General features: G+C 39.1%; 13 protein-coding genes, 1 long non-coding RNA gene and 1 pseudogene across 32 annotated transcripts in view; 7 read left to right on the top strand and 8 right to left on the bottom strand.

The window, feature by feature from the left end:
* Window positions 1-3,390: 3,390 nt before the first annotated feature.
* LOC130908556 (probable G-protein coupled receptor 141) lies at window positions 3,391-10,025 on the bottom strand. Its single transcript, XM_057824109.1, has 2 exons — window positions 9,899-10,025; window positions 3,391-7,716 (listed from the first exon to the last, which is right to left on the bottom strand). Exon 2 carries the CDS (start codon window positions 7,714-7,716, stop codon window positions 6,760-6,762), a length of 957 nt encoding a protein of 318 aa, XP_057680092.1. The 5' UTR covers window positions 9,899-10,025; the 3' UTR covers window positions 3,391-6,759.
* Window positions 10,026-13,403: 3,378 nt separating this feature from the next.
* Window positions 13,404-32,068, bottom strand: pign (phosphatidylinositol glycan anchor biosynthesis, class N). 5 transcript variants are annotated; one of them, XM_057824104.1, is made up of 30 exons: window positions 31,794-32,068; window positions 31,600-31,714; window positions 30,737-30,990; window positions 30,539-30,660; window positions 30,353-30,451; window positions 29,321-29,427; window positions 29,100-29,224; window positions 28,884-29,014; window positions 28,679-28,798; window positions 28,539-28,579; window positions 26,694-26,753; window positions 26,479-26,571; window positions 24,975-25,030; window positions 24,770-24,848; window positions 24,476-24,658; window positions 24,260-24,399; window positions 23,198-23,297; window positions 23,025-23,117; window positions 22,656-22,747; window positions 22,445-22,550; window positions 20,886-20,994; window positions 20,711-20,813; window positions 18,619-18,721; window positions 17,788-17,874; window positions 17,654-17,709; window positions 17,428-17,503; window positions 17,262-17,335; window positions 17,114-17,156; window positions 16,072-16,124; window positions 13,404-13,977 (listed from the first exon to the last, which is right to left on the bottom strand). In XM_057824104.1, exons 3-30 carry the CDS (start codon window positions 30,961-30,963, stop codon window positions 13,854-13,856), a joined length of 2,802 nt encoding a protein of 933 aa, XP_057680087.1. In that variant the 5' UTR covers window positions 30,964-30,990; window positions 31,600-31,714; window positions 31,794-32,068; the 3' UTR covers window positions 13,404-13,853. The 5 variants fall into 5 exon arrangements, with proteins under 5 accessions (XP_057680087.1, XP_057680085.1, XP_057680088.1 ...); XM_057824102.1 differs by having other exon boundaries at window positions 31,600-32,068; XM_057824105.1 differs by having other exon boundaries at window positions 13,405-13,977; window positions 30,737-30,852; window positions 31,600-32,068.
* Window positions 32,069-34,421: 2,353 nt separating this feature from the next.
* relch (RAB11 binding and LisH domain, coiled-coil and HEAT repeat containing) lies at window positions 34,422-97,482 on the top strand. 6 transcript variants are annotated; one of them, XM_057824096.1, is made up of 31 exons: window positions 34,422-34,993; window positions 37,485-37,574; window positions 42,572-42,643; window positions 42,788-42,843; window positions 42,963-43,076; window positions 45,780-45,974; window positions 46,090-46,184; window positions 47,641-47,770; window positions 47,864-48,003; window positions 50,970-51,045; window positions 51,134-51,229; window positions 51,650-51,673; window positions 57,796-57,908; window positions 57,982-58,072; window positions 60,838-60,909; window positions 61,007-61,147; window positions 64,674-64,838; window positions 64,906-65,050; window positions 65,132-65,288; window positions 65,373-65,496; window positions 66,882-66,930; window positions 67,077-67,156; window positions 67,248-67,354; window positions 67,431-67,530; window positions 72,118-72,200; window positions 79,546-79,609; window positions 79,692-79,830; window positions 79,914-80,030; window positions 86,791-86,879; window positions 87,159-87,229; window positions 96,203-97,482. In XM_057824096.1, exons 1-31 carry the CDS (start codon window positions 34,540-34,542, stop codon window positions 96,321-96,323), a joined length of 3,570 nt encoding a protein of 1,189 aa, XP_057680079.1. In that variant the 5' UTR covers window positions 34,422-34,539; the 3' UTR covers window positions 96,324-97,482. The 6 variants fall into 6 exon arrangements, with proteins under 6 accessions (XP_057680079.1, XP_057680078.1, XP_057680081.1 ...); XM_057824095.1 differs by having other exon boundaries at window positions 64,903-65,050; window positions 96,203-97,480; XM_057824098.1 differs by lacking the exon at window positions 42,572-42,643 and having other exon boundaries at window positions 64,903-65,050.
* Window positions 97,483-106,771: 9,289 nt separating this feature from the next.
* On the top strand, window positions 106,772-141,926 carry tnfrsf11a (tumor necrosis factor receptor superfamily, member 11a, NFKB activator). Its single transcript, XM_057823823.1, has 10 exons — window positions 106,772-106,976; window positions 119,605-119,683; window positions 119,775-119,900; window positions 121,873-122,019; window positions 122,095-122,185; window positions 126,377-126,453; window positions 126,539-126,646; window positions 126,735-126,784; window positions 126,887-127,793; window positions 138,282-141,926. Exons 1-10 carry the CDS (start codon window positions 106,902-106,904, stop codon window positions 138,536-138,538), a joined length of 1,917 nt encoding a protein of 638 aa, XP_057679806.1. The 5' UTR covers window positions 106,772-106,901; the 3' UTR covers window positions 138,539-141,926.
* Window positions 141,927-147,080: 5,154 nt separating this feature from the next.
* On the top strand, window positions 147,081-182,949 carry si:dkey-73n8.3 (uncharacterized protein LOC100150965 homolog). The gene is made up of 15 exons (XM_057825067.1): window positions 147,081-147,134; window positions 148,156-148,200; window positions 148,297-148,412; window positions 151,256-151,411; window positions 151,480-151,584; window positions 154,388-154,597; window positions 157,485-157,677; window positions 159,062-159,153; window positions 162,253-162,511; window positions 162,900-163,015; window positions 173,819-173,974; window positions 176,395-176,499; window positions 179,315-179,524; window positions 182,510-182,702; window positions 182,802-182,949. The coding sequence occupies exons 1-15, from the start codon at window positions 147,124-147,126 to the stop codon at window positions 182,902-182,904; spliced, it is 2,070 nt and encodes a 689-aa protein (XP_057681050.1). The 5' UTR covers window positions 147,081-147,123; the 3' UTR covers window positions 182,905-182,949.
* Window positions 182,950-185,317: 2,368 nt separating this feature from the next.
* sec61g (SEC61 translocon subunit gamma) lies at window positions 185,318-187,468 on the top strand. Its single transcript, XM_057824527.1, has 4 exons — window positions 185,318-185,483; window positions 185,790-185,888; window positions 185,963-186,065; window positions 187,338-187,468. The coding sequence occupies exons 2-4, from the start codon at window positions 185,795-185,797 to the stop codon at window positions 187,345-187,347; spliced, it is 207 nt and encodes a 68-aa protein (XP_057680510.1). The 5' UTR covers window positions 185,318-185,483; window positions 185,790-185,794; the 3' UTR covers window positions 187,348-187,468.
* Window positions 187,469-188,992: 1,524 nt separating this feature from the next.
* On the bottom strand, window positions 188,993-272,905 carry tpk1 (thiamin pyrophosphokinase 1). 7 transcript variants are annotated; one of them, XM_057824898.1, is made up of 9 exons: window positions 272,778-272,905; window positions 262,198-262,281; window positions 255,806-255,880; window positions 242,742-242,811; window positions 227,365-227,437; window positions 224,837-224,932; window positions 221,057-221,203; window positions 215,453-215,561; window positions 188,995-191,999 (listed from the first exon to the last, which is right to left on the bottom strand). In XM_057824898.1, the coding sequence occupies exons 2-9, from the start codon at window positions 262,238-262,240 to the stop codon at window positions 191,854-191,856; spliced, it is 759 nt and encodes a 252-aa protein (XP_057680881.1). In that variant the 5' UTR covers window positions 262,241-262,281; window positions 272,778-272,905; the 3' UTR covers window positions 188,995-191,853. The 7 variants fall into 7 exon arrangements, with proteins under 7 accessions (XP_057680884.1, XP_057680878.1, XP_057680882.1 ...); XM_057824896.1 differs by lacking the exon at window positions 272,778-272,905 and adding an exon at window positions 269,178-269,256; XM_057824897.1 differs by lacking the exon at window positions 272,778-272,905 and adding an exon at window positions 268,685-269,107.
* Window positions 272,906-297,417: 24,512 nt separating this feature from the next.
* Window positions 297,418-971,491, top strand: cntnap2a (contactin associated protein 2a). Of its 2 annotated transcripts, XM_057824376.1 has the most exons (28): window positions 297,418-297,712; window positions 354,622-354,824; window positions 555,232-555,342; window positions 578,075-578,268; window positions 620,195-620,342; window positions 634,293-634,345; window positions 634,557-634,707; window positions 635,094-635,278; window positions 644,117-644,260; window positions 648,550-648,811; window positions 684,610-684,759; window positions 713,604-713,766; window positions 719,062-719,168; window positions 723,648-723,767; window positions 729,695-729,810; window positions 737,352-737,436; window positions 830,803-830,959; window positions 839,460-839,587; window positions 869,327-869,497; window positions 892,939-893,157; window positions 903,612-903,641; window positions 907,763-907,999; window positions 918,091-918,324; window positions 922,002-922,135; window positions 942,312-942,405; window positions 967,222-967,491; window positions 969,479-969,550; window positions 969,621-971,491. In XM_057824376.1, exons 2-28 carry the CDS (start codon window positions 354,728-354,730, stop codon window positions 969,818-969,820), a joined length of 4,032 nt encoding a protein of 1,343 aa, XP_057680359.1. In that variant the 5' UTR covers window positions 297,418-297,712; window positions 354,622-354,727; the 3' UTR covers window positions 969,821-971,491. The 2 variants fall into 2 exon arrangements, with proteins under 2 accessions (XP_057680359.1, XP_057680360.1); XM_057824377.1 differs by lacking the exons at window positions 297,418-297,712; window positions 903,612-903,641 and having other exon boundaries at window positions 354,431-354,824.
* LOC130908683 (uncharacterized) lies at window positions 542,896-545,565 on the top strand. The gene is made up of 3 exons (XR_009061637.1): window positions 542,896-543,200; window positions 544,556-544,607; window positions 544,923-545,565. It is a non-coding gene; the product is annotated as an uncharacterized LOC130908683 (long non-coding RNA).
* A 7,750-nt stretch (window positions 971,492-979,241) lies between the features above and the next one.
* On the bottom strand, window positions 979,242-983,404 carry LOC130908924 (lipocalin-like). Its single transcript, XM_057824869.1, has 6 exons — window positions 983,237-983,404; window positions 982,994-983,133; window positions 981,723-981,802; window positions 979,735-979,848; window positions 979,551-979,652; window positions 979,242-979,474 (listed from the first exon to the last, which is right to left on the bottom strand). Exons 1-6 carry the CDS (start codon window positions 983,330-983,332, stop codon window positions 979,455-979,457), a joined length of 552 nt encoding a protein of 183 aa, XP_057680852.1. The 5' UTR covers window positions 983,333-983,404; the 3' UTR covers window positions 979,242-979,454.
* Window positions 983,405-986,196: 2,792 nt separating this feature from the next.
* Window positions 986,197-997,744, bottom strand: c8g (complement component 8, gamma polypeptide). The gene is made up of 7 exons (XM_057824866.1): window positions 997,465-997,744; window positions 993,806-993,951; window positions 989,745-989,815; window positions 989,557-989,664; window positions 989,359-989,463; window positions 989,155-989,190; window positions 986,197-987,981 (listed from the first exon to the last, which is right to left on the bottom strand). Exons 1-7 carry the CDS (start codon window positions 997,645-997,647, stop codon window positions 987,962-987,964), a joined length of 669 nt encoding a protein of 222 aa, XP_057680849.1. The 5' UTR covers window positions 997,648-997,744; the 3' UTR covers window positions 986,197-987,961.
* Window positions 997,745-997,909: 165 nt separating this feature from the next.
* On the bottom strand, window positions 997,910-1,002,832 carry msrb2 (methionine sulfoxide reductase B2). Its single transcript, XM_057824867.1, has 5 exons — window positions 1,002,654-1,002,832; window positions 1,002,331-1,002,428; window positions 999,972-1,000,048; window positions 998,240-998,387; window positions 997,910-998,152 (listed from the first exon to the last, which is right to left on the bottom strand). Exons 1-5 carry the CDS (start codon window positions 1,002,760-1,002,762, stop codon window positions 998,021-998,023), a joined length of 564 nt encoding a protein of 187 aa, XP_057680850.1. The 5' UTR covers window positions 1,002,763-1,002,832; the 3' UTR covers window positions 997,910-998,020.
* Window positions 1,002,833-1,006,672: 3,840 nt separating this feature from the next.
* Window positions 1,006,673-1,028,213, bottom strand: LOC130909019 (armadillo repeat-containing protein 3-like; annotated as a pseudogene).
* A 3,952-nt stretch (window positions 1,028,214-1,032,165) lies between these two features.
* Window positions 1,032,166-1,050,049, bottom strand: LOC130908925 (armadillo repeat-containing protein 3-like). The gene is made up of 16 exons (XM_057824870.1): window positions 1,049,781-1,050,049; window positions 1,047,605-1,047,722; window positions 1,047,409-1,047,534; window positions 1,047,238-1,047,306; window positions 1,045,406-1,045,578; window positions 1,045,129-1,045,323; window positions 1,042,154-1,042,373; window positions 1,041,922-1,042,074; window positions 1,039,946-1,040,057; window positions 1,039,594-1,039,843; window positions 1,037,716-1,037,852; window positions 1,036,198-1,036,366; window positions 1,036,036-1,036,127; window positions 1,035,777-1,035,941; window positions 1,033,202-1,033,364; window positions 1,032,166-1,033,095 (listed from the first exon to the last, which is right to left on the bottom strand). Exons 1-16 carry the CDS (start codon window positions 1,049,835-1,049,837, stop codon window positions 1,032,889-1,032,891), a joined length of 2,406 nt encoding a protein of 801 aa, XP_057680853.1. The 5' UTR covers window positions 1,049,838-1,050,049; the 3' UTR covers window positions 1,032,166-1,032,888.
* A 1,319-nt stretch (window positions 1,050,050-1,051,368) lies between these two features.
* pip4k2aa (phosphatidylinositol-5-phosphate 4-kinase, type II, alpha a) overlaps window positions 1,051,369-1,114,474 on the top strand; it is a 67,248-nt gene continuing 4,142 nt past the window's right edge. Inside the window, exons 1-11 of one of the 3 annotated variants that reach the window (XM_057824020.1) lie at window positions 1,051,369-1,052,407; window positions 1,075,577-1,075,674; window positions 1,075,790-1,075,886; window positions 1,081,457-1,081,609; window positions 1,083,676-1,083,822; window positions 1,083,901-1,083,939; window positions 1,093,722-1,093,829; window positions 1,100,695-1,100,808; window positions 1,103,129-1,103,372; window positions 1,103,433-1,103,536; window positions 1,107,370-1,114,474. The exon at window positions 1,107,370-1,114,474 is cut by the window's right edge and continues 4,142 nt beyond it. In XM_057824020.1, coding sequence (XP_057680003.1) covers window positions 1,052,267-1,052,407; window positions 1,075,577-1,075,674; window positions 1,075,790-1,075,886; window positions 1,081,457-1,081,609; window positions 1,083,676-1,083,822; window positions 1,083,901-1,083,939; window positions 1,093,722-1,093,829; window positions 1,100,695-1,100,808; window positions 1,103,129-1,103,372; window positions 1,103,433-1,103,536; window positions 1,107,370-1,107,450 — 1,326 coding nt within the window. In that variant the 5' untranslated portion in view covers window positions 1,051,369-1,052,266 and the 3' untranslated portion in view covers window positions 1,107,451-1,114,474. Of the gene's footprint in view, window positions 1,052,408-1,075,576; window positions 1,075,675-1,075,789; window positions 1,075,887-1,081,456; window positions 1,081,610-1,083,675; window positions 1,083,823-1,083,900; window positions 1,083,940-1,093,721; window positions 1,093,839-1,100,694; window positions 1,100,809-1,103,128; window positions 1,103,373-1,103,432; window positions 1,103,537-1,107,369 lie in introns of all 3 variants that reach the window. The other 2 variants (XM_057824019.1, XM_057824021.1) reach the window with 2 other exon arrangements.

The raw sequence follows: 1,114,474 nt of genomic DNA, 5'->3' as shown, positions 1-1,114,474 counted from the left end.
ATACTGTACTCAATGTGTTATTGTAAATTGGCGCAATAATATCGCATATCGCAATAATTTATGAGAATAATTATCGCACACTAAAATTTGTTATCACGACAGGCCTACGTGACGTTTTCATACCACGGTACACCTTGAAATCTGCACATGTAAGACTTAGACGACAATTAATGGGGCCGCAAAAAAACACTGCAGCGGACGAAACACGCCTCGTAAAAAAACACTTTGGCTAGGCTTATGCAATTTATATTACCCTAATTTTCAGACTATAAGCCGCTACTTTTTTTTCTCATTTTGAATCCTGCGGCTTATAGTCCAGCGTGGCTTGTTTGTTGATTTATTTGGGTTAATAGGTAACACTTTATTTGACAGCGGCATTATAAGACTGTCATAAGAACATCATAATTATGACATGACACTATCATGGGCATAACTGAATGCTTATGACAGATGTCAATATGTGTCATGTGGCATATTATGTCACTAACTCCATTTATGTCCAGCTCATATCTTTTACGTCCATTCAAAAGTGAGATAATTTGCTGGATGACACTAACCGACATCTATTATAAGCATTCATTAATGCTTATGACGGTGTCATGTATTAATTATGACTGTCTTATGACAGTATTATGGCACCACTATCCAAGAAAATGTTACCAAATGCCATAACTAGCAATTAAACAACTGGAACAGTAACTGAAGAAATAATTAGCACAGAACATGATTGTTATTTGCGCTGCAATGCATACTAGGAGGAATGTCGGATGACAACAGTGTTGAGAACAGGTGGCAGCAAAGGTTGACTGTCTCCCCCAAGGGGGCAGTGATGGCCAAATTAAGCTTTTAGTGACAATAAGGCTTTGCAGCCAATTGGTTCAAAGCTTAATGGTGGTTCATTTGGTCTCATTTTATGATGCCATTGTCAAATGAAGTGTTACCAGTTAATATCTTTTGGTGTAAATATCCCACAATACAATGAGGACAACTGCGGCTTATAGCCCAGTGCGGCATATCTATGAACAAATGCCGTTTTCATGTCAAATTTGGTGGCTGGCGGCTTATAGTCAGGTGCGACTTATAGTCCAGAAATTACGGTACATAAAATGCATTATTTGTCATGTTACTGAAGCAGAATTCAAGTAGATTACCAAAAACTTTTGCTCTAAATTTACGGTCAACAAAACACAAACCCACATGAATAGCATACAGATACAACAAAATAAGTTCCATCTTGACAGTTCGCATGAAAGCCAACTTTGTGGCGCCGTGGTTTTACATGGAAACCACACATACACATACTGTAGAAAAATAGAATGAACGTCTTTAGTCAGCCTTTGTGGCAAAAGTCAAAATATTCTCGAGTGAGTATGAACGTAAGCTATCGTATGATCTTTACAGCACACGTCTGTCTGCCTTTGCAAATAAAAATACTGTGAGCTAACAGCATCGCCCCACTAACCACGCGAAAAGGTCAAGTTATAGCTTTTTAGTGACCGTCACTGTGTTTTAGTCACAAAAACATAAGGTACAATTCACCATAATAAGCACCTCTTTTGATTTCTGTCATTTTCCTGACTAAAGTCTCACTTACCTGTATTTCTATTCCTGTCTGGGATGTGCATTTATCCAGGCATGCACTCTGTCGGTGAGCAAGTCCAACTCAGAGAGGCTGCCAATGTTGAATGTAAATGCATTCAGAAACTTTAGAAAGTGAAGTTTGAAGAGGTGACGAGCCTATAATTCATGAAGCGACACATTGAATGGCGCCACCATAGCCCGGCCATTAGATCGATTTACTAAACAAACTCAAAGATGGGTGGGGATGTTAAACAGTAACCCAAGCGCCATAAAACCTAAAAGGAGAGTGATCACCTGGTGTAAGTGTTTGTGTGCATGCATGGCAGTCGAGCAAAGCCTCCGAGAGCTAAGATGAGTTGAGGTAATGTTTCACATCGTAATGGTGACAAAGTAATAATTTATCTCTCATTCTCGGCAAGAGTGTCAAGCAGTGCATACAAAATCAAGTGTGAGACAACAGATTAAATGTACAGTATATTCAGAGCTTTGAGTACAAGTGCTTTGACTTATAACATTTTTCAAGAGGCAGCCGTTTGACTGTTTTATGTTTTTCTTTTGACTGACGAGTATAGACTTCAGATACTCGTCGTTTGCAATCCCTCGGTCTTCGAGTATGATGTCTGCTTGCGTTTTAAGCTAGTTGTGTGTCCTCAAATGGCTGGCAAGTCTGAATAGCTTACCGCACAAATGCTATTTTTAGACCGTGACATCGCCATCGTAACGTGGGACATTATAGACACGCCCTCGAATACAAACCATGTTATTTCTGCTTGTTTTCTCCGGTAATGTTTCAAAAAAGAACATGTCGATCAAACACTGCTGCTATGGAACTTGTAGAAACGTCTCTAGACATTACTGACTGACAAGTATAGACTTCAGATACTCGTCGTTTGCAATCCCTCGGTCTTCGAGTATGATGTCTGCTTGCGTTTTAAGCTAGTTGTGTGTCCTCAAATGGCTGGCAAGTCTGAATAGCTTACCGCACGAATGCTATTTTTAGACCGTGACATCGCCATCGTAACATGGGACATTATAGACACGCCCTCGAATACAAACCATGTTATTTCTGCTTGTTTTCTCCGGTAATGTTTCAAAAAAGAACATGTCGATCAAACACTGCTGCTATGGAACTTGTAGAAACGTCTCTAGAAATTACTAACTGACGACTATAGACTTCAGATAGTCGTCGTTTGCAATCCCTCGGTCTTCGAGTATGATGTCTGCTTGCGTTTTAGCTTAGTTGTCTGTCCTCAGATGGCTGGCAAGTCCGAATAGCGTACCGCACGAATGCTATTTTTAGACCGTGACGTCACCATAGTAACGCGGAAGTAAAGCATTATAGACACGCCCTCGCATACAAACCATGTTATTTCTGCTTGTTTTCCCCAGTAACCTTTCAAAAAAAGAACATGCCGATCAAACACTGTTGCTATGGAACGTGGAGAAACGACTCTAGACATTACGACACATGAAGGATGTTTTCTTCATACCTTTCCCGAAACCAAAACCTCAGAGGAAAAAATGTGAAGAATGGATCAACTTGCACAGACGTCCAAAAGACCATTTTAACGCCAGCAACTAGGGGTAAAAAAAGTAACCTGTAACGTGAAAGCTGTGCTAATGCTACAAGTTACATTTAGTGAGTGATGAAGAGTTGCTATACTTAAAAATACTACGAACAAGTAAAAGTATTCATTCAAAAATGTATTCAACTACAAGTATTCGGTGAAAAGAATACTCAGGTGAAAAGCAACTGCTTAAAATGTCTCATTTTATTTTCAAGCACAATATTATCCATACAAACTTATTATTGTACTGTACTATAACCTATAACATGACCATATTTGGCCAAAACTATATAAATATGTAAAACAGCAGATAATATAGAAGAAGGGAGAGGGAAGCTGGTCGCTGATCGAATTCATATTCCCAACTGTTATTATTCGGATGAAAAGATTGGAGTACTTGCACATTTTTTTGAATACTTAAAACTTTTTTGTAGATTACTTGATGCTGCCTACACTCACCCAGGCTCTATTTCCAAAAATTCAGTCTGTATAGCAACAGGGTCTTAAATTTTTTGTTTTTGTTTTATTTTTTAAAACTCAAAAGAAAATTGTATACTGAGATACCAAAGTCCTCATAAGCGTGCCGCAACATCTCCGACAGTGCTTCACAATACATGAGGCAAGAGAATACAGCCGGACATTTCTTCACTAACTTCTCTTCGCACGTTACTCAGCATTTACAAAACCTTTTCATAAGTTACTGTGCGAATGCTCAGAAACAAGATTTCAACACATTTCAGAAGAAACAAGTGTAATAATCTAACAACTCTATAATAAACACCTTGCACACACTGTATATTTGAGCCTTGTGTTTACTTTATTGCAATAAACTGTTGAAGCAACAACGTAATTTTGTTGGAACCCTCAGACTAATACTTGGTAGCACAACGTTTAGACTAAATCACTGCCAACAACACCTTCTGGAATCCATCAATGAGATTCTCACAATGCTCTGCTGGAATGTAAGACCATTCTTCTTTGGCCAACTGCTCTAGGTCTCTGAGATTTGAAGTGTGCCTTCTCTGAACTGCCATTTTCAGATCTCTCCACAGGTGTTCTACGGGAACTGTGAAGAACCCAGAGAAGGTTATTTAGTTATAATCTATTTAATTAATAGTGTTATTATTTATCATTATATTACCGTATTGGTCCGAATATAAGACAGTGTTTTTTTGCATTGAAATAAGACTGAAAAAGTGGGGGTCGTCTTATATTTGCGGTCTAGACATTATACCCATTCACGACGCTAGATGGCGCCAGATGTCATTGAAGCGATGTTCTGTCATGACAAATCTCAGCTACTCTTTTTAGTTTAACCAGTTTGCATTATTTTATTGCAATGTTTTTCCTTATTCAGATTTGTTTCAAGACTACAGTTAGACTTCACTTTGATGGCTAATGCAGTTATTGTAATTTTGTTGTTTTTATTTCAAAAACCAGAAGCCATTCATTTACGAATGTGATTGCACTTTAGTTTACATATTTAAATGTTCAGCTATTAAGATTTGAATGAGGCAAAATAACATGCTTTTTCTCTGATATATTGTTATAATCATATGTTTCGGATGTACTGTAATTATTTTCTGTATAAAAATTAATTTGGTGTTCAAAAAGTCTTTTTTTCATACTCGAGTCTTATAATCAGGGCCGTCTTCTATTCGGGCCAATACGGTATATTATATTTAGGGCTGTCAAAATTATCGCGTTAACGGGCGGTAATTATTTTTTAAAATTATTCACGTTAAAATATTTTACGCAATTAACGCACATGCCCCGCTCAAACAGACTAAAATGACAGTACAGTGTAATGTCCGCTTGTTACTCTGCTGGCGCTTGGGTCCAACTGATTTTATGGGTTAGTACCATGAGTGAGCATGGTGTAATTATTGACATCAACAATGGCGAGCTACGAGTTTATTTTTTGATTGAAAATTTTACAAATTGTAACAAAACGAAAACATTAAGAGGAGTTTTAATATAAAAATTCTATAACTTGTACTAACATTTATCTTTTAAGGACTACAATTCTTTCTATCCATGGATTGCTTTAAGAGAATGTTTATAATGTTAATGCCATCTTGTTGATTTATTGTTATAATAAACAAATACAGTACTTATGTACCGTATGTTGAATGTATATACCCATCTTGTGTCTTATCTTTCCATTCCAACAATAATTTACAGAAAAATACGGCATATTTTATAGATGGTTTGAATTGCGATTAATTACGATTAATTATTTTTTAAGCTGTAATTAACTCGGTTAAAAATTGTAATCGTTTGAAAGCCCTAATTATTAGAGATGTCCAATCAAGTCATTTACAAAGTATCGGAATCGGCAAAAAAATATCGGACATGCCTTTTTTTAATATATATATATTTTTTAATTAAATCGTTTTCTAAATGTATTTAACGTTACAGACATAATGTGTTACACTCTTCCAGAGTCTTTAGTTTAAGCTTAAGGTAGGGTTATCAAATGTATCGCGTTAACAGCGAGAATTAATATTTATTACATTTATCACAATATTTAACGCAATTAACGTATGCGCTGCACGACCCACTCACGCATTGTCGCGTTCAATCTATAATGGTGCCATTTTACCCATACAGTATATGGAGCTAAAAGGCAGCGTAAAATGAGTAAAGAGAATTTTGGCAGCCTTCTTTTAAATGGCTAAAGCCTTACAATCACTCTCCCAATGATTAGAATAATCGTGGGAAACAATGTGGAGAAGAAAGGGTTTTCTTAACACCCTATGTTATTTCCCAACGCAGAGAAGATATATCAATTGGTACCACGACGCACAGTCATGGTTGCACTTCCCATCATGCATTTGGGCAGAAGTTAAATGGCTACAGTATCATTTACTGAAAGCTCAACAAACACACAAGATGGCAATATTTAGTCACAATATACAAAGTCACATTTATCCTTTAAGAATTACAAGTCTTTCTATCCGTGGATCCCTCTCACAGAAAGAATGTTAATAATGTAAATGGATTGGAATTGAATCGGGAGCAAAAAAAAAGCAATCGGATCGGGAAATATCGGGATCGGCAGATACTCAAACTAAAATGATCGGATCGGGAGCAAAAAAACATGATCGGAACAACCCTACTAATTATATTATATTATATCATTATTATTATTACTTTATTTTGTTCCGGGAAAAAATCCAGAAGGGGTTATTTGATTTGGCTTTCTGAAAAACAATAAATCTTTACATTTAGGCACTCCTGCAATCGTCACACTTTTTCTGTTACAAACTGACCCCGGCCCCTCATCAGAGAAGGAAAAAGTTATGTGGCCCTCACAGGAAAAAGTTTGGGGACCCCTGGATTAAGGCATTTACATGGAAAACGCGTCTCTACTTACAGAATGTTCAGGTAACAAAACTACTTCCAGAAGCAATTAATATTGTAAGTAGAGATACCACTGTATTTTTTTACACAGATCCATAGATTCTGATTAGAAACAGAATAATTAAGCAGGTAAACTTAAGCTTGGACACAAGTAAAAGAGCAACTGATTGTCTTATTTAACTAAATTTGTCGTTGTGTAAGATTTCTCATGATGCAAAATTACAAGAATCTGCAGACATGTTGATTAAATAGACTTTCCCGGGAGGCACACTAAGCACGCCCTTCTTCTGAAGAGAACGAGCATGTCCAAGCAGTTAAAGGTGGTTAAGCTCAGAAAAACCTCATTGAGATTCTCCAGCTCACGGTGTTCCAAGTAATACAGTCGGAATATGTGGTACGGGATGAAACACACAACCATGACGAGGGCGAAGGTAAGACTTTTCTGTTGAGCCCCGAAGTCCTGTTGTGACGTGCAACACTGATGATGCTTCCTGTATAGAAGGCACAGGACGTAGGCTTGGAGACCGGTCAGCGAAACGGCCACTATTATGAACAAAGTACTGATGATGTAGTTTATCACCCTGGGGGCAGGAGATTCTATTTCTCTTCCAAATCTGAAACACTGCAAACTGGTGTCATTGCTGGACTTGCCGTAGTGAAAGTAGATGATGTAGGTGACGATCATGAGCACGATCATCCATAACATCACGCTGGCAACGCGCGCGTAAATCCTGCGCGAAGACGGCAGCTGCTCAGAATCGCGGTAAAACACCATGAGGCGTGTGACGAGGATGACTATGTAGATGCCAAAAGATATGTACATGTGGATGTGGACCATGCTGCTGACCACTTTGCACCAGCTCAAGTTAAGGCTCCACTCCTGAGCCACGTGATAATAGATCCTAAAGGGCACGGTGAGAAGGAACAGAAAGTGCGCGAATATGAGGTTGACAACAGCAACGGAGGTGGTGGAAAATGTCCTCGACTTCATGAAGTGGATGGTGATACTCAGGCTAGTGGTGCCGATGAGCAGAACCGTCGTGTAGATGACAGCTAGGAGAGTATGGTACTCGTCATCTTCCCGGTTTCCCGTGCTTTTATTTTGGGCGGATGTGGTCAGTGCGACGGCTGATGAAGTGGTGTTCATTGGTGTGGTCAGTGTGACAGCTGATGAAGTGGTGTTCATTGGTGTTGAGGTCATCTGAGAAATGATGGAAGAAAGATGTTAAGTACTGAACATGGGGAACTAGCATAACAGTATATTTCGGCATAGGCCTTTGTCACCTGCGTGAAGTTTACTGATTTAAGGCAGCTGATTTACGATGATTTATTTTTCATGCTCTTTTGTATTTTTTCATTGCAAGCAAAACAAATGAAGATATTATTAGCAACACATTTGTTGCACGACCCTCTCACGCATTGTCGCGTTCAATCTATAATGGCACCGTTCTACCTATATATAGAGCTAAATGGCAGTGTAAAATGAGTGGAGTGAATTTTAGCTGTCTTTGGAACCCTGTTTTAATTGGCTAAAGCCTTACAATCCCTCTCTCAACAATTAGAAATATGGTGGGAAGCAACGTGGAGAAGAAAGGTAGTAGTTGAGCTTTTTTTTAAGACCCAATGTTATTTCCCAACGCAGAGAAGATATATCAATTGGTGCCACTACGCACAGTCATGGTAGCACTTTCCATCATGCATTTGGGCAGAAGTTAAATGGCTACAGTATCATTTACTGAAAGCTCAACAAATACACTAGATGGCAATATTTAGTCACAATATACAAAGTCACATTTATCCTTTAAGAATTACAAGTCGTTATATCAGTGGATCCCCCTCACAGAAAGAATGTTAATAATGTAAATGCCATCTTGAGGATTTATTGTCATAATAAACAAATACAGTACTTATGTACTGTATGTTGAATGTATATATTCGTCCGAGTTTTATTCATTTTTTTCTTAATGCATTGCCAAAATGTATATGATCGGGAAAAATTATCGGGAATGATTGGAATTGAATCGGGAGCAAAAAAATAAATAAAATATCGGGATCGGCAGATACTCAAACTAAAACGATCGGGATCGGATCGGGAGCAAGAAAACATGATCGGAACAACCCTACCCAATAGATGGCAATATTTAGTCACAATATAAAAAGTCACATTTGTCCTTTAAGAATCACAAGTCTTTCTATTTGTGGATCCCTCTCACAGTAAGAATGTTAATAATGTAAATGCCATCTTGAGGATTTATTATCATAATAAACAAATACAGTACTTATGTACTGTATGTTGAATGTATATATTCGTCCGAGTTTTATTTTTTTTCTTAATGCATTGCCAAAATGTAGTATATGATCGGGAAAAATTATTGGGAATGATTGGAATTGAATCGGGGGCAAAAAAAATAATATCGGGAGCAAGAAAATATGATCAGAACAACCTTACCCAACAGATGGCAATATTTAGTCACAATATACAAAGTCATTTGTCCCTTAAGAATTACAAGTCTTTCTATTCGGGGATCCCTCTCACAGAAATAATGTTAATAATGTAAATGCCATCTTGAGGATTTATTGTCATAATAAACAAATACAGTACTTACGTACTGTTTGTTGAACGTATATATTCGTCCGAGTTTTATTCATTTTTTTCTTATGCATTGCCAAAATGTAAATGATCGGGAAAAATTATCGGGAATGATTGGAATTGAATCGGGAGCAAAAATAAATAAATATCGGGAGCAAAAAAATCATGATCAGAACAACCTTACCCAATAGATGGCAATATTTAGTCACAATATACAAAGTCATTTGTCATTTAAGAATTACAAGTCTTTCTATCAGTGGATCCCTCTCACAGAAAGAATGTTAATAATGTAAATGCCATCTTGAGGATTTATTGTCATAATAAACAAATACAGTACTTACTTGTATGTTGAATGTATATATTCGTCCAAGTTTTATTCATTTTTTTCTTAATGCATTGCCAAAATGTATATGATCGGGAAAAATTATCGGGAATGATTGGAATTGAATCGGGAAAAAAAAAAGCAATCGGATCGGGAAATATCGGGATCGGCAGATACTCAAACTAAAACGATCGGGAGCAAAAAAAACATGATCGGAACAACCCTAATAATTACCGTACTTACTGAACTAGCTATTGCAAATGATTAATCTATACGGTAATGTCTTTTACTGTGTACTTTATACAATCCAGCAGTTCATGATTTGAATCTGAAATTAGAGAGAAAAAAAAACAAAAAACTCAAGAGTACCAATTAAATTTGTTTAGTTTCACTGAATTAGCATCCCGTCTATTTAGTTTGTGTTCCCAAATGCATTTTTTCTTACGTGTGAGTAGAGTTAAAAAATGATACCTTTTGGTTCGTCAAGAATGAAAGCACATGAGGTGTCCGTGTTTGTTTCCTCCGCTGCTCAGATACGAGTGATCGCCTGCTTCAACCGAGAAATGATTCTGTAATTGATCAACTCCTTGTTCGGTAGAGCACGATTTTTTTCTCTTTGGTGGTGAGGGTGAGTCGCATGTCTGTCCCGTCTGTATGTCTAAGTACTATCGATGCAATCCAACCACAAAAACCGCCAGCTTCCTCCTCCTCGCAGCAGGGCAGAAAGTCACATGTACTCCAACAGTAAATGCAAGGCAAAGTAGAACCATCTAAGTAGAGTTCTGTATTCTCTAAATCAGTGAATTTTATTTTGTTGTATCAACAGTAGCTGAGAGAATGAAAATACATGTAAAATAGTAGACTACTCACATTTCTGCTCAGAATATAAATGGATGAATCAGTATAGTATGTCATCATCTCTTCATTTTGGCATCCTGGCATGATTAATATATGCGTGTGTTTGTCATTCTTTATTTGTACATTCACGACAGTCAATTCAAAATATATTTAACAAATAAAGGAAGTCAACAGAGGTGCAATTCGGAAGTAAGTCAAAAGAGAAGTGAAAGATGTGGCAAGATGACTGACAGTCCAATAATCGCTAAGCATATCAATCATTGTAACGCCAGCATTGAAGAATTTGATTCAAATCATTGAATTACAGTGGACCCTCATGATACAAGCACAATCCATTGCACAACCAACCACCTTTTAAGTAACCATATTTGCATTGTTTAATGAGTTCAGTTTTATAGGTTATATACAGTGGGGCAAATAAGTTTTAGTCAACCACTAATTGTGCAAGTTCTCCCACTTGAAAATATTAGAGGCATGTAATTGTCAACATGGTTAAACCTTAACAGAGACAGAATGTGGGGGGAAAAAAACAGAAAATCACATTGTTTGATTTTTAAAGAATTTATTTGCAAATCATGGTGGAAAATAAGTATTTGGTCAATACTAAAAGTTCATCTCAATACTTTGTTATGTACCCTTTGTTGGCAATAACGGAGGCCAAACGTTTTCTGTAACTCTTCACAAGCTTTTCACACACTGTTGCTGGTATTTTGGCCCATTCCTCCATGCAGATCTCCTCTAGAGCAGTGATGTTTTGGGGCTGTCGTTGGGCAACACGCACTTTCAACTCCCTCCGCAGATTTTCTATGGGGTTGAGACCAGGAGACTGGCTAGGCCACTCCAGGACCTTGAAATGCTTCTTACGAAGCCACTCCTTTGTTGCTCTGGCTGTGTGTTTGGGATCATTGTCATGCTGAAAGACCCAGCCACGTCTCATCTTCAATGCCCTTGCTGATTTTCACTCAAAATCTCTCGATACATAGCCCCATTCATTCTTTCCTCTACACAGATCAGTCATCCTGGTCTGTTTGCATAAATACAGCCCCAAAGCATGATGTTTCCATGCTCATGCTTCACAGTGGGTATGGTGCAATTGTTTTCTTTTTCCTCCAAACAAGAGAACCTGTGTTTCTACCAAAAAGTTCTATTTTGGTTTCATCTGACCATAACACATTCTCCCAGTTCTTCCTGGATCATCCAAATGCTCTCTAGCGAACCGCAGACAGGCCTGGACGTGTACTTTCTTCAGCAGGGAGACACGTCTGGCAGTGCAGGATTTGAGTCCCTGGCGGCGCATTGTGTTACTGATAGTAGCCATTAGCTGCATTCACACTGTAGGAACTATTTGACTAATTTCTAGTCATCTACGCTTTGCCAAATTGTTGTATATCGTCGAATCGTCTCAAAATATAATTCTAATTCACATAATAATGCTGTTTAAGATTTTTTTGTGTGTCATCACAGGCACTTTAAAGCTGCCCTAAGGAACTTTCATTTTTTTGTTGAGTTTGGCAAACCCTTGTGGACAAAAGCAGTAGTGTTTTACCTGAAGGAAGGCTCCATGTTTATTTTAGTTATTCCCTCAGGCATTTTTTCAGTTCATTTCTTTATTTAGACCAGTGCTTCTCATTTATTTTCCGTTAGCCCCTAAGAAGACATGATAAAATAATATGAATTTCACAATACTTTTTTTTGACTTTGTGATACTGAAAATTAAAATTTAATAAAATCAATAAATAATAAATTAAAATTGGTTTGCAATATTAACTCACGATGCCAAGAAATTAGACCGAAAAAAATAATAATTAATTAATAGAACAAAAACGAGTGTCATTGGACAGAGCGGCAGTTTTTATTTTTGCTGCAGGCAGTATCAGCTCCTTTGCTATGGTGTGGGATTATTTTACACTGAGCAACCTGTTATGCCACTTTATATGGTGCTAACAGTGCTCGCTGATTTACCGATGTAACACTGACAAAGCGGGACGATTGTTGGCAATATACGGCACATTTTCGCTGAAAAAAAATTCCTGCTGTCCGTTGCGGACATTTTAGACAAAGTAAACAGACTGTTCTTTTCTCATGTCCCGCTGTACTAAATGTCAAAGCCATAAGCCAAATGCTACATACGCTTCGTCATATTTCCTCTTAGCTTTTTATATCTCAAGTGCTCTTTGCTGTGTGCTTGTTTGGTTAAAAAATACTGCGCACACGCTGAAAATGATAGCACCACTGCCCCCCACTGAGTGTATATGCAATTACACTTTATTATAGTACAGCAAAAAAGTATGTTCCTCAAGGTCACATGCGCCACCCCGACATCGCTCTGCGCCCCACTATTTGAGAAGTACTGATTTAGACAATGTTGAGTGGTTTTAAGACATTTTTTTCCATACCTGGGTAGTTAAGACCTTAATAACAAGTTTGCAGTTGTTGTATATGTTGATATAATTTGAGGTCAAATATTGCCATTAAATTTTGCTGAGCAAACCCAGACATTCATTCTGGAAGATTTCTAAACGTTTTAGTAGTTTTTGAAAACAAAGGTTTTAATCGAACGGTGTACTACCTGACCCAGTCCATCTGAAACTTAGTATAAGTCAATACAGATTTACTTTTGCGTTGATCATTTAGCCTATCAATTATTTTGGCTCATATTCGTGAGAAATAGAGCCCTGGCCCCCGTTCATCCAATATGTTTTGTCTTATTAATGTCCCTTCCTCAGCAAAAAGTGTACAGGTACATGCAGGTTATGCTGTTATATTGTCTCTACCGATGTTCTTCAGACCAAACCTACAGTTGGACGTTAAATCGTGACTGGATGCAATGGCTCAAAATTGCCGCAAGAGGGCAACACTTGAACATGTCTGTTAATGATAGAATAGCATGACTTTACACTTTACTGGACATGTCTACTGAGTCACGGCTCAACACAAGGAACAAATCATAAATATGTAGTTGCTCAAATGAAAGAATGTAGAACGTCAGAGTGATACTAGAACAGAATGCATTGATATGAAAATTGAACCACAGACATAAGTATTTTGAATCTTAGAATGGAATTAACAGTGCGACACTGAATTGCTAAAACTCAATTACTTTTCAAGACCTTAACTGTTTTTGTTTGTTTCCCTTTATTATTAAATAGTAAATACCAGAAAAGAATTAGGACAGTTTTTAAATTGAATAGAAAATGCTTTATTCTTTTCCCCCCCAGAAAAACCTTGAGTTGAATGAAAACACTATAATACAAACACAAAATTTTCACAACCATAAAAAAAGAACAACTGGTGAAAATATAAATATGTAAACAACTTATACAACCCCAAAACCTTTAGTTAGTGTGTGCAGAACAAAAGTTTTTTTCAAGTAAAGTATCAAATTAGTCTCAGTCAGGTGACGGCTCAGCATCTAAACATCCTCTTTGCTGAAACCGCAGCAGAGCAGTTAAAAAAGACACTTAAAAGACTCAGTTTCACCAGGCTAGTATTGATCCGATAAAATCCGACACGACCTGGAATAGATCATCTCGATACATTATTTGGAAGGCCCATCGCTACTTTTCATTCATGTAAAGTGCATCTTGCGTCTTCGCCACAGAACGAGTCTTTGTGAGGTGAGGATGTGCGTGACAACACTGAGCAACATCAGGAAGATGGTCATTGACATCACGATCACATAGTGGCTGATGCTGTGCAATAAAAAAAGACCACGAGTTTAGCCTGTGTCAGTACAGAATACGCAGCACAGTTTATCCTATTAGCTCATTTAGATAATGCTGTTCCAAACCTTAAAACATAGACTTCACTATCAGTTGACAAGAAAGCTCCCACAAACATTGCGCCACGCCTTCCCGTTGGGGGCCGACCAAGGCAGAGCATTTGGCTTTCACTCTCATAAACTCAAACACACGCTGCTTCCAAACGCCGGATTTAAATGGAAAAGGGATGAAAGTTTTACTGCATACAAGCAGGCATGAGTGTCTGAAGAGCGAGGATTCAAGGTAAATATTTTATAAATAGCACCATGCATGCACTTTGAAACATTGTGAAAAAATTGGAATGAATGGAAAAAATTAGCGGGAAACACTTTATAATAACTATCCGTTTGACTAGTTAATAGATCATTAGTAAACTGTTGATAAATGATTTATTGTTAATTTGTGAAGTATTTGTTAACAGTTTGTTAAGCATTTACAGGGTGTTCTTAACCTGAAACACAGTTTGTGTAAAGTTTTTGTGTGTAACGTTTGGCATTTCTATCTTTTCAGGTTAAGAAATGCCGTTCAGTTCAAAAGAAAAGGCATTTTGCAGGCAGCGCTCATGTTGCACATTTATGAAAATCTGCCATAGAACCAACAAATATTTGTACTTTTCTTTCTATATTTAACCAATAAAACTTATGACCTTCAACATAAAGTGTATACAGTTTTATTAAGATCCATCAACTGGCATGGGCATTTGGAATGGGGTCAACCATATTGGAACACCCTATAAATGCTTAACAAACTTAACAAATACTTCACAAATCATTTATCAACAGTTTACTAATGATTTATTAACTAGTAAAACGGATAGTTATTATAAAGTGTTACCAATTAGCGTAACTTTAGCTCGAAATATTTACATAAAATGAAGGATAACTGCCTGTTTTTTTTTTGTTTTTTTGTGTGTACCTTTAACCAAGAATCTAGACTGTTCTATGTTTATACCTACAGAAATTCAGGGATGCACGCATTTGTTTACAAGAAATTTCAACTTAAAAAGCTTTGTTTTGTGATGGCCGCCAGGTTGGAGTTACACAATAGTGTAATTTTAGCTCGAAATATTTACGTAAAATGAATGATAACTGCCCGTTTTTTGCTTTTAACCAAGAATCTAGACTGTTTTATGTTCATATCTATCGAAATTGCGGGACGTACGCATCTATTTACAAGAATTTTCAACTTAAAAAGCTCTTTATTGTATGTTGTATCCATACAAAGTAGCGCAAGTTTACATTCCAATGATCAAATAATTTTCAGCCAAGTGCCCGTTTTTTGGCAAAAAAGTAGTAATTTAGACATTGCATCCATACAAAAGAAAATTCGCCTTTTAGGTGTTATATTTTATTTAACATTTTAATCTTGACAACAACAAGGGCCAGTTAGCCAGCAAGAGGTGCTGAGGCAATAGTTACATAAGAATTAAATAAGTTGTGATTGTATATAGAAACAGGCAAAATTAGCTTTTGTTGAGTAAAATTAAGATGATTCTGCATGCTTTCCTCAAGTATTAAGTTTCTGATGTGAAAATTGATTGATTAGCTGTTGAAAACTTGCACTAAATAAAAAAAAATAAGTTGCTATTTTGGGCAAAAACTTATATGATTTGTTATATATTGGTATTGATCCTGAAAATATAGGTAATTATCTCTGGGAATTTGGGAATTTTTGTGCATTTAGCATAAAATTTGAAAAATTTGAAGACATTTTATGTTTTTTTTTTTTTTTTTATACTTGCATAAAAAAAATAATCGGGATTTTATTTGGGAGCAACTTTGAATTTTTTGATGTCACTGCTCGTGAAGACTCATATATGCCTAAGGGAGGTACCTGTTTTGGTTTTAAGTCACGAGCGACTTTGGTTTAGAAAATATTTTTTAAACATTTTAAGTTTTTGAAAATAGGCCCCGTGTCCCATCAACTGATAGTGAAGTTGATGCTTAAAAGCGTATTCGTGGCAAGAGCTCCTTAGGAAATACTTTGTATATTGTAGCTAAATGCTACTAAATTGAGCCACTTTACCTCGTGCCAATGTCCAACCACGTGCCATAGTCCTGCACTAGGAAGAAAAAGTGCTGTGGGAAAGAAACAGTTAAGGTTTAACTTCCAACAAAATAGAAATGTACAGCTTAAACTAGGGCTGCAAGATGTCAATTAATCTATCAATTCAAATAATCGACTCATCAGATTACGAACATTTAATGTGTTGCAGAGTATATTTTAGGATATGTCAAACAAACATGTGTTTTCTGTTTGCAAGAGTATTTATTTTGGCTTGCTAAGATTACTTTCAAAAGAACATTAAATGGGAATACAAAATTAAAATTCCTGAGGGCTTCTTCAAATGATGCAGAATTGCACTTTCATTTTGCAAGAACAATACATGCATTTAAAAATAAAATACCTGAGATTAGCCTCAAATAATATAAAAAATAAATGAGGATCTAGATTCTAAATACATGGAACAAAAGAACAATTGGCTAACTTTCTTAGCAAAAGTCCGCTAGCTTAAATGCTTTAAATGCCAACCTTTTTATTTTATTTTTTTAACTTTTTTTATTTTATTTTTTTTTTTACAGTGCTCTTAACAAATCATTCAAACACATATTACCACAAAAAACCGCTAAATATACTTCTAAACTAAATAAAAAATCCATAAACAAACATACTAGCTCAAACAAAAACTTATGTTGGTCTTAATAGGGAGTAGCTGGGTTCAGACGAGTTAGGGTATATTCACTGCTGCCACTAGAGGGCAGTGTATCCCCCCCAAATCAATAAAACTAAATGCAACACTCTCAAAACAAACCATTGCAACTCTAATCAAACCAATCCTCGAAGCAGCACAATTTGATTGGAAGCTTTAGCCAGCAAGTTTAGCAACTTCAGCAAGTTAGCCAATTGTTCTCTTGTAGTTAGATCCTCATTTATTTATTCATTTTTTAAAATACCGTCTGAGGCTAAGATAAGAGGCCTTATAGTGCAGAAAATACAGTATATATCCGTGACTTTCAGAGGTCTTGACTAAATAATTTTTGCACCACATATATATCAAAGGTTTTACCAGAGCCATCACGTCAGAGATGACCAAGACGATCAGAAACAAGCTGCAGATAGAGAATAATACCACATTAAAGTGTGATTTTAAAAAGAAACATCAAAAGTGGCTGTTGTTGTTACTTAAAACAGCCATAATATAACTTAATACTTACCTTCTTGATGAGAGCTGCGTTGTCACTTGGATGGTCTCAAAAGTGCACATGACAACAATGAATGGAATAATGATCTAAAAGACAAAAAAGGCACATATGTTACTACTTCTCCAGTGGTGACATTAATAGGACATAAGGTTCAAAAGTTCCCGTATTAGTACTCCACCTTCCACATCATTAACCCTCCCATGATGAACGGGTTGAAGACTGTGAGGAAACAATACACGGATGCCGGATCAAAACTGACAAAATAACCAAAAAGAAAAGACAATTACAAATGTAGTGTTAAAGCACATCTACTATAAACACTTTAAAGGAATGAATAATATGTTTTTTATGTTTTAATATCTGACTTGCACATGAAACAAAAGAAGAATGTTTAAGATAAATACCTGTTAATGGAGGCGATATTTCCTGTGCCAAAAAAAGCTGTTATAATGAAAAAAAACTGAGAAACACATGAAGTCAAGGACTGTTTTTGTTATATTTGTTGCCTTTGCCGATTTGCAAATGTCACAAAGGATACAAAGAAATACGATCGTCGGATGTCGTCCAACTTGAGCTGACGAATCTTAGAGATGTCAATGTTGGCGGAGAAATCAATAGCGGAGAGCTGCAACACAATTTAGATACATTTTTAGCTTTACGTACATAGTTTGGGGGTTATTTTCGTCACTATTCAGTTTGAATGTTTCAAATAAGGCTGCAACAACTAATGGATTAAATCAATTATTAAATTAGTTGCCAACGAATTTGATAATCGCTTTTTGCCGGCAGGTATGAGCAGTCCCGTTTAGGTCTTTGTGTGTACTGTGAGGCTGCGCACTCGCCATTGATTAGGGCAAGTTCACTGCTACACTCAGGTAGAGTTGCTAAATTACGACGTGTCGAGAGTTAGATTGTCTTTTGTGTTGTTAGATCCATTGTGCCTCCGTCATAGGTGAGTAAATGAAGCCAATTGTATTGTTTGTTCTTTGTTGATGAGACGTTATTACTTAGCCAGAGCGCTAAGCTAGTTAGCAATTAAGCTAATCAGTGTCCGCTTGTATTGTGTTTCGGAGAAGCACTATAGCACTCGAGGTCATGTTAGATAGTAAATGTGTCTCATTTCTTTTAATAAAGAAACCACACACATAAACGCATTCATATAACAGCTTAAGAGTTTCCTTTCAACACAAGCTCCCATTCAAACTGTAGATTGTCATACAAGAGCAAGTGCTTTGAAAGGATTGCTCGTTTCAGCTCAAGTGGCATAAAATAGAATATTTACAAAAACTGAAATGTAACCATACTCGTTTAGAAACTATTTGTAGCTGTAATCTTAAACCATCTATACACAGTTAAATAATAGATATACCTGTTGCCTTCCAGAGATGCCCTGCGCGATCATAGCTTCTTGCTCAATGTTGATCCAAACAAACATCAACCAAGATAACACGGGAGGGAACAAAGCCTCAGTCCTGTATTAGAAATGATGCAAGTACAGTGGTATGAAAAAGTATTTGAACCTTTTGGAATTTCTCACATTTCTGCATAAAATCACCATCAAATGTGATCTGATCTTTGCCAAAATCACACGGATGAAAAAAACTCTGCTTTAACTAAAACCACACAAACATTTATGGGTATTAATATTTCAATGAGGATAGTATGCAAACAATGACAGAAGGGGGAAAATTAGGTGCATTTCATATTTCGTGCCCCCCCTTTGGCAGCAATGACTTCAAACAGACGCTTCCTGTAGCTGCAGATCAGTCTGGCACATCGATGAGGACTAATCTTGGCCCATTCTTCTCTACAAAGCTGCTCTAGTTCAGTCAGATTCCTGGGATGTCTTGCATGAATCACTGTCTTTAGGTCATGCCACAGCATCTCAATAGGGTTCAAGTCTGGACCTAGACTTGGCCACTCCAGAACGTGTATTTTGTTCTTCAGAAACCATTCTCAAGTTGATTTACTTCTGTTTTGGATCACTGTCTTGTTGCAGCATCCATCCTCTTTTTAGCTTCAACTGTCTGACAGACGGCCTCAGGTTTTCCAGCAAAACATCCTGATAAACATTTGAATTCATTCATTCATTCATTCATTTTCCATGCCGCTTCTTCCTCACGAGGGTCGCGGAGGTGCTGGAGCCTATCCCAGCGAACTATGGGCAGTAGGCAGGGGACACCCTGAACTGGTTGCCAGCCAATCACAGGGCACAAGGAGACATACAACCATTCACGCACACACTCATACCTACGGACAATTTAGAGTGTTCAATCAGCTTACCATGCATGTTTTTGGGATGTGGGAGGAAACCGGAGTCCCCGGAGGAAACCCACGCAGGCACGGGGAGAACATGCAAACTCCACACAGGAAGGCCGAAGCCCGGGATTGAACCCTTGACATTTGAATTCATTCTTCCATTAATGTTTGCATGTTGTCCAGGCCCTGAGGTAGCAAAACAGCTCCAAATCATGATGCTCCGTCCACCATGCTTTACGTTGAGGATGAGGTGTTGATGTTGGTGAGCTGTTCCATTTATCCTCCACACATGACGTTGTGTGTTACTCCCAAACAATTCAACTTTTTCATCATTCCACAAAATATTTGGCCAAAACTTCTGTGGAGTGTCCAAGTGCCTTTTTGCAAACACTAAACGAGCAATAATGTTTTTTTTAGACAGCAGTGGCTTCCTCTATGAACACAATTCTTGGCCATACTTTTACATATAGTTGATGTGTGCACAGAGATATTGGACTGTGCCAGTGATTTCTGTAAGTCTTTAGCAGACACTCTAGGGTTCTTTTTTTACCTCTCTGAGTATTCTGCACTGAAGTCTTGGCATTTGGAGGACTGCCACTTTTTGGGAGAGAAGCAACAATACCAAACTCTCTCCATTTGTAGACAACTTCTCTGACTGTCGATTGTTGAAAATCCAGAGTTTTTGGAGATGGTTTTGTCTCCTTTTCCAGCTTTATACAAATCAACAATCCTTGATCGCAGGTCTTCAGACAGCTCTTTTGACTGAGCCATGATGCACATCAGAAAATGCTTCTCATCAAGACAATTCTTACCAGGTGTGTGTTTTATAGTGGGCAGGGCAGCTTTAAACCACTCACCAGTGATTGGGTACACACCTGACTTAAGTTGTTTGGTATGAAATTGGCAGAGGGGTCACTTATTTATTTTTTCCCCCTTCTGTCATTGTTTGCATGCCATCCTCATTAAAATATGAAAACCTATAAATGTTTGGGTGGTTTTAGTTAAAGCAGAAACTGTTTTTACATCCATGTGATTTTGACAAAGATCAGATCACATTTGATGGAGATTTAATGCAGAAATGTGAGACATTCCAAAAGGTTCAGATACTTTTTCATATCACTGTATGTCATGTGATGATTGGAAGTTTATGATTTCAACTAGATTTTTCAAGTTACTAAAAGAGTCAGGTAGTATGCTCTTACCCTGTACTAAGCAGAAAGTACGTGGCCGTCAGTGAGAGGAATATGCTGAGCAGGCGATGAAACAGGCGTGTCGAGCTCATCAACGGAACAAATATGGAAGATGCTAAAGTAAACAGTATGGTAAGCATCTTGTATCCTTTCTGTATGTGTACTTGCTTACTTATATGCCACCTACCTAATGTGACCCAACTAATGATCTGATTGTGAAGAGGCAGACCCCGTTTCTGCTGCAGGCTGGAGTGGGTGAGGAAAGGCACGCATGCACAAATGGCCACATGCAGCAGCTGTAAAATGACAGCAGGGCAACTACATTTACATGCAGTCAATAACCCTTTCATAGTCTTTTTTTTTGTCAGTAACTCAGCTATGCAAGGCAATTTTAACACATTTAAAAACCTATTCAGGTTATCGCTATTGGGCTGGCTGCTTTGATAAGAGCATTTTGTGCATGCTTTTTTCGTAAGGTAAAGTAACTGTTGCTGCATAATACAGTATATGGCAGATATGAACGCTAAACACTTTTGAAGTTAGAAGAAAACTTATCTGGTGCAGTGAAAGACTTGATTATTGGCAGTAGTGCTGCAACGATTAATCGAATAACTAATAACTATTTCGATTAGGTAAAAAAAAAGCTTTGAATCAAATTTTGCTGCTTCAAGTATTCGTTTAATTTGTGACGTTGTACTGGTTTGTTTTGAGAGTGTTTGCATTTAGTTTTATTGATTTGGGTGGATACGCTGCCCTCTAGAGGGAACAGTGACTAGTTAACATGGCTGAATCATAATGCTCCCTGTTAAGACCTACATAAGCTAAGTTTTTGTTTGAGCTAATGGTTTTTAAATGCATTTGTAATTTAGTTTATAGGTATATTTAGCCGTATTTTTTTTGGGGGGGGGGGGGGGATAGGTGTTTGAACTATTAAGAGCATTGTTTAAAAAATATATATTTTATAGCATTTAAGCTAGTGGACTTTTGCTATGGTTATGCTATTAAGTTAGCCAATTGTTCTTTTGTTGTACCTAGTTTTTGTTTGAGCTAATATGTTTTTTTTATGCATTCGTAATTTATTTTATAGGTATATTTAGCCGTTTTGGGGGGCATTATGTGTTTAAATTTTTGTTAAGAGCTTTGTCAGAAACTTTTTTTTAATAGTATTTTATAGCATTTAAGCTAGCAGACTTTTGTTATGCAAGTTAGCCATTGTTCTTTTGTTGCACTTAGATCCTCATTTATTTTTAGCGATATTGCAATTCTGCATCGTTTGAAGAAACACTTGGGAATTTTATTTTGTACTCGCAATTATTGCTCTTTTGAAAGTACAATCTTAGCAAGCCTAGGTTTTAAATCTCCTAAAATTGATTCTGCAACGCATTAAATGTTCCTAATCCGATTACTCAAACTAACTAGTTGAGAGATGAATTGACTAGTAAATAATAAGATTCCTGCAGACCTAATTGGCAGTAGAAATTACGATGACGTTGCCATACGTTATTGTGTATCGTGCAAGTACTAGTTCAATCAATTAGAATAGACTTTTTATTGTCAGTGTTAACATTTACAAAAAAATTACTTCTAGCCAAAGGGAATATCTAAAAGATAACAATGTTGATTCGGGATTTTTTTCCCCCCCAGATCTTTACTTAACCAATTGATGTATTGATCCACACTGATTCGTTACACCGCTAAAACGTAGCCAAAAATAGTCACGCACAGAGCAGAATGAGCTGTAGTTACCTGCATGACGAACTGCTTTTTATCACTATGGTGCAGTGATGTCCTGTTCCATGAATACCAGAGGAAACAGGCTGATATAAAGAGGGTGAGCACACCTGCACACATGCTGAGGAGGAAGAAATGTTAATCAATTTTACTAAAGAATTGGTGCATTAGTCATATTCTTAACAGGGAAGTATTGATTCAAAAATAAATAGTTTAATACACTCACACCAGATTTAAGTTGGGCTCTCTACCCACAACAGGCATCAGGGGGAAAACAGCCAAAAAGAGGCAGCCTAAAAACCAGCTCACCGAATGGCACTAGTAAACAATAAAAGTAAATCAATACAACTCATATAAATAGTGTACATTCACCAGTCATAACATTCAGGAGATGTATTTTTGGAAATAACTTAATCTTCTCTTTATTATTGCAGTTTGCAGTGGTGTACAACTGAACATTGTCGAAGTCGGTGAAATATCATTTTCTTGGTAATTAAAAACAGCTCATTGAAAATTCTTCACCTACATAGAAAATTTCTAAAATTGCCGTGTGATTATGGAATGGAAATGCCCATAGTAATTCTATCTATCCTACCTTAGCTTTTTCAAAAAGACCTGACAACATCGGCCAGATCGAAAGGACAGCCAGAACCACCGTCAGCATGGCTCGATAAAAAAAACTCACCACCTGGGGGAATTAGGAACATACAGTATATAAACATTTATCCTCATTGCAGTTAAAATAAATGTAGTTGTAAAAACAGCTACCAGTAGTTCAACTCCAAATGCTACCAGCACAAAGTAACCAAAGCATTTCCATAACGGCAGGCAAGGAGCTGAGTGAATCAAGTCTGTTACAATGTTGGACCTGAAATATAAAACGAATGTGATCCTACATTTCTAAAACATACAGTGGAAACTTTTTATTCTATCAATCTCCAAATGTTAGTGCCTATAATAAACATATCCATATAGAAACCCTTTCACTATCAGTATATTTGCTCCTTAAGAATTAACCATAAAAACATTCTCTACGATAGCTGTGTCATAGACTTCATAATGATATTGACGGGACACGAGGCCGATTGATATGGGGCCTATCTCCTTCAAAGCTGACAGAGTGGAAACACAAAGAGCTTTTTACGTTGAACTTTTTTGGGAATAAATACAAGACTCCCTCAATTCTTTATAGATATGGATGTAAAACAGTCTCGATTCTTTGTTAAAAGCAAAAAAAATGTAAAGTTAGCGTTTATTTTATGTAAACATGTCGAATGTGCTGCTAGTCTTTAAGCCACTGTAGCACCGCCTCATCTTTACAAAGCTTTTTCGGTTGAAAATTCTTGTGAATAAATACTTAAATCCCTGAAGTCTTTATAGATATGGACGTAAAACAGCCTTGATTCTTGGTTAAAAGCATTGAAAAAAAAATTGCAGTTAGCATTTATTTTGCATAAATATTGCGAACTACGACGCCAATTCCGTAGCGGCTAATTTCTCCCATTGATTTTTTTCACGTTTCAAAATGCCAGCGTGGTACAAAAAATATAATAATTACCTTGAATCCTCGAACAAACAACTCCTGAGACAACCCTTCCTGTTTGTATGCGCTACAGCTTTTGTACTTTTTCAACCTAAATCTGGCGTTAGATCGCTGCGTGCGTGTTTGAGAATAACTCCTCTTAATGCTTGGTGTGGACAGGCCCCCTACTTGAAGGCGTGGCGCAGTGTCTGACTGATGTGACCCGTCCATATCATTATGAAGTCGATGGCTGTGTGTATTTTATTTTAACAACGGTATACCAAAATTCCCATATGAAGACCACTCACTCTTTAAGAACCGAGTACCATATGGGAACAGGCAGCAGGCAGTAAACATAATATGTGAGCGGACTCCTCTGGATGAACAGGAACATACATATTACCACTGCAACACACCAACACAGCCTCACTAGTGTGTGATCAAATTTCTGTAAATACAGAACCCATAAATGTAAAACTGGTGACCGAAACCAAGTGAATGGGTGTAATTGAACTGAATCATACCCGTTGAAGGATGTCTGTTTGCGTGTTAAGGCTCGTATGAGTCTTCAAAATAACGAGGACAACATATGAGGTCCAGCCTAGGAATCCAAGCACCACGCTGCAACCCAAGAAAAACCTGTCATAGGTGTGGTAGTAAACTAAGCCTTCAAGGGCAGAGGATATCAGAGCCTGGCAGAGCGAGATCTACAACGACAACAACAACAACAAAACAATTGTGAGGCATAAAAAGATCAACTACACATTGTCCCCTTTCCAGTATTTTTTTTTTTACTGACTATAAACAATAATACTCACCGCATCTTCATACTTCTCCATTTGAATTAGCGTTCTTGCTTTCTTAACGAACTCTGCTTGCTTAGGCTCTGTCAGCTGTCTATAAGTAGAATTAAAAATACAATGTGTATGAGGAATAATAATATGGTCTGCTAAGTTGCGCTACACATTGACAATAGTGATAGTGTTTGCCCATAACTATAACTAAAAGGACACTTGTACTTACTTGTATGGGGTAAAGAGACACGATAGTGTTGTTTCTTTTTTCTGCCTCATTTTCATCTAAGAAAATGAGAAATTAAATAATGATCATATTTGGCGTGTTTGTAAAAATAATTTAACAAAAAAAAAAAAAAAAACTTTAACAACTACAGGTAGTCCCCGGGTTAAGACGTACTCGACTTGCGTGATTTCGACTTTACGACACCAAAGTCTCGTCCGCCATTTTGTCTTCAGTAACTTTTTTTAAAGTCGTGTAAACAGTAAACTGTTGTACTTCACAGTATCTTATTTTTACTTTACTTTATTAATTACGTATTTTCTTGTTGTTCAGCTTTACAGCCAGCAAACAAAGCAAAAGTGGTTTTGAAGCTTTTAACTTCCTATAGTTTTGACAATTTGTCAAGCTGCAACACACATATGTAAACTTATGTTGAAAACGACACGATTTTAACAATAAAACACTTGACGCCAAATAACTGGTGTTAAAACATCCATGTTGTCTGATCAATGTATAAATATACTAGATTAAATTAACCTAATTTGCCTGACAAAAATCCGCTATCTTAAATGCTACGAATGCTAACGTAGTTACAATTCTCATAGCAAATCACTCACACATAACTCCACAAACTGTAGCTCCAAACACAAATGCATTACAAATGCATACACAAACTTACATTAGCTGAAACAACTTACAGCCTGATGTGGGCCAAACCAGAGCAAAGCTGTCCTTTATCCATGTCAGACGTCTTGATTCTGCTCCTCAGTCAGTCTTGCCAGACCCAACGCTGCCACCAGAGGGCAGTGTATCCTCCATCATTGAACAAAATAAAATACTTTCGGACTTTTGGATAGTTATTTTGAGATTTAGGGGTACTTAAAGATAGCCTGGTACAACGGACTCACCGCTGTTCCAGCTCTGGCGACCTTTGAGGGGCTCAAATTTCCAGGGCGAGCAAGCCACATCAAACAGGCAGCGGAGTGGACCAATCAGCGAGGGACGGACGTGACGTTGGTAAAGCGACAAAAAACTAGCGCAAGCGGAGAATGGAGACGTTTATTCACCATGGCTAGCGCGAGACAGACTGTTGTCAATGACTTGTGCCGATGTGTTTTTGGTAATTTAAAACTGATTTTACCACGGATTGGAACATATTCTCGGCTCTCCCGTTCGCAATCTGTGTTGTTGTAGTGGAGACGACTTCCGACGCGCAAGTGCGACGTTGCTTATTAAGAAGACGTCACGCAAATAATCTAATTTGATTGGACGATTGATTTTGTTCGGCTCGAGAAGCCATTAATGAGCTGGGTCCCAGACTATTGAGAACAGTCTTGCCGTGCCAGGAAAACTTAAAGGGTTAATTCCAATTTACACGGAAATTCGGGTTACATCACCAGCGTAGGAACGGAACTCGTTCGTAACCCGGGGACTTTCAGGTATGTGCGTGTTTTTGATGCAAACAAATGTAAACATTTCAACATGAGAGATGAACACAGAGGCCCCTCACCTTAAACTGATCCAATATTTGAATAGCATTAGTGTACATAGCCTCTGCCTTGAACTGATCACTGTTGTTCAGGTAAAGAAGAGGTAATATTCCCTAAGGTCACACAAACATAAGAATAAAATTAAGGGAGGGACTTCAAAGCTATCTTTGCTACGATGACAATTATTATCTTAGTCACAACGTGACTGTGCTTTAAGTCGAAAAGCAATACTCACAACAGAGTTGACAGGAATAGGAACGCCAATTAGAGAGGACATCAGAGGTGCAATGTCAGCCTGCAGAGTTTGAACAGAGCAAACGTTTAGACATTGCAGCCAATGAACTATTTTTTCATGACGATGCGTGATGAGCTAAAAACATGTCTTGGGAAACTATACCATAACGAGATGAAAATTTGCCATAGTTTTTGCCATAAGGTCACAATGTGTGACCAGTGTTGGTTTTCGCAGCCATTTTGACTTTCATCTTGGTCTTCATCGTTTTGGACAATGACACTTATTAGTCTAATAGTCATATTCTAGTCATTTCAAAACGTGTTTGTCTTCGTCTGTTTTTTGTTGACAAAAACTCGGAATAATTTTGTCTACTTTTAGTTGACGTTTACTCCATATTATCATCTGTAAAATTCGAAAGTTTTATTCCAAAAATAAATAAATTAAAAAAGGTTTCCAAGTTCCAACTATTTCGAATGAATATTGTCAGACGAGCACATATTGTAGCATCTACAAGCATTTAAAAATCACGTGATATTACACACTTAGCAGAAAAACATTGTACATTATTATCAATCAGTTATAGCCGCATGGATGCAACGAACTGTGTTTTAAAAAAAAAAAATGTCAGAGTTTAAGAGGACGCTTGACCTTAGCAATAGCCTAATGGTAACGTGAATGCTATGCTAAGGCTAAGGTTACATTTAGTGCGTGATAATCACACAACACAGACATTTAAAGGCTAAAGCAACATTGCTTTTTCTTGCTTGCCAAGATAAGACAAGCAATGGGGAGACTAGAAAGGACCCGAGTGGGTGAGTCGGGGGTGGCGCAGCACGTCACATGAGTGACACAACCAGACATTGCTACGATGCAAGCGAACTACACATAAAATGTCACACATTGTGAACATGTGACAGAAACTATGGCGCATTTTTGTCTCATCTCGTCAGATTAAACTGGCATTCGTGTCGTTATAATTGAGTCGCCTAAGATAGGTTTTTCAGCTCGTCTTCGTCTAGTCATCGTCTTGAAAAAAATTGTTCCTCAGCGAAGTATTTTCATTTTAGTCATCGTTGACAAAAACAACACTGTGTGTGACATTTTCTTATTGTATGTGTAGTTAGCACGAATCGTAGCAGTGTTTGGTTTTATCACTCATGGGATGTGCTGCAAAGCCCCCACCCACCCAACCCACACACAAACATGCTTATTCACCGACTGGTGAGTAAGCACGTGTGTCCACTTCAGGCTGCTTTTGTGAAACACATGTCAGGTGCTGATTAATACGTTTTGTTTGCTCATCTTGGCTAGATACGTATTTCCTTTTGCTTTAAGCTTTCAAGGTCTGTGCTGAGTGATCCTCACACACTAAATGTAACTTGTAGTGTTAGCAGTGTTCTGGTTAGCATAGCGTTCACGTTAGCATTAGCATTTAGCGTCGTGAGTGTTGTCGTAACCTCTTGGAAAACCTTTTACATACAGTTCAAGTTGTCAAGGTGAGTTTAATTAATTGAAAATAATGTACTGTTTTCTTGCTGAGTGTGCATTATCATCACGGAGATGGTGATGTCTGTATACTATGTGCTCGCCTGTCAATCTTAAATTGAAATTGTTGGAAAGCTTTTATTTATTCATGGACTAAAACTTTTGAAGTTTAGAGACAAAAACATTTTGAGTAATTGTCGACTAAAATTAGGCGAAATTTGAGTTTTCGCTAAAACTAGACGAAAGCAAACACATTATAAGCATTTACAAGACAAAAATTAAAAGAGCTGCCAAAAACAATACTGATTGCAGCACTTTTTCAATTTGATATTATTCCTATTTTAAATAAAGGAGCCGCACCTGGCTGAGATCAACTCTTCTGAGGTGCTCCAGTTTCCAGTCTAGGGTCAATATCAAAATCAGGAAACAACATATGCATTAAATGATTCAAAGTTTAACACCTTCAGAAGAACAAATCATAAATTCGTTCACGAATGCACCTTGCAAGTAGTTGTCTGGGAAAAACTGATCTTCTGTCACTTTTTGGGGTCTTTGTATTCCAGCTCCCCACGCAACAAAAGGTGTGAGTGTCTCTGAGGGGTGGCCAGCACCATGAGAACCTACAGACACAAATTTGGATTTAAAGATGACATTTGAGTAGTACTTGTAGATTCAAAAAATATGTACGTATATTAAATGCGCTACCCCAATTGGTCATGCCGTGATCGGAAGTGAAAACAAAGGCTGTTCTGCAGTCATTATTGAAGAAGTCTCCAATTATAGACACCAGTTCAGATACACCAGTGTCCACTAGGCCAATATTGTTGATGTACTCCCTGCGTGGCCGACAAATAAAAAGTCGATGAGGCAGTGCATTATATTAATAGTTAAACGATCAATAAAAAAAAATTCAGAACTTACTGTGACATTGGTCTGTGAGCGTGTCCATTTGTGTCCAGACCCAATAGATGCAGAAAGAAAACATTCTTATCCTTAAGGAGGTCAGCCATCAAAGTGGAGTTTGACTTTGCTGATTGTAAAAACGACTGGTAAATAAGGATGAAATGATGAAGTTAATTTTTCTAATCCTTAATACTGCCAGAAAAGAAAATACCACTTGAGCTGAGTACCGACTACCATACTTTTACTTGCGTAAAGACCCAGGTGTCTAGCATTGAAGCGTCTGTGGAGGCAAAGTCCTCTTCTGTTGCTGGATAAGTATGTGTGTAGACGTGGTCTCCACTTGCACCTGCAAGTAAGTGATTAAAAAAAAAAGTTAAAAAAAAAAGGTTGATTGCATCATGTTACCGAGTCAGACAAATAAGGTTTTTAATAATGTAACACTCTTCTTTAGCTCAATAAAGTACTGTAATTTTCAGACTATAAGGCACCACTTTTTTCCCTCATTTTGAATCCTGCGGCTTACAGTCCAGTGCGGTTTATTTGTTAATTTTATTTGGGTTAATAGTTAACACTTTATTTGACATAAGACTCTCAGCTTCATTGCTTCAAGAAGCTTTATTTGGCCATCACTGCTCCCTTGGGGGAGACAGTCAATCACTGCTGCCACCTGCTGTCAACACTGTTGTTGTTCAGCATGCCTCCTAGCATCCATTGCAGCTCTACAGGTGTAAATAACAATCAAACTCCATCAAGTATTGCTTCAGTTACTGTTGCAGTTGTTTCATTAATTGCTAGTTATGGTATTTGGTAACACTTTATTTGACAGTGGTGCCGTAAGACAATCATAATTATGACATGACACGATCACGGGCATTACTGAATGCTTATGACAGACGTCATTAAGTGTCACCCGGCAAATTATGTAACTAGCTCCATATGTCCATGTCCAACTTGGATCTTTTACATCCATTCAAAAGTTAGATAATTTGCCGTTATAAGCATTTATTAATGCTCATGACAGTGTCATGTCATGAGCAGCCAACTGGGTCAAAGCTTCATGCTAGTTCATTTGGTCTTATGTAAATCTTATGTTGCCGCTGTCAAATAAAGTGTTACCAGTTCATATATTTTGGTGTAAATATCCCATAATATAGTGATGCCGTTTTCATGTCAAATTTGGTTGGTGGCGGTTTATAGTCAGGTGCTCCTTTATAGTCCGAAAATTACGGTAACTTTATATACTACTTATGGCCTGACGGTCTGTACACTACCTTTAGCAAACATAGGCAGAATATCAGGGCTTCCCCAGCACCAAGTATTTCTGCTCTCATTAAACACAGAGTCAAACTCCACAGGATTCTCCTTCCAACCTGATCCGAGACACACAAATAGATGAACTATGAATACTCATGTGCACCACTGTAACGGATGAATGCCTTCAGTTTTGTGGTACACACCTTTAGCAACAGCACTAACATCCTCGTAGAAGCCAGCAATAACAGCAACATGACCTGGGCGAGACTCAGTGGGAACACGTGTGTGGGAGACACCCCAGGTACCCATCTCCTCAATGACACTCCTGTTAGCAGAAACGGCAGATAACATTAGACTTAGAAGACATTAGATATATTTTGACGTTTTTCTCATTTCACCACCTCAAGTAGGGCGCCATGGATGAGCCATTAGGAAGCAAGGTGAAGAGGCTGTCTGCTCTCAGGCCATCAGCAACGATTAGCACCAGTCTGGAGGCAGGTGGAGTTAGGGGTGTGGCCTTGGGTGTCATGCCATGGACCAAAGGGGAGGTGAAGTAGATATCAAAGATGGAAAGGAAGAACACTACATGGACTGTCAGTCCCACCACTAAAAAGGTTATCATCCTCATTTTGAGTTGTGAGTTTCAGCAATACGTCTGCAATGCAAGGGGGGGAAGGGGGGGTCAATATTATTTACGTATTACATTATACTTGAGACAGACCGATTATCGGTGCCTATATTTGGAAATTTGACGTATATCGGTACCGCCCTTTTTTTTAGTATCTTGCTCAATGATACTTCGATGAGGTCATCAGTGCGTTATTTTCTGTGGAAAAATTTCAGTGAGCGATTTATTTAACCTGTTGTTCAACTTTATATGAGATGTTTCTGGGTCTAGGAAATTTAGGCACTTCTGAAGCTATTTTTTTTCGTGATTCAATAAACATGCATCAGGGTTTTAAATGAAGTTCAGTTTTTGCAATATTACATTTTTTACGCCACTTTTACTGGAAATAAATATCGGCTCGGAAAATCTGTTATCGGCCCCTCTACCTAATACTAATCGGTATCTGGCCCGGAAAACCCATATCGGTCGATCTCTACGTGAGACATACAGTACATTTGTTAAAATAGTGTGTACCACCGAAAAGAATTACTCAGCTACCTAATTCATCTTTTATTTTAGAGATGGCTCTCGGAAGTAATCGCTTTGACAACACAAACTAGGTGACCGCAGTAGGACGGGTATTAGTAGTTCACATACCTGTTTTAAGATCCACCAATAAATCCGCGATATTCACATATATTACATGATGTCCGTGAATTTATCATCACTCGATTTTGACACGAAAGCCAGCTACTCCACCATAAAAACGTCTCTTCAAACAGTATATCACGTAAAAGGCTAAATATTTTCAAAAAAAGATCCAAAAAGTCGAGTTTTCATTTAGGACTTACCCCCGATATATTGCACTATGAATGAAATAGGAAAGCGCCCCGGAAGCGCAGCACAGGTGTACAGGAGAGGTAATGACAGAATATCGAATAAGATAACAAATAAAATATCAAATGGAACTCAAAATATAAGTTAGGATGAAAAGAGACACGGTCCTATTGACCACAACGAGACTATCTAAATAAAGCGTAGGTTACACAAAAAGTCAAAAAGCCGTAAAAAGAACGTCTCTCGGTGGATAATATTTTGCTACTGTACAAGTAGGAAGCCGGAAGTCCGACCACATTCAACCAGATATTTCAAATATAGTATGCTAGATGGCTAAAGGCAGAGTAGGCGACGTAAGTCATGAACTGCCATCTTGCGTCAGAAAACTCCGGCGAGCTCAAATGCAGAGGATGTTGTAACAGATACATGAACACGAACACTTCCAAAAGAAAGACACGACTACCATCTTTCATTAGAAAAAAAAAGTTTGTTTACATTTTTTGTTTGTTTGTTCATTACTTATGAGCAATGGAACATGAATGTGTTTTGGAAAAACTTGATTTCAGGACAGAATTCCGAAAAAAAAAAAAAAGACACATTTGTAGCTTAACTTGTCTTTGAGCAATGTAAGGGTTAGTTATGAGTAAAATATTGCACATTATATGCAGTACAGTGATCCTTCACGAGTTTGCGCTTCAAACTTCACGTCCTTAGTCCATCGCGGATGTTTTTCAGTTGAAATAAATAAATAGTTTTTGATTAAAAAATGTTAAGATATATGAATGAATGAATGAATTTATTGTTATTGTCATCATCATCATAATCATTGACAGCTTTAGAGTGTGGAATTTGCCCGAAAGAAAGACGATGACAGACAAAGGAAAGACGGGAAAAAGCAAATGCTTATCGATACCTGTCCCCCAACAGCCCGGGATGCACAGTCAAGCATGTTTGTGTTACAGTCCAGTTATTATCAGTCTTTTTTTTTTTTCACATATCGTTCAAAAGTCATATATGCATGTATACATATACAAATCATTGTATTTTTTTTTTTTTATGTACAGTATGTCATAAGTATTACATTTGCAGCGCTTAAAAATCAAGTATTAAAATGCAGATGTACAGTGTATCACAAAAGTGAGTACACCCCTCGCATTTCTGCAAGCATATCTTTTCATGGGACAACACTGACAAAATGACACTTTTACACAATGAAAAGTAGTTTGTGTGCAGCTTATATAATAGAGTTAATTTATTTTCCCCTCAAAATAACTCAAAAATACAGCCATTAATATCTAAACCCCAGGAAACAAAAGTGAGTACACTCCTAAATGTCCAAATTGAGTACTGCTTGTCATTTTCCCTCCAAAATGTCATGTGACTCATTACAGAGGTACTGTCAGCATTGCTGCAGAGATTAAAGAGGTTGGGGGTCAGCCTGTTAGTGCTCAGACCATACACCACACTCTACATCAAATTGGTGTGCATGGCTGTCACCCCAGGAGGAAGCCTCTTCTGAAGACTGGACACAAGAAAGTCCAGCCGTCTCATCAGACCATAGGACATGTTTCCAGTAATCCATGTGCTTTGTTGACATGTCTTCAGCAAACTGTTTGCAGGCTTTCTTGTGTACCACACGGTTGCTAACCGTTATTTGCAATTGTTTAGCCACAACTGAATTCATTACCTTATTAGTATTCATCCTTCACACAGCCGCTGGAACCAGAAATGTGGTTTAATCCATCTGCACGCGACCAAGAGATTGATTTTTGATTGATTGATGATTTTACGACACTGTGCGGGTGTGCGTTGGTCCACACGGGAAACACAGTAAAGGCAAAACACTACCGCTTTTGTCCACCGGTATCGCTAAAATCAACCAAAACTGAAAAGCTACATAGTGTTCCTTTAAATTTGAATAAATACATTAAACACACCCCAAAAAAAGTTGATGTTGTGGTGACCCTTTGTTTGGCACAATTCACCCAACTTACTTGAGTGTCCATTTGGCCGTGCGCGTTACCGGCTGCATCACAGTCATGTGACAGACACTATAAAGAGCCGCGCGCGTTCCGGCTCGAGAGAGAGAGAGAGAGAGTGTGTACGAGAGTTCACGGAGAGCAGCAATAAAGACTCAAAACTAAGCATTCCGCTTCAATGTTTTTTTTTTTTTCTAATTATTTTTTTTATGTAAATCAGCGCCGGCTCTAAGTCGCGGATTTTTTATGTTCGCAACAGTCACCATTTCTCGTGGAAAACGAGGGCTCACTTTAGGACGTTTCTTTACTGATCCTTGAAGAAAGTATGTAAACAGATGTTTTTGTTTTATTTATTTATTTATTTTTGGGAACTGGTCTTTCAAACAATATGAACAGATTTTATTTATTTATTTATTTATTTATTTTTACAAAATATTACAAAATACAAAAGACAATGTAACACATTCTAAATATAAACAGCGTGTCTTGGAAGAAAAAATGACCATTGGATAAAGAACAGTACAGGAAGGTAGACCCGCCCAAATGATGGTTGTGTCTTTATTCTATATTTCAAGAATTAGTGTCCATGAAAAGGCACTATTTTTGGTCTTTTCTCTATTTTGAGGTGAGAATGAGAATCTGTCAACAAATGTCACGTGACACGCTGCGCCTTGCCGATCACGCGAGACTCCTCTCCCAGCTTGCTCGACACCCATTCAGGAAGCAGGACTGATTAGCTTAGCTTTCAAAGCTAAAATAAAAAAATCTATTTAGTGCAAACATGGCGTCGGTGAACCCGTTCAATCAGAGTGATTCGGAAGAGGAGAGTGAACGACGACCTAACGAGACCATTGACACGGAGCGTAGCCCGAGTGACGGGGCGCCGGGGCCGCCGCCGGGCAATCTCTTTTCCCCGCCCGCCGACGCCGAGCCCCCGACTCTGTTGCTCTCCAGCAACCGGACCAGCCCAAACGGCGACGGCATCTCGTTCTCTTCCGCGGCCACGGCCGCTATGACCGGCAACGCGGAGACGCGAGTGTCGGTGGATGTCATCGCAGCTCAGCTATTGCGTGATCAGTATATTCTCACGGCCCTGGAGTTTCACACAGAACTACTGGAAGCTGGTAGGGAGCTCCCGAGGTTGAGGGATTATTTCTCCAACCCGGGGAATTTCGAACGACAGAGCGGCACTCCACCTGCCAAAGATCAAGCAATTGGACCCGGTGGACCTTTGAGTAAGTAACCAGGCGATCCGAGCTGCTCTCGACGAAAACACACCACTAGCTGGCATTTAGCTTGAATAACGTCGGATTTGGAACCAGTCAAGCGCGATATACTACTCTGTGCACCTGGCAACGGAAACCTAGGGAGACATACTGAATTACAATGTAATGATGTTACACCAAATGATGAACTTCCACACGACAGTGTTAATCTCCATGGTAACAATAGCACTATTTATTACAGTTGAACACGCTGAGAAGTCAAATGTCAGCATCAGGAGTTGGTCTTGGACTATAAATGAGTGGCATTGTGTTGTACTTAATTGGGCTGCAACTATCGATTTTTATACTCGATTAATTGGACGATTAAACGGATAAATGTCCTTTTTTTCCCCTAATTATCTTCACAATTTACCCTGAAGTTGTTATGGGCATGTTTTAATTAACAATGAAGACGAAATTGAATGACTATTTCCTTCCAAAATATTATTATTATTGCAGCTTCCTGACTAAACTGTAGTGAAGTCTAATGGAAACATTCTCACACTGCCCCCACAAATAACACACCGTACTTGGGGGGGGACAGAGCCTTACCCCCCCCCCCCCCCCCGCCTTTGAGCACCGCTAAAAGCGCTCTATAAATAAAATGTATCATTATTATTATTAAGTCTACAACTGCACTGTTTTAAATACATAAAAAATGTTAATGAGCACGAAACAGTGTCAGAAATAAAATTAACTTGCAAGATGTATGCTCGGATAGTAGCTTAGCCCATGCTCGTTCAAACAGGCATCCTAGCTGTGTGTGTAATGCACGTTGGTCTGTCTTACCTAGTGGAGAAGTAGACGCCGCATCGGTTTTGACTGAATATTCCAGTCAGGAATATTTATAATAATACATAGATAATGAGTCTTCTTTTGGTTTCCCATCATTTTTGAGGGTTAACATCTTTAATGGAGCAAACTGAAATTCCGCTCACCATTTTGGCTGTGCTCATCGGCATTTCATGGTCCACATCTTCAATCCTTGGTCCACGCTCAGTAGTTGTTGTGGCTTTTGAAAGCTTAGGTTTTAAAAAATTACGTATATCCATCTTGCACATTCTGTCCTCAGGTGTTTTTTTTGGGGGTGGGGGGGGGGGGCTGAGCAAAGCAAATGACTATCCCATAGGTGCTAGTCACATGATCAGTTTGAAAAATAATTTTGACCAATTATACAATTTTGTTGTTGTTGTTCATTTATTTTTTGTTTGATTTATTGGTTGACAACTGTTATAGACAAGATTTTACCAGCAAAGTCTTAATTTTAGATTTATATACTGTAGTCAATTTTATGCAATTACATTTTAGGCAACCGGGGGCACTATGAACCACCCCTTAATCTCCACGTATGGCGCGCACCCTCAGATTACACACAAACAAGGACCCAAACAGGACTGCTCATATTTGCCAGCAAAATCGATTATCAAATTCATTGGCAACTTATTTATGAATCGATTTAAGCTTTCAGACTTTTGCGATGCATGTTAGCCAATTGCTGTCTTGTTGTCGTTAGGTCCTCAGTTATTTATTTTTTTAAATACTGTATGAGGCTAAACTCCGATATTTAAAAAAAAAAAAAAAAAAAAAAAAAAAAGAGCAATCCTGCATAGTTTGAAGAAACACTTGAGAATTGTATTTTGTATTTGGATTTAATGCTCTTTTGAAAGTGCAGTTTTAGCAAGATTTTGTTTTACATCTCCTAAAATTTATTCTGCTACACATTAAATGCTCCTAATCCAATTACTCGATTATCCGAACTAACTAGTTGATAGATTAATCGACGACTAAAATAATCGATAGCAGCAGCCATAGTGGGAGCGTTCGTTTGCGTTCCTAACGATTGCCACATTTTGCCCCCACAAGAATCCAATTTCAAATTCAAATTGATACATGTTCGCCTTTTGAACATAGAGGGAAAAAAAACAGATGAAAAAGGCGTTATCTCTATTTATGCTATGTTTGTTTCCCCATAATCTGGTATGTAGGAGATAATGGGATCAGTTGAATGATCTCCACCCTCGTGCTTGTAAGTCAGGATCTCCTGTTACAATTGTGGTGACTGGTAGTTCACGTGCTTTGAAATACAGTAGAAAATAAATATGTCTCTGTGAATTTTTTTTATATATTTTAGTGACCTGCAGTGCTTAGCAAATGAATCAGATGACATCTTTGTCTCAAAGACGAGCTATTATCATCAAATTATGTCAATGATGGTGATGTTTTTTAATATATTTTTAAACTTTAATGACATTTTTTGTCCATGGTCCCAAATCTTTAGAAATATTTATATACAGTACAGAGAGATAGAAAGGAGGGAAGTGCAATTTTATTGTCAGTGATATAGGAATAGTTGTATTATAATGCACGCAAACGGGTAGCCGATGAAGTTGTAGTCATGTTGTCGCCTAGTCAGAGTTTTGGATTTTCATTGCTCTTTTTTTGTATTTTTCTTTGGATAAAGATCGAGCAGGCAGCATCAGCACCTTGGACTCATTGGACTTTGCCCGGTACTCAGATGACGGCAATCGAGAATCAGACGAGCGGGTGGCAGGTAAGATGCACCTGTGCTGAACCTGTTTTGCTTTTTTTTTAACTTAGAACAAAGCGCCATAATTTAAGTCAGAGAAACATATGACAGGTGAAATAGAAATAGCTGTATCAATGGATACAAAAGCTAATGCTAAACTAGCTATAGATATCTTAAACTATGAGACCCAATTTAGACATACAATAGGTGGTAATAGGGAACGACAATCGGAGAAAGAAGAAATTATCAATTTATTTTTATATTATTGTTATTTTGATTATATTTTTATTTAGTTTTTACATTACCTTGATAACCGCTAATGGTAATGGGAATTCATTGGGGCTTATAAAAAAAATAAAGGAGAAGAAGCGCAGCCCAGTGGCGTGCCATTAAGCATCAGTTAAATGTAGGGCTGTCAAACGACTAAAATTTTTAAACAAGTTAATCACAGCTTAAAAAATAATTAATCGTAATTAATCACAATTCAAACCATCCATAAAATATGCCATATTTTTCTGTAAATTATTGTTAGAATGGAAAGATAAGACACAAGACTGATATAGACATTCAACATACTGTACATAAGTACTGTATTTGATTATTATAACAATAAATCAACAAGATAGCATTAACATTCTGTTAAAGCAATCTATGGATAGAAAGACTTGTAGTTCTTAAAAGATAAATGTTAGTACAAGTTATAGAAATTTTATGTAAAAAACCCTCTTAATGTTTTCGTTTTAATAAAATTTGTAAAATTTTCAATCAAAAAATAAACTAGTAACTCGCCATTGTTGATGTCAATAATTACACGATGCCCATAAAATCAGTCGCACCAAAGCGCCAGCAGAGGGAGACAAAAAATGACACTCTGCTGTCATTTTAATCTGTTTGAGCGGGGCATGTGCATTAATTGTGTCAAATATTTTAACATGATTAATTTAAAAAATTAGTTACCGCCCATTAACACGATAATTTTGACAGCCCTAATTAAATGTAATAGATAGTCCAGCCTAATTAAGAGTCTAGTGCTGAAAAGATTAATTTATTAACTCGAGTAATTCAATGAGATAAAAGCTTCAAATTAATCAAATTTTTATGCTTCGAGGATTTGTTTAATTCGAGTGATGTTGTAATGTGTTTGTTTTGAAAGTGTTGCATTTAGTTTTATTGATTTTGATGGGTACACTGCCCTCTGGTGGCAACAGTAAATATGCCATAACTCGTCAAACATGGTAGAATCCAGCTGCTCCTTGTTAAGACCAACATAATATGCATTTTTGCTTGAGTTAATAGGTTTTTTAGGCATTCGTTATTTAGTTTAGAAGTATATTTAGCCATCTTTTATGGAAATATGTGTTAAAACGATTTGTATAGGGGTTTGGAAAAAAAAGTTCACATTTTATAGCATTTTAGCAAGCGGACTTTTGCTGTGCAAATTAGCCAATTGTTCTTTTCAATCTATAAAATAAGCAGCTGAACACTGTATGCGCAATCTCTCAACTTCCCACCATCTTTACTGGTTATTCTCTGATTTTATTTCCAGTGGTTCCCACTGTTAGATTGCAAGCAGCTTATTGTATGATCAATTAATCTGTGCTTGGTTAACAAATATAAGCCTGCAACCACCGAAATACATCGACGGCCATGCAATCGATTTTTTTTTTTCCCAATCCATCACCGGTGAAGAAACCAAAGAAGGTTGACCTGTGTGATGCAGTTTAAGAATTATCATAGCTTTGTAGAACATACTGTGCAATGATTTGGTAATAAGCATGCAGCAGAGATGTTTTTGAAGTTAACTGGTTGGATCCGCTCCCTTACCCCTCCCTGGCAAATATGCCCGCCCACAGCTGTCTGACTCTGGGTTCTCTGGCTTTCACCTGACGTTGATCAAACCCCAGTTGACAATACTGGACAAGTCACTCCATCCTAACGAGTTATTTGTGTCATTTTTATCCTCCTTTCCTCTGGATTGAATTTTATTTTTATTTTTGATTGCATCCTGTGCACCCATCTGCAAGACTGGTAGGTGTTACATTCGTTTATAAAAACACTTTCAGTAGCCTTTATAAATCACCAAGTTATACTCTACCTACATTATTAGGTACAATATGCAATCCCTATATCGGATCCAGCACAAAAGTCATAAAAAAATGTATATAAAATATTATTGCAGATGATCAGTGCACAATAATGCAATGTTATTTTACCGCTCCATCGCTTAAACTTTGCTATTTTCATCCTTTTATCAAAACAACCTTGTGTGTTTTTGCCTACCTTCAATGTTAGTTTAGCTACCAGTCAAATTCTTGTGTATTGTAGAGGTGGAATCTTTGGGCACCTAACAATTCGATTATGATTACGATTCAGAGGCTCTGATTCGATTATTGATGCACGAAAAACACCCCCACCCCATTAATTTTTTATACAGCAGTTCCAAAAAATGTTCTAAAATCCTTTCTGGCTAAACAAACTACTATTTCAGTATCAAGTTCACCGTTAAAAACGGTACATAAAATAATCAAGTCCACATTCTGTATCGGCAGCTTTGAACTACATTCAATTAATTTAATGTTGTGAAACAACCGTTAAAGTTGTTAAAATTGCTCCCGTTATTCCATAATTTCCCTTCTGTCTACTTTCGACATGTGAAAGTTTTAAAACGGTTTCATCATTTAAAGAATAGATTCCAGTCAAGATTTTGCCGATTTTTTTTTTTTTAGATAAAAAGTAATTATGTTCGCTACAACAGAGCCTTCTAGCGAAGTCTACTGCTTTAAGATGGCGCTGTTTGTAGCGGCTGACGGCCGCAGTCAGGTATTATTGTTTTTTGTTTTGTTTTTTTTAATCTAGTGGCATGAGTTGAACATGATATTTACTCTCGGTCCGTTCCTCATTGCGTCCTGAAGACTGCGCTGACTGTGTTTTATTTCCGCATTACCTGGTATAATTCAATAATCGGAATTTGGATGTTTGTGTTCTCGAATCTTCCACGGCCGAATCGCAAATAATCTAAGAATCAGAAATTTCGTACGCTTCTAGTATATTGTATGTAAATAAATATTGTACATTGGGTGATGTGATGTTACATATGGCTGTTCAGGGTGGAGATGACTTTAGCAAAGAAACTGTTCCTCAGTCTGTTTGTTCTTGCTTTTAAACACCTATAGCGTCTCCCAGAGGAAAGCAGTTCAAACAGCTGGAAACCAGGATGTGTGCTGTCCTTGAGGATGTTGAGATGTTCTGCTGTGGCACCGGGAGGAGTCGATGTCCATCAGGGAGGGGAGAGGACAGCCAATGATCCTCTGCGCTCCCTTGACTGTCCTCTGAAGCCTCTCCCTGTCTGCAGCAGTGCAGCTCCCGTACCAAGTTGAAATGCAGTATGTTAGCAGGCTCTCATTGGATGCGTGGTAGGTAGCGCTTGTTCCTCCTGAGGTCTCGCAGGAAGTGCAGACGCTGCTGGCCTTTCTTTATGATAGCTGTTATGTTTGCTGTTCATGAGAGGTCATTTGAGATCTAGACTCTCGGGAACCTGAAGGTGTGGACCCTTTCCACACACTCGCCGTTGATGTCTAGGGGCGGCGAGTCGGTACTGTTCCTCCTGAAGGCCATGATGACCTCTTTGATTTTGGTGGTGTTCAGGGCTAGGTTGTTGTCTGAGCACCAGGCTGAAAGTTTGTGGACTTCCTCCTTGTAGGGTGCGTCATCTTCCTTTGAGATTAGTCCAACCAATGTGGTGTCATCAGCGAACTTGACGATGGTGTTGCTCCTGTGGATTGGACTGCAGTCGTAGGTGTAGAGGCAGTACAGGACGGGGCTCAGTATGCAGCCCTGTTGTAAGCCGGTGCTCAGTGTGCGGGTGGAAGAATGGTGGGGGCCAGGTCTCACAGTCTGTTTACCAATGACCATTTGGATGATCCAGAGCAGTCATGGGAGAAAGTCATGTGGTCTTATGAGATAAAAATGGAACTTTTTTTGTCTTAAATCCACTCATAATGTTTGGAAGAAGAAGAATGATGAGTACCAAGAACACCATCCCAACTGTGAAGCAGAGGGGTGGTAGCATCATACTTTGGCGGTGTTATTCTGCACATGGGACTGGACAACTGGACTGTATTAAGGAGAGGATGACCAGGGCCATGTATTGTGAGATTTTGAGGAATAACATCCTTCCCTCAGTTAGAGCATTGAAAATGGGTTGTGACTGCGCTTCCAACATGACAATGGCCCGAAGCAGACAGCCAGAATAACCAAGGAGTGGTTTCGTAACAAGCATATCAAGGTTCTGGAGGGGCCTAGCCAGTCTCCACACCTAAACCGATTAGAGAATCTTTGGAGAAAGCTGAAACTCTGTGTTTCGCAGTGAAAGTCCAGAAACCTGATTGATCTACGGAAGATACGTGTGGAACAGTGGTGCAAAATCCCTGCTCCAATCTGTGCAAACCTGGTGAAAAGTTACAGAAAACATTTGACCTCTGTAATTGTTAAAAAAATGGCTACTGTATATATTTACATTGATTTTCTCATGTGTTGAAATACTTATTTGCAGCAGTATAATACAAATAAATTGAAACAATTTAGACGATTGTCTTAATTCCACATTAGGGAGATTTTAAAGTGACCTACTATGATGATGTGCACTGTTGCCTTGGAAATCCTTGTCAGACAGCTCCAAAAAATGTTGTTGTTTTTTTAAACTCAGAGACCTAAAGTACTTTTTTCATCGCTTAGAGGTCTAATTTAAAATACTTTTTGAATTTGATTAGGAAAAAAAAATATGAAGACTGGGAAGCGTATCGGATAATCGACATAAATTTTCCTTTATTATTCCATGATCCTCTGCTGCATGTGTTGCATGATTTGCATGCACCCTCTTGTGTTGTTTTATTTTTAGACTCTCGATATCTTTGCTATGTTTTTTCACTCCCATCTTTGTTTTATTTGTTTGTTCCCTGTCTTTTTTTGGATGCATTTCCTGTGAACGTGTGCGTGCGGGCGCGCTGTCACTCTCTGTCCAGTGCTGGAGTTTGAGCTACGGAAAGCAAAGGAGACCATTCAGGCTCTGCGCGCCAACTTGACTCAGGCAGCAGGTGTGGCGCTCTTTAAACTTCTCCACCCGTGTCCTTCTTTGTCATTTCTCTCCTGAAAAAAAATTCCCAAGCAACGCACAGCATCCATTTTAACTCATCCAATGTTTTTGTGTGCCCCCGTCCCTTTACCTCTTTTATTCCCAGAGAATGAAGTGCCTTCTCAGGAGAGAAAGAACTTCAAGTCAAGCCCTGAAATTCAGGTGGGCTTTGACTGTTGGAAAAGTTAACAGTGACAAAGAGACTGCACATTTATCATTCGCACCCTCTGAGTGTATCAAACCCACACAATGTTTTATCGTTTCTTTCGTTTCTGCCTCAGGAGCCGATACGTCCGCTGGAGAAACGAGCCTTAAACTTCCTTGTGAATGAATACCTTTTGAAAAATGAATATAAACTCTCATCCATCACCTTCTCGGATGAAAATGATGATCAGGTAAAGCTATTTGAGCAACAAAAACATTTATTTACCCTAATTTTTGCACTATAAGGCACACCTGACTATAAGCCGCCACCCACCAAATTTGGCATGTAAACAGCATTTGTTCATAGACAAGCCGCACTGGACTACAGTATAAGCCGCAGCTGTCCTCACTGTATTATTGGATATTTACACCAAAAGATATTCACCGGTAACACGTTATTTGACAGCGGCATCATACGACTGTCATAAGACCAAATGAACCACCATGAAGCTTTGAACCAATTGGCTGCAAAGTTTCATTGCTTCAAGAAGCTTCATTTGGCCATCACTGCTCCCTTTGGGGAGACAGGCAACCTCTGCTGCCACCTGCTGTCAACACCGTTGTCGTCCATCATGCCTCCTAGTATTCATTGCAGCGCTACTGCTGTAAATAATAATAAAAAATCATGTTCTGTGCTAAATATTTTTTCATTTACTGTTCCAGTTGTTTCATTAATTGCTAGTTATGGTATTTGGTAACACTTTATTTGACAGTGGCGCCATAAGACTGTCATTAGACAATCATAATTATGGCATGAACGCTTATAACAGATTAGAGGTGGGAATCTTTGGGCACCTAACGATTCGATTACGATTACGATTCAGAGGCTCCGATTCGATTATAAATCGATTATTGACACACACACACACACACACCCCCGGATTTTAATGTGTTGTACATTAGTTCCAAAATTGTTCAAAAATACTCTCAGGCTAAACCAAACTAATATTTCATTATCAAGTTAACTGTTAAAATCAGTAAAAATCAGTTAACTGTTAAAATCAGTCATTTGAATACTGTCCCCATAAAGTCCCCATTCTGAATCAGCAGCTTTAAATTACATTCAATTAATTTAATGATGTGAATGAACCGTTAAAATTGTTATGATTGCTATCGTTATTCCAATTTCTCTTCTGTCTACTTTTGACATGTCGAAGTTTTAAAACTGTTTCTTCATTTAAAGATAGATTCAAGTCAAGATTTTGCCGATTTAGGTTTATTTTAGATAAAACGTTATTTAGGTTCGCTACAACAGAGCCTTCCATAGAAGTCTACTGCTTTAAGATGGCGGCTGTTCACAACGCGGCAACTACTAAGCTGCATGTCTGTCATTTCGCATCTACTTCTCTTTATATGTTTTTACGCCGGCGTCGTCTGTCATTTTCCATCTAGTTCTACATATATGTGATATCTATTCTAGCCGTATGTGTCCGTATGTTTGTAGCAACTAGCAACTGCGCATTGTTTGAAGCAGCTGTCAGCAGCAGTCAGGTATTATTGTTTTTTTATCTAGCGGCATGAGTTGCACATGATATTTACTCTCGATCCGTTCCTCATTGCGTCCCGAAGACCGCGCTGACAGTGTTTTAGTTCTGCTTTACCTGGTATAATTCCTTAATCGGAATTCGGATGTTTGTGAATCGTTCTTGAATCTTCCACGGCCGAATCGCGAATAATCTAAGAATCGGAAATTTCGCACGCCTCTAGTATATTGTATGTAAATGAATATTGGACATCGGGTGATGTGGTGTTACATATGGCTGTTCAGGGTGGAGATGGCTTTAGCAAAGAAACTAATCTAAGAATCGGAAATTTCACACGCCTCTATAACAGATGTTATTTAGTGTTATCCGGCAAAAGATCTCACTTTTGAATTGATGTAAAAGATCCAAGCTGGACATAAATGGAGCTAGTCATAATTTGCTTGATGATGTAAAAGATCCAAGCTGGACATAAATGGAGCTAGTCATAATTTGCTTGATGACACTTAATAGCATATGTCATAAGCCTTCATTAATGCTTATGACGGTGTCATGTCATAATTATGACGGTCTTATGACAGTGTTACGACGCTGCTGTCAAATAAAGTCTTACATATTAACCCAAATAAATCAACAAATAAGCCGCACTGGACTATAAGCCACAGGTATCAAAATGAAGGAAAAAAGTAGCGGCTTATAGTCCAAAAATTACAGTAAATGGAAAATACAACTGTACGTACACGAATAAGATTAAGTTTATGTCGTTAGCGTAGGAACGGAACTCGTTCGTAACACGGGAACACCTATGAATCGATTAGGAAAAAAGCTGAAATTCGTTTAATTAGAGTGGCGTATTAATTTGTTGTTTGTTTTGAAAGTGTTGCTTGTTTATTGAGTTGGAAAGATACACTGTCCTCTGGTGGCAACAGTGAATATGACATAACTCGTCTAGGCTGAATCCAGCTGCTTCCTGTTCAGGCCAACATAAGTTTTTGTTTGAGCAAATATGTTTCTTTGTGCAATTTTATTTCAATTTATAGGCATATTGAGACTTTTTTTGTAGGAATATGTGTTTGAACGATTTGTTAACAGAATTGATAAAAAAAAAATAAAATATAAAAAAAGCATTTTATTGCATTTAAGATGCAGACATTTGCTATGCAAATTTATTATGATCTACTAAAATTCTATATTGATTTGACTCATTAGACATTAAAACTTGTTTTCTTAGAACCTCATTTTTTTCATACCATTTGATGCTAAGCTCAGGTATTTTAATTTATTTTTAAATGCATTTATTGCGTTTGTGAAATGAAAGTGCAATTCTATGTAGTTTGAAGAAACACTTAGGAATATTTAACTTTGTAAAAATAAAAACAGCAAGTAAGTTATTCTGTTTTTCATTATTTCCAGGATTTTGAACTATGGGATGATGTTGGCCTCAACATTCCGAAGCCTCCTGACCTGTTGCAGCTCTATAGAAATTGCGGCTCTTCTCCTTCTTCGATGAGAGACACGGTCGATGTAGGAGTCGGAACAGATTTTGGTGATCTTACTGGACACTGTGCCACGCAAGATCCTCCCAGGAAGCCTGACCTCTCACAACAGGTTTGTTTTGGTATAGTGAGTTGAGGTCATAAGAAAAAAAATTACACGTTCTTATAAAAGCATTGCTTTCAAAATTGCATTTGAAGATATGTTGTCTTTAATTCCTCCCTTACAGCAACAGGCAGAGGTCGTCGAAGAGTTGGAGTACCAAATCAGCCTACTCAGTAATGAGAAGGAGAGTCTTGCTGAACAGATAAAGAAACTTCAGAGGTTTGTCAGTCTGTATATATGACTTAATACTGGTTCTATGACCTCCTTTATATTGTAAAACACAAATGTTTGTTTTAATGGACAATCAAACCATTCATATTTGCGTTTATACATATGGACAATATTGACTCTTCAATTATTGAATGTCTGTAATTCCAGACTTGAATCGGACTATAAACCTATATTTTTCCCTTCTTTTTCAACCCCCTGCATATAGTCAAGAATGGTTTTCTTGTAATAGTTGTGTCTGCGGCTTATAGTCAGGCGTGCCTAATAAATCAAAAGTTGCAGTAATATGAGTTGTATTCATATGACCCTAGCGAAATTTCTTGTAGTATTCAGCTATCAGTACATTTATTTCGATCAGACTTAGGGCCATAACTAACGATTGTTTTCATAATCGATTAATCGTATGATTAATTAATTGATTAATCGGATAGATGTCACTTCTTTCAATTACCTTCACAATTTACCTTGAAGTTGTTTTCGGCATGTTGTAAGTAGCAATGAAGACAAAATGCATGACTATTTCCTTCAACTGTATCAATTATTAAATTCCTTCGGCAATTTATTAATCGATTTAATCGATTAGTTGTTGCAGCCTTATTAAGAATCTAGTTTAGATAGTAAGATGTCCGAAAATTGGCAAAAAATGTGAATTGTTTTCCAAAATAAAAGCAGATTTTTGTTCATGTTCTACTTTGACTTATCAAAAGTACAAATAATGAAGAAATCTGATATTTACGACTGAGGAGTTATATATTTGTTATAATTTCAAGAAATTAGACACGTTTAAGGTGAAGAAGGTCCTAAAGGGTCAATCCGTTATCAAAATAGTTGCTTATCAAATAGTTGCCGATTAATCAATTAATTGTTGCGCCGCTGATCAGATTATTTGGAAAATCAATGTCGGCTAATGGAGGAGAATGTAAGCCACCAGTGTGCCATTAACCTTTAGGAACAGTGTGATAAACATCGGATGGAGAATCAGGCATTTTTTTCCCAAGATTTATCCACTCAGTCCCCAAATCTCTGTTGTCTACTTCATGTTTGTATGGTTGTCTTATTAGCTTGTTGCGATATGCAATAAGTCAATTAATCGGGTGGTGAATAAAAATGAAGTCAGCACGTGCGTGTTGATTAAAGATAAGACTCTAGTTCCTTTTACATATGTTTATTGAGCCCCTTTCACACATACCTGAACACTGTTTAAATACCGGGATTTAAAAGGGTGTGAAAGTATTTTTTCTGGGTCGACTGACACGAAGATTACGCGGACATTTACCGGGTCGCGTCCTAGTATAATGTCCGGGACCTACCTGGGACGTGGCATTTGTGAAAAGCTAGCAGGTTTTTATTTCCCGGGTCACAGTGCGAAGGCTGATGACTGAAATACCATGGCGCATTTTAAAATGGTGTTATGCGTCAGTAATCTAGAATCTTCTTTTCCCCACAGTGAGATTCAGACAATGAAGCAGACGGTCTCTAACCTGCCTCCTGTCACGCTTGACTGTAGCTCCCAGAATACTTCTAACACCGCATCATTTTGCACTGCCATAACTTCCTCTGCTGACCCGCACTCTGTGGTAACGTCATTGACATCATGGAAGGCTTGTGGGATGTTAGTATGTTTTACATTATAGTGGCCGCAACCAACCGGATGTATGTGCTGTCCTCAGTCCCGTCCAGATAACGGACAGTACCTAGACGTCCGAGGTGTTTCAGAGCTTCAAAGTGAGCCTCCCGCAACACAGAACACGCCGCAGTCTCACAATAAACTTAAAAGTCAGCCTCCTGTACATTTCGACCAGCCAAACAGGTGAGTGATCATCTATACTGTATGTACAGGAAATTTCAAAAATATAATGTGTACAAAATGCTCATAACATCTAGAAGTGCAACACTATAGAAAAAGTGGGAAGCTTAGCGTTTGTATAGTATCATTTGTATGGAGGGGTTATGGGGAAACAGGAAAAAAAGACACAAGAGAAGAAAAAGAAACACAACAACAAGAAATACATTGAACGCCTACACTAACTATTATTATGTTGCTGCTATTGTAAGCTAGATGTATTTCCGGTTGACACCATGTTGGGGGCCTGTTGACCAGGGAAAGAAGGGGAGGGGGTGGGGGAGTCCATAAGCTAAGTGACTGGGAGGGGTGGAGTGTACACAAATCAGCTCTGTGATCTAGAACCCAGTAATCGTGTGAATCTCTTGTGAGTGTAAGCCCGTTGGCAACCGACCCTACGCCGCCCCACCGCCAACACCGGGACCCCTGACCCGAGCGCGCCCAATCATATCAATCACGTATGGAGGTACACTCTCTAGATAGGGTGGGCTTGTGTCGGGTGACTCGCCGGCTGCCCACAAGCCGGCCTCTGCACAAAATTTCACTGTATCACGGTGTTTCAATTACAGCTCTAAAATGTATTACTTTTAGATATCTGGGTTTAAAAAACAAACAAAAAATCCATTGAACAGGATTTTTATTTTTCAAAACATTAGCAAATTGGAACATAAATTAAAATAAATCTGAAAAAATGAATAACAAAATATTCAAAATAAAATCAAAATAAATGCAGTCCTTTAGGTGAGTGTAAACCCACAGCCACAGCTCAACCTTTTTACTATCAGACTCAAAATAATTGAATTATTTTCCATAAAAAGCACGTGTGTATGACTCGTATCATGTTTACATTATACACACACTCTCTTTCTCAACATAGACAGTTACCAGAGAGAAAAAAACATGTTTTACCACCGCTAGATACACTAAACATGCTGGAGTTAACTTTCGTAGCCGGTGGGAAATGTTCATGACAGTGTTTACTAACTTTTAATTTTGTATAAACGCGAAATCATATTGGAGGTATTGCTTCCTCGGCAGCCCCTCCGCAACCATGTTTTACATGTCTGTTGGCCCTCCTTCTCTAAGCCGCGCCAGTCTGTAACTTTTCTGTAGTATTATTAGTATTACATACTAGCCATTTAGTTTTCTTCGATGGAGGAAAAAAGTTCAGGAGCTTCACCTCCTCCAGCCATTGTGTAGCACAGCTGACTCACTGACACTGAGCAACGGCTGGTGGGGGAGGGTTAGGTCTTATAGTTTCAAGTGAGGGATTTTGCCATGCATTTTTGGGACATAAAAAATAGCTAATACCTTAGGGAGGGTATGACAGAAATTTTTTTGCGGTTTAGAAACCTTGATGTTTACATACCACGGTATACCTTGAAACCGGTAATCGGCACATGTCTAAAACGGCCCCATCGCTTCCGTGTCGTGTCGCGGCAGTCCGGTGGGACCCCGATAGCTAACTACTAGACCGGTGAGCGCACGGTATGCTTGAGGTGGGGGAGCCACCAGCAGCCGTGCGGCGGGGGTTTCCCGTATTGAGTCAAATTAAGCAGCAGGTTCTCGGATGGAGGCGCACGTCTCGCATTGAGCCCGTCTAAGGCGCGCTATTTTGGGCTGGGTGGCCATGATTCTTGCTTCTTCAAGCTTTTCAGAAAAACACCATTGGTGTAGCCATTTGTCACTCAAACATGTCTGACCAATAGCGAAGGGCAACATTTGTGTCAAAATGATTTAATTAAAAAAAAAAAAAAAAAAAATGTTCAAAATTGTTGCATTTAAAAAAATTGAATTCAAAACTTTTTTCTCTTCAATCAAAAAAAAAAAAAAAAAAAAAAAAAATTACACATAAATATTTTTCTGGAAAAAAATTAAATATTATTTTTAGAGGAGGGCAACTTTTTGAATGATTTTTTTCTGTGATTAATTGTTATTATTATTTATGTATTTATTTTCAGAAATACGCTATTGGTGTGTAGCCACTTGTCACTCAAACATGTCTGACCAATAGCGAAGAGCAACATTTGTGTCAAAATGATTCAATCAAAAAAAAGAATGGTGTTCAAAATGTTTTCACTTAATAAAAAAAGGAATTCAAGACTTTTTTTCTCTTCAATCAAAAAAATTATAATTCCAAGTATAAATGATATGATCCCCCAAAAAATTAAATATCATTTTTAGAGGAGGACAACTTTTTGAATATTATTTTTTTTCTTTGATTAAAAATATATTTTTTTGATTAAAACAACTTTTTGAGGATTGAATAATTTAGACACAAATATCCTACCCATGATGTGGCCCAAAGACAACATTTTTAATGAGATATTAGGTGTTCAAATGCAAATTTTTGTGTCAAATACTTTTTGCATTCAAAACTTATTTTTATGATTGGGGAAAAAAAATGGTTGGGTTTTTTTTCGATTGAAGTGATTTTTCTTTTGAAAATACTTTTTGTCTGTTTGTTTTTTTTTTGTTTTTTTTTTATAAGCAACTTATTTTTTGATTGAATTAAAAAGTCACAAATTTCCTACCCAAAATGTGGCCCAAACTCAAAACATTACTTCAATCCAAAAAGTTGTTTAAATAAAAAAAAAAAAAAAAAAAAGGAAAAATAGTTTTCAAATGTTTTTTTTTTTTTTTTTTTTTTTTTTTTTTTTTTTTTTTTTTGACTGAAGAAACTTTTTTTTTTTTTTTTTTTTTTAATCGAATAATAAAAGACTCAAATTTACTACCTCCATACCATGTGGCGGCAATACAAATTGCTAAATAATGCTGTCTTTAGCCACTAGATGGCGACAGATCACTTTGTATTCGAAAGTCTGAACCCAAATATAGCACCGTCAACCGTTTAAAAGCAGTCATTCATTTTTATATGGAAAACAGACTCAAGTAAGCTGTTTTTTGACTTTTCCTATTTTTTGCCAACCCAGGAAATTATCCCCAGCCTTCCAGCAAGCCCTGTTATCCTTCTGCAGAATGTGCTCAGACAGCCGCCTGGGAGCAGAGGTTCATATTCACACCCACTGATACTGTATTTATAAGCATTTTGATTCAGAATCTCAAACAAAGTGCAACATTCCTCTCTCATCTTCAGGTTTCTCGTATAGCAGATAGCGAGGAGAGTGTGATGTTAATGCTGGGCCGCTGCCTCCCTCATATCGTCCCGAATGTCCTCTTAGCTAAAAGAGAGGTAAAATGCCTTGTCATTTTTTGCTCACCTCTCTTTTCAATCATCATAATACCACACTTCTTTTACTGTACAATAGATAGGGACACAGCAGCAGATATTAACGAATGTTAATGAATCAACTGAACAGATGACCCTACACATGTTTAGCCGGATTTTGACTTATCAACCAACCTGTTATTATACAGCTTCGTCTCAAATTCATTCTGGAATCACGCTAATTTACCGATGGTTTAAGTTTTTAATGATAATTTTGCTGATGTGTGTCCATCTATTAATTGTTTATCGTCCCTATTCACCAGCGATCATTGGGCCTCAACTGTGTTGTCTGCCACTCATGTTTGCGCTCTGTTGGCTTTATTTTTCTTCTTCTCTTTTCGTCTCACTCAATCATTTTCTCACTCACGCATGCCTCTCCTCTAGAGAATGGTTGCACATCTTTGCCAGGTGAGTCCTTCACACGCTCATCTGCATGGTTCCTCACACAAGCCCAAACACGCTGTAAACGCATGCCTGTCTGCTACACTTGCTGTCTGGGGGTGTGAATTGTGTTTTTTTTCCCCCTGAATCTGAATTCCCATTGATACCATGACTCACGAGTGTATAGTTCATTTCCCAACCAAGCTTGCGACACAATTCACTCCTAAATGAAATCAGCTTTCCTCATTTAAATTAATCAGTTCCATCCCATGAATAAAAGAACCATCATTTTTCATCATGTTTCTAATAAAGATTATAATAGCAATGTAAAATATAATCATAAACAAGTAAAATGTCAGAATCGAAATGGTCATACAGCTGTATGAAAAAGCCTTTTGGAATTTCTCACCTTTTGGAATTTCTCACATTTCTGCATAAAATCACCATCAAATGTGATCTGATCTTTGTCAAAATAACACAGATGAAAAAACAGTGCTTAACTAAAACCACCCAAACATTTTTAGGTTTTCATATTTTAATGAGGATAGTCTGCAAACAATGACAGAAAGGGGGAAAATAAGTGACATTTACAGTGGGGCAAATAAGTATTTAGTCAACCACAAATTGTGCAAGTTCTCTCACTTGAAAATATTAGAGAGGCCTGTAATTGTCGACATGGTTAAACCTCAACCATGAGAGACAGACTGTGGAAGAAAACAGAAAATCACATTGTTTGATTTTTAAATCATTTATTTGCAAATCATAGTGAAAAATAAGTATTTGGTCAATACCAAAAGTTCCTCTCAATACTTTGTTATGTACCCTTTGTTGGCAATAACGGAGGCCAAACGTTTTTTGTAACTCTTCACAAGCTTTTCATACACTGTTGCTGGTATTTTGGCCCATTCCTCCATGCAGATCTCCTCTAGAGCAGTGATTTTTTTGGGGCTGTCGTTGGGCAACACGGACTTTCAACTCCCTCCTCACCCCGTGGCGTCAAAATGATAACAAGAATGGGGAGCAAAAATCCCATAACCACACAGGGGGACCTAGTGAATGACCTACAGAGAGCTGGGACCACAGTAACAAAGGCTACTATCAGTAACACAATGCGCCGCCAGGGACTCAAATCCTGCACTGCCAGACGTGTCCCCCTGCTGAAGAAAGTACACGTCCAGGCCCGTCTGTGGCTCGCTAGATAGCATTTGGATGATCCAGAAGAGGACTGGGAGAATGTGTTATGGTCAGATGAAACCAAAATAGAACTTTTTGGTAGAAACACATGTTCTCTTGTTTGGAGGAAAAACAATACTGAATTGCACCATACCCACTGTGAAGCATGGTGGTGTAAACATCATGCTTTGGGGCTGTTTTTCTGCAAAGGGACCAGGACGACTGATCTGTGTAAAGGAAAGAATGAATGGGGCACATATCGAGAGATTTTGAGTGAAAATCAGCAAGGGCATTGAAGATGAGACGTAGCTGGGTCTTTCAGGATGACAATGATCCCAAACACACAGCCAGGGCAACAAAGGAGTGGCTTAATAAGAAGCATTTCAAGGTCCTGGAGTGGCCTAGCCACTCTCCAGGTCTCAACCCCATAGAAAATCTGCGGAGGGAGTTGAAAGTCTGTGTTGCCCAACAACAGCCCCAAAACATCACTGCTCTAGAGGAGATCTGCATGGAGGAACGGGCCAAAATACCGGCAATAGTGTGTGAAAAGCTTGTGAAGAGTTACAGAAAACGTTTGGCCTCCGTTATTGCCAACAAAGGGTACATAACAAAGTATTGAGATGAACTTTTGGTATTGACCAAATACGTATTTTCCACCATGATTTGCAAATAAGTTATTTAAAAATCAAACAATGTGATTTTCTGTTTTTTTTTTTTTCCACATTCTGTCTCTCATGGTTGAGGTTTAACCATGTTGACAATTACAGGCCTCTCTAATATTTTCAAGTGGGAGAACTTGCACAATTAGTGGTTGACTAAATACTTATTTGCCCCACTGTATGCCTGACATCTTTTGGTGCAAAGTAGTAAATGTGAAGTTTGTAAAGATAGATTCCCTTCACCTTTGTTTTCATCCCAGTCATTTCATTATTTGTGCTGTATTTTTCTCTAATACATTGAACGTGAAAATAATGCCACAAGATTTTTTCTTGCACTTTGCACGGGGGGAAAAAATTTTTCAAACGCATTTTACAGAAAAGCATTTTATTGCGTCAATAATGACATGTTGGAAAAAATTCAAATGGGGAAAAACATTTTGTTTAATAATTTACTATGACTGATAGTGTAGCCAGGTGGTATGCAGCGTTTCAAAACATCATTCCGTTTGAAACGCCTTTTGTTCTAAGGTATCACTAACAAATGAAGGTGTGTCTACTCGTTCATACTGGTAGGAGATTCAATTTGCAGCTCACAAGTGCGTGAGCGCTTCGTGGTTAATGGCTCTAACGGACTTAGTACAAAGTCCGCGTTTCTCAAAACAGCGCTTAGTGTTTCTTTGTCAGTTCTTGCACTTCAGCTTGTTTTTCTTGATTTTGCCAAGAGATCAAATTTCCTTTAACTGAAGGTGGTTAACTAAGACAACATCACCATGGCGATATATGCAAAGCAGGCCAAGTGTAGACAACTACGGCTAGATTTGACTCCTATCAGGTTTCAGTACCGTGTGCCATAGACAATTAACTTTGTGAAAGCATGCAGTAAAGATGTGTTTGAATGTTAACAAATTATGAACATTTATTTTAATCGACATCCACGTAAAATTGATGCACACAACGTGTTTTTCATCTACTATGTCCAAATTCAGCATGTGAGTAGTCTTCACATACTTCATTAGGGTGGAGGTGAATAAGATCCAGTGGGGCAAATAACTATTTAGTCAACCACCAATTGTATTTTTTTTTTTCACTGTCGCATTTTCTCCGATATGTTAGATGATAAATAATCGATCAAAAAAAAAAAAAAAAAAAAAGAACAAAAAAACGTTTGAAAGGGTAAATATTAGGGCTGTCAAAATTATCGCGTTAACAGGCGGTAATTAATTTTTTTAATTAATCACGTTAAAATATTTGACGCAATTAACGCAGATGCCCCACTCAGACAGATTTAAATCACGGTACAGTGAAACGCTCACTTGTTAATTGTGTTTTAAGGAGTTTTGCCGCCCTCTGCTGGCGCTTGGGTGCGACTGATTTTTATAGGCTTCAGCACCCATGAGCATTGTGTAAGTAATTATTGACATCAACAATGGTGGGCTACTAGTTTATTTTTTGATCGAAAATTTTACCCATTTCATTAAAACGAAAACATTAAGAGGGATTTTAATATAAAATTTCTATAAATTGTACTAACATTTTTCTTTTAAGAACTACAAGTCTTACTATCCATGGATCGCTTTAACAGAATGTTAATAGTGTTAATGCCATCTTGCCTTATGTACCATATGTTGAATGTATATATCCATCTTGTGTCTTATCTTTCCATTCCAACAATAATTTACACAAAAATATGACGTATTTTATGATGGTTTGAATTGCGATTAATTGCGATTAATTACGATTAATTAATTTTTAAGCTGTAATTAACTCGATTAAAAATTTTATTGGTTTGACAGCCCTAGTAAATATATGAAAATGAAAATCTCGACCACTCCTTGTTGTCTCCGATTTCTGCAACGCGACCCTTGTTATATTACCATGTTTCACCCATAAAATCCTCAAAAAATCCAGCTGTGGCCATTCACAGCTGTGTCTTGGCACTCAGTGATACATGCTACATGGAGTTTTTGGATCGAAACAAGGTAAGTACGCGATAATATCTCGTTAAAGTCATGGCGTCTGTAATTCTGCTCTCGTGTGCTCTCACCTCCAGATAGGGTTTTGCTGCTTAGAGTTCTTTTTTTTTTTTTAATGTCCTCCTGTTCAAAAATTTACTTCCCCCAGAAAATTGAGATTTTAAGCTTTCCAATGATGTATCACAAAGGCATATCGGACAATTTTGAAATTTGGCCAAATTGGGGGTCTCAGAGCGGAACTTCGTCACCTGAATGTTTTCCGCCGTATATATATATATATTTTTTAAAAAAGAAGATATCTCAAATAACACATTTTAGAGTTGTAATTGCAAAACCGTGATTTTGGCTTAAGGTTATCATACTGTCAGAATATCATACCGGCACATGCCTACGTTGCTGATTGGTTGTAGTGCCAAGTGACAGAAATAGAACAATTTCCTATTTTCTTAAATTGCAACACTGGTCCGCGTGAGCGCAAAATTTCAGCTCCACAAACGTCACGTGTCGCTTCACCGCAAGATGTTTGGCAATTTTCGCCTCGTTGCGCCCGTTCTATAAGAAATGTATTGAGCGCTAGGGTTGTTCCGATCATGTTTTTTTGCTCCCGATCCGATCCCGATCGTTTTAGTTTGAGTATCTGCCGATCCCGATATTTCCCGATCCGATTGCTTTTTTTTTTTTTTGCTCCCGATTCAATTCCAATCATTCCCGATAATTTTTCCCGATCATATACATTTTGGCAATGCATTAAGAAAAAAATGAATAAAACTCGGACGAATATATACATTCAACATACAGTACATAAGTACTGTATTTGTTTATTATGACAATAAATCCTCAAGATGGCATTTACATTATTAACATTCTTTCTGTGAGAGGGATCCACAGATAGAAAGACTTGTAATTCTTAAAGGATACATGTGACTTTGTATATTGTGACTAAATATTGCCATCTGTGTATTTGTTGAGCTTTCAGTAAATGATACTGCAGCCATTTAACTTCTGCCCCAATGCATAATGGGAAGAGCAGCCATGACTGTGCGTAGGGGCACCAATTGATATATCTTCTCTGCGTTGGGAAAGAACATAGGGTGTTAAGATAATGATCAACTACTACCTTTCTTCCCCACATTGCCTCCCACGTTATTTTAGATTGCTGAGAGAGGTATTGTAAGGTTTTAGCCACATAAAAAATGGCACTAAAGGCTGTCAAAATTCCCTCTACTCATTAAACGCTGCCTTTTAGCGCTATCTATTGGTAAAACGGCGTTTTATAGATTGAACGCGACAATGCGTGAGTGGGTCGTGCAGAGCATGCGTTAATTATTTAACGTGATTAAATAAAAAATATTAATTACCGCCGTTACCGCAATAAATTTGATAGCCCTACTTTAAGCCAAAACTACTCTGGATGAGTGTAAGACATTTTGTCTGTAACGTGAAATACAGTTAGAAAACGATTTAGCTAAAAAAAAAAATATATATATATATATATATATATATATATATATATATATATATATTAAAAAAGGCATGTCTGATATTTTTTTGCCGATTCCGATACTTTGAAAATGACGTGATCGGACGATGCCGATCGATCGGGACATCTTTATTGAGCGAGAGTGACGTCGCCTCCTATGTGTTTTGCCCTCACGATGAAAATTAAAAGGGCTGCCAAAAACAACACTGTTTGCTGTTTTTACAGTTTAATTGACCAGGACAAATTTGGAAGGAAACATTTTCACATAGGGTCTTGATGTTGTTTAGGTTTAGGTTCCTGTCCTTCAGATAGTTCCTTGGGCCTTGTGCTGCATAAAAGGCTTTTGCCAAATAGTACATCAAATTTGAGAAAAACAGGGTTTTAAGATGACGAATTTGAGGTTCATTTGCAATTTTTGTCACGTATGTCATTTGTACTATGCACTTAAAATAAAACAAATATTTGTTCTTTTTATAAGTGCGCTCTTACAGGGCTGAGCCATTGTGACTCATCGCAGTCTATCTTTACCCAGATTCTCTCCATTAATCCAAAAGGGTGTTGGGGTTTCATACGCTGTTCCAGCGCTGGGGCAGGGAAAAAAAACAACAAGAAAAAAACATTTGTAACTCACTCTCTAATTTGAGCCTGTATGAAACTGAGTCTGTGTGTGTGGCGGGAATGTCGGGCTAACCACAGTTTGGCCAATCCATCTTTGCTCTGTTTTGAAGGTTCATGAACTCTCTCTGAACCCTCAAAAAAAAGGGGATTTTTTTTTTTTTAACCAAGGAAATGAATGTGTTAGTTGTTGTCCTGTAGACAACATTAGTGACAAATTTCCTTTCCTACTCTGTTTTTATGCTACAGGAGCTGATCCCTCTTATCTTATGTACTGCCTGCCTTCACCCCAAGTCCAAAGAAAGAGACGACCTCCTCCACATCCTTTTTAACTTAATCAAGAGACCGGATGATGAACAAAGGTGAGTAGATAGTTCACAAATGGGTCAAAGTCTATGAATTTAATGCTGCATTGTTTGTTTTTGTTTGTTAAAGGCAAATGATCTTGACTGGATGTGTTGCGTTTGCGAGGCATGTGGGTCCAAGAAGAGTTGAGGAGGAGCTTCTTCCTCAGTGCTGGGAACAGGTACACCATACATGGCCATCTAAAGCGTCTTTTCTCCTACTCTGTTAAGTTTGGGAGTCCTGTGCATAAGATAATGATGTTTAATGTGGGGTTGAATTCTACCCAAGATTTTGCCGTGTTCTGCTGAGGAGCAGTAATGTATTATTCGAGTAAAAATATTTTTAAAAAATTGGAACGTGCTACTGCCGCTTGAAGAAACGCATTGATGCTAATGTTTCATTATAACGCGCACCTTCAATGAATGGCTTATTTTAAAACTGTTTTTATATACAGTGGTACCTCTAAATACAAATTTATTTCGTTCCAGGACCTGGTTTGTGCCAACCGACATGTAAAACATGTTTGCGGAGGCAATACCTCCAATATGAATTTGCATTTATCCAAAATTAAAGGTTAATAAACACTGTCATGAACGTTTCCCACCAGCTACGAGAGTTAACTCCTGCATGTTTAGTGTGTCTAGCGGTGGTAAAGCATGTGTTTTTTTTCTCTCTGGCAACTGTCTGTATAATGTCATACACGAGTCATACACACCTGCTTTTTATGGAAAATAATTCAATTATTTTTGTTCTGATGGTAATAATGTTGAGCTGTGGGTTTAAGCTCACCTAAAAGACTGCATTTATTTTAGTTTTATCTAGGATATATATATTTTTTAAATATTTTGCAAAATATGTTTTGAAAAATAAAAATCCTGTTCAATGGATTTTTTTTTTTTTTTTTCAAACCCAGATATCTTAAAGTAACATATTTTAGAGCTCTAATCGCAATACCTTGAGACCGTGAAATTTTGTCTTAAGGTTATCATACCGTCAGAATATCATACCGGCACATGCTTAATTAATTAATCGTATGTTGATGCAATCATATGTCGAGGTACTACTGTATAGTACGAAGTAGTAGTAGTAGTAGTGGTTAGGGTTTCGTTATGATTCCACTAGTTGAGCTGCGCAAAAGAGAATGTCATTCTAATGTTGATCCATATAAAATACAAATCCGATTATAAGACACACTGTCGGCTTTTGAGAAAATTGAAGGCTTTCATGTGCGACTTATAGTGCGGAAAATATGATCATTAAGCAGCCTTGAGACACCAACAAAAAGTACGCTAATCGGATCAATGCGTATACTGTACATCCTTAGAATACAGTATACACTCACCGGCCACTTCATTAGGTACACCTGTCCAACTGCTCGTTAACATTTAATATCTAATCAGCCAATCACATGGCGGCAAATCAGTGCATTTAGGCATGTAGACATGGTTTAAGACAATCTCCTGTAGTTCAAACCGAGCATCAATATGGGAAAGAAAGGTGATTTGAGTGACTTTGAGCATGGCATGGTTGTTGGTGCCAGAAGGGCTGGTCTGAGTATTTCAGAAACTGCTGATCTACTGGGATATTCACGCACAACCATCTCTAGGGTTTCCAGAGAAAAAATATCCAGTGAGCGGCAGTTCTGTGGGCGGAAATGCCTTGTTGATGCCAGAGGTCAAAGGAGAATGGCCAAACTGGTTTGAGCTGATAGAAAGGTAACAGTGACTCAAATAAACACCCTTTACAACCAAGGTAGGCAGAAGAGCATCTCTGAATGCACAGTACGTCGAACTTTGAGGCAGATGGGCTACAGCAGCAGAAGACCACTCCTTTCAGCTAAGAACAGGAAACTGAGGCTACAATTTTCACAAGCTCATCAAAATTGGACAATAGAAGATTGGAAAAACGTTGCCTGGTCTGATGAGTCTCGATTTCTGCTGCGACATTCGGATGGTAGGGTCAGAATTTGGCGTCAACAACATGAAAGCATGGATCCATCCTGCCTTGTATCAACAGTTCAGGCTAGTGGTGGTGGTGTAAGGGTGTGGGGAATATTTTCTTGGCACTCTTTGGGCCCCTTGGTACCAATTGAGCATCGTTGGAACGCCACAGCCTACCTGAGTATTGTTGCTGACCATGTCCATCCCTTTATGACCACAATGTACCCAACTTCTTATGGCTACTTTCAGCAGGATAATGCGCCATGTCATAAAGCTGGAATCATCTCAGACTGGTTTCTTGAACATGACAATGAGTTCACTGTACTCAAATGGCCTCTACAGTCACAAGATCTCAATCCATTAAAGCATCTTTGGGATGTGGTGGAATGGGAGATTCGCATCATGGATGTGCAGCCGACAAATCTGCACCAACTGTGTGATGCCATCATGTCAATATAGACCAAACTCTCTGAGGAATGCTTCCAGCACCTTGTTGAATCTATGCCACGAAGAATTGAGGCAGTTCTGAAGGCAAAAGGTGGTCCAACCCGTTAGTAGCATGGTGTACCTAATAGGTGGCCGGTGAGTGTATAGTACCTACCAAATTTTATTCTGATTAGTCGAGGGTGTTGCAATTTTTTGTTTCCTCAATAACAAAATGACCTTTCACGCCCAGGCGATCTAAAAAAAAAAAAAAGGATCTCATTTGCTTTCAAGAGTAAACAAATATAGAAGTGACATTACCATGTTTTGCCTTTTTCTGGTGTTTTTTTTCCAATACACTTATGATCAACAAAGTCATATTCCATGACAACACCTGCCTACCATTTTGGAGGTTTGAGAATCTCCCCCAGAAAGACAACTAGCTGTTTCCACAGGGTCATCATGTAGACGATAGCTGCCTACTTTCCATTCTGTGGCAGCTGCCCTTCCGTCTCTTTGGCTGTTTTGGCCTTCTCCTCATCTCTGTCATAATTTTACGCTTTTACGCCCTCCCTTTTTCCAGATTAACCACAAATATCCAGAGAGGAGACTCCTTGTGGCGGAGTCTTGTGGAGCTTTAGCGCCATACTTTCCTGTAAGTTCATTCAAAATAAAAATTTTAAAAATGTTGGACAGTTGGGGAAAAAATAGACATATAAACAAAATGTTTTTTTTTTATTGTGTTTTTCCAGAAGGAAATTCGAAGTTCGCTAGTTTTGTCCATGCTGCAGCAGATGCTCGCTGAGGACAAGGCTGACATGGTCCGAGAGGCTGTGGTCAAGAGTCTTGGAATTATCATGGCATACATAGATGATGCTGATAAATACTCCCAGGTATTTATTCGGAGGGGAAATTTCAAAGCTTTCTTATTCACAAAATCCACATTTCCTCAAAGCTTCAGGCAGATATATATTACGTCGCTCTCAAAAGTACTAGTACTACCTGATATCACTACTTTCAATATTACTTTGTATGAAGACAAGTTTCTCTAACTGCTAATGGAGGACCCATAAATGTTTCCATTCGTCTAAAGTGATTTTCTCGAAAGTTTTGTGTAGGGATGCAGCTACTGATTATTTAAGTAATCGGTTAATCTATCAATTAGTTCGAATAATCAAGTACCGTAATTTTTGGACTGTAAGCCGCTACTTTTTTCCTTCATTTTGAATCCTGCGGCTTATAGTCCAGTGCGGCTTATTCGTTGATTTATTTGGGTTAATAGGTACCACTATTTTGACAGCGTCATAAAACCTTCATAATTATGACATGACACTAACATGGGCATTACTGAATGCTTATGACATATGTCATTAAGTGTCATCCGGCAAATTATGTCACTAACTCCATTTAGGTCCAGCTTCGATCTTTTACATCCATTCAAAGGTGAGATAATTTGCCAGATAACACTAAATGACATCTGTTATAAGCATTTGAAAATGCTCATGACAATGTCATGTCATAATTATAACTGTCTTATAACGGTATCATGGCACCACTGTCAAAGAAATTTTTACGACATACCATAACTAGCAATTAATGAAACAACTGGATCAGTAACTGAAGAAATAATTAGCACAGAACATGAATTTTGATTGTTATTTACATCTGTAGCACTGCAATGCATGCTAGGAGGCATGTTGGACAACAACAGTGTTGACAGACTGTGACTGTAGAGGTTCACTGTCTCCCCCAAGGCAGCAGTAATGGTCAAAAGAAGCTTCTTAAAGCAATGAAGCTTCGCAGCTAATTGGTTCAAAGCTTCATGGTGGTTCATTTGGTCTTAAGACAGTTATATGATGCCACTTTCAAATAAAGTGTTACCGGTTAATATCTTTTGGTGTAAATATCCCATAATACAGTTAGAACAGCTGCAGTTTATAGTCCAGTGCGGCTTATCTATGAACAAATGTTGTATTCGTGTCAAATTTGGTGGGTGGCAGCTTATGGTCAGGTGCACCTTATCGTGCGAAAATTACAGTAATTGGTTTAGCAACATTTAATGCGTTTGCAGAATACATTTTACGAGATGTAAAACAAAGGATTGCTAAGATTGCACTTTCAAAAGAGCATTTAATGTCAATACTAGAGATCAACCAATATGAGTTTTTCAGGACTGATACCGATTATTAGTAGTCAGAGGGGCCAATAACTGATTTTTGGAGCCGATTTTCATTTGCAGCAAAAGGGTAAAAATCGGCGTAAAAAAATGGAATAATGCAAACTCTGAATTTCATTGAAATGCCTAAAGCATGTTTATTGAATCACACCAATAAAAATTAATAACTCCAGAATTGCCTGATTTTCCTAGACTCAGAAACATCTCTTATAAAGTTGAATAAAAGGTTAAATAAATAGCTCTCCCGAAAAAAAAGTGTTGTTCAAAAAAAAAAAAGTTTTAAACATGTTACCGTGCAGCCTTCATAATGCGAATTATTTTTAAACAATAATAGCGTAGAAAAAAATCTTGTCTTCACTAAATGCTTCATTGAGTGAGTCCAGTCAGATCGACTCAAGCTGCTCACAATGAGTTGCCACAGCACACTAGTGTTTAACTAGCTAAATGATGATTGACACATTCGGCATCTTTGAAGCTTGCGCTGCCAAGCTTCTCTGGGGAGATCAAAGCTTCAACACCTGTCAATCATCGTTAACTTTAACAAGCATAACTCGCAGTGCACTGCTGACCAAGAAAAGCAGCAGGAGGGAGAGTGAGGCTGTAGGAGCATAAAGCAGAAAAAAAAAAAATTAAAAAACCCCATCCATTTCACCCAATTCCGATCCTCTGAAAATGGCGCAGTTCCTAGTCCCTATCCCTGTTTTAAATTGACTTTTTTAATATCGGCCAGTCTTATTAAAAAACAGGCCGATACGATATACATCAAATTTCCAAATATCTGCCCGATATATCGGTCTATCTCTAGTGAATACAAAATAAGATTCCCAAGTGTTCCTTCAAACTATGCAGGATAACACTTTCATTTCACAAGAGCAATAAATGCATTCAAAAGTGAATAAAAATACCTGAACATAAACCCAAACTGTGTAGAAAAAAAATAATAAATGAGGATCGAGATTCGAAGTACAACAAAAGAACAATTGGCTATTTTCCATAGCAAAAGTTTGCTAGCTTAAATGCCATAAAATTGTAACTTTTTTTTTAGGCTGTCAAAATTATCGCGTTAAGAGGCGGTAATTAATTTTTTAAATTAATCACGTTAAAATATTTGACGCAATTAACGCACATGCCCCGCTCAAACAGATTAAAATGACAGCAGTGTAATGTCCGCTTGTTACTTGTTTTTTGGTGCCCTCTGCTGGCGCTTGGGTACCACTGATTTTATGTGCTTCAGCATGACGGGCTACTAGTTTATTTTTTGATTGAAAATTTTACAAATTTTAATAAAACGAAAACATTAAGAGGGGTTTTAATATAAAATTTCTATAACTTGTTCTAACATTTATCTTTTAAGAACTACAAGTCTTTCTATCCATGGATCGCTTTAAGAGAATGTTAATAATGTTAATGCCATCTTGTTGATTTATTGTTATAATAAACAAATACAGTACTTATTTACTGTATGTTGAATGTATATATCCGTCTTGTCTTATTTTTCCATTCCAACAATAATTTACAGAAAAATATGGCATATTTTATAGATGGTTTGAATTGCGATTAATTACGATTAATTAATTTTTAAGCTGTAACTAACTCGATTAAAAATTTTTAATCGTTTGACAGACCTATGTTTTTTACAATGCTCTTAACAAATCGTTCGAACACACATTTTCACAAAAAGCTGCAAATTATACCTCTAAAATAAATTACGAATGCATAAACAATCATATTACCTCCCAAAAAAACTTTTTTTTGGTCTTAACAGGGAGCATGTAAGATGAGATGTGTCATATTCACTGTTGCCACTAGAGGGCAGTGTATCCACCCAAATGCAAACACTTTAGAAACAAACAAATCCTCGGAGCAGCAAAATTTAATTTGAAGCTCTTTTCTAATCGAATTACACGACTTAATCGTTGTGCCACTAGTTTTGAGTGAGGGAACCTTCGGAGTTTCCAAAAGTGCATTCAAATCGAAGGTCGCTAATGTTGAACCAGAAGCCTTCCCTGTTTAAGAGAGGCTGACTGTGAGCCAGTGAAACTTTAGGCCTTTCTGCTGTGGGCTACAGTCCTGCTGGCACGCTAAAGGTTCTTCCTAGAATTGTTCCCACAAGTTGGAAGCAAAGAAATTCTTCCGTAAGATGGAAAATTAAGTGAGAACTACAGAGTCAGTGTAGCACCGCGCTTGACTGATGATTGTGTTAAACTGTGTTCAAAATTCATTAATTGTGTGTTTTCCGTCAGGGCTTTGAGCTGATGCTTCTGGCACTTGGCGACCCCTCAGAAAGGGTAGTCAGTGCTGTCCATCAGGTCTTTATCCCTGCATTTGCTGCTTGGACGACAGAATTGGGAACTCTTTACACATCGCTCATCCCTTCTCTCTTGGCACGCATAGAAAAGCTCCTGATGGTGAGTTTTACTAACATGGACTAAATTGCTCCTGCTCTCATACTTCATTCATCTTGATTTCTAGCAGGGGGAGCATGGGTTGGATGAGCACAAGCTGCACGTGTTCCTGTCAGCCCTGCAGAGTTTGATCCCCCCGCTGTTTGCCGTAGTGCTGCAAAATGCGCCTTTCACAAGCCGAGCCAAACTGCATGGAGACATACCTGCAATAGAGGGTACAGAAGAAACGTCCGAGTGTTCGTTTCTTGTTTTAACTGTGAATTTATTAGCTATTTCTTTGTGTTTTGTCCTTGCAGTGACCCGCTTCCCCAGGCCGGCGTCTCCCCTCCAGGATGTGGCCACCATCATTGGCAGCAGGGAGATGCTGAGTGCCCTGCTGCTTCTTTACGACCACCAACTAGAGCACGAAGGGACCACCGGCTGGGAAAGCCTGCTTTGGGTGGTCAACCAGCTGTGAGACACACACACACACACACACTGTAAATGTATACAGACATTAAACCTGATCTCTGCTATTTTTCTCATACCACTGTGAAGGCTTCCTCAGCTCATTGAGATTGTGGGCCGCATCAACGTGACCTCCTCCACCTGCGTTCATGAGTTCTCTCGCTTCTTTTGGAGGTTCTGTCGAACCTTTGGGAAGATTTTCACTAACACAAAGGTGAATTTAATCTTCATCTACCAAGGGTTGTCGCAGGCCAGATCTTAATTAGGGTTTTCATTCATTGTCTGCTCAATTAGTTCAGGGGTCCCCAACCTTTTTTGCACCACGGACCTGTGTTATTTGGGTCTTTTCTTCACGGACCGGTGTTCGGACAAAATTTTGCAACCCGTCAAAAATTGCAACGATAACAGAATGCTTATGAGAAAACCTTGAAGTTGTTCCATTTATCATTATAAAATTATCCAGTGGGGCCTTATAATACAATTAGCCATAATATGCTAAGGCCACAACCACATATATCAGAATCGGTTTGATATCGGTATTGGATTTCTGGTGTTGGACAATATCTGGATATTAGTTATCGGTTAAAAAGTCAATATCGGACAACTCTACTTACAATTTGTGTGTGTGAAACGATCTGCATTTGGGCGTGGGCATTAAATTTTTTTAAAGTGGCATAAAAAAGCTTTAAATTAGATTTGCTGATACCTGTACACTGTAAAAACACACCTCCTTAAAATGAGTTAAATTCACTTGTTTTCAGCGTAAATCTACTAGAAATAAGTGAAATTATCTGCTAGTGCACTTAGATTTCTAGAAATAAGAAAAATAGCTAGCTGGGAATAAGATTAACAGACTTATTTTAAGCAAAAAGTTAGTATATTTAATTTTTACAAAAAACTTGTTTGTCAGAAACGTTCTTAATTCAGGAATAGATATTGTTTAAAACATTGTTTGAAAGCATTTTTTTCTGATTTAGGTGAAAAACTTCTAGATGTATGGGCTTAATAAGAAGAAATAGTAATATTTACTTAAACTAAGTGGAATAATCTGCCGCATTAATCTGTTAACTAGTCTTTAACACTCAAAACAAAATGGAGAATTTGACTTGATTTAAGAAATATCATCTTATTAAGACGTTATAAATTTGCAGTGTAGAAACCCTGTATTTTTTTGTTTTTATTTTTTAGAATTGCTCTTTATACAGTTGTACAATGAAATTCAATATTGCACGTAAATTAGTATTGCTCATAGAATATGTGAATAGAAGTACTAGCAGTTGACAGTGAGGCATTGAATATTGCACATAGTAAGTATTGCACATAGTATATTTCATGTAAATGAATATTGGACATTGTGTGATGTGGTGTTACATATGACTGTTCAGGGTGGAGATGGTTTTAGCAAAGCAGTCTGTTTTATCATAAGAACTAACAAGAAAAACTGTAAAAATTGTCTTTTTAAGTCAATGCACGTAATTTACCAGAAAATGATTGCCGAGCCTTTTTAACACCTGTCAATTCAAGTCAATACATGCCACCTTTTTACTAATCTGTTCTATAAAATGATGACGTTTTGTTTATCTCAATGATGTTTTGCAGGTTAAACCTCAATTTCAAGAGATTCTTCGTCTCTCCGAAGAGAATTTTGGTGAGTTCGGAACACTTGAACAATAAATGTGATAGCAGCGTCATTCAAGGCGAGGCAATCTTGTTATTTCCACTTAAAGGGAGAAAGATGTGACAACTAAAAACTTATTTCTAAACACTTATTGACCTAAATTTTGTCTTTAATAGATGCTTCTTCGGGGAATGTCATTCTTACCAAAGCCACCGTCCCTATTTATGCCACCGGGGTACTGACGTGTTATAACCAGGTAACAACAATATTTTTCACTTGTATATTGGGGTCTTTTTTTAGCTTTTCATTTTTAGTCAATGATTAGTGTTTGTCCTGTTTCTCTGAAGGAGGATGATCGCAAGCTGTTAGTGGGTTTTTTAGAGGATGTTATGACAACACTCTCTTTGTCCCATGCGCCTCTCGACAGCCTAAAGGCTTCTTTTATCGAGCTGGGGTGAGACGAGTACATTCGCACACACAGAGGCACTCAAAGGTTGCACGATTATTCAAGTTTCTGTCATATTTTTCAGTGCCAATCCTGTGTACCATGAATTGCTGCTTACTGTTCTGTGGTATGGGGTGGTACACACCTCGGCGCTGGTCCGATGTACATCAGCACGGATGTTTGAGGTAAAGAAAGAGCCAGTTGACCATTTTTGATTGGGAAATTACGTTTGGTTTTATATTAAAAACATTGTATCTACAGTTGGGAGAACAAGTATTTGATACACAGTCAATGGGAAAACCCATTGGCAGTGTATCAAATACTTGTTCACTTGTACACTGTAAGTATAGAAATAATGTTGATTCCTCATTTGGATAGAAATGTTAAAATTGTTACCCAAATGTACCCCATTTTACTGCATATGTGCTAGCTTTGCTTGCTAAATCTGCTGTGTGAACCCGCACGTCATGTTAAGCTCCGAATGTAAACCCTCTAAGTGTAAATCTGACAACTAATAACGAATCTTATACAGTTGTGTTCAAAATTATTCAACCCCCACTGTGGATAGGAATTTTTGCAACTTTGACATTCATTTTTCATCTTGTTTATAATCACATCAAATAATGACATGTCAAATAGACAAATACTGAAATAACAAAAATATTTTTGTGAATATTCTAGGGCTGTCAAAATTTTCGTGTTAACGGGCGGTAATTCATTTTTTAATTAATCACGTAAAAAGATTTGACGCAATTAACGCACATGCCCCGCTCAAACAGATTAAAATGACAGTACAGTGTCATGTGCACTTGTTACTTGTGTTTTTGGAGTTTTGTCGCCCTCTGCTGGGGCTTGGGTGCGACTGATTTTGTGGTTTTCAGCACCATGAGAATTAGTTTATTTTTTGATTGAAAATTTTACAAATTTTATTAAAGCGAAAACATTGAGGGGTTTTAATATAAAATTTCTATAACTTGTACTAACATTTATCTTTTAAGAACTACAAGTCTTTCTATCCATGGATCGCTTTAACAGAATGTTAATAATGTTAATGCCATCTTGTTGATTTATTGTTATAATAAACAAATGCAGTACTTATGTACAGTATGCTGAATGTATATATCCGTCTTGTGTCTTATCTTTCCATTCCAACAACAATTTACAGAAAAATATGGCATATTTTATAGATGGTCTGAATTGCGATTAATTACGATTAATCAATTTTTAAGCTGTGATTAAATCGATTACAAATTTTAACCGTTTGACAGCCCTAGAATATTCCAATTCATGGCCTTTCTGCGATTACCTCATTGACAATTTTTTTTTTTTTTTTTTTTTTAAACCTGTCCTGTTCAGCTGTTTGACATAGAGAATGGAAGTTGAGGTGTCCGGTTGAGCTAAACAGTTTTAATTCGAGTATGACATACTCACATTTTGATCATTCAACATACCTTGTTTATGATGACAAAGCTACAAACAGGAAGGGGTTATGGGGAACAGAAGAAAAGAAGGAGAGAAAGACAGAAGGAACACAACAACAAGAAATACATTGAATTCCAACACGAACTATGAATATGTTGGTGCTATCGTCAGCTAGATGTACTAGTATTTCTGGTTGACACCCTGTGGGGGGGCCTGTTGACCAGGGAAAGAAGGGGGGGGGGGTCTATAAGATAAGTGATTGGGATGGGGTGGAGTGTACACAAATCAGCTCTCTGATCTAGAAACCAGTGATCGTGTAAATCCCTTATGAGTGTAAGCCCGTCGGCAACCGACCCTACGCTGCCCCATCACCAATCCTGGCACCGGGGCCACCCACCGGAGTGCGTCGAATCACATCCAGTCGTGGTCAAGCCTCACCAAACATGCGACAGGCTGCGTGCCTGAGCAGAGACGTCACCCCAGGGCCACGGCACAACTCATCCCTCCTCCTACAGCCCAGCAAAGGTGCCATCGTCACCCCCTGGGCCACTCGCGCCCTCATCAACCAGCCCTCAGGGATGAGAAGAGGGGACGCAACCACCAACTCCACGTGAAAGTTGTCTTTTTCTGGCCATTTTGAGAGTTAATTCAAACCCACAAAGGTGATGCTCCAGATACCCAATTAGCTCAAAGGAAGATCAGTTTTATAGCTTCTCTGACCACCTAAACTGTTTTGTGCTGTGCCAACATAATTGCACAAGGTTTTCTAATCATATATTATCCTTCTAAGGCAACTAGCAAGCACAATGTACCATTAGAACACTGGAGTGATGTTAGCTGTAAATGGGCTTCTTTACAAAACTACATAGATATTGCATAAAAACCAGACATTTCCAGCATGTATAGAGTGTTTTTCTGATTAATTTAATGTTATTTCCATTTTCTTTCAAAAAGGAGGAAATTTCTAAGTGACCCCAAACTTTTGAACAGTAGTGTATCTACTGTGGGGGTTGAATAATTTTGAACACAACTGTATCAACGCCTCCCAATTCCAATACGGCTTTTTAATAGTCCCAAACCTCGCCATATAAATATCTGTGGATGTTTCACTATAACGCTCAAGTCAGCAAAAGCTTTGGGAAGTCTAATTTAATTGGACACATGTTCTTCATATTTTCAAGACTTGAGGAAATATAATACTAAAGTTGTTTTTACCCCCTTCGTCGCCCCTAGTGCTACTTTTGCAAGGAAATAGAGTGCTGACCAATGCAGTGTAACGAAACCGTAACAAATGAGATCAACAAGCTATTTTTGTGAGGATATACAGTGTTGCAAATAAGTATTTAGTCAACCACTATTGTGCAAGTTCTCCCACTTGAAAATATTAGAGAGGCCTGTAATGGTCAACGTGGGTAAACCTCAACCATGAGAGACAGCATGTGGAAAAAAAAAAAAAGAAAATCACATTGTTTGATTTTTAAAGAATTTATTTGCAAATCATGGTGGAAAATAAGTATTTAGTCAATACCAAAAGTTCATCTCAGTACTTTGTTATGTACCCTTTGTTGGCAATAACGGAGGCCAAACGTTTTCTGTAACTCTTCGCAAGCTTTTCACACACTGTTGCTGGTATTTTGGCCCATTCCTCCATGCAGATCTTCTCTAGAGCAGTGATGTTTTGGGGCCGTCGTTGGGCAACACGGACTTTCAACTCCCTCCACAGATTTTCTATGGGGTTGAGATCTGGAGACTGGCTAGGCCACTCCAGGTTTCTTACGAAGCCACTCCTTTGTTGCCCTATGCCCTTGCTGACGGAAGGAGATCTTCTCTCAAAATCTCTCTATACATTCATTCTTTCCTTTACACAGATCAGTCGTCCTGGTCCCTTTGCAGGAAAAACAGCCCCAAAGCATGATGTTTCCACCCCCATGCTTCACAGTGGGTATGGTGTTCTTCAGATGCAATTCAGTATTCTTTCTCCTCCAAACACGAGAACCTGTGTTTCTACCAAAAAGTTCTATTTTGGTTTCATCTGACCAAAACACATTCTCCCAGTCCTCTTCTGGATCATGCAAATGCTCTCTAGCAAACCGCAGACAGGCCTGGAAGTGTACTTTCTTCAGCAGGGGGACTCGTCTGGCAGTGCAGGATTGTAGTCACTGGCGGCGCATTGTGTTACTGATAGTAGCCTTTGTTACTTTGGTCCCAGCTCTCTGTAGGACATTCACTAGGTCCCCCCTTGTGGCTCTGAGATTTTTGCTCACTGTTCTTGTTATCATTTTGACGCCACGGGGTGAGATCTTGCATGGAGCCCCAGATCGAGGGAGATTATCAGTGGTCTTGTATGTCTTCCATTTTCTAATAATTGCTCGCATGGTTGATTTCTTTACACCAAGCGTTTTACCTATTGCAGATTCAGTCTTCCCAGCCTGGTGCAGGTCTACAATTTTGTCTCTGGTGTCCTTCGACAGCTCTTTGGTCTTGGCCATAGTGGAGTTTGGAGTGTGAATGACTGAGATTGAGGACAGGTGTCTTTTATACCGATAATGAGTTCAAACAGGTGCCATTATTACAGGTAACGAGTGTAGCCTCGTTAGACCTCGTTAGAAGAAGTTGGACCTCTTTGACAGCCAGAAATCTTGCTTGTTTGTAGTTGACCAAACACTTATTTCCTCTCTAATTTGGAAATAAACTCTTTAAAAATCAAATAATGTGATTTTCTGTTTTTTTCTCCACATTATGTCTTTCATGGTTGAGGTTTACCCATGTTGACAACTACAGGCCTCTCTAATCTTTTCAAGTAGGAGAACTTGCACAATTGGTGGTTGAAGAAATACTTATTTGCCCCACTGTACCAGTGGAAGCAAGCCTTTCTTGATGTAAATTGTGGAAGGAGGAGTGCTCAGCTGAACTCATGTCCCCCTCTTTAATTAATTTATTTTTTATTTTTTATGTGAAGTACTTCCCGTTCTCCACGCACACGCCTCTATGTCACCATCCCATTATGTGTAGCTGTCCACCATTTTCCACATAACTACTGGTTGAAATGTTGTGGTTTACCACTGATCCTGGATCAGATTCCTTTATTGTTCCTTTATTGAGTCTGGATAACAGATGTTTGTGCTCTACCGTGCCATGTTGTGTGTTGGTTGTTAATTGTATAGCCGGAAAGCATAGCTGGCTTTCTATTTGTTGCTCCTTATTTTTATGTTCTCCCTCCCTTCCTTCTTTGCATTATTTCACTATTTTATTTATTATTTTCTTTCTATCTATCGGCGGTGTCGCTCACTCTTGTCCAATGCACCGCCCTCCTCTGTGACATCACGTCTGGCTCTGTCCAACCCGATCAGCTGCTGGTGAAGGGGGTGAATGAGACGCTGGTCGCTCAGAGAGTGGTGCCGGCTCTCATCACACTGTCCTCCGACCCTGAAATGTAAGTGGATCGACAATATGAACAGTAATAGTCAACTGCGCGGCGTCTCTCCCCCCCCTTCCCTTTGCCGCCTGACAGCCATCGCGCAACAGCAGTCGGCCTATCTGGAGCAACAACATGACTTCGTTTGCAGTGGTTGCACCTGATCAGGCTGAACATCACATGTCTATCATGGTCTTGTCAGTTTATGTCTGGCGTGAATGTTCGCACACTGCCTTCATTGCACATCCCGAGCATGCAAACCCCTTTCGTTTTTTCCTCCCAATCCAATCCACTGAGGCTGAGGCCCTCCTCCTGAACAAACCCTCAGCTAGCGGCTGGTTTTCACCTCCGATTTTCTCCATTTTTTTTTCTTTGTATCCCCCGCTACCTCCTGTTATCACCCCTTCTCCTCTCCTCTGTCATCCCGCTCTGTGGTGGGTTTGCAGTTGATTCTCCGAGGCATGAGCGAAGCATTAGTAGATCGCCGGGCGGCCCCGGCCCTTATTACGCTATGCAATGGCCCCGAATTGTGAGTCAATCGACGACGGAACAACATCTCGCCGGCTGCATTCTGACGGTGTCAAAAAGCATTAGCGAGCAGCTGTCAACGTTCAGTTAACGTGTCATTTTCCTGTCAAATTGGAGTAAGTAAGTGGCTTAAATACTGAGTGAGCTTCGCTGGATTGAAATATTTAATTGGCTGTGGGATTAGTTCAACAATTTACTGTGCTCCCCACATCCACATTCTTCATGAATTGGGTGAGGAAGTGAGCGGTAACACGCTTGGAATGCAGCCGGTTTTCATCACATCATTCTTTCTAACTTAGGAATCACACAACATGATATATACAGTGCCCTCCATAATTATTGGCACCCCTGAAAAAGATGTGTTTTTTAGCTTCTAATAATTTTTTTTATTCAAATAATATGGGACCTTAATGGAAATAAACAGAAAAATCCAACCTTCCATACAAGTGCATTCATTCAGTGGGGAAAAAAATCCCACTTAAAGAAAAAATTATTTGACATCAAATAATGTGTGTCACAATTATTAGCACCCCTGGTGTTAATACTTTGTACAACCCCCTTTTGCCAACAAAACAAGGTCTGGGGACTGAGATGGCCATGGGAGGAGCTTTATTTGGTGTCTGGTGAACCATTTCTGTTTAGATTTGGCCATATGTTTAGAGTCATTGTCTTGCTGAAAGACCCAGTGACGACCCATCTTCAGCTTTCGGGCAGAGGGCAACAGATTTTGATTTAAAATGTCCTGGTATTTCAAAGCATTCATGATGCCATGCACCCTAACAAGGTTACCAGGGCCTTTGGAAGCAAAACAGCCCCACAGCATCACTGACCCACCCCCATACTTCACAGTGGGTATGAGGTGCTTTTCAGCATGCGCATCTTTCGTGGCACGCCAGACCCACTTATACCCCTTTGCCACTGGCCAAAAAACCCGTGTCAACCCGCTAACAATCGGCTTTTGGTGGCAGTGTGAAAGGTGCAGCGACCCACCTCGACCCGTGTCAATCAACCCGCCAAGCGACCCGCGTTAAAATTACCTCGGCTCTGATCGCCATGCAGTGTGAAAGCAAAACCCCCGGTCAACAGTCAACACCCTAATCTACGTGGTGACGTAGGCTAGTACGTGATGCGTCATAACAAAAACCAAAAACCATGTGCTCTAGCCCGGATCCACATACAGCGAACAGTCGGTGTAGCAGCGTTAGCAATAACCATAATAGATGAAACAAAGGCTCTTCTCCTCCTTCTGTGACGTACACGACTCCTTTCAATTTCAAACCAAAATTTACGTCGCCTACGTTGCCTCAGCGCAAGCAGTGTTGATCCTTTGCTGCATTTCGACCATTTTGCGGGCAGTAAAAAGCATGAAAACAGAGAACACAAACGGAAAGGAGGCTTCCATGTTGCTTTGCATTGTTAACTTCCTTGAACTTAATGAAGTCGGTCGCACTTGTCGAAGCGCATCTTAGCGTGGTGACGTCACGCACCTTACGCACGGCTAAGGAGGGGTGGGGGTTAGACGGGTGGAAAAAAAAAAAAAAAAGACACGGCTTTTTCCGTCAATGGGAAAGGTGCCAAATGCCAATTGCTAGTGGGATGCATCGGCTTGGAAAAACGCGCGTTGACCCACTAGTTTCAGTGGGAAAGGGGTATTAGAGTGTTTGTTGCCAAAAAGCTCAATCTCATCTGACCAAAGCACACAGTCCCAGTTGAAGCCTGGGACCGTGTGTATTTTTGTGTTGGACCAAAATTGAGCTTGTTAGGGTGTATGACATCATGAATGCTTTGAAATACCAGGACATTTTCAATCAAAATCTGTTGCCCTCTGCCCGAAAGCTGAAGATGGGTCGTCACTGGGTCTTTCAGCAGGACAGTGACCCTAAACATATGGCGAAATCTACACAGAAATGGTTCACCAGACACAAAATCAAGCTCCTCCCATGGCCATCTCAGTCCCCAGACCTTGCTTTGTTGGCAAAAGGTGGTTGTACAAAGTATTAACACCAGGGGTGCTAATAATTGTGACACACATTATTTGATGTCAAATAATTTTTTCTTCATGTGGGATTTTTTCCCCTCTGAATGAATGCACTTGTATTGAAGGTTGGATTTTTCTCTTTTTTTTTCCATTAATGTCCCATATTATTTGAATTAAAAAATATATATATTAGAAGCTAAAACACATCTTTTTCAGAGGTGCCAATAATTATGGAAGACACTGTATTAGTTACTGTTATGGTAAGTTCATCATTTGCTACCGTACATATATACAGTACAGTATCACAAAAGTGAGTACACCCCTCGCATTTCTGCAGATATTTGAGTACATCTTTTCACTGGACAACACTGACAAAAGGACACTTTGACACAATGAAAAGTATTCTGTGTGCAGCTTATATAATAGAGTTAATTTATTTTCCCCTCAAAACAACTCAAAATAAAGCCATTAATATCTAAACCCCTGGCAACAAAAGTGAGTACACTCCTTAGAAACTACATCCCTAACATAATCGGATTTTAAAGGGGGGCCAGGCCCCCCCGGTGGCCGAAAAGTGTCATTGCATGTAATTGACTTTCCTATATACGTATACAAAATATTTTTTGTGATTGAAGCAACTTTTTTGGGGGGGGGGATTGAATGATTTAGACCAGGGATCCCCAAACTACGGCCCGGGCCCGCCTCCACATTTGGTCCGGCCCCCTGAACAATACCAGAGAGCGTTTTGATTTTTTTTTTTTTTCTCAATAGTGTTATTTATTTCCTGGCCTTTTTCTGTGAAGAACTCAGAGAGGGTTATTTGGTTATTATCTATTTAATTAATAGTGTTATTATTATTTATTATTATTATATTATATTATTACAGTGGTACCTCTACATACGAAGTTAATCCGTTCCAGGAGCTTGTTTGTAAGTCGAAATGGTCGTATGTCGAGCAGGATTTTCCCATAGGAATACATTATAATTCCATTAATTCGTTCCACAGCCCAAAAACCTGCACTAAATCCTTAAAAAATACTGCCTGTACTATTACAAATGGCAATTACATATAGCAAAACAAATAAATAATAAATAAAAATCGGATTCATAATATAATAATAATAATAATTCCTGTAATAGTGTAACGAAACGGGTTCTAATAAGGCGGACGTTTTTTTCTGTACCTGAAGGCACCGCGGGGCTGACGTGACAAAGAGGGAGGGGAGCAGGTGAGAGTTTACTTTCACTTTCAATGCTTTCTTGAGAACATCGTCAATTGCGGCAGACAGCAGGCGTTTTGTGTTAAATAAGTTGTGAAAGAAATGATGAAAACGTGGCGAAGCTGGCGATTTCTCTGGAGATGTTACCACAATAAGAATTGTCAGCTTAACTTATAAAGACTGGCGAACGATGGTCGGAGGAGGACCGTGGAGATGTATTGTTGAGCCATTTCATGGATGCCCACCCTACGCTCATATTTTTCTGTCATTTGCATCTTCATTTAGAAGGTAAGTGTCAACTTTTTCCTTGTTTCACCACCTGTACCAACCTTTTCTGAAATCTGTGTTGATTTGTCACACAAGAAAATCCGCCGTGCATTCGTCTGCGGTGCTGCCATTGTCGTCGTATTTCGAGCATGTCGTCGGATGTAGAAACAAATGGCGAGTCAAATTTTACGTCGGATGTCGAAAAGTTCGTGTGTCGAAGCGATCGTATGTAGAGGTAGCACTGTACTTTTATTTTATTTACTTTTGTTCCGTGAAGAATCCAGAAAGGGTTATTTGATTGGGGCTTTCTGAAAAACAATTTATTTTTTTTACATTTAGGCACTCCTGCAATCGTCACACTTTTTCTGTTACAAACTGACCGCGGCCCCTCATCAGAGAAGGGAAAAGTTCTGTGGCCCTTACAGGAAAAAGTTTGGGGACCCCTGATTTAGACACAAATGTCCTAATCATAATATGGCCCAAACACAAAAAGGATTGCTTTTGTGATACACTTTTGTGATACACTGTACATGATAAACTACATGTAGCCTCCATCAACAAATTTAACACTGGAACTATCATTTTTTTTGGGCTATAAAGAAATAGCAGAAAGGCGTCAAATGACCCCAATGCCAACCTGACTACTTGGCTTTGTCAAACAATAGACCACTCAAACAAGCAATCAAGCACCCTAGGTGTGAAGGAGGGGTTTCACTCTGGATAGCTGCAATTAGCATTTTGAATGTTTGCAAATCTTGTTAACTCCTGGGTTATTGCAAAAATGATGAGAGGGCCATGTGGCATGAAACTGCGACTAGCATCCAGAACTGTAGAAAATTGAGTGTTAGAACATCAGGGACAAATCCCATCAAGCACCTTTACTTTGTCTTGACAAGTCCAACATTCAGTTGTCAAAGTTCACAGTTTATTATGTTGAAGCACACAATGACAAAAGAACTTTCCACAGCAGCTCAAACAGCTGTTTTGTCACAGCAAACACAAGCTTCAGTATTCAGTACATGTAGGCAAACTGCAGCTTTTGGAATATATAAATAGGTTGTCCGCCCGACTACCTGCCTGAGCGGTCCACTGTCCAACAAAGCAAATGCAGCCCTGCCCAGCAAAGACTCAAGATGCTAATTGGAGCAATCCAACTCTGTGGTTTTGCGAGTGTGAATGAGAATGACTAATGAGGACCATAGTGCTCACAAAAGATATGCTGATTATGGTCAGATGATCCTTCTCTGATTACAAAAGTAATTTGTATCAACTGATCCACCCTTGGTAGTTCTAGTGTTAAAACATAGAGAAGTATTAGTTGTACATTAAAAGTAAATTTGGAAATGAAATTACATGCAATCAAATAATGCTTTCCGTATAGTGTTCTACAGTACTGCACATACAATGAGGAAAATAAGTATCTGAACATTCTTCCTAATGAAAAAAAAATCCAGAAATCACAGTGTATGATTTTTTTAAAACAATGTATTTGTATTGTACTGCTAATACACTGCTGGCCAAACGTATTGGCACCCCTGCAATTCCCCCCAAATGACCAGATATGACCAGGCCACGCCTCGCAAATGTCTCCAAATGACCTGATATGATCAGGTCACGCCCCCAAATGTCCCCAAATGACCTGATATGACCCGGCATCGCCCCCCCCAATGTCCCCAAATCACCTGATATGACCAGGCCACGCCCCCCAAATGAGCTGATATGACCAGGCATCGCCCCCCAATTGTCCCAAAATGAGCTGATATGACCAGGCATCGCCCCCCAAATGTCTCCAAATGACCTAATAAGACCAGGCCATGCCCCCTAAATGTCCCCAAATGACGTGAAATGACCAGGCCACGCCCCTCAAATGTCCCCAAATCAGCAGGAAGTGACCTGATATTGTCCCCGCACCAACCTGGGTGGGGCTAAGATCTGTATCTCCACACAGCAAAGACCCACAGTAATTTCTCCAGATTTTTTCACAGATTTTTCAAAAAAATAAAACCAAAAATATTCTAAATGTATCAATCACATTATTTGAACATCAAAAATTCCGGTACGGTGAGGGGCAGAAAAGTTATATATGTATACAGAATTTGGAAAAAATTTACGGTTCTCCGGAAATTTGCCAAAAACTTTCCCATTCATTTTTAATGGGATGCAACATTGGTACATATTTCCCATTCACTTCCAATGGAATTTACAGTGCATTGATGCCATTGACGGCCATGTATGTCGAATCTATTGATGCCAATGTACTTGGATTACATTGACACATTTGTAAGTCGATGCCATTGACGGCCATGGACGTCCAAATTTCCCCATTCATTTTCAATGGGAAAAATGATTAATGTCCCCAAATCAGCATGAAACGACCAGATATCAATAGGATGTGTCCCCCAAATGTCCCAGATTCCATTGATGCATTGTGAAGTCGATGCCATTGATGGCCATGGACGTCCAAATTTCCCATTCATTTTCAATGGGGAAAAAAATGAATGTCCCCAAATCAACAGGAAATGACCAGATATCAATAGGACGTGTCCCCCAAATGTCCAAGATTCCATTGACGCATATGGAAGTCGATACCATTGACGGCCATAGACGTCCAAATTTCCCATTCATTTCCAAAGGCATTAACATTGAATTGAGGCCAGTCTAAACAGATGCCATTGACTGCCATGTTTGTCGATTCTATTGATGCCAATGTACCTGGATTCCATTGACACATTTGTAAGTCGATGCCATTGACGGCCATGGACGTCCAAATTTCTCATTCATTTTCAATGAGAAAAAAATAAATGTCCCCAAATCAACAAGAAATGTCCAGATATCAATAGGACGTGTCCCAGAAATGTCCCAGATTCCATTGGCGCATATGGAATTCCATGCCATTGACGGCCATGGACGTCCAAATTTCCCATTCATTTCCAATGGCATTAACATTGCATTGAGGCCTATTCAAAAATATGCCATTGACGACCATGTTTGTCGATTCTATTGATGCCAATGTACTTGAATTCCATTGACGCATATGGATGTCGATGTTATTGATGGCCATGGACGTCCAAATTTCCTTTTGATTTTCAATGGCGTTTACCTTGTTTAATGCCAATGATGATCATGTTTGTTGAATCTATTGGTCCCCGAAATGTCCCCAAACCAATCTGGGCAGGGCTTAGATCTGTATCTCCACACAGCAAAGACCCAGAGTAATTTCTCCAGAAATTGCAGTTTTAGTACCAATACTTACTTTCCTCACTGTACATTTCAATTATTTTAATTATCTCTTCTTGTGGCAATTTTTGTGAAAAGGTCATGAATAGTCACCATACTTTTATTTTTGACATTGATTTCCTGTTGTGTTTAGCTCTGTGAGGATATCCACAATTCCTGCCTTTGGTACGATAATGGAGACAGTGACACAAAAAGAGGTAAGGAGTCCAAAACATCTCCAGAATTGTGCAAAAGCGCAATGTAATCTAACAAATGCAAATGTTTTCCATGTGTTTTTAGCTACAAGAGCGTGTCAAGATGCAGCTGGCTGCCTTCCTAGAGGACCCTCAGTATCAAGATCAGCACTCTTTGCACATGGAGATAATCAGGACGTTCGGACGGGTCGGGCCCAATGCGGAGCCTCGCTTCAGAGACGAGTGTATGCAAAAACAGAACGAAAGAAAATCACCTGTTCACAGCGGCGTACCCTTAATCACCTGTCATTTCTGCTCCTCGATCCAGTCGTACTGCCGCACCTGCACAAGCTGGCGCATGCTAACAACAGCCAAGCGGTGGACAACAAGCGGATCGACATCGCCACCCAGCTGTTCGAGGCCTACAGCGCCCTCTCCTGCTGTTGTATCCTTTGATTTGTCAGCGTGCTTTCGGGGTCACTTCACGTTGATGCTACCCTTGATCCTCGTGATGTGCATCGTGAGTGGCCCGTAGCTTGCGGTCCGGTTATGTGTGTGTCTTGGCAGAGTTCTTCTATCGTTTGGCTGGAAGCAAAAGAGGCAAAAATAAGTTTGCCCACCCCCCTTTTTTTAGGACTAGACGTAATTACAAGGTTGGGTAAGAAAGGAGAGCGTGAGAGAAAAAAACAAGTGAACATCAACTTCAGTGGTTGGTTCCGTCAACCCAGAATAGCTCTTTCACTAGCCCTTCTTTTCTCTGGTACGTCTCTTAGCTTCACACGCTCTTCTGTCTGCTGCGTGTCCCCTGGGAGCCCCACCTACTTCCAGCATGCACATCAGCGGTAGAGTCACCGGTCGGCGGTCCATTCCTGCGGGTCATCGTCAGGCTGTCATTTCATAGTGTGGCAATGGCGCTAACCTCCAATGCTTAACCTCCCACGGAACTACTTTCTCTTCTAATCAGCGCCAAGGCATAGACTTCATAACCTATTGACACGACACGGGAAACGGGGCCGATTCGTGGGGGGCCTATTTTCAAAAACTTCAAATTCAAATATTTTCAAAACTAAAGCTGCTACCGACCTAAAACCAAAAGAGGCACCTACCTTAGCCATATATGAGTCTCCATGAGCAGCGGCATCAAAAAGTCGTTCACTTATAAAGTCCCGAATAATTATTGTTTATATAAGTATAACACAACTTAAAAGATTTTTAAAAAGATTTTACACTAGATGCACAAAAATCACCAAATGCAGAGACAATCACCTATATTTTCAGGATCAATAGCAATATTTAACATATCATATATAGGTTTTTGACCAAAATAGCAAAAACGTTTTCCTTATTTACTGCAAGTTTTCAACAGCTAATAAATCACTCAATTTAACATCAGAAACTTACTTATACTTGAGGAAAACATGCAGAGTCAATTATAAATAATATGTAAATGGTAAATGGTGTTATACTTATATAGCGCTTTTCCACCTTTCAAGGCGCTCAAAGCGCTTTACACTATCTCGCCATCCACCTACTGGTGATGCAGCACCAGTAAATAGGCAATTAATAAATTCTTTATACAATCACAGCTTATTATAGAATAGAATAGCCCTTTATTATCATTATACACTATATACTGTTAGCGAATGAGGCTAGCAGCAGCCTGACGCAAACAGAGCTTTTCTGGCAAAAATTCTTGTGAATAAATGCTTAAATCCCCAAATTTTTCATAGATATGGATGTAAAACAGTCTTGAATCTTGGTTAAAAGCAAAGAAACCGTGCAGTTAGCATTTATTTTATGTATATATGTCTGACGTAACCAGAGCTTTTCTGGCAAAAATTCTTGTGAATAAATGCTTATATCCCTGAATTCTTCATAGATATGGACGTAAAACAGTCTCCATTCTTGGTTAAAAGCAAAGAAACCGTGCAGTTAGCATTTATTTTACGTATATATGTCGAAGTACAATGCTACTCTGTTAGCGAATGAAGCTAGCGGCTGCCTGACGTAAACAGAGCTTTTCTGGCGAAAATTCTTGTGAATAAATGCTTAAATCCCCGAATTCTTCATAGATATGGACGTAAAACAGTCTCTGTTCTTGGTTAAAAACAAAGAAACCGTGCAGTTAGTGTTTATTTTACGTATATATGTCGAAGTACAATGCTACTCTGTTAGCGAATGAGGCTAGCGGACGCCTGAAGTGAACAGAGCTTTTCTGATGAAAATTCTTGTGAAGAAATGCGTAACTCCCTGAATTCTTTATAGATATGGACAGACAGTCTCAATTTTTGTTTAAAAGCAAAAGAAATGTGCAGGTGGCATTTATTTGGCGTAAATATTGCCAACTATGAGGCTAGTCAGTTACAAAAATTAGCCGCCTTAATGTGTGAACAAAGAAGAAAATTCCTGCTAATAAATGCTTCGATCACTGAATTCTTTGTAGATATGGACGTACAACTGTCTCGATTCCTTGTTAAAAGAGCAAAAAAACAGGCAGTTACGCATCTATTTTACGTATATATATCGAAAAATGACGCCAATGCCGTAGCAGTTCCCATTCTCCCATTGATTTTTTTCCACAACGTTTCAAAATACATGCATGGTACGAAAAATATAATATTTACCTTGAATCCTCGAACAAATCACTCCTGAGACAATCCTTCCTGTTTGTAATTCTTCAACAATCCAAGCTTGAATCCAGTTTAGACATGAGCGTGCCGTCTTCGCCTAACTATACTAAATGAAGCTCGCCCCCCTCTGATAAGGCGTGATGCAAAGAATAACAAAGTGTCACGTCAATAGGTAATGAAGTCTATGGTTAAGGGCGCTGATGTTGAACATTCACATCGCTGCAAATGTAGATGAGCGCTGTCTGCCCCCTATGTGGTGTCACTGGCTCAGACAGGTGCTCATGACAATGGAATGTTTGGCGTTATAGTTGGAATCAGCCATACATAGCAGCAGTGCGGGTTTTGGAAATAACTTGACAATTCGATGAAGTGTTAATCTGTGATTGGCCGTCGACCAGTCCGTGGTGCAGGTTGCTTTTCGCTTAGTCTGAATGATTGGCGCCAAGTGAAGAGGATAAGCGGTGTACAAAATGGATGGACGGATGATCTGTTCATGTTTGGAAATTATTTGATATCTACCGTAATTTTTGCACTATCAGGCGCACCTGACTATAAGCCGCCACCCACGAAATTTGGCACGAAAATGGCATTTGTTGATAGATAAGCCACATTGGACTATAAGCCGCAGCTGTCCTCACTGTATTATGGGATATTTACACCAAAATATATTAACCGGTAACACTTTAAGACCAAATATACCACCAAAGCTTCATTGCTTCAAGAAGCTTCATTAGGCCATAACCGCTCCCTGAAGGGAGACAGTCAATCTCTGCTGCTGCAGCTGTCCTCACTGCATTATGGGATATTTACACCAAAAGATATTAACCGCTAACACTTTAAGACCAAATGAACCACCATGAAGCTTTGCAGCCAATTGGTTCAAAGCTTCATTGCTTCAAGAAGCTTCATTTGGCCATAACTGCTCCCTTAAGGGAGACAGTCAATCTCTGCTGCTGCAGCTGTCCTCCTTGTATTATGGGATATTTACACCAAAAGATATTAACCGGTAACACTTTAAGACCAAATGAACCACCATGAAGCTTTGCAGCCAATTGGTTCAAAGCTTCATTGCTTCAAAAGCTTCATTTGGCCATAACTGCTCCCTTAAGGGAGACGGTCAATCTCTGCTGCTGCAGGTGTCCTCGCTGTATTATGGGATATTTAAACCAAAAGATATTAACCGGTAACACTTTAAGACCAAATGAACCACCATGAAGCTTGGCAGCCAATTGGTTCAGAGCTTCAAGAAGCTTCATTTGGCCATTACTGCTTCCTTGAGGGAGACAGTCAACCTCTGCTGTCAACACTGTTGATGTCCGACATGCCTCCTAGCATGCATTGCAGCGCTACAGAAAATCAAATTTTATGTTCTGTGCTAATATTTTCTTCAGTTACTGTTCCATTTGTTTCATTAATAACTAGTTTTGGTATTTGGTAACACTTTATTTGACAGTGGCGCCTTAAGACTTGCCATCTTAATTATGACATGACACTGCCATGAGCATTAACGAATGCGTATAACAGATGTGATTTAGTGTTTCCGGTAAATTATCTCACTTTTGAACGGATGTAAAAGATCCAAGCTGGACATAAATGGAGTTATTGACATAATTTGACGGATGAAACTTAATAACATCTGTCCATAAGCATTCAGTAATACCCATGATCGTGACATCTCATAATTATGACGATCTTATGATGCCGTTGTCAAATAAGGTCTTACCTATTAACCCAAATAAATCAACAAATAGCTGCAGGAACCCAAATGAAGGAAAAAAAGTAGCGGCTTATAGTCCGAAAATTGCGGTAATTTTCTGGCAAAGAAATGAGAATTAACATCTGGTAAAGCTTGAGAAGAAAACACAAGCTAGCAATGCTAACCTTACTTACTCCATCTTGGTTTGGAAAAAAACAATGCTTTTTATCAGCTCCCCATATTGTGAAATATCCAAGATTGGCTATTTTGCGCCAAATATGTTTTTTTCCTCATAAGATGCAAAAATGAAAAACAGTTTTAACCACTTCCGCAAGCATATTTGGTCAGTTATTCCAAGTAAATTGACTGATGGAAAACTGATTTTGACCAACAGATCTTGTGACTAGCAAAGATCATGTGAATATTACATTTTACATCTGCAGCTATTTCTACCATATCTGTCCTGTAAAGTCGTTTTCATGATTAGTTTCTTAATACATGAAATATACAGTGGTACGTACCTCTACTTAAGTAAAAAATTGGTTCTGGAAGTAGTTTCGTCACCTGAAAATTCGGTGAGTTGAGACTAGTTCTCCATGTAACTGCCCTAATCTGTTCCAAGCCCCCCCAAATTCAAACATAAATCTTTGATAAAGCATAAATATGTATCAACACATGTAACAACAAATACATGTTACAAATAGATTATTGCACAGTAAATAAATTGAGAGTTGTGCGTAATGTAAAAAATAGGACTGTCAAACGATTAAAATTTTTAAGCGAGTTAATTACAGCTTAAAAATTAATTAATCGCAATTCAAACCATCTATAAAATATGCCATATTTTTCTGTAAATTATTGTTGGAATGGAAAGATAAGACACAAGATGGATATATACATTCAACATACGGTACATAAGGACTGTATTTGTTTATTATAACAATAAATCAACAAGATGGCAGTAACATTATTAACATTCTGTTACAGCGATCCATGGATAGAAAGAGTTCTTAAAAGAAAAATGTTATTACAATTTATAGAAATTTTATATTAAAACGCCCTCTTAATGTTTTCGTTTTAATGAAATTTGTAAAATTTTCAATCAAAAAATAAACTAGTAGCCCGCCATTGTTGATGTCAATAATTACTTATACAATGCTCATGGGTGCTGAAGCCTATAAAATCAGTCGCACCAAAGCGCCAGCAGAGGGCGGCAAAATTCCATAAAACACAATTAACAAGTGAGCGTTTCCCTGTACCGTCATTTAAATCTGTCTGAGCGTCATCTGCGTTAATTGCGTCAAATATTTTAACGTGATTAATTTAAAAAATTAATTATTGCCCGTTAACGCGATAATTTTGACAGCCCTAGTAAAAAACAAAAAATAAAAGTTAATACACTCACGTAAAGCTGTCGGAACACGAGGGGCAAATGAAGAGTACGCTGGGATGCACACATACACATACAGTAGAGGTCCCTCTTAGCCGATTGGATGCCAGGAATGCTAGGCAATAGCCATTGGTGGAGCAGCAGTAAGTATTTTACGTTCAGTAATCTCTGGGAGCTGCGAGTAGCAGCCCAGACTGTATTTTTGCCTTTCGTATCTTGAAATTTGTTTTCCAGTTGAGGCGTGTTGTAACCTGACAATTTCGTATGTAAAGACGTTTGTAAGTAGCGTTACCACTGTATTTGAAGCTCTGTAGACATCTGCCATCTTTCGGTGCAAAGTAGTAACTAAATGAGTTCAGGGCTACAGACTGCGACCAAATAGTCATCGTCATATTTTAAAATATGTTGGGTGTTTTGGCTCTCTTGGCCCTGACTTAAACCAATGACTATCTTTAGATTCTGCTTTTTTAAACTTCTTTTTCATATATTTATTTTTTGTCATGAATGGTGTTGAGGTAATTATCGAGGTTTGATTGATTAAATATTTGCTTGATTGATTGATTGAATGTTTGCTTGTGCTCATATATACCATAAATAAAACATATTGCCATATTTTTCTTATTAATATAACCAGTAAATGATTATTGCTTGCTATACTAGGTTGTAGTATAATGCTTAAGTGTTACAAAGAGTAAAAGAGGGTCGGGATGACAACTGCCTTGCTTCATGGCCGCATCATTGCGTCACTAGACCTTCCGAGACATCTTCAGCACCTGGCGTCTGGACTTTCATCTAGACCTTCGAGGACAATTTTCCATCCGAGGACATCTTCCATGGCCGCAGCGTTGCATAACTGAAGCGTCTGGGTCATTTTGACTGTTTACATGATTGTTTACATGAGCCTTTGCTTACACACGTGTACTCACTTAGTTCCACCTACATGCACACACATATCCAATCAAAATCACATGGGTGTCTCCAGCTTGCTTCCCCCTCCCTCAGGGCAGCATCCATTTTGTATTAGGACAAACCCCTAAATAAAATACCAAGGAGGATTTTTTCTTTAGATGAATTTTGGTGACTGTCACTAGTCACTCTTTTGCTCTCCTTGGCCAAGAAAATTGAGTGTCTTCTCTCCTTATTTTTTGCGTAATTTTACAATGTCTACCTAAGGATCTATTTTTGAACTTGACAAATGGGACACTCCACATCCATGGTTGGTGTCAAAACTGATAGAGAAAAGGTTTTAAAAGTGAAAATTTAAGGAAAACTTTGCATGTCGATTTATTGAATCTTCTGCTAGGCCACTGTGCTTCTAGTAAAAAAATGTTATTCTGGAGCCCTGGAGGTAGCATATTTGCAGCTTCGGCTTGTTAAAAGTCAGCTAGTCAGTTAGCATTTGAAGAGTTAATACAGTGTGAGGCTTTATGTAATCCGTATAAATTTATGGAATTTAGCTGTCTTGCCTGCCTTAACCCGACATGCACAGTCATTTCTGAGGAGGTGATGGTCAACCACTTCCTGCCAGGCCTCAGGTGTCTCCGGGCAGACATGGAGCAGCTTTCCCCAGAGCACGAGGTCAGCTAACCACTCACTGCTCACGCACATCCAACTTCCCGCACAGTAATGTCATGACCGTGACACTCCACCCAAAGTGCTTAAAAACTCCTACCGCTTTTATCTGTCTCCAAATCTCACGCGAGCTCATTTCATGTGAGCATTTTTCCCAAGGTGACTAACAATCAGCTGACTCCGGAATCTGTTTCCAGACGGTCGGCCTATTAAGGAACCTGCTAACATACAAATATCTTCTTAACGTCATCATTGTGTTTAGCTGTCATATTTTTTCCCCTGCAGGTGATTCTGAGCTCAATGGTCAAAGAGTGTGAGATCAAGGTGGAAAACAGAGGAATTGGAGATCCCCAAGGGTAAGAAGAATGACTTTCTTGCATTATTTGAATTTTTTCAAGTACTGTATTTTACCGCACTATAAGGCGCATCGGCGTATAAGGTGCACCTTTAATGAATGGCCTATTTTTAAACTGTTTTCATATATAGGATGCGCCGCATTATAAGGTGCAGTAGTAGTAGTAGTAGTGGTTTGAGTTGCGTTTTACATCGTTAGATCAGTGATCCCCAACCTTTTTTGCACCACAGGCCGGTGTGATGTGGGCCTTTTTTTCATGGACCGGCAATGTGTGGCAGAAAATTACAGTAAATATAAAATAACGCGACGGGGCTAAAAACAAACACCATACGCTGAATCAACCTTTTTTAACAGCCTTTCCTAAAACTTACTGACGGTAAATATCCATGGTCGCAGGTATAATGGGCTCTTCTCTAATTGTGATAAGGTTTCTAGGCTTTAGCAATAGGGTTTGCCTCGAGGTATGATGCTCTCAGTGCATTCGCTTTTGTTGCATCATTTCCTAGCTTTTAGCCACATTTTATGTAGAATGGACGTAGTCTTCTGGCTAAGGTGGTGGCCTTTTCCCCGTAAAAATCTGTCCAAAGAAGTCTATTTTCAGGCATATTCACTAACGTGTGGGCTCATTATTTCCACGAACAAATCTGATGTACCTACGTCAATATCGAGGACAAGCACACATACATAACTAATCCGTGCAAAATGACCGGAAGTGCCCAGTCCGCTATTGCAGAGTTGGCCGCCCGCAGAACACAAAGGAACAGCAGGTAACGTTACTGTTTACATTGACTGACGCTGGGCTGCTATAGACCCTACTCACCTACGTCATAAAATGACGTGTCGCTGTATCCGGCCGCCATATTGTCCGTCATTTTTAAGCCCTATTCTCAATGGTTTCAATTAGTCGTGCAATTTATAGAGCAATTCATGGAAGCCCCGGTGTTATCTGACGCTGTAAACTCATTGGATGCGTTGCATAAAAGGCGTTATGTGGAAAAGCTTCAGTTTATCCATTCGCCAGATCCATATTTGATGCCTAAATCGATGTTTTTCAACCCGCTGTCTTCGCCGTCTCTGCCTGACATCTGCTACCCTGATATTTACAACTATGTTGTCCACACAAAATCAGCCTATTCTCACGAAAGTTTGAAAAACTTTAAGAGCTTGGAGGCTTATAAATACTTCGTTGCTGGTTGGGTGAAACAGGTCCTGGTCCACGAAAATTCGGCAGGAATCTGTCTTGTGCTCGGGAAGGTGAGTTACGAAATTTTCAATTCAAAATCTTTTGTTATTGCTAACATCCACTGTCAAGTCTAATTTATTTCATGTCATTTGTCAATGGAGCTAGGGCTTTTAATGTTTATATGGTTTAGCGATAGCACTCTCACTACATACATATATAATATGTAATAAATATGAAGTGCGATAGCACTACTCCAGATTGTCCCTAGTTGAATTTTTTTTTGGGCTGTTGACCTCAATAGTGAAATTGTAAATTGATTGTATGACAACTGTCTTATTATCCCCTATAATTATATATTTTCAGGTAGTTCATTCACAACGTCTGCGTGTATGTTGTTGGCGATTAGCCTAGCAATGATCTTAATTGTGGTTGTCAGCCCAAAACCCTCTAAATATATATTAAATGCATCTTACCAGATATAAAATGACTACTACATAATCTGTGGTAATCGTTTGGAGCCCAGTTTTCTCGTCGAATTGCAGCAGTCCATCTCGCTCTCCTCTCCGGGTCTCTCGGAATACGGTAGAACTTCAAGCCTCTCCGTCTATCTTCTCTGTTATTGCAACCGAGCGCCACACACGCCTTCACCATTTTGATTATTAATGTTAACGAGCAGAAAAACACGCCATAATAGGAGGAATTTACGTAGCGGTAATGCGTCAACACGACAAGTTGACGGACAATATGGCGCGGGGGCGTGGTTGTGACGTCATGTGAGTAGGGTCAATAGGTGTGCAAACACCCCAGTGATGGCGGCCAACGACCAGGGGGCGATGTACAAAAATCTCTGACTAATCAATGGAGTAGACAGGCATATTAATGTGTCAAGATTACAAATTATTTATTATGTCTCATTGCCGGATTGGTCTCATCTGACCAAAGCACACGGTCCCAGAAGCTAAAAAACACATCTTAACCAGGGGTGCCAATAATTATGGAGGGCACTGTATTCTCTCGTGCCAAAATACGGGTTTTATATGTCATTACGACAAAACAAACTAGGAAATACCACTTAGAACCTGGGAACAACATGTGTTACATGGTGATATTTTCGTTATAGTCATTGTAGATGAAAACAACACCGTCATCAAATGAAAAAAGTAAAGCTTCTGTTTCTTACATATTCACTTTTGTGTTACTTATGCCTAAGTGTAATTGTAATTTGAGTATTGTCTTGCCCGCATGACTTGCTAATGGCCGAGGACGTTCTTTGGCTAGTACATCCCCAACCAGATGTTTTACAGTTAAACGGCTCCATGACTTCCCCTTTGGAGTGAGCAGTTAGTTACAAGCTTCTGCTATTGCTTAACTAATTACTGAAAACTGCACGCAGGACAATAAATCTAAATGAATGGTTGTAATTTTCCTCTGATATTACTTGACCAAACTCTTAAACATCTGTTTTAAAATAGAAGTTGACAACACAAAGACAAAAAGTAAACTCGTGCTTTAAAACAGACAAGCTATGTCGTTGGAAAAGCGCTATTTGCATGTAATGCAACCTCACACGTAGTGTCTGCGGAAATGTAACTGATCATAAAATCTATATAACTTTATGTTGTTGGAATAAGTGTTGTATAAGGGGTATTTTGTTGACAGAATTCCGTTTTTAGTGTGGTGAAGTAACCCGAATATATACGACCGAAAGGGCAGCAGACTATAACGAACTTATAATTAGGTAGCAGTAAAGTAATCAGAAAAATACATTCTAGACATGTAAGTAGGGATGTCCAAGATCCGATCGCCTGATAAGAAATCGGGCACGTTCACGTCTTTTTAGGAAGATTGGAATCAGGTGAAAAAGATCGGGTTTTAAAATGTATTTTTATCAAGGCAGCAACAACTAATCGATTAAATTAATTAATAAATTAGTTGCCGACTCATTTGATAGTTGATTTTTAAAGGCTGCTATGAGCAGTCCTGTTTGGGTCCTTGTTTGTGTGCAACGTGAGGCTCCGTGTGTGCCCCAGTGATTAGAGCAAGAGAGAGAGAGTTCACTGCTGCAACTGCTGCTGCTGGGATGCTGAATCAATTATATTGCCAAGTGTCAAGTGTTAGATTGTCTTTTGTGTTGTTAGATCCAGTGTGCCTCCGTCAGAGGTGAGTTTCGGGTTGCAGCTATCGATTATTTTAGAAGCCGATTAATCGATGAACTAGTTAGTTCGAATAATCAAGTAATCGAATAAGGAACATAAAAAATTAAAATACCTGAGCTGAGCCTCAAACTGTATAAAAAAGTAAATAAATGAAGATCAAAGTACAACAAAGGACCAATTGGCTAACTTACATAGCAAAGTTCCGTAGCTTAAATGCTATAAAATGCAAACTTTTTTTTTTTTTTTTTTTTTTACAATGCTCTTGAAGAATAGTTCGAACACATACCCCACAAAAAAACAGCAAAATATACCTATAAACTAAATTACGAGTGCATAAAAAAAAAAAATGTTGGTCTTAACAGGGAGCAGCTGGATTTAACCAAGTGAAATGAGTTATATCATATTTACTGTTGCCACTCGAGGGCAGTATATCCACCCAAATCAATAAAACTACATGCAAACACTTTCAAAACAAACCACTAAAACGGCACCTGAATTAAATGAATACTCGAAGCAGCACATTTTAATTTAAATCTTTTTTCTAATCGAATTACTCGAGTTAATCAATTAATCGTTGCAGCACTAGGTGAGTTAATGAAGCCAATTGTATTGTTTATATTCTTTGCTGATGAGATGTTACTACTCAGCACGCAGCGCTAAGCTAGTTAGTGATTATGCTAATCAGTGTCTTAAATGTCCGTTTGACTTGTTTTGGAGAAGCATATTAGCACTTGAGTTAATGATAGATAGTAACGTTGTTTCATTTCTTTTTATAATAAAACCACACATAAACCCATTCATATAAAAGCTTAGAGTGTCAACACAAACTCCCATTCAAATTGTAAATTGTCATATAAGAGAGAATGCTTTGAAATTGGATTTTGAACAAAACTTTAACAAGTTTCATGTACTTAAAACAATACAGTTATAGACTACAGTTAAGTCGGGAAGCTGTAATAAAATATTATTTTTGATGTAAATAGTCATCCATTTTGTCTTCATTGTTACTTAAAACATGCTTAAAACAACTTCAAGGTGAATTGTGATGATTGCTCGTCCGACTAATCAATTATAAAAATAATTGTTAGTTGCAGCCCTAATTTTTATTTTGAAGTGTTAACTCATCAGCGGCAACAGACGTCCAATCCATTATGACTTGGAGGGCATTTTTTGGAATAGTGACTCAGTTCTCAACACCGCATATACCGTATTATCTGCTCTATAAGGCTCACCTAAAAGCCTCAATTTTCGCAAAAGCAGAAAGTGCGGCTTATAATGCGATGCATGTTATATATGGATCAATATTGGTTAATCATGGCATGACATTCCCTTTAGCGCAGCACCATCTAACGTAGGGATCCCCAACCACCGGGCCGGGGACCGGTACCGGTCCGTGGCGCATAATCGATGGAGTAGACAGGCATATTAATGTGTCAAGAGGCACAGGCTGGATAACATTAACAAATTATTTATTATGTCTCATTATGTAACAAAACAAGGTCTGGGGACTGAGATGGCCATGGGAGGAGCTTGATTTTGTGTCTGGTGAACCATTTCTGTGTAGATTTGGCCATATGTTTAGGGTCATTGTCTTGCTGAAAGACCCAGTGACGACCCATCTTCAGCTTTCGGGCAGAGGGCAACAGATTTTGATTTAAAATGGCCTGGTATTTCAAAGCATTCATGATGCCATGCACCCTAACAAGGTTCCCAGGGCTTTTGGAAGAGAAACAGCCCCACAGCATCACTGACCCATACCCATACTTCACAGTGGGTATGAGGTGCTTTTCAGCATGCGCATCTTTCGTGGCACGCCAGACCCTCTTAGAGTGTTTGTTGCCAAAAAGCTCAATCTTGGTCTCACACAAAAATACACACCGTCCCAGTTTTCAACTGGGACCGTGTGCTTTGGTCAGATGAGACCAAGATATAGCTGAATCCTGCTGCTCCCTGTTAAGACCAACATAAACTAAGTTTATGTTTGAGCTAATGTTTTTTTAATGCATTCATAATTTAGTTTATACTAGGTATATTAAGCTGTTTTTGTGGGAATATGTGTTTGAAACATTTGTTAAGAGTTGTTAAAAAAATAAATGTTAGCATTTTTTCAAGCTAGCGGACTTTTGCTATGTAAGTTAGCCATTGTTCTTTTTATTTTTTTTATACCGTTTGAGGCTCTGCTCAGGTATTTTAAGTTTTTATGTTACTTATCCGATTACTCGATTATTCGAACTACCATAATTTCCGGACTACAAGCCGCTACTTTTTTCTCTCATTTTGGGTCCTGCGGCGTGTGCAATGATGCAGCCAATTTTTGTATTTTTCTGACGGCCGCCAGGGACGCTCGAGCATGGAATGTGGGAGTGAGACACGTGGAATATATGTGACGAGGAAGACGCTAGTTTGCACTACTACCGGTAGTTTAACTTTGTGCGTTGTGCATGAATAGAGGTGGCGAACCCTCGTCTTTGCATGAGTAGAATTGGCAGACCTGCATCATGGAAAATGCTAGAAGAAATTAAATTGGCCATCCGAGTTGTATGGGACGCTTTGATGACGAGCGGCGAGATCGTTTGCCAAGACTCACCGCATGCGAAGAGCAGCTTTGGGGGAGCCTGGCATCGTGAAGCGCTGTGAAAGAGTCCGCCATCACCAACGGGCTTTGAGGGGCCAGTCTGCTGCGAGGAGGACGGCACAGGCTGGGAGTGAATATGCCTCATTATGGGAGACATTGAAGGCGACGCGAAGGGCAGACTGAGTAGGTGCGTGCGTGGCGAAGTGCATCTGAGCGTCTTCATATCCGACACTGAGGGTGAAGACTTTCATGGTTTGAATGCACAGGAGGAAGATGAAGATTGCTAACAAAGACTTTTATGTTTTTATTAACCAGCACAATTAGTGCTGCACCGCCATGTTGATGCTATGCAACTTCCGTGCCGCTGCTATATAACTGCCGTGTTTGCCGGCACTGTTTGGAACGAAAAGTTAAGGTGTGTTATCAGTGTTTCCCACAGGATTTTAGGAGACTGTGGTAGGAGGGTCTCTGACCCTCGGGGTAGGGTGTGTGTGTACATTTTCAAGCCTGGTGTATCTCTTTAGGGCATTTTGAGACCACTGAATGTAATATAAATTGCTGTATGCGGTGTCGCCGGATCGCGCCAAATGCAGCAGACAGTAGTCCCGTAGCCTGGTACACCAGACTCAGCGGCAATATGTTCCAATCCGTGGTAAATTCGGTTTTACATGACCAAAAACACATCGAGTCGCTAAAACCAACATTCTGTCTCGCGCTCGCCATGTTGAATATGTTGAAATGTCTCTCGCTAGTTTCTTGTCGCTTTACCGACATCGCGTCAGCCCGTCGCTGATTGGTCCGCTCCGCTGTCTATTTGCTGTGGCTGGCTCCGCCTTGGAAATTTTTTTCTGCTGAATGGTGGCCAGACTCATACTCTCATAGCCAGGCATGAAAATGGGTCAGGGGTTAAAAAGGTGAGAAGGGGGGTGGAGGAAATATGTTCCAGTACATTGTACACCCCAACAAAATATTGAGCTCTGTCAACCCACACTGTGTTTCAGCAGGGCCGTGCAGAGACCGGTGGAGGGGCGGGTGCTCGTAGATCAAAAGGGGCACATGAAAAAGTATTTAATACACCTTAAAACAACATAACTTCAATTTTAACCAGCTCTAGATAATAATTGGCTGCGACTGTGACATACTTTAATTGGGAGAGGCAACAGTGAATAGAAATCAAAACTGTTATCATCACTTTCTGGCTGTGACTCAGTCAGTCTGCCTCTTTTCTTCCTTCAACCTCTGCATCAAAACTTCCTTCTTCAACTTGTTCATCTGAGAACAAACCACATCAGATGGTCACTGAGCCACCAACAGCACAGTGTTCTCAAAACTATTATTTCATTATTATCCATACTTAACAACTCTAGCACCTAATGATTAATAAAGCAATGACATAAAATCTTATAGAAAAATAACATTGTAATTGTGTTTATAATTGTATTTAATACCCGACTATCCTTGCAAACTTGTTCTTACCAGGTCTGCTATTCACCCAGCTGATGAGGTATCCACTGCCTTTAGCAGCCTCATCTAACTCCTTTTTTTATCCCTCAATCTCCCTTCCCTACGAGGCATGTCTATGTAATGAAATATAAATATTTTAAAAAACAGACTCCCCGGTGGCTTTTAGTTTTAAAGCTTTCTTAATTTCTTTCTCTCTCAATAACGATGGAGGTAGATTTGTGTTTTTATTATTCAATCAAAAAACAAAGTTACTTCTATCAAAAACAAAGTTGCTTCAATCAAAATACAGTATATACTTTTAATCCCAAAAAAGTCACTTCAATAAGAAAAATTGTTTTTGATTGCAAAAATAAATTTGAGACAAAAAAAAAAAAAAAGCATTTGAAAACTATTTTTCTTGATTGAAACAAATTTTTCCATTGAAGTAATGTTGTTTTGCATTTGGGCCACAGTTTGGCTAGGACATTTGTGTCTTTATTATTCAATCAAATAAGTTGCTTCAAACAAAAAAATATATATAAAAAGAAAAACTTTGCACATGTGTCAATCACCGTTTAACAAAGCCTGAGAGGGTTTGAGTAGACTCACTATGAAGCATTTAATAAAGCCAAGCATTTTCTTACTACTTTATTCTTGTTTAAAAATAATTCGGTGGGGCAGTAACATGTTTAAAACTTATCATAATTCTTACATTTTGAAGTGCTTGAAAACCATTTATAAATGATACTTTGGTGAAAAAAGTGAAAAAAACATGTCTTATAAATATGTATCTTTTTTCCAATGTAAAATCTGAATAAATACATTGAACACGCACAAAAAAATGTGTGGGGGGGGGCTACTTCGCGGTTTTCACTTATTGCGGCGGGTTCTGGTCCCCATTAACCACGAAAAACGAGGGATCCCTGTATTTCTGAAAAGCTTTAAGAAGCAAGAGTCATTCCCACCACTCGTCGGGCCGGTGTTGTGCCGACACCGGCCGTCAGCTCAAGTCCCAGTCGAAAATAACGCGTCTCGGGTGGACGACGGGAGCGATACAAGGCGCCTCCCTCCATCCGAGAGCAAGCCCGCTTAATTTGACTCAACAGTGTGTTTCTTCATTTATATTACCGCTAAATACACAAGCTTGACGCCAATTTAACGGGAGCTATTTTTTTTCATGGGAGATTTGGCTAGCTCTGGCAGTGTTCAACGCAAGCTGCAACGAGACTGTGGCGGGCCCAAACGAGACCGTGGCGGGCCACCACAGTGTCGTTCATTGGTGGGAAACACTGGTTATTAAACGTTTGAAAACTGTATTTCTTTGTCAATGTCTCATTTTACTAAGTGGGCACACGCAGCTTATAGGCAGGAGAGGCTTATGTATGTACAAAATGGTTTTTCCTTTAAAAATGTACTGGGTGAGCCTTGTAATCAGGGGCGCCCAATAGTCCAGAAATTACGGTAAGTAGTTCACCGATTTATCAACTACTAAAATAATCGATAGCTGCAACCCTAACTAAGACTAATAAGTGTTTTCGTTAAAATGACAAAATTTAAAAAGGCTGCCAAACATGACACTATTTAATTATAATTATTATTTTTTTATTTTGTTCATAGCTCCATTTCTATCGCATCCAGTTTGGTGGGTGAGGACGCCAAGACCAAGTTCCTGAGCAAGATGGGTCAGCTGACCACGTCGGGCGCCATGCTGGCCAACGTTTTCCAGAGGAAGAAATGAACAGTGACCATTCCCACCTGCTGTGCTTCAAGTAGATGACCAATCAAATGTGATTTACATTTTAAACAGATGAGAGGCTAGCGTTGACTTGTTTTTTTCTCAGTCAGTGTTTCTTTGGCATCTTAATGTTTGAAAAGGAGTTGGAAGTCCAGTATTCCATCGTAAATTGGACATTTCAGAACTTGAAGTGATTCCTGGAACACTATGAACTATTTTTTCCATCAGAGGAAGAAACCGTTGTGCTACCTACTGCTGGTCACCTTTGATTTTCTAACGGTGGTCATTTGGGAGCAAACACTTAATGGACAGCCTATGATATTAAGCATGTCCTACAAAATCTTGGCACTGGAGGCTTCAACCCTCAAAGTGATCAGACTACGAATGCTTGTGTGTGTGCGCGTGTGCGTATGTGGTTCTGAAACATTGCCTACTTGAAGTTGAAAATAATCGTCTTGCCTTCGTTTCCATAAAAGTCCGTCTCTGCTCTTTGTTTTGATAGCTTCTATTTTATAACTTATTTATATCTTACTGAAAACATCATTTCCAACTTCCAAAGAAATTTGCACTTCATTATTTTGTTCTTATGTTAATGTCTGTATGTTCTTATGCACATTCAAAATGATCACTACTGTTGTTTTGTTCTTTTTGGCCACAATTTAAGTCCAATATGTCTTGTCTTGATTGGTTAGTTTAAATTTTAAGTTTTTGGGAGGGGATCCAAGGAAAAAAAAACAGTAATTAACGATCAATACTTTGACCTGAGTGGTTGGCACTTGTGTATATTTGGAATCTGTGTTATGGTGTAATAAAAGACTATTATGTATTTACACGTGCACATGTCAGTTATGCATTCAAGTGCAAAGAAAAGGGTTTTATGGCTCGAAATGCCGACAGGTGCCGAAAGCACTAAAACTAAAATCACTTGACGGACAAATACACCGCTGCGGTCGTAGCCCCGCCTCTCGTAGCGGACACTTTCATGTGCGCCGGTGTCTTATTTGCGACTAACCAAAGTCCATTGAATGGTGAATTCCCAACTGTTTACTAAAGGACTAAACCGCAATAGTATTGTGTTCCCTAACCTCAAAAGTAACACCTTTGTTTTATGATTCAGTGGTTTGAACTAAATTCAGTCTATGATGGTATATTACATTGTCTGTGCACCAGGGGCGGAATTTAGGAGGACATGAGTGGGCGAGGGTAGGTCCTCATAACGTATGATGAAGCATGGCACTAGTGCTGCAACGACTAATCAATTAACTCAAGATATTCGATTAGAAAAAAGCTTTAAAACACATTTTGCTGCTGCGAGTACCGTCATTTTTACACTGTAAGGCGCACCTGACTATGAGCCACCACCTACGAAATTTGACAAGAAAACAGCATTTTGTTCATACACTCACCGGCCACTTTATTAGGTGCACCTGTCCAACTGCTCGTTAACACTTAATTTCTAATCAGCCAATCACATGCCAGCAACTCAGTGCATTTAGGCATGGAGACATGGTTTAAGACAATCTCCTGCGGTTCAAACCAAGCATCAGTATGGGGAAGAAAGGTGATTTGAGTGACTTTGATCGTGGCATGGTTGTTGGTGCCAGACTGGCTGGTCTGAGTATTTCAGAAACTGCTGATCTACTGGGATTTTCACGCACAACCATCTGTAGGGTTTACAGAGAATGGTCCGAAAAAGAAAAAATATCCAGTGAGCGGCAGTTCTGTGGGCGGAAATGCCTTGTTGATGCTAGAGGTCAGAGGAGAATGGCCAGACTGGTTTGAGCTGATAGAAAGGCAACAGTGACTCAGAAAACCACCCGTTACAACCAAGGTAGGCAGAAGAGCATCTCTGAACTTTGAGGCAGATGGGCTACAGCAGCAGAAGACGACGCCGGGTGCCACTCTTTTCAGCAAAGAACAGGAAACTGAGGCTACAATTTGCACAAGCTCATCGAAATTGGACAATAGAAGATTGGAAAACGTTGCCTGGTCTGATGAGTCTCGATTTCTGCTGCGACATTCAGATGGTAGGGTCAGAATTTGGCGTCGACAACATGAAAGCATGGATCCATCCTGCCTTGTATCAACGGTTCAGGCCGGTGGTGGTGGTGTAATGGTGTGAAGAATATTTTCTTGGCACTCTTTGGGCCCCTTGGTACCAATTGAGCATCGTTGGAACGCCACAGCATACCTGAGTATTGTTGCTGACCTTTATGACCACAATGTACCCAACTTCTGATGGCTACTTTCAGCAGGTTAATACGCCATGTCATAAAGCTGGAATCATCTCAGACTGGTTTCTTGAACATGATAATGAGTTCACTGTACTCAAATGGCCTCCACAGTCACCAGATCTCAATCCAATAGAGCATCTTTGGGATGTGGTGGAACGGGAGATTCGCATCATGGGTGTGCAGCCGACAAATCTGCACCAACTGTGTGATGCCATCATGTCAATATGGACCAAACTCTCTGAGGAATGCGTCCAGCACCTTGTTGAATCTGTGCCACGAAGAATTGAGGCAGTTCTGAAGGCAAAAGGGGGTCCAATTCGTTACTAGCATGGTGTACCTAATAGAGTGTTGATAAGCCGCGCTGGACTACAAGCCGCAGCTTTCCTCACTGTATTATGGGATATTTACACAAAAGATATTAGCCGGTCACACTTTATTTGACAGAGACATCATAAGACTGACATAAGACCAAATGAACCACTATGAAGCTTTGAACCAATTGGCTGCAATGCTTCAAGAAGCTTCATTTGGCCATCAGTGCTCCCTTGCGGGAGACAGTCAACCTCTACTGCCACCTGCTGTCAATACTGTTGGCGTCCAACATGCCTACTAGTATGCATCGCAGCACAACAGATGTAAATAACAATCAAAATTCATGTTCAGTGCTAATTAGTTATTCAGTTTCTGTTCCTGTTATTTTATTAAATGCTAGTTATGGTATTTACTAATACTTTATTTGACAGCTACATCAACCAATTAGCTGCAAAGCTTCATTGCTTCAAGAAGCTTCATTTGGCCATCACCGCTCACTTGGGGGGAGACAGTCAACCTCTACTACCACCTGCTCTCAACACTGTTGGCATCCAACATGCATTGCAGCTCTACAGATGTAAATAACAATCAGAATTCATGATCTGTGCTAATTAGTTCTTCAGTTTCTGTTCATTATTTGATTAATTGCTAGTAATTAAGTAACACTTTATATTTGACAGTGGCATCAGTAGACTGACCAATTAGACCAAATGAACCAGGATGAAGCTGTGAACCAATTGGCTACAAAGCATTTATTGTGTGCATGCTATCGTCATTAAATAATGAAAACCTATAAATATTTGGGTGGTTTTAAAGTACACTGTTTTTTCATCCGTGTGATTTTGAAAAAAATCTGATCACATTTGATGGTGATTTTATGCAGAAATGTTAGAAATTCTAAAAGGTTCAGGTACTTTTTCATACCTCTGTATATTTAGCAGTTTCTTTTTTTTGGGGGGGGGGGGGGGGGGTTCGGTACTGTTGGGCAAATAAGTATTTAGTCAACCAATAATTGTGCAACTTCTCCCTCTTGAAAATATTAGAGAGGCCTGTAATTGTCAACATGGGTAGACCTCAACCATGAGAGACAAAATGTGGAAGAAAAAAAACAGAAATTCACATTGTTTGATTTTTAAAGAATTTATTTGCAAATCATGGTGGAAAATTTTTATATGGTCAATTCCAAAAGTTCATCTCAATACTTTGTTATGTACCTTTTGTTGGCAATAACGGAGGCTAAACCTTTTTTTTTTATAACTCTTCACAAGCTTTTCACACACTGTTGCTGGTATTTTGGCCCATTCCTCCATGCAGATCTCCTCTAGAGCAGTGATATTTTGGGGCTGTCGTTGGGCAGCATGGACTTTCAACTCCCTCCACAGATTTTCTATGGGGTTGAGGTCTGGAGACTGGCTAGGCCACTCCTTTGTTGCCCTGGCTGTATGTTTGGCATCATTGTCATGCTGAAAGACGCAGCCATGTCTCATCTTCAATGCCCTTGCTGATGGAAGGAGATTTTCACTCAAAATGTCTCGATTTCATGGCCCCATTCATTCTTTCCTTTACAAAGATCAGTCATCCCGGTCCCTTTGCAGAAAAACAGCCCCATGGCATGATCTTTCCACCCCCATGCTTCACAGTGCGTATGGTGTTCTTCGGATGCAATTCAATATTCTTTCTCCTCCAAACACGAGAACCTGTGTTTCTACCAAAAAGGTCTATTTTGGTTTCATCTGACCATAACGCAGTCTCCCAGTCCTCTTCTGGATCATCCAAATGCTCTCTAGCGAACCGCAGACGGGCCTGGACGTGTACTTTCTTCAGCAGGGGGACACGTCTGGCAGAGCAGGATTTGAGTCCCTGGCAGCGCGTTGTGTTACTGATAGTAGCCTTTGTTACTGTGGTCCCAGCTCTCTGTAGGTCATTCACTAGGTCCCCCCGTGTGGTTTCTGGGATTTTTGCTCACCGTTCATGTTATCATTTTGACGCCACGGGATGAGATCTTGCATGGAGCCCCAGATCGAGGGAGATTATCAGTGGTGTTGTATGTCTTCCATTTTCTAATAATTGCTCCCACAATTGATTTCTTTATTCCAAGAGTTGTACCTATTGCAAATTCAGTCTTCAGAGCCTGATGCAGGTCTACAATTTTCTCTCTGGTGTCCTTCGACAGCAGGAGTGTGAATGATTGAGGTTGTGGACAGGTGTCTTTTATACCGATAATTAGTTAAAACAGGTGCCATCTTTGCTGTACATATGTCCAAAACTGTGTCAATGTTTACACTTGGTACTGATGGGTATTTATTTTAGGGGTTTGCACTTTGCACTTTACCAACTTAGCTGTATGAGCTGGATGGATGCTCCAAACAAAGTTTCGTTGTGCTTTCTTTGTAACAATGACAATAAATATTCTGAATCTGAATCATTAATACAGGTAACGAGTGGAGCCTCGTTATACCTCGTTGGAAGAAGTTAGACCTCTGACAGCCAGAAATCTTGCTTGTTTGTAGGTGACCAAATACTTATTTTCCACTCTAATTCGGAAATAAATTCTTTAAAAATCAAACAATGTGATTTTCTGTTTTTTATTCCACATTCTGTCTCTTATGGTTGAGGTTTACCCATGTTGACAATTACAGGCCTCTGTAGGAGAACTTGCACAATTGGTGGTTGACTAAATACTTATTTGCCCCACTGTATATGTTAGAATGATTTGTTAAGAGCTTGTAAATGCCCCCAAATCAACAGGAAATGATGTGAAATGACCCAAAATTATTTCGTTGCCTGATATTGGTTGTCACTAATGATCTTAGTACATGAGGAAAACATTCTTGCGCCCTTAGCGGTTGATCATTATGCAAGTACCAATTACCCGCCATTGATAAAACATTTGCATATTCAAGCTAATATTCAACTACTCTTCCCGATAACAGCACAGGTGGACAAATAATTGATATGGATCAGTAGTGAGGGTGTGTTTGAAGCCGTTTTAAGTGTTCCGGTACTTGTGCCAATTTCTGTACTGTCTGATTTTTCTTGGTGTCAAGTTTGCCTTTTCTCTGCCAGAAGAGGCGTGGCTATGCAAATATTCTGCGTTGATTTTTAAGTTCATGTCGAAGCGGACCTCAGTCGGCAGCTCTTACTCACAGCGCTGACTTCGGTGAGTCACAGGTCATGTCTGTTTCCATAACAAGCGGAAGCAATACTGCTGGAAGGTCACTCGGTTTTCTACAGCGGCAGCATTCTTGCATTAATATGCAGTGCTTGCATTTTTAGGAACTTTCATTTATTTCAAAGCCGGCCAAAACCAATGTGACCAAATATGCTTACAGAGCTAAATACAGTAGTGTGTGGGTTTTCTACAGGTCATTTTAAAGTGAGAAGCTCATTAAATTGCATGTAGTTTTCTGGCAGTTAGTTAGTTGACATTTTCTACAGCAAAACAAGCTACTCTCTGATTTCTGTGCAGCGTGAGTTTTATTGGAACAGGCAGGAGAAAAGAAAAAAAAAGCAATATTTGGATATTAATTGCAAATGTGCAAGTTGCAGAGGCCCCACTACAAAAACAGCATCTATCAGCATTTTTTAATGGGGAAAATAATGTGTTTTGGAACCCAGTTATGGTTAAAATCCTTATTATTATTGCGTTTTTCAACAAAAGCGCATTATTCCTCAGCATAATGACTTGTAAAAGGAATACAATGTTTATAGCAGCTCTACTTATAGGGTCCCGCTTTTATCCTTTAGCATGTTTTTACAATTTGCGTAACTGTCATCTCAAATTATCTGACAATCTCGGTACACAGAGAGCAAGCTGCAACCAGTTTGACATGCAAATTATGTGGTGAATACAATTTTGTAATCCATCCTGGATTATCCAGAGGGAGCAAGTGACTACAGTGGTATGAAAAAGTATCTGAACCTTTTGGAATTTCTCAAATTTCTGCATAAAATCACCATCAAATTTGATCTGATCTTTGTCAAAATCACACAGATGAAAAAACTGCTTTAACTAAAACCACCCAAACATTTATAGGTTTTTTTATATTTCAAGTAACAATGACAGAAGGGGGAACAATAAGTAAGTGAACCATCACATTTAATACTTTGTGCCACCCCCCCTTTTTGGCAGCAATAACTTGCATCAGACACTTACTGTAGCTGCAGATCAGTCTGGCATATTGATCAGGTCTAATCTTTCTTTACAAAACTGTTGTAGTTCAGTCAGATTCCAGGGATGTCTGGCATGAATCACTGTCTGTAGGTCATGCCACAGCATCTCAATGGGGTTCAAGTCTGGACTTTGACTTGGCCACTCCACAACATGTATTTTGTTCTACTGAAACCATTCTGAAGTTGATTTACTTCTGTGTACTGGATCATTGTCTTGTTGCAGCAGCCATCCTCTTTTTAGCTTCAACTGTCTGACAGACAGCCTCAGATTTTCCAGCAAAACATCCTGATAAACTTTTGAATTCATTCTTCCATTGTTGATTGCAAGTTGTCCAGGCCCTGAGGTAGCAAAACAGCCCCAAATCACAATGCTCCCTCCCACCATGGTTCACGGTTTGGATGAGGTGTTGGTGTTGGTGAGCTATTCCATTTTTCCTCCACACATGACGTGGTCTGTTACCCCCAAAGAACTTCAACTTTGGTTTCATCAGTACACAAAATATTTTGCCAAAACTTTTGTGCAGTGTCCGAGTGCCTTTTTACGAATATTAAACAAGCAACAATGGTTTTTTTTAGACAGCCTTGGCTTCCTCCGTGGAGTCCTCCCATGAACACCATTTTTGGCCACAGTTTTACATATAGTTGACATGTGCACGCAGATACTGGACTTTGACAATGATTTCTGCAAGTTTTTAGCAGATGCTCTAGGGTTCTTTTTTACCTCTCAGAGTATTCTGCGCTGGACTCTTGGCTTCATCTTTGGCGGACGGCCACTCCTTGGGAGAGAAGCAACAGAGCCAAACTCTCTCCATTCTCTCCACTTTTCTGTGATTGATGAACATTCAGACTTTTAGAGATGGTTTTGTGTCCTTTCCCAGTTTGATACAAATCAGCAATCCTTGATCGCTGGTCTTCAGACAGCTCTTTTGATCGAGCCATAATGCACATCAGACAATGCTTTTCATCAAGACATTTCTTACCAGGTGTGTGTTTTATCACACACTGACAAATATTGATCCATGTATAAGAAGGCACATCGGATTATAAGGCGCTCTGTTGGCTTTTGAGAAAATTGAAGGCTTTTTTGGTGCGCATTACAGTGTGGAAAATATGGGAATCATGAAGGCTCATTTTGTCTTTGTTGCCAACTTAGTCATTTTGATAGTAGGCTAATCTTGCCAATATTGATTCAGTGGGGCAAATAAGTATTTAGTCAACCAACAATTGTGCAAGTTCTCCCACTTGAAAAGATTAAAGAGGCCTGTAATTGTAAACATGGGTAAACCTCAACCATGAGAGACAGAATGTGGAAAAAAACCCAGAAAATCACATTGTTTGATTTTTAAAGAATTTATTTCCAAATTAGAGTGGAAAATAAAAATTTGGTGACCTTTGGTCAACTTCTTCAAATGGGGTCTAACGAGGCTCCACTCGATACCTGTATTAATGGCACCTGTTTTAACTCATTATAAGTATAAAAGACACCTGTCCACAATCTCAGTCAGTCACACTCCAAACTCCACTATGGCCAAGACCAAAGAGCTGTCGAAGGACACCAGAGACAAAATTGTAGACCTGCATCAGGCTCTGAAGACTGAATTTGCAATAGGTACAACTCTTGGAATAAAGAAATCAATTGTGGGAGCAATTATTAGAAAACGGAAGACATACAACACCACTGATAATCTCCCTCGATCTGGGGCTCCATGCAAGATCTCATCCCGTGGCGTCAAAATGATAACATGAACGGTGAGCAAAAATCCCAGAACCACACGGGGGGACCTAGTGAATGACCTACAGAGAGCTGGGACCACAGTAACAAAGGCTACTATCAGTAACACAATGCGCTGCCAGGGACTCAAATCCTGCTCTGCCAGACGTGTCCCCCTGCTGAAGAAAGTACACGTCCAGGCCCGTCTGCGGTTCGCTAGAGAGCATTTGGATGATCCAGAAGAGGACTGGGAGAATGTGTTATGATCAGATGAAACTAAAATAGAACTTTTTGGTAGAAACACTATATTATAACAATATTGTAATATAATATTATAAAAAATATATATTTAAAAAATATTATAATAAATATTATAATATTTAACATATCTTAAAAGTGTTTGCCCAAAATAGCAACTTCATTTTTTTTTCAACAGCTAATACAGTGGGGCAAATAAGTATTTAGTCAACCACTAATTGTGCAAGTTCTCCCACTTGAAAATATTAGAGAGGCTTGTAATTGTCAACATAGGTAAACCTCAACCATGAGAGACAGAATGTGGGGAAAAAAACAAGAAAATGACATTGTTTGATTTTTAAAGAATTTATTTGCATCATGCAATTATGGTGGGAAAAAAGTATTTGGTCAATACCAAAAGTTCATCTCAATACTTTGTTATGGACCCTTTGTTGGCAATAACGGAGGCCAAACGTTTTCTGTAACTCTTCACAAGCTTTTCACACACCGTTGCTGGTATTTTGGCCCATTCCTCCATGCAGATCTTCTCTAGAGCAATGATGTTTTGGGGCTGTTGTTGGGCAACACGGACTTTCAACTCCCTCCTCACCCCGTGGCGTCAAAATGATAACAAGAACGGTGAATAAAAATCCCAGAACCACACAGGGGGACCTAGTGAATGACCTACAGAGAGCTGGGACTACAGTAACAAAGGCTACTATCAGTAACACAATGCGCCGCCAGGGACTCAAATCCCACACTGCCAGACATGTCTCCCTGCTGAAGAAAGTACATGTCAAGGCATGTTTGCGGTTCGCTAGAGAGCATTTGGATGATCCAGAAGAGGACTGGGAGAATGTATTATGGTCAGATGAAACTAAAATAGAACTTTTTGGTAGAAACGCAGGTTCTCGTGTTTGGAGGAAAAAGAATACTGAATTGCACCATACCCACTGTGAAGCATGGGGGTGGAAACATCATGCTTTTGGGCTGTTTTTCTGCAAAGGGACCAGGACGACTGATCTGTGTAAAGAAAAGAATGAATGGGGCCATGTATCGAGAGATTTTGAGTGAAAATCTCCTTCCATCAGCAAGGGCATTGAAGATGAGATGTGGCTGGGTCTTTCAGCATGACAATGATCCCAAACACACAGCCAGGGCAACAAAGGATTGGCTTCGTAAGAAGCATTTCAAGGTCCTGGAGTGGCCTAGCCAGCCTTCAGATCTCAACCCCATAGAAATTCTGTGGAGGGAGTTGAAAGTCCGTGTTGCCCAAAACATCACTGCTCTCGAGGAGATCCGCGTGGAGGAATGGGCCAAAATACCAGCAACAGTGTGTGAAAACCTTGTGAAGAGTTACAGAAAATGTTTGGTATCCGTTATTGCCAACAAAGGGTACATAATGAAGTATTGAGAAGAACTTTTGGTTTTGACCAAATACTTATTTTCCACCATGATTTGCAAATAAATTCTTTAAAAATCAGACAATGTGATTTTCCGTTTTTTTTCCCATTCTCTCTCATAGTTGAGGCTTACCCATGTTGACAATTACAGGCCTCTCTAATATTTTCAAGTGGGAGAACTTGCACAATTAGTGGTCGACTATAAATACTTATTTGCCCCACTGTAAAGGGAGGGGGATTCACTTCTCTTAACATTAAGACACAACATGGGAGGAGTTTCTTCTCTCTCTCTCTCTCTTTCTCTCTCTCTCTCTTTCTCTTCCCATTTACAAGTTTTTGCTTGCACGCCTCTCGCAGAAGGCGTGGGTGACTGCAGAAAGAAGGAGAGGGAGTAGCGGAAAGGCCCGAGAATGACCTGTGGAACGGAGTGCACGCTTGGACGCACTCTCGCACGTGAGGAGTGATTTACTGGAAAGTTTGTCCCTCCGAGGGTCCTGATCAGACAGCAGATATGGGGCGAAATTTTCCCCCGCGGTGGATATTCCCTTGCTGGATGGTGTGCATCCTGGTTGCTGTATATGCCCAGGTAAGTTTCAAAGTTACTTTTTTTGTAATCAGCTGTACTGGTGCACTGTTTTGATTGTCATCCGACCTCTTTCCCACATGGCTCATTGGAATGCTGTGCAGGTATTTGGGTAAAGAATGATTTAGGGATTGCCTTATTCAACTCTTCCTAGTTACTCCAAAGATGTGGTTGTTAGGTAACAGTTATCATCTATCGCGGCTTGTGTTCCAGTAACTATCATCATCACAACTGGAATGTGACCGCACATCTTTCCGCTTTTGCTCCTCCAGAACATCTTTGGAGGACAGTTCTTGATCAAGTTAGTAACTTGTACCCAAAGCAGAGGGCATCCTTGGGAGGGAAAAAAAATAGTCCTGATGTGGTAAACGGGTTTAGGAGAGGTGTTTTTGCCTGTGTTTTGCAGTGACTCTGCAAATCTTTGGCTTTGGTTTTCTTCTCACCATCGTCACTGACTCACAGGATCCCCGAAGAATTCCCCTCCGTTTTCTCGGTTTTCACCCACTACGTACATATTGTTCCGTATTCGTCTGAAGCCGCCCTGCAGCGCCGGGCCACTGCCAGATGACCTCAAACTGTGGAGGGTAATTATAGTGAATGACAGGAGCTGTAATTAGACTTATTTATGCGTGTGCCTTTTACGAGGCATCTGTTCATCATCTGCCGTACAGTCTTTTGGTCTTTTCAAACTCATTCTTCGCATGGAGATATCATTTTGCAGCAAATGTTTTCTATTCCAAATTTGCCATTCATAGAATAAATGAAGACAGGGATTATACCACTATTGGCTATCCTCTTTTAAAAGTGCCATGTATAGCAGGGTGTCCAAACTAGTGTTCTAGGTCAGTTCCAACCAATCCAGCACAGGCAGTTTGGTGAAAAGGTCCGGTTGGAAATTGGAATCAATGATGGACCTGCACCCAATGTGACCGTCCTTCCACAGCATCTATTTCACCCTTCTGTTGTCTATCGCAGCTTGGGGCGCCGGAAGTCAACAACAGCAAGGCGTGCTGAGGATTTTTTTTTAGTTTTTCCCCTCCTAAAAAACGCTATTTTGGTCATGCTCGCACGTTTTCTCCAAACAAGGCATGCACAACGGAAGTACACACGCATGCAGGAAAGTTTAAGTGGTAACACTTTACAATAAGGATCCCTTAATTAACCTTAGTTAATGCATTTTAAGACAATAACTAATGTTAATTAACCTTACAATAATTAATATTATTGCTTATCTAACATTTATTAATATATTAATTAACATGAGTTAATGCATTAGCTAATGCATTAGTTAATGCATAACCAGACAATAACTAATGGTTTGGTAAAATAAAAATATATATAGGCCTATATAGGGTTAGGGTTTTGGGTTTAGGGTTAGGGCTTGTTAACTTAGCATTTATAATTTCTTAGTTAAGGGACACATGTGCTACACTTTACAATAAGGGTCCAAAAAGCATTCAGTAATGGTTAATAAAGGTTAAGGGGGGGGACTTCAGCATTTATAATTTCTTACTTAAGGGACACATGTGCTACACTATACAATAAGGGTCCAAAAAACATTCAGTAATGGTTAATTAAGGTTCGGTAATACTTATGAGGTACGTTCACGTGAAATAATATCATACTTAAGGTTAGGTTAGCATCACCCAAGGACTCACAGAGCAATGTTTTTCATTTTAAAATAACAATCACTTACTAGTACCAGTATACATTAACAACTTTATTAATGCACTAGTGTATATGTGAACTAATAGTAAGTAATATATATATTATAACTAGGGCTGTCAAAATTATCGTGTTAACGGGCGGTAATTAATTTTTTAAATGAATCACGTTAAAATATTTGACGCAATTAACGCACATGCCCCGCTCAGACAGATTTAAATGACAGTACAGAGAAATGCCCACATGTTAATTGTGTTTAATTGAGTTTTGCTGCCCTCTGCTGGCGCTTAGGTGCGTCTGATTTTATAAGCTTCAGCACCCATGAGCATTGTGTAAGTAATTATTGACATCAACAATGGCGGGCTACTAGTTTATTTTTTGATTGAAATTTTTACAAATTTTATTAAAATGAAAACATTAAGAGGGGTTTTAATATAAAATTTCTATAACTTGTACTAACATTTATCTTTTAAGAGCTACAAATGTTTCTATCCATGGATCGCTTTAAGAGAATGTTAATAATGTTAATGCCATCTTGTTGATTTATTGTTATAATAAACAAATACAGTCCCTATGTACCATATGTTGAATGTATATATCCATCTTGTGTCTTATCTTTCCATTCCAACTATAATTTACCAAAAAATATGGCATATTTTATAGATGGTTTGAATTGCGATTAATTGCGATTAATTACGATCAATTAATTTTTAAGCTGTAATTAACTCGATTAAAAATTTTAATCATTTGACAGCCCTAATCATAACCTAACCTTAAGTATGGTATTATTTCACGTGAACGTACCTCATAAGTATTACTTAACCTTAATTAATCATTACTGAATGTTTTTGGACCCTTATTGTAAATTGTAGCACACGAATCCCTTAACTAAGAAATTATAAATGCTTAAGTTCCCCCCTCTTAACCTTTATTAACCATTACTGAACGCTTTTTGGACCCTTATTGTATAGTGAAGCACATGTGTCCCTTAAGTAAGAAATTATAAATGCTGAAGTTCCCCCCCTTAACTTTTATTTACAATTACTGAATGCTTTTTGGACCCTTATTGTAAAGTGTAGCACATGTGTCCCCTAACTAAGAAATTATAAATGCTAAATTAACAAACCCTAACCCTATATAGGCCTATATATATTTTTAATTTTACCAAAGTATTAGTTGCTGTCTGGTTATGCATTTACTAATGCATTAACTCATGCATTAACTCATGATAATTAATATACAGTAATAATAAATGTTAGATAACCAATTATATTAATTATTGTATTGTTACTTAAACATGAGTTATTGTCTAAAAATGCATTAACTAATGTTAATTAAGGGACCCTTATTGTAAAGTGTTACCGTTTAAGTATTACTACTAGGCGACTTCAAAGACAGTGTTCTATTTCTTTTACAGTGTGTGTTGGAGTTTTTGTATTGGAAATAAAAGCACCCGTGTATTATAATGCAAATCCTTACAGCTAGACGGTGCAACGACACACAAACACATTTGAAAACTAAAAGGGCCAATAAGCCTCTGTTTAACACCCACTTTTCCCAACACTAAAAAAAATTGTACATGAATATCCAACAGTACTCTGCACGGCAGCAGCTCAACAGCAACAGCAGTAATATAGCTACAATGCAAGCATGTCTTACCTATTTGAAGACACCAAAAGTGCAGGGCTGCGTTGTTGGGCTCAGGTGTCGGCGGTACGTTGCTCCCACTTGGGCTCGTACATAGACTTCATAACCTGTTGACATGGCATGGGAAACTGGGCCGATCCATAGGGGGCCTATTTTCAAAAACTTCACATTCAAATATTTTCAAAGCCAAAGCTTCTACCGACCTAAAACCAAAACAGGCTTAGCCATATATGAGTCTCCATGAGCAGCGGCATAAAAAAATTCAAAGTCATTCCCTTATAAAATCCCGATGAATTATTTTTTACTGTAAGCATAACAAAGTTTAAAAGCTATGAAATTCTCAGATTTTATACTAGATAAACAAAAATCACCAAATTCAGAGATAATCATCTATATTTTTAGGATCAATAGCAATATTTAACACATCTTATAAGTTTTTGCCCAAAATAGCAACTTGATTTTTTTTTCAACAGCTAATACAGTGGGGCAAATAAGTATTTAGTCAACCACTAATTGTGCACATGTTCTCCCACTTGAAAATATTAGAAAGGCTTGTAATTGTCAACATAGGTAGACCTCAACCATGAGAGACAGAATGTGGGGGGAAAAAAACAAGAAAATCACATTGTTTGATTTTTAAAGAATTTGTTTGCAAATCATGTTGGAAAATAAGTATTTGGTCAATACCAAAAGTTTATCTCAATACTTTGTTACGGACCCTTTGTTGGCAATAACGGAGGACAAACATTTTCTGTAACTCTTCACAAGCTTTTCACACACTGTTGCTGGTATTTTGGCCCATTCCTCCATGCAGATATCCTCTAAAGCAGTGATGTTTTGGGGCTGTCGTTGGGCAACACGGACTTTCAACTCCCTCCTTACCCCCTGGCGTCAAAATGATAACAAGAACGGTGAGCAAAAATCCCAGAACCTCACGGGGGGACCTAGTGAATGACCTACAGAGAGCTGGGACCACAGTAGCAAAGGCTACTATCAGCAACACAATGCGCCGCCAGGGACTCAAATCCTGCACTGCCAGACATGTCTCCCTGCTGAAGAAAGTACATGTCCAGGCCCGTCTGCGGTTCTCTAGAGAGCATTTGGATGTTCCAGAAGAGGACTGGGAGAGTGTGTTATGGTCAGATGAAACCAAAATAGAACTTTTCGTAGAAAAACAGGTTCTCGTGTTTGGAGGGAAAAAAAACATAAATTGCACCATACCCACTGTGAAGCATGGTGGTGGAAACATCATGCTTTGGGGCTGTTTTTCTGCAAAGGGACCAGGACGACTGATCTGTGTAAAGGAAAGAATGAATGGGGCCATGTATCGAGAGATTTTGAATGAAAATCTCCTTCCATCAGCAAGGGCATTGAAGATGAGACATGGCTGGGTCTTTCAGCGTGACAATGATCCCAAACACACATCCAGGGAAACAAAGGAGTGGCTTCGTAAGAAGCATTTCAAGGTCCTGGAGTGGCCTAGCCAGTCTCCAGATCTCAACCCCATAGAAAATCTGTGGCGGGAGTTGAAAGTCCGTGTTGCCCAACGACAGCCCCAAAACATCGCTGCTCTAGAGGAAATCTGCATGGAGGAATGGGCCAAAATACAATTACAGGCCTCTCTAATCTTTTCAAGTAGGAGAACTTGCACAATTGGTGGTTGACTAAATACTTATTTGCCCCACTGTATATTTATCACTAAATTTTCACATCAGAAACTTAATAGTTGAGGAAAACATGCAGAATCAATTATGAATAATTTATAAATAGATTATTAATTATTTCTATATGCAATCAGAACTTACTATAGAATAGAATAGTCCTCAATTGTCATTATACAGTTTTATAGTTCGTTATATAGTAGTAGCGAATGAGGCTAGCGGCCGCCTGACGTCAACAGAGCTTTTCTGGTGAAAATTCTTGTGAATAAATGCTTAAATCCCCAAATTCTTCATAGATATGGACTCAAAACAGTCTTGATTCTTGATTAAAAGCAAAAAAAATATATACATATACATACATAAATATGTTTAAGTACCATGCTACTCTGTTAGCGAATGAGGCTAGCGGCCGTCTGACATAAACAGAGCTTTTCTGGCGAAAATTCATGTGAATAATGATGATGTTGTCGGAAATTAGCAAACACTGAAAAAAAAACACTTTGACAACATGCACGGCCTTCACAGAGCTATTAGTGCAGAGATATGAACCATAATCTTACTAGTACAAGTACTAAAAGGTGTCCTGGTTTTCTAAATCCACACAAACGCCAACTATTTCAAAGTGTTGATTTTCATGCGCCCTCATGAATCTTGCAAAATCTCAAAAGACCAAAAAGTCAAACGGTGCTTTTATTGGCTCCGTGCCTCTGGCTGCTGAGGTCGTTATGCAAATCTTCTCGGAATGCTCCGTAGCTGACGGCTTCTAAAGGAAACTGGCGGAAAGGTGTTCAATGTGTCATTTTCACAGTGCATAAGGAATCTTTTTATCCACTTCTTTACCCGGCTGAACTTTTTTCCCCCCTTCTTTTTACTCTTTTAACAGCCTCAGAGTGTGACCGCACCGAGGATAAAGTTAGCTTTGAGGTCAGGCCTATAAATGTTACCTATAATCATATGGGCTGGACAAACGACTCTATGTATTTTATATTTAGTGTGTCCAAACATACGGTGCCTTCAATAAGAGAACTCCATCACTGTCTATCCAGCTACCGTATACTGTCAATATGTATTTCTATCTGTCTGTAAATGCGTCACTACTTCCTTCCTAAATTTAATTTTCTTTTATGTATTCATCTTTCCATTCCGTTCTTCTGTCATTGCCTTAGTTCCTTCCTTTGTTCTCACTCTCATGCCCTCCTTTATGTTCTTCATTCATTCCTCCCAGTTGTATTTCTCCAAGTTTAGGAAGCGGTATACGGTAAACACATGGTTTTCACAGGGTATAATGAATAGGAAAGGGTTTAATGATAGGGTATTATCACAAATCTGTTATATGCTAGGTCCTTTTCTGTTTTTGTGTTTTTTAATCATATAAAGTGGTATGAAAAAGTATCTGAACCTTTTGGAATTTCTCACATTTCTGCATTAAATCACCATCAAATGTAATCTGATCTTTGTCAAAATCACACAGATGAAAAAACAGTGTCTGCTATAACTAAAATCATCCAAACAGTTATAGGTTTTCATATTTTAATGAGGATAGTATGCAAACAATGACAGAAGGGGGAAAGATAGATAAGTGAACCATCACATTTAATATTTTGTTGCCCCCCTTTGGCAGCAATAACTTCAACCAGTCGCTTCCTGTAGCTTCAGATCAGTCTGGCACATCGATCAGAACTAATCTTAGCCCATTCTTCTCTGCAAAACTATCACTGTACTTAGGCCATGCCACAGTATCTCAATGGGGTTCAAGTCTGGACTTTGACCTGGCCACTCCAGAACGTGTATTTTGTTCCCCTGAAACCATTCTGAAGTTGATTTACGTCTATGTTTTGGATCATTGTCTTGTTGCAGCATCTATCCTCATTTTAGCTTCAACTCTCTAAAAGACGGCCTCAGGTTTTTCTGTAAAACATGCTGATAAACTTTTGAAATCATTCTTCCATGAATGATTGCAAGTTGTCCAGGTCCTGAGGCAGCAAAACAGCCCCAAATCGAGATGCTCCCTCCACCATGCATCACGGTGGGGATGAGGTGTTGATGTTGGTGAGCTGTTCCATTTTTCCTCCACGCATGACGTTGTGTCTTACTCCCAAACAATTCAAATTTGGTTTCATCAGTCTAAGAAATATTTTGCCAAAACCTCTGTGGAGTGTCCGAGTGTCTTTTCGCCAACATTAAACAAGTAACAACAATTTTTTTAGACAGTAGCGGCTTCCTCGGAGGAGTCCTCCCATGGACACCATTCTTGGCCATGGTTTTACATATAGTTGATGTGTGCATAGAGATATTGGACTGTGCCAGTTATTTCTGTAAGTCTTATGCAGGCACTCTAAGGTTTCCTTTTTACCTCTCTGAGTATTCTGCGCTAACTCTTGGCGTCATCTTCGGTGGACAACCACTCCTTGGGAGAAAAGCAACAGTGCCAAACTTTCTCCATTTGTAGAAAACTTCTCTGGCTGTCGATTGATGAACATCCAGACTTTTAGAGATGGTTTTGTGTCCTTTCCCAGCTTTATACAAATCAACAATCCTTGATCGCAGGTCTTCAGACAGCTCTTTTGACCAAGCCATGATTCACATCAGCTAATGCTTCTCATCAAGACATTTCTTACCAGGTGTGTTTTTTATAGTGGGCAGGGCAGCTTTAAACCACTCATCAGTGATTGGGCACACACCAGACTTAAAATGTTTGGTAAAAAATTTTTTCAATTGCTCTTTAAGTCTCCTTAGGCAGAGGGTTCACTTACTTATTTTTCCCCCTTCTGTCGTTGTTTGCATGCTATCCTCATTAAAATATGAAAACCTATAAATTTTTGGGTGGTTTTAGTTAAAGCAGACACTGTTTTTTTATTGTGATTTTGACAAAGAGCAGATCACATTGATGGTGATTTTATGCAGAAATGTGACTCATTCCAAAAGGCGTGTGTTTTGTCGTGGGCAGGGCAGCTTTAACCCACTCATCAGTGATTGGGCACAGACTTTACTTATAATGTATGGTAAAAAATGGTTTCAATTGCTCTTAAAGTCTCCTTAGGCAGAGGGTTCACTTACTCCCCCCCCCCCAAATCATTGTTTGCATGCTATCCTCATTAAAATAGGAAAACCAAAAGCTGTTTGGTTAGTTTTAGTTAAAGCAGACACTGTTATTTCATCTGTGTTATTTTGACAAAGATCAGATGACATTTAATGGTGATTTTATGCAGAAATGTGACAAATTCCAAAAGTTTCAGATACTTATTCACATATATATACAGTATATATATATATATATCTTCATAGAGGAGGTTTATATAATTAGATAACGGCTATTTTCATAGGGTTATCCCTCACTGGCGTGTAAAAATGTATTCCTTATTGTTGTTGTTGTTGTTTATTCTTCCCCTCTTCTGTGTGCTTCCTTCCTTTCTGTCCCCACATAAACCTTTCCCATTCTCTGCTTTCTACTAATGAATAAAACATAATGAACAACCACAATGGGATTACAGGTAGTCCCCGGGTTACGAACGAGTTCCATTCCTACTATGGTGACATAACCCAAATTTCCGCGCAAGTCGGAGATAACCCTTTAAGTACCTCTAAATACCCCCTAAATCTCAAAATAACTATCAAAAAACAAACATTTTATTATTTTTTTTAAAAAATAAATATAATAATAATAAAAAATAATAAAAAAAACAAAAAAACAAACAAACAAAAAAAACATTTTAGTTCATATTAATAAAACATAGTAATAAATAAGATACTGTACCTACCAGCAATGCTAATGGATGGTGAAAAAGGTACATTGATTATGCTGGCTTGTTCACAATTGGGGTTCTTGTTTCACTGATGTTTACTGTAGTTTAACTTTTAAACCACAGACACACCTTATAACACTTTGGCCTGCTAGTGAACAAACAGGTAAATCGATGTGACTTCTGAAGCTTATTTAGAGCTTGATTTCAGCAACTTAGATGAGATCAAGCTGCTTATGCCACACCGTTGCTTGCAACATTGCACTCTACTTCCTTAGTAGAAAACAGAAAGCGACCTGATTGGGTGTGCTCTCACTGTAATTAAACAACAGAAGGAAAAATCAATGCTTGCATTCATAAATGTCGGAGTTTACTGTATACGTTTATTTTTAAACGTGAGGGAATTCATGGGAAATGTTTTTTGATTGTGTAGAACCGGGCTATAGGTTATATTTTTCTACATTTAGATGAGACTCTGTGGTTTTGGCATTGGCTCTGTCATAACAGCCAGACTCACTGCTTCAGCAGTGTGGCAACGAATTCACCATCAGTGTGCGTTTTCTTCTGTGTGTGTGTGTCGGCCCTGCCGTTCTGTTCCCATTTATCGCCTTTGCGTACCCCTCGATGAACTAATCCTCTACGCAGCTATAAAATGACAAAATGACAGAGAACAAAGATGTGTCGGGATTGAACGCATAGTGCGGAGAGACGCCAATAAGTTCATGCCAAGTTGAAAAAGAATCTGCGCGCCGACTGGAACACGGCTCACATGTTCGATTGCGGTATGTGTTTGCGCGGATTCCAGCAGCTCTTCGTTCCCACAAATTGTTAACAGTTCACCTCAAATATGGCTGTGAACTCATTAAGGGTGCCAAAAGTAAAGTCAAACTCCAGTACTCCACTGTAATGCAGTTTACTTCTTACATCAATTAATTACAAGGTGCGTCGTTTGTAAAAAGACTCAGAATTTAAACAAGTCATGCTACATAATAAGTTCTCATGCACTCTTATTCAAAGAACATTCATGCATGTCATGAATTCACCAACTACAGGTTTGTAAAGTCAAGATTACCACTCGAAATGTGTACCCACAAGTAGAGTTAACCGATTTTACCGCTGGTGCTTAGGTGTAACTAGTTCCAGCGCATTCTGCTGACGTAATCTTATGTCGACCCGATCTCATTGTGAATAGAAAGAGCTAAATGGACAAGCTAACATCTGCAGCCAGTTCTTGCCCTCTCACCACGTTGTTTGTGGTGGTGGTGGTGGTGTTATACCTTATACATGGATCACTCGTAAGTTATATCCTTCCTTTGTCTTATATTCATGAGCGTTGTGTACTACAGCAGGGTCATTTGGCATTTTTTTTTGCCATGTGGCATTTTTATTCCATGTAGCAAAATGGATTTTTACATGACTTTTTTTTTTTTGGTATGTGGCAAAATGGATTTTGGTTTGTCATATATATTTTTTTCTTTTTTTGGGGGCAGGGGGTATGTGGCATTTTTTGGGGGGTATATGGCAGTTTTGAAGGCCATGCACATCCACGCCATTGACGATTATCCAAATTTTCCATTCATTTTAAATGGCAGAAAAGCATGTGTGGCTGTGATTTTTGACCATACACTTTGCATTACAGCGAACTGACATTCAACTGGCAACCACGTCCAAATTTTCCAAAATCCAAAACCATTTTGCCACATGGCAAAAAAAAATTCCACATAGAAAAATCAATTTTGCCACATGGAAAAAAAAAATGCCACTTGACAAAATCCATTTTGCCACATGGCAAAAACAGAAAAATGCCACATGGCAAAATCCTTTTTGCTACATGGCCCAAAAAAAAAAAAAAAATGTCACATGGCAAAATCCTTTTTGCCACATGGCAAAAAAAAAAAGCCACATGGCAAAAAAAAAAAAAAAAAAAAGCCACATGGCAAAAAAATGCTACATGGCAAAATCCATTTTGCCACATTGCAAATACCACTTTTGGTTCTCACTGTCTCTCGCGTAGTATAAAAGTAGTTCCCAATTTACGGATGAGTTACTCTCCAATGCTGGCGACATAACTGGAATTTCCGTGTAAGTCTGAATTACACTTTAAGTACCCCTAAATCTCAAAATAACTATTCAAAAAGTCCAAAACAATTGCATTTCATTTAATGATGGAGGATAGAGTGGCTAGACTGTCGCCTTTTATGACTGAGGAGCTGTAAGTTGTTTCAGCTAATATACAGTATGTTTGCGTATGCATTTGTAATTAAATTTAAAGCTACAATTTGTGAAGTTATGTGTGAGCGATTTGCTATGAAATTGTAAATACTTTAGTATTCAAAGCATTTAAGCTTGCTGACTTTTTTTTAGGCAAATTAGGCTAATTTAATCTACTAAATTTACATATTGACAAGCCTAGATGGACGTTTGAACACAAATTGTTTTGTGTCAAGTGTCTTATTGTTAAAATGTGTGTTGTTTTGAACATAAGTGTATATATGTGTGTTACAGCTGTACAAATTGTCAAAAGTGTAGAAGTTTCAAAAACCACAATTGTCTGATGTCTGTAAAGCTGAACAACTTTGTTTAGTGAGGACAGAACATGTCGTATTAATAAAGTAAAACATAAGATATTGTGAGATACAATAAGGAACTGTTCATGCAAATGACAAAAAAACAAAAAACGACTGGAGACAAAATGGCGGACGAGACTTCGGCGTTGTAAAGTTGAAATCACGTAAGTCGAGTACGTCGTAACCTGGGGGACTACCTGTATTGGAGATGTGTATATTTTGTTTTATTTGCATATGTGGTAAAATGTGGTTACATTATTTCATTGCTTGCAGCTGTACAGCAACAAAAAACAACAACAAAAAAATGATGTTTGCATTATTTTGATTTCAACAATAAATATAGTGGTGAAATATAGGCACTTTTTGAGTTTTTTAATTATATTTTTCACAGAATGTTTATTTGAACAACCTTGAAATTGTTACAGTTAACATTACTATAGCATCCAGTGGGGCATCACAATACAATTATCCGTTAAATTTTTTAAGTCCATGATCTCACATATCAATATTGGTTTGATATTGATATCGGATTTTTGGAGTTGGACAATACCGGGATATCGGTTAAAAAGTTGTCATCGATAAATTCTTCCCACACGTCTTTGCACCATTCAAAGGCTCAACGTCTTGTGGGTACACCTTACCGAGTGGTAACCATGACTTTACATAGTTGGTACATTCATGACCTGTGTGAGTGTTCTGTTATCAAACAGAGTAACAAACTAACAAAAACTGTGCCAATCTACTTGTAAAGGTAAAATTAAACTGCTAAGTTAAATTTCACAAGTGCCATGATACAATTTTAATCAAATTGGCATTAATTTAACATAAAACCGAGCTGCTTCAGAGGGTTCAAAAAGACGCTGGTTGCCAACCCCTGACCTGGACATTATATTCCTCGCTGTGGAAATTGACAGTTGAAATATTGTCTAAAGTAAGATGTTTTTATGCAGTTTGAGAGATATTTGAAACTCCCAGGTTGCCACTCTTAAAGTAGAAACACACCCTAGAAACGTATACTAAATATCCTTTTACCCATTTAAACTAAGTGGAGGTTTCTGTCCAGATGTCTCCTCTAAACTTATGCCACTAGAGTTGGGTTTGATGGTCTGGATTCTGGTCAGGTACTTCTGAGCTAGCGGAAATCATTCCAAAGCACGTCTCGGGAAAAAAAAGTTTTGTCCTCTTCCTCTCATTACTCACCAACATATCAAATGATCACACGGATATGGAGAAAGAGGCCGTTAAAAGATGGAGGCTCGCTTCGGTATTATTCTTTGTTTTATTGCTTAAAATGTCTAGACAGAATTATGGAAAACTGATTTTTTTTTTGTGTGTGTGTATAATCTTTTAGAGCACAGTCTCAAAGGCTGTTCAATGTGGCGGACAGCAGTACATGAAAGGCTCAAGATGCTGTGATAAGTGCAAACCAGGTAACACTCTTTAAACCTTTTTTTTCCTGCTGAATTGACACTCACACTCTACTCCAGATTTGACCGATTTGCCTTTCCCCTTCCAATACAGGTTCCCGAGTGTTTGCAGACTGCACTGAATCCCATCAGACTAAATGCGTTAAATGCGCTCGTGGGGAGTACCAGCCATTCTGGACGCAAGAAATGCGCTGCCTGCAACAGAGAATTTGTGATGAAGGTCAGGAACTGTATGTACAAGACTTACAAAGATTATCTCACAATAAAATTCTTCAAGATTTTACTATATACACAGCTGGCCATAAGTATTGGCACCCCTGCAATTTTGTCAGATAATGCTCAAATTTCTCCCAGAAAATGCTTTTTTTTTCTTTTTTACAAATGCTTTTGTAGTAATATATTCATTTATTTTGCTTGCAATGAAAAACACAAAAGAGAGTTAAAAAAAAAAAAAAACATTTTACACAAAACACCAAAAATGGTCCAATGCCATAAGCAGCAAAGCAACCCCAAAACATCAGGGAACCTCTTTCATGTTTGACCGTGGGGACTGTGTTCTTTTCTTTGAAGGCCTCGTTTGGCCTCGTTTTTTTCCTGTAATCTCTATGTTGATGCCTATTCCCAAAAAATTCTACTTTCGTCTCATCTGACCAAAAAATATTCTTCCAAAACGTTTTTTGCATTCTCTAGTAAGTTTTGGCAAACTCCAACCTGGCTTTTTTATGTCTCTGGGTAAGAAGTGGGGTCTTCCTTGGTATCCTACCATAGAGTCCCTTTTCATTCAGACGCCGACAAATAGTACGGGTTGACACTGTTGTACCCTCGGACTGCAGGACAGCTTGAACATGTTTGGATGTTAATCGAGGATCTTTATCCACCACCCGCAGAATCTTTCCTTGAAATCTCTCATCAATTTTTCTTTTCTGTCCACATCTATTGAGGTTAGCCACAGTGCCATGGACTTTACTTATTGATGACACTGCGCACGGTAGACACAGGAACATTCAGGTCTTTGGAGATGGACTTGTAGTCTTGAGATTGCCCATGCTTCCTCACAATTTTGCTTCTCAAGTCCTCAGACAGTTCTTTGGTTTTCTTTCTTTTCTCCGTGCTTAATGTGGTGCACTAAATAACACAGGACAAAGGTTGAGTCAACTTTAATCCATTTTAACTGGCTGCAAGTGTGATTTAGTTATTGCCACCACCTGTTATGTCCCACAGGTAACAGGTGCTGGTAGAGAAGCATCACATGATTTTTTAAAGGGTGCCAGTACTTTTGTCTGGCCCATTTTTGGAGTTTTGTGTAAAATGATAATGATTTATTTTTTTTCTACATTCTCTTTTGTGTTTGTATATATATATATATATTTTTTTTATTTGCAGCCCATGCATACATTTTTTTTCCAGATAATATTGCATTATTCATAATGGAGGTAAAAAGTTTTTAATTTTTGTTGAGTTTAGCTATGCTTGTGGACAAAAGCAGTCGCATTCAACATGAAGGAAGGCTCCATTTAATTTATTTTTTTGTTATACCCTAAGAATTTTTTTCAGTTATAGTTAATTTCTTTATTTAGACAGACAGTGTTGAGTGGTCTTAAGACAAATGTTTATTTTTTGTATTTTGGATAGTTAACAAGTTTGTATGTAAGTTATGATCAAATATTGCAATTTAAATCGGCTAATAAAATCCAGAAATTTATTCTGGAAGTTTTCAAAATGTTTCTATAATAGTTTTTAAAAACAAAGGTTTGAATCAAACGGTGTATCACCTGAATTCATACACCTGAAAGTTAGTTTAAGTTAATAAATTCATTTTGTATTGATCATTTAGCCTATCAATTCATTTGGTTCATATTTGTGAGAAATGTGGCCCATGACCCCCGTTCACCCAATCTATTCGATCTTAGTAATGTCCCGTCCCCAGCGAAAAGTGTACATTCAGGTTATGCCGTTATATTGTCCCTATCAATGTTGAGACCAAACCTACGCCCTTGCTTTAATGTACATTTTCTTCACGATTGCTCATCAGAAAGATTGAATTCATTGTTTTTTTTTGTTGTTTTTTTTAATTCATCCAACAAGATTCTTTCTGCTGGGTTGCATATGATTAAGAAATATGAAAGTATAACCCTCAGACATGTCAAAACAGAACAAATTTTGACACTAGCATCCTTTACGCTCATTTACAGGAAAAGGTTTCATGTCCCGGATTGAAAACCTGGAGGCAGAAGAACCATGTCGCTGCCCTACTGACTCCCAGTGTTCTCCTATTAATTGTGAGTTCTGTGAAAAGATTCCTCCCTGTCGACCCGGATATGGACTCGAGGTGGAACCAGGTGCGACCGACTTCTCCCGTAAAGCAGACTAACATAAAACAACAGTGACAAAATATACGTCAAATTGTATTCCAGAGTCCATATATGGAAGGAAGGTTTGCGTTCCATGTAAGAAAGGATTCTTCTCTGCAGACAATGACACCAAACAGTGCAAACAGTGGACGAAGTAAGTATGCCAGCTCCATTTTGGTTTGAAGTTATGAAGGGGAAAAAATTTGCTTGGTTGATGCGATGACTAACATATTCACGCAGACCCACACACACACACACACACACACTGCTTCCTTTGGAACCCTGGATCACGCACATCACTTTCCACTTGTGCTCCCGTCCAAATGTAGAAGAGGGAGAGACATGTTTTTCCCTTCATTAATCTTTGCACAGCTGGCTTGCTATACGTGATGACGCATTGACTACTCGCAGGATAAAATTACCTGCCCACACTGTTTAATACACATTTTAAGAAAAAAATTTGTGAATTTTAGTAGTAAAGCATAACATTGCAGTGATAATATATATGCGTAGACTTCTTAACCTATTGACATGACACGGTAAACGTAGCCGATTTGTAGGGGGCCCATTTTCAAAAACTTCAAATTCAAATATTTACAAAACCAAAGCTGCTACACACCTAAAATCAAAACAGGCACCTACCTTAGCCATATATGAGTCTTTATGAGCAGCGGCATCAAAAAATTCAAAGTCGTTCCCTTATAAAATCCCGAATAATTATTTTTTTTATATAAGTATAACACAACTTAAAATGGCTATAAAAGTCTCAGATTTTACACTAGAAGCACAAAAATCACCAAATGCAGAGATAATCACCTATATTTTCAGGATCAATTGCGATATTTAACATCATATAGGTTTTTGACCAAAATAGCAACTTAATTTTCTTTAATTTACTGCAAGTTTTCAACAGCTAATAAATCACTCACTTTAACATCAGAAACTTAATACTTGAGGAAAACATGCAGAATCAATTGTAAATAAAATGTAAATAGATTATTAATAAATTCTATATACAATCACATCTTATTATAGAATACAATAGCCCTTTATAATAATTATACACTATATACTGTTAGCGAATGAGGCTAGCGGCCGCCTGGTGTAAGCAGAGCTTTTCTGGCAAAAATTCTTGTGAATAAATGCTTAAATCCCTGACTTCTTCATATATACACTGGGGTAAATAATTATTTATTCAACCACTAATTGTGCACGTTCTCCCACTTGAAAATATTAGAGAGGCCTGTAATTGTCAACATGGGTAAACCTCAACCATGAGAGACAGAATGTGGAAAAAAACAGAAAATCACATTGTTTGATTTTTAAATAATTTTTTTGCAAATCATTTGCAAGTTCATCTCAACACTTTGTTATGTACCCTTGGTTGGCAATAACGTAGGCCAAACGTTTTCTGTAACTCTTCACAAGCTTTTCACACACTGTTGCTGGTATTTTGGCCCATTCCTCCAAGCAGATCTCCTCTAGAGCAGTGATGTTTTGGGGCTGTCCTTGGGCAACACGGACTTTAAAATGAAAACATTAAGAGGGGTTTTAATATCATATAATTATTAGGGCTGTCAAACGATTAAAATTTTTAATCGAGTTAATTACAGCTTAAAAATTAATTAATCTCAATTAATCGCAATTCAAACCATCTCTAAAATATGTCAAATTTTTCTGTAAATTATTGTTGGAATGGAAAGATAAGACAAGATGCATATATACATTCAACATACTTTACATAAGTACTGTATTTGTTTATTATAACAATAAATCCACAAGACGGCATTAACATTCCTTCTGTGAAAGGGATCCACGGATAGAAAGACTTGTAATTCTCAAAAGATAAATGTGAGTACAAGTTATAGTAATTAAAAGATAAATGTGAGTACAATGCCAGTTGTCTTTGCATTGAGCGCTATTCTTTTTGTGAACATTTTTTTTTTTGAGAGATAGGAATATTATTTTTGTTGTGCTTTCACTAAATGATACTGTAGCGACCTAAATGTTCTTAACTGCCCCAATGCATGATGGGAATTTGGGCAACCATGAGTCACAATGGTGGCTACAAATGGTATATCTTCTCTGCGTTGTGTGCAATACACGGTGTTAAGATATGGATCTCCAGTCATTCTCCTCCATGTCACGCACCACAATAATTAAAATTATTGTGATAGATATGCGACAGCTTGTACCAATAGATGGCGTGGCTCCAATGAATGTCTGTCTATTCGCTCCTTTTGGAAATTGGTGGTGCTTACCACTCTTCGACGCAGTGAGGAGTGGACCGACGATCCAGGTTGGCTCTTTGTCATCGGTTGGCTCGGTTTGTCCGACTTCCTCCTTAGGAAGGCGGCGACATGCATATAAGTACCGAGAGGTGTTGAACGGCTTTTTGTGGGTACTGTAATTATCAAAACAAAAGCATGTGGGGGACGCAGCATTTTAAGCCTGCGCTAACTGCGCACTATCTCTACTAGGAGTGGGGACCTCATGGCACCTCACGATACAATACGATTCGCGATACAAGGCTCACGATAACGATTATCTCACGATATCACGATACAGCAAATATCGATGTATTGGTCAGAAATTTGATAAATGATATTCTACGATACAACTGTTGAAACGAAAAAACATATTTCAAAATAGAAAAAATACTGTTTAAGTCATGTATTAAACAGTGACACCTTTTCAGTGCAACATTGCTGGAAAATATAAATCTACTGATAATTGTGTACCTGCACATATAGAGGAAACAAACCACAACCACTGATATTTCTTGGCGAAATCATGATGAATGGCACCCTTAATTTCTTAAGTTTTAAATCTTTTGAAAATTGGCATGGAGTGGGGCATTGATAAAATTGGTGGGTCTTTTCTTTGTAAATGACCTTTGTTGTCAAAAGCATTGGTTTGAGCACTTCCACCATCTGCTTCAGCATTTGTGATGTCAGACTCAGTCAGTTACATTCTTCCTCACCTTAAAAACAACAAAATAAATAAAAAATATTAGCTACGCAATAGCTTTTGAGTTGAAATTCTGATTTTTTGTGTGTGTTGGAAGTATTGAGTGAATTTAAAAAAATTATGAATTGAATGAATAGAAATTAAAAATGCAATAATTACCTGTTTTTAATATGTAGGACACATTAATTATCATGCACGTCACCTTATATATCTTGGAAGCTATTAAAACCGTTTTTATAGCTTATTGTATCAAAATGGCAGTCCTAACAGTTTGTGTAGTAAACTAGATGGAAAGTGGTTCTCAAATATGTCATCAAAATAATACATTTAAATGAAAAAATCAATTACTAGTACATTGCAAAACTTTCTTACCTCAAGTGATGCTCCATAGAAATCCGGTGTCCAATTAGTCACCAGCTGCCAGTGAACCTTATTTTATTAGACAATTCTTGCATACAGCAAAGTCCTTGTTCACCTTACTTCCTTTATTTTTGGTGTAAAATCCAAAGTGTGTCCACATGTGTGATTTTCAGCAATATTTTTCTCACTTTTTCCTCCACCGTTCTCACGAAGCTTTTTTATTTTTTTCAACCCACTTGGGACCGCTCTTCTTCTCCAGGCGACTTGTGCGCACTTTACCTTCACCGCCACTGTTGAGTGCCCCTAGTGGACCGCCAAGGAATTGCTCAACAAACATTGAGCAGTTTACAGCATCCATACTCCATTGTATGGCCAATATGTCAAATAAAAGTATCGATACTTGGCGGGAGCATATCGATAACCGATCGGGTTGCAAAATATCGCGATATATCGCTGTATCGATGTATTGTCACACTCTTAATCTCTACTGTCTACTCTCTCGCTCCCTCTCTCTGACTCGCTCGACCACTTTCTTCCTCACTGCTCAATCTGACAATGCCGGTCACATTGAAAATAACAGCGGCCCATTGGGGGTGCCGGTAACACTTGCATCCAGTCCACTTGCTTAGCTCTCAATATACTTCAAACGGCGCCATTGTAGTCTGTTTGCGGCAATGCTTGAGTGGTTCGTTCCGCGCATGCGTTAATTGCGTTAAATATTTTAACGTCATTAATTTTAAAAATTAATTACCGCCCGTTAACGCGTTAATTTTGACAGCCCTAATTATTATAACTCATACTAACATTTATCTTTTAAGAATTACATATCTTTCTATCGTGGTAGCCCTTAATAATGTTTAATATGGGATTATATGAATTATTACAATGTTCCTACTGGTTATTGTCTAAAAATGCATGAACTAATGTTGCTTAAGAGACCCTAATTGTAAAGTGTTAACGATGATTATTTTCTAATCTAACTGTGGTTGCTGATTTTCACGGTTCCTTCTCTCAGTTGCAAGGCAGAGGGCAGGAGTGAGACCCGACCAGGCAGTGCTCAGGCAGATGCTGTGTGTGGGCCACCTGTCTCTGGTAAGGAAAATCAAATCAGTTAAAAATGAAACAAAAACAAGGCTAAATTAATATTTTAAAGCATTCTGACGTCTCGTGTCTGTAGGTGCTGCCCCCTCCTGGGTGATAGTGTCATTGCTGCTAGCCATCACAGTCCTCTGTCTCCTCATTCTGCTCCTATTCTGTTACAAAGACAAACTCAAGTTACTTTCTGGTAAATTGCAACTGGACACGTTTTGACTTGACGGCATCCGCCATTTTGTACCAAATGTAACTGGGTAAAAACATGTCTTCCTTTTTAGTTAATTTGCGATCGTGTGTACAGAATCTAAAAAGGACAAGAATACAGCAGGTAAGATTGTAAAATTAAGCGTTTTACTCATAGCCATTATGATGCAAATATAGTGGTTTGTTGAGCGAAATATGGATTTAATTGTTGTACTGTTGTTCTTAGGAGACTTTGGCCCCTCTTTATCAAAGCGGAGCAGCAGGAGGTCTCAAATATGTCCCTTGTGAGACAACAAAGCTCTTCAGTCAACCTCCCCGCTTGAGCGATGGTGACGATCCCCCATGCACCTTAACCCCCTGCACTCCCGCTGCTGAAGTTTCCCTCCCCCAGACCCAAGGAACAACCACAAACGAAGGCCTACAGAAAGAGGCGGCGACAAAGGAACAGAGCGAAGGTTCAAGTGGTCCCGAGGAGGTGTCCGAAGAGGAGGAACTCACCAGCGTCCCCTCACCATTGCCAGCTTCCTGCATTTGCAGCGTTCAGGTTCGGGAGCCCCTGGAAGTCGGGGAGAACGAGGACTGTAGCCAGGCTGTCAGCCCTGGGACTCTCTTGACTTGCTCTTGCGGCGGTCTGCGTGCTGAAGAAAAGCCAGAGGAGAAGAAAATTGCACGAAACAAAGCTGGACATATGACCAAGAGTGAAACAAGCATAGCGTCTCTGGTCTCCTTTTCACCTCCTCTACTTCGCTCTTCCTCTGTCAGTCCTCCTTCCAGCTCAGTTCCTGAGCTTTGCATGCCTTTGAGCAAGGCTAGGTCAAGGCCGGAGTTCAAAGGTCACCTGAAAGACATGTCGCCAGTTAAGCAGAAGGGATATTGTAGACTGGAAAGCACGGACTCGTCCTCCACAGACAACTGCGGGCCCTCAGCCATGACTTCAGTTGGCCCTTTGAAGACGTCCTCATCGATTGGAGATCTCTACTCAGAAAAAACTCCAGAGATCTTCAGTCAGGAACAAAGCCATGCATCTCCCTGGGAAGACAGCAAGGGAAAAACGCTCCTCTCTGCCAACACAGAGCTTGAGTGCCCACCTGGATGCTTACAGAGTCAGCTTGCAGAACCAACTCTTACCTCAGGTGACAAATTTTTTAGTTGAGTCCTTAACACATTATTTTCTATTGATATATGAACAACATTCTGTAAAAACCTGATGATTCACTTTATTTAGATGGAAGTTTGTCATTCAAGTCGCGACGTATCATCAGATGATTTCATTCCATTGTTGGTATGGCACTTGGGGTGAGGTCAGCTAGGTCCTCTTCGGTGCAAGATGTTGGGAGGAGTGGGCAGACAAGGAGATGTTGCATGGTCTGATCCTCTCCACACAGACAAGAAATGTCGCCATTCTCATTGAACCCCCACTTTGTCAGGTTTGTTTTGCATCGGCCAATGCGGTTCTCAATCGGTTACGGCAAGACCAGAGTGGCCATGCTTCACTGACACCAGGTGGAAGAGATTCGCATGGTCATGTAGAAGACACTGTGTTTGGGGCTTGAGTAAGATGTTCTGTCCACAGAGACACGCTGCTTGTCAGGATTTCTGTCCAGAGTCTTTACAAAGTGCAGGAAGCTGTGTCTTGTCTTTAGCCTTTTTAGTGTTGGCTTATGATTGTAGAGTTGGTGGCAGGTGTCAGTTTCTTGTCTCAGCTTTTCTTTCTCGGATGCAACTGTTGTCTGGATGCTTGGTGGAGCAATCACACTAAGTAGGTATTGGCTGGCTATCAACCTTTGTAGTTTTCAAGCAGCCGATGACAGTGGCATGGGCTGATCTACACCGGACAGGTGATGCGTACTCTGCTTCAGAGAAGCATAAAGCCAACGCTGTTGTATGTACTGTCTTGGCATCAGCACCCTACTTTGTGTTGGTAAGCTTCCTGAGAATGCTGTTCATTGACGCCAATTTAGCTTCGGTCTTTGTGATGTGTTCATTGTAGGTGAGAAACCTGTCAAGTGTCACCCTTTGGTAGTCTGGCTTTGAGATGTACTCCAGCCTCTTCTTGTACAAGCTGAACTGCAGCTTGTGATCAGCTTCCCTGTTTTTCAGATGAACTGCACAAATTTGTGTTTTGTCTGTGATGGCTCTGAGGTGGTTGATAGAATAGTAAGGGATGAGCAGGTCCAGTGCATTCGAAAGGGAGACTTCCAACTGCATCAAAGGTACTTTTCTGGGATAATGTAGTGTAGTTGAAGGATTCGCAAGTGCAAAAACACCTGATAGGGACCACGACGTGAACGAGTGTGTAACTGATAGGGTTGGCAACTGTCCATTGAAAAACGGAATTGTCAGGAGCGCGGGCAGGCAGGCAGGTTGTGTGGACCCAATTGCAGGGAAACAAAAGCGGCAAGGCAGATGAACTCAAAAAAACGTTTTAATTATAACTAACCAAAGGCACAAAGTACAAACAAAAGGACTGTGGATCAAAAAGGCAAGGTTCAAACAAAACTTACTTTACCGGAGGGACTAATACACGAGGGCTTGGACGGGTCTTGACTTTGGTAAAGACAGACATAGACAATGACGCAACAAGGAGTGACAAGAAACTGGGTCATTATATACGCAGACAAGGGGTAACGAGACGAGGAACAGCTGGGTAACACAGGTGGATGCAGATTGCAGGATACACTGGGAAAACACACACAGGTGAGAGCAATGGGTAATCACAGGGACAAGTCACACAAGGAGAAACCAAACACAAAACCTAACAGGAATTGTCCGGTATTCAGATTTCCGACTCGAGTGAGGCATTAACTTGAGGGTCTGAACTAGTGATGCACGATAATACATTTTTCAACCGATAATTTCCTGCCCCTTCCACCCGATAACCGATAATGTCACGCCGCAAATTCTATTCAAAAATGTTAAAGTATACTAAGATCAAATGTTACTGTGCAAAAATGTAATTTAGTGCTATTTTTTTCAAATTTAAATTCCAACATCTAAACAATGGCAATGACTTTGTGTAATGATAAGCTTTTGGCAACAATTACTTAGAGAGTAAACACCCAAATTGCACAAAAATGCCTTTAAAAGTAAGCCATTCCTAATATATATCACATTACTACACTGCAAAAACACCTCCTTAAAACTAGCAGAATTGGACAAAACTGTTGATTGCGCACATTTGGAGGCTAAATCAAGTATATAATTATCGGATTGCATTATCGGTTGAATTTCGTTTTATCTGGATTATCTGTGTGACGTCATAATTGCCATTATCGGCCGATAATTATCGGTGACCGATATTATCGTGCATCTCTAGTCTGAACGTGACAAGTCGCATAGAACTGGACCATTTCAAATCCGATCTGGGTCACTTTGGTATGTGGTTCAAATCCGATCTGGGTCACTTTGGTATGTGGTTCAAATGTCGTGGCGGTCCGTACTGTCAAGTCTTCCAAATCGGAATTCATGCAGCAATTACGTTATCAAAGAGCGAGAGAGACGCTACGGTAGCGGTGCAGCTGTGCGTTATTAGCGCCTAGCTTGCATTGAGCACGGCTTTTGGGGAAGGGCCCGGCTTGACAACAGTCATAAACAAAATAAAAATGGGTTGAGGATAAGCCTGAGAATGATCGGTTTGCTCTCTGCTCTATATGAGGAAAATTTCAACATTGCTTACATGGCCGAAAGTTTGGGCAAACTGCCCGTATGTGTGTGTGACATGCACGGACAGTGCGTGCATGCTATCGATCCATATAAACTGGGGTCTGGCCAATCAACTCTGCCACCAGAGGGCAGTGTATCTTCTATCATTAAACAAAATACAATTCTTTTGGACTTTAAGGATAGTTATTTTGGGGTGCTTAAAGGGTTAATTCCGACTTATGCAGAAATTCGGTTTACGTCGCCAGCGTAGTAACTCATTCGTAACCCGGGGACTACCTGTATTTTCAAGTTTGATCAAAATAAGTGACAAAGCGCGTCCTTTGAAAGCTCAATGAGGTACGCGTACTTTTGTTTCTGAATACAGGACAATTCCATTTTTCAAGGGACAGTTGGAATCCCTAGTTGCTAGTCCTGCCAAGAGAATCAGTTTATGTAAGAAATATGGCAATTTTACATCGACACCCTCACAACTGACTTGAAAACAAAACAAACAAAAAAACTGAATCCATGTGGTCGTGAGCGTGCGTGCATGCTAGCCAGGTGGATCCACTGCACTGTTTGTGTAGGCTCCCTGACTTTCTGCCACACAGCAATGCTCATACACAGTTTTACACTCAGATGTTTATGTTTCCACAGAAAATCTGGAAGAAGTCTACCAAGAATAACAAACATGAAATGTATGTCAGGATTTACTGGAAAGTGGCAGGGTCACATGGCTCATTTGTGGAATATTTCTCACACAAGCCAAAAAAATAAGACCTCCATGAATTACATTTATCCACAGCAACCTTTAGCTCTACACCTAAATTAGAGATTTCTTTGTCACTGTATTCACTAGAGCTGGGAATCTTTGGGCACCTAACGATTCCATTATGATTCAGAGGCTCTGATTCGATTATCAAACGATTATTGATGCACCCCCCTCCTTTTTTTTTTCTCTCTTTTTTTAAAAAATGTTTTGTACATTAGTTCCAAAATTGTTCAAAAATACTCTCAGGCTAAACCACACTACTATTTCAGTATCAAGTTAACATATAGCAGTAAACAAATATACAAAAATAACATTAAATAAAAAACTCCAGTCCCCATTCTGTATCAGCAGCTTTAAACTACATTCAATTAATTTAATGTTGTGAATCAACCGTTAAATTTGTTAAAATTGCTCCCGTTATGCCATAATTTCCCTTTTGTCTACTTTCGACATGTGAAAGTTTTAAAACTATTTTAAAGATAGATTCAAGTCAATATTTTCCCGATTTAGGAGTATTTTAGATAAAAAGTTAATTAGGTTTGCTTGGAAGGTTCGCTACAACAGCCTTGCAGTGAAGTGTACTGCTTTAAGATGGCGGCCGTTTATAACGCCTGCATCTAGCTTTTTGTAGATGTGCTGCTAACACTACCAAATCTATATTGCATCTATTCCTATATAAATGATATCCACCGTAACATTATATGGATGAACTTTGTAGCAGCTTTTCGGCAGCAGTCAGGTATGTTGTTGTGTTTTTTTATCTCGTGGCATGAGTTGAGCTAGAGCCGTGAGTTGAGCATTGGCATTACCCGAGGGGCCGGGTAATGGGAAGCATGATGTTTAGCTACTCTCGCTCCGTTCCGTCCCGAAGACCGCGCGGCGCGCTGAGTGTTGTGCACTTCCGCTTTACTTGGCATATTTCAATAATCGGAATTTGGATGTTTGTGAATCGTTCTCGAATCTTCCACGGCCGAATCGCGAATAATCTAAGAATCGGAAATTTTGCACACCTCTAGTATTCACTACTAAGATATAGACCAGGGGTCATGAATTAAAAATCCTCTGGGTCCGAAATTAAAAAATTACAACAATCTCCGGTCCGGAAATATTTTTAATGCTTCTTTTTTTCCCCAAAATACAAACGTATCTTTACGTGGCCCCACTGATAATTATAACATTCAAACATGTAAATAAAATATAAAAAATAAATTTATAGTAAGTAATAAATAATATTTAATAATAAATAATTGGTAATAAATAATAAAGCGATCATATTGAGCCCTTAATTCCGCTATTTCTTGAGAACGGATGGCAGAGTTCAGAGGGAAAATTTGCGAAAAAGCTGCGTGCTTCGTCTCATAGTGCCGTTTCAAATTGCTGCTTTTTACAAGCGTGTTCGGCCATTCCTTGCTACGCAGCGAAACATCTACACAACGCTCAGCGCGCTTGCGCAAGCATCCGCAAGCATGCGCGCATTGGTCAGAAGCGGCAAGTACTCAATATTTTTGTTTTTTAGAACCTTTTCATTGCCTCAAAAATACTTTTTGCATGTATTACCCTCTCATACTTTTAACCATTGTGGTTTTTTGTGTTAGCTTTGAAGCAGTTGACCACATTAGTCACGTAGTGTATTTAAACCGTCCTTATTTGGTATAACTGCATTCAAGTATTTTCTTAAGGCATTTTTAGTACGTTCTGCCTGTATGCATCCAAACAAAACAAGTTTAGCGCGCACGGTAGTACTTTGGGTGTCAAATTCGACTAATGTAGTTTCGCCAATGTAGCAGATTATGGCAGAACACCGTCTCTGAACAGATGAGGCATAGCAGTTTTGTGCTGCCGCCAGGTAAAATGAACAAAAATGTTGTAAACTTGTAAAGTATTGAGATGAACTTTTGGTATAGACTAGGGCTGTCAAAAGTAACGCGTTAACGAGCGGTAATTAATTTTTAAAATTAATCCCGTTAAAATATTTGACGCAATTAACGCACAAATGCCCCGCTCAAACATATTAAAAGGACAGCAAAGTGAAAGGTGTACTTGTTGTGTTTTTCAGAGTTTTGCTGCCCTCTGCTGGCGCTTTGGTGCAACTGCTTTTATGGGTTTAAGCACATGAGCATTGTGTAATTATTGACATCAACAATGGCGAGCTACTAGTTTATTTTTTGATAGAAAATTTTACAAATTTTATTAAAACGAAAACATGAAGAGGGGTTTTAATATAAAATTTCTATAACTTGTACTAGTTATGATCTTTTATTTATTTTCTATATATTTTTATAAATATTTATAGATTTTATTTATTTATATATTTATATATTTTATTTATTATTTTTATTTATCTTTTAAGAACTACAAGTCTTTCTATCCATGGATCGCTTTAACAGAATGTTAATAATGGTGATGCCATCTTGTTGATTTATTGTTATAATAAAGAAATACAGTACTTATGTACCGTATCTTGAATGTATATATCCATCTCGGTCTTATCTTTCCGTTCCAACAATAATTTACAGAAAAATATGGCATATTTTATAGATGGTTTGAATTGCGATTAATTACGATTAATTTTTTAGCTGTAATTAACTCGATTAAAAATTGTAATCGTTTGACACCCCTAGTATAGACCAAATACTTATTTTCCACTGTAATTTGGAAATAAATTCTTTAAAAATCAAACAATGTGTTTTTTTTTTCTTTTTTTTCTTCTCCACATTCTGCCTCTCACGGTTGAGGTTTACCCATGTTGACAATTACATACCTCTCTAATATTTTCAAGTGGGAGAACTTCCACAATTAGTGGTTGACTAAATACTTTTTTTGCCCCACTGTATGGAAAGACAATATAATTGAATATAACTGCTTAAAAGTTGGTGGGGACAATTTGAGCATCCTGAAAAGTTGGTAGTGTTACGTCCTTACGTCCCTGTACAAACCTTGGCTACAACTAACACTATTTCTCAGTGTCGTAAACCTTTCTTAAACCAACATTATTAGAAAACATTAAACTCAGCTTGAGAGTAATGTTACAAAATTGCTTTTCAATACATATTTTATACCAGTTTAATAAGTATTGGACCACACAGCCTAAAAAAAAAAAAAGCAATCGGATACTCGTCTTTTTCTTTTTAACGATATTGGACCACCAGAACCACACTCAAACACACAACGGTTATACATGTGTGAGTGCGCGTGTCAGTTGCACCGTGCCATTGAAAAGAGTTCCTGTTTACCCAGAAATTCATAGACTTGCGCAAAGTGACCACATCTTTAATTGGAGCAAGATGTCCACAGCTTGAGTAATACTTTTATAACCCCATCCACCCTACACACACGCACAAATCTGTGAGACTCTCACTGATGACGGGGCTCCGTAATTACACACTTGAAACGAATAGCGTTTCCCATCACGCGTGAATTAAAAGGACTTCCCGCAAATACTATTTAAAGTTCAAGGTCACCTGTCTGCTCCGTATAGACTTCTATACAGTGCCCTACATAATTATTGGCACAGGTTCAGGTGAAACAGAGTTTGATTCAAACCTTTGTTTTTAAAAACTACTATAGAAACATTTTGAAAACTTCCAGAATAAATATCTGGATTTTATTAGCCAATTTAAATTGCAATATTTGATCATGACTTACATACAAATTTGTTAACAATCTCTTAACTATCCAGAATGCAAAAAATAAACATTTGTCTTAAGACCACTCAACACTGTCAGTCTAAATAAAGAAATTAACTATAACTGAAAAAAATTCTTAGGATATAACAAAAAAAAAAAAAAAATTAAATGGAGCCTTCCTTCATGTTGAACGCGACTGCTTTTGTCCACAAGCATAGCTAAACTCGACAAAAATGAAAACTTTTACCTCCATTATGAATAATGTAATATTATCAGGAAAAAAATGTATGCATAGGCTGAAAAAAAAAAACATATATACATGTACAGTGCCCTCCATAATTATTGGCACACCTGAAAAAGATGTGTTTTTTAGCTTCTAATATTTTTTTTTATTCAAATAATATGGGACCTTAATGGAAAAAAGAGAAAAATCCAACCTTCAATACAAGTGCATTCATTCAGTGGGGAAAAAATCCCACATAAAGAAAAAATTATTTGACATCAAATAATGTGTGTCACAATTATTAGCACCCCTGGTGTTAATACTTTGTACAACCCCCTTTTGCCAACAAAACAAGGTCTGGGGACTGAGATGCCCATGGGAGGAGCTTGATTTGGTGTCTGGTGAACCATTTCTGTGTAGATTTGGCCATATGTTTAGGGTCATTGTCTTGCTGAAAGACCCAGTGATGACCATCTTCAGCTTTCGGGCAGAGGGCAACAGATTTTGATTTAAAATGTCCTGGTATTTCAAAGCATTCATGATGCCATGCACCCTAACAAGGTTCCCAGAGCCTTTAGAAGCGAAACAGCCCCACAGCATCACTGAGCCACCCCCATACTTCACAGTGGGTATGAGGTGCTTTTCAGCATGCACATCTTTCGTGGCACGCCAGACCCACTTAGAGTGTTTGTTGCCAAAAAGCTCAATCTTGGTCTCATCTGACCAAAGCACACGGTCCCTGGGACCGTGTATTTTTGTGTGGGGTATGGGGGTGGGTCAGTGATGCTGTGGGGCTGTTTCGCTTCCAAAGGCCCTGGGAACCTTGTTAGGGTGCATGGCATCATGAATGCTTTGAAATACCAGGACATTTTAAATCAAAATCTGTTGCCCTCTGCCCGAAAGCTGAAGATGGTCGTCACTGGGTCTCTCAGCAAGACAATGACCCTAAACATATGGCCAAATCTGCACAGAAATGGTTCACCAGACACAAAATCAAGCTCCTCCCATGGCCATCTCAGTCCCCAGACCTTGTTTTTGTTGGCAAAAGCGGGCTGTACAAAGTATTAACACCAGGGGTGCTAATAATTGTGACACACATTATTTCATGTCCAATAATTTATGTGGGATTTTTTTCCCCACTGAATGAATGCACTTGTATTGAAGGTTGGATTTTTCTCTTTTTTTTCCATTAAAGTCCCATATTATTTGAATAAAAAATATATATATTAAAAGCTAAAAAACACATCTTTTTCAGGGGTGCCAATAATTATGGAGGGCACTGTAGATGCTGTCTTATCCTAGAAAATAAAAAATTCCACATCGCAAAGAATTTCTGTCAGCGTTCAGTTTAAAATTACACCGCTTATGTTGCTGTTGTTGGGCATCCAGAGAAATCAGTCAGATATTGGAAAGGATGAAGTGAAGCAAATTCCAGAGAGTTTTGTTTTGAGACTTGTGGTGAAAGGACATATTTTCAAGTTGGACCTCTCACGCTGTTTTCCCAGGAAAAAGACATTGTTTGCCTCCCTCCCTCTGCTACAGCTTCTTTTCTGTGTTTTCTGTCAACGTGTCCGCCTGTTTGCTTGCTTACATCTTATGCTGCACGCGTGAATGAAAGTCAGGTCTGTGTGGGCGAGTCAGACAGAGTTAAAGGTTGCGGAGAGCAGAGAAAAAAAGACTCACACTTGTTTTGTTTGTTGGGTCTGCTTGGATGCAGCCATTGTTATGAAAAAACATGGTTTGTACTGTAGCTGAACCAAATGAAAGAGTTTAACAGACAGACACTTTCTGCATCTCTGGAGACTCATTTATGAAGTACAAAACATTTGCAAATGTTTTCCTGATGGTGGTGTTAGGTTTCCATAGCTAGAACATGGAGAACAGTAAAAGTCCAGGAGGCGCTATGTGTGGTTTTCCAACAATTTGATTAATCACAGAAAGACGTCTGTGCGTTTCAATAAATTTCAAGTCATGCAGATTTGACCGAGTACTTCAGTTATTTCTAGTTTTTATCGGTCGAAAGGTTATAGTAATTGCTTCTGACAAAAATAGTGTTATAAAGTGATATTGTTCACAATATTAACATTACGTGTAGCCATAGGCGGAGTTTGACTTTTGGGGCGGTGGGGCACAGCATGTTGATGACCCCAAAACGCAGTGTCAGCAATAAAATTAACTTACAAGCATATTTATAACTAGAAACTGCAATTTCTGGAGAAATTACACCTGGGTCTTTCCTGTGTGGAGATACAGATCTTAGCCCTGCCCAGGGCTATCAATAGAATGGTCAAACATTAAACATTAAACAAATTAAATGCCATTGGAAATGAATGGGAAGTTTGGACGCCCATAGACGTCAGTTGACCCTCTTTAAGCGTCAATTGAAGCGGGGAAGTTTGGGGGACACGTCCTATTGATATCTGGTCATTTCCTGTTGACCAGGTGAACTTGTGTGGGGCATGTTGTGTTTCTGGGGGGAACTGGTTTGGCCGTGCGTGTTTCCGGCTGAGTCGCGGGACACCAGAGGGTAGTCGCACGCGGCCGAGCACGGTGGCGCGGGCTCTGCTCGGCGAGCAGCATGGACTCATCGTTCGCTGCACTGGTGGGCCCGGTCGTCCTGCTTGGACTTCCCGCGCCTGGCGTCCTGGCCGTCTTCCGCCGGCGCCCTGGCCGTGCGGCCCAGCCGTTCGTGCCATTGAATTGGGTTGCGGGTCATACCAAATGCGCTACTGCCCTCCGGTGGCCAGTTTTATTGCTTTAAAATGGATTTTCAGCATTGTGCTTTGGAGCCAAGTTGCATCAGAACCTAGAGATGTCTCTTGTGGAAAAAAAAAAAAAAAACGTAAAAGACATATAAATACGTCTTTGGGACACTGAAACAATTAGAAATAGAATGTTTTCATACATTTTTGGGAGCAAATGAGTTAAACATAGGTACATTGAGTTCCTTTTTTATGAAGCTGTACTTCTCATACTCAAGCTGTATTTACAGTTAATGCCACTAAAAAGGAGCCTCATTATGTTGCCACAACATACCAGAGCGGTCTTTGATCTTTCAGGATGTGGCAGACATGCAAATTGTGCAAGTCATATGTTTACTATGTATTTATAGTGAAGAAGCGTTACTTCACGAGCCACAACCATTCACCATCAACAAGGCTGTGTCAAAATTTAAGTTGTTATCATTGTTTAGGTTTTTTTCTCATACGTCATATTTTTCAGATAATTTTTATTTAAACTGCAACGGAACAGAACGAATATATGTATTTTTCAATTGAGTCTAATTACAGGCTAAAATTTAGAATGTGTTTTATCACACTTTTCTTCTCCTGTTCATTGTATCTTTTGTCTCTATTAGGTCACGTTTCGGGGAACCACAACACCACCTTCATCTCCAGTGGTCAGGTGGTGAACTTCAGCGGCGATGTCATCGTCGTATACGTCGGTCCGACGTCTCTCGGAAGCGACGGTGCACCGTCGGACGACGACTTTTCCAGTCCTGTACAAGAGCAAGCTAATGTGACCGCTCCGTTTTTTCAGAGTAGCGAGAGGTCTGAGGGGAACTGTGTTACCCAAAAAGCATTAAGGGGCAAAACCCAAGAAATGACTGCATAGGTGTCCCAATTGGAATTAAAGCTGTAGAGCATAAAAAATGCTCTCTAACCATAAACCAATACACTATTTAGCCCAATGTCAATCTATGCATTTTCTATGAGCTGGAACCAATCCCAGGCTGGATTGGTCACCTGCCAATCATCAGGGTACTTGCTAAAAGCTAATTCGAGTTCTGACTGGCGGACTTGAGTACCATAATTTTCGGACTATAAGCCACTACTTTTTCCCCTCTTTTTGAATCCTGCGTCTTTTAGTCCAGTGTGGCTTATTTGTTGATTTATTTGGGTTAATACTGTAGGTAACACTTTATTTAAAATTACGACATGACACTATCATGGGCATTAATGAATGCTTATGACAGATGTCATTCAGTGTCATCCGGCAAATTATGTCATTGACCCCATTGATCTCCAGCTCGGATCTTTTACATCCAAAGATATTACTGAGGTAATTTGCCGGATGACACTAAAAGATATTATTACATTATAAGCATTCAGTAATGTTCATAACAGTGTCATGTCATAATTATGATGGTCTTATGAGAGTCCTATGGTGCCACTGTCAAGTGCTACCAAATACCATGACTAGCAATTAATGAGACAACTAGAACAGTAAATGAAGAAATAGTTTGCACAGAACATGAATTTTGATTGTTATTTACATCTGTAGTGCTGCAATGCATGCTAGGAGGCATGTTGGATGGTAAAAGTGTTGACAGCAGGTGGCAGCAGAGGTTGACTGTCTCCACCAAGGGAGCAGTGATGGCCAAATGCAGCTTCTTGAAGTATGGTGGTGCATTTGGTTCATGGTGCATGGTGGTTGGTTCATGGTGCATGGTGGTTCATTTGGTCTTATGACAGTCTTATGATGCCGCTGTCAAATTAAAGTTTACCAAATACCATAACTAGCAATTAATGAAAAAACTGGAACAATAACTGAAGAAATAATTACCACTGAACATGAATTTTTAATTGTTATTTACATGTCTAGCACTGCAATGCATGCTAGGAGGCATGTTGGATGCTAATGAACGCTTATGACAGATGACATTCAGTTTCATCCGGCAAATTACAACAGGATGACACTAAAAGACATCCATTATAAGCATTCATTAATGCTCATGACAGTGTCATGTCATAATTATGATGGTCATATGACAGTCTTATGGCGCCACTGTCAGATAAAATGCTATCAAATACCATAACTAGCAATTAATGACACAACTGGAACAGTAAGTGAAGAAATAATTCGCACAGAACATTAATTTTGATTGACATCTATAGCGCTGCAATGCATGCCAGGAGGCATGTTGGACGATAAAAGTGTTGACAGCAGGTGGCAGCAGAGGTTGACTGTCTCCACCAAGGGAGCAGTGATGGCCAAATGAAGCATTTTGAAGTAATGAAGCTTTGCAGCTAATTGGTTCAAAGCTTCATGGTGGTTCATTTGGTCTTATGACAGTCTTTTAATGGCGCTGTCAAATTAAAGTTATACCAAATAGCATAACTATCAATTAATGAAAAAAACTGGAACAATAACTGAAGAAATAATTACCACTTAACATGAATTTTTATTTGTTATTTACATGTCTAGCACTGCAATGCATGCTAGGAGGCATGTTGGATGCTAATGAACGCTTATGACAGATGTCATTGTTTCATCCGGCAAATTATATCAAGATGACAGTAAAAGACATCCATTATAAGCATTTATTAATGCTCATGACAGCGTCATGTCATAATTATGATGGTCTTATGACTGTCTTATGGTGCCACTGTCAGATAGAATGCTACCATATACCATAACTAGCAATTAATGAAACAACTGGAACAATAACTGAAGAAATAATTCGCACAGAACATTAATTTTGAGTGTTATTGACATCTATAGCGCTGCAATGCATGCTAGGAGGCATGTTGGACGATAAAAGTGTTGACAGCAGGTGGCAGCAGAGGTTGACTGTCTCCGCCAAGGGAGCAGTGATGGCCAATGAAGCTTTGCAGCCACTTGGTTCAAATCTTCATGGTGGTTCATTTGGTCTTATGACAGTATTATGATGCCGCTTTCAAATAGTGTTACCGATTACCATAACTAGCAATTAATGAAAAAACTCGAACAGTAACTGAAGAAATAATTACCACTGAACATGAATTTTAATTGCTATTTACATCTCTAAGGCTGCAATGCATGCTAGGAAGCATGTTGGATGCTAATGAACGCTTATGACAGATTATGACAAATTATGTCACTGACTCCATTTATCTCCAGATCAGATCTTTTACACCCATTCAAAAGAGAGATAATTTGCCGGATGACACAAAATGACATGTTATAAGCATTCATTAATCCTCATGGCAGTGTCCTGTCATAATTATAATGGTCTTATGACAGTCTTATGGCTGTCAAATAAAGTGTTACCAAATACCATAACTAGCAATTAATGAAACAACTACAACAGTAACTGAAGAAATAACATGAACATGAATTTTGATTGTTATTTACATCTGTAGCGCATCCTAGGAGGCATGTTGGACGCCAACATTGTTGACAGCAGAGGTTGACTGTCTCCCCCAACGGAGCTGTGATGGCCAAATGAAGCTTCTTGAAGCAATGAAGCTTTGCAGCCAATTGTTTCAAAGCTTCATGGTGGTTCATTTGGTCTAATGACAATCTTATGATGCTACTGTCAAATAAAGTGTTACCGGTTAATATCATTTGGTGTAAATATCCCATAATACAGTGAGGACAACTGCGGCTTATAGTCTAGTGAAGCTTACCTATGAACAAATGTTGTTTTCGTGTCAAATTTGGTGGGTGGTGGCTAAAAATCAGGTGCACCTTATAGTCCAAATATTACGGTACTATTCATTTTGTACTATTAAAAGTGATCAATTCACACTGTGGTGGGAAAAAATCCAAATGTTTGCAATGTGAAAGCCTGACAAAATCATACCATGAAAGTAAATATTGTATTGCAGGCTTTTTCAGAGCAACTTTATAACATCAAAACCTTGTTTTTTGTTGTCGTTTATTTTCTACTATAAGTATACATAATAAGGAGACACATCCAGTTTTGGTACGAATCTTGTTCTTTTCTGTATGAATTTTCTTTTTTTCCATACTGCACTATTGTGCAGTTGTTTTTGGTAAAAAAAAATGCTATGCATTTGATAAGCCATTTTAATTTTGAGTATGATTTAACATGCAGGCTTTGTTGAAGAAAAAGGAATATGTGTTGATATTAATTTGCTCAAAAAAATTGGAAAAGGTTGTTGCGTTATGTTTTCATGTTTTTTTTTTTTTAATGTTGCCAAAAAGCATCCTGTATATATGTGAAAAATGAATATGCCAGCCATTTATGTTTGCAACAGGGACAATCATAATAATTAAATGCATAGGAAATGAATATTTTTGACTGAAATTAAAATGTTTTGCATCTCATCCTCTGAAAAGATGGCTGACGCCCATCCTGTGTCTTGTAGCTTTTTGTGAGCTTCTCTATTCTGGGATGGGCAAATTACAGCCAAAGCTCCATTTATGACGGCGATTCTTTTTAAGGCGCAGTTAATTACACATGTGGTCGGGGCTTCTATGTTCTCGCCAAGAGGATTTTGAGCAGCTGCAAGGCGCAGGCGAGCCACCATCATCGCGGAGGGCACCATATGACAGCAGAACTGAGCCAGAAAACTTTTATTTTTTTAAAAAAATTTTTTATGATTATCATTAGCCACCAGTGGTGACCGAAGTACTCACTTTTTTTACTTCAGTAAAGTTACATATACAGGTGCAAAATAAATTTGAGTAAAAGTACAAGTATCAAAGAAAAAAATACTCAAGCAAAAGTACATTAAAATTTACAAGCAAAGAGAAAAAGTATTTTCACAGGTAACAGGTAGTCCCCAAGTTACGATGTACTCAATTTACACGATTTCTACTTTATGACGCCGTCTCGTCCACCATTTTGTCTGCAGTCGCTTTTTTTTTTTTTTTAATCGATTAACATAACTAACTCACAGTATATTTTTTTACTTGACTTAATTAATATGACGTGTTCTGTCCTCATGAAAGGTGAAGTTGTTCAGCTTTACAGTCATCAAACAATTGTACTTCTTTGAAGCTTTTCACCTTTGACAGTTTGTAAAGATGCAACACACTTATGTACATTGTTGTTCCAAACAATTGGTGTTCAAATGTCCATCTCGTCTGATTAATATGTAAATTTAGTAGATTAAATTAGCCTAATTTGCTAACAAAAGTCCACCTAATTTGCCAAACAAGAGTCCGCTAGCTTAGGGTGACCAAATGTCCTGTTTTGCCCGGACAAGTCCTATTATCACGTGCTCTCCGGAGCGTCCGGCCAGGTTTCATAAATTCATGAAAATGTTCGGTTTTTATGATTTTTCACGGGACCAATTTGAAGAGAATCCCTCCGGCCGCTAGGGCGCAGCGCCTGCCTGCGTTGGCGTGGCTCCTACTAGTAGGGGCAGGAGAAGGAGTAGATCTTCTTCTTGTTTTTTGTTGGCAGTTTACCCTATGTTTCATGGGGAATTACCACCATCTACTGACGGTTTGGCGAGAGATTAGACTACAGTAAGGAGTTCAATAAAGAGTTCTAAGTAGAGCTGAAACGAGTACTCGAGCAACTCGAGTAACTCGAGTTTAAAAACTGATCCGAGTAATTTTATTCACCTCGAGTAACCGTTTATTTTGACAGCTCTAAGGATCACGTTTTGCTCGGACTACTTTTAATGCGGGACAACGCGCTGTCACGTGTGGAGAGGAAGAAGGAAAAAAAAAACTTACTGCAGCCGACAGCCGCTACAAACGACGCCGACGTTGCTCAGTACTAGCCCACACGATGCTACGTTGGTAACAGGTAGTGTCTGAGGCGTCTCATAGAGATCACATGTATGTTGAACTAGATGCGAAATGACAGACTCGGCCGCGTCTGGGCAGCGTTAGTAAACAGCCGCCATATTAAAGCAGTAGAGCGCTAAGCGCTAATAAAGAGCGCTAAGCGCTAATAAATAAGATTAACGTTACTGTCGCTACTAACTCACGTAACGTTAGCCCTGCGGAGGGCTAGGTTTCAATTAATTATGACCACTGTCGATGCGTGGCTAACATGTCTTACATACAGGCTTTAACATAACATAGCATTGTGGAGTGATGAGAGTGTAAAATAAAAACTTAATCATGCTAACTATCAATTTTAGCTCAGTAGTCATTGCTGGATAAAACATCAAATAGCACTGGTCCCTAATGTGCTCCAATACAGCCTGTATCATACATTTATTTTGAACAGTGCAAAAACTCAAAATCCTATCAGGACTTACTACAGTTTAGACTAACTTCAAACTTAACTACAACTTAAAAATGGCTTGACACAAAGAGAAATTCAATTGAAACACGTGGGAAAAAATCCTAACTTTTAAGTGATGTGTGTTATCAAGCGTAACGGCATTTTTAGGTAAGATATATATATATATACAGTGCCTTGCAAAAGTATTCGGCCCCCTTGAACCTTGCAACCTTTCGCCACATTTCAGGCTTCAAACATAAAGATATAAAATTTTAATTTTTTGTCAAGAATCAACAACAAGTGGGACACAATCGTGAAGTGGAACAAAATTTATTGGATAATTTAAACTTTTTTAACAAATAAAAAACTGAAAAGTGGGGCGTGCAATATTATTCGGCCCCCTTGCGTTAATACTTTGTAGCGCCACCTTTTGCTCCAATTACAGCTGCAAATCGCTTGGGGTATGTTTCTATCAGTTTTGCACATCGAGAGACTGACATTCTTGCCCATTCTTCCTTGCAAAACAGCTCGAGCTCAGTGAGGTTGGATGGAGAGTGTTTGTGAACAGCAGTCTTCAGCTCTTTCCACAGATTCTCCATTGAATTCAGGTCTGGACTTTGACTTGGCCATTCTAACACCTGGATACGTTTATTTTTGAACCATTCCATTGTAGATTTGGCTTTATGTTTTGGATCATTGTCCTGTTGGAAGATAAATCTCCGTCCCAGTCTCAGGTCTTGTGCAGATACCAACAGGTTTTCTTCCAGAATGTTCCTGTATTTGGCTGCACCCATCTTCCCGTCAATTTTAACCATCTTCCCTGTCCCTGCTGAAGAAAAGCAGGCCCAAACCATGATGCTGCCACCACCATGTTTGACAGTGGGGATGGTGTGTTCAGGGTGATGAGCTGTGTTGCTTTTACGCCAAACATATCGTTTTGCATTGTGGCCAAAAACTTCAATTTTGGTTTCATCTGACCAGAGCACCTTCTTCCACATGTTTGGTGTGTCTCCCAGGTTGCTTGTGGCAAACTTTAAGAGAGACTTTTTATGGATATCTTTGAGAAATGGCTTTCTTCTTGCCACTCTTCCATAAAGGCCAGATTTGTGCAGTGTACGACTCATTGTTGTCCTATGGACAGACTCTCCCACCTCAGCTGTAGATCTCTGCAGTTCATCCAGAGTGATCATGGGCCTCTTGGCTGCATCTCTGATCAGTTTTCTCCTTGTTTGAGAAGAAAGTTTGGAAGGACGGCCGGGTCTTGGTAGATTTGCAGTGGTCTGATGCTCCTTCCATTTCAATATGATGGCTTGCACAGTGCTCCTTGAGATGTTTAAAGCTTGGGAAATCTTTTTGTATCCAAATCCGGCTATAAACTTCTCCACAACAGTATCTCGGACCTGCCTGGTGTGTTCCTTGGTTTTCATAATGCTCTCTGCACGTCAAACAGAACCCTGAGACTATCACAGAGCAGGTGCATTTATACGGAGACTTGATTACACACAGGTGGATTCTATTTATCATCATCGGGATCATTCAGAGATCCTCACTGAACTTCTGGAGTGAGTTTGCTGCACTGAAAGTAAAGGGGCTGAATAATATTGCACGCCCCAGTTTTCAGTTTTTTATTTGTTAAAAAAGTTTAAATTATCCAATAAATGTTGTTCCACTTCACGATTGTGTCCCACTTGTTGTTGATTCTTGACAAAAAAATTAAATTTCATATCTTTATGTTTGAAGCCTGAAATGTGGCGAAAGGTTGCAAGATTCAAGGGGGCCAAATACTTTTGCAAGGCACTGTAAACACTTTGTCTCATTTTAGTTGATGACTGGAGAATTGGACACTTTGCAGAGCAGACTTCCTTCTGCATCTCACCTGAATGTAGTGTATATAGTACCCACATTGCATGTATTGACAATGACTAATGAGAGCATTTACAGTACGGTTTCCTTCTAATGGCGTATAACGCTTGAGTGGTGCCTCACTTATAGAATGACATAAACTGTTAAATTGACCTTCCTGCAGTGGAAAGCACCTAAAAAACCAAATTGGTGCAGCACTTAAATTACACTTAAACTCTCACCTGTGGATGTAAGATATTACATTTCCCTGTTCCAGTGATGGATGAAGTACTCACTATTTTTTTTTTACTTAGGTAAAAGTACAGATACAGGGTCAAAAAAAATTACTTAGGTAAAAGTACAAATGTACAGAGCCCTGAAAGGGACAACGACAGAAATAAAATAAATGTAATAAGACCACACAGATTGGGTAAACGGGGGTCAGGGCTACATTTCTCACGAATATAAACCTAATTAAATGATAGGCTAACTGATCTTTGCAAAATAAATCTGTATTGAGTTATAACAGTGCGTCTCAATTATTCTCTGTAACGCCCCTAATATCCGCTCATGCGCTGGTCCTCATGGTCAACACAGTTCTCAAAAAACTACCGCTTTTGTCCACCAGCGTCACTAAAATTGACCAAAACTGGAAAGTTACCAATTGTTGCTTAAGCCCACATAAACAACACAAAAATAAAAATTGGGTCGAAGGGGGTAAACCTAAGTTCACTTCATTTCTCACAGTTTAATTAAGTGGAGGACACTTCCCTCTAAGCAGCTTCCGACTTGAGTTTTGCAGGTTAGTAAATTCACACACTTTAATGCTATGCAAACTCTGATCCAGGTTGTAGCAAAATTTCCATAGCAAAATTAGTGGTGTCCCCCCCACCTCCATAACATTGACTTCTTTTTACATTACTTACAGTGGCTGCTGCTGGCTGAAAAAAACCTTCTAATATCCCTCCTCTTTGAAGGGAGCGGATGAGGCAGCATGTTGGCAACATGTTGTACAGTGGGGCAAATAAGTATTTCGTCAACCACCAATTGTGCATGTTCTCCTACTTGAAAAGATTAGAGAGACCTGTAATTGTCAACATGGGTAAACCTCAACCATGAGAGACAATGTGGAAAAAAAAAAATAGAAAAGCACATTGTTTGATTTTTAATTCCAAATTAGAGTGGAAAATAAGTATTTGGTCACCTACAAACAAGCAAGAGTTCTGGCTGTCAAAGAGCTGTAACTTCTTGTAACGAGTCTAACGAGGCTCCACTCCTTACTTGTATTAATGGCACCTGTTTGAACGCATTATCGGTATAAAAGACACCTGTCCACAACCTCTGTCAGTCACACTCCAAACTCTACTATAGCCAAGACCAAAGAGCTGTCGAAGGACACCAAAGACAAAACTGTAGACCTGCACCAGGCTGGGAAGACTGGATGTGCAATAGGTAAAACGCTTGGTGTAAAGAAATCAACTGTGGGAGCAATTATTTGAAAATGGAAGACATACAAGGTCACTGATAATCTCCCTCGATCTGGGGCTCCATGCAACATCTCACCCCGTGGCGTCAAAATGATAACAAGAACGGTGAGCAAAAATCCCAGAACAACACGGGGGGACCTAGTGAATGACCTACAGAGAGGTGGGACCACAGTAACAAAGGCTACTATCAGTAACACAATGCGCCGCCAGGGACTCAAATCCTGCACTGCCAGACGTGTCCCCCTGCTGACTTAGGCAAAAACTTAGTTTACGTCGCCGGAACGGAATTCATTCGTAATCCGGGGACTATACACAAGTATAGATACACAAAAATATACCTAAGTACAGTAACAAAGTACTTTTACCTCAAAGTACTCTTACTTCATTACATTCCACCACTGCCCTGTTCAGCTTTGACCTCATTGTGTAAATTCAAGACTCGCATTTACTCAAAAATACACAATTTCAGGGTGTAAAAGGAGCCCAGGTGGGCGAGGGGAGGGGCTAAAATTGATGTATGAAGACGTGTGGAGCTACCAATCCCCTCCCGCTAATACAGTGTTGCAGTGAAGACATGCCTTGCCCCCCTCCTCCTCAGAGGGCCCCAGTCTTATTGAACACAGCCAGTCCCAGAGCAGATTTGTTCCGCCACTGCTGTGGAAGCATTCAAATTCAAATTCCGTTCAGACATTTTTGGGGTCTTGAGCCGAACCCAGTCCAACCCCACAAAATCTTTTGTGTTCCACAACGTGTTCCATGAACCCACCACATTTGTTCCTGCAAATGTTCTTCATAAAAGTCCTTCATTAGTTAGAATGTATGTGTGAATAGTTCTGTTTGTTGCTCTTTTCATGAAAAAGGGCAGCCCATGTGATCCCTCTCAATATCCTGTTTTAATCGATTAGTTCCAATCACTACAGGGTATCTTTTTGAAACAACTGTAGACACTCATTTCAACATCTTCCCTCCTCCTTAACATTCTGAAGAACATCGTTGCTGACTATCAAGAGCACCAAGATGCAAGCTATAAGGTATTTCACCATCTCCCTTCTCATATAGTACCATAAAAATATCATGTGTTGCATTTATACAGTTGAGGATTTCGAGGTTCTCTACCTCTACTCTAGGTCTCTGTTTTTCCCCAAATGGTCATCTGATGTGCGTTTGGATGGGAAGACGGCTGTCATAACCGGTGCCAACACAGGAATAGGCAAAGAGACGGCAAAGGATCTGGCTGCTAGAGGCAAGCTACTGGATATACCGTGGTATGAAAAAGCATCTGTAACTTTTGGAATTTCTCACATTTCTGCTTAAAGTCACCATCAAATGCGATCTGATCTTTGTCAGAATCACACAGATGAAAAAACAGTGTCTGATTTAACTAAAACCAACCAAAAAATTATAGGTTTTCATTAGGGTTGTTCCGATCATGTTTTTTTGCTCCAGATCCGATCGTTTTAGTTTGAGTATCTACCGATCCCGATATTTCCCGATCCGATTGCTTTTCTTTGCTCCCGATTCAATTCCAATCATTCGCGATAATTTTTCCCGATCATATACATTTTGGCAATGCATTGAGAAAAAAATGAATAAAACTCGGACGGATATATACATTCTACATACAGTACATAAGTACTGTATTTGTTTATTATGACAATAAATCCTCAAGATGGCATTTACATTATTAACATTCTTTCTGTGAGAGGGATCCACGGATAGAAAGACTTGTGACTTTGTATATTGTGACTAAATATTGTCATTTAGTGTATTTGTTGAGCTTTCAGTAAACGATACTGCAGCCATTCAACCCAAATGCATGATGGGAAGTGGAACCATGACTGTGCGTAGTGCTACCAATTGACATATCTTCTCTGCGTTGGGAAATAACATAAGGTGTTAAGAAAAGGCTCAATTGCTACCTTGCTTCGCCACATTGCTTCCCATGATATTTCTAACCGTAGGGAGAGGGATTGTAAGGCTTTAGCCTACTAAAAAAAAGGCTCCAAAGGCTGCCAAAATTCACTCTACTCATTTTACCCTGCCTTTTATCTCTCTAAATGGGTAAAATGGCGCCATTAAAGATTGAGCGCGACAATGCGTGAGTGGGTCGTGCAACGCATGCATTAATTGCGTTAAATATTTAACGTGATACATTTTTTAAAAATTAGTTACCGCCGTTATCGGGATTAATTTGATAACCCTATTTTAAGCCTAAACTAGCTCTGGATGAGTGTAACATATTATGTCTGTAACGTTAAATACACTTAGAAAACGATTTAATTAAAAAGTATATATATATTAAAAAAAGGCATGGCTGATATTTTTTTGCCGATTCCGATACTTTGAAAATGATGTGATCAGACCCAATTGATCGGACATCTCTAGTTTTCATATTTTAATGACAAAAGTATGCAAAAAATGACAGAATTGGGGGAAATAGTAAGTAAGTGAACACTCTGGCTAAGGAGAATTAAAGAGCAATTGAAACCAATTTTTACCAAACATTTTAGGTCAGGTGTGTGCCCAGTCACTGATGAGTGGTTTAAAGCTGCCCTGCCCACTATAAAACACACACCTGGTACGAATTGTCTTGATGAGAAGCATTGTCTAGTGTGCATCATGGCTTGGTAAAAATAGCTGTCTGAAAACTTGCAATCAAGGATTGTTGATTTGTATAAAGCTGGGAAAGGGTACAAAACCATCTCTAAAGGTCTGGATGTTCATCAATCGACAGTCAGAGAAGTTGTCACAAATGGAGAGTATTTGGCACTGTTCTCTCCCAAGGAGTGGCCGTCCACCAAAGATGACGCCAAGAGTTCAGCGCAGAATACCCTGAGAGGTAAAAAAAAGAACCTTAGAGTGTCTGCTAAAGACTTACAGAAATCACCGAAACAGTCCAATATCACACATCAACACTATGGCCAAGAATGGTGTTCATGCGACAAAGCCACTGCTGTCTAAAAAAAAACCCATTGTTGCTTGTTTAATGTTCGCAAAAAATCAGATGGACACTCCACAGAATTTGTGGCAAAATATTTTGTGAACTGATGAAACCAAAGTTGAATTGTTTGGGAGTAACACACAAAGTCATGTGTGGAGGAAAAATGGTACAGCTCGCCAAGCTCAGGACCTCATCCCCACCGTGAAGCATGATGGAGGATCATGATTTGGGGCTGTTTTGCTTTCTCAGGGCCTGGACAACTTGCAATCATTAATGGAAGAATCAATTCAAATGTTTATCAGTATTTTTTGCAGGAAAACCTGTGGCCATCAATCAGACAGTTGAAGCTAAAAAGAGAATGGATTCTGCAACGAGACAATGATTCAAAACACAGATGTAAATTAACTTCCGAATGGTTTCAGAAGAACAAAATACACATTCTGGAGTGGCCAAGTCAAAGTCCAGACTTGAACCCCATTGAGATGCTGTGGCATGACCTAAAGACAGCAATTAATGCCAGACATCCTAGGAATCTGACTGAACCCCAGCACTTTTGAAGAGAAGAACAGGCCAAGATTAGTCCTGATCTGTCAAGTTCAAAAATAGACCCTTAGGTAGACATTTGTAAAATTACCCAAAAATAAGGAGAGAAGACACTCAGTTGTCTTGGCCAAGGAGAGCAAAGAGGGACTAGACAGAGAAATGCTGGATTACGCTGTATGGTCACCAAAATTGATCTAAGGAAAAAACGCTCCTTGCTCTTTTTATTAGGGGTTTGATTTGCCAGACTGATCTGCAGCTATAGCAAGCGTCTGGCTGAAGTTATTGCTGCTAAAGGGGGTGCACAAAATATTAAATGTTACGGTTCACTTACTTTTTCTTCACGCTTCTATCATTGTTTGTCTACTAACCTCATTAAAATATGAAACCCTGTAAATGTTTGGGTGGTTTTAGTTAAAGCAGACACTGCATTTTCATCTGTGTGATTTTGACAAAGATTAGATCACATTTGATGTTGATTTTATGCAAAAATGTGAGAAATTCCAAAAGGTTCAGATACTTTTTCATACCACTGTACATCAATTGAGTCTTTTCTGATTTCACTAACTGCCTCGTCTAACCTTCCCCGCTTCTAACCTGTCCAGGTGCAAGAGTGATTCTGGCTTGCAGGGACATGGCAAAGGGAGAGCAAGCGGCCCGAGACATCATGAGGGAGGTGTCATGTGCCAAAGTTGTCGCCAGGCATTTGGACCTGGCCGACACCAAATCCATTTGCCAGTTTGCCGAGAATATCTACAACAGTGGGTGGTCTTGCATGCTAAAAGTGTGTAAAAATGGCAATGTTGATGAAATTTCTTCTTAATTGCAGCGGAGAAAGGTCTGCACTACTTGATTAACAACGCCGGTGTGGCTATTTGTCCTTACTCTACCACTGTGGACGGATTTGAGACGCAGTTTGGAGTCAATCACTTGGGTATGAACATTTAATAATAATCTCTTTGATTATCATCTGAGTTCCATGCTAGACACTTACTAACACTGTTTGTGCACTCACCCTGGAAGGAAGAAAAACATCCCTACACCATTTCAATGACACTTAGAATGTGTAAAATATTTGGACCAATTCAAGCATTTTTAGACCAGGCATCTGCCTCTTACTCAATTATATGTTGTGGGGACCGCAGGCTACACCCTGAACTGGTCACAAGTCAATCATAAGCCACATATTTGAGTCACCGTAGCCTGGAATAAATATAAGCATCCACCCCAAAGTCACATAGTCCTTTATTTTCCTTCAGGATTCAGGAACAAACTCAAAGACAAATAAAGTGCTCCTACAAAGTATATTGTTTTGTCACTTTTCACATAGTGGAATCTTATCATTATGATATTTCTACTTGGCCATCGCTTAAACATCGCCATCGTGATGTGCACATGCACAGCAGGACCATCACAGGACTGCTGATTGTTTGTTTGTTTGTCTTTGAACACGTAAACTTTTGATTTGCTTCATAAAGCAGCAAGTGTGCAGAGACATGGCCTCCTGGATAAATCAGTATTACAGGTAGTCCCCGGGTAACTAGCATGTTCCGTTCCTACACTGCCAACGTAACCCGAATTTCTGCGTAAGTAAATGCGTAAACTTCTAATTAACCCTTTAAGTACTCCTAAATACTAAGCTTGAGAACCATAAACCGATACGACCAGATACAGTGCCCTCCATAATTATTGGCACCTCTGAAAAAGATGTGTTTTTTAGCTTCTAATATATATATTTTTTTATTCAAATAACATGGGACCTTAATGGAAAAAAAGAGAAAAATCCAACCTTTAATACAAGTGCATTCATTCAGTGGGGAAAAAATCCCACATAAAGAAAAAAATATTTGCCATTCAATAATGTGTGTCACAATTATTAGCACCCCTGGTGTTAATACTTTGCACAACCAACTTTTGCCAACAAAACAAGGTCTGGGGACTGAGATGACCATGGGAGGAGCTTGATTTTGTGTCTGGTGAACCATTTCTGAATAGATTTGGCCATATGTTTAGGGTCATTGCCTTGCTGAAAGACCCAGTGATGACCCATCTTCAGCTTTCGGGCAGAGGGCAACAGATTTTGATTTAAAATGTCTTGGTATTTGAAAGCATGCATGATGCCATGCACCCTATCAAGGTGCCCAGGGCCTTTGGAAGCGAAACTGCCCCACAGCATCACTGGCCCACCCCCATACTTCACAGTGGGTATGAGGTGCTTTTCAGCATGCGCATCTTTCGTGGCACGCCAGAACCACTTAGAGTGTTTGTTGCCAAAAAGCTCAATCTTGGTCTCATCTGACCAAAGCACACGGTCCCAGGCTTCAAATGGGACCGTGTGTATTTTTGTGTGAGCATGTGCTGGTGATGATGGTGCGGATGCTGAAAACCACCTCATACCCACTGTAAAGTATGGGGGAAGCAGCACATGTATTGAAAACTAGATGCGAAATGACAGACTTGCCAGCGTTGGTAAACAGCCGCCATCTTAAAGCAGGAGACTTCTCTAGAGCGCTCCTTTGCAGCGAATTTAATTAACTTTTTATCTAAAATACTCCTAAATTGGCAAAATCTTAACTTTAAACTATCTTTAAAACAGTTTTAAAACTTTCACGTCTAAAGTAGACAGAAGGGAAATTATGGACACCTTTAACGGACGCACGCACGCACAACGTTATGATAGATGCAGCTGGTTACTGATTTACTTCTTTTCAAAAGACTGGAAAATACATTTGTGTATGAGACAGGCAGGTTATTTTTTAGAGTTATTTTTTTAGAGCGAGAGGGGAAGAGAGATAGTTCGTTGCTCCTTGCCTTTCAGTTGTTCAGGAGTAGGTTCAAGTCGTGTTAATTCGAAAATATCCCGAGTGTGTTGCTAAGAATTAAGTACACGAATACTCTTGTACTGTTTAGCCTTTATTGTTGTTGTTTTTGAGATGTTACTAGTTAGCGGCGAGCGCTATGCTAATTAGCGACTTAGCTCAAATGTATTTCCATGTCAAGTTGTTTGTTGCTTGGTGGTGTACAAAAGTTATTCCAGATGCAGAACAATTAAAACCAGGATTAGGTACAGCGTCAACACTACAAACATGCGAAATAGTAGAGAAATCTGTGAAAACAAAGTATATTGGTTATGGTCTTATTTCTAAAGACACTTTGTTTGTTTCCAAAAAATGTGGAATTTATTCCACCAGTGTAAATTTCATTGTATTGTTGAGAGAAAGAAGTACTGCCTTTGAAACAACTAATAGTGTTGTACCTTCTTGTGAAAAAGAGCATTTCAAGGTCAACTGTGTGTTGTATAGGCATGTTGAGAAATGAGTGCTGCCTTTAAAATGGTTAATGTTTTTGCACTTGTAAAAAAAAAAAAAAAAAAAAAAAAAAAAAAAAAAAGCCATTCTAAGGGCAGCTTTTTGTTGTATGGGAATGTTTCCATCGTTCCTGTTGAATCATTAGGATATTTTAAATAAATAATGGACATAAATTTGTTTGGCTACATCATTCATTAGTAATGTAAAATACATGGATAAATCAGTGCTGTATGGTAGTATGGTATGACAAGATATAATCACCAAAACGATAGAAAATTTTCTATCCATTTTGTCATCGCCATTATTGCCAAATGCACGTTTTGGCCAGCAGATGGCGGCTGATTCGCAATACATCGTAAACCCCCAAAATAAACCCCAAAAATGTTAGGTTTATCCAATATCGTTCAACTATAATTTCTATCTTTCTAGGTCATTTTTTCCTCACTTTCCTACTACTGGACTTGCTCAAGCACTCAGCCCCTTCCCGAGTCATCACCCTTTCCTCGACCGCTCACACCATGGGCAGGATCAATTTTGAAGACCTGGGTGGTGAGAAAAACTACCACCCTGTGCGGGCTTATGCTCAGAGCAAGTTGGCGAACGTTCTATTTACCAGAGAGCTGGCCAAGAGGACCGAGGGTATGATGTGTCTTTTTAAGTGTCTCTATGCCTCTTGGCGTTATTTGCCACAGAGCAAAAAAAAAAATTCCAACGTGAGAGTCTCATGCATGAACCACAAGCGCTTTTGGTGCAGGAATGAGAAGGAATCAGGCCTGCTTGAACGTACAATGTTTGTCTTTGAGAAGCAACAGTGTGAATACTTTCTAGCCTTTAGCCAAACATGTGATTCAAAAGGTTACACTTGTTTTATATATTATAAGGGAGAGGAGAGAAGAGTGTGATAGGATATTGATATCCTTCAAAGATAAGACATAGACTTCATAATGTTTTGACGGGAAATGGGGGGCGGGGCCGATTAATAGGTGGCCTGGATTGTTGGCGAGGCCGTCAAAGCTGACCGAGTGGAATCACAGACAGACTTTTTTCATTGTAAATCCTTGTGAATAAATGTTTAAATCCCCGAATTCTTTATAGATATGGATGGAAAACAGTCTTTATTCTTAGTTAAAAGCAAAAAGAAAACCTGCAGTTAGCATTTATTTTACGTAAATATGTCGAAGTACCTGTTAATGAATGTAGCTAGCAGCCGCCTGACGTAAACACAGCTTTTCTGGTGAAAATTCTTCTAGATAAATGCTTAAATCCCAGAATTCTTTATAGATATTGATGTAAAGCAGTCTCCATTCTCGGTTAAAAGCAAAAAAAAAAAAAAAAAAAAACGTGCAGTTAGCATTAAGTTTACATAAATATGTCGAAGTACAATGCTAGTCTGTTAGTGAATGTAGCTAGCAGCCGCCTGACGTAAACAGAGCTTTTCCGGTGAAAATTATTTTGAATAAATGCTTACTTCCCCGAATTCTTTTAGATATGGACATAAATCAGTCTCCATTCTTGGAGAAAAAAAACCTGCAGTTAGCATTTATTTTACGTAAATATTGCGAACTATGATGCCAATGCAGTAGCGGCTACTTTCTCCCATTGATTTTTTTCACAACGTTTCAAAATGCATGCATGGTACGAAAAACATAATAATTACCTTGAATCCTCGAACAAATCACTCCAGAGACAGTCCTTCCTGTTTGAATGCGGTACAGCTTTAGTACTTTTTCAACAGAAATCCAGCGTTAGATCGCTGCGTGCGTGTGTTTGTGAATAGCTCCTTTTGATGTGGGAGGCACCCTACTTAAATGCGAGGTGCAGTGCATGACCGATCTGAGCCATCAATACATTATGAAGTCTATGGATAAGATAAATGAATGTTTATATATATGGAGAATTCACATAATAAATAGACAATTTCAATTTAAATGTGAAAACCACCGAAACCAAATATATACCGTAATTTGCGGTCTATAAGACGCTACTTTTTTCCTTCATTTTGAATCCTGCGGCTTATAGTCCAGTGTGGTTTATTTATTGAGTTATATGGGTTAATAGATAACATTTTATTTGACAGCAGCGTCATAAAACTGTCATAAGACACTATCGTGGGCATTACTGAATGCTTATGACTCGGGCTGTCAAAATTATGGCATTAACGGGCGGTAATTAATTTTTAAAATTAATCACGTTAAAATATTTGACGAAATTAATGCACATGCCCGGCTCAGATTAAAATGACAGCAGTGTAATAATGTCTGCTTGTTACTTGTTTTTGGGTGTTTTGGCGCCCTCTGCTGGCGCTCGGGTCCAAATGATTTTATCTGACAATGAGTTAGCATGGTGTAAATATTGACATCAACAATGGCGAGCTACTAGTTTATTTTTGGATTGAAATTTTTACAAATTTTAATAAAACAAAAACATGAAGAGGGGTTTTAATATAAAATTTCTATAACTTGTACTAACATTTATCTTTTAAGAACTACAAGTCTTTCTGTCCATGGATCGCTTTAAGAGAATGTTAATAATGTTAATGCCATCTTGTTGATTTATTGTTATAGTAAACAAATACAGTACTTATGTACTTAATGTTGAATGTATATATGTGTTGTGCCTTATTTTTCCATTCCAACAATAATTTACAGAAAAATATGGCATATTTTATAGATGGTTTGAATTGCGATTAATTACGATTAATTAATTTTTAAGCTGTAATTAACTCAATTTAAAAATTGAATCGTTTGACAGCCCTACTTATGACAGATGTCATTAAGTGCCATCAGGCAAATTATGTCACTAACTCCAATTATGTCCATCTTGGATCTTTTACATCCATTCAAAATGTGAGATAATTTGCCCGATAACTCTAAATGACATCTGTTATAAGCATTCATAAATGCTCATGATAGTGTCATGTCATAATTATGAATGTCTAATAACAGTCTTATGGCACCATTGTCATATAAAGTGTTACCAAATGGCATAGCTAGCAATTAATGAAACAACTGGAACAGTAACTGAAGAAATAAATGATCAGTGAACTTGAATTTTGATTGTTATTTACATCTGTAGCGCTGCAATGCATGCTAGGAGGCATGTTGGACAACAACAGTGTTGACAGCAGGTAGCTGCAGAGGTTGACTGTCTCCGCCAAGAGAGCAGTGATGGCCAAAAGAAGCTTATTGAAGCAATGAAACTTTGCAGCCAATTGATTCAAAGCTTCATGGTGGTTCATTTGGATTTATGACAGTCATATGATGCTACTGTCTAATAAAGTGTTACCGGTTAATATCTTTTAGTGTAAATATTCTATAATACAGTGACAGACAAGACATCTATGATTTATAGTCCAGTACGGTTTAAAATTACGGTACATTAAAGATTTGAGAAACAAAAAGGATGTCAAATCTACTGATTATTATTATGTTGTTTGGACGATATTCATGAACGATTGAAAAACTGACAACCAACCCCGCTAACCCCTACCTAATCTGAACGAAACAATTTATTTACTTTTCTCCAGATTTGGGAGTAATGGCTTTCTCTGTGGACCCTGGTGCCGTCAACACTGAGATAACCAGACATATGAGGTGGCCCATGGCAGACGTCATCAAAACGTTTTCCACTCTGATTAAGACTTCAGCAGAGGGCGCCTACACCACCATCTACTGCGTGGTCACTCCTGAGAACGAGATGCATAATGGGGGGCACTACAAGTGAGTCTGTGGTGGCGATACGCAAGGGTGTAGGTTTGGTCTCAACATTGGAAGGGACGATATAACGCCTACACTTTTTTTCTGGGGATGGGACAATAATAAGACCAAACAGATTGAGTGAACGGGTGTCGGGGCTACATTTCCCACAAATATGAACCTAATTCAGTGATAGGCTACATGATCAATGCAAAATACATTTGTATTAACTTATACTAACTTGAATGTGTATTGGTACACCATTTGATTCATACCTTTGTTTACAAGAACTACTAAAGAAGCATTTTGACAGCCTCCAGAATAAATGTCTGGAGTTTATTAGCAAACGTACTGTAAACTGCATTATTTGACCATAACTTAAATATATTAACATACACAATAAATACAAACTTGTTAATATTCTCTTAACTATCCAGGAATGCAAAAAATAAACACTTCTCTCTAAGCAGCTTCCTTCTCGAGTTTTGCAGGTCAGCAAGTTCACACAGTTTAATGTTATGCTAACTCTGATGCAGGTTGGACTTTAAGTAGCAAAATTAGTGGTGTTTCCCCACCTCTATAACTTATTTTTTTTACTTTACTTGATTAGTATGACGTGTTCTGTCCTCACTGAACGTGAAGTTGTTCAGCTTTACAGACAGGAAACAAGCAAACAATTGTGCTTTTTGGCACTTATGGCTTCCTTCACTTTTGACATTTTGCAAAACTAACACATATATGTACACTTATTTTCAAAGCAACACACATTTCAACAATAATATACTTGACACAAAACAATTGTTGTTCAAACGTCCATCTATTCTGATCAGTATATAAATTTAGTAGAGTAAATTAATCTAATTTGCCAAACAAAAGCCCACTAGCTTAAATGCTACAAATGCTAATGTATTTATCAATTCTCATAACAAATCGCTCACACATAACTTCACAAACTGTCGCTCTAGACTTAATTAGAAATGCATACACAAACATTTATTAGCTGAAACAACTTACAGCCTGATGCGGGCCAAACCAGAGCATGGCTATCCTTTATACAGTATTTGTCAGACATCTGAGTCTGCTTCTCATTCATACAAGGTGAAAGTCAGCCAGACCCAGTGCTGCCACCAGAGGGCATTGTATCCTCGATCATTAAACAAAATACAATACTTTTTGAATAGTTATTTTGAGATTTGAGGGTACTGAAAGGGTTCATTCCGATTTACGCGAACAGAACTCATTCGTAACGCGTAACTACTACTACTACCTGTACATATTTGATGGCTTAAGGTGTTTTTCTAAAACATAGTAAATAGCATTGTATTAAGTTGTACAAATGGTTAAATATATCTTGCCTGGCCATGAACTGAGAATCCAAAACCTTTGTTCTGCACTCAACTCCTTGCAGGGACTGTGCTTATTCCAAGAGCTGCTGGGCGGGCCGAGATGATGGCACTGCTTTAAAGCTGTGGGCTGCCAGCTGCCACCTGCTGGGAATCCGTTGGAGATGAATAATAGCATTAGTCATAAGTTGAATATCATGCCGGATGCTTCAGTGCTAAGAACATGAAGTGGATGATCATGTACGCCTAATAAAAGAGCATAACGTTGACACTGTAAAGACTGAAATGATTAAAAGATACTACTCATAATGGTTTTTTGTCATTTTTCAATTACACCCTATTTCACAATTACACAAAAATGAAATACTCACGCACTTCAGCCTCCCGCTTCAGTGGGGTTAATACTGTATGTGCTGTTAAAGGCCAACATGCAGGGGGCGCTAGAAGTCACTCACAGCAGGGGGGGCTGAGGAACTTTTTTAGTGATTCCCATCCAAAAGTAGTGTTTCAGTCATAAGCGGAGTTTAAGGGGGGTTGTAAAGCAAGAAAACAAACACCAAGGATGAATAAAATGAACAAAAAAAGATATTTTTATTAGGGCTGTCAAACGATTAAAATTTTTAATCGAGTTAATTACAGCTAAAAATTAATTGTAATTAATCGTAATTCAAACCATCTATAAAATATGCCATATTTTTCTGTAAATTATTGTTGGAATGGAGATATACATTCAATACACGGTACATAAGTACCGTATTTGTTTATTATAACAATAAATCAACAAGATGGCATTAACATTATTAACATTCTGTTATAGTTCTTAAAAGATAAATGTTTGTACAAGTTAAAGAAATTTTATATTAAAACCCCTCTTAATGTTTTTGTTTTATTAAAATTTTAAAAATATTCTCATGGGTGCTGAAGCCCATAAAATCAGTCGCACCCAAGCGCCAGCAGAGGGCGACAAAACTCCAAAAAAACACAAGTAACAAGTGGACATTGCACTGTGCTGTCATTTTAATCTGTTTGAGCGGGGATTGTACGTTAATTACGTCAAATATTTTAACGTGATTAATTAAAAAAAAAAATTACCGCCCGTTAACGCGATAATTTTGACAGCCCTTATTTTCATAATGGGTCAAAATTATTTTTCGAACAGATCATGTGAATAGCACTTTAGACGGTCATTTGCTTTGCATATTATTTTCAACAACAAAAAAATAGGGGAGGGCAATTTTATTTTTCAAATGATTTTTTTCTTTGATTGAAAATATTTTTTTATGATTGAAGCAACTTTTTGGGGGATTGAATGATTTAGACACAAATGTCCTACCCATAATATGGCCCAAACACAAAAAAGATTGCTAAAATCAAAGAAAACATTTTTTAAATGAAAAATTATGTGTTCTAATGCAAAATTTTGAGTCTCAAATATTTTTTCTAGGGCTGTCAAAATTATCACGGTAACGGGCAGTAATTAATTTTTTAAATTAATCTCGTTAAAATATTTGACGCAATTAACGCACAAGCCCCGCTCAAACAGATTAAAATGACAGCACAGTGTCATGTCCACTTGTTACTTGTGTTTTTTGTCTCCCTCTGCTGGCGCTTTGGTGCGACTGATTTTATGGGTTTAAGCACCATGTGTAATTATTGATATCAACAATGGCAAGCTACTAGTTTATTTTTTGATTGAAAATTTTACAAATTTTATTAAAACGAAAACATAAGAGGGGTTTTAATACAAAAGTTCTATAACTTGTACTAACATTTATCTTTTAAGAACTAAAAGTCTTTCTATCCATGGATCGCTTTAACAGAATGTTAATGTTAATGCCATCTTGTTGATTTATTGTTATAATAAACAAATACAGTACTTACGTACAGTATGTTGAATGTATATATCCGTCTTGTGTCTTATCTTTCCATTCCAACAATAATTTACAGAAAAATATAGCACATTTTATAGATGGTTTGATTTGCGATTAATTTAGGGCTGTCAAAATTATCGCGTTAACGGGCGTTAATTATTTTTTTAAAAAAATTAATCACGTTAAAATATATTAACGCAGATTACCTGCTCAGACAGATTAAAATGACGGTACAGTGAAACACCACTTGTTAATTGTGTTTTATGGAGTTTTGCCGCCTTCTGCTGGTGCTTGGGTGCGACTGATTTTATAGGCTTCAGCAATCCATGAGCATTGTGTATGTAATTATTGACATCAACAATGGCGGGCTACTAGTTTATTTTTTGATTGAAAATTTTACAAATTTCATTAAAACGAAAACATTAAGAGGGGTTTTAATATAAAATTTCTATAAATTGGACTAAAATTTTTCTTTTAAGAACTACAAGTCTTTCTATACATGGATCGCTTTAACAGAATGTTAATAATGTTAATGCCATCTTGTTGATTTATTGTTATAATAAACAAATACAGTCCTTATGTACCGTATGTTGAATGTATATATCCATCTTGTCTTGTCTTTCCATTCCAAAAATAATTTACAGAAAAAGATGGCATATTTTATAGATGGTTTGAATTGCGATTAATCGCGATTAATTACGATTAATTAATTTTTAAGCTGTAATTAACTCGATTAAAAATTTAAATCGTTTGACAGCCCTAGATTAATTACAATTAATTAATTTTTAAGCTGTGATTAACTCGATTAAAAATTTTAATCGTTTGACAGCCCTAATTTTTTCGCTTTCAAAAACTTTTTTTCTATGATTGACTTTTTTTTTTTTTTTTTTTGATTGAAGTGATTTTTCTTTCGAAAATATATATTTTTTGTATGAAGCAACTATTTTTTTGGATTGAATAATAAAGACACAAATGTCCTTGGCAAAATGTGGCCCAAACACAAAACAACATTACGTCAATCAACAAGGTTGCTTCAATATAAAAATAAATAAATAAAATACAATAAAAAGGGGCTCTTTTTAACATTAATGCAAGAGATTTGCATCATACTGCTTTCTCAAGTACTGTTTCTATCCTAACTTCACAATGGATTTTCTGTCCTTGTTGACAACTATAATCAACATTGATAGTCTGGTCTAGGAGGACCTCTAGCGACCAGAAAGCAGTACTGTACCAAACTGTTCCATAGTAGTTACCTGTTTCAAAACACTCATTCAAACAAAACGATAATACATTACATTCAATCCCGTATTAGTGGCATTTAAATACCCGACATAACTGTACCTCCTCAAGTTTTTTCACACCACCAACTTGCCTGGCTGTAGAATATACAATGATTCGCGTGGGTGGAGCGTCTGCTTCCCAATCTGGAATTTGCAAATCAATTACGTGCCAACTCACACCTCATTGGCCCAGCTCTGATGATGCACGGACAAAGTGGGCGGGGTTATTTGGAGCGACGACGATGGTGATGATGATGTTGCAAACTGTAAAGAGACCGATTATTCCTATCATCCTCAAGTGGTGTCAACCGGTGTTTCGTGAGGTGGGAATTTGGAGCTGTGGAGGAAAGATGAACTGCAGGTACGACGACGTGCTGATTGCAGATACAAAAATTAGAACAGAGAAAAGAATGTTGAAATTTTTGTAAGGTGATTAAAGGCTGGCTGATCCTGGGCTGTTTAAATGTTTGCTACACTTGTTTTCTTGCCAAGACTTGAAAGTGTGTCATACATGGAAGAGGAGGTAATGCATTGCTTTGAGATGGAGGCAAATAAAGTTTACTAAGTAGAAATATAAGCAATTTATCTGGGCACTTATTTAACTGGCCATTTTTTAATATGAAACATGCACCTCCTCTAGTTGTGTATTAGTTTATTGTTATTCCCTTTTTAGATGCATATTATTGAGATATTTACTGTATACATTTTCTTTGCAATATCATTAGCTGTTTTGCATTTTTGTGGTTCAGAGGTGTGTGCTGCAACCGTTGGTCATCTGAGGAGAGGCTGGACAACAAAACAGTCATCATTACTGGAGCGAACACTGGCATAGGCAAGGAAACAGCCAAAGACTTGGCAGCAAGAGGTACTACGACCTCTATTATTATTATTACTTTAAATTTGTCACTTTTTTTAAATGTAGTACTTTGCTACTTGATTCCCCCCCCCCCCCCTGTTATGTAATTAATGGCACTACTATTTGACGTAGTTGTAGTAATATATTTATAATAGAGCTGTCAATATTATCGCGTTAACGGGCGGTAATTAATTTTTAAAATCAATCACGTTAAAATATTTGACGCAATTAACACACATGTCTCGCTCAAACAGATTTAAATGACAGAACAGTGTCATGTTCACTTGTTACTTATGTTTTTTGTCCCCCTTTTCTGGTGCTTGGGTGCGACTGATTTTATGGGTTTAAGCACCATAATGTAATGCAATTATTGACATCAACAATGGCGAGCTACTAGTTTATTTTTTGATTGAAAATTTTACAAATTTTATCAAAACGAAAACATTAAGAGGTTTTGAAATAAAATTTCTATAACTTGTACTAACATTTATCTTTTAAGAACTACAAGTCTTTCTATCCATGGATCGCTTTAACAGAATGTTAATGTTAATGCCATCTTGTTGATTGATTGTTATAATAAACAAATACAGTACTTATGTACAGTATGTTGAATGTATATACCCGTCTTGTGTCTTATCTTTCCATTCCAACAATAATTTACATAAAATATGGCATATTTTATAGATGGTTTGAATTGTGATTAATTACGATTAGGGCTGCAGCTATTGAATATTGTAGTAGTCGATTAATCGATGGACTAGTTAGTTCGAATAATCAAGTAATCGGATAAGGAACATGAAAAATTAAAATACCTCAGCTGGGCCTCAAACGGTATATATATATATATATATATATATATATATATATATATATATATATATATATATATATATATATATATATATATATATATATATATATATATTTTTTTTTTTAATGAGGATCTATGTACAACAAAAGAACAATCGGCCAACTTACAAAGAAAATGTCCGCTAGATTAAATGCTATAAAATGCTGAAGTTTTTTCACAATGCTCTTAACAAATGCTTCAAACATATATTCCCACAAAAAACGGCTAAATATACCAATAAACTAAATAATGAATGCATTAAAAAACATTAGCTCAAACTAAAACTTGGTCTTAACAGGGAGCAGTTGGATTCAGCCTTGTGAAAAGAGGCAGACAAGGGGGCAGTGTATCCACCCCAAATCAATTAAACTAAATGCAAACACTTTCAAAATAAACCATTACAACGCCACTTTAATCAATCGAATACTCGAAGCAACAAAATTTAATTTGAATACTTTTTTTTCTAATCGAACACTCGAGTTATTCGATTAATCATTGCAGCACTAATTACGATTAATTAATTTTTAAGCTGTGATTAACTGGATTAAAATTTTTAATTGTTTGACAGCCCTAATTTATAGTTTTCCAACTGCTCACACTACAACGTCTGTAGTTGAAACCAGAAGTGGGTGGTAATCAGTGCGTAATTTGTAAATCATAAGGTGCCGGAACGCTAAGTACATATGACGGCGCAGGGATGACGAGACAGGCACAGGTCCTGGAACATACGCAGAAAATGGTGCTGAAAAAAACGCGCAAATGCCTACTTGCCATGCTGTGGGACTCACAAGCCTCAACTCAGTATTAACATGGGTTGTATGCGAGCTCGCTTCTAAGTTGCCCCCTTTCTGGTTCATGATGTCACGCAGCCTTGCGGTCTAAAAATATGATTCGTGCCGTACGCTATTCTTGGGATTTGTTCGATAAAGGAATTTATGCATGTTATCATTTTATTTTATTCATACAAAAAAATTTTTAAAAAAGTTTTTATATTATTATTATTTTCTATACACGAGAGGTGCCGGATCTGCTCAAATAATTCCCGGAACATGGTCCCCACAGTCAAATTTGGTCCTGATGTTTTGGGGTTGCTTTGCTGCCTCTGGCACTGGACTGCTTGAACGTGTGCATGGCACTATAAAGTCTGAAGACTACCAACAAATTTTGCAGCATAATGTAGGGCCCAGTGTGAGAAAGCTGGGGCTCCCTCATACGTCATGGGTCTTCCAGCAGGACAATGACCCAAAACACACTTCAAAAAGCACTAGAAAATGGTTAGGGAGAAAGCACTGGAGACTTCTAAAGTAGCCGGCAATGAGTACAGACCTAAATCCCATACAACACCTGTGAAGAGATCTGAAAATGGCAGTTTAGATAGGGCATCCTTCAAATATCGGAGACCTGGAGCAGTTGGCAAAAGAAGAATGGTCTAAAATTCCAGGAGAGCATTGTAAGAAACTCATTGATGGACACCGGAAGCAGTTGTTTGCAGTTATTTCGTCGAAAAGTTGTGCTCCCAAGTATTAGGCTGAGTATGCTAATACTTTTGTCCGGCCCATTTTTGGAGTTTTGTGTAAAATGTAGGGCTATCAAAATTATCTCGTTAACGGGCGTTAATTAATTTTTTAAATTAATCACGTTAAAATATTTGATGCAATTAACGCACATGCCCCGCTCAAACAGATTAAATTGACAGCAGTGTAATGTCCGCTTGTTACTTGCTTTTTGGTGTTTGGCGCCCTCTGCTGGCGCTTGGGTCCAAATGATTTTATGGGTTTGAGGAGTGAGCATGGTGAAATGACATCAACAATGGCGAGCTACTAGTTTATTTTTTGATTGAAAATTTTACAAATTTTAATAAAATGAAAACATTAAGAGGGGTTTTAATATAACATTTCTATAACTTGTACTAACATTTATCTTTTAAGAACTACAAGTTTTTCTATCCATGGATCGCTTTAAGAGAATGTTAATAATGTTAATGCAATCTTGCTGATTTATTGTTATGATAAGCAAATACAGTACTTATGTACTGTATGTTGAATGTATATATCCATCTTGTCTTATCTTTTCATTCCAACAATAATTTACAGAAAAATATGGCATATTTTATAGATGGTTCGAATTACGATTAATTACAATTAATTAATTTTTAAGCTGTAATTAACTCGATTAAAAATTTTAATCGTTTGACAACCCTAGTAAAATGAAAATGATTTAATTTTTCATTCTCTTTTGTGTGTTTTTTTTTAATTGCAAACAAAATAAATGAAAATATTACTACCAAATCATTTGTAATTGCAATCATTTGCAATGCTTGCCAATACTTTTGGCCAGCAGTATATCTTCCCACTTTCTATGTGTGACTTCTGCATTCCAGTCATGAATCGAGTTGCAAGACATAAGCAGATTTAAAGCTAAAAAGCATGACCCCTCATGCTCAGACAACCACCAAATAATGAAGTTTAATCCGCTCTTTCAATTGCTTCCTGAAAATACCTACATTATTCATTCTCATTGTCTTTTTTTCATACCGTAAGAGAACATGAGGTGATGTACAAAGAGACTAAGCATTCACTTCACCAGTCAAGTGACGGAAGACAGATGATGCGTCAAAAGGGGGGACAGGGGGACATTATGTGGGGCTGCTTTCTTCCGGAGCCAGCCAGGAAACAAAGAAGGGAGAATGCACCCAAAACACACGCACACACACACAAACGTCAACCTCTATAAGCCACTCTGCCCCCTTATTTTCTAAACACCCACTGTTCATTTATACAAAGTTAGTTTCCACACGTAAACAGATTAAATTACATTTACCAGATACACGATGAAACTACTGCTGCAACATTTAATCGATTGACTTAAGTAATTCGATTAGAAGAATGATTCAAATTAAATTTTGCTGCTTCGAGTATTGTTTGCATTTAGTTTTATTGATTTAGGTAAGATACACTGCCCTCTAATGGCAACAGTGAATATGACATAACTCATTTCATATAGCTGAATCCAGCTGCTCCCTGTTAAGACCAACATAAGCTAAGTTTTTGTTTGAGTTAATGTTTTTTTAATGCATTTGTAGTAGTGCTGTCAAACGATTAAAAATTTTAATCAAGTTAATTACAGCTTAAAAATTAATCAATCGTAATTAATCGCAATTAATCGCAATTCAAACCATCTATAAAATATGCCATATTTTTCTGTGAATTATTGATGGAATGGAAAGATAAGACACAAGATGGATATATACATTCAACATACGGTACATAAGAACTGTATTTGTTTATTATAACAATAAATCAACAAGATGGCATTAACATTATTAACATTTTGTTAAAGCGATCCATGGATAGAAAGACTTGTAGTTCTTAAAAGATAAATGTTAGTACAAGTTATAGAAATTTTATATTAAAACCCCTCTTAATGTTTTCGTTTTGATGAAATTTGTAAAATTTTCAATCAAAAAATAATTTTGTAGCCCGCCATTGTTGATGTCAATAATTACTTACACATTGCTCATGGGTGCTGAAGCCTATAAAATCAGTCGCACTCAAGCGCCAGCAGAGGGCTGCAAAACTCCATAAAACACAATTAACAAGTGGGCATTTCACTGTACTGTCATTTAAATCTGTCTGAGCGGGGCATGTGCGTTAATTGAGTCAAATGTTTTAGCGTGATTGATTTAAAAAATTAATTACCGCCCGTTAACGCGATAATTTTGACAGCCCTAATTTGTAGTTTAGTTTATAGGTATATTTAGCCGTTTTCTGTGGTAATATGTGTTTGTACCATTTATTAAAAGCAAAAAAAAAAAAAAAGTTTGCACTTTATAGCACTTAAGCTAGCGGACTTTTGTTATGTAAGTTAGCCAATTGTTTTTTTGTTGTACTTCTATCCTCGTTTAGTTTGAGGCTCAGCTCGGGTATATTAATGTTTTTTTAAACTGCCGGCCAAAAGTATTGGCACCCCTGCAATTCTGTCAGATAATGCTCAATTTCTCCCAGAAAATGTTTGCATTAACAAATGCTTTGGTAGTAATATCTTATTTTATTTTGCTTGCAATGAAAAAACACAAAAGAGAATGATTTTTTTTTTTTTTTTTTTTTAAATAAATCATTATCATTTTATACAAAACTCCAAAAATGGGCCAGACAAAACTATTAACACCCCCAGCCTAATACTTGGTAGCACATCCTTTAGTAAGAATAACTGCGAACAACCGCTTCTGGAATACATCAATGAGTTCCTACAATGCTCTGCTGGAATTTTAGACCATTCTTCTTTGGCCAACTGCTCCAGATGTCTGTGATTTTAAGGGTGCCTTCTCCAAACTGCCATTTTCAGAACTCTCCACAGGTATTCTATGGGATTCAGGTCTGGACTAATTGCTGGCCACTTTAGAAGTCTCCAGTGTTTTCTCTCAAACCATTTTCTAGTGCTTTTTGAAGTGTGTTTTGGGTCATTGTCCTGCTGGAAGACTTATGACATCTGAGGGAGACCCAGCTTTCTCACACTGGGGCCGACATTGTGCTGCAAAATTTGCTGGTCGTCTACAGACTTCATGATGCCATGCACACGGTCAAGCAGTCCAGTGCCAGAGGCAGCAAAACAACCCCAAAACATCAGGGAACCTCTGCCATGTTTGACTGTGGGGACCGTGTTCTTTTTTGTGAAGACCTCATTTTTTTCCCCGTTCCCCTATGCTGATGCCTTTTCCCAAAAAGCTCTACTTTTGTCTCATCTGATCAGAGAACATTCCTCCAAAATGTTTTTGGCTTTCTCAGATAAGTTTTGGCAAACTCCAGCCTAGCTTTTTTTTTTTTATGTAGCTGGGTCAGAGGTGGGGTCTTCCTGGGTATCCTACCATAGAGTCCCTTTTCATTCAGACAAGCATAAAGTAGAAAAATGCTTGTCTAAACGATGATTGACGCATGCTGTGTTTTGATGTTTCTGCTTCCAAGCAACTCTGGCAAGATCAAACCTTATCGTCTGTCAATCGTCGTTGGGTCAGATGTCATTGTCCCTGGGTTAGAAGTGGGGTCTTCCTGGGTATCCTACCATAGAGTCCCTTTTCATTCAGATGCCGACGGATAGTACGGGTTGACACTGTTGCAGGACAGCTTGAACTTGTTTGAATGTTAGTCGAGGTTCTTTATCCACCATCCGCACAGTCTTTCGTTGAAATCTCGTCATTTTTCTTTTCCGTCCACATCTAGGGGGGTTAGCCACAGTGCCGTGGGCTTTACACTTATTGATGACACTGCGCACTGTAGACACAGGAACATTCAGGTCTTTGGAGATTGATTTGTAGCCTTGACATTGCCCATGCTTCCTCATAATTTTGCTTCTGAAGTCCTCAGACAGTTCTTTAGTCTTCTTTCTTTTCTCAATGCTCAATGTGGTACACACAAGGGCACAAGACAGAGGTTGAGTCAACCTTAATCCATTTTAACTGGCTGCAAGTGTGATTTAATTATTGTCACCACCTGTTATGTGGCACAGGTAAGTAACTGGTGCTGTTAATTACTCAAATTTGAGAAGCATGACATGATTTTTCAAAGGGTGCCAATACTTTTGTCCAGCCCATTTTTGGAGTTTTGTGTAAAATAATAATAATGATTTAATATTTTTTCCATTCTCTTTTGTTTTTCATTTCAAGCAAAATCAATGAATATATTTCGACTAGGGCTGTCAAAATTATCGCTTTAACGGGCGGTAATTAATTTTTTAAATTAATCACATTAAAATATTTGACGCAATTAACACACAAATGCCCCGCCAAAACAGATTTTAAACGACAGCACAGTGAAATGTGTACTTGTTGTGTTTTTCGGAGTTTTGGCGCCCTCTGCTGGCGCTTGGGTGCGACTGATTTTATAGGCTCCAGCACCCATTAGCATTGTGTAAGTAATTACTACATCAACAATTGCGGGATACTAGTTTATTTTTTGATTGAATTTTTATTATTGAACTTTTATTGAATTATTTTAATTATTGAACAATAATTCACAGACAAATATGGCATAGTTTACAGATGGTTTGAATTGCGATTAATTGCGATCAATTACGATTAATTAATTTTTAAGCTGTAATTAACTCGATTAAAAATTTTAATCGTTTGACACCCCTAGTTTCGACCAAAGCATTTGTAATTGCAATCATTTTTTGGGAGAAATTGAGCATTATTTGACAGAATTGCAGGGTTTCCAATACTTTTGGCCAGCAGTGTATGTTCCTTATCCGATTACTCGATGGTTCGAAATAAGTAGTTCATCGATTAATCGACTACTAAAATAATCGATAGTTGCAGTCCTAGACGAAACAACAAAGTTTCAAACAACAGGATGACGCAACTCAGTGATGACAAAAAAATTTAGATTTGCAGCCAAAGACTCTCTCCTACGAGTGTTCTTATTTAAATATTTGTAAATAAATCCATTGCCTTTATTTCCCTTTATTAATTGTTTTGAAGTGTGCCGTAAATAAACAGGAAGAAATAAAAACAACCAAAGTCCGCGCCTGACATCGATATCAGCATCCTTTTTTGTTGAGTCCCCTGTTAAAATGCAAGAGGAAAATCACACCGACTCATTAGTCTTTGAATATTGAGCCTTTGGTGCCATTTAGCACATTGACAACAGCTTGTTGTCTACTTTATTTTAATGAAGTGAACTTGGCCTTTGAGCCAATGTGGGAGTAACTGAGTTTTCCCACATGGGACCGGCAAAAGAAAAACAAAGACAGCCACAGAGTAATCACTCTCCTCTCCAATAATTGCTGGCCGCTGAAGCTATTGTTTCTTTTTGTATGTGTGTGTGTGCACTGTACTACATATATGTGTGTCCTCAAAACAACTCATTAATTGGAAAGCACTATCAATAGTGTCCCACATGAATGACGATGAAGTGGGTTTTGTTTCCAACGGTTTCAAAACCTTGAGTTTTTGCACTCTGAGTTGTAATCTCATCAAAATTTTTGTAACTATCAATGTTGTTTTCGTCAGTGATGATAATAACGAAAATATTTCGTCAACGAACGCAGTTTTTTTCATGACGACGACGAGACGAAAACCAGCTAAAACGTGTTTTTTGGAGGCTAAGGCATAGACTTCATAATTATGTTGACGGGTCATTTCAACAGGCACTTCGCCAACCTCCGCTTAAGTTATTCGCCGTCAGTCGCAGCGATACATGCAGCGATCCAATGCCGGATTTAGGTTGAAAAAGTACGAAAGCTGTACCGCATACAAACAGGAAAGATTGTCTCAGGAGTGATCTGTTCGAGAATTCAAGGTAATCATTATATTTTTCGTACTGTGCATGCATTTTGAAACGTTGTGAGAAAAATCAATGGGAGAAATTAGCCGCTACGGCAATGGCGTCAGAGTTCGCAATATTTACGTAAAATAAATGCTGACTGCACTTTTTTTTTTTTTTTAACCAAGAATCAAGACTGTTTTACATCCATATCTATAAAAATTTCAGGGATTTAAGCATTTATTGACAAGAATTTTCAATGGAAAAAGCTCTTCGATTACATCAGGCCGCTGCTACATTTGCTTACTGTCTAGTATCATAGTTTGAAATATTTACGTAAAATACATGTTAACTGCAGTTTTTTTGCTGTTAACCAAGAATCAAGACTGTTTTACGTCCTTATCTATTAAGAATTCAGGGATTTAAGCATTTATTCACAAGAATTTTCAACAGAATAAGCTTTTTGTGTACATAAGGCAGCCGCTACATTTGCTTACTGACTAGCATTATAGTTAGCAATATTTATGTAAAATAAATGTCAACTGCACAGGTTTTTTTGCTGTTAACCAAGAATCAAGACTGTTTTACTTCCATATCTATTAAGAATAAAGATTTTAGCATTTATTAACAAGTTCTTTTCAACAGAAAAAGCTCTTTGTGTACATAAGGCCACCGCTACATTTGCTTACTGACTAGCATCTTAGTTCGCAATATTTACGGAAAATAAATGCTGTGTTTTTTTTTGTTTTTTTTTTGCTTTTAACCAAGAATTGAGACTTTTACGTCCATATCTACAAAGAATTCAGGGATTTAAGCATTTATTCACAACAATTTTCAATGCGAAAAGCTCTTTGTTGTACGAAGGAGGCTGCCACATTGGCTAATAGAGTAGCATCATTTTTGACATATTTACGTAAAATAAATGCTAACTGCCCGTTTTTTTTTGTTTTTTGTTTTGCTTTTAACCAAGAATCGAGACTGTTTTACATCCATATGTAAAAAAAAAAATCAGGGATTTAAGCATTTATTCACAAGAATTTTCAACGGAAAACACTCTTTGTTTACATAATGCCACCGCTACATTTGCTTACTGACTAGTGTCATAGTTCTCAATATTTATGTAAAATAAATGCTAACTGCACGTTTGTTTTTTTTTTGCTTTTAACCAAGAATCGAGATTTTTACGTTTATAGCTATAAAGAATTCAGGGATTTAATCATTTATTCACAAGAATTTTCAATGCGAAAAGCTCTTTGTTGTACTAAGGGGGCTGCCACATTGGCTAATTGAGTAGCATCAGTTTCGACATATTAACGTAAAATAAATGCTAACTGCCCGTTTTTTTTTGCTTTTAACAATGAATGAAGACTGTTTTACATCCAAATCTATTAAAAAATATATGGGATTTAAGCATTTATTCACAAGAATTTTCAACAGAAAACGCTCTTTGTTTACATAACGCCACCGCTACATTTGCTTACTGACTAGCATCATAGTTTGCAATATTTATGTAAAATAAATACTAACTGCACAGTGTTTTTTGCTTTTAACCAATAATCAAGACTTTTTTACATCCATATCTATAAAGAATTCAGGGATTTAAGCTTTTATACACAAGAATTTTCACAGGATAAGCTCTGTTTACATTTGGCGGCCGCTACATTGACTGACAGACTAGCATTGTACGTAAAATAAATGCTAACGGCACGTTTTTGTTTTGCTTTTAACCAAGAATTGAGACTGTTTTACGTCCTTATCTATAAAGAATTCAGGGATTTAAGCATTTATTCACAAGAATTTTTAACCGAAAAAGCTCTTTGTCTGTGAGTCCACTCGTTCAGCTTTGACGGCCACGCCAACAATTCAGGCCCCCTATTAATCGCCCCCCCCTTCCCTTGTCCGGTCAATACGTTATGAAGACTGTGACTAAGGGTAGGTTCATACCGGAGGTCTAAATGCACAAATCCGATTTTTTCGTGTATTTCCGACTCGAGTGAGGCATTAACACGGTCTGAACGGGAAAAGTTGGATAAACCATTTCAAATCCGATTAAGGTCACTTTCATATGTGATTAAAATCCGATCTGGGCCACATTTTTCCAGAATGTGGCTGTGGTCTGAACTGTCAAGTCCCCCAAATTTCATGCAGCAATTACGTCTGCAAAGAGCGACAGGGCGCTATAGTAACGATGTAGCTGTGCATTAGCGCCTAGCTTGAACGTGGCTTTTATGGAAGAGGCAGGCTTGACAATCATAAAAAATAAAATGGGGGTGGTGCTAAGCCTGAGAATGCTTGGTTTTCTTTCTGTGCTCCAAATGAGCAAAATTTCAAGATTGCTTACATGACCGAGAGTCGGGGCAAACTGTCTGTATGTGTGTGTGTCGTGCATGCTATCAAGCCATGTTATCTAATATCTGTTATTTGTCTCCTCTTTTTGGAAATCAAAATATGATCACCCTAGAATGACGTTGAGACAACAATATTTGGAGATTACTAAAATCTGACTAAGACTAATGAGTATTATCATCCAAAAGACTAGTACTAAAATTAAAAGGGCTGCCAAAAACAAAACTGGATCACACCCTAGGTTGTAACCTCAATCCACTACAGCATTTATAATCTTTATAATGTTAAAAGTATTGCGGGAAGACGGATTATGAGTTTTGACATTACCTTTTCCAATTGTTTTTTAAATGTTATTTTTAGGTGCCCGCATCATTATGGCATGCAGGGACCTAGAAAGAGCAGAGGAGGCGAGATCGGAGATTTTGGAAGAAACCGGTAATGAGAACTTGGTTGTCAGGAAACTAGATCTTTCTGACAGCAGGTCCATTCGAGCTTTCGCTGAGCTCATCATTAAAGGTAGGTTGAGTGGGCTCCCTGTCACATTATTCACTGAAGAAACATCAATTCAACATTTTTTGGTTAGATTCAGATTTCCTGTAATTGTCATTGACATACAAGAAAAAGTATTTTTCTCCCGATACAAAAACGTAAAATACGTATATACAGTGGGGCAAATAAGTATTTAGTCAACCACCAATTGTGCAAGTTCTCCTACATGAAAAGATTAGAAAGGCCTGTAATTGTCAACATGGGTAAACCTCAACCATGGGAGACAGAATGTGGGAAAAAAACAGAAAATCACATTGTTTGATTTTTGAATAATTTATTTCCAAATTAAAGTGGAAAATAAGTATTTGGTCACCTACAAACAAGTAAGATTTCGGGCTGTCAAAGAGGTCTAACCTCTTCTAACGAGACTCCACTCATTACCTGTAATAATGGCACCTGTTTTAACTCATTATCGGTATGAAAGACACCTGTCCAAAACCTCAGTCAGTCACACTCCAAACTCCACTATGGCCAAGACCAAAGAGCTGTCGAGGGACACCAGAGACAAAATTGTAGACCTGCACCAGGCTGGGAAGACTGAATCTGCAATAGGTTAAACGCTTGGTGTAAAGAAATCAACTGTGGGAGCAATTACTAGAAAATGGAAGACATACAAGAACACTGATTATCTCCCTCAGTCTGGGGCTCCATGCAAGGTCTCACCCCGTGGTGTCAAAATGATAACAAGAACGGTGAGCAAAAATCCCAGAACTACCTCGTGAATGACCTACAGAGAGCTGGGACCACAGTAACAAAGGTTCCTATCAGTAACACAATGCGCTGCCAGGGACTCAAATCCTGCACTGCCAGACGTGTCTCCCCGCTGAAGAAAGGACACTTCCAGGCACATCTGCCGTTCGCTACAGAGCATTTGGATGATCCAGAAGAGGACTGGGAGAATGTGTTATGGTCAGATGAAACCAAAATAGAACTTTTAGCTAGAAACACAGGTTCTCGTGTTTGGAGGAGAAAGAATACTGAATTGCATCGGAAGAACACCATACCCACTGTGAAGCAAGGGGGTGGAAACATCATGCTTTGGGGCTGTTTTTCTGCAAAGGGACCAGGACGACTGACTGTGTAAAGGAAAGAATGAATGGGGCCATGTATCGAGAGATTTTGAGTGAAAATCTTCTTCCATCAGCAAGGGCATTGAAGATGAAACGTGACTGGGTCTTTCAGCATGACAATAATCCCAAACACACAGCCTGGGCAACAAAGGAGTGGCTTCGTAAGAAGCATTTCAAGGTCCTGGAGTGGCCTAGCCAGTCTCCAGATCTCAACCTCATTGAAAATCTGTGGAGGGAGTTGAAAGTCCGTGTTGCCCAACGACAGCCCCAAAACATCACTGCTCTAGAGGAGATCTGCATGGAGGAATGGGCCAAAATACCAGAAACAATGTGTGAAAAGCTTGTGAAGAGTTACAGAAAACGTTTGGCCTCTATTATTGCCAACAAAGGGTACATAACAAAGTATTGAGATGAACTTTTGGTATTGACCAAATACTTATTTTCCACCATGATTTGCAAATAAATTCTTTAAAAATCAAACAATGTGATTTTCTGGTTTTTTTCCACATTATGTCTCTCATGGTTGAGGTTTACCCATGTCGACAATTACAGGCCTCTCTAATATTTTCAAGTGGGAGAACTTGCACAATTAGTGGTTGACTAAATACTTATTTGCCCCACTGTATATGCTTCATTTTATTTAAAACTGTGCAGAATGGAAAAGAACAATCAAAAAAAAAAAAAAAAAAAAAAAAAGACTGCACTGTACACTAGCTTAACGAGCTCAAAAACTCCTAAACCTAGCTTAATGGTGGATTGGAACAAACTATCAGGTGCATACCGCCACCTACTGTACAAGAGTGTGGTGGTTTTCATAGGTCATTATCAATGTCGAAGCGATCGTATGTCGAGGTACCACTGTATCTTGTTTACCTGCTTAATCTTACTTGGACTCGTGTTGCTGCCTCTAGTGGTCAGTTACAGTATAGTTTTAACGGGGCTTATCGATTGCACTGGAGGTATGAAAACTAAACTATCAATTCACAATTAGAAAAAAAGAAAACAAAAGTAACGTGTAACGCAGGCGACAAATTGAAAAGTAGTGGAGTAAAAAGTACAGATATCTGCTGTAAAATGTAGTGAGGTCAAAAGTACAACTTCATATTTGTACTCAAGTAAAGTACAGACACACAAAAAATGTACTTAAGTACAGTAACGAAGTACTTTTACTACGTTACATTCCACCACTGTACAAGTTAACTATAACACTGGTGTCTTGTGGAAGGGCAGGCAATCTGGGATACTCACATATTTTGGGGTGTTAACTCAAGTATTTGAAACACTTTCATCATCCACTGCTTGTGCATTCATTTCTAGAGGAGAAACACGTCAACATTTTGATCAACAACGCTGGCATCATGATGTGTCCATACTCCAAGACCGCTGATGGCTTTGAAATGCAATTTGGAGTCAACCATTTGGGTGAGTCTTTTGTGAAGAAAACTATCAAAAACATTCAGAAAATTTACAGTAAAATATTGTATTGTATTCTAGTAATGAAGTGTTATTCAATAGTACATCATGGACCAGCGAGATGATTATTGTTGTCTATGCTATAGTGCACCTACAATGGCTCCCCTCCAACATAATAACGCGGTTGGTATTTTTATCCCAAGCTGACAGAAGCTAGAACATGCTGTGCTCCACAAGGCAGCCCACACACATATGCATATGCAAAGAATTACACACATAGAGAAATATAGAGACTCTGACCTGTGGCTACTTTTGCATGCAAATATCAGTTTTGGCACACACTAATGCTTCTAGTGTGACATGGCAATGGAAAGGTGCAGCGGGCATACGAGCATTTCGTATTAAAAGAATCCCCGATCTGCCCACGTCTTGCTCATCTCGGTTGTCGCCGGTGAAAATTTTGGTATCCAAATGCATCCGAATAATTTGTGCATACAAGTGAACATTAACCATGTCCCTAGGAAAATGGCTACCAAAAACAGTGGTGAGATAAAGAAAAGAATGCTTGGAATTGAAACAAAAAAAATTCTAATAAGAAAAAATGAAGGAATTGTGCATGTTAGCGATTTTTGTAAAGAGTATAAGCGTTCAAGTGCATCCAAATCATTTGTGCATACATGTGAACATTAACCATGTTCCTAGGGAAATGGCGACCAAAAACAGTGGTGAGAAAACGAGAAAAATGCATGGAATTGGAACACATACAAAATGTAAGGAGTGTGTGTGTTAGCAATCTTTGTAAAGAGTGTAAGCGTTCAAGTGCATCCAAATCATTTGTGCATACAAGTGAACATTAACCATGTCCCTAGGAAAATAAAGACCAAAAACAATGATGAGAAAAAGAAAAGAATGCTTGGAACTGAAAAGAGAAAAAAGAAAACATGAAAGGGGTGTGCGTTTTAGCAATCTTTGTAATGAGTATAAGCGTTCAAGTGCATCCAAATCATTTGTGCATACAAGTGAACATTAACCATGTCTCTGGGAAAATGGCAACCAAATACAGGGGTGAGAAAAAGAAAAGAATGCTTGGAATTGAAACAAAAAAAAACTGATTGGAAAACATGAAAGGAGTGTGCGTGTTAGCGATCTTTGTAAAAAGTAGAAGCGTTCAAGTGCATCCAAATCATTTGTGCATACATGTGAACATTAACCATGTTCCTAGGGAAATGGCGACCAAAAACAGTGGTGAGAAAACGAGAAAAATGCTTGGAATTGGAACACATACAAAATGTAAGGAGTGTGTGTGTTAGCAATCTTTGTAAAGAGTGTAAGCGTTCAAGTGCATCCAAATCATTTGTGCATACAACTGAACATTAACCATGTCCCTAGGAAAATAAAGACCAAAAACAATGGTGAGAAAAAGAAAAGAATGCTTGGAACTGAAAAGAGAAAAAAGAAAACATGAAAGGGGTGTGCGTTTTAGCAATCTTTGTAATGAGTATAAGCGTTCAAGTGCATCCAAATCATTTGTGCATACAAGTGAACATTAACCATGTCTCTGGGAAAATGGCAACCAAAAACAGGGGTGAGAAAAAGAAAAGAATGCTTGGAATTGAAACAAAAAAAAAACTGATAGGAAAACATGAAAGGAGTGTGCGTGTTAGCGATCTTTGTAAAAAGTAAAACCTTTCAAGTGCATCCGAATCAGTTGTGCATACAAGTGACCATTAACCATGTCCCTAGGAAAATGGCGACCAAAAACAGTGGTGAGAAAAAGAAAAGAATGCTTGGAATTGAAAGAAAAAAAGAAAACATGAAAGGAGTGTGCGTGTTAGCAATCTTTGTAAAAAGTATAAGCGTTCAAGTTCATCCGAATCATTTGTGCATACAAGTGAACATTAACCATGTCCAGGGGGAAATGGCGACCAAAAACAGTGGTGAGAAAATGAGAAGAATGCTTGGAATTGGAACAAAGAAAACATGTAAGGCGTGTGTGTGTTAGCAATCTTTGTGAAGAGTATAAGCGTTCAAGTGCATCCGAATCATTTGTGCATACACGTGACCATTAACCATGTCCCTAGGAAAATGAAGATAAAAAACAATGGTGAGAAAAAGAAAACAATGCTTGGAATTGAAACGGAGAAAAAAAGAAAACATGAAAGGAGTGGGCGTGTTAGCGATCTTTGAAAAAGTGCATCCGAATCATTTGTGCATACAGGTGAACATTAACCATGTCCCTAGGAAATGGTGAGAAAAAGAAAAGAATGCTTGGAATTGAAACAAAGCAAAAAAATTAATAAGTAAACATGAAAGGAGTGTGCGGATTAGCGATCTTTGTAAAGTGTATAAGCGTTCAGGTGCATCCGAATCACTTCCGCATACCAATGAACATTAACCATATCCTTAGAAAAATGGTGACCAAAAACAGTGGTGGGTAAAAGAAAAGAAAGCTTGGAATTGAAAGAAAAAAATTAAAGGAGTGTCCGTGTTAGCGATCTTTGTAAACAGTATAAGCTTCCAAGTGCATCCGAATCAGTTGTTTATACAAGTGAACATTAACTATGTTCCTAGGAAAATGGTGACCAAAAACTGGTGAGAAAAAGAAAAGAATGTGTGGAATTGAAACAAAGAAAAAACTAATAAGAAAACTTGAAAGGAGTGTGCGTTTTAAGGATCTTTGTAAAGAGTACAGGCGTTCAAGTACATCCGAATCATTTGTGCATACAAGTGAATATTAACAATATCCCTAGTATAATGGTGACCAAAAACAAAAGTGAGAAAACACATTTTTCCTTGAGCAGTTATGATGTATTTGTAATGATAGGTCACTTCCTGTTGACGTACCTGCTGCTGGACCTGATCAAGTTTTCAGCTCCCGCTAGGATCGTCGTTGTAGCATCGGTGGCACATACCTGGACCGGCCTTCGACTGGATGATCTGAACAGTGAGAGCAGCTATGACACCATGAAGGCCTATGGGCAGAGCAAACTAGCCAATGTGCTCTTTGCGCGAGCTCTTGCCTCAAAGTTAACAGGTAACGGTGTGGGGATTGAATACTCTTAGTACAACCCCTGGTAAAAATTGGAGCCAATTGGATAAATAGCATTGTTTGTCACTCATTTGGTCGTGCCTTGGCGACTGCAAGCTGTTATAAAAGCCAGAGGTGGTGCAATTAAGTATTAGTTCCATGTTTGCTTCATCATTCCAAATGTTGCTGTTTACCACAAAACACCCAAAAGTTGACTTTTTTCAGTGAGGCTAGTCTTTAACAAGCACGTACCTGTCCGCCATCCTTAACAAAAACGTTAGCCACCGTGCTACTCGACTGACCTTCCTGAGGAGAAAAAAAAAAGCCAACAACTTCCGGATCACCACACTTCGAATGTTATACAAACCAAAAATGAATACAACAGAAAAACTATTATAATTCCATTCTCATATTCTATCTTTAATTTCAAAACATAATCAAAGCAGCGAATGTTGAGTTTCTAGGTGAGCGGGGGACCCAAGCACAGAGATGTTAAGCAAAACTGGCAGTGACAAAAATTTATTGACAGGTTTGGTAGAAGTTGTCGAAACAGTCGGGTGAGCTGATGGGCAAGCAGGCGTTCAGGCAGGCAGGTTTTCCAGGATCTAGGGAACAAAAGAAAAATGAACCAAATAGCAGATTTTCAGGCTTTCTGACCGAGGCTGGAGTCACGAACTCGTTGTGCTCAGTTGTTGATCTGGTGAGGCCAAGGACTGGTTTAAGTAAGCCGTAAACGATGATGAACTAACATGATTCTAAAACAGATGAGGAATGAACGAATGATACACGGATACAGACGCCTAAGAAGCTCAAAAACTTCTCTTAATGGCGGATTGCAAGTAACTACCAGATGCATACCGCCACCTACTGTACAAGAGTGTGCAGCACCCATCTCAAGGCGCGCTGCGCTCACTGTTGGTTTTATTAGTCACTATCTTGTTCACCTGCCTAATCTTGCTTGTACTTGTGTTGCTGCCTCTACTGCTTAATTACGGTGCTCAATTATAATTTTCTTTTCTTATTACAATAAAACAACTGAGTGAATATCCACCGGGACTGGTTAATCAGTTATTTTTTTGTCGGGGTTGAACTTGCACGACTGATGAAAGACCTACCGTAATTTTTGGACTATAAGGCACACTTGACTGTAAGCCCCCACTTACAAAATTTGACATGAAAATGGCATTTATTCATAAAGTGGTATGGAAAAGAATCTGAACCTTTTGGAATTTTTGTACAAAATCACCATCAAATGTGATCTGATCTTTGTCAAAATCACACAGATGAAAAAACAGCGTCTGATTGAACTAAAACCACCCAAACATTTATAGGTTTTCATATTTTAATGAGGATAGCATGCAAACAATGACAGAAGGGGGGAAAATAAGTAAGTAAACCCTCTGCCTAAAGAGAATTAAAGAGCAATTGAAACCAATTTTTACCAAACAATTTAAGTCAGGTATGTGCGCAATCACTGATGAGTGGTCTGAAGCTGCCCGGCCCACTATGAAACACACACCTGGTAAGAATTGTCTTGATGAGAATTATTGTCTGATGTGCATCATGGCTTGGTCAAAAGAGCTGTCTGAAGACCTGCAATCGAGGATTGTTGATTTCTATAAAGCTGGGAAAGGATACAAAACCATCTCCAAAAGTCTGGATGTTCATCAATCGACAATAAGTGGACAAAGTTTGTCACTGTTGCTTCTCTCGCAAGGTGTGGTCCTCCACCAAAGATGATGCCAAAACTTCAGCGCAGAATACTCAGAGGGGTAAAAAAGAACCCTAGAGTGTCTGCTTAAGACTTACAGAAATCTGGCACAGTCCAATATCTCTGTGCACACATTAACTATATGTAAAAATATGGCCAAGAATGGTGTTCATGGGAGGAAGCCACTGCTGTCTTAAAAAAAAAAAAAACATTGTTGCTTGTTTAATGTTCGCAAAAAAAGGCATTTAGATATTCCACAGTTTTGGCGAAATATTTTTTGGACTGATGAAACCAAAGTTGAATTGTTTGGGAATAACACACAACGTCATGTTTGGAGGAAAAATGTAGCAGCTCACCAACATTAACACCTCATCCACACCGTGAAGCATGGTGGAGGGAGCATCATGATTTGGGGCTGTTTTGCTTCCTCAGGACCTGGACGACTTGCAATCATTAATGAAAGAATGAATTCAAAAGTTTGTCAGGAAAAGTTTGCAGGAAAACCTGAGGCCGTCTGTCAGACAGTTGAAGCTAAAAAGAGGATGAATGCCGCAACAAGACAATGATCCAAAACACAGAAGTAAATCAACTTCAGAATAGTTTCAGAAGAACAAAATACACGTTCTGGAGTGGCCAAGTCAAAGTCCAGACTTGAACCCCATTGAGATGCTGTGATATGACCTAAAGACAGCGATTCATGTTGGTCATCCCAGGAATCTGACTGAACTCCAGCAGTTTTGTAGAGAAGAATGGGCCAAGATTAGTCCTGATCGATGTGCCAGACTGAGCTGCAGCTACAAGAAGCGTCTGGTTGAAGTTTGTGCTGCCATAAGGGGGGTGGAGGGGAGGGGGGGGGCACAAAATATTATAGAAAGTGATGGTTCACTTACTTATTTTCCCCCTCCTGCCATTGTTTGCATACTATCCTCATTAAAATATGAAAACCTATAAATGTTTGGGTGGTTTTAGTTAGAGCAGACACTGATTTTTCATCTGTGTGATTTTGACAAAATCAGATCACATTTGATGGTGCTTTTATGCAGAAATGTAAGAATTTACGAAATGTTCAAATACTTTTTCATACCACTGTAAATCAACAAATAAGTCGCAGGATTCAGAATGACGGGGAAAAAAGTAGCCGCTTTTAGTCGTGAAAATACGGTATTGCTTTTATTGCTTCAATCCAAAAGGAATACCAGAAATGCAGCTTTGCATCTAGATTTTAGCACTTGAATTGGAAACACACTTGATAAAGTGTCTTCTTGACAATCATTCTGCAGGATCAGGCGTAAGTGTTTTCTCGCTCCACCCCGGTGTGGTACAGTCGGACCTGTGGAGGCACCAACACCAGTGTATCCAGGTGGCCGTGAAGATCTTCAGGATCTTCACGAAGACAACAGTGGAGGGGGCTCAGACCACCATCTACTGTGCTGTGCAGCCTGGCCTAGAGAGCCAGAGTGGATCCTACTTCAGGTACATTACATTCCTGTAGTAGAATGTCTTCATGGCCTGACAGACAAGACGTTCACAATGTATTGGATATTACTGACCTCCCTTTCCTTTTGGTTTTAGTGACTGCGCCCCTGCGAGGTGCTCCAGAAGTGCCTCAGATGATGATTTGGCTAAGAAGCTGTGGGAAAGAAGCTGCAACATGCTTGGCATCACCTGGCAATGAAAATTTTTGCAAATAAAAGATGTTAGGAAGGACTTTGCGTTACGTTAAATGTGAAAGATATTGTTCATAAATCACTATTAAATAAGCACTTTTGTTCGGAGCATTAACATTGGGGTGTCTGCACGAACTGTATGTATTGCTACTAATTTCATTCATTCATTCATTCATTTTCCATGCCGCTTTTCCTCACGAGGGTCGCGGAGGTGCTGGAGCCTATCCCAGCTAACTACGGGCAGTAGGCAGGGGACATCCTGAATTTATTTAGGAAATAATCACAAGTATGCTATATTTGGTGTTGATTTTCTCCCAAACATGATGTAGACCACAACACTTCAATCACTGCTGAGTATTTACTGAGGAATGAATGGTGAAGGGGAAAAAAAAAGTTCTAATCTATATCACATGAGAGGTTTTTAACACCAACGGAATGTGGTGCTGGCAAATTTTGTTGTCGCAGTTACAGGACAGAGATTATTTAAATGAACCAAAATTGGATTAGATGATTAATAAATGTAATAAAATTACATATGATAGAATTTACGTAGTTAAAATCTTATCGTAATAATGGTTAAGCATGAACTGTAGCTTTTCTCACCTGACTTGGCCAGAGACAGGGTTTGACCTGGACTGGTCGTCAGTCATTCGCAGGTTACATATTGACAACCATTCACACCTATTTAGAGGTGCAACAATTAATCAATAAATTGACAACTAATCGATTAGCAAATAAATCGACAAATATTTTGATTAGCAATTAATTGTTAAGAACCTTGTCTAAATTCTTAAAATTATCACAAATGTATAACTTCCCAGTCGTAAACATGATCAAATTTCTTCATTATATTTTTGTTAAGTCAAAGTAGAACATGAACATAAATCTGCTTTTACTTTGGAAAACAAGTGACATTTTTACCAATTTTTCAACATCTTACTGTGTAAACTAGCTTCGTAATAAAGCTGCAACAACTAATCAATTAATAAATTAGTTGCCAACGAATTTGATGATCGATACAGTTGAGGGAAATTGTCATCAATTTTGTCTTCATTACTACTTACAACATGCTGAAAACAACTTTAAGGTAAATTGTGACTGTAACTGAAAAAAGTGACATTTATTTGTCTGACGATTAATTTAACGATAAATCGATTATGAACATAATTGTGAGTTGCAGCCCTACACCGATTAATAATTTAGAATGTACAGTGATACCTCGTTTTTCATGGTTAAAGGGAACTGCCCCACCCACCCGCACAAATTGAAAATCTGTGAAATGGAGGCAGAGCTTATTTACATAAATAAATAAACCCCCGTACAGGTGCGCTATATTCGGCTTGGACTCCAGCAGAGTCCGATGGCTGGATGGAGCCCTGGTGGCCATTATCTTTGCTTCATACTTTTATGCCATTGGCGTAGTCACCTGCCACTCAAACATGCCGGCAAGAGCGCTGAAGTTGAATCTTTGTGTCAAAATGATTCAATCGAAAAAAAAAAGTGCCTTCAAAACTTTTTCCACTTAAAAAAAAAAGTGCGTTTAAAACTTTTTCCACTTTAAAAAAATTAAAAAAGAGTTTAAAACTTTTTGCTTTTCAAAAAAAGTGACACTTAAATTAAAAAAAAAAAAAAAATTCAAATAAAAAAATATTTTCAAAACAAATACATTTTTGCAAATGATTTTTTTCTTTGATTAAAAATATTTTTTTATTAAAGTAACTTTTTTTTTTGCGATTGAATGATTTAGACACAAATGTTCTATCCATAATATGGCTCAAACACAAAAAAGATTGCTTCAATCAAAGAAAACAGTTTGAATGAAAAATAAAGTGTTCAAATGCGAATTTCTGCGTCTCAAATATTTTTTAACATTCGAACCTTTTTTTCAACGATTGCATTTCTAAAAAATTTTGATTTAAGTGATTTTTCTTTTGAAAATATAAATTATTTTGTTTGAAGCAACTAATTTTTTGATTGAATAATAAAGACACAAATGTCCTAGCCAAGATGTGGTCCAAACACAAAATTACATGACTTAAATCAAAAATGTTGTTTCAATTAAAAAAAAAAAAAAAAAATTCAAAGAAAAATAGTTTTCAAATATATTTTTTTGAGATTCAAATTTATTTTTGCATTCAAACACATTTTTTTTGATTGAAGTGACTTTTTCTTCGATTGAAAATATATATTTTGATTGAAGCAACTTTTTATTTGATTGAATAATAAAGACACAAATCTACCTCCATAAAAGTCCATGACAAAATATACTTTTATATTTTCATGTATTTATTTATTTATACATTTGTTTATCTTTATATTTATTAATTTATTCATTCATTTATTTTCTAATCATGCAACTCCTGTAATTCCATAACATGGAATCGTATTATATTTCTTTCTCCAAACTAGGGACACCGCCCCCAGCCGCTAGATGTCAGTGTAAAAAACAATTCACATTAAAGATGCAATCAAGCAAGAAGTGACGCGCATGCGCGTGTTAAGGATACGTCAGCCCTTCCATCAAATACACAGAGCTACGTGGCTTAACTCCTTTCCTCTCGCTACTTGCAAAACAACCTCGGACAAGGTAGGAAACACGAAACAAATCTTTCTTTAATAATAAAAAAGCTGAAAGCTACGCAGTGTTTTATGTCAGAAATATGTGATTTTTTTTTCACCTTACGTCAACATTATAGCTTTTCACCGTGCTGTATGTACAAGCTCATAGCGCTTTATTTTCCTAACTAGTTTTCTTTAACAAAGCGTACAAAACAACTGACTGAACGACAATATATTGTTGGCAATGTTGATTTTTATAGTCTCAGGTTAAAATCATATCATCAAATGGCAGTTTAATAATGTGTTGCTTACGTGTACTTTTCCTTGTCCTCAGCTAAAATGGATCAAGTCATGCAGTTCGTCGAGCCTAGTCGGCAGTTCGTCAAGGACTCCATAAGGCTGGTAAAGAGATGCACGAAACCCGATAGAAAAGGTATGTACATTCGCGTCCGTGTATTCTGGCCAAGCGTGAAATTTATATATAAATATTTCTGTTCGTCTTCCTAGAATTCCAGAAAATTGCGATGGCCACAGCGATTGGGTTCGCCATCATGGGTTTCATTGGATTCTTCGTCAAACTGATCCACATCCCCATCAACAATATCATTGTGTAAGTTATAAAAATGTATCCAACATTACAGTGCTAAATCAATTCCACTGCAGTCTGGTTACCGGTTCTGTTACATATGATAATGACGGCTTCTAAATACTTGTGCTGCAACGATTAATTGATTAACTTGAATAATTCGATTAGAAAAAAGCTTCGAATCAAATTTTGCTGCGTTTAGGATTTGTTTAATTAGAGTAGTGTTGTAATGGGTTTGTTTTGAAAGTGTTTCTATTTTAATTTTATTGATTTGGGTGGATACACTGCCCTCTAGTGGCAACAGTGAATATGCCATAACTCATCTAACAGGTGAATCCCCTGTTAAGGCCAACATAAGGTTGTAGGTTTTTGCTTTAGCTAATGTTTGTTTATGCATTTGTAAGTCATTTTAGAAGTATATTGAGATTACTTTTTGGTGGGCATTTGTTTTTCAATAGTGAAGAGTTTTGTTTAAAAATTATTATTTTTTTTTTAAAACTAACATTTAATCTAGCGGACTTTCACGATGCAAGGTAGCCAATTGTTGTTTTGTTGTACTTAGATCCTCATTTATTTATTTATTTTTGAATAACATTTGAAAGAAAAGAAAAAACTAGCATTTTATAGCATTTAAGCTAGCGGACTTCTATGACGCAAGTTAGCCAGTTGTTATTTTGTTGTACTTACATCCTGTATTTTTTTTAAATAACATTTGGGGGGAAAAAATAGCATTTTATAGCATTTAAGCTAGCGGACTTTGACGATGCAAGTTAGCCAATGGTTATTTTGTTGTACTTAGACCCTCATTTATTTATTTATTTTTTTTAAAATAACATTTGAGGAAAAAAAACTAGCATTTTATAGCATTTAAGCTAGCGGACTTTGACGATGCAAGTTAGCCAATGGTTATTTTGTTGTACTTAGACCCTCATTTAGTTATGTATTTATTTATTTTTAATAACATTTGAGGCTGAGCCCAGTTATTTTAATGTAGTTTTAAATGCATTTATTGGTCTTGTGAAATGAAAGTGCAATTTTGCATAGTTTGAAGAAAGTTTTTATTTTGTATTAGCATTTAATGCTCGTTTGAAAGTGTAATCTTAGCAAGACAAAATTAAATGTTATTGCAAGCATAAACACTTGTTGCTTTTGTTTTACAGCTACTAAAACTTTTTCTGCGAGGGATTAAATATTTTTAATCCGATTATTCAAACTAATTAAGATTAATCGATTACCTCAATAATCCATAGCTGCAGCCCTACTAAACTTATACATTTTTCTCCTTTTGTCTTGCAGTGGTGGTTGAATGCCGTGAACATCAAAGACCAGAAGATGAAATTGCAAAAATCCAATGGGGAAGACTGAAAGGATGAACTTTTTTATGTTTCGTTTTCTTTCTCTGTGTAAATAAAACAATGGGAACTGTTTGTTTTTATGTGTGAGTTCTTATTAACAGTTGACAGCAGAGGCATTCACAACATGTGTTGGTTAATGGTTTAAACAGTTTAACCCATTGACAGCGATAGACTTCCAATCCATTTGAACAGCCATGTTCAAATGGATTGGATGTCTACAAATGGTGCTCATTTAAATTCACAGCAGAAGGATGAAAAAAGTATCATTGTCAATGGCACTGAAAGAATTCAATATCTGGGTATGACGGCAGTGTTTTTCACCAATCTCACTTTGAAATATATGATGCAGAGCACAAAAGGGCTTATAAAAATTCTGTAGTAATCACATCTTTTCATGAAGTTAGTGCAGTTATGTTTGAAGACCTGCTTCGGCCTCAAGCATTTACTTCAGTTCAATTTCCAGGCACATTCCATATATCAATTTTCTATCATATTTATCCTGTTGGTTTACTGGTAATTTAGAGCGAGAAGAAACCGGAACTGGTCAATAACAGCCAGGTGCATGGTATTGTATCTAGTCTTGGAAAGGAGAGATTGACCGATACGGGTTTTTCAGGACTAATACCGATTATTACTGGTTAGAGGGGGCCGATGACCGTTTTTTGAAGCTGATATTCATTTGCAGTAAAAGTAAAAAAAATGTAATTAAAAACATTGAATAATGCAAACAATGAACTTCATTGGAATGCCTAGAGAATGTTCATTGAAAGACTCTGCCCAACTAAGAGGTGGGTAAGCTTCTCCGCCCTGATGACCTCGTCGAAGTATCCTTGAGCATGATACTAAACCCTACACTGTGGGGAAAAAAAAGCTGTAGACTGGAATAAAATTCAGTTTGATAGCATAAAACTGACCCAATTTTTTTAGTAAATTGGGTCAAATTTACGCTATCAAACTGAGTGTAAATGGTTAGCTCAATTTTATTGAGTAAATTCTATAGGTTGTTTCTTAGTGTATGTTGCTCCTGGTGCTGCGTCACCAGTAGGTACAGTGCATCACAAAAGTGAGTACACCCCTCGCATTTCTGCAGATTATATCTTTTAATGGGACAACACTGACAAAATGAAAAGTAATCTGTGTGCAGCTTATATAATAATTAATTTATTTTCCCCTCAAAATATAGCCATTAATAACTAAAACCCTGGCAACAAAAGGGAGTACACCCCTTTGAAAAATCGGTGTATCTCTATTGGAAAAGTCTCTTAAGATCACAAATAAGTATTTGAATAACCCTAATTGAGTCTTAACATACAGTGGGGCAAATAAGTATTTAGTCAACCACTAATTGTGCAAGTTCTCCCACTTGAAAATATTACAGAGGCCTGTAACTGTCAACATGGGTAAACCTCAACCATGAGAGACAGACTGTGGGAAAAAAAAAACCCAGAAAAACACATGGTTTGATTTTTAAAGAATTTATTTGTAAATCATGGTGGAAAATAAGTATTTGGTCAATACCAAAAGTTCTCATCAATACTTTGTTATGTACCCTTTGTTGGCAATAACGAAGGCCAAACGTTTTCTGTAACTCTTCACAAGCTTTTCACACACTGTTGCTGGTATTTTGGTCCGCTCCTCCATGCAGCTCTCCTCTAGAGCAGTGATGTTTTGGGGCTGTCGTTGGGCAACACGGACTTTCAACTCCCTCCACAGATTTTCTATGGGGTTGGGATCTGGAGACTGGCTAGGCCACTCCAGAACCTTGAAACGCTTCTTACGAAGCAACTCCTTTGTTGCCCTGGTTGTGTGTTTGGGATCATTGTCATGCTGAAAGACCCAGCCACGTCTCATCGTCAATGCCCTTGCTGATGGAAGGAGATTTTCACTCAAAATCTCTCGATACATGGCCCCATTCATTCTTTCCTTTACACAGATCAGTCGTCCTGGTCCCTTTGCAGAAAAACAGCCCCAAAGCATGATGTTTCCACCCTCATGCTTCACAGCGGGTATGGTGTTCTTTGGATGCAATTCAGTATTCTTTCTCCTCCAAACGCGAGAACTTGTGTTTCTACCAAAATGTTCTATTTTGGTTTCATCTGACCATAAAAGATTCTCCCAGTCCTCTTCTGGATCATCCAAATGCTCTCTAGCAAACCGCAGACAGGCCTGGAAGTGTACTGGCTTCAGCAGGGGGACACGTCTGGCAGTGCAGGATTTGAGTCCCTGGCGGTGCATTGTGTTACTGATAGTAGCCTTTGTTACTGTAGTCCCAGCTCTCTGTAGGTCATACACTAGGTCCCCCCGTGTGGTTCTGGGATTTTTGCTCACCGTTCTTGTTATCATTTTGACGCCACGGGGTGAGATCTTGCATGGAGCCCCAGATCGAGGGAGATTATCAGTGGTCTTGTATGTCTTCCATTTCCTAATAATTGCTCCCACAGTTGATTTCTTTACACCAAGCGTATTGCCTATTGCAGATTCAGTCTTCCCAGCCTGGTGCGGGTCTACAATTTTGTCTATGGTGTCCTTCAACAGCTCTTTGGTCTTGGCTATAGTGGAGTTTGGAGCACATTTTTTCCCCTTGCATATTGATATTGTAACGTTGGCTAAGCGGAAGTTTGGCCGCGAAAACAACACACGAGCTTCAACGCCTTTTTCCTCTTTTTCTTTATTAACTTCCCGCCACCTCACCAATGCAAAAACAACAACTTTATACAATGACGCTATCTAGTCCACCAATCGGAGCGTTGCGCTGGTGCACCAGCACACCAATGACAGCCCCGCGTTGGTGCATAAATTTACCCACCGATGACAGCCCCGGCGACGCTACAATATTTTAGTTGTGTCTGTCTCTTAATTCCAGATTGACTGCATCATGTTGAGATCAGGGTTCCGTGTGTAGGGGAAGGGGGGCTATTATGCCCTTGGTTGTGTCGGTCAGTTTATATCTTTGTGCACATTTAAAATTTATGGCACATAATATCTCATAGAGCTGTTATAAACAACTGTTAAATAATCTGTAATATTTATAAAATGGATAGCGAATTATATACTACACGAACTAAAAAACAACGTACTTGGAATTGGTGTCGCAACACTGCAGATTCCTGTGCCCAGCGCAAACTGTTGTTTTTTTCTATGAAGAGTCAAGTGAAATGTAGGAAAGAAAGAGAAACGTCTTGAGGTCGAAACTTGTGGGTATTCTCTTTCGTACTTTTCCCCCTCGACTCTGGATACAAACCGACATTGTGTGTGCGCCGGGCACGAGAATTTCTGCAGTGGAACCACTTCCAGATACGGTACTTTTTTTTTTCAAAGTTGTCAGCACGTCGTGTGTTTGATATCATTGCCAGAAAAACACATTGCAGCTTCGCTTTTAACGCTGTCCTTATAATAACGATCTGCTGCATCGTATATTACTTTGTGACTTTCCACCTCCATGATGAAACGTTCTTTGTCCATGTTCGCTGGTGTTTAAACCGTGAATAAGACTAGTTGCGAGATTGTTGAAATTATTAATAAAAAAAAAAAATAAAGCAAATGTGACACACATAATGGCTCGCTAAAATTTGCTTAAATATATTGTTAAACATAAAGGACGTCAGTCAAGGTCGGCCCCCCCACGTGTTTACCACACCAAATCTGCACCCCCGTGCAAAAAGTTTGGACACCCCTGGCCTATACCATCCGGCGGGCATGCGGCACGCCGGAGATGGTTCGCAGTCAATCCGGAGACCTGACGCGGCCGGTATACGTTGAACAATAGGATATAATGGGAACGGATTGGCTCCGGCGCTATATTTTACCGGAGTCGGACCGGAACCGGAACGATCATGCATCTGGTGTACTTGGGCCCTTACTTGAGTAACATTTTTGGCTACTCTACCCACCTCTGGTTGTGATAAATGACCAATAAAAAAAGTGGATTATCTACACAAATGCAAAGTTAAGGTAGGAAAAGTTTCTTTAAAAATCCAGTGTTTTACTATCTGTACCAAAATATAGCAAAATTGACTTTAACAAACAAAAAATGACAGGATATTAACCTTGATGATCATTGCAGTGCTGTGATTGGCTGTCCAGGTATTATGCTGGGGGAAAAAAGGCGGGTCTTGTTGCCCAACATCAGTTGAGAGAAGTTTCAGTTCATTCACAAAAGTTAAAATGCCCTATGTAGGCACTTTAAAACGACGAGGCAGAGCCGCTAATTTTCTCAGGCGTACTTGTTCACGCTTGCTGCGGTTACTGAAATTCTAAAGATATTGCATTCACAGTGTTCGTGAAAATCAGATCACAAAATGTTTCCCTTTATCCGACGGTACAGAATATGCACCACTCAAATTTGAATAACTCTAAAGCGGTTTGATCAGTTTTTTTTTTTTTCCAAGAGCTAACTAATGGAATCCCTTGAATTTTACAATTGGAAATACATTTCCAATTGAAAAAAAAAAAAAAAATCATTGCAGTGTTTTAAGGATGCCCATGCTCCAGAGCAGAGGCTGGTCTGTGCTGACTGTTACACACTTCCTGGGCTGTCCGGGTGCAACTGACTCATAAGTGTTGGAGGTGCTCACCAGCTTCCCGAACTGCAGGAACTGATTATCTGGACAAAAAACATAAGAACAAATGAATGCAGCTTCCAACCAGACGAACTCATACATTAGAATCAAACTGTGATCACTTTTGCATATTAAACAATGGACAACAAGGGGCGTCAAACCAAAAGTTTGTTTCACGGGCCACATTCATGGCCATTAGATCTCATGTGGGCTGGATCAGTTTATTTTTGAGTAAATAATATGTTTACTAACCCCATATGTAACCCCAGACCATGATTTTGCCACCACCAAACTTCACTGTTTTGTGGCAAAAGGTGGATTTTTCAAATGAATCTTCCATTGAATTACACCACAGTCGCCGCTAATATTGCAGGAGACCTACTGGAGCCCGCATGGATCCGAGATTTACTCAGAAAACAGTGAAGTTTGGTGGTGGCAAAATCATGGTCTGGGGTTACATCCAGTATGGGGGTGTGCGAGAGATCTGCAGGGTGGAAGGCAACATAAATAGTTTGAAATATCAACAAATCTTAGCTGCCTTTTACATTCCTAACCATAAAAAGGGACAAATTCTGCAGCAGGATGTTGCTCCATCGCATACTTCAATCTCTACCTCAAAGTTCCTCAAGGTAAAGAAAATAAAGATCCTCCAGGACTGGCCAGCCCAGTCACCAGACATGGATAGGATGAAAGAGGAAGCATGGAAGACGAAACCCAAGAATGTTGATGAACTCTGGGAGGCATGCAAGACTGCTTTCTTTGATGTTCCTGATGACTTCATCAAAAAATTGTATGAATCCTTGCCGTGCAGTCCTTCAAGCCCGTGGAAGTCATACAAAATATAAACTTTGGATCTCACAGCACCACTACTTAATTTGCTTATCTTACGTAACATATTTTTGTATTTGAAGTACTGGTGGTCCGATAATTATCGGTCCGATAATAGGAATTATGACGTCATCCCGATAAATCCAATAACATTTATAATAGGACCGATAATATGTACTGTTCTGGCTTTACAGTTTACACACTAGTATGGGAAATCAGTTGACCATTTGCGGGGCATTACTCCCACCTGCTGGTCAGAATAATTCACTGCATCTATTTTTTGATAGAGTAGTTTGGTTCAATCACTTACACATTGTGGTGTCTAGTGGTAGCATTGACAGTCGTGAATGCTTTCTGTTACGTTTCCGCCTCGGAAATATATATAAGTATTTTATGTTTACTATAACATATGGATGTGCAATATATGTTTACTTCTGTGGTGAAGGGTAATATGTACAGAACTTCATAAATTGTGTTATAGAAGCCAGCCAATGCTTTAGTAGCTCAAGCTAGTGTGCTATGCTATACATATAATAGTTGTGTATGTAAGTGTATTGTGCAGTTTGTTGTATATTGAGTATTGAATATGTGTATTTTTCTGTTGTACTTTCACAATATTAAGACGAGTGTCTTCCCATAAAAGCAAGAAAAGACCAAGCCTTGTGGTTTATGGAAGTGCATTCATTTTTAGCTGGCTGTTGGGCAGTGCAGAAGTGAAACTGTGCACTGTTTTGTTCATGTCATTGTGAAAAATCTGGTGAGATCAAAGGCAAATCTATGTTGAATCCACCACACATTTTTTTTTTTTTTTTTTTAAACCCTTCAGGTGTTCAAAAGCTCAGATTATACATTTAAAAAATTATATATTTATTATCGGTTATCGATATCGGTATCGGCTTTGAGGAGCAGGACTTAATCGATATCGGTATCGCTTTCAAAAAATGGATATCGTGCACCCCTAATTTGAAGTACATTTTTTGTTCACTTTTCACACTACTTTCTGTAGGCGACCAAACTTTTGTCTTGCCAAAATTTGACCTTTATGTCTTCATTAAATGATAAATCTTTTTTCAGTGAAACAAATATATTTTTATACATTTAACATAATTTGGGAGGGTCTTAGGTTTCATATGAGCCATTTCTGAAACCAATTGAATAATTAAAAGATTCTTAGCAATTGTTTCTATAAAATGGATAAACGACAAGACTTTTGTTGGGGACTTCAGAACTGTAAAAAAGGCAAGATACAACTAGAGGCGTGCGAAATTTCCAATTCTTAGATTATTCGCGATTCGGCCGTGGAAGATTCGAGAACGATTCACAAACATCCAAATTCCGATTATTGAATTATACCAGGTAAAACGGAAATAAAACACAGACAGCACGGTCTTTGGGACGCAATGAGGAATGGACCGAGAGTAAATATCATGTTCAACTCATGCCGCTAGATAAAAAAAACAATCATACCTGACTGCGGCCGACAGCCGCTACAAACAACGGCCAGTTGCTAGTTGCTACAAACATACGGCTACAGTAGATATCATATATATGTAGAACTAGATGCAAAATGACAGACAAAGGCGGTGTTAGAACAAATATTATTGAACCGAGATGCGAAATGACAAACTTTTCGGCGTTAGTAAACAGCCGCCATCTTAAAGCAGTACTAAAGCAGTGACTTCTCTAGAAGGCTCTGTTGTAGCCAACCTAATTAACTTTTTATCTAAAATACTCCTAAATCGGCAGAATCTTGTCTTGAATCTATCTTTAAATGATGAAATAGTTTTAAAACTTTGACAAAAGTAGACAGAAGGGAAATTAGGGAATAACGGGAGCAAGTTTAACAACTGTAACAGTTGATCCACAACATTAAATTAATTGAATGTAGTTTAAAGCTGCTGATACAGAATGGGGACTGGAGTATTTTCTGTTATTTTTGTATACTGTATTTGTTTACTGTTATATGCAAACTTGATACTGAAATAGTAGTTTGGTTTAGCCTAAGAGGATTTTTGAACAATTTTGGAACTTTACAAAACATTTATTCAAAAAAAAAACAAAAAAACAAAAAAAAACAAAACAAAAAAAAAAAGGACGGGGGTGCATCAATAATCGTTTTATAATCGAATCGGAGCCTCTAAATCGTAATCGAATCGTTAGGTGCCCAAAGATTCCCAGCTCTATATACAACCTGTAAGGCCAACTTTGACCTCAAGTGGTCAGTATAGAAATTTCAGAAGCAGTTACAGTACACGACAAAGCAGTTTTCCAATGTTAATCGTTTTAAATTTCTTATTAGAAATCAGACAGACTGTAATTCCATGTGTTAATAAATGATATGAATTTGCATGTTACCACTTCATTTGTTCACACATCATTTGCCTGGAGCAAGTTGAGCAGAAAAGCACCCTGAAAGTGGATGTGTTGGACTGTGTCTAATAGAACAAGGGCAAAACTCGGGAGGCCGACGTAAGACAATCTCTTTCATTTACTTTTCATCACGGGGGACTGCTCTTGCATGTTCCGGCGGTGTGCGGCAAATTAGATGTCAAATAAATAACAAAGAAGCAATTTTTGACCCGACGGTTCTACTACTGAGTCAATTTAAATGTTGGGATCAGCAGGTGTTTAGGCTTAGTGGTCCAAATGATTCAGTGTGGCACAGTTGCACCAATGCTGGGCCGTGAATTCGGTACCCGAGCCTTCAGAAGGGATTTAGCCAACTTAATCCGCCTCTTAATACTGTTACGCTCACACAGCAATTATAAAATAATCACAAATACACAAAAATGCAATGTCTTGCTTTTCTGGAAAATTCTTCGGATAGCTTTTTAAAGAAATACACAGTATTCATCCATGAAAACCTCTGGATACCTCACGATACAATACAAAGCAACTAATAAACAAAAAAACTGGCTATTTTCATCCTTCAGATCTGAGTTTATCACTAGTAGACGTCCAAACCATTTGAAGTGGGAGGGTGGCAGCGAATGAACATTAATTCGCTGCCATCCCTCCCACTTCAAACAGATTGGACGTCTATGGCCGTCAGTGGCAGTCAATGCCAAGCAATGAGTCATTTTGGTGGCATTTCACATAATTTCCTGTTGATTTTGGGGCATTTACAGGTCACTTCCAGTTGATTCCGGGTTACTGAATATAAAGTGTCTCGAGAATGTCCCCCAAAAATTGGAAGTGACTATAAATCAACATGGAAGTAACCTGTAAATACCCTAAAATGAACAGGAAGTGAATCGTAAATGCCCACAAGAGACTGGCTGTGAATGCTCTGGTTTTAGCTCCATTGGCGGAGCAAGACGTTCAGTCATGTCAAAATAAATCAGATGTCTAGTGCCGTCAATGGCAACCAGTGAGCTAACATAGACACTATTCTAATAGAACATTTGTCAGTGCTTAATTTGTAAATCATAAGGTGCCGGAAAGCAAAGTACATATGACAGCGCAGGGATGACGAGACGGGCACAGGTCCCAGAACATACGCAGAAAATGGTGCTGAAAACAACACGCAAATGCCAACTTGCCATGCTGTGGGACTTACAAGCCTCAATTTCAGATAATATCCATGGTATAAACGTTATGACAACAATTTACAATTATTTAGGCTATACTGTGCACAGAACGGGCAATTGCCCACATAACCACAAGTGGGACTTACGGTAAACAGTCAGCAATTAGTTTCTAAACAGGTCTAACTTGTAAAACATAAAAAAAATAAAATAAAATCTGCGATTACAATAAATACCACAACCCGATTCTTTTGTAATTTATCCCCCCCCCCCCCGTCTCCTCTGGCCCCAAAGTTCCCACCACCTTACAAACCCGAATTTCCCATAAGGGTACTGGACTGTTGCTCCGGCTGTTGGTGGTCAACATGGTGAACTTTCATGGCACGCCAGACCCACTTAGAGTGTTTGTTGACAAAAAGCTCAATCTTGGTCTCATCTGACCAAAGCACACGGTCCCAGGCTTCAACTGGGACTGTGTATGGGGTATGGGGATGGGTCAGTGATGCTGTGGGGCTGTTTCGCTTCCAAAGGCCCTGGGAACCTTGTTAGGGTGCAGGGCATCATGAATGCTTTGAAATACCAGGACATTTTAAATCAAAATCTGTTGCCCTCTGCCCGAAAGCTGAAGATGGGTCGTCACTGGGTCTTTCAGCAAGACAATGACCATGGCCAAATCTACACAGAAATGGTTCACCAGACACAAAATCAAGCTCCTCCCATGGCCATCTCAGTCCCCAGACCTTGTTTTGTTGGCAAAAGGGGGTTGTACAAAGTATTAGCACCAGGGGTGCTAATAATTTTGACACACATTACTTGATGTCAAATAATTATTTCTTTATGTGTGATTTTTTCCCCCACTGAATAAATGCACTTGTATTGAAGATTGGATTTTTCTCTTTTTTCCATTAAGGTCCCATATTATTTAAACAAAAAAATATATATATTAGAAGCTAAAAAACACATCTTTTTCAGGGGTGCCAATAATTATGGAGGGCACTGTAGATAGATTAATCGATTACATAAACAATTGATAGCTGCAGCCCTAAAGTAGATTGCATAGGTGGAAAAGTCAAATACAAAATTAAAATACACAAGTTGTTGATCATGAAAAAAAAATCACACTGATGTAACTCCTTCAATGCAATGAAAAAACAAACCCCACAAGAGAACAAAAGTCAGCAAACAATGAAGACAATCGCTTGTCCACAGGCGTCTGCACACATCAAAAGCGCAAAAGGAGCTGCTTCTGCTTCAAAGGCTGCAAAACAAGCAACGTATTAGAGAAGATTGACACAAAACACAAAGAAAAAAAGCAGCCCGGGAAGTTGCTGAATAATAGAGTTGTGCAGAGAGCCTGAACTGCAAGTGTAGAAGGAGAAATATTCAGCGGGAGGTATACTTGCAATATTCAGAAGGAACACCAGGTGCAGTATAGCACAATAAAAGAATGACAGCATGGTCCCTCCACATCTTTACAAGTCCAACACGCACATAAAATACATGTACTGACTAGGCATATATGAGCATTCACACTCTGCAGAAACTTTTGTGTCAAGTCTTTACTAAGGGCATGTAGCCTACAAATGGCTTCATTAGTAATCCTCCCCATCAAAGATGATACCAATCAATAGCGGCCCCCGCTCTTCAGAAGGGGGCTGAGGACCAGCGTCACACCCTCCAGTGATAACAATGGGGATGTTTGCCGCCTGTAATTGCATTTCCAGCACGCCACAGCTGAAAAGGCCCGTCAGCTGTGGAAGGAGGGTGCGTATTTACACAACAAATTACCCCGAGGAGAGGATGACCAACTCACAGAGACTTTTGTGAAAAGGCAAGAGACAAGAGAATTTGGCTATTTTCTGAGAGGAGGGAAGGATTATATGAATACTTCTCCCATGAGAATACAGAGTGAACTACTGCTATGTAATAAAACGTAAAAACTTCTCTAACTACTGCTATGTAATAAAACGTAAAAACTTCTCTAATAAAGATGAAAAAATATCGGACATGCCTTTTTTTTTTAATATATACTGTATATATTTTTTAATTAAATTGTTTTCTAATTGTATTTAACATTCCAGACAAAATGTCTTACACTCATCCAAAGTATTTAGTTTTGGCTTAAAATAGGGCTATCAAGTTTAACGCATTAACGGCGGTAATTAATTTTTTTTTAATTAATCACGTTGAAATATTAAACGCAATTAACGCATGCGCTGCACAACCCACTCACGCATTGTCGCGTTCAGTCTATAATGGCGCCGATTTACCTATATATAAAGCTTAAAGGCACCGTAAAATGAGTAGAGTGAATTTTGGCAGTCTTTGAAGCCTTTTTTTAAATTGGCTTCAGCCTTAAAATCCCTCTCTCAACAATTAGAAATATCGTGGGAAAACAATATGGGGAAGAAAGGTAGTAGTTGATCTTTTTCTTTACACCCTGTTATTTTCCAACGCAGAGAAGATATATCAATTGGTGCCAATACGCACAGTCATGGTTGCACTTCCCATCATGCATTTGGGCAGAATAGTTAAATGGCTACAATATCATTTACTGAAAGCTCAACAAATACACTAGATGGCAATATTTAGTCACAATATACAAAGTCACATTTATCCTTTCAGAATTACAAGTCTTTCTATCCGTGGATCCCTCTCACAGAAAGAATGTTAATAATGTAAATGCCATATTGAGGATTTATTGTCATAATAAACAAATACAGTACTAATGTACTGTATGTTGAATGTATATATTCTTCCGGGTTTTATTCATTTTTTTCTTAAATCATTGCCAAAATGTATATGATCGGGAAAAATTATCGGGAATGATTGGAATTGAACCGGGAGCAAAAAAAAAAAAAGCAATTGGATCGGGAAATGTCGGGATTGGCAGATACTCAAACTAAAACGATCGGGATCGGGGGCAAAAAAACATGATCGGAACAACCCTACTATTTAAAGTATGTTAATAACTATGTACAGTGCTGGCCAAAAGTATTGGCACCCTTGCAATTCTGTCAGATAGTGTTCATTTTCTCCCAGAAAATGATTAAAATTACAAATGCTTTGGTAGTAATATCTTCATTTATTTTGCTTGCAATGAAAACACACAAATTGGAATGGAAAAAACACATTTGTTAGGTTTTGTGTTGTTTTTTTCCTAGTGTGACTTGTCCCTGTGATTACCCATTGATTTCACCTGGTGTGCCTGCTCCTAGTTCATCCTCCTGTATTACCCAGCTGTTCCTCGTTGTCTCGTTACCCCTTGTCTGTATGTGTGTATATAAGCGCCTGGTTTCTTTTCACTCCTTGTTACGTCATTGTCTATGTCAACGTCACTTTCAAGTCCTGTCCAGGCCCTCGTGTACCAGTCCTTCCGTTTAAATAAGTTTTGGTTTGACCATTGCCTCTTTGATCCTCAGTCCTTTTTGTTGTACTTTGTGCTTTTGGTTAGTTGTTATTAAAACGTGTTTTGAGTTCACCGCCACCTGCCTTGCTGCTTTTTGTTTCCCTGCAATTGGGTCCACACCACCTGCCTGCCTGCGTTTTCCCTGACAGAATTAAATTATTATCATTTTGCACAAAACTCCAAATATGGGCCGGACAAAGATATTGGCACCCTTTGAAAATCATGTGATGCTTCTCTAATTCTTGTAATTAACAGTACCTGTTACTTATCTGTGGCACATAACAGGTGGTGGCAATAAATAAAAGGCAGTTTACATGGTGACTCTCTGAGAATGCGGGAAATTTCAAATTTGCATCTATATGGACCCGTCTCCATTCGAACAATGTCGAAATTCCGCATGAAAACGATGTAGTATTCATGCCAGGCCCTAGGGGGCAGTGCAGATTTGCAAGGCGACAGCGAATGATGCACTTTGACCTCAACACGATCCTCAGCCCGCATGCCCACCCACTCGAAGCAATTACTTTTTTCTTTTGTTCAAAAAGGCACAAAAATGGAAACATTCAACATATTTAATTTAAAAATATTATTAAAACAGAACATTAAAGCCGACATTCCGCCATATTTGCTGTTTTTAATGTTTAGTAGCACCAACGCGCACGCCCAATGTGACGTGTACGAGTGCTGACGTTATCGGCGCGGTCTCGTGCCGCGGGAGCTTTTGATATTCATGTGGAGCAAGCCCCCCTCAATCCCCCGCAATCGAATTTTTTCCACTTTGGAGGCAGGATTCAGGATTTTTCGGCTTCGCCGACACCTAATGCACGCGAGGCGATTCCGCTACTCAGTCATTGCGTCTTTGTGTCGCGGAGTCGCCATGTAAACTGCCCCTTAATCACACGTGCAGCCAGTTAAAATTGATTAAAGTTGACTCAACCTCTGTCCTGTCCTTGTGTGTGCCACATTGAGCATGCAGAAAAGACCAAAGAAATTTCTGAGGACTTGAGAAGCAAAATGGTGAGGAACCATAGGCAATCTCAAGGCTACAGGTCAATTTCCAAAGACCTGAAGGTTCGTGTGTCTACTGTACGAAATGTCACCAATAAGTGTAAAGCCCATGGCACTGTGGCTAACTTCCCTAGATGTGGACGGAAAAGGTGGATAAAGAACCTCGACTAACATCCAAACAAGTTTAAGCTGTCCTGCAGTCAAAGTGTACAACAATGTCAACCCGTATTATCCGTCGGTGTCTGAATGAAAAGGAACTCTATGGTAGCATACCCAGGAAAAACCCACTTCTGACCCTGAGACATAAAAAAAAAAAAAAAACAGGCTGGAGTTTGCCAAAACTTACCTGAAAAAGCCAAAAATCGTTTTGGAAGAACTTTCTCTGGTCAGATGACACAAAAGTAGAGCTTTCTGGGAAAAGGCATCAACATAGAGTTTACAGGGGAAAAAAACAAGGCCTTCAAAGAAAAGAACATGGTCCCGACAGTCAAACATGGTGAAGGTTCCCTGATGTTTGGGGTTGCTTTGCTACCTCTGGCATCGGACTGCTTGACCGTGTGCATGGCACTATGAAGTCTGAGGACTACCAAAAAAATTTGCAGCATAATGTAGGGCCCAGTGTGAGAAAGCTGGGTCTCCCTCAGAGTTCATGGGTCTTCTAGCAGGACAATGACCCACACACCTGTGGAGAGATCTGAAAATGGCAGTTTGGAGAAGGCACCCTTCAAATCTCAGAGACCTGGAGCAGTTGGCCAAAGAAGAGTGGTCTAAAATTCCAGTAGAGCATTGTAAGAAACTCATTGATGGATACCGGAAGCGGTTGTTTGCAGCTATTTTGTCTAAAGTTTGTGCTACCAAGTATTAGGCTGAGGGTGCCAATACTTTTGTCCAGCCCAGTTTTGGAATTTTGTGTAAAATAATAATGATACCCCCCCACACACATTCTGTTTTGTGTTTTTCCATTGCGAGCAAAATTAATGATAATCCAAAGCATTTGTAATTGCTATCATTTTCTGGGAGAAATTGAGCATTATCTGACAGAATTACAGTGGTGCCAATACATTTGGCCAGCACTGTAGACGCATAGTGATGACATCATTGCCCATAGTTGTGGCATTGCTACATTGTGGCACTCAACATAAAAAGTGCTCCAACAGTATGTGTATTGTTTATCGATTTATTCGTTGCAATCAGTAACTGAAGTCCTAAGATGAAAACCAACAGATGAGCACACAACAGAGGGAAAAAGGGACACACAAAAAGGGTCCGTGACAGTAGGTCGGGATTAATTAAAAAACAAACAAACAAACAAAAAAAAAAAAAACGAAGGAAAAACACGTTGAGAGGCACATGAACAAAGAATAATACGGCAAGCAACGAAGGGATCAAGAATACAAACTGTCAAATGGCAGCAAGTCAATATCTCGGCAAGCCGCCTAGGATCAGTTTAAAGACACTGCTTATGAGCTGGAATTGGATGCAGGTATGACATCTGGAACTCAACCTACATCTCTGTAACAAAACAATCTGACCATAGCAGAATGTGACAAAATCATGCCAGTCGTCATACTAGCTTTGCGAGTATGGACCACAGCTATTCTCACAGTACAACCCAACCGCGTCAACCCCCCAAGTGTGCATTGCCCTCTGTAGGTCAAAACATGTACTAAATATTGTACATTTTTAAATCCATTGCAATACTTGATATGTTTCTAATAAAATATTCTAGTAAAAGAGAACAATTGTGGCTCTTTAGAGCCTACAAGTCTTGAAATGCGGGGTTCCCTTTAACTCATTTGCTCCCAAAAACGTATAAATACGTTCTATTTTTAATTGTTTCAGTGTCCCAAAAACGTATTTATACGTCTTTTACGTTTTTTCAAAAAAAATATCTCTAGGTTCTGATGCAAGTTCGCTCCAAAGCACAATGCTGAAAATCCGTTTTAAAGCAAAACTGGCCACTGGAGGGCAGTAGCGCATTTGGTAAGAACTCAAATCGGACCGTGAAAGGAAATGAATGAAAAGAAATAGTCAGGAAATGGAAGTTGGAAGAAGTAAGAAGCGTAAGAAAAATGTGGAGAACAATGGAAAACACAAGGCACATGCACACACAAGTTCGCTAGGTGAATTCTGTTATGAGGTAGTGGTCACTACATAAGAAAGATTCAAAAAAATCTATCTTGGTGCGACAGACAGGCGGTGATGAGGGGAAAATTTACCCCGTCTGCCGATACAGCCGCGGCCACAACAGCGTCATCTCTCAGTTCAATAGTTTAGTTATGAGTAAATAAATTGTTACTTTGCTATCAAAAGCTCTATTTGTCTTGTTGTTTATGTCATTTTATAGAAGGAAAACATTATTCAGATGTTTGGGATGTCACAAAAGCAAAAAATAGCTGTGTTAAAGTCAAAGTTATGTTTGAAATGTACTGTATCCTTTTACAAAAAGCTCAATTTCTGTTTTTTCATCAGAAATTGGAAAATGTAATTTAATTAGCTCAAATTAAGCTATTTTCTAGTGCTGCAACGATTAATCGATGAACTGGAGTATTCGATTAGAAAAAAAGATTCGAATTAAATTTTACTGCTTAGAGTAGTCGTTTAATTAGAGTGGCGTTGTAATGGTTTGTTTTGAAAGTGTTTGCATTCAGTTTTATTGATTTGGGTGGATACACTGCCCTCTATTCTGCCTCCTTTCACATGGCTGAATCCAGTTGCTCCCTGTTAAGACCAACATAAGCAAAGTTTTTGTTTGAACTAATGATTTTTTAATGCATTGCGGACCGTGAAAGGAAATGAATGAAAAGAAATAGTCAGGAAACGGAAGTTGGAAGAAGTAATAAGCGTGAGAAAAATGTGGAGAACAATGTTAACACAAGGCACACGCCCCACACAAGTTCCATAGGTGAATTCTGTTATGAGGTAGTGGTCACTACAAAAGAAAGATAAAAAAAAATCTATCTTGATGAGACAGACATTCGGTGATGAGGGAAAAATTTACCCCGTCTGCCGATACAGACGCGCCCACAACAGCGTCATCTCTCAGTTCAATAGTTTAGTTATGTGTAAATAAATTTTTACTTTGCTATCAAAAGCTCTATTTGTCTTGTTGTTTATGTTATTTTGTAGAAGGAAAACATTATTCAGATGTTTGAGATGTCACAAAAGTAAAAAATAGCTGTGTTGAATTCAAAGTTATGTTTGAAATGTATGCTTTTACAAAAAGCTCAATTTCTGTTTTTCATCAGGAATTGGAAAATGTCATTTAATTAGCTCAAATTAAGCTATTTTCTAGGGCTGCAACGATTAATCGATCAACTCGAGTATTCGGTTATAAAAAAAGATTCGAATTAAATTTTACTGCTTCGAGTATTCGTTTAATTAGCGTGGTGTTGTAATGATTTGTTTTGAAAGTGTTTGCATTTAGTTTTATTGATTTGGGTGGATACAGTGCCCTCTAACCTGCTTCATTTCACATGGCTGAATCCAGTTGCTCCCTGTTAAGACCAACATAAGTGAAGTTTTTGTTTGAACTAATGTTTTTTTTAATGCATTCACAAAGTAGTTTATAAGTATATTTAGCCGTTTATTGTGGGAATATGTGTCTGGACCATTTGTTTAGGGCATTAAAAAAAAGTTAGCGTTTTATACCATTTAAGCTAGCAGATTTTTGCTATGTAAGTTAGCCAATTGTTGTTTTGTTGTACAGAGATCCTAATTTTTTTTTTTAGGCTTAGCTTAGGTATTTTAAGGTATTTTAGGTATTTTAATTTTTTATGTTCCTTATCAGATTACTCGATTATTCAAACAAACTAGTTCATCGATTAATCGACTACTAAAACATTCGATAGCTGCAGCTCTACTATTTTCTAATGCTGATTTCTAAACAATGGAAAAAGACATGAACTTCCTTATTTTTCCCTGCTGAAAGAATCTTTCTTTTGGTGGGTTCCATGTTTATATAGCAATAGAACAGAATTTTCTGTGGGCCTTGCAAAATCAGTCAAAATCCAGTAAAACGGCCAGGAGCGAAGGGGGGTTGCTCCGGTGAAAATGGCTGGGAGTGGATTAGATAAGAAGGCTGGTGAATATCACATCCTCAATGAGACACTAGTCCTTTTTCTGTTTATGTACTATTATTTATTGGCCATGGCCTAACCTGATGACCGGGCTTGCACTGTCAGCACCATCTGCTTCACCAGCATATCCACTTCAATTAAATGTTTATGATGCCGCCACTGGATTTGTTTAAGAGCACGTGGAAAAGAGTTCATGGCTTAAGTTGACCTTCAAGTTACTAAGTTGTCCCTGGTATTAGTCAATCAGTCAGGGACAGTTACAAATGATGAGTTGTGTTGATAGGGGCTTGAAGGTGGTGGTGATTGTGGGTAATAAGACGGTGTCCTTGTGTTAGATTTAATGGAGGGCTTTTGAAGTGTGCAAGCAGGAGGACAAGGTCGCAGCTAATAGGCGTTCTGGTTCAAAAAGTGTGCATGTGTACGTACATACGTGCACTACTGTAACTGAAAGCTTGAAAACTATCCACTCCCGCAGTCAAACATGATGATTACAAGGAAATGAAAGCCAGGGGTAGCCGTGGAGTGGAGCGTCATGCTGAGCAAAGAGGTGGACAAAAATAAAATGAATAACAAAAATGCAAAAGAACAGAGAAGGTCGGGATCTGGATTTGCATTTGCATTACAAAAATATATATTTAGAAATGTCCACCTTTGGCTACCCCAACTGTGGCATATGCATCTTATCTGTTAGGCATAATAGATAAAACACATACATAAAAAAATACTAGTGAAAACTGAACAGGCCTTCGCTTTAGTGTTTCATCTTAGCTGTAGTGCAACACTTAAAAGTTGTAGTGCAAAGGCGAAGAAAGTCTGTTTTATGGCTCCAGATTTATACACACAAAAAGGGCTCAAGGGTGTGTGCTCATGTGTGTGTTGACTGCACATCCCTGCAAAAATCCCCTCATGATAATTTCCCTGCTGCCTTAATAGTTCAGAGTATTTGATCTGCTTCTTTTCCCCCATCACACACAATTTTAGGAAATGGTTACTAAGTGTTTAAATCTATTAGGCACGCTCCAAAATGTTTGCTCTTTGACTCGATAGGTTGCCAAACTGCTGCAATTCAGTTGAATGAATCTTAGTTCCTCATTTAGACAGACAGGTAATCCCTGGGTTACGAACAAATTCCGTTCCTATGCTGACGATGTAACCCATTCGAATTTCCGCATAAGTCGGAATGAACTCTTTAACGTGCGTACCACAGGAGAAAAAGTCTTAAATAGCATTATTATGTGAATTAGAATCATATTTTGAGAGGATTCGACTATATACAACAATTTAGCAAAGCGCAGATGACAAGAAATTAGTCTTTTAATCTGCCGGTTTGCCACGCCTACCATTATAAGGCTCGAGCGACCCCAACGGATGGATGACGTCAGCGGGAGAATGGGCTCATCGGTTTTACTATTCAATATTTTAACGTGATTAATTAAAAAAAATAATTACCGCCCGTTAACGAGTTCATTTTGACAGCCCTATAAAAATAAGATACAAGAAGGTACTGTTTATTCGACTAAAAAAATGACTGGAGACAAAATGGCAGACGAGACTCTGGTGTCGTAAAGTCGAGTACGTCATGACCCGGGGACTACCTGTACTGTGACCTACAGTATCTATGCTATATCCTAGTCTCGTTTTGATAACTATGTCATGATGTTGAGAGTAAATGCATTTTGAACATTTTGACAGGATGTTATTGTAAAGTACAGGAAAGGTTTTTTTCAGGGTCATTCAGAGACTCAATGGCATCCAATGTCATATTCATGTGAATGTGATAGAGGATGATTGCACTGCCACTTGCTTGTGGGGTACAGAAAGGGCAATGGAATTTAAAATGAGAGGGAAAATGAGGCAGAGAAAGGCTTATTTTGCAAATAAATTGGCAGGGGTCTAAAAGCGTTACTGTAGGCAGGGCCAATTAAACAAGCTGAGAGGCCTGCGAGCATTTCTGCGTGGGTTCATGGCCGTGGTTTTCGCTAATCAAGAGTGCAGACAACTCAGCTAGAGTTTGCATAATCATTGGCATTAGCAGCCAAATGTGAGCTACGGCGTAATTGAATTAGGGAGTCGGCTATGAAGACCTGAAATATTACTTTTCATTGTGGGCTATAATACGATAAAGCTGTGTTTTAGGCATTTTTAAACCTGATGACTGAATGAAATTTATAATACAGTGGTACCTCTACATACGAAGTTAATCCGTTCCAGGACCTTGTTTGTAAGTCGAAATGGTCGTATGTCGAGCAGGATTTTCCCATAGGAATACATTATAATTCCATTAATTCGTTCCACAGCCCAAAAACCTTCACTAAATCCTTAAAAAATACTGCTGGTATTATTACAAATGGCAATTACACATAGCAAAACAAATACATTATAAATCAAAATCGGAATAATAATAATAATAATAATTCCTGTTCCTACGTTTTTTGCTGACCCTGAACGCACCGCGGGGCTGACGTGCCAGAGACAGACCGGTGAGCTTGAGTTTCACTTTCACTTTGAATGTTTTCTTGAGAACACCGTCAATTGCCGCAGACAGAAGGTGTTTTTGTTTTGAATAAGTTGTGAAATAAATGATAAAAACGTGGCGAAGTTGGCGATTTCTCTGGAGATGTTACCACAATAAGAATTGTCAGCTTAACTTATAAAGACTGGCGAACGATGGTCGGAGGAGGACCGTGGAGATGTATTGTTGAGCCATTTCACGGATGCCCACCCTACGCTCATATTTTTCTGTCATTTGCATCTTCGTTTAGAAGGTAAGCGTCAACTTTTTCCTTGTTTCACCACCTGTACCAACCTTATCTGAAACCAGTGTTGATTTGTCACACAAGAAAATCCGCTGTGCATTCGTCTGCGGTGCTGCCATTGTCGTCGTATTTCGAGCATGTCGTCGGCTGTAGAAACAAATGGCGAGTCAAATTTTACGTCGGATGTCGAAAAGTTCGTGTGTCGAAGCGATCGTATGTAGAGGTACCACTGTACAAATTAAAAGAAGACTCCCAGTTACGTCAATACAGGTAATCCCAGGGTTACGACGTACTCGACTTGAGCGATTTCGACTTTACGAACGAGTCTCGTCTGCCATTTTGTCTCCAGTCGTTTTTTGTTTTTTTTTAGTCGAATAAACAGTACCTTATTGCACCTCACAGTATCTTACTTTACTTTAATAAAATGGCATGTTCTCTTTTCGAAATGTGAAGTTGTTCGGCTTGACAGAGAGCAAACAAGGCAACTGTGCTTTTTGAAGCTTTTGACTTCCTTCACTTTTTTGACAATTTGTAAAGGTGTAACACACATACAGTGCCCTCCATAATTATTGGCACCCCTGAAAAAGATGTGTTTTTTAGCTTTGAATATTTTTTTATTTTATTCAAATAATATGGGACCTTAATGGAAAAAAAGAGAAAAATCCAACCTTCAATACAAGTGCATTCATTCAGTGGGGAAAAAAATCCCACATAAAGATAAAGTTATTTGACATCAAATAACGTGTGTCACAATTATTAGCACCCCTGGTGTTAATACTTTGTACAACCCCCTTTTGCCAACAAAACAAGGTCTGGGGACAGAGATGGTCATTGGAGGTGCTTGATTTTGTGTCTGGTGAACCATTTCTGTGTAGATTTGGCCATATGTTTAGGGTCATTGTATTGCTGAAAGACCCAGTGACGACCCATCTTCAGCTTTCGTGCAGAGTGCAACAGATTTTGATTTAAAATGTCCTGGTATTTTAAAGCATTCAAGATGCCATGCACCCTAACAAGGTTCCCAGGGCCTTTGGAAGCGAAACAGCCCCACAGCATCACTGACCCACCCCCATACTTCACAGTGGGTATGAGGTGCTTTTCAGCATGCACATCTTTCGTGGCACGCCAGACCCACTTAGAGTGTTTGTTGCCAAAAAGCTGAATCTTGGTCTCATCTGACCAAAGCACACAGTCCCAGTTGAAGCCCCAATACCGCTTGGCAAACTCCAGACGTTTGCGTTTATGATTGTAAGTGTCTGCCTCCGTGCATGCCTCCCAAACAACTTGTTGGCGTGTAGACAGCACCTCATACCCACTGTAAGTTATGGGGTTGGGTCAGTGATGCTGTGGGGCTGTTTCGCTTCCAAAGGCCCTGGGAACCTTGTTAGGGTGCATGGCATCATGAATGCTTTGACATACCAGGACATTTTAAATCAAAGTCTGTTGCCCTCTGCCCGAAAGCTGAAGATGGGTCGTCACTGGGTCTTTCAGGAAGACAATGACCCTAAACATATGGCCAAATCTACACAGTGATGGTTCACCAGACACAAAATCAAGCTCCTCCAATGGCCATCTCAGTCCCCAGACCTTGTTTTGTTGGCAAAAGGGGGTTGTACAAAGTATTAACACCAGGGGTGCTAATAATTGTGACACACATTATTTGGTGTCAAATATTTTTTTCTTTATGTGGGATTTTTTCCCCCACTGAATGAATGCACTTGTATTGAAGGTTGGATTTTTGTCTTTTTTTTCCATTAAGGTCCCATATTATTTGAATTAAAAAAAAATATTAGAAGCTAAAAAACACATCTTTTTCAGGGGTGCCAATAATTATGGAGGGCACTGTATGAACACTCATGTTCAAAACGCCACACATTTTAATAATGAAACACTTGACGCAAAACAATTGGTTTTCAAACGTCCATCTAGTCTAATCGATATGTAAATTTAGTAGATCAAATTTGACTGACAAAAGTTAGCTAGCTTAAATGCTATGAATGCTAACATATTTACAATTCTCATAGCAAACCGCTCACACCTAATTCCACAAACTGTAGCTGTAAATTTGATTACAAATGCATTCACAGACATATATTAGCTGAAACAACTTACAGTCTTATGTCAGTCAAACCAGAGTGCAGCTGTCCTTTGACCATGGCAGATGAGAGTCTGCTCTAAATCATAAGGCCACAGTCCAGCCAGACCCAACGCTGCCACCAGAGGTCAGTGTATATGTAGTTTTTATATGTACATAGTATAAATGATGTGAGAGGACAGACAAAAGATCCCCCAGATGTGAATGACTGAGAGTTACAGGGTCACCACAACCTTATCGTATCCGGAGAAGACAAACATCAAGAAGGTCACGCTGACGTAGGGGCTCTACGTGCGCGTCATGCAGCTGACTGAGCGACATGGACACTGAGTAAGCGAGAAAAGCAGGGGATGGCCAAGACATCTGGACCACCAAATCCTACCATCAGCTCTTCTGGTAACCGAAAATGGACAGTCCAGAACAATGAAATGACATCCTCCCTTAAACAAGCAACACAAGGAACATCTGATAACGGAAGAACCCGCGACAGAGAAGTTGACACTCAGCACTTACGTGGCGCTGAGGCTGGCAAAATCCTCAACTCTCGTTGCCCTGACAACAGTCCTGCCCAATCCACAAGGGACAATAACCCTAAACAACGCCCAAACATGCCCTTCTTCCGGACCACAGCCCACCTCACCCGAGCCTTTAAAAGACTCAATGTTTAACTAATCGTAGTCACTTTTCTCGGGAATCTTTTGTTGGCCTCTGATATGGTGACCCTGGATCCAGCCTTCCTTTTCGTCTGGGTCTGTTTGCTGTTTTGGCGTTGCTGTCTGATTGCTGTCGACTTGGAATAAATTGTCAGCTTGTGTTTCTAAGCCTTTTTCCAGCTTTTAAAATGGAGTCAGTACAAGGGGGTTAAAACTAAGGTGAACAGACAAAGTTTGGCCTTTTGGCCAGGTTGTTGGTGTTACGCCGCCCTGGGTCGTTGGAATTGCGCTAGCGGGGTTCCGGCGGTTCGACTGCTGTGATACTGGCAATTTGGCTAAAAGGTCAAATTCCAACACAGAACACAACTAAACAATCCAAAAATTGACAGAATTGTAAACTGATCAATCAGTTATAATGCATATCCCCAGCTACTTGGTTGGGAAGCTCCATGGTAGGCTTGCGTGACACAAAGGCATACAATCTCCATCGCAGATATCCCTCAAACAGTAGTTCAAAGCCCAACTGATTAAAAATACATGATGACTTTTGGGTTGCTCATCACAGCCTTGCTGGCCCCTTGGAGACGTTATGCCCGCTCACATCAAGAACTCATTAGAATGCTTGCTTTAAGAATGTAAAGTTCAGCATTAGATCATGTTGTTTTGAGTTAAAGTTTTAATTTAAGATGAGTCTAACAGAGATCGCATTTTTTAAGTTGTTGCCACCCCCAGGGTAAAGTGCACGAGGAGCCCGAGTACTCTCAACCCAGGATCATTTTATCATGTTCACATTTTTGACGTATGTCTTTAATAATTCACACCGTTGCAGAGTTAGATTAGACGTAGAACGCTGACTGAACCGAGGGGCTACAGTCGGAGGATGCAAAATGTCAGTTTGGATTTTCATCAAAGTTGCTCCCGAGTATCTCTTCTGTGAATTTGCAATTTTTATTTTTAAATTACAACCTTTTTTCCTTGATTTTATATTTACTTCCGGGTGCTGACTACAGAAGAACAGTACTTTCTGCCCATTTTCATTTGATTTTTGTCTTTTTCTCCTCTATTGTATTTTTTATTTAAACAGTTGTCGGTATTTCTTTTTAAAGTCTCTTAGGGATAGTCAAGACGGGTAACGATAAAAAATATAGGGGGTGTAGGAAGAGGAACCGATGAATGTTTGCTTCATGAATAGTTGATTGCTGTCTTGACAAGATTGCTCTTCTTACTTCAAATAAAAACTTCATTAGTGCACGGAAAGGCATATACATTTGCCTACATGCATGCTAAATTAGATGGGGGTGATGTAGTCTGGCTTTTAGCATGAAGGCGAGACATGAGGGAACTCTGACGTGCCGTCATTGTGTCAGAATAGATATGTGAATGAATGTTTGAGGTGATGTTGTGAAAAAAATTGACCGTTGGCCATTCACCGCCATAGACCTCCAGTCTTTTAGTGATAAACTTACAGCATAAGGATGAATATAGCTTCCCCGATAGCAGGTGACTGTCTGCCGGATCCGGCGTCAGCTTGCCCGATCCGCATAGCAATCACACCTGCTGAATGTCAGTGCGCCAGATGCGGCGGTGATCATCAATTTGACAGTCCAAACCCAATAGCAGGTGACTGTGGGCCAGATCCGGCGTCAGCTCGCCAGGTTCACACAGCAATCACATCTGCTGAACGCCTCAGTGCCCCAGATGCGGCCCGGATCATCAATCTGACAGTTCAAATGATAGGTTACGCGGACCGTGCAGACCGGACACTTACATACACATTCATTTCTCCGGGGAGAGTTGCGCCGGCCCGGCTCCCCCGTTTTTAATGCGTCACACACCACGGGGTGGCGGCGTAGGGTCGGTCGCCAGCGGGCTTACACTCAGGAGGGATTCACACGATTACTGGGTTCTAGATAACACAGCTGATTTGTGTACACTCTACCCCTTTCAATCACTTAGCTTATAGACTCCCCAACCCTTGTCCCCTTCTTTCCCTGGTCAACAGGCCCCCCACATGGTGTCAACCGAAAATACATCCAGCTGACGATAGCACCAACATGTTAGTAGTTAGTGTAGATGTTCAATGTATTTCTTGTTGTTGTGTTTCTTTTCTTCTGTTCCCCCATAACCCCTTCCTGTTCGCTGTTTTGTCATAATAAATGAGGTATGTGAATGATCACAATGGGAGTATGTCATACTCTCAATGTGAAACATTAAAACTGTTCAGACCAACCGGGCACTCAGACGTCCATTCTCCGTGTCAAACAGCTGAACAGGACAGGTTAAAAAAAACATTAAAAAATGATAGGTTACGCGGACCGTGCAGACCGGACGCGCAAAAAATCTGAAATTGAACGGTCGATGTCACAACAACGCACACCTTGAAGGCGGGCATCGGCTGCGACACTAAACAGGAGAACATGCAGGATTCAGGTGTTTGGTAGAATATCCTAGAATGATTTCCTGACCAATATATCGATAATCGTTGTATCGCCATAACGTGAGATCGTTAACGTGAGCTTTGTATCGCAAATCGTATCGTATCATGAGGTACCAAGAGGTTCCCACCCCTACTGTAACAGTCAAATTACATTTCTAAATTCCTATTTTTACATTCTTGAAGTATCTCTTCATACCACGGCGCGATGTTCTGAACACAGTGTGCAAGTATTGTTTCGTGCGTCTGGTTATCATCAACACATTTAAATTGGACTCACAATTAAACATACCCTGGATACAAAATCAAAGAGTCAATACACAATATAGGGTTAATCAAACCACAAAAAACATAATGAGCTAGAATAGAATCATTACCCCGCCCACACACACACTTCAAATTCAAACATGTTTACAAACATTTTCAAGGACACTCACAGTCTGCTTACTCAAGTGTATAGACTCTCGGAAACATGCACCTAATCTGAATGGATGCCCACCAAGAAGTAGACACACAATCCCTCTTGACAGACGGTCCAGCTTCCCCTCGGGAAGGAGTCAGTTTCGTTGGTGCCAACTCATTAAGAAGCCAGCTGGTTATGAGGCTAGGTTTGGGGATAAGACCACGGGGCTCCTCACATGAACTGATTGGTTTTTAGCGCGCAAGACTATGTTAGATTGTGCAACCTTTTGCATCCAGCATTCTTTTGGTTGGCGCATACAAAGCATGTTCTTGTTTATTAACCATGCATGCACTCAGATAGTGCAAAACCGTTTTTTGTTTGTAGATTTGACATGCCAAAATGTTGTAGTATTTACAGGATGAATTATTTTAGCAGTGCAAGGGGTCGTATTGAGCAATGCAACCCACTAGGTGTCACTAAAATCAACAACTTAAACTTGCACAGAATTCCATAGTGCCTCATATAATAAGATTAATAATCTTGCTTTATTATGAACGGTGGTGGCACCAAATGATTGGATTTCTCTCTTTTTTTTAACCTCATAAGAACTTCAATCCCTGCAATATGTTTATCATGCACTACTAGTTTTATTTAGATATGTATGAGGAAAAAATATTGTAAGTATTATTATTAGCGGACTTTTGCTATGCAAGTGATCCAGTTGTTGTCGACTTTTAAGTTCTTAGTAATCTATTGTACAGTGCTGTTTTATTGTAATCTTTTGTTCTTTTTTGTCTTTTTGTGTCTTTGTCTTACCTGCCTAGGGACTGCGGATGTAAATAGCGTACCGCTCTAATGCTATTTTTAGACCGTGACGTCGCACCATAAAGCAGAAGTGGGACATTATAGACACACCCTGGCACACAAACCATTATATTTCTGCTAGTTCTCTCCGGTAATCTTCCAAAAACGAACATGCCGATCAAACACTGCTGCTATGGAACTTATAGAAACGACTCTAGACATTACGACCGTCCACATATGAAAGATGTTTTCTTCATACCTTTCCCGAAACCAAAGACTCAAAGGAAAAAATGTGAACAACCAGCTTGTGCGGACGTTCGAAAGACCAGTTTAACGACAGCGAGGTGAAGTCATTCACCTTCATATGCAGTAAACATTTTGTTGGGGGTCATGGTTCTACAAATGACAATCCCGAGCCATTGCCTGCTACAGCGTCCCCTGAAGAGGTAAGCCATTTTGATATTTTTACTTGTTTTTTAGCGTGGCGTTTTGCCGTGCTGCTTCTGTCTGACAATGAATGACCTGAAAAAAATTAAACTGGTATCTGACCGCCACCGTTTTTAACTTTTCTGTTGTAAAGAAACAACTAAGTAAGGGGGAAGGGTAAATAAATTAACAGAATTAAGCTTTGTTATTAATGAAAAAATAAAAAGTGTTCGTTGGCTGTCACTGAGTAGCATTTGCGATCGCTATACAAAACTAACAATATAAATTAACACCAAGAACGGTCAGAGACGTAAGACAACCGGAGGATATAATATATAAGAAAGACAGGGCATATTGGGGTAAAGGATAGCTTATTGAAACAGGAGAACGTCATTGTCAGTGGCATAAGGAAAAAGGTGTTAATCAGCTCGGCTCTTTTTCACCCCTTGACACAAAAGCGATCTCTTTAATTGAACATTTTTGGATGTTCTTCCACATCTAGACCAGTTTGGCACCAGACACATCATTTTCAGACAGAATTGGCAGGTTTAGCTCTGTAAACATCTCCTTTGTACATTATTTCCATTCATTTACTATTGGGGACAAAGAGGAGCGTGTCCCCCTTTAGCAACAGTTGCTAACGTCATGAATATTAATGAGTGGAAGTGACGTGTAGCGTGCGGTACGCCATTGGCGTTTTCGCTACAATCTGGCATATTTACATCTTTTAGATGTGTCAAAGATGCTCCTCAATGTGCTCTGTCCCTAATAAATAAATAAATAAGTAAGTAAATAAATAAGTAAACATTAGCATTATACTGTATAGCATTTAGGCTTGCGGACTTTTGCTATGCAAGTTAGCCATTTTTTGCAATCCGCTATCTTAAATGCTAAATAATGCTAATGTTTAGCAGATTGTTTCTCGTGCGAGCCAGAAACTATCTGGCACGCACTAGATTGCTCCTGGTGCGCACCAGTTTGTTTATGGCTAGCTTAAATTTATTTTATTTCTGTCGAAATCCGTTTAGGGGCTCCGTAGAAAAGCAATACAATCTAACTCTGACTTTTAACTTACTCAGGTTCCATTTGAGTCCTGTTGTGGTTGTCAAGCATGGTCCCCCAACTGGAATGAGGCTGCACCAATCCCCCTCCAGGCCTGTGTTTACCCTGAGTGTGTGTTTGCCCTGTAGAAATGCAAAATACAAATTCTGTACTTATATGTTATATGCGTGTCCTTTCTTCGTAGTGTGTTCAGTTCATAGGTGAACCCGACACCACCATACGTATGCTAGTACGTTTCTCCCAGTTTTTACTCGGTACCGTTAGACCATGGGAAACCGGAGATATGATCGTTTTAACTCAACACTCTAGGGTTCTTTTTTACCTCTCTGAGTATTCTGCGCCTAACTCTTGGCATCGTCTTATGCGGATGGCCACCCCTTAGGAGAGAAGCAACAGTGCCAAACTCTCTCCATTTGTAGACAACTTCTCTGACTGTCGATTGATGGACTTCCATACTTTTAGAGATGGTTTTGTATCCTTTCCCGGCTTTATACAAATCAACAATGATGGCAGGACTTCAGACAGCTCTTTCGACCAAGCCATGATGCACATCAGACAATGCTTCTCATCAACACATTTCTTACCAGGTGTGTGTTTTATAGTGGGCAGGGCAGCTTTAAACCACTCATCAGTGATTGGGCACACACCTGACTTAAAATGTTTGGTAAAAATTCGTTTCAATTGCTCTTTAAGTCTCCTGATGGGGGAAAGTATTACATTATGCTTTTGTGATGTATGATTGCTTCTGTGACATAGATTGTACCAACTTCTATTGTTTTTCACCTTGTTCCCATATTTAGGAGACGCGCTGAAGAATCTCACGAGATAACTTGTTTTGCACCATAGTACACGCCTGGGTCCCATAGAGATACAGTGCCTTGCAAAAGTATTCGACCCCCTTGAACCTTGCAACCTTTCGCCACATTTCAGGCTTCAAACATAAAGATATAAAATTTAAATTTTTTGTCAAGAATCAACAACAAGTGGGACACAATCGTGAAGTGGAACAAAATTTATTGGATAATTTAAACTTTTTTAACAAATAAAAAACTCAAAAGTGGGGCGTGCAATATTATTCGGCCCCCTTGCGTTAATACTTTGTAGCGCCACCTTTTGCTCCAATTACAGCTGCAAGTCGCTTGGGGTATGTTTCTATCAGTTTTGCACACCGAGAGACTGACATTCTTGCCCATTCTTCCTTGCAAAACAGCTCGAGCTCAGTGAGGTTGAATGGAGAGTGTTTGTGAACAGCAGTCTTCAGCTCTTTCCACAGATTCTCGATTGGATTCAGGTCTGGACTTTGACTTGGCCATTCTAACACCTGGATACGTTTATTTTTGAACCATTCCATTGTAGATTTGGCTTTATGTTTTGGATCATTGTCCTGTTGGAAGATAAATCTCCGTCCCAGTCTCAGGTCTTGTGCAGATACCAACAGGTTTTCTTCCAGAATGTTCCTGTATTTGGCTGCATCCATCTTCCCGTCAATTTTAACCATCTTCCCTGTCCCTGCTGAAGAAAAGCAGGCCCAAACCATGATGCTGCCACCACCATGTTTGACAGTGGGGATGGTGTGTTCAGGGTGATGAGCTGTGTTGCTTTTACGCCAAACATATCGTTTCGCATTGTGGCCAAAAAGTTCAATTTTGGTTTCATCTGACCAGAGAACCTTCTTCCACATGTTTGGTGTGCTCCCAGGTGGCTTGTGGCAAACTTTAAACGAAACTTTTTATAGATATCTTTGAGAAATGGCTTTCTTCTTGCCACTCTTCCATAAAGGCCAGATTTGGGCAGTGTACGACTGATTGACAGCTGTAGATCTCTGCAGTTCATCCAGAGTGATCATGGGCCTCTTGGCTGCATCTCTGATCAGTTTTCTCCTTGTTTGAGAAGAAAGTTTGGAAGGACGGCCGGGTCTTGGTAGATTTGCAGTGGTCTGTTGCTCCTTCCATTTCAATATGATGGCTTGCACAGTGCTCTTTGAGATGTTTAAAGCTTGGGAAATCTTTTTGTATCCAAATCCGGCTTTAAACTTCTCCACAACAGTATCTCGGACCTGCCTGGTGTGTTCCTTGGTTTTCATAATGCTCTCTGCACTTTAAACAGAACCCTGAGACTATCACAGAGCAGGTGCATTTATACGGAGACTTGATTACACACAGGTGGATTCTATTTATCATCATCACCGGTCATTTAGGACAACATTGGATCATTCAGAGATCCTCACTGAACTTCTGGAGTGAGTTTGCTGCACTGAAAGTAAAGGGGCCGAATAATATTGCACGCCCCACTTTTCAGTTTTTTATTTGTTAAAAAAGCTTAAATTATCCAATTAATGTTGTTCCACTTCACGATTGTGTCCCACTTGTTGTTGATTCTTGACAAAAAAATTAAATTTCATATCTTTATGTTTGAAGCCTGAAATGTGGCGAAAGGTTGCAAGATTCAAGGGGGCCGAATACTTTTGCAAGGCACTGTAACTTGTTTTGCACCCATAATATTTACCATTTGTTGCATCTGTTGCAGCACAGCTCATTTGTCCCATGTGAAAAGCCCTTTTTCAAGGGGGCTGAACCAAAAGTAGCTTATGTGTTTGTGATTGGACGGGGCCGCGCCGCTCGGGGGCGGAAGTTGGCCTCTCCGCTTCCGGGGGGCGCGTCCCTACAAAAACCGAACATTTCCGGGCGACCGGTGAAGTCCGCCAGCGGGTACGTACGGATCGCCTGTCCTTTTGCCGCTTTACTGGAGTGCTGCCGGCTTCCCACTCACTTGTCACGGTAAGCGATTTTCATTGCTAAAGGGACATTTTGTTTTGATGTAACGGTAATGCGGGGATTCTGGGGTTGACAAACTCTAGTCTAGCGTCATCGTTGACATTTGTTGATACTTATTTGCTTGCTCTTGTGGGATTGTAATCAATAAATCTAATTTATTCTGCATTTTCTAATCAATAAACATTGTCTATTGAGCTATTGATGTTACTGATTCACCGCGAACCTGGAAATTTCGGAAACATCTCCTTAGGCAGAGGGTTCACTTACTTATTTTTCCTCCTTCTGTCATTGTTTGCATGTTATCCTCATTAAAATATGAAAACTTATAAATGTCTGGGGTGGTTTTAGTTAAAGCAGACACTGTATTTTCATCTGTGGGATTTTTGACAAAGATCATATCACATTTGACGGTGATTTTATGCAGAAATTCCAAAAGGTTCAGATAATTTTTCATACCACCGTAGCAATTAGGTGGTAGGGTATCTAACTTTTTCCTCAGTTAGAATATGCGTTTTTGTTGATTTATTTGGTTAAATGAGTATAACACTTAAAATTTTGTTTTTTTACCTGCAATTAAATCACTCTTTCGCAGAGATTGCTCAAACCTGTACTGTTACTCTATGTTAGGTGGACCATTTAACACAAAGTGGCAATGCTATTGAACACTAAATCCAAACCTATTTGGAAAACAAAGCACGTAATAAGAGTAGATTGAAGAACGGTGAGCATATTAAGTTACGAGTTGTAACCACTTCAATTACAAATGTAACCTCAATAAATGGCGCCACGCTTTTCAAAGGTCACGCTCACCTTCATGTACAGGCATATGCGTTCATCAGTTGCCGGCAAATTGGCGCAGTGTTGACAAATGAGCTTAATTTACCCTTAGTGAAGTAAGATTAATTGGAGGTGTCGAGGTATAAAGCAGCAAATGACAACACGCCTTTGGAATAATGACAAGAAACGGCGAGGGAGCGAATGAGAGGATTGCTTCAACGATTACACGCTTTCAGGATAGTAGCCTCCAATGAAGATCTCAAAAATAAACAAAACAGGAGAAAATGGAGAACGGATAGAGGCAAACAAAAGGGAAGTGTCCCTCAAATGTCGACTGCATGGCCCACTTGTAAAGTCAATCAACGGATAGATGGGAGGACGTGCCTGGCATTGAGGAAATTCAATTCGGGGAGCATCAAACAAGGCTCACTTTATCTCATACAGAACAGCAAATTGGGGCACCATAAGTGCACACAAGTGTGAATGTGCTTGATTATTTAAGAGTGAGAGGAAGGCGGAAGCTTGCAGTGAGGCAGAAAGGATTCGGGAAATGCAGTCAACTTGCACATGTGCATGCATCTACTGTTTGGTTTTATGGAGAAATAAACATGTAGTGGTTTTAAACATGTCCATAGACATCAATATTATTGACATGTCACTTCTTCATTCTTTGCGCAACGTCTTATCAGAGGGGGCCGAGCTTCATTTAGTAATAGCCGTAGACGGCACACGCTCATGTCGGATTTAAGCTTGGATTTACTTACAAATGGATTTAACTAGTGCTGCAACGATTAATCGACTAACTCGAGTATTCGATTAGAAAAAAAAGATTCGAATTCAATTTTGTTGATTCGAGTATTCGTTTGATTATTGTGGCGTTGTAATGGTTTATTTTAAAAGTGTTTGCATTCAGTTTTATTGATCTGATACACTGCCCTCTAGTCTGCCTCATTTTACATTGGTGAATCCAGCTGTTCCATGTTAAGACCAACATAAGCTAAGTTTTTGTTTGAGCAAATGTTTTTTTTAATGCATTCATAATTTAGTTCATGAGTATGTTTAGCAGCCAGTTTTTTGTGGGAATATGAGTCTGAACCATTTGTTAAGAGCATTGTAAAAAAAAAAAAAAAAAAAAAAGTTTGTTTTATAGCATTTAAGCTAGCGGACTTTTGCTATGTAAGCTTGCCAATTGTTCTTTTGTTAAACATAGATCCTTATTTAATTTTTTTTTTTTTATACCGTTTGAGGCTCAGCTCAGGTATTTTCATTTTTCATGTTTCTTATCCGATTACTCGATTATTCGACAAACTAGTTCATCGATTAATCGACTACTAAAATAATCGATAGCTGCAGCCCTAGATTTAACTATGAAAGTTGTACCGCATACAAACAGGAAGGATTGGATTTCTTTGCTTTTAACCAAGAATTGAGACAATTTTACATCCATATCTATGAAGAATTTGGGGATTTAAGCATTTATTCACAAGAATTTTAGTGTATAGTGATAATAAAGGGATATTCTATTCTATAATAAGTTGTGATTGTATATAGAATTTATTAATTATCTATTTACATATTATTTATGGTTGATTATGCATGTTTTCCTCAAGTATTAAGCTTCTGATGTTAATTTGAGTGATTTATTAGCTGTTAAAAACTTGCAGTATATATATGAAAAAAAAATCAAGTTCCTATTTTGGTCAAAAACTTATATGTTAAATATACGATTGATCCTGAAAATATAGGTGATTATTTTTGCGCATCGAGTGTAGAATCGGAGACTTTTATGGCTATTTTAAGTTGTGTTACACTTATATAAAAAAATAATTAATCAGGATTTTACAAGGGAACGACTTTGAATTTTTTGATGCCGCTGCTCATGGAGACTCATATATGGCTAAGGTAGGTGCCTGTTTTGGTTTTAGGTCGGTAGCAGCTTTGGTTTTGTAAATATTTGAATTTGAAGTTTTTGAAAATAGGCCCCCTACGAATCGGCCCCGTTTCCAGTGTGATGTCAATAGGTGATGAAGTCTATGACTTGTCTTAAAAGAAAGTAAATGACTTACTGGTCTGAGCAGAAAGGCCAGGTTTGTCTCCTGGATGACTAACAGCGGAAGCTGTGTCATAGACATGGCATGATGGAGCGTCTCAACAGTCGCCATCGTCTGGTCAAATCGGCCCCCTATCCCGCCTAGTGTCACGATGGCATCCACCTGCACATAGAATGTTTAATTTTACACAGAATAATAATAGAGTTTCTATCAAGCGTCAGTAAAACTTCAATTGTTTGGAAATTAATTTTTCAACTTACAGCATTTTCTGAATCCTCTTTTTTTATACTTTAAGCCGTATGTACTTTTTACACCTCTCAGCAATTATATGCCTATACAAAGTCCCTGTGTAGTTTAGTCACAGCAGTGCTGACAGCCTTTAACACCCAACAGAGTTAAGAGGGCAGAGGGGCTGTCAGAGGCTGACAGCTAAACCAGCACACAAACTACACACATACCACCAGGAATTACTATTCACTTCATTTCTTAAGTTTCCCCTCCAAACACTAGGCACAAAGTATATAAAAAGATGCACATATAGCAAACAGTATTTCTGTGGGTTCGGTTAAACGTTATCCATGCAGCACTGAGCCCAAACTTAAACATAACTCTTGGATGATTGTAAAGTGAATGGACAATCTATTTTTTGCAGAAATGTACAATCCCTGACAAAAGTCTTGTCACTTAACCATTTTGTAGAAACAATTGCTAATAACCTGACTTTTAATTATTCCATTGGTTTCAGAAATGGCTCATATGAAAGCTAAGACCCTCCCAAATGATGATGAATGTTACAAGAATATATTTGTTTTTCCCGAAAAAAAAAAAAGATTTATCATTTAATGAAGACAAAGGTCAAATTTTGGCAAGACAAAAGTTTTGTCGCCTACAGAAAGTAGTGTGAAAATTGAACAAAAAGTGTACTTGAAATACAAAAATATGTTACATAACATAAGCGAATTACGTAGTGGTGCTGTGAGATCCAAATTTAATATTTTGTATGACTTCAATGGGCTTGAAGGACTGCATCCATGCGGTTCGGCAAGGATTCACACGATTTATTGATGAAGTCAAGAAAAGCAGTATTGCATGCCTCCTAGAGTTCATCAACATTCTTGGGTTTCGTTTTCCATGCTTCCTCTTTCATCCTGTTCATGTCTGGTGACTGGGCTGGACAGTCCTGAAGGATCTTGATCTTCTTTGCCTTGAAGAACATTGAGGTAGAGATTGAAGTATGTGATGGAGCACCATCCTGCTGCAGAATTTGTCCCATTTTATGGTTAGGAATGTAAGAAGCAGCTAAGATTTGTTGATATTTCAGACTATTTATGTTGTCATCCACCCTGCAGATCTTTCGCACACCCCCATACTGGATGTAACCCCAGACCATGATTTTGCCACCACTAAACTGTCAAAAGGATGGACGCTGGGAAAGTGGCAAAAGCTGGATTTTTCGGATGAATCTTCCATTGAATTACACCACAGTCGCCGCAAATATTGCAGAAGACCTACTGGAGGGCGCATGGATCCGAGATTCACTCCGAAAACAGTGAAGTTTGGTGGTGGCAAAATCACTTCTGGACTTCTAGCCTCGGGTAGAAACCAGCAAGCTGTGGCGGCTAGCTTCAAACTGGCATCCAGAGTTTTGTCCGAGGTCTGCAAAGCCCTCCGGCCAGATTTGTTTGCCGTGTCCAACAACCAGCCAGTGGGAAGCCATAGCAGATTTTTGGCGGCTATGGAACTTCCCAAACTGCGTTGGAAGCCTTGATGTTAACGTATTCATAAAAGCACCGAGGCACTCTCAATCAGTGATGATGTATTGACTGTGAACTGTCGTTGAAAATTAAACATCAAAACAATTCTTTTGACACCTGTGCTTTATTCTTCATATACTTGAAGTGTGACACATATATAAGTCACAGACTCACAGCAAAAATATGTACACAATAAATGATGAAGTGCACCAACCAAAAATAGGACATAAAGTGATAAAAAGCTGGCAGTTTTTGGCCGACTGGTTCACCGCTTTGTGTGGCCATTCGATTCCAAACACACACATACTGGTCTCGGTGGTTCTTCCATTTTTTTATTCAATCGCTGGCTGACCTCCAGCCCGTGTTTTCAGCAATCTCCTCCCACGAATTGCTTGCCATTTGGCAATCTTCATAATGTCTTGAAGAGATTGTAGAAGTTGTCGTACTTGCTCTTCGTTGTCGGCTTTTTTGTCGGATTTTTGTGTGTTGCAAAATCCATGTTTGACAATGGCGGTGATTTCGCGCTATACCAGAAACAACAGTCTGAGCGGACCAATCACAGTCCATTTCTGCCATGTCATATACGTCGGCGTGACGCTAGGTAAGAAAATTCAATAGGAGCATGTCAGGCTACGGCGCAGGGTCATAAATCGGGTCTTCCTTGACGGCGCAGGTCTGACACGGAAGCATAACCCGGCCTTAAGGTGAACGCTCAGAGTTTGGCCTTTTGCCTGAGTTGTCGGAATTTCGCCAGCCCGGATCGTTGGAGCTGCGCAAACGCGGGTCCGACGGTTCGGCTGGCGCGATTCGGGCAATCGTGCTAAAAGGTCAGATTCCTTCATTTCGTTGTTTGGCTTAAAATCTGACAGAACTGCACACACGTCTAGCCAAACACTGATTACCTAACTTTCTGATTAGCATGAGAGGCACAAAAAGGTCTACCATTTAAAAATGTCAATGAGGAGAAAGGTAGCATGAACAAACATGGCTGCGCAAACAGTATTTTTAAAGGTATGCTTAAACAGCTTCATGTAACTCTTAACACCATTATATCTGGATACTCAAGAGAAAACACAAATTAATTCAACCACTATAATCTTCTGCTTGCCTCCCTTAGTAGTGAATGTAACACAATATAAAACGAATTGTAAAATCCCGGGCAAAGCAGTGAAAGGGAAACCATTCCAGAGCTAGTCTGATGAATCTTTTAACAGCCCAAGAAGGAGCCTAATACTCTGCAACCTGCAAATCACACCGTTACGATTACATCTTTGCATTTAATCAATTTTAACTAGCTGCAGGGATGAAAACTTAAGGGCGAAGGGAACCAAAGCTTGTTTCTTTATGTAGCCTTGTCTTAGTCACAGATAGTTGAAGGGGACACAAGTTCATTGTGGATAAAGACAAGCATTAAAATCCTGACAAACAACAAAAGGGGTCGCCATCAGTGACTCAAGAACTTAAAATATGCATTGTTAGGGTGCTATCTCTCCAAAACAGAAGGACGGGCAAACACTCAACACAGATTCAAAAGCAGGTTTAAATATTAAGTCTGTAAGTGTATTTTGGATTAAAGCCTGACAGCTGAAAACAAACAAAAAAGAAAATGTATCAGTCTGCATGCAGACAGGATTTTGCATAATTTTTTTCTTGCATATTTGGTGCCGCTGACGGCTGATAATTTTATAAAAGGTAGATATTAGTGTTGCAACGATTAATCGATTAACTTGAGTTATTCGATGAGTAAAAAGCTTCAAATCAAATTCTGCTGCTTTGATTCGTTTAATTAGAGTGGCGTTGTAATGGTTTGTTTTGAAAGTGTTTGTGTTTAGTTTTATTGATTTGGATGGATACACTCCCCTCTAGTGGCAACAGTGAAAATGACATAACTCATCTGTGTCTACGTCTAGTTACGGTATGGATCAAGAAATACTAATTTTCTTCACATACTAGTAGATATAACAAATTGTTCATATTTACAAAAAACAAAAACAAAAATATATCTTTTGGTTACTTTAACTTAAAAGACTGAAATTCTCACCTGCAATTTTCTTTGTTTAATCTCGTCCAACATGATGACCAGACATTTAGTGTAATCCGTAAGATCCTGGTCACTTGTTTCAATCAGACGACATCCCTGGATAAAAAAAACAAACAAAAAAAACAAATGTGCAGGCTTGAGTCGAAACAAAAATTCAAAAAGAGGTACACTGCTAGCCAAAAGTATTGGCACCCCTGCAATTCTGTCCGGTAATGCTCAATTTCTCCCAGAAAATGATTGCAACTACAAATGCAATACAAATTTGGTAGTAATATCTTCATTTATTTCGCTTGCTGAAAAAACATAAAATGGGGAAAAAAATCATTATCATTTTACACAAAACTCACAAAAATGGGTCAGACAAAAGGACTGGCACCCTTTGAAAAATCATGTGATGCTTCTCTAATTTATATAATTAACAGCACATGTTACTTACCTGTAGCACATAACAGGTGGTGGCAAGAACTAAATCACACTTGCAGCCAGTTAAAATGGCTTCAAGTTGACTCAACCTCTGTTCTGTGTCCTTTTGTGTACCAGATTGAGCATGGAGAAAAGAAAGAAGACCAAAGAAATGTCTGAGGACTTGAAAAGCAAAATTGTGAGGAAGCATAGGCAATATCAAGGCTACAAGTCCATCTCCAAAGACCTGAATGTTGCTGTGTCTACCGTGCGCAGTGTCATCAATAAGTGTAAAGCCCATGGCACTGTGGGTAACCTCCCTAGATGCGGACGGAAAAGAAAAATTGATGAGAGATTTCAACGAAAGATTGTGCGGATGGCGGATAAAGAATCTCGACTATTATCCAAAAAAGTTCAGCAAAGTAACAATTTATTTACAAATAACTGAGAGGTGACGCTGTTGTGGCTGTGACGACCAGGGTAAACTTTTCCCTCATCGCCGCCTGTCTCATAAAAATGGATTTTTTTTTTTTTTAAAGTCTTTCCAGCACAGACTCAACGGCATCGTCCGCTGCACTGGTGATCCCGGTCGTTCTGCTTGGTTGTCCATTACTTGGCATCCCGTGCATCCTCCCAGTTGTTCTGCTTGGTCGTCTGCGACATGGCATCCTGGACGTCCATTTGGTCGTCCTGGCCGGGCCGCCGGCAGTTTGTTCCGTTGAATTGGGTTCCGTTGAATTGGGTTGGGGGTCTTGCGCTGCTGCCCTACAGTGGCCAGTTTTATTGCTTTAAAATGGATTTACAGCTTTGTGCTTTGGAGCTAAGTTGAATCAGAACCTAGAGATGTCAAAACAACAACTAAAAGACGTATAAATACGTCTTTGGGACACTGAAACAATTAAAAATAGAACATATTTATACGTTTTTGGGAGCAAATGAGTTAAGCATTGGTTTCCGGCAAACCATGAATTACCACATCTTTATTCCAGAAAACTTCACTCTGCAGAAGCTCACTGGCTGTTGGCCGTATGCTGGGCTCCTTGTTAGTCAACTTCAAGATGCAGTTGGCAAGAAGGGGCCATCTGTTGCTAAATGTGTCCGGTATTTTTCCCTCTCTCAGGTCACTGAGCGTTGCTTCAAAGTTAGCTTTTTTTTTTTTTCTCGAAGATTTTGTCTTTTTGCTTGGATGTCAAAAACATATTTTTTTGCTTCGATGTGGAAAAAAAAATTGTGTGCTTTTGTTTTATTTCCGTGCTTTAAAAAAAAAAAAAAAAAAAATTTCTTTGACAGAAAAAAAAAATTCCTATGTGTCCCTTTAAGAGCACCCCCCGCCTTTTTTCTTCTTCTTAGGGGCTCTGTCGTTGTACTCGTCATTAAAACAACATTTTTTTGATAGACGAGTAGTAGTTCTTTCATTCAACACCAGATAACAGCACTGTCGGATTGTAACTAAATCACTTTTGCCGACTGGAAAAATCCATTCGAAGTTCACATCAGTGGCCGCCATGTTGCAAGTTTTAAATCCTCTCTCTGCTGGAATAATCAAGTTTGATCACAATTATATTGGAAATATGTCATCACAACGACAAGGCAGGGGTAGAAGAATGTGTGGAACACCAGGAGAAGACCAGCCAATCTGTAGGAGGCTAGTACAAACAGTAAATAATGTCGAGTCTGATGAAGAGTCTCCTGAAAGATGGGACATGGATTCGGAGGAAGAGGAGTTGATAAACAACGGCATTCATCCCCTCCAAGAAGAGCAGACCCCTCCCAGATGTAAAGGATGAAGTTTCATTTAATTTAAATAAATAGAAAATGTTTTTTACAAACGATTGTCAAAAAGTGCCATTTTTGGAATGTAAATTATTCCATTCCATTGGCTCAACCTCGATGTGCAATATGTCAAATTAAAGCCTGTTAAATTTTTATGAACAGTTCATGACATGATCCTTTGATGATTTAGGAATAAAATAAGAAGGCAACAAGGCATGTTTGAACTGTGTTTTTTTTTTTTTAGTTTATAAATACTCTTTAAAAAGTCAACCCCTAATTTAAGAGGCATACTGTATGCCAAGACGTAGGTCCATATAGTGTTGATCTGTGTGTTTGTGGTCATTTCCACTCACCTTATCGGCATAGAAAGCTCGCACGTCGGCAGTAATGGAGTCAAAATCACCACTGATATAGTCGGGGCGGAAACTGGATTGAAGGACGGCGAGGAAACATGAGTGAAAGAGAAAGAAATGTTGCAAGATTTGCAAAAAAAAAAAAGAAAAAAGAAAAAACAGACAGCAAGGGCGCAGCAGAGATAGAAACACAGAGGAGAGGAGAAAGGACATCAGGACATGTGTCAGTACTTTGATATGAGCTGTGAGGCAGAGGGGAGATTCACCATGGGAAGACAGACACGGATTGCGCCTGGCTTTCTCACACACATTTGCATTCGACTTCATGTAATATATTCATTTATATATTCATAGGCATCTTTTTGAGCACTCAAGGTCTGTTCAGGTACACAACGCTTTAGAGCTACAGCAATCAAAATCAACATAATTAATCTATTGATGAATTAGTTCGAAAAATCGAATGAGAAACATTTAATGCCTCGCAGAATAAATTTTAGGAGATGTAAAACGAAAGAAACAAGTGTTTAGGCTTGCAATAATACTGATTTTGGCTTGCTAAGATCGCACTTTCAAACGTACATAAAATGCAAATACAAAAAAAAATTCCCGGGTGTTTCTTTAAACTATCAGAATTGCACTTTCATTTCACAAGAGCAATAAATGCATTTGAAACGAAATTCAAATACCTAAGCTTAGATTCAAACGGTATTAAAAAAAAAAATTAAAAAAAATGAATAAATGAGGATCTAAGGTTAAGAACAATTGGCTAAATTGCATAGCAAAAGTCCGCTAGCTTAAATGCTATAAAATGCTAACTTTTTTTTTTTTTTGTTATACAAAGCTCTTAACAAATCATCCAAACACATATTCCCACAAAAAAACTCTAAATACAGGTAGTCCTCGTACTCGACTTACGCGAACAGAATGTATATATATATATATATATATACATCCTGGACGTCCATTCGGTCGTCTTTCGACGGCGCCCTGGCCGGGCCGCCAGCAGTTTGTTCCGTTGAATTGGGTTGGGGGTCTTGCGCTACTGCCCTACAGTGGCCAGTTTTATTGCTTTAAAATGGATTTACAGCTTTGTGCTTTGGAGCTAAGTTGAATCAGAACCTAGAGATGTCAAAACAACAACTAAAAGACGTATAAATACGTCTTTGGGACACTGAAACAATTAAAAATAGAACGTATTTATACGTTTTTGGGAGCAAATGAGTTAAGCATGGTTTCCGGCAAACCATGAATTACCACATCTTTATTCCCAAAAAGTTGACTCTGCAGAAGCTCACTGGCTGTTGGCCGTATGCTGTATATATATATATATATATATATATATATATATATATATATATATATATATAGATAGATAGATAGATATATATACATATATCTATATATATATATATATAGATATATATGCATATTAGGGGTGTCAAACGATTAAAATTTTAAAAATTTTTAAAATTTTTAATCGAGTTAATTACAGCTTAAAAATTAATTAATCATAATTAATCGCAAATCAAACCATCTATAAAATATGCCATTTTTCTGTAAATTATTGTTGGAATGGAAAGATAAGACACAAGATGGATATATACAATCAACATACGGTACATAAGTACTGTATTTTTTTATTATAACAATAAATCAACAAGATGGCATTACCATTGTTAACATTCTGTTAAAGCGATCCATGGATAGAAAGACTTGTAGTTCGTAAAAGATAAATGTTAGTACAAGTTATGGAAATTTAATATTAAAACCCCTCTTATTGTTTTCGTTTTAATAAAATTTGTAAAATTTTCAATCAAAAAATAAACTAGTAGCTCACCATTGTTGATGTCAATAATTACACATTGCTCATTGTGCTTAAACCTATAAAATCAGTCGCACCAAAGCGCCAGCAGAGGGAGACAAAAAACACAAGTAACAAGTGGCCATCACACTGTGCTGTCATTTTAATATCTTTGAGCGGGGCATGTGCGTTAATTGCGTCAAATATTTTAACGTGATTAATTTAAAAAATTAATTACCGCCCGTTAACGCGATAATTTTGACAGCCCTAATATATGTATAAAACAACTTTAGTAAGGGGTAAGTGTAAATAAATTATAGAATTAAGATTTGTTATCATTGAAAAAATTAAAAGTGTTCGTTGGCTGTCACTGAGTAGCATTTGCGATCGCTACACAAAGCTAACTAAATTACTCCCAAGAACGGTCAGAGACGTAGGACAACCAGAGGATGTATAAGAAAGACAGGGCTGATGGTAAAGGATAGCTTGTTGAAACAGGAGAATGTCATTGTCAGTCGCGTCGAGAAAAAAAAGCTAAGGCTATGCTTGGGCTGGCTTGTTTTTTTCGTCTTTTTCAGCCTTCGACACTCAAGCCATCTCTTAAACTGAACATTTTTATGTTCTACCACATCTTTGCCAGTGAATTTGGCACCAGGCACATCATTTTTGGAGAGAATTGTTAGGTTTAGCTCTGTAAACATCTCCTTCGTACACGATTTCCATTCATTTCCTATTAGGGACAAACGGTGGCTTGCATTAGCAACAGTAGCTAATGTCATGAATATTAATGAGCGGAAGTGACGTGTTGCTTGCGGTACGCCATTACTAAGGTCTGTTGTGAACAACATTCAAAACACACATGCGTTGTGTAAACCAGTTTAGAGTTGAACATCTGTCACACGTACGAAGATAACCTGTCTGTGTTGATTACATTTACAATATGTACGTGTTTATCTGGAAAGACGGCAGCTCATCCGGAGATATGATGGCTGCTATCTTGAGGTGTACCCAAACAACATGATTTCACGGTTGGTCGAATACTGTGTGCATGGATATTTGTGCAGCCGTTCATCTGGGGATCAGTTTGGCTTCTTTAAACTTAGATATGAAGAGAGAGGGTATCCTTTTCCAAGTCTTTTTTCTGACACTGTGTTAAAACATTCCATCCAAATTAACAGTCGCTTTAATTTTGTATGGGAAATGGAGCATTTTGCTTAAGAGTGCACAGCTGCAACCATAGCTTTTTGTAGCTTTTGGGTTGGAGCAGAAAGCTATCAGCCTGCTTGATTAGCTCTCTTTCTGTCTCTTACTATATCTCTACTCACCCCTTTTTTGTTTTCTCTTTGTGAATATAACCCTTCTTCATCTGCAAAAGTAAGGCAACCATTAGGCTACCTTTGCCTTAGATGTGGCTGATTAGTCCTGTTCAGATCAAAGAGGAGAGGCGATGTCAAGCTCCACTCCCAGGTGCATACAAGCACTCACTTAACTGCCTTTAGGTTTAAATCAAATGCCAATGTAGTTTGTTGTCACTGATTTTTTTCTAGGTTTATCATTAAGCTAACACAAGTCAATTACCGTATTTTTCGGACTATAAGTCGCACCTGAGTATAAGTCTCAACAGCCATAAAATGCCCAACGAAGAGGAAAAAAACATATATAAGTCACACCGGAGTATAAGTCGCATTTTTGGGGGTAATTTACTTGATAAAATCCAACACTTAGAACAGATATGTCATCTTGAAAGGCAATTTAATATAAAAATACAATAGAGAACAACATGCTGAATAAGTGTACAGTATGATGTTACATGATGCATGGATAACAAAATGCGAATATACTGTCCTCACCAGGACGCTAGGGCTCGGTCCTGGCTATACAGTGAGCTAAACTCCCAAATGACGATGCTGGATGTCCGTATAAGTTGCTGAATCAATTTTGTCCTCGATACCAAACAGGTTCGCATCATCGTTAATAAACGATAATTAGCTGCTATTACAGCAATGACAAAAACGGTTAGCATGCATTCGCTAGCATTAGCACATCGTTCAAACAACCACACAACTGCCTCTAAGTGTCTGATCGCGAGTGGAAAACACACAACAACAACAGAAAAGATGATACACACAGGCGTTGCCTCTTTAGAGATATTTTACAAGCATAAACAATGAACGTAGGTTCGCAGCCGTGTTTCTCTCTCTCTCTCTTGCCCACTCGTTCAGTGACGCCGCGTAGCTGTCCGTCTTCTTCTATCGTGTGAGCGCTCTTCTTCGCGTAAACAAGTGCGAGTGCACCCCCACTTGGGCGTGGAAGCGCCACAAACTAAAAGCATGCATTTCAATACAAAAAAGTCAATAATATATTTGAACACACATTGCCAAAGGCAGAACGCCAACGTGGCCATAGCAATTAGGAATTATTCAGATAATTATAGCATAAAGAACCTGCTAACAAGTTTACCAAACCATCAGTGTCACTCCAAAACACCAAAATTACATGTGAAATGATATCATAATGTGTTAATAATTTCACACATAAGTCGCTCCTGAGTATAAGTCGCACCTCCAGCCAAACTATGAAAAAAAAACTGCGACTTATAGTCCGAAAAATACATTACTCAATGAAATGTTGAATTCCCATGGCAGGCAACTCTACATGACACTTTGTTTTTACAAATAGGGATTACACAGTGCTTTAAAGCAACACTCGGTAACTTTTAAGGTAAGGTAAGGATCCCAAATCTGGTGAAAATGATCAGGTTTTTAATTTAAAAAAAATAGTATTTGCTTTTCTGCTTCATGCTCATACAAGTGCCATAGCCTCTCACTCTCCCTTCTGATAAGCAGTGCGGCCAAACTGCCCAGCTCGCGTTTGATACTTAAAGTTAATGATGATTTTTTAATTATTTTTTTATTTTTTAAACCTGTCCTGTTCAGCTGTTTAACATAGAGAATGGAAGTCTAAGTGTCCGGTTGGTCTGAACAGTTTTAATGTTTCACATTTGAGTATGACATACTCCCATTGTGATCATTCAACATACCTCGTTTATTAAAACAAAGCAGCGAACAGGAAGGGGTTACGGGGGAACGGAAGAAAAAAAAAAGGAAACACAAGAAAAGAAAGAAAAGAAACACAAACAACAACAAGAAATATATTGAACGCCTACACCAACTATGAATATGTTGGTGCTATCGTCAGCTAGTTGCATTTCTGTTTGACACCATGTGGGGGGCTTGTTGACCAGGGAAAGAAGAGGGTAGGGGAGTCTACAAGATAAGTGATTGAGAGGGGTGGAGTGTACACAAATCAGCTCTGTGATCTAGAAACCACTAATCTTGTGAATCCCTTGTGAGTGTAAGCCCGTTGGCAACCGACCCTACGCTGCCCCATCGCCAATTCCGGCACCGAGGCCCCCCACCCGAGTGCGCCCAATCGCATCCAGCCGTGCGTGAGCCCCATCAAACATGCGACAGTCACGCAGACGAGCGGAGACGCCGTGTGGGCGCCACCCCAGGGCCACGGCCCCCACCCAGCCAGCCCGGGGAAGGAGGGAAGCCAGCGCAGCCCATCCCTCCTCCCGCGGCCCAGCAAAGGGGCCATCGTCACCCCCAGGCATCCAGGGTGTTCCCCCGGGCCACCCGCACCCCCATCAACCGGCCATCAGGGATGGGAAGAGGGGACGCACCCCCAACCCAGGGATCCAGGGTGGTCCCCCGGGCCCCCCGCGCCCCCATCAACCGGCCATCAGGGATGGGAAGAGGGGACGCACCTCAAACACCCAGCCAACCCCCACCCCTGTCCACCCATCCGGCACACGGGCTACAGCCGCAGCCCCCCAATCGGCACGGCACGCCACTGGACCCCCAACAGCCCACCAAGCCCAGGGCAGGGCATGGTCCTCCGCCGGACCAGGCGACAACCAGCCGACGCACCGGCGTTAGCCAGCCACTCGCGACAGAGCCCAGAGCAGATAACCAGGCAGAGAAGACAGGGGAGGGCGGAAGCAGGGGAACGCCGAGGAGCCGCCGCGGGGCAACGCGAGATTTATTTTTGGACTAAAACTTTAAATTTTGACAGTTTCAGTACCAGTCGACTAAAACTAGACGAAATTTGTATGAGATTTCGTCGACTAAAACTAGCCGAAGACGAAAACATCTTGAAATTACGAAAATATGACTAATAAGTAGTTTTGTCTATTGCTGCAACGATTAATCGATTAACACGAGTAATTCGATTAGAAAAAAAGATTTGAATTAAATTTAGCGGTTTCGAGTATTTGATTAATTAAAGTGGCGTTGTGATGGTTCGTTTTGAAAGTGTTTGCATTTAGTTTTATTGATTTGGGTGGATACACTGCCCTCTAGTGGCAACAGTGAATAGAAAATCACTCATTTCACAGGGCTGAATCCAGCTGCTCCCTGTTAAGACCAATATATGCTAAGTATTTGTTTGAGCTAATGTTTTCTAAATTCATTTGTAATTTAGTTTATATGTATATTCAGCCGTTTTTTGTGGGAATATGTGTTTGAACAATTTCTGAAGAACATTGTAAAAAAACATAATTAGCATTTTATAGCATTTAAGCTAGCAGACTTTTACTATGAAAGTTAGCCAAATTGTTTTTTTGTGGAACTCAGAAGCTCATTAATTTTTTAATTTTTTTTTATACTGTTTATTATTTATTATATTTATTAGATTGTGTTGCAACGTCTGAGCCTGCCACCTGACGAATTGAAGTTCTCAGCATAGTTCTCGGGATTAGTTGCCTAGCAATTTAGAGCTACATATATTAACCTAATTGTTTTTAAGCGCCCATCTTAATTTGCCATTAAAGTCTTTCTTGATTAGCAGGCTATTTAAGATCACAAGCTGTTGTACAAAAAAAAAAATAGCACATTAGAATGCACGAACAATAGTGTATAAGCTATCCATGTTTCTAAAACTGTGAGGCAGAAAATCCATGTTCAAATACCTACATGCGCACAGCTGTCCAATTACATTCAGCCACAATCTTCTACCTCTTCACTCATCTCTTGCCTTTTTATTCTCACGCTGAGGATTTGATTAGATGCTCTAATTAGACAATGTCATTTTCCAATTAGAAATAGGAGTGGATACAAAAACCCGAGTCGGAGTAGCACCAGGGGCAACCAGGGGGCTGTTCCACAAACACCTGAGGCCCTATAAAAACTCTTATTGCAGTGATATCATAACAATTAACCAGTTGACGATGCTGAGGAAATTGGTTTAGTGTATATTGCGATCATTTATTACACTTCTTGTTGTCAAGCGTAAACTATCGAAGGGCATACGACGACTGATTGGTGCACTTTGAATAAGATGCAACTAGCTTCAGTTTTGAGCAGCTTTATAATAATAGAGCATGTCCTTGAGCAACTGCGATGATAACGAAAACAATCTTTTTACTTCTAAAAAGTCACATTTCACTCGCAATGGCAGATTTAGTACACGTTGAGCTAATGGCATATTTACGTACCCAGCAGCGATGTGGAAAATGAGTGGCAGATTGTAAATAATACAAAGGTAGAAGGCTGGAGCGGATGAGGCAAAAATCGAGTACCTCGGCTAGGTCGACTACAAAAATAGGTCGACGCAATCTCTGTCCTGAGGCTCTGCTAGAGGCAGATTTCTGTACTTAATTCTTGGTGTTTTGAAAATTAACTCATTAGCTGCTATTAACAGCAATAGATGTCCAATCCATTCGAGGGGGTGCGACGGAAGCAAATGAAGAAATGCTCATTCTCTGGTCTACGACAGTCCCTGACAAAAGTCTTGTCGCTTATCCATTTTGTAGAAACAATTGCTAATAACCTGACTTTTGATTATTCAATTGGTTTCAGAAATGGCTCATATGAATGCCAAGACCCTCCCAAATGATGTTGAATGTACAAAATATTTGTTTCACTGAAAAAAGATTTATCATTTAATGAAGACATAAAGGTCAAATTTTGGCAAGACAAACGTCTTGTCGCCTACAGAAAGTAGTGTGAAAATTGAACATAAAATGTACTTCAAATACAAAAATATCTTACATAACATAAGCGAATTAAGTAGTGGTGCTGTGAGATCCAAATTTAATCTTCAATATGACTTCTTTTGGCTTCGAAAAGGATTCATACAATGTATTGATGAAGTCATCAGGAACATCAAAGAAAACAGTCTTGCATGCCTTCCAGAGTTCATCAACATTCTTGGGTTTCGTCTTCCATGCTTCCTCTTTCATTCTTCCCGAGAAATGCTCAATGATGTTCATGTCTGGTGACTGGGCTGGCCAGTCCTGGAGGGTCTTGATCTTCTTTGCCGTGAGGAACTTTGAAGTAGAGATTGAAGTATGCGATGGAGCACCATCCTGCTGCAGAATTTGTTCCTTTTTATGGTTAGGAATGTAAGAGGCAGCAAAGATTTGTTGATATTTCAGACTATTTATGTTGCTTTTCCACCCTGCAGATCTCTCAGGGTGCAGACTATTCAAAACCCGTGTGGCATTTGCCTAGGCCCACAGCCTGTCAAAAGGATGGATGCTGGAAAAGTGGCAAAGGTAGATTTTTCAGATGAATCTTCCATTAAATTACACCACAGTCGCCGCAAATATTGCAGGAGACCTACTGGAGCCTGCGTGGATCCGAGATTCACTCAGAAAACAGTGAAGTTTGGTGGTGGCAAAATCATGGTCTGGAGTTACATCCAGTATGGGGTGTGCAAGAGATCTGCAGGGTGGAAGGCAACATAAATAGTCTGAAATATCAACAAATTTTGCCTGCCTCTTACATTCCTAACCATAAAAAGGGACAAATCCTGCAGCAGGATGGTGCTCCATCGCATACTTCAATCTCTACCTCAATGTTCCTCAAGGCAAAGAAGATCAATATCCTCCAGGACTGCCCAGTCTAGTCACCAGACATGAACAGGATGAAAGAGGAAGCATGGAAGACGAAACCCAAGAATGTTGATGAACTCTGGGAGGCATGCAAGACTGCTTTCTTTGATGTTCCTGATGACCTGAATCCCTGCCGAACCGCATGGATGCAGTCCTTCAAGCCCATGGAAGTCATACAAAATATTAAATTTGGATCTCACAGCACCACTACTTAATTCGCTTATATTATGTAACATATTTTTGTACAGTTTTTGTTCAATTTTCACACTACTTTCTGTAGGCGACAAAACGTTTATCTTGCCAAAATTTGACCTTTCTGTCTTCATTAAATGATAAATCTTTTTTCAGTGAAACAAATAAATTTTTGTACATTCAACATCATTCGGGAGGGTCTTAGCTTCCATGTGAGCCATTCTGAAAGCAATTGAGTAATTAAAATTCAGGTTATGAGTAGAGATGTCCCGATCGATCGGGTCCGATCATGTCATTTTCAAAGTATCGGAATCAGCAAAAAAATATAGGACATGCCTTTTTTTAATATATATATATATTTTTTTAATTAAATAGTTTTCTAATTGTATTTAACATTACAGACATAATATGTTACACTCATCCAGAGTCTTTAGTTTAGGCTTAAGGGGCTTAGGGTTATCAAATTTATCCCGTTAACCATGATAATTACATTTTTAAAAAAATTTATCACGTTAAAATAATTAACGCAATTAACGCATGCGCTGGACGACCCACTCACGCATTGTCGCGTTCAATCTGTAATGGCGCCGTTTTACCTATATATATAGAGCTAAAAGGCAGCGTAAAATGAGTTGAGTGAATTTTGGCAGCCTTTGGAGCATTTTTTTTAATTGGCTAAAGCCTTTCAATCCCTCTCCCTACAATTAGAAATATTGTGCGAAGCAATGTGGGGAAGAAAGGTAGTAATTGATCTTTTTCTTAACACCCTATGTTATTTCCCAACATAGAGAAGATAAATCAATTGGTACCACTACGCACAGTCATGGGTGCACTTCCCATCATGAATTTGGGCACAACAGTTAAATGGCTACAGTATCATTTACTGAAAGAAATACACTAGATGGCAGTATTTAGTCACAATATACAAAGTCACATTTATCCTTTAAGAATTACAAGTCTTTCTATCCGTGGATCCCTCTCACAGAAAGAATGTTAATAATGTAAATGCCATCTTGAGTCATAATAAACAAGTACAGTACTTATGTACTGTATGTTGAATGTTTATATGTATATATTCGTCTGAGTTTTATTCATTTTTTTCTTAATGCATTGCCAAAATGTATATGATCGGGAAAAATTATCGGGAATGATTGGAATTGAATCAGGAGCAAAAAAAAAAAAAAAAAAAAGCAACCGGATCGGGAAATATCGGGATCGGCAGATAATCAAACTAAAACGATCGGGATCAGATCGGGAGCAAAAAAACATGATCGGAACAACCCTAGTTATGAGCAATTGTTTCTACAAAATGGAACAGCGACAAGACTTTTGTCAGGAACTGTAGAGCTCTTACGCTATTAGGCATGCACTGTGCCTGCTAAATTGAAACCCCAGCATGATACCATGTTTATTTTTTTTAGATTTAGATAATAAAAGACAAGGGTGGAAACTAAAGTCAGTCGGAATTACACTACATAATATGATGTGAAACAACCAAAAAAAGCAATCATACAAATGAAAAACATTCTTCAATGTTGTTTTGGCTCGACATTATTTCATCTGAACGGCTTAAACTTTTAGAGGTCGTCAAAACAAGCTTTGAAAACTGTGTTTATTTCACTAAAAACTTTTAAGTGTAAACACTCTATCGTGGCAGACTGGTAGACACAAATGATAGCTGGATGCTTCATAAGGACATCGCCTCTGCAGAAAAAAAAGTTACCGTCATTTGCATTTCACAGAAACATCCAATTTATGTTTGTCCTTCAAAACGCAATCTTGCAGGTGCAGCATCTCAGTGGGCAATTGGAATGCAATAACTCCGACAAAAATGTGACATTACTTCTATCCTCCCTAGCATGAATACAGCACTTCTTACTGCTTTGTTGCCCTTTATTTAGGCAGCATCATTTATCAGCCATTCAATTGCTTGCCTGGCTTCAGCGGACCAATGCGTTTATGACATGGTTTGTGTGCATGTTAACGTTTAGATTACGGTGCACTGATCTGCACTCCTAAAACAAAAAAATAGCACGTTTTGATGCTTACAGGTTATATTACCTATTCTTTTCAAGGTCGGATACATTTTAGGATTAAAATGCTTTAGTGTGCAGCCACACAAACCAATCAATCTTCTTCTCTGGTGTTTTTCTTTGTTGTTTTAGATGCCTTGTTCAGAAATGGCTCCGTTGCAACACATTATTGCCACTTAATCTATTTTACTCAAGCAACTGAAATACCAGCAAAGCAAGGTCTTTCGAACAATAATGGTAATGTAGATGATTCAATTGAGGATGACGTCTTGTGGGATTTTGTTTTAAACCGACCTTGACTACTAAAAATACAGCCCAAACTTGCTCAAGTCCCATAACGGGTGCAGAAAATGAGAGGTCAAACACTCATTTTCATTGACAGCCTTTAAAGAACACACGCTCATGTTGACACTTTTCAACGTTAATGTGAAAGCTGGAACACTTCTGGGACCACGGAGGCCCCAGATCCATCTCCAGTGTTAACAGTGGTCTTCCATTAGCCAAACAACATTCGGGGAAAAATGTGCAAAATCAGCCCCGGTGCACTTTTTGGGGGGGGATACGCGTACAAAACACCAATGGGGCAAAGGGAAGCATTTTTTAACTGCATGCTAGGGGTGCACGATATCCATTTTTTGAAACCGATACCGATATCGATAACTTCCTGCTCCTCAAAGCCGATACCGATATCGATAACCGATAATAAATGTATAATTTTTTAAATGTATACCCTAAGTTTTTGAACAACTGGAGGTTTCAAAAAAAAAAAAAAAACTAGTGGTGGATTCAACATAGATTTGCCTTTGATCGCACCAGATTTTTCATAATGACATGAACAAAACATTGCGTTTCACTTCTGCACTGCCCAACAGCCAGGTAAAAATGAATGCACTTCCATAAACCACAAGGCTTGGTCTTTTCTTGCTTTTATTGGAAGACACTCGTCTTAATAATGTGAAAGTACAACAGAAAAATACACATATTCAATACTCAATACACAGCAAACTAGGGCTGCAGCTATCGAATATTTTAGTAATCGAGTAATCGACTGAAAATCCTATCGATTAATCGAGTAATCGGATGAAACATATTTTTTAGGTAAAGAGCAATTATAAATATACATGAGAAAACAAGACATTCCATCTAATATTGAACCATTTTCAGTCAATCAATATCTTCATTTTCGATGTACACTGTTGAAAACAGCCAACAATTGCCTCTCAGATGTGACTGGAATAAAAAAAAGACCAATTCACTGCTTTCACTCGAAAAACTTTTAGATCTTATAAAAAAAAAATATATATATGTATATATTTCTTACCTAACATTGCCATTACGCTTGATAACACACATCACTTAAAAGTTAGGTGTTTTTCCCACGTGTTTCAATTGAATTTCCATTTGTGTCAAGCCATTTTTAAGTTCTAGTTAAGTTTTAAGTTAGTCTAAACTGTAAGTCCTGATAGGATTTTGAGTTTTTGCAGTGTTCATAATAAATGTATTGCAACATATCTGGTTTTAATATGGCGGGGATATTTGCATGCGTTCCTGAATGCACCGCGTGACGTGCGGGGGTGAGAGAGGTGCGGAAGCGCGAGAGACGTGCCTTCCTGTTGTTGTTGTCGTTCCACAAGTTCCCAAAAAATAAATAATTGCAACCTAACTAAGCGGGTGACTCTTTGTCAACGTTACAGTATGATACCTGCTGTATTGGCGCACATTAGGGACCAGTGCTACTTGGTGTTTTATCCAGCAATGACGACTGAGCTAAAACTGACAGTTAGCTTTATCATATTTTCATTTTACACCCTCATCACTCTATGTTTTCACAGATTAAATAAAACCTGTATGTAAGACACGTTAGCCACGCGCAGGGCTAACGTTACGTGATATAACGCACACTTTTTTTCCCCGAAATCAACTTGTAAAACATGGTGCGCATTATAAACGGGTACATGGATGGAGACAGAAATATACTGTGTATACAGTTGTGGTCAAAAGTTTACATACACTTGTGAAGAACATAATGTCATGGCTCTCTTGAGTTTCCAGTTATTTCTACAACTCTGATTTTTCTCTGATAGAGTGATTGGAACAGATACTTCTTTGTCACAAAAAACATTCATGAAGTTTGGTTCTTTTATGACTTTATTATGGGTGAACAGAAAAAAGTGATCAAAACTGTTGAGTCAAAAATATACATACAGCAGCGCTAATATTTGGTAACATGTCCCTTCGCCATTTTTACTTCAATTAGGCACTTTTGGTAGCCATCCACAAGCTTCTGGCAAGCATCTGGTTGAATCTTTGACCACTCATCTTGACAGAATTGGTGCAGTTCAGTTCAATTTGATGGCTTTCTGACATGGACTTGTTTCTTCAGCATTGTCCACAAGTTCTCAATGGGGTTTAAGTCAGGACTTTGGGAAGGCCATTCGAAAACCTTAATTCTAGCCTGATTTAGCCATTCCATTACCACTTTTGATGTGTGTTTGGGGTCATTGTCCTGTTGGAACACCCAATTGCGCCCAAGACCCAATCTTCGGGCTGATGACGTTAGGTTATCTTGAAGAATTTGAAGGTAATCCTCCTTCTTCATTATCCCATTTACTCTCTGTAAAGCACCAGTTCCATTGGCAGCAAAACAGCCCCACAGCATAATACCGTGCTTGACGGTAGACATGGTGTACTTGGGGTTAAAGGCCTCACCTTTTCTCCTACAAACATATTACTGGGCATTGTGGCCAAACAGCTCGATTTTTGTTTCGTCTGACCACAGAACGTTCCTCCAGAAGGTCTTATCTTTGTCCATGTGATCAGCAGCAAACTTCAGTCGAGCCTTAAGGTGCCGCTTTTGGAGCAAGGGCTTCCTTCTTGCACGGCAGCCTCTCAGTCCATGGAGATGCAAAACACGCTTGACTGTGGACACTGACACCTGTGTTCCAGCAGCTTCTAATTCTTGGCAGATCTGCTTTTTGGTGATTCTCGGTTGAATCTTCACCCTCCTGACCAATTTTCTCTCAGCGGCAGGGGAAAGCTTGCGTTTTCTTCCTGATCGTGGCAGTGACAAAACAGTGCACTGCACTTGGGACCTGCAGCTGCTTTGAAATGGCTCCAAGTGACTTTCCTGACTTGTTCAAGTCAATGATGCGCTTTTTCAGATCCATGTATGTATATTTTTGACCCAGCAGATTTGATCACTTTTTCTGTTAACCCATAATAAAGTCATAAAAGAACCAAACTTCATGAATGTTTTTTGTGACAAAGAAGTATCCGTTCCAATCACTCTATCGGAGAAAAATCAGAGTTGTAGAAATAACTGGAAACTCAAGAGAGCCATGACATTATGTTCTTCACAAGTGTATGTAAACTTTTGACCACAACTGTATATTATATACATGTATAAACCGATTTTTTTATTTATTGACACGGCCACGTTGTGTTGAAGAAACGTATGCGGCGATCCGTTGCCGACCATTACGGTACGTGACGTCACCATTTTGTTTCGGTAATACTTCACTCTGATCGGCCAAATTATTTCGTCTGTGTTAAATTCTGCTTTTTTCACTCTTCATAAAGACAGAATTTAGTTTCTTGAACTCATTTGAGTCAACGTTTATTGCAGCTCCGCAACTCGGACCATAACAAACGTAACAACACAGACTTCCTGTGTGTGTCCGTCAACTATGTCGGTCCCTCGGGAAACTCAAACCCAAATAACATTAGTTCCTATTGTTACTGTCGTGTCGACAGCGATAGGCTCTCTCGGATTTCCGACTTACGTTCTCACTTTCATTTTACCGTATCAATCCATGGAATAAACATTTATTCATCATGATGAAATGAGCAAGTTATACAGCAGCCTTTTAAAGGAAAAGTCACATCTATTTTGTTTTCTCCTAGATTCTGGTAAGTCGGAAAAGTTGTCAAATCATCTTATTACCGTAAATATTGTCCGTTTATGGTAATGTTTTGAACTACCAATATGCTATGCTTGTGCTGTGTTTCACCAGTCAGTAAAATGACATTTCTGTATCTGGACACGAGCTGTTTTCTTGTATTCTCTTATTTATTGGTGCTAAAATTAGGGTGCTCGTTATAAACGGGTACAATAATTTTCCCTAGATTTTTTGGGGTGCGCATTATACACGGGTGCGCCTTATATTCGGGAAATTACGGTAACTCGATTATATAAGCTGCACACAGACTACTTTTCATTGTGTCAAAGTGTCATTTTGTCAGTGTTGTCCCATGGAAAGATTTACTTAAATATCTGCAGAAATGCGAAGGGTGTACCCACTTTTGTGATACACTATATATCGGTCTACTTCTATAGTCTATGAGTATATATAGTATTTATGTATATAATAATGTAGTCTTGTGTCAGTGTGCTCGTCGTTCATGAAGGACCTGCTCAGTCAATACGGTAGTTGAAGAAAATTGGCAGACTCACCTGTCATTTTGTCCAGAAGTCATGTTATATAGGTGATTGGCAGCTCCATCAGCACATGCCGTCAAAACAGCTATGAAGAGACAGCAAGATAAAGATAGACATGATGGAAATGAAAAATTGATAAAATGATATGAACAAGACCCGGTGCATCACGACCCACGATATAACATAGTTACAGTCACATTCAGCACACTGGATGAAAAAAGACACTGTGTGGCAAGGCGTAGAAGACATGTAGGGCTGCAACTAATGATTAATTTTATATAAACCATTAATCGATTAATCAGATAAATGTCACTTCTTTCAATTACCTTCACAATTTAACTTAAAGTTGTTACAGGCATGTTGTAAGTAACAATGAAGACAAAATGGATGACTATATTCCTTCAAAAATAATAATAATAATTTTATTACAGCTTCCTGACTTAACTGTAGTCTACAACTGTACTGCTTTCAGTACATAAAACCTCTTTAAGTTTTTAACAACGTTTCTCGGTATGAAACATAAAAATAATTTCTCAGCACACAAATCGGACCAAAGTCCTGTTCATTCAAATTAAAAAAATTGTGCTGCTGATTGACAGCTTTTTTTCTTGTGGGCAAAGCGCTGATATAAATTCTGTCAATGACATTCTTAAAACAAACTCAACAAAAAAATTGGATAAGGAGAAGGCAGACTGTAATGAACAAGTTTTCTTTATCAAACAGTTTTTCATAAATACAATCCAATTCCAATTTCAAAGCACACTCTTTTGTATGACAAGTTTGTGTTGAAAGGAGACCTATATGAATAGTAGGGCTGTCAAAATTATCGCGTTAACGGGCGGTAATGATTTTTTAAAATTAATCACGTTAAAATATTTGACGCAATTAACGCACATGCCCCGCTCAAACAGACTAAAATGACAGTACATTGTAATGACCGCTTGTTACTTGTTTTTTGGTGTTAGGCGCCCTCTGCTGGCGTTTGGGTCCAACTGATTTTATGGGTTAGTACCATGAGTGAGCATGATGTAATTATTGACATCAACAATGGCGGGCTACTAGTTTATTTTTTGATTGAAAATTTTACAAATTTTGATAAAACGAACGGGGGTTTAATATTAAAATTTCTATAACTTGTCTAACATTTATCTTTTAAGAACTACAAGTCGTTCTATCCATGGATCGCTTTAACAGAATGTTAATAATGTTAATGCCATCTTGTTGATTTATTGTTATAATTAACAAATACAGTACTTATGTACCGTAAGTTGAAAGTATATATCCGTCTTGTGTCTTATCTTTCCATTCCAACAATAATTTACAGAAAAATATGGCATATTTTGTAGATGGTTTGAATTGCGATTAATTACGATTAATTCATTTTTAAGCTGTAATTAACTCGATTAAAAATTTTAATCGTTTGACAGCCTTAATGAATAGGTTTAAGTGTGTGGTTTCTTTATAAAAAGAAATGGGACATCATCTAACAATAACTCAAGTGCTCATTAAGCCTTTCGCATAATGCAATAAGTCAATTTATCGCACGGTAAATAAAAATAAGGCCAGTAATTTATCGTCGCGTGCATACATTTGTGCGTGCGTGTGCTGCTTGCACTCGGCACACGTGCGTGTTGATGGCATATGAGACTCCAGTTCCTTACACAGATGTTTATTGGTCATCAACATGCCGTAGAATTCAAGTTCAGACATCTAGATTAAACATTGTAAAACGTTAGTTTTGCTACACTGAGGCTAATGGAAAAAAGACACTGTGCTAACCACTTCAGCCTGCTATAAAACATTGGCAGTCTTATCCAAAATGCAAAATTGCGATTAAAAGGTGACACATCCAATATGAAAAATCGCTAGTTAACTGCATTTGTACACGAAAAAAAGAAAAAAACTGACACCACATACATGACGAAAAGCTTAGGAAACGTACGTCCGGTAAACATTTCAAGATGTAAAGTTCAACATGTAAAGAAAGATTTCTGGAGTAAATTTCACATACTTCAGATTCTACACTAAGAATAGCTTTAAAATGACAACCATTATGAAAAATCTGATTAATTGGCAATGAATAATTTGGCCTCAAATTTGCTAACGTGCAATTTGCAGGACAAGATGACAAAAACACTTTTGATGGGCTCTAATTGGCAGAGAATAAAAATAGCACTGGGTTTCTCACCAATGTCATATTCTGCACTTGGCTAGCTTTCAAATGACTCGTACATTGTGTGTGTATGTGTTTTTATTATTATTATTATTTTTTTTAAATAATATTTATTATTTTTAATATATTCTTTGTTTTATTAAATAATAACAATTTATTGCATTCCAATGGGTCATTTATTAGGATATACTTTCACTATATTAGTGGTTGAATTGGATAAAAAATGATTGACAATAATATCGCATATCGGCAATAATTTATGAGACAATAATGCGCCTACTAAAATTTGTTATTGCGACAGGCCTAGTGCTAATATGCTTCTCCAAAACACAATACAAACAGACACTTAAGTCACCGATTAGCATAATCGCTAACGAGCTTAGCGCTCCGTGCGAAGTAGTAACGTCTCATCAACAAATAATACAAACAACGCAATTGGCTTTAATTACTCACCTCTGACGGGCACACTGGATCTAACAAAACAAAAGAAACGAACTCTCGACACTTCGTAATATTACTGTATTGATTCAGCAACGCAATATGAGTGCTGCAGTGAACTCTCTCTCTCTCTTGCTCTAATCACTGGCGTGCGCGCCCAGCCTCCTATTACACGCAAACAAGGACCCAAACGGGACAGCAAATAGCTACCGGCAAAAATCGATTATCAAATTAGCTGACAACTAATTTATTAACTGATTTTAATCAATTTAATTGATTAGTTGCTGCAGCCTTACCGACATACAGTAGTAATAATTGTTTGGAGTGCAGACATATTTATTTATGTATTTTTTGACTCGGAGGACATAAAAAAACACTTAAAAACAAAAGTGTTGATACCAAAACGAACTTTAGTGACTGACAGCCTAATCGTTTAATTTAACCATCTTTCGCGAGTTAACTATTCACAAACAAACAAGCAATATCACAATTCTATCACTGGCAAGATATTTGATAATGATGCAAATAGGGCTGCAGCTATCTATTATTTTAGTAGTCGATTAATCGATGAACTAGTTAGTTCGAATAATCAAGTAATCGGATAAGGAACATGAAAAAATAAAATACATGAGCTGAGCGTCAAACGGTATAAAAAAACAATAATAATAAAATTAGGATCCATGTACAACAAAAGAACAATTGGCTAACTTACATAGCAAAAGTCCGCTAGCTTAAATGCTATGAAATGCTACCGTTTTTTTCTTCTAATGCTCTTAACAAACGGTTCAGACACTTATTCCGACAAAAAACGGCTAAATAGACCTATAAACTAAATTACGAATGCATTAAAAAACCTTAGCTCAAACAAAATCTTGGTTAACGTTGATCTTAACAGGGAGCAGTTGGATTCAGCCATGTGAAATGAGGCAGGCCAGAGGGCAGTGTATCCACCCTAATCAATAAAACTAAATGCAAACACTTTCAAAATAAACCATTATAACGCCCCTTTAACTAAACGAATACTCGAAGCAGCAAAATTTCATTCGAATATTTTTTTCTAATCGAATACTCGAGTTAGTTGATTAATCGTTGCAGCATTAGATGCAAATATTATGAAAAATGACACCTTTTCCCGACTGAAATCATTTCAACGTCTTTTTAGCATATGAGAGTTACAACCTGAAGCAGACAAATGAGGATGTTATTTGTTGTTTTTGTATTTTTTTTTTTTAATGAATGATATGCAGTGCCTGAAAATGAGATGCAAACTATTTGCAAATGTATTCCCTTTCATGGCTTCTATTCAATTCAAATTGAACAGGCAGACATTTTTTTAAGAGCCCTTTTATGTTCGGGGGCTGTTAGGGTGCACACAAGGGAAAGACTTCAAAGATTTAACTCTGCTTTTTCTACTTGTACCTTGTGCAAGTAACTGTTGAGTGCACCAGAGAGAGGGCGAACATGTGCAAATCTGTCTGCTTCATCTATTTTTTTTTCAGCATCCATTAGCATGTATGTTTGGAGGTAGGAGCACATTTAAAACATGGTTATACAGTTAAAACCTGACCTTCACGTACCAACGCTATATTAAAATTGAAAGTTTTACATAGCAGGTAAAGTTACACCATCAAAGTACTCACGATTCTGAGAACAGTCTCTAACTAACACAATGAGTTGCCACAGCAGACTTACGCAAGTTTAACGATGATTGACACATTTTTGCCTTTGATCGTAGAGCTACCAAGCTTCTCTGGCAAGATCAAAGCTAAAAACCTGTCAATCATCGTTAAATTTAAGTACCAAACGCAAGCTGGACAATTTGGCCGCACTGCTTAGCAGGAGGGAGGGTGAGAGGCGCCATGAAAATGAGTGACTTCCGGGTTCATCCCGAAAGCGAATGTAACGTCACCTGGGTCAGAATCTCACAATACAGCATTCCTTAATGGCATCCAGATAGACTGCAGATTCAGCTGATTATGAGGATTAATAAGTTTATTTTTCACATCAGGCCAGCCAAATGTGCAGCAGGGATTTGTTGCTGCACCAGGGAGAGGCGTGTAAGGGTGTGAAATGGTGATATATCGTGATACTTTGTATCCCCAAAGGTTATCAATATGCTCCTGCCAAGATCCGAGATATCGTTTTAAAAAGGTGTGAATGTCTAAAAAAATAAAAAGGAACCAACAAGTTGCTACCAAAATCTTCCACTATAATAGTGTCTCAGTTAACTCTAAGGTTGCATTGACGATGCTCGACACCCAATCCATTTAGACTAGAAACCTTCGTTCATTCGAAACCAGAGCATTCACAGTCATTCTGTCCGATTTTCATGGCATTTATAGGTCACTTGCAGTTCATTTTTGGGCAACATCACTGCTCTAGAGGAGATCTGTATGGAGGAATGGGCCAAAATACAAGCAACAGTGTGTGAAAAGCTTGTGAAGAGTTACAGAAAACGTTTGGCCTCCGTTATTGCCAACAAAAGATACATAACTAAGTATTGAGATGAACTTTTGGTATAGACCAAATACTTATTTTCCACCATGATTTGCAAATAAATTCTTTAAAAATCAAACAATGTGATTTTCTGTTTTGTTTTTTTCCCCACATTCTGTCTCTCATGGTTGAGGTTTACCCATGTTGACAATTACAGGCCTCTCTAATATTTTTAAGTGGGAGAACTTGCACAATTAGTGGTTGACTAAATACTTATTTGCCCCACTGTATATTTAGCCGTTTTTTGTGGGGATATGTGTCTGAACCATTTGCTAACAGCATTGTTAAACAAAAAAAAAAAAGTTTTTTAGCATTTAACGTTGCGGACTTTTGCTATATAATTTAGCCAATTGTTCTTTTGTTGTACATCAATCCTTATTTGTTTATTATTTTATCCCGTTTGAGGCTCAGCTCAGCTATTTAAATCTTTCATGTTCCTTATCCAATTACTCGATTAGTAGAACTAACTAGTTCATCGATTAATCGACTACCAAAATAATCGATAGCTGCAGCCCTCGACCACTCCAAACGGATTGGACGTCCCTCCGTGATAAACTCATTGGAATTCAGAACAGTAGGTTGAAAACAGCTTGTTTTTCAGTTTCACACATTCCCTCACTTTGTATTTTTCTTGATGACACATTTATAAACCACTTGTTCCTTGATTGTAAACCTGGTCCTTGACTGACAAATGTAAGATGCTCTCCGACCCCGGCAAGCTGTTTCACATCAACAAATGGTGACACTGAGCACATTTGTGGTAAATGAATGCACAATTTATAACTGATACAGAGCATCACCTGTTCTGATTGCCTCTTTAAATTACCGCTCCGCGTCTGAGTGCGAGTAAGTCGATGGACGAGTGATTGAAGCAGAAAGCGGGTGCATGATAGACTAGATGTGGGGGAAAGGGTGCGAGAGTGAGATAAGCAGCTTGTTTCCACTTCACAACATCGCACACGGCACCTGTTTAGAGTTCCCCTTTGATCAGTATTCCGCTGTCTACCCTCCCATAGCTTTTTGGCACCCCGCTGCTCAACCTCTCCCTAGGGTGATAAGGGGAGTCCAGGGGCATCACATCACAAGGATGAAGTGCACTCAATAAGTTTGTGTGTGTCATTGGGTCGATGAGGGTAGAAACGTGGCTGCGAAACGCAACCTTAGGGGTGACACGTACACCCTAACATCTGCTTAGCCCATAAACATTATTAAAAATACATGGCATATCATGTTTGAGGTTTTTGCTTTCAAGCTGCTAGAGATCTACGAGTCGTCATCGCGGCACCACTCGTCTCATCAGACCGTTTTAGAGTCCCATGAGCAAATTTGATAAGACTTCACATCCCGCACAAACATTCCCTCAAACTATATTTGAAAAGATTTCGTATCGATGCGAGAAGAAATGCCCTCACTTGTCACGTCCTCGCATCAAGCTGCATTGCATATCTGACGGGTTTAATCTGTCTCACAGTGGTCATGATGTTATACAAAGTTTGTCCTCGTGTGACTGAGGGACAGTTTTTTTAATTGCATTGACTCTTCTGCTGGAATTATGAGTTGCGCAAAAATCAGCAATGCAGAACTTGTGTAAAAGCATTCAGGATCTGATGCGGGAACGTATTTGTTTGTGGGAAATTACGAGACTGAATTCTCAATGGACAAGCGCATTATTCTGAATCCGCCCCAATAATTGCATTGCTACAAAGGAATCAAAAGATTTAAAGTATTCCAAGGATTTTATTGGTATCAGGACAAGTTAATGTACTCATATGAACAATGTGCTATATTTTTATACAAGCAGATTATATAACAGTCAATTGGTGGTGGAATGTAAAAATGTCCAGAAGCAAAACAGGATCAACAGTTACACTGCTGGCCAAAAGTATAGGCACCCCTGCAATTCTGTCAGATAATGCTCAATTTTTCCCAGAAAATGATTGCAATTACAAATGCTTTGGTAGTAATATCTTCATTTATTTTGCTTGCAATGAAAAAAAAAAAAAACAGAAGAGAATGAAAAAGAAAATTAAATCATTATCAATTTAATAGGGCTGTCAAAATTATCGCGTTAACGTGTGGTAATTATTATTTTTTTGATTAATCACGTTAAAATATTTGACACATTTAATGCAGATGCCCCGCTGAAACAGATTAAAATGACAGCACGGTGTAATGTCCACTTGTTACTTGTGTTTTTTGGTGTTTTGTCGCCCTCTGCTGGTGCTTGGGTGCGACTGAATTTATGAGTTTCAGCACCATGAGAATTGTGTAATTATTGACATCAACAATAGCGAGCTATTAGTTTACTTTTTGATTTAAAATTTTACAAATTTTATTAAAACGAAAACATTAAGAGGGGTTTTAACATAACATTTCTATAACTTGTACTAACTAGGGATGGGAATCGATTTCCGATTCCAATTCGGAACCGGTTCCTAGTGTTTCGAGGCCTCGACATCACAATGAAAAAGCCTTAACGATCCCTTTAACGAGTCCTGAAGACGCATATTGCGGCGTGACTGTCTTGTTGTCCAAACGCATCAAACTAGCATGGCGCCAAGAACCACCCGCTCCAAAGTTTGGCTACACTTCACCAGGAAAGAGGGTGAAAAATAAAGGTTACGATTGTTTAGCACGAAGCACCAGCATTGCAGCCGTAAACATAACAATGACAGCACGTAGGTTCAAACGCTCGAAAGTTTGTCTTCACTTCTCGAGGAAAAAATTACAACAAAACGACTTGCAATCATTGCAAGGTGGAGATAACTGCATCGGGAGGGAACAGACTGCACTGTCCTCACCGAGACAGCTATACAGCTAGGTAAACTCTGAAATGACGATACAGAAGACGTTGGTATAATTTGCTGACTTTATTCAACCATCACATGAAGAGTGAAACTGAAAATAGAAATGAAACATCAATTTCGTCCCCAATAACAAACAGGTTTGCATCAACGTAAATCAGCGATGATTAGCTGCTCACTCAGTAATAACAAAACAGTTAGCATGCGTTTGCTAGCATTAGCACATTGTTCAAACCACTACACAACTGGATTTAAGTGTCCGATCGCGAGTGGAAACACACAACAACAACACAAAAGATGATACATACAGGCGTTGCCTCTGTGGATATTTTACAAGCATTAACAAAGAACGTAGGGTCGTCGCAGTGCTTCCCTCTCTCACTAACTCGCTCACTCGCTTGGATGCGGCATTTCTTCTTCCTCGCGTGTAAACGCGCTCTTCTTCACGTGAGCGCACTTACACGCGTGAGGAAGCGCAAGGGCGCCCCCACTTGAGCATGAAAGCACCATAAAAACTAAAAGGCATGCATTTCAATATACTGGTAAATAATACACTTTAACAGGGGTCCCCAAACTACGGCCCACGGGCCGAATACGGCCCGCCCCGACATTTGGTCCGGCCCCCTGAACAATACCAGAGAGCTTTTTTTTTTTCTTTTCCTAAAAGTGTTATTTATTTTCTGGCCTTTTTCTGTGAAGAACTCAGAGAGGGTTATTTGGTTATTATCTATTTGATTAATAGTGTTATTATTATTAATTATTATTATATTATATTATTATTTTTATTTTATTTACTTTTGTTCCGTGAAAAATCCAGAAAGGGTTATTTGATTGTGGCTTTCTGAAAAACAATAATTTTTTACATTTAGGCACTCCTGCAATCGTCACACTTTTTCTGTTACAAACTGACTCCGGCCCCTCATCAGAGAAGGGAAAAGTTATGCGGCCCTCACTGGAAAAAGTTTGGGGACCCCTGCAAGTTTAACACATATTGCTAACGGCAGACCAACGACCTATATGCCAATATATACCAATATTTTTTATTTCTATTAAAAAAATGTTTCAGTAAAATGTTACACATTCTTATGCATTTGCCACTTATTGCCACAGTTATTATTGAGGCTTTGGGCCTCTTTTGACCTTGTTGTGAGTTTGTAAGGTTGTGACTTCTGATTAAACAAACTCAATGCCAATCAAAACGTTTTTTCTTCTTTTTCCCCAAATTAGAATCGATAAGAGAATCGATAAAGAATCGAATCGTTAAGCAATATCGATAATGGAATCGGAATCGTACAAATCCTATCAATTCCCATCCCTAGTACTAACATTTATCTTTTAAGAACTACAAGTCTTTCTATCAATGGATCGCTTTAACAGAATTTTAATAATGTTTTTATTTTATGTCTAAACTTTAATTCTGCGGTGTGTTGATGACCAATAAATGTCTGTGAAAGGAACTCAAGTCTCATATACCAGCAGCACGCATGCATGCGGCGACAATACCCAGCTGTGAAAATTACCGCCCACATTTTTATTTACCGTGCGATAAATGGACTCATTGCGTATCGCGGCAGGCGATAAAACAATAAAACATGTCGTTAGTTAGTTATATGGACTTACCAGCTTGTAATTGTCATGTATCCATTGTGCAGCACTTTTTTTTTTTTACATTTGCGGCACTCACTACACTTGCTTTCCGGCAGCTAAGAAGATACACGGCAGTACTATTAGGCCGTTGTGGGAGGTCGCATCCCCGTGTGTGCTGTATCGCTCATGATATTTTGTTTAGCCGAAAATAAAGGCAGCGTTTACAAAGTCATCTGACCCCTCGTCATTTTACAGTAACTGTCTCCTGTCGTCTTCCAAAATTACAACTGGGTGACGGAGCTTTAGGTGTTCATTCACGGCCGACGTGCAGCCAAGCTTGGCATTGAAGAGACAGGACATAACAGTGTTCCCTCCTTTGTTTCTTTTAACCCTTTATTGCCTAACGTATCACATTTGATACACCTAAAATTCCATGATTTTGAGACTAATTCAGAATTTTGACAATTCTTTTTGAAAAAAAAAATGATGGATGCAAGACATGCATCTGCAGGTTCCATGAGAAAAACAAACAGGATTTAGCAAGGGTTATAGATATCAGAGTGCTTATTACACATATTCATTTTGACTTTTTCTTTTTACAAATTTGAAAAAAAGGTTTCATTAGGACCTTATTTTTCAAATTTTTGGGATTCTCTGATAATTGCTGCATGTTGCAGGTATTTAAAGAGCATACGACAGGAGAAAAAAAAGTCTAAAATAGAATTATTATGTGAATTAGAATCATATTTTGAGACGATTCGACGATATGCAACAATTTAGCAAAGCGCAGATGATGAGAAATTAGCCTTTCAAAGCGCAGCCCATCCCTCCTCCCGCAGCCCAGCAAAGGAGCCATCGTCCCCCCTCCCGGGTTCCAGGGTGGTCCCCCGGGCCACCCGCGCACCCATCAACCGGCCTTCAGGGACGGCAGGAGGGGACGCACCACCAACCCCACGCCTACCCCCACCCCCGCCCACCCACCCGGCCCACGAGCCACAGCTGCAGCCCCCCAACCGGCACGGCACACCACGGGACCCCCAGCGGCCGACCAAGCCCAAGGCAGGGCAGGGCAGGGCCCCCCACCCCACCCCGCTTTCATACCAAGCGTCCGACATAAAAAAAAAAAAAAAAAATCACGACCCCACCCCCTCTTAAAATTGTTCTCCTCAGAGCTACACAATTCACGTAGGTCACCCGTTTTGACTTCAAAACGGCTAATTTTGCTGAAAGGTGAGAGATTTTCATGCCTGAAAACATTTTTTTTTTTCAGTATCGGATTGGGACTTGGTATTGGCAGACTCTCAAAATCAGGTGACTTGGACTCGGGTACAAAAATATGTGATTGAGATAATTGATTTCGGAAAAGAAAAACGTGGCCAAACATTTTCCCACAAACCTATAAAGTCATAATGTTTAATTAATTTTATGAAGCTCCAATAAGCAACACCGACCAGTCTGAAGTTCAAGTTTTAATTTTGTGTGTGTGTGTAGGGGTTCATTTACTTTGTTTTAAATGTTTTGGAATATTTATGAGGCATACAGCAGAACAACTGTTTGTTTTTTTTTCTGATGAAGTGTGAAGTTCAGATATAAAGGTTGCTGCATTGTTTGAGACCGCAGCAAGGTCATAGCATTTCTAATCTTTATAATGATCCAAATGCCCTACAACAGAACTGACGCTTGAAACTTGTTATGTTCGGGCCATTCGGTAAGCTTCTAACATGCACATTTGCATATGAGCGGCGCAACAATTAGCAAGTCACTAAGATCAGACTTAATCATGCTTTGAGGGCAAAAATGTCAAGCAGTTCTTTGTTCACAACCCAAAATGGTAATAGCGAAAGAGGTTTCACAAGCTTAGATGCTCACGGTCTATTGGAGATGTAGTTTCCTTAAAATCAATTCTATCAATCATGAGAATAAGCCATACAGAAGATGGTTGCACACCAATAGAAGTGTGTACAAAAATGGCACATTCAACAACCAATAGCTTCTTTGAAGCTAAATGGGTATGTCTCGTGGCATGTGAATGTTAATATTTGCAAATCAATTTCTTTTTCAAGAAAGTCACAGTAGATGTTATATGTGTCTCAGGGTAAGACAGTCATGCTAAATATTCAGCCTGTGGCAGTGTAGGTTGTATCAAATTAGCTGTGTTTTGAATATGATAATCGTTGCAGTCGAGGAGACGCAGGAGTACTAAAAAAAGTTTGCCATGCAGAAAGGTAGATTATTTATGATGAATATATAATTAAAAGGCATCGCACAGGGAATGCCATCAGAGGGCAGGGAAGGGGTCATGTTCAGTGACAAGGTAGCACATTTGGCACAGCAGAGGCTACAAAGGCTTAATAGCACTTTTAGAGCAAAAGCAACAGGGGAATGCAACCTCATCTCTAATGAATGCCAAGAGGATCAACCAGATAAGTGGTGTGTTGTGCAAATAAAGTAGAAATTAAGGTCGTCATAATTAAGTTAAAACGGAGTAAGGAATTTGCTTTGACTTTGAATCTGCAATAACTGTAGATCTAGGGAGTTTTCAAGCACTATGTTCTGTATGGTAGGAGATATCGAGTGGACCTCGGTTCTCTAAAGTTACCATGTATCAATGAATATAAAAAAAATGATAATAACTAAAAAAGTAAAACACAGATACAAAGCAGATAGATCAAGAAACAGGGGTCTGGAGAGCACTGAAACAGTTTTGGGTCTAACATTCCTTCACAGCAGGGGCGGAACTTAGGGGGCGGTGGGGGTTTGACCGCACCCGGGGGTAAAGTGGCCGTGGTTGGGTGAAGGGAGGGTCAAACAGAAAGGTAAGCTCAAGGAGCTAAGTCTATGGTTTATGTGTTGAGATATCTCTGATTGTCTGGATGGGCCCGCAACAAAACTGTCCACATTCACACACCCCGATACCCCCCCATTCACTCCAAATCTCTCGATACATGGCCCCATTCATTCTTTCCTTTACATAGATCAGTCGTCCTGGTCCCTTTGCAGAAAAACAGCCCCAAAGCATGATGCTTCCACCCCCATGCTTCACAGTGGGTATGGTGTTCTTCGGATGCAATTCGGTATTCTTTCTCCTCCAAACACGAGAACCTGTGTTTCTACTAAAAAGTTCTATTTTGGTTTCATCTGACCATAACACATTCTCCCAGTCCACTTCTAGATCATCCAAATGCTCTCTAGCAAACCGCAGACGGGCCTGGACGTGTACTTTCTTCAGCAGGGGGACACTCATTGCTGTAAAACAACCTATTTATCATTTATTTATGTTGATGCGAACCTGTTTGGTATCGAGGACCAAATTGGTTTCAACAAATTATACAGATGTCCAGCATCGTCATTTGGGAGTTCGCTGTATAGCCAGGACCGAGCCGTAGCGTCCTGGTGAGGACAGTATATTCGCATTTCGTTGTTCATGCACTGTACACTGTACATTTATACTGTATACATTAAACATGTACTTATACATGTTTTTTTTCTCTTCGTTGGGCATTTTATGGCTGGTGCGACTTATACTCAGGTGCGACTTGTAGTCCGAAAAATACGGTACCCAAAGTATAGGAGAAGTGTACCTTTACTCCATAGTATGTGAAGGTAGTCCTTATCCAAAGGCTGGTTAAGGATGATTAGACCGATCTTCTGTTTGCCTGCAGTCAGACACAAATGTAGAATTGTTATGATGTTCCTTCTGTCCTCCTTACAACACAAAAAGCAAATACATTAAAAAAAAAATAGAGGTACTGAAATATTCAGTACTGTTGACACTAGCACGTGATATGTATGCTCAAACTAGAACATTGTAAAATAATGGAATGGATATGACCCCAGTGGCCTGCAAGCAAGACAGTAAGGATGCCGTAACCTTGGATGGCACACCATCTGTGACTACATCGCAGCAGAAAACGACGACAACAAAAATAATACATTAAAAAAAAATAAACATGTCAGCTTGCTACTTCCCTCCTTCCTGTTTAAGAATGTCCATACTTCATTGTCATAGTCCCTGTCCTGGGATAAATCGTTTCACAAATCTAGTTGGACTCCTCCCTCAAAATCCCATCCATCTTGCCTCTACTTTTTTTCTCCTTCCTTTGCTCCACTGCTAATGCAGATCCCCCGACTGCTACTTTGCAATTGCCATTTTTCTATCTGCAGGGGAGCATAGAAAATGATGAGAAAGTCGGCATCCCTTGACAAAGTAAAACTAGAGCTGCTCCAATAGCATTAATGGGCAAAAGATTACAGCACAACCCCTCTCAACCCCCTCACCTTCACACTGTATTCCATTTATCTTCCACTCTTGTGTTTGCCTGCATAAATCCTTTTCCATGCATTTTTAATGTTTTGCTTTTTGTGTGCAATCGCTGAAAAACATTTAAGACTGGTTATGCCATTTTTCTACTGCATACATGTAGGGCTGCAATGAACGATTAGGTTTATTGTCGACTCATTAAACGACGAATCGATTCATCAGGTAAATGTCACTTTTTTCAATTATCTTCACAATTTAACCTCAAGTTGTTTTAGGCTGTTGTAAGTAGTGCTGCAACGATTAATTGAGTAACTCGAGTATTCGATTAGGAAAAAAAAAAATTCTAATTAAATTTTTATTGCTTCGAGTATTCATTTAATGAAAGTGGCATGGTAATAGTTCATTTTGAAAGTGTTTGCATTTAGTTTAATTGATTAGGATAGATACACTGCCCTCTGGTCTGCCTCATTTCACATGGCTGAATCCAACTGCTCCCTGTTAAGACCAACATAAGCCAAGTTTTTGTTTGAGCTAATTTTTTTTTAATGCATTCGTAATTTCGTTTATAGGTACATTTAGCCGTTTTTTGTGGTAAATGAACCCTGAACCTTTTGTTAACCGCATTGTAAAAAAAAAAAAATATATATATATATATATATATATATATTCACAAACATCCAAATTCCGATTATTGAATTATAACAGGTAAAACGGAAGTAAAACACAGTCAGCGCGGTCTTTGGGACGCAATGAGGAACGGACCGAGAGTAAATATCATGTTCAACTCTTGCCGCTAGATAAAAAAAACAATCATACCTGACTGCGGCCGACAGCCGCTACAAACAACGCCCAGTTGCTAGTTGCTACAAACATACGGCTACAGTAGATATCATATACTGTATATGTAGAACTAGATGCAAAATGACAGACGACGGCGGTGTTAGAACATGTATTATTGAACCGAGATGCAAAATGACAGACTTTCCGGCGTTAATAAACAGCCGCCATCTTAAAGCAGTACTAAAGCAGTGACTTCTCTAGAAGGCTCTGTTGTAGCGAACATAATTAACTTTTTATCTAAAATACTCCTAAACCGGCAGAATCTTGTCTTGAATCTATCTTTAAATGATGAAATAGTTTTAAAACTCTGACAAAAGTAGACAGAAGGGAAATTATGGAATAACGGGAGCAATTTTAACAACTACAAGAGTTGATTCACAACATTAAATTAATTGAATGTAGTTTAAAGCTGCTGATACAGAATGGGGACTGGAGTATTTTATTTACTGTTATTTTTATATATTTGTTTGCTGTTATATGCTAACGTGATACTTAAATAGTAGTTTGGTTTAGCCTGAGAGGATTTTTGAACAACTTTCGAACTAATGTACAAAACATAAAAAAAAAAAAAAAAAGGAGGGGGGTGCATCAATAATCGTTTTATAATCGAACCGGATGCTCTGAATCGTAATCGTAATCGAATCGTTAGGTGCCCAAAGATTCCCAGCTCTATTTATAACTGCCCTATAGTTTGCTTTTTATTCATTTTGGTTTGACAACAGTTTCCTGTTTCAATTGTTATTAAGTATCTTGATGACTTATTGTGACTATTATGTATCATTTTATTAGCGTTTTTGGATTATCATATGATGTAAACCACTTTGAACTACCTTGTGCTGAATTGTGCTATACAAATAAATTTGCCTTGCCAGTGCCTTTCAGTAAAATCACTGTATTCACCAGGTTTTAAAGTTTGTTTGAAAATATGCTCTCAAATAATGCACAAAAAAACCCTCTACACCCAGCTTTCATAGAAATATGGAAAGTTAAGTGTGTTACTTGTTATCGCATGTGATTAAGACGTTCCTTTGACGCTCTCTCATGCGCTCGCTTTCCCTCTTGGTCTCTCTAGCTCTCTCCATAAACTCGATTGAGACGTTCCCCTAAATAGAATACATTTCTGTTGCTTTCTTCATTTAATCTCTCCGAGGAAATGCTTATTGAGACTCCTGGTAGAGAGTATAAAGAAGCCTCTGAATGCATTTCAAAACCCCCGGTGTGCAGGGATAGACTTCTAAATTCTGAAATTTAGTGACAAATGCCAATTTCTGAAGCATTTGCGTCAGTAGTATGTATGGGTATGCTGTCTATGCTGTACCGCTCCTCCTTTTCAATATGTGTTTACAAGGGGTTGTTGGAAAAGTCACTGCTGGTTGAATTTCTGTTGTTGTTGTTGTTTTTTTTTGTTTTTTTTTATCTTGGCAGACGTCTAGCCAATTAAGAGAAGAGGCTGACAAAATCCTCTCCCTATTTTTTACTCCTAATGTTTTTTTTTTTTCTTCCTCCTCTCCTCCTCTGTGTAAAGACAATATTTTTTGGGCGATGAACTGCCAGTATAGAGAACATAAAACTTGAAAGGTAGTTTTTTTTCCCCCCTTAAAAAACTTTTTTAGCCACAAAACTTTTTAAATTTTGAGTTACACGGCTCTTGATATTGATAGAAAAGAAGAGGTGGTGTTCAAAAGTCTCCGATCATATCAGAAAAGTAATGTGGTGCCTAACGATAAAAGAAACTTGACTTACGAGTTCAGAAATTTGAGCTGTCGCCACCATTTTCCTTTTGCTATGACTTGTGGGCGCAAACGTTTGGATAGGAGCACATTATGGTGGACTAGCGAAAGCTACAGTGGTATGAAAAAGTATGTGGACCTTTTGGAATTTCTCACATTTCCGCATAAAATCACCTTCAACTGTGATCGGATCTTTGTCAAAATCACACAGATGAAAAAAACAGTGTTTGCGTTAACTAAACCACCCAAACATTTATAGGTTTTGATATCTTAATGAGGATAGTATGCAAACAATAACAGAAGGGGGAAAATAAGTAAGTGAACCATCACATCTACCCGTATTTTTCGGACTACAAGTCACATTTTGGGGGGAAATTTACTTGATAAAATCCAACACATAGAACAGATATTTCATCTTAAAGGCAACTTAAAATGAAAATACAATAGAGAACAACATGCTGAATAAGTGTACAATATGAAAATGTTTCATGATGCATGAACAACAAAATGCGAATGTGGCCGGTATGTTAACGTATCATAGCTATTAAGAGTTATTCAGACAACTATAGCATTAAGAAAATGCTAAGTTTACCAAATGATCAGTGTCACTCCAAAACACCAGAATAACATGATGATATAATAATATGTTAATAATTTCACACATAAATCGCTCCAGAGTATAAGTTGCACCTCCGGCCAAACTGTGGAAAAAAATGCGACTTACAGTCCAAAAAATACGGTAATATTTTGTGCCCCCGCCCTTTGGCAGCTATAACTTCAACCAGACGCTTCCTGTAGCTGCAGATCAGTCTGGCACATCGATCAGGGCTGATCTTGGCCCATTCTTCTCTACAAAACTGCTGTAGTTCAGTCAGATTCCTGGGATGTCTGGCATGAATCGCTGTCTTTGGATCATGCCACAGCATCTCAATGGGGATCATGTCTGGACTTCGACTTGGCCCCTCCAGAACGTGTATTTTGTTCTTCTGAAACCATTCTGAAGTTGATTCACTTCTGTGTTTTGGATCATTGTCTTGTTGCATCCTCCATCCTCTTTTTAACTTCAACTGTCTGACAGAAAGCCTCAGGTTTTCCTGCAAAACATCCTGATAAAATGTGAATTCATTCTTCCATTAATGTCTGCAAGGTGTCCAGGCCCTGAGGTAGCAAAACAGCCCCAAATCATGATGCTCCCTCCACCATGCTTCATGGTGCGGATGAGGTGTTGATGTTGGTGAGCTGTTCCTTTTTTCTTCAACACATGATGTTATTGTGTTACTCCCAAACTGATGGGGGAAAATATTACATTATGCTTTTGTGATGTATGATTGCTTCTGTGACATAGATTGTAATAACCTCTATTGTTTTTCACCTTGTTCCCATAATTAGGAGACGCGCTTGAGAATCTCACGAGATAACTTGTTTTGCACCATAGTACACGCTTTGGTCCCATAGAGATAACTTGTTTTTCACCCATAATATTTACCATTTGTTGCATCTGTTGCAGCACAGCTCATTTGTCCCATGTGAAAAGCCCTTTTTCAAGGGGGCTGAACCAAAAGTAGCTTAAATGTTTGTGATTGGGCGGGCCTGCGCCGCTCGGGGACGGAAGTTAGCCTTTCCGGGCGACCAGTGAAGTCCGCTGGTGGATTAAGCTAACGCATCGCCCAGCTTTTGCCGCTTTACTGGAGTGTTGCTGGCTTCCCACTCACTTGTCACGGTAAGCGATTTGCTAAAGGGACATTTTGTTTTGCTGTAACGGTAACGCGGGGATTCTGGGGTTGACAAACTCAAATCTAGCGTCTGTCAGGAACGCGGGCAGGCAGGTTGTGTGTGGACCCAAATGCAGGGAGGGGAGACGAGGCAGATTGATGGTGCAAAATGATTTAATTATGGCAAGCGAAAAACAAAGTACCAACAAATAATGATGAGGTTCCAAAAAACACAGCGGAAAACAAAACTCAGGTTACTAACAAAGGCTGGGTATCAAAAACTTACGGAGGGGAACACGAGGGCTTGGAGAGACGCAAGAATGTTGACCAGAGCATGGACATGGACGTAGACAGACTTTGACATAGACAATGACGCAACAAGGAGTGACAAGAAACTGGGTCATTATATACGCAGACAAGGGGTAACGAGACGAGGAACAGCTGGGTAACACAGGTGGATGCAGATTGCAGGATACACTGGGAAAACACACACAGGTGAGAGCAATGGGTAATCACTGGGACAAGTCACACTAGGAGAAACCAACACAAAACCTAACAGCGTCATCGTTGACATTTGTTATACAGTGGGGAGAACAAGTATTTGATACACTCACAATGGGAAGACCCACTGGCAGTGTATCAAATACAGTACTTGTTCTCCCAACTGTACTTGTTCGTGATGCTTGTTGCTTGCTCTTGTGGGATTGTAATCAATAAATCTCATTTATTCTGTATTTTCTAATCAATAAACATTGTCTATTGAGCAAAAGTGTGCCTGTTACTGATTCACCGCGAACCTGGAAATTTCGGAAAACACAAACAATTCAACTTTGGTTTCATCAGTCCACAAAATATTTTGCCAAAACGTCTGTGGAGTGTCCAGGTGCCTTTTCGCGAACATTAAACGAGCAACAATGTTTTTAAATTACTTTTTCTAAATGTTCTGTGATAACAATTGCAATATTGAATTTGAAATCTAATCCCGAAGTGTTCGGTGGATACAAATGTGAAACTTGTGGGGTTCGGTACCTTTAGCAAGGTTAAGAACCACTGCTTTAGATGAAATGGCATAGTACAATAAACAATAAATTACAGCATCTTATATGTATTGAGAGAAAGGCTTGTTTTAACTAAAGATTCATTATTTGCCCAAGTCAAACAAATCCGACAATTGCATCTCTTGCTGTTGTCACAAAAATGCCAATTATTTGTGATGTGACTTTTAATTCCCGCAGGACAGCGTGCGTCAGTAAGACTCAAGGAAGAACAATAGGAAGCAACACAAGTGTGACAGCATTGTGAATAAATAAGGGTTTTTCTCAGTTGCACATAGAACACAAACAATCTTGTGTTTGAGTCGCATAGCTCGGCGGCTTTTCATTGGGTTTTGATAAGCGGTGCTTCCACCATGGGGATGGAGGTACAAGTACCTGAGGGCAGCAGGCAGTCCAAAGGCGACAGCTCTTCATCCATGACCGCAGGAGCCAGTCTTCAATCAGGCAACTCACCAGGAACTGAGGAAAGATGTAGTTTTTTTTAATAAACTCTGTGTCACTTGACTTTTTGCCCCTTTTAAAGAGGATTTTCTCACATCCCTAAATTTTAATTGAAATCGCCGTCATGTAGCGGATGAATAACCAATTCTTACATGCAGCACAGATGCTAACTATTCTGAATTGATGAATACATTTTAAGCCATTAATAAATAACATCATATTGGTGAGGAAAAGTGAAAAACCAGTGTGGTCGGGGGAATAATTTGGGTGCGATTCAAAAACAGAGAAAATGGTATGTCACATTTTTCCACAATGTGACTCTCGGGCTATAATCGGGCTGGAATTGTATAGTCTGACCTGGCCGTTACACATCTCTTTCATTTAGTTTTAATTAGTGCTGTCAAATTAATCGCGTTAACGGGCGGTAATTTTTTTTTTTAAATTAATCACGCTTAAATATTTGATGCAATTAATGCACGCAGGGAATGACCCGTTCATGCGTTGCCTCAAACAGTTTACAATGACGCCGTTTTAGCACACTGAGAGCGAAAAGGCAGAGAAATGCGAGTGGACACAGGCGTTCATTGGACCGCGCCGTTTATTGGCTTAAGTTTTGGCAACTCTTTCAAAACAAATATAAGTATTTGGGCAAACGACATGGGGAAGAATGACAGGAGACAATCTTTTTCTTCATACATTTAATTGAACATAACGCAGATCATACTGTATACCAGTACTTCTCAAATGGGGGGCACAGAGCGATGCTGGGGGTGGCGCATGTGACCTTGGGGAACATACTTTTTTACCGTACTAGAATAAAGTGTAATTGCACATCCACTCCGTGGGTGGCAGTGCCGCTCTGATTTTCAGCGTGTGCACAATATTTTTGAACCAAACAAGAGCACACAGCAAAGAGCACTGGAGATATGAAATGCTAAGACAAGGAAATATGACAAAGCGTATGTAGCATTTGGCTTTTGGCTTTGACTTTTAGTACAGTGGGAGACTAGGAAAGACCAGTCTGTTTACTTTGTCTAAAAATGTTCGCAGCGGACAGCTGGAATTATTTTTTTCACCGAAAACGTGCTGAATATTGCCAACAATCAGTAAACCAGCGAGCACTGTCAGCATCATGCAAGGTGGCATACCAAGTTGCACGGTGCAAAATAACCCCAGACCATAGAAAAGGAGCTGATACTGCCCGCAGCAAAAAATAAATAAATAAATAAATAAATAAATAAATAAAAACTTTCCCTCTGTCCAGTGACTCTGTCGTTTTTGTCCTATTAATTTTTTTCCCCCCGGTCTAATTGTTTGACATATTGTCCTCGTGAGTTAATATTGCTAATCAATTTGAATTTATTATTACTTACTGATTTTATTAAATTTTATTTTTCAGTATCAAATGGTCAAAAAATCTATCTTGAGTATTTTTACAATTTTTTTTTTTTTTTTTTACACTTTATTGTAAGTTGATCTATATTACTTTTTTAATATTAAAAAGACCACAATGTTATGCAGAGGTGTACTTATAATAATAAATATTTTATATACAAAGGATACTACAGTATATTTACAGTGGCGGCAAATATTTGGGGGGGGCGCGGAACGTTTACGTCTTCCGGGGGGGGGGCATAACAGAAAATAATTGAGAAGCACTGCTGTATACCATTGCAGCCACCACTGATAGTCATGGTTGCCCAACTTCCCATCATGCATTTGGGCGGGACAGTTAAGTCGCTGCAGCAGCATTTAGTGAAAGCACGAAAAAAAAAAAAAAAAATTCCTCTCTCTCATTGGAGACGATCTCTATCTTAACATGCCTAATTAAACACAACGCAGAACATACTGTATACCATTTGCAGCCACCACTGATAGTCATGGTTGCCCAACTTCCCATCATGCATTTGGGCGGGACAGTTAAGCCGCTGCAGCAGCATTTAGTGAAAGCACAACAAAAATAATATTCCTATCTCTCATTGCAGACGATCTTTATCTTAACATGCCTAATTAAACACAACGCAGAACATACTGTATACCATTTGCAGCCACCACTGATAGTCATGGTTGCCCAACTTTCCATCATGCATTTGGGCGGAACAGTTAACTCGCTACAGTATCATTTGGTGAAAGCACAAGAAAAATAGTAATCCTATCTCTCAGAAAAATAATGTTCACAAAAAGAAAAGCGCTCAATGCAAAGAGAACTTGCATTCCCAATCAATATAGCTATGCAAAATACACATAAAACTTACTCAGACTTTGCCTTGGCTAGATCTCTAATTTAAAACTCGCCATTGACACCTTGTGGTGTATTTCAATCACTACCTTACGTAGTTAAAGAGCATACGACACCAGAAAAAAAGTCTTAAATGGCATTATTATGTGAATTAGAATCATATTTTGAGACGATTCGACCATATACAACAATTTAGCAAAGCGCAGATGACGAGAAATTAGTCTTTTAATCTGCCGGTTAGCCACGCCTACAATTATAGGGCTTTAGCGTCCCCAACAGGTGGATGACGTCAGCGGTAGACTAGGCTCATCGGTTTTACTATTCAGCCCATTGAGGGGGAATTGTTCAGAACGAGGAAAACGAGACGAAGAGAGCTGCAAAATGTCATTGTTTCAGTCTCTCTACTCCCAATATTTTTACAGGATATTCTTTTTATCCAAGTATTTTCCCCAATAGCTATATAAATGGCTTGAGAAGGACCAGTCAGCCCGTCGAGGGGGAACTATTCACAATGAGGAAAACGCGACGAAGAGAGCGGCAAAATGTCATTGTTTCTGTCTCTTTACTTCAATATTTTTACAGGATATTCTTTTTATCCAAGTATTTTTCCCCAATAGCTATATAAATGGCTTGAGAAGGACCAGTCAGCCCGTCGAGGGGGAACTATTCACAATGAGGAAAACGAGACGAAGAGAGCGGCAAAATGTCATTGTTTCTGTCTCTTTACTTCAATATTTTTACAGGATATTCTTTTTACCCAAGTACTTTCCCCAATTGCTAAATAAATGGCATGGTCATGACAAATATCTTGTGCTAAATGGAATATAAAATAATAAAAATCCATTTATTCAAGACGACATGGCAAAATTACTCCATAATGGTCAAAACAGTCGACTTTACCTTTACTGTCACACCTGCCGAACGATATTTTATGACACCTAAATCGGACATATGTCATTTCCCTTCCCCGGCTTCGGAGAATGCAAACAGACTAGAAGGAGTGACAGCTAGCCGACATGCTAACCCGAACCGAGGGATGTTTCAAAGTCTTCGAAGTGGAAAATCACACATAACTAGCCTGGATTATTTGACATGACGACCCGGTTGTCGAGTTTCTTTGCGGATCGGCAAACCGCCCGGCGGAGAGCAATTTACAGTTCGTTCCCTGGAGGAGGGTGGCTGGAATTGTTGTGTAGCTAACGTGCTAACAGCTAACTGCTAATGAGCGTGAGGATAGCTTTTTACATGCCTATCAATGATCAAACGTAAGTAGTCCTTTATTTAAAGGAATTTTATAGTGTTTACTTTGTAATCACTGTATTCGTATTTGACATAATACAAAACAAGATGTTTACTCACTTCCTTGTAAGTCCAATGGTCCCACAGTAAATATCCACGGTGAATGGGAACCTTTTGAAACTCCAAAAAGGCGCATACGCCTCTCCCGCATACAGAATGATTTTTCTGCAGCCGTTTGGCTGGCGTGATGCAAAAAATAAAAGTATTAATCCGCAAAATCAGCTGAATCCTTCGTCCTCATACACAACAGTACACTGTAGCGTGAAGAGGACGTCTTCTACCGTACACGTCACAGCGCCCTCCTCCTCAATGCGAGACCGAAGCCGGAAGTCACTCATTTTCCTGGCGCGGGATTCAAAAAACTAAATAAATATAGCGATCGCTTCCACACACATCCAAGCGGTCCATATCATTCAGGAGCATAAAATACCGCGTGTATTATGAAATAAACATGCTTTTTCGTGTCACAAGCACTTTAAGGACACTGTGATAGAACGGCAGGAAGCCCGATTTTTTTATTGAAAATTTTACAAAATTTAAAATTAAAATTATTATTTTTTTGTTATTAAAACGAAAACATTAAGAGGGGTTTTAATACAAAATTACTATAACTTGTACTCAAATTTATCTTTTAAGAATTACAAGTTTTTCTATCCGTGGATGCCTGGTTAATGCCATCTTATGGATTTATTGTTATAATAAACAAATACAGTACTTATGTAAAGTATATTGAATGTTTATGTCCGTCTTGTGTTTTATCTTTCCATTCCAACAATAATTTACAGAAAAATATGGCATATTTCAGAGATGGTTTGAATTGCGATTAATTACGATTAATTAATTTTTAAGCTTTAATTAACTCGATTAAAAATTTTAATCGTTTCACAGCCCTAGTTTTAATAAAACAAACTTGAAGTAAATCTGGTGAAATCTGTTTAAATTATGGAAAAACAGGGCAGCCTACATCGATAATCTGTCAATGAATTGAATAAAACTATTACGGTAGGTGGCAAATGTTTTCCATTTGATAATTAAGCGAAACACAAAAATACACACCGTCCCAGGCTTCAACTGGGACCGTGTGCTTTGGTCAGATGAGACCAAGATTGAGCTTTTTGGCAACAAACACTCTAAATGGGTCTGGCGTGCCACAAAAGATGCGCATGCTGAAAAGCACCTCATACCCACTGTGAAGTATGAGGTTGGGTGAGTGATGCTGTGGGGCTGTTTCGCTTCCAAAGGCCCTGGGAACCTTGTTAGGGTGCATGGCATCATGAATGCTTTGAAATACCAGGACATTTTAAATCAAAATCTGTTGCCCTTTGCCCGAAAGCTGAAGATGGGTCGTCACTGGGTCTTTCAGCAAGACAATGACCCTAAACATATGGCCAAATCTACACAGAAATGGTTCACCAGACACAAAATCAAGCTCCTCCCATGGCCATCTCAGTCCCCAGACCTTGTTTTGTTGGCAAAAGGGGGTTGTACAAAGTATTAACACCAGGGGTGCTAATAATTGTGACACACTTTATTTGATGTCAAGTAATTTTTTCTTTATGTGGGATTTTTCCCCCACTGAATGAATGCGCTTGTATTGAAGGTTGGTTTTTTTCTCTTTTTTTCCATTAAGGTCCCATATTATTTATTAGAAGCTAAAAAACACATCTTTTTCAGGGGTGCCAATAATTATGGAGGGCACTGTATGTCTATATGCTGCCATCGCAGATTCATGGCGCATTAAGCCCCCAAACTATTTTTAATTTGTCCGTTTTACCCTGGAAACCCCCGTTTACAGACGTCGCCCAACCGCCTTTCTTTCAACCCAGCCATAAAAAGAAGGTAAGTAATTATATTTATTATTCAAAATGTCTGTCATTTTTAGTTTAGAATCATTAATCGATGTCTAATATTTCGTTGAAAAAAAAAAAAAAAAAAAAACGACTTAAAAAAATTATTCACTTGCATACTTTAAACTTAAAAAAAAAAAAACGTCACAATGTAATAGTCAAAACCTCAAAACTATCGCTTAATTGTATTTTTTTGTTACTGTCGCATTTTCCCCAATATTTTAGGTGATTAATTATCCATCCAAACAAAGAAAAATTGAAAAAAAAAATTTAAAGGGTAAATATATGAAAAAGAACATCTTGACCACTCCTTGATGTCTGCGATTTCTGCACTGCAACCCTTGTTATATTACCATGTTTCACTCATAAAATCCCCCCAAAAATCCACAGCTATGGCCATTCACAGCTGTGTCTTGACACTCAGTGATACATGCTACATAGAGTTCTTGGATCGAAACAAGGCAAGTACGTGATAATATCTCATTAATATCATGGCGTCTTTAATTCTGCTCTAGCGTGCTCTCGCCTCCAGTTAGGGTTTTGCTGTTTAATTTTTTTTTTTTTTTTTCATTCCCTACTTTTAAATGTTTTTCTTCCCCCAGAAAATAGAGATGTTAAGCTTTCCAATGATGTATCACACATGCATATAGGACAAGTTTGAAATTTGGTCAAATTTTTGGGTCTCAGAGCGGAACTTCAAGTCTACTGAGTGTACATATACATACATTTAAATATATATATATATATATATATATGTGCACCCCGGGATATTAAGAGAGCAACCAACCGTGTAAGAACAAATATGAGAGCGTCAAAGAAACACATTGAAAGAAACTTGGATCAAATAGTGAAGTAACATTCATGTGTCAAGGGACTTTTTATTTTTATTTTTCGAAAGCCTGCAGAGCAGATCACTACACGTTGAAAGAGCTGTACATAATTTTAGCCAGATGTATTCGCTGAACTTTAAAGTGTCGTCCTGCATTGCTCGTTAATATTGACAGTCATGAATTCATTATGTGTGTACTTTACTCACATTTTCTCAAGCTGTCAGAGAAGAAGCAGCGTGGTGTGTGTCACTCAATAACTCCTTCTTCCACGCACTTACATATAGCAGAGTTGAACCACATAATTAATCATTAATATGTTCCATATTTTATGACTATAGTGGAGTGTTTCCCTAGTTTCACAACAATAATTAACCATTGATTAATTGATTATTCTGTTAGCTATATGTTCATCAGAAGCGAATTCGTAACGATTCATTGAGAAGTTAAAACTTTTTAACGAGCCTGCTTAACCATGCAATCAATAATTCAACCGGGCAGCAAGATTAGGAATTTGAACTTTGCCCAGCTGCACTGTTCAAAGGTTTATATGCAACATCAACAATATGCACGCCGCCTAAAAGATGCATTTTTTTGTATTCATTCATCATTCAAATAATACCCGTTAGTGATATATCAAAGAAAACAAAATGAAACATATTAAAATGCAAATACAGAGCTGTTATTTAGCAAAAAACTTACAGAATGGAGATATTTCCGCCATTGTAGATGTAAACAGTCAACGAGGGCAAACAAAGAAGCTTCCGGGTTGAAAGAAAAAGGGGTTGGATTATGCTACAGAGACATCTAGAGGCCAAAAGGACTTATTTGGAAGTACAGTCGTAGTGATTAAGCTCCTTTTTGTATATAAAGCAAACTTTGACAAACAAAAAAGTCTAAACTCTAAAAAACAAATAATAAAAGGATGGGGAAAGTACAAATAAAGGAGACAGTAGAGCTACATATATATACAAGAAATAGTAATGGCAAGGATTGTCTATACAAACAAAAAATTAGTAAAACAAAGCAAGAAAAACCATGTGCCAGGATGAGATATTAACGGTATGATAACATTAAGCAAAAATATCACGGTTTCACAGTGTTGGAATTACAGCTCTAAAATGTGTTACTTTGAAAAAAAAAAAGACTTTTTTCCATTGAACAGGATTTTTATTTTTCAAAACATACAAGCAAATTGGAACATAAGTATGATGTTAAGTTCAAATAAATTTAAAATATACCTGAACTTTTCTAAATAAAATTCAAATAAATGAAGTCCTTTAGGTGAGCATTAACCCACAGCCACAGCTCAACATGATTACGATCAGAACAAAAATAATTGAATAATTTTCTATAAAAAGCATGTGTGTATGACTTGTATCGTGTTTATATTATACACACACAGGGCTGTCAACAGACTTGCAGGGACCCGGGGACAAGAGAATTTGTAAAATTGTCAATCAAAAAAATAAAGTAGTAGCCCACCATTGTTGATGCCAATAATTACACAATGCTCATGGGTCGCACCCAAGCACCAGCAGAGGGCGACAAAACTCCCAAAAACACAAGTAACGAGTGGAGATTACACTGTACTGTCATTTTAATCTGTTTGAGCGGGGCATGTGCGTTAATTGCGTCAAATATTTTAACGTGATTAATTTTAAAAATTAATTACCGGCCATTAACGCGATAATTTTGACAGCTCAAATATATATATACATATACGTATATACGTATATATATATATATATATATATATATATATATATATATATATATATATATATATATATATATATATATATATATATATAAATGTGTGTGTATACCGTATGTTGAATGTATATATCCGTCTTGCGTCTTTTCGCTCCAACAATAATTTACAGAAAAATACGGCATATTTTATAGATGGTTTGAATTGCGATTAATTACGATTAATTAATTTTTAAGCTGTAATTAACTCGATTAAAAAATTTTATCGTTTCACAGCCCTAATATGTGTATATATATATGTATATATATATATATAAATGTGTGTGTATACCGTATGTTGAATGTATATATCCGTCTTGCGTCTTTTCGTTCCAACAATAATTTACAGAAAAATATGGCATATTTTATAGATGGTTTGAATTGCGATTAATTACGATTAATTAATTTTTAAGCTGTAATTAACGCGATTAAAAAATGTTATCGTTTCACAGCCCTAATATGTATGTATATATATATATATATATATATATATATATATATATATATATACATATGTGACATACATACATATGACATTTTTCGGCCAACAGGGGGGGCCTGCCCCCCCTTAAAATCAGCTTATGGTGATGTGACACAATATGAACAAACATACCACTCATACTAATATTTATCTTTGAAGAATTGCATGTCTTTACTGTCTTTACATGTCTGGTACTCTTTAAATAAAATACTGTACTGTATTTATTTATTTTACTTTTTATGTAATTGGAAAACATCCGCGATGGACTGAGGGCGCAAAGTTTGAAGCGCGAAGTAGTGAGGGATCACTGTATTCGAAACACCCTACTCCTACTAGGCAAAATTGTACTCGCACGTGTAAACAGACAGCAGGACCAAACATCGACACATACAGTACACAGTAGTGATGGTGCACACATCAGATAAGGTGAGACAGCAGGAGAAGACGTGCAAAGTGTGGAACCAAATTCCTCTCAAGGTGAATCCACTGCAGGGGCTCGTTAAAATAAACTCTCCCTCATCAATCAGCCCTTCTCCGGGCTTCCTGGCATACTGCTGCACATAGGAGGAAATACACATACACACTAGTGTTATGTGCAGATGTACAAGATGTTATTCATCCTTTAGGCATGCATTATAGATACATCTATGAATAAATTCCCATCTGACTGCATCAGTTATTGGGAAGAATGTTTGTTTGGGGTTTTTTTTCTTCACAAGTTTACCCTCTGCGGATATTAGATCGGATATCCTGCTCCTCCCTGACATTTTATGCCCATCATTTACCAGTAATGATTGTGTTACTTTACTTTTTCTCAACAGCTTCATATTCATCAAAGGTCTAGAGCTCTAATAATAAACAAACTACAGCAGGGGTCGGGAACCTATGGCTCCAGAACCAGATGTGGCTTGTTGAATTAATTTTTTAAATTAAGATTTATTCTGGTGCTTGAAAAATTTAACATAGACGTTTAACTTTCCTTTAGTATAGTATAGTACCTATTTTTAGTACCTATTTTTTTTATTTACTTCTAAGTTTACTAGCTAATAAATCTCTTAATTTAACATCAGAAACTTAATACTTGAGGAAAACATGCAGAATAAATTATAAATAACATGTAAATAGATTATTAATCAATTCCATATGCAATCACAACTTATTATAGAATAGAATAGCCCTTTATAATCATTATACACTATATACTGTTAGCAAATGAGGCTATCGGCCGCCTGACGTAAACAGAGCTTTTCTGGCGAAAATTCTTGTTAATAAATGCTTAAATCCCCAAATTCTTCATAGATATGGACATAAAACGGTCTCGATTCTTGGTTAAAAGCAAAGAAACCGTACAGTTAGCGTTTATTTTACGTATATGGATGAAGTACCATGCTACTATGTTAGCGAATGAAGCTAGTGGCCGCCTGATGTAAACAGAGCTTTTCTGGCGAAAATTCTTGTGAATAAATGCTTAAATCCCCGAATTCTACATCGATATGTACGTAAAACAGTCTCGATTCTTGGTTAAAAGCAAAGAAACCGTGCAGGTAGCATTTATTTTACGTATATTGTCGAAGTACAAAACAATGCTACTCTGTTAGCAAATGAGGCTAGCGGCCGCATGGCGTAAACAGAGCTTTTCTGGCGAAAATTCTTGTGAATAAATGCTTAAATCCCCGAATTCTTCATAGATATGTACGTAAAACAGTCTCGATTCTTAGTTAAAAGCAAAGAAACCGTGCAGGTAGCATTTATTATATGTATATTGTCGAAGTACAAAACAATGCTACTCTGTTAGCAAATGAGGCTAGCGGCCGCATGGCATAAACAGAGCTTTTCTGGCGAAAATTCTTGTGAATAATTGCTTAAATCCCCGAATTCTTCATAGATATGGATGTAAAACAGTCTCCATTCTTGGTTCAAAGCAAAATAACGTGCAGGTAGCATTTATTTTGCGTAAATATTGCCAACAGTTACGAAAATTAGCCGCCTCCACGTGTAAACAAAGAAGAAAATTCCTGCGAATAAATGCTTCAATCACGCAAGCATGATTCGAAAAATATAATATTTACCTTGAATCCTCAAACAAATCATTGAGACAATCCTTCCTGTTTGTATGCGATACAGCTTTTGTAGTTCTTCAAAAATCCAACTTAAATCCGACATGAGCATGCGCCATCTTCGGCTATTACTAAATGAAGCTCGGTCCCTCTGTTCCTCCTTGCCCGTGCGACCGTGTTGGGGTTGACGACCACCATGATGAGCCTGACGCTCTGCTTCTCGATCAAAGAGTGCGCCTGCACCTTCTGAGTCAACTTGTAGCCGGCCTTGACAGACTTGTAGTTATCTCACCTGGCCAGCGCTTTCCGGCTCTAGAATCAGGCCGTCCTCATCCTCTCAGGTTCCTACAGAACATGTTTGTTTTAGAAAGATAGATGTTTTGATTCATCTTTGTCCATAAAGTGAATAAATGCTCACCACTTACTTCAGCCCCAGGACACCTGGGCGGCACCATACAGCCGATGTTTTGGAGGCAGCTGTAGCTGTTCTTCCAAAGGTTCAAAGAAGACGAAGATCTGCTTGTTGCCGTCGGCGTGGGGGTTTGGTGTAGGACCATGGTGTTTCATTGAAAGTCATTGGATTGAAATGTTACATAAAATAAAACACGTAAAAGGCTGATTGTTTTTTAATATGGATGTAGAAATGTCTAAAAAAAAAAAATCTAGAGATACAAAATCCAACATGGCTGCCGATATGGTGATCTACCGTTTTGGCCCGAATATAAGACGGTGTTTTTTTTGCATTGAAATAACACAGAAAAAGAGGGGGTCGTCTTATATTCACGGTCTAGACGTCATACGCATTCACGACGCTAGATGGTGCCAGATATCATTGAAGCGATGTTCTGTCATGACAGATCTCCGCTACTCTCAAGTTTGACCAGTTTGCGTTATTTTATTGCAATATTTTTCCTTATTCAGATTTGTTTCAAGACTACAGTTACAGTTAGACTTCACTTTGATGGTTCATGCAGTTATTGCAATTTTGATGTTTTATCACAATAGATGATGAAACCATTCATTTACGAATGTGATTGCACTTTAGTTTACATATTTAAATGTTAAGATATTAAGATTTGAATGAGGCAAAATAACATGCTTTTTCTCTCAAATATATTTTTATAATCATTTGTTTCGGATTTACTGTAATTATTTTCTGGATAAAAATTAATTTGGTGTTCAAAAAGTCTTTTTTCAAACTTGAGTCTTGAAAAAGGGGGGGTCGTCTTATAATCAGGGCCATCTTATATTCTGGCCAATACGGTAGTTTGCCTCCTCGCCTGTACGATTGCTGCTGACTTGAAATGAGCTGTCAACTTGTGTTTCGAAGCCTTTTCCCAGCTTTTAAAATGTAGTCAGCACAAGGGGTTAAAACTAAGGTGAACCTGCGGAGTTTGGCCTTTTGGCCGGGTTGTCGGAGTTTCCACCGGCATGGTTCGTTGAAATTGGTGTTCGGCTGGCATGATTCCGGCAATTTGGCTAAAGAGTCAGATTCCTTCAATGGTAAATGGACAGTACTTATATAGCACATTTATCTACATGTTTAGCATGCCCAGATTCAGACACCAATGGTTTTGCTGCCATGCAAGGCGCTGCCAACCAATTAGGGGGCAAATTAGGGTTCACTGCCTTGCCCAAGGGCACTTCGACAGTGGGCAGTCATAGCCGGGAATTGAACCGCTGATCCTTCGGTCCCAGGACAACTCAAGCTACCAACTGCGTTTTGTTCTTAATCTAATCTGTATTGCTGCAAAATTTTCGTTTTTAAATCATCTTTAGTTCCTTTCATAAAAAGGGGATGATGTCACCCTCAAAACATCATCATGTCACAGCACCATTTGGTGTAAACCCCTTTGCTTTTGGATGAACTAGGGGGGCAAAGTAGGCCATTTTTCTTTCCCATATTTCAGTAGTGATGACCCAATTTAGTTTGAGGGGTTGTTTTCATCCCCTTGTGCCCAGTGTGCTGTTTGGAGGGCAATTTCTGTCAAAAATCTCCCAAATAGTCCACATTTGATAAAGACAGGAGCAAAAATGACTATGGGTATACCTGAGGACTTAAAAAGTCAATTGATGATTGATGATGATTGACTACGGGATATTGATGTGGATGTGACATGTCTTTTAACTCTTAGGACAAGGGCAAGAGAGTAATTATACATATTCCCCCATAGGATTATTGTTGGACATCCAGGCAATTTCTATGGGGTCAGGCAAAATTACTTGCCTGGTGTCCCTCATTTGTCCAGCAGCAGGAGTGCGGCGTGACCTTGACGAGGCCAACAGCGTCCCAAGTGGAGTGAGTCTGTCATCTGACTGCTGGACTCTAATCTCAGGGTATGATATATGGTTTATTAATCACCTGAGCCTCTGGTTCTATACCAAAGGCCTAGAACCAACTGAGGTGCACATTAGTGAGTGATGTAATATAGGCCAGGGTGTATGAATCGGGGTGAGGCAAGAGAAGGTAATACAGAAAATGAATGACTTTTGTTGTGTGCATTACAACCTGAGGGGAGATATCAGTGAAGGTCGGTGCCATCTTGCACTCATCTGGAGACGGCTGACTACCCAAAAGGCAGCTGGGAAGCTTCTTTGGGGAGATGTAGCAAGCCAGGACAGATGCAATGAGGGCACATCTCTTCTAATTGAGTTGCAGAAGTTTAGTTAGGAGACTTCATGAACATTCTCGATAATGCTATTAGCATAAAATTTGAGAGAATCCTGTTAATTGATTGTTGACATCATGCGTGGACGCAAGAAAAATGGACGTCACGTCTTGACTGTAATTAGCAATGAAGCAGGCACTCCTAAAGTAGTTTGTAATTCTAGTTACACACCCATTCACATTCTATGTAACAGTAACGGCATTACAAAGATGGAAAAAGTCATTAAGATGACTAATTTCAACACAAAATACAATCTAACTCTCGATACTTTGTAATATTAATGGTTCAGCAACCCAACCTGAATGTAGCAGTGAACTCTCTCTCTTTCGCTCTATTCACTGGCGCGTACGCGCAGCCTCACATTACAAACAAACAAGGACCCAAACGGGACTGCTAGCAAAATTTGATTATCAAACTAGAAACTGCAATATCTGGAGAAATGACTATGGGGCTTGGCTGTGGGGAGATAGATCTTAGCCCCGCCCAGGTTGACGTGGGGACATTTCGGGGACAAAATCAGGCCACTTCCTGTTGATTTGGGGGACATGTCCTGGTCATTTCAGGTCATTTTCTGTAGATATGGGGACATTAAGGGACATGTCCTATTGATATCAGGTCACTTCCTGTTGATTTGGGGACAAATCGGGGACAAAATCAGGCCATTTCCTGTTGATTTGGGGACATTTTGGGGGACATGTCCTGGTTTCTGTTGATTTGGTGACATTTTGGGGGACATGTCCTGGTTTCTGTTGATTTGGGGACATTAAGGGACATGTCCTATTGATATCAGGTCACTTCCTGTTGATTTGGGGACATTTCGGGGACATATCCTGGACATATAAGGTCTCTTCCTGTTGATTTGTGCACATTTTCGGGACCTGTCCTATTGATATTAGGACAATTCCTGTTGATTTAGAGACATTTTGAGGACATGTCCAATTTATATTGAGACACTTCCTGTTGATTTGGGGACATTTTCAGGACATGTCCTATTGATATTAGGTCACTTTCTGTTGACTTGGGGACATTTTGGGGAAGTGTCCTATTGATATCAGGTCACTTCCTGTTGATTTGGGGACTTTTTGGGGACATGTCTGATTCATATTAAGACACCTCCTGTTGATTTGAGGACATTTTGGGAACTTGTCCTATTGATATCATGTGACTTCCTGTTGATTTGAGGACATTTTGGAGACATTTCCTGTTGATATTAGGTCACTTCCTGTTGATTTGGTGACATGTCCTATTGATATCAGGTCACCTCCTGTTGATTTGGGGACATTTCAGAAACATGTCCTGGTGAGATCAGGTCACTTCCTGTTGATTTGGGGTCATTTTGGGGACATGTACTATTGATATCAGATCATTTCCTGTTTATTTGGGGACATGTCCGATTGATATTGGGACACTTCCTGTTGATTTGGGGACATCTTAGGGACATTTCCAGTTAATATGAGGTCACTTCTGGTTGATTTGGGGACATTTCTGGACGGTAAGGGGCATAAAAGTTCGATAGAGAATTAAAAAAAAAAAACAACAACTTACGGTTCCCCCAAAATTTGCCAAAAACTGTCCCATTCATTTCTAACGGGATGCCACTGACAGTCATGTACGTCCAAATTTCACATTCATTTTCAATGGCGGGAAAACATATATACCACGTCCTTGTGATTTTTGACCATTTACCATGAAAGCCCATTGACATTAAACTGGTGCCCAAGTAAGTCGATGCCATCTACAGCAATGCACGTCAATGCTATTGGCGGCCATGTATAGTTGTGGTCAAAAGTTTACATACACTTGTGAAGAACATAATGTCATGGCTCTCTTGAGTTTCCAGTTATTTCTACAACTCAGATTTTTCTCCGATAGAGTGATTGGAACAGATACTTCTTTGTCACAAAAAACATTCATGAAGTTTGGTTCTTTTATGACTTTATTATGGTTTAACAGAAAAAGTGAACGTACAACTGTACGTCCAAATTTCCCATTCATTTCCAATGGCATTTACATTGTATTGACACCCATGTACACAGATGCCAATGAGGGCTATGCACGTCCATGCCATTGACGGCCTTGTATGTCAATAGTGATGCCAATGTAGTTGGATTCCATTGACGCATATGTAAGTCGATGCCATTGACCACCATGTACGTCCAAATTTCCCATTCATTTCCAATGGCATTTACAATGCATTGACACCCATGTAGACAGATGCCAATAAGGGTTATGCACGTCCACGCCATTAACGGCCTTGTATGTCGATTTTGATGCCAATGTAGTTGGATTCCATTGACGCATATGTAAGTCGATGCCATTGACGGCCATGTATGTCCCAATTTCCCATTCATTTCCAATAGAATTTACATTGCATTGACAACCATGTACACAGATGCGGATGAGGGCTATGCATGTCCATGCCATTGACGGCCCTATACGTCGCTATTGATGCCAATGTAGTTGAATTCCATTGACGCATATGTAAGTCGATGCCATTGACAGCAATGTACGAGTATGTCCAAATTTCCCATTCATTTTCTTTTTTTTTTTTTTTTTTTGCTCAGCTGTTTGACACAGAGAATGGAAGTCTAAGTGCCCGGGTGGTCTGAACAGTTTTAATGTTTTACATTAAGAGTATGGCATACTCCCATTTTGATCATTCAACATACCTCGTTTATTATGACAAAGCAGCGAACAGGAAGGGGTTATGGGGGAACAGAAGAAAAAAACACAAGAGAAGAAAGAAAAGAAACACAAACAAACAACTGTTGACCAGGGAAAGAGGGGGATGGGGGTGGGGGTGGGGTCTATAAGCTCAGTGATTGAAAGGGGTAGAGTGTACACAAATCAGCTCTGTGATCTAGAACCCAGTAATCGTGTGAATCCCTTGGGAGTGTAAGCCCGTTGGTGACCGACCCTATGCCGCCCCTTTTCATTTTGAATGGCAACAAAAGAAACTGAGTGCCCAAATCATTGGTAAGTGACCAGATAGCAACAGGACTTGTCCCCTAAATGTCCCCAATTCAACAGGACGTGACCTGAAATCAACAGGACGTGTCCCCTAAATGTCCCCAAATGGGCGGGTCTTATATGCCACAGAAAATTGCAAGTTTCTAGTTTATTAATCGATTTAATCATTTAGTTGTTGCACCCTGAGACTCAATAAAACATTGGCATTCAGAACATTCATAGAGCTCTAAATCCCATTTAAATATATATTTAAAAAAAAAAAAAAAAGGATTCACCAATTCGTATTATTCAGAAATATTTCGTCAAACCTACCAGGAAAGTATGATTTAATATCTGAAGATCTAAATATATTGTATTATTCATCTCCTGCTTTGTTGCCAAGTTGCTGTGTGGGTTGACACTGAAGATAAAGGAATAATGAAAGGTGAAGTCAAGGCATCTTAGACTTAGAAAGATCATCTCTTTATCCTTTGAGGTAAAATATATTGCATTTTTTTCTTCAAAAATATAACGAGGCAATATCTTGACTTCAGAAAATGTTATAACTGAAGAGTGTATCAAAAAATGCTGTATTTATCATACAATGCGAAGTGATGCTGTTTATTTCTCAGTGTCTCTTCTGCTGACAGTGTGATTTGTCTCTCTGTGTAGGATTCAAATCTAATGTCGTACGGTTTTCATTTGATGCGCATCCATTTTCTCTGATGCATATTTCAGATTCTTTTCTTTATTTTTGAAGATGTACACAAATTTAAAATCATAAGAGACTCCCAGAAAGGAAGGATGACATTCTTGCATAGATTACCCTAGATTAACTGTTAACAATCAAAGCCTAAGGTTAATATTTAAAGTTGCGGAAAAAACAATTGTTTTGGTTGTGATTTATACTTTTATTTTATTAGGCTTAAACTGGGCTTTGAACAGTTAAAATGTTATTCTGTGGGTGGCACAAATGAAACTAATTGTGCAGTCTTGACTGAAATGATTCAGTTCCAGTTCATGATTTCAGTTAACACTAAGTCAGTTTCACTGGCAAACATTAAAAGTGCAAATCAAGCTAAAACTCCCTTTACAGGACACTTTGCTCCTGGAGTAGGGCTGTGATCTGTTTATTATTGATGCGTGAAGGGGACATACGAGGCTCTTTCTTTCCCCTGTTTTTGGCAGAATGAATGGATCTGATGCTGAAAGATGGTTATTTAGGTGTCTGAACACACTTTATTTTTCATAGACTGTGTTCCTTCATATGCACGGCTGCAAGATATATGGCCACGAGAGATTATAGATCCACTTATAAGGAAATTGTCTTCAGGACTGACAAGAAAAGGGGAAAACAAATATTGAACATGGGTTTGTTGTTCAGAGTAATATGCACCAGCATTCAAAGAGAATGCTTTGAAACTATAAGTTCTGCATTGTTATTCAGATGGTCCCTTCAAGAAGCAAACCGATTTTTATATAATTACACGATATTGATTTCACAAAATCTGAATCCCCAGTTCCAAATAACCTACGATGCCTTTATTTTATATAATCGGGAGGGTTAGAGACATACATGTTATACCCTGAATGACGAATCGCTTCGCATCCATCCATCCATCCATCCATCCATCCATCCATCCATCCATCCATCCATCCATCCATCCATCCATCCATCCATCCATCCATCCATCCATCCATCCATCCATCCATCCATCAAATCATCCATCAATTGCATCAATTCAAATCCTCTATCCATCGAATCAAATCATCCATCCATCCCATTGAATCAAATCATCCATTGCATCAAATCAAATCATCCAACCATTGGATCGAATTATCCATCCATTGCACCGAATCAAATCAATCATCCATCGCATCGAACCATCCATCCATCACATTGTATTGAGTCAAATCATCCATCCATCAAATCTAATCATCCATCCATCCATCCATCCATCCATCCATTGCATTTAATCAAATCAGCCATCCGATCATCCGATCCGCCATTCGATCAGCCATCGAATCATCCATTCATCGCTCCAAATAAAATCATCCATCCTTCACATCAAATCATATATCCATCTATCACATCAAATCATATATCCATCGCATCAAATCAAATCATCCATCAATCACATCGAATCAAATCATCCATCCATCCATTGCATTTAATCAAATCAGCCATCCATTGCATCGAATCATCCATTCATCGCTTCAAATAAAACCATCCATCCTTCACATCAAATCAGATCATCCATCTATTGCATCCATCCTTCATCCACTTGCTCTGGGGTCGGTTCGCGGGAGAAGCAGCTTCAGCAGTGAAGCCCAGACATCCCTCTCCCCAGCGATTTCGTCCAACTCCTCCAGGGGGATCCCGAGGCATTCCCGAGCCAGTCTCCCTGGGTTGACCCCGGGGCCTCCTACCAATAGGGTGTGCCTTGAACACCTCACCAGGGAGACGTAAGAGGGCATCCAAATCTGTGCCGCATCTGTTTGAGCCACTCATCTGTCTCCTTTTGATGTAGAGGAACAACTCTCGGAGCCCCTCCCGGACGATTGAGCTTCTCACTACATCTCTAGGGGAGAGCCCGGACACCCAACAGAGGAAGCTTATTTCAGCCACTTGAACAGGAACCATTTGAAGACAAACCGAGTCATTATTCTTTTGAACCTGTGGCACTTATTACTTCTCTCTTTATCCTAAGGAGACAACAGACAACTGCCAAGCCACTGCTAAATGTTTAAGCGTGCTGCATTACAATGACTTGACTCCAGATGTTCAACACCAGTTGTGCAAATGGTTTTGCCTCTGAGGTGTTTCGATATAATAAACACATGAAAAAAATAATGACTTGAATTTGCAGCTTCGCGCGCCAGATGCTTTTTGTTTATGCCTCTGATATATGATGCTAATTAGGAAAACAATGACGCAAGAAAACAGTCTAAATGATTTGGTAGGAGTTGGCAAGTACATAGCTGCACACGACGAGGGTATCAAAGCCTCAAACTGATCAATATTTCATAAAAATCACTCATATGATGGCAGATTTTTTTAAAGCAATGATAATTTAATTATATATATATAATTTCTTAGATACTTGTAGTTTTACTTAAGTGTTTTTTTTACCACTGTATCTGCATTTTAAAGTAAAAAAAAGTGAGTACTTCATCCACCACCGTATGGATAAGCAGCTAACTGGATACACTGCCCTCTAGTGGCAACAGTATACAGGTAGTCCCCGGGTTACGAACGAGTTCCATTCCTACGCTAGTGATGTAACCCGAATTTCCGTGTAAATTAGGATGAACCTTTTGAAGCAACACGATGTGGGTTTCAGTTTTGTTTGATTTTAGCGACGCCGGTGGACAAAAGCGGTAGTGCTTTGCCTTAAGGAAGACTTTCCCATGAGGACCTGAGCACGCCCGCACGGTTTCATAAAATCATCAGTCAATCAAAAATCAATCTCCATGGATTAAACAACTTTTCTGTTTCCAAAGGCTGTGTGAAGGATGAATAGCAATAAGGTAATGAATCCAGTTATGGCTAAACATTAGCATATGACGGTTAGCAACCGTGTGGCTTAGAGTGGCTAGGGTTCCTGCCACCCTCTTCAAAATTAATAAGTGCCAGTGCAAGCGATACATACCCCGCAAGATATGAGTGGTGTCATTCAACTAGTTGTCAGTCGTCATATTATCACAAATGTTATGAAAATATTTTATAAAGGTTGAAAAGTTACCTAGTGTATCTTTAAGAATTGTATACTTCAGAACAAAAACAGTTCAGACAACACAGATGTTTATTACTATTGAAGGAATCTAACCTTTTAGCCAAACTGCCGGAACCGCGCTAGTGTAATTCTAACGACCCGGGCCGGCAGAACACCAACATCCCGGCCTAAAGGCCAAACTATGTGCGTTCACCTGAGTCTAAACCCTTTGTACTGACTCCATTTTGAAAGGTTTAGAGAAGGCTCACCGAAAACAAGTTGACAATATATTCAGGTCGACAGCGATCAAACAGCAAGGCGAAACAGAAACAGACTCAGGCGGGGAGGCACGGTCACCCTATCACACGTCAACAAAAGGTTCCCGAGAAAAAATGGCAACGCTGAGTTAAGCATTCAGTCTTTTGAAGGCTCTCACAGGGCGGGCAAGGAAGAAGGGTGTGTTTAGGATTTTTGTCTGTTTGTGGATTGGTCAGGAGGATTTAGGAGTTACTGTTATCTGGGCAACGAGGGTTGTGGATTTTGCCACCTCAGCATCAAAGGGACTCTTGGAGTCTTGTCAGTCGTGTTATCCGTTGGATATCAGGCATTCTCCGGTGTTGCTTGTGTTGGGACAGGGTGTCCCGCCATTTGTTCTGCATTGTCCGAAATAACTGATTGCAAGAGTTGGTGGTGCAGACGTGGGCTAGTCAGCGTCAATCTTACCCTACTCTATATTCTGCTTGTTTTCCTTAAACTACAGTGGGGCAAATAAGTATTTAGTCAACCACCAATTGTGCAAGTTCTCCTACTTGAAAAGATTAGAGAGGCCTGTAATTGTCAACATGGGTAAACCTCAACCATAAGAGACAGAATGTGAAAAAAAAAACAGAAAATCACACTATTTGATTTTTATTTCCAAATTAGAGTGCAAAATAAGTATTTGGTCACCTACAAACAAGCAAGATTTCTGGCTGTCAAAGAGGTCTAACGAGGTCTAACGAGGCTCCACTCGTTACCTGAATTAATTGCACCTGTTTAAACTCATTATCGGTTTAAAAAACACTTGTCCACAACCTCAGTCAGTCACACTCCAAACTCCACTACGGCCAAGACCAAAGAGCTGTCGAAGGACACCAGAGACAAAATTGTAGACCTGCACCAGGCTGGGAAGACTGAATCTGCAATAAGTAAAACACTTGGTGTAAAGAAATCAAATGTGGGAGCAATTATTAGAAAATGTAAGACATACAAGACCATTGATAATCTCCATCGATCCGGGGCTCCATGCAAGATCTCACCCCGTGGCGTCAAAATGATAACAACAACGGTAAGCAAAAATCCCAGAAGCACACGAGAGACCTAGTGAATGACCTACAGAGAGCTGGGACCACAAAAACAAAGGCAACTATCAGTAACACAGTGCGCCTCCAGGGACTCAAGTCCTGCACTGCCAGACGTGTCCCCCTGCTGAAGAAAGTACACGTCCAGGCCCGTCTGCGGTTCGCTAGAGAGCATTTGGATGATCCAAAGGAAGACTGGGAGAATATGTTATGGTCAGATGAAACCAAAATAGAACTTTTTGGTAGAAACACAGGTTCTCGTGTCTGGAGGAGAAAGAATACTGAATTGCATCCGAAGAACACCATACCCACTGTGAAGCATGGGGGTGGAAACATCATGCTTTGGGGCTGTTTTTCTGCAAAGGGACCAGGATGACTGATCTGTGTAAAGCAGTCCTTCTCAAATAGTGGGGCGGGCCCCCCCAGGGGGGCGCAGAGCGATGCTGGGGGTGGCGCATGTTACCTTGGGGAATATACTTTTTTTTTTTACCATACTAGAATAAAGTATAATTGCACATCCACTCAGTAAGTGGCAGTGCCGCCACAACAACAGCACACAGCAAAGAGCAATAGAGATATGAAAAGCTAAGACAAGGAAATATGACGAAGCGTATGTAGCATTTCGCTTTTGGCTTTGACTTTTAGTACAGTGGGAGACGAGGACAGGCCAGTCTGTTTACCTTGTCTAAAAATGTTTGCAGCGGACAGCAGGAATTTTTTTTTTCAGCAAAAACGTGCCGAATATTTCCAACAATCCTCCCGCTTTGTCAGTGTTACATCGGTAAACCAGCGAGCACTGTCAGCATCAAATAAAGTGGCACACTGTAAAAACTGTGATCAGGTTTTGATAATATTTACGAAATAAATAAAAGTAGACTATACATAATAAAAATGACTGTGTGCAGTTTGCAATCAAAGTGAGCAGAATTTACCAATTTTTAATCATTTATTAATAGCATTTTAATTAGTATTTTTAAAATATAAAACCAACTTAAAATCAGTGAGTAGAATTTATTTATTTTTATAAGCAAAGTCAAAACTGCAGAAAATTGATAAATTTTACTCATTGGAAGGTCTTATTTTCCCGCCCAAGGCATTTTTCATCACACAACAGCAAGTCAGCCACCATTTCACAGACCGTTGGCTTAAAGGTAAGAGCTGTTTAATTGTTCTTAGGTAACGACCCCAGTGTCTGTATCAGTTAAACATTGCTTTGTGTTACTACAAATTGCTAAATGTGCCAACTTTACTGTACCTACAGTCAAAATTAAGTTCTAGTGTTACTGACTGAAGTCAGTTTGTGTCGTCTTTGATTCAACTAAAGCATTGCAATGATTGAAAAAGTAGTGTGAATTTCACAATTTAATGTGTTTTACCGAGTATAGCGTAATACTGTTATATAATGGATGTAAAGTACAAACTATTCTTTTTTTATTTAATTTAGCGTCCTGGCTCCTGGCCACAGTCAAGTTAACCTCCCCTCCCCCCACCTTAACAAGCCAGCACACCGACACGGAGGAGCACACTTGTGTCTCAGTGGTGAGTATAATCAATTTAGGAGTTTTATCTGAAGTTACTGCATTTAGTTTTCACAATAGAATTGTATTCGTAAAATTTTTACTCAAGTAGCGTGTTAAATGCAGAATTCTTGTCGCATTTTCACTGGTTCGTCTGATAATGTGTTTTGAGCACAATGGCTGTTTTGCGAAATGCTAGGTTCTGGGGGGTATATCACAAAGCGAGATTAATGGGTTAGCGAGCTATATGTTGAGTCCAAAGCTAGGAAAACGCCACATGGAAAACGACCAGAATACGTTTTCTTGTATAACTAATATACCCTATAATGTTGGGTTAGCTGATAGTCTACCTCAGGTGAGGAGGATTTCTCAGACTAGCAGGTAAGTTAATGATTTGTACATACTTTTCCACTGCTGTGACATTAATCAATAATAATTATGTCCTGTAATAATGTGACAGCAAAAATGTTTATTGTGGACATTCTTAAGGGATAATCCTTTTTTTTTTTTTATTTTTTTTTTTACATTAGTACGTGGCATAGCGTCTGTACCAGTATAAATGTCATTGGGAACACACTGGTGCAGGTAAGACACTAACTATGGATAAATACCTTATAAAATCCCACTTCAATAAAAGGAACCTTTAGGATGTCTGACAAAAATATAAAACCAATTCTAAGGTAATATGCATATCAACAAATGACAAATGATAAATATTAAAAGGCGCACAGTCTCTTACATATAATTGTATATTATAGGGTTGAACGATTTATAAAACAAATATCTAATTGTTATGTTTTCAATTAATTATATTTAATATAATTATATACATATTATATATATATATATATATATATATATATATATATATATATATATATATATATATATATATATATATATATATATATATATATATATATATTGCATTATTGTTCTCATTTTCTTTGAAAAACACGACCGTAATTTTCGGACTATAAGGCGCACCTGACTGTAAGCCGCAACCCACCAAATTTGACACGAAAATTGCATTTTTTAATTGATAAGCCGCACTGGACTATAAGCTGCAGCGGTCCTCACTCTATTAAGGAATATTTACACCAAAAGATATGAACCGGTAACACTTTATATGAGTATATGATATACTTGAGGATTTAAAACTGGTTTTATGATTTGTCTTTCAGATCCAGGATGAGTTTTATCGAATAACAATGGTTCATCTTGAATCAAAGTTCATGTCCAAGCTGGACGAATTTACGCCTCAACTATTAAAACTCTTCCATACCAAGGGCGGAAGCATGGGGCTGCAGTTGCAGGCTATCTTACTCAAGGTACCCTTCATTGAGCATTATGTTTGCTAATACAGTGTTCTAGGAATATCAACTTTAGAGGAGGTAATGTTATCCTGTGATGAAATAATTGCATGAGAATTTGTTTCATTAGTATTTCCTTATTCAGGTCCCAGAGACGGCATAGGAAGGATCCTTGATAGGGCCTTATTAACAGTAATATAAAACACCTTGTGTTTATTTTTCCATTTCAGACTCCAAGCAACCCAAATATCCACATGAAGAGAGAGATCGTCATTAGATGTTCGATGAAGTTCCTCGGGGAATCGTCAGAGCAACTCTTAAGAGAGTACGATGTAAGTTGAATTACATGTTAAAATAAAAGAAGGTCATCACTCTCATCTCTTTGACTTAATATGTTTTGGGGAAGTCAAATCACAAAATAGCTTTAACTGTATTTCTCCCAGTAGGTCTTGGCAAACTACATCATTGTCCTCTATTAAGTGTTTAAAAGTGTTTATTTTCCATCATGGAACTTTTAAGTGCAAGTGCATAAATAGGAGGTGTTATTTGATTGCACCAATTAGCAGAATTTAAAAGTTTTAAAGTCTTAATAATTGGTGCCTAAGAAGTACCTAAGAAATGCTGGCCAAAGAGCTGCTTTGTGAATACAAATACATTTTTACAGAGACTGAGGCAACTTAATAATAAGTAAATGAGAGCAAAGTTGAACCAATTGCTGTGGAAAATTTATAAATTTTATAGCGTCAGGAATGAACTTACAGTGCCACAACTTTTGTTACCACTATCAGTATGGTACAATACGGATTAGTATGTTAATAGTTTGGATTGGATTAATCACAACAGTCCCAGGTAAAAAAGATGTAATGGATTGATTTCATTTACATATATTTACTACTGTAACTGCTAAAACCTTGATGGTGTGATTGAATTGTTTTGATTTGTGGTAAACTGATGAGATCATTTAAAATTTACCTGGTATGAAAAAATGATTTTATGCATATTTTTAAGTGTTATGTAAGATTTGTTTAAAACACTGACATAAATGGAGTGCAATAGGAACAATAGCTATGACAAACTCCAGTTTTTCTTGTCCAAACAGTTGAAGCAATTTGGGAAATAGTGCCTCCCTTGGGTTTATTGTCTGATATGCGCAATGTTCTTGCTATTCCAGGATGCTGATGAGGACCGAATACTCCAAGATCTTGTACTTCAAACATTGAAGATCTACATCAAACCGAACCCATCAGAGGCACCAGACATCGGTATTGTGGTGGAGGGCGTCAAAGTGCTGACTGGTCTGGAAAATCTTCCGAGGGCTTGCTCCCTTCTGGTTGGGATTGCTTATGTGTTGAATCTCGCATATCCAAAGGAACTCAAGAACACATTTGAAGTGTTTCAAAAACTTTTCCTTGGCCTCGATGATACAAAGCTCTCCCCAAAAATCAATAGCTTGAAGAACAGGCTACTGGCCTAACAGAAGAGACCTTTGTTGTGAAATTGTTAATAGTTTAACAACAAAGGAAAATTCAACAGATTAACATGTTAATCTGTTGAATTTTCCTTTGTTGTTAATTTACAATGTTGTTCAATTCTTCGTGTTGTTAAAATATGTTCATATGTTGAATTTTTTCTTGGTTGCTTCAATGTTTTCTTGTGAATTATTAAAAGTATGTTAATATGTTAAATTTTCTAGTTTTTCAAATAAATGTTTAATGCTGTTTAATGCATTGAAATCTGTTGATGTTTCTTGATGCCACATTTTACTTAATTTTGGTCAGGATATTGGGTGAATTAGACCCATAAAAATTATGGCAACAAAGTGACACTCAATATTATTGAGTAGAATAAAATCCCGTCATACAAATTAAAATAAAAAATTAGACAATTATTTTAGGTACAGAAAAATAAAAACAACAGTGTAAATGTGTTGAATTAAGCAACAATGTGCTAGAATATGAGTTGATATAACTTACTTTATTTACTTAATCCAAATAATTTTTATGCATATACTTAGCAAATGTGAATCAATTTCACCCATGTAATTAACAAAGATAACTCAATTTCAACTAGATTATCAATAAATATGAATCAGTTTCCTCCAGATATTCAGTGAATGTAAATTATTTTTGCTCGAGAGTCTTAGTTAACATAAATCAGCTTTCCTTGTGAAATTGAGTAAGATTTACTCAATATTTTTTGGTGATATAACTCATCATGTGTTGTCTATTAGTACATCCAACACATTTCTGCTGTTGCTTTTATTAACATGTATTTAATTTTTAGGGTTTAAATTAAGTTAATGTATTCAATACTTTTTAATCAAAATTATAGCGCTTTAAATCTATTCAATTATATTGAGTGTCACTTTGTTGCCACAATTTTTTTGAGTAACCATGGGTCAAATTTTTTAGAGTGCATACCAAGTTGCTCAGTGCTAAATAATCCCGCACCATAGGAAAGGAGCTGATACTGCCTGAAGCAAAAATAAAAATTGTACCTTTGCCCAATTACATCGTCGTTTTTGTTCTATTATTTTTTTGTTTTTCGGTCTAATTGTTTGGCATATTGTCCTCGTGAGTTAATGTTGGTAATCAATTTGAATGTATTATTATTTATTGCTTTTATTACATTTTATTTTTCAGTATCAAACGGTCCAAAAAAGTATCTTGAGTGTATTTCTAAAGTATGGATATGTTGTTGTTTTTTTACGCTTTATTGCAAGTTGATCTATATTATTTTTTTTCTTTAATATTAAAAAGAAAATGTTATGCAGAGGTGTACTTATAATAATAAGAATTTTTATACAAATGATACTACAGTATATTTACAGTGGCGGCAGAGAGTTGGGGGGATGCGGAACATTTACGTCTTCCTGGGGAGGGGGGGCATAACAGAGAATAATTGAGAAGCACTGGTGTAAAGGAAAGAATGAATGGGGCCATGTATCGAGACATTTTGAGTGAAAATCTCCTTCCATCAGCAAGGGCATTGAAGATGAGACGTGGCTAGGTCTTTCGGCATGACAATGATCCCAAACACACAGCCAGGGCAACAAAGGAGTGGCTTCGTAAGAAGCATTTCCAGGTCCTGGAGTGGCCTAGCCAGTCTCCAGATCTCAACCCCATAGAAAATCTGTGGAGGGAGTTGAAAGTCCGTGTTGCCAGACGACAACCCCAAAACATCACTGCTCTAGAGGAGATCTGCATGGAGGAATGGGCCAAAATGCCAGCAACAGTGTGTGAAAAGCTTGTGAAGAGTTACAGAAAATGTTTGGCCTCCGTTATTGCCAACAAAGGGTGCATAACAAAGTATTGAGATGAACTTTTGGTATTAAATACTTCTTTTCCACCATGATTTGCAAATAAATTCTTTAAAAATCAAACAATGTGATTTTCAGTTTTTTCCCCCCACATTCTTTCTCTCATGGTTGAGGTTTACCCATGTTGACAATTACAGGCCTCTGTAATATTTTCAAGTGGGAGAATTTGCACAATTAGTGGTTGACTAAATACTTATTTGCCCCACTGTATGTTATATTTGTTATTTATTTCATATTGGGTGTGTTAGAGTTACACAAACATCCATCCATCCATCCATCCATCCATCCATCCATCCATCCATCCATCCATCCATCCATCCATCCATCCATCCATCCATCCATCCATCCATCCATCCATCCATCCATCCATCCATCCATCCATCCATCCATCCATCCATCCATCCATCCATCCATCCATCATCTTCCGCTTAGTCCGGGGTCGGGTCGCGGGGCAGCAGCTTTAGCAGGGAAGCCGAGACTTCCCTCTCCCCAGCAACTTCAGCCAGCTCCTCCGGCGGAATTCCAAGGTGTTCCCAGGCCAGCCGAGCGACATAGTCTCTCCAGCGTGTCCTGGGTCGACCCCGGGGCCTCCCGCCGGTGGGACATGCCCGGAACACCTCTCCAGGTAGGCGTCCAGGAGGCCTCCGAACCAGATGCCCGAGCCACCTCAACTGGCTCCTCTCAACGCGGAGGAGTAACGGCTCGACACCAAGCCCCTCCCGGATGACCGGGCTTCTCACCCTATCTCTAAGGGAGACCCTGCGGAGGAAACTCATTTTGGCCGCTTGTATCCGTGATCTTGTTCTTTTGGTCACAACCCACAGCTCGTGACCATAGGTGAGGGTGGGAACGTAGATGACCGTTAAATCGAGAGCTTCGCCTTTTGGCTCAGCTCCTTTTTCACCATAACGGACCGGTGCAGCGTCCGCATCACTGCAGACGCTGCACCGATCCGCCTGTCAATCTCGCGCTCCCTCCTACCCTCACTCGTGAACAAGACCCCAAGATACTTGAACTCCTCCATTTGGGGCAGGATCTCATCCCCGACCCGGAGAGGGCATGCCACCCACACAAACATTCAAACAGTAAATACAAGAAACGATACTATTCCCTGACTGATTATATTAGGTGTGTTAGAATAATAATCTTAAACATTTAGACGGTGCCTACGATAAAAGGTACTATCTCCTTCACTATAAACATCCAATATTTATCCTGCTAATCTAAAATCACTGTGTCCACGCATTACGAAATATGTTAAGTATATAATATGTTTTTTTTCCTCTGTCGTGGTCAATCTTAGGGTACCACTCTGTCCTCTGGACCCTTTATTGACTGCTGTACTCCCTTTAATCCACCATGACAATGACAAGCATGCCCCATGGTAGGCACCCACACCGGATGATCATTATTTTGCCTTTTAGCACTTATGTGTGAGCTTTTTATTTATTTTTTTACTTGCTCCAAACTCAATATACGGCATCATGAAGAGCAACGATCGTTGAAAGGCTTGAAGAATAAACGCACGGAATTTCATAACATCTAGGGTGGAAAAAAACACGAACAATAAGCAATGGAGGAAGATTATTTGCAGATTCCAAATATGAAACATTGCCGCTGTCAGCGCCATGCATATATCATGCTCCAACTGGGTGTAAGAAGAAAAAAATATATATATTATATCGAAAACAGTCCCCGAGCAATGAAATATTTCTTTCTCATATCTAGCCTCATAACAGATGGGTGGCATATTGAGAGTGCACGGGAGATAACAGGTGCTCGAGATACATTTATGAAATTTAGAAGGCAGACATGGGAAACAAACAAATCAAGCTGCAAACTTTTGATGCGCGCCACACTTTCCTTTCCATTTCAATAAATCTTGATGGAAAAAAAACTTTGGAGGAGATTTCTCAGTGTATAAAAGCTAAGGATGAACAAGTACCCGATACCGATACTTAACGTCTGAATAATGCTCGTGAAAATGCACCAATGTTGCATTACTGATACAAGTTAACCCTATGATCTCTCGTTTCTTAAACGTATAGTGGTGCGAAAAAGTATCTGAACCTTTTGCAATTTCTCACATTTCTGCATAAAACCCCCATCAAATGTGATCAGATCTTTGGCAAAATCACACAGATGAAAAAAAAAAGTGTTTGCTTTCACTAAAACCCCCAAAACATTTATAGGTTTTCATATTCTAATGAGGATAGCATGCAAAAAATGGCAGAAGGGGGAAAAATAAGTAAGTGAACCATCACATTTAATATTTTGTTGCCCACCTTTGGCAGCAAAAACTTCAACCAGACGCTTCCCGTAGCTGCGGATCTGTCTGGCACACCGATCAGTACTAATCTTGGCCTATTCTTCTCCACAAAACTGCTGTAGGTCAGTCCGATTACTGGGATGTCTGGCATGAATCACTGTCTTTAGGTCATGCCACAGCATCTCAAAGTCTGGACCTTGACTTGGCCACTACCGAACGTTTGTTTTGCTCTTCTGAAACCATTCTGAAGTTTATTTACGTCCGTGTTTTCCATCATGGTCTTGTTGCAGCATCCATCCACTTTTTAGCTTCAAATGTCTAACAGACGGCCTCAGATTTTCTTGCAAAACATCCTGATAAAATTTTGAATTCATTCTTCCATTAATCATGTCAAGTTGACCAGGTCCTGAGGTAGCAAAACAGCCCCATATCAGGATTTTCCCTCCACCATGCTTCACGGTTGGGATGAGGTGTTCCATTTTTCCTCCACACATGACGTTGTGTGTTACTCCCAAACAATTCAACTTTGGTTTTTATCAGTCCACAAAATATTTTGCCACAACTTCTGTGGAGTGTCCAAGTGCCTTATTGTGAACATTAAACGAGCAACAATGTTTTTTTAGACAGCAGTGGCTTCCTCCGTGGAGTCCTCCCATGAACACCATTCTTGGCCATAGTTTTACATATAGTTGGTGTGTGCACAGATATTGGACTGTGCCAGTAATTTCTGTAACTCTTTAGCAGACACTAGAAGGAATTCACCCCCGGCCAAGCCGTGGAAACAGCGACAGCCGAACGAAATGGTGTTCCGCTGGCACCGCTCCCACAAGTCGACCAGGAGGGGCCAAAATCCTGCGCGTTCACTCTGGTGTTAACCCCTTGTACGGACTCCATTTTGAACGGTTCAAAGAAGGCTCACCGAAAACAGGTCTACATTTTATTTGTCAACAATAGTCAAAAGCAAGGCAAAACAGACGACGGAGAGACAATGCTAGATCCAGGGTCGGCAAAACAACGGCTACATAGAAATATTCCCGAGAAGCGACAGTTGTTATATTATTGTTCAGTCCTTAGGAAAGCTGTGGTGGAGTGGGCCGGGCCGATGGCGTGGCTGGGTGTTGTCTTGGGATCATCCCTCTGTGGCAGGTTGGGGCGGTCAAGTTTGTGCGTCATCCTTCGTGGCTGGGACGTGGCTGCCAACCGATGCAGGTCTTGACGTCCAAGGCGCCCACGCTATCAAGGTGTTGGTAGGGAAGGAGCGTCCTGACCCCTACCAGAGCACTGATAACGCTTTTGTCTCCGTCTATCAGGCAAGGGCTGATAAGCTAGTCCACTTTACTGTATCAAAGGGCCTGGAGCTTGTTTCTTTAAACTATAGTTAAATGCTTTGCTATAATGAATGTGTTAGACTAATGCAAGCAATTATATGGTGTGTGCGAGAAAGGTAGCTATTCACTTCACACTTTAGGGTTCTTTTATAGCTCTATGAGTATTATGCGCTGAACTCTTGGCGTCATCTTTGGTGGGCGGCTCCTCGGGAGAGAAGAAACAGTGCAAAACTCTCTCCATTTGTAGATCACTTCTCTGACTGTCGATTGATGAACATCCAGACTATTAGAGATGGTTTTGTATCCTTTCCCAGCTTTATACAAATCAACTATCCTTGATCTCAGGTCTTCAGAAAGCTTTTTTGACCGAGCCATGATGCATATCAGACAATGCTTCTCATCAAGACATTTCTTATCAGGTGTGTGTTTTATAGTGGACAGGGCAGCTTTAAACCACTCATCAGTGATTGGGCACAAACCTGACTTAAATTGTTTGGTAAACATTGGTTTTAATTGCTCTCTAAGTCTTGTTAGGCAGAAGGTTAATTTATTTATTTTTCCCCCTTCTGTCATTGTTTGTCATTCAATATGAAAACCTATAAATGTTTGGGTGGTTTTAGTTAAAGCAGACACTGTATTTTCATCTGTGTGATTTTGACAAAGATTAGATCACATTTGATGGTGATTTTATGCAGAAATGTGAGAAATTCCAAAAGGTTTAGATACTTTTTCATACCACTGTGTGTTCTTGCTGTGGCTGCGTGTGTTTCTGTTCTCCTCCCACATGCCCAAATCCTGACTTGACGGTCCAAATTCTCTGTAGGTGTGATTGCCAGTGCGAAAGGTTGGTACAGTATCGTGAAAAACTGAACATACACATTAAATTGGAACTGGGCTCTTCGACCAGCTGAATGTGTTGATGGATAAATTACTTACTCCTGGAGTGTAGACGTGTTTATTACACCATAATCCATCCATGTCTTCCTCGCTGAAAAGGAAAATGTGCTTTATCACTTCAGGCATGCTTTCTAGCCCCCAAGAGTCAACCATCACCTTATTATTTTTTTAAACAATTGTTTTCTATCCCCTTTGTATTTCCTCTGCATTTCTAACTTTGTAAACTTGTCAGATACTGAGCTCCATTTTTATCACGGTGCAATGCTTAGACTTTTTTTTTTTTTTGCCTGATATTTAATTAGTGAATTGAGGAAAGTTCACTTCTGCTTAGTTATTGTGTGAGATTCGTTTGATCCTTTTTCATTGATATACCTTTGTTTTTTGTATTTTTTTTTTTGTTGCATCTTTTAAAACCACAGTTCTACTTTAACCTCTTTTGGTCTGAAGTCCAAACTGTCAGCAGTGCTGTAGAGCAGTGGTCCCCAACCACAGGGACGGGGACCTGTACCAGTCCGTGGCGCATTTTACAGTACTAAATAATTAGTTAATGACCATAAATCTGGCCTGTGCCTCTTGACATATGACTAATCTGAGTAGAGATTTGTGTACGCCCTCTAGTGGTTGGCCGCCATTACTGTGGTGTTTGCACACCTATGTATAGCAGCCCAGCGTCAGGCAATGTAAACAGTAACATTAGCACCACACCTCAGCAATGGCGGACGGGGTACTTCTGGTCGTTTTGCTCAGATTAGTAAATAGATATAATAATACAACTGGATAAGTAATCGTCATTGAAATCCATTGGAGCTAGCACCTAGCATGTATTTTTTTAGGGCAGTCAAACGATTAAAATGTTTAATCGAGTTAATCACAGCTTAAAAATTGAATAATTGTACTTTATTGCAATTCAAACCATCTGTAAAATATGCCATATTTTTCTGTAAATTATTGTTGGAATGGAAAGATAAGACACAAGACGGACATAAACATTCAACATACTGTACATAAATACTGTATTTGTTTATTACAACAATAAATCCACAAGATGGCATTAACATTATTAACATTCTTTCTGTGAAAAGGATCCACGGATAGAAAGACTTGTAATTCTTAAAAGATAAATGTGAGTACAAGTTATACTAATTTTATATTAAAACCGCTCTGTATGTTTTCGTTTTAATAAAATTTGTAATAAAAAAATAAACTAATAGCTCGCCATTGTGGAAGGTAGTGATTGAAATACACCACACGGTGTCAAGGACGAGTTTTAAATTAATTGGAGATCTAGCCAAGTTTTTCTAGTGCGTTTTGCCCTTCGACTGACGCCGTACTTTCCAGGTTCATTGTACCTTACGTTCATTTGAGTGTTGACTTCACAACGTACGAAACCTCTGATAGTTTGTATATTGTGACTAAATATTGCCATCTAGTGTATTTGTTGAGCTAAACGAAATGTTTAAATAGAGTTTGACCAAAGTCTGAGTATCATTTTGCATAGCTATTTAAATTTGGAATGCCAGTTCTCTTTGCATTGAGCACTTTTCTTTTTGTGAACATAATTATATTTTTTAGAGATGTAAGAGAATATATTTTTTTGTTGTGCTTTCAGTAAATCATACTGTAGTGACTTAACTGTTCCACCCAAATGCATGATGGGAAGTTGGGCAACTATGACTCTCAGTGGTGGCTGCAAATGGCATATCTTCTCTGCATTGTGTTCAATACAGGGTGGTAGGAAAAATATCATCTCCTGTCATGCATGCTTCCCCACGTCGCTCGCCACAATAAATATAGTTGTTGTGGAAGAGATGTCAAAGCTTATGCTAACAAATAGCGCGGCCCCAATGAATGCCTGTGTCCACTCCACTAGTTTGTCTCTGCCTCTTAGCTCTCAATATACATAAAACGGCGCCATTGTAGTCTGTTTGCGGCAATGCATGAGTGGGTCGTTCCGCGCATGCGCTATATGCGTTAAATATTTAAACGTGATTAATTAAAAAATATTATTCCCGCCCATTAACATGATGAATTTGACAGCCCAAATTTTTTATATCTATGTGCGCTTCACCTCGATAATGATGTAGACGCATCAGATTTGTTCCTGGAAATAAGCCCACACGCTAGCGAAGATGACTGAAAAAGAGACAGTCGACAACCCCGCCGCCGTGTGACATTATCCGGGGTAGTTTTGTGTGATTTTTCGATTCGAAAGCCGAGAAAAAAGACTTTGAAACATCACTCGGTTCGGGTTAGCATGTCAGCTAGTTGTCGCGCCTACTGGTTTGTTTATGCTCTCCAAAGCCTGGGCAGGGAAATGACAAAAGCCAGAACAATAAAGGTGGCATAAAATATAGTTTGGGAGGTGCAAGCAGTGGACAGGTTAGACTATAATGGAGTAATTTTACTATATCGTACTGAATGAATGCATTTTTAATATTTCATATTCCATTTAGCACAAGACTTTTATTTGTCATGACCATACCATTTATTTAGCAATTGGAGAAAAATATTTGGATTAAAAGAATATCCTGTAAAAATATGGGAGTAGAGAGACTGAAATGACATTTTGCGTCTCTCTTCATTGCATTTTCCTCGTTTTGAATAATTCCACCCCAATGGCCTGAATTCTAAATCAGATGAAACCATGAACCCGCCGACATCATCCTCCTGTTGGGATGCTAAAGGTAGGCGTGGCTAAACGGCAGATTCAAAGACTAATTTCTCGTCATCTACGCTTTGCCAAATTGTGGTATATAGTCGAATCGTCTCAAAATATGATTCTAATTCACATAATAATGCTATTTAAGACTTTTTTTTATCCTGTACGCACATTAATATCCGCATATGGCGTGACAGTGTAACTTGTATGTATTTTTCTCAATGTGACAGCTGTCAAGTTTCCTTGCAAATATTTGTTTAGTCTCGGGTTGAGGAAGAAGGCGAATTTGACGTCAACGATGAAATAGTCTTCACTTTGCAGGCATACTATTGTATGCGGATTCAGCTAATTTTGCGGTCTTATTCGTTTATTTTTCCTGTCATGCCATCCCAATGGGCTGCAGGGTTTTGTTGCTACACTAGAGTAAGTGGTGTGAGACTCTTGGGGTTTCCAAAAATTCCTGTTCTGTGGTGTTCCTAGCCAAGACTCCCCTCTACTTTGATTTTTATTGTTGTGATCCTTCCTGTTTCTGACATGTGGCATGAGTTCAACGTTGACTTGCTGGGTGTGGCAGACCTGGGAGTGCACCTGCAGCTCATCAGCAATCACCAATGCATTCAAGGAGCGGCCCAGGCAGCAAGCAGGTGACAGATGATTCTGCCTTTTACAAGTGGTACTTTGGTTGTCTAAGCCTTGATTTTTTTGTGGACAATTTATTTTTGAAGTGTTACTTTGTCTCTATTTTTGGCCATTTGGACACCCAGCCAGAAAAGCCCTCGAAGCCACAGCCATTGAACAAATCAACCTGCCAGCAGCTCAACATCTTTGATCAATAAAATCCCTTCACTCTACATCCGTTTCCTGGTTGCGCTTTGGTCCCCATTGGCTTCCTACCTTTCCATAACACTGTTCATCGTGAAGAATGGCCAAAACAAGTCCGGCAATCGAGGGACCATAGGACTGACGATAAGGTAAGATAAGTGTTTTATATTGTCAAATACAGGGATCATGGCACACGTTTTAATAAGGAGGTGACTTGCATTTTGTGGGTGACCATGCTTACCATCGGGAGTGCATGCCTTCGTCGACCAGGACGGGTGACAGGCCGCCCGACCGGTTTGTCCGCCGAGAATGAGTCATTTTCGGCGTTCATTCCCCTGCTGCGTCCTCTGCAACGAGCTAACATTGCCCTTGGTCCGGCGGGACTGCTTGCCGAGGCCGCAACAGGGGAATGACGAGCCGTCTTAGTACGCCGAAACTTGCTTGCCGCCGGAGGCTGGCCGATCGGTGAAGGCAATTGCTCCCGCCGCCGTGTGTGATAAGAGTCGGTGCAGTTTTGTATGATTTTTTTTGTGTGTGCGAAAGGCGAGGAAGAGACTTAGAAGAGCTGCTCTGTTCCTGTTAGAATGTAGCCTTGCTCTCACGCCTCCTCTTTTGTTTCCGCTCTTTCCTCTGTCTACGAGGCCGCAACAGGGAAATGACAAGAGCCGGACTCACTCCGGTGGCATATACCGTACTGGCCCAAATATAAGACGGTGTTTTTTTGCATTGAAATAAGACTGAAAAAGTGAGGGTCGTCTTATATTCGCGGTCTAGACATTATACCCATTCACGACATTAGATGGCACCAGATATCATTGAAGCGATGTTCTGTCATGACAGATCTCAGCTACTCTCAAGTTTAATCAGTTTGCATTCTTTTATTGCAATGTTTTTCCTGATTCGGATTTGTTTCAAGACTACAGTTACAGTTAGGCTTCACTTTGATGGTTAATGCAGTTATTGCAATTTTGTTGTTTTATCACAATAGATTGGTTTATTTACATTTCAAAAACCAGAAGCCATTCATTTACGAATGTGATTGCACTTAGTTTACATATTTAAATGTTCAGATATTAAGATTTGAATGAGGCAAAATAACATGCTTTTTCTCTCAAATATATTGTTATAATCATTTGTTTCAGATGTACTGTAATTTCTGTATAAAAATTCATTTGTGTTCAAAAAGTCTTTTTTTCAAACTTGAGTCTTGGGGAAAAAAGGGGGTCGTCTTATAATCAGGGCCATCTTATATTCGGGTCAATACGGTAATACCGTTTGGGAGGTTTCAGAAGTCAGCAGTTTTGACTGTTATGCAGTAATTTAGCCCTGTTATAATGAATACATGCATTTTTAATATTTCATATTCTCTTTAGCACAAGACTGTTATTTGTCATTATAATACAATTTATATAGCAGTCAGGGAATCTTATACAACAAATATTCTGTAATATCGGAGAAGAGAGATAAAAACAATGATGACATTTTGCAGTCTGCTGTAGTCATCAGCCTTGTGTTTGTTGTCTCTGTCGCCTTTTTCTCGTTCTGAATCTTCACTCCTCCTCAAAATACGACTCAAACATATATGGCTGTATGTCACATACTTCCACTGGATCGACAATATTGTTCGAAAAATCCACACTTGAACCACAATCACTGAAAAACGCTTCCCCTTCAATTGGGCTCAATGCTAAATACTTCACCTAGTGACGTCATCACCAAGATGGAGGCACTGGAGTGCTATGATGATAGGAGGAGCTAAACTGCAGCTTTAAAGACTAATTTCTCGTCATCTGCGCATTGCCAAATTATTTTATATTGTTGAATCATCTCAATGGATGATTTTAATTCAAATAATAATGCTATTTAAGATGTAATTTTTCATGTCGAATACACTTCAAATATAGAGTGGTATGAAAAAGTATCTGAGCATTTTGGAATTTCTCCCATTTCTGCATAAAATCAAAATCAAATTTGATCTGACCTTTGTCAAAATCACACAGATGAAAATACAGTGTAAGCTTTAACTAAAACCAGCCCAAAATTGATATCTACAAACAACATTTAGATAACAACTGTCGCTTCTCGGGGACATTTTGATGTATCCGTTGTTTTGCTGACCCTGAATCCAGCATTGCCTCTCAATCGTCTGTTTTTGCCTTGCTTTTTGACCATTGTTGAGGAATAAATTGTCAAACTGTTTTCGGTGAGCCTTTAAACCAGGGGTGTCCAAACTTTTTGCAAAGGGGGCCAGATTTGGCGTGGTAAAAATGTGGGGGGGCCGACCTTGGCTGACGTCCTTTACATAGATCAATATATTTAAGCAAAATTTAGCAAGCCATTCTGTGTGTCACATTTGCTTTATTATTTTTTTAAATTAATAATTTCAACAATCTCGCAACTAGCCTTTGTGGCATACTCGAATCTCGGGATGTTGCGAAATACTGCTGCTGTGAAATTGAACTAGCTTCAATTTATCGAGACGTATCTTCCCTGTAATCTTGTCGTACATGTCGGCGTGTCTTGTTTGGTAATATCGCCTCACATTGAACTCTTTAAAACCAGCAAATGAGGCAGACACAGTTGTTTTGTATTTTAGAGAAGAAATAGTCCAATTTCCACCTATCCTTGACGCGTCTGCCGTCTCAGTCAACTTTCTTTTTTTTTGTTGATTGTCGCCATTTTAGAAAATTGGGAGTAAAGGGTAAGTAAAATTACACGGGGTAATGTTGCTTAGAGTGCTGCTGCCTTTTAGTGGGTAAATGAGGAGCTGCATTTAGTGTGTAAGCTACTTTATATGCTGGTAGCAGTACTGCTGACCAATTTATTAAGTGTCAGGAAATAAAACACCCAGAGTATTCTATTCAAAACACAGTCACAAGGAGAAAAACCTCCCACCTCATCGGGGATAAAACCATTTGCAATCAGAAACCACTCGAGTCTCAAGGTTTTAACGTGCACACGGGGTTTCGGCAGATGCGAAGCTAGGCCTCGCTAAAGTCTTCCCACCTGTTGGAGCGCGCGCAGCCTTTTTATTTACAAAGTCATATGGTCAGAGGCATAGCAAAGGTCCCCGGGGCCCTAGGCAACAAGCAACATGGGGCCCTTCGAGCGTGTGCAAGTAAGGGGGACAGTTGGACTTGGAGCAATAGCATATTTAATAAAAGTATAACAACGCCTCGGTCTCATAGAGCGCTTTTTAGGACACTCAAATTGCCCGGCTTCTACTACATTGGACATAAAACTACAGTAACATAGTACACTCACTGCTGTCTTGCTTCCTTTTCTCCTCTTCAGTTTTTTTTTCTTTTGTTGCTTCCAGAAGGATAACTTCTCTTCATTTTGGATATACGCCAATTAAAAAAAAAGCCAAATCGCCGCTCACTCTCACTCTGAGTCACGTGGGGGGGGGGGTGTAGAGCAAGTGAAGGGGCCCCTTCAGGGAACTCCGACACAAGGCTTTCATTGGCACTGTCGTACAGTGTCGCTGCGACAGTGCAGTAAAGCTGCGTGTGCTAAATCTGTTGGCCCGTCTCGGGGCCCCTGCATGGCTGGGGGCCCTAGGCAATTGCCTGGTTTGCCTAATGGGACGCGACTCCTCTGCATATGGTCAGAAACATGTCATAACAGTGGGTATGTAGTGCGTGATAATTGGTTAGTTCAGAGTGAGCCAGCTCTAACTGCTTCTCCTTATTTGGTGTTCCTCAAAACTGGATGCTTACTGTGAAACAGAAGTGAAACTTATTACAGCTCGACTTTTCCACAGACCTTGGGAACTTAGCTATAGCTGGGACGAAAGGGAGTGAAGATTAGATAAGAGTCCACAGAAACTAGTCTCACAAAAAAGTCTCACATGCAAGCATATAGCTTCACAGCAGTTGATAATTGTGTTTTATAAGCATGAATAAAATATATTCGGTAACACTTTATAATAACTATCCGTTTTACTAGTTAATAGATCATTAGTAAAGTGTTGATAAATGATTTATTGTTGATTTGTGAAGTATTTGTTAACAGTTTGTTAAGCATTTACAGGGTGTTCTTAACCTGAAACACTGTTTGTGTAGAAACGTTTCAAGGTTTTGTGTGTAACATTTGGCATTTCTATCTTTTCAGGTGAAGAAATGACGTTTACTTCAAAAGAAAAGGCATTTTGATAAGGCATTTTGCAGGCAGCGCTCACGTTGCACATTTATGAAAATCTGCCATCGAAACCAACAAATATTTGTACTTTTCTTTGTATATTTAACCAATAAAACTTAATGACCTTCAACATAAAGTGTATATAGTTTTAAGATCCATCAACTAGCATGGGCATTAAGAATGGGGTCAACCATATTGGAACACCCTGTAAATGCTTAACAAACTGTTAACAAATACTTCACAAATCAACAATAAATCATTTATCAACAGTTTACCAATGATTTATTAACTATTAAAAAGGATAGTTATTATAAAGTGTTACCATATATTCTTTCACATTAAGTCTGTGTGCGGGCCAGACGTTATTCATTTTATGACAGAGGCTGGGGGCCGGATGAAATTTGTCCACGGTCCGCATTTGGCCCCCAGGCCGGACTTTGGATATGTCTGCTTTAAACTAGTCAACATGTAGTCTGTACAAAGGGTTAACACCGGAGTGGACGCGCGGGATTTGACTTAGCTGGGGCTGCGACAGCCGGACGCCTACTGGTTCGGCTGTTGCGATTCCAGCAGCTTGGCCTGGAGGCCAAATTACTTCAATACCACTGTAGTATGCATTTTCTTATACTATTCAAATTTGGTTCTTTGACCCAATCCAATTCATTAATGTAGACACTTATGCAACCATTCACTTTGCTCTTTGACTCATTCTCGCAATAACGTGCACGCACAATGCTGCATTCAACGCATGATCCCACCATGAAATCGATTCGTTGAGCATTGCAACCTAAAGTGAAAAATATATCAGGAGGATGGAGGAATTAGTGTGAACAAGTGGGGAATGATGTGAAGCTGGGGGTGGTCTATTTCTGTAGGAAATTCATATAATGTATTAAGCACTAAGCCAAGGCTTCTCTGCCGTGGGTGCCTTTTTTAGTCCCTTGTGCCTTTGGAACAATATGGGGTCATCCTGGCATAGACACTAAGCCCCTGAATCTCTCGCCATGTCCCTGGGTGCTTTTGTCTGCCTGCTGCTGAGGCAGCACCAATCCCTCCCCGGAAATGGAAGGATATTATAAAGTATTAAGAAAAAGTCCAAGTGGGAATTGGAAGAGATAAAAGTTGAAAGTTTACATCCAACGCTCCTTGCTATCTTAGATACTTTCCACCAAGTAAGGGATTAGTCAAATGAAGTCACAGATGTGGGTGTGTGTCATACTGTAATTCTGGTGGAAATCTTGACTTGTGAAACGCAGTTTTACGATGATTCCCATCAAGTTCACTGTGTTTAACCAGTTTTTATGAAGACCCTTTGGGAGTGCCTGTGAGAGTTTCGTATCGTCCGAAAATAAAAGCTGTTCAAGGGTAAAGAATAATCCAACAGCTTTGTATACACGGTTTAATACTCATATGATGTACATAGCAAGATTTCCCTATTGGGGTAATTCTAGCTGTGAATGAGTTAATCATTGAACTACCATTGTTGTTAATAATTGGTGTAGCATTAGCTTGAACAAGTAATCACACAAGCATTGACCTCAGATTTAACTAATCGGTGATTAGCTCAACTGTGTGTTTTATGTACTCACAGGATGAAAGATTTAATGAACTGAATAATCAACAGATCACACTCTAGCTGAACTTTTAGCTATAGAAAGACAGCAATGCTGACAGCACTCCTGTAACGAGTCACATGACATTTTGGAGCGGGTTGTTCCGATCATGTTGTTTTGCTCCCGATCCGATCCCGATCATTTTAGTTTGAGTATCTGCCGATCCCGATATTTTCCAATCCGATTGGAATTGAATCGGTAGCAAAAAAAAAAGCAATCATTCCCGATAATTTTTCCCGATCATATACATTTTGGCAATGCATTAAGAAAAAAATGAATATAACTCCGACAAATATATACATTCAACATACAGTACATAAGTACTGTATTTCTTTATTATGACAATAAATCCTCAAGATGGCATTTACATTATTAACATTCTTTCTGTCAGAGGGATCCACGGATAAAAAGACTTGTAATTCTTAAAGGATAAATGTAACTTGGATATTGTGACTAAATACTGCCATCCAGTGTATTTGTTGAGCTTTCAGTAAATGATACTGTAGCCATGCCCAAATGCATGATGGGAAGTGCAACCATGACTGTGCGTAGTGCTACCAGTTGATATATCTTTTCTGCGTTGGCAAATAACATAAGGTGTTAAGAATAAGGTCATTTACTACCTTTCTTCCCCACATTGCTTCCTACGATGTTTCTAATCGTAGGGAGAGGGATTGTAATGCTTTAGCCAATTAAATAAGGCTTCAAAGGCTGCCAAAATTCACTCTACTCATTTTATGCTGCCTTCTAGCTCTCTATTTAGATAAAATGGCACCATTACAGAATGAACGCGACAACGCGTGAGTGGGTCGTGCAGCGCCTGCATCAATTGCGTTAAATTTTATAACGTGATACATTTTTAAGAAAATTAATTACCGCCGTTATCGGGATAAATTTCATAACCCTACCTTAAGCCTACACTCTAAAGACTCTGGATGAGTGGAACATATTGTCGTTACATGTCTGTAACGTTAAATACAATTAGAAACGATTTAATTAAAAAAATATATACACTGTATATTTAAAAAAAGGCATGGCCGATATTTTTTTGCCGATTCCGATACTTTGAAAATGACGTGATCGGACCCGATCGATCGGGATGCCGACATCTCTAATTTTGGAGGCAAAATGACAAGCAGTACTGAATTTGGACATTTAGGGATGTGCGTAGTTTCTGTGGGGTGTACTCACTTTTGTTGCCAGGAGTTTAGATATTAATGGTTATATTTTGAGTTATTTTGAGGGGAAAATAAACTACTACTACCACTACTTTTCATTGTGTCAGTGTCATTTTGTCAGTATTGTCCCTTGAAAAGACATACTTAAATATCTGCAGAAATGTGAGGGGTGTACTCACTTTTGTGTTACACTGTAGGTTCTTTTGCACGTTTTCTCAGGGGCAAAACAAAAAGGAGGCGAATTCGCTCGCGTTCAATACATTTTCGTTTTAGTTTGAGTATCTGCCGATCCCGATATTTCCCGATCAGATTACTTTTTTTTTTTTTTTTTGCTCCCGATTCAATTCCAATCATTCCCGATAATTTTTCCCGATCATATACATTTTGGCAATGCATTAAGAAAAAAATGAATAAAACTCGGACGAATATATACATTCAACATACAGTACATAAGTACTGTATTTGTTTATTATGACAATAAATCCTCAAGATGGCATTTACCTTATTAACATTCTTTCTGTGAGAGGGATCCACGGATAGAAAGACTTGTAATTCTTAAAGGATAAATGTGACTTTGTATATTGTGACTAAATATTGCCACCTAGTGTATTTGTTGAGCTTTCAGTAAATGATACTCTAGCCATGCCCAAATGCATGATGGGAAGTGCAACCATGACTGTGCGTAGTGCTACCAATTGATATATCTTCTCTGCGTTGGGAAATAACATAGGGTGTTAAGAAAAAGATCAATTACTACATTGCTTCCCACATTATTTCTAATCGTAGGGAGAGGGACTGTAAGGCTTTAGCCAATTAAAAAAAGGCTCCAAAGGCTGCCAAAATTCACTCTACCCATTTTACGCTGCCTTTAAGCTCTCTATATAGGTAAAACGGCGCCATTACAGAATGAACTCGACAATGCGTGAGTGGGTCTTGCAGCGCATGCATTAATTGCGTTAAATATTTTAACGTAATACAATTTTTAAAAAATTAATTACCGCCATTATCGGGATAGATTTGATAACCCTACCATAAGCCTAAACTAAAGACTCTGGATGAGTGTAACATATTATGTCTGTAACGTTAAATACAATTAGAAAACGATTTATTTAAAAAAAAAAAAAATATATATATATATTAAAAAAAGGCATGTCCGATATTTTTATGCCGATTCCGATACTTTGAAAATGACGTTATTGGACCCGACTGATCGGGACATCTCTACTATTAACCCAAATAAATGAACAAATAAGCAACACTGGACAATGAGCCGTAGGATTCAAAATGAAGGAAAAAAGTACCGGCTTATCGTCCAAAAATTACAGTACTCTGTTTAAACGCTCTTTTGCATATTCACGTCGTTATAAGCAAATTTCTGTTGTTGTTAATCTGGTCAAACCAGTTGTTTTAGTTCATTTATTTATGAAGAAACTGCACAAATGCAACAAGATTTGAAGTACACACATCAGACACGAAAAGCCCCCACTCCTCCCAAAATATATTGCACCTGAAATTGGAATTGGGCCGTTAGACAAGCAGCCTAACATACTCGTGTAAAAGCCTCCTTTCCCAATTCCCTCTCTATCGAGATTCCCAATGTGACCACAAACCACCTGGCTTTGCCACTAAACGACAGAAGAGATTTATAACATCTGTCAAATCCAGCATTCTCTCACCAGGGATTCAGATCTTGTCCAAGCCCCAGGCATTACAAGGCTAGACCTCCTGTTGATGGCCCCTGCACTTGCAGTATAGAGCAATCAACTTTCCCTGTTCCTCCATGTCAACATAGTGCTGACAACAATATAAAGAATCCGACAGGAGTGCTACCTCCCACCTGCAGGCAATGATCGCACATTATATTCCAGTTTAGGACGCTGTAGTTAATAGATACTCAGCATTCTCTACCCTGCAGTGATCAGGCTATCAAGAATTCTGTGGCCTACTCACCCTTCCGGCTCCTTTGTGATGAAATGATCTTTTTGGGAGCTGCAAGCCAGCAAAATATAACTTCTTATCATCTATCATGACAACTTCTGGCTTTTCAATCCATTTTGCCACATTTGCACTTTCATGACAAAGTGAGCTAAGTTGGCCCCAAAAGTTGGAATTAACCGTTTAAGTACCCTTAAATGTCAAAATTGCTATTCAAAAAAAGTATCGTATTTCGTTTAATGATGGAGGATTCACATAGGCGGAGATTGACTTTTGGGGAAGGGGGGGGGGGTACAACATGGTGAGGACCCCGAAACGCAGTGTCGGCAATACAATTAACTTACAAGAATATTTATAATAGTAAGTTGACAATGAGTGTTTTTTTTGTTTCCCATCATTCTTGAGGGGAATTCTAAATCAGGTTGCTTAGGCAATACGTTTTGCCAAGATCGTCATCCACTGAATAGGGTACGACCGCCGGTGTCGTGCCATTGTAGTTACCCCAGTCAAAAATTATATCCCCTGGGCGAAGCCATATGGAGGTACATTTGTGTCTTTATTATTAAATCAAAAAAAAAGTTGCTTCAATCAAAATATATATTTTCAACCCCCCAAAAAAGTCACTTCAATCAAAAAAAGTGTTTGAATGCAAAAATAAATTAAAACTAAAAAAAAAAAAAAGCATATGAAAGCTATTTTTCTTAATTTTTTTTTTTTTTTTGATTGAAGCAACCTTTTTGATTGAAGTAATGTTGATTTGTGAATTGTGCCACATTTTAGTCTTTATTATTCAATAAAAAATGTGTTGCTTCAAAAAAAAAAAAAAAAAATCAAGAAGGATAATCTCTTCAATTAACAAAGAAAAATTTAAATCATAAAAAAAGTTTTTGAATGCAAAAAAAATATGAGATTGAAAAATTTGCATTGGAACACTTAATTTTTCATTAAAGTTGCCTTTGACTGAAGAAATCCTTTTTGTGTTTGGGCCATATTATTGGTTGGACATTTGTGTCTAAATCATTCAATCCCCCCAAAAACTTGCTTCAATCAAAGAAAAAAAATCATTTGAAAAATAAAATTGCCCTCCCGTAATTTATTATTTTTTTTGGAAAATTATATGCAAAGCAAATGACCGTCTAAGTTGCTAGTCACATGATCGTTTTGAAAAATAATTTTGACCCATTTAAAAATATTTTTTTTTGTTTCATTTCATTCAATTTTGTTGCAGTTTTATTGCTTTGCAACTTTTATGTGTATATATATATATGTATGTATGTGTGTGTGCGTATATATATTTATAGGAAAGACAATTACATGCAATGACACTTTTCAGCCACCAGAGGGGGCTTGGACCCTCCTTTAAAATCCGCTTATGACTGGATACACTGCCCTCTGGTGGCAGCGTTGGGTCTGGCTGGACTGTTGCCTTGTATGACTGAAATTGTCTCACATGAATAAAGGATAGCTGCGCTCTGGTTTGGCCCACGTAAGTCGGTAAGTTGTTTCAGCCAATATGTGTTTGTGTTTGCATTTTTAATTAAGTTGAGAGCTAGTTTGTAGAGTTATGTGTGAGCGATTTGCCATGTGAATTGTAAATACGTTAGCATTCATAGCATTTCAGCTAATGGACTTTTGTGAAGCAAATAAGGCTAATTTAATCTACTAAATTTACATATTGATCAAACTAGATGGACGTTTGAACACAAAGTGTTTTATTGTTAACATGAGTGTTGTTTTGAACATAAGTGTGCATATGTGTGTTAAAGCTTTACAAATTGTCAAAAGTGAAGGTTTCAAAAAGCACAATTGCCTTGTTTGCTGTCTGTCAAGCTGAACAACTTCACGTTGAGTGAGGACAGAATACGTCATATTAATAAGGTAAAAAAAAACAAAAAAACTGTGGGGTACAATAGGGTACTGTTTACGCGACTAAAAGGAAGACAGGAGACAAAATGGCGGAAGAGACTCCGGCGTCGTAAAGTCAAAATCACGTAAGTCGAGTACGTCGTAACCGAAGGACTCCCTGTATTTACAATTATTTTATAGGTCGATCTGAGGTCAACCAGCCCCACATTTTGATTCAAAATGGTGTCAATCATTTATGCTTCGTTTGTGCCGTAAAATTTTTTATTTGTTCTGCTATCGTTTTTGAGATATTAATTTCGAGTGATTTCACGCACCCATCTGCGGCGGAACAGAACTGAAAAGGTGCTATTCATTTGTGCTCGGTTTGTGCTGTAAAAAAATTGTTTGTGCTGCTATCAATTTATAGATATTGAGATATTAATTTTGAGTGATGACATCAATTGCAGCCCCTTTTCCACAGAAAACATCTTGAGTTACGACCTTGGGAACATAGCTGTAGCTGGTACGAGAGGGAGTAAAATCAGATAAGGCAGTCGACAGAAAGTCTTAAATCTTCAAAGAAATACATGTGGATACAGCCTCACAAATTAATAAACAGTTGTATCACAGCAGTTATGTGTTTTATAAGCATGAATAGAATATTCATTCACAGTCTGAAAATTACAGTAGATTTGCATCTGATGGGGGGCCAACTTCACGAAGGTAGTGAGCCACACCAATGCTTCATTCTCAACTATGTAGCATTCTCAACTAGAGATGTCCCGATCGATCGGATTGGGTCCGATCACATCATTTTCAAAGTATCAGAATCGGCAAAAAAATATCGGCCATGCCTTTTGGTAATATATATATATATATTTTAATGAATCGTTTTTTTTATTGTATTTAACGTTAGACATAATATATTACACTCATCCAGAGTCTTTAGTATAAGCTTAATGTAGGGTTATCAAAATATCCCATTAACGGCAGCAATTTATTAAAAAATGTGTCACATTAAAATATTTAACGCTATTAAAATGTCCGCTGCATGATCCTCTAACTCATTGTCGCGCTCAATCTGTAATGATACCGTCTTATCTTTATAGAGAGATGAAAGGCCGCACAACATGAGTAGAAAGAACTTTGGCAGCCTTTGAAGCCTTTCTTCAATTGGCTAATACTTTGCAATCTCTCTTCCTATGATTAGAAATATCATGGGAAGCAATGTGGGGTAGCAAGGTGGCAACAGATCTTTGACTTTACACCTTTAGTTGTTTCCCAAAGCAGAGAAAATATATCCACTGAGAGCACGACGCACAGTCATGGTTTTACTTCCCATCATGGTTCCACTCCCATCATGCATTGGGGCATGCCTGCAGTATCATTTACTGAAAGCTCAACAAATACACTAGATGGCAATATTTAGTTACAATACACAAAGTCACAAATCTTTCTATCCATAATGGTTTCACTTCCCATCATGCATTGGGGCATGCCTGCAATATCATTTACTGAAAGCTCAACAAATAGACTAGATGGCAATATTTAGTTACAATACGAAAAGTCACAAGTCTTTCTATCCGTGGATCCCTCTCACAGAAAGAATGTTAATAATGTAAATGCCATCTTGAGGATTTATTGTCATAATAAACAAATACAGTACTTATGCACTGTGTGTTGAATGTATATATTTGTCCGAGTTTTATTCATTTTTTTTCTTAATGCATTGCCAAAATGTATATGATCGGGAAAAATTATCGGTAATGATTGGAATTGAATCGGGAGCAAAAAAAAGCAATTGGATCGGGAAATATCGGGATCGGCAGGTACTCAAACTAAAACGATCGGGATTGGATCGGGAGCAAAAAAACATGATCGGAACAACCCTATTCTCAACATATCACCTTATGACCACAGACATGTCTCACATGACAGGTTCTGTCAAATGGAGAGAAAGCTGCAGGACGACGCCATTTCCCAAATGTGAGCCTGGATTACGTTAAGAACTTCCTGTCAAAAGTCTAAAGTAAAAACTATGCACACTTGAGGCGCAATGTGTCATTGCCAATGCCAACTATGAGAAATGAGTGAAACAAGAGAAGGCATTCACATCCGTCCCCGTCTCGTCCTATTTCTAAGATGACAGAGAAAATGCTAACGCAGCCGCCACCTCCAACTGAACTGCAGATATAATATTTTCTATTTTCGGTTGTCCATCAAGCAATGACAGGCGCATTTTTTTAAATTTTTTTTTACACTGCCTATTTTGTCTTCTTGGTGTCCATAATTAAGGATTTTAAAATGAAACACCTTCCCTCAGGCTTGAAGGGAAATCCAGCCTCAATTGGAAAAACTGTTTATTGTATTGCTTGACTGAAAGTAAGAACGACCATGAAGCAGAACGATCACTGCTGCTATAATGCACCCACTGAACTAAGAGGTGAAGCTCTTGATTTACCACTCCATCTAGATTCCCGCCCACACCGATGCTCACAATCTTTGGGTCGTGACCGGAAAGACAATATAAAGATAGTGCAAGTGGTTGAAATTAGCTTCTAATGTAGGGTGTCCAGGTTCACTCTTGGAGAGAGAGGAATCAGTTCTAGGAGAAGAGTTGCAACTCCTCCACATTGAAAGGCTCCAGCTGCGGTTGCTCGGGCATTAATGTTGTCATTTGGGGATGTCAAACTGGGAGGGGACCCTTAAGGCAGACCTCCAACATCTTGGAGGGATTACGGTATGTCTTACAGCTGACCTTTAACTCCACAGTATCCTCCCCATTTAGAAGTAGGAAACAGGTAAAGACAGTCTGGGGCCGATGCCGCCTTGACATGGATAATCAAAATTTATTGTAGGGCCAGTGTTGGGAAAGTCCCTTTTCTACATGAACTAATTAGGGCCCGAGCACCAACATGGTGCGAAGGCCCTATTGTTCTGCAAAGGATTATTATTATTCTTTCTTCATGGCAAATGAAAATTGCCAATTTGGAGGTCTTAACATGCTCAAAAACTCACCAAAATTTGCACACACATTAGTCTTTGCGAAAATTTCGATAATTTGGCAACGTTATGAAAGAATGTCACAAAACGGCTCAGTGGCGCCCCCTGGAATTAAAAAAAAGGCCTCTCCATTTAGGTTTTTTCAAGGTAGAGCGATGAGAGATGAGATTTGGGAAGTCGATACCTTGTGTGAAAATGATTCAAAAAGTCTCTTACAGCCATATTTGAAACCCAAGAGGAAATTGGGTATTTCTGATTGAATATTGAAAAACATGCCATTTTTGTCGAAAACCAGGGTGCACGTTTCTGACCATTGCGCCGAGGCAGTTAGTTGGATCCTCCTCAAAATTGGTGAGACTCTTCATGAGACATATGAGATGTTAAGTAATCAAAATGGTGTTTTCATTCACAGGCCTGACTTGGGCGGAGTACCAAAGTCGGGCTTATTTGGGGATTAGGGTTAGGGCTTCTTCAGGGCAAATGAAAATGGCCAATTTGAAGTTCTGAACATGCTTAAAAACTCAACAAAATTTGCACATATCAAAATGGTGAGTTTTTATTCACAGGCCTGACCTGTGCGTGGTACCAAAGTTGGGCGTTTTTTGGTGTTTAGGGTTAGGGCTTCTTCATGGCAAATGAAATGAACCACTTATTATTATTATTATTATTATTATTATTAGGTGGTTGTTATTACTTTTTCATGGCAAATGAAATTTGAAGGTCTTACTATATTAAAAAAAAACAAAAAAACACCGAAAAGAAATTGGAGGAATCGATAACGAAGCATTGAATGATCAAATTGGATTAAAAAAACTTAAATCCAAATAGATATGTTTACACGTGGTAACAGAAAATACACCGGAAATATTTATTTGAAAAGCATAATAAACATATTTAACAGACATTTAGCTTACACATATAGTGTATTATTTCTTGCTTTTTTGACATTACATCGAATAGTAAGCCAAATGTATTTAGCATCCCTAAAAAAATCACCGAAAAGAAATTGGAGAAATCGATACGTTCCCCGAGGGCGCGTTGTCCTGCTCGCAGGGCTAGTTATCTATTGTTTTCACAGATTTTTGTACTATTTCAAATGTTTGTAGTGTTACCGCTGTACCTTATCATGGTTTTATCATGGTCTACATATGGAGTAACTTTTGTACACAAACAAACAATGCACAAATGGACATGGAAATACATGTTAGCGAATTAGCTAATTAGCTTAGCGCTCGGCGCTAACTGTTAACATTTCAAAAACAACAACAACAAAGGCTAAAAAGTACATGAAGGTTCGTGCACTTACCTCTTATAGACCCTACCCACGTGACGTCACAACTCCTGACAAATAACCACAATTAAGATCATTGCTAGGCTAATCGCCGACAACATACACGTATGTATGTAGGGAGAGTGCTATCGCTAAACCATATAAACATTAAAAGCCTTAACTCCATTGACAAACGACATGAAATACATTAGACTTGACAGTGGATGTTAGCAATAACAAAAGATTTTGAATTGAAAATTTCGTAACTCACCTTTCCAAGCACAAGATAGATTCCTGCCGAATTTTCGTGGACGAGGACCTGTTTCACCCAACCAGCAACGAAGTATTTATAAGCCTCCAAGCTCTTGAAGTTTTTCAAATTTTCGTGAGAATAGGCTGATTTTGTGTGGACAAGATAATTGTAGATATCAGCGTAGCAGATGTCAGGCAGACAGGGCGAAGACAGTGGGTCGAAAAACATCGATTTGGGCATCAAATATGGATCTGGCGACTGTATAGAACGAAGCTTTTCCACATAACGCCTTTTATGCAACACATCCAGTGAGTTTACGGCATCAGAAAGCACCGGGTCTTCCATGAAATGCATTTTAAATTCCTCGATCAATTGAAACCAATGCTAATACAGAGACAAAATGACGGACAAGTGGGCGGAACCATACAGCGAGCACGTGGTTTTGTGACGTCGGTGGGTAGGGTCTATAGACGCACACGGGTCTTAGCAACACACTCAAGACATTTTCAATATACATGACTTGAAACTACTGCTGGACAACTGAAAGACAAGGAGCAACAAACTCCCTCTCTCGCTCTAAAAAATAACTTTCGCACAGAAGTGCGACCGCCGGGTGCCTGCCTGTCTCATACACAAATTTATATTCCAGTCTTTTGAAAAGGAGTAAATCTCTTGCTTAGTGACCGGCAGCATCCATGCATCTGTTAAAGGTGTCTGGGCGGCAGTTGTGTCTTGAATCGCATTCCACTCCGAGCGGCTGTCATAAAGTTATTAGGGAAAATCATTGTTTTTGAGCATTTATGAATTGTAATCGAATCGTCACGTGTCGAATCGTGATGCATCGAATAATCGTTTAGTATTTTTATATTTTTTATGTTTTTGGCGCTCCCTTGGCACGGCAATAGTACTTGTATTAATGGTTTATATTGTGTTATGAATCCACTAGATCAGGGGTCGCCATCTGCCGGGCCGCGGACCGGTACCGGTCCGTGACGCATTTGCTACCGGGCCGCATAAAAATAATAATTTGATAAGGACCGCATTTTGGCTGAATTAACCCTGTGCCCCTGCTTAACACACCAATATCCCTGTCTACTCTAGATATAATACTACGGGATAGATTAGAATGTCGTCATAGAAATCCATTGATTGGACAGCTAGTAGTACATCTTGTTTGTGTATATAATATATCTATGTGCACTTGTCCTCAATGATAACATATTGCTAGGCCGCGGGCGCATCACATTTGTTCCCGGAAATAATTAGCCCCCACACGAGCTACGATGCCTGGAAAACGGACGTCTTTGGAGGTATTTTTATGGCGAAAAGGGCACCTGATGAGCTACAACCTTGAAGACCCACAAACTGCAAAGGAGTGGATTAGTGACCCGTTTGTGAATAAACCGAGTGATTCGAGCATGTCTGTGCAAAAGGAAGATCAATTTGTAGAGATCGCAAATGACGGCGACCTTATTAAACGTACATTTGAGACAACAACTCTACCGAGGTTCTGGATTAGTTATTCTGGAATATCCTGACATCGCTACAAGAGCATTGAAAACCTTACTACGATTTCCAACATCGTATCTTTGTGAAGCGGGCTTCTTAATTAATGTTTAAAGACAAGGCAAAGTCGTTAACGGTGAGAGCGGTGTGCAGTTGTTGTGTGCAGCTTACATGGCAGGATGTATCTAAGGGGGACCTTTTCTACAAGTCCTTCAATGATCAAACGTAAGTTAATATTCCTTTCTTTCAAGAAAGTTTGTAGTGTTTACTTTGGAATCGCTGCATTTGCGCATTTTGTGGCTATGTTTAACGTTGCGCGCATGCGCAGAACTGCATCGTTGCAATTTTTGATGGGTTGCAAAATTTTTCAGAACACCGGTCCGTGAAAAAAAAGACCCAAACAACACCGGTCCGCGGTTCAAAAAAGGTTGGGGACCCCTGCACTAGATGGAGTAGCGCTCAAGTGAATGTCATGCCATGATTGACCAATATTGATCGCACATCGGATTACAAAGCGCACTGTATGCTTTTCAGAAAATTGAAGGACTTTAGGTGTGCCTTATAGTGCAGAAAATACGGTAAAAGTTGTGCATTGTTGAAATGTGACATTTCTGACAGGAAAAAAGCCTGCTCATGCCTTCCAAACAACTATGCTCAGGCCCTTCCTAACATACTCATGGTTATTCTATATTAAAGAGCCTAATTATCCTGCAGCTACCCTCCTGAGAAACTCACCTTAAAATGGACTTAATGACACCACAGGTGGCTTGTTTCCACCTTCAACAGACATCATTCAACGTACTTGTTAGTAAATCAGCTTCCACATTTTTTACATGCACAATCAAGTTAATGAACCACATAATTAAGACATTAAAATGAAAATGTATTAAGTACCCTATGGCCTTGTTTGCTATTTCAAGTTTATTCCTTTTGATATAATATTAGCCTAAAAAATCTGAGCCGTTTTTATTGGCCAAGGAAACACGTGAAATTTGTCCCTGGTAGTTAGAGCCACTTTTGTATCACAACAAACAACCCTCTAGAACAAAAAGTACATTAAGGTCACATAAGCACAATGAAACGTTTAGCAAAACAGAGTCACTAGCTAAAACTAATACATGAATACTGCACAAGATATACATGGATTAGAATAATCATCCCCTCATAAATACAGGCCCTTGAGATAATGTCCTGTGCAAAGACACACACCCACAAACACACAGGGATTGAATTTCTTCCCTGTGTAGTGATAATTACTGTGGGCAGTAGTGTAGCACAGTTTAGCAGAGGGAGGCAGAAATGTGATGTGGCCTGCAGTGTTACCTGGCATTCATTCCTCTCAATAGAGCTTATGGAGACATTAGGCAGAAGTCATTAACTACAGCAGAGACAAGGAGAGATGAGGACACAACCAACACACTCATTGAGCTATAAAGGTAGTGGAGCGTGGGGGCTGTTTCATCCGGTGGTGTTGCTGTATGTGTGTGCGTGTGTGTCTTGGCTGTCAACTCGTACAGTAACAGTTGGAATATTGATGCAGGACAGACTGTCATAAAGTTGGGACTTTATATATAGTAACTGACCCAAATACTTGGTGCACACACCTGCACAAGTCAATGTGATTGAATTCAGGATGTGTAATGAAGATGATCATTCGCAGTTGTGTTCCCTTGTGTAGCTCAATATTCCAACCAATAGATTGGACACGTCTCATTTAAATGCAGCCCAGTTACACAGTGCTAGTGCTACAGAGACATACCAAATAACAACATAAACAAGTAGTTCCCAGGTTATGAACGTGTTCCGTTCTTACACTGGTGACATAAACCGAATTTCCGCATAAATCGTAATTACCGTATTTGCCCGAATATAAGACTGTGTTTTTTGCATTGAAATAAGACTGAAAAAGTGGGGGTCGTCTTATATTCGCGGTCTAGACATTATACCCATTCACGACGCTAGATGGCGCCAAATATCATTGAAGCGATGTTCTGTCATGACAGATCTCAGCTACTCTCAAGTTTAACCAGTTTGCATTATTTTATTGTAGGGCTGTCAAAATTATCCCGCTAACGGGCGGTAATTATTTTTTAAAATTAATCACGTTAAAATATTTGACTCAATTAACGCACATGCCCGCTCAAACATTAAAATGACAGTGAAATGTGTACTTGTTGGGTTTTTCGGAGTTATGTCGCCCTCTGCTGGCGTTGGTTGCGACTGATTTTATAGGATTCAGCACCCATGAGCATTGTGTAAGTAATTATTGGCATCAACAATGGCGGGCTACTAGTTTATTTTCACGAAAAGAAAAGTGCTCAATGCGAAGAGAACTGGCATTCCAAATCAAAATAGCTATGCAAAATAATACTCAGACTTTGGTCAAACTCTATTCAAACATTTCGTTTAGCTCAACAAATACACTAGATGGCAATATTTAGTCACAATATACAAACTATCAGAGGTTTCGTCCGTTGTGAAGTCAACACTCAAATGAACGTAAGGTACAATGAACCTGGAAACTACGGCGTCAGTCGAGGGGCAAAACGCACTAGAAAAACTTGGCTAGATCGCCAATTAATTTAAAACTCGTCCTTGACACCTTGTGGTGTATTTCAATCACTACCTTCCACAATGGCGAGCTATTAGTTTATTTTTTTATTGAAAATTTTACAAATCTTATTAAAACAAAAACATTAAGAGGGGTTTCAATATAAAATTTCTATAACTTGTACTAACATTTCTTTTAAGAACTACAAGTCTTTCTATCCATCGCTTTAACAGAATGTTAATGTTAATGCCATCTTGTTGATTTGTCATAATAAAAAAATACAGTACTTATGTACCGTATGTTGAATGTATATATCCATCTTGTGTCTCATCTTTCCATTCAAACAATAATTTACAGAAAAATATGGCATATTTTATAGATGGTTTGAATTGCGATTAATTGCGATTAATTAATTTTTAAGCTATAATTAACTCTATTAAAAATTTTAATCGTTTGACACCCCTATTTTATTGCAATGTTTTTCCTTATTCAGATTTGTTTCAAGACTACAGTTAGTTAGACTTCACTTTGATGGTTAACGCAGTTATTGCAATATTGTTGTTTTATCACAATAAATTGGTTTATTTAAATTTCAAAAACCAGAAGCCACTCATTACGAATGTGATTGCACTTTAGTTTACATATTCAAATGTTCGGATATTAAGATTTGAATGAGGCAAAATCACATGCGTTTTCTCTCAAATATGTCGTTATAATCATTTGTTTCAGATGTACTGTAATTATTTTCTGTATAAAAATGAATTTTGTGTTCAAAAAGTCTTTTTTTTTTTTTTTTTTTTTTTTTTTTCCCCCAAACTTGAGTCTTGAAAAAGATGGGGTTGTCTAATAATCAGGGCCGTCTTATATTCGGGCCAATACGGTAACGATTTTAGTACTCGGAAAATAACGATTGAAAAACTCCAAAAGTATTGTATTTTGTTTAATAATGGAGGATACACTGCCCTCTGGTGACAGTGTTGGGTCTGGCTGGACTGCTGCCTTATGACTGAGAAGCAGACTCTAGTCTGATATGGGAAAAGGACAGATGCGCTCTGGTTTGGCCCACATAAGGCTGTAAGTTGTTTTAGCTAATACACTGCTGGCGAAAAGTTTTGGCACTCCAGCAATTCTGTCAGATAATGCTCAATTTCTCCCAGAAAATGATTGCAATTAAAAATGCTTTGGTACTAATATCTTCATTTATTTTGCTGATAATGAAAAAACACAAAAGAGATTTTTTTTTTTTTTTTTTTTAAATCATATTTTAAACAAAACTCACAAAGTATTGGCGCCATTTGAAAAATCATGTGATGCTTCTCTAATTTGTGTAATTAACAGTACCTGTTACTTACATGTGGCACATAACAGGTGGTGGAAATCCCTAAATCACACGTGCAGCTAGTTAAAATGGATTAAAGTTGACTCAACCTCTGCCCAGTGTCCTTGTGTGTCCCACATTGAGCATGGAGAAAAGAAAGAAGACCAAAGAACTGTCTGAAGACCTGAGAAGCAAAATTGTGAGGAAGCATGGGGAATCGCAAGGCTACAAGTCCATCTCAAAAGACCTGAATGTTCCTGTGTCTACCATGCGCAGTGTCATCAATAAGTGTAAAGCCCACGGCACTGTGGCTAACCTCCCTAGATGTGGACGGAAAAGAAAAATTGACGAGGGATTTCAACGAAAGATTGTGCGGATAGTGGATAACGAACCTCGACTAACATCCAAACAAGTCCAAGCTGTCCTGCAGTCCAAGGGTACAACAGTGTCAACCCGTACTATCCGTCAGCGTCTGAATGAAAATGGATTCTAGGGTAGGATACCCAGACCTAAAAAAGCCAGGCTGGTGTTTGCCAAAACTTACCTGAGAAAACCAAAAACGTTTTGGAAGAATGTTCTCTAGTCAGATGAGACAAAAGTAGAGCTTTTTGGGAAAAGGCATCAACATAGTTTACAGGGGGAAAAAAACGACGCCTTCAAAGAAAAGAACACTGTCCCCACAGTCAAACATGGCGGAGGTTCCCTGATGTTTTGGGGTTGCTTTGCTGCCTCTGGCACTGGACTGCTTGACCTTGTGCATGGCATTATGAAGTCGGAAGACTACCAACAAATTTTGCAGCATAATTTAGGGCCCAGTGTGAGAAAGCTGGGTCTCCCTCAGAGGCCGTGGGTCTTCCAGCAGAACAGTGACCCAAAACACACTTCAAAAAGCCCAGGAATATGGTTTGAGAGAAAGCACTGGAGACTTGTAAAGTGGCCATCAATGAGTCCAGACATGAATACCAAAGGACACCTGTGGACAGATCTGAAAATGGCAGTTTTAGAAGGCACCCTTCAAATCTGAGACCTGGAGCAGTTGGCCAAAGAATGGTCTAAAATTTCAGCAGAGCATTGTAAGAAACTCATTGATGGATACCGGAAGTGGTTGTTCGTAGTTATTTTGTCTAAAGGTTGTGCTACCAAGTATTACGCTGAGGCTGCTATTTAAGTTGGCAATGAGTGTTTTATGTCTCCCATCATTCTTGTGGGGAATTCTAAGTCAGGGTGCTTAGGCAATACTTTTCGCCAAGATTGTCATTGAATATGGTAGGCCGCTGGTGTCGTGCCAATGTAGTTACCCCGGTCAAAAATTGTATCCCCTGGGCGGAGCCATATGGAGGTAGATTTGTGTCTTTAGTATTCATTAAAAAAAAAAATTGTTTCAATAAAAAAAAAAAAAAGTTGCTTCAATCAAAATAATATATTTTCAACAAATAAACCTCACTTCAATAAAAAAAAAAAAAAAAAAGCTATTCTTTAATTTATTATTATTATTTTTTTATTTAATTTTATTTTTTTTATGTAGTTTTTTTTTGTATTGAAGCAACTGTTTTTGATTGAAGTAATTTTTATTTGTGTTTGGGCCACATTTTGGCTAGGACATTTTTGTCTTCATTATTCAATCAAAAAATAAGTTCCTTCAAAAAATATATATTTTCAAAAAGAAAAATCACTTCAATCAAAAAAAAAAAAAAAAAGAAAAATTTCAATCATAGAAAATTTTTTGAATGCGAAAAAATATTTGAGATTGAAAAATTTGCATTTGAACACAATTTTTCATCAAAAAAGTTTTCTTTGATTGAAGCAATTCTTTTTTGTGTTTGGGCCAATATAATGGGTAGGACATTTATGTCTAAATCATTCAATCTAAAAAAAAAAAGTTGCTTTAATTAAAAAAAAAAAAAAATATATATATATATATATATACTGTATATATTTTCAATCAAAGAAAAAAATCATTTGAAAAATAAAATTGCCCACCCCTAATATTTATTATTATTATTCTTTATTTATTTTTTTTGTGTGAAAATTCTATGCAAAGCAAATGACCATCTAAGGTGCTAGTCACATGATCTGTTCAAAAAATAATTTTCACCCATTATCAAAATATATTTTTTTGTTAATTTCATTCATTTTTATAGCAGTTTTATTGCTTTATAACTTAAATATGCATCATTCCATGCAATGACACTTTTCGGCCACCGGGGAGGGGGGCTGCCTCCCCCCCCGCCCCCCTTAAAATCCGCTTATGCTGAAAATATATCTGAAAATGCATTGTATTGTTTCTCATTACAGTGTAACTATTCAAATTCAGTTTTTGGACGAAAAAAAGAAAAGTCCAATGCTAGTTGCAGTACTTTCATTGATTTACTCCTATAATACCTTTTTCAAATATTCTCTTCTCTTTTGGGGGACATTCATAATCATGGGTGAATTCAATTATTTATGAAGACTCTTAAGCTGCATACTTGTGTACTTCATTGCCATGCTGTGTTTTATCTCCACTTGCAGATCAGAAAATCAACTGCCAAACCATTTGACCCTCACAATGAAATAAAGCACTGTTGAAATACTAAAAATAACATTGTCAGTCCTATAATCATTTTAGGTTAATGGCCAACGTTGCTAAAAGCTTTCAGTTGACAGCATGGTATTTTCTTTGATTCTTCACCGAGGCAAAGGGACACACTGATTTCTTTGGGTGCCTGGAAATCAAATATAGTGTTAAAGCTGATCCCGTCAGCTAAAGGAGAGTCTGTAAGAGGCTTTATTTGTGCTGTAGATCTGTTGTCTGTGGGGTTTTTACCCAGTTAAAGGCTAAATTAAAGATGGCCAAAGTATGTCAGATAGCAATGGCCGTTTTATCTTATTTGATTTCAGTTATGATGCTTGGATTATGACAGCATATGTAAAGGGAATATGGTTAATTCTTTATCCAAACACTTTTATCTTTGCAGTTTGCTCCACTTTGTTTCGTTTGTTTAGCTCGAGGATGGGCGGTCAGAGGTACGTGTGCGGATCACAAGCTTCATTGGGGGCCCGGTTCCAAGCTGGGTGACAGATTGTCCAGACAATTGCGTTTAACAAGCTGGAGGGAAACTAGGCCAAAAAAACCTAATGTCTCGCCTCACTGATCCATTCCAACTCAATACGTATTACTTTCTCTTGCTATAATTTATAAGTAAAATGTGTCACAAGGACATATCTCGGCCACCAAGCGCAGATGTCTTTCAGTCTTGGAATTTTAGAGAGACAGAAATCATGTTGTGTGGAACAGTTACTGAATAAATGTATTACATGTATAGTATAACTCTAGGGCCGCTCTATGCAAAAACAACAACTGTGCATTGTTATGATTGTATACCTAGGGTCGGCAACTCGCTGTTCTTTGAATCCTTTGGTGCGGCTGATTTTTATATTAGGGCTGTCAAAATTATCGCGTTAACGGGCGGTAATTAATTTTTAAAATTAATCACGTTAAAACATTTGACGCAATTAACGCACATGCCCCGCTCTAACAGATTAAAATGACAGCACAGTGCAATGCCCACTTGTTACTTGTGTTTTTTGGAGTTTTGTCGCCCTCCGCTGGCGCTTGGGTGCGACTGATTTTATGGGCTTAAGCAACCATGAGCATTGTGTAATTATTGACATCAACAATGGCGAGCTACTAGTTTATTTTTTGATTGAAAATTTTACAAATTTTAATAAAATGAAAACAATAAGAGGGGTTTTAATATAAAATTTTTAAACTTGTACTAACATTTATCTTTTAAGAACTACAAGTCTTTCTATCCATGGATCGCTTTAACAATGTTAATAATGTGAATGCCATCTTGTTGATTTATTGTCATGATAAACAAACACAGTACTTATGTACTGTATGTTTAATGTAGATATCCGTCTTGTCTTATCTTTCCATTCCAACAATAATTTACAGAAAAATATGGCATATTTTATAGATGGTTTGAATTGCGATTAATTACGATTAATTAGTTTTTATGCTGTAATTAACTCGATTAAAAATTTTAATCGTTTGACAGCCCTAATTAATTTATATGAGACTTAACAACCACTGGGCTCTGGGTGAGAATATTGTCGTTTTCGGCAGCGTTGTTTTCGTCAACGATGACAATAACACATATTTCGTCAACGAACAATTTTTAATAATAATAATAATACATCAAACTTGTATAGCGCTTTTTTGGACACTCAAAGACACTTTACATAACACATAAACAGAATTAAGAGGTGGGAAAATCTAGTTTGAACAGGTGGGTTTTTAGGAGTGATTTGAAGTTTTGTAATGAGTCCGAGTTCCTGATGGGTTTTGGGAGTGAGTTCCAGAGTGAGGGAGCAGCAGCGGCGAAGGCTCGGTCCCCCAAGGTTCGGAGCTTAGTGCGAGTGATGGGTGTCAGGAGATTGGAGTCGGCAGAACGTAGACGGCGGGAGGGACAGTGCTGTTGTAGAAGGTCAGTGAGGTAGGAAGGGGCCAGGTTATGGAGGGACTTGTAGGTGAGGAGGAGGAGTTTGTACTGAATCCGGTATGAGATTGGAAGCCAGTGAAGCTGTTGGAGGATGGGGGTGATGTGCTCTCTGGAGCGGGTGTGGCTGAGGAGGCGGGCGGCAGAATTCTGGACGTATTGCAGCTTTTGGAGATGAGAAGATGGAAGACCATAGAGGAGGCTATTGCAGTAGTCGAGTCTGGATGTGATGAAGGCGTGAATGAGTATTTCAGCTGTGGCTTGGGAGAGGGAAGGACGGATGCGGGCTATGTTGTGGAGATGAAAGAAGGTTTTAGTGAGGTGGCTGATGTGTGATTGGTATGACAGTGTTGAGTCCATTATGATGCCAAGATTGCGTATGGAGGTGGAGGGGGTGACAGGGTGACCATCAATGAGGAGAGTGAGGTTCTGTACAGAGGGGAGGAGAGCTTTGGATCCGGTGATGAGAAGTTCTGTTTTGTTACTGTTGAGTTTGAGAAAGTTATTGTCCATCCAGGTTTTTATGTCGGACAGGCAGTTTGAGATTTTAGAGAGAATGACAGGGGTGATGGATTTAGCTGAAATGTACAGTTGAGTGTCGTCTGCATAACAGTGGAAATCGAGTCGATGGTGGCGAATGATTTGACCGAAGAGAAGCATATAGATTATGAAGAGGAGGGGGCCGAGGACCGAACCTTGGGGGACACCATGGGTGACTGGAGAGGTGTGGGATTTATGGTTATTGATGGAGACGAAGTGGTGACGATCGGAGAGATAGGAAGTGAACCAGAGGAGTGCAGCGCCAGATATCCCTATTGACTGAAGACGGTGGAGGATGATGTTGTGGTCAATGGTGTCAAATGCGGCAGAAAGGTCGAGGAGGAGGAGGATGGAGATGGAACCAGAGTCAGCGGCTTTTTCATGATGAAAAACAGCTAAAACGTGTCTTTGGAGACTACAACATAGCAAGATGGATGCCAGTTGTCGTCCGATGGGACGAGAACGAGATGAAAATTTGACAGTTTCGGTCATAAGTTCACAACGTGTGACATTTTCATATTTTATGTGTAGTTGGTACGCATTTAGCAGTGTTTGGTCATGTCACTCATCTGACGTGCTGCCTCTTCAACCCGCCCGACACACACGTCCAGGCTCCTTTTGTGAAACATGTCAGGTGCTGCTTGGTAAGTTTTTTTTTTTATTTGCTGCTTTAGTCTTTAAAGGTCTGTGCTAAACGATATCACACACTGTGTAACTTGTAGAGTTAGCGTTGCGTTCGTATCATAGCATTAGCATTTAGCGCAGTGTCTTCTTAAATGCTTGCAAAACTTTTTACATGCAGTTTGTGGCCTCCCGGTGAGTTTGAGTGGAGTGATTTTGAAATTTTTAAAAAAGAGTGGGGTAAAACAAGCAGTTTTAGGAAAGGTCATGAATCAACAGGAAATGACCAGATAGCAATAGGACATGTCCCCCAAATGTCCCAGATTCCATTGACGCATATGGAAGATGATGCCATTGATGGCCATGGACGTGCAAATTTCCCATTCATTTTCATTTGGCATTTATTTTAATGCCATTGACGGCCATGTTTGTCGATTCTTTTGATGCAAATGTACTTGGATTCCATTGACGCATATATATGTCGATGCCATTGACGGTCATGGAAATTTAGACAAATTTCCCATTCATTTTCATTGGCATTTATCTTGTTTAATTCTATTGGTTCCCGAAATGTCCTCCAACCAACCTGGGCGGGGCTAAGTTCTGTATCTCCACACAGCAAAGACCCAGAGTAATTTCTCCAGAAATTGCACTTTCTAGTTAACAAATCAATTTTACTCCCCTCTTGTGGGCAGTTCAAGTTACACTCATTGTTTATTGTCTTTGTTAACAGAACACTCACGCAGCTCACGAATTCAACAACTTTGTAAAGTCACGGTCGCCACTTAGAAGGTGTATCAACATGTCTTTGCGCCTGTGAATAATAACCACAGAGAATCGAAAGTAAAACAAGGAGTGGATGGAAACATGCAATACAAATGAATGAATGAATCTTTGCATTATAAAGTACAAGAGGGAGGAGTTCGTTTATCGAAATTATAAAGCATCCACGACAAAAATAAAACTATGTTGACTATACCCATCCCTTTGCCATTTTTAAATGAAGTATTGATTAAAATTCAAATGGTAAATGATAACAATCCATATGTCACATATCAGTAAAGAGTATTGTGACTCTAAACAACTGCCCAGCGAAATTATTCTAAAAGGCAATTTTGTCATCTGAATTAAACAGCCACATTTTCATTTCTGAGCTTTCCATCACACATCAAGCCTAATGATAATGGAAGGCTGCCGATGAATAGCTGCAAAATCATCCTCATAATGAAACACAATAGCAGACGAAGCAGTAGCCATCCACGGAACGCATTTGTCTCCCAGTTAGGAAGGAAAAAAACGACAAATGCAATCAGTTTCATTCAGATGCCAATAACCAAGATTCAAGTAAGCAGCCAAGCTCATTCACAGCAAGGCAACAGTGACCACCAGAAATGTCTCTCCTCATACCAAAAATGATCTTAAAGCATTGCCAGTAAAAAGAGGGGGATGCATAATGCATTAAAACCAGGGGGCTGGTCAGAATTCAAACAACGTAATGCATTTGGATGGCCTTTCAGGCCCACTGTATTCTGTTCCAGCTCCCCCTGGAAACTAAACTCAGTTAAACAAAGTTCCTTGGCAAGATGTCGCAGGAAGGCACCAGAGGAAACTTGATATCAGATAGCGCTTTTGCCTTCACTGAAAAATGAGTTATTAAGTGACACTTTGTGGTCAGCAAGAGCTGTCTTAATGTTAAGTTTAATTGAACTAGACATATATGGGTTGATTCAAGTGTTTTCAAACTCTATATTAGGACTGCAGCCATCGATTATTTAAGCAATGTATTGATCAGTTAGTCCGAATGCCGTAATTTCCGGACCATTGAGCGCCCCGGATTACAAGCCTCACCCAGTACATTTTTAAAGGAAAAAGCATTTTGTACATACATAAGCCTCTCCTGCCTATAAGCCGCGTGTGCACACATATTAAACTGAAATATTTATAAAGAAATACAGTTTTCCAAGTTTAAATACCATATTTTAACGAATCGGGTTATGATACAGCGCGTGACTTACAGGTAAGGGAGGTGCGGAAGAGCAAGAGACGTGCTGTCGTTGTTGTTGCGGGTTTGTCTGTGTGTGTGCGTCGGCTGCTAGAGGCAGCAGTCGTGTGTTGTTCGATGAGTTTCCAAAATAAAGAATTGCAACCTAACTTAACGGGTTACTATTTGTCCTCGTTACAATACCTTAACTTTTCTTTCCAAACAGCGCCAGCAACACGGCACTTAGCTGACTCCTCAAGCTCACTCCATAGCGTGTTGTCCTCTTCACGCAGCAGACCGGCTTTTCGAAACCCGTTGGTGATGGTGGATTTTTTTCTCGCTGCTCCACGCTGTCAGACTTTTGCAAAAGTTGCTCTTCGCATACGACCACTTTTGTAAACGATCTGACGCCGCTGGCCATCCAAGCCTTCAATTCAACTCGCACGTCATATCCATTTCTTCTAGCATGATGCGGGTATGCTAATTCTTGCCTGGCACGGCTAGACTGTTCTCCGTGTGTTTTTCAAACACTGAGAGAATAGTCTGAGACCCAGCCCATTAACGCCCTCTCGAACAAGTACAAAATCAATCGATAAATCAGATTCGTTTATTTGCGTGACGTGCTCTTAACGAGCGGTGTCACTCTTCCGCGTCGGAAGTCGTCTCCACAACACAGATGGTGAACAGGAGAGCCGAAAATATGTTCCAATCCACGGTAAAATCAGTTTTAAATGACCAAAAACACATCGACACAAGTCAGTGACAACAGTCTCTCGCGCTAGCCATGTTGAATAAACTCCGCTCTCCTCGTACGTTTACTTCCGCGCGCAAGTCCCTCGTCCCGCCCGTCGCTGATTGGTCCACTCCGCTGTCTGTTTGCTGTGGCTTGCTCCGCCCTGAAAATTTTATCCGCTTAATGGTGGCCAGACTCAATAGCTGGAACAGCGGTGAGTCTGGAGTACCAGGCTATGCTAATTCTACTAATGCACAAAGATGAGGGTCTGCTACTTTTATTCGTGCACAAAGTTAAAATACGGGTAAGAGTGCCAACTAGCGTCTTCCTCGACACACATATTCCACGTGTCTTATGCTTGCATTTTATGCTCGAGCGCTCCTGGCGGTCGTTAGAAAAATTGATAAATTGGCCGCATCATTGCATACGCCGCAGGATTCAAAATGAGGGAAAAAAGTAGCGGTTTGTAATCCGGAATTTACGGTAATCGACTAATCGGATTACAGACATTTAATGCATTGCAGAATCAGTTTTAGGATACGTAAAACAAATGAACAAGTGTTTATGCTTGCAATATTATAATCTGGGTCTTTTTTCAAAGACCCAGATTATTGCAAGCAGTATTGCAGTTTTTTTTTTTTTTTTTTTTTGGAATGGAATTTCTTTGGCACGCCGCACAGCCCGAACCATTTGACCGATCGGCACCGTTCCAATATCGAAACGACCGGAATTTTCACGGGACACAGGGAATTTTTCGAATGACCCCAAAAATTTTTCCGTTCGCCCGTAAATGCCGATTTTTCAAAATGTACCTAGGCCTACAATTTTTGATTAAATCACGTAATTTGGACATAAAAAAATCCGGTGAGAGGCATAAAAGTTGTAAACAGAATTCACGGGTCTCCGGAAGTTTGCCAAAAACTTTCCCATTCATTTTTAAATGGGATGCAACGTTTGAATTTACCCATTCACTTTCAATGGAATTTCCAATGAAATTTACATTGCATTGATGCCATTGACGGCCATGTATGTCGGATCTATTGATGCAAATGTACTCTGATTCCATTGAGGCATATGTAAGTCGATGCCATTGACGGCCATGGACGTCCAAATTTCTCATTCATTTCCAATGGCATTAACTTTGCATTGAGGCCAATTTAGACAGATGGCATTGATGGCATGTATGTCATTTCTATTAATGCCAATGTACTTGGATTCTATTGACGCATATGGTTGTCGATGCCATTGACGTCCAAATTTTTCCCATTCATTTTGAATGGCAAAAAAATCAATGTCCCCAAATTAACAGGAAATGACCAGATATCAACTGGACACCCCCCATATGTCCCGAAATCACTTGATATGACCAGGCCACGCCCCCAAATGTCCCCAAATGACCTGATATTACCAGGCCACACCCCCCGAATGTCCTCAATGACCTGATATGACCAGGCCACGCCCCCCAAATGTTCCCAGATCAACAGGAAGTGACCTGATATTGTCCCTGAAATGTCCCCAAACTAACCTGGGCGAGGCTAAGATCTGTATCTCCACACAGCCAAGACCCAGAGTAATTTTTCCAGAAATTGCAGTTTATGGTTTAATTTGGCTTACTAGGATTACTTTAAAAACGGAATTAAATGTGAATGTTTCTTTGCTTTTAACCAAGAATCGAGACTGTATTACATCCATATCTATAAAGAATTCAGAGATTTAAGCATTTATCCGCAAGAATTTTCGCCAGAAAAGCTCTGTTTACGTCAGGCGGCCGCTAGCCTCATTCGCTAACAGAGTAGCATTGTACTTCGACATATATACGTAAAATAAATGCTAACTGCAAGGTTTCTTTTTTTTAAACCAAGAATCGAGACTGTTTTACTTCCATATCTATAAATATTTCAGGGATTTACGCCTTTTATTTGCAAGAATTTTCGCCAGAAAAGCTCTGTTTACGTCAGGCGGCCGCTAGCCTCTTTCGCTAACAGGATAGCATTGTACTTCGACATATATATGTAAAATAAACGCTAACTGCTCGGTTTCTTTGCTTTTAACCAAGAATCGAGACTGTTTTACATTCATATCTATGAAGAACTTGGGGATTTAAGCATTTATTCACAAGAATTTTCGCCAGAAAAGCTCTATTTATGTCAGGTGAATGCTAGCCTTATTCGTTAACAGTATATAATGTATAATGATAATAAAGGGCTATTCTATTCTATAACAATTTGTGATTGTATGTAGATTTGATTAATAATCTATTTACATATTATTTATAATTGATTCTTCATGTTTTCCTCAAGTATTAAGTTTCTGATGTTAAATTGAGTGATATATTAGCTGTTGAAAACTTGCAGTAAATAAAAAAAGTTAAGTTGCTATTTTGGTCAAAAATGTATATGATCTGTTAAATATTGCTATTGATGCTGAAAATATAGGTGATTATATTTGCATTTTGTGATTTTTTTTTTTTTTTTTTTTTTTGTGCATCCAGTGTAAAATCTGAGTTTTATAGCCGTTTTAAGTTGTGTTGTACTTATATATATATATATATATATATTTATATATATATATTAAAAAAAAAAAAAAATCAGGATTTTATAAGGGAACGACTTTGATTTTTTGATGCCACTGCTCATGGAGACTCATATATGGCTAAGGTAGGTGCCTGTTTTGGTTTTAGGTCGGTAGCAGCTTTGGTTTTGAAAATATTAGAATTTGAAGTTTTTGAAAATAGGCCCCCTACGAATCCGCCTCGTTTCCCGTGTCATGTCAATAGGTTATGAAGTCTATGGTGAATACGAAATAACAATTCCTTAGTGTTTCTTCAAACTGTGCAGAAGTGCACTTTCATTTCTAGATGATGATGCTGGAACTTTGGTTTGGTGCTGTTCCAGTGAGATTTTCAAAGAAGACTGTCTGAAGAAAACATGAACATTCCCTCAGTCCTTGATGATATGGGGCTGCATGGCAGGCAAAGGCACTGGGGAGATGGCTGTTAAATCTTCAATAAATACCCAAGTTTTCATTGAAATTTTAGACAGCTTTCGTATCCCTTCTATTGAAAATGTCATTTTCCAAGATGACAATGCATCATTCCACAGAGCTAAAACTGTTAAAGCATTCCATGGAGAATGACTCATCCAGTCAATGTCATGTCATGGCCTCCAAAGAGCCCAGATCTCAACCCTATTGAAAACCTGTAGTGGAAATTGAAAAGAATGGTTCATAGCAAGGTTCCGACCTGCAAGGATGATCTGGCAACTGCAATCAAAGAGAGTTGGCACCAAATTGATGATGAATACTCATCAAGTCCATGCCTCAGAGACTGCAAGCTGTCATAAAAGCCAGAGGTGGTGCTACGAAATATGAGAGATGTTTTGATTGTTATTTCTTTGTTTGTTTCTAATGATTCCTTTTTTTTTTCTTCTTCAGAATGGAGTGATTCAATATAGATTTCCCTGCACTTGCTCTATAAAAGTAACATTTACTGACCAACACAATGTTTTTATTCATTTTTAGTGCTTCTAAATGCTAAAGAGTTGCACTTTTGAACGAATTCATTATTTATTTCAAGCTTTTTATCAGAGTTTGTTCTACATGATGAAATGTCTGAGTGAGTGCTTGTCCGAGATTGGTCATTCGATGCTTTTTGCTTGGGGTTGTATGCAGAATTCAAAAACAAAAGTGACGTTACAGGTGCAAAAGTACTGGAGTAAAAGAAATAATCCTTGAGCCACCAAACTCTCTAATCTTTTTTGCTCAGAACAGAACTTTTCCTGCTTGTCACATTCAAGAGAAAAAAAGCTGACATCATTAATAAATGGATTAATTTTATAAAAACAAGCAGTGCTGAGGGAAGATAACCAGCTTCAAAGGCCAGACACTTTGAAATTGGAACATTCAAAGGGTCCTGTTCTAAAGTTTCAAATTTAACCATAAGACAATTTCATGATTGCCCCAGTTCATGACTAGCCGTAACCTCGTAGGGATAAATGTCACTATTCATATGTATCAAAACTGAATACAGTATACTGCAGCAATCAAATATCTCAAATTGTTTCCCATGTTTAATCAGTCTTAAACAGTATATAATTACTGTTCAGAAAGTTGTTTAACCCCAAAAGATTTTTTTTTTAATTTGAAGAAATTCTAAGTGAACTTCTGTGTGGAAAAAAAAAACATAGGGAACATTGATTCAATGCAGAATTAGATTATAAACACAACTGCAACATTGCATGATAGCTAATCTTGCGATTGCTGACTGTATTAATCACCAAAACAAGCATCTGTGCACCATTCAGTAAATACAGTAAACATATCCACCGATTAAAATTGGCAATAAGTGACATCTGTAGGAACACCTGGAGTTAAAATGCAGCAATCCAGACTGCATCATTAAGCATTACACTACATTAAGATACCACTTCCACCGCACAAAGTCCAAATTGGGCAAACGGGAAATATGTTAGAACTAGTTATATACCGTAATTTTTGGATTACAACCCAAAACCTTTTTCCTTCTTTTTGAATCCTGCGGCTAATAGTCCAGTGGGGCTTATTTGTTGATTTTATTTGGGTTAATAGGTAACACTTTATTTGACAAAGGTATCGTAAGACTGCCATAAGACCGTCATAACTGTGACATGACACTATCATGGGCATTAATGAATGTTTATGACAGATGTCATCAAGTATCATCCGGCAGATTATGTCACTAACCCCATTTATGTCTAGCTCGGATTATAGACTTTATAATGTATTGACGGGGCGTGGGGCCGATAAATAGGGGGCCTACATTGTTGGCGAGGCCATCAAAGCTGACCAAGTGGAATCACAGTCAAAGAGCTTTTTTCGTTGAAAATTCTTGTGAATTACCCTAATTTTCGCACTATAGGGTGCACCTGACTATAAGCCGCAGCCCACCAAATTTGGCACAAAAACGGCATTTGTTCATAGATAAGCCGCAGTGGACTATATACCCTACCCACCGACGTCACAAAACCACGTGCTCGCTGTATGGTTCCGCCCACTTGTCCGTCATTTTGTCTCTGTATTAGCATTGGTTTCAATTGATCGAGGAATTTAAAATGCATTTCATGGAAGACCCGGTACTTTCTGATGCCGTAAACTCACTGGATGTGTTGCATAAAAGGTGTTATGTGGAAAAGCTTCGTTCTATACAGTCGCCAGATCCATATTTGATGCCCAAATCGATGTTTTTCTACCCACTGTCTTCGCCCTGTCTGCCTGACATCTGCTACGCTGATATTTACAATTATCTTGTCCACACAAAATCAGCCTATTCTCACAAAAATTTGAAAAACTTCAAGAGCTTGGAGGCTTATAAATACTTCGTTGCTGGTTGGGTGAAACGGGTCCTCTTCCACGAAAATTCGGCAGGAATCTATCTTGTGCTTGGAAAGGTGAGTTACGAAATTTTCAATTCAAAATCTTTTGTTATTGCTAACATCAACTGTCAAGTCTAATGTATTTCATGTCGTTTGTCAATGGAGTTAAGGCTTTTAATGTTTATATGGTTTAGCGATAGCACTCTCACTACATACATACGTGTATGTTGTCGGCGATTTAGCCTAGCAATGATCTTAATTGTGGTTATTTGTCAGCCCTAAACCCTCTAAGTATATCTTAAATGCATCTTACCGGATATAAAATGACTACTACATAGTCTGTGGTGATTTTTTTGGTGCCCAGTTTTCACGTCGAATTGCAGCCGTCCATTTCGCTCTCCTCTTTGGATCCCTCGGAATACGTTAAAACTTCAAGTCTCTCCTTCCATCTTCTCTGTTAGTGCAACCAACAGCCACACACGCCTTCACCATTTTGATTATTAATGTTAAGGAGCAGAAAAACACGCCGTAAATAGGAGGAATGTACGTAGCCGTAACAGGTTAACACTATGTTTTGACAGACAATTGGGCGGTACCATTCAGGAGAGCGGAGTTGTGACATCACGTGGGTAGGGTCTATAAGCCGCAGCCGTCCTCACTGTATCATGGGATATTTACACCAAAAGATATTAACCGGTAAAACTTTATTTGACAGCGGCATCATACGACTCTCGTAAGACCAAATGAAGCACCATCAAGCTTTGAAACAATTGGCGGCAAAGCTTTATTGCTTCAAGAAGCTTCATATGGCCATCACTGCTCCTTTGGGGGAGACAATCAACCTCTGCTGCCACCTGCTGTCAGCACTGTTGTCATCCAACATGCCTCTTAGCATGCACTGCAGTGCCACAAATGTAAATAATAATCAAAAATCATGTTCTTTGCTAAAGATTACTTCAGTTGCTGTTCCAGTTGTTTCATCAATTGCTACTTACGGTATTTGCTAACACTTTATTTGACAGTGGTGCCATAAGACTGTCATTACACAATCATAATTATGACACATCTCTGTCCTGAGCATTCATGAATGCTTATAACAGATGTCATTAAGTGTTATCCGGCAAATGATCTCACTTTTCAATGGATGTAAGAGATCCAAGATGGACATAAATGGAGTTAGTGACATAATTTTCCAAATGACACTTAATAACATAAGCATTCAGTAATGCCCATGATAGTGTCATAATTTAGACGGTCTTATGACAGTCTTATGACGCCGCTGTCAAATAAAGTGTTACTTAAAAAAAAAAAATCAACAAATAAGCCGCAATGGACTATAAGCCACAGGTATCAAAATGAAAGAAAAAAGTAGCGGCTTATAGTCCGAAAATTACGGTAATGCTTAAATCCCTGAATTCTTTATAGATATGGACATAAAACAGTCTCAATTCTTGGTTAAAAGAAAACAAAAAAACGTGCAGTTAGCATTTAGAGTATTTTACGTAAATTTGTCGAAGTACGGCGCTAGTCTGTTACTCAATGAGGCAGCCACCATATGTAAACAGAGCTTTTCCTGGTAAGTCTTGTGAATAAATGCTTAAATCCCCGAATTCTTTATAGATATAAACGTAAAACGGTCTCGATTCTTGGTTAAAAGCGCCAAAAAAAAAAAAAAAAACGTGCAGTTGGCATTTATTTTACGTAACTATGTCGAAAATGATGCTAGTCTCTGAGCTCTTTGATGTGATAAGGGGGATACCACAATGTTTTTTTTCCATTTAAAATTCTTGTGAATAAATGCTTAAATCCCCAAATTCTTTATAGATATGGACGTAAAACAGTCTCGATTTTTGGTTAAAAGCAAAAAAAAAAAAAAAAAAAAAAAACTAATGTGCAGTTAGCGTTTGTTACGTAAATATGTCGAAGTACGATGCTAGTCTGTTACTCAGTGAGGTGGCTGCCATATGTTGACAGAGCTTTTCCGGTAAAAATTATTGTGAATAAATGCTTAAATCCCTGAATTCTTTATAGATATGAGCGTAAAACTGTCTCGATTCTTGTTAAAAGCAAACTGTGCAGGTAGCCTTTATTTTACTTAAATATTGGAACTATCAGGCTAGCCTGTAAGGAAATTAGCAGCCACCATATGTAAACAAAGAGCTTTTTCCGTTGAAAATTCTTGTGAATGCTTAAATCCAGGAATTCTTTATATAGACGTAAACAGACTCGATTCTTCGTCAAAAGCAAAAAAAAAAAAAAATAATACGTCAAAGAATAATGCTAGTCTGTAGCCGTTTTCGCCCATTGATTTTTTTTTTTTTTTTTTTTTTTTTTTACAACGCTTTAAAATATATGCAATGTACAAAAAATATAATAATTACCTTGAATCCTTGAACAAATCACTCCTGAGACAATCCTTACTGTTTGTATGCGGTACAGCTTTTGCACTTTTTCAATCCTAAATCACGCGTTGCATGTGTTGACTCTGCGACTGACTGCGCATAACTGAAGCGGACTGTACGCGGCCACCAACTTAATGGCGTTGCGCCGTAAAGGTGGAATATGACCCGGTAATCATTATGAAGTCTACGCTCTGATCTTTCACATCTATTCAAAAGTGAGATAATTTGCCAAATGACACAAAATGACGTCTGTCATAAACATTCATTGATGCTCATGGCAGTGTCATGTCATAATTATGATGGCCTTATGAAAGTTTTATGGCGCCGCTGTCAAATAAAGTGTCACCAAATACCCGAGCTGGAAATTAATGAAACAACTGGAAGAGTAACTGAAGGAATAATTAGCACAGAACATTAATTTTGATTGTTATTTACGTCTACGCTGCAATGCATGCTGGGAGGCATGTTGGATGACAACAGTGTTAACAGCAGGTGGCAGCAGAGGTTGACTGTCCCCCCCAAGGGAGCAGTGATGGCCAAATGAAGCTTCTTGAAGCAATGAAGCTTTGCAACCAATTGGTTCAAAGCTTCATGGTGGTTCATTTGGTCTTATAACAGTCTAATGATGCCACTGTCAAATAGTGTTTTTGGTTGATATCTTTTGGTGTAAATATCCCATAATATAGTTAGAACAGCTGCGGCTTATAGTCAGGTGTGGTTTATCGATGAACAAATGCCGTTTTCGTGTCAATTGGTAGGTGGCGGCTTATAGTCTGGTGCGTCTCATAGACCGAAAAATTACTGAACTGAATATACAAACTAGTGGAAACAAATTGCTGTTCAGCACTTCAGATTTATGGCCTGTGAAGTTTTTATTTTCTAGAATTGGCAAATTTGGACGTTAGAAATAAAGTATTTTGAGTTGATGCATTTACGATAAGAGCAGAAAGCTTAGTTTTTTTGGCTACTCCGTTCAAAATAAATAAGAGATTGGCTGCATTCCTGTGTGGATGGGCCTTACTTGCATTAAGTCAGGATCACCTCCAGAAGAATGAGATCAAAGTGTGGAGGGGGATCAGAATAATCACCGTCCTAAGCACGAAAAACTATCGGCAGTGGAAGGGCGCTCTGGGCAGAGCTATTAAATTGATTCACTTTTTCAATAGATTTAGCTCATTACCCCCTGCTGACCAGCCCAACACACTGCCCACTTTCACTCCCCGCAATCTCCCATGCAACCGCCACACTCCACACACTCCAACGACCATAGCTCTGTTTGACTGACATCACATTTCATAAAGTTAGAAACCACAGTTGAAGGCTCCTCTGGACTCTTTGCACTCAAATTACTAGCATTAAATTTGTGCGGATGGTGTGTTCATATTAGGAGTGGGAACCTCTTGGTACCTCACGATACGATTTTCGATACAAAGCTCACGATAACGATGATCTGACGATATAGCGATACATTTGTAGAATATCCTAAAATAATTTTCTGACCAACAACTAATAAACAGAAAAACAAGCTTCTGCTGTGAATTGGAATGAGTTTATCACTAGTAGACGCCCAATCCATTTTAAGTGGGAGGGTGGCAGCGAATGAACATTCGTTCATTCGCTGCCATCCCTCCCACTTCAAACGGATTGAACGTCTGTGGCCATCAGTGGCAGCCAATGCCAGGCAATGAGGTAATTTTGGGCCATTTAAGAGGGTAGAAGGAAGGAAGAGGGAAGAGGGCAGTGTATCCACCAAATGCAAACACTCTCAAAATACACCACTACAACAGCACTTTAATTAAACGAATACTCAAAGCAGCAAAATTTAATTCAAATCTTTTTTTCTAATCGATTACTCGAGTTTATCGATTAATCGTTGCAGCACTACTGTCCTTTATAACTTAATATGAAAACCAATAAATGTTTGGGTGGTTTTAGTCAGTCGACACTGTATTTTCATCTGTTTGATTTTGACAAAGATCAAATCATATTTGATGGTGATTTTATGCGTGAATGTGAGAAATTCCAAAAGGTTCAGATACTTTTTCATAGCACTGTAGCTTAACTCATGCTCTTACAGTGCCTTTTGGAATTTCTCACATTTCTGCCTAAAATCACCATCAAATGTGATCTGATCTTTGTCAAAATCACACAGATGAAAATACGGTGTCTGCTTTAACTAACTGCCCACTATAAATCACTCATCATTGATTGGCACACACCTGAATTAAAATGTTTGGTAAAAATTGGTTTCAATTGCTCTTTAAGTCTCCTTCGGCGGAGGGTTCACCAACTTATTTTTCCACCTTCTGTCATTGTTTGCATGCTATTCTCATTAAAATATGAAATGAAATGTGAGAAATTCCAAAAGGTTCAGATACTTTTTCACACCACTGTACACTGCATACACGAAGGCAATGAATTGATTTTACGTTGTTTCCCCAGGAAGTTCAGTATGTACAGCACGATGCTGATCTTCCATAAATCTGATGTAGCGAGTGCCATTTACTTTGCTGTCTGCAAAAGCGGTAGCATCAGTATCAGGGATGCAAAAAGAACGCAAAAAGAATCAATAATCTCATTAAGAAGGCTGCTGACACCATGGGACTAAAGATGGAGATGGCTGAATCAGTTAGGGACCAGAAATCACTGAGAAAACTTCTCCATCAAGGGCAATCATTCACATCCTCTCCCTGTCTCTCCGCAGCAGTAAAGAAGCTTTCTCCATCACAGATTAGTTTTGCAGCCTGCGAATAACGATTTTAAAATTTTTTTTATGTCAATCACTGTTCGCGTACTAATATGTACACTCCGGGTTTATACATTACCCTGCCCCCCGCCTCCTGCCTTCCACAAGGGGGCGCACACCCAAGGAAATCAATGTTTACAAATTGCTCTATGGTAGATAACATTTTACCATTGCTTCAGTTCAGAGTGAATAACCAAAATCAGTCCCTAATGGTGACTGCAATCAGCCATCTAATTCGATTTTGATTAGCGACTCCTTAATGGCTCGGCCACACCTGCTTGGACACATGTCACCACGCAGCGTCTTCATTAGAGTGAGAACATTCAATCATCGATGAGATGCCCCGGTAATCATCGTGACCCAGTAACGCATCCTCTAAACATTTCATCAGTCAGTAGCGCGTGTGCATAAAATCGTTATCGGACTGCTCATTAATTACGAGGCAATGGGATTGTCTGGGTTTAGGGGTCGCTGTGGCACTTGCGATGATGAAGGCTCTTACTAATGTGACCAGCCATTAACAATGATGTAGGAAGCAAAGATGAAAAATATAGTGAAATATCAGCTCATAGTAAGTGAGGTTGATAAACGAAGCAAATGGGAGATGTCACATGACATAAAGGATAAACAGATGCTCAAGGAGAAGAGGAAGGTGATATGGTAACGGCAATGTCATAATGAACTTCTCATATGCCTTTGGAAGTTTTATGACTAGCAGTGTATAGAATTGACTTTATTCATAATGCATTGTTACGCCAGAACACAACTTTAATAGCATTTATTGTGATTCCATGGCTGGAGTTAGGACAAATGGCTTCAATATGGCTTCCATAACCTTGATATGCTCACGCTTAGTATGGTGCAAAAGACTAATACAAACAGGTAGTCACACAAAGAACTAGCGTAGCATACTGTTGGGTTTGAAGCTAGTTTTATGTACACCTAGCTTGGCTAAAAAGAACACGCAGGAAGTCAATGTAGCTTTTGTGGAGATTGGTAGCTGCTAGGGGTGTAACGGTACACAAAAATTTCGGTTCGGTACGTACCTCGGTTTTAAGGTCACGGTTCGGTTCATTTTCGGTACAGTAAGAAAAAATATATAAATGCGCTAGTTGTTTATTACACACTTTTGTGCTTTCAACAATAGGAACAGTAGCCTATACAAATCTAGAATTCTGCTCATAAAGGAGCGGGTATTTAAAGATAATAATCCAACAACAATTTGCCTTTCAGAACCCGCGTATTGGTCAGCTTTCTTTCTGAAAGAAAGAAGTCCTGTGCTAAAGAGAAAAGCAATCCCAATGACAAAGATTTTAACATGTATTTTACAAATGAAATGCCTCAATGATTATTATTTTCTTATAAACGGTTTTCAAAAGCTTTATTGGTGGATTTTCTCAAGTTAAAGCGCCTAACAGAAATTAATAAATTGTGTAAGCAGGATCTGTATATTATTCTTATTATTTAATTACAGGTGTTTTAGCACATTTCAATTTATTTTATTTAAATGGGCTATTATTTATTTTACTATGTATTTGTATTTTACAAATGTGATGTAGTATTCATTTACTGTATATTGTATATTTTATGTTGTATAGTTTTAGTTCCTATGTGAATATTAATTCCTACTTGTTTTGTTGTGGTAGGAAGGTTTTGTATTGAATATGGGGCCGTGTTGGTTGTTATTATTATAGCAGAGAAGACAACTGTTAATCAACAAAGACAAGTCAACTGTGCCCCTATCTACCACTCAAAAAGTGGGTGACGATTGCATTTTAGTTTGAAATTTGACCGGATCCACCGTATTTATACACGAGTGACTTCCGGTCTGCCCGGTCTGCTAGCTAGTAGCATTGACGCAGGAGGGCCGCGTCTCGTGTCAAATAATAAACTCTGCCGTTGTTTTCGTAACACGCGGCCCTACTGCGACTGGTGTGCATTAGCTGATTAAATTTAACGGCCGCATTTCACTGCGTTCTCGCGGCGCCCACGTTGTTGCGCTGTTGACGTTTCTTACTGTCCTACTGTGTTGGTCCTCATTATAGTAGGGAAGACGGAGTAAATATAATCTACAAAAAGAAACTAACCCAATCGACTCACAGCCTCGAAAAGTAAGGGTTACATTACGTCAGAAACTCATTCGGTACGCCTCCGTTCCGAACCGAACGGCAAGTACCGAAACGGTTCAATACTAATACATGTACCGTTACACCCTTAGTAGCTGCTCTCCTAGTTGCTGTGATAGCAACCCAAAAGGTTGGGAGGTGCAGGAAAGCAACATAGAACATAGAATACATAGAATACATGGGAGCACATGGCCCAGGACAAAGGAAAGGCTGACTAGACCAGTGTTTTTCAACCTTTTCTGAGTCACGGCACATTTTTACATAGGAAAAAATCTTGTGGCACACCACAGACCAAAAATGTTCCAAATGACTTCCTGTACAGTATCATAGACTTCATAATGTATTGACAGGGCAGGGGCCGATAAACAGGGGGCCTGCATTGTTAGCGAGTCCGTCAAAGCTGACCGAATGGAATCACAGACAAAGAGCTTTTTTCATTGAAAATTCTTGTGAATAAATGCTTAAATCCCTTAATTTTTCATAGATATGGACGTAAAACTCGATTCTTATGAATGTAAATTATTATAAGAAAGACAGGGAATATGGCGGTAAAGGATAGCTTGTTGAAACAGGAGAGCGTCATTGTCAGTGGTGTAAGGAAAAAGGTGGGGATCAGGTCGTCTCTTTTTCAGCCCTCGACACTCAAGCCATCTCTTTAACTGAACATTTGTATGTTCTTCCACATCTTTACCAGTGAATTTGGCACCAGGGACATCATTTTCAGACAGAATTGGTAGGTTTAGCTCAGTAAACATCTCGTTCGTACACTATTTACATGCATCTAGCATGAGGGACAAACGCAAGCTTGTCCCCCCTTAGCAGCAGTTGCTCACGTCATGAATATTAATGAGCGGAAGTGACCTGTAGCGTTTGGTACGCTATTGTAAATACATTAGCATTAATAGCATTTAAGCTAGCGGACTTCTGTTTGGCTGATTAGGCTAATTTAATCTACTAAATTTACATATAAATCAGACTAGAAAGACGTTTGAACACCAATTGTTTTGTGTCAAGTAATTTGTTGTTAAAATGTGTGTCATTTTGAACATAAGTGTACATGTGTGTTACAGCTTTACAAATTGTTAAAAGTGAAGGAAGTGAAAAGCTTCAAAAAGTATAATTGTTTGATGTCTGTAAAGATGAACAACTTCACATTTAGTGAGGACAGAACATATCATATTAATAAGGTAAAAAAAAGATACCGATAGGTACAATAATGTAATGTTTATGTGACTAAAAAAAAAAAAAAAAAAAGACAACTAAAAAAAACGACTGGAGACAAAATGGCGGACGGGACTCCGGTGTCAAAGTCGAAATCGCGTAAGTCAAGTATATCGTAACAGGAGGGACTACCTGTGCGAAATTACGACCATGAACGATAAAAAAAAAATTAAAAAAACGGACACAAAAACACATTTAACACAACTGTGAGGAATGTTCATGATCTACAGTGAGGCAAATAAGTATTTAGTCAACCACTAATTATGCAAGTTCTCCCACTTGAAAATTTTGGAGAGGCCTGTAATTGTCAACATGGGTAAACCTCAACCATGAGAGACAGAATGTGGAAAAAAAACCCAGAAAATCACATTGTTTGATTTTTAAAAAAAAATAAAATTATTTGCAAATCATGGTGGAAAATAAGTATTTGGTCAATACCAAAAGTTCATCTCAATATTTTGTTATGTACCATTTGTTGGCAATAACCGAGGCCAAACGTTTTCTGTAACGCTTCACAAGCTTTTCACACACTGTTGCTGGTATTTTGGCCCATTCCTCCATGCAGATCTCCTCTAGAGCAGTGATGTTTTTGGGCTGTCGTTGGGCAACACGGACTTTCAACTCTCTCCACAGATTTTCTATGGGGTTCAGATCTGGAGACTGGCTAAGCCACTCCAGGACCTTGAAATGCTTCTACGAAGCCTTTCCTTTGTTGGCCTGGCTGTGCGTTTGGGATCATTGTCATGTTGAAAGACCCAGCCACGTCTCATCTTCAATGCCCTTGCTGATGGAAGGAGATTTTCATTCAAAACCTCTCGATACATGGCCCCATTCATTCTTTCCTTTACACAGATCAGTCGTCCTGGTCCCTTTGCAGAAAAACAGCCCCAAAGCATGATGTTTCCACCCCTATGCTTCACAGTGGGTATGGTGCAATTGAGTATTCTTTCTCCTCCTAACACGAGAACCTGTGTTTCTACCAAAAAGTTCTATTTTGGTTTCATCTGACCATAACACATTCTCCCAGTCCTCTTCTGGATCATCCAAATGCTCTCTAGCGAACCACAGACGGGCCTGGACATGTACTTTCTTCAGCAGAGGGAGACGTCTGGCAGTGCAGGATTTGAGTCCCTGGCGGCGCATTATGTTACTGATAGTAGCCTTTGTTACTGTGGTCCCAGCTCTCTGTAGGTCATTCACTAGGTCCCCCCGTGTGGTTCTGGGATTTTTGCCCACCGTTCTTGTTATCAATTTGACGCCACGGGGTGAGATCTTGCATGGAGCCCCAGACCGAGGGAGATTATCACTGGTCTTGTATGTCTTCCATTTTCTAATAATTGCTTCCACAGTTGATTTCTTTACACCAAGCGAAGAGTGAAGAGTTACAGAAAACATTTGGCGTCCGTTATTGCCAACAAAGGGTACATAACATAGTACTAAGATGAAGTTTTGACCAAATACTTATTTTTCACCATGATTTGCAAATAAATTATTTAAAAATCAAACAATGTGATTTTCGTTTTTTTCCCCCCCACATTCTGTCTCTCATGGTTGATGTTTACCCATGTTGACAATTACAGGCCTCTCTAATCTTTTCAAGTAGGAGAACTTGCACAATTAGTGGTTGACTAAATACTTATTTTCCCCACTGAATGTGCAGTGCCAAAAATTCACTTCACATTATATTTAAGGAGCAGACGCATGAACCGGGAAATGCAGAACTGGAAATGAATAGCAGTTTCCAAAATAGTTTCTCCTTTTGGGGTTGTCTGCAGACAGTACCTGTGGTCTGCAGGGGGCGTTATTGCAACACTAAAGGCTTTGATTATGATCGTAGATATGCTTCCCTAGCAATTTGCCGTCCCGGGTGACCGCCCACCCCGACCTTCCCAGGAACCGTCACTGAGTGTGAGATAGATTGGTTAAGTTCACAACTTGGAACTTTGATTTCAAACTTTAAATGCGATGTTTAACAAATGAAACATTATCTTTAGCAGAATTTAAGGCCATTTTGTGCCTCCTCGGTGCTGTCTGAGTCTTATCGTAACTAGACTAAATGCCACAATGCTCAGTGTTAAATATGTTAAATGCTTTTTTATGTGCTCATCACTTTTATTGAAAAAGCTCTTGCCCTCTTCGTCAGCATGTTAAAAGAGGTTAATCAAAATTGAGTGTAAAAAAGCTATTGAATTAGAGTGAGTGGTAGAGGGTGGTGCAACTTAGAATTATTGTCAAATTGAAGAGAGAAGGTGAGAAAGGTGATGATTTATTTTTTTTCCCGTGGTTGTATTACTTCTTGCAATGCTAGGACTTTTCCCTCTTTTCTCTCATTGATTCCCTGAGGCACATTCAGCTAAGTCCACCGAATTCTTCACAAACCAATTATGCAGTGACATTATTAAAAGGCCAGTCTTGCTTGTAAGAGGAGATTGTGTCTGTCATTGTTTTTTCCAAGAGACTAGAAATGTGTCCAACTGCTCTCGAACAAAACACTATTCCAGTCTATGGATGAAAGAAAAGTGTGTAAGACACCATTAACATTTGTTATTCGGTCATCAAACGCAATTTACTTCTTTTGTCGCTGTCTGACTTCGAAGATGTTCTAATTAGATGGGGCTCTGCAAGGCAAAAGCCCAGATAATAAAATTTCAGGTTGGTAAGGGGCATAAAAGTTGTATACAAAATTTGGCAAAAACTGTACCATTCATTTCTAATGGGATGCCATTGACAGCCATGTACGTCCAAAATTCCCATTCATTTTCAATAGCAGGAAAACATAGGTCGTTGTGATTTATGACCATTTACTATGACAGCTCATTGACATTCAACTGGCGCCCAATTAAGTCGATGTCATTGACAGCCATGCACGTCCATGCCATTGACGGCCATGTGCGTCCAAATTTCCCATTCATTTATATAGCATTGACACCCATGTGCACAGATGCCAATGAGGGCTATGCACGTCCATGCCATTGACGGGAATGTACAGTGGGGCAAATAAGTATTTAGTCAACCACTAACTGTGCAAGTTCTCCCATTAGAGAAGCCTGTAATTGTCAACATGGGTAAACCTCAACCATGAGAGACAGAATGTGGGGGAAAAAAAACCCAGACAATTACATTGTATGATTTAAAAAAAAATATATATATATATATTTGCAAATCAAGGTGGAAAATAACTACTTGGTCAATACCAAAAGTTCATCTCAGTACTTTGTTATGTACCCTTTGTTGGCAGTAACGGAGGCCAAATGTTTTCTGTAACTCTTCATAAGCTTTTCACACATTGTTGCTGGTATTTTTGCCCATTCCTCCATGCAGATCTCCTCTAGAGCAGTTATGTTTCGGGGCTGTCGTTGGGTAACACGGACTTTCAACTCCCTCCACGGATTTTCTATGGGTTAGAGATCTGGAAACTGGCTAGGTCACTCCAGGACCTTGAAATGCTTCTTACAAAGCCATCCTTTGTTGCCCTGGCTGTGTGTTTGGGATCATTGTCATGCTGAAAGACCCAGCCACGTCTCATCTTCAATGCCCTTGCTGAGGGAAGGAGATTTTCACTCAAAATCTCTCGATACATGGCCCCATTCATTCGTTCCTTTACACAGATCAGTCGTCCTGGTCCCTTTGCAGAAAAACAGCCCCAAAGCATGATGTTTCCACCCCCATGCTTCAAAGTGGGTATGGTGTTCTTCGGATGCAATTCAGTATTCTTTCTCCTCCAAACACGACAACCTGTTTCTACCAAAAAGTTCTATTTTGGTTTCATCTGACCATAACACATTCTCCCAGTCCACTTCTAGATCATCCAAATGCTCTCTAGCGAACCGCAGACGGGCCTGAACGTGTACTGGCTTCAGCAGGGGACACGTCTGGCAGTGCAGGATTTGAGTCCCTGGCAGCGCATTGTTTTACTGATAGTAGCCTTTGTTACTGTGGTCCCAGCTCTCTGTAAGTCATTTACTTGGTCCTCCCGTATGGTTTTTGCTCACCGTACTTATCATTTTGACGCCACGGGGTGAGATCTTGCATGGAGCCCCAGATCGAGGGAGATTATCAGTGGTCTTGTATGTCTTCCATTTTCTAATAATTGCCCCCACAGCTGTTTTTTTTTTTTTTTTTTTTTTTTTAACAACACCAAGCGTTTTACCTATTGCAGATTCAGTCTTCCCAGCCTGGTGCAGGTCTACAATTTTGTCTCTGGTGTCCTTCGACAGCTCTTTGGTCTTAGCCGTAGTGGAGTTTGGAGTGTGACTGACTGAGGTTGTGGACAGGTGTCTTTTAAACCGATGAGTTAAAACAGGTGCCATTAATACAGGTATCGAGTAGAGCCTCGATAGACCTCGTTAGAAGAAGTTAGACCTCTTTGACAGCCAGAAATCGTGCTTGTTTGTATGTGACCAAATACTTATTTTCCACTCTTATTTGGAAATACATTTCTCAAAAATCAAACCAAGTGGGCCTCCAAAGTACAGGCCTCTCTACTCTTTTCAAGTAGGAGAACTAGCACAATTGGTGGTTGACTAAATACTTATTTGCCCCAATGTATATAGGAGCTTCAAGGTGTTCACGCACAGTACAGAAAGTCTCGGAGTCTCATCTACGTTGTGCTGAATCAATTTTTGGAGATTCTGTGGGTTCCTCTGGTTTGATTTTGCAATTTTAACTTTGTTAACACACTGCTTACTTCAACAGCGCTGTCGATGTTTCGCCCAGGAAATTACATGCAATGATATTTTTGACTACCGAGGATCACGCAGCCCCTGGCCCCCCTCAATCTCTGCTTACGCTGTTTGGTTAGCATTGATCACAGGATGGTTATCCTGAAAGAGGGATCCCTCCCATCTCAAGTTTGCTTGTTTTCCACAGATAGAGCTGTGGGTGTTAGATCAGAGGATGTGATCATTTTTAATCTTATTTTTAGTTTTATCTATTTATAACTATTTATTTATTTATTGTCTGCGTGCCTGCGAAAACGCTTTGGGAACTTGCTGTGATTTAGGCCTTTTAATAAATTTGATCTGACTTTTAGATTAAGTTTGGGTTCAAAGGCGATGTCTGGCATTTTGGGCAAATTATGCATTCAGCTAACAGCCACACTACAAATTATTTAGGCAAAATCGAATTTAAAAAAAAGCTAAAAACTGACTGAGGCAGTGGCCGTATTGTGGATCCTGGCTGAAATCATGGCCTCCATGAAGCATGCCATGTGAATCAAACCAGTGAAAGTGCAGTGCCTTGAGATCAAGTAGTCAGACCCAAACTTCAAATGTTCTAAAACAGTGTTAGTCTTAACATGACAAATTTTAAAATGTAGTGTTGATCAGTGATTGCTTTGTTGTGACAAGTCGTCTTTGTGGCAGGTTTTCTAGTTTGATGTTAGGCTTACGTTTTCTCTTTGTATGTCATTGATCCAGGAAGAATGTTAATCTGTTGAAGTAAATATGTGGGTGCATGACATCCGAATATGCACGGCAAGAGGCATTTCCCTTTGAGGTTTGTGAGTCAACAAAATTGGCGAAACATCAAAACATGGCAGAGCTTTATAGTTCGAGATAGACCAAAGAAACTTTCCCATGTTAATTAACATACTGAATAAGTTAGCGATTTGTCAAACATGCATAGTGATTTGTATTCCAATGCGCGGAAAACAAATTACTTTTTCTCAAGTTCAGATGTAAATTTTCCAACTCTGTATTCCACGCATTTGACGCGCATGCAAATAACCGCTGCAACGAGTGACACAAAAGGTGATTAATTACCAGGAGGCAATTCGGCTAATTTTCTCTTGAGAGTGAAATGCACTTTGGCGGCCTCCTACCGTCTTTCTTGTATCATTAAGTTATATATATATATATTTTTTTAAAACTAAAATATTGCAACATATCCTCATTAAAATATGAAAACCTATAAATGTTTGGTTGGTTTTGGTTAAAGCAGAGTTAAACCATAAGATCAGATCACATTTGACGGTGATTTTATGCAGAAACGTGAGAAATATCCAAAAGGTTGATACTTTTTCATACCACTGTACATATGTGTCACTGTCACAGCTTCACAAATTGTCCAAAATGAAGGCTTCAAAAAGCACAATTGCTTTGTTTGCTGTCCGTCAAGCTGAACAACTTCACATTTAGTGAGGACAAAATACATCATATTAACCCTTTAACACCTAAGCCTATTTTGGCCGAATTTGCATGCCTTTGATGTTGCCTTTATATTTCAAAGAAAAAACTGTTCACAATGGCCAAGTTGGGTCCCTTTTTTTCAGGATACCTTGAACTTCATGTCGAAACTGTTGTTTTCTTCACTGACCAACTTTAATCCACATTTTGGACCCAAAAAGACAAAAAAAATCCCAAAATCTTTTTTCAAAATTTGTAATGTTGAAGTCCCACTGACAACCAAACATGCTCGACCAACCGTTTTGAAGCTTGATAATATTTATTTAACTTGCAAGGATGATCAATAGAAAAAAATAAGATTGAATAGTTTTATGTTTGACAATTCAACACAAAGAGCAGCTATGGTCATAGGCGTTTTTGGCCTTCACACATACTATGGTCAAAACATGTTATATACAGTGCAAAATAGTGAGAAAAAAATTATATATATTATCCAACACAAAAAGGGTTTGGAGGATATCTCTTTGTGAAGTTAGGTATTGTACCCATCACCTTATCAAAGGTATATATGTACATGCAATCAAGCTTCTCAAACACACATCTATATAAAATTGAAAAGATTCATCGTTGTTTAGTATGATTTGGGGAAAACTCCCACGAAGAATAGTCAACATAAAAGATAGCAATAGTAATCCAAATCCGCGTTTTTACTCACTCAAAGATCCAGGAATTAGACCGATCCCATGGCAATGTCGCAGCCGCGTCAGGCCGTCGATTCCACAAAATAGACTGATCCGAAAAGCTGCTGTTTGGGACCGACGAATCAAAAAAATGGACAGATCCGAAACCAATAATGCAGACGCGGTGGGACTGTGGGATCCAGAAAATAGACGGATCCGTTACTTGACTGAGATTCCAGGAAAAATGTTCGGGCGCCAGTTGTAACATGTGGTGGGTAGGATAAGTGTACACAGGGACCAAAACGGGGGAGAAGCTTCCACTTATGCACATTTATTCACTAAAAATAATAATTCCATCTTGACCACTCACTTCACTCCCCTTTTTTTCCATTTGACTGGAAATTGCATCCAAAAGCAGCACATCGTGGCATTTTACTTCGCGAGTTTAGGCAGCAATAAGCAATTGTTGAACACGCTACACATTCGGAAAGATACCAATTACGTCATCACTGCGAGCCCGCAAACCATGGCGCCAACTAACGGTCAAAATATGGACTAAATATTATAAAATATTGCCATTGATTTAGCATTTTATGCGTTTCTAACAACATATTTTCGTACAAGAGAACAATTGTGGTTTATTAGAGCCTACATGTATTTAAATCAGAGGATCACTTTAAAATAATATTACTCAAGTATAAGTGTCACGCCTGCGTGAGTGTTGTCCTGTCTAAGTATATTGTTGTTTCTTTCTGTTTTATTTTGAAGCCTCACCCTCTTGTTTCCACCACTCACCCTTCCTGCTGCCTCACCTGTCTCTTATTGTGATTACCTATTGTTTCCACCTGTGCCCCTTTCCATATGTGCTTAAATTGTTTGTCACTCCCTAGTCTTGTGCCAAAGTGTCTTCGCCGTTCGCTGCCGCTACAGCCAGCATCCATAGCCACAAAAAAATTATACGTAGTAAGTTTGTTCATTATGTTCGATCACAGTTTATTGTTATTTTGTGCCTCATGCCTAGTCATTTGTTGTAGTGACCTACTCCAGTGCATTTTGCCTGGTGCCCTCGTTTCTCGTTTGTATCATTTTGTTTCATAGCCTATTATTTGCTCCTTCTGGAGCGCCTGTAGTTTGTTCCTGCTTCTGAAAGATTGTGTTATTCAAAGACTGAATTCTCCATCTGAGTAGCTTCATTTCGTCCAAGTGTGACAGTACACTTTGGCACGAGACTAGGGAGTGACAAACAATTTAAGCACATGAGGAATGGGACACAGGTGGGAACAATAGGTAATCACAATCAAGACAAGTCGGTCAAGGCGAAGTAAAATTACTCTTAGAAGTACATTTTTCCTCAAAAGTTTTTGTTGTCCAAACAACTTTGGTATACATTTCCAATTGCATCTGTGTTTAATTCTTTTACTTCTTATTTGCTGATTCTTTCATTTTTTTTTTTTTTTTGGACTGCACATTGGCTTATCATAAGTTAATTGTTTTTAGTCTTTTCAGTTTTATTCTCGACTTTTTACTCCTGTGTATTAAAGTCTTGGCTCTGAAATTGTCCCTTCTATTTGTTTTTTTTCCCCTACTCACACATGCCTCTTTAGTTAATGGCCCCTATGTGTATCTGCTCTTGTTATGCGTATATTGTTTGATGTTGAAGCTTTGTAAGCTTACAGGGACTCTATTTCAACTTCCTTTGTGTTGAAACGGTTTTATTTGGATTTCGTCTGTCTTCAGAGACTTGTTTCCTGGACTTGGGTATGCTGCCTTGGTGCGTTTGTAATTTTTTCAAACATGGGACCCATTTTATGACTACTTTGAGGATAAAAACTTCATAGGTTGTCAAAAACAGAATAAAATGTACAAAGGAGCCAAACATTTTTATTTGCCCCAACAAAACAAAACTATATATGTATGTATATATGTGTGTATATATATATATATATATATATATTATATATATATATATTAGGGCTGTCAAAATTATCGCGTTAACGCGTGGTAATTAATTTTTTTAATTAATCACGTTAAAATATCAGACGCAATTAACGCACATGTCCTGCTCAGACAGTATTCTGCCTTTTGGTAAGTTTTACAGCAAGGCTTTTTGTGCTGTCTAACAGCGAACTCTTGTGGTCGCTTTGCGACATGGTTTATTGTTGTCTTGCCAGTTCAATATGGCTGCAGGACGTCTCGGGCTGACGCCTAGGTTGTAATGTTGTGCTTATATGATCCTTGGACAAGATTTGTCCGTAAGTATGGTTGTTGTAAATAATGCACATATTATGTTAGTAAGGGAAATGTTATTTTTTTTTGTATGAGACGCTTTTTGTTTGTTTTGTGAACCTGTATAGCGTGCTAAGCTAACGTTGCTGCTAATGCAATGCTTGTGTACTTTTTTTTTTGTAGTTTTACGACGGTCTAAAGAGGACAATGGTTTGAGGCCATTTTATTAATAAATCATATGAAAAAGAAGTCTGATTATTATGGCGTAGACGCTTCGGAGTGAGGACAGCATAGACACATTTAAATGACAGTAGAGTGAAATGCCCACTACAGTCCTTGTGTACCATATGTTGAATGTATATATCCATCTTGTGTATTATCTTTCCATTCCAACAATTTATTTTACAGAATATATATATATAATTTACAGAAAAATATGGCATATTTTCTAAATGGTTAGAATTGCGATTAATTACGATTAATTTTTAAGCTGTAATTAACTCGATTAAAATTTTTAATCGTTTGACAGCCCTAATATATATATATATATATATATATATGTGTGTATATACAGGGTGACCCAAAAAAAAGTTTACACTCAGTTGACTGCTTGTTTAAAAGCCATTGAAAAATATCTAAATAGGTTGTCATGCTTAAGTGATTCATTAAGGTCACTCAATGCAGCTGGTAATCTCTCGTCTCTACAATTCCTGTGCTTCTGCTGAAAATGAAGAAAACTTTAGCTGTACCTGAATTGCTGCGTGGCGGTCTGACACCTACTAAGATTGCAGCAAATCTGAGAATATCCAGATGTGCGGTCTACAAAGTTAAAAAGAAGCTGAAAGATACTGGAACAGCCTCACGAAAACCTGGGTCTGGAAGTGCCCGATCTGTGGGGACCAAAAAGTTGATTGACAAGGTAATATGTGGCCACCCCAGAGTCCAGATCTCAATCCCCTGGATTATAGCATATGGGCAACTGTGGAGGACAGTGCCTGTAAGAAGCCACAAACTTCTGTGGCAGCCTTGGAGAGGTCCATTGTTAGATCTTGGGAAAAGATGACAGCATCCTACATAAAGAAGACCGTGTCAAGCGTTCCGCAGGCGCCTGGAGGCTGTTGTGACACTTAAGGGAGGACACATTGAAAAATAGAGTGTACTGTACATGTTCTTTACAATAATGTATAATTTGTGATTCAATTCTAATTCTAAACTGAATAAACATGGCATTTAAATTATGGCAGTGTAAACTTTTTTTTGGGTCACCCTGTATATATATATATAATATATACCATTGTGGTCAAAAGTTTACATACACTTGTGAAGAACATGTCATGGCTCTCTTGAGTTTCCAGTTATTTCTACAACTGTGATTTTTCTCTGATAGTGATTGGAACAGATACGTCTTTGTCACAAAAAACATTCATGAAGTTTGGTTCTTTTATGACTTTATTATGGGTGAACAGAAAAAAGTGATCAAATCTGATGGGTCAAAAATATACATACAGCAGCGCTAATATTTGGTAACATGTCCCTTGGCCATTTTCACGTCAATTAGGCGCTTTTGGTAGCCATCCACAAGCTTCTGGTTGAATCTTTGACCACTCCTCTTGACAGAATTGGTGCAGTTCAGTTAAATTTGATGGCTTTCGGACTTGTTTCTTCAGCATTGTCCACAAGTTCTCAATGGGGTTTAAGTCAGGACTTTGGGAAGGCCATTCGAAAACCTTAATTCTAGCCTGATTTAGCCATTCCATTACCACTTTTGATGTGTGTTTGGGGTCATTGTCCTGTTGGAAAACCCAATCTTCGGGCTGATGACGTTAGGTTATCTTGAAGAATTTGAAGGTAATCCTCCTTCATTAACCCATTTACTCTCTGTAAAGCACCAGTTCCATTAGCAGCAAAACAGCCCCACAGCATAATACTACCACCACCATGCTTGACGGTAGGCATGGTGTACTTGGGGTTAAAGGCCTCACCTTTTCTCTTCCAAACATATTGCTGGGCATTGTGGCCAAAAAGCTCGATTTTTGTTTCGTCTGAACACAGAACTTTCCTCCAGAAGGTCTTATCTTTGTCCATGTGATCAGCAGCAAACCTCAGTCGAGCCTTAAGGTACCGCTTTTGGAGCAAGGGCTTCCTTCTTGCACGGCAGCCTCTCAGTCCATGGAGATGCAAAACACGCTTGACTGTGGACACTGACACCTGTGTTCCAGCAGCTTCTAATTCTTGGCAGATCTGCTTTTTGGTGATTCTCGGTTGAATCTTCACCCTCCTGACCAATTTTCTCTCAGCAGCAGGTGATCACTTGCGTTTTCTTCCTGATCGTGGCAGTGACAAAACAGTGCCATGCATTTTATACTTACAAACAATTGTTTGCACTGTTGCTCTTGGGACCTGCAGCGGCTTTGAAATGGCTCCAAGTGACTTTCCTGACTTGTTCAAGTCAATGATTTGCTTTTTCAGATCCGTGTATGTATATTTTTGACCCAGCAGATTTGATCACTTTTTCTGTTAACCCATAATAAAGTCATAAAAGAACCAAACTTCATAAATGTTTTTTGTGACAAAGAAGTATCTGTTCCAATCACTCTATTGGAGAAAAATCTGAGTTGTAGAAATAACTGGAAACTCAAGAGAGCCATGACATTGTTCTTCACATGTGTATGTAAACTTTTGACCACAACTGTACATACACTCACCAGTCACTTTATTAGGTACACCTGTCCAGCTGCTCGTTAACACTTAATTTCTAATCAGCCAATCACATGGCGGCAACTCAGTGCATTTAGGCATGTAGACATGGTTTAAGACAATCTCATGCAGTTCAAACCGAGCATCAGTATAGGGAAGAAAGGTGATTTGAGTGACTTTGAACGTGGCATGGTTGTTGGTGCCAGAAGGGCTGGTCTGAGTATTTCAGAAATTGCTGATCTACTGGGATTTTCACGCACAACCATCTGTAGGGTTTACAGAGAATGATCCGAAAAAGAAAAAATATCCAGTGAGCGGCGGCTCTGTGGGCGGAAATGCCTTGTTGATGCCAGAGGTCAGAGGAGAATGGCCAGACTGATTCGAGTTGATAGAAAGGCAACAGTGACTCAAATAACCACCCGTTACAACCAAGGTGGGCAGAAGAGCATCTCTGAACGCACAATACGTCGAACTTTGTGGCAGATGGGCAACAACAGCAGAAGACCACGCCGGGTGCCACTCCTTTCAGCCAAGAACAGGAAACTGAGGCCAAAATTTGCACAAGCTCATCAAAATTGGACAATCGAAGATTGGAAAAACGTTGCCTGGTCTGATGAGTCTCGATTTCTGCTGCGACATTCGGATGGTAGGGTCAGAATTTGGTGCCAACAACATGAAACCATGGATCCATCCTGCCTTGTATCAACGGTGCAGGCTGGTGGTGGTTGTGTATTGGTGTGAGTAATATTTTTTTGGCACTCTTTGGGCCCCTTGGTACCAATTGAGCATCGTTGGAACGCCACAGCCTACCTGAGTATTGTTGCTGACCATGTCCATCCCTTTAAGACCACAATGTACCCAACTTCCGATGGCTACTTTCAGCAGGATAATGCGCCATGTCATAAAGCTGAAATCATCTTAGACTGGTTTCTTGAACATGACAATGAGTTCACTGTACTCAAATGGCCTCCACAGTCACCAGATCTCAATCCAATAGAGCATCTTTGGGATGTGGTGGAACGGGAGATTCGTACCTGCGTGTACCTGTTACATTTGGACAGCTCTTTGGTCTTGGCCAAGTTTTAGTCTTACTGATTGTATAGGGTGGACAGGTGTCTCTATGGAGCTGTCAACCTAAAAAAAGTGCATCTTATTTAGGAGAATACATGTAGTTGAGGTGCACTTTTAATAGGCGGACTAACATGTCTTTCAGGGTCAGAATTTTAGCTCATAAACAGGTGTTCAAAAATTTATTTGCAGCTGTATCACACAAATTAATTGCAGAAAAATCATATCCTGTAATTTCTAGATTTTTCTTAGATTAGCTCTCTCACAGGGGACATGCACCTACGATGAAAATTTCAGACAGGGACGGGGCCATACAGTCCGGGCCCTCTTCCCATCCCTGAAGGCCGGTTGATGGGCGTGCGGGTGGCCCGAGGACCAGCTGGCTGGGTGGGGGCTGTGGCCCTGGGGCGGCGCCCGTGCAGCGTCTCTGCTCGTCTGCGTGTTTGTCACGTGTTTGCGGGGGCTCGCACGCAGCTGGATGTGATTGGGTGTGCTCGGGTGGGGGGCCCCGGTGCCGTTATTGGCGGTGGGGCGGCATAGCGTCGGTTGCCGACGGGCTTACACTCACAAGGGATTCACACGATTACTGGTTTCTAGATCAGAGCTGATTTGTGTACACTGTACCCCTCCCAATCACTTATCTAATAGACCCCCCCTTCTTTCCCTGGTCAACAGGCCCCCCACATGGTGTCAACTGAAAATACATCTAGCTGACGATAGAACCAACATATTCATAGTTAGTGTAGGCGTTTAATGTATTTCTTGTTGTTGTTTGTGTTTCTTCTGTTCCCTCATAACCCCTTCTTGTTCGTTGCTTTGTCATAAGATATTTAATTAATAATATAATTAATAACTGTTTTCTTCACTGTATACCTTGTCAGCCTCCCCCTCATATTGCATCGTATGGGTGTACCTAATTAGATGTGCTGTGAAAACATAAGATATTTTAAATCATATTGCATGTCTTATTTGAATACAGTACTTACATGCGATGTAGTTTCTTCCACACTCCTGTCAGTCATTAAAAAAGAGAATGAGAGGGTGATAAAATTGAAGATTGGTGTGTGTGTGTGTGTGTGTGTGTGTGTGTGTGTGTGTGTGTGTGTGTGTGTGTGTGTGTGTGTGTGGGGATTCTAACTGGCTACCACCGCTTAGAAAAGGAGGGGGGCACTGTTGTGGCTGGAAGCCGTGGTATTTGAGGGAGAGCGAAAGGGAGGGAGTGAGAAGGAGATAAGTTCAGCACCGCGGACAGTTCACCGGAGCTCCTCTATCAGCTGCGCGCTGACACGCTTTCCTCGAAGCATTGAAGCTTGTGGCGTCGCATTCCCCTGTCTCCTGGTCTCTCTCCTTCGGGCATCCTTACATCACTTTATTGTAGATTGGAGAGAGAAATAGAGGGAGGCTCTCATTGCAGCGCAGCCTCACTCCTCTCCTCTCCTCTCCTTCAGTCTTCAACTGCCAAGCCAGCGGGACGGACGGACGAACTGAGTGGCTCCGCCGTGTTTTCTCCTGAGTGTTTTTACACTCTCAGCGGCTTGAACGCCGACCGCCAAGATGCACCGTCCTGTTGGAAGGATGACATTGTTACCGCTGGCGGCTTTGTGGATTTTCTGCAACGTCAACTGCGCGCGCGGAGCTCTGCCAACAACACGTAAGTTTATCTTTGAATCTCTTTTCGGGTGCGTGCGCTTTGCTGGCGTGATTGATATTGGAGATTCGCCAAAGCGGAACTCGCTAGGCATTTGTCTTTCCTGTACGGAGGTGGTGTGGCGTTTGAAGGAGAGGAATGAGCATGTTTTAACTCCTCTCTGTGGACTAAGGTCGGATCTGTAAGACTTTTCAGAAGCGTGATTTTTTTCCAGTGGTTTGTGGTGTCACATTCATGCACATGTAAACAAAAAAAGAGAACTTTTTGCTGTTGTTCATGTCCAGAATAGTTTGAATACTTTGGATTTTTAATCCACTTTCTGTTAATCTGATATCAATTTTCCCATTGAAAACCGTTAAAGTAGACATAGTGACGACATTTTCACTTAATTTAGAGGGTACTTCAGTTTGCATGCTTGTTCTAAATCTGGCTTATGATTACTGCTATTCTATAGCTTTGTCCTGTTATGTTGCATTTTTGTCCTCCTCTAAATAAATGGATGACTTCAAGTGTCAATTCCATGTCGCTGATGATGGCTGAGGCATTAATCTGAGGGCTTCAGAGTGACCGATGTGTTCACTGTACGCCAGGGCTCCCCAGGTGCTGGATGAGCGTGTCCCGGGATGCGCTTCATTAATCATCCCATCTGACGCACTTTGTCAGGAAAAAAAAAAAAACGCTTCTTGAAGATATTGGTACGTGACTCTGCATTAGCAGAGACACAAAGAGGCTGAATATGACAAGCTCGTCCTCCTTTTTATAGCTCCTGATTTAAGATTTACCTCAGTAATGTGGTTGTCTTGTTTTAGTATTGATCTCTACACTGTTAAAAAAAAATCTGTAAAATTTACGGGAAAATACTGGCAGCTGTGGTTGCCAGTAGTTCACCGTTAAATATACGGTGACAATGTAAAAGATATCACGGTACACCCCCCCAAAAAATTCTAGCAGTTCTAATAGTCTGCACTGTAAAAAAATATGGTGACAATGTAAGAATCAATACAATAATGTAAATTTTGCATGATTTACGGGTAAATTCCTTTAACTGTGGCTGCCAGCAAGGTCAAAGTCATTACAGTAATGGCGAAAAAAACTGTATAATTTACAGTAAACTACCGTATTTTTTGGACTATAAGTCGCGGTTTTTTTTCATAGTTTGGCTAGGGGGTGTAACTTATACTCTGGAGTGACTTATGTGTGAAATTATTAAGACATTATTATATCATTTCACGTGTTATTTTGGTTTTTTGGAGTGACACTGATGGTTTGGTAAACTTGTTAGCATGTTGTTTATGCTATAGTTATCTGAATAACTCTTAATAGCTATGTTATGTTAACATACCGGCCACGTTTGCAGATTGTTGTTCATGCATCGTGTAACATTATCATACTGTACACTTAATGAGCAGGTTGTTCTCTATTGTATTTTTATTTTAAATTGCCTTTAAGATGACATATCACTTCTATGTGTTGGATTTTATCAAGTAAATTTTTCCCAAAAATGCGACTGATACTCCAGTGCGACTTGTTTTTTTCCTCTTCGTTGGGCATTTTATGACTGGTGCGACTTATACAGGGTGACCCAAAAAAAAGTTTACACTGCCATAATACAACTTAAATGCCATGTTTATTCAGCTTAGAATTAGAATTGAATCACAAATTATACATTATTGTAAAGAACATGTACAGTACAATCCATTTTTCAATGTGTCCTCCCTTAAGTGTCACAACAACCTCCAGGCGCCTGCGGAACGCTTGACAGGTCTTCTTTATGTAGGATGCTGTCATCTTTTCCCAAGATCTAACAATGGACCTCTCCAAGGCTGCCACAGACGTTTGTGGCTTCTTACAGGCACTGTCCTCCACAGTTGCCCATATGCTATAATCCAGGGGATTGAGATCTGGACTCTGGAGTGGCCACATATCACCTTGTCAATCAACTTTTTGGTCCGCACAGATCGGGCCCTTCCAGACCCAGGTTTTCGTGAGGCTGTTCCAGTATCTTTCAGCTTCTTTTTAACTTTGTAGACTGCACATCTGGATATTCTCAGATTTGCTGCAATCTCAGTAGGTGTCAGACTGGCACGCAGCAATTCAGGTACAGCTAAAGTTTTCTTCATTTTCAGCAGAAGCACAGGAATTGTAGAGACGAGAGATTACCAGCTGCATTGAGTGACCTTAATGAATCACTTAAGCATGACAACCTATTTAGATATGTTTCAATGGCTTTTAAATAAGCAGTCAACTGAGTGTAACCTTTTTTTTTTTTTTTTGGGTCACCCTGTGCTCAGGTGCTACTTATAGTCCGAAAAATACATTCATTCACAGTATACATATTTTTTTTTTCCCAGTACCATAATCACTTTTACGTTAACACTACGAATTTTATGGTAAACTACTGGCAACCACAGCTGACAGCAGAGGTGAGTAGTAACTTAAATGAATTTTTGAGAAAAATGTACTTCTAATAGTAGTACTACTAGGCCAGGGGTCGGCAACCTAAAATGTTGAAAGAGCCATATTAAGCCAAAATAACAAAAAACAAATATGTCTGGAGCCGCGGAAAAATAACAGCCTTATATACATTTCCAGTCCCTTACAAAAAGTCTTGTCGCTTATCCTTATTGTCGAAAGAATTGCTAATAACCTGACTTTTAATGATTTCAATTGGTTTCAGAAATGGCTCATATTAAAGCTAAGATCCTCCCAAATGATGTTGAATGCACAAAAATATATTTGTTTCACTGAAAAAAGATTGATCATATAATGAAGACATATAGGTCAAATTTTGGCAAGACAAAAGTTTTGTTGCCTACACAAAGTAGTGTGAAAATTGAACAAAAATGTACTTCAAATACAAAAATATGTTACATAACATAAGTGAATTAAGTAGTGGTGCTGTGAAATCCAAATTTAATATTTTGTATGACTTCTATGGGCTTCGGCAAGGATTCATACAATTTATTGATGAAGTCATCAGGAACATGAAAGAAAGCAGTCTTGAATGCCTCCCAGAGTTCATCAACATTCTTGGGTTTCGTCTTCCATGCTTCCTCTTTCATCCCATTCATGTCTGGTAACTGGGCTGGCCAGTCCTATTTTTAATTTATTAATGTAGTCTTCCATGCCTCCCTGAGTTCATTTGCCATTCTTGGGTTTCGTCTTCCATGCTTCCTCTTTCATCCTACCCCAGACATACTCAAAGCTGTTCATGTCTGGTGACCGGGCTGGCTAGTCCTGTAGGATCTTGATCTTAGCCTTGAGGAACTTTAAGGTACAGCTTGACGTATGCGATGGAGCACCTTCTTGCTGCAGAATTTGTCCCTTTTTATGGTTAGGAATGTAAGAGGCAGCTAATATTTGTTGATATTTCAGACTTTTTATGTTTCCTTCCACCCTGCAGATCTCTCAGGGTGCAGACAATTAAAAAACCGTGCATGTCTGGGGTAGGATGAAAAGAGGAAGCATGGAAGACGAAACCCAAGAATGTTGATGAACTCTGGGAGGCGTGGAAGACTGCTTTCTTTGATGTTCCTGATGACTTTATCAATAAATTGTATGAATCCTTGCCAAAGCCCATGGAAGTCATACAAAATATTCAATTTGTAACATTTGTATTTGAAGTAGGGCTGTCAAACGATTAAAAATTTTAATCGAGTTAATCACAGCTTAAAAATTAATTAATCGTAATTAATCGCAATTCAAACTATAAAACATGCCATATTTTTCTGTAAATTATTGTCGGAATGGAAAAATAAGACACAAGACGGATATAAACATTCAACATACTGTACATAAGTACTGTATTTGTTAATTATAACAATAAATCAACAAGATGGCATTAACATTAACATTCTTTTAAAGCGATCCATGGATAGAAAGACTTGTAGTTCTTAAAAAAAAAAAAAAGTTATAGAAATTTTATATTAAAATTGTTTTCGTTTTAATAAAATTTGTAAAATTTTCAATCAAAAAATAAACTAGTAGCTCGCCATTGTTGATGTCAATAATTAATTACACGATGCTCATGGTGCTTAAACCCATAAAATCAGTCGCACCAAAACGCCAGCAGAGGGAGACAAAAAACACAAGTAACAAGTGAGCATGACACTTTGCTTTCATTTTAATCTGTTTGAGCGGGGCATGTGCGTTAATTGCGTCAAGTATTTTAATGTGATTAATCAAAAAAAAAAAAAAAAAAATAGCGCCCGTTAACGCGATAATTTTGACAGCTCTAATTTGAAGTATATATTTTTTGGTCAATTTTCACACTACTTTCTGTAGGCGACAACACTTTTGTCTTGCCAAAATTTGACCTATATGTCTTCATTAAATTATCAATTTTTTTTCAGTGAAACAAATATATTTTTGTACATCCAACATGATTTGGGAGGGTCTTAGCTTTCATATGAGCCTTTTCTGAAACCAATTGAATCATTAAAAGTCAGGTTATTAGCAATTATTTCGACAAAATGGATAAGCGACAAGACTTTTGTCAGGGACTGGACAGTAAAATCCTGCACTGTAAAAAAATACGTTGACAATGTTAAAATAAATTTGATCATATGAATAAATTCCGCATGATTTATAGGAAAATTCTAGAGCTGAAACGATTACTGGAATAATTCTTGTAACCAGATTTTAAAAATTGATCGAGGAATTTTCCCCGCCTCCAGGAATAGTTTCATTTTGCCAGCTCTATGCATGACGTTTTGCCCGGACTACTTTTAATGCGGCCTCACGTGCTGACATCACGTGTGTACAGGAAGAAGGCAGAGGTGGCGGATATATTTGATTTCAACCATTCATGAATATACAGTGTATCACAAAAGTAAGTACACCCCTTGCATTTCTCCAGATATTTAAGTATATCTTTTCATGGGACAACACTGACAAAATGACACTTTGACTCAATGAAAAGTAGTCTGAGTGCAGCTTATATAATAAAGTTCATTTATTTTCCCCCTCAATTTAACTCAAAATATAGCCATTAATATCTAAACCCCTGGCAAAAAAAAATGACTACACCCATTAGAAACTACATCCCTAAATATCCAAACTGAGTACTGCTTGTGATTTTCCCTCCAAAATGTCATGTGACTCGTTACAGGAGTGCTGTCAGCATTGCTGCAGTGATTGAAGAGGTTGGGGGGGGCAGCCTATTAGTGCTTAGACAATACGCCACACTCTACATCAAATTGGTGTGCATGGCTGTCACCCCAGTAGGAAGCCTCTTCTGAAGACTGTACACAAGAAAGCCCGTCTGTCTTATCAGACCATAGGACATGGTTCCAGTAATCCATGTGCTTTGTTGACATGTATTCAGCAAACTGTTTGCGGGCTTTCTTGACATTTTGGAGGGAAAATGACAAGCAGTACTCAATTTGGACATTTAGGGATGTACGTAGTTTCTAAGGGGTGTACTCACTTTTGTTGCCAGGGGTTTGGAAAATATTGGCTATATTTTGAGTTAATTTAAGGGGAAAATAAATTAACTCTATTACTGTATATAAACTGCACACAGACTACTTTTCATTGTGTCAAAGTGTCATTTTGTCAGTGTTGTCCCATGAAAAGATATACTTAAATATCTGCAGAAATGGGAGGGGTTTACTCACTTTTGTGATACACTGTACATCTAAAATAAAGAAATTGATTGTCAAAAAATGGTTCAATATTAGTTGAAATGTCTTGTTTTCTCATGTATATTCATAATTGCTCTACCGTTTAAAAAAAATGTTTTATCCAATTACTCAGTAGAATACTCGATGTTTAAAAGCTGCAGCCCAAGAAAAAAAATTCAAGTGTGGCTACAGACAAGGTTAAAGTCATTATGGTAATGGCAAAAAAAAAATAACTGTGTAGTTTACTGTAAATTGTGCAGATCTTTTTTTCCTGTACCGTAATGACTTTTACATTGAACTGCGAATTTTACGGTACATTTACACTGTGAAATTTACGGTAAACTATCGATAACCGTATTTTTACATTGTCACCGTATTTTTTTTTTTTTTTACAGTGCAGGCTACCAGAACTGCTTGGATTTTACAGAAAATTATACAGACCTTTTTTGAGGTGTGTCGTGATGTCTTTTACGTTGTCACCGTATATTTAACGGTGAACTATTGGCAACCACATCTGCCAATGTTTTACTGTAAATTTTACAGACTATTTTAACACTATATGATGAAAATTTGTATTCTAGCCTTATCAAAATTTCAGGTGCTTGGAGATTCATTGTTAGTCATTTCGATGCTTAAATGAGAATTAGTCCTAACCAGAAGGTAGAATGTTTGTCCTTTCTAGCAGCTTCAAGTGCAATACTCTTGGGAATATACGTTGTGTTCTGATATATGGACGAAGGCAAACATGGTGACAAATGCACTCAGTCGGCTCCTTGAGCGACAGAGTGGTAACAGAAGCCAGAACACTGTCCAAAAGAGTGATACAGATCAGGAAAATGTAGATTTATGCATGACCCAACCCTCCATTTTTTTGTGGGTGCATGTATTTTTGTGTTCATTTGCATTCAATTTACATGCCAATGGATGTATGCCCCTTCAAATGATTGTGTGTTCAGCTGTAAGCCTAGGATTTTTCTCCTACGCATGCTACGCCTTGAGCGCTTGTCAGCTTTAAGAAGCATTCCTCTGTCACTTAATTGGCTGCCTCGATTGTATCAATTGCTGTGATCTTTTACGCGAGGGCAAAATAACATGTATGCAGTTGTAAGAACACACACATAGGCGCGTTAGGTAGGTGGTACGCTTTGAAGAGTCTCTTGGAAAAACAACGTATTCAGATGTTTTTACTGTACACAAAGTCTTATTACCTTCAGCAGCTTATTCGAGCTCAGATATGAGTTGGCAATTGGCCCACAGGGCGTCTATTAAAAAAAAAAAAAAAAAAAAAGTTTTGTTTTATTTTATGTAACATTTCAATCCAAAAACTACGAGGGCAAGACGTGCTGAAGCAATAGTGACATCAGAATTCAACCTAAATAAGTTGGTAAATTGGAATTTCTCACATTTCTGCTTAAAATCCCCATCAAATATGATCTGATCTCAAAATCACACAGATGAAAAAACAGTATCTGCTTTAACTAAAACCACCCAAACATTTAGAGGTTTTCATATTTTAATGAGGACATCATGCAAACAATGACAGAAGGGGGGAGGAAATAAGTGAACCCTCTGCCTAAGTCGACTTAAAGAGCAATTAAAACCATTTTTTTTTTTTTTTTTTACCAACAATTTAAGTCATGTGTGTGCCCAATCACTGATGAGTGCTTTAAAACTGCTCTGCCCACTATAAAACACACACCTGGTATGAAATGTCTTGATGAGAAGCATTGTCTGATGTGTATCATGGCTTGCTCAAAAGAGTGGTCTGAAGACCTGCCATCAAGGATTGTTGATTTGTAGAAAGCTGGGAAAGGATACAAAACCATCGTCAATAGACAGTCAGACAAGTTGTCTACAAATGGAGAGAGTTTGGCACTGTTGATTCTTCCCGAGGACTGGCCGTCTACAAAGATGACGCCAAGAATGCAGTGCAGAATACTCTGAGAGGTAAAAAAAGAACCCTAGAGTGTGTGCTAAAGACTTACAGAAATGGCACAGTCCAATATCTCTGTGCACACATCAACTATATGTAAAACTATGGCCAAGAATGGTGTTCATGGGAGGACTCCACGAATGTTCGCAAAAAGGCATGTGTGGAAGAAAAATGGAAAAGCTCACCAACATCAACACCTCATCCCCACCGTGAAGCATGGTGAAGGGAGCATCATGATTTGGGGCTGTTTTGCTGCCTCAGGGCCTGGACAGTTGAATTCTAAAGTTGTGCAGGAAAACCTGAGGCCGTCTCACAGTTGACGTTAACAAAATATTAAATGCGATGGTTCACTTACTTATTTTTCCTCCTTTTGTCATTGTTTGCATAATATCCTCATTAAAATATTAAAATGTATAAATGGGTGGTTTTAGTTAAAGAAGAAAAGAAGAAGAAAAAAAGTTTTTTTTCATCTGTGTGATTTTGTTGATGGTGATTTTATGCAGAAATGTGAGAAATTCCAAAAGGTTGATACTTTGAAGAAAAATGCAAGATTTGCTTTTGTTGAATAAAAGATGATTCTGCATGCATTTAAAGACTTGTTATATAAAAAAGAGTAACCGGGATTTTATGAGGAAACGATTTAGAATTTTTTTATGCTGCTGCTTAGGGACACTGAAATAAGCCTAAGGTAGGTGCCTGTTTTGGTTTTAGGTCGCTAGCGGATTTGGTTTTGAAAATAGTTGAATTTCAAGTTTTTGAAAATATGCCCCCTACGGAGCGGCCCCGCGCCCTATTTCCCCTCAACTGATAGTGAAGTCTATGCTTCTGAACAGCTCCAGATGATGTGACTGTTGTCTTTTTGGATATTATTAATGGTTTCTATTAAACGTGAAACTCTGCTGTTTTCAAAATAGTGGGATGAAAAAGTATTTTTCTGAAACCATTCGCTGTTTTCAAAATAGTGGGATGAAAAAGTATTTTTCTGAAACCATTCGGATGTTGAGTTACTTCTGCGTTTTGGATCAGTCTTGTTGCAGCATTCATCCTCTTTTTAACTTCAACGGTCAGACAGCCTCAGGTTTTCCTGCATAACGTTTGAATTCAATCGTTCATTAATGATTGCAAGGTGTCCAGGCCCTGAGGCAGCAAAACAGCCCCAAATCACGATGCTCCCTCCACCATGCTTCACAGTGGGGATGAGGTGTTGATGTTGGTGAGCTGTTCCATTTTTCTTCCACACATGACGTTGTGTGTTACTCCCAAACAATTCAACTTTAATTTAGTCAGTCCACAAAATATTTTGCCAAAACTACTGTGTAGCGTCAGAGTGCCTGTTTGCGAACATTCGTGGTGTCTTCCCATGAACAAACACCATTCTTGGCCATAGTTTTACATATAGTTGATGTGTGCACAGAGACATTGCACTGTGCCAATGATTTCTGTAAGTCTTTAGCAGACACTCTAGGGTTGTTTTTTTACCTCTCTGAGTATTCTGCGCTGAACTCTTGGTGTCATCTTTGGTGGACGGTCACTTCTTGGGAGAGAAGCAACAGTGCCAAACTCCCCATTTGTAGACAACTACTCTGACTGTCTATTGATGAACATCCAGACTTTTAGAGATGGTTTTGTATCCTTTTCCACCTTTATACAAATCAACAATCATTGATTGCAGGTCTTCAGACAGCTTTTTTAGCCAAGCCATGATGCACATCAGACAATGCTTCTCATCAAGACAATTCTTACCAGGTGTGTGTTTTATAGTGGGCAGGGCAGCTTTAAACCACTCATCAGTGATTGAGCACACGCCTGACTTAAAGAGCAATTGAAACCAATTTTACCAAATAATTTAAGTGTCCTTAGCCAGAGGGTTCACTTACCGTATTTTTCGCACTATAAGGCGCACCAGACTATAAGCCGCCACCCACCAAATTTGACATGAAAACAACATTTGTTCATAGATAAGTCGCACTGGACTGTAAGCCGCAGCTGTCCTCACTATAGTTTGGGATAACCAATAACACTTTATTTGACAGTGGCATCATAAGACTGTCATAAGACCGAATGAACGACTGTGAAGCTTTGAACCAATTGGCTGCAAAGCTTCATTGCTTCAGAACGCTTCATTTGACCATCACTGCTCCCTTGGGGGAGACAGTCAACCTCTGCTGCCACTTGCTGTCAACACTGTTGTCGTCCAACATGCCTCCTAGCATGCATTGCAGCGCTATAGATGTAAATAAAAATCAGAATGTTCTGTGCTAATTATTTCTTGTATTTCTTTTTAGTTTCATTAATTGCTAGTTATGGAATTTGGTAACATTTTATTTCACAGTGGCCGAATAAGACTGTCATAAGACATCATAATTATGACACGACACCGTCATGAGCAATTATGAATGTTTATGACGGACATGATTTTGTGTTATTCGTCAAATTATCTCTTTTGAATGGATGTCAAAGATCTGAGCTGGACATAAATTGAGTTAGTGACATAATTTGCCGGATGACAACGGCATCTGCATTCATTAATGCCCATGACAATGTCATGTCATAATTTTGACGGTCTTATGGCAGTCTTATGACGTTGCTGTCCCCCTTCCGTCATTGTTTGCATGCTGTCCTCATTAAAATATGAAAACCTATAAATGTTTGGGTAGTTTTAGTTAAAGCAGGCACTGTTTTTACATCTGTGCGATTTTGACAAAGATCAGATCACATTTGATTGTGATTTCATGCAGAAATTCCAAAAGGTTCAGATACTTTTTCATACCACTGTAATTCTGGAAACTAAGTATTTGTGTAAGTAGGAAAGCTAACCAGTTGCATTTATAGTAGATTTTTTCATTGAAAAGGCTCTTCCGCTTCTATTTTTTTCCCTCAGTCCCTCTGCAAAGGACATTTGTGTAAAGTTGCCATCAATGTGTGAAGTAAAGCAAGCGCGTTCAAGTCAGTGTGCTAGCAGCACAGTGGGTGGCTAAATGGGATGCCCCTAGCGCCTGTCTGATATAGAATCAGATTAGCCTTTTCTCATCCCATTAAGCATGCCAGGCCATTTGACAAAGACATCAGTCTGCTCGTACCTCCAGGGCAACTCTTCTTCTGTAATATTCATTTTATACGCTGTCAAACTAAATGAGATTATTTAGTGGCATCCTGTTGCCCATTTTAGTTTGAAGCTTCTATTTTTTGTTTGGGGTGGGGGTCTTTTATAGAGCTATGTCTGTCAGCTTTACTTTGTCATCAATGAGATCCAATGTCAGTGTGGTATCATTTTGGAAAACATACAATTTTAAACCAGATTTCAGTTGATGTTTTGTCTCTGTGTGAGCTTGCAGTTTAATTGCTCCCATTAGGGGTTTGAGGATTAGAGCTGTTACCAGACTGGTTTGTCTCAGATTAGATCAGAACGATTCATGGTGTTGAGCATCTGTGTGTTTATGTGTATGAATGCCTGCCCCAGGTGTGCATGTATGTGTGAGTGTAACTTTCCCATTAGATTTACAAGGTCAGGTTGTTAATTTCACTGTTTTATATCAGTTTTTATTTGTGTTATCGCTTCTCACTTCCGTTTCTGACTTTTTTTTTTTTTCTCACATCATTTTCACCTGCTCCTCAACAATCAACTGTTCTCATCTGACGATCCCCTTTTCTTCTCCCGCTGCCCTTTATCAACTGATTACTTCTGATTCATACCCTGCCACCAAAGTGTAGTAATCCCTACTTTGCTCCCTGAGGCGGTGTCATCATCTAACTCTAATGACCACACTCATCTTTAGTCTTCACAATTGGTCCCCTCACGTCCTGATTGCACGGTCCCTGAACGCCATCCTCTTTTCAACGCGGCGATAGGAACCGTCCACATGCATTCGCTTCAGCAGTTTAGTGTGTGTGCGTGCGAACAAGCCACGGGCATGGATCACAGCCAAACTGACATCACAATAGTGAAATCTCCTATTTTAGTCTCGCACAGCTTTTAAATTTAGCAAGCTTCCCCTTATCATGGTATGAATATTTTACCCCTCAAAAACTTTTGAACTGCGCTTCAGGGATAAAAATACTTGACTTATACATTATTGCCTTGCAAAAAGCACTCTGTTGTCATCGCACAAAAAGCACAATTGCTTGGTTTAACCACAGGCCATGATCAACAGATGTGAATTTGACTTTGAAAAAATGTACTGTGCTGTATTTTCTTGATAAAAAATCAGTCAGGAAGCTGCAGCTAGTACAGAATGCTGCAGCCAGAGTCCTCACAAATACAAGGAAGCTGGACCACATTACACCGGTTTTGAAATCGCTACACTGGCTTCCGGTGAGTCAAAGGATAGACTATAAAATACTACTGCTCGTCTACAAAACACTTAATGACCTTGGACCAAAATACATGCTTGACTTGTTAGATTCCTATGAGACATCTAGACCCCTGAGGTCGTCTGGAACCGGTCTTCTGCATGTTCCAAGAACAAGAACCAAGCAGCGTGAGGCAGCATTTAGTTATTATGCTCCTCACCTCTGGAACAAGTTACCCGAACGTCTGAAGTATGCTCAAACTGTTAGCTCTTTTAAATCAGGGCTAAAAATGCTTTTGTTTAGTACTGCATATCCATAACTGTCTATATATTTCAATCTACCTGCTTTCTATTCCTCTTGTGCTTATCTCCATTGCTGATTTCAATTATTATTAGTAGTAGTAGTTTTTGTTTTGTTTTTATTCTGTGATTAAATGCGATCTTTGTCTTGGTTTTTACGTTGTGTTGGTTTAAATGTGATTTTTATGATCTTCATGTGATGTAAAGCACTTTGAATTGCCTTGTGTTGAATTGTGCTATATAAATAAATTTGCCTTGCCTTGCCTTTTCCGTCCTAAAATTTAGCGCTGCAACGATTAATCGATTAATCGTGCGGCTTATTTATGGACAAATGTGTCAGATTTGGTGGGTGGCGGCTTATAGTCAGGGTTGCCTTATAGTCCGGAAATTACAGTATCTCAAAAGTAGCTTTAGTAACTTTGTTGAGTAACGGCTGACTTTGTGAAAAGGAACAGTCGGAAATATTCAAATCGATAAATGTCATAATCAAAATTAAATTAGATGGGCGAATTTGCTCTCGTCAAAAACTTTCTCAAATTTACAGAATCGTGGTATTTGGTGAGATAAAAATTAGGGGTGTACGATATATATTTTTTGAAACCGATATCGATAACTTCCTGCTCAAGGCCGATACCGATACGATAACAGATAATATATACTAGGGTTGTTCCGATCATGTTTTTTTGCTCCCGATTCAATTCCAATCATTCCCGATGATTTTTCCCGATCATATACATTTTGGCAATGCATTAAGAAAAAAATGAATAAAACTCAGACAAATATATACATTCAACATACAGTACATAAGTACAGTATTTATTTATTATGACAATAAATCCTCAAGATGGCATTTACATTATTCTTTTTGTGAGAGGGATCCACGGATAGGACAAATGTGACTTTGTATATTGTGACTAAATATTGCGATCTAGTGTATTTGTTGAGCTTTCAGTAAATGATACTGTAGCCATGCCCAAATGCATGATGGGAAGTGCAACCATGACTGTGCATAGTGCTACCAATTGATATATTTTCTCTGCGTTGGGAAATAACATAGGGTGTTAAGATAAAGATCAATTACTACCTTGCTTCCCCACATTGCTTCCCACGATATTTCAAATTGTAGGGACAGGGATTGTAAGGCTTTAGCCAATCAAATAAAGGCTCCAATGGCTGCCAAAACTCACTCTACTCATTTTACGCTGTCTTTTAGCTCTCTATACAGGTGAAACAGGGCCATTACAGATTGAGCGCGACAATGCGTGAATGGGTCGTGCAGCGCATGCATTCATTGCATGAAATAGTTTAACGTGATACATTTTAAAACAATTAATTACCGCCATTATCGGGATAAATTTGACAACCCTACCCTAAGCCTAAACTAAAGACTATGGATGAGTGTAACTTAATATGTGTGTAACGTTAAATACAATTAGAAAACTATTTAATTTAAAAAAACACACACATATATATATATATATATATATATATAAAAAAGGCATGGCCCATATTTTTTTGCCGATTCCGATACTTTGAAAATGACATGATCGGACATATATAATATATACATAATTTTTCAATGTATATTCACCTGAGTTTTTGAACACCTGTAGGTCAAAAATACTAGTGGTTGATTCAGCATAGATTTGCCTTTGACCGAACCAGGATTTTCATGATGAGATGAACATTATTATAATGAACAAAACAAAGACAGTAACAAAGCTTTGCATACTGGAAAAACAGGCGTGGAAACAAAAGCACACATCCCAATCCGACACCGTTCCAAAAATATTATTAATAGGGCCGATACTATATTATGTTATTGGATTTATTGGGATGACGTCATAATTCCTATTATCGGACCGATAATTATCGTGCACCTCTAATAAAAATGCTAATGATGTAGTAATTTGTCATCCAAAATTAGCTGAAATATAATAGGCGTCAACCCCGTGACCATCGTGAGTAATGAGCAGCACGGTAGGTGAATGAATGAGTGAATAATAAGCTTCAAATGATACCATTGGCACCATCGCTTCCCTTAAAGTGCTCGCTTTTGTTCCTTTAAAGATAATTTTCTCCACAGCGGTCGATAAGTACCATTAATTGGCCTCAATTAAGAATTCTTTTCTTCTCGCTGACAAATGGTAATGTTCTATCTGAACGTAGCCTACAACGATAACAATGGTGGGTTTTGTTCAGCACGTGAAAGCCGGCTATTTGGAATTGGAAGTCCAACCTGCACTGATTTTCTGATGAGTTGACCATCGACACCGGTCTTGAGCCTTATTTTTTTTATTTTTTAAAAATCCATAACAGCAGACACAACAGTGAGTCTATGCGTTGTCTATTTCCCTTGAAATAACTATCTTTAGTGGGGCTATCCACGTTTCATTGTGGGAAGAAAGCCACATTGATTATAATGCAGACTGACAAGTCATGATGCAATATTCACCAGACAATGTTTCCTGTGAAATATACAAACCCCGTAGCACACCTTACGGCTCTCATTTTACATTGTTAGATACACATGTAACCCGCCTAAGACTTTGAATATTCATTGCTATGATTATAGAATTATTCATTAAACACTTCTGTGTGTTGTTTTACGGATTTGAAATGGAAGGATTAGACAGTTTTCTTCCGCTAACTTATGATGGAAAGAAATAAAAAGGATAACATTTATTGTAAAGGAGGAAGAACAGGGAGAGACGGCTCGAGGCACAGTGCTGGGTAAATGAACGTTCATTTTGTTGCTATTATCTAATAGCGAAATCCCCCCATGTGATTTGTACTTGATTCAACATATGCCGTTCTTCTTTATTTTCTATTGCATTTAGAAATCAATCCATCCGTTTATCCACCCACTTCTGTTTAAAGCACAACCCAGCCAACATTGCATGGTGACAGGCAGTTACTAAGTAACGCATTATTGTAATCTGATTACTTTCTTTCTGTTCCGGGCAATCTAACACGTTCATTTTTCCAAACCAGTTATTTGATTAAAGTTAGTTTCCTATGTGTTTTTTTCCCCTTAGTTTATCAGGCAGTCTCATTGAGATTAATATTAGGGGTTTTCCGATCATGTTTTTTTGCTCCCGATCCGATCCCGATCGTTTTAGTTTGAGTATCTGCCGATCCCGATATCTCCCGATCCGATTGCTTTTTTTTTTTTTTTTTTGCTCCCAATTCAATTCCAATCATTCCCGATCATATACATTTTGGCAATGTATTAAGAAAAAAATGAATAAAACTCGGACGAATATATACATTCAACATACAGTACATAAGTACTGTATTTGTTTGTTATGACAATAAATCCTCAAGATGGCATTTACATTATTACCATTCTTTCTGTGAGAGGGATCCATGGATAGAAAGACTTGTGACTTTGTATATTGTGACTAAATATTGCCATCTAGTGTATTTGTTGAGCTTTAAGTAAATTATACTGTAGCCAATTGCCATGGCCAAATGCATGATGGGAAGTGGAACCATGACTGTGCGTAGTGCTACCAATTGATATATCTTCTCTGCGTTGGGAAATATCAAAAGGTGTTAAGAAAAAGATAATTGCTACCTTGCTTCCCCACATTGCTTCCCATGATATTTCTAATCGTAGGGAGAGGGATTGTAAGGCTTTAGGCAATTAAAAAAAGGCTCCAAGGCTGCTAAAATTCACTCTACTCATTATATGCTGCCTTTTATCTCTCTATATAGATAAAACGACGCCATTACAAAATGAGCGCGACAATGCGTGAGTGGGTCGTGCAGCGCATGCGTTAATTGCGTTAAATATTTTAACGTGATACATTTTTTAAAAAAAATAATTACCGCCGTTATCTGGATAAATTTGATAACCCTACCTTAAGCCTAAACTAAAGACTCTGGATAAGTGTAACATATTATGTTTGTAACGTTAAATACAATTAGAAAACGATTTAATTAAAAAATGTATATATATAAAAAAGGCATGGCCGATATTTTGTTGCTCATTCCGACACTTTGAAAATGACGTGATCAGACCCGATCGATCGGGACATCTCTAATTAATATCTCTTTTACAAGAGAGGCCTGAGCACAAAGAAACATTCACACATATCAGACAACACATAATACACTAACGGAAACAGTTCCAATGATCAGTAAAAACATCAGACAAAAGAGATTTAAAATCACCTAGATGAATGATTGACTGTAGTCTAAGAGTAGATTGCAATTCGTTCCACTTAAGAGGAGCATAATAGCTAAAGCCAGTTCTGCCAACATAAGTGCGTGTGAGTGGTATGTTTAGGGTTAAGTAGTTAGTTGATCGTGTTTTGTAGTTACTGGATTTGAATGACAGGAGAGATGTGAGGTAGTTAGGAACTTTGCACAGTAAAGCAAGGGCGTAGGTTTGGTCTCAACATTGGTAGGGACACTATAACAGCATAACTTGCATGTACACTTTTTGTTGGGGACGGGACATTAATAAGACCAAACAGATTGGCTACATTTCTCAAAAATAGCTGGTTCTGGGATTTTTGCTCACCGTTCTTGTTATCATTTTGACGCCACGGGGTGAGATCTTGCATGGAGCCCCAGATCGAAAGAGATTATCAGTGGTCTTGTATGTCTTCCGTTTTCTGATGTTTGCTCCCACAGTTGATTTCTTTACACCAAGCAGGTCTACAATTTTGTCCCTGGTGTCCTTCGACAGCTCTTTGGTCTTGGCCATAGTGGAGTTTGGAGTGTGACTGACTGAAGTTGTGGACAGGTGTCTTTTATACCGATGAGTTAAAACGGGTTCCATTAATACAGGTATCGAGTGGAGCCTCGTTAGACCTTGTTAGACTTCTTTGACAGCCAGAAATCTTGCTTGTTTGTAGGTGACCAAATACTTATTTTCCACTCTAATTTGGAAATAAATTCTTTAAAAATAAAACAATGTGACCCCCCCCCCCCCCACCCCCCACCCCCACATTGTCTCTCATGGTTGCGGTTGACCCATGTTGACAATTACAGGCCTTTCTAATCTTTTCAAGTAGGAGAACTTGCACAATTGGTGGTTGACTAAATACTTATTTGCCCCACTGTACATGTACACACATTTAGTATCTGGTGAATAATATACAGATATATAGTCAAAAATCACAGACCTCTTAATTTGCTCAGCACATTAAACATTAAACCACATCATTTTAACTATAAACCAACTACAGTAAACTTTTGCTCGCCATCTCCCTTCACACTACTACATTCACTGCTCACATTTTGATATGATGTTAACAGTCAAAGCTGATAAAAAAACAAGATAACGACGATGAAATTGTGAGTGTGAACGATTAAAAAAAGCACAAAAAAACACATTTAACACAACTATGACTACACCCAGAAACCGCTATTGAGTAAATGACATTTTCATACCCGAGCTATATTTTGAAAAACTAAGATATGCCAAGAAAAAAATAATCTCTGTTAATGCTATTCCAATGCTCTAAATGCATTCATTAGTTGATTAGAATGCTCTGTTTCAAGGATCCTTTATTAATTATACAGTAGATTGATTAAACGATTCAAATGATTTGACAAGATTAGTCTTACGATATGAACGGAAATAAAACAATTAAAAAAGTGTATTATATTCATGGATATTTCTAATGCAATGTCTTGGTCTTTTAGCACTTTCCTGTGTTATTTCCTGCCAGACGAACTTCAAATTCAGCCAGGGTATGAATAATTTGGACCTTTGCTGCATACGGAAGTCGCTGTGAGCCTTTTCAAACACACTGGTTCACTATACATTATCATTTATTCAAGTCTGGTGATTACATACAGTACTGTGTCTGAACAAACTTTAAATGATCTTATTAGTTACCTTGGTCTTTCTGAAAGAAAGAACAAGGTATTGTTATTGTGCAACTTTATTATTATTATTATTATTATTCAATAATTCTCCGCGTTTTTTTGAGCCAACGCACAGCCCAAACCGTAGCACCGATCGGCACCGTTGAAGTATCGGCACGACCGGATTTTTCGCGTGACGATGGGAATTTTTCAAACCGCCACGAAAAATTTTCCGTTCGCCCGTAAACGGCAATTTTCCGAAAAATAAAAAAAGTTTCAAAATGTATCTAGTCCTACAATTTTTGACCAAATCACATAATTTGGGCATCAAAAATTCCGGGACGGTGAGGGGCATAAAAGTTGTATACAGAATTTGGCAAAAATTTACGGTTCCCCGGAAATTTGCCAAAAACTTTCCTATTCATTTTGAATGGAAAAAAAACGCGCGCTTCACAGCCCGAACCGTTAGACCGATCGGCACCGTTCAAGTATCGGCACGACCGGAATTTTCGCGTGACACAGGAAACTTTACAAATGGCCCCGAAAATTTTTCCATTCGTCCGTAAACGGCAATTTTCCGTGAAAAAAAAAATAGTTTCAAAATGTATCTAGTCCTACAATTTTTGACCAAATCACATAATTTGGGCATCAAAAATTCCGGGACGGTGAGGGGCATAAAAGTTGTATACAGAATTTGGAAAAAAATTACGCTTCCTCGGAAATTTGCCAAAAACTATCCCATTCATTTCGAATGGGAAAAGTCCCATTCACTTCCAATGGGATTTCCAATGGAATTTACATTGCATTGATGCCATTGACGGCCATGCATGTCAAATCTACTGATGCCAATGTACTTGGATTCAATTGATTATATGGATGTCGATGCCATTGACTGCCATGGACGTCCAAAATTTTTCCCATTCATTTTCAATGGGGAAAAAACAAAATTACCCCAAATCAACAGAAAATGACTAGATATCAATAGGACGTGTCCCCCAAATGTCCCCAATTGCATTGCTGCTTATGGAGGGTGATGCCATTGACATCCAGGGACGTCCAAACTTCCCATTAAATCCCAATGGCATTTCTTCATGTTTGTTCATTCTATTGATGCCAATGTACTTGGATTCCATTGACGCTTATGTAAGTTGATACCATTGACGTCCATGGACGTCCAAAATTTTTCCCATTCATTTTCAATGGGAATTTTTTTTTTTTCCCCAAATCAACAGAAAATGACTAGATATCAATAGGACGTTTCCCCCAAATGTGCCCGATTGCATTGCTGCTTATGGAGGGTGATGCCATTGACGTCCAGGGACGTCCAAACTTCCCATTCATTTCCAATGGCATTTCTTCATGTTTGTTCATTCTATTGATGCCAATGTACTTGGATTCCATTGACGCTTATGTAAGTTGATACCATTGACGTCCATGGACGTCCAAAATTTTTCCCATTCATTTTCAATGGGAATTTTTTTTTTTTCCCCAAATCAACAGAAAATGACTAGATATCAATAGGACGTTTCCCCCAAATGTCCCCGATTGCATTGCCGCTTATGGAGGGTGATGCCATTGACGTCCATGGACGTCCAAACTTCCCATTAATTTCCAATGGCATTTCTTCATGTTTGTTCATTCTATTGATGCCAATGTACTTGGATTCCATTGACGCTTATGTAAGTTGATACCATTGACGTCCATGGACGTCCAAAATTTTTCCCATTCATTTTCAATGGGAATTTTTTTATTTTCCACAAATCAACAGAAAATGACTAGATATCAATAGGACGTGTCCCCCAAATGTCTCCGATTGCATTAACAATTATGAAGGGTGCCGCCATTGACGTCCATGGACGTCCAATTCTCCAGTTCATTTCTAATGGCTTTTTGTTTTGTGCCAATGACTGGTATTATGATCCATTCTATTGATAGACCTGAGTGGGGCTAAGATCTGTATCTCCACAGAGGAAAGACCAAGGTGTGTAATTTCTCCCGAAATTGCAGTTTCTAGTTATTTATTGCTCATCTAGAAATCTGCATATATGGATTACTTCTCATTCAGGTTTGGCACATAGTGGTGCAGTTGAACAGCAGTGTTGAATGAATTATTTATATATATTGCAAGGGAGCTGATTGCCGATTGCGAAAGAAAGCATGTTCATCTGCCTTGGAGTTTAACCTATATTCGGTAACGTTAACCCTTATGAGTGGCACATGGTGGCAGCACGGATCGGATTACAAGTTCAAAGCAATGACACAACATCTGCTCAACTCTCACTCAAACACCAATTTCATTTATTCCTCCCAGTATTGACTCCAAGGGGCTGTTTACAGGGTGATGCTGGGAAACCAAGACGCAACGATTGTGTTGCGGAATGGCCTCGCCTTTACACGGTGATTGCGAAAACGGAACTTTTGATTCCGGCCTCCAAAGTGGAACGATTCGATTGCGGGGACTGCTCCGCAACCATATGAATGCATACCTGTCAACCCGAGGCCGTTGGCAATCTTACAAATAGTGACGTATGTACTAAGACGCTTTGTACTAAGATAAATGTTAGTACAAGTTATAGAAATTTTATATTAAAACCCCTCTTAATGTTTTCGTTTTAATAAAATTTGTAGAATTTTCAATCAAAAAATAAACTACTAACCCGCCATTGTTGGTGCCAATAATTACTTACACAATGCTCATGGGTGCTGAAGCCTATAAAATCAGTCGCACCCAAGTACCAGCAGAGGGCGACAAAACTCCGAAAAACACAACAAATACATTTCACTGTGCTGTCATTTTAATGTTTCAGCGGGGCATGTGCGTTAATTGCGTCAAATATTTTAACGTGATGAATTAAAAACATTAATTACCGCCCGTTAACGCGATAATTTTGACAGCCCTAATCACGATATATCACCATTTCGATATTTTTTTCACTCCCCTACCTAATATGGTCATGTAATAGATTATAGTACAGTATAGTAATAACAGTTCATATAGATGACATTGTGCTGAGAAAAAAAAATACCATTATTTAAAAAAAACAAACAAACAGACATTCTAAGCAGTTACTCACAATGTTATTCATTCCTTGAGTATTTTTTTCAACAAATACTTTTTTACTCGTACTTGAGTACATTTTTGAATGATTACTTTTACTTTAACACGAGTATTATTTTTTCGGGAGTGACGCTACTCTTGAGTAAATTTTTTGGCTAACCTACCCACCTCTGGTACCTAATAATAACAATAATGACTTGAACGATTGCATGGAAAAAGCTTAAAATAGCTAGTTTGCTTGTCTTTATACGGCAGAGGCACATCATCCCTTTTATAAATGGACATTTTTCTGAGGCATATGCTAGTCTGTACAAGAAAAATGCTAAAATGAACCTTAACCATCTGTCTGTCTGTGTTCAATACGCGAGTGTTTGAGTGAAAATGTTGTAAGCGCTTCGTGTTTTGTCCAAGGATGACTGTTGTCTCGTTTGACTTACTTAAGAAAAACATATGCAGGTATGCTATGCATTCTCCTTAGATGTGTTAATTTACGTTTCGCTGCATAAAGAAATGGTGGATGAAATGTGCAGTAATTGGTGTGTCAGATGGCCTCGGTTTCAGAAGCGGCAGGATTCTCGCAGAAATACAGCAAGAAATGCTTGTACATATCTCATGCATCAGATATACCTGCCTTGGGTTGAACACATCTTTGAATCTGTACAAGTGGGTGCCACAGGGAATGTAAATATGCTTGAATATGCCACTCTGTCTCGATATAATGCAAAGACTATGTGTGTGTGTGTGTGTGTGCTGACACGTGGCTCCAAATTGCTTTTGCTCTGTGCACACGGGCAAAAGCCTTGACACGGATTTGGTGTGGTCCATAAAGCTCTGTTTCAAGGTGCTGTGGCCCAGTCAGACACGGGTCACCGCTTCCTCTTTTTATACCTTCTCTCCACGTGCTACCTCTCGACAGTCTACTCTATATTGTTTTAATTCACTGCTTTCACCCTCTCCTCCTCCCTCACTTAGTTCCCATTTGTCTTTACCGTGTGTATGAACTTCATGCTGCACTGCCTCCTGTTCTTGTTCCTCTTTTTCACATCAGCTAATGATTTATTCACTTAGATAAGTGCTGAATTTTCCCCTGTATGTTTTTTATCTGTTTGCGGCAACTGTATAACTACAGGTAGTCCATGGGTTACGAATGAGTCCGCTCCTACACTGGCGACGTAACGCGTATTTACGCGTAAGTCAGAATGAAACCATTAAAAAAATAACTATCCAAAAAGTCCAAAGTATTTTGTTTATTGATTGTTTTAAGAAATTTCGCAGTGAGTCAGCAACAGGCACACTTTTGCGAAATAGACAATGTTTATTGATTAGAAATTGCAAATAAATGAAGTTTATTGATTACAATCCCACAAAGGCAAGCAAAAAACAAGCATAACAGAATAACCACAACGCTAGGTCTAAATTGTCACTGATAACGTCTAAAACCCCCAAGATGCAGTTAAACCACACACAAGTACAAGAAACAATGGCGCTGGATATATTAGTTGTCGAAGCTAAAACACCCCCACGCCACAGTTGAAGCACAACGAGTTCCCTGGTAATGAATCAAGCTCCTAACTGTCGACAATGAGCGGAGGGCCAAACGCTCCTGGTCTGAGTATCCAAGGAACAAAGCCAAGCGATCACACGTCAATCCTCTGCCAGACCCTGGCGTGGCCCGGAAATGTCCGGCTCTTTACTGGCACATGCCACGTGAGAACAGAGATGGCCAGCCCCTGCTCTCAGGAGGCACACTGCCTGCCCAAAAATGATAATCTTAACATGTTTTGCTCAACCTCTTAAGGAGATGAGTCTCGTGTCCAAATATTATTGGTTCACTCGTTGTAATTTTTAGCAGCAGATGGTTTGTATCAGGTATCTGGACAACCATAGCAATGAGCTAAACCGCGTCAAAGTGGCGTGCATAATCTGATAAAAAGTTGTACAGTCAGTCCAAAAGAATGTGTGCACATAGAAACCCACAACACACAGTTAGTTACTCTTAAAGGCACTCTCAAAGGCAATTATTGCTATATATATGTGCAGTTATTGCTATATGTGTGTAGTTATATATGTGGGTCACAAAAAGGTCACAAGAAAGGTCATAAAAAGGTTACAAGAGTTTTTCTCCATTCAGTGATGGAGGATACACTGCCCTTTGGTGGCATGGTTGGGTATGGCTGGACTGTCGCATTAGCTTCTATAACTCCTAGCAAAAAGTATGGAATCACCATTCTCGGACAAGCCTTCTTTCAGACATTTTATTATGAAAAAACAAACTCAGATAAAAAGCTTGAAAAAAAATAATGAATTAGTTCAGAAGTGCAACTCCTTGGCATTCATAAACGCTAAAAGAAATGAATAAAAAAACATCCAGTAAATGTTACTTTTGTAGGGCAAGTACAAGGAAATAAATGTGGAATCACTCCATTCTGAGGAAAGATATATGGAATCATGAGAAACAAACAAAGAAATAATAATCAAAACACATCTCTAGTATTTAGTTGCACCACCTCTGGCTTTTATGACAGTCCCTGAGGCATGGACTTGATGAGTATTCTTCATCAATTTGGTGCCAACTCTCTTTGATTGCAGTTGCCAGATCATTTTTAATTCCACCACAGGTTTTAAATAGGGTTGAGATCTGGGCTATTTGCAGGCCATGGCATTGACTGGATGAGTCTTTCTCCAAGGGGTGCTTTAACAGTTTTAGCTCCGTGGCATGATGCATTGTCATCTAGGAAAATGATGAACATATTTTCAATTGAAGGGATAAGAAAGCTGTCTAAAATTTCAATGTAAACTTGTGCATTTATTGAAGATTTGACCACAGCCATCTTCCCAGTGCCTTTGCCTGGCATGCAACCCCATATCATCAAGGACTGAGGGAATGTTGATGTTTTCTTCAGGGAGTAATCTTTGTAAATCTCACTGGAACGGCACCAAACAAAAGTTCCAGCATCGTCACCTTGTCCAATGCAGATTCTTTACTCATCACTGAAAATAACCTTCATCCAGTCATTCACAGTCCATGATTGCCTCTCCTTAGCCCATTGCAGTCTTGTTCTTTTCTGTATGTGTCAATGTTGGTTTCCTATTAGCTTTCCTGTATGAAAATCCCATTTCCTTTAGGCGATTTTGCACAGTTCTGTCACATACCTTGACTCCAGCTTCTTCCCATTTCTTCATTTGTCTTGTTGTACATTTTCTGTTTTCAAGACATATGGCCTTTAGTTGTTTGTCATGGCGTTTGGATGTCTTCCTCAGTCTACCAGTAGGCTTAACTTTAACAACCTTGCCATGCTGTTTGTACCGAACTTGTTCTACATAATAAAATGTCTGAGTGAGTGCTCGTCCGAGACTAGCGATTCCATACTTTTTGCTAGGGGTGGTATGACTGAGTATGGGACTCGTATTACATGGATATACAGTACGACAGCTGGCCTCTCGTTTGGCCCACATGAGGCTGTAAGTTGTTTCAGCTAATATATTTTTGTGTATGTATTTGTAATTAAGTTTATAGCTGCAGTTTGTGGAGTTATGTGTGAGCGATTTGCTATGAAATTTGTAAATATGTTATCATTCGTAGCATTTAAGCTAGCGGACTTTTGCTAGGCAAATTAGGCTAATTTACTTAATTTATATTTTGATCAGACGAGATTGATGTTTGAACACCAATTGTTTTGTGTCAGGTGTTTTCTTGTTAAAATTTGTGTCATTTTGAACATAAGAGTACATACACGTACGTGTGCTACCGATTTACAAATTTTCAAAAGGGCAGGAAAGAAAAAGCTTAAAAAAATTAAAATAAAAAAGACTAGGGACAAATGGCGGACGAGATTCCGGCGTCGTAAAGTCGGAACTGCGTAAGTCAAGTCCGTCGTAACCTGGGACTAGCTTTGTGTCAAGGCGGTAAGGATGTAATAGGGTATAGGATCGGGACCATGAAATAGTTTTACAACAACAGGACACCAAAATGGTACTGACATATGGATGAGTGACGAATGACGACAATGAACCAACAACACTGAGAGAAAATGGAAACTAAATACAAGCAGAAACTGACGAGACATTGAGGACACATTTATGGAGTTCACTGATTGATCATTAGAGGAACAGGTGGAATTGAAAAACCCAACAAGCAAGCAAGACGGGAATGCAAGACAGCATTAAAGAAAACTAAGAAAAATATCTGCACAGATTACCGTGTTTTCGTGACCATAAGATGCACCTAAAAGTAAAAATGTTTCTCCAAAACTGAAGGCGTGCCTAATAATGTGGTGCGCTCATTGTGTGGACTGTGTACCAAAATGTGTCTCCGAGAAATTGTTGAAAAGGTGGACGTAAGTAAGAGCGGCATGAGAACCTTAAAGGGAGAAGGTAGAGTGCGATAGGGGGCGTGCACCAAGTAGCTATAAAATTCGAGTGTGAGCGGTAGGCTAAACAACATTGGGAAGGGAACCTGCCATATTTGATAGACCTAGCCCAGCCCTTCAATTCGGATACAGAAGACGAGGACTTTGATGGATTTGTGGATTGATTAAGATTGATGTAAATACTTTGTTAAAGCAATTTGACCTTAGAATTTGACCTTTTCGCAGGATTGCCGGAATCATGCCAGCCAAACTGCTTGAACCGCACAACAACCCGGCCAAAAGGCCAAACTCCGTGCATTCACCTTAGTTTTAAGCCCTTGTACTGATTCCATTTTAAAAGCTGGAAGAAAGTTTCGAAACACAACTTGACAATTTATTGTTTAAGTTGGCAGCAAGGTGCAAACAGACCCAGAAGAAGAAAAAGGCTGGATCCAGGGTCACTATATCACAAGTCAACAAAAGATTCCCGAGAAATGGCCACGTTTAGTGAACCATTGTCTTTTAAAGGCGCTGGTGATGCGGGCTGTGGTTTGGCCATTGTTTAGGTGAATGGTCTTTTGTGGATTGGGCAGGAGCGTTTGGGTGTTAGTTTTCAGGGCAACAAGAGTTGAGGATTTTGCCAGCCTCAGCGCCACGTGAGTGCTGAGTGTCAACTTCTCAGAGGTTCCTCCGTTATCAGATGTTCCTTGTGTAAGGAGAAGATGTCCTTTCATTGTTCTGGACTGTCCACTGTTGGTTACCAGAGGAGCTGATGGTGGGATTTGGTAGTCCAGATGTCTTGACCAGCGTGAATCTCGCTTAGTCAGCTGCATGACTGTATTGGACTTCCGTAGTCGGTGGGCATTCTGTAGTTTTTATCACCCATATCTGCCTGTTGTCTTGGCGCTGCAAATTCCAATCACTCCAACTCCACTTATACTTCAGATATATTCTAATTGTTTTCTTAAACTATGATTTAAATGCTATTTATTTTATATTGGGTGTATTACAATAATACAAACAGTCAAACAGTAAGTATGGGAAAGGATACTATTACCTTCATGGTCGATTTTAGCGACGCAGTTGGACGCAGTTTGCCTTCAAGGAGACTACGTTTCCCATGGGGACCAGCACAGTGTTGTAAAATCCTGATCTCATAGTTATCCGCAGATGGATTAAACAACATTTCTGTTTCCTGTGGCTGTTTAAAGGATGAATAGTAATAAGGTAATGAATCCAGTTGTTGTCAGTCGATGTTGAAAATAGAAAAATTTGATTTTGTTCTGTATTCCTCCCCACTGGCCCTCGGAGCCCCCACCTGATGAGTTCGGTTGGGGGGGGGTGTTGGGGGGGGTCATGCCTATGACTGAAAGCAGTGCCATTGTTTGTTTGTGAGTGCTTTTTTTTTTTTTTTTTTTTTTAAATCCTGGTAATCCTTTTTTTGGCTCCTCGGACAAAACTTTGTCTCTCTTGTTGCTCTGCCATCTTTGCAGAATTCACGCAAAAGCGTTCACATTTACTTCTGTCTTTTATAACGAATGGAGAAACTGGGAAGTGCCGTATGCTGTGAAGCAGTCAAGACATTTGTAGTTTTTTTGTGTGGCAGGGTTCGTGCCACCCTCCTCAAAGTTGGTTAGTGCTGGTCAAAGTGATACAGACACCCTTCAAGATGTAAAAAAGGTCTTATTCAACTTGTCAGTTGACATATCAAAAATGTTATGAAAATATTTTTGTAAAGGTTGAAAAACTACCTAGTGTTGCTTTCAGCAATAAATTAGTATATTTAATCTTTAAAAAAGGCTTGAGTGTCAGAAATGTTCTTACCGTATTTTTCGGACTATAAGTCGCAGTTTTTTTCATAGTTTGGCTAGGGGTGCGACTTATACTCTGGAGCGACTTATGTGTGAAATTATCAATGCATTATTATATCATTTCACATGTTATTTTGGTGTTTTGGAGTGACGCTGATGGTTTGGTAAACTTGTTAGCATGTTCTTTATGCTATAGTTATTTGAATAACTCTTAATAACTATTTTACGTTAACATAGCAGCCACGTTCGCATTTTGTTGTTCATGCATCATGTAACATTATCATATTGTACACTTTTTCAGCACGTTGTTCTCCATTGTATTTTTATTTTAAATTGCTTTTGAAGATGACATATCTGTTCTATTTGTTGGATTTTATCAAGTAAAATTCCACCCAAAATGCGATTTATACTCCAGTGCGACTTATGTTTTTTTCCTCTTCGTTGGGTATTTTATAGCTGGTGCGACTTATACTCAGGTGCGACTTATAGTCCGAAAAATACGGTAATTCAAGAATATATATTGTTCTAAACATTATATGAAAGCAAATCTTTCATGATTTAGGTGAAAAATTACCAACTTTTAGATGTATGGGTTTAGCAGGAACAAATAGTAATATTAAAATTCCTTTAAAATGATACATTTTCTCATTGTAACTTTTGATATATCATCTACAATATGTTGTATTCTAAATAAATTATTGAAATTTGGCACTTCCACATCAATTCATTCAGTTTTTTATTCACAGTTTGTATACCTCAACAAGTTTTTTTTAAATATATATATATTTTTTAAATCCACTTTGTAATATATGGACTGGCTCAATAAAACTATTTTTAATTAACTTCACATCTTATTAAGATTGTCTCGCTCTTCCAATGGCTTTAGCTCCTATCACTTTCTCTGTGTCTGGCCTATCTTTAACTTTCCCCTACAGTATGCAATAATCCTGTTTAATCCCGACCTTTTGGGGAAAGAGGTCAAATAATTAATTAGTACACGCTTTGTGACTTGATTAACAATAAGATCATTTTACAGCTACTGGAAGAGCTGCACTGAAAATATTGAAGGCAGCGGCGCCTCCACCCAATCGGGTCAATCCTTTGCTAGCACAGTTGATTAATTTGAAATTGAATTAATTCCTAATTAAAGTGATGGTTAATCTGTATTAGGCAGTGTAATGCCTGGTGTGCTTGACATCTCCAAATGGTGAGTCCAAGTTTGCTTCAATATTGCTGCTTAATAAATTCCCTTCCTGTCTACTGGCATCAGAGATGAAATGATGACAGCCAACATGCAGAAGATTACAGCATGGCTGATCACAGATCCGTTTCAGATCTTTAATCTGTCTGGGACAAGCGGTGATTTATACACACATGCTCACACGCACAAGAGCAAATGCGCAAAAAGGGAACATCAAATCATATTTTATAGATTTATCTAGTCATTGAATACCTTAACCAGTTCCAGTCCCTCAGCTGCATGGTTGAAGGAAAAGCCTTTGCATTTCATGTTGGTGGGTGGGAACCAGTCCCTCAAATCACGTTTGATATAATACCCATATACAGTATATATTAGGGGTGTCAAACGATTAAAATTTTTAATCGAGTTAATTACAGCTTAAAAATTAATTAATCGTAATTAATCGCAATTCAAACCATCTATAAAAAATGCCATATTTTTCTGTAAATTATTGTTGGAATGGAAAGATAAGACACACGACGTATATATACATTCAACATACGGTACATAAGTACTGTATTTGTTTATTCTAACAATAAATCAACAAGATGGCATTAACATTATTAACATTCTGTTAAAGCGATCCATGGATAGAGAGACTTGTAGTTCTTAAAAGATAAATGTTAGTACAAGTTATAGAAATTTTATATTAAAACCCCTCTTAATGTTTTTGTTTAAAAAAAAAAAAAAAAAAAAAAAATTTCAGTCAAAAAATAAACTAGTAGCTCGCCATTGTTGATGTCAATAATTACACCATGCTCACTCATTGTGCTGAAACCTATAAAATCATTTGGGCCGAAGCGCCAGCAGAGGGCGCCACACACCCAAAAACAAGTAACAAGCGGACATTACACTGCTGTCATTTTAATCTGTTGGAGAGGGGCATGTGCATTAATTGCGTCAAATATTTTAACGTGATTAATTAAAAAAAAAAAAAAAAAAATTACCGCCAGGTAACGCAATAATTTTGACAGCCCTAGTATATACAGTGATTGAACCCCAGAGGTGGGTGGTATTGGGTTACATTTACTTGAGTAACTTTTTGTGAAAAATGTACTTCTAGAGTAGTTTTACAAAGCCATACTTTTTACTTGAGTAGATGTATGATAAAGAAACGCTACTCTTACTCCGCTACTTTGGGCTACACAAGTCGTTACTTGTTTACTCTCTATTCTACATACCGTAATTTTCGCACTATAAGGCACACCTGACTATAAGCCGCCACCCACCAAATTTGACACAAAAACATTTGTTCATAGATAAACTGCACTGGACTATAAGCCGAAGCTGTCCTCACTGTATTATATGTGTCTGTCATAAGACCAAATGAACCACCATGAAGCTTCATTTGGCCATAACTGCTCCCTCGGGGGAGACGGTCAACGTCTGCTGCCACCTGCTGTCAATATTGTTGTTCAACATGCCTCCTAGGATGCATTGCAGCGCTAAAGAAATTTCATGTCCTGTCTTAATTATTTCTTCAGTTACTGTTCTAGTTGTTTCATTCATTGCTAGTTATGGAACTTGGTAACACTCTATTTGACAGTGGCGCCATAAGACTGTCATTAGATAATCATACTTATAATATGATACTGTCATGAGCATTAATGAATGCTTATAACAGATGTCATTTAGAGTTATCTGGAAAACTCTCACTTTTGAATGGATGTAAAAGATCCGAGCTGGGCATAAATGGAGTTGGTAACATGATTTGGCAGATGACACAATCACATCTATCCTAAGCATTCAGGAATGCCCATGATAGTGTAATGACGGTTTTATGACAGTCTTATGACGCCGTAGTCAAAGTGTTACCAAATACCATTACCAGCATTTATAAAACAACTGGAACAGTAACTGAATAAATAATTAGTACAGAACATGAATTTTGATATTTACATCTGTAGCGCTGCAATGCATGCTAGGAGGCATGTGTTACCTATTAGCCCAAATAAATTAACAAATAAGCCGCACTGGACTATAAGCTGCAGGATTCAAAATGAAGGAAAAAAGTAGCGGCTTATAGTCCGAAAATTACGGGATTAGTTTTTTTTTTTTTTTTTTTTTTTTTGCCAGATATGCCAACAGTGGCGCTACCATTTTCACCAATGAGACATTGCAACAATAATCACATGACTCTATTATACTAAATACACTCAAGCTTGGCGTTTAATGATCACGCCAGCCTGCTCAATCACGTGGCGTCCTTATTTATTTATTTAATTAACCTGTCCTGTTCAGCTGCTAGACACAGAGAATGGAGATCTGAGTGTCCGATTGATCTGAACAGTTTTAATGTATCACATGGGAGTTTGACATACATCCGTTGTGATCATTCAACCCACCTCGTTTATTAGGAGAAAGCAGCGAACAGGAAGGGGTGATGGAGGAACGGAAGAAAAGAGGGAGAGACAGAAAAAGCACAAACAACAACAAGAAATACATTAAATGCCTACTCTAACTATGAATATGTTGGTGCCAGAGGTTGCGCTAGACTTTTTCGTTGTCTGTCATTTTGACTGACAGTGTCATAAAAATCCGGTCATAATCTATTTTTACCTGTCACTTACATTTTTAAAATGATAATAATGACATATTCAATAGTATTTAGTTTTCATTCATTTTTAATTAATATTCTGTCTGAACAAGCTTAACAAGAGGCAAACAGACAGCGGAGTGCACCAATCAGCGACGGGCAGACGTGCCGTTAACAAAGCGACGAGGGCAGGACGAGGGACTTGCGCGCGGAAGTAAACATACGAGGAGAGCGGAGTTTATTCAACATGGCTAGCGCGAGACAGACTGTTGTCAATGACTCGTGTCGATGTGTTTTAGCTCATTTAAAACTGAATTTACCGTGGATTGGAACATATTCTCGGCTCTCCCGTTCGCCATCCGTGTTGTTGTAGAGACTACTTTCGGTGCGCAAGAGTGACGTTGCTCGTGAAGAACAGGTCACGCAAATAAACAAATCTGATTTGTCGATTGATTTTGTACCTACTCGAGAGGCCGTTAATGGGCTGGGTCCCAGACTTTTCTCTCAGTGTTTGTAAATACAGAGAGAACAGTCTGGCTGTGCCAGGCAAACACTCAGTTGCCTTGACATTTTTCCGAGTATGGCCAACGATGTCATGCATCAAGAGAGACAATAACTAATTAATATGCTAACTCGCCACCCTGTGGTCTGGGGTGTGAATTGCAACCTGTCAAAACGACAGATGGACGTCAATTTTTTCCGTCACTGTTTTAAAAAAACGGTCAACGACGAAAAATATTCGGTTAACGCGACCCCTGGTTGGTGCTATAGTTAGCTAGTTGTATTTCCGGTTGACATCACGTGGGGGGCCTGATAACCAAGGAAAGGGGTAGGAGTGGTCTGAGAGATAAGTGATTGGGAGGGGTGAAGTGTACATAAATCAGCCATGTAGTCTAGAACCCAGTATTTGTGTGAATCCCTTGTGAGTGTGAGCATGTTGGCATCCTATTCTATGCTGTTTTATCGCTAATCCTGACACCGAGGTTTTCTATTTGAGTTTGTCTAATTTTACCTAATCATGTGTGAGTCCCATCCAACATGTGGTAGTCCTGCGTATGAGTGTCGATGCTGGCCAGCCAATCGGGGGGGTAGGCAAGCCAGCGTAGCCCATTCTTCCTCCCGCAGCTTAGCAAAGGGGCCATCGTCACCCCCCAGTGATCCAGGGTGGTCCCCTGGACCACCCGCTCCCCCATCAACCGGCATCCAGGGATGGGATAAGGGGACGCACCACCACCCGCTATCTATTTACATATTATTCATCATTGATTCTGCATGTTTTCATCAAGTATCAAGTTTCTGATGTTAAATTGAGTGATTTATTAGCTTTTGAAAACTTGCAGTAAATATTAAAAAAAAAAAAAAGTTGCTATTTTGGTCAAAAACTTGATATGTTAAATATTGGGTAACACTTTACAATAAGGGTCCCTTGATTAACTTTAGTTAATGCATTTTTAGACAATAACTCATGTTTAGGTAACATGACAACAATTCATTTAATCCCTTATCTAACATTTATCAATGTATTAACATTAGTTAATGCATTTTAAGACTAACTAATGTTTAAGTAACATTACAAAAATTAATATAATTGCTTATCTAATATTTATTAATACATTAATTAACATGAGTTATGCATTAGTTAATCATAACCAGATGGTAACTATTAGTTTGGTCAAATTAAAATTATATATAGGCCTACATAGGGTGAGGGTTTAGGGTTAGGTTACTTTACAATAAGGGTCCAAAAAGCATTCAGTAATGGTTAATAAAGGTTAAGCGGGGGTAACTTAAGCATTTATAATTTCCAAGTTAAGGGACACATGTAACAAACCCTAACCATAAACCCTAACCCTAACCCTATATAGGCCTACATATCTTTTTATTTTTACCAAACCATTAGTTACTGTCTGGTTATGCATTAACTAATGCATTAGCTAATGCATTAACTCATGTTAATTCATATAATAATGTTAGATAAGCAATTATATAAAATTTTTGTAATGTTACTTAAACATTATTGTCTAAAAATGCATTAACTAATGTTAATTAAGGGACCCTTATTGTAAAGTGTTACCAAATATTGCTATCGATCCTGAAAATATAGGTGATTATCTCTGCATTTGGTGATTTTTTTTTTGTGTGCATCTAGTGTAAAATCGTAGACTTTTATAGCCATTTTAAGTTACGTTATACTTATATAAAAAATAATTAATCGGTATTTTATAAAGGAACGACTTTGAATTTTTTTTTTTTTTTTTTTTTTTATGCCGCTGCTCATGGAGACTCATATATGGCTAAGGTAGGTGCCTGTTTTGGTTTTAGGTGTGTAGCAGCTTTGGTTTTGTAAATATTTGAATTTGAAGTTTTTGAAAATGGGCCCCCTACGAATCGGCCCCGTTTCCTGTGTCATGTCAATAGGTTAAGAATTCTATGGGTCTATGTCAAATAGTTTATATTTTACAGCATATTTAAGACGCCACGTGATTGAACAGCCCGCCGTGATCTTAGGACTTTCGACTGCAACCTTATGTGTGGTCATGTGACTGTCTTGTTACGTCTGATTGGTATTATGGAGCCGTGGGATTATTGTTTCCATGTTTCATTGCTGAAACTAGTCGAGTTATTTTATGTTATTTTGCACATATCGTTCTGTCTTACCATATAATGTATTATAAGAGCGTGGTGGCAACTACATGCTTACTAATCCTGTAGTGTGCAACTGGCACCCGCCATGGTGCACACTAAATAATTTACTTTCTCTAGTCCTTAGCCTCAGGACAATTATCTTCAAAACAAACAAACTCCTCCTCATTCATGCATTGCTCCCTACTGGATCTTTAGGCAAGGATTTAAGCGTATAGCAAGTCTTTTGGTTCAGGTCAGCCTCCACCTTTGTTAATGGGATGTCCACGATGAGCAAAATCAAACATAGTTTGTTTGAATACATACGTAAATTAGTCAGAATTAATTTTTGTAGATGAGTGTCCATTTTATCGTGTCAGGATATGTTTTCACCCTGTTCCATCTATAATTCATATACACTGCCATGAAAAATCTGGTACGTGGACAGCATTACAGCACCTACAGTTGTGTGAAAAATATTTGCCCTCTACTCATTTTTTTGCTTATTTTTCTCCACTTAAATATTTAAGTACATCAAACAAATGTTAGGCTCAGACAGATAACACAACACTATTCCGAGCAAATCTGTTCTTTTGTGGAAAAGTAATTTCCCCCTAAACAGAATGAATTGGGCCACGCTAAGAAGCAACAAATGAAGTTAAGCAATTTTTCTAACTATCAATGTGTCATCATTCCAACACTGGATGTGTCTGAACTTTTCAAAAGTTGACCTGCTAATGTGTTTTGGGTCGTAGTCCTGCTGGATGTTACCATTAATAGTAAAAGTATCTGAACCTTTTGGAATTTCTCACATTACTGCATAAAATCACCATCAAATGTGATCTGATCATTGTCAAAATCACACAGATGAAAATACAATGTCTGCTTTAACCAAGACCACCCAAACATTTATAGGTTGTCATATGTTAATGAGGATAGGAAGAAGACAGAAGGGGGGGAAAGTAAGTAAAAGAACCCTCTGCCTAAGGAGACTTAAGGAGCAATTGAAACCAATTTTTACCAAACATTTAAAGTCAAGTGTGTGCCCAATCACTGTTGAATGGTTTAAAGCTGCCCTGCCGCCTATAAAACACACAACTGGTAAGAAATGTCTTGGCACTGTTGCTTCTCTTCAAAGAAGTGGCCCTCCACCAAAGGTGACGCTAATCGTTGAGTGCAGAATACTCAGAGAGGTAAAAAAAAATAACCCTAGAGTTCCTGCTAAAGACTTACAGAAATCACCGGAACAGTCCAATATCACTGTTCACACATCAACTATATGTAAAACTGTGGCCAAGAATGGTGTTAATGGGAGGACCCCACAGAGGAAGCCACTGCTATCTAAAAAAAAAAAAAACATTGTTGCTTGTTTAATGTTCACAAAAAGGCACTAGGACACTCCACAGAAGTTTTGGAACAATATTTTGTAGACTGATGAAATCAAATTTGAATTGTTTGGGAGTGACACACAACGTCATGCGTGGAGGAAAAGTGGAACAGTTCACCAACATCCACAACTCATCCCCACCGTGAAGCATGGTGAAGGGAGCACCATGATTTGGGGCTGTTTTGCTACCTCTGGGCCTGGACAACTTGCAATCATTAATGGAAGAATGAAGTCAAAAGTTTATTAGCATGTTTTGCAGGAAAACTTGAGGCCGTCTGTCAGACAGTTGAAGCCAATAAGAGGATGGATGCTGCAATATGACAATGATCCAAAGCACAGAAGTAAATAGACTTTAGAATGGTTTCAGAAGAACAAAATATACGTTCTGGAGTGGCCAAGTCAGTCCAGACTTGAACCTCATTAAGATGCTGTGGCATGACCTAAAGACAGCCATTCATGCCAGACATGAACAGAATCTGACTGAACTACAGCTGTTTTGTAGAGAAGAATAGGCCAAGATTAGTCCTGATCGATGTGCCAGAGTGATCTGCAGCTACAGGAAGCGTCTGGTTGAACTTATGCTGCCAAAGGGGGCGCCACAAAATATTAAATGTGATGGTTCACCTACTTATTTTTCCCCCTTCTGTCATTGTTTGCATACTACCCTCATTAAAATACAAAAACCTACAAATGTTTGGGTTGTTTTAGTTAAAGCACACGCTGTCTTTTCATCTGTGTGGTTTTGACAAAGATCAGATCACATTTGATGATGATTTTATGCATAAATGGGAGAAATTCCAAAAGGTTCAGATACTTTTTCATACCACTTATCTTTTTAGAAAGTACGTACGTATATGTACTAGTAATCAGTATAAGGTATTGTATTTTCAGGTGTTAAATTCTGGCTGCGAGCTTTGAAAGTAAGATGGGGTTGAAAGAAAATCAACAGAGCAAATGGATCAAGGAGAGGGAAGAAAAAAGTGACAAGTGCAATGCAGTGGGTGGCACCAAGCATGTCACTCTCACAAATAAAGAACATTTTGAAGAGAGCTTTAAAGAACTTGAGGTTCTGAAATATCAGTTACAGTGCTGATTGATGTACTGCGATATAAAGTAAGTCTGGCAGAGGTGCATATTAGATACTGTTCATGATTTAGCTTGAAAAAATAAAGAAAAATTAAACCAAGGTGCATTGTAGTGAATGTGACTTCAGGGAGGAGTAATTATTAAAGCTATAAAATGGTAAGAGAGGCACTGACAGGTTTTAAAATTATTACAAGGTAACCACAGGCATAGGGGAGATTCTCATTAAAGCTTAGCTGACTCTACCTAATGGTTTTCAGTGAGATTATGTGTAGCAAATATGGACTCAAACATGACATGTAACATTTAACAGAGAAGAAATGCACGCGTGACCTTATTCAAGCCAATAAAAAAATTGTCCTACAGAGCTCTGAAGGGACATTGACAGCAATAAAATATATGTATGCAATCTGGTGCGCAACAGAAACAATCTGGAAAACATTAGCATTATATAGCATTTAAGCTAGCGGACTTTTGCTATGCAAGTTAGCCAATTGTTTTAAATATTGTAATTATATAGCATTTAAGCTGATGGACTTTTTGCTATGCATCTTCTTAAAGAACAAATATTGAGCATTTGTATTTTTTATTTTTTTTTTGCCAAAGCTTGGATACTTTTTTTAACTAGAAATTTCTGGAGAAATTACGACGAGGCTTTACTGTGGTACAGATGTTTTAGGTCACTCCCTATTGATATGGATACATTTCAGGGACTCGTGTTGATTTGGGGACATTTCAAGGACACGCCCTGTTGATGTCAGGTCACTTTCTGTCCATTTGGAGACATTTCGGAGAGACGTTCTGTTGATATCAGGTTACTTCTTGTTGATTTGGGGACATTTCCTGTTGATATCAGGTCACTTCTTGCTGGTTTGGTGACATTTCGGGGACACGTCCTGTTAATAGGCCACTTCCTGTTGATTCAGGGATACGTCCTGTTGATGTCAGGTCACTTTCTGTTGATTTGGGGACATTTCGGGGACACGTCCTGTTGATGTCAGGTCACTTCCTGTCGATTTGGGGACATTTAGGGGGCATGTCCTGTTAACGGTCAAGGTCACTGTCAATTTGGGGACATTTCGAGGACACGTCCTGTTGATGTCAGGTCACTTCTTGTTGATTTGGGGACATGTCTTGTTGATATCAGGTCACTTACTGTTGATTTGGGAACATTCCAGGGACACTTTCAGGTCACTTACTGTTGATTTGGGGACTTTTTGGGGACACTATGCAACTTAGCCAATTATTGTAAATATTCACATTATATAGCATTTAAGCTCGTCGACTTTTGCTATGCATGCTAACCAATTGTTGCATTGCTAACTTGCAAGCAAAAGTCCGCTTGCTCCAATTCTATATAATGCCAATTTTTACCAGCTTGTTTCTCGTGCGCACCAGAAAACTATCTGGTATGCACCAGATTGCTTAAATTTTTAAAAAAAAATTCTGTCGATGTCCCTTGAGGGGCTCCGTATTGTCCTAATCTACCTGATTGATAGCATCTCACACATGTGAATAGAAATTTTTTTCATGCATATTCACTGAAAACAATGATGTGCTACAACTGCAAAGCAGTTAGTTATAGCTTGTAAAACCGGGTAAATTTACAGTCCCTTCAAACTATGACGCCACACAGCCATGAAATGTGAAAAGGCTAAAAATAAAAGTGATTGGGCCCAAGTAGTCATTAATGTGACAAAGTCCCAGGTGAAGATGGGGAGCGGGTGAGTTAAGTTTCATTATCGCTACCACATTCTCTCGTATGGGTCACTGGGAGTTCAATAGAGCACTTCATGTCATCTATAGGAGTGCACATGCTCACCATAGTTTGGAAATAGATTTATAATGATTTTCAGCATTTCTGCAGGGGTTGGAGTGCATTTTGTCAGTTAGGCTACATTCACACAGCATGGCATTATGCTTAATTCAGATTTCTTAGGGCTCGAGCACCACATGGTGCGAGAGCCCTATTGTAATGCAAAGGATTATTACCATTTCTTTTTTTTTCATTACAAATGAAAATGGACAATTTGGAGGCCTTAACATGCTCAGCAAAATTTGCCCACGCATGCGGCTTGGCGTACATTTAGATAATTTTGCGAAAACCTTTAACAAAATGGCTCAACAGCGACCCTTGAATTTTTAAAAAATGCCTCATATTAGTTTTTTTTTTTTTCCCAACATAGAGCGATGAAAAATGGGGAGTCGATACCTTGTGCAAAACTGCATCAAAAAGTCCATAGCCCAAACCCATCAGGAAATCGGGTATTTTGGATTGAATGTGAAATTTTAGTCAAATTAAATGGTGTACATTTGAGACATTGGCGCCTAGGGAGTTGGTTGGATCCTCCTCAAAATTGGTGAGGTTGTTAATGTGACATGATGGATCTTAAATAATCAAAATGGTGAGTTTTCATTCACGGGCCTGATCTGGGCGGGATACCAAAGTCTGCCTCTTAGTTGGCAACACGTCAAATTCAGTAAATCACTAATAACTCCCTGATCCAATTACGTTTTCATATCTGGCATGTATGAGAGGTGTCCAAGCCTGAACACGACTGCATTGAAATGTTACCGTTTAGCCCTGGCGCCCCCTGTTGGGGACTGGAAACACAAACTGTCTTTTTTACTAGACAGACTCCTCCTCCAAGGGAAAAAAAAAATCACTTGACCTCAAGCCTACATCAGAGGAGCCTTAAGAAATGTGTTAAGGTGCCTGATAAAAAATATTGAGGTTTCGTTGAAGCAAAGGGTTCTAAACAGGAAATTGAAAATGACCGTCGACATTTCGTCTCATCACAAAATTTGAACAGCCATAACTTGGCAGATATACAACTTATCTGCGCCAAACTTCCTGTGCTTATCGAGAGTTGTACCCTGAAGAGTCCTGTAAGGGTCATTTGCATCAACCCTACAGCGCCAACTAGTGGCAAACAGAAAGTCCCCCATTTTACTTATACATGTCCAGTTCCTTTCAGGTCGGTCAGTGTCGTAACAAGACCTTTAGTAATACTACACTTTTAGGTCCATGTTCACATGTCTCTGTTGCCATAAAGACTCTTTGTTCGCCATTAAAAGGGAGTAGATTTCTTCAGGGAGCTCATAGAGCCACAAAATTTGGCACTTTTGGTCGAATTGTCCAAATTAGAAGATTCATTTTTGTTTTGAATAAGGGCGTGACTGCAAAGCACAGTAGTGCCTTTTCTGTACGACCCTCTTCAATTGTTGTTTTTTCACCTAGGTGTGTGAACATCTCTATCAGCCATACCCACAACTTAAATCATGTTAGAGTTCAGTGTTTTCGTTAAAACTAACTCGCTCCCGATCTCAATCCTTCTCGGAAGGCTCTAAATTCAATTTTAGCATAAACATACTCATTAATTATATATATTTTGTAAAGTATATTAAAATTAATTGGGCTAAGAATTTTTTTTTTCATGACTGTACTATATATCATTTTCTGCAAAGGTCTGCTCTATGTTGAGTTATCAGATAAGGGCACTTGGCCTTGTCTGTGCTAACAAGCCAGATGCACAACATGGATGCCAGCAGTAAATAACATTCCCAACTCTGCATCATAGTAGCTTAACAGGATCACCCATTACCACCCCTTGGAGTTGTGCAAGGTGCTAATGGCTTTGGATCCCATTCAGGGAGCGTCTTTGGCCTTGCTGTCCATTAGCTGGCAAACACACTGTGCTGACTACACTACAAATACGATGCCCTTGTCCATTGTTCCACTCGCTCCACTAGCTCTCTGTGAAGATCTTTTGCTGTTGTTGTTGTTGACTGCTATCCCAAAGGAAGATACTATTAGAGAACAAACACACAAATGGGTGAAATGTCTATTTAAAATTTCTTTACATGTGTCACAGTCATCATGGATCCGCAGGGAGTATAAATGTGCACATGTACAGAGTTGCTGGTACCCTTTTCTTACTGAAAAAATAGAATAATAAAACCTGGCGAATGCATGCTGACAAACTACTATGCTTCTGGGAGACAGTCTTTTGGGGACAAGGTTTACACTGGAGATTTCAGCAAGTCAAGTTTATTTAGCTCTAAATCATCAAAAGATCATTTGTCACAACACCTCTGTGATCACAGACACACAACTGAAGCAAGGAAAAGAACAATGTACCCACAATGAAACATCAGTTATATACTGTACTGTGTTCTGTTACAATGTAGATGGTCTTGTTTCAAAATATGACTTATTGATTACGGTTGAACAGAGGTACAGTGGTATGAAAAAGTACAGTGGGGAGAATAAGTATTTGATACACTGCCGATTTGGATGGTTTTTCCACTTGCAAAGCATGTAGAGGTCTGTAATTTGTATCATAAGTTTTCTTCAACTGTGAGGGGCGGAATCTAATACAAAAAAAACACAGAAAATCACGTTGTATGATTTTTAAATAATAAATTTGCATTTGATTGCATGAAATAAGTATTTGATACATCACAAAAATCGAACTTAATATTTGGTACAGAAACCTTTGTTTGCTATTACAGATACCAAACGTTTTCCTGTAGTCCTTCACAAGTTTTGCACACACTGCAGCGGGGATTTTGGCCCACTTCTCCATGCAGATCTTCTCCAGAGCCTTCAGGTTTCGGGGCTGCTGCCGGGCAACACGGACTTTCAGCTCCCTCCGTAGATTTTCTATCGGGTTCAGATCTGGTGACTGGCTAGGCCACTCCAGGACCTTAAGATGCTTCTTACGGAGCCACTCTTTGGCTGTGTGCTTTGGGTCGTTGTCATGCTGGAAGACCCAGCCACGACCCATCTTCAGGGCTCTCACTGAAGGAAGGAGGTTGTCAGCCAAGATCTGGCGATACATAGCCCCATCCATCCTCCCCTCAATACGGTGCAGTCGTCCTGTACCCTTGGCAGAGAAGCAGCCCCAAAAAATGATGTTTCCTCCTCCATGTTTCACGGTTGGGATGGTGTTCTTGGGGTTGTACTCATCCTTCTTTTTCCTCCAAACACGACGAGCCGAGTTTAGACCAAAAAGTTCAATTTTGGTCTCAGCCGACCATATGATCTTCTCCCATTGCTCCTCTGGATCATCCAGATGGTCAGTGGCAAACTTCAGACGTGTCTGCACATGCACTGGCTTCAGCAGCGAGACCTTGCGTGCGCTGTAGGATTTTAATCCATGACGGCGTAACGTGTTTCCGATGGTTTTCTTCGAGACTGTGGTTCCAGCTCTCTTCAGGTCATTGACCAGGTCCTGCCGTGTAGTTCTGGGCTGATCCCTCACCTTCCTCATGATCAGTCATGCCCCACGAGGTGAGATCTTGCATGGAGCCCCAGAACGAGGCAGACTGACCGTCAACTTGAACTTCTTACATTTTCTAATAATCGCTCCAACAGTTGTTACCTTCTCACCAAGCTGCTTGCTTATTTTCCTGTAGCCCATCCCAGCCTTGTGCACGTCTATTATTTTATCCCTGATGTCCTTACACAGCTCTTTGGTCTTGGCCATTGTGGAGAGGTTGGAGTTTGTTTGTTTGTTTGAGCATGTGAACAGGTGTCTTTTATACAGGTAACAAGTTCAAACAGGGGCAGTTACTTCCGGTAATGAGTGGAGAACAGGAGGGTTTCTTAAAAAAGAACTAAGAGCCGAAATATTTACTAGTTGGTAATGTATCAAATACTTATTTCATGCAGTTAAATACAAATTTATTATTTAAAAATTATACAATGTGATTTTCTGGATTTTTGTATTAGATTCCGTCCCTCACAGTTGAAGAGAACTTATGATACAAATTACAGACCTCTACATGGCTTGCAAGTGGGAAAACCAGCAAAATCGGCAGTGTATCAAATACTTGTTCTCCCCACTGTATCTGGACCTTTTGGAATTTGAGATTTCTGCGTAAAATTGCCATCAAATGTGATCTGATCTTTGTCAAAATCCCACAGATGAAAATAAAGTGTCTACTTTAACTAAAACCACCCAAACATTTATAGGTTTTCATATTTTAATGAGGATAACATGCAAGCAATGACAGATTGGGGGAAAAATAAGTGAACCCTCTGTTTAAGAAGACTTAGAGCAATTGAAACCAATTTTTACCAAACATTTTAAGTCAGGTGTGTCCAATCACTGATGAGTGGTTGAAAGCTGCCCTGCAAACTATAAAACACACACCTGTTTAGAAATTTGTCGATGAGAAGCATTGTCTGATGTGGATAATGGCTCGGTCAAAAGAGCTATCTGAAGATCTGCGATCAAGGATTGTTGATTTGTTTAAAGCTGGGAAAGGATACAAAACCATCTCTAAAAGTCTGGATGCTCATCAATCGACAGTCAGAGAAGTTGTCTACAAATGTAGTTTGGCACCGTTGCTTCTCACCAAAGATGACACCGAGTTCAGCGCAGAATACCCAGAGAGGTAAAAAATAGAACCCTACAGTGATTGCTCAAGACCTACAGCAATCACTGGCACAGTCCAATATCTCTGAGCACAAAACAAAATATTAAATTGAATGGTTCACTTACTTATTTTCCCCCCTTCTGTTATTGTTTTCATACTATCCTCATTAAAATATAAAAACCTATAAATTTTTGGGTGGTTTCAGTTAAGGCAGACACTGTTTTTTCCTCTGTGTGATTTTGACAAGGATCAGATCACATTTGATGGTGATTTTATGCAGAAATGTGATTAATTCCAAAAGTTTCTGATACTTTTTCATCCACTTCAGGCAGTAGCCAAATGTTTTACTCAAGAGTACTGTTACTTCAAAATAATATTACTCAAGTAAAAGTAGTCATCCAAAAAATGTACTCAAGTACAAGTAAAAAAGTATTTAGTGAATAGAATACTCAAGCAATGAGTAACATTGTGAGTAACCGGTTACGCTGTTAGTTTTTTTTTTTTTTTTTTTAACAGTGGTATTTTTATCTCAGCACAAGTTTTTTATATGGACTGTTATTATTACAGGGAGTCCTCATGTTACGAAGTACTCGATTAAAGCGATCTCGAATTTACGACGCCTGAGTCTATCCGCCATTTTATATCCAGTTTTTTTTTTTGTCGCATAAACAGTACCTAATTGTACCTCACAGTATCGTATTTTTCCTTTACTTTATTAAACGAATCATTTAAGCAGCAAAATTTGATTCAAAGCTTTTTCTAATGGAATTACTCGAGGTAATCGATTAATCGGTGCAGCTATCAAGTTTTGAGTCTGAACTACTACATTCCCACTGTGGATTGTTGTTTAAGAGAACAATTTGAAAGTAAATGGGGGAAAAGCTGATTGAATGTCTTTAGTTATCGAGTTGTAGTGCGTTTTCTCATATATGAACTTTGACGCTGACGTGCATCTTTTTTGTACTTTTGTATTTTTCATGTACACATTATTTTACGTTGGCTTAGGCATTCAATCTTTGTTATCAGTCATCCTTCAAGGCAGAGGTCTTGTGTTTAATTACATATGTCATGTGTGTTGCTTTTTAATTTTAAAGTTCAGTGATCCTCAAGTAGTTCTCTTAAACCCAAAATCTCTTTGACTTCAAAGTGTGTCTGTCTCTGTAAACCCACAAAGGCTTGTCTAAACTCTAGCTTTATTGCTGTCTTCAAGTGTCTAAACAACCTTTTCTTCCCTCTGTCGGTTTTGCTTTACCAGCATTGCCGTCTCGCCTGCAACCAGTTACTTTGAATGTGCTTCCGAGAGCACACGTTTTTCTGTTACTCGGTGAATCTATCAAACCACGCTTTCATCTGCTTCCAAAATCCTCAGTTTGAACTCCTGTGATGCGTTGCCATCACGCTCAGACTGACAGGACAAGGTTGATGGGCAGAGAGATTGTCGCCCTTGTGTGGGAGTGTGTGTTGCGAAGATGATTGGGTCGGAACAGAGAGGGGCGAATGCTGATTTGAAGCTCGGAATAACATTGAAGCATGTGTTGCATTTCTCTGTCTGTCAACTTAGGACCCTTTGGTGTTTCATCACAAAGTGTCAACCTAATCTGTCTCATCACTTATAGCTGGTCTCTCCTGTCCTTGGCTTTTCCAGTGCTGAACATCTGCCTCTTACCTAAAAATCAACTTTGTTCACATTTGCTTCTGAAAGAACAAACATTGAGCATTTGTAACATTTTTTTCAAAGCTGGGATACTTTTTTTAAAAAATTAGAAATATCTGGAGAAATTGCGGTGGTAGATACAGATCTATCAGTTCACTTCCTGTTGATTCGGGGACATTTCGGGGACACATCCGGTTGATATCAGGTCCATTCCTGTTGATTTGGGGACACATCCTGTTGATATCCGGTTGCTCCCTGTTGATCTGGGGACATTTCGATGACACGTCCTGTTGATATCAGATGACTTCCTGTTGATATGGGGAAATTTCGGGGACACATCCTGTTGATATCAGGTCGCTTCCTGTTGATTTGGGGACACGTCCTGTTGATTTGGGAACATTTTGGAGACACGTCGTGTTGATATCAGGTCACTTTATGTTGATTTGAGGACACGTCCTGTTTATATCAGGTCATTTCCTGTTTATTTGGGGACATGTCCTGTTGATTTGGGGACACGTCCTGTTGATATCAGGTCATTTCCTCTTTATTTGGGGACATTTCGGGGACACCTCCTGTTGATAAAGTGACGTCCTGTTGATTTGGGGACACCTCCTGTTGATATCAGGTCACTTCATGTTGATTTGGGGATATTTCGGGGATACGTTCCGTTGCTTTGGGGACATTTTGGAGACGCATCCTGTTGATTTGGGGACACGTCCTGTTGCTATCAGGTCATTTCCTGTTTATTGGGGGACAGTTCGGGGACACGTCCTGTTGATATCAGCTAACGTCCTGTTGATTTGGGGACACGTCCTGCTGATATCAGGTCATTTCCTCTTTATTTGGGGACATTTCGGGGACACGTCCTGTTGATAAAGTGATGTCCTGTTGATTTGGGGACACATCCTGTTGATATCAGGTTGCTTCCTGTTGATTTGGGGACACGTCCTGTTGATTTGGGGACATTTTGGGGATACGTTCTGTTGATATCAGGTCACTTTATGTTGATTTGAGGACACGTCCTGTTTATATCAGGTCAATTCCTGTTTATTTGGGGACATGTCCTGTTGATTTGGGGACACGTCCTGTTGCTATCAGGTCATTTCCTCTTTATTTGGGGACATTTCGGGGACACCTCCTGTTGATAAAGTGACGTCCTGTTGATTTGGGGACACCTGTTGATATCAGGTCACTTCATGTTGATTTGGGGACATTTCGGGGATACGTTCTGTTGATTTGGGGACATTTTGGAGACGCATCCTGTTGATTTGGGGACTCGTCCTGTTTATACCAGGTCATTTCCTATTTATTTGGGGACATGTCCTGTTGATTTGGGGACACGTCCTGTTGCTATCAGGTCATTTCCTGTTTATTGGGGGACAGTTCGGGGACACGTCCTGTTGATATCAGCTAACGTCCTGTTGATTTGGGGACACGTCCTGTTGATATCAGGTCACTTCTTGTTGATTTGGGGACATTTCCGGGACACGTCCTGTTGATTTGGCAACATTTCGGGGACACGTCCTGTTGATATCAGCTAACGTCCTGTTGATTTGGGGACACGTCCTGTTGATATCAGATCATTTCCTATTCATTTGATGACATTTTGGGGACTCGTCCTGTTGATATCAGGTCGCTTCCTGTTGATTTGGGAACATTTTGGAGACACGTCCTTTTGATATCAGCTGACTTCCTGGTGATTTGGGGACATTTCGGGGACAATATTAGGTCACTTGCAGTTGATATATGGACATTTCGGGGACACTTCCTGTTGATATGGGGGTCATTTCCTGTTTATTTGGGGACATTCCTGGGACCCGTCCTGTTGCATTGCTGTTAATAGGCATTTTACTTGGGCACCATCAAATTATGATTGTAATTCACATAATAATGCTATTCAAGATTTGTGTTAATGCTGTCACAGGCACGTTCAGGCTAAAATTGACCAAAACTGAAAAATTACTGAGTGTTGCTTTAAAATCAGTCAGTTGAGCTTATTTTCAGTACGCTAATTTTCTTATTTTAGGAAATCTGAGTGAAATTTACTTAAAGCACTGGCAGATAATTTCACTTATTTCTTGTGGATTTGCACTGAAAACAAGGGACTTTAATTAGTATTGAGGAGAGATGTTTTAGCAGTGTATTCCTCTATCATTCATGAAACGATCATCTTAAATGTCGGTAGCTATTTAGCATGAGATGAGTCCCACATGATGGTACGGTGGTAACAGCTGATGCGTCTCAGATATCACATGTTTATAGAACTAGATGTGAAATATTTATGTACCATGGCTGATTAATTAATCGCAGAATTATTGTACCAACTCAGCTGAAATGAGCACCGTGCAAACATTTAACAATGTACTAATGGCTCTAGATACAGAAATGCTATACCACTGGTATATATCCGGAAGCTATGAGTCAAGTCAGCGGGACGGGACGGATGTTGATGGCTTAATGTGGCCTTGACTGTGAAGCAGGACACCGTCATTCGTAGAAAACCCTTTTCTGACAAATGCCCCATAGAATCAACTAGGATTCTAATAACTGTAAAATTTTCCGTTTAGATTGAGATGATGCATTTTGAAATCTGTGGCAGCTTTGCACTTAGCTGAATAAGATGTCTGAAAGGATGGCAAGCATTCATCATCTCTTATGTGACTAAACTCAAGCATCTATTTGATGGTAGTTTTATCAAGTCCAGTTCTAAAACTCAGCAGTCACTGAGAGCAAACAGACTCCTATTGTCAACAGCTTTCTAGTTCCATTAGGAGACTGAAGCAACAGAGGTCAGACCTCAAACATACCACTCTTACTTTTTCTCATCCTTTCATACTCTACTTGACATTTTATTTCGTTTTTCGAGCAAAAAAAAAAAAAAACCCCGTTTCTTACAAAACATATTTTTGCTTGTGTGTTTTTACAGCTATGAGGTCTGCAATAATGCCTGTCAGCTCCCATTGTGTAGCAAATATAGTCGTATGACCTACTGAACAGCCGGATTAAACCCATCATCTGCATGCAGCCTGGGTTTAAGTTGCCACGCACTTAGCCAGCTGTCAAGCCCTCCCCCACATATCCTGTGCAGCCACAAAATCAAACCAAATAGGACGAGGTCAAACTATGTTAAACTCGCCATTCATGAGCTGTCATTTAGACCCGAGCATTAGCATTATATGCACATGTATCGAAAGACCATTCTGGGATCCGGCTTTATGTCGCAAAGAAAAAGGTCTCGGTGTCCCAATGAAAATGAGAGATAATCATGAAAAGAAACGATTCCATATTCTAGAACAGTGTTTTTCAGCCACTGTGCTATGACGTAGTGTCTGGTGTGCCATGGAAAATCATGCAATTTCACCTTATTGATGTTAAAAACGTTTTTGGAAAATGAATCCACAAATCTGCCTTTGCTGAGTGTCGGTGCTTTCCAATGGTTGGTATTCATGCAATACTCATCCGTATCATTAGGTGTCAGTAGCAATGTTGTCACAAATTACTTGAAAAAGTGATTTAATTACCGATTACGCCTAAAAAAATTAACCTAGTCTAGGGTTGTTCCGATCATGTTTTTTTGTTCCCGATCATTTTAGTTTGAGTATCTGCCGATCCCGATATTTCCCGATCCGATTGCTTTTTTTTTTTTTTTGCTCCCGATTCAATTCCAATCATTCCCGATAATTTTTCCCGATCATATACATTTTGGCAATGCATTAAGAAAAAAATGAATAAAACTCGGACGAATATATACATTCAACATACAGTACAAAAGTACTGTATTTGTTTATTATAACAATAAATCCTCAAGATGGCATTTACATTATTAACATTCTTTCTGTGAGAGGGATCCGCGGATAGAAAGACTTGTAATTCTTAAAGGATAAATGTGACTTGGTATATTGTGACTAAATATTGCCATCTATTGTATTTGTTGAGCTTTCAGTAAATGACACTGTAGCCATTTAACTTCTGCCCAAATGCACGATGGGAAGTGCAACCATGACTGGGCGTCTTGGTACCAATTGATATATCTTCTCTGCGTTGGGAAATAACATAGGGTGTTAAGAAAAAGATCTACTACTACCTTTCTTCCCCACATTGCTTCCCACGATTATTGTAATTGTTGGGAGAGGGATTGTAAGGCTTTAGCCATTTTAAAAAAGGGTCCAAAGGCTGCCAAAATTCACTCTACTCATTTTACGCTGCCTTTTAACTCTATATACTGTATGGGTAAAACGGCGCCATTATAGATTGAACGCGACAATGCGTGAGTGGGTCGTGCAGCACATGTGTTTATTTAACATGATAAATGTAAAAAATATTAATTCTCGCCGTTAACGTGATAACTTTGATAACCCTACCTTAAGCTTACACATTATGTCTGTAACGTTAAATACAATTAGAAAATGATTTAATTAAAAAAAAAAAAAAAAAAAAATATATATATATATATATATATATATATATATATTTATTTATTAAAAAATAGGCATGTCCGATATTTTTTTGCCGATTCCAATACTTGGAAAATGACGTGATCGGACGGGACATCTCTAGTTGTAGTATTAATATATTCTACAAAAAAATTAATCAAATTTATTCTTTTGCCGTGCCTTGGGATTTTTTTTTTTTTTGTTCATGAGAAATGTGTGCCCAGGCTCAAGAAACACTGTTCAAGAACATCAGATGTGGAAAGTTTGTATCCCACGAAATGTAGAGGTTAGGCTATACTGTTGAAGTCGGTATTCATTGTCATCACATAGAAAAACATATGTACTGTATATGTTTATCACCTGACGTGCGTGAAAAGGCACAGATGTCTTGTATATCTGGCCTCCTTTTGAATGTAGTGAACCACCGGGTTTGACGGTGCTTGTGAAATTGCCCCTGATGTTCCATATCAAAGGCAAGGCTGGTGCACACGCTGTTTCCTGTCACAGGGTAGCACAGTATTGGAGACGTGCCAAGTACAGGTAGACGAATGGATAAAAAAAAACACACTTCTGCGTGAGAAAAGCAAATGCAATGAGTTCATGGTCTTTAACCCATTACTGATCTGAAAAGTGGGGGGAAAAAATGTGTTCTATTGTTTACGAATGGCCATTTTCACACTGTATTTTCAAATTCACACATGAGTATCATATAAAAGTAAAATATAACGTCATATCATAATCTATCAATAATTTTTTTGTTTCTATTATAATTTAGCAGTTTACAAACAGAAAATTGTTGCAGAACTAGTTTAGATGGCACGTCCACACCATGGCACGCTACTCCATATTATACTGTTATATTGTTAATCTTCTTCATAGTTCTATAGGAAACGTAGCTAAATGCCCTATTAGATTGACTAGCTCATCTATATAATGAAGAAAATTGCTTTAATTGCGCATTGAATCCATCAGAAAAAAAACTTTGAACTGCACTCCCATTCATACAGTGGTATGAAAAATTATCTGAATCTTTTGGAATTTGTAAAAACCACACAGATGAAAATACAGTGTCTGCTTTATCTAAAACCACCCATTTATAGGTTTTCGTGTTTTAATAATAGAATGCAAACAATGACTGAAGGGGGAAAATAAGTAAGTGAACCCTCTGCCTAAGGAGACTTAAAAAGCAATTGAAACCAATTGTCTGATGTGCATCATGGCTCGTTCAAAAGAGCTGTCTGAAGACCTGCGATCAAGGATTGTTGATTTGTATAAAGCTAGGCAAGGATACAAAACCATCTCTAAAAGTCTGGATGTTCCTCAATCGACAGTTAGAGAAGTTGTCTACAAATGGAAAGAATTTGGCACTGTTGCTTATCTCGCAAGGAGTGGCCACCAAAGATGACACCAAGAGTTCAGCGCAAAATACTCAGAGGTAAAAAAAGAACCCTAGAGTGTCTGCTAAAGACTTACAGAAATCACTGGCACAGTCCAATATCTCTATGCACACATCAAATATATGTAAAACTATGGCTAATAATTGTGTTCATGTGAGGAATCCCTGGAGGAAGCCACTGCTGTCTTAAAAAAAACAACAACATTGTTTAATGTTCGCAAAAAGGCTCTTGGACACTCCACAGAAGTTTTGGCAAAATATTTTGTGGACTGATGAAACCAAAGTTGAATTGTTTGGAAGTAACACACAACGTCACGTGTGGCGGAAAAATGGAACAGCTCACCAACATCAACACCACATCCCCACCGTGAAGCACGGTGGAGGGAGCATCATGATTTGGGGCTGTTTTGCTGCCTCAGAGCCTGGACAACTTGCAATCATCAATGGAAGAATGAATTCAAAAGTTTATCAGGATGTTTTGAAGGAAAACCTGAGGCCATCTGTCAGACAGTTGAAGCTAAAAAGAGGATGGATGCTGCAACAAGACAATGATCCAAAACACAGAAGTAAATAGACTTCAGAATTGTTTCAGATGAACAAAATACACGTTCTGGAGTGGCCAAGTCAAAGTCCAGACTTGAACCCCATTGAAATGCTGTGGCATAATCTAAAGACAGCCATTCATACCAGACACCCCAGGAATCTGACTAACTACTGCAGTTTTGTAGAGAAGAATGGGCCAAGATTAGTCCCGATTGATCTGCCAAAGGGGGGGGGGCACAAAATATTAAATTAGATGGTTCACTTATTTATTCTTCCCTCTTCTGTCATTGTTTGCATACTATCCTTATCAATATATAAAAACCTATAAATGTTTGGGTGGTTTTAGTTAAAGCAGACTGTTTTTTCATCTGTGTTATTTTGACAAAGATCAGATCACTTTTGATTTTCTGCAAAAATGTGAGAAATTCCAAAAAGTTCAGATACGTTTTTATACCACTGTAAAAAAAAAATGCAAAATTTGCTTTTGTTGATTAAAAGTAAGATTATTCTGTATGCATTTTAATTTTTTTTAATACACACATATATATATATATATTGTGTGTGTGTGTGTGTGTATATAATAATTAATCAGGAATTGTATTAGGGAACGACTATGAATTTTTTCATGCCTAAGGGAGGTACCTGCCTCATTGTTTGCGTACAATTCTCATTAAAGTATGAAAACCTATAAATGTTTGGGTGGTTTTAGTCAAAGCAGACCGTTTTTTCATCTGTGTGATTTTGACAAAGGACAGATGACATTTGATTTTATGCAAAAATGTGAGAAATTCCAAAAGGTTCAGATACTTTTTCTTACTACTGTAGAAAAAAAAAATGCTTTTGTTGATTAAAAGTAAGATTATTCTGCATGCATTTTAAGTTTTTTATACTTATATAAAAAATAATCAGAATTTTATTCAGAAACGACTGAATTTTTTGATGCCGCTGCTCATGGAAACTCAAATATGCCTAAGGGAGGTGACTGCCTCATTATTTGCATACTATTCTCATTAAAATATAAAAGAAAAACTCTAATTGTTTGTGTGGTTTTAGTTCAAGCAGACTGTTTTTTCATCTGTTTGATTTTGACAAAGATCAGATCACATTTGGTGGTCATTTTTATGCAGAAATGTAAGAAATTCCAAAAGGTTCAGATGCTTTGTCATACCACTGTATCCTCCATTCTTCCAGCCACCCACAAACTCATTCTAATCCCACGGTCAAGCCACTCTCCCTGGGACGGGATTAGATGCTTCTACTTTGCAGTCGGCGAGTCAGGACACACAAGGAAGAGATGGACACTGAGTAAAAACTACTGGCAGCAAGCGAATCGACGGCAAGATAGAGGCAGAGGTGCACTGGTATAAATCACTTGAGCACAATGTGTCAAAAGGCAGAGGAAAACATCACCTGCAGCCCTTGGGGTGGAAGAAAGTGAGAAAGCCTGATGCAATGTAGTGATGAGACAAATGAGTGCAGACATGAAGAAGTAGTGGAGAGGTTACAGAGACATTCACCTATCTATGACATATACAGTACTGGGTATACATATAAGAACATGGAGTGAATACAAACAAGTGCTGCATAATTTAGAAAAATGTAAACATTGAAAAGGAAGAGTGCAAATGTTTGTTTTTTGAAGCAATATCTTATCTCTTTAGGGAGAGTCTTTGAGGTTGTGAGTTATTTAATTGCCTCATATGTTCTCTTTTTTCAAAGCACAATGAGGACTTCGCAAGAATACATATTGTACTCGTGCAGTGTTGCACATAAATGTAAATGAATCCCTGCATATGCGCCTCGTCTGTATTATCTGGGCAGCCTATACATACTCTGGAGCTGCTCATAGTCAAATTCTAATATCTGCTGATTTAATTCTTTCTCATATTTTGCTTCAAGACCCCTGAGGTCAAGCAACATTTCCCAATTCCCCAGAACCTCACTGTTGGAAATAATGCATATAAATCGGTAGCTCTAACACAAGTGAGTACAGTTAATACGGTGTTGTCCAGAGACATAGTAAGACATAAATCAAACCACATATATATTCATAAATTCTGTAATGGATATCAATGCTTTCTGAATATGTCCTTTCCATTATACAGACAGTGGTTGAATCATTTATAGAAACGGTTATTAGTAAGTTCCTTTCCATTGGGATATACATATACAATGGTATGAAGAAGTATCTGATACTTTTGGAATTTCTCACATTTCTGCATAAAATCATCATCAAATGTGATCTAACCTTTGTCAAAATCACACAGATGAAAAAACAGCGTCTGCTTTCACTAAAACCACCCAAACATTTATAGGTTTCATATTTGAATGAGGATAGTATGCAAACAATGAGAGAAGAGGGAAAAATTGGTAAGTAAACTATCAAATTTAATATTTTATGGCTCCCCCTTTGGCAGCAATAACTTCAACCAGACCGTAGCTGCAGATCAGTCTGGCACATCGATCAGGACTAATCTTGGCCCCATTCTTCTCTACAAAACTGCTGTAGTTCAGTCAGATTCCTGGGATGTCTGGCATTTCTTTATATCATGCCACAGCATCTCAATGTGGTTCAAGTCTGGACTTTGACTTGGCCACTCCAGAACATGTATTTTGTTCTTCTGAAACCATTCTGAAGTTGATTTACTTCTGTGTTTTGGATCATTGTCTTGTTGCAGTATCCATCCTCTTTTTAAATTTAACTGTTTGGCAGACGGCCTTAGGTTTTCCCACAAAACTTTAGAATTCATTCTTCCATTAATGATTGCAAGTTGTCCAGGCCCTGAGGCAGCAAAACAGCCCTAAATCATGATGCTCCCTTCACCATGCTTCACGACGGGGATGTGGTGTTGATGTTGGTGAGCTGTTCCATTTTTCCTCCACGCATGACGTTGTGTGTTAATCCCAAAGAATTCAACTTTGGCTTCATCAGTCCACCAAATATTTTGCCATAACTACTGTGGAGTGTCCAAGTGCCTTTTTGCGAACATTAAACGAGCAACAATGTTTTTTTTATAGACGGCACTGGCTTTCTCCGTGGAGTCCACCCATGAACACCATTCATGGCCATAGATTTACATACTATATTTGATGTGTGCACAGACTGTGCCAGTGATTTCTGTAAGTCTTAAGCAGACGCTCTAGGGTTCTTTTTACCTCTCTGAGTATTCTGCGCTGAACTCTTGGCATCATCTATGGTGGATGGCCAATCTTTGGGAGAAAAGCAACAGTGCCAAACTCTCCATTTGTAGGCAACTTCTCTGACTGTCGATTGATGAACATTCAGACTTAGAGATGCTTTTGTATCCTTTCCCAGCTTTATACAAATCAACAATAACTTGATCGCGGAAAGCAGGCACTGTTTTTTCATCTGTGTGAGTTTGACAAAGATCAGATCATATTTGATGGGAATTTTATACAGAAATGTGAAAAATTCCAAAAGGTTCAGATGCTTTTTCATACCTCTGTATGGGAATTTACTCTAATAATCCCGTCCGTCCGTCCGTCCGTCCGTCCATCCATCACATCGACTCAAATCATCCGTCCGTCCATCCATCACATCGACTCAAATCATCCGTCCGTCCATCCATCACATCGACTCAAATCATCCGTCCGTCCATCCATCACATCGACTCAAATCATCCGTCCGTCCATCCATCACATCGACTCAAATCATCCGTCCGTCCATCCATCACATCGACTCAAATCATCCGTCCGTCCATCCATCACATCGACTCAAATCGTCCGTCCGTCCATCCATCACATCGACTCAAATCGTCCGTCCGTCCATCCATCACATCGACTCAAATCGTCCGTCCGTCCATCCATCACATCGACTCAAATCGTCCGTCCGTCTATCCATCACATCGACTCAAATCGTCCGTCCGTCCATCCATCACATCGACTCAAATCGTCCGTCCGTCCATCCATCCATCACATCGACTCAAATCGTCCGTCCGTCCATCCATCCATCACATCGACTCAAATCGTCCGTCCGTCCATCCATCCATCACATCGACTCAAATCGTCCGTCCGTCCATCCATCCATCACATCGACTCAAATCGTCCGTCCGTCCATCCATCCATCACATCGACTCAAATCGTCCGTCCGTCCATCCATCCATCACATCGACTCAAATCGTCCGTCCGTCCATCCATCCATCACATCGACTCAAATCGTCCGTCCGTCCATCCATCCATCACATCGACTCAAATCGTCCGTCCGTCCATCCATCCATCACATCGACTCAAATCGTCCGTCCGTCCATCCATCCATCACATCGACTCAAATCGTCCGTCCGTCCATCTATCCATCACATCGACTCAAATCGTCCGTCCGTCCATCCATCCATCACATCGACTCAAATCGTCCGTCCGTCCATCCATCCATCACATCGACTCAAATCGTCCGTCCGTCCATCCATCCATCACATCGACTCAAATCGTCCGTCCGTCCATCCATCCATCACATCGACTCAAATCGTCCGTCCGTCCATCCATCCATCACATCGACTCAAATCGTCCGTCCATATAGTTCCTCCGGCGGGATCCCAAGGCGTTCCCAGGCCAGCCGAGAGTCTCTCCAGTGTGTTCCAATAATTCTGATATTTTGTCATATCTGATCTTTTGGCGTGCCCGTTCAGACTGCTTTTGTCCATTGAACCCGTTTAAGTATTACGCATGCGCAATATTTCGCAGTCCGACATGCAATGAGCAAACTGACCCGCATGTGCAGAATCATCAAAACAAATGAGGGACCTTTCAGCTCCTTTTTCATCACAATTAATAAGACATTTTCATGCTAATTTCAACAGCCATACAATAAATCTAAAATGTTACTACCACTGATCAGTTACATTTCACTCTCTTCGTTTCCTCTGCTCTGACACTCCTCACTTCTTCTTCATCCAATAATACCACACCCACCCTTATACAAATCCACCTTGACGTGTATTAGCGACTCAGCAGTAGTTGCTCCTTGTGCTTGGCAATGATGCACTTGAATTGACTACAGGAGGTGAGTGCAACCGGTCAATAAGTTTTGCATTATCATTTTTTCACATAAGCTACTACAAGTGCTTTCAATTTAGTAAAAACATTCCTGCCATCACTTTACTTTTTACGTAACACAGTGATGGTAATTCTGCAGATTGCATGGAAACGAGCATACACTTAAAAGTATCCTGTTGAGAACACAGGTGGCAATGCTGCTGTCCAACGGTGCACTGCAGTTATGAACCTCATGTTTCCACTTTACAAGCCAGAAGATGCCATGTCAATTTAGACATAGGAATTTGCCACATATGGGCATGATACAGCTTTAAATTCTCCTAAACATGAAGTTACTTGCAACAGCACACCTGCCACCAGCTTTCTGCATGGAAAAAAAGGGAAAAGAGCTATAACATACTGTATAGTTTCATGTTTTACAAGCTTGTTTTACTTCTGCGGCATTGCCATTTCGAACCGGAAAAGATCTCTTTTAAATAATAGATGTTGCATTTGGTATTCAGAGATATAGAGAGAAGAGACAATTTCACTGCAGAAAAATAAAGGATGAGTGATTCCTCTGGCCATAAGGATGAATATATTTTAGAGCAGCAGGTATCGATTATTTAGGTAATTGGTTAATCTATCAATTACTGTAATTTCCCTAATATAAGGCGCACCCGTGTATAATGCGCACCCCAAATTTACTTGCAAAATCTAGGGAAAATTATTGTTCCCGTTTATAACGTGCACCCTAATTTTAGCACCAATAAATAGAAGAATACAAGAAAACAGAGCTCGTGTACAGATACAGAGATGTCATTTTACTGACTGGTGAAACACACCACAAGCATATCATATTGGTAGTTCAAAACATGACCATAAACTGACAATATTTACGGTAATAATATGATTTGACAACTTCTCCAACTTACCAGAATCTAGGAGAAAACAAAACAAATGTGACTTTTCTTTTAAAGGCTGCTGTATAACTTGCTCGTTTCATCATGATGAATAAATGTTTCTTCCATGGACTGATACGGTAAAATGAAAGTGAGAACGTAAGTCGGAAATCCGTGAGAGCTCATCGCTGTCAACACGACAGTAACAATAGGAACTATTGTTATCTGGGTTTGAGTTTCCCGAGGGACCGATATAGTTGACGGACACAGTAAGTGTGTGTGATTACGTTTGTTATGGTCCGAGTTGCGGAGCTGCAGTTAACGTTGACTCAAATGAGTTCAAGAAACTAAATTCTGTGCTTTATGAAGAGTGAAAAAAGCCAAATTTAACACAGACGAAATCATTCGGCCAATTAGAGTGAAGTATTACCGAAAAAAAATGGTGATGTCACGTACCGTAATGGTCGGCAACTTTGGTCGGCCGCATACGTTTCTTCAACACAACGTGGCCGTGTCAATAAAAAAAAAAAAACGGTTTATATATATATATACATATATATATATAATTAAGGTTGTTCCGATCATGTTTTTTTTGCTCCCGAGCCGATCCCGATCGTTTTAGTTTGAGTATCTGCCGATTCCGATATATCTCGATCCGATTGCTTTTTTTTTTTTTTTGCTCCCGATTCAATTCCAATCATTCCCGATAATTTTTCCCGATCATATACATTTTGGCAATCCATTAAGAAAAAAATGAATATAAATCGGATGAATATATACATTCAACATACAGTACATAAGTACTGTATTTGTTTATTATGACAATAAATCCTCAAGATGGCATTTACATTATTAACATTCTGTGAGAGGGATCCACGGATAGAAAGACTTGTAATTCTTAAAGGATAAATGTGACTTTGTATATTGTGACTAAATATTGCCATCTCGTGTATTTGTTGAGCTTTCAGGAAATGATACCGTAGCCATTTATCTTCTGCCCAAATGCATGATGGGAAGTGCAACCATGACTGTGCACAGTGGTACTAATTGATATATCTTCTCTGCGTTGGGAAATAAGATAGGGTGTTAAGACAAAGATCAATTACTACCTTTCTTCCCCACATTGCTTCCCACGATATTTCTATTCGTAGGGAGAGGGATTGTAAGGCTTTAGCCAATTAAAAAAACGGCTCCAGAGGCTGCCAAAATTCACTCTACTCATTTTACGCTGCCTTTTAGCTCTATATATAGGAAAAACGGCGCCATTACAGATTGAACGCGACAATGCGTGAGTGGGTCGTGCAGCGCATGCGTTAATTGCGTTGAATATTTTAATGTGATACATTTTTTAAAAAATTAATTACCGCCGTTAACGGGATAAATTTGATAACCCTACCTTAAGCCTAAACTAAAGACTCTGGATGAGTGCAACATATTATGTCTGTAACGTTAAATACAATTAGAAAACGATTTAATTTTAAAAAATTATATATATATATATATATATATATATGTAAATAAAAAGGCATGTCCGATATTTTTTGGCCGATTCCGATACTTTGAAAATGATGTGATCGGACCCGATCGATCGGCATCTCTATATGTAATATACTGTGGGGAGAACAAGTATTTGATACACAGTGAATGGGAAAACCCATTGGCAGTGTATCAAATACTTGTTCTCCCCACTGTGTATATATATATATTTCTGTCTCCATCCATGTACCCGTTTATAATGCGCATCATGATTTTACAAGTTGATTTTGGGGAAAAAAAGTGCGCGTTATATTTGGGAAATTACGGTATTCTATTTTTTTTAATTATTTGACAAAATGATTAAAAATGCTGCAACCGCATACTTTATAATAGTTCGAGACACGAGACTCATATATATTGGTACTAAAATTAGGGTGCGCATTATACATGGGTACAAGAATTTTCCCTAGATTTTACAGGTAAAGTTGGGGGGCGCGTTATACATGGGTGCGCCTTATATTCGGGAAATTACAGTACATCATCGATGACGCAGACTACGTCGACTAGTCGGAACAGCTCTACATCGAACACATTACTAGGGGTGGAAAAAAAAAATCGACAACCGCATGTTCAGCGTTCGATGACTCCCCACTGTCAAAATAACCCTAAATTTCTCCAAGTGTGCATGTTAGCGTCACAGCGTGTATGAATGTGTGTGTGAATGAGTTACAGTGCCCTCCATAATTATTGCCACCCCTGAAAAAGATGTTTTTTTTAGCTTCTAATAATTTTTTTTTAATTCAAATAATATGGGACCTTAATGGAAAAAAAGAGAAAAATCCAACCTTCAATACAAGTGCATTCATTCAGTGGGGGGAAAATCCCACATAAAGAAAAAATTATTTGACATCAAATAATGTGTGTCACAATTATTAGCACCCCTGGTGTTAATACTTTGTAATACCCCCTTTTGCCAACAAAACAAGGTCTGGGGACTGAGATGGCCATGGGAGGAGCTTGATTTTGTGTCTGGTGAACCATTTCTGTGTAAATTTGGCCATATGTTTAGGGTCATTGTCTTGCTGAAAGACCCAGTGACGACCCATCTTCAGCTTTCGGGCAGAGGGCAACAGATTTTCATTTAAAATGTCCTGGTATTTCAAAGCATTCATGATGCCATGCACCCTAACAAGGTTCACAGGGCCTTTGGAAGCGAAACAGCCCCACAGCATCACTGACCCACCCCCATACTTCACAGTGGGTATGAGGTGCTTTTCAACATGCGCATCTTTCATGGCACGCCAGACCCATTTAGAGTGTTTGCTGCCAAAAAGCTCAATCTTGGTCCCAGGCTTCAACTGGGACCGTGTGCTATGGTCAGATGAGACCAAGATTGAGCTTTATTTACATTATTTGATGTCAAATAACTTTTTCTTTATGTGGGATTTTTTTCCCCACTGAATGAATGCACTTGTATTGAAGGTTGGATTTTTCTTTTTTTTTTTTTCCATTAAGGTCCCATATTATTTGAATAAAAATATATATATATATTAGAAGCTAAAAAACACATCTTTTTCCTCTGTGGTGCCAATAATTATGGAGGGCACTGTATTTTGATTCGTTGTAAAAAGCATTGCGCCGCGTAAAATTACAGTATGTAAGCCCTCGTTCTATGATTCAGTTAGAGTTGAAGAGACTTGTGCTTGTGTATGGCTCCACTTAAGTGAACAGACAGTATGCATTTGTGCAATGCCATTAGCGTACTGTACTGTAAATGAGCCATGGGCGTCGCCAGACATTTTTCACTGCCCAAAAAAATGTTGCTAGCTCGCCAGTGCCCCAGTTATTGTATTAGGTGTAGCGACGCCCCTGATATGAGCAATGCATTTTCCAATTTAGTCAGCAGTCTCTTTATATTCTATAATTTAATCACTGACCAGATGTTGATTCTTCATCATGACCTGATTTGACCTGACTCAATGTCAAAATGTCTCCTGACAGCCTGGCGGAAGAAACTTTCTTTCACCAAGCACTTTGTCCCTATTTCTCCGTTCTGAAAGGAGAGGCAACTACACAGGAGAAAGTAGACTTTTTGAAAGTCTAAAGAAAGGAAATGTGAGCGAACCACACTTGAGACAGGAAGTTTCTGATTGCAAGGTTGTGAAGAAGCGCTGCCGAGGGACGCACTACGGCTTGGATTATGGCCAAAGTAAAATAGCTCAGATACTGCAGAGCAACTCTGGAATTAAAGAGTAGACTTCAATGGACTTGCTAGACTGAACATGGTTACTCCTCATTTCTCTTGAAAGTGCTCTTTTTCTATGCCCCCCCCATCAATTTTCTTCAATGCAATACTGAAGTTATGAGGCCTATTTAGGTTTGTGTGTGCGACTGCAGGTGCAAAGTTGATTGCCCACACAAACTAATATTGGAATAGATCCAACCAGGAATGTGTCTGCAAAACACCCATTATGGTTGCACAGTTAAGTTTGCACATGCTGTTCGGAGTGTTTTCAAATAGTAAAATTTAACAAGCATAACGTGATTTATCAAACATGCAATGAATTCCAATGGCTGATTTTGCATCTCTTTGCAATTTTTTTGCATCTGAAAGACATTGTGCGAACTAGGGCTGCAGCTATCAATTATTTTAGTAGTCGATTAATCGATGAACTATTTAGTTTGAATATTTGAGTAATCGGATAAGGAACGTAAAATTTTTTAACTGAGCCTCACACGCTAGATATATAGATACATATATACACTCACCGGCCAACTTATTAGGTACACCTGTCCAACTGCTCGTGAACACTTAATTTCTAATCAGCCAATCACATGGCGGCAACTCAGTGCATTTAGGCATGTAGACATGGTTTAATACAATCACCTGCAGTTCAAACCGAGCATCAGTATGGGGAAGAAAGGTGATTTGAGTGACTTTCAATGTGGCACAGAGAATGGTCCGAAAAAGAAAAAATATCCAGTGAGCGGCAGTTCTGTGGATGGAAATGCCTTGTAAATGCCAGAGTTCAGAGTAGAATGGCCAAACTGGTTCGAGCTGATAGAAAGGCAACAGTGACTCAAATAACCACCCGTTACAACCAAGGTAGGCAGAAGAGCATCTCTGAACGCACAGTACGTCGAACTTTGAGGCAGATGGGCTACAGCAGCAGAAGACCACGCCGGGTGCCACTCCTTTCAGCTAAGAACAGGAAACTGAGGCTACAATTTGCACAAGCTCATCGAAATTGGACAATAGAAGATTGGAAAAACGTTGCCTGGTCTGATGAATCTGGATTTCTGCTGCGACATTCGGATGGTAGGGTCAGAATTTGGCGTTAACAACGTGAAAGCATGGATCCATCCTGCCTTGTATCAACGGTTCAGGCTGGTGGTGGTGGTGTAATGGTATGGGGAATATTTCCTTGGCACTCTTTGGGCCCCTTGGTACCAATTGAGCATTGTTGGAACGCCACAGCCTACCTGAGTATTGTTGCTGACCATGTCCATCCCTTTATGACCACAATGTACCCAACTTCTGATGGCTACTTTCAGCAGGATAATGCCCCATGCCATAAAGCTGGAATCATCTCAGACTGGTTTCTTGAACATGAAAATGAGTTCACTGTACTCAAATGGCCTCCACATTCACCAGATCTCAATCCAATAGAGCATCTTTGGGATGTGGTGGAACGGGAGATTCACATCATATATATATATGTATGTATGTATGTATGTATATATATATATATATATATATATATATATATATATATATATATATATATATATATATATATATATATATATATACAGTACAACTGGCTAACTTACATAGCAAAAGTCCGCTAGCCTAAATGCTATAAAATTTTAATGCTATTTTTTTACAATGCTCTTAACAAATGGCTCAGACTCATATTCCCACAAAAAATGGCTAAATATACTTTAAACTACCGTACTGGCCCGAATATAAGATTTTTTTTTGCATTGAAACAGGACTGAAAAAGTGGGGGTCGTCTTATATTCGCGCCTAGACGTTATACCCATTCACTACGCTAGATGGCGCCATATATCATTGAAACCATCTTCTGCCATGACCGATCTCAGCTACTCTCAAGTTTAACCAGTTTGCATTATTTTATTGCAATGTTTGACTTATTCAGATTTAAGACTACAGTTACAGTTAGGCTTCACTTTGATGGTTAATGCAGTTATCGCAATTTTGTTGTTTTATCACAATAGATTGGTTTATTTAGATTTCAAAAACCGGAAGCCATTCATTTACGAATGTGATTGCACCTTAGTTTACATATTTAAATGTTCAGATATTAAGATTTGAATGAGACAAAATAACATGCTTTTTCTCTCAAATATATTGTTAGAATCATTTGTTTCAGATGTACTGTAATTGTTTTCTTTATAAAAATTGGTGTTCAAAGTCTTTTTTTCAAACTTGAGTCTTGAAAAAGAGGGAGTCGTCTTATAATCAGAGCCGTCTTACTTTCGGGCCAATACGGAAAATACGAATGAATTCAAAAAAAATCATTAGCTCAAACAAAAACGTGGCTTATGTTTGTCTTAACAGGGAGCAGATGGATTCAGCCATGTGAAATGAGGGAGACTAGAGAGCCGTGTATCCACTCAAATCAACACAAATAAATGCAAGCACTTTCAAAACAAACCATTACAATGCCACTTTAATTAAACGAATACTCGAAGCGGCAAAATTTAATTTGAATCTTTTTTCTAATCGAATACTCGAGTTAATCGATTAATTGCTGCAGCACTAGTGCAAACCTGTGAACGGTATTGTACAAAGTTGCAGCGTCGTGAATGCTAAATGGGAAGAACTATAAAAGCTTATCCGCTCGTGTAAATATTTTTGAAACGCCATCAACAAAGTAGGTGTACTCGACGATGCAATTATGGAGCTTCTGAATTTTTTAAGAGCTGATTTGCCAATCGCAAGGTCATTTTGTGTAATCGCCTTTGACTAAACTCCTTTCAACTATTTTGGTACATCTGAATTATTTCAGTGCAAGGTGACAAATGGAGCTGGACTTTCCTTAAAAAATAAAAGCAGTATTACTCTGGATGGATGGACAGAAGTATTGCATTCCCACACTTTTGTGCAGAAATTTAACAAATAAAACTGTTATGGTTAATTACAAAGTGTTATGATAATTCATTTGTGCCTGTGACATCATAAAAAAAAATCTTAAATAGCATTATGTGAATTACTCATATTTTGAGACGATTTGACTATATACAACAATTTGGCAACGCGCAAATGACGAGAAATTAGTCTTTTAATCTGCCATTTAGACCTGCCTGTCATTATAGCGCTCTAGCATCCGAAGCTGGAGGATGACGTCGGCAGGGTCACAATTTCATCTGATTTAGAATTCATCCCATTGAGGGGGAAGATTCCGAATAAGGAAAATGCCAGAGAGAGAGGAGCAAAATGTCATGATTGTTTCAATCTCTGTACTCTAATATTTTAACAAGATATTCTTTTTATCTAAGTATTTTTCTGCAATTGCTAAATAAATGGTATGGTCATGACAAATAAGTCTTGTGCTTAATAGTATATGAAATATTAAAAATGCATTTATTCACTACGACATGGCAAAATTACTCCATAATGATCAAAACTGTCGACTTCTTGCACCTCCTGAACGATATTTTATGCCACCGGAGTTAGTCCGGCTTTTGTCATTTCCCTGCCCCGACTTCGGAGAGCGTAAACAAACCAGGAGGCGTGACAGCTAGCTGACATGCTAACCCGAACCGAGCGGTGTTTCCAAGTCTTATTCTCTGAAAAAACTGCACAAAACTACCCTGGATCATATCACACGGCGGCGGGGTTGTCGATTGTCTTCACCGATCACCAACCCCCGAGGCGGTGAGCAAGCTACAGCTAGTCGTTCCACTGCTGCGGGCTGGGAAGCAGCTGGAGAATGACCGCTGGACAAACCGGCCGACATCTGAGCGGGGAAACTTCCATACTAGACTAAATAATTCTGTTTAAACATTTATCCATCGTAGTGTAGTTGTAGCCTTGTTATAATAAATAGTGAACATACAGTATTTAACATATGTTAACAGAACAGTGTTTTTTAATTTTTTTTTTTTTTTGTTTGTTTGAGGGTAAAATACAGGTCGTCCCTAGGTTACGACGTACTGGATTTCCATGATTTTGACATTTCAATGCCGAAGTTTGGTCCGCCATTTTGTCTCCTGTCTTTTTGTTTTATTCGGATAAACAGTACCTCACAGTATCTTTATTTTTACTTTATTATTATAACGCGTCTGTCCTCACTATACTGGAAGTTCAGCTTGACACATAGCAATAAGGCAATTGTGGTTTTTGAAAATTTTTACTTACTTTGACAATTTGTAAAGCTGTAAATACACATATGTACTCTTATGTTAAAAACAACACACGTTTTAACAATAAAACACTTGACACGAAACAATTGGTATTGGTTGGTAAAACGTCCATCTCGTCTGATCAATGTGTAAATATAGTAGATTGAATTAGCCTAATTTGCCTAACAAAAGTCTGCTAGCTTAAAAGCTACGGATGCTAATGTATTTACAATTCTCATAGCAAATCGCTCTCATATAACTCCACAAACTGCAGCTCTAAACCTAATTACAAATGCATACACAAATATATATTAGCTGAAACAACTTACAGCCTTTTGTGGGCCAAACCACAGCGCAGCTGTCCTTTATCCAGGTCAGACGAGTCTTCTACTCGTTCATACAAGGTGGCAGTCCAGCCAGACCCAATGCTGCCACCAGAGGGCAGTGTATCCACCATTATTAAACAAAATACAGTACCGTAATTTTCGGACTACAAGCTGCTACTTTTTTCCTTCATTTTGAATCCTCCGGCTAAAAGTTCAATGCGGCTTATTTGCTGATATATTTGGGTTCAGAGGTAACACTTGATTTGACAGCGGCGTCATAAGACCGTCATAATTATGACTTGGCACTATCATGGGCATTACTGAATTCTTATGACAGATGTCATTAAGTGTTATTGGGCAAATTTTGTCAGTACCTCCATTTATGTCCAGCTCAGATCTTATACATCCATTGAAAAGTGAGATGATTTGCCAGGTTACACTAAATGACATCTTGTTATAAGCGTTCATTCATGCTCATTACAGTGTCAATATCATAATTATGATTGTCTAATGACAGTTTTATAGCAACACTGTCAAATCAAGTGTTACCAAATACCATAACTAGCAATTGATGAAACAACTGGAACAATAACTGAAGAAATAATTACCACACAACATTCATTTCGATTGTGATTTACATCTGTAGTGCTGCAATGCATGCTAGGAGGCATGTTGGACAACAATAGTGTTGACAGCAGGTGGCTGGAAAAGCTTCATTGCTTTAAGAAGCTTCATTTGGCCAGCACTGCCCCCTTGGGGGAGACGGTCAATCTCTGCTGCCACCTGCTGTCAACACTGTTATTGTCCAACATGCCTCCTAGCATGTATTGTAGTCCAACGATGTAAATAAGTCAAAATAAATGTTCTTTGCTAATTATTTCTTCAGTTATTGTCCACGGTGGTTCATTTGATCTAATGACAGCCATGTGATGCCGCTGTCAAATAAAGTGTTACCTTTTAATATCTTTTGGTGTGACTATCCCATAATACAGTGAGCACAGCTGCGGCTTATATATGAACGAATGTCATTTTCGTGTCAAATTTGGTGGGGGTGGCTTATAGTCAGGTGCACCTTATAGTGCGTAATTTTGGACTTACGCGGAAATTCGGGTTACGTTGCCAGCGTAGGAATGGAACTTGTTCGTAACCCACGGGACTATGTGTACTTGTAGATCAGCAGAAATTTACCTCTGCATCCTCCGACTCACATGCGGCCATCAAGAAATAAATGGAAATTTTTTCCTCTCTAGCACATGGATGATATTAATTAACTCTGTTGGCAGACGTAATGAGAAACCTGATTAATTTATTTTGTCTATGAGATTTTCTGCAGGTAGTAGGACAACACATAGATTGAAAAATTGGACACGGGTTTTATGATTGTTCTCCAAATGGCGTCTTTAAAACACTCTTTGCGGTATATTTTTTAAATTTTTTATTTTTTTCCCCCTAGAATGCAGAGGTGGCCCCCCCTTTTAAATCGACTGTGTGATAATGTGTGAAGTTGTAGTACCTTATCGGATGATGAAAGTGGTGAAGTTCGCTCAGGTTATCCTATAGTTTCAGATGAAATTAAAACAAATCTCGGTTATAATTTGCTTATTGGTCCGGAGGTTATTAAAAGGGTAGTGTTGGAGAAGCGGTATAAGTGTGTTAATGATAATCCATTTTGGCACCATCTTCTGTTTGCCTTTTTGAACCATGAAATTACTTTTTAAAAAATCGAATCGTTTCAGTGTTCCAGTATTTATTCTTTTTTTTTATTGATATATTTTGTAAAATTCTTACCCGTCTACTACTTGTCTTTGTATTATGTGTTTGACTTTATTTTTCGTTTTGAATCTTAGGGATTTGGCAGCTTTTTCGCATGGAAGGCAAAGGTGACTGGCAGTTTTTATCATCTGACCTACTAGAGTTAGCAGTTATTTTCTTGCGGGGATGTACTTTACCCTCCTTATTCACAAGGGAAGGGATAAGCAAGGTTAAAGTAAAAAATATTTCATTTTTATAACCTTCTCTTGAACCATCCAAAGTCCAAAAAGTGCTTTTTATTAAGAGATTATGTGCCGTACTGAATTGAAAACAACAACAAAAGACATTATTACTTTGTCCATGCCCGTAGTTACAATCATAGGAAAGTACATGCCATTATGTTGTCTACTTTTTTTTTTTTTTTTTTTTAAACAGACAGATGGCAGACAGAAGTTGTGCCACTTGGAGAAAAAAGCTTCCATCAACTTTAAACACTTCATTTACTTTCATCACTGTGGAACAGCTGCAGAGTATTAACCTGTTGATCTCTTGTTTGTCACTGTGTAGTCTAAATGACCATCTCCTCTTTTTTGGTGACCTGAGCTTATAATTTATACCTCTGGTACTTGAGCATTGTACCGTGTAATGGGGTCAATTTTAACTCTAAAACTGAAAACTGTGCAGTAAAATATTACATTTCAGAGTCCGGTACCGTAAACAATAGTGCAATTTATGAAGGGGACACGCGGAGCATGTCTTCTGCACTTTTTCAAATGGCTCAAACAGTGGTACATATGAATTGAATTTGTTCCAGGAACTTGTTTGTATGTCGAAATGGTCGTATGAAGAACTGAAACGATTACTCGAATAATTCTAGTAACTCGATTTGAAAAGTTTATCAAGGAATTTTCTCCACGTCAAGGAATCGTTTAATTTCACCAGCTCTAAGCATGACGTTTTGCACGGACTACTTTTCATGAGGCACAACGCGCTGACGTCACAGAGGTGGCGGATATATTTGATTTCAACCATGCATGAATATAGAGGTTATGACGAAGAATCCGTCGAAAGCGAAGAGAAAGGCAACAACAAAAGCAGAAAATCTCAAAAGAGCATTTCAAGCTGGACACCAAGGCAAACACAGTTTCATGAATTCATTGTTAGACAGTGCTTGCATAGCACTACAGCACGTCTTCAATGCTGCAGCTCCACCGAAGGCACCCGGTTTCCTCCGAGAGCGGAGGAGCGATACTCGGGATAAGGGAAAATTAAGTTAATGTAGTGATAACCACAGGCGGAGTTTGACTTTTGCGGGGGGGGGGCAAAACAGGTTGATGACCCCGAAAACGCAGTGTCAGCAATAAATTTAGCAGGGCCGAGAATGAAAAGTGGTGCTTGCCATGTGGCAAAATTGATTTTGCCATTTGGCATTTTTTTTCTCCATGTGGCAAAATCATGTGACATTTTTTTTGCCATGTGACAAAATGGATTTTGCCATGTGGCGTTTTTTTGCCACGAGGTTAAACGGATTTTGCCATGTGGCATTTTTTTTTGCCACGTGGCAAAATGGATTTTGCCATTTGGCATTTTTTTTTCCATGTGGCAAAATCATGTGGCATTTTTTTTTTTTTTTGCCATGTGACAAAATGGATTTTGCCGTGTGGCTCTTTTTTTGCCACGTGACAAAATGGATTTTGCCGTGTGGCATTTTTTTTGCCACGTGGCAAAATCATGTGACATTTTTTTTTTTGCCGTGTGACAAAATGGATTTTGCCGTGTGGCTTTTTTTTTGCCACGTGACAAAATGGATTTTGCCGTGTGGCATTTTTTTGCCACGTGGCAAAATCATGTGACATTTTTTTTTTTTTTTGCCGTGTGACAAAATGGATTTTGCCGTGTGGCATTTTTTTGCCACGAGGTAAAATGTGACTTTTTTTTTTTTTTTTTGCCACGTGGCAAAATGGATTTTGCCATATGGCATTTTTTTCCCATGTGGCAAAATCATGTGACATTTTTTTCTGCCATGTGGCAAAATGGATTTTGCCATGTGGCGTTTTTTTTTTTTTTTCTGCCATGTGGCAAAATGGATTTTCACCATGGGGCATTTTTTTGCCATGTGTAAAAATTGAATTGAAAAATCTCATCAGGACTTGCAATTTAGACTAACTTAAAACAACTTGAATTTAAAATTAGCTCGACACAAATAGAAATTCAATTGAAACACGAGGGAAAAACGCCTAACTTTAAGTAATGTGTGTGTTATCAAGCGTAATGACATTTTTAGGTAATAAATACGTTTTTTGAGTGACAGCAGTGCATGTTTTTTTGTTTTTTTTTCCTAGTCACATCTGAGATGCAATTGATTACAGTTTTCAACAATGTGCATGAAAAAAAAAGACGTTGATTGTGTAAAAATGGTTCAATATTAGTTGAAATGTCTTGTTTTCTCATGTATATTTATAATTGCTCTTTACCGGAAAATTTTTTTTTTACCCGATTACTCGATTAATCGATTGAATTTTCAGTAGAATACTCGATTAGTAAAATATTCGATAGCTGCAGCCCTTGTCGTATATCGAGCGGGATTTAGCCATAAGAATACATTGTAATTCGATAAATTCGTTCCACAGCCCAAACACTACACTAAATCCAGCCTAGTGGATGGATTACAATGTAACTGTCCATTTTCAACAGTGAAAATGGGCCATTAAAGAGCCAAAAGTATAACTATAGCACAGTGAAGGATACAACCCAAGGGGGATGCAGTTTCACGACTAAAACCTTTAGTAATGCCCGTTGGACTACGTAATCTCTTAGAAGACAGCAGGTCATAAACACTTGGGGAATTTGCCAGTTGGTCTTGAAGTACTCAAAGATCAATGAGGTCAATAGCTAGGTGCGCTCAAATGCATTGATGTCAGCAAAGAGATATAAAACCCTGTATCAGAGCGAATGTGATGACTTCTATTGGCTTGGGACCGGCACTTTAAGGACTGTAAAGACATAGATGTCAGTCACATATTTCTGAGTGATAAATGTGTAGTGGTGTATTATGGACCAACGAGGTGTGGCAACCTCTTGGTACCACACGATACGATTTGTAATACAAAAGCTCACTATAACGATGATCTCACGACATGGCGATACAACAATCATCAATAAATTGGTCAGGAAATTATTTAAGGATATTCTACAAAACAACTAATAAACAGAAAACCAAGCTATTTTTCATCCTTCTACTGTGAGTTCATCACTATGGTGGTCAAGGGCAAGCAATTGGTTTAATTTGGCGGCATTACAGGTCATTTGCTGTTGATTTTCAGTCACTTCCTGTTGATTTGGGGGCATGTACAGACCACATCTTGTTGATTTTTGGGGCATTTCTAGGTCACTTCCAGTTCTGTAACCCAAAATCAACGGGAAGTGACCCAGAAATGCCCGAAAATCAAAAGGAAGTGACCTGGAAATGACCTAAAATGAATAAAATGTGATCTCTAAACACCTTAAAAATCAAGAAGGACTGGCTGCAAATGCTGTCGTTTCCAATGTTCATTCGCCCTTCCCGATCTAAATGGACTGGGCGTCTAGTGCCGTCAATGGCAGTTGTAGAGTTAACATAGTTACGTTTTTTTTTTTGTTTTTTTTTTTGTTTTTTTTTTTTTAAACATTGACACCTTTTTAAAAAATGTCGATTCTTTGCAGTAGCATATTGATCACCTCTCGGGATACAAAGTATCGCAGTAAATCACCTTTTCGATATTTTGTCACGATCCCTAATACCAACTATCAAAACTACTAGTGGTGCACCGATACCATTTTTTGCTTAGCTTAGCACACTTCTACAGCACGTTTTCAAAAAGGTCTCAAATTACTTCGGCATTTCTTTCAGTAAAAGACAATAAAAGTAAAGTAGACGAAGTGAGCTGACCTTTCTCTTGGTAGCAGTTGCTGCTGTTGTAGCCTCAAACTCTTTGTGTTCGTTCACGTCTCGTCTTCAAATGTTTTATTAGGTTCGAGGTATTGAAACTGGCTGATTTAACTCCACCTCTTGAAACTTTCAGGCCGCAGATCTTGCATGCAATTATCGTACTTGATGGAGATTATAAACTGAAATATATCCAGACCGCTGACGTAGTTTGTTTTTCCTACATATGAAAAAGCTGCCCCGGCATTGGTTAAGAGCTGCTATAGGCCCGCTTTCATTGGTCTGGAGCAGGCCAATAGTTCAAGTGTTATAATACTGGACAGGTAAATGGTATCGGCGCCCTCTTTGTTGGTACTCGCCAATACCGATACCACCATTTCTGGCCGAATCGGCCCTCCTGCCGATACTGGTATTGGTGCATCTTTAACTCATTTGCTCCCAAAAACGTATAAATACGTTCTATTTTTAATTGTTTCAGTGTCCCACATATGTATTCATACGTCGTTTAGGTTTTTTTTTCACAAGAGACATCTCTAGGTTCGGATGCAATTTAGCTCCAAAGCACAAAGCTGACAATCCATTTTAAAGCAATAAAACTGGCACATTTGGTAAGACTCGCAACCCGATTCAATGGAACGAACGGCCGGGCCGCACGGGCAGGGCGACAGCAGGAGACAACCAATTAGACGTCCATGATGCCAGGCGGTGGACGACCGAGCAGAGCAACCGGGACCACCAGCAACTTTTTTTTTTACTGCTGAAAGAAGAGAGTCTAATCTTTCTTTTGGTGGGTTCCATTTTTATATAGCAATAGAACAGAGTTTTCTGTGGGCCTTGCAAAATCAGTCAAAATCCCAGGAGGGCTGAAAACCAAAAGTGGTTTTTGCCATGTGACAAAAAATTTTTGCCTTGTGGCAAAATGTTTTTGCCATGTGGCAAAAATGTTTTTGCCATGTGGCATTTTTTTGCCACATGCCATATACCATATACCAAATGCCATATACCCCCCCACAAATCAAAATGCATTTTGCCACATACCCCAAATAAATGCCACATGGCAAAATCCATTTTGCCACATGGCAAAAAAATGCCACCTGGCAAAAAATATTTGCCACATGGCAAAAAATGCCACCTGGCAAAAAAAAAAAAAAAAAAATGCCACATGGCAAAAACATTTTGCCACATGGCAAATACCACTTTTGGTTCTCGCTGTCTCTCCAAAATCCAGTAAAACGGCCAGGAGTGAAGGGGGTCGCACCGGTGAAAATGTTAAAAACTACCAACGTTCTAAATTTTATAACTAGGATGGAAAGCATAAACATTAAGAATGGAAAAAAAGTCTTTTTAACTCTAGAGCCAACAGAAAAAGACACCAGTGAATTGGATTTAATTGCAAGTTTGAAGGTTAAATTGAAAATTGACATATGCATTATAGCAAGACTCTCAAGTAAACTACTCAAATGTCAGTGTCGTATTTTATTTCAACGACGTGTGATTCTTAACTGAGACGACATCGATCACATGAATCGAATTTTGAAGAAAATCTTTTAAGAGACACGATAAGGTGGAAGTCGAGTAGAAGCTGAAGATGTTGTCAGTGGATGAATAGATTGCGCATTTACATTAGCATGCACGCCCTGCACTCTTTCTTTCACTCTTGCTCGCCATACATACGCACTAACATGTGCATGGGCATACAAATATGATTTTGATCAATGAGTCATAATAAGAGACCTTTTCTTAAATGTCACCCATTCCTCCAAAAATATAGGATAAATATTGAGTTTCACATTTTCATTACAAAAATAACTTAGGAATGGCCTTTAAAGAATCACAGCTATTTTCATCATTGACATCATGAATGTAGAAGAGCATGTTTTAAGAATGGAAAACATCTAAATCCTCCAGCTGGGACCGAATGTTGTGCTTCACAGTGTCCCAGAATTTATATTGGACTTAACGACATGTTTACCTATGCTGCATGCAGCCGCTAATCTCCTTAGCAACATCTCTTAGGATGTCTTGCATCTATGGCATCCGTCTAATTGACTCATTTCAGGTCCATATTAGCATTAGAATATTCATGAGAAGTTATTTTTTGACTTTCCATGGGCAAGGTACACATCTGGACAGAGCAACATACACGTGACCAGTGTTGTCAGTTACGCGTTACTAGCATAAAGAATATTGTAGTCATTTTAAAGAGCATTTTAGTTAGAAAATGCTCGTTTCTATGGTAACCGCTCATAGTTACTTCCTCTTTTGTTCACACACACTAAGTGTTTTGGGACTGAGAAAGACAGGCCAGAGCAGGTGCACATTCAAGCCGAGTGCAGCCACCTATTGAGATGTCCGAGGGAATGTTGTGCGTCCATGAATGAATGTATTTTTCCTTCATTCTGGAGGGTTGCAGTGATAGGTTGGAGCTGCTACGTTGCCGGCCGTTTCGTAGGTTTGCCAGTGCAACAGCGGGTAGCTGTCGCTCCCGCTCGTCCTTGTGAAGTCCACAAGAATTGTTTCCATCATATTTGTGTTGCACCATAGACTTCATAACCTGTTGACATGACACGGGAAACGGGGCCGATTCGTAAGAGGCCTATTTTCAAAAACTTCAAATAGTTTCAAACCAAATCTGCTACCGACCTAAAACCAAAACAGGCACCTACCTTAGCCATGTATGAGTCTCCATGAGCAGCAGCATCAAAAATTCAAAGTTGTTCCCTTATGAAATCCTGATTAATTACTTTTTTTTTTATATCAGTATAACACAACTTAAAATGGCTATAAAAGTCTCAGATTTTACACTAGATGCACAAAAATCACCAAATGCAGAGATAATCACCCATATTTTCCAGGATCAATACCAATATTTAACACATCATTTAAGTTTTTGAACAAAATAGCAACTTATTATTTTTTTTTAATTTACTGCAAGTTTTCAACAGATAATAAATCACTCAATTTAATGTCAGAAACTTAATACTTGAGGAAAACATGCAGAATCAATTATAAATAATATGTAATCAATTATAAATAATATGTAAAATTTAGGGCTGTCAAAATTATCGCGTTAACGGGCGGTAATTTTTAAAATTACGTTAAAATATTTGACACAATTAACGCACATGCCCCGCTCAAACAGATTAAAATGACAGCACAGTTCAATGTTCACTTGTTACTTGTGTTTTTTTGGAGTTTTGTCGCCCTCTGCTGGCGCTTGGGTGCGACTGATTTTATGGGCTTCAGCACCCATGAGCATTGTGTAATTATTGACATCAACAATGGGGAGCTACAAGTTTATTTTTTGATTGAAAATTTTACAAATTTTATTAAAACCAAAACATTAAAAGGGGGTTTTAATATAAAATTTCTATAACTTGTACTAACATTTATCTTTTAAGAACTTCAAGTCTTTCTATCCATGGATCGCTTTAACAGAATGTTAATAATGTTAATGCTATCTTGTTGATTTACTGTTATAATAAACAAATACACTACTTATGTACTGTATGTTGAATGTATATATCCATCTTGTGTCTTATCTTTCCATTCCAACAATAATTTACAGAAAAATATGGCATATTTTAGAGATGGTTTGAATTGCGATTAATTACGATTAATTAATTTTTAAGCTGTAATTAACTCAATTAAAAATTTGAATCGTTTGACAGCCCTAGTAAAATTCAGACTTGCAGAGGTGCCAATACCTTTGGCCAGCAGTGTACGTTTGAAGGTTGAAGAGCAATGTGTGAATGCACCATCACCTCGTCACAGCTCGTTCATGTCAAGCGAGCTGGCTGGTTCCACATTTAAGATTACGGGTTTGCGGAGAGCCAGATGCACTCATCAAAAGAGCCAGATCTGGCTCCCAAGACATAGGTTCCTGACCCCTGGGCTAAAGGCTAGGTTTATCCCGCACATCAGACGGCGTCTATCTCTGGGGGTCTATGGACGGTGGGCGTGGCTCAGACGCTCCGATTCTCTGCATGATTGATAGCGAAATGAACAAATCAATGATTTTGTCTTAACATTTTCATGTTATTTATTTTTTTCAATTTTCATTCCATTGTTCTGAATCGAACCGTGGACTTTCATAATCATCCTTGCAACACTTGCTTCGTTAAAAACGAGTAGTTAAAAATCAAGCTTATTTCTGGTGTTTCTTTCTACTGTAGCTGCTAGTGTTTGGAGACTTCACTTCTGGCACTCTAGTTTCTTTCCCTACTGAGTAGGGGGTGTCGCTGAGCCCCTCTGCCATCCCAAATTACTCACAGGCACGTTGAACTTCCCCCTCATTGAAAAGCCAGCATCCGCCAATGCATGTGAACATATGTAATTACCGATAACGCACTGTATATTAAGACTACTTGTGTTTTAATGTTTTCAATTAACAATAAAAATGTATGAGACACTGTAATAAATGTATAGTTTCCAACTCTATTACTACGAGACTGTTGTAAGACATACTATTTAGTATTGCACAGGGATGTTTTACACTGTATATTACAACCCTAATAAGAAACATATTGTTTTATTAATGGCACCGCCTGAGCTGGTAAAAAAGAACTTCATAACACAGTCTTGCGCCAGACCTCATTAAATTGTCCAGGCACACCTGAAGGAGTGAGGAAAATATTTATTCATTTATTTTTTTGGGACTTTGTGATGTAATTTAGGTTTCTGTTTGCGAAATTGCACTACAGGGGTGATTTATGCACTTCGCCCAGTCTCATGAAACTCTCCTAACTCCAGGTTAAGTCCGGTGCGTATCTTGCAGTGATGGGAAATCAAAACTGCAAACGTGACCAGTTTTAAAATGTAATTGGATTTAAACTTTCAGTAAGACCCCTAATTTATAAATAAGTGCGGTAGGAAAAACAAAGAGCGTATTAATATCTCATCCAATAACAAATACGTTCAGTCAAATGTATTTGAATGTTTTATACGTGTAGGTGCCTTTCAATCTTTATCGGTGTTGTTAATTGTTTAACCCTCACTTCAACTTGCTTTTTAATAGGTAGTGCCCGGGTTGCGACGTACTCGACTTAAGTGTTTTCAGCTTTACCACGCCGGAGTTTTGTCCAGTTTGAACCTCACAGTATCTTAATTTTTTACTTTACTTTATTTATATGACGTGTTCTGTCCTCACTGAACGTGAAGTTGTTCAGCTTGACAGACAGCAAACAAGGCAATTGTGCTTTCTGATGCTTATGACTTCACTTTTGACAATTTGTGAAGCTGTAACACATATATGTACACATACTGTATGTTCAAAACAACATACATTTTAACAATAAAACACTTGACACAAAACAATTGGTGTTCAAACGTCCATCTAGTCTGATCAATATGTACATTAAGTAGATTAAAGTAGCCTAAATTGCCGGAGAAAAAAGTCTTTTAGCTTAAATGCTACTAATGCGAATATATTTCAAATTCTCATCGCAAATAGGTGTTTAAAACCAAGAACAAACTGACAAACAGTTTCTTTGCTAAAGCCATCTCCACCCTGAACTGCCATGTGTAACACCACATCACTCAATGTCCAGTATTAATTTACATGCAATATTCTTTGTGCAATACTACTTACGTACAAGATTAACGTACAACAGTCAGTGCCTAATCTGTCAACTGCTGCTACTTCGATTATTAGCACTGTCTGAACATAGGATTACCACATACACGTTTATATTTATTTAGATTGATACTTTTATACTTGCAAGTCACTTTTGAAAATTTTTACTTGTCCTGCACTGTCGAGGGAGATGCTCCACGATCTAATTGTGCAACTGTATAATGAAAATAAAGGGTAGATTCTATTTTATTCTATTCTATTCAAATTGCTCACACCATGCTCCACAAACTGTAGCTGTAAAAATTAATTACAAATATATACACAAACATATATTAGCTGAAACAACTTACAGCCTTATATAGGACAAACCAGAACACAACTGTCCTTTATCCGGGCCAGACAAGTCGCCTCCTAGGTCATAAGGAGACAGTCCAGCCAGACCCAACGCTGCCACCAAAAGGCAGTGTATCCTCCATCATCAAAACCCAATACTTTTGGACTTTTTGGATAGTTATTTTGGGGTGCTTAAAGCAACACTAGGTAACTTTTCAATCTTTATAAAATATTTTCATAACATTTGTGATGAAATGTTGACTGGAAACTAGTTGAATGACACCTCTTTTCATCTTGATGGGGTCTGTATGGGTTACACCGGCACTAATTAACTTTAAGGAGGGAGGCAGGAGCCATGCCACACACAAAAAAAAAACAACAACACAAATGTGCTGACTGCTTTACGGCATACGTCACTTCCCCCTTTCCCCATTCATTATAAAGACGGAAGTCACACTAAGGCACACGGTTGCTAACCGTCATATGCTATTGTTTAGCCACACCTGGATTTATTCATTACCTTACTACTTGTCATCCTTCACACAGCCGCCGGAAACAAAAAAACCAAAAATTAATTTGGTGTTTAAAATGTCTTTTTTCCAAACTTGAGTCTTTAAATAGAGGGGGTCATCTTATAATCAGGGCCGTCTTATACTCGGGGCAATACGGTACAATACTTTCGGACTTTTTGGACAGTTATTTTAGGGTACTTAAAGGATGAATTCCCACTTAGGCAGAAATTCGGTTGACGTCGCCAGCGTAGGAACTATCTGTAATCTCATCATTTAAACAAAGATGTGAATTTTTGTGTATGCTCAACCAAAGCTCTGGGAAATTGAATTCTATGCAAAATGTCATTTATAGCTAAAATGTTCCGTTCTGTGCTCCGCCTCCGCATATCTGCAAAGATTAGTGGCCTCTATCCCCATTGCCCTAAATGCCCTAGCCACTTATCTGGTATACATCTGTCCAAAGCTAGAAAAAAAACAAAGGAAAGGAAATAATTTGCAGAGAGGGTACAACTAGTCAAATTTAGTTTTCCATTTCATCCTCGTTTTATTTTATAATGCTTTCTGGGCTGTGTGTTACGATCTCATGTTATTCCATCAAAGTGACACCCTGAGACCAACAATTTGTGAAATTGCAGCAATAAGACTGCTATAAAAAGAGAAAGCTTTTGTAATTTTAAAGACTAGAATCTAATGCAATAAAGGGAAAACTGTCACAACCACAGTTTTACTCTAAAAGGTAACTGAATCTCATTTTCATTTCTTTTTTGCTCTGCAGCCTTAAACCATTACAATTTGCTAAATGGTCACCGGAGTGCAATAAAAACTGCAAGTGACACTATGTGCCATTGTGATTTCATATTTCTATTCGGGGTGTGACAAAAATATATATATATGGTGATATATTGTGATACTTTGTATCCCAAAAGGTTATCGATATACTCGTGCCAAGAATCAGTATTACAGGTAGTCCCCGGGTTACAACAGACCCAACTTACGCAATTTCAATTTTACGATGTCTGATTCTGTTGTTTTTTTTCAATGTTGACTTTTGTTTTTTGATGGATGCTTTTATTTTGTCGCAGGGAGCGTAGAACAGGAAGCGAGCGCATGTACAGACGTATCTGCTCACATATTTGTTGCTTGTGAACCATCCAGAGGCGACTGCTGTATATAACCTCTTTCGTACTATTTATTTTGCTTTTTCAAATGTGGTCGAATATTCAGCAGGGCCGAAAATCAAAAGTGTTTGCCATGTGGCGTTTTTTGCCATGTGGCATTTTATTTTGCCATGTGGCATTTTCTTTCCATGTGGCAAAATTTTTTTTGCCGAATGGGAATTTTTTTGCTGCGTGGCAAATTTTTTTTGGCCGCGTGGCAAAATTGTGGAAAAACTTTTTGCCATGTGGCAAAATTGTGGAAAAAACTTTTTTGCCATGTGGAAAATTGTGTGCCATGTGCCATTTTTTTTTACCATGTGGCATTTTTTGCCATGTGGCATTTTATCTTTCCATGTGGCAAATTTCTTTTTGCCGCGTGGGAAATTTCTTTTTGCCACATGGCAAAATTGTGGAAAAACTTTTTGCCATGTGGAAAATTATTTGCCATGTGGCATTTTTTTTGCCATGTGGCTAAATTTTTTTGCCATGTGGCAAAATTTTCTTTGCCATGTGACAAAATTGTGGAAAAAACTTTGCCATGTGGAAAATTGTTTGCCATGTGGCATTTTTTTTTTTTTTTTTTTGCCATGCGGCTAAATGTTTTGCCTTGTGGAATTTTATTTTGCCATGTGGCAATTTTTTTTGCCATGTGGCATTTATTTTGTTGCCATGTGGCTAAATTTTTTGCCATGTGGTTAATTTTTTTGCCATGAGGAATTTTATTTTGCCATGTGGCCAAATTTTTTTTGCCGTGTGTGCCATGTGGCAATTTTTTTGCCATGTGGCAAAAAAATGCCACATGGCAAAAAATTTTTGCCACATGGCAAATACCACTTTTGGTACTCGCTGTCTCTCGGAATATTTGGGGCTAGTTTATGTGATTGTTTTTGATGATGTGCAGACGCTAACTGATATATCCTAATCGTTTAGTAATGCTGTATCAACAGCTACTTGTGAACACAAATTTGAATTGCTGTTATGAGACTGATTTAATTTAATTTTATTTAAGTTTCATTCTGCAAGTGTTGATGTCATGAGCAGCTGAATAAAGTCAGCAAACCACATGGACGTCTCTACCTTGTCATTTCATATCTCACTGTCTAGTTAGGACTTCACTCTAACGTCTTGGCGAGGATAGTACAATGACGTATAATATGTATGTATAATGTTTTTGGATAGTTTTTTTTTTTTTTTTATTAGATAGACAGTGTTTTGAGGTATTTAAAGGGTTAATTCCAAAATACGCATAGGTCTGGGTTACATCGCTAGCGCAGGAACGGAACTCGTTCGTAAACCGGGGACTACCTATATGTTTTACAAAGATGTCAATGTTTCAAAAAAAAAAAACCAACAACCAACCAGTGCTACGAAAATCTTTCACCATAATCGTGTCTCTGTTAACTCTATGGCTGCCATTGATGGCCCTAGACGGCCAATCCATTTAAACTGGGAAGGGCAATGAAACCAGAGCATTTGCAGCCAGTCTTTCCGTTTTTTGGAGCGTTTACAGGTAACTTTCTGTTCATTTTGGGACATTGACAGGTCACTTCCTCTTGAGCTTGAGTCACTGTCTATTCATTTGGGGAGATTCCCGAGACACTTCCTGTTCTGTAACCCAAAATCAACAAGAGGTGACCCGAAAACGCCCCAAATTCAACAGGAAGTGACTGAAAATCAACAGAAAATGACCTGAAATGCCCCCGAATTTAACTCTTGCTTGCTATTGTCAGACATAGATGTCCAATCCGCTTGGAGTGGAAAGAATGGCAGCGAATGAACGAATGCTGTTTTTCGTTGCGAAGATACTGTGAGGTACCACAAGGTTAAAAAAACAAAAACGACTGGAGACAAAATGGCAGATGAGGCTCTGGCGTCGTAAAGTGGAAACCACGTACGTCGGATAAGTCTTAACCCGGGGACTACTTGTACATATTAATCATATAAATGTAGTTTATAATATATTTAAGCAGGTGAGTGGTAATCCGAGGGCATTTATAGACCCTACCCACGTGACGTCACAACTCCTTCCTCCTGACTGGTGCCGCCCAATTGTCCGTCAACACATCGTGTTTACCTGTTACGGCTACGTACATTCCTCCTATTTACGACGTGTTTTTCTGCTCGTTAACATTAATAATCAAAATGGTGAAGGTGTGTGTGGCGGTCGGTTGCAATAACAGAGAAGATAGACGGAGAAGACGGAGAGACTTGAAGTTCTACCGGATTCCGAGAGACCCGGAGAGAAGAGAGCGAGATGGGCTGCTGCAATTCGACGAGAAAACTGGGCTCCAAACGATTACCACAGATTATATAGTAGTCATTTTATATCTGGTAAGATGCATTTAATATATATTTAGAGGCTTTTGGGCTGACAACCACAATTACGATCATTGCTAGGCTAATCGCCGACAACATACACGTATGTATGTAGTGAGAGTGCTATCGCTAAACCATATAAACATTAAAAGCCCTAACTCCATTGACAAACGACATGAAATACATTAGACTTGACAGTGGATGTTAGCAATAACAGAAGATTTTGAATTGAACATTTCGTAGCTCACCTTTCCAAGCACAAGATAGATTCCTGCCGAATTTTCGTGGACGAGGACCTGTTTCACCCAACCAGCAACGAAGTATTTATAAGCCTCCAAGCTCTTAAAGTTTTTCAAACTTTCGTGAGAATAGGCTGATTTTGTGTGGACAAGATAGTTGTACAGTTCAGGGTAGCTAGCAGATGTCAGGCAAATACGGCGGAGACAGCGGGTCGAAAAACATCGATTTAGGCATCAAATATGGATCTGGCGAATGGATAAACTGAAGCTTTTCCACATAACGCCTTTTATGCAACGCATCAAGTGAGTTTACGGCATCCGAAAGCACCGGGTCTTCCATGAAATGCATTATAAATTGCTCGATCAATTGAGACCATTGATAATACAGACACAAAATGACGGACAAGGGGGCGGAACCATAGAGCGAGCACGTGATTTTGTGACGTCGGTGGGTAGGGTCTATTGGCAATAAACAGCAGAGGTGCTTTCATTGAACAATAAGTAGTGCTACACACTTCACCCAAAAAAGAAAAAAGGCTTGAGTTGGGTTTAAAGGATATTGTAATAAGAAACAGAGGTGGGTGTGATCCTATCATCAAGGCAAGCAGTGGCAGACCCTTAAGTCTTTGATTTATGCCTCCCTCACTGTGAGTTTGTGCGCGCCGTGATTCATCGTTCGTTAACGCAAAGGAATTAAACCTGGTATCCCGCTGAGCCGGGCACATCAATTACCAAGCTAACAAATGGTATCACCGCAGTTCACCTTTAATGGGGTGCCTTGGCAATTGGCATGCCGTTGCACAGTGTGAGACTGCCAGAGACGTGTATTCAACCCACCAAAATACAGTTTTGCGAGTCATGGAATCATGTGCAATGCAACTTGTTAAGAACTTCAAGAACACAATGCAACGATTCATTCTTTTTGAACTGAAGGAATCTGACTTTTTAGCCAGATTGCCGGAATCATGCCAGCCAAACCCGCGCTGGCACAGATCCAACAACCTGGGTCGACGAAAATCCCCCCCAACCCGGCCAAAAGGCCAAACTCCTCACGTTCACCTTAGTCTTAACCCTTTGAACTGTCTCCATTTTGAAAGCTGGAAAAAGGCTCCGAAACACAAGGTGAAAATTTATTTTGAGTTGATAGCAATCATACAGCACAGAGGGACCCAGGCAAGGATCCAAGCGTAAGCGGATTTTAAGGGGGGGCCAAGGGGGCCAGGCCTCCCCTTAAAATTGACTTTCCTACATATATAAAAGTTGTAAAGCAATAAAACTGCAACAAAAATAAATGAAATGAACAAAAATATATGATTTATAATGGGTCAAAATTATTTTTCGAACAGATCATGTGACTAGCAACGTAGACGGCCATTTGCTTTGCATATAATTTTCACAAAAAAAAAATTAGGGGAGGGCAATTTTATTTTTCTAATGGTTTTTTTCTTTGTTTGAAAACATATACATATATATATATTTTTTTTAATAGAAATTTTTTGGGGAATAAATGATTTAGACACAAATGTCCTACCCATAATATGGCTCAAACAAAAAAAGGATTGCTTCAATCAAAGAAAACTTTTTTTAATGAAAAATTAAGTGTTCAAATGCAAAATTTTCAATCTCAAATATTTTTTCGCATTCAAAAACTTTTTCCATGATTGAAATTGTTCTTTTTTTATAGTTTTCTTTTTGAAAAAATATATATTTTTAAGCAATTGAATTTTTATCTTTTGATTGAAAAATAAAGACAAAAATGACCTAGCCAAAATGTGGCCGAAACACAAATCAACATTACTTAAATCAAAAAAAAAACTTGACTTCAACCCCCGCTCACTCCCCAAAAATAAAAGGAAAATAGCTTTCACATGCATTTTTTGAGTTTTAAATTTATTTTTGCATTCAAACACTTTTTTTGGGGGGGGGGTTGAAAATATATATTTTGATTGAAGCAACTTTTTTTTATAATTGAAAGCAACTTTTTTTTTTTTTTTTGATTGAATAATACACAAATCTACCTCCATATGGCTCCGCCCAGGTGATAGAATTTTTGACTGGGGTAACTACATTGGCACGACACCGCCGGCGTACCATATTCAATGGATGATGATCTTGGCAAAAAGTATTGCCTAAGCAGCCTGATTTAGAATTCCCTTCAAGAATGATGGGAAACAAAAAAACTCATTGTCAACCTATGATTATAAATATTCTATAAAGTTTTATTTTATTTCTGACACTGCGTTTCGGGGTCATCAACATGTTGAGCCCCCCGCCCCCCGCCCCCCCACCCCCCCCCCCACCCCCGCCCCAAAAGTCAAACTCCACCTATGGATCCAAGGTCACCATATCACAAGTCAACAAAAGGTTCCCAAGAAAAAAAATGACGATGCTTAGTTAAACATTCACTGTTTTGAAGGCTCTCGCGCAGCGGGCCGAGGGCAGGAAGAAGGGTGTGTTTGGGCGTTGTTTAGGATTATTGTCTGTTTGTGGAATGAACAGGAGAATTCAGGAGTTACTGTTGTCAAGGGCAATGAGGGTTGTGGATTTTGCCACCTCAGCGTCAAAGGGGCTCTTGGAGTCTTGTCAGTCGTGTTATCAGTTGGATATCGGGCGTTCTCTGGTGTTCCTTGTGTTGGGACAGGGTGTCCCGCCATTTGTTCTGGCCTGTCCTGGAGAACTGATTGTGAGAGTTGGTAGTGTAGACGTGGGCTTGTATATGTCAGCATCAATCTTGCTCAGTCAGTAACATGACGCACTCGTTGGGCTTCCATGATGTGGCACAAAATATTACATGTGATAGTTCACTTATTTTTCTCCCTTCTCTCATTGTTTGCATACCATGCTTATTAAAATATGAAAACCTATGAATGTTTGGTTGGTTTTAGTTAAAGCAGACAGTTATTCTTCTGTGTGATTTTGACAAAGGTCAGATCACATTTGCTGGTGATTTTATGCAGAAATGTGAGAAATTCCAAAAGGTTCAGATTCTTTTTCATACCGCTGTATTTTATTAACAATATAGCCAACAGAAAGCTGTCTTCGTTCTTACACAATGCAGTGGTAAACCCATGTCAGGTGTACAAATCCAAACAATCACATGGTGAACTGAACAGTTCCATTTCGTGAAAACATGGCTCATCTCGCTCCCCCAGTTAAATTCTGTTTTGACTGCAACTGCAGTAACTCAGCTCCGCTGCCCCAACCGAACCTGTCTGACTTCCCCCTGGATCTCTTTCAAGCTATCTGTGAACAGCAGATGGTCATCTCATCTCTCGCACAGACAGAAGGATAGTGTGAGAGAGACAGTGGAGCAAGTAAACATTCCGTGTGTGTGTGTGTGGATGCAGCAACGCTATTCATTGCTAGCCATGTAGGTTTTACTTCATACACACTACCAGCTTTGTCACTCACACACTTTCCTATAATTGTTTTGAACATCATGAACTGTTCAGTCATTAAAAAGCAACCAGAAGGCTGAGGTTTGCGGATGACAAAACCCCGAAAGAGTTGCGGCAGCATACTAAAGTACAACATAGTGGCACCTGTGATCGAGGGTCGGGAGAGGCAAATTACAGCGGCAGTGGAGAGGTGGAAACTTGGCAGGTCCTCTGTCACTCCCCATTTTTACTGGCTAATACTAACAGACTCTTCCACCAGCCTCTCCTCCCTTGACTCTTTTTGAGATTGGTGCACACGCCATTCAGTGGCATGAATTGGCTGGTGGAGAATGACTCAAAATGGGAGCTGAAGGTTGTATGGAAATAGCAGCCTATCAACACTCGAAGTAGAACACACTGTAACTAGAAATTGCAATTTCTGGAGAAATTACTATGGGTCTTTGCTGTGTGGGGATACAGATCTTAGCCCCTCCCAAGATTGTTTGGGGACATTTCGGGGGAAGGTGTCCTGGTCACATCAGGTCATTTGGGGACATTTTGGGGCTTGTCCTGCTCACAGGTAATTTGGGGACTTTTGGGGGGCGTGGCCTTGTCATGTCAGGTCATTTGGGACCATTTGTGGGGAGTGGCCTGGTCATACCCGGTCATTTGGGGACATTTGGGGGCGTGGCCTGAGCATATCAGGTCATTTGGGGACATTTGGGGGGTGTGGCCTGGTCATATCAGGTCATTTGGGGACATTTGGGGGCGTGGCCTGCTCATATCAGGTCATTTGAGGGCGTGTCCGATTAATATCTGGTCATTTCTTTTTTATTTGGGGACATTATATTTTTTGCCATTGAAAATGAATGGGAAAAATTTTGGACGTCCATAGCCGTCAATGGCATCGACATCCATATACGTCAATGGAATCCAAGTACATTGGCATCAATAGAAATGACATACATGGCCGTCAATGGCCTATGTCTAAACTGGCCTCAATGCAAAGTCAATGTTACATATGACTCAATGGAATCCAAGTACATTGGCATCAATAGATCTGTCATATATGGCTGTCAATGGCATCAATGCAATGTAAATTTCATTGGAAATTCCATTGAAAGTGAATGGGGAAATTTGAACGTTGCATCCCATTAAAAATTATTAGGAAAGTTTTTGGCAAATTTCGGGGGAAGCGTATATTTTTTCCAAATTCTGTATACAACTTTTATGGCCCTCACTGTCCCGGAAATCATGTGATTTGGTCAAAAATTGTAGGACTAGATACAGTTTGAAAATTTGTTTTTATTTCGAAAAATTGGCATTTACAGGCGAACAGAAACATTTTCGGGGTTGTTCGAAAAATTTCCTGCGGCGCGTGAAAATTCCGGTTGTTTCGATATTCAAACGGTGCCAATCGGTCTAACGGTTCGGGCTGTGTGTTTGGGATCATTGTAATGCTGAAAGACCCAGCCACGTCTCATCTTCAATGCCCTTGCTGGTGGAAGGAGATTTTAACTCAAAATCTCTCGATACATGGCCCCATTCATTCTTTCCTTTACGCAGATCAGTCGTCCTGGTCCCTTTGCAGAAAAACAGCCTCAAAGCATGATGTTTCCACCCCCATGCTTCACAGTGGGTATGGTGTTCTTCGGATGCAATTCAGTATTCTTTATCGTCCAAACACAAGAACCTGTGTTTCTACCAAAAAGTTCTATTTTGGTTTCATCTGACCATAACACATTCTCCCAGTCCTCTTCTGGATCATCCAAATGCTCTCTAGCGAACCGCAGACCGGCCTTGACGTGTACTGGCTTATGCAGGGGGACACGTCGGGCAGTGCAGGATTTGAGTCTCTGGTGGGGAATTTTGTTACTGATAGTAGCCTTTGTTACTGTGGTTCCGGCTCTCTGTAGGTCATTCACTAGGTCCCCCCGTGTGCTTCTGGGATTTTTGCTCATCGTTCTTGTTATCATTTTGACGCCACGGGGTGAGATCTTGTATGGAGCCCCAGATCGAGGGAGATTATCAGTGGTCTTCTATGTCTTCCATTTTCAAATAATTGCTCCCACAGTTGATTTCTTTACACCAAGCGTTTTACCTATTGCAGATTCAGTCTTCCCAGCCTGGTGCAGGCCTTCGACAGCTCTTTGGTCTAGGCCATAGTGGAGTTTGGAGTGTGACTGACTGAGATCGTGGACAGGTGTCTTTTATAGCGATAATGAGTTAAAACAGGTGCCAATAATAAGGTAACGAGTGGAGCCTCTTTAGAAGAAGTTAGACCTTTTTGACAACCAGAAAGCTTGTTTGTAGGTGACCAAATACTTATTTTCCACTGTAATTTGGGGGGAAAAAAATCTTTAAAAATCAAAAAATGTGATTTTCTGTTCTTTTTTTCCACTTTCTGTCTCTCATGGTTGAGGTTTACCCATGTTGACAATTACAGGGCTCTCTAATCTTTTCAAGTAGGAGAAATTGCACAATTGGTGGTTGACTAAATACTTATTTGCCCCACTGTAGGTGGAATTATTTACATATGTCTCAGCATATTTCAGCAAAGCAAAGCGGCCTCTACTGACCTTGACCAGGCAAGACAAAACAGTCTTTGTGAACAATAATAATAAGCAAAAGCAGTTCTTCATTGCGGGAAGCAATTGATAAAAGCAAATATATAATAAAAACTTAATAACTATCTCATCGAATACATATTATGAAGCAGTAGCATTTGGTAAGTAATAAAATGACTACAGGATTCCTTATATGTATTGAAGTTGACCTGTGGACAACACATTAGAAAAGCTGATAACGTCAGGCGGGCACTAGCCTCTTTCGCTAACAGTATATGGTGTATAATGATAATAAAGGACTATTTTATTGTATAATAAGTTGTGATTGTATATAGAATTTATTAAAAAGCTATGTATTTATTATTTATATTTGATTCTGCATGTTTTCCTCAAGTATTAAGTTTCCGATATTAAATTGAGTGATTTATTAGCTGTTGAAAATCTTGCAGTAAATAAAAAAAAAAAAAATGCTATTTCGGTCAAAAACGTATATGATATGTTGAATATTGCGATTGATCCTGAAAATATAGGTGATTATCTCTGTATTTGGTGATTTTTGTGCATTTACTGTAAAATTTGAGACTTTTATTGACATTTTAAGTTTAGTTATACGTATATAAAAAATAATTAATCAAGAATTTATAAGGGAACGACTTTGAATTTTTTGATGCCGCTGCTCATGGAGACTCATATATTGATATGGTAGGTGCCTATTTTGGTTTTAAGTCGTTAGCAGATTTTGTTTTGAAAATATTTGAATTTGAAGTTTTTGAAAATGGGCCCAGTTTCCGGTGTCATGTCAATGGGTTATGGAGTCTATGCTAGGACTTACAGTAGCTCTAACATCTTGGCGAGGACAGTACAATGATGTATAATACATGTTTTTGGATAGTTGTTTTGAGATTTAGGGGTACTTAAAGGGTTAATTCCGATTTACATGGAAATTCGGGTTACATCGCCAGCCTGGGAACGGAACTTGTTCATAACCCGGGGACTACCTGTGTTAATCTTATTCATGTTTTAGTCATTTCAAAATTCATTTTCGTCTTCGTCTAGTTTTAGTCAACGAAATGTCATACAAATTTCAACTAGTTTTACTCGACAGTTACTCAAAATGCATGTAATTTTTAAAAGTTTTAGTCCAAAAATAAAGGTTTCCAACAATTCTTAAGGAAAGTATAGGTGATTCTCTGCATTTGATGATTTTTGTGCATCTATTGTAAAATCAGAGACTTTTATAGCCATTTTAAGTTTTGTTATACTTATATAAAAAATAATTGAGATTTCATAAGGGAACAACTTTGAATTTTTTGATGCCGCTGCTCATGGAGACTCATACATTGATAACCTAGGGGCCTGTTTTGGTTTTAGGTCATTAGCAGATTTGGTTTTGAAAAATATTTGAATTTGAATTTTTTGAAAATGTGCCCCGTTTTCCGTGTCATGTCAATAGGTTATGGAGTATATGCTAGGACTTAGCTCTAACATCTTGGCGAGGACAGTACAACGATGTATAATACATGTTTTTGGATAGTTGTTTTGAGATTTAGGGGTATTTAAAGGGTTAATTCCGATTTTCACGGAAATTCGGGTTACGTCGCCAGCCTAGGAACGGAACTCGTTGGTAACTCGGGATGACCTGCATTAGTCTTATTCATGTTTTTGTCACTTCAAAATTCGTTTTCGTCTCAGTCTATTTTAAGTCAACAAAATCTCAAATTTCAACTAGTTTTACTCGACAGTTACTCAAAATGCCTTTAATTTTCAAAAGTTTTAGTCCAAAAATAATGGTTTCTTAATTCTTAATGAAAATAGTCATGTGTTTCTGCTTTAGACTGGATACTGTTTTAAGAGGACACTCGCTATTCTGGAGCTAATGCTAACATGAACGCAATATGTTATGCTAATGCTAGGAGTTACATTTAGTGTCTGATGTTCACTCAGCACAGACCTTTAAAGGGTAAAGCAGCATTGCATATTCTCTCTTGCCAAGATGAGAAAAACTTACCGTGTTTCCAAACAAGCAAGACGGAGCGTAGTCTATTTTAAGATAAATCCTAAGCCCCGGAGAGGAGAGAGAGGCGCAGCAAATCTCACATTTCGGTAGCGGATTCATCTAGGGTTCACCTTAAATGAGTGACAGGTAACAGTTCGATTTAAAATTGCCGTTTGTATATATTTAATTTGTTTCAATATTTTTTTTCGTCAATTGTATGAATCCATCAAGATGCCATCGGGCTACTTTACGTTTTTTTTTTTTTTTCCCAAGCTTAACAGCCTTTTCATTGTTCTACAGACACATGCATTGGCAGAGATCCCGCACAGATGTGCGGTGTTCTGATCCAAACAAAGGAGTTTGAAGCACACACTGTACACCAACAAATATTCACTTTTGCAACAGATCATTAAAAACTGAATTTATTAAGGATATTTGCCAGGAGCTTTATTGTGTTTTTCCCATATCAAAAATCAATAGTTCAGCAAATGTTTGCTCAGCTAAACGGTGCGGTTTTTTGAGCTATTGCCATCTGATTGTGCTTAAAACAAATCTATATAGAGATTAATTGCATGGAACTGAGGTATTGGCTGCGTAGTGCCCTGCGCCCAATGATATGTGAGGTACTGCATTGCTTGCGTGTTCAGGGGTGGAGAAACGTTCAACTTTGTAAGGAGAAAAACATCAATTTACTTGATTATTCTATTCGCTTTTTACTTCACGTGGTGCGAGTCTTTTGCTGGTTAAGTAATTTTATACAGCCAGGAAGACTCTCGGTTGTAACCCTCTATTCAATTATATAAACAAATAAAACACGTCTAACTCGGGCCCGTGGGACAAATCTAATCTGGTCCACAGTGCAATTATATTTGGTTGGCGAGATCAAATCTAATGTGTATACATTGAATTCATACACGGTTAATAGTACAAGTCACTTCAAGCTTTATATTACAGTGAAGAATGGCAAACTCCCTATCTTTTTCTTTTGTGGACATTAGCAACCATAATACAGCTCTCTTCGGCCAAACTTTACACTTCTCTTCCCAAATTGTCCAAATAAATGATATTAAAAAAGGCACTGAGTGGAGCCAGTGTGGAGGAGAGTAAATCAAAGTGTAGCAAACTGAGCTTGAATGAAGATGGGGACTGTTATTAGTTTATTGTTTATAGTTGGAATGAAAGACATTCTCCTTTGGTATTCATGGTGTGTGAATAAGAATTTCCATAAAAAAGACGATGAAAGATCATAGTTGGACATAAGTTTTTACTTACGTGACTTTGATTTTACGTCGCCAGAGTCTCGTTCGCCATTTTGTCTCCGGTGTTTTATTGTTTTTTTTTTTTTTAGTTGCGTAAACACTACCATATTGTACCTCACAGTATCTTATTTTATACTTTATTAATATGACATGTTCTGTCCTCACTACACTTATGTACACTTATGTTCAAAACGACACACATTTTAACAAAAAAAAAAAAAAAACAGTTCACACAAAACAATTGGTGTTCATACGTTATATTAACATACACAATAAATACAAACTTGTTAATATTCTCTTAACTATCCAGGAATGCAAAAAAATAACCTTTGTATTAAGACCACTCAACGCTTCTCTCTAAGCAGCTTCCTACTCGAGTTTTGCAGGTTAGCAAGCACACAATTTAATATTAAGCTAACTCTGATGCAGGTTAGACTTTCAGTAGCAAAATTAGTGGTGTTTACCCCACCTCCATAACTTTTTGCTTTACTTGATTAGCATGACATGTTCTGTCCTCACTGAACGTGAAGTTGTTCAGCTTTACAGACAGCAAACAAGCAAAGAATTGTGCTTTTTGGCGCTTACGGCTCCCTTCACTTTTGACATTTTGCAAAGCTCCAACACACACATGTACACTTATGTTCAAAATGACACACATTTTAACAATAAAATACTTGACACAAAAAATTGTTGTTCAAATGTCCATCTAGTCTGATCGACATGAAAATTGAGTAGATTAAATTAGCCTAATTTGACTAACAAAAGTCCGCCAGCTTAAATGCTATGAATGCTAACGTATTTCCTAGAGATGTCCCAATCGCATATTTTTGCACCCGAGTCTGACTCCGAGTCACCTGATTTTGAGAATTTGCCGATACAGTCCCAATCAGATGCCGAAAAAAACTTTTTTTTTGGTTTGGTTTTTATTTGAATAAAAGTTCTAAACACGTTAGAGTATTGTATTGTTTACAGTACTTTCTCTTACGAGTTTTCCAAAGTATGAAACTTAAATATTTGGCTTCTTTACCAATGCCATTGTATATCTGGATATTTTTTTTTACTTTTTAGCCCTTAAAAAAAATATATTTATTTTAGATTAAAAACCCGATCCTTTTCACCCAATTCCGATCCTCTGAAAAATGGCCCGATCAGCCTGATGATCGGGGACATCCCTAGTGTTTACGATTCTCATAGCAAATGGCTCGCACATAACTCACGAACTGTAGCTGTAAACTTAATTACAAACACACACAGAAACATATATTAGCTGAAACAACTTACAGCCTTATTTTGACCAAACCAGAGCGCAGCCAAAACCCAAAAAATAATTTAGAATTTAATTTAAAATTTCAACGTCCCTAATCATTTTGTATTAGAATGAATAGATAAGTTGATTATGGTTGACTTTCCCATATTCACACTTTTGAAATAACAACCTGATTACCCACATTCACCCTAAACTTAACTAGTCTTCCTTATAAATAGAAAATTATATATTTTCTTAACTCTAAACTCAACTAGACCTTGGAATATTATTCATTAATTCAGTTTTCTGAGGCGCTTATTGTCATGACGGACATGGGGGTGCTAGAGCCAATCCCAGCTAACTATGGGCAATAGTCTGGGTACACCCTGAATCGGTTGTTAGCCAATCGCAGAGCACAAGGAGACGAACTGCGAAAATGTGGAGGAGCCCGCAAATAATAAGCAGGGCCGACAATGAAAAGTGGTATTTGGTATGTGGCAAAATGACTTTTGGCATGTGGCAGTTTTATTTGGGATGCGGCATTTTTATGTGGTATATGGCATTTTACTTGGTATATGGCAAAATGGATTTTGGTATGTGGCATTTTTTTTTTTGGTATATGGCATTTTTGCAGGCCAAGATCGTTCAAATTTTCCATTGATTTTAAATGGCAGAAAAACAAAACGTGTGGCTGGCTTTAAATGGCTTTCTGCCATTTAAAATGAATGGAAAATTTGGACGTGCATAGCTGTCAATGGCATAGCATGACTTGGGTGCCAGTTGAATGTCAATACGCTGTAATGGTAAGTGTATGGTCAAAAATTACAGCCACACGTTTTTCTGCCATTTAAAATGAATGGAAAATTTGGACGTGCATAGCCGTCAGTGGCATGAAAAATGCCATATACCCCCCCAAAAAATGCCACATACCAAAAACAAAAATTCCACATGCCAAAAGCCATTTTGCCACGTACCAAATCCAACTTTTCGTTCTCGCTGTCTCTCCAAATAATTGTTCACTTCCACACACCCCTCCGTTAGTTCACATTTGATCCACCACTGAAACACTGTACGTAGAAAGAAGTGTAAATATGCACAATTGCAGTAAAATTGTCTATAGATAGACAAGATCTGACATGTACTACTAGTATAAAGAATGTGGCTGTACTGCCTCTTGTCTGCGGCCTATGAAAACCAGTTGCCATTTGAATATGCTGACATATGAAACAAGCGTACTCAGTATTTTGCAAGCTCGGCACCAGCGCTCACGTTTCTTCTCCGGCGGCGTCCTACTCGACATTAGCATTGTGCAATTCATGAAACGCATCTTGTCGCACAATCATTAGAGGACACAAATTAAAATTCATTACAGACTACAGGGTTAACGCGCGGCCAATTTGCCTTTCTGCTTGTCGCTGCACCAGTTGTTTGTGAGCTCAGCACCAGAGAATGCTACATGGTCACTCCAAATAACTTTTCACCTTCTCCTGTTTCACCCTGTCACACTTTCCTTAATTACACTCGACCCCGTCTCCATTCATTTTTCTCCGTCTCCGGACTTTTCGGCCACGTAACCCTTTCTCCTTCCCAGTGGGGCCGTGAGCTGTGGTGCGGCATTTGAAAAAGGAACAAAACTTGCGTCGGGGTACAATTAAAATGCAAAGAGTGACAGTCTGGAGATGGCAACAGTCAACATCACTGAGAATTTCTGCTACACTGGTTTGTGCCTGTGAAGTTGTTTTTAAGATTGGCAATGAGAATGCAAAAAAAAATGGCTAGCGTGATTGAAACCCAGAGCACACCTGAGTGAAGGTTACTAAACTTGCTTGGCATGATTCGATTTTAACTGAAGGAAATAGTAACTTTTCTCGTATTTACCGATCGACTGTTTGTATTACACTAACACACCTAATATAAAATAAATAGCATTTATACCATAGTTTAAGAAAAACAAGCAGAATATAGGGCATAAGAGATGCATGACGCGTTCATATCACGGAAGCCCAAAGTGCGCGTCATGCAGCTGACTGAGCAAGATTGACGCTGACTACTAGGTGATAGACATGACATTTAAAAGCCCACGTCTCCACGTCAGTTCTTCTGGACAGTCCAGAACAAATGGCGGGACGTCCTGTCCCAACACACGCCCGATATCCAACTGATAACACGAAGCGGGCAAAATCTTCCACTATGGTTGCCCCACTAACGGTGACTCAACAACTGTGACGCACGAACTAAACAGCCTAAACTGTGATAGAAGATTATCCTAAACTAGGGCTGCAGCTATCGAATATTTTAGTAATCGACTGAAGGCTTGACCCTCCTCGTGTCTGCGTACTTGCCCTTCCTCTGGCACCTATTGTTTCCACCTGTTCCCCATTACCCCCTGTGTATATATTGCCTTAGTTTCCATTGACGTGTGCAGAAGTGTCTTTCATGTTAAGGTCAGTCACGTCAGCCTCTCACCATAGCTACTGTATCATAGTTATTCTGTGCATTATCCTCCATTTGGAGCGCTTTGTTTTTGTAATTTTTGATCCTAACCAGCTTGACTTTTTCCTCCATCAGGAGCGCTTTATGTTTTTGCCTCATCTCCCTTTTGGAGTGCTTCGTGTTCGAAACCTTATTTTGATTCTAGTCATTCTGACTCATTCCTCCGTTGGAGCGCTTTCTGTTTGTACTTTTTCTCATCCCCGCATGTCAGCGGAAGAACCTCTGTTTTCAAAATAAAAGTTTTTTTGTCCGAAACTCCGCAACTGAGTCCACCTCGTTGTCTCGGTCTGACATTTTAAAGTAATTGTATTAGAAGTTATTGAATGACAATACTGTGGTACCTCTGCTTTTGAAATTAATTGCTTCTGGAAGTAGTTTAGTGACTTAAATCCTGTAAGTAGAGACATATTTTCCATGTAAATGCCCTAATCTGTTCCAAGTCACCCAAATTTATAAATCTTTTATCATGCATAAAAATGCTTCATAACATGCAACATATACCCCAATAGCAGCTGACTCCGTGCCGGATCCCGCGTCAGCTCGCCAGATCCGCATAGCAATCACACCCGCAGAACGTCAGTGCGCCATGCAGCCCGTATCATCAATCTGACAGTCCAAATGATAAGTTAGGCATTGGTACGGGGCGGACTGTGTAGACCTAATGCGCTGACATATGACGTCACAATAGTGCGCACTCTGAGGGTAGGCATCCGCTGCGACTCCGGTCATTGACAGCAATGGCAACGAAGATGGCACGTGTGTATTTACAGCAGATATAGTTCCATACAGATAGTTCCCGGGTTAAGACCGACCCAACTTCCACGATTTTAACTTTACGATGCTTGAGTCTTGTTGTTGTTTTTTTTCTTTTTTAAATGTTGTTTGTTTTATGATGCATGCTTTATTTCGGAGCAGGAAGCGTAGAGTATTTACACACCCGCCTAAACAAGAAAGCCCGCCCGTCTCATCAGACCATAGGACATGGTTCCAGTAATCCATGTGCTTTGTTGACATGTCTACAGCAAACTGTTTGTGGGCTTTCTTGTGTACCGTCTTCAGAAGAGGCTTCCTCCTGGGGTGACAGCCATGCACACCAATTTGATGTAGAGTGCGGCGTATGGCCTGAACACTAACAGACTGACGCCCCCATCTCTTCAATCTCTGCAGCAATGCTGACAGCACTGCTGTAACAAGTCACATGACATTTAGGAGGGAAAATGACAAGCAGTACTCAATTTGGACATTTAGGGATGTCGTCCGTTTTTTCAAACGGGTGTACTCACTTTTGTTGCCAGGGGTTTAGATATTAATGGCTATATTTTGAGTTATTTTGAGGGGAAAATAATTTAACTCTATTATATTAGCTGCACACAGACTGCTTTTCATTGTGTCAAAGTGTGATTTTGTCCCAAGAAAAGATTTAATTAAATATCTGCAGAAATGCAAGGGGTATGTTCACTTTTGTGATACACTGTAGGCTATTTGTTGCTTGTGGTGCATCCAGAGGCGACGGCTGTATATAACCCCTTTTGTACTGTTTATTGTGCGTTTTACAATTGTGGTCGAATACTTGAGGTTAGGGTTAATTTATGTGATTGTTTTTGATGATGTGCAGACGCTAACTGATACATGCTAATCGTTTGGTGTTGTTACATCAGAAGCTAGTTGTTAACACAAATTTGAATTGCTGTTTTTGAAGATGAGACTGATTTAATTTCATTTTATTTTTGTTTCATTCTCCAAGTGTTGATGTCATGAGCAGCTGAATAAAGTCAGCAAACCACATGGATGTCTGAAATCGTCATTTTGTAGCTTAGCTCACTGTCTAGCTAGGACTTAGCTCTAACGTCTTGGCAAGAACAGTACAATGACATATAATAAATGGTTTTGGATAGTTTTACTTTGGACTTAGCTCTAAACGTCTTGGCAAGGACAGGACAGTGACGCATAATACATGTTTTTGAATCTATATATTTTTTTTAGAGGGTGTTTGGGGTATTTAAAGGATTAATTACGACTTCAGCGGAAATGCGGGTTACGTCGCCAGCGCAGGAACGGAACTCGTTCTTATATTTCTTTTGTAACAATTAGGCATGATATTTTGACGGTATGATAACTTTGAGCAAAAATACTGCGGTTTCACGGAATCACTGTATTGTAATTATAGCTCTAAAATGTGTTATTATGAGATGTATGCGTTAAAAAAAAAAAAACTGTCTTCCATTGAACAGGATTTTTTAATTCTTCACAACATATTTGCAAATTGGCAGATTTACAATGACGGAAGACTACAAAAGTAGACTATTACTATCTTGGCATGGTAACTAGCCACGTTATATGCCTCATTAAGATGCTTACATTTTATAGTATTTGTTTTACCATCGCTAGACACACTAAATCAGCTTGAGTGAACTCTCGTAGCTGGTGGGAAACGTTCATGACAGCGTTTACTTAAATTTTGTCTAAAGTGACAGATGATGATCACGTACTGTAAATGTGAAATCATGTAGGAGGTGTTGCCTGCACGTCAGCTGTCCTTCCTCCTCTAAGCTGCGGCCGTCTGTATCTTCACGATAGCCGAAGTACTCCCATACTAGCGACTTTGTCTATTTTTGAGCTCAGATATCGTGTCACTGACACACACAGAACAGAGCAACCACTGGAAGGGGGATGGGTGAGCACTGCTGTTCCAAGCCACGGATTTCTCGCTACATTTTTGGGTCCTCAAAAATAGCTATTACCGTAACTACGGTATGACGAAAAAGTTTAGTGGTTTTGGAAACAGTGACGTTTTCATACCACGTACGTGAAACCGGTTACCGGCACGTGCCAAGTTACAATAGGCAATATCTTCCCGTTGAAGTGTGTCTTAACCTGAGAATTCCGTAAGTAGAGGTGTCCCACTGTACATAAAATTAGACCAAAAAGAAAATATGGTAGAAAGATAAGGTAGTAATGAATGGATTTAATTCAAGATAAAAGGAAATACCAACATATTGTCATTTTGTAAGAGAAACTAGTGTCAATGTCCTTGCCAAATACTCTACTTGTTTTCATGTGTGGGCTTTTCTTCACAAATCCCCACTGTGCTCTACCCCCTTTCTTGCACAGCCACTCACATAGGAACACTTCCAACAGAACTGACCCATCTTCAGCCCCCATCCGCGGGGATTCTCGGTATCCATTTGCAGGGGGCTTGCATCATGCTGCTTCCTGTAACCCAAGGTCTTTGCAGCACCACATTCACAGCAGGGGGGAAGCCTTGATGAGAAGCCACTGGCCTTTAAGTGTTTAAGTTTGAGGAGAAACAGCAGACCTAATTGGAAAAGTTAAGACTTTGAAATCCTATTGGTTTATTTCACTGCGGTATCACATATGCTAAGGAAAGCAATAGTTTGAGAGTTTATATATTGAAAGTTTGGATGCCTTGAAGGGCCAAGTCTCGGGTAGCAGATGATACTGCTTTTATTTACTCCAAAGTTTGGTGCTGTTGAAAAGTATTGTCAACTTGTCACCTGATATATATTGTACTTTTCACATGTTGGAGTTGTTTTGTAATTCCCGGAAGATCATTACTTATTCCGTGTTTAGTTTTGTTGACTCTATCCATCGGCAGAGTTTGACTTTTGCTGTTGAATTTTGCTATAGACCCTACTCACCTACGTCACAAAATGACGTGTCGCTGTATCCGGCCGCCATATTGTCCGTATTTTTCAGACCTATTCTCATTGTTTTCAATTAGTCGTGCAAGTTATAGAGCAATTCATGGAAGCCCCGGTGTTATCTGACGCTGTAAACTCATTGGATGTGTTGCATAAAAGGCGTTATGTGGAAAAGCTTCAATTTATCCATTTGCCAGATCCATATTTGATGCCTAAATCGATGTTTTTCGACCCGCTGTCTGCTACCCTGATATTTACAACTATCTTGTCCACACAAAATCAGCCTATTCTCACGAAAGTTTGAAAAACTTTAAGAGCTTGGAGGCTTATAAATACTTTGTTGCTGGTTGGGTGAAACAGGTCCTCGTCCACGAAAATTCGGCAGGAATCTATTTTGTGCTCGGGAAGGTGAGTTACGAAATTTTCAATTCAAAATCTTTTGTTCTTGCTAACATCCACTGTCAAGTCTAATGTATTTCATGTCATTTGTCAATGGAGCTAGGGCTTTTAATGTTTATATGGTTTACTGATAGCACTCTCACTACATACATATATAATATGTAATAAATATGAAGTGCGATAGCACTACTTCAGATTGTCCCTAGTTGAATTTATTTTTTGGCTTTTGACCTCAATAGTGAAATTGTAAATTAATTGTATGACAACTGTCTTATTATCCCCTTATAATTATATATTTTCAGGTAGTTCATTCACAACGTCTGAGTGTATGTTGTCGGCGATTAGCCTAGCAATGATCTTAATTGTGGTTGTCAGCCCATTACCCTCTAAATATATATTAAATGCATCTTACCAGATATAAAATGACTACTACATAATCTGTGGTAGTCGTTTGGAGCCCAGTTTTCTCGTCGAATTGCAGCAGTCCATCTCGCTCTCCTCTCCGGGTCTCTCGGAATACGATAAAACTTCAAGTCTCTCCGTCTATCTTCTCTGTTTTTGCAACCGACCGCCACACACGACTTCACCATTTTGATTATTAATGTTAACGAGCAGAAAAACACGCCATAATAGGAGGAATTTACGAAGCGCTAATGCATTAACATGACGAGTAGACGGACAACATGGCTCGGGGGCGTGGCTGTGACGTCACGTGAGTAGGGTCTATACTTTTTGCCAAGATCGTCTTCCATTGAATATGGTAAGCTCACCGGTGTCGTGCAGAAGTAGTTACCCACGTCACCCTGTTCGGCAGAACTTTATTTGAACTAAGGCATACAGTACATAGCATCATAAACTGTGCAAGTCTTGAAACATTTTTTGTGCTGATGTGTGTTTTAAATAGACTGCGGTTCAAGCTTTATTAGTTCGGGATGTTTTTTATACCTCTACCGGAAGATTGAGAGATCAATTTGAGAGAAAGCTCTAAGGTCGACAAAGGGCTAAAAAGATGGCTGAGGAGTCTATCTGGGATGAACAGGCTTGAGCACATCTGAGCGTAAGGACCATGGAAGAATCAAAGGCTTTTGAAGTGTGAATCACAGCTGTAATTTTCCAGCAATTGAGACCATTAGGCTGCCTCACTCTCATACTGTAGGTACAGATCGAAAAAGAGTCAGCCCTTTGGATATACAGTGGAATGCTTTCATCCAAACTACCAAAGTGAACGCTGCTAATGAAGAGTAACTTCAGCCTTGACCTGGGCCATCATTATACCAGAAGGGCATTGAATTCAAGACTTAAATTTGAGACACACAAACGTTATACAGTGCTATGTGGTAAACCAGGGGTCGGGAACCTTTTTGACTGAGACTGAGAGAGCCAAAACACCTAACATACTTTAAAATGTGACTCCACGAGAGCCATACAGAGTGTGTGTGTGTGTGTGTGTGTGTGTGTGTGTGTGTGTGTGTGTGTGTGTGTGTGTGTGTGTGTGTGTGTGTGTGTGTGTATATTATATATAGGGTTGTTCCGATTATTTTTTTTTGCTCCCAATCCGATCCCGATCGTTTTAGTTTGAGTAACGTAATCCATATTATGGGTAGGACATTCGTGTCTAAATCATTCAATCCCCCAAAAAGTTGCTTCTATCCAAAAAATAAATATGTATTTTCAATCAAAGAACAAAATCATTTGAAAAATAAAATTGCCCTCCCTTTTTTTTATTTTGGTAAATAATATGCAAAGCAAATTACCGTCTAAAGTGCTAGTCGCATGATCTGTTCGAAAAATAATTTTGACCCATTATAAAAATATCGTTTTTTTGTTCATTTCATTCATTTTTGTTGTTTGTTTTCTTGCTTTACAACTTTTGTATATATAGGAAAGTCAATAGCATGCAATGACATGCTAATCACTTAATCTCTGTTTATGACTTTAATGATAATGATTTAATTTGATAGATCTGGGGGAAAATAGAGCCTCTTAGACTTTATCTCCATCTAAAGTTGCCCAGCGCTGTCAAACGATGAAGTCTTCATAAATTGAAAATATCTTCTTCACCCGTAGAAGTTTGTCACTTGTTACAGGCTGTTGTCTTATTATCATTTGCCCCAGACAGTCAGACGGAGGGCTCTCAAGAGCACGCTTGTTTTAATATACCACTCGTACCTTATCTCCACTGGCCAGCACAAGGAGTGAATACCATCTAAAGGTAGCAGTCACCGAGGTCAGATGTTATGACAGCATAGGCAAGTTACTGCATTTACATATGACATTTCAAAGGGGGAGGAAAAACATTACTGAATACATTCATGATTAAATTGAGGCTATTTGGAACATTTTTAATTAAATTTGTTTTGTCTGTTCAGTAAAGGTTATTTCCAACAGTCTAATATTTATTCCTATCATAAGAAATTAAGAAGCATGATTCTTGAGGCGTAATTATATTAGCTGGGTTAACATTTTCTATTTGAGATTAATAATAAGAGGCTGGCCTTTTGGCGACTTTTCTTTTTTTTGTTGTTTATTTTGTATTTTCGGTACAAAAAGGAGCCAACCAGTTTGCGCTTTTGGTTTTTCAAATTTCCATTCACTCGCTTTGTGTTTTTAAATTATAGCAATGGTGGCATTATATGTTTTAGAGTGTTGAGAGTGTTTTTTAAAAGAACCACGTGAGCACAAAGTCAACTGCCTTGCCACTCGGTCGTTATGCATTTATCGCAATGCTTGGATTACGCCGAGGGCACAAGCAGATTTTAAGGGGGGGGCAGGCCCTCCTGGTGGCCGAAAAGTGTCATTGCATGTAATTGACTTTCCTATATATATATATAAGTTGTAAAGCAATAAAACTGCAACAAAAATGAATGAAATGAACAAAAAACATTTTTATAATGGGGCAAAATTGTTTTTCGAGCATCTTAGACAGTCATTTGCTTTGCATATAATATGAAATATATATTATTAAAATATATATACAGTATAGATATTAGAGAAAAAAATATTTTTTATAAATTTTTTCTTTGATTGAATTTTTTTTGTTTGTTTGTTTTTTTGTTTTTTGATTGAAGCAACTTTTTGGGGTAAATGAATGATTTAGACAGAAATTTCCTAATCATAATATGGCCCCAACACAAACAGGATTGCTTCAATCCAAGAAAACTTTTTCAATAGAAAATTAAGTGTTCAAATGCAAATTTTTCGATCTCAAATATTTTTTCACATTCAAAAACTTTTTTCTATGATTCAACATTTTCTGTTTTTGATTGAATTGATTTTACTTTTTGAAAATCTATATTTTTTTGAAGCAACTAATTTTTTGATTGGATAATAAAGAGAAATATGTCCTAGCCAAAATGTGGGCCAAACACAAATCAACATTACTTCAATCAAAAAGTTGCTTCAATCAAAAAATAAAAATGGCTTCAATCTAAAATAAAATGAAAATTAATCAAAGAAAAATAGCTTTTAGTTTATTTAGTTTTTTGAGTTCCAAATTTATTTTTGCATTTAAACACATATTTTTTGATTGACTTTTTTTGGTTGAAAATATATATTTTGATTGAAGAAACTTTTGTTTTTTTAATTGAAGCATTTTTTTTTTTTTTGATTGAATAATAAAGACCCACATCTACCTCCATATGGCTCCGCCTAGGGGATACATTTTTTTACTGGGGTAACTACATTGGCACAACACCGGCGGGCGTACCAAATTCAATGGATGACGATCTTGGCGAAAAGTATTACCTAAGCAGCCTGATTTAGAATTCCCCTCAAGAATGATGGGAAACAAAAAACGCTCATTGTCAACTTATCATTTTAAATATTCTTATAAGTTAATTTTATTGCAGACACTGCGTTTTCGGGTCATCAACATATTGTGCCCCCCCCCAAAAGTCAAACTCCGCCTATGGCCACGGGTGCACTAATTTTAGGGTCTGCTCACTTGACCACAGGAACATGAGCGTCCACTAGCTTGACCGCAGTTTGCTTCTGCCGTTTGCAATATTTACAGAATATAAGGTTTTTTTTCTAGCGTTAGCCAAGAGAAGATTTCGAGCCAATGTGATCGGAATTTGTAAATCTTGTGAGCAGTGTCGTTGCTAACACTGGTTGTCGGCATAATTTCGGACTCGATACTGTCAGACTCAGAAGATCTCTTTTCGCATTTCCCTCACCAATTTCCTCTCCCTATTTGGTTAAAATCTTTTGAAAACAGCACTCAATTTTCTTCAGTGCCCCTTGTACCGTAATTGAAATGTGCCATGTGGCATCTTGTTGCCATGTGGCAAAATTGATTTTGCCATGTGGCTTTTTTTGTTGTTGTTTGCTATGTGGCATTTTATTGCCATGTGGCAAAATTGATTGTCATGTGGCTTTTTTTTTTTTGCATGCGTGCATAGCCATCAATGACATAACCTGACTTGGGTGTCAGTTGAATGTCTATGCGCTGTAATGGTAAGTGGATGGCCACAAATCACGGCCACATATATTTTTCTGCCATTTAAAATGAATGGAAAATTTGGACGTGCATAGCCGTCAGTGGCATGGACTTGCATGCCCTGCAAAACTGCCATGTACCCCCAAAAAATGCCACATAGCCCCCCCCCAAAAATGCCACAAACCAAAATCCATTTTGCCACACACCAAAAAAATGCCACATTTCAAAATCCATTTTGCTACATGGCAAAAAATAATGCCACATGGTAGAGAAAAAAATGTCACGTGGCAAAATCAATTTTGCCACTTGGAGAAAAAAAATGCCACATGGCAAAATCTATTTTGCCACGTGGCAAAAAAAATGCCACATGGCAAAATCCATTTTGCTACATGGGAAATACAACTTTTGATTCACGCTTTCTCCTTTATTTCCAATACAAAAACTCCAACACACACTGTAGGTGAAATAGAACGTTGTCCTTCCAGTAGCCTAGTAGTAGTACGTAAACTATCAAGCATGCGGGTTATAGAAATATATTTCCATTTATTCACAATAATCATACATAAAAGATGCCGTTTTGCTTTTCTTCCAATATTCACACAGGCCCTTTGTCCTTGTACCAATGTATGTAATCTGATTTGGGCTGGGGGTTGCACATTCCAAGCAATTCTAGAGAGGAAGTTAACCCTATCCCCAAGTTAGAAGTGGGTAAAAAGTGGAAGCGCTGGGAGGCGCGACACACTCTCTGTGTCCCGGTACCAGCATGTCATGTCTTTTCTGTTTGTCTGTCTTTAAGTGTAAATTCTTTGTTCTTTTTATTCCTGAATTCTTTGTCATCATCTCCTGTTCGTTATAAGAATAAAACAACCTGTAACGAGGAATAATCAACTATTTTCCTTCAGTGTGTACTGCCATTGTGCATGCCTTGTATGGAGAAAAAGCGCGAGCATGACAAATTTAGACCGAAATGGCCGTGCTTCAGCACCCCCTGATGTAAGTGACTTGCGGCGCCCCTTTTGTGCTCCCATTTTTTTTTCTCTACTCTGAACACATTATTTTTTTGACACGAATGCGAGCAAAACGCTCGTACTGTACAGCCCTGTTTTTGTTAGTTCTGAGTGAATTGCAACCTGTAAATGGTATTACCGAGATTGATCATTTCTGTCAGGCAGTCATGTTTCTAATCATTTAGGCTGACATTAATGTTAACGCCACAGTAACCACAATAAGTTGCTTTTTCTTATCGAGTACAGGCGGAAAATATCATTTCTTTTTGGGAAACTGTGTGAGAGGTAAAAAACAACAACTGCAATCTCTCTCCATCTAATAGATGACTGCTGACAGAAAACCAATTAAGCTCTTTGATCACCCCACTGTTCTGAAAATAAGAAGATTGATAGCATTTTGTTTGGGAGATCAAAGTGCCGACATGGCGTATTAATAAAGCTGTCGGAACCACTAAGACGCACTGTATGAACTCTCCAATCAGTATTCAGTTTGAAAATTTCCATCACGCTGCGATGATGGTCCCTCGCGGCTTTATAGTAGCTGTATCTCGTCATACTGGTTTTGGGCAGGAACTCATTTTTCACGTTGTGCCGCTTCTCATAGGAGAGAACTAATTTTTCACAGCAGGTCAGAAAGAAGAAGGAGGGGGTCAATGAAACAGTGGGACGTCAAATCCCTGTAGTGTAGTCCCAGAGCAATTTATAATGTGGTTTTCAAATCGGGATGTAGAAATTGTGCGCACGCTGAATGGTTGAGGACTGCGTACCAAGGGCATAGGTTTGGTCTCAATATTGGTAGGGACGAAATAACAGTATAATTCGCATGTACAGTGGGGCAAATAAGTATTTAGTCAACCACTAATTGTGCGAGTTCTCCCACTTGAAAATATTATAGAGGCCTGTAATTGTCAGCATGGGTAAACCTTAACCATGAGAGACAGAATGTGGGGAAAAAAAACAGAAAATCCCATTGTTTGATTTTTAAAGAATTTTATTTGCAAATCACGGTGGAAAATAAGTATATGATCAATACCAAAAGTTCATCTCAATACTTTGTTATGTACCCTTTGTTGGCAATAACTGAGACCAAACATTTTCTGTAGCTCTTCACAAGCTTTTCACACACTGTTGCTGGTATTTTGGCCCATTCTTCCATGCGGATCTCCTCCAGAGCAGTGAAGTTTTGGGGCTGCCGTTGGGCAACACGTACTTTCAACTTCCTCCACAGATTTTCTATGGGGTTGAGATCTGGAGACTGGCTAGGCCACTCCAGGACCTTGAAATGCTTCTTACGTAGCCACTCCTTTGTTGCCCTGGCTGTGTGTCTGGGATCATTGTCATGCTGAAAGACCCAGCTACGTCTCATCTTCAATGGCCTTGCTGATGGAAGGAGATTTCCACTCAAAATCTCTCTATACATGGCCCCATTCATTCTTTCCTTTACACAGATCAGTCGTCCTGGTCCCTTTGCAGAAAAACAGACCAGAAGCATGATGTTTCCACTCCCATGCTTCACAGTGGGTATGGTGTTCTTCGGATGCAATTCAGTATTCTTTCTCTTCCAAACACGAGATCCTGTGTTTCTACCAAAAAGTTCTATCTTGGTTTAATCTGACCATAACACATTCTCCCAGTCCTCTTCTGGATCATCCAAATGCTCTCTAGTGAACCGGAGACGGGCCTGGACGTGTACAGGCTTCAGCAGGGAGACATGTCTGGCAGTGCAGGATTTGACTCCCTGACGGCGCATTGTGTTACTGATAGTAGCTTTTGTTACTGTGGTCCCAGCTCTCTGTAGGTCATTCACTAGGTCCCCCCGTGTGGTTCTGGGATTTTTTTCTCACCGTTCTTGTTATCATTTTGACGCCACGGGGTGAGATCTTGCATGTAACCCCAGATCGAGGGAGATTATCAGTGGTCTTGTATGTCTTCCATTTTCGAATAATTGCTCCCAGAGTTAACTTCTTTACACCAAGCATTTTACCTATTGCAGATTCAGTCTTCCCAGCCTGGTGCAGGTCTACAATTTTGTCTCTGGTGTCCTTCGACAGCTCTTTGGTCTTGGCCATAATGGAGTTTGGAGTGTGACTGACTGAGTTTGTGGACAGGTGTCTTTTATACTGATAATGAGTTAAAACAGGTGCCATTAATACAGGTAACGAGTGGAGCCTCGTTAGACCTCGTTAGAAGAAGTTAGACCTCTTTGACAGCCAGAAATCTTGCTTGTTTGTAGGTGACCAAATACTTATTTTCCACTCTAATTTGGAAATAAATTCTTTAAAAATCAAACAATGTGATTTTCAGTTTTTTTTTTCACATTTTGTGTCTCATGGTTGAGGTTTACCCATGTTGAGAATTACAGGCCTCGCTAATCTTTTCAAGTAGGAGAACTTGCACAATTGGTGGTTGACTAAATACTTATTTGCCCCACTGTACATGCGGATTATACTGTTATTTCGAAAGCAGTGAATTTTTTTTTCTAGTCACATCTGAGATTGGCTGTTTTCAACAATGTACATCGACATCAAATAAAGACATTGATTGACTGAAAATGGTTCAATATTGGATTAAATGTCTTTTTTTCTCATGTATATTTATAATTGCTCTTTACCTAGACAAAAAATGTTTTATCCGATTACTTGATTAATCGATAGAATTTTCAGTCGATTACTAAAATATTCAATAACTGCAGCCCTGATCTCGTTAAAGTCATGGCGTCCGTAATTCTGCTCTCGCGTGCTCTCACCTCCATATAGGGTTTTGCAGTTTAAAAAAACATTAAAAAAAAAATTTAAAAAATGCCCTCATGTTCAAATTTTTTCTTCCCCCAGAAAATGGAGATTCTAAGCTTTCCAATTATGTATCACACATGCATATCGGACAATTTTGAAATTTGGCCAAATTGGGGGTTTCAGAGCGGAACTTCAAGTCACATGAGTGTTTTCCGCCATATGTATTTGTTACATGTGTTGATAAATTTTTATGCATTATAAAATATTTATGTCTGAATTTTGGGGGGTTTGGAAAGGATTAGGGCATTTACATGGAAAACGCGTCGCTACTTACAGAATTTTCAAGTTACGAATCTACTTCCGAAACAGATTCATTTCGTGAGTAGATGTACAACTGTACGTATATGTGAGGTGGCTTTATTTTCCCTGAACGAAAGTGATGACTGAGCTAAAAATCTAAGTTCAGTCCAAAGTACAAAAAGTTGCATTTGCTAATCTGAGTTAAATTGCATATGTCTTGGAAGTAAACAGCCATTATTAACTCAATTACACTCATTTTAACAGCTAAAAGGAATCATAGTGTGTGAGATTGTTCAAACATACTTTGGTTTAAATGGTAAATCTGCACGATAGTAAATACTCCAATTCCACGGGGTTTGAGTCACGCAGCACTCTGCCCACATGCTGCGGATGAATAAATCATCTGTCCCGCTTTAAGGCTCCCCCTCCCGGTGTAATCTAAGCAGCTAAATGAGTGTTAATTGGGTGCTTACTCCACAGAAAAGAACAAACCGAAGCAAATACAAAGAAAACACTGGACACTTATTCAATAGACTGAGATCTTATTTGCAGGCAATTGTCCATCATGTAATGTAATCTCTAGAGACGTCTGTCCGAGAATGCGGTGCATTTGAATTCAGAGAACCAAAATAACTTATCTATGCAGGATCACTTACGCCCATATTTTGGAATAAAAGCTTCTTTGTTTGATGACTGCCAAGGACATTTCAGCCATCTCCTTGATCTTTGTGCCGTACACAGAAACGGTGTAGGTTTGCATAGGAACGGTAGGGTCACAACAATACCAACTTTTCAGGATACTCAAAATACTTACTTGCATTATATAGTTATATAGGTGAATTAGATTGTCGTCTCATATGTTGAAAGGGTAGAATTTACCCTACCGTTATTAAGTGGATGACAGTACTTTCATTATATTCAAACTTACAGTGGGGCAAATAAGTATTTAGTCAACCACCAATTGTGCAAGTTCTCCTACTTGAAAAGATTAGAGAGGCCTGTAATTGTCAACATGGGTAAACCTCAACCATGAGAGACAGAATGTGGAAAAAAAAAAAAAACAGAAAATCACATTGTTTGATTTTTAAAAAAAAATATATATATTTCCAATTTAGAGTGGAAAAAAAGTATTTGGTCACCTCCAAACAAGCAAGATTTCTGGCTGTCAAAGAGGTCTGACTTCTTCTAACGAGGCGCCACTCGTCAACTGTATTAATGGCACCTATTTTAACTCATTATCGGTATAAAAGACACCTGTCCACAGCATCAGTCAGCCACACTCCAAACTCCACTATGGCCAAGACCAAAGAGCTGTCAATGGACACCAGAGACAAAATTGTAGACCTGCACCAGGCTGGGAAGACTGAATCTGCAATAGGTAAAACGCTTGGTGTAAAGAAATCAACTGTGGGAGCAATTATTAGAAAATCGAAGACAAACAAGACCCACTGATAATCTCCCTCGATCTGGGGCTCCATGCAAGATCTCACCCCGTGGCGTCAAAATGATAACAAGAACAGTGAGCAAAAATCCCAGAACCACACGGGGGGACCTAGTGAATGACCTACAGAGAGCTGGGACCACAGTAACAAAAGCTACTATCAGTAACACAAATCGCCGCCAGGGACTCAAATCCTGCACTACCAGACGTGTCCCCCTGCTGAAGCCAGTACACGTCCAGGCCCATCTGCGGTTCGCTAGAGAGCATTTGGATGATCCAGAAGAGGACTGGGAGAATGTGTTATGGTCAGATGAAACCAAGATAGAACTTTTTGGTCGAAACACAGGTTCTTGTGTTTGGAGGAGAAAGAATACTGTATTGCATCCGAAGAAGACCATACCCACTGTGAAGCATGGGGGTGTAAAACATCATGCTTTGGGGCTGTTTTTCTGCAAAGGGACCAGGACGACTGATCTGTGTAAATGAAAGAATGGATGGCGGCATGTATCGAGAGATTTTGAGTGAAAATCAGCAAGGGCATTGAAGATGAGACGTGGCTGGGTCTTTCAGAATGACAATGATCCCGAACACACAGCAAGGGCAACAAAGGAGTGGCTTCGTAAGAAGCATTTCAAGGTCCTGGAGTAGCCTAGCCAGTCTCCAGATCTCAACCCCATAGAAAATCTGTGGAGGGAGTTGAAAGTCCGTGTTGCCCAACGACAGCCCCAAAACATCACTGCTCTAGAGGGGATCTGCATGGAGGAATGGGCCAAAATACCAGCAACAGTGTGTGAATAGCTTGTGAAGAGTTACAGAAAATGTTTGGCCTCCGTTATTGCCAACAAAGGGTACATAACAAAGTATTGAGATGAACTTTTGGTATTGACCAAATACTTATTTTCCACCATGATTTGCAAATTCTTTAAAAATCAAACAATGTGATTTTCAGGTTTTTTTTCACATTCCGTCTCTCATGGTTGAGGTTTACCCATGTTGACAATTACAGGCCTCTAATATTTTCAAGTGGGAGAACTTGCACAATTAGTGGTTGACTATATACTTATTTGCCCCACTGTATTTGGTCTAAGACGAAAATGGGCTGCCAAAACAATGGGTGTCAGTAACATTTCTTTTGAAAAAGAAGAAAATCCATCAAATCAATACGTGTTTAATTGGTCAGCATGACTGTTTTTTTTTTTTTCCCTTTAAGAAATGCTCTAGTACTGTACACACAAATACTCAGGTTACGAATGACCTATAGTCCTTGACGCATTCCCTTTTTTTCCTTCATACTGCTTCACACACAGCCAAGCATTGCAGGCTTTTGTCTGTATCAAGGATTTCTTAAGCAGGAGTGATCGAGTGCCCTCCAGGGGGTGGTATCTAACTAAACTGGCTGAAATGGGAAAATTGATAGTTGGGACACACACACTAGGGAGAAGCATAACAGATAGAATGAACAATGTGTAGCTACTGCATCAGGGAGGTGTACTCAAGTTCTTATTTCCACTAGGGCTATAGAAATAAATTTGACTTATATTTGACTTGAATTTTTCTTTTTTTAAACAAGTCTACTGCCCATAGTTAGCTGGGATAAGCTCCAGCACCCCCGCAACCCTCGTGAGCATAAGCAAAGATCAATGAATGTTAAAATGAACAAGTACTTCTATATTTATTGAGTTTTTTTTCTCTGTTTGAGTGCTTTAATACTAGAAAACCCAACAGAGGCCAATTCGGCCTTTCCCGAAGACAAATACTCCTAATATTCCCAAGCAATGGCCGATTTCACCTCTCCTCCTAAAAAAAAACCCAGAGGTGGCCCAAATGACCCAAGTGGTTTTGAATTAGCAAGTCGGTGTCCAACAGACAGCAACCGTTCATATGCAAATGCAACCACTAGACATACATTGTGTTAGAATGCGGCCCAAAAGGAGGGGAACACACCACAGTTGCACAATTCACGTGATAGTTTGTGTCAGTTCAAGTCAAGCTGCATTTATTTATTTACATTTATTTATGAAGTTTTACGCTTTATACAAATTTTTACCTCACTTCTCCAATACTTCACACAGAAAACCAGAAAAATGGCCTGAATGTGAACATTGTCTTGCAAAAAAGCGTTTTACAACTGCAATTTGAGTTTAAAGCAGGATCGTGTCTATAGTTTAGATTAACTGGATCAGGGGCATGAAGCATAAATTGTGGTCATTTTGTCTGACGTTACTACAAGAAAACCTGTGAAAACCTTTGAATAAAAGGTCCAGTTTGTTCTTTATACTCAATAAAATGGAAATCAATTCACTTTTGACTGTTCCACAGACTATTGGACTATTGGACCTGTAACAACAACAACACACGTTAATAAAATGAGCAAAACCCCATAAATGTAGCTTGACTTGAACTGACACAAACTATCACATGAATAGTACTACTGTTGTGTCTTCCCCTCCATTTGGGCCGCATACCAACACAATGTACAGTGGGGAGAACAAGCATTTGATACACTGCTGATTTGGCTGGTTTTCCCACTTGCAAAGCATGTAGAGGTCTGTAATTTGTATCATAAGTTCTCTTCAACTGTGATGGACGGAATCTAATACAAAAAACAGAAAATCACGTTGTATGATTTTTAAATAATAAATTTGCATTTAATTGCATGAAATAAGTATTTGATACATCACAAAAATCGAACCTAATATTTGGTACAGAAACCTTTGTTTGCTATTGCAGATACCAAATGTTTCCTGTAGTCCTTGACAAGGTTTGCACACACTGCAGCAGGGATTTTGGCCCACTCCTCCATGCAGATCTTCTCCAGAGCCTTCGGGTTTTGAGGCTGCTGCCGGGCAACACGGACTTTCAGCTCCCTCCATAGATTTTCTATCGGGTTCAGATCTGGTGACTGGCTAGGCCACTCCAGGACCTTAAGATGCTTCTTACGGAGCCACTCTTTAGTTGCCTTGGCTGTGTGCTTTGGGTCGTTGTTATGCTGGATCTTCAGGGCTCTCACTGAAGGAAGGAGGTTGTCAGCCAAGATCTGGCGATACATAGCCCCATCCATCCTCCCCTCAATACGGTGCAGTCGTCCTGTACCCTTGGCAGAGAAGCAGCTCCAAAAAATGATGTTTCCTCCTCCATGTTTCATGGTTGGGATGGTGTTCTTGGGTTTGTACTCATCCTTCTTTTTCCTCCAAACACGACGAGCTGAGTTTAGACCAAAAAGTTCCATTTTGGTCTCATCCGACCACATGACCTTCTCCCATTGCTCCCCTGGATCATCCAGATGGTCAGTGGCAAACTTCAGACGTGTCTGGACATGCACTGGCTTCAGCAGCGGGACCTTGCGTGCGCTCTAGGATTTTAATCCATGATGGCGTAACGTGTTTCCGATGGTTTTCTTCGAGACTGTGGTTCCAGCTCTCTTCAGGTCATTGACCAGGTCCTGCCGTGTAGTTCTGGGATCAGTGATGCCCCACGAGGTGAGATCTTGCATGGAGCCCCAGAACGAGGCAGTAATTTTACCTATTGCAGATTCTGTCTTCCCAGCCTGGTGTAGGTCTACAATTTTATCTCTGGTGTCCTTCAACAGCTTTTTGGTCTTGGCTATAGTGGAGTTTGGAGTGTGACTGACTGAGGTTGTGGACAGGTGTCTTCTATAACGATAATGAGTTAAAGCAGGTGCCATTAATACAGGTAACGAGTGGAGCCTCGTTAGACCTCGTTAGAAGTGACACCTCTTTGACAGCCAGAAATCTTTCTTGTTTGTAGGTGACCAAATACTTATTTTCCACTCTAATTTGGAAATAATTTCTTTAAAAATCAAACAATGTGATTGTCATTTTTTTTTTTCACATTCTGTCTCTCATGGTGGTTTACCCATGTTGACAATTACAGACCTCTCTAATCTTTTCAAGTAGGAGAACCTTTCAATTGGTGGTTGACTAAATACTTATTTGCCCCAACTGTATGCACAAGCACTCCTGGTTGCGGCTTCCAGGAAATAAACGCAGCGCCACACCGTATGCTTCTATTTGTTGGTCGACTGGTTTCAAATAAAAACAAGAGTAAACCTCAACTTCTGCACTTCAAACGAGACCAACAAACGGCACATGGGTGACGTAATTAAAACATGTGGGGGGGCTTTAAAGATGACATGCGCTGAGGACGCGCGGGCATGTGGTCAGGCGAAACACTACCGCTTTTGTCCACTTGTGTCACTATAATCGACCAAAAACTGAAATGTAAAAAACATATAATAATTTGAAAAAGTATTTGTTTCTTCAAGGGAATGGAATTCAGAGATAAAATACATTTCGTTCGTTAAATTGTTATTCTCAACGCATTCAGTTGCATTAAGCAGTCAGAAAAAGAGGTTAATTGGAGAACCGTAGGTAAAGCCGCAAAAATAAAAGGGGACCAGTAAGTAAACTGAAAACAGAGATAGCCATATATCATATTTTAGATGAGCAATTATTCAAATTTAGATTTTATGGCATGTAAAGTAAACACGGCGTTGCAGACGAACTACTTGAAAATGATGGAAAAGGTGACAAAAGGAAGACTGATTATTTTTGGGAGAGTCATTTAACATTAAAGATCATTTCAGCCCCTGTTTTCTATTGATTTATTCCCCCATGCTCAGAATTTGAAAGCAATAAACTGTAGATGCCAACACATTTATCCTCTAAAACCCCAAATGTGATCACGCTACTGCTTGCTGCTTCTTCTTTTCTTTTTTAGCTTCAAAATATGTCAACATATGTTAGTGTAAATACAGCATTTGGTCTTGGATCAAGTTTCCTCTCCATCAAAACTGCTTTTGATTAAATCATGCCCTCCAGATAAGTTGCATGCATAATAGACTAAAAAAGAAACGCATTGTGTGATTCCAACTTGTTTTAGTATTTCTCAGATGATGTTTTTACACTCTCATTTATACTCATAGCAATACACGTGCCTCTGGCTTTAAACACCAGAGGTGACATTTTCTTCTGAGTGCCTTGACACTTGTGGGCTTTGCAGCTTTACAAGCAGTGCACACGATTTCATATCTGATAACAGGATAGAAACAAAGACATTTCAAGATAGCGTTGGAGACTTCCAGCGTTCTAAATGCACTATAATCAACACTCAACATGAACCGTATCAAAGAGTATAAGGGAACCTTGTTAAATCGTGCTTCTATGGGCATGTTCCCTGCTGCTTCTGAGGATGAATCAGCAAGAACATGCATTTTCTCCCCTGATGTGTTAAAAGTCCCTTTGAAAACCTTCGTCAAATGTCACCTTACCTGAAGGGATTAACAGAGCGGACATTGCAAAAGTATGAACACTTTTTTGGTAATATTTTAACGTCTCCAAAACGCCCGTCTTCTTTGTGGTCTACTGGAAGAAGAAAACGTAGGTGCCTTTTGTTGTTAGGTGTATATTTCAGGATTTAAGCGTTGCCATGGACTCCTTTGATAAATAACTTTTATGTTAAAGCCAAGGTGAAGTTCAGAATTTTTGACATTAGGCTTAAAGTGCGTATGACAGAAGATAAGTCTTAAATAGAGATTTTGTGTGAATTAGAATCATACTTTGAGATGATTCGGCTATACGTTGGGGCAAATAAGTATTTCGTCAACCACCAATTGTCCAAGTTCTCCTACTTGAAAAGATTAGAGAGGCCTGTAATTGTGAACATGAGTAAACCTCAACCATGAAAGACAGAATGTGGAAAAAAAACAACAGAAAATCACATTGTTTGATTTTTAAAGAATTTATTTCCAAATTAGAGTGGAAAATAAGTATTTGGTCACCTACAAACAAGTAAGATTTCTGGCTGTCAAAGAGGTCTACCTTCTTCTAACGAGGCTCCACTCGTTACCTGTATTAATGACACCTGTTTTAACTCATTATCGGTATAAAAGACACCTGTCCACAATCTAAGTCAGTCACACTCCAAACTCCACTATAGCCAAGACTAAAGAGCTGTCGAAGGACACCAGAGACAAAAATGTAGACCTGCACCATGCTGATAAGACTGAATCTGCAATAGGTAAAACGCTTGGTGTAAAGAAATGAACTGTGGGAGCAATTATTAGAAAATGGAGGACATACAAGACCACTGATAATCTTGATCTGGGGCTCCATGCAAGATCTCACCCCGTGGCGTCAAAATGATAACAAGAACGGTGAGCAAAAATCCCGGAACCACACGGGGGGACCAAGTGAATGACCTACAGAGAGCTGGGACCACAGTAACAAAGGCTACTATCAGTAACACAATGCGCCGCCAGGGACTGAAATCCTGAACTGCCAGACGTATCCCCCTGCTGAAGCCAGCACACGTCCAGGCCCGTCTGTGGTTCGCTAGAGAGCATTTTGATGATCGAGAAGAGGACTGAGAGAATGTGTTATGGTCAGATGAAACCAAAATAAAACTTTTTGGTAGAATCGTAGGTTCTCTTTTTTGGAGGAGAAAGAATACTGAATTGCATCTGAAGAACACCATACCCACTGTGAAGCATGGGGGTGGAAACATCATGCTTTGGGGCTGTTTTTCCTGCAAGGGACCAGGACGACTGATCTGTGTAAAGATGTGCCATGATCCTAGTATTTGTCATAAAACAAAACATGATGTTTACTCACTTCCTCGTAAGTCCAATGGTCCTGCAGTTGTCGCACACTTATTTTGTCCGATCTCGGGGTGAACGGGAACTTTCTGAAACCCAAAAAGGCTCACACACCTCTCCTTAGTGCAGCTACAAAAGCCTGCAGCCGTTTGGCTGTCGTGATGCAAAAAATAAAGGAATTACCGTATTGGCCCGAATGTAAGACGGTGTTTTTTTGCATTGAAATAAGACTGCAAAAGAGGGGGTTGTCTTATATTCGCGGTCTAGACATTATACCCATTCACGACGCTAGATGGCGCCAGATATTATTGAAGCGATGTTCTGTCATGACAGATCTCAGCTACTCTTTTTAATCTAACCAGTTTGCATTATTTTATTGCAATGGTTTTCCTTATTCAGATTTGTTTCAAGACTACAGTTACATTTAGACTTCAGTTTGATGGTTAATGCAGTTATTGCAATTTTGTTGTTTTATCACAATAGATTGGTTTATTTACATTTCAAAAAAACAGAAGCCATTCATTTACGAATATGATTGCACATTAGTTTACATATTTAAATGTTCAGATATTAAGATTTGAATGAGGCAAAATTACATGTTTTTTTTCTCAAATACATTGTTATAATCATTTGTTTCAGATGTACTGTAATTTTTTTCAGTATAAAAATTAATTTGGTGTTCAAAATGTCTTTTTTTTTTTTTTTCAAACTTGAGTCTTGAAAACGAGGGGGTCGTCTTATAATCAGGGCCGTCTTTTTTCGGGCCAATACGGTAATCCGCAAAATCGGCTGAATCCACAGTCCAGATCTGCATGCTATAAAGCAATGCTGTATTGTGAGATGCTGACCCGGGTGACGTCACATTCGCATTTGTCCTAAACCCGAGACTGAGTCACTCAAAAAATTGAATACAAAAAACGATGGCTTCCACACACTTCCAAGCGTTCCATTTCATTCAGGAGCATGAAACACCATATGAAATATGAAATAAACATGCATTTTGGTGTCATATGCACTTTATTATATGGCATTGCTGATTTTAAAAAAACAGTACAGTACAATGTTTTGTTGTTGTTGTTTTTTTTAAACGACAAATTATGCTGTAGAGCTGAGATAAGAGCTTTCAAAACTGACCAAAGTATTGCACTTCGAGAGCAATCACGGCTGAGTGATTTGTTTTTAGTGCAAACAGGGACTTAAACTCCCATCCATGACCACATTCGAGGAGCCTAACTCCTGACTAGAAATGTATAATTGTGGTTTTAGCTTGAAATAAGTGGCACTTCTCATATTGTTCAGTGTTGCAGGCTCGCTGCAGGTTAACCACATTCACCATAAGTACACGAGCGCGTGAGTCATCCACAGCGGTGAAGAACGCTTGTTTTTTTTTAACCAAGATTATTTTGCTGACAAAATCCGTCTATCTGGTGAAACTCTTGGGAGCACGGAGGGCAGCAAGGTCATCTTTTGCTATTTTAACGGTCTGCAAAACACTGCAGGATCAACATAGGCAGCACTAAAGCACAGGAAAACTAGCAAGTCAGAAACAATTTGGAGCTTCCTCGACTATAGGCTAGGCTATTACGATTCAAAGCATTGTGGTCAATGGATTGCAAAAAAATGGCGCTGACCAGTGTTGTTTTTGGCAGCCCTTTTAATTATCTTCTTAGTCTTTTGGAGGATAATACTTATAAGTTTTAGTCATATTTTAGTCGTCTCAAAATGTGTTTGTTTCCATCGAGTTTTTGTTGACAAAAACTCGAGACTAATTATAGTGCTAAATTTGTGAAATTAAACATGTATAATACTAGCTTAAGAGTAAAAAAGTAAAAATACATTCCTAATAATAAACGCTGAATGAACTTTTTTAAACCTCTCAAAGGCCAAACAGTGCAACTTTCATGAAATTATAAGTAATAATTAGGGCTGTCAAAATTATCGCGTTAACGGGCGGTATTTAATTTTTTAAATTAATCCAGTTAAAATATTTGACGCAATTAACGCACATGCCCTGCTCAAACAGATTAAAATGACAGCACAGTGTCATGTCCACTTGTTATTTGTTTTTTGTTTCCCTCTGCTGGCGCTTTGGTGCGACTGATTTTATGGGTTTACACCATAAGCATTGTGTAATTATTAACATCAACAACTAGGGATGTCGATCGGGATGCCGATCGATCGGGTCCGATAACGTCATTTTCAAAGTATCGGAATCGGCAAAAAAATATCGGACATGCCTTTTTTTAATATATATATATTTTTAATTAAATCGTTTTCTAATTGTATTTAATGTTACAGACATAATGTGTTACACTCTTCCAGAGTCTTTAGTTTAAGCTTAAGGTAGGGTTATCAAATTTATCACGTTAACGGCGAGAATTAATATTTTATACATTTATCACGTTACAATATTTAACACAACGCATGCGCTCCACGACCCACTCACGCATTGTCACGTTCAATCTATAATGGCGCCATTTTACCCATACAGTATGTAGAGCTAAATGGCAGCATAAAATGAGTAGAGTGAATTTTGGCAGCCTTTGGAGCCTTTTTTTTGAATGGCTAAAGCCTTACAATCCCTCTCCCAACAATTATAATACTCGTGGGAAGCAATGTGGGGAAGAAAGGTGGGAGTTGATCTTTTTCTTAACACCCTATGTTATTTCCCAACGCAGAGAAGATATATCAATTGGTACCACGACGCACAGTCATGGTTGCACTTCCCATCATGCATTTGGGCAGAAGTTAAATGGCTACAGTATCATTTACTGAAAGCTCAAAAAGTACACTAGATGACAATATTTAGTCACAAAGTCACATTTATCCTTTAAGAATTACAAGTCTTTCTAACCACGGATCGCTTTAACAGAATGTTAATAATGTTAATGCCATCTTGTTGATTTATTGTTATAATAAACAAATAAAGTACTTATGTACTGTATGTTGAATGTATATATTCGTCCGAGTTTTATTCATTTTTTTCTTAATGCATTGCCAAAATGTATATAATCGGGAAAAATTATCGGGAATGATTGGAATTGAATCGGGAGCAAAAAAAAGCAATCGGATCGGGAAATCTCGGGATCGACAGATACTCAAACTAAAACGATCGGGATTAGATCGGGAGCAAAAAAACATGATCGGAACATCCCTATCAACAACGGTGAGCTACTAGTTTATTTTTTGACTGAAAATATTACAAATGTTATTAAAACGAAAACATCAAGAGGGGTTTTATTGTAATATTTCTATAACTTGTACTAACATTTATCTTTTAAGAACTACAAGTCTTTCTATCCATGGATCGCTTTAACAGAATGTAAATGTTAATGCCATCTTGTTGATTTATTGTTATAATAAAAAAAATACAGTATTTATGTACAGTATGTTGAATGTATATATCAGTCTTGTCGTATCTTTCCAGCCCAACAATAATTTACAGAAAAATATGGCATATTTTATAGATGGTTTGAATTGCAATTAATTACGATTAATTCATTTTTAAGCTGTGATTAACTCGATTAAAATTTTTAATCGTTTGACAGCCCAAGTAATAATGTAATATATATAAAATACATAATAAATAATTAATTAATTAATGCTAACGCTAATGTTATGCTAATGCTGCGATTTACATTTAGTGGGTGATGTTCACTCAGCACAGACTTTGGAAGACTAAAGCAACATTGAATATTCTCTCTGGCCAAGATAAGAAAACAAATATTACCGTGTGTACAAGCTGGAGTGACTGGAGACGACAGTGGTGAGTGGGGGGGGTGCGCGAGTGACACAACATGACACTGCTAGATACAGGCTAACTACACATAAAATGTCACACATTGTAAACATGTAACGGAAACTACAGCACATTTTTGTCGTTTTCATCTCCTAACGAAAACAGGCAAATTGTTCTATTTTAGACGTTTTTAGCTTCATTGATCAATTAAACATTAACATTCAAGTCTTTCTGTAAATTCTTTGGAGCAGTTTATTGCTTACTCTATCATTTTGAAGTAATGACAGTTTATAGTTTATTGGTTGTGAGAGCATTTTAGCGAAAGGTCAGGTTCATGTGTAATAGAATCTTAATGAAATATAAATACAGCTCATTTGCTTTCGTTCTCAACAGTCTGACTAGAGAAGACAGGGGCAAAAAGAGAAGTGAAAACTGTAAAAGATGGTTCCCAGCTTTTATTCAGAGTGCCATGTATTCCCCATGCCCTCAGCAGGAGAAACTGAGAGTGACACCAGATAGATGGATAGAACAGAGAGATGGATGGGGAGTGGGATCGGAAGGATCTGCGCTAGGTTCTCTTACACAATGCTGTGTCAGCTCTGCTTTACTTTCAGCCTCCTCCTATACATATCCATCGTCCCTTATGTCCATCCATCCATCCCATCTGGCTGTCTCCTTGCCTTCATTTGTCAGCAAGTCTGTCTAATATCAAGACTCTGTACTGTATTTTCTCTAGAAGATGAGGAATTGCCTTGAAGGAAAAGAAATCTTGTTTAAATCCTACTAATAAAACTGTATGTGAAGCTTTGAGTTAAAAAAAAATACTTTTGACCATCCTTTAATAGAAATAACGCAATGCACCAAACAGGTGCAATTATGAACATCCATGAGCTCTGTTGTTCACGATACCGATAACAAGAATTACAGTGGGGCAAATAAGTATTTAGTCAACCACTAATTGTGCAAGTTCTCCCACTTGAAAATATTAGAAGAGACCTGTAATTGTCAACATGGGGAAACCTCAACCATGAGAGACAGAATGTGGGGAAAAAAAACAGAAAATCACATTGTTTGATTTTTAAAGAATTTGCAAATCATGGTGGAAAATAAGTGGTCAATACCAAAAGTTCATCTCAATACTTTATGTACCCTTTGTTGGCAATAACGAAGGCCAAACATTTTCTGTAAGTCTTCACAAGCTTTTCACACACTGTTGCTGGTATTTTGGCCCATTCCTCCATGCAGATCTCCTCTACAGTAGTGATGTTTTAGGGCTGTAGTTGGGCAACACAGACTTTCAACTCCCTCCAAGATTTTCTTTGGGGTTGAGATCTGGAGACTGGCTAGGCCACTCCAGGACCTTGAAATGTTTCTTAAGAAGCCACTCCTTTGTTGCCCTGGCTGTGTGTTTGGGATCATTGTCATGCTGAAAGACCCAGCCACGTCTCATCTTCAATGCCCTTGCTGATGGAAGGAGATTTTCACTCAAAATCTCTCGATACATGGCCCCATTCATTCTTTCCTTTACACAGATCAGTCGTCCTGGTCCCTTTGCAGAAAAACAGCCCCAAAACATGATGTTTCCGACCCTATGTTTCACAGTGGGTATGGTGTTCTTCGGATGCAATTCAGCATTCTTTCTCCTCCAAACACGAGAACCTGTGTTTCTATCAAAAAGTTCTATTTTGACCATAACACATTCTCCCAGTCCTCTTCTGGATCATCCAAATGCTCTCTAGCGAACCGCAGAGGAGCCTGGACGTGTACTGGCTTCAGCAGGGGGACACGTCTGGCAGTGCAGGATTTGAGTCCCTGGCGGCGCATTGTGTTACTGATAGTAGCCTTTGTTACTGTGGTCCCAGCTCTCTGTAGGTCATTCACTAGGTCCCCCGTGTGGTTCTGGGATTTTTGCTCACCGTTCTTATCATTTTGATGCCACGGGGTGAGATCTTGCATGGAGCCCCAGATCGAGGAAGATTATCAGTGGTCTTGTATGTCTTCCATTTTCTAATAATTGCTCCCAGTTGATTTCTTTACTCCAAGGGTTTTACCTATTGCAAATTCAGTCCAAGCGCCAGCAGAGGGCAACAAAACTCCAAAAAACACAAGTAAAAAGTGGACATTGCACTGTGCTGTGATTTTAATCTGTTTGAGCGGGGGATGTGTGTTAATTGTGTCAAATATTTTAACGTGATTAATTTAAAAAATTAATTACCGCCCGTTAACGCGATCATTTTGACAGCCCTAGTTAAGACTAAGGTGAACACGCGGTGTTGGACTTTTGGCCGGGTTGTCGGGGTCTCGCCAGAGAGATGATGGCGTCTTTTCCTGTGCTTATCAGGAAAGGGCTGATAATCCGGTCTGCTTCACTGTTTCAAATGGCATCGAGTATAGTCTGCTTGTTTCCTTAAACTAGGGTTGAATGCATTATTATACCAATTATGATAGAATAATGCAAACAGTTATACGGTGCCGATGAGAAAAGGTACTTTCTCCTTAATATTTTAAGGTTTCAATTACTCTGGATGAAATATTTTTCCCATCACTCTTACTTTTATTGGATTGTTAAAAAGTTTTGTTTTTTTGGGGGGTCACCATATATGTGGCTCAATATTCGTTACTGTTAGCATAACATTCCCTTTCGCGCAGCACCATCTAGTGGATGCATAGCGCAACCCCAACCACTACTACTACTACTACTAAGACTGCGCGTTATAATACTATATAGGGGGCGCCCTATATAATAAAACATTTTCAAATAATAGTCACTGCACCCTTGGGGGAGAGAGTCAATCTCTGCTGCCACCTGCTGTCAACATTGTTGTCGTCCAACATGCCTCCTAGCATGCATTGCAATGCTACAGATGTAAATAACAATCAAAATTCATGTTTTGTGCAAATTTTTTCTTCAGTTCCTGTTCTAGTTGTTTCATTAATTGCTAGTTATGGTATTTGTTAACACTTTATTTGAAAGTGGTACCATAAGACTATCTTAATTATGACATTACACCGCCATGAGCAATAATAAATGCTTATACCAGATGTTATTTTGTGTTTTCTGGCAAATGATCTCGCTTTTGAATGGACGTAAAAGATCCGAGCTGGACAAAAATGGACACAATGACACTTAATGACATCTGTCAAAAGCATTCATTAATGCCCATGATAGTTTCATGTCATATTTATGTCATTTATATTTATTAAGGCAGTCTTATGACGCCGTTGTCAAATAAAATGTTACCTTTTAACCCAAATAAATCAACAAATAAGCCGCAGGATTCAAAATGAGGGGAAAAAAAGTAGCGGCTCATAGTCCGAAAATTACAGTAGGCCATTCATTTAAGGTGCGTCTTATACAATGATGCCTGACCCTTATAGTGCAGAAATACGGTACTCTATGCTATATGTATGCTCTTGAATCTAAACGAAATTGAACTGTGGAGGACTTTGTAATATAGACAAATTTTGTATCTCTACCCAAAAAATATCATTGTTTCCTCATGGAATTGGAAATTTAAAGTGCAACAAAACTTAATTTAAAAAAAGATGGCGCATGAACAAGATCAAACCTAACACGAAACCTCAAATAACGAAGGCGAGATCTAAAAAAAAAAAGTCAACAATAACAGCACAAATATGGCTCAGTAAATTAAGGTGATGTCCAAATTATTTCTTTTTGTCTAGTTTTGACATCCTCAGAAATGGCGGAACAGGGAGACATCAGAGAGCAGAAGACCATTGTGAAGTATGAATTAATTTTTCCTTCAGCAACACCCACGGTTTTATTTCCTTATTCATTCAGTGCATATCAAAGCCAATTGGATAAGATTCTCCTCAAGGACTAAGCTAGAGTTACCGCTTTTTCACTCTTCAGTGAATTCTTTGAACACCATCCTATTCAAATATTTATCAGCATCAAACTTCTATCGGCGAGATGAAGAAAATTCTCTGCATGACAAAGTGCATTCTCTTGATTCATTGTATAACTGAAGGTACACTGCTGGCCTAAAGTATTGGCACCCCTGCAATTCTGTCAGATAATGCTCAATTTCTCCCATAAATGATTGCAATTACAAATGCTTTGGTAGTAATTATCTTCATTTATTTTGCTTGCAATGAAAAAAACAAAAGAGAATGGGAAAAAAAATAATCATGTAATCATTATCATTTTACTCAAAACTCCAAAAATTGGCTGGACAAAAGTATTGGCACCCTTTGAAAAAATCATGCGATGCTTCTCTAATTTGAGTAATTGATAACACCTGTTACTTCCACACTTTTTCACACTTACAGCCAGTTAAAATGGATTAAAGCTGACTCAACCTCTGTCCTGCGTCCTTGTGTGTACCACAATAAGCATGGAGAAAACAGAGACGACAAAAGAACCGTCTGAGGACTTGAGAAGCAAAGTTGTGAGGAAGTATGGGCGATCTCAAGGCTACAAGTCCATCTCCAAAGAACTTAATTTTCCTGTATCTACCGTGCGCCGTGTCATCAATAAGTGTAAAGCCCACGGCATTGTGGCTAACTTCCCTAGATGTGGACGGAAAAGAAAAATTGACGAGAGATTTCAACGACAGATTGTGCAGATGGTGGTTAAAGAACCTCGACTAACATCCAAACAATTTCAAGCTGTCCTGCTGTCTGAGGGTACAACAGTGTCAACCCGTACTATCTGTCGGCGTCTGAATGAAAAGGGACTTTATGGTAGGACCCCATTTCTGACCCAGAGACATAAAAAAGCTTGCCTGGCACGGCCAGACTGTTCTCCCTTTATTTTTCAAACCCTGTGAGAATAGTCCAGCCCCTTAATGGCCTCTCGAGCCCGAACAAAATCGACCGTGCAATCAGATTTGTTTATGTGCGTGACGTATTCTTAACGAGCAACGTCACTCTTGTGCGTCGGAAGTCGTCTCCACAACAACACAGATGGCGAACGGGAGAGCCGAGAATATGTTCCAATACGTGGTAAATTCAGATTTAAATGACCAAAAACACATCCGGTCGCTAAAACCCCAGCAACTGTCTCACGCTGGCCATGTTGAATAAACTTCTCCGTTCTACGCTCTCCTCGTATATTTATGTCCTCGCCCTGAAGTTTCTTGTTGCTTTACCGACGTCACGTCCGCCCGTCGCTGATTGGTCCACTCCGCTGTCTGTTTGCTGTGGCTTGCTCTGCCCTGGGAATTTGATCCGCCAGACTCTATAGCTGGAACAGCGGTGAGCTCCAGGCCCTATAAACACCAGGCTGGACTTTGCCAAAACTTACCTGAGAAAGCCAAAGGAAGAATGATCTCTGGTCAGATGAGACAAAAGTAGAGCTTTTGGGGAAAAGGCATCAACCTAAAGGAAAAAAAAAACAAGGCCTTCAAGGAAAAGAAGTCTCCATGGCAGAGGTTCCCTGATGTTTTGGGGTTGCTTTTCTGCTTCTGGCACTGGACTGCTTGACCGTGTGCATGGCATTATGAAGTCTGAAGACTACCAATAAATTTTGCAGCATAATGTAGGCCCCAGTGTGAGAAAGCTGGATCTCCCTCAGAGGTCATGGGTCTTCCAGCAGGACAATGACCCAAAACACACTTCGAAAAGCACTAGAAAATAGTTTGGGAGAAAACACTGGAGACTTCTAAAGTGGCCAGCAATGACTCCAGACCTTAATCACATAGAACAGAGATCTGAAAATGGCAGTTTAGAGAAGGCACCCTTCAAATCTCAGAGACCTGGACCAGTTGGCCAAAGAAGAATGGTCTAAAATTCCAGTAGAGCATTGTAAGAAACTCATTGATGGATACCTGAAGCGGTTGTTCGCAGTTAGTTTTGGCAGAGGGTGCCAATACTTTTGTCCGGCCCATTTTTGGAATTTTGTGTCAAATGATAATGATTTTTTTTTTTTTCCCATTCTCTTTTGTGTTTTTTCATTGCAAGGAAAATAAATGAAGATACAGTGGTACCTCAACATGCGAAGTTAATTCGTTCCAGGACCTTGTTTATAAGTCGCATTGGTCGTATGTCGAGCCGGATTTTCCCATAGGAATACATTATAATTCCATTAATTCATTCCACAGCCCAAAAACCTACGCTAAATCCTTATTAAATACTGCTGGTTCTATTACAAATGGCAATTACACATGGCAAAACAAGTAAATTATTCATAAAAAATCAAAATAATAATAACAATAATTCCTGTAATAATGTAACAAATCGGGTTCTAATGTGGCGGCAGTTTTTTGCTGTACCTGAACACACCACACCCGAGAGCGGTGAGCTTGAGAGTTTCACTTTCAATGTTTTCTTAAGAAAACCGTCAACTTTGGCGGTCAGGAAGCGTTTTGTGTTGAAAAAGTTGTGAAATAAATGATAAAAACCACAATAATAACTGTCAGTTTAGCTTATAAAGACTGGCAAACGGTGGTCGGAGGAGAACCGTGGAGATGTATTGTTGAGCCAGTTCACGGATGCGCACCCCACGCTCATATTTTTCTATAATTTGAATTTTCATTTAGAAGGTCAGTGTCACCTTTTTCCTTATTTCACCACCTGTACCAACCTTTTTGAAACCTGTGTTGATTTCTCACACAAGAAAATCCGCCGTGCGTTTGTCTGCGGTGCTATCATGTTGTGTTTCGAGCATGTCGTCGGATGTAGAAACAAATGGCAAGTCAAATTTTACGTCGAATGTGGAAAAGATCGTGTGTCGAAGGGATCGTGTGTCGAGGTACCACTGTATTACTGTATTGGCCCGGATATAAGATGGCCCTGATTATAAGACGACCCCTTCTTTTTCAAGACTCAATTTTGAAAAAAGACTTTTTGAAAACCAAATTTTTTTTTTTATATATATTCATGACATTCCTATTCATATTCCAAATTAATCATACCGTATCATGTATCATACCAATAATAATTATTAATAATAATAAACTAGTGTAGTATATATAGTATATAAATAGATAGTTAATAGAGTAACAATTATTATTACTCATATTCCATTCCTATTCATATCCAATTCCTCATTCAAATCTTAATGTCTGAACATTTAAATATGTAAACTAAGATACAGTCACATTCGTAAATGAATGGCTTCTGGTTTTTGAAATGTAAATAAATCAATTTATTGTGATTAAACAACAAAATTGCAATGAAATTGCCTGGGCAGTCAAATTCAGCATTTGCTTCAATGATAATCTGGCGCTATCTATCGTCGTGAACGGGTATAATGTCTCCATGACTCCAAATTTAAGACAACCTACTCTTTTTCAGTCTTATTTCAATGCAAAAAACACCGTCTTATATTCGGGCCAATACGGTAATTTGTTTATTTTTTGCAGGCTTTTGTAGCTGCACCAGGGAGAGGCGTGTGAGCCTTTTTGGATTTTAGAAAGTTCCCGTTCACCCCGAGATCGGACAAAATAAGTGTGCGACAACTGTGGGACCAGTGGACGAGGAAATGAGTAAACTTCGTATTTTGTATTATGTCAAATACTGGGATCATGGCACACGTTTTAATACAGAAGTGGCTTGCATTTTGTGGCTGACATGCTACTTGTCCACCGAGAATGCCACTCGGCCTACGACCGGATTGTCGCATATCCCCTACTCCGGTACTACCAAAACATTTGTAATTGCAATCATTTTTTGGGAGAAATTGAGCATTATCTGACAGAATTGCAACGGTGCCAATACTTTTGTCCAGCATTGTACATTAATTTCTCGCTTTAAATCGCCTATTAGGGGCATTTATTTTGTTGTTGCCGGTATCATCGTTATAAAAATACTGTGTACTAAGGATCGTTATAGGAATGGCTAAGTCATCCAGAGAACACGTTGTTTGAGGGCATATTGTAATATTTCAATATGTTTTTTTTTAAGAATAAACTGTAGTAGAGTGATGAGAGTGGCTAAAGATTCTGAAGACTTGGAACATTCTATCTGGAAGCGGCTTCATTAGAATGACAGGCGCTCAAGGCCTCACCTCAGGCAGAGTGCAGCAGTAAGGTAAAAACAGCATAAACAAGACCGCAATTACACACAAACCTCAAGAAAGCTCATTTTCGCACGCACGCAGCAGTCATCAACATATGCAGTAAACCTTGAATGCCACTCATTGTCTTTTCTTTTTTTCATTTTTGGCAGCGCAAAGCAACACACCCCCTGGGCAGATGCAGCCATGCATGCTGTATGTAAGCTAGTCCGTAGCCACCAGCACACACATGAGCGCACTCAAACAAGGAAACCACAGATGCCTGTTTAGCAGTCAGTCCTAACAGTGCTGGGAGTCTCTTACTTTCCATATGACCTTTTGCCACTTTGCCAGTGACATTTTAAATATGCTCCCGCTCACCTTTGTCAGCCGTCTTATATGCTGGGTGCTAAACAAAGCCGAGCGGTGGGCACATGAGCAAAAGCGCGAGAGGGGGAAAACAGATGAATTGAGCTGACCCCAACTGGAGTTTGACGTCAGTGGCGTTGCTAGGATCTCTTGGCGCACCGTGCAAGAAATCCCTGAGGCCACCATCCCACCCGTGCATCATAGGCGGAGTTTGACTTTTCGGGCGGGGGGGCACAACTTGTTGATGACCCCAAAACGCAGTGTCAGCAATAAAATTAAGAATATTTATAATAATAAGTTGACAATGAGCGTTTTTTTGTTTCCCATCATTCTTGAGGGGAATTCTAAATCAGGCTGCTTAGGCAATACTTTTCGCCAAGTTCGTCATCCATTGAATTTGGTACGCCCGCCGGTGTTGTGCCAATGTAGTTACCCCAGTCAAAAATCCCCTGGGCGGAGCCACTGTGCTGCACTGATTTGCTTGATTTACATGTTTTGGTGATGTAGTTATCTACGAGGTTTTAAAACATGGCACATCCATCAAAAAAATAAACTTTTTTTCTGTCGTATAATGTAACATACGTACTGAACGTAAAAAAGGCAATGTTTCACAGTTTTACTCGTGTGATGACCTATAACTGTTATTACTGTAATTCAGTCCTGGATGTCGTTTCTCCAGTTTAATAAATGTCCAAAATATATAACTGTGGTTCTTTTCTGGCTTCAACTAATTGTTTGTGTCGTGCCAATGTAGTTACCCCAGTCAAAAATTGTATCCCCTGGGCGGAGCCATATGGAGGTAGATTTGTGTCTTAATTATTCAATCAAAAAAAAAAAGCTGCTTCAGTAAAAAAAAAAAGTTGCTTCAATCAAAATATATATTTTCAACCAAAAAAAGTCGCTTCAATCAAAAAAAAAATGTTTGAATGCAAGAACAAATTTGAAACTCAAAAAATGAATGTGAAAGCTATTTTTCTTTGATTATTATTATTTTTTTTATCTGTTGTTTTTTTTCATTGATGCAACTTTTTGATTGAAATAATGTTGATTTGTGTTTTGTCTTTATTATTCAATCAAAAAATAACTTGCTTTAATCAAAAAAAAAATTCAATTAGGAAAAAAAGGTTTTGAATGTGAAAAAATATTTGAGATTGAAAAATTGCATTTGAACACTTTTCATTGACAAAGTTTTCTTTGAAGCAATCCTTTTTGTGTTTGGGCCATATCATGATTAGGACATTTGTGTCTAAATCATTCAATCCCCAAAAAAGTTGCTTCAATCAACAACAACAACAAAAAAATTCAAAGAAAAAAAAATCGTTTTTAAAAATATTTTTCTCTAATATATGTATATATTATATGCAAAGCAAATGACTAAGGTGTGCGAAAAATAATTTCGACTCATTATAAAAATGTTTTTTTTTTGTTGTTGTTCATTTCATTTTTGTTGCAGTTTTATTGCTTTACAATATATATAGGAAAGTCAATTACATGAAATGACACTAACCGGCCACCAGGGGGGCCTGGCCCCCATGAAAATCCGCTTATGCTCGTGCACGCTGCAAAAACGTGTTTATTGCACATATAAATGCACAATAAATAGGTAAACAATGTATAAGGCCACATCAAAAGAAATATAAAGTTTAGAGTTGTCCGAAAATGACTTTTAAACCTATATGCCGATGGTTAGATAGATGGTTTAAATTGTGATTAATTTCGATTAATTAATTTTAAAGCTGTGATTAACTCGATTAAAAAAATTTAATCGTTTGACAGCCCTAAAAAAACAAAAACACACATATATATATATATATATATATATATATATATATATATATATATCAATGTAATAATTATGTTTTACCATGTTACTGTCCCACGAAATTATTTTTAAACAAGTATAAAGTAGAAAAATGCTTGTCTTTATTATATGCTTCATTGAGTGAGTCCACTCAAATTGGCTCAAGCTGCTCACTTAGACACAATGAGTTGCCACAGCATCTGTTTAACAAGCTAAACGATGACTGACACATGCGGCACTTTGAATAAATAAAATAATCCTTAATCGTCTCTCAGTCATTGTTAACTTTCATAGGCAACTCCACTGCACTGCCTGACCAAGAAAAGCGGCAGGAGCGAGAGTGAGGGACTACGTGATCGGATCAGGAAAGCTTTATAAAATTCTGCACTTGTTTATTTTTTTAAAATGACTCACTGTAAATTGGAAAAAAATAGCGTAAATAAAAAAACCTCAACTAAAATAGACTTACACACTTACAAAGACACACCTAAGTTTCACTTTGCGTGAAACACTTGAGGTTCAATAACAGCGTCAAGTGCAGGTTGCTACGGAGATAGGCTAAAGCCCTACAAGGGGTGTATGCTACGGTTGTGTCATTTCAAATCGTCAATTCTTGCCGTTTCTGTGAAGTACATTTTACCAGCCTTCTGAGCCCACTTTATTGGGTGGGGACCCTAAGCAACTGCCTGGCTAGCCTGTCCGCTAAATTGAGGCAGAGGGTTAAAATCATTCTGACGCAGGATGCGACATTGAAAAAAATGAGGATACATCAAGAGCGAGAAAAGGGGAAAAAAAGGTCAATAAAATGAAGATGGACGAAATGAGAGGCTGAAAGTAGAAACTTTGGAAAGGGCAAGGCTGGGGAGAAAAACTAGTATGAAGTGAATGATTGGGTGAAAAAAAGATGATAGTTCGGATAAGAGAGTGGGGGATGCAGTATGTCACTGTGGAAATTACAGCCTTCTCTGGTGGAAATGTCAGAGTTATGTGAGGGCCCCTTGTCAGAGCGCTGGTAAAATATGAGCGCCATTCATCTCTAACCAGAAGCTGCAGCGGCATCAAGAGTCTTTGCATTAATGGGGAATCCTCCCTTGCATTAATAAGACAAATTAACATCAACGGCTCCCACAGAGTCAAAAGACACTCATCTTTTTAATACGTGCATGCCATAAAAAACTTTTATGTTGATTCACCCTTCAATCTTAAAGCATGTTTCAATGGAGCTGGGAGGTTCAGTTCCTCCATGTACTGTATTTGGACATTCATTCATTCATTCATTTTCCATATTAAACATAATTACCGTAATTTTCGGACTATAAGCCATTTTGAATCCTGCGGTTTATAGTCAAGTGTGGCTTATTTGTTGATTTATTTGGGTTAATAGGTAACACTTTATTTGACAGCGGCGTCACAAGACTGCCATAAGACTGTCATAATTATGACATGACACTATCATGAACATTAACAAATGCTTATGACAGATGTCATTCAGTGTGTCATTAAGTGTGACCAAATATCAGGGGCGTTACCGGGGGTGTGCCCACCCACGGACAGGCCTTGCCCACCCAAAGAAAACTGGATGTAGTACTAACGGCAGTCTGGGCACCGCGTATGGTATCCCATTCATATAGTATTATTGTGTTCTAAGTTTAAGTTAAAAAGAAAAATAAATAAGGAAAATTAAATGAAACGTTGGTTTTGTTCCTAGGGGGCGCTACACACATCTACGCATATTTTGATGTTTTTTTTTGTTGTTGTTGTTGTTTTTTTACATTTTATCAAAGTTTTCACCAGTGTTCACCTGGCTGTTGAGTTTGTTGAGTTTTGGTGCATTCTGAGGGGGTCAAAGAAGGGCTCAAAGCGTCGGCTGGACAAAGAATGACTGCTAGGGGGCGTTACATATGCTACATTTATACTACAGGTCTTAATGCATGAATCCCATTTTTTCTTGTTTTTCCGACTCGAGTGACGGTCTGAACGTGACAAGTCGCATAGAACTGGACCATTTCAAATCCGATCTGGGTCACTTTCGTATGTGGTTCAAATCTGATCCGGGCCACATTTTTCCAGAATGTCGCGGCGGTCTGTACTATCAAGTCTCCCAAATCGGAATTCATGCAGCAATTACCAGTGTTGTCAGTAACGCGTTACCAAGTCAGGGTTAGAATGTTGGCTAGATGTCACGTCTCTTGGTTTGTTTACATTCTCCGAAGCCGGGGCAGGGAAATGACAAAAGCCTGACTAACTACAGTGGCATAAAATATCGTTTGGAGGGTGCAACAGTAAAGGTGAAGTCGACAGTTTTGACCATTATGGAGTAATTTTGCCATGTTGCACTGAAAACATGCATTTTTATTATTTCGTATTCCATTTAGCACAAGAATGTTCTTGAAAAAAATACTTTGAAAATTGACAATACAGGAAAAAGATTATCATGTAAAAATATTGGAGTAGAGAGACTGAAACAATGACATTTGGAGGCTCTCCTTGTCGCATTTTCCTCGTTCCGAATAATTACCCCTCAATGGGTTGAATTCTAAATCAGATGAAACCATGACCCTGCCGACATCATCCTCCTGTTGAGGACGCTAGAGCCCTTTCATGGTAGGCGTGGCTAAACAGCGGATTAAGAGACTAATTTCCCGTCATCTGCGCATTGCCAAATTGTTGTATATAGTCGAATTGTCTCAAAATATGATTCTAATTCCCATAATAATGCTATTTAAGACTTTTTTTTTTTATCCTGTCGTACGCACTTTAACATTAAGAGTGTTGATGATAAAATGTGAATGAACTATTTATCAACACTATTTGTGTCGTTTCTTACATTGTGGCCCTATGTTATTTGGGAAAAAAGATCAATTTATTCGAAGTAATAAACAGATCTTTACCAGGGGTGGAGAGTGCTGGATGTTCATGTGGCTCTTTGCAGCAACACAGTTAAAAATTCTGGTTCTTAGCCTCTAACTCGGGGGTGAGCAACCCGTGTTTTAATAGCCGCATGCATCTATTTAGCGCTGCCCTTGTGGCTCCGTAGGAGGAAAAAAAATGACACACACGTTCTTAACGTTTTCCAATGCTGTAATAATTTCTAGAACAGAGGTCACGGAACCGCGGACCTCGGTCCGGTTCTGGACCCCCAAGCCATCTGGACCGGATCTCAAGCTGTCCGGACTAATACATGTTGCAACAACAAAAATATTTTTTTTCTGCGGGATTGAAGAGCGGAGGTGGGCAACAAACAAAAACCTTTGCGGTGATGCGTGTGAGCCAGCCAATGGGAGAGAAGAATTTGAAAGGTATTTTTAGAACAGCAGGTCTCACACTCGCTTTCCAGACTCCGCGGAGTGACAGCCAAAAACTGAGCCAATGAAGTTGGACTTCAGGTAACACCTTAATAGGGAACACTTGATTTGACAGCGGCATCATATGATCAAATGAACCACCATGAACCTTTGAAGCGTCATTGCTTCAAGAAGCTTTATTTGGCCATCACTGCTCCCTTGGGAGAAACAATCAACCTCTGCTGCCACCTGCTGTCCGCACTGTTGTCATCAAACATGCCTCCTAACATGCATTGCAGCGCTACAGTGGTAAATAACAATCAAAATTCATGTTCTGTGCAAATTATTTCTTCAGTTACTGTTCCAGTTGTTTCATTAATTGCTAGTTATGGCATTTGGTAACACTTTATTTGACAGTGGCGCCATAAGACAATCATAATTATGACATACCACTGTCATAAGCAATCGTGAATGCCTATAACGGATGGAATTTAGTGCTATCTGGCAAATGAGCTCACTTTTGAATGGATGTAAAAGATCCGAACTGGACATAAACAGAGTTAGTGACATAATTTGCCGCATGACACCTAATGACATCTGTCATAAGCAGTCAGTAATGCCCATGATAGTGTCATGTCACAATTATGACTGTCTTATGATGCCGCTGTCATATAAAGTGTTACCTATTAACCCCAAAAAAATCAACAAATAAGCCGCATTGGACTATAAACCGCAGGATTCAAAGTGAAGGAAAAAAGTAGCGGCTAATGGTCCGAAATTTACGGTATGTATTATTAGCCAACTTACTCATTTTGATTGTAGGCTAATAAAGCTAATACAGATACATACAGAATTGTTGCCTTCATTATAAGGCTTATGTGAGGCTTTTATTTTTTTGCGGCTTCAGACATATTTGTTTTTTTGGTCCAATATGGCTCTTTCTACATTTTGGGTTGCCGACCCTTGCTCTTACTGGTTGGTCATCCCCGACATAGATCATTCAGAAGCTACCGTTCTCAAATGCAGAAATGAGAATTGGTCATTGTACCTTTTTTTTTTTTTTTGGCATTTCAGTAAATAAGTTCTCTTTAGCGCCTATTATTTTGCCTGGTTTTGCTGACACCGTTGTGCATCTGACTAACAGAGATCTCGGGTCAGCGCTGTCAGTCAAATTAAATTGCAAAAAAAATAATATAATGAGTACCTGTTGAATGGAAAAAACTATACATACATAGTTATAGACAGTTTTTACTGCTATTTCCATGAATCCGTTGTTATTTTAAAGAGAGCTTGACTGTGCATCCAGCGCTCTTTGATGTATTTTCTTAAGTTCTGAGGTATGCTGCTTATGTTCATGCTAAATATTTTGAAGCTGCTGTGTTTGAAGAGGCAGCCTGCCTTTTAAAATGCCAGGATTGTGATCATTAAGGAGTTCATAAAAGGCGTAATTAAGGGCTGCAGGGTCAGTGACAGTTACTTAGTAGTCTACCTATGCCTGCAGAGAATGTTTTTTATGTGTGTTATTAAACCAGATTTTGTCTCTTCTGCATGCTCCCCTTGGATAACCTGCCCTGTCTTCTACAGGTAAGTTTCTCATTCGATATGTGTGTGTGTATTTGGCTGAGTGAGTGTGTTGTTATGGGCAGTTGCACTTGCTGAGGGCATGTGTTTATTATACAGGTAGTCCCCGGATTACGAAAGAGTTCCGTTCCAACGGTGGCGATCGACGTAACCCGAATTTCCATGTAAATTGGAATTGACACTTTAAGTATCCCTAAATATCAAAATAACTAACCAAAAACATGACGTCATTGTACTGTCCTCACCAAGACGTGGGAGCAAAATCTTTGCTAGACAGCGAGGCTACCCTCTCTCACTCGGCTGCGCAACTTCTTTGTGGGAGCAAATGCGCTCTTCAATGTGTGTATGTGCTCTTCTTCGTGTGCGCATGCGCTAGTGTGCGGAAGTACTACCTGTTTTACGCTTCCTGCGCCAAAATAAAAGCATGTATCACAAAACAAAAGTTAACATTATAATCAAATACACGTTTTGCCAAAGGGCATAATAGTCATATTAATATTAGGGCTGTCAAACGATTAAAATTTTTTAATAGAGTTAATTACAGCTTAAAAATTAATTAATCGTAACTAATTGCAATTCAAACCATCTATAAAATATGCCATATTTTTCTGTAAATTATTGTTGGAATGGAATGATAAGACACAAGATGGATATACATATATATATATATATATATATATATATATATATATATTCAACATACGGTACATAAGAACTGCATTTGTTTATTATAACAATAAATCAACAAAATGGCATTAACATTATTAACATTCTGTTAAAGCGATCCATGGATCGAAAGACTTGTAGTTCTTAGAAGATAAATGTTAGTACAAGTTACAGAAATTGTATATTAAAAACCCTCTTAATGTTTTCGTATTAATAAAATTTGTAAAATTTTCAATCAAAATATAAACTAGTAGCCCACCATTGTTGATGTCAATAATTACACAATGCTCATGGGTGCTTAAGCCCATAAAATCAGTCGCATCCAAACGCCAGCAGAGGGCGACAAAACTACAAAACACACAAGTAACAAGTTGGCCTTTCACTGTGGTGTCATTTTAATCTGTTTGAGCGGGGCATGTGCGTTAATTGCGTCAAATATTTTAACGTGATTAATTTAAAAAATTACCGCCCGTTAACGCGGTAATTTTGACAGCCCTAATTAATATAATAAAGTAAAAATTAGATACCGTATTTTTCGGACTATAAGTAGCAGTTTTTTTTCATAGTTTGGCTGGGGGTGCGACATTAACACATTATTTTATCATTTCACATGTTATTTTGCTGTTTTGGAGTGACACTGATGGTTTGGTAAACTTGTTAGCATGTTCTTTATGCTATAGTTGTCTGAATAACTCTTAATAGCTATGTTACGTTAACGTACCAGCCACGTTCGTATTTCGTTGTTCATGCATCATGTAACATTATCATACTGTCCACTTTTTCAGCATGTTGTTCCCTATTGTATTTTTATTTTAAATTGCCTTTTGATATGACATATCTGTGCTATATTTTGGATTTTTATCAAGTAAATTTCTCCCCAAAAATGCAACTTATACTCCGCTGTGACTTATATGTTTTTTTTCCCTCTTCGTTGGGCATTTTATGGCTGGTGCGACTTATAGTCTAAAAAAATATGGTATTGTGGGGTGACTAAAAAATCTGCGACAAAAAAAAACAAAAAACAAAATCGAGCCGAAATCCCGTAAGTCGGGTAAGTCTTAACCCGGGAACTATCTGTATATAGTAATTAGCTTTATACCATGGGCTTTATGGATGGATTTCATTGCAAAAAACTCAATGTTACATTGTTTTCGGTCGTGAAATGTTTACGTTGGCTTGCATGAGTTTGTTCATCCATCATCGAACCTATTGGATTTCGTAATGAGAGCCCAGCAGAGTTTGCACTTGTATCAGCTTGTGTTGTCATAGCTTGAATCTAGTAGTCTCGGATCAGTGAAAAGTGAAGGACTATTCATTGTAGCACTAAAGACATCACTCTGAGCAAGTGGACAACAAAGCAACATACTTTCCCATCAGCCATGACTGCCTCAAGAGCTTCTGCATTTGGTACCATCAATGTGAAGTAACTCCTTAACTTTGCCAGCAGTCAAATGCTGTTTTGACTGCTGACACTTGACTGTTCTGGAACAGTGATTCATCATCATCATATTGAAAAATGCTGACAAGCAAGTGTCAATCATTCACTGATTTTGTAATTGTGCCCTCACACAGTCCCAATATATATTGCAAATGTCAGGAGTGCAGTCTAATGCACTTGAGATGATAGACTGAGGGCGCGCTCACGCTAGCACTGTTTGGTTTGCTTTAAAAGGACCAGAGTTCTTTTTCTCAGATAGTCCGCTTCGTTAATGTGAATGCACATTTGAACTTTCTGGTCCGGTCAAAATTTCTGGGTCTCGGTTCGCTTTAAGAGCAGCCTGCTTCGCTTGTGAATGCAACCGGAGCAGGGTGCGCTTTTGCTACGTTATGTGCAGCGTCACAGCGTGGAGCTGTGACTTCCAAGGCTGTGGCTCTACACCAGGGGTGTCCAAACCTTTTGCAAAGGGGGCCAGTTTTGGTGTGGTAAAAATGTGGGGCGCCGACCTTGGCTGACGTCCTTTACGTAGAACAACATATTTAAGGAAATTTTAGCTAGCCATTCAGTGTGTCACATTTGCTTTATTATTATTATTTTTTAAATTAATCATTTCAACAATCTCACAATTAGCCTTAGTGGCATTCTCTTTTGACTCTCGGCCTCTTGGAAATACTGCTGCTGTGAAAGCTATAAACTAGTTTCAAGTTGCTTCAATTTCTCGCTGTGTATCTTCCCTGTAATCTTGTCGTACATGTCAGCGTGTCTTGTTTGGTAATATCGCCACACATTGAACTCTTTAACCCTTTATTGCCAAACGTATCACATTTGATACACCTAAAATTTCATGATTTTGAGACTAATTCAGAATTTTGACAATTCTTTTTGAAAAAAAACTGATGGATGCAAGTCAACACATGCATCTGCAGGTTCCTTGAGAAAAACAAACAGGATTTAGCAAGGGTTATAGATATCAGAGCGCTTATTACACATATTCATTTTGACTTTTCTTTTTACAAATTTGAAAAAAAGGTTTCATTAGGACATTATTTTTCAAATATTGGGATTCTCTGATAATTGCTTCATGTTGCAGGTATTTAAGGGATAAAAACAGCGACTGTCTCTTTGCAAATGAGGCAGACACAGTTGTTGTGTATTTTAGTGAAGGAATAGTCCAATTTCCACCTATCCTTGAAGCGTCGGCCGTCGAAGTCAACTTTCTTTTTTTTGTTGATTGTTGCCATTTTTGAAAATTGGAAGTAAAGGGTCACACGGGGCAATGTTGCTTAGAGTGCTGCTGCCTTTTAGCGGGTAAATGAGTAGCAGCCTTTAGTGTGTAAGCTACTTCATATGCTGGTAGCAGAATTGCTGACCAATTTATTAAGTCTGTGTGCGGGCCAGACGTTATTGATTTTATGACCAAGGCTGGGGACCGGATGAAATTTGACCACGGCCCACATTTGGCCCCCGGGCCGGACTTTGGACATGTCTGCTCTACACACAGGGCATCCTTGGAAGCGGAAGTACAGCCTGTTCAAAATCAACAATGACAAGATGACAGACGAGGCATTTGATACACAGAATCGGGTTTGAAGGCGATAGTACTCTTTCTCGTAGGCGCCCTCTGTCTGCATTACTCTAACAAACTTAATATAAACGATGAGGGAATAGTATCATTTCTCGTATTTACTGTTTGAATGTTTGAATGAACTCTAGCACACTCAATATAAAATAAATAGCACTTATACCGTAGTTTAAGGAAAACAAGCACAATAAAGGCATAAAAGATACATGACGCCTTCTTATCACGGAAGCCCAACGTGTGCGTCATGAGCAAGATTGACGCACCAACTCTCGCAATCAGTTCTCCCGGACAGTCCAGAACAAATGGCGGGACCTCCTGTCCCAACACAAGGAACACCGGAGAATGCCCGATATCCAACTGATAGCACGACTGACAAGACTCCAAGAGCCCCTTTGATGCCGAGGTCGCAAAATCCACAACACTCGTTGCCCGGAAAACAGTAACTCCCGAATCCTCCTGTCCAATCCACATACAGACAATGGTTTGACATATTGTCCTCTTCAGTTAATGTTCCTAATCAATTTGAATCAATGATTATTTATTGATTTTATTCAGTTTTTTTTTTTCAGTATCAAACGGTCAAAAAAATGTATCTTGAGTCTATTTATGCTAAGCAGAAATCATAGTTCTGTGCATTCGCAAAAACAATTGTACACTTGTACAAATGTACACTTATTTGACTCCATATGGTTCATTCCGATCACAGTACACAGACTTAACTACTTCCCAAGTGCTTCAGTGACACTTTTTGGACACAATAGCTCACACCCAAACCAAGTCGTTGAGTACAAATGAGGGGAAAGCAGCGTGAAACAGTGGTGTCGAAAAGATCAATCTGAGTGACGATATGAGCTGCGAGGCAGATGACAGTAAGCAGACGAGGTGGCGGCGATGCGAGAGAAAGAATTGGCTGCCAATGAGAATACTTACCAATGAGCGAGGGGCGAACTATAAAACAAGTGGAGACAGGTGACAAGTGAAAAAAGTCAGGAAATATAAGATCGAGCAGGCACGGGGGGAGATCTGAAGGCCGCTCAGACAGACATTTTAAGGGGAATTGATGCAACAAGGCTGACTGAGTATTTGAGTGATGAGAGGGTTTTTTTTGTTTGGTTTTCCAAGCTCGCTTTTAAAAAGACCTCTGGGACAAAATGGATAAAAGTCTGCCTTTTTTCCTTCGGCAGAGATTGTTCCATTTAAATGTCTGCGTCTTTCGCGGATTGCCTTGAGCCCGGCAACCTACTTACTTCAAGGTAAACCAACAAAGTAAGATTGTTTGAGCTTCCGTTCGAGTTGATAATTAACATTATAATACTACCGATGAGAGAAGCGCTGAGAAAAACAACGCTTTACTTATTCCCTTCAACTGTTAATCTTTGTTGGGAAGCATCTCTAAGCTCCGCTCGCACGGTTCAAGTTGCAAGTGTGCTGCTAAATTGCATTTGGGGAAACGGAATTGCACATTTAACCTCCAGACGGTGGCCTGAGGTGGCTTCGTGGAAGACTGGTTAACACATCTGCCTCACAGTTCATGAAGGTAAATCAAGACTCTGTGGAATTTGTATTGTTCTCTACATTCTCGCATTTTCTCTGGGTAATTGCTTTAGATTTTTGTTCACACATTTCAGAAACTAGTATAATAGATTAATTGAAAACTCTAAAATGTCCCTAGGTGTGTATGTGTGCTTGTTTGTTTATCCATCATGTGCCCTGTGATGATAAGGGCGTACCCTGCCTCATACCCTCATAAGTGGTATGGAGGATTTTTTTCCCCCGCGCAGGGTTTCCGCTACCATAGACTTCATAATGTTTTGACGGGGTGCGGGGCCAATAAATAGGGGGCCTACATTGTTGGTGAGGCCGTCTAAGCTGACCGAGAGGAATCACAAAGAGCTTTTTTCTTTGAAAATTATTCTGAATAAATGCTAAAATCCCCGAATTCTTTATAGCTGTGGCCGGGTAAATTGACTGGACCAACACAAAGTCATTTTATTTTTTATGTGGGCTTTATTCCCGAAAGCAAAAGAAAGTTGTACAGCATTAATTAGACAAATACTGAGATTAATTTGAAACAAAATAAACAACAACAGTGGCTGGCTGAACAAAAAAACAAATACTTCTTCAGCCACTCACCACTCCATGAGAGAGCCCCCAAAACTAACAAAAAATAGTGCACATCACTCGAACGGTTCACCTGCCACACTTCCAATGTGCCGCGCTCGCCCGTACACACGCGACAAGCAACAAACTCTCCCCTCTAAACAGCGTGGAACAAAATAATATTGCTTAATTTCCCTTTATGGGTACAAATACAGTTTTTCGTGGTTATGTATTGAACACCACTTACGCTGCACGGCCGTTTCAAGTATTGCGCATCCTTGGACGTATGTCGAACACCATCACGGTGCAAACATTGTCAAAATAAAACATCCATAACAACAGATCGTTTCTAACACTTAACGGTTCACTGGTTTACCTGTATTACCCGGTATTTCGTTTCACCACGAGGCTTCTCAGCGTACCGATTGACAACTGTCTTCATGCACCGCTCCTCGCAACTGCCTGTATTCGCGGCTTTTTTCCTTTTTTCCACTTCTGCATTAACTCTAACTTCAACTCCTTGCGGGACCGCGCAATTCTTTAAGCGGCAGCACAACATTTTGTGCGCAGGCAACTTCCACTAGCTAACATTACGCAGTGCACCCGGTTACATAGATATGGACGGAAAACAGTCTCGATTCTTGGTTAAAAGCAAAACAAAAAACAAAAAACAAAAAAAAAACATGCCGTTAGCGTTTATTTTACGGAAATATGTCGAAATGCAATGCTAGTGTGTTAGTGAATTTAGCTTGCGGCTGGCTGATGTAAACAGAGCTTTTCCGGTGAAAATTCCTGTGAATAAAGGCTTAAATCCGCGAATTCTTTATAGATATGGACGTAAAATAGTCTCGATTCTTGGTTAAAAGTAAAAAAACAAACAAACAAACAAACATGCCGTTAGCGTTTATTTTACGGAAATATGTCAAAATGCAATGCTAGTGTTAGTGAACGTAGCTTGTGGCTGTCTGATGTAAACAGAGCTTTTCCGGTGAAAATTCCTGTGAATAAAGGCTTAAATCCCCGAATTCTTTATAGATATGGACGTAAAACAGTCTCGATTCTTGGTTAAAAGCAAAGAAACTATGTAGTTAGCATTTATTTTACGTAAATATGTCAAAGTGCAGTGCTAGTCTGTTAGTGAATGTAGCTAGATGTAGCTAGCCGCCGCCTGATGTAAAAAGAGCTTTTCCAGTGAATATTGTTGTGAATAAATGCTTAAATACCCGAATTCTTAATAGATGTGGCCGTAAAACAGTCCCGATTCTTGGTTAAAAGCAAAAAAAAACACAAAAAAAACATGCAGTAAGCATTTATTTTACGTAAATATGTCGAAGTGCAATGCTAGTCTGTTAGTGAATGTAGCTAGCGGCCGCCTGATGTAAACAGAGCTTTTCCGGTGAAAATTCTTGTGAATAAATGCTTAAATCCCTGAATTCTTAAAAGATATGGATGTGAAACAGTCTCGATTCTTGGTTAAAAGCAAAAAAAAAAAAAAAAGTGCAGTTCGCGTTTATTTTACGTAAATATGTCAAAGTACAATGCTAGTCTGTTAGTGAAAGTAGCTAGCGGCCGCCTGATGTAAACAGCTTTTCTGGTGAAAATACTTGTGAATAAATGTTTAAATCCCCGAATTCTTCATAGATATGAATGTGAAACAGTCTTGATTCTTGGTTAAAAGCACACACACACACACACACACAAAAAAACATTTTGTAAAACATCAGATCACATTTGACAGTGATTTTATGCAGAAATGTGAGAAATTTCAAAAGGTTCAGATGCTTTTTTATACCACTCACAATGCATACTCTGACAATGAGAGCACAACACCATACATTGCAATGGATGTGCAAATATGCATTATTATTGTTCAGGAAATTAAAAGCATGTTCTTCCCTGGGAACGTATGCACAGACAACCACAAAGCAGAACTTACTGCATGTGTAATTAGTACTATAAAATATTCCACAGTGGCGTCGGAGGGGAGTGAATGAACCAATAATTAAGGCAATTAGGCAGGAGATCGATATAACACTCTAGTTAAGGCTCTTATAGTTTCAGGCTGCAGTCTCATTCAATGTTTTTTGACAGTCAAAATCAATGATGACCTGTCGAGAGTAATTGCAGTGATCAAAAGCATGAGCAATTTTCATATGGGTTAGGTTTTAATGTGAGAATGAAATGGACTGTCAGAAATTATTTTTATGTCAAAAGTGATGTGATTTTAAAGCCAGCCATAGATAAGTATTTCCAAATTGATATATTTTTAGGTAAAGAGTGGACCAACATATAAACTATTTTGCGTTTTTAGCAATATTTTTTTAAGATCTTGGCTATTTCCATCTAGTATTAATGTTTTAGAAATTCCTAAGTGTCTCACCTTGACAATTTCACGGAATACCAGTTAAGGCTAAAGGGGAGCGCACCTGCCAGTCTGTCCGCCTCTTTGTTATGAAGTTGAAGCTTCACAAGGATCCACTGTGCTCGGTCTTTTATTCCACCTCAAGACCCCTTTTGATGTTGTACCCAATTAATTTTGTCCTCGGAAAAAGATTCAAACCTTTTTCTTTTCTTTGGCTCGCCCATCTTTTATTACTATTCCATTTTGTCTGATCCTTTTCACTCAGTGTAGAAGTTGCTGAAGTGCTAATACTGTTCTTTTCACCCGTGTCCTCAATCTTCTCAAGTCCGTCAGGTTCAAAGGACAGCATCATTAGACATGTATGTTGAGTGTGTAAGTGTCACCAAATCTAATCAGAATTGAAATATGGCATAAGATTTGAAAAATCCACATGATTCTTAATTTGCAAACAAGCTTCATTGCAGTATTATAATTATTTAGAGGTGGTTTTTTTTTTTTTTGTATTTCTTTGGCTTAACGTGGTTATGAAATGGTTTATTGTACAGTATCATTATAACAACAGTTCATATAGATAAGTTTGTGCTGAGAGGGAAAAAAATACCGTCCTAAAAGAAATAAATATATACATCATAGGTAGTTACTCACAATGTTACTCATTACTTAAGTATTTTTTTCACCAAATACTTTATTTGTACTTGAGTACATTTTTTTGGGATGACTATTTTTACTTGCGTAATATTTTGAAGTAACGCTACTCTTACTTGAGTCGAAATTTTTGGCAACTCTACCCACCAAAATACATTTTGTCACATACCAAAAAAAAAAAAAAACATGTCAAAATCCATTTTGCCACATGGCAAAAAAAATGCCACACGGCAAAATCTATTTTGCCACATGGCAAAAAAACAACAACATTTGGTTGTGATTTTGACAATGCACTTTATATTAGAGCGCATTGCCATTCTTTGCCATTTAGAATGAATGGAAAATTTGGACGTGCATAGCCGTCAATGGCAAAGCCTGAGTTGGGTGCCAGTTGAATCTCAGTGCGCTGTAATGTGAAGTGTATGGTCAGAAATTACAACCACACGTTTTTCTGCCATTTAAAATGAATGGAAAATTTGGACGTGCATAGCTGTCAATGGCATGGACATGCATGACCTGCAAAACTGCCATATACCCCAAAAAATTACATACCCCCCCCCCCCAAAAAAGATGCCACAGACCAAAATCTATTATGTCACACACCAAAAAAAAATTGCCACATGGCAAAAAAATGCCACATGGCAAAGAAAAAAATGCCACATGGCAAAATCCATTTTGCCACATGGCAAATAAAATGCCACTTGGCAAAAAAAAAAAAAAAAATGCCACAAGGCAAAAAAATGCCACATGGCAAAATCCATTTTTCCACATGGCAAAAAAAATGCCACATGGACAAATCAATTTTGCGACATGGCAAAAAAAATGCCACATGGAAATATCCATTTTGCCACATGGCAAAAAAAAAAATGCCACATGCCAAAAAAAAAAAAGAAAAAAAAACGCCACATGGCACAATCCATTTTGCCACAAGGCAGAAAAAAAAGCCACATCGGGAAAAAAATGACACATGGCAAAATTCATTTGCCACACAGCAAAAAAAAACATGGTTGTGATTTTTGACAATACACTTTACATTAGTACATTTAACATTCATTGCCATTTAAAAATGAATGGAAAATTTGGACGTGCATAGCCGTGAATGGCAAAGCCTGAGTTGGGTGCCAGTTTAATCTCAATGCGCTGTAATGTGAAGTGTATGGCCAGAAATTATAGCCACACATGTTTCTCTGCCAATTAAAATGAATGGAAAATTTGGACGTGCATAGCTGTCAACGGCATGGACGTGCATGACCTGCAAAACTGCCATATACCCCAAAAAAATGACATATCCCCGCCCCGCAAAAAAAAAAAAAATGCCATAGACCAAAATTTATTTTGTCACACACCAAAAATATTGCCACATGGCAAAATCAATTTGCCACGTGGCAAAAAAAAAATGCCACATGGCAAAATCAACTTTGCTACCTGGCAAAAAAAAATGCCACATAGGAAAAAAATGCCACATGGCAAAATTCATTTGCTACATGGCAAAAACAAAAAAAAAAAACACGTGGTTGTGATTTTTGACAATACACTTTACAGTAGACCGCACCTGACATTCATTGCCGTTTAAAATGAATGGGAAATTTAGACGTGCATAGCTGTCAATGGCATGGACGTGCATGACCTGCAGAACTGCTTTATACCCCAACAAATGACGTACCCCCCCCCCCCCAAAAAAAAGATGCCACAGACCAAAATCTATTTTGTCACACACCAAAAAACTTGGCACATGGCAAAGAAAAAAATTCCACATGGCAAAATCCATTTTGCCACATGGCAAAAAAAACTGCGACTTGGTAAAAAAAGAAATGCCAAATGGCAAAGAAAAAATGCCACATGGCAAAATCAACTTTGCTACCTGGCAAAAAAAATGCCACATAGGAAAAAAATGCCACATGGCAAAATTCATTTGCTACATGGCAAAAACAAAACAAAACACGTGGTTGTGATTTTTGACAATACACTTTACAGTAGACCGCACCTGACATTCATTGCCATTTAAAATGAATGGGAAATTTAGACGTGCATAGCTGTCAATGGCATGGACGTGCATGACCTGCAGAACTGCTTTATACCCCAACAACCCCCCCCCCCCCAAAAAAAAAAAGATGCCACAGACCAAAATCTATTTTGTCACACACCAAAAAAATTGCCACATGGCAAAGAAAAAAATTCCACATGGCAAAATCCATTTTGCCACATGGCAAAAAAAACTGCGACTTGGTAAAAAAAGAAATGCCAAATGGCAAAGAAAAAATGCCACATGGCAAAATCCATTTTTCCACATGGCAAAAAAATGCCACATGGCCAAATCCATTTTGCCACATGGCAAAAAAAATGCCACATGCCAAAAACAAAACGCCACATGGCAAAAACCATTTTGCCACATGGCAAATCACTTGCTGTGTCTCAAAAATTGTTCGTTGACAAATATTTTCGTGATCGTCATCGTTGACAAAAACAACACTGATGGGTATTTATTGTATACAGGCAAGTTAAAATTTTTGAGTTGGGCGATAGTCGTGCATTACTGTGTTGTGCCTTAACATATCAGGCAGCGTATTTGTACTAAAGAAGAGGAACAGAATGTTACGAACCATCATGCCAATATAATAGATTTTCTCAAAAAGCAGCGTGAATCTATTCCTGGGGCTAAAAATACATTTACATTAGCACCTTTCAAGACCCTCAAGGACACTGTACAACATTGAAACGATGGCCATACTCTGCAAAAAAATAAAGTCAATAAAGACAGTGGGGACAGAACACTTATAGTGAGCAGGCAAGATGTACCTTCGCAAGCGACTGGTAGATCTCAAAGATAGTGCCAGTCGATCGTGTCCCCGTTTGGGGAAAATAAATAAAAAAGATCAGTAGTGAGAACATCCTTCCTTACTATTATGCAGGTAGGAACCAATGTCAGAGCTCCTTTAGCTTACTCACCCTACTATTTGATTAACATTTATGACAGCAAGTCAGATCTGTTTTCTTCACGACTCACAACACATGCAGCGCATTCAACCTTGTCCGCCTGTAACACACCGGCATCTTTAAATTTCTGCCTAAGCGAGGGTAAAATACGAGAGTGGGTGCAGAAGTAAAGCCGAGCAAAATTTTCACTCCCAAAAGTATTCTCCCCTCCCGCCACAGTGTATATATTGGGACACTTTTTGACTTGTCATGACACTAACTACAAAGCTGGGACGGAGAAATGTGAAGTCATTTTAAGACCTTGCGAAAAAACGTAACAAAATGGCTCAACGTTGCCCTGTTGAGTTTTTCAAACAGGCCTCTTCTATTAGGTTTTTCAACATTAAGCGATGAAAATTGGGAAGCCGATACCTTGTGCAAAACTGCACCAAAAAGTCTCTTCGACCCATATCACAAAACCAACAGGAAATTGGGTATTTTGCATTGAAAGTGAAAAAATATGCAATTTTAGTCAGTTCACAGGGTGCACATTTGAGACATTGGTGCCTAGGGAGTTGGATGGATCCTCCTCAAAATTGGTGAGACTATTCATGAGACATATGAGATTTGAAGTTATCAAAATGTTGAGTTTTCATTTACTGGCCTGACCTGGGCGGGCTGCCAAAGTCGGCCTTTTTTTGCAACACAAACTCAGAAAATAACTAATAACTCCCTGATCCAAGGTTTAGTCTTTTACTAGATACTATCTAGATCAGGGGTCCCCAAACTACGGCCCCCGGGCCGGATACGGCCCTCCTCCACATTTGGTCCGGCCCCTTGAAAAAATTTTTTTTTCAATAGCGTTATTTCCTGGCTTTTTTCCGTAAAGAACACAGAGGGGGTTATTTGGTTGTTATCTATTTAATTAATAGTGTTGTTAGTATTATATTATATTTAGGGCTGTCAAAATTATCGCGTTATCGGGTGGTAATTAATTTTTTAAATTAATCACGTTAAAATATTTGACGCAATTAACGCACATGGCCCGCTCAGATTAAAATGACAGAAGTGTAATGTCCGCTTGTTACTTGTTTTTTTGTTATTTGGCGCCCTCTGCTGGCGCTTGGGTCCAAATGATTTTATGGGTTTGGGGAGTGAGCATGGTGTAATGACATCAACATTGGCGAGCTACTAGTTTATTTTTTGATTGAAAATTTTACAAATTTTAATCAAACGAAAACATTAAGAGGGGTTTTAATATAACATTTGTATAACTTGTACTACATTTATCCTTTAAGAACTACAAGTCTTTCTATTCATGGATCGCTTTAAGAGAATGTTAATAATGTTAATGCCATCTTGTTGATTTATGGTTATAATAAACAAATACAGTACTTATGTACCGTATGTTGGATGTATATATCTGTCTTGTGTCTTATCTTTTCATTCCAACAATAATTTACAGAAAAATATGGCATATTTTATAGATGGTTTGAATTGCGATTAATTGCGATTAATTACGATTAATTAATTTTTAAGCTTTAATTAACTCAATTAAAAATTTTAATTGTTTGACAGCCCTAATTATATTATATAATGTGATATTAATTATATTATATTATTATTATTTTTATTTTATTTACTTATGTTCCGTGAAGAATGCAGAAAGGGTTATTTGATTGTGGCTTTCTGATAAACAATACATTTTTCTGTTACAAACTTACCCGGCCCCTCATCAGAGAAGGGAAAAGTTATTTGGCCCTCACAGGAAAAGTTTGGGGACCCCTAATCTAGATACTATCCAAATTAAAATATGAAAACTTATAAAAGTTTGGGTGTTTTTAGTTAAAGTAGACACTATTTTTTCATCTGTGTGATTTTGACAAAGATCGCACTTGATCACATTTGATTGGATTTTTTGCAGAAATGTGAGAAATTCCAAAAGGTTCAGATACTTTTTCATACCACTGTATCGTCCGCTAAAACACACGAAATGTTGGCTGGCAGGGATAAAAAAAGATAACACAACTAAACATAAAATGCCGTTTTAAACTTTGAAACTTTAAAACTGCCATTGTTAGGGCTGACAACGATCAAGCGATTTCTGCCACTCCACTCAGTCCAAATGGATTGAACGTCTAATTGCAGCCAATAAGTTATGTGATTTTTTTTCTGAGAGTCATTTAGATTATGTCACTATCTTTTTCCAAAGCCCAGAGCTGATCTGTGAATGTGGGCGATAGAGTCAACACAGAATTGAAAAAAATGGTGAAAAGAGCAGCATGTTAGAAAAGTGTCTTCCTTGAAGAACTGCAACATCCAATGCAAAATGTCGAATGTGTCTGATTGCTGCACAGGTGGAAAGGTGCGGAGATGATAAGGTGTTTGTGTTCTGTTGTGTTAAAAAGACAAGTGTGGGTGAAAATGTGTTAGCTTAGATCAGAGCCCTCTTTTTTTTTGTTATATATACTTATACATATATTTTTTGGGGGGTGAAACTGTTAATGTGCAGTGCCTGGTGCTTGTGTGTGTTTGCTCATTCTGCTTGCTGCAATAATAGAAGCTGTCCTGAAGCACGCTGTCTGCTGTTTGCAGCCGGGAAGCTGTCATAAACAATCTGCTTCAGCAAGCATGGCAGTGGCGGGGGCTCTATAGGCTCCGCATAGACTCACGCTAAATCCATCAGCCCATCTGTTTAATTCACTCAATTCCAAAATGAGAAAAGGATATCCCATGTGACGTTTGAACAGCAAAGTCATAAAAGGTTGGCAGGGGAAACCGATTTGACACTGAACACCAAATTGTGAAATTACCATGATTAAGTGTCTTTTTAAACTAACTTTAGAGACTCAATTTTTATCTGATGTTTTAAGACTTCCACGAATAAGTTCTCACTCAAATTTGCAAAACATGGAAACACAGCCAACACGCTGTACAAATGTGGAAAGTCGCTATTGGTGAAGCAGCGGATTATAGGAATTGGCATGATTGCATCCGGCGTTGATTATTCAGTAATTGAGATTGAAGCAATCAAGGAAAAAGGAGACTAATTGGCTGTGAGTCATGCTTCACTCGTGCTCTAAGGAATAGCACCATGGAAAGTAGAGCCACTACCACAATATGGCAGCAGTGTTGTTTTTGGAAGCCCTTTTAATAATCATCTTATTCTTTTGGACGATAATACTTATTAGCAGTGTTGTTAATAACGGTGTTAGTATGTAACAGCGTTACTAACGTTATTTTTTTCAGTAGTGAGTAATCTAATTAATTTCTCATCTTGGCAACGCTGTTACCGTTACTGAGGATGGAAAGGCGTGCGTTACTATGCGTTGCTATATATTGGTTGAATGACGTGATAAAAGTCTGAGGAAGACGGACTTACCGAGACGACAGAGCAGGGAAGGAGTGGGGAGGAGGCTAAATAGTTGTGACGCCGAGCAAACGCGATGCTAGGTGGGTACAACAATACCTGACTGTAGCCGATAGCCTACAAACTACGCCCACATGATATGGAGGAAGTCGGCGAGATGTCACGATGACGTCACCTCGCTTAGCAACGTGTCGTCATTTTGTGAAGGGGGAACGCACAGCTAAACATTCCATAGACAAACGTCTGAAATTAATATATTTCAAGTGTGTTTTGCGTCTTTTTTTCCTAAAAACGTCTTAAACATGGCTTACTATTCTCACAAATCACTGCCGACAGACGCGAGGAGGCGATGCAAATTAAAATTAGCGTTTATTGGCTTACAAAGCTGCCGATACAAAGTCGCAGCTGATAGCTGGATAAACAAAGGAATGGCCTGCAGTGGAGTTCGGAAACATCTACAACTACCTCATAAAGTCACCCAGTAAGTTCACCTTTATCATTTACGTGGAATATGTACTGTGTGGAACTGAGAAAATTGGTAGTATACCGTAATTTTCGGACTATAAGCCGCTACTTTTTTCCTTCATTTTGATACCTGTGGTTTATAGTCCTTATTTGTTGATTTTTTTTAGATAACACTTTATTTGACAGCTGTGTAATAAGACTGCCATAACATCATCAAAATTATGACATGACACTATCATGGACATTACTGAATGCTTATGTCATTAAGTGCCATTTGGCAAATTATGTCACTAACTCAATTTTTGTCCACCTTGGATCTTTTGCATCCATTCAAAAGTGAGATCATTTGCCGGATAACACTTAATGACATCTGTTATAAGCATTCATGAATGCTCAGGACAGAGACATGTCATAATTATGATTGTGTAATGACAGTCTTATGGCACCACTGTCAAATAAAGTGTTAGCAAATACCATAACTAGCAATTAATGAAACAATTGGAACAGTAACTGAAGAAATATTTAGCACAGAACATGATTTTTGATTGTTATTTACATCTTTAGTGCTGCAATGCATGCTAAGCGGCATGTTGGATGACAACAGTCAACAGCAGGTGGCAGCAGAGGTTGACTGTCTCCCCCAAGGGAGCAGTGGCCAAATGAAGCTTTTTGAAGCAATAAAGCTTTGCACTAATTAGTTCAAAGTTTAATGATGGTTCATTTGGTCTTATGACAGTCGGTTGTATGATGCCGCTGTCAAATAAGGATGTACCAGTTAATATATTTTGGTGTAAATATCCCATGATACAGTGAGGACAGCTGCGGCTTATAGTCCAGTGCGGCTTATCTATGAACAAATGCCGTTTTCGTGCCAAATTTGGTGGTCTGCGGCTTATAGTCAGGTGCGCCTTATAGTGCGAAAATTAGGGTATACGGAGTGATTATTTCTGCTGTATCCGGTAATTCGCCTCCAAGCGTTATTTAGCCGTGAGCACGTCACGGCAAAATAACCAATTCCCACCAGGCCATTAATATACCGACTGACTAATCAGAGCAGTTCACTGCAAAAGAAAAATAACGCTTTGCGAGTTGCCGTTTCCGGTAATAATAACCACTGCCTAGTCTATTGAATCCTAGCAGCTAATTGGGGCAAAAATTAAAGTTTACACACCAGTAATAAAATGTCGGCGGCAAACGTAAATGTGCTTGTGCGAAAATAGTCCACGGAACCGTCTTCTTTTACTGTTCCTCGATTAATTGCTCTCAGCCATTTGTTTCTCCTTTTCTTCTGACGTGGAAGAATGAAGAACTTCAAATGCGGGTCCGAACTCCTCCTTGTGTGACAACCCGCAACACAGCAACTTTTAGTCATTCCGACGGAAAAAAGACCGCAAATAAAATGAAAATTAAACGCGTTTGTATTACAATGCACGACAGAGCAACTGCTTGTGACTCATCTTTTGCCCCATTGTAAATATGGCGACGCTTTGTTGTGGCTGGTGACGTCATTAAATGCCGGGATGTCCGACTTCCTCTATGTTAGATATGCTAGACATGGTAGATATCACATATATATAGAACTAGATGCGAAATGACAGACATGGGGGCATTAGCAACATGTACAGTATAGGAACTAGATGCGTTAGTAAACAGCGCCATCTTATAGCAGTAGACGTCTTAGGAAGTTGTAGAGAACCTTCCTAGTGAACCTAGCGTAACTTTTTATCTAAAATACTCCTAAATCGGCAAAATCTTGAACCTATCTTTAAATGATGAAACAGTTTTAAAACTTCCACACGTCAAACGTAGACAGAAGGGAAGTAATGCAATAATGGGAGCAATTTTAACAACTTTTAACGGTCGATTCAGGGTAAGGGGTAAATTAGGGTAAAAAAATGGGCAAGGGCCAATTGTCCCAAAAACCTTTTACACTTAACATAGTGTGACCTTTTTTTTTTTTTTTTTTTTTTTTTTTTTAAACATGAAAATTATCACCAGTTACTTTGCTAAGTAACTAATTACTCTTACATTCAGGTAACTGAGTTACTAACGCAATTACTTTTTGGGAGAAGTAATTTGTAACTATAATTAATTACTTTTTTAAAGTAAGATTAACAACACTGCTTATTAGTCTTAGTGGCATTGGAAGTGGGGTGCTGAGGGTGCTGCAGCACCCTCTGGTGTTGTTTTTTTTTCTTAAAAAAATTTAAACATATTGAAACAACAGTGCATTTAACACTTGTTGACTTTTCAGTCTTGGTCGATTTTAGCGACGCCGGTGGACGAAAGCGGTAGTATTTTGCCTTAAAGTGTGTATGACAGGAGAAAAAAAAGTCTTAAATAGCATTATTATGTGAGTTAGAATCATATTTTGAGACGATTCAACTACATACAACAATTTAGCAACATTGACGTCTTTTTACATGACTTACGGTGGCTGCTGCTGGCTGAAAAAAATCTTCTAATACCCCTTCTCTCCAAAGGGGGCGGAGGAGGCAGCATATTGTCAAACATGAATCTGTTGGGGCTGTGTGTGTCTTTGTGGCGGGACGAGGGGGGGGGGGGGGGTTCAACTCATCAGCCAACCAAACATTCGTTTGAGGGGGAGGGGTAATGAACCGGCACATTCAGTAAGTAAAAAGGATAAATGTAAGTCTAAATATAATGAAAATAATTGACTTAATAATGATAGGGTCTATTCTATCATTACAACATATGGGAAGACAATCTAAATTACCTATATAACTGAACTCTTCATTTAGTTCAAATAAGGTTGCTTAAAAGTTGGTAGGGCCCATGTGAGCTTCCTGAAAAATTGGTAGTGTTATGTCCCTACCGTCCCTATGCAAACGCCCTTGCCCTAGTCTTAAGTAGGCCTGCATGAAGACTCAGGAATGGAACAATGTCACTGGAGTGAAATGACATTATAACAAAACTGCTGCAGAGCAAAGTGAGGAAGACATAGGCATGGAACAACATGATGTTATAACCCTAAGGTGTGTTCTGAAATGCATTCCGAGGATACTCCGCCACAGTCTGGACTGGTCGGTAACTCGGAGCGCTCTTGGAATGTAATGGAACACTCACACTTTCAGACTCGAGTTGGGGCATCAGATTGAATTTCCAAAAGCACCCTTAATTGGCAGGCTGGGGGCGATGGTAAGCAATGCGGCGGCGAGCAGGCTTATCCAATATGCCTCCCGTTGGGGCTGGTTATGCTCTAACCATTCAGAGCAAAATGAAAAACAAAAATACTGTGTGACTGAATTGAAAACTGTTGAGCTAATTATCGAGGGTTGATTGAATATTTGCTTGATTGATTGAATATTTGCTTGTGCTCATATATACCTAATACATACATAATACATATTGCCATATTTTTTCTTATTTGATATAACCAGTAAATGATTATTGCTTGCTATACTAGGTATAATGTTTAAGTGTTACAAAGTGTTAAAAAGGGTCGGGGTGACAACTGCCTTGCTTCATGGCCGCAACATTGCGTAACTAGACCTTCTAGGACATCTTCAGCATCTTAAGTCTGGACTTTCGTCTAGACTTTCGAGGACAATCTTCCATTCGAGGACATCTACCATGGCCACAGCGTTGCATAACTGAAGTGTCTGTGTCATTCTGACCACTTTACCTAAGTGCCCTTGCCTACACACGTGTATTTAGTTAGTTCCACCTACATGCTCACACATAGCCAACCAAAATCATATGGGTGTCTCCAGCTTGCTTTCCCCCTCCCTTTAGGGCGGCACCCTTCTGACAAACCCCTAATAAAAGAAAGAGCAAGGAGGTTTTTTTAAGATCAATTTTGGTGACTGTACAGCGTAATCTAGCATTTCTCTGTCTAGTCCCTCCATGCTCTCCTTGGCCAAGAAAACTGAGTGTCTTCTCTCCTTAGCTAAGGGTCTATTTTTGAACTTGACAAAAACCATTATTAAAAAAAAAAAGCCTGACTCATACACATTAATTTATGACATAGACTTGATAACCTATTGACATGACACGGGAAACGGGGCTGATTCGTAGGGGGCCTACTTTCAAAATATTCAAATATTTTAAAAACTAAAACCAAAACAGGCACCGACCTTAGCCATATATGAGTCTCTATGAGCAGCGGCATCAAAAAATTCAAAATCGTTCTCTTATAAAATCCCGAATAATTATTTTTTATAATTGTATAACATAACTTAAAATGGCTATAAAAGTCTCCGATTTTACACTACACAATAACATGTAGGTTTTTGAGCAAAATAGCAACTTTTTTTTTTTTTTTAACTGCAAGTTTTCAACAGCCAATAAATCACTTAATTTAACATCAGAAACTTAATACTTGAGGAAAACATGCAGACTCGATAATGAATAATATGTAAATAGATTATTAATAAATTCTATATACAATCACTATTTTGGAATAGAATAGTCCTTTATTATCATTATACGCTATATACTGTTAGCTTACATCCCCGAATTCTTCATAGATATGGGCGTAAAACAGTCTCGATTCTTGGTTAAAAGCAAAGAAACCATGCAGTTAGCATTTATTTTACATATATATGCCGAAGTACAATGCTACTCTGTTAGCGAATGAGGTTAGCGGCCGCCTGACGTAAACAGAGCTTTTCTGGCGAAAATTCTTGTGAATAAATGCTTTAATTCCCGAATTCTTCATAGATATGGACGTAAAACAGTCTCGATTCATGGTTGAAAGCAAAGAAACCGTGCAGTTAGTGTTTATTTTGCGTATATATGTCAAAGTACAATGCTACTCTTGTAGCGAATGATGCTAGCGGCCGCCTGGCGTAAACAGAGCTTTTCTGGCGAAAATTCTTGTGAATAAATGCTTTAATCCCCGAATTCTTCATAGATATGGACGTTAAACAGTCTTGATTCATGGTTGAAAGCAAAGAAACCGTGCAGTTAGTGTTTATTTTGCGTATATATGTCAAAGTACAATGCCACTCTTTTAGCGAATGATGCTAGCGGCCGCCTGGCGTAAACAGAGCTTTTCTGTCAAAAATTCTTCTGACTAAATCCCCGAATTCTTCATAGATATGGACGTAAGACAGTCTCGATTCATGGTTGAAAGCAAAGAAACCGTGCAGTTGACGTTTATTTTACGTATATATGCCGAAGTACAATGCTACTCTGTTAGCTAATGAGGTTAGCGGCCGCCTGACGTAAACAGAGCTTTTCTGGCGAAAATTCTTGTGAATAAATGCTTTAATCCCCGAATTCTTCATAGATATGGACGTAAAACAGTCTTGATTCATGGTTGAAAGCAAAGAAACCGTGCAGTTAGTGTTTATTTTGCGTATATATGTCAAAGTACAATGCTACTCTTGCAGCGAATGATGCTAGCGGCCGCCTGGCGTAAACAGAGCTTTTCTGTCAAAAATTCTTGTGAATAAATCCCCGAATTCTTCATAGATATGGACGCAAGACAGTCTCGATTCATGGTTGAAAGCTAAGAAACCGTGCAGTTGACGTTTATTTTACATATATATGTCAAAGTACAATGCTACTCTGTTAGCGAATGATGCTAGCGGCCGCCTGGTGAAAACAGAGCTTTTCTGATGAATATTCTTGTGAATACATGCTTAAATCACTGAATCCTTGATAGACATTGCCGTAAAACAGTTTAGATTCTTGGTTAAATGAAAAAAAAACCTGCGGGTAGAATTTATTTTGCATAAATATTGCCAACTATGAGGCTAGTCAGTCACGAAAATTAGCTGACAGAAGCTTATCAAGCTAAAAAAAAAAAACTCCAAAACTTAGCTTAATGGCGGATTGCAAGCCACTATCAGGTGTATACTCCAACACACTGTACAAGAGTGTGCAGGACCCTGCTCTTACTGTTGGTTTTTATTTGTCCATATCTTGTTCACCTTCCTATTCTTGCTTGTACTCACATTGCTGACTCTAGTGCTCAATCACGGTACAGTTGCACGGGGCTTATCAATTGCTTGAAAACAAAAATACCAATTCACAATGAGAAAAGAGTAACATGTAACGCAGGTGACAATTTAAAAAGTATTGTAGAAGTAAATACGTGCTGTAAAATACAGTGACTTTAAAAAAAAAAAAGACTTTTTATATGTTTTTATATATAAGATTTTATATGTGTTTTCAAGTCCAGATATACAATAAATGTACTTGAGTTCAATAGTGAAGTACTATTACCTCGTTACATTCCTCCACTTGGACTCTGGACTTGCTTCAAATTGAATAATGCAGTACCGCCTACTTCCCTTGCTAAGATGCCTCGAGTGCAATGATGGGCGAATATAATTTCACATGCTATTTATAAAATTAGAACGAAATAACCTTGGCAAACGATGCAACAAGTTGATTAATTATAAATGTAGACCTCCTGTTTTGTTCTATTGTGGACCTTGTAAATTGGAATTCTGTTGATAAAACCTGCAAGGTTAACTGGAAGTTATTCTCATGCAAAGATTTCAAATTTTTATTAAATGATGAATTTATTGAATTATGCGTGTTCTTTGGGGTACAGTATGCTGTACATACACATGCACCACATACACATTAATAAAAGAAGTCAAATAATTATCCCAGTCGGTGTATATTTGTGCAAGTACTGTAATTTTTGGGCTACAAGCCGCACTCATAACATCAAACTAGAAAATTGGTATTTTTCATATATATAAGCCGCTGGTGTCCACATTGTATTACGGGACGTTTACACTGAAAGACATAACACTTATTACCTTGTAAAAAATCCACATATAAGCAGAGGTTGGTCGTAGACTTCATAATAGTGTTGACGGGTCAGATCGGTCATGCACTGCATCTCGTTTTCACATCAAGAGGAGCTATTTACAAACACGCACACGGCGATTAAACCCCGGATTTCTGTTGAAAGAGTACGAAAGCTGTACCGCATACAAACAGGAAGGATTGTCTCAGGAGTGATTTGTTCGAGGATTCAAGGTAATTGTTATATTTTTCGTACCATGCATGCATTTTGAAACATTGTGGGGAAAAAAAATCAATGGGAGAAATTAGCTGCTACTGCATTGGCATCATACTTCGCAATATTTCTGTAAAATAAATGCTTACTGCACGTTTTTTATGATTTTTATGTTTTTTTTTCTTTTAACAAAGAATCATGACTGTTTAATGTCCATATCTGTAAAGGGGGATTTAAGCATTTATTTACAAGAATTTTCACCGGAAAAGCTGTTTGCATAAGGAGGCCGCTAGCTACATTCACTAACAGACTAGTGTTGTACTTTGACATATTTACGAAAAATAAATGCCAATCACACGTTTTTTTGTTTTTTTTTTTGTTTTTGCTTTTAACCAAGATTCGAGACTGTTTTACGTCCATATCTATAAAGTATTCTAGTATCTATAAAGAATTGGATTGGAGCATTTATTCACAAGAATTTTCACCAGAAAAGCTCTGTTTACATAAGGAGGCCGCTAGCTACATTCACTAACAGACTAGCATTGTACTTCATATTTACGTAAAATACATGCTAACTGATCATTTTATTTATTTTTTTGCTTTTAACCAAGAATCAAGACTGTTTTACGTCCATATCTATAAAGTATTCGGGAATTTAAGCATTTATTCACAAGAATTTTCACCGGAAAAGCTGTGTTTGCATAAGGTGTCCGTTAGCAACATTTACTAACAGACTAAGATTGTACTTCGACATATTTATGTAAATAAAATGCTAAATGCAGGTACATAAGGAGGCCGCTAGCTACATTCACTAACAGACTAGCATTGTACTTCATATTTACGTAAAATACATGCTAACTGATCATTTTATTTTTTTTTTTGCTTTTAACCAAGAATCGAGACTGTGTTACGTTCATATGTATAAAGAGTTTGGGGATTTCAACATTTATTCACAAGAATTTTCACCGGAAAAGCTCTGTTTGCATAAGCAGGCTGCGAGCTAAATTCCCTAACAGACTAGCATTGTACTTTGACATATTTACGTAAAATAAATGCTAACTGCATGTTTTTTTTTTTCTTTTATCCAAGAATTAAGACTGTTTTACATCCATATCTGTAAAGAATTCAGGGATTTACGCGTGTACTCACAAGAATTTTTACTGGAAAAGCTCTGTTTACATAAGGTGGCCGCTAGCTACATTCACTAACAGACTAGCATTGTACTTCGACATATTTACGTAAAATACATGCTAACTGAACGTTTTATTTTTTTGCTTTTAACCAAGAATCGAGACCATTTTACGTCCATATCTATAAAGTATTCGGGGGTTTAAGCATTTATTCATGAGAATTTTCACCAGAAAAGCTCTGTTTACATCAGGCAGCCGCTAGCTACATTCACTAACAGACTAACATTGCACTTCGACATATTTACGTAAAATATTGTACATGATAACTGCACGTTTTTTTTCTTTCTGCTTTTAACCAAGAATCAAGACTGTTCTACGTCCATATCAATAAAGAATTTGGGGATTTAAGCATTTATTCACAAGAATTTTCACCGGAAAACCTCTGTTTACATCAAGCAGCCACTAGCTACATTCACTGACTACCATTGTACTTCGACATATTTACGTCAAATAAATGCTCACTGCATGATTTTTTTGTTTGTTTTTGTTTAATTTCTTTTAATCAAGACTATTTTACGTCCATATCTATGAAGAATTCAGGGATTTAAACATTTATTCACAAGAATTTCCACAGGGAGAAGCTCTGTTTACATCAGGCAGCCGCTAGCTACATTCACTAACTGACTACCATTGTACTTCGACATATTTACATCAAATAAATGCTAACTGCATGTTGTTGTTTTTTTCTTTTTTTGCTTTTAACCAAGAATCAAGACTATTTTACGTCCATATCTATGAAGAATTCAGAGATTTAAACATTTATTCACAAGAATTTTCAGAGGGAGAAGCTCTGTTTACAGCAGGCAGCCGCTAGCTACATTTTCTACCAGACTAGCATTGTACTTAAGACATATTTACGTAAAATAAACACTAACTGCACTTTTTTTTTTTTTTTTTATTACCCTTTTGGTTCTTTCAACCAAGTATCGAGACTGTTTTACGTCCATATCTATAAAGAATTCTGGGATTTAAGCATTTATTCACATGAATTTTCACCGGAAAAGCTGGCTTTACATAAGCTGGCCGCTAGCTACATTCACTACCAGATTAGCATTGTACTTTGACATATTTACGTAAAAAAAAACGCTAACTGCACTGTTTTTATTTTTGCTTTTAACCACGAATCGAAACTGTTTTACGTCCGTATCTACAAGGAATTCAGGGATTTAAGCATTTATCCACAAGAACTTTCAATGGAAAAAGCTCTTTGTCTGTGATTCCACTCGGACAGCTTTGACGGCCTCGCCAACAATGTAGGCCCCCTATTTATCGGCCCCGCGCCCCTTGTCTCGTTAATACATTATAACTGTGGGTGGGTATAGTAGCTAAAAATTATACTCAAGTGTAGTGTTACTTCTAAATAATATTACTCAAGTAAAAGTAAACATTAATCTGTTGATATGGATTCTTTTTTGGGGGGTTCTTTATAGAATTTAATAAGTGGGGTGTTATCAATTGTAAGTCACTCTTATCAATAAGTAACAAAGGGGACATAACATTAACAAACACTCAGAGGTACCCACATTCAACTGCATGGAAAAAACAACAACAGCAACAGCATGGCACCTCCTTTTTAATGCTGGCCACACACTTCTGTGGGAAGGCATTTTACTCATCTAACAGCAGTTGATGCAAGTCAGCCATAGTCCTCGCGCATGTCACTCCAAAATAAACAGCTCGTCCAAGACTAAAATTGCTCAGTTGGGTTGAGTTCAGCAGTGTTGGCATTCCACTCTGATAGTTTTACTCCCAAATTCTTGAAAGAATGTCTGATCAACTCTACACCTTAGGAGTAAGTATTTGGGTAATATGGACTTTCCTTCAGTGTTTGGAATCATTCTCCAATACAGTTTTTTGTTTTTGTTTTATTAAATCAGTGTCTTATACAAGTTGTATTATTACATAGGGTAAACCGCTACACACTTCAAATACATTTACCTTAGCTAGGAGCTACGACTAAGCTTCAATACAAAGCAGTCTATCGATTATAATTTGATGTAGATAAGCCAAAAGATAAAGGATTTCCTTATTTACGAAGCAGATTATAAAATATCAATTCAGTAAATGCACAATATTACTCCAATTCACTACGTCACTAACGTCTTAAAGCTACTATGTAGCCTGGAGCTACGACGAAGTGTTGGTAGCCTATGAGTTATTTTATTGATAATGATTTGTTGTAGGTGAGCCAAAATATGAAGGATTTCAATTTCCTTATTTGTACAACCGATTCTAAAACACAAGATGCTTTCAATATTGTGGATTTTAACGAAGGCGGAGCGCAGCGTAGAGTAAGAAGAAGTTTATTCAGCTATGTTAGCCTAACGAAGTTATATGACTTTTACTCTCTTAGTAATAGTACGAGAAAAAAAGTCAAACTGTTACTGTTCGTAGGCAAAGCACTACGTAAAGTAGTTTCTTTTTTCTCGTGGTAAGAGTTCGACTTTTTTTCTCGTAATAATAGTATGACTTTGTTTTTTCTCGTCGTAATAATATGACTCTTTTTCTCGTAGTAACAGCAACTTTTTTTCTTGTATTAATAGGACAACTTTTTTTCTTGTAGTAATAGTTCGACTTTTTTTTTTTCTTCGTAAAAAGTCAAAATCTTACTGTTCTTAGGCAAAGCACTACGTAAAGTAGTTCTCTTTTCTCGTAGTAAATGTTTGACTTTTCTTGTAACTGTTCGACTTTTTTTCTCGTGTTAATAGTATGACTTTCTTTGTTCACGTAACAGTATGGCTTTTTTTCTAGTAGTAACAGCAACTTTTTTTCTTGTAGTAATAGTACAACTTTTTTCCCGTAGTAATAGTTCGACTTTTTTTCTTGTATAAAGTCAGAATGTTACTGTTCGTAGGCAAAGCGCTACGTAAAGTAGTTCTTTTTTCTCATAGTCACAGTTTGACTTTTTTTCTTGTAGTAATAGGACATTTTTTTTCTCGTACTAATAGTTCGACTTTTTTTTTTTTCGTAAAGTCAAAATCTTACTGTCAGGCAAAGCGCTACGTCAATAACAGTTCGACTTTTCTCATTGTAACAGTTCGACTTTTTTTTCATGTAAGAGTATGGCTTTTTTTCTTGTAGTAATAGTACAACTTTTTTCCCGTAGTAATAATTCGACTTGTTTCTTGTAAGAAGTCAAAATCTTACTGTTCTTAGGCGAAGCGCTATGTAAAGTAGTTCTCTTTTCTCGTAGTAAATGTTTGACTTTTCTTGTCACTGTTCGACTTTTTTTCTCGTATTAATAGTATGGCTTTTTTTTTTTTTTAAGTCAGAATTTTACTGTTCTTAGGCAAAGCACTACGTAAAGTAGTTTTTTTTTCTCATAGTCACAGTTCAACTTTTTTTCTTGTAGTAATAGTACGACTTTCTTTTTTCTCGTCGTAATAGTACGGCTTTTTTGACAAAGTAACAGCAACTTTTTTCTTGTAAAAAAGTCGAACTGCTACTCTTCGTAGGCAAAGCGCTACGTAAAGTAGTTTGTCTTTTTTCTCGTAACAGTTCGACTTTTTTTCTCGTAGTAACAGTTCGACTTTTTTCTAGTAGTAACGGTACGATTTTTTTCTCTTAGTAACAGTTCGACTTTTTTCTTGTAATAATAGTACTTTTTTTCTCATAGTAATAATTACTTTTTTCTCGTAAAAAACTCAAAATGTTACTCTTCGTAGACGAAGCGCTACGTAGTTTCTTTTTTTCTCGTAGTAACAGTTCGACTTTTTGTTACTCAGTTCAATTCAATTTCATTCACACACATCCCTATTCACAAAGTGTACATCTTCTTATAATGCTGAGCTAGGATCATGTGTGAGTCAGGTCTCCTTAAGACTTTACGTAACGGTTCGCCTCCACAATATTGAACGCATTTTGTGTTTTAGAATCGGTTTTACAAATTGGCTCATCTAAATCAAAAACATGCATGGTAGGCTGATTGAACACTCTAAATTGTCCATAGGTGTGAGTGTGTGCGTGAATGGTTGTGTGTCTCCTTGTGCCCTGCGATTGGCTGGCAACCAATTCAGGGTGTCCCCTGCCTACTGCCCGAAGTTAGCTGGGATAGGCTCCAGCACCTCCGCGACCCTCGTGAGGAATAAGCGGCATGGAAAATGAATGAATGAATGAATAAATCAAACCATTATCAGTAGGGTTGTTCCGATCATGTTTTTTTGCTCCCGATCCGATCATTTTAGTTTGAGTATCTGCCGATCCCGATATTTCCCGATCCGATTGCTTTTTTTTTTTTTTTTGCTCCCGATTCAATTCCAATCATTCCCGATAATTTTTCCCGATCATATAAATTTTGGCAATGCATTAAGAAAAACATGAATAAAACTCGGACGAATATATACATTACGCATACAGTACATAAGTACTGTATTTGTTTATTATGACAATAAATCCTCAAGATGGCATTTACATTATTAACATTCTTTCTGTGAGAGGGATCCACGGATTGAAAGACTTGTGACTTTGTATATTGTGACTAAATATTGCCATCTAGTGTATTTGTTGAGCTTTTAGTAAATGATACTGCAGCCATGCCCCAATGCATGATGGGAAGTAGAACCATGATGGGAAGTAAAACATGACTGTGTGTCGTGCTACCAATGGATATATCTACTCTGCTTTGGGAAACAACTTATGGTTTTAAGACAGATCAGTTCCCACCTTGCTTCCCCTCATTGCTTCCCATGATATTTCTAATCAAAGGGAGTGGGATTGCAAGGTTTCAGCTAATTGAAGAAAGGCTCCAAAGGCTGCCAAAATACACTCTACTCATTTTGCGCTGCCTTTTATTTCTCTATATAGGTAAAACGGCGTCCTTACAGATTGAGCGCGACAATGAGTGAAAGGGTCGTGTAGCGCATATATTAATAGGATTAAATATTTTAACGTGACACATTTTTTAATAAATTAAATGCCGCTGTTATTGGGATATTTTTGATAACCCTACCTTAAGCCTAAACTAAAGACTCTGGATGAGTGTAACATATTATGTCTGTAACGTTAAATACAATTAGAAAACGATTTAATTAAAATATATATATATATTAAAAAAAGGCATGGCCGATACTTTTTTGCCGATTCCGATACTTTGAAAATGACCTGATCGGACCCAATGCCGATCGATCAGGACATCTCTAATTATCAGTAAAATGATTTATAGGCTTCAAACACTTCGTCGTAGCTCCCGGCTACATAGTAGCTTTACTTGCTTTACGATGTGAGTTACGTTTTAGCGAATTGGAATAATATTGTGCATCTCCTGAGTGTATATATTTCAGAATCTGCTTCATAAATAAGGAAATCCTTTGTCTTTTGGCTCATCTACATCAAATTATAATCAATAGATGGCTTTATTTTTTATGCTTCGTCGTAGCTCCCAGCTAAGGTACGTTTACATAAAGTGCGTAGCAGTTTACCCAATGTAATAATTCTACTTTTTTTCTCGTAGTACCAGTTCAACTTTAATCTCTTAGTCCTTTTTCCCCCTTCCTTTTTATTTGGCTGTAATCGTCTGTTGTAGTCTTAAAAATTTACTCGAGATATTCTTGCGTGGGTGCATTTATATTCTGTTTGATTAAAGATAGAAGTGAATAAACACTCGCCCAAAAGCATCACACCATTTCAAACCCAATATTACAGTTGTTTTTTTTTTCCTCCAGGCTTCTTTCAGGACTTTTTGTGTATTGTATCAGAGAACAGTGTGTTGCCAAAGGCTCCCAAGAGTCTACAAGCTGCACTGTGCCTTTGTCACTCCTTCCATTCACTGCTAACAATGCGCTCTTCCTATTTTCTCTCCCTTCTTCATCTTGCGACCTCCTGACACATCTTGTTGTGAATAGGCAGTATGTGTAATGGTGTGAGGAATATGGGAGCTAGACATGAAGGAATGTTTGCACTTCAAACTTTTGTTCCCCGCATAGACCTGTAGCTGAAGATGATGTTTGTTTCGTAAATTGGCACAGAAGACTGACAAGCAAGTAATCTATTTTCATATATGAAGACTCCTCATACTGGGGCAGTGAGACTTTTTGTTCATTAATCCAACACTATTTTAAAATACAGTGGTGTGAAAAAGTATCTGAACCTTTTGGAATTTCTCACATTTCTGCATAAAATCACCATCAAATGTGATCTGATCTTTTTCAAAATCATACAGATGAAAAAAACAGTGTCTGCTTTAACTAAAACCACCAAAACATTTATAGGTTTTCCTGATGAATTCATCAATAAATTGTATGAATCCTTGCCGAAGACCATGGAAGTCATACAAAATATTAAATTTGGATCTCACAGCACCACTACTTAATTCGCTTATGTTATGTAACATATTTTTGTATTTGAAGTACCTTTTTTTTTTTTCAATTTTCACACTATTTTCTGTAGGCGACAAAACCTTTGTCTTGCCAAAATTTGACCTTTATGTCTTCATGAAATGATAAATCCTTTTTCAGTGAAACAAATGTATTTTTGTTCATTCAACATCATTTGGGAGGGCCTTAGCTTTCATATGAGCCATTTCTGAAACCAATTGAATAATTAAAAGTCAGGTTATTAGTAGGGCTGTCAAAATTATCGCGTTAACGGACGGTAATTCATTTTTAAAATTAATCACGTTAAACTATTTGACGCAATTTATGCACATGCCCCTCTCAAACAGATTAAAATGACAGCAGTGTCATGTCTACCTGTTACTTGTGTTTTTTTGTTTTGTCGCCCTCTGCTGGCGCTTGGGTGCGACTGCTTTTATGGGTTTCAGCACCATGAGCATTGTGTAATTGCTGACATCAACAATGGCGAGCTACTAGTTTATTTTTTGATTGAAAATTTTACAAATTTTATTAAAACGATAACATTAAGAGGGGTTTCAATATAAAATTTCTATAACTTGTACTGACATTTATCTTTTAAGAACTAAAAGTCTTTCTATTCATGGATTGCTCTAACAGAATGTTAATGCCACCTCGCTGATTTATTATCATAAACAAATACAGGACGTATGTACAGTATGTTGAATGTATATATCCGTCTTGTGTTTTATCTTTCCATTCCAACAAAAATTTACAAAAAAATATGGCATATTTTATAGATGGTTTGAATTGCGATTAATTACGATTAATTAATTTTTAAGCTGTGATTAACTCGATTAAAAATCGTTTGACAGCCCTAGTTATTAGCAATTGTTTCTACAAAATGGATAAGCGACAAGACTTTTGTCAGGGACTGTATTGGTAAGGAATAAATACTAGGGTTGTTTCGATCATGTTATTTTGCTCCCGATCCGATCCCAATCGTTTTAGTTTGCGTATCTGCTGATCGCGATATTTCCCGATCCGATTGCTTTTTTTTTGCTCCCGATTCAATTCCAATCATTCCCGATAATTTTTCCCGATCATATACATTTTGGCAATGCATTAAGAAAAAAATGAATAAAACTCGGACGAATATATACATTCAAAATACAGAAGTACGGTATTTGTTTATTATGACAATAAATCCTCAAGATGGCATTTACATTATTAACATTCTTTCTGTGAGAGGGATCCACGGATAGAAAGACTTGTGACTTTGTATATTATGACTAAATATCTAGTGTAATTGTTGAGCTTTCAGTAAATGATCCTGCAGCCATGCTCAAATGCATGATGGGAAGTGGAACCATGACTGTGCGTAGTGCTACCAATTGATATATCTTCTCTGCATTGGGAAATATCATAAAGTGTTAAGAAAAAGATCAATTGCTACTTTGCTTCCCCACATTGCTTCCCATGATATTTCTAATCGTAGGGATAGGGATTGTAAGGCTTTAGCCAATTTAAAAAAAAGGCTCCAAAGGCTGCCAAAATTCACTCTACTCATTTTACGCTGCCTTTTATCACTCTATATAGGTAAAACGGCACCATTACAGATTGAGCGCGACAATGCGTGAGTGGGTCGTGCAGCGCATGCATTAATTGCGTCAAATATTTTAACGTGATACTTTTTAAAAAAAATTAATTACCGCCATTATCAGGATAAATTTGATAACCCTACCTTAAGCCTAGAATATAGACTGTGGATGAGTGTAACATATTATGTTTGTAACGTTAAATACAATTAGAAAACGATTTAATAAAAAAAAATTAGGGCTGTCAAAATTATCGCGTTAACGGGCGTTAATTAATTTTTTAAATTAATCACGTTAAAATATTTGACGCAATTAACGCACCCGCTGACATATTGCCTCAAACATTACAATGAGGCCGTTTATGGACATTAAGAGTGAAGAGAATGCAACCGGCCGCTTGGGGGCAGCGCCGTTCCATACTCATGTTATGTCTCCTAAGCGTGGGAGAATTAGTAGTTGTGAGACGTTTATGCTGTATTCACAATGCAATGCAAATTGCTATTTGTGCTCCACACATATTTCGGTAAGTTTTCTTTCTTTTAGTGGCAATTATGTGTCTCTTGTTTTATTTTGGGTAAGATATGTACAGATACAGTGGGGAGAACAAGTATTTGATACACTGCCAATGGGTTTTGGCAGTGTATCAAATACTTGTTCTCCCCACTGTATATGTTATACAGTAAAGGCAAGTGGGCACAGGCGCGCCGTTTATTGGCATAAGCTTCTCCTTCACAACAAACATAAGTATCCTTTAGTGAAAGCACAACAAAAATAATATTCCTATATCTCAAAAAATAAATAATGTTCTCAAAAAGAAAAGCACTTCAGTCTATAGTAATGAGGCCCTATTCTGACACACAGTTAAACAACAATGCTAAATAAACTGGCATTCCATATCAATTTAGCTATGCAAAATACACGTAAAACTTTTCACTCTATTTTTATTATTGTTATTTTTATTCTTCTTATTATTTTATTAACTCTACTTTGGATTGAAAATTTTACAAATTTTATTAAAACGAAAACATGAAGAGGGGTTTTAATATAAAATTACTATAACTTGTAACTATAACATTTATCGTTTAAGAACTACAAGTCTTTCTATCCGTGGATCACTTTAACAGAAAGAATGTTAATAATGCCATTTGTGGATTTATTGTTACAATAAACAAATACAGTACTGATGTACAGTATGTTGTATGTATATATCCGTCATGTGTCTTATCTTTCCATTCCAACAATAATTTACATAAAATATGGCATATTTTAGAGATGGTTTGAATTGCGATCAATTGCGATTAATTACGATTAATTAATTTTAAAGCTGTAATTAACTCGATTAAAAATTTTAATCGTTTGACAGCCCTAAAAAAAATATATATATATATATATATATATATATATATATATATTTTAAAAAAGGCATGGCTGATATTTTTTTGCCGACTCTGATACTTTAAAAATGACGTGATCGGACCCAATCGATCGGGATGCCAATCGATCGGGACATCTCTCATAAATACCATACTTACAATGTCAAACTGTTGCATAGAAGAAGTTTAGATTATGTGTGTTCATTACACTTTGACAAATGTGAAATGTTGAGCTTGTCGTGAAGATAAACAACACCGTAAGCTATGCCCTTTCACGCATGTGGGTAATTAATCATGCACTGCTTGATCACAGTTGCTAATATTTGGACCCAGTCAGGTGTCAATTTGAATCATTATGGCCATGTAGCCAAGCCAAGAGTGTGGGAAATATCAGTATTTTACCACACGCCAGGTTGAATAGATGGTGCAAAACGAAGCGTTCCCAAAAATATTTTTGAAGAGAAAACAACACAGCATCAAGTGTAAGTGAGAGCACAATGCAACAGTTTAAGCCATTTTCTAATCCTCTGCATTGGCAGGAAAAGCAATAATCCAGAGGCAGCCGATGTTAACATCGCTTGCTCCTAAAACATTAGTTAATACGTGAGAAACAAACACAGAAAGTGCTTATTGCTCACAACACAAACAAAGCTAACCGCAATAAGCCTCATTTGGTATTGCTGGGCCACGAGCAATTCTGATTCCTGCACACGACGGCAGGTTATACTGGCTCGGAGAACAATGCTAAATCCCCGTCAGCGTACCCCAATCACCGCAAAGCTTCAGCGCAGCTTTCGTTCTTATTAGTCTGCCACTGTATGCGGACTCAAACACACCCACACATCACAAATACGCACACGAAGAAATGCAAAATACACATTTTGTGAGTCTCATTAACCCGAGGGAGCCCCAGTGTTGCCGGTAGAGAGAGCCCTAATTTGTCAGCATGCCGTGGCTCTTTAGAAAATGGAGTTCACCTCTAATTACTTCTGGACTTCCCTAAGCAAAAGTGTTATTAAAGTTCATTTGTGTGTGCTTAGACGATCCGTATTGTAGTATACATCCTTGTGCAACAAACACAATACAGGTACAGTGGTATGAGAAAGTATCTGAATTTCTCACATTTCTGCATAAAATCATCAAATGTGAGCTGATCTTTGTCAAAATCACACAGATGAAAATACAGTGTCTGCTTCATCTAAAACCACTTCAAACATTTATAGGTTTTCATATTTTAATGAGGATAGCATGCAAACAATGACAGAAGGGGGAAAATAAGTAAGTAAACCATATGCCTAAGGAGACTTATATAGCAATTAATACCAATTTTTACCACAAAATTTAAGTCAGGTGTGTGCCCAATCACTGATGAGTGGTTTAAAGGGTTAGTGTGATCCTCGCTACTTCATGCACACTCTGTAAATATTGATAAATACTTGTATGCAGTGTTATGAAAAGTATCTGAACCTTTTGGAATTTCTCACATTTCTGCATAAAATCTCCATCAAATGTGATCTGATCTCTGTCAAAATCACACAGATGAAAATACAGCGTCTGCTTTAACTAAGACCACCCAAACATTAATAGATGACCTATTTTTTGTATCACTGTAGTTTACCTTCTTTTATTGTTATGTTGTTTTTAGTTTTGTATGGTTCGTTCCCTTGTATTGTGTGGTTGTGACTTGGACCTTGAGTCTGTTAATAAATTTATCTATCTATCTATCTATCTATCTATCTATCTATCTATCTATCTATCTATCTATCTATCTATCTATCTATCTATCTATCTATCTATCTATCTATCTATCTATCTATCTATCTATCTATCTATCTCGTCATATTTTAATGAGGAGAGCATGCAAACAATGACAGAAGCGGGAAAATAAGTAAGTGAACCCTCTGCCTGAGGAGACTTAAAGAGCAATTGTAATCATTTTTTACCAAACATTTTAAGTCAGGTGTGTGCCCAATCACTGATGAGTGGTTGAAAGCTGCCCTGCCCACTATAAAATGCACACCTGGTAAGAAATGTCTTGATGAGAAGCATTGTCTGATGTGCATCATGGCTCGGTCAAAGAGCTGTCTGAAGACCTGCGATCAAGGATATTTTTATTTGTATAAAGCTCGGAAAGGATACAAAACCATCTCTAAAAGTCTGGATTTTCATCAAGCGACAGTCAGAGAAGTTGTCTACAAATGGAGGGAGTTTGGCACTGTTGCTTTTCTCCCAACGAGTGGCCGTGCACCAAAGATGACGCCAATAGTTTAGCGCAGAATACTCAGGAGTTTTGTTGTTTTGTCACAATAGATGGGTTTATTTACAGTGGAGCAAATAAGTATTTAGTCAACCATGAATTGTGCAAGTTCTCCCACTTAAAAATATTAGAAAGGCCTGTAATTGTCAACATGGGTAAACCTCAACCATGAGAGAAAGAATGTGGAAAAAAAAACAGAAGATCACATTGTTTGATTTTTAAAGAATTTATTTCCAAATCATGGTGGAAAATAAGTATTTGGTCAATACCAAAAGTTCATCTCAATACTTTGTTATGTACCCTTTGTTGGCAATAACGGAGGCCAAACGTTTTCTGTAACTCTTCACGAGCTTTTCACACACTGTTGCTGGTATTTTGACCCATTCCTCCATGCAGATCTCCTCTAGAGCAGTGATGTTTTGGGGCTGTCGTTGGGCAACACGGACTTTCAACTCCCTCCGCAGATTTTCTATGGGGTTGAGACCTGGAGACTGGCTGGGCCACTCCAGGACGCTGAAATGCTTCTTACGAAGCCACTCCTTTGTTGCCCTGGCTGTGTGTTTGGGATCATTGTCATGCTGAAAGACCCAGCCAAGGAGATTTTCACTCAAAATCTCTCGAGACATTGCCCCATTCATTCTTTTTTTACACAGATCAGTCGTCCTGACCTGGTCCTTTTGCAGAAAAACAGCCCCAAAGCATGATGTTTCCACCCCCATGCTTCACAGTGGGTATGGTGCAATTCAGTATTCTTTCTCCTCCAAACAAAAGAACCTGCGTTTCTAACAAAAAGTTCTATTTTGGTTTCATCTGACCATAACACATTCTCCCAGTCCTGTTCTGGATCATCCAAATGCTCTCTAGCAAACCGCAGACCGGGCCTGGACGTGTACTTTCTTCAGCAGGGGGACACGTGTAGCAGTGCAGGATTTGAGTCCCTGGCGGCACATTGTGTTACTGATAGTAGCCTTTGTTACTGTTGTCCGAGCTCTCTGTATGTCATTCACGAGGTCCCCCCTGTGTGGTTCAGGGATTTTTGCTCACCGTTTTTGTTATTTTGACACCACGGGGTGAGGAGGGAGTTGAAAGTCTGTGTTGCCCAAAGGCAGCCCCAAAACATCACTGCTCTAGAGGAGATCTGCATGGAGGAATGGCCCAAAATACCAGCAACAGTGTTATGAAAAGCTTGTGAAGAGTTACAGAAAACGTTTGGCCTCTGTTATTGCCAACAAAGGGTACATAACAAAGTACTGAGGTGGACTTTTGGTATTAATAAATAAATAAATAAATAAAATAAATTCTTTAAAAATCAAACAATGTGATTTTCCTTTTTTTTTTCACATTCTGTCTCTCATGGTTGAGGTTTACTCATGTTGACAATTACAGGCCTCTCTATTATTTTCAAGTGGGAGAACTTGCCACAATTAGTGGTTGACTAAATACTTATTTGCCCCACTGTACATTTCAAAAACCAGAAGCCATTCATTTACGAATGTGATTGCACTTTAGTTTACATTAGAGCTGAAAAGAATACTCGAGTAACTCGAGTTTCGAAAACTGATCCGAGTAATTTTATTCACCTCGAGTAATCGTTTATTTTGACAGCTGTAAGCATCACGTTTTGCTCGCACTTCTTTTAATGCGGGACAACGCGCTGATGTCACGTGCAGAGAGGAAGAAGGGAAAAAAAAAAAAAAAAACCTTACTGCAGCTGACAGCCGCTACAAACGACGCCGACGTTGCTAAATACTGGCCCGCACGATGCTACGTTGGTAGCAGGTAGCGTCTGATGCGTCTTATAGAGATCACATGTATGTTGAACTAGATGCGAAATGACAGACTTGGCTGCGTCTGGGCAGCGTTAGTAAACAGCCGCCATCTTAAAGCAGTAGAGTAGGGTGACCAAACGTCCTCTTTTGCCCGGACAAGTCCTACTTTCACGCAGTATCCTCGTTGTCCGGGCGGGTTTTATAAATTCATAAAAATGTCCGGTTTTTATGATTTTTTTTACGGGACCAACTTGAAGAGAATTCCTCCGGCCGCTAGGGGGCAGCGCTTGCCTGCGTTGACGTTGCTCCTACTAGTAGGGGCGGGAGAAGGAGTAGATCTTCTTCTTTTTTGTTGGCAGTTCACCCTTTGTTTCATGGGGAATTACCACCATCTACTGACGGTTTGGCGAGAGCTCAGACTACAGTAAGGAGTTCAATAAGAAGTTCTAAAAGACGTGGCTCCATACACCTTTCTGTAAGTTTCTCCTGTTAATGTCGATCACATGTCTTCTGTTGTACATAGGGTTATATGTGTACACAGAGATGCAGTATATTGTATGAGTCTTGTAATTGTTCTGCGTTAGTTAGTGGTTGAATGCTAGTATAGCTAAATAGCTGTGTTACTTATGAGTTTTTTTTTTACGATAAATATGTATATAATGGCAACTGTTGACTTCTGTCGGAGATTTGTACTGGTGTAATCTGGAAAATCCCGTTTGTTGTCGCATCTTTGTGCTGCCGATGGTAGTAAACTTTTATAGCAAAGTCTGATTTTGCCTCGGCTCCCGTATTCGCTAATAGGGTAGCAATCAGTGAGCTCAGCTGCGCTAGGCATTATGGGCAATGTAGTTTTGAATTTGATAAGCTGCGTTTGGAAACCTGCTGGTTGAATCGCTTGTCAGTTTATTTCAGATATTGTTTGCGTACAATTTAAAACATTGTATGAGAATAAAAATTGAGTGGGAATAACAATTTGTCAACGACAATTGTCGTGATCGTAATTTTAAAAAATGTTGAGTTGGCACATAGCCAACTGTGTGTGTGTGTGTATTAACTGGACTACATTTCCATGAGTCTGCATTATATTATTTTATTTTAATAATAATTTTTTTATTTTTTATTTTTTGATTATATTTTTTTAGGAAGAATAAAGCCTGTTGAGTAAAAAAAGTGGGAGATATAGGCATCTTTGAGTAATCTTCGAGTAATATTCAAGTATCTCGAGGCCGGGCCGAGTGTCCTCTTTTTTGGAAATCAAAATATGGTCACCCTACAGTAGAGCGCTAAGCGCTAATAAAGAGCGCTAAGCACTAATAAATAAGATTAACATTACTGTCACTACTAGCTCACGTAACGTTAGCCCTGCGGAGGGCGAGGTTTTCTATTCATTATGGCCACTGTCGATGCGTGGCTAACGTGTCTTACATACAGGCTTTAACATAACATAGCATTGTGGAGTGATGAGGGTGTAAAATAAAAACTTAATCATGCTAACTATCAATTTTAGCTCAGTAGTCAATGCTGGATAAAAAACCAAGTAGCACTGGTCCCTAATGTGCTCCAATACAGTGAAAGCAGTGAATTAAGTCTTTTTTTTTTTTTTTTTTTTTTTAATTCTAGTTACATCTGAGACGCAATTGTTGGCTGTTTTCAACAATATACATCGAAAATACAGACATTGATTGACTGAAAATGGTTCAAGATTAGATGAAATGTCTTATTTTCTCATGTATATTTATAATTGCTCTTCACCTAAAAATATATTTGTTTTATCCGATTACTCGATTAATCGATAGAATTTTCAGTCAATTACTTGATTCCTAAAATATTCGATAGCTGCAGCCCTAGTTTACATATTTAAATGTTCAGATATTAAGATATGAATAAAGCAAAATAACATGCTTTTTCTCTCAAATATATTGTTATAATCGTGTGTCAGATGTACTGTAATTATTTTCTGTATAAAAATTAATTGGGTGTTCAAAAAGTCTTTTTTCAAACTTGAGTCTTGGAAAAGAGGGGGTCGTTTTATAATCAGGGCCGTCTTATATTCGGGCCAATACGGTATACACTTGAGGTTGGTGTGAAGAATGAACGAATCAGACAGGACTTGCTTGCAAGGCTAAATAGATCCAATCCACTGATTTGAAGTCATTTGGAATGGTGACCCTGAAAAGAATGAGTAGTAATATAGAAATTGGAAGGATGATAGGAGACTGCCTACGGCTAACACGGAAGATTTTCAGCGGTGAAGTTGATTGTCTTCTGTTAAATTGCATTTACACGTACAATTTTGCCACATACAGTACACCCTATTAGTGTTTTTCATATCTTACCCTGTCGCCCCACTCACTATGTCTGCTTGAAACTGCCGTTCAGAACATATTGTCTCTCAGCATGACAGAGTTTAGGGCTGACGAAGGGGTTGGAGGGCAGTGGAGGGAGTGATATTATGGGCTTCTGTTGCCAGATTGGCAGCAAATCATCTTTATGAGCGTTGAACGAGGGAGAGAGATGGCGGCTCATGATTTCTCACTGACGTCTACAGGGGAAATGACTAAAGCCCGTCCAGACTCCTCCAACAACTTGTGATTCACAGATTGCTTCTGTGACCGACCCGCAGTGCGGTGAAGTCACGACGAGGAAAGCATAAACTCCCTGGGCCTTTTTATTTTGCACCATTCTGGTGTGTTTTATTATCCCCCTTCCCGATTCTGTTGCTCTATTAAAATATGGAATACATGTAAAATCCTGCAAATTTGTTTTTGCATAACACGTGTGCAGAAAACAATGATTTTGCTGGTTTTTGCACGCTTGTAATACAACACAGGCATTTTCAAACATGCACTTGTTTGGAGCGTTAATATCATCCAACTTCTTCCGATTTATCTGAAGTCAGGCTGCAGAAGAGAAGCCCAGACTTCCCTTTTTCCAGTGGCTTTTCCAGCTCCTCATGGGGGGTCTCGTCCTGGGTTGTCCTTCTGCCCTCTGAATCCAGAAGGCACCTACCGCCAAGGAGCTTTTTATCCAACACAGTGACTTCAACTGCAGGGACAGACGAGCGTGCCTCAGACTATGCTTACTCATTTTGAAGGCACGTTGGTGGAGTTGAGGAAATCGTCGTAGTAGTTTAAGTCAGTTACAGTTGGGCAAATAAGTATTTAGTCAACCACTAATTGTGCAAGTTCTCCCACTTGAAAATATTAGCGAGGCCTGTAATTGTCAACATGAGTAAACCTCAACCATGAGAGACAGAATGTGGGAAAAAAAACAGAAAATCACATTGTTTGATTTTTATAGAATTTATTTGCAAATCATGGTAGAAAATAAGTATTTGATCTAGACCAAAAGTTCATCTCAATACTTTGTTATGTACCTTTTGTTGGCAAAAACGGAGGCCAAACGTTTTCTGTAACTCTTCACAGGCTTTTCACACACTGTTGCTGGTACTTCGGCCCATTCCTCCATGCAGATCTCCTCTAGAGCAGTAATGTTTTGGGGCTGTCGTTGTCGTTTCAACTCCCTCCACACTCCGTGGCGTCAAAATGATAACAAGGACAGTGGCGCCTCCAGAAATTTTTCATAGGGGTGGCCAGATGGGGCCACTTAAAATCTTGGGGTGGCACACCAAAACTAAGGTGCCGTTTACATGGTGACTCTCCGAGAATACGAAAAATTTCAAGTTTGCTTTTGCATTTGCGTCTCCATTTGAACAATGTCACAATTCTGCATAAAAACGATGTAGTATTCATGCCAGACCCTAGGGGGCAGTACAGATTTACAGGGCGACAGAGAATAATGCGCTTTGACCCCACCAAGCTCCCTCAGCCCGGAAAAAAATATGCCCCCCACTCGAAGCAATGTCATTTTTCTTTTGTTCAAAAAGGCAAACAAATTGAAACGTTCAACATATTTAATTTAAAAATATTATTAAAGCAGTAAATTAAAGCCGACATTCTGCCATATTTGCAGTTTTTAACGTTTAGTAGCACCACTGCGCACGCCCAATGTGACGTGTCCGAGTGCTAACGTTACGGCGCGGTGTCGCGCCGCAAGAGCCTTTGATATGCATGCCGAGGAAGCCCCCCACAATCGGATTCTTCCACTTTGGAGGCAGGATTCAGAATTTTTCGTCTTTGCCGACACCATATGCACGCGAGGCTAGTCCGCGACTTAGTCATTACGTCTTTGTGTCGCAGAGTCGCCATGTAAACTGCCCCTAAAAGCCATAATTTCAGGTTTTAATGATATTATTGCAGTAAAAAGGTCAGGGGAAAACTATCAGAAAGACTTAAGACACGGCTACTGATATACTTTGATGTATTGTGTAATATTTGATGTTACTAATGATTTAATGTGCATAGTCCATAACTGTCCAGTCAACATTTTGAGTTCCACAACAATTCTGTTTTATTGTGTTATGTATATATTAGGCATAAGGTGTACATTTAACAAAACAAAATAATTACTGGGGAAAAGCAGGTGCTGGCAGATTTGCATTTGGGATGAAATGCATAACTGATGCTACAACAATCTAACGATATACTGGCAAGCGGGGTGGCCAACAAATTTATAGGGGTGGCCGTGGCCACCCCTGGCCACCCCCTGGGGGCGCCACTGAACAAGGACGGTGAGCAAAAATCCCAGAACCACACGGGGGGACCTAGTGAATGACCTACAGAGAGCTGGGACCACAGTAACAAAGGCTACTATCAGTAACACAATGCACCGCCAGGGACTCAAATCCTGCACTGCCAGACGTGTCCCCCTGCTGAAGAAAGTACACATCCAGGCCCGTCTGCGGTTCGCTAGAGAGCATTTGGATGATCCAGAAGAGGACTGGGAGAATGTGTTATGGTCAGATGAAACCAAAATAGAACTTTTTTGTTAGAAACACAGGTTCTCTTGTTTGAAGGAAAAAGAATACTGAATTGCACCATACCCACTGTGAAGCATGGGGGTGGAAACATCATGCTTTGGGTCTGTTTTTCTGCAAAGGGACCAGGACGACTGGTCTATGTAAAAGAAAGCATGAATGGGGCCATGTATGGAGAGATTTTAAGTGAAAATCAGCAAGGGCATTGAAGATGAGACGTCGCTGGATCTTTCAGCGTGACAATGATCCCAAACACACAGCCAGGGCAACAAAGGAGTGGCTTCGTGAGAAGCATTTCAAGGTCCTGGAGTGGCCTAGCCAGTCTCCAGGTCTCAACCCCATAGAAAATCTGCAGAGGGAGTTCGAAGTCCATGTTGCCCAACGACAGCCCCAAAACATCACTGCTCTAGAGGAGATCTGCTTGGAGGAATGGGCCAAAATACCAGCAACAGTGTGTGAAAAGCTTGTGAAGAGTTACAGAAAACGTTTGGCCTCCATTATTGCCAACAATATATCATACATCGGGGAGACAGGGAGGAGCTTTATTGCAAGAAAAAAAAAAGAATACACAAAGGTGTCTGAGAAGAAGAGCGCAACAATACAAACAAGAGTGATAAAAGAACAAGCACAACAAGAACGCCAGAAGTCAGCCATCACCGACCACTGCAAAAAGCAAAACCACATTGCGCAAAGGCCAGAGTCATCCGCACCGAAGACAACAAACATCAGAGCTGGATCAGGGAGGCCATTGAAACCCGCGAGCTACTCCGGTGAAAATTCTTGTGAATAAATGCTTAAATCCCTGAATTCTTTATAGATATGGACGTAAAACAGTCTTGATTTTTGGTTAAAAGCAATTAATTAAAAACGTGCTGGTAGTATTTATTTTATGTAAATATGTCGACGCATTGTGCTAGTCCGTCAGTCAATGTGGCAGCCGCCATACAGTGCCCTCCATAATTATTGGCACCCTTGGTTAAGATGTGTATTTTAGCTTCTAATAATTTTTTTTAAAATTCAAATCATATGGAACCTTAATGGAAAAAAAGAGAAAAATCCAACCTTCAATACAAGTGCATTCATTCAGTGGGGAAAAAATCCCACATAAAGAAAAAATTATTTGACATCAAATAATGTGTGTCACAATTATTAGCACCCCTGGTATTAATACTTTGTACAACCCCCTTTTGCCAACAAAACAAGGTCTGGGGACAGAGATGGCCATGGGAGGAGCTTGATTTTGTGTCTGGTGAACCATTTCTGTGTAGATTTGGCCATATGTTTCGGGTCATTGTCTTGCTGAAAGACCCAGTGATGACCCATCTTCAGCTTTCGGGCAGAGGGCAACAGATTTTCATTTAAAATGTCATGGTATTTCAAAGCATTCATGGTGCCATGCACCCTAACAAGGTTCCCAGGGCCTTTGGAAGCGAAACAGCCCCACAGCATCACTGACCCACCCCCATACTTCACAGTGGGTATGAGGTGCTTTTCAGCATGCGCATCTTTTGTGGCACGCCAGACCCACTTAGTGTTTGTTGCCAAAAAGCTCAATCTTGGTCTCATCTGACCAAAGCACACGGTCCCAGTTGAAGCCTGGGACCGTGTGTATTTTTGTGTGAGACCAAGATTGAGCTTTGAATGCTTTTTGTACAAAAATACAAAATAACAGCGGCATCCGCGACATTCGACCGTTCTCCCTCCCTCCTAGCTTGCTTCCCGCTACATCACCACGCGACAATGCGTGAGTGGATCGTGCAGCGCATGCATTAATTGCGTTAAATATTAAAACATGAAACACTTTTTAAAAAATTAGTTACCGCCATTATTGGGATAAATTTGATAACCCCACCTTAAGCCTAAACTAAAGACTCTGGATGAGTGTAACATATTATGTCTGTAACGTTAAATACAATAGAAAACGATTTAATTAAAAAAAAAATATATATAAGGGCTGTCAAACGATTAAAATTTTTAATCGAGTTAATTACAGCTTAAAAATGAATTAATCGTAATTAATCGCAATTAATTGCAATTCAAACCATCTCTAAAATATGCCATATTTTTCTGTAAATTATTGTTGGAATGGAAAGATAAGACACAAGATGGATATATACATTCAACATACGGTACATAAGGACTGTATTTATTATAACAATAAATCAACAAGATGGCATTAACATGATTAACATTCTGTTAAAGCGATACATGGATAGAAAGACTTGTAGTTCTTAAAAGAAAAATGTTAGTACAAGTTATAGAAATTGTACAGTTATAGAAATTGTATATTAAAACCCCTCTTAATGTTTTCGTTTTAATAAAATTTGTAAGATTTTCAATCAAAAAATAAACTAGTAGCCCGCCATTGTTGATGTCTATAATTACTTACACAATGCTCATGGGTGCTGAAGCCTATAAAATCAGTCGCACCCAAGCGCCAGCAGAGGGCGGCAAAACTCCATAAAACACAACAAGTGAGTGTTTCACTGTACTGTCATTTAAATCTGTCTGAGCGGGGCATCAGCTTTAATTGCGTCAAATATTTTAACGTGATTAATTTAAAAAATTAATTAACTTCCGTTAACGAGATAATTTTGACAGCCCTAATATATATATTAAAAAAAGGCATGGCCAATATTTTTTTTCCAATTCAGATACTTTGAAAATGACGTGATCAGACCCGATCGATACATCTCTAAAAATTTGTAAAATTTTCAATCAAAAAATAAACTAGTAGCTCGCAATTGTTGACACCAATAATTACACAATGCTCATTGTCCTTAAACCCATAAATTCAGTCGCACCGAAGCGCCAGCAGAGGGAGACAAAAACATAAGTAACAAGTGGCCATGTCACTGTGCTGTCATTTTTATCTGTTTGAGCGGGGCATGTGCGTTAATTGCGTCAAATATTTTAACGTGATTAATTAGAAAAAATGTAAATATAAAAATAATTACTGCCCGTTAACGCGATAATTTGGATAGCCTTAATATAAATGCGACATTAGAACATTTCACACCGGTTGAAAAAAACTGGAGTAGAGGATGCGGAGGACAGGGTTAGATGGAGACAACTGATTCGCTCTGGCGACCCCTGAAGGGGAAAGCAGAAATAAAAGGAAGAAGAATAGTAATCTTGACAAACTCATTCATTGTTGAATCACTGACCTCTTTGCCTTAAAACAAACATATTATCACAGCTTACAGTCGTAGTGGGAACAACTGACCCAGTTAAATTCCCTGTGATGCCTTATATACCTACTAACCACTTGCATAATGATTTCAGTTCCAGTATGCCTGACATATGAATAGTATTTTAATTGTAATGAAAGTAGTCATTCGCACCATACAAGTTGATTAATAATCTACTTCACGGTGTTGAACATTTATTAAAACCTTGAGTTCCCCAGATGCCATTTTATGTGCTTGGGAAAAAAATAATAATCTAAGTAACTATAAATGCTATAATCATAAAAATACTTCAGTTAGTCATTTCTAATCAGAATCAATCATTTCTCCCTCATTTCTAAAAGTGCTAATCTTGTGAACTCGCTTTCCCGCAAGGACTAGACGCTAGTCCCAGTCACTGATTGCTACATGAGCTGCTGCCTTGGTAAAAAAAAGGACTTAATTGCTTACAGATTGTCAGTGCAAATTAAATGAACGCTGTGCATTTTGACGTAGACTCTTAGCACTCCTGCACGATTCATTCTGGGAGCCGCGCATTATTGGAAGAATTCCACTGGACAAGCGGAGAAAAACATTTGTGTTAATAAAATCATTTTTTCCTCAGGTTTTTGGGGCTCTGCATGCATAAAATACAACCGTGCTGATACTCTCAAACACAAACACAGATGCTTTCTCCCTCCCAGGTAGTGTCAGTGTGAGAGCTGGAGGCTTATGATTCACGCTGCTCTGAGCAAGTTTACTCTCGGCCGAAGCTTCACTGACTCATGCTGCTATAAGTGATATGACCTGGAGTGCAGTCCATAGGTCAAAATGCAGAGTAAAAAAGAAGAGTGATGAAACAATCAACTTGCAAGAGTAAGAATGAAATACAGTGGGGCAAATAAGTATTTAGTCAACCACCAATTGTGCAAGTTCTCCTACTTGAAAGGATTAGAGAGGTCTGTAATTGTCAACATGGGTAAACCTCAACCATGAGAGACAGAATATGGAAAAAAAAAACAGAAAATTACATTGTTTGATTTTTAAAGAATTTATTTCCAAATTAGAATGGAAAATAAGTATTTGGTCACCTACAAACAAGCAAGATTTCTGGCTGTCAAAGTGGTCTAACTACTTCTAACGAGGTCTAACGAGGCTCCACTCTCCCTCGATCTGGGGCTCTATGCAAGATCTCACCCCGTGGCGTCAAAATGATAACAAGAACGGTGAGCAAAAATCCCAGAACCACACGGGGGGACCTAGTGAATGACCTACAGAGAGCTGGGACCACAGTAACAAAGGCTACTATCAGTAACACAATGAGCCGCCAGGGACTCAAATCCTGCACTGCAAGGCGTGCCCCCCTGCTGAAGCCAGTACACGTCCAGGCCCGTCTGCTGTTCGCTAGAGCGCATTTGGATGATCCAGAAGAGGACTGGGAGAATGTTATGGTCAGATGAAACCAAAATAGAACTTTTCGGTAGAAACACAGGCTCTCGTCTTTGGAGGAGAAAGAATATTGAATTGCATCCGAAAAACACCATACCCACTGTGAAGCATGGGGGTGGAAACATCATGCTTTGGGACCAGGACGACTGATCTGTGTAAAGAAAAGAATGAATGGGGCCATGTATCAAGAGATTTTGAGTGAAAATCTACTTCCATCAGCAAGGGTATTGAAGATGAGACGTGGCTGGGTCTTTCAGCATGACAATGATCCCAAACACACGCCAGGGTCACAAAGGAGAGGCTTCGTAAGAAGCATTTCAAGGTCCTGGAGTGGCCTAGTCTCCAGATCTCAACCCCATAGAAACTCTGTGGATGGAGTTGAAAGTCCGTGTTGCCCAATGACAGTCCCAAAACATCACTGCTCTAGAGGAGATCTGCATGGAGAAATGGGCCAAAATACCAGCAACAGTGTGTGAAAGCTTTCGAAGAGTCACAAAAAACGTTAGGCCTCAGTTATTGCCAACAAAGGGTACATTACAAAGTATTGAGATGAACTTTTGGTATTGACCAACTACTTATTTTCCACCATGATTTGCAAATAAATTCTTTTAAAATCAAACAATGTGATGTTCTGTTTTTTTTTTTCCACATTCTGTCTCTCGTGGTATAGGTTTACCCATGTTGACAATTACAGGCCTCTGTAATATTTTCAAGTGGGAGAACTTGCACAATTAGTGGTTGACTAAATACTTATTTTCCCCACTGTATAAGGATTTGTTTATGAATTTATTCTGGCTATTATTTTTGACTTCACGTCATGAAGCAAACAAGGAAAGCAATGTGGCTATAGATAACTGAGGCGCTGCTTATTTACTCTCAACCAGAGGTGGGTGGAGTAGCCAAAAATTTTACTTAGGTAAGAGTAGCGCTACTTTGAAACAATATTACTCGAGAAAATGTAGTCATACAAAAAATGTACTCAAGTACAAATAAAGAAGTATTCCCTGCAGTGTTGTTTTTTGTCAACAATGACAATTGCGAAAACATTTCGTTGACGAACAATTTTATTCATGACGGTGACGTGATGAGCTAAAAACGTGGCTCGGTCGACTTGAACATTACAAAACGAGAATGCGACATATTTTCGGCCATATGTTCACAATGCGTGACATTTTCATATTATACCTGGAGCATAGACTTCATAATGATATTGACAGGACATGGGGCCGATAAGTAGGGGGACTGCATTGTTGGCAAGGCCGTCAAAGCTGACCGAGTGGAATCACAGACAAAGAGCTTTTTTCATTTAAAATTCTTGTGAATAAATGCTAAAATCCACAAATTCTTTGTAAGATATGGACGTGAAACAGTCTCGATCATTGGTTAAAAGCCCATAAAAAAAAAAAATAATAATTTTTTATTTATTTTACGTAAGTATGTCGAAGTACAATGCTAGTCTGTCAGTGAATATAGCTTGCAGCCGCCTGATATAAACTGAGCTTTTCTGGTGAAAATTCTTGTTAATGAATGCTTAAATGCCCGAATTCTTTATACATATGGACGTAAAACAGTCTGGAGTCTTGCTTAAAAGCAACAAAAACAACAACAAAAAAAGTGCAGTTAACGTTTATTTTACTTAAATATGCTGAAATACAATGGTAGTCTGTTGTGAATGTAGCTAGCAGCCGCCTGATGTACATAGAGCTTTTTCCGGTGAAAATTCTTGTGAATGAATGCTTAAATCCCCAAATTCTTTATAGATATTGATGTAAAACTGTCGATTCTTGGTGAAAAGCAACAAAAAAAAACTGAGCAGTTAGCATTTATTTTACGTAAATATGTCACAGTCCAATGCTAGTCTGTTAGTGAATGTAGCTAGCAGCCGCCTGATGTACACAGAGCTTTTTCTGGTGAAAATTCTTGTGAATGAATGCTTATATCCCCAAATTCTTTATAGGTATGGATGTAAAACTGTCGATTCTTGGTGAAAAGCAACAAAAGAAACTGTGCAGTTTGCATTTATTTTACGTAAATATGTCGCAGTCCAATGCTAGTCTGTTAGTGAATGTAGCTAGCAGCCGCCTGATGTACACAGAGCTTTTTCCGGTGAAAATTCTTGTGAATGAATGCTTATATCCCCAAATTCTTTATAGATATGGATGTAAAACTGTCGATTCTTGGTGAAAAGCAACAAAAAAACTGTGCAGTTAGCATTTATTTTACATAAATATGTCGCAGTCCAATGCTAGTCTGTTAGTGAATGTAGCTAGCAGCCGCCGGATGTTAACAGAGATTTTTCGGTGAAAAATCTTGTGAATAAATGCATGAATCCCCGAATTCTTTATGGATATGGACGTAAAACAGTCTCGATTCTTGGTTAAAATTAAGAAAGAAAGAAAAAAAAAAAAAAGCTGTGCAGTTAACGTTTATTTTACGTAAATATTGCGAACTACAATGCCATTGCAGTAGTGGCTAACGTCTCCCATTGATTTTTTTCACGTTTCAAAATTCATGCATGGTTCGAAAAACATCATAATTACCTTGAATCCTCTAACAAATCTCTCCTGAGACAATCCTTCCTGTTTGTATGTGGTCCAGCTTTCGTACTTTTTCAACAGAAATCTAGCATTAGATTGCTGGGTGCGTTTTTCTGAATAGCTCCTCATTTTGTGGGCGGCTACTTGAACAATCTGACCCGTCAGTACCATTATGAAGTCTATGGCATTATTTAACATCCCACTTACGTACTTATTATTTTACTCCTTTAAATTGGCTCATCATTGGAAGCTACATAAATGAATGCATCTGACCTTCTCTCAACCTGTAAGAAATAAAAAATGAATAATATTTTTTTTCAAATCCCATACCAGATAAGTTCTACCTTGAGGTGTTTGAGTCATCAAAGATTCCCCCTGAAATCAGCATAGATTACCGATGAGAGGGAGCGAACTATTCATCTGTGCAGGACTTTAATTCATGAGATCAATATTAGATGAACATTTAGCACAACAGACAGGCTATTGAATGCTAACTGAATGTGATTGCAGAAAGTGTGTGAGCAAGCACATTATCGGACTCACTGATTAAATGTGTTCCAATGTTATGTCCAAACCAAACAGTCTTCAACTTCATTACACAAAGTCATGAAATGTTACAGAAGGGTAGTTAAGAAGTCGTACTTCATAGAGATGAGCTGATTAGTGCATGACCCAATCATTAGATTTCTGATGTGTAAAGGGAACCTCGGACTTAAAGACTTGTAGGCTCTAATAAGCCACAATTGTTCTCTTTGACCAAACTATGTTATGAGAAACATATATTATTGCCATTGATTTAAAAATCTTTAATGTTTAGTACGTGTTTTGACCTACAGAGGGTGCCATGTTTTATACGCGCAAAGCATGCTGGGTGTGATGATGCCATTGGCCTGGACTGGGAGAATAGCTATGCTAGCAAGTAAGCGAAGCTAGTATGACGACTGACATGATTTTGTCACATTCTGCTGCTGGTCAGATTGTTTTCTTACAAAGCTGTCGGATGAGTTCCCGACGTCGTGCTTGCATCCAATTCCAGCTCAACAGCAGTGTCTTTAAACCGATCCTAGATGGCTTGCCGAGATATTGACTTGCTGCCATTTGACAGTTTGTATATTCCTCCGTTGCTAATTGCATCATTTTTTTTTTTGTAATATATCCCTAGTTACTGTCACGGACCGTTTTTGTGTCTCTCTTTTCGCGATCACGTGTTTTTTTGTAAACATAAACCGCTTGGGTTAAATTGGAAGGGCAGAACCGACGACATGTTTATGTAGCTAAAGGCAAGACAATTTTATTTATACAGCACAATTCAACACAAGGCAATTCAAAGTGCTTTACGTCACATGAAGATCATAAAAATCACATTAAAATCAATAGCACGTAAAAGGCAATCGAAACAGGAAATAAAATTATACATAAAAATTGTATTTAATCACGAATAGAATAAAAAAAATAAAAATAAATAAAACAAATACTACTACTACTGCTAATAAATGAAATCAGCAATGGAGATAAGCACAAGAGGAATAGAAAGCAAATAGATTGAAATATTTAAACAGTTATGGATATGCAGTGCTAAACAAAAGCATTTTTAGCCCTGATTTAAAGGAGCTAACAGTTTGAGCCTACTTCAGACCTTCAGGTAACTTGTTCCAGACGTGTGGAGCATAATAACTAAATGCTGCCTCACTCTGCTTGGTTCTTGTTCTTGGAACATGAAGACCGGTTCCAGACAACCTTAAAAAGAGTGACTCTGTGGTAGCCCCGCCCAGTAACGTCACCGCCATTGCCATTGCAATGAAAACATTAAGCGGGGTTTTCATATCACATTATTATAACCCATGCTAACATTTATCTTTTAAGAATTTCATGTCTTTCTATCAGTGGTACCCTTTAAGGAATTCACACAAAAGTGATAGGAATTTCCTCTTTAACTAGCAGTGGCACTGGCTCGGTGTACATTGCTGCCTCTTGCGAATGTCTCTACATACAGAATTTTCAGGTTAAGACACGTCTCAATGGAAAAATATTGCCTCTTGTTATGAAAGACATTTCAAGATGAGAAAGGAAAAAATACAGTACAGCGGCACTGCCATTGGCTTTTGCCTGGAATATGGAATCCAATTAGCTAAGAGGGACCTCTTCTCTATGTGTGTATCCCAGCGTCGTCGTCATTCGCCCCTCGTATTCCGACAGCTTTACATGAGTCTATTAACTTTTATTCTTTGCTCTATTCTTGGTTTTTTACACTATGCACAACTCAAATTTTATGTTTATTGTGCAATAATCTAATTGTAACATGTATTTGTTACATGTTATGATGCATTTTTATGCATTATGAAAGATTTATGTCTTAATTTTGGGGGGATTGAAATGGATTAGAGCATATACCCTAATTTTCGCATTTTTAGGCGCACCTGACTAAAAGCTGCCACCCACCAAATGTAACACAAAGACGGCCTTTGTTCATAGATAAGCCGCACTGGACTATAAGCCGCAGCTGTACTCACTTTATTATGGGATATTTACACCACTAGATATTAACCGGTAACACTTTATTTGACAGTGGCATCATACGACTATCATAAGACCAAATGAACCACCATGAAGCTTTGAACCAATTGGCTGCAAAGCTTCATTGCTTCAAGCAGCTTGATTCGGCCATCACTGCTGCCTTAGGGGGAGACAGTCAACCTCTTCTGCCATCTGCTGTCAACACTGTTGTTGTTTGACATGCCTCCTAGCATGCATTGCAGCGCTACAGCTGTAAATAACAATCAAAATTCAAATTTCTCCGCAAATTATTTATTCAGTTACTGTTCCTGTTGTTTCATTAATTGCCAGTTATGGTATTTAGTAACACTTTATTTGACAGTGGCACCATAAGACTGTCATTAGACAATCATACTGTATTTGCCCGAATAAAAGAAGGCCCTGATTATAAGATGATCCCTTTTTTTCAAGACTCAAGTTTAAAAAAAGACTTTTTGAACACCAAATTAATTTTAATACAGAAAATAATTACAATACACCTGAAACAATGATTATATCAATATATTTGAGAAAAAAGCATGTTATTTTGCCTCATTCAAATCTTAATATCTGAACATTTAAATATGTCAACTAAAGTGCAATCACATTCGTAAATGAATGGCTTTTGGTTTTTGAAATGTAAGTAAACCAATCCATTGTGATGAAACAACAAAATTGCAATAACTGCATTAACCCTTAAATACCTGCAACATGAAGCAATTATCAGAGAATCTCAAAATTTGAAAAAATAAGGTCCTAATGAAACCTTTTTTTCATATTTGTAAAAAGAAAGGTCAAAATGAATGTGTAATAAGCGCTCTGATATCTATAACCCTTGCTAAATCCTGTTTGTTTGTTTTTTTTCTCATCGAACCTGCAGATGCATGTGTTGACTTGCATCCATCATTTTTTTTTTTTTTTTTTTTCTCAAAAATGTCAAAATTCGGAATTATTCTCAAAATCATGAAATTTTAGGTGTATCAAATTGATGCATTTGGCAATATAGGGTTAACCATCAAAGTGAAGTCTCTTGTAACTGTAGACTTGAAACAAATCTGAATAAGGAAAAACATTGCAATAAAATAATGCAAACTGGTTAAACTGAGTAGCTGAGATCTGTCATGACAGAACATCGCTTCAATGATATCTGGCGCCATCTAGCGTCGTGAATGGGTATAATGTCTAGACCGCGAATATCAGACGACCCCCACTTTTTCAGTCTTATTTCAATGCAAAAAAGACCGTCTTATATTCGGGCCAATACGGTAATTAGGACATGACACTGTCATTATCATTTATAAATGCTTATAACAGATTTCATTTAGTGTTATCCGGCAAATTATCTCACTTTTGAATTCATATTAAAGATCTGAGCTGGACATAAATAGAGTTGGTAACATAATTTTCCAGATTACACATAATGACATCTGTCATAAGCATTTTGTAATGCCCATGATAGTGTCATGTCATAATTATGACCGTCTTATGATGCTGCTGTCAAATAAATGCCATAACAAGCAATTAATGAAATAACTGGAACAGTAACTGAATAAATAATTAGTACAGTATATGAATTTTGATTTTTATTCATATCTCTTCCGCTGCAATGCATGCTAGGAGGCATGTGTTGCCTTTTAACCCAAATAAATCAACAAATAAGCCGCACTGGACTATAAGCTGCAGGATTCAAAATGAAGTAAAAAAGTAGCAGCTTATAGTCTGAAAATTACGCGACATGGAAAACTTCTCTCCTCAAAGAATTTTCAGGTGACAAAACTACTTCCAGAACCAATTAATTTCATAAATAGAGGTGCCACTGTACCTAATTTTACAGACTCAACTCAAACTGTGTCTTTGTCACACCTCATCCTTGTGACTTGTAATTGCCTTACTATTAATACAGGCAGTTATTTCATCACATTTTTTTTAACTTATGAGAAGAGTGGCATCAATTATTTGCAGAACTTAAGAATTCCTCGTCTGGCTTGGTTCCTATCCACCACAATCAGTGTATAGAGAATATAATAACACAGTACTTCACCCTTAGGCATGCGGAGATGGATTCCACTTGTACACCATACGTCTACAAACAGAGGCATAGAGTTAGCGGGTGCAGCTTATCTTTGTCTGAGAGCCAGTTTGGAAAACAACTCATTTTTACGCCCAGCATATTGGTTGGAAAAAAAAATCCATAGATGAAAACCTTTTGTGTTATATTTAGCTGAAATGCATTTTCCCAGTGGCAGCAACACTGCTCTTTCACAAAACTCATTTCAAATTTGGAAAAGAAAACTTTTGGCACCTTATCATTGAGATAAATTGTCATTTTAGCCACCACTGGAGATACTGCATGATTTTAAATTGGATAGTTTGTGCCTTCCACCCCTGCCGATGGATCCATGCAGAACTAGATTCATTATGTAACACGGAGCTGAAACTACCATAATACAAGGAATAACATAACATTTTGTACTAGTTTACAGTTAGGACCAAAATAGTACACAGATTTTTAAAATGACAATAAATGCCTTGTTTTAAGTTCATTCTTTTTGAAAATTCAAAATCAAAACAGAATTTACTGGCTCACAGCAAACATTCATCATCTTGTGTCGAATGCATGTACAGTGGGGCAAAAGGGTATTTAGTCAACCACCAATTGTGCAAGTTTTCCTACTTGAAAAGATTAGAGAGGCCTGTAATTGTCAACATGGGTCAACCTCAACCATGAGAGACAGAATGTGGAAGGAAAAAACCCCCCAGAAAATCACATTGTTTGATTCATAAAGAATTTATTTCCAAATTAGAGTGGAAAATAAGTATTTGGTCACGTACAAACAAGCAAGATTTCTGGCTGTCAAAGAGGTCTAACTTCTTCGAACGAGGTCTAACGAGGCTCCACTCGTTACCTGTATTGATGGCACCTGTTTTAACTCATTATCGGTATAAAAGACACCTGTCCACAATCTCAGTCAGTCACCATCCAAACTCCACTATGACCAAGACCAAAGAGCTGTCGAAGGACACCAGAGACAAAATTGTAGACCTGCACCAGGCTGGGAAGACTGAATCTGCAATACGTAAAACACTTGGTGTAAAGAAATCAACTGTGGGAGCAATTATTAGAAAATGGATGACATACAAGAACACTGATAATCTCCCTCGATCTGAGGTTCCATGCAAAATGCGTCAAAATGATATAAAGAACGGTGAGCAAGTATCCCAGAACCACACGGGGGGGGGGCCTAGTGAATGACCTACAGAGAGCCGGGACCACAGTAACAAAGGCTACTATCAGTAACCCCTGCTGAAGCCAGTACACGTCCAGGCCCGTCTGTGGTTCGCTAGAGAGCCTTTTGATGATCCAGATGAAGACTGGGAGAATGTGTTATGGTCAGATGAAACCAAAATAGAACTTTTTGGTAGAAACACAGGTTCTCGTGTTTGGAGGAGAAAGAATACTGAATTGCATCCGAAGAACACCATACCCCCTGTGGAGCATGGGGTTGGAAGCATCATGCTTTGGGGCTGTTTTTCTGCAAAGGGACCAGGACGACTGATCTGTGTAAAGGAAAGAATGAATGGGGCCATGTATCTAGAGATTTTGAGTGAAAATCTCCTTCCATCAGCAAGGGCATTGAAGATGAGACATGGCTGGGTCTTTCAGCATGACAATGATCCCAAACACACAGCCAGGGCAACAAAGGACTGGCTTCATAAGAAGCATTTCAAGGTCCTGGAGTGGCCAAGCCAGTCTCGAGATCTCAACCCCATAGAAAATCTGTGGAGGAAGTTGAAAGTCCGTGTTGCCCAACGACAGCCCAACACATCACTGCTCTAGAGGAGATCTGCATGGAGGAATGGGCCAAAATACCGGCAACCGTGTTTGAAAAGCTTGTGATGAGTTACAGAAAACGTTTGGCCTCCGTTATTGCCAACAAAGGGTACACTGTAAATGCTAACATTCAAATTAATTAAATTTGATAAGTGAACTAAACTCAGTTTTCATCAACCTGTTGTGAACACTACTTTTAAATAAGTAAGTAGTAATTTGGGGTTGGAGAACTTGCTTAACTTGATATATCCCAGTTAAGTCAAATTAGAAAAAATAATTTATCGTACCCAGTGTCCTTTGCGCGTTCTATCAGACATGCGCAGATCTGCCCTGCCTACTTTCGCGCTCTTTCCAACACCTTTCTCATTTATTTTCGCCATTGTGGGTTTATTTGTCCTCAGCACACTGATTTGGTAAGTAAATATTTTACTCTTTTGTAAACCGTCTATTTGTCTTGTTGTAGTGTAGTAGCCTGTGTGCTGCCAGGGAGGAAAAGTGTCAATTACATCAAATATCACCGCTAGCAAGCATGCTATATGACCGTGACAGTAACCTCATAATTTTCAGAAACAAATGTAGACTACAGTTTATGGTAGACTACCATTTATGCCGGCGTTTTGAATTCTTGGTGATTAAGTTGACAGACGGGGCTCGTAACGTTTTTTAGGCGATGGGAGAGGTTTTTAAAACCGATTTAAAACAGTTACCGAGCGGTTTTAAGTTAGCTGGACCGAGGGGAGGTTCGCTTCCTGTGTTACCGAGCAGTTAAGTTAGCTAGACCGAGAGGAGGTTCGCTTCCTGTTTTCAAAATAAAAACAGTAATTCTATCGTTAGTGGGTGTTTTATTTTGTGAAAATAACAGGAAGTGCCTTAGTCATTACGGCCAGCTTGTGTAGCGCCGAATTTCCACGTTGTGGATCTAAACGGCTACTTTCTCACGTAAAAATGTCAGAAATGTCGATAAAGTGATTTATTTACAGAGTTAGTGCTAGAATTAAGTCAGCTTCAGCCTGTCTATTTCGGCTCAGGTAAGAGCTAAATGCACACTCAGACTTTATGTACGCCAACGTAATCGGTTCTTGCGTTAGAGCAGTGGTCCCCAAACTACGGCCCGCGGGCCGTATCCGGCCCGCCTCCACATTTGGTCCGGCCTCCTGAACCCCCCCCCCCCCCCCCCAAATAGTGTTATCTATTTCCTGGCTTTTTTTCTGTGAAGAACCCAAACAGGGTTATTTGGTTATTATCTCTTTAATTAATAGTGTTATTATTATTCATTATTATATGATATTATATCATATTATATTATGTTATTATTTTTATTTTATTTTGTTGCGTGAAGAATCCAGAAAGGGTAATTTAATTGTGGCTTTCTGAAAAACAATACATTTTTACATTTAGGCACTGCTGCAATCGTCACACTGTTTCTGTTACAAACTGACCCGGCCCCTCATCAGAGAAGGGAAAGTCATGTGGCCCTCACAGGAAAAAGTTTGGGGACCCCTGCTTTAGAGTGTTTGTCATCTGCACTTCCATTTGCTTTTCTTCATGTGCAGTGCTCCCCCTCCATGTTTGATCAAACTGCACTGATAATTTGAAATTGTTTTAAAATGCATTAATCGCAAAAACGGAGGACTAGATCACATTTCAGAGTGCAGAGATCACAGTCGATGCTATAACAACCTGGTGTGTTGAAGGTTGGTCATTTATGTGCCTATATTTTGAAATTGTTGCCTTAATTTTGTGTTCTTTTTCACCGTCCCCCAATCAGGCTGAAGCAAATGGTCAGAAGTCCACACATACCTCAGTCTCTGCAATTACAGGTATGTCTCATACACTGATCAATGAATTATTTAATATTTGTATTTGTTGGGTTGGGATAACAAACATGCATTAATGTTTTTACAGATGGATTAAGAAATTAATTGTACATCTCAATTTGAATGTTAAAAAAATAATCAATTACATTAATTTAAAAATAACTAATTATTACACAGTTTGTGAATATTAAACTAATTCATTGCAGATTTTAATTTGTGATTAAAAATAATTGGACATTTTAATTTGTAACTGTTAAGAAAAAATGTAACTTTTTTTTCTAACAAGTTCTCAATGCTGAAATTATTATGTCTTTTCAGGTCAACCAGAGCAGTATTCTCTAATGCAGTGGACTTGTAAGTACTGCACATTTTCTGCTGGAAAGAGAGGCTACTTGCTTAAGCATTACCGCTTAAAACATGGATACCACACTCGGACATCCCTACTCCCCATGTCTTCATAAGGACTGCCTCTGCACATTTAAATCTTTTAATGCACTCAAAGTACACCTATCGACATGCCACTCTCAAAAAGATGCAGACAAAAGTGGAGAAACTGCATTTGACTGTCAGTTGTGCAACTTTGTGGAGCCTTGTTAAGAAGCAGACTTCTTTACCCATTTGCGAGGACATCTTAAGCTGAGGCAAATGGTTACTTGGATATATCAAGACTGTAACTTTCAGAGCACTGTTTATTCTACCTTCACTGCACACAAAAGCAGAAATGTGAAATGAGTTTGAACCATAGTATGGGTAGGACATTTGTGTCTAAATCATTCAATCCCAATAAAAGTTGCTTCAATCAAAAAAAATATTTTTAATGAAAGAAAAAGAACCTCTTGCTAAAATGTTTTTTTGAAAATATATATTTTTTGAAATATATATATTTTTTTATTGACGTGTCACTTTTTTTGCAAAGCATGAAGTTTTAAACTTTTTTTTTTTTAAAGTGGAAAAAGTTTTTGAAGGCACTTTTTTTCGATTGAATCATTTTGACACAAAGATACGATTTCAACGCTACTTCCGACATGTTTGAGTGGCAGGTGACTACGCCAATGGCATAAAAGCATGCAGCAAGAATAATGGCCACCAGAGCTCCATCGAGCCATCGGACTCTGCTTGAGTCCAAGCCGAAAATAGGGCACCGGTACGTGGGTGTGAAATCGGCATCTCACCGGAGTGCCTGCGATGGTATGGTGCGCTGCTGCTTAATGTCATTCAACAAAGGGAACTTCACCCGCTGCCCTGACGTGATAGTTGGCAATCGTGGTCCAACCGCAGTGTCGCGACGCGCCGGTACGTGAGTGGCTGACGAGTGGCCCGACACTAGCCTGCCCAGTAAGCGAGTGGACTACCGGCGAGTCGCCGGCATCCGCGCCGGGAGCCCCCTTCGGGAGCCCCGTCGCTTCAGCTTTGAATGAGTGTTGTGTCACTCGTGGGCCGTCCACTCAACAGCCGGCCTCCGCGCCGGGGAGGGGGGGTGATATCGGGGTCCGCCAGTGTGCCGAGACAGGGCACCGTACCATCGCGGACACTCCGGTGAGATGCCGATGTCACACCCCCCTACCGGTGCCCTATTTTTGGCTTGGACTCGAGCAGAGTCCGATGGCTGGATGGAGCCCTGGTGGCCATTATTCTTGCTGCCTGCTTTTATGCCGTTGGCGTAATCACATGCCACTCAAACATGTCGGAAGTAGCGTTGAAGTTGTATCTTCGTGTCAAAATGATTCAACCGAAAAAAAGTGCCTTCAAAACTTTTTCCACTTCAGAAAAAAAAAAAAAGGCGTTTAAAACGTTTTGCTTTTCAAAAAAAGTGACACGTCAATAAAAAAATATATATTCAAATTTAAAAAAATTTTGCAAAAGATTTTTTTCTCTTTGATTAAAAATAGTTTTTTTGATTGAAGCAACTTTTATTGGGATTGAATGATTTGGACACAAATGTCCTCTACCCATAATATGGCTCAAACACAAAAAGGATTGCTTCGATCAAAGAAAACAGTTTCAATGAAAAATAAAGTGTTGAAATGTGAATTTCTGAGTCTCAAATATTTTTTCACATTCAAACCTTTTTTTCTACAATTGATTTTTTTAAAGTTACTTTTTCTTCGATTGAAAAAATATATATATCTACTAATGACATACTTTTGACTAGAAATTAGACTTTTTTTTAAGACGATAGAGCTTAATATGAAATTAGAATTTGAATAAAAATAAGACACATATTCTTGGTAAGATTTTAGGTTTCTGAGGTGTATAACTCCAGTACACATTTTGCATGTACTCTTCTGGTGATGTGAAAAAAACAAGGTATCTTGTTCACTGTTTCAGGTGTTAAAGTGAAATTTGAATTTGAACTGAGTTGTGTGTTTTAAAAAGAGTTCTGTATTTTTATATTTATTTTATCACTGCTGCACAGTTTAAACCATGGGGCAATGTTGATTGTAGTTCGTTGTGATCACTAATATTGTTGAAGAAATCAGAACTGTTAGCTTTACCAGAGCTCAAGCTCATGTTGTAATGGGCCATCAGGCAATGTCCCACAATACGAACTTTCAAACTCAGCTCAAGCAGTGGTTGAAAGCAAATCAGTCTTGCAATCACTGACTTTTAAGTTCTTAGTAACGTATTGTATTGTTGTTTTATTGTAATCTTTTGTTATTTCTTTCCTTTTTGTATCTTTGTGTCACCTGTTTAGGGACTACAGATGTAAATTAGCATATACTTGCTACAATCTGGCATATTTACATCTTTTTAGATGTTCATCAATGTGCACTGTCCCTATTAAATAAATAAATAAAAATAATGGGCAACTAGTTTGTTGCCATGTCTTCAATGCTAAGTTAATGTCCTGAAATTATGAAAATAGGATCTCTCCTGTTAGTCTTTGGAAATCACAGGATAGGAGTGAACATTGATGCAGTTCAGGTATTATTCAGTAATTTCTGTCGCAAAAGGTTATCTTAGGTACTTATACTGTACTTTGTATGAAGTGCAAAATGTTGGCAAAAGTGGGTTTATAATTAATCCACTGATTGTTCATTGATACTGAGAATTAACCAAACACTGTTCAGCCTGCCAGGAGCCAGTGTCTCCCATTAAATGCACTTTTGAGCATTTTAAAGTAAACTTTAATTCCACTGAGTTAATCCAATGAGTGTTCTCCATTTATTGTGTTTTGGGGGTCATTACTATTAGATAATGTTTTTTAATAAAATTAGTATGTGCAGTTGTAATTTCTATTGTGGAATTCTTTTAGGTCAAGAAAATTAAGTTGACCTGAATATGATGGATGAAATGGAAAAGATAATTAATACACAATTATCACTTGAATACTGCACTCAAAAAAAAAAAAAAGTTACTACAATCCAATTATTTGAGTTAATTTGAGTATTGTACACTCAAAATAAGCAAGTTACTGTAATCCAGTTATTTAAGTTAGTTTGAGTACTGCCAACTCAAAATAAACAAGTGAATATAATCCAATTTTTTTAAGTTAATTTGAGTACTGCCAACTCACAATAAACAAGTGACTATAATCCAAAATTTTTAAGTTAATTTGAGTACTGCCAACTCAAAATAATTAAGTTAATCAAATCTAATTCATCTAAGTCAACATAAATTAAATTTTTTAAGGCAGCAAGTTTGCATATTTTTTTTTAGTAAAGTCAACTTATAATATTTTACAGTGTACATAACAAAGTATTGAGATGAACTTTTGCTATTGCACCAAAAACGTATTTTCCACCATGATTTGTAAATACATTCTTTAAAAATCAAACAATGTGATTTTCTGTTTTTTTTTTCCACATTCTGTCTCTCATGGTTGAGGTTTACCCATGTTCACAATTACATGCCTCTCTAATATTTTCAAGTGGGAGAAGTTGCACAATTAGTGGTTGACTAAATACTTTGTTTGCCCCACTGTAAGTACAACAAAATAACCATTGGCTAACTTGCATAACAAAAGTCTGCTAGCTTAAATGCTATATAATGCTAATGTTTACCAGATTGTTTCTGGTGCGCACCAGATGGTTTAAAAAAAATTTTTAATTTCTGTCGATGTCCCTTTAGGGGCTCCTTAGTTCTACCTTTACAAACGTGCAGTTCATCTTTGGAAAATAAAATATGTTATGAAATCCTCTTTCAGTTGATTAAACACTTCATTGAGCAACACCAAAACTTAATTTCCAGCAAACGTATTTTATATTTAAGATAGTGTTTCATCCATGATCACAGTCACAACCATCTGCAATATCAATTAGATAAGCTCTTTGGATACAGCGGAACATCTGTTCATTTTGTGTGCGAGCCTGTCCATACGTCTCTTTGAAAACCACCTGGGAGTTGCTGTCGCATAGCTCCAGGTGGACAGGTCAGCATGCATATGTGGCTGATCGCTAATTAGCAAGTGTCCCTTTGCCCACTTCTAGACAAGTGGAGAAAAGATCAGAAAGCTTTAGAATTTTACTTCAGGATCAAATATGCTTTCATTTGACGGATCAGATCTAACGAGCTTTTTGATTGTATACTTGGCAAAGGAACTTGACACAGTAACACGTCGATTTAGAGAGCAGTTCATTATTCTACCAGAGTAAAGGAAATGTTTGTACCAAATCATCAGAGGAAGATGTGAAGTGTTACATTGGTCTCCTGCGTGTTTGACAGCATATCATAGCTAACTGCATACATGCACTACCATCAGACTGTGGGCAAAATAGACAGCATGCAAGCTTACAGAAACACCTTTTGTAGTGTTTTTGATGATAGGTGGACGCTAGCTGATACATGCTAACCGTTTGTGTGGATTGTTATTGCTGTATGAGCAGCTAGTTATAAACGTAAATTTGAATTGCTGTAATTGAAGGTGAAACTGATTTAATTTCATTTTTATTTCAGTTTCATTGTGTTGAATGTTGATGTCATGAGCAGCTGAGTGAAGTCTGCGAACCACACGGACGTATGGCATCGTCATATCGGAGCTTAGCTCGCTGTCTAGCTAGGACATAGCTCCAACGTCTTGGCGAGGACGGTACAATGACAAATAATACAGGTAGTCCCCAGTTACGACGTACTCGACTTACGCGATTTCGACTTTACGACGCCGGAGTCCCGTCCGTCGTTTTGTTTCTTGTAGTCACATAAACAGTCCCTTGTTGTACCGCACGGTATCTTATTTTTTAATTTACTTCATTAATATGACATGTTTTGTCCTCGTTTTTTACTTCCTTCACTTGTGACAATTTGTAAAGCTGAAAAACAGACACGTATGTACACTTATGCTCAAAACGACACACATTTTAACAATAAAACACTTGACACAAAACAATTGGTGTTCAAACATCCATCTAGTATGATCAATATGTAAATTTCGTAGATTAAATTAGCCTAATTTTCCTAACAAAAGTCCGCTATCTTAAATGCTACGAATGCTAAAGTATTTACAATTCCCATAGCAAATCACTCACATGTAACTCCACAAGCTGTAGCTTTAAACTTAATTACAAATGCATACACAAACATATATTGGCTGAAACAACCCACAGCCTGATGTGGGCCAAACCAGAGCGCAGCTATCCTTTATCCATGTCAGACGAGAGTCTTCTCCTCGGTCATGAGGCGAGAGTCAAGCCAGACCCAACTCTGCCACCAGAGGGCAGTGTATCCTCCATCATTAAACAAAATACAATGTTTTTGGACTTTTTGGAAAGTTATTTTGTAGTGGTAATTAAAGGGTAAATTCCGACTTATGCTTAAATTCGCGTTACGTCGCCAGCGTAGGAACGGAACTCGTTCATAACCCGGGGACTACCTATATCCTCAAATTTAGTCGATAAAATTGGCCCCATTTGCCGAAAAAAAAGTCCGCTAGCTTCAAAGCTACAAATGCTAACGTATTTACAATTCTCATAACAAATCACACCTAACTCTACGAACTGTAGCTGTAAACTTAATTACAAATGCATACGCAACCATATTAGCTGAAACAACTTACAGCCTGATGCTTGCCAAACCAGAGCACAGCTGCACTTTATCCATGTCAGATAAGTCTGCTCCTCAGTCATAAGGCGACAGTCATGCCAGCCCCAACGCTGCCACCAGAGGGCAATGTATCTTCCATCATTAAACAAAATACATTACTTTTGAACTTTTTAGAAAGTTATTTTGTAAGGGTAATTGCGCGTAAATTCAGGTTAAATCCGCCGGCATAGGAACGGAACTCGCTCGTAACCCAGGGACTACCGAGTTACGAAAGATTTTTGGTATTAGCTTAATTTGCCTAACAAAAGTCCGCTAGCTTAAATGCTACGAATGCTAATGTATTTACAATTCTAATAGCAAATTGTTCACATATAACTCCACAAACCTTAGCTGTACACTTAATTACAAATGCATACACAAACATATATTAGCTGAAACAACTTACCGCCTTATGTGGGCCAAACCAGAGCGCAGCTAGTCTTTATCCATGTCAAGACGCGAGTCTGCTCCTTGATCATAAAGGCGACAGTCCAGCTAGACCCAATTCTGCCACCAGAGGGCAGTGTATCCACATCATTAAACAAAATACAATGAGTTTGGACATTTTGGATAGTTATTTTTGGGTACTTAAATGGTTGATTCCGCGAAAATTCAGTTTGTCGCCAGCGCAGGAACAGAACTCATTCGTAACCTGGGGACTATCTGTACATGTTTTTGGATTGTTATTTTCAGATTTGGGGGGTATCTAAAGGCTTTAACTCCAATTTACGAGGAAATTCGGGTTATGTCGGAATTCGTTCGTAAGCCGGGGACTACCTGTATTTAGTTGTTGAGGGTCTGATGCATTCATGCATGCTGACCACCTGCTTATAAGTGTCACACAGCAGCTCCCTGATATTTGCCTATGTCTCGAGTGCTAAAGAAGAATTCAGTACTTTGGGGCCAAGCAAATGTCATCCTTTCCCCCCAGACAGCCCCACACATGCATTTTTGTGCACAATCGTGTGATAAACAAGGAAAAACGAAACCAAGGGCAGCAAGAAAAGCCAAACAAAGTGTGATGGAAACATTGAACAAGGGGATAGAGGCAGGGAGAATGAAGGCAGCAGCTGAGGGCAAATGGAAATGGCCGTCGACCAAACTCTTCTTATTGACACCTTGAGTCAGGTAAATAACTAAGACATGGGAAAATGAGAAGCGGGAAATGTGTCAAGCTGACTGCCAACATTTGGGAGCAGAGCCACAGCGGGTTTGGCTGTTGCTCAAATGACTTTACATTGGTGGAACATCTCCGAAGCAAAAATGAGTTGGCTACAATGAAAATGTAACAGGGCTGCAGGCAACATAAAATCTGTTTGGCCCATCAAGCAAATTGCAGTAACTCAAACAAATTTTGGCTGGGATTTGACTTTACTGCTGGAGCTGCCACAATGACCTCTCTAATAAATACAAGTACTTAACATACCAACTGCATGGTTGAGAACATCTATGCATAAATGCATAAACTGATGCATAATTCACAAATGACACGCTTAGAACGTGTTAAACAAGCTCGCATGAATAATAGGGTCAGCGCATTCAGTGTTCTTCACCACACCAACAACAATACTGCAATCTTTATTTAATGACAGAAGAGCTCCACACACAACGCTTCATCTGTGTTGTCAAGTCTGCTCTTTTGACAGCACAGACAGCAGAAGTTTAGGGACCTGGGGGCTTTTTGTGGACTCTGGTCATGAACACAGTGTAAGTTGTCAAAAGTCGACCTGCCGGCAGCTGCAGTGAGCTGTGGACCGAAGTGTAGGCGACTACCTCCATCTGCATTTTCTGCTCTATGGTAGAGCTGGAAGCAGTTTATGTTCCAATTATGTTTTTTAGTTTTATTTATACAGTATATTCACAATCATTCATATTTATTGGTCAAGTACTTTTATGGTAGAAACACATGGAATTCTTCTCAAGTAGTTAACGCCAGACTAGTACTACGAAAACAATAGAAAAGCCACATTTGCAAAAAAAAAAAAAAAAATGAAAATGAGTAACAATGAGTAAATATGTAAGGGTATCAATAGCGCATAAGTACTATAAAGTGGTATTCGACATGTGGCAAAATGGCTTTTAGCATAGGGCAGGTTTTTTTTTTTTTTTGGCATATGGCAGTTTTTTTTTGTAGGCAATGCACGTCCAAATTTCCCATTCATTTTTAATGGTAATGGTAAGTGTATGGTCAAAAATCACAACCACACGTTTTTCTGCCATTGAAAATGAATGGGAAATTTGGACATGCATGGCCGTCAATGGCATGAACGTGCATGGCCCGCATTAAAAGCCATATGCCAAGGAAAATACTGCCATATGCCAAAAGCCATTTTGCCATATGCCAAAATAAAGTGACATATGCCAAAAGCCATTATGCCACATACCAAAAAAACTGCCATATGCCAAAACCCATTTTGGCATATGGCAAAAAATGCCATATGCCAAACAAAATGTCGTAAGCCATTATGCCAAATGCCAAAACACATTATGCCACATACCAAAAAAACTGCCATATGCCAAAACCCATTTTGGCATATGCCAAAAAATGCCATATGCTAAAAGAAATGTGATATGCCAAAAGCCAATATGCCATATGCCAAAACACATTTTGCCATGTACCAAAAAACTGCCGTATGCCAAAACCCATTTGGCATATGCCCCAAAAAATGCCATATGCCAAAAGAAATCTAATATACCAAAAGCCATTATGCCTTATGCCAAAGCCATTATGCCATATACCAAAAAACTGCCATATGCCCAAAGCCATTTATGGCATGTGCCCCCCCAAAAAACTGCCATATGCCAAAATCCATTATGCCATATGCCGAAAGCCATTATGCCACATACCAAAAAAAAACCAAAAAAACTGCCATATGCCAAAAGAAATCTAATATACCAAATGCCATTATGCCATATGCCAAAGCCATTATGCCATATACAAAAAAACTGCCGTATGCCCAAAGTCATTTATGGCAAATGCCCCCCCCAAAAAACTGCCATATGCCAAAAGCCATTTTGCCATATGCCATCAAAACCGCCCTATGCCAAAAGCCATTTGCCATATGTCAAAAGCCATTATGCCATATTCCCAAAAACTGCTATATGCCAAAACCCATTTGGCATATGCCAAAAGAATGACATATGACAAAAGAAATATCATATGCCAAAAGCCATTATGCCATATTCCAAAAGCCATTATGCCTTATACCAAAAAAACTGCCATATGCCCAAAGCCATTTATAGCATATACCAAAAATATTGCCATATGCCAAAATCCATTTGGCATATGCCAAAATAATGCCATATTCCAAAAGAAATCTCATATGCCAAAATCCATTACGCCATATACCAAAAAACTGCTATATGCCAAAAGCCATTTTGCCATATGCCCAAAAAAATGCCATATGCCAGAGCCATTATGCCATATTCCAAAATCCATTACGCCACATACCAATAAAACTGTCATATGCCAAAACCCATTTTGGCATACACCAAAAAAAATGCCATATGCCAAAAGAAATGTCATACGCCAAATACCACTTTTATACCAGCAGCAAAATTACTGAGTGATTGGTTGAGATTGCAACATGAAAATTACTTTTGTTAAGCATTATATGCTATGCAAGGTATGTTTCCAGAGGCTTTGTTTTTAGTAGTACAGGACACAAACTACCAGGTTTGGAGGCAGAAAACATGCTTGTACAGTATTTTAGCTGATTAAATAATAAAAGACAGAGAGGGGATTTTCATCAAGTATGTGCTTGTGTGGGTGTGTGTGTTACCAAGTCGTAACTGGCAGAGAAAATATACACTTAATTCTCTTTCCATGAAGGACACTGCAGACTATTTCCCATGCAGAAACCTACTCAAATTATTGAGTCTTGCTGCACTTTATTTATTTATTTTTACTCTGTGAGTGCACTTGTGACACTGCATAATATATCTAACCAGCCAAGTGGCCAAGCCCTCTACACACTCTTACAAACACAAACATGCACACGATGCAAACAATAGTCTCCACTCTAAATCTGACTCTCACACACTAGTGCACACGACACGATGGGCCATGACAGAGAGGTATGGACTGCTTCTACTTGGCTTGACAGACCACATTTCTCTCAGCATGAAAGCTAATGTACTGGAAGAAATTGGTGTGTTTGAGGCTTTATGTGTGTTTATATCATTGTGATAAGGTTCTTACTGTCCTTGTGAGGAAAAAAAAAAGATGATGCTGCTTTATTCCATGGTGTCTTAGAAGCAATTGTCGCTTACACTTAACCCTCGTTACCAGACTTTTGTGGGGTCAGTTTAACCTGGGGAATGTGCAAGTGTTGAAAAATGATTACAAATTTAACCTTAGACTATATTTGGTTGCTATGGACAATTTGCTATAACATCCAGCAATGTTGACATTTCTGCTGTTTTGGAATGATTTACCATGCCAAGAATGAAAGTGGGTCACTGTGAGTTTGGAACAATAGCTTTTTCAAATACTAACTAGTTTTTCCTTGTGAAAATGGCTTTTTCCTAATCCCTACTTCTCTTGCTCGTGTTCTATTTTTCCCTGTGACTGCTTCCCTGGGTCATCATATTATTTCTCTCTTCACAGCGAAATGCGATGAGGCTCTGGCTTCTCCGTTGCCACACACAGCCTTCTCCAGCTCATCTGTCTTCTCAAATGGATATGCACCTGGATATGCCAAGCTCAACAGACGCGGAGGTAAGGCTGACACACGCAGGAGTGCAGTCGCAGAAACCTGCAGTGCACTTGTCATGGACACAAAAATGTGGAAGTACAGATTCATTGACCTTTGCTTGTACACAGCTACTCTAAGCCTTCATATGTAAGAGACGCGTTTCTCTGTGAAACAACAAAATATTTCAGATCCACGTATTATATATAATATGTAGTACAGCTGAATGATATTGGAAAGAAACTGGCATTGCAACTTTTTGGGAGTTTGCAATATACACAAGTAGCCCCTGTGTTACGAACCAGTTCCATTCCTACGCTGGCGACATAACCCGAATTTCCGCGGATCCGGAATTAAGCTAAGTACCCCTAAATACCCCCTAAATCTAAAAAAACGATCCAAAAGCATGTATTGTACGTTATTGTACTGTGCTCGCCAAGACGCTGAAGCTAAGTCCTAGTTAGACAGCGAGCTAAACTGTAATCTTTCCCCTCTCTCTCACTCGGCTGCACGATTTCTTCGTGGGAGCCTTAATCCAGACAACTGGACCCGAGTCGCAAATTTGATGACTCGCAACTAGACTCTGACTTGAAAAAAATAAAAAAAACTCAGACTTGACTCGCCTGAGCTGGGAGGGTCTGAGACTTGAGCCTCGACTCAACTCCTTTTAGTTTCATGATAGGAAATAGGTTTTCTCCACTAGAGGGCACTCATGGTACTGTTTGGATTGACAAATGAATTTCTGTATTTGTTAATGTGGTTATCTAATATGTTATAGTCTTATTCAAAATATAATAACAACAGTTAATATAGATAACTTTCTGCTGAGACAAAAAAAAAAAACATCGTAAGCAGTTACTCACAATTTTACTCATTACTTGAGTATTCTTTCCACCAAATATTAGTTTACTTGTACTTGAGTACATTTTTTTGATAACTACTTTCACTTGAGTGATATTATTTTTAAGTTACGCTACTCTTACTTGAGTAAACATTTTTGGCTACTTTACCCACCTCTCTACCAGTGATTTGCTTGGTTGCCTTGGCCGCTCTCGACACACCCTCACGGAACAACCCGTGACTCGACTTGAATCGAGTCGACAATCTTTTGACTCGGCCTGACTTGACATGACCTCGGGACTTGACTCAGCATAACCTTGTGACTCGACTCGACTCGGCATAACCTCGTGACTCGACTTGGCATAACCTCATGACTCAACTCAACTTGGCATAACCTCTTGACTCGACTCGGCATAACCTCTTGACTCGACTCGGCATAACCTCTCGACTCGACTCGGCATAACCTCGTGACTCGACTAGACTCAGCATAACATCGTGACTCGACTCAACATAACATCGTGACTTGACAGAACATCGTGACTCGATTCGACACGGCATAACCTCGACTCTTGACTCGACTGAACCTTGTGACTCAACTCGACATGGCATAACGTCGACACTCGATTAGACATACACTCGTGACTCGACTTGATGCGGCATAACCTCGTAACTTGGCATAACCTTGTGACTCGTCTCCACTCGGCATAACCTCGTGACTCGACTCCACTCGGGATAACCACGTGACTCGACTCGGGATAACCTCGACACTCGACTCGGGATAACCTCGACACTCGATTCAACATAACCTTGTGACTCGACTTGACTTGACGCGGCATAACCTTGTGACTTGACTTGGCATAACCTTGTGACTCGACTCGGCATAACCTTGTGACTCGACTCGGCATAACCTTGTGACTCAACTCCACTCGGCATAACTTCGTGACTCGACTCGGCATAACCTTGTGACTCAACTCTGCCTAACCTCGTGACTCAACTCGGCATAACCTCGTGACACGTTTCGACTCGGCATAACCTCCTGACTCGTCTCGACTCGGCATAACCACCTGACTCAACTCGGCATTACCTCGTGACTTGACTCGGCATAACCTCGTGACTCGACTTGGCATAACCTTGTGACTCGACTAGGCATAACCTCGTGACTCAACTCGGCATAACCACTCGACTCGACTCGATTCGACTCGGCAAAACCTCGTGACTCGACTCAGCATAACCTCTTGACTCGATTCGACATAACCTTGTGACTCGACTCAACTCAGCATAACCTCGTGACTCGACTCGACTTGCCCACAAGTAAGACTTGGGACTTATTTGTGACTTGGGTCCTAGTGACTCGTGCAATCGTCTGCCTTAATTGCACAGCTACGTGTTAAAAAAACAAAAAACAATCGCAGGTCCTCAGTGGGACTATTGCGCATGCCCACATCGCAATGTTCAATCGATATATTGCGCTGGCTAATATGAAGTTTAATCAGTCAAACATATACAAGGTTAACTTAGCAAATATCTCCAAGAGTACAAACACATTTCTTCTAACGTGCTGTGAGGAGTAGGGCGTTCCTCAGCAAGTAGCTTTAGCCACGGGAGGCACAAAAATCAATGGGACATACTGGTCTGATCAGGCTGGGTTTAGTAGTCTGACAACTATTAAGTCACGCCAAACATTTATGTCTTAGAGTTGAAGTGCACTTCCGTGTTTATCCATTTTCTCCGGTCAACAACCACACTGGAAGTAAGATGATATCCTCTGAGATTGAGATAAGACTGTCATTTTGAGCTATTTGTGTGTGTACACAAAAAGTGGAAACAAGCAATAATAGGAAATTCAACCAACATAGCACTGTACATGGTATTTTTCAGTTGTATGGAAGAGTGTGGAAAGAAATTGTTTCCAAAAGGCTGTGGGTTAAAATCAGCACTATGACTACACAAAGAGAGAACAAACATAAAAGACCAAACAACTGTGTACTAAGTTAATATTCCACAGTGCCGTCTTTGCTATTTAAACCAAAATTGTTCTACCAGAGATGATCATCCCATGCCAGACATTTTATTTTTCCCCATAACTAGAATGATAAGCTTCAAATTGGCAGCTTCATGACCATCCCCTCTTTTACACAAGTGTGCTGTCAATTGAAGACAGATGTCTTGTGGATACAGGTTAAAATAGAAGAGGGATGGAGTGGAAAGAAGTAAATGAGAGGTGAGGGACTGAGAGGTGTGGAAAATTGGAGAGAGGACACCGAGGTACTGAAGATGAAGAGGGATGAGTGGGCCAATGATTAAAATAGGGCACGATAGATGGATAGGTTGGAGGGAAAATGTATGCAGATCATCTCGGCAATGAAAGTAATGTAACGTCGTGTTAGGTGATACAAACACAAGTGTGTGCTCATACCTTATTGGTTTTGGCATGACATCATCCCAGCTAATCCTTTACATTCCATTTATTTTTCTTCATTGACTGTATTCAACTTCTCCTCCATCATTCCACCATCATACTAAATTCTCTTTGAACCTCAGATCAAGGAGGAACAATGTGGTTTTCGTCCTGACCGTGGAACCACGGACCAGCTCTTTACCCTCGCGAGGTTGCTTGAGGCGGCATGGGAGTTCGCCAGTTCAGTCCACATGTGTTTTGTGGGTTTGGAGAAGGCTTATGACCGTGTCCCCAGGGGCACCCTGTGGGGGGTACTCCGGGAGTATGGGGTGGATGGCTCTCTGCTAGGGGCCATCCAGTCCCTCTACCACAGGAGTATGAGTCTGGTCCGTGTGGCCGGCAATCAGTCGGACCTGTTCCCGGTGAGGGTTGGACTCAGGGCTGCCCTTTGTCACCGGTTCTGTTCGTGAATTTCATGGACAGAATTTCTAGGCGCAGCCGGGTGGTGGAGGGGGTCGAGTTTGGTGGTGGGAGGATCTCATCTCTGCTTTTTGCGGATGATGTGTTCCTTCTGGCTCCATCAAACAGCGACCTCCAGCTCTCGCTGGAACAGTTCGCAGCCGAGTGTGAAGCGGCTGGGATGAGAATCCGCACCTCCAAGTCTGAGGCCATGGTTCTCAGCCGGAAAAGGGTGGATTGCTCGCTCCAGGTCGGGGGTGAGTTCCTGCCCCAGGTGGAGGAGTTTAAGTATCTCGGGATCTTGTTCACGAGTGAGGGTAGGTCGGAACGTGAGATTGACAGGCGAATTGGGGCAGCGTCAGCAGTGTTGCGGGCGCTTAACTAGTCTGTCGTGGTGAAGAGGGAGCTGAGCCGGAAGGCGAAGCTCTCGATTTACCGGACAATCTACGTTCCTACCCTCACCTATGGCCATGAACTTTGGGTAATGACCGAAAGAACAAGATCGCGGATACAAGCGGCTGAAATGAGTTTCCTTCGGAGAGATGCCGGGCTCAGCCTTCGAGATAGGGTGAGGAGCTCGGTCATCCGGGAGGGACTCGGAGTAGAGCCTCTGCTCCTTTATGTCGAGAGGAGCCAGTTGAGGTGGTTCGGACATCTGGTTAGGATGTCCCCTGGACGCCTCCCTCGGGAGGTGTTTCAGGCATATTCAACTGGGAGGAGACCCCGGGGCCGACCCAGGACATGCTGGAGGGATTATATCTCTCGGCTGGCCTGGGAACGCCTTGGGATTCTCCCAGATGAGCTGGTGGAAGTGGCTGGGGAGAGGGCTGTCTGGGCCTCTTTGCTGAGGCTGCTGCCCCCGCGACCCGGGTTCGGATAAGCGGGAGACGACGACGACGACGACTAAATTCTCTCCATCATGTTTTCCTCCTCCCACTTTCCTTTTTTTTTAAAGTTACATTCTAAATCCCTGTCAGTTTCATCTCTGAAAGTCAAAATATACTTTTTTTCCCCAACCCTCAAATAATCCATATTTATTTAAATGAGTGCAATCCAACTCTGCTCTCACAATTATACCCATCCGTCTTCCTGTGAAGCCTTTTTTTTGTCTTGCGCCTCATCTTGTAAACTTGTTTGATGTCCTGAGCCATCGCGCTCATCTGTCGATAATGGCGGGCCGTTTCTAATTAAATTACTGCCTCTCTATGTGCTCCGTGTGCTCTTTGACAGAAAGATGAAGTACTGGCAGAGGGCAAACCAGCTGTTGACTCTCTGCCGTCTTTCACAGGATCTTAGCATCATAATTTGTTTGCATGATGATGCTTTTCTTAATGTTGCAATGGGAAGAACTTTGGAGAGGAAAAAAAAAATCAATGAAACGTATGCACAAAAGCATACATTTTACGTTAACTCTTTATTTTGCAGTGGCATGGCCAGGCAAATTTACTTGAAATTTGCTGTGGTAAACAATAGCGTTTTTTTTTTAGCCCTGATTTTACAGTTTGAGCACACTTAAGACTTTCAGGTAACTTGTTCCAGATGTGAGGAGCATAGTAACTAAATGCTGCCTCACCATGCTTGGTTCTTGTTCTTGGAAAATAAAGCAGACCGGTTCCAGACAACCTTAGGGCAGTACTTCTCAAATAGTGGGGCGCGCCCCCCCAGGGGGGCGCAGAGCGATGCCAGGGGTGGCGCGTGTGACCTCGGGGAACATGCTTTTTTTTTTTTTTTTTTTTTTTTTTTTTTTTTGCCGTACTAGAATAAAGTGTACTTGCACATCCACTCAGTGGGTGGCAGTGGCGCTCTCATTTTCAAAGTGCGCGCAGTATTTTTGAAATAAGCAAGACCACACGGAAGAGACTCATGAAGAGATGGAGAGCTGTGCGCCGTTTTCGAAAGCCGTTTTCCGGCCGGACTCACGCAGCGACCCTCTGTCTTCTCCGGTTCTCACGTGTCCGCCCGAGAAGTGCCATTTTCGGCTTGGGATCGTCACGAGGACCGCCCTCACCTACGGTTCTCCCTCGGCCTCCGAGAATGCGCGTTTTTCGGGCCGTTTGCCTTTTGGCTTTGACATTACATACAGTGGTAGACGAGGAAAGACCACTGTTTACTGTCTCTAAAAATGATTATAGCGGACAGCCGGAAGCCAAATCAATTAAGACGCCACTTAAAGACATTAGACCCCAATCTCCTTGATAAGCCGCTTGGTTGTTTTTCAGCAAAAACGTGCCGAATATTGCCAACAATCGTCCCGCTTTGTCAGTGTTATATCAGTAAACCAGTGAGCACTGTTAGCATGCTCACCCCACATCATTGCAAACTGGAGGTGATACTGGGAGCAGCGAGCAGCGAAAATAAAAACTGTCCTTTTGTCCAAAGACAGTCTTTTTTTTTCTTTCTTCGATTCAGTTTTTTTTTTTTTCGGTCAATTTTTTTGGGCATATTGTCCTCATGAGTTAATGTTTCTAATCAATTTGAATTTGTTATTATTTACTGATTTTATTTTTCAGTATCAAGTGGTCAAAAATGTACCTTGAGTGTATTTTTACAGTTTGGATGTGACTTTTTTTTTTTTTTTTTTTTAATTCAGGCAAGTTGATGCGCGTTAAGTCTTTTCTGTTACAAACGAAACAATGTTAATAAAGTTATACTTTATAACTTGGTCTGTTATTTTCTCTAATAGAAAAAAATGATACAATGTGAGGCAGAGGCGTACTTATAATAGTAATATTATAGACAAATGATACTATTTACAGTGGCGGCAGAGTTTGGGGGGGCGCGAAACATTTTCGTCTTCCTTCGGGGGGGCGTAACAGAAAATAATTGAGAAGCACTGCCTTAGGGGACTGCAGTCCCTGACAAATGTCTTGTCGCTTATCCATTTTGTAGAAAAAATTGCTAATAACCTGACTTTTAATTATTCAATTGGTTTCAGAAATGGCAAATATGAAAGGTAAGACCCTTCCAAATGATGTTGAAAGTACAAAAATATATTTGTTTCACTAAAAAAGGATTTCTCATTGAAAGAAGACATAAAGGTCAAATTTTGGCAAGACAAGTTTTGTCGCCTACAGAAAGTAGTGTGAAAATTGAAGAAAAATGTACTTCAAAGACAAAAATATGTTACATAACATAAGCGAATTAAGTAGTGGTGCTGTGAGATCCAAATGTAATATTTTGTATGACTTCCATGATCTTGAAGGATTGCATCCATACAATTCGGCAAGGATTCATACAATTTATTGATGAAGTCATCAGGAACATCAAAGAAAGCAGTCTTGCATGCCTCTCAGAGTTCATCAACATTCTTGGGTTTCGTCTTCCATGCTTCCTCTTTCATCCTGTTCATGTCTGGTGACTGGGCTGGCCAGTCCTGGAGGATCTTTATCTTCTTGGCCTTCAGGAACTTTGAGGTAGAGATTGAAGTATGCGATGGCGCACCATTCTGCTGCAGAATTTGTCCCTTTTTATGGTTCGGCATGTAAGAGGCAGCTAAGATTTGTTGATATTTCAGACTATTTATCTCTCAAGGTGCAGACAAACGAGGACATCCATTCATCCAGGGGTCCCGATAGTCAGGAGGCTGCGGCTGAAAAATAGCCCCTCCCCAGAGGGGAGAGGGGAAAGGGGACATGAAGAGACTAGCCAACTAGATATTTAAATTAGAAAAGAGAAATAAAGTAAGTAGGTAGAGTGAGAAAAAGGAGATAGGACTCAGTGGCTGTACTTTCCCCAGCATTATAGCTTCTAGTGCAGCTTAGACTGAACTGTGAGTCCAGTCCAATTTCAACTAGCCTGACCATAAGCTTTGTCGAACAGGAACGTTTTTAGTCTAATCTTAAATGTACAGACTGTGTCGGCTTCTTTAATACCAGCTGGAAGCAGATTCCATAAGACAGGAGCTTGGTAGCTAAAGGCTCTAGCTCCTACTGTACTTTTAGAAACCCTGGGAACTACCAGTAGACCTGCATCCTGAGAACGGAGTGTTCTGTTGGGGCGGTATGGAACCAGAGCATCGACGAGATAAGATCGCCCCAAACCATTAATGGTCTTAAATGTAAGAAGGAGGATTTTAAATTTAATTCTAAACTCGAATGGAAGCCAGTGAAGGGCCTGGAGCACAGGGGTGATGTGCTCTCTTCTATTAGTTCCCGTTAAAAGTCTTGCTGCTGCGTTCTGGAATAGCTGAAGACCTTTTAGAGAACTTTTAGGACAAGCTGCAAGTAGGGAGTTACAGTAATCCAACCTAGATGTAACGAACGTGTGAATTTAATTTTTCTGCATCGTTTTTAGACCAAATATTCCTAATTTTGGCTATGTTGCGCAGGTGAAAAAAAGGCTGTTCTGCAGGTTTGTTTAATATGAGCTTTAAATGATAAGTCTGGGTCAAATAGAACTCCTACGTTTTTAACTGTGGTGCTGGAGGCTACACTTACATTGTCCAGAGTGACTATCTGGGCATCAACAAATCTTGGCTGTCTCTTACATTCCTAACCATAAAAAGGGACAAATTCGGCAGCAGGATGGTGCTCCATCGCATACTTCAATCTCTATCTCAAAGTTCCTCAAGGCAAAGAAGATCAAGATACTCCAGGACTGGCCAGCCCAGTCACCAGACATGAACAGGATGAAAGAGGAAGCATGGAAGACGAAACCCAAGAATGTTGATGAACTCTGGGAGGCAGCCAAGACTGCTTTCTTTGATGTTCCTGATGACTTCATCAATAAATTGTATGAATCCTTGCCGAAGCCCATGGAAGTCATACAAAATATTAAATTTGGATCTCACAGCACCACTACTTAATTCGCGTATGTCATGCAACATATTTTTGTACTTGAAGTACATTTTTGTTCAATTTTCACACTACTTTCTGTAGGCGACAAAACTTTAGTCATGTCAAAATTTGACCTTTATGTCTTCATTAAACGATCAATCTTTTTTTGTACATTCAACAACTTTTGGGAGGGTCTTAGCTTTCATATGAGCCATTTCTGAAACCAATTGAATAATTAAAAGCAATTGTTTCTACAAAATGGATAAGCGACAAGACTTTTGTCACGGACTGTATGACGATCTTATGACATTCTTATGACGCCACTGTCAAATAAAGTTTTAAACATTTTGCTGTCTTTCATTCTCACTTTCTTTCTCTCTCGTTTTTTTTTTACACTCCCCTCTGGTAGCACAGGGGGAAAAAAATAAAACACTCATCACAAAGCCCCCCCAACTCCAATAAAAATATAAGAGTTGTACATTCAGAAGCTCATTAAGCTATGTTTTATGCTGTAGTAGGCTGCCAACGACTGTACAGGCTACATCATAATTCTTAATGCATTATTGCGCAACTAGAGTACGTCTGCCATGATTTTGATCTTATGAATTCAGTTCAATGTAAATCAAACAAACAGTGTTAAAAGCTAGTAAGGATGTTAATGACGTTTGATGAGCGTGTATCCGTAATAATTACTGTTCGTTGCGTGGATTTATATGCGCGATAAATCCTCATGCAAACGACTTCCGTAGAGTCACACGAGGAAGATTTCAGCAACATTAACGATATGTTTGACAACTCGCCGTCACCGTGGTTATGGAAGAACAAGATCATAAAAAAAGGCATCCAGTGCATTTGGATGAAAGCGGACTATAATGATGGCATGTTTTGCTCATATCGAAAACAAACTATCAAACACGACTGCATCCTTTTGTTCGCTGTCAACAGCCTGTGGTTCCTCAACACGTTTAGCGTGTCTGCAAGAATCCCAATAATCATGTTATTTCATTTCTCACTCTGACAGACTTCTGTAGGTTTTGAGCTGACCGCCAGCTGTCGTATTATTTTTCATCTTCTGACACATATCTGTCTTCCTAGATATATTGTCTGGGAACAATAATGAAGGGCTTGAAGTTGTTTCTGTCCTCATCGCAGGTGGCAGCGCGATAATTCTACCGCATCGCCGACGTGTAGGAAGCCAAACTGTGTTCACACTTAAACTTGCCCGATTTGATTTATACTAAATGCACTTTCCCCTCATTCTTCTCTGCCGGAAGCGTTTTCTCATCTGTGATTTGTTGTCTTAGGTTAGAATCGGTCATTTCTCTCTCGCAAGAAACAACAGAGGGAGGGAGGTAGCTTGACAGCCTAACAAGAAATGCACAAAGGCAAGGAAAGCCGGTGGTGAAACATGCTGAGGCATTGGAACGCTGTTTGATTCCAGTTGAAAGGAAGCAAAGGGAGCTTTCATAGCCTTTCGTGAGGTCTGCTCTTAATGACACAGCCGAGGGTTTCTTGAATGCTGCGAATTGGGACATAATGATGGGCCGTATCCCCTGCTTTATTGGCTTTGAAAAAAGCTGTCGTTTTTTTTTAGGGGGGAAGAATGCCATAGGGTGCCAATTTGGTGCCAATTTTATTCTTCAGCTTGTATATATAAGGGCTGTCAAAATTATCGCGTTAACGGACGATAATTAATTTTTTTTTATTAATCACGTTAAAATATTTGACACATTTAACGCACATGCCCCGCTCAAACATTAAAATGACAGCACAGTGTAATGTCCACTTGTTACTTGTGTTTTTTCGTGTTTTTTCGCCCTCTGCTGGCGCTTGGGTGCGACTGATTTTATGGGTTTCAGCACCCTGAGCATTGTGTAATTATTGTCATCAACAATGGCGAGCTACTAGTTTATTTTTTGATTGAAAATGTTACGAACTTTATTAAAACGAAAACATTAAGAGGGGTTTTATTATAACATTTCTATAACTTATATCTTTTAAGAACTTCAAGTCTTTCTATCCATGGATCGCTTTAAGAGAATGTTAATAATGTTAATGCCATCTTGTTGATTTATTGTTATAATAAACAAATACAGTACTTATCTACCGTATGTTGAATGTATATATCCGTCCTGTGTCTTATCTTTCCATACCAACAATAATTTACAGAAAAATATGGCATATTTTATTGGCGATTAATTACAGTTAATTAATTTTTAAGCTGTAATGAACTCGATTAAAAATTCTAATCGTTTGACAGCCCTAATGTAAATTAAAGTGTAATTACATTCGTAAATGAATGGCTTCTGGTTTTTGAAATGTAAAGAAACCAATCTATTGTGATAAAACAACAAAATTGCAACAAATCTATTAACCATCAAAGTGAGGTCTAACTGTAACTGCAGTCTTGAAACAAATCTGAATAAGGAAAAACATTGCAATAAAATAATGCAAACTGGTTGAACTTGAGAGTAGCTGACAGTTGTCATGACAGAACATTACTCAAGTTCAGCATTCGCTTAATTGATATCTGGCGCCATCTAGCGTCGTGAATGGGTATAATGCCTAGACCCTGAATATAAGACAACTCCCACTTTTTCAGTCTTATTTCAATGCAAAAAACACCGTCTTATATTCGGGCCAATACGGTAATACAGTGCCCTCCATAATTATTGGCACCCCTGAAAATGATGTGTTTTTTAGCTTCTAATAATTTTTTAAAATTCAAATAATATGGGACCTTAATGGAAAAAAAAGAGAAAAATCCAACCTTCAATACAAGTGCATTCATTTAGTGGGGAAAAAATCCCACATAAATAAAAAAAATTATTTGACATCAAATAATGTGTGTCACAAATATTAGCACCCCTGGTGTTAATACTTTGTACAACCCCCTTTTGCCAAAAAAACAAGGTCTGGGGCCTGAGATGGCCATGGGAGGAGCTTGATTTTGTGTCTGGTGAACCATTTCTGTGTAGATTTGGCCATAAGTTTAGGGTCATTGTCTTGCTGAAAGACCCAGTGACGACCCATCTTCAGCTTTCGGGCAGAGGGCAACAGATTTTGATTTAAAATGTCCTGGTATTTCAAAGCATTCATGATGCCATGCACCCTAACAAGGTTCCCAGGGCCTTTGGAAGCGAAACAGCCCCACAGTATCACTGACCCACCCCCATACTTCACAGTGGGTATGATGTGCTTTTCGGCATGCGCATCTTTCGTGGCACGCCAGACCCACTTAGAGTGTTTGTTGCCAAAAAGCTCAATCTAGGTCTCATCTGACCAAAACACACGGTCCCAGTTGAAGCCGGAGACCGTGTGTATGTTTGTGTGAGACCAAGATTGAGCTTTGCTGATGGTCAACCACACCATGTATTGATATCAGTTCAAAATAAACTATGAGACATTATGGCCATGAGGGTTTAAAAAGATTACATTTATAGGCTTTTTTTGGTTTGTTTTTTTAAATGCGGTATGCAATATGAAAACATACTTTTTAAAAAAAAAAATTGGTATTTATTTTGTTTACTTCAATTTATAACTTACCAGTGTCTTTTAGCTTGTTATCTGTGTCTATTCTTATTTTTATGGCTTCCATCTCTATATGTTCCTGGCTTTAAGGATTTCACCTTATGTTCTTCTCCCTCATCTTTCCAAGCTGAACTTGTTTCTTTGACCTTCGCTCCTCCATCATTTCCGTACCCCATCGTCCTTATCCTCTCGCTTTCAGCCCTGAACATCTGTGCATGTGACAGGCAGGAGGAGGATGACAGCAATCCCCTGATGCTCTTTCCGCTCTCTTCTATCTCCGCTCGCTCGCTCGCTCTACTTGCACTGGTATGCCTGCTCACGCTGTCACTTTCCTCCACCTTTTTTTGCCAGCTTGGTCCATCTCCCCTTTTGTCTGTCAACCTCTTGTCACTTCCCTCCGTCCTCCCCATGGCGCTCACCTTTGACTGCACCTCTCGGCTCTACTTTATCCTGATCTCTCTTTCTACTACCTTTGACAGCAGTTGCGCATCTCACTTGGGCAGAGCTTCTTTTTTGGTCTTTTTCTGACTTTACACATCCTTCAAATTTTCTCCCACTGACCTCTAACAATCAATGCTCTTTAGTTGTTTTGCCGGCAATTGCAGTCAGTCATCGATTTATAATCATTCTGTTTGCTAGTACAATATTACACTAGATTTGATGTACATCATTTGTCACACCTAAATTAGTTGTTTAGTTTGATTTTGCAGTACATATACACTACTGTTTAAAACTTTGGGGTCAATTAGAAATGTCGTCCTTTCTGAAAGAAAAGCAGTTTTTTTTTTCCAATGGGAATAACATTAAACTAATGAGAGAAACACTATACATTATCAATGTGGTAAATGACTATTCTAGCTGGAAACGTCCGGTTTTAATGCAATATCTACGTAGTTTTGTAAAGAGGCCCATTTACAGCAAACATCACTCCAGTGTTCTAATGGTAAATTGTGCTTTCTAGTTGCCTTAGAACAGGGGTCCCCAACACGGCCCGCAGCCACATTTGGTCCGGCCCCCTGAACAAAAAAAAATTGTAAAAAAAAAAATTGTAAAAAAAAAAATATACATATATATATTTTTTTCAATAGTGTTATTTATTTCCTGGCTTTTTTTCTGTGTAGAATCCAGAGAGGGTTATTTGGTTATTATCTATTTCATTAATAGTGTTATTATTATTTATTATTATATTATATTTAGGGCTGTCAAACGATTAAAATTTTGAATGGAGTTAATTACAGCTTAAAAATTAATTAATCGTAATTAATCGCAATTCAAACCATCTCTAAAATATGCCATATTTTTCTGTAAATTATTGTTGGAATGGAAAGATAAGACACAATGGTGTTATGGTGTTATACTTATATAGCGCTTTTCCACCTTTCAAGGCGCTCAAAGCGCTTTACACTATCTCGCCATTCACCTACCGGTGACGCAGCACCAGGAGCAACGTGGGGTTCAGTATCTTGCTCAAGGATACTTAGACGAGTTCATCAGGGCGAAGAATCGAACACACAACCTCTGGGTTGGGGGACAACTACTCTACCACTGAGCCACGCCACCCCTAGACGGCAAGACGGATATATACATTAAACATACGGTACATAAGTGCTGTATTAGTTTATTATAACAATAAATCAACAAGATGGCAATACCATTATTAACATTCTGTCAAAGCGATCCATGGATAGAAAGACTTGCAGTTCTTAAAAGATAAATGTTAGTACAAGTTATAGAAATTTTATATTAAAACCCCTCTTAATGTTTTCGTTTTATTACAATTTGAAAAATTTTTATTCAAAAAATAAACTAATAGCTCGCCATTGTTGATGTCAATAATTGCACCTCTTACTCATGGTGCTGAAAGCTATAACATCTGTTGGACCCAACCGCCAGCAGAGGGCGCCAAACACCAAAAAACAAGTAACAAGTGGACATTACACTCTGCTGTCATTTTAATCTGAGCGGGGCATGTGCGTTAATTGCGTCAAATATTTTAACGTGATTAATTTAGAAAATTGATCACCGCCCGTCAACGCGATAATTTTGACGGCCCTAATTATATTATATTATACTCGTGAGGAAAAGCGGCATGGAAAATGAATGAATGAATGAATATATTATATTATATTATATTATATTATATTTACTCTTGTTCCGTGAAGAATCCAAAAAGGGTTATTTGATTGTGGCTTTCTGAAAAACAATACATTTTTACATTTAGGCACTCCTGCAATCGTCACACTTTTTCTGTTACAAACTGACCCCGGCCCCTCATCAGAGAAGGGAAGGGTTATGTGGCCCTCACAGGAAAAAGTTTGGGGACCTCTGCCTTAGAAGGATAATAGATGATTAGAAAACCTTGTGCAATTATGTTGGCACAGTTCAAAACAGTTTAGGTGGTTAGAGAAGCTATAAAACTGAGCTTCCTTTTAGCTAGTTGAGTATCTGGAGCATCACCTTTGTGGGTTTGATTAAACTCTCAAAATGGCCAGAAAAAGACAACTTTCACATGAAACTTTACAATCTGTTCTTAGAAATGAAGGCTATTCCATAAGAGAAATTGCCAAGAAATTGAAGATTTCCTATAACACTGTGTACCACTCCCTTCAGAGAGCAGCACAAACAAGATCTAACCAGAGAAGAAAGAGAAGCGGGAGGCCCCGCTGCACAACTGAGCAAGAAGACAAATACATACAGCCAAAATACCAGCAACAGTGTGTGAAAAGCTTGTGAAGAGTTACAGAAAACGTTTGGCCTCCGTTATTGCCAACAAAGGGTACTTTACAAAGTATTGAGATGAACTTTTGGTATTGACCAAATACTTCTTTTCCACCATGATTTGCAAATAAATTCTTTAAAAATCAAACAAAGTGATTTTCTGGGTTTTTCCCCCCACATTCTGTCTCTCATGGTTGAGGTTTACCCATGTTGACAATTACAGGCCTCTCTAATATTTTCAAGTGGGAGAACTTGCACAATTCGTGGTTGACTAAATACTTATTTGCCCCACTGTATGACAGGAAAAAGTAGAGATTTGGTTGATGTGATGTAGAGGAGGAAGGTGGACATACTGTTTGTTGAGGAGTCCAGGTGGAAAGCGAGCAAAGCTACAAGTTTAGGAGCAGGGTTTAACCCTTTAACACCTAAGCCTATTTTGGCCGAATTTGCATGCATTTGATGTTGTCTTTATATTTCAAAGAAAAAAATGTTTACAATGGCCAAGTTGGGTCCCTTTTTTCAGGAAACCTTGAACTTCGTGTCTAAACTGTTGTTTTCTTCACTGACCAATTATAATCTAAATTTTGGACCCAAAAAGTCAAAAAAATCCCAAAATCTTTTTTCAAAATTTGTAATGTTGATGTCCCATTGACAACCAAACATGCTCGACCAACCGTTTTGAAGCTTGATAATATTTATTCAACTTGTTAGGATAAACATTCAATAGAAAAAAAAAGATTGAATAGTTTTATGTTTGACAATTCAACACAAACAGCAGGTATGGTCATAGGCATTTTTGGCCTTTACACATACTATGGTCAAAACAGGTTATATACTGTGCAAAATAGTGACAAAAAATTATTTATATCATCTAACACAAAAAGGGTTTGGAGGATATCTCTTTGTGAAGTTAGGTGTCGTACCCATCACCTTATCAAAAGTATACACGCACATGCAATCAAGCTTCTCGAACACACATCTACATAAAAATTGAAAAGATTATAGTGAAGAAAAAAAAATATATATAACATATAAAAAAAGTATTTAAAAAAATATTGACAAGTAGTTCAGTTCAATTCAATATTTTCAGGCATGCGACCCAATAGGTTTTTTTTGTTTTTTTTGCGCACTCAGTAAAGCTTCTTTTTGAACAGGTCACGGAGCTGCGTCACACACAACGTCACACAGCCTACTCTTTCGCCGTTTGTGCGCTGCTGTCACTTCTACTCGCCGAGACGCCGACTCATCCCAAGAAAACGACAAATACGGCTCATCTTCTTCCTTGAGTTAATGAAATAATGCATTAGCTTGCGCTAAATGTAGTTTTAGGTTCATTCTGCACGTTTCAAAGTCGCTTGCTCAAAGCAATCGGCCGTTGCTTGCTTCGCATGCCTCCCCTTCAATGGTTGGCGCCTCGCTCGGAAATTTATTAAAAATGATCACATTCGGTTCGTCCTTCTTGACATCACAACGGCTCTTGGGATATGTAGTCTTTTGTGCTGCTTTCGGTTTTGAAAAAGGACAAGAAATGATGGAAATATGGAGACGGATACATGGTCCATGCAGCGTTTTAATGCATATTTATGAGTGCAATAAAACTATAAAACTCAAATGACATTATCTCCCGTTTATCTGGGCCGATTGACTTCAAATAAAAAGTGGTGTGGACATCAACTTCCGCACTTTGAAACGAGACCAACCAGCGGCACGTGGATGACGTAATTACAGCGTGACGAAGCTTCAAAGACGATATGCGTTCGGTGTTAAAGGGTTAAGGTGTTCTATCATGGTGTAAATAAGGAGTGAAATGGAGTAGGAGTTATCGTGAAGGACCGAGTTTGTTAGGAACGTCCTGGAGGTAAAAAGAGTGTCGGATAGAGTGACGAACCTAAAGCTGGAGTCCAGGTGAAAATTGAGCAAAGCTAGAAGTTTAGCAGCAGGTTTTAAGGTGTTCCATCATGGTGTAGATAGGAAGAGAAATGGAGTAGGAGTTATCGTGAAGGACTGAGTTTGTTAGGAATGTCCTGGAGGTAAAAAGGATGTCAGACAGAGTGATGAACCTGAAGCTAGGAATCGAAGGTGTGATGATAAATGTTGTTAGTGAGTATGCGCCACAAGCAGGATGTGAGCTGGAGGAGAAGGACAGATTTTGGTTGGACCTTGATGAAATGATACTGAACCTCCCTAGAAGTGAGAGAGTCTCAATGGAGCAGACTTTGATAGAAATGTTGGTGCAGGAAACAGGGGTGACGAGGAGGTGATGGACGGGTTTGGTATCCAGGAGAGGAACGCAGAAGGACAAATGGTCGTTGACTTTGCAAAAATGATAGAATTGGGTGTCATGAATAGTTTCTTTCAGAAGAGGCAGGAACATAGGGTAACCTACCAGAGTAGAGGTAGAAGTGTGCAGGTAGACTACATCTTGTGTAGACTGTGTAATCTGAAGGAGATAAGCGATTGCAGAATTGTGGTAGGTGATATTGTAGCCAGACAGCATAGGATGGTAGTGTGTAGGAGGTGGTGAGGAAGCGAAAGAGGACTTTGTAATTGACTCTTGGAATGTGCCTAAAAGTTTCCAATAAGGTGAGGCTCCACTTTGAATGAAAAGACATTAAAAGTCTCGCAGTGCACTTCCATTTATCATCAGCTCTTATTGAAGAGTGAGCCGTCATGGTTTATGACTTTCCACTCTCTTCTATTGTCCTGGCTTTTAGCTCCAACTTTTCCAATTTTGCTTTCTGTTTCACATGATTTCAAGCAACTGGATGTAACCCCTCTTATCATTTTTGAATGGGCTCATTTGCTCTTTCCTTCTCCCAGATTTTCTCATTCTTTCATTTCTACCTCAACCGCTCTTCACTTTTGCCCTCATCCATCACTTTACCATAACAACACTCCCCTTTCTTTTGCCCTTCCATCCCATCCGCTTGCTATCTCATCTCCCGTCTCCCTACTATACCAAAGCCGTAAAACCTGCACTTTTTTCTTGCTTGCCTCATCAATCTCTCTTACTTTTCCGTGTCTTCAGACTCCTCCCTCGCCCCTTCTCATCAGTGCACCGTCTTGTCATTCACTCCAACGCGTCTTCCTTCCATCTTTCTCAAAAGCATGGCATCGTTTCGAACATTGTCCACTCCGCTAACTTCATTCTTGCTTTTATTTACCCTTTGCTGTCGCGCCGCTTGTTCTGCACAGCATTTTTCACCCTCCGCTCATTCTCTCATCCACTGTTTTGATAGTGTTTTATCATCTCGGGGGAATAGCTTTGCAGCAACGGGTTTTTGAGGCATTGACATTCCACAGCTACTGGTCCGGTTTATCTGTCAGTGTAAGTGTAAGATTTTTGTGAAGGGGTGGAATCCATCACAAACCAGCACATGCTATTTTATCACATACATAACCACTCATGCCCCTTTCACTATATACGATAGATACTACAGGTAGTCCCCGGGTTACAACATACTTGACTTCAAAATGACACGCATTTTAACAATAAAACACTGGATAGAAAACAATTGCTGTTCAAACATCCATCTAGTATGATCAATATGTATATTTAGTAGATTAAATTAGCGTAATTTGGCTAACAAAAGTCTGCTATCTTAAATGCTACGAAGGCTAACAAATTTATTTACAATGGCGTACCGCAAGCAACACGTCACTTCCGCTCATTAATATTCATGACATTAGCTACTGTTGCTAAGTAGGGACAAGCCACCGTTTGTCCCTAATAGGAAATGAATGGAAATCGTGTACGAAGGAGATGTTTACAGAGCTAAACCTACTAATTCTCTCCGAAAATGATGTGCCTGGTGCCAAATTGACTGGCAAAGATGTGGAAGAACATAAGAATGTTCAGTTAAAGATATGGCTTTTGTGTCGAAGGCTGAAAAAGACAACAACAAAAAATGAGCCGACCTAAGCATAGCTTTAGCTTATTTATCAACGCGACTGACAATGACATTCTCCTGTTTGAACAAGCTATCCTTTACCATCAGCCCTGTCTTTCTTATATATCCTCTGGTTGTCCTACGTCTCTTACCATTGTTGGGGGTAATTTAGTTAGCTTTGTGTAGCGATCGCAAATGCTACTCAGTGACAACCAATGAACACTTTTAATTTTTTTCATTGATAACACGTCTTAATTCTATAATTTATTTACACTTCCCCCTTACTAAGGTTTTATATATATTAGGGCTGTCAAAATTAACGCGTTAACGAGCGGTAATTAATTTTTTAAATTAATCCCGTTAAAATATTTGACGCAATTAACGCACAAATGCCCCACTCAAACATATTAAAAGGACAGCAAAGTGAAAGGTGTACTTGTTGAGTTTTGCCGCCCTCTGCTGGCGCTTGGGTGCAACTGATTTTATAGGCTTCAGCATCCATGAGCATTGTGTAAGTAATTATTGACATCAACATTGGCGGGCTATTAGTTTATTTTTTGATTGAAAATTTTACACATTTTATTAAAACGAAAACATGAAGAGGGGTTTTAATATAAAATTTCTATAACTTGTACTAGTTATTATCTTTTATTTATTTTCTATAAATTTTTATAAATATTTATATATTTTATTTATTTATATATTTATATATTTTATTTATCATTTTTATTTATCTTTTAAGACCTGCAAGTCTTTCTATCCATGGATCGCTTTAACAGAATGTTAATAATGGTAATGCCATCTTGTTGATTTATTGTTATAATCAAGAAATACAGTACTTATGTACCGTATGTTGAATGTGTATATCCATCACGGTCTTATCTTTCCATTCCAACAATAATTCACAGAAAAATATGGCATATTTTATAGATGGTTTGAATTGTGGTTAATTGTGATTAATTACGATTAATTAATTTTTGAGCTGTAATTAACTCGATTAAAAATTTTAATCGTTTGACACCGCTAAAATATATATATATATATATATATATATAAGAGAAACGGTAACAGTGGCAGTCAGATACCATTGTAATTCTTTTCAGGTCATTCATTGTCAGACAGAAGCAGTAAGTTGCAAGTTGATTAAGTCTTCACATTTTTTCCTCTCGTGTGTTTGGTTTCCGGAAACGTATGAAGAAAACATCCTTCATGTAATGTCTAGAGTCGTTTCTACAAGTTCCACAAAAGCAATGCGTGATCGGCAAGTTCGGTTTTGAAAGATTACCGGATAAAAGTAGCACAAATTACGTTGTGTCTATGCGAGGGCGGGTCTATAATGTCCCACTTCGGCTTTACTTCCGCTTTATGATGCGACGTCACGGTCTAAAAATAGCCTGCGTACGGTACGCCATTGGGTTGGGGGTCTTACCAAATGCGCTACTGCCCTCCAGTGGCCAGTTTCATTGCTTTAAAATGGATTTTCAGCGTTGTGCTTTGGAGCTAAGTTGAATCAGACCCAAAGATGTCTCTTGTGAAAAAACACGTAAAAGATGTCTCTGGGACACTGAAACAATAAAAAATAGTACGTATTTATACGTTTTTGGAAGGAAATGCGTTAATCGACCGATGGCCGATATTGGGGAAAAAAGTCCATATATCGGCCTGACATATCGATCAACTTCTACTGGAAATGCCCCAAAAGGAGAAGGAAGTGACCGGAATCAACAGGAAATGACATGAAATGCCTCAAAATGAGCTCATGCCCTGCCATTGACTGCCACTGACGGCCACAGATGTCCAATCCGTTTGAAGTGGGAGGGATAGCAGTGAATGAACACTCAAACGAATTGGACATGATAAACTCATTCCAATTCACAGAAGGATGAAAATAGCTTGTTTTTCTGTTTATTGGTTCATATGTTGAATACTCTAGAATGATTTTCTGACCCACGTATCAATAATTTTTGTTTCGTCATATCGTGAGATTGTGGTTATCGTGAGCTTTTTATCGCAAATTATATCGTATCTATTTTTCGATCTAGTGTGAAAAGGCCTTTTAGCTCTGTAAAAAAGTGTCGATAAGTACTGAACCGTCAGTACTGATAGATTTCTTGTATTTTGAATTATTTACAATGATGTCACAGCTTAGGAAGTTGCTATGTATTGTATAATGAATAGAGTCAATAACGAGAAGAACCCATGCTCACACTACACTTCACACTATCTTGTGTATGTGGCTGACAGTAGCAGAATTTTGCAAATGTCACTCTATGGCATGAATACTAATGTTAAAAAAAAAAAAAAAAAAATCCATCCTGAAATGTCTTACATACTAACACTCCATTCCACGATGTATGGACTTCACCTATGCATAATTAGTTTATAATGTAGGAGAGACCTTGTCAGTCATCGCATGCACATCTAGCCAGAAGGCTTCGCATGTAAAGAACTACATAAAACATGACTTTGGCCATAATTTTCAGGTGGCCGTCTTGGTTGAGCAGCTCTCTGCTAGACACTGACCACTAATGAAACAATGACATATAACCTTGTAGATTTTCATGCTCGTGGCAAAATGTTATTATGGCAGTACCATGCTGCTTTTCCGCTTGTCTTGGTGGCTTGCAGCTGAGCTGATCTGCCTTTCAAATCGTTACTTTACATAGGAAAAGGGGTAGGGAAAAGTTATTCATGCCAGCAGCAATGCTAACAATCTATTTAAACTTTGTTATATGTCTGGAGATACCTCATTGTTCAGTTTGTGCAAAGACTGTACTAATGCACTTGCAATAAAGATTGTCTTTCTGTAATTTACAATTGTCAGCCCTTTTAATTTTAGCCTCAGTCTTAGGTTTTGGACAATAATGTAGGTAGTCCCCGGGTTACGAACGAGTTCTGTTCCTATGCTGGCAACATAACCCAGTTTCCGCGTAAATCGGAATTAAGCCTTGAAGTACCCCAAAAGAACCCTAAATCTATAAAATAACTGGACAAAAACATGTATTATACGTAGGGTTGTTCCGATCATGTTTTTTTGCTCCCGATCCGATCCCGATCGTTTTGAGTATCTGCCGATCCCGATATTTCCCGATCTGATTTTTGCTCCCGATTCAATTCCAATTATTCCCGATAATTTTTCCCGATCATATACATTTTGGCAATGCATTAAGAAAAAAATGAATAAAACTTGGACAAATATATACATTCAACATACAGTACATAAGCACTGTATTTGTTTATTATGCCAATAAATCCTCAAGATGGCATTTACATTATTAACATTCTTTCTGTGAGAGGGATCCACGGACAGAAAGACTTGTAATTCTTAAAGGATAAATGTGACTTTGTATATTGTGACTAAATATTGCCATCTAGTGTATTTGTTGAGCTTTCAGTAAATTATACTGTAGCCATTTAACTGTTCTGCCCAAATGCATGATGGGAAGTGCAACCATGACTGTGTGTAGTGGCACCATTTAATATATCTTCTCTGCGTTGGGAAATAACATAAGGTGTTAAGAAAAAGATCAACTACTACCTATCTTCCCCACATTGCTTCCCACAATATTTCTAATTGTTGAGAGAGGGATTGTAAGGCTTTAGCCATTTAAAAAAAAAAAAGCTCCAAAGACTGCCAAAATTCACTCTACTCATTTTACGCTGCCTTTAAGCTGTTTTTATAGGTAAAACGGCGCCATTATAGATTGAACGCGACAATGCGTGCGTGAATGGGTCGTGCAGCGCATGCGTTAATTGCATTAATAATTTTAACGTGATTAATTTTCAAAAAATTAATTACCGCCGTTTACGCGATAAATTTGATTGCCCTACTTTAAGCCAAAACTAAAGACTCTGGATGAATGTAAGACATTTTGTCTGTAACATTAAATACAGTTAGAAAACGATTTAATTAAAAAATCTACTGTATATATATTAAAAAAAGACATGTCCGATATTTTTTTGCCGATTCCGATACTTTGAAAATGACGTAATCGGACCCGATCGATCGGGATGTCGGGACATCTTTAATTATACGTCAGTGGTCCCCAACCTTTTTGTACCACGGAACGGTGTGGTATGGCCTTTTTTTCACGGTCTTTCTTGCAATCAAGAGAACATGAAGGATTTTAAATGTCACTCTCTTCAGGCGCTGGCGGATGGTCTCCACTCGATAGCGACCACTACCAGTGGCTGCAGGTGGACCTGGGATCCAGAAAGCAACTGAGTGCCATAGCTACACAGGGTCGCTACAGCAGTTCTGATTGGACCACGCGATACCGTTTGCTCTACAGTGATACAGGAAGGAACTGGAAACCTTACCACCAGGATGGCAACATTTGGGTGAGTTTTACATTGTGTCAACCTGATCCAATGTGTGTCTTCTCCAAAAGTTGTTATTGTACTGGCAATGTGTATGGAGCAGATTGTAGGCAGCTTGCCTCTGCAGCATGGTTATGCCATGTCTTGGTGATAAAGCCAAAATGTCTGTTTCTTGTCTATCTCTGTATATACACTTGATAACTTTGCAGTTTTGGTCGATTTTAGCAACGCTGTTGGCATAGGCGGATCTACTATTCAGGCGAAGTAGGCGATCGCCTTAGGCCCCCAACCAGTAGGGTGCCCCCAACCAGCTGCCCTTGCCCCAACGAGCAAGAGATTGGGCCACCGGAGCCAGCAGCACCCCCAACTATTCGTCATATATAATTATGTCAGCATACCAAACAAATAACAAAACAAAAAAGAAAGCCATTTGAATGCTGCTTTTATATTATCTCTCCCCCACACACATGCACTACAATGAACTGTTCCACGACGACGGACTACGTATCAGTCGCTTAGCTTCATTTAGCACCGTTTGGCTTCACTTAGCTAGTTTTAGCATTGCTTAGCTCCGCTTAGCTGTTCGTTTGCTTTACTTGGCTCTCCCGCGTTTTTCATGCCACTAAGCTTGCTATTTTTACAGCTCACTTGCTACTTTGCACGCCGGCTATCGTTTATTTTGAACACATGAGCAAACGTGCTCTCCATGAGAGCCAAAGTGCAGTGAGGGAGGAGTTGAGAACAGGCCGCTAATGCCTCTTCTTCTTCTTCACACCCAACATAAAATACACGACAGCACACCCTGTGGCGAAACAAAGCAGTACAGTTCCAATCAGTCATACAATAACACTCAACAGCTAGTCATTTGCTAACAAAAAAAAAAAAAATTCAATCTATTACTGATATCACAAGCAATGACGAAGAATTTTTTTTTTACGGAGTGTAAAGCTTTCGGTTAGCGGTTTAGCGAACGTACCTCCGGTGAACATTTCAAAATAAAAAGCACATGATGTTCGTCATATAAATAACGATTTCTGGAGTTATCCCACATACTTCAGAATTAATATTATAATATAAATACAATGTAAATACTACAGAATACAGATTCTACATTGAGAATAGCTTTCAAATGACACTCTTTATGACAAATTTGATTGGCAATGAATAATTATTATAATTATTATACTACTATTATATATAGTAGTATACTATAATAATAATAATGCTAGAATTTTTTTTAAGAATTGTTTTTGAATAATGTTGGAAAGGCAAAGTCAGTGTTCTGAATCTGTTTACTTTCCATTCTTTTGCACTAGTAAATGCTATCAGCATTTAACTTCATTGTTTATTTGTGATTAATTATTGTTATTTTCATGATTATTTGTGCTTTAACAAAGAATTTGAGTGTTCCAAAATGGTTCTGTGAATTAATAAGCGTCAACAAAAATTACATTGCTAAATTATTAAACAAAAAAAGAAAATTATTAGATTAGTCAACTACTCGTAAAACTGACTAATCAGGAGAAAATTTGTCGTTTAGGACAGCCCTAGTGTACCGGAACATATTTCCTCCACACCCTTCTCACCTTTTCAACCCCTGACCCATGAAGAGGGCCCCTGGATATGTTCGCGTTAAGCCCCAAAATTGCCAAGTGGCAAAAATTTTTTTCCATATGGCAAAAAAAATGCCACACGGCAAAAAACAAATGCCACATGTGGCATTTTTTATCTGCTATGAGGCAAAAAAATTTTGCCACATGGTAAAAAAAATGCCACATGGCAATTTTTTTTTTTTTGTCACATGGCAAAAAAAATGCCACATGGCAAAAACCACTTTTGTTTTTCGGCCCTGCTGTTAGTGTATCTTTAGAGACCCGTAATTCAATGTAAAGCAGGGGTATCCAACTCCAATCCTCGAGAGCCCCTATACAGCTTGTTTTCCATGTCTCCCTCCTTTAACACACCTGACTCAAATAATCTGGATCATTATCAGGCTGCTGCAGAGCTTGCTAATGAGCTGATCATTTGATTCAGGTGTGTTAAAGGAGGGAAACATGGAAAACAAGCTGGATAGGAGCTCTCGAGGACCACAGTTGGATACCCCAGATGTAATGTATATTATTTTTGTCAAGGACACAACACCTCAAAAGATATGACCTGCAAATGAGGATAAGCTATAGCCCTACCAAGTAAAACGAGCAAACAATGCAAATTAAAAAATTTCACACTATCTAAAAACTACAATTGCAGAATAGAACACGGCCCGATGGCCAAAAAAACGGCTTGGCTGTGAACATTTCTCTTTTTTATGAGTGTGTAAGACCAATAATTATGTTTAGTTGGTGAGAGAGTATGAGCAATGTTTGTTTATTTATATTTTTTAATGGCGGTACTAAGCTTAGCTTGTGGCCCTTCAGGTCTATTCAGGATGGAAAATGTGGACTTTTATGGCTAAAAGTAAATTAAGCTCTTGTTTATGTGCTCTGCATCATAACTATTAGCCATGATTATATATTTCAAAGTGTTTGCGTTTTGCTATTAACCCTGATTCATTGCCTCTGTGATTCGCGCAAATGCTCCAAAACACATAAATCTTCCTGTTGTTCGGGGGGAAACAACTGCTTGCTTTTTATGTATGACACAACACATAATGCATGTATACATTGCTTACACTTAAAATCAGTAAGCTCAAATATTTATTATGTTTCCTTTATTTGTACGCAATCAAAAATGATGACTAACAGCGTGGAAAGCCTTTGGGTCATTATCTTGTTGGAAGTTTTGTCTATTGGGCCGTTTACATGGTGATGCTGCGTCACCAAGATGCAAGGGCGTAGATTTGCATAGGGACGTTAGGGACATAACACTACCAACTTTTCAGAATGCTCAAATTGTCCCCACAAACATTTAAGCAACCTTTTTAAGCAACAGTGGGGCAAATAAGTATTTAATCAACCACCAATTGTGCAAGTTCTCCTAATTGAAAAGATTAGAGAGGCCTGTAATTGTCAACATGGGTAAACGTCAACCATGAGAGACAGAATGTGGAGAAAAAACAAAACAGAAAATCACATTGTTTGATTTTTAAAGAATTTATTTCCAAATTAGAGTGGAAAATAAGTATTTGGTCACCTACAAACAAGCAAGATTTCTGGCTGTCAAAGAGGTCTAACTTCTTCTAACGAGGTCTAACGAGGCTCCACTCGTTACCTGTATTAATGGCACCTGTTTTAACTCATTATCGGTATAAAAGACACCTCTCCACAAATTTAGTCGGTCACACTCCAAACTCCACTATGGCCAAGACCAAAGAGCTGTCAAAGGACACTAGAGACAAAATTGTAGACCTGCACCAGGCTGGGAAGACTGAATCTGCAATAGGTAAAACGCTTGGTGTAAAGAAATCAACTGTGGGAGCAATTATTAGAAAATTGAAGACATACAAAACCACTGATAATCTCCCTCAATCTGGGGCTCCATGCAAGATCTCACCCCGTGGTGTCAAAATGATAACAAGAACGGTGAGCAAAAATCCCAGAATCACATGGTGGGACCTAGTGAATGACCTACAGAGAGCTGGGACCACACTAACAAAGGCTAATATCAGTAATACAATGCGCACTCAGGGACTCAAATCCTGCACTGCCAGACGTGTCCCCCTGCTGAAGCCAGTACACTTCCAGGCCCGTCTGCGGTTTCGCTAGATAGCATTTGGATGATCCAGGAGAGGACTGGGAGAATGTGTCATGGTCAGATGAAACCAAAATATAACTTTTTGGTAGAAACACAGGTTCTCGTGTTTGGAGGAGAAAGAATACTGAATTGCATCCGGAGAACACCATACCCACTGTGAAGTATGGGGGTGGAAACATCATGCTTTGGGGCTGTTTTTCTGCAAAGGGACCAGGACGACTGATCTGTGTAAAGGAAAGAATGAATGGGGCCATGTAGCGAGAGATTTTGAGTGAAAATCTCTTTCCATCAGCAAGGGGATTGAAGATGAGACGTGGCTGGGTCTTTCAGCATGACAATGATCCCAAACACACAGCCAGGGCAACAAAGGAGTGGCTTCGTAAGAAGCATTTCAAGGTCCTGGAGTGGCCTAGCCAGTCTCCAGATCTCAACCCCATAGAAAATCTGCGGAGGGAGTTGAAAGTCCGTGTTGCCCAATGACAGCCCCAAAACATCACTGCTCTAGAGGAGATCTGCATTGAGGAATGGGCCAAAATACCAGCAACAGTGTGTGAAAAGCTTGTGAAGAGTTACAGAAAACGTTTGGCCTCCGTTATTGCCAACAAAGGGTACATAACAAAGTATTGAGATGAATTTTTGGTATTGACCAAATGCTTATTTTCCACCATGATTTGCAAATAAAGTCTTTAAAAATTAAACAATGTGATTTTCTAGTTTTTTTTCCCCACATTCTGTCCCTCATGGTTGAGGTTTACCTATGTTGAGAATTACAGGCTTCTGTAATATTTTCAAGTGGAAGAACTTGCACAATTAGTGGTTTACTAAACACTTATTGGCCCCACTGTATCTCAAGAAAATAATCCACGCATGCATAGCGAGAACATGTAAGCGTGATTTAAACTCACGACCTCAGAACTGCAAAGCGGATGCACGTTCCACTGTGCCACCCGTCTGTAATTTATATAGGCTATAAACGGTCATCCACTTAACTCATCACACAGTGTTTGCATTGCAATTTAGGGAGAAATAATTAGCATGCTTACCCAAGTCTGGTGTCTCCATCACTGCCACTCAGAAGCAGCCCTGATAAGTAAGCATGATTCCCAAGGAATGAGTGTCCTTTCCTACAAAAGACAATGTCACTGTATTGGCTCAGTGATTCCCCGAGGAAGATCACTGATAAACAGTTCATAATTGGTTTTGTGAAACTGCAGAGTCATAATGACATTGATGAATGAGTGTGGTAATTTAAACACCATTTGCAACACTGAGTAGGTTGTCAACGGCAAGAATGTATGTTAAGCAACAATTATACTATGCATACACTTTTTTTTAGCTGTGCTTTATGCATGTATAATAACTTTTCTCACTTTATATGAATCAGATATTGGCAGTTAGGAGGAAAACAAGGGCATCAATTGTATGCTGATATGCAGATCAGGTCTCCGGAGACTTCAGGAAAGATTCGGGGGGTCTGGATGCATTGTTTGAAAAGATATCAAAGAACAACACCAAACAGCATCAAAAGACACTTCAAACCCTGAATTCTAATTCCGTTGGATGACTGTTTTGAAGCTCCGAATCATGTGACCATCAGGTAATTCATGACCTAAACGAATAACTTTGAATTGTTAACAGTGTGATCAGGTTATAAAGTGTAGTTGTCATTGGAATGTAGGCCTAGCAGCGATGTCAATGTCAGTATATAATTTGAACTACTAGTATATACACTCCTGGTCAAAAGTATTGGCACCCCTGCAATTTTGTCAGATAATGCTCAATTTCTCCCAGAAAATGATTGCAATTACAAATGCTTTGGTAGTAATATCTTTGTTTATTTTGCTTGCAATGAAAAAACACAAAAGAGAATGAAAAAAAATTAAATCATTATCATTTTACACGAAGTATTGGCAACTTCAGCCTAATACTTGGTAGCACATCCTTTAGACAACATAACTGCGAACAACCACTTTCGGTATACATCATTGAGTTTCTTACAGTGCTCTGCTGGAATTTTAGACCATTCTTCTTTGGCCAACTGCTCCAGGTCTCTGAGATTTGAAGGGCACCTTCTCCGAACTTCCATTTTCAGATTTCTCCACAGGTGTTCTTGAGATTCAGGTCTGGACTAGTTTCTGGCCACTTTAGAAGTCTCCAGTGCTTTCTCTCAAACCATTTCTAGTGCTTTTTGAAGTGTGTTTTGGGTCATTGTCCTGCCGGAAGACCCATGACCTCTGAAGGAGATCCAGATTTCTCACAACTGGCCCTACATTATGCTGCAAAATTTGTTGGTAGTCTTCAGACTTCTTAATGCCATTAACACATTCAAGCAATCCATTACCAGAGGTAGCAAAGCAACCCCAAAACATCAGGGAACCTCCACCGTGTTTGACTGTGGGGATCATGTTCTTTTCTTTGAAGGCCTCGTTTTTTTCCCTCTAAACTCAATGTTGATGCTGAAGGAAAAGAGTTGATTTTTCCTTGTTACAGGTTGTTTTATTCTCATAACGAACAGGAGATGATGACACATAATTCGGGATTAAAAAACAACAAAGAATGTACACTTAAAGGCAGACAAACAGAAAAGACAAGACATATTGGTACCAGGTGATGAAAAAAAGTGCCCCCCGCCTTTCAGCTACTACTCTCTTTCTTCCCTTCTCACTGGGGAGGGTCTCTTGCTTGGAATGTACAACCCCCCTGCCCTGATCAAATTACATACGCTGGGAAGAAGACAAAAGGGACCTGTGTGAATATGTTAGAAAAGTGGCCTTTTCTACATGTGATTATTGTGAATAAATGCAAATATATATTTCTACATTTTCGAAAAAGCTCCACTTTTGTCTAATCTGACAAGAGAACATTCTTCCAAAACGTTTTTGGCTTTCTCAGGTAAATTTTGGCAAACTCAAGCCTGGATTTTTTCATGTCTCTGTGTCAGAAGTGGGGTCTTCCTAGGTATCTTACCATGGAGTCCCTTTTCATTCAGATGCCGATGGATACTTTGGGTTGACACTGTTGTACCCTCGGAGTGTGCGACAGCTTGAACTTGTTTGGATGTTTTGGCACACTCTTTCGTTGAAATCTCTCATCAATTTTTCTTTTCTGTCCACCTCTAGGGAGGTAAGCCACTGTGTCATGGGCTTTACACTTATTGATGACACTGTGCACGGTAGACACAGGAACATTCAGGTCTTCGGAGATGGACTTGTAGCCTTAAGATTGCCCATGCTTGCTCACAGTTTTTCTTCTCAAGTCCTCAGAGAGTTCTTTGGTCTTCTTTCTTTCTCCATGCTTAATGTGGTACACACAAGACACGGGACAGAGCTTGAGTCAACTTTAATCCATTTTAACTGGCTGAAAGTGTGATTTACTTATTGCCACCACCTGTTATGTGCCACAGGTAAGTAACAGGTAGTGGTAATTACACAAATTAGAGAAGCATCAAATGATTTTTCAAAGGGTGACAACACTTTTGTCTGGCCCATTTTTGGAGTTTTGTGTATAACGATAATGATTTAATTTTTTTTTTCCCATTCTGCTTTGTGTTTTTTCATTGCAAGCAAAATAAAGGAATATAATTACTACCAAAGCATTTGTAACTTCAATCATTTTCTGGGAGAAATTGAGCATTATCTCACAGAATTGCAGGGGTACCAATACTTTTGGCCATCAGTGTGTATACCTAGCTAGCTCAGTCAGTCAGGAATTAGTCCTATTAGAACATTGGCAAAGTTTTTTTTTTTTCTTGATTTCAACAAGTTTCAATTGTGTTTTTAAATAAAGCACTTTCAGTACTTGGAGGGACAGAGGAACACATAACCACAGTTGATCTATGTAACGTATGTCCTTGGTATAGCCAAACGAACCCAGGCAATTACTGTTTCTTTGTATTTACTGTCTATTTTTTTTAAGCAAACACTCAATGGCACATATTGTATGATGTAACCACTGGAACAATGTTAACAATAATACCATTTGCGACTGGATTCATTTCTTTAACTCATTCACTACCAGCGACTTATAAACAATGTTGTTTGTGATGTTGAACTGCTTATAACTAAAGAACGAAAAAGACGAGGGAAAAAAAACTTCGCTCATTGAACGCTTAAGGATCAAGGCAAGATTTTGTGTATTATAACTGTGTATATTACAGTGGGGAGAACAAGTATTTGATACACTGCCGATTATGCTGGTTTTCCCGCTTGCAAGCCACGTAGAGGTCTGTAATTTCTATCATAAGTTCTCTTCAACTGTGAGGGACGGAATCTAATACAAAAATCCAGAAAACCACATTGTATAATTTTCAAATAATACATTTGTATTTAACTGCATGAAATAAGTATTTGATACATTACCAACTAGTAAATATTTCGACTCTTAGTTCTTTTTTAAGAACCCCTCCTGTTCTCCACTCATTACCGGAAGTAACTGCACCTGTTTGAACTTGTTACCTGTGTATAAGACACCTGTTCACATGCTCAAACAAACTAACTCCAACCTCTCCACGCCAAGACCATAGAGCTGTGTAAGGACATCAGGGATAAAATAATAGACCTGCACAAGGCTGGGATGGGCTACAGGAAAATAAGCAAGCAGCTTGGTGAGAAGGTAACAACTGTTGGAGCAATTATTAGAAAATGGAAGAAGTTCAAGTTGACGGTCAATCTGCGTCGTTCTGGGGCTCCATGCAAGATCTCACCTAGTGGGGCATCACTGATCATGAGGAAGGTGAGGGATAAGCCCAGAACTACACGGCAGGACCTGGTCAATGACCTGAAAAGAGCTGGAACCACAGTCTCGAAGAAAACCATTGGAAACACATTACGCCGTCATGGATTAAAATCCTACAGCGCACGCAAGGTCCCGCTGCTGAAGCCAGTGCATGTCCAGACACGTCTGAAGTTTGGAGGGAGCTGAAAGTCCGTGCTGCCCGGCAGCAGCCCCGAAACCTGAAGGCTTTGGAGAAGACCTGCATGGAGGAGTGGGCCAAAATCCCTGCTGCAGTGTGTGCAAACCTTGTCAAGGACTACAGGAAACGTTTGGTATCTGTAATAGCAAACAAAGGTTTCTGTACCAAATATTAAGTTCGATTTTTGTGATGTATCAAATACTTATTTCATGCAATTAAGTGCAAATTTATTATTTAAAAATCATACAACGTGATTTTCTGTTTTTTTTGTCTTAGATTCCGTCCCTCACAGTTGAAGAGAACTTATGATACATTACAGACCTTTACATGCTTTGCAAGTGGGAAAACCAGCAAAATCAGCAGTGTATCAAATACTTGTTTTCCCCACTGTAACTACTAAACTGAGCTAAAATTGACAGTTAGCTTTTTATTTTACACCCTCATCACTCTACAGCGTTGTTTTTACAGATTAAATGAAGCCTGTACGAAAGACACGTTAGCCACACATTGACAGTAGTCATAATTAACTCATTCACTCCCAGCATTTTCACCGGAGCAACCCCCTTCGCTCCAGGCAGTTTTACTGGATTTTGACTGATTTTGCAAGGCCCACAGAAAATTCTGTTCTATTGCTAAATAAACATGGAATCCACCAAAAGAAAGATTAGACTATCTTCTTCCAGCAGGAAAAAAAGTTAGTTCATATCTTTTTCCATTCTTTTGAACTCAGCATTAGGAAATAACTTAGTTCGAGCAATTGTCTAATTTCTGATGAAAAAACAGAGAAATTGAGCTTTTTGTGAAAGCATGCATTTCAAACATAACTTTGACTTGAACACAGCTATTTTTTGCTTTTGTGACGTCCCAAATACCTGAATAATATTTTTCTTCTACAAAATAACATAAACAACGAGACAAATAGAGCTTTTGACAGCAAAGTAACAATTTATTTACAAATAACTAAACTACTGAACTGAGAGATGACTCTGTTGTGGCCGCGACAGTGTTGGCGGACGGGGTAAATTTTTCCCTCATCACCGCCTGTCCTGTCTCATCAAGATAGATTTTTTTTTTTAATCTTTCTTATATAGTGACCACTACCTCATAACATAATTCACCTAGGGAGCTTGTGTGGGGCATGTACCTTGTGTTTTCCATTGTTCTCCACATTTTTCTCACGTTTCTTACTTCTTCCAACTTCTGTTTCCTGACTATTTCTCTTCATTCATTTCCTTTATGGTCCGATATGAGTTCTTACCAAATGCGCTACAGCCTTCCAGTGGCCAATTTTATTGCTTTAAAATGGATTTTCGAGCGTTGTGCTTTGGAGCAAAGTTGCATCAGAACCTAGAGATGTCTCTTGTGGGAAAAAAAAATGTAAAAGACGTATAAATACGTTTTTGGGACAATGAAACAATAAAAAATAGAACGTATTTCTACATTTTTGGGAGCAAATGAGTTAATAGAAACCTAGCCCTCCACAGGGCTAACGTTACATTAGCAAGGTACAGTAACATTATTCTTATTTATTACCATTTTACCTTGTCCCGAGTATCGCTCCTCCGCTCTTGGAGTAAATGGGTGCCTTCGGTGGAGCTGCAACATTGAAGACGTGCTGTAGTGTTATGCATGCGCCGTCTTACAGTGATTACATGTTTGCCTTGCTGTCCAGCTTGAAATGCTCCCACACTTTTGACATTTTCATCTTTTTCTTGGTGCCTTTCTCGTTGCTTTCGTAGGCTTCTTCGCCATTACCTCTATATTCATGCATGATTGAAATCAAATATATCCGCCGCCTCTGTCTTCTTCCTGTAGTCCGGGCAAACCATCATGCTGAGAGCTGGCAAAATTAAACGATTTCTCGAAGTGGAGAAAATTCCTCAATCAATTTTTAAAATCGAGTTACTCGAATTATTCAAGCAATCGTTTCAGCTCGACAAAGGAGTTGGCCCCAAAAAAAAAATTACCTGATGAGTGGTTTAAAGCTGCCCTGACTACTATAAAACACACACCTGGTAAAAAATTGACTTGATGAGAAGCATTGTCTGATGTGCATCATGGCTCGGTCAAAAGAGCTGTCTGCAGACCTCCGATCAAGGATTGTTGATTTGTACAAAGTTGGGAAAAGATGCAAAACCATCTCTAAAATTCTGGATGTTCATCAACCGACAGTCAAAGTTGTCTACAAAAAGAGAGAGTTTGGCACTGTTGCTTCTCTCCCAAGGAGTGGCCGTCCACCAAAGGTGACGCCAAGAGTTTAGCGCAGAATGCTCAGAGAGGTAAAAAAGAACCCTAAATTGTCTGCTAAAAACTGACAAAAATCACTGGCACGGTCCAATATCTATGTGCTCACATCAACTATATGTAAAATTACGGCCAAGAATGGTGTTCATGGGAGGTCTTCACGGAGGAAGCCACTGTTGTCCAAAAAAAAAAACATTGTTACTTGTTTAATGTTCAAAAAAGGCACTTGGACACTCCACACAAGTTTTGGTAAAATATTTTGTTGATGATGAAACCAAAGTGGAACTGTTTGGGAGTAACACACGTCATGTGTGGAGGAAAAATGGCTCACCAACCTCAACACCTCGTCCCCATTGTGAAGCATAGTGGAGGGAGCGTCAAGTTTTGGAGCTGTTTTGCTGCCTCAGGGCCTGGACAACTTGCAATCATTAATGGAAGAATGAATTCAAAAGGTTATCAGGATGTTTTGCAGGAAAACCTGAGGCCGTCAGTCAGACAGTTGAAGCTAAAAAGAGGACTGATGCTGCAACAAGGCAATGATCTCAAACACAGAAGTAGATCAACTTCACAATGGTTTCAGAAGAACAAAATACATGTTCTGGAGTGGCCAAGTCAAAGTCCAGACTTGAACCCCATTTAGATGCCGTGGCATGACCTAAAGACAGCAATTCGTGCTAGACATCCCAGGAATCTGACTGAACTCCAACAGTTTTGTAGAGAAGAATGGGCCAAGATTAGTCCTGATCGATGTGCCAGACATATCTGCAGCTACAGGAAGCGTCTGGTTGAAGTTATTGCTGCCAATGGGCGGGGGCTACAAAATATTAAATGTGATGGTTCACTGACTTATTTTCCCCCTTCTATTATTGTTTGCATACTATCCTCATTAAAATATGAAAACCTATAAATGATTGGGTGGTTTGAGTTAAAGCACACACTGTATTTTCCTCTGTGTGATTTTGACAAAAATCACATGTGATGGTGATTTTACACAGAAATGTGAGAAGTTCCAAAAGGTTCAGATACTTTTTCATCCCACTCTATATATTAAACAATATTCCATTCAAATAAATGATTGTTACTGTCATAGATTAGGTCCAGCTAATTCCATCATGCTCTTTGTCTGTTATTTGCTATGGATGAGAAGGTTTAAGCTGTAAGTCAACCAGCACATTTGACAGTAATGTATGTATCTAATAAACAGCACAGCCAAAGCCACAACTCTTGAGCCGATCGTGCATCAAACAAGGACGCATTAATTCTGCTTTGTCAGTATACCAATGAAAAATAGCCCTGCATGTATTTTGAGGCTTAGTCCAATTCAAAAATGATTGTCAAACTTGTGTTTCTCATTCGGTTTTACTAAAAATGTTGTTGTTGTTTGTGTTTATTCTATGTTAGCCACGTAAAATTATTTGCTTTTAACTACAAATCCTGATCAAAATCCTAATGCAACGGAAATGTGTTTCTTTGCCGTCCATCAGAGAGAGGAGTCTCGGGCAATATATTTCGAGATGAGTGGAGACGCCAGCCCCAAATAATGTTTCAAGCATCTGCTTCAGGAAACACATTAGTGTCCTTGTTATCTTGTCAGCTGGCCTCTGATCCATTTGGCCCACGCTCAAAGAAAACAGGACAGAAAGCAAATGAATAATAGTTAGCATGAAAGCACTCAGCAACCTCCAAACAAGCCGCAGTGCAACCAACGTGTGTGTCATTGCTAGATGCACACTCAAATATCCACAGGTGGTCCATAAAGTACATCCTCTCATCTATTAATGTTAGCATTAATGCAACAACAATGGTGGAGCAAAAATGCAGTTTTTATTTTTCTAACATTGAGATGTTTTTTTTTTTTTCTCGACTACCATAATTATGTTACATATACAGTGGGGCAAATAAGTATTTAGTCAACCACCAATTGTGCGAGTTCTCCTACTTGAAAAGATTACAGAGGCCTGTAATTGTCAAGATGGGTAAACCTCAACCATGAGAGACAGAATGTGGAAAAAAAAAAAACCAGAAAATATATTATATATATATATATATATATATATATATATATATATATTAGAGTGGAAAATAAGTATTTGGTCACCTACAAACAAGCAAGATTTCTAAGAGGTCTAACTTCTTCTAACGAGGCTCCATTCGTTACCTGTATTAATGGCACTTGTTTTAACTAATTATCGGTATATAAGACACCTGTCCACAAGCTCAGTCAGTCACACTCCAAACTCCACTATGGCCAAGACCAAAGAGCTGTCGAAGGACTCTAGAGGCAAAATTGTAGACCTGCACTAGGCTGGGAAGACTGAATCTGCAATAGGTAAAACACTTAGTGTAAAGAAATCAACTGTGGAAGCAATTATTAGAAAATGGAAGACATACAAGACGTCTGATAATCTCCCTCGATCTGGGGCTCCATGCAAGATCTCACCCCGTGGCGTCAAAATGATAACAAGAACGGTGGGCAAAAATCCCAGAGCCACACGGGGGACCTAGTGAATGACCTACAGAGAGCTGGGACCACAGAAACAAAGGCTACTATCAGTAACGCAATGCGCCGCCAGGGACTCAAATCCTGCACTGCCAGACATGTCCCCCTGCTGAAGCCAGTACACGTCCAAGCCCGCCTGCGGTTCGCGAGAGAGCATTTGTATGATCCAGAAGAAGACTGGGAGAATGTGTTATGGTCAGATGAAACCAAAATAGAACTTTTTGGTAGAAACACAGGATCTCGTGTTTGGAGGAGAAAGAATACTGAATTGCATCCGAAGAACACCATACCCACTGTGAAGCATGGGGGTGGAATCATCATGCTTTGGGGCTGTTTCTCTGCAAAGGGACCAGGACGACTGATCTGTGTAAAGGAAAGAATGAATGGGGCTATGTATCGAGAGATTTTGAGTGAAAATCTCCTTCCATCAGCAAGGGCATTGAAGATGAGACGTGGCTGGGTCTTTCAGGATGACAATGATCCCAAACACACAGCCAGGGCAACAAAGGAGAGGCTTCGTAAGAAGGATTTCAAGGTCCTGGAGTGGCCTAGCCAGTCTCCAGATCTCAACCCTATAGAAAATCTGTGGAGGGAGTTGAATGTCCGTGTTGCCCAACGGCAGCCCCAAAACATCACTGCTCTAGAGGAGATCTGCATGGAGGAATGGGCAAAAATACCAGCATCAGTGTGTAAAAAACTTGTGAAGAGTGACACAAAACGTTTGGCCTCCGTTATTGCCAACAAAGGGTACATAACAAAGTATTGAGATGAACTTTTGGTATTGACCAAATACTTATTTTCCACCATGATTTGCAAATAAATTATTTAAAAATCAAACAATGTGATTTTCTGTTTTTTCTTTCCACATTCTGTCTCTCATGGTTGATGTTTACCCATGTTGACAATTACAGGCCTCTCTAATATTTTCAAGTGGGAGAACTTGCACAATTAGTGGTTGACTAAATACTTATTTGCCTCTCTGTATTCTCTTGTAACTGCCTTTCCTTGCACACTCCCCCTCTCTAAAAAAACAAAACAAAAAAAATTAGCCGCCGTAAAATAAGCTTAACGACACCAATGACATCGTCATAGCTGAGAGTTATACAGCAGAACCCAGCAAAACACTCTCCAATCTTGTATTGCAGACAAAATACAGCACGAGAAAAATCGCTGATAAATAAATCCTTGGAAAACAGGTGATGAAAATGAGGTGGAGAGCAATGCCAACCATGAGAGCCACTTTGAATAGAACACCACACCACAATGTGATTTTGCAGTCAAAACACTTTATCCTCGAAGGGCAGTTCAAAAGGCATTGGCAGTTCATTTAAAAAAAAGCACCTATAAAACATTAACCACTTAAATTGCACTAGTAGAAATTCTGTAAATAATGAATAAACGTAACATTTAAGTTGCTTTAATTCACCAGCTTGCAAACTGGGTCACTTTTCTCCAAAATGTCAGTATTCATGGGTCAGAGTTCTTTTCAGACCCAGTTTCCTGGTGAGCAGATGCATTATGAGGGATGTTAAAAACTGCTGTTACGGCATTGGTCACACAGAGTAGTGAATTTTATGTCAGACTAAAATGCAAGCATACACAGCTGGGAATGGCAAAGAAATACAAATACAGTCCCTGACAAAAGTCTTGTTGCTTATTCAATTGGTAGAAACAATTGCTAGTAACCTGACTTTTAATTATTCAATTGGTTTCAAAAATGGCTCATATGAAAGCTAAGACCCTCCCAAATGATGTTGAATGTACAAAAATATATTTGTTTCACTGAAAAAAACGATTTATCATTTCATGAAGACATAAAAGTCAAATTTTGGCAAGACAAAAAGTTTTGTCGCCTACAGAAAGTCGTGTGAAAATTGAACAAAAAATGTACTTCAAATACAGAAATATGTTACGTAACATAAGGGAATTAAGTAGTGGTGCTGTGAGATCCAAATTTAATATTTTGTAAGACTTCCATAGGCTCCTGCAAGGATTCATACAATTTATTGATGAAGTGATCAGAAACATCAAAGAAAGCAGTAGAGGTGTGCATCGACACCGCCCTCACGATTCGATTCGATTACGATTCGGAAGGCCACGATTCGATTCGATTCGATTCAGAGGGTCACGATTCGATTCGGTTCGATTCGGCAATGCATTGCGATGCATTAAAGCCTGGGATGCATTAAAATTCTCCAGCAAAGCATATTTTTTGTGAATCATGAGCCAACACAAGCGGACAGACATTAAACAACTTTTTATTGGCTCTTGTGTCACTCCTGGTCGAAGTCAAATGAAAATAGTATACTTTCATATATATCTATAAAAAATTAAAAAAAATCAGATCACAGCATTTAATTAGTGCTTATAATGAGACCATGGCTTTCTCTTTTTTTTAATTTTTTTTTTTTTACACACAGTAGCAGCCTTTCACACAGTGCAACATCTGAACTCCTGTGCAAAATCAGTAATAACAGTCACTGTATTTTAGTCACAACGACCCATCAATAAAAATATTCAAGTAAATATTAAAGAAAACGACAAAGAAAATATTGTAGTGCAGCAGCATCTTTATCGCAATATCAATCCAGGGATCAGTTCAGTTGCAAACAAAACATCAACTAAATTGCAATGTAGAACAAAAGTAAAATGTAGGCCTAGCCAATCTTATATCTATAATATTTCTCGCTCCCTCTTTCTCCGTTTCAGCCATTGTTATGTTATGTCCTATCTCTCTGCTCTCTCGATTACAACTGCGCTTGTCTGTGACGTTACTCCGGTAAGGAAGCGGATTTGGGTTCCTCGTCCCCCCTGCATAGAGGTTAGATCTTGTGCCCGAACCCGACCCGACCCGAAATGTTAAGCATTCACGTTTCGGTGGGTCGGGTCGGGCCGCCGCGCCGGACTAATAAATTATTTTTTAAAAAAACACAAAAAAAACAAATGCGCAGAGGGCTGTGGCACAGCCCTCTTTTTCTTCTTCTCCTCCCGTTATTTCATTGTGTGAATGCTTTTATAATTCTCATAAATATATGTAGACTATTTAAATATTGAGTAACTTGCGTTTTTTTTTCCTGCCAACTGAGAATTCGTTCCGAAAGACACTTTTATTTACGCACACAAAGGCAAATGTGATCCTTTTGAATCTTCTCCTCTGTGTGTCTGTAAAACCGTGTTTTTTTTTTGTTTTTTTTTATCAAACTTTCCCAGCGTTATTTCGTTGTGTAAATGCTTCTATAAATTTCATAAAAATATGTAGACTATTTAAATATTGAGTAAACTTGCGTTTTTTGTCTGCCAACTGAGAATTTGTTAGGAAAGACACTTTTATTTATGTACACAAAGGCAAATGTGATCCTTTCGAATCTTCTCCTCTGTTTGTCTGCAAAACCGTGTTTTTTTTTTTTATATTAAACTTTCCCAGCGTTATTTCGTTGTGTAAAGGCTTTTATAACTCTTATAAAAATATGTAGACTATTTAAATAGTAAGAAAACTTGAAGAAATGAAAATAAATTGCTGCTGCTGCTGCGTTTTTTTTTCCCGCATCACTCGGCTCGGGCATGCAAATCTATAGTTAATTGATCTGGCCGGTCGGGCTTCAATACCAACGGGCCATGTTGGGTTGGGCTGGAATTTTTTAGGCCCGATATAACCTCTACGGGCTTGCTTTGAATGTAAAGTAGCTCTCTCTACAGGTAAACATGAGAATAACAATACAAATGGGGAAACCAAATCCATTGCATCTCCGGAATTGCGCAGGGAAGATTTTTGAACGTACTTATATATTTTAAAATGCGCTGAATCGATTCAGCGTGTTGCCCGCATCGAATCCAATCGTCCCTGCCCCGCATCGGGATGCATCGCCGCATCGATTATTGTTGACACCCTTAGAAAGCAGTCTTGCATGCCTCCCAGAGTTCATCAACATTCTTGGGTTTCGTCTTTCATGCTTCCTTTTTCATCCTCCCCCAGACATGCTCAATGATGTTCATGTCTGGTAACTGGGCTGGCCAGTCCTGGAGGATCTTGATCTTCTTTGCCTTGAGGAACTTTGAGGTAGAGATTGAAGTATGCGATGGAGCACCATTCTGCTGCAGAATTTGTCCCTTTTTATGGTTAGGAATGTAAGCGGCAGCTACGGTTTGTTGATATTTCAGACTATTTATCTCTCACGGTGCAGACAATTAAAAAACCGTGTGGCATTTGCCAAGGCCCACAGCCTGTCAAAAGGATGGAAGCTGGAAAAGTGGCAAAAGGTGGATTTTTTTCAGATTGTAATTGATGTAATTACACCACAGTAGCCGCAAATATTGCAGGAGACCTACTGGAGCCCGCATGGATCCGAGATTCACTCAGAAAACAGTGAAGTTTGGTGGTGGCAAAATCATGGTTTTGGAGTTACATCCAGTATGGGGGTGTGCGAGAGATCTGCAGGGTGGAAGGCAACATAAATAGTCTGAAATATCAACAAATCGTAGCTGCCTCTTACATTCCTAACCATAAAAAAGGACAAATTCTGCAGCAGGATGGCGCTCCATCGCATACTTTGAACTCTACATCAAAGTTTCTCAAGGCAAAGAAGATCAAGATCCTCCAGGACTGGCCAGCCCAGTCACCAGACATGAACAGGATGAAAGAGGAAGCTTGGAAGACGAAACCCAAGAATGTTGAGGAACTCTGGAAGGCATGTAAGACTGCTTTCTTTGATGTACCTGATGAGTTTATCAATAAATTGTATGAATCCATGCCAAAGCCCATGGAAGTCATACAAAATAATAAATTTGGATCTCACAGCACCACGACTTAATTGTCTTATGTCATGTAACATATTTTTTTATTTGAAGTACATTTTTTTGTTCAATTTTGACACGACTTTCTGTAGGCGACAAAACTTTTGTCTTGCCAAAATTTGACCTTTATGTCTTCATTAAATGATAAATCCTTTTTTTGAGTGAAACAAATAAATTTTTGTACATTCAACATCATTATAAGAGGGTCTTAGCTTTCATATGAGCCATTTCTGAAATCAGTTGAATAATTAAAAGTCAGGTTATTAGCAATTGTTCCTACAAAATGGGTAAGCGACAAGACTTATGTCAGGGACTGTATACTGAAGATGATTAGCCCGCTGACGTCACATTCACATTCTTCGTCAATCCAGGAAGTCACTCATTTTCATAGCGTGGGATTAAAAAAATTAAATTTATCTATCGGGCCTACACACATCCAAATGGGAGTGGGAACCTCTTGGTACCTCACGATACGATACTGTTTGCGATACAAAGCTCCCTGTAACGATGATCTGACGATATGGTACGATATGATGATATCTGACAACGATTATCGATACATTGGTCAGGAAATCATTGCAGGATATTCTATAAACAAGTAATAAACAGAAAAACAAGCTTCTGCTGTGAATTGGAATGAGTTTATCACTAGTAGACATCCAATCCATTTGAACTGGGAGGGTGGCAGCGAATGAACATTCGTTCATTCGCTGCCATCCCTCCCACTTCAAACGGATTGAACGTCTATGCCCGTCAGTGGCAGCCAATGCCAGGCAATGAGGCAATTTTGGGCCATTTCAGGTCATTTACCTGTTGATTTTCAGTTCCTTCATGTTGATTTTGGGGCATTTTATGGGTCACTTCCTGTTGATTTTGTGTTACAAAACAGGAAGTGACCTTGGAATCACCCAAATGATAAGGCAGTGACTCAAACTCAACAGGAAATGACCTGTAAATGCCCTAAAATGAACAGCAAGTGACCTGTAAATGCCCTGAAAATCGGACAGAATGACTGTGAATGCTCTGGTTTTGAATGATGTCGAGCACCGTCAAGGCAGCCTTAGACCTAACTGAGACACTATTATGGTGGCAGATTTTGGTAGCAATTGTTGGTTCTTGGGCTGCAGCTATCGATTATTTTAGTAGTCGATTAATCGATGAACTAGTTAGTTCGAATAATCGAGTAATCGGATAAGGAACATGAAAAATTAAAATACCTGGGATGAGCCTCAAACGGTATTAAAAAAAAAAATAAAAAAGAGGATCCATGTACAACAAAAGAACAATTGGCTAAATTACATAGCAAAAGTCTGCTAGCTTAAATGCTATAAAATACTAACGTTTTTCTTTTTAACAATGCTCCTAACAAATGGTTCAGACTCATATTCCCACAAAAAATGACTAAATATACCTTTTAACGAAATTACGAATGCATTAAAAAACATTACCCCAAACAAAAACGTAGCTTACGTTTGTCTTAACAGGGAGCAGTTGGATTCAGCCATGTAAAATGAGGCAGACCAGAGGGCAGTAATCTATAAAACTAAATGTAAACACTTTCTAAGTAAACCATTATAATGCCACTTTAATGAAACGAATACTGGAAGCAACAAAATTTAATTCAAATATTTTTTTCATATCGAATACTCGAGTTAATCGATTAATCGTTGCAGCACTTTTTTTTTTTTAAATTGACATTGACACCTTTTTTAAACGATATCTTGATTCTCGCAGGAGCATATCGATAACCTTTTGGGATACAAAGTATCACGATATATCACCATTTCGATATTTTGTCACACTTCTACATCCAAACGGTCCATTTACTCAAGGAGCATAAAATACCGCGTGAAATATGAAATAAACATGCTTTTTGCTGTTATAGGCACTTTAAAGGAGTAATTCCGACTTACGCGAAAATTCGGGTTACGTCGTCAGCGTAGGAATGGAACTCGTTCGTTAACCGGGACTACCTGTACTTAGTTGGACGATTTGGTGGACAAGTACAACATACTGTACGTGTGGTGTGACAGTAATAAAACAAGTTAGCAGGTTATGCTGTTGACACGCAGCAATTTCCCGGGCTTGTTTTGTGTACACATGAGATGAAGTGCATTCTCACAAGGACACCACCGTGTAAATGCACCTTGTCAGGTAAAATGAATAGTGAAGTCGTGACTAGTACGTGTCTCAGTGGAGGACGACTGAATTAGTTGAGCTGCATTGTCTTCTGATGAATCCCACTCCTGAAATTGTAAATCTTTGGTTTTTTTCTTCCTGCCCATCTTTTCATCCAGCGCACCAGTCAGATCTTTGTTTTGCTTTTCTATTGTGCGAGTCCCTCAGATAGTCTCAAGAGACCTAATCATATTAATGAGTCATCTTTGGATTTTTAGCGAGCAAATGTGAAGTAACAAAAGAGCTGTAAAAACTGTTACAGAGAGTGTTTAATTTGCACTTCTCTTTATAAGGCAGTAAAAAATAATATCATTTTCAACTTCTATTGCCACTGCCACACAATTTAAAGTTTTGTGAGTTTAAAGTACAGTGACGTAGTGTAAATAATCAGACTGTAGTCAGGGCATACTCACGAAAAAGTATCTGAACCTTTTGGAATTTCTCACATTTTTGCATAAAATCACCATCAAATGTGATATTTATCAAAATCATACAGATGAAAAAACAGTGTCTGCTTTAACTAAAACCACCCAAACATTTATAGCTTTCATATTTTAATGAGGATAGTATGCAAACAATGACAGAAGGGTGAAAAATAAGCAAGTGAACCATCCCATTTAATATTTTGTGCCCCCCTTTGGCAGCAGTAATTTCAACCAGACGCTTCCTGTAGCATCGATCAGGACTAATTTTGGCCCATTCTTCTCGACAAAGATGTTGTAGTTCAGTCAGATTCCTGGGATGTCTGGCATGAATCACTGTCTTTAGGCCATGCCACAGCCAATGGGGTTCAAGTCTGGACTTTGACTTTGCCACTCCAGAACGTGTATTTCATTCTTTTGAAACCATTCTGAAGTTAATTTACTTCTGTGTTTTGGATCATTGTCTTGTTGCAGCACCCACCCTCTTTTTAGCCTCAACTGTCCGACAGACGGCCTCAGGTTTTCCTGCAAAACATCTCGATAAACTTTTGAATTCATTCTTCAATTTGTGATTGCAAGTAGTCCAGGCCCTGAGGCAGCAAATCAGCCCCAAATCATGATGCTCCCTCCACCATGCTTCACGGTGGGGATGAGGTGTTGATGTTGGTGAGCTGTTCCATTTTTCCTCCATTTTTCCGTTGTGTGTTACTCCCAAAAAATTCAACTTTGGTTTCATATATCCACAAAATATTTTGCCAAAACTTCTGTGGAGTGTCAAAGTGCGTTTTTGCGAACATTAGACAAAAAACAATGTTTTTTTTTTTGTTGTTTTTTTGTTTTTTTTTTTAGACAGCAGTGGCTTCCTTTGTAGAGTACTCCCGTGAACGCCATTCTTGGCCATAGTTTTACATATAGTTGATGTGTGAACAGAGATATTGGACAGTGCCAGTGATTTCTGTAAGTCTTTAGCAGACACTTTAGGGTTGTTTTTTTACCTCTCTGAGTATTTTGCGCTGAGCTCTTGGTGTCATCTTTGGTTGGACGGCCACTCTTTGGGAGAGAAGCAACAGTGCCAAACTCTCTCTATTAGTAAACAACTTCTCTGACTATCGATTGATGAACCTCCAGACTTTGAAAGATGTTTTTTTAACCTTTTCCAGCTGACAGGTCTTCAGACAGCTCTTTTGACTGAGCCATGATGCACAACAGACAATGCTTCTCATTAAGACATTTCTAACCAGGTGTGTGTTTTATAGTGGGCAGGGCAGCTTTAAACCAATTATCGGTGAATGGGCACACATCTGACTTAAAATGTTTGGTTAAAATTTGTTTCAATTGCTTTTTAAGTCTCCTTAGGCAAAGGGTTCACTTACTTATTTTTCACCCTTTTGCCATTGTTTGCATGCTATCCTCATTAAAATATAAAAACCTATAAATGTTTGGGTGGTTTAAGTTAAAGCAGACACTGTATTTTCATCTGTGTGATTTTGACAAAAATCAGATCACATTTGATGGTGATTTTATGCAGAAATGTGAGAAATTCCAAAAGGTTCAGATACTTGTTCATAACACTGTATATTAGTATATTAGTAAGTAATTAGTAAGTATTTATCAATATTTACAGAGTGTGCACGAAGTAGCGAGGATCACCATACTGTATATTGTTTCTTTAGAGTTGTTTACATTGAGATAACATTTAAATACCGACTGTCACTAATTGAGCAGGATTTCTCAGCGCTCATGTTTTCTGTTGTTGTTTAACATCAGAGAGTCTCTGGACTGAGAGGAGAAAAAAAAAACTCAAAGCCATTTCCTGGCATTTGATTGTTGCTGCTGGAACAGCCGACCGCTATAGAACGCTCCGGCCCGTGCCCATTGTGTGCAACCTTCCCTAACAGTGCCAGGGGAAATCAGCGTGGCCTGGTCTGGTCTTTTGTTTTCATCGACAAGTGTATAGGACAGAGCGGGGCCGTAGAATTAAAAAAAAAAAAATTTTAAATGCTGTTTCTGTGAAACGCCAAGGATGGTTTTACAGGCTATTTCATGCCAAAAAAACGGGACAAATGAGTAATACCATATTTAATGGAGCGCCACCATTCAGTGTCTGAGTTGCATTACGTTTTACTGGACTGCTTTATATCTTCCAACTTGCTTAATCCAGCATTTTAAGGACCATTCCTGCTGAAGCAATATTAGGGAGCATCTGCTCATGTGGAAGGAAACTGTTAATTTAAGAGGGAAATAGATCTTAGTCCCTGTGTTGTTAGATTAAAACTGTTTCAACATGAATTTTAAATTTTAAAAACACCAGTTTAGCAAAGTCAATACAAGTCGAGTTAATTTTTATAGCACGAAATAATAATAAAAAAAAAAAACAAAAAAAAACAATGGCTTCAAAGACGCGTAATTGACATGAAAGTATTAACTACGGGTAGTCCCCGGGTTAGTTCCTACGCAGGAGAAGCAACCCGAAATTTCGCGTCAGTCAAAATTTAGCCTAAATCTCTAACTCTCCAAAAAGTCCAAAAGTATTGTATTTCGTTTCATGATGGAGGATACACTGCCCTCTGGTGGCAACGTTGGGTCTGGCTGGACTGTCGGCTTGTATGACTGAGGAACAGACTCAGACGTCTGACATGGATAAAGGATAGCTGCACTTTTGTTTGACCCACATCAGGTTGTAAGTTGTTTCGGCTAATATAAGTTTGTGTATGCTAGGGGTGCAAGATATCCATTTTTTGAAACCGATACCGATAACTTCCTGCTCCCGATAATATACTGTATATATCATTTTTCAATGTATATTCACCTGAGTTTTTGAACACCTGTAGGTCAAAAATACTAGCGGTTGATTCAGCTTAGATTTGCCTTTGACCAAACCAGAATTTTCATGATGACATAAACATTATTATAATGAACAAAACAAAGACAGTAACAAAACTTTGCATACTGGAAAAACAGGAGTGGAAACAAACTCACAAATCCCAATCCGACACCATGCCAAAAATATTATAGATAGGGCCGATAATATATTATGCTATCGGATTTATTGCGATGACATCATAATTCCTATTATCGGACCGATAATTATCGTGCACTTCTAGTGTATGCATTTGTAATTAAGTTTATAGCTACAGTTTGTGGAGTTATGTGTGAGTGATTTGCTATGAGAATTGTAAATATGTTAGCATTCTTAGCATTTAGGCACCAAACAATAAATTATTAAAGGAATCTGACCCTTCAGCCAGACTGCCAGATTGAAACCAGCTAAACCGCCGGACCCCGGCCGACGAGATGCCTACAACCCAGCCAAGAGGCCAAACTCCGTGCGTTCACCTTTGTCCTAACCCCTTGTACTGACTCCATTTTGAAAGCTGGAAAAAGGCTTCAAAGCACAAGTTGACAATTTATTCAGGTCGACAGCGATCATACAGCACAGAAGGACCCAGGCGAGGATTTAGGGTCACAATATCACAAGTCAACAAAAGGTTCCCAAGAAAAAATCACAACGATTAGTTAAACATTCAGTCTTTTGAAGGCTCTCACAGGGCGGGCTGTGGTTAGGGAGAAGGATGTGTTTAGGATAATCTTCTATCGCAGTTTGGGCTGTTTAGTTCGTGCGTCACAGTTGCTGAGTCACTGTTACTTGGGCAACCGCAGTGGGAGATTTTGCCCGCCTCAGCGTCAAAGGGGCTCTTGGAGTCTTATCAGCCGTGTTATCAGTTAGATATCGGGTGTTCTCCGGTGTTCCTTGTGTTGGGACAGGGGGTCCCGCCATTTCTTCTGGACTGTGAAGGAGAACTGATTGCGAGAGTTGATGGTGCAGACGTGGGCTTGTCAGCGTCAATCTTGCTCAGTCAGATGCATGACGCACACGTTGGGCTTCCGTGATAAGAAGGCATCATATATCTCTTATGCCCTATATTCTGCTTGTTTTCCTTAAACTATAGTATCGGTGCTATTTTTTTATATTGGGTGTGTTAGAGTAATGCAAACAGTAAATGCGAGAAACGATACTATTCCCTGATTGAATATATTTAGTGTGTTAGCGTAATGCAAACAGTTAGACAGTGCCTACGAGAAAAGTTCCTATCATCAACTACAGGTAGTCTCCAGGTTACGAATGACGCGATTTAGACTTTAAGACGCCAAAGTCTCCTCTGCCATTTTTTTCTCCTGTCGTTTTTTTTTTTTTTTTTAAACAGTACCTTATTGTACCTCACAGTATTTTTTATTTTTTTACTTGATTAATACGACGTGTTCTGTCCTTACTAAACGAGAAATTAAGCTTTAGAGACAGCAGAAAAGTCAATTGTGCTTTTTGAAGCTTTTGACTTTCTTCATTTTTGACCATTTTTAAAGCTCTGACACACTTATGTACACTTACTGTATGTTCAAAATGACATGCATTTTTACAACAAAACACTTGACACAAAACAATTGGTGTTGAAACATCCATGTAGTTTGATCTATATGTACATTTAGTAGATTAATTAGCATAATTTGCCTAATAAACGTCCGCTAGCTTAGATGCTACAAATGCTAGCGTATTTGCAATTCTCATAGCAAATTGCTCACACATAACTTCACAAACTTTAGCTTAAAACTTAACCAAAATGTATACACAAACATATATTAGCTGAAACAACTTACAGCCTGATGTGGGCCAAACCAGAGCGCAGCTGTCCTTAATCCGTGTCAGACGTCTGAGTCTGCTCCTCTGTCATAACCAAAATACTATAGCGGGTAATGTTCGTTAGTATGTGTCGGAGAGTCGAGTCGGGATGTTGTGTGTCGGCTGCTGTCGTGTCTCTAGTCACTCTGACCTGGAAACCATGCGTCAAACAGTTCCCCATCGGAACAACATCCCCAACATGAGTTCTGTGGGTGAATTATGTAAAGAGGATGTAGTGGTCACCACAGTGCAATACTTTTGGACTTTTTGGACAGTTACTTTGGAGTACTTAAAGGGTGAATTCCGATTTACGCGGAAATTCAGTTTAGGAACGTAACTCGCTCGTAACCCATGGACCCCTGTATATTTTTGGCCTAATACGGTCATCTAATAGGCTATAATATAATAATCATAACTAGCCCTGCAAGCTGGACTCAACGGGCCCTCGGGTGTCCTGTGTTGATTTCTCCAATTTCTTTTCGGTGATTTTTTTGGTTGGGGTCATTAGGTTTTTTTCCCTTCCAGGAGGAGTCGGTCTCGTATTAAAGGCCATTTCCTGTTCTCAGCACGGGGCGCCAGTCCTAATGGGTGATATTTCAATGAAGCCGAGTTCAGGCTAGGATATGTCACGTACATGCCAAATATGAAAAAGATTGAACGTTGTATTGGGGGGAGTTATTAGTCATTTTCTGAATTTGGTGTTTTGTCAAAAAAATGTCCGACTTTGGCACCCCATTGACCTTGGCACAATGAAAACTACATCGTATCTTTTTTTCTCCTACAGATGAAGTCGCAGAGTTTGAAGCAACAGCCTTAAAGAGTCAAAGCAGTTCTTCACTGCTGTCTTCAGATGAACCAATTTATTTATCCCTAATATATTTCATTGAAAAGTCCATAGTATTTTTTTCACCCGCAGAAGAAGGAGCAGTGGTAACCCTAAGCCCTCACCCTTACCCTAACCCTAACAGCAACAAAAAAAAACGCCCCGCACAGGTCAAGCCCGTGAATGAAAACTCACCATTTTGATATGTGCGGATTTTAGTGAGTTTTCGAGCATGTTCAGAACTTCAAATTGGCCATTTTCATTTGCCCTGAAGAAGCCCTAACCCTAACCCTATTCCCCAAATAAGCCAGACTTTGGTACTCCGCCCAGGTCAGGCCCGTGAATGAAAACTCACCATTTTGATAACTTAACATCTCATATGTCTCATGAAGAGTCTCACCAATTTTGAGGAGGATCCAACTAACTGCCTCGGTGCAATGGTCTGAAACGTGCACCCTGGTTTTCGACAAAAATGGCATGTTTTTCAATATTCAATCCAAAATACCCGATTTCCTGTTGGGTTTGGAATATGGGTGCAAGAGACTTTTTGAAGCATTTTTGCAAAAGGTATCGACTCCACAAATTTCATCGCTCTACGTTGAAAAAAACCTAAACGGTGAGGCCTTTTTTTTTTTTTTTTTAAATTCCAGGGGGCGCCACTGAGCCATTTTGTGACATTCTTTCTAGAGATGTCCAATCACGTCATTTTCAAAGTATCGGAATCGGCAAAAAAATATCGGACATGCCTTTTTTTAATATATACATATTTTTCAATTAAATCTTTTTCTAATTGTATTTAACGTTACAGACATAATATGTTACACTCATCCAGTGTCTTTAGCTTTGGCTTAAGGTAGGGTTATCAAATTTATCCCGATAATGGCGGTAATTAAATTTTTTAAAAATGTATCACATTAAAATATTCAACGCAATTATTGCCTGCGCTGCACAACCCACTCACGCATTGTCGCGCTCCATCTGTAATGACGCCGTTTTACCTATATAGAGAGCTAAAAGGCAGCTTAAAATGAGTAGAGTGAATTTTGGAAGCCTTTGGAGCCTTTTTTTAATTGGCTAAAGCTTTACAATCCCTCTCCCTGTGATTAGAAATATCGTGGGAAGCAATGTGGGGAAGCAAGGTAGTAATTGATCTTTTTCTTAACACCCTATGTTATTTCCCAATGCAGAGAAGATATATCAATTGGTAGCACTATGCACAGTCATGGTTCCACTTTCCATCATGCATTTGGGCATGGCTACAGTATCATTTACTGAAAGCTCAACAAATACACTAGATGGCAATATTTAGTCACAATATACAAAGTCACAAGTCTTTCTATCCGTGGATCCCTCTCACAGAAAGAATGTTATAATGTAAATGCCATCTTGAGGATTTATTGTCATAATAAACAAATACAGTACTTATGTACTGTATGTTGAATGTATATATTCGTCCGATTTTTATTCATTTTTTTTCTTAATGCATTGCCAAAATGTATATGGTCGGGAAAAAATATCGGGAATGATTGGAATTTTATCGGGAGCAAAAAAAAAAAAAAGCAATCGGATCGGGAAATATCAGCAGATACTCAAACTACAACGATCAGGATTGGATCGGGAGCAAAAAAACATGATCGGAACAACCCTAATTCTTTCACAACGTTACCAAATTATCGAAATTTTTGCAAAGATGCATGTGTTTGTGCAAATTTTGGTGAGTTTTTGAGCATGTTAAGACCTCCAAATTGGCAATTTTCATTTGCCATGAAGAAAGAATTATAATAATCCTTTGCAGAACAATAGGGCCTTCGCACCGTGTTGGTGCTCGGGCCCTAATAACAGTTTATATAGATGAACTTATGCTTGGAAAAAAATAAGCTATCGTTTTTAAATATGAATAAGACATTATAAGGACTTACTCTGTACAAGAGTATTTTTTTCATTGAATACTTCTTTCCTTGTACTTTAAAACATTTTTCTAGATGACAACTTTTACTTGTACTTGAGTAATATTATTTTGAAGTAACGCTCCTCTGGCTGTGGTTCAATTTTCGGCTACTCTACCCACCTATGATTTTGGTCATCACTTGTTAAAGCTCAGCATGTTCTGGTCTTGGCATCTGTAAATGTTCACATTTTGCACAGTGTTAGAAAAAAAAATTGACAATGTATATCATAATATTCACCATCCGTTATAATGTTTGTCTGTGTGATTCACTTCCACATGTGCACTGAGTTAATTTCATTTGGATGTTCTGCAAGGACTTTTTTTGCTTTTCCTGATATTTTAGTACTAAAATACTGTTCTGGTTGACGCACACCAATTCCCTGTAGGTGCTGGTAAATTGTTTGACTTTGAGGTGGAGGGAATTAAATGGTTCACTAAGCAGACTTTTCTGAGGTGTGACTGTTTTTTTCTCTTGCTCATCTTCATCAGCCCACTCATATGTCCTTTTGGCTTTCTCCTGACCCCTGCTCTGCATTGTAATGCCTCCGAATTAAGCTGTTCATTCGGCTAAGCCTAGATAAGGTGCTGAATTGTCGGGATGGACACAATAGGAAAAAGAAAGAAACTAGTGTGTTAGGTTTTCAGGACGAGCTAAAAAGTGACTTTTTTTGCTCATTTTTTGTCTTTTTATACATGGAGTGTATAAATGAGTGTCTATAATTTTGCAACCTTGCGAAAAACCGTAACAAAATAGTTCAACATCATCGTCCCCTTGAATTTTTCAAAAAGTTTCTCCTATTAGGTTTTTTCAGTGTAGAGCGATGAAAACTGGGGAGTCGATACCTTGCGCAGAACTGCACCAAATGTGCAATTTTTGTCAATTTACAGGGAGCATATTTGAGACATTGGCCCCTAGGGAGTTAGTTGGACCCTCCTCAAAATTGGTGAGACTGTTCATGAGACATATGAGAAATAACATTTTCAAAATGGTGAATTTTCATACAAGGGCCTGACCTGAACAGGGTGACAAAGTCGGCCTTTTTTTTTTTTTTTTTTTGGCAACACGTCACATTCAGTAAATGACTAATAACGCCCTGATCCAGGTTACAGTCTTTTTCATATCTAGCATGTATGAGAGGTATCCCAGCCTGAACACGACTGCATGGAAATATTAGCCATTAGACATGGCGCCCCCTGCTGGGAAAAGGAAACACCTTTTTTATAACTGGACAGGCTGCTACTCCAAGGGAAAGAAAACAATTGACCTCAAACCTGCATCAGTAGAACAATATTGAGGTTTTGTTGAAGCAGAGGAAAAGTAAAAATAACCACAAATTTTGAATAGTTATAATTTGGCAGCTATACAACATATCTGCGCCAAAACTTCCCGTACTTCTTGAGAGTCATACCCTGGAGGGTCCTGTGGGGGTAATTTGCTTCAAACCTATAGTGCCAACTAGTGGCAACAGAAAGTCAGTGATATTACTTACTGATACATGTCCAGTTCTTTTCGGGTTGGTCTGTATAGTTACAAGACCTTTTGTAATACTACATTTTAAGGCCTATGTCCACACGTCTCTGTCTGTTACCATGACGACTAGGGTTGTTCCGATCATATTTTTTTTGCTCCCGATCCGATCCCGATCGTTTTAGTTTGAGTATCTGCCGATCCCGATATTTCCCGATCCGATTGCTTTTTTTTTTTTTTTTGCTCCCAATTCAGTTCCAATCATTCCCGATAATTTTCCCCGATCGTATACATTTTGGCAATGCATTAAGAAAAAAATGAATAAAATTCGGACAAATATATACATTCAACAAACAGTACATAAGTACTGTATTTGTTTATTATGAAAAGAAATCCTCAAGATGGTATTTACATTATTAACATTCTTTCTGTGAGAGGGATCCACGGATAGAAAGACTTGTAATTCTTAAGGGATAAATGTGACCTTGTATATTGTGACTAAATATTGACATCTAGTGTATTTGTTGAGCTTTCAGTAAATGATACTGCAGCCATTCAACCCAAATGCATGATGGGAAGTGCAACCATGATTGTGCGTAGGGGCACCAATTGATATATCTTCTCTGCGTTGGGAAAGAACATAGGGTGTTAAGAAAATGGTCAACTACTACTTTTCTTCCCCACATTGCCTCCCACGTTAATTTTAATTGCTGAGAGAGGGAATGTAAGGCTTTAGCCAAATAAAAAAAGGCTCCAAAGGCTGTCAAAATACTCTCTACTAATTATACGCTGCGTTGAGCTCCATATATTGGTAAAACGGCGCCTTTATAGATTGAACGCGACAACGCGTGAGTGGGTCGTGCAGCGCATGCGTTAATTATTTAACGTGATTAATTAAGAAACAATAATTACCGCCGTTAGCGCAATAAATTTGATAGCCCTACTTTAAGCCAAAACTACTCTGGATGAGTGTAAGACATTGTGTCTGTAACGTTATATACAATTAGAAAACAATTTAAATAAAATATATCGATATATATATATATATATATATATATATATATATATATATATATATATATATATTAAAAAGGCATGTCCAATATTTTTTTGCCAATTCCGATACTTTGAAAAGGAGGTGATCGGACCCGGACATCTTTAATGACGACCCTTTGTTTGCCATTAATAGATTATTTAGGGACTTAGGCATCTTATAGAGCTGCAAAATTTGGCACACTTGGTCGAATTGGCCCAATTAGAAGATTCAATTTGGTTTTGAATAAGACTGCACAGCTCAGTAGCACCTTCTTTTCTGTAAGACACTCTTCAATAGGGCTTTTTCACCTATGTGTGTGAATGTATTTCTCATCGTAGAATATAACAAAACATCTCTGTCAGCTATGCCCACAACACAAAAGAGGTTTCACACAAAAAACGAGGCGAGTTTTGTGCAGTTGTTAGTTTCTCATGAGATGATGAGAGGGGGCGATCTGCCACCACCCTTGAGCTGCTTGACGTCCGAGAGCCCATTCAGTCCTGCTTGCAGGCCTATTTGTTGTTTATTCTTCTCTTCTGTCTGCATCCTTCCTTTCTGTCACTCAATAACCCCAAACATTTAAATAAATAAATAAAGGAAGTGCTAGTTCATTACCTGTCAGCCCTCCCACTTTAAATGGATTAGACGTCTAGCTCAGTCATTGGCAGCCAATGAGTTACCCAGTTTTCTGACCAAGCCATGATAATAATTACTTTACATACAAGTGAGTACGCTTGGCTGATATCACGCAGCCAGGCATCGGTATCGGGAGCCAAAAAATGCTATCACTGCTACACTAGTTTTTATTGAGTCCATTTCCCTGTGTCAGAGTGCCTCTATGGGACAATTTAAACCATTCACCTTAACATACAGTATCAAACATCCTAAGTGCCTCCCCAAAGAGCCGTATGCAGCTGCGTGAATGTGAAGCAGGGCTCTGATATACAATTTGCGTGCATTTGTATGCTCTGTAAACCTTTCCTGGGTAAATAGAATTGTTAAAAATAAAAGAGAAGGAAAGACGCAAAGGAAACGCAGCATCGCTTTTCTTGAGACTCTGCATGTTGAGTAGCTCCGAGGCTGAGCTTAGTTTTGAACCGTTTTCCTCTGAAGATAGGTTATCTTTTTGGGAACATGCAGTGTTGTACATGGATCAGTGTGGAGTCATTTGAAAGAAAACTGTCTGTTTACTTCCTTACCTCTTCTTATCCGGTAAAACACATGGCTTTCTTTTTTTCTTGTCCTTATAGATATTTAAATTTTAAAACTGCTTCTCTTGAAAAACTTTAAAGGGGTCCACGGAGAGAAAGAGGTGTAATTTTTAAAAGTTAAATGTTCGTAAGAGTTAAAATAATTTGATATTAAAACCTGTCTTAATGTTTTCATTAAACTAATTTTACAAATTTTATTATAACTGTTCTGCAGTCCGAGGGTACATCAGTGTCAACCCTTACTATCTGTCGGCATCTGAATGAAAAGGGACTCTATGGAAGGATACCCAGGAAGACCCCACTTCTGACCCAGAGACATAAAAAAGCCAGGCTGGAGTTTGCCAAAACATACCTGAGAAAGCCAAAAAAGTTTTCGGAGAATGTTCTCTGGTCAGATGAGACAAAAGTAGAGCTTTTTGGGAAACACAGTCCCCACAGTCAAACATAGCGGAGGTTCCCTGACATTTTGGGGTTGCTTTGCTGCCTCTGGCACTGGACTGCTTGACCATGTGCATGGTATTACGAAGTCTGAAGACTACCAACAAATTTTGCAACATAATGTAGGGCCAAGTGTGAGAAAGCTGGGTCCTCCTCAGAGGTCATGGGTCTTCCAGCAGGGCAATCACTCAAAAAGCACTACAAAGTGGTTTGAGTGAAAACACTGGATTACGCTGCCGATTACATCTACCATACGCCGCACTCTACCGTTTCAAAATGCATGCATGGTACGAAAAATATAATAATTACATTGAATCCTTGAACAAATCACTCCTGAGACAATCCAAACCCCACTAAAGACGCTAATTGTATAACAGAGCCACCACCGGTGTCTTGCCAATGTAGTTACCCCTGTCAAAAATTGTATCCCCTTGACCGTGGGAGCTCACACAAACACACATTATTTATGAGTGAAGTCGACTTAAACAATTAATTGAAGCCAGGAAAGAACCAGTTACATATGTTGGACATCAATGTTTATTAAACTGGAGAATCTCCATACAGGACTTGAATTACAGTAATAACAGTAATAGGTCATCCTACGAGCAAAACAGCAAAACATTGCCTTTTTTTACATTCAGTACGTATATTACATTATACGACAGAAAAAAAGTGCTGGTTTTTTTTATACTTTGTTTTTTATTGACGGGCCATGTTTTAAAACCTCGTAAATAACTACATCACCAAAACAAGGAAATCAAGCAAATCAGTGCAGCACAGTCTCTCCGCCCAGGGGATACAATTTCTGACAGGGGTAACTACATTGGCATGACACCGGCGGGTGTACCATATTAAATGGATGACGATCTTGGTGAAAAGTATAGCTGTCCTAAGCAGCCTGATTTACGAATTCCCCTCAAGAATGATGGGAAACAAAAAAACGCTCATTTCCAACTTATTATTATAAATATTCTTGTAGGTAAATATTTTTGCTGACACTGCGTTTAGGGGTCATCAATATGTTGTTCCCCCCCTGCCCCAAAAGTCAAACTCCGCCTATGGCAAACACTTTCAAAACAAAGCATCACAACGCCACTAATTAAACGAATCCTCAAAGCAGCGAAATTTGATTAGAAGCTTTTTTTCTAATCGAATTACTCGAGTTAGTTAAAATGCTAACGTTTTTCTTTTTACAATGCTCTTAACAAATTGTTCAAACACATTTTCCCCCCAAAAAACGGCTAAATATACATAACTAAGTTACGAATGCATTAAAAAAAGCATTAGCTCAAACAAAAACTGAGCTCATGTTGGTCTTAACAGGGAGCAGCTGGATTCAGCCATGTGAAATGAGTCATGTCATATTCACTGTTGCCACTAGAGGGAAGTGTATCCACCCAAATCAAATTGGTGTGCATGGCTGTCACCCCAGGAGGAACCCTCTTCTGAAGACGGTACACAAGAAAGCCAGCCTGTCTCATCAGACCATAGGACATGGTTCCAGTAATCCATGTGCTTTGTTGACATGTCTTCAGCAAACTGTTTGCGAGCTTTCTTGTGTACTGTCTTCAGAAGAGGGAGTGACAGCCATGCACACCAATTTGATGTAGAGTGTGGCGTATGGTCTGAGCACTAACAGGCTGACCCCCCCACCTCTTCAATCTCTGCAGCAATACTGACAGCACTCCTGTAACGAGTCACATGACATTTTGGAGGAAAATGACAAGCAGTACTCAATTTGGACATTTAGGGATGGACGTAGTTTCTAAGGGGTCTACTCACTTTTGTTCCCAGGGGTTTAGATATTAATGGCTATATTTTGAGTTATATGAGGGGAAAATAAATGAACTCCATTACTGTATATACGCTGCACACGGACTACTTTTCATTATGTCAAAGTGTCATTTTGTCAGTGTTGTCCCATGAAAAGATATACTTAAATATCTGCAGAAATGCAAGGAGAGTACTCACTTATGTGATCCACTGTACTTCTGCATGACTTCAGAGACATGATTTTCCTTAAAAAGAGCTAGTCGATCTATTAGCTGCAGTCAGTAACAAGTCCTCAGATGAAAATCAACAAATCTGGTACAGTTTGCGAATGTGGAAACAAGCAGACAATAATGACATAGAGATTGCGTAAAAGGGAGACACAAAAAGGGTGTGGGAGAGTAGGTTGTGATCAATTAAAAAAGTAAATAAATAAAAAAGGACGAGTGAAAACCACAGTGAGAGGCAGACAAACGGAAAAACCTACGCAAAGATGCAACTAGCAATGAAGGGATATATAAACTGTCAAAAGGCAGCAAGTCAATATCTCGGCAAGCCGCCTAGGATCGGTTTAAGGACACTGCTGATGAGCTGGAATTGCATGCAGGTATAATGTCGGGAACTCATCCCACAGCTCTGTAACAAAACAATCTGACCAGCAACAGAATGTTACAAAATCATTTCAGTCGTCAAACGAGCTTCGCTTGCTAGCTAGCACAGCTATTCTCTCAGTCCAGCCCAACCGCGTCATCACCCCCAGCATGCATTGCGCGAGTAAAACATGGCGCTTTCTGTCGGTCAAAACATGAATTAAATAGTATAAATTTTATAAATCAACGGCAATAATATATGTGTTTCTAATAACATATTTTAGTTAACGAGAACAATTGTGGCTTATTAGAGCCTACAAGTCTTTAAGTCCAAGGTTCCCTTTAAGGTCAAAGCATTAGGTACATATGGAAAAGAAATGTAGCATGAGGATGAAGGCAATTGTGTGTTTTTTATTAGGGCTGTCAAAATTATCACGTTAACGGGCGATAATTAATTTTTTAAATTAATCACGTTAAAATATTTGACGCAATTAACGCACATACCCCGCTCAAACAGATTAAACTGACAGCACCGTGAAATGTCATGTTGTTAATTGTGTTTTTTGGAGTTTTGTTGCCCTCTGCTGGCGCTTGGGTGCGACTGATTTTATATGCTTCAGCACCCATGAGCATTGTGTAAGTAATTATTGAAATCAACAATGGTGGGCTATTAGTTTATTTTTTGATTGAAAATTTTACAAATTTTATTAAAACAAAAACATTAAGAGGGGTTTTAATATAAAATTTCTATAACTTGTACTAACATTTATCTTTTAAGAACTACAAGTCTTTCTATCCATGGATCGCTTTAACAGAATGTTAATAATGTTAATGCCATCTTGTTGATTTATTGTTATAATAAACAAATACAGTACTTATGTACCGTATGTTGAATGTATATATCCATCTTGTGTCTTATCTTTCCATTCCAAAAGTAATTTACAGATAAATATGGCATATTTTATAGATGGTTTTAATTGCGCTTAATTGCGATTAATTACGATTAATTATTTTTTAAGCTGTAATTAACTCTATTAAAAATTTTAATTGTTTGACACCCCTAGGTTTTCATATTAGTCTGGATTGTTTTGATCAATGAGAATTATCGTATTTTCAGCACTATAAGGCACATTTTTGTTTTTCACATAGTTTGGCTGGGCCTGGGACTAATACTCAGGTTTGACTTATTTATGTTTTTCCACTTCACATTGACAGCTGTGAGAAGCACACTTTAAGCATTTCCTTCTACTTTCAGACTTGGCGAAGGTATACCGAACATTAATATTTTAAAGGATGTAGTTGTGATTTGGAGTGAGTTTGGGAAACAAGTTATGTTGTGTTGTTCAGCCGTAAATATCTGAATAACTAATAAAATGCTTTAACAGTAAGGGTGCTTTCACACTGGCACTGTTTAGTCCGTTTTAAATGAACCAAAATTCTTTTTCTCAGATAGGCCGCTTTGTTTTGTAAATGTGAAACGCATCCGAATTCTATGTTAGGACCAAACAAATGAACTCTGGTCCTCTCAAAAATTGTGGGTCTCAGTCCGCTTTATGCGCGCCCTGCTTCGCTTGTGAATGCAAATGGACCACGGTGCGCTTATGCTACTTTATGTGCAGGGTCACAGCATGGAACTGTGATGCTCCACGCAGTGCATCCTTGGAAGCGGAAGTACAACACGCACGCTATTCAAAATCTACAATAGCAATAGGACGGACGATTAACCATGGCCAAAGGTTGTTGTGCTGCGCTAAATAGTTGCGTTTGATACACAGAATCGGGTTCTAATGTGGCGGTCGTGTTTTGTATGCTGTACCTGAACGTACCATGTGATAGTGACAGTGGCATAGACAGGCGGAGCCTCTCGGGGCAGCTGTTTCGTGAGTCTCGCTCTCCTGGAAGTGGCGACATTGTGACAGTCTAAAAAGTCACGAAAGTGAGACCGATTGCACACCTGTGTGATTTGGGGTACCAAGCGGTTCCTTTTCGTGGTTTAATTTTCCCTGATGCAATTTTTATATACTTCAGTTCGCTTGAGTCAGGAGGGAGTGACCTCACCGCTGGCCAAACGGCGACTTGCTATGTTATGCTACATTAGTTTTTTTGTTTGTTTTTTTTTGTTTGTTTGTTTTTTTTTAATTACAAAGATCTGCTGCGCAATACAGTTAACAAAAAAATGACACATACAGCAACTGTGTGAGATTGCGGAAGAGTGGAGAGGGATACTTTAACTTTCAATGTTGTGTTGTTGTTGGCGATTTCGGCATTGCCTACGGCGGATAGTAGCAGTGTTGTGTTGCAGTTCTAAAAAAAAGTATTAAAAACCTGACGAAGCTAGCGACTTCCTTATCATTGTTACAGTATTAAGGAAACAAATGCCTGCACCATAGGCTCCATTTTTTGGTTGTTTCCCCCAACCCCTTTTTCTGGCTGGGACGGGTACAGGGATAGTTCATTTGGCGCAATGTGAATGCTGAACCTTTTCAACAAGTCATTTGCAAGTTATGTTGTGGGGTAGCTCTCCAACTGGACCCTAGTCCTCTTGATCTAGTGCAGAGGTCGGCAACTCAAAATGTTGAAAGAGCAAAAAACAAATATGTCTGGAGCCGCAAAAAAGTAAAAGCCTTAAATAATCCTAATAATGAAGGCAAAACATGCTGTATGTATCTGTATTAGCTATATTAGCCAGCTATCAAATTGACTAAGTCGGCTAAAAATAGTACATAATGAGCCTTCATGATTTAATGTTTATTTTCCCTGCAGTGCATCCAATGCATCACTACTCTATTGTATGATGCCACCTCAAGTTTAACTTCATTCCAATATTTATTAATTGTTTCATTGATTTCATGAAAATATAGAAATGCAATAAAGAAATCCGATTTTTTTATGTCGTTTTTATTTTGAGGTTCCGAAAAACAACTAAGTGGGGAAAGGGCATGTCTTTGATTTTCTTTATTATCTCGGTTTGGTTTTTGAAGTCTGCAAATAAGTGTTCTGAATGTCTTGATGAATGTGTCTGTGAACGGTTTTCCACGCTTTATTACCACCTGGGTTGCTACAAAACATGCAGCAGTAGTGGAGTTTGGCAATGCAATCCACTACTTAAATCTATTTTTGCTCCTCTGTGTTCTTCATAAGTAAAACAATTACACTTTTTCCCTCACTCCCAACTGGATACTCAGCTGCCGGTTTGTTTACTATAACCATCTGCCTGGCATCCCTCCTTGCTTATAGAAACGTGTATCGCAGGCTATGACGCAAATCTTCCTTGACAGAAATGTTGAAATTTAATATTTATTCTACATATCTTTACAGCATTGGAAAACGCTAAGAATGTTTGTGTCATTTTTGTCCTACAGAAACCACATCAAAACAAAAAATATATATCTCTCAACCATCTTTTTCCATTTTCAAACATTTTTGAAAATGCTCCAGGGAGCCACTAGGGCGGCGCTAAATAGTCACATGCGGCTCTCAAAACACAGGTTGCCGACCCCCGACCTAGTTAGCCTTTTGTTCTCGACTTGATTATTATTGCTGTCAATAATTTTTTAAAAAAAATGTGACTTATACTCCAGTTTGACTTATAGACAAAAAAAAAAAAAATACAGATGGTTATGGGAAGACTATGAGGATCCGAAGATAGTTCGCTAAATAAGAACACACCTTTACAAATGTAGAAATGTAACTGGCATAACAGGAGAAATTATTATCACCTTTTGTGCTACGCTACTAAATGAAAGATACATATCAGGAAATGAAAACATTTCACAAAATCAGGCTGAAAATGATCTATTTATTCCAAATATATATTTGGTATCTATGCATGCCAGAGACTAATTCTCGGCAGAATAATTAAATTCTCCTGGATTTAGCTGGCAGAAGTTACAATAAACGTGTTGGCATTCATACAAAAGAATAAATCTTGGCTTCCTGTGAGTATATCAATTTTGTACTTAATTAAACTGGACTAATTCTCATAATTAAGTAAAGTTGTGAATATACTGAGAGATCATTAAGGTACTGTATGTTTTTGATAATGTCCGCCGAGTCGTCATCTTGTGTTGCGTTCCGTATTGAACCAATACGGAACGCAGTTTATTCCGTATTTCACAATTGTCCCATGGGGCGACCCCGCATGACCCGTGGCTCCGGCGGCGGGGAGGGGCGGGTGGCGGTGCGCCCAGCCCATGCACGTCTGTCACACACAAACACACACCTGCACTCATGAGTGAAGACTGAGCCAACAATAATGAACAAAAAGGGCAGATTTAAAGACAGCAAGATAGTTATCTGCCTGCCCGCTGCTGTCTGCCCTGCGCTCCACTTCCGGGTTCGTTCCCTAGTGATCTCGCTCGCTCTGCTAAGTGCACCGCCACGCGCGTTTTCAAAACAAAGATGTTTTCAATACCAGATGCTCAGGACACCCCACCTCATCCTCAAAAGAGGAAACGTCTTCCAAAAATAGACTGGAGCGGGAAGAGGGTAACCCGTGGTTCAATAGAGTCACTGATGATGATTATAAAGCGAGCTGCAAGGCAGGCAGGAAAGTTTTTGCAGTGTCTCACGGAGGTGTAAAACAGCATGCTGCAGTGGACCTCCACAAACGGAATAAAAGATCCCAGAAGAGCCTTTGTCACAATTCTTTGTACCTGAAACATCCCCTTAGCTTGATTTGGTATGTTATTATACTCTTGTATATGGATAACATATAGGCTATATTTATATTTACCTTCATACATCTTGCATTGATAGGAGCATAGCTCTGCTATTTCAGTTGCTACTATGGTTGATTATTTTCAGGAATGTTGATCTTTTTTTTTTTGAAACATGAATTTATTATCAATCAAAATGGAATGAATTTATGTACCCATAAAGAACATCTTATTTTGTTAAGCTAACTAATGCTCCTCATTTTGGAATCTATTGATTGATTAATAGTGATACCAAAATTAAAGCAATAATTTGACATCATCCCACTCCTACTGAAAGAAACGGACTCACCAAGACGACAGAGCAGAGCAGGAATGGGGAGGAGGCAAAAAAGTTGTTACGCCGAGCAAACGCGATGCTAGGTGGCTCCAGTTTTACCTGACTGTAGCCGATAGCCTACAAACTACGCCCACATGATATGGTAGATATGGTAGACATGGTAGAAATCACATATACAGTATATAGAACTAGATGCGAAATGACAGACACGGTGGCGTTAGCAACATGTACAGTATAGGAACTAGATGGGTTAATAAACAGCCGCCATCTTAAAGCAGTAGACTTCTTAGGAAGGCTGTGTTGAAGAGAACCTTCCTAACTAAACTAAGTAAGTTTTTATCTAAAATACTCCTAAATCGGCAAAATCTTGACTTGAATCTATCTTTAAATGATGAAACAGTTTTAAAACTTCCACATTTCAAAAGTAGACAGAAGGGAACTAATGCAATAATGAGAGCAATTTTAACAACTTTTAACTAGGGTTGTTCCGATCATGTTTTTTTTGCTCCCGATCCGATCCCGATCGTTTTAGTTTGAGTATCTGCCGATCCCGATATTTCCCGATCCAATTGCTTTTTTTTTTTTGCTCCCGATTCAATTCCGATCATTCCCGATAATTTTCCCGATCATATACATTTTGGCACTGCATTAAGAAAAAAATGAATAAAACTCGGACGAATATATACATTCAACATACAGTACATAAGTACTGTATTTCTTTATTATGACAATAAATCCTCAAGATGGCATTTACATCATTAACATTCTTTCTGTGAGAGGGATCCACGGATAGAAAGACTTGTAATTCTTAAAGGATAAATGTGACTTTGTATATTGTGACTAAATATTGCCATCCAGTGTATTTGTTGAGCTTTCAATAAATAATACAGCATCCATTTAACTTCTGCCCAAATGCATGATGGGAAGTGCAACCATGACTGTGCGTAGGGGCACCAGTTGATATATCTTCTCTGCGTTGGGAAAGAGCATAGGGTGTTAAGAAAATAATCAACTACTACCTTTCTTTCCCACATTGCCTCCCACGTTATTTTTAATTGCTGAGAGAGGTATTGTAAAGCTTTAGCCACATAGAAAATTGCTTCAAAGGCGGTCAAAATTCTCTCTACTCATAGTACGCTCCCTTTTAGCACTATCTATAGGTAAAACGGCGTCTTCATAGATTGTACGCGACAATGCGTGTGTGGGTCGTGCAGCGCATGCGTTAATTATTTAACGTGATTAATTAAAAAAAAGTAACTACCGCCATGAACGCAATACATTTGATAGCCCTACTTTAAGCCAAAACTACTCTGAATGAGTGTAAGACATTTTGTCTGTAATGTTAAATACAATTAGAAAACGATTTAAATAAAAAAAATATATATATAATAAAAAAAGGCATGTCCGATATTTTTTTACCGATTCGGATACTTTGAAAATGATGTGATCAGGCCCGATCGATCGGGACATCTTTACTTTTAACGGTTGATTCAGGGTAAAGGGTAAATTAGGGTAAAGAATTGGGCTAGGGCCAATTGTCCCAAAAACCATTTTAAACTTCACATAGTGTGACCTATATTTTTTTGGGAGGAAAAAAATAAAACATGAAAATTATCACCAGTTACTTTGCCAAGTAACTAATTACTATTACATTCAGGTAGCTTAGTTATTCACACAATTCCTTTTTGGGAGAAATAATTTGTAACTATAATTACTTTTTTAAAGTAAGATTAACAACACTGCTCACGATTATTTGACGTTCCATACATTGGTTGACACAGCAACTGTAGGCCAAAACGAAACCCCTCCCCCCAAAAAGTTTTGTGTTTAATAAAACAAGAAGTGTGCAGTATTATTAAATATTTTAAAGGTTGAACTGTCCAGACCACTCAGGTCTAATAGGCAAAGGGACTGTCGACCGTGTCAACTGTAGTCATCCATGAGTCTTAAGGGAGCCATTTAAGTAGAGGGGAAGAACAGAGCGTTTCTTCTGTATACTGTACTGCTCGAATCCAACGAGGGACAATTTCCTCTCCAAATCCCCTGCAGTCAGACTGTCTCATGGCGTAATAATGCTCATATAGTCTCCTAATTATGTTGTATGTTTTGTGAATGTGCGCCTCCTCCGGGCAGGATGTGTTGAGCGGAACAAATACTTTTTGCTCTTAGCTCCTCAAAGCAGCTTGTTTGACCCTAGGCTTTTTGCTTTGATGTATTTAATTTCTTCATGTGTGTCTGTGTTTACGTGCGCAGGCCTTCTCTGGAAACTCCAACTCGGAGAGTGCAATTCGGCATGAGCTACAGCACGGAATTGTGGCACGTTTCCTGAGGCTCGTCCCCCTGGAATGGAGCAAAGAAGGCAGGATTGGACTTCGCATTGAAGTCTATGGCTGCTTGTACTGTAAGTACATGTTATTGGAAGTAGCGTACACATGTATTGTCCTCATCTTTTTTATACTCATATTTTTCAATTGAATGGACATTAGGCTGAGAATCACTTCAGGATGATAAATCAGTAACTTTATAACCACCGCTATGTCGTGATTGTTTTGGAGCTACCAGAGTTATAATTGCTTCAGATTTTTCAGTGTACCGTAATTTTCGGATTGTATGCCTCACCTGAATATAAGCTGCACCCGACAAATTTGACACGAGAATGGCATTTGTCCATAGATAAGTCGCACCAGACTACAGGTAGTCCCTGGTTTCTGAATGAGCTGCGTCCCTATGCTGGCGACGTAACCCGAATGTCCACGTACAGTGGTATGAAAAAGTATCTGAAACTTTTGGGATTTCTCACATTTTTGCATAAAATCACTATCAAATGTGATTTGATCAGTCAAAATCACATAGATGAAAAAAATAGTGTCTGCTTTAACGAAAAGCACCGAAACATTTATAGGTTTTCATATTTTAATGAGGATACGCATTAAAATATGTAAGTGAACCATCACAAAACATCCTGATAAATTTTTGAATTCATTCTTCCGTTAACTATTGCAAGTTGTCCAGGCCCTGAGGTAGCAAAACAACCCCAAATTACGATGCATCTGATGATCACTCAGCACAGAACCTTTTGTAATTTCTCACATTTTTGCATAAAATCACCATCAAATGTGAGCTGAAAATGTATTATTATTATTATGATCTTTGTCAAAATCACACAGATGAAAAAACAGTGTCTGCGGATCAGTCTGACACATCGATCAGGACTTATCTTGGCCCATTCTTCTCTACAAGTGTAGTTCAGTCAGATTCCTGGGATGTCTGGCATGAATCTCTGTCTTTAGGTCATGCCACAGCATCTCAATGGGGTTCAATGTAAACTTTGACTTGGCCACACCAGAACGTGTATTTTGTTCTTCTGAAACCATTCTGAATTTGTCTCACTTCTGTGTTTTGGATCCTTGTTTTGCTGTTTTGTTGCAGCATCCATGCTTTTTCAGCTTCAACTGTCTGAAAGACAGGCTCAGGTTTTCTTGCAAAACATCCCGATAAAATTTGAATTCATTCTTCTGTTAATGATTGCAAGTTGTCTAGAGCCTGAAGCAGCAAAACAGCCCCAAATAATGATGCTCCCTCCACCATGCGTCACGGTGGGGATGAGGTGTTGATGTTGGTGCGCTGTTCCGTTTTTCCTCCACACATGACGTTGTGTGTTACTCACAACAAATTAAACTTTGACTTCGTTAGTCCACAAAATATTTTGCCAAAACCTCTGTGGAGTGTCTAAGTGCCTTTTTGCGAATATTAAACGAGTCAACAGCGATCAAAACGGCAAGGTGAAACAGAAACACTTAGGCGAGGAGGAAAATTCGTTTCAAGGTAACCATATCAGAAGTCAACAAAAGGTTCCTGAGAAAGAATGACAACGCTTTGTTAAACATTTTTTGATGGCTCTCGCGGGGCGGGCCGTGCGCAGGAAGAAGGGTGTGTTTGAGATTATTGTCTGTTTGTGGATTGGACAAGAGGATTCGGGTGTTACTGTTGTCCGGGCAATGAGTGAATTTGTGGATTTTGCCACCTCAGCATCAAAGGGGCTCTTGGAGTCTTGTCAGTCGTGTTATCAGTTGGATATCGGGTGTTTGTTTTCCTTGTGTCGGGACAGGGCGTCCCTTCATTTGTTCTGGATTGTCCGGGAGAACTGATTGCAAGAGTTGGTGCGTCAGTTGCATGACGCACACGCTGGACTTCCGTGATTAGAAGACGTTGTTCATCTCTTATGCCTTATATTGTGCTTGTTTTCCTTAAACTATGGTATAAGTGCTATTTATTTTATATTGAGTGTCTTAAAGTAATACAAACAGTTAAACGGTGCCTACAAGAAAGAATACAATCTCCTTCAGTACTGTATTTTGGCAGAGAGAGAGAGAGAGAGATGTGCCTGTATGACAGGGATGGGTACTCTCTACTGAGTAGAGCAGCAAATATTGGTCCAAATGCTTGCTAGATTTGTCACTCTTTAGAAAGAAACTCACCAAAGGGGCCCGCACAATCAATAAATCTGTTGCTAAGTTGGCAGCAGTATTTCTGCTGCTGCTGCTGTTGTACTCATCCTTCTCCAGAATGCATCAACACAGAATAATTTCGAATTGAACGCGCTTACTGTATTTGCCAGAAGCGTAATGAACATTCTGCTGTACTTTCAAAATAGGCTCCCAATTGCCTTTAACAGACAAATGTATAGCGAGACTTTTAAGCCTCGGCAAAAAAAAAATCTATCTCTTATTCTTAAGGCTGGAACGATCGATTGTGCACACAGCAGTCGAGCTGCTTGTCAAACACCAGCATTTTTGGAGTAAAGATGTTGAGAAAAAAAACATACCTGGAAAAACAAGTCAATACCAGAACAGTTGGATGCGTATTATGCCGTGTCGATTTTTTTTTTTTTTTTACCGTTTCAGGCAATAAAATCAGTGTTGAATTGAATGTATATAATTTGAATCAACCAAGATGAACGTTAAAGTTGTTTTTTGATTGATGTCAAGGTAAGCCAATGACGGTGGCGTGATTGACTCGTCTGAATTCCGTGCAGGCAGTGAGATCTCAGTTCCTTCTCAGGTATATTGCATGTGTGCGTGTGTTGTTGCTGTTGTGAGTGAGTGTACGCGCACATGCTCGAGTGGAAAACCAGTACAGTGTGTAGTTTTTCTTCCACCTGTAGTGAGCTGAGATAGGCTCCAGCTCCCTGAACAAGATAAGAGATATAGAAAATGGATGGGTTGATAGATAAACTGCAATGTGACAATTCCCATCTTCGACTGTAATGCACACTTTGGCTCAACCTATCACTCCTGGAGTGTTAACATTTTATTGTTTAAGAAAGTAATAACCTGTCAATGTCAAGTAAATAAACAACACAAATATTTGAAGAATTCTGCATATTTTAGGCCATAAAGTCATCTGCAATATTCTCTATAAGACATTACTGGTCGTCCTTAAATATACACTGCAAATGAATAATATCTTAATCAGATTATTTTTCTTGAATGTATCTAAATAATCAACTACTAAACTAACTACTAGGGTTATTCCGATCATGTTTTTTTGCTCCCGATCCGATCCAGATCGTTTTAGTTTGGGTATCTGCCGATCCCAATATTTCCCGATCCGATTTCTATTTTTTTTTTTTGTTCCCTTTCAATACCAATCATTCCTGATAATTTTTCCCGATCATATACATTTTGGCAATGCATTAAGAAAAAAATGAATAAAACTCGGACGAATATATACATTCAACATACAGTACAAAAGTACTGTATTTGTTTATTATGACAATAAATCCTCAAGATGGCATTTACATTATTAACATTCTTTCTGTGAGAGGGATCCACGGATAGAAAGACTTGTAATTCTTAAAGGATAAATGTGACTTTGTATATTGTGACTAAATATTGCCATCTAATGTATTTGTTGAGCTTCCAGTAAATGATACTGCAGCCATTCAACCCAAATGCATGATGGGAAGTGCAACCATGACTGTGCGTAGGGGCACCAATTGATATATCTTCTCTGCGTTGGGAAAGAACATAGGGTGTTAAGAAAATGATCAAATACTACCTTTCTTCCCCACATTGCCTCCCACGTTAATTTTAATTGCTGAGAGAGGGAATGTAAGACTTTAGCCAAATAAAAAAAGGCTGCAAAGACTGTCAAAATTCTCTCTACTCATTATACGCTGCGTTTAGCTCTATATATTGGTAAAACGGCACCTTTATAGATTGAACGCGACAATGCGTGAGTGGGTCGTGCGGCGCATGCATTAATTATTTTATATTAAGAAAAAATAATAACCGCCATTAACGCAATAATTTTGATAGCCCTACTTTAAGCCAAAACTACTCTGGATGAGAGTAAGACATTTTGTCTGTAACGTTATATACAATTAGAAAACGATTTAAATAAAAGAAATATATATATATATATATATATATATATATATATATATATATATATATATATATATATATATACATATATATAAAAAGGCATGTCCGATATTTTTTTGCCGATTCCGATACTTTTAAAATGACGTGATCGGACCCGATCACCCCGATCGATTGGGACATCTTTACTAACTACCGTATTTTTTGGACTATAAGTCGCAGTTTTTTTTCATAGTTTGGCAGAGGGTGCGCCTTATACTCTGGAGCAACATATGTGTGATTATTTACGGTCGGGCCGGGCCGACTTCTCTCTCGCTAACTTTTTTATTTAAATAAATATATGTTCATATATTTATACTAAAATCATGTATGGATGTTAAAGAAAATAAATAATTTGGATAAAACAGAGAAGGCACTGTGCATGCCTGCGCACGTGAGCGCAGTGGCCCCGCTCTCTTTTCAATCTTCACCTCCGCGAGCATCCTGGTATTTCCTTTTCGATATGGAGCAGCTTTTGGAGTAAAAAACTAAATACAGGGGAACTGAAAAGTAAACAACTGTGGTGTGGGAGTGGGATATAGAAAGGATTCAAATTCATTGTTGAAAATGCCATACGGAAACCTGTGTCGGCTTCACTGAATTTAAACAAATGTGGCACTTTGGTCTCATACGAGAAATATTTTTAACAAACTTTTCCAGCGTTATTTCATTGTGTAAGTGCATTTATAATGATCATAAAAATATGTAGACTATTTAACCCTTTAACACCGAACGTGTCGGCGGCGACGTGTTTACGCATATCATCTTTGAGGCCTCGTCATGCTGTAATTACGTCACCCACGTGCCGCTGGTTGGATTTTTTTTGTCTTTTTGGGTCCAAAATGTTGATTATAATTGGTCAGTGGATAAAACAACAGATTGGACATGAAGGTTATGGTGTCCTGAAAAAAGGGACCCAACCTGGCCATTGTGAACAATTTTTTCTTTGAAAAATAAAGGCAACATCAGAGGCATAGAAATTCAGCCAAAATAGGCTTAGGTGTTAAAGCAGGGGTCCCCAAACTTTTTCCTGTGAGGGCCGCATAACTTTTCCCTTCTCTGATGAGGGGCCGGGGTCAGTTTGTAACAGAAAAGGTGTGACGATTGCAGGAGTGCCTACATGTAAAAATGTATTGTTTTTCCAGAAAGCCACAATCAAATAACCCTTTCTGGATTCTTCACGGAACAAAAGTAAATAAAATAAAAAATAATAATATATTATAATATAATATAATAAAATATAATTAGTGCTGTCAAAATTATCGCATTAACGGGCGGTAATTAATTTTTTTAAACAGATTAAAATGACAGAACAGTGTCATGTCCATTTGTTACTTGTGATTTTGGTGTTTTGTCGCCCTGTGCTGGCGCTTGGGCGTGACTGATTTTATGGGTTTCAGCACCATGAGCAACGTGTAATTATTGACATCAACAATGGCGAGCTACTAGTTTATTTTTTGTTTGAAAATTTTACAAATTTTATTAAAACGAAAACATTAAGAGGGGTTTTAATATAAAATTTCTATAACGTGTACTAACATTTATCTTTTAAGAACTACAAGTCTTTCTATCCATGGATCGCTTTAACAGAATGTTAATAATGTTAATGCCATCTTGTTGATTTATTGTTATAATAGACAAATACAGTACTTATGTACAGTATGTTGAATATATATATCTATCTTGTGTCTTATCTTTCCATTCCAACAATAATTTACATAAAAATATGCCATATTTTATAGATGGTATGAATTGCAGTTAATTACGATTAATTAATTTTTAAGCTGTGATTACCTTGACTAAAAATTTTAATCGTTTGACAGCCCTAAATATAATATAATATAATCCATCCATCCATCCATTATCTTCCGCTTGTTCCGGGGTCGGGTCGCGGGGGCAGCAGCTTTAACAGGGAAGCCCAGACTTCCCTCTCCCCAGCCACTTCAACCAGCTCCTCCGGCGGGATCCCAAAGCGTTCCCAGGCCAGCCGAGAGACATAGTCTCTCCAGCGTGTCCTGGGTCGTCCCCGGGGCCTCCCGCCGGTGGGACATGCCCGGAACACCTCTCCAGGGAGGCGTCCGGGAGGCATCCGAACCAGATGCCCGAGCCACCTCAGCTGGCTCCTCTCTACGCGGAGGAGTAGCGGCTCGACGCCGAGTCCCTCCCGGATGACCGAGCTTCTCACCCTATCTCTAAGGGAGAGCCCGGACACCCTGCGGAGGAAACTCATTTCGGCCGCTTGTATCCGGGATCTTGTTCTTTCGGTCATGACCCAAAGCTCGTGACCATAGGTGAGGGTAGGAACGTAGATCGACTGGTAAATCGAGAGCTTTGCCTTTCGGCTCAGCTCCTTCTTCACCACTACGGACCGGTGCAGCGTCCGCATTACTGCAGACGCCGCACCGATTCGCCTGTCGATCTCCCGCTCCCTCCTACCGTCACTCGTGAACAAGACCCCAAGATACTTGAACTCCTCCACTTGGGGCAGGATCTCATCCCCGACCCGGAGAGGGCACTCCACCCTTTTCCGACTGAGGACCATGGTCTCGGATTTGGAGGTGCTGATCTTCATCCCAACCGCTTCACACTCAGCTGCGAACCGCTCCAGTGAGAGTTGGAGGTCACGGCTTGATGAAACCAACAGCACTAAATCATCTGCAAAAAGCAGAGATTCAATGCTGAGGTCACCAAACCGGACCCCCTCAACGCTTCGGCTGCGCCTAGAAATTCTGTCCATAAAAGTTATGAACAAAATCGGTGACAAAGGGCAGCCTTGGCGGAGTCCAACCCTCACTGGGAACGAATTCGACTTACTGCCGGCAATGCGGACCAGACTCTGACAGCGGTCGTACAGGGACCGAACAGCCCTTACCAAGGGGCTCGGTACCCCGTACTCCCGGAGCACCCTCCACAGGATTCCCCTAGGCACACGGTCGAACGCCTTCTCCAAATCCACAAAACACATGTAGACTGGTTGGGCGAACTCCCATGCACCCTCGAGGACCCTGCTGAGGGTGTAGAGCTGGTCCACTGTTCCACGGCCGGGACGAAAACCACACTGCTCCTCCTGAATCCGAGATTCGACTTCCCGACGGACCCTCCTCTCCAGCACCCCTGAATAGACTTTACCGGGGAGGCTGAGGAGTGTGATTCCTCTATAATTGGAACACACCCTCCGGTCCCCCTTTTTAAAAAGGGGGACCACCACCCCGGTCTGCCAATCCAGAGGCACTGTCCCCGATGTCCACGCGATGTTGTAGAGGCGTGTCAGCCATGACAGCCCTACAACATCCAGAGCCTTTAGGAACTCCGGGCGGATCTCATCCACCCCCGGGGCCTTGCCACCGAGGAGCTTACCAACCGCCTCAGTGACTTCAACCCCAGAGATCGAAGAGCCCACCTCAGAGTCCCCAGACTCTGCTTCCTCAAAGGAAGGCGTGTCGGTGGAATTGAGGAGGGCTTCGAAGTATTCTCTCCACCGACTCACGACGTCCCGAGTCGAGGTCAGCAGTACACCATCTTCACTATACACAGTGTTAATAGTGCACTGCTTTCCCCTCCTCAGACGCCGGATGGTGGACCAGAATTTCCTCGAAGCCATCCGGAAGTCGTTTTCCATGGCCTCACCGAACTCCTCCCATGTCCGAGTTTTTGCCTCGGCAACCGCCGAGGCCGCAGTCCGCTTGGCCAGCCGGTACCTGTCAGCTGCCTCCCGAGTCCCACAGGCCAAAAAGGCCCGATAGGCCTCCTTCTTCAGCTTGACGGCATCCCTTACCGCTGGTGTCCACCAGCGGGTTCGGGGATTGCCGCCACGACAGGCACCAACCACCTTACGGCCACAGCTCTGATCGGCCGCCTCAACAATGGAGGTGCGGAACATGGCCCACTCGGACTCAATGTCCCCCACCTCCCCCGGGACAAGGGAGAAGTTCTGCCGGAGGTGGGTGTTGAAACTCTTTCTGACAGGGGATTCTGCTAGACGTTCCCAGCAGACCCTCACAATACGTTTGGGCCTGCCAGGTCTGGCCAGCATCTTCCCCCGCCATCGGAGCCAACACACCACCAGGTGGTGATCAGTTGACAGCTCCGCCCCTCTCTTCACCCGAGTGTCCAAAACATGCGGCCGCAAGTCCGATGACACGATTACGAAGTCGATCATCGAACTGCGGCCTAGGGTGTCCTGGTGCCAAGTGCACATATGGACACCCCTATGTTTGAACATGGTGTTCGTTATAGACAAACCGTGACGAGCACAGAAGTCCAATAACAGAACACCACTCGGGTTCTGATCGGGGGGGCCGTTCCTCCCAATCACGCCCCTCCAGGTCTCACTGTCATTGCCCACGTGAGCGTTGAAGTCCCCCAGTAGAACGAGGGAGTCCCCAGAGGGGGCGCTCTCTAGCACACCCTCCAAGGACTCCAAAAAGGGTGGGTATTCTGAACTGCTGTTCGGTGCATAAGCACAAACAACAGTTAGAACCCGTCCCCCCACCCGAAGGCGGAGGGAGGCTACCCTCTCGTCTACCGGGGTAAACCCCAACGTACAGGCGCCAAGCCGGGGGGCAATAAGTATGCCCACACCTGCCCGGCGCCTCTCACCATGGGCAACTCCAGAGTGGAAGAGAGTCCAACCCCTCTCGAGAGGATTGGTACCAGAACCCAAGCTGTGTGTGGAGGAGAGTCCGACTATATCTAGTCGGAACTTCTCTGCCTCACACACCAGCTCAGGCTCCTTCCCTGCCAGAGAGGTGACATTCCATGTCCCAAGAGTTAGCTTCAGCAGCTGGGGGTCGGACCGCCAAGGCCCCCGCCTTTGGCTGCCGCCCAACTCCCTACGCACCCGACCCCTTTGGCCCCTCCCACAGGTGGTGAGCCCATGGGAAGGGGAACCCACGTTGCCTTTTCGGGCTGAGCCCGGCCGGGCCCCATGGGGACAGGCCCGGCCACCAGACGCTTGCCTTCGAGCCCCACCTCCAGGCCTGGCTCCAGAGGGGGGCCCCGGTAACCCGCGTCCGGGCAAGGGAAACTGGGGTTCAATAATCTTGCTCATCATAAGGGGTCTTTTTGAGCCATACTTTGTCTGGCCTCTCACCTAGGACCTGTTTGCCATGGGTGACCCTACCAGGGGCTTAAAGCCCCAGACAACATAGCTCCTAGGATCATTGAGACACGCAAACCCCTCCACCACGATAAGGTGATGACTCATGGGGGGAATATAATATAATAATAAATAATAAGAACACTATTAGTTAAATAGATAATAATCAAATAACCCTCTCTGGTTTCTTCACAGAATAAAGCCAGGAAATAAATAACACTATTGAAACAAAAAAATATATATATATTGTTCATGGAGCCGGACCAAATGTGGAAGTGGGCCGTAGTTTAAAGGGTTAAACATTGAGAAAACTTTTTTCTGCCTACCCGAGATTAAAATAAATGTCAAATCCAATATCCGCCTGTTAGAACAGACACGCAAATATGAAAGATATAACTGTTTATTGAATATCCATCCTACAGTCTTGTTTAACTGGGAAAATTCGTAACACGTGATCACACAAATCGCAACCATGCATCGCATGCCCGCATTTCCTCCTTCTCCTGAGTCCTCACAAATAAAACATAAAATTTTGTTTTTTTTCGGGCTCGTGACTACAAATAAAACAAAATTTCCTTTTTCAAATCACGTTTGGCCAGCAGTGTATGTAAAAAAAGTTATCTGAGAGTCTAAGCGGACGCTCGCCATTTGCATTGGCCCAGTGCAAATGCTATGCTAACCTAGGCTAACTCTACATTTAGAGTTTAATGATCACTCAGCACATGTTTTTTATTTTTTATTTTTTTAAATAAGTGTTCACTGTGAAACCTGTGTGATACTAATGAAAATCTATCCTTATGATTACAACTGCTACCTGCTATTTTCTTCAACTTCCAATCTGAACATGAAAACAGCTGATTTATCCGCTTACTTTTTTCAAAGAGGAAAATAACCAGTGGCAGCATTGTGAGCGAACTCCATTCATCTTCAATTATAACGCTCTTAAAAATACATGTTACCTGCATGGTTACCAAACGTACGTGTTGTTTGCGACAGTAATTCGGGGTGCTTTAATTATATATATATATATTATAATTGAATTCTGGGGCATATTGTGGCTCATCTGGCCAAAACCATGAACAGCAGGGTCTGTGTTTGTGTGTGCCGGAGCTGGAGGCTAAAAAGGAGTCATGATCCAACCTCCTGTGAAATGCTCATTTCCATTTTGATGAACAAAGGATCAGCCAAAAATCAATTATGACACAGACTAGTCAGGAAATGGAATGAAAGGAGCACGGGTCAGGACTGACTAATTATCTGTATTTATGAATTGCACATAGTATCATGTCGAGTTAGAGGAAGTAAATTATATCTCAGCATCAGACATCGGGCAAGTGTAAATTCAATTCAGATATTTACTTTTAGTGTGTAATAGTAGGGTTGTTCCGATCATGTTTTTTTGCTCCCGTTTTAGTTTGAGTATCTGCCGATCCCGATATTTCCCGATCCGATTGCTTTTCTTTTTTTTTTGCTCCTGATTCAATTCCAATTATTCCTGATCATATACATTTTGGCAATGCATTAAGAAAAAAAATGAATAAAACTCGGACGAATATATACATTCAACATACAGTACATAAGTACTGTATTTGTTTATTATGACAATAAATCCTCAAGATGGCATTGACATTATTAACATTCTTTCTGTGAGAGGGATCCACGGATAGAAAGACTTGTAATTCTTAAAGGATAAATGTGACTTTGTATATTGTGACTAAATATTGCCATCTAGTCTATTTGTTGAGCTTTCAGTAAATGATACTGCAGCCATTTAACTTCTGCCCAAATGCATGATGGGAAGTGCAACCATGACTGTGTGTAGGGGCACCAATTGATATATCTTTTCTGCGTTGGGAAAGAACATAGGGTGTTAAGAAAATGGTCAACTACTACCTTTCTTCCCCACATTGCCTCCCACGTTATATTTAATTGCTGAGAGAGATATCGTAAGGCTTTAGCCACATAAAAAATAGCTCCAAAGGCTATTAAAATTCTCTCTACTCATTATATGCTGCCTTTCAGCGCTATCTATAGGTAAACGGCGTCTTTAAAGATTGAACGCGACAATGCGTGAGTGGGACGTGCAGCACATGCGTTAATTATTTAACGTGATTACTTTTAAAACATTATCACCGTTAACGCAATATATTTGAAAGCCCTACATTAAGCCAAAACTACTCTGGATGAGTGTAAGACATTTTGTGTGTAACGTTAAATACAATTAGAAAATGATTTAAATATATATATATATTAAAAAAAGGCATGTCCGATATTTTTTTTGCCAATTCCGATACTTTGAAAATGACGTGATCGGACCCATCTTTATGTAATAGTGTAAACTCCAAATGCAAAACATCTTGATTTTGACAACAACAACAACAACTAACAGCTAACAACAAACTTTAACAATAACACAAACGATATTTCCAGCAGCCTACCTGATAAATTGAGTTTAAGAACTCTGCTCTACATCAAAATCACAGTAAAGTCAACCTCCACTTCACAGTCCTTTGCGGGCCACTGGATAGGCCAAAAAACCAGTACTGCGAATTATGAGTTGACAGGTATTTACCATCTGCAGCTTTATTTAATAACTCCCCTCGAGACTCCGCTGAGCTACTTCATATTAGTGTCATATAAGTCTTTCGATGATATGCAGACCGCAATCTTTCCACCTTAGCGGAAGTTTGCCGCGACTCCCTTCTGAATTCCTTTCAGTTTCCTCTGCAGTTGATGAAAAATATTATATACCGCTGACAATTTCATAACATAGATGCACTCTCTGGCAACCTCTTGAACCGGCAATGTGGTCATCTAAAATTGAAGAGTACTTCAAACATCTTACTTCAATTTCCGTAAGATATCAACATAACTTCTGACAATCACTTTTGTGCATATGAAGAATAGTGAACATTGGACGTGGTGCTATTCGGTCCGTTGTGCTAATAGATGGTATTTATATGAGGTTGGCCTTGATGCCGAGATTGGCTTGGGAGCTGTGTCTCTGTGATGGGATAGATGTAAATTTAGGACACATCATCAGTAGTGTTCCAACAAGTCATAGGATGTTTCGGCCTTTTATCACTAGACACCCTCATAGATGGTGGCCATCGACAAGTTAATCACGTCTGCGCCATAGGCGGAGTTTGACTTTTGGGGCAGGAGGGGCACATCATGTTGATAAGCCCGAAACGCAGTGTCAGCAATAAAATTAACTGACAAGAATATTTATAAATAGAAACTGCAATTTCTGGAGAAATTACTCTGGGTCTTTGCTGTGTGGAGATACAGATCTTAACCCCGCCCAGGTATGTTTTGGCACATTTCGGTGACCATATAAGGACACATCCTGTTGATTTGGGGACATTTGGCGGCGTGTCCTAGTTAACCCTTAAATACTTGCAACATGAAGTAATTATCAGAGAATCCCAAAATTTGAAAAATAAGGTCCAAATGAAAGCTTTTTTTTCCAATTTGTAAAAAGAAAAGTCAAAATGAATATGTGTAATAATATCTAAATATAATATCTAATATCTATAACCCTTGGTAAATCCTGTTTTTTTTTTTTTCCCTCAACCTGCAGATGCATGTGTTGACTTGCATCCATCATTTTTTTTTATTTTTTTAAAGAAATGTCAAAATTCATATTTAGTCTCAAAATCATGACATTTTAGGTGTATCAAATATGATACATTTGGCAATAAAGGGTTAAATCAGATCATTTGCGGACTTTTGGGGGGCGTGTCCTGGTTATATCAGGTTATTTAGGGACATTAAGGGGCGTGTCCTGGTCATATCAGGTCATTTGGGGACATTTGGGGGGCGTGTCCTGGTCATATCAGGTCATTTGGGGGGCGTGTCCTAGTCATATCCGGTCATTTCCTGTTGATTTGGGGACATTTGTTTTTTGCGATTGAAAATGGGTAATTTGGATGTCCATGGCCGTCAATGGCATCAACTTACAATTGCGTAAATGGTATCCAAGTACATTGGCATCAATAGAATCGACAAAGATGGCTGTCAATGGCATTAAACAAAGTAAATGCCGTTGAAAATGAATGGGAAATTTGGACGTCCTTGGCCGTCAATGGAATCCAAGTACATTAGCATCAATAGAATTGACATACATGGCCGTAAATGGCATCTGTCTAAACTGGATGACCAGGACACATCCCCCAATTGTCCCCAAATGACCTGATATGACCAGGACACGCCCCCAATTGTCCCCAAATGACCTAATATGACCAGGACACGACCCCCCCAAATGTCCCCAAATGACCTGATATGACCAAGCAACGCCCCCAAATTTCCCCACATGACCTGATATGACCAGGCCACGCCCCCCAAATGTCCCAAAATGACCTGTTATGACCAGGGCACGCCCCCCAAATGACCCCACATGACCTTATATGGCTAGGACATGCCCTCCAAATGTCCACATATGACCTCATATGACCAGGACATGCCCCCCCAAATGTCCCCAAATCGACAGGAACCGACCTGATATTGTCCCAGAAATGTCCCAAACCAACCTGGGCGGGGCTAAGATCTGTATCCCCACACGGCAAAGAGATTTCTCCAGAAATTGCAGTGTCTAGATATTAGAGTTGTCCCGGTCACATATTTTTGCACCCGAGTCAGAGTCACCTCATTTAGAGGACCTGCCGATACCGAGTATGGATTTATTACAAAATATGCCATTTTTTTGGTACACTTTTTGTAAAGACGTTTGTAAGTAGACATACCACTGTAATTTTTTTTCTTTGTTGCTGTTGTCTCTTTTTGTTTTTGTATTTCTCATTCTTGTGCTTATTTTCATCCATTTCAGGGGCAGACATGATCAACTTTGATGGACAGGGTGTGATCTCCTATCGTTTCAAGGTAATCTTTGCCAAATTCACCCATTGAAGAGCTCTAAGATGTAGCAAGTCAAAATGTTTGATATGCGCCATCATGTGATTATTTAGGTGCTATGTAGGGTTGAGAACATCCGGCTTAAAAAAAAAAAAAAAAACTTTTAAGACCGAAATACTTAATTCTCCTTTGTAGAATCTGTAGATGCCTGACTTAAGCTTCTGTCGTGTACATTTAGGTGAAGAAGATGAAGCTCATCAAGGATGTGATTGCGCTGAGGTTCAAGACATCCGAGAGTGAGGGAGTGATTCTCCACGGAGAGGGGCAGCAGGGAGACTACATCACTTTGGAACTCCGTAAAGCCAAGCTGCTGCTGCAGATCAACTTGGGTAGGTATCACAGCAAACATAGGTCATGATGGACTAGTGAAATAGCCCAAATTCACCCAACGAAATAATATTACATCTTCTCAATGTTGCTTAAAGTGTGTCTGTGTTTTGCAAGGCTCTCATGTAAATGCTATTTCTCAGGATATTTAAACCCTTTAAGTTTCGGGTCTATTTTGTCTGATTTTGCATGTCTTTGGTTTTGTATTTATATGTCAAAGAAAAAAAATGTTTATGGCGAATAAATAGAGTATATCGTTCTTCCCCTGGCTAACACGCACTCCCTTAGCAACCTTGATGAGCATGCGAGTCTTGATGTGTTTGAATATTGTGAAATAATTTCTTCGGGAGTTATTTTTATATGCTAATAGTAGTCACATTAATTACAGGCAGTAACCAGTACGGCTCAATTCTGGGCCATACCTCAGTGACGACGGGCAGCCTCTTGGATGACAACCACTGGCACTCGGTGGTGATTGAGCGCTACCGTCGTAATGTCAATTTCACACTGGATAGACACACGCAGCACTTCAGGACCAACGGGGAGTTTGATCACCTCGACTTGGACTATGAGGTAAGCCGTTGCATTAGTGTATGGTACAGACATTCAGTCTAAACACACAATTTCGCAGCAGTCTTGCGGGGAACTCATTCTTGGGATTATGCTCATGTCTTCTGTTACAGTAAGAAATTATTTTTAAAAGCTAAGTATATCACCATTTTCTTATATTTATTTACTGTATGTATTTACAGTGGTACCTCTATATACGATCACTTCGACACACGATCTTTTCGACATCCGACGTAAAATTTGAGCCGCCATTTGTTTCTACATCCGACGAGTTGCTCGAAATACGACGACATGACAGCACTGCAAACGAACGCACGGTGGATTTTCTTGTGTGAGAAATCAACACAGTTTTCGAAAAAAGTTGATACAGTTGGAGAAACAAGAAAAAAAGTAATGCTTACCTTTGAAATGAAGATGCAAGTTATAGAAAAATATGAGCTTGGGGTGCGCGTCCCTGAACTGGCTCAACAATACAGCTCCATGGTCCTCTTCCGACCACCGTTCGCCACTATTTATAAGTTAAGGTGACAATTATTATTGTGGTAACATTGCCAAGGAAATCGCCAGCTTCGTCACATTTTTATCATTTATTTAAGAACTTATCCAACACAAAACGCCCATTGTCTTAAGCAGTTGACTGCTCTCAAGAAAACGAAAGTATTATCTCTACCGCACCGACCTATCTCACTATGACGTCAGCTTCGCGGTGCGTTCAGGGACAGTAAAAAGTGTCCGCCATATTAGAATCCAATTCGTTACATTATTTACAGGAATAATTATTAATTATTCTTCTTATTATTATATTATTCTGACTTATTTATTTATAACTTATTTGTTTTTCTATGTTTAATTGCCATTTGTAACAGTGCCAGCAGTATTTATTAAGAATGTAGTGTATGTTTTTAGGCTTTGGAACGAATTAATGGAATTATAATGTATTCCTATGGGAAAATCCTGCTCGACATACGACCATTTCGACTTACAAACAAGGTCCTGGAACGAATTAAATTCGTATGTAGAGGTACCACTGTACTTTATTTTTCGACTATAGCCCGCTACTCTCTCCCCTCATTTTTAATCTTGCAGTTTATAGTCCAGTACGGTTTATTTGTGGATTTATTTGGATTAATAGGTAACACTTTATTTGACATACAACCGTCATAATTCTGACATGGCCCTATCATGGGCATTAATGAATGTTTATGACGGATGTCGTTAAGTGTCATCCGGTAAATTATGTCACTACTAATTCCATTTATGTCTGGTTTGGACTTTTTACATCCATTCAAAAGTGAGATCATTTCCCGAATGACGCAAAATAACATCTGTCATAAGCATTCAATAATGCTCATGGCAGTGTCATGTTATAACTATGATGGTCTTATGACAGTCCATAGACTTCATAATGATATTGACGGGACATGGGGCGCGGGGCCGATTAATCGTGGGCCTATCTCCGTCAAAGCTGACCGAGTGGAAACACAGACAACGAGCTTTTTATGTTCAAAATTCTTGTGAATAAATGCTTAAATCCCTGAATTCCTTATAGATATGGATGTAAAACAGTCTCGATTTTGGTTAAAAGCAAAAAAAAAAAAAAAAAAAAAAAAAGGTAGTTAGCATTCATTTTACGTAAATATGTCGAACGTGATGCTAGTCTGTTAGGCAAAGTGGCGGCCCCCTTAGTACAACAAAGAGCTTTTTGTGTTGAAAATTATTGTGAATAAATGCTTAAATCTCTAAATTCTTTATAGATATGGACGTAAAACAGTCTCAATTCTTATTTAAAAGAAAAAAAAAAAAGGCAGTTATCATTTATTTCATGTAAATATGTCGGTCGAATGTGACGCTCGTCTGTTAGCCAATGTGGCGGCCCCCTTAGTACAACAAAGAGCTTTTTCCGTTGAACATTCTTGTGAATAAATGCTTAAATCCCTGAATTCTTTATAGATATGGACGTAAAACAGTCTCGATTCTTGGTTAAAAGCCCCCCCCCCAAAAAAACTGGCAGTTAGCATTTATTTTATGTAAATATGTCGAAAGTGATGCTAGTCTGATAGCATATGTGGTGGCCCCCTTAGCACAACGAAGAGCTTTTTGCGTTGAAAATTCTTGTGAACAAGTGCTTAAATCCCTGAATTATTTATAGATATGGATGTAAAACCGTCTTGATTCTTGGTTAAAAGCAAAAAAATATATATATTTTAAGTATAATGCCAATGCTGTAGCGACTAATTTCTCCCACTGATTTATTCACAACGTTTCAAAATGCATTCATGGTACGAAAAACATAATAAACACCTTGAATCCTTGGACAAATTACTCCTAAGAAAATCCTTCCTGTTTATATATTGGGTACAGCTTTCGTACTTTTTCAACCTAAATCCGGCGTCAGATCCCTGTGTGCATGTGTTTGAGAATAACTCCTCTTGATGTGGGCAAGCCCCCTACTTGAAGGTGGTGCAGTGTATGATTGTTGTGACCCGTCAATATAATTATGAAGTCTATTGACAGTCTGATGGCGACACTGTCAAATAAAGTCTTACCAAATACCATAACTAGCAATTAATGAAACAACTGGAACAATAACTGAAGAAATAATCAGCACAAGAATTTGATTGTCACTTACATCTGTAGCACTGCAACACATGCTAGGAGGCATGTTGTCCAACAACAGTGTTGACAACAGGTGGTAGCAGAGGTTGACTGTCCCCCCCAAGGGAGAAGTGATGGCCAAAAGAAGCTTCTTGAAGCTTTGCAGCCAATTGGTTCAAAGCTTCATGGTGGTTCATTTGGTCTTATGACAGTCTTATGATGCCACTGTCAAATAAAATGTTACCGGTTAATATCTTTTGGTGTAAATATCCCATGATACAGTGAGGACATCTGTGGTTTATAGTCCAGTGCGGCTTGTCTTTGATCAAATGCTGTTTTTGTGTCAAATTTGATGGGTGGTGGCTTATAGTCAGGTGAGCTTTATAGTATGAAAATTACCATAGTGTTTTACCTTTAAAAACATTACTTCTAATCAAGGTCGTAGGATTGCTCTCAACATTAGTAGGACGATATAATAGCATAACCTGCATGTACACTTTTTGCTTGGGATTGATAAGACCAAACAAATGAACAAGGGCCTAAATTTCTCATGAATATGAACCTAATTAATTGATAGGCTTCATTATATATTGACATGACACTTCCGCCAGACCCTGCGCCACACCTACAGTAGAGGGCCTGCCCACACTCGGCTTCAGTTAAGGCTAAGTAATGCTTCACAGTCGGTCGCAATAGTTCTTAAAACCAACGCAATGTCGGATATAGGTTGAAAAAGTACGAAAGCTGTACTGCATACAAACAGAAAGGATTGTCTCAGGAGTGATTTGCTCAAGGATTCAAGGTCATCGTTATATTTTTCGTACCACGCATGCATTTTGAAACGTTGTGAAAAAAAATCAGTGGGAGAAATTAACAGCTACGGCGTTGGCGTTATAATTTGCAATATTTACGTAAAATAAATGCCAGATGCCCAGTTTTCTGCTCTTATAACAAAGAATCGAGCCTGTTTTACGTCCATATCTTGAAAGAATTCAGGGATTTAAGCATTTATTCACAAGAAATTTCGACGTAAAAAGCTCTCTGTGGTGACAAGGTGGCCCCACAGTGGCTTAAAAACTAGCAGCACATTCGACATATTTACGTAAAATAAATGCTAACTTCCCTGTTTTTTTCTGCTTTTAACCAAGAATCAAGACTGTTTTACATCCATATCTACAAATAATTCAGGGATTTAAGCATTTATTCACAAGAATTTTCAATGTAAAAAGCTCTTTGTCTGTGTTTCCACTTGACGGAGATAGGCCGCCTTATTTATCGGCCCCGTGCCCCGTGAATATATTATGAAGTCTATGGATAGGCTAAATGCTTAATATAAAAGAAATCTGTATTAACTAACTATGTATTGGTTCAAGTGATGACTCTCAGTAGCAAAATTAGTGCTGTGTTCCCCACCTCCACAACATAGACGTCTTTTTACATTACTTGCAGTGGCTGCTGGTGCTGCTGGCCTGGAAAAAAAAAAAAAAAAAAAAAAATGTCTGATATCCCTCCTCTTCCAGAGGGGCTGAGGATGTGGCATGTTGTCGACATGATGTATAAGTCATTAGCCAATCAAACATGCGTTTGAGGGGAAAAAATTGAGCTATTGAAATGGGGTAGATGGATGCAAGTCTGAACATAATGAAAATAATTCTCGTCATAATGGTGGGGTTAATTCTATCCTTACAACATATGGGAAGACAATCTAAATTACTGATATAACTGAACTCATTATGTAATGCAAATAAGCTTGCTTCAAAGTCGTAAGGACAATTTGAGCATCCTAAAAAGTCCCTAGGACTACTACTACTGTCCCTAGGCAAACCAAATGCCCTACCAATTGACTTATCATATTCAGTTTAAATATTGGATGCCAAATAGCATGTAGCACAAGTAAATACACCCCAAATAAATTGAACACTTTGTTGAAACATAGCTTTCTGTATGCAAATTTTGCAACTTTATCTCCTCTCTGATGGCCTTCGCTATCTCAAGAGTAAAATAACAGCACCCGGGAAATTACATATTGGCTTTGCACGGTGCTAATATGATGGTAATCCATAACATCCTCGTAATTAATGTTGCTTAGAAATGGAATGCGGCACAATGGGTTTGCATAATACTTGAAACAGGAAATTGATTTTTTCCCCCACTTTTAGAATATGTAAACTGGATGATAGCATTTTGTGTCTAATGTGATTACAGGCCTGCTTGTAGCCTATTTGCTTTTGTTGATATTGTCTGAATCTGACTCTTTATGTGCCGAGTGTGTTCATATATTGATAGGCCCGTAAGCGTGTCTTTGCATCATAAGCGGATTTTAAGGGGGGGGCCAGGCCCCCCCTGGTGGCTGAAAAGTGCCATTGCATGTAATTGACTTTGCTACATACATATATTGTATGTATATACTGTAAAGCAATAAAACTGCAACAAAAATGAATGAAATGAACAAAAAAATTTTTTTTATAATGGGTCAAAATTAGACTTCGAACAGATCATGTGACTAGCAACTTAGACGGTCATTTGCTTTGCATATAATTTTAAAATAAAAATAAAAATAAAAAATAAAAAAATAGTGGTGGGCCATTTTATTTTTCAAATGATTTTTTTCTTTGATTGAAGATATTTCTATGTATTTTTTTTATTGAAGCAAATTTTTGGGGGATTAAATGATTCAGACACAAATGTCCTACCCATAATATGGCCCAAACACAAAAATGATTGCTTCAATCAAAGAAAACTTTTTCGATACAAAATTAAGTTTTCAAATGCAAATTTTTCAATCTCAAATATTTTTTCACATTCAAAAACTCTTTCCATGATTGAAATGTTTCTTTTTTTGATTGAAGTGATTTTTCTTTTTGAAGCAAATTATTTTTTGATTGAATAATGAAGACAAAAATATCCTAGCCAAAATGTGGCCCAAAATCAAATCAACATTATTTCAATCAAAAAAGTTGCTTCAATCAAAAAAAAAAAAAAAAAAAAAAAAAACTTGACTAAAAAAAATCAAAGAAAAATAGCTTTCACATGCTTTTCTTTTTTTTAGCTTCAAATGTATTTTTGCATTCAAACACTTTTTTTTCCTGGATTAAAGCGACTTTTTGGTTGAAAAATATATATTTTGATTGAAGTAACTTTTTTTTTTATTTTTATTTTTTATTGAAGCAACTTTTTTTTGATTGAATAATAAAAACACAAATCTAACTCCATATGGCTCCACCCAGGGGATACAATTTTTGACTGGGGTAACTACATTGGCACGACATCGGCGGGCCTACCATATTCAATGGATGACGATCTTGGCGAAAAGTATTGCCTAAGCAGCCTGATTTACAATTCCCCTCAAGAATGAAGGGAAACAAAAAACGCTCATTGTCAACTTATTATTATAAATATTCTTGTAAGTTAATTTTATTGCTGACACTGCGTTTTGGGGTCATCAACATGTTGTGCCCCCCCTGCCCAAAAGTCAAACTCCACCTATGCTTTGCATGTGTGTTGACTTAACCAGTTATAGCTGATAGGGCTCATCTCTTCCACTGTTGAGTCAGAAACTGAGAAGCGAGGCAATTAAAGTGAGGCTATTCAATTAAGGGATCTTTACAGAAATCCATACAACAGAGTAAAAGGTGTGTGTTAATGGTGTGCGCTTGTTTGTATTCAAGTCATGTCAAATTCAATTCCAATTTGAATCTTGTTAATATTACTAATGGACTTCCTTGAAATCTAAAAGCGACACAGAAGGCTATCTTCATTATGAACAAGTATAATACAACCCCTAGCAAAAAGTATGGCATCACCAGTCTCGGATAAGCACTCACTCAGACATTTTATCATGTAGAACAAACTCGGATAAAAAGCTTGAAAAAAGTAATGAATTAGTTAAAGTGCAACTCTGTAGCATTCAGAAACACTATAAGAAATGAATAAAATGTGGTGGTCAGTAAATGTTACTTTTATAGAGCAAGTGCAGGGAAATATGTATGGAATCACTCCTCTCTGAGGAAAAAATATGGAATCATGAGAAACAAACAAAGAAATAACAATCACAACACATCTCTAGTACCGTATTGGCCCGAATATAAGACTGCCCTGATTATAAGACGACCCCCTCTTTTTCAAGACTCAAGTTCGATAAAAAGACTTTTTGAACACCAAATTAATTTTTATACAGAAAATAATTCAAATCATTCAAATTTTAATATCTGAACATTTAAATATGTAAACTAAAGTGCAATCACTTTGGTAAATGAATGGCTTCTGGTTTTTAAAATGTAAATAAACCAAAGATATTAGAGCGCTTATCACACATATTCATTTTGACTTTTCTTTTCACAAATTTGAAAAAAAGGTTTCATTAGCACCTTATTTTTCAAATTTTGGGATTCTCTGATAATTGCTTCATGTTGCAGGTATTTAAGGGCTAAGCAACATTACTCCGTGTGACCCTCTACTTCCAATTTTCTAAAATGGCGACAATCAACAAAAAAAAGTTGACTGTGACGGCCGACGCTTCAAGGATAGGTGGAAATTGGACTATTTCTTCAGTAAAATATGCAACAACTGTGTCATGCCTGATTTGCAAAGAGACAGTCGCTGTTTTTAAAGAGTTCAATGTGAGGCGATATTACCAAACAAGACACGCTGACATGTACGACAAGATTACAGGGAAGATACGCAGCGAGAAATTGAAGCAACTTGAAGCCAGTTTAATTTCACAGCAGTAGTATTTCGCAAGAGCCCGAGAGTCGAAAGAGAACGCCGAAAAGGCTAGTTGCGAGATTGTTGAAATTATTCATTAAAAAAATAATAAAGCAAATGGCTTGCTAAATTTTGCTTAAATATATTGTTCTACGTGAAGGACGTCAGCCAAGGTCGGCCCCCCACATTTTTACCACGCCAAATCTGGCCCCCTTTGCAAAAAGTTTGGACACCCCTGCATTAAATGTTCCTAATCTGATTACTTGATTATTCGAACTAAAAAATTGACAGATTAGCTGCAGTTCTAAAATTGAGTTATCCGATGTCAAGTTCAAAAATAGACCCTTAGGTAGACATTTGTAAAATTACCCAAAAATCAGGAGAGAAGACACTCAGTTTTCTTGGCCAAGGAGAGCAAGGAGGGACTAGACAGAGAAATGCTAGATTACACTGTACAGTCACCAAAATTGATCTAAAAAAAACCTCCTTGCATCTTTTTATTAGGGGTTTGTCCTAACACAGAAGGGTGCCGCCCTAAAGGGAGGGGGAAAGCAAGCTGGAGACACCCATGTGATTTTGGTTGGCTATGTGTGAGCATGTAGGTGGAACTAACTAAATACACGTGTGTAAGCAAGGGCACTTAGGTAAAGTGGTCAGAATGACCCAGACACTTCAGTTATGCAACGCTGCGGCCATGGAAGATGTCCTCGAATGGAAGATTGTCCTCGAAAGTCTCGACGAAAGTCCAGACGTAAGATGCTGAAGATGTCCTAGAAGGTCTAGTTACGCAATGTTGCAGCCATGAAGCAAGGCAGTTGTCACCCCGACCCTTTTTAACACTTTGTAACACTTAAACATTATACCTAGTATAGCAAGCAATAATCATTCACTGGTTATATCAAATAAGAAAAAATATGGCAATATGTATTATGTATGTATAAGGCAAATGCAAATATTCAATCAACCCTCGATAATTAACTCAACATCCGATTATGACGTTTTAACCGATAACCGATATCCCGATATTATCCAACTCCAAAAATCCCGATACCGATATCAAACCGATACCGATATATGTGCTCGTTGACTTATCATATTATGGCTAACTGTATTGTGGTGCCCCACTGATGCTTTAATCCTGCTTAAATCTTTGCCCTGCTCTTCCTTCCTGAACTACGCCAGCAATCACAATAGTGTTGCAGCTTGCTAACAGCTCATTCGACCTCACTTTAAGTGTTCTATATTTGGCCAGTAAGAACCTTAGCCTATGTGTTCCTTATCGACTGGTCAATTGACTCTTACTATAAGAACAAGCTTGGTCTTCCTGTACATGTAGCCCAGACTGATGGACTGCTGTCAGAGAAGTCCTGTGGCAGCAACAACCAATTAAAATGTTCATATCACAATACAATAATATTGACACTTTCTTCAACAAAAATACAGTAACATCCAAACCGAAAGTAGCAATTCAAAACTCACACCAACTGAACTTGAGCATATCTTTTCCACAATTCAACATTTTATCTCCCTCCATCCCCCCAGCTGAGCTTCGGCGGAATGCCATACAGCGGAAAGCCAGTAGGAGGTGGGCGCAAGAACTTTAAAGGCTGCATGGAGAGTATCAACTACAATGGAGACAACATTACAGACCTAGCCCGAAGGAAAAAGCTGGACACATCGAGCTTTGTGAGTCAAATGGTCACTCGTTCTCACACACAAACTGCATAACTTTTCTTTCTGTATTTGCTATAGCCAGTGGTGTCACTAGGTTTCACGAACAGGGGGGGGCTTAGCCCCCAGAAAGTAGCGTACAAGCACAAAACTTCACAAACCGCTAACAAAGAATTATAATTTATTCATTTTTATTGTTATTATTATTGTTGTTGTTTCAGTCCATTTTTTAAGTCAGTAGAACAACAGGAAAAAAAAATGGCAAATGATGGAAGTGCCTGTGAACCCTTAAAAAAATCTTAAATGGCATTATTATGTGAATTAAAATCATATTTTGAGACTGTTTGACTACATGCAACAATTTGATAAAAAGCAGATGACGAGAAATGAGTCTTTCAATCTAGTGTTTAGCTACTCCTGTCATTATCGCGCTCTGGCGCCGACATCCGGGTGATGACGTCGGCAGAGTAATGATTTCACCCGATTTAGAATTCAGCCCAATTGAGGAGGAAGATTTAAAACGAGGAAAACGTGACAGAGCAGCAAAATGTCATCATATTTTATCAGGATATTCTTTGTATCTATGGCGGGAAACACAGACAAGGTTGAAGAAGCAATTTCTGCTCTTGCACCCATCTTTAAAATACACTGCTGTATTTTAAGCCAGAAGAACTGTTGTGTTGGATAGAACAATATGTCTATATACTGCAGATTCATGGCGCATAAGCCCCGAACTAGTTTTAATTTGTCCGTTTTACCCTGGAAACCCCGACGTCGCGCAACCGCTTTTGTTTTAACCCAGCAATAAAAAGAAGTTAAGTAATTATATTTATAATTCCTAATGTCAGTTTTAGCTTGGAATCATTAATTGATGTCTAATACTTCGTGTAAAAAAAAAAAAAAATTGGGGGTCTCAGAGCGGAACTTCAAGTCACCTACAGTGGGGAGAACAAGTATTTGATACACTGCCAATGGTATCAAATATTTGTTCTCCTCACTGTAATTGTTTTCCGTCCCATGTATTTTTCCCCAATTGCTAAATAAATTATATGATCATGACAAATAAGTCTTGTTCTAAATGGAATATGAAATATTAATAATTCCTCAAAACTGCCAAATTCTAAAACCTGCCTAAACGTATTTTATGCCACCGGAGTTAGTCCGGCTTTTGTCATTTCCCTGCCCCGGCTTCGGATACGGAGGAAAGAGCGTAAACAAAACAGGAGGCGTGAGAGCTAGGCGACATGCTAACTTGAACCGAGCGGCTCTCTCAAGTCTCTTCCTCGCCTTTTGAAAACGAAGAATAACACAAAACAACCCCGCCTCATGTCACCCACGGCGGCGGGGGTGATTGTCTTCACCGATCGGCCAGCCCCTGGCTACGAACAAGTTTCGGCTCATCGTTCTGCTACGGCCCCAGCAGGAAGGCAGTGCTTGTTGATGGGGACGCGGAGGGGAATGAACAGCAAAAATGGCACATTCTTGGTGGACAAACCGTCCAACGTCGGAGTGCGTGGCTGCCCGAGCCCAGGGCAAGTATAGCACTCTTTAGGTGGGCACGTGAAGAGGGCCGAGGGGGGTCTAAGTCTCGACCTAATCGAGAACTGAAGAAGAGAGCAGGGGCCTCCCGGGGCCCAAGCCGAGGATAGCGCTCTATAGGCGGGCACACCTTTATCGGCCGGCGACCATGGTGTGCGACAAGCCGCCAGTCGTCAGTCGAGTGGCCCACTCGATGGACAGGAAGCATTCTCACCCAAAAAATGCAAGCCACCTCCTTATTAAAACGTTTGCCATTATCCCAGAATTTGTCTGTAACGCAGCGACACGTGAATTGAATGTGTGCAGTGTTTTTTTTATTTGTATTCAGGTATATACCTGAATCAAGCGTCGTTTGCACCAAACTTTTATGACTCTCCGTCGATCTTTGTTCAAAAGATAGCCTGAACAAAAGAAGGTGCAATCAAAGTGGAGTTCAATCTCCAGCTCAAATCCTTCTTGACTCACACAGCTATTAAGCCCTAATCAAAATAGATTCACATTTCAAAGACAGAGAGCAGACAGCCGTGCGTTGCTTGAGAAGCAGCTGAATCCAACGCTGAGGATTTTGTTTGTTTGGACACTTTCAGTGATTAACAGTGTACGTACTACAGGAAACTTAAATATCCAAGGTTGTTAGTGTCTTAGCCTGAATTTACACTAAAGATGTCTTGATAGCATCAGACTCGCAACGCCATCTGTTCATTTACACCAGTTTTTCTCAATTATTTCCTGTTCACCCCCCCCATGAAGACATAAATGTTCCGCGCCCCCCCTCCCCAACTCTCTGCCGCCACTGTAAATATACTGTAGTATCATCTGTCTATAAAATTCTTATCATTATTATAAGTACACCTCTGCATAACATCGTGACCTTTTTAATATTAAAGAAAAATGTAATATAGATCAACTTACAATAAAGTGTAAAAAAAAAAAAAAAATCCATAGTGTAAAAATACACTCAATACATTTTTTGACCGTGTGATACTGAAAATTAAAATTTAATCAAATCAATAAATAATAATCAATTAAAATTGGTTCGCAACATTAACTCAAGATGCCAAAAAATTAGACCGAAAAAACAAAAATTAATTAATAGAACACAAACGAGTGTCATTGGACAGAGCGGCAGTTTTTATTTTTGCTGCAGGCAGTATCAGCTCCTTTGCTATGGTGTGGGATTATTGGTAACACTTTATAATAACTATCCGTTTTACTAGTTAATAGATCATTAGTAAACTGTTGATAAATGATTTATTGTTGATTTGTGAAGTATTTGTTCACAGTTTGTTATGCATTTACAGGGTGTTTCAATATGGTTGACCCCATTCTAAATGCCCATGCTAGTCGATGAACCTTAATAAAACTATATCCCCTTTATGTTGAAGGTCATAAGTTTTATTGGTTAAATATACAAAGAAAAGTACAAATATTCGTTGGTTCAATGGCAGATTTTCATAAATGTGCAACATGAGCGCTGCCTGCAAAATGCCTTATCAAAATGCCTTTTCTTTTGAAGTGAACGGCATTTCTTACCCTGAAAAGATAGAAATGCTAAACCTTAAACACAAAAACTTGAAACGTTTCTACACAAACTGTGTTTCAGGTTAAGAACACCCTGTAAATACTTAACAAACTGTTAACAGACACTTTACAAATCAACAATAAATCATTTATCAACAGTTTACTATTGATCTATTAACTAGTAAAACGGATAGTTATTATAAAGTGTTACCGGATTATTTTACACTGAGCAACCTTTTATGCCACTTTATATGATGCTAACAGTGCTCGCTGATTTACCGATGTAACACTGACAAAGCGGGACGATTGTTGGCAATATACGGCACATTTTCGCTGAAAAAATTCCTGTTGTCCGCTGCGAACATTTTTAGACAAAGTAAGCAGACTGTTTTTTTTTTCTCGTGTCCTGCTGTACTAAATGTCAAAGCCAAAAGCCAAATGCTACATACGCTTGGTCATATTTCCTCGTCTTAGCTTTTCATATCTCAAGTGCTTTATGCTGTGTGCTCTTGTTTGGTTAAAAAAATACTGCACACACGCTGAAAATGATAGCAGCACTGCCACCCACTGAGTGTTTGTGTAATTACACTTTATTCCAGTACTAGAGGTGCACGATAATTATCGGTCCAATAATTATCGGTCCGATAATAGAAATTATGACATCATCCCAATAAATCTGATAACATATTATCGGCCCTATTAATAATATTTTTGGCACGGTATCGGATTGGGATTTGTGCGTTTGTTTCCACTCCTGTTTTTCCAGTATGCAAAGTTTTGTTACTCTCTTTGTTTTGTTCATTATAATAATGTTCATGTCATCATGAAAATTCTGGTTCGTTCAAAGGCAAATCGAAGCTGAATCAACCACTAGTATTTTTGACCTACAGGTGTTCAAAAACTCAGGTGAATATACATTGAAAAATTATATATGTATTATCGGTTATCGTATCAGTACCGGCCTTGAGGAGCAGGAAGTTATCGATATCGGTATCGGTTTCAAAAAATGGATATCGTGCACCCCTATCTAGTACAGCAAAAAAAGTATGTTTGTCAAGGTCACATGCGCCACCTCCGACATCGCTCTGCGGCCCCCTGGGGGGCCCGCCCCACTATTTAAGAAGTACTGATTTACACATACATTATTTGTGCTTTATTAATATATATGTTGTTATTATCTTTTTTATGTATTATTGCTATTGACTGTTGTTGCTCTGTCCATCTCTAAATTTGCATCCTCACAGCGTAACCTTTCATTTTCCTGCCTGGAGACACACTCCTTCCCCGTCTTTTTCAACGCCACCAGCTTCCTGCAGCTGCCAGGTCGGGCTTCGCATGATGTCATATCGGTGGGCCTCCAGTTCCGCACGTGGAACCCACACGGGCTACTCCTCTTCAGCAACCTTGACGATGGAACGCTGGAAATTTCACTCGAAGACAGCAAGGTGGTTGTTCGCATCAATGTGACTAGGGATGCCAAGAACTACCTAGTCGGCTTAACTTCAGGTGAGTCCACATTGATGGATTGAAATTGAAAAGCATGCTGTGTAATAGAAATTAGCTTAAAGCCTGCTATTGTAGCAATGGCACGAAACAACGGTTGGTTGTGTTGTGTTGGTTTGGTTTTTGGCAGCCCTTTTAATTTTGGTCTTAGTTGTAGTCTTTTGGACGATAATACTTATTAGTCTTAGTCATATTTTAGTCATCTCAAAATGTGTTCATTGTTCAATGCGAAAAATAAGTAAGTGAACCATCACATTTAACAGTTTTTGCCCCCACCACCTTTTGGCAGCAATAACTTCAACCAGATGCTTCCTATTGCTGCAGATCAGTCTGGCACATCGATCAGGACTAATCTCTTCAAAACTGCTGTAGTTCAGTCAGATTCCTGGGATGTCTGGCATGAATCGTTGTCTTTAGGTCATGCCACAGCATCTCAATGGGGTTCAAGTCTGGACTTTGACTTGGCCACTCCAGAACGTGGATTTTGTTCTTCTAAAACCAATCTGAAGTTGATTTACTTCTGTGTTTCAGATCATTGACTTGTTGCAGCATCTATCCATTCTTTACCTTCAACTGTATGACATAATGCCTCATGTTTTCCTGCAAAACATCCTGATAAACTTTTGAATTCATTCTTCCATTAATGATTGCAAGTTGTCCAGGCCCTGAGCTAGCAAAACAGCCCCAAATTATGATGCTCCCTTCACCATTCTTCACAGTGGGGATGAGGTGTAGATGTTTGTGAGCTGTTTCATTTTTCCTCCACACATGGCATTGTGTGTTACTCCCAAACAATTCAACTTTGGTTTCATCAGTCCACAAAATATTTTGCCAAAACTTCTGTTCCTTTTTGCAAACATTAAATGAGCAAAACTGTTATTTTAGACAGTAGTGGTTTCCTCTGGGGAGTGCTCCCATGAACACTATTCTTGGCCGTAGTTTACATATAGTTGATGTGTGCCAGTGATTCCTGTAAGTCTTTAGCAGACACTTTGGGGTTCTTTTTTTTACCTCTCTGAGTATTCTGCGCTGAACTCTTGGCGTCATCCTTGGTGGGCGGCCACTCCTTTGGGAGAGAAGCAACAGTGCCAAACTCTCACCATTTGTAGACAACTTCTCTGACTGTTGATTGATGAACAGCCAGACTTTCAGAGATGGTTTTGTATCCTCTCCCAGCTTTATAAAAATCAACAATCCTTGATCGCAGTTCTTCAGACAGCTCTTTTGACCGAGCCATGATACACATCAGACAATGCTTTTCATCATTCATTTCTTACCAGGTGTGTGTTTTATAGTGGTCAGGGCAGCTTCAAACCACTCATCAGTGATTGGGCACACACCTGACTTAAATTGTTTGGTAAAAATTGGTTTCAATTGCTCTTTAAGTCTCCTTAGGCAGAGGGTTCACTTACTTATTTTTCCCCCTTCGGTCACTGTTTTCATGCTATCCTCATTAAATTTTGGGTGGTTTTAGTTAAAGTAGACACTGTTTTTGCATCAGTGTGATTTTGACAAAGATCAGATCGCTTTTGATGGTGATTTTATGAAGAAATGTGAGAAATTTCAAAAGGTTTAGATACTTTTTCATATTACTGTGCTATTGCTTAGTTATAATGCTCCTCTCTAAGAATCTCAGTGCTTTTTTTTTTACTTCCATGTGCTTTCTCCCTGGTACACCGGCTTCCTCCAGCATTCAAATAGTACGCAGTAAAAACTTCATATTTTTTAAAGTTGTAAATTTGAGTGTTGTAACGCGTGGTAAATATCTTGTTGGCCTAAAGCAAATATGACCATTTAGGACGGTTAAAAAAAACAAACATTTTTTTTTGAAAGGTTGTGCATATCACCTAAACCCTTTGGATTGAATGCAATTCTTGTCATTTATTTCCCCTCCTCATTCTTTTTAGTCTGTCCTTTTGTTGTGTCCTACTTCCTTCCTCCCTCCTACCGTCTCTTTCTGAAGACACTCATGTATTCTGTCCACTGCTGCTTTAATAGTCCAACGCCCAGGGGTAGGGATTATTACTGCATTACCCTTTCGGCTAATTGGTCTTGAGCTTGTGATTACATCACTATTACTAGAATACACTGATACATAAGCTTACTCACACAGAGCAGCGCACGCTTTCTGGCTTTGATTCTGTTATTAGTATGTCTGAAAGAAGCGATTCACGCTGGTTCCTAGCGTCAGTGTCACCATGGGACTAGAGTAGACTTCAAATTTAATGCTTAATGGCATTTAATCGCAACACGCCGTGGGAAGCCTTGCACACACATTCACACACGGGAAAGACAATTTGGTGTCACGAGCGCTGTGAAGTTGGCCACCCATTACACCCAAATCTATAGAAAATTTATGTTATTTGTTTGTTGCTAGGTTTGTGCTAAAAAATTGTTCCTGCTGCTATTGTTTTTTTTAGATATTAACAATTCTTTGCCCCCCATTTTGATTAAAAATGGATAAAAAAAATGGTGTCAATCGTTAGAGCTACGTTTGTGCTTGTTTGTGCTGTAAAAATGGTTGTTTGTGCTGCTATCGTTTTTAAAATATAGAGATATTAGAAACATTGCGTGAATGAATGGCATTGTTTCGTGTTCATTTTGCAGTAATGAACACGGGGGCTGCGTGACGTCATCACTCAAAGTTAAAGCGGGTGATCAGAATTTTTGACATTAGGCTTAATCTTAGAGTTAGTGGGGGTTTAATTAGTCACTGGAGTTAATTTCAACCAATTCCGTGCAGTTGGTTAGTTATTTGCAGAGGTGGGTGGAGTAGCCAAAACTAGCGTAAGTAGTGTTACTTCAAATAGTCATCTAAAAAATTTACTCAGGTACAAATTGAAGGAATCTGACCTTTAAGAGAAGATTGTCGGAATCAAGCCAGCCAAACCGCCGGACCTGCGCTGGCAGATTTAACAACCCGGGCCGGCGAGACTTCAACAAGATTGACCAAAAGGCCAAACTCCGCGTGTTCACCTTAGTCTTAACCCCTTGTACTGACTCCATTTTGAAAGCTGGAAAAAGGTTTCGAAACACAAGTTGACAATTTATTCTGAGTCGACAACAATCATACAGCACAGAGGCACCCAGGCAAGGATTCAGGGTCACCATCTCACAAGTCAACAAAAGGTTCCCGAGAAAAATGACAACGATTAGTTAAACATTCAGTCTTTTTGAAGACCGAACACTACAGAAAAAAGTTATACATGCCATAACATGGTCTGGGTTCAATGCTCCAACTAAATTAATATTTCACCAACACCACCTTCTGAGGCTAAAAAAACACAACTACTTTCAAAATGCTTGCATAATGTATCAGTTCATCCATAAACTAAACCATAAATTAAGTGATCTCATCCCAATCTCTATTCCTCAGCACACATATACTACAAGAAGAAAAAAATCACTGGGAAAAACAGAAGGCTAAAGTCTACAAGCTTTGGCATTCTGTGCAAAGGACCACAGATCTGGAATGAACTGGACGAAACACTTGAAATGTCACACTCCATCTCTATTTTTAAGAAAAAACTGAAAACCCACCTCCTTGCAATGTATGCTTAATATGCTGAGTCTTTGAATAAAAATACTAAGGTATCACATGTCAAATCCGATGTAATCAGAAATTTGAAATTTTCCCTAGATAATTTTATGTATGTGTATGGGTGTGTGTGTGCTGTTTGACTGGGCCCCTACTAAAAGCTTTAAATAGCCTATTCGGAGTGTCCCTTTCATGCATCTTATCAGATGAACTGCTTGTACAGTATATATGACCATGTTCTTGCGTGTACCATGATACGATGTGTGAATAAACTAAAACGAAACTGAAAACTGAACTGAAGGCTCTCGCGGGGCGGGCTGTGGGCAGAAGAAAGCTATGCTTCGGCGTTGTTTAGGATCAGACGTTTTTTTTTTTTTCCGGCCAGCAACAACCACTGTAAGTCATGTAAAAAGACGTCAATGTTGTGGAAGTGGAGGAAACGCCACTAATTTTGCTACTGAAAGTCCGACCAATCAAAGTTAGCATAGCAACTATAATAAACTTGCTAACCTGCAAAACTACTGCGGTCAGGCCAGCCTCCAAAAGGAACAGCGAAGTCAAGCTAGCCGTCCCTTATTTGGATCATTGTTTGCATAATGTGTATCATGGTAATATCGTCCCTACCAATGTTGAGACCAAACCTATGCCCTAGAGCCAAATCGATGTCACACCAAACTGCTGTAACTCATTTAGCACTGCAGGACTAATATTTTAGATGCGTAATGCTAACACAATAAACAGGAGTGCTTTGGCCACTGATGCTCATGCTGCATTCGAGGAAGGTGGGAAGTCGAACTTATCCCACTCGGAGGGTACCAGTTTACAGAGGGGTGTTACAACAACTTGCTCAAACGTAGCACAGACGAATGACAATTTTTCTATAAATTTGCGTCTGATGAGGGGCCAACTTCACGCAGGTGGTCTCACGTAGCTGTGGTTTATTTTCATACTTTCATCGGATATACTGTCCACAAAGAAAAAACACACACTTTGTTGTTAAAGTTACACATGAATCATTCCATTTTATAACCTTCAAAATGTCCTTCTAGTTCAAGGGCGGCGATATAAACATACTGTTGTGCAGTAACTCTGCTGTTTCACATGACATGGAAGAGGATAAAACATTATACACACCATAATATTTCCCAGGTAGGACTTCAGCCGCAAACATAAACTGTGAAAGTGTATCTTATGTTGCTTGCGCGCCACCATAAATGACCGCAGAGGGGGTATGGTTTGACACAGTGTTGTGAGTCGTGAAACTCTAATGGCGAAAAGGGCTCTATTTTGGTGACTAGCGCAAATGTAGACTGGCACGTAGAGGACAGGCACAGACAGGTGCATTTGAGAGAGTTGCTTTAGGTGGGAAAACTTTGCAACCAATGGCAGCGGCTGACATCCTTTTTGAAGGTGGCACTCTGACATGTTGCGTGTGAGTGTGAAAGTATGAAACAATCTGTGAATCACCAGAGCATTGTTACTGTGTATAGAAGCAAACACCAGAGGAGGACACTGTTGTCAAAGCAGCACGAGGTAACTTTTTAGTTTTGGTTGATTTTAGCGACGCAGGTGGACAAAAGCGGTGGTGTTTTGCCTTAACCCTTTAAGGTCTGGGCCTATTTTGTCTGATTTTGCATGCCTTTGAAGTTGCCTTTATATTTCAAAGAAAGAATTGTTTACGATGGCCTGGTTTGGTCCCTTTTTTTGTGACACCTTGAACTTCATGTCCAAACTGTTGTTTCCTTCACTGACCAATTATAAATCATCATTTTGGGCCCAAAAAGACCAAAAATTCCAAAATCGTTTTGTCAAAATTTTTAATATTGATGTCCAATTGACAACCAAACATGCGTAACGAACCGTTTTGAAACTTTGTAATATTTATTCAACATGTTAGGATGAACATTCAACCAAAAAATTTTAGAATAAATAGTCTTATATTTGACAATTCAACATAAACAACAGGTATAGCCATAGGCGTTTTTTGCCTTATACATGCTCTAGTCAAAACAGGTTATATACAGCAGACCAAACAGTGAAGAACAGTGAAAAAATATATACCATCTAACACAAAAAGTGTTTAGAGGCCATCTCTTTATGAGTTTAGGTATTGCGGCCCATCACCTGATGAAAACTATGTACACACAATCAAGCTTCTTGAACACACATTTATATACACAAATTGAGAAGACTGATTGTGGGGGAAAAAATATGTCTATAACATTGGGGAAAAAAGTATTTTCAAAAATATTTACAATAAACAAGTTGAATTTTTTTCAGGCATGCCACTCCGAAAAGCAGTTTCGTCCTGGAATTAGACACAGGGCTTCATCACACAGCCCACACTTCCATGGGGTGTCGGTCCTCTTTCCACCCTTCCATTTTCATTTCACTTTACTTTCATTGTCACTATAAATGTACATGAAAAAAAGTATTTATGAAAATAATAAAGTATAAAATAAAAATATATACAGCAATAAATCATAATGAAAATCTATATGTATGACAACAGAAAGAATACCATAGCTGAATAAGTGCTACATCCCTAATCTTCATATAGAAAGAAGAACACCACAAATTATAAATCTCTGCCTGGGATACACACAGTGCACGTATGACTTTGATCTGATATGCACATTTTATTATTATATACACAAACACACAATTATGTTGCATCAAAATTAACTTTGTCTTGCAATATCAAAAGAAACTTTTTCAGCATTAAAAAAAAAAAAAAAGTGAGTTGGCTTACCTCTGCTCGTCGATGGCGTCACCCACGTGTTCAAATCCGTCACTACCTTCACTCGAGGACTCTTCCGAAGAAGACGATGATGACGAATTTGGACCATCCTCTTCCTCAAGTTGATCAAAAAGCAAAATTGCTTGCGCTAAATTTAGTTTTCCGTTTATTCTCTAAGTCACACAAAGTCGCTGCTCGATCCAAACGGCCGTCGCTCGCCACCTCACTGCTTCAGAACACTCCTCCCTCTCGTTCGGTGGAACCTCGCACGGCAGTTATATTTATGAAAAAAAAAAACCATTTTATGCTTCCACTGTGACTTCGAAAGGGTTCGTTTGATTTGTGTTTTTTTCATGGAGCTTCCGTTTTGAAAAAGGACAAGAAATGATGGAAATATAGACATAAACAAATGATCCATGCAGCGTTTTAATGTTTTTTTGAGAGGACAATAACACTATAAAACTTAAATGACAATATCTCATGTTTTAGTTGGTCGATTGACTTCAAATAATAACGAGAGTAAACCGCAACTTCCGCACTTTAAAACGAGACCAACCAACGGCATGTGGGTGACGTAATTAAAACGTGAGGGTGCTTCAAAGACGACGTGCGCTGAGGACGCGCCGGCGCGTCCTTCGACTCTCAAGGGTTAAGGAACACTGCCTTTCCCATTAGGACCAGCGCACAGTGTCGTAAAATCCTGATCTCCCGGTCGCCAGCAAATGGATTGAATGACATTTCTGTTTCCAGCAGCTGTGTAAAAGACAAATAGTGATGACGTAATGAATATCAGCATTTGATGATGTAAGAAACATTTGATTTTTGTGCCGTATCCCAACCCGAACTCGTCAGTGCTAACCAGTGTTGTTTTCGTCAACGATGACCAGAACGAAAATATTTCAACGAACAATTGTTTCATGATGAAGACATCATGATGACACGCAGAAAATGGGTCTTAAGAGACTAAAACATAACAACATGGATGCCAGTTGTCATCTGACAACACGAGAACGAGATGAAAATTCGCCACAGTTTCCGTCAAAAATTCACAATGTGTGATATTTCCTTATTTTATGTGTAGTTAGCACGCATTTAGCAATGTTTGGTCGTGTTACTAATGTGACGTGCTGCAAGACCAGGGTTTCCCCTACAAATGAAAGATTGTGGCACATGCCACACCAAAATAAGAGCCTTGCTCTATTTTCCACCATGCTAACATCAACAACACATCCAATAGCAGAGAGGCAGGCGTACTTATATCTGTGCTATCAGGCTGTTTCGGCATATGGATATACGCAATCGCAGCTGACGAAACCTTGATGGAAATGCATTATTTTTCAAGTTTCGCAAGCTCTAGGACACTCGTAAAATGAGTCTCATACCTCTCCTTGCTAAGCTAAATGGTACTTCGATGTGCGTTTGTGTGGAAATGTAGTTCATGACAAAAAATAAAATAAATAAATAAATTCACATTCTCACCGAAACTAGTAAAACTCAACAGAAATTCCCCCTACCCCTTGAAATGTGTCCATTAACAGAAAGACTATTATTGTTGTGGTAATGTAGTACGTATTAGGGCCAAATAAAAGGAAAAAGAAGGACTACAAGATGTAAGTCGTACTATTGCTACGAAAAAAAAGTCATATTATTACGTTGGGTAATATAGCTGCAATAAGCTACACATTTTACGTGCATGTGCCGTTGCTGAGAGCTACGACATTAGCCTGGCGAATGAAATATTTCAAATAGATCTTTGTTATGGTTTTTCTTGGGGAAAAAATGTGGGAAAAAAATCTCACTTGCCATGAAATGACGCAATTTCGCCGTTGCACGACATTTGAGGCTGTCCGACTCCGATGCAGCCCACCACCACAGCTTCAAAAAATCCCGGGGGAAACCTCGTAAGACTAATAAGTATTTTCGTCCACAAGACTAAGACGAAAATTAAAATGGCTGCCAAAAACGAGTTCGGTTGACGGGCGTTCACGCCAGCGAGTGAAAGCTTGGCCAATGTTTATTCATAAGTGTCCTTTCATCCACGTAGCGTCCCATTTTCTTTTTGTTTTTGTCTACTCAGACTAAACTTTTTGTCTCTTTAGTTGCTCTGCCATCCTTGCAGAATTTGCGCAAAAGCGTTCGCATCGACTTCCATCTTCTTTAAAGGGTATGAAAACGCAAAGGGGGTGTGAGACATCAATAGAACCGTTATGTGCCAAGATAACAAATATTGATAAAGTTAACAAAAAAATCAATCACATTAATGAGCAATTATCGAAAATAGATCGAAAACGACAAACATTTCCGAAAGTGTGCCGGAAACAGTCGAATGGGGCGGCGAAGTGAATGAAAGTCGAGGCGGAGCCAGGTGCCATTTTTTTTTAATCGACGAGAGAGTAGTGTTCGGGTTTGTTTGACCAAAACATCACTAAAATGGTTCAAAACTGCTGTGCTATGTGGTGTACAAATAGCTATTTATCGGAATATAGTATCCATGAGTTCCCGAACGCGAAAAAAAGAGCTGGACTACGCAGACAATGGGTAAAATTCGTCCGTGCAAAGAGGGCTAATTTTCCTGGCACGGTTTTGCGTGGTGCGCATTTTCCACCTGAAAGCTTCTCGAACTATGGACAAGTGAAATCGGGTTTTGCTAAAAGATTGCTGCTCAAAGCAGATGGGGTGCCCACCATACACGCGCAGCCACCTAAATGTCCCAAGACACGAAGAAAGAGGACGAAGACTGCCACTGATGAGACCGCCTCACCATCCCAGGCAAAGCAAAGGAGGGTAGTCGCTAAGCTGGAAATGGCCAGAGTGAGTACTCTTCTATAATAAAAAACAGCATATCTGATGTTTCATCAGTGTCATTGCTCCCCTCAATGACCGTTTCATTACGCTGCATTTGCGTTCGTTTGGGCTCAAATTGGTAACCTAAAACACCAATTAAAGCTTCGTAACTCTCCTCGTCACCATTAGATGAACATTCGTTACGTCCTTCTACGTCGGATTCGTCACTGGAACTAGAAACGAAATTGTCTGCCATCATCGCCGCCATTCAGTATTAAAGCACTGAGCCTTTTTCTTGTTGAAGAAACACCCCTCACTGTCAATTCTGAATTCTCTTTTATTGACAACGAGGGGTGTTTCTTCATGAGGGAACCTGGAATATGTGCAGGACGAACACAATGCAACAGCATAAACAGCTCAAAACACCCCTAAGGCTACGTTCATACTACAGGTCTTAATGCACGAATCAGACTGCCTTTATCCATTGAGACCGTTCAAGTATTACGCATGCGCACTAATTCGCAGTCCGACACGCGCTAAGCAAGAAGACCCGCATGCGCAGAACCATCAAAACAAATGACAGACGTCATCCGTCATTCCAGGGATATCATATTTTGCTTTTCAAAAGGTGGACACAAATAACAGACATAAATAATCCCCGTTTAAGCTTATATTCAAAGTTTATATGGATCGATAGCATGCACGCACTGTCCGTGCACGTCACACACACATACGGGCAGTTTGCCCCGACTCTCGGCCGTGTAGGCAATGTTGAAATATTGCTCACTTGGAACAGAGAGAAAACTGAGCATTCTCAGGCTTATCCTCAACCCATTTTTATTTTTTATGACTGTTGTCATGCTCAGCCCTTCCTCAAAAGCCGTGTTCACTGTAAGCTAGGCGCTAATAACGCACAGGTGCATCGCTACGGTAACGACTCTCTCGCTATTTGATGACGTAATTGCTGCATTAAATCCGATTTGCGGGACTGGACAGTACAGACCGCCGCGACAGTCTGGAAAAATGTGGCCCAGATCGGATTTAGACCACATACGAAAGTGACCCAGATCGGATTTGAAATGGTCCCGTTCTATGCGACTTGTCACGTTCAGACCGTCAAGTTAATGCCTCACTCGAGTCGGAAAAACACGAAAAAATCGGATTCGTGCATTAAGACCTGTAGTATGAACGTAGCCTAATTCTCCCCTCACTAGAAGGAATTATATTGATGCAGACAGGATCTGCCCCCCTAGTGGCCGGTGGCACTCTCTTCACTTGTAATGACGTCACGCACACGATCTGCCAGATCTCGGGCGCCGGTCGTTTTACCTTGACAATCGATCTAAATTTCTCTCATTTTCTTGTGTGTAATTACACGAAGTGGTGTGATATGAATACAAAAGGCATGCGTTTATGGATAAATGATGGAATATTAACATGTCCACAGGGGTTGACATACCCTTTAACGAACTAATGCAACATTGCATATTCTCAGGAATTCTATTTGTAAAGCACATTTATTTGTTCATCTTTGCATTGCATGTAAAGCAATTTCTTACCATTCATTTTTCCAAGATTGATTCATTCGTATGCTAGCTGTTTGTAATTTCTGAATGGAATTCGAAGCAAAACCCAAAGGGACGGATCAGGGTAGTGAAAGAAAATGAGGAGTGTATAAAAGAAGCAGGCGGTGAATAAAAAGCTCAACATTTCTGATAACATCCAATCAATATTTCTTCATAACCCTACTCTTGCTGCGGTGGGTCCCAGCTCATTAAAGTTGTTATTTGTCACTAGAGGCAGAGCCCAGATACAGTAAATCTCCCTTTCCGCTCAGAACACACACAAAGCAATTTCTTTATGCACAACATAATCAAAATGCGACTGTGATGTGTCCTTCTGTATGTTGGAGTAAGAATTTCCCCTCGAGGCTGTTTGTGACCTGTGGAAAGGCACACCTCTTCTCTCTTGACAAGGAAAAAAAAGAAGGATGTGAGAGTGCATAAATAGAGGCTACTTGCTTGTAATTCCAAAGGGAAGTCTGCTCTAATTTTCTCATTGCCTTCCTCTTTTACTTACTCATTAACTCGGCAACTCACTCCGCCTCGAAACCCAGCTCAATTACTATTTAGTGCATATTGGATGACGAAATCATTGGACTACAGGTAGTCCATGGTTACGAACGAGTTACGTTCCTACGCTGGCGACGTAACGCAAATTTCCGCGTAAGTCGGAATTAATCCTTTAAATACTACCCTTTAAGTAATAATATGAAAACTAGCCCTGCAAGCAGGATTCAACGGGCCCTCGGGAGTCCTGTGTTGATTTCTTTTCGGTGATTTTTTTGGGGGGGTCATTAGGTTTTTTTCCCTTTGAGGAGGAGTCGGTCTCGTAAAAAAGGCAATTTCCTGTTCCCAGCAGGGGACCCCAGGCCTAATGGGAGATATTTCAATGAAGTCGAGTTCAGGCTGGGATACATCACGTACATGCCAAATATGAAAAAGATTGAACGTTGTATGGGGGAGTTATTAGTAGGGTTGTTCCGATCATGTTTTTTTGCTCCCGATCCGATCGTTTTAGTTTGAGTATCTGCCGATCCCGATATTTCCCGATCCGATTGCTTTTTTTTGCTCCCAATTCAATTCCAATCATTCCCGATAATTTTTCCTGATCATATACATTTTGGCAATGCATTAAGAAAAAAACTCAGACGAATATATACATTCAACATACAGTACATAAGTACTGTATTTGTTTATTATGACAATAAACCCTCAAGATGGCATTTACATTATAACATTCTTTCTGTGAGAGGGACCCACGGATAGAAAGACTTGTGACTTTGTATATTGTGACTAAATATTGCCATTTAGTGCATTTGTTGAGCTTTCAGTAAATGATACTGTAGCCATGCCCAAATGCATGATGGAAAGTGGAACCATGACTGTGCATAGTGCTACCAATTGATATATCTTCTCTGCGTTAAGGTGTTAAGAAAAAGATCAACTGTTACCTTGCTTCCCCATATTGCTTCCCATGATATTTCTATTCGTAGGGAGAGGGATTGTAAGGCTTTAGCCAATTTAAAAGAGGCTCCAAAGGCTGCCACAATTCACCTTACTCATTTTACGCTGCCTTTTATCTCTCTATATAGGTAAAACGGCCCCATTACAGATTGAGCGCGACAATGCGTGAGTGGGTCGTACAGCGCATGCATTAAATGCGTTAAATATTTTAACGTGATACATTTTTTAAATAATTAATTACCGCCCTTACCGGGATAAATTTGATAACCCTACCTTAAGCCCAAACTAAAGACTCTGGATGAGTGTAACATATTATGTCTGTAACGTTAAATACAATTAGAAAACGATTCAATTAAAAAATATATATGTATGTATATATACCCTAACCCTAACCTTAAAAAAAGGAATGGCAGATATTTTTTTGCCGATTCCGATACTTTGAAAATGACGTGATCGGACCCGATTGATGCCGATCGCTCGGGACATCTCTAGTTATTAGTCATTTTTTGAATTTGGTGTTTTGTCAAAAAAATGTCCGACTTTGGCACCCCATCGACTTTGGCACGATGAAAAATACATCGTAACTTTTTTTCTCCTACAGATGAAGTAGCAGAGTGTGAAGCAACAGCCTTAATGAGTCAAAGCAGTTCTTCACTGCTGTCATCAGATTTACCAATTTATCCCTAATATAAATCATTAAAAAGTACATAGTATTTTTTTCTCCCACAGAAGAAATATTTATACCTACTATATGTCATTGAAAAGTGCATAGTATTTTTTTTTTCTCCCACGGAAGAAGTAGCAGAGTGTGAACTCTAACCCTAAACCCCAAACCTAACACAAAAAAAAAGGACAGCACAGGTCAGCCCGTGAATGAAAACTCACTATTTTGATTTGTGCAAATTTTAGTGAGTTTTCGAGCATGTTCAGAACTTCAAATTGGCCATTTTCATTTGCCCTGAAGAAGCCCTAACCCTAAACCCTAACCCTAATCCCCAAATAAGCCCGACTTTGGTACTCCGCCCAGGTCAGGCCCGTGAATGAAAACTCACCATTTTGATAACTTAGAATCTCATATGTCTCATGAAGAGTCTCGCCAATTTTGAGGAGGATCCAACTAACTGCCTCGGCGCAATGGTCTCAAACGTGCACCTTGGTTTTTGACAAAAATGGCTTGTTTTTCAATATTCAATCCAAAATACCCGATTTCCTGTTGGGTTTGGAATATGGGTGCAAGAGACTTTTTGAAGCATTTTGGCCCAAGGTATCGACTCCCCAAATTTCATCGCTCTACGTTGAAAAAACCTAAATGGTGAGGCCTTTTTTTAAAAATTCCAGGGTGCGCCACTGAGCCATTTTTTGACATTTTTTCACAATGTTGCCAAATTATCGAAATTTTCGCGAATCCGCATGTTTGTCCAAATTTTGGTGAGTTTTTGAGCATGTTAAGACCCCCAAATGGGCCATTTTCATTTGCCATGAAGAAAGAATAATAATAATCCTTTGCAGAACAAATAGGGCCTTCACACCATGTTGGCGCTCGGGCCCTAATAAACAGTAAAAGCATAACTCCGGTAGGTCAATCGTAAGCAAATATGGGTAGTTCCTGGGTTACAAAGTACTCGACTTAGGCGATTTCGACTTTATGATGCCGAAGTATCGTCCACCATTTTGTCTCGTTTTTTTTTTTTTTTTTAAGTCGGATAAACAGTACCTTAGTGTACCTCACAGTATCTTGTTATTTTACTTTATTAATATGGCATGTTCTGTCCTCACTAAATTTGAAGTTGTTCAGCTTTACAGACAGCAAACAGCTTTACATATGTGCACTCATGTTCAAAACGTCGTACAATTTAACAAAACACGACACAAAACAATTGGTGTTCAAACGTCCATCTAGTCTGATCAATATGTAAAATTAGTTGATTAAATTTGCCTAATTTACCAAACAAAAGTCCGCTATCTCAAATTCTAAAAATGCTAACATATTTACAATTTATATACCAAACTGCTCAAACGTAACTCCACAAATTGTGGCTGTAAACTTACTTACAATTGCATACACAGACATTTATTAGCTGAAACAACTTACAGCCTGATGTGGGCCGAACCACAGCGCAGCTATGCTTTATCCATGTCAGTCTGAATCTTAGTCATACTAGTGACGGGATTTGTCGTTCACTTGAGTAAACGAATCCATTCCGGATCGTTCAGTAAAAAGATTCGTTCAAACGAATCGTTCAACGAATCGTTCGCCCCCCTCATCTCCCTCCCCGCCCAAATGAATCGTTCGGTTAGTGAACGGGAAGTGACGTTGCCGAACGAATCACCAAAGACCGCTTCGCAGTATAACTGAACGGGAAGTGACATTCTTGGTCCCTCCCTCTCTTGCACACATTGACCACTCGTCGTAGTTTCAGTAATGAGTGACAGGCAATATCATTCTGCTTTCACAGACAGCCTCGTCTCCCTCCCTCCCGCTGCTGCAAAAGCGAAGGAGAACTTCCGCGCCGTCTGTCCTAGTTCTATAGGCTCAAAGTCATGGCTCGTGCTTGCATTTCGATTGAGGACACGGTTAAACATTTTCCTTTTGTGGGGGGAGCGGGGGGTTGGGGTCGGGGGCGCACGGACTTTCTTTAGCATGTTCTTGATCACATTTAACGCAGCATGCTTGCTGTCACGAAAGTAAAAATAAATCGAAAGTTTAATTTATAAATATAGAACGACCAACACATCATATTTACCTCTCGCTCTGTTGTATTTTTGTTTTTATGCTCATCACTATTATTTTTAGTCACTATTGTTAAAACTATAAGTGTAAATAGCTAGTTGTCGAATGTGCTGCTCTGAAATAAAGACAATACTACATTTTGATATTTGAGTTTAATTGCAAATCAGTATTAAGATGATCGTATTGAATTTTTGCACTGGTATTAATTAATAAAATAATCCGGTCAGCTCCCCTGTCGTCCCCGCATCTCAGATCGTCAAATGCTGACGAGAAATAATTGTTTGCTCTTTACGATATCGCCTTTCTACTCTCATTAGTCTGTTAAGAAAAATGTAGACATATTGCGACATCTCCCGTGTCCATGTGCGTTGTTTTGGGGCGCTTGAGTAGCACATGATGGACGGATTGACATAATTTGTCAAACCAACCAACACCTGACACGAAAAAAAATAAAATAAAACACTTGGAAAAAATGGACATGTATATACCGTTTCATTGTAAATCAGTATTATGGTGATCATACTAAATATTCTTTTTTTCTGTGCACATATGAGGTAAATATCGCTGCCATGAAGCCTCCATATAGTGACAGTTCTTTGCCCCCTTCATTGCCGTCACGCGACCGCAGCTCAGCTTTTGCTTGCTTCGTAGCTACCCGTGTTTTAAATTACTGTAAATTTGATAGTATGTCGTAATAGGTAGTCGCGAGTCTGTTGAGAAAAGTAGTACACTAAACCATGCTCGCTAGATTTGTGTGGTGTTTTTGTCTTTTTGAGCTGCATTTGATAGGCTCCACGTTAACAAATATGTGACAAAGTCCTTTCCTTTCATTTTTTGATTCGTTCACCGCATAGTCATTACTGGAAAGACAAGTTAGCAGCAAGCTAGGTCAGGAGCCGGAGGACCGAGTCACTGAACGGGAAGTGACAAAACTCAGTCTTGCCCCCCTGCCTGCACGCTGGCTGCTCATTGGCCACACGTGGAAGTGAGTGACATACGCCCTGATTCTGTTTCCGGTCCCTCCCCTGCCTGCGATGAGGCTGGCGTCTGATTGGTCGTGTGCGATGTCAGAAGACGCTGCCGCTTGCTCAACGCCCTCCCACGCAGTGAACAAGCACCAACTTCATAGAACGAATCAGTGCAGATGGTGATTAGTTCGGTCTCGTTCACACAAACAATTCGTTCAAAAAGAACGAATCGTTCGCGACCGATACAACACTAAGTCATACAAGACGACAGTCCAGCCAGACCCAACGCTGTGTATCTTCCACCATGAAACAAAATACAGTACTTCTGGACAATTTAGATAGTTATTTTGGGGTACTAAAAGGGTTAATTCTGATTTGTTTCACGTTGCCAGCGTAGGAACGGAACTCGTTTGTAACCTGGGGATGAAGGAATCTGACCTTTTAGCCACACTGCCAGAATCAAGCCAGCTGAACTGCTGGACACGCCCTAGCGCAGATCCAACGACCCGGGCCAGCGAGAATCCGACAGCCCGGCCAAAAGGCCAAACTCTGCGGTTAACCTTAGTCTTAACCCCTTGTACTGACTGCATTTTGAAAGCTGGAAAAAGGCTTCAAATCACAAGTTGACAATTTATTCAAGTCGACAGCGATCAAACGGCAAGGCGAAACAGAAACAGACACAGGCGAGAAGGCAGACTCATTCCAAGGTCACCATATCACAAGTCAACAAAAGGTTCCCCAAGCGAAATGGCAATGCTTAGTCAAACATTCAGTCTTTTGAAGGCTCTCGCGAGGCGGGCCGTGTGCAGAAAGAAGGGTGTGTTTGGGCACTGTTTAGGATTATTGTCTGTTTGTGGATTGGACAGAAGGATTTGGGAGTTATTGTTGTCAGAGCAACGAAGGTCGTGGACTTTGCCGCGTCAAAGAGGCTCTTGGAGTCTTGTCAGTTGTGTTATCAGTTGAAAATCAAACGTTCTCCGATGTTCATTGTGTTGGGACAGGGCGTCCCGCCATTTGTTCTGGACTGTCCGGGAGAACTAATTGCGAGAGTTGGTCGTGGAGACGTGGGCTTGTAGATGCCTGCGCCAATCTTGCTCAGTCAGTTGCATGACACACACGCTGGGCTTCCGTGATAAGAAGGCGTCATGTATCTCTTACGCCCTATATTCTGCTTGTTTTCCTTACACTATGTAAGTGCTATTTATTTTATATTGGGTGTGTTAGAGTAATATAAACAGTCAAACAGTAAATACGAGAAACGATACTACTCCCTGATTGATTCTATTAAGTGTGTTAGAGTAATACAAAAAGTCAATCTGTAAATACTAGGAATGATACTATTCCCTGATTGATTATATTAAGAGCGTTAGATTGTTAGAATAATGCAAACAGTTACACGGTGCCAATGAGAAAAGGTACTCCAGGGACTACCTGTACCTGTTAAGCTTGTTTGTCAGAAATGTTCTTAATTCAAGAATTGATATTGATCAAAACATTATTTGAAAGCGATTTACTCTTCTAGATTTAAGAAAAATCATCTGATTAAGACTTTATGAATTTCCTGTGTACAACAGTAACTCATCGGCAACGATGGCCTTGCTCGAAGGAGAGAAGATGAAAAGCTCCCATTCATAGCTTATCAAAAAGTAGGAGTCTCGGGTCACAGCCACCCAGTGAATATGCCAAGCCATATGAAAATGAATAAACCAAATGAAATGAACAAAAATATGATTATATATATATGAATAAATGGAAATATATACGTGCAAATCCCAATCAAAGATTGAGTTCAAAGGCAACTGATGTATGCGTCATACACCCAGTTTAATAATGTGACGCTTGTTCGTAGGGTCAGCTTCATTTTGGTGCATGGTTGCTTTTGGAGTTAACATTTGAACATTGCATAAAAAGCAAGGTGCTCATTAACTGCTGGTACGTATCATCCGGTAGATTTAAAGTGTCAAAACTCAACAAAAACTCACGAAAGTTGCAGGTAAACAATCTTGTAATCTTAGAAGCCAAAATAGAATGCAAACAAGAGACCGTACTATATATTAGCTCATTTCTTTCAGAGTAACCAAAGCCATGTTTTCACAAAACATGTAAGGAACTATGAATAAAAGTATGTTTATTTATGCCTGGGCCCTCTGTTTACACTGAGTTCAAGGCCTTGGTGCAGATGCGAACTATATTTGAAAGTCCCAAAGGGATCACCAGAAAACAACTCAGGATAAGTTTTGTTGATATGCAGTATTTTTATCAGCGCATGTCCAGTTATCTAATAAATTAATCTGCAATAAAGGTATGATCTGTCTGCAACAGGGTAAATTTATATTAACCCTTCAAAGTCGCGCAGTGCGTTGACGCGTACAGCGGCCGCATGCAGTCCCTGACAAAAGTCTTGTCGCTTATGCAGCCGATCGATCGGGTTCGATCACGTCATTTTCAAAGTATCGGAATCGGCAAAAAAATATCGGCCATGCCTTTTTTTAATATATGTATTTTTTAATTAAATCGTTTTCTAATTGTATTTAACGTTACAGACATAATATGTCACACTCATCCAGAGTCTTTAGTTTATGCTAAAGGTAGGGTTATCAAATTTATCCAAATAACGGCGGTAATTAATTTTTAAGAAAATGTATCACGTTAAAATATTTAACACTATTAATGCATGCACTGCAGGACCCACTCACGCATTGTCGTGCTCAATCTGTAATGGTGACGTTTTACCTATATAGAGAGGTAAAAGGCAGTGTAAAATGAGTAGAGTGAATTTTGGCAGCCTTTGGAGCCTTTTTTTAATTGGCTAAAGCCTTACAATCCTTCTCCCTATGATTAGAAATATCATGGGAAGCAATTGGGGGAAGCAAGGTAGCAATTGATCTTTTTCTTAACACCTTAAGTTATTTCCCAATGCAGAGAAGATATATCAATTGGTAGCACTACACACAGTCATGGTTCCACTTCCCATCATGCATTTGGGCATGCCTACAGTATCATTTACTGAAAGCTCAACAAATACACTAGATGGCAATATTTAGTCACAATATACAAAGTCACAAGTCTTTCTATCCTTGGATCCCTCTCACAGAAAGAATGTTAATAATGTAAATGCCATCTTGAGGATTTATTGTCATAATAAACAAATACAGTACTTATGTACTGTATGTTGTATGTATATATTCGTCCGAGTTTTATTCAAGTTTTTCTTAATGCATTGCCAGAATGTATATGATCAGGAAAAATTATCGGGATGATTGGAATTGAATCGGGAGCAAAAAAAAAGCAATCGGATCGGGAAATATCGGGATCGGCAGATACTCAGACTAAAACGATCGGGATCGGATCGGCAGCAACAAAACATGATCGGAACAACCCTACGAATAACCTGACTTTTAATGAATCAATTGGTTTCAGAAATGGCTCATACGAAAGCTAAGACCCTCCCAAATGATCTTGAATGTACAAAAAATATATTTGTTTCACTGAAAAATGATTTATCATTTAATGAAGGCATAAAGGTCATATTTTGGCAAGACAAAAGTTTTGTTGCCTACAGAAAGTAGTGTGAAAATTGAACAAAAAATGTACTTTTTGTTACATAACAATATGTTACATAACATGAGCAAATTAAGTAGTGGTGCTGTGAGACCCAAATTTAATACTTTGTATGACTTCCATGGGCTTGAAGGACTGCATCCATGCAGTTCGGCAAGGATTCATACAATTTATTGATGAAGTCATCAGGAACATCAAAGAAAGCGGTCTTGCATGCCTCCCAGAGTTCATCAACATTCTTGGGTTTCGTCTTCCATGCTTCCTCTTTCATCCTACCCGGGACATGCTCAATGATGTTCATGTCTGGTGACTGGGCTGGCCAGTCCTGGAGGATCTTGATCTTCTTTGCCTTGAGGAACTTTGAGGTAGAGATTGAAGTATGCGATGGAGCACCATCCTGCTTTAGAATTTGTCCCTTTTTATGGTTAGGAATGTAAGAGGCAGCTAAGATTGGTTGATATTTCAGACTATTTATGTTGCCTTCCACCCTGCAGATCTCTCGCACACCCCCATACTGGATGTAACCCCAGACCATGACTTTGCAACCACCAAACTTCACTGTTTTCTGAGTGAATCTCAGATCCATGCGGGCTCCAGTAGGTCTCCTGCAATATTTGCGGCAACTGTGGTGTAATTCAATGGAAGATTCATCTGAAAAATCCACCTTTTTCCAGCGTCAATCTTTTTGACAGGCTTTGGGCCTTGGCAAATGCCACACGGATTTTTAATTGTCTGCACCCTGAGAGATCTGAAGGGTGGAAGGCCATAAAAAGGGACAGATTCTGCAGCAGGATGGTGCTATTTAGTCTTTTTTTTTTTTTCTTTTGAATCCTTATCCGAACAAGTTGAACCACTATTATCAAGCTACAAAACGATTCAGTGCACATATTTGATTGTCAATCGGACAGCAATATTACAAATTTTGACAAAAATGTTTTGTATTTTTTTGTCTTTTTCGGGTCCAAAATGTTGATAAAAATTGGTCAGTGAAGAAAACAACAGTTTGGACATAAAGGGTACGATGTCCTGAAAAAAGGGACCCAACCAAGCCTTTGTGAACAATTTATTTCTGTAAAATATAAAGGCAAGATCAGGCCTGGACCTTAAAAGGTTAGTTATTTTCCAATGGAATTTTTTTAAAGCTTATTTCTCAGAAAATATTAAATAGTATGCATTGATGCACAGTCGTGGCTCTTTCAATACATTGGTCGATTTTTAGAATATATTTTCTTGCTAAGGTGACGAGTTGAAAACCTTGACATCGGTGATATTCCACTGTAGATGTAACCTTTCGCGAATCAACAGTTTACAGAGGTTTCTCGAGAGATGTGTTAATCAACGTAGAAAGCCTCAGAGTCACAAGCGAGTGAAAACATATTTCCCTTTAAAAGATATCACATCGAAGAAGCGACTCTTTCATAGCGCATATTAAAAATCCAATTATTTTGTTCTAATTTGCTAAATTAACGTCTATTTACACCAGTGTCAGTCCAAGTTGCTTCCTCCTTTTAAAAAAACATCACTCAAATATCATAAAAATGGTTAAGAAAAACACTGTGTGACTTTATCGCTCTCTGAGCTGTTCATGCTTGAAAGAAACCGTCCTCCTACCCACTAACATTACTTGTTTTCCCCCTATTTATTTATTTATTTATTTTTAAATCTCTGGCAGGCAGCCAGCATGTTAATGATAAGCTTTTGTGTTTGCAATGTGACAGAGAGAGAGATGTATTCATGTGCATATCATACAGCAGTGTGTGCGTGCTCGTGTGTTGGCGTTTAAGTCCATGCCGTGGTGAACTCACACAGCCGTCACTGATAAGCTCATCATTCCGAGCTATTGCAGGTGATGTAGAACAGATGAGGGGACATGAGGTGACACTGTATCTATTTTCCATTACATTCGAGAGGTTGAGCGATGCAGAAAAGCCTGATACTCATCCCATCACACAAATATTCAGGGGGCGCGTCAAGGTCTCGGTGCGACAATTTGACTGGTCACGCAAACTCAAATCAGTTCTCATTATTATTTGTCACTCTAGTGCTCTTAAGCTCAGAAAAAAGTAGGAGTCCTTCAGTTCACAAGTATGATGTTAACGATTTAGTTCACTTTTCCACCAAGGTAAACAAACGGCTTTGTGTTTAGTTGAAAGGCGACCTGTTTTAAAGAGAACCTGGGACTTAAGTGCCTGTGACAGCATAAAAAAGATCTTAAATAGCATTATTATGTGAATTAGAATCATATTTTGAGACGATTCGACTAAATACAACAATTTGGTTAAGAGCAGATGGCGAGAAATGAGTCTTTTAATCTGCTGTTTAGCCCCTGCCTGTCGTTATAGCACTCTAGCGTCCCCTGGTGGAGGATGACGTCGGCAGGGTCACAATTTCATCTGATTTAGAATTCAGCCCATTGAGAGGGAAGATTCATAATGAGAAAAATGCCACAGAGAGCAGCAAAATGTCATTGTTTCAATCTCTCCAACATTTTTACAGGATATTCTTTTTATCGAAGTATTTTTCCCCAATGGCGTACGGCACGCATGCTATTTTTAGACAGTGATGTCGCATCGTAAAAAGGAAGTAAAGCCGAAGTGGGACATTATAGACCCGCCCTCCCATAGAAACAACATAATTTGTAGAGATTCCGATCAATCGGGTCCGATCACGTCATTTTCAAAGGATCGGAATTGGCAAAAAAATATCAGCCATGCCTTTTTTTAATATATACACATATATTTATATATATATTTAATTAAATTGTTTTCTAATTGTATTTAACGTTACAGACATAATATGTTACACTCATCCAGAGTCTTTAGTTTAGGCTTAAGGTAGGGTTATCAAATTTATCGCGATAACGGCGGTAATTTTTTTTTTTTTAAATGTATCACGTTAAAATGTTTAACGCAATTAATGCATGCGCTGCACGACCCACTCACGCATTGTCGCGCTCAATCTGTAATGGCGCCGTTTTACCTATATAGAGAGTTAAAAGGCAGCGTAAAATGAGTAGAGTGAATTTTGGCAGCCTTTGGAGCCGTTTTTTAATTGGCTAAAGCCTTACAATCCCTCTCCCTACGATTAGAAATATCATGGGAAGCAATGTGGGAAAGCAAGGTCGCAATCTTTTTCTTAACACCTTATGTTATTTCACAACGCAGAGAAGCTATATCAATTGGTTGCACTACGCACAGTCATGGTTCCACTTACCATCATGCATTTGGGCATGGCTACAGTATCATTTACTGAAAGCTCAACAAATACACTAGATGGCAATATTTAGTCACAATATACAAAGTCACAAGTCTTTCTATCCGTGGATCCCTCTCACTAAAGAATGTTAATAATGTAAATGCAATCTTGAGGATTTATTGTCATAATAAACAAATACAGTACTTATGTACTGTATGTTGAATGTATACGTATATTCGTCCGAGCTTTATTCATTTATTTCTTAATGCATTGCTAAAATGTATATGATCGGGAAAAATGATCGGGAAAGATTGGAATTGAATCGGGAGCAAAAACAAGCAATCGGATCAGGAAATGTCGGGATAGACAGATACTCAAAATAAAACGATCTGGATCGGATCGGGAGCAAAAAAACATGATTGGAACAACCCTAGTAATTTGTGCCACTTTTCTCCGGTAATCTTTCAAAAACTAACATGCTGATCACGCATTGCTTTTTTGGAACTTGTAGAAACAACTCTAGACATTACGACAAATGAAGGATCTTTTCTTCATACGTTTCCGGAAACCAAAAACTGAAGACCGAATCAACTTGCGCGGACTTTAACACCAGCTCGGTGAATCCATTCACATTTCATATGCAGTAAACATTTTGTTGGGTTGGCATAGTCTTTCAGAAGACAAAGAGGTAAGCCATTTTTATATTTTTAACTTATTTTTTTTGTGTAACGTAGTGCCGTACTGACAATGTCTGACAATGAATGACCTGAAAAGAATTACAATGGTAACTGACTGCGTTTCCGTTACACACACACATACATATACAGGTATATGCAACTTAAGTTAGGGGGAAGTGTAAATAAATTATAGAATTAAGATTTGTTATCAATGAAAAAATTAAAAGTGTTCATTGGCTGTCACTGAGTAGCATTTGCGATCGCTACACAAACTCAATTACCCCCAAGAACGGTAAGAGATGTAGGACAACCAGAGGATATGTAAGAAATACAGGGCTGATGGTAAAGGATAACTTGTTGAAACAGGAGAATGTCATTGTAAGTCGCATCGATAAAAAAGCTAAAGCTATGCTTAGGTCGGCTCGTTTTTTTTCCGTCTTTTTCAGCCTTCGACACTCAAGCCATCTCTATAACTGAACATTTTTATGTTCTTCCACATCTTTGCCAGTGAATTTGGCACCAGGCACATCATTTTCGGAGAGAATTGGTAGGTTTAGCTCTGTAAACATCTCCTTCGTACACGATTTCCATTCATTTCCTATTAGGGACAACCGGTGGCTTGTCCCTACTTAGCAACAGTAGCTAATGTCATGAATATTAATGAACGGAAGTGACGTGTTGCTTCCGGTACGCCATTGCTAAATAAATGACAAGGTCATGACAAATAACAATCTTGTGCTAGATGGAATAAGAAATATTAAAAATGCATTTATTCAGTACGACATGGCAAAATTACTCCATAATGGTCAAAACTGTCGATTCCTTGCACCTCCCGAACAATATTTTATGCCACCGGAGTTAGTCCGGTTTATGTCATTTCCCTGCCCCACCCCAACTTCGGACAGCTAGCCGACATGCTAACCTGAACCGAGCGGCGTTTGTAAGTCTTATTCTTGCCTTTGGAATAAAAAAATCACACAAAACAACCCAGGATCATGTCACACGGTGGTGGGGTTGTTGGCAACCCCCCCAGCTTCGAGCAAGTTGCAAGTTACAGCTCGCTGTTCCCCTGCTGCGCGCAGGAGAGCTTGTTTACCGGACAAGCAGCTGGAGAATGACCGCTGGACAAACCGGCCGACGTGCGCGTAGCTGCCCGAGCCCAACCCGAGGATAGTGGACAACTGCCGGGCACACGAACAGGCAGAGGGTGCTGGAGATCTGGACGATATGGAGAACCGCACGCGCATAAGCCGAGTATAGCGCTTTCCCGGCAGGCACGCGAAGTGTACCGAGAGGGGTGTGTGACTAGCGGGTCGTCGGCCGAGTGACATTCTCAGTGGACGAGGAGCATTGTCAGCCACAAAATGCAAACCACTTCCATATTAAAACGTGTGCCATGATCCCAGTATTTGACATAATACAAAACACGATGTTTACTCACTTCCTCGTAAGTCCAATGATACCACAATTGGCGAACTTGTTTTGGCCAATCTTGGGAACTTTTTGAAACTCAAAAAGGCTCATACGCCTTTGCCTGGTGCAGCAACAAAACCCTGCAACACATTTGGCTGGCGTGATGCGAAAAATAAACTAATTAATCCGCAAAATCAGCTGCATCCCCAGTCAATCTGCATGCTATAAAGCAATGCTGTATTGTGAGATGCTGACCTGGGTGACATCACATTCGCATTTGTCCTCAACCCAAGACAGGTGCTGGAAGTCACTAATTTTAATGGCGCGGTTTCAAAAAATTGAAAAAAAATTGCTTCCACACACATCCATTTCATTCAGGAGCATAAAATACCGCGTGAAACATGAAATAAACATGCGTTTTGCTGTTATAGGCACTTTAAAGACTTGTAGAACGTGTATTTTGTTCTTCTGAAACCATTCTGAAGTTGATTTACCCATGCGTTTTGGATCCTTGTCTTGTTGAAGCATCCGTCCTCTTTTTAGCTTCAACTTTCTGACAGACAACCTCAGGTTATCCTGCAAAACCTTTGAATTCATTCTTCCATTAATAATTGCAAGTTGTCCAGGCCCTGATGTAGCAAAACAGCCCCAAATCCTGATGCTCCACCCACCATGCTTCACGGTGGGGATGAGGTGTTGATGTTGGTGAGCTGTTCCATTTTTCAACACATGACGTTGTGTGTTACTCCCGAATACCAAATTCGACTTTGTGGACTTCATCAGTCCACAAAATATTTTGCCAAAACTTCTTTGGAGTGTCCAAGTTCCTTTTTGTGAACATTAAACGTTAAATTAAATGTTTTTTTAGACAGCATTTGCTTCCTCCGTGGAGTCCTCCCACGAACACCACTCTTGGCCATAGTTTTACATATAGTTGATTTGTGCACGTTATATATTAGTTATTAGACTTTCCCAGTGATTTCTGTAAGTCTTTAGCAGACACTCTATGGTTATTTTTTTACAATCTCTGAGTATTCTGCGCTGAACTCTTGGTGTCATCTTTGGTGGATGTGCCAAACTCTCTCCATTTGTAGACAACCTCTCTGACTGTTGATTGATAAACATCCAGACTTTTAGAGATGGTTTTGTATCCTTTCTCAGCTTTATACAAATCAACAATCCTTGATCGCAGGTCTTCAGACAGCTCTTTTGACCGAGCCATGATGCACATCAGACAATGCTTCTATTCAAGACAATTCTTACCAGGCGTGTGTTTTATAGTGTGCATGGCAGCTTTAAACCACTCATCAGTGATTGGGCACACACCTGACTTAAATTGTCTGGTAAGAATTGGTTTCAATTGCTCTTTAGGTCTACTTAGGCAGATGGTTCACTAACTTATTTTTCCACCTTCTGTCATTGTTTGCATGCTCTCCTCATTAAAATATGAAAACCTATAAATGTGTGGGTGGTTTTAGTTAAAGCAGACTTTTTTTTTCATCTGTTTGATTTTGACAAACATCAGATAACATTTGATGGGTTTTTTTGCTGACATGTGGGGAGTTCCAAAAGGTTCAGATACTTTTTCATACCACTGTATTTGTTGGAAACGCAACGAAAGCAGGCTACAGGATATCCAACAGGTTTTGTTGAGTGTTTACACCAGGCTTTGTTATCTACCCCAACAGTGAGTATTTGTGTAGGTTTATTCATCCTGCTTCAACATGTTCTTGGTTTCTTATAAAATTGCAAAGTAGTAATAAGACACTATTGAAAGTAGTCAACATATTTTTATATGCACTCCTCAGACCAGATTTCTAAACCCTACTTTCACATTGCTGATAAGAGCACAGATGATAAGTAAAGCTCAAGGGTCCACTGTAGGTGAATGGTTGAGATGAATGATGGGTACAGTAATTACTTTGCAGATGAAAATGTTTGAAACTTTGCTGAGACCTTCACCACTTTATCATATGTAAAGCTAACGTGGTAAAAAACTGAATTTAGTGGTGATTTGAAGCGAGATGAAAAGCTTGATCAACAAGTTGTGTTGTTTAGGAGATATAGTAATTATCTAAATAACTGTTGATAAGTGACGTTAACAGACACCTATTCACCTGTTTTCTCCATTTTTTATTACTATGATGTATACATTGTAATGGAAAAGTATCTGAACATTTTGAAATTTCTCACATTTCTGCATAAAATCACTATCAAATGTGATCTGATCTTTGTCAAAATCACACAGATGAAAAAATTGTCTGCTTTAACTGAAACCGCCCAAACATTTATAGGTTTTCATATTTAAATGAGAATAGCACACAAACAATGACAGAAGGGGTAAAAATAAGTAAGTGAACCCTCTGCCTAAGGAGACTCAAAGAGCAATTTAAACCATTTGTTACCAAACATTTTGAGTCAGGTGTGTGCCCAATCACTGATGAATGGTTTAAAGCGGCCATGCCCACTATAAAACACACGCCTGGTAAGAATTGTCTTGATGAGAAGCATTGTCTGATGTGCATCGTGGCTCAAAAGAGCTGTCTGAAGACCTGTGATCAAGGATTGTTGATTTGTATAAAGCTGGGAAAGGATACAAAACTATCTCTAAAAGTCTGGATGTTCATCAATGACGCCGAGAGTTCAGCGCAGAATACTCAGAGAGGTAGAAAAAGAACCCTACAGAGTGTCTGCTAAAGACATAGAGAAATCACTGGCACAGTTCAATATCTCTCTGCACACATCAACTATATGTAAAACTATGGCCAAGAATGGTGTTCATAGGAGGACTCCACGGAGGAAGCCACTGCTGTCTTAAAAATATATTGTTGCTCATTTCATGTTCGCAAAAAGGCACTTGGACACTCCAATTTTGGCAAAATATTTTATGGACTGATGAAACCAAAGTTGAATTGTTTGGGAGTAACACACAACATCATGTGTGGAGGAAAAGTGGAACAGCTCACTAACATTAACATCTCATCCCCACCGTTAAGCATTGTGGAGGGAGCATCAGGATTTGGGGCTGTTTTGCTACCTTAGGGCCTGGACAACTGGCAATCATTAATGGAAGAATGAATTCAAAAGTTTCTCAGGATGTTTTGCAGGAAAACCTGAGGCAGTCTGTCAGACAATTGAAGCTAAAAAGAGACAAGACAATGATCCAAAACACAGAAGTAAATCAACTTCAGAATGGTTTCAGAAGAACAAAATACACGTTCTGGAGTGGCCAAGTCAAAGTCCAGGCTTGAACCCCATTGAGATGCTGTGGCATGACCTAAAGACGGCGATTCTTGCCAGACATCCCAGGAGTTGACTGAAATTCAGCAGTTTTGTAGAGAGGAACGGGCCAAGATTAGTCCTGATCAATGTGCCAGACTGATGTGCAGCTACAGGAAGCGTCTGGTTGAAGTTATTGCTACCAAGGTAGTGTGTGTGTGTGTGGGGGGGGGGACAAAATATAAAATATGATTGATCACTTACTTATTTTTCTCCCTTCTGTCATTATATGCATACTTTCCTCATTAAATTACGAAAACCCATAAATGTTTGGGTGATTTTAGTTAAAGCAGACAGTTTTTTCATCTGTGTGATTTTGACAAAGATCACATTTGATGATGATTTTATGCAGAAATGTGAGAAATTGCAAAATATTGATACTTTTTCATACCACTGTACGTTTGTTCTTCGTATCTGATTTTTAAAAAAAAAAAAAAAAAAAAAGCAACTTTAATTTCAGTATGACCTGTATACTGTATATTATTTATATATTTTACCATTCTCTATTGTGTATTTGTTTTTGGCTTGTGCGACCGATACTAAGGTACAATCTATAATCTGAAAAATACTGTAACTATAAATTTACAATAAGATTTTACTCTGGATAAGTCCTACAAAGAAAACACAACCAGGATATTGATGATCACAGGCTCATTTATTTATTATTTATCGTTTGATTGAATAAATGCAGCCTAATTTGTTATTCAAAAAACAAGAAAACTAATGAAATGTGAAATGGAAAAACCGTGCCATAATTGTTCATTCATGCTCTGTTAAGTGGTCTGCGTTGCATGATTTCACAAGGTCACAGTTTTGACGCCCCTCGCCAGGTGTTTGGTCATCAATAACGCCCTCTTCCAAGCACGCATAACAGTCTCTCAGAAATTGGATTGAAAGCAGCAGCCTTTGTGTTCACTAACATTTGCAGAGTCAAATAACGATGAACAAGCCTCACACAAAGCACGCCGGCTTTCCCGTTTGCTCGTGTCCGCACCTTGAACTTCGTTACAGTGACGGCGTCTGCGCTTTCCAAATAAATGGCAGTCATCGAAGCGGTGAACCAATCGGATTCAGAAGACAAAAACAGGAACGGAGCGCTGTAAAGAGAAGTGAAATGCGGGAGGACAACGGAGAAGGATATAAAGATGGAGAGACAGGATCAAGAATCAGGGACAGAGAAGGAGGGAGGGAGGCAGGCGGGCGAGGAAGGATGAGTAGAGATTGGTGTCACTAAGAGGTGATGTATCGAGGGGAAGGTGATGAGAGTGAGCCGGCTTCTCTTGCAGCTTCACTGGTAATATCCCTTTCCAAAACATCGCTCATATTTAATGGTGCACGGCTTCACGGATAGAAGGAAGTGAGGGAGAGGGGACGGAAAACAGTAGCATGCATGCAAATGCTTTCCCGTGACATATGCAGACTCTTCTTACAAATTCTCATAGCTTGCAACTCCAGAGTACATGTGCACTCTGCTACTCTGAAGGCAATGAGGTTATTTGAGAGTTAATGGACTTGAGACACAGGGTTGGAACTGCACTCAACTGAATGTGGGAGGGCAACAAACTTGTGTTTTGTTTGTTTGTTTTTTTAAGAGAACTTATTAGAGTGCGGTAATGGACATTGTGAATTTAATAACCCTTTAACACCTGGCATAGACTTCATAATCCATTGACAGGACATGGGGCGCAGGGCCGATTACCGTAATTTTCGGACTATAAGCCGCTACTTTTTTCCTTTATTTTGAGTCCTGTGGCTTATAGTTAAGTGTGGCTAATTTGTTGAATTATTTGATTTAATAGGTAACGCTTTATTTGACAGTGGTGTCATAAGACTATCATAATTATGACATGACACTATCATGGACATTAATGAATGTTTATGACAGATGTCATTAAGTGTCATCCGGCAAATTTTGTCATTGTCCATTTATGTCCAGCTTCTGTTTTTTTTTTTTTTTTTTTTCATTTATGTCCAGCTTCGATCTTTTACATCCATTCAAAAGTGAAATAATTTGCCGGATAACACTAAATGACATCTGTTATAAGCATTCATAAACGCTCATGACCAGTGTTGTTAATAACAGCGTTAGAATATATCGGCGCTATTTTTTTCAGTAATGAGTAATCTAATTAATTACTTTTCTCATCTTGGCAACGCCGTTACCATTACTGAGGCGGGAAAGGCGTGCGTTACTATGCGTTACTAAGTTGGTTGAATAAAAAAAGTGACTGACTATAGCCATAGCCTACAAACTACGCCCACATGATACGGTAGATATCACATATTACAGAACTAGATGCAAATGACTGACACGGCTGCATTGGCAACATGTTTTAAGGACTACGTGCGTTAGTAAACAGCCGCCATCTTAAAGCAGTGGACTTCTCAGGAAGGCTCTGATGTAGAGATCCTTCCTAGCGAATCGGCAAAATCTTGACTTAAATCTATCTTTAAATGATGAAACAGTTTTAAAACTTACACATGTTGAAAGTAGACAGAAGGGAACTAATGCAATAACGGGAGCAATTTTAACAACTTTAACGGTTGATTCACAACTTTAAATGACTTCCACACATAGCAAAGGTTACTATCTAGTTATCGCAATACCCTTGTGTCTAGTCGAGCGGAGGGTAAAGAATTGGGCTAGGGCCAAATGTCCCCAAAACCCTTTAAACTTCACATTGTGTGACCGTTTTTTTTTTTTTTTTTTCTGTTTTGTTTTTTCTTGAGAAAAAAAACATGAAAATTATCACCAGTTACTTTACCAAGTAACTAATTACTCTTACATTCAGGTAACTGAGTTACTAACGCAATTACTTTTTGGGAGAAGTAATTTGTAACTGTAATTAATTACTTTTTTTGAAGTAAAATTAACAACACTGCTCATGACAGTGTCATGTCATATCATGTCATTGTCTAATGACTGTCTTATGGCACCACTGTCAAATAAAGTGTTACCAAAAACCATAACTAGCAATTAATGAAACAACTGAAACAGTAACTGAAGAAATAATTAGCACAGAACATGAATTTTGATTGTTATTTACTGCTGTAGCACTGCAATGCATGCTAGGAGGCCTACTGGACAACAGCAGTTTTGACAGCAGGTGGCAGCAGAGGTTAACGGTCTCCCTCTCGGGAGCAATGATGACCAAATGAAGCTTCTTGAAGCAATGAAGCTTTGCAATCAAGTGGTTCAAAGCTTCATGGAGGTTCAATTGGTCATATAACACTTGTTTGATGCCGCTGTCAAATAAAGTGTTACCTGTTAATATCTTTTGGTGTTAATATCCCGTAATACAGGGAGGACAGATGCAGGTTATAGTCCAGTGCAGCTTATCTATGAAAAATTCCGTTTTCGTGCCAAATTTGGTGGGTGGCGGCTCATAGTCAGGTAAGCCTTATAGTGCGAAAATTACGGTAATAGGGGGCCTATCTCTGTCAAAGCTGACCCAGTGGAACCAGAGACAAAGAGCTTTTTACGTTGAACATTTTGTGAATTAATGCTTAAATCTCGTAAAGGCCGAGTTTTGCTTCCGCGTCAGACCTGCGCCGTCAAGGAAGACCCGATTTACGACCCTGCGCCGTAGCCTGACGTGTTCCTATTGAATTTTCTAACCTAGCCGCACATCGACGCATATGACGTGGCAGAAATGGACTGTGATTGGTCCGCTCAGACTGTTGTTTCCGGTTCAGCGTGAAATCACCGCTGTTTGTCAAACGTGATTTTTCTACACGCAAAAATGGACCAAGCCGGCGAGAGTATCAACGAAGAGCGAGTACTACAACTTCTACAATGTCTCGTCAAGACATTCGGAAGATTGCCAAATGGCAAGCAATTCGTGGGAGGAGATTGCTGAAAATACGGTGCTGGAGGTCAGCCAGCGATTGAATAAATATCGGAAGAACCACCGAGACAAGTATGTGTGTGTTCGAAATCGAATGGCCACACGAAGCGTTGACCCAGTCGGCCAAAAACTGCCAACTTTTTAATCACTTTATGTCGTATTTTTGGTTGGTGCACGTCATCCTTTATTGTGTCCATACAGTGCCTTTCAAAAGTATTCGGCCCCCTTGAATCTTTCAACCTTTCGCCACATTTCAGGCTTCAAACATAAAGACATGAAATTTAATTTTTTTGTCAAGAATCAACAACAAGTGCGACACAATCATGAAGTGGAACAACATTTATTGGATAATTTAAACTTTTTTAACAAATAAAAAACTGAAAAGTGGGGCGTGCAATATTATTCGGCCCCTTTACTTTCAGTGCAGCAAACTCACTCCAGAAGTTCAGGGAGGATCTCTTAATGATCCAATGTTGTCCTAAATGAACGATGATGATAAATAGAATCCACCTGTGTGTAATCAAGTCTCCGTATAAATGCACCTGCTCTGTGATAGTCTCAGGGTTCTGTTTAAAGTGCAGAGAGCATTATGAAAACCAAGGAACACACCAGGCAGGTCCGAGATACTGTTGTGGAGAAGTTTAAAGCAGGATTTGGATACAAAAAGATTTCCCAAGCTTTAAACATCTCAAGGAGCACTGTGCAAGCCATCATATTGAAATGGAAGGAGCATCAGACCATTGCAAATCTACCAAGACCCGGCCCTCCTTCCAAACTTTCTTCTCAAACAAGGAGAAAACTGATCAGAGATGCAGCCAAGAGGCCCATGATCACTCTGGATGAACTGCAGAGATCTACAGCTGAGGTGGGAGAGTCTGTCCATAGGACAACAATCAGTCGTACACTGCACAAATCTGGCCTTTATGGAAGAGTGGCAAGAAGAAAGTCATTTCTCAAAGATATCCATAAAAAGTCTCGTTTAAAGTTTGCCACAAGCCACCTGGGAGACACACCAAACATGTGGAAGAAGGTGCTCTGGTCAGATGAAACCAAAATTGAACTTTTTGGCCACAATGCAAAACGATATGTTTGGCGTAAAAGCAACACGGCTCATCACCCTGAACACACCATCCCCACTGTCAAACATGGTGGTGGCAGCATCATGGTTTGGGCCTGCTTTTCTTCAGCAGGGACAGGGAAGATGGATGCAGCCAAATACAGGAACATTCTGGAAGAAAACCTGTTGGTATCTGCACAAGACCTGAGACTGGGACGGAGATTTATCTTCCAACAGGACAATGATCCAAAACATAACGCCAAATCTACAATGGAATGGTTCAAAAATAAACGTATCCAGGTGTTAGAATGGCCAAGTCAAAGTCCAGACCTGAATCCAATCGAGAATCTGTGGAAAGAGCTGAAGACTGCTGTTCACAAACACTCTCCATCCAACCTCACTGAGCTCGAGCTGTTTTGCAAGGAAGAATGGGCAAGAATGTCAGTCTCTCGATGTGCAAAACTGATAGAAACATACCCCAAGCGACTTGCAGCTGTAATTGGAGCAAAAGGTGGCGCTACAAAGTATTAACGCAAGGGGGCCGAATAATATTGCACGCCCCACTTTTCAGGTTTTTATTTGTTAAAAAAGTTTAAGTTATCCAATAAATGTTGTTCCACTTCACGATTGTGTCCCACTTGTTGTTGATTCTTGACAAAAAAATTAAATTTCATATCTTTATGTTTAAAGCCTGAAATGTGGCGAAAGGTTGCAAGATTCAAGGGGGCCGAATACTTTTGCAAGGCACTGTATATTTGCTGTGTGTCTGTGACTTATTTACATGTCACATTTCAAGTAAATAAAAAAAAAATAAAGCGCCGTTTTGGTGTCAAAGGAGTTGTTTTGATGTTTAATTTTCAACAACAGACAGTTCACACACTGATTGAGAGTGCCTCGGTGCTTTTATGATAACGTTAACATCAAGGCTTCCAACGCAGTTTGGGAAGTTCCATAGCCGCCAGAAATCTGCTATGGCTTCCCACTGCCTGGCTGTAGGACAGGGCAAACAAATCGGGCTGGAGGGCTTTGCAGACCTCGGACAAAACGCTGGACGCAGTGCTCGACGCCAGTTTTAAGCTAGCCGCCACAGCTAGCTGGTTTCCACCCGAGGCTAGAACTCTATGCGGCATCAAAAGTTGGACAGACCGCCTCAAAACAGTCTTCTGCGTCACCTGTGCCTCAACATTTGTATGATCAACATTTATTCAATGTCGATGAGCTGAAGATCCACATTCAAGTGTTCCATCTTGCATTGTTATTTTATTTTTGACTGTGATTGTACACTTAGCCATGCACATATGAAGCTCCGAGAACCCTTTCTCGAACCAATTGGCTTCAGTTGTTCAATGCCTCACGAGGCTTCATCTCACCATCATTACTTATTTGGGCAAGACTCAATACAAGGGATTGGTCGCAGGATTAGACACTTGGAAAAACAATGACCCAACAAGAACAGAAAGCACATGGGGAACTTAGATACAGACATGGGGTAACGAGACAATTAGACACAGGTGGTTGATACAAGAGGAAGCGGATTGGTCAAGACACAGAGCAGGCCACAACAGGTGAAATCAATGAGTAATCACATGGACAAGAATCACTAGGGGCACAAACTAAACAGAAGTTAACTCAAGCCATGACACAAACTTGCTCAACGAAACGTTTTGAAGCTTTTTAATATTTATTTAACTTGTTAGGATAAACATTCAACAGAAAACAATGACACTCAATAGTTTTATATTTGGTAATTCAACAGGAACAGCAGGTATGTCATTGGCGTTTTTGTTCTTTCTACATACAACCCCTAGCAAAAAGTATGGAATTAACAGTCTCGGACGAGCACTCTCTGACATTTATCATGTAGAACAAACTCAGATAAAAAGCTTGAAAAAATAATGAATTGGAAAAACATTGTGGTGGTCAGTTAATGTTAGTTTTATAGAGCAAGTGCAGGGAAATATCTATGGAACCACTCCATTCTGAGGAAAAAAATATGGAATCATTAGAAACAAACAGAGAAATAACAGTCAAAACACATCACTAGTATTTAGTTGCACCACCTCTGGCTTTTATGATAGCTTGCAGTCTCTGAGGCATGGACTTGATGAGTATTCTTCATCAATTTGGTGCCAACTCTCTTTGATTGCAGTTGCCAGATCATCCTTGCAGGTTGGAGCCTTGCTGTGGACCATTTTTTTCAATTTCCACCACAGATTTTCAATAGGTTTGAGATCTGGGCTGTTTGCAGGCCATGACATTGACTGGATGAGTCTTTCTCCAAGGAATGCTTTAACAGTTTTAGCTCTGTGTCATGATGCATTGTCATCTTGGAAAATGACATATTTTCAATTGAAGGGATAAGAAAGCTGTCTAAAATTTCTATGTAAACTTATGCATTTATTGAAGATTTAACCACAGCCATCTCCCCAGTGCCTTTGCCTGACATGCAGCCCCATATCATCAAGGACTGAGGGAATTTTGATGTTTTCTTCAGTCAGTCATCTTTGTAAATCTCACTGGAAGAGCAACAAATAAAAGTTCCAGCATCATCACCTTGCCAAGAGTCAAGAATCTGCATTGGAGAAGGGGTCAAGAGTCAAGAATCTGCATTGGACAAGGTGATAATGCCGGAACTTTTGTTTGGTGCTGTTCCAGTGAGATTTACAAAGATGACTGCCTAAAGAAACCATCAAAATTCCCTCAGTCCTTAATGATATGGGGCTGCATGTCAAAAAGGGTTTGGATGATATCTCTTTGTGAGGTTCGTAAGTAAGTTGAACATGCACAGGAGATTGTTTTTTTTTTCGGTTTGTTTTCAATGGGTGTTGGGTCTCTTGACCCAGCCCCACGATCTTAATAGTGGTCAATGTAATTCAGTTCTAAGCACCAGGAAGAAAGTAGTACAGTGAAAAACACAGACACAATTCCATTTCTTGCAGTATAATTTCAAACATGTTGACTCCTTCTTTTGTTGCCCCCCATAGGTTCAGGTCTTAATGACGGCCAATGGCATGCCGTACGTTTGGTCGCCAAGGAGAATTTTGCCATGTTGATGATGGATGGCGATGAACCTTCTGCTGTACGTTCCACGTCACCACTCTTAATAACCACTGGAGGAACTTATCACCTAGGAGGTAAAGCAATAATGTTTTCAGCTGGGGCACAGCATTCTCTTTTTAAATTCAATATAAAAGTAATTGCAGACGTTCATTTTTGTGTGTTTATTTATGCAGTAATGCTTTTATTTTGATGCGCGTGTCAATGTGTCTTCAGGATTGTGACTATATTTAGCAGATTTCCTAATGCCTTTAGACATGCTTCTTTTTGTTTAAGCATTGATTGAGAATGCGTGTTAATGCTGTATACTAGGGGTGTGACAAAATAGCATTTGTTAGCCCCGATAGCTGGTTGTCCGATAGTGATTAGAACAGATACTTTTTTGTCACAAAAAACACTTATGAAGTTTGGTTCTTTTATGACTTTATTATGGGTTAACAGAAAAAGTGATCAAATCTGATGGGTCAAAAATATACATACAGCAACACGAATTAGCAATTTCATGTGAGTGATTATTGACTTGAACAATCATTGACTTGAACAAGTCAGGAAAGTCACTTGGAGCCATTTCAAAGCAGCTGCAGGTCCCAAGAGCAACAGTGCAAACAATTGTTTGTAAGAATAAAGTGCATGGCACTGTTTTGTCACTGCCGCGATCAGGACGAAAACGCAAGCTATCACCTGCCGCTGAGAGAAAATTGGTTAGGAGGGTGAAGATTCAACCGAGAATCACCAAAAACCAGATCTGCCAAGAATTAGAAGCTGATGGAACACAGGTGTCAGTGTCCACAGTCAAGCGTGTTTTGCATCTCCATGGACTGAGAGGCTGCCGTGCAAGAAGGAAGCCCTTGCTCCAAAAGCGGCACCTTAAGGCTCGACTGAGGTTCGCTGCTGATCACATGGACAAAGATAAGACCTTCTGGAGGAAAGTTCTGCGGTCAGACGAAACAAAAATCGAGCTTTTTGGCCACAATGCCCAGCAATATGTTTGGAGGAGAAAAGGTGAGGCCTTTAACCCCAAGTACACCATACCTACCGTCAAGCATGGTGGTGGTAGTATTATGCTGTGGGGCTGTTTTGCTGCTAATGGAACTGGTGCTTTACAGAGAGTAAATGGGTTAATGAAGGAGGATTACCTTCAAATTCTTCAAGATAACCTAACGTCATCAGCCCGAAGATTGGGTCTTGGGGGCAGTTGGGTGTTCCAACAGGACAATGACCCCAAACACACATCAAAAGTGGTAATGGAATGGCTAAATCAGGCTAGAATTAAGGTTTTCGAATGGCCTTCCCAAAGTCCTGACTTAAACCCCATTGAGAACTTGTGGACAATGCTGAAGAAACAAGTCCATGTCAGAAAGCCATCAAATTTAACTGAACTGCACCAATTCTGTCAAGAGGAGTGGTCAAAGATTCAACCAGAAGCTTGCCAGAAGCTTGTGGATGGCTACCAAAAGCGCCTAATTGAAGTTAAAATGGCCAAGGGACATGTTACCAAATATTAGCGCTGCTGTATGTATATTTTTGACCCATCAGATTTGATCACTTTTTTCTGTTCACCCATAATAAAGTCATAAAAGAACCAAACTTCATGAATGTTTTTTGTGACAAAGAACTATTTTTTCCAATCACTCTATCAGAGAAAAATCAGAGTTGTAGAAATAACTGGAAACTCAAGTGAGCCATGACATTATGTTCTTCACAAGTGTATGTAAACTTTTGACCACAACTGTATATACGTATGTATATATATATATATTTTTTTTCACCCAATAAGTTACATACTTGGATGTGACGACATTGCTATCATGGCTTTGTCAGGCTGCTGCTTACCTTTGCGAAACAGGAAAAAGACTAATACAAAGTGAATCCAGTAAAACTTTTTATTGCATACCTACTCTTGGTGACAATAGTTGAATAAACCTTTGGCTCTCAAAGGCCAAAATATTGCTAAATTTGTGAAATTAAGACATTTATAATACTAGCCCGACAGTAAGAAAGTAAAAAATACATTCATAATAATAAACTCTGAATGAACTGAATAAACTTTTTAAACCTCTCAAAGGCCAAACAGGAAAAAGACTAATACAAAGTGAATCCAGTAAAACTTTTTATTGCATACCTACTCTTGGTGACAATAGTTGAATAAACCTTTGGCTCTCAAAGGCCAAAATATTGCTAAATTTGTGAAATTAAGACATTTATAATACTAGCCCAACAGTACGAAAGTAAAAAATACATTCATAATAATAAACTCTGAATGAACTGAATAAACTTTTTAAACCTCTCAAAGGCCAAACAGTACAACTTAATGAAGGTAATAATAATAATAATACTAATTGACCACAGCATCCTTGCCACGGCATCCTGTCTCTCTATTAGCCTCCCTCTTTGGGCACCAGCAGGCTATAACTCAACTCAATCTATAGCAACGCGCATATGCAAACACCACACACACAGCTTAGCCACTTAGCTTAGCTTACTTTGCTTACTTCTACAGCACTGGTGAAACATGTCTCAAATTAATGCGGCATTTCTTTCAGTAAAAGACAAGAAAAGTAAAGTACCTTTGACTTCGGGATGCTCCGGTTGAGCAGCAATAGCTTGGCCGGTGTGTGTGATCCCTTTAATTCATTCGCATTAAGACTTGGCTGCTCCGGACTTCTGCTGAAAACCTTATGGCCCCTGCCTTCTCCAGCTTTTCTAAAACATGTTTCGTTACTTTATTTTTCAGTGGATTTTTTAGTCGTCTCCCTAACTCATTTGCGACTTGGGACCTGATACTTGGGTACTGCATGAACCATAAAAAGCGGGATTCCCACGCTTTCAACGAAGGCAAGGGGCAGTTTACAGACAAGTCATTTCGGTGATTTTTTTTGGACATCTGTTTTGCTGCTTCACTCTTCTCGTCCCACTGCCCAGGGTTTGTTGCTGCGGTCCATCCCCATCCATTGTACTTAACGCTGAAATATTCTGAAACCGCCGACATTTTCTTTTCCTACTTATAGTTTGTTTTTCCTCCATATGAAAAAGCTGCCCCGGCATTGGTTAAGTCTCATTGGTCTGGAGCAGGTCAATAGCGATAGCTGCTTGGCATGCAAAGTAGTGGGTAGAAAGTGTCAGGAGAAAAAAGGCTACATTCAGTGTTACCAGAGCGGTAAATGGTATCGGCGCCTTGTTTGTTGGTACTCGCCAATAACGATACCAACATTTCGGGCTGAATCAGCACCCCCTGTCGATACTGGTATCTGTATCAGTGCAGCAGTAGACAAATGATCACAATGGTGATATATTGTGATACTTTGCATCCCAAAATGTTATCGGTATGCTCATGCCAGGGATTGAGATATCGTTTTAAAAATGTGTCTGTGTTTTAAAAAAAAAAAAGTTGCTACCAAAATCTTCCACAATAATAGTGTCTCAGTTAACTCTGTGGCTGCCATTGATAGTGCTCGATGCCCAATTCATTAAGACTGGGAAGGGACGAATTAATGTTCATTTGTTCAAACCAGAGCATTCACGGTCACTCTTTTCGATTTTCGGGGCATTTACAGGCCTATTAATTTCTGGGTCACTTGTTGTTGTGTAACCCAAATTTAACAGGATGTGACCCGTAAAATGCCCCAAAATCAACAGGAAGTGACTGAAAATCGACAGGCCCAGAATTACTTCGTTGCCTGGCATTAGCTGCCACCGATGGGCATAGAAGTGGGATGGGCCCATTTAAAGTGGGAGGGGTTCATTCACTGCTACCCTCTCAGTTCAAATGAATTGGACATCTACTAGCGAGAAACTTGGATAGCTTGTTTTCTTTTTATAAGTTAAGTAGAATATCCTACAATAATTTCCAGACTGATGTATCAATAATCGTTGTATCGGCATATCGTTAGATCATTATCGTGGACTTTGGATCGCAATTTGTATTGTAGCGTAATGTACCAACAGGTTCCTACCCACACTATATACGTATGAGACATTCGGTATATTCATTCACTCACCGATCATAAACCCTGGACATGTAAACCCATGTTGATTAATCACTTCTAATTTGGTGATTTAATTAAGTTTTCCATGGAGCCAGATGGCTTTTATTAATGTTTATGGGTATAATCTTGACAATCCATATTCCGATGGCAAAATGGCTCAATAGGCAAGAGCAAAAATACCGTCTATCTAGATCAGTCGATAAAAACTATCAAACACACATGCACTATTATGAACATCATGTCACTATCATTCTGAATTACGATGACTGCATCATCACGTTACGTTAATGATGTTGCATGTATTCTTCATTTTTTTACTTTGTTAATGAACAAATATACTTTAACTGTGGAAATACTTGTGATTAAATGGTCAAAAGTTGGTGGAACTTCAACAGTTGCTGAGCCAAATCACCAAATGCAAATTGTGTGACTTTCACACCATCTGTGCTTTCCAGCCCAGCCAGTAGCTCTTTAATGATGCCATGACTCTCACATGGCATGTGCTGGTTGTCACCTTTTCGCTCACTGCCTGCCTCATTCAACCTGGAACTAAATACTTCTACTCAAAGTTTGACTGAGTGGGATAGTGTTTCTACTTTTAAAATTACAGAGTGACAACTATGTACATCAGTTAGAATCAAAATGCATTTATTGTCATTGAGCCATTACCGAATCCATTACAGTCATCATATTCACAATCACTTTTGAACAGATCTGCCACATACAGTATGGGAGTAGCCGAGAGGGCCGTTCTTGTATCTGTCAAAGTGAAGAATACAGTGGGGCAAATAAGTATTTAGTCAACCACTAATTGTGCAAGTTCTCCCACTTGAAAATATTAGAGAGGCGTGTAACTGTCAACATGGGTAAACCTCAACCATGAGAGACAGAATGTGGAAAAAAATCCCAAAAAAACACAGTTTGGGGCTGTCGTTGGGCAACACGGACTTTCAACTCCCTCCTCACCCCGTGGCGTCAAAATGATAACAAGAACGGGGAGCAAAAATCCCAGAACAACACGGGGGGACCTAGTGAATGACATACAGAGAGCTGGGACCACAGTAACAAAGGCTACTATCAGTAGCACAATGCGCCGGCAGGGACTAAAATCCTGCACTGCTAGACATGCCCCCCTGCTGAAGAAAGTACACGTCCAGGCCCGTCTGCGGTTCGCTAGAGAGCATTTGGATGATGCAGAAGAGGACTGGGAGAATGTGTTGTGTTCAGATGAAACCAAAATAGAACTTTTTGGTAGAAATACAGGTTCTCTTGTTTGGAGGAAAAAGAATACTGAATTGCACCATACCCACTGTGAAGCATGGGGGTGGAAACATCATGCTTTGGGGCTGTTTTTCTGCAATGGGACCAGGACGACTGATTTGTGTAAAGGAAAGAATGAATGGGGCCATGTATCAAGAGATTTTGAGTGAAAATCTCCTTCCATCAGCAAGGGCATTGAAGATGAGACGTAGCTGGGTCTTTCAGCATGACAATGATCCCAAACACACAGCCAGGGCAACAAAGGAGTGGCTTCGTAAGAAGCATTTCAAGCTCCTGGAGTGGCCTAGCCAGTCTCCAGGTCTCAACACCATAGAAAATCTGTGGAGGGAGTTGAAAGTCCGTGTTGCCCAACAACAGCCCCAAAACTTCATTGCTCTAGAGGAGATCTGCATGGAGGAATGGGCCAAAATACCAGCAACAGTGTGTGAAAAGCTTGTGAAGAGTTACAGAAAACGTTTGGCCTCCGTTATTTCCAACAAAGGGTACATAACAAAGTATTGAGACGAACATTTGGTATTGACAAAATACTTATTTTCCAACATGATTTGCAAATAAATTCTTTAAAAATCAAACTATGTGATTTTCTTTCCCACATTCTGTCTGTCATGGTTGAGGTTTACCCATGTTGACAATTACAGGCCTCTCTAATATTTTCAAGTGGGAGAACTTGCACAATTAGTGGTTGACTAAATACTTATTTGCCCCACTGTATAAAGTATAAGTGGAATCTCTAAAATATGCCATATTTTTGTGTAAATTATTGTAGGAATGCAAAGACACGACACGACACGAGACGGATATATACATTCGACATACTGTACATAAGTACTGTATTTGTTTATTATAACAATAAATCTACAAGATGGCAGGGATCCACGGATAGAAAGACTTGTAGTTCTTAAAAGATAAACGTAAGTACAAGTTATAGTAACTTTATATTAAAACCTCTTAATGTTTTCGTTTTAATAAAATTGGTAAAATTTCCAATCAAAAAAATGAACTAATAGCTCGCCATTGTTGGCGTCGCCGAGCGGGACGTCACATGGGCTCCCCGCCGTTCTTCCACAGTGTCTTTATCTACGTAAGGTAGTGATTGAAATACACCACAAGGTGTCAATGGCAAGTTTTAAATTAGAGATCTAGCCAAGGTAAAGTCTGAGTAAGTTTTATGTGTATTTTGCATGGCTATTTTGGTTGGGAATGCCAGTTCTCTTTGCATTGAGCGCTTTCTTTGAACATTATTTTTTTGAGAGATAGGAATATTGTTTTGCTTTCACTAAATCAGGGGTCCCCAACCTTTTTTTGCTCCACGGACCGGTGTTATTTGAGTCTTTTTTTCACGGACCAGTGTTCTGACAAATTTTGCAACCCATCAAAAATTGCAACGATGCAGTTCTGCGCATGCGCGTAACGTTAAACATAGACGCAAAATGCGCAAACGCAGCGATTCTTAACACTACAAACTTTCTTTAAAGAAAGGAATATTAACTTACGTTTGATCATGGAAGGACATGTAGAAAAATTCTCAGAAACATCCTGCCAAGTTAGCTGCACACAACAACTGCACACAGCTCTCTCACCATTAACGACTTCGCCTTGTCGTTAAGCATTAATTAAGAAGCCCGCTTCACAAAAATACGATGTTGGAAATTGTAGCAAGGTTTTCAATGCTCTCGTAGCGATGTCAGGATATTCCGGAGCGACTTTAATCCAGAACCTCGGTAGAGTTGTTGTCTCAAATGTACGTTTAAGGTCGCCGTCATTTGCGATCTCTACAAGCTGATCCACCTGTCGCACTGACATGCTCGAATCACACGGTTTATTCACAAACGGGTCACGAAGCCACTCCTTCGCTGTTCGTGGGTCTTCGAGGTTGTAGGCTCATCTTCTGGATCGTCATGTGCCCTTTTCGCCATAAAAAAGATCTCCAAAGACGTCTGTTTTCCAGTCATCTTCGCTCGTGTTGGGGCTAATTATTTCCGGGAACAAATGTGCTGCGCCCGCGGCCTAGTAATACGTTATTATCGAGGACAAGTGCACGTAGATATATTATATACACAAAACAAGATATACTGCTAGCAGTCCAATCAATGGATTTCTATGACGACATTCTAATCAATCCTGTAGTATTATATCTAGAGTAAACAGGGATATTGGTGTTTTAAGCAGGGGCACAGGGTTAATTCGGCCAGAATACGGTCGTTAATAAATTGTTATTTCCATGCGGCCCAGTAGCAAATGTGCCACGGACCGGTACCAGTCCAAGGGCCGGTAGATGGGGACCCCTGCTGTAGCGAGTTAACTGTTCCGCCCAAATGCATGATGGGAAGTTGGGCAACCATGACTGTCAGTGGTGACTGCAAATGGTATATGTTCTGCGTTGTGTTTAATAATGCGTGTTCAGAAAAAGCTCGCTGGCAACTATAATTATGTTTGTTTAGAAAGAGTTGCCAAAGCTTATGCCAATAAATGGCGCGGTCCAATGAACGCCTGCGTCCACTCGCCTATCTCTGCCTCTTAGCTCTCTCAAAGAGCAAAAAACGGCGTCAACGTAATCTCTTTTAGGCAATGCATGAGCGGGTCGTTACGCGCATGCGTTAAATGCATCAAATATTTTAACTTGATTAATTAAGAAAATTAATTACCGCCCGTTAACGCAATAAATTTGACGGCACTAAAAGACCGAGACTCCTCTTTTATTTGGGAGCTTGACGAGGCAATGCCACTGGATTAGAAACCATAGTGGTAGGGCTGCCCTTGAGATGCTCACTTATCTACGTGGGGAAGCCAACCAAGCTGTTTCTAAAAGGCACTGAGATTCATGTGCCCCACTGGGAGAGATGCTACCCTTTAGGATTTTTTTGGACAGGAGTGGAGTTGGTCAAAGGTGAGAAATCAGTAGATGGTGTATCATTGCTCCCCCACTGTCCACACCTATTCTTGCACTCCGTTATCCTGCTGAAGCAGAGGATCTGTAACAACAGATCGAGTAGGTGAGCATGCTAATCGCACCTTCCCATTATATGGTTCATCATTGCCGTATCTTTTTACTCTAATTAGTATATCCCTATTGAAGTGCTTATATGTCTCGGGAGCATAGAGTGAAATTACTAATACATTTAGTTATGCCTCAAAACTGCTTTTGTCCAGATGTCACTAATGATATCGCCTTAGTGGGCAATAGGGGAATTAAAAGAAAACGGTACAGCACGAATGCATTCAAGGGAGGAAAGATTTCTCTGTAAACAGATGATTATACTGCTGCACTGTCAAATTATAAGCAGTTCTGTGATGCTGAATAACTCCCAACTTGTAATTACAAAACTAATTTTAAAGGGAACCTTGGACATAAAGACTTGTAGGCTGTAATAAGCCACAATTGTTCTTTTACTAAAATATGTTATCAGAAACAAATATATTTTTGCCATTGATTTAAAAATCTATAATATTTCGTACTTGTTTTGCCTACGGAGGGCACCATGTTTTATGCGCGCAATGCCCGCTGGAGGTGATGATGCGGTTGGGCTGACAGGGAGAATAGCTGTGCCAGCTAACAAGCGAAGCTAGTATAACGACTGGCATGATTTTGTCATTCTGTCATTTTGTCATTCTGCTGCTGGTCAGATTGTTTTGTTACAGAGTTGTGGGATTGGGAGTTTTTGAGATATTAATATTTCTTTTTTTTGTCAAACTGAGGTCATCCCCCATTTTTTCTTTTTTTTTTAATACCCGTCCTGTTCAGCTGTTTGACACGTGACTATTCTACATATATCATTTATTAAGACAAAGCAGCGAACAGGAAGGGATTATGGGGGAACAGAAGAAAAGGAGAGACAGAAAAAGCACAACAACAAGAAGTACATTAGGACTACATTAACTAAGAATATGTTGGTATTATCGTCAGCTAAATGTATTTCCGGTTGACACCATGTGGGGGGCCTGTTAACCAGGAAAAGGGGGGGTGGTCTAGAAGATAACTGATTGGGAGAGGTGGAGTGTGCACAAATCAGCCCTGTGATCTAGAACCCACTAATCATGTGTATCCCTTGTGAGTGTGAGCGCATTGGCAACCCACCCTACGCCGCCTCATCGCCAATCCCGGCACGGAGGTCCCCCACCCGAGAGCGCCCAATCGCATCCAGCCATGCGCGAATCCCATCAAACATGCGAGGGGGCAATTGCCACCCCCCAGGGATCGAGGGTGGTCCACCCGCACCTCCATCAACCGGCCTCAGGGATGGGAAGAGGGGACGCACCACCAACCCCCACGCCTACCCCCGTCCACGCAACCGGCCCACGAGCCACAGCCGCAGCCCCCCAACTGACACAGCACATCGCGGGACCCCCAGCGGCCCATCAAGCCCCAGGGGCCCCACGCTGGAGGATAGGGCGGATACCTAGGCAGAGAAGAGAGGAGGAGAACGCAGAGGAGCTGCCACAGGGCGACGCGAGACCAGAGCCCCGACCTCCCCCGACTCCCGCGGCCGGCAGCCCAGGCAGAGGGGAGGCCACGCCCCAGGAGCCCAGCCATAGAGAAAAAAGTGGGGAACCCACCTACACCCTATTACTGTGGAAGCCATTACCCAGCACCGTGATGGGATTGTGTGGGGATGGTAGGGCAGTGTATGCATTAAAATAGGAGCGCTCAGCTTGGGGCAGTGGGACAGCTGCATGGAATTTCTACCCCATTTTTGAATAAAAATGGTGTCAATTGTTTGTGCTACGTTTGTGCTGTACACATTTTCGCTGTGATGCTATCGTTTTTGAGATGGAGATATTCATTTTGAGTGACTTCAACGAGAGCCCTATTTTTTTGTAAAATGAACTCCAAATGTTGCCATTCGTTTATGCTACGTTTGTGCGGTAAAATTTTTCGTTTGTGCTGCTATCGTTTTTAGATACTGCAGTATTAATTTCGAGTGATGACATCAATCTCAGCCCCTCTGTCACGGTTGATTGAGCGTACCAACTCTCTTAATAACAGCGGGGTGTGACAACTAGCACAAACGTAGCACAAACGAACGGCATGCCTTCGGGACCATTTTGCAGTAAATAGGGGGCTGCAGGTTGAAATTAATATCTCAAGCCCCCTATTTTCTGCAAAATGGACACGAAGGTGTCATTTGTTTTTGTTATTGTTGTGCTAATTGTTGTGACACCTCTGTTATTGACAGCGTTGGTACGCTCCGCCGACCACGAGAGTTGAATACGGAAAAGCTGCGAATGACATCATCACTTGAAATTAATATCTCAATATCTATAAAACAATAGCAGCTCAAACAAAAAAAATATACAAAAAACGTAGCATAAACAAATAGCACCATTTCGGGTCCGTTTTGCAATAAATGGGGGGCTGCATGACGTCATCACTCAAAAGCAATATCTCAAAAACGATAGCATAAACTTTTTACAGCACAAACGACGCATGAACGATTGACACCATTTTTAATCAAAATGTGGGGCTGGTTTACCTCATTTTTACCTATAAAAGAATTATGAATATCTTATAAACAGTAGCAGCACAAACAAAGCTTTACAGCACAAACGTAGCACAAACAATTGACTTTTTTATTTCGTCTGATGGGGGTCCAACTTCACGGAGGTGACAATATTCTATATTGCTTTAGATATGATCCCAGTGTGAGGAGACAGTGGGCTACAACACTCACTTCAAGCATTTTCCTTAGATTCCCCTTGGTTCAAAATGTTCATTTTTCTTTTGAAATGAAAACAATAAACCACCTAAATGGGCAACTTGTTCGGGAGGAACAATGGTGGAATGTCAACTTCACTGCTATTGCTTTGTCCGGCTAAACAACTAAATGCTTTGTACTGTCTTTGGGGATGGGTGGTGGGCAGCAAATTGCCTTCGAGTGTTTTTTTTTTTTTTTTGTTTCAGCTTCACTCCGAAAATGATGGAAACATATCAGTGTGTGTGGTACCACGGCCTGATTGTGCCTTAAAAACAAACAATAGCCAAAACTCTAGACCAAAGTTTTACTCAGATACACTGTTAAAGTGCCTGTGACATGAAAAAGCATGTTTATTTCATAATACACACGGTATTTTATGCTCCTGAATGAAATGGACCGCTTGGATGTGTTCGGAAGAGATCACAGTATTTATTTAGTTTTTGAATCCCGCGACATGAAAATGAGTGACTTCCAGCAACAATCTCGAGTTGAGAAAGAGGGCACTGTGACGTGTACGGAAGGAGGAGTCCTCTTCACTATACAGCCGTACTGTTGTATGAGAAGGACTAAGGATTCAGATGATTTTGCGGATTAATACGTTTATTTTTCGCATCACGCCAGCCAAACGGCTGCAGAAAAATCTTGCTGTAACCAGGGAGAGGCGTGTGCGCCTTTTTGGGGTTTCAAAAGGTTCCCATTCACCGGTGGATATTGGCCAAAACAAGCCCTACTACTGTGGGACCATTGGACTTACCGGGAAGCGAGTAAACATCGTGTTTTGTATTCTGTCAAATACTGGGATCATTTTAATATGTAGGTGGCTTGCATTTTGTGGCTGACATGCTCCTTGCCCTCTCGGCCGATGACCGGCGGCTTCTTGCACATCCCCCCGCCGGGAGAGCACTATACTCTGGTTTTTCCCCCTCTTCATGTGCCCGGCGTTCTGTCAGATTTTCCGACTGATCAGAAATGGCAACTTTGAGTTAAAAATAGCCGCGAATACAGCGATTACAAAGTAAACAAACTTTCTTTAAATAAAGGACTACTTACATTTGATCATGGATGGGCACGTAAAAGGCTCTCCTTATACACAATAGCTGCACATGTTAGCTGCACAACAACTGCAGCCGCTTGCCTATGACTCTCTCTGGCTGATTACGACTTTGCCGTGTAGTAAAGCATTATTTTGCCATGGTAAATGGACAGTACTTATATCGCGCATTTATCTGCATGGTTACCATGCCCAAAGCGCTTTACATTAGCACACATTTACCCATTCACGCACACATTCACACACCAATGGGGCTGCTGCCATGCAAGGCGCTGTCAACCCATTGGAGGCAAATCAGGGTTCAGTGCCTTGCCCATGGGCACTTCGACAGTGGGCAGTCGTAGCTGGGAATCGAACCACTAACCCTTCGGTCCAAGGACAACTTCGGCTACCAACTGCCCCACGGCCATATTCGTGTTGACCATTTGGCAGCTACACGCTCCTCCAACGTCGGCCGGTTTGTTCGGCGGTCATTGTCCAGCTGCATTCCCCGGCGAGCTCTCCTGTCCGTAGTAGCAGGGGAACGAGCTGTAAATTGCTCTTCGCTAGACGGTTTACCGATCGGCAAAGATAATTGACAACCCAGTCGTCATGTGAAATGATTGTGGCTAGTTACGTGTGTTTTCCCGCTTCGAAGCCTTTGAAACGTCACTCTGTTCGGGTTAGCATGTCGACTAGCTGTCACGCCTCTTGGTTTGTTTACATTCTCCAAAGCAGGGGAAGGGAAATGACATAAGCCCGATTTAGGCGGCATAAAATATTGTTCGGAAGGTGCAACAGTAAAGGTAAAGTCGACAGTGTTGACCATTACGGCGTAATTTTGCCATGTCGTCTTGAATAAATGCATTTTTATTATTTCATATTCTATTTAGCACAAGACTGTTATTTGTCATGACCATGCCATTTATTAAGCTATTAGGGAAATATACTTGGATAAAGAGAATATCTTGTAAAAATATTGGAGTAGAGAGACTGAAACAATGACATTTTGCGGCTCTCTTCGTCGCGTTTTCCTCGTTGTGAACAATTCCCCCTCAATGGGCTGCACACTAAATCAGATGAAATCGTGACTCTGCTGACGTCATCCACCTGTTGGGGACGCTAGACCCCTAAATTGGTAGGCGTGGCTAACCGCCAGATTAAAAGACTAATTTCTCGTCATCTGCGCTTTGCTAAATTGTTGTACATAATCGAATCGTCTCAAAATATGCTTCTAATTCACATAATAATCCTATTTCAGACTTTTTTTTTTTCTCTTGTCGTACGCGCTTTAATACCAAATAAGAAATAACAGGGATCTGATAGCCACAGAAAACACACCCTAAAATATTCTGAAGGAAATATTGCAATCAGCCACTTTAAGATTAGTTTTAAAAAAGATGAATCGCAACAGTTCCATTAGAATTCACACCAGGAGACTAAACACCAAGGCTATTGAAATCGTGTTTCCATACTGGCTTGCAAAAAAGACCTTGGCTGTAATTGCTGTTTTCTTCTCTAGAAACCGTTCTTCCCTCCTCTCCCATTTTCTAAACTATTACTCCATTTTATCAATTCCCCTAAGTTTTATTTGAATCTTTATCCAGACATTTTGCCCCGCTCCACAGTTCTTGCCCTGTCGCAATCTTTCATTTACAGCCCACTTTCTCTGAAGAATAACCGCTTTCAGCCGTACTCTCCTGAGCCTAAAGCCTATTTTACGGGCGCGACTTCTCGTTTCTGTCTCTGTTCTTTGTGAAATTAGTAAGTAACTGGCACGAGGCATTTTACAAATTGACATCCTCCAGGGAAAAGATGGACAGGCTCAACAAAACTCTTTTGAAGCTGCAGAGGCAATGTACTCTGCTAAGATTATTTGTTGAGGCACCATACTGATCTTTTATAAGTGAAAGAGGAATTGTATTACTCTAACACAAAATATAATCAAGCAGAGAATAGTATCTTTTCTTGTATTTACTGTTGGACTGTTTGTATTACTCCAAAACACCCAATATAAAATAAATATATATATATATCATACTTTAAGGAAAACAAGCAGAATATATTAAACATAGGGCATAAGAGATACATGACGCCTTCTGACCACGGAATCCTAACGCATGCATCATGCAGCTGACTGAGCAAGATGGACACTGACAACCAGGTAATAGGCAAGACATCTGCAAGCCCTTGGCTGCAACACCAAATCCCACTATCAGCTTTTCAGGACAGTCCATAACAAATGGCGGGACGTGCTGTCCCAATACAAGGAACACCAAAGACTGCCCGATATCCAAATGATATCACGACTGATGAGATTCCAAGCGCCCCTTTGACGCTGAGGCGGGCAAAATCTCCCACTGCGGTTGTCCCAGTAATGGTGACTCGGCAACTGTGACGCACAAATTAAACAGCCTAAACTGCGATAGAAGATTATCCTAAACAATGACCAAACACCCTTCTTCCGGACCACGGCACGCCTCACCAGAGCCTTTAAAAGACTGAATGCTTAACTAATCGTTGACATTTTTCTCGGGAATCTTTTTTTGACCTGTGATATAGCGACCCTGGAACCAGTCTGCCTCCTCGCCTGGGTCTGTTGCGGTTTTGCCGTGCCGTTTGATCGCTGTCAACCTGAATACATTGTCAGCTTGTTTTGTAGCCTTTTTCCAGCTTTCAAAATTGAGTCAGTACAAGGGGTTAAGACTCAAGCCTGAGTTATTCTCCTACGTTGCGGTGACGGAGCAGCAACTACAGCGTCATTTGACATTCGATGGTTCTCCGGCCAGGTGACGCGTTGCTCTGTAATTGACCGCCAAGCCACTAGAGGGGTGTGGCGTTATGTTTGTACGGTTTTGGGGCATGCTTGTTGACTTCCTCTTGTTAGTTTAACGGAGAAAAAAATAAACAAAAGATGGAACGCTTGAATGTGGATCTTCAGCTCATCAACATTGAATAAATGTTGATCATACAAATGTTGAGGCGTAGGTGATGCAGAAGACCATTTTTAGGTCTGTCCAACTTTTTTTTTTTTTTTTTTTTCCTAATACCTGTCTTGTTCAGCTGTTTGACGCAGAGAATGCCAGTCTAAGTGCCCGGATAGTCTGAACAGTTTTAATGTGTCACATTGAGAGTCTGACATTGTGATCATTCAAAATACCTTTTTATTATGACAAAGCAGCAAACAGGAAGGGATTATGGGGGGACAGAAGAAAAGAAACACAAGAGAAGAAAGAAAAGAAACACATACACAAACAACAACAAGAAATACATTGAACAGCTAGACTAATTACTAATATGCTGGTGCCATCGTCAGCGAGATGTTTTTCTGGTTAACACCATGTGGGGGCCTATTGGCCAGTGAAAGAGGGGGACAGGGGTGTCTATAAGCTAAGTGATTGAAAGGGGTAGAGTGTACACAAATCAGTTCTGTGATCTAGAACCCAGTAATCGTGTGAATCTCTTATGAATGTAAGCCCGTTGGCGACCAACCCTACGCCGCCCCATCGCCAATCCCGGCACCAAGACCCCCAACCCGAGCATGCCCTACCACATCCAGCAGCACGTGAGCCCCACTGCCCGCGCGACAGCCACGCAGACGGGTGGAGAAGCCGCGCAGGCGTCAACCCAGGGCCACGGCCCCCACCCAGCCAGCCCGGGGAGGGAGGGCGGGTGGGTGGGTGTTTGGTGGGTTCAAGCGCAGCCCATCCCTCCTCCTGCACCCCAGCAAAGGAGAAATCCGCCCCCCCCAGGATCCGGGGTGGTCCCCCGGGCCACCCACGCACCCATCAACCGGCCTTCAGGGATGGCAGGAGGAGACGCACCACCAACCCCATGTCTACCCCCACCCTTGCCGGCCCACCCGGGCCACGAGCCACAGCCGCAGCCCCCAACCGGAACGGTATGCCACGGGACCCCCAGCAGCCCACCAAGCCCAAGGCAGGGCAGGGTCCCCCGCCGGTGCAGGCCACACCCCGCTGATACATCGGCGCCCAGCCAGCGACCCGCGACGGAGCACAGGGCGGATGTCCAGTCAGAGAAGTGAGGGGAAGGCGGAGGCAGGAGAATTCCGAGGAACTGCCACGGGGCGATGCAAGATCGGAGCCCCGACCCCGCACCCCACGCCCGCGGCCGGCAGCCCAGGCAGAGGGGAGGCCACACCCCAGGAGCCACACCATAAAGAAAAAGTGTGGGACCCACCTACCATCCTATTACTGTGGCTGCCAGGTTCCCGGCTGGCAGCCATCACCCAGCACCGTGATGGGATTGTGAGGGGAGGGTAGTGCAATGTATGCATTAAAATAGGAGAGCTTGGCTTGGGGCAGTGGGACCGCAGCGTGGAGTTTCTGCCGAGCCGCCCGTCCCACCACCCTTTGCCGGAGCTCTCCTGTGGAGTATGATGTGTGTGGTGCATTTAAAAAAGGTGCAGGGATAGCGGGGCCTGTCGTGAGGAGGCAACCGTGAGGTACACCCCCCCCCAACAGGTCCCAACCATCTGTCTGTCCAACTTTTGATGCCGCATAAAGAGTTCTAGCCTTGGGTGAAGACCAGCTAGCTGTGGCGGCTAGCTTCAAACTGGCGTCGAACACAGCGTCCAGCGTTTTGTCCGAGGTCTGCAAAGCCCTCGGGCCCGATTGTGGGAACAGTGGGAAGCCATATGGCGTCTATGGAACTTCCCAATCTGCGTTGGAAGCCTTGATGTTAACGTTATCCTAAAATCACCGAGGAACTCTCAGTCAGTGATGATGTATCGTGTGTGAACTGTCTGTTGTTGAAAATGAAACATCAAAACAACTCTTTTGACACCAAAGTGCTTTATTCTTCATATACTTGAAGTGTGACACGTAAATAAGTCATAGACTCACAACGAACATATATACACACTACATGATGAAGTGCACCAACCAAAAATACGACATAAAGTGATAAAAAGCTGGCAGTTTTTGGCCGACTGGGTCACCGCTTCGTGTGGCCACTTGATTCCGAACACACATGTACTTGTCTCGTGGTTCTTCCATTTGTTTTTATTCAATCGCTGGCTGACCTCCAGCAATCTCCTCCCACGAATTGCTTGCCATTTGGCAATCTTCATAATGTCTTGACGAGACATTGTAGTAGTTGTTGTACTTATTTTTTACGTACGTATTTCTAATGTTGTTTAAAACCACAGTATAAACAGAAATACTTTTTGAGTAAATGCCTATAAAGCAGGTCGTAGTCTAATACCATACGTGCTTGCCATTCCTAATATTTCATATCACTATTTCTGACTGATCTGTAAAGCATCTGCAGAAGATAGAATCGCTACTTTTACAAGCCTACGTTTACAATTCCTTTCCTCACTTGAATATTTTGGCTTATCCTTTTTATGTCCCTTGTAAATGTGCTAGCAGGTGATAACAAATGTTATACAGTCAGGGAGGCGGTGCTGCTGCTGATCTTCTGTCGTGTGCTGCGATGCTAAGAGCTCCACCACATGAAGCTTCTGATAGAATGGCAGCAGGCTCGCAGCGGATAAAAGTGCTGCTGACCCACATCCCCAAGACTTAATAGGACATTGAGTTCTAGCTTTTTTCTATGATTATAAAAAACATTTGGATGATCCTTAGGTGTATGAGTACATACAGTACACGTGTGTCTCGATTAGGGTTGCAGCTATCAATTATTGAATTAATCGATTAATCTATCGATTAGTTCAAATATTGGAGTTGTCAGTCAGGAACATTCAATGCGTTGAAAAGGCTTGCTAAGATTGCACTTTCAAAAGAGCAATAAATGCATTTAAAAATAAAATACCTGAGCTTAGCCTCAAACGGTATAAAAAAAATATCAATGGAGTTATACTTGTATAGCGCCTTTCCACCTTCAAGGCCCTCAAAGCGCTTTACACTACATCCTCATCCACCTGTCGGTGACGCTGAGGTTCAGTATCTTGCTCGAGGATACTTAGACGAGTTCATCAGTGCAGAGAGTCGAACCCACAACCTCTGGGTTGGTGAAAGAATCTGACCTTTTAGCCAGACCGCCGGAATTGCCCCAGCCGAACCGCCAGGCCCGCGCTGGCGCAGCTCCAACGGTCCGGGCCGGCAGGACACGGCAATCTGGCCAGAAGGCCAAACTCTGCGTGTTCACCTTAGTCTTAACCCTTTGTACTGACTCCATTTTGAAAGGTGTAAAGAAGGCTCACCGAAAACAAGTTGACAATTTGTTCAAGTCGACAGAGATCAAAATGGCAAGGCGAAACAAACACTGAGGGGGAGGCAAGCTCATTCCAAGGTCACCATATCACAAGTCAACAAAAACTTCCCGAGGAAAAAATGACAACGCAGAGTTCAACATTGAAGGCTCTCGCGGGCCGGGCCGTCGGTAGGAAGAAGGGTGTGTTTGGGTTTGGGTTTGTCTGTTTGTGGATTGGACACGAGGATTTGGGAGTTACTGTTGTCCGGGCAATGAGGGTTGTGGATTTTGCCACCTCAGCGTCAAAGGGGCTCTTGGAGTCTTGTCAGTCGTGTTTCCAGTTGGATATCGAGAGTTCTCGGATGTTTCTTGTGTTGGTACAGAGCGTTCCACCGGGAGAACTGATTGCAAGAGTTGGTGCGTCAGTCTTGCTTATGACACACACATTTGGCTTCCGTGATAAGAAGGCGTCGTGTATCTTTTATGCCCTATATTCTGCTTGTTTTCCCTAAACTATGGTATAAGTGCAATTTATTTTATATTGGGTGTGTTAAATACAAACAGAGGGTGCCTACCAGAATGGGTACTTTCTCCATCAGTTTGGGAACGACTGCTCTCCCAGTGAGCCACATCACCACCAACAAAAGAGTCCACTAGCTTAAATGCAATAAAATGCTAACTTTTTTTCTTTACAATGCTATTAACAAATCATTCAAACTCATATTCCCACAAAAAAAACCTACTAAATATACATATAAGCTAAATTACGAATGCATAATAAAAACATATTAGCTCAAACATAAACCTATGTTGGTCTTAACAGGGAGCAGCTGTAGTCAGCCATGTAAAATTAGCTATTTCATATTCACTGTTGCCACTAGATGGCAGTGTATCCACCCAAATCAATAAAAACTAAGTGCAAAGACTTTGAAAACCAATTTAACGCCACTCTAATTAAACAAATCCTCAAAGCAGCAACTTTTGATTTGAAGCTTTTTTTTTCTAATGGAATTACACGAGTTAATCGATTAATCCTTGCAGCACTAGTCTCCGTATAACATTGATCTTGGTCTCGCCACCACAATAGCATGTGAAACACGGTGAATTTTCAAGAAGACTAGAATAGAATAGCCCTTGATTGTCATTATACAGTTGTAAAATGAAATAGTGGAGCATTTCCCTTTACAGTGCAGTACAAGTAAAAATGTCAAAAGTGGCTTGCAAGAATAAAAGTATAAAATCTAAATAAAAACATGTATGAGGTAGTCCTATGTTCAGGCAGTACAAGTAATTGAAATATCAGCAGTTGACAGTGAAGGCATTGAATATTGCACATTAATATTGCACGTAAATAAATATTGCACATAGAATATGTGTGAATAGAAGTTAAGGAGCAAAAGTTGACAGTGAGGCATTGAATATTATTGCACTTAGTAAGTATTGCACATAGACTAAAAAATCCTTTTGGATAACGTGGGGGTATTATAGCCCTGAAGCTTGAAATATGTCTGTCTACAGATAAGGACAATATACTGTTTGCACGAAAACTACAGAGCTGTCCAAGTGTGTCTAGGTCTTTTCTAATCCAAAATATATATATTTTTTTTAATTGTTAATTCGTAATGGTGTCTTTACATGAGTAGCCCAAACTATCAAAGACATACAGTATATCTTTGTTGTAAAACCTTGTCTTTTGCGCCGATCAGCAATTTATGGACGGTTAATTACATATATGACTTTACATTGAATGAAATGTTTGTCGTCATCGGTATCATTTACAGTTACAAAATGTGGAATAATTTGGCCAAAGGAAGAATCATGCATAAATTTTCACAGAAATGATATATCGTCATTTTTGGACTATAAGCCGCTACTACTTTTTTCCCATTTTTAATCCTTCGTTCAGTCAAGTGGGGCTTATTTTTTAATTGATTTGGTTTATTAGGTAACACTTTATTTGACAGCGGCGTCATAAGATTGACATAAGGCCGTCATAAATATGACATGACACTATCAAGGGCTTTAGACTTCATAATATATTGACGTGACACATTCCCCATTCACTGCGTCACACATTTCCAAAGGTGGCCGTCCCACACTCCACTGCATTTATTAGCAGTCGGTCACATGCAGCAATCTAACGCCAGATTTAGGTTGAAAAAATACGAAAGCTGTACTGCATAGAAACAGGAAAGATTGTCTCAGGAGTGATTTGTTCGAGAATTCAAGGTAATTATCATATTTTTCGTACCATGCATGCATTTTGAAACGTGACAAAAATCAGTGGGAAAAATTAGCTGCTACAGCATTGGCATTGTACTTCGCAATATTTACGTGAAATAACTGCTAACTGCTCGGTTTTTTGCTTTTAACCAAGAATCGAGTCTGTTTCACGTCCATATCTATAAATAATTCAGGGATTTCAGCATTTATTCACAAGAATTTTCAAAGCAAAAAAGTGTTTTGTTTTTCAACAGAAAAAGCTCTTCGTTTACATATTGCGGCCACTAATTTGCTTACTGACTAGCATCATAGTTCGCAATATTTAAGTTAAATAAATGCTAACTGCACGGTTTTCTTGCTTTTAAACAAGATTCAAGACTGTTTTATGTTCATATCTATAAAAATTTGGGGATTTAAGCATTTATTTACAATAATTTTTAACGGAAAAAGCTCTTTGTATACATATGGCGACCGCTAATTTGCTTACGGACTAGCATCATAGTTCGCAATTTTTATGTTAAATAAAATGCTAACTGCATTTTTGGGGGGGGGGCTCTTGACCAAGAATCAAGACTGTTTTAGGTCCAGATCTATAAAGAAATTAGGGATTTAAGCATTTGTTCACAAGAAATTTCAACGGAAAATGCTCTTTGTTTTCCACTCGGTCAGCTTTGACGGAGATAGGCCCCCTATGTATCGGCCCTGTGCCCCGTGTCCCATCAATACATCATGAATTTAATGAATGCTTATTATAGATGTCATTAAGTGTCATCCATCAAATTATATTAGTAAACTCCATTTATGTCCAGCTCGCATCTTTTACATCCATTCAAAAGTTAGATAATTTGCTGGATGACACAAAATGAGATCTTTCATAAGCATTTACTCATGCTCATTGCAGTGTCATGTCATAATTATGGTGGTCATATGACAGTCTTATGGCGCCACTGTCAAAATGAAGTGTTACCAAATACCGTAACTAGCCATTAATGAAACAACTGGAACAGTAACTGAAGAAATAATTAGCACAGAACATGAATTTTGATCATTTATTTCTGTAGCACTGCAGTGCATGCTTGGAGGCATGTTGGACAGTGTTGACAGCAGGTGGCAGCAGAGGTTCTGTCTCCCCCGAGGGAGCAGTGATGGCAAACTGAAGCTTCATGAAGCAATGAAGCTTTGCAGCCAATTGGTTCAAGGCCTCATTGTGGTTTATATGGTCTTCTGAGAGTCTAATTATGCTGCTGTCAAATAGTTATACCAGTTAATATCTTTTGGTGTAAATATCCCATAATTCACAACTGCGGATTATAGTCCTGTGTGATTTAGCTATGAACAAATGCCATTTTTGTGTAAAATTTGGTGGGTGGTGGCTTATGGTTAGGGTCGACACTCCACAGGAAAATGTCCTCAACACAAAACAGATGTAGTGGTGGGGACAATGAATTAAAAGAATTTCAACAGTTAAAGTGAACGATTGCAATAGTTTTAATTGTATTTATTTCAAAATTTTGAATGAAAATTTGCAAATTAACCTCAATTTAAATTTAGATAAAGGTAAATTTAAAAATCCATGCTTTGGAGGTAAACCCTGAGCCTCTGATATTGCAAGAACAAACCTTACTGTCTTTTTATTTTTATTTTTTTTACCACCTACCTCCATGTTCTTGCAGCAAATTATCCATCCATTCAGCAACGCATCATTTCCCACATCCACATCCCTTCATTCTGCCAAACTGTCAGCAAAGCGGCATTTTCTTTTTGCATTTCAATGCTACCCACAGGATGTAAAATGTGCTGGCAGACAGCTGTAGAGCGCGTGTGTTCTGTTTTCAAACTTATCTCACCCTTTCAATCTCTGCCACTATCCTCGTTTCCCGCCGTCTGTCTATGACCTCAGCCATGCGCTAGACAGCTGTGCGAGGAAGCAGTTGACACAGATGGCAAGTCGGAAGTTTTGTGGAAAGATATGGAAATCAAGACGAGTCGGATAAACGCAGCGAAAACAGACATTTATACTACTGTGCTTCTTTACGCTGTGCACGTTCACTGGTTGACGCAATATTAAGTACACTAGTAGGACTGAATTTTGTTGGGTGACTTGTCAGATTTGTAGCTTTGGATTATACCTTAGCTACCTGTAAAGGGGTTATGTTTACATTATTTTTCATAACTTTTGATGCCATTTTGCATGACAATTTACATCAAAAGTTTCATTTTTCAAACTAATAGTAGGCGTGGAGGAAAAACAAATGGGGCAACTTTTGCATTAGAAGGCATGGTGTGATGTCACACCATCTTCAATCTTGATTCTTGTCGTTTGCAAAGAGTTTAATTAGATATCCTCAACCAGAACGCTCTGATCTTATGCAGGAAACAGTCACAAATACAGGTAGTCCCCAGGTTAGGAACAGGAAGTTCCTAAGCTGGTGACGTAACCCGAATTTCCACACGAGTCGGAATTGACCATCAAAGTACCGCTAAATACTCCCTAAATCTCAAAATAACTATCCAATTATCATATTATACGTCATTAACTCCACGCTGTACAATCACAGACGCTGGTGTCCCCTTGATTTCTGTGGGCCATAACATCTCTTAAAGACGTAGTTTTTGGGCAGTATATACACGTGTAGCAGCTCTGTCATTCAACACCAGACGGCAGCATTGTCACGCTGTAACTGAGTTTTATCGAGGTGAATGGAAGAATCCAGTCAAAGTTTGCGTCAGTGGCCGCCATCTGGCATCCGCAAAGTTTTATATCCTCCCTCTGCTGGAATAATCAATTTTGATCACGATTATATTGGAAATATGGCATTACAACAGCCAGACAGGGGTAGAAGAAGGTGTAGAATACCAGTAGGAGAGCGTCCAGTCCTTAGGAGGAGTCAGAAGATGAGGCAACAAAAAGAGGGGACATGGATTCAGAGGAAGATGATTTGATCAACAATGGCATTGATCCCCTCCAAGAAGGTAATAAAATGAAAAAAAATGTAATCAATATAGTTTTTCTGTTGGTAAACTGCTAAAATCCATTAGAAACCTAAAAAAAAAAAATTATTGATAGATTATAGGAATACATGATTAATTTTATACGTTACTCGTGTGTAATATATGAAAATACAGCGTGAAAATGGCTATTTGTAAACAATAGAATATATCATGTTTTTTTCCACTTCAGATGTTCACCCTTCCAGAGCTACAAAGGGTGAGAGGGCGATAGGTAGAGGTAGAGCCAGAGGCATGAACAGACCCCTTCCAGATGTCAAAGATGACGTTTCATTTCATTGAAACGAATCGAAAATGTTATTTTTCAAGTTTCATGACAATAATCAAAAAGTGCCGTTTTTGGAATGTAAACTACTCCGTGCTCATTTGCTCAACCTCGATGTACTCCATGTCAAAATAAAGCTAAGATATTACATTTTTATGATCAGTTGTCAAAACCTGACTGAGACTATCAGTAATCAAGCGATGTGTGTGCTTTTCCATATTTGGCATTTGAAATTCTTCAACTTTAGCTGAATATGACACTTTCAAAAATGTAAACATTTTGGAAAAAACTTCATGACATAATCCTTTGAGGATTTAGGAATAAAAAGATGTGACACAAGGCATGTTTGAACTGGTTTTTAGTGTATAAATACTCATAGAAAAATACAATTAAACAATCTGTTGAACATTAGCATTATATAGCATTTAAGCTAGCGGACGTTTGCTATGCAAGTTACCCAATTGTTCTTTTGTTGCACTTAGATCCTCATTTATTTTTCTTATATTGTTTGAGGCTAAGCTCAGGCACTAGTTGAGTCCAAGATTGAAGTAAAGCTCAACTAAATCCTGTATTATCATTTTTAGCACGCCGAAACTGCTAGTGTCCGATGCGCGCCTGAGCTTAGCCTCAAACAATATGAAAAAAATAAATAAATGAGGATCTTGTAAAAGAACAATTGGCTAACTTTTATAGCAATCGTCCGCTAGCTTAAATGCTATATATAGCTAATGTTTACCAGATTGTTTCTAGTGCGCACTAGAAGCAATCTGGTGCACACCACATTGCCTACTATCTGGTGGGCACCAGATGGTTTAAATTTTATTTCTGTTGATGTCCCTTTGAGTTTAGGGGCTCCATTACCCATAGTTACGCGACTAGTACCAATTCTGCACCTTTGTAATAAAAATTATTTAACATTGGCTATTGACGCGAATTTTATTATGTTTGTAAAGATATACATTTCTTGCTTAATAGAGCATACATTGTACTGTATTGTTGAATGAGTGCAAACACTAAGTTAATTATTTGTCTGAATTACGATGGTCAAAACCATTTAATAGCTCGAAATTTTCCAGTCTTTCGCACTTAAATTTCTGGTGTTTCTGACTGCCACATCACCATGCATGTATCACACTGCATTCACACACACACACTCATATGCACACAAACAGTGCATGTACCCCTGATGCTAAGTCCTTTCACTGCTTTAGCCTTGACAGTGATTGGTGCGTGACAGCTAATAACATCAAGATGATGGAGATGTCATTGAGCACGGGTGATTTAGGTGTGACCTGGCAGTGATGGAAAAGCATGCTTTCAGCCTCTATTTCAAACATAGCATAATGACACCATCACTCTTGCAATACATGTTGTGCATTATATACTTTAAATGCCAGGCGGTCATATTTGTAAAAAACATTCTAGAGACCACACACCTAGAGACCTGGCCTTTTGCTTGCTTCATTCAGACTCCATTGATGGGGCAGGATTCTCCATTGACTCTTGTATTACATAAAAGTGCCCTTATGTACTCAACCCATTTTGGCATTTAGAATATTGTGACCTTTGGATAACCATTGTGCCAAACGGACCTTGTGACTATGCTGGAAAATAACAGGAGCGAGCAAAGGTTCATGCCTGCAAAATTTTTAAACAAGGAGAACACCTGTGTATCCATTAGTCTTATATTGAGAATAATGAGTTTGATGTCCACCTTGTGCCCCCCCGGTTCCCGAAAAATGTCATCGCATGTAATTATAAATGAATTTAAAGGGAAAGTTCAGAATTTTTGACATAAGGCTTAATCAGAGGTGGGTAGTAACGCTTTACATTTACTCCGTTACATTAACTTGAGTAACTTTTTGAGAAAAATGTACTTCTAATAGTAGGACTAAGCTATATTTTTTACTTAAGTAGATTTGTGACAAAGAAACACTAATATTACGACGCGACTTTGGGCTCATCAAGTCGTTACGTTTTTCTCTCTTTATTCTAGATATTAGATTTTACTCCAAAGATGCCAGTACAGTGGCTTTGCCAGGTTTACCAATGAGACGTTGCAACAATAATCACATGACTCCATTATACCAATAAGACTCAAGCTTGCCGTTCTATGAGCACGTCTGCCTGGTCAAACACGTGGCGTCTTTAAAACACCGTAAAAAAATGAAGTATTTTAAATGGAGCGCTAACCTCAACATGACGCGAAAGCGTGGATTTTAATATCTCCCAATTTTTATTTGGCACCGATTAACCACGAAAAATCAGAGAGGTGATCCTTTTAGTTTCATTATAGGAATATGCTTTCTCCACCAGAGGGCACTCACGCTTCATTTCTGTACATTTTTTTTCTTGCGCCGGAATTCAATTATTTCTTTTGTACTTCTTTAGCTAAATGTGGTGATGTAATAGGCTATAGTACATTAAAATAATCATAGTTCATATTGAAAACAAACATTGTAAGCAGTTACACACAATGTTACCCATTACTTGAGTATTCTTTTCACCAAATACTTTTTTACTTGTGCTTAAGTACATTTTTGGATGACTACTTTTACTTGAGTAATACTATCTTGAAGTAACGCTACTCTTACTTGAGTAAAAAAAAAAAAATCGATATTTTTCCCACCTATGGGTTTAATCTTTGAGTTAGTAGGAGGGTTAAATTATTCAGTGGAGTTGATTTCAACAAATTAAGTGCATTTTGTTATTTGTTCAGGACTCTGGAGTGGGTAAGCTAGCACGAGACAATGGCGCTTGTTTAGCATACACATAAAAAACAACATAGGCACACATGAGAATCATCTGCAATCAATAGCGTTGGCTATGTTTTCAGGATAATGTTATCAAAACTTACCATCGCGTGTCAATAATTGTTGTATGATCAGCAACATTTTTAATACAGCAGCTCTGCCGGGAACAGGTTGTCTTGGCAAGCAGGGTGGAATGATATCACATTGCTTTTTCACAGCAATTTTTTATTTTTATGGGAACGAAAGGGACTCCCCAGCAGACTTAGCACGAGTGGCCCAAGCACTCTTCTTTATGTGGTCGCATTATGCATCTAAATGAAATAGTCCTGCATAATTAAATGATTCACTGCAGTTTGGTGTGACATTATTTTGGCCTCATGTGAACAATGGTCTGCATTTAGAATTTGACTATTTTAGATCTGTTAATATAGTGTTTTTATTGGCATGCTAAGCAGGCACAATTGACTCGCGCTAGCTTAGCCACTGCAAACTATACTTGAGATTTGTTATGTCAGCGGATCATTTGCATTTATGGAGCAAAACTTCAATGAACAATACCTGATTGAAAAATAATGAATTTTAAATTCATTATACATAACTACTGCGTTACCAGAAAGAAATAGTCACTCAGAAAAACTAAAAAAGCAATAAAAATACAAAAATCTGTTGAAAAGCCCAGCAAAATGTATCTTGGCAATTGGAAATCATTGCATTGGCTTATTATTATGCATGCCTGTATTTGTAATGCTTTGGTTTAGGAGTGGGAACCTCTTGGTACCTCACGATACGATACGGTGTGCGATACAAAGCTCACGATAACGATGATCTGACGATGTGGCGATATAACGATTATCGATATATTGGTCAGGAAATCATTCTAGAATATTCTAAAAACAACTAATAAACAGAAAAACAAGTTTCTGCTGTGAATTGGAATGAGTTTATCATCAGTAGACGTCCAATCCATTTGAAGTGGGAAGGATGGCAGCGAATGAACGAATGTTCATTCGCTGCCATCCTTCCAGTTCAAATGGATTGGATGTCTATGGCCGTCAGTAGCAGCCAATGCCAGGCAATGAGGTAATTTTAGGCCATTCAAGGTCATTTACCTGTTGATTTTCAGTTACTTCCTGTTGATTTTGGGGTATTTTATGGTTCATTTCCTGTTCATTTTGTGTTACAGACCTGGGAATCACCCAAATGAATAGGCAGCGACTCAAACTCAACAGGAAATGACTTGGAAATGCCCTAAAATGAATAGCAAGTGACCTATAAACAATGGCGCCTCCAGAAATTTTTCATAGGGGTGGCCAGATGGGGCCACTTAAGATCTTGGGGTGGCACACCAAAACTAAAACCCATAATTTCAGGTTTTTATTATATTATTGCAATAAAAAGGTCAGGGGAAAACTATCAAAAAGACTTAAGGACATGGCTACTGATATACTTTGGTGTATTGTGTAATATTTGATGTTACTAATGATTTAATGTTCATAGTCCATGATCCATAGTCCATAGTCCTGGCTGTGCATTTGGGATGAAATGCATAATTGATGCTACAACAATCTAACGATATACTGGCAAGCGGGATGGCCAGTGGGGTGGCCAACAAATTTAGAGGGGGGGCCGTGGCCACCCCTGGCCACCCCCTAGTGGCGCCACTGCCTATAAATGCCCTGAAAATCTGACAGAATGACTGTGAATGCTCTGGTTTCGAATGAACGGACGTTCCCAGTATAAATGGATTGGGTGTCGAGCACCGTCAAGGCAGCCTTAGAGTTAACTGAGACACTATTATGGCGGAAGATTTTGCTAGCAACTTATTGGTTCTTTTTTTTTTTTAAGACATTGACACCTCTTTAAAACGATATCTCGATTCTTGCAGGAGCATATCGATAACCTTTTGGGATACAAAGTATCACGATATATCACCATTTCGATATTTTGTCACAGCCGTACTTTGGTTGCCCCTTAGTGGCTCTTTGGGCTAAATACTGCAAGCATGATTTTATTGTGAATGATTCCTTTTATTTAATGAAGGACATTTTGGCTCATTTCAATTCATATTATTCCTATGCAACATTTATTTTCTAAAATTTCAGTTGAATTTGTTCTCTTAAGTTTCAGAATTTTTTTGTTTTGTTTGGAAAACCTTAAAGTTATTACATTTATCATAACCATCACAATACAATTAGCAATGACACGTTAATTGCACGACCTCATATATCGGAATCTGTTTTATATCTGTATCGGATTTTCAGAGTTGGAGAATATCTGGATATTGGTTATCGGTTAAAAAGTTATTATCGGACAACTCTATTATAAACTGTTGAATTTAAGAGTTTTTAGTATGGTCGACTGTTTTGGATGGTATCCTCATTCTGTTTTTGTGTGTGTGTGGGTGGTTTACAAAGTGAAAATCTGCAACTCAGCAGCCTGTTTTTAAATCAGAAGTATACCTAAATTTCAGGTGTTTTAATCCATTTCATTTGCTATCCTTTCAGGGTATTTTCTCCAGACGCTGTTCCCACCAACTCAGCGCTACTTCCAGGGTTGCATGCAAGCAATTGTGGTGGATGACCAAACGGCTGATTTACATGCAGTGGAGAAAGGCACAGTGGGAGCATTTGAGAACGTCAGCCTGGACATGTGTGCCATTATGGATAGGTAAGCCTTATAGTTCTCTAGCATGAAGACAGTGTTTAATTGGTGTAATTTAGTCAGTCAGATAGCAACAAAAATGTCCCAAAAAAGTGTCACTTTTCTTTCTAATTTGGAGGATTTTCATACATAGATGATTAAAGATTCAAAGGACAGTCCAAATCCGGCAACAAACAAATGATTAACAATGCATTTTACTTCAAAGTAGTGGGAGAAAAAAAAACATGCTCTTTGGAGATGCTGAAGTCTTAGGGGCCAGGTCATATGGGGTCGTAAACAACAGACAGGACGGAGAAACTCACACATTGTAGATGTTATAACAAAACATCAAACAGCCACTGAGACGGGAAAACGTACAAAGGTAGGACTTGAGGTCAGGGACAGAAGATTGAGGGGATTCCCTGTAGAAAAATGAGGCAGAAAGAATCAGCAATGAAAGATCAATCCATGGAAGAGTGTTGTAGTGAAGGGGAACAAACTTTAGTGGCAAATCTCCTGATCAGTGTTGTTTTAGACAGCCCTTTTGATTGTCGTCTTAGTCTTTTGGACGAAAATACTTAAGTCTTCGTCAAATTTTTGTCATTTCAAAATACGTCTGTCTTCGTCTAGTTTTAGTTAACGAAAACACAGACAAATTTCGGCTAGTTTTAGTCGACAATTATCGTATTTTCCGCACTATATGGGACATCGGAGTATAAGGTGCACCTTCAATGAAGGGGCTATTCAAAGACCTAATAGTATATATTGACAGGGCATGGGGCGCGGGGCCGATTAATAGGGGGCTTATCTCAATCAAAGCTGGCAGAGTGGAAACACAAAGAGCTTTTTACATTGCAAATTCTTGTGATTAAATGCTTAAATCCCTGATTTCTTTATAGATGTGGACGTAAAACAGTCTCGATTCCTGGTTAAAAGACCAAAGAACCGAGCAGTTAGCATTTAGTTCACGTAAATATGTCAAATGTGCTGCTAGTGTTTAAGTCACTGTGGCGCCGCCTGATCACCACAAAAAGCTTTTTATGTCAAAATTCTTGTGAATAAATGAGTAAATCTCTGAATTCTTCATAGGTATGAATGTAAAACAGTCTCGATTCTTTGTTAAAAGAGCAACGAACAGGGCAGTTAGCATTTATTTTACGTAAATGTCGAATGTGCTGCTAGTCTTTAAGCCACTGTGGCGCCGCCTTACCACCACAGAGCTTTTTACTTTAAAATTGCTTGTGAAAATAGGCTTAAATCTAGAGCTGTCCCGACTAGTCGACATAGTCGACGTCATCGATGACGTAAATCCGTCGACGAGCACAACATCCCGTCGACGGTTAATGAAGGGTTAAAAAAATATATGCGTGGAAAGTTAAAATGTCGGATGCTCTGTTTGCAAGCGGGGGAAGCGGCACAAAGCCAAAAAAAGCGCACCAGAGTGTCCAAAACATTGCCTTATTTCAAAGAAACAAAGGAGAGTACACTCTTCTGTCCTGTCTCTTCAATGCCAAGCTTGGCTGCACGTCGGCCGTGAATGAACACCTCAAGCGCCTTCACGCAGTTTGTAATTTTTTTATTTATTTTTTTTGTACACCAGAGGGTGCTGTCGCCTTACTAAATAATAATGTTTCATTGACAATGGGCCTATAAGTGCTATTAGTATTGTTCTTAATGCTAATTGAAAGGTTTATTTCATGTTATGGTTTATTTTATGGTATAGAAAATTAGGTTAAAATAAGAAAAGGTTATAAATATATACAGTATATACAGTGATTGCACTCAAGGGAGAGATTGTCAATGATAAGGTAATAAGGTAAAGGCAATTCATATAGGCAATTCATTGATATATAAATAAGGTTTAAAAGGAAAAAGGTGAAAAGTTTTTGTTAATTTCTAATTGTGTTGCTTTATTTGTGTGTACCGTAGCTCTTACAGTGTGTTTACATCAAGGATGGAATAAAAGTTGTAAACCATCAGTTTAAGAGACCATCTTTTCAATCGGGATGTTACACTAGTTAATTCTATCAGCATTTGAACTCATTGTTTATTTGTGATTTATTATTGGTATTTACGTGTTTATTTGTACTTTAATAAATAATTTGAGTGTTCCAATATGTTTTTTGTGAATTGATAAGCGTCAACAAAAATTTCATTGCTAAATTAGTTAAAAAAAAAAAAAAAAAAAAAATTAATTATTAGATTAGTCGACTAATCGTAAAAATTGTCGGCTGACTAATCGGGAGAAAATTAGTCGTTTGGGACAGCCCTACTTAAATCCCTGAATTCTTAATAGATATGGAAGTAAAACAGTCTCGATTCTTCGTTAAAAGACCAAAGAACCGAGCAGTTAGCATTTAGTTTACGTAAATATGTCGAATGTGCTGCTAGTCTTTAAGCCACTGTGGCGCCGCCTTACCACCACACAGCTTTATACTTTAAAAATTCTTGTGAATAAAGGCTTAAATCCCTGAATTCTTAATAGATATGAGCGTAAAACAGTCTTGATTCTTGGTTAAAAGCAAAAAAAAAAAAAAAAAAAAACATGCCGTTAGCATTTATTTTACCTAAATATTTTGAATTATGACGCCAATGCCGTAGCGTTTTTTTTTTTTTTTTCACGTTTCAAAATGCATGCATGGTACGAAAAATATAATAATTACCTTGAATCCGAGAAAAAAATAATTCCTGAGACAATCCCTCCTGTTTGTACGCGTACTTTTTCAACATAAATCTGGCGTTAGATCGCTGCATGTGTTTGAGAATAACTGCGACCGACTGAAGCGGAGCGTGGGACAACGGCCCCCTACTTGAAGGCGTGGCGCAGTGTCTGGGGATGGTGTCGCGTCAATATCATTATGAAGTCTATGGCCTATTTTAAAACTGTTTTCATACATAAGGCACACCACAACATAAGGCGCAGTAGTAGTAGTTGTTGGGGTTGCATTATGCATCCACTAGATGAAGCTGCGTTAAAGGGAATGTTATGCCATCATTAACTAATATTGATCCATATACAAGGCGCACTATCGGCTTTTGAGAAAATTGAAGGATTTTTGGTGAGCCTTATAGTACGGAAAATACGGGAATAAAAATGTTTTCGTCTGTAAACTTCAAAAGTTATAGTCCATGAATAAATAAATAAAAGATTTCCAACAATTTCGAATGAACATTGACAGACGAGCACATAATTGTAAAGTCTCCAAAGACATCACCATCTACAAGATGAAAATACACACTCAGCAGGAAAACAGAACATTATTTTCCATTACAGAGATCCATTCGTATATCGTGCTCCAAACTCCGCACCCTCAGTGTGTAGCAGAATGTTTGTAAATTAAAAAAAAAAAAAAATACAGTATTTAATTTGAAAATATTGATATATGCATGTATACGTGTCCAAATCATTGTTTCATTTGATATGTATCTAACTTATGTCATAATTATTACATTAGGGTTTGTACATTATCAAAATATACATACTGGTATACTGTACATGTTTTTTTTTTTTTTTAATTCATACTTTGAAGGGAAAAAACATACTTAAATCTGAATAAATACATTGAACACACCCAAAAAAATCTCAATATTTTTTTTTCTTATGCAAATAAGCTCCGCCTCTACTTCACGACTTTTCAAACTATTAACATTAACTGCGAAAAACGAGGGATCCCTGTATTTAAACTCACCTGGGCGCCACAAACTATGTAAAAAGTTTCTTCCAAGAGTTTAAGACGACACTAACCACGCTAGATGCTAACGCTAACGCGAACGTTATGCTTACAAGAACGCTTACAGAACAAGAAAGCCCGCAAAACAGTTTGCTGAAGACATGTCAATAAAGCACATGGATTACTTGGCTTTCTTGTGTACCGTCTTCAGAAGAGGTTTCCTCCTGGGATGACAGCCACGCACACCAATTTGATGTAGAGTGCGGCGTATGGTCTGAGCACTAACAGGCTGACCCCCCACCTCTTCAATCTCTGCAGCAATGCTGACAGCACTCCTGTAATGAGTCACATGACATTTTAGAGGGAAAACGACAAGCAGTACTCAATTTGGACATTTAAGGATGTACGTAGTTTCTATGGGGTGTACTCCATTTTTTTGCCAGGGGTTTAGATATGAATGGCTATATTTTGAGTTATTTTGAGGGGAAAATAAATGACCTCTATTACATAAGCTGCACACAGACTACTTTTCATTGGGTGAAAGTGTCATTTTGTCAGTGTTGTCCCATGAAAAGATATAAATATCTGCAGAAATGTGAGGGGTGTACTCACTTTTGTGATACACAGTATATACGTAAAATGTTGTAAGATTAGTCACTATTTTGTAAGGGCATACGTCACTTTTTGTAAGATTGCCAACGGCCTCGGGTTGACAATTATGCACATTGTGAACTTATGACGGAAACTACAGCGAATTTTCATCCCGTTCTCGTCTCGCCAGATAAAAACTGGCATCCGTTTCGTTACGTTTTTGTCTCCCAAGACACGTTTTTAGCTCACGAAAAAAATAGTTTGTTGCCGAAACATTTTCATTGTCATCATTGATGAAAACAACACTGGTCTTGATGAGTGAGTGAGTCATCAAGCGACCACAACGATGATTCGAATTTTTGGATTTTTTTTTTTTTTGTCCGTTTATTTAACCAATCGCTTGAGCACACAGTTTTTGCGACTCGGTAAGAGCCATTAAGAACCTAGACCTGTGAAGTTACTGAAAAGGGGTTTCTGAGAATGGATCTGCTTTTTTTGCGGGGAGCGTGACATTTTTGTATCCATTTTCCAGGACCTCATTCTCCTCTTTGTCATACAGGGCCATGCTCTTCATTTTTATCTTGCTTGTTCAGGGCAATGTCATTGTCAAAGCTTTGCCTCCTTTAAACTTGTATTCTTTTAAGTGCTTACATAAGGGGGAACTCATGTTAAACATTTTGTTGCCACAGCAAAAAAAAGAATGAGAAGTGTAAAAGTAAGAGTGTTTTTAATGGAAACTGCGATCAATGAGGATGTTTTATGGTCGTCGGAGCTCTTTTTTTTATTACATTATATTGTAATTTATTCCCCGGAGTTGGAAATGGTTGGGATCATTTTATAGATAAACATGGATTTAACAGCAGGATTCTTTATTTAAATGTTAATGTAGTGAAAAGACCTCCAGCTAAATGCAAGTAAATGTTGAACTTTCTCTGAAACTCATTTACAGTGTTATATAACAATGTTTGTGTTTAATTTGAAACTTAAGTTTGTTGCTTTGTCAAATTTATGACACACAATGCATCCTAAAAACTTATTTCTATCCTCGCCTCTGCTGTAGATGTATGCCTAATCATTGCGAACATGGCGGTCGCTGTAAACAGACATGGGACAATTTCAGCTGCACTTGTGATGGAACAGGATACACTGGCGCTACCTGTCACACATGTAAGTATGTATATGGTTTTGTATCTTCATCCAGACATAGGATTTGTACAGTGGTATGAAAATTATCTGAACCTTTTGGAACTTCTCACATTTCTGCATAAAATCACCATCAAATGTAATCAGACGTTTGTCAAAATCACACAGATGAAAAAAGTTTCTACTTTAACTAAAACCATCCAAACATGTATAGGTTTTCATATTTTAATGAGGAAAGTATGCAAACGATGACAGAAGAGGGAAAAATAAGTAAGTGAACTATCACATTTAGTATTTCGTGGCCCCCCCGTCAATCAGACGCTTCCTGTAGCTGCAGATCAGTCTGGCACATCGATCAGGACTAATCTTGACCCATTCTTCTCGACAGAACTGCTGTAGTTCAGTCAGATTCCTGGGATTTCTGGCATGAATCACTGTCTTTAGGTCATGCCACAGCATCTCAATGGGGTTCAAGTCTGGACTCTGACTTGGATACTTCAGAACGTGTATTTTGTTCTTCTGAAACCATTCTAAAGTTGATTTACTTCTGTGTTTTGGATCATTGTCTTGTTGCAGCATCCATCCTCTTTTTAGCTTTAACTGTCTGACAGACAGCCTCAGTTTTCCTGCAAAACATCCTGATATACATTTGAATTCATTCTTCCATTAAAGATTGCAATTTATCCAGGACCTGAGGTAGCAAAACAGCCCCAAATCATGATGCTCCCTCCACCATGCTTCACGGTGGGGATGAGGTGTTTATGTTGGTGAGCTGTTCCATTTATCCTCCACACATGACGTTGTGTATTACTCCCAAACAATTCAACTTTGGTTTCCTCAGTCAACAAAATATTTTGCCAAAACTTCTGTGGAGTGTCCAAGTGCCTTTTTCGGAACATCAAACAAGCAGCAATGTTTTATTTAGACAGTAGTGGTTTCCTCCGTGGAGTCCTCCCATGAACACTATTCTTGACCATAGTTTTACATATAGTTGATATGTGCACATAGATATTGGAGTGTGCCAGTGATTTCTGTAAGTCTTTAGCAGACACTCAAGGGTTCTTTTTTTACCTCTGAGTATTCTGCGCTGAACTCTTGGCGTCATCTTTGGTGGACGGCCACTCCTTGGGAGAAAAGCAACACTGCCAAACTCTCTCCATTTGTAGACAACTTCTCTGACTGTCGATTGATGAACATCCAGACTTTTAGAGATGGTTTTGTATCCTTTCACAGCTTTATACTAATCAACAATCCTTGACTGCAGGTCTTCAGACAGCTCTATTATTTTGACAGAGCCATGATGCACATCAGACAATGCTTCTCATCGAGACAATTCTTACCAGGTGTGTGATTTATAGTGGGCAGGGCAGCTTTAAACCACTCAGCAGTGATTGAGCACACGCCTGACTTAAATTGTTTGGTAAAAATTGTTTTCAATTGCACTTTGTCTCCTGAGGCAGAGGGTTCACTTATTTTCCCCCTTTCTGTCTTTGTTTGCACACTATCCTCATTAAAATATGAAAACCTAAAAATGTTTGGGTGGTTTTAGTGAAAGCTGACACTTTTTTGACATCTGTGTGATTTTGACAAAGATTAGATCACATCTAATGGTGATTTTATGCAGATATGTGAGAAATTCCTCAAAGGTTCAGATACTTTTTCATACCACTATACGTTCTTACAGTATCTGTGTGTGCTTGTTTAGTTTGGCCTTTTGAACAAGTCATTCATCCGACCAAAGCCTCAATTCTCTGCAGAAGGAATGAACGTTTAGCATTTGGTATACATTTTGGTTTTGGGGTTTTGTGCGATTTGCATACCTAAATTCTTTGAGTAACTGCCTTTCACATGAAAATCATTTATACTGGTATTTTCGTTCCTCTATGAGGCCGAGTTTCCACTCTAATATACAGTATATCGAATAAGTCGATTGCCTCTTGGCAATAACATACTATGTAAGACCGAAAACCACTTCAATAAGTAGGGAATTCAAGGATAACAAATAAGAAAAGACAGAACGGAAAAAAATAAAGCGTGAACCATCATAGAAAAAATATAAAAAGGAAAACATTGCCTCCATCATGAAGGTTTCACTCCAAGAAACACTCCCACATCTCTGGTAATAACTCTTCCGCTCATCCGTGTCCTCCGTTCGTGTTCGGGTCTCATCACAACATACCATCAATATGTGTGTCATAAAGATTGCTAGACTGTGTGGGGCTCACCAACACTTGAAAGGCCCTGAAGAGAGGCTTGAAAACACTCCAGATGTTCTTGTGGCGGAATGGGGAGAAAACTGATTTCCTGCAACACGATAAATATTTAATCCACAATAATATTTATGCTAATATTTAGTCCACCGTTACAGTTGTTGATAGTGTCATAAGGGCACTTTGAACTCCTACTACCATAGACTTCATAACCTATTGACATGACACGGGAAATGGGGCTGATTCGTAGGGGGCCTATTTTCAAAAACTTCAAATATTTACAAAACCAAAACTGTTACCGACCTAAAACCAAAACAGGCACCTACCTTAGCCATATATGAGTCTCCATGAGCAGCGGACTCAAAAAAATTCAAAGTCGTTCCCTTATATAAATCCCGATTTTTTTTTATTCTTATATTTTTTATATCAATATAACACAATTTAAAATGGCTATAAAAGTCTGATTTTACACTAGATGCACATAAATCACCAAATGCAGAGATAATCACCTATATTTTCAAGATCAATAACAATATTTAACATATCATAAGTTTTTGACCAAAATAGCAACTTTTTATTCATTTATTTACTGCTTTTTTAGTTTTCAACAGCTAATAAATCACTCAATTTAACATCACCAACTAAATACTTGAGGAAAAAATGCAGAATCACTTATTAATAATATGTAAATAGATTAATAATAAATTCTATATACAATCACAACTTATTATAGAAAAGAATAGCCCTTTATTATCATTATACACAATATACTGACATTGATTAAAAAATGAATGAATAAAAAAAGTAATCACTACGAAATCTGAGTTTCAAAAAATTGTTATTCGATATTTTCTGCGTCGTATATGGTATACTGGGGGCGGGTTTCAATAAGCTTCGGCTTCTCCCGTCTGCCCTTTTCTTTTCGGGTTGAATTAATTGTAAACACATATAAATGCTGTATGTTTGTTCGGATTTGTCATGCCAGAAGGGAAATAAATAAATAAATAAATACTGTTCGCGAAAGAGGTTAGCGGCCGACTGGTGTAAAAGGAGCTTTTCTGGCGAAAATTCTTGTGAATAAATGCTTAAATCCCCGAATTCTTCATAGCTATGGATGTAAAACAGTCTCGATTCTTGGTTAAAAGCAAAGAAACCGTGCAGTTAGCGTTTATTTTACGTATATTGACGAAGTACAATGCTACTATGTTAGCGAAAGAGGCTAGCGGCCGCCTGGTGTAAAAGGAGCTTTTCTGGTGAAAATTATTGTGATTAAAATGCTTAAATCCCCGAATTCTTCATAGATATGGATGCAAAACAGTCTCGGTTCTTGGTTAAAAGCAAAGAAACCATACAGTTAGCGTTTATTTTACGTATATTGACGAAGTACAATGCTACTATGTGATTGAAAGAGGTGAGCGGCCGCCTGGCAGAAACAGAGCTTTTTTGGGAAAAATTCTTGTGAATAAATGCTTAAATCCCCAAATTCTTCATAGGTGTGGACGTAAAAACAGTCTCGATTCTTGGTTAAAAGAAAAGAAATCATGCAGTTAGCGTTTATTTTACATATATTGACAAAGTACAATGCTACTATTTTAGCGAAAGAGGCTAGCAGCCGCCAGGCGTAAAAGGAGCTTTTACTGGTTAAAATTCTTGTAAATAAATGCTTAAATCCCCGACTTCTTCATAGATGCGGATGTAAAACAGTCTCGATTCTTGGTTAAAAGCAAAGAAACCGTGCTGTTAGAGTTTATTTTATGTATATTGATGAAGCACAATGCTAGTATGTTAGCGAATGAGGCTAGCGGGCGCCTGGCGTAAAGAGCTTTTCTGGCAAAAATTTTTGTGAATGAATGCTTAAATCCCCGAATTCTTCACAGATATGCACATAAAACTATCTCAATTCTTGGTTAAAAGTAAACTATGAGGCTAGTCAGTTGCGAAAATTAGCCACCTCCATGTGTAAACAAAGAAGAAAATTCCTGCGAATAAATGCTTCAATCACGCATGCATGGTACAAAAATTATAATATTTACCTTGAATCCTCGAACAAATCGCTCCTGAGACACTCCTGTTTGTATGCGGTACAACTTTCGTAGTTAAATCCAATGGTAAATAAATCCAAGTTTAAATCAGACATGAGCGTGTGCCGTGTTTGGCTATTGGCTATTACTAAATGAAGCTCAGCCCCCTCTGATAAGGCGTCGCGCAAAGAATGACGAAGTGACACGTCAATAGTGATGATGTTTATGCAACTACATTAAAGTCATTGTATCCTTATTTCTGCTTTTCCTAGCTATCTATGAGCCATCGTGTGAGGCCTATAAGCATTTGGGCCGGTCCACTGACACTTACTGGATAGACCCTGATGGCAGTGGACCTCTGGGACCCTTCAAAGTAAACTGCAACATGACAGGTATGTACATACTTATGTGATCTTTCTTCAAAATGCATTCAACACTCAAAAGGCTCTGGGTAAGAAAAGTGCCATTTTCAGCCAATGTGGGACAAATGACCCATACCCATGTACCAGTAGGGGGAGTCTAAGCAGCTAAACATGTAACCCTCTCCATCCCAGTGGCGTACCGCGCGCAACACATCACTTTTGCTCATTAATATTCACGACGTTAGCAACTGTTGCTAGGGGGGTCAAATTCATGTTCGTCCCTCATGCTAGATGCATGTAGATAGTGTACGAACGAGATGTATACTGAGCTAAACCTACCAATTCTGTCCGAAAATGATGTCCCTGGTGCCAAATTCACTGGTAAAGATGTGGAAGATACAAATGTTCAGCTAAGGAGATGGCTTGAGTGTCGAGGGGTGAAAAAGACGGGAAAAAGAGCCGACCTGATCCAGGGGTAGCTTTTTTATCGACACCTTTTTCTTGTGAGCATTGCCTTACGCCACTGACAATGACATTCTCCTGTTTTAATAAGCTATCCTTTCCACCACCATATGGCCTGTCTTTCTTATGTATTATATCCTATGGTTCTTACGACTCGTTCTTGGGGACAATTTACATTGCTATATATTGAAGTAGTGTGTGTTTGGGCGTTGTTTAGTTTTTGTTTTTTGTTACTGAGGCAAACGGAGTGGGAAATTTTGCCCAACTCATCGTAAAAGGGGCGCTTGGAGTCATATCAGTCGTGTTATCAGTTGGATTTCGGGCCGGTGTTCCTTATAGAACAGGACGTTCCGCCATTTTTTCAGGACCTTCAAGAAGAACTGATTGCGGGATTTGGTGTTGCAGACTGAAGGAATTCGGCCCCCGGCCAAGCCGCGGAAACGGCGACAGCCGAACGAAATGGTGTTCCGCTGGCACTGCTCCCGAACGAAATGGTGTTCCGCTGGCACTGCTACCGCTAGTCGGCCGGGAGGGGCAAAGTCCCACGCCTTCACTCCAGTGTTAACCCTTTGTGCTGACTCCATTTTGAACGGTACAAAGGACGCTGACCGAAAACAGGTTGATAATTTATTCATCGACAATGGTCAGAAACAAGGCAAAAACAGATGATAAAGAGACAATGCTGGATCCAGGGTCTGCAAAACAACAGCTGCATAGGAATGTTCCAGAGACGCAACAGTTGTTGTCTAAATGTTCCGTCTTTTGAAAGCTCTCATGGGGGCGGGCCGTGGGCAGGGAAAAGCGTGTGAAAAAGGAAGAAGGGTACATGTAGGATTGTCTTTTGTTGATTGGACAGAAGGATTTGGGAGTTACTGTTGTCCGGGCATCGAGGATGTGGATTCTGCCCCCTCATTGTCAAAGGGGGGGCTCTTGGAGTCTTGTCAGTTGTGTTATCAGTTGGATATCGGGTGTTCTCCGATGCTACTTGTTTTAGGACAGAACACCCTGCTCTTTGTCCTGGAGTGCCCGGGAGAACTGATTGCAGGAGTTGGTATGTCAATCTTGCTCATGACGCACGTTGGGCTTCTGTGATAAAATATGGCGTTGTGTATCTTTTATGGCCTCTATTCTGCTTCTTTTCATTAAACTATTGTATAGGTGCAATTTATTTTATATTAGGTGTGTTGGAGTAATACAGTCCTACAGTAAATATGAGAAACGATAATATTCCTTGATTGATTATATTAAGTGTGTTAGAGTAATGCAAACAGTTATATGGTGTGGGCGAGAAAGGTAACTATTCCCTTCAAGACGTGGGCTTGTAGATGTCTTGCCTATCACCTGGTTGTCAGTGTCAATCTTGCTCAGTCAGCTGCATGACGCACCCGTTGGGCTTCCATGATCAGAAGGTGTTATATATCTCTTATGCCCTATGTCAAATATATTCTGCTTGTTTTCCTTCAACTATGATATAAATTCTATTTTATATTGGGTACGTTACAGTAATACAAACAAACAATAAATACCAGAAAAGTTACTATTCCCTGATTGATTATATTAAGTGTGTTAGAGTAATACAAACAGTCGAACACTAAATTCGAGAAAATATACTATTCCCTTCACTTATACTGCGGTGCGCTCTATATACGAAAACAGCTTTAAAATAGGCCATTCTTTGAAGGTGCGCCTTATACTCTGATGCACCTTATACTGTGGAAAATACGGTAATATGAATCAGAAATAAGATCATACATAGCACTGCACATGACGGAATAAGAAAATGTCAACCCGCTTACAAACACGAGTGACACTTTTATCAAAACATTCACCTGGCTGCCCTCGAGCGTGAATGCGCACATACACACAGCAGAATAATTAGATAGCCTGGCACGGCTCAGCGCACAGGAGGAGGAAAGGGGACACTTTGTGTAAAATGTCACTGCACTCCGTTGGCTAACCCCTTAGTCACACGGAATTGCACTCGCATACATACACCTCAGTATGTTAAGTTTCACTTTCCCCTTTCATCGACACACACCTTTAAGACCTGAAATACAGCCACACACACACAGCGCCACATACCTATCTTGAGTGGCAGTATGAGTAAGCAGGAACGTGTCTTGAGTGACGGGCTCATGCTACCCAAGAACTGAAGTGTCTATTAAACCCTGTGGTCTCTGAAGTGTAACTTCCATGAGTCGGAGGGAAATTTACTCTTGTGGCAGGCAAACTGTCATTCACTCTCTGTGTACACTATTCCATGTATTCCAAGTCGAGATTTGCCCTTGTAGTCTCCTTGATTAAAGAGGAATGGTGATATTGTACTACAACCCCTAGCAAAAAGTATGGAATCACCGGTCTCGGACGAGCATTCACACAGATATTTTATCATGTAGAACAAACTCACATAAAAAAGCTTGAAAAAGTGATGAAATAGTTCAAAAGTGCAACTCTTTAGCATTCAGAAACACAAAAATAAATGAATAAAAAACAATGTTACTTTTATAGAGCAAGTGCAGGGAAATATATATGAAGTCACTCCATTCTGAGGAAAAATATATGGAATCATTAGAAACAAACAAAGAAATACCAATCAAAACACATCTCTAGTATTTAGTTGCACCACCTCTGGCTTTTATGACAGCTTGCAGTCTCTGAGGCATGGACTTGATGAGTATTCTTCATCAATTTGGTGCCAAGTCTCTTTGATTGCAGTTGCCAGATCATCCTTGCAGGTCGGAGCCTTGCTGTGGACCATTTTTTTCAATTTCCACCACAGGTTTTCAATACGGTTGAGATATGGGCTATTTGCAGGCCATGACATTGACAGGATGAGTCTTTCTCCAAGGAATGCTTTAGCAGGTTTAGCTCTGTGTCATGATGTATTGTCATCTTGGAAAATGACACACATATTTTCAATTGAAGGGATAAGAAAGCTGTTTAAAATTTCAATATAAACTTATGCATTTATTCGAGATTTAACCACAGCCATCTCCCCAGTGTCTTTGCCTGACATGCATCACCTTATTATCAAGGACTGAGGGAATTTTGATGTTTTCTTCAGGCAGTCATCTTTGTAAATCTCACTGGAACAGCACCAAACAAAAGTTCCAGCATCGTCACCTTGTCCAATGCAGATTCTTGACTCATCACTGAAAATAACTTTCACCCAGTCATCCACAGTCTATGATTGCCTCTCCTTAGCCCATTGCAGTCTTGTTCTTTTCTGTTTGTGTCAGTGTTGGTTTCATATTAGCTTTCCTGTATGAAAATCCCATTTCCTTTAGGTGATTTTGCTCAGTTATGTCTCATACCTTGACTCCAGCTTCCTCCTATTTCTTTTTCATTTGTCTTGTCTCTGGCCTTTAGTTGTTTGTCATGACTTTTTGATGTCTTCCTCGGTCTACCAGTATGCTTAACTTTAACAACCTTGCCATGCTGTTTGTACTTGGTCTAGCTAATTGTGAACAGCCCACATCTTTGGCAACCATACGTGTAGCGTTACCTTCTTCAAGAAGTTGGATAATCCTCTCCTTGGTCTCAAGAGACGTTTCTCTTGTTGGAGCCATGATTCTTGTGAATCCACTTCGCCCAGCAGCCCCTCCAAGGTGTGATAACTGCACTGTTTTTAACTGCTGACTAACGAGCAGATCTAATCTGAGGCAGGGGCCCAATTAAGGGAAGGAAATTGACTGGGTGTGTCTGTATTTTCTACTCAAAATTGAATAATTCCATATATTTTTTTCTCAGAATGGAGTGATTCTATATTTTCCTGCACCTGCTCTATAAAAGTAAAATTTACTGACCACCACAATGTTTTTTATTCATTTCTTTTAGTGTTTTTGAATGCCAAGGAGTTGCACTTTTGAACTAATTCATTATTTTTTTCAAGCTTTTTATCTGAGTTTGTTCTACATAATAAAATGTCTGAGTGAGTGCTCGTTCGAGACTGGTGATTCCATACTTTTCGCTAAGGGTTGTATATTAGGTATATCTACAGTTGTGGTCAAAAGTTTACATACACTTGTGAAGAACATAATGTCATGGCTCTCTTGAGTTTCCAGTTATTTCTACAACTCTGATTTTTCTCCGATAGAGTGACTGGAACAGATACTTCTTTGTCACAAAAAGCATTCATGAAGTTTGGTTGTTTTATGACTTTATTATGGGTTAACAGAAAAAGTGATCAAATCTGCTGGATCAAAAATATACATACATGGATCTGAAAAAGCAAATCATTGACTTGAACAAGTCAGGAAAGTCACTTGGAGCCATTTCAAAGCAGCTGCAGGTCCCAAGAGCAACAGTGCAAACAATTGTTTGTAAATATAAAGTGCATGGCACTGTTTTGTCACTGCCACGATCAGGAAGAAAACGCAACCTATCACCTGCTGCTGAGAGAAAATTGGTCAGGAGGGTGAAGATTCAACCGAGAATCAACAAAAAGCAGAACTGCCAAGAATTAGAAGCTGCTGGAACACAGGTGTCAGTGTCCACAGTCAAGCATGTTTTGCATCTCCATGGACTGAGAGGCTGCCGTGCAAGAAGGAAGCCCTTGCTCCAAAAGCGGCACCTTAAGGCTCGACTGAAGTTTGCTGCTGATCACATGGACAAAGATAAGACCTTCTGGAGGAAAGTTCTGTGGTCAGACGAAACAAAAATCGAGCTGTTTGGCCACAATGCCCAGCAATATGTTTGGAGGAGAAAAGGTGAGGTCTTTAACCCCAAGTACACCATGCCTACCGTCAAGCACGGTGGTGGTAGTATTATGCTGTGGGGCTGTTTTGCTGCCAATGGAACTGGTGCTTTACAGAGAGTAAATGGGATCATGAAGAAGGAGGATTACCTTCAAATTCTTCAAGATAACCTAACGTCATCAGCCCGAAGATTGGGTCTTGGGCGCAATTGGGTGTTCCAACAGGACAATGACCCCAAACACACATCAAAAGTGGTAATGGAATGGCTCGAATGTCCTTCCCAAAGTCCTGACTTAAACCCCATTGAGAACTTGTGGACAATGCTGAAGAAACAAGTCCATGCCAGAAAGCCATCAAATTTAACTGAACTGCACCAATTCTGTCAAGAGGAGTGGTCAAAGATTCCAGAAGCTTGCCAGAAGCTTGTGGATGGCTACCAAAAGCGCCTAATTGAAGTTAAAATGGCCAAGGGACATGTTACCAAATATTAGTGCTGCTGTATGTATATTTTTGACCCAGCAGATTTGATCACTTTTTTCTGTTCACCCATAATAAAGTCATAAAAGAACCAAACTTCATGAATTTTTTTTGTGACAAAGAAGTATCTTTTCCAATCACTCTATCAGAGAAAAATCAGAGTTGTAGAAATAACTGGAAACTCAAGAGAGCCATGACATTATGTTCTTCAAAAGTGTATGTAAACTTTTGACCACAACTGTACGTATCTGCCTAGTTTTTAGCTAAACTTTTCCATCTGTGCAATACACATTTTGTGCAATTGTGTGACTTTTTGTGCAGAGGATAAAGTATGGACAGTAGTCATGAGCAACCTTCCACCGAAAACCACAGTGACCGGATCCAGTAGAGAGAGACGCACCATCCTCCAAGTCAACTACAGTGCCTCTCTTGACCAGGTACAACAAACCCACAGACCTAATGTCGTCTCTTTTCAATGCGTAACATAACACCGTTTTACATCACATTGCGACGTAAAAAATAATGGGGACTTCCGTCGAAATAGTTTTTAATACTATATTAAACTATGAATTATTTTCAAAAGTTGTATATTATAGATGAGTAACTAACCAGTGTTGTTTTTGGCAGCCCGTTTAGTTTTCATCTGTCTTTTGGACGATAAAACTTATTACTCTTAGTCATATTTTAATACTCTTGGAATGTGTTTCTTTGTCTACTTTAAGGGTGTGACAAAATATTGAAATGGTGATATATCGTGATATTTTGTATCCCAAAAGGTTATCGATATGCTCCTGCCAAGAATCGAGATATCGTTTTAAAAAGGTGGCAATGTTTTAAAAAAAAAAAAGAAAAAAGAGACCAACAAGTTGCTCCCAAAATCTTCCACCATAAAGTGTCTCAGGTAACTCTATGGCTGCCACTGACAGTGCTCGACACCCAATTCATTTAGACTGGGAACGTTTGTTCATTCGAAATAGGGCTGCAGCTATTGATTACTTAGTCGATTAATCGATGAAATATTTAGTTCGAATAATCGAGTAATTGGATAAGGGACATAAAAAATTAAAATACCTGAGCTGAGCCTCACACGGTATATTAAAAAAAAAAGGATCTACAGTGCCCTCCGTAATTATTGGCACCCTGGTTAAGATGTGTTTTTTAGCTTCTAATATTTTTTTTTTAATTCAAATAATATGGGACCTTAATGGAAAAAAAGAGAAAAATCCAACCTTCAATACAAGTGCATTTATTCCGTGGGGGAAAAAAATCCCACGTATTTGACATCAAATAATGTGTGTCGCAATTATTAGCACCCCTGGTGTTAATACTTTGTACAACCCCCTTTTGCCAACAAAACAAGGTCTGGGGACAGAGATGGCCATTGGAGGAGCTTGATTTTGTGTCTGGTGAACCATTTCTGTGTAGATTTGGCCATAGGGTCATTGTCTTGCTGAAAGACTCAGTGACGACCCATCTTCAGCTTTCGGGCAGAGGGCAACAGATTTTGATTTAAAATGTCCTGGTATTTCAAAGCATTCATGATGCCATGCACCCTAACAAGGTTCCCAGGGCCTTTGGAAGCGAAACAGCCCCACAGCATCACTGACCCACTCCCATACTTCACAGTGGGTATGAGGTGCTTTTAAGCATGCGCATCTTTCACCCAGGCTTCAGCTGGGACCGTGTGCTTTGGTCAGATGAGACCAAGATTGAGCTTTTTGGAACCAAACACTCTAAGTGGGTCTGGCGTGCCACGAAAGATGCACGATAAAATAAATAATGCAAACTGGTTAAACTTGAGACGAGCTGAGATCTGTCATGACAAAACATCGCTTCAATGATATCTGCCGCCATCTAGCGTCGTGAATGGGTGTAATGTCTAGCACTAGAAAACCCAGCAAAGGCCGAATCAGCCTTTCCCCAAGACAAATACTCCTAATATTCCCAAGCAATGGCCGATTTGGCCTCTCCTCCAGAAATACCCAGAGCTGGCGAAAATGACCCAAGTGCTTTTGAATTAGCAAGTCGTTGTCTGACACACAGCTACCATTCATATGTAAATACAACCCCTAGACATACATTGTGTTGGTATGCAGCCCAAACGGAGAGGAACACACCACGGTTGAACTATTCATATGATAGTTTGTGTCAGTTCAAGTAAAGCTACATTTATTTATGGGGTTTACACTTTTTAACCCACTTCTCCTATACTCCACACACAACAACAGAAAAAAATGTGTACATTGTTTTGAAAAAAAACAGAAAAAAATGTGTACATTGTTTAAAAAAAAAAAAAAGCGTTGTAGAACTGCAATTTGAGTGTAACAGAATGAATTTGTGTCGTGAGAAGGGGGAAGGGACCTGTTCGGTGTCCTGAGGAGGGGGTAGAGATCTGTCGTGGAGGTGAAGCTCACCAGTTTGGTGTCATAGTACCTTCAACTACATTTTAGAAATAGAAACAATTTTTAAAAAATGCAAGTTGGTACAAGAAAATTTGTGAAAACATTTGAGAAAAACAGTAACAGACTGAATTTATGAGGTGAGAAGGGGGAAGGGACCGGCCCCGAAAAGTTGCTTTGAACGCACTGAAACAATGACTGAATGTCCTAATAGTCCTAATTTATTATGAAGGTTGTATGTACTGTACAGTGTTGTTAATCTTACTTTAAAAAGTAGTTACATACTCAATTACTTTTTGGGAGAAGTAACTCAGTCACCTCATTGTAAGAATAATTAGTTGTTCAGCAAAGGAACTGATGTTACTTTGCATGTTATACACGATTACATTACATCTTCTAGAACATCTTTCACATCAACGATGTTAATGTTAACTGATTGAACTGACCCCCCCCCCCCCAAAAGAATAAAAAATAAAAAATGTGTGCAAAACCCCATTAATGTAGCTTGACTTGAACTGACACAAACTCACAGGAATAGTTGAACTGTGGTGTGTTCCCCTCCGTTTGGGCTGCGAACCAACACAATATATGTCGAGTGGTTGCATTTCCATATGAATTGCTCTTGACTGTCGGACAACGACTTGCCAATTCAAAAGCACTTGGGTCATTTTGGCCACCTCTGGGTTTTTCCGGGGTAGAGGCCAAATCGGCCATTGCTTGGGACTATTAGGAGTGCAAGAATTCTCTGGGACTTCTAGTGCTAGGCTGCGAATATGAGACGACCCCCACTTTTTCAGTCTTATTTCATTGCAAAAAGCACCATCTTATATTCGGGCCAATACGGTATTTTATTTTATATTATTATTATTTTTTAAATTTTATTTACTTTTGTTCCGTGAAGAATCCAGAAAGGGTTATTTGATTGTGGCTTTCTGAAAAACAATAATTTTTTACATTTAGGCACTCCTGCAATCGTCACACTTTTTCTTTTACAAGCTGACCCCGGCCCCTCAACAGAGAAGGGAAAAGTTATGTGGCCCTCACAGGAAAAAGTTTGGGGACCCCTGCTGTAAACGCTACAATATTAGCTCGTCTGTCCATGTTATATCGGTGGAAAATTTGTTTTTTTTATCATTTATTTTGGGAGTGAAAGTTTTGAATTAGACTAAAATATTGATTGAACGTTGTAGTATTATCATCCAAGACTTAGATGAAAATTAAAAGGGCTTCCGAAACCGTCACCGCTGTAAGTAAAAAAAATAGTCCCAGAGTTTAGGTGGCCGATTGCATTAGCCTAATGCTAACGTGAATGCTGTGCTAACGCTATGAGTTACATTTAATGTGTGATGATCACTCAGCACAGATCTTTAAAGGCTAAATTAACATTGCGTATTCTAAGAAAAGAAATCTACCCATGTGTGTAAGCATGAATGGAGATTGGAGATGACACACTGATGAGTCCGAAAGGGAGGGGAGCGGCATAATACGTCACGAATGACATAACCGGACACTGCTAGGATGCAGGCTAACTACACATAAAATGCCACACATTGCGCACATGTGATGGAAACTATTGCGCATTTTCGTCTCATTGTCGTCTCGTCAGAAGAGAAATGGCAGTCTTCTGGTTATGTTTTGGTCTCCCAAACCACGTTGGTATCTCATTCAAAGTGTTCACTGACGAAACATTTTCGTTCTCATCATCGTTGACGAAAACAACACTGACACTAACATTAAAGTAAAGCCAATTGAACCAACACGTTACTTTACTCTGGATTCCCTTAAGAATATTGCAAGATTGAGAAACTAATCTCAAAACATCATAGATTGAAAGACAAATCAAATTAAAACAAACTTTGAGCTGTTAGTTTTGCACCTGGTGATTTACATATCATATTTGCAAAAAGTTAAGTGGTTAATGTTTTGCACCTGCAGAGCGGTGCCTTCAGATTTCCTAATGAGTTTCATTTTCCTCTGCACAGTGATAATTGGCTACTTTTTGGGATCGTGACGAAAGTTTAATTTGTAAGCAAGCATACAGAGGAAAATAGAGCTCGGGTAATGGTTTCTCATGTGTTAGTGTGCAAATCATGTGTGGTTTAATGTTATTTTGGAATACAGTTATTTTGTACGCCTTAAGGTACTGTATTATAAAATAGCAAATTGCTCGTCCAGTTCTCTGTGATGCCTGAAGATTCACACAATACATGGTTCATGTAACTATGGTAACGGCGGTGCTGATAACCTGCCATCATAAAGCCCCTTAAACCTTTGTTCAAATCTCTCGTCAATGATGGCTAATTTAGGCATGCGAGCTATGGTTTGGCTGAAAGCGATAGAACACTTGGGAACTGGCATCACATGCAAATATCGAATTTACTACCAGCCACAAAGGAAGTGGCGGCTGATCATTCTGCTGACACTTAGATGGGCTGTCAGCCGATCCTTCAAACACGAAGTTGAGCCTGGGTTTCAGTACATGAGGTGTGACCTACTGAATTTAACATTGGACTTTTTCGTCTGTTTTATTTGAGATTATTAAGTATGATGTATAATAAAGACTTTTGTTAATAATAATAATACCTGCATCACTGGTGTCTGCTTAAAATTATGTTTGTAGGGACGATTTAACAGCATAACCTGCATGTACACTTTTTACTGGGACGGGACATTAATAAGACCAAACATATTTGGTGAATGGGGATCAGGGCTACATTAATTGATAGGCTAAATGATTAATGCAAAATAAATCCGTATTGACCTATACTAACTTTCACGCTGCAAATTTATAACGTCTTAATCAGATTTTTTTTCTTAAATCTAGTCAAATAATTTTGTCCATCTTTTTTTGAGTGTTAAAGGCGAGTTAACAGATTAATGCGTCACATTCTTCCACTTTAAGTAAATATTACTATTTGTTTGTATTGAGCCCATATATCTGAAAGTTGGTCATCGTTCACCTAAGTCAAGAAAAAAAAAAATTCAAATCATGTTTTGGACAATATTCTTGAATTAAGAACATTTCTGACAAACAAGTTTTTTCTTTTACGATTAAATATACGAACCTTTTTGCTTAAAATAAGTCTGTTAAGCTTATTTTCAGCTTGCTGTTTTTCTTATTTCAAGAAATCTCAGTGAGTAAAATCGACTTGAAGCACTGTAGCAGTAGCAAAATTAGTGGAGTTTTCCCCATCTCCACAACATTGACGTCTTTTTACATTGCTTACAGTGGTTGCTGCTGGTGGCAAAAAAAAAAACTTTGAATATCCCTCGTCTTTAAAGGGGGCGGGGCAGGCGGCATGTTGTGTTTCTGTCTGGATGTGAGTGTGTGTGTGTGTGTGTGGGGGGGGGGGGGGGTCAAGTCATCAGCCAATCAAACATGCGTTTCAGGGGAAAAAGGGTCTGGCACGTTCAACAAGTGAAAAGGGGTCAGTGTAAATGAACATAATGAAAGTACTGTAATTGATTTAATAATGGTAGGATCAATTCTATCCTTACAACATATAGGAAGACAATCTTATTTGACCTATATAACTGAAGTCATCATATAATGCAAATAAGGTTGCTTAAAAGTTGGTGGGGATAATTTGAGCATCCTGAAAAGTTGGTAGTGTTATCTCCCTACCGTCCCTATGCAAACCTACGCCCTTGGTTTGACATTTGATTTCAAACTTCTGTCATGACGTCAAGCATCAGACGGAGCTTCCGTCAAAGATAAAGTCCTCTGGTTTAAAACGGCTAATCTGCGCCAGCATCAGTGTTATTTTCGCCAATGATGACTATAACGAAAATATTTCGTCGACGAACAATTTTTCATGACGATGACGATAACGAGCTAAAAAAGTGTCATGGGAGCTGAAAACGACACGAATGCCAGCTTTTGTCTGACAGGATGAGAACTAGACAAAAATGTGCCATAGTTTCCATCACTAGTTCACAACGTGTGACATTTTATGTGTAGTTAGGCTGCATCATCGCAGTGTCTGGTTGTGTCACTCATGTGACGTGCTGAGGAAACCCAACAGGAAATCGGGCATTTTGGATTAAATGTGTATATCGAGTTACAGGGTGCATATCTGAGACACTGGCACCTAGGGATTTGGTTGGATTCTCCTTAAAATTAGTGAGACTGTTCATGAGACATATGAGATCTTAAGTTCATTTAATAGTGAGTTTTCATTCACGGGCCTAAAGTCAGTGAGCTAAAGTCGACCATTTTTTTTAGCAACATGCCAAATTCAGTAAGTGAATAATAACTCCCTGATACAAGGTTCAGTCTTTTTCATATCTGGCATGTATGAGCGGTATCCCAGCCTGAACACGACTGCATTCAAATATTACCCATTAGGCCTGGTGTCCCCCTGCCAGGAACAGGAAATGCACTTTTTTTTACTAGACAGGCTCCTCCTCCAAGGGGAAAAAAATCAATTGACCTCAAACCTTCATCAGCCTTAAGTCTTAAGACATGTGTTCAGGTGCCTGATGAAAAATATTGAGGTTTCGTTGAAGCAGAAGGGTCCAAACAGAAAAGTGAAAAAGACCGTTGCCATTTTTTCTCGCCACAAAGTTTGAACAGTCATAACTTGGCAGACATACAATATATCTGAGCTAAACTTATCGTGCATGGTGAGAGTCGTACCCTGAAGGGTCCTGTAGGGTCATTTGCATCAACCCAATAGCACCAACTAGTGGCAAAAGAAAGTCAGTCATTTTACTAATGCATGTCCAGTTTTTTAGTGTGGTCATTGTAGTTACAAGACTTAGAATAATACATTTTAAGGCCCATGTCCCCATGTCTCTATTTGTTGCCGTGACGACCCGTTGTTCGCCTTAAAAAGGAAGTAGATTTCTTCAGGAACTAAGGCAGCTTATAGAGCCACACAATTCGGCAAACTTGTTGGAATTGCCCCAATTAGAACATTCATTTTGGTTTTGAATAAGGGCGTGGCTTGACAGCTCACTGGCACCTCCTTTTTTGTAGGATCCTCTTCAATAGGGGTTTTTCCTCCTAGGCGTGTGAATGTATTTCTCATCCCGCCCCAAAAAGACGAGTTTCGAGCATGTTAGGTTTTCATTAGATGATGAGAGGGTGAAGATCTGCCACCACCTTGACAAGCGTGCCGCCTGAGTTGCGTGAGGTCAGAGTTGCACCAAACCTGTTCAGTCCTGCTTGCAAAGGTGCGAGCCAGGTTAATTTTGGTGCTTAAAACTGATCCTACCGTAATGTAGTTCTATACTATTAATCCAACATTGTTTAACTACGAATGCAAACATAAATGTTATCCTAGCCCCCTGATGACCATGTTATCAAAAACAGAAGTTTCGACAAAATATAAGGCATAATTTGCTACCAAATTGTCAAAGCGAATTTTCTGTTCCAACAGAAATGCTCTGATAGGGACAAAAGATCCCTTTAATTATGCTCTCCCTTGTTACTCCTGTCGTTTCACCTTCCAAGCAAACCTAATTAAAACTGTACAGCTCCTTTCATCACTCCACCGCTAACAAATGGCTTTAACTTGAAATAGACCTACCTGATAGCATGAACACCAAATTATCCATGCTCATTTTGTTTGCAGGTAGCTGCCATCACCACCAGTGCAGAACACTGTGAGCAGCAGATCACATACAGTTGCCGTATGTCCAGACTGCTCAACACTCCAGGTATGGTGCAGCTGACAGTGGAACTTTTGTGTATGCATCATGTTTTCATGTCAAGAAGAGGTTTTGGAATTGAAAGAGTTGAGATCCTTGCAAGCCGCCCGTTCAGTTGTATTTAGCACAAACTGGCTGGATGCTATCAATTGCCAACCATAGTTAAATTGAGTCTAATTACATTCATTTTCATTTCATTTGTCTGGATATTGGCAACAGTATAAAATACTCAGCTCTGAATCAGTTTGATTTAGAATTAGCGAGTTGGTGTGGCTTGTATAGAAGATAATAATGGTTGACTGTTGAAGGAGCCGGACCCGCGCTGGCGCCGCTCCAATAACCCGGGCCGGCGAGACTCCGACAACCCGGCCAGAAGGTTAAAGTCTGTGCGTTCACCTTAGTTTTAACCCCTTATACTGACTCCATTTTGAAAGCTGGGAAAAGGCTTCGAAGCACAAGTTGACAATTTATTCAGGTCGACAGCGATCATACAACACAGAGGGACCCAGGCTAGGATTGAGGGTCACCATATCACAAGTCAACAAAAGATTCCAGAGAAAAAATGACAACGATTAGGTAAACATTGTCTTTTTGAAGGCTCTCACGGGGCGGGCTGTGGGCAGAAGAAGGATGTGTTTGGGCACTGTTTAGGATTATTGTCTGTTTGTGGATTGGACAGGAGGATTCGGGAGTTACTGTTGTCAGGGCAACGAGGTTTGTGGATTTTGCCACCTCAGCGTCAAAGGGGCTCTTGGAGTCTAATCAGTCATGTTATCAGTTGGATATCGGGTGTTCTCTGGTGTTGCTTGTGTTGGGACAGAGCGTCCCACCATTTGTTCTGGACTGTCCAGGAGAACTGATTGCAAGAGTTGGTGGTGAAGACATAGGCTTTTCAGAGTCAATCTTGCTCAGTCAGTTGCATGATGACCACGTTGGGCTTCCGTGATGAGAAGGTGTCATGTATCTCTTATGCTTTATATTCTGCTTGTTTTTCTTAAATAAGTATAAATACTATTTATTTTATTTTGGGTGTGTTAGAGTAATACAAACAGTCAAACAGTAGATATGAGAAACAATACTATTCTTTGATTATATTAAGTCTGTTAGAATAATGCAAACAGTTAGAAGGTATTATCTCTTTCACTGCGTATTAGGTAGTTTAATCCAGGTTCTGTGTTGTCTTTGTGCAGTGAAGTGGTGATTTAATTCTTGGAAGGCTGCTGTTTTCAGTGTTTGTTTTGCTCTGTTAGAAAAAAAAACTTGGAATTAGTATAATATCTTATTTAATATATTTTGTGCATAACAATCTTTAACAAGCATCCTGTCAGATCCACTTTCCTCGCTCACACGGTTGTAAACAAGAATCCACACAGGCATCACAACCGTGCACACAAAGGCCCACTGTAGGGAATTGCTTCATAAAGACAAAACACAGCAATTAGAGGGACCGGGAGGACAGTGTGTTTGCTTGCAGCGTGTCTGAATATCTCTGTTCCTGATAGAGTAGGTCAAAAGAAATATTGATAGATGTGTTTTCTTGCGTGAACTTTACACTTTCCAATTAACCTCCATTCCATAAAGGTATTAAAGCACACATGCACACTATATTAATGGGATACTCTCCGAGTCTCATACACGTACACGCAAGGGTGAAGGTGTGGTCTAAACATTAATAGGGACGATATACAGTATCAGCATGCTAGGGATGGGACATCAATAGGCAAGGCAAACTTATTTATATAGCACAATTCAACGCAAGGCAATTCAAAGTGCTTTACATCACCTGAAGATCTTAAGAATCACATTAATCGAAATAGGAAATAAAATTATACATAAGAATCACATTTGAAGGGAATATGTACCGTTTTCGCACACACCATGTAATTGTTTGCATTAGTTTAACACATTCATCGAACTATAGTTTGGCAGACTTCACTCCGTGCCCTTGAACACAGTAAAGTGAATCACCTTATCGGCGCTCATGAGGGGGAAAAGGAAAAATTGTACCGTTTCTTGTTGGCACCGTCTAACTGTTTGCATTACTCGAACACACATAATATAATTAATCAGGGAATAGTATAATTTCTCATATTTACTGTAGGACTGCACTACTCTAACACACCTAATATAAAATAAATAGCACACCATAGTTTAAAGAAGCAGAAAAGATACACAACGCCATCTTATCACAGAAGCTCAACGTGTGCATCACGAGCAAGATTGACGCACCAACTCTGGCAATCAGGACAAAGACCAGCGCGCTTTGTCCCAAAACAAGTAGCGCCAGACGGGGATAACAAAGTTGATAGCGGGCGCTTGGGACTTCAAGACCAGCGTCGGTCGCTGTGGCAACCACGCCCCATCCGTGCATGAACCTAAACCGCCCAAAACCGGCCACAGAGGGAAGGTCCCAAAAGCAACGCCTGGACACAACTTCGGCCCGGCCTACTCAACCATGGACTTAAAAAACACTGGACACTGAGATAACACTGATTTTTTTTTTGCTCGGAAACATTTTCTATGTAGCCTTGTTTTGGATTTAGCATTGTTCCTCCGTCGTCTGTTTTTGCCTTGTTTTTTGACCATTGTCGACAAATAGATTGTCAACCTGCCTTCGGTGAGTCTTCTTCAAACTTTTGGAACATGAAGTCAGTGCAAAGGGTTAACATCAGAGATGAACGCGTGGAATTTCCGCCTTCCTGGTTGGCGCACGGGCTGTTGCCGTTTCCATGCAGCTTGGCTGGGGATGCGAATTCCAACACATTTAATCACGAATAGAATAAATAAATAAATAAATACTACTACTACGGCTATTAATTGAATTCAACAATGGAGATAAGAACAAGAGGAATAGAAAGCAAATAGATTGAAATATATAGACAGTTATGGATTTGCAGTGCTAAAATAAAGCGTTTTTAGCCCTGATTTAAAGGAGCTAAGTTTGAGCATATTTCAGACCTTCAGGTAACTTGTTGCAGAGGTGAGGAGCATAATAACTAAATGATGCCTCACCCTGCTTGGTTCTTGTTCTTGGAACATACAGGAGACCTGTTCCAGATGACCTTAGGGATGTTTCATAGGAATCTAACAAATCAAGCATGTATTTTGGTCAGAGGTCATTAAGCGTTTAGTAGACGAGCAGTAGTATTTTATATTCTATCCTTTGACTCACTGTTACGATTTCAAAACCAGTGTAATATGGTCTAGTTTCCTTGTATTTGTGAGGACTCTGGCTGCAGCATTCTGCACTAGCTGCAGCTTCCTGACTGATTTTTTTATCAAGACCTGTAAATATACCGTTGCAATAGTCCAATCTGCTGAAAATGAATGCATGCATAAGTTTTTCCATGTCTTGTTGAGTCAGAAGACCCTTAATCCTGGCTATAATTTTTAGGTGGTAATAAGCAGATTTAGTGACAGACTTTAGATGGCTATCAAATTTTAGGTCTGAGTCAATAATTACGCCAAGGTTTCTGCCTTGGTTTGTAGCTGTAAGTGACATTATGCTAAGGTGACTGCTTATCTTTGACCTTTCCTTTTTTTGGCCCAAAAATGATCACTTCTGACTTCTCCACATTTAACTGGAGAAAAATCTGGCACATCCATTCATTGATTTCATGAATGCATTTACTCACAGAGACTAAGGGACTATAATCATTTGGAGACACAAAAATGTAGAGTTATGTGTCATCTGCATAGGTGTGATAGGAAATGTCATACTGTTCCATAATCTGAGCTAGGGGATACATATAGATGTTAAATAGGAGTGGTCCATGAATTGACCCTTGAGGGACTCCACACGTGAAGTCAATAAGACCAAACAGATTGGTTGAACAGGGGTTTGGGCTACATTTCTCACGAGTGTGAACCTAATTAATAGGCTAAATCAGAGGTTGGCAACCCAAATTGTTGAAAGAGCCATATTGGAGCAAAAAATAAATAAATAAATGTCTGGAGCCGCAAAAAATTAAAAGCCTTATAATGAAGGCAGCACATCCTGTATGTACAGTATCTATATTAGCTGTATTAGCCTACTATCAAAATGACTGAGTTGGCTACAAATACATAATGAGCCTCCGTGGTTACCGTATTTTCCACACTATTGACAAGTTTCCTGAGCGAAATATGGGCGGCGCCATATTGGCCAATGTCCGTCTTATTTTGATCTCTGAAGTGCATTAAGCAATTATGAAAAAAAAACAGTTAATTTACATAAACAGTAGAAAACACTTCTCTCTAATCAGCTTCCTACTCGAGTTTTGCAGGTTAGCAAGTTCACACAGTTTAATGTTAAGCTAACTCTGATGCAGGTCGGACTTTCAGTAGCAAAATAAGGCTAGGTTCAGACCGCAGGTCTTAATGCACAAATCTGATTTTTTTCTTGTTTTTCCGACTCAATTGAGGCATTGACTGTCTGAACGGGACAAGTCGCATAGAAGTGCAACATTTTAAATCTGGTCACTTTCGTATGTGGTTTAAATCCGATCTGGGCCACATTTTTCCAGAATGCCGCAGCGGTCTAAACTGTCAAGCCTCTAAAATCAGAATTCATGCAGCAATTACCTCAGCAAAGAGCAAGAGCGAGAGCGGCAGGAACAGGGTCCCCCCAGGATTGATAAATCTGAATTGAAGACTTTTAAGACCTTTTTTAATGCCATTTCAACTGAAAATTAATACTTTTCTGGCACCCATTATTTAGATCATATTGAATCATATTAAATAATTAAAGCACTGAACATCAAATTTAACCTCAATTACTAAGTGTGTTTGACAAACGAATGCACATATATTGAAGATACAATTAAAACACATTTAAATTACCATTATAAAGTCTGAACAGAATTTTTTTAAACACACACAGGCGCACAATAATTATGGACAAAAAGAGGAGGAGGAGGACAGGACTCAGACCAGCCATCTTCTGTAACAGGCTAGCCGGTAGTGCACCTGCCAAGACCCCAGTGAACATGGCTAACTCTCGAGTTAAAACGGCGAAATTCACGTTCATTTGAAAGGCAAACCGAAATGTTTAGGCAGGTTCACTGCCTTCGCATGACCCATAAACTGCAACCTAAAGTATCTGGATGTAACTTGAGCCCCTATCACATACTCCATAACAACTGGAATACCGCAGGACTTAACCGTGCAGCAGTTGTGTGTGAAAACAATTTCCCGTGTCGACTGACATGGGAAGCAGTGTGCGTGAAAGCAGGCGTTAAATTCCCGGGTCACAGCAGATGGCTGATGACTTAAATATCATAGCGGCGGCTCCTCCCTCTTCGCAGTAAGAGGAAAAGCGGTAAACAAACATCGCAATTATAAACATAGCAAGCTGGAAACAGCTAAATTAAACTGAAAACATGACCAAAATTAAAATGTCATTTATTACATCGGGCCGGGCCAGGGCTCTTTCTTGCTAACTTTTTAAAATGACTATTTATTAACGATATATGAATGATAAACTAAGGAATACTTGTTATAAAATAAATATTTTGGATTGAAAAAAAAAAAGAAGGCGCTGTATGGTCATTGCAGAGCTAGCGGGATGGCGTGGCTCAGTGGTAGAGTAGTTGTCCCCCCAACCTAGAGGTTGTGGGTTCGATTCTCTGCCCTGATGAACTCGCCTAGGTATCCTTGAGCAAGATACCGAACCCCACATTGCTCCTGGTGCTGCGTCACCAGTAGGTAGATGGCAATGTAGTGTAAAGCACTTTGAGCACCTTGAAAGGTGGAAAAGCGCTATACAAGTATAACACCATAACACCAGAGCCAGAGCGTGCCTAAACGCCCTTTTTAATCTTCCCCTCTGCGAGTCCGCAAAACCGCATCTGTTTATTTATATCTAACAAACTTTTCCAGCGTTATTTCGTTGTGTAAATAAATTTATAAGGATCATAAAAATATGTAGTCTATTTAAACATTAAGAAAATGTGCGTTTTTTTTTTCTTTCTGCCAACTGAGAATTCGTTATAAATGACAGGCTTTTATGCAGACATTGTCACAAATGTTATCACACAAAACGCGGGTTGGGCTTAAATACCCGCGGACCAGTTCGGGTCGGGCTGGACTTTTTAGGCCCGATTTTACCTCTATCTTAAAGTCTTGATGAGCTTAAATTGGCAGCAGTTACGAAGTCGGGAATGCTCCCTCTGGAAAAAAACACGATTTGACCAACATTATGTTTAACAAACTTTTCCAGCGTAATTTCATTGTGTAAATGCATTTATAATGGTCATAAAAATATGTAGACTATTTAAACATTAAGAAAATGTGCGTTTTTTTTCTGCCAACTAAAAATTCGTTACAAAAGACAGTTAAGACATCGGGAACGCTCCTTCTGGAACAAAACGCAATATGACCAACATTGTAAACAGCCGATGCCGACCAAAAATGACGTAATATCCAAAACAGATCACCAATGGACTCATTTGAAGTATATGAATGGTGGTCTGTTTTGTTGTTCAGAGTCCACAATACTTCTGCCTGCAGGGTTTTCGTTCCACCGACAAACGGACGCATTCCCGATGCAGAGGTGGATGCATTCTCCGTTTTACCGGTTGTGGTGGTTTGGCACGCACGAGTTGCATTTCGATTTGTACTGCAGTGCATCGTAAAAATTCTATGCGTCATCTTCGATATGGATTACAAAAAAAACCAACTTCGTCACAGATATAATTTAGGTTGCACTGAGATGTTCTTGAAAATTAAGACCACGGTGAAAAAATTCCAGACTTACAACAGCTAATTTAATACTTTTAATACCTTTAATAATGGAAAACTAAATTCAATGCTCTTTTAATACTTTTAATAACCCGCGGGTACCATGCAGGCCGGACGGCAGCGATGTAGCTGTGCATTAGCGTTAGCGCCTAGCTTGAACTCTTTCACCGAGAAGGTGGGCTTCACCACAGTTATAAAAAAATAAAATGAAGAAAAGGATAAGCCTGATAATGCTTGGTTTTCTTTCTGTGTGGCAAATGGCCTTAGTGGTGTGTTCCCCACCTCCACAACATTGGTGTATTCTTACATTGCTGAAAAAAAAAAATCTTCCAATATCCCTCCCATTCAAAGGGGGCGGAGGAGACGGCATGGAATACAATGTAAATTACCTGTACAACAGAAATCATTATATAGTACAGTGTTATGTCCCTACCGTCCCTATGCAAACCCACGCCCTTGCATACACGCACACACAGCCCTTCATTGACTACTTTACTTCTAATTCACTACCCAGCGAGTGGGGGAAATCCAATTACCAGTCTACAGTGACTGAAAAGTTGCGCCAGAAAAAATCATTTACCCAAAATTTCCCTCTATAAATTAGCTGTCAGGTTTCATCAAATGACTCGTCGACAGCATTTCCATTGTGTACCTCGGGCATGCGTAGACACACATACACATACACGCATGCTTCCATTTCATATTCTGGACTCTCATCTTCGACACGGGGGAGTACGGCATTCTGGAGCTAAACGAAGCATTAAATAGGAATTATGGTGTGCCGCTAGTGACATCTCTCGATTAGGACTTTGCAGAAATATTGCTTGACTTGCAGTAATTGTCTTCCCCTCTTCTTATGTACAGTAATACATGTTATGAACTTGTATTGCTTTAAATCAAAAGACGTGCAAACACCTCAAGTGTCTTTTTTTTTTTTTTTTTTTAATGGAAGTAGACACGTCACAGCCATTACTGCAGTAATATTTCTTATTTCTCGCCCCTAATTGTTGTTTTCTTGCACACCTTGTCATTCTACTCCCTCAACCACCTGCTGTTTTTTTGTATTGAACTGTGCTAAAGAGCATACGACAGGAAAAAAATTATGTGAATTAGAATCATATTTTGAGACGATTCGACTATATACAACAATTTAGCAAAGCGCAGATGACGAGAAATTGGTCTTTTAATCTGCCGGTTAGCCACGCCTACCATTATAGGGCTCTAGCGTCCCCAACAGGTGGATGACGTCAGCGGGAGACTGGGCTCATTGATTTTACTGTTCAACCCATTGAGGGGGAATTATTCAGAACGAGGAAAACGCGACAAAGAGAACCGCAAAATGTCATTGTTTCGGTCTCTCTACTCCAATATTTTTACAGGATATTCTTTTTATCCAAGTATTTTCCCCAATTGCTAAATAAATGGCATGGTCATGACAAATAACAGTCTTGTACTAAATGGAATATGAAATAATAAAAATGCACTTATTCAGGACGACATGGCAAAATTACGCCATAATGGTCAAAACTGTCGACTTTACCTTTACTGTCGCACCTACTGAACGATATTTTATGACACCTAAATCGGACATATGTCATTTCCCTTCCCCGGCTTCAGAGAATGTAAACAAACCAAGAGGCGTGGCAGCTAGCCGACATGCTAACCCGAACCGAGTGATGTTTCAAAGTCTTCGAAGCGTAAACATAACTAGCCCGGATGTTTTGACATGACGACTGGGTTCAATTCAATTCAATTCAGTTCAATTCAATTTTATTTGTATAGCCCTGGATCACAACAACGTTGTCTCAAAGTGTTTTGCAGAGGCAATATGATACACAATCAGAAACAGCAAATGAAGCAACAAAGATGAATAAATAAATTCAAGTCCTGGGTATCCTCCATCCTTAGACCCTCCATGTCGGCAAGGAAAAACTCGAAAAACTCCAGATTCTTTGGGAGAAAATGAGAAACCTTGGGGAGTACCACAGTCAGGAGAGATCCACTCCCAGGACGGATAGACAGGAAGCCCCAGGACCGCTAATGGGTATTAGCAGGCGAAGTTACAGTCCGTAAAGATGCAGTGGAGTAAAGGAACAAGAAGAGGTCCATCTAGCCAGATGAGACGGGGGTAGCAACGAGGACGTCCATCCAGTCAGGAGGCTGCAGCTGAAAAATAGCCCCTCTCCAGAGGGGAGGGGGGAAAGGGGACACCGGGTGACTAGTGATGAAGAGACTAGACAACTAGATATTAACATTGGAAAATAGAAATAAAGTAAGATAAGTGGTAGGTAGAGTGAGAAAAAAGAAATAGAACTCAGTGGCTGTACTTCCCCCAGCTTTATAGCTTCTAGTGCAGCTTAGACTAAACTTTTGAGTCTACTCCGACTTCAACTGGCCTGACCATAAGCTTTGTTGAATAGGAACGTTTTTAATCTAATCTTAAATGTGCAGACTGTTTCGGCTTCTTTAATATTAGCTGGAAGCTGATTCCATTAAACAGGGGCTTGGTGGCTAAAGGCTCTAGCTCCGACAGTACTTTTACAAACCCAGGGAACTACCAGTAGACCTGCATTCTGAGAGGGGAGTGTTCTGTTGGGGCGGTTGTCGATTGTCTTCTCCGGAGAGCAATTTACAGCTCGTTCCCCGGAGGAGGGCGGCTGCAGTTGTTGTGCAGCTAACGTGCAGCTAATGTGCACGAGGAGAGCTTTTTACATGCCTATCAATGATCAAACGTAACTAGTCCTTTATTCAAAGAAAGTTTGTAGTGTTTACTTTGTAATCGCTGTATTCGTATTTGCCATAATACAAAACAAGATGGTTACTCACTTCCTCGTAAGTCCAATGGTCCCACAGTAGTAGGGCTGGTTTTGGCCAATTACCACGGTGAATGGGAACCTTTTGAGCGCACACGCCTCTCCCTCATACAGCAAGATTTTTCTGCAGCCGTTTGGCTGGCGTGATGCGAAAAATAGACGTAATAGTCCGCAAAATCAGATGAATCCTTAGTCCTTCTCATACAACACTACGGCCGTATAGTGGATAGGACTCCTTCTCCCGTACACGTCACAGCGCCCTCCTCCTCAATGCAAGACCGAAGCCGGAAGTCACTCATTTTCATGGCGCGGGATTAAAAAAAACTAAATAAATATAGCGATCACTTCCACACTCATCCAAGCGGTCCATATCATTCAGGAGCATAAAATACCGCATGTATTATGAAATAAACATGCTTTTTCGTGTCACATGCACTTTACATTTGAGTAATTCCATGAGAAAAAAGCTTCGAATCAAATTTTGCTGCTTCGAATATTTAATTAGAGTGACGTTGTAACGGTTTGCTTTGAAAGTGTTTGCATTTAGTTTTATTGATTTTGGTGGATACACAGCCCTCTTGTGGGAACAGGGAATATGACATAACTTGCTTAACATGGCTGGATCCAGCTGCTCCCTGTTAAGACCAACATGAGGAAAGTTTTTGTTTGAGCTAATGTTTTTTTTCTTTCTTCATTTATAATTTAGTCTTTAGGTATATTTAGCTGTTTTTGGGGGGATTGTGTGTTTGAATGATTTGTTATGAGCATTGTCAACAAACGTTAGCATTTTATAGCATTTAAGCTAGCAGACTTTATGTATACTCAGCTATTTTTATTTTTAAATGAAAGTGCAATTCTGCATAGGTTGTAGAAATACTCAGGACTTTTATTTTGCACTTTCCAAAGAGCATTAAATGCCAATACAATCTTAGCAAGCCTTGATCTCCTAAAATTGATTCTGCAACACATTAAAAGTTGCTAATCTGATTATTTAATTGTTCGAGCTAACTATTTGATAGATTAATCAACTACAAAAATAATCGATAGCTGCAGCCCTAGAGTGAGCTCTCGTAGCTGGTAGGAAACGTTGACAGCGTGTACTTAAGTTTTGTGTAAAGTGACGGATGACGGTCACGTAAATATTAAATCACGTTGGAGGTGCTGCTTCTTCCACAAGCATGTCGGCTGTCCTTTCTCCTCCAAGCCACGTCCATCGGTTTCTTTTTGGTTACTCCCATACTCGCGACTTTGTCTTTTTTGAGGGGGGAAAAAGCCATTTTTGTGACATAAAAAAATAGCTAATACCGTTCTATGGTATGACGGAAAATTTAATGGTTTTGAAACTGTGACGTTTTCATACTATGGTAAACCTTGTAACTGGCACATGCCTAGTCTATATTTGCCTTGGCAACCTGTGCCCATAGTTAGCTGGGATATGCTCCAGCACCCTTGTGACCCTCGTGAAGATACAGTACAAAAGATGAATTAATGAAATGACTATATTTAGGAGTGTGATGATAATTCAATAGGCTCATGCAAGGTTAAGAGCCCCTGGTTTAGAAGACACTCTCATGAAATAAGGTAACTGATTCAGATATCACCCAAAGTCCCTATTACTTCTTCCCACATTGGCGTTTTATGTCATAAAAAGCTTTAACAGCTTGTCTGAACCGAATGCCATCCCATTCGTTGTTAAAGCACGGAAGCTCAAGGTGAAGATTCTCAGAGGGAAATTATCTTTTCATCTTTTTTTTTTTCTTCAGGCCTAGTGCCAAATTTCATGCACGTATTACTGGTTCCCAAAAAAAAAAAGTGTCAGTCTGAATCAAGGAATAGCGCACATTGATCTAATATTGCTTTAATGTTATCTTCACTGTCAGCAATGTTAGGCCACTTTTACACCCAGTAGTACCGTTAAGTTCAGTTGAGATGAGCTCAGCACTTTTCATTTCACACAACAGTACATCATGCACTTCCATTGTCGGGTGAGTAGGCAGACTATAATAGCGGTGTAAAACTACATACAGTAAACAGCTTGTAACCTGCCAATGAAGCAGGAAACTGTAACAATAGCGGACATTTAATGTTTTTTGTTTTTTTTCCCCCTAATTCCCATGTGGCTCTTTAATACGAGAAGACCAGCTGTGTATGCAAAGGTACATTTTGTTTCTTCTTTCTGTGCCATCCATTCTCAAGACATCGAAAGTAGTCTATCCCAACCGGCTCATACCCAGGAGAAACACTTTTTTTTTTTGTTTGTTTTTCTGGTAGCATTTTTGCTGCTTTTTTAGTATGTTAGTTATTTTATAATCAATTATTCGGACGACTAATTAAATTTGAATTGTATAAATGACACTTTTTTTTCCAATTACCGTAATTTTTGGACTCTAAACCACAATTTTTTAGCCCTCATTTCGAATCCTACGGCTTATAGTCCAGTGTGGCTTATTTGCTGATGTATTTAGGGTCGGGCTGTCAAATTCATTGCGTGAACAGGCGGTAATTAATCCCGTTAAATTAGGGTTGTTCCGATCATGTTTTTTGCTCCCGATCGTTTTAGTTTGAATATCTGCCGATCCCGATATTTTCCGATCCGATTGCGTTTTTTTTTTTGCTCCCGATTCAATTCCAATCATTCCCGATAATTTTTCCCAAACATATACATTTTGGCAATGCATTAAGAAAAAAATAAATAAAAGGCAGACCAATATATACATTCAACATACGGTACATAAGTACTGTATTTGTTTATTATGACAATAAATCCTCAAGATGGCATTGACATTATTAACATTCTTTCTGTGAGAGGGATCCACGGATAGAAAGACTTGTAATTCTTAAAGGATTAATGTGACTTTGTATATTGTGACTAAATATTGCCATCTAGCGTATTTGTTGAGCTTTCAGTAAATGATACTGCAGCCATTAACTGTTCTGCCCAAATGCATGATGGGAAGTGCAACCATGACTGTGCGTAGGGGCACCAATTGATATATCTTTTCTGCGTTGGGATAGAACTTAAGGTGTTAAGAAAATGATCAACTACTACCTTTCTTCCCCACATTGCCCCTCACGATATTATTAATTGCTGAGAGAGGGGTTGTAAGGCTTTGGCCAAATAAAAAATGGCTCCAAAGGCTGTCAAAATTCTCTCTACTCTGCAGTAATGCAGACTCGGCGAGGCTCTCGATTTACCAGTCTATCTATGTTCCTATCCTCACTTATGGTCATGACCCACAGCTCATGACCAAAATAGCAAGATCCCGGATACAAGCGGCCAAAGTGAGTTTCCTCCGCAGGGTGTCCGGGCTCTCCCTTAGAGATTGGGTGAGAAGCTCGGTCATCCGGGAGGGACTCGACCCGCTACTCCTCCATGTTGAGAGGAGCCAGCTGAGGTGACTCGGGCATCTGGTTCAAATGCCTCCTGGACGCCTCCTCCTCCGGGCATGTCCCACTGACGGGAGGCCCCTGGGACAACCCAGGACTCGCTGGCGAGACTCTCGGCTGCCCCTGCGACCCCGGAGCAAGCGGATTGGTGGGTGGGTGGATGGATGGATGGATGGATGGATGGACGGATTCTCATCTCTGACGGAGGCAACAACAAACAAGACAATCCAACTCACGACACTTAACTCATTCACCCCCAGCCATTTTCACCGGAGCAAGGCCTTTCGCTGCCAGCCGTTTTACTGGATTTTGACTGATTTTGCAAGGCCCACAGAAAATTCTGTTCCATTGCTATATAAACATGGAACCCACCAAAAGAAAGATTAGACTCTCTTCTTTCAACCGGAAAAAAACGTATTTACATATATCTTTTTCCATTCTTTAGAAATCAGCAGTAGAAAATAGCTTAGTTTGAGCAATGTTTCAATTTCTGATGAAAAAAACAGAATTTGAGCTTTTTGTGAAAGCATACATTTCAAACATAACTTTGACTTTAACACAGCTATTTTTTTAGTTACATCCCAAACATCTGAATAATGCTTTCCTTTTACAAAATAACATAAACAACAAGACAAATAGAGCTTTTCATAGCAAAGTAACAATTTATTTACACATAACTAACTGAAATGACGCTGTTGATGCTGCGACAGCCGGGTAAATTTTTCCCTCATCGCCGCCTGTCTCATAAAGATGGATTTTTTTTAGTCCCTGCGGGGTCTGCTCGGCGAGCAGCAAGGACTCAACGACATCGTCTGCTGCACTGGTGGTCCCGGTCGTTCTGCTCGGTCGTCCAGGGCCTGGCATCCCGGGCGTCCTCTCGGTTGTTCTGCTTGGTCGTCCGCCGCCTGGCATCCTTTCGCCGGCCCCCATTCGTTGCCGTTCAATTGGGTTGCGGGTCTTACCAAATATGCTATTGCCCTCCAGTGGCCAGTTTTATTGCTTTAAAATGGATTTTCAGCTTTTTGCTTTGGAGCTCAGTTAAATCAGAACCCAGAGATGTCTCTTATGGAAAAAAAATGTAAAAGACGTATAAATACGTCTTTGGGACACTGAAACAATTAAAAATAGAACGTATTTATACGTTTTTGGGAGCAAATGAGTTCATATTATTGATTCAGCAGCGCAACCTGAGTGAAGCAGTAAACTCTCTCTCTCTCTTGCTCTAATCACTGGCACACGCACAGCCTCACATTACACACAAACCCTAGGACCCAAACGGGATTGCTCATTGCTGCCGGCAAAAACTGACAATCAAACTCGTTGCCAACAATCCCTGTGAAAAGTACAGTAAAGTATTGCAGCATCTGTATTATTGCTAAGTTATCCATAGGAAAAAATGTGCTACAATTAACAGTGAGATAAATGTGTGACTTCTCATTTTTTGGTGAGGGAATGCATTACTGGGAGGTTAATGAGGCTCTTGCGTCTATGCCCTTCTGTTCTGTTCTGCAGCACTGCACTCATCCACTTGTTTATTGTTTGCACTCATTTGTTTCCATGTTCATTATTAACCTTTTCAAACTCTTGAACAGGCAGAATTCCCAAGTCGTCTGTCTTCATGTTTGCTTTTATATCGGGAAGCTATCATCCTTACTTCAGCTTCAGCAGAGGGTCCAAAATGTTCATTTTCTGTCCACAAAACCAAAATAAGGGGGGGAAAAAACACTTAAAAGTTTATAGCCCTATTCGTAAAGTGATTAAATTAAAATTACAGCCCTCTCAATATTTTATTCCCTATGAACCCATATTAACAGAGGGGTCCATTAAATATTTCCCTTTCAGATTAGCATTCAAATCTGAAATTGATGTTGCCTTACATACATCTTTATTAGGGCTTTGAAAGTTAACTATATCTAACTCGATTATCTCACACGTTCATAAACACAGTTTTTTGCCTCAATACATAGCAGAACCAGCATCGGTTCTGAGTGCTGTCCAGTAGAGTAGTGGGCCAAAAAATTAGACTCATGCAGTAACTTGTTCTCCTCCTATATACTACAAAATTGTATATGCTACCTAGGTACTGTATAAGTAGCATCACAAGCTAATTACGACTTTTATGACATTTACCAAGGTTGTTAATACGTTGTTTCAGCTAATAAACTTTTTTGTATGCATTTGTAATTAAGTTTCGAGCTACAGTTTGTGGAGTTACGTGGGAGCGATTTGCTATGAGAATTGTGAATACGTTAGCATTCGTAGCATTTAAGCTAGCAGACTTTTGTTAGGCATATTAGGCTAATTTAATCTACTAAATTTACATATTGATCAGATTAGACGGACGTTTGAACACCAATTGTTTATTCTCAAGTGTTTTGTTAAAATGCGTTTAGTTTTGAACAGAGGTGTACATATGCGTGTTGCAGCTTTACAAATTGTCAAAAGTGAAGGAAGTAAAAAGCTTCAAACAGCACAATTGCCTTGTTTGCTGTCTGCAAAGCTTAACTTCAAGTTTAGTGAGGACAGAACACGTCATATTAATAAAGTAAAGTTGAAAATAGAATACTGTGAGGTACAATAACTGTTTATGCGACTAAAAAGAAAAAAACTGGAGACAAAATGGCGGAAAACACTCAGGTGTCGTAAAGCCGAAATCGTCGAAAAAAGTCCAGTACGTCGTAACCCAGAGACTACCTGTATTTACAACTTTTGAATTTATTATTGGTTTGTGTGTATGGCAATGCAGTTAATCCCCATTAATTGCAAGAAGCTTATGTTATTACCGTAATTTTTTTTTTATTATAAGTCGCTACTTTTTTTTTTTTTTTAATTTTTTTAACTCATTTTGAATCATCCATTTGGCCATCATTGCTCAATGTAATCTTTCCCTTCCCTTGGGAGAGACAGACCACCTCTGCTGCCACCTGTTGTCAATACTGTTGTCGTCCAACTTGCCTCATAGCATGCATTGTAGCGCTACAGATGTAAATAACAATCAACATGCATGTTCTGTGCTAATTATTTCTTCTGTTACTGTTCCAGTTGTTTCATTCATTGCTAGTTATGGTATTCGGTAACACTTTATTTGACAGCAGCGACATAAGACCATCATAATTATGACATGACAGAATCACGGGCATTAATTAATGCTTATGACAGATGTCAATAAGTGTCATCCGGCAAATTATGTCACTAACTCCATTTATGTCCAGCTCAGATCATTTACATCCATTTAAAAGTGAGATAATTTGCCGGATGACACAAAATGTAATCTGTTGTATGCATTCATTAATGCTCATAGGAGTGTCATGTCATAATTATGATGGTCTTATGTCAGTCTTATGGCGTCACTGTCAAATAAAGTGTTACCAAATATCATAACTCGCTATTAATGAAACAACTGGAACAGTAACTGAAGAAATGATTAGCACAAAACATAAATTTTGATTGTTTACATCTGTAGTGCTGTAATGCATGCTAGGAGGCATGTTGGATTGCAACAGTGTTGACAGCAGTGGCAGCAGAGGTTGAATACCTCCCCCAAATGAATCTTCCTGTAGTAATTAAGCTTTGCAGCCAATTGGTTCAAAGCTTTATGATGGTTCATTTGGTCTTATGACAGTCTTATGATGCCACTGTCAAATAATGTGTTACCGGTTAATATATTTTGGTGTAAATATCCCATAATACAGTGTATAAACAAATACTGTGTTGTGTCAAATGTGGTGGGTGTTGGTTTATAGTCAGGTGCGCTTAATAGTCTGAAAATTACGGTAATCGTGTTTCTCATTGCCAAGGCCTACACAATTTTGAATGTAATCATAAATTTTTGCTTTGTTATCACTGCTAATATTGTGTGACCCTCATTTTCCACTCGCGTGGTAATGTGACTGTTGGTATTCTCTCTTCCATATACAGCAAGGAGCATGGCATTGGCTCTTAACTGTGTGGAATGGTATCATTAAGTTTAACTGTCCCGTTATATTTGCCGTGCTATCTCTTTATGTTAGCCTATTGGGGATATACATTGTTGCACATCTTTCATTACCCGACTAATGTTCTGGCTACAATGTCATTAATTTGTGAGGGTACTTAGGCATGAAGAAAGGTGGGAACAAGCGTTAAGTTAATACTGTACATTGAAATACAAGAAGGGAAACTATTATTAAGGTCTCAGGGCGGCATATTTCCCCAACTCCCAGAAACACCACATAGTTCGCCTTACTCCACATTATAGGCAAAAGGCTAATTAATTTGACAGAATCCACTCAGGCAATGCGACCAATTTTGAACAGAGGGCAGGAGACATAGGGGTCTTCTCCCACTTGAGGCTGGAAAGTAAAGCTTTATATAGCCCGGCGATTGGACAGATGGAATTTTCTCGCTCCCTTTCAGCAGCTTACTGCAGCTGTGAGGAGGTGAATTTGTCACAAAGTTCAGCCAAGAAGCGAAAGACGATGAGATTCGTTACACAAAAGCACCCTAAATGTGCCGTTTGCTCCAGAGATGCATCATTGCTCGGGATAATGCTGTCATATGTTGTTTTGACAGACTTTTCTAGTTTAGGATTGTTGTCGTCAGGCTACTTGAGTGCATCAATAACTACAGGTAGTCCCCGGGTTGTGAACGAATTCCGTTCCTACGCTGGCAACCAGTGTTGTTTTTGGTAGCCCTTTTAATTTCTTTCTTAGTCTTAAGACTTTTTGACGATAATACTTATTAGCAGGGGTTAATTTGTGCCAATCTTGCCGGAACAAGATCCGGCACCTCTTGATTTCGGCTTCCCTGTGTTCCGGGATTTATTTGTGCAGATAAGCCGCACCAGACTATAAACCGCAGCTGTTGTCACTGTATTATTGGGTATTTACTAGGGGTGTTCCGATCATGTTTTTTTGCTCCCGATCCGATCGTTATAGTTTGTGTATCTGCCGATATTTCCCGATCCGATTGCTTTTTTTTTTTTTTTGCTCCCATTCAATTCCAATCATACCTGATAATTTTTCCCGATCATATACATTTTGGCAATGCATTAAGAAAAAAATGAATAAAACTCGGACGAATATATACATTCAACATACAGTACATAAGTACTGTATTTGTTTATTATGACAATAAATCCTCAAGATGGCATTTACATTATTAACATTCTTTCTGTGAGAGGGATCCACGGATAGAAAGACTTGTAATTCTTAAAAGATAAATGTGACTTTGTATATTGTGACTAAATATTGCCATCTAGTGTATTTGTTGAGCTTTCAGTAAATGATACTGTAGCCATTTAACTGTTCTGCCCAAATGCATGATGGGAAGTGCAACCATGACTGTGCGTAGTGGAACCAATTGATATATCTTCTCTGCGTTGGGAAATAACATAGGGTGTTAAGGAAAAGATCAACTACTACCATGCTTCCCCACATTGCTTCCCACGATATTTCTAATTGTTGAGAGAGGGATTGTAAGGCTTAAGCCAATTAAAAAAAGGCTCCAAAGACAGCCAAAATTCACTCTACTCATTTTATGCTGCCTTTTAGCTTTATATATAGGCAAAACGGCGCCATTATAGATTGAACGCGACAATGCGTGAGTAGGTCGTGCAGCGCATGCGTTAATTGTGCTAAATATTTTAACGTGATTAATTTTTTTAAAAATTCATTACCGCCGTTAACGTGATAAATTTGATAGCCCTACTTTAAGCCAAAACTAAAGACTCTGGATGAGTGTAAGACATTTGGTCTGTAACGTTAAATACAATTAGAAAATGATTTAATTGAAAAATATATATATATTAAAAAAAGGCATGTCCGATATTTTTTTGCCGATTCCGATACTTTGAAAATGACGTGATCGGACCCGATTGATTGGGACGTCTTTAATTAAAACCCCTCTTAATGTTTTGGTTTTATTAAAATTTGTAAAATTTTCAAACAAAAATTAAACTAGTAGCTCGCCATTGTTAATGTCAATAATTACACAATGCTCATGGTGCTGAAACCCATAAAATCAGTCGCACCCAAGCACCAGCAGAGGGTGATAAAACACCAAAAAACACAATTAAGAAGTGGATATGACACTGTGCTGTCATTTTAATCTGTTTGAGCAGGCCATGTGGGTTAAATGCGTCAAATATTTTAACGTGATTAATTCGTCGTCAAGTCGAAATCACAGTAAGTCGAGTATGTCGTAACTCGGGGACTACCTGTACTTATACAGTAATCCCTCGCTACTTCGCACTTCAACTTTGCGCTCTCAGTGCATTGCGGATTTATTTTTTCAATTAGGGGAGGGGGGGGTCCCGGTGTCAGGATTGGCGATGGGGCGGCGTATGGTCGGTCACCAACGGGCTTACACTCACAAGGGATTCACACGATTACTGGGTTCTAGATCACAGAGCTGATTGGTGTACACTCTACCCCTTTCAATCATTTAACTTATAGACTCTCCCATTATTTTGAAAGTGTTTGCATTTAGTTTTATTGATTAGGGTGGATACGCTGCCCTCTGGTCTGCCTCATTTCACTAAACCCTCCCTGTTAAGACAAACGTAAGTTTTTGTTTGAGTTAATGTTTTTTATGTATTCATAATTTAGTTTATAGGGATATTTAGCCATTTTTTGTGGGAATGTGTCTGAACCATTTGTTAAGAGCATTGTAAAAAAAAAAAAAAAAGAAAGAAAAACAATGTTAGCATTTTATAGCATTTAAGCTAGCGGACTTTCGTGATGTAAGTTAGCCAGTTCTTTTGTTGTACATGGGTATTCTCTTTTTTTTTTAAAATTCCGTTTGAGGCTCAGTTCAGGTATTTTACATTTTTCATGTTCCTTATCCGATTACACGATTATCCGAACTAACTTGTTTATCGATTAATCTACTGCTAAAATAATCGATAGCAGCAGCCCTAATATATTTTTTTTTTTTTTTTTTTTTTTAATACTTAAACATGTCTTGTGTTAATCTCTTTCCAATGCTAAATCTGAATAAATACATTGAACACACACACAAAAAAATTTTTTTTTTCTTAAATTTTTTTGCTACTTTGCGATTTTTCACTTATCGCGGTGGGTCCTGGTCCCCAATAACCATGAAAAACAAGGGATCACTGTATTCACATATAGGCCAATACTGTGCTATACTTTACAAAACATAAATATTGCACGCACCGAATGTGAAGGCCATCATATTTTCCCCTGACTGCATCCACCGCCAGTCAATTGACGAGCCCACAAAAGTATCATGTAATCCCTGAACAAATTGTGGCACCGTGTGCACGCTATTGTTAACAATGTAACGATTTTGCGAGACATGACATGCATTTCAATACAGCGTCAAGCATTGTACCCCGCTAGACGTGGTCAAGGTGAATTAGAGGTTCTGCACTTAATATGGATCTTTAAAACGATGTGCATTGCCGTCTATATGACTCAAACCACATAGCGAAACAAAAGCCTTTGATTCAACATCCTCTAATTTCTGCACGCTATTTATACTTTTATGCTTCTGCTCTCTCTCTTTGTGCCTGTGGCTTCTCTCTTGTCTATCCGTCAATCAACCATAGTTCTTATTTTCCTTTTTGTATCGCATCTACGCTGTGAGATTCTGGAAGCGCCTTAGGGTCAGCCTTGGGGGCAACTCATACAAAGGCTCCACGCTCAAAAACCACACACGCATAAATGCACTGAATCCTCTGTTTGCTTTTACTGGCATTAACCACTGTTAATTATTAGCTAATAACTGTATTATTGCGCTGGCGTGCACGCTCCGTGTATTACAGCGTGGAAATCATCGCCTCACGGCGGTATTAAACCGAACCCTTCCCTTAGAGAATCCTCTGTGTGGTTAGCGCTCACATGGGTAAGATTTCAGATCGCTTGCAGAGTGATAAAATGGATCTGTTCCATGTCTCAGAGAGGAGATTCTCATGTTGAAGTCTGCAGAAATTTTGTAGCACAACTATAAATCCGTTTTTTGACTACCATATAGCCCTTGACGTCCATTATTATTTATTTATTTTTTCAAATCCATAGATTTGACATCAGACAGCATCTACTTAGAAAAAACACTTCGGGAACACTTTATTTGACAGTGGCATCATAAGACTGTTGTTATAGCATCATAATTATGACATGACACTGTCATGAGCCTTTTTGAATGCTTATAACAGATGTCATTCACCCTTTACACTCCGAGCCTTTTTTGAAAATTAAGGGTTGATTTTTTTATGGGTTGTTATGAACTAAATAAACAGTTCAAACATGCCTTATTGTACCGTATTTTTCGGACTATAAGTCGTAGTTTTTTTCATAGTTTGGCTGGGGGTGCGACTTATACTCAGGAGAGGCTTATGTGTGAAATTATTAACACATTATGATATCATTTCACATGTTATTTTGGAGTGACACTGAAGGTTTGGTAAACTTGTTAGCTGGTTTTTTATGCTATAGTTATCTGAATAACTTAATAGCTATGGCCACGTTAGCGTTCTGCCTCTGGCAATGTGTGTTCAGTTGTGTTATTGATTTTTTTATATTGAAATGCATAATTTTAGTTTGTGTCGCTTCCAAGCCCACATGGGGGCGCACATGTTTACGTGAAGAAGAGCGCTCACATGCCAGAAGAAGACCGACAGCTACTTAGCTCTGACTGAGTGGGCGAGTTAGCAAGAGAGAAATACGGCTGCGAACCTGTGTTCATTGTTTATGCTTGTAAAATATCTCTACAGAGGCAATGCCTGTGTGTATCATCTTTTCTGTTGTTGTGTGTTTTCCACCCGCGATCGGACACTTAGAGCCAGTTGTGTGAACGATGCGCTAATGCTAGCAAATGCATGCTAACCATTTGTGTCCTGTCATTGCTGTAAAAGCACCTAATTATCATTTATTTACGTCGATGCGAACCTGTTTGGTATCGAGGACGAAATTGATTCAGCAAATTATACGGATGTCCAGCATCGTCATTTGGGAGTTTAGCCCACTGAATAGCCAGGACCGAGCCGTAGCGTCCTGGTGAGGACAGTATATTCGCATTTCGTAGTTCATGCACTGTACAATTATTCAGCATGTTGTTCGCTATTGTATTTTTATATTAAATTCCCTTTCAAGATGACATGTCTGTTCTATGTGTTGGATTTTATCAAGTAAGTTTCCATCGAAATGCAACTTATACTCCGGTGCGACTTGCATATGGTTTTTTTCCTCTTCGTTGGGCATTTTATGGCTGGAGCGACTTATACTCGGGTACGACTTGTTGTCCGAAAAATACGGTATATATTTTTTTAATCATTTTAAGATTACGTCATGAACTTTTTTCCAATTTTCCCCATTTTGCAAAGTACCATAACCAGTGTTGTCACAGATTACTTGAAAAAGTAATTGAATTATTGATTACGCCTCAAAAATATAATCTAGTTACTTTTTGTTTCATTATCAAAGTAATTGAGTTACTTTAAAAGTAATTTATCGGTTACTTTTTACCAATTTTTCTCCCTTTGCTACCTCAACACAAAGAATGACAACAGAAAAATGTAATTGACTTTCTGACAATTGAATTTAAAGGGGAAGATCAGAATTTCTCACATAAAGTTTAAAGTTCTAGTTGTGGGTTTATTAATTCATCAATAGTTGATTTCAATTACCATTGACTCATGCTAGCTTACCTACTCCAGAGCCCTGAAACTAACAAATAACTCACAAACTGCAAGGAATTTGTTAAACTCCCCGCTAACTCAAAGATTAAGCCTAATGTAAAAAATTCTGAACTTTAGTTTAGGGTTTAGGTTTAACAGCATATCAGTGCCAATGTAAAATGCAAATTGACTGCACATTAATCAACAACACACAAATGAATTGCACAGTGCAATAAACACAAAGGTGGAGAAGAGGGACTGAAACAATGACATTTTGCTGCTCTCTTCGTCGCGTTTTCCTCATTGTGAATAATTCCCCCTCAATGGGTTGAATTCTAAATCAGATAAAACCGTGACCATGCTGACGTCATCCTCCTGTTGGGGACGCTAGAGCCCTATAATGGTAGGCGTGGCTAAGCGGCAGATTAAAAGACTCATTTCTCGTCATCTGCACTTTACCTAATTGTTGTATATAGTTGTATCGTATCAAAATATGATTCTAACTCACATAATAATTAGGGCTGTCAAAATTATCGCATTAACGGACGGTAATTTTTTTAATTAATCACGTTGAACTTGACACATTTAACGTACATGCCCCGCTCAAACAGATTAAAATGACAGTGTCATGTCCATTTGTTACTTGTGTTTTTTGGTGTTTTGTCGCCCTCTGCTGGTGCTTGGGTGCGACTGATTTTGCGTTACAATGCGCTACTATGCGCGAGAAAAGTCAGATAGACCGACTCACGGAGACCAGAGAGCAGAGCAGGAGTGGGGACCCCGTTGCAAACGCGATGCGAGGTGGCTCCAATAATACCTGATTGTAGCCGATACCGATAGCCAACTACTCACACACAATGCTACGTTAGATATCACATACTATAGAACTAGATGCAAATGACAGACAGGGTGGCATCAGCAAGATTATATATATATATATATATATATATATATATATATATATTAGGGCTGTCAAAATTATCACGTTAACGGCCGGTAATTAATTTTTTAAATTAATCACGTTAAAATATTTGACGCAATTAACGCACATGCCCCGCTCTGACAGATTTAAATGACAGTACAGTGAACTGCCCACTTGTTAATTGTGTTTTATGGAGTTTTGCTGCCCTCTGCTGGCACTTGGGTGCGAGTGATTTTATAGGCTTCAGCACCCATGAGCATTGTGTAAGTAATTATTGACATCAACAATGGCTGGCTACTAGTTTATTTTTTGATTGAAAATTTTACATATTTTATTAAAACGAAAACATTAAGAGGGGTTTTAATATATATATATATATATATATATATATATATATATATATATATATTTGTATAACTTGTACTAACATTTATCTTTTAAGAACTACAAGTCTTTTTATCCATGGATCGCTTTAACAGAATGTTAATAATGTTAATGCCATTATGTTGATTTATTGTTATAATAAACTAATACAGCACTTATGTACAGTATGTTGAATGTATATATCCATCTTTTGTCTTATCTTTCCATTCCAACAATAATTTACAGAAAAATATGGCATATTTTATAGATGCTTTGACTTGCGATTAATTACGATGAATTTTTAAGCTGTGATGAACTCAATTAAAATTGTAATCGTTTGACAGCCCGAATAATAATGCTATTAAAGATTTTTTTTTTTTTTTTTTTAAATCCTGTCGTACACATTTTAAGTGTCAGTTTTGTCACTAACTCCATTTCGGTACTGTCCGCATCTTTTACATCCATTCAAAAGTGACATCATTTGCCATGTTAGTAACACTTTAACAAGGGAATTATGATTTTCTATTAAATATGTCGTTATGCACAAATAATTAAATCTACAAGTTTCTCTGAAATTCCCTAAAATAATATGGCAAACAAATTGAAAATGCATTCAACCTGTTATCATTTGGAGGATACAGCTCATCCGGCATAATCAAGTGGTGCCGATTACAATACCTTCAAGGCCTTATTGTTTGGATTTAATAAACCCAGAAAATGAAAATATCGTATGTACACGGAGTTTGATGCAGTTAAAACTATTCCCATGTCTCATTTGCTTGCCTATGTCTGTGTCTGTTTTTTTTTGTTGTTGTTTTTTTTAATCTAATATTGACATTTTAGAGAAGCAACCTTGCTTTTTGATTAGTTACTTGATTACATTCTGTCTAACCATATTGTTGGCCTTTATCTCAAACCCAAATAAACACATACAGCCTATCAAATTGAAGAGCAAAGAAAATAGGGAGAAGAAGAAACTGTCAAAATAGCGCATAGAGCACGCTGATCAAAAGAAGTAATATAGAAAGACTCTGGATGAATATAGAGTGACAAAAAAATACAACATTTAAAGGAGAGCAAGAGAACTGGGCTATAAGCAGATTAGTTTTTCTGCAACTTGCCCTGACACTGAACGATATGCTGCTTGCAATGTGCTGGAAAACCTTGACACGCACCACAAATGAATATATATCACCCTCAATGAGATCGACTGAACTTTAGTCGGTTATTTAATATACAAAAACGAATGGTTGAAGGCTAAAATACAAAAAAGAGAAAAACCCTTGAGGAGTATTCATAATATAAGGTTTCATTTGTTAAATGTTGAGTGGTTGATTTCAATTAGGACAGCTTAGGCCAACTTTAGTTCACTGTTAGTTCTCTCCGAAGTTGCCGAAGTGTAGCGCAAGACCGTAAACTGGTCATCAAAGTGTAGTTTCCGTGATGGATCATCACGCAAAAGACATTCATTTACATACAGGGTAATAGAAAGCCTTTTTACCTGTCTCCTCCTTCACCCTCGGGCTTTTATATGTCGTAAAACATGTTTATTGTCTTTAGCGTGCACATAGCCCAGGGTCTGCAATGCGTATGCCCCAATCACTGACGGCAGTTTGCGCGGTTTTTGGATTACGGCGGCACATTAGACCAAAGATTAGAGCGACTGGAAAAACACCAGGAGAAAAGCAGTGGAACTATCGCTCTAATGTTTAAACACGCAGAGGAAAGTTGATTATCCGCATTGACCTTGAGGGGATTTAAACAAAACACAAGGGGGGAGACTGTAGCAGTTTGTAAACTGTTATGTAGACAAAAGGAGGTGTTGATAGGATTTGTAAGAATTTACATGACAAATATTGCGGTGGCAGTGCTGGTAGACAAGCTGCAGAAGATGTGGCTGCAATACAGTATGTGACCTGGCCTAGAGTTAAGAGGATGTTAAAAAGTAATATACAGAGGTTGGCAGGGTAGCCAAAAAATTGTACTGATGTAAGAAAAGCATTACTTCAAAATAATAACTCAAGTAAAAGTAGGCATGTGCCGGTTACCGGTTTCACGGTTTACCGCGGTGTGAAAACGTAGCGGTTTCAAAACCACTAAAATTTTCCGTCAGACCGTAGTACGGTATTCGCCATTTTTCATGTGTCAAAAATGCAGCCAGAAGTGGCGTGGCGCGGCAGCGCTCACCCCCTCCCGTTTCGTCGTTCTTTTCTTCAATTTATTGAGCTCTCAAATCATGGTAAGTGTAATATACAAAATAAATACATTTAAAACGTTGTACAATTGTATTTTGCCATGTGTGAGACGTGAGTAGCTTCAACAAATTAGCACCATGGAAAAGTTCGCTAAAAACAAAACACACATTTTCCTTTCAAATTCGGTATACACACTAACTAAAAGCTTACAAAGATGAATGTTAGCCTAGGCTTAGCTGGAAGAGCAACTTCGTCGAGTGTTACAGCCGCAGAGTGAGAAAACAAGCTTGATTTGCTTGAATGAAGTGGGGAAAAAGGCATAGCATCAAAGATCGTTAATTGACGAAAGATGATCTTGCCCTAAGCACAAATCCACGTTTGTTAGCTCAAGAAGAGGTCTCACTCCCAATGTTTTTTTTTTTTAGATGAAACCTTTCCACAACAATATTTACATTTTAACTAACTTTTACATTTTTAACTAGCTTATACTAACTTGTACATTTTTAACTAACTTATTAACTTATGAATTCTTTATGTTCTTTTTAACACAAAGGCATGACCAGATTTGACACAGTGGCTGAACATGGCAAAACTTCACTTGAGCTTTTCCACCCTCAAAAAAAAAAAAAAAAAGTCATGCAGTATACATTTTTTAAAAAGTTATTCAGAAGTGTTTTTACTTTTTTTACAGAAATTATTTTGTTCTTGCTCTAATCCAGCGGTCTCAAACCGACTCCACAAAGGGCCGCAGTGGGTCCTGGTTTTTGTTCCAACAGATCCAGCACAAACAGTTCAACCAATGAGGTTTCTACTAACATAAGCAGCACCTGATTGCAATCAACTGATTACACTTGTAAGAAACCAGATTGGTGAAAAGGTATTTGTCTCGTTTGGTTGGAATGAAATCCAGTACCCCCTGCGGCCCTTTGAGGACCGGTTTGAGACCACTGCTCTAATCTTAAGCAACTTGAGCTGTGGCTGTGATTATAGTCTATTAGTTATATTTTAATTTTATTTAAAATGTTTTTTTTTTTTTAATTGATAATGTATTTATTTTAACAATATATTCATGTTCCAATTTGCAACTATGTTCTGAAAAACAAAAAAAAATCCTGTTCAATGGAAAAAAAGTTATTTTTTTTTAACCCATACATCTCAAAATATCACATTTTGTAGATATAATTGCAATACCGTGATACCGTGAAACCGCGGTATTTTTGCTCACGGTTATCGTACCGTCAAAATCTCATACCGGCACATGCCTAAGTAAAAGTAGTCATTCAAAAAATTTACTCAACTACAAGTTAAAAAGTATTTAGAGAAAGAATACTCAATGAGTATGACTATAACATATTGCATAACTGCATAAAGTCAAAGAAATACATTGGGGCAAATATGTATTTAGTCAACCATTAATTGTGCAAGTTCTCCCACTTGAAAATATTAGAGAGGCCTGTAATTGTCAACATGGGTAAACCTTAACCATGACAAACAGAATGTGGGGGGGGGGGGGGGGGGGGGGGGGGGGACAGACAATCAAATTGTTTGATTTTTAAAGAATTTATTTGCAAATCATGGTGGAAAATAGGTATTTGGTCAATACCAAAAGTTCATCTCAATACTTTGTTATGTACCCTTTATTGGCAATAACGGAGGCCAAACGTTTTCTGTAACTCTTCACAAGCTTTTCACACACTGTTGCTGGTATTTTGGCCCATTCCTCCATGCAGATCTCCTCTAGAGCAATGATGTTTTGGGGCTGTCGTTGGGCAACACGGACTTTCAACTTCCGCCGCAGATTTTCTATGGGGTTGAGACCTGGAGACTGGCCACTCCTTTGTTGCCCTGGCTGTGTGTTTGGGATCATTGTCATGCTGAAAGACCCAGCCATGGCTCATCTTCAGTGCCCTTGCTAATGGAAGGAGATTTTGACTCAAAATCTTTCGATACAAGGCCCAATTCATTCTTTCCTTTGCACAGATCAGTCGTCCTGGTCCCTTTGCAGAAAAACAGCCCCAAAGCATGATGTTTCCACCCCCATGCTTCACAGTGGGTTTGCTGCAATTCAGTATTCTTTTTCCTCCAAACAAGGGAGCCTGTGTTTCTACCAAATAGTTCTATTTTGGTTTCATCTGACCATAACACATTCTCCCAGTCCTCTTTTGGATCATCCAAATGCTCTCTAGCGAACCGCAGACGGGCCTGGATGTGTACTGGCTTTAGCAGGGGGACACGTCTGGCAGTGCAGGATTTTTGTCCCTGGCAGCGCATTGTGTTACTGATAGTAGCCTTTGTTACTGTGGTCCCAGCTCTCTGTAGGTCATTCACTCGGTCCCCCTGTGTGGCTCTGGGATTTTTGCTCACCGTTCTTGTTATAATTTGACGCCACGGGGTGAGATCTTGCATGGAGCCCTAGATCGAGGGATATTATCAATGGTCTTGTATGTCTTCCATTTTATAATAATTTCTCCCACAGTTGATTTCTTTACACCAAGTGTTTTACCTTTTGCAGAATTAGCCTTCCCAGCCTGGTGCAGCTCTACAATTTTGTCTGTGGTGTCCTTCGACAGGTCTTTGGTTTTGGCCATAGTGGAGTTTGGAGTGTGACTGACTGATGTTGTGGACTGGTGTCTTTTATACCGATAATGAGTTTAAACAGGTGCCATTAATACAGGTAACGAATGGAGCCTCGTTAGACCTCGTTAGAAGAAGTTAGACCTCTTTGACAGCCAGAAATCTTGCTTGTTTGTAGGTGACAAAATACTTATTTTCCACTCTAATTTGGAAATAAATTCTTTAAAAATAAAACAATGTGATTTTCTGTTGTTGTTTTTTTTTTTCCTCATTCTGTCTCTCGTGGTTGAGGTTTACCCATGTTGACAATTACAGGCCTCTCTAATCTTTTCAAGTGGGAGAACTTGCACAATTGGTGGTTGACTAAATACTTATTTGCCCCACTGTAGAAAAAAAAATAAACATTGAATTCAGGCTAGAAGAAAAAAAATCTACAGAAATGAAGCCTTATTCGTCCAAAGAGAATGAAAGAACGAGAGACTGCAAGAACCAAAAGTGATATTTGTCATGTGGCAAAAGGCTTTTTTTTTTTTTTTTTTTTTTTTTTTTTTTTGCCACATGGATTCCACATGAAAATCACATGAAAATGCATGTGGCAAAAAAATGCCACATTGCAAAGTTTTGTCACATGGCAAAATAAATGCCACATAGCAAAATCAATTTTGCCAGATGGCAAAAAAATGCCACATGGCAAAATCACATTTGCCACATGGCAAAAAAATGCCACATAGCAAAAAAAAAAAAACAAAAACAAAAAAAAAAAAAAAAAAAAAAAAAAAAAAAAAAATTAACACATGACATGTTCTGTAGTGGCCAAGTTAAAGACCAGACTTGAACCCCATTGAGATAATGTTGTATGACCTAAAGACAGCGAGACCTGCGGTATGAACCTAGCCTAAGTGTCATCCGGCAAATGATCTCACTTTTGAATGAATGTAAAAGATCAGGACTGTACATAAATGGAGTTTGTGACACAATTTGCCGTATCACGCTTAATGGCATCTGTCTTAAGCATTCATTAATGCCCATGACGGTGTCATGTCATAATTGTGACAGTCTTATGACCAGTGTTGTTAATTTTACTTTAAAAAAGTAATTAATTACAGTTACAAATTACTTGTCCCAAAAAGTAATTGCGTTAGTAACTCAGTTACCTGAATGTAAGAGTAATTAGTTACTTGGCAAAGTAACTAGTGATAATTTTCATGTTTTTTTTTCTCAAAAGAAAAAAAAAAAAAAAAAAAGGTCACACAATGTGAAGTTTAAAGGGTTTTGGGAACAATTTGCCCTAGCCCAATTCTTTACCCTCAACTTAACTAGACACAAGGGTCTTGCGATAACTAGATAGTAACCTTTGCTATGTGTGGAAGTCATTTAAAGTTGTGAATCAACTGTTAAAGTTGTTAAAATTGCTCCTGTTATTGCATTAGTTCCCTTCTGTCAACTTTCAACAATCAACATGTGTAAGTTTTAAGTTTTCATCATTTAAAGATAGATTTAAGTCAAGATTTTGCCGATTAAGGAGCATTTAAAAAAAAAACAAAAACAAAAACAAAAAAAATTACTTAGGTTCGCGAGGAAGGATCTCTACATCAGAGCCTTCCTGCGAGGTTTACTGCTTTAAGATGGCGGCTGTTTACTAACGCAATTAGTCCTTAAAACGTTACCAATGCAGCCGTGTCTGTCAATTTGCATCTAGTTCTATAATATGTGATATCTACCGTATCATGTGGGCGTAGTTTGTAGGCTATGGCTACACTCAGGTAAACGAGGGAGTTTATTTTATATCCAGCGATGAAGTTGGAAGCAGTTATGTGGCGTCGGAGCTACTCCTGTTCTTGTTTGTTTACATCCGTGGTACATCCAAATGGCGCATGGAGGCGTGTCCGCTAGCTCGGGCATGTGACTGACAAAGACCGATTGGAGCCACCTAGCATCGCGTTTGCAACGGCGTCCTCCCCACTCCTGCTCTGCTCTCCCGTCTCCGTGAGTCAGTCTCTCTCAGACTTTTTTTATTCAACCAACTTAGCAGCGCATAGTAACGCACGCCTTTCCCGCCTCAGTAACGGTCACGGCGTTGCCAAGATGAGAAAAGTAATTAATTAGATTACTCATTACTGAAAAAAATAACGCCGTTAGTAACGCCGTTATATTGTAACGCCGTTATTAACAACACTGCTTATGACGTCGCTGTCAAATAAAGTGTTACCTATTAATTCAAATACATCAAGAAATAAGCCACACTGGACTATAAGGATTCAAAATAAGGGTGAAATAGTAGCGGCTTATCGTCTGAAAATTATGGTATATGCATCATCGGTGTTACCACTAAAATTGTTTCCCACAGATACTCATATATTTGTAAGTGGGTCTATTTTTTTTCAGAAAATGACGATTGTTCACATTGAGTCTCTGCAGCACTAATTACTGTCACAGTCAGACTCCCTCTTTTGCCAGCATTTGCAAAATAAGCAGCGCCCAACGGCAAGGAAACCTCAGCGATAACATCGCTGCGGGTGGAAATTAGCTTTCATTTGACTTGCCGACAAAATTCACGCGCAGGTATGCAAAGAGACACCTGCAAGAATATTAATTAGATGTGTTTTCCTACTTTTTGAAGAGCTGTAGGCAAATTTGGTAATGAGCAGTTTCCAATTTGGTAATAACATGACTACACATGAGATTATTTAAAAAGCAGTTGATGTCTTTAATCAACCAGGATAAAGTCACATTGCAAACTTGCGAGAGGGAGGTGAAAGCGAGGACTTTTCGGAACCATATTAATTGCTTTAGGCTTCTAGCTACATTCATGTTTCGAATACAGTGGGGCAAATAAGTATTTAGTTAATTGTGCAAGTTCTCCAACTTGAAAAGATTAGAGAGGCCTGTAATTGTCAACATGGGTAAACCTCAACCATGAGACACAGAATGTGGAAAAAAAAAAAAAAAAATCACATTGGTTGATTTTTAAAGAATTTATTTCCAAATTAGAGTAGAAAATAAGTATTTGATCACCTACAAACAAGCAAGATTTCTGGCTGTCAAAGAGGTCTAACGAGGCTCCACTCGTTACCTGTATTCATGGCACCTGTTTTAACTCATTATCGGTAAAAAAGACACCTGTCCACAACTTCAGTCAGTCACACTCCAAACTCCACTATGGCCAAGACCAAAGAGCTGTCGAAGGACACCAGAGACAAAATTGTAGACCTGCACCAGGCTGGCAAGAGTGAATCTGCAATCGGTAAAACGCTTGGTGTAAAGAAATTATTAGAAAATAGAAGACATACAAGACCACTGATATTCTCCCTCGATCTGGGGCTCCATGCAAGATCTAACCCTGTGGCGTCAAAATGATAACAAAAACGGTGAGCAAAAACCACACGGGGGGACCAAGTAAATGACCTACAGAGAGCTGGGACCACAGTAACAAAGGCTACTATCAGTAACACAATGCACCGCCAAGGACACAAATCCTGCACTGCCAGACGTGTCCCCTTGCTGAAGAAAGTACACGTCCAGGACCGTCTGCGGTTTGCTAGAGAGCATTTGGATGATCCAGAAGAGGTTCTCGTGTTTGGAGGAGATAGAATACTGAATTGCATCAGAAGAACACCATACCCACTGTGAAGCATGGGGGTGGAAACATCATGCTTTGGGGCTGTTTTTCTGCAAAGGGACCAGGACGACTGATCTGTGTAAAGTAGGGGTGTCCAAACTTTTTGCAAAGGGGGCCAGATTTGGTTTGGTAAAAATGTTGGGGGCCGACCTTGGCTGACGTCCCTTACGTAGAACAATATATTTAGGAAAATTTTAGCAAGCCATTCTATGTGTCACATTTTCTTTTTTTTTTTTTTTTTTTTTTTTTTTTACTTAATAATTTCAACAATCTCTCAATTAGCCTTTGTGGCATTCTGTTTCGACTCTTGCAAAATACTGCTGCTGTGAAATTAAACTAGCTTCAAGTTGCTTCAATTTCTTGCTGCGTATCTTCCCTGTAATCTTATCGTACATGTTAGCGTGCCTTGTTTGGTAATATCACCTCACATTGAACTCTTTAAAAACAGCAACTTTTTCTTTGCAAATGAGGCAGACACAGTTGTTGCGTATTTTAGTGAAGAAATAGTCCTATTTCCTCAATCCTTGAAGCAACTTTTTTTGTTGATTGTTGATTATTTTAGAAAATTGGAAGTAAAGGGTCACACCGGGTAATGTTGCTTAGAGTGCTGCTGCCTTTTAATGGGTACATGAGGAGCAGCATTTAGTGTGTAAGCTACTTCATATGCTGGTAGCAGTACTGCTGACCAATTTATTAAGTCTGTGTGCGGGCCGGACGTTATTGATTTTATGACAGAGGCTGTGGGCCGGATGAAATTTGACCACGGGCCGCATTTGGCCCCCGGGCCGGACTTCGGACATGTCTGGTTTAAAGGAACGAATGAATTGAGCCATGTATGGAGAGATTTTGAGTGAAAATCTCTTTCCATTAGGAAAGGCATTGAAGATTAGACGTGGCTGGGTCTTTCAGCATGACAATGATCCCAAACACACAGCCAGGGCAACAAAGGAGTGGCTTAGTAAGAATCATTTCAAGGTCCTGGAGTGGCCTAGCCAGTCTCCAGATCTCAACCCCATAGAAAATCTGTGAAGGGAGTTGAAAGTCCGTGTTGCCCGACGACAGCCCCAAAACAGCACTGCTCTAGAGGAGATCTGCATGGAGGACTGGGCCAAAACACCAGCAACAGTGTGTGAAAAGCTCGTGAAGAGTTCCAGAAAACGTTTGGCCTCCGTTATTGCCAACAAAGGGTAGATAAGAAATTATTGAGATGAACTTTTGGTATTGACTAAATACTTATTTTCCACCATGATTTGCAAATCAGTTCTTTAAAAATCAAACAATTTGATTTTCTGTTTTTTCCCCCACATTCTGTCTCTCATGGTTGAGGTTTACCCATGTTGACAATTACAGGCCTCTCTAATATTTTCAAGTGGGAGAACTTGCACTATTAGTGGTTGACTAAATACTTATTTGCCCCACTGTATGTGGACCGTCGTAATGTCTAAAATTGTTTCTACGAGTTCCATAGCAGCAGTGTTTGATCGGCATGTTCTTTTTCGAAAGATTACCGGCAGAAAACAAGCAGTACTAGCATGGGTTGTAAACGAGCTTCTATGTCGACCCCCTTCCGGTTTACAATGGTGACGTCACGCAGCCTTGCGGTCTAAAAATAGCATTTGTGCGGTACGCTTTTGTTAATTTTCCCCATGATGAGGGAAATTTAGTCAAATGTCCAACTACGTAAGCCAAACGCTGTTGAATTTCACAGACACAAATCATCGTTCCTCCTTGCAACAGATGAAAGCCTTTCTCTGCTGCTATCCCTTAATTTCCCCTGTCATCCTTTGTGTGTGTCTGTGTGCCGCCCCCTGACGAAAAGCCGCTCTCGACAAGCGCCACCTGCCCCTCTAAACTCCTTTTTCAGCCACCGGCATCGTGATCAATCACACGGTGGTTCTCTTGACCCCCTTCAATCCTATAATGCCTTGCCGTAATCCACACTTCCATCCTGCGAGCTGGCCGTCTGACCCCACTTCATCCTTTCGTCTGGCCAACTCTCACCCCTCTTTGGTGCTATCACACGTTCCCTCGCAGTTATTCAGGCGGTCAGGGAGGAGACAGAGAGCTCTCCTTCCACGGGTTGGTGACCCTTGTCAGGGCGACAAAGTGCCTCGTACTACTTGCCTACACAGCCGGAAAATGAAGGACTTCGTAGGGGTGAAAAGGTTCAAAACGCGCGTGTATGCGTTTCCTGATGATACATAGGAGGCTAGGCTGAGCGAGACATGAAGGGTCTCTGCGTGGCAACAAAAGACGGACAGATTGGGGCTATGCGTGTCAGGTATTTTTCATCTATATGTGAGGGATGAGACTAAAGAGTGTTGTTTAGAGAGGAAACGCGTTGCAGATGGTTGTGGTGATCCAGCTGTTCCCCCTCTAGCGGGTTAATGAGCATCACAGCATCTCCTCTTCTCTTTTATCTCTTCGCCGCATGAGTCTGTTGGCACACAACTATTTAGTCAACGTAGCCGGTGGCACAAAATGGAGATTCCTGATCCGTTTAAAGTTCCAGCACTCAAAGTCACTCCGCCAGACGTCACTTAGTGTTTGTTCTATATAAAGATGTGAGACGAAAGCCAGCGCCTTTTGTTTTGTTTTGGTTGTGTAACATTAATGCAGGTATTTGACTAAATTCTGAACCATTATTCTCTGAAACAAGGCAAAACAGATTTTTTTTTGTTTGTGTATGCACCTGTTTTTTTTTTTTTTTTCTGACAAAATGCAATTTTTTCTCCGCAACAGAAAAAAGTAGGGGTGCGCGATATCCATTTTTTGAAACCGATACCGATAACTTCCTGCTCCTCAAAGCCTATACCGATAGCGATAACCGATAATAAATATTAGGGCTGTCAAAATTATCGCGTTAACGAGCGGTGATTAATTTTTTAAATTAATCCCGTTAAAATATTTGACGCAATTAACGCACAAATGCCCCACTCAAACAAATTAAAATGACAGCACAGTGAAAGGTGTACTTGTTGTGTTTTTCGGAGTTTTGCCGCCCTCTGCGGGCGCTTGAGTGCGACTGATTTTATAAGCTTCAGCACCCATGAGCATTGTGTAAGTAATTGTTGACATCAACAATGGTGGGCTACTTATTTTTTGATAGAAAATTTTTAAAATTTTATTAAAACGAAAACATGAAGAAAGGTTTTAATATAAAATTTCTATAACTTGTACTAAAATTTATCTTTTAAGAACTACAAGTCTTTCTATCCATGAATCGCTTTAACAGAATGTTAATAATGGTAATGCCATCTTGTTGATTTATTGTTATAATAAAGAAATACAGTACTTATGTACCGTATGTTGAATGTTTATATCCATCTTGTGTTTTATCATTCCATTCCAACAATAATTTACAGAAAAATATGGCATATTTTATAGATGGTTTAAATTGCGATTAATTGCGATTAATTACGATTAATTATTTTTAAGCTGTAATTAACTCGATTAAAAATTTTAATCGTTTGACACCCTTAAAAATGTTTTTTATTTTTAAAAGTATAACCTGAGTTTTTGAACACCTGGAGATTTTTTAAAAAATAGTGGTGGATTCAACATAGATTTGCCTTTAATCTCATCAGATTTTTCATAATGACATGAACAAAACTGTGCGTTTCACTTCTGCACTGCCCGACAGCCAGCTAAGAATGCATGCACTTCCATAAACCACAAGGCTTGGTCTTTTCTTGCTTTTATGGGAAGACACTCGTCTTAATATTGTGAAAGTACAACAGAAAAATACACATATTCAAATACTCAATATACAACAAACTGCACAATCCACTTATATACACAACTATTATATGTATAGCATAGCACACTAGCTTGAGCTACTAAAGCATTGGCTGGCTTCTATAACACAACTTATGAAGTTCTGTACATATGACCCTTCACCACAGAAGTAAACATATTTTGCACATCCATATGTAATAGTAAACATAAAATACTTACATATATTTCCGAGGCGGAAACATAACAGGAGGCATTCACGACTGTCAATGCTACCGCTAGACACCGCAATGTGTAAGTGATTGAACCAAACTACTGTAACAAAAAATATCTGCATTGAATTATTCTGACCAGGAGGTGGGAGCAATGCCCCGCAAATGGTCAACTCATTTCCCATACTATTGTGTAAACTGCAAAGTCAGAACAGTACAAATTATCGGTCCTATTATAAATGTTATTGGATTTATCGGGATGACGTCATAATTCCTATTATCGGACCAATAATTATCGAGCACCAGTAGAAAAAAGTACCGTAATTTTCGCACTATAAGGCACACCATACTACAGTGGTCAGAAAAAGTATCTGAACCTTTTGGAATTTCTCACATTTCTGCATAAAATCACCATCAAATGTTATCTGATCTTTGTCAAAATCACACCAATGAAAAAACTGTCTGCTTTAACTAAAACCACCCAAACATTTCTAGGTTTTCATTTTTTAATGAGGATAGTATGCATACAATGACAGAAGGAGGGAAAATAAGTACCATCACATTTAATATTTTGTGCCCCCCAACCTCCCACCCTTTGGCAGCAATAACTTCAACCAGACGCTTCCTGTAGCTGCAGATCAGTCCGGCACATCGATCAGGACTAATCTTGGCTCATTCTTCTCTACAAAACTGCTGTAGTTCAGTCAGATTCCTGGGATGTCTGGCATGAATCGCTATCTTTAGGTCATGCTACAGCATCTCAATGGGGTTCAAGTCTGGACTTCGACTTGGCCACTCCAGAACGTGTATTTTGTTCTTCTGAAACCATTCTGAATTTGATTTACTTCTGTGTTTTGGATCATTGTCCTGTTGTCCATCCTCTTTTCAGCTTCAACTGTTTTGACGGACAACCTCAGGTTTTCCTGCAAAACATCCTGATAAACTTTTGAATTCATTCTCCCATTAATGATTGCAAGTTGTCCAGGCCCTGAGGCAGTAAAACAGTCCCAAATCATGATGCTCCCTCACTATTCTTCTCGGTGGAGATGAGGCGTTGATGTTGGTGAGCTGTTTTCATCTTTCCTCCACACATGACATTGTGTGTTACTCCCAAACAATTCAACTTTGGTTTCATCAGTCCACAAAATACTATTAATTTATTTACACTTCCCCCTTACTAAAGTTGTTTTTTTTACAACAGAAAAGGTAACAATAGTGGCAGTCATATACCATTTAAATTTTTTTCAGTTAATTCATTGTCAGACAGAAGCAGCACGGTAAAACGCCACGTTTAAAAATAAGTAAAAATATCAAAATGGCTTACTTCTTCGTCCTCTGTAGGACCATGGCCCCCAACAAAATGTTTACTGCATATGAAGGTGAATGGCTTCACCTTGCTAGTGTTAAACTGGTCTTTTGGACGTCTGCAAACGTTCCATTGTTCATATTTTTCCCTGTTTTTTGGCTTCGGGAAACGTATGAAGAAAACATCCTTCATATGTTGTAATGTCTAGTCGTTTCTACAACTTCCATAGCAGCAGTGTTTACTCGGCATGTTCTTTTTTGAAAGATTACTGACAGATAACAGGCAATATTAACATGAGTTGTATGCGAGGGCGTGTCTATGTTGAACCATTTCCGGGTCTAAAAATAGCATTTGAGCGGTACGCTATTGGCTAAACTAGTCCACTAGCTGAAGTGTTACATAATGCTAATGTTTACAACATAGGCTAACCTGCATAGCAAAAGTCCGCTTCAATTCCTTTTTTGACATTTTTCCCTCTTTTTTGGCTTCGGGAAACGTATGAAGAAAACATCCTTCATCTGTTGTAATGTCTAGAGTAGTTTCTACAAGTTCCATAGCAGCAGTGTTTACTTGGCATGTTCTTTTTTGAAAGATTACTGGCAGATAACAAGCAATATGAACATGAGTTGTATGCGAGGGCGTGTCTATGTTGACCCATTTCCGGGTCTAAAAATAGCATTCAAGCGGTACGCTATTGGCTAAAATAGTCCGCTAGCTGAAGTGCTACATAATGCTAATGTTTACAACATAGGCTAACCTGCATAGCAAAAGTCCGCTTCAGTTCCATTTTTCACATTTTTCCGTCTTTTTTGGCTTCGGGAAACAAATGAAGAAAACATCCTTCATATGTTCTAATGTCTAGAGTCGTTTCTACAAGTTCCATAGCAGCAGTTTTTACGCGGCATTTTCTTTTTTGAAAGATTACCGGCAGATAACATGCAATATTAACATGAGTTGTTGATGGGGGGAAAATATTATGTGATGCCTTAACATTAGCACATTATGCCTTTGTGATGTATGATTGCCTCTGTGACCTAGATTGTAACAACTTGTTATTGTTTTTCACCTTGGGTTCCATAGTTTGGAGGGAATCTCACGGGATAACTTGTTTTGCACCATAGTACGCGCTTAGGTTCCATAATTAGGAGGGAATCTCAGGAGATAACTTGTTTTGCACCCATAATATTTACCGCGGGTACAGAACATCTGTTACCAGGACCATGTGAGAAGCCATTTCTCAATGGGCTGAACCAAAAGTAGATTTAATATTTGTCATTGGGCAAGGTGCCCGCCCCCGATGGGGCGCGTTCCTACAAGAACCGGACATTTCCGGGCGACCCGTGGAGTCCGCCGTAGGATTAACGTACGAAATCGCTCGGCTTTGTTCCTTGGATACTCTGACCCGGGGCGTCGGCTCTCCGCTCATTTGTCAACGGTAAGAGATTTTCATTGTTAAGGAACATCTTGTTGTGCTTTAACGGTAACGCGGGGATTTTAGGATTGACAAACTATATCTAGTGCTATTGTTTCTTGTGTTTTGCTTGTTTTTTTTGCTTGCCTTTGTGGGATTGTAATCAGTAAACTTCATTTATTTGCAATTTCTAATCAATAAACATTGTATATTTTGCAAAAGTGTGCCTGTTGCTGACACACTGCGAACCCGGAAATTTCGGAAAACAGTTGCATGCGAGGGCGTGTCTATGTTGACCCACTTCCGGGTCTAGATGGCGACATCATGGTCTAACAATAGCATTTGAGCGGTACGCTACTGGCTAAAAAAAAAAAAAAAAAAAGTCCACTAGCTGAAGTGCTACATAATGCTAATGTTTACAACATTGGCTAACCTGCATAGACAAAGTCCGCTAGCCTAAATGCTATATAATGCTCATGTTTACCACATAGTTTCTGGTGCATACCAGATTGCTGATATTTATTTTATTTCTGTCGATGTCACTTTAGGGGCTCCGTAGCTTTTCAATTTTTTTTTTTTTTCTTTAAAGAAATATAGCAAGAATTGCCAATATTCATTTCCTTCCTCTCACTCTTGGTGGTAAGCCACGGTCGCGAGCGGGGGTTTGATGTCTGTCGACTTTTCAGCAGGATGAGGATGGTAAAGGAGACAATCATGCCCACCTTGTCACCTCTAAGCCACTCTGCTTCATCTCAATAAGCCCACGCTGTCTTCTTTCAGCTCCTGTGCCATGTACTTGAAAGATTTGTGTGGCAAGTGTGTGTGCACGAGTGTCTCAATTGAAACAAATATTTTTTTTTCTCCCTAGGCTGCAGAGAAGTAGCCCGTGCAATCATTTTCTGTGCCGCTTATACTCACTGGGGTTGCGGGTGAGCTGCATCCTATCCCGGTTGGCTTTAAGGCAAGAGGCTGGGTACGCAGAAACTGGTTGCGAGCCATTCACAGTAGGAGCAAAGATGTAACTAGATTGAGATGTAGAGAAGCCCAGCACCTCTTCCAGGGAAAACAACATAGGTGGAGTTGTGCTATTTTTTGCCTTTATTTCTCAACCCATTGGGCAGTGAATCGAGATGAAAGAAAGCAGCATGCGTCAAAACAGATATGGGAAATAACTTGTTACTCAGCATGGGTTAGCATGGGCGGAAAGATTCAAACCCACTTTTCTTTAATTTCCGTATTCTTGAATCTCTTTCATCCACTGAGCTCTCACTGAAGCCCATCTTATCATAATGGACATTTTAATGGAGGGATAGCTTCCTAGCCAATGAATGTGCCACACTGAATTTATGACCACATTAATTTGAATCAACACCAATATCTATCTATTCAAATTACATCACACACAATTTAGCTTCCTTGCACTCGCTGATATTATGACTGCCTATTCGGATCATGACAGTCAGTACAATTTTATAGCCTGCTGGATTTCATGGAAGCACCAAATTGGGCCCTCTTCCTAATTATAAGGGATAAAGGACTAGATACTAAGTGACAAGCTGGAAAGACGCTGCAGTCAAACAATGGGTCAAAACAGTTGTAAACTGGGTAGACATAGGCCAATTTTTTTTTCTCAAAAACATTGACAGTGTATTCGCGGGATCTTAAAAAGTTCTCCCCCAAAAAAGTCTTAAATCCAATCATTTCAATTTAAAGTGCCTGTGACACAAAAAAACATGTTTATTTCATAATAAACGCGGTATTTTATGTTCCTGAATGAAATGGACCACTTGGATGTGTGAAGAAGCGATCGATATTTTTGTTCTTTTTTTTTTTTAATCCCGCGCTACGAAAATGAGACTTCCGGCTTCGGTCTTGCATTGAGGAAGAGGGCGCTGTGACGTGTGTGGGAGAAGGAGTCCTCTTCACTGTACAGCCGTACTGTTGTACGAGAAGGAAAAAGGATTCAGCTGATTTTGCGGATTAATTTGTTTATTTTTCGCATCACGCCAGCCAAACGGCTGCAGAAAAATGTTGCTGCACCAGTGAAAGGTGTGTGAGCCTTTTCGGCGTTTCAAAAGGTTCCTATTCACCAGTGGATATTGGCCAAAACGAGCCCTACTACTGTGGGACCATGGGACTTACGAGGAAGTGAGTAAACATCGTGTTTTGTATTTTGTCAAATACTGGGATCATTTTAATACGTAGGTGGCTTGCATTTTGTGGCCGACATGCTCCTTGTCCCCTTGGCCGACGACCGGCGGCTTGTCGCACATCCCCCCGCCGGAAGAGCACTATACTCGGCTTATTGCCCTCTTCATATGCCCGGTGTTCTGTCAAATTTTCCGACCGATCAGAAATTGCAACTTTGTGTTAAAAATAGCCGCGAATACAGCGATAACAAAGTAAACACGACAAACTGTCTTTTAATAAAGGACTACTTACGTTTGATCATGGATGGGCATGTAAAAAGCTCTCCTCACACACATTAGCTGCACATGTTAGCTGCACAACTGATTCAGATTCAGAATATTATCATTGTTACAAAAAGCACAACGAAACTTTGTTTGGAGCATCCATACCGCTCATGCAGCTAAGTTGGTAAAGTGCAAAACCCATAAAATATATAGCCATCAGTACCAAGTGTAAATACTGACACAGTTTTGGACATATGTACAACAAAGATTCAACAGCAGCATGAGGTCATGTCAGTGCTAAAGTGCAGAGCAAAAATAAACAAGTTAATAACAGTCATAAATCAGTGCAAAAACCCAGATCAGTTAATCAAGTATAATCAAGTATAGCCTACTGGTCATCAACCAATGGGTAAGGGTCAGGGACTCTGTAGCCGTTTTACAAATTGATCCGACTAGTTGGACATTTGAACACCAATTGCTTTGTGTCAAGTGTTTTATTCTTAAAATGTTTGTGGTTTTGAACATAGTTGTACATATGTTTGTTGGAGCTTTACAAATGGTAAAAGTTAAAAAAATAAGCTACTGTGAGGTAAAATAAGGGACTGTTTATGCAACTCGGGAAAAAAAAAAAAGGAGACAAAATGGCGGACGGGACTTCGGCTTTGTAAAGGTGAAATCATGTACGTCGGGTACATAGTAACCCAGGGACTTGCACTTTTATATAGAACATGCATACATTTCAGTCTCGCTTTTAAATGTTTAGATTTTTGAGGATGCTATAACCTAACTACAAAGCAGAACTACCTGTGCTCCCCGGTCAGAATTTATGGAACACTAGCAGGTTTTATTGTGCGCGTGCAGTTGCTTTTTGTCAGCAACTAAACATAATCTCAACTTGTCTTCTTTGTTCAAGTTTTTATGTCACAGCTGGACTTCGTTTCGAACGATTGCTTAAATGGAAGGGACGTCAATCGCCACCAATGGCACTGAAACATGCCAATTTATGCAAGGTCAAAGGGTATTTGTTGTGGTAGTTAGTAAAAGAGGGACATTGATCTTAAAGACGGCTCTAAAAGTCCAATTTATTTTAACTCGGGGCGTACGTTCAGTCAATGAACGAACTAAAAAGAATTATGAGAGACTTATGAACAGTACAATTACAGGAAGTAGAATTTAAGCAGTTTTGGGGGAAAGGCGGTTTAAAAATCATTTTTGTGTTTGTTTTACAACTTCTACGTGTTACACGAGTTTAAAACATAGTAAAAAATAATAGGGGAACATGATGCGTGTATGATCAAATGCGCCATCGTAGTTCAGGTAATCGATTGATAATGTCTGACTACGGACAGGTGACTCCATCCAACGTCAACACTCCGGGCTCGATTACATTCCGTATCAAGTCAGTGTATTCTTTTAGCGCTAATATGGCCATGTAATAAGTCACAGGACAGTATATTGATAATAGTTGATTCTGGGGCTGTTGTGCTGAGAAAAAAAAATCCCATTAAAAACAATAAAATCAGACATTGTAAACAGTTACTCATTGCTTCAGTATTCTTTTCACTGAATAATATTATTTTAAAGTAAGGCTCGTCTGACTTGAGTAAAATTTTTGGCTACTCTACCCACCTCTGCCAGAGGGTGATGAATTTTATCCGATGTAAACAATAACTTTTCTAATATAAGTTTTGTTCACCTTTGAGGACTCGGTTAAGTGTTCTGTATTTTTGATTTATGGGCAATCAAAGCAGCTAATTATTTTTAATGAAGTCAATTTGTGTCTTCCGTCATCCCTGAGGTTGACAGATGCTGTCGCCACTGCCACTAGTATTTAACTCTGTCATTGTCGACTAAACGGCCTAGCATGTACTTTGTGTCAACCATTCATGAGCTCGACAGCGAGATCTTGCGCACAACAAGGAAAAAGATCACCTGTGCGCTGTTAGATTCTTATTTGTCCGCAGGGGTGTAACTACCCATTCTTAGGTTATGCAAAATGAAAAAAAGACTCATAGGCTCTAATAAGCCACAATTGTTCTCTTTTACTAAAATATGTTATTAGAAACACATTTTTAAAAAATCTATTATATTTACTACATCTTTTGACCTACAGAGGGCGCAATATTTTTATGCACGCAATGGACACTCGGGGTGATGAGATAGTTTGTTACTGTCACTAGACGAACACTACCGGTGTTCTGCAATTCCTTTCCATGCGGCGAGACGTCCAACGCATGTGCACATAGTTTAAAAGCTGAGAGTACCATAATTTTCGCACTATAAGGCGCACAAGACTATAAGCCGCCACCAACCAAATTTGATCAAAAAACAGCATTTGTTCATAGATAAGCTGCACTGGACTATAAGCAGGTTTTAGGAAGTTTTATGGGAAATTTAGATCAAAAGATATTAACCGGTAACACTTTATTTGACAGCGGCATCATAAGACTGTCATACAACCAAATCAACCACCATTAAGCTTTGAACCAATTGGCTGCAAAGCCTCAAGACGCTTCATTTGGCCATCACTTCTCTCTTGGGGGAGACAATCAACCTCTGCTGCCACCTGCTGTCAACAATGTTGTTGTCCAACATGCCTCCTAGCATGCACTGCAGCGCTACAAATGGGAACAACAATCAAAATTCATTTTCTGTGCTAATTATTTCTTCGGTTACTGTTCTAGTTGTTTCATTCATTGCTAGTTATGGAATTTGGCAGCACTTTTTTGACAGTGGCGCCATAAGACTGTCATAACACCATCATAATTATGACATGACGCTGCCATGAGCGTTAATGAATGCTTATGACAGACGTCATTTGTGTCATCCGGCAAATTATCTCACTTTTGAATGGAGGTAAAAGATCCGAGCTGGACATAAATGGAGTGACACAATTTGCCGAATGACACTTAATGACATCTACATTCATTAATGCCCATGATAATGGCATGTCATAATTATGACGGTCTTATAGCAGTCTTAAAACGCCGCTGTCAAATAGTGTTACCTATAAATCATGCAATAATCCGCGCTGGTCTATAAAACTGCAGGATTCAAAATAAGGGGAAAAAAGTAGCGGCTTATAGTCCAAAAATGACGGTACTTTCTATTTGTGTTTTTATTAAGTCTTCTTTTACCTTTTCATTGCCTCAAAATACTTTTTGCATGTGTTTCCTTCTCATACTTTTAAGCATTGTGTTTTCTTGTGGTAGCTTTGATGCAGATTGATTTGTTGACCACATTACACACGTATTTAAACCACTTTTATTTGATATTACTACGTTTTAGTATTTCCTTGAGGCATCTTTTGTATGTTCTGTCTGTATGCATCTAAACAATACACGCTGAAAGTACTACTTTGGGTGTCAAATTCGCCTCTAAAAAATTCGCCTCTTGTTGCACGTTTTGCCGCTCTAGCACATTTTGGCGGAACACCGGTTTTGTCCTACTCTCGTCTCGTCTCATACGGTCTTTCCTGTTGATTTTGCTTTTGTTGCTCGTTTTGTGAAACATCGACAGTGCTGTCATGCTCATTAATGTTCCTCTCGGGTTCAAATTGAAAAGACTGAACAGATGGCATGTTTATGTCGCTAGAGTCATTCTCTGGAAGCACGGCAGCCTAGGTCAGTGACGTCACTGCCCTGCGATGTCAACAACAATGGCGGCCTACTAGTTAAACTAATTTTACAAATTGTATGAAAAGAACATCAAGAGGGGTTTTAATATCAAATTTAACTCATAATAACGTTTATCTTTTAAGAACTACAAGTCTTTCATCTTCAAATCATGAAAATAATAACAGCCTATATTTTACCAATCTTGTAATCTGGATGGGTCTTGTATCCATTCCATGTCAGGTAGTCTAGGCACATTGTTTGCATCCTGATTAGCGTCTGGCGAATACATGCTAGGGCCAACATAAAATTCCAACCTCCTCTTCTTCCTCCAACTCTTCAAAAACGTGGATCTCCTCCCTTGCGCTCGATCTATCGCTGAAATCGCTGTTTGAATCATTGTTTGAAGGGCTTTGTATGGCAGCCGTATGGAGCGCTGCCATCGCTGTTCTCGGTGTCACGTATCACTTCCGGGTTCGTCCCCTTTCAGGCTCGAACTTCGGAAACGCCATTATTTTGTCAAATGTACAACATATAAATTATTTTTTCATGCTTTATTTGTTGGACAATGTTTAATTACTTTAATTGTGACCCTATTTGACATGTTATGAAATTACTTCACATTTCTGCTTTAAGACACTGATTAGCAATAATCGCTAACTAGCTTAGCGCTCTGTGCTAAGTAATAACGTGTCATCAACAAAGAATACAAACAATACAATTGGCTTTATTCACTCACCTCTGGCAAACACTTTGTAATGATATTGATTCAGCAACCCAACCTGAGTGTAGCAGGGAACTCTCTCTCTCTTGCTGTATTCAGCCTCACATTACACACAAACTAAATGGAAGTAGGAGTAATTTTGACCGGGGCTTGTGCCCATATGCGGCGAATTCGCTGCTCAAAGTGTAGTTGCGCCACTGTTTACCCTTTATTGTATTCCTGGGGATTAAATACTCATATGGGAATGTTTGAGCTTTCGGATAACCAGGAATCACGGCCAACAAATCATTTTCGTATATGACCGCTTCCCTCAGGCGTGAGTAAAAATTGTGTTTTTAGTTTGCTGCAAATGCTTTGATGCATTGATGTAATTCAGCCCATGGTTGTACTTCCACTGATAATATCATATGACCGTGATTAGATCTTTCATTACAGTCAGGCACAAGGCGTATAATACACACTGATAATAGTTCATACGGCATACTGTATAAGCAGTATTGGTACTTCGGGTTTATTCATGACCCGTTTGCAAACCAACACATTTACAAAGGAAGGTTTCACGTTGAAGAGAGATAAAGAAAGATAAAGACGGAATGGAAACATTTTATTTTCAAGAAAGTCATTATACTTGAACTTTAAACTTGAAATTTAGTCAAGAAAGGAAATGTGAAGTATTTCTTTCCATAGCCATGCAAACACGATGAATTTCTATTTATTATCTGTTGATGAATGCTATTCCTGTCTAGCCGCTGCTTGTTCAAAATTGATCTTGTAACTTAGCTAAAATGATACTGGCCCTGAAGGAGCTTTAAACAATGTTTTGATAATGCGGTTGACATCACTACCATCAGGGATGAAAGTGGCTGGAATTTCTTTCCTGAACTCCCTGATACTGATTTGCAATTCCTGCTAAAACTCCATTTAATTTTCTATTTTCTCTCAAATCTTCAAATCTAAATGAATAAAAAACTCCATTTTTACTATCTAATAACATAGGATATACTTTAACCCCTTCAGACCTGAGCATGTTGCTGATGGACATGACGTGTTTGCGTCTCTAAACCAATAAATACACTGCATTTAGTTGTTATTGCCACTTCTGGGAGATGATTGGATGAAACTTTACCGATTGAAATCAAATCATAAGGTTTAGGATGCCCTCTTTGCTATGTTTGGCTCTTTGAAAATGGCTGACCAAACGCAACCTCAAAAAGGATCATGCAAAGGGCTCAATTCTCATTCAAAACACATTTACATTAACAATGTAAAAGTTAAAAATAACGAATAAAAGCATGAAATATCCCCGACCAAAAAAATTGCTCTTTGTTGTGGTGTTTAAAATTACAATTATAAATAAGTTGCCTAACATAAATTAGCAAAAATAAGTCCAAAAGGTACATTAACATGGAAAATGTGTTGAACCTCCCAGTCAGGCCAAATAAAATACTTGGCCTGCAAGCCGGACTAAATGGGCCCTCGCAATTTGGCGCAACTCTGACAGCATGCAGCTCAGGGTGGTGAAAAAAACCCTGTTGAAGAGGGTCCTACAAAAAAGGAGGAGTTACTGAGCCGCGCAGCCACGCCCTTATTCAGAACCAAAATGAATCTTCTAATTGGTCCAATTCGAGTGTGCCAAATTTCGTGGCTCTATAAGCTGCCTCAGTCCCTTATGAAATCAACTTCCTTTTAATATCGAACAAAGGGTCGTCATGGCAACACGGAGACATGTAAACATGGGCCTTAAAACGTAGTATTACAAAATGTCTTGTAAATACACTGACCAACCTGAAAGGAACTGCACATGTATTAGAAAAACGAGTGACTAAATATGAGCAATGAAACTAAGAATCTGATGGTTGGTTAGTGAGGAGCTGATGTATTTGCACCTTGTGATTTTGCAAGTTCACCCACAAAGTCCACCTTTACCCCATGAGTAACCATCCACCCACCACCCGGTTGAGCTCGTTATTGTTACCTGTTCACCCCAGAGTCAGTCATAATCCAACTGCTACTATGGGCAAGACAAGAGAGCTTTCAAAAGACACTAGAGAAAAATGTGTTGAGCTCCGCAAAGCTGGAAAGGGCTATGGGAAAATTGGAAAGCAGCTTGGTGAGAATAAATCAACAGTTGATGTACACTCACCGGCCACTTTATTAGGTACACCATCTTAGTAACGGGTTGGACCACCTTTTGCCTTCAGAACTGCCTCAATTCTTTGTGGCATAGATTCAACAAGGTGCTGGAAGCATTCCTCAGAGAGTTTGGTCCATATTGACATGATGGCATCACACGGTGCAGATTTGTCGGCTGCATATCCATGATGTGACTCTCCCGTTCCACCACATCCCAAAGATGCTCTATTGGATTGAGCTCTGGTGACTGTGGAGGCCATTTGAGTACAGTGAACCCATTGTCATGTTCAAGAAACCAGTCTGAGATGATTCCAGCTTTATGACATGGCACATTATCCTGTTGAAAGTAGCCATCAGAAGTTGGGTACATTGTGGTCATAAAGGGAGTGACATGGTCAGCAACAATACTCAGTAGGCTGTGGGGTTCCAACGATGCTCAATTGGTGCCAAGGGGCCAAAAGAGTGCCAAGAAAATATTCCCCACACCATTACACCACCACCAGCCTGAACCGTTGATACAAGGCAGGATGGATCCATGCTTTCATGTTGTTGACGCCAAATTCTGACCCTACCATCCGAATGTCGCAGCAGAAATCAAGACTCATCAGACCAGGCAACGTTTTTCCAATCTTCTATTGTCCAATTTCGATTAGCTTGTGCAAATTGTAGTCTGTTTCCTGTTCTTAGCTGAAAGGAGTGGCACCCGGCGTGGTCCTTTGCTGCTGTAGCCCATCTGCCTCAAAGTTCGACGTACTATGCGTTCAGAGATGCTCCTCTGCCTACCGTGGTTGTAACGGGTGGTTATTTGAGTCACTGTTGCCTTTCTATCAGCTCGAACCAGTTTGGCCATTCTCCTCTGACCTCTGGCATCAAAGAGGCATTTCCACCCACAGAACTGCCGCTCACTGTATATTTTTTCTTTTTCGGACCACTCTCTGTAAACCGTAGAGATGGTTGTGCGTGAAAATCCCAGGAGATCAGCAGTTTCTGAAATACTCAGACCAGCCCTTCTGGCACCAACAACCATGCCACGTTCAAAGTCACTCAAATCGCCTTTCTTCCCCATACTGATGCTCGGTTTGAACTCCAGGAGATTGTCTTAAACCATGTCTACATGCCTAAATGCACTGAGTTGCCGCCATGTGATTGGCAGATTAGAAATTAAGTGTTAACGAGCAGTTGGACAGGTGTACCTAACAAAGTGGCCGGTGAGTGTAATTGTTAAAGAATGGAAAAGGCTAAACATGACTGATTATCTACCTCGGACTGGGGCTCTATGTAAATTCTCTCCTGGTGGGGCATCACTCACGATGAGAAAAGTGAGGGCTCAGCCTCGAACTACATGGCAGAACCTGGTCAATGACCTGAAGATAGCTGGATAGACACTTTAAAGGGCTATTGCCAGTAGAACACTACAGTGCAGTGGTTTAAAATCATGCATTGCTCAGAAGGTTGCCCTGCTGAAGCCAGTTCGTGTGAAGGCCCATCTGAAGTTTGCCAGGGACCATTTGAATGATGCAGAGGGGTCATGGGAGAAAGTCATGTGGACAGATGAGACCAAAGTAGGGCTTTTTGGGTCCAAACTCTGAAGAAAAAGGATGAGAACACCATCCCCACTGTGAAGTATGGGGGTGGAAACCTCATGCTTTGGGGTTGCTTTTCGACAAAGGGGACAGGACGACTGTACTGTATAAAGCAGAGGGATGAATGGTGAAATGTATGGTCAGATTTTGAGCCACAACCTCCTTCCCTCAGTCAGACACATGAAGTCTTGGCTGGATCTTCCGTGACATGACAATGAGCCGAAGCACACAGCCAAGCTGACCAAGGAGTGGCTGTGTAAAAAGCAAAAAAGTGGAAATGCATCTATGATTGAAATTTCAGACCTTTACCTATTTTCTAAGTGGGTGAACTTGCAAAATCACAAGGGGTGAAAATACGTCTACTCCTGTGTGTCCAGTATTGTGCAGCATGATCTTCAATCAGGTTGTGTAAGAGAAAGGGGAAAATGCACCACATGCAGACATGATATCTATTATACAGGTGCAATATCATTAAGCCATGACAAGTTTTTAAAAATACGTGCAAGCCGGAATAAAACAAGGCTGTCAGGGTTGTTAATTGGAGAAGGTGCTGGTGATTGCACCTTCCACGCAATAAAGAGCAACTGAGCTTTTAAAACTCACTTTCATGAGGATCAAAGACTTTTTGTTCATAACAATGACATGGTGTGTGCTTAACTTTCAGCAGTTCTGAGCTTGTTCCATTTGTTGCTCATGTGAATTAAGCTCCAGTCGGGTGAGATTGATACAGTAACTTTGCTCCGATAGTCATTTAATAAGTCACAGATTGACAGCTGCTGACACATGTCCCAAGTATGATCACAGTAAGAGACTCTGCCACCCTTCTTGCTGTTAACTAAAGCCTAATGAATGATACGTGTGTAAAGGTTACAGTGGTTTGAAAAAGTATCTAAACCTTTTGAAACTTCTCACATTTCTGCATAAAAGCACTGTCAAATGTGATCTGATCTTTGTCAAAATCACACGGATGAAAAACTGTTCGTTAACTAAAACCACCCAAAAACATTTATAAGTTTTTATATTTTAATGAGGATAGTATGCAAACAATGACAAAAGGGGGAAAATATCTAAGTGAACCCTCTGCCTAAGAAGAATTGAAGAGCAATGGAAAACAATTTTTACCCAAAAATTTAAGTCAGGTGTGTGCCCAATCACTGATGAGTGGTTTAAAGCTGCCCTGCCCACTATAAAACAAACACCTGGTAAGAATTGCCTTGATGAGAAGCATTTTATGATGTGTATCATGGCTTGGTCAAAAAAGCTGTCTGAAGACCTGCGATCAAGGATTGTTGATTTGCATAAAGCTGGGAAAGGATGCGAAACCATCTCTAAAAGTCTGGGTGTTCATCAATCGACAGTCAGAGATGTTGTCTACAAATAGAGAGAATTTGGCACTGTTGCTTTTAGAGGTGTGAAAAATGTCCAATTCTTAGATTATTCGCGATTCGGTCGTGGAAGAATCGAGAACAATTCACAAATGTCCAAATTCTGATTATTAAAATATGTCAAGTAAACAGGAAATAAAACACAGTCTGTGTGGTCTTTGTGACGCGATGAGGAACGGACTGAAAGTAAACATCACGGTTGTCATTGCCAGGGTCATGACTCACATTACCTTGGTAATGACAATGCTCAACTCACGGCTCTGGCTCAACTCATGCCGCTAGGTAAAAAAAACAATACAACCCGACTGCTGCCGACAACCGGTACGGCTACAAACTACGTTCACATAATGCTACGGTAAATATCTTATAGAACTAGATGCGAAATAACTGACTCGGCAGCGTTAGCACATGTAAAGAGGACTAGATGCAAAATGACAGACTTGCTGGAGTTAGTAAACAGCCGCCATCTTAAAGCAGTAGACTTCTCCGAAAGGCTGTTGTAGCGAACCTTCCGAGCTAACTTTTTATCTAAAATACTACTAAATTGGCAAAATCTTGACTTGAATCCATCTTTAAATGATGAAGCAGTTTTAAAACTTTCACATGTCGAAAGTAGACAGAAGGGAAATTATGGAATAAAGGGAGCAATTTTAACAACTTTAACGGTCGATTCACAACATTAAATTAATTGAATGTAGTTTAAAGCTGTTGATACAGAATGGGGACTTGAGCATTTTATTTACTGATTTGAACTGTTAACTTGATAATGAAATAGTCGTTTATTTAAGCTTGAGAGGATTTTTGTACAATTTTTATAACTAATGTACGAAACATTAAAAGCAGCTTATAGCTAAGGGGGTGCATCAATAATCGATGTATAATCGAATCGTAGCCTCTGAATCGTAATGGAATCGTTAAGTGACCAAAGATTCCCACCTATAGTTGCATCTCCCCCAAGGAGTGGTTGTCCACCAAAGATGACGGCAAGAGTTCAGCGCAGAATACTCCGAGATGTAAAAAAAAGAACCTTAGAGCGACTGCAAAAGACTTACAGAAATCACTGGCACAGTCCAATATCTCTGCACACGTCAGGTATATGTTAAACTACGGCTAAGAATGTTGTTCATGGGAGGAAGCTACTGCTGTTTAAAAAAAAAAAAAAAAACATTGTTGCTCGCAAATAGGCACTTTGACACTCCGCAGACGTTTTGGAAAAATATTTGTGGACTGATGAAACCACAGTTGAATTGTTTGGGAGTAACACACAATATCATGTGTTGAGGAAAAATGGAACAGCTCACCAACATCAACACCTTATCCCCACCGTGAAGCATGGTGGAGGGAGCATCATGATTTGGGGCTGTTTTGCTGCCTCAGGGCCTGTACAACTTGCAGTCATTAATGGAAGAATGAATAAATGAATTCAAAGGTTTATTAGGATGTTTTGCAGGAAAACCTGAGGCCTTCTGTCAGACAGTTAAAGCTAAAAAGAGGATGGATGCTGCAACAAGACAATGATCCAAAACACAGAATGAATCAACTTCAGAATGGTTTCAGAAGAACAAAATACACGTTCTGGAGTGGCCAAGTCAAAGTCCAGACTTGAACCCTATTGAGATGCTGTGGCATGACCTAAAGACAGTGATTCATGCCAGACATCCCAGGAATCTGGCTGAACTACAGATTAGTCCTGATCGATGTGCCAGACTGATCTGCAGCTACAGGAAGCGTCTGGTTGAAGTTATTGCTGCTAAAAAGGGGGGGCAAAAAATATTAAATGTGATCGTTCACTCACTTTTTTCCCCCCTTCTGTCATTGTTTGCATGCTATCCTCATTAAAATATGAAAATCTATAAATGTTTGGGCGGTTTTAGTTAAAGCAGACAGTTTTTTCATCTGTGTGATTTTGACAAAGATATGATTACACTTAATGGTGATTTTATGCAGAAATGTGAGAAATTCCTCAAGGTTCAGATACTTTTTCATACCACTGTATATGAGTTGTGGACACTTAATTTTGCTCTTTTTTTCTCCCCATTCAGTCCTGTATATGCCAACAATTTACCATAGAGGTTTCATCAGGGTCGTTTGTGCATCAACATTAATCATCCTACTTATATGGCCTTGCCTGATGTGATGCGTGCACATATGCATTTTACTGTGCACCTGCACATGTGTGAATGTCGTCCCTCGGGGAAGGTCAGGGACATTAGCCAGATCAAGTAAAGCAGTCTTGTTCATTTTATTAACTGCCTTCCTGATTACATCATGCCCTGAGGTATTCAGCATCCATTAGACGGGTCAAAATGTGAGCACAACAGCATACGTTGGGGTTTTGTTTTGCTCCACAGAAAAGACATCTGACATGCTTGTATGAAAGGAAAATAAACAAAATGAACCAATCGGTGTAGAAGTGCAGTTGAGCTTGCTGCATTTGTGGTTCTCTAAATCTAATTAAAATTTCTTTGACTTCTGACTTGAAGCTTGATCAGAATATCTTAAAGAGGAGGAACACGGGACACAAAACAACTCTAACATTTCCCATAATTATTCTAATTAGCATGTTAATCTTTTCTTCTACTTATTCCTGTACAGTAGTTCCATTAAAGTAATAACTTTCAGGGATCCTAATAAGCCCCCTTGGCTTTGCGTTTTCACAGGACCCTGTAAAGACTTTTGCAGTAATGTACTATTTACGACATTAACTCAGCTTTGCTAAATCCGACGTGTTCAGACAAGAAGGAAAGACAAATATAGAATGCAATTTATGAAGAAATTGTTTTTGAAGACTTTCATGGCAGTCAGTAAACTGGATTTTGGGTCACTTTCTTTTGATTTGGGGCATTTCTGGGAGGTTTGCTGTTTATTTTGTGTTCGTTAATACAGGTAGTCCCCAGGTTATGAACGAGTTCCATTCCTAGGCAGGTGAGGTAACCTGAATTTCCGCGTGAATTGGTATTAACCCTAAAAGTACCCCTATATACCCAATAAATCTCTAACTATCCAAAAACATGCATTATACGTCATTGTACTGTCCTCCCCAAGATGTTGGAGCAAAGTACTAGCTAGCTAGCGAGCTAAGATCCAAAATGACTATGTCAGACGTCTGCGTGGTTGCCTGACTTTATTCCGCTGCTCATGACATCAACACTTACAGAATGAAACTAAAATAAATATTAAATTAAATCCGTTTCATCTTCATTAACAGCAATTCAAACTTGCGTTTATACTCTAGCTAGCTGCTGATCGAGTAATAACAATGAACGCAAAGGATTAGTATGTATTAGTTAGCATCTGCACATAATCAATCACAATCACATCGGCTCGCACCAAGTATTCGATGCACAATTAACAGTACAAAAGGTGTTATATACAGGTGTTGCTAAACTCAAGAGGATGGGCCCGATTTGTTGTTGTTTTCTACTGATACAACACCTAGCAAAAAGTATGGAATCACCAGTCTCGGACGAGCACTCACTCAGACATTTTATCATGTAGAACAAACTCCAATAAAAATCTTGATAAAATAATGAATTAGTTCGAAAGTGCAACTCTTTAGCATTCAGAAACGCAAAAATAAATAAATAAAAAACAATGTTACTTTTATAGAGCAAGTGCAGGGAAATCTATATGAAGTCACTCCATTCTGAGGAAAACTATATGGAATCATTAGAAACAAACAAAGAAATAACAATCAAAACACATCTCGAGTATTTAGTTGCACCACTCTGGCTTTTATGACAGCTTGCAGTCTCTGAGGCATGGACTTGATGAGTATTCGTCATCAATTTGGTGCTTTGATTGCAGTTGCCAGATCATCCTTGCAGGTTGGAGCCTTGCTGTGGACCTTTTTTTTTTTTCAATTTCCACCACAGGTTTTCAATAGGGTTGAGATCTGGGCTATTTGCAGGCCATGACATTGACTGGATGAGTCTTTCTCCAAGGAATGCTTTAACAGTTTTAGCTCTGTGGCATAATGCATTGTCATCTTGGAAAATGACAAACATATTTTCAATTGAAGTGATAAGAAAGCTGTCAAAAATTTCAATGTAAACTTGTGCATTTATTGAAGATTTAACCACAGCCATCTCCCCAGTGCCTTTGCCTCACATGCAGCCCCATATCACCAAAAACTGAGGGAAATTTTATGTTTTCTTCAGGCAGTCATCTATATAAATCTCACTAGAACAGCACCAAACCAAAGTTCCAGCATCAATACCTTCTCAAATACAGACAAGTTGTCAAGAATTTGCATTGGACACTAAACCTATTCACTAATTTACACTTTTCGTCTACTGTATGTAACCTGTTTTGACCATAGTATGCAGAAACAAAAACACGCTGTTTCAGTTGATTTATCAAATATAAACCTATTCAGTTTCATTTTTTAATACGCTTCAAAACGTTTGGTTAAGCATGTTTGATTGTCAATGAGACATCAATATTACAAATTTTGACCAAAAAAAATGTTTTTTTTTCTTTTTTTTTTTTGGCTTTTTGGGTCCAAAATGTGGATTATAATTGGTCAGTTGAGAAAACAACAGTTTAGAAATTATAGCGTCCTGATAAAAGGGACCCAACCAGGCTATTGTGAATGTTTTTTTTCTTTGAAATATAAAGGCACCATCAAAGACATGCAAATTCGGACAAGATAGCAGCAGGGCCGAGAACAAAAAGTGGTATTTGCCATGTGGCAAAATCAGTTTTGCCACATGGCAAAAACAATGCCACATGGCAAACAAAACAAAAAAAACATGGCAAAAACAATTTTGCCACAGAGCAAAAACAATTTTCCCACATGGCAAAACAGTTTTGCCACATGGTAAAATCCCATTTTGCCACATGGCATAAAAAATGTCACATGGGAAAATCTATTTTGCCACATGGCATAAAAAATGCCACATGGGAAAATCCATTTTGCCACATGGCATAAAAAATGCCACATGGGAAAATCCATTTTGCCACATGGCAAAAAAATGCCACATGGCAAAAAAAGGCCATATGGCAAAAACAATTTTGCCACATGGCCAAAAAAAAAAATGCCACATGGCAAAATCCATTTTGCCTCATGGCAAAAACGATGCCACATGGCAAAATCCATTTTGCTTCATGGCAAAAATGATGCCACATGGCAAAAAATGCCACATGGCAAAAACGATGCCACATGGCAAAATCCATTTTGCCACACAGCAAAAAAAAAAAAATGCCACATGGTAAAATCCTTTTTGGCACATGGCATAAAAAATGCCATATGGGAAAATCCATTTTGCCACATGGCAAAAAAATGTCACATGGCAAAATCCATTTTGCCACATAGCAAAAAAAAATGCCACATGGTTAAATCCTTTTTGCCACATGGCATAAAAAATGCCATATGGGAAAATCCATTTTGCCACATGGCAAAAAAATGCCACATGGCAAAATCCATTTTGCAACATGGCAAAAAGATGCCACATGGCAAAAAAAGGCCATATGGCAAACTCAATTTTGCCACGTGGCAAAAAAAAAGCCACATCGCAAAAACAATGTCACATGGCAAAATCCATTATGCCACGTGGCAAAAAAATGCCACATTGCAAATACCACTTTTGGTTCTCACTGTCTCTCACAGATCTTAAAGGGTTCAATAAAAAAAAAAAAAAAAGTGAGTAAGGTACTTCATCCACCACTACCCTGTATAATACTCGACTATTTCTCACAATGAATGTTGAAAACCTTTGTGAGCCTTAGAAGGTGGCCCATTGGGGAACTCCACGATCCTCCCATTACATGTCCGCTCATACGGAATAGTGACCTGTGAAAAGAACCTCACCTTGAACACTAGAGTACCTCAACTTTTTGGTATGAATAAATTATTTTGTTTTACATTCCTTTTAACAATAGGAATACCAATTTGGCGCCATGACTTCAAGGCAAACTAGCTGGTTTAATTGGCTGTTTTCTTTCAGAAACTAATTATGAATGTGCCAACCATCCACTGATAATGTGAGCATGGTTATGTGCAAATATTCTATTGTTCTTTAATAGAGTAATATATTATTCAAACTCTGCCTATGGTAAATTCCTGCCCAAATTGCCCTCATTAAAAATGAACACGTGCCCCGCTAACTGTCGTCTCTGTTGACTAAACTGTTCAACCTCGGATTGATAAGTGCTGTCAAAAGTGCTAAATGCGCTCAACCAGTGGGGGATTGCGTGATTTAAACTTCAGATTGACATGCATGTGACGTTCTTTTAACTTAATATTCAATTACAAACGACGCCTCCTCACCACCTGCCCGCAGTGAGCCCGCATAACTTTCCGACGGCGCCGTCAAATGAATGATGAATGCTGTGTCTTGAATTGATTGAAGTGTATTCAGCCTTTGCTCACCATGTTCCGCGAATACAGACTCAATCATGGCGGCGCTCATTAACTGGCAGAGCGGCACACAAACACTGTGTACCTGGCACCCTCCAGCGATTTAACATGAATAAGACCCTTTAATAGCCGCGCTCATTCTTTTATGCTGATCTTTCACGGAAAAAGGCCATTTGCATGTATGCAAAATGTTAATGCTTCACATTAGTGTCCTGTCTTGGAATAAATAATCAGCATGATATGCTAATATATTTGAATTAGCATTGGAACTAACCTACTCTACATTACTCACACATGCGCTAATTTTAGCAACATTGCGAATCCTGATTAGTCAACATATCAGATTTATGGTCACTCATCAAGAAGAATGCTTCTGTATTTTGAATAAACATCCACTTTGGCTAGGTTCATACTGCAGGTTGTAGAAATATATATTTCCATTTGTTCACAACAACCACACGTGAAAAATGAACTTCTCTAACATATTCACACCGGCCCCTTTTGTCGTCCTACCAGTGTATGTAATTTGATCAGGGCGGGGGCTTGTACATTCCAAGCATGTTACCCGAGAAGGGGGAAAAGGGCTATCATGAGAGACAGAATGTGGGGAAAAAAACTGAAAATCACATTGTTTGATTTTTAAAGAATTTATTTCCAAATTAGTGTGGAAAATAAGTATTTGGTCACCTACAAACAAGCAAGATTTCAAAGAGGTCCAACTTCTACTAACGAGGTCTAACGAGGCTCCACTCATTACCTGTATTAATGGCACCTGTTTTAATTCATTATCGGTATAAAAGACACCTGTCCACAATGTCAGTCAGTCAGTCACACTCCAAACTCCACTATGGCCAAGACCAAAGAGCTGTGAAGGACACCAGAGACAGAATTTTAGACCTGCACCAGGCTGGGAAGACTGAATCTGCAATTGGTAAAACGCTTGGTGTAAAGAAATCAACTGCGGGAGCAATTATTAGAGAATGGAAGACATACAAGACCACTGATAATCTCCCTCGATCTGGGGCTCCATGCAAGATCTCACCCTGCTGCGTCAAAATGATAACAAGAACGGTGAGCCAAAATCCCAGAACCACACGTGGGGACCTACTGAATGACCTACAGAGAGCTGGGACCACAGTAACACAGGCTACTATCAGTAACACAATGCGCCGCCAGGGACTCAAATCCTGCACTGTCAGACATGTCACCCTGCTGAAGAAAGTACACGTCCAGGCCCACGTCCAAATTTATGGTCAGTCTTCAAATATAAGAATGCTTCTGTATTTTGAAAAAACATGCACTTTGGCTAGGTTCATAATGCAGGTTGTAGAAATATATTTCCATTTATTCACAATAACCACACGTGAAAAATGCCACTTACTTTTCTAACATATTCACACAGGCCCCTTTTGTCTTCCTACCAGTGTATGTAATTTGATCAGGGCGGGGGGGTTGTATATTCCAAGCATGTTACCCGAGAAGGGGGGAAAAGGCTATGCACGGGGAGGCTGGGGGCACATTTTTCTTTGTCTCCTGGTACCAATATGTCTTTTCTATTTGTCTGTCTTTAAGTGTAAATTCTTTGTTCTTTTTTATTCCCGAATTCTGTGTCATCATCTCTTGTTCGTTATAAGAATAAAACAACCTGTAACAATGATAAATCGACTCTTTTCCTTCAAGGTCTTAACGTACCATTCCGATTTTTTTGTCATGTTTTTTTGGCGTGCCCTTCAAGTATTACGCATGCGCACTAATTCGCAGTCCGACACATGCTGAGCAAACTGACCTGCATGCGCAGAAGCATCAAAACAAATGACTACACAGGCTGGTTGTACGTCATTCCAGTGTGATCATATTTTGATTTCCAAATTGAGGACACAAATAACAGACATTAATAATCCCTGTTTAGTGTTATGTGCACACACGTAAGCCTTATGTATGCGCGTTATTTTGCCCCGACTCACCATGTAAGCAATACTGAAGTTTTGCATATTTGGCGCACAGAAAGAAAACCAAGCATTATCAGGCTTATCCTTTTTTTCATTTTATGTAGTTTCTGTAGCTGGGGTTTGGACCGCCAAGGCCCCCGCCTTTGGCTGCTGCCCAACTCTATACGCACCAGACCCCTTTGGCCCCTCCCATGGGTGAGCCCATGGGAAGGGGGACCCACGTTTTCCTTTTCGGGCTGGGTCCTGCCGGTAAGTTCTATTCAGGGGTGCTGGAGAGGAGGGTCCATCGGGAAGTTGAAACTCTGATTCAGGAGGAGCAGTGTGGTTTTCGTCCCTGCCGTAGAATAGTGGACCAGGTCTACACCCTCAACAGGGTCCTCGAAGGTGCATGGGGGTTCGCCTAACCAGTCTACATGTGTTTTGTAGATTTGGAGAAGGCGTTCGACTGGAGTCCTGTGAGGGAGGTTCTTCGAAAGTATGGGGTACCGAGCCCCTTGGTAAGGGCTGTTATGTCCCTCTATGAATGTTGTCAGAGTTTGGTCCGCATTGCCGGCAGTAAGTCGAATTCATTCCAAGTGAGGGTTGGACTCCGCCTAGGCTGCCCTTTGTCACAGAGTCTGTTCATAATTTTTGTGGACAGAATTTCTAGGCGCAGCCCAAGCGTTGAGGAGGACCGGTTTGTTGGCCTCAGCATTACATCTCTGCTTTTTGCAGATGATATGGAGCTGTTGGCTTCATCAAGCCGTGACCTCAAACTCTCTCTGGAGCGGTTTGCAGCCGAGTTTGAAGCGGTTGGGAAGAAGTTCAGCACCTCCTAATCCGAGTCCGCGGTCCTCAGTCGGAAAAGGGTGGCGTGCCCTCTCCGTGTTGAAGATGAGATCCTGCCCCAAGTGGAGGAGTTCAAGTATCCTGGGGTCTTGTTCACAAGGGAGGGTAGGAGGGAGCGGTGGATCAGTGCAGCGTCTGCAATGATGTGGACTCTGCACCGGTCCGTAGTGGTGAAGAAGGAGCTGAGCCAAAAGGCGAAGCTCTCAATTTACCAGGCGATCTACGTTCCTACCCTCACCTATGGTAACAAGCTGTGGGTTGTGACCGAAAGGACAAGATCCCGAATTCAAGCAGCCGAAATGAGTTTCCTCCGCAGGGTGTCCAGTTTCTCCCTTAGAGATCCGGGAGGGGCTCGGTGTTGAGCTGCAACTCCTCCATGTTGAGAGGAGCCAGTTGAGGTGGCTCGGGCATATTGTTCGGATCCCTCCTGGATGCCTCCCTGGAGAGGTGTTCTAGGCATGTCCCACCAGGGGGTGGCCCCGGGGACAACCCGGGACACACTGGAGTACCATGTCTCTCGGCTGGGCTGGGAATGCCTTTGGATCCTGCCGGAGGAGCTGGTTGAAGTGGCCGGGGAGAAAGAAGTCTTTCCTGCTAAAACTGCTGCCCCCGCGACCTGACCCCAGATTAAGCGGCAGATGGATGGATGGATGGATGGATGGATGGATGGATGGATGGATGGATGACGGCGACTCCTGCGTAAAAGCAGAGTTCAAGCGTGGCGCTAACGATAATACACATCTACATTTTACCATCCTGCCTGCCACTCGAGCTCGTAATTGCTGCATCAATTTTCCCAAATTTAGGAGACTTGACAGCTCACAGAATAGCCATTCTGGAATAATGTGGCCCAGATCGGATTTTAACCACAATTGAAAGTGACCTAGATCGGATTTGAAATTGTACACTTCTATGCGACCTGTCCTGTTCAGACCATCAAGTTAAGTTAGTCGGAAGAACATGAAAAAATGTGTGTTTTTGGGATTTGTGCATTAAGACCTGCGGTCTGAACCTAGCCTAAAAGACTGTGCCACCCTTCTTGCTGTTAATTAAAGCCTAATGGAGGATATGTGTATAAAGGTTATATGAAGTGACGTATAATGTTTCCAATTTGCGCGTAAATTCGGGTTACGTCACCAGCGTAGGAACTTGACTTGATCGTAACCTGGAGACTACCTGTATTCTGGCATGTAGAATAGCACAACAATATCTAACAAGCTTATAAAATTCTGGCCCTTCGACTCACTCCATCAGATCCTGTATAGGTCCTCACATGAACTCCAGCTGAACCCCCAATTGGCACACGCAATGAGGTGCTCTTTAGATCTTGCAGATGAAACGTTCTAGCTGTCAGACCAAAAAATAGATAAATAAATGAATACTGTTAATGCCTTCAGACTAACCAACAACCAAACGGTGAGCAGGGACAGTGAAGTTTCCTCATTAAGGAAAGAAATCCTAAGGATAATAATAGGACCATGTGTAATAAGCTAGCACGAGGCAGGTGCAGCCTAACCTGTCAACCACATTGCCATCACTTACATGACCGCCCAATTCTCTCGAGCACCGCACACTAGCTATTAGGGAAGCATAAGTAGCTGAGAAACTCGGAGGAGCCAATTAACTTTTAATCTGTCATTCATGGACCTCACACAAATGTAATATTTCGGGACTGTGTTGTATAAGCAACATTAAAGTAGTTCTCAGAGGTTGGTAGTAACACGTTACATTTACTTGAGCAAATTTTTGAGAAAAATATACTTCTAAAAGAAGCTTGACGAAAACATAGATTTGTGACGAAGTGATGCTACTCTTACTCTGCTACTTTGGGCTACGCTAGAGTCGTTACATTGTTTCTCTTTATTTTACATATTGACTTTATTTTTGCCAGACATGGCGACAGTGGCTGTCTCAGTTTCACCAATGAGACGTTGAAACAATAACCACATTTCTCCATAATACCAATCAAAGGCAACAATGTTTTTTTCCTCCACTAGAGGGCACTCATGCTCTTTGGACAGAGCTGTACTGTAGTTACTGTTACTGTAGTCGTTACATTTTTGCTCTTTATTCTACATATCAGATTTTACTTTGTTTTTCCACCGATGCCAACAGTAGCGCTACCAGTTTCACCAATGAGACGTCACAACAAAAATCACATGACTCTTTTATACCAATCAGACTCAAGCTCTCAGTTCTATGATCATGCCAACCTGTTTAATCACTTGGTGTCTTTAAAGGGAACCTCGGATTTGAAGACCTGTAGGCTCTAATAAGCCACAATTGTTCTTTTACAAAAATGTTATTAAAACACATATATTTTGCCATTAATTTAAAAATCTATAACATTTAGTGCATGTTTGGACCTACAGAGGGGGCTTTTATTTGCGCGCGCAATGCATGCTAGGGGTGATGACGCGGTTGGGTTGGACTTGGAGAATAGCTGTGCTAGCTAGCAAGCGAAGCTAGAATGACAACTAGCATGATTTTGTCACATTCTGCTGCTGGTCAGATTGTTTTGTTACTGTTAGGTCTAAACTCACTTTTGTAATTACTCAAGACAATTAAAGACCTAGAGAAGGACGGGGGAAGGATCAGACCAGAAACGGAGATAAGTTTTCACCGGTGGCCACCAGGGAGAGAGTTGACAGTGCTGTACGCTTACTCGCAAAGTCAGTGAGTCTCTCTCAGCCCCCTCCCTGGGGTTGCGCCTTTTATTGACAAAGTGGGAGAGCATCAACACACATGTGTGAGTTTCACATCCTGAGAAATAGCTGTTTTCTTGAGAAATGGGTGCGGGCAGTTATTTGTCTCATTGTGCTGAAACTTTATGGTCAGCAGTTAAACCAACTGCAATGACCACTGGGTCATGCTGACATCTGTTCTTTAGTTGGATGTGACCTTACACAACACATTCTTTCTTTTGTAAGGCCTTAACGGCTGTTATGTAAGACAGTAGTTATAGCTATTAGTTTTAAACACACATTATTAACCTTAGCGTGCAAAAGCATTAAAGCATATCTTACAGTTACAGAGATGTGGGATGAATTCCCAACGTCGTACCTGCATCCAATTCCAGCTCACCAGCAGTGTCTTTAAACCGATCCTAGGCGGCTTGCTGAGATATTGACTTGCTACCATTTGACTGTTTGTATATCCCTTCGTTGCTAGCTGTATCATTGCCTTTTTTTTTTTCATTTGTCTGCCTCTCGCCGCATTTTTTATTTTTAAAAATTTTATTGTAAGTGTGTTCAATTAACCCTTTTACGCAATCTCTCACGCTGCTGAGAACAGCCTCTCACTTACACACTGTGTTGCCACAGCACATTTATGACTGGGCTGCAAGTTTAACGATGATTGACACAATTGTGCCTTTGATCGTGGAGCTACTAAGCTACCAAGGAGATACTAAGATCAAAGCTACAAACCTGCCAATCAACGTTAACTTTACTTAGCAAACGCAAGCAACAGGAAAGGTACTGGAAACATTCATCAGAGACTGCGATATGATAGCATCAAAATGTTCCTACCGATTTTTCGGCTGCACATTCACGATAGGAATCTCTGTTATTCCACTACATCTTCACCCGATTCCATTTCTCTGACAAACGGCGTGATTGGCCTGATTTCTGATCACGTGAACGGATCGGGACATCCCTAGTCTATATTCAAGTACCCGGTTGGACCTTTGCCTTCAGAACTGCCTTAATCCTCCGTGGCATAGATTCTGCAAGGTCCTGTAAACATTCGTTAAAGACTGCGATATGATAGCATCTAGCAGTTCCTGCCGATTTCTCGGCTACACATTGTTGGAGGCAGTCTTTCAGGTCCTCCGCGTGTTCGTTTTCAATTCAGATTAGACGGTTAGACTGGATTGCTAAATAAAAGACTGGAGGCAAGAGATCATTACTGCGCAGTCTTAATTTCAGAAATTTCTAGGTGCATTAAGGCCATGTCCACACGTAGCAGGGTATTTGGCAAAAAGAAGATATTTTTCTACAGTTTGACTTATCATCCACACGCGCACGCAGATTTAAACCAAGGTTCTTAAAAACGACGGGGAAGGTGAAGATTTGCGAATTCTGTGTTTGTGGCTCCATCATGTGGAAACTGATAACTGAAGATTTACGTCACTGGCTGCGACAAATTTTGTCCTCACGTCACACATGAGACCAATTTTTACATTTGGAGTATATTAAAGGGTATTAAAACACTAAGGGGCTGTGAGATATAAATAGAACCGTTATGTGGCAAGATAAGAAATATTAATAAAGTTAACAAAAAAAAAAAAAAATCGCATTCATGAGCAATTATCGAAAATAGATCGAAAATGACGAACATTTCCGAAAGTATTCCGGAAACAGCCGAATGGGGCGGAGACGTCATAACAAGGAAACGAAAGGTCGAGGCAGGTGCAATCGTTGTTTATCGACGAGAGAGTTGCGTTCATGTTTTATCAAAAAATCGCTAAAATGGTTCAAACCTGTCATGCTATGTGGTCTACAAATAGCTATTTGTCGCAATGTAGTACCCATGAGTTCCCGAACGCGAGAAAAAGAGCTGGACTACGCAGACAATGAGTAAAGTTCGTCTGTGCTAAGAGGACTAATTTTGCAGACCCAGCCTCGGGCACGGTTTTGTGCGGTGCGCATTTTACACCTGAAAGCTATTCGAACTATGGACAAATGAAATCAGGTTTTGCTAAGAAATTGCTGATGAAAGCAGCCACCAAACACGCGCAGCCACCTAAATGTCTCGAGATATCAAGAAAGAGGACGACTGGCTCTGATGAGACCACCCCAGGCTAACCAAAGGAGCGGAGCAGCCAAGCTCGAAATGGCCAGAGTGAGTACTCTTTTATAATAAAAATATATCACGCATTGGATATAGGACTGGACAAATGTATAAATTATCACTTGTAAAATATATAGAAGAAATACTCGAATCCCATGCACATTTGTGTCTGTTGGCAGAGCGAAAACCTATGATAGCACAATAAATGATAATTATTCTATACATTATTTTGCGGTCACGGTGTATCAGCTTCACAAAAAGAAATGCAAAACAAACCATTAGGTGTTTCCCACACGATGTTGCCGGTGTTTCATCATTGTGATTGCTCCTCTCAATGATCCTTTCATTAGGCTGCATTGGCTTTCGTTTGGGCTCAAATTGATAACCCAAAACACCAAAGAAAGGTTCATAACTCTCCCCGTCACCATTAGAAGAATGTTCGTTACGTCGGATTCGTCGCTGCAAAAAGAAACAAAATTGTCCGCTATCATCGCCGCCATGCAGTACTAAGCACTGAGCCGGTTGTTTCCTTGTAGTGACGTCACGCACACAATATGCTAGATTTCCGGGATCTCGTGGGTGGGTCCTTTTAGCTTGACAATCGATCCAAATTTCAATCATTTTCTTGGTGTTGCGATGTGTGTAATTACACGAAGTGGCATGATATGAATCCAAAAGGCATGCGTTTATGGATAAATGATGGAATAGTAGCATTTCCCCAGGTGTTGTCATACCCTTTAAAAAGGCGCTTTTTTGCTTCCTTTTTTTTTTTTTTTTTAAATTTTATTTTATTTTATTTTATTTTTTTTTGTATTACAAACTCTTGCTGTGCTTCTTATTGAATAATGGGTATTTTGGACAATTATTTTATTGTTTTGAATGTACTTAAAAATGAATGAAAGCGTTTGGCTGTGGAAGTTTTTTTTTTTTCTACACAAACGTGCAGGTGTGGACGCAATTATTATGAGGGCAGAATCCTCGTTTAAAAAAAAAAAAAAAAAAAACTGCTACGTGTGGACATGGCCTCAATGACAGAACAAAAGCTGTGTAGAGAAATGCACATGAACAGAGAGCTCGGCGTTGCTTATATGCTGTACAGATAAGGAGGTATGTCTTTTTGGTGATTAACTCATCTTGCAAAATAGGTCATGAGCCTTGCTGGTTGGCAGTTAAAGTCCATGATTATCTGAGACAAAACTGTCCGCGGTTTTCTTTGAAAAACAACTCCATTTATGGACATGATCGCATTTGGCAAGATGCATAATGACTTCAAATTTCACGATATGAATCATTTGTTCCACCAAATCTTCACCCGATTTCGTGGCATAGATTCAGCAAAAGTACTGGAAACATTCGTCAGAGATTGCCAGTATAATAGCATCAAGCAGTTCCTGCTTGTTTCTAGGCTGCACATCCACGATTCGAATCTCTTGTTCCACCAAATCTCTGGCTTTACTGCCTCAGAGTGTTGCAGCTTCGCTTTCAACAACCCCTTAAATCAGCAAATATGGTTGCTTTTCTGATAAAGTGTTACTACCACTTACATCCCACTCCAAGCAATCTGCACGCTGTGTCCCCGGTGTTGTGAAAGCAGTAAACGGTGGCAGATAAAGACGTAAAGAATAGCCAAGTCACAGTATTTGTGCCTGGAGAATAAGAGATGGGTAAAAAATTTAGAAGGAATTATTTAAAAAGTAAGTAGAAAACGTGCGCAAAAAAAGATGGCAGTGAAAAATAGCGAAGCAGTAGAGGAAAGAGGAGGGAGTTAAAAAAGAAAGTCTCAGTCAACCTTTACAGAAATCAATAACTCAAGCCAAGATGGAGACAGCAGGGCAATGAGGGAGAGAACAGAGCGATAGGAATACCAAAGGGGAAAAGAGAGCTCAGTCGAAAGAGCAGACAAAGATGAAAACGGAGTTGAGCAGGTAAGATAGCTACAATAATGATGATAATAAAGGTTACCGGGTGTTTGGGAGCTCAGCAGGCAAACTCACTTGGCTGGTGTCTCTCCGTGTGAAGTCAGACGCTTCACCTGCGTATTGAGTGCAAACAAAGAGTGACGCAGAGGAGGCAAATGTAGCGGACTCAATGAGAGAAGAGTGCCAAAGGTTATCTGATGTTCTACTGTGAAAGACAGTGTGTACCATTCAAATGTTCACTTGTCCAAAACCCATTCTGCCCTGTTTCTTTTTTAACATCTCTCCTCAACAGATTGTAATGTCTAAAAATGAAAGGCGCAAAGACTAGCGGGTACACCGTCGGGGTCGCGACCATTACTTTACATAGTTGGTGAATTCATGACTTGCATGAGTGAACTTTGTAAAGTCACTTGTGGGTACAACTTCTGAGGTGCAACTGCGACTTTACATAGTTGTTGAATTCATGACTTGCGTGAGTGTTCTGTTAACAAACACACAAAACGGTAAGCCTAATATGATCTGCCTACTGAAGGGAATTTTGTTTAATCTGACAAGCACCTGAATAAATCTTAATCAAATTTTCCTTCAATTAACCCCTAAAGTGGTATAAAAAAGTATCTGAACCTTTTGGAATTTCTCACATTTCTGCATGAAATCACCATCAAATGTGATTTGATTTTTGTCAAAATCACACAGATGAAAAAACAGTGTCTCCTTTAACTAAAACCACCCAAACATTTATAGGTGTTCATATTTTAATGAGGATAGTGTGCAAACAATGACAGAAGGAGGAAAAATAAGTGAACCATCCTTAATATTTTGTACCCCCCCCCCCCATTGGCATCAATAACTTTAACAATCTTGGCCCATTCTTTCCTACAAAACTGCTGTAATTGAGTAAGATTCCTGGGATTTCCTGCATGAATCGCTGTCTTTAGGTCATCTCAATGGGGTTCAAGTCTGGACTTTGACTTGGCCTCTCCAGAATGTGTATTTTGTTCTTCTGAAAAAATTCTGAAGTTGATTTACTTCTGTGTTTTGGATCATTGTCTTGTTGCAGCATCTCACCTCTTTTTAGCTTCAGCTGCCTGACAGACGGCATCAAGTTTTCCTGCAAAACGTCCTGATAAGCCTTTGAATTCATTCTTCCATTAATGATTGCAAGTTGTCCAGGCCCTGAGGAAGCAAAACAGCCCCAAATCATGATGCTCCCTCCACCATGTTTCACGGTAGTATGCAAACAATGACAGAAGGGGGAAAAAATAAGTGAAATATCTCATCTAATATGTAGTGCCCCCCCCCCCTTTGGCAGCAATAGACCCTACTCACCTACGTCACAAAATGGGCGTGTCGCTGTTTCCGGCCGCCATATTGTACCTCTTTTTCAGACCTATTCTCATTGTTTTCAATTAGTCGAGCAAGTTATAGAGCAATTCATGGAAGCCCCGGTGTTATCTGACGCTGTAAACTCATTGGATCCGTTGCATAAAAGGCGTTACGTGGAAAAGCTTCAGTTTATCCATTCGCCAGATCCGTATTTGATGTCTAAATCGATGTTTTTCGACCCGCTGGCTTCGCCTGACATCTGATACCCACACAAAATCAGCCTATTCTCACGAAAGTTTGAACAACTTTAAGAGCTTGGAGGCTTATAAATGCTACGTTGCTGGTTAGGTGAAACACGTCCTCGTACACGAAAATTCGGCAGGAATCTTGTGCTCGGAAGGTGAGTTACGAAATTTTCAATTCAAAATCTTTTGTTCTTGCTAACATCCACTGTCAAGTCTAATGTATTTCATGTCATTTGTTAATGGAGCTAGGGCTTTTAATGTTTATATGGTTTAGCGATAGCACTAACTACATACATACGTGTATGTTGTCGGCGATTAGCCTAGCAATGATCTTAATTGTGGTTGTCAGCCCAAAACCCTCTAAATATATATTAAATGCATCTTACCAGATATAAAATGACTACTACATAATCTGTGGTAGTCGTTTGGAGCCCAGTTTTCTCGTCGAATTGCAGCAGTCAATCGCGGCCTCCTCTTCGTGTCTCTCGGAATACGGTAAAAATTCAAGTCTCTCCGTCTATCTTCTCTGTTTTTGCAACCGACCGCCACACACGACTTCACCATTTTGAGTATTAATGTTGACGAGCAGTAAAACGTGCAATAATAGGAAGAATTTACGAAGCGCTAATGCATTTCTATGGCGAGTATGCAGACATCATGGCACGGGGGCGTGGCTGTGACGTCACGTGAGTAGGGTCTATAACTTTAACCAGACACTTCCTGTAGCTGCAGATCAGTCTGGCACATCAATCAGGATTAATCTTGGCCCATTCTTCTCTACAAAACTGATGTAGTTCAGTCAGATTCCTGGGATGTCTCGTATGAATCACTGTCTTTAGGTCATGCAACACCATCTCAATGGGGTTCAAGTCTGGACGTTGACATGCCCACTCCAGAATGTGTATTTTGTTCTTCAGAAACCGTTCGGAAGTTGATTTACTTCAGTTTTTTTGGATCAGCATCCATCCTCTCTTTAGCTTACGACAGAAATAATCACTCCGTATATACTACCAGTTTTCTGAGTTCCACACAGTGCATATTCCACGTAATTGATAAAGGTCAACTAATTGGGTGACTTTATGAGGTAGTTGTAGATGTTTCCGAACTTCAATGTTTATCCAGCTATCAGCTGCAACTTTGTACGGGCAGATTTGCAGGCCAATACACGGTAATTTTAAGTTGTATCGCCTCCTCGCGTCTGTTGGCAGTGACTCGTGATAATAATGTCATGTTTAAGACGTTTTCATGAAAAAAAGATTCAAAACACAGCTGAAATATATGAATTTCAGACGTTTGTTTACGGATGTTTACTTGTGCGTGCCCCCATCTCAAACTGGCGACACGTTGCTATGCGAGATGACGTCATCGTGACATCAGAATAAGTAGATATATAAATTGAAAAAAAACAACAACAACAACAAATAAACCCTCAATGGGACACAAGCAAGTGTCCTACTTGCGCTGTTCCCAAGCCTGGAGAAATGCAGAGGGTAAAAAAAAAAAGCCTGCATTGGGGGTGCCCCCTCAAGATTTCTTAGTGCCCACTCTGGTGTGTAAACCTAGATCCGGGCCTGGAAAATTATCTATCCTTGTGTAGACGTAGCCTAAAGCCTGAGTTATACTCCCGCGTTGCGGTCACGGCGCAGCGACTACGGCGTCATTCGACATTCGATAGTTCTGCGGTGAGGGAACGCGTTGCTCTGTAATTCACCGCCAAGCCACTAGAGGGGTGTGGCGTCATGTTTGTATGGTTTTGGGGCATGCTTGTTGACTTCCACTAGTCGGAGAAAAAATAAACAATGCAAGATGGAACTCTTGAAAGTAAATATTCTGCTCATCAACAATGAATAAATATGGAACATACAAATGTTGAGGGGCAGGCGACGCAGAAGACGGTTTCAAGGCGTTCTGGCCGACTTTTGATGCCGCACAGAGAGTTTTAGACTCTGGTGGAGAGAGCTAGCTGTGGCGGCTAGCTTCAAATTGGCATCGAGCACTGCAATCAAGGTTCCAGCCCGATTTGTTTGCCGTGTCCTACAACCAGCCAGTGGGAAGCCATAGCAGATTTCTGGCGTCTATGGAACTTCCCAAACTACATTGGGAGCCTTGATTTTAAGGTTACCATGAAAAGCACTGAGGCACTCTCAATCAGTGATGATGTATCTTGTGTGAACTGTCTGTTATTGAAAATTAAAGATCAAAACAACTCTTTTGACACCAAATCTGTGCTTTATTTTTCATATACTTGAAGTGTGACACGTAAATAAGTCACAGACTCACAGCAAACATATGTACACAATAAATGATGACGTGCACCGACCAAAAATACGACATAAAGTGATAAAAAGTTGGCAGTTTTTGGCCGACTGGGTCATAGCTTCGTGTGGCCACTCGATTCCAAACACACACGTCTCAGTGGTTCTTCCATTTTTTTTTTTTTTTTTTTTTTTTTTTTAATCGCCGACCTTGCCATTTGGCAATCTTAATAATGTCTTGACGAGACTTGCTCTTCGATGATACTCCCGTCGGCTTGGTCCATTTTTGCGGGTAGAAAATGTTTGATTCTATTGTACAATGGCGGTGATTTCGCGCTAAACCGGAAACAACAGTCTGATCGGACCAATTACAGTCCGTTTCTGCCACGTCATACGCGTCCACGCTACGGTTAGAAAATTCGAGAGGTGCGCGACAGGCTACGGCGCAGGGTCGTAACTCGGGTCTTCCTTGACGGCGCAGGTCTGACGCGGAAGTATAACTCGGCCTTTAATTTACATATTGATCAGACTAGATGGACGTTTAAACACCAATTGTTTTGTGTCAAGTGTTTTACTGTTATCATTTTGAACACAAGTGTACGTGTGTGTTACAGCCAGTGTTGTTAATCTTACTGAAAAAAAGTAATTAATTATAGTTACAAATTACTTCTCCCAAAAAGTAATTGCATTAGTAACTCAATTACCTGAATGTAAGAGTAATTAGTTACTTGGCAAAGTAATTGGTGATAATTACTTTTTTTTTTTTTCCCCCTCAAAATAAAAAAAATAAAAATAAAAAACATTGGGCACACAATGTGAAGTTTTTTGTGAAGGTTTTTGGTACAATTGGCCCGAGCCCAATTCTTTACCCTAATTTACTCTTTACCCTGAATCAACTGTTAAAAGTTGTTAAAATTGCTCCCATTATTGCATTAGTTCCCTTCTTTCTACTTTCGACATATGAAAGTTTTAAAATTGTTTCATCATTTAAAGATAGATTCAAGTCAAGATTTTGCCGATTTAGAAGTATTTTAGATAAAAAGTTACTTAGGTTCGCTAGGAAGGTTCTCTACAACAGAGCCGTCCTAAAAAGTCTACTGCTTTAAGATGGCGGCTGTCTACTAACGCTTTTAGTGCCATACCTGTCATTTGCATCTAGTTATATCTATATACAGTACATGTGATATCTACCATGTCTACCATATCTACCATAACATGTGGGCGTAGTTTGTAGGCTATCGGCTACAACATGTATTATTGGAGCTACCTAGCATCGCGTTTGCTCGGCGTCACAACTTTTTTGCCTCCTCCCCACTCCTGTTCTGCTCTGTCGTCTCGGTGAGTCCGTCTCCCTCAGACTTTTCGACCAATATAGTAACGCATAGTAACGCATGCCTTTCCGTCCTCAGTAACGGTAACGGCGTTGCCAAGATGAGAAAAGTAATTAATTAGATTACCCACTACTGAAAAAAATAACGCCGTTAGTAACGCCGTTATATTGTAACGCCGTTATTAACAACACTGGTTACAGCTTTACAAATTGTCAAAAGTGAGGGAAGTCAAAAGCATGTTTGATGTCTGTACAGCTGAACAACTACGAACAAAGTCGAAATTGCATAAGTGGAGTACGTCGTAACCCGAGGACTACCTGTATTTTCCTTATCTTTCGCAAAATCAGCTATGATAGGCTCCAGCACCCTAGGAAACAGTCGGATGCATGCAACAACAACTCTCAGTTCGGCATCACTGTAAAATTGCAAAAACAAAGAGGCAGATGACACAGATCTTCAAAGGAAAAAAGACGAAACATGCTTGGGAATAAATGCCTGAAGTCCATCATGTATCTGACAACAAAGTGGCGCGATAGTGAGCGAAGCAGCCAGTTGTCAGCAGGATGCACATTCCTTCATGCCTAATACAAAGCAAAAATCTCACATGTGATTTTTTTTTTTTTTTGACAACTGACTGAAGAAATAAAGACTTGTTTTGTTATGCCAATGGAAGAAATAACTTTAATGAGTTTGTGTGGGAGGGTGGGGGTGGTGGTGTAAACTGCACCTCATACAAACAGTAGTACAGAATTTATTTTTGTTTCTACTATTCTGATTAGGGCTGCAGCTATCGATTATTTAGGTCATCGATTAATCCACCTCAAACGATATAAAAATAAATAAGGATCTAAGTACAAAAAAAGAAAAATTGGCTAGTTTGCATAGCAAAAGTCCGCTATCTTAAATTGCTATTAAATGCAATTTTTTTTTTTTTTTTTACAATGCTCTTAACAAATCGTTCAAACACATACAGGTAGTTCCCGGATTACGAACGAGTTTCGTTCCTACGCTGGCTACGTAACCCGAATTTCCGCGTAAATCGGAATTAACCCTTTAAATACCCCTAAACACCCCATAAATCTCGAAATAACTATCCAAAAACATATATTATACATCGTTTTACTGTCCTCGCCAAGATGTTGGAGCCAAGTCCTAGCTAGCTAGCGAGCTAAGTTTCAGAATGACCACGTCGGAAGTCCGTGTGGTTTGCTAACTTGTGATATGAACACTTGCGGAATGAAACTAAAATAAAAATGGAATTAAATCAGATTCATCTTCAATAACAGAAATTTAAAGTTGTGTCTATAACTAGCCGCTGATACAGCAATAACAATCCACACAAGTAGTAAAAATTAGATATTACTTCCCTCTGGTAACACCGATCACACCATAGTTCTTCTTCCAACTGACATTTATTAATCAGTCACCGTCAAACTATGAACACACTATGAGAAAATAAAATACAATAATGACAAAGAGCGTACAATAATGATATTAAGTAAATAGACATATTTGCTTACAAAACCATAGCCCAATGGCTGCAAAATAATACCGAGCAAAATGAGGTCCAAATCTTGCTGCTCAATAAGCTAGCGGACTAATAGCGAGCTAACAAGGGAGGTATCGCCTAGCCCGCGCTGTTTACCGTTTCTGTGAAACTAACAAAAAATAATCAATAGTAATTATAATATCATAATAATCAAACAAGTCCGAGTGCAAAAAAAAACAAAAAAAAAAAAAAAAACGGACCGCATATATACTGTAAAATAATGAAACACCAGCTATGCATAGCAATTACTGTAGAGATCAAACTTTTAGATGTGACATAATAAATAATAAATACTTTACTGTAATTAACATCAATGCTGAGAGGTGCCGGACAAGAGACTGTTACACAACTTTAAAAGAAAAAAAACAGACTGGAGAAAATGACAAGACACGCGTCGCAAAGTTGAAATCACGTACGTCGTAACCCAGGGACTACCTGGATGGTCACAAAACAATGCTAAATATATTTCTAAACTAACTAAGGAATGAATAAACAAATGTATTCGCTCAAACAAAAACATACCTTACGTTGGTCTTAACAGGAAGCAGCTGGATTCAGCCATGTTAGACGAGTTATGGCATATTCATCATTGACACTTGACATTAGAGGGCAGTGTATCCACCCAAATTAATAAAACTAAAAGCAACACCTTCAAAACAAACCATTACCTCAAAGCAGTTTTTTTCCTAATCGAATTACTCAATTGTTGCAGGACGAATTCAGATAATCCTCACTGTAAGGTGACTAGCATGGGTATTATCACAATTTAGACAAGTCACACCGTAAGAACTTTAAAGCAACTAGCACTAGGTAGCTTTTCAACCTTTTATAAAAAAATTTCGTAACCTTTGTGATGATGTGTCGACTGAAACTAGTTGAATTACACCTCTTTCATAGTATCTTGGGGCGGTTTGTATCACTTTCACCGGCGCTAATTAACTTTGAGGAGGGTGGCAGGAACCATGCCACACAAGAAAACTACAAATGTGCTGACTGCTTTATGGCATACGTCACTCCCCCTTTCCCCAGTCATTGTAAAGACAGAAGTCGATAATAACGTTTTTGCATGAATTCTGCAAAGATGGCAGAGCACCAAAAGAGACAAAAAGTTTTTCTGAGGAGGAAAAAAGGGAGGCTATAAGGATATACAGAATAAACATTGGCCTGGCTTTCACTCCTTGGCGTAAGCTCCCTAACCCAATCGAACTCGAAAACGCTGATGGGTTTGGGTGGGGTGGAGGGATATAGCCACACGGTTGCTAACCGTCAAATGCTATTGTTTAGGCACAACTGAATTCATTACGTTATTATTGTTCATCCTTCACACAGCTGCTGGAAACAGAAATTTTGTTTAATACATCTGCAGGCAACCGGGAGTGTTAGGTTTTCTGTTGGTTTTCTCCTAGTGTGACTTGTCCCTGTGATTGCCCATTGTTTTCACCTGTTGTGCCTTCTCCTAGTGTATCCTGCAATCTGCATCCTCCTGTGTTACCCAGCTGTTCCTCGTTGTCTCGTTACCCCTTGTCTGCGTGTGTGTATATAAGCACCCAGTTTCTTGCCACTCCTTGTTGTGTCATTGTCAGTGTACTTGTTCACGTTCATGCCTGCGTTTTTCCCCCCAGTACCTCGTGTTACTCACCCTGCTTTGAAAGTAAGTTGATTTGTTAGCCTGACTTTTGTTCAGAGTTTTTGGATACCCCAGTCGTTTTGTTGGTATTTTGTTTTTTGTTGGCATTAATTAAAACCTTTTGCACTGCCATTCTGCCTCGCTTCCCTTTTCCTGCATTTGGGTCCACACATCCTGCCTGCCCACGTATTCCTGACAGGGAGATTGATTTTTGATTGATTGATGATTTTACAACACTGTGCGGATGTGAAACCAAAAAGTCACCGAGTGTGGCTGTAAGTGTTTTTTTTTATTTTTTTTTTTATTTTATTTTTTTAATAGGCCGAAAATGTCGGGTATGCTTGACCTTGCCTTTTTCGAAAAAGTAACATAATTTTCTTTATAATTATCAAAGCAGATGTTTTGTATGTAATTTTGCGGTACGTGACATGTTCTTGACTTCTGTAATGGCGTCCAAGCACAAAGTCCACAATTGTGGTACAGTATCTTATTATCAGTTTTTTAATTTTCTTTTTCACTCGCTGGCGTGATGACCCCCCAACCGAACTCATCGATTGGGGTGAGGGGGTTAGCCACACTAAGCTTCATGGTTGCTAACTGTCATATGCTATTGTTTAGCCACAACTGGATTCATTACCTTAATACTTTTCATCCTTCGCATAGCCACTCGAAACAGAAAGTTGTTTAATCCATCTGCAGGCGACCATCATGATTTTACAACACTGTGCGGGTGTGCGCATAGTCTCCCTTAAGGCAAAACACTACCGCTTTTGTCCACCGGCATCGCTAATATCGACTAAAACTGAAACGTTATCCAAGTGTTGCTTTAAGTCAAGTGCCATAATGCGTCCATATCATGTTTTAAATCGAAAAAAAAGTTCTAAACTTAATGTAATGAAATGATTTCAAGATCTTCATGCCTGAGCTGTGAAATCCCTCCCACGTGTATTAAAGTGTTGTATCCCATTCAGCTGCTGACAGGTTCTCTCCCCAGCCATCTGTCTATCCCAGACCTTCTCTCTTTCTAAGTCTTATTTTTTTTTAAGTGTCCTTCGTTTTGGCTTCTCAGGCCCTGACTTTCATGTCTTTCATTCTTTCTTGCTACATGATTTTTGCCTCCCTTGATAACGCTCATCTATATTCATGAGTGCTATTGTGTTTCTCATCTTAAATGTTGATTCCGATGCATGTGTGGTTAAAATGAATGAACAATATGGACAAATGAGCATGTTTTGGCAGAAGTCATTTTCTTCGTGAGCTATCTGTCCATTGGCCTTGACCTAGGGGTAATACGTCAATAAACGTGCTGAGATGACTCCCTGGTAATGATGATTACGGTTGTTTATGGTTGGCAGACACTTTTCAATTACAATGAGGTTTGTAGCATTGTGTGTATACTAACTGTGTATGTGTGTCGGTTAAAGGGGTGTGGTATTGTGTCCTTTATCAAGCAGACGTGGCAATTAGGGACACAGCTATTGATATTAATTCTCCCTCCCTTTACCTCCTCCTTTCTCCAATATGAGGTATTTTTCATTTGACGGCCGACTAAGCTCACTGATGACCTGCAGTTTGTTGTGTGTGTACGTGGGCATGAGGTGGGCGTCCCTGTATGTCAAGTGAATTTACTAGAGCATAAAGTTCTGCCTAAAAGTGTGCGAAGGAAGGAGCCTCATCCTGCGGACTGTCAGGAAGGTGGGTGCTCTGAAGTTGAAACTGTTGGAAAAACTCATTATAAGATTGGAGTAGAAGAGCTCAGAAAAGCGTCTGTCTCCGATGAATGGAAGAGAAAAAAAGAAGGTAGAGGTGGAGGCAGTTGATAACGAGTTGTGGGCACCCATCCAGCCCCAGTTTCAGCATGGGAGTCCGATGAGCCCCAAATCCGATGGACTGTCCAAAAAGAGTGGGATTTTTTTTTTTTTTTCCCAAATGGGGTATTGACAGTTAGAAAACATTACAGGAGACCACAACTTGCTGCCTATTCCATTGCTGACCACCAGGATTCCCCTGCATTTTTTTTTCCAAATGAGAGATTGTTTCACAATTGGAGTAAAAAAAAAAAAAAAAAAAAAAAAGTTTTTTTTTTAAAAAGAAAGACATACAGTAACGTAATTTTCACACTATAAGCCACTACTACTACTATTTTTCCCCTCATTTTGAATCCTGTGGCTTAGTCCAGTGCGGCTTATTTGATGATTTATTTGGTTTCATGGGTAACACTTGACAGCGTCGTCATAATACTGCCAGAAGACCGTCATAATTATGACATGACACTATCATAGGGCTGGGCGATATGGCCTTAAGTACGTATCACGATAAATTGAGCAGATTTATCTCGATAACGATAAATGACGATAAATTCGCCCAAGCAAACTGTTATATAATTTGAAAATTTGAATCAATGCATGGAATACAAATTAACAGTTTCTCGTTAAATTCATTTACCAGCTTTCAATTTAACAATTGCACATGCAGTCTAAACATTAAGTATTAAAAAAAAATCTTGGAAAACAATAAGAATTCTTGTGTGAACATTTATAACAGCTTGTATGACTTGAAAAATATCATCACTTGAATTTCATTAAATTCATTCCGCATTGTTATACACTAGATAGTGGCATACGTTTAGATATTTAGAATAGATACAAATACGACACATCCATCCGCCCCCCAGAAATTATACTTAATCAAAAAATAAAATGTTTCACAAACCTTTCCTTTCTTTTATTCGGCTCAATTATTTACATCTTATGATTTTGGAAATCCTTACATTATTCAATAAATAATATTCCTGTTCCCAAGCACTGTGCTTACTGTACTGTAATTTTTACAAAAAATAAACAATACATAGTTACTCCCCGTCATCTAGGACGAGCCACTTACAAGACTAGCACTGTCGTGTATTACAAATACTGCTTTGAACACATCTTCACAGACAAAAGCAATGACACAGGCTTAAAGAGGTCAACTTTAATTGTGTAAATCACACTTAATGGCGACACGATCTCCTGGTTGAAATAGACGACATCCACTTAATTCTATTGAAGATACTGTATGTAATGCTGAGGCAATTTCTCAACTTTACTTTTAAAAAGAAACGTGCACTGTTTATCCAGTAGATGGGGCTCTTGCAGTGTGTCAAACAGTGATTCAATTTAGGGCAATTTTTTAAAAAGTGGTTCATTGTTTCAGAAAGCCTCGGTTTTTCCATCCCTATCTGGAAACTGTCAAGAGTTAATGTCGGGTGAAAGTTTGGCGAAGCTAACTTAAGCCCGACTTCATCCCGTTTACTTGTAGCGTTAGCCGCTAGCTTTAGCAGCTAGCGTTAGCCTACCGGGATTCTGTTTGATTGGCTTCCTGAAAACCATGTGACTCCAAACGTAAGCACACTTTCTGCTTTCTTAAAGGGGAATGAACATAGCCGAACAACAGAGTCAAAGCGGGATGAAAAGACTATATTTTATTCTTTTATTAAATTACCGAATTTACCGACATGGTCAAAATTACGTCGGTCATCGTGAAGAATTTCGGTAACGGTAAATTTTCGGTTTACCGCCCTGCTCTACACTATCATGGGCATTTATGAATGCTTATGACAGATGTTATTAAATTTCATCCAGCAAATTGTCACTAACTCCATTTATGTCCAGCTCGGATCTTTTACATCCATTCTAAAGTAAGATAATTTGCCGGATGACACAAAATGACATTTATCATAAGCATTCATGTATTATCATAAGCATTCATGTATTTATGAATGCTTATGACAGAAATGCATAAGCAATGCAGGATCACTTATAACATAAATAGATTACTAATAAATTCTGTATACAGTCACAACTTATAGAATATAATATAATAGAATAGCGCTTTATTGTCATGATACAGTTGTACAATGAAATTGTGGAGCATCGCCCTTTAGAGTGCATGATAAGTTAAAATCTCCGAAGTCACTTGAAAGTATAAAGCATACAATCTAAATAAACAAATATAAAATGCGTATGAGATAGTCCTATGTTCAGGCAGTGCAAATAAGGAAGTGAAGTAGCAGCAGTTTGTAGTGAAAGCATTGAATATTGCACGTAAGTATGTATTGCACATAGAATATTTGTGAATAGAAGTAATGTAGCAGCATTTTTTAAGTCTATGGATCATGGCAGTGTCATGTCATAATTATAATGGTCTTATGACAGTCTTATGGCACCACTGTCAAATGTGTGACCAAAATACCATAACGAGCAATTAATGACACAACTGGAACAGTAACTGAAGAAATAATTAGCACAGAACATGAATTTTGATTGTTATTCATATCTGTAGGGCTGCAATGCATGCAAGGAGGCATGTTGAAAAACAAGTGTTGACAGCAGAGGTTGACTGTCTCCCCCAAGGGAGCATTGATTGTCAAATGAAGCTTTTTGAAGCAATGCAACTTTGCAACCAATTAGGGCTTTCAAAATTATCGCGTTAACGGGCGGTAATTTTTGTAATTAATCACGTTAAAATATTTGACGCAACTAACGCACATGCCCCGCTCAAGCAGATTAAAATGACAGTATAGTGCAATGTCCACCTGTTACTTGTGTTTTTTGGAGTTTTGTCGCCCTCTGCTGGCGCTTGGGTGCCACTGATTTTATGTGCTTCAGCATGACGGGCTACTAGTTTATTTTTTGATTGAAAATGTTACAAATGTTATTAAAACGAAAACATTAAGAGGGGTTTTGATATAAAATTTCTATAACTTGTACTAACATTTATCTTTTAAGAACTACAAGTCTTTCTATCCATGGATCGCTTTAACAGAATGTTAATAATGTTGTTGACATCTTGTTGATTTATTGTTATAATAAACAAATACAGTCCTTATGTACCGTATGTTGAATGTATATATCCATCTTGTGTCTTATCTTTCCATTCCAACAATAATTTACAGAAAAATATGGCATATTTTTTAGATGGTTTGCAGTGCGATTAATTACACTTAATTATGATTAATTAATTTTTAAGTTGTAATTAACTCGATTAAAAAGGTTAATCGTTTGACAGCCCTACAACCAATTGGTTCAAAGCTTCATGGTGGTTCATTTGGTCTTATGACGAGTCTTATGATGCCACTGTCAAATAAAGTGTCAACAGTAAAAATATTCTTTTGTAAAAATCCAATGATAGTGTGAGGACAGCTGTGGCTTTTAGTCCAGTACGGCTTATCAATGAACAAATCCGTTTTCATGTTAAATTTGGTGGGTGGCAGCTTATAGTCAGGTGTGTTTTATCGTCCGAAAATTACGGTAATTAAATCACCCCCGTAAAATTGCTATGTTACTATGTTGTCGCTATACAGTCCAAATTAAAAGTATGTACCAGGCTTTAAACAGTTTTATTTTGTTAATGAAATCATCTGTTTTGGAATGCAATGAATGCTCTGTTTGGAAGCAGGCCTCCAGTTGCATTTGCTACAATTGCAGGCTTTTAAATCACTTCCTGGGCTTCAATTCCACACCTCAGAAGTTGACTATTGACTCCTCTTTTAACGCACCACATACATTATACTCACCGGGGGGGCTCCGGTGAGGTGGCGGTGGGATGTGGGGCTGGGAAGAACTACCATGCGGCGGTCCCACTGCCCTCAGCGGGGCTCAATTTTAATGCATACACTGCACTACCCTCCCTACACAATCCCATCACGGTGCTGGGTAATGGCTCCCAGTCGGGGACCTGGCAGCCATAGCAATAGGGCGGTAGGTAGGTCCCACACTTTTTCACTATGGCATGGCTCCCAGGGCGTGGCACCTTCTTCGCCTAGTCTGCCGGTTGTGGGGTGTGACCAGGGGCTTTTGCGCCATGCCGCGCCGGCTTCTTTTCAGCTGAGTGCCAATAGGTCCTTGCCCACTCAGGGTGGGGATCCTGTCCTACTCCAGACATAGTGGACCATGGGAGTCAGCGGTGTTCTGTGTCGGTTAGGGTGTTGCGCCGGTGGCTGATGGGCCGTGGGGTGGCGGCGCGTCCCCTCATCTCTTCCCTGAAGGCATTTTAATGGGGGCGTGGATGGTCCGAGGGACCACCCTAGGTCCGAGGGGGATGGCGGCGTTCCCTTGCTGGAGCTGCGGAAGGAGGGATGGGATGCGTTGCCCCCAAATGGCTGTGGAGGGGCCATGGCCCTGGGGCGGCCCATGCGCAGCCTTTCCACTCGTTTGGAGGACTATCACACGTCTGATGGGATTCACGCATGACTGAGTGCAATTCGACACACTCAAGTAGAGACACTATCGGTGCCAGGATTAGCGATCAGGCAGCATAGAAGAGGATGTCAAAAACTACACACTTACAAGCGATGCGCATAATACTGAGTTCAACACATCTGATTTGTGTACGCTTCACCCCACCTAGTCACATCTGTTTATGACTCCACCCCTGTTTTTCTCCTCGGACAGCAGGCCTCCCACATGGTGTCTACCGGAAATACAATTAGCTAATGATAGCAGTGCTATATTCATAGTTATTGTAGGCATTTAACACATTTGTTGTTGTTCTTCTTCTTCTTTTCTGTCTCTCTCTCCTTTTCTATTTTCCTTTCCGTCTCCCATAACCCCAAAACCAGATCGGCAAAGTGTGCACCAATTTTTCTATTAATCGATCGTTATTTTTTTACACCATCTTGTAAGAAAATATACAGTATAAACATGTATTAGGTACAAATATTTTATATGACCAGTTTATAGTATATGGATCTTAGAATGGAGTCCGTCTGATTGAAAAGATAGAAGCATCACTATTACAGAACAAGATGTTTACAGACACATTGTCGTAATCTGTCAATCCATACAGTTTTGTGCAACAATCTGTTGTTACTCCATGATAAATGATTATATAACATTCAAGCAAATGAAGCACCATTCAAATGTGATTGCTCAACAGCATGCCAAGCGGTCAAAACATCCACATTCCACTCTCCAGTTGTTTGAAATGCACAGTAGCCCTTCGCAGATCAAACCATATGGGATCGACAAGGAAGGGCGGCCTGTATTTCAAATGCGGCCTCAGATCTCGATCAGAGCAGGGGGAGCGTGCCAAATTGGATTAAAGAGCAGATTAAATCGGGACTAATAAGAACAAGAAGAGATTAGATGCCAAGCAAGAGTCACAGAGACACTGTACAGATCTTGACCGAAAGAGCGAGTGAGGAGGCAGATATGAAAGATCAAGGCACAGCAAATGCCTACCTAGGAGCAAGTGGCCAGATAATGGGAAGATGGATAAAGGCGAAAAGGGCCTGTGAGACCAAAAGATATGAGAGTGCAAGGAAAAGGTGGGAAGCTCGGCGTATAGAGACGGCTAATGTGGGGGAGTGATCGAGATTGGGGAAATGGCTTCAGGGTCGAGAGGGTCTTTGAATCAAGTGATGAATAGGTGTTCCTTGAGAGAAGGTTTGATACACACACTTGTGGAGAAATATGACCAAGACAGAGAACATGAAAAAAAATCTCACTTTATATTTCCTTGCACCACTATCGACTTAATCCCATTTCTAATATGACTTCCATTAACGAAAAAAACGATGTGGTGATATGAGGCTCACAGAGAGCGACTGCTGCTGAGCTGAGCTGAGCGAAGAGACAAGGCTAGGCTCTCAACAAACACAAACAAATTGGCAGACAACAAAGAGCAAGGGACCAAGACACTCTGACAAAGATTAATTTATCCAGTACTTTGCAGACACAGTGGAGAGAAAATGTTTTGTTTTTTTCCCGGCTGACATCTTGCTTGTCTTATCCAGAGCCCTTGAGATTGAGAGCAAGCACATGTTTACTATGTTTGAGCAGTCATAAGGAGTGTGCTTTTAAATGTTGCATGTTCAAATCTTGTTGAAAGCCTGTTTGCAAGTCTTTGATACTAAAAACTTTATACTGAGGAGTTGTGTTTACACATCTATTGCCACACATCAACACCAGAGGTAGAATGTAGCCAAGACCACAACATTTTACAGCAGGTATCTGTCCTTTTTACTCCACTGCTTTTCAAACTGTCTCCAGCGTTACATGTAGACATGTGCCGGTTACCGGTTTCAAGGTATACCGTGGTAAGAAAACATCACGGTTTTGTCAGGGAAGTTCATTTTGAACCCCAAGACAAGTAGCAATCAATAGCTCAAATAAGAGAAATAATCAAACTCAGCCAAGGATTGCCTGCTTCGAAGATTTTATAAACAAGATATATATCAAGGGTACAAATGGTGTGATCCAGTCAAGTGCTGTGATCACGCAGGAGTACAGTGAGACAAAGTGAGCCAAGTTCCTTTATACTATTGAAACGGTGTTACCTAAGGATGCTTACTGTGAAACAGAAGTGAAACTTACTACAGCCCAAGCTGGGGATTTTCAACAGAAAAACATCCTGAGTTATGACCTTGGAAACTAGCTCTGGCTGGTACAAGTGGGAGTCATATTTTGGCAGTCACATTGTGGAAGTTCAAAGGCATATATGAAGCACACATATTTGGAAGACACGAACATGAATACAGTCTCACATGCAAGCATATAGTTTCACAGCAGTTAATTGTTTTATAAGCATGAATAAAATATTCCTTTCACAATTTTCAAAACCCCTAAAATTTTCCGTCATACCGTACTTACGGTATTAGCTATTTTTTATGTCCCAAAATTGCAGGGGAAAATCCCCTATAACCCTCCGATTGTTGCTCAGTGACTCACAATGGCTGGAGGAGGTGACGCTCCTGAAAATTTTCCCCCATCGAAGAAAGCAAAGTCGCTGGTATGGGAATACTTTGCCTACAAAAAAGTTAGATGGCCGCTAATTGTTTTATGAGATAATTGTACTTATTCTACTAATTGTACTTATTTTTTAAGATGGACAGGTTAGCAAACTAGTTCATCAAGAAGTGGCTGGGCCTACATACAGTGGGGAGAACAAGTATTGCATCAAATACTTGTTCTCCCCTCTGTAGATGCCTTTCAGAAGTGAGGCTATTCGGAAGGAACACGCTACAAATGCCAATGAAATCCATCAGGAAACGGCCCGGCTGGTGCTGGAGCTGAGGGAGTCCACTGAACAGCTAGTGAAAGCAGTGGGTTCCCAAGTGCGAACAGGGAGAAAGTGGAAAGCCCAGGAGGAGGTTGACAAGACCATCAGCAGGTTAAAGCACCAGAAGGTCATCGGGAGGGTCGGGAAGGGTTTGGGAGAGGCGAGGCCCACCTCTTTTCGTCCAAGGCCTCCAAGGAGCAATTAAGAGCTATAGTGGTGGGAGAAGTGGCAAGGACAGAGCAAGACAGGCTATGCGTCAAAGCAGTGTCTCAAAGCCGCCAAGAGGCTGGATGTTTTGGGAAGGTGTCACAGACAGGCCCTTGTCATTGCCGGATCTGTAGAAGATCCCCCAAGCCAGACTCAGCTTCCTAATCAAGTCCACCTGTGACACTCTACCTTGTCCCTGAAACCTCCACCCGGGGTTCCGCGCGGAATAAAGCTGCCCCTTGGGCAAGACCAGCAATACTAGTCTACAGCACATCCTATCAGGCTGCAAAAAGATATTAGCTCAAGGCTGCTATAGATAGTGACATGATCTGGTACAAAAAAAGGTGGCAGAGGCATGCAGACAACGATCCAACAGCGAACCTCCCGCTTCAGTGAGACCGCCCATCCCCTTTGCAAGAGCTAAGGTGACCCCCGAACCCACCCACCAGAGAGCAACATCAAGACTCCTCTCACCTGATAATGAGTGGATCATGAGGGTAAACCTGGAGTGACAGCTCCAGTTTCTCAAGGAGATAGTTGAAACATCGTTTCGACCAGACCAGACCTGATCTTGTGGTCAGTCCCACACAAGACCACCCTGCTGGTGGAAGTCATTGTCCCATGGGAGCAGGGGATGGAGGCTGCCAACGAACGCAAGCGTTCCAGATTTGCCGATTTGGCAGCAGAGTGTCAGGAGGCTGGCTGGAAAGTCGTTACACACCCCATTGAAGTGGGGTGTAGGAGCCTCAACAGTTTGCCTGCTCTGAGACATTGGCTGCACAGGAGCAGGGAGCCAGAAAGCCATCAAGGAACTGAACTGGCTAAGGCTAAGGAGGAGAGACAGTGGGTGGGGGCAGAACACCTATGCATCAGCAGAGGGTGGCAGGTAAGGACACCTGCCATAGCTTCGCCACCGAGAGATTTACTGGGGTTAAAGGAGCAAAACATCTGTGACTGGTGGTCCCCAGCTCATTACCCTTTCCTGCCCATAGGTGTATAGGGAAGCACAATTGCATCGAGTGTACCGATGGAGGTGCGTCAGGCAGCAATGCCCAGCAGGCATTCCAACAACCTGTATCATCAAATTGCACCTGTATCTGCACTTTTACTTAAGTAAAACACATACTAGCTTCATAGATTTGGTGTCAACCGCCTGTTTGATCATGATCACTATAGTGCGTCATTAGACAGGCATTTGTACCGCATCCCGTGGATGCATATTCCTTGAAAATTCAGTTATGTTGCAAAAGTCAAACCCCCAGCAAAAGAATCTACAATGAAACAGTTTTAATAAGTTCTCTTGGGGGAAGGTAAGACTGAAACAATGGTCTGGCAGTATGTTTTTTTTAATGGTTACATTCCTTGAAATAATGTGATAATTTACTTTCCAGTGCAAACAAAGCTTAACATCAAAGAGCTTTTGTCGAGAAGTAGTAGCATAATAAATTGTATCGCAGCTCTGCTGCTCAGGTGATGCATTAAACCACTTTTGTAGTAACATTGGGGTTAAAGCAGACTATTTGGATGGTCAAAGAGTCACACAGAAAAAGTGAGGGCAAATTGGCAAATATAAAAGCAACGTAGCCAAACACTTTGTTGATTTTAGCTCAGTATATTGCTGTTAGGGGTCTGTCAGATGGCTTGTTTAGATTTTGGAAGATCGTGTTCATTTGTCGTTGCCCAAGTTGGTCTGTTTGTATTTTGTTTGGTCATGTTGTTTTGTTCATAATAATAACTTTGTTGGACGGAGTCTGAAGGGTCCCCAAGGCGATTGTAATGACTGTCTGCTCGGACAAGTATCCTAATTATACAGTTTTTCACAAGAACTTGAATTTGCACTTACAGTGGTATGAAAAAGTATCTGAACATTTGGAATTTCTCACATTTCTGCTTAAAATCACCATCAAATGTGATCTGATCTTTGCCAAAATCACACAGATGTAAAAAGTGTCTGCTTTAACTAAAACCAACCAAACATTTATAGGTTTTCATCTTTTAATGAGGATAGTATGCAAACTATGATAGAAGGGTTTAAAGTTAGTAAGTGAACCATCACATTTAATATCCCCCCCCCCCCTTTGGCAGTGTCAGGAAATAAAACACACGAGTATTCGACAGTTACAACGAAAGAAACCTCCCACCTTATCGGAGATTAAACCATTTGCAGTCAGGAATCACTCGAGTCAGCTTCAAAGTTTAACGTGCACACGGGGTCGGCAGCTGCGAGGCTCCACACGGCTGTGTAGCGTCGCGAGTCGTCTCCCAACTGCCGAGTTCCCGTGTTGCCTTTTTATGTAGTAGTAATCAACACATGTCATAACAGTGGGTGCGTGGTGTGCGATGATTGGTTACTTCAGAATAGCAACAGTTTGGGAAGTGAGTCAGCTCTAACTGCTTCTCATTATTTGGTGTTGTTTCTCAAAACTGGATGCTTACTGTGAAACAGAAGTGAAACTTATTACAGCCCAACCTGGGGATTTTCCACAGAAAAACATCCTGAGTTATGACCTTGTAAACTAGCTCTGGCTGGTACAAGAGGGAGTCATATCTTGATAAGGCAGTCAACAGGCGTCATTTGCCACGTTTACATGGAGCCAAATATTCCAATTACAATCGGAATATTTGTTCAAACCGAATAAATGTGTTCCATATAAACACCTCATTCGGAATGAACAGGCCCAAACCGAATGGAATTTCATTCCGATTCACAGGGGTGGAATATTCCTTTTCCCAAACCGATTAGAAGTTAAATTATATCATGTAAACAGGGAAGCGGAATGGTGTCTGGTTGCGTTCTTTCTGCACATGCTCCGTACTGACGTGGTGACGTCACTTTGTGACGTAAGTAACGTCACTTGCAACATGGCTTCCAAGCACAGCGCACCTAATTGGAGTCCGGCGGAAAGATTGTATTTAATTCAAACTTTAAAAGAATTGAATATAATTGCTCGCTTAGACGGGCGTAAAACGAGGAACAGTGAACTATTTAAAAAAGTTCACTAGAGGTTACACGAAGCCGGAATAGACCGGAGCGTTGACCAGATTAGAAACCGGTGGAAAACCGGCTACTACAAGGCAAAAGAGCAAAACAGCAGAAGCGGATACGACCCCACAAACACAACAAGTGGGTTAAAGTTAAAACAGCAGCACTCCGACGATCGATCTCCATGTTTTGCAACGTGACGCTTTGTTTTGATTAATCTGCGCATGTCAGACGGCAGTTGTCAAACGTCCTTTCGGAATAAAGGCAGTCACATGCAAACGCTGGATCGGAATAGATGAAGTGACATGTAAACAGCTGATCTGAAATTTCCATTCAGAATGATTTGAATCGGTATGAATAAAAGTCAGCAGTGGCTACTGTGGAAGTCCAAAGGAATACAGTGCTGCTCAAAAGTTTGTGAACCCCCTCAACATTTTGGAATTTTCTATTATTTCAACCTGATTTCCTAATCAATCAATTCAGTAGTTTTTTTTTTGTTTTTTTAACAGTTGTGTTGTCGAGACTAAATTAAAAAGAGTTTTCATCAACTGATGTAGGTGCAAAATTGAACTGTTTGGTCACAACCAAAACCGCCATGTCTGGCGAAAAGTCAACACTGCATACCACCAAAAGAACCTTCTCCCAACAGTGAAGCATGGAGGTGGGAATGTCAAGATCTGGGCTTGCTTTTCATCCTCAGGACCTGGACAACTCCACATAGTCCAGGGAATCATGAATTCTGAGGAATATTGTCAAATCCTAGAACATAACCTGACGCCATCTGTTTTGAAGTTAAAGCTTGGCAGAAGGTGGATCATGCAACATGATAATGATCCAAAGCATTCCAGCAATACAACCAAGGAATGGCTGAAAAAGAAGAAGATTCGTGTTCTGGACTGGCCCAGTCAAAGTCCTGACCTAAATCCCATTGAAATGCTGTGGCGGGACCTGAAGCGAGCAGTTCATGCCAGACGCCCATCAAACCTCTCTCAACTGACTGCGTTCTGCAAGGAAGAATGGGCAAAAATCCCCCAAAGTAGATGTGAGAGGCTGATTAGTCACTACAGAAACCGTTTGGTTGAGGTAATCTCTGCAAAAGGAGGCGCAATATCCTATTAACTGAAGGGGTTCACATACTTTTGCACACATGATATCTGAGTTTTTCTTAAATCAACCACTTTTGTTAAATAAAGAATGACAATATAACTATTTCTTTTGTTTCAGTCCACTATTTGGAATGCCAGTATTGTGGATTTGGGTATAACTTAACATTTAATAAGGTTATTTTAGTTTTTTTTACAAAAAATCTGACCATCGCTGTGGGGTTCACAAACTTTCGAGCAGCACTGTATATGAAGCAAACATATTTGGAACACACGAACATGAATACACTCTCACATGCAAGCATATAGTTTCACAGCAGTTAATAATTGTGCTTTATAAGCATGTATAAAATATTTTTTCTCAGGCAGCAATAACTTCAACCAGACGCTTCCTGTAGCTGCAGATCATTCTGGCACATCGATCAGGACTAATCTTGGCCCATTTTTCGCCACAAAACTGCTGTAGTTCAGTCAGATTCTTGGGATGTCTGGCATAAAACGCTGTCTTTGAGTCATGCCAAAGCATCTCAATGAGGTTCAAGTCTGGACTTTGACTTGGCCACTCCAGAACGTGTATTTTGTTCTTCTTAAACCATTCTGAAGTTGATTTACTTCTGTGGCTTGGATCATTGTCTTGTTGCAGTATCCATCCTCTTTTTAGCTTCAACTGTCTGACAGACGGCCTGGAGTTTTCCTGCAAAACATCCTGATAAACTTTTAAATTGCTTCTTCCATTAATGATTGCAAGTTGTCCAGGCCCTGAGGTTGCAAAACAGCCCCAAATCATGATGCTCCCTCCACCATGCCTCACGTTGGGGATGAGGTGTTGATGTTGGTGAGCTGTTCCATTTTTCCTCCACACATGACGTTGTGTGTTACTCCCAAACAATTCCACTTTGGTTTCATCAGTCCACAAAATATTATGCCACAACTTCTGTGGAGTGTTCACACGCCTTTTTGCAAACATTAAAAGAGCAACAATGTTTTTTCTTAGACAGTAGTGGCTTCCTCCGTGGAGTCCTTCAATGAACACGATTCTTGGCCATAGTTTTACATAGAGTTGATGTGTGCACAGAGATATTGGACTGTGTTGAGGTAATTATCGAGGGTTGATTGATTAAATATTTGCTTGATTGATTGAATATTTGCTTGTGCTCATATATTCCATAAATAATACATATTGCCATATTTTTCTATTATTGATATAACCAGTAAATGATTATTGCTTGATATACTAGGTTGTAGTATAATGTAGTATAATGTTTAAGTGTTACAAAGGGTAAAGAGGGTCGGGATGACAACTGCCTTGCTTCATAGCCGCATCATTGCGTAACTAGACCTTCCGAGACATCTTCAGCACCTGGCGTCTGGACTTTCGTCTAGACCTTCGAGGACAGCTTTCCATTCGAGGACTGTAGATCCTTAGGTCGCTGGTTCAAATACGGCTCGAAGGACCAATTAAATGTCAAGTTCAAAAATAGACCCTTAGGTAGACATTTGTAAAATTACCCAAAAATAAGGAGAGAAGACACTCAGTTTTCTTGGCCAAGGAGATCAATTTTGGGGACTATACAGCGTAATCTAGCATTCCTCTGGCTAGCCCCTCTTTTTCTCTCCTTGGCCAAGAAAACTGAGTGTCTTCTCTCCTTATTTTTGGGTAATTTTACAAATGTCTACCTAAGGGTCTATTTTTGAACTTGACAGACTGTACCAGTGATTTCTGTTAGTCTTTAGCAGACGCTCTAGGGTTCTTTTTTACCTATTCTGCGCTGAACTCTTGGCGTCATCTTTGGTGGGCGGCCCCTCCTTGAGAGAAAAGCAACAGTGCCAAACTCTCCATTTGTAGATAACTTCTCTGACGGTTGAATGATGAAAATTCAGACTTTAAGAGATGGTTTTATATCCTTTCCCAGCTTTATACAAATCAACAATCCATGATCGTGAGTTTTCAGACAGCTCTTTTGACCTAGACATGATGCACATCAGACAATGCTTCTCATCAAGACAATTTTTACTTTTAACTTTTTTTTTTTACTTCAAACCACTCATCAGTGATTGGGCACACTCCTGACTTAATTGTTTGGTAAAACTGGTTTCAATTGCTCTTTAAGTCTCTATAGGCAGATGGTACATTTACTCCCCCTGCCCCCCTTCTCTCATTGTTTGTATGCTATCCTCATTAAAATATGAAAAGCTATAAATTTTTGGGTGGTTTTCGTTAACGCAGACACTGTATTTTCATCTGTGTGATTTTGACAAAGATCAGATCACATGTGAGGGTTGTTTTTTTTTTTTTTGCAGAAATGTGGGAAATTCCAAAATGTTCAGATACTTTTTCATACCACTGTATTCTATCCACAACCTGCACCTCTAATTCATTTCAGGGATCAAGTGGGTTAGCTGTAGCCCCTCATAGCAACTGCTCACCTTCACGTTCAAACTGAAATGAAATTACAACCTGTTCGGTAGATTCCATAGAGCCATGTAATAATATAATTGTATTCCCCGTAATGTCTCTGATGGCGTTGTGGTACATTCGGCTGACTTTGGCATGAGATTCTGAGTGTAAATGGTTCTCTATCTCTGTGTGTGCCCTACGACTGACTGGCAACCAGTTTAGGGTGCAGTCCACCTTCTGCACGACTCTGACAATGAAAAGTGTTGTTGAAAATGGACGGATGGTATTCTCTTTACCGGAGTCTAGTGGGGAAATCGCAGTAATTTTCCAGGAATGGAATTGCTGTGAATAAATTATGTAGTTTTTTTTTTTTTTTTCGCCAAGGAAAATTTACCAGACCCCAAGGCTGTACTTTAAACCTGACTCATGTCAAGTGTAGTATTGTTTGTTCTGTTATCTTTGAAAACTAGGAAAAGCTTTCTAAGTATTTTCATCTTTTCTACACTTTCCTACTCAGCCAAACATGCTTTCTCTCTCTCTCTACTCCACACTAGCACACACACGTGTGCACACATTGCGTTATGCTTCTCAGTCAAGTAACGCAGTGACCCCTCTCTTCATGGCTCTGAGTCCTCTGTCAGTACAATTTCACCACTGTCCTCCTCTTGCACATCTTTTTCTATCCATGCTGTCATCCTCGCTCCCTACATCTCCCCTTTTCCTCACCCTCTCCTCTCTTCAGTCAGTTTGTTTTGGCAGAGCTTAAACGCCATCTCACATGAGACCTGGAGCTGGCACATTTCATGAGTCTCATTGTGCGTGGTGCCATCCGCATACTCCTACACTTGCTCCTTCTGTTACCTAACCTGCATTGCTCATGAATTAAATAAATAGTCCTAATCCAACATCAGAACTCTATACAGGTAGTCCCCGGGTCAAGACGTCCTTACACGATTTCAACTTTACGACACTGGAGTCTCGTCCGCTGTTTTGTCTCCAATCATTTTTTTAGTTAAATAAACAGTACTTTATTATACCTCACGGTATCTGATTTTTTACTTTACTTTAATAATATGACGTGTTCTGTCCTAACTACATGTGCAGTTGTTCAGCTTTACAGACAGCAAGGCAATTGTGGTTTTTGAAGCTTATTACTTCACTTTTGACAAAGCTGGAACACACATATGGACAGTGTAGAGTATTTGAACAGCCTGCTAGTTTGCAAGTTCTCCCGCTTAGAAATAATGGAGGAGTCTGAAATTGTCATCATATGTGCATTTCCACTCTGAGAGACATGATCTAAAAAGAAAAATCCAGAAGTCACAATAGGCCTACATGATTTTTTTTTAACAATGTATTTGTGTGATACAGCTGCAAATATGTATTTGAACACCAATCTATCAGCTCATCAACTGGTATGTGTCAAAATAGATTTTGCAATGTGGCATTTTTTTGCCATGTGGCAAACTATATTTTGGCATGTGGCATTTTTTTCTCCCATGTGGCAAAATGCCATGTGGCAAAATATATTTTGCCATGTGCCATTTGCTGGGGGTATTTGGTACAATGGGTTTTGGTATGTGGCTTTTTTTTTTTTTTTTTTTTTTTTGGTATGTGGCAAAATGGATCTCGGTATGTTGCTTTTTTTTGTATGTGGCAAAATGTATTTTGGCATGTGGCAATTTTTTGGGGGTGTGGCAAAAAGGTTTTTGGCACGTGGCATATTTTTTAGGCATGTGGCAAAATGGATTGTAGTATGTTGCTTTTATTTGGGTACGTGGCAAAATGGATTTTGGCATGTGGCATTTTTTTCTCCCATTTGGCAAAAATGTACTTAGGCATGTGGCATTTTTTTTAAGTCTGACACATGGCAAAAAAAAATGCCACATGCAAAATACATTACGCAACACTCCGGCAACCAATGACTTATGTTATAGTAGTTGTAGTATATGACTTATTTATCATGATGTTTGAATTTTGTTTGTGCACATTGCTCAGTCGTGTGTGTGTGGGGGGGTGTTTTAAGTGCATTATAAATATAGGTGAGTGTAGGATTGTTGATTCTTAAGGCATCAAGTATGGTTGCATAATTTTTTTTTAACAGTATGACTTTGACAATATCATTGCTTGAAATGAAATCCACCGAATTGGTATTGACAATGCTGGAGTTAGGAGGTAAATGTAATATTGTTCAAGTTCCTCTTTTATTGGAATATATATTGAGAAACAATTGATGTGTTCCTCTGCCACGTTAGTGTGCAAAGTTTATATTTAACAATGACAATAAATATTCTGAATCTGAATCTGAATCTAATGTATGAGTCAGTATTTATTTTCAAAAATCGATTTTGACCAGATCAATGAGCAACGCCAATGTAATCAATAGCAGATCATCATCGTTATCAGGACTTGTTTGTGTCCATCTTGTTGTTTTTTGATATGTATTGAAGCACTTTTTAACGATTCGTAGATCATATTCACTAGCCATTTAATAGATTTGCCTCTACGGTGTAAATCATTACTTGGAGTGAAAGTTGCTAGCCGGATTTTTCAAACGACAATAACAAAGCTGAGTATTTTAACAGCAAAGAATCGCTGCTATGACTTGATTAGACTTTCACTTGTGTACAATATATTTAACAAACACATTACGGTCACCATGCTATGTTCAGTATGAATGATGTGAATGGAAATACCTGACGACTATTTTTTTTTTTTTTTCCCGTTCCCAGATGGCACTCCCTACACATGGTGGGTGGGCCGGGGGAGTGAAAAACACTTCTACTGGGGGGGCTCGGGTCCTGGCATCCAGAAGTGTGCCTGCGGCATCGATAGGAATTGCACTGACCCAAAGTACGACTGCAACTGTGATGCCGACCACTCGCAATGGTAAGTAGATAGAAGAATTTCAAATGCCGAATATGGAAAATCACACCCATGACCTGATTACTGATAAACTATAAATATCAGTAAGCATTTGACAAACGATCATAAAAATTCTTAGCTTTAATTTGACGTATTGCACATCGAGGTTAAGCAAATGAGCGCGGAGTCATTTACATTCCAAAAATGGCACTTTTTTAGTGTAGTTTTTAAACAACAGCAACAACATCAATGATTTTTTTTAGGTTTCTAATAGATTTTAGCATCTTACAACCAGAAAAACATCTTTTGTCATTGTTCACATGGGCAATAATCTTTGATAAGTTCATGATAAATGGCCTTATATTTTCATTTTATTACCTTCTCGGAGGAGATCAATGTCATTGTTGATCAAATCCTCTTCCTCTGAATCCATGTCCCCTCTTTCTGGGGACTCATCTTCAGACTCAGCATAATTCACTGCTTGTACTCGGCTCCTAATGACTGGATGCTCTTCTGGTGTTCTACCCCTTCTTCTTCCCCTGCCTTGTCGCTGTAATGCCATTTCGTCATTCCAGCAAGAACTTGATATGGAACATCGCGGATGCAAGATGGCAGCCACTCGCGCGAACTTGGACTGGCTTGATACTCATTTAGTTACGACGTGAAAGTGCTGCCATCTTGTGTTGAATGAAACAGAGAACATCCGTCTACATACTGGCCAAAAATGAAACTGTAAAATGTTTTTATGACAAGACGTTATAGCCTGCAGAAACCAAGGTGCATCCCTGATTGTTAAATTAATCATTAAATAAATGAATATCTGATTAAACAATTTTCTGGCGCTTACGAGATTGAACAAAGATGTTTAACTTCTCTTTAGCTGTGTTGGTTTTGGCAGACCTTTTAATTTTTGTCTTTTTGGATGATAGTACTTATTAGTCTTAGTCATATTTTAGTCATTTTAAAATGGGTCTTTGTCTAGTTTTTGTTGACGAAAACTCGCCTAAAAAAAAAAAAAGTTGTCTGAGAGTTTAAGAACACGCTCGCAATGCTAACATGACCGCGAAAGCTATGCTAACGCTATGAGTAGCATTCAGTGTGTGACGAATGATCACTCAGCACAGACCTTTAAAGGCAAAAGCAACATTGCATATTCTCTCTGGCTAAGATAAGAAAACCAATCTTACCGAGTGTGCCAGTTTGGAGACTGGAAACACACTGGCGTGTCGAGGCGGGGCTGGCGCAGCACGTCACATGAGTGGCACAACCAGACACTGCTACGATGCAGGCCAACTACAAATAAATTGTCACACGTCGTGAGCATGTGACAGAACATTTTCGTCTCATTTTTGTCTCGTCAGACGAAAACTGGCATTACGCTTGTTATGTTTGTCTCCCAAAATATTTTTTAGCTCGTTATTGTCTTGTTGTCTTCATGACAAAAAAATTGTTCGTTGACGAAATATTTTCGTTATAGTCATCGTTGACGAAACACTGCACCTAAGGACTTGATGCTCTTCTGGTGTTCTACACCTTCTTCTACCACTCCCTTGTCGATGTGTTGCCGTTTTGTCAATGTAGTTGTGAGAAAAACAGATGATTCCAGCAGAGACGTGATAGGAAACTTTGCGGATGCAAGATGGCGGCTACTGACGCGAACTTCAACTAGATTAAAAAGTCATTTAATTGCGACGCGACAGTGGTGCCATCTGGTGTTGAATGAAAGAACTTCTATTTGTCCATACCAGTGGTTCTTAACCTGGGTTCAATCGAACCCCAGGGGCTCGGTGAGTAAGTCTAAGGGGTTCGGCGAAGGTAAACAAATGCGGAGCCCTATTTTCGTGTGCTGATTAAATCCAGGCAAAGTGGCTTTTTAGACCGGATTTTGGACTGGTTTGCTCCCAATTTACGGGCTTAATCCATTTCTTTTAACTGCTAGTCCTCGATCTGATGGGAGGAGGAACTGGTTTGCTCAGTGGAAGGTTGACTCACACTTGGTATGAGGTATTACAACAGACCAATGGGCAGCCTGGTCTCAAATTGTGACCTGTTTATAAAATGTGGTTGTAAAAGTGAGAGGAATTTTGAAAGGGAATTTGCTCAGTTGTTAGCTTGGTAGCTTAGATATATTATAGATATATTGCTTTAATATCTAATTCCGAAGGGTTTGGTGAATCCACATGTGAAACTTGTGGGGTTCGGTACCTTTAGCAAGGTAAGAACCACTGGTCTATACACTGATCAAAAATTATGTCTTTATGACGAATACAACAGACATTATGTCACACAGTAATCAAGGGGACGCCGGCGTCCCTGATTGTACATTACGGAGAGCAAAGGGTTTAAAAAATGAATATCTGATTAAAATATATTCTGGCGTTTACGAGATTTAACAAAGATTTTTAACTTCTTGTCAAGTTCACCAACTATGTACAGTTATGGTTGCAACTAGGGAAGTGCACCCACAAGTCCTGGAGCCTGTGATTTGCGGAAAGACTTGTAAGTACACCTTTCAAGTGTCAAAGTGGGTGCGTGTTTTACTTAAAAATAAAAATAAAAATAAAAAACTGGTAGCGCATTCAATTGTCATTCAGCATGCTGTTATATTTCCTGCAAGATCAGAAAAGCTGTTTTCAGATCTTCATTACAATAAGTACAAGGAAATTTCGTTCCAGGTTCAATGGACAAGCTTAAATGGACCACACACACTCGTCTAACTTAAGTGCCTGCAGTGCCAAGTGTGCTTTGCAAGGTTGCATGTGACCATTCACACATCAAGGCGCTAGCCTTCCCAAAGGACAGCAACTCTGTTGCCAGGTCATCTTCCTCAAGGACACTTTGACACTTTGACAGCTGGGATCAAACCCCTGAGCCCAAAGTTCTGGGGACACTCCATCCTATACATTCGCAGCCCTAGTGTTGAGGGATTATTTAAAAAGCTTAGAAACGTGATTTGTAGAGGAGGCCTTTCGAAGGACGTTCCTAAATTACAAATCAACAACCCTGGGTCTTGGTCAGGAGTCTCTGAATTGTTTCGCCAGGTTTTACCCTTTCAATTAATTCTCAAAGGTCACCCTCAGAATACGTTTTTCCCCTAAGAAGTTTCTGAAGATCATTTATTTTGAAACTCTAATTGTAAAGGTCAAGGAGCCTATTAGGCAAACTTTTTGTTTCGTGGTCGATCACTCCATGACTGAGTGTTGCAATCGATTAACACCTTCGTCATATGCGCGAATCTCATTAGCATCGTTTATTATAGTATTTCGGGAAGCAGTCGAAATTCAAAAGCAATCATGAACAAATGATGATCGTCACTACCAATGTTTCATTCAAACACAAACATTACACAGCACACTTTAAAAACACACCTCCTTTAAATTAGATAAATTCCCTTGTTTTCATTGTAAGGGGCAAAACACACGGGAGGTGATGAGCGATGGCGAAATGCGAAAGTCGTCACCGATGAGCTAAAAGCCAACACACTGGGCACGATGCGACTGCAGCGGGAAGCGACAGTCATGGATTTCATAATATGAAAGAACAGAAAATGAATAAAATAATGCCATCCATCCATCTTTCATTGCTCCGGGGTCTTATCACAGGGGTAGCAGATTTAACAGGGAAGCCCGGACTTCCCTCTCCGCAGCCACATCAACCAGCTCCTCCAGCGTGTCCTGGGTCGTCCCCAGGGCCTCCCGCCAGTGGGACATGCCCGAAAGACCTCTTCAGGGAGACGTCCAGGAGGCATCCGAACCAGATGTCCGAGCCACCTCAGCTGGCTCCTCTCAACGCGGAGGAGTAGTGGATAGACGCAGAGTCCCTCCCGGATGACTGATCTTCTCACCTCTGCAGGGTGTCTGGGCTCTCTAAGGGAGTCTGGAAAAATGAGTCTCATGCCTCCAATTGCAAAGCTTAGTGAGATCTCGATGTACGTTTGTGTGGAACGCCGGCGGGACATGCCCGGAACACGTCCAGGAGGCATCTATGCCAGATGCCCGAGCCACCTCAGCTGGCTCCTCTCAATGCGGAGGAATAGTGGCTCGACCCAGAGTCCCTTCCGGATAACAGTGACTCTCACCCTATATCTAAGGGAGAGCCCGGACACCCTGCGGAGGAAACTCATTTCGGCCGCTTGTATCCGGGATTTTGTTCTTTCAGTCACGACCCACAGCTCGTGACCATAGTTGAGGGTAGGAACGTAGATCGACTGGTAAATCGAGAGCTTCGCCTTTCGGCTCAGCTCCTTCTTCACCACTACGGATCGGTGCAGAGTTCGCATTACTGCAAACGCTGCACCGATCCGCCTGTCGATCTCCCGCTTCGTCCTACCCTCACTCCTGAACAAAACCCCAGGATACTTGAACTACTCCTCTTGGGGCAGGATCTCATCCCCAACCCGGAGAGGACACTCCACCCTTTTCCGACTGAGGACCACGGTCTCGAATTTGGAGGTGCTGATCTTCATCCCAACCGCTACACACTCGACTGTGAACCGCTCCAGTGAGAGTTGGAGGTCACGGCTTGATGAAGCCAACAGCACCACATCATCTGCAAAATCAGAGATGCAATGCTGAGGTCACCAAACCAAACTCCCTCAACGCGTCAACTGATTATGAACAGAATCGGTGGCGAGGACGTCCATCCAGCCAGGGGTCAGGATAGTCAGGAGGCTGCGGCTGAAAAATAGCCCCTCCCCCAGAGGGGAGGGGGGAAAGGGGACACCGGGTGACTAGTGATGAAGAGACTAGTCAACTAGATATTAGAATTAGAAAAGAGAAATAAAGACAGGTGGTAGGTAGAGTGAGAAACAGGGGATAGGACTCAGTGGCTGTACTTCCCCCAGCATTATAGCTTCTAGTGCAGCTTAGACTGAACTGTGAGTCCAATCTGTTTTCAACTAGCCTGACCATAAGCTTTGTCAAATAGCTAATGTTTACAACAATTGGCTAACTAGCAAAGCAAAATTCCACAAGCTTAAATGCTATATAATGCTAATGTATACAACAATTGGCTAACTTGCATAACTTTTTTTTTACAATGCTCTTAACAAATGGTTGGAACACATATTCCCACAAAAAAACAGTTACATATACCTATAAACTAAATTACAAATGCATAAAAAAACACATTAGCTCAAACAAAAACTACCTTATGTTGGTCTTAACAGGCAGCAGCTGGATTCAGCTATGGTAAATGACTTCTGTCGTATTCACTGTGCCACTAGAAGGCAGTGTATCCAGCCAAATCAATAAAACTAAATGCAAACACTTTAAAAACAAACCATTAAAACGCCACTCCAATTAAACCATTACTTGAAGCAGCAAAATTTGATTTGAAGCTTTTTTCTAATTGAACTACTCGAGTTAATCAATTAATAGTTGCAGCACAAATCTCATCCCAATTTTGGCAATAAATATACTGTAATTTTTGGACAATAAACCGCTACTTTTTCCCTCATTTTGAATCCTGTAGCTTCTAGTCCAGTGCTGCTTATTAGTTGATTTATTTGTGTTAATAGGTAACACTTTATTCATATGACCGTCATAATTATGACATGACACTGTCATGGTCAATGAATGTTTATGACAGATGTTGTTAAGTGTCATCCGGACAAATTTTGTCACTTTGTCGTTTTGTGTCAAATTTGGTGGGTGGCGGCTTATAGTCCGAAAATTACGGTAATTGTTTAACCAATCAGTACATAAATTGCCAGAGATGAGTAAAGATATATTTCTAGTTAATAATGATACTAAAACATTCCAATTTCTGTGTTTGTGTAGCGTAGAGGTGCAACAATTAATTGATTAATCAACAACTAATTGGTTGGCAAATTAATCAACATCTATTTCGAATTCTTCCTTTAGGACCTTCTTCACCTTAAACGTATCTAAAATCTTGTCAAATAGGAACGTTTTTAGTCTAATCTTAAATGAACCGACTGTGTCGGCTTCTAGGAGCTTGGTAGCTAAAGGCTCTAGCTCCTACTGTACTATTAGAGACTCTGGGAACTACCAGTACCCCGGCATTCTGAGAACGAAGTGTTCTGTTGGGGCAGTATGGAACCAGAGCATCGGTGAGAGAAGATGGCCCCTAACCATTAATGGTCTTAAATGTAAGAAGGAGGATTTTAAATTTAATTCTAAACTCGACTGGAAGCCAGTGAAGGGCTTGGAGTACAGGGGTGATGTGCTCTCTTCTATTAGTTCATGTTAAAAGTCTTGCTGCTACGTTCTGGACTAGCTGGAGACCTTTTAGGGAACTTTTAGGACAAGCTGCGAGTAAGGAGTTACAGTAATCCAATCAAGTCCAATCCAATCAATAATCGATTTATAATCGAATCGTAGCCACTGAATCGTAATTGTTGAGTTAATTATCGAGGGTTGATTGAATATTTGCTTGATTGATTGAATATTTGCTTGTGCGCATATATACCTAATACATACATAATACATATTGCCATATTTTTTCTTATTTGATATAACCAGTTAATGATTATTGCTCGCTATACTCGGTATAATGTTTAAGTGTAACAAAGTGTTAAAAGGGTCGGTGTGACAACTGCCTTGCTTCATGGCCGCAACATTGCGTAACTAGACCTTCTAGGACATCTTCAGCATCTTACGTCTGGACTTTCGTCTAGACTTTCGAGGACAATCTTCCATTCGAGGACATCTTCCATGGCCGCAGCATTGCATAACTGAAGTGTCTGGGTCATTCTGACCATTTTACCTAAGTGCCCTTGCTTACACACGTGTATTTAGTTAGTTCCACCTACATGCTCACACATAGCCAACCAAAATCACATGGGTGTCTCCAAGCTTGCTTTCCCCCTCCCTTTAGGGTGGCACCCTTCTGTGTTAGGACAAACCCCTAATAAAAAGAGCAAGGAGGGTTTTTCTTTAGATCAATTTTGGTGACTATACAGCGTAATCTAGCATTTCTCTGTCTAGTCCAGTGCTTCTCAATTATTTTCTGTCACGCCCCCCCAAGGAAGACGTAAATGTTTCGCGCCCCCCCCCCAAACTCTCTGCCGCCACTGTAAATAGTATCATTTGTCTACAAAATTACTATTATAAATACGTATGTGCCTAACATTGTGTCCTTTTTTTCTAATAAAGAAAAAAAGTAACATAGATCAACTTATAATAAAGTATAACTTTATTAACATTGTTTTGTTTGTAACAGAGAAGACTTGACGTGCATCAATTTGCCTGAATTTAAAAAAAAAAAAAATTCACATCCAAACTAAAAAATACACTCAAGGTACATTTTTGACCATTTGATACAGAAAAATAAAATGTAATAAAATCAGTAAATAATAACACATTAAAATTGATTAGAAACATTCACTCATGAGGACAATGTGCCAAAAAATTTGACCGAAAAAACAAATCTGAATAAAAGAAGAAGAAAAAAGTGTCCTTGGACAGGACAGTTTTTATTTTTGCTGCTCACAGTATTTACCTCCTTTGCAATGGTGTGGAGTTATTTTGCAATTAGCATGCTAACTATGCTCACTGGCTTACTGATATAACACTGACAAAGCAGGACGATTGTTGGCAATATTCGGCACGTTTTCACTGAAAAAATCAAGCAGTTTAACAATGAGATTGGGGTCTAATGTCTTTAAGTGGCGTCTTAATTGATTTGGCTTCTGGCTGTCTGCTATAATTATTTTTAGACACAGTAAACAGTGGTCTTTCATCATCACCCACTGTATTAAAAGTCAAAGCTAAAAGGCAAACGGCACGAAAAAAGCGCATTCACGGCGGCCGAGGTAGAACCGTAGGTGAGGGCGGTCGTCGTGACGATCCCAAGCCGAAAATGGCACTTCTCGGGCGGCGACGTGAGAACCGGACAAGACAGTGGGTCGCTGCGTGAGTGAGTCCGGTCGGAAAACGGCTTTCGAAAACGGCGATGGCACACTGCTCTTCATATCTGTTGTCTGTGTGTGCTGAGTGCTCTTCCTTAGTTCAAAAATACTGCACGCACTCTGAAAATGAGAGCGCCACTGCCACCTACTGAGTGGATGTGCAAGTACACTTTATTCCAGTACGGCGCAAAAAAAAAAAAAAAACATGTTCCCCGAGGTCACATGCGCCCCCCCTGGCATCGCTGCGCGCGCCCCACTATTTGAGAAGTACTGGTCTAGTCCCTCCTTGCTCTCCTTGGCCAAGAAAACTGAGTGTCTTCTCTCCTTATTTTTGGGTAATTTTACAAATGTCTACCTAAGGGTCTATTTTTGAACTTGACAGTAATCATAATCAAATCGTTTGGTGCCCAAAGATTCCCACCTCTAGCTACCACTGTATTGAAAAGGACACAATGTTATGCAGAGGTGTACTTATAGGAATAATAATTTTACAGACAAATGATACTATTTACAGTGGCAGCAGAGAGTTGGGAGGGTGGGGGTTGGGGGGGGGGGGGGTTAGTTTTCCAAACTGAAAATAATTGAGAAGCACTGGAGTAGTCAGATTTTGAAATTGTGTTCATCTTATTCCTATTTGCCTATGTCCTCCAGGAGGGAAGATTCTGGCCTCTTGACATATAAAGAACACCTGCCAGTCAGCCAAGTTGCAGTGGGTGACACCAACCGAGCTGGCTCTGAGGCCAAGCTGACTGTAGGACCACTACACTGCCAGGGAGATGGTGAGTTCAATACAATAATAAGTATAAACTCTAATAACTAAACCAATAAAACACCAAGTGGCAATAAAAACATAACCCCATGTCACAATATTTGTACTTGCTGAAGGCAGTGCATGAAATCGAAATGAAAGCCCAATCTGAAATAAAAATAAAGTGCAGAGTAAAGCGAGTATCTACAGTACTTGAGTTGCAAGAAAAAGATGTCGGCTACATGGTGAGTGCTGAGGAGGTCTGTGGTCTCAGTGGATGCTTTCTTTCAAAGTAAGGTAAAAGGTCACCGCTGTGGCTCAAAGCCTGAGCACTCTCCTTTATAATGATCGAGAGATCTTAAAAGAAACTTCCATCTTTTCAGGTGGCCTGTTCAGGAAGACGAAACACAGCGAGAACATTTCGCATTAGCTGTAGGTATGAAATCTATCTTAGTGCAGAAGCAATGGCCTAATTAAGATGAAATATGCACATTAATGACCTCAGCTGCTGAGAAGATGAACATTTCGCAAATCCTTAGCTGGCTGCAGAGGCATGGCTGCGTAACCTTTTTGTGAAGAGTTCAGAAAAGGTTGGGTCAAAAGAACACCTCCAGACTTGTTATCGTGCTTATTAAAAATGCTCCTGTTGACAGTGTGCAAAATCTTTTAATGGTCAGGGCTACTAAATGGCATCTTAAACTGGAGAAATTTCCCAGATAAGACATACTTAAATAGTCATGATCTTTAAAGAAAAAAAGACCTTCACTAAGGAAGCCACCAAAACCAGACTATGCACAACAAAGGGATGGTCTGATTATGATCTCATCTTGGGCTGCAACTATCGATTTATATTTTGGTAGTAGATAAATCTATCGACTAATTAGTTTAAATAATCGAGTAATCGGATTAGGAACATTTAATGCATTGCAGAATAAATTTGAAGACATGTAAAACAAAGTCTTGCTAAGATTGTAACTGCAAAAGAGCATTGAAAATGAATATGAAATAAAATTCCCAAGTGTTTCTTTAAACTATGCAGAATTGCAATTTTATTTGAAAATAAATTGGCTGAGCTTAGCCTCAAACGGTATTTGAAAAAAAAAAAAAAAAAATTAAAATTAAAAAAATTAGGATCTAGGTAGAATCTTGGCAGAAGAGCAATTGGCTAACTTGCATTGCAAAAATCCGCTAGCTTAACTGCTATATAACACTAATGTTTACAACAATTTGCTTACTTGCAAAGCAAAATTCCGCAAGCTTAAATGCTATATAATGCTAATGTTTACAACAATTGGCTAACTTGCATAGCAAAAGTCCGCAAGTTTAAATGCTATATAATGCTAATGTTTACAACAATTAGCTAACTTGCAAAGCAAAATTCCGCTAGCTTAAATGCTATATAATGCTAATGTTTACAAAAATTCGCATAGCAAAAGTCCGCTAGTTTAAATGCTATATAATGCTAATGTTTACTACAATTGGCTAACTTGCATAACTTTTTTTTTTTTACAATGCTCTTAACAAATGGTTTGAACACATATTCCCACAAAAAACAGCTACATATACCTATTAACTAAATTACGAATGCATAAAAAACATACTAGCGCAATAAAAAAACTTACCTTATGTTGGTCTTAACCGAGAGCAGCTGGATTCAGCTATGTTAAATGAGTTCTGTCGTATTCACTGTGCCACTAGAAGGCAGTGTATCCAGCCAACTCAATAAAACTAAATGCAAACACTTTCAAAACAAACCATTACAACGCCACTTCAATTAAACCATTACTTGAAGCAGCAAAATTTGATTCGAAGCTTTTTTCTAATTGAATTACTCGAGTTAATCTATTAATTGTTGCAGCACTAATCTCATCCCAATTTTCTCAATAGATATACCATAATTTTCGGACTATAAACCGCTACTTTTTCCCTTATTTTGAATTCTGTGGTTTATAGTCTAGTTCTGCTTATTTGTTGATTTATTTGTGTTAATAGGTAACAATTTATTCATATGACCGTCATAATTATGACGTGACGCTGTCATGGTCAATGAATGCTGATGAAAGACATCGTTAAGTGTCATCCGGACAAATTTTGTCACTTTGTCGTTTTTGTGTTAAATTTGGTGGGTGGCTGCTTATAGTCCGAAAATTACGTTAATTGTTTAACCAATCAGTACATTAATTGCAATAGATGAGTAAAGATATATTTCTAGTTAATAATGATAATAAAACACTTCAAACAAGTTCTGTATTTGTGTGGCGTAGAGGTGCAATTAATCGATTAATCAACAACTAATTGGTTGGCAAATTAATCGACATCTATTTTGATAGCCAATTCTTCCTTTAGGACCTTCTTCACCTTAAACTTGTCTAAATTCTTGAAATTATTATAAAATATATATATATATATATATGTATGTATGTATAACATCTCCATTGTAAATATCCGATTTCTTCATTATATTTTAAGTCAAAGTAGCACATTAAAAAAATCTTTTGGAAAACAATTCGCAATTTTGCCAATTTTCAGACATCTTACTATCTAAACTAGCTTCTTAATGAGGCTGCAATAACTAATCGATTTAAATCGATGAATAAATTAGTTGTTTGGCAACAAATTTGACAATCGATTTTGCCGGCGGCTATGTGCAGTTCCGTTTGGGTCCTTGTTTGTGTGCAACGTAAGGCTGTGCGTGCGCGTGCCACTCATTAGAGCAAGAGAGAGAGAGTTCACTGCTACACTCAGGTTGGGTCACTGAATCAATAATATTACAAAATGTCGAGAGTTAGATTGTCTTTTGTGTTTTTTGATCCATTATTTGTATTCTTTGCTGATGAGACGTTACAATTCACCACGGACGGCTAAGCTAGTTGGCGAATCCGTTTGTATCGTCTTTTGGAGAAGCATATTAGCGCTTGAGTTATTGTTGGATAGTAAAGTTTTGTCCATTCTTTTTGTCAAGAAACCACACACATAAGCCTATTCATACAACAGCTTAGTTTCAACACAAACTCCCATTCAAACTGTATATTGTCATACAAGAGAGTGTGCTTTGAAATTGGATTTTGTCTTCATTGTTACATACAACATGCCTCAAGTTAACTGTGGAGGTAATTGAAATATTTCAATTTATCCCATTACCGTAATTTTCGGACTATTAGGCACACTTCACTGTAAGCGGCAACCCACCAAATTCATCTATTTGTTCATAGATAAACCGTAGCTGTCCCCACTGCATTATGGGATATTTACACCAAAAGATATGAACTGGTAACACTTTATTTTACAGCCACATCATACAACTGTCATAAGACCAAAATAACCACCATGATTCATTGCTTCAAGAAGCTTCATTTGACCATCACTGCTCCCCTGGGGGAGAGAGTCAACCTCTGCTGCAACCTGCTGTCAACACTGTTGTCATCCAACATGCCTCCTAGCATGCATTGCAGTGCTACAGATGTAAATAACAATCAAAATTCATGTTTTGTGCTAATTATTTCTTCAGTTACTGTTCCAGTTGTTTCATTAATTGCTAGTTATGGTATTTGGTAACACTTTATTTGACAGTGGTGCTATAAGACTATCATAAGACAATCATAATTATTAGGGTTGTTCCGATCCTTTTTTTTTTTGCTCCCGATCCGATCCCGATCGTTTTAGATTGAGTATCTGCCGATCCCTATATTTCCCGATCCTATTGCTTTTTTTTTTTTTTTTTTTTTGTGTGTTCCCGATTCAATTCCAATCATTCCCGATAATTTTTCCCGATCATATACATTTTGGCAATGCATTAAGAAAAAAAAAAATGAAAAACTCAATTCAGTTGCTCCAAGTACCTTTTTTTATTGTCCAACATGACATTGTTCCACTGCTTTGGATTAAAACAAAGCTTATCAGCACTGTGCCATAAAATATGTAAGCAATAGACATAATCCCCTCCGCTTAAAATAAAGTTACATGACGTCACTTCCATGTTCCAAGTTTTTTTCAGGGCCACACTTTGTGAGTCCGACAATAAATGGCAGGGGAGGATGTTTGTTATTACCGTAATTTCCCGAATATAACGCACACTTTTTCCCCCCAAAATCAAATTGTAAAATCATGGTGCGCATTATAAACGGGTACATGGATGGAGACAGAAATATATATATATATATATATATATATATATATATATATATATATATATATATATATATATATTACATATATATTACATATATATATAAACCGATTTTTTTTTATTGACACGGCCACGTTGTGTTGAAGAAACGTATACGGCGACCCGTTGCCAACCATTATGGTACGTGACGTCACCATTTTGTTTCGGTAATACTTCACTCTAATCGGCCGAATGATTTCGTCTGTGTTAAATTCTGCTTTTTTTACTCTTCATAAAGCACGGAATTTAGTTTCTTGAACTCATTTGAGTCAACGTTTATTGCAGCTCCGCAACTCGGACCATAACAAACGTAACAACACAGACTTCCTGTGTCCGTCAACTATATCGGTCCCTCGGGAAACTCAAACCGAAATAACAACAATTCCTATTGTTACTGTCATGGTCCCAGCGATGAGCTCTCACGGATTTCCGACTTACGTTCTCACTTTCATTTTACCGTATCAATCCATGGAAGAAACATTTATTCATCATGATGAAACGAGCAAGTTATACAGCAGCCTTTAAAAGAAAAGTCACATCTGTTTTGTTTTCTCCTAGATTCTGGTAAGCTGGAGAAGTTGTCAAATCGTATTATAACCATAAATATTGTCAGTTTATGGTAATGTTTTGAACTACCAATATGCTATGCTTGTGCTGTGTTTCACCAGTCAGTAAAATGACATTTCTGTATCTGTACACGAGCTCTGTTTTCTTGTATTCCTCTATTTATTGGTGCTAAAATTAGGGTGCGCGTTATAAACGGGTACAATATTTTTCCCTAGATTTTACAAGTAAATTTGGGGTGCGCATTATACACGGGTGCGCCTTATATTCGGGAAATTACGGTATTATGAACCAGTCTTTAAACCAAAACTAAAGACTCTGGATGAGTGTAAGACATTTTGTCTGTAACGTTAAATACAATTAGTAAACGATTTAATCAAAAAAATACATATATATTAAAAAAAGGCATATCCGACATTTTTTTGCCGATTCCGATATTTTGAAAATGACATGATCGGACCCGATCAATCGGGACATCTCTAATAATTATGACATGACAATATCATGAGCATTACTGAATGCTTATAAAAATGTCATTTAGTGTTATCCGGCAAATGATCTTACTTTTGAATGGATGTAAAAAAATCTGAGCTGGCCATAATTGGAGTTAGAGACATAATTTGCCAGATGACACTTAATAACATCTGTCAAACGCATTCAGTAATGCCCATTATGCTGTCGTGTCATTGTTATGACGCTGTTACGACACCACTGTCAAATGAAGCATTACCTATTAACTCAAATAAATCAACAAATAAGTCGCAGGATTCAAAATGAAGGAAAAAGTAGCGGCTTATAGTCCGAATATTACGGTAATTGATTATAAAAAATAATCGTTAGTTGCAGCCCTAGTGTAGTGCATTAAAAAAAAAAAAAACTGACAAGTCTAAGATTAAAAAAAATAATAATTAAAAAAAAACAAAAAAAACATGTACACCATTAATGTTGCCATCACATTTTACTGTAATGTGTACTTTGGTCATTTATCCATCTATTATTTTATTTAGTATTATAAACCTCGACTTGCATCACACGCCATCACCCTATTGCTCCTGTATAGGGTTATGTGTCCTTCTGACTATAAAGTTGTAATATGAAAGGCACTGTTCTTGTGCCATGATGATGGTAATTACTCCCAAGAAGAGGACCATTTGTGCTAATGGCAAAGGAAATAGCACATTATTAGAATGACTTGGCTGTGTACTGTTCATTGAAGCATTGTTAGAAACCTTTGGAAAGTATTAAGCCACTTTTCCACTCTTCGGCTGCTGGTTTGACTGGCTCTTAATTAAAAACTAACAGGATAGAGAACAAGTAAAAGCTGTTCATGCATAGCCGTTTGGCCCATTGTAATACAGAGGTTGTGTTCGGGTGTGTATAAGTGGCACGGCGCTCATAATTTCACATTATTTATGTTTTTGCTCAATTGCGCTCTCTGCTGAGATGGGCAAAGTATTTGAAGATGAGCAGATTTATAATCATGTATGCACATGTGATGAAAAACACATCTGCATTTCTTTCTGATCTTTTTCATCTTTTATCAACTTTCATGTATTTCCCTAGAGTTTGGAATGTTTTTGTGTGTATGTGTCACACACATACACGCACGTTTCTCATCCCAGGTTCATAAAATCAATGTGCTCTCTATGGGTTTTGGGGAAGTGAAAGACATCCAGTGGTTTGGCAGCTCTCGCCCTATTGACCATTTGTGCCCTCGGTTCTTAGCACTCTGTTGTTCTCTTACCTGTGGTGTGTCAGTCCTGCTGATTAATTGCAACACTCACCTATCACATCAGTCATGCTTGACAACCTTTTTAAAGTCGATAATGGAAAAGGAGCTCTCATACAAGGGATGGCTTCTATGACAAACACACTGTAGGATAGCGGTATTTATGTTCATGTAAAAGGAAAGTATTATAGTCAAGCCTGGCCTCAGGACCATAGGGGCCACTGAATGACCCTTAATTTATTTTACTTTACATTCACATATATATATATATTAGGGCTGTCAAACGATTAACATTTTTAATCGAGTTAATTACAGCTTAAAAATTAATTAATTGTAATTAATCGCAATTCAAACCATCTATAAAATATGCCATATTTTTCTGTAAATTATATATATGTTCTGTAAAATAAATTGTTGGAATGGAAAGATAAGACACAAGATGGATATATACATTCAACATACAGTACATAAGGACTGTAGTGGGCATTTCACTCTACTGTCATTTAAATCTGTCTATGCTGTCCTCACTCCGAAGCGTCTACATTTTCCAAAGCTAGACAGTTAGTGAACGACGCCTTAATAATCAGACTTCTTCCTTTTTCATCTGATTTATTAATAAAATGGCCTCAAACCATTGTCCTCTTTAGACCGTCGTAAAACTACAAAAAAAAAAGTCCACAAGCATTGCATTAGCAACAACGTTAGCTTAGCACGCTATACAGGTTCACTAAACATAAACAAAAAGCGTCTCATACAAAAAAATATAACATTTCGCTTACTAACATAATATGTACATTCTTTACAACAACCATACTTACGGACAAATCTTGTCCAAGGATCATATAAGCACAACATTACAGCGTAGGCGTCAGCCCGAGACGTCGTGCAGCCATATTGAACTGGCAAGAAAACAATAAACCATGTCACAAAGCGACCACAAGAGTTTTTCACAGCACAAAAAGCCTTGCTGTAAAACTTACCAAAAGGCAGAATACTGTCTGAGCGGGACATGTGCGTTAATTGCGTCAAATATTTTAACATGATTAATTTTTTAAATTAATTAATTAATTAATTTTTTAACGTCTTTAAAAAATTAATTAATTAATTTTTTTAATTAATCATGTTAAAATATTTGACGCAATTAACGCACAAATGCCCCGCTCAAACAGATTAAAATGACAGTACAGTGAAAGGTGTACTTGTTGTGTTTTTCGAAGTTTTGCCGCCCTCTGCTGGCACTTGGGTGCGACTGATTTTATAAGATTCAGCACCCATGAGCATTGTGTAAGTAATTATTGACTTCAACAATGGCGGGCTACTAGTTTATTTTTTGATTGAAAATTTTTACAAATTTTATTAAAACGAAAACATGAAGAGGGGTTTTAATAAAAAATTTCTATAACTTGTACTAAAATGTATCTTTTAAGAACTACAAGTCTTTCTATCCATGGATCGCTTTAACAGAATGTTAATAATGGTAATGCCATCTTGTTGATTTATTGTTATAATAAAGAAATACAGTACTTATGTACCGTTGAATGTTTGCATCCATCTAGTCTTATCTTTCCATTCCAACAATAATTTACAGAAAAATATGGCATATTTTATAGATGGTTCGAATTGTGATTAATTGCGATTAATTACGATTAATTAATTTTTAAGCTGTAATTAACTCGATTAAAAAATGTAATCGTTTGACAGCCCTAATATATATATATATATATATATATATATATATTTTTTTTTTTTTTTTTTTAACTGATTGTCTGATTAAATATTATGTTTCTCGATATGTACTTAAAAAAATCACAAATTGTATACGGTATTGGCCCGAGTATAAGATGGCCCTGATTATAAGACCACCCTCTCTTTTTCAAGACTCAAGTTTGGGGAAAAAAAAAAGACTTTTTTAACACCAAATTATTTTTTATACAGAAAATACCGGTAATTACAGTACCTCTGAACCAAATGATTATAACAATATATTATAGAGAAAAAGCATGTTATTTTGCCTCATTCAAATCTTAATATCTGAACATTTAAATATGTAAACTAAAGTGCAATCACATTCGTAAATAAATGGCTTCTGGTTTTTGAAATGTAAATAAACCAATCTATTGTGATAAAACAACAAAATTGCAATAACTGAGTGAGGTCTAAATTTCAAAATGGAGTCAGTAGGATGGGTTAAGGCTAAGGTGAACGTGAGGAGTTTAGCCTTTTGGCCGGGTTGCCGGGTTCTCGCCAGCCTGGGATCTCGCCAGCCTGGGTCGTTGGAGCTGCTCAATGTGCGATTTGACTGGTGTGATTCCGGAATTCTGCCTAAAAGGTCAGATTCCTTCAACATGAAGTTAGCCAACATAAAAAGGAAGTCTCACCAAAATGTTCCCAAATCAACAGGAAGTGATCTGATAGATCTCTATCTTCCACAGCAAAGCCCCATCATAATTTCTCCAGAAATTGTAGTTTCTAGTCTTAACTGTTATTTTGTGTTTTTTGTTTTTAACTCATCAGATTCTGACTTTGCAAATTGATTCGAAATTATGATATTTTGTAGGATTGAATAAAGAAATGGATGAATACAACAGAGATCAAAGGTTGTATTTCCAACTTGGGTTGATGTAACAAAATACCATCGGTGTTCCGAAAAGTAATAACCTGAGTGTAAGAAAAACAAACATGGATTTAATCTCCGTCGCAAGGAAGCGTGATCATTACGATAATGCTTTGTTGACTGCACATTTTTCACACTAAAAGGAATAATGGAGTGGACCTGTGCAATCTTATTCCTCAACACAAGTGTAGATATGAGCCTTTTAACACTCACTGAAATACATTTAAAAACCGCTGAGGCGTTCCATGATGAAATACCACAGTGTTAAACTCTCAGTATGCCTGACAGGATTTGGCCTGGTTCTGTTGAGGATGCAGAACATGACAAACCACCTGGCCCTGCTTCTTGCTGGTGTCATACTCATTATGGGTCCCTTATCAACAATCTGGCGGCACGCTTACTAATGTCTCATCATCATGGAACTGCTAACATACAAACAAATGATCATCTAATGACCCGTGACATCACATCTGTAGTCTTCGTCTGAACGGCGTGGTCTATGCAATTGCCAAAGCTGGACATACTGTATTTATTTGTCTCACTTTATTATGTAGCGAGTGTGTTTCAGTAAGTGAACACATTTTAAAAACAATCTTTACAATGACGATGATGTAGAGGCAAGGGCGTAGGTTTGCATAGGGACGGTTGCGACATAACACCAGTGGCGCCTCCAGAAATTTTTCATGGGGGGGCCAGATGGGGCCACTCAAAATCTTGGGGTGGCCAAAACTAAAGCCATAATTTTTCATAGTTTTCATTATATTATTGCAGTAAAAAGGTCAGGGGAAAACTATCAGAAAGACTTAAGGACACGGCTACTGATATACTTTGGTGTATTGTGTAATATTTGATGTAACTAATGATTTAATGTGCATAGTCCATAACTGTCCAGTCAACATTTTGAGTTCCACAACAATTCTGTTTTATTGTGTTACGTACATATATATTAGGCATAAGGTGTACATTTAACAAGGGCTGTCAAACGATTACAAATTTTAATCGAGTTAATCGCAGCTTAAAAATTGATTAATCGTAATAAATCGCAATTCAAACCGTCTCTAAAATATGCCATATTTTTCTGTAAATTATTGTTGGAATGGAAACATAAGACAAGTTGGATATATACATTCAACATACTGTACATAAGTACTGTATTTTTGTATTATAACAATAAATCCACAAGATGGCATTAACTTTATTAACATTCTTTCTGTGAAAGGAATCCACGGATAGAAAGACTTGTCATTCTTAAAGGATAAATGTGAGTTTGTATATTGTGAATAAATATTGCCATCTAGTACATTTGTTGAGCTTTCAGTAAATGATACTGTAGCGACTTAACTGTTCTGCCCAAATGCATGATGGGAAGTGGTGCAACTATGACTGTGTGTGGTGGCTGCAAATGCTATATCTTCTCTGCGTTGGGTACACTACAGGGTGTTAAGAAAAAGATCAACTCCTGTCATTCTTCCCCTCGTCGCTTCCCACAATATTTATAGTTGCTATGGGAGAGATGACAAAGCTTTTGCCAATTAAACGCACAGCCCCAATGAATGCTTGTATCTACTCCACTCGTAGCGTCGTAGCGAGTCGTAGCGCGAATGCGTTAATTGCGATAAATATTTTCACGTGATTAATTTTTAAAAATAAATTACCGCCAGTTAACGTGATAAATTTGACAGCCCTTCATTTAACAATAGAAAATAAATGCATTCATTTGGGATGAAATGCATAACTGATGCTACAACAATCTAACGATATACTGGCAAGCGGGGTGGCCAGTGGGGTGGCCAACAAATTTATATGGGTGGCCACGGCCACTCCTGGCCACCCCACTGCATAACACGACAAATTTTTCATGATGCTAAAATTGTCCCTACTAGTTTTTAAGCAACCTTATTTGAATTATATAATGAGTTCGGTTATATACAGTAGGTGATTTAGATTGTCTTCCTGTATTTTGTGAGGATAGAATTGACCCTAGCATTATTAAGTGGATTATTTGTCATTATGTTCAGACTTGGGCTGAATGTGACAGTCCATTTTTTTCCCTCAAAAGCACATTTGATTGGCTGATGACTTGACCCCCGCCCCACATACACATGCGCTCACAGCCCCGACAAAAATACAACATGTTGACAAAGAGTAGGGATATTAGTTTTTTCGGCCAGCAGCATCCACTGTATTGTAAAAAGGTGGAGGTGGGGAACACACCACTAATTTTGCTTCTGAAAGTCCGACCTGCATTAGAGTTAGGGCTGATTTATGCTTCTGCGTTGCGGTGACTGCTGACCTACTCTGTTAACGCTGACCTGATTTACGACCCTATGCCATAGCCTGACGTTCACATCCCAAAAATCCTGATACGCGTCACGTCAACGCGCGTGACCTGAACGTCGAAGGACTTTGATCCGTCTGCTCAGAACGTTGTTTCCAGTTCAGCACAGCAATACCGTTTTTACTCAGCAGGAAAACAGTACATTAATTTCAATGAATTACAGCCACCTGGACGCCACGAACTATGTGAAAAAAAATTGTCCGAGAGTTGATAGGTAGCTCGCTGTTAGCTTTAGCCTAATGCTAACGCGAACGCACATGCTATGCTAACGCTACGGGTTACATTTAGTGTGTGATGGTCACTCAGCAGACTCTGCACAGACCTTCAAAGGCTAAAGCAACATTGCATATTCTCTCTGGCCAAGAGAACAATTTTGGAATTTCTCACATTTCTGCACAAAATCACCATCAAATGTGATCGGATCTTGTCAAAATCACACAGATGGTGTCTGCTTTAACTAAAACCACCCAAATATTTATAGGTTTTCATATTCTAATGAGGATAGCATGCACACAATGACAGAAGGGGGGGGGGATTAGGAAGTGAACCCTCTGCCTAAGGAGACTGGGGGGGGGGCACAAAATATTATATGTGATGGTTTACTCACTAACGTTTTTCCCCTTCTGTCATTGTTCGATTACTATACTCATTAAAATAGAAAAACCTATAAATGTTTGGGTGGTTTTAGTCAAAGCAGACTGTTTTTTCCTCTGTGTGATTTTGACCAAGATCAGATCAGAAATGTGAGAAATTCAAAAAGATTCAGGTATATTTTCATACCACTTGCTAATGTATAGATACATACAGCATGTGTTGCCTTCATTATACGGCTTGTAAAAGGCTTTTATGTTTTTTTTACGGCTCCAGACATTGTTTTTTGTTTTTATTGGTTCAATATGGCTTTTCCAACCGACCCCTGAATTTTAGCCTATCAATTAATTAGGTGCATATTCATGAGAAATCTAGCCCTGATCCCTGTGTTTGGTCTTATTAATGTGCCATCCCCAACAAAAAGTGTATATGCAGGTTATGCTGTTATATTGTCCCAACCAATGTTGAGACCAAACTTAGCCCTTATGTAGAGCTACAGTATATTCGCCATATTGCTGAACAAGAAATGGGAACATGTGGCTTATCTTATCGTCGGACCATTAAACATACATTAAAAATGTCATATTTGAATAGCAGCACAGTACAAGATTGATGCCGCTCATACAGGGCATGACGCTCGGCTCCTATATGATTATGGCTTTCAAAGGCAATCAATTATGTCTTTAGTGGGAAAGTTTAGGTGCATGATTTTCTGTCTTTGGTGAAGTCGCGTCTATAATACACATAAAAAACTCACGTATGCACATGCTTTGGTATTGATGGAGCCCTTTGCCCTGGTTACTTTATTATGAGCGCGTATGTACACTCATGAGCTAGACTTAATGGATTTTTTTGCTTTTGTTAAATAGGTGGAACAATTAATATCAAGCACTGAGTGGATATTCTGTCATAATAATGTAATGGGCATGCACGGCATGTGATTGCGTTTAATAAGACACTCGCATAATAAAAGCAATGAATGGAAAATATATTCAATTAGATGGCAAAGATTCATAGCCGTTATGTTCATTGATAACAAGGAAGGACATTTTGTTGGGAGTATAAAAGCAAAATACACATATATGCATCTGGTGTTTTTTTTTTTTTTTTCCATCAGTAATTGCCTCATATATTTTTTTACTGAGCTTTTTACTTTCAACAAATAGCTTGAGTCAATTGTTGATATAGATTCGTGGGAGAAAACAAAAAAATGCAATTAAAAAGCAATTATGTTTTAATTGCATGTGTCTGGGAAAAAAGACGGGTTGTTTCTCAGCATGGATAAAATATTTAATGGTGTTCATAAAGAGAGAAGCATAGTAGGAAACAGTTCATGGCACATACAGTAAGTTTGTAAAAAAAAAAAAATAATAATAATAATGATCATGATGGACAATAATAATTGAGGTGACACTTGTGTTTCCTGCAATAAAGTTGAACAATAGACTTCATAATGATATTGACGGGACGCGGGGCCGATTAATAGGGGGCCAGCATTGTTGGCGTGGCCGTCAAAGCTGACCGAGTGGAATCACAGACAAAGAGCTTTTTTCGTTGAAAATTCTTTTGAATCCATGCTTAAATCACTGAATTCTTTATAGATATGGACGCAAAACAGTCTCGATTCTTGGTTAAAAGCAAAAAAAAAATTTTTTTTTAAATGGACAGTTGGCAATTATTTTACGTAAATATTAGGATTGTGCCATCTTAGGCACCCCGCGATTCGATTCCATTCGATTACGATTCAGGGTGCTACTATTCGATTTTTAAACGATGATCACGGTATTGACGATAATCATGGTTATTATGATTATTCCGATTATCGATGCATTGTACTGATTAATAAAGTAGCCAAACAAATTTATGTCCATTATTTATTAAAAATACAGTGGGGCAAATAAGTATTTAGTCACCCACCAATTGTGCAAGTTCTTCTACTTGAAAAGATTAGAGAGGCCCGTTATTGTCAACATGGGTAAACCTCAGCCATGAGAGACAGAAAAAACAGAAAATCACATCGTTTGATTTTTTAAAGAATTTATTTGCAAATCATGGTGGAAAATAAGTATTTGGTCACCTACAAACAAGCAAGATTTCTGACTGTCAAAGAGGTCTAACTTCTTCTAACGAGGTCTAACGAGGCTCCACTTGTTACCTGTATTAATGGCACATGTTTTAACTCATAATCAGTATAAAAGACACTTATCCACAACATCAGTCAGTCACACTCCAAACTCCACTATGGCCAAGACCAAAGAGCTGTCGAAGGACACCAGAGACAAAATTGTAGACCTGCACCAGGCTGGGAATCTGCAATAGGTAAAACGCTTGGTGTAAAGAAATCAACTGTGGGAGCAATTATTAGAAAATGGAAGACATACAAGACCACTGATAATCTCCCTCGATCTGGGGCTCCATGCAAGAGCTCACCCTGTGGCGTCAAAATGATAACAAGAACGGTGAGCAAAAATCCCAGAACCACACGGGGTTGACCTAGTGAATGACCTACAGAGAGCTGGGACCACAGTAACAAAGGCTACTATCAGTAACACAATGCGCCACCAGGGACTCAGATCCTGCACTGCCAGACATGTCCCCCTGCTGAAGAAAGTACACGTCCAGGCTCGTCTGCGGTTCGCTTAAGAGCATTTGGATGATTCAGAAGAGGACTGGGAGAATGTGTTATGGTCAGATGAAACCAAAATAGAACTTTTTGGCAGAAACACAGGTTCTCTTGTTTGGAGGAAAAAGAATACTGAATTGCACCATACCAACTGTGAAGTATGGGGGTGGAAACATCATGCTATGGGGCTGTTTTTCTGCAAAGGGACCAGGACGACTGATCTATGTAAAAGAAAGAAAGAATGAATGAGGCCATGTATCCAGAGATTTTGAGTGAAAATCTCCTTCCATCAGCAAGGGCATTGAAGATGAGACGTGGCTGGGTCTTTCAGCATGGCAATGATCCCAAACACACAGCCAGGGCAACAAAGGAGTGGCTTCGTAAGAAGCATTTCAAGGTCCTGGAGTGGCCTAGCCAGTCTCCAGATCTCAACCCCATAGAAAATCTGTGAAGGGAGTTGAAAGTCCGTGTTGCCCAACGACAGCCCCAAAACATCACTGCTCTAGAAAAGATCTGCATGGAGGAATGGGCCAAAATACCAGCAACAGTGTGTGAAAAGCTTGTGAAGAGTTACAGCGTTAAAACGTTTGGCCTCTGTTATTGCCAACAAAGCGTACATAACAAAGAATTGAGATGGACTTTTGGTACTGACCAAATACTTTTTTTCCACCATGATTTGCAAATAAATTTTTTAAAAATCAAACAATGTGATTTTTTTTTTTTTTTTTTTAACATTGTCTCTCATGGTTGAGGTTTACCCACGTTGACAAGTACAGGCCTTTCTAATATTTTCAAGTGGGAGAACTCGCACAATTAGTGGTTGACTAAATACTTATTTGCCCCCCACTATATCCTTATGATTCAACAAGACCGATGGAAACATGCTCATACAACAAAAAGCTGCCTTTAACAGTAGAAGACCCATGGGTGTCCCTTTTTGGGACATCCTGGGATCATCCCCAAGACTGTCCCACTGTGGGACAGAGTGTAGCCTTTGTTTTGTAAATGGGGCCATTACTTATGCACCGCATACGTGAGGAAGGCCCAATCCCATTTCTATTTTTCTACCCATACCCCTTGGCCCTTCAAACTAAGCAATAAAGGGTAGGGCTTGAAACGTCATCCCAGCTAATTGGGACACCCCTTCACACTCACGTACGTCATAAGTCCGTTTGGCCAGTTGTTACGTAACCAAAAGCGATGATAAAAAGTGAACTTGTGCGTTTAGCAAAACTGAAAAACAAAACAAACATTACAAATGAAGAACCACGATGAACAATGAACTAACATTACAATTGGTGGTGTCGATTTTTTTATTCATTACACCCCTAATTCATGCACTTTTTATCGTGATTAATCTTTTTTGACTATTACTTTTCTGACTGAAGAAAACACATTGAGAGTAGTTAATACTGTTGGAATATTGTTTGGATGTATCAAGCTTGTTTCATTTAATTTGAGCAAAGCAAACAAAACAAACACTTGAAACTAACGGAAGGGTCCACAACACATGCACATAGATGTGGAGCACTAGTTCAGTTTAATTTAATTTGGGTTCAAATTAATTGTAAGATTTACACCATTGTATGAAACCCGAATTCTGAACCAAGGGTGGTATTTACTAATCTTGCATATTTTTTCTCCAGCAATTTCATGTGAGGGTCTTTTCTTGTTACCACTGTTGCTTGGTGTGCTTAGTTGTAGTAGTTCTAAATATCTATGTATATCAATGTATATCCACAGCATATTGTTAATTGATCTTTTCAAAAATGTGTTTTAACTTGTAGAGGGTATTCAAACAAATACATCTGAATAAATTAGAATGATTAAAATACTATTATTAAAATATCCTCAGAAGTTTAGCAGTTTAGTGTCAAGTAAGAAGTAACAGTGTCTGAAAGTAGCCTGACTCGGGAAGGTTTCGCCCAACCCCCTCACCTTCTTTATCGGGTTGAAGCAAGTTTCTCAGTAAATTGAAAGTCTTTGGCCCAATAACGCTCAAAAATGTGGGCACCACTTTCTCTTCCGCTATTTCGTTAGCTTCCACGAAATAGCCGCACCGCTCCGTGTACGAGCTCCACTGTTCCACAAGCTCATCAAAAGGACCAACAGAGCCGATGACTCCCGCCATAGAGCCTAGGAAAGTTGTTGCCTGGCACAGCCAGACTATTCTCCCTGTATTTTTCAAACACTGTGAGAAATAGTCTGGGACCCAGCCCATTAACGGCCTCTCGAGCAAGATACAAAATCAATCGTCCAATCAGATTGTTTATTTGCGTGACGTGTTCTTGCGCGCCGAAAGTCGTGTCTACAACAACACAGATGGCGAACGGGAGAGCCGAGAATATGTTCCAATCCGCGGTAAAACCAGTTTTAAATTACCAAAAACACATCAAAACAAGTCATTGACAACAGTCAACATGGCTCGCGCTAGCCACGTTGAATAAACTTCTCCATTCTCCGCTCACGCTAATTACTTGTCGCTTTAACAATGTCACGTCTGCCCGTCGCTGATTGGTCCACTCCGCTGTCTGTTTGCTGTGGCTTGCTCTGCCCTCGGAATTTGATCCGCCGAACTGTCGCTAGACTCAATTGCTGGAACAGCGGTGAGTCTGGTATACCAGGCAAGGAATGTTGAGGGGGTTGGGCGAAACCTTCCTGAGTCAGGCTACTTTCTCTTTACCTGCAAATTCAGCCATTAGCTGAGGAAGGGGTTGGATTGTAACTACATTGGCACGACACCGGCGGGCGTACTATATTCAGTGGATGACGATCTTGGCGAAAAGTATAGCCGTCCTAAGCAGCCTGATTTAGAATTCCCCTCAAGAATGATGGGGAAGAAAAAAACACTCATTTTCAACTTATTATTATACATATTCTTGTTAGTTAATTCAAATAGCTGACTCTGCGTTTTGGGATCATCAACATGTTGTGCCCCCCCCAGCCCAAAAGTAGAACTCCGCTTATGCTCTTTGCCCTGTAAAATATCAGTATATTAGCTGCTCAAAGCAGGAGAAAAATGTATTGGCTTATAGTTCAAAAACTACGGGAATCTTCGTTATCAACACTGATGTGTGTGTGTCCTTAGAAATGTTCTTGAGTCAAATTAGGCAGTCATTCATATGTGTCAGTGCTATAGAACATAGCAGGTCAAACGTCAATGGTAACACATTATTTTATGTTATTCTTGACTATCGCATGACAGTATTTATCATCTCAACACTGCAGTGGCCCTCAAATGGCACAATATGCCTTTTGAAGAATAAATCTACTATTCATAATGAGGAAATGAAACTCTACTCAAATCAAATGGATGACATTGAAGGCTAGCACCAAGTATTGCGATATTATAGACTTCCAATGGAGGGACAAAAAATCCAAAGCAGCCTCTTCTCAACATGAAGTACTTTGGCTGTGCATAAACGCTCCAAGCAAAGAGCACTAAGAGGGAGCATAAACAGAAGGACAATATCCGTCTCAATCTTGTGAACCAATTAGATTTATAAAATGGCTTGTCAAGGAAAGCACTTATAACTCGATTTGAATATGCCTGAAAAGCACTCTGCTTTCAGTGCAACTAAATGTAATATCAGCAATGTTCATGCAGGAGCACAAAGGATTATATATGCGAAGCTTAACTTTAGATTGTTGCTTGGTGTCCAAACTGTTTTATATGAACGAGAACCGCGTCGAGAAAAATAAACGAAGAAGGCAGAGGCCAAATTATGCATTCGGCACTTTTGTATATTAATCGAGCTTCATACAAATTCATTTTTCAAGAGAACTGAAGAAACTATTTAATTAACATTTTCCAAGCTTCATATTAAAAAGGCATTCTTTGGTCAAAGTACACAAAGGAAGATGAATAAAAGAAAAAGAAAAGCAATTAATATTCACTGGTTGAAATCTTGCCATCTTATTGAAAACCTTAACCCATTTCAGTGGAGGCAATTCTGCAGTCAATGTTGACCTCTTCTATCTACAACAACTTGTGTTACCTTGACAACCAAGGATGGATGAAAAATATTTGTTGGATTTATGTTTGAGCTATGAAACAACATCATGTTGACATCGGGGACAGTGCCTATGGACTGGCAGACCGGGGTGGTGGTCCTCCTTTTTAAGAAGGGGGATCGAGGGTGTGTTCCAATTATAGAGGGATCACACTCCTCAGCCTCCCTGGTAAAGTCTACTCAGTGGTGCTGGAGAGGAGGGTCTATCGGGAAGTCGAATGTCAGATTCAAGAGGCGCAGTGTGGTTTTCGTCCCGACCGTGGAACAGTGGACCAGCTCTACACCCTCTGCAGGGTCCTCGAAGGTGCATGGAAGTTCGCTCAACCGGTCTACATCTGTTTTGTGGATTTGGAGAAGGCCATGTCCCTCAGGGAGTCCTGAAGCGGGTACTTCGGGAGTGCAAGGTACCAAGCCCCCTGGTAAGGGCTGTTCGGTTCCTGCACAACCGGTGCCAGAGTTTGGTCCACATTGCCTGCAGTAAGTCGGATTTGTTCCCAGTGAGGGTTCGACTCCGCCAAGGTTGCCCTTTGTCACCGATTTTGTTCAGGTCTACAACCTCTGCAGGGTTCTCGAGGGTGCATGGGAGTTCGCTCAACCGGTCTACATCTGTATTGTGAATTTGGAGAAGGCCGTGTCCCACAGGGAGTCCTGTAGAGGGTACTTCGGGAATACAGGGTACCAAGCCCCCTGGTAAGGGCTGTTCGGTTCCTGCACAACCGGTGCCAGAGTTTGGTCCACATTGCCTGCAGTAAGTCGGATTTGTTCCCAGTGAGGGTTCGACTCCGCCAAGGTTGCCCTTTGTCACTGATTTTGTTCAGGTCTACAACCTCTGCAGGGTTCTCGAGGGTGCATGGGAGTTCGCTCAACCGGTCTACATCTGTATTGTGGATTTGGAGAAGGCCGTGTCCCTCAGGGAGTCCTGTAGAGGGTACTTCGGGAATACAGGGTACCAAGCCCCCTGGTAAGGGCTGTTCGGTTCCTGCACGACCGGTGCCAGAGTTTGGTCCACATTGCCTGAAGTAAGTCGGATTTGTTCCCAGTGAGGGTTCGACTCCGCCAAGGTTGCCCTTTGTCACCGATTTTGTTCAGGTCTACAACCTCTGCAGGGTTCTCGAGGGTGCATAGGAGTTCGCTCAACCGGTCTACATGTATTTTGTGGATTTGGAGAAGGCCGCGTCCCTCAGGGAGTCCTGTAGAGGTTACTTTGGGAATACAGGGTACCAAGCCCCCTGGTAAGGGCTGTTCGGTTCCTGCACAACCGATGCCAGAGTTTGGTCCGCATTGCCGGCAGTAAGTCAAATTCATTTCCAGTGAGGGTCTGGTTGGACTCCGCCAAGGTTGCCCTTTGTCACCGATTTTGTTCATAACCTTTATGGATAGAATTTCTAGGCGCAGCCGAAGCGTTGATGAGGTCCGGTTTGGTGGCCTCAGCATTGCATCACTGCTTTTTTGCAGATGAAGTAGTGCTGTTGGCTTCATCAAGCCGTGGTCTCCAACTCTCACTGGAGCGGTTCGCAGCGGAGTGTGAAGAGGTTTTGCGTCCATATCTATGAAGAATTCAGGGTTTTAGGCATTTATTCACAAGAATTTTCACCGTAAAAATCTTTTTACATAAGGCGGACGCCACATTGACTAACAGACTAGCATGGTACTTCGACATATTTACGTAAAATAAATGCTAATTTCACTGGGGTTTTTTTTTTTTGCTTTTCACCAAGAATCGAGACTGTTTTGCGTCTTTATAAGAATTCAGGGATTAAAGCATTTATTCACAAGAATTTTTGTCTTACGAAAAGTTACGGGTTCACGGTGAATCAGTAACAGGCACACTTTTGCAAAATAGACAATGTTTATTGATCAGAGAATGCAGAATAAATGAGATTTATTGATTACAATCCCACAAAAGCAAGCAAACAAGTATCAAAAACAAGCATAACAAGGGTAACGATGAGGCTAGATTGAGTTTGTCAATCCCAGAATCCCTGCGTTACCGTTACAGCACAAGTCCCTTAGCAATGAAAATTGCTTACCGTGACAAATGAGCGGGAAGCCAACACTCCGGTAAAGCGGCAAAAGGACCAAACTGGGCGATCTGTACGTCTAATCCACCAGCGGACTTCACTGGTCGCCCCGAAATGCCCGGTTTTTGTAGGAACACGCCACACGGGGGAGGAGACGGCCAACCTCCGCTCACAGGCGGCGCGGCCCCGTCCAATGACAAAGCTACTTTTGGTTCAGCACCTCGAAAAAGGGGCTTTTCCTTGCGGGGTTCCCAGGTTGTGCCGTCCGGTAGCAGATGTTGTGTTCCCACGGTAAATATTATGAGTGCGAAACAAGTTATCTCATGAGATTCCCTCCTAACTATGGGACTCAAGCGCGTACTATGGTGCAAGACAAGTTATCTTGTGAGATTCCCTCCTAACTATGGAGAAGTTGTTACAATCTAGGTCTAAGGCATAATGTAATATTTTCCCCCATCAATTTTCAACGAAAAAAGCTCTTTGTCTGTGATTCCACTTGGTCAGCTTTGACGGCCACGCCAACAATGCAGGCTCCCTATTAATGGGCCCTGCACCCCGTGTCCAGTCAATATTATTATGAAATCTATGGGTGTATTTTTTTTTTTTTTTTTTGTTATCACGCAAACAGACAAATAACCTGAAGTATGAAGAATAATCTAAAACTAATCATACTGATAAATACGAAAACATTCACTCTAGAATTTCAAATGTATTGAATTTGAGAAGAAAAAATCATCTAAAAATTCCAATATAACTTTGCAATGGTGGATAATTAAAGACTGAAAAATGTGGTAGTTGTATACAGTTCAATCATTTATAAAATGTTTGTTTTTAAATGTGCTAGTAAAGTGTCACATAAAATGCAGAAAAGCACATTCCTAATTTTCTGAGGAGAGTCGTTTTTAATTTTATGTTTAGAATATGCAGCATAGAGTCCAACTTTAGCATGCCTGAAAGTAAAGACATTCATATGCAAGGCAGTTTGATCACCATACCAATATGGAAGAGCTAGTGACAAATGTTGTACGCACAGCCAAGCCTACTGGTTTTCTCTTTTATTGGGAAAACAGAGGATTTACCTTGGCTATACGACAGTTCCGCAACTCTTGTTTTCTCTCCAAAATTCACTTTCTTGCTCACTCAAATTTCCTGCACCAGTCATACATTAGATCCTTTGAGCTCTTTCTCCGTAACCTCCCACGTTTTTTTTATTTTATTCCCCTTGTTGTCTATCTCCCTCCTCCTGAAGTGTGACTCAGCCTCAGGCTGTACTTCTTTATCCTCGTGTCCTTCCTGCTTCTATATGTCGCTGTCAGCCTTTTCTCCCGCTTTTTTGCTAGCAGCTTTTGCCGTTTCAGGCAGCGCATACAAATCCGTATAACACTGTCGTTGACTTTTTCACCTTGTTTATGTGTGTTTGAGGTCTCATACTGTCGATTCAGAGGACGGAGGCATTCAATGGTTGCAGATGCAGATTCTTTTCTCCCATGAGATGAAATTAGCTTAGCTCTGAGTTTTTCCAATTTCTCCAATAACCTGGTGTTGCCATGCTAATCAATCGTAGTCAATAGATTTTAGAGGTGCAATAATTCATTCGATTAATCAACAACTAATCGATTAGCAAATTAATCGACAACTGTTTTGATAACCGATGAATCGTTTAGGACCGTCTTCGCCTTAAACTTGTCTAAATTCTTGAAATTATAACATAAATATAACTTCTCACTTGTAAATGTTATCAGATTTCTTCTTTATATTTAAAGTCAGAGGAGGATATGAACCAAAATCTGCTTTTACTCTGGAAAACAACAATTCACATTTTTGCCAAATTTTGGACATCTTATTGTTTAAACTAACTTTTTAATAAAGCTGCAACAACTAATCAATTAAATCAGTCATCAATTTTGTCTTCATTGCTACTTTACAAAATGCTGATAACAATTTCAAGCTAAATTGTGATGGTAATTGAAATACGTGATATTTTTCTGATTGATTAATCATTTAATTAATTGTCCGATTAATCGATGATGAAAATAATCATTAGTTGCAGCCCTAATTGATTTAACTTGATCCAGTGATAAAATTACAGGTAATCCTCGGGTTGCAAACGAGTTCCATTCCTACGGTGGCGATGTAACCGAATTTTCGCGTGATAAGTTTTCTGAGTGAATCTCGGATCCAAGCGGGCTCCAGTAGGTCTCCTGCAATATCTGCGGTGACTGTGGTGTAATTCAATGGAAGATTCATCTGGAAAATCCACCTTTTGCCACAAAACAGAAAAGTTTGGTGGTGGCAAAATCGTGGTCTGGGGTTACATCCTGTATGGGGGTGTTGCTGAGATCTGCAGGGTAGAAGGCAACATAAATAGTCTGAAATATCAACCAATCATAGCTGCCTCTTACATTCCTTACCATAAAAAGGGACAAATTCTGCAGCAGGATGGTGCTCCATCGCATACTTAAATCTTTACCTCAAACTTCCTCAAGGCAAAGAAGATCAAGATCCTCCAGGACTGGCCAGCCCAGTCACCAGACATGAACAGGATGAAAGAGGAAGCATGGAAGACGAAACCCAAGAATGTTGATGAACTCTGGGAGACATGCAAGACTGCTTTCTTTGATGTTCCTGATGACTTCATCAATAAATAGTATGAGTCCTTGCCGAACCGCATGGATGCAGTCCCTCAAGCCCATGGAAGTCATACAAAATATTAAATTTGGATCTCACAGCACCACTACTTAATTCGCTTATGTTATGTAACATATTTTTGTATTTGAAGTACATTTTTTGTTCAACTTTCACACTACTTTCTGTAGGCGACAAAACTTTTGTCTTGCCAACATTTGACTTTTATGTCTTCATTAAATGATAAATCTTTTTTTCAGTGAAACAAATATATTTTTGTACTTTCAATATTATTTGGGATGGTCTTAGCTTTCAAATGAGCCATTTCTGAAACCAATTGAATAAATAAAAGCAAAGTTATTATCAAATGTTTCTTCAAAATGGAAAAGTGACAAGACTTTTGTCAGGGACTGTATATTTAAACTCAAAATATCATAAAAACAGTCAATTAGAGCCGTTGTTCCGCCATGTTTGCTGTTTTTAATGTTTAGTAGCTGCACTGTGCACGCCCAAAGTGACGTGCGCGAGTGCTGATTTCATCGGCACAAGAGCTTTCCATTTATATGGTTGCAGAGCAAGCCCCGCAATCGAATCCTTCCACTTTGTAGCCCGGAATCAAAGGTTTGCGTCTTCGCCTTCTGTTTTCGCTGTCACCATACAGTATAAAGCCGAGGGCAATCCATAACATAAACTGCCCCTAATCTGAAAATTCTGTATGTAAAGACTAGGGTTGTTCCGATCATGTTTTTTTGCTCCCGATCCGATCCCAATCGTTTTAGTTTATCTGCCGATCCCGATATTTCCCGATCCGATTGCTTTTTTTTTCGCTCTCGATTCAATTCCAATCATTCCCGATAATTTTTCCCGATCATATACATTTTGGCAATGCATTAAGAAAAAAATGAATAAAACTCGGACGGATATATACATCCAACATACAGTACACAAGTACTGTATTTGTTTATTATGACAATAAATCCTCAAAATGGCATTTACATTATTAACATTCTTTCTGTGAGAGGGATCCACGGATAGAAAGACTTGTAATTCTTAAAGGATAAATGTGACTTTGTATATTGTGACTAAATATTGCCATCTAGTGTATTTGTTGAGCTTTCAGTTAATGATACTGCAGCCCTTTAACGTCTGCCCAAATGCATGATGTGAAGTGCAACCATGACTGTGCGTAGGGGCACCAATTGATATATCTTCTCTGCGTTGGGAAAGAACATAGGCTGTTAAGAAAATGATCATCTACTACCTTTCTTCCCCACATTGACTCCCACGTTATTTATAATTGCTGAGAGAGGTATTGTAAGGCTTTACCCACATTAGAAATGGCTCCAAAGGCTGTCAAAATTCTCTCTCCTCATCTCCTATCTAAAACAGCGGTAAAACAGCGTCGTTATAGATTGAACGCGACAATGCGTGAGTGGGTCGTGTAACGCATGCGTTAATTATTTAATGTGATTAATTTAAAAAAATTAATTACCGCCGTTAACGCAATAAATTTGATAGCCCTACTTTAAGCCAAAACTACCCTGGATGAGTGTAAGACATTTTGTCTGTAACATTAAATACAATTAGAAAATGATTTAAATAAAAAAAATATAGATTAAAAAAGGCATGTCCGATATTTTTTTGCCGATTCCGATACTTTGAAAATGACGTGATTGGACGCCGATTGATTGGGACATCTTTAGTAAAGACGTTTGTAAGTAGATTTACCACTGTTTATCGATTTCAGATTTTTGGCGTTGGACATTATCATGATATCGGTTAAGAAGTCGTTATCGGACAACTCTAATTATGACGTTGCCATTAAATTACAACATGTGTTCTAATTTCCATCCCTCCCCTCCAACACAGTTTTTTAATTTAAAACCATACAAATCATATACAGTAAAACCGCATTAATGGGTGGCCTTGCATGTTTGTACTGTACAAAGTGTATACATGGCCGCTATCTGCCCTTGCCCCTGGTGAGAGGATGTAAGGCAGTCAGGATAACGGGGGGTCTAAGCTACTGTATGTCATGCGGGAACACTTATCGCAAAGATTCAGGAGACACAAACGTGCACACACACACACTTACTTCCTCACTCAGATGTACAGAGCTGTTGTCCGTGAGCAATTATTGACAAACACAGCAAAAACGCTGCTTGCTATGCTTTTGCAAACTTCTCTTACGACTAAATAAACACGGTTGAGCTTTATAATCTGTCGTAAGACAATGTTTACTTCTGAATTAAAAGGTGATTAACATAACTAGGACGACAACAAAAAGAGAAAATATTAAACTGTGAGAAAAAATTGGGAGATTTTCTAGTCACCATCCAACATTCATTCATTTTTAGGGCCCGAGCACCAACTGACACGAGAGCACTATTGTAATGCAATTTTTTTTTTCTTACTTCAGGGCAAATAAAAATGGCCAGTTTGGAGGCCTTAAAATTTGCACATACATGCGGCTTGGCGTAAATTTCGATAAATTTCTGACCTTGCCAAAAAACATAACAAAACGGCTCAGTGGCGCCCCCTTAAATTTTTCAAAAAGGCCTCTCCTATGAAGTTTTTTCAGCATAGAGCGATAAAATCTGTGGCATAAGTACCTTGCTCCAAAAAGTCTCTTGTACACATACTCCAAAGCCAACAGGAAATCAGGTATTTTGGATTGAATGTGAAAAAATATGCAGTTTTAGTCTATATACAGGGTGCATGTTTGAGACCTTTGAGTTAGTTGGATCCTCCTCAAAATTCGTGAGACTGTTCATGAGACATATGAGATGTTAAGTTATCAAAATGGTTAGTTTTCATTCACAAGCCTGACCTGGGCGGGGTGCCAAAGTCAGCCATATTTTGGGCAACATGCCAAATTCAGTAAAGGACTAATAACTCCCTGATACAAGGTTCAGTCTACACTATGAGAGGTATCCCAGCTTGAACACGACTGCATTGAAATATTAGCCATTAAGCATGGCGCCCGCTGCTGTGAACAGGAGATTTTTTTTTTTTTTTTGTTCTAGACAGGCTCCTGCTCCAATGGGGAAAAAAAATCATTTGACCTGGAACCTGCATCAGGGGAGCCTTTAGACATGTGTTGAGGTGCCTTAGGAAAAATATTGGTTTCGTTGAAGCAGGTGGGTTCCAGATAGGAAAGTGAAAATGACCGTCCCCATTTTGTCTCGCCACAAATTTTGAACAGTAATAACAGTCATATTTAACATATCTGCGCCAAACTTCTAATGCTTGGTGAGAGTCATATCCTGAAAGGTCCTACAGGGGTCAGTTGCATCAACTCAGTAGCGCCAACTAGTGGCAACTGAAAATCACTCATTTTACTTGTATGTGTCCAGTTCATTTCAGGTTGGTCATTTTAGTTACAAGAGCTTTTGTAATACTACATTTTAAGGCCAATATCTCTGTCTGTTGCCATGACGACCCTTTGTTCGCCATTAAAGGGCCACGAAATTTAGCACACTTGGTCAAATTGGCTCAATTATATTAATTTTTGTTTTGAATACGGGCGTGGTTGCACAGCTCAGTTGTAGTAGGACCCTCTTCAGTAGGGTTTTTTTCTCCTAGGTGTGCGTCCCTGCGTGACGTCCAAGTTGTGCCAAACTGCGAAGGCCCGTTCAGGCCAAGTTTTTTCTTTTCTTTCATCTCACTTCTTAATTTGTCTACTTTTTAGAATGTCTTCACCGCTGAGCAATTAGGCCTTCACAGAGCCATGGCGAGGCAACGTGAAGCTGCGACTTCATCAACCACAGTCTGATAATTCATCAGCAGCTGTTTTAGCATGAACTTACTTTGTCTTCATTAGCAGCCGCTTCTTCGGCTTCAATCACAAGTCATTAGAAAAGTTGTTATCAGAAATCCAGCGACTCTATCACCTCTGCGCCTCCCTATTAGGAATGAAAAGAAATCATCTGATTGCGGTGCTGTTTTTTTGATATTATCATCAATCCTTCATTAAGACTGTATAGAAAGTCAGGGTTTTCAACGATGAAAACCTTTTGTAAAGGAGGTATTAAAAGTGACGCATGCAGAAATAGGGTGGGATGATTGTGTTTTAATATGAGATAGCGCTTCAAGTAAAATGCTTTTAATGATATTTTAAATTAAAGCGTTACTATAAGAAGAGGTGGGTAGAATAGCCACAAATTTTACTCAGGAGTAATGTTACTTTTAAATAATATTACTCAAGTAATAGGAAAAGTAGTCATCACAAAAATGTACACAAGTTCAAGTAAAAAATTATTAATTGAAAAGAATACTCAAGTAATGAGCAACATTGTGAGTAACTGCTTAAAATGTCTGATTTTTTTATTTTTTTATTTTTTTTTTTTTAATAATGGCATTTTTTTTCTCTCAGCACAAGTTCATCTATATCAGTGCTTCTGAATTATTTTCTGTTTCACCCCCTCCAACTCTGCGGCCACTTAGTATCATTTGTCTGTTAAATTATTATAAGTACACCTCTGCATAACATTGTCAATTTTAATATTAAAGGAAAAAAAATACAGATCAACTTACAATAAAGTCATTGTTCATAACAGGAAAGTCTTCAAGCCCATCAATTTGCCTGAGTTAATTAAAAAAAAAAAAAAAGTCTCATCCAAACTGTAGAAATCCACTCAAGGTACATTTTTTGACCATTTGATACTGAAAAATAGAATTTAATTAAATCAATAAATAATAATAAATCAAAATTGATAAGCAACAGTAACTCATGAGGACAATATGCCAAACAATTTGAACGAAAAAACAAAAATAGAACAAAAACAACTAGAGGTGCCCCAATTAATCGATTAATCGACAACTAATTGACCGACAACTAGTTTGATACCCGATTAAATCGAATGAAAAATTAGTTGGCAACGAATTTAATAATCGATAAAGTTTAAGAAAATAGTCATCAATTTTGTCTTCATCTCTACTTACATGTCAAAAACAAATTCAAGGTAAATTGTGAAGGTAATTGAATGAACTGACATTTATCTGATTAATCGATTATTCATTTAATTAATCGTCCGACTAATTGATTATGAAAATAATCATTAGTTGCAGCCCTAAAAACAACATTGTTACTGGACAGAGGGACAGTTTTTATTTTTGCTGCAGGCGGTATCAGCTCCTTTTTTTATCGGTTGGGGTTATTTTGCACTGAGCAACTTGGTATGCCACCTTATATGATGCTAACAGTGCTTGCCGGTTTACTGATGTACACTGCTGGCCCAAAGTATTGGCACCCCTGCAATTCTGTCAGATAATGCTGAATTTCTCCCAGAAAAGATTGCAATTACAAATGCTTCGGTGGTAGTAGCTTCATTTATTTTGGTTGCAATGAAAAAACACAAAGGAGAATGGGAAACAAAATTAAATCATTATCATTTTACTAGGGCTGTCAAACGATTAAAATTTTTAATCGAGTTAATCACAGCTTAAAAATTAATTAATCGTAATTAATCGCAATTCAAACCATCTATAAAATATGCCGTATTTTTCTGTAAATTATTGTTGGAATGGAAAGATAAGACACAAGACTGATATATCAACATACGGTACATAAGTACTGTATTTGTTTATTATAACAATAAATCAACAAGATGGCATTAACATTATTAACATTCTGTTAAAGTGAGCCATGGATAGAAAGACTTGTAGTTCTTAAAAGATAAATGTTAGTACAAGTTATAGAAATTTTATATTAAAACCCCTCTTAATGTTTTTGTTTCAATAAAATTTGTAAAATTTTCAATCAAAACTAGTAGCTCGCCATTGTTGATGTCAATAATTACACAATGCTCATGGTCCATAAATTCAGTCGCACCAAAGCGCCAGCAGAGGGAGACAAAAAACCCAAGTAACGAGTGGACATGACACTGCTGTCATTTTAATCTGTTTGAGCGGGGCATGTGCGTTAATTGCGTCAAATATTTTAACGTGATTAATTAAAAAATTTAATTACCGCCCGTTAACGCGATAATTTTGACAGCCCTGCATTTTACACAAAACTCCAAAAATGGGCCGGACAAAAGTATTGCTGCTGCACTGGTGGTCCCGGTCGTTCTGCTCGGTCGTCCAGCGGCTGGCATCCCGGGGCGTCCTCCTGGTTGTTCTGCTCGGTCGTCCGCCGCCTGGCATCCTGGACGTCCATTCGGTCGTCTTCAAGCCAGCGCCCTGGCCGTTCGTTCCATTTAATCGGGTTGCGGGTTGAGTCTTACCAAATGCGCTACTGCTCTCCAGTGGCCAGTTTTATTGCTTTAAAATGGATTTTCAGCATTGCGCTTTGGAGCTAAGTTGCATCAGAACCTAGAGATGTCTATTGTGAAAAAAAAAAAAAAACGTAAAAGACGTATAAATACGTCTTAAGGACACTGAAACAATTAAAAATAGACCATATTTATACGTTTTGGGAGCAAATGAGTTAAAAGTATCAGCGAATTGTGAGCTGTTATAAATCTACTCCTCTGTGTTTTTACAGATAACTACTGGAATGCAGCTTCATTCACTACCCCGTCGTCCTACCTTCACTTTGCCACCTTCCAGGGGGAAACCAGTGCCGACATCTCGTTCTATTTCAAGACCAGCGCACCATATGGGGTCTTCCTGGAAAACCTGGGCAACACAGACTTCATACGTTTAGAGCTGAAATGTAAGTTTTCATAATTTTTTTTCTACACACCACAAGAAAAAACTACTGTGGTGTGTAATGCTCATGATGGCAGCGAAGAGTCGTTATTGATCCAAGTTAATTAAACTGGAACTACTTTGTGTACATTCGTACAAGGGCGGATATCCCGGTGGGTCGGGGGGATGACGTCCCCCTTCTGAAGTAAGCTGTCCCCCCAATAATTTGGGATATAATAAGAATTTTTGGAGCTGTAGACTTAATTCAAAGTAAAATCTATTTATTTCTTATTTTAGAATCTTTCTCTCACCCCTCCCTTCTCTTAAAATTGATTGAAGGCTGTTTCAAACTAGCATGAAGGGTTCAACAGCAACCCTTTCATTGAAGATGTGGGAGGGGACTTCTCGGCAAAAGTGAGTGGTGGGCGGCCGTTTTGGTCAGAACGGTAAGTTTGAATGAATTCGCGCTGAGAGGCAGGGCCCAAAGTAAAGCCATGTCCTATTTTTAGAGCACTTCAATTGTTGGATCTTGACCTTTAAGCCAAATTGACGGAATCACACCAGCCAAGTCGCCGGAACCACGCTAGCGCAATTCCAACACCCCGTGCCGATGCAACCACAAGAACTCGGGCATTGTTCAAAGGTCTACTTTCCATTACTCAGTGCTTTTAAACCAAGTGAAAAGCTGATAATAGCTAATCATAAGGTGACAGTCACAGACAGAGAGGAGAGGCGAGAGGAGCTGTTTGTGACTTTTTCTGTCACGCTAAACGGCTAATGTCTGGAAATTCATATCACAAATAGTTCAGATTTTAATGACATTTTAGATTTTTTTCCAAGAAAGGATCAATCACTATATTAGGTATTGATGATTTTGTCTCCAAGGGAAAGTAGCCTAATACACTCCTGATCAGAATCTGAAGACCAGTTGAAAAATTGAAAGAATTCACATTTTGCAAATTTGGATGTCAATGAGGTTTAAAGTAGAGCTACAGTTTACTGTCTGTTTATTGAACCCCACCCCCAGCTTTTCAAACAGATCTCCACCCCTGCATACATTAAATGCCCCCCCCCCGCCCCCCCCCCATTTGTAACATCCAAGAAGCATTGTTACAGCCAAGAAAACATCTGCCAAGTAGTGGTATGAATAAGTATCTGAACCTTTTGGAATTTCTCCCATTTCTACATCAAGTCTTCATCAAATGAGATCTAATCTTTGTCAAAATCACACAGATGAAAAAACTGTCTGCTTTAACTAAAACCACCCAAACATTTATAGGTTTTCATTTTTTTAATGAGGATAGTATACAAACAATGACACAAGTTTGGAAAAATAAGTAATTGAACCATCACATTTAATATTTTGTGGCGCCCCCTTTGGCAGCAATAACTTCAGCCAGACACTTCCTGTAGCTCCAGATCAGTCTGGCACATCGATCAGGACTAATCTTGGCCCATTCTTCTCTACAAAACTGCTGTAGTTCAGTCAGATTCTTGGGATGTCTGACATTATTTGCTGTCTTTACCTGTCTACCTTACAGCATCTCAATGGGGTTCAAGTCTGGACTTTGAAAAGGCCACTCAAGAACGTTTATTTTGTTCTTCTGAAACAATTCTGAAATTGATCGACTTCTGTGTTTTTTAATAATTGTGTTGTTGCAGCATTCATAGCTTCAACTGTCTGACAGACGGCTTCAGGTTTTCCTGCAAAACATCCTCTTGAATTCATTCTTCCATGAATGACTGCAAGTTGTCCAGGCCCTGAGGCAACAAAACAGCCCCCAATCATGATGCTCCCTCCACCATGCTTCACGGTGGGGATGAGGTGTTGAAGTTGGTGAGCTGTTCCATTTTTCCTCCACACATGACGTTGTGTGTTACTCCCAAACAGTCATCAGTCCACAAAGTATTTTGCCAAAACTTCTGTGGAGTGTCCCAAGTGCCTTTTACGAACATTAAACGAACAACAAGGTTTTTTTAGACAGCGGTGGGTTCCTCCGTGGAGTCCTCTTATGAACACCATTCTTGGCCATAGTTTTACATATAGTTGATGTATGCACAGAGATATTGGACTGTGCCAGTGATTTCTGTAAGTCTTTAGCAGAGACTCCAGGGTTGTTTTTTACTCTCTGAGTGTTCTGCGCTGAACTCTTGTTGTCATCTTTGGTGGACGGCCACTCCTTGGGAGAGAAGCAACGGTGCCAAACTCTCCATTTGTAGACAACTTTTCTGACTGGCGATTGATGAACATCCAGACTTTTAGAAATGGTTTTGTGTCCTTTCTCAGCTTTGTACAAATCAACAATCCTTGATCACAGGTCTTCAGACAGCTCTTTTGACCGAGCCATGATGCACATCTGACAATGCTTCTCGTCAAGGTAAATCTTACCAGGTGTGTGTTTTATAGTGGCCAGGGCAGCTTTAAACCACTCATCAGTGATTGGGCACACATCTGACTTAAATTGTGTGTTAAAAATTGGTTTCAGTTGCTCTTTAAGCCTCCTTAAGCATAGGGTTCACCTAAATATTCCCACCCCACCCCCCCCGTCCGTCAGTTTGGATGCTATCCTCATTACAATATGAACACCTATCAAATGTCTTGGTGGTTTCAGTTCAAGCAGACAATGTTTTTATATCTGTGTGATTTTTGACAAGGATCAGATCACATTTGATGGTGATTTTAAGCAGAAATGTGAGAAATCCCAAAAGCTTCAGATATTTTTTCATACCACTGTACACATCTCCTTACATTTACTGCTGTTTAAAGTGCAAATCTTAAAAGCCACATTGCAAAAGTTTTGCCAATTTCAGGGGAAAAATGTCCTTAAATTTTTACAGACAAGACGAGCAGATGTTTGAAGGAAATGAAAGCAATATTGATAGCTACTAAATGATGGGACATCTGTGCAACGTCCCCTTTCAGAGCCTCTTTACATGTCGCGCGGCAGGTTGTCGTGATCGCACTCCCTCGGACCAAATTACTATCCGTGTGGCGATGGTGGATTTCACTCTGATTGAGTGTTAAAATTGAAATTATTAAAATTGATATGGGCTGCTCCCTACTTGATTTCGAGGCACAATGCATGACCCGTCAATACCATTATGAAGTCTATGATTGGACGTTTATCGCCGTCAGTGGCAAGCAATGAGTTAACTCTCTGATATAAGTCATAGTTTTCAGAAGTTTGAGAAGCAGTGGGATTCGTGTCATCCAAGGGTTTGTGCTGCAGAGCTCATTCCCAACATCTCGCCTCGAAGATAAAACTGTATGTGTGTTGCCAGGGTGTCAAAAATCCCTACCTCCCTTTGCTTCCCTCACAACATTGATTTCTTTTCCCCCCCTGCCGTGCTATCATCTTGCATTTTCCCTCACAGCACACACAGTTGGACACGCAATCAGAAAAAGAACTCGCTTGCATGCGTTCACGCACTCACTCTTTCACGCAATCACATATTAGCACTCTCCATCACAACCATTTCGCATGGTGCCATGAAATGACTACGATTATACCCAAAGAAAATGAGTGTGACAGTGCAGTAGCTATGTTTTCTCAAGAAAAAACACAAAGACATGTGGGCGACCTTGTGCAAAATACACATTATGGTGGACACAAAACTGTCAGGTGGATGCTATATTTCTTTGAATCTCACTCAAGAGAAGAAGGCATGGACATAATTGAAAGGCTGCTCTGAAGAATAACTGTGAGCTGTGCTGCTAACAGGATTTAAAGCGGTATAGAAGGCTCTTAAAATGCAGGAATACTTTACAGTACTTCCAGGCGCCTCCATGGACGCTTCTAAGGTTATAAACATTCTCAGTCGTTTTCATATCAGGATTTTAGGTCAGGAATATACTCCACTGGATTGGGACTTCTAACTTTGTATGAATGTCCAAGTTGGGTGGAGACCTGACAAGCCCTGAGGTTTGTGAAATTCATTTTTTTGAGCTTTCTGGGAAATAAACCATGACGAATAACCAGCGGGAACTAATAAGATCATTAAAGAGCTTCCTGTAGAGTTTCGGGCTAAGACTAACTGGGTAAATGTTATTTTAGGGCAGTGAAAATTATATGAAATGTTCTCTAGTCACATTCATCCTTGTTATTAGTCAATAATTTATGGCCTTCACATTACTGCTTTAGTAAAATTATTGTATGTCTTTGATGAGCAATCAATGCAACAAAAGTTCTGCTGTGTGTCCAATGTGGCAGTTGATCGTCAAACTTTGCATGAAAACGTTAAGTCTCTTTAACACTAGAAAACCCAGCAGAGGCTGACTTGGCCTTTCCCATGACAAACACTCCAAATATGCCCTAGCAATGGCCGATTTGGCCACTCCTCAGTGTCTCATGTGATAGTTTGTGTCAGTTCAAGTCAAGCTACATTTATTTATTTATAAAGTTTGACACTTTTTACACATTTTTTAATTCACTTGTTGTTTGTTTTGAAGAAGAAAAGAAAGCGTTTTAGAACTGCAATTTTAGGAATTGTGTCTATAGTTTAGAAGGACCGAATCAGGGGCATGGAGTCTGAAGTTAATGTATGTCTAGTGGTTGCATTTCCATACGAACGGCTGTTGTCTGTCCGACAACGACTTGCATATTCGAAAGCACTTGGGTCATTTTTGCCACCTCTGGGTTTTCCGGGGGAGAGGCCATATCGGCCATTGTTTGGGACTAGTAGGAGTACCAGAATTCTCTGGGACTTCTAGTGTTAAACTTGTTGGCACCTTGTGTGTAACTCTTTGGAAAATTTTAAATCGAACTTAAATTTCACCCTCTTACAGTCATTTGTTCCAGTGGTAGTTCACAGAAGCTGTTTATTGTGTTTTTATCATTGGTTGGTCGTGAGTATGATTAAACAAAACCTCTTTACAATCTAGAGCTTTTTTGAAAAGGGTGGTTAAGGGTAAAAACTAAGGGTGTCAAACGATTAAAACTTTTAATCGAGTTAATTACAGCTTAAAAATTAATTAATCGTAATTAATCGCAATTCAAACCATCTATAAAATATGCCATATTTTTCTGTAAATTATTATTGGAATGGAAAGATGAGACACAAGATGGATATATACATTCAACATACAGTACATAAGTACTGTATTTGTTTATTATAACAATAAATCAACAATATGGCATTACCATTATTAACATTCTGTTAAAGCGATCCATGGATAGAAAGACCTGTAGTTCTTAAAAGATAAATGTTAATACAAGTTATAGAAAATTTTATATTAAAACCCCTCTTAATGTTTTCGTTTTAATAAAATTTGTTAAATTTTCAATCAAAAACTAAGTAGCACGCCATTGCTGATGCCAATAATTACTTACACAATGCTCATGGGTGCTGAAGCCTATAAAATCAGTCGCACCCAAGCGCCAGCAGAGGGCGACAAAACTCCCAAAAACACAACAAGTACACATTTCACTGTGTTTGCTGTCATTTTAATGTTTGAGCGGGGCATGTGCGTTAATTGCGGCAAATATTTTAACGTGATAAATTTAAAAAATTAATTACCGCCCGTTAACGCGATAATTTTGACAGCCCTAGTACAAACTATTTTAAAGGTGAAGGAGATGGTACCTTTTCTCGTAGGCACCGTCTGTTTGTATTACTCTAACACACCCAATATAAAATAAATACGACTTATACCATAGTTTAACAATCAGAATATAGGGCATAAGAGATAACGCCTTCTTATCACGGAAGCCCGGCGTGTGCGTCATGCAACTGACTGAGCAAGATTAATGCACCAACATCCGCTATTAGTTCTCCTGGGCAGTCCAGAACAAATGGCGGGACGCTTTGTCCCAACACAACTAGAACACCCGATATCCAACTGATAACACGACTGATAAGACTCCAACAGCCCCTTTGACGCTGAGGTGGCAAAATCCACAATGTCCGGGCAACAGTAACTCCCAAATCCTCCTGTCCAATCCACAAACAGACAATAATCCTAAACACACTCTTCTTCCTGCCCATAGCCTGCCCCGCGAGAGCCTTCAAAAGACGTTTAACTAATCATGGTCATTTTTCTCGGGAACCTTTTGTTGACATGTGATAGGGTGTTTTCCGAAATTTCCAGGTTCGCGGTGAATCAGTAACAGGCACACTTTTGCTCAATAGACAATGTTTATTGGTTAGAAAATGCAGAATACATGAGATTTATTGATTACAATACCACAAGAGCAAGCAACAAGCATCAAAAACAAGCATGACAAGGGTAACGATGACGCTAGATTTGAGTTTGTCAATCCCAGAATCCCCGCGCTACGTTACAGCACAACCAGGTGTCCCTTAGCAATGACAATCGCTTACCGTGACAAATGAGCGGGAGCCAACGCTCCCGTAAGAGGGCGAAAGAACAAAGCCAGGCGATCCGTACATGACCCGCTGGCGTACTTCACTGGTCGCCGGGAAATGCCTGGTTTTTGTAGGAACGCGCCAGACGGGGGCGGAGACGGCCAACCCCCGCTCCCAGGCGGCGCGGCCCCGTCCAATGACAAAGCTACTTTTGGTTCAGCCCCTCATAAAAGGGGCTTTTCTAAGCGTGGCTCCCAGGCTGTGCCGTCCGGTAGCAGATGTTGTGTTCCCACGGTAAATATTATGAGTGCAAAACAAGTTATCTCGTGAGATTCCCTCCTAACTATGGAACCCAGGCGTGTAAAAAACAATCAAAGCAAGTTATCTCGTGAGATTCCCTCCTAACTATGAAACTCAATGTAAAAAACAATAGAAGTTGTTACAATCTAGGTCACAGAAGCAAACATGCAAAACAAAGGCATAATGTAATATTTTCAATAGCCATATGGAGGTAGATTTGGGTCTTTATTATTCAATCAAAAAAAAGTTGCTTCAGTTAAAAAAAAAAAAAAAAAAAAAAGTTACTTCAATCAAAATATATATTTTCAACCCAAAAAGTCGCTTCAATCAAAAAAAAAAAAAAAAAAGTGTTTGAATGCAAAAATAAATTTGAAACTCAAAAACACTATTTTTGATTGAAGCAACTTTTTGATTAAGTCATGTTGATTTGTGTTTGGGCCACATTTTGGCGAGGACATTTTTCTTTTTATTCAATCAAAAAAATAAGTTGCTTCAAAACAATATAGATTTTAAAAAAGAAAAATCACTTCAATCAAATAAAGAAAATGTTCAATCATTTCAATCAAAGTTTTTGAATGCGAAAAAATATTTGAGACTGAAAAATTTGCATTTGAACACTTAATTTTTTCATTGAAAAAGTTTTCTTTGATTGAAGCAATCCTTTTTGTGTTTGGGCCATGTTATGATTAGGACATTTGTGTCTAAATTATTCAATTCCCAAAAAAGTTGCTTCAATCAAAAAAATTTTCAATCAAAAAAAAATAATCATTTTTGAAAATATTCTTTAAGTCAATTACATGCAATGACACTTTTCGGCCACCAGGGCCCCCCTTAAAATCCGCTTATGGCCCCAATTGTTCTCTTTCACTAAAATATAAAATATGTCATTAGAAACGCATAAAATATTGCCATTGGTTTAAAAATCTATAATATTTAGTACATGTTTTGACCTATGGAGGGCACCATGCATGATGGGGGTGATGACGTGGTTGAGCTGCACTGGGAGGATATGAGAATAGCTGTGCGCTGTACTAGCGAAGCATGATTTTGTCACATTTTGCTGATGGTCAGATTGTTTTGTTACAGAGCTGTGGGATGAGTTCCTGATCTTGTACCTGCATCCAATTCCAGCTCATCAGCAGTGTCTTTAAACCGATCCTAGGCGGGTTGCCGAGATATTGACTTTCTGCCATTCGACAGTTTGTATATTCTTTCGTTGCTAGTTGCATCCTTGCCTTGTTTTTTTGTTTTGTTTGTCTGCCTCCCACTATGGTTTTCCCTCGTTTTTTTATTTTTCCCTTTATTGATCCAAACCTACTGTCACGGACCATTTTTTTGTCTCCCTTTTCGCAATTGCGTGTTTTTTGTGTGTTCGACAAACCCTTTTACGCAATCCCTATTTTTGTTTGCTTGCTACTGCATTCGTGGACCATATCAGATTCGTTGGTTTTCATCTGAGGACTTGTTACTGATTGTAGCTAATAGATCAATCAACAATTCGCATACTATCAATGTAGAAAGAAATACCATGGGCTTTTGCTGTTAGTTAATGTTACTTAACATTGTGGTCTTGAACGCTACCTACATGCAGTGTGGTGTCCGCGGCTGTCACTCAGTAGACGAACACTACCGGTGTTCTACAATTCCTTCCTATGCCGTGAGACGTCCTACACATGCGCACATCGGTTAAAATTGGCGAGTACTTACTATTTGTGTTTTTATTGAGTTTTTTATTACCTTTTCATTTCCCCAAAATACTTTTTGCATGTGTTTCCCTCTCCTACTTTTAAGAATTGTGTTTTCTTGTGGTAGCTTGAAAGCAGATTGTTGATCTGTTGACCACATTAGTGTCATAAATATTACTACAGAAAAGTATTCTCTAAAGGCATCTTTAGTATGTTCTGTCCGTATGCATCTAAACAAAGCAAGATGAAAGTGCACAGTAGTACTTTGGGTGTCAAATTCGCCTCTAGTAGGATGTTTCGCCGGTGTTGAACATTTTGGCAGATCACCAGTTTTGTCCTACTCTCGTCTCATCCCGTCTTTCCTGTTCATTTTGCTTTTGCTGCTCGTTTTGTGAAATATCGACAGTTTTGTCCCGCTCATTATTGTTCCTCTCGGGTTCAAATTGAAAGGGCTGAACAGGTGACATGTTTGTCAGTAGAGTCATACTCTGGAAGCCCGTAACCCAATGACGTCACCGGCCTGCGACGTCAACAACAATGACAATAAAAACGAAAACCTAAACAGGAGTTTTAATATCAAATTATTATAACTCATTCTAACATTTATATTTAAAAAACTACTACTTTCTGTCTGTGGTTCCCTTTGATAAAAACCCACCTATGAATCAAGATTTAATCATTCTTTTCACTTGTTGTTTTGATAAATTGCATTTTTCTTTGACATTTTCAACCAAATTAATAGACATGACAAATTACAGGCATATGCAGGAGGCGGGCATCTATGAGCGTGCAAAATTTGGTGCCGATCCAAACTAGGCTTGTTCAGCCTTGGCAGAGCTCAGTGCTCCACTGAGTGCCAGCCTAGTTTGATTGTTTTTGCCCCTCGGCTCTTGTTGCCTCTGCATCCACAGATAGATAGGAATAGCAGAGTGACAAGATGAGGACCAGGTGGCGTTTCTCAAGGCGGACATGCAATTGTTTTAAATTCTCAATTAAGATACAACGCATTGCATAAATGATGTTCATGTGAAACAAGGTTGCACATAGCATTTAAGAATCGTGTTTTTCGTATTTACCGATCGACTGTTTGCATTACTCTAACACACTTAATATAATCAATCAGGGAATAGTATCGTTTCTCTTATTTACTGTTTACCTGTATTACTTGAACACACTCAATATAAATTAAATAGCACTTATACCGTAGTTTAAGGAAAACAAGCAGAATATTGGGCATAAGAGATGAACAACGCCTTCTTATCACGGAAGCCCAGCGTGTGCGTCTTAAAACTGACAGCCCAAGATTGACGCACCAACTTTCGCAATCAGTTCTCCCGGACAGTCCAGAACAAATGGCGGGACGCTCTGTCCCAACACAAACAACAAATGAGAACGCCCAATATCCAACTGATAACACTACAGACAAGACTCCAAGAGCCCCTTTGACGCTGAGGTGGCAAAATCCACAACCCTCGTCGTGGATCTCTAGTAGTAACTCCTAAACCCTCCTGTCCAATCCACAAACAGACAATAATCCCAAACACACCCTTCTCCCCTGAGCAAGAATGTTTTCAAATGGCGGTGATTTCGTGCTGAACCCGAAACAACAGTCTGAGCGGCCCAATCACAGTCCATTTATGTCACGTTACCACGCGTTGACGTGGCGCGTTGTCAGGATTTTGTGGAGGTGCACGTCGGGCTATGGTGGAGGTTCGTAAATCGGGTCTGCCTTGACGGCGTAGGTCTGCTACAAAAGCATAAACCAGCCTTAAGCTGTTATATGAATGGGTTTGTGTGTGGTTTCTAGAGGCGTGCTAAATTTCCGATTCTTAGATTATTCGCGATTCGGCCGTGGAAGATTCGAGAACGATTCACAAACATCCAAATTCCGATTATTAAATTACACCAGGTGAAGTGGAAATAAAACACAGTCAGCGCGGTCTTCAGGACGCAACGAGGAACGGACCGAGAGTAAATATGTTCAACTCATGACGCTAGATAAGAAAAAAAAAAAAAACAATCGTACCTGACTGCGGCCGTCAGCTACAAACAGCACCCAGTTGCTAGTTGCTACAAACATACGGGTATGGTAGATATCACATATATCTAGAACTAGATGTGAAATGACAGACTTTCCCCCGCTAGTAAACAGGCGCCATCTTAAAGCAGTAGACTTCTCTAGAACGCTCTGTTGTAGCGAACCTAATTACTTTTTATCTAAAAAAAAAAAAAAAAAAAAAAAAAAAAAACAAATCAGCAAAATCTTGACTTGAATCTATCTTTAAATGATGAAACCGTTTTAATACTTTCACGTCGAAAGGACACAGAAGGGAAATTATGGGATAACGGGAACAATTTTAACAACTTTAACGGATTATTCGCAACATTAATTTAATGTAGTTTAAACCTGCCGATACAGAATGGGGACTTGAGTATTTTATTTACCGTTTTTAAAGGTTAACTTGAAACTGAAATAGTAGTTTGTTTAGCCTGAGAGGCGATTTTTGAACAATTTTGGAACTAGTGTACAAAAAATTAAAAGCGGGGGGTTGGGGGGGGTTGTGGTGCATCAATAATCGATTTATAATCGAATCAGAGCCTCTGAATCGTAATCATAATCGAATCGTTAGCTGCCCAAAGATTCCCACCTGTAGTGGTTTTTGTATAAAAAGAAATGCGACAACTTTACTATCGAGCGCAAATATGATTCTCTGAAACACAATAAAAACGGTCACCTAAGACATTGATTAGCATAATCGCTAACTAGCTTAGCGGTCCGTGCTAAGCAGTAAAGTCTCATCTACAAAGAATACAAACAATACAATTTGCTTCATTGACTCAAATCTGACGGCGGTACACTGGATCTAACAACACAAAAAACAAAACTCTCGACACTTTGTAATATTATTGATTTAGCCACCCAATCTGAGTGTAGCAGTGAACTCTCTCTTTCTCTTGCTCTAATCACTAGCGCGCACACGTAGCCTCACATTAGGTAGTAGGCTCGTAGTTGTTGGCAAAAATCAAAATCAAATTCGTTGGCAACTAATTTATTAATCGATTTTAATTGATTTAATCGATTATTCGTGAGGGAGACCTTTTCTCGGAGGAACCGTTTGACTGTGTATATTACTCTAAAACACCCAATATAAAATAAGTAGAACTTGTACCATAGTTTAAGGAAAACAGGCAGAATATAGGGCATAAATGACGACTTCTTATCACGGAAGCCCAGCGTGTGTGTCATACAACTGACTGAGCAAGATTGACGCCCCAACTGTCACAATCAGTTCTCCCGGACAATGCAGAACAAACAGCGGGACGCTCTGTCCCAACACAAGGAACACAGGAGAACACCCAATGTCCAACTGATAACACGACTGACAAGACTCCAAGAACCCCTTTGACGCTGAGGGGGCAAAATCCACAACCCTCATTTCCCGGACAACAGTAACTCCCGAATCCTCCTGTCCAATCTACAAACAATAATCCCAAACACACCCTTCATCCAGCCCACAGCCCGCCTCGTGAGAGCCTTCAAAAGATGGAATGTCTAACTAATCGTGGTCATTTTTCTCGGGAACCTTTTGTTGAGGTGTGATATGGTGACCTTGCCTCCCCGCCGGAGTCTGTGTCTGTTTCGCCTTTGTTTGATCGCTGTCAACCCAAATAAATTGTCAACTTGTTCTGGATGAGCCTTCTATAAACCTTTCATAATTGAGTCAAAGGGTCAAGACTAAGGTGAACGCGCAGAGTTTGGCCTTCTGGCCGGATTGTCCGATTCTCGCCAGCCCGGGTCGTTGGAGCTGGCGGTTCGGCTGGCACGATTCCGGCGGTCTGGCTAGAACAGGGGTCCCCAAACTTTTTCCTGTGAGCGCCACATAACTTTTCCCTTCTCTGATGAGGGGCCAGGGTCAGTTTGTAACAGAAAAGGTGTGACGATTGCAGGAGTGCCTAAATGTAAAAATGTATTGTTTTTCAAAAAGCCACAATCAAATAACCCTTTCTGGATTCTTCATGGAACAAATGTAAATAAAATAAAATAAAATAATAATATAATTAGGGCTGTCAAAATTATCGCTTTAACAGGCGGTAATTCATTTTTTAATCAATCACGTTAAAATATTGGACGCATTTAACGCACATGCCCCGCTCAATTATTGACATCAACAATGGCGAGCTACTAGTTATTTTTTTATTGAAAATTTTACAAATTTAATTGAAAACGAAAACATTGAGGGTTTTTAATACAAATTTTCTATAACTTGTACTAACATTTATCTTTTAAGAACTACAAGTGTTTCTATCCATGGAGCGTGGATCCCTTTAACAGAAACATTGTTAATGTTAATGTGATCTTGTGGATTTATTGTTATAATAAACAAATACAGTACTTATGTACAGTATGTTGAATGTGTGTATCCGTCTTGTGTCTTATCTTTCCATTCCAACAATAATTTACAGAAAAATATGCCATATTTTATAGATGGTTTGAATTACGAAGTTAAGTTTTAAGCTGTAATTAACTCGATTAAAAATTTTAATCGTTTGACAGCCCTAAATATAATATATAATATAATAATAAATAATAACAACACTATTAATTAAATAGATAATAACTAGGGCTGTCAAAATTATCGCGTTAACGGGCGGTAATTAATTTTTTAAAATTAATCACGTTAAAATATTTGACGCAATTAACGCACAAGCCCCGCTCAGATTAAAATGACAGCAGTGTAATGTCCGCTTGTTACTTGTTACCTGTTTTTTGTTGTTTGGCGCCTTCTGCTGGCGCTTGGGTCCAAATGATTTGATGGGTTTGGGGAGGGAGCATGGTGTAATGACATCAACAATGGCGAGCTACTTGTTTACTTTTTGATTGAAAATTTTACAAATTTTAATAAAACGAAAACATTAACAGGGGTTTTAATATAAAATTTCTATAACTTGTACTAACATTTATCTTTTAAGAACTACAAGTCTTTCTGTCCATGGATCGCTTTAAAAGAATGCTAATAATGTTAATGGCATCTTGTTGATTTATTGTTATAATAAACAAACAGTACTTATATACCGTATGTTAAATGTATATATCCGTCTTGTCTTATCTTTTCATTCCAACAATAATTTACAGAAAAATATGGCATATTTTACAGATGGTTTGAATTGCGATTAATTACGATTAATTAATTTTTAAGCTGTAATTAACTTGATTAAAAATTTTAACCGTTTGACAGCACTAATAATAACCAAATAACCCTCTGGGTTCTTGAATAATGGAAAGAAATAACACTATTGAGAAAAGAAAAAAATATATATATATATATATTTTTTTTTTTGTTTGTTTGTTTGTTTGTTTTTGTTTTTTTGTTCAGGGGGTCGGACCAATTTTGATAGGGCCCGCGGGCCATAGTTTGGGAACCCCTGGGCTAGAAGGTCAGATTCCTTGTCTATCCCTTAAATCCACGTGCACACTTCTTGGCTATGTTAATCTCCCTGTGCTGCACACAAATAATGAAGTAATGTAAATCCTACGGCAAGTTAACATGCAGTGCGCACACCGAAATAAGTGCTGTTTGTCACTGCCCTGCAGACCTGCACTGTTCAACAGGGATCATTAATTCAGTGTAGTAAAGGCCGTCACATTGCTCGAACACTCGGCTGTTTGTCTTTGAGGCGTCACTTTTTGAGATTTATCTTATAGGTTAATGCGCTCAGGCTAACCATGAGATATCATTCTTCTTGCAAATAATCTAAATAGAAGATTGGGTAAGTGAACGCAAGTGAGCTGTAAAGAAAGCGACAAATGGGAGCAGAAGGATGGGTCGACTGCAAAATACGACATTTATTTCCGCCATCGACCACATACAATTAGCCTCGCTAATATCGGAACCAAATGAAGCCATAATGAAGCAGAAACATATATAGTGCTGCTAAGTGATCATTTGTCTTTTTGATGACTGCTGCACACCGTTGTCTATCTGCCATATGGCAGCAAGCTCAGTATGCCTTTTTCCCCCCAAAGTAATTCAAGAAAGATATCGAACATGTCACGTCTAATATTTGGAATAGTGTATTAAATTGGATTTTTATTTTTTTAATTCACAACTGCAAATAGACTTTCCTGCTGTCAATAATTGTGTCCTCATTGCTGCTTTGTTCCCTTTTTAGATAAAACATGAATGGGTGCCTCGGATGTACAAATGAGAAGAGCTGTCATTCATTTACGAACAAAAATGAGTGATTTAAGCTATGAAATGTTTTGCCTCTTGTCTTAATTGTGTCTGTCGTGTAACGACATGCTCTTATACACTTTTTTTATTGACTGAGCAATGTTACCTGCAAAAAGGTCAATCATCAAGGAAACGGATTACAAACATTTAATGCCGTGCAGAATAAATTTTAGGGGATGTAAAATGTAAGAAACAACCCAGATAGCAAAATACAACCCCTAGAAAAAAGTATGGAATCACCAGTCTCGGACGAGCATTCACTCAGACATTTTACCAAGTAGAACAAACTCAGATTAAAAGCTTGATAAAATAATGAATTAGTTCAAAGTGCAACTCTTTAGCATTCAGAAACACTAAACGAAATGAATAAAAACATTGTGGTGGTAGATTTCCACCAAAGGGTTTCAATAGGGTTGAGATCTGGGCTATTTGCAAGCCATGATATTGACTGGATCAGTCTTTCTTAAGGAATGTTTTAGTAGTTTTAGTCCAATCCAGATTCTTGACTCTTGACAAGGTGATGATGCTGGAACTTTGTTTTGGTGCCGTTCCAGTGAGATTTACAAAGATGACTGCCTGAAGAAAACATCAAAATTCCCTTAGTCCTTGATAATGTGGGGCTGCATGTCAGACAAAGGCACTGGGGAGATGGCTGTGGTTAAATGTTCAATAAATGCACAAGTTTACATTGAAATAAACAGCTTTCTTATCCCTTCAATTGTTATTTTCCAAGATGACAATGCATCATGCCACAGAGCTAAAACTGTTAAAGCATTCCTTGGGGAAAGACTCATCCAGTCGATGTCATGGCCTGTAAATAGCCCAGATCTCAACCCTATTGAAAACCTGTGGTGGAAATTGCAAAAAAAAAAAAAATGGTCCAGAGCAAGGCTCCGACCTGCAAGGATGATCTGGCAACTGCAATCAAAGAGAGTTGGCACCAAATTGATGAAGAATAGTCATCAAGTCCATGCCTCAAAGACTGCAAGCTATCATAAAAGCCAGAGGTGGTGCTACTAAATACTTGAGATGTGTTTTGATTGTTATTTCTTTGTTTGTTTCTCATGATTCCATATTTTTTTTCCTCAGAATGGAGTAATTCCATATATATTTCCCTGCACTTGCTCTATAAAAGTAACATTTACTGACCACCATAATTTTTAAAATTCATTTCTTTTAGTTTTTCTGAATGCTAGAGTTGCACTTTTGAATGAATTCATTATTTTTTCAAGCTTTTTATCTGAGTTTGTTCTGCATGATAAAATGTCTGGGTGAGTGCTCATCCGAGACTGGTGATTCCATACTTAGGTGGTGTATAGCTGGAGCGGACATGGACCAGATGTACTGCAATTTTTGGCCCAACTTCATAAAACAGATCCGTCCCGGTCTCTTTTTGAACAATGGCCCAACCTCAGTAAGGAGTCACTTGCTGGATCAGCAACTAGTTCTGGGCCAGAACTGGTCTGAATTAGCAGGCACAACATTAATGTATGGCCCGGATATGGCACACATGTTACCCAATCTTGGCCAGATTTGTATCAAAACTGTTTTCAGTATTAAATTTGAAGTCCATTTTGTTCAATGTATCATACTGTAATGTTTAAATTTGTCGATTAACAGCAATAATGACAATACTTCTTTTTCATGCCATTTATTAATGCTAACATTTTAATGCAACATACAACAACATAACAATATAACGTTGTTCACAAAAGATTTTAATTGGAACAAGCAACTCAACAATAATGAAGGAAATGGTACCTTTTTTCGTTGGCACCATCTGTTTGCATAACTAACACACTTAATCAATCAGGGAATAGTATTGTTTCTCATTTACTGTTTGACTGTATTACTCTAACACATCCAATATAAAATAAATAGCACTTATAACATGGTTTAAGGAAAACAAGCAGAATATAGGGCATAAGAGATAAACAACGCCTTCTTATCACGGAACTCCCGCAATCAGTTCTTCCGGACAGTCCAGAACAAATGGCAGGACGCCCCGTACCGACACAAGGAAAACCAACGCCCGATATCCAAGTGATAACACGGCTGACAAGACTCCAAGAGCTTTGATTCGGAGCTTTTAAAAGATAAATGAGGATCTAAGTACAACAAACGAACAATTAGCTAACTTGCATTGCAAAAGTCCGCTAGCTTAAATGCTATTAACTCATTCACTCCCAGCCATTTTCACCAGAGCAAGGCCCTTCACACCCGGCCTTTTTACTGGATTTTGACTGATTTTGAAAGGCCCACAAAACATTGTTCTATTGCTATATAAACATGGTTCATATCTTTTTGCATTATTTAGAAATCAGCATCAGAAAATAGCTTAGTTTGAGCAATTTTCCAATTTCTGATGAAAAAATGGAGAAATTGAGCTTTTTGTGAAAGCATAAATTTCAAACATTGACTTTAACACAGCTATTTTTTTGCTTTAGTTACATCCCAAACATCTGAATGTTTTCCTTTTACAAAATAACAGAAACAACAAGACAAATAGGGCTTTTGATAGCAAAGTAACAATTTATTTACACATAACTAACTGAAAGATGACGCTATTGTGGCCGCAACAGCCGGTTGAACTTTCCCTCATCGTTGCCGGTCTCAGAAAGATGAATTATTTTGAGTCTCTGCGGGCTCTGCTCGCGAGCAGCACGGACTCAACGGCATCTAGTGGTCCCGGTCGTTCTGCTCGGCCGTCCAACGCGTGGCATCCCGGGCGACCTGCCGGTTGTTCTGCTCGGTCGCCTGGCATCCATTCGGTCGTCTTCCGCCTTCGCCCGGCTTTGGTTGCGGGTCGTACCAAATGCGCTACTGCCCTCCAGTGGCCAGTTTTGCTTTGGAGCTAAATTGAATCACGACCCAGAGATGTCTCTTTTGGAAAAAAAAAAAAAAGAAAAAAAAAACATAAAAGACGTATAAATACATCTTTGGGACACTGAAACAATTAAAAATAGAACGTATATATACGTTTTTGGGAGCAAATGAGTTAAATGCTTAAGTTTTTTTTTTTTTTTTTTTTTTTTTTAACAAAGCTCTTAATGAAACTTTCATACACATATTCCCACAAAGAAAAACTGCAAAATATACTTCTAAACTAAAGAACGACTATATATACATATTAGCTCCAGCAAAAATATACTTTATGTTGGTCTTAACAGGGACCAGCTGGATTCAGCCATGTTGGATGAATTATGGCATATTCACTGTTACCACTAGAGGGCAGTGTATCCACCCTATACAGTAAAACAATATGCAAATACTTTCAAATCAAGATTATTAAGATGTCACTCTAATCAAACAAATACTCAAAGCAGCAAAATTTATCCGGAGCTTTTTTTCTAAATCGAATTACTCGAGTTCGATTATTCGTTGCAGCGTCAGTCAAAACATATGTCATGTAATGTCACGATTTGTAGTTGACGAATAAAGACCTACTGTTTTGATCTTCAAATATTAATATAATATAATATTAGGCTAACCGCCACCCACTCCATTGGCTTCAATCCCCACATTACACATGCACACAAATCCAGTCATTATGAAAATTAATCGTGCAGCCAAACAAGGTCATCGTGCTCTATTAAATTTTGCTGTCTTCTTTTCCTGCTAATTTACACCCGCTGTCATTTGTCTATATGCATCTATCCACTTCGACTTTAGCTCCTGGGTTCGCCGTCCTTCCAGTGAATGCTCAACAACTGCAAATGGAAAAGTTATTTGGACATAAATACGTGTCACGCGAAAGCCAACAGTTGCCGTGCCTATCGACCTTGCCTGTGAGATTAGTGCTTGTCCACATCTGTCACGTATCACCGGGTAGAAATCTATACCAGGCAAATGAATTGCTTCGAAATAAATGAGCCATTAGATTAGAAATTGAGTGCACATTTACCTGTACAGATGAGTGCTGCAAAAGTAGACGTCTGGGGGCTTTAGAAAGTGTCACTTTTATTGTTGATTGACTATTGTGACTGCGACAGTCGAATTCCTTTAGACCAGTGGTTCCTAGCTATTTTCACTTTGGGACATGCAAACATATTGTTTAGAATTATAGGGAATAGTATCGTTTCTCGTATTTACCGTTTGTATGTATTAATCTAACACACCCAATATAAAATAAATAGCACTTATAGCTAGAGATGTTCAATCGGGTCCGATCATGTCATTTTTAAAGTATCAGAATAGGCAAAAAAATATCAGACATGCATTTTTTTTAATATATATATTTTTTAATTAAATCATTTTCTAATTGTATTTAACGTTACAGACATAATGTGTTACACTCTTCCAGAGTCTTTAGTTTAAGCTTAAGGTAGGGTTATCAAATATATCGCGTTAACAGCGAGAATTATTTTTTTTTTTTTTTTACATTTATCACGTTACAATATTTAATGCAATTAACGCATGTGCTGCACAACCCACTCATGCATTGCCGCGTTCAATATATAATGGCGCTATTTTACCCATACAGTATATAGAGCTAAAAGGCAGCATAAAACGAGTTGAGTGAATTTTGGCAGCCTTTGGAGCCTTTTTTTAAATGGCTAAAGCCTTTCAATCCCTCTCCCAACGAATAAATTAATCATGGGAAGCAATGTGGGGAAGAATGGTAGTATTTGATCTTTTTCTTAACACCATATGTTATTTCCCAACGCAGAGAAGATATATCAATTGGTACCACGACGCACTGTCATGGTTGCACTTCCCATCATGCATTTGGGCAGAAGTTAAATGGCAACAGTATCATTTACTGAAAGCTCAACAAATACACTAGATGGCAGTATTTAGTCACAATATACAAAGTCACATTTATCCTTTAAGAATTACAAGTCTTTCTATCTGTGGATCCCTCTCACAGAAAGAATGTTAATAATGTAAATGCCATCTTGAGGATTTATTGTTGTAATAAACAAATACAGTACTTATGTACTGTATGTTGAATCTATATATTCGTCCGAGTTTTATTCATTTTTTTCTTAATGCATTGCCAAAATGTATATGATCGGGAAAAATTATCAGAAATGATTGGAATTGAATCGGGAGCAAAAAAAAAAAGCAATCGGATCGGAAAATATCGGGATCGGCAGATACTCAAACTAAAACGATCGGGATCGGATCAGGAGCAAAAAAACATGATCGGAACAACCCTACTTATAGCAGTTTTTAGGAAAACAAGCAGAATATAGGGCATAAAGAGATTCATGGCGCCTTCTTATCACGGAAGCCCAACGCGTGCGACATGCAACTGAATAAGCAAGATTGACGCACCAACTCCCGCAATCAGTTCTTCCGGACAGTCCAGAACAAATGGTGGGACGCCCTGTTCCAACACAAGGAACACCAGAGAACACCCGATATCCAACTGATAACACGACTCCAAGTGCCTCTTTGACGCTGAGGTGGTAAAATCCACAACCCTCGTTGCCGTGACAACAGTCACTCCCGAACCCTCCTGTCCAATCCACAAACAGACAGTAATCCTAAACAACACCTAAACACACCCTTCTTTTTGCCCACAGCCCGCTCCACGAGAGCCTTCAAAAGGCTGAATGTTTAACTAATCGTTGCCATTTTTCCCGGGAACCTTTTTGTGTAAGAATATATTTTATTCATGCTTATAAAACACGATTATTGACTGCTGTGAAAACTATTTGCTTGCATATCAGACTGTAGTCAGGTTCGTGCGTTCCAAATATGTGTGCTTCATGTATTCCTTTGAACTTCCAAATTGACCCCAGTAGACTGCCTTATCAAGGTTGACTCCGTCTTTTCTTTCCAGCATTCTTTTCTGTGGCAAATCACCAGAGTTGATACTTAAGTTTCACTCTCATTTTCATAGGTATCGTTTCACAGTAAGCATCCAGTTTTGAGGAACAATACTCAATAAGGAGAAGCAGTTAGAGCTGACTCACACTGAACTAGCCAATTATAGCGAACCACACACCCACTGTTATGACATGTTTCTGACCATGTGACCTTGTCTAATAAAAAGGCGCCACGGGATTCGACTGGTGGGGAGACTCTTGCGACGCTGGGCCTCGCACCTGCTGACCCCTGTGTGCACGTTAAATCCCGACGTAGGCTCGAGTGACTTCTGGTTCGGATGTGAGATTTCCGTTTCCTTGTGATTGTCTTTAGAATACAATACTGGTTGTGTTTTATTTCTTGACACTTTTGTTGACTTGTGATATGGTGACCTTGCCTCCTCGCCTGAGTCTGTTTTGTTTCGCCTTGCTGTTTGATCGCTGTCGACCCGAATAAATAGTCAGCTTGTTCTCGGTGAGCTTTCTTCCAGCTTTCAAAACGGAATCAGTACAAAGGGTTAAAAATAAGGTGAACACACGGAGTTTGGTCTTTGGGCCGGATTGTCAGGGTCTCGCCGGCCCGGGTCGCTAGGTCTGCGCCAGCGCGTGTCCGGCAGTTCGGCTGGCGTGATTCCCTCATATTAGAAACAAGTTCCATTCCTACGCTGGCGACGTAAGCAGAATTTATGCGTACGATTGTGTGGAAAGGTAGTTCACAATAAAAAACTATTTCGTTTTCACCAAAACTAGTAAAGCTCTTTACAAGGCTATTACAATCTGTCATACTACTTAAAATAAGACTTGGTGTTTTCTTCTGCAACAATTGGAATCGATTGAAGCGAGTGGGCTGACTTCTAGTGGCGACCTAGCTGAGCAAAGTCGCTCCCAGCCAGATGAAACCGCGACTGGCAGAGAGGTTGTGGAAGTCGCGGAAAAAAAGTAACGAAAAGAGGAATTGGTCGTGCTATAAACATATTGTACTAAACCACAGCAAATGGAAATGTATGCATTTAAAGACTACTTAATTGTACACTGTTCACTTGATTAAACTCCAAACTACTCACGCACGGGCTCCAATGCACTGTACGGTAGGGTGGTCAAACGTCCTCTTTTGCCCGGACGACCCGAACGACCCGGGCCGGCAAAATCACGACAACCCGGCCAAAAGGCCAAACTCTGCACCTTTACTCTAGTCTTAACCCCTTCTACTGACTCCATTTTGGAAGCTGGTAAAAGGCGTAGTAGCACAAGTTGACAATTTATTCAGGTCGACAGCGATCAAACGGCAAGGTGAAACAGAAACAAGACTCAGGCAAGGAGGCAGAATCATTCCAAGGTCACCATATCACAAGTCAACAAAAGCTTCCCGAGAAAAAATGACAACGATTAGTTAAACATTCAGTCTTTTCGAAGACTCTCGAGGGGCAAGCTCTGGGCAGAAGAAAGGCGTCCTTGGGCGTTGTTAAGGATTATTGTCTGTTAGTGGATTGGACAGGAGGATTCGGGTGTTACTGTTGTCAGGGCAACGAGGATTGTGGATTTTGCCACCTCCGCATCAAAGGGGCTCTTGGAGTCTTATAAGTCGTGTTATCAGTTGGATAGCGGGCTTTCTCCGGTGTTCCATGTGTTGGGACGGGACGTCCCGCCATTTGTTCTGGACTGTCCGGGAGAACTGATTGCGGGAGTTGGTGGTGCAGACGTAGGCTTGTAGATTTCTTGCCTCGTCAGCGTTAATCTTTCTCAGTCAGTTGCATGACGCACACATTTGGCTTCCAAAATAAGAAGGCGTCATGCATCTCTTATGCACTATGGCAGACATGTCCAAAGTCCGGCCGGGGGGCCAAATACGGCCCTTGGTCAAATTTCATCCGGCCCCCAGCCTCTGTCATGAAATTAATAACATCTGGCCCGCACACAGATTTAATAAATTGGTCTGCAGTACTGCAACCAGCATGTGAAGTAGCTTACACACGAAATGCTGCTCCTCATTTACCCACTAAAAGGCAGCAGCACTTTAACCCTTTATTGCCAAATGTATCACATTTGATACACCTAAAATTTCATGATTTTCAGATTTAGAATTTTGACATGTCTTTTTAGAAAAAAAAAGATGGATGCAAGTCAACACATGCATCTGCAGGTTCCATAAGAAAAAAAACATGATTTAGCATGGGTTATAGATATTAGGGTGCTTATTACACATATTCATTGACTTTTCACAAATTTGAAAAAAGGGTTTCATTAGGACCTTATTTTTCAAATTTTGGGATTCTCTGATAATTGCTTCATGTTGCAGGTATTTAAGGGCTAAACAACATTACTCTGTGTGACCCTCTACTTCCAATGTTCGAAAATAGCGACAATCAACAAAAAAAAGTTGACTGTGACGGCCGACGCTTCAAGGATAGGTGGAAATTGGACTATTTCTTCACTAAAATACGCAACAACTGTGTCTTGCCTCATTTGCAAAGAGACAGTCGCTGTTTTTAAAGATTTCAATGTGAGGCGATATTACTAAACAAGACACGCTGACATGTACGACAAGATTACAGGGAAGATTCGCAGCGAGAAATTGAAGCATCTTGAAGCTAGTTTAATTTCACAGCAGTAGTATTTCGCAAGAGCCCGAGAGTCGAAAGAGAACGCCGCAAAGGCTAGTTGCGAGATTGTTGAAATTATTCATTTAAAAAAATAATAAGGCAAATGCGACACACTTAATGGCTTGCTAAATTTCACTTAAATATATTGTTCTACGTGAAGGACGTCAGCCAAGGTCGGCCCCCCCACATTTTTACCACGCCAAATCTGGCCCCCTTTGCAAAAAGTTTGGACACCCCTGCCCTATGGCAAATATATTCCGCTTGTTTTCCCTAAACTATGGTATAAGTGCTATTTGTTTTATATTTGGTGTGTTGGATTAATACAAACAGTCAAACAGTAAATACGAGAAAATATACTATTCCCTTCAAGTGTTATTTATACTGATTAACAATTATATTCTCTTCTTGATTATATATTCATATTGAATGTCAAAAAAATGCCTGCCAGTCACCGTGTCTTTTTATTTATTTATTTTTTACTGTGAAAAGGTCTCATGACTTTTATTTTTCTTTCCCTCTTAAACAGCTCCCAAAGTTGTCTCTTTCTCCTTCGATGTGGGGAACGGCCCAGTGGAGTTAACAGTGCATTCCGACCAACCTCTTAACGACGACCAGTGGCACCGAGTGATGGCCGAGCGGAACATCAAGGAGGCAGTTCTCCAGCTGGATCAGATCTACCATATCTCGCAGCCAGCGCCTGCGCAGGGACACACACGGTTAGAACTGTTCAGCCAACTCTATGTGGGTGAGTCCAACAACTATGACTACAACCGTTGGCAAAAATGATTGAATAGCCACTCTCGGGGAATGTTCACTCGGTTGTTTAATTGTGTAGGGATAAAAACAAGATCGTTGAAATGACCCCAGACTAAAGCATTATAAAATGGCTTTAGGAAACATGAAAAGTGGTCTATTCCTCAGACTACAGGCTACTACGAAGTATAAATTTTGTGTATGCTTGATTCATTTTTTTTATTTTTTTTGTCCTCAAAATTGAACTATTCCATATTTTCCCCTCTTCTTGACCTCCGTGAAGTTGGCCCCCCGCCACATGCAAATTTATAGAAAAATTATGTTATTCGTTTGTGCTAGGTTTCTGCTCGTTTGTGCTGAAAATGTTTTTTTGAGATATTAACAATTCTTTTATGGGTCAATCTGGTTGACAAATGGCTAAAAATGGTATCAATTGTTTGTGCTACGTTTGTGATGTAAAAATTTTCATTTGTGCCGCTATCGTTTTTGAGATATTGAGAAATTAAATTTGAGTGATGACCTCGCGCAGCCCCCTATTTATTGCTAAATGGACTGGAAGCGGTGCCATTCGTTTGTGTTACTTTTGCGCTAGTTGTAGGGACACCCCTCTGATATTGAGATAGTTGGTACGCTTCGTCAGCCACAGTGGAGGTGCTGCGATTGATGTCATCACTTAAAATTAATATTTTAATATCTAAGAAACGATAGCAGCACGAACGTAGCATTAATGAAGGGCACCGTTTCGGGTGCATTTTGCAAAAATATATATTAGGGCTGTAAAATTTATCGCGTTAACGGGCAGTAATTAATTTTTTAATTAATCACGTTAAGATATTTGCCACATTTAACGCATGCGCGGAATGACCCGCCCATGCATTGTATCAGATTACATTGATGCTGTTTTTTTGCACATTGAGAGATAAGGGCAGAGAAATGCGAGTGGACACAGGCGTTCATTGGACTGCGCCGTTTATTGGCATAAGCTTTGGCAACTCTTTCACAAAAAACATAACTATTGTGGCGAGCAGCGTGGAGAAGAATGACAGGAAATGATCTTATTCTTAACAAGCATTGTTGAACACAATGCAGAACATATACCATTTGCAGCCACCACTGACAGTCATGGTTGCCCAACTTCCCAGCATCCATTTGGGCGGAACAGTTAAGTTGCTACAGTTTCATTTAGTGAAAGCACAACAAAAATAATATTCCTATCCTCAAAAAGAAAATAATGTTTATAAAAAGAAGAAGGGAAAAGGAGAACTGGCATTCCCAATCAAAATAGCTATGCAAAATACATATAAAACTTACTCAGACTTTGCTCAAACTCTATTCAAACATTTCGTTTAGCTCAGCAAATACACTGGATGGCAATATTTACCTTTTGGTGTATTTCATTCACTACCTAACGTAGTTAAAGACACTGTGGAAGAACGGCAGGGAGCCCATGTGACGTCCCGCTCGTGACATCAACAATGGCGAGCTACTAGTTTATTTTTTGATTAAAAATTTTACAAATTTTATTAAAACATTAAGAGCGGTTTTAATACAAAATTACTATAACTTGTACTCACATTTATCTTTTAAGAACTACAAGTCTTTCTATCCGTGGATCCCTTTAATAGAAAGAATGTTCATAATGTTAATGCCATCTTGTGGATTTGTTGTTATAATAAACAAATACAGTACTTATGTACAGTATGTTGAATGTTTATGTCCGTCTTGTGTCTTATCTTTCCATTCCAACAATAATTTACAGAAAAATATGGCATTTTAGAGATGGTTTGAATTGCGATTAATTACGATGAATTAATTTTAAGCTGTGATTAACTCGATTAAAAATTTTAATCGTTTGACAGCCCTAATATACATATATATATATATATATATATATTTTTTTTTTTTTTTTTTTTTTTAATTATGTGAACATTGACTTCAAAATCTACTGACCTGACACTTGAAGTATTTTCCATAAAAAGCACGTGTATATGACTCATATCATGTTTGCCTTATACACTCTCTCTTTCTCAACACATTTGCCAGAGAGAAACAAACACATTTTACCACTGCTAGACACACTAAACACGCTGGAGTTAACTCTCGTAGCTAGTGGGAAACGTTCATAGCAGCGTTTACTAACCTTTAATTTTGTATAAATGCAAAGTCATATTGGAGGTATTGCCTCCTCGGCAGCCACCCTCAGCAAACATGTTTTACAGTGGAATGCAAAAAAATACAAACTTTTGGAATTTCTCAAATTTCTGCATAAAATCACCATCGAATGTGATCTGACCTTTGTCAAAATCACACAGATGAAAAAACTGTCTGCTTCATCTAAAACCACCCAAACATTTATTGGTTTTCATATTTTAATGAAGATAGCATGCAAACAATGACAGAAAAATAAGTAAGTGAACCCTCTGCCTAAGGAAAGTTAAAGCGCAATTGAAACCAATTTTTTCCAATTTAAGTCAGGTGTGTGCCCAATCACTGATGAGTGATTTAAAGCCGCTCTGCCAAGTATGAAACGCACAGCTGTTAAGAATTGTCTTGATGAGAAGCATTGTCTGATGTGCATCACGGTTCGGTCAAAAGAGCTGCCTGAAGACCTGCGATCAAGGATCGTGGATTTGTATAAAGCTGGCAAATAATACACAACCATCTCTAAAAGTCTTGGATGTTCATCAATCGACCCTTAGAGAAGGTGTCTACAAATGGAGAGAGTTTGGCACTGTTGCTTCTCTCCCAAGGAGTGGTCGTCCACCAAAGATGATGCCAAGAGTTCAATGCAGAATACTCAGAGAGCAAAAAAAAGAACCCTGTTAAAAACTTACAGAAATCACTGGCACAGTCCAATATCTCTGTGCACTACTATATGTAAAACTATAGCCAAGAATGGTGTTCATGGGAGGACTCAACGGAGGAAGCCACTCCTGTCTAAAAAAAAAACATTGTTGCTGGTTTAATGTTCGCAAAAAGGCACTTGGACACTCCACAGAAGTTTTGGCAAAATGTTTTGTGGACTGATGAAATCAAAGTTGAATTGTATGGGAGTAACACACAACATCATGTGTGGAGGTAAAATGGAGCAGCTCACCAACATCAACACCTCATCCCCACCGTAAAGCATGGTGGAGGGAGCATCATGATTTGGGGCTGTTTTGTTGTCTCAGGGCCTGGACAACTTGTAATCATTAATGGAAGAATGAATTCAAAAGTTTATCAGGATGTTTAGCAGGAAAACCTGAGGTCGTCTGTCAGACAGTTGAAGCTAAAAAGAGGATGGATGCTGAAACAAGACAATCATCCAAAACACAGAAGTAAATCAACTTCAGAACTGTTTCAAAAGAACAAAATACACCTTCTGGAGTGGCCGAGTCAAACTCCAGACTTGAACCCCATTGAGATGCTGTGGTATGACCTAAAGACAGCGATTCATGCCAGACATCCCAGGAATCTAACTGAACTGCAGCAGTTTTGAAGAAGCGTCTGGTTGAAGTTATTGCTGCCAAAGGTGGGGCCACAAAATATTAAATGCGACGGTTCACTTATTTTCCTATCCTCGTTAAAATATAAAAACCTACATGTTTGGTTGGTTTTAGTTAAAGCAGACTGTTTTTTCATCTGTGTGGTTTTGACAAAAATCAGGTCAAATTTGATTATTTTATGCAGAATAATGAGAAATTCAAAAAAGTTCAGATACTTTTTAATACCACTGTATGTACTCATTGATTGGCTGCTGTCAGAAAGTTCGGGATGTACCAAGTTACCCCCCCACACACACACACACACAAAATTAGCTGGGATAGTCTGCAGCTCTCTCGTGACTCCTATAAGTACAAAAGAAAATGAATGCATGTTAATTAAAATTCTTTTTCTACTATCTTTATCGCTTGAAGACCACCCTATATGTAGAGTACTGCGAACATTTGAATGTTTTAATACTTTTTTTTTTTTGTAGTTAAAGAAGGTCCACAGCCTCTATGGAAATTTTCTCATAAATGGCTCTAGCGCAGCTTAGTTCAATGTTAATCCCACACATTCAATTACATTGGAGTTTCATATTTAATCACACATGGGCACGCGCTTCTTCATAACTGATAAAGACTTTTTAATGAAGGTAAGTCAGAAATTCAACAATGCTATGCGTGGGTTCTGCGGGGTGCAAATTAAACAAAATTCAGCGTGCGAGGTCACCTTTTTGTAGCTTTAAAGCATTGATTTTTAAATAAAACAAAAAAAAACATTGCAAAATGAGAGAACTTTTTTTTTTACAGCAGGGCAGGGAACAAAAATTTGGCAAAATCGCTTTTGGCATGTGGCAAAATGGATTGTGGTATGTCGCATTTTCGGGGGTATGTGGTAACATGGATTTTGGTATATGTATTTTTATTTTTGTATGTAGCATTTTTTTTTATATGCCATTAACCTAAACCCTAACCTAATCCACATGCCAAAATGTTGCCACATACCAAAAAAATGCCACATTAAAAAAAAAAAATCCATATACCATTTTTTGTTGCCACATACCTAAGTCCATTTTGCCACATGTAAACAAAAAGAACATTGCAAAATGAGAGCTACTTTTTTATACAGCAGTGCCGAGAACGAAAAGTGGTATTCGGTATATGGCAAAATGGCTTTGGCATATGGCTTTTTTTGTATGTGGCAAAACACATAAACACATAACACACATACAAAAAATGCCACATCCATTTTACCACATGCCAAAAAAATCCCACATACCAAAATCCATTTTGCCACATACCAAAAAAATGCCACATAGCAAAATCTATTTTGCCACATACCAAAAAAATGCCACATACCTAAATCAGTTTCGCTACATATCCAAAAAATGCCACATACCAAAATCAGTTTTGCCACATACCAAAAAAATGCCTCATACCAAAATCAGTTTTGCCACATACCAAAAGAATACCGCATAGTAAAATCTATTTTGCCACATACCAAAAAAATGCCACATACCTAAATCCATTTCGCTACATATCCAAAAAATGCCACTTACCAAAATCCATTTTGCCACATACCAAAAAAATGCCACATTCCAAAATCTATTTTGCCACATTCAAAAGATGCCACGCACCAAAAATTACCACATACCTGAATCCATTTCGCCACATATCCAAAAAAATGCCACATACAAAAAAAAGCCACATTCCAAAAGCTATGATGCCAAAACCAAAAAGAATGCCGCATACACAAAAATGCCACATACCAAAATATATTTTGCCACTCACCAAAAAAATACCACATACCTAAATCCATTTTGCCACATATCAAAAAAATGCCACATACCAAAATCCATTTTGCCACATACCAAAATCTATTTTGCCACATACCAAAATCCATTTTGCCACATACCAAAAAATTGCCACATACCAAAATCCATTTTGCCACATACCAAAATCTATTTTGCCACATACCAAAAAAATGCCACATACCTAAATCCATTTCGCCACATACCGAGAAAATTGCCACATACCTAAATCCATTTCGCCACATACCAAAAAAATGCCACATACCAAAATCCATTTTGCCACATTTCAGAATCCATTTTGCCACATGCCAAAAAAATGCCACATACCAAAATCCATTTTGCCACATTCCAAAAAATGCCACATACCAAAATCCATTTTGCCACATACCAAAATCCATTTCGCCACATATCCAAAAAATGCTACATACCAAAATCCATTTTGCCACATACCAAAAAAAAAAAAAAAAAGCCACATTCCAAAATCTATTTTGCCACATACCAAAAAAATGCCACATTCCAACATGTATTTTGTCACATACCAAATAAATGCCACATACCCAAAAAAATGCCAAATGCCAAAACCAATTTTGCCACATACAAAAAAAATGCCACATACCAAAATCTATTTTGCCACATACCAAATTCAATTTTTCTACATACCAATATCTATTTTGCCACATACCAAAATGTATTTTGCCACATGCCAAAAAAATGCCACATACCTAAATCCGTTTTGCCACATACCAAAATCTATTTTGCCACTTACCAAAAACATACCACATACCAAAATCCATTTCGCCACATATCCAAAAAAAATGCTACTTACCAAAATCCATTTTGCAACTTTCCAAAATCTATTTTGCCACATACCAAAAAATGCCACATTCCAAAATGTATATTGCCACATACCAAATAAATGCCACATACCCCCCCAAAAAAATGCCACATACCAAAATCCATTTTGCCATACAAAAAAAAGCCACATACCAAAATCCATTTTGCCACATACCAAAATCTATTTTGCCACTTACCAAAAACATACCACATACCAAAATCCATTTTGCCATACAAAAAAAAGCCACTTACCAAAAACATACCACATACCAAAATCCATTTCGCCACATATCCAAAAACTGCTACAAACCAAAATCTATTTTGCCACATGCCAAAAAAACGCTACATACCAAAATCTATTTTGCCACATACCAAAAAAAAATGCCACATCCCAAAAAAATGCCACATATCTAAATCCCATTTTGCCACACATCCAAAAAATGCCACATACCTGAATCCATTTTGCCACATACAGAAAAGAAATGCCACATGCCAAAAGTGATTTTGCCCCATACGAAATACCACTTTTTGTTCTCGCTGTCTCTCAACATACAAAGGGAGACAGACATTAACGCATCATCCCTTAATTTCAGACTGAATCGTAACATTTAGTCAAACCGTTGTGCTGGGGTCATGATGATCTTAATTTGCTCTCACATCTCACTGTGCGTTCCCATTTCCGTCTCATTCTTACCTCTCAGTGGTCGAGAAACCAAACTTCCTAAGCTGCAGTCTAAAGAGATAAGCGGCTAAATTATTCTGCTGAGGCAACTAATGTGACCACAAGATTGTTCCAAATTCCAATCAGTCATCTTGCCTGGAGCCTCTCTCTCCTCTTCTTCCAACCTTCACTTTTACAACCTCCTCAGCCCTTCCTAGTCCCAGTTCGCCTTGTGCATCGCATCAGTGATGCGAAAAGGGATTTGACACGGTGGAAATGCTCTTTGCAGTTTGATTCAGTGTACAAAGCTGTAAATTCAACGCCGACCCTATGGCACCTCATTCACGCAGGTCCATATTCTGTGTCCAAATTGGCTGGCTGCGCGTTTAAGAACAGCTCCACTGATGCAAGAAATAATGGGAGAAGAATTAGGGGGATGGCTTGTACTGGCTACAGAAGGGACAGCATGTTCTTATTTCTGACCAATCTTCAGGAAGCCCGAGAGCCATCCAGCAAGGCCTCGACTGGACTTTTTAATATGTATCTTATCAAAAGTCGACGTCTCTCATTATTCTCACCGCTCATAATTTAGTGGAGGTAAAAAAAATAAGCACAGCGTCAACACGCTGCACACAAAATGTCAAACTATTCAAAGATTTTCAATGAAGCTGTTTTCGATAACAAACTGCAAGGAATTAATGTAGGGTCATTCCAGACTATACAGATATTTTACGTCCCATCCTTCAAATTTTAATACAAAAACATGCTGTTCCTGAGAAAATCTACTTTCCCTGGGATCAGATCTAATAAAACTAAGAGAAAACATAATAAAAAACCTAAAAAAAAATAGTTTGAAAAATTACCAAAAAGGTCTCAAATCATTTAACCTTACCCAATGACCAAATTTAACTGCAAATAATATAGTTGAAATGAATTTAAATTTGGGATAAGAGGGAGGGGGGGGGTATACAGTGTATCACAAAAGTGAGTACACCCCTCGCATTCGTTCCCTTATAAAATCCTGACGCATTATTTTTTTATATAAGTATAACATAGCTTAAAATAGCTATAAACGTCTCAGATTTTACACTAGATGCACAAAAATCACCAAATGCAGAGATTTCAAACATTTCAAACTTAACTTTGACTTTAACACAGCTATTTTTTGCTTTAGTTACATCCCAAACGTCTGAATAATGTTTTCCTTTTACAAAATAACATAAACAACAAGACATCTAGAGCTTTTGATAGCAAAGTAAAAATTTATTTGAACCGGGTTGGGGGTCTTACCAAATGCGCTATTTCCCTTCAGTGGCCAGTTTTATTGCTTTAAAATGAATTTTCAGCTTTGTGCTTTGGAGCTAAGTTGAATCAGAACCTAGAGATGTCTCTTGTTAAAAAAAACGTAAAAGACGTCTCAATTAGGGTTGGGAATCTCTGGCATGAAGCCGATTCGATATGTATCTAGATACACACGTTACGATTCGATTAAAAAACGATACATTTTTAAGGCCGAGCAATACGATACGGTTCGATACAGAGTGAAAACGATACGATAGTAAACATTTGTTGTGTGTGTTCGTACAGTGTTTTAAACATATAAAAAAAGATTAAGATTACTAATGTTATACCCCCCGTGAAGCGGCTCGCCAAGCAGACCCCGCAGAAATGCAAAAATAATCTATCTTTGTGAGACAGACAACGATGAGGGAAAAGTTTACACAGCTGACGTGGCGACAACGGCGTCATCTCGGCGACAAACCGTCATCTCTCAGTAGTCGTGTGTGAATAAATTGTTACTTTGCTATCTAAAGCTCTATCTGTCTGGTTGTTCATGGTATTTTGTAAAAGGAAAATATTACTCAGATGTTTGGAATGTAACTAATGCAAAAAATAGCTTTGTTAAAGTCACTTATGTTTGAAATGTATGCGTTTACAAAAAGCTCATTTTCTCCGTTTTTTCATCAGAAATTGGAAAAGTGCTCAAACTAAGCTATTTTCTAATGCTGATTTCTAAAGAATGGAAAAAGATACGAACTTACTTTTTTTCTGCTGAAAAAAGAGAGCCTAATCTTTCATTTGGTGGGTTCCAAGTTTATATAGCAATAGAACAGAATTTTCTGTGGGCCTTGCAAAATCAGTCAAAATCCAGAAAAAACGGCCGGGAGCGAAGGGCCTTGCTCTGGTGAAAATGGCTGGGAGTGAATGAGTTAAGTAATGCATTGAACTAAGCATTAGAAGCCGATTCACGTGCTCGCGATAGCCGAATTCTGTCTCTACTATCGGTTCATTGAATATTTAATGGCTAATTACTGTCGAATGGTAACTTTACTATCGATACAGCTGTATCTCTCACCTGTAAAACCGGATATCCGGTCGTATCGGTTTATCGTTCTCAAGCTTAACAATAAGTCTTTGGGGCACTGAAACAATTAAAAATAGAATGTATTTATACTAGGGCTGTCAAAATTAACGCGTTAACGAGCGGTAATTAATTTTTTTAATTAATCCCGTTAAAATATTTGACGCAATTAACGCACAAATGCCCCGCTCAAACATATTAAAAGGACAGCAAAGTGAAAGGTGTACTTGTTGTGTTTTTCGGAGTTTTGCCGCCCTCTGCTGGCGCTTGGGTGCGACTGATTTTATTGGCTTCAGCATCCATGAGCATTGTGTAAGTAATTATTGCCATCAACAATGGCGGGCTACTAGTTTATTTTTTGATTGAAAATTTTACAAATTTTATTAAAATGAAAACATGAAGAGGGGTTTTAATATAAAATTTCTATAACTTGTACTAGTTATTATCTTTTATTTTCTATAAATTTTTATAAACATTTATATATTTTATGTATTTATATATTTATTATTTTTATTTATCTTTTAAGACCTACAAGTCTTTCTATCCATGGATGGCTTTAACAGAATGTTAATAATGGTAATGCCATCTTGTTGATTTATTGTTATAATAAAGAAATACAGTACTTATGTACCGTATGTTGAATGTATATATCCATCTCGGTCTTATCTTTCCATTCCAACAATAATTTACAGAAAAATATGGCATATTTTATAGATGGTTTGAATTGCGATTAATTGCGATTAATTACGATTAATACATTTTTTAGCTGTAATTAACTCGATTAAAAATTTTCATCGTTTGACACCCCTAATTTATGCGTTTTTGGGAGCAAATGAGTTAAAAGGGCTACCCAAAAACGGCACTGAACACCAAAACAAATTCCAGCCCTATTCCCAGTATGTCTTACAGTGCCATCTCCATCCCGTTTCCGCCCCGTCAGTATGTCCTCATCAAGCGTTAGATTGCTTTAGTGTTTACTGCACAGTGGTTCATTTGCTTGAACGGCCTCGAAAGTGAATGTTTAGCCCATCCACCTTCTGTCATTTACTTCACGCGATTAACTTTTAGCTTCCCGATTCACTTAATACATGCATACAGCTCTCCCTCTCACATTTCATTCATTTAACCATCTGTTTGATGCCTCATCCTCGATGAATGCGTTGTTGTTGTTTCTTTTGTCTTTTTTTTTTTTTGCATGCTCTTGCTTCTGTTTGAATTCTTATTTTGTCTCCTTGTTTTTCCTGTCTATCTGAACGGATCCACCTCTCGCTTATTGCTTCTTACTGCATGTGTGCGACACCCCCGTCGCAGGAAAACCAGCCTCGCAAACCTGCCAAGACAGTAGGTAACATTTAATGAGTGCAATAAAATGTCTCAGTGGTACCGACCGAGAGACATAACGACAAGTTAGAAGCTCCGACTCGAATCTCACCTGCGGTTCTGCTGCATCTTCATTGCCTGTTGCTACATTAACATTAGGCAGGATGAATGCGCTCTTTGTATTGATACTTGTTTTGATTCATGCCGCACTTCCCAACGTTGACGTGAGGAATTACCGACTCCTCTTCGTTTCAGTACACAAGTAGTTTTCATGAAGGGATCCATCAACTCTGAGGCCATTAAGAGTCCTCTAACGAGGCAAGACATCACCGCAAAACTAACAGATATCAAATTCTACGCTGCTAAATAAGAGCCCTGTGACAAGATCGTCTCCTTGGAAATAGCAGTGGATTATAGAGGCTCTAGACATGGTATTTTTAATCAATAGGTCCGAATTTAATCTAATCCAAAACAAATAGCATACTAAAGAGCAGACCAGATAAACGGAGCAGAGAAAAATGGCAAACCTACCACTTTTCTATGAATGTGATTTAACAGCTGGACAATTTCCATGGAGATTTTATTGATTAAAAATAGTCCTCAAGTTGCAATGTCCTCGACCTAAAGCAATTCATAGCCTCATACGCCATTTACAGTCATCCCTCGCCATTTGGCGCTTCAAACTTCGCGACCTCAGTCCATAGCAATTTTTTTTTTTTATATAAAAAAATTAATAAATACAGATGAGCTCTCCCAATCCGATCACGTCGTCTCACTCTCCCTCCTGCTGCTTTGCTTGGTCAAGCCTTGCACTGGAGTTGCTTGTTAAAGAGCATACGACAGGATAAAAAAAGTCTTAAATGGCATTATTATGTGAATTACAATCATATTTTGAGACGATTCGACTATACACAACAATTTGGCAAAGTGCAGATGACGAGAAATTTGTCTTTTAATCTGCCGGTTAGCCACGCCTACAATTATAGGGCTCTAGCGTCCCCAACAGGATGATGACGTCGGCAGGGTCAAGATTTCATCTGATTTAGAATTTGCCCATTGAGGGGGAATTATTCAGAACGAGGAAAATAATAATAATAATAATACATTTTATTTCTAGAGCGCTTTTCAAAACACACAAAGACGCTTCACAAGGGACATGGAATCACAGTACGATAAAAAGGTATTAAAACGATAAAAAATGAAAAGTACAATAAAAAGAAATAAAAATATAACAAAGCTAGGAGTTATGGTGGGTAAGAAAGAGTGAACAGGTGTGTTTTCAGTCTAGATTTGAAAAGTGATGGGTAGATATGCTGCAAAGATCAGGGGGTAAGGAGTTCCAGAGCTGGGGGGCGCAATGACTAAAAGCTCTGGAACCGAAGGTGGAGAGGCGGACACGGGGACGGAGAGGGGAAGAATAGTGGTAGAGCGAAGTGAACGGGTTGGATTGTTTAGACGGAGAAGATCGCAAAGGTAGGGAGCCAAATAGTTTATTAGAAGGGGCTTTGTAAGGCAAAGGCTCATATACTAAATAAGTGAAACAATTTTTTTTAATGTTTTTTTTTTGTTTTTTTTTTTGAATGGCGTTTCTTCGGCACGCCGCACAGACCAAACCGTCTGACCAACTGTCACCATTCGAATATCAAAATGACCGTAATTTTTGCATGACGGAGGGAATTTTTTGGACGGACGACCCCCCCAAATTTTCTGTTTGCCCGTAAATGCAGGTTTTTTAATTGGGGGGGGGTTAAACGCTACTTGTCCTGCAATTTTTTACCAAATCGCATAACTTAGAAATAAACAAATTCCGGGACGGTAAGGGGCGTACAATTTCGATACAGAATTTGGCAAAAATGTACGGTTCCCCCAAAATTCACCCAAAACACAAGCCCATTGACATTCAACTGGCGCCCAAGTAAGTCAATGCCTTTGACAGCCATGTACATCCAAATTTCCCATTCATTTCCAATGGCATTTTCATTGCATCCACACCCATGTACACAGATGCCAATGAGGGCTATACACGACCATGCCATTGAAAAATTTGAATCAGAATTTGTCAAAAATGTACGGTTCCCCCAAAATTGGCCAAAAAAACTTTCCCATTCATTTCTAATGTGATGCCATTGACGGCAATGCGCATCCAAATTTCCCATTCATTTTTGTTTTCCGAAATTTCCGGGTTCACGGTGAGTCAGCAACAGGCACACTTTTGCTCAATAGACGATGTTTATTGATTAGAAATTGCAGAATAAATGAGATTTATTGATTACAATCCCACAAGAGCAAGCAAACAAGTATCAAAACAAGCATAACAAGTGGTAACGATGACGTTAGATCTAGTTTGTCAATCCCAGAATCCCCGCGTTACCGTTACAACACAACAAGATGTTCCTTAACAATGAAAATCGCTTACCGTTGACAAATGAGCGGGGAGCCAACGCTCCGGCAAAGCGGCGAAGGAACAAAGCCGAGCGACCCGTACGTAATCCTCCGGCGGACTTCGGGGGGGTTGGGGAATCTCCCGACTTTTATAGACGCGCCGACGTGGGGGCACAGGTGGCCAATCCCCGCCCCCATGAAAACACACCACCTGCCCAGAGATTCCCACCCAGTGTTGGTTTGTTGTACAACCCAGGCGCTAAAGTAGTGTGAAAAACAAGTTGAACTCGTGAGATTCCCTCCCCGTAAGGGTATGAGATTCCCTCCCAGTTGAGGCTCCCAGACGCTAAAGTAGAATGTTTATTTATCTCGTGAGATTCCCTCCTAACTATGGAACCCAAGGTGAAACGCCGAAGTGGCGGAGTAAACAAAGAGAAGTTGTTACAATCTAGGTCACAGAGGCAATCATACATCACAAAGGCATAATGTGCTAAAGTCATCACATAATATTTTCCCCCATCAATTTTCAACGGCAGAAATATCTGTGCCTCAAATCAACAGGATGTGTCCTGATATTAACAGAAAGTGACCAGATATCAACAGGACGTGTCCCCCAAATGTCCCCAAATCAACACGAAGAGACCTGATAGATCTGTGTCCACCACAGCAAAGCCTCATTATAATTTGAATGTTAAAATTGTGTAAAACGGCAGACGAGTAATTTATTTGGTTGAAGGAAAAATATGTGGGATAAACCTTCAATTCCAATGCTGGGATTAAAAAAAAAAAAAATCAATAATTTATTTAAAAAATGCAAATATTGATTGTTCACACAAGCACACAATCTGGACGCGCATGTGTGTGGTTTAATCTCCGTCGGCTTCGAAGCCTTGTGTCCATTTAATCAAAGACGAGTTTGAAATGAGGTAAACAGGTGGTGGAACCCTCCAGCCAATCAGTGGCACAAAATAGATTAATTAACAAGTGTTGGAGGGGGTGAAATCCACTGTGGAATCAGAAAATGGATGCGGAAGAGTGTACAAGCCCAGCTGCATCCCCGCATGAATAATGCAGGACGGCAAAACATTTATTAGTAATCTTGACATGGTCGTCCGGCACCGATGCGGCTTACCTTTGTTTGCGCGTGTACGTGCGTCTTTAAAACGGACACTTGTCAGTAATTGAAGGGATACATCTGAGAGATTTTAATATCTAAAACGCCCCGTGGCTTTTGTTAGCATCAGAGCACGCTGTTTACTGCAAAATATGTACCTGCGGGTGTCGTTTTATGAATGTTTTAGTGCTATAGTCATTAAGGCACATATCAATCTACCTAAAACCCATTCTCTGTCCATGGTAATGAGCAGTTAGACAGCAACAGAACAAGGCCAAAAGGAGGATGGATGAATGGCTTCGGACACCCCAAGGCTAAGAATAAACGTTGACGTGGGCAGTTTAGGCAGGGAGAGTATTTAGTATGTAGCTAGCACTGGCTGTGAATCCATCTCCGTTTGTGTGATGTTCAATAAATCATTGTGTTCATTGGGCTCGTCAAATTAACGTAAAACTAAATCATCTGAAGGTTGTTTGAAGAACAGCAGCTCAGTTGGAGAGATTCACGTAACAGCAGTGGTTCCTTCAGGCATTGAGAGTATTTTTTTTCGAAGTGATGCCCCTTCGCATAGTAAATGACTTTTCTGACCCTGACTTCCAAGTGTTTCTCTTGGTGTTCCTGCTTACCGCTTCCACTTTCTGTGCAGGTGCCGCAGGGGGCCAGAGAGGCTTTTTGGGCTGCATCCGAGCTCTAAGGATGAACGGGGTCACCCTTGACCTCGAAGAGAGAGCTAAGGTGACGCCTGGGGTCAAACCCGGCTGCCAAGGTCACTGTACCAGTTACGGCATGTATTGCCGTAATGGGGGAAAGTGCGTGGAGAAGTACAACGGGTACTCATGCGACTGCGCTTTCACTGCCTATGACGGCCCTTTCTGCACTCAAGGTGAGCAATATGCGCAACGTTTCCATATAGTGGTATGAATAAGTATCTGAAACTTTTGAAATGTGTCGCATTTCTGCATGAAATCACAAACAAATGTGATCTGATCTTGGTCAAAATCACACAGATGTAAAAATAGCGTCTGCTTTAACTAAAACCACCCGAACTAGAGATGTCCCGATCGATCGGGATGCCGATCACGTCATTTTCAAATTATCGGAATCGGCAAAAAGATATCGGACATGCCTTTTTTTTAATATACAGTATATATATTTTTTAATTAGATTGTTTTCTAATTGTATTTAACGTTACAGACATAATATGTTACACTCATCCAGAGTCTTTGGTTTAGGCTTAAGGTAGGGTTATCAAATTTATCCCGTTAACGGCGGTAATTTTTTTTTTTTTTTAATTCATCACTTTAAAATATTTAACGCAATTAACGCATGCGCTGCACGACCCACTCACGCATTGTCGCATTCAATCTGTAATGGCGCCGTTTTACCTATATATACATAGAGCTAAAAGGCAGCGTTAAATGAGTAGAGTGAATTTTGGCAGCCTTTGGAGCATTTGTGTAATTAGCTAAAGCCTTACAATCCCTCTGCCTACGATTAGAAATATCGTGGGAAGCAATGTGGGGAAGAAAGGTAGTAATTGATCTTCTTCTTAACACCCTATGTTATTTCCTAACGCAGAGAAGATATATCAATTGGTACCACTACGCACAGTCATGGGTGCACTTCCCATCATGCATTTGGGCACAACAGTTAAATGGCTACAGTATCATTTACTGAAAGCTCAACAAATACATTAGATGGCAATATTTAGTCACAATATACAAAGTCACATTTATCCTTTAAGAATTACAAGTCTTTCTATCCGTGGATCCCTCTCACAGAAAGAATGTTAATAATGTAAATGCCGTCTTGAGGATTTATTGTCATAATAAACAAATACAGTACTTATGTACTGTATGTTGAATGTATATATTCGTCCGAGTTTTATTCATTTTTTTTCTTAATGCATTGCCAAAATGTATATGATCGGGAAAAATTATCGGGAATGATTGGAATTGAATCGGGAGCAAAAAAAAGCAATCGGATAGGGAAATATTGGGATCGGCAGATACTCAAACTAAAACGATCGAGATCGGATCGGGAGCAAAAAAAATGATCGGAACAACCCTATTCATAACCTATTGACAAGACACTTGAAACGGGGCTGATTCGTAGGGGGCCTATTTTCAAAAACTGCAAATATTTTCAAAACCAAAGCTGCTCCCGACCCTAAGCCAAAACAGGCACGTACCTTAGCCATATATGAGTCTCCATGAGCAGCCGCATGAAAAAATTCAAAGTCGTTCCCTTATAAAATCCTGATTAATTATTTTTTTATATACCGTAATTTCCCGTATATATGGCGCACCCGTGTATAATGCGCACCCCAAATTTACTTGTAAAATCTAGGGGAAATTATTGTACCCGTTTATAACGCGCACCCTAATTTTAGCACCAATAGATAGAAGAATACAAGAAAACAGAGCTCGTGTACAGATACAGAAATGTCATTTTACTGAATGGTGAAAAACAGCCCAAGCATAGCATATTGGTAGTTCAAAACATTACCATAAACTAACAATATTTACGGTAATAATATGATTTGACAACTTCTCCAACTTACCAGAATCTAGGAGAAAACAAAACAGGTGTGACTTTTCTTTTAAAGGCTGCTGTATAACTTGCTCGTTTCATCATGATGAATAAATGTTTCTTCCATGGATTGATACGGTAAAATGAAAGTGAGAACATAAGTCGGAAATCTGAGAGCGCTCATCGCTGTCGACACGACAGTAACAATAGGAATTGTTGTTATTTGGGTTTGAGTTTCCCGAGGGACAGATATAGTTGACGGACACACACAGGAAGTCTGTTGTTAAGTTTGTTATGGTCCGAGTTGCGGAGCTGCAATAAACGTTGACTCAAATGAGTTCAAGAAACTAAATTCTGTGCTTTATGAAGAGTGAAAAAAGCAGAATTTAACACAGACGAAATCATTCGGCCGATCAGAGTGAAGTATTACCAAAACAAAATGCTGACGTCACGTACCGTAATGGTCGGCCGTGTCAATTAAAAAAAAAAAACGGTCCGTATATATATATATATATATATATATATATATATATATATATATATATAAAATATATATATATTTCTGTCTCCATCCATGTACCCGTTTATAATGCGCACCATGATTTTACAAGTTGATTTTTGGGGGAAAAAAGTGTGCGTTATATTCGAGAAATTACGGTAACTATAACACAACGTAAAACGGCTAGAAAAGTCTCAGATTTTACACTAGATGTACAAAAATCACCAAATGCAGAGATAATCACATATATTTTCAGGATCAATTGCAATATTTAACATATAAGTTTTTGACCAAGATAGCAAATTCAAGTTTTCAACAGCTAATAAATCACTGAATTTCACATCAGAAACTTAATGCTTGAGGAAAACATGCAGAATCAATTATAAATAATATGTAAATAGGTTATGAATAAATTATATATACAATCACAACTTATTATAGAATAGAACAGCCTTTTATTATCATTATACACTTTCTTCTGTTAGCGAATGAGGCTAGCGGCCGCCTGGCGTAAACAGAGCTTTCCTGGCGAAAATATTAGTGAATAAATGCTTAAATCCCTGAATTCTTTTTAGATATGGACATAAAACAGTCTCGATTCAGGAGCATTTATTTCGCGTAAATATTACCAAATATGAGGCTAGTCGGTCACGAAAATTAGGTTCCGAGGTCCAAACTCAAACAGTGGGGAGACCGATCTTTTGCGGTTGCTGCGCCCAGGTTATGGAATAGTCTTCCCCCTGAAATCCACACCACTAAAAATTTGGCCTTTTTTATATCTCGTTTAAAGACACACCTTTTTAGACTCGCCTTTTCCCAAGATTAGTTCAGCCTGGTTTTATTTCTTTAGGGTTTTTAATGTTTTCGGATTTTATCTGTTTAATTGTTTTGTTTGCTGTCTGACTTTTATCGTGATGCGTTGTTTTGTTTCTTTTTTCTTTTTTTTTTCTTCCTAATGTCATTGTATAATACTTTCCTGCCTTTTATTTACTATGAGCTATGTTTGTCTTTGTTGTAAAGCACGTTGGGGACATTTTTGGGTTTTGTAAAGGGCTATATAAATAAATTTGATTGATTGATTGATTGATTGATTGATTGATTGATTGATTGATTGATTGATTGATTGATTGGTTGAAAATTAGCCGCTTCAATGTGTAAACAAAGAAGAAAATTCCTGCGAATAAATGCTTCAATCACTGAATTCTTTGTAGATATGGACCTAAAACTGTCTCGATTCTTTGTTAAAAGAGCAAAAAATTGGGCAGATGGGGGTGGGGGGCGGCACAAAATATTAAATGTGATGGTTCACTTATTTTTCCACTTCTGTCATTCTTTGCATATGCATACTATCCTCATTAAAATATGACAACCTATAAATGTTTGGGTGGTTTCAATTCAAGCAGACTGTTTTTTCATCTGTGTGATTTTGAAAAAAATCAGATCACATTTGAGGATTTTATGCAGAAATGTGAGAAATTCCAAACGGTTCAGATACTTATTCATACCACTGTATATGACCATGTTTTTGTGCGTACCTTGATATAATGTGTGAATAAACTGAAACTCAACTGAAATATGCAATGCTGCTTTAGCCTTTAAAGTTCTGTGCTAAGTGATCATCAGATGCTAAATGTAACTCCTAGCGTTGGTGTAGTATTCGCGACAGAATGGCGAGCATCCTCTTCAAAACGGCAAGGATTCAGCCACAAACTGTCAAATGGCAGAAAGTCAATATCTCGGCAACCCGCCTAGGATCGGTTTAAAGACAGTGCTGTGGAGTTGGAATTGGATGCAGGTACGACGTTGGTAACTCATCCCACAGCTCTGAAACAAAACAATCTGACCAGCAGCAGAATGTGACGAAATCATGCCAGTAGTCATACTAGCTTTGCTTACTTGCTAGCATAGCTATTCACCCAGTCCAGGCCAATGGCATCATCACACCCAGCATGCTTTGCGCGCATAAAACATGGTGCCCTCCGTAGGTCAAAACATGTACTAAATATATAGATTTTTAAATTAATGGCAATATTTTATGAGTTTCTGATAACATATTTTAGTAAAAGAGAACAATTGTGGCTTATGAGAGCATACAAGTCTTTTTCTATGCGGTTGCAGAGAAGTATATGAAACTACCCTGTTGTAGAGCAAAAGTGTTTCCGCATTAAAATGCATTCAGAGCGGAGTGACTGAACAGAAAAGCTTTTTCCTTTACCACATTATGTTAATGGATGGTCTTTGTTTTTATATAATTGTCACATTAAAAGTGCGGTAAAAAGCTCCAGAAAAGGAAATGCCAAACAGTCAAGAATTAAATATTTGAAAGCATTTCATTACGCCGTTTCACTTTTTAACTTTGAATGCTAAATCCATCTTCTTGGGGCGGCGGGCATGAGATGCTGCAGCTCCGTTTCCCAAAGATGCTCCATGAAGATGTTTGACGTCGCCATCAGAGCCTCTGTGCTAGCTTACAGTCTGACGTGATCCCCGACATGCGAATTAATTTGTTTCCTAAAGCTTTTTTCCCCCTGTGGTCTTGGCAGTGTGGTGACAACATGACAGGGAAGCTGTTTGTGTGTATGTTCAGCACAAAACTGTGACAGAGTCTAGTGATATGCGAGGGTAAGACCTCCTATGAGTTCTGTCACCAGCGATGAGGCATTTCAGAGTTTGGAGAATGGAGATTACGTGTGTGTGTATGTGCTTGTGCAAAAAAAAAGGAGGGATCATTCTCTTTTTGCATGTTTCTTTGAATGTGTGACATCCATCCCCTCATTCCTTCATTTCATGCTTTTGCTTCTTTTTTCTTCTGCTCGTTCAGTGATTTCCTTTTACTCTTCAGTCATCCCCCCCTCCCGCCCTTCTCTTCATGTTCTTCACTTTATTCTTTATTTTCTCTCTTCTTCCTCACTTGGCGCCGTGCAATTCTTCCTCTCCCCTTACCACCTCTGATCCCACTTCCTGGAAATACAGACTTTTAATTGTGTTTTTCTCAGCTATTACACATCTATTTTCCGAAATTTCCGGGTTCGCGGTGAGTCAGCAACCAGCACACTTATGCTCAATAGACGATGTTTAATGATTAGAAAATGCAGAATAAATGAGATTTATTGATTGCAATCCCACAAGAGCAAGCAACAAGTATCAAAACAAGAACAAGTGGTAACGATGACGTTAGATCTAGTTTGTCAATCCCAGAATCCCCGCGTTACCGTTACAGCACAACAAATTGTTCCTTGACAATGAAAATTGCTTACCGTTAACAAATTAGCGGGGAGCCAAGCGCTCCGGCAAAGCCAAGCGACCCGTACGTAATCCTCTGGCAGACTTCCGGGGAGTTGGGGGAATCTCCCGACTCTTATAGGCACGTCTGACGTGGGGACACGGGTGGCCACTCCCTGCCCCCACGCAAACGCACCATCCGAACTCGTGAGACCCCTCCCCGCCCCCACAACGGTATGAGATTCCCCCTCAGTTGAGGCTCCCAGCTGTTAAAGTAGAACGTTTATTTAAGGGGCCGTTTACATGGTGACTCTCCGAGAATACGAAAAATGTCAAATTTGCATTTGCGTCTCCATTTGAACAATGTCGCGATTCGGCATTAAAACGATGTAGTATTCATGCCAGGCCCTAGGGGGCGGTACAGATTTACTGGGCGACAAAGAATGATGTACTTTGACCCCACCAAGCTCCCTCAGCCCGGAAAAAAAATATGCCCGCCCACTCGAAGCAATGTCATTTTTCTTTTGCTCAAAAAGGCACAAAAATTGAAATGTTCAACATATTTAATTTTCAAATATTATTAAAACAGTAAATTAAAGCCGACATTCCGCCATATTTGCTGTTTTTAATGTTTAGTAGCACTGCTGCGCACGCCCAATGTGACGTGTACGAGTGCTGACGTTAACGACGTGGTCTCGCGCTGCTGGAGCCTTTGATATGCATGCCGAGGAAGCCCCCCTCAACCCCCCTCAATCAGATTCTTCCACTTTGGAGGCAGGATTCAGAATTTTTCGTCTTCGCCCACGGTCTTCACCGACACCATATCCACGCGAGGCAAGTCCGCAACTCAGTCATTGCGTCTTTGTGTCGCAGAGTCGCCATGTAAACTGCCCCTAAGTTATCTCGTGAGACTCCCTCCTAACTATGGGACTCAAGCGCGTACTATGGTGCAAAACAAGTTATCTCGTGAGATTCCCTCCTAACTATGGGACTCAAGGTGAAAAACAATAGAAGTTATTACAATCTAGGTCCCAGAAGCAATCATACATCACAAAGGCATAATGTGCTAATGTTAAGGCATCACATAATATTTTCCCCCCATCAACATCAGAAAAAAATGTTTTTTGTCAGTTTTACAAACCAGATTCTTTCTGCTGGGATGCTGATTAGACACCATCAATATTAGCATTTCAGCAGTAACCTTATACAGTCTGCGGTGTACATACAGTGGTATGAAACAGTATCTGAACCATTTGGAATTTCTCACATTTCTGCATAAAATCACAAGCAAATGGGATTTGATCTGTCAAAATCACACAGATGAAAAAACAGTGTCTGCTTTAACTAAAACCACCCAAATATGTATAATTTTTCATATTTTAATGAGGCTAGCATGCAAACAATGACAGAAGGGGGATGGATAAGTAAGTGAACCCTCTGCCGAAGGAGACTGAAAGAGCAATTGAAACCAATTTTTTACCAAAAAATTTAAGTCAGGTGTGTGGCTATTCACTGAAGAGTGGTTGAAAGCTGCCCTGGCCACTATAAAACACACACCTGGTAAGAATTGTCTGGATGAGAAGCATTGTCTGATGTGCATCATGGCTCGGTCAAAAGAGCTGTCTGAAGACCTGCAATCAAGGATTGTTAATAAGTATAAAGCTGGGAAAGGATACAAAACCAATTCAAGTCTGGATGCTCATCAATCGACAGTCAGAGACGTTGTCTACAAATGGAGCGAGTTTGGCGCTGTTGCTTATCTCCCAAGGAGTAGCCATCCACCAAAGATGACACCAAGAGTTCAGCGCAGAATACTCAGAGTGGTAAAAAAGAACCCTAGAGCAGTGGTTCTTAACCTGGGTTCGATCGAACCCCAGAGGTTCGGTGAGTAAGTCTAAGGTGTTCGGCGAAGGTTACGACACACTGTGCCCTATTTTCGTACACTGACAAAAGGCAAAGTGTCATTTTTTTACTAAGTTTTGGATTGGTTTGCCCCCAATCAACAATCTTACTGTAATTACATTTCTTTTAACTGCTAGCCCTTTGTCTAATGGGTTGAGAAACTGGTTTGCTCAGTGGAAGGTTGACCCGTACTTGGTATGAGGAAGTATAACAAAAAAAAATGTCGTATTTTATACTATAAAAGTAGAATGGGATGCAAGGATGCAACTCTAAAATGAGAATGTGGACATCCATCCATCCATCCATCCATCCATCCATCCGTCCATTATGAAAACAAAAAAATCATTTTCCACCGTGAAAATCAACAGCAAAAGCCACAATTAGCTTGCTTTAGCTAAGCTATATCAGTTTTGAATTTGAAAAAAATTGCTTTATTAAATCGGAAGGGTTCGGTGTATGAACATGTGAAACTTGTGGGTTTCAGTACCCTTAGCTAGGTTAAGAACCAATCATTGTTTGAGTACTATGCTAATTAAAATATAAAAACCTATTAATGTTTGGGTGGTTTTCGTTCAAGCAGACACTGTTTTTTCATCTGTGTAGTTTTGACAAAGATCAGATCACATTTTATGGTGATTTTAGGCATCATGATTTAAAATCAGTCACACCCAAGCGCCAGAAGAGGGCGACAAAACTCTGAAAAACACAACAAGTACACATTTCACTGTGCTGTTATTTTAATGTTTGAGCGGGGCATGTGCAATAATTGCGTGAAATATTTTAACGTGATTAATTTTAAAAATTAATTACCGCCCGTTCACGCGATAATTTTGACAGCCCTAGTTATTTGATTAAAAACTGGACAAATATGAATAATATTCAAACTCTTTGCTTTTGTCCTTATATTAAACTCTCGTGTCTCCTTTCAAAAGTAAGATTACAAAGTCACAATTATCATGTGCGTTTTCATTTAGCATGTTTGTTTGTTATCATTTCTAAAATCACAACAGAAACACAAAGTTTCTTACGTTGTTGTTTGCAGCCACATAGGCAAAACTCCCCTGTAACCTGCAGATGACTTTTTTTTTTCATTCCCTTTTATGCTTGCAAGCAGTTTATTTCTCGGCACCGACTCCAACAAGCGGCTCCCCTTTTTTCCCCACTTCTCACCTAATCCAAAGTGCCTATAGAAAAGGGTTTTCAATTGGAGTTAAGCTGAAATTGGATTTAACAGAGCCAGCATTTTACACCTTTAAACTTACTCGCTATGAAGTAGCGTGAGCGCTTAAAAAGCTATTTAAGTATGCGCCACACACACTCATAAAACAGCTACTAAAATGAAATAGAACACTGTAAATGTATGTTATGTTGCAATGGAAAATGCTTTAATTGTTTAATTATGTACAGTTGTGGTCAAAAGTTTACATACACTTGTGAAGAACATAATGTCATGGCTCTCTTGAGTTTCCAGTTATTTCTACAACTCTGATTTTTCTCTGATAGAGTGATTGGAACAGATACTTCTTTGTCACAGAAAACATTCATGAAGTTTGGTTCTTTTATGACTTTATTATGGGTGAACAGAAAAAAGTGATCAAATCTGCTGGGTCAAAAATATACATACAGCAGCGCTAATATTTGGGAACATGTCCCTTGGCCATTTTCACTTCAATTAGGCGCTTTTGGTAGCCATCCACAAGCTTCTGGCAAGCTTCTGGTTGAATCTTTGACCACTCCTCTTGACAGAATTGGTGCAGTTCAGTTAAATTTGATGGCTTTCGGACTTGTTTCTTCAGCATTGTCCACAAGTTCTCAATTGGGTTTAAGTCAGGACTTTGGGAAGGCCATTCGAAAACCTTAATTCTAGCCTGATTTAGCCATTCCATTAACACTTTTGATGTGTGTTTGAGGTCATTGTCCTGTTGGAACACCCAACTGCGCCCAAGGTTATCTTGAAGAATTTGAAGGTAATCCTCCTTCTTCATTATCCCATTTACTCTCTGTAAAGCACCAGTTCCATTGGTAGCAAAACAGCCCCACAGCATAATACTACCACCACCGTGCTTGACGGTAGGCATGGTGTACTTGGGGTTAAAGGCCTCACCTTTTCTCCTCCAAACATATTGCTGGGCATTGTGGCCAAACAGCTCGATTTTTGTTTCGTCTGACCACAGAACTTTCCTCCAGAAGGTCTTGTCTTTGTCCATGTGATCAGCAGCAAACTTCAGTCGAGCCTTAAGGTGCCGCTTGTGGAGCAAGGGCTTCCTTCTTGCACGGCAGCCTCTCAGTCCATGGAGATGCAAAACACGCTTGACTGTGGACACTGACACCTGTGTTCCAGCAGCTTCCAATTCTTGGCAGATCTGCTTTTTGGTGATTCTCGGTTGAATCTTCACCCTCCTGAACAATTTTCTCTCAGCAGCAGGTGATAGCTTGCGTTTTCTTCCCGATCGTGGCAGTGACAAAACAGTGCCATGCACTTTATACTTACAAACAGTTGTTTGCACTGTTGCTCTTGGGACCTGCAGCTGCTTTGAAATGGCTCCAAGTGACTTTCCTGACTTGTTCAAGTCAATGATTCGCTTTTTCAGATCCATGTATGTATATTTTTGACCCAGCAGATTTGATCACTTTTTCTTTTAACCCATAATAAAGTCATAAAAGAATCAAACCTCATGAATGTTTTTTGTGACAAAGAAGTATCTGTTCGAATCACTCTATCGGAGAAAAATCAGAGAAACTCAAGAGAGCCATGACAGTATGTTCTTCACAAGTGCATGTAAACTTTTGACCACAACTGTACATTCTCCCCTTTACAGATGTTGGAGGCTATTTTGAGACCGGAACATTGGTGAGGTACAACCTCCTCCCTGAAGGTGCAGCGGGAGCCATGAAGGATTCCAGGGTCTTTTCAAGTCAATTCACGTCGCAGGAAGTCAATTTAACCAAAGAGGAAGTGACGTTTAGTTTCAGCACCTCCAGTGCACCCGCCATTTTGATGTATGTCAGCTCCAGGACTGAAGACTATATGGCAGTGGTGTTAAGGCACAACGGTAAGCTCCATTGAGGAGGTTGCGCATTCATAATTAACGAATACGGGAGGGTAAAGTAGTGAAAGACAACTCTAAAATCAATTTTTAAATAATATTTTTAACCTTGAGGTGGGAAATGCTTCTTGTACGTTGGGCTATGTCAATCTTCTCTATAACAATCCAGTTCAATATTTTACTCATCAGATGGAGAAATGTGGATGATAATAAATTATTGGAGGTGAAACCATGTTGAAGGAATATCTGATTGCTGATCTTTGGGTTCGCATCTGAGAGTCATTAAATTTTAATGCAATGCACTACAACAGTGCTGCAGGTTTGCTAAGCACTATAGCAAGCAATGATAATAAAGGCTTTTCTCGACTGCTTTGTTCAAATTCCGCTTTAAAATAGATTAGAATAGATTTTTTTTACTTCGAAAGTGCATTTAAAGCAACACTGGATAACTTTTCAGTTTTGGTTGATTTTAGTGACGCCGGTGGACAAAAGCGGGAGTGTTTTGTCATAAAGGGGTCCATGGATAGAAAGACTTGTAATTTTTAAAAGATTGTTATGAATCAAAATAATTTGATATTGAAACCCCTCTTGATGTTTTCGTTTTTATACAATTTGTGGAATTAGTTTAACTAGTAGGTCGCGATTATTGTTGACGTCACAGGGCGGTGACGTCACATGGTTAAGGCCGGGCGTCCAGGGTATGACTCTAGAGACATAAACATGTCTTCTGTTCAACCCTTTCAATTTGAACGTGAGAGGAGCAATAATGAGCATGACAGCACTGTTGATATTTCATAAAATGAGCAGCAAAGGTAAAATGAACAGGAAAGATGATAGGATGATACGAGACGAGAGTAGTTCTGCCAAAATGTGCTACACCGGCGAAATGTCTACAAGAGGCGAATTTGACACCCAAACTTAGACTTCATAATGATATTGACGGTGCGCGGGGCCGATTAACTCATTTGCTCCCGGAAACGTATAAATACGTTCTATTTTTAAATGCTTCACTGTCCCAAAAACGTATTTATACGTTTTTTGCGTTTTTTTTTTTTTTTTAATAATAAGCATATATACTTTCCACTGTATCTGAGAAACAAAGAACAACACTCCAAACCCATTTTAAAGCAATAAAACTGGCCACTGGAGGGCAGTAGCGCATTTTGCAAGACCAGGCAACCCGATTCAACAGCAGTGAACGGCCGGGCAGCATCGTCGGAGCGCTGGCGGCACGATGCCAGGCGGCGCTCCGACCGAACAAAACAATGAGAGGACGCCTGGAAGGACGACCGCGCAAAACGAGTGAGACCCTCAGTAAAGCGGCTCGCCAAGCAGACCCCGCAGAAACGCAAAAATAATCCATCTTTGTGAGACAGACAACGATGAGGGAAAAGTTTACACGGCCGACGTGGCGACAACGGCGTCATCTCTGCGACAAACCGTCATCTCTCAGTAGTCATGTGTGAATAAATTGCTACTTTGCTATCAAAAGCTCTATTTGGCTGGTTGTTCATGTTATTTTGTAAAAAGAAAACATTATTCAGATGTTTGGGATGTCACTGAAGCAAAAAATAGCCGTGTTAAAGTCAAACTTATGTTTGAAATGTATGCGTTTACAAAAAGCTCGTTTTCTCCGTTTTTTCATCAGAAATTGGAAAATTGCTCAAACTAAGCTATTTTCTAATGCTGATTTCTAAAGAATGGAAAAAGATATGAACTTAATTTTTTTTTCTGCTGAAAGAAGAGAGTCTAATCTTACTTTTGGTGGGTTCCATGTTTATATAGCAATGGAACAGAATTTTCTGTGGGCCTTGCAAAATCAGTCAAAATCCGGAAAAAACGGCCGGGAGCGAAGGGCCTTGCTCTGGTGAAAATGGCTGGGAGTGAAGCCTGCATTGTTGGCGTGGCCGTTAAAGCTGACCGAGTGGAATCAGTTTTTTTCGTTGAAAGTTCTTGTGAATAAATGCTTAAATCTCTGAATTCTTTATAGACATGGACGTAAAACAGTCTCGATTCTTGGTTAAAAGTAAAAAAACGTGCCGTAAGCATTTATTTTACGTAAATACAATATGTCGAAGTATGATGCTAGTCTGTCAGTCAATGTGGCGGCCGCAGTATGTAAACAGAGCTTTTCCTGTGAAACGTCTTGTGAATAAATGCTTAAATCCCTGAATTCTTTATGGACGTAAAACAGTCTTGATTTTTGGTTAAAAGCAAAATCAATGTGCAGTTATTATTTATTTTACATAAATATATCAAAGTAAAATGCTAGTCTGTCAGTCAATGTGGCGGCCGCCGTATGTAAACAGAGCTTTTCCGGTGAAAATTCTTGTGAATAAATGCTTAAATCCCTGAATTCTGTATAGATACAGACGTAAAACAGTCTCGATATTTGGTTAAAAGCAACAACAAAAAAACATGCAGTTAGCGTTTATTTCACGTTAATATGTCGAAGTACAATGCTAGTCTGTTGGTAAATGTAGCTTGCGGCCGCCATATGTAAACAAAGCTTTTCCGGCCAAAATTCTTGTGAACAAATGCTTAAATCCCTGTGTTCTTCAGAGATATAGACCTAAAATAGTCTTGATTCTTGGTTAAAAGCAAAAAAATCTATTCTTGGTTAAAAGCAAAAAACAAAACAAAAAAAACAGTTAGCATTTATATTACGTAAATATGTCAAAGTATGATCTAATCTGTCAGTCAATGTGGCGGCCGCCATATGTAAACAGAGCTTTTTCCGTTGAAAATTCTTGTGAATAAATGCTTAAATCAGTCTCAATACTTTGTTAAAAGCAACAACAACAACAAAAAAACGTGCAGTTAGCGTTTATTTCATGTTAATATGTCAAAGTACAATGCTAGTCTGTTGGTGAGTGTAGCTTGCAGCCGGCACATGTAAACAGAGCTTTTCCAGTGAAAATTCTTGTGAATAAATGCTTAACTCCCTGAATTCTTTATAGATAGGGACGTAAAACGGTCTCGATTCTTGTTTAAAAGCAAAAAAAAAGAAAAAAGGTGCAGTTAGCATTATTTTACGTAAATAGGATACCTTTATGTACAGTGGGGAGAACAAGTATTTGATACACTGTCAATGGGAAAACCCAGTGGCAGTGTATCAAATACTTGTTCTCACCACTGTAAATATGACTCTTGTCCATAGCGGTTAATTTTTCCCATTCATATTTTTTCACGTTTCAAAATGCATGCATGGTACGAAAATTATAATAACTACCCTTAATCCTCGAACAAATCTCCCGAGACAATCCGTCCTGTTGGTATGCGGTACGGCTTTCGTACTTTTTCAACCTAAATCCGGTGTTGGATCGCTGAATGTGTTGACTAACTGCGACCGACTGCTAATAACTGAAATGGATTGTAGGACGGCCCCCTACTTGAAGGCGTTGCGGAGTGGCTGACGGATGTATCCCATCAATACAATAATGAAGTCTTTGCCTAGTAGTAGTACGTAAACATGTCTGGAGAAAAAGCGCGAGCGTGACAAATTTGAACCGAAACGGCTGTTTTTGAATGTGAAAAACAAAATAAGATCCTCAGCACCCCCTGCTGTGAGTTACTTCCGGCGCCCCTGCATTATTGTCTTTGAAAATTGCTCTTTTTATGGGGGATGTCTTGTATTGTGAATGTGTGTCTTTCATAGTGTTTAAGCTCTACCCTACCCGCAGGTTCTCTACAGGTCCGTTATAATTTGGGAGGTCTGAAAGAGCCTTTTGCCATTGATGTGGACCAGCGGAACCTAGCCAACGGACAACCGCACAGCATCAATATGTCTCGCATTGACAGAAGCCTCACCATCCAGGTAACGTTTGTTCAGGCACAATAAATTGTATTAATCCGGGGATCTTGAAATCTATGAGCTGAAAAGCACACACAAACACTGCATTTGTGTCCATTGCGATTGTTGTGGGTGAGTCGCACGGGGAGTCTCCTGGGAAGATGACATGGCCAGCCCTCTGCCACTTTTAATACACTTCAGTTGACAGATGAGTATGTTTTGATGTGTGTGCGTTTCCGCATGTGTGTCGTACTTGCCTTAGGATCAAGGACTCTTTGTACTATTGGCTCATTTGATGTTATACCTTGAACATGATTGTTATTCTTTCACATTGTATCGTGTAAACACCGTATGAGTATTACAGTAATCGCTATATAGTTATTATAGCACAACTAGTCATTCAATAATGTGAGACGACCTTCCGTTGGTCAGTACTTCTGGTATCCTTACACATAAACCTAATAATGTATTGAGGCACTGTCGATATTTCACAAAATGTGCAGCAAAAGCAAAATTAACAGGAAAGACGGGATGAGACGAGACTAGAGTAGGACAAAACCGGTGTTCCGCCAAAATGTGCTACACTGGCGAAATGTCTTCAAGAGGCAAATTTGACAACCAAAAATAGACTTCATAATGATATTGACGGGGCGCGGGGCCAATAAATAGGGGGCCTGCATTGTTGGCGAGGCCATCAAAGCTGACTGAGTGGAATCAAAAAGAGCTTTTTTTGTTGAAAATTCTTGTGAATAAATGCATAAATCCTTGAATTATTTATAGATATGGATGTAAAGCAGTCTTGATTCGTGGTTAAAAGCAAAAAAAAAAAAATGCGCAGTTAGCATTTATTTTATATAAATGTGTCAAAGTACAATGTTAGTCTGTTACTGAATGAAGCTAGCGGCCACCTGATGTAAACTGAGCTTTCCAGTGAAAATTCTTGTGAATAAATCCTTAAATCACTGAATAATTTATACTATACATATGGACGTAAAACATTCTCGTTTCTTGGTTAAAAGCAAAAAAACGTGCAGTTAGCATTTATTTTACGTAAATATTGCTAACTGTGATTCAAATCAGTAAGCAAATTAGCATGCACCATATTTAAATAAAGAGCTTTTTCCGTTGAAAATTCTTGTGAATAAATGCTTAAATCCCTGTGTTCTTTAAAGATATGGATGTAAAACAATCTTGATTCTTTGTTAAATCAAAATAAAATGTGGAGTTAGCATTTATTTTACATAAATATTGCGATCTATGACGCTAGTCAGTAAGCAAATTAGCGGCCGCCATATTTAAACAATGCTTTTTCTGTTGAAAATTCGTGTGAATAAATGCTCCAATCCCTGAATTCTTGATAGATATGGACATAAAACAGTCTGGATTCTTGGTTAAAAGCTAAAAAAACGTGCAGTTAGTATTTATTTTATGTAAATATTGCGAACTATGATGCTAGTCAGTAAGCAAATCAGCGGCCGCCATATGTAAAGAAAGAGCTTTTTTCGTTAAAAATTCTTGTGAATAAATGCTTAAATCCCTGAATTCTTCATAGATATGAACGTAAAAACCGTCCTGATTCTTGGTGAAAAGCACAAAACCGGGCAGTTAGCATTTATTTAACGTAAATTTGTCGAATGTGCTGCTAGTATTTAAGTCACTGTGGCGGCCCCCTTAGTACAACAACAGAGCTTTTTCCCTTAAAAATTCTTGTGAATAAATGCTTAAATCCCTTAATTCTTTATAGATATGGACGTAAAAAAGTCTCTATTCTTCGTAAAAAGCAAAAAAACGTGCAGTTAACATTTATTTGACGTAAATATTGCGAACTCTGATGCTTGTCAGTAAGCAAATTAGCAGCCACCATATGTAAACAATGCTTTTTCCGTTGAAAATTCTTGTGAATAAGTGCTTAAATCCCTGAATTCTTTATAGATATGGACGTAAAACAGTCTTGATTCTTGGTTAAAAGCAAAAAACCCGGCAGTTAGCAGTTATTTTACGTAAATATTGTGAATTATAACGCCAATGCTGTAGCGGCTAATTTCTCCCATTGATTTTTTTCAAGTTTCAATATCCATGCGTAGTACAAAAAATATAATATTTACTTTAAATCCTCGAACAAATCACTCCTAAGACAAGCCATCCTGTTTGTATGCGGTACAGTTTACGTAGTTTTTCAACTTAAATCCGGCATTAAATGGCTGCATGTGACCGACTGCTAATAAATGAAGCGGAGTGTGGGACGGCCCCCTTTGGGAAGGCGTGACGCAGTGAATGGGGAATGTGTCACGTCAATACATTATGAGTTCTATGTCACTATATAATTATTATAGCACCACGGTTCATTTGATAATATGACTTTCTGCATTGCTTGCAAATTTGCCGATGTTCAGTACTTTTGGTATCCTCACATTGATAAATGACTCTTTCTACATAATGAATAACAGAAAATACACCAGTATCATACAATATTTATATTTTTGATTGTCAGAAAAGTACTAAGACTGATATCACAAAAAAATACAACTCAAATCAAACCACAGTTTGTCCTCTTTGAAATAATCCAACTGGGATCAATCAGCCTTTTCTGCCACATATTTTTGCGCTCCTTGTTTGTCTGCAGCTTCGTCATCACAGCCGACTGATGTCGGATACGTCATCGAACGCTTAGGGATTTGTAAGAGATGAGAATGTCATAGTGAAGCAGCCGCAAATTATCCTGGACCCAACTCTTGAACGCAGCAGGAAGTCTTTGTAGACGTGTTGATTGATCGTCTGGCTTGGCTCACACTGTAGCGGAAAACTCATAGTTTTGAGTCTAAAATTGATTTTTTTTCCCCCCAGTGTGTGTGTGTATGTATGTGTCCGTCTGTTTGTGCCATTAGTCCTGCAGCATGTACAGTGGGGCAAATAAGTACAGTGCCTTGCAAAAGTATTCGGCCCCCTTGAATCTTGCAACCTTTCAGCACATTTCAGGCTTCAAACATAAAGATATGAAATTTAATTTTTTTTGTCAAGAATCAACAACAAGTGGGACACAATCGTGAAGTGGAACAACATTTATTGGATAATTTAAACTTTTTTAACAAATAAAAAACTGAAAAGTGGGGCGTGCAATATTATTCGGCCCCTTTACTTTCAGTGCAGCAAACTCACTCCAGAAGTTCAGTGAGGATCTCTGAATGATCCAATGTAGTCCTAAATGACCGATGATGATAAACAGAATCCACCTGTGTGTAATCAAGTCTCCGTATAAATGCACCTGCTCTGTAATAGTCTCAGGGTTCTGTTTAAAGTGCAGAGAGCATTATGAAAACCAAGGAACACACCAGGCAGGTCCGAGATACTGTTGTGGAGAAGTTTAAAGCCGGATTTGGATACAAAAAGATTTCCCAAGCTTTAAACATCTCAAGGAGCACTGTGCAAGCCATCATATTGAAATGGAAGGAGCATCAGACCACTGCAAATCTACCAAGACCCGGCCGTCCTTCCAAACTTTCTTCTCAAACAAGGAGAAAACTGATCAGAGATGCAGCCTAGAGGCCCATGATCACTCTGGATGAACTGCAGGGATCTACAGCTGAGGTGGGAGAGTCTGTCCATAGGACAGCAATCAGTCGTACACTGCACAAATCTGGCCTTTATGGAAGAGTGGCAAGAAGAAAGCCATTTCTCAAAAATATCCATAAAAAGTCTCGTTTAAAGTTTGCCACAAGCCACCTGGGAGACACACCAAACATGTGGAAGAAGGTGCTCTGGTCAGATGAAACCAAAATTGAACTTTTTGGCCACAATGCAAAACGATATGTTTGGCGTAAAAGCAACACAGCTCATCACCCTGAACACACCATCCCCACTGTCAAACATGGTGGTGGCAGCATCATGGTTTGGGCCTGCTTTTCTTCAGCAGGGACAGGGAAGATGGTTAAAATTGACGGGAAGATGGATGCAGCCAAATACAGGAACATTCTGGAAGAAAACCTGTTGGTATCTGCACAAGACCTGAGACTGGGACGGAGATTTATCTTCCAACAGGACAATGATCCAAAACATAAAGCCAAATCTACAATGGAATGGTTCAAAAATAAACGTATCCAGGTGTTAGAATGGCCAAGTCAAAGTCCAGACCTGAATCCAATCGAGAATCTGTGGAAAGAGCTGAAGACTGCTGTTCACAAACACTCTCCATCCAACCTCACTGAGCTCGAGCTGTTTTGCAAGGAAGAATTGGCAAGAATGTCAGTCTTTCGATGTGCAAAACTGATAGAAACATACCCCAAGCGACTTGCAGCTGTAATTGGAGCAAAAGGTGGCGCTACAAAGTATTAACGCAAGGGGGCTGAATAATATTGCACGCCCCACTTTTCAGTTTTTTATTTGTTAAAAAAGTTGAAATTATCCAATAAATTTTGTTCCACTTCACGATTGTGTCCCACTTGTTGTTGATTCTTGACAAAAAATTAAAATTTTATATCTTTATGTTTGAAGCCTGAAATGTGCTGAAAGGTTGCAAGGTTCAAGGGGGCCGAATACTTTTGCAAGGCACTGTATTTAGCCAACCACCAATTGTGCAAGTTCTCCTACTTGAAAAGATTAGAGAGGCCTGTAATTGTTAATATGGGTAAACCTCAGCCATGAGACACAGAATGTGGGGGGTAAAAAAACAGAAAATCACATTGTTTGATTTTTAAAGAATTTATTTGCAAATCATGGTGGAAAATAAGTATTTGACCACCTACAAACAAGCAAGATTTCTGGCTGTCAAAGAGGTCTAACTTCTTCTAGCAAGGTCTAACGAAGCTCCACTCATTACCTGTATTAATGGCACCTGTTTTAACTCATTATCAGTATAAAAGACACCTGTCCACAACCTCAGTCAGTCACACTCCAAACTCCACTATGGCCAAGACCAAAGAGCTGTCGAAGGACACCAGAGACAAAATTCTAGACCCTTACCAGGCTGGGAAGACTGAATATGCAATAGGTAAAACTCTTGGTGTAAAGAAATCAACTGTGGGAGCAATTATTAGAAAATGGAAGACATACAAGACCACTAATAATCTCCCTCGATCTGGGGCTCCAGGCAAGATCTCACCCATTGGCGTCAAAATGATAACAAGAACGGTGAGCAAAAATCCCAGAACCACACAGGGGGACCTAGTGAATGAGCTGGGACCACAGTAACAAAGGCTACTATCAGTAACACAATGCGCCACCAGGGACTCAAATCCTGCACTCCCAGGCGTGTCCCCCTGCTGAAACCAGTACACGTCCAGGCCCATCTGCGGATGCGCTAGAGAGCATTTGGATGATCCAGAAGAGGACTGGGAGAATATGTTATAGTCAGATAAAACCAAAATAGAACTTTTTGGTAGAAACACAGGTTCTCGTGTCTGGAGGAGAAAGAATCCTGAATTGCATCCGAAGAACACCATACCCACTGCGAAACATCATGCTTTGGGGCTGTTTTCCTGCAAAGGGACCACGACGACTAATCTGTGTAAAGGAAAGAATAAATGGGGCGATGTATCGAGAGATTTTGAGTGAAAATCTCCTTCCATCAGCGAGGGCATTGAAGATGAGACATGGCTGGGTCTTTCAGCATGACAATGATCCCAAACACACAGCCAGGGCAACAAAGGAGTGGATTCGTAAGAAGCACTTTAAGGTCCTGGAGTGGCCTAGCCAGTCTCCAGATCTCAACCCCATAGAAAATCTGTGGAGGGAGTTGAAAGTCCGTGTTGCCCAACGACAGCCCCAAAACATCACTGCTCTAGAGGAGATCTGCATGGAGGAATGGGCCAAAATACCAGCAACAGTGTGTGAAAAGCTTGTGAAGAGTTACAGAAAATGTTTGGCCTCCACTGTTGCCAACAAAGAGTACATAACAAAGTAATGAGATGAACTTTTGGTATTGACCAAATACTTATTTTCCACCGTGATTTGGAAATACATTCTTTAAAAATCAAACAATGTGATTTTCTGGGGGGGGGGTTCCACATTCTGTCTCTCATGGTTGAGGTTAACCCATGTTGACAATTCCAGGCCTGTCTAATATTTTCACAATTAGTGGTTGACTGCATACTTATTTGCCCCACTGTACATACATACATAGCTGCACCAAATGTGTACATTGCATGTATTCTGTGCTTGGTAATCTACAGCTAAACTGTGTTCAGTTACTTAGCTATGATTACACCATCTATTATCCCAATACAATGTGCTGGTCAGCCTCTAAAATCTAGCATTCTCACTGAGACGAGTGTGAGTGAAAGCATGTAATTTCCCCACAGGCTCGTGTGACATCTCATCTGCAGCATCATCTTATTCATGGTCCCTACAAACAAACACTCGACATCAAGTCTGCTCTGTGTTCGTCTTTCTACACTGTTAAGGAAGACGCTCTCTCTCTTCGCCCTCAGACTAGGAGATTTTAATTTGATTTTTGCAACCGGGCCCAGCAGTACTGAATGCATGCAAATTGTATTTCAATCAAAGAACAAAACAAACACTCAGTCTGCAAACAGGACTGAACGGGCCCTCGTAGTTTGGCGCAACTCATATGTGACGCAACTCGGGCGGCACGCAGCTCAAGGTGGTGGCAGATCGTCCCTCTCATCTCATGAGAAACTAACATATGCTCGAAACTCTTCTTTTTTGTGTGGTACCTATTTTGTGTTGTGGGCATGGCTGACAGATTTGTTTTTGTATATCCTAAGATGAAAAGTTTTTCACACACGTGGGTGAAAAACCCCTATTGAAGAGGGTCCTGCAAAAAAGGAGGCACTACTGAGCTGTGCAGCCACACCCTTATTCAAAACCAACATTATTCTTCCAATTGGGCCAATTCGACCAAGTGTGCCAAATTTCGTGGCTCTATAAGCTGCCTATTTCCCTGAAGAAATCAACTTCCTTTTAATGGCGAACAAAGGGTCGTCATGGCAACAGACAGTTATTTGATGAATAAATGATGATTTTTTTTCCCCTATTTCTTTTGTGTTTTTTCATTGCAAGCAAAATCAATGAAGATATTACTACCTAAGCATTTGCAATTGCAATCATTTCCATTTGCCCCTAAAGAAGAATAATAATCCTTTTGAATTACCATATTGGCCCGAATATAAGACGGCCCTGATTATAAGATGACACCCCCCCCCCTCCCCCTTTTTCAAGACTCAAGTTTGAAAAAAGACTTTTTGAACACATAATTAATTTTTATACAGAAAATAATTACGGTACATCTGAAACAAATGATTTTATCATATATTTGAGAGAAAAAGCATGTTATTTTGTCTCATTCAAATCTTAATATCTGAACATTTAAATATGTAAACTAAAGTGCAATCACATTCGTAAATGAATGGCTTCTGGTTTTTGAAAGGTAAATAAACCAATCAATTGTGATAAAACAACAAAATTGCAATAACTGCATTAACCATCAAAGTGAAGTCTAACTGTAACTGTAGTCTTGAAACAAATCTGAGGAAAAACATTACAATAAAATAATGCAAACTAGTTAAACTAGTAGCTGAGATCTGTCATGACAGAACATCAATGATATTTGGCGCCATCTAGCGTCGTGAATGGGCAGGGTAGCTGAGATCTGCCATAACAGAACATTGCTTCAATGATATCTGACGTCATCTAGCGTCGTGAATGAGTATAACGTCTAGACCGCGAATATAAAACGACCCTCTCTTTTTCAATCTTATTTCAATGCAAAAAAAACATTTTTATATTCGGGCCAATATGGTACAATAGAGCCCTAATAATTTTTTTTTTAAAAAAGGTTATTGTATGTTTACCTTTCTTTTACACTTATGTATACTTGGTACAATAAATAATATACTCTTACTGTAACTGCCACATTAGGTGCACCTGAAATATTTTATGACATTAGATTATAAATTTGAAAATAGTTATTTAAAACACTTTCTTTGAAAATAGCATTGTGATCTCTGACCATAGCTCACTGACCAACATTAATACATTTTTAACATTTTTTTTAAACATTTTTAAACTAAATTTGTAAATACATAATCATTGAGGAAAAAGTGACATGGAAAATGAATGAATGAATGCTATTTTACATAGATATTTTTGTATGTGTGCATACTCTTATATACTTACTGCGGACAGAAAAATTTATGATGTCACTGCCTTCATCACCATCATTCAGACCTCAGTGGGAAACTCTTGACAGGAGGAAAATTACACCTAAATATCGAATCCTGCGGCTGCTGATCTCCCTGTTGGGAGCACTCAAAGATCACACTTCCCTTTTTCGCTGGCAAACAATAAAAGGCCCAACCAAGAGTCCAACACATACTCACATCCATACAAATAGCAAATGAGGTAAAAATATTCAGATAAGTAATAATTTACTCCTCTTGGATCCCAATCAATTAATAGCTCAACAGCAGTAAGGAGTTCAGAGTAGAATATTTGTTCTTCATTGCTTCCCACCACTAACAAATACACAGTTGGTTCCAACACTTAATTGTGGCTTAGTTGTTTTCTGGATAAGCCTTATCAATGTTAAGCCCATTCAGCCATTAACCTAAACATCCCCGGTAGGTGAAGTTTAAATGAGCATTAAGAAAGACCATTGGGCACAATGTGGTCATTTGGGATTTAAGAGAGAGCTCAGCAAGACGACTGAAGGAGATTTATAGAGAGAAGGAAACTGCAATTTACGCCACTTTCATGAAAACCACCAGTTTGCATGCTCGCCAACTTACTTACTCACTTACATACTTACTAGCTTCATTGTCGGCCGGTTGTGTTGACCCCTGCAGGCAGCTAATGTTAGAGCGAAACATCAACATTTAGCTCAGCAATAATCCAGAAAAAGACCCAGTCTGCACTATGATATTAAAGTGGAAGTTGAGGGTTTAGCGGGGTTTAACGGGGGTTTATTTAGTTGGTTGAGGTGATTTCAACAAATTCCATGCAGTTTGTAAGTTAGTTATTCATTTCAGGGCTTCAGAGTGGCTAAGCTAGCGCGAGTCAATGGTGCTATCCTAGCATGTCAATAATAGTCAAATAAATTAGTTATTCATTGGCTCAGCTAGCACGAATCAATGGTGTTATCCTAGCATGCCAGTGAAAAAACAATATTAACATATCTAATATAGTCAAATAAATTCAAAATGCAGATCGTTGTTTAAAATACCCATGCAGCCAAAACAATGTCTCACCAAACCGCCGTAATTCACATATTTCTGCGGGACTATTTTTTTTAGATGTGTAATGTGACCACGATAGAAAGGTGTTCTTCAATGCTCATGCGGCATTCAAAGAACGTGGGAAGTTGGACTTATCCCACTCGGTTGGTACCAGTTGCGACCTTAAAGCGTTCGAAGCGTTTTTTTTTTTGGGCCGTCAAAAGACATGTTGACCTCCAGCAAACCTGCCTTCTCGTAAACGATCAAATAGTGGAGAAAAATAACTGTTAAGGTAAATAGACAATGCTGTAAAGTGCCTTCTTTAGTTATGCTATTGATTGCCTGCTTTTCGATGGGCAGCACATTTTGTCCAGTGACGTCTGATTGAAGCAAGTCGTAAAGTCGTGGTACTTTTTTCCAAATGGCGTTCCAATTACTGTATTTTCCGCATTATGAGGCGCACCTAAAAGCCTTAAATTTTTTTCAAAAACCGACAGTGCGCCTCATAATCCAGTGCGCCTTATATAAGAATCAATATTGAGCCGCAACAGTTTTTAATTTTTTTTTTTTTGATATTGCATTTATATTTCAAAGAATTGTTCAAAATGGCCTGTTTTGGTTCCTTTTTTCAGGACACCTTGAACTTCATGTCCAAACTGTTGTTTTCTTCACTGACCAATGATAAATCAACATTTTGGGACCAAAAAGGCAAAAAATTCCCCCCAAAATTTGCATAAATAGTTCTACAGTATATTAGATAATTCAACAGAAGCAGCAGGTATTGTCATAGGCGTTTTTGGCCTTTATACATGCTCTGGTCAAATACAGTGCATACATTGCAAAACAGTGGAAAAATTATAACCCATCTAACACAAAAGGGTGACTGTGGAAAAGAAAGAAGTTCCCCTCCAATATGTGATATAAATGTTGCACTACATGTTTTACCTTGCTGTTGTGTTGCTGTTTTGTTGACATTCCCTTTAGCGCAGAACCGTCTAATGCATGCATGAAATAACCCCAGCCTCTACTATTCTACTGCGCCTTATATATGGAAAAAGTTTTAAAATATGTCATTAAATGAAGGTGTGCCATATAATCCGGTGCACCTTATAGTGCGGAAAATACGGTATATTTTTCCTGGTCGGAGGATGGAAAACTCCCACGTTCCTCGAATGCAGCATCAGTCTACAGCATCTTGAATGAAGAATGGCAACATAGTGAAACGTGCATTTAGAGTAAACAGACAGAAGAAATTGGCAAATGAGAGTTTCAACAAATTCAAGAACAAAGAGTAATACAAACTGTGAATACTTGCTGCTGGCTACGACATAAACACACCGGTGGAAAAAATATCACTCTGCTCAGCAGCAGAGCTGCTGGATTACGAATGTTGCCGTTCATACTACAGTTATTGACATGCAATGGAGAGTTTTGATAGTTTCATCCTGAAAACATATCCAACACTATTGATTAGAGGCGTGCGAAATTTCCGATTCTGAGATTATTCAAGATTCAGTCGTGGAAGATTTGAGTACGATTCACAAAATCCAAATTCCGATTATTGAATTACACGAGGTAAAGCAGACCTAAAACACAGTCAGCGCAGTCTTCGGGATGCAATGAGGAACAGACCAAGAGTAAAAATCATGTTCAACTCATGCCGCTAGATTTAAAAAAAAAAACAAGAATACCTGACTGCGGCCGACAGCTGCTTCAAACAACGCCCAGTTGCTAGTTGCTACAAACTTACGGCCACATAAGGCTATAGTAGATATCACATATGTGTAGAACTAGATGCAAAATGACAGACGACGGCACCAGTAGAACATGTAAAAAGAACTAGATGCAAAATGACAGACTTGCCGTTTAGTAGTTGCCGCGTTGTTAACAGCTGCCATCTTAAAGCAGTAGACTTCTCTAGAAGGCTCTGTTGTAGCTAATTAACTTTTTATCTAAAATACTCCTAAATCGGCAAAATCTTAACTTGAATCCATCTTTAAATAAATGATGAAACAGTTTTAAAACTTTGACATGTCGAAAGTAGACAGAAGGGAAATTATGAAATAACGGGAGAATTTTAACAACTTTAACGGTTGATTCACATCATTAAATTAAGTGAATGTAGTTTAAAGCTGCTGATACAGAATGGGACTTGAGTATTTTATTTACTGTATAAACCGTTAACATGATACTGAAATATTAGTTTGGTTTAGCCTGAGAGGATTTTTGAACAATTTTGAAACTAATGTACATAACATTAAAAGTGCGGGGGGGTGACATCAATAATTGATTTATAATCGAATCGGAGCCTCTGAATCGTAATCGAATCGTTAGGTGCCAAAAGATTCCCACCTCTGCTATTGATTGCATGGGTCAGCGATGATTTTCATGCGTGCATATGTTGTTGTTTTTTATTCACTCGTGCTAGCTTAGCCACCTTGGAACCCTGAAACAAATAAATAACTAACTAACTGCGCGGAATTTGTTAAAATGAACTCAACCGACTAATTTAACCCGTGCTTACTTGAAGATTAAGCCTATTGTCAAAAATTCTTAACTTCCCCTTTAAATTCAGAAATGTATGTAGAAGAAGAATGATAGTTTAAAACTCTGCTTCCCAATTTACATCACTGTGATTCACGCATGAGTCATGAGAGATCAGGTGTGCCGCAGGAAATTATCCAATTTCACATATTTGTGGCAAGTAGAATGATTTAACGGATGGCAGAAGGTACTCTTGTACCTTGCGTACCTGTGTGCATCCTATATATTTTTTTGTTGTTTAAACAAACAAACCTAGATTTCACTCTTAGTACATTTATGAGTAAATTGAGACGAGGTCTTCAGTAAAATATGAGCCTTGTCTTAACAATGGTTGGAAAACATTGTGGAACTCTCGGCGTTTCACAGTATTTGTGCTCGCAAGGTGATGTGAGTTTTGTGTCTCTGCTGCCATCAAGTGGCCATAAATATCAATGAGGTTTTGTTTTTTTGTAGCTGCCATGGACAGATGAGTGAGGCCGGCAGGTCTGTCCATGGATCACACACAATGTTCTGTCTGAAACAGAATTGGGGTGCGGTCTTGAGGCTGCTGAGGCATCCGCTCAAGACAGTTAGACCTACTTAGATTAGAAACGAGTTTTGTCAAGCTGAGAGAAGTAATTACCCGTCATAAAATGAAAAATAGATCTTAAAACAGTATGTTATCAATTTGGTTATATCTCTAATGAGATGCAAGTATGGATCAGCCAAGATTTCAAGTCTCAATTTAGCAAGCCATCCTTTCAAATTCTTTTCAGGGCTTTTCCTCGTTAGAGGGATGGATGAGCTAGTGCCTATCACAGCTATAACTTTGGGCAAAAGGCACAGCGCAACCGAGACTGAAGCCGATATTTGAGGCCGATATACTTTTTTTTTTAAGCATGTAGATTATTATCATAGATCATTATTAAGGCATTTTTAATTGCTTCAACAGCTTCAAATTTCTAATGGTGACCTGAGACTCCCAAACCAACAAACGCAACACTTCCTTTTATGATTATACATACTCAGCAAGACAGTACAGTGGTGCCTCTACTTACTTCATTAATTGTTTCTGGAAGTAGTTTCGTAACCTGAAAATTCTGAAAGTAGACATGTTTTCCATTTAAATACCCCTAATCCAGTCCAAGCCCCCTAAACTTCAAACATAAATCTTTTGTAATGCATAAAATTGCATCAAACATTTAAGAAATGCATGTTACAATTAAGATTATTGCACAATAAGTATAAAATCAGAGGTGTGCATCATGTAAAAAAAAAAATATGAAAAGAGTAAAGCATAGAAGTAAATACACTCACATAAAGCTGTCGGAACACGAGGGACAAATGAAGAGGACATGGGATACACACATACACATACGGTAGAAGTCCCTCTTAGTCAATTGGATGCTACGAATGCTCGGCAATAGCCAATGGCAGAGCAGCTATAAGTATGGTACGTTCAGTAAACTTTGGGAGCTGCGAGTATCAGCAATTGCCGTTCATATCCTAAAATTTATTAACGAGAGGCAATATTTTCTTGTATAGGCTTGCCTTAACCTGAAAATTCCGTATAAAGAGACATTCATAAGTAGAGGTACCACTGTACATTATTTTAAAGTCATTAAATAACGAGATATAAACAAGTGTTTAAGAGGATGTTCGCCATGCTAAAGCAAATAATAATGCAAATGCTACGCTAACGCTACAAGTTACATTCAGAGTGTAAGGATCACTCAGTTAATGCTTTAAAGGCTAAAGCGACAATACAGTTCTCTCATGCAAGATAAAAAAATATATATATTCTATGAAGCTGACAGCCTGCCTTCAAGCTTCTGCAGGGTCCTTCCAGGGTCCTACTGTCAGTCAGCGGTTGTCACAATTGCCCACACAGATGCCTGATCAAAATCAATTTATCGACTTTTTTATTTGTTTTTGTTTTGTTTTGTTAATCGGCCGATGGCCAGTGTTGGGAAAAAAAAGTCAATTGATCGGTCCTATGTGTAACTAGTGTAATTTCAGACTCTAAACCGCCACTTTTTCATTTTGAATTTTGTGGCTTATAGTCCAGTGCGGCTTATTTGTTGATTTATTCGCGTTAATAGGTAACACTTTATTTGACAGTGGCGTCATGAGACTGACATAAGACCGTCATAATAATGACATGACACTATCATGGGCATTACTGAATGCTTAAGACAGATGTCATTAAGCGTCATAAGGCAATTTTGTCACTGAATTTATGTCCAGCTGGGATATTTCACATCCATTCAAAAGTGGCATAATTTGCTGGATGACACTAAATGACATCTGTTATCGATCGTGTCCAATCACGTCATTTTCAAAGTATCGGAATCGGCAAAAAAATATCGAACATGCCTTTTTTTAATATATATATTTATTTTTAATTAAATCGTTCTCTAATTGTATTTAACGTTACAGACATAATATGCTACACTCATCCAGAGTCTTTAGTTTAGGCTTAAAGTAGGGTAATCAAATTTATCCCGTTAATGGCGGTAATGAATTTTTTTTACAAATTGATCACGTTAAAATATTTAACGCAATTAACGCATGCGCTGGACGACCCACTCACGCATTCAATATGTTCAATATGTAATGGCGCCGTTTTACCTATATATAGAGCTAAAAGGCAGCGTAAAATGAGTAGAGTGAATTTTTGCAGCCTTTGGAGCATTTTATTAATTGGCTAAAGCCTTACAATCCCTCTCCCTACGATTAGAAATATCGTGGGAAGCAGCTATTTTTAGATGAGAAAACTGTATTGTGCACTATGTGGGCATGGCAGTTTCCTTGCAGCAGATTGTTTTGTTTTTTTCTGCAGGTTAGAGAAAACGAAGTTGTGAATATCATAATTAACATTTGTGTTGTCGGCACTGAATCCGGTCACGTGATTCATTGACAAGCCAAATTTCTTAAGGGAATTTTCCAGGAGAGCTACAATTCCAGCAGCTGACTCGTCTGCATTATCTATGAAGTCCAGCATTTTGTTGGTGAGCCCAGACTCTGGACTGAAGTACTGGACAGCAAGGGGAAGCATCTCCCTGCTCAATTTATTCGAGTCATCGGACCCAGGACTTCAACAGTGCCTCTTGCTATTTTCTCCCCAAAGTCATTTTCTTCACCATTTTGGAATCACATAAAAATCTTCTGATTGAGCCTGTGTCCACAGTCAGCACTATTGTAGCCCTGGCTGGCTACGTTTTACTGTGTGGTATACCTGTGTCACCTCAGCTGCAGTAATTTAGAGAGTAGGAGTGGGATGATGTCAAATTCACTATCAATGAATCAATAGATAGTATATATCCGTAGTAGGACTATTTATTCAGTGTTTATTTGCTGTTAATCTATTAGGAATGATTCCAAATGAGGAGCATTAGTTAGCGTAACAAAATATGATGTTCTTTATGGGTACATAAAGTCATTCCATATTGATTGATAATAAATGCATGTTTCAAAAAAGAAATCAACATTCCTGAAAATAATCAACCATAGTAGCAACTGAAATAGCCTAGCTATGCTCCTATCGATGCAAGATGTATGAAGGTAAATATATATATAGCCTATATGTTATCCATATACAAGAGCATAATAACATACCAAATCAAGCTCAGGGGATGTTTCAGGTACAAATAATTGTGACGAAGGCTCTTCTGGGATCTTATATTCCGTTTGTGGAGGTCCCCTGCAGCACGCTGTTTTACTCTTCTGTGAGACGCTGCAAAAACTTTCCTGCCTGCCTTGGAGTTCACTTTATAATCATCATCAGTTGCCACGTTTACATGGAGCCAAATATTCCAATTACAATCGGAATATTTGTTCAAACCGAATAAATGTGTTCCATATAAACACCTCATTCGGAATGAACAGGCCCATACCGAATGGAATTTCGTTCCGATTCACAGAGGTGGAATATTCCTTTTCCCAAACCGATTAGAAGTAAAATTATATCATGTAAACAGGGAAGCGGAATGGTGTCTGGTTGCGTTCTTTCTGCACATGCTCCGTACTGACGTGGTGACGTCACTTTGTGACGTAAGTAACGTCACTTGCAACATGGCTTCCAAGCACAGCGCACCTAATTGGAGTCCGGCGGAAAGATTGTATTTAATTCAATCTTTAAAAGAATTGAATATAATTGCTCGCTTAGACGAGCGTAAAACGAGGAACAGTGAACTATTTAAAAAAGTTCACGAGAGGTTACACGAAGCCGGAATAGACCGGAGCGTTGACCAGATTAGAAACCGGTGGAAAACCGGCTACTACAAGGCAAAAGAGCAAAACAGCAGAAGCGGATACGACCCCACAAACACAACAAGTGGGTTAAAGTTAAAACAGCAGCACTCCGACGATCAATCTCCATGTTTTGCAACGTGACGCTTTGTTTTGATTAATCTGCGCATGTCAGACGGCAGTTGTCAAACGTCCTTTCGGAATAAAGGCAGTCACATGCAAACGCTGGATCGGAATAGATGAAGTGACATGTAAACAGCTGATCTGAAATTTCCATTTGGAATGATTTGAATCGGTATGAATAAAGGTCAGCATGTAAACGTGGCTACTGACTCTATCGAGCCACGGATTCCCTCTTCCCACTCCACTGTATTTTTTGGAGATGTTTCCCCTTTTGAGGATGAGGTGGGGTGTCCTGAGCTTCTGCTGCTGAAGAAATGTTTGTTTTGAAAACGCGCAGGGCGGTGCGCTGAACAGAGCAAGCGAGGTAACTAGGCAACGAACCCGGAAGTGGAGCGCAGTGCAGGGCAGACAGCAGCGGGCAGGCAGATAACTAACTATCTTGCTGTCTTTAATATCCCCTGCCCTTTTTGTTCATTATTGTTGGCTCAGTGGTCACTCATGAACGCAGGAGGTGTTTGTTTGTGTGTGACAGACGTGCATGGGCTGGGCGCACCGCCGCCCGCCACCGGAGCCGCGGGTCGCGCCATGGGACGATTGTGAAATGCAGAATAAACTGCGTTCCGTATTGAGCCAATACGGAACGCAACTTTTAATTCCCAATTACGGAACGATTCCGTATCTCAAGGGACTGGTGGCAAGCCTATCGTTTCCCCCAATTTTACCAATCACTTTTATTTTTGTGACTGTACTTTGCATCATCTTTGAATGCTAAGACAGTAATATGAATATTTAATACCTTCTCGTTTTGAATTGTTGTTTCTATTAGAGTATAGCTGTTGTGTAGTTGATGCAATACCATGAAACCTCATGTTTAATCCCATTGCTTCCTTCCGCCCATGTATTCGCATACATTAACTTCTTCCTCTATTGAACCTTGTATTTATGTCATGATCTGAACATTAATTCAGTTCATGCGCTAATGATGTTCTATTGTTTAAGGCAATTTTCTCGAGTGGTTTATCTGCGATGGGACTATTACTGTCCCTCAGTTATAATTAGGGAAACAAATAACGGTGTAACAGTCGATGCGTTCTCACTCCATTGAAACTTTAATGTGTGTTACAATCGACCCATTCTGGGCTCAAAGCTAAGGAAAGCCATTTCAGATGTCTTTTTCTTCCTAACCCCATCTTGGATATGTTCCTTATTTATGCTTTAATGCATCATCTGCGCTTGGGGGAATTGTCTTGCCTAAATGGCGAAACATAAAAGACGCGCTTTCTACGTAATTATGGCCTTAATTGACAAAGTTTGGTGAAAATGGGTTCGCGGCCTCCCTCGGCGGACCTTTTTGTTGGGGTTTTGAGACCTGGCCTCCCCACGCTTGGCTGTGCAGCCAATTTGTTTTTTCAGATAAAAGTAAATAAGCGGTGTGCAATTTAATCCAGCCCCATTATCCCACCCTCCAGCGAGCGTGGAAAACAAAACCCGCACAATGCTCCGCCGAGACCACTCTTTTGAGGCGAATCAAATTTGGAGAGCACGCGTGTGCGCGTCGGGGGTAAATTTATCTCTTAGTGTGTGGCGCATGAGTATAATCACACACTTGTGCGCACCTCAGTGAGAGTTTGTCTTGGCTACTATCCAATCGCTCACAGCAGGATTTTTCTGCAAATTTCAAGTAACAAAAAACCATCATTTTCATCTGGCCGCTCTGTTCCCATTTGAGGTTGTTGGTATGCATTCAACAGCTTGGTGGAGACTCAGATGCGGTCCTCTGGTGAACACTGAGAAGAGTACAAGTGGAGAGGAGGGGTGGCGGGCAATGAGGCAAGGAAGGGGGGGGGGATCTTTTATATCTTGAACACACACACTGGCACAGAAAGCAATTTGTGGGCTTGAAATGATTCCCGTCAATTGCGACTGACTGCAGCCTTCAAGCTAATTAGAAACTTCAGTGAAACGGCAATAACAAGTTAATTACGTTTCAGGATTATTAAGGTGCTGTATTCCCTTTCTCTATCAGCACCTCCGTTCTTCACTGATGCACTTGTTTGTAAACATAGCAGCTGTTCTCCCTGCGTGCATTTTAAAAAGGGGGCTTTAAATCTGTTTTTGGCTATTAAAAAAGATATCAATTAATACAATTAATGACATTTTTCCAGAACGGTCAGGAACGCAGTTCCGGTATTAGATTCAGGGCCGGAATGCTGTTCTGGTACATGGTGCTTTGATTCTGAAAATATGACGGCAACTGTCAAAAAGCTTTATTTAAAAAATAAAAAAAAAAGTCTAAGCTCCCACACATGCATTTCAGCTCCAAGAAGAAAACAATCTACCAACATCAGATTTACATACACAAGTGTTAACGACAAGCATAATAAAGTGCTTGTGTAGCATAATCAATTTCCACCAATATTTATTATTTATTTTATTCCACGGACAGCATGGAGGTTTCCCCAGCTGCTGCAGTTATGAGTCTGACGACGATGAGTCACGTCAATGTGCAAATTAGGGTTGTTCCGATCATGTTTTTTTGCTCCCGATCTGATCCCGATCGTTTCAGTTTCAGTATCTGCCGATCCCGATATTTCCCGATCCGATTGCTTTTTTTTTTGCTCCCGATTCAATTCCAATCATTCCCGATAATTTTTCCCGATCATATACATTGGCAATGCATTAAGAAAAAAATAAATAAAACTCGGACGAATATATACATTCAACATACAGTACATAAGTACTCTATTTGTTTATTATGACAATAAATCCTAAAGATGACATTTACATTATTAACATTTTCTGTGAGAGGGATCCATGGATAGAAAGACTTGTAATTAAAGGATAAATGTGACCTTGTATATTGTGACTAAATATTGTAATCTAGTGTATTTGTTGAGCTTTCAGTAAATGACACTTTAGCCATGCCCAAATGCATGATGGGAAGTGCAACCATGACTGTGCAAAGTGGTACCAATTGATATATCTTCTCTGCTTTGGGAAATAACATATGGTGTTAAAATAAAGATCAATTACTACCTTCCTTCCCCACATTGCTTTCCACGATATTTCCAATCATAGGGAGAGGGATTGTAAGGCTGCCAAAATTCACTCTACTCATTTTACACTGCCTTTTAGCTCTATATATAGGTAAAACGGCGCCATTACAGATTGAAAGCGACAATGCGTGAGTGGGTTGTGCAGTGCATGCATTAATTGCGCTAAATATTTTAACGTGATAATTTTTTTTTTTAAATTAATTACCGCCGTTATCGGGATAAATTTGATAACCCTACCTTAAGCCTAAACTAAAGACTCTGGATGAGTGTAACATATTATGTCTGTAACGTTAAATACAATTAGAAAACAATGTAATTTAAATATATATATATATATATATATATATATATATATATTTTAAAAAGGCATGTCCGATATTTTTTTGCCGATTCCGATACTTTGAAAATGACGTGATTGGACCCGATCGATCATCTCTAGTGCAAATGCAGGCAGCAAAGCAAATCGCCTGGACTCATTTATCCGTTCAATTGGCTGACATACTGACATGTGATCAGCAGAGATAGTTAGCTCTGATTGGTTCCAATGTGCATGTTTTCTACAACAGCAAAAAAAAAAAAAAAAGGGCAATGCAACATAAAATGGATCAAATCTTTAAGAGCAAGGAAAGAATTGAGGATGCTTATTTATCATATTTAGTTTTATTTGCTCTGATGAGGAGGTTCAGTACAACTTAACTGTCAATGTGCACTTTTGACTGTTCATATATGTTGGGCTAATTATTCATTTCCTTATGTAGCAGAAAATCAGAAAAATTAGGCTTATTTGTCAAGAATTTTTAGGCTAAAATTGAATTGACCCAGTATTAGAATATACTGTAAACTCGATTCTGCATTGTAAATTGCTTTGTTGGCATAAGGACATAGAGGCCCTCATTAAGCTGTAGCTGGCAGTCATCTTTCCTAGCTCATCTTGTGTATGTTGCCTAATGATGCACGTGGAGCCGCAGATTGCCCAAAGTGCTGCGGTCGGTACTTTGAGACCCGCAGAGTATTTAACAATGCAGACATTAATATTTTCCCCTACCTGTCTGTCTCCCAATCCCTCCCTCTCTTGTTCAGTTGGATCATTACCCTGCAGTCAGCTACACCCTCCCGGATGCCTCGGACACCAAGTTCAACCTGGTCAAGACTCTCTTCTTGGGCAAAGTGTATGGTGAGTTTAGAAATTGCATTTTCACATTTAAGAAACAGAAATCACCAAATATAATGTGCATCATCCGTGGCGGCCCTCATTCACAATTGTGCGGACTCTGTAAAATGTGTACAGCGTCAGGTCCTTAAATTGTAGAACTCTGAGAAAATGATGCTAGGCAATTAATAGTAAACTGCAACGGCTTCTGACCATTTCAGGGAGAACCCTATGGGGCGCCGTTTGTAAAGCAGCACATGCTGAAAATAACGACATTTTCTCACATTTAGCGCCACACAGTGTTTAAAATGGTGTGAAATTTTTTGTCTTTTTGCTTGCACATTTACGTTATTTAGCAACTTAAATATTCATTTTTAAATCAGAAGTTTCGGACCTGATTGTTTAAATCCAGAGCTAAATATTTATTTTAAATTAGGGCTGTCAAACGATTAAAATTTTTAATCGTGTTAATCACAGCTTAAAAATTTATTAAGCGTAATTAATCGCAATTCAAACCATCTATAAAATGTGCCATATTTTTCTGTAAATTATTGTTGGAATGGAAAGATAATACACAAGACGGATATATACATTCAACATACTGTACATAAGTACTGTATTTGTTTATTATAACAATAAATCAACAAGATGGCATTAACATTATTAACATTCTGTTAAAGCGATCCATGGATAGGAAGACTTGTAGTTCTTAAAAGATAATTGTTAGTACAAGTTATAGAAATTTTATATTAAAACCCCTCTTAATGTTATCGTTTTAATAAAATTTGTAAAACTTTCAATCAAAAACTAGTAGCTCGCCATTGTTGATATCAATAATTACACAATGGTGCTGAAACCTATCAAATCAGTCGCACCCAAGCGCTAACAGAGGGCGACATAACTCCAAAAAACACAAGTAACAAGTGCACATGATACTGTGCTGTCATTTTAATCTGTTTGAGCGGGGCATGTGCGTTCAATGCGTCAAAAATTTTAACGTGATTAATTTTAAAAAATTAATTACAACCCGTTAACGCGATAATTTTGACAGCCCTAATTTAAATCTTAAATTTATATCCTAAATGTTAAATCAGGAAACGGTCAGAACTAAATATTTAGCTTAATAAGCAAATTCACATGACTGGAGACCGGAAATAACTAAATAAAAGCTGGAGCAGCTCAAACTGTCTGTTGATTGCAAATGAATAAAACCTACTCAACGGTGGCAGTCGGCTCTTGGACATGAGTCATTGTAGTAATAACAATATATAGGTGAAATACCTATTTAGGAGAAACTATTTATAGAGGGTTTTGTGTGCTCCAGCTTTTATTTTGTTACTTCCGGTCTCCAGTCATGTGAATTTGCATAATAAGCTAAATACTTAGTTCCAACCGTTTCCAGATTTAACATTTAGGATATACGATATAAATTTAAGATTTAAATTAAATATTTAGTTCTGGATTTAAACATTCAGGTCCAATACTTATTTAAAAATAAATATTTAAGTTGTTAAATAATGTTGTAAATGTGCAAAAAAACAAAAGTGACTCTAAAAATTTCTTACCACATTTTAAACACTGTGTGGCGCTAAATGTTAGAAATTGTGGTCGTCATTTTCAGCATTTGCTGTTTTACAAACGGCGCCCCATAGAACCCTGCCTTACTCAGCTTGAATAGGCTCCAACAAACCTATCACAAGGGGCTACCAAGATTAGTTGACCATTCATGATGAACTAATTTAATCAATTAATCACTATAAAATATGAATATGTCGACTCAATATAATGGTTTGTCGCAGCTTTACCTTCAAGACGATTAATAGAATTAGATGAATTTGCCACAGTATAGTGCATTTCCATTTTAATCCACTAGAGCGCGCTACAGAACCATCATAACAAAGTCTGCATAAATGCTCTGTGCAAGTGTACTCCTTCAGTAGATGCAACAGTACCAATTTATTGCATCTAGATTTAATAATGAAATTTACTTAAAATGATTAATAGTTTATTCATTGACAGATACGACCTAGTTATTGCTGAACACTGACTCTTCACAACTTTTATTGACATTTCTACTTTAAATGTATTTTTATGCAATGATGCTACACTGGAAATTTCTAACGTCTTAATCAGATAGTAATACTTTTCTCCTTCTTGTTTTGAGTGCTAAAGACTAGACTAACAGATTAATGTGTCAGATTATTCCACTTTAAGTAGATATTAGCATTTGTTCTTATTTAGCCTATACTTTAAAAGTTGGTCATTTTTCACATTCATCAAGAAAAAAAAACATCCAACTATTCTAATGTTTTGAATGATATCTATTCATGAATTAGGAACGTTTCTGACATTTCAGACTTTTTTTTTTTTTTTTTCAAGATTAAATATAGTACTAATTTGTTGATTAAAATAAGTCTGTGAAGCTTATTTTCAGCTAGCTATTTTACTTCTTTCAAGAAATCTAAGTGAGTAAAATTGACACGAAGCACTGGCAGATAATTTCATTTATTTCCAGTAGATTGACACTGAAAACAAGGGAAATTAACTAGTTTTAAGGAGGTGTGTTCTTGCAGTGTACTTGGTTTGTTTTCCTCTTTCTTATAAGGAAGTGACGCTTTCACTGCAAAAACTCAAAATCTTAGCAAGAATATTTGTCTAATTTCTAGTAAACAACATCGAATCACTCTTAAAATAAGACACACTCCCTAAACAGGTCAAATTTGAGCAAGAAATATTCTTATTTTTAGACTACATTTTAAATATATGGCAGAAAACACTCAGGTGACTTGAAGTTCCGCTCTGAGACCCCCAATTTGGTCAAATTTCAAAATTGTCCGATATGCATGTGTGATACATCATTGGAAAGCTTAAAATCTCAATTTTCTGGGGGAAGAAAAATTTTGAACAGGAGGGCTTTTTTTTTTTTTTTGACAGCAAAACCCGAACTGGAGGTGAGAGCACGCGAGAGCAGAATTACAGACGCCATGACTTTAACGAATTATTATCACGTACTTACCTTGTTTCGATCCAAAAACTCCATGTAGCATGTATCACCGAGTGTCAAGACACAGCTGTGAATGGCCACAGCTGGATTTTGGGGGATTTTATGGGGGAAATATGGTCATATAACAAGGGTCGTGATGCAGAAATCGCAGACATCAAGGAGTGGTCGAGATTTTCTTTAATATTTTTACCCTTTTAAACGTTTTTTTTTTTTCTTCTTCTTTGTTTGGATCGATTATTTATCATCTAACAAATCGGGGGAAAATGCCAAAGTAACAAAAAAAAATACAATTAGGCGATAGTTATGACGCAGATATCTGTGACTTTTTTACAGACACCAATTTTTTCATTCTGACGTAATTTGTTTGAAAGTTTAAAATATGCGAGTCAATAATTTTTTAAAGGTGTTTTTTTTTTTTTTTTTTTTTAAACGAAATATTGGACATCGAATAATGATTCTAAGCTAAAAATGACAGACATTTTGAATAATAAATATTATTACTTACCTTCTTTTTATGGCTAGGTTGAAACAAAAAAGGGTTGCGCGACGTCTGTAAACGGGGGTTTCCAGGGTAAAAGGGACAAATTAAAAATAGTTCGAGGGCTTAATTGGCTATGAATCTGCTATGGCAGCATATAAACATATTGTTCAATCAAACACAACAGTTCTTTTGGTTTAAAATACAGCAGTTTATTTTGTAGAGGGTTGCAAGAGCAGAAACTGCTTTTTCAGTCTTGTCTGTGTTTTCCACCATATATTGTACATTGCACTTGTACTGCAAGTACTTTGTACTTTGTATTTGCACTACAAGTACGTGTGTGGTACTTGTAGTATCAAAGGTAGTATTAACAGCTTTTTTTAATGACTTATGAGTCTAATATTGGGTCTGCAAAGCGAGAAAGTAGTATTACAGGTTTGTTATACAGTAGGCTTATAATAAGCCTGTAATTCTAAATATAAGTATCATACTCTTAGTAAGTCTCATAATTAGCCTGAAACACTCATTTTAAGCATTACTGGCTTTTTATGGGGCTTAAAATGAGCAGATAATAGAACTTTTTAGGCTTATAAGACCAAAAACTTCCTAAAACTAGTTAAATATAACTAGTTTCTCTGTCTTCTTGAATGGATGTCTTATTTGAATAAATTTTACCAAGAAAAAAAAATGCTTGTTCCAAAGGCAGATTTTTTTGTTTACTTGTTATAAGCAACTTATATTAAACATTTTTTTTTACTGGTTTTTGAAGTAGTATTTTTTCCTGTGTTGTTGAAGATTTTGCTCTTATAAAGATACTAACACTCATTTTCAATTGAGCGAGTTCAATCAAGATGACAAGAATTGGAATCTTGTCCAGAGATAGCCTGAATTTTAAAGTTTGTATGAATAATATTTCTACATAATGTTAATTGCTGTGATTTTAGCTGGTGTTTCTAATGTTCCTTTCCAATCCACACGAGTAAAAACAATCTTACATTGTCATTTAGGGATTTTTTTTTTAACAGCTGTTGTATAAGGGACTGGGGAGTAACAGGAAGAAATTGTATGAAAAGAGCGCACGGATAACAACAAGCAGGGACAGAAAACACGGCATTGTTAACAAACTCACGCACATCTGCTTCCATCTCCTCCTTTTTTGCACTGATGCCTCAGAGACAAAGGAAGCTATTGAAAAACTCATCAGACTTATCATGTTTGAAAGACAGAGATGCTTTGTTGGATAGGGCGCTGCCATGGGACAATGAGTGATGTCTCCTCAGTCGCTTGAATGTCAAATTTTTCTTCCGATAGTGGAAATTACCTGATGGTACAATTTAAAACAATTTAAAAAGCCACTATGGGAATTAACGGCAAAAAAAAGTCAAATCTATTATGTAGAATAAAATGTAACGATGATTTAGTAAAGCCCAAAGTAGCAGAGTAAGAATAACGTTTCTTCTTCACAAATCTACTCAATTGAAAGAAAAAGTATGGTGTGTTAAAACTGCTCTTAAAAGTACATTTTTCTCAAAAAGTTACTCAACTAAATGTAACAGCGTAAATGTAATGCGTTACTATCCATGGCCATAGTGTTATGAAAGGTCTGAAAGTTTCCCAATATGACTGCTCATGGGCAGTGTTGTTAATCTTACTTTAAAAAAAAAAAAAAAAAAAAGTAATTAGAGTTAGATATTACTTCTCCCAAAGAGTAATTGAGTTAGTAACTCTGTTACCTGATTGTAAGAGTAATTAGTTACTCAGCAAATTAACTGATGTTACTTTTCATGTTCTACACGTTATTTCATTATACATTCCATAAAATCTTTTTCATAAAAAATGTATAAACTGATTGAAGTGAACTGATTTTTTCATTCCCAAAAAAAACTTGGGTCACTCTTTTGACTTTTATTTTAATTTCACCTATATACGAGTGTAATGCTATACAAACTTCCCGTGAGAAAAAAAAAGTCATTTTGTTTTTCGTCTTTTACTGTACCCCACAACGAACCGTGATCCTTGTACCAGAGTACATACTGAACCGTGACTTGTGTGTATTATCACACCCCTAGTGCGCACCAGATGGTAAAGTTCCAGGCGTGGGCAAACCGGTCCTCGAGGGCCGCAGTTGGTCCTGGTCTTTGTTAAAACCGATCCAGCAAAGGCAGTTTAACCAATGAGGTTTCAGCAGAAACAAGAAGCACCTGACTGCAATCAACTGATTGGACTTGTAAAGCACCAGATTGGTGAAAAGGTGTCCTCTTAATGGGTTTGAACAAAAACCCGCACCCACTGCGGCCCTTTGTGGAATAGTTTGCCCACCCCTGTTAAACATTAGCAATATATAGCATTTAAGCCAGTTTACTTTTGCTATGCAAGTTAGCCAATTGTTGTAAACATTAGCATTATATAGCATTGAAGCTTGCATATTTTTGCTATGCAAGTTAGCCGATTGTTGTAAACATTAGCATTATATAGCATTTAAGCTAGCGTACTTTAGCTATGCAAGTTGCAAGCCAATTGCAACAATGCAGCAATTGGCTAACTTGCATAGCAAAAGTCCACTAGCTTAAATGCTATATAATGCTAATATTTACCAGATTCTATCTGGTGTGCACCAGATTGCTTAATTTTATTTTATTTCTGTCGATGTCCCTTTAGGTGCTCCGTACACCCATAATATATAAAAATATATTGTTTAAGATGCAGGTGTGAGTCTGAGTCTCCTGTCTCTCCCATCTTAGCTGTGGTTGTTTCGATTAAAAACAACACACAAGGTTCATGGATACGTCACTCAAGAAAAGTTTAGAGCAAGTGACTACTATTGGTAATTAGAAAAAATATATATATTGTTGGTGTACAAGGACAACACCGACTTGATGATAATGAACACTCAGCAGGAAAAAAGTACATTATTTTCAATTAATTGTACTCACCTGAACGCCACGAACTGAATGTTGAATGTAAAAAAAAGTTGCCCAAGAGTTTAAGATGAGGCTCGCCAGGCTAAATGCTAATGCTAACGAGAACGCGAATGCTATGCTGACACGCCGAGCCACCTAGCCAATCATCATCATCGCGTTTGCAACGGCATCACCAGCCCCTTGCTCTCTCCCAGGCAGCTCTGACAACATCAGACAACTCGGGCTTCATTCAAGCAAATTGTAGTAACATGCCCCTTCACATCCTCAGCAACGGCATTGCAAAGATGGGAAAAGTAATTGATTCGATTTCACACTACTGAAAAAAAATGACACCGTTAGAAACGCGGTGATACTCATGACTGATCGTGGGACAAACAAGTCATTCTACCATAACACGTGGAAGGAACAAATTTGCTACACTTAATTTGGCACCCACGCTCGAATTTTACCCGCACTGAGGCAGACATTTGAAGTTCCCAGTGATTATCTGGTGGAAAAGGTTAATTGTGCTATTTGTGCTGTAACACATGTGGAAGAAAGAATTCTCCATTTAATTTAGATTCATGCTATGAATTAAAATTATAATGTAACTACTTACATGTACAATGTGAAGGAATTTGACCTCTAGCCAGACCGCCGAAAGCTCCAACGACCCGAGCTGGCAAGAACCCGACAATCCGACCAGAAGGCCAAACTCCGCGCGTTCACCTTAGTCTTAACCCTTTGTACTGACTCCATTTCGAAAGATTTAAAGAACGCTCACCGAAAACAAGTTGACAATTTATTCAGGTCGACAGCGATCAAAACGGCAAGGCGAAACAGAAACACTCAGGTGGGGAGGCAAGGTCACCCTATCACACGTCAAGAAAAGGTTCCCGGGAAAAATTACAACGCTTAGTTAAACAGTGAAGGCTCTCGCTGGGCGGGCCGTGGGCAGGGAGAAGGGTGTGTTTGGGATTATCGTCTGTTTGTGGATTGGACAGAAGGATTCGCGAGTTACTGTTATCAGGGCAACAAGGGTTGCGGATTTTGCCACCTCAGCATCAAAGTGCTCTTGGAGTTTTATCGGTCGTGTTATCAGTTGGATATCGGGCATTCTCCGGTGTTCCTTGTGTTGGGACAGGGCGTCCCGCCATTTGTTCTGGACTGTCGAACTGATTGCAAGAGTTGGTGGTGCAGACGTGGGCTTGTCAGCGTCAATCTTTCTCATAACGCACACATTGGGCTTCCGTGTTAAGAAGGTTGTGTATCTTTTATGCCCTATATTCTGCTTGTTTTCCTTAAACTATGGTATAAGTGCTATTTATTTTACATTGGGTGTGTTAGATTAATACAAACTGTCAAACAGTAACTCCACTTCAACTATCTCCACATCTTCATATGTAACAAAGTGATAATTAACTTTTTTATATATGGGCTGTTTTCTTTTTCGGGTAAGGCTTTACTGCATTAATCTGGTTTTAAGGAGTAATGATTAAGCTTGTTGGTTTGTTTTTCATTATTCAGCATATTTGCTGCAGTTGGCAATATGTCAGTTCTCAAATTGGGGCTCGGGAGATTTACAGTGTTGCCCCTCTAGGCAATTGTGTTTAAGTGGTATTGACTTGACCACTCAGCATTTTTTGATGCTGCTGGAAATTGTCTTGTTGGCCGATGATCACGCAGGTGTTTTATATTTTCAGTTGATCTAGTAAACAAAAGCAGCTTTTGTGCATAAGCAGTCGAAACTAATGTCTGTGAGTACTGGTGGGTGGAGAAGTGGAATGCAGCTGAAGGACTTCCCCGCCTACACCGCTGCAGTCACATTAAGGAAAATGAGTCACGGTTCCACCGGGTCAGCAGACACTCTTCCAACCAAGCTCTTAGCGCCTCAAATGTAAACATGTGCAAGGAAATGGACCCACGTTCGGTCAAAGTCACGAGAAAGTGCAAACACTGCAGCCAATGGCAGTTCCTGGCACGGTCGGGTTAAGCGGTCACCCGGGGTGGCAAATTGTTAGGGCCGCATACACGCGAGTGATTGTCTACTATTTTAATTAACGCTCCTAGCGTAACAGTGGCGCTCCCTGCAGACCGCAGTTACTGTCTGCACGCAAGCCCACAAGGAGAAGTAGGTGGGGGCGGGGATTGGATCAGTTAGACATTGATTCTGAGTGTGCAAATAATCTTTTGGGGGTTTTTTTGTACTGTACTTGAATATTTGACCTAGATGTATAATGTACGTATATGTATTCTTCCTGTTAAGAATTCTTCAAGTCGTTTAATAGTTTAGCCCCTATTTACTTTCTATTTAGAGCGGCACTTTTATTTTGGAACTGCCCGTGCTTTTATTTCCAGTTCTGATCAGGAATATTTCTCACAATGCTGAGTGTAGGAACAGTTGTGTTAGGGAACCATAGACTTCATAATGTATTGAAGGGGTGCGGGGCCGAGAAATAGGGGGCCTGCATTGTTGGCGAGACCGTCAAAGATGACAGAGTGGAATCACAAAGAGCTTTTTTTCTTAAAAATTCTTGTGAATAAATGCTCAAATCCCTGAATTCGTAATAGATATGGACGTAAAACCGTCTCGATTCTGGGTAAAAGCAAAAAAAAAAAAAAAAAAAACGCACAGTTAGCATTTATTTTACGTAAATATGTCAAAGGACAATGCTAGTCGGTTAGTGAATGTAGCTAAAAGCTACTGCAAAAAGAGCTTTTCCGGTGAAAATTCTAGTGACTAAATGCTTAAATCCCCAAATTCTTTAGAGATATGGAATAGGGGTGTCAAATGATTAAATTTTTTAATCAAGTTAATAACAGCTTAAAAATTAATTAATCGTAATTAATCGCAATTCAAACCATCTATAAAATACACCATATTTTTCTGTAAATTATTGTTGGAATGGAAAGATGAGACACAAGATGGATATATACATTCAACATACGGTACATAAGTACTGTATTTGTTTATTATAAAATAAATCAACAAGATGGCATTACCATTATTAACATTCTGTTCAAGCGATCCATGGATAGAAAGAATTGTAGTTCTTAAAAGATAAACGGTAGTGCAAGTTATAGAAATTTTATATTATTACAATGAAGCCTATAAAATCAGTCGCACCCAAGCGCCAGCAAAGTGCGACAAAACTCTGAAAAACACAAGTACACATTTCACTGTGCTGTCATTTTAATGTTTGACCGGGGCATGTGCGTTAATTGCGTCAAATATTTTAACGTGATTAATTAAAAAAAACTAATTACCGCCCGTTAACACGATAATTTTGACAGCCCTAATATGGATGTAAAACCGTCTCGATTCTTGGTTAAAAGCCACACAAAAAACAAACGTGCAGTTAGCATTTATTTTACATAAATATTTTGAACTATGATGCAAATGCTTCATCCAATTCCAGCTCATCAGCAGTGTCTTTAAACCAATCATAGGCGTCTTGCCAAGATTTTGACAGTTTGTATATCTCTTTGTTAACAATGGTTTGATTGAATATCAAATTATTTTACCTTATACTAATATTTATCTTATAAGAAGTCTTTCTGTCTGTGGTTCCCTTTAAAGCGCCTTTTTTATCGTTCACACTCGTAATTTCATAGTTGTTAGTGTGTTTTTAATCGGCTACGACCGTTAGCATTGTATCAAAATAATTTACATGAGCTGTGAATAGTGGTTTGAACGGAGGTAGCATGCAAATGTTCACTATAATAGGTTTACAATTATAGTTGTGGGTTAATGTTTAATAAGCTAAACGTATTAAGAGGTCTGTGAATGTTGACTATATATCTGTATGTTATTCACTAGATACTAAATGTATGTACATGTATGAACGCCTGCATATGAGCCCAAAAAAGTATTTTATTTGATCTCCTGTGCTCTCTAACAGGGGCCCTGTAGTGGTCAACACATCTGGGTCAACTTGTCACAAGTAAAATTTCTACAATATTTTATCAGTGTTAAATTAATATTCAATTGCACATATTTATTGTTGTGCACCTTCAGCTGGTTTGATAATGTTAATAAATGTAACATTCTCAGCAAATACTGTGTTTTGGTTGTTGGGTTATGCCAGTGCTTCTCAATTATTTTCTGTTACGCTCCCCCTAGGAAGGTGTAATCATTTCGCGCCCCCCCCCCCCCAATTCTCTGCCGCCACTGTGAATCATTTTTCTATAAAATTATTATTATTATTATTATTATAACTGTATAACGTTGTGTCGTTTTTAATATTATAGCAAAGAAAAAGATAGCTCAACTAACAATAAAGTATAACATTATTAACAGTGTTTTGTACAGAAGTTTGAACAGAAAAGACTTTGACTGAATTAAAAAAAAAAAAAAAGTCACATCCAAACTGTAAAAATACGCTCAAGGTATATTTTTTGACCATTTAGTACTGAAAAATAAAATTTAATAAAATCAATAAATAATAAATTCAAATTGATTAGCAATTTTAACTCATGAGAACAATATGCCAAACCATTTGACCGAAAAAACAAAAATTAATAGAACAAAAACAACAGTGTCATTGGACAGAGGGACAGTTTTTATTTTTGCTTTTTTGCATTTAGCAACTTGTTATGCCACCTTATATGATGGTAACAGTGCTCGCTGGTTTACTGATGTAACACTGGCAAAGCAGGACGATTGTTGGCAATATTCGGCACGATGATTGGGGTAAGTGGCGCCTCCAGAAATTTTTCATAGGGGTGGCCAGATGGGACTACTTAAAATCTTGGGGTGGCCAAAACTAAAAGCCATAATTTCAGGTTTTCATTATATCATTGCAGTAAAAAGGTCAGGGGAAAACTATCAGAAAGACTTAAGGACACGGCTACTGATATACTTTGGTGTATTGGGTAATATTTGATGTTATTAATGATTTAATGTGCAGAGTCCATAACTGTCCAGTCAACATTTTGAGTTCCACAACAATTCTGTTTTATTGTGTTATGTATATATTAGGCATAAGGTGTACATTTAACTAGAGCTGCCATACGATTATAATTTTTAATCGAGTTAATCACAGCTTAAAAATTAATTAGTCGTAATTAATTAATATTTTTCTGTAAATTATTGTTTCAATGGAAAAAATAAGACAAGATGATATATACATTCAACATACTATACATAAGTACTGTATTTGTTTATTATAACAATAAATCCACAAGATGACATTAACATTATTAACATTCTTTCTGCGAAAGGGATCCACGGATAGAAAGACTTGTAATTCTTAAAGGATAAATGTGAGTTTGTATGTTGTGACTAAATTTTGCCATCTCGTGTATTTGTTGAGCATTCAGTAAATAATACTGTAGCGACTTAACTGTTCTGCCCAAATGCATGATGGGAAGTGGTGCAACCATGACTGTGTGTGGTGGCTGCAAATGCTATATCTTCTCTGCGGTGGGTACACTACAGGGTGTTAAGAAAAAGATCAACTTCTGTCATTCTTCCCCACGTTGCTTCCCACAATATGTATAGTTGCTGTTGGAGAGATGACAAAGGTTTTGCCAATTAAAAGCATGGCCCCAATGAATGCTTTTATCTACTCCACTCACTTGACACTGCCTCTTAATCTATGTATAGAAGTAAAACGGCGCCATTGTAGGCTGTTTGCGGCAATGCGTGAATGAGTCGTACTGCGAATGCGTTAATTGCGATAAATATTTTCACGTAATTAATTTTTAAAAATTAATTACCGCCTGTAAACGCGATAAATTTGACAGCCCTACATTTAACAAAACAAAATAAATGCATTTATTTGGGATGAAATACCTAATTGATGCTACAACAATCTAACGATATCCTGGCAAGCGGGGTGGCCAGTGGGGTGGCCAACTAATTTATAGGGGTGCGCCACTGATTGGGGTCTAATCTTTTTAAGTGATGTCTTAATTGATTTGGCTTCCTGCTGTCCGTTGCAAACATTTTTAGATACAGACTGGTCTTTCCTCGTCTCCAACTTTCTCAAAAGTCAAAGCCAAACACTGCATACGCTTCGTCATATTTCCTCGTCTTAGCTCTTCATATCTTCAGCGCTCTTTGCTGTGTGCTCTTGTTTGACACTTTGAAAATGACAGCGCCGCTGCCACCCACTGAGTGGATGTGCAATTACACTTTATTCTTGTACGGCAAAAAAATATGTTCCCCGAGGTCACATGCGCCACCCCGGGCATCGCTCTGTGCCCCACTATTTGAGAAGTATACTTCATGGGCTGTATTTTGTGGGTCAACTGTTGATGTTTTTTTTTTTTTGTGTGTGTGTGATTTTTTTTTTTTTTTAATGGGTGGGAATTGCGCCAAAGCTTTTTGTCACCCAGGGCACCATATAGGCTAGGAACGCCACTGACGGCAGCATTAAGAGGACAGTCAACTTCCAAAGTTGCATTTGGAAAATCGACTGCAATGGCTTTTTTCGCAAAGGATCTCAACGGGCATTTCAGGCTATTTGTAGACAAGAAATTATAAAGTGGCTTGTCCATGAAATTGGAAAAAGTCTAAATTACATTGATTTAGCAGTGATAGAGTATCAATTGTTCCCGACATCAAGTGCAACCCATGTGTTACTGCTCTCAGATAAGCAATGAAAAGCATCACTTTATGTTACGCGCCATATCTGTCCTCGACACAGCCTGTCGTCCTTGTCAAGATAACATCCTGCAGCATTGCAAAGGACTCTTGCTCAACATATAAAGCAGACGTATGTCTTTTTACTAATCAATTTGACAAGAAGCTGGACAAGACTTGAATTGATTTTTTTTAAACTGGACACAGGTGACACACACTCCTATCTGTGTGTGTAAAGTCCTTTCATCTATTTTCTATACCGCTCATTTAAGCCTGTTCCAGATTACTTAAATGGCTCTTGCTTTTTGACCTGTGGCGTCAGACGTCTGCATTAAGCTCTGATTAGTTGTTTTGTTCATTATCTGGTGCTTTATCAACTATTTTGACTACAGATGCATTTTAAAGGGTTCCTCTGTTTTTAAAACAAGTAATTCTTAAAAGATAAATTTTAGTATGAGTTATGGTAACTTGATATTAAAACCCCTCTTAATTTTTTTATTTTAATAAAGTTTGTAAACTTATTTTAAGTGATAGGTCGCCATTCTTGTTACGTCGCAGTGCTTGACGTCACCGGTCCCGTTGCCGAAATTCCAGCGTGTCACTCGTTAGCTTTCCCAACATGTCGTCAGTTCTACGCTTCCTATTTGAACCAGATCTGAAAAGTGAGGAGCAGGACAGCACTGTCAGTCGTTCACAAGACAAGCTTCAGGGAAAAATGCGTGCAGCAAATACCTGATAAGACAAAAGTTGGGCAAAAGTCTCAATGACAACAGAGCGACAGCGTATGCTGTTGGGAACTCCGGTTGGGAGCGAGAGTGTATGCTGTCCGGTTTTATTAGCAGATATTCAAGGTAAGCATATTGCCTTTTCAAACTTATCCCAATATAATTATGTCGATTGTTAGCATCCAGAGCTGTCGTTTGCTTTACATACAGTACAGGCCAAAGAGCACACCTTGTGTAATCCATATCTTGTACGTTGTAACGCGTGGTAGGTAGGATACGTGTATAAAAGTACCAAAAAGGGGAGAAGCTTCCACTTATGCACATTTATTCACAAAAAATAATATTTGCACCTTGACCACTCTTCACTCGGGAGCTCAGCAGTACGCAAACACGCGTTCCCTGACGAACTCCAACATTGTTGTAAGGTCCATGTCAGAGTCACTGTCGTCACTGTAGCGTGCCATAGTGCTTTGATTGTTTGGTATGATTTGGGGAAAACTCCCACGAAGAATAGTCAACAAAAAAGATAGCAATAGTAATCCAAATCCGCGTTTTTCACTCACGCGAAGATCCAGGAATTAGACCGATCCCATAGCAATGTTGCAGCCGCGATCAGGCCGTCGATTCCACAAAATGGGCTGATCCGAAAAGCCGCCGTGGGACCGACGAATAAAAAAAATAGACAGATCCGAAACCAATATTGCAGACGCGGTGGGACCGTCGGATCCAGAAAATTGACGGATCCCTTACTTGACTGAGGATCCTGGAAAAATGTTCGGGCGCCAGTTGTAACGCGTGGTGGGTAGGATACGTGCATACAGGGACCAAAAAGGGGGAGAAGCTTCCACTTATGCACATTTATTCATTAAAAATAATACTTCCACCTTGACCAGTCACTTCACTCCTCTTGATTCCATTTGACTGGAAATTGCATCCAAAAGCAACATATCGTGGCATTTTACTTTGCGAGTTTAGGCAGCAATAAGCAATTGTTGAACACGCTACACATTTGGAAAGATCCCAATGATGTCATCACTGCGAGCCCGCAAACCATGGCGCCAACTAACTGTCAAAATATGTAGTAAATATTATAAAATATTGCCATTGATTTAACATTTTATGTGTTTCTAACAACATATTTTAGTGCAAGAGAACAATTGTGGTTTATTAGAGCCTACATATATTCAAGGTAGAGGATCACTTTAAAAATGGAGCTGGAGTGTGACATTTTACTGTAAGTATTTCATCAAGTTCATTCCAAATCTGTGGTCCTCTGGATACAATGCTAAAGCTTATACACTTTAGCCTTCTATTTTTTTCCAGTGATTTTTTTTTTTTTTTAATGGTAGTACTAGTGTATGTGTGCTGAGCCCTAGAATGGATATCTGATGTTGAAACACAAAGTACGGAACTGTTCGAGGGCTCTGAATGTACTATTTACCTCTAGTAAATCCAGATCCATGTTCATGCTAATTCCAATATCCGTGTTTTTAGCAGCAGGGTGGGGGTGGGACCGCACTGCAGAGAGAAAGAGAGGGAGGATGAGAGAAGGGCAGAGATGAGGTAAAAGTCCCTAACATTATACTGAGATCTTCTACCAAAGAGGAGGAAAGGCGTGAAAGAAGAAAAAGAGCAGGTTAGCCTCAGACTTTGAATAAATCTGTCATTATATGTGCTTTTATTTCTATTAATGTGCACCCGTTTGAGGGGGGGTTCAAGCGACTACCGAAAGCAATTCAGCTTCATCTGAAAATGCATTTCTTGCATATTAAGTTTTCACTTTATGGCGCAGTTCATTTTTGAGTGGCTTGAATTGAACTACATTGTATGTATATACAGTCAGACATTACTATCTATTATGTCTGGCTTGAATTTATTGACTTGGCACGAATGCACCATGAACAGCATACTGACAGGAGCTTCAGGTGACTGTGCACATCATAAATGGCTGTGCAACCCAATATAATGTGCTGTAAATCGACCTGCCTGTAACTACTGCATAACTTTCCCTTTTGCCCCTTTCAGTTTGTTTCACTCCTACAAAAACTCACAAATATTACAATTTACTTTTATAGTTGAAGTATTGCTGGTAGTTTAGTGCATGTGGACATGGCAGAGAATAAGTAATAGTGTTGGTCAGGAAGTTATATGTACAGTATGCATTTGAAATGTCCTTTTAGTTTGTTGTTTCTGCTTTTTAATCCTTATCAAGATACTCTTGCTTACACTTCTACTGCATTTTATCATTCATGCAAATGTATGACGTGATCCGCTTTTGATTATCGCAACCTTTCTAACATTTTTTTTTTTAATTCCATCCATCAGCTTCCATTTGTTGCCATGGCAACAGTTTGATCTATGCCCATGTTCTTGTTTCTCTAACCATTCGTCTGTCATTTTTCACACACACCTAATTATTTTCTGGCTTTCCTGCTTCAAGGCCACACCCTTCCTCTGAACTCATCCTGCAGATGTCTCCATCTTCTCTTATTTTCTTTTCTCGTCCTTGACCCACATTCTCAAGCCCCCTTTAAAGATAGTTCCCAAACGCCGTTCCTACCTGCCTGTCATTAATTATTCATGTCACGCCGACATGCAACCTCACAGGGTAAAATCGACTGATCAACGTAATGACCTTGGGGTGATTGTGTGCATGTGTGTGCGTCCGTGCCGGGCCACGTGTGCTTGATGTTGCAATTGAATCGCTGGATCACAATGCAATCATTTGGGATGATCTATTGCAGCAATGCAATCTTTAACCATGTAAATTGGATTTTGCTGTGTTGCAATCATGGATCATGTTGGGCACATCTTGTATCTATTAGCTTAGGAGTAAAGGCAAGCCAAAAGAATGGATTGCATTAAATAAGATCATTGTTGTGTGACAAGCTTTGTCAATGCCTCTAATATTCTGAATCACATGCAAGCCCTGCCCGACACACACACTTCGAAACAGCTTAGCGCAAGCCTTATTGTGGGGAAACGATTGCAAAACATACTGTATTCCCCAGTAGAACTATATGTATACAACACTTCGGGTGTAGTAGTGATATTTTCATGCAGCTGTATTGTGTTGATATATACCGGTGCTTCTCAATTATTTTCTGTTACTCCCACGCAGGAAGACGTAAACTTTTTGCGCCCCCCCCCCACTCTTTGCCGCCACTGTAAATAGTATCATTTGTCTATAAAATTATTATAAGTACACCCCTGCATAACATTATGTCCTTATTAATAATAAAGAAAAAGTAATCAACTTCCAATAAAGTATCACTTTATTTTAGGGAACCTTGGATTTTGACTTGTACAGTGGGGAAAATAAGTATTTAGTCAACCACTAATTGTGCAAGTTGTCCCACTTGAAAATATTGGAGAGGCCTGTAATTGTCAACATGGGTAAACCTCAACCATGAGAGACAGAATGTGGGGGGGAAAAACAAAAAAATCACATTGCTTGATTTTTAAAGACTTTCTTTGCAAATCATGGTGGAAAATAAGTATTTGGTCAATCCCAAAAGTTCATCTCAATACTTTTTTATGTACCCTTTGTTGGCAATCACAGAGGCCAAACGTTTTCTGTAACTCTTCACAAGCTTTTCACACCCTGTTGCTGGTATTTTGGCCCCTTCCTCCATGGAGATATCCTCTAGAGCAGTGATGTTTTGGGGCTGTCGTTGGGCAACACTTTCAACTCCTTCCACAGATTTTCTATGGGGTTGAGATCTGGAGACTGGCTAGGCCACTCTAGGACCTTGAAATGCTTCTTACGTAGCCACTGCTTTGTTGCCCTGGCTGTGTGTTTGGGATCATTGTCATGCTGAAAGACCCAGCCACGTCTCATCTACATGTTTAGTTAGCTAACGATTGACACTGTGGAAGTCCGGCAGCAGTGCCCAGTGACGTCACCGCCCAGAGTGCATTGCGTCGTCAACAACAATGGCAACCTACTAGTTAAAATAAATTTTCAAATTTTATAAATAAGAAAACATTAGGAGGGTCTTGAATAATTTAAATTATTATAACTCATACGGACATTTATCTTTTAAGGACTACAAGTCTTTCTGTCCGTGGTTTCCTTTAACATTGTAAAAGAAAAGACTTACAGCGCATCAATTTGCCTGAATTTAAAAAAAAAAATTAAAAAATCACATTCAAACTGTAAAAAAATATATTTAAGGTACATTGTTTGACCATTTGACTCATTAAGGACAATATGCCAAACAATTTGACCGAAAAAACTAAATTGGCAATATTAAGCATGTTTTCACTGAAAAAAAAATCGAGCGGCTTATCAGTGTGATTGGGGTCTAATGTCTCCAAGTGACGTTTTAATTGATTTGGCTTCCTGCTGTCTGCTGCAAACATTTTTAGACACAGAAACAGACTGGTCTGGTCTTCCACTGGATTAATAGTCAAATCCAAAAACGAAATGCTTCATAAGCTTTGTCATATTTCCTCGTCTTAGCTCTTCGTATCTCCATTACTTTTTGCTGTGTGGTATTTTTGGGGTTTTTTTTCTCATGTACATTTATAATTCCTTACCTTTAAAAAAAATATATATGGCGGAAAACACACTGAAAAAGCAGTTTCTGCTATTGCACTCCTCTTTAAAAGAAACTGCTGTATTTTAAGCCAAAACAACTGTTGTGTTTGATAGAACAATATGTCTATATGCTGCCATAGCAGATTCATGGCGCATGAAGCCTTCAAACTATTTTTAATTTGTCCGTTTTACCCTGGAAAACCCCGTTTACAGACGTCGTGCAACCGCTTTTGTTTCAACCCAGCCATAAAAAGAAGGTAAGTAGTTATATTTATTATTCGAAATGTCTGTTATTTTTAGCTTAGAATCATTAATTGATGTCTAATATTTCATTTAAAAAAAAAAAACTACTTTAAAAAGTTATACTCACATATTGTAAACTTTAAACAAATTACGTCACAATGAAAAAAATGGCGTCTGTAAAAAAGTCAGATATTTACCTCATAACTATCGCTTAATTGTATTTTTTGTTACTGTCGCGTTTTCTCCGATATGTTAGATGATAAATTATCGATCCAAACAAAGAAATTTTTTTTTAAAAAAACGTTTAAAAGGGTAAATATATGAACGAAAATCTCGACCACTCCTTGATGTCTGCGATTTCTGCATCGCGACTCTTGTTATATGACCATGTTTCACCCATAAAATCTCCCAAAAATTCAGCTGTGGCCATTCACAGCTGTGTCTTGACACTCAGTGATACATGCTGCATGGAGTATTTGGATCGAAACAAGGCTAGTACGCGATAATATCTCGTTAAAGTCATGGCGTCTGAAATTCTGCTCTCGCGTGCTCTCACCTCCAGATAGCGTTTTGCTGTTAATTTTTTTTTTTTTTTTTAAATGCCCTCCTGTTCAAAATTTTTCCTCCCCCAGAAAATTGAGATTTGAAGCTTTCCAATGATGTATGACACACGCATATATGACAATTTTGAAATTTGGCCAAATTGGGGGTCTCGGAGCAGAACTTCAAGTCACCTGAGTGTTTTCCGCCATATATATGTTTTATGCGATTACTTGATTAATCGATGGAATTTTCAGTAGAACACTCGATTACTAAAATATTCAATTGTATCAATGTAGAAAGAATACATGTTGTATTGTACCATTTTTAAATTTTCACCCCTTGTAACGATCCAATTAAATCAATCAAAGAGCAAAACATCCATCAATGAAAAAACAGGCAGATCTATATTTGCTATTTACGTGACACGAGAACCAAATGCAAAGCAGCCCGTTAGACTTCTCTTATTGGTATTCACGACCACGCCTGTGCAACACATGTGCAGGCATTCAGGACAGAGTGCTTTTCTATTTGTAATCAGTATTCATAAAATTGCTGTTTGTATCCTCCTCTGTTTGTTTCCTTTCAGCACTTAGAAGCACGCATAATGTGAAGTGATTGACGCTGCATGCTCCCTGTTGTTGCCCAAAGTCTCATTAGATTGTGATTCTGAGCTTATTAGCATTCGTGTGCGTACGCATTTAGTTTTAGTACCTCATTTTGAGGCAAGTGCCCCTCCTCCCCTTCTGATCTTGCCATCAGATATATATTAGACACAATGCAAACGTCTGTGGGAGGCCCGGTCAGATGATGTTTATGTCGTGCTGAGCGCTTTTCCTGGCAGCACAATCAATAGTGTGCCTACACATTTATTTTTGTTCCCGTCAAAACGAAAAGGAAGATAATAAAATTGCAGTGTAACATGACATGTTTTGGAGCTACAGTGGGGCAAATAAGTATTTAGTCAACCACTAATTGTGCAAGTTCTCCCACTTGAAAATATTAGAGAGGCCTGTAATTGTCAACACAGACAGAATGTGAAGGGGGAAAAAAACAGAAAATCACATTGTTTGATTTTTAAAGAATTTATTTGCAAATCATGGTGGAAAATAAGTATTTGGTTGACACCAAAAGTTCATTTCAATACTTTGTTATGTACCCTTTGTTGGCAATAACGGAGGCCAAACGTTTTCTTTAACTCTTCACAAGCTTTTCACACACTGTTGCTAGTATTTTGGCCCATTCCTCCATGCAGATCTCCTCTACAGCAGTGATGTTTTGGGGCTGTCCTTGGGCAACACGGACTTTCAACTCCCTCCTCACCCCGTGGTGTCAAAATGAGAACAAGAACAGGGAGCAAAAATCCCAGAACCACACGGGGGGACCTAGTGAATGACCTACAGAGAGCTGGGACCACAGTAACAAATGCTACTATCAGTAACAAAATGCAACGCGAGGGACTCAAATCCTGCACTGCCAGACGTGTCCCCCTGCTGAAGAAAGTACACGTCCAGGCCCGTCTGCGGTTCGCTAGAGAGCATCCAGAAGAGGACTGGGAGAATGTGTTATGGTCAGATGAAACCAAAATAGAACTTTCTGGTAGAAACACAGGTTCTCTTGTTTGGAGGAGAAAGAATACGGAATTGCACCATACCCACTGTGAAGCATGAGGGTGGAAACATCATGCTTTGGGGCTGTTTTTCTGCAAAGGGACCAGGACGACTGATCAGTGGAAAGGAAAGAATGAATGGGGCCATGTATCAAGAGATTTTGAGTGAAAATCTCCTTCCATCAGCAAGGGCATTGAAGATGAGACGTGGCTGGGTCTTTCAGCATGACAATGATCCCAAACACACAGCCAGGGCAACAAAGGAGTGGCTTCGTAAGAAGCATTTCAAGGTCCTGGAGTGGCCGAGCCAGTCTCCAGGTCTCAACCCCATAGAAAATCTGCAGAGGGAGTTGAGAGTCCGTGTTGCCCAACGACAGCCCAAAAACATCACTGCTTTAGAGATCTTCATGGAGGAATGGGCCAAAATACCAGCAACAGTGTGTGAAAAGCTTGTGAAGATTTACAGAAAACGTTTGGCCTCCGTTATTGCCATCAAAGGGTACATCACAAAGAATTCAGATGAACTTTTGGTATGGACCAAATACTAATTTTCCACCATGATTTGCAAATAAATTATTTAGAAATCAAACAATGTGATTTTCTGTTTTTTTCCCACATTGTCTCTCATGGTTGAGGTTTAACCATGTTAACAATTACAGGCCTCTCCAATATTTTCAAGTGGGCGAACCTGCACAATTAGTGGTTGACTAAATACTTATTTGCCCCACTGTATGTATCGTTTGTTCATTGTTCATGATGTAATATATTGTATAGTTGTGCTCATGGACTTGCTCTACATTAGTGAGAGTCAACAGGATAAAGCAAGAAAGATGATATGAGAAATTATAGCTTATAATATACTACAGGTAGCATACTAATGTAAAAGAAAAGTCTTTTTTGCGGATCAGTGTTCATACTGCAGAGGCAACGTACTGTATAGGTAACTGATTTATATCCACATATGAATGAGCCAAAATAGGATTTGAAAAAATCTGAATTGGACACTTCACACCGCATGAAAAAATCGGATTCAGTAGGTGTCGCATACAGGCAAAGAAATTTAAATTGACTAGCATTGCTATGCTTTATAGGTTAAAAGGACCTGGATAGACCTAAAGGTGTAATATTTTCCCATGAAGGAAAAACAACAATACCGCAAAACAACACAAAATCCCCCAAATGCTTAGCAGTCTAATCACCCATTCATCAGTATTAAGCGAGTCATGTATGTGAAGTAATCTGACCTTTTAGCCAGATTGCCAAAATCACGCCAGCCGAACCGCCAACGACCCGGGCTGGCGAGATTCCGAAAACCCAGCCAAAAGGCCAAACTCCATGCATTCACCTTAGTCTTAACCCTTTGCACTGACTCCATTTTGAAAGCTTGAAAAAGGCTTCAAAACACCAGTTGACTATTCAGGTCGACAGCCATCAAATGACAAGGTGAAACAGAAATGGACTCAGGCGAGGAGGCAGACTGGTTCCAAGGTCACCATATCACAAGTCAACAAAAGGTTCCTGAGAAAAATGACAATGCTGAGTTAAACATTGTCTTTTGAAGGCTCTCCCGGGGCGGTCCGTGGGCATGAAGAAGGGTGTGTTTAGGATAATCTTCTGTCGCAGTTGGGGCTATTTAGTTCGTGCATTACAGTTGCTAAGTCACCGTTACTGGGGCAACCACAGTGGGAGATTTTGCCCGCCTCAGTGTCAAAGGGGCTCATGGAGTCTTATCAGTCGTATTATTAGTTGGATATCGGGCATTCTCCGGTGTTCTTTGTGTTGGGAAAGGATGTCCCCTCATTTGTTCTGGACTGTCCGTGAGAACTGATTGCGAGAGCTGGCGGTGCAGACGTGGGCATGTAGATGTCTTGCCTCGTCAGCGTCAATCTTGCTCAGTCAGTGACATCACGCACACGTTGGGCTTCCGTGATAAGAAGGCATCATGTATCTCTTATGCCCTATATTCTGCTTGTTTTACTTAAACTATGGTGTAAGTGCTATTTATTTTATATTGGATGTGTTAGAGTATTACAAATAGTCAAACAGTAAATCCTAAGAAAAGATACTATTCCCTTCAAAACAGTTCCGCTCACACCTCCAAAAGAATGGATTCGGGCTGCAACAATCAATCAATCAACAGCAAACATACAGCACAGAGGGACCCAGGCGAGGATCCAAGGTCACCATATCACAAGTCAACAAAAGGTTCCCGCGAAAAAATGGCAATGCTTAGTTAATCCTTTAACACCTAAGCCTATTTTGGCTGAATTTGCATGCCTTTGATGTTGCCTTTATATTTTTTTTTTAAAAAAACTGTTCACACTGGCCAAGTTGGGTGCCTTTTTTCAGGATACCTTGAACTTCATGTCCAAACTGTTGTTTTCTTCACTGACCAACTTCAATCCACATTTTGGACCCAAAAAGACAAAAAAATCCCAAAATCTTTTTTCAAAATTTGTAATGTTGATGTCCCACTGACAACCAAACATGCTCGACCAACCGTTTTCAAGCTTGATAATATTTATTTAACTTGCTAGGATAAACATTCAATAGAAAAAAATAAGATTGAATGGTTTTATGTTTGACAATTCAACACAAACAGCAGCTATGGTCATAGGCGTTTTTGGCCTTCACACATACTATGGTCAAAACATGTTATATACAGTGCAAAATAGTGAGAAAAAAATTATATATATTATCCAACACAAAAAGGGTTTGGAGGATATCTCTTTGTGAAGTTAGGTATTGTACCCATCACCTTATCAAAAGTATATATGTACATGCAATCAAGCTTCTTGAACACACATCTATATAAAAATTGAAAAGATTCATAGTGAAGAAAAAATGATAAACATTGAAAAAAAAGTATTTTCAAAAATACTGACATGTTGTTCCGTTCAATTCAGTTTTTTTAGGCATGCGACCCAATAAAGTTTGGGGGTTTTTTTGCGCACTCAATAAAGTTTGTTTTTGAACATGTCACTAAACTGCGTCACATACAACGTCACACAGCCTACTCATCCGCCGTTAGCGCGCTGCTGTCACTTCTACTCGCCGAGGCGCCGACAGATCCGAGGAAAAAAAATGACAAATACAGCTCATCCTATTCCTTGAGTTAATGAAATAATGCATTAGCTTGCGCTAAATTTGGTTTTCGGTTCATTCTATACGTTTCAAAGTCGCTCGCTCAATCCAACCAGCCGTTGCTTGCTACGCATGTCTCCTTTCCCTTAGTTGGTGCCTTGCTTGTCAGTTTATTAAAAATTTTCACATTAGGTTTGTCCTTCTTGACATCACAACGGCTCTTGGGATATGTAGTCTTTTGTGCTGCTTTCGGTTTTGAAAAAAGGACAAGAAATGATGGAAATATGGAGATAGACACATGGTCCATGCAGTGTTTTAATGCATATTTATGAGTGCAATAAAACTGTAAAACTCAAATGACATTATCTCCCGTTTGACTTTGTCGATTGACTTCAAATAAAAACTGGCGTGGACATCAACTTCCGTATTTTCAAACGAGAGCAACCAGGGGTACGTGGGGGACGTAATTACAGCGTTACGAGGCTTCAAAGATGATATGCGTAAACGTGTCGTATCCGACACGTTCGGTGTTAAAGGGTTAAACATTGTCTTTTGAAGGCTCTCGCGGGGTGGACCGTGGGCAGGAAGAAGGATGTGTTTAGACGTTGTTTAGGATTATTGTCTGTTTGTGGATTGGACAGGAGGATTCGGGAGTTACTGTTGTCAGGGCAACGAGGGTTGTGGATTTTGCCACCTCACCGTCAAAGGGACTCTTGGAGTCCTATCAGTCATGTTATCAGTTGGATATCGGGCGTTCTTCGGTGTTCCTTGTGTTGGGACAGGGCGTCCCGCCATTTGTTCTGGACTGTCCGGGAAAACTGATTGTGAGAGTTGGTGGTGCAGACGTGGGCTTGTCAGCGTCAATCATGCTCAGTCGGTTGCATGAGGCACATGTTGGGATTTCGTGATAAGAAGGCGTCATGTATGTCTTATGCCCTATATTCCTTGTTTTCCTTAAACTATATATGTATAAGTGCTATTTATTTAATATTGAGTGTGTTAGAGTAATGCAAACAGTTAGACGGTGCCTACGAGAAAAGGTACTATGTCCTTCATATGTAAGAGCTGTGTTCACATACAAGTGTGTTTACCTTCTATGCATCTGCGGGGTCTGTCTCCCTCCAGAAACAGGATACGTCGACCCAGTGGTGATCGAGCGTTACAACACCCCAGGCTTCATTGGCTGCTTATCGCGTGTGCAGTTCAACGGACTCGCCCCCCTTAAGTCAGCACTGAGGAGAGGCACGCAGACAAGTCTTGTGCAAGACGAACAGCTCGCAGCTGCCTCACCGGTGTCTTACCAGGGTAAACTAGTGGAGTCCAACTGTGGGGCATCACCTCTCACCATCCCACCAATGTCGGCTGCAACAGATCCGTGGAATCTGGACAACACAGGTCAGCGTTTCTTTAAAAAAAAAAAAAGAAGTAGTAGTATTGTCATAAGAGTGGCTTATTTTTCATTCCAACTGAGTTGGACAAGATGTTTTTGGGTTTTTTTTTTACAAAAGTTCCAAAATGTTACTGTCCCACCGGGCTGCCTTTATAATGTGAAACATTTTCAAACAAGAATAAGGTATGAAAATGCTTCTCTTCATTAATCCTATACACTCTGTGCTGTACAAATGGGGACGCGGCGTCTCCTTGATTTCTCTGGTCCATAACTTCTGTTGTACTTGTCTTAAAGACGTCATTTTTGACCAGTGATAAAGATGAATACTAGTTATTTCACTCAACACCAGATGGCAGGACTGTCACATCGTAACTAAACAGGTTTTGTAGAGAGGATGTACGGTCACTACAATATATATTTTTAATTAAAAACCTGATCCTTTTCACCCGATTCCGATCCTCTGAAAAATCTGCCCGATTTCCGATCACGCAATTGGGTGGTGAAGGAAAAGAGTCGATTTCCTTGTTACTAGTTGTTTATTCTTATAACGAACAGGAGATGATGACATGGAATTCGGGAAGAAAAAAGAACAAAGAATTTACAAATGTACACTTAAAGACAGACAAACAGAAAAGGCATGACATTCTGGTACCAGGCAGAGGTTGCGCTAGGCTTTTTCGTTGTCTGTCATTTTGACTGACAGGGTCATAAAAATCTGGTCATAATCTATTTTTACCCGTCACTTAAATTTTTAAAAGGACTATATCTTGATGCAGTCACTATATGTATATACACAATAATACTTTATAATATAGAGTAACTAACATTGGTGCAGTCATGGATTACAGTAAGCAGGCCAGTGCTGTGTTTCCATATATATTATTATATTATGTATATACAGGATATATACCCCCCCCAAGTGGGACCTTCCATTATCCTAATACATTTAATAATAATAAAATATTACATAATTCCATTATATATATATATATATATTTTTTTTTTTTTAATTATCATTAAATAAAAATGCACGTTGATACGACGCACATAAAGGAAACTTCTTTTTTGTTTTTAAATCGTTAGAAAGTTGTATGGACTTACAATCCGCTAGCTTGTTGTTTCCTGTTGTCTTCCGAATACACCTGGGTGACGGCGCGTCAAGTGTTCGTTCATAGCCGACGTGCTACCGTGGTATGCGAGCTCAGCTTAGCAAAAAGAGTACACACAGTGGTGGCACCCTCCATATTTTCCTTGAAATAATTTCAGGCTCTGGCTAGTCTGGTCCGCTTTTTTGGCTTTATGCCGCTTTCACCGTGTTACCAATTCTGCCCTTCTTGGTAATTGGCGGCATTTTCAACTGCTCGCCGCAGTGAGGAGTGAACCGGCGATTCACTTGATTTGTTGTCATCCTTCATCCTCCACTGCATCAGTCAGTCCCTCTTTTTTCACCTCTTTTATTAACACCATCGTCATTTTGGGGCTTTTTGAAGAAACTTCGGACACTCACTTGCCTTGACATTTTTCCGAGTAAAGCCAACGACGTCATGCATCAAGAGAGGCAATAGCTATTTAATATGCTCACTCGCCACCCTGTGGTCTGGGGTATGAATTGCAACCTGTCAAAATGACAGATGGACTTCAGTTTTTTCCGTCACCGTTTTAAAAAACCGGTCAACGACGGAAAATATTCGGTTAACGCGACCCCTGGTACCAGGACACAAAAAGTGTGCCTGCCCTCCCAGTGCATAGGCTTTTTACTCCCTTCTAACTTGGGGGAAGGGATAACTTCCTCCGGAGAATTGCTTGGAATGTGCAACCCCCAGTCCTGATCAGATTACATACACTGCTAAGCGGACAAAGGCCTGTGTGAATATGGAAGAAAGAAATGTTGCATCTTTCACATATGATTATGTGAAATAATGGAAATATAATCCAACAGTCTCTAAAGATAACACTGACCGATTACTTTCTTTCATGTATCCCCTCTCTTAGATGCGGAATTCCCTTTCAATGAGGAACGAGTGATTCCTGATGGAGTCAATAGAGACTCAGCCATTATTGGAGGTACACTTTGTCAAAACTTTTTCGTGTCTAGTTGCTTTGACCTCACATTGACTTTGTGTCTCCTCCGCAGGGATCATCGCAGTGGTGATCTTCACCATCTTATGCACGCTGGTGTTCCTGATCCGCTACATGTTCCGTCACAAAGGCACCTACCACACCAACGAGGCCAAAAGCACCACAGAGCCTGCCGGGGAGTCGACAGACACGGCCATCATCGGAACAGACAACCCAGAAACCATCGAAGAATCTAAGAAGGAGTGGTTCATCTAGCGACCAATGACATGACCCTCAGAGAGGACGTGGGTCGATTAACCTCAAGTTGCCAACAAGATAAAAGATGGTTATCGAAATGACCGATCATGGAAAGAATAAAGAACGGTCATTTGTTTGGACAATTATCTCCGGATGAGAGACATGTAAAATGTTTGGGTTTTGGTTTTTATACGTATATATCTATATGGAGAGTATACAAAATGCGAGAGACTCAGCCGAGTGTCGCTACATGAGACTACATGTAAATAATAACTGGCTTGTCCTTTGTATCGTGCTTGGGAGTTTTCAGAAGTCCTTTGAATACTGTATATGACAAATAGTTATATTTACTGGGTTGTGTGATAGGACAGAGTCTCTGTTGATTTTGAATTCATTTTTTTAAGAAAAACATATCTAATATATATATTTAAAAAAAATCTTATCAAAACATCATGCCAAACCATTATTTGTATTTTGTTGTTGAAAGATTTATTTAGAGAGACCATTGAATAAATACTAATCTATGAAGGAATAAGTGTTAGGGCCACACTGAGAAGATAAAAGTTGCATTCTTATGCGAAGTCAAGTTTGTCATTTGAATGTAATTAGTGAATGTCCGAAAAAATAACAAAAACTCTTGAAACCTGCAGTATTCTAAAGTATTTATTAAAATCACGTCTGTTTAACCATATAATTCCAGCAAAAGTATGCTATTGTAGTGCTTTCTCAGGAACAAAACCGTTTATACTGATCCCATTAATGTTACAAAACATTTATAGTCGATGTCTGTGCGACCCCGGCAGACCGGGGTGGTGGTCCATCTTTTTAAAAAGGGGGAACAGAGGGTGTGTTCCGATTATAGGGAGATCACACCTCTCAGCCTTCCTGGGAAGGTCTACTACTGGAGAGGAGAGATCCGTCAGGAAGTCGAATCTCTGATTCAGGAGGAGCAGTGTGGTCTTCGTCTGGGCTGCAAAACAGTGGATCAGGTCTATACCCTCAGCAGGGTTCCCAGGGAGTCATAGGAGTTCGTTCAACCAGTGTTTTGTGGACTTGGAGAAGGCATTCAATTGTGTCCCCTGGAGAGTCCTGTCGTTATATGACCAGTGTCAGAGTTTGGGCCGTGTAGTCGGTTGTAAGTTGGATCCATCCAGTGAGGGTTGGCCCCCACCAAGGCTCCCCTCTGTTCATAACCTTTATACACAGAAAATCTAGGCGTTGACAGGGTTCGGTTTGGTGGCCTCAGTATTGCATCTCGGCTTTTTGCAGATGATGTAGTGTTGTTGGTTTCACCAAGCCGTGACCTTCAACTCTCCCTGGAACAGTTCGTAGCTGAGTGTGAAGCAGTCGGGATGAGAATCAGCACCTCTAAAACTGAGACCATGGTCTTCAGTCGGGAAAAGGTGGAATGCCCTCTCTGGGTCAGGGATGAGATCCTTCCTCAAGTGGAGGAGTTCAGGTATTTCGGGGTCTTGTTCAAGAGAGAGTCCTGTGGGGGGTGCTCCAGGAGTATGAGGTATTGGAATCCCTGATACGGGGGTCCGGTCGCTGTATGACTGGTGTCAGAAACATCAGAGTTTTGTCCGTGTAGTCGGTTGCAAGTCGGATCAGTTTCTAGTGAGAGAGTACTTGTTTAGCACATCTATCTACATGGTTACCTTTCCCAAAGCGCTTCACCTTTTACGCACACATTCACACACCAAGGGTGCTGCTGTCATGCAAGGCGCTGCCAACCCATTGGGGGTAAATTAGGGTTCAGGACCTTGTCCAAGAGCTCTTCGACAATGGGCAGTCGTAGCCAGGAATCGAACCACTGACCCTTAAGTCCCAGGATAACCCGAGCTACCAACTGCGACGCGGTCGTCCCATGAGGGTTGGACTCCGCCAAGGCTGCCCTCCCTCTTTCACCGGTTCTGTCCATAACTTTTGTGGATAGAAAATCTATCCATTGACGGGGTTCAGTTTGGTGGCCTAAGTATTGCATCTCCACTTTTTGCAGATGATGTAGTGTTGCTGGCTTCACCAAGCAGTGACCTTCAACTCTTACTGGAATGGTTCATAGCCGAGTATGAAGCGGTCGGGATAAGAATCAGCACCCCCAAATCTGACACCATGGTCTTCAGTCACGAAAAGGGGGACTGCCCTCTCTGGGTCAGGGTCCTTCCCCAAGTGGAGGAGTTAAAGTATCTTGGGGTCTTGTTCAAGAGTGAGTACTGTGGGTGGTTCTCTGGGAGTATGGTGTATCGGAATCCCTGATACGGGGGATCTGGTCGCTGTACAGTGTCGATTTGGCCCGTGTAATTGGTCGTAAGTTGGATCCTTTCCAGTGAGGGTTAGACTCCGCCAAGGCTGCCCTCTATTACCTGTTCTGTTCATAACTTTTATGGACAGAATATCTAGGCGCAGCAGAGATGTTAAGGGGGTCCGGTTTGGTGGCCTCAGAGTTGCATCTCTGTATTTTGAAGATGATGTAGTGTTGTTGGCTTCAACTCTCACTGGAACGGTTCGCAGCCAAGTGTGAAGCGGTCAGGATGAGAATCAGCATCTCCAAATCCGACACCATGGTCCTTAGTCAGGAATAGTTGGAATGCCCTCTCCGGCTCGGGGATGAGGTCCTTCCCTAAGTGGTTCCCTAAGTTGGTGAAGAGCGAGCTGAGCCGAAAGCCGAAGCTCTCTATTTGCCGGTCGATCTACGTTCCTACCCTCACCTATGTTTACGACCTGTGGATCATGACCGAAAGAACAAGATCACGGAATGTGTTTCCTCCGTAGGGTGTCCGGAATCCCCCTTAGATATAAAGTGAAAAGTCCGGTCTTCCAGGCGGGGCTTGGAGTAGAGCCGCTGCCCCTCCGCATCGAGATGAAGTGGCTCGGGCATCTGATTATGATGCCTCCAGGGCACTTCCCTGGTGAGGTGTTCCAGGCACGTCCTACTGGGAGGAGGCCGTGCTAGGGAGACTGTTTACCGGCTGGCCTGGGAACACCTTGGGATACCCCAAGAATAGCTGGATGACGTGGCTGGGGAGAACGGAGAAAAATCTTGGCATTCCTCTTAATATTTCATAGGTTTAATCAAACTTTGACTCTGTTCTCATAAGATTGCAATTTTCACCCCGTAGTCTACTATAGATACTATATACTTTAGTTCTTTAGTGTGGCTTCCATAAAATACTCTTTCACACTGATTGTCATACATTTGCCAATGACAGTACATAATGTATGTATCAAAAAGAGTTTTACGTTCACGTGTATGACATTCGATTGTACGGGACGTGTCAGTGTTCCTCCAAGCATGATGGGAAATGTTTATTGTCAATGGTTGCATTTATTTAGCTTAACATAGCAGCGTTCTCTGAAGTTAAAACTAGTCTTGACTTAGTCAGACGAGAACCCTTCATTTGTCTCTTTGCCAAAAATGAATTTTACATCAACCTCCTTCAGTTTCGATACGGATAAGGAATTCTCTTTGCATATCATAATTTAATAGCCGACAAAATGTGAGCCATTAGCTTGCAAGAGGGGAGGCTACGATGGATCAGTGCACGAAACTCCAAATATTTAGGCGAAAAAATATTTTAAAAAACGATATTCAAGAGCTGATATTTGATTTGGTCGTACAAGATCAACAATTTTAGAATTGGCTTTTTTTCCCCAAATTCATGGTGCCTTTGAGCCATTTCGCCTTGTCCTGGACTAAACCTGACTAGTGCTGCATGAAATATCAAGTCGTGCATGCGTTTTTGCATTTGCTAATTTTACTGGTGCTGAGCCATTAACATGCTAAAACAGGATTTCAGAGTCAGAATAGATTCCTCTTTACAGACATGTCAAGCTGCGGAAAGCTGAGCAGTGTTTAAAGGTGAATGTGTCTGATTCGGATTCTGTACATGTTCAGAACAAGGGGACTTAAAATGCAGTGCCATCTCATCAAACTTACATTTGAATGATGCAGGTTTTGCTTATATTTTACCCAAATTTGTGTTCTCAGTTACAATTTGTCAAGCTGCCAAATGTGTACGCTTCTTATGAGTTACTCGGGATGTACTGTACGTGTGATAAAATTGCTGTGAAGCCCTCTTCCAACTAATGAATTTGTGCATCATGTTGCCTCGTAGAATAACGTAAACTCTGTCTGCCTTTTAATTTGGCCTCAAACAAGACATTTGTGAAGGTAAAAGTAACTTTTCTCTGATTGTGACGGTTCCACTATACTGTACATGGTCATGCGCACACTTATATGACCTCTCAGTGAGGTTCATGAGAATGAGAAACCGTAGATAATACCATAACCCGAATGCTTTAAGTTCTGTTGAGTTCAATAAAGAGTGTTTCGTTACTACTACTGTTTTCTACTTTTTCCATTCATCATTCACTGCATCTACAATAGCATTTGACCAGGGGCGTCACACACAGGATGTAAATGAAAAACCACAAAACTTCACGAAAAGCTAACAAAGACTGATAATTATATATACAGTCATAAAGAAAATTATTACACTTTTATAAGAGCTTTAAATGTGAATACAAAATAAAGGTCTTGAGGAGAGACAGCGAGAACCAAAGTGGTATTTGCCATGTGGCAAAATGGATTTTGCCATGTGGCATTTTTTTGCCATGTGGCAAAACTTTTTTGCCCTGTGGCCTTTTTTTTTGCCATGTGGCAAAATTTACTTGGGTGCCAGCTGAATGTCAATGTGCTCTAATGTAAAGTGTTTGGTCAAAAATCACAGACACGTTTTTCTGCCATTTAAAATGAATGGAAAATTTGGACGTGCATAGCCGTCAATGGCAGAGCTTTACTTTGGTGCCCAGTTGAATGTAAATACGCTCTGATTTAAAGTGCATGGTCAAAAATCACAGCCACACATGTTTTTCTGCCATTTAAAATGAATGGAAAATTTGGACGTGCATAGCCGTCAATGGCAGAGCCTTACTTGGGTCCCAGTTGAATGTCAATGCGCTCTGATTTAAAGTGCATGGTCAAAAATCACAGCCACACATGTTTTTCTGCCATTTAAAATGAATGTAAAATTTGGACGTGCCTAGCCGTCAATGGCAGAGCCTTACATAGGTACCCGGTTGAATGTCAATGCGCTCTAATTTAAAGTGCATGGTCAAAAATCACGGCCACACATGGTTTTCTGCCATTTAAAATGAATGTAAAATTTGGATGTGCATAGCCGTCAATTGCAGAGGCTTACTTAGGTGCCAGTTGAATGTCAATATGCTCTAATTTAAAGTGTATGGTCAAAAATCACAGCCACACATGTTTTTCTGCCATTTAAAATTAATGTAAAATTTGGACGTGCCTAGCCGTCAATGGCAGAGCCTTACATAGGTGCCAGTTGAATGTCAATGTGCTCTATTTTAAAGTGTATGGTCAAATATCACAGCCTCACATTTTTCTGCCAATGAAAATGAATACAAAATTTGGACGTGCATAGCCGTCATTGGCAGATCCTTACTTGGGTGCCCGGTTGAATGTCAATGTGCTCTAAGGTAAAGTGTATGGTCAAAAAAATCCCAGCCACGTGTTTTTCTGCTATTTAAAATGTTTGTAAAATTTGGACGTGCATAGCTGTCAATGGCAGAGCTTTACTTGGGTGCCATTTGAATGTCAATGCAGTCTAATTTAAAGTGCATTGTCAAAAATCACAGCCACACATGTTTTTCTGCCATTTAAAATTAATGTAAAATTTGGACGTGCCTAGCCGTCAATGGCAGAGCCTTACATAGGTGCCAGTTGAATGTCAATGTGCTCTATTTTAAAGTGTATGGTCAAATATCACAGCCTCACATTTTTCTGCCAATGAAAATGAATACAAAATTTGGACGTGCATAGCCGTCATTGGCAGATCCTTACTTGGGTGCCCGGTTGAATGTAAATGTGCTCTAAGGTAAAGTGTATGGTCAAAAAAATCCCAGCCACGTGTTTTTCTGCTATTTAAAATGTTTGTAAAATTTGGACGTGCATAGCTGTCAATGGCAGAGCTTTACTTGGGTGCCATTTGAATGTCAATGCAGTCTAATTTAAAGTGCATTGTCAAAAATCACAGCCACACATGTTTTTCTGCCATTTAAAATGAAAATAAAATTTGAAAGCTGGACATAAATGTGACATAATTTGCAGGGTGAAACTTTAGTAATGCCCATGATAGTGCCATGTCATAATTATGATGGTCTTGGAGAAAAGAAAGTTACCTATTACCCCAAATAAATCAACAAACTGGACTATTAGCCGCAGGATTCAAAATGAAGGGAAAAAAGTAGCGGCATATAGTCTGAAAATTACGGTTAAAGTTTTAAACATGTTACTGTCCCACCGAATTATTTTTAAACAAGAATAAAGTAGAAAAATGCTTGTCTGCATTGAGTGAATCCACTCAAATCTGCTCAAGCTGCTCACTTACACACAATGAGTTGCCACAGCAACTGTTTAACAAGTTAAATGGTGATTGTCGTGGTGAAGAAAGATCCAAAGACCCAGCTTTGGTAAATCTTTTCACTTTCTCTATTTACCATGAATTTTCCTTTCTTGACTCTACCGTTGACTCACCCTTTTCGAACTTCGATGTAGTTATTCCTGGTGCCACTCGGTGGAGCGCCACCTAAGAGTTTGCCCCTAGTGATCTGATTGGGAATGGAGCTCAGGTGTGTCTGTAAGCACTTATATAGGTAAGGGAAATCAGCTGTGTCTGTAAGTACTCATACAAGATTGCACTGGCAGATCACAGAGATGTTGCTGGTAAGTTCGCAGAACTTTTCTGTTAGAATTTGATTCTGTTTAGTAGTGATGGTGAGATGGAGCCTCGAGAGGAATTGAACCACTTAAGCCAATGGCGTACCGCAAACAACACGTCACTTTTGCTCATTAATATTCATGATGTTAGCAATTGTTGCTAGGCAGGTCAACTTCCCGTTTGTCCCTAAAAGTAAACGCATGTAAATAGTGTACGAACAAGATGTTTACTGAGCTAAACCTACCAATTCTGTCCGAAAACGATGTCCCTGGTGCCAAATTCACTGGTAAAGATGTAGAAGAACATACAAATGTTCAGTTAACCCTTAGATGCACAAGTTACTGGACCCTACATTCTTCCATAAGTGGGTCAAAAATGACCCATATTAGAACCAATGTGTTTTGCAGTCAAGCAGTTATTTGTTAGTTTCCGGGCTCCGGAGTGGCTAAGCTAGCACATAACAATGGTGTCTACTTAGCATACCAATAAAAAACAACATGTGCACGCATGAGAATCACCGATGACCCACGTAATAAATAGTTTTGGCTCTATTTCCAGGATAAAGTTATTAGAATTTACCATTGCATGTCAATAATTGTAGTATGAAACACAACATTTGAGTGATATCACATTGTTGTTTTTTTTTTCCCCCACAGACAGAGCACACTCTATTGTGGTCACGTTACGCATCTAAAAAAAAATTAGTCCTGCTTTAGAATGACATGAAATTAATTACAGCTGTTTAGTGTTACATTGTTTTGGCCAGATGAGTATTTCGAACAATGACTTGCATTTTGAATTTGACTGTTACATCTGGTAATTAGGGCTGTCAAATTTATCGCGTTAACGGGCGGTAATTAATTTCTTTATTTAATCATGTTAAAATATTTGACGCAATTAACGCATGCGCGGAATGACCCGTTCATGCGTTGCCTCAAACAGTTTACAATGACGCCGTTTTAGCACATTGAGAGCAAAAAGGCAGCGAAATGCGAGTGGACATAGGCGTTCATTGGACCACACCTTTTATTGGCTTAAGCTTTGGCAGCCACCACTGACAGTCATGGTTTCCCGACTTCCCATCATGCATTTGGGCAGAGCAGGAGACGTGCTTTTTCTTAACATAAAATTACTATAACTTGGACTCAAATTTATATTTTAAGAACTACAAGTCTTTCTATCTTGATCAGTTTAACATAAAGATTGTTAATAATGTTAATGCCATCTTGTCCATTTATTGTTATTAGGGTTGTTCCGATCATGTTTTTTTGCTCCCGATCCGATCCTGATCGTTTTATTTTGAGTATCTGCCGATCCTGATATTTCCCGATCCGATTGCTTTTTTTTGCTCCCGATTCAATTCCAATCATTCCCGATAATTTTTCCCAATCATATACATTTTGGCAATGCATTAAGAAAAAAATGGATAAAACTCGGACGAATATATACATTCAACATACAGTACATAAGTACTGTATTTGTTTATTATGACAATTAATCCTCAAGATGGCATTTACATGATTAACATTCTTTCTGTGAGAGGGATCCACGGATAGAAAGACTTGTGACTTTGTATATTGTGACTAAATATTGCCATCTAGTGTATTTGTTGAGCTTTCAGTAAATGATACAGAAGGCCATGGCCAATGCATGATGGGAAGTGGAACCATGACAAGTGAAACCACGACTGCGTAGTGCTACCAATTCATATATCTTCTCTGCGATTGGATATAATTCAAGGTGATAAGAAAAAGGTCAATTGCTACCTTGCCTCCCCACATTGCTTCCCATGAATTTTCTAATCATAGGGAAAGGGATTGTAAGGCGTTAGCCAATTGAATCAAGGCTCCAAAGGCTGTCAAAATTCACTCTACTCATTGTACGCTGCCTTTTAGCTCTCTATATTGGCAAAACAGCGTCAATACAGATGGAGCGCAACATTGCGTTAGTGGGTTGTACAGCGCATGCATTAATTGCGTTAAATATTTTCAAGTGATACACTTTTTAAAAAATTAATTACCGCCGTTATTGGGATAAATTTGATAACCCTACCTTAAACCTAAACTAAAGACTCTGGCTAAGAGTAACATATTATGTCTGTAACGTTAAATACAATTAGAAAACGATTTAATTTAAAAAAAAAAAAAATATATATATATATATATATATATATATATATATATATATATATATATATATATATTAAAAAAAGGCATGGCAGATATTTTTTGCTGATTCCGATACTTTGAAAATGACGTGATCGGACCCGATCGATCTCTAATTGTTATAAGAAACAAATAACAGTACTTATGTACAGTATGTTGAATGTTTATGTCCGTCTTGTCTTATATTTCCATTCCAACAATAATTTACAGAAAAATATGGCGTATTTTAGAGATGATTTGAATTGCGATTAATTTCTAAGCTGTGACTAACTCGATTAAAACTTTTAATCGTTTGACAGCCCTACTGGTAATATTGTTTTTTTTGTTTTTTTTTGCATGCTAACCAGGCACCACTGACTCATGCGAGCTTAGCCACTCCAGAGCCCTGAAACTAACAAATAACTGCTAAACGGCACAGAATTGGTTGAAATCAACTCCAGTGACTAAACCCCCACTAACCCGAAGATTAAGTCTCATGTCAAGAATTCTGAACTTCACCTTTAAATTGTCACTTTGAGAGACAAAAAAACAAGATTCAGAAGTCATTTTTTATTGGGATGTGGGTCAACAAAAGTTACAATACCATCAGCAGTTGAAACATTTTTCTTTTAAATGCAGTGTGAACACAAATATTTTCCCTCTGCCTCACTATTATTTGTTGTCTATAAGGCTGTTGTGTGAAATGGGAAAGCTGAAGTCTTGAAAAATCTCTGGAGCTGAGTTGTTCGACTTCGAAGGGGAAACTGTTCAGTCTTCGGTACATTCAGCTGCAACATTGGGAAATTGGCAGGTTACATGTTTGAACGATACAACAGGAAGCTATTTGAATATTCTCGTACACACCAGCACTCGGTAGCATGGCAACGTTTTCAGCTAGGACGCCGGTCTGCAAGGAGAAGTCCAGAAATTTCTGTTGTAGGTCCGCGCTAACGTCAGTAGTACGAGCTGCAAATTAAGAAGTTTTCTTTCTTAATATATGCCACCAATTACAACAAGCCAAATTAACCAAAGAGCGCCGATGACTCACTGTAAAGCTGGTTCAAAACCTCAGATACTCCATCCCTTGTTTTGATGGTGTGGAGCAATGCATAGCTATCATAATTTACGTCCACAACTCTTACGTCATTGTCATTGTTCCACTCTGGAAAACAACAGAGGTCAGTGTAATGATGTTGTAATAACAATCACAAGATTGCAGTGGTGGAATGTAATGAAGTAAAAGTACTTATTTACTGTACTTAAGTACATTTTTGTCCATCAGTACTTTACTTGAGTACAAATATGTTGTAGTATGTTATAGTTCACCACGTTTTACAGCAGCTAGCTGTATTTTTTTTACTCCTTTCTAAATTGTTGCCTGGGTTACACCATAGACTTAATAATGTATTGATGGCTCAGATTCATTCATTCATTCATTATCTTAACAAGAATTTTTACCGGAAAAGCTCTGTTTACATCAGGCGGCTGCTAGCTACATTCACTAACAGACTAGCATCGTGCTTTGACATATTTACGTGAAATAAACGCTAACTGCACGTTTTTTTTTTTCGTTTTTTTTTTCGCTTTTAACCAAGAATCAAGACTGTTTTACATCCATATCTATAAAGAATTTGGGTATTTAAGCATTTATTCGCAATAATTTTCACAGGAAAAGCTCTGTTTACATCAAGCGGCCGCTAGCTACACTGCCTAACAGACTAGCATCGTGCTTTGACATATTTACGTAAAATAAATGCTAACTGCATGTTTTATTTTTGCTTTTAACCAAGAATCGACTGTTTTACATTCATATCTATACAGAATTTGGAGAGTTAAGCATATATTCACAAAAATTTTCACCGGAAAAGCTCTGGTTACATTAGGCGGCTGCTAGCTACATTCAGTAACAGACTAGCATTGTACTCCCACATATTTACGTAAAATAAATGCTAACCTGCACGTTTTTTTGCTTTTAACCATGAATCAAGACTGTTCTACATCCATATCTATGAATAATTCGGGGATTTAAGCATTTATTCACAAGACTTTTCACCGGAAAAGCTCCGTTTACATCAGGTGGTCGCTAGCTACATTCACTAACAGACTAGCATTGTACTTCGACATATTTACGTAAAATAAACGCTAACTGCACGTTTTTTTGGGGTTTTTTTTTTCGCTTTTAACCAAGAAACGTCAATATCTATAAAGAATTTGGGGATTTAAGCATTTATTCGCAATAATTTTCATAGGAAAAGCTCCGTTTACATCAGGCGGCTTCTAGCTACATTCACTAACAGACTAGCATTGTACATTGACATATTTACGTAAAATAAACGCTAACTGCACGTTTTATTTTTGCTTTTAACCAAGAATCGAAACTGTTTTACGTCCGGCTGCCTCGAATGTCGCCACACACACATATTCATTCCAGCGCCTGACGCCCCCACCCCCTGCAATGCGCACACAGAACCTCGCACCAAATCCTCTCACATACACACGAGTTGCCAAAATAACTGTTTAACAAGTTAAACGATGATTGACGTGTGCGGCGCTTCAGAACATGTGACTGAAAAGATCAAGCACAATCATCTGTCAACATCGTTAACTTTAATTAGCAACTCCAGTGCACGTGCACTGTTTGCCTGGGGAAACAGCAGGGAGAGAGAGGGAGGAAGGAAGCGAGAATGATACTCATCTGTATTTTCTTTGATTGATTTATTTTATTTTCAATAAAAAAAAAAATCCGCGGTAGATTGAGGTCGCGAAGTTTGAAGCGCGAAGTAGCGAGGGATCACTGTGTATACATACATATATATATATATATATATATATATATATATATATACTGTATATTTGCATCGTGAGAAAATACTTGTAAAATAAATTGTAAAGCAAGTACTTTTGTACTTTTACGTCAATAAATTTATTCTTAGATACTTCTAAATATTTTTTTGCACCTGTATCTATACTTAAAAAAAAAAAAAAAAAAAAATCTACCACTGCAAGATTGTAGCCAACGGGTGCGGGTCTACTTACTTTGACTGTAGAAGGTGAAGCGTCCAGGAGTGTCTGTTTTTTTTGCCAGATGATTCATTCTCCAGCAGGTACCATCATCCCTAATAAGGGTGAGCAACATAGTTTTAATACTATGATCTGCAACATGATGATGGCAATAGACATCCAATCCTTTTTTACTAACTAGAAACTGCAATTTCTGGACAAATTACTCTGGGTCTTTGCTGTGTGGAGATACAGATCTTAGCCCCGCCCAGGTCATTCAACAGAATGGACCAACATGTCCGTGAATGGTATTAAACAAAGTAAATGCCATTACAAAAAAATGGGAAATTAGGACGTCCATGGCTGTCAATGGAATCGTGGACATTTAGGTGACACGTTCTATTGATATCTGGTCATTTCCTGTAGTTTGGGGGAGGTTTTTTTTTTTTTTTTTTGCCATTGAAAATGAATAGGAAAAAAATTCCAAAAAATTCATTGGCATTGACTTACATAGGAGCCAATAGAATACAAGTACATCGGCATAAATAGAATGGACAAAGATGCACGTCAATGGCATTAAACAAAGTAAATGCCATCAGAAATGAATGTAAAATTTGGACGTCCATGGCAGTCAATGGCAGCACCCTTCATAAGCGTCAATAGAATTGGGGAAATTTTGGGGGACACATCTTATTGATTTGAGGACATTGTTTTTTTCCCTATTGAAAATGAATGGGAAAAATTTTGGACATCCATGGCTGTCAATGGCATCGAGTTACATAGGCGTCAATGGAATCCAAGTACATTTGCATCAATAGAATGGACAAAGATGCCCGTCAATGGCATTAAACAAAATGCCATCAGGAAGTAATGTAAAATTTGGACGTCCATGGCAGTCAATGGCAGCACCCTTCATAAGCGTCAATAGAATTGGGGAAATTTGGGGGACACATCCTATTGATTTGGGGACATTGTTTTTTTCCCTATTGAAAATGAATGGGAAAATTTTTGGACGTCTATGGCTGTCAATGGCATAGAGTTACATAGACGTCAATGGAATCCAAGTACATTTGCATCAATAGATTTCGCATACATGGCCGTCAAAGGCATCAATGCGATGTAAATTCCATTGGAAGTGAATGGGAAAGTTCTCATTAAAAATGGATGGGAAATTTTATGGCAAATTTCCAGGGAACCATACATTTTTTCCAAATTCTGTATACAATATTTTTACTATATACCACAGCACGTACTTTGTGAATACTACACATATACCTGAGCTGGCAGTGAATGAGTCAATGACTTACTTTACGTGGGCGTGATTGAGTTCTATGTCTCCATCAGCGGTTGGCACAAAATTTGCAGTCCCCACCTTCATCTTATCCTTGTGGTTTACAAACCAAGCAGCATTGGTGGCAAAACCAACCGTGTACCACTTTCCTCCCATCTAAAAAAGAACAGACAAAAAAAAAATAAGTTTGTACTTTCAATAGTTTCATGTAAATGAGTAGGGGGGGAAAGCACATAATCTGCATTTGTTTTTGCCTTACCCTCTGCAAATCGAAATCCTGAACTGGCATGACATCGGCGCACGCAGCCAGTATGCACATGAGTGCAACCAGCATCCTCAGTACTGTGTTCTGCATGGCGTCTCTTTTGGGCAAGTTCCTCTTCTTCGTGGTGAGTGTGTAGAGAGGTGAGGAGTGTAAGGCAAAATGAGGGGCTTTTTATCCTCCTGCCTTCTGTTTGTCTCCTCCCATCGGCATTATAAAACTACAATGCAAATGCTGTTACACAAGTCCACGTGTGGAAGGGAGGGTTCGGGGTTGTTTGAGGGCTCCTTTTACACACCCTCATCTTGGCTTTCACGAATGGATTGCTCAAACTGTTTTGTAAGAGTACAAATGGGATTGCCATATGAAAAATGGAAGCTCACGCAACAGAATCTCATTCAAATTCCATTTTGTTTGTTTGTTTCAGCAATGCGGTTTATTACATCACGCATTTTGGAGCGTGTCAGTTTTATTATGAAGTCCGTTTTCACCTACTAGTCTTGTATAACGTTGCTACCGAATTGAAAAAAATTGAGTGGTATGAAAAAGTATCTGAATCTTTTGGAATTTCTCACATTTCTGCATAAAATCACCATCAAATGTGATCTTTGTCAAAATCACACAGATGAAAAAAAAGTCTGCTTAAACTAAAACCACCCAAACATTTATAGGTTTTCATATTTTAATGAGGATAGTATGCAAACAATTACAGAAGGGTGGGAAATAAGTAAACTATCACGTTTAATATATTGTGGCCCCCACTTTGGCATCAATAACTTCAACCAGACGCTTCCTGTAGCTGCAGATCAGTCTTGCACATCGATCAGGACTAATCTTGGCCTTTCTGCTCTACAAAACTGCTGTAGTTCAGTCAGATTCCTTGGATGTTGTTTCGGAAATTTCCAGGTTCGCGGTGAATCAGTAACAGGCACACTTTTGCAAAATAGACAATGTTTATTGATTAGAAAATGCAGAATAAATGAGATTTATTGCTTACAATGAAAATCGCTCACCGTGACAAATGAGTGGGGAGCCAAAACACTCCGGCAGAGTGGCAAAGGAAGTCCGGCAGAGCGGCAAAGGAAGTCCGCCAGCGGGTCACGTACGGATCGCCTGGTTTTGTTCCTCTGCCGCTCTACCGGAGGGTTTTGGCTCCCCGCTTATTTGTCACGGTCAGCGATTTTCATTGCTAAAGGGACATTTTGTTTTGCTGTAACGGTATCGCGGGGATTCTGGGGTTGACAAACTCAAATCTAGCATCATCCTGGACGTTTGTTATGCTTGTTTGTGATACTTGTTTGCTTGCTCTTGTGGGATTGTAATCATTCAATAAATCTAATTTATTCTGCATTTTCTAATCAATAAACATTGTCTATTTTGCAAAAGTGTGCATGTTACTGATTCACCGCGAACCTGGAAATTTTGGAAAACAGATGTCTGGCATGAATCGCTGTCTTGAGGTCATGCCACAGCATATCAATGGGATTCAAGTCTGGACTTTGACTTGGCCACTCCTGAACGTGTATTTTGTTATTCTGAAACCATTATGAAGTTGATTTACTTATGTGTTTTGAATCATTGTCTTGTTGCAACATCCATCCTCTTTTTAGCTTCAATTGTCTGACATACGGCCTCAGGTTTTCCTGCAAAACATCCTGATAAACGTTTGAATACATTCTTCCATTAATGATTGCAAGTTGTTCAGGCCCTGAGGTAGCAAAACAGCCCCAAATCATGATGCTCCCTCCACCATGCTTCATAGTGGGGATGAGGTGTTGATGTTGGTAAGATGTTCCATTTTTCCTCCTCACATAACGTTGTGTGTTACTCCCAAACAATTAAACTTTGGTTTCATCAGTACACAAAATATTTTGCCAAAACTTCTGTGGAGTGTCCAAGTGCCTTTTTGCAAATATTAAACGAGCAACAATGTTTTATTTTGGACAGCAGTGACTTTACACAGTTGATGTGTGCACAGAGATATCTGACTGTGCCAGTGATTTCTGTAAGTCTTTAGCAGACACTCTAGGGTTCTTTTTGACCTCTCTAAGTATTCTGCGCTGAACTCTTGGTGTTATCTTTGGTGGATGGGCACTCCTTGGGCAAGAAGCAACAGTGCCAAACTCTCCATTTGTGGACAACTTCTCTGACTGTCGACTGATGAACATCCAGACTTTTAGAGATGGTTTTGTATCTTTTCCCAGCTTTATGCAAATCAACAATCCTTGATCGCGGGTCTTCAGACAGCTCTTTTGACCGAGCCATGATTCACATCAGACAGTGCTTCTCATCATGACAATTCTTACCAGGTGTGTGTTTTATAGTGGGCAGGGCAGCTTTAAAACACTCAGGTGTGTGCCCAATCACTCATGACTTAAATTGTTTGGTAAAAATAAGTTTTAATTGCTCTTTAAGTCTCCTTAGGCAGAGGGTTCACTTATTTTTTTCCCCCCTTCTGTCATTGTTTGCATGCTATCTTCATTAAAATATAAAAACCGATAAACGCGTGGGTGGTTTTAGTTAAAGCAGATACTGTATTTTCATCTGTGTCATTTTGAAAAAGATCAGAACCCATTTGATGGTGACTTTATGCAGAAATGTGAGAAATTTCAAAAGGTTCAGATACTTTTTCACACCACTTTAACTATTTGTTTTTCTGTTTACTGAAATCCACAGAAATAAACTCATTCTTCCTCTGGCCAAGATTGACGACCTTGCGAGTTGTAGTCTCTGTAATAAAGTTAGAAAGATTCTAATTATCCTATAAGAATAAATAACTATTCAATTACAATCCCATATTAATTTGCTTTACATTTTAGTCAGAATAATAAAAGTAAATTCTTCAGCCACATAAAAAAAAAAATGGTAATAAAAATGAGGGGAAAACATGCACCAACTGGTCCCCTGATGCTTATGTAACACACACAAAAATCACAAACACACCCAAGTCTTTTTGTTTTTGTTTTATAAGTTATCGTTGTATAACAAAACTCTCCAAATTCCTTGAAATTGCACATCTGGTTTCCATTTGCGTTTTATTACATCATACATACAGACACAATGGCGGAATGACACTGCTGGCCAAAGGTATTGGCACCCCTGCAATTCCGTCAGATAATGCTCAATTTCTCCCAGCAAATGAATGCAATTAAAAATGCTTTGGTAGTAATATCTTCATTGATTTCGCTTGCAATCAAAAAATACAAAAGGGAATCGAAATTTGTTTTAAAACATCATTTTACACAAAACCAGGCAAAAGTGTTGGCACCCTTTGGAAAAATCATTTGATGCCTCTTTAATTTGTGTAATTAAGAGCACCTACCTGTGGCAATAACTAAATCACACTTGCAGCCAGTTAAAATGGATTAAAGTTGACTCAACCTCTGTCCTGTGTCCTTGTGTGTGCCGTATTGACCATGGAGAAAAGAAAGAAGACCAAAGAACTGTCATAGGACTCTTGTGAGGAAGCATGGGAAATCTCAAGGCGACAAGTCCATCTCCAAAGACCTGAATGTTCCTGTGTCTACCGTGCGCAGTGTCGTCAATAAGTGTAAAGCCCATGCCACTTTGGTTAACCACCCTAGAATTGGACGGAAAGGAAATTGACGAGAAATTTCAACGAAAGATTGTGCGGATGGTGGATAAAGAACCTTGAATAACATCCAAACAAGTTCAAGCTGTCCTGCAGTCCGAGGGTACAACAGTGTCAACCGTCTGAATGAGGGACTCTATGGCAGGATACCCAGGAAGACTCCACTTCTGACCCAGAGACATACAAAAGCCAGGTTGGACTTTACCAAAAGTTACCTGACAAAGCCTAAAACGTTTTTGAAGAATGTTCTCTGGTCAGATGAGACAAAAGTAGAGCTTTTTGAGAGAAGGCATCAACATAGTTTAAAGAGGGGAAAAAATGAGGCCTTCAAAGAAAAGAACATGGTCCACACAGTCAAACATGGTGGAGGTTCCCTGGTGTTTTGGGGTTGCTTTGGTGCCTCTGGCACTGGACTGCTTGACTGTGTTCATGGCATTATGAAGTCTGAAGACTACCAAGAAATTTTGCAGCATAATGTAGGGCCTGGTGTGAGAAAGCTGGGTCTCCCTCCAGCAGGACAATGACCCAAAACACACTTCAAAAAGTACTAGAAAATGGTTTGAGAGAAAGCACTGGAGACTTCTTAAGTGGCCAGCAATGAATCCAGACCTGGGGAGATCTGAAAATGGCAGTTTGGCGAAGGCACGCTTCAAATCTGAGACTTGGAGCAGTTGGCCAAAGAAGAATGGTGTAAAATTCCAGCAGAGCATCGTAAGAAACTCATTGATGGATACTGGAAGCAGTTGTTCGCAGTTATTTTGTCTAAAGGTTGTGCTACCAAGTATTAGGCTAACGGTGCCGATACTTTTGTCCGGCCCATTTTTGTTTTTTGTAAAATGTTAATGATTTCATTGTTTTTTTCATTGCAAGCAAAATAAATGAAAATATTACTACCAAAGCATTTGTAATTGCAATCATTATCTGACAGAATTGCAGGGGTGCCAATACTTTTGGCCAGCAGTGTAGGTATGATATGATTATGATTGTGTTGGTGGTGGATAAAACATGCAGAGTAATGCACCGATATTACAGGGTCCGTTTTATTTTATTGTTCGTCTTTAATTTGTTAGCTATTTATTTATACCGATTAAGACTGGTTTGGTTTGCAGCTGGATGGATGTTTTGCTGTTTCAGCATGTAGGGACACAGTCTGTAACACAAGAAGAGATTTGTTAGCTGTTTATTTATACCGATTAAGACTGCTTTGGTTATGCAGCTGGATGGATGTTTTGCTGTTTCAGCATGTAGGGACACAACACAGTCTGTAACACAAGAAGAGATTGATTAAATTCCATTGTGTGCTGATAAATTCATCAGGACAGCTTGGGTAAGAGGTTGCTGACGAAATTAAAATTGATGATTGTTACACAATGGCGAGCGAACACATGTCTGGCAGATGGGATGTGTTTTGGGGGAGAGGCACAGGGCTCTCTTCCAATAACTTGTCAGAGGATATATAGTAACTTACTGAAATAGACTTTAGGATAGAAAAAAAGGGGGGAAAATGTGGACCCTTTGCAATTTTTTGGTAAATTCCAATTGGTGGGCATGATCAAAATCTCACAAACTGCCCCATCAACAACAAATGTCGCAATTTTTCAAACAGGAATGTTACACAATTCATGCAGTAGGCTGTGCTCGTCTGATCTGCAGCTCCAATAAACACTTGCTAGAGGTTATTGCTACCAAAGGAGACGATGTTATGCAATATGATTAATTCATGCAGACATATAAGAAATTCCAAAGGGTTTCACAAAAGTAATCTGATAATATACAGGTAGTCGACATAGCCTACTTATGTGATTTCGACTTTTCAGTGCCAAAGAATCATCCGCCATTTTGTCTCCAGTTGTTTTGTTTTTTTTTAAGTTGCGCAAATAGTTCCTTATTGTGCCTCACAGTATCTATTTATTTTATTAACGTGTTCCGTCCTGTTTAGAAGCTTTTTACTTCAATTTTGACAATTTGTAAAGCTGTAACACACACTGCCAATTGGCAGTGTATCAAATACTTGTTCTCCCCACTGTATGTACACTTATGTTAAAAACAACACGCATGCAAACAATAAAACACTTGATTTTAAATAAAATACTGTATTGTTTTTTAACTGATAAAAAATCTGCGATAGGCTGAGGGTGCGAAGTTTGAAGCGCCCTCTAGCGACGGATCACTGACACTGTATGTGTTTACAAAGGACATGGCTACTGTTATTTCATTATGTGCAAAACCGACTGCAATTTGAGAATTGGCATGACAGTTTTGGTTTTAATGACCATAATCATTTGTGTTTGTTTGTTTGTTTGTTTGTTTTCTTACAACTTACTGATTTTGTGATGCTGGTCAACATCACCACAGTGACCTGAAAAAGAAAATAGAATCTTTTTAGATGGCAGTAGTATCAATGCTATGTATCTTTTTTTTTTTTTTTTTTCCTAGCTGTGGTGGTTATTTTTAGTCTTACTTCTCAAGTCATTTTACAGCTAAAATAACACAGTATTACATCACAATAATGAATCACAGGACGTACTGTAGGTAGGGAACGGGAAAAGGTACGCCAGTCCCAAAGCTTGTTTTTCAGCAAGTTGCTCAAACTTGGTCAGCAATGGTTCTAATAGATTGTCAACTGACCTTCCTGAATATAAGGCATAAAAACAGCATGACATCAAAACATTTTCTTCTAATCTCAATACTATCAGTATTAACGTTTATTTAGAAATTAGCTCACCATAGAGTTTCATGGTGATCTTGCCTCGTTTCTGATAATACATGATGGCATAGGAGGTGTAATCTGTTTCTCCAATGACGATATCGATGTTCAGGTCAGGGTGAGTTCCTAATTGAGGAAACGATGTTTCAGCCAAGATGTTATGCTCATATTATAGCACTTTTAAAACAGGGTTATCCAAGAACAACCTGGAAGTGTCAACCGTCCTGGTGTTGAAGTTAAATGGTACATCTGCATTATTTCCCAACACTGATGATTACTGAAATGTGACAAGAAAATTTAGGGTCACTTTTGTTTAGACAGCTTGTCTCACAGCAGATCAGAGAATGTTCATCCCGTGGCAGTGCATCCCAGAAGGAAATCTGTTGCTTAAAACATTCATTATTCTTATTGTACTGTGTACACTGCAAATACATCACTCCTTAAAACGAGTTCAATTCCCTTGTTTTCGAGGTATTTCAAAAATACTTTGCTGAAAATAAATTTAACATACTTATTTTAAGCAATACATTTGTATATTTGATCTTTTAAAAAAAGTTTGTCTGAAATGTTTTCAATTAAGAAAACAGTGGAACCTCTACTTACAAAATTAATTGGTTCCGGGAGTAGTATTGTAATTTGCAAATTCTGTAAGTAGAGGCTCGTTGTCCATGTAAATGACCTAATCCGGTCCAAGCCCCACCCCCCAAAATTCAAATATTAATCTTTTACAATGCATAAAAATGCATTAAAACATGTAGCAAATACATGATACAATTATATTATCGCACAATAAACATAAATCAGACTAATGTATCAACCCTTAAAATACCTCTATAAATCAATTGGGGCTTTCAAACGATTAAATTTTTTAATTGAGTTAATTACAGCTCAAAAATTAATCGCAATTCAAACCATCTATAAAATATGCCATATTTTTCTGTAAATTATTGTTGGAAAAGGTGAGACACAAGATGGATATATACATTCAACATACAGTACATAAGTAGTGTATTTGTTTATTATAACAATAAATCAACAAGATGGCATTAACATTATTAACATTCTGTTAAAGCGAGCCATGGATAGAAAGACTTGTAGTTCTTAAAAGATAAATGTTAGTACAAGTTATAGAAATTTTATACTAAAACCCCTCTTAATGTTTTTGTTTTAATAAAATTTGTAAAATTTTCAATCAAAAAATAAACCAGTAGCCCGCCATCGTTGATGTCAATTACACAATGCTCATGGGTGCTTAAGCCCATAAAATCAGTCGCACCCAAGCGCCAGCAGACGGCGACAAAACTCCAAAAAACACAATGAACAAGTTGGCATTGCACTGTGCTGTCATTTTAATCTGTTTGAGCGGGGCAGGTGCGTTAATTGCGTCAAATATTTTAACGTGATTAATTTAAAAAATTAATTACCGCCCGTTAACGCGATAATTTTGACAGCCCTAAGTTAAATATAAATAAACTAAACAAAAACATGTGTTATACCTCATTGTACCGTCCTTCCCGAGACGTTGGAGCTAAGTCCGAGCAAGATGGCAAGCTTAGCTCCGAAATGACGATGTCAGATGTCTGTGTATTAATTCATCTGCTCATGAATTCAACACTTGCAGAATGAAACTAAGATAAAAATTAAATGAAATCTTTTTCATCTTCAATAACAGCAGTTCAAATATGCGCTTACAAGTGTCATGTCATTTCCTGTTTTATTTTGAAGGCTTCACCCTCCTCGTTTCTGTGTACTTGCCCTTCCTCTGGTCACCTAATCACCTATTGTTTCCACCTGTTCCCCATTACCCCCTGTGTATATATTGCCTTAGTTTCCCTTGTATTGTGCAGAAGTGTCTTTCATCTAAGGTCAGTCACGTCAGCCTCACGCCATAGCTATCATAGTTATTCTGTGCATTATCCTCCATTTGGAGTGCTTTGTGTTTGTAAATTTGATCCGAGCCAGCTTGACTTTTTCCTCCATTTGGAGCGCTTTGTTTTTGCCTTACCTCCCTTTTGGAGTGCTTTGTGTTTGAAACCTTATTTTTTATTCTAGTCATTCTGACACATTCCTCCGTTGGAGCGCTTTCTGTTTGTACTTTTTCTCATCCCCGCATGTCAGCGGAAGAACCTTTGTTTTCAAAATAAAACTTTTTTGCCCGAAACTCCGCAACTGAGTCCACCTCGTCGTCTCAGTCTGACAACAAGTTGCTGCTGATACAACAATAACAAACGATTAGCATGTATCAGTCCGTATATAATAAAAACACATAAACTCGCCCCAAGTATTCAACCACAATTGAAAACGCACTATAATCTATACATAAGGGGTTATATACAGCCATCGCCTCTGGATGCTTCACAAGCAACATATGTGCGCGCAGGCTGTCACCCTGTCACTTGGCTGCCCTGTGTGCGCGTGCCGTTTTTGGGTGTCTGTACATGCTCTCACTTCCTGTTCAAGGCATCCTGCGCCAAAATAAAAGCATGCATCACAAAACAGAAGTCAACATTAAAAAAAACAAAAACGACGAGAAAAAACCCTGGGACTACTTGAACACCCATGTAAAGCTGTCGGAACAAGAGGGGCAAATGAAAAGGACGCTCGGATACACACAAACAAATATAGTACAGGTCCCTCTTAGCCAATTGGATGCCAGTAATGCTAGGCAATAGCGAACGGCAGAGCAGCTAAAATCAGTGGCGCCACCAGGGGGTGGCCAGGGGTGGCCACGACCACCCCTATAAATTGGTTGGCCACCCCACTTGCCAGTATATCGTTAGATTGTTGTAGCATCAGTTATGCATTTCATCCCAAATGAATGCATTTATTTTGTTTTGTCAAATGTAGGGCTGTCAAATTTATCGCGTTAATGGGCGGTAATTTTTTTTTTTTTTTTAAATAATCACGTGAAAATATTTATCGCAATTAATGCATTCGCGGTACGACTCATTCACGCATTGCCGCAAACAGCCTACAATGGCGCCGTTTTACTTTTATACAGAGATGAGAGGCAGAGTGGAGTAGATACAAGCATTCATTGGGGCCGTGCTTTTAATTGGCAAAAGCTTTTTCATCTCTCCCACAGCAACTATAAATATTGTGGGAAGCGATGTTGGGAAGAATGACAGGAGTTGATCTTTTTCTTACCACCATGTAGTGTACCCAACGCAGAGAAGATATAGCATTTGCAGCCACCACCCACAGTCATGGTTGCACCACTTCCAATCATGTATTTGGGCAGAACAGTTAAGTCGCTACAGTATCGTTTACTGAAAGCTCAACAAATACACTAGATGGCAATATTTAGTTACAATATACAAACTCACGTTTATCCTTTAAGAATTACAAGTCTTTCTATCCATCGATCCCTTTCACAGAAACAATGTTAATGTCATCTTGTGGATTTATTGTTATAATAAACAAATACAGTACTTATGTACAGTATGTTGAATGTATATATCACTCTTGTCTTGTCTTTCCATTCCAGCAATAATCTACAGAAAAATATGGCATATTTTAGAGATGGTTTGAATTGCGATTAATTACGATTAATTAATTTTTAAGCTGTGGTTAACTCGATGAAAATTTTTAATCGTTTGACAGCCGTAGTTAAATGTACACCTTATGCGTAGTATATACATAACACAATAAAACAGAATTGTTGTGGAACTCAAAATGTTGACTGGACAGTTTATGGACTATGCACATTAAATCATTAGTAACATCAAATATTACACAATACACCAAAGTATATCAGTAGCCGTGTCCTTAAGTCTTTCTGATAGTTTTCCCCTGACCTTTTTACTGCAATAATATAATGAAAACCTGAAATTAAGGCTTTTAGTTTTGGCCACCCCAAAATTTTAAGTGGCCCCATCTGGCCACCCCTATGGAAAATTTCTGGAGGCGCCACTGGCTAAAAGTATGTTACGTTCAGTACACTCTGGAAGCTGCGACTATCAGCCGTACTGTATTTTTTTTGCCTTCCATATCCTGAGGTGTGTCTTAACCTGAAAATTCTGTATGTTGAGATGTTCGTAAGTAGAGGTACAGATGTTGATATTGTTCAAAGCATTATTTGAAAGCAAATATTTCTTGATTGTCTTTCAGATGTATGGGCTTAATAAGAACAAAGAGTAATATTTACTTAAAGAAGGTGGAATAATCTGTCGCATTAATCTGTTAACGAGTCTTTAATACTCCAAACAAGATGGAGACAATTATTTGACTAGATTTAAGGGAAATAATCTGATCAGAGTGTACTTACTGACGAGTTTTAGTATTAACTAACAGTGATTGGTCTGAGGTGGGGGACATTGTGAGGGTCATGAGTGTCGGTTCCACTTTGGTGCCGTGATTGATTAGATAGGAGCATTTGGAAGCCATGTTGAGCAAGTACCATGTCCCTGTCATCTGAAACACACAAGCAAAGGAAAAAAATGAATACGAAATACTAAAGATGCATTGATACTAGGGCTGCAGCTATCGATTATTTTAGTGGTCGATTAATCGAACTAGTTAGTTCGAATAATCGAGTAATCAGATAAGGAACATAAAAAATGAAATTACCTTAGCTGAGCCTCAAACGGCATTTAAAAAAAAAAAAGTAGGTACAACAAAAGAACAATTGGCTAACTTACATAGTAAAAGTACGCTAGCTTAAATGCGATAAAATACTTTTTTTCCCAATTTACACAATGCTCTAAACAAATGCTCTAAACACATATTCCCACAAAAATTGGCTAAATATACCTTTAAACTAAATTACAAATGCATTAAAAAAATTAGCTCAAGCAAAAACTCAGCTTATGTTGGTCTTAACAGGGAGCAGATGGATTCAGTCATGTGAATGAGGCAGACTAGAGGGCAGTGTATCCACTCGAATCAATAAAACTAAAGGCGAACACTTTCAAAACAAACCATTACAACGCCCCTTTAATTAAACGAATACTCGAAGCAGCAAAATTCGAATATTTTTTCTAATCAAATACTCGAGTTAATCGATTAATCGTTGCAGCACTAATTGATACCGATACCAGTATCGGCAGGGGGCAAAATGGTGCTATCGGTATCGGCGAGTACCAACAAAGAGGGTGCCGATACCATTTTCCGGTCCAGTATTCTAATACTTGAACACAGCCTTTTTTTCACATTTTGAGAGGTGAAGTTAAATTGGCCAGTTTCCAAGCGTCCAAGGACAACTCCAGCTACCAAATGCGCCATGGCCGCCCTGGTATTGGAGCCAAAAAATGGTGTCGGTGCAACACTACAAAATACTGTGTACACTGCAAATGTATAACGTCTTTATTTATTTATTTATTTTCCCTTCAGGCATGACAAATCCGAACAAACATACAGCATTTATATGTGTTTACAATTAATTCAACCCAAAAAGAAAAGGGCAGACGGGAGAAGCCAAAGCTTATTGAAACCCGCCCCCAGTATACCCTAAAGGACGCAGAAAATATCGAATAGCAATTTTTGACACTCAGATTTCGTAGTGATCACAAGTTTTTTTTTGTTTTTTTTTTTACCATCCCCTCTGATTGTTCCTTTTCCCAATAGTACATTGTCGATCGTGGCAATGTGCTCGTTATGTTGATTAGATCCAGTAGATTAGTTCATAATTCAGTGGTTAGTTTATTCAGTTGATTTGACCCAGAAGATAGGGAATAGCTCGGGACCGATGGCAGGCAGTGTCCGCCACCCCCCTTTCGTCGACTTAATCATCGTCACAGCTTTCATTCCTTGCTGCCTCCCGACGAACATTCATCTCGAGGTTGCGCAGCTTCATAGTAAGTTGCATCGCCATTCCAGTTTTGGACTCAGGGCCTGGGGTACTGGCGTCGCTAGGTCCTTCTGACCACCTCATAAGGACCGTCCCAGCGTTCACTGTCCCACCTGGCACAATCTCCAATCCCCTGCAGAAGCCAGCAGCGCACCAAAAAGAAAACATCCTCGATATCATTCCACTTCGAGTGTGGTCAGACACAGCGGCCGCCATCTACCCCAGCTATCCTCCACAGATCCAGACTTTAACGTGTTTTCCGGGCAGGTGCGTCAGATTACCATTCAGAGACCATTTAAACAAAAATGTCTGATAAAACCAATGATATACTTGAGATAACAGCAACAGTAGTTAAGACTAGGGTTGTTCCGATCATGTTTTTTTGCTCCCGATCCGATCGTTTTAGTTTGAGTATCTGCTGATCCCGATATTTCCCGATCCGATTACTTTTTTTTGCTCCCGATTCAATACCAATCATTCCCGATAATTTTTCCCGATCATATAAATTTTGGCAATGCATTAAGAAAAAAATGAATAAAACTCTCACAAATATATACATTCAACATACAGTACATAAGTACTGTATTTGTTTATTATGACAATAAATCCTCAAGATGGCATTTACATTATTAACATTCTTTCTGTGAGAGGGATCCATGGATAGAAAGACTTGTGACTTTGTATATTGTGACTAAATATTGCCATCTAGTGTATTTATTGAGCTTTCAGTAAATGATACTGCAGCCATTCAACCCAAATGCATGATGGGAAGTGGACCCAGGACTGTGCGTAGTGCTACCAATTGCAAAATAACATAAGGTGTTAAGAAAATGATCAATTGCTACCTTGCTTCCCCACATTGCTTCCCATGCTATTTCTAATCGTAGGGAGACTGATTGTAAGGTTTTAGCCAAATAAAATAAGGCTCCAAAGGCTGCCAAAATTCACTCTACTCATTTTACGCTGCCTTTTAGCTCTCTATATAGGGAAAACGGCGCCATTACAGATGGAGCGCGACAATGCGTGAGTGGGTCGTGCAGCGCATGAATTAATTGCGTTAAATATTTTAATGTGATACATTTTTTTAAAAATACCGCCGTTATTGGGATAAATTTGATAACCCTACCTTAAGCCTAAACTAAAGACTCTGGATAAGTGTAACATATTATGTCTGTAACGTTAAATACAATTAGAAAATGATTTAATTAAAAAATATATATATTAAAATAAGGCATGGCCGATATTTTTTTGCCGATTCCAATACTTTGAAAATGACGTGATCGGACCCGATCGATCGGCATAAATAATATCAACATTTAGGTAAATATTACTAGTTGTTCTTATAAAGCCCATAAATTGGTCATTTTTCACCTAAATCAAGAAAAAATTGCTTTTAAATCATGTTTTGAACAATATTCTTGAATTGACAGCTTTTCTGACAAAAAAAAGCTTTTTTTAAGATATTTTAATTTGTTGCTTAAACTAAGTCTGTTATGCTTATTTTCAGCTAGCTACTTTTCTTATTTCAAGAAATCTGAGTAAAATTTACTTAAACCACTCGCAGGGAGTTTCACTTATTTCTAGTAGATTTACACTTTAAAATTTAACTAGGTTTTTTTTTTTTAAGTGTATTTTTGCAGTGCAGTAACTTAAGTTCCAGCTAGAACTCACTCTTATCCACAAAATATTTTATGGCAGATGTTGTGATTTATGTGTTATTAAAACAAGACAAAAAATCCCATAACCCCATTGACAGTTTACGCAAGCTAGTTCCTTTTGCTCGGAACAATGTTGACCTCTGGCTGAGCAAACATGCACAACATCATCAACTCTTTTAGGTTGTCCCCCCCCCACCCCCCCCCCCCCCCCACTACTGGCACTGCAGTGAAATGTCAGTCTTTGATGCAGAAATAAACTGCTTTATTCCTTTCTTTTGTATAAATATAGCAAAAAGAACTGCATTTATTCCATTAAGACATTTAAGGAATGGAAGATTTGTGATTAAAGGTAAAGTCGAGATGAAGTAGAAACATTTGCAGTACTAATCAAACCACAACGTTGTCTCTTAATAATTGATTTTTGTTGTGTTTTTGAGGCAGTTCTGGCTAATTTCAGCGTTCCACTAGTGCATGCCGTACCTGTTGTATGTCTACATTCTTTTGAGGCGGTGTCACATCTATAGGGTCGACCTTTGGCTTCTTGCGAGGTCGTCGTTGGGGTCTCGGCCGACTCTTTGCACCACCTACAGCCTCGGTAGCTCCCCAGAGGCACACAAACATCAACACTCCGAGGGTTAGCATTAATATCCTTACTCCTGCCATCTCTCTCTATTTATATATACTTTATAATCTCCTTCTGTATCCTCTTCCTACTGTGTAGTGTCCACACTTAGACCCACAAAATGAATACAACAGATAATGCAAGGGGCAAACTGTGTCAAAACTGGATGACAGGCAGTTAAATATTAACTAGGATGGGACCCTGCTGTTGAGTCACTTGAATGCAGTATGTAGCACAATACATGTTATAATTTTCAAGTAAAATACAGAACAGACAGAGCAATATATGTCTTTATTAATAAAATAATTGGCAAACTTCACACAACTGAGCAAAAAAAAAAGTAAACAAAAATGTGATGCTTCAAGCAATGAAAAGCAACTTTGTTGTTCACGACACACAACTCCAACTAACAGATCAGTTTTCTTCAGTCACGTCACGTTTGTTGTTGTCTCTAGGTTTAAAGTTGAGGGCTGCACTGTTAATACAGAACCGCTGACCAGTTGGGTCTGGACCATCCTCAAATACATGACCCAAGTGGGCATCACACTGCATGAAAAACAGAAAAAATCTGTTAAAAATGATGTGTAGACAACACAACGCTAGCCAGAATTCCAAGAGTGAAGCAGAACTAACATTTTTACAAAGGACCTCCATGCTGGCACTCCCCAAACTGTTGTCAGGGCGACGAATAATGGAAGTGTGGCTCTCATCTCGCTCCCAAGTGCCATGAGCCTCCTTGAAAGCTGGCCAGCCTGTCCCAGAGTCGTACTTAGCCTCTGAGCTATAGGGATAGTCACATACAATATTCTTGAAAAATGGCAAAAGGCAAATATGCTATTATAGGTATCCTTTCTCGTTGTCGCTGATTTCTGCATTAATTCATTATAAGAAATGACAACAATTTTGCTTAAACCAGTACTTCTCAAATAGTGGGGCCAACCACCGGGTGGGTGGTACTAGAACAACATGTAATTGCATATCCACTCACTGGGTGGCAGTGGTGCTCTTTTTCATAGTGTGTGCAGTATTTTTGCTTTAAACAAGAGCACACAGCAAAGAGCAGGATATATGAAATCTAAACGCTAAGACGAGGAAATATAAAGCGTGGGAGTCCAGTGCCACTCCTTGTTGTTTTATTCCTTTTTGTTTGGCATATTGTGCTCTAAGGTAATGTTGCTAATCAATTTATTATCATTTATTGATTTTATTACAGTTTATTTTTCAGCAGTGTTGTTTTAAATATTTCCTCGCAGAACAATTTTTTTGATGACGAGACGATAAGGAGCTAAAAATGTGTCTCGGGAGACTAATACATAATGAGACGAGAACGAGACAAAAACGGGCCATAGTTTTTGTCACGTTCACATTATGTGACATTTTATGGGTAGTTAGCCTGCATTGGAGCAGTGTCTGGTTGTGTCAATCATGTGATGTGCTGCCCCCCTCCCACTCACCCACTAAGGTCCTCTCCAGTCTCCCCATTGCTTGTTTTGAGACACATGGAAAGATTTGTCTTCTTATCTTGGCGAATGTGCAATGTTGCTTTAGCCTTTAAAGGTTTGTGCTGAGTGATCATAACACACTAAATGTAAGTTGTAGCATTGCGTTCACGTTCGTATTAGCATTAGGCTATTGCTAATGGCAGGCGTCCTCTTAAAATCTTGGACTTTTTTTTTTTCTTTTTTAAACATAGTTTATGGCATCCAGGTGGGTTTAATTAATTGAAAATAATGCACTGTTTTCCTGCTGAGGGTGTATTATCACGTGATAGATTTGTGGATGCTACAATACGTGCTTATATGTCAATGTTCATTAAAACGGCTGGAAATTGGAAACCTTTTTTCATTTATTTTTGGAACAAAACTTTCAAATTTTACAGACGGTGATATTGAGTAAAAATCGACTAAAACTAGATGAAATTAGTCTGAGATTTCGTCAACAAAAACTAGACAAACACATTTTGAAATGACTAAAATATGACTAAAACTAATAAGTATTATCGTCCATAAGACTAAAGCGAAAATTAAAAAGGCTGACAAAAACAACTGTTTTTCACTATCAAATGGCCACAAAAAATGTGCCTCGAGTGTTTTTTTTTAATTCAGGCAAATTGATGCTGCTTGTCTGTTACAAACAAAAACAATGTTAATAAAGTTAGACTGTATTGAAGGTTGATCTATTTTTGTCTTGTTAACAAGAAACAATGTTATGCAGAGATGCACTTATAATTTTAGAGACAAATGATACTATTTGCAGTGAAGGCAAAAAAGTTGGGGGGAAGGGAGTGTAAAAGAAAATAATTAAGAAGCACTGGCTTAAACTAATTGTGGCTTCCCATCACAATATTTGAATAAGTAAGTTTTACCTGAAGAGTGGTGAATCACAGCATACACAGTGGTACATCCCCACTTCATAGTGGTTCAAGTAGATCCCACTAAAGGGCTGAGAACAACCTCAAATGAGCATACAGGCTTATATATAGTATGTATTTCAATTGCAAACGCTACTTTTTCCCCTCATTTTGAATCCTGCGACTTATAGTCCAGTGCGGCTTATTTGTTGATTTATTTGGCTGCTTAATAGGTAACTTTATTTGACAGCGGCGTCATAAGACTGTCATAAGATCATCATAATTATGACATGACACTATCATGGGCATTACTGAATGTTTATGACAGATGTCATCAGGCAAATTATATCACTAACTCCATTTTTGTCCAGCTTGGATCATTTACATCCATTCAAAAGTGAGATCATTCGGAGAATAACAAAAAATGACATCTGTTATAAGTATTTATTAATGCTCACGAGTCACGACAGTGTCATATCATAATTATGATTGTCTAATGCCAGTCTTATGCGACACTGTCGTATAAAGTGTTATATATACCATAAGTAGCAATTAATGAAACAACTGGAACAGTAACTGAAGAAATAATAAGCACAAAACATGAATTTTGATTGTTATTTACATTTGTAGCGCTGCAATGCATGCTAGCAGGCATGTTGGACAACAACAGTGTTGACAGCAGGTGGCAGCAGAGGTAGACTGTCGCCCTCAATGGACCAGTGTTGGCCATATGAAGCTTCTTGAAGCAATGAATGGTGGTCAATTTGGTCTTATGACAGTCGTATGATGCCGCTGTCAAATAATGTGTTACCCGCAGAGGTTAATTTGTGCCGGCTCCAGCACCTCTTGATTTTGGCCTCACTGTGTTCCAGGACTTATTTGGGCAGATTCCCCACCGCTCGTGTATAGAAAATAATAATAATAAAATAAAAACGTTTTTTAAAAAATGTATGAAATAAAATATCTAAAAAATTAATTTACAGAACAAATCCCAAAAATTGCATGTATATAAAAATTTAACGTCATTTGAAAGAGTCGTAGATTTGTTGATGCACTGAAAAGCTGGACCAACAAATCACACCCCCGACATTAAAAAACCTTTGGAAATTTGTGGCATCTGGGGAGCAAGCAGCCAGGATCAAACAGTATTCCAACATGCCAAAAAGACAGTTGCATTTACTGTCTATTTTCAAAAAAAAAAAAGGAAGATGGTTCAAAACCAGTCAGAAAAGCAACAACCGGCAATGAGGGCAGCTGCAGCGATCATGCTAACTGGCGGGACAGGGTGCGGCAGGAAGCTAGCGCCACAGCAGCTAGCCAGGTTCACGGACAGCCAGCCAAGCCGGGGCAGGAGGCTGCTACCGTGGCAGCAGCTGGTCAGGTTCAGCGCCACCCGGAGTGGGGGCCAGCTACAGTGCCAGCAGTCAGCCAGGTGCACCACCAATAGCCTGAGCAGCAGGCCAGTGCCCAAAAGGGAAATTCGGGTTTGGTCTGCACAATTTGTAAGGCGGTGGAAACTTTGGGGCCGGAGAAGAAATGGAGATGAAACTCTAAAAAGAATTGGTTTGTGTTATTTATTGTAATCTCAGATTTTTTTTTTTTATGTTTTATAAATTAGATCTGTTGAGAAACTACTGTAAGCACCACCTGTGGTTATGTGGGCAATTGTCTGAGCTGTGCAGAGTATAGCCTAAATAATTGCAAATTGTTTTCATAACATTTACTAGTATACCATCGATACTATCTGAAATTGAGGCTTTAAGTCCCACGGCATGGCAAGTGAGCATTTGCGTGTTGTTTTCAGCACCATTTTCTGCGTATGTTCCGGGACCTGTGCCCGTCTCATAATCCCTGCGCTGTCATATGTACTTTGTGTTCCGGCACCTTACGATTTTACAAATTAAGCACTGGTTACCCGTTAATATTTTATGGTGTAAATATCCCATAATACAGTGGGGACAGCTGCTGCTTATAGTCCAGTGCGGCTTATCTATCAAAAAATGCTGTTTACATGTCAAATTTGGTGGGTGGCGGCTTATAGTCAGGTGCACCTTATAGTCCGAAAATTACAGTAGTGGTTTTAGTTGATAAAAGACAATTTGCTAGCATAGGATGCCATGTGAATTAATCTTGAAGTCGTCTTTGTGCTCATATATTGTAATTTGAACTGACTGCACGTAACTTTCCTTGCAGTAAACCAGTTTTGTGGCTGCGATAGCTGAACCAGACCTTGGTCAATAATACTGGGAAGAGCAAAGTCCCTATTGAAGTGCTTGTGTGTGTTGTCAAACGTCATGTCCTCATCCGCATAGCGTTTTTTTCAAGACCCCCTGGGATGTCTCAAAATCTCTTATTTGTTTTGATTGTTACTCACCACCTCAGTCCCCTTTTCTCTTGTCACGACATATTGCTCAGGGGAGAGTTTCTTTTGCCAGTCTGTAGTTTCATCATAACGGGTGAGGGATGTCAGGACTGAAGAGAGAGGAGGACATGACTTAAAATCAATAGCCAGAGTATAATTTTGTTAAATCTTTGCCAAAATTTCGATGCAAGCACAACGTTCTTCTCTTTGCACAATCAATATTGTCAGTAAAAAAATTCTCAACCATTTCAAATTGGAATTCCAGGTTTATTTATTTTTTCAAGTTTCAAAGCAGTGGCCCTGCACATGGACCGAATGTAATAGATTCAACTTACCCGGACTTGTGTGTACTTGGCACGAGGCTGGGATGCGCTTTGGTAATAACGATAGTGCAGCTCTTGAATGTTTAGAAATGAAAAGGAGCCGAGTGACTAGTCGAGACATGCTTAGAGTGTGCCGTTTTCAAAGTGTACGAGGGCCAGCGATTCTTCACGCTGCAGGAAGCCAGTCTTGGTTCCTCCCCTGGCCGATATGCTTGTTAGAACTAGGTGACCCTTTCAAAAAAGTCCTACTTGTTACAATAGAGGTCAAAGTGAACTAGGTTAACTCCTTCTAATTGCTGGCCAATGTCCAAAGCCAACTGAGCATGTTCATGGACAGAAAACTCAGACATGGTGGATAATTGACAGATGATAATGTAGCTCCCTGTATTAATGGATTTGTTGTTGCAGGTGCAGTAGTTTAGGCGACCTTTGAAGGAAGCATGCAATCACCGGAGTACATTCGTACACTGCAATAGTTCTCATGCTTATTCCATTTTTCTCCCTGGCTTTTTAATCGAGTATTCATTGTGAACAATAACCAAGATGCTGTGATATTCGTTTTGTAGAGGTCAATTGTAGCCATTCAAACCTTCAGATAGTGAGGTAAAGTAACTGTATTTCGGTACATTTTTGTGTAGCTGTACTTTGCTTGAGTACAAATATGAGTAGTACTTTTAAATTCACTAATTTTACAGCAGGAATATCAATCAATCAACTTTATTTGTATAGCACATTTAAAAAATCCAAAGTGCTTTACATACCATAAAACAGCAAAATAAGTTAACTTTCAAAGATGAGACAAACACATAAAAATAAAATAGTCATTGCATTAAAAGCTGAAGAAAAATAAAATATTTTTACTTCACTACTTTTCAAATTGTTGCCTCTGTTACACTTTACTTATGTTTGTTTTCCATTTTTTCCTCATTGGGAATCAAAATGTTCTTTATTTTTCATTTTTTTTTACTTGTCCTGTTCAGCTGTTTGACACGGAGAATGGAAGTCTAAGTGTCCGGTTGGTCGGAACGGTTTTAACGTTTCACATTGAGAGTATGACTTACTCCCATTGTGATCATTCAACATATCTCGTTTATTATGACAAAGCAGCGAACAGGATGGGGTTATGGGGGAATAAAAGAAAAACACAAGAGAAGAAAGAAAAACACAAACAAAAACTAATATAATGAACGCATACACTAACAATTAATATGTTGGTGTTATCGTCAGCAAGATGTATTTCCGGTTGACACCATGTGGGGGGCCTGTTGACCAGGGAAATAAGGGGAGGCGGGTGGGGAAGTCTATAAGCTAAGTGATTGGGAGGGGTAGAGTGTACACAAATCAGCTCTGTGATCTAGAACCCAGTAATCGTGTGAATCCCTTGTGAGTGTAAGCCTGTTGGCAACCGACCCCATGCCGCCCCACCGCCAGCTTCTGTTTATAGTGTAGTCTATTTTATTGCTTTTTTTTTTTTTCCATTCTGCATGGTTTCAAATAAAACAGCAGTCAACGAATTGTTTTTTAATATTGACTCAAATTTCTGAATGTATGTACAGTGATCCCTCGCTACTTCGCGCTTCAAATATCGCGCCCTCAGTCCATTGCGGATTTTTTTTTTTTTTTTAAATACAGCATTTTATATAGATGTCCAGATCGGATCACGTACAGCTTCTGAGGCCATGTCTACACCTAGCAGTTTTTTTTTTTTAAACCAAGGATATATATAAATATATATATAAAATATTTACGTCCACAACAGCACGTTTGTGGAAAAAAAAGAAAAAAAAACCTTCCACAGTCAACCGCATTTATTCGTTTTTAAGTACATTCATAACAATGTGCGAAAAATAATTGTCCATACCCCCATCCTTTGCATGTGTTATTGAATATGAAGCACTAAAAGACTTTGTAAATAAATGGAAGCAAAAAAGCACCTGTCTAATTTACTCCAAATATAAACGTTGGTCTCACACGTGACCTAGGGACAAAGTTTGTCGCAGTTGTACTTATTAGTGTCCACATGGCGCCACAAACGCAAAATTCGCACATCTTCACTTTGGGCGGTTTTTAAGAACCCTCGTTTAAATGTGCTTGTGGATGATAGGCCAAACCGTAGAAAAAGTTCTTTTTGCCAAATACCCTGCTACGTGTAGACATGGCCTGCTCAGCAGTAAGCTTCAGCTTGTTAAAGTTAACAATGAGTGACAAGGGTGCTGCTTTGATCTTGCTAGAGAAGCTTGGGAGCGCTACTTTTCAAAGGCGCTGAGTCGTTCAGCTAGTTATAGAGTACCACGGATGGAAAGACATGTAGTTCTTTAAAGATAAATGTTAGTACGAGTTATAATAATTTAAGTATTAAAGCCCCTCTTAATGTTTTCGTTTAAAAAAAAATGTAAAATTTTTAATAAACTAGTAGCTCGCCATTGTTGTTGACGTCGCAGGGCGGTGATGTCACATGGGTATGCTGCTGTACTTACAGTGTCACTCTTTAACTGTGTATACACCACAAGGTGTAAATGGCGAGTTTTAAATTAGAGATCAAGTCAATGAGTGCGTTTTGTCCCTCAACTGACACTGTAGTTCCATGTTTTACTGCGGGTCTATTGTACTTTACCTTCATTTGAATGGTGTCTTCACAACATACAAGACTCCTGATAATTGCTCCCAACATCATAGTTTGTATATTGTGACTAAATATTGCCATCCAGTGTATTTGTTGAGCTAAACGAGTTGCTAAAATGTTTGAATCAAGTTTGACCAAAGTCTGTTTTATTTGAATTTTACATATCTATTTTGATTGTGCATTTGTGAATACCAGTTCTCTTTGCATTGTTGTTTAACTGTGTGAGAATACGACCTCATTAATACAGATTGAGGCGCTTTTCTTTTTGTGAACATAATTTTTTTAAGAGACATATCATTTTTGTGGTATTTCTACTATATGATACTTATTTTTTGTTCTGAAGGAAGAAACGCCTGTGTCCACTCGCCTTTCTCTGCCTCTGAGATCTCAATGTGCAAAATAAGGCGTCATTATAATCTGTTGGGCATTAATACATTTATTCGTTTAAATGAAAAAGAAACTACTTTTTAATCCACCACTGCTTTCAGACGAACATTCTGTATAATTGGGATTGTTACAAAATGTTGCGCAGCTACCCAATTTATTGTGCAACTAACCTCTGCCCTGATTTCACAACAATCGCCGTAAGGTTTTTCTACAACAATGATTACACAATGACTGTAAAAATAGCATTTCCTGGGTACACAGAAAGATCAGCAAGACCTTAATTATAGCTTTCTTCATTTGAAATCTTGGGCGTTTTATTTACAGAGCTTTATTTACAGAGACTTAAAAAAACTGCATCACACATGGTTCTTTTTGTAGTTGGCACAGAGGTGGGTGGGTGGTACATTTACCTGAGTATCTTTTTGAGAAAAATGTACTTCTAAGAGTAGTTTTACCACACCATGTTTTACTTTCCCTTGAGTAATACAACCCCTAGCAAAAAGTGGGAAACTTGTGCATTTATTGAATGTTTAACCACAGCCATCTCCCTAGTTCCTTTGCCTGACATTCACCCCCATATCATCAAGGACTGAGGGGAATTTTGATGTTTTCTTCAGGTAGTCATCTTTGTAAATCTCACTGGAACAGCACCAAACAAAAGTTCCAGCATCATCACCTTGTCAAGAGTCAAGAATCTGCATTGGACAAGGTAATGATGCTGCTTTGTAAACTCACTTGCTCTATAAAAGTAACATTTACTGACCGCCACAATGATTTTATTCATTTCTTTTAGTGTTTCTGAATGCTTAAGAGTTGCACTTTTGAACTAATTCATTATTTTTTTTCAAGCTTTTTGTCTGATGATGATCTGATCTGATGACATGATAAAATGGCGATTGCATACTTTTTGCTAGGGGTTATTCTGCAGTAATGCTAGTCTACCCACCTTTGAGTTTGACTACACATGCACACAAACAAAAGCTAATTCAATGAGCTAGAGTACTTCTAAAAATTATTTCCGCTATATACTGTGATATCGGAATGCCGCAGGGCTATGAGTTCTCAGGAATCTCCCAGGCTGATGCATGAGGTCCACAATATAGCAAAGTGGCTGTTGAGAAGAATGTCCATTACTAGCCGAATCTTCCATGCACAGTAGTACTTCATTCCAAGCTCTATTGTATTCGCCTCGCACCAGAGTACAACTCAAGCCAATGCAATCTGCCAAGTACTGTGCAAAGAGGATACATGTAAATGTGTGAAGACTGACAGATTAGGTGAGTGTAGACGGTGCTTAACCTTGAAAAGAAGAGCTCTGTGACAGTAGAATCCTTTGCTGATCACGCCTATAGGGATCACATTACACTGCATTTTACATCTGAGCAGGCAGATGTGCAATAACCATCCAAAAGAGTGTAAGTCTTCTTTCTCAATTGCTCCACCCATGACGGTGCTTACTCGCCTGTTTGGCATCCAAAAGATTGAAAATAATTGCTTTAATATAATACTAATCAACAAAAAAAGTTTTAAAAATAGACTCGGTGGTTACCTGGCCAAGGCAACGTACTGTTCCTGTTCATCATTCAAAACGCCAATGGATTCTTTGACCTCTTTAACTAAAAACCTCAGATCTACGTCATTCATCACCTTCCAAAATCGTTCGGTTTGTTGCCCTTCCTCCAGACTTTTTTTGTGTAAAATCACCCTAAAGAAAACATACACAATGAATATTGACTACCATATGGAAAAGAAATAGAGAAAACATAAATATTTATATCTATTACAGAAATAAATGTTTATAAGTCTCAGACTATGATTTACTCTTGAAAGTGGCCAATTTTGCATTCTTTTCATACAAAATAAAGGATTTGAGTATGAAACGAGTAAAAATTATGTGGTGAAAAAGTAAAATACATGTAAAATTATTAGGGCTGTCAAACGATTAAAATTTTTAATTAAGTTAATTACAACTTAAAAAGTAATTGCAATTCAAACCATCTTTAAAATATGCCATATTTTTCTGTAAATTATTGTTGGAATGGAAATATATGACTCAATACGGATATATACATTCAACATACGGTACATAAGTACTGTATTTGTTTATTGTAACAATAAATCAACAAGATGGCATTGACATTATTAACATTCTGTTAAAGCGATCCATGGATAGAAAGACTTGTAGTCCTTAAAAGATAAATGTTAGTACAAGTTATAGAAATTTGATATTAAAACCCTCTTAATGTTTTCGTTTTAATAAAATTTTAAAAATAAACTAGTAGTTCGCAATTGTTGATGTTAATAATTACACAATGCTCATGGGTGCTTCAGCCCATAAAATCAGTCGCATCCAATCGCCAGCAGAGGGCGACAAAACTCCAAAAAACACAAGTAACAAGTTAGCATTGCACTGTGCTGTCATTTTAATCTGTTTGAGCGGGGCATTTGTGTTCATTGCGTCAAATATTTTAACGTGATTAATTCAAAAAATTAATTACCGCTCGTTAACGCGATAATTTTGACAGCCCTACTTCATATACAAATATATGTACGTGTATACAGTGGTATGAAAAAGTATCTGACCCATTTTAAATTTTCTCACAATTCTGCATAAAATCAAATTTTTTGTCAAAATCACACAGATGAAAAGTGTCTGCTTTAACTAAAACCATCCAAACATTCATAGGTTTTCATATTTTAATGAGGATAGTATGCAAACAATGACAGAAGGGGGAAAGTAAGTAAGTGAACCATCACATTTAATATTTTGTGGCCCTCCCTTTGGACATAATAAGTTCAACCAGATGCTTCCTGTAGCTGCAGATCAGTCTGGCACATCAATCAGGACTAATCTTGGCTCATTCTTCTCTACAAAACTGCTGTAGTTCAGTCAGATTCCTGGGATGTCTGGCATGAATCCCTGTCTTTAGCTCATGCCACAGCATCTTAATGGGGTTCAAGTCTAGACTTTGACTTGGCCAATCCAGAACATGTATTTTTTTCTTCTGAAACCAATCTGATGTTGATTTACTTTTGTGCTTTGGATCATTGTCGTGCTGCAGCATCCATCTTCTTTTTAGCTTCAACATCCTGATATACATTTGAATTCATTCTTCCATTAAAGATTGCAATTTATCCAGGACCTGAGGTAGCAAATCAGCCCCAAATCATGATGCTCCATTCACCATGCTTCACAGTGGGGATGAGGTGTTGACGTTGGTGAGCAGTTCCATTTTTCCTCCACACATGACGTTGTGTGTTACTCCCAAACAATTCAACTGTGGTTTCATCAGTCCGCAAAATATTTTGCCAAAACTTCTGTGGAGTGTCCAAGTGGCTTTTTGCAAATATTAAACAAGCAATAATGTTTTTTTAAACAACAGTGGCTTCCTCTGTGGAGTCCTCCCATGAACACAATTCTTGGCCATAGTTTTACATAGAGTATAGTTGAGATATTGGACTGTGCCAGTGATTTTTGTAAGTCTTTAGCAGACACTCTAGGGTTCTTTTTTCCTCTGAGTATTCTGCGCTGACCTCTTGACGTCATCTTTGGTGGATGGCCACTCCTTGGGAGAGAAGCAACAGTGCCAAACTCTTCATTTGTAGACAACTTCTCTGTCGATTGATGAACATACTGACCTATAGTGATGGCTTTGTATCTTTTCCCAGTTTTATACAAATCAACAATCCTTGATCGCAGGTCTTCAGACAGCTCTTTTGACCGAGCTATGATGCAAATCAGACAATGCTTCTTACCCGGTGTGTGTTTTATAGTGGGGCAGGGCAGCTTTAAACCACTCGTCAGTGATTGGGCACATACCTTGCTTAAATTGTTTGGTAAAACTTGATTTCAATTGCTCCTTAAGTCTCCTTAGGCAGAGGTTTCACTTATTTTTCCCCCATTCTGTCATTATTTGCATGCTATCCTTATTAAAATATGAAAAACTATAAATGTTTGGGTGGTTTTAATTAAAGCAGACACTGTTTTTACATCTGTGTGATTTTAAGCAGAAATGTGAGGAATTCCAAAAGGTTCCGATACTTTTTCATACCACTGAAAATTCAACGCTTATGCTAATTATGATTATAGTTGTGGTATTGTTGGCTAATGGTATTTCCGGTTGACACCATGTGCGGGACATGTCGACCGAGGACAAAAAGGGGGGATAGTGTTAGAGAGGTGATTAGGTGGGGTGGAGCGTACACAAGTCAGCAATGTGAGATGTAGAACCCAATATAATGTGAATCACTTGTATGTGTGGATGTGTTAACATCCTATTCTATGCTGCCTGATCGCTAATCCTGGCACCGACAGTTTCTCTACTCAAGTGTGTAATTGCACCCAGTCATGTGTGAATCCCATCAGACGTGTGATAGTCTCAGGATATTGTATGTGCAATTGCTGTCATCTATTCTTTAAGTTCCCAAAATATACAAGTTTCATATTGTACCAATTTACTAAGGATCATATACAATATGTCGTTTGAGTGTCACATGCTTTACATACAAGTTCTGTATAATAAAATATGTATGAACTTTAAAATTTTATACATATCTTTTCCCTATGGGGTGTTCCCCTTATAAGAGAAAAGGAAATGTACACCTACTCAATTCCTGCACTGACAACTATGATGGGTAGTCGTTGGTTCACTGGCTCCATGGAAAGTTCCGTTAAAGTAAAAACTTTATCTTTGAAACACGACTGAAAGATAGAGGTAGTCAAGTTCCAACTTATCAAATGGGGCTATTTTCAAACACAATGCACATACCTTCCCAGCATCATAGAAGCCATCAGTTATGATGTCGGTTGCAGCCAAATGATCTGTCAAGGCATATTTGAGGGACAGGCAGGATTGCAGAATACTGTCGAGGGCAAACTCACTGAACCTGCTATTGCTATTGTCTGCCTGGTTGATTTCATAAAGCAGGTCCAAGGCACTAAAATATGAAGAACATGGACAATGTAAGAATTCATATTCTCTTTTCTCATCCATAGTTGTGACCTACATAATTTCAAAAAAAACTGAACTACATTTACGACTTACTGTAAGTCCTAATTGTCCCATAAAATGTTATCAATTTACAGTGGTGGAATGTCCTTAAGTACATTTCTGTGTATCTGTACTTTACATGAGTACAAATATGAAGTTGTACTTTTTACTATTACGTCACTATATTTTAAAGCAGGTATCTGTCATTTTTACTCCACTGTTTTTTCACATTTCCGCACGTTACTTGTGTATGTTTCCATTTTTTCTTATTGCAAATGGATAGTTTCGTTATTATGCCACCGGCGCAATCCATAAACCCTGTGCAACTACAGCGCTGGCCAAAAGTATTGGCACCCCTGCAATTCTGTCACATAAGGCTCAATTTCTCCCAGAAAATGATTGCAACTACAAATGCTTAGGTAGTAATATCTCCATTTATTTTGCTTGCAATGATAAAATACAAAAGAGAATGGGGGGGAAAAAATCATTATCATTTTACACAAAAAATGGGCCGGACAAAAGTATTGGCACCCTTTGAAAAATCACGTGATGCTTCTCCAATTTGTGTAATTAACAGCACCCGTTACTTACCTGTGGCACATAACAGGTGGTGGCAATAACTAAATCACACTTGCAGACAGTTAAAATGGATTAACGTTTACTCAACCTCTGTCCTGTGTCCTTGTGTGTGCCACATTGTGCATGGAAAAAAAAAGAAGACCAAAGAACTGTTTGAGGACTGTGCCGGCAATAACTAAATCACACTTGCAGCCAGTTAAAATGTATTAAAGTTCACTCAACCTCTGCCCTGTGTCCTTGTGTGTACCACATTGTGTATGGAGAAAAGAAAGAAGACCAAAGAACTGTTTGAGGACTGTGCCGGCAATAACTAAATCACACTTGCAGCCAGTTAAAATGGATTAAAGTTGACTCAACCTCTGTCCTGTGTCCTTGCGTGTACCACATTGAGCATTGAGAAAAGAAAGAAGACCAAAGAACTGTTTGAGGACTGTGCCAGCAATAGCTAAATCACACTTGCAGCCAGTTAAAATGTATTAAAGTTGACTCAACCTCTGTCCATAGTCCTTGTGTGTACCACATTGTGCATGGAAAAAAAGATCAAAGAACTGTTTGAGGACGAAACACTAAATCACATTTGCAGCCAGTTAAAATGGATTAAAGTTGAATCAAACCTGTGTCCTTGTGTGTTCCACATTGTGCATGGAGAAAAGAAAGAAGACCAAAGAACTGAGGACTTGAGAAGCAAAATTGTGAGGGTGCATGGGCAATCTCAAGGCTACAAGTCCATCTCCAAAGACCTGAATGTTCCTGCGTCTACCGTGCGCAGTGTCATCAATAAGTATAAAGCCCATAGCACTGTGGCTATGGCTAACCTCCCTAAATGTGGACGGAAAAGAGAAATTGATGAAAGATTTCAATGAAAGACTGTGCGGATGGTGGATAAAGAACCTCGACTAACATCCAAACAAGTTCAAGTCCTGCAGTTCAAGGGTACAACAGTGTCAACCTGTATTATCTGTCGGCGTCTGGGGACTCTATGGTAGCATACCCAGGAAAACCTCACCTCTGACCCAGAGACAAGCCAGGCTAGAATTTGCCAAAACTTACCTGAGAAAACAAAAAACATTTTGAAAGAATGTTCTCTGGTCAGATGAGACGAAGTAGCTTTTGGGGGAAAAAGCATCAACATAGAGTTTACATGAAAAAAAAAAAGAGGCCTTTAAAGAAAACAACAGTCCCGGAGGTTTCCTGATGTTTGCTTTGCTACTTCTGGCACTGGACTGCTTGACCGTGTGCATGGCATTATGAAGTCTGAAGACTACCAACAAATTTTGCAGCATAATGTAGGGCCCAGTGTGAGAAAGCTGAGTCTCCCTCAGAGGTCAAGGGTCGTCCAGCAGGACAATGACCCAAAACACACTTCAAAAAGCACTAGAAAACGGTTTGAGAGAAAGCACTGTAGACATCTGAAGTGGCCAGCAATGAGTCCAGACCTGGAGAGATCTGAAAATTGCAGTTTGGAGAAGGCACCCTTCAAATCTCATGGACTTGAAACAGTTGGAATTCCATTCCAAAGAAGAAGAATTTAAAATTCCAGCAGAGCAAAGTAAGAAACTCATTGATGGATACCGGAAGCGGTTGTTCAGTTATTTTGTCTAAAGATTGTGCTACCAAGTATTAGGCTGAGTGTGGCAATACTTTAGTCGGGCCCATTTTTGGAGTTTTGTGTGAAATGATAAACATATATACTGTATATTGGGGCTGTCATTATTGCGTTAACGGGCGGTAATTTTTTTCAATTAATCACGTTAAAATATCTGACGCATTTAACGCACATGCCCCCGGGGTAAACAAATTAAAATGACAGCACAGTGTCATGTCCACTTGTTACTTGTGTTTTTTGGTGTTTTGTCGCCCTCTGCTGGTGATTGGGTGCGACTGATTTTATGGGTTTCAGCACCATGAGCATTGTGTAATTACTGACATCAACAATGGCGAGCTACTAGTTTAATTTTTGATTGAAAATTTCACAAATTTTATCAAAACGAAAACATTAAGAGGGGTTCTAATATAAAATTTCTCTAACTTGTACTAACATTTATCTTTTAAGAACTACAAGTCTTTCTATCCATGGATCGCTTTAACAGAATGTTAATAATGCTAATGCCATCTTGTTGATTTATTGTTATAATAAACAAATACAGTACTTCTGACCGTATGTTGAATGTATATATCCGTCTTGTCTGGTCTTTCCATTCCAACAATAATTTACAGAAAAATATGGCATATTTTATAGATGGTTTGAATTGCGATTAATTACGATTAATTAATTTTTAAGCTGTAATTAACTCGATTAAAAATGTTAATCATTTGACAGCCCTAAAATATATTTATATATTTTTTTCCCATTCTTTTTTGTTTTTTCATTGCAAGCAAAATAAATGAAGATATTACTACCAAAGCATTTGTAATTGCAATCATTTTCTCTGAGAAACTAAGCATTATCTGACAGAATTGTAGGGGTGCCAATACTTTTGGCCAGCACAGTATACCTTAACTGAGCACTAGAGGCAGCAACACGAGTTCAAGCAAGATTAGGCAGGTGGACATGATATTGACCAATAAAAATCACCACATTCTTGTACGGTAAAGGGTGGTATTCCTCCTTATAGTTTTGCTTGCAAACCGCCATCATGATTACTTCATCCACCACTGTCAATTTATTCCTTAATATCTGCAGTGATCCCTCATTTTTTGCAGTTAATAAAAAAACTTAATATAGGTTTGTTTGAAAATCTCACCCATATTTGCACATCTCCAAAGATACGGTCTCATCCTTTGCACAAACGCTGATTGCCATGCATGTGGAGCGTAACACCTCCGTGTGGCTGGAACGAAGCAAACTTACGAGTGGTTCAAGGCCACCAGCTCTCTGCAGCTACGATACAAAATACTTAGCTATTAGCTGCCTCCTCTGCGCCAAGTCAGTAAATCAATAATATATATTTTAAAAACAATATAAAGCAAATGCCAGAGGTGGGTAGTAACGCATTACATTTACTCAGTTACATTTACTTGAGTAACTTTTTGAGAAAAATTTACTTCTCAGAGTAGTTTTACTCAGCCATATTTTTTTACATGAATAGATTTGTGAAGAAACGCTACTCCACTACACTAGTAGTTAGATTTTGAGATTTTACTTTTTTTTTTTTTTTTTTTTTTTACCAGCGATGCCAACAGTAGCTCTCCCAGTTTCACCAATGACATGTCCCAACAGTAATCACATGGCTCCATTATACCAATTAGACTCAAGCTTGCCGTTCTATTAGCACGCCGGCCTGTTCAATCACGTGGCGTCTTTAAAGCACTGTAAAAAATAAGGTATTTGACATAGAGCACTGCCCTCAACATGACTCAAAAGCGCGGATTTTAATCTCTCCAAGTTTTATTTGGCGCCAATTGACCACAGAAAACCGGAGATATGATCCTTTTAATTTCATAAAAGGAGCTATAAAGGAACTACAGTGATCCCTCGCTACTTCGCACTTCAAACTTTACGCCCTCAGTCCATTTCAGATTTTGTTCTTTTCAATTTAAAAAAAAAAAAAATATTTATTTCATAGAGCTGTCCAGATCCGATCGGTCATAGAGCTGTCTCACTATCCTTCCTACTGCTTTTCTTGGTCAAGCAGTGCACTTGGGTTGCGCCGCATTTGTCAGTCATCGTTTAGCTCGTTAAAAACTTGCTGTGGCAACTTGAGCCACGTTAGTTGACTCACTCAATGAAGCATTTAATCAAGACAAGTATTTTTCTACATTATTCATTTACATGCAATATACTATGTAGAATACTTTGTGCAATACTCAGTGCCTCACTGTCAACTGCTGCTACTTCTATTCACACATATTCTATGTACAATACTTATCTACGTGCAATATTATCGTGCAATATTCAAAGCCTTCACTGTCAACTGCTGCTACTTCAATTATTTGCACTGCCTGAACATAGGACTATCTCATACACATTTTATACTTTTTTTCTTGCAAGTCACTTTTGAGATTTCTACTTGTCCTGCACTGCAAAGGGAGATGCTCCACAATTTGTCTAACTGTATAATGACAATAAAAGGCTATTCTATTCTATTCTTGATTAAAAATAGTTCAGTGGGACAGTAACATGTTTAAAACTTATCCTAATTATTCCATTTGAAGTTCTTAAAAACCATTTATTTAAATATATATATTTTTTAGATTAAATTTAAAGAACATGTCTCATATGTATCTCTTTCCGCTTCTAAATTTAAATAAATACATTGAACACACACCCAATATATAATATATATGTATATGTATATATATATATATATATATATTTTTTTTTTAAATGTAAATAAGCACCACCTCTATCTTTGATTATCACGGGGGAGGGAAGCGGTCCCCATTAACCACAAGAAACGAGGGATCACTGTATTCACTATTCAACTATTTGAACAAGGAACTATTTTCTCCGCTAGAGGGCACTCATGCTATTTGGAAAAATGATGCTTAATTTCTGTAATTTTTTGTTTTCTCTCAGGAATTTATTAATTTGGTTGTTGTTGTTGTTTTTTTTAATTTCTCTGGCTAATTGTGGTTATTTAATGGGCGGTTAAATATAATAACAGCTGAAATAGGTAACTTTGTACAGAGAAAAAAAAAGCATTGTTTTAAAAAATCAAACATCGTAAGCAGTTACTCACAATGTTAGTCATTACTAGAGTATTCTTTGCACAAAATACGTTTTTACTTCAGTACATTTTTTGGATGACTACTTTTACTTGTAGTTCAGTACTATTATTTTGAAGGAACGCTACACCTACTTTTTGGCTACTCTACCCACCTCTGCCAAATGCAATGCATTGGAAAATCAAAATTGAAATTTGCAAACAAGCCTTGCATCAAAATCCAAATAAATGTCATGCAAAACAATAGAAAATGATCATGACAATAGGAAAAACGGTGTTTTCCTGTCATAATTCTGATTTATCAACTATATAAGAGAGTAAGCACCAACCTCTGCCCTAGCATACTCATCCAACACCAGTTCATAGAGGCACGTTGTAGCATTGATCAAGACCTGTGCGTCAGTGGATTTTAAGGGTCCCACCAATGCTGTTATAGCCCCCACAGATATAATATCACATCGAATTTCATCCTCAACCATGATTCTGCAAAGTAAGGCTGCAGCACTGGCCACTATTTTGGGGCAGCTGTCACTGAGACGCTGGGTAAGCACAACATGTCCACCTTCTTCATATATTATCCTAAAGATGGCCACAAAAAAAAGTCAAATTCGTTAACAAACTTACATTTTCCTCTAAAATGTACCATTAATAAACCATGCCATGTTGTCTCTTACATAGTATTTTGGTTGTGTCCTGCCGTAAGGCTGCCAATGGCCTGGATTGCTTCCTGTCTTACCATTAAATTCCGACTCCCCAGTGCAGATAATAAAGCAGCGAAACCACCTAAATCACACGAAAAATATATATAATAAATATTCCTGTTAATTAAAATGGGAACGTTAAAGGGAACCACGGACAGAAAGACTTGTAGTTCTTAAAAGACAAATGTTCATATTCAAACTCCTCTTAATGTTTTCGTTTTTAAAAAATTTGAAAAATTAGTTGGTCGCAAATGTTGTTTGAAGGAGCGATTACCTTTTCTCGTATTTACCGATCGATTGTTTGTATTACTTTAACACACTTAACAAATCAGGGAATAGTATCTTTTCTGGTATTTACTGTTTGGCTGTTTGTATCACTCTAACACACCCAATACAAAATAAATAGCATTTCTACCATAGTTTAAGGAAAACAAGCAGAATATATGGCATAGGAGATACATGACAACTTCTTAGCACGGAAGATTGACGCTGACAAGCCCACGTCTGCACCACCAACTCGGCAAACAGTTCTCCAAGACAGTCCAGAACAAATGGCGGGACGCCCTGTCCCAACACAAGGAACACCGGAGAACACCCGATATCCAACTGATAACACGACTGACAAGACTCCAAGAGCCCCTTTGACGCTGAGGTGGCAAAATCCACAACCCCCGTTGCCCGGACAGTAACTCCCGAATCCTCCTGTCCAATCCACAAACGGACAATAGTCATAAACAACGCCCAAACACACCCTTCTTCCTGCGCACGGCTCGCCTAGCGAGAGCCTTCAGAAGACTGAATGTTTAACTAAGCGTTGTCATTTTTTTCTTGGGAACCTTTTGTTGACGTGTGGTAGGGTGACCTTGCCTCCCCGCCCGAGTCAATTTCAATTTCGCCTTGCCGTTTGATCGCTGTCGACCTGAATAAATTGTCAACTTGTGCTTCGAAGCCTTTTTCCAGCTTTCAAAATGTAGTCAGTACAAAGGGTTAAGACTAAGGTGAATGCGCGGAGTTTGGCCTTTTGGCTGGGATGTCAGCATCCCACCGGCCCGGGTCGTTGGAGTAGCGCCAGCGCGAGCCCCGTGGTCGGTTGGCGCAATTCCGACAGTCTGGCTAGAAGGTCAGATTCCTTCATGTTGAAGACGCAATGCACTCTGGGTAGTGACCTCATCGGGATTATAGCATAGGGACTCCGTAAAAGGGTTTATTGAACACACATAAAACACGTGATTGCGAAAAGTATTACACAGAAAGGGTCCGTGACAATAAGTCGGGATCAATTGAAAAAAAAAAAACACAGGGGAAAACCACGGTGAAAGGGAGACAAAAAAAAAAAAAAAGGCAATGATGCAACTAACAACGAAGGGACATACAAACTGTGTCACATAGCCGCAAGTCAATATCTCGGCAAGCCGCCTAGGATCGGTTTAAAGACTGATGATCTGGATGAGCTGATGAGTTGGATTTGGAAGCAGGTACGACGTTGGGAACTCCTCCCACAGTTCTGTAACGAAACAAACTGACCAGCAGCAGAATGTGACAACACCATGCCTGTTGTCATACTAGCTTGGCTTGCTAGCTAGCACAGCTATTCTAGTAGTCCAGCCAAACCAAAGGATATACAAACTGTCAAATAGCAGCAAGCAACAATATCTCGTCAAGCCGCCTAGGATCTGTTTGAAGACACTGCTGATGAGCTGGAATTGGATGCGGGTACGACGTTGGGACCTCCTCCCATGGTTCTGTAACCAAACAATCTGACCAGCAGCAGAATGTAACAAAATCATGCCAGATGTCATACCAGCTTCGCTTGCTAGCTAGCACAGCTATTCTACTAGTCCAGCCAAACCAAGGGATATACAAACTGTCAAACAGCAGCAAGTCAATATCTCGGCAAGCCGCCTAGGATCGGTTTAAAGACACTGCTGATGAGGCAGAATTGTACAGCAAAATGTAAAAAAATCATGCCAGTCGTCATACTAGCTTCGCTTGCATAGCTATTCTCCCAGTCCAGCCAAACCGAGAAATCCCCCCAGCTTGCATTCCACGTAAAACATGACGTCCGCCGTAGGTCAAAACGTTCTAATTATAGATTTTTTTTTCATGTTTCTAACAACATATCTAGTAAAAGAGAAAAATTGTGTCTTATTAGAGCCTAGATGTCTTTAACTCTGAGGTTCCCTTTAATGATGTCTTACCGATTTCCCCAATGAGCTCTTTACTGGAGGCATAGGTGCTCATGCCGACCAATGCTTGGCAAGCAAATGTTTTCACGCAATCGCTGTTCCCAGAGAGAAGATCTATCAGAATTTCCTCAACTTTTAACTCATGGAGAACTTTGTGATTGTCAGCTGCACACGTATATGCATGGTTTAACACAAACATACAAGCATACATGCGTTAATGTATTGTTCTATGCTTACCGTTCTGAGCAGCTATGGAGATGCATTGGACAGCAGTGGACTTGACTTCATTACGATTACATGTAACAGGTTGTGGTTCAAGTTTATCGCTTTCAAGCAGTTCGGGAGTGAGGACAATCTCCAACAGTACAGTTAGTCCTCCTGCGTTATTGATCACCTGGAAATTTTCACTATCGCTCACACAATTGCAAATAACCTGCAAAGCCTGAACATGGAGGTCATTGAAATCCTGTAAGAAAAATACATCAAGAGCAAAGCATTTCAAGCCAAGATCTCACTTGGTTTTTTTTCGATGTAAGAGAGGATAACAAAATACCAACCGCGTTTCTGATGACATCAAAGACCTTTTCCAGTGCTTGCTCCTTCCTTATTGTGCTGAATGACTCTCGGTCAACAGTAACTTTCTGCAAAATTTTGATAGCCAACTGCTGAATGACTGAAAAGTCCGAATTAAGCTGCTCCAGAATGAAAGGGATCCCACCGAACTCGACAACAGATGGGCAGAATTGGCTGTTCTTCATTGACACAGAGGACCAGAGGGAAAAAGAAGAAATGGACGCCACAAATAAAATATCAAAGAATATCCTGGAACATGCTAATCTAAATATCCAAAAATTAGAAGATTTCAAAGGAACTACTATATGTAAAATTTGCACTTCAATTATTCATTAAAAGGCTCCAATCTATCAGAAGACAAAGATCCATCCATCCATCCATCCATCCATCCATCCATCCATCCATCCATCCATCCATCCATCCATCCATCCATCCATCCATCCATCCATCCATCCATCCATCCATCCATCCATCCATCCATCCATCCATCCATCCATCCATCCATCCATCCATCCATCCATCCATCCCGGGGCCTCCCGTCGGTGGTACATGCCAGGAACACCTCTCCAGGGAGACGTCCTGGAGGCATCCGAAACAATACCCTAGCTACCTCAGCTGGCTCCTCTCAAGGCGGAGGAGTAGCAGCTTGACATTGAGTCCCTCCCGGATTGACCGAGCTTCTCACCCTATCTCTTAGGGAGAGCCCGGACACCCTGCAGAGAAAATTCATTTAGGCCGCTTGTATCCAGGATCTTATTCTTTCAGTCATGAACAACAGCTCGTGACCATAGGTGAGGGTAGCAACGTAGCTCGACTGGTAAACCGAGAGGTTCGCCTTTTAGCTCAGCTACAACTTCACCACAACGGACCGGTGCAGAGTCCGCATTACTGCAGACGCTGCACCGATCCGCCTGTCGATTTCTCGCTCCCTCCTACACTCGTAGACCCAAAGACGCTTGAACTCCTCCCCTTGGGGCAGGATCTTGTCCCCGACCCACAGAGGGCACGCCAGATTTTCCAACTGAGGACCACGGTCTCTGATTTAGAGGTGCTGATCTTCATCCCGACCGCTTCATACTTTACTGCGAACTACTCCAGTCAGAGTTGGAGATCACTGTTTGATGAAGCCAATAGCACCACACCATCTGCAAAAAGCCAAGATGCAATGTTGAGGCCACCAAACCGGACCCCCTCAACGCTTCGGCTTCAGAAATTCTGTCCATAAGTTTTGATCAGAATCTGTGTCAAAGAAACATATTTTTGGGAAATACTTCTAACATGGTTCTCAATATTTTCCCCATTTGAAGTCGATTCTGTGTTTAGTTGAGTGTGGGACATCCATTGTAATCCACCAACTACAGGATATGCATATACGTCGTAAACTTGTACTTGTGGAACCGTGGACCTGCTCTATACCTTTGGGAGGGTCCTCGAGGGTACATCGGAGTTTGCACAACTGCTCTACATGTGTTTGTGGATTTGGGGGTGCTACGGGGTACTGAGTCCCTTAGTTTGGGCTGTTCGGTCCCTGTACTACCGGTGTTGGAGTTTGGTCCGCATTGCCGGCAGTAAATCAAATTCGTTCCCAGTGAGGGTTGGATTCTGCCAAGGATGCCCTTTGTCACCGATTCTGTTCATAACTTTTATGGACAGGAGGGAGTCCGGTTTGGTGGCCTCAGCATTGCATCTCTGCTTTTTGCAGATGATGTGGGACTGTTGGCTTGATCAAGCCGCGATCTCCAACTCTCGCTGGAGCAGTTCGCAGCCGAATACGATGAGGTCGGGATGAAGATCAGCACCTCCAAATCAGAGACCGTGGTCCTCAATTGGAAAAGGGTAGCGCTCCGGGTCGGGGATGAGATCCTGCCCCAAGTGGAGGAGTTCAAGTATCTTGGGGTCTTGTTCACGAGTGAGGACAGGAGGGAGTGAGAGATCGATCGGTGGGTCGGTGCAGCGTCTGCAGTGATGCGGACTCTGTACGAGTGTACCTGTCCACTGTGTGGATGAAGGAGCTGATCCAAAAGGTCACTCGATTTACCAGTCGATCTACATCCCTCACCTATGGTCACGAGCTGTGGGTGGTGACCGAAAGAATAAGATCCTGGATACAAGCGGCCAAAAGGAGTTTCCTCCGCAGGGTGTCTAGGCTCTCTTGAAAATAAGGTCATCCAAGAGGTACTCAGGGTTGAGCCACTACTCTTCCACATTGGGAGGAGCCAGCTGAGGTGGCTCGGGCATCTGGGTTGGATACCTCTCTAGAGAGGTGTTCCGGGCATGTCCCACCGACGGGAGGTCCTGGGGACGAACCAGAACACGCTGGACAGTCTCTTGGCTGGCATAGGAACGCCTTGGGATCCTGCCAGATGAGTTGGTGGAAGGGGCTGGGGAGAGAAGTCTAGACTTCCCTGCTAAAGCTGTTGCCCCCACGACCCGACCCTGGATTAAGCGATAGATAATGGATGGATGGATTTGAACTAAAATTATTTTATAATCCAAGAAAGTGTACTTAGTTATACTCAACGTTGGTTAATTTTACAACAACTGCATGTACTTAACGTTTCCTTGCGTGTATTCGTCCTTTAAGTACGTGTGTTTGCGTGAACTTAAAACACAACTATGTGCACTTGTACTGCATGTACGTGTACACACATGTACTTGTGCGTGTAAGGTATTGGTACTCACCTGAATTAAGTTGAAGATTGTCTCCAGGGAGTTCTTCTGAACATCAGGTTCTGGACTGGCAAGTAGCTTGATTAAGGCTTGCATGCCTTTGTTGTCAAAGATCTGAACCTTGCAGTTGGGAGCCAGGGATAGATAAGCTAGGCATAGGGTTCCGTACTCTTGAATAACAGGATCTTTTAAGAAGAAAATGTACAATATGAATGATGAAACTTGTGTAGAGAATAAATTATCATGTACTTTATCTATGTTATATTTCAGCCAACTAACCATCAAGGGAGAGTTTTTCAACAATTGGTAGAATTAGATCCATTTGTTGTAAGACGTTCCCAACAACACCTTTGAGCGACAGCAAAAATTAAACTTGTTAATTTGTTAAGCAAGACAATAACTGAAAAAATGTTTTGTAGAGGTACAACGCTCAAATATAAAACTAAAGGTAATAACTAAGTCATTCTAGTATTGGAGGAAATTTCATGTCCCATCTTTCAAATTTTAAATATTTCAACAGAGGTGGGTAGAGTAGCCAAAAATGTGACTCAAGTAAGAGTAGCGTTACTTCAAAATATTACAATATACAATATATTTCGTCAATTTTTTTTCATGACAATGACGAGACGATAACAAGCAAAAAACTTGGGAGAATAAAACATAATAACATGAATGCCAGTTTTCGAGACAAAAATCAACCATAGTTTCTATCACATTTTCACAATGTGTGACATTTATGTGTAGTTAGCCTGCATTGTAGCAGTGTCTGGTTGTGTCACTCATGTGACCCACCCCCCAACTCACCCGCTAGAGTTTCTCCAGTCTCCCCATTGCTTGTTTTGAGACACACACACACACACTAAGATTTGTCTTCTTATCTTGGCACGTGAGCATAGCATTCTCGTTCACGTTAGCAATAAGCATTCACGTTCGCATGAGCATCAGGCTATTGCTAAAGGCGGACATCCTCTTAAACTCTTGGAAACTTTTTTTTACAAACAGTTCGTGGTGCCCAGGTGGGTATAATTAATTTTTACAATTTTATAGACATTTTTATTAAACTCATTTTTTTTTTTTAGCAAACTATTCGACTAAAACTAAATGAATTTAGTCTTGAGTTTTCGTCAACAAAAACTAGATGAAAACACATTTTGAGATGACTAAAATATGACTAAGACGAATAAGTATTATTGTCCAAAAGACTAAAACAAAAATTGAAAGGGCTGCCAAAAACACTGCTGCTTAGGACGTTTGTTTGTTGTTGTTGTTGTTTTTTTTTTTTATAAACTATGGTATGTTTTTTTTTCTCAGCGCACAGTTATCTATATGAACTGTTACTGTTATTATACTGTACTATAACCTTATTACATAACCACATTCAGCCAAAGAAATACAAAAAAAAAAAATCATTGAATCGAAAAAAAATCTACAGAAATGAAGCATTATTTGTCCAAAGAGCATGAGTGCCCTCTAGTGGAGAAAACATATTTCCTATTATGAAACTAAAAGGATCATATCTCTGGGTTCCTGTGGTCAGTCGGTGCCAAATGAAAACTGGGAAAGGAATTATAATCCGTGCTGTCGAGTCATGTTGGCGGCAGCGCTTTTTGTCAAATACTTAATTTTTTACGGTGCTTTCAAGACACCACATGATTGAACAGGCCGGCGGGATCAAGCTTGGTATAATGGAGTCATGTGATTATTGTGTGAAACTGGTAGAGCCACTGTTGGCGTCTCTGGTAAATATCAACAACAAAAGTAAAATCTAAAACAGTGGTTTGAAAAAGTGAACCGCATAGAATTTCTCACATTTCTGCATAAAATCGCCACCAAATGTGATCTGATCTCATCAGTGATTGGGCATACACCTGACTTAAATCGTTTGGTAAGAATTGGTTTCAATTGCTCTTTAAGTCACCTTAGGCAGATGGTTCACTTATTTTTCCCCCTTCTGTCATTGTTTGCATGCTATCCTCATTAAAATATGAAAACCTATAAATGTTTGGGTTGTTTTAGTTAATGCACTGTTTTTACATCTGTGTGATTTTGACAAAGATCAGCTCACATTTGATGGTGATTATATGCAGAAATGTGAGGAGTTCCAAAAGGTTCAGAAACGCAATGCTAGGTGGCTTGGAGCGTTAGCATAGCATTCACGTTCTCATCAGCATTAGCAGTTAGCATGCCGAGCGTCATCTTAAACCCTCGGGCAACTTTTTTATGATTTGTCTTTTTTTTTTACATACAGTCCATGGCATTCAGGTGTGTACAATTGAAAGTAATGGACTGTTTTCCTTTTGAGTATGCATTATCATCACCAGGTGGGCGTTGTCTTTGTAGATGCTACAATATAATAGTTTGTTTTTTTTACTCCCAAAAATAGTCACTTGCCCTAAACTTTTCTTGAATGACGGATCCATGAACTTGTTTTGACGTTTTTTTTTTTTTTTTAATCAAAATAACTAGAACAAAGATAGCAGAGGCAGGAGATTCAGAGCCTCACCTGCATGTTGAAAAATATAACTATATATAGTAGGGGTGTGACAATACACACAAGTCACAGTTCAGTATGTACATCGGTACGGGTGTGGTGGTTAGTTGCAGGTTCAGTACAACAGGAAAAACAAAAAGGCTTTTTTTCTAACAGCATTTGAAAGTTAACGTTTGTATACCATTGCACTCTTATATAGGTGATTTTTTTTTTTTTTTTTTTTTTAAATGTAAAAAGTATGACCTATGTTTTTTGTGGGAATGAAAAAGACAGTTCAATAAATTATTATAAACTAGGGCTGTCAAAATTATCGTGATAACGGGCAGTAATTTTTTAAATCACGTTAAAATATTTGACGCAATTCACGCACATGCCCCGCTCAAACTGACTAAAATGACAGTACAGTGTAATCTCCGCTTGTTACTTGTTTTTTGGTGTTTGGCGCCCTCTGTTGGCGTTTGGGTCCAACTTATTTTATGGGTTAGTACCATGAGTGAGCATGCTGTAGTTAATGGCGAGCTACTAGTTCATTTTTTGATTGAAAATTTTACAAATTTTAATAAAAGGAAAACATGAAGAGGGGTTTTAATATAAAATTTCTATAACTTGTACTAACATTTATCTTTTAAGAACTACAAGTCTTTCTATCCATGGATCGCTTTAACAGAATGTTAATGCCATCTTGATTTATTGTTATAACAAACAAATACAGTACTTATGTACCGTATGTTGAATGTATTTATCCATCTTGTGTCTTATCTTTCCATTCCAACAATAATTTACATAAAAATATGGCATATTTTATAGATGTTTTGAATTGCGATTAATTATGATTAATTAATTTTTAAGCTGTAATTAACTCGATTAAAAATTTTAATCGTTTGACAGCCCTATTATAAACATATTTGATGTGAAAGACGTTATAGAATGGATCACGTAATAACTAGGGCTGTCAAAATTATCGTGTTAACAGGCGGTAGTTAATTTTTTAAGTTAATCACGGTAATAACTAGGGCTGTCAAAATTATCACGTTAATGGGCGGTAATTTTTTAAATTAATCACATTAAAATATTTGACGCATTTAACGCACATGCCCCGCTCAAACAGATTAAAATGACAGCACAGTGTCATGTCCACTTGTTACTTGTTTTTTGGTGTTTTGTCGCCCTCTGCTGGCGCTTGGGTGTGACTGATTTTATGGGTTTCAGCACCATGAGCATCGTGTAATTATTGACATCAACAATTGCGAGTTACTAGTTTATTTTTTGATTGGAAGATTTTACAAATTTTATTAAAACGAAAACATCAGGAGAGCGGTTTTAATATAAAAATTCTATAACATTTATCTAATAATAAACAAATGCAATACTTATGTACCATATGTTGAATGTATATATATATCAGTCTTGTGTCTTATCATTCCATTCCAACAATTTACAGAAAAATATGGCATATTTAATAGATGGTTTGAATTGCGATCAATTTTTAAACTGTGATTAATTCGATTAAAAATTTTAATCGTGTGACAGCCCTAGTAATAAAGTGTAGAATATGAAAAAGTAACATCAGTTACTTGGCTGAGTAACTACCTAAATTTTCGCACTATAAGGCGCACCTGACTATTAGCCGCCACCCACCAAATTTGACACGAAAACGACATTTGTTCATTAAGATAAGCCGCACTGGACAATAACCTGCAGCTGTCCTCACTGTAATATGGGATATTTACACCCAAAGATCTTAACCGGTAACACTTTGTTTGACAGCTGCATCATACGACTGTCATAAGACCAACTATGAAGCCATGAAGCTTTGAACCAATTGACTGCAAAGCTTCATGGCTTCATTTGGCCATCAGTGCTCCCTTGGGGGAGACAGTCAACCTCTACTGCCGCCTATTTTTCAACACTGTTTTCGTCCAACATGCCTCCTAGCATGCATTGCAGCGCTACAGATGTAAATAACAATCAAAATTCATGTTCTGTGCTAATTATTTCTTCAGCTACTGTTCCAGTTGTTTCATTAATTGCTAGTTATGGTATTTGGTAACACTTTATTTCACAGTGGCGCCATAAGACTGTCATTAGACAATCATAATTCTGACATGAGACAGTCATGAGCATCAATGAATGCTTATAACAGATGTCATTTAGTGTTATCCGGCAAATGATCTCACTTTTGAATGGATGTGAACGATCCAAGCTGGACATAAATGGAGTTAGTGACATAATTTGCCGGATGACACTTAATGACATCTGTCATAAGCATTCAGTAATGCCCATGATAGTGTCATGTCATAATTATGACTGTCTTATGACGCCGCTGTCAAATAAAGTGTTACCTATTAACCCAAATAAATCAACAAATTAAGCCTCACGATTCAAAATGAAGGGAAAAAGTAGCGGCTTATAGTCCGAAAATTATGGTATTTATTCTTCCATTGAGGTAACTGAGCAGCTAACTCAGAGCTAATTTGTAACGGTAGCTAATTACTTTTTTAAAGTAAAGATTAGCAACACAAGTTACTACCCACCTCTGTATTACACATACATATTTCTGCGTATATTTACTAAATATATATATATTTTTTTACCCATATGCCAATAGCTGAATTCCAATTGTTTATGTTAATTAGGTGTTCAAAAGATTCAATTTGTTTGTGAATGTCACAACTCCAAAAGCTAACATTGTACAGAAAAGTGATCCAAAAAAAGTAAAGGTTTATTTTGATTAATTTGGAAACTAAAAATGACTTCCAGTTCTGGAACGACCCACCTAATAACTACACTGGTGGCCAAAAATATTGGCACCGCTGCAATTCAAGACAGAGGTTGAGTCAACTTTAATCCATTTTAACCCGGGTGCAAGTGTGATTTAGTTATTGCCACCACCTGTTATGTGCCACGGGTAAGTAACAGGTGCTTCGCTGTTAATTGCACAAATTAGAGAAGCATCACATGATTTTTCATAGGGCGCTAATACTTTTGTCCGGCCCATTTTTGGAGTTTTGTGTAAAATGATATTGATTTTTTTTTTGTTTTCATTCTCTTTTGTGTTTTTCATTGCAAGCGAAATAAATGTAGATATTACTACCAAAGCATTTGAAATTGCGATCATTTTCTGGGGGAAATTGAGCATTTTCTGACAGAATTGCAGGGGTACCAATACTTTTGGCCAGTAGTGTATGAGTATTCATGATGGTGCATGTGTAGTTTTCAACATACTGTTGGAAGCCATGGTTCCCAAAACCATAAATGCATTTCGTCTGACCAGTTCATTGTTGTGGGTGATAAGTTGACTGAGAGGCTGCAATGTTCCTAGTTCCATCAAATAAACCTTGTTACCATCTGACAGAAGGAGGAGACAAAAGAGAAACGTACAGTGCTGTTAAAAAAATACAATAAAAGCGACTTATTTGCGCATAGGCAAATCATTTTGTGTACCTTCCCCTGCAAATTCGAACAGTGCTTCACATGCTATGACTATAATGTCAGCTTCCAGGGAGCTCAGAAGAAGAACTGCGGTTGCTGCTGTTTTGATGTCAACGTGAAGAGGTTCAAACTGTAAGACAATTCAGGTATTGTTTGGCCAAAACACGCGATGTATTTTTTTTTAATCGGTTGAGAATACGGGTCTCTGCGGATCTCACCGTGTTGGCGGGTGGGTCGCACTTGGACTTTTCTTTTTTACCTTTTTTGTCCATTGCGAAGGTCTTTGCACAGCATCCGCACCTCTGTACCACTTCATTAACACATTATGAATCCGTGAGTGCACACCACTAATGGCATTTGGGGGCATTTTATTTTATTGCAAAGACAAACATTCACGCTTGAAGAGGAATTGAAAACTGAGCTCCGTAATACGAGAGTGTATTTTGCCATACTCCGGCAAATAATGGACTACACGATGACGACATTTTTTTTAATAGTGCTGTGCAGATGACAACAGCGACGTTGCTTGAAGAATGACTAATAAGCGTGACGTATGTGACGTCATCGCGTCAATGAGACCATTTAAAAGACTAAAAACGAGACGTAGGTTGAACGATTTATTTGGAATTCCGACTACAGTCAATCACAGCTCGTGATTTACGTTGGAGCCGTTTTAGGAGCGTGGCAGACCGTCCTGAACCTCATTTACCGAATGAACGCAAATTCAAAATTGAATAATTCAAAGACCGATCTACTCTATTATTAACACTGTTTTCACAGTTAATAAGCTTTTTTCAGTTTCATAGACCGTCAAGTTGAATGAGTAGGCTCATTGGTTTCCAAAGGCCAAATCGGGGACTGTCAACAAAGTGAAGGACCGAATAATATCAATCCATAAGCGGATTTTAAGGGGAGGCCAGGCCTCCCCTGGTGGCCGAAAAGTGTCATTGCATGAAATTGACTTTCCTATATATCTGGCAGAAAACACTCAGGTCACTTGAAGTTCCGCTCGGAGACCCCCAATTTTGCCAAATTTCAAAATTGTCCGATATGCATGTGTGATGCATCATTGGAAAGCTTAAAATCTCAATTTTCTGGGGAAAGAAAATTTTTGGACGGGAGGGCTTTTTTTTTGTTTGTTTTTTTTTTGTTTTTTCTAAACAACAAAACCCTATCAGGAGGTGAGAGCATGCGAGAGCAGAATTACAGACGCCATGACTTTAACGAGATCTTATCGCGTACTCGCCTTGTTTTGATCCAAAAACTCCATGTCGCATGTATCACTGTGTGTCAAGACACAGCTGTGAATGGCCACAGCTGGATTTTTGGAGGATTTTATGGGGGAAACATGGTAATATAACAAGGGTCGCGATGCAGAAATCGCAGACATTAAGGAGTGGTTGAGATTTTGTTTTTTATATATTTACCCTTTTAAATGTTTTTTTTTAATTTTTCTTTGTTTGGATCAATTGTCATCTAACATCGGGGAAAATGCGACCGTAACAATAAATACCATTTAGTGATCGTTATGAGGTAGATATCAGACTTTATTACAGACACCATTTTTTTCATTGTGCCGTAATTTGTTTAAGAGTTTAAAAATGCGAGTGAATAATTTTTTATTTTTTTTTTTCTAAACAGAATATTAGACATCAATTGATGATTCTAAGCTAAACATGATAGACAGTTTGAATAATATTACTGTGCTTCTTTTTATGGCTGGGTTGAAACAAAAGCGGTTGCGCGACGTCTGTAAACAGGGGTTTTCAGGGTAAAACTGACAAATTAGAAATAGTTCGGGGGCCATGAATCTGCAATGGCAGCATATAGACATAGTGTTCTACTAAACACAAGTTATTTTTGCTTAAAATACAGCAGTTTCTTTTTAAAGAGGAGCGCAAGAGCAGAAACTGCTTTATCAGTCTTGTCAGTGTTTTCGGCCATATAAAAGTTGTAAAGCAATAAAACCAACAAAAATGAAAATGAACAAAAGATATAATTTTATAATGGGTCAAACCTATTTTTCAAACAGATCCTGTGACTAGCACCTTAGACGGTCATTTGCTTTGCATATAATTTTCACAAAAAAAAAAAAAATAGGAGGGCAATTTGTTTTTTCAAATGATTTTTTTTTTCTTTGAAAACATTTTTGTGTTCAAATGCAAAATTTTCAATCTCAAATTTTTTTTCGCATTCAAAAAACGTTTTCTATGATTGAAATTTTTTTTTTGATTTTTCTTTTTGAAAATATATATTTTTTTGAAGCAACTTATTTTTTTATTGAATAATCTAGACAAAAACATCCTAGCCAAAATGTGACCCAAACACAAATCAACATTACTTCAACCAAAAAAAAAAAAAAAAATTGTTTCAAAAAAGTTTCAAATATATTTTTGCATTCAAACACATTTTTTTTATTGAAGCGACTTTTTTTTTATTGAATAATAAAGACACAAATCTACCTCCATATGGCTCCGCCCAGGGGAGGGCTTATCGATTGCTCCGGAGGCATGAAAATGAAACTATGGCTTCACAATGAGGAGAAAAAAAGAAGAAAAGCAAAAGCAACGTGCAACGCAGGCAACAATTTGAATAGTGGAGTAAAAAGTACAGCTACCGGCTGTAAAATGTAGTGAAATAAAAGCAAATTGTACCACTTCATATTTGTACTCAAGTAAGGTACAGATACACAAAAAAACTACGATGAAGTACTTACTTCGTTTCATTCCACCACTGCAATCAACAAAAATATGTTAACAAAAAAAAGTAATGGAACTGTACGTTTTTTAAGGTGTCACATTAACTCTTGTTCAATGTTTTTACTTTGCATTGATTCATTTCGCTGTTAAAAATGATTAAAAATACACATTGAATATGGATTTTTATCATTTAATCCTTTTGGCAATGCACTTAGTTACGTCAAATTTGGTCATACAATGAGTGTTCATGGTTGGCTTACTTTGTTCAAATTGTCAAACTCACCCTTGTAAAGCTTTTATTAAATGTACAGGCAAAATTGCTGTCATACAAGTTTAAAGAAAAACAATATAGTTAAAAAAAAAAATAGAAAACAGTACTCTTCAAAGCCAAATGACATAAGTGGAATACAGAGATTTGTAAACCAATACTTTCACCCAGCAGAATATTTACATTCTATTATTTCTACAATAATTTACACACTGCCTTGGGAGGCATCATAAGTAAACATGTTGAAGTTTATAGTCATCAAATCAAAATATATCAAATCTGCATATGGTGAGACTCATGTATTTTAAATCTGTTGTCAGTTTTTGAATGTTCTGTATGGAATTTGTACTATGTGTGCACGAGGCTAATAGTGCACCAAGCAGATACTTGCAGTGGTTCCCACACCGGTCCTCAAGGACCCCTTTGGGTCCTGGTTTTTGTTCCTACCGATCGATCACAGACCGTTTAACCAATGAGGTTTCGGCTAAAACAAGCAGCACCTGACTACAATCAACTGATTACACTTGTAAAACACCAGATTGGTACACGTGTGTCATCCTGTTTTGTTGGAAAGAAATCCAGCACCCCGATGTGGAATAGTTTGGGGACCCCTGAGATAGACCTAGCCAAAGGGCGTAGGTTTGCATATGGACGGTAGGGACATAACACTACCAACTTTTCAGGATGCTCAAATTCTCCCCAACAACTTTTAAGCAACCTTATTTGCATTACATAATGACTTCAGTTATAGTATAGATCATTTAGATTGTCTTCACATATGTTGTAAGGAAGTGAATTAATTTCATTAATTTTCAGACTTACATCGACCCCTTTTCACTTGCTGAATGTGCCAGTCCATTTTTTTCCCCTCAACACACGTTTGATTGGCTGATGACTTGACTCCTCCTCCTCCACACATGTAATCGCAGTCCGAGTACCGACACAAATCCAACATGCCACCTCCGCCCCCTTCAATGATGAGGAATATTAGTTTTTATTCTCTAGCAGCAGACACTGTAAGTAACCACTATTTTTGCTAATGAAAGTCCGACCTGCATCAGAGTTAGCATAACATTAATCTGTGTCAATTTCCCGAACTCAAGTAGGAAGCTGCTTTGAGAGAAATATCCTCCTGTATGTTTTCTACTGTTAGCATTATTTAAACTGTGAGAAATGTAGTGAACCGAGGTTCAATTTTCATTTTTATTTTATTTATCTGGTCCCAAAGCAGCCCAAAGAAGCTTTCGTTTTTTGTTATGTTTGGCTTGTGGACAAAAGCAGAAGTGTTTTACCTGACAGAAGGCTCCATTTTTCTTGTTACACGCTAAGAAGTTTCTCCAGTTATATTTAATTTTATTTATTTAGACAGACAATGTTAAGTGGTCTTGAGACAAATGTTGTTGTTTTTTTCATTCCCGGATAGTTAGGAGACTATTAACAAGTGTGTATTTATTGTGTCTGTTAATAAAATTTAAATAATGTTCAAATATTGCAGTTTAAATTAGCTAATAAAATCCAGACATTTATTCTAGGAGTTTTCAAAATGTTTCTTTAGTAGTTTTTGAAAACAATGGTTTCAGTGAAACGGTGTATCACCTGTACTAACACATATGCCCTGCAAAAACACGTTATACATTTGCAGTGTGAAAGTTAGTATAAGTCAATAGATTTATTTTGCATTGATCATTTAGTCCATCAATTATATTCATATTCGTGAGAAATGTAGCCCTGACCCCCGTTCACCCAATCCGTTTGGTCTTATTAATGTTCCGTCCCCATCAAAAAGTTAACATGCAGGTTATGCTGTTATATCGTCCCTACCAATATTGAGACCAAACCTACGCCCTTGACCTAGCCCTACATGTTTCAACTTCCATTCCTGGTTCAACAGTTATGATCACATTAATATAATTTCAACAAACTGTATAGGAAATATTGAGGAAACAATTACATAGTTTAAGTTCCTGCACACTGTTGCCTCTATAAGCTTTCATAATCAATAGCAGCAGCGCTATCAGCCTCCAAGAAGGTTCCAGGCTGGTGCATGAGGTCCACAATGTAGCACGATGGCTGTGAAAAGTTATCTTTGCTACAAGAATCACCCTTGTAGAGGAGTACTTCATTCCAACCCCGGTTGTAGTCACCTCTAACCAGAGTACACTTCAGGCCAATGCTGTCTGCCAAATACTGCATGAAAAAGGACAATGTTAATAATGAAACAAGTAATGAAGGAAGATCTATTACAACCTGGTAAAAGCGCTAAATTATTTTGTGCGGTGATGAATTCAAATACCTTGAAAAGTAGTGCTCTATGGCAAAAAAATCCTTTGCTGATCGTACCGATAGGAATTACGTTACACCTCAGCTTACACTTGAGATCATTAAGGTGCTGCGACCATGGAAAAGTGTCCAGCTGGTCCTTTTCAATGGCTCCACCCATGATTTCAGAGACAAACCTGATAGATGACCAAGAGATAAATAAAACAATGAAATATTTAGTGATTACATATGTACTTTGTAAGATTCTTGTTCATTTCATTCATTTTTTTGTTGTCTAATAAAGTTGTAAAGCAATAAAACAAACGACTGCTAGGTCTTTATTGTAAAGGGATTTATTTCAAAGATTATACCTTATGTCAACAATTCTGAATTTATCCTTTTCGAGTTAATCATCCAATTACATGCAATAACATTTTTGGCCACTAAGCGAGGGCAATGCCCCCTCCTCAATCTCCGCCTTTAGTGAAAATTAGGGGTGCAGCTATCAATTATTTTAGTAGTCGGTTAATCTATCAACTAGTTACTTCAAATAATTGAGTAATCAGATTAGGAACATTTAATGCATTGCAGAATAAATTTTGGGAGATGTAAAACAAAGGCTTGCTAAGACTGCACTTTCAAAAGAGAATTAAAAGCGAATACAAAATAAAATTGAGTTTATTCAAACTATGCAGAATTGCACTTTCATTTAAAAATAAATTAAAATACATGAGCTTCGTCCCAAACGGGATTTAAAAAAACGATCTAAGTAAAACAAAAGAACAATTGGCTAATATGGATGGCAAAAGCCCGCTAGCTTAAATGCTATAAAATGTTGTTTATTTTCTACAATGCTCTTAACAAATCGTTCAAACACAAAATTACACAGTTGAAAAAACAGTATTTGCTTTGACTAAAACCACCCATTTATAGGTTTTCATAGTTTAATGAGGATAGTATGCAAACAACGAAAAATAAGTAAGTGAACCATCACATTTAATATTTTGTGGGCCCCCCCATTGGCAGCAATAACTTAAACCAGACACTTCCTGTGGCTGCAGATCAGTCTGGCACATCGATCACCAATCTTGGCCCATTCTTCTCTACAAAACTGCTGTAGTTCAGATTCCTGGGATGTCTGGCTTGGCCACTCCAGAACGTGTATTTGTTCTTATGAAATTATTCTGAAGTTGATTAATTCTGTGTTTTGAATCATTGTCTTGTTGCAGCATCCATCCTCTTTTTAGCTTCAACTGTCTGACAGACGGTCACAGGTTTTCCTGCAAAACTTTTAAACTCTTTCTTCCATTAATGATTGCGAGTTGTCCAGGCCCTGAGGCAGCAAAACAGCCCCGAATCATGATGCTCCCTCCACCATGCTTCACGGTGGGAATGAGGTGTTGATGTTTGTGAGCTGTTTCATTTTCTTCCACACATGACGTTGTGTGTTACTCCCAAACAATTAAACTTTGGTTTCATCAGTCCACAAAATATAATGCCAAAACCTCTGTGTGGTGTCCAAGTGCTTTTTTGTGAACATTAAACGAGCAACAATTTTTTTTTTTTTTTTTTTAGACAGCAGTGGCTTTCTCTGCGGAGTCCTCCCATGGACACCATTCTTGGCCATAGTTTTACGTATACTTGATGTGTGCACAGAGATACTGGACTGTTCCAGTGATTTCTGTAAGTCTTTAGCAGACACTCTAGGGCTATGTTTTACCTCTGAGTATTCTGCGCTGAACTCTTGGCATCATCTTTGTTGGACAGCCATTCCTTGGGAGAGAAGCAGTACTGCCAAACTCTCTCCATTTGTAGACAACTTCTCTGACTGTCGATTGATGAACTTCCAGACTTTTAGAGATGGTTTTGTATCCTTTCCCAGCTTTATACAAATAAACAATCCTTGATGACAGGTATTCAGACAGCTCTTTTGACCGAGCCATGAGGCACATCAGACATCGCTTCTCATCAAGACAATTCTTACCAGTTGTGTGTTTAATAGTGGGCAGGGCAGCTTTAAACCACTCATCAGTGATTGGGCAAACACCTGACTTAAATTGTTTGGTAAACATTGGTTTCAATTGCTCTTTAAGTCTCCTTAGGCAGAGGGGTCACTTTATTTTCCCCCCTTCTGTCATTGTTTGCATGCTATCCCCATATTAAAATATGAAAATCTATAAATGTTTGGGTGGTTTTAGTTAAAGCACACTATTTTTACATCTGTGTGATTTTGACAAAGATCAGATCACATTTGATGGTGGTTCTCTGCAGTAATGTGAGAAATTCCAAAAGTTTCAGATACTTTTTCAGACCACCGTACCTATAATCTAAATTATAAAAGCATTAAAAAAAATATTTGCTCAAACAAATACTTAACTAATGTTGGTCTTAACAGGGAGAAGCTGGATTCAGCCATGTTAAATGGGTTATGTCATATACACTGTTAGCACTAGAGGGAAGTATCCATCCAAATCGATAAAACTAATCGAAGTAGCAAAATTTGATTTCAAACTTTTTTTTCTAATTGAATTAATCGAGTTGATTACTCATTGCAGCACGAGTGAAAATGCTTCTTGTTGAGAGTAGAGTACGTCTATGAAATTAGTCACCTGGCCAGAACAACGTATTGTTCCTGTTCTTCTTTCAAAGGCTCAATGGATTCCTTGACCTCTTTAACGAGAAGCGGCAATGAGATGTCATCCATCACTTTACGATTTCTTTCATGAACCAACTCTGGCTGGGTCTCATCCTTCTGTTGCATTTCATCAGACATCCTACATCAAAAGTACGTACAAAAGTTTTGTTGCATTTACTACTGGGCTGGTGTGTCGATTATTTCCTATTTCTAGTCATTTTAGCCATTCCTACTCGATTGCGTTGACAAGGATAACAGGTCGCCGTTGGTTTAGTGGTTCCAAGCACAGTTCCTCCAAGTTTAAGCATTTATGATCAAAATGAACCTGATAGAGAAATTGTGCTTGATATTATCAGCAAGTTCAAAATATGCCCACCAACTGTAATACAACACACCTTCCCAGCATCATAGAATCCATGAGTGATAACATCACTTGTCGTCAGATAACCTAGCAAACCATATTTGAGGGACAGGTTGTATTTCAGTAAACTGATCAGGGCAAATTCTGTGAACTTGCTCCTACGATTTATTGACTGGGCGATTTCTTGAAGGATTTCCAAGGCTCTGAAAAACACAAACATAACAGCATGTTCAGAGAAACACCTTTTAAAGACTCATTGATAACACAAGACTGTACAATACTGCCCTCTACTGTACAAAAATGATGTCAGCAGCAATGTAACTATTTAATTTGAATGATTTAATGGGAATTCTTTTATGATTAAAGATCAGGGGTGAAAGTGGGCCAGAACTAAGGTTGTTCCGATCATGTTTTTTTGCTCCCGATCCGATCCCGATCGTTTTAGTTTGAGTATCTGCCGATCCCGATATTTCCCGATCCGATTGCTTTTTTTTGCTCCCGATTCAATTCCAATCATTCCCGATAATTTTTCCCGATCATATACATTTTGGCAATGCATTAAGAAAAAAATGAATAAAACTCGGACGAATATATACATTCAACATACAGTACATAAGTACTGTATTTGTGTATTATGACAATAAATTCTCAAGATGGCATTTACATTATTAACATTCTTTCTGTGAGAGGGATCCACGGATAGAAAGACTTTTGACTTTGTATATTGTGACTAGATATTGCCATCTAGTGTATTTGTTGAGCTTTCAGTAAATGATACTGAAGCCATGCCCAAATGCATGATGGGAAGTGGAACCATGACTGTGCTACCAATTGATATATCTTCTCTGTGTTGGGAAATAACATAGGGTGTTAAGAAAAAGATCAATTGCTACCTTGCTTCACCACATTGCTTCCCACGATATTTCTAATCGTAGGGAGAGGGATTGTAAGGCTTTAGCCAATTAAAAAAAGGCTCCAAAGGCTGCCAAAATTCACTCTACTCATATTACGCTGCCCTTAAACTCTCTATATAGGTAAAACGGCGCCATTACAGATTGAGCGCGACAATGCGTGAGTGGGTCGTGCAGCGCATGCATTAATTGCATTAAATATTTTAACGTGATACATTTTTTTTTTAAATTAATTACCGCCGTTATTAGGATAAACTTGATAACCCTACCTTAAGCCTAAACTAAAGACTCTGGATGAGTGTAACATATTATGTCTGTAACGTTAAATACAATTAGAAAACAATTTAATTAAAATATATATATATATATTAAAAAAAGGCATGTCCGATATTTTTTGGCCGATTCTGATACTTTGAAAATGACGTGATCGGAGCCGATCGAGCGGGACATCTCTAAAATAAACATAATTTCTGGCTCCGTGGCCGTGGGGAGTTCTGGCAAGAAATTCTAGCCACTTTCACCCCTGTTAAAGATAATCCATATTTTAGTGGTACATTATCTTATTCAGTGATTACTTGCATGAAGACAAAATAAAACAAGATTGTGTCACCGCTAGTATCTCACCCAAGTTTACATCTCACCCAAATTTACACATCTCCAAAGCAGTGGGCTCATCTTTTGCACAAACGCTGATTGCCATACATGTGCAGCGCAACACCTCCATATGAGTGGAACACAGCAAAGCGACCAACGGTTCAAGACCATTAGCTTCTCGCAGCTAGAGTGAAAGAGAATATTAGGTTTTAAATTGCGTCATTGGGATTTTATTTCATAAAGTGCAAATCATTTTTATAAACAAGTGTTTGTTTGCATTTGTACTTTTTGACAAGGTGTAGTGGGTGTCCCAATTACCAAGGAAAAATAATATTATGCATTTTTATCATTGTGAAAGTCAAAGCTCACATTTTTTTCCGATTTAATTTAGTACCGTAATTTTTGGATTATAAAACGCTACTTTTTTCCCCTCATTTTGAATCCTGTGGCTTTTAGTCCAGCACGGCTTATTTGTTGATTTATTTGGGTTAATAGGTAACACTATTTGACAGCGGCGTCATAAGACTGTCATAAGACCGTCATAATCATGATACGACAATATCATGGACAAGTGTCAGCCGGCAAATCATATCACTAACTCAGTTTATGTCCAGCTTGGATCTTTTACATCCATTCAAAAGGAAGATAATTTTGCTGGATGACACAAAATCTATCATAAGCATTCATTAATGCTAATGGCAGTGTCATGTCATAATTATGATAGTCTTATGACACTCTTACGGCACTATACACACTCAGCAAGAACAGTACATTATTTTCAAATAATAAAACGCACCAGGACATCACGACGAGATGTAAATGTGTGAGAGTTTTAAGACGCTCGCAATGCTAAAGCCAATGCAAACACGGATGCTACGCAAGTGAGAGAGTTTGAGGATACGCACCACGCTAATGCGAATGCGAACGCGAATGCGATGCTAATGCTACGAGTTACATTTAGAGTGTAAGGATCACTCAGTAAACACCTTAAAAGGCTAAACCAACGTTGCATATTCTCAAATGCGAGATTAAAAAAAAAACTAGCGTTGCTTTAAGAGTACAATATACTAAACAATTTGACTGAAAAAAAAAAAGAACAAAAACGGCGGTGTCATTGGACAGAAGGACAATATTTTGATGGTGTGGCTCAGTGGGGGTGGCGTGGCTCAGTGGTAGAGTAGTTGCCCCCCTACCCAGAGGTTGTGGGTTCAATTCTCTGCCCTGATGAACTTGCCTAAGTATCCTTGAGCAAGATACTGAGCCCCACATTGCTCCTGGTGCTGCGTCACCAGTAGGTGGATGGCAAGTAGTGTAAAGTGCTTTGAGCACCTTAAAAGGTGGAAAAGCACTATACAAGTGTAACACCATTTACCATTTATTTTTGCTGCTGGCAGTATCAGCTCCTTCCCTGTGGTGTGGGGTTATTTTGCACTGAGCAACTTGGTATGCCACCCTATACAGTATGATGTAACACTGACAAAGCGGGACAATTGTTGGCAATATTCGACACGTTTTTGCTGGGAAAAAAAAAATCAAGCGGCCTATCAATGTGATTAGTGTTTAATGTTTTTTGAGTTACCTCTTAATTGATTTGGCTTCCTGCTGTCTACGGCAAATATTTTTAGACACAGCAAACCGATCGGTCTTTCCTCATATCCCACTGTATTAAAAGTTAAAGCTAAACGCTAAATACGCTTCGTAATATTTTGTCATCTTAGCTCTTCATATCTCCAGTGCTCTTTGCTGTGTGCTTTGGTTTGGTTAAAAAATGCAGCACTCTGAAAATGAGCGCCACTGCAACCCACTGAGTGGATGTGCAATTACACTTGATTCTAGTACGGCAAAAAAGTATGTTCGCTATTTCAGTAGTACTACCATAAAGTATGTCATATTACTGTACTTGTATTAGATGTCATTCTACTAACTTCTGCTCTGGCGCTCTCCTCAAATGCCATTTCACAGATGCAGAGCAAGGCATTGATCAGAACCTGTGTGTCTTCTGATTTCAAGGGCTCCACCAGCGCTGGCATGACTTCCTGTAACACAACTTCAGACCGGATAGATTCCTGTCCCGCCATCCTGCTGAGTATGGCTAAAGAATTTGCCATCACTTCAGGACACGCTTCTTGTAGACTCTGCACAAGAACTTCAGTTCCTCCTGCATTAAATACTTCCCTGGTGGTGCCATAATGATATAAACAAGTCTCATTAGTTCACAGGTATACTGTTTATGCTTATGTTTTGCGTTAGACTCGTCATTTTTTCAACAGCCCTTACAAAGTGTTGAGCTGGTTTCCAGATGTGAGGTTGGCAAGGCCCTGCGTACCATGCTCTGTGATAACTGGACACTTGCTACTCCTTAGTAACCGAACAACAACTGGTATGCCACCTAAATCAGAGAAAGTAATTAGTTATTTATTACTTACGATAATTTTCAGACTATAAGCTGCTACTTTTCTCCCTCATTTTAAATCCTGCTGCTTATTTGTTGATTTATTGGGTTAATAGGTAAGACTTTATTTGACAGTGGCGTCATAAGACAGTCATAATTATAACATGACAAGCAGGGTCGGCCCAGGCCATATGGGGGCCCTAAGCAAAAAAATGCAAAGGGGCCCATATTTTTGGCCCACCATTTCGTCACAGTGTACTGTGAAACCCATACATGCAATCCAACCCATACGTCCATATTTTGTATATTAATTCGATTTTGTTGCACTGCATACTTCAAACTTCTCACCCCAAATGATTGTCAGTACTTACAGTAGATAGCGCTAAACCTTTTTCTAAAAGAGGAAAGAAACAAGGAAGAACTTTTATTTTTTTAAGCTTGTAATCAAGTATCAAAACTCACAAAAGTCAAATAAAGCAAACTGCAGTAAACAAAATAGAATATAAATTAAACCATTGCCAGATTGGGGGCCCCCCTAGTGGTCAGGGGCTCTAAGCAGCTGCATAGTCTGCGTATAGGCTGGGCCGGCCCTGATGACAAGAAGAAGTGACTATCATGGGTATTAATTAATGTTTATGACTAAGGCTGCTGCTATCGATTATTTTAGTAGTCGAATAATCGATGGACTAGTTAGTTCGAATAGTCGATAATTCGGGTAAGAACAATAAAAAATTAAAATACCTGAGCTGAGTCTAAAACCGTATGAAAAATATATATATAGGTTCTACAATAAATACAACAAAACTAACTTGCATAGCAAACGTCTGCTATCTTAAATGCTATAAAAATGCTTTATTTATTTATTTATTTATTTATTTTTGGTGCTCTTATGCTCTTTATGCTCTTAACAAATGTTTCAAACACATATTTCCACAAAAATAGCTAAATATACCTAAAAGTTAAATTATGAATGCATTAAAAAAAAACTCAAATAAGCTCAAACAAAATCTTAGCTTATGTTGGTCTTAACAGGGAGCAGCTGGATTCAGACATGTGAAAAGAGCTATGTCTTATCCACTGTTGCCAGTAGAGGGCAGTGTATCCATCGAAATCAATAAAACTAAATGCAAACACTTTCGAAACAAACCATCACAACTTTAATTAAATTCTCAAAGCAGCAAAATTTAAATCTTTTTTCTAATCAAATTACTCGAGTTAATCGATCACTCGTTGCAGCACTACTCATGACAGATGTCATTAAGTGTCATCTGGCAAATTATATCACTAACTCCATTTATGTCTAGTTCTGATCTTTTACGTGCATTCAAAAGTGAGATCATTTGCCGGATGACACAGAATGACATCTGTCATAAGCATTCATTAATGGTCATGGCAGTGTCATGTCATAATTATGATGTTCTTATGACAGTCTTATGGCGCCACTGTCAAATAGTGTTACCAAATACCATAACTAGCAATTAATGAAACAACTGAAACAGTAACTGAAGAAATAATTAGCACAGCACATGAATTTTGATTATTTCCATCTGTAGCACTGCAATGCATGCTAGGAAGCATGTTGGACCACAACAGTGTTTACAGCAAGTGGCAGCAGAGGTTGACTGTCTCCTCCAAGGGAGCAGTGATGGCCAAATGAAGCTTCTTGAAGCACTGAAGCCTTGCAGCCAAGTGGTTCAAAGCTTCATGGTTGTTCATTTGGTCTTATGACAGTCTTATGACAGTCTTATGATGCCGCTGTCAATTAAAGTGTAAATGTCCCATAATACAGTGAGGACAGCTGCGGCTTATAGTCCGAGAATAAGTGTATTTTCAATGTCTGTTGTCATTTTGGAGTAAATACCTAAATCTCTGAAGAGGTCTTTGCTGGGCAGGAAAGAGCTCAAACCAGAAAAAGCTCTGCAACCATATGCTTTCACATTATCGCTACCCACAGACAGAAGATCCACCAGAACCTTTTCAATCTTCTGCTCGTTCAGGAATGGGTGAATGGAAGCTAAACATACAAAGAAAACATGAGTATTAAACTCTTCGAACAAATGGGTTTAATTTTACATGTCATATTCTGTGCTTACAATTCTGAGCAGCGCTGGCTATGCACTTTACGGCAATAGCTAGGATTTCAAGATTTCCGTTTTTAATCGCGCCGGCCTGGCTTTCTGCCAATTTGGGGTTGAGAAGAAGCTCCATCACTATGGAAAGGCCTCCTTTTTTCTGTATCACCCGGAAATTGTCCATGTCACCCATACAATTAGCGAGAACCAGCAGGGCCTCCCCATGGAATTCAATTATATCCTGTGAGATGCAAAAATACTGGGTTGTATCCTCTCAAAAAAAGTATTATGACAAGAGTGAGGAAAGCATAACAAAAAAAGGATTGAGACACCAGGCAACGATAAAAAAAAGTGTCCCCTTACAGCTGTAACTCTTCTGGAAGGATTTTAAGGAGGAAATCTGGAAGGATTCTGTTTGCTGCATAAGAGGGACAACCTTCTAATTACCTGAGATCAGTGCTTCTCAATTATTTTCTGTTATGCAATGTTGCAACTAGCAACTAAGGGATATACAAACTGTCAAATGGCAACAAGTCAATATCTTGGCAAGCCGCCTATGATCGGTTTAAAGACACTGCTGATGAGCTGCAATCGGCTGCAGGTACGACGTTGGGAACTCATCCCAAATCTCTGTAACAAAACAATCTGGCCAGCAGCAGAATGCGACAAAATCATGCCAGTCGTCATACTAGCTTCGCTTGCTACCTAGCACAGCTCCCAGTCCAGCTCAACCACGTCAACACCCCCAGCGTGCATTGCACGCTAAGTCCGCTAGCTTAAATGCTATGAATGCTAACGCATTTAAGATTCTCATAGAAAACTGCTCACACGTAACTAGTGCTGCAACCATTAATGGATAAACTCGAGTATTCGATTACAAAAAAAAATATTCAAATTTTTATTGCTTCCAGTGTTTAATTAAAGTGGCGTTGTAATGGTTTGTTTTGAAAGTGTTTGCATTGTTTTATTGACTAGGGTGGACACACTGCCCTCTGGTCTGCCTCATTTCACATGGCTGAACCCAATTGCTCCCTGTTAAGACCAACGTGAGCTAAGTTTTTGTTTGAGCTAATGTTTTTTAATGCATTCATAATTTAGTTTATAGGTATATTTAGCCGTTTTTGCGGGAGTATGTGTCTGGAAAAAAAAGTTAGCATTTTATAGCACTTAAGCTAATGGACTTTTGCTATGTAAGTCAACATGGGGCCCTTCAAATTGATTAGCAAAGTTAACTCATGAGGTGAATTTGACGGAAATAAACAAAAATTAATAAAACAAAAATGACAGTGTCATTGGACAAAGGGACAATTTTTATTTTTCCTGAGGGCAGTATCAGCTCCTTTGTTGTGATGTGGGGTTATTTTGCACTGAGCAACTTGGTATGCCACCTTATATGATGCTAACAGTGCTTGCTGGTTTACTGATGTAATACTACAAAACAAAGTGGGACAATTGTTGGAAATATTTAGCAGGTTTTCGCTGAAAATCAAGCAGCATATCAATGTGATTGGGGTCTAATGTCTTTAAGTGACGTCTTAATTTGGGCTTCTGCTGTCCGCTGCAAACATTTTGAGACACAGTAAAAAGATTGGTTTTTCCTCATCTCCCACTGTATAAAAGCCAAATGCTACAAAAGCTTTGTCACATTTCCTCATCTTAGCCCATAGGCAGAGTTTGACTTTTGGGGCAGAGGGGCACAACATGTTGATGTCCCTGACACGCAGTGTCAGGAATAAAATTAACTTAAAAGAATATAATAAGTTGACAATGAGTGTTTTTTGTTTCCCATCATTCTTGAGGGGAATTTTAAATCAATGCTTATGCAAAAAAACAAAAACAAAAAAAATAATAGTAATAATAATGCACGTGAAAGCTGTTTTTCTTTGATTTTTTTTTTTTTTTTTTTTGATTGAAGTAATATTGATTTGTGTTTGAGGCACATTTGGGCTAGAACATTTTTTTCTTATTTAATCAAAAAATAAGTTGCTTCAAAAAATTTCAATCAAACTTCAATCGAAAAAAGAAAAATTGCAATCATAGAAAAAGGTTTTGAATGTGAAAAAAATATTTGAGATTAGCATTTGAACACTTAATTTTTCATTGAAAAAGATTTTCTTTGATTGATGCAATCCTTTTTGTGTTTGGGCCATAATATGGGTAGGGCATCTGTGTCTAAATCATTCAATCCCCCCAAAAAAGTTGCTTCAATCAAAAAAAAAATTTTCAATCAAAGAAAAAAATCATTTACTTTTTTTTTTTTGTTGAAAATTATATGCAGAGGGCGGCATGGTGGCTGAGTGGTTAGCACGTCTGCCTCACAGTTCTGAGATCAAGGGTTCAATCCCGGGCTTGGTAGGCTGATTGAACACTCTAAATTGTCCGTAGGTATGAGTGTGTTCGTGAGTGGTTGTATGTCTCCTTGTGCCCTGCGATTGGCTGGCAACCAGTTCAGGGTGTCCCCTGCCTACTGCCCGTAGTTAGGTGGGATATTATATGCAGAGCAAATGACCGTCTAAGTTGCTAGTCACATGATCTGTTCAAAAAATAATTTTGACTCATATATAAATATATATTTTTTTGTTCACTTCATTAATTTTTGTTGTTTCATTGCTTTACAATTTTTATATGTGTATATATAGGAAAGTCAATTACATGCAATGACACTTTTCGGCCACCAGGGGGGCCTTTCCCCCCCTTAAAATCCGCTTATGTCTTAGCTCTTCATATCTCCAGTGCTTTTTGCTGTGTGCTCTTGCTTGGCTATAAAATACTGCACAAACTCTTGAAAATGAGAGCGCCACAGCCACCCACTGAGTGGTGTGCAACTACACTTCATTCTAGTACGGCAAAAACTATGTTCACTGAGGTCACTTGCGCCACCCTGGCATCACTCTGCGCCCCACTATTTCATAAGTACTGCCTAAGATCAATGGTGTCTCAATACTTTCAATGATAAATTTCACACAATGTACAATAAAAGTTCTACACTTACCAACCTTATTATCGAGGATCTCCATGAGCTCATCCAACACCTGTCCTTCCCTGTACGCACATTGTGACTCTTCGCAAATGGCGATTGTCTCCAATGTTTTTAAAGTCAGATGCTGAATGGAATTGAAGGTGGACTTCAACAACAGGAGTAATTGAGGAAGCCCATGTAACTCGATTACAGACGGGCAAACGTGCGTGTCCTATAGATAAGACCAATAGAAAATTTAGAGAAGCTATGGGGTGAGTTTTTTTTCCCCCTTTTTCATATGTGATTTGAATCACCTGAACTAAATTGTAGATGGTGTCCAGAGAGTTCTTCTGAACATCTGGGTCGGAACTAGAAAGGAGGTTGATTAATATTGGCAAACCTTGGCTTTCAATAATCTGCACCCGACAGCATGACTCCGTGGACAGACAGGACAGGTAAAGGGTCCCAAATTCTTGGATAACTGTGTCTTATTGACAGGGCAAAAATAACTTCATAAAGAATACAGTGGGGCAAATAAGTATTTAGTCAACCACTAATTGTGCAAGTTCTCCCACTTGAAAAGATTAGAGAGGCCTTTAATTATCGACATGGGTAAACCTCAATCATGAGGGACAGAATGTGGGGGAAAAAAACAGAAAATCACATTGTTTGATTTTTAAAGAATTTATTTGCAAATCATGGTGGAAAATAAGTATTTGGTCAATACCAAAAGTTCATCTCAATACATTGTTATGTACCCTTTGTTGGCAATAACGGAGGCCAAACGTTTTCTGTAACTCTTCACAAACTTTTCACACACTGTTGCTGGTATTTTGGCCTGTTCCTCCATGCAGATCTCCTCTACAGCAGTGATGTTTTGGGGCTGTCGTTAGGCAACACGGACTTTCAAATCCCTCCACAGATTTTCTACGGGGTTGAGATCTGGAGACTGGCGAGGCCACTCCAGGACCTTGAAATGCTTCTTACGAAGCCACTCCTTTGTTGCCCTGGCTTTGTGTTTGGGATCACTGTCATGCTGAAAGACCCAGCCAAGGAGATTTTCACTCAAAATCTCTCAATACATGGCCCCATTCATTCTTTCCTTTACACAGATCAGTCGTCTTGGTCCCTTTGCAGAAAAACAACCCCAAAGCATGATGTTTCCACCCACATGCTTCACAGTGGGTATGGTGTTCTTCGGATGCAATTCAGTATTCTTTCTCCTCCTAACACGAAAACCTGTGTTTCTACCAAAAAGTTCTATTTTGGTTTCATCTGACCATAACACATTCTCCCAGTCCTCTTCTGGATCATCCAAATGCTCTCTAGCAAACTGCAGACTGGCCTGGATGTGTACTTTCTTCAGCAGGGGGACACGTCTGGCAGTGCAGGATTTGAGTCCCTGGCGGTGCATTGTGCTACTGATAGTAGTCTTTGTTACTGTGGTCCCAGCTCTCTGTAGGTCATTCACTAGGTCCCCCCCCGTGTGGTTCTGGGATTTTTGCTCACCGTTCTTCATATCATTTTGACGCCACGGGGTGAGATCTTACATGGAGCCCCAGATTGAGGGAGATTATCAGTGGTCTTGTATGTCTTCCATTTTCTAATAATTGCTCCCACAGTTGATTTCTTCACACCAAGCGTTTTACCTATCGCAGATTCAGTCTCCCCAGCCTGGTGCAGGTCTACAATTTTGTCTCTGGTGTCCTTCGACAGCTCTTTGGTCTTGGCCATAGTGGAGTTTGGAGTGTAACTGACAGAGGTTGTGGACAGGTGTCTTTTATACCGATAAAACAGGTGCACTTAATACAGGTAACAAGTGGACCCTCGTTAGACCTCATTAGAAGTTAGATTTCTGGCTGTCAAAGAGGTCTTTCTTGTTTGTAGGTGACCAAATACTTATTTTCCACTCTAATTTGGAAATTCCTTGAAAATCAAACAATGTGATTTTGTTTTTTTTTTTCTTCCACATTCTGTCTCTCATGGTTGAGGTTTACCCATGTTGACAATTACAGGCCTCTCTAATCTTTTCAAGTAGGAGAACTTGCACAATTGGTGGTTGACTAAATACTTATTTGCCCCACTGTACATACTATGTCATATAAGTGAGAAAATATTTAGTCATCATTTGAGGATGAAAACTTACCATTCATTGATAGTTTGTCAATGACTGCTGGAATAACATCCATGTTTTGTAGGACACTCTTGGCTAAACCTTCAAGTGACGACAGATTTAAAATTGAATGCACAGAATGCAGTGCAGTGTGTGTAAGCTGTTAAACTCCTTCATGGAGCAACAAGTGCATGTTTGACTTACTGTGTGTAGCCATGAGCCCTAGTCCAATTATGGCATTACGTCGGATCTTCTTGTTGTTGTGACTGATGAGCTGACTGAGAGGACCCAAAGCCCCCTGATCCGTCAGAGCAATCTTGTTCAAATCGCCTAACAGAAGGGAAGAGAAAAGACACGAACTACAATAGAGAAGCACATAGACAGTGTAGTTTCCCCTTACTTTCTTCTGCAAATCCGTAGATTGCTTCACATGCTTTGATTAAAACATGTTCTTCAGGAGAATCTAATAGAATAACTGCAGTTGCTGGTGTTTTGAATGCAACACGGCGTGGTTCAATCTGTGAGAAGACAAGAAGTTGGTAGTGTATTGTATAGGCATGTTATTTAAAGTCTATTGGAGGCTGTAGTTATAACTTGGTACTTATGAGCACTTCAGTGCTGAAGTCGTAGCTACAACCCCTCTTGTTCCAAATTGCACGGACCATGAAATCATTGAAAAATAGGTCAAAATAACTAATGGCAAACAACCAATATGAAGACGAGAATTAACTCGTTTACTCCCAAAAACGTATAAATACATTCTATTTTTGTTTGAGTCCCAAAGAAGTATTTGTCTTTTACGTTTGTTTTTTTTTTTTTTTTCAAAAGAGACATCTCTGGGTTCTGATTCAATTTAGCTCCAAAGCACAAAACTGAAAATCCATTTTAAAGCAATAAAACTGGCCACTAGAGGGCAGTAGCGCATTTGGTAAGACCCGCAATCCGATTCAACGGCAATGAACGGCCAAGCCGCACGGCTGGGGCGCCAGCGGAAGATCTAATGAAGATAAAACTACCAAAGGTAATTGCAATCATTTTCTGGGAGGAATTGAGCATTATCTGACAGAATTGAAGGGGGTGCCAATACTTTTGGCCAGCAGTGTATTTAAAGTCTATTGGGGGATGTAGTTACAACGTAGCACTTATGTGCGAATTCGTAGCTACACCCCCAATAGTTTCAAATTGCATGGACCATGACGTCACTGAAAAATGGTGAAAATAACCAATGGCAAACAACCAATCAGAAGACAAGAATTAATCAGGCATCTTATAAAGGCCTCTAATTTGTTTATATTCTCACTGATTGTAATACAAAGGTATATTGGAAAGCTTATCCAATACCGTCATTTTCACACTATAGGTGCACCTGACTATTAGCCGCCACCCACCAAATTTGACACTTAAACAGCATTTATTCACAGATAAACCACACTGGACTATAAGCCGCAGCTGTCCTCACTGTATCAGCTTTGAACCAATTGGCTGTAAAACTTCATTGCTTCAAGAAGCTTCATTTGGCCATCACTGCTCCTTTGGCGGAGACAGTCAACCTCTGCTGCCACCTGCTGCCAACACTGTTGCTGTCCAACATGCCTCCTAGCATGCATTGCAGCGCTACAGATGTAAATAATCAAAATTCGTGTTCTGTGCCAATTATTTCTTCAGTTACTGTTCCCGTTGTTTCACTAATTGCTACTTATGGTATTTGCTAACACTTGATTTGACAGTGGCACCATTAGACTGTCATTATACAATCATAACTATGACATGACACTGTTATGAGCATTAATGAATGCTTATTACAGATGTCATCCGGCAAATTATCTCACTTTTGAATGGATGTAAAGATCAGAGCTGAACATAAATGGAGTTGGTGACATGATTCATAACGTCTTTAATGCCCATGATAATGTCATGTCATAATTATGACGGTCTTATGGCAGTCTTATGACACCGCGTCTAAGAAAGTGTTACCTATTAAGTAACTAAATGAATCAACAAATAAGCCGCACTGGACTATAAGTTGCAGCATTCATAATGAGGGGGAAAAGCGGAGGCCTATAGTCCGAAAATTACAGTAGATATATATATATATAAATGTAAGACGTATAACAATGACTTTTCAGCATGAAAATATGTTTAGTTCATGGAGAGAGCTGAATTAGACATGCTCTGATCATTTAAGTACAACAGTTCTGAAACACCTCCCTCTAGTGGTCGAGTAATAGCAAGTGTCACAAGCAATCCGTACAACAACGACCCCTTTCTTCCTACTCCACACCAGGAGTCCTCATTCAAACTGCCTTAAAATATGTCAAACTCAAGAGTAACAATGAAATAAAGTACATGCCATGGTTGCATAGCCGTACATGCAATTTCATACTACTGACGAAAAATTGCCCAATTGTAAACATTCAAAACCTAACTATTATGGGGAGTCCCTATGCAATTCATAAGAACGCAAAAATTTGAAAACCTGACAATGGAGTTTTCATACGTTTGTGGACTGTCAACCACTTAACTTCAGCGTAAAACTAAGAATTTCAAACCCTCAAAAAGACGTAAACGTGACCCACCGTGTCCTTATTCAAAGACTCGACACTTGCAGTGTTTCTCTTAATCCTCCACGACATTCTGTCACCTGCGAAGGTACATAACTTGGAGTAATTTGATATTTATTCAAATCTTTTTGGGCTTAACTTGGTCTATCGTTTGTTTAAAATGGTTCCTTGCATTAGGCGTTTACGTCGTGGACGTACTCCAAACAACACCATGGCAACAAAATTTGCGTGACGTAAAGGTTACCTGAATAACCTTACTAGATCAATTTTGTAGTCAAATTGTCCGACAACACAAAATTAAAAGGGGATCTACTAATTTGATGAAGAGTAAACACTTTATAATTGTATCTATCTTCATAAATACAATTAAGGACCTTTCAGTTTTTTTTTTGTTTTTGTTTTGTTTTTTATAAAGGGCTAAAGAAATAACTTTGATTTGATTTAAATAAATATTGCAAAATAACAGGAAAGCTAGTCATTCGTAAAATCAATATTATTATTATATCAAGTATATTGTCTTCAAACAAGGGCGTAAGTTTGCATACGGACAGTATGGACATAATTGTTTAAATGATTTATTTGCTGCCTATGCAGACATTTTTTCAGATAACTTTTTACCTCAATGTATGATTTTCATTTTTTGTTGAGTTTGGCTGTGCTTGTGGACAAAAGCATTTTTTGTTTTTTAACCTGAAGGAAGGCCATTTTATTTTTGTTATATCCTGACTAAGAAGTTTTTCCAGTTATATTTATTTATTTAGACAATGTTGAGTGGTCTTAAGACAAATGTTTATTTTGTTGCATTCGTGGATAGTTTTATGAGAGATTGATTATGAACAAGTTTGTATTTATTGTGTATGTTAATATATGTTCAAATATTGCAATTACAAATTGCTAATAAAATCCACAAATTTATTCTGGAACTTTTTTGATTCTGGTTTGAATCGAGCGGAATATCACCCAGAGTTGGGTAGTAAGGCGTTACATGTACTCCGTTGAATTTATTTTGAGAAAAATGTACTTCTTTGAGTAGTTTTACCACACAATACTTTTTTACTTAAGTAGATTATGAAGAAGAAACATAATTAGTTTTTGTTGATTTTTTTTAAGGTTTTTCCATTATTTTGTTCAACCCCTGTATTTGTTTAATCATTAATTTTATAACTGATTTACTGTATTCTCATTTGATTGTTCTTGGCCGTTTGTAGTGAAGCAATTTGGCCACTAGAGGGTCTATGTTCGCTACTTTAGAACACAAAACTCGACGCAATGTACTAATTGTTGAAAATATTAAATAGCCTCGTTTCTTTGTACTGACAATACTTGCCTTGTGTGTGTCATGCAGTACTGTCAGTTAAGCACTTCAGCCTGATTAAGGGCTGTTTGACAAATTACAGTGTACGGCTATAATGATTGCAACGGTATGAAGAAAAAGAATGATGCCCTCGATTACCTGCAGGTCATAAAATATTAGTAAAACACATTCACGATATTTGTTGTCATTATATGATCGACGTGTTGTGGATGTGCTAGGAGCCCAATTGACGAAGCAGAAGCCTGATCCCGGCCGGCGGGCAGCTAGGGGGGCTGCAGCGAATCAGGACGCAGCCCCTGCAAAGCCCAGGCTGCGTGAGTGTCAACTCCCCTCTGTCGAGCTGTCACTTGACAGCAGCGGTCCACATGAACGCGAGTGCAGCGCAGGGATTGAAATCGCCTGTCGACTTTACGTGAAAGACGTTGCCTTCGTTGCGTTCTCTGCGACATTAAAGGACGACAGCTTTGGCATCTCCGCGGACGGAGTACGAAATCGCAGGACGAAGGTTTTGGCCGCTAATGCTAGTAGCTAGCCAGCTAGCTTGCGGACTGATAGCAGGTGTACGGCGGCAGCCCGCTGGTGCGTTTATCTGGCCGGCGAAGGTCGGATGAGCTAACGTTAGCTGGCGGTCAAAAGTATCCTGTGAGTGCTTCGGCACAATTAAACTGTCCATTCGGTCGTTTTCTCGAGACAACGCGAACACTTCCGATGTCGTTTTATGCCGTGTTGTCCAGTATTCCACGCCTTTACGCTTCTATCGAGTTAACCTATATGGTTGCTAACTAGCATGCTGCCGCTATGCTAATGCCAGCTCAGTGAGGCTTCACGTCGTCGCAGGGTTGCGGAGTTCCACGGGCGAGCCGAGAGGGGGGAGAGGCGTGCTCGAGAATGCACACAGATGGACATGGTGGACTGTCAGGCGTAGGAGAACAAGAATATTAGCTTCAACATCGCACTTACCCCCGCCCCCCATTAGTCCTTGTTGAGATTGGTCCATATGGTTATAGACAGGCTGTGGTGGATATTAGATGAAGAAAGGGATTAGGACATTTTGACTAGAGAGTTGACTAAATGAATAGCACTGTTATCCACTGAGTCGTGAGTTGGTGGCCACTGTGCCAGTCAAGGGAAGAAATTCAGAAGATTAACCCCCGGACTACGTTACTGAAAACCAGCTTGCAAAACGATGGCTTCGGCGAGTAGTATTGCTACAGCCATTGCTAGCAAAACCAAGACTAAAAAGAAGCACTTCGTTGCCCAGAAAGTGAAGCTCTTCCGTTCCAGTGATCCTCAACTCAGCGTGGTTATGTGGGGAGTCAACCATTCGGTAAGTCTGACTTTATTTATAGTCTAATTATACATTAATGTCCATCCTATATGACAGGGGTCCTCAAATACAAATGTTGAAGGTCCACAATTTTTTTCATACAAGCATGGGTCCGTTTATTAATGTTGGTCAAGTACAAGGCAGGTCGAAGGTGGTAAAGGTGGTTCTCTTTTGACCAAACAAAAAAACAGTGCACATTCTGATTAAATAAAAATAACAAAACATTTTCTTGATTTAAAATAAAAATTAGGGCTGTCAAATGATTACAATGTTTAATCGAGTTAATTACAGCTTTAAAATGAATTAATCACAATTCAAACCATCTCTTAAATATGCCATATTTTTCTGTAAATTATTGTTGGAATGAAAAGATAAGACGGATATAAACATTCAACATACTGTACATAAGTACTGTATTTGATTATTATAACAATAAATCCATAAGATGGCATTAACATTATTTACATTCTTTCCGTGAAATGGATCCACGGATAGAAAGACTTGTAATTCTTAAAAGATAAATGTGAGTTTGTATATTGTGACTAAATATTGCCATCTAGTGTATTTGTTGAGCTAAACCAAATGTTTGAATACAGTTTGACCAAAGTCTGAGTATTATGTTGCATAGCTATTTTGATTGGGAATACCAGTTGTCTTTGCATTGAGCACTTTTCTTTTTGTGAACATTATTTTTTTGGAGGGATAGGAATATTATTTTTGTTGTGCTTTCAGTAAATGATACTGTAGCGACTTAACTGTTCTGCCCAAATGCATGATGGGAAGTTGGGCAACCATGACTGTCGGTGGTGTCTGCAGATGGTATATCTTCTCTGCGTTGTGTACAATACAGGGTGTTAAAAAAAGATCATCTCCTGCCATTCTTCCCCGTGTCGCTCGCCACAATAGTTATAATAGTTGTGGAAGAGATGTCAAAGCTTTTGCCAATAAATAGCAGGACCCCACTAAATGTCTGTATCCACTCCAATCGCCTGTCTCTGCTTCTTAGCTCTCAAAAGACGTAAAACGTCACCATTGTAGTCTGTTTGCGGCAATGCGTGAGTGGGTCGTTCCGCGCATGCATTAAATGCGTAAAATATTTTAACATGATTAATTTAAAAAATTAATTACCGCCCGTTAACGCAATAAATTTGACAGCCCTAATAAAAATACAACAACAACAAAAACATGCAAGTACAATGTTTACACATGGGGGGGCAACCGGGTATGTTGTCCCGGGCCTCAAGACCATAGGGGCCCTGAATGACCCTTAATTTATTTTACTTTACATTCACATTTTTTTTTTTTTTTTTTTTTTAATTTAAATCATTGTCTGATTAAATATTATGTTCTACTCAATATATACTTAAAAACTTAAACGTATTGAATATTTCAAATATATTTTTTCCCCTTTTTTGGACAAGAAAATAAATACAAACACTTTCAAAACAAACCATTACTACGTCACTGTAATTAAACGAATCCTCGATGCAGCAAAATTTGAGTCGAAGTTTTTTTTAATTGAATTACTCGGGTTAATCGATTAATTGTTGCAGCATAGGGCACAGTTCTATGCGTGGGTTGAATCATTTGTGTTTCGAACTGTTAATACTCATGGTTTCCTGTTGTGTACATGTAGGATAGATAAGCTGCAGGTTTGTGTCATGAGAGGCAGTGCATCTTCCAATGCCAGAGTCTCTGGCAGAGTGCTTATCTCTGCCCCTTCTTCCTTTTTTTGCATTGGGTTAATGGGTTTGTGTTTGCTGTTAGTGAAACATAACTATTGAAAGACAAATACGAAAGAAAACCGTTATGAAAACACACTTGTGTTCTGAAAACGATGTTATCTAGCCTGTAGAAAATCGCTCATTGATGTGTGATATGAATAGTGGCAATTTAAAAATGGCCAAGACAAGACGTTTTCCAAGTTCGTTACCGAGGGAACAAGCTCCATGCAGTTTTTCGAGTGCCCCTCCTGGCTTTGTTCATGCATAGACAATAGATTGTTTTTAGAAAAACAATCAACAATTGACAGAATTTGTGGTTCCATAAATTACAGTCCAGTAGGGCTGAACGATATTGGGAAAAAAACTGACATTGTGACTTTTTGGGGGTTTGCGATATGCAGTGGGACCTCAACATATGATCGCTTCGACACACTGTCTTTTCGATGTCTGACGTAAAATTTGGCTCGCTATTTGTTTGTATATCCGACGACATGCTCGAAATACAATTATTTATGACAGCGCAGCAGTGTCTTTGTTTACCCGCAAGACGGACACATGGCGGGTTTTCTTGTGAGTAAGGGTGCACGATATCCATTTTTTGAAACCGATATCGATAACTTTCTGCTCCTCAAAGCCGATACCGATAACCGGTAATAAATATATAATTTTCTAAATGTATATTCACCCGAGTTTTTGAACACCTGGAGGTTTTAAAAAAAAAAAAAAAAAAAAAACTAGTGGTGGATTCAACATAGATTTGCCTTTGACCTAACCAGATTTTTCATAATGACATGAAAATTATTATAATGAACAAAACAAAGACAATAACTGTCTTGACTTCAAATAAAGTGCAAATATTTATTTTTTCAAATACATATAATTTGAGTCAATCACAATCAATTAGTCAGTATAAGTGAAGATGTGTTTCCTGAACAATGAGCATTGTCATCAGACAAAAATATTTGGTGCTACAGGAGAGGAGACTGTTGTGGTCTTGGTCCATGAAACAACTTTCTTAACCTGGGAGACAGGTTAGGACAGCAAGCCTATCAATAACCAAAAGGCCTCTCAATAACTTACTAACTTATAACTAACACTGTAAAATGCAAACATTATATAGTAAGGTTCATCACTCGTTCCTCATAACAAAAATATGGTAGAACAAAAAGGATGAATGGCTTGCCTTATAATAATCAATATAAACGGCAGTGAGTGAACCCATTTTCAATAAAGTATGAGGTTTCTTCTCTGCATAGTACGAAATCCTACCAAGCATGCTGACAGGACTAACATTACACATCTATACTGTATGTTCGGCATGAAAACCTACGTGCCGTGCATGGTTGTCAATCGAAGTATGGAAGCGTGTGGCAATCTCATCATAATTTGCCGGTAAACATTCATCTGATGAGTGGTGGCGGCTTGGAATGATGAACCTGGCACCAAATGACAAAGTAGCCACCTGAATCCTAAGTTTTCGACAAGGGAAAAGGGTTGGTTGTCTTGCGCCATCATTTCGGTGATCATGTTTGTGATCGCTATAGCCCTCGGTCATCTTTGTGAAACTTTTCAAAGGCCTCATTTAATGGTTTAACCTGGGCTTATTAGCTTGCTTTGGAATGGCGTACCGCACGCATGCTATTTTTAGACCGTGACGTTGCATCGTAAAGCGGAAGTAAAGCCGAAGTGGGACATTATAGACCCGCCCTCGCATAGAAACAACGTAATTTGTGCTACTTTTTGCCGGTAATCTTTCAAAAACGAACATGCCGATCACGCATTGCTTTTTTGGAACTTGTAGAAACGACTCTAGACATTACTTCACATGAAGGATGTTTTCTTCATACGTTTCCGGAAACCAAAAACTCGGGAGGAAAAAATGTGAACAAATCAACTTGCGCGGACTTTTTAATACCAGCTCGGTGAATCCATTCACACTTCATATGCAAGTAAACATTTTGTTGGGTTGGCATGGTCTTTCAGAGGACAAAGAGGTAAGCCATTTTTATATTTTCAACTTATTTTTTTAGCGTAACGTTGTGCCGTACTGCTTCTGTCTGACAATGAATGACCTGAAAAGAATTACAATGGTATCTGACTGCCACTGTTACCGTTTCTGTTATATATATATATATATATAACTAGGTTATATATATATATACAGTGCCTTGCAAAAGTATTCAGCCCCCTTGAACCTTGCAGCCTTTCGCCACATTTCAGGCTTCAAACATAAAGATATGAAATTTAATTTTTTGTCAAGAATCAACAACAAGTGGGACACAATCGTGAAGTGGAACAACATTTATTGGATAATTTAAACTTTTTCAACAAATAAAAAACTGAAAAGTGGGGCGTGCAATATTATTCGGCCCCCTTGCGTTAATACTTTGTAGCGCTACCTAGGGCTGGGCGATATGGCCTTAAACATGTATCACGATAAATTGAGCAGATTTATCTCGATAACGATAAATGACGATAAATTCGCCCAAGCGGACTGTTATATAATTTGAAAATCTGAATCAATGCATGAAATACAGATTAACTATTTCTTGTTGATTTATTTACCAGCATTCAATTTGATATACTGTATTTAACAATTGTACATGCAGTCTAAACATTAAATTTATAAAAATTAGGGCTGTCAAAATTATCGCGTTAACTGGCGTTAATTAATTTTTTAAATTAATCACGTTAAAATATTTGACGCAATTAACGCACTTGCCCAGCTCAGACATATTTAAATGTCACTAGAGTGAAAGGCCCACCTGTTAATTGTGTTTTGCGGAGTTTTGCTGCCCTCTGCTGGCGTTTGGGTGCGACTGATTTTATAGTGTAAGTAATTATTGCCATCAACAATGGCGGGCTACTAGTTTATTTTTTGATTGAAAATTTAACAAATTTTATTAAAACGAAAATATTAAGAGGGGTTTTAATATAAAATTTCTATAACTGATTTAGAACTGATTTATTGTTATAATAAACAAATACAGTCCTTATGTACCGCATGTTGAAAATATATATCCATCTTGCGTCTTATCTTTCCATTCCAACAATAATTTAGAGAAAAATATGGCATATTATATAGATGGTTTGAATTGCGATTAATTACGATTAATTAATTTTTAAGCTGTAATTAACTCGATTAAAAATTTTAATCGTTTGACAGCCCTAATAAAAATGTATTGTAAGCAATAAGAATTCAAGTATGAACATTTATAACAGCGTGTATGACTTGAACAATGTACATTGTCAAAATCAATATGCCTGTGCAAACATGTAATTGTAACACAAATGACTTGCAGCTTGAACAGTACACTTCAAAAAGACAACTTATTGTTAATGGCTGCTGTGATATAATTATTACATACAAGTGTTTACTTTATGGTTTAAGGGTCCCCCCCCCCCCCCCCCCCAGTGCATTTTTTCATAAATGCACGCACAATAAAAATAGCTGGGGCCATTTCTCGGTCATTATAAGTTTCGCCGTTGGATTGTACTTTATGCAGAATTCTTTACCATCACAAAAGCTATCAGAGGAATCACACACACAGACAGATACAAAATAACGCCACATAGTAATTGCTAGATGCAGTCCGTGCCCACTCCACTCATTAAGTTCAGCCGTTTCGACCAGGTTAGAGCCTCTATCCGACTCCATAACGTTCATTTGTAGCGTTAGCCGCTAGCTAGCGTTAGCCTGGCTACCAGTAGAAAGCACTGAAAGCACCATCTCCGGAAATCGTGAGAACAAAGGAGGACAGCGGGTGAAAGCCCGTCTGGATGCCACCAAGAGTCTACTAAATGTCGGTTGAAAGTTTGGTGAACCTCCCTTAAGCCACACTCCATCACGTTTTGCTTGTAGCGTTAGCTGCTAGCGTTAGCTTACCGGGCTTTTGTTTGATTGGCTTCCTGATGATCACGTGACTCCCTACGTAAGCACATTCACTGCTTTCTTAAAGGGGAATGAACAGACGAACAACACAGAATCAAAGCGGGATGAAAAGACTATTTTCTTGTTTTATTAATTTACCGAATTTACCGACATGGTCAAAATTACGTCGGTCATCGTTAAGAATTTCGGTGACGGTAAATTTTCGGTTTACCGCCCTGCTCTAGCGCTACCTTTTGCTCCAATTACAGCTGCAAGTTGCTTGGGGTATGTTTCTATCAGTTTTGCACATCGAGAGACTGACATTCTTGCCCATTCTTCCTTGCAAAAGAGCTCGAGCTCAGTGAGGTTGGATGGAGAGTGTTTGTGAACAGCAGTCTTCAGTTCTTTCCACAGATTCTCGATTGGATTCAGGTCTGGACTTTGACTTGGCCATTCTAACACCTGGATACTTTTATTTTTGAACCATTCCATTGTAGATTTGGCTTTATGTTTTGGATCATTGTCCTGTTGGAAGATAAATCTCCGTCCCAGTCTCAGGTCTTGTGCAGATACCCACAGGTTTTCTTCCAGAATGTTCCTGTATTTGGCTGCATCCATCTTCGCGTCAATTTTAACCATCTTCCCTGTCCCTGCTGAAGAAAAGCAGGCCCAAACCATGATGCTGCCACCACCATGTTTGACAGTGGGGATGGTGTGTTCAGGTTGATGAGCTGTGTTGCTTTTACGCCAAACATATCGTTTTGCATTGTGGCCAAAAAGTTCAATTTTGGTTTCATCTGACCAGAGCACCTTCTTCCACATGTTTGGTGTGTCTCCCAGGTGGCTTGTGGCAAACTTTAAACGAGACTTTTTATGGATATCTTTGAGAAATGGCTTTCTTCTTGCCACTCTTCCATAAAGGCCAGATTTGTGCAGTGTACGACTGATTGTTGTCCTATGGACAGCATCTCCCACCTCAGCTGTAGATCTCTGCAGTTCATCCAGAGTGATCATGGGCCTCTTGGCTGCATCTCTGATCAGTTTTCTCCTTGTTTGAGAAAAAAGTTTGGAAGGACGGCCGGGTCTTGGTAGATTTGCAGTGGTCTGATGCTCCTTCCATTTCAATACGATGGCTTGCACAGTGCTCCTTGAGATGTTTAAAGCTTGGGAAATCTTTTTGTATCCAAATCCGGCTTTAAACTTCTCCACAACAGTATCTCGGACCTGCCTGGTGTGTTCCTTGGTTTTCATAATGCTCTCTGCACTTTAAACAGAACCCTGAGACTATCACAGAGCAGGTGCATTTATACGGAGACTTGATTACACACAGTTGGATTCTATTTATCATCATCGGTCATTTAGGACAACATTGGATCATTCAGAGATGCTCACTGAACTTCTGGAGTGAGTTTGCTGCACTGAAAGTAAAGGGGCCGAATAATATTGCACGCCCCACTTTTCAGTTTTTTATTTGTTAAAAAAGCTTAAATTATCCAATAAATGTTGTTCCACTTCACGATTGTGTCCCACTTGTTGTTGATTCTTGACAAAAAAATTAAATTTCATATCTTTATGTTTGAAGCCTGAAATGTGGCGAAAGGTTGCAAGATTCAAGGGGGCCGAATACTTTTGCAAGGCACTGTATATAGACTAGGTTATATACTGTATATATAAAACAACTTTAGTAAGGAGGAAGTGTAAATAAATTATAGAATTAAGATTTGTTATCAATGAAAAAATTAAAAGTGTTCGTTGGCTGTCACTGAGTAGCATTTGCGATCGCTATTCAAAGATAACTGTGGGGCAGTTTACATGGAGACTCTGCGACACAAAGACTGAGTTGCGGACTCGCCTCGCGTGCATATGGTGTCGGCGAAGACGGAAGGCGAAGACGAAAAATTCTGAATCCTGCTTCCAAAGTGGAAGAATCCGATTTCGAGGGTCGCAGCGCGTTCATATGAATGAAAACCGCGTTCGCTTCGATGACGTAGGGACTCGCACCCGCACCCGTACGTCACTTTGGGCATGCGCAGTCTCAGCTACTAAACATTCACAACAACAAACATGGCGGAACTTTGGCTTGTCCTTTGTGTAGTGCGCCAAATGTTTGCGTTGTTGTACCTTTTGAGGCAGCTTTATAATCCAACGTTGCGCGTAGTAAAAGTTCTACTTCCTCATCCATCCAAACCAAAAAAACGCGTGGCAGTGGTCGCCATGGCTATCAGTGTGCGGATATGCTGTTTCCGGTCTGTGGAGGTTGTTGTCAAGGAAGTGCGTCATTGGCTGCCCCCTTGTAAAACTACACTGCCCACTAGGGCCCGGCATTAAAATACTACATCGTTTTCACGCGGAACTGCGACATCGTTCGAATGGAAACGGAAACATGAAACCATATAGATGCTAATGTGAAATTTTTCGTCTTCTCGGAGAGTCCCCGTGTAAACTGCCCCTAAATTACCCCCAAGAATGGTCAGAGACGTAGGACAACAAGAGGATATATAAGAAAGACAGGGCTGATGGTAAAGGATAGCTTGTTGAAACAGGAGAATGTCCTTTGTCAGTCGCGTCGATGAAAAAGCTAAGGCTATGCTTAGGTCGGCTCGTTTTTTTAATCTTTTTCAGCCTTCGACACTCAAGCCATCTCTTTAACTGAACATTTTTATGTTCTTCCACATCTTTGCCAGTGAATTTGGCACCAGGCACATCATTTTCGGAGAGAATTAGTAGCTTTAGCTCTGTAAACATCTCCTTTGTACACGATTTCCATTCATTTCCTATTAGGGACAAACGGTGGCTTGTCCCTACTTAGCAACAGTAGCTAATGTCATGAATATTAATGAGCGGAAGTGACGTGTTGCTTGCGGTACGTCATTGGATGGGCAGCTTCATTCGCAGCTTGCGCGTGCGTGCACCCTCATATTCTTTTAAAACACCATCAAAGCGATTGTCATCTTAAGTGGCTTATTAAGATGTTTCTTGCCAGCCATGCGGCATACTTGAGCGTGACGTCACAGGAAGGGAGCGCATCATACGACATACGATCATTTCAACTTACAAACAAGGTCCTGGAACAAATTAACTTCGTATGTAGAGGTACCTCTGTATTGCAATATTAAAACTAGAAGAATTTTCACCAGATGACTTGAATAGCTCTGTTTGGGAAGACTTTGGTGGATTACTATGACCACATTAGATTCATTAGAGATGTCCCAATCTGACCACATAATCAGAAATCGGGCCAATCGGGCCATTTTTCCTAGAATCAGAATCTGGTGAAAAGGGTCGAGGTTTTAATTACGAAAAAAATGTTTTTCTGCTTCACGCCTATACCGCCTCTCACCCTCCTGCCTGCTAAACAGTGGGACCAAACTGTTTTCATTGGTCACCAGTGCAGCTGGTTTTGTACTTAAAGCGCACATTACAATGGCAATGTTCAAACGATGTCCAGGTCCTGAAAAAGCAAAGCAGCCCCACACCACTACTATCGCATATGCTTGTCGCTACGATGTTCTTTTTCTGAAATGTTCAGTTACATTTATGTTACACGTTTAAAGACACACATAAAACATTCCCCCAAAAGTCTTGGAATAATTCACATGTCTTTTTGCAGAAATAGTCAGTTTTTGTCAACAGGAGTTTTAGCCTTAGAACTGCCAGGGATTCCAATCTGTCAGACTTGTGAGGGTTTCAATTGTGCATAGTCCTCTTATGGTGAATCGACAGATGTTTTCTATGAGAATTATGTTCAGGCTCTGGCTGGGATTTTGAAACCTTTATTTTCCCCTATTGTGTTTAGATCTGTCCTTGAAATGTGTTTTCAGGTCTCTCAAAAGTGATGTTTGGTCACAATTCTGAAAGTAATTTTGGTGAAAAAAATACAACTGAAATATGACGCGTTTGTTGGTTTCATCCACTGTATATTTCTGTCACTAAGTTATGAAATAACAATCACCTTAGTTCATGTATTTGTTGTATGGGGAAGTGGTTGGCTAGAACTATTAGAAAGATGGGCTCCTTACTAGACCACATGTTCCATTTTTTCATTTTTGTTTTGAACAAATCCATGATAATGCAAAAAGTAGGATTTCCTCAAGACTTGGCCTTGACAACGGTCTTAGAAAAAATTTTTTTTTTCCTCGGGAGAGTTGAAAAGGCCAGCATAATTATAGAACTACGCCGTTAAACATCCCGGCTTCACCGGCTAGTGCAACAATTTCATTTTAAACTACTTGTCATATTAGTGGTTGGTTTTGCATAGCTCGCCTTGACATTCGAGTTCTGGTTTTGCTTGTCTGTTGCAAGAGTCCCAGCAGGTTTGATTTTATTTAAACTGGTGCAACTAGCATTTGCACTTGGCGTTCTGCTTAATTTTAACTCTGGGAACTGTAGGTATTATTACAGCACAAGTAAAACTGGTTTTGTTAATTTATAAGTTGGCCTATTGACAGTCTTTCCCTGAGTGTAAATAAATAATAGAGGAAAGTACGTCTGTATGACAGGTACGGTAAATTTTTAAGAGGGATGGAAAATTTTGGAAAATCATCTGTAGTAGTATGAAAAAGTATCTGAACCTTCTGGAATTTCTCACATTACTGCATGAAATCACCATCAAATGTGATCTGATCTGTCAAAATCACACAGATGAAAAAAAAAGTGCTTTAACTAAAACCACCAAAATATTTTGACAGCGCAAGTTATTAGCAATTGTTTCTACAAAATGGATAAGCGACAAGACTTTTGTCAGGGACTGTATGTTTGATTGGTTTTAGTTAAAGCAGACACCGTTTTTACATCTGTGTGATTTTGACAATGATTTGATGCTGATTTCATGCAAAAATGTGAGAAATTCCAAAAGCTTCAGATACTGTTTCATACCACTGTACTTGTGACACCCCCCCCCCCCCCCACAAGTATGAATTAGAAAATATGTGATTTTTTTTTTTTTTTATGCGTCCTTTCATGTATTTTCCCAAACAACACAAGACTTTTTCAAAGTTCGCTCCGTGCAGTTTCTTGAGTGCCGCTCTAGTTTAAATCTTGTCTTTGTTCATGCATAGACAATAGATTTTTGTTTTAGAAAAACAATCAACAAGCATCATCTCAGTGCACCATAACATCAACTCAGATGATACTTTTATAAGTATTAAAAAAATAAATCAACACAAACTGTTAGATTTTAAAATACAGTGGTACCTCTACATACGATCACTTCGACACACGATCTTTTCGACATCCGACGTAAAATTTGAGCCGCCATTTGTTTCTACATCCGACGAGTTGCTCGAAATACGACGACATGACAGCACTGCAAACGAACGCACGGTGGATTTTCTTGTGTGAGAAATCAACACAGTTTTCAAAAAAAGTTGATACAGTTGGAGAAACAAGGAAAAAAGTGATGCTTACCTTTGAAATGAAGATGCAAGTTATAGAAGAATATGAGCTTGGGGTGCGCGTCCCTGAACTGGCTCAACAATACAGCTCCATGGTCCTCTTCCGACCACCGTTCGCCACTATTTATAAGTTAAGGTGACAATTATTATTGTGGTAACATTGCCAAGGAAATCGCCAGCTTCGTCACGTTTTTATCATTTATTTAAGAACTTATCCAACACAAAACGCCCATTGTCTTAAGCAGTTGACTGCTCTCAAGAAAACGAAAGTATTATCTCTACCGCACCGACCTATCTCACTGAGACGTCAGCTTCGCGGTGCGTTCAGGGACAGTAAAAAGTGTCCGCCATATTAGAATCCGATTCGTTACATTATTTACAGGAATAATTATTAATTATTCTTCTTATTATTATATTATTCTGAATTATTTATTTATAACTTATTTGTTTTTCTATGTTTAATTGCCATTTGTAACAGTGCCAGCAGTATTTATTAAGAATTTAGTGTATGTTTTTAGGCTTTGGAACGAATTAATGGAATTATAATGTATTCCTATGGGAAAATCCTGCTCGACATACGACCATTTCGACTTACAAACAAGGTCCTGGAACGAATTAAATTCGTATGTAGAGGTACCACTGTACTGTGGTCTTTCGCTGTTGCATCACATTCTTTTGTCTTTGTGTCCATACCTCTGGCATTAAAACAATATGAATCGTGAACTGTCAAAGCAAATTTTCCTTAATGTAATTTTCCTTGTGTTGGGATTTCAAGTGACAGGACACTATGAAGGACTGATGAGGAATGTCAACCTTAGAATGCACCAGAAACGGGAACATGCGCACACATGTGAACTTGCATACATAGCTTAGTGAAATGTAACCTTCAACCCCACCTGCCTATTGAAGGTTATCAATCAAAATTCAATTTGACTCCCCCGAAAAACGAGTCAGATTTTTTCTGAAAGAAAAAAAAATGTCAAGAAGATGTGAAAAGAATAACTTCATTTTATGATCCATTTGGCACATTCATGTTTTTGTGCTTACCCGTTTCATTTTTGCTTCTGCATATAATAATCTCTTTGGTTCTTTTCAATTCAGGTGGTAGAGACTACCGTAGGTTGTACTTACACATTTGCTACCACTCATTCTATTTTTATCCGAGTCCTCATTAAGTCTGAACCCTGTGGTTATGAACAGAAGGATGCATAAATCCTCATTGACACAACTGTATTTTCTATCGAGTAGGAGAAAAAACTGCATATGGAAAGTCATACTCACCGAATTGTCTAATTTAGAAATGATTTGAGCAATTATTGTACGAGTTGAGCTCTGTATTGACAATGAGGGATCACAGGTCTGATTTTAAAAATACAATTTGACATTGTGCAAATGAAATGGCCTTCAGACATGCATTTTTGTGCTCATGGATAAGCCTTATTAATGATTTTCATTAACGCAAGTAGAGGTCGACCGATACCAAATGTCGATATCTGAAAAAAAAAAATTCAGATTGCAGATATCCAAAGCCGATTTTGTAAGCCGATATTTGAGGCAGATATACATTTTTTAAAAGCAACACTAAGTAACTTCAACTTTTGTAAAATATTTTCATAACTTTTGTGATTATATGTCGGCTGGCAACTAGTTGAACGACACCTCTTTTATATTTTGAGGGGGTCTGTATTGCTCTCACCGGCACTAATTAACTTTGAGAAGGGTGGCAGGAACCCGGACACACACGGGGAAAAAAATGGAAAAAGACGGAAGTCTATACGAACGCTTTCGCGCAAATTCTGCAAAGGTGGTAGAGCAACAAAGAGACAAAAAGTTTAGTCCGAGGAGACAAAAAAAAAACACCAAAAGGGAGGCTACCAGGATAATAAACATTGGCCCAGATTTCACTCACTTTTTTGAGGGAAAAACTACAAAGGTAAATAAGAAAGCCCTCAAAGCCAGTGTCCTTGTTGCTAAACTTGTTGCTAAATTCAAAAAGTCCCACACTTTGGCAGAGAAATTAATACTACCTGCCTGCAAAGTAATTGTCAGCGAGATGCTCGGCCCTGATGCTGTTAAAGATTTTGTTAAAGTCCCCCTGCCTGATAAGTCCGAGGTTTTCAAGCCTAACTGCGATTAAAAAATAAATAAAAACAGAGAGACAAAGAGCTGTTGAAGAAGAGCTTCGTATGCATCTTTCTTCAATTCCAGCCAGGATATCGGCTTTGTTCATCTAAACCGGCTCAAGTCACACTGAGTTAGATTAAATATTGTGAAATTATTGTATAATTAAATATACTGTACAGGAAGTAATTTTGGAACATTTTTGGTTTGTGGTGTGTCGCGACACTGTTTCCTATGCAAAAACGTGCCGTGACTCTGAAAAGGTTGAAGAACACTGATCTAAGAATCGGAAATTTCTAGAGGTGGGAATCTTTGGGCACCTAACGATACTATTACGATTCAGAGGCTATGATTCCGTTATAAATCGATTATTGATGACAACCCCTCCCCCCCGCTATTAGCTGCTTTTAATGTTTTGTATATGTTACAAAAAAATGTAAAAAAATAAAATAAAATAAAAAGCCTCGCAGGCTTAAATAAACGACTATTTCATTATCAAGTTAACAGTACCAATCGGTAAATAAAATGCTCAAGTCCCCATTCTGTATCAGCAGCTTTAAACTACATTCAATTAATTTAATGTTGTGAATCAACCGTTAAAGTTGTTAAAATTGCTCCCATTATTCTATAATTTCCCTTTTGTCTACTTTCGACATGTGAAAGTTTTAAAACTATTTTAAAGACAGATTCAAGTCAATATTTTACCAATTTAGGAGTATTTTAGATAGAAAGTTAATTAGGTTTGCTTGGAAGGTTCGCTACAACAGCCTTGCAGGGAAGTCTATTGCTTTAAGATGGCGGCTGTTTACTAACGCCCGCATCTAGCTTTCTGTACATTGCATCTAGTCCAGTATAAATATGATATCTACTGTGCCAGTATGTGGACGTACTTTGTAGCAGCTGTCTGCAGCAGTCAGGTATGTTGTTGTTTTTTTTATCTCACGGCATGAGTTGAGCTAGAGCCGTGAGTTAAGCATTGGCATTACCCGAGGGGCCGGGTAATGACAAGCATGATGTTTAGCTACTCTCGCACCGTTCCTCATTGCGTCCCGAAGACCGCGCGGCGCGCTGAGTGTGTCTTACTTCCGCTTTACTTGACATATTTCAATAATCGGAATTTGGATGTTTGTGAATCGTTCTCGAATCTTCCACGGCCGAATCGCGAATAAGAATCGGAAATTTCGCACACCTCTAGAAATCTCGCACACCTCTAATGCTTACGCTACGAGTTACAATTAGAGTGTAAGGATCACTCAGGTAACACCTTAAAAGGCGAAAGCAACATTGCATATTCTCTCATGCAAGATTTAAAAAAAATCGTACAATATTTACGAAACAGGCAAGCCTGAAGCTTCCTGTAGCCTGCCTTCAAGCTCCTGCAAGGTCCTTCCGGGGTCCTACCGCCAGTCAGCAGCGGCCACGGTTGCCCACACTGATGCCCAATCAAAATCCTTTTTTATCTGTTTGATTTTTTTGTTAATCGGCAGATGGCTAATATTGAAAAAAGGTCCATATATTGGCGTGATATACTGTATCAGTCAACCTCTAAACACAAGCATATAGTAATAGTGGCCAATTCTGTGTTTTAGAGCTCAAGTGAGCCGTGTGGCTGTCTGAACTTGTTAACATGGTGCCTAAATGAATTGTAATAGCTTGCGGACGCAATAGTAGTCACTGACTATGCAGGCTCCAGGGCCCAAGAGTAAAGTGGTTTCAAGAGAATTTGAGGAAAAATACCTAGATAACTCAAGCAGCAATTCTTTCCTCTCTTGGGAATATTTCGTTTTCTAACCTCTTTCACGTGTTTGCCAATATAAGCCGTAGTGTTTCAACTGTGCTTAATGTGGTTATTTTGTTTAATTGTCTCTTACGATTGTCAGGTTCGCCATTCATAATAATCGGGGCAATGATGTAATAGACATAAATAATCGATGTAAGGTTAAGTCCACACTCGCATCAAATGCAATTATCCTGTGACCTTTTGAAGCAGTCTCTGTGTTAAATGTCAAATCTCCTTTCAGTCGGGTCTCCAAATGTTAAATATCATTGTCATTTTTTCACTCAAAGGAATAATACTCATGCACATGCAGGAAGCAGGTTAATCTTTTTCAGTATGTGTATGTTAAAGACCAAATGTGAAGTAATTTCATAACATGCCAAATAGGGTCATAATTAAAGTAATTAAACATTGTCCAACAAAAAAAAGCATGAAAAAATAATTTATATGTTGTATATTTGACAAAATAATCGCGTTTCCGAAGTTCGAGCCTTAAAGGGGACGAACCCGGAAGTGATACGTCACACCGAGAACAGCGATGGCAGCGCTCCATACGGCCGCCATACAAAGCCCTTCAAACAAAGATTCAAACAGCGATATAAGCGATAGATCAAGCGCAAGGGAGGAGATCCAAGTTTTTGAAGAGTTGGAGGAAGAAGAGGAGGTTGGAATTTTATATTGGCCCTAGCATTTGTTAGCCAGACACTAATCAGGATGCAAACAATGTGCCTAGACTACCTGACATGGAATGGAGACAAGACCCATCGAGATTACAAGATTGGTAAGATATAGGCTGTTATTATTTTCATGATTTGAAGATGCAGGCATTTGCACATAATTTTATGTTTTTGTCTATCTGATGACATTGTTTAAAAAAATAATAATCAGACTTCATGTTTATTTTGGCAGATCCGGCAGCTCTCGTGCATATAAAATAATAATATAAAAACGTTGGGGGGAAAGAAGGAGATGAGTCGTTGATGGCTTTCTCCACTTTATTGTGGCAACAATAAGAAAACAAAATAATAGCGGACTGCCGCCACATTCGACCGCAAAGTTTTGCTTCTCGCTCATCTCCCCCTCGCCTCCTACTACTCACAGCTCTCCAGTCCCAGCGTCTCTTAAACGGATCGTGCATAGTATCTTGTTATGAGCTTTTTGTTGACAAAGGTATCGAACACACGACGTGCTGACAACTTTGTTTCTTTACTAACACATGGAGCTAACAGTAAGAACACAGCTTGGGGCTCTCGGCAGGCTGTGCGGAGCGATAGATAGAGCCTGTGCCTCTCTATCACACTCCCGCGTCACGTGACCAAAACAGGAGTAACGTTGCGTGCACTTCAGGGTGCCTCGCAAAACATTATATCAGAATATTACACGCAGTTAGGACATTACAGTATAAAATAATAATATGCATAAATTCATTTACACAACAAATCCCATCAATTGAATATGAACAATATGAAAGAGTCGGAGATTTGTTGGTGCACTGAGAAGCTGGACCAACAAATCACACTCCTGACATTTAAAAACAAAAAATAAAAAACTTGAAATTTGCGGCATCTTGGGAGCAAGCAGCCAGGATCAAACGGTATTTCAACATGCCAAAAAGACTGTTGCATTTACTCTTTTTTCAAAAAGAAGGAAGATGGTTCAAAACGAGTCAGAAAAGCACATAGAAAAGAAAGAAAAAAAGGAAAGCCCCACAGCATGGCAAGTGGGCATTTGCATTTTGTTTTCAGCACCATTTTCTGCATAATGTAATGTCCGTAACTGTGTGCAGGCCCGTGATGGGGCCACTGGACAGCAGAGTGGTGATGTAGCGGGAAGTGAGGAGAAGAGTGCGGCGTGAGAGCGAAGTTGGCGGTCGCATGTTGCAGAAGTCCGCTGTTATTTTTGTAATTTGTTATTTAACTGTTGCCACAATAAAGTGAAGGAAGCCATCATTTACTCCTATCCTTTCTATTTCCCTATTCGGGCTATAACAATATGTTCCGGGACCTGTCCACGTGCCCTTATCCCTGCGCTGTCATATGTACTTTGCGTTCCGGCACCTTACGATTTACAAATTAAGCACTGTTCCACAACAGTTGGCAGCTCTGCTTGACAAAGTCATCAGTCATCTATCCAAAAATCACACTTTTTTGCAAATCCTTGATCATAAGCAGACCGGTTGAAGAAGCAGTTATCTTCGAAGTCTTTGTAGCAGAGAACACGACTCGATGATGGTGTGAAATTCATTCGCTTAGCGCGACCAAAAGATGTCAATTTACGTGCCCTGCTATCCTTTAGCCACTCATACAACTTTTCTTTAGATTGAGAACAATACATCGCCACACACCGCCGTGGCATCTTACCGAGAAGCAATGCAACAATACTGTGTGTATGGCGGACTTCAGTTCTCGGCGTGACGTCATTTCCGAAGATTGTCGAAGAAAAGCATTTTCGTTGTCAAGGGCGTTGCTATGGGTTTAACAAAGAATCTGGAAGGGTTGCGTTAAAAAAAATAACAAAATATGCTTATAATTGTTTAGCCATTGATATTATTCAAAAACATGGTTGGCCAACCTTACTAGGCTTGTCGCGATAACAAATTTTAGTGTGGAATAATTATTCTCATAAATTATTGCGATATGCGATATTATTGCGGCCGCCCCAATTTTTTTTTTACCAATTTACAATAACACAGTGAGAATACAGTATATATTAGTGGATCAAGTACACCCATTTAAAGTGATAAATATTTACTCTTAAATTCAAAACTAAAAATAATAGACGATGCCTCTTAAGTAAAAAACAACAATATTGATACCGCACAGAAACGCAGAATAAATAAAATGTGTTTTTAAAAAAAATGTTTTTTTTTAAATCGCACTTAATAATTTAATCATTTAGGCAAATGAAAACTTTTCCCGTCATAGCTTCTACAATGGTGTTCCATAGGGATGCAACGATACAGTTAAGTCATGGTTTGGTACGATTTTTGATCCGGGGGACACGAGTTTCGATCCGATTCAATACATTTAATGCTCTGTTTAAAAAAAAAAAAAAAAAAACTTATTTTTTGTTTCGTTTTTTTATTTGTTTGTTAGTTTTTTTGCTAACGAGCAAAAATTAAATTGCCATCATATAAAAATGCATTTTAGTGCATAATATTTATGTGCTTACTTCTTACTGATCTGAAAATATTTTGTATAAAAGTGCTGAGAACAATCTTTACTGTTTGTAAAGTGAGGCAGGGCACACTGTTGATTGCTACAGCTATCTTATATGCTAGGTTTACTACATGAGCAAGACATCCTATTTGTGGTCCGAATCCATCTGTGTCACGTACTGAATTAACAATATTTGCAATATTATCTATAGTCACTGGTATGGATTGATTTGGCCTCCTTAACTTCCATTCAGTCATGACAGTTTAGAATTCATCGATGTAGTATATGGACTACGTGTCCCATAATAACTCTGGGCTCACGTAGCCAATGGCATGGAACGTAGCACATCTAGTTTGCCATTTCATGATATCTAGTGTGTGCGCGCATTAAAAAAGTTAGCAAGCGCCGCTGAAGTCACGTCTGCTCATTACTACACAGCACCAGCATATGACAATCGACTTTCATAAACAATTACATTCAGCTGTTTGTTGTCAAAGCGAGGTTGTTCGTAGCAGCCAAGTCGGTAACAATGTTTTGGCGGACTTCGTTGTAAATATCCGGCGTTGTGCAGAAAAATAGCCGCCCAGCGTGAAATAACAGTTAGGTAACGAGGAATCCTAACTTTTAACAGCACGTCTGCCGCACGCGCGCACACATGTGCACGCGAGGCGATAAATCGCGGCGGAAAAATTACCGCCTACATTTTTATTTATCGCGCGATAAATGGAATTATTGCATATTGCGACAGGCTTAAACCTTACTTCACATTTTATCTTTAAAGCATTTGGCCAAAGTTAGGAAACTAATGGAATGTTATGAAGACCAGTTAGTCATACATCATGTTTTAATCATGTGGCTGTCATGTAATGGTTTAAATACAGAACAAATTTTCAGAATTTATGTTTTAAAAAGTGATTCTGTGTCAGTCTAGAACAGAAGTGTACTGTTTGTCATTATTTTAGGGAAGTTCTCATTTTCTAATTTCTCCGGGAAACATTCCTCCCCATGCTAGTATTTAATTCGTGTGTAATTGTTCCTTTTTATAACACTGCGTACTATAGACTCTTTCAAGGACACAAACTTTAAAGTATTTTTCCACCAATTAATGGCTATTAAGTTCTCCATTTCAACTTTCTGTCTTCTGTCAACACTACTTGTCTTGTCATCAGCTAAGAGCGAGTCATCATTTTGACCATGTTCAGAGATAACACTGCCATGCTGCTGACAGAGCACTCTGCCTCACTCGCTTCCTGTCCAATGGAGCAATAGCACATACTTTCTTCACTCTGGGCCGGAAAACTAGTTTGCATCACCATGGAGACAAACAGGACGTGGTGGTATGAAATTTGTCCGCAAGTGTGGTAGTTGTATAACAGTAAACTACCCTGTAGGCATCAGAATGAATGAGGTTGATCAGAATGGGAAATATGATAGGCTTGCTAAAAACAATCGCTGTAGATGTGCACTGATAGACTGCTTGCTAATACTTACAATGCATTCCCAGGGGAAACCTTCAAAAAGTTGTAGCTGGTAACGGTAGAACACTAGCACTAATTAGCAAACATACCTATGCTTTTAAACTTAACAGTCATCTGCGAGCAGTACATACTATAGTCCTTCTTTAAAAAATGGCATATTGTGGTAAAGTGAATTATTTTCTGTAATGTACTGATAAACATTACTACTTTCATATATTTTAAAATCATTACACAAAACTGAAGTAGTTCAAGCCTTTTATTGTTTTAATATTGATGATTTTGGCAAAAAAGTGAAGAAAAACCAAAAATCCCTATCACAAAAAAATAGCATATTTCATCCGACCAATACAAAAAAAGTGTTTTTTAATACAAAAAAAGTCAACTTGACCTGGGGAATGCGGTACCTGTAGCCCATTTCCAGCACACGCCTGTGCACGGTGGCTCTGGATGTTTCTACTCCAGACTCAGTCCACTGTTTCTGCAGGTCCCCCAAGGTCTGGAATCGGCCCTTCTCCACAATCTTTCTCAGGGTGCGTGCGGTCACCTCTTCTGGTTGTGCAGCGTTTCCTGCCACACATTTTCCTTCCCACTGAGGTGCCTTGATACAGCACTCTGGGAACAGCCTATTAACTCAGAAATTTCTTTCGGTGTCTTAGCCTCTTGCTTGAGGGTGTCAATGATGGTCGGTTTTGAGTATTGAACCAGGCTGGAAGTTTTTAAAAGCCTCATTAATCTTTTGCAGGGGTTTTGAGTTAATTCATTGATTCAGATGATTAGATTACTAGCTTCTTTAGCGTACCTTTTCATGATACGCTAATTTTTGAGATAGGGATTTTGGGTTTTTGTTGACTTTTTTTCCAAAATCATGAATATTAAAACAATAAAAGGCTTGAACTACTTCAGCTGTGTGTAATGAATCTAAAATTTATGAAAGTCTAATGTTTATCAGTACATCACAGAAAATAATTAACTTTATCACAATATGCTAATTTTTTGAGAAGGACCAGTATTTTGCATTCAATTTCAGGACCAACACCTCTTTCTGCATCAGCATCAATGCAAACTGTGCAGTTAAGGATATTTTGGGGAGTGGTTTAAGGAAACCACGAACCTAGTGTTAACCAAAAATGTAAGTACAGGTAGTCCCTGGGTTACAGCGTACTCAATTTACAGTGCTGGCCAAAAGTATTGGCACCCCTGCAATTCTGTTAGCTAATGCTCAATTTCTCCCAGGAAATGATTGCAATTAAAAAAGCTTTGGTAGTAATATCTTCATTTATTTAGCTTGCAATAAAAAAAAAAAAAGAATGGAAAAAGAAAATTAAATCATTATCATTTACACAAAACTCCAAATGTGGGCCGGACAAAAAGTATTTGCACCCTCAGACTAATACTTGGTAACACAACCTTTAGACAAAATAACTGCAAACAACCGCTTCCGGTATCCATCAATGAGTTTCTTACAATGCTCTGCTGGAATTTTAGACCACTCTTCTTTGGCCAACTGCTCCAGGTCTCGTGAGATTTGAAGGGTGCCTTCTCCAAAGTGCCATTATCACATCGCTTCAGGTCTGGACTCATTGCTGGCCACTTTAGAAGTCTCCAGTGCTTTCTCTCAAACCATTTTCTATTGCTTTTTGAAGTGTTTTGAGTCATTGTCCTGCTGGAAGACCCATGACCTCTGCGGGAGACACATCTTTCTTACACTGGGCCCTATATTATGCTGCAAAATTTGTTGGTACAGTAGTCTTCAGACTTCATAATGCCATGCACACGGTCAAGCAGTCCAGTGCCAGAGAAAGCAAAGCAACCCCAAAACATCAGGGAACCTCCACCATGTTTGACTACGGGGACCGTGTTCTTTTCTTTGAAGGCCTCATTTTTTTTCCCATGTAAACTCTATGTTCATGCCTTTTCCCAAAAAGCTCTACTTTTGTCTCATCTGGCCAGAGAATATTCTTCCAAAACGTTTTTAGCTTTCTCAGGTAAGTTTTGGCAAACTCCAGCCTGGCTTTTGTATGTCTCTGGGTCACAAGTGGGGTCTTCCTGGGTATCCTACCATAGAGTTCCTTTTCATTCAGACGCTGACAGATAGTACGGGTTGACACTGTTGTATTCTCAAACTGCAGGACAGCTTGAGCACAATCTTTCGTTGAAGTCTCTCGTCAATTTTTCTTTTCCGTCCACGTCTAGGGTGCCAATACTTTTGTATTTTTGGAGTTTTGTGTAAAATATTTTTTTTTTCATTCTCTTTTGTGTTTTTTCATGGCAAGCAAAATTAATGAAAACATTACTACCAAAGCATTTGTAATTGCAACCAGTTTCTGGGAGGAACTGAGCATTATCTGACAGAATTTCAGGGGTGTTAATACTTTTGATCAGCAGTGTATTTTGACTGGATGTTACCTGCTACGGCGGGGGACCCTGCCCTGCCCTGGGCTTGGTGGGCTGCTGGGGGCCCCGTGGCGTGCCGTGTCGGCTGGGGGGCTGCGGTGGCGGCTCGTGGCCCAGGTGGGCAGACGGGGTTGGGGATGGGTGTGGAGTTGGTGGTGCATCACCTCTTGCCATCCCCGAGGGCCGGTAGATGGGCACGCTGGATTCCGGGGGGGGGGGGCAAGGGCTCCTTTGCTGGGCTGCGGGAGGAGGGATGGGCTGCGCTGAGCCCCCCCGGAACTCGTTCGTAACCCCTGTAGTCCATTTTTTAACTTGCATTTGTCAGTTTTGTTATTAGGACTTATTAGAACATTCATTGTTCAAGTGTCCTTACAGATGTGTGTGCCTGTTAAATACAAGGAGGCATTGTAAGTTGCTGTATGACGTCGCCACCCTCATTACCCAAAATGCATCTGATGCAGTAACATCACTTTGTCGTGCCTGTTACACCAGTCCGCAAAGGCAAACCCGCCACCTTCTTATTGCTGTGCTCCACACATATAAGTTTGTTGCGTCAGATGGCACAAAATTGAAACACTTCACATACATAGTGTATGTAAATTCTTTAAAATGACACCAATATTATTGAAACTGGTTAGGTAATAAAGCAGCGGTGGGCAAACTATTCCACAAAGGGCCGCAGTGGGTGCGGGTTTTTGTTCATACCCATCATGAGGACAGCCTTTCACCATTCTGGTTTCTTACAAGTGCAATCAGTTGATTGCAGTCAGGTGCTTCTTGGTTCCACTGAAACCTCATTGGTTAAACTGTCTGTGCTGAATCAGTTGCAACAAAGACCAGGACCCACTGCGGCCCTCGAGGACTGGTTTGCCGACCCCTGTAATAAAGGAACATTTTTAAATGTCCTAAAGATTGTTGCTTTGAGGTCCATTTAGTCCACATTATAACAGAGATTGGTGCAATCGAAAGTTATTAATAGAAACAAGAGTCCTGCCAACCTCTTCATGCCAAAGCCAACAACAAACGTGCCATCACACATGGTTGTTTTTTAAGCGATTTTCTGAGTCATAAATGTCTGATCTAATGATTGCAGCAGTGTGTTGAAAGCTGGTTTTACGTGATGATTTCTGCAGTCACATTCCAATACTTAAAAGCATCATTTTTTTTTGCAGCTTTGCACACGGATCATCATGTATGTAATCTCTGCAATGTTGAAGTTACTCTCATTGGTCTCTCCTTTGTTTTTCCTGCAGATAAATGAGTTAAGCCATGTTCAGATTCCCATCATGCTCATGCCAGATGACTTCAAGGCGTATTCCAAGATAAAAGTGGACAACCATCTATTCAATAAGTAAGATCTTTTGGGAGTGTGTATATTATTATCCTGTTAGTAATGTTATACTTGGTATTGGACCAGAGGTTGATTTCATAAATGTGTGGTTACTTTCTGGTTTTTCCTTGTGCAGAGAAAACATGCCTAGCCATTTCAAGTTCAAGGAGTACTGCCCCCTGGTGTTTCGAAACCTCAGGGAGAGGTTTGGCATTGATGACCAAGATTTCTTGGTAGGAAAATGTCCTTGAATTTCACAGATTTGAAAAAACGTCTTTGCCAAATGTCTGATTTCAGTTGCCGCACACGCCAGACTCTTTGCTACTTTTGACTTCTATCATTCTGATATCATTTGCCATCAGTTGAGGTAAAGCATCTTGTGCAATAATACTAATTACTTGAAAATCAAACATAACTGACTCCTAGACTTCATTACTATTGACGTGGCACTTGCGTAACGCCTTATCAGAGGGGGCCGAGCTTCATTTAGCAATAGCCACGCTCATGTGGTATTTAAGCTTGGATTTACTTACGATTGGATTTAACTACGAAAGCTGTACCGCTCACAAACAGGAAGGATTGTCTCAGGAGTGATTTGTTCGAGGATTTAAGGTAAATATTTTTCGTACCATGCATGCGTGATTGAAGCATTTATTCGCAGGAATTTTCTTCCTTGTTTACACATGGAGGCAGCTAATTTTCATAACTGACCAGCCTCATAGTTTACTTTTAACCAAGAATCGAGACTGTTTTACATCCATATCTATGAAGAATTCGGGGATTTAAGCATTTATTCACAAGAATTTTTTGCCAGAAAAGCTCCTTTTACGCCAGGCGGCCTCTAGCCTCATTTGCTAACATAGTAGCATTGTACTTCCTCAATGTACGTAAAATAAACGCTAACTGCAAGGTTTCTTTGCTTTTAACCAAGAATTGAGGCTGTTTTACATCCATATCTATAAAGAATTCGGGGATTTAAGCATTTATTCACAAGAATTTTTGCCAGAAAAGCTCCTTTTACGCCAGGCGGCCGCTAGCCTCATTCGCTAACATAGTAGCAATGTACTTCATCAATATACGAAAAATAAACGCGAACTGCACGGTTTCTTTGCTTTTAACCAAGAATCGAGACTGTTTTGTGTCCATATCTATGAAGAATTCGGGCATTTAAGCATTTATTCACAAGACTTTTCACCAGAAAAGCTGTCTGTATGCCAGGCAGGCGCTAGCCTCTTTCGCTAACATAGTAGCATAGCACTTTGTCAATGTACGTAAAATAAACACTAACTGCACGGTTTCTTTGGTTTTAGCCAAAAATGGAGAATGTTTTACGTCCATATCTATCAAGAATTTGGGGATTTACGCATTTATTGACAAGAATTTTCGCTAGAAAAGCTGTTTACGCCAGGTGGCCGCTAGCCTCATTTGTTAACAGTATAAAGTTTATTATGATAATAAAGGGCTATTCTGTTCTATAATAAGTTGTGATTGTATATAGAATTTATTAATAATCTATTTACTAGAGCTGTCAAATGATTAAAATTTTTAATCGCGTTAATTACAGCCAAAATGAATTAATCGTAATTAATCGCAATTTAAAACATCTCTAAAATATGCCATGTTTTTCTGTAAATTATTGTTAGAATGGAAAAATAAGACACAAGACGGATATATACATTCAACATACTGTACATAAGTACTGTATTTGTTTATTATAATAATATATCAACAAGATGGCATTAACATTATTAACATTCTGTTAAAGCGATCCATGGTTAGAAAGACTTGTAGTTCTTAAAAGATAAATGTTAGTACAAGTTATAGAAATTTTATATTAAAACCCCTCTTAATGTTTTCGTTTTAATAAAATTTGTAAAATTTTCAATCAAAAAATAAGCTAGTAGCTCGCCATTGTTGATGTCAGTAATTACACAATGCTCATGGTGCTGAAACACATAAAATCAATTGCACCCAATCGCCAGCAAAGGGCGACAAAACACCCAAAAAACACATGTAACAAGTGGACATTACACTGTGCTGTCATTTTAATCTGTTTGAGCGGGGCATGTGCTTTAAATGCGTCAAATATTTTAACGTGATTAATTTAAAAAATTAATGACCGCCCGTTAACTCAATAATTTTGACAGCCCTACTATTTACATTTTATTTATAATTGACTCTGCATGGTTTCCTCAAGTATTAAGTTTCTGATGTTAGATTGAGTGATTTACAGTATTAGCTGTTGAAAAGTTGCAGTAAATAAAAAGCTATTTTGTTCAAAATCTTACATAATATCTTAAATATTGCTATTGATCCTGAAAATATTGGTGATTATCTCTGCATTTGGTGATTTTTGTGCATCTAGTGTAAAATCTGAGACTTTTATAGCCATTTTAAGTTGTGTTATACTTATATAAAAAAGTAATTAATTGGGATTTTATAAGGGAACAACTTTGAATTTTTTGATGCTGCTGCTCATGGAGACTCATACATGGCTAAGGTAGGTGCCTGTTTTGGTTTTAGGTCGGTAGCAGATTTGGTTTTGTAAATATTTGAATTTGAAGTTTTTGAAAATAAGCCTCCTATGAATTGGCCCCGTTTCCCATGTCATGTCAATAGGTTATGAAGTCTAAGACTGACTATTTAAAAAGATATCAGAAGATACATTTAATGTGTGGGGGCCGCTTTCTTTGTTGTTCTCTTTGTCTTCCTCCCTCCTTCGTCCCTCTTCCAAGACAACCCCCAACGCTTATACAGTGAGTTAGCAGAGTTTGGAGGTCATTGTGTCCCAGCTCAGTGCAGCTGTCCATCTTATGTGTTTATAGCAGCGGTTAATGTGCTATAAGAAGCAAGCGCAAAGGAATGCATTACCGGCATAGAACTACTTTCCCAATTAAAGCACTGTTTGGTTTTCACGTGACTTTACACAACAACCTGTTCGAATGTGCTTCAATGCAGCTTGCTTTGTATAAAACCATTCAAACTAAGATCTTGGTGGAGCGGAACTGAATTATGGGTCAGCTTTTTCCTGCATTTTAAGAAGCCGTCTACCTTTTTCCCCTGTTGTGAAGCGCATTATTTGGCATGTGCCTCAAAAGTCATTTCTCTGCAGCAAAAGATGCTGAAGAGGGTAGAGGCAACCAAGGGCACAGGACAGAACAAATGCTTGAAGAATGAGGCATAGAGACAGGATGATGGGATCAAGTTACTCTGAGACTTTTCCAAAGTCTGGACAACAGCTGCTTGTGTCTGTGTATAGGTTTGGTCCAGCACAATGTGTGGGGCCAGTTAAAAAAAAATCTAGTAGTTTTGGTCATATATGGTGCTTAATTTTTTTTTTTTTTTTCCGTCCCTAAAATGAGCAGAAGATTGTGTTGATGCTTTTTAATTTGCTATCATACGCTGCTGGCCAAAAGTATTGGCACCTCGCAATTCTGTCAGATTATGCTCAATTTCTCCCAGAAAATGATTGTAATTACAAATGCTTTGGTAGTAATATCTTCTTTTATTTGCTTGTAATGAAAAAAAAAAACACAAAAGAGAATGAAAAAAAATATCATTTTACACAAAACTCCAAAAACGGGGCGGACAAAAGTATTGGCACCCTCAGCTTAATACTTGGTAGCACAACCTTTAGAAAAAAATAACTGCGAACAACAGCTTCCGGTATCTATCAATGAGTTAGTTACAATGCTCTGCTGGAATTTTAGACCATTCTTCTTTGGCCAACTGCTCCAGGTCTCTGAGAGTTGAAGGGAGCCTTCTCCAAACTGCCATTTTCAGATCTTTCCACTGCTGTTCTATTGGATGCAGGTCTAGACTCATTGCTGGACACTTTAGAAGTCTCCAGTGCTTTCTCTCAAACCATTTTCTAGTGCTTTTTGAAGTGTGTTTTGGGTCATTGTCTTGCTGGAAGACCCTTGACCTCTGAGGGAGACCCAGCTTTCTCACAATGGGCCCTAAACTATGCTGCAAAATTTGTTGGTAGTGTTCAGACTTCATAATGCCATGCACACGGTCAAGTAGTCCAGTGCCAGAGGTAGCAAAGCAACCCCAAAACATCAAGGAACCTCTGCCATGTTTGACTATGGGGACTGTGGTCTTATCTTTGAAGGCATTGTTTTTAAACCTGTCAACTCTATGTTGATGCGGTTTCCCAAAAAGCTCTACTTTTGTCTTATCTGACCAGAAAACATCTTTCCTAAGAGTTTTTTGGCATTCTTAGGTAAGTTTTTGCCTGTCTTTTTTATGTTTCTGGATCAGAATGGGGTCTTCCTGGGTAGTGCTGCAACAATTAATCGATTAACTCGAGTATTCCATTAGAAAAAAAAGATTCGAATTCAATTTTGCTGCTTCGAGTATCCGTTTAATTAAAGTAACTTTGTAATGGTTTATTTTGAAAGTGTTTGCATTTAGTCTTATTGATTTGGGTGGATACACTGCCTTATAGTCTGCCTCAATTCACATGGCTGAATCCAGGTGCTCCCTGTTAAGACCAACATAAGCTAAATTTTGTTTGAGCTAATGTTTTTTTTTTTTTTTTTTTAATGCATTCGTAATTTAGTTGATAGGTATATTTCGCCTATTTTTGTGGGAATATGTGTCTGAACCATTAAGAGCATTGTTAAAAATCTAGCATTTTATAGCATTTAAACTAGCGGATTTTTGCGATGTAAGTTAGCCAATTGTTCTTTTGTTGTACATAGATCGTCATTTTTTTTTTTTTTTATACCGTTTGAGGCTCAGCTGAGGTAATTTAATTATTCATGTTCCTTATCCGATTACTCGATTATTCGAACTAATGGTTTAGATTAATCGACTGCTAAAATAATCGATAGCTGCAGCCCTATTCCTGGGTATTCTACCATAGAGTCCCTTTTCATTCAGACGCCGACGGATAGTACGGGCTGACACTGTTGTACCCTCGGACAGCAGGACTTGTTTGAACATGTTTGAATGTTAGTCAAGGTTCTTTATCCACCATCCGCACAATCTTTTGTTGAAATCTGTTGTCAATTTTTCTTTTTCGCCCACATCTAGGGAGGTTAGCCATAGTGCTTTACACCTATTGGTGAGACTGCGCACAGTAGACACAGGAACATTTAGGTCTTTGGAGATGGACCTTTGTAGCCTTGAGATTGCCCATGCTTCCTCATAATTTTGCTTCTCAAGTCCTCAAACAGTTCTTTGGTCTTCTTTCTTTTCTCCATGCTCAATTTGGTACACACAAGGACACAGGACAGATGTTGAGTCAACTTTAATCCATTTTAACTGGCTGCAAGCTTGATTTTGTTATTGCCACCACCTGTTATGTGCCACAGGTAAGTAAAGGGTGCTGTCAGTTACACAAATTGGAGAAGCATCACATGATTTTTCAAAGGGTGCCAATACTTTTGTCCGGCCCATTTTTGGAGTTCAGTGTAAAATAATATTTTTTTTTCCCATTCTCTACTGCGTTTTTTCATTGCAATCAAAATCAATGACAATATTACTACCAAAGCATTTGTAATTGCAATCATTTTCTGGGAGAAATTGAGCATACTGACAGAATTGCTGAGGTGCAAATACTTTTGGCCAGCAGTGTATATACATTTGAAGAATTGCTTAAGCCCCCCCCACCTATTGGCTTATGTCATGTAAGGATTGCAATGACAGATTTGGGGGCGGGGGGCCTTCCAGTCAGATTAATGAACAATTTTTCATCAAAAGGAATAACAGCTGTTTGGAAAAAAATACTGTAAATTCTTCTTTTTTTTTGTTACATGTAGACAAATATGCGAATTTATATGTTCCTTCTTTGCAGAACTCTCTGACTCGTAGTGCGCCCTTGAATAGTGAGGCCCAAGGACGGAGTGGGGCTCGTTTCCATACATCTTACGACAAGCGTTATGTCATCAAGACCATCAGCAGTGAAGATGTTGCGGAAATGCACAACATTCTAAAGAAATACCATCAGGTAACATAAGCACTGTAATAATGTTTTGCACTATAATTCCAAAGAATCTGTCTGTGTCCAGTTGTCTGGTTTTATTGGGCAAGTATGAATAGCACACACATCAAATTTAGTGGGGTATGGTGCATTTTGGGTAGAGAACATCTTTTTTTGAGGGGGGGGGGTTGTAAAGGCCTCAAAATGACAAAAACTAAATATTATATAAATACAACACAAATAATTGATTCCACTACCAGGTGACACATCGCTATGGGAACATACTGGTCGCCATTCATTGAGCGATACCATTACACGTTGATTAATATACACAGTTTAGATTTCTTTAAGCAATTGGTATGGAATGGCCCCAAATGTTTCTAAATCAATAAAAAGTGGCATGAAAAAGTATCTGGACCTTTTGGTTTTTCTCACATTTCTGTGTAAAATCACCATCAGCTGTGATCTTTGTCAAAATCACACAGATGTAAAAGCAGTGTCTGCTTTAACTAAAACCACACAAACATTTATAGGTTTTCATATTTTAATGAGGATAGCATTCAAACAATGACAGAAGGGGGAAAATGAGTAAGTGAACCCTCTTCCTCAGGAGACTTAAAGAGAATTGAAACCAATTTTTACCCAACAATTTAAGTCAGGTGTGTGCCCAATCACTGATGAGTGGTTTAAAGTTGCTCTGCTCACTATAAAACACACACCTGGTATGAATTGTCGTGAGGAAAAGCATTGTCTGATGTGCATCATGGCTCGGTCAAAAGAGCTGTCTGGAGACTTGCGATCAAGGATTGTTGATTTGTATAAAGCTAGGAAAGGATACCAAACCATCTCTGAAAGCCTGGATGTTCATCAATCGACAGTCAGAAAAGTTGTCTACAAATGGAGAGAGTTTGGCACTGTTGCTTCTCTCCCAAGGAGTGGGCGTGATGACGCCAAGAGTTCAGCGCAGAATACTCAGAGGGAAAAAGGAACCCTAAAGTGTCTGCTATAGACTTACAGAAATCACTGGCACAGTCCAATATCTCTGTGCACACATCAACTATATGTAAAACTACGGAGGAAGGCACTGCTGTCTAAAAAAAAAAAAAAAAACATTGTTGCTCGTTTAATGTTCGCAAAAAGGCACTTGGACCCTCCACAGAAGTTTTGGCAAAATATTTTGTGGACTGATGAAACCAAAGTTGAATTGTTTGGGAGTAACACACGTCGTGTGGAGGAAAAATGAAACATCTCCACCTCATCCCCACCATGAAGCATGGTGGAGAAAGCATCATGATTTGGGGCTGTTTTGCTGCCTCAGGATCTGGACAACTTGCAAATCATTAATGGAAGAATGAATTCAAAAGTTTATCAGAATGTTTTGCAGGAAAACCTTAGGCGGTCTGTTAGACGGTAGAAGCTAAAAAGAGGATGGATGCTGCAACAAGACAATGATCCACAACACAGAAGTAAATCAATTTCAGAATGGTTTCAGAAGAACAAAATACACGTTCTGTAGTGGCCAAGTCAAAGTCCAGACTTGAACCCCCTTGAAATGTCGTGGCATGACCTAAAGACAGCGATTCATGCCAGACATCCCTGGAATCTGACGGAACTACAGCAGTTTTGTAGAGAAGAATGGGCCAAGATTAATCCTGATTGATGTGCCAGACCGATCTGCAGCTACAGGAAGCATCTGGTTGAAGTTATTGCTGCCAACGCGGGGGCCACAAAATATTAAATGTGGTGGTTCACTTACTTATTTTTCCCCCTTCTGTAATTGTTTGCATACTTGCCTCATTAAAATATGAAAACCTATAAATGTTTGGGTGGTTTTAGTTAAAGCAGACACTGTTTTCATCTGTGTGATTTTGACCATGTTTGATGGTGATTTTATGCAGAAATGTGAGAAATTCCAAAAGGTTCAGATACTTTTTCATACCACTGTAGAATAATAGTACTCAGATTGTGAGAGCTGTCCCTTTTGCTCATGTATATCGACTCACTCTAGTTTGATTTAATTCTGAGTGACTACGTATTTTGGACATAAATTATGTTGAACACATAATTTGATTTATTTCTAACACATCTTATAGTTTATCGTGGAATGCCATGGCAATACACTGCTGCCCCAGTTTTTGGGGATGTACCGGCTCACCGTGGACGGGGATGCAACTTATATGATTGTGACACGCAACGTCTTCTCGCACCGCCTTTCTGTCTTCAAAAAATATGATCTCAAGGTATGTGGCAGGGGCCAGAAAAATAAAGTTGAATAAGACTGGTTACGTCATACCATTCATATTTTTATTCTCATCCAGGGTTCCACTGTTGCGCGAGAGGCCAGTGACAAGGAGAAGGTACAGTTATCGGTCAAATCGGTTTGGTTATGACATGCATTCCTTTAAACTTGACTGCTTATTTTCCTGTTACTGTCATGTACGGCATTTTGACAGACTTAGCTTTTACGCTAAAGTAACTCAACACTAAACAATTTTAAACAATTGCTGGCATGTTAACGTTTATTTTTTTGTCATTCATCAGTCTACTTTGACCCAATGTACAATATGTTGTCGATGACAAAAAAACAGAAAAGATCAGAATCCTATTTTGCCAGTGAATGTTAATTAGCATGCTTATTTTTTCAAGGAAAAAATATAATATTTCTAATTCAAACACCAGTTTTACATGCCAAAATTCTTTCTACTAAAAATGATCGGGATACTTACAGATTTCAACAAAGAGTCTTAATTCCATATATTTAGTGCCTAACACAGCTTCGACCAAGTTGAGGTCTGCTTTCCCTTTGAGTGATGTTTACATTCGGGAATATTCATTCCCTCAGTTAGGACCTATTCCATTGTCCCATTCCCATCTTGTCCCCTGCATGCTATACATGTTTCTTAATTTGCTTTAACCTTTCTAACCTTGCTTCTGTTGCTCCATTAGTCCCCCTGCTTGCTGTCTGTATATGTGAAAGATCTGGGTGCGCGCGTGTTTGTGTGCGTGTAGCTTTTGATTTGTTTTGAGAATATCGTGTATAAAATGTGATAATACAGGTAGTCCCCGGGTTATGAACGAGTTCCATTCCTGCACTGGCGACATAACTGGAATTTTCGTGGAAATCGGAATTATCACTTTAAGGACACCTTAACACCACCTAAATCTCAAAATAACTATCCAAAAACATGTATTATACGTCATATTAATAAAGCAAAGTAAAAAATAACATACTGTACTTACCATCAATGCTAATGGATGGTGAATAACGTATACATAGTATGCTGGGTTGTTCACAAGTGGAGACACAAGTGTTTCACAGATGTTTTCTGTAGTTCTACTTTTAAACCATGCACACATCATAGAACACTTTGGCCTGCTAGTGAACGAACAGGTGAGTCGATTGACTTATGAAGCTTATTTAGAGCTTGATTTCAGCAACCTAGACGAGATCAAGCTGCTTATGCTTGCTGCATCGGACTCTACTTCCTTAGTAGAAAACAGCGACCTGATTGTGTGTGCGCTCACTGTAATTAAACTTATACATTTCGCCATTTTAATTTAAGTTGTAAACAAATTATTATTAACAATATAGTCCCAATAATTGTACAATAACAGGAAAACAAAAACCATGCTCGTGGAGAAAAAAAAAAAAAGATATGCATCAATTTCCAATTAACCTTTGTGAGACAACAGCTCCTCTTATTGTCGAAACAAATATTTGCAGGGAAACTTGACCGCTGTTACACTGAGAAAAATACGGAGCTCAAACACACACTCTAACCCTAAAGGTACATCGACGGTAATAAAAAAAATTTAAACCATCTGGTGCGCACCAGGTATGTGATGCTCAGTAGAAACTATCTGGTGCATACTATAAACTATCAGGTGTGCACCAGAAATTATGTAATGCGCACTGGAAACTATGTGGTGCGGCACTAGAAACTATGTGGTGTGCACCAGATAGTATGTAAAGTGCACTAGAAACTGTCTGGTGCACACTAGAAACTGTAATGCGCACTAGAAACTATCTGGTGTGCACCAGATAGTTTCTAGTGGGCACTACATTCTATCTGGTGCGCACCAGAAAGTATGTAGTGCTCACCAGAATCTATGTGTTGCACACTAGAAACTATTCTGGTGCGCACCAGATAGTATGTAGTGTGCACGAGAAAGTATGTGGTGCACACTACAAACTGTGGTGTGCACTAGAAACTCTGTGGTGCGCACCAGATGGTATGTAGTGCTCACTAGAAACTATCTGGTGCGCACCAGATAGCATGTAGTGCGAACCAGATAGTATGATGCGGACTAGAAACTGTGGTGTGCACTAGAAACTATGTGGTGCGCACCAGATAGTACGTGGTGTACACTGGAAACTGTGGTGCCCACTGGAAACTATATTATGCGCACTAGAAACTATCTGGTGCGCATGAGAAAACTATTGGTGCGATGTGCAAGTAACGCATTAATATCTTTATAGTTGAGTCCAAGATTGAAGTAAAGCTAAACTAAATCCTGTGTTATCATTTTTAGCACACCGAAACTGCTGATGCATGCCTGCAATTTGTGGCCTATAAAAGGGAGCTTTTCTGGTGCGCACCACATACTATCTGGTGCACACCAGATGGTTTAAATTTGTTTTATTTCTGTCGATGTCCCTTTAGGGCAGGGGTATCCAACTCCCGTCCTCGCTCCCTCCTCCAACATACGTGACTCAAATAATCAGGATAATTATCAGGCTCCTGCAGAGCTTGCTGATGAGTTCATCATTTGATTCGGGTGTGTTAAAGGAGACATGGAAAACAAGCTCTCAAGGACCAAAGTTGGATACCCTTGCTTTAGGGGCGCCATACTGTACTGTTCACCGTTACGCGACAAGAAAAAAAAAAACCGACTGGAGACAAAATGGCGGACGAGATTCCGGCGTTGTAAATCGAAATCATGTAAAACATCGTAATCCGGGGACTAACTATATTGCTTTCCAGTTTTGTGACAGTGATTTTTGGAATGCGGTTTCCTTCATTCCAAATTCTGAACACTTTTGACTTTGGGGCGCTTTTTTGTTTGGCTTGTCCAGTCAGCAACATTTGGAGGAAAAATTGCTGACCGCGTTTTTGTTATAATCCCATTTATAGCAGAGGTTTGTTAGAACATGAATACAGACCAAATGTCCACTTACACAATCATCCTTCATGTCACACTTTTCTACAGGGGTTTGTTTTCAACACGCATTGCCATGTGGCAGCCTAAATTTTGTTAAGTCTTATGCTAGTATTAATGAAGGTCAAATAAGTTGAAGGTCTTCCCCTAAGATTCTTATTAAATTAAGGCTATGTTATGGTGAATCAGTGTGAAGATATTTCATGCACCCATGAACTCATTCACGAAAAGAGCAAAATAAATAGAGCCAAGGAGCTCCATAATTTAGAAACCATTAAAAATGGCAATTATTTGCTAGCAGACATCAAAAATACGGTTCTTAGAGTTTGCTGTGTGCCCATGCAAGTGTGGTAATCGCTCAGAAGATTTCTTGTGTTTACTAATCAGATATAAACTTGAATTATTGTGCTTGCTTCAGATAGCTGTTTAGTTTTAACAGGCCGTCAAAAGTGCTTTCTTCCAACTCTGCCCATGAGGTGACACTGACATCTATGGGTGACTTTTATGTTAGTGTTTTGTTCCTGGTTCAGTAACCAACTTGAGTCTCCTCAGTCGAACTACTTTCAAGTAAGGCCAGTAGCCACAAAACCTAGTTTCACAAGATTTATTTTTGACTTCAGAAGGGAGGAATATGCCAACACATCACTTAAGGCGCAACCAGAGAGCTCGCACTGAGATTCATCTGGTAAAGTGCATGAAAGTATTAGGCCATAGAATTATAATAATTTAACAGTTTTCATTTTGGTGTATCTCTAGTGGCAAAATAACTTTTTTGTGTGTGTAAGAGTGCTAATTTTGGCAATTTTGGAAGCATCGGTAATCTTCCTATTCCTCTCGGTTGGTGCACAACAATCTTAACGCATCTTGAGTAGATCATTTTCATCCAAATCTATCTATACGGTAAGCTGCTAACTGCAGGTGCATCAGTTAGTCTTACTTGTGACACATTACTATATGGGGGAAAACACTCAGGTGACTTGAAGTTCTGCTCTGAGACCCTCAATTTGGCCAAATTTCAAAATTGTCCTTTGTGCATGTGTGATACATCATTGGAAAGCTTAAAATCTCTGGGGGAAGAACAAATTTGAACAGGAGGGAATTGAAAAATAAGAGAGAGAAAAATTTAAGCAGCAAAACCCTAATTGGAGGTGAGAGCACACGAGAGCATAATTAAAGATGCCATGATTTTAATGATATATTATCACGTGCTTACCTCTTTTCGATCCAAAAACTCCATGTAGCATGTCTCACCGAGTGTCAAGACACAGCTGTGAATGGCCACAGCCGGATTTTTGGGGGATTTAATGGGTGAAACATGGTCATATAACAAGGGCCGCGATGCAAATATCGCAGACATCAAAGAGTGGTCGAGATTCTTTTTCATGTATTTTTTTTTTTTGGTCAATTTTTCTTTGTTTGGATCGATTATTTATCTAAAATACTGGGGGGAAATGCGACAGTAACAAAAAAAAAAAAAAATTTAAGCGATCGTTATAAGGTAAATATCCTTGACTTATTTACAGACGCCTTTTTTTTTCATTGTAACGTAATTTAAAAGTTTAAAATATGCCAGTGAATACATTTTAAAAGTTGTTTTTTTCTTTTAAACTAAATATTAGACATCAATTAATGATTCTAAGCTAAAAATGACAGACATTTTGAGTAATAAATATCAGTACTTACCATGTTTTTATGGCTGGGTTGAAACAAAAGCGGTTGCGCGACGTCCGTAAACGGGGGTTTCCAGGGTAAATCGGAGAAATTAAAACTAGTTCGGGGGCTTAATGCGCCATGAATCTGCTATGGCAGCATAAAGACATATTGTTCTATCAAACACAACAGTTCTTTTGGCTTAAAATACAGTTTATTTTAAAGAGGTGTGCAAAAGCAGAAACTGCTTTTTCAGTCTTGTCTGTCTTTTCCGCCATATATCTATTGCTAACAATGTTTGCTTAGTGAACAGTAAATCCCACTAAGAACAGTTTTCTGGTAAGGCTGTTTAAAGGCATGTGACTCAGAAGGATTTAGACTTTCCATTTGAGTTTATGGTGGTTTAATTATCGTTCACCATGAAGGGGGTTGAGATGCAGTGAGGTGTGTCCGTCCTCGGGGACTCCCTGAGCTAAATTTAGCCCCATCACTGTCAAGCAAAATACAATTCTGGGTTACAAGCTAATGACTCATTTTCTTTGTTTTTACTACAAGCATTGTTTAGCTCACTCAGAACACATCTCTTTGAGGGATTACGTATTTCTTTTATCTTATGCACTAATTGCCACTTGGATAACAAGCTTCATTTACGCTCATGCCACGTCAAGACATACAGTGCTGGCCAAAAGTATTGGTACCCCTGCAATTCTGTCAGATAATGCTAAATTTCTCCCAGAAAATGAATGCAATTGAAAATGCTTTGGTCGTAATATCTTCATTTATTTTGCTTGCAATGAAAAAACACAAAATAGAATGAAAAAAAAAAATAAATCTTTATCATTTTACACCAAACTCACCCTCAGTTTAATACTTGGTAGCACAACCTTTAGACAAAATAAGTGCAAACAACTGCTAGCGGTATCCATCAATGAGTGTCTTACAATGCTCTGCTGGAATTTTAAATCATTCTTCTTTGGCCAACTGCACCAGGTCTTTGAGATTTGAAGGATGCCTTCTCTCTCCAAACTGCCATTTTTCAGATCTCTCCACAGGTGTTCTATGGGATTCAGGTCTGGACTCATTGCTGGCCACTTTAGAATTCTCCAGTGCTTTCTCTTAAACCATTTTCTAGAGCTTTGTGAAGTGTATTTTGGGTTATTGTCCTGCTGGAAGACCCATGACGTCTGAGGGAGACCCAGCTTTCTCACACTGGGACTTAAATTATGCTGCAAAATTTGTTGGTAGTCTTTAGACTTGATAATGCCATGCACACAGTCAAGCAGTCCAGTGCTAGAGGTAGCAAAGCAGCCCCAAAACATCGGGGAACCTCAGCCATGTTTGGCTGTGGGAACAGTGTTCTTTTTTCTTTGACTGCTTCATTTTTTTCCTGTAAACTCTATGTTGATGCTTTTCCCAAAAAGCTCTACTTTTGTCTCATCTGACCAGAGAACATTCTTCCAAAACATTTTTGGCTTTCTCGGGTAAGTTTTGGCAAACTCCAGCCTGGCTTTTTTATGTCTCTGGGTCAGAAGTGGGGTCTTCCTGGGTATCCTACCAAAGAGTCCCTTTTCATGTATCACAGATGGTATGGGTTGACACTGTTTTACCCTCGGACTGCAGTACTGCTTGAAATTTTATGGATGTTAGTCGAGGTTTTTTATCCACCATCTGCACAATCTTTCGTTGAAATTCCTCATCAATTTTTACCTGTAATAGGGGGCCTATCTCCGTCATAGCTGACCGAGTGGAAACACAAAGAGCTTTTTACGTTGAAAATTCTTGTGAATAAATGCGTAAATCCCTGAATTCTTTACAGATATGGACTTAAAACACTCTCTTGTCTTTGTTAAATGAGCAAAGAACCGGGCAGTTAGCATTTATTTTATCTAAATATATCGAATGTGCTGCTAGTCTTTAAGCCACTGTGGTGCCGCCTTATTACCACAAAGAGCTTTTTACGTTGAAAATTCTTGTGAATAAATGCGTCAATCCCTGAATTCTTTACAGATATGAACGTAAAACAGTCTCAATACTTGGTTAAAAGCAAAAACTGGGTAGTTCGCATTTATTTTACGTAAATATTGCGAATTATGACGCCAACGCCGCAGCGGTTAATTTCTCCCATTAATTTTTTTCACAACGTTTCAAAATGCATGCATTGTACGAAAAATATAATAATTACCTTGACTCCTCGGACAAATCACTCCTGAGACAATCTTTCCTGTTTGTATGCGGTACAGCTTTTGTACTTTTTCAACCTAAATACGGCGTTGGATCGCTGCATGTGTTTGAGAATAACTTCGAACGACTAAAGCGGAGTATGGGACGGCCCCCTACTTGAAGGCATGGCTCTGGATATGCTCTAGCTACTCAATGAAGCACTCTTTACCGAGTGACATAACAATTTCTCAGTAGTTGTGTCCTCACTTTCAAATGTGGACTCATTGCCATTAAGAGTGCGTCTCAAATGAAAGACAAACAGCTGTTTAAGTTGGTGCAATGTGTGTTTTAAAATGTCTACAAATACTCACACAACAAGCATGGCGGGGTTCTTTTCTAACTGCATGACTGTCTCCCTTTCATGCATGCATTTGCATGTATATAAAGTTCTTCTGCATCTTCTTATAGTTATGTTCTAACACATTCCAGTGTGTGAACACCAGTCCCATTCTGTTCCACATTGTTTCGTTTTTTCACATATCACTTGTAGTTTTCGCTTGATCCCTGATTTAGGAGAGAAGGTGTAGGTAAATGTGATATTAGGCGCTTGACTATTACATTAATTATTTATGATTAAAAGGATGATGTTCATTTTATACTACATCTGTGTATGCCAGTCCTGGTTGCACACTGGTAAATGGCTGGTCTTTATGAAGCACCTGTACAATAGGTTTTAGCCTTTAAGTGGACTGTCTTATAATTGGGTAACACCCAGTGTTGTCACAGGTTACTAGAAAAAGTAATTGCCTTACTGATTACGCCACAAAAAAGTAATCTAGGTACTGAACTGATTATTATCAAAGTAACTAAGTTACTAAGTAATTAAGTGTTTGTAATTTATCAAATTGTTCTCCCTTTGCTGCCTCAACATAAGAATGACAACAGAAAAATGTCATCGCATGTATTTGACTTTTCGATGATTGAATTTAAAGGGGAAGATCAGAATTTTTCACATAAAGCTTAATCTTAGCGGGGGTTTAGACGATGCAGTTGATTTCAACCACCGTTGACTCACGCTATCTTAGCCTTACAAATTACTAGAGGCGTGCGAAATTTCCGATTCATAGATTATTCGCGATTTGGCCGTGGAAGATTCGAGAACGATTCATAAACATCCAAATTCCAATTATTGAATTATACCAGGTAAAGCGGAAATAAAACACAGTCAGCGCGGTCTTCGGGACGCCGCGGTCTTCGGGACGCAATGAGGAACGGACGGAGAGTAAATATCTTGTTCAACTCATGCCGCTAGATACAAAAAAAAAAAAAAATCATACCTGGCTGCGGCTGACAGCCGCTACAAACAGCGACCGGTTGCTAGTTGCTACAAACATACGGCAAAATATGGCTATGGTAGATATCACATATTGTAGAACTAGATGTGAAATGACAAACTTGCCGACATCTTAAAGCAGTAGACGTCTCTAGAAGGCTGTGTTGTAGCGAACCTAATTACTTACTTTTTATCTAAAAATCCCTAAATCAGCAAAATCTTGACTTGAATCTATCTTTAAATGATGAAACAGTTTTAAAACTTTGACATGTCGAAAGTAGACAGATGGGAAATGATGGAATAACAGGAACAATTTTAACAACTTTAACTGTTGATTCACAACATTAAATTAATTGAATACTTTAAAGCTTTTGATACAGAATGGGGACTTGAGTATTTTATTTACTGTTTTTGACTGTTAACTTGAAACTAAAATAGTTTGGTTTAGCCTGAGAGGATTTTTGAACAATTTTGGAACTGGTGTCCAAAACATTAAAAGTGTGGTGGGGTGCATCAATAATCGATTTATAATCGAATCGGAGCCTCTGAATCGTAATCGGAATCGAATCGTTAGGTGCGCAAAGATTCCCAGCTCTACAAGTAACTGACAAACTGCATGGAATTGGTTGAAATCAACTCTACCGACTAATTAAACCCTCGCTAACTCAAAGATTAAGCCTGATGTAAAAAATTCTGAACTTTGGGTTAGGGTTTAGGGATAACAGCATATCAGTGCCAATGTAAAACACAATAATCAACAACACACAAATTAATTGCACAGTGCAATAAACACAAAGGTGGGGGCGGGCGCGGATGTGCGCGCACAACTCAGATGTAGACCGTACGCACATGTGGTCAATTTGGCCACAAAACATGGCGTCAAATATGCACTTTACACTCAATCGGAACACATCCCAAAGATGCTAAACGAACACGTGAAACCACGGCATAAATGTGGAACACGAATATGATGTAAACAATGCTCGCCGTCTACCCGCCGTTGCAACGTCAAAGCTACGAAACGGCCGCGCATGTAGCGGCTCCAACCTATCGCTGGAACCCTCCAAAATGAAAGAAAAATGTTCACGTTCGTACATGGATGCACACATCTCAAGAGGTGGTTGCACTCTGCTCGAATGTCAGTCGCAAAACGGCGCGTGTGACTCGAGACCAAAACAAGTAACTATGAGCGGTTACCATGGAAACGAACGTGTAGTGGGAATCTTTCTAACATTTTCTATTCAAAATCCTCTTTGTTCATGACGACAATATTCTTCATTCTACATAAATTATGAGGCAATAACAAAGTGGTAACACACATACACTAAGGAAACCAACTTTAATCAATTTACCTGTTTGGAGGAATGAACGCGTTAAGTGTTATAAGTGACAACACTGGTAACCCCTATAAGATCAGTTGTACGGCAGTAGATGTAGATGAGTTGTTGGTTCTCTCTGTGCTCTGATTAGCTGTCATTTGTAGTGTCCTTAGAATAGCTGCCAATCTGCCTCTTTTCTTGGTCGGCTGCTGAAAGTGTCCGTTTTCAACAAAACTGACATGAGGTAGAGACTGCAAACTTCCAACACAGTGATTAAAGGAACAGTGTACACACAAAATTATTATTGGTTACAATGTATCAGAACCAGCTCACCAGTCCGAAGTCGTTTCTCGCATTAATATCCTCTCCAACCCTTTTCCAATTTTTAAAAAGAGGAAAAAAAACTTGTGTTTTTACATTTGAAATACTTTGCCTTTACTTCCTACTTCCTTCCTCCCTTCCTCTCTCCTTTCTTCTCTCCTTTCCTCCGCCCCTTCCTCGCCTCCCCTTTTTCTAGCAACCGCCCCCACCAGAGGATGTGCCCCTGCGGCCCAAATCTGGTAACGTTCAGCAAAGGCTGCAAACACTGCGGATCGCTACGCGCTTTTACTGCGCCATGAAACACGTAAGAGATGTAAGACAACCAGGGCTCATATACCAGGCATGATCTATTTAACCAGTCTTCCTTTGTAGTTACCTTTTTCCCCAAGCAAGATTCCTTTTCTTCTCCAGGATGCACACTTGACATCCACATGTAACCAACCCTTTTTTCAATTTCTTAGCAAGGTCATTCAGTGGCGCCAACTTATAACCGTTTTAAGTGTGATAGGCAGATAGAGATGCTAGGATAGAGAGAATTTGCTTTAAAAGCATTCAAGCACTGATTAGATTTACTGGCTCGTTGCCTCTGTTGGCAAACCACTTTGTTTCGTGGGGCGGGGGGTGTATTGGCACACGACAAGTAGCTGCCTTCAGTACTGTAGTTGAAAGGAGTTTTTTTTTTTTTTTTTTCTAAGTACAGCATGTGCTATTCGGATGACTAAAACGCAGTGTGACTACAGTTTTGCATATGGTATGTCCTCTACCTCCTTAGAAGTAATTTACCACCTCACAGTTTGAGAGCATACAGTATAAAAAGAAACCAGGCACAATAATAGGATGCATACTAAACACTCTCATCCCTTTTCCGAAATACTTTTAAATCCCCTGCCGAATTTTGAAGTGTTTAAAACGAAGCAAAAAACGTACCCAGAATGGAGCCTCTAACGCTAACAACACTTACGTTTTTTATTTATTGCACATATGTCGTCGTTTCTCTCCGTGGTTAAACTGTTGTTTAAATTACAACTTGATCCCAGATGCTTTTGATTTGTTGTTCCACGATGTATTTTACACGAATGCCTGCAGTGATCACTGATTTGGAAAATCAGATTTCGATTTTTATTACTAGTAGAGGTCGACCGATATATCGGGCCGATATATGGACTTTTTTTTCCCCCCCAACATCGGCCAATTAACAAAAGAAAAAAAGCCAAAAAAAAAGGATTTTGATCAGGCATCTGTGTGGACAACTGCAGTAGCTTAAAGGCAGGCTGTATCAAGAAGCTTCATGCTTGCCTGTTTTATAAGATTTTTTTTTTTTATCTTGCATGAGAGAATATTACTTACCTTTTAAGGTGTTTACTGAGTGATCCTTATGCTCTAAAGGTAATACGTAGCTTTAGCGTAGCATTCGGGTTAGCATTAGCATCCTCTTAAACTCGTCGCGATACAGTGGGGAGAACAAGTATTTGATACACTGCCATTGGCCATTGGCAGTGTATCAAATACTTGTTCTCCCCACTGTATGCAATAAGTCAATTTATCACACAGTAAATAAAAATGAGGCTGTTCATTTTCTCGGCTGTGATTTATTGCCGCGTCCATGCGTGTGTTGCGTGCACTTGCCACACTTGCTTGTTGATTGCATATGAGACTAGTTCCTCGCACAGATGTTTATTGGTCATCAACACACAGTACAATTAAAGTTCAGACATACAAAATAAGGAAACATATCTAAATCAAATATTGAAAAATGTTAGCATTGCTACATTCAGGCTAATGGAAAAAAGACAATGCACTGTAGTCTTTTCCATGACGCAAACTTGAGGTTAAAATGTGATACTTCAAACATGAAAACTCGTGGGTTTACAGCATTTGCAAACGATGCGAAATAGAGAAATGTATTACTGATACCACATGCATGACGAAAAGAGAAGTGCACTTTTTTTTTAACGGAGTGTAAAGCTTACGGTTAGCGTCTTAGTGAACGTACTTCCGGTGAACATTTGAAAGCAAAAAGCACATCATGTTTAACATGTAAATAAAGATTTAGTGAACTACTTCCGGTGAACATTTGAAAGCAAAAAGCACATCATGTTTAACATGTAAATAAAGATTTAATCTCATAAAATTCTCATTCTACACTAAGAACAGCTTTAAAATGACACCCATTATGAAAAAAACGAATGGCAATGAATAATTTGGCTTCAAATTTGCTAACATGCGCGCTTTGCAGGACACGATGACAGTCATTTTCGATCAACACTTTTGATGCGCTCTAATTGGCAGAGAACTGAAATGGTCTTGAGTTTCTCACCTATTTTATATTCTGCAGTTAGCTACTTTTCAAATGACTAGTTAGGCATTGTTATTTTTAATATAGTTTGTGTTTTATTTAAGAATAACAATTTATTGCATTTGAATGGGTGAATTATTAGGATGTATTGCCACTACAATAGTGGTTGTAATGGTTGGGGAAAGAAATAAATAAAAGACAATTATATCACTTATCGGCAATAATTTATGAGACAATATATCGCCTACCAAAATTTGTTATCGCGAAAGGCCTACTGGCTTGTATCTCGTTGTGACGTCCTAGTGGGTTTAGTTATTTGAAAATAATGAGCTGTTCTTGCTGAGTGTATACAGTCCCTGTCTTGTCGCTTATCCATTTTGTAAAAAACAATTGCTAATAACCTGACTTTTAATTATTCAATTGGTTTCAGAGATGGCTCATATGGCTCATTTTGCCACCACCAAACTTCACTGTTTTGTGGCAAAAGGTGGACTATTCAGATGAATGTTCCATTGAATTACACCACAGTCGCCGCAAATATTGGAGGAGACCTACTGGAGCCTGCATGGATCAGAGATTCACTCACAAAACAGTGAAGTTTGGTGGTGGCAAAATCATGGTCTGGGGTTACATCCAGTATGGGGGTGTGCTAGAGATCTGCAGGGTGGAAGGCAACATAAATAGTCTGAAATATCAACAAATCTTAGCTGCCTCTTGTATTCCTAACCATAAAAAGGGACAAATTCTGCAGCAGGATGGTGCTCCATCACAATCAATCAATCTCTACCTCAAAGTTCCCCAAGGCAAAGAAGATCAAGATCCTCCAGGACTGGCCAGCCCAGTCACCAGACATGAACAGGATGAAAGCGGAAGCATGGAAGACGAAACCCAAGAATGTTGATGAACTCTGGGAGGCATGCAAGACTGCTTTCTTTGATGTTCCTGATGACTTCATCAATAAATTGTATGAATCGTTGCCGAACAGCATGGATGCAGTCCTTCAAGGCCATGGAAGTCATACAAAATATTAAATTTGGATCTTACAGCACCACTACTTAATTCGCTTATGTTATGTAACATATTTTTGTATTTGAAGTACATTTTTTGTTTAATTTTCACACTACTTTCTGGAGGCGACAAAACTTTTGTCTTGCCAAAATTTGACCTTTATGTCTTCATGAAATGATAAATCTTTTTTCAGTGAAACAAATATATTTTGTACATTCAACATCATTTGGGAGGGTCTTAGCTTTCATAAGAGCCGTTTCTGAAACCAATTGAATAATTAAAAGTCAGGTTATTAGCAATTGTTTCTACAAAATGGATAAGTGACAAGACTTTTTTTCAGGGACTGTATAATCGTAAAAAGAAGTGTTCACTCGACCATTTAAGTCTCAGGTCATCATTGTAAATTTGAATCTGTTGAAGCAATGTTTTTTAAAAATTGCCTTTTAGAATCTATATGCTTTAAAAAAGAAGTATATAGGCCTCAAACATCGGCTTACAAAATCGGCTTTGGATGTCGGCAATCGGTTCAAATTTGTTTGATATCGGCATCAGCATATGAAAATCGCAATCGGTCGACCTCTATTAGTGTGTTACATTCCAAATGACTGAGGTGTATCGTATTGCAAACTTGATTTTCCTGCTAAATTCTGCTTTTATGTAAAGTTTATATAGATTTATTGATTCATATCTTTATTTCAGACATACAAGCGGCCCATATGAGAAATACATCTATGTCTTTCCTCCTGACACTGTACTACAAACAATACCCCATTAGCAGCAGTTGACATTTGAAGATCAGACTAAAATTGGATATGTTCACAAACCAGGAGGTTCATTCAATTGAAATCTTTTAACTTGTTAAAGTTCACCAGATTGCAATATTAACCTACACGGTCAACTATGCGACCATTTTTGATTGCTTATTTAAGGTCCATGTCTGAATATATGTGTTCAGATGTCCTATTTCGTGATGTTTTCTGTGCTCGTCTGTGTAAAGCTTTAGTCTATAATTGTATGTATGTTTGTGACGTCTGAGCTCTTTGTACTGCGACCGAGTCTGCTTTAAAGTTATGTGTTGCTGCTGCTCTTCTGCTGCCATAGAAATGCTGTAGTCGCCAAACCGCTGCTGAACCCCCACCCCCTTGTTACCTCATTTCCTGCTCTCGTTATCCTAAACATTAGGCCCCATTCTCACTGAACACCTCTTCCTCCCACAGGCTGCTGCCAGGATTACAGAATCTTGATTTCGAGTAACATTTCCCCTGTACTTTGACACAAAACATGCTTATTTATCTTTAATCCTGACAGAAAAGTTATGTACTAAAAAAAAACTGTCATACTGTCTCTAGCCCATTGCAGAAAAAGATGTTTTTTGGCTTTGGGCTTGATATGCAAAATAGTGTATGGATCTACCAGATGCTTCAAAAATATGTTAAAGCAAAAACAATTACAATAGTAGTAATTCATTTTAAAAGAATGAAGATCTGATCACTTGTGAATACTGCATCAGATGGGTCTGTACATTCCTATGCGCATGCCGCATGCACTCTTTTTACACAATTGATAATGGTGTGGCTTGAAAAGAGGTGGGCCTTGGTTTGGACATACTGCCTGAGCTTGCTGGATAGGCGGGCATAAGTATCTCTCAAACGACTGCTTCAAAGCCTCAATTAATACTGTACTACTACTGGGTGTTTCAACATGCTGAAGATTTGCAATTGCTTCTTGACACATTTCAAAGAGAAATGTACATTTTGAAATACCCAAGTATACCATGGATAAACATCCATGGTATTCTGTAGACGTTACTGTTTTTCATACACTGGGGAAAAACAACAGAAATTCTGATGCTGGTGTTCTTAATTTGTAGACTGATGATAGATAATTCATGAAAGTAAAACGCTATTCTTGTGTAATTGGGTTAGAGCTGTCCCGACGTCAACGTAGTCAACGTCATCGGTGACGTAAATGCGTAAATGACCTAAATGCGTCAACGAGCGCAACAAAGGAAAGCGGACCGCACATATACAGTAATATAATGAAATACCGGATATGCATAGCAATTACTGTCGAGATCAACCATTTAGATTAGACCTGATAAATAGGGCTGCAGCTATAAATTATTTTAGTTGTCGATTAATCGATGAACTAGTTAGTTCGAATAATCGAGTAATCGAATAAGGAACATAAAAAATTAAAATACCTGAGCTGAGCCTTTAAACGGTATTTAAAAAAATGAAGATCTAAGTATAACAAAAGAACAATCGGCGTATACTGTAGACTCTAGTTCCTTTCACAGATGTTTATGTGTCACCACTAGCCGTAGAATTAAAGTTCAGACATACAAAATAAGGAAACACATCCATTTTAAACACTGTAAACGTTAGCATTGCTACATTGAATCTAATGGGGGAAAAAGGACAACCTACTGTAGCCTGCTATAAAACATTGCTTCTCCAAAACGCAAACTGGCGGTTAAAAGGTGACACTTCAAATATTTAAAAAATCGCTGGTTAACGGCATTTACAAACGAAAAAATGAAAAAAGTCCTATTACTGACACCACATTGAATGACGAAAACTGCTTTTTTGCGGAGTGTAAAGCTTGCGGTTAGCGGTTTAGCGAACGTACCTCCAGTGAACATTTCAAAATAAAAGCACATCATGTTCGTCATATAAAAAACGATTTCTGGAGTTAATCCAACATCAGAATTCAGATTCTGCACTAAGAATAGCTTTAAAATGACAGCTTTTATGAAAAATTTGATTGGCAATGAATAATTATGCTATTATGTATAGTAGTATACTGCTATTAATGCTAGATTTTTTTTAAAAAATGTAAATAATTGTTTTGAATCATGTTGGAAAGGCGAAGTCAGTATTCTGAATCTGTTTACATTCCATTCTTTTGCACTAGTTAATGCTTTCAGCATTTGACCTCATTGTTTATTTGTGATTTATTATTGTAATTTGTACTTTAATAAAGAATTTAAGTGTTCCAAAAGGTTTTTGTGAATTAATACGCGTCAACCAAAATTTCATTGCTAAATACCGTTTTGGCCTGAATATAAGGCGGCCCTGATTGTAAGACGGCACCCTCTTTTTCAAGACTCAAGTTTGAAAAAAGACTTTATGAACACATAATTAATTTTCATACAGAAAATAATTACAGTACATCCAAAACAAATGATTATAACAATATATTTGAGAGAAAAAGCATGTTATTTTGCCTCATTCAAATCTTAATATCTGAACATTTAAATATGTAAACTAAAGGGCAATCACATTCGTAAATGAATGGCTTCTGGTTTTTGAAATGTAAATAAACCAATCTATTGTGATAAAACAACAAAATTGCGATAACTGCATTAACCATCAAATTGAAGTCTAACAAACTGGAGTCTTGAAACAAATCTGAATAAGGAAAACATTGCAATAAAATAATGCAAACTGGTTAAACTTGAGAGTAGCTGAGATCTGTCATGACAGAACATCACTTCCATGATATCTGGCGCCATCTAGCATCGTGAATGGGTATAACGTCTAGACCGCGAATATAAGACCACCCCCTCTTTTTCAGTCGTATTTCAATGCGAAAAACACCGTCTTATAGTCGGGCTAATACGGTAATAAAAAAAAATATAGATATATTAGTCTACTAATCATAAAAATAGTAGGGTGACTAATGGGGAGAAAATTAGTCGTTTGGGACAGCCCCAAATTGGATCACTTTGTATCACTTGGGAACAGAAGACACTTTTCAAAGTATCAGCATTTTGGCATGTTTTTGCCCACTTGTTTCCACTGCTTTATTCCGATTGTTGTCAACGTGACCACTAATTACAATGTGACGTGCTAATGGTTAGGCTAAGGAGCTGCCTACCTACAAGGACAACGACTTCATCAATGACGGCCAGAAGATCTGCATCAACGACGACAACAAGAAAATGTTTTTGGAGAAGCTTCGGAAAGATGTGGAGGTACGCCGCACACGCGCATATGTTCATTAGGGCCGTAACACGACACAAAAACCTAAGGCTTAAAGAAAAAGTACGGCGTCAGTCAAGGGACAAAACCCACTCATTGGCTTGATCCCTAATTAATTTAAAACATGCCATTGACACCTTGTGGCATATTTAAATCACTACCTTACATAATTAAAGAGTGACACAGGTATTTTTTTTTTTTTTTAAGGAATGACACGTGGAATTCCGGCAGCGTGCCCGTGTGACGTCTCCACCCTGCGACGTCAACAACAATGGCGACCTATTAGTTAAAATAATTTTACAAATTTTATTGGAACGTAAACATTGAAAGGGGTTTTGATATCAAATTATTATAACTCGTACCAAGATTTAAGAACTACAGTACATGTCCTTCTATCCGTGGTTCCCTTTAATAGGGAGTAGCTGGATTCTGTAATGTTAAATGAGTTATGTCGTATTTATTGTTGCCACTAGAGGGTGGTTTATCCACCCAAATGTAGAAGACTAAATCCTAACACTTTCAAAACAAACCATTACAACACCACTTTAACTAAAAGAATACTCGAAGCAGCAAAATTTGATTCGAAGCTTTTTTCTAATCGAATTACTCGAGTTAATCGATGTATCGTTGTAGCACTAATTTGAAAGCAAACTACAACATTGGAATCGCAACAGAAGCGCCCCCACCCCCCCACCCCCCAAAAAAAAAAAAAAAAAAAACGGCGCTGTACAATCAGTCAATCAATCAATGTACAATCAGGGATTTTCGATGCTAATTTTTGGAGTTTCAGATTAATTTTCCACACTAAATGGAGGCCTACAGAGATCAAACCCATCTACATGACTGTCAACCCGAGGCCGTTGCCAATCTTAAAAATAGTGAAGTATGCCCTTACAAATTGGTGACTAATCTTACACTGTTTTATATAGTGTGCAATATGAAACAAAACTAAAACTCAATTTTTAAAATAACATGAATTTATTGGTAATATTGTCCCATATAACCTGGTGCAATTGAAGAACAATATCTTCAGCTACAGCATGATTATTAAAATTTAACGGTGACTTGTTATAATTGTATGTAGCATTTTTGGCAATTTCTATCATGTCTTGATGGCTGCACTTCATGGCACTTCAGCTCGCAATTCAGTTTGACTTCAAGGTAGTTCGTCAGTGTGTGCAATTATAAATTAAAAAGGTCACTTGATAAAATTATCTTACCGATGCAATCTTTGAGTCAGGGAATATTTCTTTTGCTAATTCTGAGAAGTGATCAGCAATAGTTGTAGGCGAATTGTGTTCGGCAACAAATTGGCAGAATAAAATCTCCGCTTTCGTCACTTTTCATTCTGCAGACTTCATCTTTGACCAGAAAAAAAAAGAAAAGCAAACTTTGCTATGTTTGGAAGTCATTTAATGTTGTGAATCAACTGTTAAAGTTGTTAAAATTGCTCCCGTTTTTGCATTAGTTCCCTTCTGTCTACTTCTACTTCTCTAAAACTTTCACAGTCGACATGTGAAAGTTTTAAAACTGTTTCATCATTCAAAGATAGATTCAAGTCAAGATTTTGCCGATTTAGGAGTATTTTAGATAAAAAGTTACTTGGGTTCGCTAGGAAGGTTCACTACAACAGCCTTTCTGAGAAGTCTGCTGCTTTAAAATGGCGGCTGTTTACTAACGCCGCCGTGTCTGTCATTATTCATGTAGTTCTATATGCATGTGATATCTAGGTGTAGATTGTAGGCTGTCGGCTACAGTCAGGAAATATTGGAGCCACCTAGCCTAGCATCGCGTTTGCTGCGGCGTCATAACAAACACGCTTCTCTCTCTGTGTCTCTGACTTTTCTCGCGTCATGCAACCAACGTGGTAACGCATAGTAACGCACGTTGTCTCGTTGCCGAAACGGTGACAAAATCCGAACGGAGAAAAAAAAGTACAGATTTTGAACGTACGGCGTACACATTTAAAAATCAGTGCTCACTTGTACAAATTACGCCGAAACCGTACAACTTGACAGGCATGCATCTAAGAACACTCCCAGAAACATAAAGTACAACTGTGTAAAATTTGTTCAAAATCCGCCCAGCTGTTTGAGTCCGTAGGGAACAAACATGCGCGCGCACACACATAGTTCCATTATATCTAGTTTTGACATAGATATTAGATTTCACTTTAATTTTTGCCTTAGATGTCCACAGATTTTTGAGGTCATCACATAAAAAAATGGGAGCAAAAAAATGTGCATTTATATTTTTGTTCAGTGTATATTTTTCCTCTTGCTTTCTTCAATCACCTTTTTCCACCATCCTCAGTTCCTGGCACAGCTAAAGCTCATGGACTACAGTCTGTTGGTGGGGATCCACGATGTGGAACGTGCGGAGCAGGAAGAGGTGGAGAGCGAGGACAACGAGGCTGAGGAGGAAGGCGTCGAGAGCGACGGAGGGGCTGTCGGGACCCCTCCTGACAGTCCTAGCAACACCCTGGACAGCACTAAGCCTCTGTCGCCAGGAGAGTTTGACCCCACTATTGACGTCTATGCCATCAAAAGCAGCGAAAGTGAGTGTTGCTCAAGCTCCCCCTGGTGGACATGTACTCATCATAATGTTTGTCCCGCAGATGCTCCGAGAAAAGAAGTTTACTTTATGGCCATCATTGACATCCTGCAACATTACGATGCCAAGAAGAAAGCCGCCCATGCCGCAAAGACAGTCAAACATGGCGTGAGAAGCAATTCTTTTTTTAAATGTCTTTTTGTATTTTTCTTCTGTGAGTTTATCACTAGTAGACATCCAATCCATTTGAAGTGGGAGGGATGGCGGCCAATGAACGAATGTTCATTGTCTTCTTCTAGTTTTAGTCGACGTTTACTAAAAATATTTTCGTCTGTAAAATATTAAAAATTTACGCCAAAACCAAATAAAGGTTTCCAACTGTTTCGAATGAACATTGACAGACGAGCGCACATTGTAGCATCTACAAGGACTTGATGATAAAACACTCAGCAGGAAAACCACCATTGACTTGCGCTAAAAAGTTGTCTTTAAAAGTTGTAAAGCAACAAACCAAACAACAAAAAATAATGAAATGAACAAGAATCCTACAATGTGTTTCATAATGGGTCAAAATCATTTTTCGAACAGATCATGTGACTAGCACCTTAGAGACTACCCTTTGCTTTGCTTAGCCAAAACTACACCTGAGGAGGCAAAATGGATATTAGAATGAATACGTGTGAATGAACAGTGTCAAGATGTATATATTGCTATACACACAGTATAGGCCAAAAGTTTGGAGACGCTTCAAAGGTGGATACTTTGAACCTGTTTTCAGTTATTTCACTTTTTTTGCCATTCCAGATGTTCGTTCATAGTTTTGATGTCTTCAGTGAGAATTTACAATAGTAGTGAAAATGTATAAGATGCAAAAATGATGAGGTGTGTCCAAACTTTTGAATTTTGTTTCAGATTCATCAACATATTTTGACCCCCGTTCCACAAAAGTAAAACTCCGCCTATGGTTAAAAAACTCTAACTATAAAATGTTCATAAAGGCTAGTTACAAACTCGTTACCTGTAGGCTTTGTTTTGTCGCATTGTGCTGTAATTCCAAGCGGTTCCTTGAATTGGATGTCGAGTGTTTAGCAGTCGACAGTCTTTTTGAGCCAGCGCAAAGTTTGCAACGCACGGAGATATTTTTGTCATCTTTACTGTACAGGAATGCGAAGCAATGGCTGTATTTCCAGTGAGCAAATGCAGCCATTTGTGGTATATCTCCTGCCTTTCACTGTTAGCCTGGCTACTTCGTAAAAATGCTATGTTGTTGACCCCCGTGGCAGACAGCGGCCAGACAGCATGGTAATAGACGTGACCTGTTTTTTTTCCCCGATGAGATGTGGTGTCACTCCCAAACTCAAGAGCAATATTTTTTTATTCAAATGCTCTTCGTATGTAACTACAGCATTCTTCATTCTACATACATTATGAGGCAACAAAAAAAATACCGTATTGGCCCGAATATAAGACGGTGTTTTTTGAATTAAAATAAGACTGAAAAAGTGGGGGTTGTCTTATATTCGCGGTCTAGACATTATCCCATTCACGACGCTAGACTGTGCCAGATATCATTGAAGCGATGTTCTGTCATGACATATCTCAGCTACTCTCAAGTTTAACCAGTTTGCATTATTTTATTGCAATGTTTTTCCTTATTCAGATTTGTTTCAAGACTACAGTTAGGCTACGTTCATACTACAGGTCTTAATGCACGAATCCGATTTTTTCGTGTTTTTCCGACTCGAGTGAGGCATTAACTTGACGGTCTGAACGTGACAAGTCGCATAGAACTGGACTATTTCAAATCCGATCTGGGTCACTTTCGTATGTGGTTCAAATCCGATCTGGGCCACATTTTTCCAGACTGTCGCAGCGGTCTGTACTGTCCAGTCTCCGGAATCGGAATTCATGCACTAATTACGTCAGCAAACAGCAAGAGGCACGAAGGACGGCAGCGATGCAGGCATTAGCGCCTAGCTTGAACTCTGCTTTTAAGCACGAAGCGGGATTGACCACAGTCATAAAAAAATAAAATGAAGAAAAGGATAACCCTGTCAATTTTCGATTTTAATTCTGTGCGCCGAATGAGCAATATTTCATTATTGCACACATGGCCGAGTCGGGGCAAACTGACGCACCCACGTCATTTCACGCACACACGTCAAGGCTTATGTGTGTGCGTGAATGCGTTCTATCAGTCCATATAAACTTTGAAAATAAAACTAAACGTGGATTATTAATGTCTGTTATTTGTGTCCTCTTTTTAACGAGCTAAATATGATAATCCCTGGAATGACGGAAGACAGCCAACATGTGTGGTCTTTTGTTTTGATGCTTCTGCGCATGCGGGTCGTCTTGCTCAGCGCGTGTCGTACTGCGAATTAGTGTGCATGCGTAATACTTGAATGGTCTCAATGGACAAAGGCAGTCTGAACGGGCATGACAAAAAAACAGATATGACAAAAAATCGGATTTGTGCATTAAGACCTGTAGTATGAACGTAGCCTTTGACTTCACTTTGATAGTTAATGCAGTTATTGCAATTTTGTTGTTTTATCACAATAGATTGGTTTATAAACATTTTAAAAACCAGAAGCCATTCATTTACGAATGTGATTGCACTTTAGTTTACATTTTTAAATGTTCAGATATTAATATTTGAATGAGGCAAAATAACATGCTTTTTCTCTCAAATATATTGTTATAATCATTTGTTTCGGATGTACTGTAATTATTTTCTGTATGAAAATTAATTTGGTGTTCAAAAAGACTTTTTTTCAAACTTGAGTCTTGAAAAAGAGGGGGTTGTCTTATAATCAGGGCAGTCTTATATTCAGCCCAATGCGGTAGTAACGCACAGGCAGCAAGGAAACTAATTTTAATCAGATTACTGGCTTGGAAAAATGAATGCGTTAGCTTGCTCATTACTGAAAGTCATCACATTACAGTAACGTTACTGACAACACTGCTGGCCAAGATAAGAAAACAAATCCTATCATGTGTGCAAGCCTTGAGACTGGAGGACACTCGGGTTGCCAACAGTCCCAGATTGGGCGGGACAACCCGCAATTTAGGAAGTTCTGATTGATGCCGCCGAACTTACCTACATTCCAGGATTTCCCACGCAATTCGGGACTGTTGGCAACCCTAAAGGACACTGCAATGCTAATTGGCGGACACTGCTATGTTGCAGGCTAACTACACATAAAATATAGGGCTGTCAAACGATTAAAATTTTTATTCACGTTAATTACAGCTTAAAAACTGATTAATCATAATTAATCGCAATTCAAACCATCTCTAAAATATGCCATATTTTTCTGTAAATTATTGTTGGGATGGAAAGATAAGACACAAGACGGATATATACATTCAACATACAGTACATAAGTACTGTATTTGTTTATTATAACAATAAATCAACAAGATGGCATTAACATTATTAACATTCTTTTAAAGCCATCCATGGATAGAAAGACTTGTAGTTCTTAAAAGATAAATGTTAGTACAAGTTATAGAAATTTTATATTAAAACCCGTCTTAATGTTTTCGTTTTGATAAAATTTGTAAAATTTTCAATCAAAAAATAAACTAGTAGCTAGCCATTGTTGATGTCAATAATTACACAATGCTCATGTGATGCTGAATCCCATAAAATCAGTCGCACACAAACGCCAGCAGAGGGCGAAAAAACACCCCAAAACAAGCAACAAGTGGACATTACACTGTGCTGTCATTTTAATCTGTTTGAGCGGGGCATGTGCGTTAAATGCGTCAAATATTTTAACGTGATTAATTTTAAAAATTAATTACCGCCCGTTAACGCGATAATTTTGACAGCCCTAATAAAATATCACACGTTGTGAACACGTGACGGAAACCATTGCGCGTTTTCGTCTCGTTACCGTCTCGTCATCGTCATGAAAAAAAAAGGTTTGTTTTGGTCATCAAAAGTAGCAGTGGTTCATACTTTAAAATGATGCCTCATTTTCTCTCCACAGGCAGGAGCTGAAATTTCAACGGTGAATCCCGAGCAGTACTCCAAGAGGTTTCATGATTTCATCACCACTATTCTGTCATAGCCCCCACAAATGCTGAGGCTCACAAAGGGGGAGGGGGGGGCGCAGTGAGTCATAGGGTCTCCTCTCCCTGTTTGGCCTTCATCTTGCAGTTGGGTGCCAGACCCTGCAGCAGCTAAAACATTGTTCGTTTACATTGAACTTCTCCTTTAAGTTTTGCTCGGGTTTCTTAGGACGAGACGGTTGTCAAAAGTGTTTTTGTTTTCTTAATGTGTGTTTAGTCCTCTTGTCTTGTCATTTTGGTCAAAATGCAGCTCTTCTATTGCTTCTCACAGCTGATCGTTTCGCCATTTATGTCAGACTCTCCCTTATATAGACCGGGGTTGGGATGTCACTTGTGGTGTGGGTGGGAGGTGAAATACAGCAAAGAGCTCAGGTAAGAGCCGATTTTGCATAATGTGAAGTCTTCTGCTCTGCTTTAGAGAGTAGAAAACACGTCTTCCAGTAGGTATTGAGCAAAAACAACCTGCAGCACACCACCCCTACATCCCCCCCTGATTCCCACATTCTTGGTTTAGTCCATTGACGCTCTTTCTGCTTGCTCCTGCCATACATCGATACAGCTGTGCTTTCTCTTGTCCGTTAAGCTGTGACGCGGACAATACGTGTGACGAAGGGAAGTATCGTAAAAATCATTTCTGGGGTCGCGTTTTTTTCGGGAGTCAGCAGCAGCCATGAACAGGCTTTTGCCATCAGCACCTTATGTTTAAAAAAATGAATTATTGCACTTTTTTTGTCATTACAGTCCATAAAAACATTTGACTTTTTATTACATTTGTTACAATTAAGTGGAATCCTATGACTGATGTGTGGGAAAGCTGCAGGGACTTACCTCCATTTGGAGACCAACCAGCAAAGTATTAGAATGGGATAAAGGGTAGCAAACGTAACTTTGCCTTGCCGTGATCGTCGAAACCCTATCGCTGCCTCGCACTTTCAGAAGCAGAAAAACCTAGAATCCTCCGATTCCCATTCAGATGCATGTTTTTATGTCCCCAAAAATAGAACATTCAAGTCGAACTATTAAGTGGGTTCGCAATGAAGACGCAAAATTGTCTTATAGATTGGCACGGCACTTTTCATGCTCTTGTCATTTGTGCAACATAGTTAACAATTTCAATATTAGTTAACATCACGTGGGGATACTGCCGTGAAGTCGGCCCACCATCAGACGCAAATTTATATAAAAATGTCGATCGTTTGTGGTACGTTTGTGCGTCTATCGTTTTTAAGATATTGAGATTGAGGAGCAGCTATCGATTATTTTAGTAGTCACTTAATCGATGAACTAGTTAGTTCGAATAATCAAGTAATCGGATAAGGAAAATTTAAAAAATTAAATAGTTGAGCTCAGCCTCAAACAGTATATAAAAATAATGAGGATCTCAGTACCACAAAAGAACAATTGGCTAACTTGCATAGCAAAAGTCTGCTAGCTTAATTGCTATAAAATGCTAACTTTTTTTTTCTCAATGCTCTCATCAAATGCTTCAAACACATTACCTCAAAAAAAACGGCTAAATACACCTATAAACTAAATTACAAATGCATTAAAAAACAAAAACTGGGCTTATGTTGGTCTTAACAGGGAGCAGGTGGATTCAGCCATGTGAAATGAGTTATGTCATATTCACTGCTGCCACTAGAGGCCAGTGTATCCACCCAAATCAATAAAACTAAATGAAAACACTTTCAAAACAAACCATTGCAACGCCACTTAAACGAATACTCGAAGCAGCAAAATTTAATTTGAATCTTTTTTGTTTAATGGAATTACTCGAGTTAATCTTTGCAGCACTAATTGAGATATTAATTTCGAGTAATGACGTCACACGCCCCCCCCCCCATTTATTGCATAATAGACCCGAAATGTTGCCATTCATTTATGCTACATTTGTGATCGTTTGTACTGTAAAAAAAATCATTTGTGCTGCTATTGTTTTATAGATATTGAGATGCTAACTTCGAGTGCTGACGTCCATCCCAGCCCTTCCGTCGCGGCTGACTGAGCGTACCAACTCTCTCATTCAGACAGGGGTGTCCCGACAACTAGCGCAAACGTAGCACAAACGTCGCTGCGAATTACATCACTCGAAATTGATATCTCGAGCCCCACATTTACTACAAAATGGACCTGAAGTGGTGCCGTTTATTTGTGCTACGTTTGTGCTAGTTGTTGGGACACCACTGTTATTGAGAGAGTTGGTACGCTCCGTGAACCGCGTTCAAATATCTGTAAAAAGATGGCACAAACTTTGCGAAAACAAATGGCACAATTTCAGGTCTATTTTGCAATAAATGGGGGGATGCGTGACGTCATCACTTGGAATTAATATATCACAAAAACGATAGCAGCAGAAATAAAACTTTTTACAGCACAAACGTAGCACAAACGATTGACACCATTTTAGCCATTTTTAATCAAAATGGGGGGCTGGTTGCCCTCATTCATTCATAAAAGAATTGTAAATATCTCAAAAACGATAGCAGCATGAAAGAAAGTTTTTTTTTAGCAGAACACAGCACAAACGAATTACATTATTTTCATATAAATCTGCGTGTGATGAGGGACAGCTTCACGGTCATGGGGATCACAAAGAAAAATAATCTCTATACAGAGCCCCTAAAGCAGTGGTGTCCAAACTATTCCACATAGGGCCGCAGTGGGTGCGGGTTTTTGTTCAAACCCATCATGAGGACAACCTTTCACCATCTGGTGTCCCACAAGTGTAATCAGTTGATTGCAGCCAGGTGCTGCTTGTTTTAGCACAAACTTCATTGGTTAAACTGTCTGTGCTCGATTGGTAGGAACAAAAACCAGCACCCACAGCGGCCCTTGAGGACAGGTTTGGACACCCATGCCCTAAAGGGACATCGACAGAAGTAAAATTTAAGCAATCTGGTGCGCACCAGAAATCCGCCATCTGATAAACATAAACATTTTATAGCATTTAAGCTAGCGAGTTTTTGCTCTGCAAGTGAGCCAATTGTTGTAAGCATTAGCATTATGTTTAGTTGACTTTTGCTATGGAAGTTAGCCAATTGTTGCAATTGGCTAACTTGCATAGCAAAGGTCAGTTAGCTTAAATGCTATATAATGCTAATGTTTACAATAATTGGCTAACTTGCATAGCAAAAGTCCGCAAGATTAAATGCTATATAATGTAGGTTGACCATATTTTGATTTCCTAAAAAGGGACACTTGGCCCGGCCTCGAGATACTTGAATTTTACTCGAATGTATATCATTTTAATATATTTAAAGTGTGCCTCCTCCGTCTGGATAGAAAATTTGTTTTATTAAGAAAAAATTATAACCATGAACTGTAGTGTATAACCAAATTTGTATCCAAAGAAGAATAAAGGTATTTTTGACTTAATTACTCTTTTGGGTAAATGAGCATTTGATAATATATGTATTGATTGTAATAAAAGTCAAAAACTGGGCAGTGGACAGGCTCTCTGGGAACATGTCACACGCAACACAGTAGTGTTGTATTCTGTGCAAAGCGGCAGTGAATTTCAACACAAGCTAATTGGTCAGGTAAAAAATAATGAAAGCCGGACATTTTCATGAATTTATAAAACCCCGCCTGACATACCGTACAGAATATAAAAAGTGGATATGTCCAGGGTTACACTAATATAATGCTGATGTTAAACAACCATTGGCTAACTTGCATAGCAAAAGTCCGCTAGCTTAAGTGCTATATAATGCTAATGTTTACCAGACATTGCGCACCACATTACTTTTATATATATTTTATTTCTGTCGATGTCCCTTTAGGGGCTCATTATTCTCCTCATTGCTGCTTTTTGTGAGCTGCATCCAGAAGACAAAAAGATTACTGCAATATTTGACACTTTTTGTTTACAGAGCACCTTTAAATGGAGTCACATTGAGCATTTACACTGCTGGCCAAAGGTATTGGCACCCCTGCAATTTTGTCATAATGCTCAATTTCTTCCAGAAAAATGATCGCAATTAAAAATGCTTTGGTAGTAATATCTTCATTTGATTTTTATGCAATGAAAAAACAAAAAAGAGAATAGAAAAAAAAATCATTATCATTGTACACAAAACTCCAAAAATGGGCCAGACAAAAGTATTGGCACCCTCAGCCTAATTCTTGATACCAAAACCTTTAGACAAAATAACTGCGAACAATACCTTCCGGTATCCATCAATGAGTTTCTTACGATGCTCTGCTGGACTTTTAGACCATTCGTCTTTGGCCAACTCCTCCAGGTCTCTGCGATTTGAAGGGTGCCTTCTCCAAACTGCCATTTTCAGATCTCTCAACAGGTGTTCTATGGGATTCATGTCTGGCCACTTTAGAAGTCTCCAGTGCTTTCTCTTGAACCATTTTCTAGTGCTTTTTGAAGTGTGTTTTGGGTCATTGTCCTGCTGGACGACCCATGACCACTAAGGGAGACCCAGCTTTCTCACACTGGGACCTACAATATGATGTAAAATTTGTTGGTAGTCTTCAAACTTCATAATGCCATGCACACGGTCAAGCAGTCCAGTGCCATAGACAGCAAATCAACCACAAACACCAGGGAACCGCCGTCATGTTTGACTGTGGGGACCGTGTTCTTTTCTTGGAAGGCCTCATTTTTTTCCCCCTGCAAACTCTGCTGATGCCTTTCCCCAAAAAGCTCTACTTTTGTCTCATCTGACCAGAGAACATTCTTCCAAAACATTTTTGGCTTTTTTTTTTTCTGTGTCGGAAGTGGGGTCTTCCTGGGTATCCTATCATAGTCCCTTTTCATTCAGACGCCGACGGACAGTACGGGTTGACGCTGTTGTACCCTCGGACTGCAGGACAGCTTGAACTTTGGATGTTTGTCGAGGTTCTTTATCCACCATCCGCACAATCTTTCGTTGAAATATCCCGTCAATTTTTCTTTTCCGTCCACATCTAGGGAGGTTAGCCACAGTCCCATGGGCTTTACACTTATTGATGACACTGCGTACGGTAGACACAGGAACATTCAGGTCTTTGGAGATGGACTTGTAGGTTTGAGATTGCCCATGCTTCCTCACAATTTTGCCTTTCAAGTCCTCAGACAGTTCTTTGGTCTTTCTTTTCTTCATGCTCAATGTGGTACACTCAAGGACACAGGGCAGAGGTTGAGTCAACTTCAATCCATTTTAACTGGCTGCAAGTATGATTTAGTTATTGCCCCCATCTGTTATGTGCCACAGGTAAGTAACAGGTGCTGTTAATTACACAAATTAGAAAGCATCACATGATTTTTCAAATGTGCTGATACTTTTGTCGGGCCCCTTTTTGGAGTTTTTTGTAAAATGATAATGATCCCCCCCCCCCCATTCTCCTTTGTGTTTTTTCATTGCAAGCAAAATAAATGAAGATATTACTACCAAAGCATTTGTAATTGCAATCAATTTCTGGGAGAAATTGAGCATTATCTGACAGAATTGCAGGGTTGCCAATACTTTTGGCCAGCACTGTACTTCCTACATCCTAGTGGCAAATGACAGATAACCACTCTTGATGTTTGTTCAAAAGAGAGTTGCAGCCCCACGTTTGCGTTGAAGTAACCATACTTCTCTTTAACCTTGGCTGTGGACTTTTCTAAGTGATAGCGGAGCGCATTTTTTTGAGAGGGTTCCCCATTTGTGTCGGAGGGGTTTTGTATATTTTGCACACGAGGAAAGGAACCAAATGTTACGAACAACAACCCCAATTACTCGATGCGGTCTTAAGAAGGGAAATGCAATATACGTGTGTGTGTGTTGAAGTGAGAAAAGTGATTGTGCGCGTGACGTGTTGTAGTTGTGTATAACTAAAGCAAGTAACGTCCTCCTCGACCTATTTTCACCCGTGCAGAAGGTTTCCATCACAATATGTTAGTGTAGATATCAGAATATATTCACATTTATATTTTTACATTGGATTTTAGTCATGAAATATTGTTGTGTTTCAAAATAGTCACCCATGGGGATGAATGACGGTGCTGTAGTACATGAAGAATAATTATGCTTGAATTTGTAAAATGCTTACTCGGATGTGCTTAAAAAAAAAAAGGTTTTTAAAAAAAATTGCATGTGACAGGACTAAGTTTCCTTTCCTCTCTAGTCAGTGTTGTCTGTTCAGGGTTTTTTTTTTTGTGTGTGTGTGTCCCTAAACTTTTGATGTGTAAGTTGTTGTACATCACATAGTACCCCGCCATGCTTTAACTGTTTTCATTGTTGCACTGTGCAAGATGTGTGCCTTTATACTCCGGAAATTATTTAATTTTATACTTTGTAATCTTTTTTTTTTTTTCTTAAATAAATGTCCAAATGTTATTTTGATAATACTTTGCCAGCTCTGTATCCAACCCGCACCCTTCCCAAATTTCTGTATGTATAGATTTCATGTTTTGAATCGTAAAACCTTTGGAATGATTGTTTTAAAACCAACTAAAACAAGCTGTGTTCACAATTGAGATGGTGGTGAAGTCATAGTCATCCTTGAGATTGTCTGCCTTTTTGCCTGTGTGCATGTGTGTGGATGTGCTTTTTAATGGCATCTGATGCCGTCAGACATCCTCATTTTGGATCTTGTGTTTCCTTGCTCCCGCGTGTTTATGTGGCGCAGTGTGGATAACTAGAAGTTCGTTTTTTAAAAACCCTTATAAAAGCGTGTCGATTGTTGTAAATTGCTGCTTGTCAGGCAGAAAAGGAGAATTGTGTAAGAACTATCTTTTAGTCCGATTTGGGCCCTGGAGGCTTCTTTTTAAACACAAATTGAGAGAGTGGTGCATGCTGGGAGACGGAGTTATGTTTTTGTAGTTGATTTCAATTGTATTAGTAGTTAACAGAATGAGGGAAATGCCAGACTTAAAATCATAGGCAGAGTTCGACTTTTGTGTGGGGGTGGGGGGGGCGGCAGCAACTTACAATATACAGTATACTGTATATGCCGGAAAACACTCAGGTGACTTGAAGTTCCGCTCTGAGACCCCAATTTGGCCAAATTTCAAAATTATCCTATATCATATATGCATATGTGATC

Source organism: Corythoichthys intestinalis, chromosome 20 (genome assembly GCF_030265065.1).
Source record: "Corythoichthys intestinalis isolate RoL2023-P3 chromosome 20, ASM3026506v1, whole genome shotgun sequence".
Taxonomy (NCBI): domain Eukaryota; kingdom Metazoa; phylum Chordata; class Actinopteri; order Syngnathiformes; family Syngnathidae; genus Corythoichthys; species Corythoichthys intestinalis.
The sequence above is the reverse complement of the archived record's forward strand: the minus strand, read 5'-3'. Positions and strand labels throughout refer to the sequence as shown.

Coding starts and splice junctions, on each gene's coding strand:
- tnfrsf11a (XM_057823823.1), top strand. CDS start 106,902: ATGGGGCGAAATTTTCCCCCGCGGTGGATATTCCCTTGCTGGATGGTG. Junction 119,684..119,774: donor CTGTGATAAGTGCAAACCAG/GTAACACTCTTT, acceptor CTTCCAATACAG/GTTCCCGAGTGTTTGCAGAC. Junction 126,647..126,734: donor CAAACTCAAGTTACTTTCTG/GTAAATTGCAAC, acceptor CTTCCTTTTTAG/TTAATTTGCGATCGTGTGTA.
- sec61g (XM_057824527.1), top strand. CDS start 185,795: ATGGATCAAGTCATGCAGTTCGTCGAGCCTAGTCGGCAGTTCGTCAAG. Junction 185,889..185,962: donor CACGAAACCCGATAGAAAAG/GTATGTACATTC, acceptor TCGTCTTCCTAG/AATTCCAGAAAATTGCGATG.
- cntnap2a (XM_057824376.1), top strand. CDS start 354,728: ATGCACCGTCCTGTTGGAAGGATGACATTGTTACCGCTGGCGGCTTTG. Junction 684,760..713,603: donor AGGAACTTATCACCTAGGAG/GTAAAGCAATAA, acceptor CTATCCTTTCAG/GGTATTTTCTCCAGACGCTG. Junction 942,406..967,221: donor CTTCTTGGGCAAAGTGTATG/GTGAGTTTAGAA, acceptor GTCTCCCTCCAG/AAACAGGATACGTCGACCCA.
- LOC130908925 (XM_057824870.1), bottom strand. CDS start 1,049,837: ATGTCGTGGAGGATTAAGAGAAACACTGCAAGTGTCGAGTCTTTGAAT. Junction 1,042,374..1,045,128: donor TGGAGATCCTCGATAATAAG/GTTGGTAAGTGT, acceptor TGCATCTCACAG/GATATAATTGAATTCCATGG. Junction 1,037,853..1,039,593: donor AGGAGAGCGCCAGAGCAGAA/GTTAGTAGAATG, acceptor CTTTCACTCTAG/CTGCGAGAAGCTAATGGTCT.
- msrb2 (XM_057824867.1), bottom strand. CDS start 1,002,762: ATGTCTCGACTAGTCACTCGGCTCCTTTTCATTTCTAAACATTCAAGA. Junction 1,002,429..1,002,653: donor CCAAGTACACACAAGTCCGG/GTAAGTTGAATC, acceptor CTCTCTCTTCAG/TCCTGACATCCCTCACCCGT. Junction 1,000,049..1,002,330: donor GAGAAAAGGGGACTGAGGTG/GTGAGTAACAAT, acceptor GGTTGTTCTCAG/CCCTTTAGTGGGATCTACTT.
- LOC130908556 (XM_057824109.1), bottom strand. CDS start 7,716: ATGACCTCAACACCAATGAACACCACTTCATCAGCTGTCACACTGACC.
- tpk1 (XM_057824895.1), bottom strand. CDS start 225,539: ATGGGCTTTACACTTATTGATGACACTGCGCACGGTAGACACAGCAAC. Junction 215,562..221,056: donor TGGCCTTTCTGCTCAGACCA/GTAAGTCATTTA, acceptor GCATTTCTACAG/GGCAAACACACACTCAGGGT. Junction 192,000..215,452: donor AGGACTCAAATGGAACCTGA/GTAAGTTAAAAG, acceptor TTTTTTGTCCAG/ATAATCAGTTCCTGCAGTTC.
- pign (XM_057824102.1), bottom strand. CDS start 30,963: ATGAGGATGATAACCTTTTTAGTGGTGGGACTGACAGTCCATGTAGTG. Junction 30,661..30,736: donor TCCATGGCGCCCTACTTGAG/GTGGTGAAATGA, acceptor TTCTGCTAACAG/GAGTGTCATTGAGGAGATGG. Junction 28,799..28,883: donor TCACGGCATGACCAATTGGG/GTAGCGCATTTA, acceptor TTGTGTCTGTAG/GTTCTCATGGTGCTGGCCAC.
- LOC130908924 (XM_057824869.1), bottom strand. CDS start 983,332: ATGCAGAACACAGTACTGAGGATGCTGGTTGCACTCATGTGCATACTG. Junction 981,803..982,993: donor CTCAATCACGCCCACGTAAA/GTAAGTCATTGA, acceptor CACCCTTATTAG/GGATGATGGTACCTGCTGGA. Junction 979,849..981,722: donor CTTCACCTTCTACAGTCAAA/GTAAGTAGACCC, acceptor GTTGTTTTCCAG/AGTGGAACAATGACAATGAC.
- si:dkey-73n8.3 (XM_057825067.1), top strand. Junction 148,201..148,296: donor ACCAAGATGCAAGCTATAAG/GTATTTCACCAT, acceptor CCTCTACTCTAG/GTCTCTGTTTTTCCCCAAAT. Junction 154,598..157,484: donor GCTGGCCAAGAGGACCGAGG/GTATGATGTGTC, acceptor ACTTTTCTCCAG/ATTTGGGAGTAATGGCTTTC.
- relch (XM_057824095.1), top strand. CDS start 34,540: ATGGCGTCGGTGAACCCGTTCAATCAGAGTGATTCGGAAGAGGAGAGT. Junction 67,355..67,430: donor GCTTCTTTTATCGAGCTGGG/GTGAGACGAGTA, acceptor CATATTTTTCAG/TGCCAATCCTGTGTACCATG. Junction 87,230..96,202: donor GGAATTGGAGATCCCCAAGG/GTAAGAAGAATG, acceptor TTTTGTTCATAG/CTCCATTTCTATCGCATCCA.
- c8g (XM_057824866.1), bottom strand. CDS start 997,647: ATGGCAGGAGTAAGGATATTAATGCTAACCCTCGGAGTGTTGATGTTT. Junction 989,665..989,744: donor AGGACGGTTGACACTTCCAG/GTTGTTCTTGGA, acceptor TTCCTCAATTAG/GAACTCACCCTGACCTGAAC. Junction 989,191..989,358: donor TTTCCCGTTCCCTACCTACA/GTACGTCCTGTG, acceptor TTTCTTTTTCAG/GTCACTGTGGTGATGTTGAC.